The sequence below is a fragment of the Camelina sativa genome, chromosome 13 (assembly GCF_030686135.1).
Source record: "Camelina sativa cultivar CO46 ecotype springtype chromosome 13, ASM3068613v1".
Classification (NCBI taxonomy): Eukaryota; Viridiplantae; Streptophyta; class Magnoliopsida; order Brassicales; family Brassicaceae; genus Camelina; species Camelina sativa.
In genome coordinates this window covers 8080224-9154731 of record NC_141892.1, presented here as the reverse complement: position 1 = coordinate 9154731, position 1074508 = coordinate 8080224, and the positions used below count along the sequence as shown (strand labels likewise).

The following is a 1074508-nucleotide window of genomic DNA, read 5'->3' as shown; positions in this document are numbered from 1 at the left end:
GTGAGGAGAAGCGCTAGACTTCATTAAAAAAATTCATTTTTGTGTTAGTCTTTTGAGTTTCAGTTAACTTAGTAATGTGATTTACTTTATTTGCAGAGGAACTGATATGCCCAGTCCCCATGGAGTCCCTATTGACCTGTTGGATCGGTTGGTCATAATCCGGACTCAAATCTATAATCCCTCTGAAATGATACAGGTTAATCAATTGTCATTTAGTCTTTTGGATTTCAATTGATTAACAAGATTCTAATAAATTTGTGATGTGGCCAGATCATAGCTATTCGTGCGCAAGTGGAAGAATTAACCGTGGATGAAGAATGCTTGGTTCTACTTGGCGACATTGGGCAAAGAACATCACTAAGGTTTGAGACTAAACAATCATCATTGCTTCTTTGATGCAAGAGTTTTTTCTTCTTTAATCTAAAAACCTTTCACTTTCAGGCATGCGGTGCAGCTTCTCTCTCCTGCCAGCATCGTAGCGAAAATGAATGGACGTGACAATATTTGCAAGGTACTTTGTGAATCTTAGAACAATAAAGCAATAGGAGTGTTATGTTGTTAATACCCTTGGTTCTTAATTTGTGGCAGGCTGATATAGAGGAAGTAACATCACTCTACCTGGATGCCAAATCTTCAGCAAAGCTATTGCATGAGCAACAAGAAAAATACATCTCATGAGAGAACAAACACTAATCATCGAACAATTTCATTAAAACATTATCAAAATTTTCTGCGTGTTCTTCTTTTAACTATTTTGTAATACTATGACATGGAGAACTCTAGCTAATCCAAATGGGGTACAACTGGTTTTCTGAATTCGTAATGTTTGTGTGCCATTACTAGTATGAAGTTTCTTAGTTTATAAAATTTTTGTTTGTGTTGCTAACTAATGAAGACTGAAACATCAATTCTTTGGGCGGTCTAGATATTAAATTTTTGATTTAGGTAAAGATCAAATTGGTTTCTTCAAAAATCAAAACGAATAAGTTGCATTTGTAAAAGTCTACTATTACTAACAGAGATTATAAAACTTGGGGTTTAGGGTTTAAGAATTAAGAAAGGTGTCCCTGATTCCAACAGTAATATAAAGGCCAAATTTATAAACAAAAGAAAACATTTGGGTTTTTCTGTAAAAACACCTAGCACGGTCGGGAACAGAGACAATATCTGAACCAAAATAGAGACTAGGGTTTTGTCTGTGAAAGACGAAGACGAAGACGGCGATGAATTCGTTAACAGTTGAACAAGTCCTGAAAGAGAAGAAGACCCATGACCCAGATTCCGTAAAGGAACTTAACCTTGGCCACAAAGCTCTAACCGATGTTAGTATTGTTTTTTTCCAAAACTCTGTTCTCATGAGAAAATGTGATACGAAAGCCCTAATTGGTGTAATTGTATATATTTATTAGGTGTCTTGTTTGAGCAAATTCAAAAACTTGGAGAAGCTTGACCTTCGTTTCAACAACCTCAAGGATCTTCAGGTTGATTGATAAGCAAAGTTGTGTGTTTTTTTTTCTTTTTCTTTTTCAACTTGCTAGTAGTGCTTATGATGTTCATGTTACATTGGTTTTAGGGACTCAAGTCGTGTGTGAATTTGAAGTGGCTTTCAGTTGTGGAAAATAAATTGCAAAGCTTAAGTGGAATCGAAACACTAACTAAGCTTACAGTAAGCTCTCAATGCTCTTCTGTTATCATTAAAACTGATTGTCTTTTTGCATATGAAGATGTGTATCACATATCTAAACTGAATTGATTTGTGTGGTGTCTATTTTGTAAAAGGTGCTTAATGCTGGAAAGAATAAGCTCAAATCCATGAATGAGGTATCCTCTCTTGTCAATTTGGGAGCTTTGATTTTGAACGGTGAGTTCTACAACTGTTTTGTATTTTGCATCCACGAGTTACTAACTTACTACTACTGAGTTCTGATGATTACTCTCTTTTATTGTTTCAGACAATGAAATCTCCTCCATTTGTAAGCTAGATCAACTGAAAGACTTAAACAGTCTCGGTATATGTTCTTACATTCAGATCAACATGTTTTTTTCTTTACATGTTACCCAACGTTTCATCTAGTTAAAGTTTTGTTGTTTCGTTTATGGATACAGTTCTTTCTAGGAATCCAATCAGTGAAATCGGTGACTCGCTTTCAAAGTCGAGAAAACTCACTAAAGTAAGATCGAGTTTTCACCTATTTCGAAATCACAACTAAGCTGGTCCTTGGTCTAATCAATCCCTGGTTTCAGATTTCTTTGTCTAACTGCAGGATAAAAGCTATTGGCTCTTCTCTCAAGTCATGCTCTGATTTGAAAGAGCTACGACTTGCTCACAATGAAATTAAGGTGATCTTTTCTTCCATTGATACAATCTACATGACACAACACCAGCCTTTTCCCACAATCTTTTTGTTTATATTGCGAATGGTTATTTCAAATACGCTTTAACTCTTCAGGCTCTTCCAGCGGAACTAGCTGTCAACAAAAGACTACTGAATTTGGATGTGGGAAACAACATGATCACAAAACTCTCTGGTTTAGAGGTGTAATGTAATTCAAGCACATTCCCTAGCTTTTGGCAAGTGCTTGCATTGGTCTAATAATAAACTGTCAAAATTGTCAGGTTTTGGGGACACTATCTTGCTTACGGAACTTGAATATTCGAGGAAACCTTATCTCTGATAACGATAAGTCAGTTAAGCAGGTAAAACCATTTTTTTGCACTTTTTTATTTTGGTTGCGACTAGTGTGTACTGAATGGGGATTTCAAATAAGAATGAGGGAAAATGTTGTAATGTCACACAGGTGATAAAGTTGCTCCCCTCTTCAGTGAATGTATTCAACGCTCAACCACTAGATAAAATCTCAAGCAAGGGAAAGCATATCCGGCTTGATACCGATGATAAAACCTTTGATGCTCATCACAACAAATCGACAGAAGAAGAACAATCCAGAGAAGATAGAAAAAGCAAGAAGAGCTCCAAAAGAAACAAGTCAGAAGACGAAGAAGAAGGAGCCAACAATGATGATCACAAGGGCAAGAAGAAGAAGTCTAAGAGCAACCCACATGTAGATCAAGTTGAAACAGAGAGAAAAGAAGAACCTAAAAAGAAGATTACCCCAAGTAACAAAGATGATGATGATGCTACTGAGAAGAAACAGAAAAAGGCAATTCCAAAGGAGGAACTCGATGCTATCGATGATGCTGAAACATCTTTCGCAGAAATCTTTTCCCGGGACAATGTGTCAAAGGGTTCTTCTGGAGACAATATTGAGAAGAAGAGAAGCAGCGCGCAAGAGACAGGTCTAGTGAAAGTGATAGAGAACAACAATAGGAATAAGAAGAAGCAAACAGAAAAGAACCAAAGCAAGAAGAGTGTAGTGATTGATCTTCCCATGGAAGTTGAGATCGGGTTGGGAGGAGAGTCAAAGTGGGAATAATACCGGATAAACCGAAGCTCAGGTCGTGCAACACTTTAGAGACAAGGGACAGTTATGTCTTAAAATATTTAAAATATCCAACGGCTAGGGTGAAGTATTTTGATATATTCTGATGGTTAAGAAACAAATGTTTAGTGATTTCGATCTCCTTTATAAAATGGTTTTGCAGTTTTCTGAAATGCACTTGGTTTTTAACATATACACTTCAAATTTTGTTTTTAAAGAAATTTTGTCATTGAGATTGAGCCATCCAATTTGGAAACAACGGTTAGTGAACAAACCACTTCTTTTACCAAAAGAAGAGACTAAACGAAAGTGCGGAATCCAAAATGGCCCCATCCCCTGGAGAAAAATAGAACTTAAAAAAGAGAGTTATAGAAAGAGGTCCCACCGAGACTTGAACTCGGGTTACTGGATTCAGAGTCCAATGTCCTGACCACTAAACCATGGGACCATTTTGACCATGTTCGTTATTTATTATATTTATTGTATAAATGGTGAGAGAAGAAGTCTCTTTTTTCCTTTTATTTAATCCTTTAATCCGGACAACAACAGATTGGAAAGAGCAAAGGTCAGCTTGATTTGCAAAAATCATGCTAACGTAAGTACATAACCATCCTACGTTATAGGTAAACAACTAGGGTACATGTAGATTTTAGATGAATGAGACCATAGGGTAAGAGGGATGACTTTATATGGTGAATTGTTTGCTATAAGAGTGGTAAATACTTCCAATAATTGCAAAAAGTGTTGTAGTATGACATTTTGTCAATTTATCCATGTGATTTGCGAGTAGTAGTCAAAGACTCAAAAAAAAAAAAAAAAAAAGGATAAAGAGAGCTAAACAGAGTAGGACCTATTTTAATTAGAGCCGTTCATCTTATGTATTATTTTCACATATCATCGTAGGGGCCCTCTTAGCCTCACATATTTATGAATTATTTACTCGTATAATAATTCTATTCTTAAATCGTTATATTCAATAAAATATAAAATAGTATAGAGCTAAAAGAATTTGATTTGACTGACAGAGAAGGCATCTCTTGGGATGTTCCATAAAAGTACTTACTATTATTTGTACTCAGCATGTGCCTGTCTTCCATATGCCAAATACACAAAACTACGAATTTTCTATTCTCACATTTCTAATAATTTCATTTCTTTACATTAGCTTGGAGTTGTAAATTTTTGATTGGATGTTTATAATTATTTAAGTGTATCTAGGAAATATTAGGTTTTTTGATTAACAATCTAAGAATACTAATCTAAGGACATCTCTAACAAAGCCCTTTAGTTTTGAGGTTTTTTTGAACTCTTAACAAAACCTAAAATCTTTATTATTTAAGGGTGAATAATATAATCTCGAATTTGAGGATTTCCTAATCAAAATCTTTTCCATATTTTTTATACCTATAAGTATAACTAATTAATATATCTCATAAATTAGCTATATCTCAACTCCTCATTTATTCATCATTCATTTCATTGTATGTATCAACATAATTATTTAATTATGTATTTAACTTGTTTTGCTATAATTACTGATAGATTTAACAATATGTTTCAAATAAAATTTTCTATAATGGATTCTCATTTATTTGTAACTTTACAAATCTCTAGCCAATATACATGTTTCGCACATGTATCTTGTCTATGCATAAACCACACTATATACATGTTTTGTTGAAGAGACTCTTAGATTTTGACGTAGCATAGAGGTTGACGCTAGTTTTGATAATGTAGTATGTTGTCTTTATTTGACACTCATATATTCCCCCCCCCCCCCCCCCCCAAAGAAAAGCCTACCAAGAGTAGGATTGGATCCCGTCTAATCCGATATTGTGATCTACTAAAAGATGTCTAACTCATAGAAAGCACTAATTTGAAAAAGATGGATCCCATGATACCTTTTTTTGCAAGTCATTGTTGCATTTATGAGTTAGCGGCAACTAGATTTGTACTTGTTTGATTATGGAAATATTATTTGTGATAAATTAATTTTTAAAACAAATTGACGAAATTGGAATGAACCCCTCCAAAACAATTTTTTTTTACAATGCCCCAATTAGACAACGCACACAAACAAAAACACACCTCACTTGTCTCTCCATCTCTCTTTCCTCATCTTCCACATATCTCTCTCTCTCTTGTCCCAAGAAATAAAACACGATTTCCCAGATTCAACCTTCTTTTTCAACGTCGGAAATAAGAATCTGAGTCTTTCTTCTGATCTTCTTCCCTTTTTTTTTCTTTTGTTAACACAGAAAAAGCAAAAGAAGCAAGAAAACATCATCCTCTTACCTTTCTCTTTTTGTATTATCTCTCTCTCTCTCTCTCTCTCTTTCACTCACTTTATAAAGATTCAAAAAAAAAAAAAGCAAAATCTTCAAGAAACTGCTTCTGATCTTAAAAAGATGATCAACCTACTCATCAAGACCCATATCTCCTAAAAAGCACCAATCAATTCTTATTTTTAACCCTCTTTCTCATTTTTATTCTTCTTATATATAATTTAGGGCAAGATTTGGTACAGTTTTGTTTGTTTTTTATATTATAACAACTATGGAACGGAAGAGAGGTTGTAAGATCAGGAAGAGAGGTGGTTCTTCCTCTTCTTCTTCTTCTCTTGCTCGTCAAAACCGTTTGAAACGCGCAATTTTCTCCGGGAAAAGAACAGCTCAAGATGACGGTGGCGGCGATGGCGGCGATGGAACTCCTGTCAAGTCCATCACCACCGCTAAAACTCCTGTGCTCTTATCTTTCTCCCCGGAAGAACTTCCTCCAGAACATCAGTTTCTGAAAAGCAGCGTCTCCGCGAGAAAGCTAGCCGCGACTCTGTGGGAGATCAACGACGGCACAGACCCTCCTCCTCTTGTAAACTCCAATATAGACTGCTTGGGAAGCAAGAAACCGTCAAGAAACAGAGCGAAGAGACCAACAGAGTTCTCTTCCATTGCTTTCCCGCTAAAATCATCCGATCCGATTTCTCGACTGAGCTCAGAGGTTAGAGTTTGCTTCAGTCTCAAGTTTCCTCTGTTTTTTTTTTTTTTTTCTTTTCTCTCAAATTCCATTTCCTGATATTCAAAATCTCACAGAGAATCGATCTCCGCGAAGAAGATATAGTCCGTAAAAGATCAACAAATCCTCCGAAGCTAGAACTAATCGAATACAAAACCATCGGCACAAACTCGGTATGATTGATTTTTAACCCCCCCCCCCCAAAAAAAAACATTACTTGTGAAAGAAGAAATCTCTGATTAGTTAAAATTACAGGTGAAAACTCGTTTCAAGAATGTTAGCGACGGTTTAACGATGTCTAAAGAACTCGTCAAGGTTTTAAAACGTATCGGTGAGCTCGGAGATGATCACAAGACAGCAAACAAACGCATAAACTATGCTCTGTTATGCGAACTAGACAGAGCAAGATCTTCACTAAAGCATCTGATGAGTGAATTCGACGCGGAGGAAGAGGAGAAGCGGAGATTGATAGAGAGGCTACAAGAAGAAGCGGCGGTTGAGAGAAAGCTCCGGCGACAAACGGAGAAGATGAACAGAAGACTAGGGAGAGAGCTCACGGAGGCTAAAGAAAGAGAGAGGAAGATGAAAGAGGAGATGGAGAGAGAGAAGAGAGCTAAAGACGTTCTTGAAGAGGTTTGTGATGAGCTTGCTAAAGGTATCGGAGATGATAAGAAGGAGATGGAGAAAGAGAGAGAGATGATGCATATAGCTGACGTTTTGAGGGAAGAGAGAGTTCAGATGAAGCTAACGGAGGCGAGATTTGAATTCGAGGAGAAACACGCCGCCGTGGAGCGGATGAAGAAGGAGCTCCGGCGGGTTTTTGATGGTGAAGAAGGGAATGTGTCGTCGTCGGAGATACGTTGGGTTTTGGACATTATTGATGGTTCTGGTTCTACTGATGATGATGAGGAGAGTGATCTCAAGTCGATAGAGTTGAATATGGAGAGTGGTAGTAAGTGGGGTTATGTTGATCGCCGGAGAAAAAGTGGCTCCGGCGATGATGATGATTCTGATGATGATCCTGTGGAGAAGAGATCAGTGATCGTTGAGAATGGAGAGAGAGATGAATCATTGAAGACTCTGAGAGATTACATTGTTTCGAATGTGAGATGTATCGGTTCTTCATCGTCGGAACAGTGGAATCATCGGAATCTACCAAGCTCTGAGTTTGTGTAATCACTAATCACACTTCCCGCGAGTAAAAAAAAATTATATATACATAATGATTTATTTGTAATATATTCGATTTAATTTCAAAAACAAAATCAATTCACGTTTTTTTTTTTGGCCGTTTTTATACAGGCATATTAATTTTTGGATTTAGTTTCGGAAAACAAAATCGATTCATCGAATTATTACAGTTTTATTTGTGTAATTAAATTTTATTATTGTATATGTTAGTTGATATGTAAACTTCAATTAGGGAACTTAGTTACGTCATACGTGTGGTGTTTTAGAGGGCAACTCACTAAGAATGTGCTCTTATGCTGGTTACAATTTAGCCGTAATTCAGATGTGGGGAACATGAGAATATCAATCAAATCATGCTCGGATTGAGTTGGGAGGTGAAGAAGGTACATACATTGTATATACAACTTCTTTGAATTTGGAGGAAATTTATTAAAGAATTTATTTCGTTTTTTTGGCATTGATGATATACACATGGAAACGTCGGTTTGGTGTAAATTAAATCATAGTACTAATGATTACAACAATTAGTAGACGAATCAAAAGACAATAATGTCATATAATCGTCTCAATGAGGGATTATTTTATTTTTAAGGAGTTTAATCAAAAAATGAAACACGACATATTATCGATTAATTATTGTGTGGGCATCGGACAGCATCGTTCCATCTTCCCATGTGATTTTGTCTCACAACTATCCGTTACGTTTCATCCTATTCGTTTTTCCGTAAAAAATTTCAACCAAAAAGTTCCAAAACCAAAATTAATAAGATGACGAAAAAAACAAAAAAATGGCTCTCTTTTTGACCTTTTGTTAATCCAAAATATGGCTCTTCTCTCTTGTAATAGGCCAACTCGTGTGAAAGATAAATGCATATATAATATTTTAGCTTAGAACCATCATCAAATCAAATCGAATCAAGGGAAAAGGGTGCCAAAAGTTTGTCTCACTAAGCTTTTTTTTACATAGTTGAAGTTTGGGGGTAAATTTATTAACTCGTATAACAAAATTGAAACCTAGCAAATAGTAGTAGAGAGGTAGAGCATTATTTTGGTGCCACTAGGCTAAACAATTTCTCCCACTGATACCCGTTATTTTATGAGAAAGGTCAAACGCTAAAAACATTCGATTAATACGTAAGATATTTTCCTCAGCATGATCTTATCAAGTTCGTGTGTGGTTTATCTCTTTGTCTCCTTTGTCTCTTGCATAAAAACTTGGATACATTCATTGAACCTTCAAATCACTGTTTTGTAGACATTCAACTAGCAATTGTCAGTGGACAGATCATTTCAACTTTCAAACATGGGCAGACATTTAGTTTTCAGAGATTTGGTTTGAAACCAAATAGAACAATCTTTGGTTTAGTTTCAATTCGGCTTGATGCAGTTTTGGTTTGGTTTGTTGGTATTTGATTGGATTATTCATTTAAAGGTTAAGATATAAAAGCTTGTAATGATAATTTGAACGAGAATAAGAAGAAAAACTCAATGTAACACGTTTTCAATCAAAAGTCTGACGTACGTTTGTTTGGGTCTAACAAATGTTTATTTATACACCACATAAACTCCATCAAATTGTAGAGAGAGTTTGGGTCTTACAAATGTCTGTTTATTTATTGACGGATTAATCTTTGGTTACATTTTTAGTCGTCAAGAAGCTGACAGCTTTTCTCGGATGCTCCCTTATGTTCAAGCTAAACACTTCAGGTCTCGAGTAATGCCCAACCACATCGAAATCAAATTTGGCTCTTGCTATGTCCCCAAGATCTGTTCAGAGATTTTAAGGATATGATTGGTTTTTCTTCTTTTTCTTATGTAGTAAGAATGAGAAAGGTAAATGATAAACAAGTGTTAGTAAATTACCTAGATCAGCTGTGATAAGAGCCTCTCCTTCGTAGTTTGGTCCGGCAAGAACAATTCCCAAAGGTGAAATGATGGAGCTTCCACCGGCGCAGACAACAGAGTCCGGTGTTAGGCTATCTTCTGAACCGGAAAACAAGTAATCCGGTGGAGGAGGATAATCATTCCGGCGACAAAACTGGTTAGCCGACAAAACAAAACATCCACCTTCAAGAGCAATGTGAGTCATCGATGCTTGCCAAGTATCTCTAGCATCAGCAGTAGGTGCACAATAAATCTCAATGCCTACAAAATCAAATCAACAAGCCCACACATGAATGAATACTTACAAACTAGTCTGTAAAATACAATACATTGTCCCCTATGTGGAAGCTCTAAAGAAGAAAAAGACTACTAACCTTTGGCATACATTGCAGTTCTTAAAGACGGCATCCTATTTTCCCAACAAATAGCAGCACCGATCTTCCCAATGGGAGTATCGAAAACAGGGATGGTTGATCCATCTCCAAACCCCCAGATGCAACGTTCCAGAGCTGTAGGCATGAGTTTCCGATGCTTACCCAAGCACTCACCTTGTGAATCAAAGAAAAGAACAGTGCAGTATAGCGTATAGCCTTCCCTCTCAATCACACCCATCACCAAGAATACTTTGTACTTGTTGGCCATTCCCCCCAATCGTTCCACCTCAGGACCTAGATAAAAAAAGATTCACAGATGCATAAATATTTGTATCTTAACAGTTTGACACACACTTGATGATTTAGAGTTCTGGTGGAACAATCTCAGTTTCAGATGAAACTGAAAGTTAGAAGACGATAGTATATCATAAACCGCAGCAGCTAGCTAAAAATTGCGAACTAATTGACGAATAGATAAGCTAATCGCGGAGATGGAGGACTATATATATATATACCAGGAACATCAATGGCGGAAGCATGGTATTTACGAAAATCATCTCTTCCTTTAGCAGTTCGAGCACCAATCGCTAATTCGAAGCTAGAGCCACGAGGATAACCGCCGATAAAAGCCTCCGGGAACACCACGAGCTGAGAACCATTGTCCGCCGCCTCAGCAAGCAATCTCTCCGCCTTCTCTGTAAAAAAAAAAAAAAAAAAAAATCCCGGAAGATAAAATAATCTCATCTCATCGCATCAATTAACCAAAAGCGAATCAAAAAACTCCAGAAAAATAAACTCTCAAGGTTCCGATGAGAAGAAAAAAAGGAGAGGAGAAGAACCTAGTGTGGCGGGAGTATCGTAGAAGACGGTGGAAGCTTGGACGACGGTAGCACGTACGAAGAGGGAGGAGGAGTCGGCGGGGGTGGACATGTCAACCTCGGGGAAGATTTGATCGACGTTGACAGGAGGAGCCGCCGTGACGAGAGACATTTCTTGCTGACTGGTCATCTCACACTAGGAGAGAGAGAGGAAATGAGTGAATTCTAGTAGTAGTAGTATAGTATCTTCTTCTTTGGTAGGTACTGGTCGTCAATTAACTCTCTCTCTCTTTAGGCGGACGGTCTATTTCCCCATGAGAACTATTGTATCGAGTCAGATAGAACCCAAGCTTTGACCTCTATCTATATATCTCCAAAAAAAAAGTTCGAAGGCTAATTCTTCCCGAATCAAAAGTTCAAAACATGTATCTCCCCGAATTAATTGTTCGAGATCTATTAACCCACAAACCCGAGTTATGTTGGTTTCTTGTTTGTTATATCGACAATTATAGAACATAAACCAAAGAAAACCAGATTTTGACCCAATTCTAACTTAAACCCCAATTAAAACCTAATCAACTGATGAACATATTGGTAACCTCCTAAAAAATCTTTACTTATTATTCATCTCTTGCACAATGCTATATCATTAGCCCTATATGAGTATATAATCTTTAGTATAATGCCGACGCGTTTTTCTTTAAACGCGTTCTTGTTCTTGACGGTGTTCTGTTTGATTGTTCTGTTACCGTTCGCCGTTGGAATACGATTGATTCCGGTGAGGATAACGACCGTCGGTGGTGGTGGTGACGGCGGAAGAGGAGGAGGAGGAGGTATTAATGATGGGTTTAGTAAACTTGGTCCGTTCATGGAAGCTCCAGAGTACAGAAACGACAAGGAGTGTGCGTCGTCTTCTGTGAACAGAGACAACTTCGTGTCGTCTTCTTCTTCTTCTAATGATCCTTCGCTTGTTCACGTAGCTATGACTTTGGACATCAATAAAAACTGATACAAAATTATTATAATTATTTATGAAATTAACCCTAATATTTTCAACGATTATTTATAACAGATATAAATATTTACATCACTTTTTATAAATGAAACAAAAATATTAATATCATTTCTATTAATTGATGTGAAATATAAATCACTTTTTGCAACTGATGCATATTAATATCAATTACAAAAATCGATACAAATATTTTGAATATTGACATCAGTTTGAAATAAACTGATACAAATTATTTGCATCAACAAAATATAAATCATTTATTAGAGTGATACAAATTATTTTTACATCATTTAAAAGTGATGCAGTTATTTAAAATAAATGATATAAAACAACACTTTTTTGTAGTGAACGTGACAGAACATTGATCATACGAGTGTGAGAAAGTAAACATGTCGTCGTCCAATAAGTCTTCGTCACACCGTCTCTTTGGAAAATTCTTCACGAACACGACTCCGCCGTCTTTAGAAGAAACAGAACAATCACTCAGGAGGCAATGGGTTCTCTCGGGCGACATGACTCTCCAAAAGCTAGGCGACAACGATATCTTTTTGTTCGAATTCATACAAGAGAATGACAAACAGCCCCGTCTTAAACAAATATGGGACCTCTGTCAAATTTTTAAAAAACCTAAAAACCTTTAATAAACTTTTTTTTTGAAAAAATTGGACCCTTTTGCCTAAAGAAATTTTTTAATATTTGGGATGGACCCATGCCATTTGTCTACTCTGCCATGGGGTAGAGACGGCCTGATGACAAAGTGATGGTTCTAAAGAAAGAACTTCACTACGTTAATGGAGTAATCATAGTGATCAAGGAAGGACGGATTTACCAAAAATCAAACGAAAAAATAGTAATCAAGGATTGATTTCACTGTTGTTTCCTTCACTGTCCGTGTCGTGGGTTTACCATCGTATCTTTACGGCGAAATCTCCTTGAAAGATCTCAAGTCTCTAGTGGGCGACAACAATCCCGTTTTGTATCTCGAAATAAGCAACTCGGATATGTATTTCCTCGTGGATATTGATCTCAAGAAGCCACTCAAACCAGGATTTTACGTTGACGAAAACCAAAACCGGTTCGTGGAGTTCAAATACCCTACCTTAGGCGACTTTTGCTACAAATGTGGCATGATAGGTCACGTCAAAACCAATTGCGACCAGGTCAGGTTTCCTAAGGAACGTGCCTTGAATGCCACGTCAAGAACACACGTATATGGCCCTTGGTTAAGATCTCCCCTCGGACCCTATTACCAAATTGTTCTGACGAAATCACCCGGGAAACAGAATAGTTTTCGTGAGTGTGAGAAGACCCTCTCTTATGCTCAATTCTTTATAGAGATTGAGTATAACATGGTCAATATCTACAACCCTATATACACGATAGAAACAAGAACAGTGTCCACTCACAGATTTCGTTTCCCTTGTTCTTACCTAATTGACACAACAGAAACAGAGTCCACAGATTTTACTACCAACACTACTTCCAAGGCGTACGAGGTTATACAGAGGGAGATTAGCGAGAATGCGCCTTCTTTTTTCGCTGATTTCGGACATAAGTCGTCGAACAAACCTGATGATATCGGAAACCTCGTGGAGCAGTTGAAATTAATCAAGACGAACGAGTTTTGTTGTGATGATAAGTGGTTGCCTCTTAAACTTCAGATCAACAGACAATTTATGTTAACGCATGTTGATTATGAGACCAGGCTCATGATGTGTGAGGACATAAAATGCGAGCAATTGATCGGGAGTACGATCTCGGATCTGATCAAGAAGAGAGTGGAGAAGAACGAGGATTTGCTTTCCTTGTCGTCCTGGGAAAACCTAATCAGACAAGCGATATCGGAGATGGGTTTCACTAATCATATGCATCCCTCTTATGTGTCTATTAGAGCAAAGCATGCGATGGAGAAGGCGGTGCAGATGCAGATTTCATCAAATTCTTGTCCAATACCAGCAGATAGATCCACGGTTTCCGGGTTGAAGCGTTTCAAGGTGCTTGGACCAGACATGGATCGGCTCGATCCGTGTACGATTTGCGTTGGGGAGATGTTTCTTGGAGAAGAAGCAACCATATTGCCTTGCTCTCATGTCTTCCACAGGTCCTGTATTGAAAAATGGCTTCGAGTTGGTCACAAGTGTCCCCTATGTTGTTTCAAGTTACCTACTTACCTTCACAAAAATAAACAATTTACTTTTGAAATTTTTTTTGGTTTTGTATTATTCACTTTCATCATACTTTTTCGGTCAACCTTTTTATAAGCATTTTTACAGTCAATGTCTCTCCTCTCTTGTTTGATTATGTTGATTTCGGCTTGGTTCATCGATGATCTTGATTTGGTTATTTGGTTGTTTAACAATAAGCGATGGTCTACCCCTCCTGATATTATTCATCAGGCCCTTCTAGATCTACGTATGTGGAAAGAAGCAAACATAATTGCTTCTCAACATACTACAACACAGAAAGGATAAGATGCCTACTCCACTTACTCACCAAGAGGTACGTACTTACTTACTCAAATTCCATCTCTATGTTGCGGGCATTGGCTGGAGCTTACATGACTTCCAAGGAAGATATATCCTTAAGGGCTCTGCATCAATTGATCCTACAGAATCAGCAATGGAAGCAGAAGCTATAGCCTATAGCCTTAAAAGAAGCAGTTCTCCAAATGAAGTGTCTAAGTAAAATATGGCAATGTCACTTCATGTGGAGACTCGCTCTCTCTATATGGACACCTAATGAAAGTTGCTGAACAAGCATACCAACCCCTCCTTGGGCCTCACGAATATCACAGCTTTAGCTAAAGACTTGTATCACTTTAAGTTCATTGGCATGAGTTACTATTACGGTCACTTTAGCATAAAGGAAGCAAGGATATAACCTTCCACTAACTGTCTCTTGGGATTCTATAAATATGTGTTACTGTATAATTCTTTGAACGTTGTATCTTTCTTTCTTTCTATCTAATGGATAATTGGCCGACAAAAAAAAAAAAATACAATATTTAACATTATTATTCTTATGACTTTATGAGATTTTTCCTACAGATAAATGGAAGTTTTCATATCATTACTATGATATTTCCATTAAGGATTTGTTTAGTTAGAAAACAAAAGAATTAAAAAAGTTAGTCAGATCTAACCAGGAAAAGGAAAAGGTTGTTTTTTTTTGTCTTTTTTCCTTTTTCGTAGTGTAAACTGTAAACATAAATAGTACATATGAAACTAGCAATGTGACATAACACATCGATCATACGACGGTGAGAAAGTAAACATGTCGTCCGATAAGTCTTCGTCACACCGTCTCTTTGGAAAATTCTTTACGAAAACGACTCCGCCGTCTTTAGAAGAAACAGAACAATCGCTCAGGAAACAATGGGTTCTCTCGGGCGACATGACTGTCCAAAAGATAGACGACGACGATATCTTCTTGTTCGAATTCATACAAGAGAATGACACAGAGATGGTTGAAGTGGAGGAATTTTACTTCGTTAATGGAGTTATCATAGTGTTCAAGGAAGGACGAGTTGACCAAGAATCAAACGGAAAAATAGTAATCAAGGATCTAGACTCTTCTGCAATGATTGGATTTCACTCTTGTTACCTTCGCTGTCGATGTCGAGGGTTTTCCATCGTATCTTCTTTACAGCGAAAACTCCTTAAAGGATCTCGAGTCTCAATTCAGCGATTCAGTTCTCAAAATAAGCCACAGGAATATCTATTTCATAGTGAAAATAGATCTTAAGAAGCCACTCAAACCTGGATACTACATAGACGAAAACCAAAACCGGTTCGTGGAGTTCAAATACGTTGACTTAGGCGACTTTTGCTACAACTGTGGTATGATTGGTCACGTCAAAAGCAATTGCGACCAGGTCAATAACACACGTATATGGCCCTTGGTTAAAAATATCTAGACCTCCTCCTCTCGAACCGTATAACCAAATTGTTCTGACGAAATCACCTGGGAAACAGAATGGTTGGCGTGAGTGCGAGAAGACTCTCTCGTATGCTCAATTTTCCATAGAGATTGAGTATAACGAGGTCACTGTCCACAACCCTATATCCACGATTGATACAAAAACAGTGTCCACTCACAGATTTCGTGTTCCCTGTTCGTACCTTGACACAGAAACAGAGTTCACAGATTTTAATACTTCGAAGATGTACGAGGTTTTGCGGAGTGAGATTTACGATAACTCGCCTTCATTGTTCCGCGGTTTTGTACATAAGCTGGTGAACCAACCTGAGGAAATCGGACGTCTTGTGGAGCAGTTGAAAGTCATCAAGAAGGATGAGTTTTGTTCGGATGATATGTGGTTGACTCTTAAGCTTCAAGTCAACGGAATAATTGAGTCAACGCATGTTGATTACGAGACCAAGCTCATGAAACGTGAGGACTCAAAATGTGAGGGATTGATTATAAGTAAGATCTCGGATCTGATCAAGAAGAGAGTGGAGAAGAAGGAGGATTTGCTTTCTTTGTCGTCCTGGGAAAACCTAATCAGAGAAGCGATATCGGAGATGGGTTTCACTAATTTTATGCGTTCCTCTTATGTGTCTGCAAGAGCAAAGAAGGCAATGGAGGACGCGGTGCAGATGGAGATTTCATCTAGGTTAGAGCGTTTAAAGGTGCTTGGACCAGACATGGATCGGCTCGATCCGTGTATGATTTGCATTGGGGAGATGTTTCTTGGGGAAGAAGCAACCAGATTGCCTTGCTCTCATGTCTTCCACAGGTCCTGTATTGAAAAATGGCTTCGAGTTGGTCACAAGTGTCCTCTTTGCTGTTTCAAGTTACCTTCACAAAAATAAACAATTTTGTTTAGAATGTTTTTGGTGTTATATTATTCAGTTTCATCATACTTTTTGTTTCAACCTTTTTATAAGCATTTTTACAGTAAATGTCTCTTCTTTCTTATTTTGGTTATGTTGATTTCGGCTCGGTTTGTTGATCTATGATCTTGATTCAGTTCAAGTGGATATTTATTAGTAAAACATAAACTAGGAGTCATAAACTGAGATTACGTCAAAACAACAAGGGTCTAAATGAAATAAAACCATAATGTTTAACTAGGTTTAGTGACGTGGCACTTATACGTAGATTAAGCAATACCCGCGCAACACGTACGCACAAAACCATGTGTGCACCTGTGAAGTGTTCCAATTGAATGCAAATTCCATTATTCAAAGCTAAGTAAAAAGTGAGAAGAGAGTAGAGAGAGAGAGAGCCACTGCGAGCCAAAGAACCCAACAAAAAAAAGATTTCTCGAACATTCCCACTTTTTTTTTTTTTTTCTTTTTTTGTTTTGTTTTGAGCGGTGAGTTAAGAGTATTAACGGGCTTCGTGGCGACTGTTGTGTACGGGGGAGCCTTCATGGAAACGGAGGCGTTTGGAGTATCATCTAAGGCAACGGCGGCGTCGGTAGAAGCGTCGACGGTGTTTCCTGGGTTTAAGTTCTCGCCGACTGATGTGGAGCTTATTTCGTATTACTTGAAGAGGAAGATGGATGGTTTGGAGAGGTCCGTCGAGGTTATACCTGACGCTGAGATTTACAATTTCGAGCCTTGGGATTTGCCCGGTTTGCCTTCTGGAATTCGATCGACTGTTTTCTGTGTGTTTTAGTTTGCTTCGAATTTGCTCTTCAGGACCCCAAAAAAAAAAAAAAAAAAAAAAAAAAATTGTAACTTGTTTTTGTGTGTGTGTGTTTTGTAAGTTTGTTTAGAAGTTGACAGGTGAAGGTAAGCTTCAGTCCATGAATCTAGTTGAATTTGTACATCCAAGAAGTTAGGGCAAAGAGGATGTTTGAGATTTAGGAATCATTTAAAATTAGGGTAACTTGTTGTTATCTTCTTGGAAACCAAAATGAAATTTGTTATCTTTTTGTACATATTGAATTGTTGAAACTCTAAGCAACCTTTTTGGATCAGTTTTTTTGAAGTTGTGAATTATGATTTCAGTATATGCGATGACTCAGTTGATCCTTCTTATTTGAAAACTGCTTTGTATACAATTGGGCATATCTTGGGCTTTTGTCTATATTCATGATTCTCTTCAACTTGAATATGTAAACATTGGCCTGTTTTAGAAAAGTCCATACCTTTGACAACTTTACGACTGTTGTCTTTGCTACACAACAGCTTCTCTTAGATTATGTTGCGGTAGTTAATGCTTCTATGATTCGGAATTGACAAAAGAAATTGTGTGTTTTTCTTTCCAGATAAGTCGATTGTTAAATCTGATAACGAGTGGTTCTTCTTCTGTGCCCGTGGCAAGAAGTATCCACATGGTTCACAGAACAGGAGAGCAACAAAGATGGGATACTGGAAAGCCACTGGGAAAGAACGTGATGTGAAGTCTGGTTCTGAGGTCATTGGAACTAAGCGGACGCTTGTTTTCCATATTGGCCGTGCTCCTAAAGGCGAACGAACTGACTGGATTATGCACGAGTACTGCATGAAAGGAGTATCACTGGTAATCTGTTCCTCCTGAGAGTTTGTTTTGTCTTACTTAATTTGATTGTTTAAAACATATTACTATATTAGATAAGTGGTGAATTTGGCTATTTTAGCTATCTACACTGGTTACTTTGGTCTTTTGCTTAAGTTGATTGATTATATATCTTCTGTACATTTTTTCTAGGATGATGCTATGGTTGTTTGCCGGGTTAGGAGGAACAAAGAATATCATAGTGGTACAAGTCAGAAGACACCACAGCCAAATGTAGCAGCCGAGAAACACATGACGTTGCAAAATGGTGCTACTAGTTCAGAGAGCCCATCTGATTGGGACAACTTGGTTGATTTTTACCTAGCTGGTGAATCAGGGGACAAACTGCTCGGTGAGATGGCTGAATCATCAGAAAATCAACAGGTTCGTCACCTTCGTATAGTATATATTTTCTTTTCCACTTGGATGATGGTTCTTGATTCTTGATCTTCTTATAGGTGCATAATGAAGAGGATTTCTTTGCGGATATCCTAAGGGACGAAATCATCAATCTTGATGAAGCAGTGAAGACAGGGAACACATCAAACGAAGTTCCAACACTTGAATCAGCATCAATGGAGATAAGGGTACTTCCTTTACCAAACATGATAGACAAACAAATGTCATCATTGTTAGAGGAAAGACCATCACAGAAGAAGAAAGGACAAGATGCCAGGGAATCATTATCAAGCTGCTTCGTTGGTCTATACTCGATCAAATCAGTGAACAAGGCACGATGGGACGTTATTATATGTGTAGTTGCTCTGGTAGCAATGTTGTTTTATCTAGAATAATTAAAGTCTCTTATGGAAAAAAAGAAAAAAAAAAGGGTAGGAACCAGTGTGTCCCCTCCTGTGTTGTTTTTTTTTGTTCTCCATGTTGTCATGGAGAATAGCTTATGTTTGTATTTTTTTTTTTTTTTTTTTTTTTGTGTTTAATGTTTACAATTCTACTCAGCTCAAAATCTCGAACTTAGAAGAAGGTGAATTGAAGAAGGAAGATGTTTTTAGTGATCAATATAGGAGTTTGGGTATGAATTGATGAGAACTGAAAAATATTGGGGCAATTTAGTAAATTAGTATTTTTTTCTTCTAATTTCCGTACTCTTCATTCTGGTCCAGATGGTTTTTGCACTGAGATTTGTAAGATATCTCTCGCCGCCATTAAACCTCTCTGCTTTGCATTTGCTTTATACACGAAGAAGGAAGAACCCATATTTGGGAGAAGAAGACAAAGGTTTATTCAACTTCTCCGTTAAAACGATTTTAAATCGAAAGATCTCGATTAGTTTCTTCCAATTTTCGCGGAGCCGCGCCGGAGAAACAAAAAAAAAAACCCTAGGGAGGAAGACGAGGATTTCGATAATGAAGTTTGATTTCACTGTTCAATTTCGATCTGTAAGTTGGAGAAATCATTTTCGTTACATGCTTCGATTTTGTTTCGTGGTGTTGAGGAAATCTAATTTGTGTAGTTCTTTATGTTTGGTAGGTGTGTTTAGCTTATCCTTAGTAGTAGATAAAAGAAGGAATTGGGGATTCGTGTTGAAAAATCTATAAGTTCATTGATGGATTTTGCTTTTTTTTTTGTAGTAGTAGCTTACACTGATGAAATTGTTCTATTTTTGGTTTTGTTTTAGAAAATTTGAACTGGTAGGTGAAATTGTTTTAGTCACATTCAATCTCATTTTCGATTAATCGTGTTCTTGAATATGTGATGTAGTGTGTGTTTAGGATTGGTATGAAATGGTATTATAGTATTTGATTGTGGAAATTTGGAACAGGTTTTGTAAGGAGCTGAATTAGAGAGAAAATGTCGAGGCCGATCATGCTTGTGTTTCTTCTGGTGATACTCATAGTTACGTCTCAGTTTGAATGGAGGCAACCACTTCTTGAGCTTGATGCAGCTCCAAGTTTGTCTCAGAAACATCAGCAAATTGCAAAGAGGGTAGAAGCTGTCAAGGAGAAGGTGCCTTTTTACTTACTTATATTCTTAATTCTTTTCATGGGAATTATATGTGTTCACGATAGTAGTAGATGTGCTTTTCAGTTGTATGCGAATGCTCTAAATTGATTTTTGGAATTGTGACCTTATAAGATTAGTAAACTTCAGAAGAGATTAGATTTAGTTGCCTTATAATGTTCTGATGCTGAAGATTCCTAAATACTTTGGTCGAATCCGTTTATATAGACCTTGGTTTGGCTTCTTTTATTGGCTATGAAATGCTTCTAGTTACATGGGACTTTGCAAAAATTTTATCTTTCCTGGGATTAGATTTTTTTATCTGTACTTCATTTCCTCTTTAGAGAATGTGTCTGGAATCCATCAGTGTCACAGAATTCTTAGTATTGCATAGAAATTAGGGATTGGTTTAAGCCTTCTGTTGTGCTTTCCCTTGATTGCATCAAATGAATAACGTTAGTGGAGAAAAAAATAGTATTAAAACTTATGTCTTGCGACCTTAAAGCTCCACTGGATGTATGCTAACCTCATATGTTTAGGCATAGTTTTGAACCTTGATATACATACATATTGTCCTATTTTGAACTTCCAAATGGAAGTCAATTCTTAACTCGTATTATGTTAATGGTTTACAGATCATCTTGTCACAAGAGAGACATATCCAGAGGCTAAATGACCTTGTACGAAGTCTTCAAATGCAGTTACAGCGATGCAAAGGAGAGAACGAGACACGAAACGCCACTGAAACCTCCAATGTAAACAAACAGTTCATTGAGCTCGAGAGGAAACACATTGTGGAAGACTAAATGTTTCCTCCATTACAACAAACTCTAATAATAAATAATAATAACCCACAATGGTACGTAAAAAAAAATTGTTGTAATTTATTTCTGTTTTGTTAAAACCTTACTGATGATTCGATTAGGAGTGTATTTACCTTATTCATGAAAAAAGGTTTGAGATTTTTAAGTGTCATAGAAAAGTTAAGAATTAGTGTACTTGCAATAATATCCTTACTCCCTTAGTTATGGTTGATCGATTCTATCAATTATCTAAGAAAAGCACACATGAAACACAGAAACGATGTCTTTGTAAAGTCAAACTTAGGTTGTGTTGTTAGATTTTACTTTGACTGATGAGAAGGCTTAAACGAAAGTCTAAGATGACAAAAGCAATCTTATGTCATATGAATGTCATATTCTTTTTAAATGGTTCGCATTCAATCAGTCAGAGCCTTAAAATCTCTCTTAGACACCAACCACAAACTCCATATTTGTTGTTCTCCAAGTCAAACCAAAACCAAATTCCATAAGAATTTTCACCAACTCATTAGTTTTTTCAATCTTTTTTTTTTTTTTTGGGTCAATTTTCCCATAATTTGTTGGCCGTGCGTCTTAGCTATCCAAATTCATAGTCACATATTACTCAATTTTTCAACAATACTTTTTTGATGCTAGCAAATTGTTATTTTATATTTTCCTATACGACTTTTTTGAAAAAAATATATTTTGAATGTTGTACTAGTTATTTATTTGTAGAGGAAAACTAATAATATCACCTACCCATTTGACTACGTACATATATGTTATGTCAACACCTATTTAACTACATTACAATTTACAAGCTTACAAGTTTGAAACAAATGCATTGTTCTCTCTTTCTCTCCATTTGAATTTAAATTTTCATGATAAAAGTATGAGAATATTGAATATTTGTAAAAAGACAAAATATCTTGTTTGTATTTATCCAAATACTATTTGGTAATAAATGCAATTTGAGAGCCCAAGTCATATACTCAATCTTTTTTTGCATATTATTTTCAAATCACATTTATTGCTAAAACACCTCATTTTGTAATTATTTTCTACAAGAATATTTATTTTGAAAGCTAGATGAAACTAATCCCACTAATTAATATACATACATTCAATGAGACTCTCTCTCTCTCTCTCTCTCTCTCTCTCTCATCATCTTGCGTGTATCTTCTATGTTCTATCTCTATATATAACAACAGCCACTAACATGAAGACGTCAAACTATCTCTCTTTAGATCTCAGGAACAAGAACAAATACTATACTCTAGTAATCTTCACCAAGGTATGCTAATTTGGAACCCGAGATCCAAGTTCATTTGTTCTCATCGAAAAACTTTTCCTATTGTAATTTTCATTTTTACTTTTTGATTGATCTCATATATATATATATACAAACATCGATCTCCATCGAAGCTTTTGTTATGCAATCCCTGGTTTGAAACTTATTGTGTTTCTTGTAGAATCATATACCAACACACATAGTATTCTTCTTGGAAAGCAAGAAACATGAATCGAGAAGCTGCGAGTAACCTTGAACTTGATTTGAAATTAAACATTTCACCATCGTTGGATTCTTCTTTGCTGACTGATAGCTCATCATCATCGTCGTTATGCTCGGAGGAAGCTGAGGGTGGAGGAGGAGAGGCTAAATCAATGGTGGTCGTTGGTTGCCCTAATTGCATCATGTACATCATCATCTCTTTAGAAAGTGATCCTAGATGCCCTAGATGCAACAACCATGTTTTGCTTGATTTTCTCACCGGAAACCATAGCAAGAAGAGCACTAATTAAGAAAATATATATCAAATTAAGAATGTTATTTTTTTGTTGTTCTTCTTAATTTGTTGCCACATTTATTGATAGTTTGAATTAATCTATAATGAACGGCGGCTATGTTCATAGAATCCAAATATACACTTTGATTCTGTAAAATAAATCATTAGTATTAAATTAATACTGACCATTTAGCGATGAATATAACTTCTTATAGAAAAATAAGCAATGAATATTGATTTTTGCAACGGGACTAAAACTAATGATGTTTTACAATCCATCATAATATTGTTTTAGCGGTTGATTAATGGCTAGTAATGATGATGGAGGTGTCCTCATCAAAAAAATTATAGTAGTATTCCGTTTAGGATGCTCTATATTTTTTTTGACTATTGTGATATTTAACTTTATAAATGGAAAATGGTTGTTGTTGACTTGTACTAAGTTCAATGTACATGTACATGACATACTTAGTTATGTTTTTAATATGAAAAATGTGGAACGTAACAATGACTTTTTTCTTTTCCCTTTTTTGCACTAAGTAATTCTATGTTAAATGCGAAGTATATACATTTATATACACATCATACATCAAACAATAAATATGTTTGGTTTACTTGTTACCAAAGTTGTTGAACTAACAAATTAAATGTTTATAAAAACATGAAAAACAGTTGTGCTTATGAATATGAAAATCTTCAACTAGACTTACTAATAAAAAATACATGTTGGTTTTCACATTAATGTCGGGTTCAACATTACGTGTGCGTTGTTCCTTTCCCAACTATCAAAAGAAACAACACGTCTCCTTTTAAGTAGATTTCTCACATTTTTATCATCATATATATATACCACTACTGGCAAATTCAATTGAAAATAAATGATTTAATACCACTGATTTTTTGTAGTGAAAAGATACATAGAAAAGTTTACAAAATATTTGAAACTAAAGATATATAATCTTACTAAACAAGAGGTCTAATCTAAATGTGGTTCCAATTTACTTCTTGTGTTCATTTCTTTTTTCTTTTTAATTTCATTGAGAAAGCTCAAGCAAAAGAAAATAAAAACATTGTTTTGACACTTCCTAAGTTTCTATCTCATTTGAGTTTGTAGTGATCCCAAATTATATTGTATTATACTTTGAGTGTCTTTTGTTGTATATTCCCTTCCAAAGTTTTAGTAGGAGTCAAGGAGTGCGGAAGATAATTTTATCGGTGTAAAATTTAAAACGTTTAGTATTTAAATGTTTTTTGTTGATTAAGTAAGACCTATCAGTGATATATTGAAATATATATAACCAACGACTATAAAACGGAATAAAGACCCAAACAATATAAGACGTGTCGTTAATTCATATCGTTGGTCGTTGTTACTAAGAATTGTGAAACAAAAATGATACAAATTATCATCAAATTATTCACTATACTCTATCTACCATCTTTCATGATATCAGTGGCTACCAAAGTGTAATTATTATGTGGGTTTGAACTTTCAAATCATCAACAATAGCTATCACAAATCCATAATTCGAATTATGAGATTGAAAAAATTGTCCAACCACGTACGCTAACACCAACTATACACACGTGTCTGTATATACATAAGGTGCAGGTAGCTCATGACAGAAATTGACGGAACACAGAGTTAATCTGATTCTTTAAAAAAGTGAGAAGCTCAAATGCATGTCTTCATTATTTTATTATTTTCTCTTCTCATGTTCTCAAGTCACGTGACATTCCTCCTCACCCCTCGATCTTTTTGCATGCCATAGCCACATATTGTACACAAATGATACATATGCGTATAAACATATCTAAAATTATAAATCCTTTGAATATACTAGCTAGTAGTACTTTTTGAAATGAAATGCATTTGGGAATCAGTGGGGGGGGGGGGGGGGGGTTTCGAATGTTTTCAATTAACTATTACGTTTAAGAAAGAAAAGTTGTTAATGTTACAAGTCATGCACATATCAAGACCTAACATCCAATCCAATAGTAACAATTGTTAAATCAGAATTTAATTATCCTTTCTCTTTCTCTCACTCACTTTTCCTTTTCACTACAAAGCACTAATTGTGTGATCATCATCTTAATGACTACTATATCTCTAAACCCTTCACACACTTCCTCAACACTTCTCGGGCTATTCTTATAACAAACCCCATAAGATATATATAATCCAAATCGATCATTCCCCTCTTGTCAACATCAAATCACAGTTCTGATTCCATGGCGAATCTGATCCGAACAGATCATCATCAGCATCTTCCTAAGAAGAGGAAGAGAGGGGAAAGTAGGGTTTTTAGGCTGAAGACGTTCGGGGAGACAGGGCATCCAGCTGAGATGAATGAGTTGTCCTTTCGAGACAACCTCGGGAAGCTACTTGAGTTTGGTCACTTTGAGAGTTCCGGTCTCATGGGAAGTTGGTCCTTTCAGCTTGAGGTTAATCGCAACCCAAATCCTCTCTATGTGCTTCTCTTTGTCGTCGAAGAGCCCATCGAAGCCTCTCTCAACCTCCGCTGCAACCATTGCCAATATGTTGGTGACGTCCTCTCTCTCTTTTCCCTTCTCTCTTTGTATGACTGTGTAGACAATATTTTTTCATACCTATCTATCTAGGTTTTTTCATACCTATCTATCTAGGCTCGACCTAGCTCCACATGTAAGCATTGTTCTTTGCATACCTATGCATGCTGGCACGTACATAGGAACAAAAATAGCAATAATAATAATTTGATATGGTAATAGACTAATAGCTAGAGATATGCTGTTCATCGCTGCATGTTTTTATAGGTCGATCCTCACTTGGTAAATATATACATACGTTTTGTTACTCCATGTTTTAGGAAAATGTAATATGTTTCATACCAACAAAAATAAAATGTAATATTGTGCATCTATTTACATATGTCAACACTCAACAGGGAAAAAAAAAACTGAAAAAGTGATGCATTTGTTATATATGTACAGATCAAAAATATATATTATACAATGGTTTGTATGGAAATTTGCAGGTTGGGGAAACCAAATGATATGCAACAAGAAGTACCATTTCGTGATCCCCTCAAAGGAAACAATGGCAGCCTTCCTAAAACTGGAAGGTGGAAGCTACGCTTTTCCCGAAAAGGAAAGTCTATTGCATCTCGTGGAGCTTCAAGGCCATGTTCTTCACGGCTTCTTTCACTCCAACGGATTTGGTCACTTGCTCTCACTCAACGGCATTGAAACCGGCTCCGACTTAACCGGTCATCAAGTCATGGATTTGTGGGATCGTCTCTGCGCCGGTTTAAAGGCTAGGTATGTATAATAAAACTATATTTTTGTATATAATATATGGTCGTAAAAAGCATTCAACACAATTTTTAATATCATAATGGATTCTTCCTAGCTATTAGTTGGGATTTACACATAACTAATCCTTTTTTATTTACGCTTAACATAGAAAAATAGGGTTGAACGATGCATCGCACAAAAAAGGAATGGAGCTGAGGCTGCTACATGGGGTGGCAAAAGGAGAGCCATGGTTCGGTCGTTGGGGTTACCGGTTCGGGTCAGGGACATACGGAGTGACTCAAAAGATTTACGAAAAGGCAATTGAATCTGTCCGTAACATACCCTTGTGCTTGCTTAACCCTCACCTAACCAGCCTGACCCGAGAAATTCCAATCCTCTTGTCAAAGTACCAAAGTTTATCCACCGAGCCATTGATCACTCTCAGTGACCTCTTCAGGTTCATGCTTCATATCCATTCGCGTCTTCCAAGAGATAACTACATGAATAGCACCCGAAACCAAATCATCTCCATTGATAGTGCCAACTGCAGATGGTCTCAAAAACGGATCCAAATGGCTATCAAAGTGGTCATAGAGTCATTGAAAAGAGTAGAATACAGATGGATATCGAGACAAGAAGTGAGGGATGCAGCTAGAAATTACATAGGGGACACTGGTTTGCTTGATTTCGTGTTGAAGTCGCTCGGGAACCAGGTGGTCGGGAACTATTTGGTTCGACGTAGTTTAAATCCGGTGAAGAAAGTGCTAGAGTATTGCTTGGAGGACATATCAAATTTGTTACCAAGTAATAACAATGAACTCGTAACACTTCAAAATCAAAACTCAACGGGGAAGATGACGACCAACGGTCACAACAAGATCACAAGAGGTCAAGTGATGAAAGACATGTTTTACTTTTACAAACACATTCTCATGGACTACAAGGGAGTGTTAAGCCCCACTGGAGGCATATTGAACCAAATTGGAATGGCTTCAAGGGCAATCCTCGATGCTAAGTACTTCATCAAAGAATATCACTACATTAGAGATACATCGGCGAAAACATTACACTTAGATGGAGGGGACAAATTACGAATATTCTGCACAATCGTGCGGAAATATCATCATCATAACAACGAGATAGCAATGCCTCCACAAGAATGCATAGTGGTGAACAAAGATGCAACATTGAGTGAAGTATACGGAGAGGCAGAGAGAGTCTTTAGAGATATCTATTGGGAACTAAGGGACGTCGTGGTGGAGTCAGTTGCGGATGGTCAAAAGGAGATCATCACAAGGGTCGATGAAATGGTAACATTAATGAATGGGAATAAAGGATTGGTGTTAGAAGGGAATGTAGGAATGATGATGAACGTTGAAGTGATGAAATGTTATGAAGATGATAACAAGAAGAAGGATAAGAGGATTGAGTGTGAGTGTGGAGCAAAGGACGAAGATGGTGAGAGGATGGTGTGTTGTGACATTTGTGAAATATGGCAACACACAAGGTGTGTCGGTGTTCAACACAATGAGGAAGTTCCTGGTATATTTCTTTGTCAAAGTTGTGACCAACATCTTATTCCTCTCTCTTTTTTACCCTAATCAAGTCATTCATGCTAGATAGAACCTTCACTATGAGTCTATGACACTATCTATATAACATCATAATACATAAGTTGTATACCTGGCCTTGACTTGTATTTATTTGTTGGGAAAATACCAAGAAAAGAAAAAAAAAACTTATTATCCCAAATCCTACTGAAAATAAATTTACAGAAACAACTTCCACCGGTGAGTCGTGTGTCGTGGCCATCAAGTTTTATGGAGGTAGGATGTGTTTCTGTAGGCCTGGTGACTCAGCCTGGACCAAAACGTAAACTTCTTCAAAAATTCTGGATTGCTCCAGGGTCCTATACTCCAACCGTACGTGATTCCAAGTTTTACTTGACAACCTTAAGGCTTGTCTCCAAGCTTCCCTTCACTGCCATAAAATATGATTTCCCGGCCCTCAGGTGACTTATTACCAGAAATTTGACTGTCTACAGTTACCTGACTTAGTGGAGTCTCCCACCGGCGAAGTTTTAATTTGACATCATTTGGTAATCAAAACTTTTTCTTTTCTTTCTTATATATTGACAAAGTGTATGACTTGGTATGCTTTGAATCCACGAAAGCAGTTATAAGCCGAAAAGTAATGGTGGCTTTTAGATTCATCAAGTCAAAAGCGATGATTCATCTAATACGTTAAAAAAATATTATTCAATGTTTTATTGGCAATATAGCTAGTATTCGTGGTAAGTTCACTGGTCGTAACGATTTTAGTTTAATTAATAGGAACAACGAGTTGATCAGTGTGCAATAATTGGAGTTACAGAGGGAGAAGCCAACTTGGACCGAGTCAAGCAAGAAAGAACACAGTGAGAGTCATAAACGTGCGCGTTTCTCACACTTGTCCTCTCTTCTTCCTCCTCCTCGTAACCCTTCACTCCACACTATACATATACACCATTTCTAAACCTTCAGATTTACAAAAGCAGAGACTTTTAAAGACGACAACGACCAAAAAGCTCAAGACTTAGAAACTATGATCAACTCAGATGAAGATCTCTGTATCGTGATCCGTGACGTCTGGGCTCATAATCTCGAGTCAGAGTTTGAGCTAATCAGCGGGATCGTCGAAGACTACCCATTCATCTCCATGGACACAGAGTTCCCTGGCGTGATCTTCAAAGCTGATCTCGCCGTACTCCGCCGTGGAAACCCTAATTACCTCTACAACTTTCTCAAATCCAACGTCGACGCTCTAAACCTAATCCAAGTCGGTCTCACCCTCTCCGACGCCGACGGAAACCTCCCTGATCTCGGATCTCAAAACAACCGCCGGTTCATCTGGGAATTCAATTTCCGAGACTTCGACGTGGAGCGTGACCCCCACGCGGCGGATTCGATCGAGCTGCTCCGTCGTCACGGGATCGATTTCGAGCGTAACAGACGCGAAGGAGTCGGCTCGGAGAGGTTCGCGGAGCTGATGATGTCGTCGGGTCTGATCTGTAACGAGTCCGTGAGCTGGGTGACGTTTCACAGCGCGTACGATTTCGGTTACTTAGTGAAGATACTCACGCGCCGGGAGCTTCCAGGCGCGTTGCGTGAGTTCTTGGGGTTGCTCAGAGCTTTCTTTGGTGAGAGGGTTTACGATGTGAAACATATTATGAGGTTTTGTGAGCAGAGGAGATTGTACGGTGGTTTGGACCGGGTTGCTCGGTCGCTTGAGGTTAACCGGGCGGTTGGGAAATGTCATCAAGCCGGTTCGGATAGTTTGCTGACGTGGCAGGCGTTTCAGAGGATGAGGGATTTGTATTTCGTTGAGGATGGTGCTGAGAAACATGCCGGAGTTTTGTATGGTTTGGAGGCTTTTTCATTTAATTAATTTAATTAACTCAATTAATCATTGTTCGTTAATCATTTTTATACAGTTATAAATCAAAATTATTTTATTCATCCCTCGTTTAACCAAATCAAATTATATAAACGACCAATTACACTTCAAAACTGCTCGATCGAGCTTAACCTTTGAGGTATGTAATAACATTTCATTTTTAATCATAAGGAAAAATCGAAAAAGAAGTTTGTTTAAATTTAACCCATACTTCACTTTATCATATATTGGAAAACATAATGTACATTTTTTTTTTTTTTTTTACTTTGTTGTTGTTGTTTAACGGTTCACATATAGCCTTGGATGAAATCATAAAAACGAATTATTCACAAATCACAATATTGTAACATGTATAGAAAGACAGATGCATGAGGAGGATCAGTCCTCATTTATTAAATGAGGAGGTTTGGTGTAAGTCGTCGTCATCATTGTTATTATTATTATCAAGAGGATTATTAACATATAAGCAAAGTAATTTTCCAAGGGATTTTCCACGGCGGTCGTGTGGTGGCCGGAGATGTGAACAGACGTCAACGAAAGCCCGGACGATGAGATTGTGTTGAGGAGAAGGGTTTATGTCCAAGAAACACCTTAGAAGCTCCTTAAGATCGTCTTCCGTCTCGATATATCTCTCTTCGATCATTTGTTTCATCGACTTCTTGTAATCTTCGAAGGGGTTGTTTGACTCCTTAGCCATCGCGACGCTCTCGTCGATCTTAGGACATGGACTGCGTAAAACCGTGGGAGAAACCGGTAGCCCCGGGGTGTAATGGCTGTGAGAGGAAGGCCGGACAGTAGAGCCGCAACCACTACGGCAGGCCATGAAGATGGGGTTGAATATGGTTTTGAGTATATACTTCATCTTCTTCTTGAAATGCATTTCTTTTTTTTTTTTTTTACCAAGAGGGAAGAGAAGACAAGTTGAGATTATTGAGTGAGGATGTTGGTGTGGGGAAGTTTGTTAAAAGAGGAACCTTTTTTTAACTTAGCTTGGAGATTCAGCATTGTTCATTGCTTTGGTGTTTGGAGGTGCACAATTTTTTGATGATGGATTTCTCTTTTTTTAAAGGAAAATAATTCCATCGTGAGGTGAATTCAAAGTTATATTGTGCGTCATGCTATCATTTGTAAGGAACTACCTCTAATGTCATCGTGTATCCCTCTACTTTCATAATTAGTGATTGGACATAGAAACCTATTCCAACCAAAATGAAATCACCAAACAGTAACCGAAATATAATTCTGGTTTCATTTGAGTAACCTTGAAAGCTTATTTACGCTCCCGACTAAAAGAAACTCTATATTAAGACCAATCTTAAGAAATCAATGGGTTAAGGCTATTCTATATAAGCCAAGAAGCTAAAAAAATAGAAAATGCATGATACAGCGAAGGGTTGGTTTCTCTACTTTTTTTATTTTGCAATGTCTAATTCTATGATAACGCAATGCAGCTAGCTACTGTACAAGTACAACATAACTCTGGATTTCACCCATATCAGATTCTATATACAGATACATGGTGGTGCTTGTCCTGTGGTATGGTAACTTCAGCTACCTGTTGATCTCGTAGCAGTGGAATCTTCTGGAGTTGGGCTCGATGGAGTTTGTGGCTGCTCCAAGGTTGTGTTGCTCGGTCCAGCATGGTTTTGATCAAATGAACCCATATGGTTCCAGTCCGGTCCAGCTAATGAAGATAAATCAAGGAGTTCTTAACAGATTTAAATATTTGGGGAGGAAAAACTCAAGAAGCTTAAAGAGAAATTAGATAAAAAGCAGTGACAGAAGTTGAAGGATACATTCATCTGGCCACAAGTCTGTGATGCTGACTTCACCTACCTCTGATCGAAGCCAGTAATCTACACCCATCTGTGTAACATACAGACAAATAATGAATCAAGCCGAGCATATTTTTCTAGATATAATTTTTGTTGATTACTTTTCCTGGCTATATGAAGTTTCTGAACTGTGATTATGTATGTGGTGAAATATTTTAAAGCTGGGGAAGCAATTGGGACTTACATCCAAATCTGGAGGAACAATCTTCATGATACCATCAACAAAGTCATGAGATTCGATGTCAGAGTAAACTCTTTGAGTATCATCAAGTTCCTGTATGTCCATCTTTCTTCCGGTGCTGTCCTCTTCCATTGGCATGGCTACATCATGGTTCTCAGGGAGACCAGATGTTGATGGAAGATTTGAGGGTTCATCAGGAACACTTGAAGGCACATCAGGAGCATTGGAAGGTTCATCAGCGTGAGGAATGTCCTCAAAACTCTCTTCGAATTGACTGAAAAACCACAATATCACTGTCAGTCTCACCACTTTCATTGAACAGATTTATCAATGGCAAGCATAACTTTAGAAGACAGGGATTACCTGACTAGGTACACGTCTATTGGTCCCATTGTGCTTCTCAGTATTATTCTATATCTCCTCTGAGAATAACCACCAGCCTGATTAATGGCAGGATAAGAGGTGGATATAGTTAGGGACTGTTCGTTGCTCATTTGGTTTTGTGTGCTATTAAGCTTACCTCATCAGGATCTGGCACCTCAAGAGTTGTTCCATGTGGTGCCTTCACAGCTATCAGCGTCTTATTCTACAATTCGCGTGAGAAACACCACAAAACATGTTTCCCAGTGAGCAGAATGCAAAGCAAAAATATACACTTAATTCCTAGAAGAAGACCAAACCTGGAAGCATGGTAGGTTTTTAATGTCGTCTTCGGTGACAAACAGTAACCTAAAATGTGGAGAGTCAGAACAAACAAATATGTTGTATCATACCTTTCGCCAGAAAAAATAGCAGGAGAAGCTTACCTTTTGTTGTTTTCATCCTCACTCAAGCTTGTTAGTCTGTCTTGTGATTCTCTGCAAACAGGTCGATTGTCAATAAGACACAAAAACAGCAAACCAAGAAAAAGAAAGGAAAATGATCTATGAGAATACCTGATTTGGTCATCTAGTTTTGCCTCCTCAACTGTGAGATTACGTACTTCATCCTGTACAAGGATCGAGGGTAACAAAATGTCAAACGAAACTGCTAATGGGAATTTGTATAGAGCGAATAATTTTTCAAACAGAGAACTAAAAAAGAAATAAATCCAAATGCATGAGATCGAAAACAGTACCCAATTAATCACTTTGTCAACATCTGTGTAATTAACTATGAGAAACATGAACAGAAGCACATCATTCAAATTTCAAAATGTGCTAGTAGAGGGATACAAGACAGAGCTTGTGGTTACATGTTCTCAAAGTTTGTTTTTGTGATATACTTTTTTGTATCCTAGTTACCCCTAAGTCTCAGGAAAAAGGCAAAACAAGAACTATAGGAATGTTCATAAGATGTTCAAGAAGACAATCTAAACTAACATATACCCTCAACGTAAAAATAATAATAAAACTGGTGATAATACTGAGCACATTGCATAAAGGGGTTAGCAGTGAAACGTTTAACTGAAAGGTAAATAAATACATAGGCCTGTACTGTACCTGTAGGTTAGCTATGTTTTCAATCGTTTCTCCTGGTTTTGAGACATCGAGACCCCTAAGATAGACAAAAAAAAAATCAGAGTATCATCACACATGAGCCATCAAATGGAAGGAATCCAGGATTTGACAGTCGGAAGACATGCTTACTTCCACTGAATCCTGTTCTTGAGCGTCTTCTCTATCAAACCTATTCCTTCTAACACATTGGTTATATCGTATATCCGTCTCTTTTGTACCTGCAACAACAGAAACACGCAGTTAAGATTTGACAGAGAGTAATACATCAAGAAGGCATTTTAAAGTTTGAATATCCACCTCTAAAGTATCAGCTGCTTTGTTCAGATCAAGAATACCATCCTCTGCTTGTTTTATCAAATTGATAAATTTCTTTGTCAAAAGACCTGAAGCAAATTAGATCACAAAAAAAAAAAAAGCTTATTATTAAAAAGACCTGGAGTATAATAATAGATCATAAAAAGGCTTAGGTTTGTGAAAAAAAAAGTTATTACCTAGTGAACTATCATAACGACAAGTACCGGCCTGTGCAAAGTTACTTCCAGGAGAACCTGCCAACACAGAAGATCCTTGTCACTACATTGCAATGATATCACTCTTTCTTTCATTGCAACTAAACCAAAAAAAAATAGAAGGTCTAGCTCAGATGAGCACATAAGCAATATCTATCATTGGCCTACTAACCGTGTAGATAGATTAAAAAGGAAACAGAGCATTCGGGAGAAACTCACCTGCATTAGAACCAGAAGCTAGCGTTCCAGATTTATTAGACTTGGCAGACCTAGAAGTTTTTTTGGCCTTCCCTCCTTTCCCTGATACAGGTGTTTGGAGAACACAGGTACTCAATTCATTGGGCTCAGATATTTGGTTTACCGCATCTGTCTTACGCTTCAGCTGCCAATAAAAATTGTAGAGTTAAAAGTTGAACAAATGGATAACAGAAGCTGACACCACTAATGCTCAATTCCTATATACTGTCACTTCGCTGAAATCTACAAGTATATAGGCAAACCTTTAAATTCTAAGACCAAAATAGCCTAATTCACTAAACAGAAGCATAGACAATGCATAAATCAGCTCTAAAATAGCAAGAACAGTAACACCAAAATAAACCCTAGTTCAACAACTAAACTACTCAAAAAAGACAAACATAACTCGCAATGCTAATTCCATATACTACACAAACCGCAATTTCACAGCCGGAGACAGATCGCAACACAACTCTCAGGCTACGATATCACCATCACAAATTCAACCAAACCTCAGAGAATCGAGAACACAAGGGGCAATTATAAACCAAAATTGACACTAGGGGGTGAAGGGGGACTCACAGTAGATTTAATAACAATCGAGTCAGAGACGGCGTGATCAGCAGCAGCAGCAGAAGGAGCAGCTCCTCCTCCAGCTAAGCGAGTCTCCGCCGAATCAAAGCGGTGATACTCGCCGGGAGCAACTAACGGAGGCTTCATAGAAGACAGAGAAGGATGATACTGCCGCTTCGAAGGTGGGAATTGCTGAGGTTCCTCCGACATGAGGAACGAATCTCGATAAGAAATTTAAAAAAAAAAATCCCCAAAAAAGAAACCGAAAATTCAATCTCCGGAAAAACGGATCTCCGGTAAGCAGAGATCCGATTAGGTATACGGAAGCAGATCTACGGCGAGAATTACGGAGATTCCGGGATGAGAATGTGAAGAGATCGACGAATCGAAAAAAAAAAAAAAAAGCGGGAGAGAAGAAGAGGAAGAAGAAGGAAGAGAGGAGGAGAAAGGATTAAAAGAAAACAAAAAAAAAAAAGAAAACAAAAAAAAAAGAGACGGTGGAAGAGAAAAGAGAGAAAACGAGGGAATGAGTTGCGTTTGGTTTAGATTACTGATGTGGAGGGAAGCTGCGCTACTTGTAACAACACTACTGATGTCTTATTAATTTCTCTCTTTAACCAATATCTCAACCAAATTAATCCTCTCTTTTTTAATTAATTATATATTATATACTATTTTTTATTTTTTTTTTCCAACGAAGTTAATATTATTAAGCTACAGTAGGTAACTAATTTGGGATACAGTTTTATTTCCTTGAAATTGAAAAGAAATTAAAAAAAAAAGTATTAATTTGGATTTATTCATGTTAAGAATTGGAAGCTTTAAATATTCCAACAAACTGTTGCATCTGTTACACGCGTTAAGCGTGAGCAATTATCGTCAATATCTGTCCAAAATATATACGTTGTTATATACATTTTTTTGTAGAAGAGTAAACAAAAAAAAAAAAAAAGAGATTGACAAAAGAGGAACATGAGTAAACTATTGCCCAAAAAAACATCACTAAAACTGTAAAACCTATAACTTTACTGGTAATATCAGATTTGGAGTTGTTTTTGTTGGAATTTGGTAATTGGTAAGGATACAGTATTAATGAAGAGAGCTGTAACGCTAATGAGGTTTTTTGTGGAACCTCGAAAACATAGGGATTCCAAATCATAGGACCAAGACACTAGAAACATGTGTCATCTGAATGCAGACACTCGGACCTCATTTGAATGCTCTGCTGTTAGATCAAGATAATAGTATATCTATAGACGAGTTTTCAATATAAAAAGCTTATGTATGGACTATGGAGTAATCATAAGGTAGATGGGATACAAAGACTTTGAAAGCTTCATTAACATAACAAACACAGACACCAAAAGAACCTTTTTTTTCTTTTTCTTTCTTTTACTTGAACAAATGGGCAAGAGCAGGGTCATCTAAATCCACATCAAGGGATCCATTTAACCGCATAAACTCAATGTAGCTATCCGGAGGTGTGATCGCACGAGTGTTGTTACTCGGTTTGAATCCGTGAACTCTCTGGAGATCTCTCGCAAGCCAACGAAGAAAAACTTTGTCCAATGGAGGTACAACCTTCAAGTGGATCACTTCACGTTCTTCTTTCACAGTCGTAGCTTTGTTACCCATCTTGAAAATAAGCAAATAACACCTGCATTATAGCGTATTGAAATATCACATTGTCCAAAACCCGCAAAGATAATAAATTCACATATAGTTCAGCAAAAGATGACTTTACCACAATGTATAAAGCATTTTTTGGGTTTAACAAAATCAATAAACTCTGCATCGCCTAAAGCAGCAATCACACTAATACTGCAAGTGAGCCTTTTTAATACAATCTCATATACACAAATGCTGGCATTATTTCGTTAATAACAGAGTCACGAAGATATCTAAAAGGGAGAGACTGAAAAGCTTGAACAGTATAAGTAGTTAACTTTAGGACCATCAAAACCTTTTTATTAACAGACCTTACTCTCTATACATATTTTTTTTATATCAGAATCCATTTTACAAAGAACCTCAAGCAAATGAAATGTACAACATCAGACATCTATAAACCACCACCACTAATACAGGTCAAATCTTTATCAGGATGATAATATTTAGTAACTAAGGATACAGGATGATCAAAAAGTTTTCGCTTTAGTGAAATCCCCTCTCTTCTGAAATCACAAATATGGAAACTAGACTAATTTTTTTTTTCAAAACTTCCGAACAATTGAGGAAATCGGAGATTTTACTTCAATTTCAATCACTAAGAAACCTAGCCAGAAAAAGAAAAAAAAAATAAAAAATAAAAAAGCGTAGCCTGGGAACGAAACACAAAAATCTAAAGATTTTACCTTTTAATCAGAGAGACAAAACATCAGAAATCGAGATTGTGAGTTGAAGAATTTCTGACCAGACAGACACTATCAGAAGCGAGAACTCTTCTCCAGTTCAAGATTCAAACGACGTCGTATATTTAGGCGGCTCAGATGTACGGGCTGTTAACACAAAATTCTATTGTTATTTTATGGGTTAAGCCCAGTTACATAAAAGCCCAGAAGTTTTCAGGCTTTTTTTTTTCTTTATTTATTTGTTTCTTGTTCCTAACAAATCACAAAATTGTATTGTCACTTTTTTGTGGAACCTCGAAAACCTAGGGATGCCAAATCATAGGACCATTCCAAGGCAATAAGAACATTTGTTATCTGAATGCAGACAATCGGATCTAATTTGAATGATTAGACAAGATAATTAGTAGATGAAGTACTTAGCTTTAGGACCATTAAAACCTTTTAGCATATTTACATCAATCAAGTAATCAACAAATAGTAAAGTGTGCAAACTTTACAATTTTCGGATACAAAAGCATGATTTATATATTATTATTGTGATCAATAACACGTCTACAAGAAATGATTTAGAAGTTCTACAGAAGTCAGAAGCTATACGAGATCAGCATTCATTAGCTAATCTTGTTCATTTATGTTGATCATAACTCATAAGAACCTTAGATTTCAGGTCCAGATGTTATAATTTAAATGTGGGAAACAACTGGATGCTCAAAGAAAGTTACCTACACTCTCTCTACTACAAGACTACAAGTGTGGGTTTAGTTTGCAACGTCATTGCACGCGGCAGGCAAGTAACAAAGTTTGTTGACGAATATTCGCTAAAGTAGTTCTCAATTTTTCTTTTCTACTCCTTTTTTTTTTTTTTGGCTTTAAGCATCTGTAAACGAAACTTCTTATAAAAATCACAAAAGTTACAAATTTTATAAAAGTAGTTTTTTTTATTCTTTTCTCTCACATTATCAAGTTTTCTAAAAATGAAGTCACCAAACATGAAGATATGCAATATCTCAGATTATTGTGCTTCACGCTACATAACACCGTAAGGCGTGCAAATGTCACCAACATGACGATGATTTCACAACTCACATGCATTAGACTAAGTCATCTCATAACTACGAATCGACTACACTTTATTTCATGGGATTTCTTTGGTGGAGTTTTTCGAGTGTCCATATCATATATTATATATAAGATGAGAAGGTTTTACTCCTAACTTTCCATAACACGACGACATTTGACAGCGTATATTTTCGATACCTGTCCTCACTTCTCAATTATTAAATTCTTTTAATTTATTTTTTTTCAAAAATATATACATTAGTTTTCATATTCACTAAATTTAAATGATAGTTTTGTACTAAAATATATATTGACATTTATGCAATGTCCTTTTAGTTTATACATAGATCATATATCAATATTTTCTATAATTAACATAATATTATAATTTTGCAAAATTATCATTTATCAATATTTTATATAATTACCATAACATTATAATTTTGCAAATAAGAAATAATTAAATATTAATATCATAATTTTGGAAAAATATAATGTGATGGTTATTAAATTCTTTACTAATTTCAAGCTATAAAAATATTATAATGTTATAATAATTATTGTTGAGAAAAAAATTATAATATTTGTTTCACAGTTTTTGTGCCAAAAGATCAAATCAATTTATCTAAAATAGTTTCAAGATATAAAACAATCTGATTTTTTTTAATAGTAATCATTAACTCAATTGATTGCATATTAATTCTTTAAAATGTAACTCCCATGATGTTTGAAAAATATTTAAAAACAAATCTTTCATCATATATATACACTTCAATGTATTAATTGCAATACTTTTTTTGTTTTACAAAAAAAAAGCACAAACAAAACCTATGGTATATTTATTTTTTGAAATGTAACCATAACTCCCATGATGTTTGACCAAAAAAAAACTAAAAAACATCCCATACTACTACAAATTTATCTATAAATAGCTAGACAAAATCTTCATCAAACATCATATTTTACCTCTCACATAATTTTCTAAATTTTGTAATATTTAATTTTTCCCTTTATGTGACATTTGTAGGTTTTGAAATAAATAAGTTGAGTCGAAATTTTGGAGCATTTACAGAAGTTAACATGTGCAATGTGGTTATTCATTAGAAAGAGTTAGAGGTCTTAGACACATAAGACATTCTCACTTGTAAATATTGTTTTGAATGCCTATTTTGTATATCAATATTGTAATTTGTTTTTCTTTTGATCCATTTGATAAATTTTTAATATAAAAATTTTAGTTCTAGACCATAATTCATAAACCCTAATAGATTTTATATCTTAGTCACAATATTTCTGCTACTTATTATTACCCACTCTATATTTTATACAAGTGTGTTTGTATGTATTACCCATGAAAATAAGTTTAAACATATACTAACTGAATACTATTACTTTAATTAAATGTGTTCCTTAACGTTACAACTATGTTTGTATGTATTTATTCACTTTCTTTCCGATAACCATTTCCATAGTCCTTTATTTTATTTATAGGTTATGACTTCTGATGAGAGAAAGGTTTTGTGATGGTTTAGGGTTTAGGGTCGAGGGAGATTTGGACGTCTAGGTGATATATGTCTCATGATATGGGTTTCCAAAGCCATGTGATTCTTCCAAATTTAGTTTTTTTTTTCTTACACAATTTATTCTTAATTATTTTCTTAAAATATAATTAGAATCTAATTTCTTTTCACAACACTATTGTTTGGGTTATACTATGTATACACTTATTTTCTCTTCTCATATGTTCCATTATTTTTCCTAGTTATGATCGATTGTTGATGATGTGATGATAGTGCTTACCCGCAAGCAGAGCACGACAATGAGACTTGACCATGTGTGCAAGTTTAATTAATAACATTTAACAAGACTCACCTCTACCACGTGTTTATCAAATCGAAATATCCAAAGATCACCCTAAGCTAATCCCAATTGCATTCTAGAGAGAGACATATGAAAAGAGAGAAAAACAATGTCTTGGAGAAATAGGAAGATTTGAGTTATCTCTTCTTCCATCCATCACATGATTTTAAAAATAAAAACATAGAAGAAGAAAAAAACAGATTATCTGGTTAACAATTATTTTATGTTCTCTTAGGTTGTGTAGTTAACACTAAAAAAAGTAACTCGATAATACGATGGTATGTTTTTACTCTTTTTCGTTGGTCATTTTGAGTATAATACAACATATATATATATATATTTAAACAGAAAAGTATAACACAAAAAACAATTTTTATTTGATATAATAATATATCAATATATGTTAATAACATTTTTTATTCAATTCTAAACTAAATTCAGTTTGCATTTAGATTTAGTATGTTTAATAGATATAAAGTACGTGATAAAAATATAGAAATATCTAACAGGGAACTTTCTTTTCCAAATGCAATTAATCAAGAAACAGAAAGAATTCTACTTCTAGAACACAAATGCATTTGAAGTCATTTGTATAATTCATTAAGATTAAAATATTTTATTGCTAAAAGATTCAAATTATAATAATAAAAATTTTAAGCATGTTGGTAATATATAAATATCACTATTATTTATGCTACCTTTAGTTATCTAATTAAAGAAATTAATTACACAGAGAATGAAGGAAGAGCATGAGTTTCGGCTCAAGAAGAGGTTATTCGAGAAATTCAAGTTACTGTCTCGTCTTTCTTGGAGGTGTCTGGTTTTAGAAGATATTGATGTTTTATAGATTATGTTAAAAGCGGACAAACTAACACATAATGTCCATGCTCATCCGCATTTTATTTTATATGTAATCAATATTCTTTTCCCAACATAAAAAATGTTTGTATGTCTTGATTGTGTATCAAAACATGAAGAGCTATATATATTATATGAGATACAGATTAAATATTTTAAAGTAACCTTTCATATTAACAAAAAATTTCAGTTTAATGATTAACTAATCAATAGTCATTTATTTTACGTGAATGAGAATACTTATTTAAAAACAAAATAAATAACAAACATAAAATAATTTATCGAAACACAAAATATTAAATTTTAAATATTTTAATAAATCTAATATATATATAGTACGTATCTTCTTCTTGTTTTGATTCAGAATACTGCTAGTCCTCGTACAAATCACACCAAACATGAGTTTGCAGCCAACTGACTTTGAAAATTTATGATAAAAAAAAAAAAACTTTCTGATATAATAACTAATGGGACCATTTTTTTTTTTTGAAAAAGAATAATGGGACCAGTTTTTGAGCTGTTAAGTTTCTAAAATGTCATAATCGATATTGATTAGTTTCTAAAATTAATTTAAGTCCTTAAAGTTCTAACCAATCAGCTTCTTATATAGCTCATTGCCGTAGATAAGAAGTAGAAACTAACCAGCCAAATTAATAATGTCTGCAAATTAGAATAGAAACTAGGATAACCATATTAAAATCTGAACCTACAAGAAGACAATTTGGGTGTAAAGAAAAAAATCTACTCTGGAAGTCCGCATTCAAGTACTTACGCGACAAAAAATCTTTGAAACTAAAATTCAGTGCCCAATAAACCAATAACATCAAAAGGAACTGATAGTACAAAGTGAACTGTGTACACACATATGATTTTGTTATGTTCCCATGAAACATAACCTAAAACTATCTTTTCCTACATTTTGTACATGTTAAAAATATTTGTTGCTGTCGGATTGCAATCTTTTTCTTTTTTTTTTTTTTTTTCTGTTTCTTAAAGGTCGGATTGCAAAAAAGTTTAACAATTAATAAATATAGCAAGTGATATCATTACTAGATTGCTATTTTTTAGATATATTTTTGGAGAGGGTTTATTTTTCCATAAAGACCATCAGCTACATAGTCGTTGTCATGTGACTCATATCCAACTAGAAAATAAACCCACCCTTGTAAGTTTTCCCTAATTCTGGCAATTTCGTGTGCAGACGGCAGAGTACTAAAAACGTCAACTGTCACCTTGTTAATTACACTCATGGGTTAGATTATACTATTATAGTATATATATCATATGCTAAAACTCATGTAAATTTACAATTTAACGTGGGTGTTTGATTAAAAAGGATCTCCTTCCAAGTCACCACAAATAAATTTATCGTACATTATTCTAATTTTAAAATATGCATCCTCAATTCCAACATTATACTAGCTATATTGAAGAAAAAAAAATGAAATTTGATTAAAAGGAACACACGTCAATTTATGTTCTAGTACTTTAGTACTTGGACATCAATGAAAAGCAAAAAAGGTTTAATCAGCGTCTTGTTCTTTTAACACCTTTTAAAAATTAATTAACAAGCCACAAATCGACAACATAATGCTCTAATTTAACCTTTTACCTTATAAATTTATTCCCCTGGAAAATATATATTCTTTGCTTTTGTATTTCATACGTCAACCGCACATCGCTGAACAAGCTGGTACTTCATCGCCGGGCCAGCGCCGCCGACTAACTGACGTGGCACGTTAATGTACGCCGGACAATTAACGTGGAGGCGATAACCGCCGGAGACCCACGAGCCCACTTTCCACCTAACCCAACCGTCTATCTTGATGTTGAGGAGCACCAACCCGGCCATTAGGTCTTCCTCCAATGCCGGAGACAGGTAAGGAGACACCGACACGGCGGTGCCAATCAGAACCGGTGACCACACCGTAACTTCCAGATGTCCTTGATACGTCGTCGGCAATAGCCTCGCAATCGTCACCTAATTAATACGAAAAAAATATAGAATTAATACATAAACGCTTAAAAGACGAATAACAAAAAAAAAAAATACAAAAAAAACCTTATAAATGTGATTTATAGGTCCTTTTTGTTTCTTCTTGTATTTTAAATTTTCAATTAATAGCTTCTACCTAAAAAAATTATCCCTTAACAGTAAGTGCTCGCTCTAGAGCATTATTTATATTCTTGTTAGTATATTATAACTCTTCAAGAAAGAAAAAAGACAAAAAAAATGATTAATTCTGCAAGTGGTAGACAAATATGTATATGGTGATATTGGTTTTTCAACATTGCAGGTTTATTCTTATGAATCCAAAATGATGATAAATATAAAATTTAACAAAAAAACATTTGTGAAATCAAATTGATGATATTTATATATTCTTAAGACATACGTTAAGACTTAAGATGGATCATGTTATGTGGTTTTAACGTTATAGCATACTAAAACTTGCTGATTCATACACATTGCACCAAGCAAATCAACAAGAAAATAGCAATAAAACGCAGAACGCTACCTCTTGGTTTCGGTATGAGGCATAGATGTCGAGGCGGTCATAGAAAATTCCGATCTTGTCGTTTGGGTTGCGAGAAGAGAGTGTGACCTGAAGATTCGAAGTGAGGTAATTTGGCTGGGAGACGTTGAAGTCATTAATAGTTACGTCTTGGAGGACGAAACGCGGTCCGTGCGGGTGAAGTATAGCCCAGACCAAGAAAACCACAAACGCAGCCACAACGATTAGGCCTAGCAACGCCCATATTACGCGTCTCCTCTTCCTCTCGTCATATTCGTCATAGTGGTCGCATTCTCTCTCCGTCATTGTACCGTGTAGTGGCGTTTAGTGTTTTTGGTTTGCAGAGAGAGATTTGTTGGTTGGTTTGTTTTGTTTGGTGGGTGAAAGATATTGGAAGGTTAGTAGTGGAGTTTTGAGGGATATTTATGTAAGTAGAGTTTGGTGGTTAAATGTATCGTAATTATGAGTTTATTTCTATTTGTAACCATATTGCTAAGCTATCGCACAGCTATAGTCTTGACTCTTGACACTTTTTTTGTTTTTTACCAATGGGCTTCTTTTATATTTTTAACTTTATGCGAAATTCGGAAAAAGGCTGTTTTTAGTCCTTATCAGCTCTGAACAACATAAATGTTTTTTTTTCCACAGTTCTTTGGTGATAATTACCACGAAAAGCACTTTTGGATGAGAGACGACGAATCTTCTTTCTACTACAATTGTTTAAGTAAGAAATCAGGAAACAAATAAATTTGAGTATCACATTATAGGGTAAAACTTCTATAAATTAATACTCTATAAATTAATAAACATTATAAATTAATAAATTTTGCTGGTCCCAAGTCGGGCCAGTGTAAAAATTAACAATATTCAATAAGATAATAATTTTTTCGAAATCTCCTTATAAAATATGATCCCAATAATATCATAAATTAATAATTATGTAAATATATATAAATATATATATATACTGATATAATAGTGTATGTTTCTCCTAAAGCTCAATTCTATAGAACAATTGTAATGTTGTATTTTCAACCTATAATAATATCTCTAAAATATTTTATAACATGTCATACAAATAATTAAAATTTAAAGTTTTAATTTTTAGATATTCATCATTTACAATTTGATAATTTGACAGATTATTAAAATAGGAGAATTGATATTATTATTCATAGATTTGAATTTATGTGTCTCATGTGTATAAGTCAATTTGTCTATAATATTTGTAATTTATTGTAAATAGTGCTTTCTAAATATTACAAGTTCAATTCCTAAACCATAAAATTTATAACATCCGAAAGTTTAATCTTATTTTGCTATAGTTGTTCCAATTCATAATTTTTTAAAAAATAAACAATTAAAAATATATCTATAAATTAATAATTATTAATTTACACTATAAAATAATAATTATTAATTTATAGATAAATTAATATCACTATAAATTAATAAAATGTCTTACTCCCAACATTATTAATTTATAAAGGTTTTACTGTATATGGGCCGGTCAAATGGAAATGACGGTCTAAAAAATATGTGGCCCTTCCGATAGTATTTTTACTTTTCTTGATATATGTTAAATTGTATTGAAAATATCTATACTATTAATTTGGGAGTAAAAAGCAAAAACTGAAAAAAAAAAAAAAAATTCCATTCAATGCCCCCACTAGAAAAGAAAAGGAAGACAAAGAATAAACTATTTCAAGAGCAAACAAGTAATCTAAAGGGGTCAAAACACGCGGACCCTAAAAGATCTGGTTTTACTTTATTCGGATCATGGAATATTGCAACCGTCTCCATACATACTCTTCCGCCGAAACCTGTAAGGAAATTCAAATAATAAATAGAAAGAAAAAATATTCTGATTACATACCTACCAAATCAACAGTTAACGACATTTAAACTCCCAAAAATCTGTTCTTCCAAACAATATGGCTTTTAGAAACTATCAATTTTTAAAATCGAATAAATATCAATCATCAATCATTATATTAAAAACCTAAATCAACAAATATTTCACACCCGAAACTAACTCATTTCCAAAACTAACAAAGTCGGACTCTATCAAATGAAATCCTTAAAGATCATCTATAATAACATCTCAAATCAAAATAATTTGGAACATAATCTTATTGTTTTGGTAAACATTAACTGAAAATCTTTTATTGATTAAATAGAATATCGCAAAAAAGCACCTCCACTACTACTATATAAACACCAAACTAGACGTCATACACAACTAAACACATCAAACCTAAAATAACAATTCAGAAAGTCACATTAATAGTATCCATGGCGCCAATAATGGTATCACTCATGTGTCCCATATTAAGTCCTTCAAAAACAGGATAGAAGATCAGAGTCTAAATCGTGCCAAAGTAATCCATACTGGTTTGATATTTTTCCATATGCGCGGAGTTACTTTTAAATCTGTAAAAGTTACCTTTTTTCTTCTATCTCTTAATGATGTTTCATATCTTCATTCACAGAGATCAGACTAGCAAATTCGTGTAAAAAACTTGAGAATCTGAAAGCGAAAGGGAGTTCAAAATGAACAAATTGACTTCTAGATATTTAATATAAGGTACCATAAATCTTATTCATCTTTTTATTTTTACATCTATATTAAGTGAATTCTGTTTTTATTTATTTTACATTCAAATTACTAATGGAGATGTTTGTTTTCAACTTATCTTTCATCCAGAAATTACAAGATTAGACTAATGTAAGTTTATTCTAACCTGCCTTACGATTATTTTTATGGAGTTCAAATTAATATGTCAAGTTATATTACGACAATGTTTTGCTTTGCCAGGCACTCACAAATGAAGATACTGTTAAAGGTGATTCTTTGCATTTCTGTTTTTCAGAAATATATAGATCTATTCATTCAACTTATCATGTTAGCATAATGAAACAATTCTCTTCTAAATTAAACTTTGCTTATAAAAATTATTGCCTGAGATTTTTCAAGAACAGGTTGACAACAGATTTAAGAAGGAAAATCTGAAGAATTAGACAATGAATGTTGAAAGTGTTCCAGAACCTCATTTTTTAGATTATTCTGTCTATGTTTTTAGATTATAGTGTTTCTGTGATTTTGAGTATTTAGACACTGATATGTCAAATCTATACCGATTATAAAGCAAATGAGAAGTTAAGAGTATTAATAATACTAACCTCTATTTGTATAAAATGGCATATGCTTCTCTTTCTTTGCTTCATATTGTGATTTACGCCAATACATATTGGTGCTGTTGACTTCATTGTTAATCTGTCAAAAAGATAATAAACATGTTGTATTACATGTTGTTCTTTTCATCGTTTTAAGTTATACCCACTGGTTTTTTAAACAGAAAGAAATTGTTTATATTTCGGTTGTACTTATTAATTAGAAAGGTCATGTAAATCATATATTATCAGATTTAGTAGTATTAGTAAATCGTAGCCTCACATTTATATTATGAAAAATTATCTAGATTGACTAATGCAAACTTTTCAGTCTTTATAGCTAAAAAAAAAGTTGAAATTATTTAAGACCTTACATGGGAATCTAACTCTATATATATTAAGTATGAAGTAAAGCATAAATTCTTGGGTTTTGTGGATTCGATAATTGTAGAAAAGAAGTTGGGCATGATGATAGTATGCGAAAGTAATATACTTAAGATGTCGAAGTCACGAATTAGATTTCTATCAGGTAATCATAGTTATAATTTCGAGAATACTGATTACTAAATAATTAAGAACCCACTTGGATCCAAAAATTTAACAAAACTATTTTCGTAATCTAATTTACATCTTACAGAGAAACCAGAGAATATGGAAATTGTAAGAACCTTGATCAACGATGGTGAGCCTTGCTTTTGTTGTGGATCGTGAGCTATCGATCTGACTTTGTATCCATTGATTCTTTGCAAGAACCTGAAAATCTATATATATAAGAAGAATATACACCTGAAAAGAATCTCGAAACCTGATAAAATAAAAAAGTAAAAAGAAAATGTACATAGCTGACCCGAGAATAGAATAACACACAAAGTGTTGTACTGACTGGATTCGGTAAATTCTTGATGAACTTGGATGTCGTTTGATGGTTCTATTGGATTTGATGATGAAGATGTGGTCGAAGAAGTTTCTAGAAATTGCCGACAAATATTTTTCTTTTTCTGTTATTGTTTTGGTCGGAGAGTCGGATCGTAGGATTGTATCGCTTTTGTTATTCCCTCCGTTTCAAAATATACGATGTTTTAACAAAAGCACGCAGATTAAGAAGTATTTACTTTTTAAAAGTTCAATCAATCAGAAATAATACTGCTTAATAAATAATATTAACTTAATCAAAAAGTTGTATAAAAACATGAAAACATCTTATATTATGAAACAAAAGATATTTTTAAAACATCCAATATTATGAAACGGAGGGAGTATTAGGTTTGTTTTGGTTTGTTAAATTTATTGGGCTTGACTAGGGGATTTCATCATTGGGCTCTGTTTGGTTAAACATATTTGTTAGGTCGTAAGTATTGGTAGAGTTAATTACTAATAGTAATAGATTGTTACTAACTTCGGACCAAAAAAGTAGTATATTGGTGTATATTCTAAGTGATGTGGTGACACTTTAAGAAGAGAGGAAATTGTCCTGATTAATAAAAATATAGATTACACTCAGTTGATTTATCATAATAAACTATAAAAACATTATAAATTCACCATAATATATAAATCCATTAAATTAAAAACGTTTTTAGAACATGTTACAACTAAAATAAATTAACACTTACAATATTATATATAATGTAAAGTTATAAAAAAATAAAAATAGTAAAATACGCTAAACAATATTTTGTAATAGTTAAAAAATTAAAAAAATGTAAACCAATATTAATGAACCAAATATAAAGTAATAAGAAGAAAAAAGTCATTAATTTGTAATATTTTTATTATGACATATGGTATATAAATATAATATATATATATATATTATATTGTGTTTATCCGAAACAAGACTTAAATACTTTTTGTTTTTGTTCCATCCGATTTTTCCCATATCGGAAATATCTCATATTGGAAATGCATTTGAGAACGTGTATAGAAAAATATGGGAAATGAAAAAAGGAAACATGAATTATTTCCACCCTTAAAATATTTGTATACATCTCTAACGAAGTTTAATCGTTTTAACGGTTTTATATCTATTATGATAGAACATGATGGAGTTTTTGGTCTCGAAATAAACATACCACCTTGCGCTTACTATATTTTAGTGTAGTTATCTTTACTGATAACAAAAACAAATATGATCGTTCTTTTTGTCTAAACCGAATAAAAAATAGATGGTATAAGTTTGGATTTCGAATGTTAATATCATTCCTAAAAATGTATATTCACAAACATAATGCTACATATGTGATATATTATAAACTGATTATCAAACTTAGTTTTTGAAATTAACTCCATACGTGCGGGTCAATCCCTACTCTAAAATAAAACGAGATTAGACAAAAAAAAAAAATTAAAACCGAATCTTTTATTTGTATTTTAACAGCTTTGTCTCTCTTTCTCTTCAATCTCCGCGTGACTGAGAATATAACGGCGAAGACGACAAAGACGAAACGACGGTTAAGTAACGAGCTAAATCCGATATCGACGCCGACGTAGTTTCGGCGCCAGAATAAGAGAGTCTGGAGAGAAGATCAATGAAAGCGCTAATGATTACGCCGTGGCTCTTCTTCCTGTTCTACGCGAATATCGATTACTTAAATTATATTTTATTTTACAAAAGATTATAACATATAAAATTATTAAAAAAAAGAAAAAGAAAATTAACCCCGCACGTATGTGCGGGTCAATCTCTAATAGAACTTAAAACAAAAGGTTTTAGTTTCTAAAAAAAGATTAGATGGCTTTTCAAGTGATACAATACTTGCTATTGGTGATTAAACTCTAATAATAATCCTAACTTATCTTGAAAAACGAAGAAAACAAAAGTTCACTAAACGTAAAGTACCGTAAGACTCGTAAAAGTCAAAATCTAAAAAGATGCGAGTGGGAACTCCTGCTGGAATTTATACTCACACGGCCTCATATATCCGAGCAACGATCCCTTCACATTTCCATCCGGATCTGCCGTGAAATTCACCGGTATATTGCCGCAAGTCAAGATCAAGAAACCATCTTCATAACGGGATCCACCGTCTATCTTAACGCTAGTTACAACTTCCACTCGGATATCCAAAACCAAGGCGTCGCGGGGCGTTGCAACCGTTTTGAAAACAGCATAAGGAAGCGGTACATCGTTGATTTTTCTCCTTACGAGTAAACCGAAGTAATCAGGAGTGGCTGACTCGGAGATTAGCTTGCCTCCGCGGATGAGACGCGATTTCATTGTATGGAGAGAGACTTTACAAGTGCTACCTGCTGCGCTCATTGTTGTAAACCCGACGTTCCAGTCAGCGGTTGCATTTGCGTTTGAGGGGTTTGAAACGGAGAATGACTCAGCAAAGACATCCACGTAACATCTTGGATTTAAAATGGGTAACAAAAAGAATATTGGCACATATAAGATGAAGTAAAGGCCTGCAAATGCGAGAGCGTACATGAGGTATACAACGCAGAAGGAAGCTGGTGTAAGTTTAAAAGCACTTTCTTCATTGTCACTGTTTTCACCCTCACTGCTTGCATCGTCACTATCACTGTTTTCGTCTGAAGCTTGCTGAAGGCATTGGCAGTGTCTACTCCTGAGACCACACGCAGTACAAAGAGACATTAGTTAATGTAATGTAACATTAACTAAGCTAAAACTTTGTGATGAATAAACCAAAGGAGGTTTTCGCAATGAGACATTCACGTATCTGTAGTCGTAATTGCCAAGTCTTTTTTTCTATTTTTTCAACTATTTTTACCTATTCAACTCTAACAAACTTTCATATCCACTCACAACAACTTAAAAATCAATTAGAAAGAGAGAAAATAGGATTTCTAACAAAAATCAATCGAAAATATTGCTAACGATAATTTAATCATTAAAGATTTAATTTACAAAAAAAAAAAAAAAAATTATCTTTATTCCATACCAACAAAAGCAAAAAAAAATAATGGCTTACAGTTACAGGCCGCTGGAAATAGTGACCGGATTGCCAACGTCACCGTCGTCCGCCTCCTCTAATCCTACAACACCTCCTCCTTCACGGTGGTGGACACAGTTACAATCATTATTCCGTCGTCGTAAAGAACTCACTAAAAATGAGAAATTAGCTATAGAAAACCCCATGTGGTACTCCACGTTCACAATCTTACTCGTCGTTGCCATTACCTCCATCTTCCTCAGCAACTCTCACTGCCACGTCAACTTCTCCGTGGAATCCATCTCCGTTACTCCCTCCGCTTCAGCCACGTGGTTGCACGTCGTATTCCTCGTGGAAAACCCGAGTTCATTATCGAGATGTCTTGTCTACTACAACGGCCATAACGTGCAAGCCATGCTTGGTTCCTTCAACGCCGCCGTTTTGAACACCTCTAGCAGGGATGATGATGATCCGAGTGGCCGCCACACGAGTTTCTCGGTGAAATTAGCCACGGCAGGTAATCAAAGCCACGTCGTTGCAGCTTCTTCTCCTAGAGGTTTCGCATTGGAACTGAAACTTCGTGCGAAGAAGGATGATCTCATTGGACATTATGATATCAGGTGTCAGAATCTCAATATCGGTTATGACAAGATTAAGTGTCACTCATCGTCTTTCAAAATATTCAAGCAATTCTTCTAACAAGTTCATGAATTAGGAGCGCTTCTTAGATTTCTTTTTATTTTCTTTTCGATAAAACAATTTTTTTTTTCTTTTCTGTTACTGTTAAATTAGTGTTATTTCTCATCCTACAACTAGTCTAATAAAAACCAGATATTAAATTTTTTATTTATAAGAAACTTCCGTTATATCCAAGCAATAAAACAAAGATAATGCAAGAAATACATTTCATCATGATCAGATTTGATTAAGCCAACTTATGATGGAAAGTATAATCACATCGTCTTATATTTCCTAGAAACGATCCCATCACATTCCCCGTCGTCGCATCCGTCGTAAATTTCACCGAAATATCGGGACAAGTCGTCATTAAAAAGCCGTTTCCATTATTAATATCTATGCTCACTGCAGACAAAATATCAACCCGAAAATCCCAAATCACGTCGCCAGTAACTTCCGGCATCACCACCTTCTCGAAAACGACGTTTGCTTTGTTTCCGTTGACAGACTCTCCGAAATACTCCGACGAAGAAGATGATGAGTTGGAGATAACTTGATCGCCACGGAGTAAACGCGACTTGAGTGTATGTAGAGAGATTTTACGGTGGATGACTGGACTCGTCGCAACAACACCGATCCTCCAATCAGCGGCTGAAACGTTTGCGTTTGAGACGGAGACGGGGACGGAATCGGCAAAAAGCTCTATGTAACAAAGTTGGTGTTTGTCGGCAAGATTGTAAAAAACTAGAACGAAGAGAATAAAAAAGAACACTACACCAATGGTCGTAAAATACATAACGCAGCAAATAGCTGGAGTAATTTCCTGCCGGGGAAGGTCATAACGGCATTGACCACGTTGGTAAATGACGCCACAAGCGGTACATTGAGGATTTGCCATCTTGCAAGTTTTCCCAAGTTCTTAACACACGTCCTGATGAAAAAATATCAACTTAACCTTAAAAAAAAAAGTGTTAAAGGAAATATTTAATTCGTTTTTTATTATTTTATGTTAACACTAAAAATCGGAACTACTTAGGATTATAGGAAATCCCATATTTCGTTTAAAGCGGTTAGTAAGTTCTCACTATTTTCATTTGTTTTTTTTCCATAATTAAGTTCTCAGTATTTATCGAAACTAATCGAGGATATGAATGTGGATAGTTTCACAATTTTTATGGAAAAATAAGTCTTAATATATATAGCTAGGAGTAGGAGTGATCATCTTATTATTCCCCCCCCCCCCCTTTTTTTTTTTCTTGTCGCTTAGCTAGAGGCGCTTATAAAGAAATAAAATAGTTTCACAATTATTCGTATGGAAAAAAAAGTCTTAATGATCATAACAAAAAATAACAAGATGATGGAAAAGTAGATTGCCTAATCAAATTATAACTTCGGTCAATGGTGTGAATGAAGAATAACATTGAACCTTCTCCACGTTCTCATGGTTTCGGGTCAGATTATAACATATCAATATGTCCAGGTTCAGGATAACCAACGTAAACCTTATGATTCGCCTTTAATTTGATATCTAACTGTTCGAAAACGACGTCCGTTGAATTCCCCTCGGCAGCGAAGTCCACTGAGAAAGCTGTGTGGCTTGGAGACTTACGTGCGTGAGAAGTATTTAAAACGGCAGCGTGTTAGGGGCCGAGCCTCATGGTAGTTTCATCGCCTCCGTATAAAATAGAATAGCTACAATATCACCATAGACAGACTAATATATATGACAAAAATGTTTTGGGAAAAAATACATACATATATAGATGAAACTATAGGGTTTATATATAGGGTAAATTACATACTTTAGCCATATAGTGAGTTTTTTAACGGGTTTAAGTCAAAGTCAAAAGCAATTTTCAGAAATTAGCCATCACTCTATTTTTAGACAATTATACCCTTTAAACAAAAAAATTCAAACTGATCTAGTTACATTTATTCATCTTGAGTAACTGAGTTCAATGAAGTCTTGTTGCTACAGCAACCAAAATTAAATAAATAATAATAATAATAATAATGATAATAATAATTTTAATTATATTATGTCACATAGTATTTTTTTTTTAATTCATACCTTAAGTTTTTGATATACGTACATCACATATATCGAACAAAATCTAATATACGTCCACACCAACAATGATACAAATAAATCGGTGTACGTACACAACAACATTGATACAAATAAATCGGTGTACCAAGTTTTTCTTTTCAAATATACGTACACAACGAAACAAATAAATTTATATGCATCAAATCTATTATAATATACGTACACAACAACAATTGTTATGTACGTACATGATAATAATTTATTAGTGTACGTTTGTACAAAGTAATGTTATTTTATTTAGTTTCTGTTCTTGTTTGGTTTACGTTCATAATGCTCTTTTATTTATTGTGTACGTTCATAATTATGATTTTAACAGAGGGCATAATTGTATTTTTGTTGTCATCTTCAACATGGGTATCCTCTGCAATCCTAATATTGCGGCCACTGTTCACATTTTTCATAAGCATTGTTTTTCATTTACAATATAATATTTTTACACCTAAATCTAGCTTATATTAGCAATTTATAAATTAAAAAAAAACTAAAAATTTGAGTTTTTAAAGTGTTTGGTGGTTTAAGTCAATTATATCAAAAACAGTTTGTATAAAAATGGAAGAACTATAATTTTCTGAGTAGAATTCTAGTTGTCCAAAAATAATTTATGGTTTTGACTTTACATAAAGATTGAAAACAAGTGCTTTCTAATTACAAAATTTCTGGACTTTCACTTTATTTCTTTTTTCCTCCATTTCTCTATTTTGATTTATTTATATAATATTAAAGATCAATTAAAATATATATAATATTTGAGAAAGAAACCAAACTAAGAGAGTTTAGTTACAAGGGTATTTTTGTTCCAAAATTGTCTTGTGGCTATTCTATGAGAAGTGTCAATGACTTTGTCAAACTGTGAAAGAAAAACATTTTTTGGTGTGTTTTATGAAAATTATTATTATATATATGCAGATGAAATAGGGTTTATATATAGATGAAAAATATATATGATACCTGATCCTAGGGTTTTTGACGAGGAAATCGACGTGCCACGAGAGGGAGGAGGGAGAGACGGCGATGGATTGGATTGAGAATTTGGCGTCGCAGTGACCTTTGTCGACGAGGTAAGAGAGAAATGCCATTACGGCAATGAAGGTGAAGATACCACCGCAACATGGTGTAAGGCAAACCGTAGTTTCCTTGGAAGTACAATTACGATCACCAGACGTTGCCGGCAAAGTCACTATTGGTCGTGACCACCATCCACGATGACGAGCAGAGGCGGAGGTCGGTGGCATTGGTTATCCCTTTTCTATTTCTGGCACTGACCATGTAATAATTGGTTTGGGAAGCTCTTCTTATTTTTTATCTCTTTTGTGTGTGTGTGAGTGTGTTGGTTTGGAGAAGAAAGAAAGATTTTATCTCTTTTTTTTAGTTCTTCAAAATTTTGTGTTGATAAAGATTGTTATGATATTTTCGGATATTGTTTATTGTTTATTTTTTATCTTATTTTAACATACCATTTTATAATCAAGACCGGCCGGATTTTACATACCTTTCGGAGTAAACATAATGAAGGATAAAATATTATGTTATAAAATGGAAAGATCTGAAACTAACTTAGTGGGAAGAAGAGGAAATTATATGTTAGGAGAGAAATATATATGGATGATTTGATATCATGCACGTTTGTGTCAGAATTTGAATCTCAGTTATTAGAAGATTATGTTATTTGTCTTTCAAAAACATTGGAACAACTATAAGTTATTGAATTAGGAACTGTTAGGCTTTTCTTTGAGTGTTCAACCGTAAAGACTAACAGGTTTGTGTTTTCCTTGTGCTCTGTTTTATGTTTTGCACGTTTGAAATTTGTTGTACAGGAAAATAAAAGGGACACGAGGAAATACGAGTTTCCAGGATCAAAGTGATCCTGGTACGTCTCGGTGAACCTGAAATCGATTCACAAGTAGTATCAGAGTAGCAATTACAACTTGAAAAAACTCACCCCCAAGCTCACGTCTCTCACCTTACAAAGAATAGGACCTAAGAAAGAATAAGAACAATGAAGAAGACAAAAGTCTCTCTCACCAACTCTCGTGTTTCTCTCTCTCTAACCTCCTCTGTAATGTAACGCCAAAATGCTTCTCTATTTGTTCCCTCTGCTCCTCTCTCCTTTAATAACACTCTGTCGCCGCCTTGTAGGGATGATACAAGACAAAACCGTACGATACACACACCAAGTGTGATACCGACCAATACGACAGTGTCATTGTCGTTTGTCTCCTGGCCAATCTTCTTAGCATACCAAGCTGGGCCTGTGCTACCGTTACCAGCCCAACTCTCTGAAGAGGCCCACCTGTCTGATCCAAATCATCAAAACGACAATCTCCACCTTGATTTGTTCAGACAGACCAACCGAAGAGTCGACCCTCTTCTCATTTCCGATTTCACCACCGGAAACCACCGTTCCATCTTCACCGCCGGAACCTTAGATCTTCACCGAGCTATGAGTCAGTGCCGAAGCACTTTCAAGTTACTCATACCCTCCTCAAATTTCTTCACCGGTATCGATTTTGTTAACAAATCGGCCGGATTCTCTTTTTTGTTGATCTTCGAAACTTTCAGCGTACCCTCCTCAATTTGACCTCGTATGAAGTGGTATTGCACCTGGATGTGTTTTGTGCGTTCATGGTGTAAGCTGTTCTTGGCCAAACAAATGGCGCTTTGGGAATCACTAAAGATTTCAACTCGCTCTTGCGGAATTCCAAGCTCGCTCACTATCATCATCAACCACAGAGCCTCCTTGGCAGCTTCTGAGAGTGCCATATACTCTGCTTCGGTCGTTGACTGGTGTACTACTTGTTGGAGACCGGACGTCCAGCTGATTGTGTTCCCTCCGGCTTGGAAGACATACCCGGTAATTGATCTACTTTTATCCAAGTAAGCTGCATAGTCACTATCACAGTAGCCTACGACCTTAAACTCATTTGACTTTGTGAATGTGAGCTTGAAATCTGATGTGTTTCTAATGTACCTCATCACCCATTTAACTGCTTTCCAATGTTCTTTACAAGGGGAGCTCATGAACCGACTTACCAGACCCACTACATATGCGATATTCGGCCGTGTCCCAACCATGGAATACATGAGACTGCTATGGCACTTGCATAAGGTATGCTTCTCATTTCTGCCTATGCTTCCTCTTTCGCTTCTGGTTTTGTACTAGATAGCTTAAATTCAGCTCCCATAGGAGTCTAAACTGGTCTAGCATTGTTCATTCCAAAGGTTGCTAGAACCTTTTCTAGGTAGCTTTCTTAAGGCAGCAACAACGTACCTTTCTCTCTATCTCTGGTGATGTCCATGCCCAAAATCCTCCTTGCATTTCCGAGATCCTTCATCTCAAACTCATTACTCAATAGTTCTTTCAGCCTTGAAATCTCTGACTTGTCTTTAGCAACCAATAACATGTCATCTACGTAGAGTAGTAGATAGACATATTCATCACCTTTCAAACACTTGAAGTAAACACACGAATCATACTGAATCCTCTCATACTTCTGAGATTTCATGAACTGATTGAACCTTAGGTTCCATTGCCTTGGAGACTGCTTCAGTCCGTATAGAAATTTCTATAATGAACAGACTTGGTCCCCATTCTCATACCCCTCTAGCGGTTCCATAAAGATCTTCTCCTCTAGCTTTCCATGTAAAAATGCCGTTTTTACATACATTTGCTCCAATTCAAGGTCTCTATACACTACCATTGACAACACCAACCGTATGGTGATGTGTTTAACCACTGGTGCAAAACGTTCATGGTAATCTATTCCTTCAATATGAGAAAACCCTTTTGCTACTAACCTAGCTTTGTATCTAGGTATTTCCACTTCTAGTATTCCTGGTTTAAGTGTAAAGATCCACTTACAACCAATGGTTCTCATACCTTCTGTTCTGCTCACATCGACCCACGTTTGATTCTTTTGATGTGAGCTCATCTCTTCCTCTATAGCAGCGATCCATTTGAGCCTGTCTTTACAGCTTATAGCTTCCTCATAGGTTTTTGGCTCTTCAGCGTTTATGAGTTGAGACATGGTGAGAGCAAAACCCGCAACGTCTCCATCATCAAACCTGCTTGGTGGTTTGATGTTTACTCTCCTTTCTCTGTCTCGTGCAAGTTGGTAATTTCTGAGCTCATTACTGCCATTTCCCGAATCTTCCTCTGATTCTTCCTCTTCTGGTCCATCCTCTAAAGGAGCTCCACCTTCTCTTATGGGAGCTCCACCTTCCTCTGATGTTGCGTCGGTTGTGGATCCAGAAGACTCAGCCCTTGTAGTTGCATTGTCCAAAACGAATGTGACTTTCTTCCCGTGTTTCTCAGATATCGCCTCTTCAGTTTCAGGCAATTTTCTGATATCATTGTATAGAATATCTTCACAAAATATTACATCTCGACTGACAATGCACTTTCTGTCCTCACTGCTCCAAATTTTGTAACCCTTAACTCCTTGTGGATACCCTGAACACCCCCTTCTTGGCTCTTGGTTTTAACTTTCCTTGATTGCAATGATAGTAAACCAAGTAGCCAAATCTTCTTAAGTGATCATACTCCGGTTTCCTTCCTATCCAAACCTCTTTAGGAATCTGAAAGTTTAATGGAGTGGATGGAGTTCTGTTCATCACATACACGACTGTAGACGAAGCTTCTGTCCAGAATGATTCTCCTAAACCGGTTTCACTCAATAAGCTTCTCACCTTCTCAAGCACTGTCCGATTTAATCTTTCTACTACCTTTGTTGTGGGGTATAAGGACATGTTTTGTGCCTTAATATCCCCTTCTCCTTACAATAGTCATCAAAGACTTTATTGCAGTACTCCAGACCATTGTCTCTCCTTAGAGCCTTCAGCTTCTTTTCACTTTGATTTTCAACTAAAGTAAGCCATTCAACAAATCTGGAGAAAGCTTCATCTTTTGTCTTGAGAAAATAAATCCACGCCTTTCTTGAGAAGTCGTCTACAAACGATATGTAGTATTGGCATTTTGCCAAACTTGGTGTTACATTTGGAGACCCCCAAAGATCAGAATGCACATACTCAAGTGTTTCACTCGACGTATGCTTGCCAGTTTTGAAAGATAGTCTATGAGATTTTCCCAAAATGCAGTCTTCACACTGCCCCAATTCTGCTATCTCACTTCCTTTGAGTAGTTCCTTCTTGACTAACAACTTTAACACCTTTTCACTTGTATGGCCAAGTCTGCTATGCCATAAAGCGGTTGTGTTCATTGTTCTTTCAGCTGCATTTACCTGCTCACGCTCCGCCTTTCCTTCTAGAAAATATAGTGTGTCTCTATAGTTTCCTGCGAGAGTTTCTTTGTTTCCTTTGAACACTTGTAGTCTAAACTGTTTAGACTTGAACCAACACCCGTTTGATTCCAACTGTCCCAAAGAGATTAGATTTCTTCTTGCTGTAGGTGAGTATCTGACTTGAGACAACACTACTTCAGTCCCATTGTAGTTCACAATTTTGACTTTCCCGGTTGCTGTGATTTCACAGAATGCGTCATTTCCCATCAGAATCCTTCCTCCATTTACCTCTTCTACATCAAACATCATATCTCTTCTGAATGTTATGTGGTAAGAACATCCAGAATCCAAGATCCAAGCATCTTTTGGTTGATATTCTAAAACAGTCAACATCAACGGTTCAACACCTTGAGCTTGTGCAATGCCTGCTTCACCTCTCTGACTTGTGCTTGCTTGGTTCTTTTTCGGACAGTCTTTCTTCAAGTGATCTGCACTACCACAAATCCAGCAAGTCCTTTTCTTTGTCTTAGACTTGCTCATTGAGTCTGTTTTTCCCTTTGGCTGAGTCTTCTTTTCAGTTCTGCCTCTTGTCTGTATAAACAACCCTTCTTTTGCAGGCTCCTTTAGTACTCTCTTATCTTTCAGCTCCAATTCAATAGAATAAGATGACGTAATGATCTCCTTGGGAGTAACAAAGTCTTTGTCTTTGCTGCTATACTTCAAGGTATGTACAAAGTTGTCAAACCTCTTAGGCAAACTGTTCATGAGGATTGCAGCCGTATCTTCCTCACTCATTTCCACGTTTAGGCTAGATAAGTCTGATATGAGCTTATTGAAGATGTCTAGATTCTTGTCTAGGTTCTTGTCCTCCTCCATCTTGAAACTAAAGAACCTTTGCTTAAGATAGAACCGGTGTGGTAATGTCTTAGCCTGATAATTGTTCTCTAGAGCTGTCCACATAACATGTGCGGTTGACTCCTTCATGACTTTTCTAAGCACCATATCTCCCAGGCTGTGACTCAAGAGGTTCCTTATCCTCCTGTCTTTATCTAGCCATTTCGGATCTGACTTTGCTGCCCCTTCTGAGTCTTCACCATCCTTTGCTTCAGCACCTTCTGCTGTTGGTTGTTGTAGTACCGACTCCAGGCCCAAGATTTCCAGCTGAGCGCACATCTTGTGTTTCCACAAAGCAAAGTCTCCCTCTCCATCGAACTTCTCCACGTCAAATCTTCCTTGTGTAGGTTCCATTATTGAGATCTCTCCTGAACTCGAGACTCACACCACAAAACCCAGCACACAAAAGACGAAACTAACAAACTGTCTTAGCAAAACTCACACAACACTAACCACACAACCAATAACTTCTAACAAGACTCTAACTTTCCAACTTTGTTTCTGTATCTCCTTCAGAAATAACCCAGATACATAAAAAAACGGAACTTGGTGAAGAAATGTACCTTAAAGGTTGGACCTTTCTGAGTTTTAGAACAGTAACCTTCTCAGACTTGTAGAGCTCCTTGTAGATCTACTCTCTCTACGGTTAGAACACTCTAACCTGGCTCTGATACCACTGTTAGGCTTTTCTTTGAGTGTTCAACCGTAAAGACTAACAGGTTTGTGTTTTCCTTGTGCTCTATTTTACGTTTTGCAGGTTTGAAGTTTGTTGTACAAGAAAGTAAAAGGGACACGAGGAAATACGAGTTCCCAGGATCAAAGTGATCCTGGTACGTCTCGGTGAACCTGAAACCGGTTCACAAGGAGTATCAAAGTAGCAATTACAACTTGAACAAACTCACCCCCAAGCTCACGTCTCTCACCTTACAAAGAATCAGACCCAAAAAAGAATAAGAAAAATGAAGAAGACAAAAGTCTCTCTCACCAACTCTCGTGTATCTCTCTCTAACCTCCTCTGTAATGTAACGCCAAAATGCTTCTCTATTTTTTCCCTCTGTTCCTTTCTCCTTTAATAACACTCTGTCGCCGCCTTGTAGGGATGATACAAGACAAAACTGTACGATACACACACCAAGCGTGATACCGACCAATACGACAGTGTCATTGTCGTTTGTCTCCTGGACAATCTTCTTAGCAGACCAAGCTGGGCCTGTGCTACCGTTACCAGCCCAACTCTCTGAAGAAGTACACCTGTCTGATCCAAATCATCAAAACCACAAAAACTCTTCTAGCTTTCTGCTAATTACTGTTTTTATAACTTTTACTAAAAAAATGGTTTGGATTTCTCTTTTTTCTTTACCATCAAATATGAAAACAGTGTAACCACATGATTATAACTTTGGGAGAAAAGAAAAAAAAAATTGTTATAGATTCTGTATAAAACAATACGCTTAATCAAGAACATCCCATTTCGAACTAATAAAATAAAACAAAAATGAATAGCAAGTTAAGCCAAGTTTTTCTGATATATATAATCGCACCGTCTCATATTTCCAAGCAACGATCCCATGACCTCCCCCGCCTGATCCGTCGTGATTTTCACAGGAATAGTTGGACAAGCCGCCAACAAAAAACCGTTCAAATACATAGCATTTGTATTCACCGCAAACATAATCTCAACCTGAGAATCCCAAACCACGTCGCCGATACTTCCCGGCATAACCACCTTCTCGAAAACGACTTCTGCTTTGTCTCCGGTGACGAAATAACCCAACGAGGGAGATGATGATTTGGAGACAACGTCTCCGCGTCGGAGCAAACGCGAGTTGAGTGTTTGGATAGAGATTTCACAGCCGGTGACTGGACTCCTCGCGACGAAACCGATCGTCCAATCAGCGGCTGAAACGTTTGGGTCTGCGTTTGAGACGGAAACGGAACTGACAAAAAGCTCTACGTAACAACTTTTTCTTACGGAAATCAGTGATAGAAGAAAACAGAAGAGATAAAGAAGGATGAAGGAACCAATCACAGAAAAGTAACAAGTGCACCAACAAAGTGGAGTAACGTCCTCCGAGGGAACGTCTGCTGGTGTGGCTGAAGTCTGGGGATTACATTGGCCAGGTTGGTGAATGAGGCCACAAGATGTACATTGAGATCTTGCCATTATGGAGGTTTTAACATGCTTTAATGAAAGAAAATAACAAGTTTTATATATATACACTGGAATTATAGTTTTTATCACCTTTTGTTTTATAGTATTGAACCTTTATTTTTTTCTTAAATATATACACCGTTTATTAATTTCTTAATTTTATTGAAGTTTACAGTTAATTATACTACTTATACTTTTATCCCACTTAGTATTTTACCTTATTCTAAATAAAACTAAACAAACTAAAATAAAGATAAGAACTTACAAAAAAAAAAATAAAAGGGAGTTTAACAAATGTTTGACTAAGCATTCCGATTGTACTGATATATAACAAATATTTATATATATATATATATATATATAGGAGAAACAAACAAACCAGAGTTGCGAGAAACGATCCAAAATTATAGGCAAGCTTTACTCGCAATACCAACACAATCAGTTAAGGCTATACATCGGTGACAAAGTCATCGCCGCAGAATAGGAACTCTATTAGGAGAGAAAATACACAAATCATCTATATTCCTGGAATTAACTGTTGAATCGCCCTTCTCTTAAATGGATAATTTTTTAAGCAAGATTGGATACTGTATGTTTAATAGAACAACGTAAACAGTATGATTTATTAATCTTTATTTTGATTAAAAGCGATTATCAAATTCTCAAAATAATTGTCCAACATCTTGTTTTAATACACACACTTGTCTTTGATGACTATGCATCAATTGGTATTCAATATTATTAAATGAAATAAATTAACATGATTTTATTTTTTTGGGTGGAAAAGTAAAGATAAAAAAGCTTAGACGTAAAAAAAGGAGATTCTCAAAAATAGCACAAAAAAAGTTTTTTTTTCCAAACTTAGCACAACATCTCTAAAATTCCAAAATAGCACAAATTAATCTTTTAAAATTAAATCCTAAATTCAAAATACTAAATTCTACCCCTCAAAACTATACCCTAAATATGAAATTGAGAACCCAAACATAAAAAAACAAAATTCTAAAAATTTATTTTAAATGTTTTAATGTGTTAAATTGTGCTAATTTTGGAAATTTATGGAATGTGTGTTATAGTTGTCCATAAAACTTATTTTAGTGCTATTTTAGTGTATTTCTCCGAAAAAAGCCTAATTATTAAAACGATTTCTATACAAAATCTTCAATTTTGTGAAAGAAGAGTGACAATGAATCTTCTCAACGTTCTCATGGCTTCGGGTTAGATTATGACACATTATATCGACATAACCATCGTTAGCATAGTCGTCTCCGAAAGTCTTATGCTTAGCCCTTAATTTGATATCTAGTTGTTCGGAAACCACGTCGTTAAGGTTACCCTCCGCAACGAAATCCACTGAGAAAGCCGTGTGACTTGGTGACTTACGTTCGTGATAAGTATTTAGAACGGCAGTGCTTAAGGAACCGAGACTCACGGCAGTTTCATAGCCTTCGTAGTAGATAGAAAACCTGCAAGACCATGGACAGAAGAAGCCATTGCTTCAAGCATCAGATTCATATCTATGAAAAACAAAAAGTATGGGAAAAAAATTAAATATATAAAAATATTTGTTGGACACGGTACGAGAATACCTAGAGCTAGGGTTCTTAACGAGAAAATCAACGTGCCATATGGTGGAGGATGGAGAGACGGCGATAGATTGGATGGCGAATTTGGCGTCGCATTGAGCATTGTCGACGAAGTATAACATATATACCATTACAGCGACGATGGTGAATATTGAGCCGAAACAAGGTGAAATGCAGACCGTAGTTTCCATGCAAGTGGCTTTACGATCATTAGTTGCCGGCAAAGTCACTATTGGTCGTGACCACCATCTACGACGAGGAGGAGGAGGACCAGAGAATGGTGGAATTTGATAGTCGTGGTTTTGAAAAGCCATTCTTATATTCGTTCTCTATCTGTTTGTTTGGAGAGGAAAGAAAGATTTTGATTGTTAACCTAAGTCGTTAGGTATATAGAGACAAGAGGGGGATTATGTACAATGATCAGGAACTCTTTTTTTTTCTTTTCAAATAAAAAAATTTAGATTTTTTCATTATCGTTATTCCTCCTACACTAAACCGACATCAGCTCTCTCTTTTTCTTTTTTCTTTCAGATGATCACATCAACTACGTCCTTCTTTTTCCAACAACCTTTTTACATAAAATGATTTCATAACTAAATTTTACACAATTAAAAGAAACTGAAAAGAGTTATGATATAATTATTGAAAGACTAACGAGATCTAGCTAAACCGAATCGAGATTACTGATCATTTATTTAAATTTCTTCATGGAAAGGTGGCAGACGATATTTTATTATTACATTACTATATGACTTCTCTCTTTTTTCTAATTGTCAAAAAAGATTGATAACAATAACTTCAGGAGAAAAGAAAAAAGTTGCAGAATAGCTACATTCCTTTTTTTTTTGTTCAAACAGAATAGCTACATTCCATCTTATTAATTCATCAGTTCTAACTAGTAAAATAAAACAAAAATAATGTTACGAGAAAAAAGGAAAATAAAATCTAAAGCCAAGAAATACAGATATTAGCTAGATTCATCATGGTTGGAGATAATTACCCAAGTTACACCGGAATATATAATCACACCGTCTCATATTTCCATGCAACGATCCCATCACCTTTCCGGCCGGATCCGTCGTGAATTTAACCGGGATATCGGGACAAGTGGCCATCATAAAAACTGTTACATCTCCAACATTTGTGTTCACTTTAGACACAATATCAACACGAAAATCCCATATAACGTCGTCAATAACTTCCGGCATCACTACATTCTCGAAAACGACATTTGTTTTGTCTCTCGTCAAAACTTGTCCGGAACATCCAGACGATTGGGATAATGAATCGGACATAACTTTGTCGCCACGGAGTAAACGCGACTTGAGTGTCTGTAGAGAGACTTTGCAGTTAGTGACTGGACTCCTCGCAACGAAACCGACCCTCCAGTCAGCGGCGGAAGCGTTTGTGTTTGAGATGGAGACGGAGTTGGCAAAAAGCTCCACGTAACAAATGCGTCTTTTGGCGTGAATTTCTGAAAAAGATAGAAAGACGATGACAAGAAGGAGCGATAAACCAATGGTAACTAAATAAGAAATGCAGCAAAAATCTGGAGTAATGTCGATGGGCGGCCTGCTGGGAGGGGTGGTTGAAGTTTGTAGGCGACATTGGCCATCTTGGTGAATGAGGCCACAAGAGGTACAATATTGAAAATTTGACATTATGGATATTAAGTTCAACACTTCCGGATGAAAAAAATAACAACTTATATATAGTTAGTAGGGGTTTAGTAACTAAATAAATAAATTAACAGTTCTAAACGTTTTGATTCGAAAGCAAATCTAAGAGCATCTTTCAAACCATATTTTTCGGCATATAACTAGCTTATTCTAATAATTATACTAAAGAAAATGAAATTATAGCTTTATTTTTTAAGTAATAAATTACTAGTAAAAACAAGCATTGAACTGAAGCTAAATATCAAAAGTGAGTAGAAGTGTCAAAAGGAAATCGGAACTACTTTTCTTTTTCACAGAAAAATCGAAACTGCTTTTCCTTTTTTTGTTAAATCAAATGGGAACTACTTTGAAAATCACATCTGTCAACAGTATTTTTTTGTTTCTTGGTTAAAACCCGATGTATAATTAATATAAGTTCTTATTATTCATTTAATTGTAGCTAAGTTCTCAATATTTATCGAAACTTATAGTGTTTATTTTGGTAATTAAGTTCTTAATTACGAGCATCTGAAAGTGGAGTTTTTTTTTTTTGATCTTTCTTTCTCAGATGGCGCTTATAGAGAAATAACATAATTTATGGACGAAAAATGTCTTATTTAATATATAGACGAATAACAGAAAATGAAAAGAAGAAGATAATTTGGAGAAAAGTCGAAAGCCTAAATTTTATTTAAACTTAAAACGTATCATAATCGAGTTCTTGTTTCAGTTCTGTGAAAGAAGTGTAACACTGAATCTTTTCGACGTTCTCAATGTTTCGGGTCAGATTGTAACACCTTATATCAACATGTCCTGCGTCATCATCATCTATGTGATCACCTATATGCTTAGCCCTTAATTTGACATATAGCTGTTTAAAAATGTCGCCGTTCGGATTACCCTCGGCATCGAAATCCACTGAGAAAACCGTGTGACTTCGAGACTTACGATAGTAAAAAGTATTTATAACGGCAGCGTTTAAGGGACCGAGCTTCACCGCAGTTTCATCGTCTCCGTAGTAGATAGTATACCTGCATGACCCGGTCCAGAACATATATAGACAAAAACATGTCATTGCGTCAAGCATTTGACTAATATGAGAACAAATTATATATATATATTACCTAGATCTCGGGTTTTTGACAAGAAAATCAACGTGCCATGTGGCAGAGGATGGATAGACGGCGATGGATTGGATTGTGAATTTGGCGTCGCAGTGAGAATTGTCCATGAAGTGAAAGATACATACCACTACGGCAAGGGTAGTGAATATACCGCTACAAAAGGGTATACTGGCAACCGTAAATTCATGGCAAGTGGATTCACGATCATGCTCTGCCGGCAAAGTCACTATTGGTCGTGACCACCATCCCCGACGAGAAGGAGGAGTGGCTGAGGACGGTGACATTGGCGCCGTGTAAGAATTGGTCTGGGAAGCCATTCTTTTTTGTTGTTGTTTCTGTTTGTGTTGGTTTGGAGAGGATGAAAGATTTGATGTTTAACCTAATCAATTTTTATAGACGAGGTTTACAAATTTACAATAATTCCGATTCGTTTCAAATTTAATCTCTTCTTTCATATTTTGTGCTGGTAAAACAGTTATGTTATGATATTTCGGGGATATTATTTTGATCATGAACTGAAGTTACTGAATTATGTGATCAATCAGTTGGATGAAAAAAACATCATTAGAAAGCACATATTGTTATTAACTTTTAAATCATGGTTCTTTTGAAAGCACAAAAATTTAGTTGTATATCAAATGTTAAAGTCTTATAATAAGTTGTATAGTATTTTAATTTTATGTTTTTAGTGAATTTGAATATTTAATTCTACTTTTTTTTTTCTTTGTTATCTATATTAATATTTTAACAGCACATTTAGCAAAGAAGGCTTGAAGTTGGACAATATTTACATCTGCCACTGTAATTAAGACATTTAATACAAAATTTGTTTAAAAAAAAAATCAAAATTAGCAGAAAATTTTGATGGAAATACATAGTGGTTTAAAACACATATTTTCCTAATTATCTCAACAACATCAAATTCTATTTTTCTTTTTAATTACAAGTTTTAAAAAATTTTAATGAAAAAAGAAACTATAGTATCTTATCTTATTCAATTTCGATTTTCCATAATTGGTTTGGCAAATTTATTTCTAAAGATTTGCAAAATACTAACTAATTTCCCATTATACATGTTTTGTTTTTATAAATTGTTTAATGTTTTCTATGTTAAAATGGATAGAGCAATTGACGTCAAAATAGGTAGAAAAAATATAAAAATAAACTACTAATGTATGATTTTATTATACTATATATATATTTTGTCTTAACCTCCACAAACAGATATATGTTTTTTGACATATGTCGTTTATAGAGTTATGATGTCAAATACAAATATACTAGGTAACAACCCGCACATAGTGCGGATAAATCAATTCAAATAAAATTATTATTTGAGATTTGATATTTGTTTGTATAAAATAAAATATGTAAATAAGTTTTTTTTTTATTCAAATTTACGTTTATTTTAAATAAAAATATGTTTCACCCGTGAAATATTTAAAAGTAAATAATAATTTTAACGCGGTGAAAAAATTTGTATGAAATTTATTTTAATAAAAATTCAATAATTATTTAATTTTTAAAAGAAAATAATTTGTTATTTTTTAAAGAAGTATGATATAGTTTCAAATTAAATGAATACAAATAGTTTAATTTATTTAATAAAATTTTATTTAAGTTTATAATGGCATAGATGTAATTAGGATTAATTAGTAGGGTTTATTTGCTAAAATGTGATTCGAGCTCTCTGGCGATGACACATCAGCATTTTTTCAAAAGCGCTTCTCTATTAATATATAAAGATATATATATATATATATATATATATATATATATACTGTTTCACAATTTAAATAGTGAATACATCAAATTTAGTCATATGAGTAATATCAATAATGTTACTAACTTTATGATAATAAAACTAAATATGTGTAAATACCGATTTTAGCAATTTAACATATGCACAATACTAAAAAAGCAACATTACTTTATAGAAAATTTTATTTATCTACCGGTCCAAACCTATACTAAAAATAATCATAAGTATGTGATGGGAATTAGATTAATATTAGTACACTTATATATTTTTGGTTGGTCTAAAAACACAAAAAAATATCTTACTCATATACAAAACTAACTAATTTTTTTTAATAACTAAGAGGTTCTCGACAAAACTAACCAAATTCAAATTGGTGAATAAAATTTAAATAATTTTATACGAACTACAAAGTATTATACATATTAACAGATGTTTACTTTCACAACAACTAATTTTGATTGATTAAATTCCAAAATAAAATAATTTTGATTAATTAAATTTTAAATGAAAATAATCATTTTTAAATAGATAAAGAAAATAAAATTACAAATATCTCAGTATTATTGTAAACAAGTTTAAAACATATATTTGATCCAACATAATGTTTTTTAGTAAGTTACATAAAATATACATAATCTCGCGGTATACCGCGGGTTAAAATCTAGTTTCTTATTTAAAATTTCTAAAAATAACTAGCAAGAGATAAATTATATATCAAGAATTTTGGAAAAATTGTCTTTAGTCACTAAAAAATTCTGAGCAAGATAATAAGAAAAATTAAAAGAGTTATAGATTAGATTATAACCATGTTATTTAATTAATATCACATCATATTTTTTTATCAATTTTAACTAATAAAAAATAACGAAGACAAAGCTAAAATAAAATGAAAAAACAAAAAAAAACTAATCATAAGAAATAGACTCATAATGATCAGACTGAATTAATTAAGCCAACATTTCTTGGAAAATATAATCGCATCGTCTTCGATTTCCAAGCAACGATCCCGTCACATTCCCCGTCGTATTCCCCGTGAATTTCACTGAAATATCAGAACAAGTCGCCATCAAAAATCCGTTCCCGTACGTAAAACGTGTGTTCACTGCAAACCAAGTCTCAACCCGATAATCCCAAACCACGTCTCCAGTAACTTCCGGCATTACCACCTTCTCGAAAACGATATTCGGTTTGTTTCCGGAGCCAAACTCACCGAAAATTTCAGAAGGAGATGATGAGTTGGAGATAACTTGATCCCCACGGAGTAAACGTGACTTGAGTGTATGTAAAGAGAATTTACAGTCGGTGACTGGACTCGTCGCAACAAGACCCATCGTCCAATCAGCGGCTGAAACGTTTGTGTTTGATACGGAGACGGAATCGGCAAAAAGCTCTATGTAACAATTATCGTTATTGAAAAGTTTGTTGGAACCTACAAACATGAAAATAGGAAAAAACAATATACCAATGGTAGCAAAATAAACACAGCAACAAAAAGCTGGAGTAACACCATCGTCGGGCATGTCATGTGTGGTTGTTGAAGTTTTCAGGGAACATTGGCAATGTTGGTGAATGAGGCCACAAGAGGTGCATTGAGAATTTGCCATTATGGACGTGTAAGACTTTTCTAATGAAAAATAACAACTTATATATATATATATATATATATATATATAAGCTAGCTAGGGTTTTAGTAACTAAATAAAATAAAATTTTGATTTCTTAATTATATTTTGGTTCGAGACAGCAAATCTAATGGAAATCTTTTTTTTTTGCTCAATTTAGGGTAATTCTATAGGAAGTAGTCTTGTTTATCTACTTCAATTAATATATTTATATATATAAATATATGCATAGTATGTAACTCTTATTTATTCTAATAACACTAAAAAAAAAAATTAATTTTAAAAGGTATAATTTACTAAATAGAAACACATTCAACAGAAGCTAAACATAAGTGTTAAAGGGAAACCGGGACTATTTACCTAAAAAAAAAATATTTAACACTAAAAGCGATATCTAAGTTCCCACTTTTTTTTTTTTGTTTGATAATTAAGTTCTCAGAAACTAATGGAGAATATGAAGTGGAGTTATCTTTCTTTTTTTTTTTCTTTTTTTTTTCTTATCGTTTAGAAACGCTTATAAAGAACTAAGGTAATCAATGTTTTGTAGTTTTTGGTCTTTATATTATTAATTTTTAAACAATCTTTTTATACTATTATACTTAAACTTTTAGCTATTATTTTAGGTTTAATTTCTTATTTTTTAAAAAAAAATTGTCACGTAAGTTTGTTTTTAGAAAAACACAAAACTTGGTTTTTGGATTCTATGAACAAATAAGAAAAATACTTAAAATCTGGTTTTCCTAATTTTTAGGAAATCAGAATCATGAATGACTAAATTAACTAGTTTTTGCAAAATCAAAAAAGAAAAACTGGTTCAAAATCTGCAGCGCCTAATAGTATTTAGTTTCACAAATTGTATGGAAGAAAAAAGATCTTAATAATAAAAGTCATAACCGAAAATAACAAAAACAAGAAGATGACGGAAAAGTAGAATGCCTAATTACATAACTTCCAATGCTGTGAAAGACGAGTAACACTGAACCTTCTCGACGTTCTCATGGTTTCGGGTCAGATTATAACACCTTATATCAATATGTCCAGGTTCAGGATTATCTCCGAAAATATTATGATTCGCCCTTAACTTAATATCTAATTGTTCAAAAATGACGTCGGTTGAGTTTCCCTCGGCAACGAAATCCACTGAGAAAGCCGTGTGACTTGGAGACTTACGTTCACGAGAAGTATTCAAAACGGCAGCGTGTAAGGGACCGAGCTTCACAGCAGTTTCATTAACTCCGTAGAGGATAGTATACCTGCAATATGACCATATATAGACAGATTAACATGACACAAAACTTTTGGGGATGACCCTATATAAACAGGTTAATATAATATGACAGAAATGTCTTGGGGAAAAAATATTAACTAGGGTTTATATAAAGATGAAACTATATGTCTATACAGTTGATACCTGGAGCTAGGGTTTTTGACGAGAAAATCAACGTGCCACGTGGCGGAGGAGGGAGAGACGGCGATGGATTGGATTGTGAATTTGGCATTGCAGTGAGCATTGTTGAGGAAGTAAAACAAATATACCATTACGGCAATGACGGTGAATATACCGCCGAAACAAGGTGAAAGGCGAACCGTAGTATCTATGCAAGTGGCTTTACGATCTTTAGTTGCCGGCAAAGTCACTATTGGTCGTGACCACCATCCACGAGGAGGAGGAGAGGCCGAGGACGGTGGCACTGGATATCCCTTTTCTATTTCTGGCACGGTGCAATACTTGGGTTGGGAAGCCATTCTTATTTTTGATATGTCTGTGTATGTTGGTTTTGGAGAAGAAAGAAATATTTGATGTTCACCTAAATAGTTTAATTATATAGACAGTGGGGGACCATATATACGGCTTACAAATTTACAATATTCAGAATAATCTCCTTTGTTTTCTTTTAAATTTATGTGTTGATAAGATTATTGTGATATATTTCCGGATTTTTCTGTATGCATACAATATTAATATTACTAGAATTTAACCCGCGGTGTACCGCGGGACGATTTTGTAAATAATTCATATTAGAAGTTTTGTATTAGAGAATTGTTAGTATTTAAGAATTAATATGAATATATATTGAACTTGATATTTGGTTTTTTAACGTTGGTTTTAACCAACAAGAAAATATTTAACCCATTTAAGAAAACATTTACCTATAAACTGCAAGAAAATATTCTATTTATATATACAATTATGTTAAATTAAAGTTTACTTTTATATTATTATTTAAAGTATATGATTTAAACCTTTTTATTTTTAGATTTAACCCGTAGTAGTATATATGTAACTAAGTATTGATATTACATATATGTTCAAAAAATTTTCTTTCAGAATCTTAATAATTGTAAAAATCATATACATAATTTGAAACGAACAACATATAATTAAAAGGTATATTTTCAATTCAAATCTAGTTCAATAAAGTTACCTACATAAATTTAAACTATGAAATGTTGCAACAAACATATATGAAAAAACTTTTTTTTGTCAAACATATGAAAAAACCTTATAGAAGTAGGCTCTTTTGTGTTTATGAGATTTTCAACAATATATATTGTTAATTTAAGTATATTACACGTAGCTCCCATAATCTCTTATCCTTAAAGATCATTCTTCCCTTCACTGTCTTTTTTGCACTGTCTTCCTTTCCTTTCACAGTATTCTCATATGTCACGAATAAGTTATTGAAAGACGGCTAAACTGAAAACAAAAATTCATTCGTAAAACCGTGTAGAGTTCACGACATAGAGAGTGAAAGTTAGACTTAAGGCAAAAGACTTACGGAAGAATCTCATCTTCAATAGTTCCCCAATTTTCATGACCACTCCCTCACATTGTAGATCACCTACTAACATCTTCAAGTAACAAATAAAAAACACAAAATATTAGAAGTTACCCAATCAATATAGTGAACAAAACAAAAGAAAGGTTACCCACAATATGTCCCGCTATGACACTCATAAGTCTTTTGTGGCCATTCAACACGGTTTAATTGACCACGCCTCCTCTATGAATACCGCCACCACGGTATCCACCAACATACCCACCACGCCCTACGTCATCAGCATATATATTTCCAGTTGAATGTTTGCAAACAACATATATATAGAAGATGGAATGAGTGTGGATCCTCCTAGATTTATGGCTGAATAAATCTTTACAAAACTAATTATTTAATTAACGTGAAAACATTAGGATATGGAATATTCTCATCTTTATTCGAGATTGCAAATCATAATTGATAGCAAAATTTTTGTAAGCAATTAATATTTTTTAATTTAAAAAATCTAGAAAATATCCCTATAAATGAAGTTTTTGTTATCATCATAAAAAATAATAATTAGTTACCATATTTATCAGATTTAAATTACTTCCGATTTTAATGTATTTTTGGTGATAAAAAAAAAATGATATTTGCTGTGAATGATAAAAACTTAAAAAGTAACAAGGGATTATTTTTAAATTATCTAACACGTTTTTAAAAAAAAAAATTAGAGAAAACCTATCCATCATTTAAATACTAATAATTTATTGTTGTTTTAAAAATAATTATTTATTTGAAGCTGAAATTTTTGTTGTTGTTTGATTTATGGGTATTATCATATAACACGTGGTTTAAGGTATGTGCAATTTAACTGGGGTCAATAATAAGGAATTTGAAATTAAATTGCAAATCAAAGGCGTTAACATTTCGTAAGGTGAAATTGAAAAATTTAAAATATTATTTAAGAATACTACCAAAAAAAAGTTCACAAAAACGAAGAATTCAAATTATTCAACAATTTTGAACATATGCCTTCTAAAAGAATCTGATGATTACTACAAATTCATAAATCAGAGAGATTACTACAAATTCAAATTCAAATTCTTGTAATAAGAGAATTACATAGTAATTTGAAGAGGTTATTAGATGAAAGTGAAAGTTAATTTGGAGATAGTGAAAAATACTAAAGAAAAACACGGAAGAGAATATGCAGAGGGTTTTGGGTCTTACCATTACGATAAAGAAGCTCGAGAAAAATAAACACAACATCTTGCAGTTGAAACATCTACAAAACCCAAACAACAAAAAGTTTCTTGAGAATCAAAATGGAACATGGCAAATGAGAAATTTGAAAGAGAAAGAAAATGAAAACAGAGCAAAATTAGAAACAACAAAAGGTCTTCGTGCCATTGAAAAAAATTAGAATGAAACAAAATCTGAAATCGTTTTTTTTTTCCGACCGAAGTTGCAAGAAAAAAAAATAAACTAGGGTGCTAATTGTTGCAAGTCGAAGAGAATGAAGAGGTTGAAAAAATATTATTCAACCAAATTTCAATTGCATTAAAAATGTTGAAGAGTTGGAAAAAACCTATTCAACCCATTCAACTTTAAAGTTGAAAACCTAAATTAATTATACACCAAAAAATGTTCAACTTGCTCATTCACCTTTTTTTGAGTTATTATTTAACCCAGTTTTATTCCACTTAATATTTTCAATTTATTCATTTTAACCATTTGGACCCCTAGAAGAAGAGGCAGAAGTCTTTTTTTTTATTTGTAATAGTCAATTACTTAAAAAGAGAAAAATAGAGAAGTAGAGATCTTGGAGAAAGGGAAAAAGTGGATAGATATTTTGTTTTATTTTTGTTTAATTTTTTTTTTGTTCTTGTAATTTGATGTAATAGAAAAGTGTAAGTACATAAATTGGGACTTATAATATAGAATAAAGATTTTGTATCCATAGACAACTTTTTAATTTAGTTAGACCAATTTGTCACTATGAAAATGTCACCATCAACATATTTTAGAATGTTTTACTTTTTTTCTTTTTTTCTTTTCTTTCTCCGGTGGCAAGTTATTTTTCTGGTCACATGAAACCACAAGATTAAGAATGTCAACATAAATATAAAATTGAACAAAAATCATAGTAGCTGGCCTAACAAGCAAATCGGTGAATTGTGCGATTCACTTGTGATGGTGGCGGTTTATGAGACACAAACGGTTACTTTACACGTTCATTGGAGATCTGCGACGAAAATATATATATCTTCACAATTTTACTATGGATCTACAAGTAATTTGCGACAGAAGGCAAGGACAATTGCAATTCCCTCGCAAATTTACTTTTTTTTTTTTACTTGATAATTATGTTAATACAAATATTATTCGGATATTTAACATGTGCTAAATAATTCACACTTTTTTTTTATGGATAAACATGTGCTAAATAATTCAACTACATTGTGCTATTCAAGTGCTTATCTAACATACCAGTCAAGCACATAATCTTTACTATAAAATATGAAAACAGTATAACCACATGATTAGAGCTAGTTTTGGGAGAAAATAAAAAGTTGAAGATTATGGCCCTATTCTTTTCATGATCGCTGAATCAGCGATCAGCGACTCAAAAATACAAGTAACTTGAGACTTCAGTTTGCAAAGAGTACATTGGCAACACCGGACACTTTTCTGTCTTTCAAATAGTCGCTGAAAAAATGAGCGACACCGGCGATAGATAGCAAATGAAATGAACAAAATATTGCAGAAACCAGTGACTGAAGAAGAGAAAATCAGTGTAATTTGTTGGTGGCCGGAGGTGTCGTAGCTATAGTGAAAAGAACAGGGCCTATATATAAACCAATATGCTTAATAATATCCCACTTCGAACTAATAAAATAAAACAAAATATAATATCCAACAACATTCGTAGATAGAAATCATGGATTTCAATATCGGAAGAAGAATTAATCTAATCTTTTCTGGTATGTATAATCACACCGTCTCTTATTTCCAAGCGACGATCCCATGACATACCCTTCTTGGTCCGTCGTGATTTTCACCGGAATAGTTGGACAATACGCAAACAAAAAACCGTTTAAATACGTAACATCTGTATCCATCGCAAACACAATCTCAACCTGAGAATCCCAAATCACGTCGCCTATAGCTCCCGGCATAACCACCTTCTCGAAAACGACTTCTGTTTTGTCTCCGGTATAGAAACAACTCGACGAGGGAGATGATAATTTAGAGATAATTTGGCCGTGTCGGAGTAAACGGGAATTGAGTGTATGGATAGAGACTTTACAGCCGGTGATTGGACTCTTAGCAACGAAACCGATCCTCCAATCAGCGGCAGAAACGTTCGCGTTTGCGTTTGCGCTTGAGACGGAAACGGAATTGGCAAAAAGTTCTACGTAACAATTCCGTCAGGTCGTCCTGAAAAGATGAGACAAACAACGAAGAAGGAAGCAATTATAGCAAAGTAACAAGTGCAGCAACAAAGTGGCGTAACGTCCACGGGCGCGTCGGGTGGTGTGGCTAAAATTTGCTGGTTACATTGGCCGGGTTCGTGAATGAAGCCACAAGAAGTACAATGAGATCTTGTCATTATGGAGGTTCTAACACGTTCTAATGAAAAAATAACCTTATCCCTTTCTTTTATATTTAGCCTTCAAGTTTTCCTAAAATATATAGGTTTGTTGAGATACATCAGTTATACTGTATTTAAATTCGCAAATCTACAGATTTTTTTTATTTTTTTTCTTGGCTCAATCTAGGAATTCTATGAGAAGCCTTGTTTTTATCTACTTTACTCGAAACAAACCCACAGAAATCAGTGGAGGCTATACATTGGTAACAAATTCATCTAGAATCCGGAGAAATACTATATTGTGAACCGACACAAAGACTAACGAAAGAAAGAATAATTCTGTTGAATCATACAAATCATCCATGATCATGGCAATAACCATGATCAAATCCCATATATTGAATTATTGAAAAAAAAACTCCAACCGACACTCTAGTTGTAACACCCCGACTGCCACCTCTTAGTGGACTCCATGTCCAATCCAGTCTATGGGCCCACTTTTCTTAATGGGTCTCACGTCTTGATAACTCTCTAATTTACATGTTTTAAGCATCCCTTTTCTCCATATCTTTTCACCCTAACCTTAGCATTTTTAGGTCATTTACTGTAGGAATCCACATTTAGGCCATTTAGGGTGTTGCATTTTTCCATTTGCATATTTTGGATGAAAATAGGTGCTTAAGAGTCTAAAATGGGGAGAAACAAGGTCAAAACCGAGCATGTGCCCGAAGGAGCTATAGAGCAGGAAGAACAGTCCGAACACCAACCCGATCGAGGAGGATCCAATAACAGAAAGAACAATCCGACGACCTACCCGAAGATCAACCCGAGCTCATCCTCGTGCACCCCATCGAGCAGACCCTCGAGCAGGACTGGGAAGCTAGGGTTAATGGGTTTCCATATATAAACCCCTCTCTTCTTCCTCTCGATCTAGCACGCCGCAAACCCTCAGAACAGAGAGCGAGAGCTTCTGGGAGAGAAACTGAGCGACTCAAACAATTTCTCTACTTTGTTATGATTTAATTTCATTTCTTTTTGCATTTTTGATTCTAAGCTCTTCTACTCTACTTCTATTTTTAATACGATGCAATTTTCGTCTATCTATGTTTTTATGTTTTCTGCAATGAGATCTAAGTAGTGTAGTAAAGTTTCTAGGGATGGGATAGACAATTTTTTGTTCTTGATCGGTTAGGATGTCCTAGCTTGATTGTTTATGTTTTATAAATTCCCTTCTAGATTGGTGTTCTTAATGCTATCAACATACCGAGAGGTTGAGACTAGATCTTAAGGTGTTTTACCATCGAGAGGTGTAGATGAAATGATTGAATCAATCAATGCTAGCGATTTACTCACTTAGCCTAAGAGATTAGATGAGTGAGGGGTTAATTGACAATAATGAATCGGTTTGTATTGCTTGCTTGGTCATGTTTCTCCAACGAGAGTTGGGTAGGGAGGTGATTAAGGTTGATTGTTTCTATCACGAGAGTGTTTTAACAAGATTTTAGAGATTCATTGTCTAGGGAATATCTGCTTGAGGCATGTAGGACATCCGTACTGGTTAGGAACACTTAGGGGTCGAGTACCCCATCCTTAGGAGCTTTTGTATTTAGATTGTTTACATTTTTATTCATCATTCGATCCCTTACCCGAACAGGTACACGATCACCTGCTTCGAGTATACCTTCGAGCTATTCTTGCTTTCCTTCTTTACTCGATCACCCCACCCGATCATGTACTCGAATGCTTGCATCGAGTGCCTAGATAGTGTGGTTCTTGTCTATTTATTTTCTTTTAATCATTTTAGGATTGTTAGATCAAACCCCAACTATCGCTTGACTTGACTTGCATAGTTCTGATCATATCTCATCTGTTACCATAACAACCATTTGGATTGATAACCTTTTGTACTACAACTGCATAGGGAATTGATACCCTGGATGAAAATCCTACTATCACGTCTTCTCATTAGGCTCGTGAGCCCATCCATATTCGTCGGCTTTAAAGACTTGTTACCATCCCTACAAATCACCACATGATCTTTTTCTGTGTTTTGTCCACACTCGCACAGTTCCAATAATCACTTCCCGGAAAGTCACCCATCCTGAGAATACTCCAGCATAAGCACGCTTAATTGTGGAGTTCTCTCAGGACCCTTGACGGAAAAGATAAGCTCACTTTAGTGACATAGGTGGCCAAATCAATTCTTTTAAACCTCTCTGCAAGTCGCTGAAACTAGGGTGTCACAATTCACCCCCACTAACAAATCGCAACGTCCTCGTTGCTCATCAAGACCGTCACCCCCAACAGTGTGAGCCAAATCGACTCCACACTTATCTGGGATCGGCTCTGATACCACTTGTAACACCCCAACGCCACCTCTTAGTGGGCCCCACGTCCAATCCCAGTCCATGGCCCCACCTTCCTTAATGGGCCTCACGTCCTCTCATTAAGCATGTGAGCCCATCCATATTCGATGGCTGGTTTGCTCCATCTGAGATGCTTTAAAGACTTGTTACCATCTCTACAATCACTTTCCAAAAGGTCACCCATCCTGAGACTACTCCAGCATAAGAACGCTTAACTGTGGAGTTCTCTCAGGACCCTTGACCAAAAAAATAATTTCACTTTGGTGACATAGGTGGCCAAATCAAGTCTTTTAAACCTCTCCGCAAGTCTCTGAAACTGGGGTGTCACACCATTACTAAAAGCAAACCTTGATGTTTAATTAGACTTGTTTAATTTATTAAATAACGAAATGTAAAAAAAATTAAAATATCTCTCTATTCTACAATTATAATGTGTTGTTTTGGGATGCTACCAATTTGTAATACATATACGGTGAAATTTGAAATTTGTACTGTCGTCTTTTTATGTGGCTTATATAAGTATTTCCTTTGCTGATGAAACGACAAGTGATTTTCTTCCCTTTGCCTGCTGGTGTCTCCCAACATCAGAAGTTGTTTTACTTTTGTTGTTGTATTTCTTGTCAACATTATAACAGTAATGTTAAAACCCAATCAAACCCCATTTAGTGGCTTATATTTACTTAGTGAATAAATATTTTGATAGAGAGGAAGTTTTTAATATACAGTAGGTGAGATAGGTGTGGTGTGGATTAGGTAGTTGATTTACATTTTCGTCTAGAAAGAGACATTTAAAGCTGAGTAAGAGATTGTTTCTTCTAAAATATGGAGCTTCCCAAAAACAATCATATTTTTACCGGTGGTCATCGTTAGGAGGAACTCTAGAGTAGAGTAGAGAGCAATTTTTTAGGTTGTAACATTTTTAAAAGCGTAGGTAGTGTGTGGGGTGGGGATGTTGATTCCCAGTAGATTGAGGAAGAGAGATTATAATAATAATAAAAGTAATCAGAAATTGAATTCTATTGGATTATAATTTTATGGAAAACAGATTACTATTATTTAATTGGAAATAAATAAGAATAACTCAAGAGTAGAGTAAAGAGCAATTTTTTTAGGTTGTAAAATTTTTAAAAGCTTAGTTAGTGTGTGGGGTGGTGGTTTTAATCCACACCACACCTATCTCACCTACTGTATATTAAATACTTCATCTCTAACTAATAAAAAAAAATATGAGAAGGTTTTTCTCAACTTTTGCTAAGGATATCACATTTGGCTTACTATATTTCTGACACATGTATTTTTTTGTTTGGACCTAATTAACTCTAGTTTAGACCTAATTAACTACAAGCCCATAAAACCAAAAAAAAAAAAAAAAACCTCCATCTACATATCCTTCATTCTTTAATTAGCAACATATGCAAACCCCAAGAATCTAAAGCCACCTTGTATCAGTCTGTGGTTGGTTTCATCTTGAAACTTAAATTTGATTAAGTCTCTAACACATCCCCTCTAGATGATTTACAAACATTTAATTAAATTTATAGGTTTGAATTCTTGGGTTTAATTTATGTGTTTGAATCTTCTATAATTTTCACAGGCACAAACGAAATCAAATTTAAGTTAGATGGTAGGTAGGTATTATTTAATTAAATTAGTTAAAAAAATTTTAAAAAATGTTTATATAATAAAATTTTGAGCTTACTTTCTGGAAAATTACGTAAGATTATGATATGGTTTTGATCTATCTATAATTTTTAGTTCTATTCTCACTAATTATTTTAAACGTTTTGGTATTTTTGAATTACATAAAATTTAGAAGTTTTCATATTAGGAATTTCAGAATAAATTATGAACATAATCAGTTAAAATAATACCATCATTTTATGCACTGCCTTATACCCACTATTTTCCTCAATTTTCATTTTTGTTTATATTACTTCTCATTTTAAAACTTATTATTTTGAAATACTTGCGAATTTATGATCATTAATATTTGATTTCAATCCCTTCTCCTTCTTAAAGGCTCAAACATTCTATAAAGTTTAGTTTTCTAAAAACAACCTATTACCATATAACCACATCCTCTTTCAGAATATTGTGAAAACTAAAACATTTACTTTCTATTCTATCCTCGATTCAATCTCCAACGAACAACAAAACACCGGTAACAATAGTATCGTTGTTCGGATCATCCATTTTCGGGAAGTTCCTAACTTAAGAAGAAATTTTGTCTTAGAGATAATCACCTCTTGGGGAGTTCTTTCTTCGACATTGATAAGGGCAAAATCACATTCATCTTTGTCTTTCCTGTCGAGTGAGTGAAGGCATAACTAAAATTTAAATTAAATATGAATTACATTTTCTTTTTTTTTGAATAACAACGTTTAAATTACATATGTTTTTTATTTTAATATCTGGCAGAACGTTGTTTCTTCAGTTTGAATAGTACCTTCAAATAGTTAGTACGTACACAAAATAAAATAAAAAACATATGAAAAGAACTATGAAACAATGGATTGCCACACTCCAGACTCATTGAAAACACCGCACTGGAGTATTCCCACAGCTTCGGAGGGAGGAAAATGTGACATGTGATGGTTCAACCAGATTTTTTCATTTTCAAATTACAGTTTGTGCATGAAATGTAATGCCACCCATTGCACAATACACAACTTCAACCACTTTTGCTTTACACCAAAAACAAAATGTTCCTTAAAAATATCAAGACGATGTTTTAAGTAATGTTAGTAAAAATAAAATTAAAATTGGTCATATTACCTGGCCTCCATCCTTGTTGTCTGATGTAAGTCTCTATTTGGTCAATCACGTACAAATCTTTTGGGTCTAAATAAATGTTGTCAACTAAAATTGACGGGACATTACTTGCCTTGAAATAGTTACTGGAGAAAATATTAAAGACTATAAGATTGTTGTTCATTTTAGAAGATTATTGTAAGAATATTAGGAAAAACTGATGTGAAAAGTAAGACAAAAATTGATTTAATTGGAAGCAATATATATTACATGTGGGAGAATGGGGAAAAAACAAATACAAAATTAACCAGATGTATATTAATATAATACCTATAGCAGAATTGTTGGAGTTAAAAATACATGTGGGTTGACGATGTTGCATTCAAATATAAATAGTCTGCCGAGAGTGTAAGAAGTTTGACATGTGTTTCAATGGCAAGTTTTTTCCCAAAGAGAGACACTGCTTTCCCCGAATCAACAGATCTTGGAACTTAGATAGGCGAGTTGCATGCCTGAAAGCAAGTAAAAAATTAGTTAGAGTGGAAATTTTTAATATACAGTAGGTGATTAGGTAGTTGATTTACATTTTTTTTCTAGAAAAAGACCTTTAAAGCTGAGTAAAAGATTGTTTCTTCTTAAGTATGGAGCTTCTCTAAAACAATCCTATTTTTACCGGTGGTCATCGTTAGAGAGTGACTCTAGAATAGAGTAGAGAGCAATTTTTTAAGGTTGTACCATTTTTAAAATTGTAGTTAGTGTGTGGGGGTGTTGATTCCCAGTAGTGAGGAAAATAGATTATAATAATAATAAAAGTAATCAGAGATTGAATTATATTGTATAATTTTATGGAAAACAGATTACTAATATTTAATTAGAAATAAATAAGAAAGCAATTATCAAATTATTTATTTTACTTTGATGGCAAGACGTTATGTTTTCAAAAGCAAAATACAAAACTAAAACTAAATTCGAGCTTCAATTTAAATACCGTATGGAAGGAAGAGAAACATAGGGGTTGCAAGTTCAGATTTCATTTGTTTGTTTGTTAGGCAATTTTTTTAATTACCAAGGGATTGAGTTGACAATTGTGGCCACATTTAATTAGCAATGGATCTTAAACTTTTGTGTATAATAAATTATAAATTGAAATTAATATGAGGACACATGTCAGCTATATAAAACGCCAGATGTCATCGTCTCAAACAAAGTTTAGAAGAAACAAAGTTTATGAAAGAGAAGTGTATTAAAACAAAGATAGTGGATTTGGAAAAAAAGACCTGGAGTAAATAACAAAAAAAAAAAATAAATAACAAGAATATGTATGATGAAAAGGCCTAATTGTTATAACGACTTCCTCGCAAAATCTTCAATTTCGTGAAAGAAGACTGACAATGAATCTTCTCCACGTTCTCATAGCTTCGGGTTAGATTATTACACCTTATCTCAACATGTCCAGCGTTATCATAGTCGTCACCGAAACTCTTATGCTTAGCCCTTAATGTGATCTCTAATTGCTCGGAGACGACGTCGTTCGGGTTACCCTCTGCAACGAAATCCACTGAGAAAGCCGTGTGACTCGGGGACTTACGTTCGTGATAAGTATTTAAAACGGCAGCGCTTAAAGAGCCGAGACTCACGGCAGTTTCATCGCCTTCATAGTAGATAGAAAACCTGCAAGACCATGGACAGAAGAAGCCAAATTGTTTCGAGCATCACATGTGACAAAAATAAAACTATGGGAACAAATTAAATATATATATATATATATATATGTATACAATATTCGTTTGGACTAGCTAGTCAAAATACCTGGAGCTAGGGTTTTTGACGAGAAAATCAACATGCCACGTAGGGGAGGAGGGAGAGACGGATATTGATTGGATTGAGAATTTGGCGTCGCAGAGAGCATGGTCGACGAAGTATAACATATATACCAATACAGCGAGGATGGTGAGTATTGCGCCGCAACATGGTGAAAAGCAAACCGTAGTTTCCGTGCAAGTGGGCTGACGATCATTAGTTGCCGGCACAGTCACTATTGGTCGTGACCACCAACTAAGACGAGGAGGAGGAGCGTCAGAGGACGGTGGGATTGGGTACTCGTTGTAAGAATTGGTTTGGAAAGCCATTTCTATATTCGTTCTCTCTATCTCTTTTTTGTTTTGGCTGGTTTGGAGAGGAAAAATAGATTTTGATGTTAACCTAATCGTTATTTTATAGAGACGCGTGGGGTATCATGATTAATATATATTATCGCTTTTGTTTTCCTTCTCTTTTTTTTTAAAAAAAGATTGTTTGTTGATAAGGTTGTAATTCTGATATTTCCGTGATGTATTATTTAGCAACACAAAAAAAGAAAAAAAATAAATGATACTTTTTTTTTTAATGTGTCATTAAATACACTCAGCCTAGATAGTTACCAAGAAATATTTGCATAAACTTTACTGTAATTTATTAGTTATAAAATATTAGTATAAATTTTATTTGATTTACTCTATGCATTTTATAATCTTTTACATTTAAATTGCTTACTTTCATATTCTAATTTCAACCCGTCTTTGGTACATTATACAATTTTCAAATCCGCGAATCATATAAATTTGATAAAATTTAGAAAATAAAACAAAACCCCTATTGGAACGATGGTATTTAGAAATCTTGATTTAATTTTTTGATTTATTGTTCTAGTTGTATATACTAGATTGAAAAAAATAGAGAATTTGTTAGAAATACCTCTTTTAAGATACTTTTTTTCAAAAATACCTCAATTTTTGAACATTTTCATTTTTCTCCTCTTTTACATAATAACAATTTATATGTTAAATTAATTTTTAGAATTTTTTTTTGGGTTTGAGTTCTCTATTTTATATTTAGGGTATAATTTTAAAGGTTTAGGGTTTAATATTTGAGATTTAGAGTTTAGAATTTAGTCAGTTTATATATTCAAAATGGGTATTTTTGAAAATGGACACAACGAAAGAGTATTTTTGAAAAGTAACATATAAAAAGGGATATTTTTGAAAATTCCCCAAAAAAATATAACATTTGTAACTTCGTAGATTTTATTAAGATGTCACTGCATTGACGTATAGTGCAAAAACATACTGAATAAATTAGATATAATATTTTATATTTTTACAATATATGCAATATTGTATCTTAGTTTAAATATATATATATATATATATATATATATATATATATATATCATTATTAAATAATTTAGGGATGCATATATTTTAATCTCAAGATTTAGACAGAGCTATTATTACAAAAGTGATTAAAAATAAATCATAATTGATGAAAAAAATAAGATCCAACTCTTATTTAGCAAGTTTAAGAGGCAACACTTGTTGGATAGGTGTCAATAGATGATGGTGTAGTATCTATATATAATAGCAAACTAACTTTTTGTGTCAACTTTAATCCAACAGATGATATTAGTTCTACTTTTCCATCTAACGGTTTAAATTATTAATGACTCCAACAGTTGCAAATTATTAATCGTGTCTTTTCAACGCACCCCCATCTTTCAAAAATCACACCTCTTAATTTTTGCATCTCTTTGTTGTACCTCCATGTTTCAAAAATCACATCCATTAATTTTTACACCTTTTTATTTTACACCTCTATGTCTTGCACCTATTTGTTGTACCTCTATGTTTCACATCTATTAATTTTTACACCTTTTTATTTTACACCTCAATGTCTTACACCTCTTTGTTTATTATATATATAAACTTTTCTAAACTACATAAACAATTTCGAAAAATTGTTTTCTGAGTATTTTCAAAACTTACAAGTTAAGAAATAAAATCTAAATAATTGTTTTATTGAAGTGTTTTTCAACTAACAAGCATCAATCTCTAATTCAAGGTAATTTTATATTTTCAATGTGAATAACCTGTTAGTGTTTCTTCACCAAACCTGTTTTCGAAAAATTGTTTTCTGAGTATTTTCAAAACTTACAAGTTAAGAAATAAAATCTAAATAATTGTTTTATTGAAGTGTTTTTCAACTAACAAGCATCAATCTCTAATTCAAGGTAATTTTATATATTCAATGTGAATAACCTGTTAGTGTTTCTTCACCAAACCTGTTTATTTTTTTAGTTAGATTATTATTACTGTTAGATACGGTGGAACAAAATATGAGTGTACGCTTTTTTTTTTTTTTTTTTGTTCAGTCACAATTTTTTCCTTTTTAAAATTAAGTTGGGAAAGAGTATAACATTCAAGCATATAAAGTTTATTACAGGATAGTACCCTCCAGAAAGTCAAAAATATCAATAACGTCATCTTTTTCGCCCAGAGTACGACCCGACTCGTGGTCACTCAGCGATGGTAACCGGAAAAACCAAAACCGAGATATGAGAGGCATGATGACATGCATTGATGCTATAACTACGGATAAGCTGAATTTTTTTAACAAACATGGTATAGTTTTATATATGTTCTATTATTGACTTATTTACCCTATTTTTTTTTTTTAACAAAATGGTATAAATGTAAAAATCTCATCCGTTGAACTATTTAAAAACATAATAATAAGCATCTATATATAATAGCAAACTCACTTTTGGGGTCAACTTTAATCTAGCGTATGAGATTGTTTCTATTATCTCATATAACGGTTTAAAATTATTAATAATCTCAGTAGTTGCAAATTTTTCTTTCCAATATTCGTGTTTCTTCGTCTTACCCCCATCTTTTATAAATCGCACCTATTAAGTTTTACACATTTTCGTTTCACACCTCTATGTTTTCACACCTCTTTGTTTTTATGTATATATACAGATTTTAAAAAAATTTGTTCTTTGAGTATTATTAATGATCTCACCCTTTGTTATTGATCTCAAAAATTGAAAATTTTCGGTCCAACAATTGTGTTTCTTCATCACACCCACATCTTTCTATGTTGGCACCCGTTAATTTTCCAACTTTTTTGTTTTATACCTCTTTATTTATATTGCAATGTTTGATCCTAAAATTGTGTTTCTTCGTCATACCTCTAACTTTCAATGTTTGCACTTGTTAGTTTTCACACATTTTTGTTTCACACCTTTTTGTTTTCACACTCTTTGTTTTTATATATATACAAATTTTTATGGACTTTCAAAAGAGTTTTTGTTCTTTGAGTATTATTAATGATCTCACCCTTTGTTAATGATCTCAAAAGTTGTAAAGTTTCGATCCAAAAATTGTGTTTATTCGTCACACCCCAGCTTTTTATGTTGGCACCCGTTAGTTTTCACACTTATTTGTTTTACACCTCTTTATTTATATAAAGTTGCAATGTTTTGAGACAACAATTGTGTTACTTCGTCGTACCACTAGCTTTCAATATTTGCCCCTGTTAGTTTTCACACTTTTTTGTTTATATATGTACAGATTCTTATGAACTTTCAAAAGATTTTTTGCTCTTTGAGTATTATATTATTAATGATATCACCTTTTGTTAATGATCTCAAAAATTGCAAAGTTTGAATTCAACAATTGTGTTTCTTTGTGGCATCTCCAATTTTCCATATGGGCACGAGTTAGTTTTCACAAATTTTGTTTTACACTTCTTTGTTTATATAAAGTTACAATATTTTAATCCAACAGTTGTATTGCTTCGTTGTACCCCTCAAAATCAGATGAGATGATTTGATTTTTGCATCCGCTAATACGTCGGGTCCTTGTAACTTTTGGAGATACTGTTTCGGTCGTTTTCCTATCACCCAAAGAAAACATATTTGCTAACTAACTATTTCCAACCTTTAACTATTTTAGGTCAATGATTTGATTTGTTTAAAATATTAACCTGGGGGTGTTTTCTTTCTTCGGGAGTACCGAGAGCAATCCATCTTCAGCTCCATGTCTCATGTTGGTGTAAAGTTAAAATTACAGGCAAGAAAGGGTTTCACATTGTGTTTCAACCAAATTCCAAATCACCTGGTTGCTCGGTGCTTTCTCCTTGTTTTTGCAGGTAGTACGGAAACCTCGCCATCAGTATTTGTCTGTTTAAACATACTTGTAAAATTAAAAGCATAACCTGGTTCAACAGTTTTTCTGTTTATTTTCCTAAATTTAATTTTAAAAAAAACCTGTGATGGCAGGTCATTGTCTTCTTTCACTTCATCTTCTTTGTTTAAGGTGGTTACATCTTCAATATCAGATAATAAAATTACTGATTCACCCCCCTTAACATCTGTGGTGCCTTGTACCTTGGTGACAGCTTTTTCGTTACATGTCCTGTGAGAGGAGGTTCAGGGAATTGGAAGCAAAAACCAAGTTTTAAAGTTAAACAATCAAGTTACTTCATAACGAACCTGCCAAATGTTTGATCTCTGGATAAGCCATCTTCATATTTCCTGAATAGTGACGACATGTTTGAGGTTAGGAAAATAAAAGGAGCAGATGACATGTTAATAGAAGCAAACTTGGCAAAAACCTGTTTGGGCGGCGATTTCTCACTGGTCTTGCAGAAGTAGTAGAGCCCTGAACCACAGTTGTTTTGTCTGCGATGCAACCAGCAGAATTCATCTATTATACATGGCAAGTAGAGAAAAATAAAGAGAGTAGTATGTCCCTATATTGTGTAGAATAGGAAATTGCATACATGTGTTTAGGGTTCATCTAAGGGCAAGTGGCTTTCTTCTTCCTCCGCTTCGTTTATGGGAGATTCAACATCTGTTTCCGATGAAACCAAAAGAGATTCCCTGTGTTTGTCAGTGAAGATGGAAGGAAGATTAGATTAAGTAAGCTCGTAACACATGGTAATGTTGGTATTTAAAAGGCAACGGAATGCAGTGTTAGAGGGAGAGAAATCAGGGATTAAAGTCCAATGTTAATGATCATAAAATCATAGGCGTTTGGTTTTTTTTCAACGTTATCAAAACGTAAAAGGGAAACGCATGATACGCTTTAATGGGATTCTGTAATTCAAATAACACAACGGTAGTAATATTTTCTATTATTCTAATTTATCGAGAGGATCATATTGAAATTTGTGATTGTAAAAATCAAAACAGTGTTTTTTGCGGATCTTAGTTGCTTTTAAAAAAAAAAAAAAAAAAAAAAAATTGTTTCAAATTTATCGGGTGATTTTACTAAAATTTGCGATTGTAAAAATCAAAATAGTGTGTCGTGCGGATCTTAACTTTGGTTTGAAAAAATAATAATGAATATTGATTCAAAACTCTTTCAACACGAAGATGCATACAAATTAATGACACATACGATTGTAATAGCTGGTTGGAATCTTAGGGATAAGAAATTAATGGTAGTGGAGGATACTTAAACTAAATTTGGGAAAGTTGTAATAAAATTTGATTCAAACCTTTTTGAAAACGAAGATGAATAAAAATTAATGTCACATACAATTGGAATCGCTGGTAGGGATCTTATGGGTTAGAATTGAATGTTAGTGGAGGATAATTAAACCAAATTTAAATAAGTTTAGGAGATTTTAAAATTAAACCAAATTTAAATAAGTTTAGGAGATTTTAAAATTAAACCAAATGGGGAAAACGGAGACGATGCTGAATTGGAGATTTAATGGAAATGAAGCGTAAACAGTGATGAGACCCAATTGGATTTTGAAACAAACCTGTTAGAGAGATCAACATTTATGGTCCCATCGTCGACCCATGTGTGTAGCTTCTTGACTGAGCGAGAGTTTTTTTCCCTATGCTGATAAAGGGGAATGAAACGGCGAAGAAACATCAGAGGTGAGAGAACGATGGCGAAGATTGAAAAAGGTGAGAAGTGAAAGGGTTTACTTTTTGATGGGCCTAAAACTAAAAGGAAAGTGTATGGTTTCGAATAAAAGGTGAATACACGTGTTAGATATATAGGAAGGCAGATGTCATGTTTTAAGAAAAAGTTGAGAGAAACCTTATCTTATTATATAAGATACTGAATTAGGAATTCTTCTTGTTTTTCGGTCTGCTCTTTTTTAAACAAAAATAAAAAATTTGGATTTCTTATAATCCTCTTATTTTGTTATATTATTGCAAATGTCTTCTCTCATAAAGTAAACTCCATCATTTCTTCATCGTTAATTTATAATGTAAAAGAACAATGTTTAAAAACTGATGAAAACAATATTTAAATCACAAAACACACACAAATTGACTCTAAGACTTCAAAACAGAGCTAATAATTTTTCCCGGGTACTCGAATTCATAACGATATAAAATATAGCATTTGAGACTAGAGTTATGTGTTTTTCTTCCTTAGAGGCTTAGCTTATATTGATCGAAATGATACAGTTCACACTGTATGAAAGAGGATGACGTAGAAATCTCAATGTGCTTCCATATCCAATCTTCTTTTATGATGTAGCCTAATATGTGGATAACTCCAAATATTTTATAAGTCTTTTTATTATAATTTAGATAAGTTCCTTTTAATTGTTTTAGGGCTTTTGTAGAGTGTTTAGATTTATTATAAATAGCCGTCGTGAATTTCACCGGAACATCAAGACAAGCTACCGAATAAAACTCGTGTCCATATATAGCATCTGCTTTAACTCCAGACAAAACCTCAACCCTAACATTCCAAATCACGTCGCCAGTAACTTCCGGCATCACCACATTCTCGAAAACTACATTTGTTTTGTCCCCAGCCACATATGGTCCAAAAAAATCTGACATCGTAGGTGATGTACTGGAGATAACTTGGTTGCCACAGAGTAGACGAGACTTCAAAGTAGATAGATCTTACAGCCGGTGATTGGACTCCTCACAACGAAACCGATCCTCCAATCAGCACCAGAAACGTTTGCGTTTTTGTTTGAGTTTGAGACGAAGACAGAATTGGCAAAAAGCTCCATGTAACTGTTAGGAGCACAAAAATCGAATTGAGAAAAGATGTGAATTATATTTAAATTAACGAAATCAGAAACGAATTACAACAACATAATATAAAGCATAAAATAAATCACGGAGGCAAAATATGATATCTCTTTCCTTAATTCAATAAATCAGTCGTAAGTGCTTTCGGACAATCACGATTTATGAATCCCAAAATACAACCGATCACGAACTATTACGGTAGCACACCAGTAATAGAACTCAAGCGAATAGATCTACGTTATACTCTCGAGACTACTAAACTAAGAACTTACTTGGACTAAGCAAGGAAGAGGGAGAGAGAGATCTTCAGAGGAAGGAGTTTTTGTGTTTTTGTGTGTGAAAATAATGTGAGGTTGTGCCTCTATATATAGTGGAAGGAAGGAGGTCTCAAGAAAATATTCACTGAATATTCTCGGAGACTACTAAACTAAGAACTTACTTGGACTAAGCAAGGGAGAGGGGGAGAGAGATCTTCAGAGGAAAGAGTTTTTGTGTGTAAAAAATAATGAGAGGTTGTGCCTCTATATATAGTGGAAGGAGGGAGGTCTCAAGAAAATATTCACTGAATATTCTCGGAGTGCTGCCCAAGTTGCTTGGAGTTCACACCAAGTCTTTCCAAAAAATTAAATGGGTCTAAAACTTTCCAAAAAACTCAAAAGCCCACGGCCCGCGTCCACGTCCAGCCCAGCCCGCGTCCATGCTCGGCCCGCCCCACGTCCGTGCCCGGCCCGCCCAATTTGGCTCACGTGTGGGAACCTTCCCTATTCCTTCTACACACTTTTGAAATTAGAAAAGTGTGAAACTATATATATATGAGTGAAAAATCAATCATGTTTCCGATGTGGGATATTTCCCAAACCATCCCAAGTAGCTTACTTCACACTCTTATTTCTTATTCAAATCAACTCCGTTTTGGACGTATGAGTATACCATCTTGTAGTACTCGTTACCAGCTTTCCATTGCACTATTGACCTGACAATTCCGATCAGCCATTTGGCCGAAAAGTCGCCAGAAAGTCACTGTCCCAAAACATGCAATTTTCTGAAACATGTTTCTGAAAATTCAGTTCCAACAATAACAGCTTTCTTTGGGGAGAATTTTTGTTTCACCTAAAATGATGAAAATCATAGCGAATAAAGATAGACAAACGTAACTAAGGTACGAACTACAGCAATAAGCTGGCGTAATATAGATGGGCTCGCCGACAACAGTGGTTGAAGTTTGCAGGAGACATTGGCCATCTTGGTGAAAGAGGCCACAAGAGGTACATTGAGAATTTGACATTATGGAAGTTTAACAACACTTCCTGACGAATAAATGACAACTTTTATAGATAGGGTTTTAGTAGCTAAATTAATTAACTTTTTGGCCTAGCTTAAATTCTTTTTTTATATCTAATATATCTGTCATATATTTCAAATACTTGACGACTGTTTTGATTAGAAAGCAAATCTAAGAAAATTATTTCCTTCTATTTTTTATTTTTTTTTGCTCAATCTAAGGAACTGTTTAGTAGTTTTTAAACTAATTTCCTTTTGTTTTTATTGGTACTTCATTTTTCGAATTTGGTTTTATTTTTGAATTTTGGATAATAATTATAGAAAATGTATACGGAATGTGATATTTTACTATGACCAATCGTGAAGATACTTATACACTTAGAGACCTTGGAGAAGGGGTTAGAGACCTTGGAGAGGAGGTCGATAGTAGTTAATTACAAATATACACTTGACATATCTAGAATGATATTGTTTCCTTACATCCCCCCACAAGATGAAGGGGCCTTGGACACACCTCAGTGGATGAACGAGCAATGCTTTTTTGCTTCTTGGAGGACCATGAGACGGGATTCTTCCCAATGTAGACAATGTGAGCATGAGTAGAGGCCGTGTTATGACGATGGAAAAAGAGACCGTGTGTGGACGTGCTTGCCAAGTAACGAAGTAGTCGCTTGGCAGCTTGCCTGTGAGCGGTGGTCGGCCTGTGCATGAATTGGAATAGATGGTTGACAGCATATGATATGTCAGGCCGAGTGAAAGCTAGGTATTGGAGACTGCCGACAACTGAGCGATACTCCTTGGGATCGTTGAGTACACTCCCAGAACTAAGAGTGAATTTTGGAGAGGAAGCCATTGGTGTCGCCACCGGTTTGGCATGGAGCATGTTGCAACGTGTGAGGAGATCAAGAATGTAACGGCGTTGAGTGAGGTGAAGACCGGCGGAGGTGCGGTGAGCTTCAAGACCAAGGAAATAATGCAAGTCTTCTGGATCCTTGATACTGAAACGTGTGGCAAGTGACTGGAGGGTTTGTTGAAGCAGGACCTTGTCGTTCCCGGTGACGAGGATGTCGTCAACATAGACACGAATGTATATCCGGCTGGAACCGTGGTGAAGAATAAATAAGGAGGCGTCAGCCAAAGAATTGGTGAAACCAGCACTCAACAAGAAGGTTCTTAGTTCTTGGTACCACGCACGGGGAGCTTGTTTGAGCCCATTGAGTGCTTTGTGAAGGCGACATACATGATTTGGATAATTAGGATCAACAAAACCTTGAGGCTACTCAATGTAGACTTCTTCACTCAAAGTGCCTTGAAGAAATGTGTTATTGACATCGAGTTGTTGAATTGGCCAGTCACAAGCGACGACGGTCTGTAGAACGATGCGGATTGTTGATGACTTGATCACCGGGCTGAAGGTATCGTGGTAGTGAATACCGGGATGTTGATTACAGCCTTTTGCAACGAGACGAGCTTTGTAACGATTAACAGAGCTGTCGGGGTGGTATTTGAGCCGGAAGATCCATTTTGTACCGACAATGTTCTGGCCAGGCTCTCGGGGAATGAGAGACCAGGTGAAGTAGCGTATTTGAGAGTTGAACTCGTCGGACATTGCTGGGCGCCAGTTGTCGTCGGCGAGAGCTTGTATCACGGTATGGGGTTTTGGTGAGACAACAGCAATTGCAAAGGCATATTTCTTGTTAGGTTTGACGATGCCTTTTTGAGAGTGTGTAGTCATGGAGTGCGACGGAGGAACCGGGACCGGATTTTGTTGAGTGTTGGAGCGAGTGGAGATAGACGACGATCCAGGAAGTGGAATTGGCTGTGGGGCTTGAGGAGATGAAGTTGGGCCTGTGGGCCGAATGGGTTGTGCATTTGTGGGCCTGATGGACTGATTGTGGTGTGGTTGGTGTTGTTGGGCCTGGGAAGCTTCAGAATCGATTATCGGGTTTGAAGATGATGGAGATGACGAGGCAGATGGAGATCCAAAATCCGACGACGAAGACGTCGAGGGAGAGGTGGACTCAGGATCAGGGGAAGATGTGTCTGGATCGTTGGTTGAGGAGTGTGGTGTCGAGACTGATGGGGAAAGCGACGGTGCGGTTGGTGGTGACGAATCGAGACTCGGGTCCGGCGGAGGAGCTGGAGACGAGTCGACGAGTGGAATCACTGCAGCTGGAGGTACCCAACGTGTCGAAGCAGGTGTTTCTGGAGGTAACGAGAGCTCGGAGAATGGAAATTTGTCTTCGACAAAACGAACATGTCGAGATATATACAAACGAGAGATTGAAGGGTCAAAACAAAGGAAGGCACTTTGGGTAAGGGAATAACCTAAGAAGATGCAGGGACTGGAACGAGGCTCAAGTTTGTGAGAGTTGTATGGGCGAAGCTAAGGAAAGCAAAGGCAACCGAAGACTTTGAGTTTGGAGTAATTTGGCGCGGTGCCAAAGAGAAGGTGGAAGGGAGATGAGAGTCGGAGAACTGGTGTGGGCATGCGGTTTATGAGGTAAACGGCGGTGGCAAAGGCATAGGTCCAGAAAGTGTTGAGAATTTTGGCATGGTGGAGAAGTGACAGACCAGTCTCGATAATGTGCCGATGATGTCTCTCGGCCAAGCCATTGTGTTCAGGAGTGTGTGGAGGTGATGTGAGGTGTGTAATGCCAGAGGAGGCAAGAAAAGGACGAAGAGCGATAAACTCACCGCCGTTGTCGGAAAACAGAGTGCCGATATGAGTTTGAAAATGGTTTTCGACTAAGGATTTGAAGGTGATGAATATTTGTTTGACATCGAATTTGAATTTTAGAGGGTAAAACCAAGAATAGCGAATAAAGTGGTCAACGATTATGAGATAGTGTTTGTAACCATCGAAAGAGACTATGGGAGAGGTCCATAGGTCCATGAAGAGATATTCAAGTGGACGAGTAAACGAGATAGAGGTTTGTGAAAAAGCAAGCTTGTGACTTTTATTTGAAAGGAAATCAACACATGAGAGAGTTTGGGTAAAAGAATCAGAAAGCGGTAAAGAGAAATGGGAAACAACAGTTTTTAGGATAGGTAAGGACGGATGTCCGAGACGCGAGTGCCAATCAGAAACAAATGCTTTGACGGTCGGTGTAGCAAAGTAGGATGCGGCAGCAGCTTCAGGGATTGGCCACTCGTAGAGCTCTTCTCTGGTTCGTCCTCGGAGTAATCGGTCCCCCGAGCCTAGATCCTTCACCTGAAACCAAGCCGGAGAAAATTCAACCGTGACGTTATTGTCATTATAGAGACGATAGACGGAGATCAGATTTTTCTTTATATTGGGTACATGAAGCACATTAGTAAGAGTAAGAGGACGAGAGGAGGTGGGAGTAGAGAGGGAACCCGTGTTGAGGATTGGGAGACCAGTACCGTCACCAATGACAACTTCTTCACCACCATTGTAAGGGTGGTGGAGAGAGAGATTGGCTAAGTCAGAGGTGATATGATGCGTTGCACCTGTGTCCATGACCCAAGGAGTGGATGACGATCCATGAGCAAGGTTCGCTCGAGGGAGCCACTGTGTAGGCGGAGTGGGCAGCAGAGGAGGCTGAGAAGAAGACTGATATTGGGGACAACGCCGCGCGGAGTGACTTTGTGTGCCACAGATCTGGCAACGACCAAGATACGGTCTGTTGGAGTGGTTTTGACCAGATGATTGGTTGTTGGACCAGCCCAAGTTGGGAGAGGATTGACGCTGCGAGTTGGGTTTGGAGTTGTTACGGCTGCGGTTGTTGGTGTAGTTAGCTGTGATGGAAAAGGAGGTTGCTTGGGAGACAGTCGAGAGCTTCACCTCATGATTTAGAAGTTTCTCGTGCAGCTCGGTGATGGTTGGCGAGACCTCACGTCCTTCAGTTTGATCAACGATGGGTTTGCATTCATCAGGTAGGCCTTTGAGAATGCACTCGATCTGGTCATCATGATCTTCCGGCTTGCCAAGGAGAGCAAGCTGATCAAATCTGATGGTCAGCCCTTGGACATACTCATCAATGGATCGAGTGCCTTTCTTCCAATTCTCAATTTGGTGTTTCAGTTGACGGATGTGACCTCTGCTTGGACTGGCGTAGGTGGAGGCTAAAGTGGACCATACTTCAGCAGCGGTGGTGGCACGAGATAGGATCGGTTGAATAGTGAGAGAGATGGCACCAAGGAGGGCACTGTAAAGCAGCTTGTCTTGCCGCTTCCAGGTGGTGTGTTTGGGGTTGACAGAGGTGACACCGGCAATGGTCACCATGGGTTTCGGGGGAGCAACAGATCCATCAAGGTACTAGACAAGATCGTATCCGTCAAGCAACGCATGGACTTGGCGGCTCCACATGAGGTAGTTGGTGGAGGAGAGCTTTGTGACATTAGTCATGTTGATGTTGAGCAGAGAGGGAGTTGTGAGAGGCACAACTTCGGTGGTGGGTGTGACCTCGGGGAGAGAATCATTGGTGTTTGTGGACGACATGATAGGAGAGTGTAGGAGAGGATGAAAAATAAAATTTGAGAACAGCGGCTGAGAAAAAGAAAATTAGGTATAGGTATCGTTATTGCTCTGATACCATATAGAAAATGTATACTGAATGTGATATTTTATTATGAACAATCGTGAAGATACTTATACACTTAGAGACCTTGGAAAAGGGGTTAGAGACCTTGGAGAGGAGGTCGATAGTAGTTAATTACAAATATACACTTGACATATCTAGAATGATATTGTTTTCTTACAATAATAACAATATATAAACAAACAAACAAAAAACGCGTCGGTATAGAATTGATCAGGAACCAAAATACTGGGATATTGGTTTTTCTTTGGAAATTGTTAAAAGCTACAAAATCATTAGTTTTCCTATTTTTTTGGGAAACTATACTCATGGTTACTAGACATTTTTTTGATTTTATATTAATTTTTATTTTCTAAAAGTTTGTACCAAAAAAAAAAAAAACAAAAAAATTGTAAAAACCACTTTAATCTAGAAACAATCAAAGAGTAATTTTATTTTTAAGGCTGGAATCGAAACTACTTACGAAATGTTCTCACTATTTTTCGGAACTTATAAAGTACTATGTTATAATAGTTTAAACGTTTAAATATAAGAGGAAAAAAACATCTAAATAGAATAATAAGTTTAAACGTTAAAATATAACAAAAGAAAAGGAAAAGCAAGAATATGATGAAAGGCAACAATGTTCTTCAGCAAGGAGTTGTGAAGATCATTAAAACCATTTCATTTACCCAAAGTCTTCAGTTTCTTGTAAGATGAGTGACAATGAATCTTCTCAACGTTCTCATGGCTTCGGGTCAGGTTATGACACCTTATTTCAACATGTCCAGCGTGATTGAAGAATTCAAGTATTGGAACCTTATACGTCGCTCTTAATTTGATATATAATTCTTTGGAAACGACGTCGTCGTTTGTATTACCCTCAGCAACGAAATCAACTGAGAAAGCCGTGTAACTTGGAGACTTACGTTCGTGAGATGTATTTAAAACGGCAGCGTTTAACGGACCAAGCCTCACCGCAGTTTCATCACCTCCGTTGAAGATAGAATACCTGCAAAAGCAAAACCATAGTCAGGACAGAAGTAGTCACTTGCTCCGAGCATCAGATATTAATTAATATGACAAAATTGTGGAGGGGAAAAAAGAAAATGCACGTGTTACGTGTGTATATATATATACCAGGAGCTAGGGTTTTGGACGAGAAAAGTAACGTGCCAAGTGGAGGAGGAGGGAGTGACGGCGATGGATTGGATTGAGAATTTGGTGTGGCAGTGAGCATTTTCGACGAAGCGATGATGAATAAGTATTACTATGGCGATGTAGGTGAATACGGTGCTGCAAAAGGGTGTACCATATGCCATAAATTCCTTGAGAGTGGGGTTACGATCATTCGGTGCCGGATAAGTCGATATTGGTCGTGACCACCATCCACGAGGAGGAGAAGGAGGAGGAGTGGTTGAGGAATGTGGCATTGGATATCCGATCACTACTTCTGGTATGGTTTGGGAAGCCATTAATTTGTGTTATGTTTTTTTCCTGGATGTGTTGGTTAGGAGAGGAGATAATGATCTTCTCTATTATATTAAAAGAGAAGTACAACTTCCCTTTCAACCAAAATTGCCCATACGTCTACAACAGAACATTAAGTAGATTAAGGATAAATATGACTTTACAATTAATTGGGTCGGGTTAAAATTTCACAATTAACCCAAAATACAAGAGTCGGATCATTAAAGCCTCATTAATCCGTTTTCTATGAATTTTGGTTATTGGTATATTGCAACCCAAAAATTATTTCGGGTTTTTTGGCTAATGCCTAATGATATCTCTCAACCAGAAAATTAAAAATGAGATCAGAAATTAGCATCTTATCACGCAAACATAGCCGAAAATTATTCTATTATTCTTATCACGCAAACATAGCCGAAAATTATTCTATTATTCGTCTCAATCTCATGAATTAATTATGCAGATATCAAAATCATAACAACAAAAGGAAATCTTACTAAACTGCTTCTCAATACACCTACTACATTTCCTAAACAATATATACTAAAATTCATTCGTTACCCACAAAATATTCTCCAAAATATTATCCTACACGATTTTGCTTAATTATCGGCTAACACGGAATATTTTCGAACTTATATCACTAGAAAATCCCTACCTTAAGATACGTCTAGCCATCTCTATAAATACCATCTTAGTAAGCAAAGGTTCAATCCATACCTGCAAATCTTTTAACTTTTCTAGCCATCTCTTCTATCAACTTTTCTAAGATGGCTGCTGTCGTCGCTGCTACCACAGATTTACTGTCAATCAGACCATTCAAAACAAGTTGGAGAATACAAGTCAAAATCGTTCACTCTTGGAAGCAGAATACAGTCTTCTCTGGGGATACAATCGAAATGGTTTTAGCAGATATTTCTGTAAGCTTCATAAACCCTTTATTCTATTATATTTACGTACAACTCTATTGTAGTCTACAATAAATGCGTATTGTGTCCAATAGTAATACCTTCATTTGTTTGAATAGGGTACTCTCATTCATGCAACAATTAAGAAACCACAGTTTGGGAAGTTCCAGAGGCTGATTATCCCTGGACAATGGGTAAACATTGAAACTTTCTCATTGACTAAATCAGTGGGGAAATATAGGGTTACAAACCATGTTTATCGCATGTCTTTGATCAACACGAGCTCTATCTTCCCATGTGCGTCGTTATCTGATGACATATTCCTGAAACTGGTAGACTTTGGAGATATTAGGGACGACACTACACTGAATGAGAACATTTTGGTTGGTAAGTATGCTTAGAAATTTGAAAATTAAATACTCAAAAAACTATTAGATATATATATATATATACATATATCTATGTCATCTTTAACCACTACTATGTTACAGATGTTGTTGGTCAAGTCGTTAATGTCGGTGAACTGAGAATTCATCAAGTCAAAGAGAAGGATACGAAGAAAGTTGAGTTTGAACTCAGAGACATACGGTAATTTCTTATCCTACTATAACAACTTATATTGTAAGAAAATTCATGCTGTATTTTTTTATATGTAGCGACGTACGTCTATCATGTACTCTTTGGGATGAATTTGCTGAGAGAATTCTAGCTGCTTGCCAAAACAATGGAGAGACTATGGTCATTTGTCTGTTACGTTTTGCTAAAATCAATTCTTTCAAAGGTAATCATTTTAACGCGGTATCTTCCTAGAATACAATAGTAAACTTACACTGCTTCTTTATAATAGGTCAAAGATCTGTTTTTAATGCTTATGCCATATCACTAATGGAACTAAATCCAGACTTGCCTGTGATTGTCGAATTTCGTGAAAAGTAAGTTATAGTTCTTCTTCTACAAATTAAGTTATTATTCGTGACATTGTGATTTCCTAATATTGACATTTCGTGAAATAGGCTGCCTAAAGATGGCCTTGCCTTGACTATCAAAGAAGTTGTGCCTAAGGAGAAAAAAGCTGTGTTGAAGGCTGCATTTTACAAATATTTTGAAAGAAGAACAATTACTCAGTATAGAGTACTCATGGCTGAAAACCGAATCCGCCAAATATCGGATTTAGGAACCCCACCATAGACATCAACAGATTCGATTCGACTAAATGATTCTTCTCCCATATCCCGATTTTGTAAGAACAGCGCCAAACAGCTTCTCAATTTTAGATGTCCTTAATTTGAGTAGAAGGTATGATTCAAAAATAAAATCTCGCAAATTAAAATTTGGAAATCAGATCAATAGAACGAAATCGGGAATTGCCGACAACAATTGTTGTCGTCATAGAGAAGGAAGAAGATAAGTAAACAAAAAAAAAAAATGAAAGGCCTTACATTTTTAACAAGAAAAAGGCCAACAAAGCCCAACTGATCAATTAGTAGAAACATCTTCGAAGCCCAATATTTAATACAAACACCATTAAACATTAAACCACTCAAGTTTACTTAGTAGTTATAATACATTTTCAATTACATAAATAAAAGTCATGAATTAAAAACATATATCTAAACTATGGTCATGTATATGATGTCTACAAGAATAAATACATATTAGTATCTCTATACACTATTGATTTTTAATATGTGCATAATATTTTCTTCTGTTCATGTTTCGACAACCACGTATTAAGTTTATTAATTTTTTATGGTATTAAAATTCCGTCTCATTGTACATTTTCCTTTTTTATTCCATTTAAATTGTACCTAACCTTCAATACTCATGTGTATATTAATATTATTCAAAACACTACAAAGCTGTGGTCAAATGTACTCGGGAAGAAAAAATGTATTCATTAGATAAATCTCCAAACAGCGGTACAAATTATGTTGATTGAAACATAAATAATATAATCACATGATAATATATCACTACAATAATATGAGAATTTTCCCCCGCACTGTAGCGCGGTTCCGTCCCTAGTTTTGATGTTAATTATAAAGACGAACGGGAGCATGGTTTACCAAATTTGCAAATTACAATCATTTTGAATAACTTCCGATTGATTCCAATTCTTTTTTCTTCTTTAATATTTTAATTGCTCATGAGAAAGTTTGTTATGATATTTCAAACACAATCAAAAATTAAATTATATGATATATATACATATATTATACTAGTAGTCATTTACACACGGATTTAGTTTATATATATTGTTTTTGGATTATTTTTTTTGTAATTTTGAAGATTGTTAGTTAAAAAAATATTAATTAAATAAATAATTATTATGCAAGAATTGAAATATGAGGGTTAGTAAAATGTGTATAAAAGAAATTGTAGTTAAGAGTATATGCAAATTTTATTATTTAATTGGATAATAAATATACTAATCTTTATATCAATTAGGTTAATGTAATTGTAATTGACGCATCCCCAAGGCCCAGAAGGACTTAAAGAGGGGCTCCAAGAAATTAAGGGTGGTAACAGGGCCTTGGAATTAAATGGGTCAAAGCCCAAAGTATCACTGGTAAGAGGCAAAGAACTTTCTGCGAATGGTAAGCGACTGCGAGTGGAGAAGAAGGGATTGGGTCGTTCATGTGGTTCGTTTACAGTCCACGATGGGGGGACTGGTAGGGGGGGGGGGGAGAATCACTGGTTCAAACTGTTGCGATTACAGGGACTAGTTTCCAATCGAGTAATGGAGTTGCAGAGGCGTCGGGGTATGCGGCAAGTCAACGGGATTCATCGCCGGGTGAAGTGGCGATGCTGTGTGTGGAGGCGGGGAGCTAATAATGGTGTTCTCCGGTGGTTCCATTTCTCTGTCAAGTATTGATGCTTAATTGCTTATTGTGGAATTGACAGAGGGCTGATAAACCCAACTTCCGACGATCGCTTCGTTATATCTTGAAGAAATATGTTACAGATGTGGTGGCGATTTTTGAGACACATGCTGGTGGAGATCGAGCGAGTCGTATATGTCGTGGTCTGGGCTTTGAGAATTCATTCCAAGTGGACGCAGGAGGGCAAAATGGAGGTCTATGGCTACTTTGGCGGTCTGGAATTGGTGAAGTGGAGGTTATTTCCTCAACGGATCAGTATATATATGCTAAGGTGGTGAATGAAAGGGACGTGTTAAATTTGGTTGTGGTCTACGTCGCTCCTTTAGTTACTCAAAGAAGTGGTTTGTGGGAGGCGTTGCAGGATGTTATAAGAGGTATGGATGGTCCGGTTGTCGTGGGAGGAGATTTTAATTCGATTGTTAGACTGGATGAGAGATCGGGTGGTAATGGTCAATTATCTGAGGATTCTCTCGCTTTTGGAGATTGGATAAATGAGCTTTCTCTGATTGATATGGGGTTTAGGGGGAATAAGTTCGCTTGGCGTCGGGGGCGAGCTGAGTGTTATTCGGTGGCAAAGAGGCTGGATAGATTGTTGTATTGTGCTCAAGCGAGGTTTAATGTGGCAAGAGGCGACAGTAACACATCTCCCTTTCCTCTCTTCTGATCATTCTCCGTTATATATACAACTAGCTCCGGCTTTGGGAGGTGATCTACGCCGGCGACCATTTCGGTTCGAAAAAAAGAAAAAAAAATAGCCTTGTTTGATGAATGCCTACTAATATAAATTAAACAAAAATATGCCTAATTTTTTTTTCTTTAAGTTAAATAACCTAAAGCCGGAAAACAGAGATAATAGTACTACAATCACACCGTCTCACACCGTCTCATAATCGGAGAGACCTAATAGTACTACAATCACACCGTCTCATAGTACTATAAAATTACACCGTCTCATATTTCCAAGCAACGATCCGATCACTTCCCCGGCCGGATCCGTAGTAAATTTTACCGGAATAGCGGGACAAGCCGCCATCAAAAGACCGCTTAAACCTTGCCGTTTTATATTAATTGCAATCATAATCTCATCAAGCCGAATATTCCAAATCACGTCACCAGTAACTCCCGGCACAACCACCTTCTCAAAAACGACATCTGTTTTGTCTCCCTTGACGAAATAATCCGACGAGGGATGTGATGAATTGGAGATAACTTGGACGCCACGTAGTAAACGCGAATTGAGTGCATGTATAGAGACTTTACAGCCTGTGACTGGACTCCTCGCAACGAAACCAACCCGCCAATCAGCTACTGATGACACGTTTGCGTTCGAGACTGAGATGGAATTGGCAAAAAGCTCCACGAAACAATCTCGTGTTCCGCCAAGTTTAACCATACCCACAATGTAGAGGCAAGTAAGGGAGAATAAAGCAATGATAGAAAAATAACAAGTACAGCAACAAGCTGGAGTAATAACCCAGTCGTCGGAATCGGTGGTTGGAGTTTGCCGTTGACATCGGCCAGGTTGGTGAATGAGGCCACAAGAGGTACATTGAGAACTTGACATTGTGGATGTTTAATTAAACGCTTCGTGATGAAAAAAAAATAGTAACTTATATATATATATATATATATATATATATATATATACTTGAATCATATTTTGATTACTTTTTGTTTTATTAGCCTTATACTTAATTTTTAATCAATTTTGATTCGCCAAGCAAATCTAACTGATATATTCCCCCCCCCCCCCCCTTTTTCGGCTCAATCTAAGAGAATTCTATGGAAAGTAGCCTTGTTTTTGTTTATCTACTATAATTATTAATATGAATATATACGTGTAGTTTGTAGTTTTAAATACTTATCTTATCCCAAATAACATATATCGTTTTTATTTGTTAATTCTTACCTTATTCTAGATTGTTACTAAACAAAATTTATAATATAATTTTCTTAGAGGAAACTGGAAATTAAATTTTAACCGTGAAATCAGAGCTACTTAACTTGATTAGAGAATATTACAGTTTTTTTTAGTAAACCGTAGGAGACTAAGATCCCCTACAATTTACTAAAAAAAAGTAATGTCTACAAACGAACTTGCCGTGGGATTGCAGTTCTATTAGAATCTTCTAACAACATCAAACTTGAATCAAGCAGACAATCATCCAAATAATGAAAACCAAGTGGTAATGAAAACGTATTACGATCATGACTCCCTCACCATCACCGTGAATATACGGCCGCAACAGGGTGTAAGGCAAACCGCTCTCTCCTTGCAAGTGGGTTTACGATCATGACTCCCTCACCATCACCGTGAATATACGGCCGCAACAGGGTGTAAGGCAAACCGCTCTCTCCTTGCAAGTGGGTTTACGATCATGACTCCCTCACCATCATCTACGACGAGGAGGAGGAGTGGCTGAGGTGTAGGAATCGGTTTGGAGTCCCATTATTTTTTTGGCTCTTTCTGTCTCTCTTTTGTTTGGCTGGTTCAGGGAGGAAAGACTGATTCGATGTTAACCTAATAAATAGGGAGAGACGAGTTGGGGGGGAAATATACAAATATTTCGACTGATCTCTCTTTTTTTATATCTATTACAAAAAACTTCACATATATGAATAGTCTTTTTTTGTGCATACATAGATAGCAGCAGCTTACATAGTTAATATTAAGCTCATTTAGACATAAGTCTATCTTGGTTTGGTTTATATCCTACACGGCACACAGGCTACACTCCTTCATGCATGATATGTTAAATTGTTAATTAATTTTATGTGTCACATACTTACATATGGTGCTTGATTGAGGAAAATTCCTCTTATCTTTGAAATTAAATTTGCTTTGACTTCGAGTAAGTAACCCAGTTTCGCCCAAGTTAGACACACGAACAAAATATTCTTTGAGAATTATGAATTGGCGGAGTAAGCCATTGCTCAAAGTCGTGAGTATGATATTATAACTTAAGGATAGAAAAAGAAAAGAGAAAAAATTATAGATTTTATTATAAACATGCTCTTATAATAGAGAACTTCCTTTAAATACCACAAAAATTTTTTTTTTCCAAAAATACAGATTTTTTTCCAAAATTACCACAAACACAAAAAAATTGATTTTTAAGGATGTAGAGTTTTTTTTTTAGGTTTGGATTGACACATTTAGTTTTAGGATATAGTTTTTAGTGGTATGGTTTAGTATTTATAATTTAGGAATTATTTTTTAGTATTAGAACTTTAATTCATTTATGTGATATTTTTGGAAAAAAATTACATTTTAGTGGTATTTTTGAAAAAAAAAATCTAAATTGTGGTATTTTTGAAAAAAAATCTAAATTGTGGTATTTTTGAAAAAAAATCTAAATTGTGGTATTTTTGAAATAAAAAACTATTTTAGTGGTATTTATGACAATTGTCCTTGTAATATCCCGTATGATTTATCAAATATACGAAAATAAAATAAGACACAAATAATGTTGCCAAAAATAAAATAACAATAACCTTAAGCAAGAAATAGCTAGAGATCATAAAATCATGATCGGACAAAATTAAGCAACGATCCAATCACTTTCCCCGCCGGATCCGTCGTGAATTTCACCGGAATATCTGGACAAACCGCCGTCAAAATACCTCTTAAATTTCTAGCATTGGTCTTTATTTCATGCATAACCTCAACACGAAGATCCCAAATGACGTCTCCAATAACTTCCGGCATAACCACCTTCTCGAAAACGACTTGTGTTTTGTTTCCTAAAGAAAACGACGACGAGGGTGATGTTGTATTGGAGATAGCTATGCCGCCTCGGAGCAAACGCGAATTGAGAGGATGTAGAGAGATTTCACAACCGGTGACTGGACTCCTCGTAACGAAAGTAATCCTCCAATCAGCGGCTGAAACGTTTGCGTTTGAGACGGAGACTGAATTGGCAAAAAGTTCCACGTAAAAACTTGTTTTTTCGGCAAGACTGGCAAGACTTACAACGCCTAAAAAAGGGAGGAAGAGGGCACCGACAGTAATAATGTAAATAAAGCATGTCTTGCAGCACAAAAGTACTGGACACGTATATTTGACGGTCTCGTACGGGAGGGTGCTTGAAGTTTGCCGGCGACATTGACAACGTTGTTGAATGAGGCCGCAAGAGGTACATTGAGATTTTGCCATCCTTACACGTTTATCACCTCCTAATGAAAACAATTTATATATAGCCTTTAATGTTTTGGAAAGAAGATCTTAAATCTAATAGATTCAAGTAAATATCCTTTTTCTAGGGGAAGAAGTCTTGTTTATGTGTTTATCCTCATAATTAAAAAATGATTAACAGTCTTCATCAAGTTTAAATATTTAAATAATATTCTAATAATTAATTAAGTAATAACTTGTTAATTTACTAAAGTTTTATGTGATAATATATCTATATATATTTATTTGCTAAATAGATTATCATATACAGAGTATATAATTAATAAACGCTGCAACAACGACAAAAAAGAAGAAAACAGTTTCGCTAAAGATGAATATACAGAGATAAGAGGAAAAGTGTCCCACATGATGAACGGTAACGAAGATTGATGTGTCGCTGTCGCAAAAGAAAAATATTAAATGTAAAGGTAACACCATGAAACAAAATTAGCATATGCAGATCCAGATCTATTTAGAAGCTTAGACACTTGGCTGAGAAGTTTCCCAAGTGTGAAGTGGGTAATGGTTAAAGAGCTAGTTTCTGAGTGTGTTGTGGCTAATTTAAAATAGTTATAGTTTCTGGTTTGATAATTTGGACTCCCTTTGGTCCTTTTATCAAATCCATATAGGAGAAGGAGGTCCAAGTAGATTACAAATTCCAGTCAATGCCTCCGTATCATCAGCTTGTAAGGGGGTCGATTCTTTCATCGCCAATATCAGATCAAGACACATTCATCTTGTTATAATGGATGTGAGAAAGATGATATAGAACAAAGATAAACGACACAGATTTAACGTGGTTCACCAACACTTTCTGTTGGCTACCTCCACGGACAAAGAGACAGATTTTATTACTGGAAAAAGTACAGAGATTTCAAAAATACATGGAAGCTAGGTTAACAAGAGTATATATATAGGAAGATAAAACCCTAGTTAACCCTCAATTGATTGGGCCTAAATTCATGGGCCCAATCCAATTCAAGTCATATCCTACAAATCTCCACCTTGACTTGAATCCTCCAAAACAGAAAGATGTACCAGATGCACTGATCACAGTGCCAGATGTATCAGACTTCTGCACCAGACAGACAAACATACCAGGGTTCTCCTTTGCTTCATCAGATGTCTGATGCTTCGTCAAGCCAGAATGCTATATCAGATGTCTGATGCTTCGCCGAGCCAGATTGCTTTCTAAGAGGTCAGATGCTTCACCGAGCAAGATTGCCCCAATGGGACTAGACGCTCCATCAGGAGCCTGATGCCTCTTCAGAGGCTTGATGTCCCTTCAGGGACCTGATGCCTTATCATAGGCCTGATGTCCCTACAGGGACCTGATGCCCCATCAGGGGCCTGATGCCTCATTAGAGGCATCGCCCACCTAGGCGATTAACAGCTTGAGATATTCAACAAGTCTAAACAATGTTTAAACTTGCTCTGAGGAACCGGTTTAGTGAACATATCAGCAGGATTGTCATACGTCCCTATTTTCTTCACTTGAATCCACTTTTCATTTCTCAGGAAATGATATCCCACATCAATATGCTTGATCCTTTCATGGTGGACCTGATCCTTGGCTAAACAAATCGCACTCAAACTGTCACAGTATACTGTAGCCTGATCATGATGCAAACCCAGATCGCTGATCATTCCTTTTTGGCCATATACCTTCCTTAGCAGCTTATGTCAAGGCCATGTACTCTGCCTCAGTAGTTGATAACGTCACAGGTGGCTGCAGAGTTGCTTTCCAGCTGATCACAGAATTACCAAAGGTAAACACATAACCAGTCATCGATCTTCTGCTATTAACATCTCCTGCATAATCAGAATCAGAATAGCCTGCAACCATGCTCGGAGCCTCACCTCCATCTATGAGGCAAACATCAAATGTACCCTTCAAGTACCTGAAAATCCTCTTCACAGCTAGCCAATGCTCTTTTCCTGGTTGTCCCATGAACCTGCTCACAACATTGACTACATGTGCCAGATCTGGCCTTGTACAGACAATTGCATACATCAAACTTCCCACAGCACTAGCATAAGGAACCCGAGATATATACTCCTTTTCCTCTTCAGACTGATGAGCAAACATGGTAAAATGAAGATTAACAGCACTCGGAGTGTGAAAAGGTTTTGATGATGACATATCAAACCTGTTCAACACTTTCTGAATGTAGCATTTCTGTGATAAGAAAAACTTCTTCTGATTTATGTCTCTAAGGATTTCCATTCCTAGAATCTTCTTTGATGCGCCTAGATCCTTCATCTCAAACTCAGCACTTAGCAGATCTTTCAATTTTTGTATATCACTTATCTGTTTGGCAGCTATCAGCATGTCGTTTTCAACAGAAAGATGGCTGTTTTTCAGAAAATCAGATGTTCCTTCAGCAAAGAACATGTTGTTGTTTCAGAATCTAGATGCTCCTACTAGAGCCAAATGTTCCTTCAACAAAGAACATACTGCTGTTTCGGAAGCCAAATGCTCAAACGAGCAAAAGCTTAAACGGGCCAGAAGTTCCAACGAGCCAGATGCCAACGAGCCAGATGCTCAAACGATTCAGATGCTCAAAAGAGCCAAAAGCTCCAGCGAGACAGATGCTCAAACGATTCAGAAGCTCCACTAGAAGCTAGAATTCCTCGTTGAAGTCAAATACTTCTTCAGAATCCAGAATACCTCACTTAGGCTAAATTCTTCTTCAGAAAACAGAATATCTTACATAGGCCAACTAATCCACCATGAGCTAGATGCCTTGAGTCTCTACAAAAGCCTAGTAAAAGCCTTGTACACCTTACACATTCTTTTACACCTTTGTAGAGGTCTTCAAAGATTTCAAGTTACACAAGACGAACATACTCCACCTTGACGACGAAATCTCATTGACTTCAACTTCAACTCCTTGTTGGCTTTTGGGGGAACCTTTTGTCTTCATCTAGAAATGAAAGACCTGAAGCAGATCCAAGTGACTGGCTTGGTCACCATATCAACTGCATTCTCAGACGTGTGCACCTTCTGTAGTAAAATCACACCAGAAACTGATAACTCTTTGATCTTGTGATATCTTACTTCCATGTGCTTCTTCCTACCATGATACACTTGATTCTTAGCCAGACATAAAGCACTCTAACTATCACAGTGTAGCTGTACTCCACCTTGCTCAACACCCTAGGAGCCTGCTCTTTAGCTTCCGCTGTCGTCTCATTAGAGACCGTATGTCCCACCAGGGGCGTGTCTGATGCCTTTTAAAAAAACAAGGCTGTACGTCCCTTCATGGACTGTCTTCCCTATAAAAGGGAATGTTTCCTCTTTAGAGGCCTTTGTCCCTTAAAGGGACCGTATGCCCACCAGGGGCTTGCTACCCCTTCAGAGGCTTGCTGCTTCATTTAAAGCCAGACGCCCCTTCAGAAGCTTGACGATTACAATATCCTTATAACCAAAACTATGTGTGTGTCCAACTCCAGTTCTTCTTGTTAGGTGAAAAACGATACTGCAAAGAGTATCCTCAAAACCAAACCTCTGAGTTGGTTCAACTCTAGTTCTTCTTATTTGGTGTAAAGCAATACTGTAACGTTTACTCTCAGATGGTGTATTTCCTGTTTGGATAGATTCTGCTGCACCAAAGTCTGTATGTAGCTCTTTGCTCTGTTCGTGTTGCTGTAAATCACCTTTCAGCTCCACCTTTTTACCAAAACTACCATTCCAGAGCATACACCCCGCTCTCTCTAACAATGACTGATTCATCTGTTCAGCTACACCCTTCTGCAGTAGTGCGCTCCTGACTGTGTGATGTCGAGCAGCCTCTTCATCCTCACACACCTGATTGAACTTCGATGAACACAATTTCAGACCATTGTCTGTCTGCATCCTCTTGATCTTCTGACAACACAGAAAGTCTTCCACCAGCAAAATTTGCATCCCTATTTCACTCATATAACCAAGCTTCATATGCCACAACTTAGTCATATCCTCCCTGTGAACCTCTACAGATGCAACATTCGCATAACCTGTAACTGTGAATCCTTGTAGGATATACAAGGTACCACATATGACACCTTTCAGAACCACATCAGAACCTTGAACGACTTTCAGACTTCTGTTTGCACCAGAAAGTTTGAGATCTCTGTTGTAAAGCAAGCTCAAAAACATCAAATTCTTCTCCACCGGCGGAACATATCTCACGTCGTTCAGTATGCTGAATCTACCATCATGCATCCTGCTGAGAACCATTTTCTCCTTGAACACATATGATAGATGTGTGTTTCCATCAACAACTAGAGCAAAACTCTGTTCAGACATGGTATCATCTTCTGTTACAGCTACAAACTCAGATTGTTTTCTCCTATAACAATCTGACTTCATGTGTTCTTTCTCCGTGTAGTACTTACAAAATTCATCTAACTTAGGACCCTTAGAAAACAGATTACACCTTCTGTTCTTCTTTCTATTCCCCAGTTCTTTATAGCCTCTAGCTAAAAACTCAGAGGTTTGATTCTCTGTAACTGTATCAACCGTCTGATACTTACTCAACCAGATGCCTACCACGGACCAGATGTCCAACAAGGACCAACTGTTCAACACATACTATATGCTCAGTATGGATATGTCTATCAAAGGCTTTATGACCCACCAGACTAAATCACCCATAGAGCAAAACATCCATTGAAACAGATGCCCTACCTTGGACCTGAAACTGAAATCGTTTCTCCCAGAATTCTTGTCGATCTTCATGTTCTTCACACACATCTCCTCGCCAGATTATAATTGCGAAAATTCCCAGAACCTACTTCTGCACGAATTTTCTTCTGCACAGATCTTGCACGAACCTACTTCTGCACCGATCTGCACAAAGTTAATTCTGCCCGAAAGCTGTACGGATCGGTTTCTGCCGTAAAATCAGACAATACTGATTCAGCCCGAAAAACGTACGAACGCAGAAAAGTAACTTTTGTGCCCTAACACGAATTTTGCACGAATCTGAAACTGCACCAAATATGCACTGATCTGAAACTGTCCGAAATTCGCACGAAAACACAGAACAAAGAACTTTGTGCTCTGATACCAGTTTGTTATAACGGATGTGAGCAAGATGATATTAAACAAAGATAAACGACACAGATTTAACGTGGTTCACCAACACTTTCTGTTGGCTACCTCCACGGACAAAAAGACAGATTTTATTACTGGAGAAAGTACAGAGATTTCAAAAATACATTGAGGCTAGGTTAACAAAAGTATATATATAGGAAGATAAAACCCTAGTTAACCATCAACTGATTGGGCCTAAATTCATGGGCTCAATCCAATTCAAGTCATATCCAACACATCTCACCACACCCCAGCTACCTAGCTTATCATCCATGAATGACAATTGTGGTTGGTTCGTTGGAAATGTCAAATACAAAGGTTTCTTCTCATCTGCAATGACTTGAAATTCTGATACCTTAAAACTCAGTTAAGGTGTGGTGTGGTTTCACTCTGTCTGGTTAAAAGGAGCAACTCCAAAGCCGCCTGCATTCACAATGTGGCTCAGAGTTAGGTTAGCTTCATGGGGTATGCCTATTTGAAACACTTGCTGTCTATGTTCACAAATTAGTAGAACCAGGGACGCCCATCTGTTTTTGCAATGCGAGTATAGTATCAATATTTGGAGATATGCCCAAATCACACTTGGCTTTACCCCGATGGTAAGCTTATAACTTAATATTGTTATTACTGTCCCTCTCATAGCGTGGTGGGTTACATAATCTTAGTTGGTAAAATATTAGATGAAATAAGATCTTAAAAATTAAACGAATATAATATAGTTTGCACATGTAATTATAATTAGGATGAAAAAAGATCTTAGAGTAAAGGGGAAAAAAAGAAACTAAAGAATTGTAAGATGAAAAACACCTATTTTGTAGTATTACTGTAATGATATCCTGATAAAATCTTCAACTTTGTGAAAGAAGAGTGACAATGAATCTTCTCAACGTTCTTATATCAACATGTCCAGCGTTGTCGCTCTCTCCGTAATTTTTATGTTTTGCCCTTAACTTGATATCTAATTGTTCAAAAACAACGCCGTGTGTATTACCCTCCGCAACGAAATCCACTGAGAAAGCCGTGTGACTTGGAGACTTACGTTCGTGAGAAGTATTTAAAACGGCAGCGTTTGAGGGACCTAGCCTCACCGTAGTTTCATCGCCTCCGTAGAGGATAGAATACCTGCAATATGAGTATATGACCATATATATAGACATATATTAATATGACAATATAGATGAAACTAGGGTTGATATATAGATGAAGTTATATAGATGATACCTAGAGCTAGGGTTTTTGACGAGGAAATCAACATGCCAGGTAGCGGAGGAGGGGGATACGGCAATGGATTGGATTGAGAATTTGGCGTCGCAGAGAGCATTTTCGACGAAGTAAAAGAAAAATAACAAGGCGATGGTGGTGAAGATACCGCCACAACAGCCTGTGCTGAACGATCCATCATCTTTGCAATCACGATCTTGCGTTTCCGGCAAAGTCACTTCTTCTGCTGTGTTGTAAGAATTGGTTTGGTAAGCCATTCTTAGTTTTTCTGTTCTCTCTGTTTTTACTTTTTACGTTTGTTGGTTTGGAGAGGAAAGAAGGATGTGTTCTGAACGTAACTATAGATAAAGAAGACTGGTAATAAATACAGTAGTTTCGATTGTTCTCTCTCTTTATTTTGTATTTTATTTTCTTTAAAAAATTAAGTTGATAAGAATGATAGTATGATATATTTCGGGAATATTAATTACTTATTTAGAAACACAGTCAATGAATTTGGAATTTGCCATCAATTTTTTTTAAGGTTTCTTTGAATTTTAGTACGTTTACAAAACATAATTAGAAAAGTAGTCACATTGCTATTCAAAATTAGAATAATAGACTTTCATCACTGTGCGTGTAATAGAACCTCTGTCTAATAGAGAAAAAGAAGAATTGATATAGATACAATTATGTCATTATCTATAATTATCACATATTGTGCAACTCTCCTCTCTCTCCAATTTTTTTTTTCAAGTATCTCTCCAATCTATTTATCCAACTCTCGTCTCTCTCCATCTTTGCAAAAAAATCATTTATTTATTTATTTTGTTTCCTCTTTATTATATGCTCTTTCATTCTAAAAACTAAAATACTAGTCAATAAAAATTAGTTTTAAAATTTTTTCAGATATATAAAAATCAATATTTTTTTATTTCTAATTTGATATGCATTTTGTTTGATGATTTTATTTGATAATATTAAATACTTTTGTTACATATTTTGTATACGTACACATGATTAAGTGTACAGTTGTCTGTACACATTATTAAATGTACAAATATCTGTATACATTTGAAGTGTACATATATAATTTATTTAATTCTTAGATTTTCCATATGTTGGATGGTTTAAACTGTACACAAGTATTACTGGACGGTTTGAATCTATCCAATATGTTGGATGGCTTAAACCGTACACAAATATTGTTGGACGGTTTGAATCTATCCAACATGTTGAATGATTTAAACCGTACACAAATATTGCTGGATAGAAGATAAAATATATATGAAATATATTTGAAATCATTAAAACAAAATGCATATCAAATTATAAATAAAAAACATAGATTTTTTATATGTGGAAAAGTTTAAAAACAAAAAATATATTAATAAATATTTGAATAATTAGGAAAATATTAATGTGATGAATAAAAATAATACTATATATAGAAAGAGAATGATAGAGAGAGAGAATCGTAGAAGCAGAAAAAAAAAGGAAAAAGAGAAAAATACACTATTTTCTATTCACAAAGATAAAGTTTTGTTTTTTAAATACCCATGACACTATATATAAATATTATATTTGGTAAAGGGCTGGAGAGTCATCCAAATAAAGTACTACAGTATAAACCTTTTATTTTATTAATTGTGAAATAGGGACTATACTACTTTTCTAATAAAATTTGAAAAATTGTCTATTTTGCCAAATATATATATATTTTTTTATTACTTAGCTACATTATCAACTTCCCGGTTCAGAGATGGCTATAGTATTATTGTATTAGATAAGATAGCCAGCCCATGTCCATAATGGATGTGGGAAAGTAAATAACGGGAGATATTAATAAATATACTATCTCAAAGATTCTCATAAAATAAGGGACGGTTAATTAGGACTCAAATCTTTATTTTGTTAAAAAGTTTGTGAAGAATAAAGAAATTTTCTAGTTCTACGTATATTTCCAAATCCTTTTTTTTTTTGTCCAACTATGACCAATACAAACCCCCAAATATTATCACAAAACCTTAAAATAAATAGAAAAAAACGAATCCACAAAATCAAACAAAGTCCGAAAATACTGTCTTATCATTTTATCTCGTTTCTATATATTATTTCAGATCACCACAAAATCATTCTTAGTTAATTCCAAAAAAAAATGGAAAGAGTAACCGGATTCTCAACGTCACCTTCCTCCGCCACTGATCCTCCTCCGCCTTCACGGTGGTGGACACAACTACATTCATTATTTCTTCGTCGTAAGGAACTCACCAAAGAAGAGCGTCTAGCTATAACTTGGAAACCGCTTTGTGCGCCTACATGACATACGTAGCCGTCTTTGCCATCGCCCTCTTCCTCGTAAGGCAGCAATGCGACGTCAGCTTCTCCGCCGTATCCGTCTCCGTTGCACTCAACTCTTCCGCCATGTGGCACATCGATTTCCACGTGAAATATCCGTTGCTCTCATCAACTTGTATTATCTACGACAACGGAGATGGCGTGGAAGCCAAGATCGGTTCCTCAAACGCTGCCGTTTTGAAAACCTCTCACACGCTTGGTTCCAGTGGCCGACACACGAGTTTCTCCGTGGATTTAGCTACAGAGGGTAATAATCATAGCAACTTCGTCGTTGCAGCTTTCCCTAGAGTTTTCGAGTTGGACTTGACCTGAAACTTAGTGCCAAGAAGAAGAATATGGACATTTCGATATCAGGTGTCGGAACCTGCCTATCGGTTATCAGAAGATTAAGTGCCTTTCGTCTTTCGAAAGATTGAAGCCATGTTGCCATAAGCTATTCAATTAAGAACTCTTGTTGCTTTTAGTACGTTTACCAACATGTTTTACTTGTACTAGATGAGTACCTGCACATAGTGCAGGTTTGTTTATATTTATATATACATTTATTGCAATACCTTATTTGCATTTTTTATTTCACATTTAAAAGATTAAAAATTATATATTAACAAACAAAACTAAGATTTTTTTGTCAGGAGATTAAGAAAACTAAATTTTGTTTAAAGCTAAATCTTATTCTAAAGTAATTTTTGTAGATGAAAACTGTTAGCATATTTTTTTAGGAAATAAAATAATAATACCATTTGCAAATTTGATTGGTAGATAAAAACGTTTAAACATCCTACATTCTACAATTCTTGTCTAAAACTTAGGTATTTAGATATATTTGTATTTAATACCATGGGATTCTCAAATTCTCTTTTATCAAAAAGATTTTCATGCATGTTGCTTAACTCTTTAATGGTTAATTAAGATAGACACTTTCCTGCTAGCTATTGAATTTCTTGAATATAACTCTAGAATTTAATTTAATTTCCTTCTTCTTTTCTCTTTGTATTTTCCTCAACTAACATTATATCATTGATTTAACTATCTTTCATTTGATAGTGAAAAAACTCCAATCTTTTTCATATATAAAAAATTATTTCTCCAAGGACACACTTTAATAAATTTTATACAATATTATTACCAAATTTCCAGTAACTGCTGCAACCCTTCAAATTGTTAAGAACATTTTAACGCCTAAACAATATGTTCATATCTTTATTGTTTACCCTTTGAGGACGAACCAAATCTTTGGTTTTACTTTCAATAAATTTTTATCTTTTGCTGATACATCTACTTACTTAAAGAATACATCAACATGTTCTAAGCCTCTCTAGATTTTTTTTATTAATATTTAAATTGTTTGTGATATGAAAAAAGAATAAAAAACATGAAGATGTTTCAAATTCCTCTTTAATTTTGAATATATTTGCTTTTAATTTGGGTTGACATGTGTCACTCTCTCCACTGCTGACGTGTCACACATATGAAGAGAGTTGAGCAACTTTCATAGTATAGATTTGCTTTTAATTTAGGTGATTTTAATTTGGGTTGACATGTGTCACTCTTTCCACTCCTGACGTGTCACTCATATGGAGAGACTTGAGCAACTTTCATAGTATAGATTCTTTTTTTAGTGTTTCTTTTATTATTTGTTTTTCTGTTATTTTAAATGTTATTTTCATTTACATGCGATCGAATAATATGGGGCTTATCCACGTTTTAATAACTTGATTCTCTTGAGTACATACCGGACTACCGGCACCTATAAGCAAGGAATGATAAAACATTAAAATTTACACTACAAGAAAACAAGCCGTTTGCGACCCCCAAAAGAGTTCTAAAAGAGTCGCAAAACAACTATTTGCGACTATTGCGAGACTATCCAAGTTGGTCGCTAAATATATCGGTCGCAACAAGGTCGCAAATTTGCGACTCCTTTGTGACCTATTATACGGAACATATAAGCGACGATATCGAGACAATGTAACGTGGTCGTAAATGTGTGACGGTTTTATGACCATATATACTTCAAAAAAATTGCAATTTGTAACCATCAAAATCGTTTCAAAAAGGTCACACATTTAAGACTAATCTAAGACCGTTTTGATAGTCGCTTATTTATTGTCACAAATTATAGTAGTCATAAAGCAGTTGCTAATTTGTGACCAAACTGTGACTTTATTTAACTAGCTATGGACATCCGGATATTTTGGTTTTTAGGTTTGATTTATTTGGTTTATTTGAATAAAAGTTTGGTTTGGTTATTGGATTTAAAATCAATTCCAAAATAGAACTGAAAATTTGTATTTCAATTAATTTGAAAGGAATTACACAAAAAAAAAAAACAATAGGCTTAAATGGCAAAAGACCCAAAACGTTAACTTCTCTAAAGCCCACATACATATTTACATACCCAATACAAAAAAAACTAGGTTTTTCTTCTTTTTGGCTTTGTACGATGAGTGACGAAGAACGACGGTGTGAAGAGAAGCGACGACAGCCAGTGACGACGAGATTAGGGAGAAGAAAGAGATAGAGCTCGAGATCGACGTGCTTTGAGTTTTACGCGAACAGCTAGGCCAGATCTATTTCCCAACAAGCATCTGTTGCTGAGATCTGAATATTAAAATCAAAAAAAAATCAAGAAAAAGAATCGATTACAATATGGCTAAAAAGAATCGATTACAACAAGAATCTATTTCCCCAACAAGCATCTTTTGATTTATAAGATTTTTAGTTTTTAGTTTTTACAATGTTTTTATATAGTTACAAGCACTTATAATCTAATTTTGAACTATATCTCTCATTTGGAATGGTAAAACAGTCACTCAATTGGTAAGTTACTAAGTTTGTACATAAATTTGGAAACTTACTTTTAAAACATATGTAACATATAATACATGACTTGTTTTTTTTATAAAGCTTTTTTTTCTAAAACATTGAAAATTGAAATATTAATAAAACATATATATATATATATATGTATTAGTAAAAATCAATGCAAAAATGAGTAACTTAACATATTTAACATTCTATATTGCCAAATTACAAATTTTAAATCCCGAAGAGTTGCTAAGCAGAGGTAAAGTGGTCGCATAAGAAATAGTAACAAAGTAGCCAAAAAGTTCGTAGTAAATGGTCGCAAAATTGTTGCAACATAGTCATAAATAAATTCGGTTGCAATTACGTCACAAAATTGCTACTCTTTTGTGACATACTTGTAATATTCACAACCATATTTTTTATTTATAAGATTTACTATCAATTTACAATATTTTTATATAGTTACAAGCGCTTATAATCCATTTTGAACTGTATCTCTTAGTTTAGGATGGTAAAACAATCATTTGTTAAGTTTATACATAAATTAGGAAACTTACTTTTAAAACATATGTAACATATAATACATGACTTGGATTTTTACAAAAAAAATTTCTAAAACATTGAAAATTAAAATGGAAAGCTTTCAGAGTTTATATGACTGATATTGATAACCTTAAAGTAGAAATGTCTATAAAAACATGTTAACATTTCCCTAATGTGAAATTTCAAATTAAACAAATCGAGAGTTGCTAAAGAGTCGCAAAACAGTATCTAATTCATGTGTTAGACGCAAAACAGTGAAAAAAGTAGTAGCAAACTAGTCACAAAGGTAGTAGCAACTTTGTCGCAAATAATAGGAGTTGTAAATTCGTGACAAGATAGTCGCAAATTGTTACTCTATTATGACTCTCAGATTTCAGTCACAATACACATTAATTTTTGAAATCTATAGTTCCTGACCAATTCTATTAATATAAATTAACAATAAGCACTCATGATTGTATTATTATTATAGAGTATATCAAATAGTTTATGAGCTTAAAATATTGTTTTGATACCTTTGTTTTGAAAATTTCATAAAATAACAAAACTTATAATGCAATAACATATAACTCTTTAGAATGATTTAGATATTATGAAAATTTTGTGGCTAAATATTGAAATGAAAAGCTTTGACAAAGTTTATATGACTGATATTGATCAACTTAAAGTAGAAATGTGTATAGAAACATGTTAACATTTCTCTAATGTGAAATTTAAAATTCAAAAAATTGAGAGTTGCTAAATAGTCGCAAAACAGTATCTAATTCAGATGTTAGACGCAAAACAGTGACAAAAGCAGTAGCAAACTAGTCGCAATGGTAGTAGCAACTTACTCGCAAATAATAGGAGTTGTTAATTCGTAACAAGATAGTCGTAAATTGTTACTCTATTGTGACTCTCAGATTTCAGTCACAATATAAAATTTTTGAAATCTATAGTTTTTGACCAATTCTACTAATATAAATTAACAATAAGCACTCATGATTGTATTGTAGAGTATATCAACAGTTTATGAGCTTAAAATATTGTTTTGATACCTTTGTTTCGAAAATTTCATAAAATAACAAAATTTCTTATGAAATAACATAAACTCTTTCGAATGATTTAGATATTATAAAAAATTTATGGCTAAATATTGAAATAGAAAGCTTTGACAAAGTTTATATGACTGATATTGATCAACTTAAAGTAAAAATGTGTATAGAAACATGTTAATATTTCTCTAATTTGAAACTTCAAATTCAAAAAATCGAAAGTTGCTACAGAGTTGCAAAACAGTATCTAATTCAGGTGTTAGACGCAAAACAGTTTCAAAAGTAGTAGCACTCTAGTCGCAAATTTTGTAGCAAATTCGTCGCAAATAATAGGAGTTGCAAATTTGTAACACGTCGTCGATAAATAAATTTGTGACCGGAATTTGCGTTGCAAAAAGGTCGTTAATATGTAACTCTTTATTTTTAATAAGGAGTTGTCACTAAACCGTCTCAAATTGCGATGAGTTGCCGACGATATATGCTTTGTCGTAAATTTGCGACTGTTTTGCTTCTGCCCGAATATTGGTTGGGAAATAGTCTCAAAGTAGTCGCAAAATAGTCGTTATTATTTGCGACCAAAAAAAGAGTCACAAACGGTAGTCACTAAATGCATGTTTTATTGTAATGTTATTCAAACTTAATTTCTTTTATAATCTATTCCACTTGAATTTTAATGAAAGTGTTAAAAAAAAAATCTATTCCGCACGTTTTAAATCTAAACAAATTTATAAAAACTTCCTCCTCCATCCCACATACAGACTAACTTTGGTGTTTTAGGACCAATTTTTCTTTTTTTGAACAGCAGCTTACAAATTACGAAGAAACCAAAATAATCGTTGTTGTTTGTACAACTTCTAAAATAAAGATTGGTACAGATAAATGAAATATGGAAGAAACATTATCTTCAATCATTTGCATTGGAAGTGTCAGCCGGCTTATATGATTCTCTTCTTACCCATCCAAATTGAATCTCCTTGAAACGATGCATCCAGAGCTGAACCTCTCTTATCCAATTAAATAGACTCCAAAATTCATGGTCTTACGATTGATTAAATCATATAGCTCTCTACAAACTTCTTCAGAAAAGACTTTATTGTAACCTCACATTTGTTCCCATAATTAGGCAATGCTGATTTCTGTTTGTGAGTAGAAATTGGAATGATTTACAACATCTGATCGTATAAATCTTATTCCTAACATATGTTCGCTTAGACAATGCTGGTTTCTGTTGGTATTGAGATTGTGAGTAAAAATTTGGTTTAGCTTTTATTATGATTTACAACATTTGATGGTCTATGAAAATTAGATCGAATCTTCTAAACCATTTCTGATTATTGGTGGAGGTCCATCTGGTGTAGAGCTCGCATGATCATGAACCACCGATATGTATGTACTTCGTTCCTCTCAATGTTTTCCCTTCTCAGTTTGGATCTGTAAATATATTGAATCACAATAAATATATGTACAAATAGCTAGTTTGTTAGATTAACTTAAATAAGATTCCGAGAGAAGGGAAACTGATATTGGAGCTGATGCTTGATTAATTTTCCCATAGTTGCTTCAGTTCAGTATAAATTTAGGGGGTTTGAGTTCTCATATAATATCATATACAGCCTTCCTGTTTAATTTTATACTAGGTTTGAACCGCCGGTGTACAGCGGGACGAAGCTTAATTATGTTTTATAAATTAGGCTATAAATTAAATAGAACTTATATGTACAAAAACAAATATATATGTAATGTTTGTGCATGTCAGATATAATATATAAGCTTAGTAATGTAATATAGGTTTTAATCCGCGGTGCATCCGAAATGATTTTTAGTTTATATCAAACTAAATGTGTTAATTTATACTAAGATGATTTGTAGGTGTAGTAGTTTACATCACATACTCTTTATTTGTATTTGACCCGTTTTAAAAATAAGGGTAGCAATGACAGTGCGTTGTAGAGAGCTTCTTCGTCTCTCAAGTAATAGCGAATCCTAGCAAGTAATAGCAAATCCTAGCAAGTAATAGCAAATCCTAACAAGTCATAGCAAACAAAAAAAGCAAAAATACAATGTTTTAATTTATTTTTATTGTATAGTATTGTTTCTTCTTTGTAGGTCGGTATATTTCGTAGTTCGTATAGTAAATATGGATATAATCTATATCTTAATTAATTCCAAACTATTATTAGAAATATACAATATCTAAAATAATTTCATAATTTCAGTGTTGGTTTACTTTTTTATTGTGTTTTAATATTTTTATTTTATTTTTTTTGAACACCGTATTGTGTTTTAATACATTTTCTTATTTTTATTGTGTTTCAATTTATTTTTCTTGTGTAGTATTGTTTCTTCTTTGTAGGTCGGCATATTTTGCAATTCGTATAGTAAATATGGATATAATATATATGTCAATTAATTCCAAATTATTATTAGAAATATATAATATATAAAATAAGTTCATAATTTTAGTATTAGTTTAATAATTTCTACATGGCATGCTTGATTCGTCCTACAATAAATTAGAAAAAATGTAACCAGCAGAAAACTATCCTATTGTAGTATATACTATATAGTATGTCCGTATCATAAAAATGTTTTCCTTTTTGACTATTATTTCAACACTTATAAATATTTTTAGTCTAAGATTGAATAATATTACGTTTTTTTAACAAACATGAATAATAATAAGTATTATTTAACAATATACGTGTAATCTAATTTGGTGTCATAATACGTATTTTTAACAATAATATTTGTAAATCTAAAAAACAAAACAATTAAATATGATCGAGGTACAGCAGAAAACAAATTTTCTACATCGGTTACATACTATAGTCATATAATTTGTATGATTATAAAAAGATTTGTTATTATTTTTGAGTTGGGGCAAAACAAAAAATCAGCGGAACAGAGACATAACCTAAAGTCATTGTAAAGTCCTTTTCCTCGGTTCCTCCTCCTCCTCCTCCTCTCTTCCTCGGTTCCTCCTCTGTGACCATCAAAATTGGTCCCTTACCAATCTTCTTCGTTTCTACCAACAGGCCGTTTCTAACCACCTTCCTCCATTGGATCAACCAATCATGTTCTCTTCATCCAATCATGTATGTTATATATAACGATTCTATGCCTCCGATTTTGTCTCATCTTATCACAAATGGTTACCATAATGGAAAGAGCTACTCTTTATATCTTCAAGGTTAATCCTCAGTTTCTAGTTCCGATTGTGTAAGAACTCTTTTTCTCATTGAGTTTGCTACTTCTTAATTTGATTTTATTCTATACATATATTTGTAAGCTTTTTGGATATTATTGATTATGCTATATAATCCATATAACTATGTCAATACAATTTTTTTTTTTCACAATTGCATTCATCTCTGTCTCCGTCAGCAACTAAAGAGCAAACATTGCCATGAGATCTCTCTCCACTTCCGTCCCCAAAGATGCATTTGAGCCATCTTCTTCTCGCGGAGAAGAGCCCTCCAAATTCGTGAGCTCTCTCACTGCTTGATGCTTTAGAATCCCAATTCTTTGATATGTCCTAGTTCTTCATCGAATTGGAATTTTACATAAATCGATTGCTCATAGTATATTTGTTGGGCAATAACTGGTAGTAGTGACAGAACATCAGTTAGGCTTTAGGTATAAATAATAAAAAGCTTATAAATAAATGTCTGATGGTTTCTTTATATTAAAGTTTAGACATTTTTAGATGGCTATATTGTAAGACTTACCGGGTTATGAAGTTAAAAGAGATGATGTCATTTGCTTGTCAAGGAATACTATTACTTTGGCTGGTTCTCTCAGCCTACACGTCTTTCAAGTTCATATCGATCTGTCAACTCACACATAGAAGGATAAGGAGGTCAGAGTTGCTTCTAAACTTTAATCTCAACATTTCATGTAAAACCAGATGGTACATTCGAATATTGAATTCAGATTTAAATTGCAAGACTTCTCCTCTTGAATTTGAGGAACGGGTTCATCATATCCTTTTTCACATAAGGGTGAACTTTGTACCCTGCAAATGACATAACCATAGGTTAGATTTATGATCATGAATACTGCTGAATGTGTATGTATACAACAATATAAGATCTTTATACTTACCTTGGCATCATCGAGTATCATGTCAAAGGTTTCACCAAACGTTGTTGTATGAATAGCCCTAATTTGCTACTTGCTAACCTTGTATTTGAGAAATGGTGAATGTTTGATGATTGGATCTATGTGTTTCATGAGGATATTTATAGGTGATTCATATATTAGTGTTTAGGTTAGAACCGATAAATGATAGACTCAAACACAAAATATTTGATACGTTTAATAAAAAGGTTTATTCGCATAATTAACATTGCTTTAAGGAAAGTTTAGAATATTCTATTCTAGCTTTAAGGGATTTTTTTAGATTACAATTATGTTTTGAAAGATTGATTAAGCGATGATTATGCAAATGTCGTTATTTAGATGATTATTATTTATTTAGAAATAAAATCGAATAAGTTGATCATTGGGCTTCGTAAGCCCAATAATGATAAGAAGAATATCCACCGAGAATCTGTCGGGTCAAACGCTAGAAACTCCACCCACCGGGTTAACGGATAAACGCGCGGATCTCAACCATTTCAGATCGGGTAATTGAATTTTTCCAAGATTTTGACCAAATTACCTTTTCCAATTTCAATAAACACTCTCCTTTATGCATAATTGAGTGGCAATCTGGGAAATTTTGGGCAATTTTCGATTTTGTACTTTCTTAATATATATATATAGATATCTAATATTTTCGAACATATTTCTTACATTTTGAAGTAAACTAATTTTTTCAAAAGAAAGTTTTGTGATATTTTTACAGATCTCGGGTATTTTTTCCAGTCCTAATATCATTTTTCTTTTTGGTATTCAATTTCAATATAACCTAGTTAGGAATAAAAAGTTTGTGTGAGAAACTGGGAAACCCCAGGTTTCCATGTTATTTTATGACTTTTTATTTTCTTCTTGTCAACGGTTATGATTAAATCTATAAAATATATATAAACTAACTAATTCTTATAACTTAGGAAAAAAAATGTATAGGATTAGATTTATAACCACGCTCTTATGATATATCCCATATAATTTATCAAATCTACGAAAATAAAACTAATGTTGCAAACAATAACCTAAAAGCCAAGAAACTAGAGATGCCAGATTCATGATCGGAGAAATTAAGCCAAGTCTGCGCGCAATTTATGCTCACACCGTCTCATATTTCCTAGCAACGATCCCGTCATCTTTCCCGCCGGATCCGTCGTGAATTTCACCGGAATATCGGGACAAACAGCCGTCAATAAACCTCTTAAATATCTAGTACTTGTCTTCATAGCATACATAATCTCAACACGAAGATCCCAAATCACGTCTCCAGTAACTTGCGGCATAACCACCTTCTCGAAAACGATATCAGTACTGTTTCCTAAAGAAAGCGGCGAGGGAGATGATGGGTTGGAGATAACTTGGCTGCCACGGAGTAAACGCGAACTGAGAGGATGTAGAGAGATTTCACAGCCTGTGACTGGACTCCTTGCGACGAAACCAATCCTCCAATCAGCGGCTGAAACGTTTGCGTTTGAGACGGAGACTGAATTGGCAAAAAGCTCCACGTAACAACTTGTATAATTGTCGTCACTTGTGGCAAGTGTTATTAAGCCTACAATAAGAAGGAAGAACACGACGGTAAAAATGTAACAAAGGCATGCCGCGTAGCACACAACTGGACACGGAATATTTTCGACGGACTCAGCGGGATGGGTGGTTGAAGTTTCCAAGCGACATTGGCAACGTTGGTGAATGAGGCCGCAAGAGGTACATTGAGATTTTGCCATCCTTATAAGTTTGATTAACACCTCCTAATGAAAAAAAAAATAACAACTTATATATATATAAATATATATATATATATATATATATATTGATTCCAAAGTAAAAAATATATATATTTGCCATCCTATTCCCTTGTGGGAAGTAGTCTCGTTTATGTTTATCTTTACAAATAAAAAAAAGTTTATCAATTACGCGGTATCATCTGTGCCCATAATCAATTAATTATTTTATTTTTTATTTTTGTAATTTTGATATGATTCTCTATTTTTCTTTTTTGTCAAACCTAAAACTGACATGATTATCTACTTAAATTTATAATTTTACAATCAATATCCAATACGTGATATTTTCAATAAAATAAAATATACATCCAATACGTGAGTAATAAAAATAAAAAAAATACTCTAAAATAGCACTAATACAAGTTTTATGGATAATTATAGCTCACATTCCATAAATTTTCAAAAATAGAACTATTTAACCATTAAAATATTTCAAATAGGGTTTAGTGTTTTGAATCATGCTACCTCTAATACTCTTGGGTTTGTTAAACAATGCCTGGATTTTTTCAAAAGTGATCATGGATCTTATATGGTTGTGTTGGAACATCAAAGCTAGAACAGACGGCACTCCTTGTCTTTAGGAGTTTCGGTTTAAATTTGTGAAAAGAGCTAACAATATCTAACGTAGTAAATATTTGAAAACATGATAATTCTAGTATTGTCCCTCCTCTCATAGCGTGGGTTATATAATCTTACTTAAATATATTATATATATATATATATATATATATTAAAGAGAATGAAATAAGATCGTAAACAAATTAAGAGAAAAAATATATAGTTTGCAAAATTGTTCGGAAGAAAAAAGATCTTGAGTAATAGTAGTTATAATCAGGGAAACACAGCGAAAGAAAAAAAGAGAAAATAAAAACAGGAATTGTATAAGATGAGAAACACCTAGCTAATTACTATCACTGTAATGATATCCTGATAAAATCTTCAACTTTGTGAAAGAAGAGTGACAATGAATCTTCTCAACATTCTCATGGCTTCGGGTTAGATTATGACACCTTATATCAACATGTCCTGCGTTATCGCTCTCTCCGTAATTTTTATGCTTTGCCCTTAACTTAATATCTAATTGTTCGAGAACGACGTCTGGATTACCCTCCGCAACGAAATCCACTGAGAAAGCCGTGTGACTTGGAGACTTACGTTCGTTAGAAGTATTTAAAACGGCAGCGTTTAAGGGACCAAGCCTCACCCCAGTTTCATCGCTTCCGTAGAGGATAGAATACCTGCAATATGACCATATATATTAATATGACAATATAATAAAACTAGGGTTGATATATAAATGAAGCTATATATATATATATATGATACCTAGAGCTAGGGTTTTTGACGAGGAAATCAACATGCCATGTAGCGGAGGAGGGGGATAGGGCAATGGATTGGATTGAGAATTTAGCGTCGCAGGGAGCATTGTCGACGAAGTTATAGAGATACACCAATAAGGCGATGACGGTGAAGATACCGCCGCAAAAGCCTGTGCATACCAGTCCACCTTCTTTGCAGGTGAGTTCACGATCTTGCGTTTTCGGCAAAGTTGCTTCTTCTGCCATGTTGTAAGAATTGGTTTTGTAACCCATTCTTAATTTTTTTGTTCTCTCTGTTTTTACGTGTGTTTAAGTTTGGAGAGGAAAAAAAGACTTGTTGTTAACGTAATTATAGAGACGAAAAGAAAGAATATGTGTAAGATATATATATAATATTTTATTTATGTGTTGATAAGATCGATAATAAATACTGTAAATTCGATTTGATCTCCTATTTACTTTTTTTTTTTACTTTAAAATTTGTTGATAGGATTCAGATTATGTTTTGGAGATATTATTAATTTCCAAAACAAATTATAACCAGCGATATACCGCGAAACAAGTTATTATTTATATTATTTGTTAATGTATTATTTTAATAACTAGGTTTTGAACTCACGCTACACGTGGATATATTTAATATATTTTGATGAAAACTATATATGATTAAGGACGGTAGTAAAATATTATCTTATAAAAAATTTAAATTAGTATTAAGAAAAAAGTTAAATTTCAAATACACATTTTTTTGAAATATAAAAATCAGTTGTGTTATAAAATCAAATCTGAAAAAAAAACATCATGAATTTAACTCGACATCCCGGCGAGGAGAATTAAACTGATAACCTCATATATCCTAAACCATTCTTTGACCACCAGAAAAACAAAACAATTTTATCATCATGAATTTAACTTTTTTTCATATTTAATTGATCGCTACCACCTATGTTTTTGTGTGTTTTATTCAATGTTTTCTTATTCTTCATATTCTTTTTTGTCATTTCTATTGTCAAATTTTGTGGTAATCGTCATCATTACTTTTACCGTCTGGTTCTTCGATATACTTTTTTTCTTCTTTTTCCTCGTCAACTTCTTCACATTCTTCCACTAAAAAACCATTTTTTAGACTACCACACAACTTGTTAATCCATCAAACTCCAAGAACAAAATCATTTCTTTTCTCATAAAAATAAAAAATAAGAAAAAAATAAAAAATTAATGAAAGAATATCAACTCATCTATAAAATCATACATAAAAATATGTTTTACAGCTCGTAAAAAATAAAAAACACGAACGTATATAAATAATATAATTTATGTTTTACATAAATACTTATAATATTTTAAACTTTTAAAAGGTTTCGAAATATAAATTTTGAACCTTTTAAAAAATTTCAATATTTATAATTTTTAACCTTTTAAAATTTAAAAATTATAATATTTAAAAACTTTTTAAAAGCTAAGAATTTTTAGAAGTTTCAATATTTATAATATTCACACTTTTAAAATTTTTAAATATTATAATATACTTTTTTGACGCTTTTTAAAGTTTTAATTTGATTAAATAAAAAACTGGATGAAACCGAATATACTTTTAAACTTGGACGCCTAATAAATAAATTTTTCCTGCTTATTCGTTGTTGGAAGCATATTAATCTTATTTATACTTGTTCTGAATCATTGTATAAAAATTTTCTAGCCGATGTGGGATATTGTACACAGTTCTTTTATTTCCATAAATTTAAAATTTTCCTTTCTCTAAAAAATTCTGTAAATTTAAAAAATGTTAATGAATGACATGTCAAATCTTGATAGGTTGTTTAAAATAATTCTTAATAAAGAAAATTCTGGAAATTTTTAAAAAGTTAATTAGTGAAGTGTCTAATCCCTATTGGTGGTTTAAAATCCTAGGTGGACGCCTTTAGGAGCTTATAACTTCTACTTTTTATTAGTACTTCTACTTTTTATTAGTATAGATTTTTTTAATCTAATTTTTTGTTAATTTTAGTGATTTAGTATATAATCTGCGATATACCGCACCATAATTTTACAATCTAAATTAAATCAGTTTGATTAGACATATTTTATATTGGTGTTGTTAAAATAGTAAGTGAAGATTTAACCTTATTGAATATCATATTAATTATATTTTATTTTTTTATATTATCAATTCAATCATGTCATGTCATATAACCTATCATATAATATAACTCGTTTTTGTGATTTTGAAAATTTAATATGTTTAAATATTCATAATTTTATTTTTTATTAAGTTTAGATATATCAGTTATAAATTATAAAATTTTAAAATTTTATAATTTACTATATATGTACGTTTTTTTGGTAATGGACAAGGAGTCAAGCCTCCCTGTAATTTATTAAACTGAAAAAACAGAACTACAAACGAACATGCCTTGGAAACGCAGTTCCGCGGATATCATCCTCAATAATCGTCTCAACAACAATTGGCACAGAGTCTAATGCAAACCTAAAGGCAAAGTAAAAGCATAGTTGGCTAACCCGTTAGCAAGACGGTTAGCTTTCCTATAAATGTGTGAAATGCGGACTATCCGGTCCCAAGATATAAAGCCTTACCATGAACGACAACGAGTGAGCCTCACTAACCCCTGCCTGCAAAAAACAGACAACTAACTCCGAATCAACTTCCAAGTCCAAGCGTACTACTCCCTTCCCCCATGCAATATGAAGTCCATAGTACACCCCCCAAAATTCTGCCAAAGGTGTTGAACAAATACCAATATAAAAAGCAAAACCTCCACACCATTGACCTGTCGAGTCCCGCAGAGCACCTCCAGCCGGAGCTAACCTCGGGTTACCGCGAGAAGCACCGTCCGTGTTCAGTTTGATCCATCCCTCCATTGGCTTATGCCATTTAACCATATTCAGAACTCGATCCCCCACTCTATCCCTTACATTATGGCGCCTATGTATTTGAGTTACTTCAATAGCCAAATCCTTGAGAAACTTTACTTTGTCTTGACATTTCCCAACTTCACCAAACACATACCCACATCTCCACTTCCACTTTTACCCCCACCAGGCAACCAAGGCAAATATGGTGGACCAAGCATACGCAGTAGCCGTATTTTTCAAAGTTAAGTTCCTGTACAACCAGACAAGTAACGTATCACTGAAAAACTGTTGTCGTTGACGTGCAGGCACAATTCGTCTCCATAAGCCTGCAATCGAGGGACAATCACGTAACACATGCATGGTTGTTTCTTCACTCCCTTTACAGACCTGACAAATGCTAGTATCTCCCAGATGTCGTCGAAAGCGTTCAACGTTCGTCATTATAACCTGCTGCCCCACTAACCAGAGAAACGACCGCACTCTTTCAGGACTAAGAACCTGCCAAATCCGATCATAAAACTTCGACATATCCTGCCGGGGCTGGTGATTCTGTACCGATAAAGAGTATGCTGACTTCACCGTAAAAATACCATCGGCAGTTTCACCCCAAGAGAGACGATCACATGCTCCGGTAACCAACTCTATTAATATAAAAAGTGTATGTTTAACATACATATACACATACACTGGAGCGCGTGATCACAATATATGAAGAAAAATTACATTTTTATTAACTTTATTTATTACATGATAATTCACTACATTTAAAATTTAAAATCAAAAGGAGATGATAGGAGAATATTTTTTTAATCTGGAATAAATCTTCTAGATATCTATATTAATTGTAGAACATTATATATGCATATTTAAAACATTTTCATTGTGTTTGGTTATAAGGATAGTAGAGAGAATTAACTAAACTTGTTTGGATATGAATATAAGCATTTAATGGTATTCAATGGTAAATGTTTCCAAAAATATACTTTTGAGCAAAAAATGCTGCAAAAGTACTAGTATAGATACAAATCTAGATATGAAATTATCTATTTGTAAACAAACAATTCCTATTAATTGTTTAGTCATCTCCTATGTATTATAAATTTATAAGCATATCAATTTTGATCTAATCGTATTATAAATGGTAATCAATGTATCTGATGTGCAACATTCGGATTTTCTATATTTTGACAATTTTACACTATACCAACGATAGAAAAATTTTAATTTTATCACTCGAGAACACACTGGATCATTCTACATTCAACATTCTTGTAACACCCGGATTGCCACCTCTTAGTAGGTCACATGTACAATCCCAGTCCATAGACCCACCTTTTTTAATGGGCTTCAAGTCCTCTCACTAGATCCGTGAGCCCATCCATGTCTGACTGCCGGTTTGCTACGTCCGGAAGGCTTTAAAGACTTGTTATCGTCCCAACAAATCACCACATAATTTTTCCCTGTGTTTTTGTCCTCACTCGCACAGTTTCGTCAGTCACTTCCCGGAAGGTCACCCATCCTAAAACTACTCCAGCATAAGCACGCTTAACTGTGGAATTCTCTCAGGATCTTTGACCGAAAAGATAACTGCACTTTGGTGATATAAGTGGCCAAATCAATTTTTTTAAACCTTTCCGCAAGTCTCTGAAACCGGGATGTCACAATTCTAAACTTCAGATTAATTTGCAAGAAAAAAAAAACACTCTCTCAAAATCAAATCTCACATATAAAGTAGGACCTCTAAATATTTTGACAACTCGCTCAAATAACTTCCACGATTTCATTGTTTTATTCCAATTTGAAATATGAAATTTCAAGTACCAACCTCTTTTTCAATGTGATTTTAACCTCTTCTGAAATCTTTTTTAATGTGATTTTTTAATGTGATTTTAACCTCTTCTGAAGAATTAACCTCTTCTGATTTTAATGTGATTTCAAGTACCAACCTCTTCTGAAATCTTTTAAAAGATTTTGATTTGTAGTTTCCGAAATTGTACCATAATTCAAATATACTATTTTTGATTTTATGTGTTTAGAATTTTAAATTTAAATTCTTTTATTTTTACGGGAAAATTTTATAATCCCTTTAAACTATAAATGAAAGCTTGTGAGATAAAGAGAAATTTTGTCATTTTCTTTAATTTTGGTCTTCCGTTAATCTAAAGTTAAAACAAAAAATTTGACCTGTAAAGTATTTATCTAATCCTTTTTATGTAATCAATTTTCCCTATTTTTGGCTCATTTTGATTGACAAAAGAAGAAAAAAAAAAGCTTGTGGGATAAATGTCTAGTCAGGTTACTCGCGACTGGAGTTTAAACCTGACTAGAGTTGAATCTTACTTTATGTTGAACACGCAACTCGATAAAATTCTTTTTCCTCTTTTTTTTCTTGTCATCTGTCATCTGGTAATATTGATAAACTAGGTGGAATACATTGTGAAATACAACTTAAGTCGGTGGAAGATAATATTTTCCCGGAGTCTAACGTCCAAAAAGGAAAACATAGCCGGTGGACGAGTAGATTTCCCCAAAATCATAAGTGACACCAACAAAAAAACAAACAACAAAGCAAATAATTTTAACTTTGAAAAGAGGACGAACCGAAGAACTAAAAACAAAGGCAAACTAGGCTGAGCCTTTACAAAATAAACTAGTCTCAAAACGCAAGGTTTTTTCTTCTGAAACTCTTGTAGCTGAGTTTTACCAAGGATGCCCATGGCCAATCCAACAATAACAACCACCACCTCGTATCAAGATGAGAACAACACTAATGGCTTTCTGGGAATCAAAGGTAAGACGAGATAAACAAGGGTGATAGGAAGGTAAAGGTTGGGCGGTAACACAAACACAGCCACACAACACTAAAGGCTTCAAATCGAACATCACATGAACGAAAGAACACATGGAAAGGACCAAGCAAAGAAGATAACTTATTCCTCAAGCCATGTTGTAGATCTACCAGATCCAGAATTGCTAGCATCTTCTCTGCAAATTGACATTGCCAACCGCCTCCACAAACCCAAATCAAAAATCAAAGCAAAACCAAAAGATTCCCCAATCCAAGGCCAAACAGCTACTTAAAAGACTAACCAAAGAACTTGAAAGAAACTAAAAATGACAGCAAGAGAGAGACTGAGGACCCTACGTCCAATCCCAATCCATGGGCCTTACGTCCTCTCACTAGGCCTGTGAGCCCATCCATATCCGACGGTAGGTTTGCTACGTCCGGGAGGTTTCAAATACTTGTTACCGTCCCTACAAATCACCACATGATCTTTCCCTGCATTTTTTCCTGACTCGCACAGTTCCGACAGTCACTTCCCGGAAGGTCACCCATCCTGAGACTACTCTAACATAAGCACGCTTAATTGTGGAGTCCTTTCAGGACGCTTAACAAAAAAAGATAAGTGCACTTTGGTGACATAGGTGGTCAAATCAATTCTTTTAAACCTCTTTGCAACTCTCTGAAACCAGGGTGTCATAGGTACCCTCTTATGGCAGCGGCGAGGAGCGCCGGCCACCAGAGTGGGCAAACAGAGAACTAAAGGTTGTCAACGGCTAGGGCGAACTCTTCGTTGGGATAGGAACTCGAGAGAGAGAGAGAGAGATACTTTGAAAATGTGAACAAAGAACTTATCAAATATTAACAAAGTCACAATTTCTTTAGCTTGATATACTTAGGTTATTATTTTATTTTTTTTTGAGTTCGGCCTAGCCGCTTCTCTCTTCGGCACAATCTCCGATGTCTCCTTCCCTGGCGGCGTTGATTCCGATCGGCGTCGCTGGGAAGCTAATTTTTCATCCCCATGTTCTTCTCTATGTGAACAAAGAACTGATCAAATATTAGCATCGTTACAATTTATTTAGTTTGATATACATACTTAGGTTATTTTTTTTTTGAATTTGGCCTAGCCGCTTATCTCTTTGGCACAATCTCCGATGTCTCCTTCCCTGGCGGCGTCGATTCCGATCGGCGTCGCTGGGAAGCTGATTCTTAATCCCCATGTTATTCTCTTCTACTTAAGTCTCAGTTCCATTTGTTTCGACGGTGAAGGAACCGGAGGTTCACCGTGTCTCCACTCAGTAAATCCGGCTATGCTTCAGCTTCATTCCCTCCCCCTCCCTACGTCTCTCCTGGTGGTTCCTTTCAGTGAGGTGATTCTCAAAGGTCCCAGCCTTTCATAGCCAAATCTGAGATCTCAGAACGCCTATGCAACCTTGTGTATCGTCTTTGTCATGTGCCTCCCTCGAAGTCAATCTTTTCATCTCTCTGCTCCTTGGATCCAGATCCCCTCACCAAGTGTTTGGCTTGGCTGCAGTTGGACAGGAGCTCTGAGTTAACGCTGGAGCGGTGCAAGATCTTGCCAAGGCCTCTTGACCCACCTCATAGACCCAGGTTTGTCCGAAACCCTCGTCTGCCTTCATGTAGCATACCCTTGTGCCGATTCATGGAATCAAATGTCCAAAGTCTGCAATTGGAACATAATCACCCATGTATACTTTGTTGTTGCGAAGTTTGTTTGAGAACCTTGCCTCTAGATCTGTTTAGGGTCCTTACCTTTGACTACCAAAGATTGATGAGGATCGGCATTATGACCTCGTCTCAACCAAGCGATGGTTACTGCATCCTCTTGGATCTAACATCTTTGTTTCAGATGTTCCTTGTTGAACTATCTCAAGTCCATTGCTGCTTTATTTGTGCTGAATCCGGAAGATATAGGAAAATTGACATTATGATCTTCTCTCCAAGAAGAGAAGGTTACGAACACCTTCCCATTCTTCTCTCCACACCTTCCAGGCAGCCTGAATATTCCCAAGTACAATTCATCAATGTCAAGAAGTGTGTCCCCCATTGCCAAAGTCTGATGAGTATCAGAATTATGACCATCGCTCAATGGAATATGGTTACCAAAACCTCCTCAAGTAAGTCATGCCCGACCTTAACCCTCCTTTCACCCTCCTCCTGCCAATGAGCAGATCAAGCCATCTAGTCTCTTGGCTATGAAAATCCTCTCAACATCCCAATGTAATTTTGATAAGGACAATTTACCACCCTTCCACTGTATCAGCGAATGTGGCGTCGACTACCCTAGAGTTAGCTTGCGGTTTGATGCTTCTTTGCTCAAATCTCTAACACCTCTTGAACATGTTTGTCGATTATCTATCTTCATCTTTATCATATATTTTTCTTTATTAAGCTTTGCTTCTAAAACTTTCACCCTTTAAATGAAAGTAAGGTTTATTTTGTTCAAAAAAATATATATATGAACATAGTTATAGTTCAAAAGATTAATCTGACGGGTATTTTCTCGGATGTATGGTTAGATTAATTTCTAGTCAGATTACTCGGAAGTTCACTAGCAAAGTTGAAGGGAAAATGGGGTATGAGGATTTTGTCTATTTAATAATTGCTTGAACAATTTTTATATGCTTGAATTCGTCTCTGTTTTTTTTTAAATATTAGATTTTAACATGCAGTACACCGCAGAACAATTTTTTAATTAATTTTTTTAATTTTATTTGTTTTTCTTTTTGTGTTTAATATTGTATATTTTTATTTTGAATGTTAATACTAGGATTTCACCCGTATACCACACAAGATGATTTACTTTTTACAGTCATAATTAAATCAGCTTAAAAATAGATATATTTATAGACAAAATTTCTTTTTTATATAGTTTAATGGTTATATTTTTACAGCTTTTTCAGTATTAAATTACTGTTTTTAGATTCAACCCATTATATATATACAATAAAATATGAATCAATTTACAGGAAAAATCCTAAATTACATATAAATTACATGATTGTCATGCTCACATATTACTCTACTAAATCATTACAAAGTACATAGAGCATTTAATAGCCACTTTGGAATCAATTAAACAATCATCATTTAACAAAAATGATGAACAACTCCACCAAACTCATCTCTTTCTTCTCTTCTCCTCCTATATATTTTCCTCCTCTGTAGCCTCAACATCAACCCCTTTAATTTAATTAATCGTTTGAAAAATATACAAATGGATCAAAGCAAAAACCTGGGGTATACCAAAAACTAAAAAGCTTGATAAGTCAAGAGGATAGTATATATTCAATAATAAATATAAAGAGGATACTTAGAAAGCTGAGAAGCTCAGCGTGAGCTAAACTCAGATTTGGTTTCTTTCTCAACATTTATTTGTGACATAACTACACTGAGTCAAAATAAAATAGTGTCGATATGAAATAAATCAAACAAAAACATTTAGTTATTCACTAACCGGAAGATTGCATGTTCACGTGTCGTGAAACCAAATCTTTTTTTTTCAAATAAATGGATTTTAAACCACCTAAGATAAAAAAGAATAGGTATTAAAGATGAAATAAAGAAAGCATAAACATTTTGTACCAAAAAACTAATAAAGGAATAAGTGTGCACCTTTTTATCGCTAACACACCAAATCAAGTGTCTCAACCGGGAAGATTACTTCGTCAGTTGAAATACTAAGTTGTGTATGAATTGAAGCATTTTTGTATTGCTATTGAGACGTTATTTATATAGTTCTTTGAAGATGGTAAAATTAGATGTGCTACGAGATCGAGAAAATATTGGTGAGCAAGCAAAAAATCTAAAAATGTATATGACAATTTTGAATTAATGCAACAGGTTTATGATTAAGGCAACAAATATTTCACTAAGTTGTTCCATATGTATAGTAATTATTTTCCATATTCTATACTATATCGAGTTAATGTATAATAAGAATAGGAAATGTAGATTTGATTTCAGTTTTTTATTATTAATTAGTTTCCATTGGCTATATTGTCTAGAGTTTATTAGTTTCTGTTTGCTATATTTAAATGATTGTGGAAATAATATTTATTAGGTATGTAAATATCACACTAAAGACTAAAGTTGAAAAAAAAAAAAAATAACCATAACTAAAAGGGTAAAATACAAAATGTACTTCAAAAATGTATACATATATAGATGTGAAAAAATGGAATAGAAAAAAATTATAAATTGGATTATAATCATGTTCTTATAATATCTCATATTACTTAAGAATTTGTTAAAAATACTTTTTTTGGAATATCCTTTTTCAAAAAAAAATACCTTTTTTTGAACATTTTCATTTTTACTTTCTTTTACATAATTCCAATAAGTTAAATTAATGTTTAGAATTTTTGTTTAGGTTTGGATTTTATATTTTATATTTAGGATATAGTTTTGAAGGGTTAGAGTTTAGTATTTGGAGTTTGGAGTTTAGTGATTTTATACATAAAAAATGGGTATTTTTAAAAATGATCAATATAAAAAGGTATTTTAGTCCTTTTTAAAAATCCTCATATTATTTTATCAAATTTTAAAAATAAAATAAAACAAAATTAATGTTCCGGAAAAATAAAATAACAATAACCCTAAAGCGAAGAAATAGAGATCATATATGATTCATCGTAAGATCTGAGAGAATTAAGCCAAGTCTTTGTGGAAATCATCGTACTCACATTTCCAAGCAACGATCCCATCCCCGGTGTGAAGCCAATCCTCCAATCAGCTGTGAAATCGAAAGTTATATTATAATTATAATTACTTCCATTATGTAGAGAGATTTGGTTAAATCCTCCAATCAGCTGTGAAATCGAAAGTTAAATCCTCAAACAAACATCACTATGTAGACAGATTTCATATGAACAACAGTAAACGCGAATTACACGTAGGTAACCAAATTAAAAGGTAAACATTCATTCTCGATCGAAAGAAAAGAGAGTTATATTATATGACTAAATGGATTTGGTGTAATCGGCCCAATATTTAAAACCCAAAGCCCCTTTCTTTTAGGAACAAAAAAGAAATTGAAAAATTTGCTTTCTTCCGCCATTGACGTATTCGATGATGTAAGCTTTAAAAGGAAGCTTGACATGATTCTTCTTCTTCTTCAGGTTCAGGTATCTCAAGTGTGAAGTCATTAGACACGTCAATCACAAATTCCTTTACCTCTCTGACAACCTTTCTCCAACGCTTCTCTCTTATATATATATATCGGAATCTTCAAATTGATTTGGAAGAAGAAACCTAACGAAGAACATTTGAACATTCGGAGCTTAATTCGGTAAAAATGGAAGGGATTGCATCTGGGTCTAGTCAAGGAAAGAGAGTGGTGGTGATCGGCGGCGGAATCGCCGGTTCACTCGCCGCGAAATTGCTTCAGTTCGATGCTGACGTAACCCTCATCGATCCGTAAGTTTCTTTCACCAAATTGTTAGTTTTCCTTCGTTTTGGTTTTAAAGCTCAAAACTTGTGTTGAGACCAGGAAGGAGTATTTTGAGATTACATGGGCAAGTTTGAGATCAATGGTGGAGCCTAAGTTTGCTGAGAGAACAGTTATTAACCACAAGAGTTACTTGAAACAAGGCCGTGTTGTAACTTCTCCGGCGATCAATATCACAAATAGTGATGTTATGACTGAAGATGGATCTGTCATTGGCTATGACTATCTTGTGATTGCTACAGGTCACAATGACTTGTTCCCTAAAACTAGACAAGAGAAGCTGTCACATTACCAAGCTGGTATGACTCTTCTTAATCCTCGCATTTGTGATTTCTGTTGGTATTGAGATTGTGAGCGATGATGTTATCCTCACATTCGTGATTTATGTCTATTTGGTTGCAGAATATGAAAAGATCAAATCTTCTAAATCAGTTCTGATTGTTGGTGGAGGTCCATCTGGTGTGGAGCTAGCTGCCGAGATCGCGGTTGATTTCCCAGAGAAGAAGGTCACTCTGGTGCACAAAGGACCAAGGTTGCTTGAATTTGTTGGACAAAAAGCTTCTGACAAAGCATCTGACTGGTTAGAATCAAAGAAAGTGGAAGTGATATTGAACCAATCTGTGGATTTGAGTTCAGCTTCAGATGGAAACAAAATGTACCGGACGTCAGGAGGAGAAACTATACACGCTGATTGTCATTTTCTCTGCGTTGGGAAACCTTTGTCTTCACAATGGCTCAATGGAACTGTTTTGAAAGACAGTTTGGATGGTAAAGGTAGGGTCATGGTTGATGAGTACTTGCGGATTAGGGGTCGAAGCAATGTATTTGCCATTGGAGATATCACTAATATCCCGGTAAGTACAGTTTTTACATAGTATTTTTCTTGGTTAGAGTCTTGTTTTGATTATATGATTCTTAATTACAGGAGATGAAACAAGGATATATAGCAGAGAGTCATGCTAATGTGGTTGTGAAGAACATAAAGGTAATGATGATGTCGGGTGGGAAAAAGAAGAAGATGTCAACTTACAAGCCCGGTTCAGAGTTGGCTATTGTATCTTTAGGTAGAAAAGACTCGGTGGCTCAGTTTCCGTTTGTGACAGTTGTTGGTTGCCTCCCTGGTTTGATCAAGTCCAAGGATCTGTTTGTGGGGAAGACGAGGAAGTCAAGAGGGCTAAATCCTAAACTTGTATAATAAGGTTGAGTCCTTTAGTGTGTTTCAGCTTTTGTGCAATATGTAATCTTGTTTGTGTTTTTGTGTTGATCTCATTGTTTCGGTGTGGAGTGAGTGTGTGGTTTGCTTTATGTTGTTGTGTTGATGTAAAAAAAAAAATTGTTTTGAGTTCCAAATTTCACTTGCAATCCAAAATGTTCTTCCCGATATTATCTAAACCGGAAAATAAACCGAAAAAATCAAATTTAAACCGGAAACCAAACGTAAACCAGAATAAACCATTTTACAGAACAGTTCAAAACCTTTTTTGGCAGTCAGTGTTCTGTTTTTTTTAGGTTGGATCGGAGATCTCCGGGAGGAGAAGCATACACCGGCGACTTCAATCATTACCGTAAAACGCCTCGAAGAACTTAAAATTTCAAGGACCTAAGAGAACGACGTTTACTTATAAAAGGGATGCGATTGAGACTTGTACGAGTCAAGGTTTGAAGATTCAGAAGATCACAATATGTCTCGTGGTTCAGAGAACACTGATGATGAACCACCTAAATGTATGTATACTTCGTTCCTCTAAGTGTTCCCTTTCTCTTTTTAGGATCTGTAATAAGCTTAAAGATGCATTGAATCACACCAATCTCTTTTTAATTAGTCCGATAGATTAAGTTAGTAATTGCATACTACGATCGTGGAGCTGTTGAACTTTGACATTGTTGCTTCTTCTATGGCACTTCAAAATTTGGGGGTTTTGAATTCTGATTATGTAGGGATGAGTTTCCGGTCTCTGCTCGTATTCTCCATGTTTTTGCGAGTCTTCTTGATTGTCTATGGAGAATGGCAAGATGCTCACATGGAGGTCCGGTACACTGATGTTGATTACATTGTTTTTTCTGATGCTGCTTCGTTGATGGCATCTGGTGAATCTCCTTACAAGAGAACCACTTACCGTTACTCGCCTTTGCTCGCCCTTCTCCTGACTCCTCATTCCTTCTTTCATCGGTCATTTGGAAAGTTCCTCTTCTCAGCTTCTGGTATGCAAATTTCTTGGAGTTATCTCATCCTTCTTTTGTTTATTATGTAATACCAGAAGGAAAATTTGTAGAAAGTTTCAACCTTTTTTGTTCAATTGATTAGTTCTTTGGTCGTTCTAATTTTAATTTTCGTGTTTCAGATTTGTTGGTAGGCTGGTTTATCCATACTATTTTGAAAGAACGTAAGGTGCCTGAGAAGATATGTACATATTCTGTAATGGTTTGGCTTTTCAATCCGTTTACATTCACTATTGGAACCAGAGGGAACTGTGAACCCCTCGTTTGTGCCATGATATTATGGATCATCATCTCTCTTATGCAAGGTAGACACTTACTTTGAAACTAGTATAACTCAAGTGAATGTTTTTCTCTGTAGAGTTTTACTAAGCTTGCTGCTTTTATGCTTTGATCCCCTGAATTGAGTTCCATGAACAAGTTTATATATCAATGCAATTCAGATGTGTGTATCTTTCACATTAGGTTATAATAACAAGACTTTAAAAAAGTAGAAGAAATGTACTAGATGTGGTTGACATGCTGCAAAAGAGAAGTCTTATAAGAGAGATGTAATAGGGTTGATTTACCTTCTCTCTTACAAGTTGATGGATAAGGTCTTCTTTATGAACTGTTTTAAGACAGAGAGTAACAGATTAAGGAATGTTGAGTATTTGGGAATTGGTTTGGAGACTTCTTTTAGGCTTTTGGAGAGTTTTGGGATCCTGTATCAAAACCCTAAGTAAACTTGTTTTTCTATTTTATTCTCTGTGGTTTTGGTTTGCAACTGTACTTGTGTTCATCGTTCTTCACGGTTCACAGAGACAGACACGAATGGCACAATAACAACGTTATGTTATGTTGTGTAGGCAAATTGGCTCAAGCTGCATTTTGGTACGGGCTTGTTGTGCATTTCAGGGTCTATCCTATTATCTATGCTTTACCGATCATTTTAGTTCTCGATTCTCAAGTATTTAGATCTGATCAAAAGCCACCACTTGAGGATTGGAATACCGGTCAGACCAAGACACCTACCAGCAACACAGAGAAAAAAACAATCCTTTTCAATCTCTTGACTGCCTTGAAAAGTTTATTTTCCAGGGAGAGAATCATGTTTGCTTTGATATCGGGGGGAGTTTTTCTAGCTTGCAATGCTGTTTCATTTTATTTCTATGGACACGAGTTCCTACACGAAGCTCTCTTATATCACCTGACTCGTACAGATCCAAGGCACAACTTCTCCATCTACTTTTATCACATATATCTTCACTATGAGCGCCAGTTTTCAGCTGTGGAGAAGCTTATCTCGTTCTTACCTCAGTTTACAGTACAGTTTGCTCTAGTCTCCTGCTTTTGGCAGGATCTAGTGTTCTGCATCTTTCTCCAAACCGTTGCATTTGTGGCTTTCAATAAGGTACATAATGCATCACTCTGTTTTGTCCATATTGTGCTATATAAAACCTTCTCGTTATGATCTAATATTTCCATTTGTCTTTCTAGGTGATAACCGCTCAATACTTTGTGTGGTTCTATTGCCTGCTACCCCTGATTCTACCATGGAGCCGTATGAAGCTGAAATTGGAAGGCTTGTTATGCATCATTCTCTGGATTGGAGCTCAGACACATTGGCTTTTATGGGGATACATGCTCGAGTTCAAGGGCCTTAACGTCTTCTTACAGCTTTGGGCGGCGAGTTTGCTATTTCTTGCTGCAAACACCTTTGTCCTCGTCAAAATCATACAGCGCCATCGATTCTCACCTCTCTTCAGACGATATGAATCCTCCTCACAAAAGCATGTTAAGAAACTTCACTGAGACTAATCAAAAGGCGTTTACACATTCTTGGTCATTACCATCTACTAAGACCTTGTAAATGATTCATTCCGTTTTTTTGTTTGATAATGTATTCTAAGGTTCTTTAGGATTTTTTTTTTTTTTTTTTTTTTTTTGTCATCTGGTTTTATATTAGAAACTGAAAAGAAATTATATCTGTTGAATAAAAAAAGGTGAAGATATTGAAATCACCTAAGACTAAGCCCAAACAAGGGAAGCATAAACCCAAACAAGGGAAGTATAAGCCGGCAAGTTACACACTTCCCGGAACATAGATAGAAAGACTAACAACCTAGAAACACAAGTCACTAAGGAAAAAACGAAAACCAAAGTACTAAAACTGCCATACTCAACTAGAAAGAGACTCACTAAGCCTTCCCATAGAACCTGTAAGAGTCGGAGAGTACCGATAAGACCGGAAGTGCTATAAACCATGATAGCACACCGTCGACAAACCATCATCAGCACTAGCAGGAATGAAAGCAAGCTCGAACGACATCAGAGAAACAGAAGCCACAACCATCCATTCACACAAAACCAGTCGAGAGAAAGCGAGCCAAACTAGGGACAAAGAAGAATTCCTTGAGATTCGGCCTGAGACAAGCCAAAGAAGCCTAACAGCTCTTACACGCGGACCCTCGTCGACCCAGCTATAACCATCTACAGAATCAAAACTGGTGACCTCCTCGCAAGAGAACAGCTGAAAGGCGATTCCACTACTAAGCCTAGAGCTCAAAGAGCTAGTAGATGGCTAGCAACAAAATACCATCCGGATGACAAGCAGAAGGAACGAAACCTAGCATATAACGCAAACACTGACTAGCCAAGAGACCTAATAGAGCAGAAGAACTAAGGATTGGGTACAAACCAACAGAGAAGGTGAATTTGAGAGAAGACACAAACCACTAACTTCTCTTTGCAACCTGAAACCATCGGTTGAAGCCACACAGATACCAACTACACAAACAAAACCCTACCAGAAGAAGCGAAACGAGTCCGCCACTGCAAAGCCACCAACTTCGAGTGTCACCGCCCAAACTAAACCACAACCTAGACTAACCCGCTAAGAGAAACGGGACACATCTCTGACCACAACAGCAACTCACAATCAATGACTTCCCTCCTTCAATCTGCTTCCTCTTCACAAAGGATCTAAAACTAAGCCGTCGACACAGAAGCTCAACCCTGCGGATCGGCTGGAACGTAGCCGATACCAACCAGAGAACTGGAAAATGACTTCTCCAAACAGCACGGAGAAGCCACAATTTAATCAACCAGCTAAAACGAACCAAACTTCTTCCAATGTAAATGAACATCAAATGAGAACACCACAAAAAAGACAACCAGATCCACAACTACCAGCCAAGCTTACCACGCCACGGGAACAGAGATAAAAACAAAGACTAAGCAGCAAAGCAGAGAGAACTCAAACCCATCGAGAGACATCGGTCACCGGCGAAAGAGAGAACAAGAAGAGCCTCCAAAATCTGATTCGATTCGACAAGAAGAGCCTCCAAACAACACCACCATAAACTAGAAAAGAGAGATCAAGGACGAAATCTAAACAAAGAGGGGGGGGCTAGAACCGGTGCTAAGGAAGCCACCGCATTCCAACCCCAGATCTGCAAATTTTCTTCCGGCGGCTGAGTTGAGAGAGAGAAGGGAGCAGTAGGGTTTTTTTAGTTTTTGTGCTTTTTCTCTTCTTCTTGTATACTGTTTGTTGATCTTTAGGATTTTCTCAAGATTAGTTTATCGAGGAATTGAAATGGCAATTTTATGGAAAAATACTAAAATAGGCCCTCTTGCACGTCAAGTATGGGCCTTATCGACAATCCCTTCCCATCCTATGGTGTTCCCTTCATCTTCTCTATATAGCAACCTCGATTTTCTATATGGGCGTGGTAGAGACTTTGGTGCAAGTGATCAAAACTTGAGGACGTTCCCTTGGATGATGTGGTATATTTGGAAGGTAAGAAACAAGACAGTTTTTGAAAATACATCCGAATCTCCGCAAGATACTCTAGAGAAAGCCATCCAAGAAGAAGAAATTTGGAGAAGAGCAAATAATAGAGACATACCATCAGGGTTAGTAGAAGCGGGCATATCGACCCAAATCCCACAAGATTGCCTTGTATGTTTTATAGATGGATCTTGGCACGTAGAGGTGGATATGAGTGGACACGGCTGGATTGCTTCTTTTGGAGCTAGATTCTTGCACATGGGGCTTAAAGGTTCGCGTAGAAGCTTATCTCCTTTACATGCGGAGTTAGACACCCTTGTTTGGGCTATGGAGTGCCTTCTGGCCTTGAACTTAGATAAAGCTCTTTTTGCTACGGATTGCTTAGACCTCCTAACAATGACGTCTAATATTGAAGATTGGCCGACCTTCTCATTAGAATTGAAGAATTTTATTCATTTCAGAGATAGATTTGTTAAATTTAGTATTAGATATATTCCTCGAGAGGATAATATCCGTGCCGATAAACTTGCGAAATGTGCAAGAGCACAAGGTTTCTGTTTTTCTCATGTAAGCTCGTTAGAACCTAATTGGCTCTCTCTCGAAAAAAAAGTCATTTCCGATAACTTAGTATATGGGGTTTGATCGTCAAAAAAAAAAAAAAAAAAAGTAATTTCCCCTAAAATATTTTAACATGTTTTAAAATTTCATATATAAAGAAGAAAAGCACAGAATCATATAATCATAGCTTTTCTAATTCGTGTGGATACGTGTGAGCAATTTCTGAAAGCGTCAGACACGCTGTGACCTAACTATGGAGACCACGCGGCTAAACGAACCAAATTGGAGCGAGCGGGTGGAGGATCTCGTAGCAGCCGGTGACGTCACGGCGGCGATCTCGTTTCTCGAGTCTTTGGTAACCAATCTTCAGTCGCGGTTGGGTTCTTCCTCCTCCGGCGAGAGAACGGAGTTTGGGCTTCAATTAGCATCCGCGCTCACCCAATTGGCGGATCTCTACTCTTCTCTGGGTCTTTCCCTCAAATCCGACGAGCTTCGTACTCGTTCTTCCCTCATTAAGCAACGTGCGTTGGATTGTGATTTTGCATCTTCAAGGTATTACGAATTTGGGAGAGACATGAGTTTAATGTGCTTTTAGGGAAATTTGAAAGCTTGGTAAATTGTATTGGTTTCATGATCGATCTTAGGGTTTATGATTGCAGTGGTTCCGACGATGTAGAGAATCAAATTATTGCTTCCAATGGACTCAAGTCTGACTCAAATGTCTCACCTCCTGATGGTTGTTCATCTTTAGTGTTCATTGTTTTCTTATCTAATTTCGCCTTTTTTTTACGCTGTTCCTGATCGATTCTCATGGATCTATTAAAGGGATAACGAAGGATTCCACAAAAGTATCCAGCAATAATTCAGCTGCTCATGATTCTTCAGATGATGGTATGTCACATTTGTTGTGACTTAGCAGATGCATTAACCTCCTGTGTCAGAATGTTCATTATCATGAGATCATGTATGTTTACAGAACCTTGATTTTGTTGCAGATTGGGAAGCCCTTGCAGATCTTGAACCGAGTAAATTACTCCATGTAGAAGAGTTGCCTGAAATATCAAAGCTTTCGGTTGAAGAACCTAAAGTTCAAGGACCTAAGAGACGTGGAAGGGGGACATTTACTTATAAGAGGGATGTGATGTACAGTGATCGAGACTTTTGTGAGTCGAGGTTTGATGATTTAGAAGATAATGATGTATCTCGTGATTCAGAGAAGACTGATGAAGCACTGAAATGTAAGTTCTTGGTCTCAATGTGTCCTTTCTCTTTTTGGATTGTATGTTTAAATTAATTGGATTAGGATTTAGCACAGCCCCTTTATTTTGTTCTGTTTCTTAATGCAGCCAAGTATGGCACACGTCATGTCCTCGTACTTGCTGGTTTTTCTCCAAGTTTGAGAACTACTGATTTGGAGAAGCTATTTAAAGACTTAAAAGATAGTAAATTTATCATTCGTTGGGTCAATGATACAACAGCACTTGCAGTCTTCAAAACCCCTTCAGCTGGTATTTATATGTTACTTCGATTTTGATCATACACCTGATTAACTAGGAATAATTTAAGTTTTATCCTACTAAGCATTAGAATTTCCCTGTTCTGATGTTGTTGGGTTATTTAGATAATATTGCATTGAACTTGTTTTAGGTTTGACGATGTAACTTTTGCCTTTGTTGCTAACTAAGTTTACAAATCTGATTAGATCTTCTCCTGTACAGTTAACTCTTGCTGTGTGTTTTGATAATTGATACAGCTCTAGAGGCGTGCAACCATGTTCAGTGTTCATTCACCATACGTGTTCTCGATGATCACGATTCTCTTTTGGGCTCGATTTCTGGAAAAGGTAATCTACTACTTCTTATCTTTCATGGTTCTGCAGAAGTATTCCCTCTTGTATCATGCGAAAAACTCGTTCTAGTTTTCTTACACTTCTATATGTCATCAGATTATGAACTTTAACACATCATCCTTCCATAATCTGCTTGATCAAGCTGTGTAATTAACGAAACACCAAAACATACATGTGTAACTATGTTATCTTTAAATGAAATCAACACCAGATTTGGAACCACCGTCTCAAAGACCAAAGACATCAGCGAGAACAGCTCAACGGTTGATTGCTCACAGCATGGGATTGAAGCTACCAGCTTCTGGATTCGGGTCTAAAGAGCTAAGAGACCAAGAAGCTGCCAGGAAAAACCGGATTGTCTCCAGACAGAAACAACGGGAAGATGCTTGGGGAGATGACTGACTGACTGACATTAACCATACAGTTTGGGGCTTGCACAATTTTCCGGCTTTATCGGTTCTATATATTGTCTCTGCTTATTGGTATATACAACCTCAATCCACTTGAGTTGATCCTTGTAAGCAGTTACTAGTGTGTGTGTTTTGTAGTGTTTCTGTGTGTCAAATGAAATTGTTTAAAAGCGTTTAACCGGAATTGAATTCTGAACCGGTTATTATACTATCATCGTTCAAGACTCGTCAGGTTTACCTGGAGGGGCAACAATGTAAAATAACGAATTAGCAAAAGCACAGACTAGGGCTCTTTCGAGACATTCGTTTCCCGCCGATTTGGGGATCTTTTCCAGAATTTTGCCGCCCAAACAGAAATTAAAGAGAAAAGAGTAAAAAAATAGAGAGAGAAAAAAAAAGGTTTCGTAGATTCAGAGAAAGGAAGAAGAGAAGTAGCGAGAATGAGCAGTACCAGTCAGAAGAGGAAGCTGATACAGAAGAAATTCAAAAACAGAAGTTACAAGCTCAAGGTCGATGCCTTAGACGAGATTCTCGTTTTCGCCGATCAATTTCCCGACGACGCTGACGGAGAAGCTATCGATCTTCTCCTCGATAACCTCCAGGAATCGCGTATGTCCCCCAATCCTTTCATCGTATAATTCTGGGTTAATTTATGACTATTATATCATCGATTCTGAAGTCGTTAAGAGTTTTGTTGCAGATGAATCTTCCACTGTGGACGCGGAATCAGTTCGAGGATTGATTAATCGCTTGCTGGGAGCTCATAACGCGCCAGAAGAACCTACAACTAGTGCTTCTTCCTTGGCCGTCATCGACGCGTTTCTAGTCCCAAAGTTTGGATATGATGCTGTTAAAAAAAAGTTCAACGAGTAAGGCCTCTCTACTTTGTCCTACTAAGAGTGTCTCCATTTAGATGAGTTCCTTAAGATGAGTTTGATGAATTGTTAGGTGGCTTTTTTCTCTAGTATTGTTGTCTGGTGGGATATAAGATTTGGTTCTACTTGCGTTAGTAGATGATGGAGCTTTATAGTGATTGATTATGAATATTGAATTGATTCTAGGCATACGAAGAGCCTGCCTATTCATGGTGAGGCTTATGCGAAAACAGCATTATACAGGGAACGATTCATGTTGCTGTCGCAGAGAGTTTCTCGCGCAGAGCATTTTTCTAGGCCAGCATTTGATGCTGAAATGTCGCAGTTTGAGAACAATGAGGTTCGTCTACGTTTTTTCTGTCAAATGTGTGGTCGTTCCCATTTCTCTTTTTGGGTTCTTTGTGTTAAATCTGATACTAAGGAGTTTGTTGTGTGTCTTTCTTTCTAGTAGATATCTTCAATTCAGTCTCTAATTTCTCAAAGAGGAAGGAAATGGGTGATGGGTGTGATATCACAGTTGGAAGATGGACATTTCTACCTGGAAGACCTTTCAGCTTCTGTAGAGATTGATCTGTCCAAAGCAATATCCTTTTTTTTAAGTTGGTGACATCAAATATCTGCAAAAGCTAGACATTGCATTTGAACAGAATATTTGAAGTCTCACTCTTATGAAGACATAGTAAAGCATAGCGTTTGAGTTATTTAAGCTATGAATTGTTTTCTTTGACGATCAGTACAAGATAACAACAGGATTCTTCACTGAGAATACTATAATTTTGGCAGAAGGAGAAATGCAGGTGAACGGTATCTTTCAGGTAAATTAGACTTGAAGGTGGCACTTTTGCTGCTGGGCCTTTTCTCTCCCCATTCTGAGTTAGTTACTTTTAAACCAGGGAGATAATCTGCTGAGGGGCACATAGATTTTATTTTATTGATCATACTAGGGTCAAAGATACTATCTTTATGAAGGAATATAGAACTAAGTCATGTATAGGGTCTCCTCTTTAACAAAACATATCGTACACATGTCTTCCGTAGAACACTTGAATAGATTCAAGGGATTATGCAAATGTTTGTTCTCATCAGCAGAATGATGGCCTGTAAGAAAGCTCAGTTTTTTCAGAATACGTTCTTGGACCTACTCTTCCTCTTCTAAAACTGTATTCTCATCTTGTGGTGAAGGTGATTACATGTGGGTTTCCTCCCTTAGAAGACAGAGACAAAACACTAAAGACACATTCTGAATGTGACTTCTTCGGAAGCGGCTCACAAACTAAAGAAGAGACGGTAATCTTTGATTTGTTGTTTGTGCTCCCAGATTGAGAATTTTATAACTTTTCAATGCAATCCCTTACAAAGCAGGTAAGTGACAGCAGACATAATATGTTTTTTTTTTTGCCTGCCAACAGATAAGACTTGCAGACCTTGAAAGACAAGCTGTGAATGACACATATGTCATATTGTCTGACATATGGTTGGACGACGAAGAGGTGAGTTGGATATCAAGTACTCTATTTAGCATCAATCTGTATGACTATGCTCCTTTTGTGACATTGCTTGATCGGCATAATATGTTATCCGTAGAGAAGGTTATCGGAAAGCTGGAAACTGTTCTTGACGGTTTTGAAAGTGTGGAGACAGTACCCTCCTTGTTTGTTTTTATGGGGAACTTTTGTTCTCGCCCATGCAACTTAACCTTTGATTCTTATTCAACCCTTAGGTAAGGGATCATTGTAGTTAGAGTCTCTTCAATGGTTAATGGAAATTTGTTCTTATATTTTCTCGACATGTATTTGTATCATTCTCAGGGAGCAGTTTGGTAAACTTGGGAGGATGATTGAAAACCATCCGCGGCTAAAAGAAAATAGTCGGTTTTTATTCATTCCAGGTCCTGATGACGCAGGTACTATCACCACCATTAGTATCGAAATAATCTTTAACAGAAGTCCATGAGGCGACATGACTTATAAAAACTCATGATATTTGACAGGTCCCTCAACAGTCTTGCCAAGATGCGCTTTACCAAACTATTTAACAGAAGAGCTTCGGAACATTATTCCCAATGCAATATTTTCAAGCAATCCTTGCAGGTGACTTTTCTATACTATGTGTGAACGATGTGTGTTTATAAAGCGGCAGCATAATCTTGTGTTTATACAATGCAGAGTAAAGTTCTATAACCAAGAGATTGTGTTCTTCCGACAAGATCTTCTGTATAGGATGCGTCGTTCATGCTTAGTAACCCCTTCCTCGGAAGAAACTGAGGACCCTTTTAAGCATGTAAACACATTTCTCGTCTCCATTATTTTCTTACTTATGATTTCAATGTTTTTTTTGGGTAATGATGGAAAACTCCTGAAACTTGTTGGTGCAGCTTGTCTACACAATAACTCATCAGAGCCATTTGTGCCCTCTACCTCTCATGGTGCAACCCATCATTTGGAACTACGATCACTCTCTTCGACTGTACCCAACTCCTCATACGGTATTCATAAATCTTCTTATTATAAATTTAAGTCCACTCCAAAGATTCCTTAAAATAATAAAGGGTTACCTGTTGTTTTAAAACAGATAGTATTAGGTGACAAGAGTGAGCAAGAGGTATGTAAATTCGGGGGAACAACATGTTTCAATCCAGGCTCCTTTTCAACTGATAGCACCTTTGTAGCTTATCGACCTTCCACTCAAGAAGTCGAACTCTCTGCTTTGTGAAAGCGGGCTTTGCCCCAGCTACCGCTATCCTTGGGAGGAAACCAAAAGATAATGGTACGGAATGTGCTAGCCTTTATAGGCTTCGGCAAGCTCTTCTATTCTGGTTCATGGTTTCTCTTGGCTCATAGAGTATTAGCCCCTTAGCTTTTAGTCGAAAAGTTACCAGACAAGCGTGGGCTTAATGTACTTCATATCCTATTCTTTGCTTCTCTGTTGTACTCTTATTACAGTACCTCCTATTAGGATGTCTTTAATGTAACCCAAAGCTATTCATAAATTCAGTTCGATCCTGACGAGTATGTGCTATTATTAGTGTTGATCTAAATTATCAAAACAAAGTAGCCGAAAATGCATAAATTTAAATGTAAATTGCCATTGTGCTTGTCGCTAGTGGCTCGTTGGTAGCATTCAAGCATGGGTCAGTGCTTGTGACTACGAGCTCGCGTGATCGAGCACACTTACCAAACCAAAACAAAAAGAAAGGAAAAAAAAATGTAAATTGCCATTACAACAAGGTCGAGAATACACATCCAAAGTTAACACTAAAGAAAAGTGATTTCATTTAGACAAAACTGTTAAGCTGTTTGTGTTACAAACACAACAACAATTGTGAGAAATCAAGACAGCTTTCTGGAGAGGTTAACTAAACCACTTCCAACGCACTTGAGTATAACAGTCCCTGTCAATGGATCAGGTTTGATTGTAAACTGAACTCCCATAAACTCCTTTATATTCCTCAACGTCTCCACACCATAAGGAGATAACGTTCCCACTCGAACCTTTGACAAGTCTGGTTCGCATGACGCACACAGTATAAACAGCAATCCCTGTAGAAATCCAGAGAATTAACAACACGCAGTTAAAAGTCATTACTTTGAAAGCGATCCATTTGGGTATCTACGGTAATGCTTAGAATTTAAAACGTACCTGGTGGGTTGAATCGACAACTCCACCTTTCTCAATCTCATGAAGAAGCCATGAAGCTATTTCAGCGCCTGTGTCTTCTGCTGGCAATCTCTCTTTCTTCTCTACATCAATCTCTCCAGTTTCGTCTGTTCTTAGACAAGACACAGTTGTATCTGCAGACATGTAACACCCCGTAGTTGTTTCTGCTACCAATGATATCCCATATCCAGGAGATCTGCAATAACGTATTTATCAAAACGTTTCAGCTTTTATCAATCAAGTAGCTCTCGTTTTTTTTGTTTTCAAGTTAAAATCTTCTTACTTTCCAGCCTGAGAGCCAGCTCTGTGATCTAGGATAATGTGAACATCAGGCAGGAGATTGTTAAAGATTCCACGAGCTGCAAATCTCATGGAATGTTCAAAGTCAGTAGTCACTCTTGTAGAGAAAGTGCTACCACGTATCCTCTTCACCATTCCTTCTTCTACCCAATGAACCGCCTGAAGCAAGCACCGATATAACAGATCAGAAATCTATATGAAGTGGGCAGTAAGGAAAAGAATAAAAAAAAGGAAATTAATAAGTACATACAGTTAGAGTCTTAACAGTTGGAACTGTTAAGAGAACTTCTCCACCCCCATCTGGAGCTACTCCACGGGATTCGATTTTAAGGTCTAAACCCTCTTCAGGGATTCCGAAACGCTTTAAGATTTGCAACGTAGTGGAACGGAATGTGTCAACGCTCGGGTCTCTTGGATCATTTGTAATTCCTGCAAAAGTTAAATATTTGCTCCCTCAGAGCATATAACAAAATCCCACATGCTTGCTTTTAAAGCTGTAACCTTTCCCTTTTTCAACTATAATGTAATGAAGCTGGATGAATGACTCAAGCCTACATCCCGAGCTTCATTTGATCAAAACCAAGTACAGTGATCGATATATATAGCACGTAAGACAATTCATATTACTAATGACTCAAAAGCTTCTATCTTCATCAAGCTCACAGCGGAGAACAAAATTTAACAAGAAGTCAGGTACAGTAAGAAAACTACTTGGTTACCTCTGAGCCTAATGGAAAGGGGCTTCTTGCCAAATAATGCTAACACAACCAATGGCTCCAGATAATAGCCAATGGATCGACTCAGGGCACAGTTATGAACCAAGTTCTTCCCTCCCATTATAATTCCAGGCTTGTACTTTAATTGAGTACCTGCCAAATTGATATTGCAATAGAACCAATCAAATTAAAAAAAAAAAGAAAAAACAAAACAAATTGCTACAAATCTGTACTCCAATCATATCAGCTTGAGCTCAAAAGAAAAGGTGAAACACACTTACCGGTCTCGTTAACCTCAACGACGGCGTCATCGGTGACAGTTTCGATGAGGCGGAGAAGAGAAATCTCGTGGGGACGGAGACCAGGAATCATATCGTCGGAACGAATATCATCGATTGTGATACGTGTTGATGAGAGTGTTGAAAGAAGCAGCCTTTGCCTGAAGCATTGGCTTCCCTTCACCTTCTTTGCCTTGCCCATTTTTTTTTCCCTTTGCCTCCGGCGCTCTCTCTCTCTCGAATCTATCCTTTTCAGACGATTTCTTAAACCCTAAATCCTAACCACGATGACCTTCTTTTTCACCAAGGCTTATTTTTATTTTTTAAAGTTGGGCCTTACTGATTCAGGCCTTAGGCCCATGAATGTTTTTTTCCCCTCTTTTTTTGTTCGTACATTCATCAGGTTCAGTTTCTAATATTACTCGTGATATCTTCCAAACAACATATCAAATCTTTCGTCTAATTATGGTACACAAACCATTTAGGAGTCTCATCTATAAAGATATTAGCCTTCGACTAGTGCATATAGAGGGGACTTCCGTTTAGAAAGCAAGATTACTTCCACTTTTTCATCGAAATTGTGTTCAATTTCTTATATTTGTTTCAATGGTTGTACTTGATTGATTTTATGTATCATGTAAACGTTTATGGTATAATATAATTCATTTGCCATAAAATAAAATAAAAACAATCACTCTCACTCTATATGTATAGAAATTTTACAACTATAACAAATGTTTTCATTTCAACCAAGAAAATAGTTGAAAATTTACAGCTCACCAATAAAACTTCAAACATTAAATTATGAAAATATTTTAAATACCATTAAATCAAGGTATACCACTACAAAAATTTTGGTCGAACAATAAAAATTAATGTTTAAGGATTTATAATTGTAAAAGTTAGTTTTTTAAATATTTTGAATTTTAAATTTAGTTTTTAGGATTTATGATTTAGTTTTTAAGGTTTAAAGTTTGGTTTTAGTTTGTGGTATTTCTAAAGAAAATACTTTTAGTGGTATTTTTTGAGAAACCAAAGTAGTAATAGTATTTCCGGAAGAAATAAACTAATTTAAATGGCATTGATGAGAATTTCCTTAAATTACTAACCCAAAATCAAATACTTAAAAGTTCTTATACTTAGAAGAAAAAAAAAAACTTAAAGATTTTAGTGATTGCCCACCAAATTTTCCCTGTAGATTTTATGCTATCTCCAAAAAGATGTCACCAATAAAATGACGACAGCCACAATCAAACTTTAGTGCAATCTATAAGGATTTATGATTTGAACAGAATTATAGTGTTGGGCCATCCCATTTGTTAAATGTTCTTACAAACATATACATCTCTCTCATTTTACGCACATACATGTGTGTTTCAAAATGCTTTAATTTAGCTATTACATTCATCATTTAACAATCATCTAACTAGCCCTTATTATTTGTAAAGTTAATTACAATATACCAATTTAACAATAGTATTGTAGCTGTTCCAAAAAAAATCCACTACCGGTAAGCAAGATTCTGTTTTGCAAATCAAAAGATTTGGCACAAAAAAAAACAAGAAAACATGGGTGTGACTGATTACCAAACACCAAATATACCAATAACATTACCTTTTTTTTTTCTTTTAGGAAGAAAAAAGAAACAAAAGCGATGTCTCGTCAAACAAAAGAGCAAAATACATTAATTACAACCTCTTAAATTGCGAATAGACCCTTATAATTCGATTGTACGGACAATTAGATGTAACGCATCGTTTTGTCCGTACCACTCACTCTCCAACCCCAGTCTTCTTGCTTTCCACTTTCATTTTGCATCTTGGTCCTTTATTTTACCATTTCATCTAACATATATGCACCACTTCAATTAGCTCAATATTACAACCTCAAATTTACTATCAATCTTGAGGTTTTGAAGTAACTAAAGCTATTTCAAACGAGAATAATACAATGACAATTGGGTAGACGTGAAACACTAGAGCATCCATTGAATATGATTGTTAAATAAAACAATATTTCCGAGTAAACATATTTAAAAAGCTGACATGGAAATTGTAACATGATTTAAATTGTTCTACTTGCGGGTGCGTGTTTGTAAGGTGTGTATTTGATCCTTGCTATTTTTATTCTCAAAATTAAATTTTGAATTAGAAAATAAGTTGTAACCACATACAAAATTTATTTATAACAATGAAAGCTGCTTTTTTCATCTTTTGTTGTATGCCTAGTCTCATGAATCGGTGCCTTCTGAATCCTTATTTATTTGTTGTCGGCCACCTTTATTTCTTATCCTCTTTGGTTTTGTTACGGAACATCTTGAATCCTTGAATACATCGTAGTTTAGTTACAACTTACAAGCTTGATTTCTATCAATCAGTACTTAACGTTCTAAACTAGTTTTCACATAAAATGTAAGTTGCATTCAAAATCTCAAAGGACAATAATATGCAAAGAAAAGAGCACCACAATTTAAAGAGGTTTATTTTAGAAGTCCATAGTTTTGCATAATTAGATCACTGATATTAAAATCTTTACCAAAATTTTATGTTACCCGTTTGGATTTCTCGTTCGGTGACATTCAATATTTGAATTAGGGGGTGTTTGAAGTTTGAACTTCCCAAGACAGAGGATAATGCAAAGTATATATACTATCTTCCATGATTGTTATTGGGAATACTGTTGAGGAATGTGTAATGATGTATAGAATTGTTCATCCAATTTTGTCCATATATACTCGTGAACTTCTTCCAGAAAATGTCGGTGGTATACTTGTGTTTACTAATTGAAAAACATAAATATATATAAGAGTAACTTTTTCACTTTGCAAATACTAAGAGGATTTTATAATCGATTAAATATCCAAGAAAATTATACATTATACATAAATTTGTAAATCAGTTGGAATACACGATACGAACCATGTATATATATCTTCTTCTTGTTCTTCTTTTTAAAAGGATTATATCCCTATTATAAATCTCACAACTCATGCATGAGCTAATTAAATCGTGCAAGATTGTTAAGTGGATTCTCAAGAATTGAGTAAGTGGTGTGTACCATCCAATCCAATCCATAACACATTAACACGTGACATACAAATATGGCAAATAACTTGGGATCTACGAGACTCACGTGGGAATATATCATACATGTTTACCGTACGAATTTGCATGAGATCATATATCCTTTGTTTTAATTGGATGGTCGAGAGAAACAGTAAAGTGATATGATATCATATCTCTCTCTTTTATTATAATTAAATTTTCTCTCAAAGAGATAATAAAGAATATTATGAAACGATAAAAATTCCTTCAGGTTGTACACCATTTAGCATATATTTGTGGCTACGTACGTTGCGTTCGGTCCTTTCACGGTTTCACCCCACTTCCGATAATTCCTCCAATAGGATTGGTATGGTGGCCCCAAAGCGCTCAGACCATAGGGCTCCTTCGACCTTACCTAGAATTTTTTGTTTTTTTTTTCTCTTAACCTAAATGGTTTCTTAATTAAAGACAATGCATATATCTTCTATGTTTTTATAACTTTACAACTATGTATGTGTATTACCAAAATGCAAGTGTGATTAATAAATTAAAAATTTATTCTACACTAACCTAGACGTATCTGGTCATTTCATTACGTGGCATCCTCCCATTTGTTGAATTTGCTACGCTGAAATAGACAACACGAAATGGAAAAATTCCATCCAAAAGAAGAAAAATTCTCTCCAATCTTCTTCGTTGCTTTTTATTTCCACCTTTGTATTAATAATAAGTAGTTAAATAAAAGGAAAAAATGTTTTAAAACTTTTAAAATTTTGTTTCCCCTCTTTCTCTTCCTTTATTTTTCTGCCACCGGATTTGGCATCCACTCCCACTTCTAAAAAAAAATACTTAAAATTTGATGTCACAAATAAATAAGATATGTGAAACTATTTTTGATATTTTTCTAATAAAAACTCAAAAATAAATTTTGTGATTTTGAATTTTACATACTAATTAATATTTAGTTTTAAAAGAGCATGGTTAATTAGTATTTAGAAATATATCAGTGTCTCGAATCACATATTCGATGTTGGAAGTGGCTAATACTGGATTAATTTAACTTCAGAAAGACTTAATTTTGATAGTATTTCAACAACACAAAAGTTTGAAACTATTTTGTTGGATGGAATAGAGAAAAATGAATATGAAGATAATGATTTTTTTTTAATAAAAATTATTTGATGTATACTTGTTGTAAAAAAAATTAAATAGTTACGTCTTATTTTTAGTTGAATGATCTTGTAAAGTTTATTATTTTTAATATGATGTGATATTTCGTATTTTATTATATGCTTTTAACATGAATCCGTTTTCTAAAAAATTTATGTCGCTTTTTCGTTTTAAAATTGGCTATGAATTATTGAGCCAAATAAATAAAAAAGAAGGATGAAAATGTTTAGTGCAAGTAGTGGGGACTGCGGTATAGCTTTATTCTGGAAAGAGGTCTTCGACCACTGTTGACTATCACCATCGAAAAGGTCATGGACTCACGGTGGGAAAGACGTCCTATTTACCCTCAAAACTACTATATCGTACCGAATGTCCCTGGAACTTTGACCTTCTAATAGAATCCCTTCCATCTTATATCCTCTTTCTATTTCCCCCCGAATTAATACTTCTATGTCTATTTCCCCAATTAAATTAACCTTCTCAGCTATTTCCCCATCGACGTCGATTAACACGGTTTATTGTTTTAGTTAACCGACAGACAATTCTTATTAACCAAAATAACCAAATTAAACCATTATTAACCAATTGACAACCCGATTACAACCCGATTACAACCCGATTAGATCACTTAACCTAAAAAACCCAAAAATCCCCAAATCGTTTTTTCCCTTTCCATCGACGAACCCTAGATCCCTAAATTGATTCTTCTTTCTTCGAATCGTTTTGTTATCTCTTGCTCTTGGCTCTTGGGATGGCGTTAGTCCCCGTTGTTAATCCACCTATTGGAGTGGAGTTCGACGAGGAAGGCGAGGATCGAGATGAATTTCACATCGATAAGCTTGCGACAGATTTTACAGAAACGGAGGAATCGATTCGTCATAACGTGTATCCAGAGAGTGACGACGAGTCTGAGGGTAATGGTCGTGGTGGTGCCGCGCGTGGGGGGACACCGATCGTTCGTGGCGATGGTATAATGTATAAAGGGCAGAGATTCTACAATGGAATCGCGTTTAAGGAGTGTGTGACTGACTATGCACTGGCAACAGGTTGTAATCTGAAGCAATACAGGTACGATAGAGATAGAATCGGGTTTAGGTGTGTTGGTGCTAAGGGAAAATGTCAATGGAAAGTTTATGCTGCGTCTCTTCATAATGAGTCGATGTGGAAGATTACGAAGTACACGAACACCCATGTTTGTGTGCCTAATGGAGAATGTGAGATGTTTAAGGTCCCAGTCATAGCTAGGTTATTTCTTGATAAGATTAGAGAAGAACCAGATTATTACATGCCTTTAAAGATGGAACAGACCATAATGGAGAAGTGGAAGATATCAGCTACGAGAGGTCAATGTCAAGCTGCTAGGAGAAAGGCATTGGCATGGATAGCGAGTGAATATGACACTCAATTTGAACGTCTTCGAGACTATGGAGCTGAGATATTGGAAGCAAATCAAGGGTCTGTGGTAGAGATTGATACGGTGAAGAATGACGCTGGTCATGATGTGTTTAAGCGATTCTATGTCTGCTTTGATGTTCTTAGGAAAACATGGAAAAAAACCTGCAGGCCACTAATTGGGGTTGATGGTTGCTTCTTGAAGGAAAAGATTAAGGGTCAGTTGTTGGTGGCTTTAGGAAGAGATGCAGACAATGCTATCTATCCAATAGCATGGAGTGTTGTTCAGGTTGAGAACACAGATAATTGGAGCTGGTTTGTGAATAGGCTGAAGATAGACTTGGAGTTAGGTGATGGAGATGGTTACATTATGGAATCTGATCGCCAAAAGGTATTTTTTTTTTGTTATGTTTTATGCTTTGTGTGATTTGGATCAGTTTCTAATGAATTTAACTTTGTTTCAGGGATTGATTAAGGCTGTTGAGTTAGAATTACCAAAGATTGAGCATCGTAAATGTGTTAGGCACATTTATGGTAACCTAAAGAAGACTCATCCAGACAAGAAGCAATTGAAGAAACTGCTTTGGGATCTAGCTTGGAGCTACAACACTAGAGATTACGAAGAGAGATTGGAGAGGATTCACGCATATGATAGCAAGGTCTATGAAGATGTCATGAAGACTAAACCAAAGACATGGTGTAGGGCATTCCACAAGATTGGCAGCTATTGTGAGGATGTTGAAAACAACTCAGTGGAGTCTTTCAACAATACAATCAACAAGGCGAGAGAGAAACCATTTGTGGCTATGTTGGAGACTGTTAGAAGGCTTGCCATGGTTCGAATTGCTAAACGGTCTGCTATTTCTTATTCACATGAAGGTTAGTAAGACTACACTCTTATTCTTATTCATTTATATGTTTTATTCTAATTCATTTATATGTACTCTATATGGTCGGATGTGGCAGGATTATGCACTCCTTATGTGACCGTTTCCTTGCTGATGAGCATAAGGCAGCTTCTACATGCTTTGTATCTCCCAGCACAAATGGAGCGTATGAAGTTTACTTGGGATACGATAAACACCGAGTTTGTTTAAATGCCAGAACTTGTACCTGCATGAAGTTTCAGATTTGTGGAATCCCATGCGAACATGCTTACGGACTGATGATCAAGAAGACATTGGTAGCTGAAGACTATGTGTGTGAATGGTTCAGAACTGCTAAGTGGAGACAGAACTACACAGACGGGCTTGTTCCACAAAGAGGTCCACGCTTTTGGCCTTCCACTGGGGGTGAGAATGTGTATCCACCTCCAAAGCCGGACGATGAGAAGATCGACAAGAAGAGGAAGAAAGGTGTTAATGAGTCACCTACCAAGAAGCAACCAAAGCAAAAGAAAAGAATCATGCATTGTGGGATTTGTGGTGCAGCTGATCATAACTGTAGGTACCACCAGAAGAAGAAGAATAAGAAGAATACAACACAAGTGGAATCTTCTCAAGGTTGTCTCACTCAAGAGAAATAATGTGGGATGGAGGATTAGCATAAGTAGGACTGTTTTTTTTTTGGTTTTATGACCTGTTTCAGAACATATCTTGTTTTGCCTTAGTATGGTCAAGTCCAATCTTTTGAACCTTATTATTAACTATGTAAGGATGTACTCTTCCCTTTTGAACATGAATGTATTTTGAAACAAGATAACATCATCTCTTAAAAACATTTTGTCTCATACAAAACAAACATAGAAAACAACATACAATGTCATCATATTAGCTTAAGTAGACCAAATATGATCATACAACCTAATACTAAAACAATTATCATCCTATTCATCCTAAATTTAAATTCAGCTTTTACATTTTCAATCCTCTCAAATATCTCTTTCTCAAGCTCCATTTGCATCTTCTTCTCAACTTTCATTGTCTCTGATATGAACTCTTTCATTGCCTCCACCTCATCCAACAAAGCCTCATCGACCCACTTGAAAACGTGATTGTCATTCATAAGCTACACCATGGACAATTCATTTGGTTATCGTTTAGAACCTTATCAATATTCATAAGCCAAATAATAAGTTCTACTTCGTATTACCTTATTTCCAGTTGCATACACACAACGAAAGTATCGTCGATTTGGGTTATGGTCGGATTTTGACATTTTGGCCACAATTGCTTCTCCACACCAGCATCTCTTAGGTACACCAACAACTCTACCTCTTTCGCGGTCATTTGTCGACCTACTCGAAGACCCAGAAATATTACTCATGATTTTGAGAGAAAGAGACAGAAATTTGGATCTTTTCAATTTAGATTTTTAGGGTTCTTAGTGGAGTAAGAATTTGGGGGTTTTCGTTTTAAAAGAAAGAAGAAGAAATAATCGGGTCGGGTTCTAAATGTTACCCGGTTATAAATTGCTTCCAGACCGGTTTAAGATGGGTTTCTATCGGGTTTACTAACAAAACCGTGTAAACCCAGACGGATGGGGAAATAGACATAGAAGTATTAATTCGGGGAGAAATAGAAAGAGGATATAAGATGGAAGGGGTTCTATTAGGAGGTCAAAGTTCCAGGGACATTCGGTACGATATGGTAGTTTTGAGGGGTAAATAGAACGTCTTTCCCTCACGGTGCCCATAAGTTCAATGAAACACGTATAGTGTAAATCATAATTAAAAAAAATAATGTGCCGTTTGTTATACAATATCTTCGCAAATTATTATTTAGTTTCTCATTCATTTTTTCTAACAAAAATCAATGTATTCACAAATAATTTAACCTATATAATCTACGAGTCCATCCAATTTTTAAATAAAATATCGATATATTGTCATAATTAAAGAATATGCTAAATTTAATAGTATATAATTGACATACGGTTGTTAAAGTTTTATAGTTTTGATTTTTTAAGCTTTAAACATGATATTATGACAATAGGTAGTCCAATATATATATATATATATATATACTAGAAGTAGACTCGCGCGATGCGCGAGATAATTTTATAATAATTTTAATATATATTAGATTTATTAAAATATTTAAAATTTAATATTTTATGTTTTCGATAAATTATTTTATGTTTATTATTTATTTTGTTTTTAAATAAGTATTCTCAGTCACGTAAAATAAATGACTATTGATTAGTTAAGCATTAAACTGAATTTTTTTGTTAATATGAAAGATTACTTTAAAATATTTAGTCTGTATCCCATACAATATATAGCTCTTCATGTTTTGATACACAATCAAGACATACAAACATTTTTTACGTTGGAAAAAGAACATTGATTACGTATAAAATAAAATGCGGATGAGCATGGACATTATGTGTTAGTTTATCCGTTTTTAACATAATGTATAAAACATCAATATCTTCTAAAACCAGACACCTCCAAGAAGGACGAGACAGTCACTTGAATTTCTGGAATAACCTCTTCTTTAGCCGAAACTCATGGTCTTCCTTTATTCTGAGTGTAATTAATTTTTTAATTAGATAACTAAAGGTAGCATAAATAATAATGATATTTATATATTACCAACATGCTTCACACATGCTTCAAAGTTTTATTATTATAATTTGAATCTTTTAGCAATAAAATATTTTAATCTTAATGAATTATACAAATGACTTCAAATGCATTTGTGTTCTAGAAGTAGAATTCTTTCTGTTTCTTGATTAATTGCATTTGGAAAAGAAAGTTCTCTGTTAGATATTTCTATATTTTTATCACGTACTTTATATCTATTAAACATACTAAATCTAAATGCAAACTGAATTTAGTTTAGAATTGAATAAAAAAATGTTATTAACATATATTGATATATTATTATATCAAATAAAAATTGTTTTTTGTGTTATACTTTTCTGTTTAAATATATATATATATATATATATATGTTGTATTATACTCAAAATGACCAACGAAAAAGAGTAAAAACATACCATCGTATTATCGAGTTACTTTTTTTAGTGTTAACTGCATAACCTAACAGAACATAAAATAATTGTTCACCAGATAATATGTTTTTTTCTTCTTCTATGTTTTTATTTTTAAAATCATGTGATGGATGGAAGAAGAGATAACTCAAATCTTCCTACTTTTCCAAGACATTGTTTTTTCTCTCTTTTCCTCCGTCTCTCTCTAGAATGCAATTGGGATTAGCTTAGGGTGATCTTTGGATCTTTCGATTTGATAAACACGTGGTAGAGGTGAGTCTTGTTAAATGCTATTAATTAAACTTCCACACATGTCAAGTCCCATTGTCTTGCTCTACTTGCGGGTAAGCACTATCATCACATCATCAACAATCGATCATGGCTAGGAAAAATAATGGAACATATGAGAAGAGAAAATAAGTGCAGTATAACTCAAACAATAGTGTTGTGAAAAGAAATTAGATTCTAATTATATGTTAAGAAAATAATTAAGAATAAATTGTGTAAGAAAAAAAGCTAAATTTGGAAGAATCACATGGCTTTGGAAACCCATATCATGAGACATATATCACCTAGACGTCCAAATCTCCCTCGATCCTAAACCCTAAACCATCACAAAACCTTTCTCTCATCAAAAGTCATAACCTATAAATAAAATAAAAGACTATGGAAATGGTTATCGGAAAGAAAGTGAATAAATACATACAAACATAGTTGTAACGTTAAGGAACACATTTAATTAAAGTAATAGTATTCAAAACAGTTAGTATATGTTTAAACTTATTTTCATGGGTAATACATACAAACACACTTGTATAAAATATAGAATGGGTAATAATAAGTAGCAGAAATATTGTGACTAAGATATAAAATCTATTAGGGTTTATGAATTATGGTCTAAAACTAAAATTTTTATATTAAAAATTTATCAAATGGATCAAAAGAAAAACAAATTACAATATTGATATACAAAATAGGCATTCAAAACAATATTTACAAGTGAGAATGTCTTATGTGCCTAAGACCTCTAACTCTTTCTAATGAATAACCACATTGCACATGTTAACTTCTGTAAATGCTCCAAAATTTCGACTCAACTTATTTATTTCAAAACCTACAAGTGTCACATAAAGGGAAAAATTAAATATTACAAAATTTAGAAAATTATGTGAGAGGTAGAATATGATGTTTGATGAAGACTTTGTCTAGCTATTTATAGATAAATTTGTAGTAGTATAAGAGGTTTTTTAGTTTTTTTTTGGGTTAAACATCATGGAGGTTATGGTTACATTTCAAAGAATAAATATATCATAGGTTTTGTTTGTGCTTTTTTTTTTTTTTGTAAAACACAAAATGTATTGCAATTAATACATTGAAGTGTATTTATATGATGAAAGATTTGTTTTTAAATATTTTTCAAACATCATGGGAGTTACATTTTAAAGAATTAATATGCAATCAATTGTGTTAATGATTACTATTAAAAAAATATATCAGATTGTTTTATATCTTGAAACTATTTTAGATAAATTGATTTGATCTTTTGGCACAAAAACTGTTAAACAAATATTATAATTTTTTTGTCAACAATAATTATTATAACATTATAATATTTTTATAGCTTGAAATTAGTAAAGAATTTAATAACCATCACATTATATTTTTCCAAAATTATGATATTAATAGTTAAATCTTTAATTATCGGAAATTTATTTTGTCCAAAATTATAATATTAATATTTAATTATTTCTTATTTGAAAAATTATAATGTTATGGTAATTATATAAAATATTGATAAATGATAATTTTGCAAAATTATAATGTTATGTTAATTATAGAAAATATTGATATATGATATCTATGTATAAACTAAAAGGACATTGCATAAATGTCAATATATATTTTAGTACAAAACTATCATTTAAATTTAGTGAATATGAAAACTAATGTATATATTTTTGAAAAAAAAATAAATTAAAAGAATTTAATAATTGAGAAATGAGGACAGATGTCGAAAATATATGCTGCCAAATATTGTCGTGTTATGCAAAGTTAGGAGTAAAACCTTCTTATATTATATAAGATATTATACAAGATACATTAGAGGTGATAAAGGCATGGATCTTCCCATTCATTTAAAAAAGTTGTAGATTATATTTTATGATTATCTTAGATAAAATCAGTGAAAAAGAACTACTTACTTACAAAGATAATTTTAGATATTAGATATTATGATTATCTTAGATATTATATGAGACGCGCGCGAAATAAATAAACATGTACTAAAAAAAAATTAATATATGGGATGGTGTCTTTCGTGGATTCTCGAGTGTTTGGGTCACTGTGGAGGTGTTTTTGTTTTCCAAAAAACCATTAGACGCTGAAATCATTACAATTAAGGTTAACAAGCAAACAAATAAGGTAGTGTGAGGTTGTTTTTAGTTTTAAGGGTTTATTGTTTTAGAATACTTAAGTTTTTAATGTCCGGAAAATAAATCCTATTTAAAAGATATTTCGATCCTCTTTATGATGTACAGTATCTAATGAAATATATATACAGTATACATTATCAAATTTATCGACTCATGTGGGGAGTTAATCATTCACTCCTCAATCTTCTACATAAAATACATGTGGGTTACATAAAATTTAGACTAATTAGCCTTAACTAAAATGCATGCAACGATGAATTATATTGGCATTTCATAAACCCACTCGGTAGTTATGCAAATATTTGACGTTCACGGGATCTATCTCGCTGCTTCGTTCTCGTTCGAAAGTTATGCAAATGTAGTTAAATCGCAGTGTTAAAAAATTTTAATAACCAAAATATAAATTAGCACCCAAATTAAAATTCATTAAGGAGAAAGTACCAACTAATAATATCTATGACATTTGAAAATAAAGTATTACAATATATTAATAGTAATAGTATATTATGATAAAAATCTACAATGGAACTATATATGCTCTTTTTTACTAGATATTTATATTAAATGTACATTTTATCATTTGAATTTTTTTTTTAACAATTAAAAATGTAATAGCCGCGGCCACCAGAATATTATTAAGGTCTCTATATTCCTCTCTTTAAAAAATTGTTTTAAAATTTACGGAAAGTTGGAACTTCACGTACGTTTCATTGGCCTCCACTTGTTCTGGAATTTTATCCTAGCCTATGGCCTAACCTCCTTATTTGTTTATAGTTTCATACGCCACAGCCACACTTGTAGATTCACGCACCCGGCCTTGTCGAAAAAGATAAAATACAAAATCATGAACCCCTGATTAATTACTATATTTGGTTCGATAGAATTTCGTTACAAAATTTTCTTCTGATTAGATTTCAGTTAGAGTATTTAATTCTGAACTAGTGCTGAAGTCGGTGGATATCTATAGAATTTTATAGGACAAGAGAATCCCAAGTAAATATATATTTTCAAGAATACTGTTGACTAGAATAATTAAAGAGAATTGATAAATAATTAGGGTATATCATTAACAGATGAATTGTTATTTAAAATGATAATGAATTTGCCATTCTTAAAGCTAAGTGTTTTCATTTTAAATGTCCTAAAACAAGAGTCAACTAGCTACGAATCGAACCATGCATTGTATTGGTTGGAAACAAGTAAACCGCATTATAAACAGTACTACAGAAACGACGTTTGCATAAATGGGCGGCACTAAAATAATGCGTATCGTTTTAAAATAGTTTCTATCATATTATTTTTGGGTTAGAACTCCTATTTTTGAAAAGCTGTACGTATCCAGCCATGCATAACGAGGAAAGTGTGCCCATCGTCATTCCCATTTTCACATCTGCCATACACCTTTTTATATATTAAATTATGTTTATGTTCGATGTTATATTTACGTAGGTCTAAATATAATATTAAATCCAAAAATTGTTAGAAATAGTTGAGTTTTCGTCGTCTTTACGATATGGTTGCCGGTTAAGTGGCTTTTCTAAAATTTTGTTTACATAGATTTGTTGTCGTTGTTTTATGACATTGATTTTCATATGCATATGTAATATCTAATTCGCTATACTAAATTCTAGGGAGTCAACTTCATATTTCACATACAGTTAAAATGATTATTACAAAATTTTATTTATTAAAATCAGCCAAATATCAATTTAAACGATTATTTACACCACATTTCGCAACACAAAATTTTGATTTGGTAATTTCGTTTTGTTGTGATATGGAATATTTTAATAATTACTATTTTTTTGTTGTTGCTAGTTTGGTATAGTTAAGCTAAGTATAGTATTTCCTACACTGCGTACGAACGCGTTAAATTGCATCATGGAAAAAAAGTTAGGCCCGAAGTACCATAAACTTAGATTTTTATTTTTAGTTTTTGATGAACATGGTGAAAAAAAAAAGTTTTGATGAAGATAAACTAATTGAAATTGAATGGTGTTCCTTTGGTTTATAGGTAGAGACAAAACGCATCCATGTCTAGCTTTATGCCTTTCCCTTCTATTCATGTGTGGCGACGCGCTCTCTATCTCTCTCTCTCTCTACGCCCTAAAAGCTCTCTTGATCATGCAACTTTCTATATATATTACTACTAAATTCTATAGTCACCTCTTTTTGGTTTCGACGTTCATATTATAAATACCAAGAAAGGGATCAACATCGAGACCTTTTTGTTTAATTACTATTAATTGTTTATATTCTGATGAACGACGCTACGTATATGAGCATCTTCTGCACATCCGTAGAGAGAGAAAAAGAGAGACAAAAGGACCCAACATGCAAACAACAAGACACGAGCTTTCGGTTGCTTTCCACTTTCGTGATTCTTCTCTTGGGTAAGCTTACTTTTTAATTACTATTTTAATCTTGCCTATTTCTCTAATCAGCTACTATTAATTACAATAAACTCAAAAACCACTTTTGTTACTATTTCACCTCAATATAGTTTTTGTTTTCAATCATAATTGTATCTCGACGACTGAAAACAAAACATTGTATCTCGACTGTGGGTTTTAAAATTTTTAAATGCATTCATATTGTAGTTTAGTTTGTTTACAGTTAGTTTTTATTACGAATATGGTCGTAGGTGTTATATATGTTCGTGTGTCCATATGTGCATTAACATAACTTATAACGGAAAACGAACTTATATAATACCCTAATTATACCATCGAATGGGCATATGTTATGTTCCCATTTTCTTTCGGTTCTTTAACTAGTTAATTTTATTTTTGGAACGCACGAACATGTTTATGTGCAAACTTACATGGTATCCTTAATTCCTTATGTGCATTAACTAGTTAATTTTAACATGTTTCTTAGCAACAATTAATATAAAAGGAATCAATTATCTTAATTAAACCATTTCTAACAGCATTTTGGTGATTTCTGTGCTATATTGTCTGAGAATAAATTCCATAAACATTTAAATCGGTTTCTAAACCATATGTTACATCATATGATGCTACGTATATCTATAGGGATGGAACTTCTATATTGTATATATGGGGTGAAAGTATATTCCACGTATATATATAACAAAATAATAGAAACAATACATATAGATAAATAGGAATCTAAATCTATCGAATAAACCCCTTATGCTATATATTATCTATATGTTTTAGGTATTTTCATCTATGTCATTTTATAACTTATTAGTATTTTATTGTTCTTCAAATTGATTTCATGCATAAATTTTTCGAATTTTACACACACTTGCGTAGCCTAGACCTTTTCATCACACACATTTACATATAGAGCTATACTATTAAAATAGAAAGTTTTAAAATAAGAAAGATTTCCTAAAGTTGTGGCTGTAACTGGAGCTAATATCGGATCATAAACCATGATATAATATCTCTAAAAAATTTAAGCAAACAAATTACATAAAATTTTGAAACTGAACTAAAATTGGAAATTAACCAAATGAGGTTATATCAGCGTTTTATGTAGGTTAGTACATTTTTCTAAATGATGAATTGACCGTGAAATAAATGGTGTAGTTGTGAACTCTAATTAAATAATGATCCATAGCCTTAGAGAATTCAATAGTTATTGATGATGTCATGATGAGTTTAGTGTTATATATGGATAAACCTTTAATTTTTGGTAAATTAATTGGTCCGTCCAATTGAATTTGGTCCTTTAAAAGGAGAAAAGTGATTCCTTTGCTTCCACCTTAAGCGATGTTTTGCCCACAATGAGTGTCTCTCGCTATCTTCCTTTAACCTAATTGGAAATGTTTGTGCTTTGTGGATGTCGTTGCCTTTGTGTTTTCTCCTTTCGGTAATTTTTGTTTCCAAATATATATTACTAATTAAAGTATTAAAGAATTATTTCATAATACTTAAAATCATTTGTGAAGCATTTACAAAGTTTTAAAGGTTTACGGAGGTTAGAAAAAACATAACGTGAATAGTTTGGAATATTTGAATTTTTTTTCTCTCTCTCTTTGAATTTCTTACAACTTTTATGATACCATTTTTCAAAATTATGAATAAATGATAATTGATGATATAGTTGAATGAAAACATGGTATTATAACGAATATATAATTCAGTTGATAAATAAAAGCATACTTGTTTTGAGTTTTTAGCTTACTTTTGGGTCCATTACATTTGATTTTGAAAGAATTTGGTAGTGGCTAATATCCAGAATACCATAAAATAAAGAGAAACTTTTTCGATTTGAATGTCCACTCCCACGAATTTGTGATTTCATTTTGAGCATGAGAGTAGGTAGAGAATGTCGAAACATAAGTCATGAGACTCACCGACTCATGATCAAAATATTATCCACGATGAGCAGAAAAAATGGCTTAAAACAAAGGCAGGTGTTTAATTGGTTTGAACTTTGAATGATTGAGATCTTTAAATACATTTTTGATTCACTTAATGAAGAAGAAAAACAAAATATTTATATGTAAGAAACAAAAAAAAAAGTGCATAATGGTATGGGTGATTATGAATTCATTACAAATGGGGATTAGACGTTGCGGGCCAATATTCTGGAGATATGATGCGATCATACCATTCAAAAAGAAACGAAAAAAAACTTGTACATATACACTGATGAAACCAATTTATTTAGAACAATACATGTAAGTACGTAGGGTACGCATTTGATATCTTTGGATACTTTTAGAACATTTTATCGTTTTCCGGATAGGACCAACAATGATCTCATCATCATCATCATTTTTATCAACATCATATATACGGATATGCATATATATCTATACGCACGTAAACATGCAACCACGTACACTTGAGAACAAAAGTTTATTCAGTCTTCGTGTCCCCATGCACACGTCTCTATCTCTCGGACCGTATCCTACTCCTACCACACCACCAACTTGTGATTTTCCCAAATAAATCACAGAGTAAATACGTACGGTTAATATAATTAAACAGCCATATATTTTAGACCAAAAGCACCTAGTAAACTTTATGATATTTAACTACGATGCTCGTGTAGTTCTACATTTCTTCAAATAAACTTTACAAAGTGTTCAAACTACGATTATATGTTTTGAAGGTTACACCTTTTATCACTTATATCAATTAATTACTTTCAAAATTTTATATGTTTTCTTTTTGTGGTTTGGTCACAAATAGTTTATTAGAATCGCTCTCCGGCCGCATCTTACTTACGCGCTAAACCGTTGATTGTAAACTAACATTGGTTAGGGTAACTGTTATTTTTTCAAAAAATGTAACCAATGTAATCATTTTTGTAGTAGTGCCATTATCCAAATTTGGCAACATGGTTTTTTAAAATATATTACTTTCATAAATAAACAAGTAGTAAAGTAGAAAATATCAATTGGTGGATCCATTTTTATCGATAATATGCATTGTGCCAATATAGCTATTTTAAATCTTCTATATTTTAAAATAAAGAAGGTAAAAATTGAAGACGTCGACGTTATAGACTACAAATCATCTTACGTAATTATTATTTAATTTGTAGGTTTAGACAAATATTCTTTGATGACAACTATTATGAGATGCTTTAAGCATAAAGCTTCAAAGTAACGGCGTTGTTTTTGCTGAATAGTAGTCAGTAGTATAAAAATAAACCTACCACCAAGTGGTAGAAAGGTAACTAACTTATAAAAAAACGAACATCCTAATAATGGCATCCAGCTTTCTTTGCATATTTTCGGAACATTCTCATCGTTTTAGCTCAAAAGAAAGATGAAAATTGTGACTTCCACAATGTGCCACGTTATTGGTTCAACAGGGAATAGATGCCATACGTCAACATTTTTCTTGACCTATATGTACACTATAGTATATATATTTTTTTACATCGATTTCGTTTCATATCCGTTAGTTTTGTTTGGCGACACACGCGCGTTAGTTATAAGAACACACAACTAAAATTACCCGTCTCGTTTTTGTTTTTGCTAAGTTAGCGTAATGTGCAGATTTTAGATCGTTGTGACTTGTGCGGGTGGTCGGGAAAATTATAATTTTAGAATTAAAAACCCTAGATAAACACAAAGAAAGTAAAATCAAATAACAACTAAACATGTATTTTCGAACATTATAACTAATTCTCAGGCAATACATATAAATTGCTGATTAATTAAATTATATGATACCAATAAACTATATACACACTAGTAATGTTTTCTTCAACAACTTCAAAATACATGCATTTAATACAGTTTCTTTTTTTTTTAAGCATCAAATTCTTAATTAAACAACATATGTTACAATATTAAAAAACTTTTATCATTGTTTTGAGAAATCAATACCATAAGATAATTGAAAAAAAAAAATATGAAAGCAATGAAGAGAGTTTATGGAGGACCCCACCGGACATGGTTCCATAATGAAAGAAGTTCTCTCTATATATAAAGCACCTCTTCACTCCCCTCTTCATGTCTCATTCTCATCTATCAAACCACAACAAAACACATCTTCTCTAAACAACATATAACACACTTTGAAATTTTCACCCTTGCTTTGAACTCTCTCTCAAACCTCCAGGTATGTTACATGTCCCATAAATGTGATCATCATCACATCAATAAAAAAAAAAGAGCTTAATTTCATCATTTTTGTATTAACATTTCTGATTTTTTTTTTTTGTAATAATTTTGTGCAGCAAAGCGAGGGAATAGTGTTGTCGGGAGGTTTGTGATTCCTTATCTGAGATGATGGTTTGTGGCTTAAGCAAGAGCCTTGGCTTGTCTTCTTCTTTGAAGAGACAGCAAGGCATAGTGACGATCCTTGGTGGCATTTCGTCGAACACTTCATCTGCACCTTCACTCAGGAGAACCTTCTCCGCCGATTTGTCATCCAAGACTTGGGTTTCCCAAAATGGGTTTTCTCCTATGAAGAGGATCTCTTCCTCTGAGAAGCTTCGTGCTTCCTCTTCACCTGACGATGACGAAGCAGAGGAAGTATCAAGATCCGGGGTCGATATCTGGGCACAGATTCAACAAGACAAGAACGCTAAGAAAGATGAAGAGACCGAACCGGGTCAATCCGATGTGTGGAGTTCGATCTTGTCTGACAAGAAGAAGAACGAGTCGAGCAACGACGTGGCTCCTCCGCCGTACGTTCATCCTTTGATGAAACGTGCGAGTTCTTTGAGCGAGAAAAGCCTCGAGATTTGCACTGAGAGTCTCGGATCCGAGACCGGTTGCGAAGGCTTCTCTTCGTATGCATCGTCGGAGACTGAAGATGCTGAAATCGAGATTCAGGAGGAGACGAGTCTCGTTCTCAACGTGACGGAGACCAATGTAGAAGAAGACATAACAGAGTCTTTGGTTGAGGCTGAGGCTGAGCAAGAATCACCAATCACCGTTCCGATTCACACACCTTGCATCGAACTGCCGAAAGGATCGTTTCCACCACCGATTCGTTCTCTATCGAGCCAATCTGGTTCGTCTCTGCACATGAAAACTCGCCGCGACAATGGCCGATTGGTTCTTGAGGCTGTCTCTATGCCGTCGCACAACAACTTCGCCGCGAAACGCCAAGACGGACGCCTCCTCCTCACTTTTGCTGAAGTCAGCGACGAACCCATCGAGAAAGAGGACGAGACTGAATCGGAGGTTCAGTGGTTCGAAGAGGAAGAAGAAGAGAAAGAAGAGGAAGAAGATGAGGCACCAGACGAGTTTGCCTACAAGCCCAATGGAATTCTCTATAAGTTAGCACAAAAGCCCATTCCTGTGACTGTTCATAGGTTGGCCCATAAGCCCATTGGGGTACCAAAGAGAAACGCAAGATGGCCTGTGACTGATGAATTCGACACCAAATCCGATATCTCGACACCGGTGGTTCACTCTCTGCCGCCTAGGCCAAGGGTGGCTCAGCTTGCTAGGTCAACAAAACCGCCGTCCACGGTGGACGATACCGTAGGAGCTGCTTGCTTTAACACATGTGACTACTCTTGGAAGTCCACTAACACTGAATCTTTTGGCCCAAACACCAAAACCCAATTCCAAGCCCAAAACTTTGTCAACAAAGCAATTGGTGTTGGACATGACGGTTGGATTAACGGCTGCAAGGAACGTAGGAGGTCACTCTTATCCGTTGAGCCATTTTGCATTGCCACTTAGACCCGACCAAAAAGGGGAGTAATTTACGAAGAATCATAAAGCATATGATATTATTATCTATATATGTGTATATGTAATCGAGTTTGTGTATACTCGAATATATATGCATATTAACCCAATAATTGTTGTTGATCATGGTTTTTTTCTACTTTAATTTTTTTCCTCTATATATGTTTTACCACTAACCTTTTTGGTTTGTGGGTAAAAAAAAGAAAAATAATTATATAAAGAAAATAAAGAATTAAGAGTAGGAGAGGGAAGAAAGTTTGAGGGGGTGAACATTATTAGAAGTATAATTTATTGTTTTTGATGAGGTTTGAGACCTCGTTAAAGTAAAGACATATTTATGAAGAGTGTTGTGTTTTGTACAAATTTTTGTTGTTCCATACTGTTCGCAAATAAAAGATGTGAACTCGTTTTATTCATTCATGTCTCACTACATTAAAGTTGAAGTATGAGCACATGACGATAAAAATTAAGGTTACCAGTTTGAACTTTTAAAAGTTTATAAGTTGAGAGAAAAACCGTTAATTGTTTGGAAATTGAAAATAGAAAACTATGATTTTTTCTCCAGATGTTCATGAGTGTACTGTCCAACGGTTCATGAGTTTGAATTTCGAAGCAAGAACAGTACATGAGTTGGAAGCAAATATCACATATTGGTTTTATTTTAGTTGAATTGTTGGGTACTTAAGGGGGTGCATATATACATTGGTTACGCGATATTCATAAGCATCTAATATGTGAACCCCAAAAAAAAAGTATTTAATTGTATTATGGGATAATAAAATCAATACATAATTCATATGTGTGGTAAGAAACATGAAATAATGCAGTATTTCTTAAATTACTAATAAAAATGACTATCTTGTAAACTGGATTATGATAATTTTTTAATTATTGTTTTATGACAGATTTTTTTTGGGTAGTTTTTTTTACTACTAATCAAGTTTTTTTTTTCATCGTCTGAATTTATAATTTATTTTGTTTCATCTTTTGAATTCATCATCAGACAATTCTATCATGAGTAATATCTTTCGTCTTTATTAAATTTACTATATACAACATTTTTTCTCTAGACTTATAAACACATTCAATTGTAAATAAAATCATATTGAGCTACTCTAATTGCATATCGCTAGAGATCTGTTGTAAATTTTGCTCCATTAATCTGTATAATTATTAATAAATCAGATTATTTGGGATTGGACTTCCAAATTTTCTAGTGTAAAAACATTAATTAACTCTTGATGAACCTATTAATCAAATTTTATTAATTTTTTGTTTGATAATGTAATTTACTTTTAAAAACCATATTTTGTCAAAGTGCTCCAATAAATATCTAAAAATTGATATTTTTCTTCTCAAAGAATAATAATTATCTAGTTGACAGTTAATTACATTCTCTGTCCCTAAATCCGAATCCACTTGTTTGACCCGAAAGACTCAGATCCAGGCCCCACAATTTAACCCATCCGAATACCCGACTGCAATTCCAGAATAGAGAGAGCCCAGAGAATCCCTTCTTCGTTCTCCCTTCAACTCTTTTTTTTTTTTTTTTGCCATCGTTGGAAGGAGAAGAAGACAATCATAAGAAAACAGAGTCATGGGAGAGGTGAAAATAGAAGACGATGCGATTCTTAAATCTTTCCTCGCAGAGGTCGGTGAAGTTGAGAGAGACAACGAAGTCGTCAGGTTCCTTTCGAAACCCTTTTTTTTCCTTATCTCTCTAATTTAGCTTGTACCCTTTCAACTCTGTTCCTGATCTGACATCGTGTTTATGCAATTCATAGTGGGCTAGGGTTTATATGTTCTGAGATTACCTCTTAGGACGATCGTAACTTAGGGAACTGTATGAAACGAAATTAAACAGCTCTTTTGGCTATGTTTAATTTTGACTATGCACTTATTTGAAAGTGGATCTTCTGAATATTAGATCAATTTCTCTCCTTTTTCACTGTCTTGTTGTTGTTTTGTTTTGAGGCAAATCGGAGTTGTGATCTGTGGGTAGTTTTGCACTATGTCTTTCTTTGTATAGTAGTGATTGCTTATCATTGTTGTTACAGTTAATATCAGTAGTATGGTAGTCGTTTTGCATTTTCATGTCTCTAATGATCATTCATATATCTCTTCAAATTTTGAAACTTTTGTAGGATTCTCTCATGCTTCAAACTGAACCCGTTTGAGCATCTTAACCTATCTTTCGATTCTTCCACGGATGACGTTAAAAGGCAGTACAGAAAGGTATATATTTTTCTTGGTGTGAGGACATTTGTTTTTAATTCATGATTTATCGACTTAGTGGAGACAAAATCGTTGCCTTAGAGTTATTACTACAGCACTGATTGGGAATACAATCGAAACTTTGTGACTGATCTGAACCTTTTTTTCAGATATCTTTGATGGTTCACCCTGACAAATGCAAACATCCACAAGCACAGGAGGCTTTTGGAGGTTGTTATTCTTAAAATTTTCTTGTACATAATTTATTTTTACAGATGCGGTTGTTTTTGTGTGAATCCACCATCTGGGTGTTGTATCAAGCATGAAATGTTTGGCTCTCCTTAAAAGATTTGATTAGTCTGGATGTACTCGTAATGTTTTATGATTTTTTATTAACTGAACAGCGTTGGCAAAAGCGCAACAACTACTGCTGAACGACCAAGAAAGAGATTATATTCTCACCCAAGTCCATGCTGCGAAAGGTTAGATTTTGTAGTTTATCTTGGGTCCAACTCTCCTAGTATTACCTGTTTGATAAGTTTCTGGAGTTGTTAGGAACCAAGCATCTCCAAGTTTCTGCATATGTAAATTATACCAGAATCTGTAGTTTACCTTCTATTTTTTCTGTCTCGGTGAAATGCAGAAGAGCTTAGGATGAAGAGAAAGAAACAGTTAAAGAAAGATACCGCTTCTAAAATAAAGTCCTTGGTTGATGAGGTAAGAAACTCGTTTCTCTCGGGGTTCTGACTAAGCTATTTATTTATCGGAGATCCTCGTTGTTTACCTTTTTTGTTTGTCCAACGTGCTTGGATACCGAGTCAAGCTGGCTCATTGTAACCAGTGATATCTGTAGTATTTTTTTTGACACTGGTTATTTTCTTTATAAGACCCTAGCTTTTGTCAGAATCAGGCTTCTTCTGGAGGGAACTAACTGTTGCAATGAGTATATAGAATCTGTTTCTTTCTGGCAAGTTGCAATTTTCGCAAGAATTTTTCTTCGAGTTTTCAGATGAAGTTTTTGCCAGACGCATGTGTAACATTTTAGTACATTTTGAAAATATCGTGCTTAGCTGATATGATCTTGTTCGGTTTAATTTTCTTTTACTGGCTGGACTGGACGTTGTAATAAATTGATCCCTAAGTGCTACTTAGACTGAAATAGAAAACCTTTTAGCCTGTTCCATGAAATAAGACTTCTAAGCTACATAATTTCTAGCTCATGTTTGTCAAATTTTATATGTCTTTCTTCTTTGTTGCTTTCGCTGATTTCTGTTATGTCACCGCTTGTTGTATTCTCATATATCTAAATCCTTAATATCTTCTGTTCCATTTTTCAATAGTCCAGATTCCTCTTTAACTTGTAGTGCTACACAATTTTTATGTACACAGGGAAAGCATGAGCAGATATTTGAGCAATCTGAAGAGTTTCAGAGGGAGCTTAAGTTAAAGGTCCGAGAGATATTAACAGATCAAGAGTGGCGTAGAAGAAAAATGGCGATGAGGGTATGTAGAGTTTTTTAGTTCCCCTTGCGTGATATTTTCTGCGTGAGAAGTGCCACAATCATTCATTCGTTTATTTGTGTTATTTTTCTTCTTGACATTTAGATATCAGAAGAAGAGGGAAGACTGAAGAAGGATGAAGCAGAACAAAAGGAGGTATGGAAGAAAAAGCGTGAGCATGAAGAACAGTGGGAAGGGACAAGAGAAAAAAGGGTATGTTCTTTTGTTGACCGATGATCCTAAGTCATTACCTGCCTATGGAACGCATTAGTTTGGTACCATTTTAGCTCATCTTTTGACACTTGTGTCAGTGGATATAGAGAAGCCATCTGAGAATAGTCTGAAGTGTTTATCAGTTCTTATGACCAGAATTCTTTGACAGTTGTTTTTGTCCTGCTTCCATCTACTGCTCATATATCATAAGATCATATATGCATTTGGTTTTTGTCCTTGAAGTTAGTTGACTAAAGTTTGGGTCTCCCTGTGCAGGTATCAAGCTGGAGAGACTTTCAGAAATCAGGAAAAAAGGTAAGAGACGCATTGTTAGCTATTGGTGGATTACTTATTTCATTTGGGTCAAAAGTTTCAATCTAAGCTTCTGTTATCTCATCAGGCCAAAAAAGGAGAGACGCGTCCTCCAAAGTTAAAGACAGAGGATCCGAACAAATCGTACGTCCAAAGGCCAGTCAAGAAAGGCTGATCTATGCCATTTTATAGCTGTTGTTGACATTGATAGACTGGTATTCTCGAGGATGATCTCAGACTCTTTCTGCTTGTGTCTGTGTTTCTCTTTGTACATCACCAACTAGATTTGTCTTTCCAAATACATCAGAAACATGGAAGAGATATCTCACACGCTTATGACCTTCTTTGTATTGCATATCAGCCAGATGATGATGTCTTTATTAGACTTTAGATTAAAAAAAAATAACTTTGATCTTTTTATATAATATTAAATGTGGTGTTCACCACAAGAGAGATCAAGAAAATAACATATCTCTTTCATTGATACATTTATAATGCTACAAACCCCAAGCCTTTGAGGTAAAAAGAGCTCTGCTATGTAACAGCACCAGCTCCAAAGAACAAAAAGAAAACAAAAAAATAAAAACAAATTACAAATTCTCCATCTCTTAATCTGTGTTCTCGTGTCGTGTGATATATTATGTCACAACAGCTAACAGGCAGGCGCTGCCTCCAAGTACCACTAAAACTGGTATATTTATTTCGAACATCGTTTCGCTTTGCCACTTCTTAATCCTGAAAGTGGCATCTGTTCCTCAACGGTTCAACCCATATCATAAAACCTCTTCGGTCCAAAACTTTCTTTTGTCACCCTGAAACGACATACCCAAAAGCAAAACAAAATTAAGAAGCTATTCATTTTTATTAGAGATCCACACAAGAGAACACCAACTCAATGCAATTCCACACATTTTATTCACAGATTTATGACAGAGCAATGAAACAGAAATAGCACAATACACTTCTCCGTATCATCCACAATTGTATAATCCAAATTGCTTCTTATGATTTATAATTAGAGCAAACGGTCTAGCTAGCCAATGCAGACATTTATCTTAACTATGATACATGCTTTTTATTAAACTTTCACTGAGAAATCAGAGTCTGTGATGATTAATTCTGAACAACGTAAGTGCTCATGATCCTCTGTCCACCATTACCAAGATCTTGCTTATAATCAGAGTATTGAGGGCTACAGCTAATCTAGAGTTTGGTAGCTATGTACTGTTAAGGATTGATTTATCTAAGTTACTAACAGTACAGTATCCAAGCTGATTCTCATGATCATTCGTAGAAATAATACGAAGTGCTTTCTTAAGTACTTCACTAATAAAAAGGTAAGTCTTGTGTAACCAACCACCATAGCCAATGTTTCGCTTATAAACATGTTTCATATCAAATGGCTTTTAGACCAAAACAAGCCCTAACATTACAAGTTTACAACTAACTATCAATCTACGGTTGAGTTCCTTGACCAAGTCACATAGACCCATACATAATAATACACAAGGATAAAAGTAAGTAGACGGGAAAAGGCTTTGAAAACACTTACCCGCATAACTTAATCTCTGAAAATCACGGAATCTGCAATGGCCAACAGCGGCTTCAAGCAACCTGGAGTAAATTTGCGTGCGAAAAAGTAGGAGCTAGAGTGGTTTGATCGCCGGAGTCTCTGGATCAGCTCAGGCACGACTTCCTTAGGCTTATAGGTATAAGGATGTCCTTTCACAGTGCCAGTCCAGTTAACCCTGGTAAGCGTATACCCCGTGCAACCATCAGGATCCTTCATGTTCAACAGCGTTGGGAAGTAATGCTCCTCAGGGTAACACTCATCCGAACGATAACAAGGGAGCTTAAATTTACGCCACAAGATCCGATCTTTGATTGTTAACAAAGCATGTTTTCTAGTCATAACAAAGAACTGCGAACCAACTCGGAACTTCTCAAACGGAACCTCAGGCATCATAGCATACCTTCCCCGAGCAATGTATCGTTTCCAAAGCCTCGGCTCATCAGATATCAGTTCCATAAAACTCCGGTACAAGATCCGGATACCTCTAGGATTAGGAGTAGGATCCGGATCAGATTTATCAAAAGTCGAAGACTCAAAGAGAGAGCTGTAAACGTAGTTGAAAGAGTGGAGAGGAATGCAATACTGAGAGAGCACAGCGAAGTAAGTATTAGCAGGATCATCAAGAAACGCGGTGGCGAGGAGCCGTCTCGTGGCGGAGATAAGAGTCGGAGAGGCTCGTGCCGTGCGCTTAGCATTGGCAATGAAGGCATTCTCAAATACAGAGCCGTTTCCAGGTCTTGTGATATTGGCATAAGGATCTCCGTGGACATAGACGTTGTAGAGAGATTTAGGATGACCAGAGAAGAAGCGATCCCAGATTGGCGCGAAATGGAGATCGGAGTTGGTGAGGAATAAAAACGCAATCTTGAGCTTAGGGTTAGGGTTTCCAGATGAGAGATGGGAAAGAGAGGTTGACCCAGCAGCGGCGATGAATAAACTCCGGTCATCAATCTCATCGGAGATTGGGATTAAAGATTCACCAGGAGGAGGTGAAGGGAACACATGTGGCGCAACGAAGAAGAAGACGAATGGGAGACATAGAAGAAGAGAGAAGACGAGAACGAACTGGTTCGAGAACATTTGGTTTTTTTTAAAAAAAAATCGAAACTTTCTTCAAATCGGGAAAACCCTAAAGATTTGACTTTCTCTTCTTCTCCCCCAGAGAAACAAAATCTACCGGAATGTGCTTGGATCCTCCATGAATTTGAAGTTCTCTTTTTAATTGGGGGTGAAAAAATTAGGGATTTTTTTTTTGCACCATTGAGGCTCTGAGAAAGAAAGAACTTCAATAGATTCTCATAGCCAGAGAGGCTTGGGGGTGAATCGGTGGAGAAATTTTAGAAAGAAATCTCGAGAAATAATTGGGGGAAAAAAGGTAAAGATTGAAACTTTATGGGTGAATTTAATGAGATTTTAGAAATATCTGTTCCAGATCTCAGATTGTTAAAAAAAGAACAAAAGGGGTCTTTTTCACAGTCAGTGTGATGATGATGAAGAAGAAGAAGATTAGAGATGACGAAAGAGAGGGAGTAAGAGACGATCGATTGTGTTTGCTGCTGCTGTCTCTCGTTTGTGATTTTGACGCGCAACTAGTTCGTAGGGGTATTTTTGTCATTTACGTAAACCAGACAAGCGTTATTATACCTGACGTCGTCAAGAGTTAACGGCGTTGCTCTGTGTTTTGCCGTCGTTCATCATATAAACGTCGGTCGATAATGATGTGCAAGTGCTGTTTTTATTTATTTATTTTATAGTAATTATGTATAAGTAACATTTTTGTTTTTTAATTGTAATAAATGTGAGAATGTAATGAGAAACCAGACATTAAATGTTGTATCTTAATTCGGTAGGTCCAACTGATTTGGTAACTGGTGTGGTGTGCACTATCTTCTTCTGCTGTGATGTTTTGTAGTATTTCTTTCTTTTATAAGGAGAAGGACACGTATTAGATATTTTTAGACTTGGGGAGCTTATAGTTTTAATTATACCCAACAACAGGATTAAGACCTGCTTAATAGTCCAAAATCTTCGGTTTACCAAAAATATATAAGAGAATAACACAAAAATTGCATTATAAAAGGCTAATTGTAATCTCGAAGGTCGAGAGGATTAAGTACGGAACGAGCTTTTTATTGTAAATAACTAGATATTCATTGTGGTATACCCTGTAACTATTTTTTAATAAAAATGAAATGTTATTTGTTTTGTAGATTAACTATATTAATAATTGATATTTAATTTATATTTTTTAAAATGTACAACCTTACAAATACAGATATATTAGTTAGGGTTGAAAGTATTTTGTTTGAGGTTTATTGTTTTATATTATAAAAACTATAACATACAATTAAATATTGTGTGTTTATAGAATTAATTCATACTGTTTTGTAAAATTAGAAATTTAATATTAATAAAATTAATTATAAATTAATACTTAATATTAAAGGGAGTGGTTCCTATTGTTTTTTGGAAATTTTATTAGGATAGGAAATCTTATTTTCCAAAATCAAAACTTCGTATTAATTACTTAAATGACAAACAAATTAATAATTAACGTTAATGGCATGTTTGTAAATATGTATGAACTTCAGGATTTATTTGATAAATGTCTCTAAAAATGTATATATAAATTAATTTTTGTAAGCCTTGATCGTTTTTCTTCGGAATTGCCAAAATCAACCCCAATTATTTTCCAAACGCTTTTTTATACATAAACATTAATATCCTGTAAATAACAATATAAATGTATTAAAATTCAAATTTGCTACCTGAACTATATAAAATATTGTCAATTTCAACATATGCTCGAATGTTGTTAAGTAGGAATTTAACGATGATGAGACGATCCTTGTCTTCCACATAACACTGAGGATTACCAAAATAACATCGTTTTAGTCATTTTTTTTTGTTTGTTGTAGCAAAAAATAACCAAAAATAAAGTCTTACAATACACTCAAAAACAAACTTTAATACTCCGTTTTTTGCCAAACTCTTTGTTTCTTATCACAATACACCCAAGAATGACCAAAATAGATGTGGTTTGAGTAGGTCTCTGTGCCACGTGAACGTCACGAATCGTTTGATTCAACATTATTAGACTCTGACTTAACACCGTTCGAGCTGATGTTGAAATTGACAACATTACATATAATTTATGTAGCAAATTTAAATTAAAATATAGTTTATGTTGTTATTTACAAAGTATTGAAGTTTAGATATAAAAAAACATTTGACAAATAATTAAAGTTGATTTTGGCCATTTTTACTTTTGGGCAAACTATCTATGACATACATTATTTTGTCATATTAGAGAGAATATGTTTTTGTTTTTGCAACAAACTTTTACGAGAAACAATTTTATTCATAATTTGATTTGCGGATTAACTATTTTATAAACGAGAGAAAACATGTGAAAACTTAAAAATATTAGTTTGTAGTTTCTAGAAGATAAGTTAATGTTTAAGAATTAAAAATAAAATTAAAATTAAATCAACATAATTTAATTATTTTGCCTTAATGGATATTACTGTTCCATCGTCTTTTATTATGATGGTGCAAACATAAAAATTAGTTTTAAAGTTAAAAATATTTGTAAAATTATTTTAAATGTTTATAATAATGTCACTGAAATTTAAAACGTGATTTTCTAATAATAAAATAAACTCCAAAACTCTATAAAAAAATAAAGAAAGATAATCAATACGCAGCCTACCATAGCAACAAATATTGATTTTATTTAAATCAATTAGAGAACACATGACACATACACAGGTTGGCTAAGTTTAAGGCTGGGGAAAATTCTGGCAAAAAATCTAGCATGAGTGCGTGTTGTGTTCTGTTCTATCATACGTTGAAACGTGTTATTCGTACTTCCCAAGTTGTATTAGCTAAGCTAGCTATCAACAACATTGTTGGTACTTGTCGTAGGCGACACATGACGCACTTACTTTAGTAAACCAGAATAAACAAGGAGTCCCCATATAAATTGTCTAAAGCACTTGACGTAAAAAAAGAAAGAAAGTCTGAAAGCACTTAAGTAAACGAGTTTATATCTTAATCTTCTCATGCCCTAATTAATGATTTGTGTAATCATTTTGTTTCGAAATATGTCATTATTCATGCATTTATGAAAAAGATCATTTTGATCAATTGAGCTTAACAAAATTTGTCATCAATAACAATTTTTTTTTTGAACATCTGAAATTTGTCATCAATAACATTTATCAATTGGATTCTCCATGTATATTATTAAGTCAGAGTTGGTTAAATTATAAAAACTATAACGATTTTTAAAAAATTGGATTATATGTTCGTGTATATATTGTTTTTTTTTTGGGTTTGCAGTTAGATTATGTTGATATATAATACTCTAAACTCTTAAATCAATTGTGTCAACAAAAAAAACTCTTAAATCAAATAGATTTAGTGGAAAATTAATGGATATTAAATGTATTTGGATTGTAGCTAGAAGATTTTAATCTATATAGAAAGGAGACTTTTACAATATGTTGGATGTCATATAATAAGATAGATGAGTATATGAACTTCTTAATGTAAATTTCTAAGTTATCTCCTTTTCTTTTTTTTTTTCTATGGTTTTTTATTTTATAAATTAAATTTCCATTATCATGAGAAATTTCCCATATTCTTTCTCATAGGAAAAGAAACGAATAAAAGAAAAAAACAAATTGCAAAAAAGGAAAAGAGGAAAAAAAGAAAAGAAAGAAAGATATAAAAAGTTCTAGAGTGTTCCGCTCCACAAGACCTTGAACAGAAGCAAAGTCTTCGAGCAGCCACAACAAACTCCCGTCTCCTTCTCCCCCTCTCGAAGGACTTTTCCTTCTCTCTGTATTTTTTTTTCTTTTAGGGTTTTCGTAATAAGAGAAAAGAAAGATGTTCGGAAGAGGACCTTCTAGGAAGAGCGATAACACCAAGTTCTACGAGATCCTTGGTGTTCCTAAGACCGCATCACCTGAAGATCTCAAGAAAGCTTACAAGAAAGCCGCCATCAAAAACCATCCTGATAAGGGTGGAGATCCTGAAAAGGTTTCTCCTTTTTCTTCAATATTGCTCTGGTTCTGTGATAATTGATTTGGTTTCTGTTTTAAAAATCTGATTTTTATTTTGTTTGGTTAGTTTGATTTGGATTCTTCGATCGATGGTGCTCTTAGATCTTTGTTAAATTAGTCTTAATGTTCGATTTGATCTGGAATCTGCGAGTCTTAGGTCAACTGGTGAATCAATTTTTTTTGGCTTTGTAGCTTCTTTGTGTATAGACTCTTATAGATTTGTGATTTTGTTAATTAGATTCTTGAATTCCACTTGTCTTTAGATCGTTTGTTTCAGATAGCCAAAAATTCTTCTTTTGGCACTTGAGATAGTTGAATTTACTGTGTTGGAGATTATGTGTATTTAGTAAATTGGTTTGTCTGTAGAGTCTTTGGATTTGAACAAAATATTTAAACATTATGTTACATGTCTCTGCAGTTTAAAGAGCTAGCTCAGGCTTATGAAGTTCTTAGTGATCCGGAGAAGCGGGAGATCTACGATCAATATGGAGAGGATGCGCTCAAGGAGGGAATGGGTGGTGGAGGCGGTGGGCATGACCCATTTGATATCTTCTCGTCCTTCTTTGGTGGTGGTGGACACCCATTCGGAGGTGGTAGCAGTCGGGGAAGGAGGCAGAGGCGCGGTGAAGATGTTGTTCATCCCCTGAAGGTTTCCTTAGAGGACGTTTATCTCGGAACAACAAAGAAACTCTCACTTTCTAGGAAGGCTTTGTGCTCAAAGTGTAACGGGTTAGTACTTATTACCTTATCCTTTCACGGTTGCGGTATTGCTTTGAATATCCAAGATGTGTAAAAGAGGTTTTCACTGACATTATTTGCTTTATCATTACAGAAAGGGTTCCAAGTCTGGAGCTTCAACGAAATGTGGTGGCTGTCAGGGTGCGGGAGTGAAGGTCTCGATCAGGCAGTTTGGACCTGGAATGATTCAGCAGGTGCAGCATGCTTGTAATGATTGCAAAGGCACAGGAGAGACCATTAATGATCGGGATAGGTGTCCACAATGCAAAGGAGACAAGGTTGTCTCTGAGAAGAAGGTGCTTGAAGTACACGTGGAGAAGGGAATGCAACACAATCAGAAGATCACATTCAATGGCCAAGCAGATGAAGCGGTTTGTGATACTCTATTTTTCATGGCTTTGATCATTTATAATTTTTTCGTCTATTGACTAATTCCTGCCTTTTTCTTTTGGAAACAGCCTGATACTGTCACTGGAGATATAGTGTTCGTCATTCAGCAGAAGGAGCACCCAAAGTTTAAACGAAAGGGAGATGACCTGTTTGTGGAGCACACCCTCTCTCTAACTGAGGCCTTGTGTGGCTTCCAGTTTGTCTTGAACCATTTGGACTCAAGAAAGCTTCTCATCAAATCCAATCCGGGAGAGGTCGTCAAACCTGGTACGTATTTTACTTTGCCCCAATCATACACCCCTTCCATTTTATTTATTTATGCCAGTTTATATGTCTTACCGTGGTGTCTATTTTGGTTGCTGATAGATTCATACAAGGCGATAAATGACGAGGGAATGGTGATGTACCAAAGGCCGTTCATGAAGGGCAAGTTATACATCCACTTCACGGTTGAGTTCCCAGAATCTCTTAGCCCGGATCAGACAAAGACCATTGAAGAAGTTTTGCCAAAGCCGACCAAGGCAACTATGAGTGATATGGATATAGACGACTGCGAAGAGACGACTCTGCATGATGTGAACATTGAGGATGAGATGAGAAGGAAGGCACAAGCTCAAAGAGAGGCTTATGACGATGATGACGAAGAACACCCAGGCGGTGGTCAGCGTGTGCAATGTGCCCAGCAGTGATCCTCCACATGCGCGTTTTAGTGATATCAAACATCTGCTTCTTCTTTTTGCATTGTATTATTTTTGGGTCTTTTTATAGACTTTGTCAATTCAGTGGGAAGAACCTCGTCCTAATTCGAATCCTTGTTACCATTTTTTTTAGTTTGAGAATAAACTTTGTAGTCCCTTTAAGATTTTGTTATCAAATTTTAATGTCCGAAACAGAGAAAATTCTACCATTGTTCAATACAAGTTCTTTTTTCCTAAGTCATAAGCACTTGGTAGAAGAACTGATTTTCAAATAAGCTAAGAAACGAAGTCAATTAAACACAGTTATCAGTTAAAGTATCCAAATTTATATAAAGATGAGTACAATGCTACTACTCTATTAGTTGTTATTACATCTAGGGTTGTGTGAAACGGCCAAAAGATGATGAACGGCGTGTCGTATCACTTTTAAGTTTTAACCATCAAGCACAATCCAGTTCACAAACAAACAAAAACTACTATTTATGCTGCAACATCGATCTTCTTCTGTAGATACCGGTATACATGTGTAATTGAGAATGAAGGGGGCTCGTACCTCGTTTTGATGCAGAGTCGAGCCACGGCTAGAACTTTCTGAAGTTCTCTAGAGCTATAATTGTTACCTAAATCTGGATCAATCATTTTATCAATGGAGTTTGCAATGCATGAGTCTTGTACCCATTCGATCAAGTCGTTGCCTTGTCTGTCTGATGATTGTCCTGTGATTAGCTCCAACATCAACACTCCTAGTTGGAATATCACGTTCCCACATTCCTCATCCGCACATGATCCTACACACACCATTTTTTCCCAAACCATGAATAATTGGTTACATAGCCTTGTTCTTGGAAAGAAGAGAATATAAGTTTTACCTTCAGAGCAAGAATCATGGATTGCTTTGGGATGGTTTTTTGGGTGCCTGTTGACTCGGATATCTGAAATCTATGAGAGGAAGATTTCACTTATTAATAACTGATACAAAAAAAAGGCTTAAAGGAACCAATGAGGGAAAAACTTACTTTTGGAGCGAAGTTTTCATCCAACATGATGTTACATGAGTTCACTGAAACATCATATATCTGTGCATCATTACTGCTGAAGATCAGCAAGTATTCCTGTGGTCAAAGAGCGGATTATAATCATCTTCTGAGTTCTGAGTCCCTTTAATAGTATAATTGGTATGTTAAAATAAAAGCAACACTACCAATGCAGCTGCGACTCCAATGGCTATCTGGATGCGAGTTTTCCAGTTCAAAGGAGTCTTTAGCGGATCTATCAAGAAAGAGACAAAAGATTCAACAAATGATTACGTTTTGATGATTATGTTTTTTGAAGGGTTTTATTACCATTGAGGTGGTCTTTTAAGCTTCCATTTTCAATGTTGTCAAACACTAGCAGCCTGAGAAAAAGAAGCAAAAAGTAAGAAACAAAAACATGTTTTTCATTCTTTCTTTCAAAGTTGCAAGAGAAATGAAAAAAAGGAAACCTCTTTCGTCCGATACAAAAACCGCGAAGAGTGAGGAGATGACGGTGACGTAAACGACCCAAGAGCTGGACTTCTTCATCAAACCTTTCACGTCCAAGATCAAGAGCATTGAGTTCTTTGACCAAAGCAACCTCACCACCTTTGAATTTGGCTCTGTATGCAGACCCGTGATAGTTGCTGTAGATAACCTTACGAAAGCCTTCTGTTGCTTTGCTTATATCCTTGTATCCAAATCGTCTGATAAATTCTATTCTTCCTATAATGATGCCACAGTGGAAGGGCAGGTTGTATAAATAACATACAACACAAGTCTAACACAGAATAAAAGAAACTGAATCGGTGGCTCAATGACTTAACAATAGAGTTGATGAAGCTATAAGTAGAAACACGAAAAGTCTCATATATAGAGAACTCAAACCAAGTCACTCAAAATGAATCAGCAATAGTTACGAGTTCAGAACAGAGTTTATAGCAAAAACCACTAAGAAAAGTCAAAATCAAGAACTCTAAAAAAACTAATCTGAAAAAGAAAGAAGAAGATAGAGGAAAATGGAAAGAGATAGCGAGAGTAAATTGAGGGGGGGCATACCGGAGCGAGAACGACGGAGCCAAGCAAGAAAAAGAAACTGGATTCTGCGGCTGAAGCGAAGACGATCATCATCCATGGCGATTTCACTTTTTTTTTTTTTTGTACAGCAGTGAGCTGCTTCTTTCTTCTTCACGAGCTATATCTTTCTCTCTCTCTCTTTCTTTCTATCTCTTTAATCTTGTCTTTGTGTGGAGATGATTGCGGAAATTGGATCTGATGCTTTCTTGGAAGAGTGTCAGTTGTACCAAAAAGCTTTTTAGCCCTTCTGAGCTGTAAATCTCACTGCTTTTTTTCTTTTTTTTTCTTCTTCTTCACTTTTCTATATATATAGTATTTCTTTAAATTATTATTAATCATAACGGTTTTTTAATACTATAATAAATTTTTAGAGATTCACTGTCCTTTTTTTTGTTTGTTTGTTAAAAACTAGAAATTATTGGTTCAAGTCTTAGTGATCGATTGATTGTTGAAAAGTATAAATTATAAAAATCTCAATGTCGATTTAACAAAAAAAAAACCATTTTGTTAAATGAATCAAGTTTAATAAGTTTCTAACAAACTCTGGGGAAGATGATGCCCATTATTATTAGTACTAGGAGATATCCGGTGATTAAAGCACGGGTCAATATTTTAAAAAAATTTCTAATATAATAATAAAAATTATTGTTATATTTTTTGTAAAAGTTATTTTATTTGAGATAATATTTATTTTTAATTGTTCTGTAAATCTATTAATCTTTTTGAATACTAATTATTTTAGAATATTATAGTATTTTATTTTTGACGTATATTACAGTTTTATAATGTTTGTTTGTTGTATTTGCATCATTATTTTGTGAAATATAAAGTAGTAATTTTAATATTATAATTGTGAACAAATAAAAATTATTAATTTAACATCTATATAAATTTAGTTTTACCAACCCGCCAATGTGGAAATTAAAACACACATTTTTTATAGATTAAGTAATATATCTTCGTTTTTAAAAGTTCAAATCACAACATATGCAAAAAATATTCTGCACTTTTTTAACCATAGGTATTATATGAAAATTCAAAACAATTTGTAAATAAAAGAAAATAAAGATGATAGGAGAATCATAATTTGAAATCTTAACACAATCTTCAAAATTTAGTTATTAAAAATAGAGAAATACCCTAGAATAGCACACTTTTAAGTTTTTCTTCCAAAATTAGCACACATAATTAAATTTTCCAAAACTAGCATTTGTATATTGATATTATTTTTTAATTTAAATAGCAAAATATTTTTTTTTATCACGACTTTAGTTTTCAAAGCTCCGTCGAAACTTGTGATGAAGATTTTGAACTGAGATCTTCAAATCTTTTCAATTAATTCCCAAATCGATTGACTGAAACCAATCCAATAAAAATCCACATCAATAGCATCTTCATTCACCGTATTCTTGAAGATCAAAGTTTAATTAATCTAAACGGCACTTCCGTCGACGATAGTGAGTACGACGGCGGAGAATCCTCTGAGTATAATTACGGCGGTTCTGTTTGATATAGACAGTGATGGTGTGCTTGACAACAGTGAGGAGCTTTAGACTTGCCGTTGTTGATGTAGTTTGCTGAGGTGGGAGTTAAAGTCAATGTGGATCATTTGATTCCTCTTATGGGAACAAGTAAAAAGCTTTGGTAAATCAATTTTTTAATTTGTTTTCATGTTAATGTGTGTTTAGATTGATTTTGTTAATTTTTTTTGTTGGGCAATGCATAGATGAAGCCATGTCATAGAGTTGTATCTGACTATCTGCGTGTTCAGGTTGCAACAGAGAAGTTCATGATGTTTTAGGAAAACTATCCTGAATTTAAAAGGATCCTTCCTAAACATCATTCAATCATTCCTGAATATTTTTGTTTTCATGTTAATAAGTTATAGTCATGATACAACTCTATTAACCAATATAAGAATGTGTTCCTGAATATATTTGTTTTCATCTTCAAACCTTCTAATGGTGATGTGAAATGGATTCTGAGTGTGTTTGATTAGTGATTATGGTTTGGAAACAAGTAGATCAGCTTGCTCAAATGCTTAGAAAGTTTGTTCAATTCATCTCCGGTTCTTGTCATCAAGTTTATGATGAAATGTCAAATGAATTTTGTGAGTTTGAATTTGATAATGATGAAGTGGTGATTTCGTTTCCTCTTGTAGGTACGAATGATCCAATTTTGCATTCGGTCGTGTTGAGAGAATTGATGTGGTGAATTAGATTGGTTCTTTTGTTGTAGATAATGATCGAAATAAGAAGATTGTTATAGATGAAGGTGGTGTTGCTCCATTGTTACAACTTCTAAAGGAGAGTTCATCGGCGGAGAGGCAAATCGCAACATCTACGGTGTTAGTGTTAACGACTTATGATAAAAATAAAATTAAGTCTATTGTTAATGAAATCGGTGTTCCAATTATTGTTCACATTCTAGTGATCCTTTAGTTAGAGTTCAGATCTAAAGGTAACTACATTGGTTACATAAATGGCTGATGAGGTGATTAATCATCAAGTTATAGTATCAACAGACAAAAAAAAAATTTGCAGAGACAGTGAACAAGGAAAGAAATACTATATTCCATGGCAAAGCTGAGGATTCCACAACACTTGAACGCAATTCTGGTTCTGGTTATCACCATTTTTGAAAAACATATATTTCAAGTTATGGTCATTACTTGGGATTTCTAAATGTTTATGAAAGCATTCCTAAACATTAAAGACGTCTTCCTAAATATTATAAAATCCTTCATAAATTTAGAATAATTGAGTTTTTGAATATTTTGTTTATATTTTGTCTTAATGTATCACAAATTATTCATTTAGTGAGGGATATTGATTTTATTTTGTGCTAATTTATCTACATGTACAATAGGTGTAATGATTTGATTTTGTGTCTTCCTAAATATTTATGAAAGATATCATGAATTTTAAGATGTCATTCCTAAATATTATTGATTCCTTCATAAATTTTTGGTGTTTTCCCTCAGTATGTCAAAGATTACTCCATTAGTGAAGGATAAATATTCTATTTTTGTGCATATTCTTGTGTTTACCAATGTCAAGAATTTTTATGAAAGTCATCTTGAATTACAAACTTTTTATGAAGGTCATCCTGAAATTCAATAAATCTTTCCAGAATTGGATAGAATATTTCCTGAATTCCGTGAAATCCTTCTTGAATTTTCTTGAAACTAAAGAGAATCTGTAGAAAACTGAATTGCAATTACCTCAACAACTATTAGCTTGTCTAATAGAAACTTGTGACAATTTTATAGTGCAGAAACATCGTAAAAGTACCCAAACAATATAAAAATGTATCACAACCATCATACATGTCTAACAACAAATAAAGAAATATGGTTCTATGTAATGTCAACACACTTCTTAAAGCTATGGAATCCATCTTCGTTGCTTCTTTGTGCTTGGTCTGTCTTGACCTTGAGACACTAAGTTTAAGAAAAAAAAAAAAATTTAAATATACATACACTTCTTATCAAAAGAATGAAACAAGTAGCCTAACATGGTGATAGCTAATTAACAAAATTAACAACAAAAGTTGATGCTATGTTTACGTCAACATCCGCCTGACTCTCAACAAGTTCTAAAGAACCACACTTCGGCTAAAAAACACAAAACATGCTTTCAACATATACTAAAACAGCAGCTCTAAAAGAGTTAACAAAGTATGCTTATTTAACTAACCCATCGCCACACAATTCATCGAAACCTAGGAAAACAAAGTAATATAACTATTAGCAATCACATTCACGAAGACAAAAAATAAAAATAAAGTAACCACATAACTAGGACCAAAGTACATCTATTACCAACATGAAAAGATAAGTCTAGACATCATCATCATGGAACCATGACTAACATTTTCCAAAACAAGAAATTCATCATTTGACGAATCAGATATCAACTTTAATAGCAAATACTAAATTTTATGCTCTTATCTCCTCAATTGAGAGAAGTATAAGATGAACTCCAAGAAGGCACATTCAATTACCTCTTTGTTATTAGTAACCTTGAGTACCAACTTGCGGTCTCAGTGTCAAGACTTCATCACATACCAAGTCTACACCACAAAATCAAATCCAAATATCAAACTCATTTTGATTGCGACCAACACGAGGAGATTCAAATCAATTGTCGAAGTTTATCAAAAGTTTTTTAGTTTAAACAAATCAAACGTAATGAATGAAATCGAAAAGGATGAATAGAAAAAAAAAGCAAGGAAGATTAACCTACAGATTCGGGAACAACTCAAGAAAGCTGAACAGGTCGATCCAGAATTTGGGTCTCGATGATTCAAATGACACACAAAACGAGTGAGGAAGTGTACGCACCGGAGAGAAGAGAACCGAAGCATGTTACGGAGATCTGATTACCTAATGAGAGAAGCTTCTCGAAATCAGATTCATCTTTCAATTTGATAATCTCCGACAACTGGGAACTGCGGATGTCACCGAACATGGTTGTTTCAATTGATCGCCGGAGATTTTGGTGTGATTTTCACTTGATCGTAGAAAGCGCGTGAGAAAATAATAATGAATTAATAATTTCAGTGTTTTATTATTTAATTAAACCATGTGTGCTAACTTTGGAATGAAACTTTATTTTGTGCTATTTTTGAGAATTACCCTTAAAAATAATTATATTGTGTACTTGGATATAAAATTTTAGTTTTTGAAATTGTGATTGGTTTATATTTTTTAAACAAATATTTAGTAATTTTCGTCCATAATTTATGAGAGAGAGAAAAAATATATTTTTTTCAAAATTTTTTTATATTTTATCTGTCAACATTATTTATTTTTTAGTTCGTTATCTTTATTTAATTAATTAACTATACTTAATTAAGTTTTTTTAATAGCAATTAAATGAAAATTTAAGATATTTTAAAGTTAGTTTTATATTTGTACTTCTCTATTTAATATGGTAGTATTACTCGAAATTTTGGTTTTTGGTCTACCAAAACTTTTTAGACACTTAAATGGAAGCATAATAACGAATCATGATGGCACACATCCATAAGATATATATTTTTTTATATAGCATGCGATCTATAATTTTTACAAACCAGACAAAAGAAAAAAAATACTTCGGAAAGAAGAAAAAAATGTAACATAGGAGAAACCTTTGGACGGTGCAAACCAGTCACGGACTCACGGTCCATCTTTTCCAAATGTAGCCCTTTAAGAAATTTATGCGGACCGAACATGCGTACTGTTACAGCACTTTTTGTTTGGTTTTCTCTTTCCAAAGAGCTTCTAAAACTGTATTCTGACTAAACAAAGTAACAAACAATTCACACTTATGAACAAGGGTGGCATAATTGACAAAACTATTATTATTCTAATTGAAAACAACAAGATGAAATCATGATTACTGTAAAAAATGTAATACACACATTCATGACACGCACCTCTCCTTTGAAACTTACTCAAGCAAGACACGTCGGAACCGTATCTAAACCGTAACCTGAATGTACTTAAACCGTAACCGTATTTATAATGTCACAGATCCGACCCGGAGGCCCAATCAGAGACCCATATTTCACTTTTTTTTTTTTTTTTTTTTTTTTTTGTGAGCAACCAGACCCGTATTTCACAGAATTGGAATTGTACATCGCTTCTTCCTCGGCCTTCTGCGTCGTCGTCTTTCTTCTTCTTCCTCCGCTTCAGTGGCTTCGGGTACGTTGTTAAACTCTCAGATTCCATCGCTCCTCTTAGTAGATCGAATCGTTTTCTTTTTCTTCTTGAAAGATTCAATTTTTTTTTTTTTGTAATCCGAAGTGACTGTTGAAATATCTCTGAGAAACTCTTCATCTGAAACTGATATCGGAATACGAAATTATTGGGACTTAAGACTGAGAGAAGCTTTTGATATTGTTCTTATTAAAATAAGTATTCAAGACTGTTTAGTTGTGAGGATCTTAATTTTGAAGAATCTTTTCGTTTGCCACTATATTTTCTTTCTAGTTTGCTATCTGTAAGCCCCATTAATTAGGAGCTAGTAGTAGTATCTACTGCCAATTTGGGTTGCTTGATGCTTACTTTTGTAGCTGTTAGAGAGTTTATAAAAAAGAGTGTGGCTTTTCTTTCATGTAAGAATGATGTGGGATGGTTTGGTTTCATATTGTTGGTTGTTTACTTTAAGCTTTTTGGGGCATTGTCATGCTTATAACGATTGGCGTCTCTATCATGACTGCTTCCAAAAAATCGATGCTTTGGATTGGCTTTGCAAGATGCTGTAGAGTATCATTTGTAATCCACTTTGAATTGGTACTTAAGGTTAAAGCTATAGCTGAATGGTGGGTGGCTATATTTTAGATTCTGTTTCTCTGCGGTTTAATATATTAATGTCCTTATTTCTTATTTGGTTTAAGAGATTGCATAACTGTGTTATGCCTGTCATGAACCGAACCTGAATTTTATTCTTAGTTGTCAACTTTGTAGGTCAGATTTGAGAGGGAGTAACAATGAGAAGACACGGAAACTTTGCGGACTCACCTGCCGGTGCATATGGAGCTGGACAGATACAGGACGCCCATTCTGATTTCCAAGGTCAACTAGAGGCATTCACGCCTGAGAGGGACCAACCATTTTCAGATTCACAACCAGAGGGTCAATGGAGATGGGAAAGAGATGGCCCAAGTATGTCGAGACCAATGGCTACTGCCGTTTACAATGAAGGTAAGTCTTACTTACTGTCTCGGTATTCATAGTCAGGTCTTTGTGTCTTCGCAATCATCATGTGATGGGTTTGTTTCTTAGGTCGAACAGGCAATGATAGATACTATTGCGCAAAAGCCTTGGTAAATTCAAGTAATGCCCATACTCATATATGATTTAGAATCCTTAATTATGTCCAACCGTTGTTCCTATAAATGGTGAGTGTTCCAATGACATTTTACATAGGATGGGAGGAATATTAGTTCTGGTTGAGATATTTACAGAAATCGTCAGAGGAAAGATGAAAATGATATGATTCCTTATGTAGATCCTGCATCGAGTGTTTCTCGAGCTTTAGGTCTTGTCTCTTGATTACAGTGTTCTGTTGACACAGGACAACAAGGTGTTGATTCATCGAGGACGTATTACCGTGGCCAAATGGATCCAAAGCCTGGAATGGAGAAGCAAGGCAGTGTTCCCAGAGCTCAATCACAACACCAAGAAAACCCCAAGACTGGTTATGATAATAACCGTGGGATGCAGACCTTTGAAGGTCTGGAACAGAAGTTCATGGATGATATAACAAGACTAGCAAAAGATCAAATCGAAGCAGAGGATGCAGAGATTGCCAGACATCGAGAGGTTAGCAACAAATTGGAAAGTTCTGCTACTGAAATACTCTATTTTGGGTTCTAATTATTTGATCTGAAAACTGGTATACAGAAAATAAAGACCATTAATACTCGGTACGAGGAACAGTTAGCTACACTTAGAGCCCGTCACACAAGTAAGAGAGAAGATATCATGAGGAAAGAATCACAAGCAAGACAGCAACAATACAAGCAGCAAGCCATGGGGATGACTGATCAGTACCATCCAAGCACGGTTGGTCCAGCCAATCTAATGCCATCTGGTCATCCCCAAGGTTACATTGGCAATGCTCAAGATCCAGTACCTTCGGCGGATGCACCATCCAGATCCTATGGTTCAGAACGGTTTGAAGCATACGGAGAGAGAGCTAGGTTTCAGGGCGGAAATAGAGATCACGGGTTCGAGCCAAGGGGTCAGTACCCTGGTGGGACCGTCTACGACACTGCCTCAAGGTTCTACTGATGTGATATTGAACATATTGTGTGTTTAGGGGATTCAGTCCACTTTTTTTTGGCTTTATAGAGATCAATTGAGCTTTTCACGAAGGAATTTTAGAGTCCATATTTTGAACAGTTTTAAAATAATTACTGTACTGATAATACTTTCCAAATAAAAAAAAAATTAGAATTTACTTATGGAGGATGACTCACTTATCTATCATAAGCCAATTTGACAAAGGCCTTGATTGGAAGAGCATATGAAGAAGTTTTTTTAATTTTATCATCCAATCAACATTTATTAGGAGAGAGGGAGCATTTAGAAGCTACAAATACTCTCATATGCTCTCTTTCTATATGCTCTCATTTGAAGCATTTTCCAAGCAGTTAGAAATAAAATTTAAATATATATTAAATTAATTTTAAATAATTAAATTATTTTGTAAAAATAGAACATTATGATTTTATAAAAGATAAATTTATTTGTTATAAGATAATATATATGAGAAACTACTTAATGTTATTATTAAAAATAATATAATAATTTATTTAATACATTAAAATATTAATGTGGATATAACGTTTATAATATATATTTTTGTTTTATTTTAGTTTAATGTGTTATATTATATATATTTTAAAAAGTTATTGAAATTAAAAATGTAAATATGGATATAAACTTTTATAAAAAATTATAATATATATTAATTATTTGTAATTAATGTGTAACATTATAAATATATATAATGAAAAATTATTAAATTACACATTTATATATATATATATAACAATTTATAAAATTGATTAAATCTAAAATATATTTTTTAAAAATCATATAGCAATGAATGATAATTATTTTTTTTAATGAAACACATTTAAATTATATATTTTTAATAAATATCATATATTTAATATAAATATAATATTTAATACTCCAGTGCTATACCAATCAAGTAAATGTCTTATATGAATCAGAGCATACAGCTTATGCAGCTTAATGCTTATGCTGCATAATGCTAATGCTATAGTATATGTGGTTCCAATCAAGCCCAAAGAAACCATAATGATAATGCAGTTTAATACTTTTATGTTATATCGACCACTTTAAACATTTTTAAAATATAGAAATTCAATGGAAAACTTAGAATTCAGAAAAAACATATTTGTATAAAGAAAAAATTAAGAAAACAGGGTAAAATTAGGATATATAAAGGGCAATTGTCCTAAATACCATTAAAATTAGTTTTTATTCCAAAAATACCACAATTTAGTTTTTTTCCAAAAATACCACTAATATGTAATTTTTTCCAAAAATACCACATAATTGAATTAAAGTTCTAATACTAAAAACTAATCCCTAAATTCTAAATACTAAACCCTACCCTTAAAAACTATACCCTAAAACTAAATGTGTCAACCCAAACCTAAAAAAAAATAATTCATCTTTAAAAATCAATTTTTGTGTTTGTGGTAATTTTGGAAAAAAAAACTTTTGTGGTAGTTTTTGGAAAAAAAACTAAAATGTGGTATTTTTGGAAAAAAAACTTTTTAGTGGTATTTAAAGGAATTTCTCAAAACAAATTGTGAACAATAATAATTATTATCATATAAATTTCCCTCCTTTCTATATCATCTTCACAAGGGACAACAAACAATACTTCCTCAAAAAAAAAAAAAAAAAAAAAAAAAAAAAAAACAAAAAAAATCTCTGGGCCAAATCTCTCCTTTTTTTTTTTTTGCCCTGGCTGGCTGGTGTGTTGTAGATGCTGCTGATTGTCTGAAAAAAAGTTCTCTCTTTTGACAACCCTGTGTGGAGGAGGAACAATGAACGGGACGTCGTCCGAGGAATCCCCCGATTCAACTCAGCGGATCGATTCATTCAATGGCGAGCAGAGAGTCTACTTCGTCCCCTTGAGGTATTATCTCTCCTCTCCTCTCCTCCGCCTCTCTCTAGCTCTATCGTATCGTTTTCTTTTCTTCATGTCGTTACTTTTGATGGGGGAATATTCGGCGAATCTGAACCGCATCGAGAGTGAGTTTTGATTCGAATGGAGTTTGGATTTGAATCTTGTGGGAGTTTGTTTAGTAATTTGATTTGGTTGATCTAGGGATTTTAAAACTTATGGATCCTTCTTTTATTTCGGATGGATGCATAGGGATGGGTTTTGTTTACCTGATTCTTGTTTGAGCTTATTTGCGATGTTACTCCGGAAGAATCAAATGAATGCGATTTGGATTCACTATGTTTGGCGAGATTTGCTTTTGGTTTTGTTTTTATGTAGTGCTCAACAATCAGATTTCAAAGACAATACCAGTTGCGTTATCACCTTTATGTCAAAGACATTGTCAATTTTTCTTACTTTCCCAAAGCCTAAGCGGCTATATTGTTAGGTTTCAGTATTGATTAAGGTAGGTACTGAGTGTCTTGGTCTGTTTACGAACAATCGCTAGGGGTCCTTTCTTTTTCAATTCGTTTTAGCTCTTAGTGCATTTCCTAATGTTGATTTAATGATATACTAGAATGGGAGTCAATCAAAGGTTTACGAAATACGATTCTCATTCATTTTAGAATTATATAAGTACTCTTCAGTGTTATTTGGAAATTATTCAGTTAAGCAAGGCGTTTATTAAATTTCAGGTGGTGGAAAGATGCCCAAGATTCAATGCCTTCTGAATTAGTTGAAAAAAGAGAGATCTTGTATACAGCAACAACTGGGTCCTCTTATGGAGGCCCTATGAAGTTGATAAATAACATCTTTAACTCCGATATTTTGTTCGATCTGAGGAGAGAAGGAGATGCGTTACAGAATGGTGAAACGGGTGAAGCAAGCGTCTCAGGCAGGGACTTTGCTTTAGTCTCAAGTGATATGTGGCTTCAGGCACTAAAATGGTAAGTGTTGTTTTCTCTGTTCATATCTGATCGTTCTTACTAAAATAATGTGGGCAAAACTGTCACTATCCTTGTCATTTTAGTGTTACATCCAATTGAACTAGAAATTTTCTATCTCAATATCCGATCAGCTGATTCTTCTATGGAATTGTTCTTATTTACTGTATCTGTTTATTATTTGGAAGTCAAGTTTTTGAAGAACAGGCTGAGGTTGAATAGAAACTTTTTGGGACATGTGACGCCTAAGTAGACTCTGCCTATATTTTGGACATCTTGTCTGTTTATCCTATATTAGAAGTTTGTATTAGGATGTGTGAGAAAGTAAGTATAAAGTTTAATCATGGTAAGAGAAAGTATAAAGTTAAATAATATTATTCTTATAATGCAGGATTCTAATCGTGGTACCTATTCTATTATTGCAATATAGTTGCGTACCCTTTGTATATATGTTTGGGATTTCTATATATTATTCCTTCTAAAAAGTGAGGATGATTTCCCTAATCTTTGTTCCTAGGCATCATGATGATAAAAATACTGAGAGAGGCGTAAAAAGTTTCTCGGCTGGAGGAGTTGACAGAGGTGATGTTTATCCAGTACAACTCAGGCTCTCCGTTGTGCAGGAAACCAATTCATTGGCGGTTAAAATTTGCAAAAAGGTGTCTTTAAACTTACAGCCTTTTTTATTTTGCCTGATCAAGTGCCTTGATGGTGCCACATTTTCTTAATGCATAGAAGTTGAGTGGTCGAATTTTCTTTTAAGAAGATGATTAGGAACCTAAACTGGATTCTTTTCAACTGGGACCTGGTTTCCTTAGAACTAATGTTTCAAAATAAAAATTCCGTACCAGACAAAACATTACAGAACTATAGGTCTGTAGTTCTGCCACTCTTGTATACATGAAACTTGAGAAGGAAATTGTTGAAACTATTATGGATATTAAAATTTCCTGCTAGAATATTGCTATCCATCCTGAAACGTCTTGTTTTACAGTGGGCCAAGATGTCTTGTACAGTTCTTCTACTTGTTTCACTAATTCAATACCATTGTTATCATCTACAGAATATACTCCTATACTTAAAACTTCAGATTCCAATGAAGATTCTGCTTGAACCATATTAGAAACAACTTAGTTTCTTGATCTTCTTGCCTGTAAAAAATTTGCTTAGCTTCTCAGTTGTTGTTTCTGGTTCCAAATCTTATGTTTTCCCTCATGCAGGACAATTCAGTTGAATGCTTCAGAAGAGCATGCAAGATATTCAGCCTGGATTCTGAGCAAGTAAAGTGTTCCATGCATGATATTTTACCTACTACATGATATGCATGTCAGTTTATGCATATTATATGGTACATGCAATATTTATTTCATGCAAATTACAAATGATACGGCTGCTTTTGATTCTGTAGTTGCGCATTTGGGACATTTCTGGCCAAACAACCTTGTTTTTTGAAAGTGATGTGAGCACTTCCAAAGATTGTCAACAACAAGCAGATCAGGAAGTAAGTGTAATGCTTTTTTTAGTGAATGCGGGAATTGCATCATAATATGTTACAATGAAATGCTTGTTCAGACTTCCCTTCCATTTTTTCCTTTTCTTCAAACTTATTTCTTTGATGCCATTCTTATTCATCATTACTTTTCGTCCAACAGATGCTCCTAGAGCTTCAGATTTATGGATTATCAGACTCCATCAAATTGAAGGAATCAAAAAAGGAAGATGGTTCCACACAGCAAACCAATGGCATTAATGGTGGCACAGTGTTTAGATTTGGACGGAGTAATTCTTTGAGCTTTTTGGCAAAAGCTGGAGAAGCTGGAACTTTGGGGTTGACAGGCTTGCAGAATCTAGGAAATACTTGTTTCATGAACAGTTCCCTTCAATGCTTGGCTCACACACCGAAGCTTGTCGACTTCTTTCTTGGAGAGTATAGTAAAGAAATAAATCTTGACAACCCATTGGGAATGAAAGTATGCCAAATTGTGTCTTGCTGTATAAATAAATATTATCTGCTGTGGCTAATTGATATATTCTTGGTTAGCCTCACCGATCAAATTTTCTTCTGGCAGGGTGAGATCGCCTTAGCTTTTGGTGATTTGTTGAGGAGTCTGTGGGCGCCAGGTGCATCAACAGTGGCCCCAAGGACATTCAAAGGAAAACTTGCTCGCTTTGCTCCTCAGTTTAGTGGCTTTAATCAGCATGATTCGCAGGTCAGGGAAAACACTTCAGTTTATAGAATCTGAATTAAGTGAGCGTTCCTGATGTTTGTACCTGTCTCTCAGCATTAAAGACTGCATACTGGGATATTCCATTCATGTTTTGAGGTTTCTTGATTTGGTTGCAGGAACTTCTAGCTTTCTTGCTTGATGGACTCCACGAGGACTTAAACCGTGTAAGGAACAAGCCTTACGTGGAAGCAAAAGATGGGGATGGCCGTCCAGACGCAGAAGTGGCTGATGAATATTGGCGAAATCATGTGGCTCGCAATGATTCGATAATTGTTGATGTGTGCCAAGTAAATATCTTCAGGTTCCTAAATTGTTTATATACCTCTGCTGACAACCACTCGAAGGATTGGGTTGCACATTAGAAAACTTTAGTTTAGTCAAAAAATGTTGGATGGCTCAAGCTGTCTAGTATTCTGGTATCCAATTTCGGGTTCTACGTATCATTTTGATCTACGTGCAATTTTATCTTCTTGATTTCAGTTCCGTGCACATAATATTTTCGTTGATTTAAGGAGATATTTCCCTGTAGAATACTCTATGTACACTTTTTGTTTTGAGAGTTGCTTTTTCGTTTGATATGATGCTCTTTGCACTTTAACCATCTGACCATGCCAAGAAAGTATCCTAATATTGTCGATCACTAATACATTTATATGCATTTCTGGTTGCAGGGCCAATACAAATCAACATTAGTTTGTCCTATTTGCAAAAAGGTTTCTGTTATGTTTGATCCGTTCATGTACCTATCGCTACCTTTGCCATGCACATCAATGCGAACGATGGATTTAACAGTCATGAGTGCCAATGGGAGTAGTCTGCCTATTCCATTGACTGTCAACGTTCCTAAGTTTGGAAAATTCGAAGATCTTCATAAGGCTCTTGTCACTGCCTGCTCTTTACCAGAGGATGAGACTTTACTGGTTACTGAGGTATAATTCTACATTGTATATGCTGTATTGTGCTTAAGTGGACAATTGGGTAACATATACAATGGAATTTCTCTTCATATGATCTTCTCACTTGTATAGGTGTACAATAATCGGATTCTTCGCTTCCTGGAGGAGCCTACTGATTCATTAACCTTGATCAGAGATGGTGACAAACTTGTCGTGTACCGGTTAAAGAAAGATGCAAACAATTCTCCTTTGATTGTGTATATGCATCAGAAGCTGGAAGAGTAAGTTTGCATAACACAGTAGTACTCAAATGCTAATTAGGTTCATATCAATGAAAATTTCCCCTAGCCCCATTTTCTTTGGCGGGTGGTTGTAGACATTATCTGTTTGCTTATGTTGGCAACAACATGAAAGTAAAAATCATTACATGCACTTACCTCGACGTCAATACCTATACCTCTTTTCTTTATCTAATGTATCTTTATCGTGCTATTTCTCAACCAATAAATGGTATTGCAGTTTAGCCACTGTTCAGAAGTGTCATGCATGAATTTTATATCTAGTGGGTACCAAATATTTAACCGTTTCAATGTTTTTCAGGCAGTTTATATCTGGGAAATCTAGCCCAACTTGGAAGGCATTTGGGATCCCCTTGGTCTCTAGGCTTTGTGATGTCGAGAATGGATCTGATGTCGAGAACCTGTACCTGAAGCTGCTTACTTCATTTAAGATGCCTACTGAACTCTCCACAGAGAATCATGAAATTCCAACTGAAGAAGAAGCCACTGATAAAGCAGATACCGTTGGTACTACAACTGAGGATACAAATTCCATTGACGTGAAGGAGACTGCTGAATCTCTTCCAGATCCTGTGTTGAGGCTTTACCTAACTGACGACAGAGGAAACTTAATAGAATCTGAAGTATTGAAAGAAAAGCCTATAAATAAATCCAAGCGGGTGAATGTGCTTGCACGTTGGCCAGTAAAAGAGCTTGACGTTTATGATACTTGTCTTCTGAGCTCCTTACCTGAGGTTTGCAAATTTGGAACTAAGAGACCCCAAGAAACCGTTTCGCTTTACAAGTGCCTTGAAGCATTCTTGACGGAGGAGCCTCTTGGTCCTGATGACATGTGGTGAGTTGAGGATCAAAACCATTTCTCATATATATACTCAGCTTTTCGATTATCTTTTGACAATCGCGCTCATGTGATTTGTTTTGTTGTCTTGAAATTTTTGTAGGCATGTAGCATTGTATTATGCTATATGATCCTCACATCGTCATCATCTTTAGATTTATCTCAAGTTTTGTCAATCTTTTTGTGGGCCTGACTTGCTCTTTACTATTCGTCTGATTGCTGGTAACTGACATGAGTCAAATTGTTATAGGTATTGTCCTGGCTGCAAAGAACACCGGCAAGCCATTAAAAAGTTAGATCTCTGGAGGTTGCCAGAGATCCTGGTTATTCACCTGAAGAGATTTTCTTATAGCCGGTTTATGAAGAACAAGCTTGAGGCGTATGTGGACTTCCCGCTCGATGATCTTGATCTATCGACCTACATCTCCTACAAGAATGGTCAGACAACTTATCGCTACATGCTGTATGCGATTAGCAATCACTACGGGAGCATGGGAGGTGGTCATTACACTGCATATGTTCACGTAAGTGAAAAGACATTTGTAATTATCGTCTTATATATCTCTTGTCTCAGCAGTTCATCTATTTTTAAGTGTTTGTGTTGCAAAACTGTGGAAATCTTGTAGATTAAGATAGTATTAGAAAATTGTAAGAAGTTGAGTTACCCATAATCTAGATGTCACAAACCGGGATAGATTATGGTTAAACTTAAAACTGCTGGTATCCAGATTCATAGAGTTATAGTTGTTGACCTAATAAGGATGGTAGTTACATTCAATTTCATCTTCTTTTGCAGCATGGAGGTGATCGATGGTATGACTTTGATGATAGCCATGTCCACCCAATCAGTCAAGAAAAGATCAAGACCCCAGCTGCTTACGTTTTGTTCTATAAACGCCTTGTAGACTAAAAAGAACCTGAAGCGGAAAAGACAAGAAAGAGGTATTTGCAGTTTTGCCACTCTGTAAGGGGAAGGCTTATTTAAAACATCATTAGCTTGATTCTCGTTTCACTACAAGATCAAGATCAAGATGAGCAGCTATGTGGTGAGACTTATTTTACAGGACAGTAAGAGACAAAGAAGAGCAAAAGTGCGGGGGGATTCATTTAATTTTTACAAAATTGGTGTCTGATTATTTCATTAACCATATTCAAATTAGAGTAGAAGAATAGAGATAAAATTGCTTTCGAACAAAGCCCTTTTGTGGGTTATGTTCTAAATTGTTGTTTAGTTCTTGTGTGTCAGTTTTTTTGGCTCTCGACCAAGGAAAATTAAGTTATTTTAACTGATTCTTTTCTTTTTGCAATGTCTTATTTTCCTTTACAAAATTGTTCGTATTACTACTTCGATAGACATTGCCTTTGAATCTCCCGTAGACTAAATCTGCTCCACACTTCTCGAGTCAGAGCCATAGTCTAGTGATGGTTGTCGCGTTGTCAAACAGAACCATAGTCTAATGATTTAAGCTAATGTCGTCATTGCGTCATTATACGAATTCAAATAGATACACACTTGGTGGCTACGTATAAATACAAATCTGTTTGAGCATCTCCTCCAACAATCACCTTTTAAGGGGAATAAACCTTCAAAATAAAGGTTTGAGAGTCACTTACTCCAATGGTACATTCTCAAATTCATTTTTAAATTTTTTTATTTTTACATTCTAGTCCATAATATTATTAATAATTAGTTATAAGACTTTCACATCTTATATTAATAAAGTAAAGTTTTTTCAAACTCATGCTCTAATAAGCTGACAATTTGCACTCTATTCTTTTGACATGTGTAATTCTTCTGAATTTTACATTTATTATTTTTCATAAGATTTAATTATACTTTTATACTAAAAAATAACCTATCATTTTTCAATATCCATTTAGTAATTATATATTTTCTAATGAGGTATTATTTATCAGTATTTTATATAGTTACCAATATTATCAATATTGTAAAATATTTTCCAATATTTAGTTCACAATTTTTATGTCATATTATCAATACATTTTATTTTAAAATAAGATCAATTAATTTCATTCTAAAATAATATCAAGATATGAAGATATGAAAATATGAAAAATTATAATATTTATTTGTTTTTAAATATATTCCAATATTTAGTTCACAATTTTTCACGTCATATTATCAATTCATTTTATTTTAAAATAATTTAAAGAAATAAAATATGATATTTTTTATTTTTTGCAAAATGATCATTTTTGGTGTGATCAATTTATTTAGTAGATAAGTAAAATAATTTCAAGACATAAAAATATAATTGCCATAAGATGAATTCTGAAGATCCATGATGTATGATTGTATTCAGTCGGTACCATTTTTGTATTAATTATTAATTAATTTTAAGAATAAATAATAATCATAATAATAACGTATTGTGTATTAATTCTTTAGAATGTAACACCCACGATAAACTTTAATGTATTAATTGTCATACAATTTATGTTTTACAATAAAGATTGAAAAAACATAATCAAATTTATGGCATATTTATTATTAGAAATGTAACCATAAGTCCCATGAAGTTTGAACAAAAAAAACTGAATACCTTTCATGATACTACTTAAGTATTTTTGCATAAACAAATTTAAAGCAAAAACAATTTGTTCTATAAGTATCAAGGCCAAGTCTTCATTAAACATCATATTCTATACCTCAGATAATTTTATAAATTTTGAAATACGAAATTTTATAATTTAATATAAAATTCGGAGCATATACAGAAATGAACATGTAAATGTGGTTTTTCCATAGAAAATGTTAGATTAAGAATGTCTAAGCTCATGTTACATAAGGTATGTCTATCTTCTTTACCTTCAGTTTCTACGTCTTCTTCATAGTTTGAAGTTGGCAAATGTTGTTTAACATGCCTATTTTATTAAGTTTCTAAAATTCATATTACTCTTTGAATATTCAACTAAATGATAAACATAATACCAAGTGTTTATTAGATACATATGATTTTTTCAAGTGGGTTATCCTTCAAATCACTATCACCTTTTATTTTGATGTGTGGATACATTACTCATATATGTATACACTTGGTTTCTTTTGGTAAGTTTAAAATGTTTGATCTTTGTAAATCTAGAAAAATCTAAATGTACTTTTGCTCTTCACAAAAGAAAAAAAAAACTTATGTACAAAATAGTAAACTATGGTGAGAGTGAGAAGAAGGTCTACTAAATATGTGAATTCACGTCATTGTACTGAACATTATAATTTGATAAGTTCATCGTCTCCATCAAGAACCTAAGCTGAGTGTTTATCTTTTACTTAACATGTTTAATTTACTTTATATTTTGCTTACTAAGTTTTGTTGTGACAATCATAATTTCCCATGATGCCTTTGTGGGCAAATAAGATAATCTGGAAAGAAATTACATGGATGAGGATAGTATATAGCCTACAAATTCTGATGAATGACGAGCTTATACAAAATATATATTTCACCGATATCCGTCTGATTGATAACCTCGATCTTTGTGCAGTGTCTCATCCACATCCAATGCGTCTGCGCTGAGATGGTGGGTTGGAGACTCTGCATAGTCACCAATCTCAACTTCATTCATCGTTTGCGTTTGTGTCTGCGTCTAATCCACATCTGCATAATCTGCGTCAGCGTCAGCGTCTGCTTCAGACCGATCATGCACTAAGGCGCTGAGGTGGTGGGTTGGAGCCTCGAGCCTAGGCGAAACACAAGCCTTGAGCCCATGAGAAGCATAGTCACCAATTTCAACTTCTTGATCTTCTTGGTGCTGAGTAATGAATTCTTAAGCAAGTGCATAACCTCTCTTCCAATATAACTCATAAACTACATAACCTCTCTTCAACAAGTGCATAAGTTCATCCTCATCTTCTTCTTCTTCATTGAAATCACTAGGAACACTGATTACCTTAACATCTTCTTCTTCGCTACTCCAGATTTGAGAATGAGTAAGTTTATTAGTAGATATATACCTCGCACAAACAGGAAAACAATCTCATGCATTACCGGATCGAACAAAAGCATCTTCTAATTTTGGCATCAAAGCCAAAATCCATAGTTGCAAAGCCATTGGAAAACCTTTAAGATCTAGCATCAGAAGAGATTTAACATTGTTTACAGACTTCACCGAAGATGCTAGATCTTAAAGGGTTTCCAATGGCTTTGCAACTATGGATGTTGGCTTCTATGCCAACATTAGAAGATGCTTTTGTTCGATCTGGTAATGCATGAGACTGTTTTCCTATTTGTGCGAGGTATATATTTGCTAATCACCCTACTTATTCTCAAATATGGAGTAATAAAGAAGAAGATGTTAAGGTAATTAGTGTTCTTAGTGATTTCAATGAAGAAGTTGATGATGATGATCTTATGCACTTTGAGGAGAGGTTACATAGTTTCTGAGTTAGATTGTAAGAGAGGTTATGCACTTGCACAAGAATTCGTTTCTCATAACCAAGAAGATCAGGAAGTTGAGATTGGTGACTATGCTTCGCCTGAGCTCGAGGCTTGTGTTTCGCCTAGGCTCGAGGCTCCAACCCACTGCCTAAATGCATGATCGGTCAGATGCAGACGCTGACGAATACATAGACTATGCAGATGTGGATGAGACGTAGACGTAGTCGCTGAACGAAGTTGAGGTTGGTGACTATACAGAGGCTCCAACCAACCATCTTAGCGCAGATGCATTGGATGTGGATGAGACACTGGACGAAGATCGAGGTGATCAATCAGACGGATTGGTTGAAGAACTTTAACAACTGATTTTTCAAGGTGATGAACCTTCTGCTATCACTTCCGTCCCACCACCCTATAAATCGCGATTTGGACGCGTGGTTAGACAAACAAAAAGATACTCTCCCAGTGGCCAACGAAGGCTCTGAACAAGATGGTATCTCATACACATTACTTTTTTGGTTCTCCTGTCATACTATGATGCTATTGGTCTCATTTTTACAGGGACATGGCATGAAGGCAACATCATTGGAAATTCATGAGATTATCAAATGAGTTTTTTACAGTTTACAAAACATTCTATGGCTGATTTATCATTGTACTAAAGCTAAATTAAGTTATTGTTACGTTGTATTTATCAGATTTATCTTTATCTTGTGTGTACGACTGATTTATGTGTGTGATACTCCTAGTATGAATATAAAACATACAATTAAAAAAATTATATCGTATAATATTAATAAATACAAAACCTTATATGATAACATAAACTAATATATAATTGTTTTTTAAAACATAAAATAAAATTACATGATATAAAATTACTCAATATAATTATTTACCATAATGCTCACATATAAGATTAATTAGTGTGTCTTAAAAAATTATGATTTATGTTATTGTTGTGTAAAATTTGTTTTTAAATGGTATATCTTTCATATATCAATAATTTCAATTTTAGTTTAGTATGTTTTTAATTTATATAGATATCTTTCAAACAATTGAATGTAATAGAATGATTTGTAAGACATATTAATTATAAGGACTTAAATTAAATATGTGAAAGATTTTGAGGGTTCACTATTCAACCTCTTAAAATTTGAGGATTTAATGGGTTGTTGGAATTTAAAACCCCTAAAAATTTGAGGTTTTTTTGAGGGATTGTTGGAGATACTCGTCTAATTTTTCCTAAGGGTACAATTGTAATGTATCTAAAGCTGTACAGAAAAACTGTAAGTTAGATCCGTAAGCGGTTAGAAAATTGTGCAAAACTGTTAGAAAGAACTTTAAGTGAAAATTGTATAAAAAAACTGAGAATAAAATCTTTAATAGTATTTTTAGTAAAGCTTTTGTGATGGGTAAAAATTCAAAAGGTACCACTTGTACTGCTTTGTCTTTGTTTACCATTAAAGCTTTGTAGGCTTGTAGCGTACCACGTACAGTAGTACTGTGAGAGCTCTCTTGGCATTGCTCAACCACCAATGGATCCACCTACCCTTCTTCTTTCCCTTTTAAACCTTAATTATCTTTCAACCTCAACAAGGCCACAATCATGGCTTTGTTCTTATCTCCTACAACCATCACTCTTCTCTCTCTCACCCTCTCCCTCGCGCTCTACTGCAGCATCGACCCTTTCAACCACTGCGCCATCTCCGATTTCCCAAATTTCGTCTCTCACGAGGTTATCTCCCCACGTCCCGATGAAGTTCAATGGGGGAGAGATTCACAGAACTCACTTCAGAAATCAAAGATTCTGTTTTTAAACCAAGTCCAAGGTCCCGAGAGCGTCGCGTTTGATCCTCTCGGACGTGGTCCGTACACAGGTGTTGCTGACGGTAGGGTTTTGTTTTGGAACGGTGAGAGATGGATTGATTTCGCTTACACTTCGAGTAATCGGTCGGTGATTTGTGATCCGAAGCCTTCTGCTTTGAGTTACTTGAGGAACGAACATATCTGTGGACGTCCTTTGGGTCTTCGTTTCGATAAGAGAAACGGAGATTTGTACATCGCTGATGCGTATATGGGACTTTTGAAAGTAGGTCCTGAAGGTGGCTTAGCAATGCCGCTTGTAACTGAAGCTGGGGGTGTGCCATTGGGTTTTACTAATGATCTTGACATTGATGATGATGGAACTGTTTATTTTACTGATAGCAGCATCAATTACCAGAGAAGGTCTGTGCTCTCTTGATTTTGAATCTCACTTGTAGATGCTGCTGATTGTTTTTATCTCTGCAAGTTTTGATTTTTTTTGAAGTGTGATTCTCTTTCAGGAACTTCTTGCAGCTCGTCTTCTCTGGAGACAACAGTGGGAGAGTTCTGAAGTATGATCCAGTAGCTAAGAAAGCTGTTGTTCTAGTCTCTAATGTTCAGTTTCCAAATGGTGTGTCTATCAGCAAAGACGGTTCTTTCTTTCTGTTCTGCGAAGGAGATGTTGGAAGGTGAGTGAGTAGTAGTAGTAGTTCTGCTTCCAATTCTTTGTTGTTGTGCTTACCCTGAATTAGTTGCCTCACTTTTAGAAATCTTGATGTTTCTTGAATCAGTTGCCTCACTAGTAGAAAAGGAATAGGATCGGGTAGCCCTCATTACTGATTGTTTGATGAGAATTGAGAATATCTGTTTGTGTGACACTGAAACCTCTCTTAGGACTAGCTGAGCCATTACATCTAAGAATCGTCCTTTTGTGTTTATGTAATGCAGACTAAGAAGATACTGGTTAAAAGGGAAGAAAGCTGGAACGACAGATGTGTTTGCGCTATTACCAGGGCATCCTGATAACGTAAGGACAAACCAAAACGGTGAATTTTGGGTGGCGCTTCATTGCAGGCGCAACTACTACTCATACTTAATGGCAAGATATCCTAAGCTGAGGATGTTCATACTAAGACTCCCAATCACTGCAAGAACACACTACTCGTTCCAGATCGGGTTGCGGCCTCACGGATTGGTGGTTAAGTATAGTCCTGAAGGGAAGCTTATGCAGGTTTTGGAAGATAGTGAAGGGAAGTTTGTGAGATCGGTGAGTGAAGTTGAAGAAAAAGATGGGAAGCTTTGGCTGGGGAGTGTGTTGATGAACTTTGTTGCTGTCTATGACCTCTGATTGCTTTACCAATACGTAAACCACTTTACTGTGTTTCTAGATTTAGCAAATTCCCAAAACAGTTAGGTGTGTACTTAAATCAAATGCATCACAAACAAAGAAACAATTGTTAGCGGTGGCATCAAATCAAACCGATAAATTAAAGTGTTAATCTAAATCCGAACTGAATTTGATTCGGTTAATACCGTACCAGTCGACTCGGCTTTATTAATTTTTTTTCAAATCAGAACTCATTACTCTTTCGTATTATGACGTCAAATTACTCAGAAAATGCGATTTCTCTAGATCACGATATCAAATTAAAATGACTGAAAATTGACAAAGACGAGTAACCGGTTCGATCTGCTTTGCACCGGTTAAGTTAAATCTGTGCTTACCGGTATACAAGTCTAAATTTTGGGTCAAATACGAATGTTTAGGAACTTTAAAGTATTTACACAAGTTTTCGAGAAAACGAGGGATTCAATTAAAAAAGCTTCTCCAGAAAACTTCTCTTTTTACAAGAGAGGTGTGCCATTTAGCAGTAGACACGGCGACCGTTTCTTCTTCATCTTCTTCGCCTAAATCTCGCTTGTAACCGGAAAAATCGCCGGAGGATAAGCAAGGGTTCGGTTTCGTTACTCTTGTTCTATTCTTCTTTTTTTAGATTTTGTGAAATTGGCATAACCCTAAAAAAAAATTAGAAGCCTCTGGCCTCGATAAAATATATTGCTGGATTCTGTTGATCTTGACTGCGACTAGGGTTTATGCATGAGTTCAAGTTCATCCGATTACGAGTCTTTGTTTATCCCAACTTCTAATTTTTGTGGTTTTTGCTGCAGCATTGTACTCTTTGTTTTTTGTAGTCGAAGTCTCGAGACGGGCAAATGGTGAGTTGAAATTTCGTTTTCTTCTTTTGGTACTAGTTTCAGAGGTATGAAGCATAGGCTGATAAAGATAGCATCTATTGTACTTGAATTTGCAGTCGGATATTAGGAAGTGGTTTATGAAAGCCCATGAAAAGGGAAACGGAAGTGCTCCGAAATCGACCTCTTCCAAGACAGGTGCTGTGAAGAGTGCTGCAGAGACTGCACCCATAAAATCAGAGCAGGTGAGTTTAGTATGTATTGTATCTTAGTGAAACACTGGAGTAGGTATTGCTAGCAGGAACGAAGTTAGTGGGTCTTTCTTTGTGACATTGGCATTGCATTCTGTGAGGTTGCATGAAACTTGAAACACATATTGTTTGTCTTTACTTTGTTTTCAAAGCCATTGGGAGTTAGTTATAGGCGACTTAAATATGCTAGTTGCTGTTACAGTCATATATATTTGGTTTGTTTATGTGCATAAGTGTTGTTTCTGTTCATCACTTGGGGCAGGCTAGTGGAGACCTGGAAACTGCTGCTAGAAGAAAAACGAGCAAGTATTTTGGTAAAGAAAAAACAATAGTTAAAGATGAGAAAGAGGTGGAAGAATTACCTGCCAAGAGGAAACTTAAGACTGAGTCCGATGATTTAAGCAAGTCCCGTCCAAGAAAAGTTACCAAGGTTGATGATGACGATGACGATTTTGATGTACCTATTCCAAGGAAGACTCGTGATAGCACTCCCAGCAAAAAACTAAAGTCGGGGTCAGGTAGAGGAATCGCAACTAAAACTGTTGATAAAGACGAGGATGATGATGGTGAAGATGCCCAAGAAAAGGAGACTCCTCTGAAATCAGGTGGAAGAGGCCGTGGCGGTAGAGCTGCATCAGGGGCATCAACTGGTGGAAGAGGTAGAGGTGGAGGGCGAGGTGGGTTTATGAATTTTGGTGAAAGGAAAGACCCACCGCATAAAGGAGAAAAGGTCTGTCCCTTATGTGATTAAATCTCTTACCTTATCTTGACTATTACGTGGGGTCTTAATGTATTGACCTGTCTCTGTTTTCAGGAGGTTCCTGAAGGCACCCCTGATTGCTTAGCTGGATCGACATTTGTAATTAGTGGAACACTTGATAGGTATTTCATTTTACGCAATTCATGCCTTTTCCACGTTTGTATTTCATTTTACAATTTTGTGTACCCTCTTGACATTGCAGTTTAGAAAGAGAAGAAGCAGAAGATCTTATAAAGCGGCATGGTGGTCGTATTACAGGCTCTGTTAGCAAGAAAACGGTCTGTCTCCATACCGTTAATTTTCTTTTTCCCTTTGTTGGATTAAAAGGTAATGGCATAAAGTTACAATTCTTGTTTTCAGACGTACCTTTTGTGTGATGAAGATATCGGCGGAAGGAAATCTGAAAAAGCTAAAGAGCTGGGGTGTGTGCTCATCAATTGCATATCATTACAGTAAACTTTTGAGGTGTATTTGGTCTTCTAGCATCCTAACATATAATATTCTGTTCAGCACTAAGTTCCTTACAGAAGATGGCCTATTTGACATGATCCGGTCCTCGAAACCCATAAAAAAGTCTCTGCCTGAAAGGACTAACAAAGGCACTGAAAAAGTCTGTGCACCACCGAAGACAAGCCCTCAGAAAGAAGTGACAAGAGGTATGAATCATACTCTTGTATTGCATGAACTTTGTGTAGTTTGTGTCTTAAATTTAGTTACATGTCTCCAGATATTGCTCTTTTGGCTTCAGTTGTAAAACGCTTGAGCCATTTAATCAGTGTCCATTTATTCTCAGTTATCCTTACAGTTAATAGTGATGACAAACATATTTTAGGAAAGCCTTTAGCAAAAAGTTCGCCCAACAAGGTTCCCCCAGCGAAAGGAAAAAAGAAAATTATTGAGACTTCCTTGCCATGGACGGAAAAATACAGACCGAAGGTTCCAAATGAGATTGTTGGGAATCAGTCACTGGTACGTGATTGAAACTATTGTATGTTGCTTTTTGTTCATTGACATGAAAATGATGGATCCTTTATCAAATCAATTGCAGGTAACTCAGATTCACAACTGGCTGTCCCACTGGCATGATCAATTTGGAGGTACTGGAAGTAAAGGAAAGGGGAAGAAAGTGAATGATGCTGGTGCCAAAAAGGCTATACTTTTGAGCGGAACACCTGGTATTGGAAAAACAACATCAGCAAAGTTGGTTAGTCAGATGCTTGGTTTCCAGACAGTTGAGGTTAGCTCATAATTATTTCAATTTCATTGGTTAGTGATACAATATTTTGCACATGCTTGGAAGATGGACTTTTTACCTTCAATTTAGGTTAATGCTAGTGACAGTCGTGGAAAGGCGAACTCGAATATCGCCAAAGGTATTGGTGGTAGTAATGCTAATACTGTGAAGGAACTTGTCAATAACGAAGCCATGGCCGCTAACATGGATAGGTATGTCGGTGTTTTTTTTTATGGCCCTAGTCCCAGAAGCTTGTATTTTTTCCTGACTTGGTGGAAGATTTGATCTTCAGGTCAAAGCACCCGAAGACTGTTCTAATCATGGATGAAGTAGATGGAATGTCTGCAGGCGACAGGGGAGGTGTTGCCGATCTTATTGCTAGCATTAAAATATCAAAGATTCCTATCATCTGCATTTGTAATGACAAATATAGTCAGAAACTGAAGAGTTTAGTAAACTACTGTCTTCCCCTCAATTTCCGGAAGCCCACGAAACAGCAGGTTAGATTTAGATGATTGTTTTGTCTTTTCAGTGTTTTCTTTTGATAGGATTATTAACAGGATTTCATGCAATGGACCAATGGTTGTCTCTTTGGCATTTTTGCTTTGTACCATTATTAGGCCTTGAGCTCTTCATTATCTTTTTCGACACCATCAGATACTTTTTCGAGCAGTTGACAAAAAGTTACCCATTTATACTTTTAGACGATAGGGGTATTGTGGAAATATATGAAGTTTCACACCTGCTTAATAGTTGACCATTTGCTAAAGGCTCCTATATTCATTAGGAAATAAAAATATACTAATAAGTTTCAGTTGCATTGAGGATCTGAGTGGCCGTATATCCTCTGCTTTATCGTTAGCAATGTCTGTTATCTTATGAAACTAACTTGTCTTTTCTTACAGATGGGAAAAAGGCTGATGCATATTGCTAAAGCAGAAGGCCTTGAAGTTAATGAAGTAAGATTCTGTACTTTTTTTTTTTTTTTTCACTAACTTCTGTTAGTCCATGCTAGCCAGTTCCATATAACTTTCTTCTTTTTGAGGCTATTTTCTTTCCGGAAATCTGGTCCATGTCAGGCCCCTTTTACTAATTGAACAAATGGGAATAGAAGTAGATATGGTATAATGTACATGTCTTATGCAACGCTCTTTTCCTTTTAAACCCTACTTTTGCGTTTCTTGAAATTCCCCTGGGAAAGCGTATGCCAGTTGTAATGGATTAAACACCTAAGAATAGAACTTGGATCATGTGTTCTCTGTGTCCACTCTTCCTGTATTCTAATACTTCCTCTTTTTCTGCTTAGTCTCATAAGCATTTTGGTGGTGGGCCTTATATGCTATCAGTTTGTCCCCTGAGCATCATCTATCTTTCCTTTTTTTCAGATTGCCCTGGAAGAACTCGCTGAGAGAGTAAATGGTGACATACGATTGGCCCTAAATCAGCTCCAATATATGAGCCTGTCCATGTCAACCATCAAGTATGATGATATCAGGCAACGCCTGCTAAGCAGTGCTAAGGATGAAGATATTTCCCCTTTCTCAGCTGTTGACAAGTAATGCCTCAAGTCTTTTAGTTTAGTTCATCATTGATGCACATAGTAGTGTATAATATATATGCTCGATAAGTGTTTGGCATTGCCAATTTTCTGAAGTTAAGTCATATAGCTGCTGTTATATAAGAAAATTTATTTCCCTTGTTTTGTAGTAAAACTTCGTTATAAATGATTTCTTTCCAGGTTGTTTAGTTATAATGGTGGGAAGCTGAGAATGGATGAACGGATTGACCTAAGCATGAGTGATCCTGATTTGGTTCCTCTAATTATACAGGTCTATTATTATTTTGGATTCTTGTGGAGTTGTTTTGTTATATCTTTTGGAACAACAATTAATTTCCTGGTACCTCTAACATTAGTCATTTCTGAAATTTGTAATCCCACATGAGAACGTATAGAACATTGAGACTTGTACTTCAATTACCGTTAAATTTAAGACTGTATTTTCTTTCCATCTGGGCAGGAAAACTATCTCAATTATAGGCCATCAGGTAAAGATGAGGCAAAACGAATGGAGTTACTTGCTCGTGCTGCGGAATCTATTGCGGATGGAGATATTATCAACGTGCAGATTCGAAGATACAGGCAATGGCAACTTTCTCAGTCATGCTGTGTTGCATCTTCTATTCTCCCGTAAGTTGGTTCCAGTTCTTGAGAAGAAAATTGATCCTTTTTACCAAAAGTGCTATTTTATTCCCTCCACATGAAGAGTGTGTTGCTGATGTATATGCCATGTCTATTCTCTAATGTTCTCATTTGTTTCTATTCTTTCTATACCTTAAGTTCATCTTGATGGAGTTAAGTTCATCTTGATGGAAGATCCGGTTGAATAAATCATATGCTGCCATGTATATATGTGTTGTTGTGTCTTTGTATGGATTTCTGTTCTCCGGTGTAGAATTTCAGGGAATAATGTGCTTTCCAATAGTACTGACGTGTACTTCTTTTGTTTGAATAGAGCTTCATTGTTGCATGGATCAAGGGAGGTATTCGAGCAGGTAATGATCTTCAGTAAAGCTCATTTCACGCTATGGATGTGAACTTGAAACTTTAGCTATCATTCAATGTGCCTCTTTTTTCTGATGATGCATTTTCTGCGTTAAAGATTTTGAGTATGCAATGCACAACTCATATATTGGCAAATAGGGTTTCAGAAAAGTTCGTTCTTGTCTAGGTTGTAATATTTGAGCATGATAACGATGGCATATAGTTACGGTTATGGTATGAGCCTGTTTCTCCGTTTTGTTGCTCTAGAGCTGCCTAAAATATCATAATTCAGATTAACCATGCATAATTATTGAATGCAGGGTGAGCGTAATTTCAACAGATTTGGTGGGTGGCTTGGCAAGAATTCAACGGCGGGAAAAAATAGACGGTTAATGGAGGATCTGCATGTTCATGTCCTTGCTTCCCGTGAATCCAGCTCTGGAAGGTTGTTTCCACCTGTACTGTTAGCCTTATGGGTTACTTCTTATTTAATTCCTACCTTGCTTTTCTTCATATTTCATCCGTCTGTGAAGAGTTAGCTTGGTGTACATACTGCCTGTCCTTTTAACAATATTATGTGATATTTTCTTAGTACAACTTTCTGACAAACGTCAACATTGACCACAGGGAGACTCTTCGTGTTGATTATCTTCCCCTGCTCATGAATCGCTTGACTAGCCCACTTCAGACGCTGCCTAAGGTTTGACCTACTAATATTTGTTTATTGTTCCTAACCTCACTATACTCTCTTGGTTTATTAAATATGAAAAGATGTCTATGTTATCTGTTACTTAATCATATTTATGTTAAAATATGTACTTAGGATGAAGCTGTTTCAGAAGTTGTTGATTTCATGAACTCCTACTCTATAAGTCAGGAGGACTTCGATACTATTATGGAGTTGGGAAAATTTAAGGTATACACGATTTCCTTTTTCATGGGATATCACTGCCACAGCTGCGACAATGAATCTTCACTAATGTATTGCAAACTTTACAAATCAGGGGCGTGCAAATCCGATGGATGGTGTTCCACCTCCAGTTAAAGCAGCTTTGACCAGAAAATATAATGAGTTGAATAAAACCAGAATGGTACGTGTTGCTGACATGGTGCAACTTCCGGGAATGAAAAAGGCCCCTAAGAAGCGAATAGCTGCAATGCTGGAACCAACTGTTGATAGTTTGGGAGATGAGGATGGCGAGCCATTAGCAGAAAATGAAGAAGAAAATGCATCAGACGCTGAAGAAGACTCAGGTACTGTGCATCTTTGTGAATGAATTATTTTTTTAGAATCAAGTAACTGGGCCTGTATAACCAAAGACAGAGCCTCAGAAAGATATTACAAGATTACCTTCGGTGTCTAATGGAAGATCACATGAAATCCTGACTGGGTTTCTCTGTTTTTTTGTCTTTCTGATATTCCAGAAGAAGCAAACGATGGAGAAAAGCTAGAGTCGAATCTAAAAAATCTGAATGCTAGAGGTTGGTCCTGTTATGCATTATGATAAGTTGTCTTTTCTTGCAAAAAGCGAGTCAGTCTAGAACCAAACTTAATATATCTTGGTCAAACGACGACTTCTTGGCCAAACTTTCTTCCACATCTCTTAAGTCTTAACGAATTACAATCGGGTTGCAGGGATCCAAGTTGAATTGGATTTGAAGGGAGCTGGGAGCTCTGGTTCAAGAAAAGCAGCTGGTAAAGGCAGAGGCAAAGCAGCCGATGCGTCTGCTGAGAAGAAAGCTACAGGGAGAGGCTCTGGTACCAAGAGAAAGAGATGAGAAGTCAATGGCCTCAGTTTTCAGGCAAAATTGTTTCCGAGAAGTGTCTATTTCTGGAATGTCCATGTTTGGCTTACAAAGGGGTTCGAGGTTTTTCTTTTCTCTTATCATGATTGGTAGATGAATTCATAATGTTTTTAGAGCGGATTTTAGTATTGGTAATGAACTCTGAATGCGTTTGCTCTTTTGACTAATGATGAAAAACTAGTACAACGGTTTAGAAAATATGGACAAATAAGCGTAATGGATGAATATTTTCTGTAGTGGCTTGAATCTTAGAAAATCCATGATTTTCTCTCAAAAGGGAGGTGTATAAAAGGTCGAGAATAAACTGCAAAACTGTTTTGTATGAGATCATAAATCTTACAGTGTCAATAACTAAAACAAAAGCTATCATTACGCACCGCCATAGCTTTTTTCTCAATTATTTTAGTAGCAGAAAATATAAATACACAAGCATTAGAATAGATACATTAAATTGGTGGGTTTGCTTGGCCAAAATTTTGGCGATACATAAGTAATATTGATAAGAAATCCGTAATGTGAACCACAATGTGAATTTACAACAGACAAACCAAATAACCAACCCTGATAAGTAAGTCTTTGCTCTTTTCTTTTTCTTTTTTTTTTTAGTTTTTCTTTGGGTTTGTTTGAACATACATAACACAGAAGAAGGCGTCTCAAGGCATCCTTTTGGTCATAAACTAACCTTTCTTTATTTTGAGAAATAGAAAACTCTTTTACGTTATCAACAACAAACCTTCTTCCTATGCTTCTCCCACGTTTTTGAAACATCAGACTCTGTATATATATATTATCAGAATTTCACAATGGCCATCATCTCCCTGTCTCTGCAAAACACAGATAACAGAACAAGATCTTAGCATTCATTTAGAAAAGGCTTTTAACATGGATGAAGGATCTTGTTGTAGAGTTTTTTGCTTTCAGCTTTTTTTAAAAATAAAAAAAAAATAATTAGATTTTCCACTGAAAAACCGTGACACAACAAGTATTTTCAGGTTTACATAGACCTTAATCATCCACAATATCTTTTGCGAGCACATTATGAACTATCAGTAGGCAAAAATCACTGATGATGCAGAATTTGGGGATCAAGGGGTGAATAATGCAATTGATGAACAAACACTTGATACGCTAGCCTGAATCAGTAGAGCAAGGAGTCAAAAATTTACCTTTGCCAACAAGATGCTGGCACTTGCTTATTTAGCTTGAACCAGAACCAGTCGCACATGTATCTTTAACACCTCTTTCATTCATAGAATGTTCACCACCCGCTTCTGATCTATTATGCTCATTGTTTGATTCAGGAGTGTCATTTTCTGAGACATCTGATACAGATGCAGAGCTGGGCCTACTGTTTTCTCTCGTTTCTAGACGTTCCATCATGCGGGACACAGTGGCGATCCCGGCACTGACCTCTCGTTTAACCTCAGAGCCAATATCTGCCATGGACGTGTTGCGAGAAAAAAATTTATCTTTCCAGCTCCTTGTGTTCTTTGATATCGATTCTTTGTATCTACAGTGTGCATCAGAAATCATTTAGAAAATAGTAAAATCAATATAAAGGTCAAAGTTAGCCAGATGAGCCAGGATACCTCGTTGACACAGCGTTTAATCGAGACTTTAGCGATTCCGAAAATGATTGGAGTTCTGATGGTCCAGCTCTATCTTGATCACTTGGGGAAGATTGATTAGCAGACCTGTGTATTGTTAGCAAAGGACGGATCAGACTGGCTGCATGTGACTACACAGCGTAACAAAAGACGATAGAAGATGAGAGAATTCCGGTGAAGACCTGGTGTTTGAATCAGATGCCGAGGGAGAAACCTGGCGGGGATGAGAAGATGTTTGTGGCTGATTTGAACCCTCCCCTAAACCACTGTGAGAAGACAACGGAAGGTTTGTGACTGTGTCACTCTCATCTCTCTGAGATGGAGAAGAAGGCATGGGGGGATGAGGTGCAGGTGAAGAAGCATTAGGATGCGAAGAAAACACCATGAACTGTGGATGGCTTTGACTTGAAGACCTGCTTCTGTGGCCTTCCCTTCTTACCCCATGTCTCGCTCTTCCCATAGCAGCAGCAGCGGCCAAGTGCTGAATGATTCGCTCTTCAATCTCGGCGTTATCCACCCCAACTGGGAGCTGCATTAAAAGAGATTTGTACAAAGATAGAACTCAATCAATTCACTAGGAAAGAGATGTAATCAACTCAAAATGATAATAAAAGAGTCACATACATGTTGTAATTCAAAATCACCAAGAGCTGGATGACGAAATATGGTGGCATTTCTAGATGGAGTGAAGCGGAAATTCCTCTCCTGTACAACACCCTCAAGCAACTCCTGACTGAAAAACATTAAAACATACACACAACTGAAACCTCTATCAAGGATTCCTCATGGTAATGTTACCATTAACCAATAAAAAAAAAAACAAAATCGTACTAAGAGGAGACAAAGTTAACCTTGTGGGGTCTTTGAGACTAAGTGATTGCCAACACATTGGACACTGTGAACTCCTTTGACACCTGTAAATTTAAAATACAAATGCCACGGACCTGATAAGCTTGGCACAAAGAAGAAACACGAATACAAAACTTGAGGTATAGTTCATTGAGGGTTCATCTTCTCGAGTTGTAATTAAAATCTCCTCACTTCCCCTTAAATTATCAAAACCAAGACAAAAACTCTTTAACCCACACACCACATAGAGAACAAGAGGACTTCAAAACCCACACATTCTATAAGAACAACTTTTTGGAATATTTATGTTCAATGAAATGTGGTAAATGCACGAGGTGTTTAAAGAGCAGCTTACCACTCAAGAATGCATTGAAGATGATACTCATGCTTGCAACTAGTCAACTGCGAAATCAAAAAAAAAAAAAAAACAAAGAATGAATGAATCGATGTATAATTTAAATGGAAAAAGTTTTTGGGGTACATAGTAGTAAGTAAAACATAACATACAGTAGAAGGATCGCTATCACAGAAAGATTCAAGACAAATGCTACAGGCGTCATCACAAGCATCTTGAATCCCACCTTCAACAAAAGCTGCTGCTGAAGTCAGATGCCCCTCAGACGTCGCCGTATCTCCCGCCGCTCCCTGTAAAAAAAAAAAAAAGAAATTCAATCCTCAGATATCAAAATTCCAAAAACCTAAGAAGAGAGAATCAACAGACAAAACTTGTTTTAACAATTCAACACGAAACCCCCCCCCCCCCCCCCTAATAATTCGATAAATGACTTATTCGAGTCCCCCCCCCCCCCCCCCAATGCAAATTACGCCGAATCAAATCAAAAATTCTAAGCTCATATCGATCGAATTGAATCCGCGGAGAAATGAAATTCAAAAAAAAAAAAAAAAAAAACGAAAACCCTAATTAACCTCCATTTGAAATCGGGATGAATCGGATGGATGAGATGAACGGAGAAGGAAGAAAATGAGATGGTAGGGGATGGAAGAGAAAGGGGAAAAAATCTAGGGTTATGAGAGAAAACAAAACCCTAGATTCATGATGATTCGCCGAAGATAACGGGGAGAGGAAGAAGAAGACAAAAGGACAAAAGGAGAAAAGAGACCCTTTCCTCTCTTTTTCTTTTCTTCTCTTTTAATTTTCTCTGCGCGTGGGGTTGTGGTCTCTATTGACTCTCTCTCTCTCACGATGTTAATTTTTTTTCTATTCTATTTAAATAAAAAAATATATATATATATATATGCTCCCTATTTTAATTGATGACATTTTAACAAAAACATTGATTTAGCTGGGTCCCATATTATGACACCTCTTTCCTAAGATGGATTTAGTTTTAGTTTTCTAAAGTTGATTTTAGTGAATTTAGAGAAACTGTTTGATTTGTTACTAAAATCCTTTATATTTTTATTAGATATTTTAGGATTTTCACTTTATTTGGTCTTCAAATTTTGGTATCTTTTCTTATATATTCTATTGTGGTAACTTTTATCAAGTAAGCAAAAAATATTGTTTTGTTCTCGAATTAGCCCATATTGTAACTTCTTCTATGACATTTTGAGTAAGAAACAAGAAATATCTTTTATATATTAAAATATAGTCCTTATTTAAGGCGAGCTCATTTTTTACCGTATAATATTCATTGTCAAACAAGTTTATTTTCAAATATTACATGCTATCTATTTTGATTATTCTAAATCCAATTGCCAAAAAAATTTGAATTTTCTTTAATTTTCCAAAATCTATTATTTCAATAATTATAATATTGTAACTTACCATTATATACAATCAAAAAAAAACCCATGTATATATATTCAATGAGAAACATTAAACTTATTTATCTGAATTTCATTTTTCTTGATTCTTAACTCATATTTTTAAATCTACTAAAGACCAAAATCATATTTTTGTGCTCTATATTTTGTTTTATCAAACAAACTCATTTATTTTCTAAACAACAATGATAACCTATGTTTATATCTTCAAATTTAGTACATGAGGAACTTTTTCCAGAACTTCCAATTAAAATTTTTGATGTGTTTTAGAATAACATACAAAATAATTTAACAAGTTTTGGTACAAACACATCAACTACAAATTACAAAATTTTAAAAAGCACATACTATTGTTCTAAAATTCATTTGGGAGGGAAAACTAGAAAATGTGAACTGATGTTGGGAAGATAACAATGTTTTGAAACCATATAAAGGTAGTTAACCGGAATACTCGTCGGTCAGTGAGTAACTGGGACCATAGATTGATGAATTGATATTTATTTTAATTTTATAAGAATACAATATTAATTTCTAATTAATTTATGAATTTTCTTAGTTGAATAATGTTATAACAGAAAATTAAATCAAACAAAGTTGAATTTTAATTAAGAATAGGTTTATATTATCTTTGACAAATAAAATATATTTGTAATTGTAGCTTATATATGGATCACTTATCGATGGTTTTCAATGTAATAGAAAAGTATTATACTTATGAATACTTGATAGGGATTCATGTTGAAGAACATTTTTAAAAAATTTGATTTACGTAATGAAAAAAAAAAAGGAAGAGAAAAAACAAACAAAAAAGCCACGCTTGATTTTGTGGGAGAATCATTGTTGGAGACTCTTGCAAGGTGAGAAGATGAACCTTTTACTTGAACGTTGATTCATTTTTATCAAATACAAGTTATTCAGCATTTGAGCACTCTGTTTCTGTGTTCTTTGTTTCTCGATTACTTATTGTTTTACCAATCACATTTTTTTTTGCTTTTAATTTTTTTAAAGTTTTGAAAGCCATTTTTTTTTGTTCCTTGTTTTCTCATTTTTTCTAAAGCGTCAAAACCCATGCTTTAAAACTAAACAATTTCAAAAGCATTTTTTTCTCCTTTTCATATTTAAAAACTCTCCAAAAGTATATATATATATATATATATATTACATATTTATTTTTATAAATTAATTATTCTCATTTTTTAATTTCTTTTAAGATCTATTTCGATAAGAAATTTTATTTTTTCATCATCATCACTAATAATATTGTAAAAAAGTTTATGAAATTCATCATTAATAAAAGAATAAAATCATTAATTGTTTGTTTGTTATAGTTGTTCCTATAGTTGTTTGTTTTAAAATCTTATTCTTATTGTTGTTTGTTTTTTTTCTCTTTCTTATAATATCTTATTCTTATAGTTGTTTGTTTTCAAACAAAATCAGATATTTGATTGACTTATATTTTTCAAAATTTTAATTTATCATTAATAAAATTTATTCTGTCATTAAAGTGCTATATGAATTAATTTTTAACATAATATATATTTACTATTAATATTTAATAATAAAAATAAAAATAATAATTACAGCTTTAAAAGTTATTAGTAAACAATCAGATTTTAACCATTAAAGTTTCTACAATCAAAGCATCTACAACTAAATTCTCTGCAGTTAAAATTTTAAAATCAAAATCTCTATAGCTAAAAGTAATAGTCGTTACCAAAAAATGTAACTTAACTAGTAATGGCTAAGGTGATGAAAAGTCGATATTACAGGAACAAACATCCTCTTATGGCAAAAAAACCATATAATTCGTCCTTTGCTTGGAGAAGTATTTATTCCATCAAGGGATTGGTGGAGCAGGAGGCGCGATGGGCGGTAGGCTCTGGCAATTCCATTTCGGTTTGGCGTGATCCATGGATACCGGATATTCGCCCTAGACCGGCAAATGGTCGAGGGAGGTTGTGGCTTCCGAGTTTAATGGTTAATCATTTAATTAACCCGGAGACTAAGAATTGGCATCTACCTACTTTGGAGGAGTTTTTTGATCCTGGGGATATACAACTAATCCAGAGTATGCCGGTTAGTAGAACTCATCAACCGGATAGATTAATATGGTATTATACTAAATCTGGGAAATATTCGGTCAAATCAGGTTACCGGTTAGCTCGGGAATTAATTATGGATGTAGAGTATGGGCCGACGTGTACGACTTTGCGGGCCCAATCGTGGAAACTTGATGTACCGTCCAAGATCCAACACTTTTTTTGGCAGATTGGTTCAGGTACTCTACCTGTGTTGGAGCGTCTTGCACATCGGGGTGTTCGTTGTGACACCGTGTGTAAGAGATGCGATTCTGCAATGGAAACTATAAACCATGCGCTCTTTGAGTGCCCTAGGTCTCGATGTATTTGGGAGTTGTCGCCTATACGGATGGACCAGGGGGTTTTCCATACACATCGATTTATGCGAATTTAGACTTTATTTTTTGGCGGGCGTCTTCGCAATCCGGGGTCTCGAATATCGGCATTCAACTACCTTGGATTATTTGGTCAGTTTGGAAAGATAGGAATAAAAAGGTTTTCGAGGGTATTGAGGTAGAATCTCTTGAGATTTTGAATCAAGCGGCTACGGATAAATTATTGTGGGAGGAGGTCAAGTCTTACTCAGTGAATTATCTGGATCCTCTGTCTTTTTCGGAGGACAGGGGTTCCTCTCCCCGATGCCAATTTGATGGTTCTTGGAAAGGTACAGATCCCTACCAGGGTTTGGGCTGGTGGTGCTGCAATGGAAAGCTTACAACGATCCTGTTGGGAGCACGGAGTCACCGTCGGAGTATATCACCTCTACATGCAGAATTACAAGCGCTGATCTGGGCTATGGAGTCTTTACTGGTGGCTGGAGTCGATTGTCAGGCTTTTGAGACGGATAGCGTAGAGCTAACGGCGATGGTGCAGACGCCGGAAGACTGACCGGCTTTTTCTAATCTGCTGGAGGATTTCTCACTGCTTCGAAGTTCCTATACCTCCTTCACCCTCACCAGGATTCCACGAGACGCTAATGTCAGAGCCGATTGCCTACCTCGATCTTCACGATCTCTACCTTCAGAATCTACCTTTGTAAACTTGTTTCTTCCTGTTTGGACAACCAATCTTAAAGTTCTATTTTAATATTTATAGTTTGGTTGGAAAAAAAAAATAATAAAAATAATGTAACTTAACTAGCATGTTGAGATACGGTTGTTTGTTTCATTATAGCAAATTTTGAATCTTTAAGGATAAAGAAAAAACAAGGAAAACAAATTAAGAAACTTTCAATTTGTATTGCCCTATTCATTGATTTCCTGAACTCTTAAAACTTATCCATCTCCGACATATAAAAGAAAAAACTCTCTTTGGTTTTGCACTTTGTACGAGAAATAATAATTATGTTATTAGATAAGGAATATCTAAAAAAGAAATGTCTGTATTATCTCTAATTAAAACACTACAGAAGGTATAAATAAATTTAGACACAAGTGGGTTGAAAAAGCGACCAACAAAAAAAAACGTCGGGGAAAAAAAGAAGATAAAACCATGTTACAGTTTTACATACTACAAACCCACCGAAGAAGACTGGTCTGATCTTCACGAAGGAATTAAGTCTTTTAAGATACCGTTTGATTCCTTTCCTTTAGTTTCCAATATAGCCGAGCCGATGAAGGACCATTGCTAAGACGAGCATTAGTATCGCAAAGATTAATCCACCTCTTCCAAGCAACCACTTCTTCGCCTTCTTCGCTTTCTCTATCCCGGTTTGAGCCCGATCCGCCCATCGCATCTGCAAACAACATTTTTTACATATGAGACAAATATACAATCAACTCTACAATGTTCTGTTTTCACATCCTCTTTTGGTTTTTCATAAACCGAATGCATACCATTTTCTCCAAGGCGTCAGGAGAAAGAGAAGCCATGGCTTGCTGAGCTTTTGCAGCATCTTCTTGAGAAAGCTTCATTCCGAATTGTTCGCTCATGCTAGCCATTATCTCCGGATTCATGTTCTTTATCATAGACGTGAACATCTACCAAACACACAGAAAATACTATATCAACATCTACAATCACATTATGTTGACTAAATTGGTCAGATATAAACCGGAAATGACAAAAACCTGTCGCATTGCTGGATCTTTCATTTGGTTTCTCATCTGCTCCTGCAAGTCGGCCGGCGGGGCAGAAGGGATGCTTGATTCGAAACCGCTTCTTGGAGCCACAAAGGAATTACCTGAAGAACTAGACTCACCTACAAAACTACCAATCCCACTCGCTCCTAAACTTTCACGTTGTTCAGATGCTTCTGCATTGCTGTATGATGTTGAAGCTGGAGCGTTTGCTTTCAAAGACGATGCCATGTTGAACATCCTCTCACGCTCTTCTGGTGACATTTTACCCATCATATCAGATGCGAGTTTGAGCATGTCAGGTGTAGGTGCAAACCCGTTTCCTGCAGATGGCGCAGTCGAGGTGAAAGGGTTATCTCCTTTAAACGAAGAGGCTGTTTGAACCATTTTTTGAATCTCTTCAGGTGACATTTTCCCTATCATGCTCGAAGCAGTTTTAAACATGTCTGGTGACATATCTCCAGCTTTGCCTCCGCTCAGAGCAGCAAGTGTATCGGGATCAGTTTTTGAAATGAAGTTCTGGAATGTTCTGCAGCCCATAGAAAAAAGGAAAAGAATTACAAAGTCATTCTAATCGTGCCACATGTAGCAGAAAAAGGATACTTTAGATATTATTTGTCTTCGCGAGCACAAATATTAGGTGTTGAAACAGATGAAACAACACATCAAACACTAGTTTGGAAAGGTGTTGAACCTGATTGCTTCTGGGTTATCTCTGAGGGCCTGCAATCCATCAACATCAGTCTTTACGCCCTGAGCAAGACCACCAACATTGCTTTCTCGTTGTGTTCCAGTAACCTCTTTAGACTGTTTCTTATTGTCTCCGGAAGTAACAGTATTTTCTTCAGTTATGTCTTCAATCATCACACCTAATGAACAAATAACATAACAATTTTTCATTTGTTTTTCCTAATTCATGGACGAAGCATATCAAAAAAAATGCAGCAAAGAAACGTCTGGTCTGACATAATTGATAATACACTGCATTATTTCGAAGAAAGGGATAAATATAATACCTCTTGATGCATTGCCAGGTCCCTCGACACCCAATCTTTCCTTGACATCTCTGCAACATAAAAGATAAAACTTAAAGTCAAAGTTATTTTTTTAAAAGTTGATATCCAAACCTCTGAAATAAGCAGAACTGAAAAGCATGACATTACCAGTGATCAAATCAAAAAAAAAATCCATACCTTAACACAACGGCAATTGTCTCATCTTCAGGGGAAACTTCATTGGCCTTGCTTAGATCGGAGACAGCATCCTGATAGTTTCAGAATGTCAATGAGCAAACATATATTCAGGAATTATTTAAAGTACGCACATATAATATTGACAAGAAATCTCAAGAAACAACTTCCATAAACAACACAAGAACTCACTTCAAGTAGGCCCAGATCTCTGTATGCTTGACCCCTTCTGTATAGGGCTTTGACATTCCTTGCATCATATGCCAAAACCTGAATGCATGTAAGAATGTAAATTTATCAGAAGAACACTAAGACAGGATTGATCTTAAAGCGATGTACGACATCACTTGTCACACATACAAAAAAAAAGAAAACAAGAACATACACAAGGTGTAACATACCTCAGAGCCTTCCTGTACGCAATCTTCATGCCGATTTGTCTTCAAATAACATGACATGAGATTGAGAGAACAAGCCAACAAAAGTGCGCCACTTTTAGAAGATGGAATGTCTTTCAGATTGTTCTTCGCCTGCGATATGGTCCAAGAGCCATTGTAAGAAAAAGGTTACAAATAAAAACTCTTCTTGATAAGTGCTACCAAAGAGACTGAAATAGACTTACACGCAAATATTTCTCTGCAGCTTCACTGAAATTTCCTCGGCTATGAAGCTCGTTTCCCTGCCAAAGGTATCAGCAAATGAGATTAACATCTAAAGCACAACTCAATTGAAAAACTAGGCAACCCCATTCTGTTTCCTTCGGTCCAACAGCTTATTCAAACTCGATATAAAAAAAAGATAAATAGACCTCTCTAATCAGGAAGACAATAATAGTACCAACCTTTTTCTTAAGCATCTGAGCAGCATTAATCTGATAAGTAAACTGAGCATCGGCATGAGCACGCATAGCAGCAATGTCTTCAGGGGAAGCTTTAGCCATCTTCTCACCAATCTCAGCCATATCCTCAGGGCGAGTATGCTTAAGCTGTTCAGCAGCTTGTTTCAAATCCTCAGGCCTCATGTTCTTCATACTCTCAGTTGCCATATTCATCAAATCTGGATTTGACATCATCTGTACCAAAACAAAAAAAAAAAAAAAAAAAAAACAGAATGCTCCTTTTAAATTGAATCCAATTGTATCAATCATATAAATTATACACTTACACAGACTTGGGAAAGAAGTTTGATCAGAACTAACTTTGAATGAATGAATCTATGAAATTGAATTGGGAAATTAAAGAGAGCAAAAAAAAAAAAAAAAAAAACCTGCTGTTGGATCCTAGCGAAATCAGCAGGAGTCATACGGCTCATCTGATCTTGAGCGAGCCGAATCATCTCAGGATCCATCAATCCGTTAAACATCGTTCTTCTAGAAGCTTCGATCGCGAGAATCAGATCGGCAAAACAAACAAAACTTTCAAATCGAAACTCGCCGGAGAAGGATATAACTCGGAATCTGTGATCTCTAGATTTTAAATAATCGTTAAAAGAGTTTCGAGAATCGGAGGTGAATTGTTTCTTTCTGCGGAGCCGAATGTAAAAGAGAATCAAAAATTGGGAATTTAATTTAAATCGGCTCTCAACCTCCTCAATTGACCGACCGGAATATGCCTGGAGAGGTTTCGAATTGACAATGTTACCCTTGCTCTTATGAAGACGCAAGGCCATGACGTGCCTTTTAGATAAAGTTAATTACTATAATTAAATTAGCTGTAGTATATAATTATGAGAGCAATATGCTTATTGTGCATGTCGCCTCTTGTTCCATGTTGGAAAACTAAAAAAATTAATCTCGTGTTTTCCTTTTTATTTTCTTACACTTAAAAACGAATCTCTCTTCTTAATTATAAACTCTTTTATATGTTTTTTTTCTTTATGAAAAGGTCGACCATTAGTGGAGTAACCCACCATAGTTGCTCTCATAATAATTAATTATATAAATAATACTAAATTAATTAAAGTAATTCTAGGAGAAACTTAAGCAAAATCACCCTATTACTAGAGAACCTAAAAGAAAGTTGCTCAAGAATTTAAATAATAATTTTTTAATTTATATTGATTAATTATCAAACTTTAATTATCTAAAATGATAAAACAATTATTTAAATACTGTATATTACATAAAATTGAAAAAAATACAATTTTACAAACTTTAGAATATTTTACAAAATTCGGAATAGTAAACATATTTTATAAAATTCGAAATATTAAACATATTATGCAGAATTTGAAATAAGATTTATTGTGCGGTTGCACCAAATTTTTGTTAGATATGCTCAATCAAGTCTTTATCCAAAAGATCATGCATTTGTGTGTCATGAACCTCATTTCGAATGCCCATCCTATTATGTAGATTTGTTGGCATATCTGTAGAATATGATAAATCGACATGAGAACTTCCGCTTCCTTCTTCGTGATGGAATTCCGTTGGATAGTAGAAATTGTAGTCATGTCGTTCGTCTTCCACTATCATGTTATGCAGGATGATAGATGCTCATTATTTTTCCTATTTTTTCTTTATCCCAAAAAAGTGCGGGATTTTTCACGATTGCAAATCGAGTTTGCAAGACTCCAAATACACGCTCTATATCTTTACGACATCCTTCTTGCCATTGAGCAAAAAATTTTGCTTTTCGACCATGTGGAAGTGTAATGGATTGGATGAAAGTTGCCCATTTGGGATAGATACCGTCAGTGAGGTAGTACGCCATTTTGTATTGTCGTCCATTGACAACGTATGTAACTCTCGGAGCTCGGTCCTCTAGGATATCATCAAACACCGGGGAGCGGTCCAAGACATTGATATCATTTAACGAACCTGGTGGTCCAAAAAATGCGTGCCAAATCCATAAATCTTGTGATGCCACAACCTCTAGTACGATTGTCGGTTTACCCAATCCACGTGAATATTGTTCTTACCATGCAGTGGGACAATTCTTCCACTCCCAATGCATACAATCTATGCTCCCTACCATTCCGGGGAAACCCGCGATGTTCTCCAATATTCAGTAACCGTTGGAGGTCTTCCGCTGTAGGTCTTCTGAGATATTCGTCGTCAAACAGATTTATAACTCCCTCAACAAAATGTAGAAGGCATTTGTGGGCGGTTGTTTCAGCGAGTCGTAAATATTCATCCATTGCATCTGTCGAACATCCATACGCCATCATACGAATAGCCGACGTACATTTTTGAAGTGCCGAAAGACCGAGCCTTCCAGTAGCATCTCGCCTTTGTCTGAAGTATGGGACTCCATTCTCAATAGTAGTAACAATACGAATGAACAATGGTTTGTTCATTCTAAAGCGACGACGAAACATAGCGTTAGTGTAAGTCGGATTATCACTAAGATAATCATTCCACAACCGAGTGTGGCCTTCTTCGCGGCCTCTATCAATGTGCACTCTTCGGATTATTGGAGCTGGTGGTACATCTGGGTGAGTGTAGTTGTATTGGATCTCCTCCACTATACTATCAACTTCCTTTTCTACAATATCATCAACTTCTTGATCGGAACTCCAATTAGATATTTTTTAGCAATTTGGGTATAGTAGAAGGCTTATGGAAAGTTTGATTTATTTTGTATAGGAAAAAGGGTTTAGGTTACAAGGTATATTTGTAATGGAAGTTGGCTTGTACAAATTTATCTTGTAACACAAACTTTGTAATGGAAATTTTATTTGGTTGAGTAGGAGAAATGAAGATAGGATGAAAAAGAAGAGAAGTATTGGAAGAGAAGAAACACAAAGCAAATGTAGTCGGATGAAAGAGTAGGAGAAGTGAATATATAGTCTTAACAACAAACACAAAGTACTTCACGGGCACTACAACCATTACAAAAGCCAAAACAACACAAACAAAGCCGTGACTGTCCTTGCAAGACACAAAACAACCAAAACAAAGCCGTGACTGTCCCTAAATTGTCACCATTACAAAAGCCAAAACAACACAAACAAAGTCGCAACTGTCCTTGCAAGACACAAAACAACACTTCTCCGTGATCCATTTTTGATCATGCTTCAATTCCCTCCAGCAATGTCCTAGCAGAAATGGCTTGCCCATGTCGTTCTTGTAAAGCTCATACGCCATGCTCAATACATCATCTTCTGATTCTCCACTCTTTCTTCTTGAACTCGCTTGTGCGTAACACCCCACAAACTTATTGACTCCATGGTTTATCTTGTTCCACCTAGCCTTACATTGTGAAGGCCCTCTTTCATTTGAACCAGATGACCCATCGTTAGCTTTGTAGTACACAGTAACCCTCTTCCAGAAACTTTTCAGCCGATGCTCATTACTTACAACTGGATCCTTGCTTGTGTTTAACCAAGCACTTATGAGGTTGACATCCTCCTCTGCAGTCCACCGCTTTCTAATTCCTCTTCCTCCGTCTTCTTCATTCTCTTCAGATGCCAGGCTAAAGTGGAGCGGTTGAGAAGAGAATCCAGGCCCAACATTTACAGGCTGAGAAGAGAGGGTTTGGTTAAAGTGGACATGCTAAGAAGAGAATGTATATGGAAGAATCGGATTATCTGGGGAGTTGGAGTCTTTTTGAGAATTCATAAGATCAACAAAAGATGTATGTGGATTACGATTAAGGTTTCTAGGATCCATTGCTTGTGTTAATGAAAGCTGATGTAAAACAAAAAGGGTTTGTATAGAAAAAGTTAATGTTTTATGTTAGTGCTTGATACACAGAGTTTTAAACCCTATTTTCCTACTGCAAGTGCACAGCAAAGAAGTAGTACTTAGGGGTCGAATCCCACAAAGACCAAGTTTTACTCTATGGTTCTATTGGTTCAATTTCAAGCTAAGACAATTCAAAGTTGGGTTTGTTTGGTAACAGTAACGCGATTAAAACGGTATAAAAAGGCAATAAGCAAAACACTAGATCAGGGGTAATTCTCGGGAATTTCAGAGATAGCAACTAAACAACTATTCAGGGCGTAGATTAAGTACCAGTCTAGAACTCGAACATAAATATAAACTGATCCACTGTCGTGGTATCAATAACTCTATCTGGTCGATTCTGTGCGGAAACGTGGAGCACATGCTCAGACATCCGGAGCACATGCTCGGCGGTCCATAAACCCTAAACTGTCGTTTGAGCCCAGAATCGCAGACAAGCATTAAAGAACATGAATGATAAGTTCACAAATCATCTACACATCAACTTTCGCAGGTCTAGAATAATTTGCCCACTAATGTCTTTTCTAGCAACCTATTACACTTTTGATGAATAGATAAACCTAGAATCATAGATTGGGTGATCAAATCAACCTAAGCATTAAGTCTAACAATAGTGAAGACAATCGATTATATAAAGCCCTATTTGTGTTCAGTTGCTAACCCATGAAACCCCTTTTGAAACCCCTAATCTAGCAAAGAAAATTACTCAGACATAGAGAAATGAATCATAGCAAAAGATGAGAAATTCAATGACATAAAAATAAAAAGGGTTCAGAGAATGCTTCACAAGGTAGCCGCTCTTCTTCCTCTCACAAAAACGTCGCTCCAAAAAACAAAAGAAAAGGTATATCCCTCTCTCCTAAAAACCCTAGGTTAAATAGCATACAAGTAGAGAAAAATAAGGAAAGATTCCAAATTCAAATCTTCCTATTAAAAAGCGATCTCAGCCCTCTTTCTCTCACAAAGGATCGCCTAAAATAAGGGGAATTAGGCAGGGAATCGGCGCCTAGATGCTTGCCACGTGTCGTCATGAAACCGTAGAGTTGGGAGCATGTGCTCGGAAATCAAGAGAATGTGCTCCTGGGTCTAAAATCAGCTTTTCTGCTCCAATTCAACTCCTTTCTGCTCCGATTGCTCCTGCTGTTCCAATCCTTGCGTTTAGCTTCCTAGCCTCTTATTATAACCTGAAAAGGACTCAAACAACTACAAAACTATCAAATAAACGGGGTCAAAGTGAGTCAAAACCGTAACATATCAACTCCCCCGGACTTAGATCTTTGTTTGTCCTCAAACAAACTCAAACCAAGCGCCAAGAGAGCCAATGTGGGAATTCGCAAAAATCTCAGAAACCGTGAGTAGACCATGACCTGCAGACCACATGTGTTAGAACAAGCTATATCGATAAAATTCTCCAGCAAACATCTCCAAAACCAGAACCATAATTGGCAATCAAACCCAGAAAAAGATCACTTTCCAGACAAAGACTCTTTACATTCAATTAAAAATTGGCGTGAGCTTCTCATTAAGGGCATTAAGCTAGTGAAATCGAGGTTTGGTAGATAAAAGGTTGTTTTAATGGTGGAGCTATAGAGTGTTTAGGAGTTACCATTACTTCGAAAGAGATGCAGGATATCGCACAAAATGGTAAGGGAGAGTGGACTCATTGATGTCCACAACCTCTAATCACTCTCCTCTTCTTATCTTCTCAAACTCAGCCTCTCTTTTCTCCTCAGGGTACAACGCATGCTCGGGGGTGTGTAACACTAGCTCTGGTCCCTTTCCATCATCCTTAAACGTTTTTTTTTTTTTTTTTTTTTTTTTTTTGATGAGACATATGAAGGATGATGGGGGATTTTCTTCTGATATTGCCCCAGGAGCATGCAGACCGTATCCTAGGCTCTCTCTCTGCTCAAAACAACTCGCGGACTCGGATTTATATAATTTCGGAGCAGGTGCTCGCTAGGTTGGAGCACGTGCTCTGTCCGTCCAGCTTTTTCCTCTTTGGTTCTCCAGCAAGAGCGAGTTAGAGATTGTGTCAGTCCTGCTCTCCCCGACCGTTTTGCACATAGCTGCACAGAATGAGAAAACAAAAATACAAGTGCAAGTGGTTTGAAAGGAGGTTAGGCTCGGGGTGGGTACTAACTTAAAATGAGCTAGCTATTCAGGATCAGCAAGATTGGCAAAATGAATAAGAAGTCCTGAATATGTGACACGTTCCCTATCCTAATGCCCAAAACGAGAAGAATTTAAATCCGGTTAGGTTCCAATAAAGTAGAGTCTAAGTCTTTCCGGTGAAACCTTAATGGGATGAAGCTTTTCTGGCCAGGAGAAGGGTCCGAATGTGAAGAGGTATTAGCTCGTCTCTGTACTCTTAGTTCTGCAACAATGGTCACTAGGAAAAACGGTCAAACTCACAAATGGTTAAAAACATCACAGATTTCGGTCCTAATTCCCACAAGTTTTGGTTCGACTCACATGACAAACTGACTCAATAAAAAGAAAGATAAAGAAAACAAATGTCGTAGGTGACCCTCCCCCGGACTTACTGCACATCGTCTCCGGTGTGAAAATAAGCCAAAGAGAGACCTAGACAAGAAGAAAAATAAAGATAACAATAGAAATGAAAAGAAAATAAGGTGGATAGGCCAATGATGGTGTGTGTAACCGCGATCAGGCGTCGGAATCGTCTGGGCTCTCGCTCTCCAAACGGGCAAGGCGTTGCCTCCGACGTGGTGGTCTCTCCGGTGGGCTTGGGTCGGCGGTGGTGGTGGTGTGGTGGCAGCAACCGCGAGATAGTGCCGTCAGGATCCTCCGCATCAAGCTGTTGTTCTTCTGCTGCGACTCGACCATCCATCTCCTGTACTCAGCGGTATCGGGCTCATCAAAGATCGGTGGGAGATCAAACTCACCCTGAGGATCGGATGATGTGAATGGTGGAACGCTGTCCTCGCGGTGGTGGGATGAGCTAGCAAAGTCCGCTGGTGGTGGATCAAACTGGGTAGGAGGAGGCGGAACATCTCCCAGAAGCAGTGGGACGCGGGAAAAACGCAGATCATCCACCGTGGCTAGCTGTGTAAGCTCAGGAGCTGGGAGGCGAATGCTCCCCTGATTACCGTCAGGGCCATCATACCGGTATGTGTAGAAGGGGTTGGCTAACTGGATGACTCGGGAGTGGACCAGATGCTGTATGTCAATGCGCTCCCTCTGCTCTACACGAGAATACCTCGTCAGATCGATCCGCATGTGCTCAAAAAGATGAGTGAGAAGGCTGCCAATCCTCTCTGTACGGCCAGAAGTCTTGTGCTTAGCAGCACAGATCATCTCAGCGAAGTGCATAGCCATGTTGCACCGCACATCAGATGGAGCAGGTGCTCCAGGGAACAGAGTATGTGCTCTGGGAGCCGCGGGTGTCAAAAAGCTGCACCCCAAGTACAACATCAGCAAGTCGTCGTGGTGGACTTTGTTCCCGATGTCACGGTTGAAGACGAGGTTGCTGAAGATGCGGGAGGCGATCCTGACTGCAGGATGCCAGATGCTCGTCTGGCTGGCCCTGTTGGAGCGGTAGGGCCCCGAAGCTATCAAGCTCCAAAAGGTGGCTGCCTCTGGGAACTTCCTCGGGAAGCTCATGTTCTCGTCCTCGAGATAGAACTTGTAATGGAGGCCGAAGTCATGCAAGGGCAATTCGTAATAGCGCCCGCCGGCCTTAAAAGAGAATGTGGCGCCGGCGATGGATTTCTTCTTGGGGTCAGCGTGTGTGAGTGTGGCGGAGGCGAGGCACTGCCGGACCAAGTCAGGGTATAAGTCACCCTCCCAAGTGGTAAAGATCCCAACACGCGCTTGGCACAATATCTGGTAGACTTGGTCGTGCAAGCCAAGCATCTTGAGCGTGTCATCACAAAGAGTGCGGGTGGGCTCGATCTTTACGGACAACAGCTTGTTGTATTAGTTGGCGTCCCTCTGATCCCAAACCGTGTCAGACTCAGCGGGTAATGAGTCATCGTTCATGTTGAACGGTTCTCCCTCGCACCGTGGCCACGGGAATGATTGTGAATCGTCGGTTGGTCTCTTTGTTGTGCTCTTTCTTCCCGAGGTAGAGCGTCTAGGGGCCATTTTGTACCTTGAGTGTGTGCTTAAATGGACTAGAGATTGAGGATTGTGGTGGATAATAAAGCAATCTAGTCTCAAAAATCAATGAAATCGGTCTATTTTTGAAAAAGTTAGCAATGGGAGAGAATGAGAGCTTCGACGGCGACGAGGAGAAGAAGAGAAGAAAGAAAGAAGAAGAAAAGAGAGAAGGGTTTGCGATTTGGTGGGTTACGTGGGCCTGGTGGGCCTGGTGGGCCTGGTGGGTCTGGGCCTGAAATTCATTAAACTTACCTGGCCCAATCGCTCTTCTCTTTTTCTTTGGTTTTCAGTTCGCCGAGCATGTGCATCGGGTTGCTCGCGTCCTGCGAGCATGTGCTCCGCGTCTTCTTCCAACATTCCTGAAACCGAAAAGAGAAGAAACAAATCCTAAAAAGAAAAAGAAAAACTCAGCAATATATACCTGGTGGGTTGCCTCCCACCCAGCGCTTGTTTTAAGTCATTAGCTTGACTCGAAAGCTCCTTAGGCAATAGGAGGGTCGCCTAGGGCGAAGGTTTCACCCCTTTCGTGCTCAGAGGCGGCAAGATATGGCTTCAGCCTCTGTCCATTCACCACAAATTCTCCTCCTTTTGTGTCCAGCAACACAACAGCCCCATATGGTCTAATCTCCTTGATGGTGAAGGGTCCGGACCATCGTGATCTTAGCTTTCCGGAAAACAGTTTCAGCCTAGAGTTGAACAACAAGACTTGATCATTAGGAGCAAAGGTCCTAGTGAGGATCCGCTTGTCAATGTAGGCTTTGGTACGCTCCTTGTAGAGTTTTGAGTTTTCATAGGCGAGGTGCCTAATCTCCTCTAGCTCATGCAGTTGCATCTTCCTCCTTTCATGGGCGCTCTTAGTGTCAAAGTTCAGCATTTTCACTGCCAAGCAGCCTTGTACTCTAGCTCAACAGGAAGGTGACACGCCTTACCATACACCAAGTGAAACGGTGTAGTCCCCAGGGGTGTTTTGTAGGCGGTTCTATAAGCCCATAGAGCCTCATCTAGCTTCAGAGACCAATCCTTCCTTATTGTGTTCACTGTTTTTTGCAAAATGCTCTTAATCTCCCGGTTAGAGATCTCAACTTGGCCGCTTGTTTGTGGGTGGTAGTGGTGGCGACCTTGTGCCTCACTCCATTCTTCTTGAGAAGACTCTCAAAGACCTTGTTAATGAAATGCGATCCACCACCGCTAATGACTACCCGTGGGACACCAAACCGTGGGAAAATAACCGACTTGAACATCTTGAGCACGGTCTTTGCATCAATATTGGGGCTGGCCAAAGCTTCTACCCACTTGGACACGTAATCGACAGCCACCAATATGTACTCATTGCCGAATGAGTTCGGGAAAGGTCCCATGAAGTCAATTCCCCAAACATCAAATACCTAAACCTCCAAGATGAAATTCTGAGGCATTTCATTCCTCCTGCTGATGTTCCCTTGTCTCTGACATGTGTCGCAAGTAGACACGAACCGCTGCGCATCTCTGAACATGGTAGGCCACCAATAACCCGCTTGAAGAGCTTTGTACACGGTTTTGAAAGTAGCAAAGTGTCCAGCATAGGGTGAGCTATGGCAATGAAACAAGACTCCAGGAACCTCCTCCTCAGTCACACACCTCCTGAAAAAACCATCCGAGCAATGCCTATAGAGGTAAGGCTCATCCCAAAAACCGCCTTATGTCTTTTAGGAACTTCTTCTTCTTGTTCCCAACAAACTCAGTAGGTTCTTTCTCTGCTGCTAGGTAGTTTGCATACTCTCCAAACCAGGGAAAACTTGGTTGTTTGTTGGTATCGATTGCCTTGCACGGGGTTTTCGGAGCATGTGCTCCCAGGCGGAGCATGTGCTCGGCGGGATCAAAGATGCCGATCGAGAAAACATGTTCTTCAGGAAGGCTATCATCCAAGGGTAGCTCTTCTTCTATCCTCATTCTTGATAAGTGATCTGCAACTCCGTTCTCAATACCCTTCTTGTCTTTAATCTCCAAGTCAAACTCTTGAAGCAACAAAATCCAACGGAGTAGCCTTGGTTTTGCATCCTTCTTGGTCAGTAGATACCTCAACGCTGCTAATCAGTGTGAACAACAACTTTGGAACCAACAAGGTTTGATCGGAACTTCTCAAAAGCGAACACAACCGCTAAAAGTTCTTTCTCGGTTGTAGCGTACTTGCACTAAGCCTCATCCAAGGTGCGGCTGGCATAGTATATCACGTGCAGCTTCTTGTCTTTTCTCTGTCCCAGAACTGCTCCCACGGCATAGTCACTCGCATCAGTCATGACCTCAAAGGGAAGGTCCCAATCTGGCGGTTGTACAATCGGAGCGCTAACCAAGGCTCCCTTGATCGTGTGAAACGCTTCCAAGCAAGCAGAATCGAAATCAAACTTCACTTCCTTACACAACAGCTGGGTAAGTGGTCTTGCTATCTTGGAGAAATCCTTAATGAACCGTCTGTAGAAACCGGCGTGGCCAAGGAAACTACTGATCCCTTTTACCGAATTAGGCGGTTGTAAACTCATCATCACCTCAACCTTGGCTTTGTCAACCTCAATCCCCTTTTCAGAAATCTTGTATCCTAGCACTCTCCCATATCTGACCATGAAGTAGCATTTCTCCCAATTCAGTACCAGATGTTTGTCTTCACACCGCTGCAACACCCTGCACAAATTAGACAAACAAACGGTAAAGGAGCTCCCATAGACGGAGAAATCGTCCATGAAAACTTCCATTATATCCTCAATCAGGTCAGTGAAAATGGACATCATGCATCGTTGGAAGGTCGCTGGTGCATTGCACAAGCCAAACGGCATTCTGCGGTAAGCAAAGGTGCCGTAAGGACATGTGAATGTGTTCTTCTCTTGATCGTCGGGATGGATTGGGATCTGAAAGAAACCTGAATAGCCATATAAGAAACGGTAGTAAGGATGGTTAGCCAATCTCTCAAGCATTTGAACAATAAACGGCAAAGGAAAATGATCCTTACAGGTCGCAGCATTAAGTTTTCTATAGTCTATGCACATGCAATGTCCCGTAACTGTCCTAGTAGGAATCAACTCATCCTTATCATTCTTAACCACTGTAATTCCACCCTTCTTAGGGACTACATGAACTGGACTAATCCAGGAACTATCAGAAATAGCATAAATTACACCCGCATCTAGAAGTTTCATTATCTCTTTCTTAACAACATCCTTTAGATTCGGGTTCAACCTCCTCTGATGTTCTACCGAAGTCATTGATTCATCTTCTAGATGTATCCTATGCATGCAAAGATCTGGTGAGATTCCTGGGATGTCATCTAGTTAATACCCTAGAGCATTTCTATACTTCCTAAGTTCACAAAGGAGCAAAGCGGTCTCTACATTGTTTATTTCAGAGTTCACTATCACGGGGTTTGTAGAGTTAGGACCTAGGAACGCGTACCTTAGCCCGGCTGGAAGTGGTTTTAGCTCTACCTTTGGAGCTCTTAACTCGCTCCAAGGACCGTCCGCTGACTTTACCGGAGCATGTGCTCCAGAATCCGGAGCAGGTGCTCCCTCGGCGGATTCCTCCCCTGATTGGTTCTCATCGTCTAGGCTGGCGTAAGCTACCAGTTGATGGAACCGTGTACCTGCATCCAAAATGCGTGTAAAACCATCAGCTTCCTCATTCAAGAATCCATACTTACCCTCTGCCTTTGTCAAGGCAACCTCCAACGGATCGAGAGTGAGAACTTCATCGGTAACCTCATGTGTAACCTCTGAACCATCATCAACCACAAAAGTCTGACCATCTATCATAGGTTTCTTGAGCAGCTTATTCATCTCAAACCTTGCGATCATATCCCCCAGCTGGAGATCGATCGCTCCCCCTTGCACATCTATAATCGCACCAGCTGTGCATAAGAATGATCTACCCAAGATCAGGGGGTCACATGGTTCTTCTTCAAGTTCCAGAACCACAAAGTCTGCTGGTATAAGCGTATCCCCTATCTGGACATGTATATCCTCCAACACTCCTATGGGGCGCTTGGTGGATCTATCCGCGAATACTAACGAAATCCGTGTAGACTTGAATTTCGTGTATCCGAGCCTTTTAGCCACTGAATATGGCATAAGTTTCACACTGGAACCTAGATCACAGAGGGAGTTTGCAAAAATCGTTTTACCGATTCTCACGGATAAGACAAATCGCCCTGGATCATCTCTCTTCTTTAGCACTTTGTTTTGCAGCACAGCACTGCACTCTCTTGAAACCATCATCACGTTCTCTTCCTCTGACACTCTCCCAGAAACTAACCCTTTCACATATCTCTTCAAAGCAGGTATCATCTGAACAGCATCAGCTAGGGGTAGTTTTACCGTCAATTCTCTCAACATCTCCTTGCACTTTGCATCCTCCAAATCCTTGCGAGATTTCTTAGGAGGAACAGGGTAAGGAACCCTAGGGGTGTACACGCGTGCAGGAGGTACCTCAGTAGGAACGGTCTGATCGGGAGTCGGGAGCGCCTGCTCGCTGGGTGGGAGCACATGCTCGCCGGATGCTTCGGCTTCTTTTTGACTCAACGGTGGAGTCTCAGCAGCATGTTGAGGAAGGTATTCTTCAGCAATACCCTTGCCCTTGTCAAGCTTAGCGGATGGTGCTTCCCTAGGGGGTAACTTCTTTCCTCCCCTTAGCTCAATCGCATTGACATACTCGTTCCGCAGGTTTGCTTCCCCTTTTCCGGGCAGGGTCCCAGGAGTTCTTTTCACGGCTTCAGCAGTCTGTGCAACCTGAACATCAAGCTTCTTCACATGTGACATTACTGCCTCATACTTCCCATTAAGGTCATTGTACATGGTATCGACCTTAGCGTTGATTTCCACTGAAGCTTTTTGTTGATTCACCAAGAGTTGTTACATCATGTTTTTCAGCTCATTTTGAGAGCTGCTAGCAGGTGAAGATCCCAACTGCTGGTTGGTGAAAGGCGGTGCTTGCTGAGCGCTTGTATATGCATGTTGGTTCCCCCCTTGGAAACGGTTTTGAGTGGGCACAAACTGTTTGCCTTGGAAGTTGTTTGAGAAGGTTTTCTGATAACCCATCTGATCCTGAGCTCCTTGCTGCGGATACACCTGATCCTGAGGATTCTCCACGTTGGTGCTTCTATAGGACAAATTCGGATGGCTTCTGTAGTTCGGGTTGAAACCCCTGTTCTGCACAAAACCTTGCCCACTCACATAATTAACCTCCATCATTTCATCCTCTCCATCAGAAATCTCCTGAGCTAGCGGCATGTCTCCGGTCTCATCGACAAAATGGACAGTTTTCTGGCTCCCCTTCAGAAGAAGGTTCACCTTGGCTGTCAACTCGTCGATCTTTTGCGTATCGACACTGTTGACCTTCACGGACCTGTCATACTCAGGAGCCTTGTTGCTGGAGCTTGCAGCTAGGTTCTCAATTAACTGATATGCTCATTCCTTAGACTTTATCATAAAATCCCCATTGCTGGCCGAGTTGAGAGCGTTTCTGTAGTCCCAGTTAACTCCATCATAGAAAATGCCCAGAATCTGTTCATCACTGAATCCATGGTGCGGACACTCTCTACGGTACTCTTTGTACCTCTCCCAAGCCTCGCAGAAGGCTTCTCTAGTGTGCTGTTGGAACGAGGAAATCTTGTTCCTCAGGGCAGCAGTCTTAGCCTTGGTGTAGAAATGGTCCAGAAACACAGATCTACACTGTTCCCATGATGTCAGAGACCCAGGTGGCAATGACTTCAGCCAACGTGAAGCTCTATCCGCAAGAGAGAAGGGAAAGAGCTTGCACTTCAGAAAGTCTGGCGGTGTCCCATTTGAACCAGTGGTGCTACATATCTCCTCAAAATTCTCGATGTGGTCCATCGGAATCTCAGCTGGGAGACCGTGAAATAGGTGCTGCTTCACTAGAGAGATCATATGTGGCTTGATCTCAAAATCTTGTCTCTGGATGGTGGGAGGAACAATCGCCGCTCGGTTGGTGTAGAACGCATGCGGGTTGTCCTTGTCCCCAATGGACGGTTGTGGCGGCGCGGCTCTTTCGTGTTGAGCACGGAGCAACTGCCCCAACTGTTGTCGAAGTTGCTGCAACTCGGCAGCCATATCCTCATTGTTTCTATTGTCACCCATGTTGACGGATTGAAACTTTCTGTTCTTGCGGTTTGTTCTTTTTGCCAAAGAGAGCTCTGCGGCTGACAAAGCAACTAGTTCTTCCGTGTTGTTTCTTCTTGTAGATCTTCTTGACATGCACCTGAAACACACGCAAAGAAGAAGCAGAAAGACAAATCAGTAAGGTCTTAGTCTAGTAATTTCGCCGAAAACCAAAGGTAAAAATTTGGTCCCCGGCAACGGCGCCAAAAACTTGATACACAGAGTTTTAAACCCTATTTTCCTACTGCAAGTGCACAGCAAAGAAGTAGTACTTAGGGGTCGAATCCCACGAAGACCAAGTTTTACTCTATGGTTCTATTGGTTCAATTTCAAGCTAAGACAATTCAAAGTTGGGTTTGTTTGGTAACAGTAACGCGATTAAAACGGTATAAAAAGGCAATAAGCAAAACACTAGATCAGGGGTAATTCTCGGGAATTTCAGAGATAGCAACTAAACAACTATTCATGGCGTAGATTAAGTACCAGTCTAGAACTCGAACATAAATATAAACTGATCCACTGTCGTGGTATCAATAACTCTATCTGGTCGATTTTGTGCGGAAACGCGGAGCACATGCTCAGACATCCGGAGCACATGCTCGGCGGTCCATAAACCCTAAACTGTCGTTTGAGCCCAGAATCGCAGACAAGCATTAAAGAACAGGAATGATAAGTTCACAAATCACCAACACATCAACTTTCGCAGGTCTAGGATAATTTGCCCACTAATGTCTTTTCTAGCAACCTATTACACTTTTGATGAATAGATAAACCTAGAATCATAGATTGGGTGATCAAATCAACCTAAGCATTAAGTCTAACAATAGTGAAGACAATCGATTATATAAAGCCCTATTTGTGTTTTGTTGCTCACCCATGAAACCCCTTTTGAAACCCCTAATCTAGCAAAGAAAACTACTCAGACATAGAGAAATGAATTATAGCAAAAGATGAGAAATTCAATGACATAAAAATAAAAAGAGTTCAGAGAATGCTTCACAAGTTAGCCGCTCTTCTTCCTCTCACAAAAACGTCGCTCCAAAAAACAAAAGAAAAGGTATATCCCTCTCTCCTAAAAACCCTAGGTTAAATAGCATACAAGTAGAGAAAAATAAGGAAAGATTCCAAATTCAAATCTTCCTATTAAAAAGCGATCTCAGCCCTCTTTCTCTCACAAAGGATCGCCTAAAATAAGGGGAATTAGGCAGGGAATCGGCGCCTAGATGCTTGCCACGTGTCGTCATGAAACCGTAGAGTTGGGAGCATGTGCTCGGAAATAGGGAGCATGTGCTCCTAGGTCTAAAATCAGCTTTTCTGCTCCAATTCAACTCCTTTCTGCTCTGATTGCTCCTGCTGTTCCAATCCTTGCTTTTAGCTTCCTAGCCTCTTATTATAACCTGAAAAGGACTCAAACAACTACAAAACTATCAAATAAACGGATCAAAGTGAGTCAAAACCGTAACATATCAGTGCTTAACATGGAGGGTTTATATTGAGCTCAAGGTTAGATGGTAAGGTGAAGTTTACTTTCAAAACAAGTGGGTTTGGGTTTTGAAATTTAAGTTTTTACCTAAACTACAACAACCACAAATTTATTACATTAAAACAACCTACAAACCCTACACCATCAAACAATAAGTTTGATGTTGAAGCATTCATCAAACCCAACCACTCGACAAGTATCTCTCTAATCAAGTACTATCCGTATTTATCACAACCAACAAACAAAAAGCAATCATCAATGACTGACTCGACTATTACCTAATCTAACACTAAATAAATTACAAACTCATACTCAAACACTTGATCAAACTCATCACTTATTACATTTATAAGACCATACCTTTTTACACAATTATTTATACACAAACAAAGCAAACATAACACTAGTGTTTCATGAAAAAGCTACTAATTCATCCCAACACACAACCGCAAACAATAACTATCAACAACATGTGAAAGCTGTCGTACCATACCTTTTCAAATAAGAGAATCCAATAGCTGTGTCCGCTTCATGAATACCACTCCAAATCAAATCCATTTGACCTCGCACAAACATGTAAAAAGAGTCAATATAAATCACAAAAAACAAAAACAAAAACATTCTACTCTTAATAAGAACAACAGACTAATCTCATAAAAAAAGAAAGTTTCGATTACAACCACAAACCCATATAACAAAACTATCAAACATATCTAATCTCAACCAAAACTATCAGACAATAAATCGTAAACCCTCCAAAACTATCAGACAATAAATCGTAATGAGACAACACTAATTTCCCAATCAAGCAAATAACCGGTTGATTAAACTAATCTCATAATCAATTGAACATCAAACTAATCTCATAATCAATTTAACAACAGAATAATCTCATACATGCAATAGATCGGAATTGAATCAACATACATGCAATAGATCGGAATTGAGAAGACGAACCATCTCGTCTCCGATTCGTTAGCCAGTGGACCTCACCGTTCGCTGTAGGCCACCAGAAAACCTCTGCCATCGTTGTCTCACCAAAATAAGCCTCCGCCGTCGTTTGCCGTGAGAACTAAACCGTCCTATCTGACGGTTACGCCGATTTGGAAGTCGTCGCCTTTGGGTAACCAACAAACAACCACTTTACGCCGGAAAATTCAATGGATTCGACGCGAATCCATTGATTTCTCCGATTTCATCAACAATCGCCGTTTCTGTCGCCTTTAGAAACGAGAGAGAAGGGAGAGAGACAGTCGGGAGGAAAAAGAAAAAGAAATGAGAAAAAAAACCCCCCGGTTTTATATTTACCTACCAACCTCTCATGTAACGCCACTTTTCGTTCTTAAGGCGTTGCTCGGAATACTTCTGACAGTAACGATACTCAGCAAAATGGACTCATTTATGGGTTTTTTAATATTTCTTTGGGACCCAAATACAAAAGCAACCCAACAAGCAACCCAACGAGAAACGCCCAGTAATCATACTCTTACAAATTACAATATTTCCAATTAACTGTGACACGTGTCATCTTAAAAAATCAGTTAAATAGGCTCAATTTTTATGTCCGCCGCATAATTCTTTAGGAAGCAAAAAAGGACTTTTGTATGTCACAGCAACCAATCTCTCAGTTGTTGGACGAGTTATCATCAACGTATTAAGTTATGGTTAGTGTTCTCTACATATATATTTTATTCACTTTTCTACATATTTTGATCGACGAATATATCTGTCAAAAAAAAAAATGTAGGATTTCTCCACCGCAGCATAAATGTTTGAAAGAATGGAAGCGGTGGCCGGTTCACATAGAGAAGCTATTGGACCACTTTGACTAACAGCTACAATTTTCATATATCTTTCCTCCCGTAACCCATTTTTCTTTACCAGAAATTAATTAAATCTGATACAATATTTAGTAGTCTTATCTCTTATGATAACAGCGAGGAACCATTGAGCAAAGTCACAGTGTCACGACCGATCGAGAGGTGTCACCTTTCAGATGTTTGTTTGTTAACTGTTATTGAACAGTGTAATATACCTCCCTTCTCGTTATAACGCTCCAAATAACAAGTGTTATAATTAATATCAAGTTTTTGGTTGTATGAGCACGAAGATATTTGATATCTAATTGTCATAAAATAATTAAATATGAATGAACATATGAATTAAACCTAAAATAGCTACTAATTCAGAAATTGTTATCACGGGAATTTTGTACTGTGAACAGTAATTAAGTGCGATATGGATATATATATATATGAGACAATCTTCCAGCCTCGAGCAGTATTGCTATAGCAGAAGCTCTGTACGTACATATATGTTAGGCAACATCCCTCGAAGCTAAGAATATAACATATGCATCTATGTGAATTTATAAAGCAACTTTCCAACATGTTGAGTGGAACCAAGGATGCATACACAAGCCTTTCGTCCCCTTAGAGTATCTATACAATTATACATGTTAGACATCCTTAAAGTATCACTATTTCCTAACTTTATCCTTAAAAGCTTATATATATATGATCATATTGTTGATTCATTGATTGTATGGCTAAGCACATGATAGGATAATGGGGTGAGTTTGTCCTGATATTTTGGAACAATGTACCTTCTATTGTACGATGAAGATAAATGTAAATATCTAGAAAAATATCGAATTTCATTTTTTTACTGTCCACATTTTTTGATAGTTTGCTAAAAAGAAAAAAAGAAAAAAAAAGGTTGCTGGAAAAGAAAAGAGTGAAGGATGGTGGAAGGAAACAGAAGGAAGCTTTGATTGTTGTCGGAACGTGGAAAGATCTCACGTGGCAGTTTCACTCTGATTGGGTCCTAAACCACCGGCCCACGTGTCATGACACTTGTCACTGGGACCTCTCTATCTCTCTCTTTCTCTCTTACTCTCTTACAGCCGCAAGTTGTACGATTGCCGTTCTTATTAGGATGCGTCACATCATCAATCCTCAGCCCACTACCTTCCTCCATTAACCCATCAAACCGGTCTCTAGTTTCTGTGTGTATATCGACGGAATGGATTGGTAAACATATCACCATTGGGCGCTAAGATTTTACCACTTGAATGATTACTAACTGATATAGAAGAAACACAAAGCGGAAAACGAAATAAAATGATACACACCTAATATTGTTCATCGTAGTGTCTACACACCCAGTAGTGTTAGCTAATGTGAAGATACTACGATATTGTACTCGAGACAATACACACCTAATAATAATATTGTACTCGAGACAAATTCTTACATATGCAGCCATGCAGGTTCCATATGTTAAACGTCAAGACACAAAACATTTGTATAAGATATATACCGAGTTATTGGTCATTTCTATGAGCTAATTATATGTATACCAACTAAAAACATGTCTTATGGTTGCCCAAATACCGATTCCGACGGTTTACACAAAGAAAACCCCTAAAAGCACGATTCACTCCACACTTTGTTATTCTTTTTTTTTTACAAGTTAATATTATAAAAACATACATACTAAACTATTGGTAAAAGATTAATTTAAAAAAACAAGATTAAATTAATTAGTTAAAAGGCATATAGCTATGACTATGATACGAGTTAAACCAGTAATTAACTAATTTGCTTGAGTTGTACGTATGTTAAAGTTGAAATTTTGTAATCAGTATACTAAACGAGATTTGTGAACATGTCCATGGCAATTTACAGATTTGGCGGAATTTATAGTTACTTCGAAACAAGTTGTAACCGTCGCTTTGCAATATATTCTAGACTTGAAACTTGAAAGTTTTCTAAACTCAGTGACGTTTATCAAATGTCATATTCGATATATTAATATTCTGATAAGTATTTAACGCTATATGATCTTACGTACACTGAAGAGATAAACATTCTTGGTTACTAAGTATTTTTGCTTTTGTATACACAGCAATCTAGCGACTGCAAAGGCTGACTCTGATGCATGCTGGTGTGTTTAGTAAATTGCATTTTCTTACTATAGCAGTGAGAAATACAATGATTAGGATTCAGATTTGTGACGACAAAAATATTATATTCGCTTGGGCATTGGTGTGAACGGAATCCAACAAAAAAAGGCTTTGATTGGTGGAATTGGTGGTCTCTCTATACAACAAAACTAAAACCAAAAGCATTTGCATCTTTATCCACTTCTTCACGGTTCACATCTCTCGTCTTTATCTGGATATTTATCTTTGTGTCTTTTCCCTCATTTTATAAACAAGTTTATCAGATTGAGTTTTTACTTTTGTCAACTTTAATTAATGATCGTTCTTCTTATGATGTATAGTTGTGTACTTGTCTATTACTCATCAAAAATTACTCTTTCGAAAGTACTTTATAAAACATCCTTTACTTTACACATATCATATTGTATCTCATGGTGTTATATTTTAAAACAATATGAATATAATTCTTTTAGAACCAATTGTGTAACATAACTATATATTAGTCCTCTCCTCACTGCAAAAAAGTGGAAACAGCATAGATACTTATGTAATCCAAAATAAAGAAATAGTTTATTTCTGAAGTGAACCATATACTAGCGAGATAGAATTTCATAACTTGAGAAAACAGCAATTAATGGAGGCCAATCACACCCAAATAAAACGCAGAAGCTTTGACTTTGAACTATGAGTAGCAGGTAATAGTAATAGAAAATTATACATATTCGCTCAAACCATGACTCCTTCTGCCAGTAACACGATACTATCGCGCGATTGTAGTTATTTGGAAAATGAATACTTAAATAAACTTAATTATACCATCTCTTGGGGGAACCAACCAAAATTTGCAATTTGTAAACGTTTATCATCTTTTATTTACTTTATGCGTTGGCGATAGATAAATATAGTTTTACATAATTACGTTTTCATATATAAAATTTAAACAGTCATGTATTTGTAAGTGTTTACCTCTCTAGACTCTAATAATTAAAAGAAAAAATATTTTATAATATAATACATTGATAGATGAAACCATTACATATAATGTGAAAAAAGAAAAAGTATAAATGTGAAAATTAAATAAAAATCTTTACAACGACGACTTGTTGTAGTGATTAAAAGTGAATAAATACGGAGGAAGTCGAGGGTGGTCCAAAATTGACAACTAAATGATAAACAGTGAAGCGCATGTGCATGCATGCAATAATACATATATTAGTGAATCACAATAAAAAAAAAATTAAAATGGAAATGAGAAGCCGCTGCTACATTTTCTCCAATATATATACAACGTAAAAAATCCTCATAAGTTTTTTTTATATTGATATGATTGAAGATCAATTACTGCAATAGCAACTCATCAAACTAGCTTCATGTGAGGATTAACTAAACTAAGTTAGCAATATCTTAATATTTTATAATATTTTAAGTAATTAAAGTTCATAATTTTATAAAAACAAAAGAAACAAAATTATGAATCACTTACAGCGCCAGTAAAATAGTTCTTGTCACAACTTACATATTCACATTTAAAAGTCGTACTAGTTATACGATCTACATACAATTACAGCCAGATTAAATCATCTTTACCGGATAAGAATAAATATACTAAGTGAAGGGGATGAGAGAAAATGAGAGTTTTATATCCGAGTATATATGAATAATTTCCAACTTAAAGCAGTAATTATTGACTCTCCCTAACAAAGTTTTACCAACGACCTTTCATTTCTTTACTCTTGAGTCTGCCGTTGACTCTTTCTTTGTCCCATACATACCTGAATCTGTTTTACCTACATAGCGTATTTTTCTTTCTTTAAAAAAAAAAAAGGAATTCGATATATTAATTAAATTTCTCAAAAAATTATGTTTATACAATTATACTTAGCCAATATTCATTATTTACTAAATCCTTTCTAAATTAGTCGTATATCGAACGATTTAAAGATTATTAACAAGTTGTCGATTTGACATACATGTTGTGCATGGCATCAGCACACTTAAATGCTTGGTAAATCTCTTTTTGTAACTAAAATGATGCTTAATGAATGTTGCTATACAAATATTGGTGGGCTCTCAGTAGCAGAGCCAACGTCGGTCGGTCGCAGTCGGTGAGATGGGGGCACATGTCTCGGGTGATAAATAGAAAGTGTTTGAATGATGGTGTAATCAAACTCAATTTTAAAACGTTACTGAACCAGTGAACCTAAAGTTACATTCATTATCTTTTTGATATATGAAAGAGTAAAATTAGGGAGTAAAATGTGCAATAAATGTTTTAAGAAAATGGAATATGATTTATTTTTTGATATCTGTTGTGATACAGAAATTACTTTTACTGTCACTAGTACTGCTGTCTGAAAAAACTCTGCCAAAGAGAAAAAAAAGGAGAGAAAACAAATTGGCCATACCTCTGTCACTCACTCCCTCTTCAGGGTAATACACACACACGTATATCTCTACATATATCGCAATATCGTAAGAGAAAAAGATAATAATAATTCCATACTTGCAAATCTTTATAAGCTGCAATTCTTTTAATTTGACTTCACCGGTGACCCATATGTAATTAATTATCAGAAACCAACACAACAATTACTAGAATGTTATTTTAATTAAGATAATTTTGGTTTATGATCTGCGGTTGGAAAATAGAAAACTAACATTTGATTTCTAATGACACCCTTTTAGTGAGTGAAAGTGAAATTAGGAAAAAGGGCCGTATTGAATTATATAGTACATTGGCAATGAAAGGAGGGAGGGAGGGAGAGAGAGGGAGAGAGTTGAATTTGAAAGAAACCTCGAATTTGGACTATTTCTGCTTTTATATATCCCCACAGTATTGCCTGCAGACACTTTTTCACCATACCTCTCCCTCTCTCATTCTGTGGTGTTGTCATAATCTCAATCTCTTTTAGTACAACAACTTTTTTGGTGAATAACATAACTATTACTACAATTCTGCATCCATTGATGGAGAAAATAAAAACTAGATAACTACTGCTGTCTCTTAGTCAAATAAAGCTCAAATTTAATAGTCGCTCTACACATTTTCTTTGACCGCATCTACTGAAACCCTATCGATTTTAAACTACGGTTAGAAAAAGAAAAAAAAGGTATATATTCTCCTTTCTGCTTCTTAATTTCGTTTATATTTATCTTACGTTTCTTGAATTAATCTTTTTTTTTTAAAAAAAAATCTCTGTATTTTGGTTTCTCGAATTAATGTATTTTGGTTTCCTTAAATCTGTGTACTAATATAGTATGAGATCCTAGATTTAGGCATGAATCAAGACAAACTAAAGTTACCATTATCTGTAAACGTTTGACTAGTTAGTTTTGAACAAATCTCGTATGTATGTACGTAGTAGACCATTGTTTTGTTTCTCGGAATAAACGGATAATGGGTAATGATCGTATATGGTAATACTCTATTCAATTCATTCGTGTTTATATCATTTGTGTACTTTCACATAAAATTTCAAAAAATGGTAAAATTCCAAGAATCAAAAATATCTTCATAAGTTATATAGGGTACGGCTCTTTTTCACTAAATCGAATCTAGTAAAAATTTCAATGTCTGTTATAAAGTGACCGGTAGAATATTAATATTTGCATCATATATGCAAAAAATAAAAAGAAAGAAATCATTTAAAAGAGCATTTGTTGATCTTCATGTAGGTGGGTCCCACTGTACTTACAGACAAAGGCTTTTAACAGAAGACTAGTGTCATATGGATTCTCTTCCCTAAAACTCCAATAATACCCCCCCCTCCCCCTCCCAAAACAGAAAGAATTTTTTTTTTTCTTTTTAAAAAAAGACATTTGTTGTTTTTAAATATATCAAACCTTTTAAATTTCTGCATAATTTTCATTATCTATCTTTAGATTCAATCAATCAAAAAATCTTCTGTTGCGATAAGACCCCTTTTTTTTTTATTGGGGAAGTCATGTTGCTAAGATTACTACACAAGACAAACACACAGTTTATCTCTTACCATTTACATTATTCTAAATATAGTAGTATCAGTTTAGCATGTCTTGTAGTGGATACAAAATTTTAGACTTCTTTTTCAGGGAACAGTCACTTTAAATATTTGCTTACACGAAAAGAAAAGAAAAGAAATTAACACAATTTCTTCTACCAATTTTATCTTTTGTTGAGCATAGAGGACACTTTGGTCAATTACTGTCAAGTGCCCAACCATCCAAACAGACCCATTTACGGCAAAGTTTAATGAAAGAAAAAAACAATTCAGTTTTTGCCAAAATTGGGAGAGAAAAAAACACACACACACACAGACACTGTTTAACTCTGAAGTAAATATGTCTCAATTTTTATAATAATTTCGAGTTTTTTTACAAAAATAAAATTTCAGTAATATTGGGCGAGAAGAGCAGAGTATTTATATCACCCACGAGGCTTTGCTTCTTCTTCCTCCTTCATCACCTCTCTTTCTCTTTCTGTTCTCTTTCCGGAGACATTTGTCTAAATCTCATCATCTTCATCATTATTTACAATCTCTTCTAACTCAAAACAAAAGCCTTGAGAAAGAAAAAAAAAATGATTCAAGAGAAGAAACACATGTTGTTAGTAGTTATATAAATCGTAATTAAAATCTTTAATGGTCAGATCAAACAAGCAAGAACCACGCGTCTCAGCTACTTACATCCGATCTCTCGTGAAGCAACAACTTGCTTCTTCCACCACCACTACTACTATTATGACCACCACAACCGATGGAAGCGGTGGCGGCGGTGGCGGCGGCAAAACGCAATCGCAAACGCAAACTCACAAGAAACAAGTGAGGAGGCGACTCCACACTAGCCGTCCTTACCAAGAACGTCTCCTCAACATGGCTGAAGCTCGTAGAGAAATCGTCACCGCTTTAAAACAACACCGCGCTTCCATGAGACAAGCCTCGAGGATCCCACCGCCTCAACCACCGCCACCACCGCAGCCGCTTAATCTCTTCTCTCCGTCCCCTCCTCCTCCTCCACCTCCGGATCCGTTTTCTTGGACGAATCCGTCTCTCAATTTCCTCCTCCCTAACCAACCTTTAGGGTTAAACCTAAACTTCCAAGATTTCAACGACTACATCCAAACCTCATCGACAACATCTTCATCTTCATCATCATCATCTTCCTCATCATCGTTTTTTCCGACTAATCCACACATCTACTCTTCCCCTTCACCTCCTCCCACCTTCACCACAGCCACCTCAGATTCAGCTCCTCAACAACCCTCTTCCTCCGCGGGAGAGAACAACGTGGGGACGTCAGCTTGGTGGTCAGAGCTCATGATGAAAACGGTGGAGGCGCCGGAGATTAAACCGGAGACGGAAGAAGTCGAAGATGACGTGTTCCCTAAGCTTAGTGACGTCATGGAGTTCCCTTCGTGGTTAAACCAAACTGAAGAAGAATTGTTTCACCCTTACAATCTCACTGATCATTACTCAATCCCTCACAATCCTCCCTTATCCTGGTAATTAATAATAATTTATTTTTTTGTATGCTAAATTAAATTATTTAATCGGTGTTCTTCCTCCGGAATCACCGGCGGTGAAAATTGCGGCGGTTCTTGCATAAACTTCAGTGATTGAGTTTTGAGACAGAACACATAAAAAAAAAAACAGAATCAATTTTTTTTTGTTTCTTTTTGATAATTAAAAATTTGAACGTATTGATTAAACAATATGAGAAACTTGTGGTATGAGAAGGATCCACATCGGTTTATTGCATGATCTGAAGCTGTCCGTTGTTTTTTTTTGGCTATGGTCCAATCCAATGATAATATCGCCGACATCTATCAAACACTATCCTTACCCCATTTTTCTGAAACTGTCCCGAAACCGTCTTGACGTCATCCAATATATAATTTATAATTATATATTCTTCTTGTGATTGCTTGTATTATTCAAGTTTGGTTGCTTGGTAACTTAGTGTTCTTCATTATATTTTGTTCTTTTTTCCCATTATCGTGGTAATTGATTATATCTACTGTAACATTATTGATGTGTGATATTGTAATTTACAGTATGGAGATTGGAGAGATTGAAGGCATGGATGGAGAAGACTGGCTTGCTTGAACCTCAAAGATTGATTACTGTTTACTCTTTTTTTCGCAGACATGATGAATCAACTCTTTGGTTCTTTTCTTATTTTTACCTTATTTTATTTGTTTTCTTATAAATTTTTCTTTTTGTTCGGAGACATTTTGAATCTTCTTAAAAAATAACATGAAGCCTGCGGAGAGAAAATGTTCGATTTGGCAAAGTCACATGATTATTGCAATAAACTTTTCTTCTTTCTTCTTCTATTATTAATTTTATTTATGTTTAAAATCTTAGTACTAATTTTTAATGTCTCTGTTAAACTCTTTTTTTTTTTTTTTGGGATCCACTGTTCTTTATAGTCTAGTGTGGATTTCAATTGAGTTTTCACAATCATGTTTACAGCTATAATAGGTTTCCCCTTCCCTCACCTATACGAGCATGTTATACAGTTGAATTTACACCTTAGCTAGGTATCTATTTTTTTTTTTTTTTTTGTCTATTTCAATCTTATTGTAAAATTGATGATACAAATGTAAATAGATTAGTTTTAATCCACCTACTCGGTATTGTGTACAATTCAGACTTCCCTTCTTCTACAATATTAGAGATTCTTTGAATAGAAACTTCATGAACCTTGTGAAGATAGTAATGTCAGGTTTTTACATATACAAAGGAAGAGGAAAGTTTCCAAAATTTCCATCAGATTCTTGCTCAGCAAATGATTTAGAGACTTTTCTCTAAACTTTGTTATGCTCTTCATATGCATCATTCACTTCATCAATGTCCATCTCATCATCATCTGTTCCCACATCATCTTTCTCAAATTCAACACTCAAATTTTCATCTTCTGAACCACTCTCCAGCAATTCTCTTTCTTGCATGTCCAAAGTGTCACTATAAGTTGGAATATCTCTCTTCCTTCCTCTGTAACCCGTAAACTTCAGCAGCTTCTCTTTCCAAAGTATCAAAGGACACTTGTCAATCAGCTCTGGCCCTTCGTAACCTTCTGTCAAGAACACACTGAATCTCTTCCCTCTCTCAGAGACATAGAAGATACCACAATGCTTCAGAAAAATCCTCATCAGCTTCTGCGGCATCACAAACTCCCTCCTGAAATGGGTCAGATGATCCGTCACCAATCTCTTCTCAAGTGTAAAGCTAAGCAGTTCGTGCATAACCGCGATTGCCCGTTTGTCGAATTCCTTTGAACCAGCTTCGAGTCCACGTGCATCAGCATAAGGAGACAGGTAAGATCGTTTCTGAAAATGTTCGATCTTCCCTCTGTACCTGTACATTTTCTTGTATGACGGAGGAAACTTCATGGGGAAAGCCAGTGAAAGCATACCAGGCTTGTGATCGTTTTCCTCAGTTAAACCTAGAGTCTTCTTCTCCAACTCTGTGATAGCCCAAGCTGGGTTCCATGAAACAAGCTCAAGATACTCCTCATCTCCAAGCTTCACAACTTTAAAATGCTGAGGAAACTTGTTGACCCAGTTTATCCTAAAATCAAGAGGCAACCCGAAATCCCTCCGGAAATGAACAATCTTATCCAAAGGAAGCTTCTTATCAACAGACATCATCAAACACCTAGTCACATGTTCTGCAGCCTTGTCTCCATTCTCTTCAAGTAACTTGTCATGCTCGTCCAACAAGTCTTCCCCTTCCTCTGTCAACCCACACCACAAGACCCCTCTCTGATCTTTGTACAACTCAAACAACTTAGGAGACTTTCTAATGAAATCGCTGATCTTATGCGGTTTAGGCAAATTAATCTGCCTTCTATACTGCTCCAACGACCTGACGGTAATGATCATATCTCGCTCACCCTTCAACACCTCCATCAAAAAAATCACTTTGGAAGCAATTTTCCATTTCTCTGTAGCTATCTCGAGCTCTTGGACTCTCTTTTCCCTGCTTCTATCTTGAACACGCTTGCTGCTGGTCATGAACCTCACCCATACCCGTCCAAAAGAGGACTCGCCGGATAAAACGTTTCTCTCAGGCATTATCGCAAACATGTTATGGGCATTCACGTAGAATCGTAGCCTACATCGTAACCCTTCCATCAAAGCCTCACCTTTAAGCAACTAAACAACAACAATCATCAAAGCCTCAGTTTTTGCATCTCCCGATCGACTAAAACACGATAAACGGATCGATGATTAAGATTGTTTACATGAAACCGTAAAACTAGTCTTTCAGATGCCATGCGTTATAAATAATAAATGTACAAATTGAGAGATACAGTACCTTAAACTATACGGCGGAGAAGTGATAGAGTCTCAAGGTAAAGCGGCGAGGTGAAAAATGGGGGGGGGGGGGGGAGGGGGGGAAAGGCCATGTGACGGAGGTCCGACGGCGACGAGAAGACAAGGCAGAAGAAGATGCTCAGTGTCTGTGTTTTCTTCTTTCTTGTAAATGAGCCCAATAAAGCCCATTAAGTTCTTATATGGGCTTTTCCATTTGAGTCTGAAAAATCCACTGTTGTCAATTTGTCATCATTGTTGACTGTTAACATTATAACGATGGTTTGTTCAAAAAAAAAAAAAAAAAAAAACATTATAACGATGGGAATGGGGACCATATAAACAATTGATTGAGTTTGTATTATAATTTTTTTTTTTGTTTTCTGAAAAAATGTTTGTTTTGTAGTTGTTAATGGCAATGCTATGTTTTGATGTTTGGTCGTTAATTCAAAATTTTAAACGTTAAAATTTTACTGTTAGTATAATTTTTAAATCATTACTCGAGTTTTCTCTAATCTGTAATTAAAACCTGGAGTATTGTTGAATCAACAATTGTAAAATGAATAAAATTCAACTGTTGATGTTTGTCGTTTTGTTATTGACAACTAAGAAACAAATTAGTAATAAAATGTCTGGTTAATCGTTTTATCCAACGTCTGTTATATAGCCGCTGAATACAAACCTAATTAAAAAGCAAAAAAAAAATTATATATATACATAATAGATGATTAAGAAAGAAGTAGGGAAGGATCCAAATTCTTTCCTTCACAAGTGTAGCTTTCATGAAACGTGTTAACAATACTATGATAGGATGTTGACCAAACACATGTCTATCTATCAATTTATCTATATTAAATATAAAGTAATTTAAAGTCCTAATTTCATCTATGGCACAAGGGGACTACAAATGTACCAAACCATCCACTTTATATTTTACATGATACCTTTCACTTTTGGAAAAGATATTTAAAAGAGAGTTACCAATTATACTAACACCATTTGATCTACCCCAGTTATATAGTTATATATAATTGCTTCAACAAAATTTATAATTAAAACGGTTTATAAATCCAAACCGGGAGAACAAGGCATACATAAACTAATATTTAACCGACATATATAATAGAGCTTTACGTGTTAACATATCCGTTTAAATTGCAATATATGTGGAGAAAGCATAACTATCTATTTTAACCGGGTCAGAACAGTCTGTTGTAAATGCTAATGCTATTGTCGTCTTTTGTTGGTTGATCATATGTAAATATGTAATTGCAGACTTTGCTGTTGTTTATGTCATTGTTTTGAATTATTTATCTTAGTCTCATGTCAATGCCTATGCTCATAAATAAGTTCTTCGTTTGTAAAATCTTCACATCATATATAATGGGTCACCAATTTGAAAGGTTTGTTTTGATCATTTAAATATGTGGTCGACAAAAAAAAGGAAAAAAATAGTAGATAAATTAAGTCATGGTCTCTATATATACGTTATATACACGTTATTAGTCGTACTACTAAGGTGCTTAACACTTTTGGATACAAACAAGCAACCAAAAACAAAAAAACGGTGACTGCCTCGCCCTCGATATCACATTTTTAAGATGATCTCTCAAAATGGTATTGTGGTACTATAACTCAATTATACCGGTTTCAGTTGGACTTATATGCCATATGCCTTGTTTTTGCTCAAAAGAAAATATATAAAAATGCGATATGTCTTCTACGACTGTAGCAAAAAAAACGTTCAAATAGAGAAAGAACATAAATAAAAGAAACAGATACATTAATTGTAAAGTACCACATTACTTGGCATCGGTATAACTCGTTTAATAAATACACATTTTTAGCTAGTTTTGAAGATCACGATTGCCAAAATACTTAGATTTATTAGTCATCAGAAGAGTTACATATGTTTTTAAATCACTCGATCAAATTTGTAAAAATATTGTAAGCTTTTAACAAAAAAAGAATAATGGTAAAACTTACAAATACTAGGAAAGTCTATAAACAACTCTAACGATTATTTCCATAAGAACTTTCAATTTTTAAGATGTAAAAACTTTTTTTGGTTTGAATAAAGATTACATTCAATTTTTTTTTGTAGTTGTAATATTGTATTTATTAGGTCATATGCATCCAGGCTTTCTCAACTAAGTTCTCACTAATTAAAAAATAAAAAGTAACAGAAAAATAGGAGAGATAGTGAGAAACATTTCTCAAAGATTCTCATTTAAAAAATCTTAAGAAACTATTCTGAATAAATGACTAATTTTATCAGGTTATATTTTTTTTTCTGATTTCTTATTTAAAATAAATAATAATTTTATATAAAAATGATTAAAATATAATATTTTGAGAAACCCACTTAATATTTACCAATGCAGCTCTTATAAATTTTCTAATTTGAAATTAAAAACTAGTAAGAAATAAAACTTATATTTTAATAATAAGAAGTGAAAAAGATTAATATATGATTAACGCTCTAATTTTGTGGTTTAGTAATAAAAAAAGGGGTAAAATTAGCCAGTGAAAACATCATAATAACTGGAGGGAATTAATTTACAGAGCACGTGTGGAATAATAAAACGTGCTCGCTAACTAGGCATCCGCGTTGCCACGTAGGCATCATCTTCTTCAACAACGCGCATACAATCTGCGACCTCCTTCTTCTTCTTCTTATAACTGTACTTATCACACACTCATGTATATATACACTCACAAGCCGCCATTTTCACTATACTGTCATCTCCAAAACATACCTGAAGAAAATACATACATAACTAATTCCATCACTCAACCTCAAAAAAATACACAAAAACCCCATTTTATATTATCCAACTCTAGATATGGATGCTGCATCGCCCAAGTACACTGGTGTACGGAAGAGGAAGTGGGGCAAATGGGTTGCTGAGATACGTCTCCCCAACAGCCGCGAGAGGATCTGGCTCGGCTCTTTTGAATCAGCTGAGAAAGCGGCGCGTGCTTTCGACGCGGCTCTTTACTGTCTACGTGGCCCTGGGGCACGTTTCAACTTCCCAGACAATCCCCCGGTGATTCCCGGCGGTCGTTCTCTTACCCCGCAGCAGATTCAGGTCGTGGCAAGCCGTTTCGCCTGCGAGGAAGAGGAGGATCAGCTAGTACCACCGCAACCGTCTCCGCCACGTGGCGAACATAAGACGGAGGAGGAGGAGGAAGAGATAATTTCGGCACGTGGGGGAATGAGTGGTGGGAGTGGTGGGCCTATGTTAGGGCAAGTTGAGCAAGGTAATAACATCAACAACGAGGGTACTAATAGTAGTAACGACACGTCGTCGTATTGGCCTTTTATATGGGAGGACGAGAATCTTGTAGGTCCTCAAACCTCGGGGGAGTTCGGTTTTTTCACGGATGATGATTCAACCAATTTGTATTTTCCAACACAACAACAGCAGCAGCAACAGCTCTCGTCTGATTTTTACTATGATGGAGCTTGTGAAGATGATTTCTCTCATTACAGTATTAACCTTTGGAATTTCTGAGATCCAATTTTTTTCGTGATCTTGGAACATATATTCCTATATATTGATTTTTATTCAATTTATGGATTTATTTCAAGATTTCAAAATTATCTTGAACCAGCAGAATCTTCAGCTACCACCACCTAGAGGTAAAAAATCTTTGTTTGAAGCCTATATATATATATGTATGTCACAATGTAAGCAAGCCTCTTTGTTCTTCTTTATGGTGTAGTTTAATTATAGCCAGACTTCATCATCTTATTCTTCTTTTTCTTTTTTACTATACGGTATAGTCTATATATACCAATTTGCTTCACATTTCTTTTCTTTTTTTTCTTCTTCTTTGTATTTATGTGCTATGTCCACACTGTAATTTCCTTCTCTTTTCTAGGATTTGCTTGCATATTTTTGTAACAAGCCAATCTTGACCCCCCCCCCCCCTATCTTTTGGTCTTAGATGGTTTTCAATGTTCATATATATATATATACATAAGGTTCCCTATGTGTTATTCTATATATAAATTACTCACGTTTTTACGTGTGTGAAAATGTTGTTATATAAATAAAACTTGTACTAAAGACTCGATACAAATATCATATGAATTATGTTAGTCCAACTAGTTCTTGAGGTGTCGTTTTAATACGGCTGAATTGTTAAAGTTATATTTGAAAGCAGATGATTTACATCTTGTGGGGTCAACACAAATATAATCAAAATATGATTACGGATTTGGACTATATATAAGCCAAAAGCAATAGCCTTCACAGCTAACAGTACAATAGATATTAGATGGATTAAATCACTGAACTGTGGCAAAGATCGAAAATTGAGATAATTTTATACCGAATAAGAGACTATAAAAGTACTTAAATAAGAGTGTTCTATGATGTTAACAGACCAAAACTAAAAAGATCCAAAACAAAGTCATTAAATCAAGTTATTAAACGTTAATTTGTGGTTTCTTTTTTTGTTTGTATATATATACAATTAGACGCAGTGAAGTTATAAGCGTTCCTTACTTATTTGCAGTAGCATGCTATGCTACAAATTAGTGTGGCAACCTTTTTCTTGTTTTTAATATAAAGAATTTATTTGTTTGATGTTCGACCACATATACTACTAGTACTAATGAATGATTCATACTTGGTGGTAAAGCTACAAAGGTTACGTAGGCGTATACTAAATTGTTGTGTATTGACAATACAGTATTGTATGTGATTGGCGGTTTTTAGTACTATACTACTATGAACGACTCTCGTTAAGGGGTACTGGGAGCGGGATGAGCAATGTGAAGCCCAATGGTCCCCAAATTTCAAGGATATCACGCTATGTAAAAATATAGCCCAATGGCCAAAAAACATATACTTTAGAAAACTGCCATATTATATAATTAACAAAATACATTTGTGGTTGTATGAACGAACGATTATATGATTTGTATCCCTGCGCAAGTGGGAAGTTCGCTGACAGCGAAGTACTGGATGGTGATTTCGATAGCATGATTTATATATTTTCTACTGGCATAGTGTCAAAAGACCTCGAGTTTACGTACGAGTTCTCCAAGATCAACCCGATGTCAACTTTTTAAGTACATCTCGTCTTCAACCAAGCTTTGAACCAATCCTGGTTTAATTTCTGATATGTGTAAACCGATTGATCACTTGATTTGTGCCTGAAAAACTCGTACCAGAGTTTCTTCTCTTTTTAAACCCAAACTCGAAACCTCCTTTTACGGACTTGGTCAGTTCTCTTCTTCACACAATCTCAGCCACTATATCACTACAGTCTGATTCTTGACGAGTATAAATCATGCAAGCACCACGTTACGCTCTAAGGTTGTATGCGATCATATTCGAAATCAAAGCTCGCTAGAGATGGTTTTTAAAATCTAAACTGTTTCGATTGGCTTATGTTTTAATTATCAACTCTAAAACTTATGTTGAACTCAAGATTAGCTCTAACTCTGGTTTCGGAGAGACCGAGAGAGCCTACCCATAAGTGATAAGTCAATTCCAGGACCACGATCAACGGGCCCTCCTTAATTGCTTATTAAATTCTAGTTAGCTCCATATAATTTTTTTATGGCATGTCTAACTAAAAAAAGTAGCTCGTACAAACTTTACTTCTTTTCATTTAATAGAGAAACCCTTACCCATAAAAAAACCACGTACGTAATAACGTATACGTAACATACGTAATAGTTAATGTGTGCTTTTTTAACTTATTATCGTGTGGACATTTCGTGACGAATAGAGAAGGTTCTTTATTTGCAAGACAAATTCAACAATACTTAGCATCGACGTTAAGATAATTTAATCTGTTTTGGTCTTCAAACAGAGAAAATTACTTCCATCATAGAAGATTACTAATGGAGCTAAGGTCCAAATTTATTAATTTACACCAAAAATAAGTAAATATTGTATCACCACAACTCAAATTGTGTCCTTCATTACAACATCACGGACGGGCAATATGAATTACAGCTTGATTTCCTCATTAATATTGTACATGTAATTGGCTCCTAGTTATATATACACTATTAAGTTAAAATAAACAGTACAGTTTCTTCGACCCAAGGTTATGTAAGTTTCTTGCGTTTTTTTTTGTTAGTCACTTTCTAGAAACTACTTTTTAAATAACCTAAAAAGATGTTTACCTAAATTTCTATAAATTTGTTTGATTGGCAGTACAAAGCAGAACATCATTATTACAGGTAAATTATACAAAACTTAGAGAACAAATTAACTATTCAATTCATATATTCAAGCTAAATACTATTAAACAATAACCATAAATACACGTTGTTTGAACTATTTCCTTCTTCCCTTAACTCTGAATCACTAATTAAAACTAACTGATCTCCAACAAATAACTCCAAAATTATACAGAAGATAAAAAAAAAAAAAAAAAAAAAAAAAAAAAAAAAAAAAAACAAGAACCAAACAAGGAAACAGTAATTAACAAATTGTAGGAAAGCAGTCAATAAGTGCAATTTGTTTCTTCTTCTTTTGACATCTGTCTACATATGCAATAATTCATCCAACAATTCAAAACTAATAACATCTCTTTCTCTCTATCTCTATCGAGTTAATTTACCTCTCGGTCTCTCTCAAAAAAGCTTAATATATTTTGTTATCTTGATCCGAAAAAGGCAAAAAAAAAAAAAAAAAACATGGCTCCCTCGTTTTTAAGCGTCGCAAAATTCGTTGAGGCACTACTCCGCCGGAGATTCTCCTCCGCTGGTCTCTCTCTACAAACCTTACCCATCGACTCCGAAACCACCATACAGTTCTGGGGACCCCCACCGTCGGAAAATACACAAAAACCTTCGCTCCTCCTCCTCCACGGTTTTGGCCCTTCCGCTGTGTGGCAATGGAGCCATCAGGTGAAGCCGCTCTCTCGATCCTTTCTTCTCTACGTCCCAGACCTTGTTTTCTTCGGCGGCTCCTCTTCCACAGGGGAGAACCGCACAGAGATGTTTCAGGCTTTGTGCATGGGGAAGCTCATGGAGAAGCTCGAAGTCGAGAGATTCAGCATCATTGGTACGAGCTACGGCGGGTTCGTGGCGTATAACATAGCGAAAATGTTTCCGGAGAAAGTTGAGAAAGTGGTGCTTGCTAGCTCCGGCGTTAATATGCGGCGGAGTGACAATGAGGCGTTCATCGCGAGGGCCAAGTGTAACGGCATCAAGGAGGTGATGCTTCCTTCATCCGCGACAGATCTTAGGAGAATGTCTGGGATAGTTTCTTCTAAGAGACTCGATTACGTACCAGATTTTGTCTTGAACGACTTTTGCCAGGTACTTTTATTTATTTTGTCTTTATTTAAGGCAAAATCCAAAGATCACCTTCAAGTTTCCGCCTAATTTTCAACTATATAATTTTTTTAATAAAACAAAACTCAAGAAATTCGAAAACCCTATAAATTATTTACAACCAACTAGATGGAGTAATTGCAATCACTCCATCTATTTTATAGAAGTCTCTGTTTTCATTAGCCGAAAAAGGTGAAATCTTCGTTTTGTTGTTTATAATTTTTAGGTCAAACTTACACAAAATGTTTTTTATTCATGAACAACATGTATTATAGACGATGATGCAACGATAACAGTATTAAAACAATCTGTTATAGTGTATGCTATTTTTGCAATTTTCTTGCTCTAAGTTGAATGAGTTTACTTAAAGGTTGTATTCTTGTATTGGAGTTGTATGGAAATATAGAACAATGTTTTTTAAAGAAAAAGAAGAAAAAAAAACTAAACCCACACTTAATTAATGCTTTTTTGTCCTACTAATTAACAACCCACACTTACTGCAAATATTTATAAATTGTAAGAAAATAGTGGAATTTAAAGATATATGCACTCCACTAATTTATTATCTTTGGAAAGACTAGTGGATATAAAAAAGATGAAGAAAGTTGTCACTTTCATTTGATTATAGGCTTATATGAAAGCTTGTATAGAAGAATTGAGTAAGAAAGAAACGATGGCCTTGTAGCTCGCAAAGAAGGACAGATATTATTTATAAACTTGTTATTTAAATTACTAAATATAATTATATCGGGGTTGAAAGAAAAGTTTAGCTTGCATGATTGTCGGCAACAAAAAAATTGATACACATTAAATGGTAAATTGACAGAAAATGTATTCGGAGAAGAGAGAGGAAAAAGCAGAACTTTTGGAGGGGCTGAGTATTGGGAAGGATGACAAAACTAACGTTTCTCCGATTCAACAGGTTCGCTGATCGCTATCATCACTTTAATTTTCTTTTGGTTTTACGCGATCACTGACAATAACCTATAACTCTGTTAGTTGCTCACATTTATCAGTTATTTAAGTAGTAGGGTTTCTAAATAGTACTGTAATATATAATACGAGACTAAGACATTACATCAAAGTTTGCATTTTAATTACAAACGTATGAAAACCCATTTTAACGGAAACGACTAGATTTATCGAATATGGGAATATCAAATACTAGATAAATTACAACATGATTAAATTAAATGATAACTATTTGTCTACAAGTGATTAATGAATAAGCATGAATCATGCAGGATGTAATGCTGATATGGGGGGAGCAAGATCAAGTTTTTCCTTTAAAAATGGCCCATGACCTCAAAGAGTAAGACCCTTTGATTATATTATTTCTATCTGGACTTTGATCTAACAAAAGTTTAATTGTATATATGTATATGCTAGAATACAAAGAGTACGATTAGAGAACTAATTTGGAACGGAGGTAGTAGTGTCTAGTGAGTTATTCATATTCGTGTGGTTTTGTATATTTTTTCCAGGATGTTGGGGAAAAAGGCGACGCTAAAAGTGATACCAAAGACATCACATATACCCCAAACGGAAAAGTCCAAAGAGTTCAATGGTATTGTCATGTCTTTCTTAGTACCTGCCTCTCCCTCTCCTCCAATATAAATGTATAACATGCATGTTCGAATATAAATTGCCAATTTTTATGGTTTCGTCAATGTTTAGAAGTGTTTGTGTACAATTTCGAATTAGATACAAAAAAAAATTGTAACATGATTATTAACGTTCGATTGATGCCAAATTACTACATGAGACAAGTTCAGAACATGAATTGAAAAGTAATATAACGTAAATTAAACGCATATCAAGTATTTCCCTTCTAAACAACAATTCTTTAATGTAAAATAACATTGGTAGCTCTAAACAGAAAAAAACCGTTATATCACGAAAAACATAAAAAATATTGGTGGAACCCTGAAAACAAATTGGTGGAATGCATAGAAAAACTGGTGGCTCTAAGTTGTCATCTGGACTGGGCCTTATTACGGGAGCCTCTCTAAGCTTGTTTATTAAACAAGAACCAGTCCAATATTATACTTCAGCCATATATGGGTCTTCTTGACCGTCTATAATTCCTTCCTTTTGTCTGGTCACAACTCAACTTCAGATGTTGGAAAATGCATGTTTAAGCTAATGTTTTTTTCGATAGTACTATGGTGACCGCAAGTCCTTTGGTAAATAGTAATTTTTAATAACCCAATAAGTCGTGGGACGACCGAAGCTGAAAGCCCAAGAGGCCAAGACCGAGAGTAGTTCAAATAAACTAGACATACATACCAAGGATCAGACTCGATCCAAGTGGTTAGCACATAATTGTCCAAACCCATGGTCCGTTACCAAGTTTTTAAAAGAAAAAAAAAAACATTTCATATAAAAACCAAAATTTATATTTAAGATAAGGGTCGAAGAAACTTGTCTTTGTATTGTTGTTATTTTATCAAGGGATCTAGCTAGAAATTTCGTCTTCTAGCTCTAAGCCCTCTAAAGTTCTAATTATATTAAAGCTGACCGGTTCTAGCTAGGCTAGGATCGTAATTTAGATGCTTGAAGTTGATTTATGATGATGCATGCTAGAAGGAAGGCTTTAGTTAACAAAACGGATGGTAGAAGTTAAATTTATGACAAGTCACGGGGATGTTGTTCATTGTCTTTGAATGATTTCATCTACAACTCTCCTTTTGTTTTCTGTTTTTTTTTTTTTCTTAACAAAAACATTCCTCCAAAAATGTATTCCTTGAAGAGTATTTTTAGCATGATAGACAGAGGAGGCATTATCATTTCTTATTAAAGACTTAAAGAAAATATAGAATGAAAATAAGCAAAGCCAAAGTTTAAATTAATAGACATAGTATTGACCAAGAGCTTTCCTCACACCAAGCTGATGTTGAAAATGATGAAGTTGGCACAGTCCACCGTTGATTGTGTAAAAGGTAACAAGCAACCAAAAGAGATGTTAGGTATATAAATCATGTAAAAGGGGATTATGGATAACACAAATAGAATGAAGGGAATAGGAATCGCCACGTGATCGGAGGGAGGGACAAGAAGGTGGAGGCAACAAACAAACATTGAGTGGGGTAAGTGGATCAGACACGATAGATTGAATATTAATTGAAAAGCGAAAAGCGAAATGAGAGAGTGAGTGGGTCTATCAATGAGGACTAAAGGGTGGGGGTGGAGGACCCCATCGGGAATGATCCTGATCCTGATGAGATCCTATGTTGATACGCGGTTTCGAATTTGAATGCTTTACGCAACCCACCCCTAGCGACTCTTCTTTCTTTCTTTTTATTCACCAAAGTGTTTTTTCTTTTCTTCTTTTATTGTTTGTAATTTACTTGAACATATATATATATATATATATATTTATGGATATTATGTCCTTTTCTTCTTGCAGAGAAGAAAATTTGGCGGAAGATCATGAAGGATTTGACTAGAAGAAATTATAGAATTTGTGTTACGATGAAGTTCATGCATTTGTTATATCAGTTGTTACTTTTTGGATACAAACAATGTTTATGGGGTTATACTGAAGTACTAATTTGGTTGCATATAAACATGTGGTTGAATTGAATCAAACACAGATCAGCAGTGGAAAATATAAAGTAAACAACGTGGTTGTTCGTATATGTAGTTTTAGGGTTTAGACTTCATAATTGATATGATAAAAGGCGGGACTACTACTATAATATGTTGTTGATCGGATTCAGGAAAAAAAAAGTGATATATTAATTAATACTATGCAGTGCCGCAGTGGTGTGTTTCAATAATAAGATATTTGTTGATAGAAATATATGGTTTAAATATTGGCAAGAAATTCATGTGAACGACCTAAATTTGTTCAAAATAGTTATAGCTACATCTAATCGTATTCTCTATATCTCTCTTCATACCATAGATAGCACCGAATCACCCGATAACTTGCCGGAGCAGCATAATGATCGAAATCGATATTATGATCATTATTTTATGAGAAATTGCGATCCACGAAAAAAAAATTAATAATGGCAAAAAAGTCTTAAGAAAACTAAGGAACATAAATTAATGAACGGGAATCTAGAAAGAAGATAAACATAAATCTTCCAAAAGTGGTAACTGGTTATAGTCTTATAGAGTACATTTCTTGACAATTAAATAATTTCGAAAATAAAATTATTCGGCTGGGAAGAAAACTTTTTTCCTCGATAGAGAAAAAAAAAACAGCGGAAGAGGAAGAAATACTGTCGGCTGGGGAAGATGTTTTAGTGGGTCCCATGGTTGAAATGTGGATAAGATTCACCGTTTTTCGCTCATTAAATTTTGATAAAAAAGATGACCATCTCGTCATCGCCACGTCAGATGTTCCTATCCAGCCGCAACGGTCATCATTTCTCCACGTGTCCACGTCCACTGGTTCTATCTTTCCGCGAGCTAATTAAAATAAAAAAAGCAAGCGATTGTCGATTGGGGGAATAATATATTAATACTAATAAAGTATATTTTTATTTACGAGGCGAGTTTTTAAAATATGTCCCTATATTCTTGCATCTCTTCTAAATTGACCCCTTAACTTTTCATGTTTACTTTTTTTTTTTTTGTGTCACATATACACTCCATTAACTTAAGTTACAAGGTTGTTGATACTCCTCTTTAAGATAAGTATAATACAACCAATTAATTTATATAAGAAAAAAGAAAGTCATAGTGTGTTGCTTAAACAGAAGCACAACACCTGGAATAAACTACAACAAATGGTAAAACAAGCTTACGAGCAACTACAGTAGAAAAAAAAAATGTACAATAAATACTGAAACTAAGATAAAAAGGTCTTAAGACCCTATAGATAGTGAGAACCACCAAGAAGATAGACCACATGAAGTGCCAGTAGACTGCTCAAAACCAATTCATTGGCCGCGAAACGACGATATGCCACAGTGGAATGCTGAGATTCCGACGAGTTTTTATAAATCTAGCTCGCACTAAAGATGATAAGTCTTCAGCTCCCTGGAAAGGAAGAGTATGTTGGGAACAAATTCCCAGAAGTCGAGTAACGGAGAAAAGATCTGAAATAAGACCATCTTGCCACACCATGTTGAAAGAGCTTAACCAAACTTTTTCATGTTTACTATCTACTTTTATTACCTAAAGTAATCAAAAAATCAATTCTGTTTAATATTTTTGTAGGAGGATAAAATAAGTTGACCAACAAGATAAAAGAAGACAAACCTCTAATTTGTAGGATGAAATTATATCTCTCTATTTTCCAATATTTTTATTTTTTTCTATTTATGTAAAAAACAATGTTAATATATAATTATAATCTTTATTAAAAAAGTAAATTCTTGATAATAACTTTTTTTGGTAATACCACAAATTTTAGTAATATAAACAAAATAAATCAAAAATTTCAACAACTACTTTCTCCAATGCTATTGGAATTACTAATGTCGCTAAAAAAATTGTTTGTCGTTTTGTCGTTTTTAGTCTCATAAACATAAATATTAACTTAAATACTAACACATTGACTGTTAAAAAAAAATATTTATCTGTTTGTTTGTTTTTATTATATGTGGATATAGTATGTGTGTTATTTTCTTAATAATATATTTATAGTTTTATACCAAAAAATGTTGACATGCTGCATATTTTTGTTTTTTTATGATAAAAAACTATAAACCATATTTTAATATAGTACATACTATAATATTCATATTTGATTCCAAAAATAGTTGGGTTTTGAAATATATAGTTTTTTATAAATACTTTTTATAATCATCATCCAAATGAAACTATACTGATTTTATGCGTTTCTCAAGACCAGAAAAATAGTCCTTACAACCCTTAGTCCTTAGAGCATGGCCACTGGGGATACTCATTGCTCATATATTTTAGGCTTAAAAAATAAATAAAAAATCCAAAATATGATCTATTAATCTGAGAATCGTTTCTCAAGTAAGGAATTGAAGCACCCCATAAGCAACGATACGTGGCAGTTTTTGGTTCGTTGTAGAATAAATATAAAAAAATATATATATATTTTACCAATTTTTTCTTTCTTCTTCCGCGATCTCTCTCTTCTCTCTCGATGTAAACGGCGAATCAATCGCCGATTCATCTCAAAACCGTAATTAAAGTCTCTCTCTCGCCTTCTTCTTCTTCTTCCTCGTCGCTTCCTCAAATCTCTAACCTCGAAAACATCTCCAGAGAATCACAGAGCGAGAGAGCGATTGTTCTACTAAAGTCGGAGTGTTGAAATTGACATGGATTTATGGTTGGATTTGGTGTGTAGCGTGCGATTAGGTTTTGAATCGAGAAAATTTGGTAGTCATGAACAAATTACAAAGGGTTTTAGGGTTTTCTTACAATTACAGTTTTTTTTTAATTATTGTCCAATTTCATGACTGTTTGTTTGAAGAATCTGAAATCAAAACATGGACAGGTTCAAATTATCTCCTTTATGATTCAGAACTTTCACGTAAGTATTCTTTCTCTTATAGTCTTGTTAAACCTTTAAGTCTCCGCTTTGTGTTTTTGTGACATGTAGTTTCATGAATTAACATTGCAAGATGTACTAGGATGGTAGCATCATTCCATTATATGATTCTTCGGGTTATGCTGCAAACTTTTCACACATGCTGGGATATGGTAGGCCTCAAATGAAAGAGCTTATGAGGCTTTATGTCACCATCCACAGGTTTCTTCAGGCTCTCTCTGTTTCTACATGTCTCAAAATTTAGAAGTTACAAGTTCATAAGAACTTGGTAAGAGTTTTGGGTTGGTGTAATAGCAGAAACTTGAGAGCTTTTGTTACAGAGTGGACTCAAGGAGAAACTGTTTTGTTATCTGATGATGATCAAGAGCCGTTGATTTCTCATTTCAAGATTGGAGATGGGAACAATTCATCAACAAGTAAGGGCTCTCTTCTCCTGAGAAAAAGACCATTTGATCAAGTTAAGCAAGCCATTACGCTTGGGCTGATGTGTACTGACAAACCACCATTGAAGCAACCAACCTTGACATAGAGTTTAAGACATGACTGAGAGAGATGAGAGTTTAATCTTTATTTGCTTTGTTTTCAATTTTCAGACATGCTTAAGATAATACTTGTTTTATATGGCATTGTTTAGGATTTGAATGTCTTTGTTTTTTTTATTTTATGATTACTAAAAGTATTGAAAGAATGAACACATAATTTTTTTCAACTTGCAAAATAGTTTCAGTTTCATAGGTTTCTCTAATGGAAAATGATTTTGGTTTTGGTTTAAGTTCTTATTGAATTGTTTTAATTAGTTTAATATTAATTATATGATTAATTTATTTTTGAACAACCTATATGGGTTGCTCCATTGGCCATAGATACTTACACTTTTAGGGTTTAAAATGTGAATAAGAAAAGTAAAACGACGAAATTATAAAAAAAGAAAAATAAGGTGAGAAATGGCATGCAAAGTGCGTGGATGAGGATAAGATTAAGCAACAGTTTCTTCTGTCCCCCCTCTTCCAAAACTTACTTTTATCTTATCCCATTTTTAAATTTTAAAGATTTGTTTCTTTTTTTTTTAAAAGAAAGTAACAGTAATAAACAACGTGATAAAATAATAATAATTCCTTTTTTTGGTTTTATTAGTATTTAATGTTATCAGGAAAGCAACCAGAGAGAGAGCACATCGACAAAAGAAAGATCACAATATAAAGATCTCATCTTCTCTTCTCCCTTCTTTTCTCCTCTGTGTGTTTTCTCTCTATTCTGTGTTTTCAGAAGATTTCAATTTCAAACAAAAAGTTCCATTAGTGTTGGGCCTGGTTTAAAAAAAAGTCGATTAAAGATGGATAACAGAGTTGAATCATCTTACGTGTTTAATTTCCCCGGCGATAATCCCGATGAATCTCCGGCGATACCTAGTTGGTTATCTCCATCTGATTCTTCCTCTTCTCCTTGTTCCTCTGCTTCTTCTTCTTCCATTGGGATGAACAGCGACGACGACGGTGAGAAGTCGTCGGAAGACGGTGGTGATGACGCCGGAGATAACGAAGTTGAGTCACCGTTCAAAGGCTCTCTTGAAATGATGGAATCTCTCGAACAAGTCTTACCTGTTAGGTGAGATCTCTTACAAAAAGCTTCTAAATTTTGTTTCTTTCGCTCGTAAAGTAACGATTTTTATAACTCAATAGCTTTTGTTCTGATGATGGATGTTTGTGTTGTGTGATTTGTGTAGGAAAGGGATATCGAAGTATTACAATGGGAAGTCAAAGTCTTTCACGAATCTAAAGGAAGAGGCATCGTCGGCGTTGACTTCTTCTTCTTCGATGAAAGATTTAGTAGCGAAGCCGGAGAATCCTTACAGTCGGAGGAGGAGGAATCTTCTCTGCCATCAGATTTGGGAGAACAACAACAACAGCAAGACCACTCCACGTGGCGGGATCTCTAAGAAACATGTCATGAGTTCGAGTAGGAGCGCTTTGACGCTCGCTATGGCGGTTGCTGCTGGGGTGATGACGTGCGGAGAAGGATCTTCTTCCGGATCTGGTGGAGACTCGTCGCCTGGATCGAGTCCGACGACATCTGGAGGATCTCCTCCTAGGCAGAGCCATCATCATCATCATCATCAGATGGTGAAGCTTCCTCCCTTGTATCCTAGGAGTCAAGGGTCTTTTAGTAATTTGACTTCGTCTCAGTCGTCGTTGGGTTTTTGTGCCTGGAGATCGTATTCGGTGGCTGATTTCCCGAGGTGTTTTCCGGCGACGGCGAGTGGGATTGGGTTTAATGACTATTAGGACAATGATCATGTAACAATTGTTTTGTTTTGTTTTGTTTTTTTTTTTTTTTTTTTATATATTTTGAAGTAACAACAACATCCGGAGAACAATGTATAGAAGAGTTATAAGAACTTTTGAATGGATTCGCACCTTTTTTTTCATTTTTTTTAGTTCTATCAATTAGATCACTACCAGATCTTTTCATACTTTAAATCTGTTTATCTATGTTTAGAAAGTCCAACATTCTTCTTTTAATTTGTTCTTATCCAAGTTTTTAATGCTAAGAGCCTTAAAACCATATGAAATTATCTATATTTGTTTTATAATATGACAAGTAGTAATTAATAAGGTTTTATATGTTTGGTGAAAATGATAAGTGGTCTGAGTCTTATCCACAAAGCCTTCCCAAGTACATTTCATACGAAAGAAGCATTTGTGTCCACTCTTTTTAGCTAACTTTGGAAGCAAGTGGTTCGGTCTTTATACATTCTTCCTTGACTTTTTCTCTTTTTCTATGAAACTGATTTATTAGCAAATTGGGAGTGGATTTTTGCTGGTAAAAAAGTTGTCGTGGAGTTCCAAATTAACTCAGAAGGTAGAAGAGGGGAAAAATAGTCGTTTTCCTAAAATATGTCCAAAAATAGTCAAAGATATACGAAGGTTAAGATTATATATTTACGTACAATATTGGTATAACCTCACATTCATGAATAAAACACAAGGTATATATAATCGCTATAAAGCTTAACAACAAACTCCAAAATGTCAGAAGAGCAGAATATACAAAACCTTCATTCTTCTGCTTGGACTCCATAATAGATGGAGCCGATCACAAGCTGTTTCCACTTGTTTCGGATTTATGGAGCTGGAGAAGTAACGAATTTGAAACGACGAAGATCGAGCTCAATGCCATTAGTCCACCTAAAAGCATTTGAATGGTAAGTAAGCATGATATATGACTGGATTCTGTGAAAATATTAGACTGGAAGTGAAATAAACCGTTTTGTAATTAATGAACTCGAATGGGCCAGCTCACCTGAGAGGGAAGGTGTCATGGCGAAATCATACTGAGGAAGCAAGACTCCTGCAGCTATAGGGATCGAGATGACGTTATACGCAATTGCCCATGCTAGATTCTGATATACTTTCGACATTGTTGCTTGTGCGAGACTCAGTGCATCCACAACCTATAACCAAAAAGAAATGAAACATGAGTGTATACAGCTTTGATTTTGAACTAAGAGATTGTTGTCCCTTGAATGAGGGCAAGTGGCTCATGAAGCGTTTACATGAGAAAGTTTGTTGCGGACAAGTATGACTGATGCTGTGTTTGATGCAGCGTTTTCTTGTGCCTCGATCTTTAGAGCTATTCCTACATCAGCTTGAGCCAATGAAGGAGCATCGTTTATGCCATCGCCCACCTTTGAAAAATACAAAATATGTTAGTCTTAACTTGATAAATTTCTATAACACACCAGTTCCATGACTTGATACAGTTCCATGCGCATCGGTAAGTTTCTAGGACTAGTTTTACCATGAGCTTCATCGACTTTTCATGGGAAGTAACTATAAGTTGAAAAAATCATTCTAGCAATTTAGTTGAAGAGCTTACCATAGCAACACGATGTCCAGAGGATTGAAGATTAGATATAAACTCGAATTTCATTTCAGGAGACAAGGAATAGTTGGTTGATTCACTCTCAATCCCTACATTCTTTGCCACTGTTGCCACTGCCCCTTCCCTATCCCCTGATAAGAGAACTGTTTTGATGCCCTTCTCCTGAAGCCTTTTTAATAAGAGAAACAAGCAAAACTACGATGATTAGATCCCCACAAGAAAAGTAGCATGTAGTTTCATGTTTCTATGCTGTCTAAATATAAAAACCAGGGTTGTTAGTGTCATTAAAAATTTGACGGTTAGAGAGAAAAACTACCTGGCTACAGTAAACTCAGCATCTTGGCGCAAGCAATCGGATATTGCAATAGCACCGATGATTCCTTCTCCTTCGCGGCCAACATATACCACAGTCTTCGAGTACCTAGACGTTGATGATGTGCTTGATAATTTATTATCCAAAAAACTTTCCAGCTTCACCATGTCCGAGGAGTCGTTCTTTTTGAGGAAACGATCAGAAACCCACTCAAGAGAACCCACTGCAACCAAACGTCCATCTATTTCAGCCAAAGTACCAAAGCCTGGTTCTGTCAATTGACCTCTTGTTTCTGGAGTTTCCTGATTCAACGCTTCAGCCTCGTTTACAATAGCCTTTGCTATTGGGTGTGTTGCTGTCTTTTCCACTGCAGCAGCCAATTTAAGAACTTCTTGTTCTTCGTACCTTAGAGAAGCAATACCAGAGACGACAGGTCTTCCTTCAGTAAGAGTCCCTGTCTGAAACAATAACTCGATTTGTTCAACTTGGAGAGGCAACAGGAACTGTTCAATAATCTAGGATTTGCCATCTTCATATAAAAAGAAATAGTGGAGAGAGAAAGATGGGTGAAGAGGATCACAGAAAGCCCAAAAGAGTAGCAATACCTTGTCTAAAGCCACACAATCTACGGAAGCCAGACGTTCTAAGACATCTCCTCCTCTGATAAGATATCCCCGCTTTGCACCTGGACATATTTAGGCTGAAAGTTTCAACAGTCTCGAATTTATTGTTGTTTATAACAAATTTTCAGGGACTATAATGTTTTAACTACCCCTATATAAACATGAAAGATTAATACAAGACTGCACATACAACACCACATAAACTAGAAAGGAGCTTCTTCATGTTTCTAGGCCAGTTTTACTGATTTTATGTATTATCTAAAGTTGCTGCAGTGTCATTTTCAAATATTCCTAATTGGAAAACTCTGCGCGCAATTAGGCTACTCTTCTCAGCTAGGTTTGCAGACTTTTATGTGCAAGCTAAATAGTTCGCTGGATAACATACCAAGAGAGGTGCCAATTAATATGGCAGTTGGTGTTGCCAGGCCCAGTGCACAGGGACAGGATACTACCTGAAGCACACAGAAAAAAACGAGTTAATTATCTGCTCAGCGTTTATTTTTCTCCAAAGTTTCTTTCCATCCCTTTTTTATCCTAAATTCCCTTCTTGAATTCATATTTTTGCCACAATCACCATTTTCCTCCCTCATTAAGCGCGGCTAGTCCTTGACATTTTCACATAAAAGATATAACTTTGAGATGCATGGCTCACTCACCAAGACATCCACGGCCAGTTTTAGGCTTAAGGCCAGCGGATCTCCATCAGGTCCAGCAATATCATTGAGTAAAACATCTGGGAATATGTTTGAACCAATGTAATACCTGAAGCAAAAAACAACTGGGTCTTTCACTTGGTGATCGTGAACAGGAAATTGACACATGATGCTTTTACTTTATACTATAACAAAATAAACAGATTCCTACTAAACATATATAAGAATCTTTTTGAATATCATATGTTATTTCCAATAGAAATATGAAAAGAGGACCATACCAGAAGGCAAACGTCACTGCAGATAAAGACATTATAGTATAGACGAAAGGTCCAGCTATCGCATCTGCCAGCCTCTGTACAGGAGCTGCATTACCTTGTGCATCCTCAACCTAAAAATTCAGACAGGAAATGGTGTGAATGAACTAGAGACTCACTAGAGAGGAACTGAGGGTTCTGACTTGATTTTATTCGTACTTTTTCGTATGGAAATAGGTTCAGCTACAAACATGTAAATGAGTTCTATATGTAGGATAGTGACTTTTCATTGTATTTTTACTGGCTGCATTTTTCTTTTCACATGATGACTTGAACAGCTCCAACGTTTCACACTGTGACTGATGGAATTATCTCTCACCCAATGTAACTTTTCATTTAACTACATTGGCTCTAGATTCATAGACACTTACCATTCTGACGATTTTAGATATCGTTGAGTTGGAACCAGTAGAAGAAACTTTGATCCGTAGAGGGCCATCCTGAGATAGGTAAAGTGAAATTTAGTAGTTCGAAAAGATTCATGATCACTGTATGAGTGTATGTAAATCAAACTTAGTAACTAAGTACGATTAGTGCAGCTAGACAGAAAGCTATCTTCCTCGGTAACGTGGTTCACATTATGAAGTAAAGTAGTATAGTAACAATTGATAGAGGATCATATCCCAGAGTAATAGGTGTGTCATTGAAGCTCTTAACGAATAAACCATAAGTAGCCTTTTGAAAGAAAACTTTTGTTTAGGTAGCATATACGTACCCAGTTTATTGTTCCCGCTGAAACAGAGCAGCCTCCTTCTTTAAACACGGGAAGTGACTCTCCTGTCAGCATAGATTCATCCACAACACTTCTTCCAGCTAGGACACTCCCCTGTGAGGAAAAAATAATATAACGTGATCACTGCCACAATTAATACTAACAGTCACAAAGAATAATAACCATGCTAGAAAAACAAAAAATAGCATATATCCATTATCAAGTAGAGCTGATAGATCCACATGTTTTTTTTCCCAGCACTGATAAATCCAAATATAATTTCCTAAAATTACAGAATCATGGTTACCACGTATTTAAATAGAATTTCATAACTTCTTTTTTGAGACCCACACAATTACTTTTTGCTAAGATCGGACAGTTCAGCATGAATAAGCAAGGAAATCGTAATTGTCACTTGCTAGAAAGACAGAAACACTAACATCGACAGGAAATGTTTCACCAGGCAAAACCAACAGTGAGTCTCCAACTCGGATATCATCAACTGGGACATTGACACAAATTGAATCAGAGGAAAGTACAGAATCAGCTGCTGTGTTATTATTATCTGATGAAGTTATCACAAGTCTTGATTGAGTGGAGATGAGTGACTGCAAAAACACGTTTTAAGTCAGAAAGGGAGGAAAAAGCCTTCAAGTTAATCTTGGGAGGAGAGTCAAGGAAGCCCAACTTACCAACAGTTCATTCATATCGCTAGATGCTTTAAGCTTTGCTCTTTCTTCCAAAGAACGACCAAGGAGCACAAAGCCAAGCAGCATGACCTGCATACTAAATGACAAGTGCTATCAATCAGAAATAAACCATTGAAATTCTATTTTGCGTGAAATGATAGTAAACATAAAAAGTTTCCATCCCCTTGTAGATGTGCTAGAGAAACTCACCGGTTCCTCGAAGAAGGAAGCATCCCACTCCAGTTCTGGATTAACTAATGAGATCTGCAAAATACCGAATGCAGGGAACTGCAGGTTTCAGAATAGGATACCCACCAGTCAAAAATAAATCACAGGGTACGAAAAACTTACCAAGCTGATGGTAAACGCAGCCATAGATCCCAGTCCAACTAACGAATTCATATTAGGTGATCTTTTCCCAAAAGCCTTTATACCATCAAACAGCAATTCTACAATATAAATTTATCTGTTTCAGTCATTTTTGCTTCCGAACGGCCTAAAAAATCACTACCACCAGTTTGGAGCGTTTATGAAACTCTCAAAGAATAGTAGGAACATCACTGTCACTTTAGTAGTGTGAACTTCATATTTTTCTCTCTTATGAAAACGACCACCCAATCAAGGTAAACACTACCCCCATTGGAAGCATTGATTCAACAAAGCTCAACTACGTAATCAGGCACACATCAAAGCCTGAAGAATAGCCTCAGAATGACTACTTTGTCACCTAAACTTTTTATGCATTAGCTGGTAAGCATTATACATTAGATTTTGTTAAAAGGTTTGAACAAAAAGCAAACCTCTTCCTGGTCCCAACAAAGCTCCAACTGCCAAACCGCCTTTCACGTAAGAGTTGTGTAGCAAATCCCAAATCCCTCCTGGTAAAATCAGGTGCATGAGAAAGTAATAAACTACATTTGTATCCAACAAATGAGATCTAACAGAACAAATTTGAATTGTAATTCGATTTTTAAAGTAAGAATATGTGAAAAAAATTGTACCATGAGCAATATGAATTCCCAAGGAATGAAGAATATGCGAAGTGTGAGACCCGCAACAGAGAGCCACCAGTGTCCACGCAAACGCCACACGATTCCTACTCTTAACGAGCAATTCCTCTTTCTTACTAACCATCTCCTTCCACTTCTTCACATTCTCCGCCACTCCCATCCCCGAGACCCTCCTCTTAGCTTCGAAGCCACTATCAGTCAATCTCTTAGCTAAACTCTCCGCCACATCCACCACCACCTCAACCTCCGGTTTAAGTCTCACAGCCGCGGTTTCCGTCAGCATGTTAACCACAGCAGACGCGACTCGGTCATCAGACATCAGAACCGACTTAACCCGAGCGACGCAGCCACCACACATCATCCCACTCACATCGAGTAAAACAGGCTTATCGCTCGTCACGGATTTCACAGATTCTACGGAAGATTCCGCAGATTCAAATGATTGAGTACTAATCTCCACCGAGTTTGACACCAAAAATCCAGGTCTCGAACAATACCTTCGGATACGAACCCGGCGCTGTTTTGGAAAGCATCGCTTCGCGCAATTAACGTCGGGGAACTTACAGGTCTGAGGAATATGCAGACTCGACGGCGGTAGAAGATTAAGCCGGAGAAGATTGCTCGCCATTTTCTCCGGCGAGACAACGACGATAGTAGTATACACAAGTAAGAATCTAGTGGTGCGTATGGGTTCCCGTTTAAGAAGAGTCGTCAAAACTGACACGTCGGATTTGGATTTGTATATCCAAAAACCCACAAGTGGATTTTTAAAAGCCAGCCTGTCACCAGCAAAATCAGAACTGTAAAACGCATCGTTTTAATAAGACCTTCTGATTCTACTAGAGGATTATGGGATCCGGGGACACAGCGATGCCACGTGTCATCTTCCTGAAATATCAAATTTTTTTTTTTTTGGGAGGTACGTTATCTTCTTCGCTTCTTCTGCTCATACTCTCTCTCAAGCTTTCTCCTTCTACGAATTATCTCAAAGGCTTTGCTACAATGGAGTCCAGTGCGAACGAACCAGCTATGAAAAGCTTGAAATCCTTTCAGTCAGGACCGATACCGAACTTTTTCGTGTCTCTTTCATCGGCATTTACGCAAACACCTCTTGTGCGTTCGAGCAAACCTAATTTGCTACTTCTACCACAAGCTGCAGACTCTGTCAAAATGATTCAGGACTTTCATCGGTCTCTGGTATCCGCTACTGAGAAATTCTCAGGCTTCTTCCATTCGCTCGCCTCTAAGAACCCTCTCTTTCAGGAAGCGGTTCGTCTTTCGTCCGAGTTTCGCGTTCTGTGCGATGAGGTTAACTTCTCTTTCCCTGCTTATTGCAAATTGACATAATGAATGGTCTGTGTTGAAGTTAATTATGTGTTTCCGATGAAATTGCCTGAGCTCTGATTGTTACTGTTAATGGGTGAATCTTTCTGGTTTCTGTTTTTGGAAAAAGTTATCATTTTTAAACAGCGATCAGCTTAAATCATATACGAAGACTATGAGATTGATGTATAGATCACTCAGCATTTGTTGGACAACCTTTTCACATTGTTAAACATGAGTTATATATATGTCCAAGTTGGGATCTTTTTGGTTATATTCTTCAATACATCTATGTAATATTGATGATGAAACTCTGTGTTAGGATAAGTCGAGATATGTTTGTGTGTGCCTTTGAGTCTGGTTTTTGGTTATTAAAGATGAAGAAGAGCCTTGTCTTGTGTATTTCAGATTCGTTTGAGAAACACTTCAAGGGTGAGGTTTGCAATGTCTAATCACGGATTTGCAGCGGTTCTTCCGGGGGATTCAGTTGCAGGATTGGTGGTTGCTAATGGGTTGATAAATTTTCTCAACATATATAACACCATCCTCGTTGTCCGTCTTGTACTCACCTGGTTTCCTAGTGCTCCTCCTGCCATTGTTAACCCCCTCAGGTTAATAACTTGCCTTTGTGTTTTTCCTGCTTGTATTGGGAAATGCCACTACATTTTTTGAATCTTATCCAGGTCTAAAAGATTTGAACACTCCATGGGAACAAAATCTATATCATATATTTCCTATTCTTTATTGCTGAAGTTAGTCTATTTGCTTGAATTAGAGGGAGTTTTGTTTGGGAAATACTTGGTCCTCTACTTATATGTGTCCAACTCTTGAATTGTCTAAGGATTTTTTAAAAACCCTGATGGATCTACTTTCTCTAGTTGATTGCTAATTATGTGTATGTTGCCATTGTATCAGCACTTTGTGTGATCCATACTTGAACGTATTCCGGGGATTCATACCACCTCTTGGAGGATTAGATTTGTCTCCCATTTTGGCGTTCCTTGTTCTCAATGCCTTTACCAGCTCTGCTATGGCACTTCCTTGCGAACTCCCACCAGCTGAAGGAGCGGCTTCTCCATCTTCTTGTGAGACAAAGTGGATGCGAAGGAGAAGGTTGAGCAAGGACCACAGACCGACCTCAGCTTCTATGAACTGAACCTGTCTAAAAAATCGACATTTCGGATAATTGTATTCTCATCTTTTGTATTCCCGAGTTTTTGTATAAATTTTCTTTAGAAAATGAATAAAAGAGTTGTGTTCCTGATATACAGAAATATTGTAAAATTTTGCAAAAGATGAGCTTTTCTTCTTCATTTTGCGCCATCAAATCAACTTTCACTCAGGTTCTCTAAGCAGATGCTTTGCACATCAAGACGAAAACAAGAAGGATGAGAATGACAAGCAACCCACCAAACGAACCACATAGCCTGTGAATCCAGTAAGGATCAAACCTGGTCAAGCTCGGGTCATAATACAGGGACGAGGCTACGGCCAAAATAAACAAGAAGAGAAGCACAGAGAGGCAAAACATAAAGCTGAAGAGTTCTTCTTCCTCTTCTAGATCTTCCTCTGATAAGCTATCAATGTAGAGAGGCGATAGCACGGCTAGTACCGACAAGCTTATTGCCAAAAGCTTCCAGGACGTAGTAAACCTCCCCATCATCGGGTTAGACGATCCCGTTTCCATCCAAAAAAATTCAAAACACCAAATGTTTTTAAGTTTCTTTACAATCCTCGCTTGGAGTTCATCTGATTAAAAAGAAAAGATCTGAAGGAAAATGGTTTGTTTCTTGTTAAATAATCTGTACACAAGTTGCAGGATAGTTTCGAGTATCAGTTTAGGTGGTATGGTTACTATTAACACTGAGAAAAGGAAGATTCTTTTGTTTCTGGTTGAACAGTAATGACCACACATTGCTTAAATATTCCATGGTATCGTATGCTTAATACTTTTCTTTTAGTTCTATCTTTTTACAAAAAAGCAGAGCCCAAAAGACATTATACCACTGTTCCTATATCACTACCTTTTGTATAACTATGAACCTCTACAACAGATTATTTGGTCCTAACAATGCAGCGGTTCATCAATTCAGAGCTATATACAGTACATCGCCAAAACTTGTCCACTCATCAAAAGAACTTGGCACCAACATTTGGGTGAGCGTCCTCAAGGTGAGCATAAAGTGAAGTCATTTTCAATCCAGTGATATGAATCTGTGATCTTGAAAGTTCTTCAAGAAATGCATTCTCCACCTACAACGACAATACCGCCACTACATAAACAAAAAAAGCACAAGTGGAACCTTAACTACATGTTTCTATACTAATATAGTACCTGTGTCCATCCAAATAGCTTGAGTGATTTAAGTGACGAGCAGCAACTCAAAATCCGTCTTAGGTCCTCTTCTGTGAGCTTTCGACACCACGAGAGGTCCAAATACTTCAACCTCTTACAAACTTTGGCAAGCGAAAAGGCAGTATCTGGACCAACCTATCGTAACAAAACTCCTTTAAACACTCTTGGGGACAAACCAGCTTAGAAATGAACGAGACTTTAGGTAACTAGAACACTCACATCTACGACTTTGTTTAGGCAGAGGTTGTTAAAAGAACCTCCCAAGACTTCAAGAAACGCAGCAACAGCTTCGTCACTGTCAAAGGAAGCCCCCAAAGATTGACACTCAAAACAAACAGTCTACAAAAATTTTATAAAGAAGGAAACATATTGTGAGACTTGTGCAAACCTAAATCTGTTATTTGCAAATATGACTGAGTTCAAAGATTTGCAGCCCTCAGTAAGAAATTCCAATGACTTATCAGTCAATTTCCGCAATTCTGAGATGTCAAGAGCTTCTAACTTCTTACAATATCTCCCAATATGCCAAATGCAATCATCAGTCAACTCACTAGTTTACCATAGAGAAAAGGAAAAAACAAAAACATTAGTTTCCAGCATTAGTAACGATTTGAGTCTTTTTCGAGGCCTCAACAAAAGAGTAACTTACTGGCAGTTAGCGAGAGATAGATCAGTGAGATTAGAGCTACTGAACATAAAGAACGCTCTAAGAACACTATCATTAACACTATCGAGTCCTGCAACCGAGAGATAGTTCAGTTTCTGGAACTTATACAGGCTGCTAGTGAATTCTTTACACCGTTTCATCCCTTGGCATCCTTCAATATTAAGTCCTTTAAGAGTGGATCTAAAAATATCCGCAAGAATCTTCAAAGATCGGGAAGTGGGAAGAGAGCAGTGAGAGAGGTTAATAAACTGAAGCAGAGGAGAACAAGACGCGATAAAGGTCAATAGTGCATAGTCTGTCAAAGAGAATGCTCCTTGAAGAGATAGCGTAGTCAACGACGGGAACCCTTTAGGGGAACGTTTCAAGAACTCGGTTATCGTGTAATCCGTAATAGCTCGTCCGCAAAGATCAAGAATCAACACCTGAAAGAGTAGTAACAAAAAATTTACAAATTTCAAGATTTGCTAACAAAACTCCCAATTCCTACTAACAAACGGATTTTGAAATTACGTACCTTCAAGGTATCTCTATCAGAATCAAACAAGATCTTAACCAAGTCATCCTCAGTTAAATCAACGCAGTTTCTCGCACGAACCTCACAGGGAGAATCACCAATCAAAAGGTGCATAAAACGTGCGTCTAGTTTGCCAAAACCACTAACATGACTCGATAGCTTCTTCCTCAAGTGATCAGGAACAAGTTTCAAGGACTTGATTGCTTCAGAGTTTTGAGCAAGAGCTCTCACACTCAAATCCGTAAGCATTGGAGCTTTCCTCTGCATAACCACATCAATCTCCATATCATCAGCACCATCACTTGTTGTTGTAGTTATAGAGATCTCATCTCTTCTCATCTTGATCAGTTCCTTAGCAATCTGAAACTCGCTTCTCTCTTCATCATCTCTCTTAACTTTATCATCATCATCTTCCTCCTTCTTTTTCTCAACGGTCTCATGATCAGAATGCAAACTAAGAGCAAACTTTTTCGCGGTAATGTAGTCTTGTTTATTTTTTCTTCGTTTCTCTCTCTCTTCAGCCCACTTTGCATACCAATCTTTGAAGAAAGCTTTAGGATCATCAGAACCGGTGATGCTCTCTAGTTCCTCCATCTCCACGTGTTCCAACCCTAGTGATATACCTTGACGATTAGCTTCCTTGGCTGCTATGAGAAGTGCTCCGATTATGTCTGCATCTGTGCTCATCCGTCGATTTTCTCGAGAATCGTTGGGAGAATTCGATGGATTCATCTTGGAGATCGAGTCGAATCTGAGTCTTCTTCTTCTTGATGGTTAGGGATGAATGAATCAGAAAAGAGAAAAAAAAAAAGGAAAAGGAAAAAAGAAAGACGTGTATTTATACCTTACTGAATTGACCTCATTAGTCAACTCCTCTTGTTATTGGTTATTTAAATATATATATATATATATATATATATTACTGAGTATGCAGATAATTTATTGGTTATTTTCTGAACAAAATTGGAGAAATTTTTCAACTAATATTATTAAAAAAAAAATGAGATAATTGGAGTATTATAGACTTCTAATTAGGGTTTAAAGATTGAAGTCTTATTTTACAAATTAGGAACTAAATGTGTGATAACTAAATTCAGAACAGCAGAAGAAGTTAAATCCTTCTCCTCCAACTTTACCATGGGCTCATTAGGATCGCAGTCCCATTTTGGTAACCTACTTCTTCTACTTTTCTATTCCAATTGCTTCAAAAGCCCATGAACTGGCGTTCTCAATCAAACTTTTATGGTTAAGGACTTGGTTAAAAACAGTTACGGAAATCATTTTATGTCGTTTGGAAACAAATACTTTTCATTTTCTTTGTTTAATGTTTTCTTTTTTTTCTGTTTGATATTTTTGAAAGAAACAATGTGTATATACATATTAAAAATTATGCTCAGCAAAGTCACATGGAAGATTTCCTATCAATAAAAACAAAAATGAAGATTTCATTGTAGATTGATATAATGAATACTAGTGTTTTCTTGTCTATCAGATCAACTTGTTTATAGTGTGGTATCAAAGCTAGCTACCTATTTTTTATTTTATTTTTTCTAACTTTGGACTTCATATGAAAAGGAAAAAAGAAAAAATCATAGGAAATCTTCATCCTATCATTTGTTTCATTTGTCTTTGTATATACAAACTACAAAGTATACAACGTCAAATGTCGAGATCCTTTGTACAGTAAACCTTCTAAAATATTATAACATCAAAATTAAAATATGTTTATTAATTTATTAAAGATATTAATTAATCGGAAAAATAGTTGGAACCAAAACATTTACTAAATAAGTGAGTTCTTATAATTTACAAGGGTTTTACTGTATATGCAATTGGGTCTTTTTCACTTTCTTATTTTTTTCTTCTTTTTATTGAGAATATTAATAAGAACTGAATTTAATTAGGAGGGTAGGGACCAAGTCATATATATGAGGACTTTGGATGATTGTTAAATCCAAAATCCACAACAGCAACAATATGTGCAAGTAGATGGCCTTCCAAATTTGGATTGTTTTAAGAAAATATAAGTTTTCATGTAAAATCATCATGAAGAATTTATTTTTTTGTATATATAAAAGCCATTATATAATAATTTTAGGCAAGGAGGTTCTTATTTCAAAATGCCATTTTTAGTGATGGCATTTTCGAATATACCATTTTTGCTAAAATATTATGGATTTGCCATTTTTTAACATTGAAAAAGTTCATATTAATTTTTTTTTACCTACGTACTTTATAACAAATACTAAAATTTAAGAAAAATAGAACAGACTAAACCCAAACATAACGTGATAATCATATGTTTAATTGTATTTTTGTAGCTTAAAAATGACAAATTCATAAGATTTTAGACAAAATGGCAAAATCAATGCCATAATAAATAATGTCAAATCCATAATTAATTATTATTTTTTATAGTTATTGACAGATTTTTTTAATTTAAAAAAACTAATGGCATATATGGTCATATTAGTTTCTAAGATCTCAAGAATATAGCTTTTGTCACAAAAATGATTTTGAGTGTCACCGAATAAATATGGTTCGAGTATGAAATAGGTGAAAATATTGATTTTTAATCAAACGACATATACAGTGATTTACTTCAATCTCGTTATAAAATGAAAAAAATCAAAACTCTGCAGTTGAATTAAAATTTACAAATAATGTTCTTATGTGTGAGTGTGTCTGTCTATGTATAGTTCATACATACCGTGTTGGGCATATCACATCACATCATTGTAATGTCGTTGCGGAGTGATAGAGATAGGAAAACTGAAAAGTATGTGAATCGAAATTGTTGAATGTGGAATGGTCCTTCCTGAAAGAATAGCTGTAATTGAACTCTATATGACATCGTTTTCTAGTGGACCATGATATATATATTCAACACATATACACAAATACTATTTCGTTTTGTATGTTTGTGGCAGTAAAGTTGTAGATTGAGAGTTTTTGTGAATTCATATGCTGTTTCGTATTGAAAATGTTCTTTAGTTACTTAAACTGAAACGACGGTGCGGACAAGCCCGGTTTGGGAGATTAAGCAAAAGATAAGGGACTACAGTCTTCTGAAGTTAATATAAACGTCAGTGATCTTTTGAGAATAATCAAAAAAAAGGAACATCAGTGATTTTTAAATTGGGAAACCTATGGGTTTAAACTTGTATCTTTAATTTTCTTTAATGTAGTTGCTATGATCACACGAAATTATATATTTATATAGTAACGGCAAGACCGAGGACGTAAATCGAAAGTATCTTTATGATAATTGTCTTCTCATCGTTGTTCGATTGTGCTCTATTCTTTTTTTACTCTAAAGTTTCAATTTTTCATTTCACTTTTTTTATTTTTTTTTCTCTTTGAAGTTTTCATTTCTTGGACACTAAAACTTTATCTTTCTTTTTCATTTTATCGGGGAATCATAGATATTCTTTTGGTTAATTAATATAATTCACTACAAAGCAAGTTAAAATTCACATGCATAAAGCATCTCCATTCACGTGTCAAACGGAACGTAATTCCATAATACCCAACCCACACAAATTAATTTTCGCGATGGAAAAATCAAAAAAAAAAAAAAAGTTTAAACATAAATAACCAACTGTCATCAAAAATCAAATTCATCAGTCATGACAACTTTATAAAGATCTATCTCACCAAACCATTATTTTATGAATTCAAGTTTGAATTTTGGTCTCCCATTATGAAATCAGGATTTTAACCCAAATATTAGTTGTCAAATAGTAAATAGTTCAAGAAAAAGGTTGAACCATTATTAATCTGTAGCATATTATTTACATCTATTTAAATTTGGTTCCAGATCTCAATTTCATTATAGTTATTTTTTATTCGTTACCAAAAAACTTCGGACTTATACAAGCAAAACTAATTTTGAGAGGGAAAAACTACTTTTGTGAGCCTATTATGAAAAATAAAACTGTAGTATGAAGGATAGAATAGAAGGTTCGAACCTTCATCCTTAAAGCCAAGACAATAAAGCAATAACAAACTAATTAGCTAATGAGAAATTTGGAAATAAAAATCGGCAAAAGGCCGGGTTTACCACCATAATCAGTTTTGGTCGACGAAAATAATGCGTCGTTAAAGGTCTAGTTACAGTTTTATACTAAAAAAAAATATTAAATTACTTGAAAAAAATAGACTAATCATATAAGACCTACTAAGCCAATTATATATTAAAACTTAAAAGTAATATAATTAAGTTATGTTATGTATTGCATAATACTTTTCTTCGATTTAGACAAATCAAAGCTATAAAATAGTAAGAACGTATTTGGCTTGTAGTGACCCATAAGCAGCAAATAAAGTAATTAAAAATTTGAAGAACACGTCCGTGCATGCATGGCACGTTTAGCAGAGAACGTACTAGGAATGCTCTTGCATGGGAAATTCTTAGCCCATTGTTTAATTAGTCTATGCTTTGCCTCTTACAATGAAATCATCATCTTATAATTGCGTTATCTAAAGCTGTGAACAAATATATAAAAATTAGAATCTCATCTTTTGTGAAAGAGAAGAAACAAACAGAAAAGCAACGGGAAAAGAAAAGTTGTTAGAGGAAAAATAATTTATTATATATGTTTTTGTTGGGAGTGGGGAAAATCGAGTAAGATTTTGGTTCGAAATCCAAAATTTTGAAATCTTTTTTTTTTTCTTGTTTTTTTATACGAAGATTTATCCACTTACATGCGACAAGTTTTCACATTTTTTCATTTAAAAGGGCACTTTCTTTGTTGAACAGAGATTGTAGTTCTCTAAGAAAGGGAGTTATGACATCACTAAAAGATGTAAAAATATTGGCTTCTTTCACCAAATTAAATATCCTTTTTGTGACTTGTGTGTGTAGGACTTATCTAGATTGAAAATATTTACGTATTTAGTCGTTATTCATATTTATTTTCTGCACGTTTGATGGATTAAAAATATATTTGTTTTGAATTTTTTCAACCGAGTGAGATTAATTAACAGATATCTTTTTCTACTTCGTATTATGTAAGACCAAAAGTCGATTTGAAGTTTTCTTTTGAGGCAAACTAATTTTAGTGATCTATCTAGCTATGCTTGGTTTGATATCTTCCAACTAGCTTTACGTTATCTTTATGGGCATGTGAGCTTTTTTCCAAAAAGAAAACGGAAAATAGAAGACAAAAGAATCAGAATCTCTTACGAGGAACACACGAAAATATATATGATTATCAACAATAACAAAAATATAAGCAAAGGAACAAAAAAAACAATATATTGTGTGTGTGTGTAAAAAATGTTATCTTTTTGATAATATATGTAGAAAGGTTGGTGAAGCTCAAAACCTTTTTCGTTGATTCTTTTTTGGTAAGAAGAGAAGAATCTGATGCCCCAAATCTACAAGTCTGATTAATTAACTTTTCTTTCTCTCGTAAAATGGCAAACCAAAAAAGAGAGTAATCTGGAATAACGAGTCAAGTAAACCTTCCGAGACTGATCAACGGATCCATCTTTTTATTTTTATTTTCAAACTATTCATATATGCAAAACACTATCCCAATCATGATTCATGTAACGGTTGCACCATTAGTCGTAAATAGTCTCCTACATACCAAGTTGTATACATTTGATCAATTAGTTTCATACTCTCCTTTTCTTTTGAATCGTCTTTCTCACCAATTCATATCTATTGTCAATACCACTCGCGTGCTATATAACATGGCATTGATATGGACATCATCTAATTTGCTTGCCGTCGACATCTTTATATATATAACTTGTTCGATTTAAAATTGGTAGATTTCACTATCACATCACAGAATTATACAAGTAACAACAGTACTCTATATATGAATCTGAACTTTGACTGGAAAAGTCTACGACATGTCACAATCTTTTAAATAAAAGTTGGAAAAAAAAAACAGCTTCAGTTTTTTTTCTATCATATAATAAATTTTAATTTTTTGCCACATATCATCATCAAGTGCATAAATTATTCGAGCGGTCCAAATCGAATAGTATATATAGGACATATATAAGAATTTAGTAGGAATTATCCAAAATAGGGTCGTAGTCACAATAGTATCATGGACCGGCTCCAATATGGATGGTGGGTGATTGATTTGGTTGATCCATTTATAGATTTTGGATTAATTATTGAGACAGCATGTGAAGAAACTATCTTTTCAATGTCTATCAATTCTCTCGTGGATCTCTTATCCTAAATCTAACAAGGTCATGAAGTGTAGAAACTTATGTGGAAATATAGGGATACGTAATCCAAATGTGAAGTGTTAACATATAAAAAGAAAACAATACGAAAGAATGTTAAATTTTTTTTTAACGTATTAAACAAAATAACATGTATTTCAGCAATGAGGTCGACAACCTAACTCTTCAAAACTCCATTTTTTTCAACAATGTCTCTTTCCATCTCTCTTTTTTTCTATCATAGTTCCATATATCATTCAAGATTGTTAGACAATCTTCTCACTTAATGGACGGGTTAAAAGAAAATGATTACATTAGTATTAGTGTCACTAGAGTCAACATATATTAAAGGATAAATTAGATTCCAAGATAATATTTTAAACCAAAATAAGAACGTTTTTCTTGTTATGTTCTTCATAACTAGACATGACTCATACGCTGATAATGATAGGCCATTTTTATAAGAAAAACAGTTGATTTTTTTTTTCTTGGGAGAAAGAAAAATACAGACAAAACATACATTAAGCCCACAAAACTCAAGAATACAAAAGAAAAGGAAAAGGAAAAAAAAACAATATGAGGGGTCAAGGAGACCTATTGAAAATCTTTTGGCCGGGTGAAAGGATAGCCATAGGATCAAACATAGCTTTCCTATCAACAAATCTCGACCATCGGTTTCCAAAATGGCGAATCCATTCCTCTCGACACTTGTAATGAGGAAGATACAATTTGAAATCTATTCCATTTCTGACACACCAATGAACGATCTCTTGGTTTTGAGCTACCAATTTCTCAACCGATGAAGCTTTTGTACACGGCGGCACGAACCGAAGCAATGCCACAATGTAGAATATCTCTCCTTCCGGCACTTCCACCGACGTCCGCTCATCCCACCTGATTACCAAAAAAAGTTCCGACCAAATTACTTAATTTACTCATTCATATCACTAATCCTCTCGATTGGTTTTATTTCTTACGTCAAGTAGTTTGGTACCAGCAAATCTCATTTTCCACACAAAGTAGAAATATCTAAAGTCACAAAACTACCCTTGGGTAAACTACAAAGTAGAAAAGGCTACTTTAGAAAAGTAAATAAAAAGAAATTACATCAAAGTGGGTCTCAGAAGCGTATCATTGTCCCCACAGATTTTTCATATTTCGAACTCTTTCCCTATACGACGTTAACATTAACGACAGTTACAATACTACTACTTCACCCACCCAACCGTAATACCTAATTCGGTATCGTATTAGTTTAGTATTTTGATCTCGCCTACAAAATCTAAACGACTTCACTATACTCCCAACTTTTTTGTACTTACAAACCCGTACGTGTGCGCCAGTGCCACGTTTCGCGACAATATGTTGATCACACGTCTCGCTGACTTGTGTGGTGCCTTTAAAGTTTACGCATGCACGACTAATCATCACACGTGACAAACACGTGCAATGAAAAAAACTAACTAGACCGATCTTGTTTTAGTCTTTTGGATACGTGCCTTGTCTAACCAAAAATGAAAAGAGAGAGAGAGAAAGAGAGAGAGAGAGCAATATTCACCTGCTTCGCAAGAGTGGGTACACTAGCATCGGCCCATTAACTCCGTTCTTGACAAGTTCTTTAAACACCGTCCGGTTAAATTCTCCGATGTCTCGCTTCGACACGAAGAGGTTAAGCCACGGGTGGGGCGTTTCCCACGTGCCGATCTCCTTGGCGATCTCCTCGGACCGTTTAACCCGAAGTAAAAAGTCAACGTAAGACAGATCTACCTCAAACCTTAATCCTTCAATAAATCTTAGCCGTCCGATCAATCTCTCCACCCTCTACTCAAAAAGAAAAAAAAATCAGTCAGGGGTGTTTTGGTACATTCAGAGATAATTCTGGATAAAAACGATGGTCAGATTTTAGCCGGGACCGTTTGAAATCAAATCATCAATGTTTTTTACTAAGAACGTTTACATGCTACAATTACAATTTTCACCCTTTACGTCCCATACCGCATGACCAATAGACACGTCACACGTATTGAAGTTAACCTAAATAATTGAGTAGCAGCAAAAAGCAAGTGATCTGAAAATATGGGTTTCATGAGAAAGACAACAAAAGCATAAAGGAAAAAAAGGAAAAAGAAGACAAATGTCGTAATCGTAATAACGTGGTTACGACAAGGGCATTAGAGAGAAGCACATATATAGAGTATATATTTTGATGTCAGACAATCCAAAATCGAAGATACATTACCCAATGTCTCGTCAGTTTCATATTATGCAGTCAGACAAGAGACTGTATAATTCCCTTTCCCACCCTATTATATTTCCTTAATTATAAAATATTACAAAAAAAATTCTAATGTCTTTATTGAATTTTTATGTTGTAATCATGGAGGTCGAGAAAACTCAATGCGGTCCTATATGAAATACGTGTCGTATGACTGTAAGCGAATTAGAAAGAAAAAAAAAGAGTCCGTTGATTTGATCCGACGGTCAACTTCACACTTCATCTAAGGTCAATTTCGGTCAAACAAGGTTTCTAGAACATCAGATGCTTCCACCACCGTCGGATCATTATTCATTCAAAGATGAACGGTTCTTGAATTTTTAAATAATGTTATAAGAGTTATTATTATTTACCTTGTCGACGGTTGAGTTGGAATCGGAGTCCCTGTAGTGAAGACCGAGTTCGAGGCAATAAAGAACCGACCCGGATGATTGTGGTAGTCGGGTCGGGTCAAAATCATGATCCGGGTGGAGCGGAACAGTCGGCCATCCGTTGACCGGGTCATCATCGTTGACGAACACGAATCCTTCCACGTAATCGAACGATGGCGACTCGTCCTTCTGACTCACTAGCCACTCGGCATCCCGAGTGAACTCGTCGAACTCGGTGTATACTACTCTTATCCATCTCACCTAATTAATACAAAATATATATTTATTTTGATTGGATTATGCAAAAAAATATATAATTTGAGATTATGAAAATAATATATAATTAGTAATCTACCATATCTGGAGCTGGCTGTAGCAAAACCCTAGCTCTGGTGACGATACCAAACTGGCCAAGACCACCTAAAACGGAGAAGAAGAGCTCAGAGTTCTCAACCTCCGAGCAAGTGACGACGTCTCCGTTTCCCGTTACGACGTCTAACTCCGTTACATTCGACGTCTGTGGTCCGTAACGGAAAGCTTGTCCACTAACGCCGGCATTGGACAACGTCCCACCCACCGTCAGCCCGAGGTAATCAGTCCACGACCTCGGAGCCAAACCGTACTCCGAAACGGACCGTTTCAACACATTTTCCCATAATGCCCCTCCGGAGACATCGACGTACGCCGTGTCACCACAAAAACCCACCTCGAAATGATTCTCCGCCGTGGAACTCATATCGACGACGAGTCCTCCTTCCGCCATGGCTTGACCGTTGATGGAATGGCCGTTTCCGCGAGCCGCCACCGTGAGTTTATCAGACCTCAGAGCCGCTTTCACCGCTCCGGCGATATCCGCCGGTCCAACTGGTCTCACCACGGCAAGTGGCTTCACACAGTTCATGCCGCCGAAATCCCTTCCGGCGATATCCGCGGCAGCGCCGCCGCACAGGATCTCTCCTTGGATGTCAAGTGACTCAGAAACGCTATCAGTCGATAATACGGCGGCGGTGACGGCGGAGGTAGCCTCGGCGTCGTTATCCAAGAAGTATGGTTCTATGCAAGCTATCATTTTTGTTTGGTGTGTGTGTGTGTGTGTGATTGTGTGTAAATGCTAAATTGAGAGACTCTAATATAGATGGAAGCTTTTAGCTTTTGGTACCAAACCTTTTTTTGTTTGTCTGTGGTGAGAGAGAAGCTTGTGTGGCTTAGCTATAAATAGCGACTGAGGTTATAGCTTTTGGACTGTTTATTAATTTATTTAATTGTGATGAATTTTTTAATTTCATTCGGCCGTTGAAATGCAATACTTTTAATAACGCCTTTTTAAAAACTTATGTTATTTTAAACGAAGATATTGGTTTTAAAATGTCTTTTAATATTGTCAACACTGAGTTAACTAAAGGAGGGAAAAAAAAAAAAAGAGAAAAAGAAAAAGATTTCAACCATTCTTAAAAGAATGGTTAAAGGATCCTCAAAATCTGTCCCGTATCGAAAAAGAAAAAATTAAAAACAAAAAGATAACAAGAAAAATCTATGAAATTTATTGTGTAAGAAAGTTGGTATGTATGTATGCTTACGGCATTACAGAGAGATGACGTAGTTATTGTTTTATTTCCAATAAGCCAAGAAGCTGAGTTTTCTAGTTTCTACCACCATCCGTATAACTCACAATAAGCTTAAGCTGAAATTGTTGGCCTCAAATAAGAAGAGCACTTGCTGAAGTTAATGGGTTTAAATTATTAGCATCATTTAAACAACAGTTACATACAACACGGTTAAGAATTGTCTCAGAGACTTCGGTGATTAGGAAACAGTCAAGTTTAATAGTTAGTAGTCAAAGAATGTCACAAAAAAATAACATAACATATAAAAAATAATTTTATTCTTAGGATTTTATTATTTAATGATAATACTATAAATAAGTATTATTTTGAATAAAGAAAAAAAAATCCGAACTCTAAATGGTTGCAAAAACCATTTGATTGTATGGTGGTTGACAACCTCCAATTTTTTTCTTCTACCCATGCTTAGAGATTCTTCCATTCGAAATTTTCATCTTCCTTTTGGTTAATAATTTTTAAGACGGTTCAAATTCAACCGTCAGTAGTTGGATTTAATTATCAACTTAAGATTACCACTATAAACTAGTTTGACCAACAACAAAAAAAAGAAAAAAAGAATATTACTATAAAACCAGTAAATTTTATTTGTTGAGACAAAAAAACAGTGTTATGTATGAAGTTAAAATAGGTTTGGATTTTGAAAGATAAGATATTTAATTCCTTTTTAATTAATCTTTTTAAACTTAAACACAAAATATGGAGTTTATCCTAATTAAACTATTTGATAAAACTTTTGGACGACAAAAAGTAAAAAAAATTATGGAGGTTGATAGATGATAACATTGTGTCATTCCCATCCCGAAATTTTAGCTATGGTTGATGATGTTAGGGATAAGCAATCATTAGTGATTGATGAGAATCACTAGCTCTGGTTTAAGAAAAAATATAGTTGTTTTCCAATATAATTTATGTACGTAAATGAGTTCAGGATTAACACAAATTTTAATTTACTGTTTTTGATCACGATACATTTCTCATATCCGTAATTTGTAAAAATGTATATGTTGAACGCCACAACAAAATAGTATATATCATCGATATAGTGGAACTAAACCAGTAAAACCTACGTACATACCTAGAAGTAGTTACCAAAATTAACTGAGATAAATAATTTTTGGAAAAATTACAATTTTATTTTTATTTTCGTATGTCGACAAAATCATATGCAAAGGCTAATACAGAAAAACAAATACGTACCTTTTAGAATTTCACTTGAGAAACAGTTCTTAAGTTCTAAGAAGAAACCACTCGTTGTTTTCTCCTTTCAATGGTTTGATTCGTTAGCAAGTTTTTATATTCGTATGCCAATAATATAAAGATTTGAATTATTTGAAGTGTTCTTTTATCTACGCTTTTCCAAAATCACTGTAATCAGATTTCGGTGTTGTCTAAAAATATCACTATAAATTTATCTAAGATGTATTTTTATAATTATATAGAATAATACGAGTATTCATGCAACTAAAGAATTCCAAAGTTGGACTTAGTATTAATATATAAGTATTAGGATAACGAAAAATCCCAATATTGGGTCAAATTGCACAATTAATTTACTATTCAGAAGAAGACAAGATCCAATACAATCGTGTTCACAACTTCTCGACTTCTAGAAGAAGTACATCCACCTGATGAATCCCTCTCCTCCCACCTTAACTAATCACCTAATTAAGTAGTTATAACTTACGAGAGGATTAATAAATTAAAGAAAACGACATAACAGTCTAAACAGTATAGCCGAACAACGAAACTTTTACTTGACTAGCTTGCGATGTTTCTTCGTTTGAAAGAAAGAAATTGGTCATTGCTTCTTTGAATCCACCATCTCATTTGGGATATTAGTGCAACGAAAAAAAACTTTCATTATCCTGTAAATGAAGCAAGATGCTTTGAAATTTTGAATATCAGAATATTCATGAATATACAAATCTAACATATTATGAAATAATAAATTTAACGTACAATATATATTAAATATATGTTAAGTGAGTGTTATCTCATTGACTTTTAAAGTTTTAATCATATAAAAACAAGAGATTTTGTGACGCAGTGACGATTCCTAAATTAACCTTTTAAACATGTGAAAGAATCATTTATTATTTTTTTATTTGTTAAAGGGTATAATCGTTTATTCTTACTATTTAAAATGTTTATAGTGGTTGACCATAGTTAAATCTGAAATATAAGAATTTAAACAAAACTTATTGTCCTATATATGTTATTTTATTAAACATATAAGGTTTAGAAGATTAGGTAAAAATAGTTACATGTTGAGACTTGAGCGACTGTAGATTGTGTTAATCCGGTAATAAACCATACATTTAAGTTTCGTTTCTTTATCACAAACAAAAATTTGAAATTACTGACTAACTTTTGTACTACTAATTCCCACTTATTTCTCATGCATAAAGTAAAACGTTAATGATGTTTAAAAAAAAAAAAAAGTAAACGTAAAAGAATTGACGACATTTGTCTATCTTATTCACAACCTTCAATTATTGTGGGTTTATTATTATTGGTTTACAATAATCGTGGGGCAGGCAAATGTAACTTTATCATATGAATTTCGCTGACTTGGGTATGTATTAAAAGGGAAGAGAAAAAGGTTTATGACCGACTCAACTCAACTCAACCATTATAATATAAAGATTTTGGAGGACAATTCTCAAATTCCGCCCGAAATAAATTAAGTAATTCGGGATTGTTGTCCGATAAAGTAATTTAACAACATCTATTTAATCCTTTGAAATATATACACGAATTCAGTATGTTTTCTTTAGAAAACAAGAACGAGCAAACAGTTTATATTTGAAAAGATAAATTTGAAGTTCTTTATTATTTTTACTAGGACTCAGATTTCTATGATATCGCGGAAAAAATATTTTTAAAAAAGTTAAAATCATTTAAAAAATATATACTAAATAATAAAATTAAAATTATCTCAAAGAAGAAAATAATAAGTAGAGTTACAACTTCATAAATATTAAACATATATAACTGTGAGTTTAAAAAACACAACAATCAAAATAAAAACTTATAATACAAAATAATATGGTAAAAAGACTCAACTATAAGTTAAAAAATATTAAATGAAAATTCATACTGAATCAGTTGCGACGAAAAATTGTAACTGTTACTGATATTTATTCAAATTGTTATCATTATATAGGTTTTATGGTAAAAGGTACAACTCTACAATGAATACGCAACTATTATTTTTTTCAAAATAAATATATTATATAGATATTTTAAAGTAAAAAACACAACTCTACAATTAATAGATGCAACCGTGTGATTTTTTCAAAATAAACATAAAAATATATTTAACGAAAAGGTAAACAAAAAATAGTAACTGTTGTTGACATTTATTCAGATTATTATTATTATATAGATTTATCGTTTCACTTTCAAATATTACAAATACTACTTCCAAAAGCGATATTTAGCATTTTACCATTAAACATTTTATTGTAATCAAACTATTGCAAATATGAATATAAATAAATTTTTTATAATATTCTGGCATAAGCCATCGCATATGTTTTTTTTCTTTCGGACATCATATGTTAGTTTCTTATCTATTACATAGTTAGATTTATTTTCATATAACGGCATAAACAATTCACTATAGAATTTTACCAATTTATTTGATTATCAAATTTTCTGCATATCGCAGTTAATCATCTACTAAAGCATTATCTTAACAGAAATATGGGCTTACGAGCGTAATAACTAATAACATTCAGGAAAAAAGGAGAGTAACGAAAAAATAATCACAAAGGAATTGTTTTTGAGAAAACTCATAATAGATACATACTAATTGTTATGAGTTACAGTTAGTCTTGCTAGGGGTTCGTTGATATTTAAAAAAGAAAAGAAAATTGGAATAGTTTTGTTTTAAGAAAAAATAATGTTTGCGATGCCACTAAAGCCGTTGGCTTTACTTCGTTTTCAAAAACTATAAAAAGCTTTGATCAGTAGTTTATTCTGAAGTCAAACAGGTCGTGTAAGCTAATTAAATATCTACGTTACTAAAATAAACTGTACGACGGTATTATTATTTGTGTCTCAATGACTTATTAATTAATTAGAATTAAGTCAAGAACTTAAACATTCTTTAACCTCAACTAAACCATTTTTTATTTTAGTGTTCATTAATATATAGATTGAATTTTGATCCTCAACTCCCGATCGACGACGTTTGTTTGAGAACTAAACCTTATCTTTCCCCTCCGTTTTAATTTTTTTTTTAATAATAATTTACATCTCCTCATTTCCCACGATTTTTTCTATTGTTTTACTTTCATTTTTCATAATAAACTTGAAGTGCTCGGCACGCCCATATTTGTGATTAACACAAAATGTATTTCACAAGAAAAAATTGAAATGATGTTACAAACAAATGAACAATATTAGAAAAAAGCATTTTCTGATGCTTTAAATAGTAAATATAAATGATATGTCCGTGCAAGATGAAGTCATTCTTCTTCTTATATAATCACCTTTACCACACATTAGTACATTAAAAAGTTACTTATGCCACCACCATATAAACATCTTCCGGTCTCATATGCTCCCTTTGGCATATATTTCCATAGAGAATTTGTACCTTGTTTAAGTGAGTTTTCCCTACGCATTACTACTAGGAAATTGGGATACATAAATTCCCACGTACATTACATTGTTATAGCTTGAAACATCATAAGATTTTTTACACGCAAATCTTTTATTCGGGTATAAAATATACATGGAATTTGAAGTGAGGAAATGGATATGAACGAACAATGTAAAGAAAAACGAAATTTGGCTAACGATTGAATGCAACAGAAAGAGCGATACCAAGGACAAGCCATGCCCCAATGAAGTATCCCAAAACCCTCGTTGGTCCTACGTCTTCCGGTTCCTGTCCATATCTCCCATATAAGATATCGACATGAAAAAAAACTAAATTGAAGCAAATTTTACATTTTCCAAGGGTTCTCAACGTGACCAAAACAACCGGTACATACGTACCTGAGGAGGTGGTTCTTCCCTGGACGGTTCCATGATGTCAACCTCAAATGGCCACACATACCGCTCTGCTTTTTCGCTTCTGGCTAGACTCCAATCGTACATTCTTCTCTCTTCCACGGTCGACAAGATCGTATACGACTCCTAAAATTCATCCTTAATTAGTTTCCTTTATATCTCTCCATGAATCTCACAACATGAGATATATGTTGAAACTTATTATGACAAGTTGAAGTAACGTCAGACTACTTTTTAGGACAACTTTCCAAATAAATATTCAAATAAGTTGGTTGGTTAAAAAGCACAAATTGGACATATATAGATAAAAAAAAGTCCCACAATAATATGGTGAAAATGAAAAAAAGATTTGAGTTGTATGAGAATACTGACTTTGACAAGATCCAACTTGGTCTTAAGTTGTTCTTCGTCTAGGCCTTGTTCCTTTAGCTCCTTAACTCTATCTTGGTAACCAATTCTAACCTGATCATAAGAACACTTTCTCGAAACTCCAAGCCGTCCATAGTGATCTACATCTGTAATCGCTGCATTCTAATCCAAACCACCATCAATTTTTTTATTTTAATTCAAACCAAAAAACAAAATTTTTTAAAAAATCGAAACGATCGAGAGGGATTAATTACGAAGTCCACGGAGAGCGCGTTCGACGTTGAGTGCTGAGATCAAAGATGGTGATACTTTCGGTGCTTCATCCACGGCGGTGCTAGTTCCACCGTCGGTTTCTGCCTCCGCCGACACCTCACCGGAGTTTTTCGCCGGCGAACAGATGATCCGCTTCGTGGTGGATGTTGGCTTCAACGGGAAAGAGCACGTGCTCGGTACGTGACGGAGTAAGGATTCTCCGGGAATGTGTACTAACGACGGTTGAGTTATCGTTGATGATAACGAAGCCATGGCTCCAAAGGCTAACACAGAGAACACACAAACTTTCGATTTTTTTTTTTTTTTTTTATTATTGATAACGTATACAAAAATGTGACAACCATAGAAAACTCGTTGATGTGGATAACAAATAATACAAGTCCCACTTTAGTTCTTGAAAATAAATAAAATGAAGCAAGATGAACTAACATCAAAGTCGTTGTAGTATAGTGGTAAGTATTCCCGCCTGTCACGCGGGTGACCCGGGTTCGATCCCCGGCAACGGCGATTTTTTTGGTTTTTGTATTTTTTAAAACTACTTTGAAACGGTGTCGTTTGAGCTTACTTTACTTTTCTACCAGCATTCTTGAAACTCGAACGTTTTCGAATGATATAATAAGCCACGGTATAGTTGGAGAACCCAGCTGTTATAAAAATAAAAGCAGTCATTTGGACATAAAATATTTGACACAATTGTTCGCAATTATATTAACACCATAAAACATTACTGCTGTACTGCACATGCTTCGATATGTACAGAGTCAATCTCATGGTTTTTTTGTGTCTAATATTTAAAAAGAATCGAGTCTTGAAAAGAAAAAAAAAAAAAAAGTACCAGAAAAGAAAAGACAAAGCAGGATATATGATACATATCACATATTTTGAACCAGTCCTTTCCTTATTTGCTCAAACCAGAGCTCTCGCCGGACTTCCAAACCACATCGTTAAGTGAGGTCGACAGCTTCTTGTAGAACTGCAAAGATAGTAGATGAACAGATGTAAGAAACGGTCCTAGAAAGATATTCATTACCACAGAGTGACAAAAATTGGATGTGACTATTTATAATACCTTGTGAAATTCTAATGTATCCCCTTTAGTTTTCCGGACTTCGATCATATGAAGTGATGGTGATACTTGAAATATCTACAAAACATTATGCATAGATAAGGTCAATTCTTTTATTTCATTTCGGTTTTGATACTAATTTGATAAAGGAAAGAGTCATGTATGTACCTCAGTCGCAACTTTTAGGTTTCCCTTCCTTCCAGCATTCACGTTTTCAAGTCTCATCTGTGTACAAAAATAGCATTTTAGTGAAAGTGACACGATAGTTAGATTAATTCGATATCCATAAAAAGGAAACTTCACTCCACAGAAGAAATGAGAAACAAGTCTGATAGATATAATATGTTAATTAGATTTCTACTCTAATTAGTAATTACTATATGAGAGGTTTTGAGGATTTCTTTGTGAGGTTAGTATTTATTGCATGTTTGATTTAAGATTCTGTGTAGCTTTGGATTCTCTGTGTTTGTGATCCTTAACTCTAACAGAAAGGGCTCTAAAACGAAGAATAAATAGGGTTTCACAAGATCGGCTTACCTTGTAGTTTTTCTTTTGAATATCGAAACCGAGAGGCTTAGAAGCTTCTTCAATCTTCTGGACTAATTCATTAGCAGCACCTTTGGCTGCAAATCTCGTTTCTCGCTTGAATCCCTGCAAGTTAACGGTATTAGAGTTCATTACTGAAAATATAATGTGGCAAGACTGAACCCTTATATGGTCTATATATATTCTGTCATCATGACTCATGAGTAAAGTTGTATATATAATGCCACATCATACTAAACTACTGTTTGCTCAAAGATTTAAGAAAATAAGCATGTTTCATCTAAGGACATACCTGTTCTTCTTCAAACAAATTTCCAAGATCCAGAGCTCTCGCCATGATATCAACTCAAAGGCATTCATAGGAGTTGGTTGCTCCTCTTTCTTTTCTCTGACATGATGCTCCTGTTCATAAATCACAGGCTGTTATGTACATTTATTCAAGTAAATTGAAAATACGAAAAGACAGTTAACATTGCCCAGATCTCAGACTAAATAAATATGCCTCACTTCTGAATCTTTAAAAACAGCTTCCACATCATCCAAGTTCGCTTCTTCCTTCTCCTCGAAAACAGCTGGCTTGTAATTTTTCTTGAACCATGCATCTTTCAGAACCTCTGGAATTGTGATACGCTGTCATGTAAAATACACAGTCAATACTGAGATAGATAAAGAGATTACAAAGGTAACTCCTCACAAGGAAAACCATTATATAAAGCTCTTGTCCCTTAGAAAAACTCTGATTATTTACCTATTGCTGTTAAGAGCTTCTTTAATAGGAAACCCAAAATACGAATACACATTAGTAATCCCTTAGTTATATCATGATTAAGATACCAGCAGATATTACCAACAGTAGCTCATTTCAGGTATATATCCTCAGAAGAAAGAGTTAGCAATAACGGAAACTTATTAATTTCTGTGACACAAAATGTAACATGAAACTGAAAAGAAACTTAATATATCAAGGACTTCAGCTGCCTTAATATGTTGTTAAAGGTACAGTTTAACCCAACACTACAGATATTATTCCAAGTCAATAATTATGCTTTCAAGTCGGGACTTAGTTTACGCGCAAGTAATGATGCTCTCTAAATATGTATAGTTGTAAATTTGATCTCAAACCTAATGAGCAAAAGACAAACAATAAAATTGCCATTGTACTGATATTCTCTGGGTTCGACAGAAGAAAACAAAAGAAGGATTGACTTACACCTGAAAGCATTATAAACTGAAATAACTTACAGTCACAGGGTTAGGATCCAGGATTCGAACATCAGGTTCTTAGCACCAGGAGAGAGCCAGGAGGACAATGATATTCACCAGCTATTATCTGAAAATGACGAAATTGTAACACAGAATCACAGATAATGGTAAGGAAGAAGCATGACACAAATGACAAAACGTCTTACCAGTTTATACAGCGTCATGAGATTAGGATCTTCAAAAGCAAGTAGCCAGCAAGTAGTACAAAGAGTATCACTCCACAGGACCACAAGTCTGCAGTGGCCCCATCATAGCCTTGATCATTAAGAACCTGGAGGAAAAGAGCAACAGGAAGCTATTAAGAACATGGTGCAACAACCGCATGACAAGACACATGATTAAGCATACCTCAGGAGCAGCATAGTTTGGAGTCCGCATGCAGTGTGAAGAAGACCATCACCCTGCCAAAACAAAATAGTTTCATGAGCGAAGAAACTACAGAACGATTACTGCTACAGGGCTTATTAGATATATGTACACACATCATTGCTGAGCTACAGCCTACAGGCACATTCATTACAATAGGAAAAGAACAAATCAGTAGGAATAAGGCAAAACAAAAGGATGCTAAAAAAAATATGAGTTGGTTACCCTGACTGTCGAGACAAGGCACTCATCCAAAATCAGAGACTTTCAGATTTCCTTGAGCATCTAGAAGCAAGTTTCTGGCTGCAATGAGAGATAAATAAGATAAGTTATAGGCATCAATTTGCTGCACTTAAAACTGGTGCCCAAGATATACCAAAAAAATCTCGTACCTTTAAGTCCCTGTGGTAGACTCCTCTGCTATGGCAGTAATCAACAGCATTGATAAGCTGCTGAAAATACTTCCGTGCGTTCTCTTCTTTCAGGCGCCCATCATGTACCTTCACAAGTTATGCTAATGCAAAGGTTAAACTTGCTCAAAAGATAAGAGAACTTTTCAGATGTAAATACAGGGAAATCTATAAGATTCATTACAGCTTAGCAAACACCAAAAGATGGATCAGGTAAGGGATTATTAAGGAAAACTCACAATTTTGTCAAAAGCTCTCCACCAGTGACGAACTCTAGGACAATATAGATCTTTGTCTTGCTCCCCAGAACCTGGAAATTTCCTCAAAAGTTAGCTTCCAACATATAGGATTCACTTACAAAAGACTCTCAAGCAGACAAAGGAGACACATTGAGCAAGAGTGTTGGGTGTGGGGGGGGGGGGGGGGGGGGGGGGGGGGGGGGGGGGGGGGGGATGGAGATAGACCTCATAAAGCCGCACAACATTAGGATGGTTAATCAACTTCATAGAAGAAATTTCTCTCCTTATCTGTAAGAAAGCAAGGCAAAAATACGTACTAGATTACATTAACTTGGTAGAAATGACAAAAGCGGTTAAATATGCTAAATAGGAAAATGTGAGTAAAAAAAAAACCTGTTCAGCATCTTATGCTTGAGAACCTTCTCTTTATCAAGGATCTTGAGAGCCACGCGTTCTCCAGTCTCGGTATCAACAGCACACCTCACTTTGGCGAAAGTGCCTTGTCCAAGCGGTTTTCCAACCTCATACTTACCAACACGACGCTGAACCTTGGCACGATTCATCACTCCTTTGATCTTCGAAAGCTGTTTTCTGAAAAAAAAAAAAATGTAAAAGCTATTTATTAAAATAAAATCACATGTAAAAGCATTCAACAGAAGAGTGTTTCTCTTCTCAACCCACAGAAACTAAAAGCAATATATACAAAAAAAAAAAAAAAACGAAGTACCGGTAGAGAGAGTAATAATAATATGCCACAAAAAGAGAAAAGCGCAAAAACAGCTGACAAATCTTAGCACCGGAAATTTCGATGGTCCATTTTATTGCACTGCTCCCAATTAAAAAACAAAAGACTAAAATCCGAGAATCACGACTTATAGCATCAACAATTCAGGGTTTTCCACTAAACCAATAATCGTGTATGGTATACAATTGAAGCGAGATTCTCGACTTAACTCATCATCATCATCAACATATATATATATATATATAGATTTATGAACTCTTTATACTCAAATTCAAATGATTTAAACTCTTCAAGTAACCGAATTGCTCATCGCAAATCGAAGCAAAAACAAGGAGAATCTCGGAACAAACCTGCAAATTGGGCGGAGATAAGTGATGACAAAGAGTTCAAAAATAATATAATAATCTAAGGCGAAGGATTCGCTAATCGAATTTGGTGGAGGAGGACGAGAAAGAAGAGATGCAAAGGAAGAGGAGGGCGGTGGAAATAACGAGAGACAGAGAGAGAGAGACGAATACGATGATTTGTAATAATTTTTTTAATAGCTAACAGACAAAAAAAAACAAATATTTATTCTCATTTCGTTTGGGGATTTTTTTTTTTTTTTTTTTTTTTTTGGGCAAACCGTGTGGGGATTAATAGGTCATTTATATAAGATATGACCACTTCCTTTTATTTTACCAATTACTATTTCTTTCTGTATTTTGTAAAGATCTTTTATAGGTAGGAAAAAAAGAAGAAAAAAAAAACTTAAGACACAAATTATTCTTTTTTTTGGTCAATCAATCTATACTAGTATTTTGCAGCAATTTTTGCTCAAAAATATTATATTCATATCCCGACAAGTTTAGTAATTTTCTCTACTATCTTTATAACCAAACACAATTAAAATATTTAAAATATCTATATATATAATATTTTATAATTAATAAAGATATTTAGAATATTTATTCCAAATTAAAAGAAAATTATTCTCCTATCATCTCTTTTTGATTTTTTAAATGTAGTGAATCATCATACAATACATAAAAATAATAAAAAAGTATATTTTTCCTGCATATATTGTGATTTAAATTTTTTTAAACAAACATATTACTTAATTAATATAAAAAGTGTGTGTTCAACATATTATAAAATTTTAAGAATTTTATAATTTATAACTAATAAATCTAAACTTAATAAAAAGTTTAAAATTATAAATATTTAAACATATTAAATTTTCAAAATTACACAAACGAGTTATATTATATGACGGGTTATAAGACATTACAAGATTGAATTAATCATACTAAAAAATAAACTATCATTAATATGATATTTCAATACGGGTTAAATCCTCATTTTAATGTTTTAACAATATCAATATAAAATATATCGAATCAAACTGATTTAATTAAGATTGTAATAAAGAAAAATTATTTTGCGGTATACCACGATTTATATATTAAATTACTAAAATTAACAAAAGAGTATATTATCAAAATTAGTATTAAAATAGTACATTAACAAAAAAAAAATTACTCTATTGTGTACCGCGGGTTATAATCTAGTTTTAGTTAATTACATTAGTTATATATTGACAAAAGATCTGAGTACATTCAGATTTTGACTAGAGTCAGTGACCTTACATAAATAAACGGTTTCTTCTTCTCATGTATATTTTACCTAAAAAAATTTGAAACTTGATGTTATTATAAGCTTGAATGATATGCAACTTTTTATTGTAAAATCGTCATTTTGCCAATATATTTATAAAGTATTAATATATGGAATGATAAAATATTATAAATATATATATATATATATATAATTCATTATATGTATATTAAACAATATTCTACTGTTTTACTTACAGTTCTGTCTTTAGTTTCTTCAATTTAGGATATTATTTTGCATGTCGTGATGTTAAATAATTAACTTATCATACATTCAAATACCTTATCGTAATACTTTATCCGATTACCGTCCCATTGGACTCTGGACTCTCCAATGTGATTTATAAAATCATTTCCAATTGCCTTGTTAACCGGTTTGTTAACCGGTTAAAAAGTCATTTAGATACTATTGTATCAGACTCTCAAGCAGCGTTCATCCCAGGGCGTCTAGTTACTGACAATATCTTGATAGCTCATGAATTAATGCACTCTCTTAAAGTACGGAAGCGTGTCTCGCAAACTTATATGGCGATTAAAACAGATGTTAGTAAAACATGCGATCGGGTTGAATGGAACTTTTTGGAAACTACGCACGATGAAATTGTTTGGTTTTTCATCAACTTGGATTAGTTGGATCATGGCCACAGTTCGATCGGTTGAGTATGCAATCCTAATAAATGGTACACCATTTGGTAAGGTATTGCCTTCTCGGGGAATTCGTCAGGGAGATCTCCTGTCACCTTACTTATTTATTCTTTGTGCAGACATTCTAAGCCATCTCATTAAATCCCAAGTGTCCTCTAAGCTAATACAAGGAATAAAAATTGGCAATGGCGTACCACCAATCACCCATCTACAGTTTGCAGACGACAACTTATTTTTTTGCAGAGCAAACAGTAGGAACTGCCAAGCTTTGAAAGATGTCTTTGATGTTTATGAATATTATTCAGGACAAAAGATCAATACATCTAAATCTCTTATTACTTTTGGATCTCGTGTATTTGGTCATCGACAAAGTTCTATGAAACAAATTTTGCAAATATCAAACCAAGGAGGGGGAGGGGGGAAGTATCTTGGACTACCAGAACAATTTGGTAGAAAAAGAAAGAAATGTTTGAGTACCTTATTGAGCGGGTTCGACAACATATGTCTAATTGGAGTGGCAAGTTCCTATCACCTGCAGGGAAAGAAGTTATGCATAAATCTATAGCAGCGGTTATGCCGGTCTATGCTATGTCATGTTTCAAACTACCTCTTGGTTTAATCTCAGAGTTAGAGTCATTGATGATGAAATTTTGGTGGAAATAGACATCTACTTCACGAGAGATCTCTTGGATTGCTTGGAAAAGATTGCAATACTCTAAGAAAGAAGGTGGTCTCGGGTTTAGAGACTTAGAAAAGTTCAATGATGCTGTTTTGGCGAAGCAGGCATGGAGAATCTTAAGTTGCCCTGATAGTCTTTTTGCAAAGGTGATGAAGGCTAGATATTTTCCAGAGGTATCAGTTCTAGATGCAACGCCTAAAAAACAACAGTCATATGGATGGTCTTCGATCTTAGCTGGTCTGAATCTATTAAAGAAAGGTGTGAGAGTTATTGTAGGAGATGGTTCGACTATTGGTGTTAATGTTGATAATGTTATTGTCTCACATCCTCCATGTCCGGTCAGTTCGGTTGATCCCAACTATAATGGTATGCTGTCTACACTTATCCACTCGGCTAACAACACAAAGTCATGGAATACTCAGACCATCTTTAACATTGTTAAACCAGCTGATGTCCAAGGGTTAACACAATTATACATTCCTCAGTTATGTTCGAAAGATAAGTTAGTTTGGCATTATAACTCGTCTGGTGAGTATACTGTTCGTTCAGGGTATTGGCTTGCTACACATGATCCAACCAATTTAGTTCCTGCTCCAGATATACCCCATGGTTCCATTGATCTGAAAAACCGTTTATGGAAACTTCAAGTTTTGCCTAAGATCAAACATTTTCTTTGGAATGTTTTATCTAAATCTCTTGGTACAGCAACTAGACTCATCACTCGTGGAGTCAAGATTGACAAAATTTGTCAACGTTGCAAACAATCGGATGAATCGATTAATCATACATTATTCACTTGTCCATCAGCAAAGTTGGTTTGGGATTTGGCGAATATACCAACACAATCTCCCTTTCATTCCTCAGACCATGAACTAAAAGTTGCCTCTTTGTTTAACATTTATAATGATCATTCGCTCTCAAAAGAACAAAACCTGCTACCTCTTTGGCTCATTTGGAACATTTGGAAAGATCGTAGTAATTACATTTTCAATAATATCTTAGCGGATCATCATCGAACTGTATCTCAATCCAAAGCAAAGGCCATTGAGTGGCTCCAATCTTTGTCACTTCAACCCCAACATGTGCCTGCGGGTTTACACACGCAGAATCCACATTGAATGAGACCTTCAACACCAATGGTAAAATGCAATTTCGATGTAAGTTATATGGCGAATACAAAAACAACAATAGGAGGATGGATTGTTCGTAATAATGATGGTATGACCACACATTGGGGATCAAGTGTCCTAAGGGCAGCAAATAACTCTCTCTAAGGTGAAGCAGAGGCTCTGTTATTGGCAATTTAACAAACTGTTAATCTTGGATACAAACATGTATGCTTTGAAGGTGATTGTAAGATTTTGATGGATTCCCTCTCGAGTTCTTCAGTAGATATCTCAATTTATAGTCTAATCCAAGATATTAAGTTCTGTTCAAGATTCTTTAGTGACATTCAATTTTCCTTCATTCATCGTACCAACAATGAGGCTGCTCATTTATTGGCAAAGAAGAGTTGTAATATCATAGATTTCTAATCCTCCAATTTGGTTGATGGAAATGTTGTATTTGGACAGATTTTATTCTGAATAATTTACTTTTGTTGAAAAAAAAAATTGGTATTACGTTTAAAAAAAAAACTGTTTTTACTTATCCACTTCTAATTTCATGCAACGTAATTTAGAGGACAATCATGTCATGTTACATGTATTCATATATTGTTTTACAAGTTTAATTGATATACTTTGATGTAAAATATTCTATTGAATATGTTTTAAAATTAATTAATAAATGCTATTATATAGATGATATTTGTCTTTTTCACTTATTTGCAAGATATAAAAAAAATGACCTCACATAAAATAGTTTGATAGGTATTTACTCTATTACCATTTGGTTTAGTGTATCTAATAGAAATTAAATATATTATAATGAAAGAAATCAAGTATGGATAAAATTTTCATTTAACTTATTATGAAAAGTGAAAACAAATAATTAAGAATAAATTCTGTCTTAATTATTTTTTTGAGAAATCGTCATTTGATCTTTAAGAGGCCCAAGCCGCCCAACCATATATTTATGTTGGGCTGTGTCTTTTATAAAAGCTCTTGTAGACAAAATAAATCCTAAAATCATTTAGCAAAATTTTCTCGGGAGTTCCAAAAAAAAAAAAAAAAAAAAAGAAGGTAGAAGGAAAATGGCGGATCAGCTCACCGATGACCAGATCTCAGAGTTCAAGGAAGCTTTTAGCCTCTTCGATAAGGATGGTGATGGTATGTTCTCATTTTCACAGATCTATAACTTTTTATCTTTTCTTCCGATGATTCCTCCGTTCTTGAATTCGTGTTTTGTTTCACTGGCTTTCCCATGATCTTCATTTTGCTTGGGTACAGTTCGTGTTTTGTTTCACTTGAATTCGTGAACGATCTAGCTTTCTTTGCTTGTTCGATAATGAGTCATTATTCTCAGATTCAAGCGGTGTTTGTTTGCTTGTACGCTCGCTCGATCGCTTCGTTTTTTTTTTTTGGGGTTGATTTGGTTCATTCTGTATTTTACTAGTCAGTGTTCATTCAGCAATGCTATATTTTTCATGAAAATTATCCATATATATATATGATATTGAGATTGAGTTGTTAGTTGAGAGTTAAATGGTTCGTTGTTGAAAAAAGGATTGATGTTGTAGATGCTTGGTGAAGAGCTTGCGAAATTATGTTGTGTTGCTTCATTCTTAGCACCTTGTATTGTACATTTATGGCATTTGGACAGTGAGATGTGGGCTCAATGGAACGAAGTGGCTAGGGTTTTTTTTTTTTAACTTTGGCTTTGATACCATCCATGTTAAGAGATATGGGGAAAGAATATTGTGTCTTTTAATGCACATGAGTCTAGATTGACTAGTGCAGTACACATAAGGAAATATGAAATAAACACGCAATATTTTCTTTCCTTTAACACTAAATGAAGCCTTGAAGAGTTTATTATGTCTATTGTATGATGAGAAATCATTTCTCTATTTACTTTCCAGATCTTCATCAGTTGAAATAAGAAATGCAATGGATTTTGTTTATTTTTGAAGTTGATCATCTTAAACATGTTTGGAACTGCTGTCTGTCTCTGTAATTTATATCTGAATCTGACTGTGCAGGTTGCATCACCACCAAGGAGCTTGGAACCGTGATGAGGTCTCTGGGGCAAAACCCAACAGAAGCCGAGCTACAAGACATGATCAATGAAGTTGATGCAGACGGGAACGGTACCATAGATTTCCCGGAGTTCCTGAACCTGATGGCAAGGAAAATGAAGGACACTGATTCAGAGGAAGAGCTGAAGGAAGCATTCAGGGTTTTCGATAAAGACCAGAATGGTTTCATCTCTGCAGCTGAGCTTCGACATGTGATGACAAATCTTGGGGAGAAGCTAACCGACGAGGAAGTTGATGAGATGATCCGAGAAGCAGATGTTGATGGCGATGGTCAGATCAACTATGAGGAATTCGTTAAAGTCATGATGGCTAAGTGAGATTATCTTAACCCCATATTAAGAAACAAGATTTATGATTTCTTACAGTGAAGTTTCATCATGACTTCATTATGTTTGCGTTCTTTAGGACATCGTTTGCTTCCTTCCTTTTTTATTGTTGCTTGCTTTCTTTTGTTTTGGTTTGGTTCTTTAGTGTTATGTGAAAGTATGAACTCATATTTTGCAATTGAAAGAATTGATGCAACTTAATAATTGCTTTTATATTTCCTTAGACCAACCAATCAAATTGCATTGGTGGATTGGTTTGAGTGGCTTGGGCTCTAAACGGTAACCAAACCATTGATCAAAATTCAAACCATCCCAACTTTTCCAATATAAAGGAAAAGAATTTAACACATTAACATTATCCATCTCATTTCCTGCTTGTTAAAACACCATAATTTTCATTGAACTTCTTTTAGAAAATGTATTTGTACAGAAAAATGTACTTTACTTCCTGTTTGTCTTAAAATTCCATCGACACCAATCTGTGATTAGCTTCTCTTACCCTTTAATTTAGCTCCATCTCTAAAGCAAAACAAAGTCTATATGAATTTGCAAATTCTCCCCGCTTCCCCAAACTGGTCTCTGCACAACACCACCAAAACACTCTGCCTCAAACCATACTGAGACTTGATGCATAGCTTTGGTTTCTCAGGCATTCCCTTTAAGAACAATGGGCTTTTCGATGAGACGGTATGATTTGGGATATTGATTTTGGAGGAAGTTGAGAAAGAAGAGCCCAACGTATCGGCATCATTACTATTAGAGACACCAATAGCTTTCCATCCATCAGCTATGAGTTGCATAGTTTTCCTTGTGGGAACAACATTCTTCTCTTCCATGTCTTTCAGTAACTCTTCCGCTTTCCATGGCTGTCTCGCTTCCCCAAATCCCCATATAAGAGTCTCGTAAGTAGTCAAGTTAGGCGACAAACCAACGATTCTACACATTTTGTTATATACCTGCATTGCTTTCTTCATCTCACCCGCGCTGCACCAACCGCTTATGATCTGTGTGTAGATCACTACATTTGGGCGAACACCAAATTTTCTCATCTGATTCAAGATTTCCTCCGCTTTTTCGGGCTCTCCAGCTCGAGCATACCCTTTGGCAAGGATACTAAATGCATGAGTGTCAGGATCTATTCCTCCTTCCAACATATCTCTATAGATCTCTTCGCATCTTTTCATATCTCCAACAGAACTCCATGCATTCATTAAGGTGCTAAATGTTACCACGTCAGGTTTTACCCCATATTCTTCCATCAGATCCACCACCTATCATATTAACATGCCCGTATTTAAGAAAAAAAAATGGATGTAAATGAAACTATTGAACAGCTTATAAACTATAAAGCTCACCTCGCCAACTCCATCCATATCCTTGATGTCAAGGAAGCCCTTGATTAGAGAGTTAAAAACAAAGAGATTTGGATGAACTCCAAGTTCTTTCATTCTATAGAAAAACCTCAGAGCTTCTTCCATCTTACCCTCTTCACAGTAGCCATTCACTATGGTACCGCAGGTACGTACATTTGGTTTAACTTTGTTGTGTAACATCCTTGGTATGATCATATCCTCAGCTGTATATGTTGAATCGATCCGCGCATATGCTCTTGCCAATGTGTTAAAAGTTACTACATCAGGTTTTACCCCATAAGATTGCATCTTATATACAATGTTCCATGCTTCTTCAATCTTCCTCTGGTTACACCAAGCCTGGACAAGTATGTTACATGTTCTGTCATTTGGTTGGAGCATCTCATCCCGTAACATCATTTCCAGGAGTCTTGAAGATTCCTCTAGCTTACCAAGTTTTCCATATCCTTTAATGAGAGTATTAAATGTACTTGTTGTGGGTTTACATCCACTTTCCTTCATTTTTTCAAAGATCTTCATTGCTTGATCGAGATTTCCAGACTCGGAAGAGGCGTTGATGATGGCATTGAAGAGAATGGTGTCGGGTTTAAGGCCATTTTTCTCGACTTTAGAGATAAGGGAAAGGAGAGAGTGGAAGTGCTTCTGACGGGTCAATGCAGTTACAAGAGTGGTGTATGTGATGATGCTTGGCTTGTGGCCTTCCTCAATAAGAGTGTTGAAAATGGAATGTGCCTCTTGCGGTCTCCCTCGTTCTATCAACCCGTTCATCAGTTTGGTCCTTGAACGAACGTCGCCACAAGTAGTACCACCTGAACATATCACACAAGGAAATGACCTCAATTGCACTCTCCCATCCTGTGAAGCAAAGGCATACGTTATCTCAAGCTCTCTTCATATGCAACCAAGCAATAATAATATAATAATATACGTTATTTCAAAGATGTTTGATATTGTTGAATCAGATCCTCTACTTTCCACATAGCAAGACTCCCCTGTCAGTTGTAAGAGCACTCTAACCTAACACAAGTACGGAACCTAGGTGATTATACCCTTTCAACTCAATTATCCAACAGATCTCAGGTTAAAAAAATGACTCACTTCAGAATCGTTAAAAACAGCTTCCACATCAGCCAAATTTGCTTCGTTCTTCTCTTCAAACACAGCTGGCTTGTAATCTTTCTTGAACCACACATCTTCCAAAATCTCTGGAATTGTGATACGCTGGCATGTTAACACACTGTCAATTAGTTCCACCTTTGAAATTTAAGGACGAGTATCGTTAATATATCTGTAGATGTTTTAACTTTTAAATGAGAAAGTTCTACAAGCAGGAAACGGATAAAACATCCGCTTTGTATGACTATGACGTGCATTTATCTATGGGACTAACAATTGTAGGAAGGTCATAAACTTCTGAATATTTTAGCCAAAGTATAGTAGCTCTTTTTAGGCAGTGGAATGGAAAGAGAAGGAAATAGTCAGCAAGAATCGAAAAAATAAGCAGAGACAATTAAATGTACACTTTAGACCAAAACTACAAATAAATTTTCCAAAGATAACAACATGTACTTTGCCTATCGGTCTAAGAAAAAAAGAGAGAGTTGAGATTGTTGAAGTTCGACAGAAGAAAATAAAAGAAGGATACATTTAAAGCTTAATAGCAGTGGTACAATCAAATATCTTACAGTGATAGGGTTTGGATCCAAGATTCGGACGATCAAGTTCTTAGCACCAGAAGAGGGCCAAGTAGGAAAACTGAATTCAGCAGATGAGATCTGAAAAAAAGGACAAAAATGCAACATAGAAACACGAATCACAGATAATGGTGAGGATGAAGCCTGAAAATATATTACAATTTTTTTACCTTTTTGTACAACGTCGTGAGACTAGAATCCTCAAAAGGCAAATAACCAGCAAGTAGCACAAAGAGTATCACTCCACATGACAACAAGTCTGCCTTTGCCCCATCGTAGTCTTGATCAGTAAGAACCTTGGGACAAAGTAACAAGGAAGCTATCAAACAAATGGAGCAGCAACTGGCATAAAAAGCCACATGCCGAAGCATACCTTAGGAGCAGCATAGTTTGGAGTTCCACATGCAGTGTGATGAAGGCCATTTCCCTGCCAAAACCAAGCAATTCTGATAAGCGGAAAGAATCTTGAAAGATCACTGTTACGGATCTTATTAAAAATTTGTTAATGTAATCAATGAAAACATCATTACCGAAGTTCAGGCACACTCATTAGAATAAGACAAGGACAGATACGTAGGAACTCAGGTAAACTAAATGATGCTCAAAAAAAAAAAATCAGTGGTTACCTCGACTTGTTGGGACAAGGCACTGAATCCAAAATCAGAGACTTTCAGATTTCCTTGAGCATCAAGAAGCAAATTTTCTGGCTAAATTGAAAGAAGTAAAGAAGAGAAAATTTAGGCATCAATTAGCTGCACTTAAAAGAAAACCACACTGCAAACTTGGGACAAAGAGTTACCAAAAACGTTTCTTTGTACCTTCAAGTCTCTGTGGTACACACCGTTGGTGTGGCAATAATCAACTGCGTTGATAAGCTGCTGGAAGTATCTCCGTGCGTCGTCTTCATTCATGCGCCCATCAATTTTCTTCACAAGTTCAAATTGGTAAAAAACCAAAATTAATATATTTTCACCTGTAATATACAGGAACTTCTAAGCTGAGCATGAGGGATTTAATGCATGATTCTTACACCAAAGGATATATCAGACACAAGTTGAGGCCCTTGGGGAGGAAGAGGGAACACTCACAATTTTTTCAAAAAGCTCTCCACCACTGATGAACTCTAGGACAATATACATCTTCGCCTTGCTCGCCAAAACCTGGACAACATATGCCAAATTATTTTGTTAAAAGTTAGCTTTCAGCTTCGATTCCAAAGAGCTGTTAATTCCTGGCTAATCAAAGGAAAAATAGAGATACGTAGAGAAAAGTCGGGGGCATGAAGATAGACCTCATAAAGCTGAAGAACATTTGGATGGTTTATCAACTTCATAGTAGAAATATCTCTCTTAATCTGTAAAAGAAAGTAGGAAAGACCCACATCATACTTCCGGATTGAAGACAGAAAACTACATTTGACTTCCAGGAAATGTAAACGGGCATATCAGTGGACAAGGGAGGAGACATGAAAGAAAAAAAAAAAAGGATGCAAATTAGAAAAGAGAATTACTTGAGCAGCCATCTTATGGTTAAGAACCTTCTCTTTATCAAGGATCATGAGAGCCACGGGTTGTCCTGTCTCAGAATGTCGAGCAAACCTCACTTTTGCAAAAGCACATTCACCAATGGTTCTTCCAACCTCGTACTTTCCAACCCAACGCCTGACCTTTGGCTCACTCATCACACTCAGAGTTCACCTCTTGATCTCCACAATCTGTTTCTTCTTGAAAACGTAATCTTGATGTTAGAATTTCCTCTAAATAATATACAGAATAGGAGAGAGTATTGATGCATAATATATATATATAGTTCATGCATACGCGTACATCCAAAATGCTACACTAACGTATGCAGTGTGTATACAACCAAAAGCAAAATTCTGAATTCAGGCTCCTCATGCACGTTTGATTCTGTACAACGTTATACGAACAAGGGACGGACCAAATTATCCAATTTACCGAATGATTGATTCTTCGATCGAAGGAAAAGCACAACGAACCTTCGGGAAATACAACACACCTGGCTGCGAATTGTCCCGAGAAAAAAAGGAAGCCACTAGACTAGAGTTGAAATCGCATGCAGCCCTTCCTACAACACTAGAGTTGGCTAATCAAAGGAGGGAGGATTAATGTTCCGAGAGGTAATGTGAACTCCCGGCGAGAAATACAGAGAGCAAAGTAATTGGAAACAGAGTCTCTCTCATAGTCAATAGCAGCTTGATCCGTCTCAATTACTCGGTCGATGCTTCTTCTTCCGCCATACCCCATCGTGTGGCTCGCTTTCACTCTCCTTATTTCTCTTTTATCTTTTTCTTATCCAAATTATATTTATTCAATTAAAACAAACACAAAAAAAAAGACGACGTGTATTGATGAGGGAGCCCTCGTTACACTTTTCTAGTTTTCTTTTTCATTTTGATTGGTTAGCTTTTCTCCAGAGACATTATTATTATTACTAAAAGGGAACGTATTTTACAATTGTAGCAGGGAACAAGAAAAATCGCACTTTTTGTTTTCTTTGTTTACAAATGAGAAGCTTTTTGTACATAAGCACCACCAAACCAAGGTAACACAGAGGTTAATAAACTCAAAGTTGGGCACTCACGATGATCAAAGAACAGGTTTTCACATACTTGACTTGAGAGATGGATTTTTTTTTAAAAAAAAAAAGAGAGAGAGAGAGAGAACAATGTGGCATTGGATTTGGTTTTTAGGGCCGTGTGAGCGGTTTGTAGAGGACAACAGTTATGTACTTAGACTCGAACCTGTGTGTTAAACCCAAAGCTACAATGGATTGAGGTGTCCACCCTTGCTCTATGAACACATGATTAAGCACCACATGTTGAGGCTTTGTCGCTATGGCTGTTTCTTCAGTTGTACCAAGAAGTGTTAGATGAAGCTGTGGTGGCACCATCAGTGGCTCTTTTGCGTAATCTTCTGCTGCTGGAAGGGTTTGACAGTAGCTATGTTCAGGTGACGGTGGCGCCTCAAACTCCACTATGCTTTCTGGGTTTTCTGGCACAAAGTTCTGCATAATGATTGCAGATACTGTTACACTGTAAGTTGATTGGTAGATTAGATTTAACATGAAAAAAAAAAAAAAAAAAAAGAGACAGGAATTTACTTACATGAACATCGAGAACGTTACAGACATTTCCCACTTCATCTGATACAAACGGTAAATCTGGGATGTATTTGGATTCACCGTCGACAATCACCTTGTAGTGGTATATGCCAGATGGAAGAACAAAGAGAATTGAGTGGTCTTTTCCAGACTTCTGTAGCTTCTTCCTAAAGAATGTAAATATATATATATGCTTAGTACTCATATTAACATATACAAATGTACAGAAAGCTCGAGAACAAATTCTCGAGAAACATATCAACCTATACCTTGATCTCCAATTGTCCCATGATCCTTCCACCGCCACATCATTACCTCCCTGGTTCCATGTAATGATCGTTGGGATTCCTTGCTCTGCGGGATAATCAAAAACTCTTGGAGATTGGTTCCATTGGATGTTATTAGGAGAAGGAGGGGCGTTTGCCCTCTGCAATGGAGCCACGGGAACCTGAGGTAGTAAGCACATAAATTTTAAGCTGACAGATTTGTCAAAACAAAGTGCGAGAAAAACTGGCGAATGTTATACAACATTATATCTACCATCTGACACGAAATGCAGCCATTAGGTACACATGTTATGCCTAAACAATGGAAGAGGTGACGCATAGGTGAGCAAATGTTGTAAGAAGTTAGGTGGAATAACAATGTGCGCTGAAAAGAAAAGGAGTGGAACAATGAATATAGCAAGCAATAGAATGATATATTTACTATAATCTAGACATGACCTGATTACCATAAGATATCTGACTAATCCCACCAACCGGTATAAACCAGGTCAATCTAAAAGGTGCAATGAATCATTCACATTTCGAAATGCAGCAATTTAAAAGGTGCAATGAATCATTCACATTTTCCTCCCTTTCAAAATGAAAGCAAAGGAACATTACACAGAAGACTCACGTTGAGACATACCAATCAACAAAACGGTATCAACTAATAGTAATGGCCGGAGAGCAGGAGGAAAATCATAATCAGCAATAGAAACCTAGAGCACAAGGATTATCATCCAATCTGGCTGGTATAAACCTTTCTAAACTAGGCATGATATAACCAAGACAACAAATAAGAACTTCCCTGAAAGCAGATTTGCCAGGAAGACTAAGCCTCTCCCTTTGCCAAAACGAAGGGGGAGAGAACGACTTGTTTACTTCTTACCAGAACTTTTGACATCTCAAGAACCAACAGACAAATCCGAGTCAAGTCCAAATCCATTATACAAAAGATTCCACTCACAAAAGTGCTTAGACTCAGCAAAAAAATCTCTCTTCACAGATACATTACACAAAAGATTCACTAGGGAACATCAAGACTCAAGAAATCATGACCGGAATAGAGAGCGGCAGGAAAAAACAACAGCTAAAACACCTAATTAACATATCAAAAACAGGTAGAAACTTTTCCACAGTATGCATTATCTCAAGATACTTTAACAAAGATAACCAAAACAAAAAACAAAAAGAGATTCCTTAGTACAGAATCTCTAAACCCCTCTAAAGAAAAAGCCTTAAGAACAAGAAATCCAAACCTTTCCCAGCTGAAAATCCTAAGGAAGAACAAATCAAAGTATACAAAATAGAGTTCAGTCATAAAAAAAAGGTTGAAGCTTTTGTTCTAATAATCCAAAGGCGAATCGAAAACGAAGAAATGTCTCAATTAATGAGACATATGAAAAGTCAAGTGAATATTCTTAAAACTCAACCACCAAATCAGAAGGAAGAGACTCTTGGAACGAAAACTTCCAACAATGTTTCAATTAAATCATCCAAACATCAACAAATTCAACGATTAAAACACACAGAGATAGAGAGAATCTCGAGAGAGAGAGAGAGAGAGAGAGGGAAACCTGAGGAGCGAATAAGAAAGGAGATGGAGATCGAGCGGGACTTCCGGGAGGAGAACTGCTCATAGAGTCTGAAGAAGGACGACGATGACGACTGCGTGCAGAAGGATCGCCGCCGTTGGATCTCGCCGAAGATGAGGTGACATCTGCACCACCACCGCTAGTGACGGCGGCGGCGTCGTCTTCTTTGCCGTTGGCATTTCCCATCTGAAAACCCCAAATCAAATAAGTGAGAGAGAGAGAGAGACGGAGAAGAGAGAGAGAGAGAGAGAGAGAGACGGAACCAGACGTGAAGAAAAATGGAGGGAGGACGAAGGAGGGGAGAGGAGATAATATAAAAACGACCCTGAGGTTAGGAGTTAATTACGAGGAATGCCATCGGTAGTGTAAAGAGATTTGCATAAAAAAGGGCTCTGAGAAATTATTAAATCCGTACCAAATGGATAAACGAGTGACTTGGCGTCCAAAATGTTGATAATTATCCTCTTTTTTTTTTTTTTTTTTTTTTCTTGTATGATATTATTGCAATCATTTGAGAATGAACTTATTCATCTTTTAGGATAATTTGTTTGTTTTTTTTTTTTTTAACAGCTAGTTGCATTAAAAACTTGTAATGTGATTCTCTTGAAAGATAGATATAAGAAATTGGAGAACATAAATTATAAATAGAAAATTGGAAAAGAGATTTTCTTTAGCTAAACGATCAGCCACCATATAATATGGTCCATATTGCATATTCGTAAAGTTCATCGGAAAGTCACAGAAATAAACGTTTGCTTCCAATGATTGATATGATATCTGACACTCCGTCGGAACTAGTATTTGTTAAAATGAAATAATTAGAAGTATTGTAGTATTCTTTTCTGTAGCTAGAGTTGATATGTACAAAATTAGGTACTATGACTCTTTTTATTGAACAACAACAACACTTGCAAGGTTGAAAGTGAAACATCATTGATTACATTAGTTTGAATAAGTGAATTATACTCTGTTTGGTGCACACTAATACTGCAAAACCGTATGTTTTTTGGTTAAATTGTCATTGATTACAGTATAGTATAATTATTAAGTATGTTCAAAATTAATTGGTGTTTCTAGTGGTAATGTGTTGTCCTTGACTAATTTAACTCCAGATTTAAGTAGGATATTGACTCAAAGCTATAGAACTTAACAACACCTTGTGGCGTAAATAAATAATTATGAATTTTTCTGAAATAATAAAAGTATCATTAAATTTATTTATTACTTACGAGTTTCGTAATGTAATTTTTTTTGTATTGGTTATGTGTCCAAAGATTTTTGTTGAATGAAGTCTGAGTCGGAGGGATTCAAAACCAATGTGTAAACTTGTCAAAACCGATGCTTGCTTGCTAACTTTGATTCTCGGTTTATGTCAAATATATACTGATGATCATGGATTAGACGTATATAGTAGTCATGTGTGTTCAACTCTTACTAAGTGATTGTCATGCACTTTCCTCCTATGTTAGATTCACTTTTTAATTGTTTTCTCGCACTGTTTTTTTTTTTATCACTTTTAAACTGTAAGAATTCTTCTAGTATATATTGCTCTATCAATTTCTTTTTTTAACATCAACTCTATCATTTCTTTTGAGTTTTTGGCCAACATCATATTGTATACTATCAGTAGTACTTGAAATATCTTCGAAAAACATTTGTCACTTAAATTTTCATCAATACCTCGTTAGTTTTGTTAGAAACATTATCAAGTAAACGATAAATCTTCCATAGACACCCCAAGTAGGAAATGTCATTTCAAGAGACAAAATAAAATTTCATTTATATCTTGATCAGTTACATTATGTTTCTTCTAAGATTCACGGAAGCCTCATTCATCTTTGCTATAATTAAAAGACTTTTTCTTTTTTTCACCAATTAGGATAATTGAGATTTTTTTTTTGTTTTATTTCACATCAGAAATCTTCGCAAACATCATTATCTAATTTAGACAATTCTTCCAAATCCTTTAAGCTTTTAATATAACCTCTTATATCACCGTTTTGTGTTAAATTTGGATTTATCTTGGCCTTGCAACTAAAAATCAATTGGCAATTAGTGGATTGGCCATAACCCTTTATATATTAATGATAGTCTTTTTTAAACTTCAGATGTGGGACTTGGTTTGTATCCCAACAATCTCCCCTTCAAACCAAGGACCACATATGGGATCTTAATATGCCTCCTCGAGATAATAACTCCATCTCGAACCAATCCCATTTTGACCGATAATAAACCCCTTCTTGGGTCTTCATTACTCGGGTTAACAAGAGGCATGTTAGTATCCACTTTTCTAGGTCCATTGGAATTTTAACTTTGGGCTCTGATACCATGTTAAATTTGGATTTATCTTGGACTTCCAACTAAAAACCAATTAGCAATTAGTGGATTGGCCATAACCCTTTATATATTAATGATAGTCTTTTTTAAACTTCAGATGTGGGATTTGGTTTGTATCCCAATATTTTGATTATATTATATTCTACACCATTATCTTTAACTCATCACCAGCTTCATCACTTAAACCTCCATCATTTTTTTCTATCTAGTTCCACTAACAGTTTCAATTATAATTTTGACATTCAAAACCACGTTAATTGCACAAGATTTCGTCCACAATATTTTTCTCTAGCCATTTCGATATGGTTTGACTCTTTCCACAACATCACATATATATATATTTTTTTTTGACAACAAAGAATGATTCAAACAAGCCAATGCGAAATAACATTGTTTACATAGGTAACTAAGTGCAGAACTGTGCGAACACGACGCGCAATGTTATCCGCTTTACCATTCTGAAAGCATGGGACATAGACTAAGGAAAAGGAAACAAACTTCTCTTTATCCGCTTGTATATCTTTCAAATAAGGTGTAAAAGTTGGCCATTCGGAAGGCGAAGACACCATTTTCACTAAGTCAGAGCAGTCAGTAAAGAATACAACAGATTGATTCTCCGCTCCAATCATATATCACATATTCTTTCTATAACAAACATGATCACTTGTTTCGTAAAATTAATGCAGACCGGTCTAATGAGACTATGAGAGTAATACAGTACTAAAGTCTTTAGAGGTTAATTAAAGCATTTTATAAAAACACCCCTACATAAATGATGTTTTTAATCTGTTGCTGTCAAAACAGAAAAAAAAAAGATGATGTTTTAATTTCTCAGACCAAAAAGAATAAATTAATGTTATATGTATGTAAAGGGTTTCCCTTATTTCATGATTTATATTCTGGTTTGCCAAATTTACAAATAAGGAAAAGAGAAAATTGCTATATATACTATAATAAGTAGTACATACTATAAATTAAAAATAAATAAAAGAAAGGTAACTAGGGTTTTTGGGGTTATACGTTTCACTGTTTGTGTATCACATTCGCTTATTCTTCTTCTTTTAAAGAGTGTCGCCACCAAAACACACACTTGCCTCTCCTCTCCTTGAACCTCTCTTTGTTTTATCACATTGCGTCCTTCTCCTCCCGATCCTTGAATCCTCGTTCCGTTTTTTTTTTTGATCCGATTGAATTGTATTCGTGTTTTTGATCTTTGGAAGTTTCTCTGATGATGGCGGAGACTGAGGGATCATTGGCTGATGATCGAGAATTGATGATCGGCCGTGAAGGTGGTGTTGTTGCCGCTAAGTCTCCTTGGAAAACAACCGCTTCTCCTCCTGAGACTGTTGATGCTCCTGTAATGGGAGCTGATTCCTGGCCTGCGCTCGCCGACGCCGCTCAACAGCCTCGTCCTAAGAATCCTCCGCCTCCTGCACCGCCGTCTAAAAGCATTCCGTCCGCTACCCCAACCCCTGCTCAGGTTCGTTTTTTGTTAATGTTGATGGTGCGTTGTGATTTAATTGAGTGTTGATGGTGCGTCGTATTTGGGTAGAGCTGAAAGGTATCTGATACTCAATATTTGCTGGTTCGTGATTGGTTTAAGTTGGTGATAGGCCTATTTGATCGAATTGGGGTTTTTTTTTCTCGAGTTTGATGCTTATGATGTTTACCTTTGCTTGGGTTGAAAGGTTTACTTATTTTAAAAAAGCATTGCATTGCATTTGTAGAGCTTAAACTTGGTCCCTGAAGAAAGTTTCTTGTTTGATTTTTAGGCTAATCCTGGTCAAGCGAAATCCAAGGGTGGTGGTAAGGCTAATCCTGGACACAAGAATCCATCTGGGCGTCATTCAAAACCAAGTCCCAGGAGCAACCAAAATGGTCCTCCTCCTCCTTACCTTGTACATGCTGTACCATATCCTCCACCTCCTTTTCCACCTATGGGGCCTCCGCCACATGCTGCTGGTCCAGATTATCCATATGCTCCTTATCCTCCGTTCCCAGTTACTGGACCTCCTGTTGCAGAGTCTGGCAATGAGAAACAAGTTCAAGCTTCCCCTCTTCCACCTGTGCTCCCACCTCCTCAAGCGGATCCTGGAAAGCCTTGGCCGCATCAGAGAGGTTTTGACCCCAGAAACATGCCACAAGGTGCTGGACCAAGAACTTTTGGGAGACCTCCATATATGGGTCCAGCTCCTGGATTCCTCGTTGGTCCAGGTCCAGGCTTCCCTGGTAAGATATTGAATCTCTGTAAAGGTGTTTAAAAAAGGAACTGGCTGGGAGTAGTTGATAAAATTTAACTATTTTGCTCTGGAATATATCTAGCATTAAGATAGAGGATAACTGTTCGTTTTTGTTGTTTGTTTCTTCATTTGACACAGGGCCTGTATACTACTTGCCAGCTCCACCCCCTGGAGCTATAAGAGGTCCTTATCCTCCACGCTTTGGTCCATACCCTGTAAACCAGGGTCATCCAGGACTATCTCCAGAAAAGATAGACTTAAGGGATAGAGTCTTAAAACAAATAGAGTATTATTTCAGGCAAGTTATGCTTCTCTACAAAAAAAAATTTATGCTTTTAAAGATATTTAGCTTATTCCTTACCTTTTTTTTTATTAATTCCCTTTTCAGTGATGAAAACCTTGAGAATGATCATTACCTCATTTCCTTGATGGATGAACAAGGATGGGTTCCCACAAAAATTATAGCTGGTTTCAAAAGGGTAAAATTTGTAACACGAGCTTGACTTGCTTTCTTTTGCATTAGTCTATTCTGTCATTCGTGTTTTGAACAAATTTGTTGGTTTTAATTTTTCTTTTACTCTTGAATTGCAGGTTAAGGCAATGACCATGGATGTTGATTTTATAGTCTATGCGTTAGGGTTTTCTAATTCTGTTGAAGTGCAGGTCAGACCACCACACCTTACTTATTTACTGGTTCAAATGCCAAAGTCTTGCTTTTGTGAATGGGTTTTGGTACTAACACATGTTGGCGGCTTTAGATTAGCTTCTTTATTTTTAAAAAAATGTTTCTTTGAATACTTTGTTTTCTCTGGTTGTATTGTGTATTTCTCTACTGTGGTGATGCTATCACACAAAAAAATGGGTTAGAGTTTTGTCTCTGGATAATAGTTTAAAGAAGCCCTCTTTGATTATTCTAACCTAACTCAGAGCATGATTGGTTTCTACAGGTGTAAGACCTATATTTGTCAAAGTAGCTAGCATAAAATGCTGGTACATCTATCTGTTGGATGATAATTTGAAATACTGGTACTTTTACAGGGTGACAAGATGCGCAAGCGTGAAAAGTGGTCTGAATGGGCTCCTCCATCTAAAAAGTCAGCATCTTTGGAGAAAACTGGAGACAGTGCCAAAGGATCCCCAGAAAGTATAACAAGCGGGGATAATTATGGAAATTCTTCAAAGGGTTCTTCAATGCCTACCATGCGCGACTTCTCTTCAGAGGTAAACTTTTGTTTTCTTTTAGTAGGGTAGAGACACTGTAAAAATACTAATGTAATTTCAGTTTTTGCTTTAATGTAATTTCTGATGTACAGGGATCTCGGTCAGCAAGAACCAATAATTACAAAAGTGTTAACCTGAAATCATCAGCAGATGAAAAAAGAAATGTGGATGACTTGTCAAACGATTTTTCAAACACGTTTTTGCTTGACGAGGAATTAGATCTGGAGCACAGAAGCCCGAGAAAGAGTGGACTGTCAAAAAGGTAATGCGTGCACAACTTGATTACTCCTGATATTTGCTTTCTGCTCTCTTTGTTTCCAATTTGCCTTCTTTTTGGATATGAATCTGAAACTGTATATATAAAGTACTGTAGTTGATGCTTTGGTTGATTTGACATTTTGTAGCATTGAATATGAAGATGATGATATGACTGTTGATGATCAAGATATTCAGAAACTTGTAATTGTTACCCAGGTATTACATGGAACTTTTTATATATTTCCTTGAACTCTGTGTTGGTGAAATCAATTATTCATGTTCCGTTATATGCTGGACAGAATAGTGGTAAAAGTGATGGCACTGGAGTCGGTGGGACGAAAGCAAAAAACATTCCTAAGGAGCTTGCCTCCACAATAAATGATGGTCTTTACTACTTTGAGCAGGTTAGGAATCTTTTGCTAGAATATAATATGATTAATCTTTCTGGAGTCCAATTTCTAATAACCACCAATGAAACAGGAACTCAAAAAGAATCGATCTGGCCGTAGGAAAAACAACTCCCATTTGGATAGCAGAGATGGGAAAATTAAATCTGGGGGAGGATTGAACACTAAATTAGGAGAAAATTCTGTAGCAAATGATGGAAGTGAAGAGCATGGAACCACCGCTTCCCGGAGGAAACAAAGTAAAGGAACGCATAAACATCATACGGCCCATGCACGGAGGTTCTTTTCGAGTAACATAAGAAACCATGGAAATATATCAGAAAGTCCGCCTAGTAGCTCCATTGGATTTTTCTTTGGTTCTACACCACCAGACAGTCATGGGTCTCTATCTTAGCAATCCATTATATTCCCTACTTATATTCATATATTTTATCCTTTATTTTTCTTATTCTGTTTTTATTGACGTTTCACAGCCCTAGGCTTTCGAAATTGAGTTCATCGCCACAATGTACACTCCCTGGAAGCAGTCCACCTGTGGGCTCGTTACCAAAATCATTTCCACATTTTCAACATCCAAGCCACCAACTGCTGGAAGAGAATGGATTTAAACAAGAAAAGTAAGTATGGTTATTCAGTTAGACAACTTAAGTTTATTGTATGGAGCATTATTCTTGGGAGGATAAGATTGTATCTTGAGGCTCTCTGTTCTCATTCCTTTTAAATGTACGCATAGGTACTTGAAGTATCGCAAGCGCTGCTTAAACGAAAGGAAGAAGCTGGGTAGCGGATGCAGTGAGGTCAGTTTCATGTTTACCTCCTTTCTATGATTTTTGGCTCTCGTCATGCTCTTCAAAAGAAACATGCAATAATCTTTACATCTGGAGTTTCTCAACTCATTCTTTTACATTAGTCTGATTGGAGATCCTAACCCCTAGTTTGTGAATTCTGGATGTTATATATGCAGGAAATGAATCATTTGTACCGATTTTGGTCGTATTTCCTTAGAGATACATTTGTCTTGTCTATGTATGAGGACTTCCAGAAGTTTGCTCTTGAGGATGCAGCTGAGAACTACAATTATGGGTTAGAGTGTCTCTTCAGGTTTTATAGGTAATACATACTTGTTAGACTTGCTTCTGTTTTCCATTTTTACACTGCGGATCCAGTGTGACTAATCCAACTAATATTGATCTGCCTTCTTTCTTCAGTTATGGTCTGGAGAAGCACTTCGATGAGGACCTTTACAAGGACTTTGAGCAGCTATCGCTTGACTTCTACCACAAGGGAAATCTATATGGCTTGGAGAAGTATTGGTAAGTGTTCGTTTATTACTGATCATGGTTAAACAATAACGTTGCTACTGAATTCTTGTTATGGAACTGTGATTCTTGGTGATGTCTCTAGAGAGAAGTACGGTTATATTAGATGGGCTTTTAGTAATTTAGGGTAAAAGATGCTACAACGCACATAGAAAATGTTATGTTGGTTGTGCTTAAAAGGACCTAATTCTGTCTTGTGTAGGGCATTCCACCATTACCGAGGCAAGAACGAACCAATAAAGAAGCACCCTGAGTTAGAGAAGCTACTGAAGGAAGAATACCGTAGCATAAAGGATTTTCGAGCAAAGGATATAATCACCAACCAAAAAGACAACAAGTCTCACTGATGGATGTGAAGAAAAGAAGCAGAGAGAGATTTATGTTGTTACTGCTGAGCAAAATGGTGATTCAATCTTGACCTAAATTTTTGTGTACCTCTTCTTCTGGCGAAGAGACCAAACCAAGTGAAGCCATCACTCTGAATTTTACAGGATATTTTCCTTGGTGGTGTTTTCCTTTTTCTGGGATTATTCTTTTTGGATTTTGGATGCAGGATCTCTCTCTCTCTCCAATACAAACAGAGCTTTGACTGAAGAGGCGTTCATCTACACTGAGTTTCGCCCTCCCCCCACCCACCCCCCAAAAGTTGTAATCTTTTCTTTTTGTGCATATTAGGGATATTTCACTTTCTAATTTTTACTCAATTTTGAAAGAAAAAAAACGAAAAAAAAAAAAAAAAAAAAAAGCAAAAAAGAAAGGATGTGATTTGTAGTGTCTGTAGAAACAATAAGAGATGTTTTACTTTGACATTTTTATTTAGACAGTAAATTTTTGTTTGTAAATTTTTGTCTTCTTGTAGCTTATAATCTCATATTTGGTATATGTCGATGTTGCTCTGCTTTTTTCTTTTGTTACTAATCACTGAATCAAGTACAACTCCTCAAGTTATTTGGGTCTCCGGTGGTCTAAATCACTTGAACTAGTTAAATTTCTTTAGACACAATTTTATTTGTTCCTAATAGTTCTCATGAACTTGTAATTAACTGTAACGCTCATGTGTTCAAAACGACTTACTCAATAATAATATCTGATAGACGTTAAAAGTAGAGATACTGAAATGTCGTAAAATACCAAATTTGATTATAAAGCTTAAGAAGATTTAACCAACAACGCCCAGGAAAAATAGACAGAACATAAAGAGTATCAAAAAGAGTATCAAAGTTGAAGGGTCGACGAAAAACAAAATGAGACATCGATCCCAGAGAAGATTTAAACAAAATAGGGGGCATTTAAAGTTCGTGGACTGTTCTCCATCAACAGAAGAACATGGAGGCTGCAACCTTACCATGCAGCTGCGGCATGGGAGGCACAGGGACAGCCCCAGGTGTGGTGATCCCGCCATGGCTGCTTGAAGTCTCAGACATCTCTTCATACTTCATCACCGTTCCCATTTGCGCAGCTGCCAAATGAGCATAGCAAACGGGTGCAACTGCAAAAAAACAAAAGAAACTTTAAATTTGAGATATTGCACATAATGTAACTATCAGCAATCAATACATAAAAGATGTGAGCATTACCGACTGAGATGGCAGTGGTGCTCCTCTGGTAGCTACAAATATCAAAGCAGACAATTAAAAGATTGTTGTCAAAGTTTGGAAGACTTTGTAAAACCACAAAGATACCAATCAGACAAAGACTTCTAGTTCTTACACATAGGATAGAGAGTGCACAAGTTCTTGTAGATCATCTGTTGCAAATCCAATCTCATCATAGAGCACATGGTAATGAGTTGGCCTTGTAGTTCCCTAACACATCGAAATCAATAGAAAAGTGTTAAAGTTTGATTCATACTGGATTCGATCAGAAGACTTATGTAGGAGCTACTTACAATCATCCCAGCATGGGCACAGAGATAGAAATCATTGTTGCGTGGGTGGCAGATCTGGCTGTCAATTATTGTTCCTGCAGGCAGACACCACGACGTTTCAGGTCATTTGAAACGCAATGACCAATATAAAATCATGCGCTTGGTGAAATGGCCATTACCTGGTGGAACATTATCAGGGCCTCTGCTCTGAAAGAACTTGGTGTGGTGGTTCTTCTGGGCAACAATCACTGTAAACTTTGGATTCCAATTTTCATCCAGAAACTTGCATGCCTAATAATATAACCAAAAAATCAGGCCAAATATGTGCAGGATATACTAAATAAACCGTGTTTGTGTAACTGCAAAGTTCCAGAACCATAATCCGTACCTGCATCATCTGATCCAATTCAATATTAAGAACTTGATTGAACTGAGACTCACTCACACCATCCCTACCACATGTATATTGGTAACAACAGTGAGTATAAAAGTTGAATTCTAACTTTTACATGATACCTTAATAGATTTAAGTCTACCTGAAAATGATGATGTGCTCTGGCTTCCTCTTCCCTGAACTGAAGTAAAAGTCGAGCAAGAGCTCCCTGTAAACAGTAGGTAAATCTCTAAATTACATTGGTGTCCAACATACTTAAAAAAGGATGAAAGAATATTGTTCCATTCACAAGGCCCTAAAATAGGATTAATATAACAAAGCTCTGCCCAGAGCAATGAAGATAACATTCAATGATTTTTACCTGAACATTCCTTCATCTTTGTCAGAGACAAGTTTGAAGAGATTGTCAATCATTTCCATTTTGCGTGATTGTGTGCGTACACATGCCTTGTATTTTGAGATGAGTGGCCATTGTCTGGAGCTCACAACCTATGATTTCCAAACACAAATACCAAGTTATCAGAGCCGTTGCCAAGAATGAACACCCAACACTAGATGAGAGTAAGAATGTCCTCTCGATAAACGCAAATTGAAAGAGATCATAAGAAACAATTACAAAAATCAGTATTACCGCAGCAATTGATGGTATATCAGACATTCCCGGAGAACCATGGGATACATCCATCCCTACAATGATGGTAGGGACTTGGGTTACTTTTGGCATTGCTGGAGAGCGCTCCATAGCTAGCATAGAGTTCAATCCACCAAGCTGCATATACAAAATAGAATTCAGTTCACCTGTAAGCCTGTAAAGTCTTTAAAATATCTCCTGAAATTCTAATTGAATTAAGTAAAAAATTTCAGAGACTACCTTGGCATTAATCTTTAAAAGAACATTGGTGAGATACTGATCGTTCACTCTTGTAGGAGCAATGCACTGAGTCACAATTCCAAGATCAACAAGATTCTTCTTCTTCCAAGGACCTGAAAATTTTCAGACACGTATATGAAAAGTTATGCATTTCAATCAATGGGAAACAGGCCCTATTCAAGAATGTTAAGAGAGATGTACCATAAACATCAGAGTTTTACCTTTCAGAGAGTATGCAAAGAAGGAACAGAGGCGGCCCTGGGAGTTTGGATTTTATCTGCTCAAACATATTCTCCACTCTCTTAGCAGCTGGTGCATTCCTAAACTGAGGATTTTCAGTAATGACATCCTTGAATGGAGGCTCTACGTTCTGGGAATATAAGGGGGAAAAGGGAACAATTAATAGGAGTTGTGCATATGATTTTATTTGTGAATATAAGGGGGAAAAGGGAAGAATTAAAAAAGGCTTACAATTCCTTTCGCCTGTCCACATCTAATCAAGTCACGAATGAGCCCATTTGTATCACAACGAGCAGAGAAGTTCACAACAGCCCATCTAGTAACCGTCGTTGGCTCAACAAGTCTCTACATTAAGGATTTCAGTTAGTAGTAGAGGTCAAACTATTCCAAGTAAAGCGAGATAAAAAAATCTAAGCACCTTATTATTAAAGTTCCAACGCCCATTGTTTGGCCTTAAATCCATTCCATTCCCCACTTTCAGCTGTTTGGAAGCAAGGACAAAGATAATCAATGTTAAAACAACCAGAAGCTAAGGAAAAGATACAGCAATAGAAGCAAGGAGAGTCACATTTGGTGTTGGTAGAATGCGGCCCTCCACTTGGGTGAAGTTAGACATAATGCTGACACCACTATCTTGCAACACAGGGTCAGCATTATAATTGCTGTCTTTTAGACCCTGTAAGATATATCAGAACATAAATCATTATAAACAGAAAAAGCTTCAAAGTCTCAAGGTTAATGAAAGAAGACTTACTTTGGTTAGAGAAGCCATTCTTTCCGGTGGCTTCTGCCTAGACTTTTCTACTAGCGCAGCCCTCTGAAAATTGTTAAGTGATTTTGTGTATCGTTGTAGGGACACAAGATCACAGAACTGCAAACGTGAAAACCAACAAGAATTGTCATAAATAGTCACATTAAAAATTGTGGGAAAGCAGAAAACAATAATGCACTTAAAATTACCTCAATGGGGAAGTAAGTGGGACGCTTCGGCTTACCAACATTGATGCAAGGAAATTCAGCTGAAGATCGCACATCAATGTTACGTTCCTTATAATAGTTGAGCACTGTGATCTCAACCTCCTCAAATTCTCCCTTGTCGTTAGGTCTCCTCCATGTAAACCTATATCATATAAGGACATATATATTAGAATGAACTCAAAGCAATATAAATGGTGATAAAAAAAAAATCAGATGAATTTGTATTAGAATGAACATACATCTGATCTTTGCATTTTTGCTCACTTAGGCCGCTGATTTTATATTCTCTGTTTGATAGGGTAACTTTGACCCTCAGATTCTTGAGAACACGTTTAGCCTATTAGAAAACACTAGGTGAGTACTTCTCAGAGATGCTAATACATTAGTCAGATATATTACAGCATAAAAGAATATGATGTACCTTGTTCCAGTCCACACCAGATGGATCTCTCTTGTTCTGGTTTGCAAGTAGGAATTCAACCACAGGTCCAGGTTGTACTATCATGGTAGTTGAAGTATCTGAAGAAAATCCAAAGCAAAAGATCAAAGTCTAGCAACCAAATGTTACAAAAAATAATCAAACAACATGAAATCTTAAAAAATAATCACCAATATTCAAGGACAAGCCTCCCTGAGTAGTTCTGAAACTTGAATGGAACCCTCTACAACCGCTGACACCTCCGCCAATTGGAACAAAGTTCTCTACATCATTGTGGAAAAATGACTGGCGAACAAGGAGGCAACCTCTGCAAACAGAAATGGTAATGAGAACATGACATAAACGATCAAGCAAATAACTCTTTTTTTTGAAATACAAATAAATACCCAGAATTTAACTTACTGCTTAGCTGCACTTTGGCGCAAAATAATATCCAGCACTCTTACAGCATCTTGAAGATTCTCTGTCTCCTTCCCTTGAAGAGCGCTTGCAATAGCCTGCATGGGGATCTTTGCAGCATAACTTATCTCAACCATGAATTTCTTAGATTGGGTGGGACGCCTTGATCTTTTCCTATCAGCGTCGTTTGTATCATTTCCAGAGTTATTTCTGCAGATAAAGAGGATATCATAGCGTTATAGACTTGGAAGAAAAGGAAACAGCAAAGAAATTTTACAGAAACAATCTATAGAATCAAAAGGATTCAAATTTCACACCTGCTAGAAGGTACATCTTCAAGAACAACAGAGAAGTCAAGTTTGTTGCTGGGAAGAGCACCAACAGTGAAGAGAGTCTTCTCGCCATCATAAGAAAAGTATTTGGCACCCAAATCACTCTGATAGGTATCCTGAACTTTGTCAAGAATCTTTCTGCCTATACCTTTAGCCTCCACTGGACGGCCATCTTCATATGAGATAGCAACCTTTATCATCCAAGACAAATCCAAACATTATCATATATCCTAGAGATTATACAAAAGGAATAGCTATAGGTAGAAATAGTATAAAGTAGAGGACACAATAATATAATACATACACTGTAATGAAAGAAGTAACCGGTTGGTTTGTTGAACTTGACACCAAAATGATTAGTAAGAAGAGAAATCTTCTGTCCTTTGGTCCCGCTGCCTCTAGGCCGAGCCATTGGGAGAAGAATGTTCTTCTTTACAGGCACCAGTTCAGGGACAAAATTTGTTGGAACGAGAGGTGGCGGAGGTGGTAAGCCTCCATCTTGCCTTATGCCACTTCCACTCGCTTCATCAGAATCCATCTCTGAGAGTACAAAAATCAAAAAGGTCAGAAAAACAAAAAAAAAAACACAACCAAAAGTTAATGGCAATGGTAAAGCATGAACGCTACAAATATCAACAGAACAAACCATGGATTCAGATTTCATCATCACAAAAAAAACAAAGCAATCGTCACACAGTTACTTAAACGGTTAAACCCAGCAGATAAAACATGCTCCAGGAAAAATGGCAAAAAACGAGCATTCACGCAAAAGCACTGATCAACCCACACATAGTCTAACAGAGCAATAGCGATGAAATCTACAGATCTAAAGAACAGATTCGTCAGCAAACCCCCATTACACCATCACAAACAAAACTCAGATTTCTCACACACAAAAAAAAAAAAAAAACCATTAGCGTCATGCTTCAAGCGACTAAAAGCAAAAAAAAAGAAAAGAAAAAAACAAAGATCTTATAGATCAACCAGAGAACACCTCAAACAAGCATAAGGAAGGAAGATATGACATAAACAGTCAAAATATGGTGAATAAGAAAGAGACGTACGTGCACATGAAGTTAGTTATACGACCTAAACAAAAAAAAACAAAATTCGTCAGCTAAAAAGCAGAGTGTGGGTGAAGCCACCTATACCAGAGAACAGAGAGATCTTTTGAAAAAAAGCCAAGGTAGAGGAGACAAAGAACACAAAGCAGCAAAAGAAACCCAGAAGATTTTTCTCGGGAAACTTCAACGAAACAAAAAGCAAACACGCCAGACAACATTTATTTTTCCCAGGTTTCTCAACAGATAGAGATCAGAGAGAAGACCCACGGAATAAAAAAAAACCCCAAAAAAAAATCCAGTGACCTACAACATGAACAAACACTACAATGAACCCCAAAAAAAAAAAAAAAAAAACAGAGAAGCTTATGAAACAACAACAACAGCCAAAAAGTAGAAAATCACGACTCACGAGTTTAGAGCGTTTACAGCTAACCGAAGACGACAAAGAAGACAAATCAAACACCAACAGAGAAGAAATCTCCCAAAAAAAAAAAAAACAAAAAAAACAAAAAAAAAAAAAAAAAAAAAAACTCAAAACCAAAGAAACATTAGCGAGTTAAGAGCGTTTTGCAGCAAAACGAAGACGACGAAGAAGAATACAGATAAACACTAACGAAGACGAAATCTAACAAAAAAAAAAAAAAACCGAAGAAATCAACAATAATGATGCATGGAAGGTAGAAATCGAAGATCCTAACAAGATACATTGAACGATTTCGACTGTATAGCAAAACAAAAAATCATATACCTACCTAGTCGTTCGTTGTTGTGCTGAAGACGAGAGACGACGAAAACTACACTGAGCAGAGCAGTTGAGAGAGAAGGAAGAGAGAGAGAGAGAGAGAGAGCTTTTAAGGGAAGAGGAAGAAACGGAGGAGAGGAAAAGGGTTTGATTTTTTTTTTTTTTTTGGGGTTTGGTGGTTCACTTCATATATTATTAACCTTAGGAGCTATTTGGTAAATTAAAAGTTAAACCTATATTCTAGATTTCTTAGTTAAGATTAGGGTAGCCCATTGATGTTATTAACTGGTTTTATGTAGGTTTAAGCGTGATCCATATGGTGTAATTACAAAGTCTATCTTGAGAATGCAAAAAACAGATGTCCAACATGCTTTCTTAACATATCGTTCTCTTCCTCTTGAGACTAAAAAACGGTGGTTTAAAGCTTTTGCGGTAAGATTCCTTCTATAATATATGTTCGATTCACATAATGTTTTTCTCTTGTTATTTACTTCATGTGTTTTTTTTTTTTTTTTTGTTCAGCAAGAGTTTAACTGGGATCCCAGCATAACAAAAATAGTTGAGAAGGAGTTTGAGAAACAAGCTGCCTATTCCTTCTCTAAGAACTTAGCTGACTAGAAAGACAAATGGAAATGCAATAAAGAGAAACCTATACATATGACAGATGATTTATGGGAGGAGTACATTACTCTTTGGCGTGATGAGAAAGTTGCAGGGTTGGCAGCAACAAACTCACTAAAAAGGAGAAGCAACCCAGATGGTGAAGGAATTCCAGTGCACTTCAATGGAGCTAAATCATTCTATAGGTGTAAAGATGAGATGGTAATTTTGAATTTCTTTACATTTCTTAAGAATTATCATTCCAATGCATACTAATCATGTTCTTTTTCCATGTATATAAGACTATTGAAAATGGTGGAGTAGAGCCTAATATGATGGCTTTCATTGAGGATGTTTATAAAAGTAAAAAAACTGGCAAGATTGTCTACAAGAAGGCTAAGCATATTGTGGAGACTTTAAAAGAACAGGTGAATGACCTCCAATCTAAAGAACCACTTGAAGATGGATTGGTTCAGCCTCTCTCTTGTCCTGTGATAAACGATTTGGTTCGCAAGGTGAGGGGATCCTTGACACTTCTTAACTATTTGATTTTTAACATGATGTTTCCATATTTTTTACATTATGCATGGTTGATTCTCAGGCAATACCCAAAAACAAGGGTCACCGATTTGGATATGGATCTCTCCCAGACCATGAAGAGTTAGATGTTCCCTTCATACCCAGCTTGGACCATGAAAAGAAGTTAGAAGAAGCATACAAACAGATTTCTGAGTTAGTTAAGGAGAAAGAGGAAGATACCAAGACAATCCAGTACTTGAAGGATGTTACTGAGAAGCTTCTCAACAAGTTTCCAGACTGTCGTCCAGCTGAAAAAGAAGATGATGATGAAACTCAAAACTAGGTGTTTTAACTTGGGTGGTTTTTTTGGTTGTAATTGGTTGTATTAGTTACGGTTAATGTAAGAATCTATTAATGTGGTTTTATTGACAATAACTTATATTTATATATTTTTGATATTTTCTGATTTTTAATTAATTTAGCATTTTTTATTTTTAATTAATTTTTATTTTCTGTATTTTACATTAATTTGACAATATTTTGGTTGGAAAATAATTGGTCGGAATATCAGTTGGAAATTAAAACGGTTGGTTAACAGTCGGTAATATAGTATCTACCGATTTACGCTATCGGTAATTAGTCAGTATTTTTCTAACCGAAATCCGACCGATTTTATCCGACAAAATTCCAACCAAGTTTTCGGTCAGATATTTCCGACCGATTTCTAACTAAATAAATTTCCGACCAGCGATTTCCAACTGATTTACTTTGGTCGGCTAATGGTCAGAAATGCCTCTTTCTGACTGTTTCCCGACTGATTTCACAGTCGGAGACTGATATGTTTTCTTGTAGTGATATATTAAATTATAAAAATAAAATAAAAACCCGTAGACGCAAACAAGAGCGTGTTATATTAATTTATTTATTAAAAGGGAAAAATACCATATTTTTATTAATAAGAAATAATTTTAGTATAATAAAACGGATAATTACATGTTTGTTTGCTTGGAAACTATAGAGTCTACATAGAATCAAAAATACTTATTATGGAGTATAATAGCCAAATTGTTTAGTGTGAAGCTTTTTATAATTTTTATAGAAGGTTTTATCTACTACACACACACAATGATCAGTTTAGTAATTACGGTTATTGGTTATATGATACTGCTTCATGTAAATTAAACCATTTCTATAAATTACGATTCATAGATTTCTTCACATTACTATTTTTGCTGTTCTTTGAGTGTCTATGTTGTAAAAGATGTTGGTCTTTTGTTTATGGTGTTATATTGACTGGTCTATATCTATATCTTTCTCCACTTCCGATTTTGGAATTCTAACAGTTTTACAAACAATATTAATTGATGATGATATATCAAAGATTTATTTGGAGTTGATAAGTACTCTTTTAATCAAAGCGAGGCACGGTTATGTGATCTAGTAGCTAGCTAGTAGTAGTTAAGTAACCATTGCGGAATTTGGATGGTATCAGTTGAAAACTTGAAAGTGTTAGTTTCATTTATGGTTTTATATCTTTATGCCATGATGTATTCATTGATTGATGATGGCCACATGACGATCCAAGTCTCTTATATATGAAAAACTGTAAATAACATAATATGCGCCTATATATGTTACAATAAATGAATATAACGAACATAGGATCGTGCATGCAGTGATTAATTATTGAATCATAGTATGAGTATCCATATATACATTCAAATGTAAATTTCATCAACCATAAGAAAGTAGTTGTTGGTTACGTTACGTATCTTTTAATTTATAGAACTAATAAAATGTAAAAAAAAAATTGTGTATATAACTTTATGTAAGTTTATAACGCGGTTTTAAATGTCAAAGTCTTGAGTTAATGACCACAAAAAAAGAGAGTCAAATTTTTGAGATATGTGTATTCAATGAATTAGAAAATATGATACATTTGTTTTCTTATAACATTTTTAAAAACAATGAGTCAAATTTAGATATTCATCTTAACTCTTAAGATTAAGCCTAATTCCCAAGTATTAGCACAAAGATTGGAGTCTTATGAGAACACACACACATAAAACGTTCTCGAGCTAGTTTATAGTTTATACGTACATACATGGGCGCTTGGCCTCCAGCTAATTTCATTCCCGATAGAAGTTAATTAAGTTAATTATACTACACCAGTACTTTATCACGGAAAGCTCATCGCATCATGAAATTTTGAAGCGTGTGCATTGTGTGATTCGATCATTTGTGTCAAACACAAACCTTGAAAACTATACTAATGTATACTTTACTAATTTATTCTATGCACCCAAATAAATAGTGTACTAGTAATCGTATATACCACAATTTTGAAAGTATTGTTGCCACGTTATATATCTTGAAGCTATTTTTTTTTATAAAAAAAAACCATAGTTTAAGTTTAGCATTTGTGTGGTTTGTAGTATGCTTGACAACTGTTAGAATCCTACACATAGGGAAGCTAAAGATGAAACAAAAACACTTGTCACGCCAACTTCTCTTATATAACAAATTTTTGCATTTATTGAAAAAAAATTATATCAAGTGAGACGAGACGAGACAGGTGCTGAATTGCTGATATATGCTTGACAGAGCCAAGAAAAAAGCTTAAATATGCGATGAGATGGATTTGACTCGCTTGACATTAATATATAGGTAAATAATATATGTGAAAATTCTATATTATTTGGTCGAAACTTAAAAAGAAAGTAATCACAATTTTTTTTCTTTTCACAAATGGTTAGTTTGACTGTTTGACTAATTTATTTTCTTTGTCATAATCTCTCATTTTTGAAATTTGAAATTGTAGTTATTTTTTAAAAACGAAAAAGTGACAAGATTACAAAATTTAATGGGTTGTACGCAAACATCGCTCTATGGCCTGCAATGCTGCAAAAAAAAAAAAGGAAAAAGAAACAATAACCGAAATTGTGTAAAAACAAAATAGTAAATGCTGCTTTTGCTTGCGTACATGGAAAACAAATAAAAACAAGGGCGTGTTTGATGTTTGCTCTGCGACTGCGATGCGCATCAGACTGCACTGCTGTGTCTGTGTGGGTGGGTTTTTGTCATCTTGTAAAACCTCTCCCATTCCCATTCCTATGTTCTTCTCTCTCTCTCTCTCCCCATTAATTGTCTAGCTGCAGGTGGTCATTTTCATCTTTAACTTCTTCTTTTTTGTTCTCTCTTCTTTTTACAAAATTACGTTATTATCCATTCATAACAGTAGTATACATATGTTGAACTCACAACTCACTGTGAGTCATGCTACTACTACACCAAATTGTTCGTTATACTATTAGCAAAAAGATTTAAAAATCTGCTCAATGGTTAGATTGGACCCCTTGGTCTTTGATATATATGATTACTATGAATCTTTTTTGAAAATTAATGCTATTTTTTTTTCTTCTATAGCTTGGATTTGTTCAACTTATATTTCTATGCTAAGAACTATGTAACACATGGTTTCAAGTTTCAACTAAGTTGTTAAACATGTTCTGATTCTAACAAGTAACAAGCTTGTAATTTAACTGATGTGAGCGTGACACACATAATTTGCAGTCTACTTTTTTATTCATTGTGCTTTGTAACCTGTAAAAGATGCTAATGATGCCATTTTGCGGGGAAACGAGCTATTTCCCCCCACGAACTATCATATCTCGCTGGATGGAGCCCGAACTTGAGCCACAATCTATATAGCCATGTCAACTATGATCAATCTCTATGTTCCCCCAAATTAAAAGTTCTACACCTATATCCCCTGGAAATGAATTGTTTCGGTTTATCCGGTGAACCGCATACCAAACAATACAAACTCAAAATTAAACCAATTATGACACGATCCCTACATAGTCACGACCCGATTCCTTACCCACAAATTCCCAATTTTCAAATATCACGAATCCTACAATCAACTTGACATTGTTCTTCTTCTGTCTTCTTTTCTGGGTTCCCATTATCAAATTCGAGCTCCAGAATGAGTAATTTATCAACAAAGTCGACCGGATCTTCCAGTTCTCGTGCGAGAGGAAGAGTTTTCGGTGTGCCAAAGAGATGTTGGTGCGGGGAAGTTGTTGTGGCATTGATCTCGAAATCTGATCCGAATCCTTACCGGAGATACTACCGTTGTAGTTTTGCTGCAACAAATAAGGTAAAAGTTTTGTTTTTTCTTCTTGTTTCATGATTTTGGTTGGTTCTAATTATTGGGAAATTGGTAGCTTCAGAACGATGAACACACGTTCAAGTGGGTCGATGAAGCTTTGCTGAATGAGGTAGATGCATTGATCTCGAGGAATGTTGGACTTGAGGATTTTAGCGACGAACCTCCGGGATCTCTCTCAACTAACGACATCGTCTCTCAACTCGAAAGAACTCGAAATCGCAGTTTTTAGGGTTCTTCAAGTTTTGGGGGTTTTTTCGATTTAGGGTTTTGTTGGGAGAAATTTGGGGATTTTTCGATTTAGGGTTTTCTCGAGATTGAGAGGATGATATATCTGGTTAAATCGACAAATTCGGGTAAAATCAGGTTTAATCTGGTCAAATGTGGTTTAGGCTATTCGTTAGACGGTTAAGCAAATAGTAAACCGTCACATAACCAGGTCTAGGTGTAACTAGATATAGAACTTTTTTTTCATGGGGATATAGGTGTAGAACTTTTAATTTGGGGGACATAGAGATTGGTCATAATTGACATGACTATATAGATTTTGGCTCAAGTTCGGGTTTCATCCAGCGAGATATGATAGTTCTTGTGGGGTAATAGCTCGTTTCCCCGCCATTTTGCCCTTAAATACAGATTCGCTTTTTGACAGTTCCTTTTGAAGTCATTTTTTGCAATGGGATAATGTCACGAAAACCCACTTTGGTGTTGAGTTGTGACACCAAAACCCACTTTCCTTCCTTCCTATACTTTTACAAGTTTTTTGTAAGGATACACACACATTTTGGACGATTTTGCCCCTCTCCTCTTTCTCTCCTTCTTTTCTCTCTTTTTCTCTTCTTTTTTGTTGTTAACACTTCAACAAAGTAAAATATATTTATTTATTATCATAAAACAAATTTTCTATTTATTTATATAAAATATGTTATGATTATATATTTTCTACATTTTAAGATACATATTGCTATATTTTTTATGATTTTTTAGATTATACAGTATCCATCAGTCGTTGAACATTTGTTCAATTATAAGTGGATAATCAATTGCAGTATTGTTAATAGATAGTTACTTGTGTTTATTCATACAAAATATACATACATAAATTTGGTTAGATCTTTATCCATAACATATTATCCATAACACAACATAGACCAAATAAGTACAAAACCCTTTAATTCTAAATTTTAAATCCTAGAACATAAACCCTTGAACCTAAAACCAAAACTATTCACTTTAAAAAAAAAAACACAAAGTTTAGTGGATAGAAAAACTGTGGATAGGTCTCCATGGATTTACAAAGCATATCTAGACATTAAGCTGAAGAATAGCAGTTGAATGGTGGCTATGGATGTGATCATGTGGATATTTTTTTGTGGATACCAATGTAGACAGACCAAAGAATCATCATACAACATCCACACAATTAAATACATAGACACCATGAGCTCCTTGCTTCATATTTTGTGTTGGTCCAGAAATATATACACTCATAAGTGGTTAATAAACAAAATAAAAATTAACAACATTGATTTATTTAGAACATTGAATATCAATCATGTGGATTAGTAGTTATGGATACTTATCTTATAATATCTTGCTCATTCTTTACATGAGCAGAAATTTGTCCAAGATAAATTAGCCACATAGATTTTTTTTAGCTAAATGTTTTTGTACTATTTTTCAGCTAGAAGTAGGTATATTAGAACTTAGAAGTGTCACTAGAAGCATACTACACAATAAACATGGTCATTATTAATCTCAAAGCCTATCCACCAAATTCTGACCACGTGGACAAGCAATCCAGATGAAATTTATTGACAAGTTTGTTGCATGTTCAAACATCACTATAGTTTAGCCACTTAGATGTCTTTTAGCCAAATGTTTTTGTACTATTTTTAAGCTAGAATTAGAGATATTAGAACTTAGAAGTGTCACTAGAAGCATACTACACAACAAACATGGTCATTATTAATCTCTAAGCCTATCCACCAAACTCTGACCACGTGGACAAGCAATCCAGATGAAATTTATTGACAAGTTTGTTGCATGTTCAAACATCACCCATAGTTTAGGGTTTAGACTTTAGATGGTATATAGATTCAATGTCTATGTTTTGAGTTCAAGTTGTATTGTCTAAGGTTCAAGGTGTAGGATTTAGGGGTTAATGTTAAAAGTTTAGGTTTAAGTATGTGGATGATGTGTCTATATTTTAATTCATGGTTTAGGATTTAGGGTTCAAGGTGTATGGTTTAGGGTTTAGGATTTAAGATTTAGGGTATAAGGTTTACGTTTTTTGGGCTTATATGGATTTAGTGTCTATGTGGTGTTAGGATTTAATATTTAGGGTATAAGGTTAACTATTTTTTGTTTGTCAACAACTAAAGTTACTAAACTTAAAATTTAGTATGTTTATTACCAACTAAAGTTACTAAACTTAAAATTTAGTAATGAAAACGAAAAATAAATGTTAAAGAAAAAAAATATTAGAAAAGAAAGAGAAAAGTTAGAGAGAGATGAGAAGGAAAAAAAAAGTAGAAAGAGAAGGTTAGTTTAGTTAAAGAGTGTAAATTGTAATTTGACATAAGAAAAGTATAGGGATAGTAGAAAGTGGGTGTAAGTGTCAATACTTTAGGAGAAAGTGGGTGTGGATGTCATTTTTCCTTTTGCAATTCCAACACGTTTCATTGTCTGATTTGTTAATTTTCCTTAAATTAACCTGTAAAAAAATTAGCTGTCAAAAATTAATTTTTATTACGTCATCGAGTCGATACGATTCCGGCCATCTCTCTCTCGTTCTCCCCCCAAAAAAAAAAAGAAAAAAACGTAATTCACAGAAAGCCCTAGGAATCTAAAACCCTAACTTTTTCATAAGGCGAAATTGCGAAGGGGGGTCTGAGGATGGTATCGCTAAGCTGGAAGCACCATACGCTAATTCAGGCTTTGATTTCACGAGGTCCTCTCAAGGAGAGAGAATTTTATTCAATCTTCACCGGCGTCACCGGACGAAACCCAGGTCCGTCTCTTTCTCAATTTTGTATGAATTATCAAAGTAATTTTCGTGGGTTTGCGCTGGATTGAATTTTTATTGAGTCAAAATCTGCAATTTTACGGCAATTTTAATCGTGGGTAATATTTAGTTTCTTACTCTCTGTGAGATAAGCTTTATGTTGAATGAATTGGCAATACTAAGTTTTGAGGAGATTAAATCGATTTAGAATTGATTGTTCTTTTTGATGCAGGAACTGTTAAAAAGCATTTTGACAAGTACCTTCTTGAGATAAACAAGGAACTATCATATGTTCACTTTGAGTTGAAAGCTTGTAGAGATCAGTATGATGGCCAAGTTTGTTATGGAGTGGTTAACAATGTGTCTGATGACCAATCCAAACTCGGGACAAAGTATTCTGTGCCTCAGATTGCATTCTTTAAAGGCATTGTAAGAGTCACATTCAGATCTTTTTTGTTACTATCTGGCTTATGTTCTGTTCCTTGTTGATCAAATGTCTTTGTCTCCTTTGTAATGATTTTATCACATCTTTAAGTCGGCTTTGTAAGTCTCTTTTCTTGCTATGTGTGCACTTGGATGATTTTGGGCTATGTGTAAAGTCAATATCTGTGCTAGTTTTCTGCGACACTGATGACTTTAACTTCTGGCAGATAGAAGCAATTGCACAGGATGAAGCTGCTCAAGGTTGCATATCGGGCTTTGATGCACTCAATATCCGATTGGAGAACCAGGTCAATCTTAGTCCCTGACTTATGTATATTTTGACAAAAGTAACCATTCATATTCACTGTTCAATATACTGATCATGGTGACTTTAAAACTGCTACTATCTTACAGCGTTGCTAGAAAGAACTCTGTTCTGTATGATATAATCTGAAACAATAGTTACCTTTGTCGCTTGTAGGCTCGTTGATCAAATCATGCACTCTTGAGTTATATTCTTCTTGTATGATATCGCGTGTTTCTTCCCCAGTTATGATTGTTGGATCACTATGGAAAACGAATGTCAAATTTCTCTTCTGTCTGTTTGATAAAGACAACTAATTGGGATCTTTCCTATATAACCACATTTTATTATAATTTTAGTGTATTTGTTACGGTTCGACTGATGTTGTGTTAATATCTCAGATATCAAGTGAAGCCAGCAGCAGTCAACAGCAAGTCCCTGCTGCATTCAAGAACTTTTCAATGTCACAAAAGGAAAAAACTCTCGATGAACTTGTAAGGGACAAATGGCTGTGCCGCACAAGAGAGGGCAACATCGGACTTGGTATAAGATCTCTTCTTGACCTGCGCAGTTGGTTCAGGAACAGTGCTGTTCCTCCCTGTGAGGTCTGCAATGAAGCTGGAGTAAAGGTCAGAAACCTGTTTGGATTGGGATTCAGTATTCAATGGTGATAAATATTATCTGTAATTTCATATCTGATTTGTTTTGTTTTCTGACAATTGTATCCAACTTTCCAGGCGGATGTGTGTCCAAGCGAAGGTTGCGCTGTCCGGATACACAAGTACTGCCTCAAACAATTGTTATCTCAAAGGGTACACACCACACAGAGCTTTTTTAGACTGTCCTTGGCCTCAATGGAATTTGCGTTTGTTTGACTTCAATAGTAGTTTTCATTCTGAATCACATTGAAATTGCAGGATGATAAACGTTGCTCAGGTTGTGGCAAGCAATGGCCTTTGGGTAAGGTTACAAAAGCAGAAGCGGTTGAAGAAGCAATGAATGATGAGGAGGAAAACGAGACCCAAGCCACAGGTCCAAAATCCAAGAGAAGAAGACAACATAGGAGTCACGAAGACCCAACTGAAAACAGTGCTTCGCAAGCTTCTTTAGCTTCCACTAGTGGTGCAAATGCGAGAAGAGTAACCCGTAGTACTGCGCACTTGAGGTAAAAAACCTGTTTAAGGACTCCTGTTTTAGGGCTTTAGATGTATATTTTTGATGCCTGTTTCTATGTCCAAACATCACTAGAAATTTGGTCTGATACTGATGTCTTCGTTTGTGGAATCATTGATGGAATGTTAAACTCCTCGGTTAAGCCTACTATATTATTTAATCTGAAATTCCAGAGAGTTCGATTTCAACTACAACTACTTAGGAGTTAGGATACAGGGGATGCAAAATTGTGATTTTGTCCTTTGCACTAAAATCTAGTTAAACTTGCAAAAGTTATAAAGTTGATCTATGAATGGTAGGATATCTCATTTTTTTTTCATTTTCAACTAATGGTAAGATATCTCATTAACCTGAAATCATGATTTTCTTATCAAGATTCTAATTTGACTCAGATTTTCTACTAATTTTAGTTCTATATATTATTAATTTCAGTTGACTGTATTTTCATTTTCCAAATGTAGAACAAAATAATCGAACTGTTGATTTCGAACGGAGCCAATTTCAATTATACTTCAAAAAACTATGATGAAATTAAGCAAACTACAAAAAAAAAAAAAAAAAAAAAAAAAAAACATGAACCGAACCAAAATCTGAAATGCTCATAAACATAAACATATCACATCATTAAGGCATAAAACAAAACTTAGCTCATCATATAATTCACAACTGTATCGCAATTTTCCGTTATCACAGTTGCTGATGCCGTTAATTTATCCACTGTTACTTTGCAATCCACCGTCACGGTCATCGGCCACGTCGTAACGGTGCCAACCTTAAACTTAACGGGCGCTTTGATTTTAAACCCAAACGGCACTTCACCTTTCTTCTGCGATTCCGTCAACCCTATACGCGACGCCTTCGTTAACTGGATACTCAAACCCTTTAACACCGTCGTAATCACCGTTAAATTATTCGGCGGCTGCTTAAACGCCGTGAACTTGCCGTTGCCAAGTTCCATCCCGTCGTAAAAAACCTTTGCCTCGTTCCCTATAGCGTAGATCAAACCGAGTTTGCCGTTTGCGTTCTGAGCTCGCAGCTTAACAACGATCACCGGAGAGATAGGAGACGATGTCGTCAGATTGAGTCCGGTGACGGAGACTCTACTCACGGAGTATTGCGGCTTTTGCGGACGGTAAACGAGAAGGAGGACTCCGCCGGCGAGCGCTGCGAGGAGGAGGAGGATGAGCAAAGCGGCGAGGGAATAACAAAAACACCGCCGGCAAGGCGAATGGTTTGTTTTCTGACGAGAGAGGTACTCGTAACGGTGAGCATTTTCCGGCGGAGGAACACGGTAAATCTCATCTTTACGGATTTCGATGACGTAAGTCCCAGGCGGTGGCCTGAGCCTCGGTTTCTGAGAATCGACGGAGTAGCTCGAAGAAGTATCGTTTGTGTCTATCGACGGATGCTCTGATAGGTGGTGGCCGTCTTTGTTCTTTAGAAAACCGTCGGAGTTGTTCTCGCCGGTCAGTTCTTGTGTTTTCTCGAAGGTCATTTTCTTGAATTTTGGAGCTCAGAAAGAAATGAATGTTTTGAGTTTTTTTTTTCTTCTTGTGACAGTCAAAAAGGATATTAATTTTTTTTGATTGGTCTATTTTTGTCTTATTTTATTTAATAAGTTATAATTTGTTTTAAATACAGAAAGGTGTATACTTGGAGAGATTAGGACGTGATTGCATGAATAATCATATCAATTAGAGATTCTGGTAAGGTAATAATAAGTATTTATGATTTGGTTGATGATAAGGTGTATTAAAGTTTCCATTCGTGTCCACTATGGCAACCAATTGGAGAAAGCCTAGAAATGGAAGGGTTTACCAAAGAGATTACGAAAGTCAATACTTTTGGTTTATGTTTATGGAAACTTTGAATTGAGATATCTTGAAAACGAAAAAAAAACAAAAAATTGAAGATGTAGGATGTTAAAACCTTTTATAGTGGATGATAACAATAAAGCGAATGTATCAATACATTAGTATCATCTTCTTTGTTAACTTTAACAAGAAATTACAAGTGTATCAGTTATAACTATAACACTTGATATCTCTTTTCTTTCACCAATTAGTTGCTTCTTTGTAAACTTGATATTTAGGGATTTCATATTCGTTGACCAATATACCAACATATTTCGAGATATTTTATTATGTATATGTCACATATAATATGTGTATAACCAGTTAAAGATAAATAAGTAGAGTTCAATAAAATAAGCTAAGGTCTTGACATTAGTTTGAATCTAAGTTTAGTTTCTCAATTTAAATTTGATTTCATTATATAAATATATATTGAATATCGCTTGAAAAAAACAATGATGGCATATATATATTTTCGGGAATAAAAATATAGCATATAGTTGAATTAATTTTTTGATATGTGATTTATGTAGAAATATCTCATAATACTCAAAATAATTTTTAATTAAAATAAATAAATAATAATATTTGATATAACCAAAAATTATTCAAATATTAATATAATTTGGCAATAACTTATAGTTAAGTTTACCATTTTATTTGAGTTTTTTTTTTCTTGAAATATGTTTTACATATGTAGAGGTATCTCTTAAATTATTCAGTACTTTTAAAATGGAAACATAAGTATTTATAGAAAAATATCTCATATAAAGAGACAAAATCATATATATATATTTTTCCAGTTCACACTCCCAGAACCTATATTCCAGTGTTCTAAAACGTGGACGCTTTGCCCGTATATGCGCCGCCTATTCTTTATTCGATGTCGTAACGTATCAAATACATCTTATACGGCTTATTATGCGTTTTTTATAAAGCGGATGCCTGGGCACCACATAGTCCGCGTATACAACACCGCCGAGATGTCGTCCCTACGCTTTCTTAAGTTGACAAAAACCTAGTTTCTTAATACTTATGAAAAACCCTAAATACAATCTCTCCGGCTATAACTCGTTTTCATAGCTCGTTAAATGCTATTGCTCTTCTCTATTATTCAGTATTCCTCTTTAATTTATCTCTCTACTTCGATTGACCTTCTTCTTAACGTGTTATAGTATTTGGGAGTTGGCACGTGGCACGTGTGAAGCAGAGTGACGCAAATAAGAAGGGACGAGTCACGTTTGAAGGGTGAGCTGTATGGAGCTGGAAATGTCGGTTGCGGTTGAAGGATGTCAACGTAACGGCAGTTAAATAAACATTAACACTGTTAACGGCACTAGTAGTATAAGAGCATTGTTTAGCTCATCTTTATGCTTATGAATATTTTAGGTTTTCTAAAATACTTTCAAGAACTCTCTTTTCCTCATCGTTTAGCCGGTTTCTCTCCGTGAGATTCTTGCTGGTGAGATGACGTTGCTGCGTTTTATTTGAACGTTGTTTCGTTTATCATTTCTATCTTGGTTCTATTTGTTGAGTTATTAATTTTGTTATCATTGGTATCAGAGCTAGCGATTCCTCGGAAACAATGGTGGTGGAAACAAGATCTCAGCTTACTCGAGCTGACGAAGTGGTGGGTACGAGTGGATTGGTGATTCCGGTAGCTGAATCGACACTGAATGCTCTGGGATCTCAGATCGCACAAGTACTTGATCGAACTTCAGCTTTAGAAGTTGCGATTATTGAACAAAATAAAAAAATTGACGCAAACATTGCCGATATGTTTGAAATGGCGAATATGAAATATGGACAACAACATGCATCCAACGGAAAGGCCAATGGAAAACAAATCTGTGGGGGTGAGGCTCCAGTAGTATCGGCAACACCAGAACATTTGGTTGAGAGATCTGATCGTGGTAGAAGTGATGGATCGGGTAATCAAAACAAAGGAGATTGCTTGGGTTATCAGAACGGGGGTGATGGTGGGGGTTATCCGAATCATTACTCTGGACTAACTAGAGTTGGAAAGGTTGAGTTTCCTCGATTCAACGGGGAACGCTTATCGGAGTGGTTTTTCAAGGTGGAGGATTTTTTCTCTCTGGATTTCACCCCTGGTGAGTTCAAGGTTAAGATGGTGGCGATGCATTTTGATGGTCATGCGGCAGCTTGGCATCAGTCCTTGGTTCAGACACCGTTGGAAAGGAATGTTTCGCGAGATTGGCCATCCTATAAATTGTTGTTGCAGGAACGCTTTGAGGATGTGTTGGATGACCCCATTGCAGAGCTTAAGCAGTTGCAGGAGACGAATGGCATTGTTGATTACCATCAACGGTTTGAGTTGATACGAAACAGGGTGACTCTTTCTGAAGATTATCTGATGAGAGCTTATCTAGCTGGCCTCAGGTTGGACACACAGATGCATATCCGCATGTTTCAACCACAATCTGTTCGTCAATGCTTGGTTTTGGGAAGGTTGTATGAGAAGGCTCACCTAGTGCAGAAAGGAAGTTCAGGAGGGTGGTCGTCGTCTAAATCAAACTTTGCTAGTCCAATGATGAAAAAACAGGCAACTGAGAAGGAGAAGCAAGTAGTCCAGTCTTTTGACAATGATACTAGCGTGGTGGCACCTAAGAACAGGAGGTTCTTATCTCAAGAGGAAATGAGTGAGCGACGTGCCAAGGGGATATGTTACATTTGTGATGAGAAATATACTCCTGACCACTATTTAAAGCATAAGAAGTCACATGTTTATATGATAGAAGTGGAGGAAGAACCAGGCGAATGGGAGACTCCGGAAGTTCAGGTCACTGGTGAGGAAGACGGTGATATGCCAAGGGTTTCGATCAGTGCAGTTTCAGGGATCACTGACTACAAGACTCTGAAAGTGAGAGGAGTACATGGCAAGAAATTATTGTTCATCCTATTAGATACCGGATCCACACATAATTTTATGGATCCTAGAACAGCTAAGACGTTAGGAGTTGCAGTGCAGTCAGCGGGGTTTACCAATGTAATAGTTGCAGATGGGAGTACGCTCGGAGTTCAGGGCTGGGTAACACAGTTTGACTGGTCATTTCAGGGCACTCCTTTCAAAGACGATTTCATGTTAATTCCTTTAGGAGGGTGTGACATGGTGTTAGGAGTTCAATGGTTGGCCCCATTAGAAGATATGATATGGAACCTGCAGAAATTGGAAATGGGATTCTGGTAGAAAAGACAAAGAATCCTGCTTCACGGAATCAAGCAAGGTGCAGTGAGAACGATAAAAGCTACCAAGTTTAACAAGGTCCAAGAGGAGTCGGCTCAAATCTCCATGATATGTGCCAACGAAGTGTTGGAACAAGAAGAAATGATGTTATTCGCTGTGGAAACTAGTCAGGATGAGAATGCCAACAACGCGTCTATTTTGCAACTGAAGGAGACCTATTCTGACATCTTTAGGGAGCCAACAGTTCTACCTCCTTTCAGAAAGGATCATAACCACAAGTTGTGCTCAAGGAAGGAGCAGATCCAGTGAATTAAAGGCCCTATCGTTATGCAATTTATCATAAAGATGAGATTGACAAGATTGTTCAAGAGTTATTGAAAGCAGGCACCATACGCGTTAGCTCAAGTCCGTTTTCTTCTCCGGTGGTGTTAGTGAAGAAGAAAGATGGAACTTGGCATCTTTATGTGGATTATAGAGGACTAAATGGGTTAACCATTAAGAATAGGTTCCCTATTCCATTAATTGAGGACTTTATGGATGAGTTAGGACGTTCTGCGGTCTTTTCGAAGATAGACTTGCGTGCAGGTTATCATCAAGTTCGAATGGAACCGGAGGATATCAATAAAATGGCATTCAAGATTCATAGTGGACGCTTCGAATATCTAGTTATGCCTTTCGACTTAACCAACGCTCCAGTGACGTTTCATGGGTTGATGAATTCAGTGTTCAAGGAGTTCTTGCGTAAGTTCGTCCTAATCTTTTTCGAAGATATATTGGTATATAGTCTGAATATGGAAGATCATGTCAAACATCACCAGCAAGTGTTTCACACTATGCGTTTGAACCAACTGTATGCCAAGGAGGGTAAGTGCGCTTTTGCAACAACTAAAGTTGAGTATTTGGGACATTTTATTGCTGCTGGTGGAGTGTCTACGGACCCTGCCAAGGTCAACGCTGTTGCAGAGTGGCCAGTACCAGCGAACTTGAAGCAACTGCAAGGGTTCTTAGGTCTTGCAGGGTATTACAGGCGTTTTGTCAAGAATTTTGGCACAATTGCTCGACCTTTGACTCTGCTCACTAAAAAAGACTCTTTTGTTTGGTCACCTGAGGCATTGGAGGCTTTCAACCATCTTAAACTGGCTTTGAGTCAGGCGCCTGTTCTTGCTTTGCCACGGTTTGACAAGCCTTTCTTGGTGGAAACAGATGCAAGCACGAAATGAATTGGGGCAGTGCTTATGCAAGAGGGTCATCCTCTAGCTTTTATCAGTCGACACTTAAAGGGTAAACAGCTAAACCTATCTATCTATGAGAAAGAACTTTTGGCACTGGTTTTTGCGGTTCAGAAGTGGCGACACTATCTACTCCCCAATCATTTTATCATAAAAACATATCAGCGAAGCCTCAAGTATCTCCTGGAGCAACGTTTAAACACACCAATTCAACAACAATGGCTCCCAAAGTTGTTGGAATTCGACTATGAGATCCAATATCGACAAGGTAAAGATAATGTGGCAGCTGATGCCTTGTCCCGAGTTGAAGGAGCAGAGGTTCTTCATATGGCCATGTCGGTGTTAGAGTGCGATTTGATGAAAGACATTCAAGCTCATTATGACACAGATGCGGAGTTGAAACAACTCATTTCGGAGCTCTCTTTAAATCCAAATGCTAGGAAGCATTATTCGTGGGTACATTCAGTGTTGAGGAGGAAAAGTAAAATTTTGGTCCCTAATGATCTTCCACTCAGAAAATTAATTCTCCAATGGAAGCATTGTTCAGGTTCTGGCGGACACTCTCGCAGAGACGCAACGTATCAAAAGGTGAAAGGGTTGTTTTACTGGAGAGGAATGGTTGTGGATATCCAAACTTATATTCGAAGTTGTGTGGTGTGTCAACGGTGCAAATACGACACAGCGGCATACCCTGGCTTACTCCAACCCCTAGATATTCCATAAGCAATTTGGACTGACCTGTCAATGATCTTCATAGACGGTCTTCTGGAATCTGCAGGTAAAACTGTCATATTTGTGGTGGTCGACAGGTTGACAAAGGCAGCTCACTTCATGGCTCTTTCTCATCCTTACACTGCTATGTCTGTGGCTATATCATTCCTTGACACTGTGTACAAGCTTCACGGATGCCCTCGCTCGATTGTAAGTGACAGAGATACTGTATTTCTCAGTACGTTTTGGCGGGAGTTGTTTGCGATGCAGGGAGTCGATTTGCACTTTTCCATCGCCTACCATCCTCAGAGTGATGGTCAGACAGAAGTGGTAAATCGTTGTGTGGAGAGTTATCTCCGGTGTATGTGTAGTGATCGCCCTCACTTGTGGATTCAGTGGTTGCCTTTGGCCGAGTTCTGGTATAATACCAATTTTCACATTGCAACGCATTTGAGTCTGTTTGAGGCAGTTTATGGACAAGCTCCTCCTCTCCACTTACCCTATCTTCCTGGAGAGTCCAAAGTGGCGACAATAGCAAGGAGTTTGAAAGAACGTGAACCAATGCTCTTGATACTGAAATTTCATCTCTTAAGGGCTCAACACAGGATGAAACAAATAGCTGATGCTCATCGATCAGAGAGGGAGTTTGCTGTTGGAGATCTGGTCTTTGTGAAGTTACAGTCGTATCGTCAAGGCTCAGTGGTGGTTCGTGCTAATCAGAAGTTAGCCCCCAAGTATTTTGGTCCATACAAGATTGTTGATCGATGTGGTAAGGTCGCTTACAGGCTGCTGCTTCCGGCGGGTTCACTTATTCATCCAGTGTTCCACATTTCTCAACTCAAAGCAGCAGTGGGTAATGTGCTCACATCGACTTAGCTACCTTCTGTGGTTGTGGATGTCCTTCTTAAAGAACCGGTGGCTATCTTGGATCGCAAAATGGTTAATAGACAGGGTCGTGCAGCAACGATGGTATTGGTTCAATGGACTAATGAAACTGAAGCGGATGCAACGTGGGAGTATCTCTATGACTTGCAGAAGAAGTTTCCTGCTGTTGAACCTTGTGGGCAAGGTTCTTCCAACGGGGGAGCTTTGTTATAGTATTTGGGATTTGGCACTGGCACGTGTGAAGCAGAGTGACGCAGATAAGAAGGGACGAGTCACGTGTGATGGGTGAGTTGTATGGAGCTGGAAATGTCGGTTGCGGTTGAAGGATGTCAACGTAACGACAATTAAATAAACGTTAACACTGTTAGCGGCACTAGTAGTATAAGAGCATTGTTTAGCTCATCTTTATGCTTATGAATATTTTGGGTTTTGTAAAATACTTTCGAGAACTCTCTTTTCCTCATCGTTTAGCCGGTTTCTCTCTGTGAGATGACGTTGATGCGTTTTATTTGAACATTGTTTCGTTTATCATTTCTATCTTGGTTCTATTTGTTGAGTTATTAATTTCGTTATCATAACAGAAGCTGCTTCATGGTCACTTTCGTGTATCGTAGTCTTTGTGGTACAGTTTTTTCTTTATTATTTAATATTATATTATACTAGTAATAGTTTGTTAATGCCTCTGTTCATACTTTTGGTTTGTTGGTTGTGGCTACCGATTATTGGAGTAACAATCACGTTCTGTTGTCATAATTTGATTATTTAATTATTTCGGTTTATATTTTTGTATTATTTTTTCAGTAAAATTGGAGGGGATTATCATCAAAATTCAGTTGCTATGAGCCATGACTGAATCTGCATAAATAACTGCTATAAAAATATAACTATTTTATAATTTATATATTATATATATAATTATTTAGTATATATATAATTATTTAGTATATTGTTGGACATGGGCTACGTCCAACATGCCACTCGGCCCAACAAAGCAGTTTAATTATGATTTCGGCCCTACACAATTGGGAGAAAGCCAATAATATTCCGCGGAGGGCAATCTCGGGATTTCACGACGAAAATCCTAGGTAGCCCTAGGTCAACAATCTTCTATAAAAGGAGAGAGCATTTATTGGGATCAGGATCCTGACTTCCAGACTTTATCCGGAGAGCATTACTTTGCATCGATATTTGTTACTGTTATTTGTGTATTCCATTTCCACTTCCGAGCTCGTCATTATCTGTTTGTTAGTTCTCTTGTGAACTGACGAACTCAATCTTGACTCTTTGTTAGTGAAGACCTCAAATTATCTCGTTAATAAAAGGACTAGCTCCACTTTTCCTCGAAACCTTTATTTACTTAGTGTTTTGCAATCCCCAGTACAAACAATTTGTACCCACCGTGGGGCAAGAGTAGAGCGCTCCTTTTTGACGATCAAGACAGACGGTCGCCATTTCCATGAACTCAGGAAACTCCAGCGAAGAATTCAACACCACTTTCGAACAACCATCACCTTCGGAACAACGATGGGGACGCATAAGAACACGCACTCTCCCACCTCCACCTTCGACGATATGATGCAGACTATCTTCGCAAAGGTCAATAGTTGGGACACACGAACAGCTGAGCAGCTCGACGCACTCGTTGCAACACAAGAAGCATTGCATGACCAAATTAACAGTCTCCAACAAAGAAGGCATGATCGTCGACACACAAGCTACCCTGCCGACCTGAACACACTACCACCGCTGTCACCGCCAGTCGAGGAACGCTCAGAGGGTCATAGACGCCGACCGACGTCCATCATCAAAGGATCCTTCGACGAAGACACTAGGGACGGGGCGCCCGCCGATCAAGAGCAGACGCACCATCGTAGCAAGCGTAGTAGGAGCCTGCTGACACAAGGGTCGGGGCGCCCGCCGATCAAGAGCAGAAGCACAATCCGCGAGACGACCTGAAAGATTACAAGGATTTAAAAATCCAGCGACTCGAAGCGATCGTAAAGGACATCTCAGCCAAGATACATCGAGCAACAAGCGCTGCCCCCAACTTTGAGAAGATGCTCGAAGAGGCTCAACACTCACCCTTCACGACAAGAATCTCTAGCGTTCGCGTTTGTTACATCAACAAGTTCAAGTTCATCCCGTAAAACAGGCTCACCGACCCAAAACCTTTCTTAACATCGATGAGTGTTGCAATCAACCGAGCACACTTTAGTCCTAAAGAATACGATGATGGATGTTGTCAGATGTTTGTGGAAAACTTAGCCCTTGACGCACTAAGTTGGTTTTCTCGTCTTGAAGCCAATTCGATAGATAACTACTACGAGCTCACCGCTGCTTTCCTACAACACCACTCGACCTTTATGATAAAAGGGGGCATCTAATGCCAATCTCTGGACAGTTATAACAAAACATAAAAGTAGAAATTACACTAGAATACATTTAATCACAAACAAGCTCTCTCGAACGAGTCCGTCTTAACGAGTGTCCAACTTCTACATTGTCGCCCTGGCCAGGTGTACGATTTAAAACGCGTTCCACATGGATGCAGATGTGAAATAATCCGCACAAAAAAAGCCGAGCCCAGTCTCGCATTCAGCTAGTAAGCGGTCAAGTTTGAATAAGCCAAGTTCTTACTTGCACACTCTTGCCGACCTCGGAGTACCCACTGGGTAAACCGGACACTAGGGCTGCACCTAAAAGGTACGACGAGCACATCTCAACTACCAACCAAAAACTTGGTATTCGAAACACGTAACAGGGTAAGCCGAGAGACGCCTCACCCCGTAAAATACATCTCGAAACAAACCAAAAAGCCGAGCAAGTCTTGCACTTGTTTGAGAGCGCCTAAGCTAATAAGCCAAGCTCAGGCTTGTAAGTTCTTGCAGACCCCAAACACCAACAAGATAAGCCGGACACAAAAGCCGCACCTAAAGGTACGACGAGTCAGTCTTGCCTACCACTTTACTTTGGTAAAACACAAAGCCGAGCTGCATATCAAACATTTGCTCGCATCCCTCATGCTTGCCATTCTCATGCTCGCCGCCCTCACAATCATCGCTCTCTCGCTCGACGCTCTCACGATTGACGCTCTTATGCTTGACGCTCTCACGCTTGACGCTCTCACGCTTGACGCTTTCACGCTCGACGCTCACACTCGACGCTCTCAAGCTCGACACTCTCACGCTTGACGCTCACCTAGTGCCGACCTCCAGTTTGGCGCCTACGTACATCTTGGTGTCGACCTCAAACTTAGTGCCTACCTCCAACTTGGTGCCTTCTTCAAGTTTGGTGCCTACCTCAAGCTTTACGCCTACCTCCGCTCTTTTACTGAGCGCCAACCTCCAGCTAGGCGCCGACCTCAAAACTTTCTCCTCCACGCTCAAGTTGACGATCAAACCTCACATTGCCGCTCCCATGAGAGGATGTTAGAAGCCGACCTCACAACCCTCTCTCGCTCATATCGCCCCCACAAGGGCGAGAGCACCCATCAGTCCTTGCCTGCCGACCTCATCCGTAGAGCTGCTCGCGCCGACCTCTCTCTCGACCTCTTGAACCCTCTCGACGACGACAATCACCCACCTCAGGAGAGTTGACACTGCCGACCTCAATCTAGCCGACCTTGACTTCATTCGCAGTACTGCTCGCGCCAACCTCAACCTCACTCTCGCCAAGCTCTCTCATCACCTCTCGACCCCGCTCGACGAAGAAGATCGACTATCTCTCTAGAGTTGACACTATCGACCATCTCGCTTGAGTTGACACTATCGACCTCAATCTCACTCTCGCCGACCTCAATCTCGCCAACGCTGCGCGATCCCCACTCAAAACCAATACCTCCCATCATAAGATCGGTGTCATCGCCATCACGCCGACCTCCAAGGCCGACCTCCAAGGCCGACCTCGTCACCTCCATACGCAAGGACACCGCCTTGGGCCGGGCAAGGCCGACCTCGTCACCTCCGTACCCATTATGTAGACCTCGATTCGGTTCAAACCCAGCTCGCTGACTTCTCATATCCCTAATCTCCAATTGCCGACCCACATCCTCCCTCAGTCTCTCATTCGTAAGACCGCTCAAACTCTTAGATCCCGAAGAATTACCAACCTTGAAGCAAGAGCGCGCATCTGTATGACCAGCAAAGCCGACCCGCGACACGATCCCACCTTAGGACGAGTCGCAATTTTCAACTAGAACGCGCCATCCGTGCTAAGGCCGACATTCGAGGTGTTGCGAAACGTGTGGCCGACCTCAACCTCTAATCGGCTATCTTTGAACCCGCTCGCAGCATTGATCTCACAAGAGGCACCGACCTTGCGGGAAATGCCAACTTCGTCCACATCCTGCCGATCTCTCTCGATCCCGCGAGAACTACCGATCTCCCTGTCTCTGTCCTCGAAATCGCAGACCTCACCAAAGTCACGCCGACGCCCAAGATTCTTCGTGTCGAGCTCAGTACGCCGCTCTCCGATTACCACATCAGCCTGTCGACGAACCTAAATCTTGAGGAGACTTCCGACCTCTCCGGAAGAGTCAACCTCATTTGCATCCCTTTGCCGATCTCCCATCTCGACCTCGTTAGAACCCAACTCCAAGTGCCGACCTCAGGCTCGTCTATTCGCTGAGCTGGTATCCCGCTCGCAGGAATGCCGATCTCAGCACCTGCCTCGACTACGCCGATCTCGGGAAGATCGGCATTGATCCCGCATAAACCATCGTCGAGATCTACGGTTTTGACAATGCCGATCTCAGCACCTACTTCGGGAAAATCGGCATAAACCCAACAGAAGCCCTCGTCGGGACTAGCAACCACAGATCTCGCATAAAGATGCCGACCTCCGGTTCCAATAATACCGAGCTCAAATCCACCGAGCTCGCAAAGGCCGGATCCGACGAGCTCACGTTCAGTCACACCGCATATAGGGCTGACCTCCAGCTCAAGTTGCCGAACCCCCGGTTCGTCAATTCTGCAGCCCGCGATCCCATGAGTCTCATTCTTCACATCGGCACATACCAACCTCAGATCTACCGACCTCCATCTCCCTCAAGATCGTCGAACTAACCTCTAGATGCCGACCTCGCAATAATCGGAGTTGATACCTGCTTCGCCAGTCTCAATTCCGCGAGAACCGCCGACCAGGTTTAAACCGCTCTCTTGATCCGCTGAACGAGACTGACCGGATCTCGGGCCTGAACTCTCTGCCCAGATCTTCAACCGACGACTCTCGCCGACCGCCGACCATAGGCGATCTCATGAAATAGGAATAGCGATGGTCGGCGGCTAGGTTCGAAGGGAGGCAAAACAAAATAGAGAAGAAGAGAGAAAAAGCACAAACATAAAGTAAAAGAATAAAAGAGAGAAAATTACTTTTTTATGGAGTGGAGGAAGTGAAGAAGAAGGAGAAGCAAGAGGGTACATAAATAAGTAAATAAAACGGAAATTTTGCTGTCAAAATCCGCCATCTCGATCTTCGACCTGCTCTTTTTCGGGAAATTCATCGAATACCGCACTCAAAGTAAAGACCGCTGGACATTCCTGGTGTCTCTCGCAAGACGAGCCCGACATTTGCAGAAGTCACTGTAGCAATTTTGTCCCCAAGAAGCAACGCGAGACAATTTGTGTCGAGCATGCATATTACAGACAATTTGAGCACGCCCGCTGATCGCAGAAGAATTACCGCTCTCAGGACTAAGGGGGGGACTATTGTTGGACATGGGTTGCGCCCAACATGCCACTCGGCCCAACAAAGCAGTTTAATTATGATTTCGGCCCGACACAATTGGGAGAAAGCCACTAATATTCCGCGGAGAGCAATCTCGGAAATTCACGACGAAAACCCTAGGTAGCCCTAGGTCAACAGTCTTCTACAAAAGGAGAGAGCATTTATTGGGATCAGGATCCTGACTTCGAGACTTTACCTGGAGAGCAATACTTTGCATCAATATCTGTTATTGTTTTTTGTGTAATCCATTTCCACTTCCGAGCTCGTCATTATTCTGTTTGTTAGTTCTCCTGTGAACTGACGAACTCAATCTTGACTCTTTGTTAGTGACGATCTCAAATTATCTCGTTAATAAAAGGACTAACTCCACTTTTCCCCGAAACCTTTATTTACTTAGTTTTCTGCAATTCCGAGTACAAATATATATATATATATATAATTATTTAGTATATATAAATATCCGCCTAAAGACTCACGTATACGACTAGGCGTTCGTCTATCTCCGATAGAGCGCCTAGCGCGTTTTAGAGCACTGCTATATTCCCTTTTTCTCTCCAACCAAAAAAAAGAGTAAAATAAATAAAAATAAAAATCCTATATAGAAAATGTAAATATTATCATAACAACCTGAAACTTATATGGGCCTGTCTACAAAGGCCTTCTCTTATTGAAGCCCAAGCCGAACACAAAATAGTACAAGCATATTCTTTTGTTGTCGAAAAAGAGAGGCTCCTCCTCCCTCACTCAAATTAATAATGAAGTGTACTTGGGAAATTTTGAATGGGTTATTAAACTTATTATGAAAAACCTAATCTTCTCCATGGCTACAAGGGCTATGAAATGGTGAGATCAATAACTGTGTTCAATATGAGAGAAAAAAGAGCAAGAAACAAAGCTATAAACTATAAAATATATAAAGAAAACTCAAGAAAGCTTTCTTTACTGAAGCCAAGATGTGGGCAATTCTTGCTCTTGATTCTGCAGTTTGTTCACCATTCCTACCGTTTCCGCATGGCCATTGAAGTCAGAAGGTAAAGCTAAACCAGGATTATGATTCAGCATCAAAGGAGAAGGGCTCATATCCCCAACCAAGTCATCGCTATTGCCTCCTCTTTGTTCAACCTTTGGTCTGTAGAGATTGTTGGATGGATTATACTGGTCTTGAATTCTCTGAACCTGATGCTGCTGCATCCGGTTATAATCCGGACAAGGAACCATTGAACCGGACATACCATAGGTTTTAGTGGGTTGGTAGAAGGAAGTGACTTTATAAGGACAAGTCATTTGGTGATTCTCTCTTAAGTTCCTGTCATGAAATCCCATATGTGGTTGGCTATAAGGACAGAGACTGTTCTCACATGTTAGGATTGTTGGAAGCATTGATATCCCCAAATCTCCTTCAAACTTCCTCTTGTAAACACAGTTGAAGTTGTTGTCAACTTCAGGATACTGCTGATTGAAACGATGAGATCCACCACCAATCCCTTGATCAACATCATAATTTGCAGATTCAGGAAACAAAACATCCCTGTCACCAGTTCCGGGGACAGGGAAGTTACAAGCGTTGTTGTTTTCTCTAGAGAACGTAAAAGGGTTTTGCATTTGATCAACATTAGCCTTTTCTTGGTTAAGAGCAGCGAGCCACAAAGCGCCTTCCCTTGAAGTCATCTTCTCCTGCAAACTTCTAGACCGTCTCACGAGATTCGGTATGTTGCTAATGTCAGAAGCCATATGTCTGATCACAGCAATCAAAACACCAACCTTCCACAGCTTCTTGAGATCGTGAGGCTTCTTGTAAGGAGGAGGAAGTCCTCGACAATCCTGAGGTAAGGACAGTTGATTCCACCAATCTTCTTTACCTGTTGGCCACCAAGGCGGTGTCACGCCTTTATCCAGAGGAAAACGTCTCTGAGGAGGCTTGCAGTTAGGCATCAACGCTGACAAGAGAGCACCAAGAGTTGTATCTTGAAGCTCAAGCAACTTATGCGCTGTACAATCCCCAACGTCGGTCCCTAAATCACTTACATCAGAAAGATTGATGTCCCTTTGATGCTTCATGATAGCAGCCAATCCGTTCCTATCAAACCTCACTTTGTCTTTCCACCATTCACGGAGATTATCAGAAGACCCCGTCACAGTTTTCCCGTTCTCTAACACAATCCCGTAAACGAAACCTTGAGCTTTGTAACGCTCCACTGTCTTAGACATGTACTTCAAGATCCCATCTTGAGCCTTGTACATGGCTCTCTTACTCGACTGCTGTAGAAGATCATCACCATGATGCTGCTGGTTCATCAACAACTTTTTCCCTAACCCCCCGCTCTTGGCCACCTCCCTGAGCTGCTTTAAACGCTGTTTGTCTCTCCAGATCTTCTTCTCAAGCTCCTCTATTTCCATTTCTTCATCACTACACGCATCGTCGTCGCACACAGCATTATGCCTATCAGAACACACATCTCCCTCGGTAAATGGAGTCACCGGGCTACAAACTAAACCCCTGAAAAGCCCTCTATTGTTGTTGTTGTTATACATATCCACAGGATCTGCAAAATAAGCATAAACTATTTGTTCGTTTTTTATAATGAACCATCATCTAGTAATTACACCATATCAAATAAAATCTAAATTATTATTAAAAAAAAACTCTTAAGCAACCACAAAAAAAAAAAAAAAAACACAGAGACTTTCATTAAAAAAATATCGAGAGATCTAACTTGTGAATTAAGATTCATATGAATACAAAGGTTTAAAGAAACTCAATTTCACCCAATAAGTTACGGTTTACACCACAACATACTACCAAGAGATTATAAACTATACACAGATGCACACAGACGAGATTAATGACGATCTAATCATGTAATGATTTATACAACTAAAGCATCAAATCTATCCTTTGATTATAAAACATTGATTTTTGATGTGTTTAATGCATTTTCTCCGGACAGGAAAAAAAAACCCCAATTCAGTTCTTTTAATATGGAAATCTAGCAAATTGTGAAAAAGGAAACCATCGGACAAAAGATATCACAGAGACCAAACCCAACAAGTCAAAAAAAAAAAAAAAAAAAAAAAAAAAACAATCATGATACGTAAAAGGGTAATAAGAAAACAGAAACGAAGGAAGAAGAGAATTTACCCAGGAAAAAAACTCTTTGGAGACCTTATTTGTGTGTGTGTTGCTTCTTCGGCCACCAAATTCAAACCAAAGAAAAAGCTATTGGGACCCTGAGAAAGAGAAGAGACAGAGAGAGAGACTTATATATGTATGTTTGTGTATCTATATGTATTATGAGCATTAAATAAGAAGAAGAGACTGTGAAAAGGTGGTGTTGGTATAGGCCTCTCTAAAATACTCAATTCCAAACGGCATATTACTTCTGGTAAGGATATAGTAAACTTTTTATATTTATCTTCTCTGAGTTTCATTCCATTTCTAGTCCAGATTTTTTTTTTTTAATAAAATTTTTATTTTGTTCTTCAGTTTTTTTTTTAACTTGTTCATTTTAATTTCCACCTAAAACTTATTAGGTAAATTTGAATATATAATTTTGTCTACTTCGAGAATCAAATACCAAATTCGTATATTATTTTTAAAGCGCTAAAATAAAGGTTTCGTGCTACTTCATTTGATAGTTATTTTTCAAATCTTGTATTTGTCTGATAATTCGATGATTTTTGCCTAAACTTATGATTGTGTCCAATATAAGAATAACATACCTAATATACATATATTTTTTAAGCGCGTAAAATATATTTTCAACATGTTTGAATGATGGTTTCTATAAAGAAATTTAGCGCATATTTTAAATATTTAAATTCAAGTAGCAATTATGGATATGATTTTTAAGCTTCAAAATATATAGTGTGGAAAATTTTTGTTACGATATATATATATATATATATATATATATATTTAAATAATAGATAAATTAATATGGTGCGTATTTTTTAAATTTAAATTTGTTGGCAATGTATTAATAACATTTTATAGTCAATCTGTACTTAAGTATATCGGTAAAAAAAATTAGATCATTGAAAAGAAAATTAAAACCTTTTAGTAAAACAATAAGTGCTACCATACAATTTCGGTATTATATTTTACTATTTTCTGTATAAAATCATAAAATAGTTTTTACAGTGGACATAAGTTGAGATTCTTATAGTTCTAATTACTCATGCAAAATCCATACATACTAAAAGACATAAATTTTGGGGAATTTTACTCTCTTTTATTAATTTTTTTTTCAATTAAATTGGTTTACACACATGAATTTTTTTTCTTTTCTAAATTCAATTATACTATTATTTACTCAAACACAATTTAAACAATGGTAAAAACTATAAAAACTATAAATTTTCATTAAACATAAAAATTAATTAATATTGGATTGTCTATTCGAGATATTATTTGAAATGACACATTTTTTTCCAATGCCATTTAAATTTGTAAGAGTATCAAATATCATAGTAATAAATAAATAGGCTGCCAGAGTAAGGCAAAAGAAGAAAAAAATTGCCACCACACAGTAATTAATTATATGTATTTATTAATTATTAATTTATTAATTATTGAAGAAATTTCTTTTGATATTTCAGATTTCTGGTGTGGTTTTAATTCGGAAACAAATTATAAAAAATCAAATTTCTATATATATTGATTCTATATTAAACATGTAAAGCATATAACCTTTACTTTTAAAAAAATATTTATGTAGAAAAATTAAGATATATTTTATTTTTATTAACAATATGTCAATATAAAATATATGGGTTTGAATTTAAATGATAACACAATGATGACAATCAAAATAGTCAATCTTAACCTGTTGATTCATGTCTAAAACGCATTAGATCAAAACACCAGACTACACTACCTCTGTTTATGATAGTCTTTTTTTAACTCTATGTGAGAAAAAAATCTCAATTGATAGAATATATGTCATCTATTATTCTTACTGAATTCTTATTGCATTAAAATGAAGAATAATATATGCTTGATGACTTTATAATATCAGTCTTAAAATTTTCTATTATTTTAATTTAACCAACATGTTTTCATGTTAATTGTTACGATTAAAAATACATATTTAATTTACCATTTTGTATGCATTAATATCTACTAGATATAATTGTCTTTTATATCGGAGAATCTCAGACTATTATAAATGAAAAGTTTATATATGGATAATTATTTCGTGTTAAAATATGTGAAAATCTTGTAATATTGACCAACTTTTTTTTTTGACTAGCATCATTGTCTATATGTATATTTTCCATTTTACCTTTAAGCATTCCATAATTCTAGTTTTTTTCAATATATTCAATGTTTCTAGAAAAAGAAGTCTTGTTTTAAATGGTAAATAAATGAAAAAAAAAACCCAAGAAAAAAGTGAGAAAAAGAAAGAAATTTGTATCATCTATTAACTAAATCATCCTTTTAAAAAGCCAAATTATAAAGCTAAATAAATTGTGAATTGTGATATAATTCAGGTAATTTTTTTTCTTTAGAAAGTGGGAAACTAACTATGATAAACGAATATAACAACCAAAATCACATTATGTCAACGACAATAAACAAACAGAAAAAATCACATTTTCAATGGACAATTATGTTTCTTGATTATGTAAACTCATCAACATTTTGACAGTGATATTTCTAACATGAAAATTCAGAACTATTAATGAAATATTCGTTTTTCAGTTTAGAAAATGTCCCATGAAGCTAGTTTTGCTTGGGTTAGTATTTTTTAAAAATTGTTGGACTTTGTTAGTTTTGCTTGGGTTAGTATTTTTAAACTTTTAATTTCTTTGCTACTTGCATTATATTGTCTAGGTTTCTTAAAATTTAGAAATGGAACTTTAGAGAATTCTTAACCGAAACAAATGCATGCTCTTAATCCCGAACCAACCTTTAAATACTTGTATAACTCTACCATCTGCCACTCGATACTATAAACTCTTGGATTACCATTTTTGGATTACCGCAGAGTGTATTTACAATCAAATTGCCGATCTCTGATAAACTGTCAATTATTATTCTCTTGCTTAAAATTTTCTAATTCACATACGAGGATCTTCATTAAAACAAAATTTTACAACGCAATTTCATATTGCAAGACTTTAACTAAAACTCTTATCTGAGTTTTCATAATCTTGGCTCCATAGTCCATACTAACAAGTAACAAGTGACATCTATAAATTGTCGGTTTCTCATTGCAAGGTGTTATATAAATGAGTTAATATAATTATATAAATCAATGAAAGGTTGACCCTTAATTATTGATGATATATTATCATCTAACTGTTTGTATAACGGTCAAAGTGCTAAGAATAAGATGGGCGATATAGTTTGGTAATGAAACAGGTCATAATGTCATTTATTCTATGATTATCCTTCAGAGATGTCAACTAGTTATATCTAAATATCTTATTTGATTTTAAGTTCGAATGAGATACGGTATATAGTACAACTATATATTATACGGAGTAAACCTATTTCAAATCAAAGAGAAACAATACAAGCATGATGTATTCTTATTATTACTATTTTTTTCTTTCTCTTAACATGATAATATAATGTTTTGATTGCGAAAATGTAGAAGAGGTGCAATGAACATAACCCTATATGACCAATAGGAAAGTACACAAGTGCCACGCAGGCACGTTTTGTAGCCAGCAATGATTCTATAAACTGTCTGAAACGTGTCTCCCGGGATCTTTTTGTCGGCTACTCCACAATTATTGGAACTCTCGTCGTTTTCCTGTTATGTATGGGTTATATACTTATACTATTTATAAGCAATGTTATATTACTAGTAATATATTAATGTGAAAAATATGCAACTATCTATCGTACACCTTAACCAATTAACGACCACTCGTAAATTGTTTTATAACCTCCTTGCTTAGATTGGCCTTTATATATGCTTAATTTAGTCCCCTTGTGTCCTGAATGGTCACCAAAATTAATCATGATAAAAATTCATGAAATTTACACAACATTTTCTTTTACTTTCGGAAACATCAAACTCTAGTTATGAAACCGTACGAAGTTTATAACCATCGGTCTGATATGTTCTTTCCCCCATTGTTAATTTGTTATATACTTAAAAATCTTTCATCATATATTTATCGACAACCATGAAATACTATTATGGTTGCATTCTACTAAAACCAATAATTGGTGAAGCTTGTGTAAGTTTTTTTTATATTACTTGGTTATTGACTCTTTATTGCCGGCGCCTTATATACATGAATACATCTCCTATTGATGTCAGATGTTTTTCTTGTTGGTGGATCCGATTAATTTGTTTGATTACATGATTACATGGGTTGTAAAATTAACTATAACTTTGAACTTCACATTTGCAAGACGTATCGAAATTATGAGACATAACTCAAGGACTCGAGCACCATATATATATATATATAGTAATAAATTGTTTGACAGAAATGGTGATTATCGATCGTGAGATATGGTAATTTTATTTTGTGGATTGTGTGAAATGTCGAAGTATGCATATCAGTTATGTGTTCACGGTTCACCACATTGCAACAACCAGTTGTACTCATGTTTGTAGTTTAACGGAAACGTCGAACCTCAAAGTAACGACTCAACGACTGCCACAGATTGTCTTATTACAAGGCCCAAGCCTTGCCTGGCATTGTAAACTATGTAAGCCTCTATCGGCTCACGTGAATATTTTCTATAATTTTAATATTTTTTATGTTCGTTTTCGTTGTAATATATAAAATAATTTTTTTATATAATATAAACATGTAAAATTCTGTAAATAAAATTAGACACGTGTCATGATCTAATCAATATATTTGACACGTGTTAATGAATAACTTTGACATTTTTTAATATATAAACATACAAAATTTTGTGAATAAAATTAGACACGTATCAATATCTAATCAATATATTTAACACGTGTCACGATCTTGTTAATTAGTAATTTTGTCATCTAGGTTTATGTAATAAGATACTATGTTGCATGGAAACTCTTTTGAGGTGCGTTTCCCGTTTCCGAAACGTTTCGGAAACGGAAACTCATGGAAACTCGGAAACAAGGCACAGAAACACGTTTCCTAAAAATCCCAGTTTGGAAACACGATGGAAACTCCATTTCTGTTTTGGAAACACGTTGGAAACGCGAAGGAAACTCTTTTTTATAATTTTGAAATTTAATAAATAAATAATATAATTTCAACTCTTAAATAATATGTTACCTGTCTGTGATCAACTCTGCAATAAATAATATAATTTCAACACAAACAGTCTATGATCAATTCTGCAATAATATGTTACAGTTTTTAATTAAACTATTTAATATTTATGTTTTGAATTTGTGTTGTTTCAGAATTTTTTTTATTATGATTTTTATGTTTAGGGATTTATTATATCTATATTATATATATATATATACGTTTCCATTACCTATTTTTCAAAAAAACCCGTTTCCCGTTTCCGAAACATTTCGTTTCCGCGTTTCTGTTTCCGTTTCCATGCAACATAGATAAGATATATCTAAAACTTGATTTTTGGTTCTCAAAGGGTTAACATTGAGTTTTTATGGTTAGTGTAACTAAATTTGATTTTGTTTCGATTTGTCCGATACTCCATTCCACACTGAATACTCATAAAAAAAGGTGTCCGGTTTCTTTACCATACATAACGTAAACCTTCTTAAACCAATCCAAATCAGAATTCACTACAACCTACTAACCAACTATACCATTAACATGAACCAATCTTCGGTTTACAAATACATAACACACAACCAAAAAGCACACACACTCAAAACACTGCCAAAAAAACAACTTTGCTAACGCCTATGCCGGTTCATGAGGAATTTCTTGGTTAAACCACAACCCAAAGCCTCATCAGGTATCTTACCAATCCGGTTTAATCCCTCGGCGAAAACCACACCCATACCCATATGCAAATGCGGTTCAATATGACAATGAAAAAACCAAACCCCAGGATTATCCGTCACAAACCTTAACGCCGTCCATCCATACGGATACAAAATCGCCGTATTCCGTAACGGCGGGTTCTTCAAATTATAAGTCTTCTCATCGACCCCCGGTTTAAATTTCCCATCCCCGTAACCCAAAACCCAGAAATCGTGGCCGTGAAGATGCCACGGATGTATCTCACTGACCACACCTTTCAAAACGTTTGAGTTTTGCAAAATCACGTCCACCGTTACGTTAAACGGGAAAACGTATATCCCGTTACCAGTAGTGGTGTTAGGAAACGGCGGCGGGTTCATAATATCGTAATCGAACCGGTAACTTTTAGGCGGCGATTTCCGGTTAAATCCGAGTTTTAAATTGTATTTAACCGAACCGAGATACGGAGTCGCCGGAGTCATTAGAGATACGTTGTTGATCGCCCATTTCGTGTACCCGTCGATTAGGTTCTGTGTGTTGAGGAGGATCAAACGTTTTCGATATTTCTTCGGCGGCGGTGGTGATCCCATCGCCGAGAGGATCTTCTTCGAGAAATTTTTGCTCCGTTCGAAATCGTCCCACCGTGGAGTCACCGGCGGAGGAGAAGAAGGGAGTTTCGAAGCAGGGGCTGTTACGTAATTTAATATAGTGAGCGCCTGAGTTGTGTTTGGTTTGCGGCCGCGTACGCCGACGGAGATGTAATAGTTCTGCGAAGGGTCTTGATCGGTGGTGAGAAGTACGGAGTAGCTCTCGCCTGAATATATGTCGATGTCCTCGGTGGTGAACGGCGTAACGTAGTTGCCGTCAGCTTCTACCACCACGAGCTTGTGTCCCTGCACGTGTAAATATCACAGCACACGTTTGATCAGAACGTTTTACCTTATTGGACTGATACTTAGAATTAGGCCTTGTAATAGGCCCATTTAACAAAACTTCAAAAGCAAAAGGAATAAAATTATTCTTCTTTTTGTTAGTTCTTTTTTTTTTTTTTTTTTTTTGATTTTGTCGACAACACACATTGCATGTTTTGAAACCGAATGCTTGTAGATTGTTGACACTTAACATAAACTAGTAATTTACTTATTTTAATTTTTAATATTAAATTTTAAAAAATGATGACAAAACAAATTTTTAGTAGAAGAAATGACAATTAATTTGTCTATCTTTCATTATTATTTTATGACTGTAATTAAGGCTCCACAAATTGGTATTAAGGAACTACTAAAACTAAAAAAAAACTGAAGTTTCACTTCAATAAAATAATCTATACACAAAATAGCCGAATAACAGTTTTTCTCTTTTCCCGGGTAGCAAATAGTGAAGTGGACGTGAGATTGGGTGTCAAAGGTAGTGTGAAGTAAGATCAGTGTTTTAACATAAAGACAATCTAACCATACTGATTTGATTGAGACTACTCTAAAGAAGCATCACTCTCCCCCACGCCCCACGGAAGGTTTAACATGCACACATCTCAAATTCTCAATACATATGTAATTATATTTTGTGGTGTCAAATTTTTACACCATACTTAGTAGTATAGCCTAATTTTCAGTGTGGTCCTAGATCACCAACTTTCCACTTTTAAGTACCACCAGCTCATATTCTATTAATCTAGTGTAGTAGTCTATATAGTCTTACTATCAAAAGAGCTTAGGATGGCCCATCATAAGTCTTTTAATTTTCTAAAACTCCCCCACTTTTGTTACTAGTTTTGTTGGTGAGTTATAGACTTATTGGCAATCTTTATTGACTTCCAGCCAGGAAAATAGCGTCGTCGGGTGCGGGAATTGCCAAAAGACTCATGACTTATAAATGTAAAACCATTAAATTATTTTGTCAACATATAGAAATAGATCATATGTTATGTTTTAGTTTTATAGCTAATAAAGTTTATAAAGTTAGGTGATATTCGTTTTCATTTGATATTTTTTTTTGTAATAAATAATGAAAATAAATAGAGAAATAAAATGAAAATAAATAAAACCTGAACAGCCAAGTTGAGGGAGGCAAGAGCGGTGGTGCTGGAGAGTCTGATTCGGTAAATCTTGTTAGGTTCCACGTGGAGTTTCTGTGGTGCGCACTGGTCACCTTCTTTAAACGTGCACATTGGTAATGATGTGCTGTTGCTAAACTGTGCCGCCAATGAACAATTGAATTGTCCCCTCCCATTTATCAATATGCTCTTCAAATTTTCACCAAGAAAAAAAAACAAATATTAGAAAAATCCAAGAAAAATGTATAATTTCAACATTTACCACAAAAGGTAATAATTTTCGTTAGTAGAAAAAAATTTAGTTGCCAGCCAATGTTGAAACAATTGGCTTTTAAAAAAGGAAATATGATTTTTGACATTCGAAAAAATTGCTTTAGAAAAAAGAAATATTGAAACAAATATGCCAGCTGTATTATTTGCTTTTTTATCTCAATCGATCTCCACTATTGAAAAATGGACCTACTTTTAGAAAACTACTTTCAAATCTTGAAAAGTTCGGTAAAAAAAAAAATTGTCTTAGTAAATGAAAGTAGTAAAGAAGTGAACCTGAGCTTCACCGATCCAGCGCATAGGTTTGGAAGAAAGACCGAGTTCTTGGGATGGAATAGGTTCATGCCACCAGTCACTTAGTAAGAGATTGAACTCTCCATCGTATCTCAGCCTCTCTTTCTGTCCTTTAGCCACATCCACAATCAACGATCCGTAGAGCCCAGCTGATCTCTGCATGCCGTAGTGTCCATGGTAGAAGTGTGTTCCCGGCTGCACCGTATCATTGTTCCCAAAATTGTTATTTGGAGTATATAATTTTTTTTTTACAATAAGGAGAAAGAAAAAGAAGTTACCTTCTCAACAGTGAAATTGTAAGTAAAAGTCTCTCCAGGATTAATGGCACATTGGGTAACTCCTGCTGCTCCATCTGCCCATGGACTTCCCAACTATGTTCACAAACCACAATTGGTTAATTCACCAAATTACTTTATCTTGAACTATAAACTTTACACTGAATTAGGCAGCAAAAGAAGATAAGTTATAAAGTAGTGTCATAGGTCAGACCAAATTTATTTATATTAAATTTTATAGAAAAAAATAATATTAGTTTTATAGTTATTAAGCTTGCTTAATTTGTAACTGTTGTCATATTTTCAAGGGATGTAGAATGTAGTGCTTGCATCGAGAAGAGACAAAGTGATCATGCATGGCATGTGCTTCTAAATCCATTATTCCTGCAACTCACCCATTTTCTTTCTTCTTTTATCATCCTAACGACAAATCAATCTATAATACTTTATAAGATGAACACAATTATTGATGCTTAAGCTTAAGGACAGAGAAAAAAACAAAAGAATATAAGATCTGAACGATGTTCATATGAGAGTGATGATCTGAGCTAGTGATGACACTTAGTGTATCCATCCTTATAAACATTCTTCTAATGTTTTAAAATATTCACAATAATATAGATCTATATTTAGATTGGATTTCGGGTTAAAGATTCTAGTAATTAAAAAAAAAAAAAAAAAAAAAAAACCTGACGGATTCCATGCCAATGGATGACAAGGCCTTCGGTGATGAGTTTGTTGGTGAGATGGACGACGATGGTGTCTCCGGCTACGGCTTGTATGGTGGGGCCAGGAAACTGACCGTTGACGGTCATGACGGCGCCTTCTTTACAGTCCGGCCACCAGTACTTGTACTCAACCTCCCAATCATATTCTCTCACGGCCGCAGACGCCGTGTGAGCCAAGATAGCCACCACCACCACTATCCACCACAAACCCATTGGCTTGTGAATGTGAAATGTGAATGATGATGTATGCTCCTCATGTATTATATATATATATATATATATAGATGGAGAAAGGAAAAGAGGAGGAAGCTAGAGATAGTGGGCAAAACCACAGATTGGGTTTTTTTTGGGTCAAAATAAAGGATTTAATTATTTTTCTTTCATATTTTTGGGGTTTTAGATTGGTCACAAGGTTAATGGACATAATTGTTGTGATCTTGTAAACAATCAAAATATATCAAGAAGATTCGGTGTAGTAGTGATCTCATGTTACGTGTTTTTAGGGTGACAAGGTTGAATTTGTCTTAGACGGTGAGATCACGTTCACAATCTTTACAATGCCAACTTTATCAAGCTCACTTTCTTGCTAGTTTTGAACATGTACGTAAAGTTAACTATCACATAAAAACATATATTTTAGGTATATGTCAAAATTAAAAACGACGTCTTTCTTTTGTATACTTTTTTTTTATCTTGATTATAATTATCGAATATGCGATCATATTATACCTTTTTTGTCAGCATAATTGACCGTATCTAATTAAAAATGATACCAAGTACTTTACAACCAGGCATCACGATTCACGTTCTATAACTTTCTACGGTAACATTTGTCTTTCCCCCTCCTCCAACCTCATCGCATGGCCAATGTTTACATAATAGTTAGTTTTCTAAAGAAAGCTTCAAGTTTTATGAAAATTTGTTGATATGCTTTGAATCTGGCCTATGGCTAGCAACAGTACTACAAAGAGACTTGTTAAAGGATGTTTCTTAAAAAGGCGTTTTTACTTGTAGGGACCAATCCAACTGAGAGGTGGTTAGAGTTTTGTGTAGAGTGGATCACTTGTTCTCATTACACAATTAGTTCGTACAGGTCCAGTAGTAAAAATCAATTTCATTTGTTTGTGGACGCAATATGGTGAACCACGTAAATCTGTGTTTATTTTGGCGATTTTTTTGTTTTTTTTGTTTTCTTACAACTGTTCTAACAAAATTTAATAACAAAAATTTGTATCGTAATAATTTACAGAAACGATGATGTTATATCACATTTAAATTCAATTCTAGTAAAGTGCATATGAGTGAAATGATGAAAAAACAAGAATTGACGAAATCCCCACGAGAACCTCGTGAAATTTGCTATTTAACATGTAATATATTTTTGCTTTTGAAGTATCTTTTTTCCTTTGTGATCTGGAAAGGAATTATTATCCCTAAGAATTTCGAATTTGGATGGCGCCACAACCCACAATAATTCATACTTCAGACTATTTTTATGACACCATGTATTGTTTTATCTCTGCGATATGTTCTTTATTTCGAATATACTTTTCGCGCGGCTAATAATTATCTTAACCGGTGGAAAAGTTTGTATGCCCATAAAAATTCAATATTTACGACTATATCATATCACACATTATCACTTAGATATTATTATATTTATATATCCTCGTCACAATACTAACACCACAATAATTAAGAACAATATAGTAAAAAAATTAACAACCCCCCACAAGTGAAAAACACACACACACGCATGAGATATAACAATGTTACCATACTATATTAGAAGAGCACCGGTTCATCTAAGGACGTCCCCGGTTCATGAGCCATTTCCTGGTTAATCCACAACCAAGCGCCTCATCCGGTATATCCATCTTACCAATCCGGTTTACTCCCTCAGCGAAAACCACACCCATACCCATATGCAAATGCGGTTCATTATGACAATGAAAAAACCAAACCCCAGGATTATCCGTTACAAACCTCAACGCCGTCCATCCATACGGATACAAAACCACCGTGTTCCGTAACGGAGGGTTCTTCGAATTATACGTCTTCTCATCAACCCCTGGTTTAAATTTCCCATCTCCGTAACCCAAAACCCAAAAATCGTGACCGTGTATATGCCACGGGTGCATCTCACTGACAACACCTTTCAAAACGTTAGCGTTTTGTAGAATCACGTCGACGACGATACCTAGCGGGAAACTGTAGATCCCACTACCTTTCGTGGTGTTAGGATTCGCCGGAGGTTTCATGATATCGTAACCATCAGCCGTGAACTTCTTAGCCGGAGATTTTAAATCGTACGCAGATGTTAAACCGTATCTGATTGAACCGAGGTACGGCGTCGTCGGTACGGTTAACGAGACGTTGTTGATGGACCATTTCGTGTAGTCTTCGTATCGGTTCTGCGTGTTGAGGAGGATGAGCTGGTCGTGCGATTTCTCCGGCGGTTTTGGGTATCCTTTAGCGGCGAAGATTTTTTTGGAGAAGCTTTTGCTACGTTCTGTGTCGTTCCACGTGGGAGTCACCGGTGGTGGATGAGACGGGCGTGAGTCGGTGGCGTTGACGTAATTTAACACGGTGAGTGCTTGAGGTGTTTTTGGTTCTCGGCCACGGACGCCGACGGAGATCCAGTACTTCTTTGATGGAAGTGCGTTGGTTTTGAGAAGAACGGAATAGGTTTCGCCGGAGTAAATGTCGATGTCGTTGACGGTGAACGGTGCGACGTAGTTGCCGTCGGCTTCGACTACTACTAACTGATGTCCCTGTCACGTGCGCAATCAAACCATACGTGTGACATTAAGTACGTGTAATGCATATGCATTGTTCTTTTCTGAAGTATAGAATATATGCACGCTAACTTTTCTCATCATTGATGCCAAATTTGTCAAATTAAAATACATTTCAAAATGAATCTATAATGTCAAATTCAATCTAGTCACATCACATGAATCCATAATGTCAAAACAGATAGTAATTTTTTAGGGGAAAAAAATAGTAAAGTTAATTAAAAGAACGATCAAATGATTCAAACGAATTCCAAGCCATAAGTTAATTAAGTTATGCCGGATCAATTTAATATTAGATTCGATTTTAGTGTGGTTATGCTAGGTCTTGAACCAAAACATGCTTGAACTAAAATTGAAACATGCTAGATAGTTAGTTATAATAAATTAGGCAAGAATGAAACATTTACTTCAACGGCCAAGTTAAGGGAAGCAAGAGCAGTGGTGCTAGCGATTCTAAGACGGTAAACTCTATTGGGCTCGACCCGTAGAGTATGAGGTGCACACTGGTCATTTTCTTTAAAGGTGCACACATCTTTTTCTCCTCCTTTGTTAAAATAGGCCGCTTGTGAGCAATTGAACTGTCCTCTTCCATTGATCAACAAGCTTTGTGGTTCGCCGATCCAACGCATAGGACGAGAAGAAAGAGCGAGTTCTTGCGCGTGAATGCTTTGGTGCCACCAGTCGCTAAGCAGCAGATTAAACTCTCCATCGTAACGTAACCTCTCTTTGGGTGATCTCACTATCAACATTCCGTATAGTCCCGCTGATCGCTGCATCCCATAGTGTCCATGGTAGAAATGTGTTCCCGCCTGCACTGTATCCCAACCAAAAGGTCATCATTTTATTGATTCCTCGATAATTTATTTACTTTTTAATAAAAAGTAAAAAGTAGAAAAAAACAAAACAGAACAGGTAAGAAAACCTTATCGACAATGAACTTGTAAGTGAAAGTTTCGCCAGGGTTAATAGGACACTGTGTCACACCCGCTGCTCCATCTGCCCATGGCGTCCCATACTGTTCCATGATTTACAAATCAGATTTTGTTAACCCCTTGTTAAACAAAAACACTTTAGCTAGACACATAGACAGTATAATATATAGTACTATTGTGGCTCTGCGAAAATTACAAAATAATAATGCAGGGGTTAGTCCCAATCTACTCCATAATACGATCTGTAGCTAAAAAACACGTGGAATCAAGGGTTAGTCCTAATCTACTCCATAATCACAAATCATTCTTTGTAACAGAATTAAACATATAATTTTATTTTTACAGAACAAGCTGCTTTGTCACCTTTTTGTTTATGCTTTCTTCTGACATTAATTTACATACGCATATAATTTTTATATGAAGGAACAAAAGTTAGAGTGATTTAAAACCTGACGTATGCCGTGCCAATGGATAACAACGCCTTCGGTTGAGAGTTTGTTAACGACGTGGATGATGGCAGTGTCTCCGGCGACGGCGTCTATCGTTGGCCCCGGAAACTGGCCGTTGATGGCCATAACGATGCCTTCTTTACAATCTGGCCACCAGTACTTATATTCAACCTCCCATGTTGATTCTATTACTGAGGCGGACGCCGAGTGAAACGCCACTACAACCACCGTAATTAGTAATAGTAGCCACCACATAGTTACGGCCATGGAATCTTTTACTATTTCTCTTATATGCCTAAATGAATACTGTGAACTATGAAGTAGCTTATTTATGTTAGTGTCTGAAAGAGTAATATTGAAGGTATGTACATGCGAAAAAGAAAAGACGACAAGATCATACAGGACATATTGGGGCCATGTATCTTGGCAGTTTCGTATAGAGGATACTGGAGTATTTAATGATGATATGTTGATATGAATCTGACTCCAATAATTTCGAATATCATACATGCTATTTTTTTTTTTTTGAATGTAAAATGTAAGAAAAGAGTCCTCCCGGGAGAATCTTTACGTATAAATACGAGCGTACAACTCTCTTTATGTTTAATTGACAAAAATAAAAAGTTATATATAAAAAGTATAATTGACAAAATATTAGAAAATTAGAAACAGACAATGGCAGGTGTTCACTGGGAAAAGATACTGCAGTCGAGGTAAATAATGCACCACTGAAACGCAAACCATTAGGGCATGTTTATAGGGAAATCAGTTTAAGGTGTTCTTAGAGTATAAATATTGTGAAAATAATGTAAGATCAGTAGTTAAGAACTTTTGTTAAAAAGTTAGTTATTAGGAGAACATGTTTAAGATCTTAATATTTAATAATATAATATTCTTATAGAAATTTAAGAATGTTTAATAAATACATAGATTAATGTTTAATAAAAAAATTAAGAATGTTTAATACTATTTAATAATATAATATTTATTAATATTCTTAAACATATTACAATTACAAAAATTTATAAAATAACATTTTAATTGCAAACTTATAAAACTTTTACTAAAATTCAAAATACAACGCCATATTTTTATGAACCAAAAAAAACATTGTAAATGAAATTTTTTAAAAAAAACAAACAAACATATTACTTAATTAATTAAACAAGACAAACATTTTATTTAATTAATACATAGATTAATGTCCAAATTTATTCCATATATTTTCAACCAATCCGAGAGAGACACGTCACACAAGATCAGGTCCAAGAACAGTTCTAGAATAAGATCAATGAGCCTGATCTTAAGTCCACTATTCAATTATTTTCATTTTTAAAGTGCCTAAGAACACCCAATGTGATGTTTCTATAAACATGGCCTTAGAGTAATAGAGTTCACATCAGTTTTTACTCACTCTCTATCTATTGGTTTCGTACAAGCCTCTTGTGGTCATAAACAACCCCCAAAAATATCAAATTATCACACTTTATTTTTTTCTTTTTGCAATTTTCTCAAACTCACATGTGACTGATAAAGGACTATATAACATATGTAACTGTCGGATATGGGTTATGTAGATAAATCCCAGTATAATATAGATCTGAATGGCTCTAAAGTCTAAACAAAACATTAGGTTATGTATATAACCCAATTTCCTTTTCTTCTTTCATTTTGCTTTATAATAACAGATCTAACACAAGTTTTGATGAAGACAAGACAAATAACTTGATACCATACCGATACAAATGTTACAGTAAGCGAAAGTCAGCATTTAGAAATTTTACATACACAGACGTGAGTCTTTGGGTGGTCTCTGCCTCAATTGAGACTGCTTCATTTTTTTTACTACATATATATACTGCATTACATAATAATAGATGTGATAATTGATAAAGTGGTGAAGTGTTCTTACAAGGTCACCCCCCATTTCTTCTTTCCAGGTTTTGCCAGGTTTTTTAGGTGCAGTTAGTGTCGTAGCTTGCAAGACCGAGTAATTCAGGTCCCTCCAATCGCGGGTTGTTCTCAAAACTGCACAATCGTTTTCCATTATTAGGAACAAATGCTCACATGAAACAGTTTATACTAAACATCAGATTCAATTGATATCCATAACAAGAAGACTACATAACAGAGTAAGGTCGCTTTGGTTCATACTCATTCCACATGAGAAAAGCATTATGTAACTTGGGGGGAAATGCAAAATGCAGGGGAAGCATAATCATGAAACTTGTTGCTAATTTAAAGAAGTAACTTACTTCTGCAGAGGAATGTGTGCAAAAGGTCCACTTGTTGGGATTGTTCCACACAAATCATTGCTCGAGACATCACTGAGAAAAGGATGACAAAGAAAATATGTTTTAAAAAAAAGGTACGAGTATGAAGTCAATAGGCTTAATGAAAAAGAGGTTGAAAGACTAATGATTCAGAGAACAGCCACAAAGCGTTTAACAGACAAAAACAAAATACAATACAGAAATGAACTTACACGACTTTAAGGCTTGGGATTGCTGTGAGTGCTCTCGGGATTGGGCCGGTCAATTGGTTGTCATTAAGCCGTCTGCCACATTAAACAGTTTCTTAGATAGACTGGGTATGAAGATATCATAGATAGTTCTAACCACATGATGATGGAAAAACAACCCACATAAACCATCTTGTTCTTTTACGCAACATTTGATTAACCATTTTGCAATTTGAAAGAAGTCAAAACATGTATATTGTTTGGTGTGTCCATGTCAGAGTTTGATAGCAACTTACAGAAAGACAAGAGACTTCAATTTTCCCAAAGAGGTAGGAACTGTCCCCGTAAGATTGTTGTTATACAGATCCAAGCTGATGAGGTTCTTCAGGTTTCCAAGGTCAGAAGGTATAGTTCCTTGGATGTTGTTCTTGTAGAGCTCTCTGTGTCAATCATAGTACAAGTAAAAAGTTAAACTACATTGTCAAATTACATAATGAATCTCGTACCAAACAGTTTACTATTTCCACTATCTATTTGCATTAAAGCTGGCATACGGAGAAGTTAAATTTTAGGAAAAACAGAAGTCAACAGAGTGATGACACACAGATATTGCAAATGCTCGAGCTTTCCAAGCTCGGCCGCAAGATGTCCAGAAAGGTTTGAATTACCCAAATCCCTGCCAAAATACGTAGAATCAGATTGAGAGCAAAAAAAACATATATTTATACTGTTGGAAAGTAAGAAAAATTAAAGCAAAAGAGACAAGCATAGTTTAAGATACTCTCTATTAGCTATTCTCTTGATCCATCAAACAACAGTTCTGAGAGATTAATCAGATGTAATCAAGTACAAAGAATCCACAATTCTTGTAAAAAAGCGTAAGAACTCACAAAGTAGGGACCAAAAAGTAATCTAGATCAGTTACAAAGCATAGAGAAAATCATGAGGTACACACAAAATTTAGCTCCTTAATCAATGGAACAACTATTGGGGATTCTTTCAAGACTTTCCCACGGAATCCAATGACTTAGAAAAAGTCTACACTGTGCAAAAACATGCGAGGCTTTTTAGCCTTTAGATCTCCCCCCCCCCCCCCCTTTTCATACTAAAAAAAGTAGAACAAACTACCGTACTCTGCATTCGAAGCTGCGAAAAAGGACCATATATCATAAATAGTCTACATGAACCTTAAAAGAAACCAAATTAAAGTTATCCCTTCATCAGATAAACAAGTGTTTCCAAGGACAAAGGAAAGCTAATCATCATAAGTTCATAACATATAAGCAAAACCCCAAATTTGACTTCATAACATCCAGCAAACAAGTCGAGAGGCGCCTACTATGAACAATCAAAACCAAATCTTTCAAATCATATATGTTCATTAAATCTTATAAGTAACAATTTGGTCTATCTGACATTTAACAGCTTCCATTGTTAAAGCTCAGATTATATATAAATCGACTGAAACTTTAAATATGATGGATGGAATCTAAAAATAGAAACTAACCCAGAATCTAAAGAGCGAAAAATCAAAAGAGATAAGGGTAGAAATATATAAGAGACTGTAACAAAAGAATCTGGATAGAATCGTAAAGAGAGGAACTTACACACGAGTGACGCGGTTGTCTTGGTTACAGGTGACATGGAACCAGGTACAGGGATTAACAAGAGTTGGATCCCAGCTCTGGAGAACACGGTCCGGATCGGATAAGCTACGGCGAAGAGCGTAGAGAGCATCTCCCTCTGAGTTAGCTTCCACCAGGTGAATCAAAGCTAAAGTTAGGGTTAGCGAAGCTGCGACTAGGAGCTCCCACCGACAGTTTCGAGACGCCATGTTGAGGACGGAGAAATTGAAAAAAGGGATTTTGAGTTTAAAAAAAGGTGAAATTTTGGAGAAAGGAGAGATGCAAAATTAGGGTTTTTGGTTGGTTCGTTCGTTCGTTCCCCCTTTGTTGAAAAATGAAGAAATCGATTATGCGAGATTGATGTGTGTTGAAAATGACCAAAGACAAACACTTCAAAAAAAAAACATTTTCATATTATACTTTTAAAAACATTCCCCATTACTGTATATTTTTTTTTTGTTTTTTTTTTGGTAAAATACTTTTTATTTTTTAAAACGGTTCTTTTATTCCACTACAAAAGAAAGTACAATATTCCAAGAGATAAAAAAATGATATTTTTATACTAACTTTTAAGGAAAAATCAAATGTTGAATTTTTTTTTTTTTAAATAGTATGTAAAAATTAAAACATTGGGTGGAATAGTTTAAACTTTGAATTTTTAAGAGGAAGAAAAAAGTAAAAGTCTTTCTTTGCATAAAAGTCTTGTTGGTCAAAGAAGTTAAGATTAGTCAAAAGTGGAGACTTGAGTTCGTTTTACGCGGAACCAAACAGTATCCTATTTTATTTTATTTGGTGTGTGTGTGTGTGTGCGCACACATTATTTTTATTCTTCTGATGTATCATTATCAATAATGAGATATATATTTTTTTCACTTTTTGTTTGATTTTGAATATTTGATACGAGTTCTATATAGTATATTTTAATCATTGATGATGGGAATACGAGTTGTGTGCACTAACTAAACGAAAGAAAAAGAAGTGCAAACATAACAAATTATTTAAAAGATTAATACAAGAAAAGTCAATGATATTCGGGTTCGGGGAGAATAATATAAAAGGTACTCTCTGGAGGAGGAGGAGATGGAATCTGATCCGACAAACACATAACAACACTTACATGTCGGAATAATAATAGCAACTCCACTCTTCTTCCTAGTTCCTTTTTTTATAAAAAATTGTCCTTTTCTAAACGACGACGACGACGACACCAACTCCTCCACAACGTTCGCCTGATATTGAAATTTAATAACCGGTTCCATTCGTATTCCGCTAGGGTTTCTCTAGAAGCCTCAAATTTATGTAGATCCGCATCTCTCGTTATTGGCCCTTAAACAACTATGGGCCTTAATAAACCTACAGGCTTTTTTTTATTATCTTGATGTGATGTGTGTTGTTTTTGTGTGTTATAGTTTGGACTTTCTTACTGGAAAGCTATTGTTGCTTTGAATTTGCAAAGAAACATATACATGTATGCTACATTTCGCCATTCCTAAATCCTAAGCATCCAGGTATTGGTTTACGACCTCAATACAAGCAAGACTTGTAGACACCACTCCAGTATGCTTCTTCTTAATGTTGTGTCCTTCAAGAATGTGGCATTGAAATCTGTTTCTTGGAGAGGAAGAAAAGTGTACAATTAGGGGTTTGAGAAATATGAGAGGATGTGATTGTATTTACTATTTACCCAAAAATAGTTTCCTTTAATTACGTTCCTTCCCCATTATTCAAAAAGAAAAAAAAAATCATACATCGTTCCTCTTTGGGTAATGTCATGACAAGTTCAGGCGTCTAGCTAGCACTAACAAAAACGTCCATTAATTAATTAATTTTTGAAGTACAATAAGATTCTTTTCTTTATTTTGTTTCAATTATATATCATCAAATCATTATGTCAACAGAAGAAAAAAACACACACACACAAAAATAGTAAATGGAAGGCCAAAAAATAAAAAAAATAACTTTCAAAAAATTTTGGTTTTGAAAAAAAATCCGCAATTATCTCCTCTTTTTACAAAACTCACACAACTCGTCGGTTCTCTTCTTCCTCAATTTCTCTGATGGATCTCTGTTTTGATCCTTCGTTACCCCAGTCCCATTCCCTCTCTTACGTTTGATCCATACATCATGTGCCTGTAAAAAATCTCCGTTTCATCATCATTGTTCGAATCTTCGCGGAAGAGAGAGAGAGAGAGAGATAGATGGGGGTCGTTTCAAGAACCATGTTCCCTGTCTGCGAAAGCTTGTGTTGCTTTTGTCCGGCTTTGCGAGCCAGATCGAGACATCCCGTCAAAAGATATAAACATCTTCTCGCTGATATCTTCCCTCGATCCCAGGTTCTTCTTGCTTCTTGATTTGCCTTTCTCTTTTTTTCACATTCCCCTGTTACATACAAGGCATTAGCTCCTTGATACTATCAAGTGTTCTCCTTATTGACTCTGTGAAGTTCTCCTAAAAATTTGATGATACATACTATATTGCATTCATAATATTGCAGGATGAGCAACCTAATGATAGAAAAATCGGTAAATTATGTGAATATGCTGCAAAGAACCCTCTTCGTATCCCTAAGGTTATATCCTTAACATTCTTTGATATTAATCAAAAGGAGCTAACTCCTCTACAGTTTTTAACAAGCTATGGTTCCATTATCCATATATTGTTTTTTTAGATTACAACCTCTCTTGAACAAAGGTGTTACAAGGAATTGAGGATGGAGCAGTTCCACTCTGTAAAGATTGTAATGTCTATCTACAAGAAGCTCTTGGTTTCCTGTAATGAACAAATGTACGTATGTTCTTGTCTCTTTATTATAATACTTTTTAAAGATAATATTTTGGCATTCTCTAATGAATTGTGTGTTTTTACAGGTCGTTGTTTGCTAGTAGCTACCTTGGTTTGATTCATATTCTTCTAGATCAAACTAGGTACGATGAGATGCGTATGTTAGGTTGTGAAGCTCTCTATGATTTTGTTACTAGTCAGGTGCATATCTTATCACTTTTACTTTACCTTATTCTAAACAAAATCAGTTCTTATAAAAGTCTGATCATGTTCGTTACTTTTTTTTTTTTTTTTGTTCCAGACAGAGGGTACCTATATGTTTAACTTAGATGGGTTGATCCCAAAAATCTGTCCTTTAGCTCATGAATTGGGAGAAGAAGAAAGGACAACAAATATGTGTGCTGCTGGTCTCCAGGCACTCTCATCCTTGGTAGTCATATAACTCAGTTTCTTCCTTCCATTTCAACTGTTATCTCTAAGCATTAAACATGTCTTATGATTGAGAGTTGCAAGAAAAAGTATTGATACACTCACGTTCACTTTTTACCAGGTTTGGTTTATGGGAGAGTTTTCACATATATCAGTTGAATTTGACAATGTAAGTTTTGTATACGAATTCTACAATGACTTTATTTAGTTTTGACTCAGTCTCATAAGTTGTAGTTTTGTTGAATACTTTATCCTCTGTGTTTCTCTTATTTTTCAGGTAGTCTCTGTTGTCTTAGAAAATTATGGAGGCCTCAGTCAGTCTTCCACTTCTGCCGTCAATCAAGAAGACAAGACTGCTTCTATTGATAAAGAACTATCTCCTGCAGAAGCTGAAACAAGGATTGCTTCTTGGTCAAGAATCGTGGATGACAGAGGCAAGGCAATTGTATCTGTGTAAATCCTTCTACTCAAGCTTCATTTCTGCATGCTTCTTGTTTTGTTTTCTTTGAATATATTTTCTGATTGAAAGAGATTACAGGGAGGATGCTAAAAACCCCAAGTTTTGGTCGAGAGTTTGCCTGCATAATCTGGCGAAGTTAGCAAAAGAAGCAACAACTGTGCGGCGTGTCCTCGAGTCACTCTTCCGCTATTTTGATTTCAATGAAGTTTGGTCCACGGAGAACGGTCTTGCCTTATATGTTTTGCAGGACGTTCAGTTGTTGATAGAACGTTCTGGTTTGTATTGTCTCTCCATTTGGTTTTATTTGTGGCATTCTAGTCAGCTTGTTAGTAACTGTGAGTAAACTGATGACGACAGGGCAAAACACACATTTCCTGTTGTCCATCCTGATCAAGCATCTTGATCACAAGAACGTTCTAAAGAAGCCTAGAATGCAACTTGACATTGTTTATGTTGCTACTGCACTTGCACAACAGACTAAAGTTCTGCCATCCGTGGCAATCATTGGTGCCTTGAGTGATATGATTAGGCATCTGAGGAAGAGCATTCATTGTTCATTAGATGATTCGAACTTGGGGAATGAGATGATTCAGTATAACCTGAAATTCGAAGCTGCGGTTGAACAATGCCTCGTGCAGTTATCCCTAAAGGTAACCTCTATTTTTATCCCCAAGAAAGCTCTGAATATACCGCTGATGGTCTCTTGACAATGTAGGTAGGAGACGCAGGTCCTATTCTTGACATAATGGCTGTCATGTTGGAAAGCATGTCAAATATTACAGTCATGGCAAGAACTCTAATCGCTGCAGTTTTTCGTACGGCACAAATTATAGCAGCTATACCAAATTTATCATATGAAAACAAGGCAAGTTGCATTTTAAAACTTGGAAGTTTCTATGTAACGCTAGGGGAATAAGAAAATAACATGGAATCTTAATTTTTTCTCAGGCTTTTCCAGATGCACTTTTCCATCAACTGCTTCAAGCTATGGTGTGTGCTGACCATGAATCAAGGATGGGGGCTCACCGTATATTTTCTGTTGTTTTGGTCCCGTCTTCAGTTTGTCCAAATTCAGTTCCCAAGTCTAGAAGGCCTGCTGATATGCAGAGGACATTGTCAAGAACTGTGTCTGTGTTTTCTTCTTCAGCTGCACTCTTTAGGAAACTGAAGTTGGAGTCAGATAGTTCTGTTGATGATACTGCAAAGATGGAGAGGGTTTCAACACTTAGCAGGTCAAAATCAAAATTCACAAGAGGTGAAAGTTTTGATGATGAGGAGCCAAAGAACAATACTAGTTCAGTATTGAGCCGGTTAAAGTCAAGTTACAGTCGGACTCAGAGTGTGAAAAGGAACCCATCATCAACAGTATTAGATCAGAATTCTTCGGGAAGTTCACCAGAGAAACCAGTATGTTTCACATTTGGCCTTAAATAATGAATCATTAGATTTATGAAAATTATATCATTTTGTTATAATTTGGTCTCTCAATGACTAACTTTTTCAGGTGATACCATTAAGATTAAGCAGCCATCAGATTTGCCTTTTGCTTTCATCGATTTGGGTGCAGTCTTTATCTCCTCACAACATGCCACAAAATTATGAAGCCATTGCTAATACTTTTAGCTTAGTTCTTTTATTTGGCCGGACTAAGGTACAGTAGTTAAATAGGTTCTCTAGTCTTTTATGAAACTAAATAGTTACACTGCACTAATTTACAAGCGATTGATAAATATACGTAGCACTCTAGCAATGAAGTCTTGGTCTGGAGCTTTCAGCTAGCTTTTTCTTTGCGGAATCTGTCTCTTGGAGGTATAGTCCCTTGCAGAGTTGCAGATAAACTTGTAGACCATCTCTTATTTACCGTTTCGAGCTAAACTAGAAACAAATAAGATTGTTTCTACATCTTTCTACATCTTTCTTACATTAAGATTTAAGTAGATGCACACACTGTTATAAGTAAACATTTTACCTTTTTTTCACGGATTCATTTTTGTTGCCAATTTTAGGACCATTGCAGCCATCAAGGCGTAGATCCCTATTTACTCTGGCTACATCAATGATAATTTTCTCAGCAAGAGCCTTCAACATCCCTCCTCTTGTTAATAGCGCAAAAACCGCACTGCAGGAAAAAACGGTAGTCAAGAGTTTTACTAACGTTCTTGCTCTGCCTCTCTTCTATAATATACACAGCTTGATAAAGTATATATATTGCATATCAGGTAGACCCTTTTATTCATTTGGTGGAAGATTGCAAGCTAGATGCTGTTTTCTATGGACAAGCAGAGCAACCGGAAAAGAATTATGGGTCAAAAGAAGATGATGAAGACGCCTTACGTTCATTTGTCGCTATAGAAGAAACCACACAAAATCAACCTCGAGAACACTACGCTTCCATGATAATGAAGTTTCTTGGAAAACTATCAGATGTACTATCAAAATCTTGATCATTTTTTTGTAACTACGTTGGAGTGTCTAACTACTTACCTGTGTATAATGGTTTAATCTGCAGCAAGATTCGTCGTCTATAAAGGAGCAGCTGGTTTCAGATTTCTTACCTATCGATGGTTGTCCAGTTGGAACGCAGTTGACAGAATCTCCAAAACAAGTTTACCGTTCTGAAGAAAAAAACAACAAGACTAGAGATAATGTATCCACTTTTTGCGCTCGATTTCTGAAATATGAAGTTATTTTGTTATTCTAACATCAATCTGTTTCTGTTTACTTTTGCAGGCTGAAACTCAATTGCTTATACCAGAGAATGATGCAGTACCAAGTCCTCTAGAAGAACAGCTTGGTCTTGACACACAACCTAATGCCAAAACCGCGTTTCTTCTGAGCATCGATGAACTTCTAAGTGCAGTGAGTTCTTTTTCTTTATGGTTCTAAATGCAAATGCCAAAACGCAAACATGTAGACTGACAGAAGATGAAAACGGGTGCAGGTGTCTCAGACAACAGCACAAATGGGAAGATACTCAGTGTCTGATCCACCAGACATGACATACACAGAAATGGCAGGACATTGTGAGGCTCTTTTGATGGGGAAGCAAGAGAAGATGTCTTTCATGTCTGCAAAAAGCAACAAATTCGGCAACAGCCAAACCAAGGAACCTACTGCTTTGCCGTGTGGTGGTGGGAATCCGTTTGTGGAGCAGAGGAGTTCGTGGGAGATGATGGGGTTGGGTGCACCAGCGTCTTCTAATGTGTGTGTCACTGAGTATCAAACCCCTCCTTTCTTCAATCCTCCTGCCTCTACTCCTTTTGACAACTTCCTTAAAACCAAGCCGCTGGTTCCTCTTGAATAGTTTAGTTAATATTAATCCCTTTTTGGTATTCTACATGTGTTCCAGTTTTTCTTCAATACTTATTATACACATTATCGAACAATTTTTTTCGTCGAGAAAAAGCCAAACGGGTAAGTTGTTTGCCTAAACAATACTTTCTTTGGAGCGAATGAAGAATCGAATCATATGTAAAAGATGTTAATATTAGCTTAGCTTCTGGATTGGTGTCAACCATTTTTGTTGGCAAAGCCGACCACTTATAGATCTTAAAATCTAAAATATGTAAAAAAAAAAAAAAACTATGTACTACTACAAGAATCAACGGTACGACTACATCGTTGTGTATTAACTACAGTAGACCTGCAAAAGAGCTGTTCTCTTAAAGGAGTTTATAATGTTGTCATATGTTTTTTCACATGCAAAGGAGAGCGTTACAACTAGTTATAGACTTATAGACATACAACGCATATCAGAAAGATTCTTAAACCCTGAAAGCCGCTCCACAACAAACAGACATGACAGGCAAAAACAGAGACTCGAAATGGTCTCTAGAGAGTGATGATTTTCCTGTGGAGTTGATGTGCTTCATGACCACCATGGTCATGGTCATGGAAGAGAAGGGTTAAGATACCTACCAGACACAGGACCGAACCAACCAGAAGTTTGTCGTAACGCTCCACCCAATGAAACTTGAGCTGGCTTGCACCATAGAATGATAGAGCCACTAGCGATGTCATCACCAATATGGTGCTGCGAAAACAATACCAATCATATCAGACATATGCCTTTCCCTTGTAAAATCGTACCCAATTGTCCTAGGATTGACTATATAGAGAGAGATGTTTACTGAAGCGTAATTCATGTGAAAAAAAACAGTAGACTTAGTCTCACCTGAAGAGCAGAACTATGATGGCGAGAACCATCATCGACTTGGAATTTCCAACAGCAAGGAAAACCGGGAGAGTTGTTGCACAAGGAGATAAAGCAGGAACAAGGACAAGCCCAGCAACAGCCATTTTCTCCATGGGTTGGTTATGAGAGTGAGTGTGACCACCTTTACCAGCTAAAAACAGCAAGACATAGCTTCCACCAAGAAAAACAAGCAAAAGGGAAGCAAGTTTGTGAACAGTCTCTTCACCAGCAATGGTATTCGCCATTGTGATCGCTGTTATACCAAGAAGGGAAGTCGAAATGACATGCAGGACTGCTCCAAATGCAGCTGAAAATTCAGTGACACTAGAAAAGATAAGAAAAGAATATGCCAACAACACTTGACCAAACAGAAAGGGAATCACTGAACCATATACAATTGGCTTTTGGATGAGTAAGGTGGCTGTTTTCAGACACGTTTTCACAGTAGACGAATGTGATCCATAGCAAAAACCGATCACCCTGACTAGTATATGGTTGCGTGACAATGTTATCTCCTCATACATTGTAAATAGAGAATTGATCTAAGATCAGTAATCTTTTAAAAGCCTAATCCCAAGTCATCATTTCAATATACTCTACGCTACTCTCACTTCAGTGTGAGACTCATCATTCATAAACATAAGACACCAAATGCAACACCAATGACGAACCCCATTCACAACATATACACGTCTTTAGACCATTGAAGCAGCAGTTGAATCCATTCAATTCATGCCTTTATATTCCTAAATATCCATTTCTACCATAATCAAACAATGCCTTAGAACAATTTAAAATTCCAGAAACATCGAACGCGCATGCATGAATGTCAGAAAAAATGCAGAAATCCAAACGTAAGGAAATTAGAAATTGGGAACATACTGACGAGGAGTGTTCTAGAAAGCGTCCATTTCTGCGCACGTCCAACGATTGAGAAAGGTAACCAATGAGTCGGAATAAACGAGTGAAGGAGCGAGACTGTCGCTATTCCACCGATCGTCGATAGATCCTCCGCCGTGAAAGTATCCATTCTTCTTGTACCGGAATATAGAAAACACGATCCGAAAAATTGCAGCTCGATCTGAGGACTCTCCGATTACGCGAAATATATGAATCGGAAGGAGGATTTACATTTGAATCTTCTCGGATTCCATGGAGGAAAATTGCCAAGAATAAGATCTGAGGTTCTAAGGAAGAAGAAGAAGAAACTCGTGAAGCAAATCAGTGCACTGTGTATGGTATACCCTAATAACCGAACAAGATCGGGCAATCGGATCATCTGAGGGGTCAGATCCGGTTTGGTGCGGTTAATAGGAATCGGTCCAACGGAACCAAAATAAAAGCTCATTCGAAACTGTAAACCGGTTTTATTCTTCTAAAATTATGATATGCCCAACCAACCAATCCCATTATTGTTTCTTCATTTGATCCACTTGGGCACAATATATTTTACTTGGAAAGTTTCAAAACTTGCATAGTTGACCAACGGAAACAAGTTGCAAGTTTCAGAATTTGGAGTTTTATGATAAAGAAGGGATGGGGATAACCAAAAGAACCTTCCTCCTAATTAAACATCATGATTGATTACAAATATAAGTAGCTTAGCAATCTTCCTAAATCCAAGGATCCAAATCAAGTCATCATGAGTTCCTCCACAACCGAAGGTGAAAAACAAACAACCTTCTTAAGTTTTTATAATTAATCGTCTCCTTATGAATAATCCATTTTCTTTGGCAAATTATGCGTGCAGCTCCACCGATTCAAACCATGGACTCCGAAGAAGATGATGCCATTGAAACACAGACAACAGAAGTGTTGGCCTCATGTTGTCCAGTCTGGTACGTATTAGTGTATATGCATATATATATATATATATATTGATATAATTTGATTTTCGATAAAATATGAACCAAGGTTACAAAAAAACAAAAAGGTTACTAATTTTTAGCTCCAACCTTTATAGGGATTGCATTTGTTCGGGATGCGAAGGCGGTTGCACTTGCCCATCAGAATGTGCTGTCGGATGTTTGCAAGTTTTTAGTTCATGCTAGCATTTTATTTATGACCTCAACTCATGTGTTCTTCTCCAATGTTCCGTTGTTGTTTCCATTGTCAAATGTTTTTGTTATACATTAACCAATAATGTATATTGTTGATTATTTATAGGAAGAAAAGAGATACCAACGAATTCTAATTTTAAAATAGGAATTGGTCCAACCGAAACAAAATAAAAGTTCATTCGAAATCAAACCAAACTAATTGGTAATTTAACGCCTTAATTTTTTATGTTTGATGATGTCCACTCCCATTTATATTGTTTGAATTTGATCCACTTGGGCACAATTTGAATTTGTTTATTTGGAAAGTTTCAAAACTTGCAAATTTCTACAACGAAACAAATTATACATTTTACAAGTTGAAAGTTTCAGTATTTGGAGATTTATGATGAAGAAACGATCAATAGCCAAAAAGAACAGGACTTCCCCATTGACATCATTATAAATTACAATAATTAGCTAGCAATCTTCTCAAAATACAAGGATCCAAATCATGAGTTCCTCCACAATCGAAGGTGAACAACCTTGCATTTTCTTAAAGTTTATATATATTAAAGGTAGCTATCTTATTTCTTTGGTGATATGCGTGCAGCTCCACCGATTCAAACTATGAACTCCGAAGAAGACGACACTGAAACAAAGACATCAGAAGTTTTTGCCCCATGTTGTCCAAACTGCAGGTTGGTATTAGTTTATAAACATTGATAGAATTTGATTTTTGTTAGAATATAAACCAAAGTTACTAATATTTTGCTCAAATGAACCTTTATAGCGGCGATTGCACTGGATGTGAAGGAGATTGCACTTGCCCATCAGAATGTGAAATGGGTGTCGTATGTTTGGAAGTTTTTGGTTCATGCTAGCATTTTATTATGATCTCAGCTCATGTTTCTTCTCCAATGCTCCGTTTGTTGTTTCCATTGTCAAAAGTTTTTGTAATACAATAACAATAATGTATATTGAGTATACATAACTTAAATGTTATTTTCTTTTCGATTTAGAATTTTATTGGAGTTCATCTCTAATGTTTTTAGTGTTGTGTATTCGAAACCTTGTGTAATAATTCTTTTAACGTTGGCTTTGCTTGATTTTTTCTTCTTTTTAGGTATTTATATGCTAAATAAGTATATATTCACCAAATGATAAAAAAAAGTTTGATTTGAAAGCTTTTTATCTGTTTTTTTTTTTTACTTAGGATAGTTTTGTAACTATAAGATAAAACAAAAAAAATTCCTCATTTTGAAAATGTATGTTATTATTTAAAATAGTAAAATACATTATTAATATATTTTTTTGTTTACAAATTCTAATTTGAAAGCAAGTTGACATTTTTTTTTTGTTGGTTAATCTTATGAAATTTACCACAACAGAAAATTAAATTGCCAAAATTATTTCAAACAAACGGAATGAAAAATAAAATCGATTTTAATGGACGACTAAAAATACAAATAAAGGTTTTAGTCTTTTAGTGGTTTTCTCTCAGACCGTGTAAAAAGAAACGAAGGAAGGATGAAGAAGATCCCGGTGCTTCTGATGGGCTGTGGAGGCGTTGGTCGCCACCTTCTTCAACACATCGTCTCTTGCCGATCGCTTCACGCCGGCATGGTTCTTTTCCTTTTACTCTCTTCTCCTCACTTACACTTGTTTCTCCATACCTCGATTTCCTCATGTGTAAATGAGTGATAATGAATCCTATAACTGGATGTGGTTTCTTCAATCTTTGCGTCCTGGATCGTCTTTCTTCTATGAGCAATTCATCATGTGCATTTATCATCTTCATCTAGGTTTTTTTTCACAAATGTTGAAATAATTTCCCCTAATTTGCTAGGGAGTTCATTTACGGGTGGTTGGAGTATGTGATAGTAAATCCTTAGTTGCTTCAGTAGATGTGCTCAAAGAAGAACTGAATGATGAACTCTTGTCAGAAGTTTGCCATATCAAATCAACTGGTTCTCCATTATCTAACTTGGGAGCTTCAGGTAACTCTTTTATCCTACCATTGTGTTTTTTCTTCATGAGTTTGTTTTATGGATTATTAACTGAGTAATGTATGTTTTCTATCCTCTGAAAAAGGTGGATGTCAGGTGTTCAATGGATCCGAGGCAAAAAGGGAAACAGAAGAAATTGCAAAACTTCTGGGTAAATCTACAGGTTTGTGTTACCAAACATGAGGTTGAAATTAAACTGTTATTTTGAAAGATCAAATGCTAGTTTTGGGCCCAAAGAAGCTTCTGATAGATTAAAAAACTCATGTATTTGCTATAGGTTTAGCTGTTTTGGATTGCTCAGCCAGCTTGGAAACGGTTGAAATATTGATCAAGGCAGTTGACTTGGGTTGCTGCGTTGTCCTGGCAAATAAGAAGCCTCTTACTTCTACACTGGTAACTTCGTGTTACTAGTAATCCATTTTTGCATGTTTTGCTTATGCTATGAATGTGCAGGTATAGGTAGCGAACTGTTCACTGTAGCTGTTTCTTTTCCCCTTTGGTTTTGTTATGGTGTATCTTTAGTACGAACATGTATATTCAGAGACATCATAGAGTCTTGAACCAGTACTTTATGTTGTTTTAAGAAGAAGAACTTGCTTTGTTGATTTAGATTCTTCTTGGAAATTAATATTTAAACCAATCTAGTTTCTCCAGATTGCTCTTTCTTCACATCTATCCTGTTTTTAACAACTGGACATAACCTAGATAGTGTAGGAGAAAACTAGAAAAAAGATTCTCAGCTAATCTAGTTCGAAATGACTCATAGTAGTTCTGTGCTGATCTAGCTTATGAAGTAGTTCGAAATGACTCATATTTTCTCTCACCTTGTCTTCTGCGCAGGAACATTATGATAAATTGGCTTTGCATCCGCGATTCATCCGCCACGAATCTACTGTAGGTGAAACACAGCTTGTGTATAGAGTAACACTATTAGTTTACATGTAATCGTCATTTGAAATTGAAAGTGAAACTAGTTGTAAAAATGTTGTGATTTGGTATGGTAGGTAGTGAATTTTGTAAAGCTTTAGCATCTGACATATGTTTATTTATAGGTTGGTGCTGGTCTTCCTGTCATTGCATCCTTGAGCCGCATAATATCTTCTGGAGACCCTGTTCATAGAATTGTCGGTAGTTTGAGCGGTAATCACACTTCAGATTCAATTCATGTTACCATCATAGTGTTATAGATGTTAATCGTTGTTCTTATCACGATATATGCATTTATTATTTATTAATGTCTCTTTGTATCCGTGTTCGATTAATGCTAGGTACCTTGGGATATGTAATGAGTGAGCTTGAAGATGGCAAGCCTCTAAGCCAAGTTGTTCGAGCTGCCAAAACGCTGGGATACACTGAACCAGGTTTGTCCAGTTATTTTAGTCATCATGGCACATATCTTTGTTTGTCTGATTGATGGTCAACTGCTTTCTTTTAGCAGCAATATATTGAGGTAGATATCTCTTTATCGGCCTTTCTATACTCCATAAGCTGTTTGGTAGCTCAACAATATTCTCTAACTTACTTTGATCTTATAGTGCATCATAGTTGGTTTAGCCTTGGGAATACCTACCTGCTATAGATCAAAATAAACATCATGTCTGAATATTCTAAATATGATGTTTTCTTCACAGATCCACGTGACGACCTCAGTGGCATGGATGTTGCTAGAAAGGTATGAACAGATAGATGTAATGTCTCTTGCTAGATTTGATTGCTTCCCCATTAGTATAGGTGAGGTAATCTGCAGTCCACACGGCAGATTGCTTTCTGCATCTAATTCGAGTAATGTACAAAAAAAGGCAGTCAAGATTTTTCTGGTGTCATGTGAACAATTTTTCTTTCTTTCTTGAATCTGATTTCCTGATGCTATTGGTAGGCAATTCCTCCAATTGTTCTGTTTTACCAACTCGCTGCGATTAAAAAGATTATGCGTTGAAACTCCCATATCTTTTCATTTTGAAGCAAATTATTTGTTGACGAGAATATAATTAAAACAAACTTTGATGGTATTCAACTTTCTTTGTTTCTATGGTGATAGGGTTTGATTCTTGCTCGACTTCTTGGGAAGAGGATAATTATGGATAGCATAAAGGTGCCTCATTCAAAGCTCTTTATCTTTTATCTTCCCTACTTGGTGCTGTGTTTTATGTCTGATGAACCAACTCTCGTCGAGTGTCCAGTTGAATTTTTGACTGGAGAAGTCTCGTTCGTTTTTGTCTTTGATGATGAGGTTTGAATTGGGCTGTAGACATGCTGATCTCAGTCTTGTCTAAATTTTCTGCCTTCTCGATCCTCAAAAAAATGGCTCCTAGACTCCTTTCATATTTTTTCTCCTGTACATAACCTTTATAGTTTTTATTGTTACTCTGTAGATAGAGAGCTTGTATCACGAAGATATGGGACCTGAACTCATGTCTGTGGATGATTTTCTCCATAATGGAATAGCAAAACTTGATCAGAATATTGAGGAGAGAGTTAAAAGAGCTTCATCAAACGGGTGTGTGCTTCGTTATGTCTGTGTGATTGAGGGTTCAAGGTAATAACAGTTACCTTAAAGAAATTTGTTTTGGTAGACGTATGCAATTAAAAGTACCCCATAGTGCTAGTGTACAATGTTGGAATTGTTGGTCTAGTGTGATTTTGAATTTCGTGGTCCCTCTCTGCAGCGTTCAAGTTGGCATTCGAGAAGTTCCAAAAGATTCACCATTGGGACGGTTAAGAGGCAGTGATAATATAGTAAGTTTGTTATAAGACTATACAATTTTTTTGCCTTTAGATTGTCCTATTATCAGTAAAAGGAATGATTGAAGTGATTGAAAAACTGCAGGTAGAGATATATAGCCGTTGCTACAAGGAGCAGCCTTTGGTGATTCAAGGTGCTGGAGCTGGGAACGACACGACTGCAGCCGGTGTTCTTGCAGACATCATCGACATGCAGGATCTTTTCCCTTGAGATGTTCTAGTTTTTGTTTTTATCAAACTAATAATAAGGTCCTCATAATCATATTGACCTCTTCTTCTTCAATCTGGTAAAACGCAAAAAAAAATCATTATAGAACGTGGCCTCTCCTTACATTTAAAAAAAAAAAAAAAAAAAAAACTTTTTTGGTTTGACAATTTGAAACGGTGGCTAAAAAAAATGAAATCAAACGGTGATAACGGCGTCGTTTGAGATCTCAGTGTGATCGATTTGGTTTTTAGGATCAAGAGCCATCTCCCGGAGCCGGAGAAGACTTCCGGTAGCCAGAATCGCCTTGGAATTGATATCATGCAGTGACCGGAGATACAAACTCTGACAAGCTTTATTCGCCGCCTCCGATAATTCCCTATCTTCCCCTTTGAGCCCGAAGAGACAATGCCCTAAGATCCTCAGAATCGGTTGCAGAAGCTCCCAAGGCAACGGAATCCTTCCGCTATCTCTCTCAGATCTTCCTCCCATAGCCACAACAACACTCTCTCCTTCCCTCCACGAATCATCGCTCAAAGTCGGAATCACAGCCCGCGACGAAGATTGCTCCGTTTCGCCGTTTTGCCCCGCCCATTTCTCACACGATTCGCAGAAATTGAGTTTGGATTCTCGCGTCATCTTCGAGATCTTGCTGTAGTAAAGCTCCAACGCGACACCGACGATCCTAGCGCGGCGCGTGGATCTAACCGTCCCGTGTGGATCCAACGTGGAGGAGAGCACAGCGATGTTGAGGCACGTCGAGTTGTTGTTGTTGTTCTTCGTCAGACCTTTGGTGGACTCGTGGTAAATACTGGGATGCGAGAGATCAGGGATGTTTACGGTGATCGCTTGACCGGCGCGTGAGGTTGTTTCGTGAGCGTAGAGAGCGAGCAACACGGCTTCAAATCCAGCTTGCGGCTGACGGAGAGGGACACGAGAGAGGTAGAGACCAGCGATCAAAGGAACGAATCGGAGAACGAGGAGCTGTAGCGAAGGCTCCGAGGATTGGAACGTATCGTAGAGCCAACGGCAGAGGTTGTTGTCTCCGGCGCCTGAGTCTGGACGTTGGAGAAGAGAGGAGATCGCGGTGGATACGGGTTCGTCGTCGAGGAGGGCAGAGATTGTGGATGGGATGTTTGTTGTGACGATCGTGGCTAAGGATTGGATCGCTGTTTGACATTTTGTGTTGGATTCTGAATCGTTTGTTACGGTGTTGGTTTCTGAATCGGCGTTGTTCGTCGGAGGTGGTGGTGAGTCATGATGGGTTGATGAAGATTCTGACATTTTTAAAATCGCTTGTGTGAGAGAGGAGGAGGAGGAGGAGAAAATATTGAATTTTTGAAAAATTTGAGAAAATAAAGCAGAAAAAATAGGATCAAATAAAAATATAATAAAATAATAAACCCAACAGGCTATATCGTACGATCTGGATCGTTTGATTTGTTTCCATCTGACGGTTAGTATAGCACCGTCCCGGGACCAGGAAACAAAAAAAAAACATTCAATTGCTTGGTGGTTGGTTCTCCATCTTCAATTTCGTCAATCGGATTAGGGGAATTAGGGCTACGTAATCTCTGGGCGAAGTTTCTCCTCTGTTACGAGTAGCTTTGTTTTGATTTTACTAAAGGTATGAACTTGTTCTCGATTCTTGTTGTTTTGTATTAGGGTTTCATCTCTGTTTCTTAGGGATTTCTCTTTGTTTCGTTTTAGCTAAACAAATTTTACGAATCTCTTGTTTTTTGTGCTTCGTTGTATGATGTGTAAGCGTAAAAATTGAATCTTTATTTGGTTTGGTTGAATTGATGAATTGTTTTCTCGTTTTTTTTTTCTTTTTTTCTTTTAGCTTTAGCTGGATTCGTGTCTGAGGTTGTAGATTTTGCAGATCCGGTTAGGGTCGTCGTTCGTGAGAAGCTCTTTTTAGCTTTGGGTGTTCCGGGCTGCAATCAGACGCTGGTTGGCTATTTCATGGCATTTGAAGTTGGGATTGATTCATCGAATATTGGAGAGATTTCGAACGAAGAAAGAAACGAGTCTGATTCTCTAAATCTGAGAATTGAAGATGGGTCTGTTGAGATTCCGAGTGTGAAGTTCTGCTGTCAGAAAAAGAAGGTAACTTTGGTGCCCGGTGGCTCCAAACAGTTGCTCGCTGACAAGGATTTTTCTACTACCATTATTGATTTACCTCACGCATTGATATCTGAGATTCTTAGTTGTCTTGACCCGAAGGAGTTAGGTTTAGTGTCCTGTGTTTCAACTTGTCTTCATAGGTTAGCATCTGAGCATCACGCTTGGAAGGAGTTCTATCGTGAGAGATGGGGACTCCCTCTAGTTTTAGGGGCTGCAAGTTCAGGATTTTCTGATGAGAGTGAGAGATCTTGGAAAAAGCTGTTTGTTGAAAGGGAATTTAGGAGTTGGACCTTTTTAGGGCGTTATAGTATTGATACCCTCTATGGTCACACTGAAGCAGTCCGGAGTGTTTTTCTCTTAGCTTCTGCCAAGCTCGTTTTCACTTCTGGATATGATTCCATTGTTCGGATGTGGGACTTGGAAGAAGGTTTGTCTATTGCAGCGTCTAAGCCACTCGGTTGCACAATTAGGGCTGTTTCGGCTGACACCAAGCTGTTGGTAGCTGGCGGTACTGATGGATTCATTCATTGCTGGAAATCACTGGATGGTCTCCGGAATTTGTTTGATCTCACTGGTTTTCAGAAAGAGAAGACCGAGTTTCGTCTATGGGGACATGAAGGTCCCATTACATCTCTTGCCCTGGATATGAAAAACATCTTTAGCGGTTCCTGGGACATGTCTGTCCGTATATGGGATCGATCTTCAATGAACTGTGTCAAAACCCTGAGGCATAGTGATTGGGTTTGGGGACTCACACCTCTTGAAACCAGCCTCGCTAGCACGTCAGGCTCTGATGTATATATTTGGGACATTAGCAGTGAGACTCCACTGGCAATCATCCATGATGCTCATGAGGGTACCACTTACTCTCTGGCAAGAAGCCATACTGGGAATTTCCTTTTTACTGGTGGAGAAGATGGAGGGATTAAAATGTTTGAAATCAGAAGATACGGTAGTGAAACAAGCGTTGTACTCATATCTCAGTGGATGCCTCACACTAGTCCTGTCTACTCTCTTTCTTTTGAGTTTCCCTGGCTTGTATCAGCATCTGGTGACGGTAAGCTTGCACTTATCGACGTGAGGAAGCTGCTGAAGACCAACCGTCATGGCTATCCCAAAAGGGTTTCTTCGAGTACTGTAGAACCGCCACAAAGAATGCTGCATGGGTTCGGATCAAACTTGTTCTCTGTGGATGTGGGTTGTGACCGTATAGTGTGTGGAGGTGAAGAAGGCATAGTCCGGATATGGAACTTCACACAAGCGTTGGAGATAGAGCGAAGGGCTCGAGCCCTTAAAGGAATGAGGCTTGAGAACAGGATGAGACGAAGGAGAGTGCAAATGGAGATGAATGCAAAGAGTGGAAGGCCTGACCAATGCTCCATTGCTGCTCATAAGAACCCCATCAATGGCGACAGAAACCGAGCCTGGCATAGTAAACGAAGAGCAAGCGGGAAGGCGAAGGCCTAAGCAATATGATTTGATTTTCTTCGATAAATTTCAGTAAAGCAAATTTTATAACCTTGGCACATGTTGGCTTTAAGCTAAGTAACAGAGTTGGGTCTTATGATTTGGTGGAAAATGAGTAAATTGGCTCTTAGCTTTACTTGTTTTTTTTTCATGTGTTTCGGAAACTATATATATATATATATTTTTTTTTGACGATCAAACCCCATATATTAAGTTATCGGAGATGACTTTCTTTGAAAGAGAGCCAATTAGATACTGACGAGTTTACATGGGAAAAACAGAAACCTCGTGCTCTTGCACATTTCGCAAGTTTATCGGCACGGATATTATCCTCTCGGGAAATATATCTAATACTAAAATTAGCAAATCTATCTCTGAAATGAATAAAATCCTTCAATTCTGTTGAAAAGGTCGGCCAATCCTCGATATTAGACGTCATCCTTAGGAGGTCTGAACAATCCGTAGCAAAAAGGGCTTTATCCAAGTCCAACGCTAATAAGCACTCCATAGCCCAAATAAGGGTATCTAACTCTACATGTAATGGGGATAAGCTTCTGCGCGATCCTTTTAGCCTCATGTGCAGGATTCTATCACCGATAGACGCAATCCAGCCATGCCCACTCCTATCCACCTCTGTATGCCAAGATCCATCTATAAAGCATACAAGGGATTCTTGAGGAATTGGGATCGAAGGTATGCATGCTTCTACTACCGCTGGTGCTAAGTCTCTGTTATTTGCTCTTCTCCAAACTTCTTCTTCTTGGATAGCTTTCTCCAGTGTATCTTGCGGAGATTCAGAGATATTTTCAAACACTTTCTTATTTCTTGCCTTCCAAATGTACCACATCATCCACGGGAACATTCTCAAGTTTTGATCAGTTGCACCAGAGTCTCTGCCACGCCCATATAGAAAATCGAAGTTGCTATATAGGGAAGATGAAGGGAACACCATAGGATGGGAAGGGATTGTCGATAAAGCCCATACTTGACGTGCTGGGGGGCATTCAAAGCTGCCAACATGCTCCTCCAGCCATACGAAGGTCGATTTGATACTTGTATCTCTAATGGACTACAATATCGAAAGTATCTCCCTTTTAGAACTCGGCTAAGAAGGGAATCTGGATATCTCAGCAATCTCCATAGTTGCTTTGCCAAAAGGGCAAGATTAAATTCTTCTAGTGTTCTAAAGCCTAGCCCACCTTCCGAAAGTTAAGTACACAATTGCTTCCATGATATCCAGTGTAGTCCTTTACTGTCTGCTTTATTGCTCCACCAGAAATTGGCTATCGCGCTAGTTAGTTTTGAGCATATAGCTTTTGGTAAGAGAAAACACGACATTACATATGTCGGAATTGCTTGCGCCACTGATTTGATCAGGACTTCCTTGCCTCCCTTGGATAGAAATTTCGAAGTCCATAAGTTTACCTTCTTATGGAGTCTATCCCTCACGAATGCAAAGACTTGTGCCTTTGACCCATGAATCTTCTCAGGGAGACCCAAGTATGTACCCATGCCTCCTTCTTGTGCTATCCCAACAATAGATTTGATCTCTTGACGTATATGGGACGGGACCTCGGTTCCAAACATGATAGAAGATTTGGAGAAGTTAATTTCTTGTCCAGACGCCTCACCATAAAAGCAGATTATATCGATAATTTCCTTGCATTGCTGAGGATCGGCTCTACAGAAGAATAAACTGTCGTCTGCAAAAAGTAAGTGGGAAACACGTGGGCTTGCGTTTGAAATACGTAAACCATGGATCTTTCCCTCTCTTTCTGCGTTCCTAATTTGAGCAATTAAGGCCTCAATACAAAGTATAAATAGGTGTGGAGAGATTGGATCCCCCTGACGAATCCCATGTGTTGGCCGAATTCGTCCCTTGGGATCTCCATTGATCAAAATACAGTAGAAGACGGAAGTAATGCATTGCATTATCCAACCCACCCATTTTTGATCAAAGCCCATTTTTTCTATCAAAGCTCTTAAGAAATTCCATTCCACCCTATCATAAGCTTTACTCATGTCCGTTTTTATTGCCATAAATTTTTTCCGGTTGGCCTGATTAGAACGGAGGGCATGGAAGTTTTCTTGAGCAATGAAGATATTATCTGTGATTAATCTTCCTGACACAAAGGCAGATTGGGTCTCAGATATAAGTTCCGGCAAAAACTTCTTGAGACGTAAGCTCAGAATTTTTGAGATGACCTTATAGCTCACATTACACAAGCTAATAGGGCGAAATCTTGACATTTCATGAGGCCGTTCTCCTTTCGGGATTAAACATATATTTGTCTCATTTAGCTTGCCATCAAAAATTCCTGAGCTAAAGAAGTTCTTCACCATCTTAGTGAGATCGCCTTTTATGGTTTCCCAAAAATTTTGGAAGAACAAAGCAGTCATCCCATCCGGTCCTGGAGCCTTTCCCGGATTCAGGGAGAACAAAGCTCGTTTGACCTCCTCTTCTGAGATTTCTTTTGTGAGATGCTCATTCATGTCAGGTGTGACCATTGTAGGTACATCCTTTATGGCCAATGTAGGGTCGCTCGCATTCGAGGAAGAAAATAGATTGTCAAAATACTCCACCGCTACTTTTTCTATCCCTTCTTCTGTATCAACCCAAACTCCAAGTTGATTAAGGATACCAGTGATCTTGTTCCTTGCCCTTCTTTGTTTTGTGGAAGCGTGGAAGAATTTTGTATTTTTATCTCCTTCTCCAAGCCAAAGTTCTCTGCTTTTTTTGTGCCAGTATGCTTCTTCTTCCCTATAGGCCTCACAGAGCTGCCATTTTAGGTTGAGGAGAGTTTCCGACGATGCTTGATCATCTTCATAGGTCTCATCAATCTTTTTTTGGAGATCTTTAATCAATTTTTCTGAATTTGTTTGATTATTTTTCTTCCAAATGGAGATAGCTCGTTTGCAATTCTGGATTTTTTTCATAATGGATCGTTCGACGGATATTTCATCACCTCCCCATCCGTCTAACACCGCCTCTTTGAGGCCTGGCTTACCAATCCACCTCTTGTCAAACATAAACCTTCTCAAATACTTTTTTGGACGTGTTAGTATTGATGCAAGGAGAGGACGGTGGTCTGAACCCCACATCTTCAAGTACTCCACATTAGTGTGGGAAAAGATATTGTGCCACTTTTCATTTCCCATGGCTCTATCCAAACGACACCGAATCTTACCATTTGACCGTTGACCAATCCATGAAAATTGATTACCTTGGAAAGGAAAATCGATTAATCCACATGAATCAATCATAACACGAAATGGTAAAAAGGAAGATTCTGATCTCTTTTTTCCTCCTCTTTTTTCGTGATTCCCGGTTATTTCGTTGAAATCCCCAATAATAAACCAAGGCTCGGATCTGGTAACTCCGATACGCATTAGACGTTCCCACACATATCCACGATTTGCGGGAATAGGGTCACCATAGATAAAAGTCATAAAAACTCGGTTTCCATTAATGATTGTTTCGATGTCGATCAATCGATCATCTAACAACAAGAACTTAACCGGATAGTCCTTTGAATAGAAAAGGGCTAAACCTCCACTTGTACCTTCAGGCTCAACTGTTTGGAGGTTGTCGAATCCTAAATCAACTTGCAAAGATTGCAGAAACGTCTTATCGTTTTTAGTCTCAGATAAAAACATGAAACCTGGTGAGTACATTCGACACATCTCTCCTAGTCGACGAGAAGTCTCTTTAGCTCTCGCCCCTTGGCAATTCCATGCTATGGTTCTCATAAGTTAGTTCCGGAGGGAGAAAAAAACCCCACCGTACTAAACTTGCAACTCGGAATTGTAACCTTTGCTGAAATATACACTTCACTAAGAAGGAAGTATGAAAACTTTTTCAATAGGTCCATTAACAAAGAAACACCACATTGTCCCAATAGCATGGAGGACAAAAATTGTCCTATAATCATCTTAGCCAAGAACTGGTCCATCTTACATAAATCATTTGTTAGGTCCAATAACTTAAGAATTATTCTATGGTCCATCCCAAATAGGGTTTCATTTGTTAAAAGACTCGGTTTTTTAACACCGGAGCAAAGGCGACGGTTAACCGGAGGGAAGAGAGGGAGCACCGGAGTAGTTTTCCGGGATGGTTGAGTCGATCTCACCCTCGACTGGGAGGGGACTCTTCTAATTATTTTCCGGGTCCGTGGTAACAGAACTGGAAGGAAGATGTCACAAGCACCAGAACTAGGAGATCTGGGTCTGTACTTGGGGAGAGCAGCGGAGATGTAAGCGGATGCAAAGGAGACATAGCAATTAGTTGAGATGATTCTCTTCCCCTTGATGGAGATGGCAGAAGACGTATCACCGGCGGCGCAGCAGAGGACGAATCACCAACACCAGTATGAAGCTTCAGGTGTAGAAAAAATCAACCTATCCAGAAGTGAGTCACAATACCAGAGGCAGACTGTGATTTTTGGGTTAAAATTGTTGGAAATCCAAACTACAACAGATAGAACGGAGAAGATTGGAATGTGATTTCTCTCCATACAGGAGGATTTAGCTATTGATTTCAGATCTGACGATGACCCGTAGTGGAGGCTTAGATCCAGTGGGTTTGACAAGGCAGAGACCACCGAGAGAAGAAGAGACATCCTTGAATGTTTTAGTAGCCAAATTTTCTTCACAAGTGTGAGAATAGTTAGGTGAGAATCTTCCCACACAGACCTAATTTGACATAGAGGGAACTCATGAGGAAGTTTCGTTGAACTGAATATATAATTACAGCATTGTAAGTTGGACTCTGCAATTTGCAGGAAAAGTTTCCAAGAGAGATAAAGCCTTTCTTTAGGAAGAAGGAGATGTGGAGAAATAGGATGATGGATGTGATGAATATTCATCCGAGAAATAAGAAACCAAGCTCAGATCTAAAAGCTAGATTCAAAATTTTTTTGAACGAAGCGGAGATGTGGAGTCGTGTCTGAGAGGTTTTTTCTCTCTCCATCGGTCTATACGTAAGCCTCTAAACATGATATATATTACAAAAAAAGTTTCGGAAACTATATTTTATATAACAAGTTCGGTATGAAAAAAGAGAGTTACTTGTTAGATTGATGATATTTGTGTTATCACGAGCACTCGACAACTATGAATTACTGCTAAGCTCTAGTTGTAGTAAAATTTTATACCCGACTTTTTTTGTTTCTGTCATTTGATTCGGTAGTAATAGTCAGGCCTGGGCATTCGGTTCAATCGGTTTATTCGGTTCGGTTTATTCGGTTTTTTGATTTTTCGGTTATCTAAAATTTCTGCCAAATTGAACCGAATAATCTTTCGGTTCGGTTCGTTCGGTACTCGGTTTATTCGGTTCGGTTTTAGCATTTATTATATCTTCCGAAATTAACCGATTGTTTCCTAATTCGGTTAATTCGAACCGAATAAGACCAAAAAAAAAAATTAATGGGCTAAGTCCAACTAAAATTACAACCCAAACCCATCTACATTTAGGGTTTTCGACAAAGTGGTGAGGCGACGGCGTACGACGTTCGATCTCTCCATCCGGTGAAGCTTGATATCCTCCGTTAACCATATATATATCTGTCCCGACGAGTTCTGTCACCTTCGATCCATAACATAAAACTGAAACTGAACTTGAAAAAAATAAGAAAAGCAAAATAAATAAAAATGAAAATCCATAACATAAATCACTAAAGAGAAGCTGAGAAAGATTTTTGGAAATTAAGAAAATGAAAAGACTTGACAAACCTGAAGCTTCAGAATCTCTCAACAAGGAACACTTCATGAGCAACGGGTGAAGAAGTGATAGAGATGGTGTCGGCAAAAGGAAGACTACGGTGGTGGGAGACTGGAAAATCGATTATAAACTAGGGTTTTTTTAATATATAGTTGTGGCATATGATACAGTGGGCTCGATTTTTAGCTTATTTTATAAGTTATTGGGCTTGGTTGTGAAACAATAAAAATCGAGTTTAAGCCCATAAACACACAATTAATAAAACGACACCAAGTCTATATTTGTCACAGTAAAACGACAACAACTCTATAATTCACATTCATCGTCTTCTTTATAGCTTTTCATTTGTTATCCATGGTCGATTTGCAGGGTTCGAGTCAGATTCGCGGTGGATGGGAGTGGAATCCGAAGGGTTGGAGTAAAACCGGGAAACCCGATCGGTTTCAGCTCGCCGAACCGAACCGAACCGAATACCGAAATCCCACAAAATTCTCGCCGAACGGTTCGTATCTCCTCTCACAGTCGGTACCGATAACCGAATTTGTCGGTTTGTTCGGTTCGGTTCTTTCGGTTTGTACCGAATGCCCAGGCCTAGTAATAGTCCCAAAAAAGTTGTCTTTACGCTACAAGATATCGGATTGAACAAACATTTCCTTAATATGATAATGATATAAGATTTTCACATTATTTATTTTGGACTATATGAAATAAATAAAAACTAAAGTCAAGTCCATTGGGTAAGTACGGGGATAAGTAGAAGCGGAGTTTTTTTAGGACTAACAAGTCCATATGATTCTTCAAGATCAACATCTTTTACCTCCATTCCTTCTGGAAGCTTCCAATCGAAACGGTAGAGAAGATTGATGAGAGTCACATGTACCAAAGCCATACCCATTCCTAAACCTGGGCACATTCTCCTTCCGCTACCAAATGGCAAGAGCTCAAAGTTTAGACCTTTATAGTCAATCTCGCTATCCATAAACCTCTCCGGAATGAAAGCTTCTGGATCTTTCCAAACATTGGGATTCCTATGAACAGCCCATATGTTGACATAGATCCACGTTTTCTTTGGAATGTCATAACCTCCAATCTTTATATCTTTTGAAGCCTCTCTTGGAATTAGTAGTGGCACAAGTGGGTTTATCCTTAATGTTTCTTTTATCACCATTTTCAAATACTCAAGTCGTTCTATATCTTCTTCTGTGATAGTGTCTTTGTTTTTGATCACTTCTCTGACCTCAGCTTGCGCTTTCTTTAGAACTCTTGGGTTTGTAATTAAATGTGTCATCGCCCATGTCACAGTGTGGCCAGAAGTGTCTACTCCAGCAATAAGAAGGTTCTGAAATAATTAAAGACACAAAATTTTAATTTTTTTTTGGCAACATGTGAAGAAATAAATTTTATTGAAAGAGAGGTTAACTAATATTACTTACCAACAAAATCCCTTTGGTGTTGTCTCGGGTAAGTTGAAATTCTCCAAGTCCAGTCTCTCCCCGTTCCATCTTAAGGAGCAAATCAATGATATCATCTTTAATACTAGGATCCTCTAGGTGTTGTTGTATAGATTGATCAAAAAATGAATCCAATGCCTTAAAAACCTTCTCACATTTGTTGTGTAACCCTGTGATCCTATCAATGATTTTACCAACAACTGGGAAGTAATCTGCTGCTGCGAAGCTCCCTAGCACCTCCATGGCTCCTTGAATGACTTCCTCATAAGCATTCTCAAGTTTGCTTCCTTCTAGACATATCCCAAATCCAACTTTACAAATCACACTCCCAGAGAGTTTCACTAACTTGCGATTCAAGTTGACCGGTCTCTCCAATGAAGCTGATTGTATCATGAATTGCACAAAAGAGCCAACCTCTTCTTGTCTTATATGTTGAAATGATTTTACCCTTTTTGCTGTGTAGAGTTCAACAACCGTCATCTTTCGTACTTCTCTCCAATATTTGCTATAGAAAGAAAATGCAAGATCTTTTAAATTGTATGTAATTCTTGCAGGATAGGTCATGTAAGGTCTCGAACAACACTCAACATCAAACGTTTTTAAGACATCTTTCACTGTGTCGGGAGTTGACGCCACAACAGCAGAGACATATCCAAACTTTAGGGACATTAGAGACCCATATTTTTCAGATAATTTGAACATCGAACGTTGAGGTTTCGTTCCCAACTGGTACAAGTTACCAATTATAGGAAGTCTAGGTGGTCCGGGAGGCAGATTGTTCTTTGTGCTCTTCGCAATGAGTGATGCAAAGAATACGATTGCAATAATGATATACCAAAAACTCATTTTGTTTCCTATACAAAAAGGGATAGTTTATATAAAAGTCAATATTTGATAACTTTAAGATAAAATATAAACAGCATAGCATGTCAAGTGGACGATTAACCACACAACAGAAAAAAACAAGATAAATGGATTGAAAATATAGAACCGCACTACCTAAAATCACGAAAGCACCCTAACTATTAATCAAGTCAATAAAAGTAAAAGAAGAGTCCTTATATATTTTGCCTAGCACTGATATTAGAGTGTATCTATAACAATGAAGAGTACTCACTCTATAAACTTACAGAAGAATATATACACTCCTAAATTGAATGATTATAAAAAACAGTTACTAATAAATAAAATAAGATTTGTATATATATGAGAATATCATCAAAACCATCTAAGAGAGACAGATTGAGAGAGATCCACAAATTACCTTACACTTGATGTTTGTGGCGGAAGAGTTTACAGTGTGGGGCGAGGGAAAAGAAGGAGTGAAATTAGTATTGTATATATATATATATTAATTTATTTTTGGATTGTGATAATTGATAAGAGACGACGTATATATGAGATGTGGCTGTGTGGTTTGCTTCCATGTATGTGGCTGCGTGGAATGCATTGCGGATAAGTTTTATTTGAAATAAATATTCACACACAAATCTTTTTTACTCGCACAAAAGTCCACTCAATCCTTGTTGTAATCTTCTACGAGAAGATTATATATATATATATATATATATATATATATTTAATTTTGAATTGTGATCATTGATAAGACACGACGTATATAGGAGATGTGGCTGTGTGGTTTGCTTCCATGTATGTCGCTTCGTGGAATGCATTGCAGATAAGTTTCTTTTGAAATAAATGTCCACAAACAAATCTTTTTTACTCGCACAAAAGTCCACTCAATTCTTTTTGTAATTTTCTACGAAAAGATTGTATATATATATATTAATTTATTTTTGGATTGTGATTATTGATAAGACACGGCGTATATAGGAGATGTGGTTGTGTGGTTTGCTTCCATGTATGTGATTTCATGGAATGCATTGCGGATAATTTTTTTTAAAATAAAAGTCCACACAAATCTTTTTTACTTGCACAAAAGTCCACTCAATTCTTGTTGTAATTTTTTAAGAAAAGATTGCATTATTGTCACTTGTAACATTACTTTTTTACGTCTGTTTCCTGATTGGTTAGTAGTGCTACGATATAGTTGAATATATCATTATAATCTTAAGAGAAATTTACATCCACATCTATTTTGTGCTACTCCTATATTTTGCCCTTCAAATTTACATCCACACATCTCTCTCTTCTTTTTAAGAGACTCTTTTTTTTATTCTTTTATTTTTGGTAACACTTTGAGCTAGTTACTATAAAAAAATTAGAGCAATATTAGTAGATGACTATAGATTTAAAAAGAATCAAGAGAATAACCTTCTGTAGAAACTTTAGGCAAATAACGTTTTCTGAAATAGGTTAAAATACTAAAATATCCCTTTTATATCCTGGTTTTTACAAAATGAACCGGAGAGAGAAAATAATAAGCTGTAAATAAACTATGAGGTGATTATGAAGATGACGGTGGCGAATATGAAAGACATGGATGAGGTTACAGGTCTGATGCGGTGAACCGATGAACCAGTAAGAAAGAAAATAGTAAGCTTTAGAGAAACTGTTATGGTGGTTACAAAGTTGACGATGATGGTTACGAAGGTGGCGGTGGTGAATATAAAAAGCATGGAGGAGGTTAGAGATCTGATGGATATGGTGGATACCACTTTCGTAGTGGTGGGCAATGGTTGTGGTGTTGATAAAAAAACGTTGATGGTGATAGTGGCTATAGTGTTTTTGTTGACTGTGTATAGTTGTTGGAAAATCATGTAATTCTATAAAATAGCAAGATATATAACATGAAAATCATGTAATTTTATAAAATAGGAAGATATTTTCGAAAATCATGGTAATTTGCGAAATGACATGTATCAAATAAAAGCAACTTGTCATCTAGAAGAACAACTTAAAATTTGTAAAAAATCTAACGTGCTTTTGAACAGACAAGCATGTTGACATAAACAATATTTCAAAATAGAGTGCTAATCAAAAAAGCGGCAAGTTAAAAACAAAGGTATTGCTGCATCATAAAATATTACATGAAGGAAATCAAAACTTACAGAAAATGGATCTTCTGTGGTAGAAATTGAGATCGGACATGAGCGAGAAGAGAACCAATGAAAGAAATTTTTGGGCTTTGGAGAAATAGAGAGATTCCCACAATTGGGAACAAGATCGGTTGTAGAGATCCAGTGAGAGGGAGCGGTAGAAACTGATGTGGATTATGCGAAAATAGAAATTGGGGGTTGGCTAACCCAGAAAAAAATGGGTTTCAATAGCTGAGAGGAGAGAGAAGGGAGAACCAGAGAAAAAAAGATTTGCCGGCGAGAAAAAAGAAAGAAAAAAAAAGGAAAGAAGAAGAAGGTGAAAGGGTATAATGGACCGGAATTTACTAAAAATCATGTAGTAAATAGACAATTTTTGGTTAAACGTTATTTTGTTAAATATTTTTTCAGTCTTGAGTTATTTTTTTTTAATTTATATATATATATATATATAATTATTTTTAGATTGTTATCATTGATAATAAACGAAGTATATAGGAGATGTGGCTGCGTGATTTGCTTATATGTATATGGGTTCGTGGAATACATTGCGGATAAATTTTTTTTGAAATAAATGTCCACACACAAATCTTTTTACTCGCCCACTCAATTATTGTTGTAATTTTCTACGAAAAGATTGTATATATATATATATATATATATATTTATTTTTGGATTGTGATCATTGATAAGAGACGACGTATATAGGAGATGTGACTGCGTGATTTGCTTCCATGTATGTGGCTTCGTGGAATGCATTGCGGATAAGTTTCTTTTGAAATAAATGTCCACACACAAATATTTTTTTTCGCACAAAAGTCCACTCAATTCTTATTGTAATTTTCTACGAAAAGATTGTATATATATATATATATTAATTTATTTTTGGATTGTGATCATTGATAAGATACGACGTATATAGGAGATGTGGCTGCATGGTTTGCTTTCATGTATGTGGCTTCGTGGAATGCATTGCGGATAAGTTTCTTTTGAAATCAATGTCCACACACAAATCTTTTTTACTTGCACAAAAGTCTACTCAATTCTTGTTGTATTTTTCTACGAAAAAATTGCATTATTGCCATTACTTTTTACGTCTGTTTTCTGATTGGTTACTAGCTACGATATAGTTGAATATATCATTATAATCTTAAGAGAAATTTGTATTCACACCTACATTGTGCTACTCCTATACTTTTCTCCTTCAAAATTACATATTATTCCCTCACAAAACTAAACACATCTCACCTTTCTCTCTCTCTCCTTTTTAAGAGCCTATTTTTTTATTCTTTGATTTTTTGTAGAGGAATTGCATTCTATATTATAATTAACTAATAACTATACTAACCATGAAAAGATGATATAGTGTATATTTTATATAATAATGATAACATTAACCCTCTATTATTATCCTCCACCACCACCTCTTGTCACCATCTCTCGCTACCACCGCCGACCACAACCGCCGACTACCACCGCCGACCATAACCGCCGGCCACAACTTCCGACCACACCTCCGACCACACCTCCGGCCACCTCCCGGCCACACCTCCGGCCACACCTCCGGCCACCTTCCGGCCATCACCACCGGCCACACCTCCGGCCACACCTCTGGCCATCACCACCGGCCACCTTCCGGCCACCACCTCCAGCCACCTTCCTCCGCCACCTCTGGCCAGCCTCCACCACCACTTCCACCAAAGTATCAACACCTCAATTAGTAATTTTCATTACCCTTGTGTCATTCACTTAATATTTTGAATTAGTATGTTATATCCTTAAATATATTTTCAATTTTGGCTACCTACCTAATTCACCATTTTTTATAACACTTTTATCTAGTTATTATAAAAAAATTATCTGTTCATTTATTTACAATATAATATATTTATATTTTTTCTACATTTTAAGATGTCTATTGCTATATTTTTTTTTGAATTAGTATATTATACATTGTCCATTTTTAGTTGAACATTTGTTCACTAATAAGTGGATGACCAGTTACATTAAATGTAACCGGTCATCCACTTATTAGTGATTACCACATGGATATATATGGACTTGAACACCTTTATGATATATCCATGTGGTCATATTTTGGTGGATATGCTTGGAAGTTCATCAACAAAATAAAAACAAAAATGTTTTGATGCAAACAATAGCAAAATTCATTGAGTGGTATTATTCAAGTATTTCTACATTTTGTAATGGACAAAACTTATTTCATCAAAAAAAATTTCAACTAAAAAGTTGAACATTTGTTCACTAATAAATGGATGACCAATTACATTAAACACAACTTACTATAAATTCACTTATTACTGAACAAATGTTCAACTAAAAATGGATAGTGTATAATATACTAATTCAAAAAAAAATATAGCAATATACATCTTAAAATGTAGAAAAGATATAATCATAATATATTATATAAATGAACAAATATTTTTTTATAATAATTTAATAACTAGCTAAATAAGTATCCATAAACTATACCACAATTTACCATCCACTTGTCAATGAACACATGTTTAGCTAAAAATGGATAATATATAACTTATTCACCTAAAATATAGCAAAATGCATCTTAAAAAGTAGAAAAATGTAATCATAATTTATTGTAAATATATATAAATTTTTAATCATAATTACACAAATGACCAGAAAGATAAAAGAAAGAGGGAAAAGAAAAGGGGAAAATATCATAAAAATCCTCAACTTTCAAATTTGGGATGTTTTAATCACCAGTTTTTAAAATGTCATTTTAATCACAAACTTTCCGTTGATTTGTCCATAAAATAACAAAATTTTGTTGATCTCGCCGTTTTAGGCACAACGTTTATTCTCTATTAAAGATCTCAAAACGGGGTTAACTACACCTTATCTTCTTCCGTCTAGCATAAACAACCATATTTTTAACAAAAAAATGATGTTGTTTACCAAATTGAAGAAACTAAATCCCCAACATCGATTCCAATTTCATAAATCCCTAAACTTAAACTTAGATAGTAAAAGAATTTGGGGTTTCTTTCTAGGGTTAGGTATTTGTGAAATTGGAATCGATTTGAGGATTTAGTTTCTTCAATTTGGTAAACGATGTCGTATTTGACGTTAAAAAATGTGGTCGTGTATGCTATATTACATTAACATGGGCAATAGTATCCACAATTATGAAGTATACTAGAAAAGTAATGCAAAAGTATATCAATAGCAAAAAGTAGGTTTAGATGAAAGATTTTCCAAAGTGCAAGATATTCTACAAAGGTTCACTAACTTCTAACTGAATTTTCAAAGTCTTACAATGGATTAAACAAGAAAAAAGAAAACAAAATATATGAACAAAATTGGAATACTCCAAACATTGAGACGGGAAAAAAACAAAACATAACAAAGCTTTGAGTCGATGTCCAAATCCGAAGAGCCAACACAGGAACAGAGGAAGGAAGAGGCGTCTCCGGAAGCGTGTTTGACACAAGATGTGGCGCTGAACTGCCTGGCTCGTGTCTCGAGAATGGACCTCGCCGCCTTATCTGTCGCCTCCAAGAGTTATCACTCTCTAGTGGCGTCGCCTGATCTCTACAAGATCCGATCGTTGATGGATCGCACCGAAACATACGTCTACGTATGCTTACTCACACCTCCTCCTAACCCAAATCCACGTTGGTATATACCCCGACGTAGAAAAACCCTAGACGCCTCTGATCTGATTCCGATCCCTTCGCTCCCCTCTCGGCCTCCGGAAGCATCTTCAGTGGTAGTTCTGGATTGTTGCATCTATGTGATCGGTGGAATGAGAAACGGGAAGAAGCGCACTTCAGGTGTCTGGCTCTTGGATTGTCGGACTCACAGGTGGCGCCCCGTACCTTGCATGGGAGTGGCTCGAGCTTACGCGGCTGCTCAAGTCGTAGATGGTAAGATTTACGTGTTAGGAGGCTGCCGTAGATTCGACCCGAACAAGTGGGGGGAGGTGTTCGACCCAAAGACTCAGACTTGGGATACTTTGCCGCCCATGCCGTCGATGCCGACAAGGAAAGAAGGCAATAAAAATATACACGACAGTGTGGTGAGGGATCAAAAGGTTTACGTAGTGGATGGAACGGTCAGAACCTATTACTACTCCCCGAGGCAAGGTCAATGGGGAAGTGGGAATCGTGGTCAAGTGAAGGGAAACCGAAGGGACTGGTGTATGATTGATAATTTGGTCTACTGTCTCAATGTGAACGGGAGTATATATTGGTTTGAGCCAGATGAGTTTGATTTGCGTGAGCCAGAAGGGATGATGGATACAAAGGAGGTCAAGGGTTTGGGCTCTCTCAAAAGGACTCTGTTTCGTTCGAGAGTGGTCCACTTTGGTGAGCATTTACGTCAACAGTGGGAGCAAGATAAGATCAAGCATGGTATAACCCCTCAAACGAAGAACCCGTTTGTTATAAGCCTCGAGTTGGAAGATTTACTTCCAGGGGCTAGACTGATCAACTCTGGTGGGAACATAATGCTCTTCTGGGACGTCATTGAGGGGGATCGTCTTGAGATTTGGTGTGCAGAGATCTCTTTGGAGAGACGCCAAGGAGGCGATGTTTGGGGCAACACTGAATGGCATGGTCTAGTGCAGTCATGACCCTTGTTCCTTTCTTAGAGCGTTATAAGGTTTTGTATTCTGTTTCTGTAACCCTCTGATTTATCAAGCTCTTTGGGCTTTTCTTCTACTGTATTATTTTTGAGCTTTTCACAAATTTAATTTGACTCTCTGAAATTGAAGATAAAACACCATTAACTTCCGGTTAACAATAGTACATCTAGTTTCTCTATTGGTGTTTCCTTGAAATTCAAGAATTTGGCTTTAATTATGTTTCACTGTTACAATCCTAGTTCAATGTTATAGTAAACATATGGACAATCCTATCGAAAATGTAGAAGGTTTAGATACTATTTATTATCCTTATAAATTTATAAAATGTATTTATTCAAGAGAATGTCAAGTGTCAAAACAACGTACACGAGACTTCAACGTATATAGTAGGATGATCATGAGGTCTTTAAACTCTTAAAACGTTTCTACATAAATACTGTGCATATTTATAGTTTAGTACTGTACTAATTAATGATTGATGCTACTACACTAAGTGATTAGTTTGAACGGCAAAAATCCACCAATTAAATTTTGTTGCAGTTAATTTACAACAAGATATAGCCAAATATCTACTTAAAAAATGCATTAATTAAAAAGGCTAAAATCGTTTTGTTTTGATGACACCTCTTCGTCTCCTCGATCTTACATAACTTCTTTGCCAAGTCAAATCATATATATAACCCCTACATTACAACAACTGTCTCCATTCCAAGCGAGAATCGAACCAAAGGACTCAAAGACGCATAACAAGACCTATTTGGTGTGTCATATCTTCGTAATTAATGTATGTATTGTGTTGTGTGGTTTCGTTTCTTCTTCTTTTTTCATCGTGTGTTTTTTTAATGATCTTTGGAATTCTTAATCCTAGGATGTTTTTTGTTTTTTTTTTCTTTCTTGAGTCTGTTGTATGTTACAATTCTCTTAGCCTCTAACTTTGATGATCTTTCTTCATCTTGACTAATAGTGCATGTAAATTATGTCTATCTTCTGTTGTATCAGATATATGAATGTAGAAATTGTTTTTTTTTCCTTAAAATTTCAATGCTTCGTTGACTCTCTTTTTTCTTATGATTTTTTTTTGAACATTGAGCTTTCTTTGTTGATATATCGTTGTCAAGTTATATATATGGACTTCATATTCTTTGATTTCAAGTTGAGCAAAAAATGTCTGTTCACTGGTTTTTAAAACCTAGTCTTCTACTCACGCATCTCTTAATATAACAATAGACGTAGAATTACATTAATTTAGTATCTCTTGGCATGATAAATGTGTAATAACAATAGCTAGAGCACAGCATCTTCTAAGTTTTTCATAATAAGATTTTGTTATTAATTTAAGTTTGTTATAAATTCTGACATTGTGGAATTTGCTACTCCAGTAATGGATACGAGTTTACCGCCTCCCCAACCCGTGGAACGGGAATCTGTGTAGAGCAGCAAGAGTAGTCTTCTTCCAATGGCTCGGCGTGGCAACGGTTCCAAAGGAGACAAGATTCATCTGCTTACTAATCACTTTAGAGTCAACTTCATTCAACCAACTTGTCAAAATTTCTTCCATTACAGCGTACGTTTCTTGTTTCCTTTTACTGTCCGGTCTCCATGGCTGTTTTGGAGTACGTACGTTCTTTACAATGGGGCCTTTTGTCTCTTTGATCTTTGGATACAGGTTGCTATCACATATGAAGATGGTAGTCCAGTTATAGCCAAGTCTATTGGCAGAAAGATTCTTGAAAAACTTCAACAGACTTATCAAACTGATTTGGGTTTCAAACACTTTGTTTATGATGGCGACCAGAATCTTTACACTGTCGGTCCCCTTCCGAGATCTAAACTAGACTTCTCCGTTGTTCTTGAAGACGCGCCTTCTAGGAGAAATGCAGACAAAAGACTAAAACTTCCTCATCAATCCAAGAAGTTCAATGTTACAATCAGCTCTGCTACAGAAATCTCAATGCAAGCTATTGCAAATGCTCTCCAAGGAAAGGAAACAAATCATGTTCAAGATGTGATCAGAGTGATGGATGTCATTTTGCGTCAAAACGCAGCTAGACTGTAAGTAAAAAAACTTTTCTTGATATTCTTTTGATCTTGCTTGATGTTTTTTGATGTCACATTTATGTTTTGCGCAGAGGTTGTCTCCTAGTTCGCCAATCTTTCTTCCACAATGACGCCAAGTACTTTGCGAATATCGGTGAAGGTGTTGTTTGTTGCAAACGATTCCATTCAAGCTTCAGAACTACTCAGGGAGGCTTGTCCCTCAACCTTGGTAATTTTCTTTTCTTGAAAAATATGATATTCTTAATTTAATGTGTGATATTAATTAGAATTCTTCTTTGTAACATTTCCATCTTTCTTTCATGAGATGTTTCGACTACGATGATCGTAAAGCCTGGTGCTGTTGTTGATTTTCTTATTGGAAATCAAGGTGTCAAAGATCAGTCCTTTATCAACTGGAAAAAGGTAACTAGAAGAATTAATTCTAAATTAGTGGTGTTTTAGCATATATCTTTGAGGTGACGTATTTTCATTTTCTGATTTTTTTTATCTCTCATATATATAGGCTAAAAATACTCTCAAGAATCTTAGAGTTAAAGTCCTCCCCTCAAATCAAGAATACAAGATAACCGGACTAAGTGAACTACACTGCAAAGATCAAACGTATGTTGTGTACAGTGTACTGACATTCTTTAAACAACATATGTTTTGATTTACATTGCTTTGGTTAATTTGCTTATCAGTCATCTATTATTCTTGTATGATTTTAGCTTTACTTGGAAGAAAAAGAACGCAAACGGGGAAAGAGAGGAGGTTGAAATTACAGTGCTTGATTACTTCACTAATATCCGTGAAACCAAACTGTGTTCTTCAGGTGACTTACCTTGTATCAATGTCGGGAAGCCGAAGCGTCCTACATACTTTCCCATTGAGGTAATAATGTTTGGTTTGTTTGTTTCTTGCTTTCTCACATTTTCATGTTCAATGGCTTATATATGATAAAATACTTGTTTTTTGCTTTTTTTTTCTTCACATTTGTCAGCTCTGTGAGCTTGTATCTCTACAACGCTACACTAAAGCTCTTACCAGTATTCAGAGGAGTAACCTAGTGAAAGAATCAAGGCAAACGCCAGAACAAAGAAAGGACGTACTAACGAGAGTAAGGTCTTTGGTTTTCCATTTATATACTACTCTTTTTGTTATCATTTGTATATATATATATATATCAAGTTCCATGTTGCAGGCTTTCAGGAGCACTAATTATAATGCTGACCCAATGTTGCAAGAATGTGGTGTTAGAATTGGGTCTAACTTCACTGAAGTTGAAGGTCACGTGTTACCAACACCAAAGGTGATTTTGCCTTAAATCTTCTATTTCATTTTTGGTCATGGAAGATTTAAATGTTATTGTTATATTAACTCTGACCTCTTAATTAATTCCTAAACAGCTTAAAGCTGGCAATGGAGCAGACATCTTTCCTTATCAAGGGAGTTGGAACTTCAATAACAAGGTCCTGTCTTTTAAAATCAGTTTTTTTTTTTTTTTTTTTTTTTTTTTTGATTCTGATAGGCTCCTACTGGTAACCATTAGAAAAGGAATAAAAAGAACAATGCAGAACGGAATAAACAATTTTTGATGAATGAAAGGAAAATCTGCAGAGAATGAACAAAATAGTAAATGGTAACCAAACAATAAAAATGTTTTTAAAAATATATTAAATATTAAATATTAAATAAATAAAATTTCAATGATAATACTAATATTACTTTTAATATATATATATAATGAATTTTACATTTGATTTCAAAATAAAAATTTGTAAATTAAATTTAAGATGTCATATTAAATATAAATAATTAATTTTAACCTACAATAAAGTTTTAAAAGTAACTTAAAAAATATTTTTAGTTTTTATTTACGATATAAATATGAGTCTCATAAATATTTACAAAATTAAATATTATAAATAAACACATTTTTTATTTATTTTAAAATAAAAAACGAATTTTTATATTTGTTCTTTTTTTGTTCTATTTGTTCCTCATCAATTTTGGAGAGGAACATTTTTGTTCTATTGTTCCTTATTTTTTGAAGAATGTAGAGGAATGTAGAAGAAAATATATTACTTTTTTCCTCATATATATGAATAAATTTGTCCCTTAGGTCCTTGGAAAAGGAAAAATCTTGTGCAATGTGGGATCGTGAATCAGTGTATCGTCCCTCCCCAAAAAGTAAATGATCAGTATCTTACGAATGTTCTTCTCAAGATAAATGCCAAGGTAATATCTTTGGATCAATCTTTGTAGTTTCTGACCCATATATAATTATCTTAATAAATTAATCTCTGCCGTTTTCTGTATAGCTTGGTGGATTGAATTCAGTGTTGGATATGGAGCGGTCACGAGCAATGCCTTTGGTAATGAGAGTTCCTACCATCACTATTGGGATGGATGTATCTCATGGCTCTCCTGGACAGTCTCATGTACCATCAGTTGCTGCGGTAACATTGCCTTTTTTTTTTGTCTTTTGCATTTTCACTGTTTAGTTTATTATGTGTTGTACTTTTATTGTATGCTACTGATGATATCTTTGGAACGTAATAGGTTGTGAGCTCCAGAGAATGGTCATTTATCTCAAAATACAGGGCTTGTGTGCGTACACTGTAGCCTAAAGTTGAAATGATTGACAACCTCTTTAAACCCGTATCTGATAAAGATGATGAAGGTATCATGAGGTAATATATATATATATATATATATATATATAACATGGATTATATTTTGTACTCTCTTTATCTTTGCTTGTATGTAACAACAGAATATGATTTTAAGACTCAATGCTGTGTTTTCAGAGAGCTCTTGCTTGATTTTGAGTCAAGTTCAAGAATGAAACCCAATCACATTATCATTTTCAGGTATGCATGTATTATATAATCTACAGATTAAACTGAATTGTTATAGTAGTTTAATACAACTTTTCTAACTCAACTCTACACTGATATACATGAAGGGATGGTGTGAGTGAGTCTCAGTTTAATCAAGTTCTGAATATTGAACTGGATCAGATGATGCAAGTAAGAATTCTGGTTTTGGAACCTTTCAAGCTCTTTATATTAACTTAGCCTATGTTGGACAATTTTGGAGTTATTTTTGTTACATAATTAGGCATGCAGGTTCCTGGATGAGAAGTGGGAACCCAAGTTTACAGTGATCATAGCTCAGAAAAACCACCACACAAGGTTCTTCTATACCAGAAGTCCTGATAATGTTCCGCCAGGTAAGAATTTTTTTTTATTTTGTTTGTATGTTTTTGTTGGTGTTGTTGAAATGACTTGAAACGTGTTCTCTGTTTCACCTGCATGCAGGAACAATAATTGATAGCAACGTCTGTCACCCACACAACAATGATTTCTATCTCTGTGCTCATGCTGGAAAGATGGTAAGTGAAAAGCATCACTACGTTCATGATTCCAAATGACACAACCTTGATAAATAGTATTGAGCGATGTATGACTACTTTTGCAGTTGCGCCGGTTTGTTATGCTCATTTGGCGGCTGCACAGATGGCTTCTGCAATGAAATTTGAGGACATGTCTGAGACCTCATCGAGCCATGACGGGATAACAACAGCTGGAGCAGTCTCTGTGCCACCCATGCCGAAGCTGAACACCAAGGTTGCTAGTTCAATGTTCTTCTGTTGAAAGAAAAATTAAGCACCATTGACTTACCTTTTTTTTTTTTTGCTTACGAACAAACCAAATATGAAGATCTCTCTCTTAAGCTCTTGTGACATTTTCGTTGATTCTATGTCTTTTTCTGTTGCTCGCTGTTTTATACTCTAATCGAATGGCGAATTTAATAATAAGTTGCATTTTGTTTTGACTAAGATTGATATGGGGTTGTTACTTTGTCACATGAACCTGAGTGAAGTTACAGTACAAATCCAAAAAAGACCATAAAACAAACTACGTACTGTACCATGGATAATATGTATCTATCCGTCACTGCCACATACACGAGTAATATGTTTCATGGTCAGTAAAAATCAAAATGTTTCGAGTCTCAAAGAAACAACTACAAGTTCTGGGATTTCAAACTGTTATGGGATTTTAAAATACATTTAACACGAAAAGATACATCCAAAGCTGTTACTGAAGGAAAAAAGTGAAAGAGTTTACCACCTATCATAGAGTTAGGACTTAGGATCATATATATTAATATATATATTTTTTTTGAACACAGAAAAAAAAAACAGCTATATACCCTCTCTATGGCTACTCCCTGAGAAAATGCATAGTGATGATCTAAGTGGTTCGCTGTCTAACATGTCGGCTGCTTGTATCGCCACCACCGTCAGAAAGTTGGGCCCACACGCTCTGAGACTTTGCTCCTCCAGTGCTGTTACTGTCTTCCTCCTGACCAGCCACCGCCTTCAGAAGCTCGGACTGGAGGGTCACGCATTCATCCTTCATCTGTTTGTAAGCGTCTGTCTCCAGGACAGCTGCAATATCCAAGGCATCCACCAAATTAAACACAACAGACGATCCGGTAGCTTTAGGGAGACCATCATACACTTCAATCGCATACGTTCTGATATTAAAAACAATTCAAAAAATGTAATATAGAGGCATACCTGCTAAGTTCTCCGCAGTAAATGTTAGGCACACGCCTTTTAGTTCCTTAGCATTATATCTGTCGGCCAACGCTAAGATCTTGGCGACAGATTTAACTGATACGCCCTTGCAGATGTGAGCTTCACACAACAACCTGAGCCTATTCAGATCGTACTTGTCCGCTGCTGCTAAAAGCTTTACGATCAATGTCTCGTATATTTCTGTCAGCTTTAAGCGCTCAAATGTATAGGTTGTCGCAGGCTCAACATCTTCTGGAAGAGAATCTTTATACATGAAATGTAGCAAAGCCTGGAAGGAACAGAGCATAAATATAGAATACAATCTGAACAAACATGAACAAGTAAAGAATAACCACCAATGATGTACCTTAAAAACCCTAGGTTCCAAATCATTTATAGTAACCTCTGAATTGTTTGCTTCAAAGTCATTGAAAAACGTAGACTTGAAAAATGGAGATCGAGCAGCCAGTACTAGTTTATGAGCTGGAAACTTCTCGCCAGCAATGTCAAAAGTTACATCAGAACCTTCCATGCTATCCAGTAGAACTCCAAAATGTGATCCAAGTTCTGAGTCAGGGACTTGAACAGAGTGTAATTGTGGGCAGTGTATTTCTGAAACCACAACTCCAACCGTACAATTGATTATCAAGCAATCATCTTTGAGGAAGTCAGATGTCTCAAGCAGGGAACGTCTGAAGAAACGTTTGTATCCCCTAATCAAACCACAAAGAATAATCGAGGATCAGGGGAGCTTGAGTTAGCAGAACATACGCCAAAAGACAAATGTAAAGAGAACATCAAATTTATCTCAGATTCTCCACTGAAATTAAGAAAATTTTCCAGTTAAGACTTAAGCTAAGTCTGGATACACTTAATTAACAAAACACCTTAGAAATTATTGATTTCCCTTTCAATTCTTTTCGCATCATGACCATTAAACCACCCACATCTAATCATTTTTGACACATTATTCTTCTCACAAAAAAGATTTGTTATGGGAGCAAGAATCCACCTCACTCATAAGTCCGAAGAATCTTACTACACTTACTATGACAACCTTTTTTACACCAAAAGAACACCATATTTCATTCATTATGATGGCACTGACTATGAGTAGCTAAATTATTCAATTTTCATGCTTTATACCACCAACAAGGTAACACCATTCAAATTCAGAATCCTCCTTAGCAGTTCACAAGTATTAAGTAAATCTAGTAAGCTATGGCTATGTCACGTCCAAGCAAGCCCAGGGTCCTCAACAGAGAAACTGAGCTGCAAGTACCCTAAGATTAACCTGATGCATCTTCTAATTCATGTGATCATTTCCACATCTTTCTCTTCTTTATTTTTTTTATGTCACAGCCAGTAAACAAAGATCTATCATATAATTCCATCACAAGGGTGAAACCAGATGAGGGAGACACGTAATCCTAATACAAAGTACTAAAAACCCTAATCGAGATTAGTTCATCCTCACAGCAAAATGAATAAAACATGCATCAATTTTCGTAAGCAAAAGTAAAGCCAACAACACAAAAACCCTTATCCTACAAACGCACTAATCAACAATAAAAATAAAAACCAGAATTTTGAGCAGTGAGCATAAAACCAAATACAGGTGAAAAAAGAAAACCGTACCACATGCTTCCTCTGTATTTGAGAGTATAAGGCCCACCATCAAGTGACCTTTCGAAATGGCTATGAACCTTATGCTTCCCTTTTCCGCTTTGGTCAACAAGAGCAAGCTCAAAAAGCGCCCTAACTTCCGTACCTTCACTCGCCAACGCGATAAAAACAGAGACGTACGACGAGTTATCCTCCGGATTCTTACCATCCGGGTAGAAGAAGATCCCCCACTGGTACCCTCCCACGGAGAAATTATCACTCGCTATGTGCTTCCCTACACCCATCCCTTTCGCTAAGCTGTAACCTTGTATCACGAATTGATGCGACCCGTTCACCGTCTGCGTCACCGATTTCGAACTCGTCGGAGATAAAACCCGATCCGGATTCGGTCCCGGAATCAATGATCCAGACATCGTTTTTTAAAAAATTCGCGGCTAATCTCTGATCGAACAAGACAAATTTTTTTCCCCCCTTTTGATTTTCCAAGAAACAAAAGATTCTCCTAGGGTTCTGAATTTTTCAATTCTGGATTCTTTGGTTTCAGACCGTTTAAAGAAAAGAAAAAATATCAGAAAGAGGGAAGTGAAACACACAACGTTTCTTAACTTTACCCATTTGGGACTGTTTGGGTACAGGCTTAAAACTAATCTCCCAGTATTTAATTTAAAGTAAAATCTAATCCGAATTGCCAAACAAGCTCGTCAACTTCGTTCGTATTCAAGAGTGACTAATCGTTTCTCTCTCTCTCTCTCTCTCTCTCAAGCATCGGGGGAAAAAATGGATAGTCATGAAGGTTGTTGCGGCGGCGACGGAAAGACGGAGATGATACCGACGGAGGAAGCTTTGAGAATAGTACTCGGCGTCACTAAGCGTCTGTCTCCGGTAAGCGTATCGTTGCCGGAAGCGCTTGGGAAAGTGTTGGCGGAGGATATTCGTGCTCCTGATCCTTTGCCTCCGTATCCTGCTTCCGTCAAGGTGAATAGCATTGAAAACCTATAGTAGATTCAATCTAATAGGCTTCGAGTAGCTTGACATTTTATTGTTTATATTATGTTTGTTTAGGATGGGTATGCGGTTGTTGCTTCAGATGGTCCTGGAGAATACCCGGTTATTACAGAATCAAGAGCTGGGAATGATGGATTGGGTGTGACTGTTACTCCTGGAACTGTGGCTTATGTTACAACTGGTGGTGAGTATATTGCATTTAGTTGAAAAAATCTCTTACTGATGATTTGTATCAGCTGCCTAGCTCAGTATTTGAAAGTGCTTTTACTCTCTCTTTGGTGCCTACATGGGAAAGTGTCAGAAAAATAAATGTTTCTTTGATTTCAACTTACTGTTTTCTAATGATATGTTTCTCTTCAGGACCTATACCTGATGGAGCGGATGCAGTTGTCCAAGTTGAGGACACTAAAGTAATTGGAGACGTCTCAGCTGAAGTTAGAAGAGTCAAAATACTGATTCAAACTACGAAAGGCACTGATATCCGTAGAGTGGTATGATTTCTTCTTTCTCGTTTATATAATCAGTCTTGTACTCGATATCGTTGATTTCCTTTAATCTTGGACTGTTTGCTAAACAATTGAAGTTTCATACTATTCTTTATAAGGTGCTGACTTTTGTTGATCCAATATAATTTTAGGATGCATGTGAGACCAATATTTAGAATGAATTGAATTTTTATGTCTTTTGATGAGTAAGTTACTGGGACATATGGAAATGCTTGGCGAGTTTTGGATATGTACATGAATTGTAGGACACCAACCTGTCTTTTGCTACTGGTGTGAATTTGCAATGTTTCTTAGAGGAATTTACGTTTCTAGAGCTTAGAATATGCATGCATGAGGTCATCACTAGAAGACCTGAGGATAGCTAAAAACATATTTCCCTTTAATTGTAATCAAATCTACAACGTTGATGTCATTATTGTTTTACTGTAAGATCCATACAATTTATATGCTAGGGTTGCGACATTGAGAAAGATACTACTGTACTAAAAACTGGAGAAAGGATTGGTGCCTCAGAAATCGGCTTGCTAGCAACTGCAGGAGTAACCATGGTGAAGGTATTTTGCTGTATATCAGTTTTATCTTAGCAAATTCACTAAATGATGTGTTCAAAAAAGGAAAAAATATAACTTCCCTATAGGTATATCCTATGCCAACAGTTGCTATTCTCTCTACTGGAGATGAACTTGTCGAGCCGTCATCTGGGACTTTAGGTCGTGGTCAGGTATTACGCAGAATAAGATTTTGATGCATATGATAGTTATATTTTGTGTAATAAATGCAAAAAAGACATTGGACCCTTGTTATCTTTAGTGGCTGAACAGTGAGCTCTTTGCAGATTAGGGACTCAAATCGAGCAATGTTGGTGGCAGCAGTGATGCAGCAGCAATGCAAAGTTGTTGACCTTGGAATTGTTAGAGATGACAAAAAAGAACTTGAGAGAGTTTTGGATGAGGCTGTATCCTCTGGAGCCGATATTATTTTAACTTCTGGTGGTGTTTCAATGGGAGACAGGGATTTTGTCAAGCCATTGCTCGGAGAGAAAGGGAAAGTACATTTCAGCAAGGTAGATAAGCAGTATAAGTTTCCTGAACTTTCTCCCTGGAGTTTATTTATTTTTCTGCTTTACAAAAGAGTTGGCTACTATGTTGTCTGAAAACCTAGTTTGCTGGATTCTACTTTAATTTCTCAACTTAAGCTCAGTAAGTTGACAATGTTTAGTTTGCTATATAGATTGAACCGAAGATTTCATATTCTAGTTTTGTTTCAGGTATTGATGAAACCTGGGAAACCTTTGACGTTTGCTGAGATCAGGGCAAAACCAACTGAGAGTATGATGGAGAAAACAGTCCTTGCATTTGGATTACCAGGAAATCCCGTAAGCTGTTTGGTTTGTTTCAATATCTTTGTTGTGCCTACAATTCGCCAGATTGCAGGATGGACAAGCCCCCATCCACTGAGGTTAGTGAAGTGTTCATTATACTTATTTCTCCATATGCATTTATTCTAAAAATGATCGTCAGTGAAAGTGTAGATTACCGTCTAATCTCTGCGCAGAGTACGAGCTCGACTTCAGGAGCCGGTAAAGTCCGATCGCATCCGTCCGGAGTTTCATCGAGCCATCATCAAATGGAAAGACAACGATGGATCAGGGACTCCCGGGTGAGTCTTTCATAATTATGTCTGCTTTTGAGTAAAATTTAGCTGGATCTTCCTAGATTTTCATGGAATTTCCAGTATGCGTTACTAGGCTAATGAGATATACCTGAATGTCAGATTTGTTGCTGAGAGCACTGGGCATCAGATGAGCAGTCGGCTATTAAGTATGAGGTCGGCGAATGCTTTGTTGGAGTTGCCTGCTACAGGCAATGTACTTTCTACTGGAACGTCTGTATCAGCTGTACTTGTTTCTGATATTAGTGGCTTAACTATAGACAAGAAGACCTCGTTATCAGAACGAAAAGATAAAAAGTACGATGAAGTACCTGGGCCTGAGTATAAAGTGGCTATTCTTACTGTCAGTGATACTGTCTCAGCTGGGGCTGGACCTGATCGAAGGTATGATTACTGTTAAACTTTCTTGATTTTCCCATTGCAAATCTGGATGAGATGAGTTATATACTTATGTAGGTATGTTGGAAGAGATACCACTGGTTTTTTTTTGTTTGCGTCCTTTCACAAATATAAAACTGCATAATAATTGTTGGAAGATGATACGGAAATGGCAATACTAAGTTTGTCTTTCTCCTGGAATATACTAATTTTAATGAAGTTCGTTAACATATTTTCCCACATGCCTTACCTAATGATAATTGCGACAGTGTCTTGTTGAAGGCAAAAAAGTACTTTCTTTTTAGAAGAACTGTTAGTTGCTTACTGTTTGATGAGACATAGCTAGAACATGAAAATTGTAGTCGGAGTGAAAAACGTCTAGAGTCAACTTGTTGATTTTCTCTTTCAATTTGGCATAATGGATGGAAATATTAGTAATGCAGAGTCGATAATCTCTTCAGCCGGAGTTAAATGCAGGCTTTAAAACCTCCGAAACAGTTCGGTTTAACTTCATTTTCTTCGATTTTTTTTTAAAATGCATCTAGATACACCTCTCCAGTTCGTTATTCTGGTGAGGTCACAAATTCGATGCCATAGTAAAATTGCACAGTGATATTGCTCCCTATCATAGTGAGACAGGGAAGCTTCACAATGCTTTGCTACATCTATAGCTGAAGTCTATCTCAATGCCAATCTTCATGTTAAAAAACTCAAAAGGAATGCTCAAACCCTCTCCAGATAGTTTTTTTTTTGTTTGTATTCACTTCTAATTTGTGTGATTGTTTTGGTCTTATCATTTGTTTCATGATCATTTTTTGATTGATTTTCTTATGCTGGTGTAGTGGGCCTAGGGCTGTATCAGTGGTTGAATCCTCGTCTGAAAAACTGGGAGGAGCTAAGGTAGTTGCGACAGCCGTCGTCCCTGATGAAGTGGAAAGAATCAAAGACATTCTCCAGAAATGGAGCGATGATGACGGAATGGATCTCATTCTTACACTTGGTATACAAACATCTAGTTATTAATCATAGATTTGTTTTTGTATATGAAACATATTTATTATACTTAACTTGTTACAAACTAGGTGGCACCGGCTTCACTCCGAGAGATGTAACACCTGAAGCAACGAAAAAAGTGATAGAGAGAGAAACACCCGGTCTCCTCTTCGTTATGATGCAAGAGAGCTTAAAGGTAACATACTCACCTCTTTCTTACCTTTAAGGATGTTTAATCTGTGGATAGACCGAACCCTTCCACTTTTGAAAACCAAATTGAGCCTTGGCAGTTAGGATAGGTTTTCTTTTTTAATATCCAAAATCCCAAAACTAAATTATGTGAGTATTTTTTTTAAAACCGGCGGAACTGAATTGAAGCGCGGATTGAATCATTGAACATGGTTGCTCTTCTCCATAATGGAAAGGAATAAGTTGTCATCTGACTCCGCATTTTTGTTCTCTTTGAGCAGATCACACCATTTGCGATGCTCTCACGCTCTGCAGCAGGAATAAGAGGCTCAACATTGGTACAAATCTCTAACTTCGCAGTGGTCCAAATCTCTGACTTGCCATCACTGACGATTCTGTCTTTTGGTTCTCTCAGATAATAAACATGCCTGGAAACCCAAACGCGGTGGCCGAGTGTATGGAGGCTCTGTTACCTGCATTGAAGCACGCGCTGAAGCAGATAAAAGGAGACAAGAGAGAGAAACACCCGAAGCTCATACCTCACGCAGAAGCCACTACACCGGCTGATACATGGGACCAAAGCTATAAGTCGGCCTATGCCACGGAAGATAAGAAAGAGGAGGCTGGATGTTCTTGTACTCACTAAAATTTCCAGCTTTTGTGACTGTAAAACTTTTGACAAGTTCTGTGGCTTACTTGGAGATAGAGTCAGTTACATGAAACCCAACTATGTGGTGCCAAATGCGTTGTTATATAGTTTTGTTATAAGGTTTTTGTGTGAAGATACATCACCCAATGAGGAAAATACATTGTACAGTAAAAGCTCTTTAAATTAGTACTCTATAAATTAATAAATACTCTAAATTAATAAATTTTGTTATTCCCAAGTCGGTACAGTGTAAAAAATAACAAACTCTTTCGACAAAAAGACGATGGCTTGGGCGACGGTGAATCTAGGGATCAGAATGAGATCGGTTGATTCTGATTCTGGTTGGTATTGGTTTATTAAGGTTTTGGATTTTTCGGGATGTTCCCTTGGTTCACGCTGTGATGCGAAGGAAAGAACAAGATTCAGTGATTATTGTGGAGGTTTTCTGCGTTTGCCATGGGATATATTTTTGATTTTGCAGATTGGTTTTCTCTGGGATCGTGGTATCATAAATGGGGGATTTCGTCCGACGTAATGGTGGCTCGATTTTCAGATCTCCGGATCTCTATTTTTCTGGAATTTATTTGGCTTCGATCGGATTACACGAGGGTTTATCTGCGGTAGGAGTTTTATTATTTGTGCAAATCAGATCAGCTTCGATTGATTCTGATTTATGGAGGACACGAAGTTGGTTTCTTCTTCTGGGAGATTTGGTAGTCAATGTGACTTGTTTTTCGATCTGGACGAATCGGGGGGATCTCCATGGCTGCTTTCACGGGTTTTTTTTGGTTCGATGTTTTTGGGAAGTGGGTTTGTGTAAGAGGGGTAGCATCCGAACAATTATTCCTCATCACAACTTGTTTGCTATTCAGTCATTTGCTCTCTTTTGCGATCTCTCTTTTTTTCTTTGGCTTGGCCTAATAAACTTGGTCATGTCTCAAAGCAGTCTTTTGGGTATGAATGAGTCTGGGAAGACATCGCAAGGTTTGGTGGGTCAAATGAGATTGGTGAGGGACCTAACCCGAAGAACCAGGAAATGGAGAAGGGAGCAGCTGGTGGGTCAAAGCCACCTACACCACAGAATAATAAATGAAGATCTTAAGTTGGAATTGTCAAGGGCTTGGTAATAAAGCGACTATTGGTTATCTCAGGTATTTGTGGGGGAAACATAGACCTGATTTTCTTTTTCTTTCTGAAACTAGACAATCTTTTTTCTGTTTTTGAACCTTTTGTTGGTCATTTTGGTTATTCACATTTAAAAACGGTTGAACCTATTGGTTGTAGTGGTGGTCTTGCACTTTTTTATAATAATAATAATAATGTTTCCATTTTATTTGAATCTAATAGAATTATGATATAGAAGTGGTATAGAAAAGAAAGTTAATTTATCTATCTTTTATTTATGGTGATCCGGTTCCAAAGAACCAAGATCTGGTTTGGGAACGATTAACAAGGATTGGTTTGAATCGAGATGCTCCATGGTTTCTAATTGGGGATTTCAATGAGTTAAAAGGGAATCATGAGAAACGGGGTGGCAAGCTGCGCCATGCCTCTTCTTTTGTATCTTTTAACTCAATGATTCGACATTGTGGCTTACTTGAATTTCCTGTTCTTGGGGACAGTCTTTCCTGGAGAGGGTGGCGAGATAAGAAACCGATAAGGTGTCGATTAGATCGGGCTTTGGCAAATGAAGAGTTGCATGATTTGTTTAAAGATTCCTTTACGAAGTACTTACCAATGATTGCATCGGATCATAAGCCCCTGCTAGCTGTTATTGAGGATAAGATTAGACGGGGTCGGGGGAGTTTCATTTTGATAGACGGTGGTTAGATAAGGAGGGTTTCTTTGCTGCGGTTAATGAGGGATGGGAGGCTATGTCGGGGGATGTACCCTCTTCCACCCATGTGGATAAAATTACCAAATGTCGCCGTGTTATTTCTCGATGGAGGAAAGAGCAATTACCTTATGGACGGGAGACAATTGAGGACATAAAGTCTAAATTAGCGGTGGCTCAGGAGAATGATGCTACTTCAGTTGATGAGCTTGCAGAGCTGACTTGGAGGTTACGAGAGGCGTATAGGGATGAGGAGGTGTATTGGTATCAAAAAAGCAGAAGTCGGTGGATGAGGCTTGGTGACCATAACACCAGTTATTTCCATGCTCAGACAAAGCAACGACGTGTTCGGAACCGCATTGTTGGTCTCCATGACCAGCATGGTAATTGGATGACGGAGGAGAGTGATATCCAACATATTGCGGTCTCTTATTTTCAGAATCTATTTACATCCTCGGATCCTTCGAATTTTGCGGAAATGTTAGATGAGGTTTAACCAGCTATTTCACTGGAGGCAAATGAATTTTTAACTCGAGAGGTTACAGAAGAGGAGATTAAACAAGCGTTATTCATGATGCATCCGGATAAGGCTCCGGGACCAGATGGGATGACTGCCCTTTTTTACCAGAAAGCATGGGCTACGGTTAAAGCAAATCTAGTGCTTTTGGTCAATTCCTTCTTGTGGAATGGAGATTTTTATAAAAGGTTCAATGTGACAAATATCTGTCTTATCCCAAAGGTGGATAAGCCAACAAGGATGACAGAGTTACGGCCCATTAGCCTATGCAAGGTTGGTTATAAAATTATATCTAAGGTCTTGTGCCAGCGACTCCGCACTATTTTACCATCTCTCGTATCGGAAACTCAATCGGCGTTTGTCGAGGGTCATTTAATTTCAGACAATATTTTGATCACTCAGGAAATGTTCCACGGTTTACGAACCAACCCCTCTTGTAAGGGGAAGTTCATGGTTATAAAAACGGATATGAGTAAGGCCTATGACCAGGTAGAGTGGTCTTTTGTCGAGCACTTGCTCAGGCAGTTCAGGTTTTGTGAGAGGTGGATATCCTGGATTATGTGTTGTGTTAAATCGGTTCAATACAAGGTCTTACTTAATGGGCAGGCATATGGGGTCAATTATTCCTTGTCGGGGCTTACGTCAGGGGGACCCTTTATCGCCTTATCTTTTTATTCTTTGCACAGAGGTACTTATTGCACATTTTCGGAAAGCAGAACGGCTGAAACTTCTTACTGGAATCAAGGTTTCAACTGCTAGTCCCGCCATTTCCCATCTCTTATTTGCGGATGACAGTCTCTTTTTCTGTCATCCGCAATGTGAAGGAGCAATGTGAAGTGGTGTTGGATATCCTTAAGAAATATGAACGGGTTTCTGGCCAACAAATCAATTTTCAAAAATCCTCGGTCCAGTTTGGACACACGGTGGATTCTAACCTCAGGGAAGAATTAAAAGAGTTCTGGGGATCACAAATTTGGGTGATATAGGATCTTACTTAGGTATCCCGGAAAGCCTGGGTGGGGCTAAGACGAAAATATTTTTGTTTGTTCAGGACAGGTTGCAAGCACGGGCAAGTGGGTGGCCGACTAGGCTTTTATCAAAAGAAGGTAAGGAGGTGATGATCAAGTCTGTTGCTACGGCTGCCCCTACTTTTGTGATGTCGTGTTTCAGACTACCTAAGACGGTTACGAGGAAGTTGACTAGTGAAATTTCTAATTTTTGGTGGAGTTCATCTGGACAATCACGAGGACTACACTGGGTAGCGTGGGATAAACTATGTAATGGTAAAGATGCAGGGGGTTTAGGTTTCCTGTGCTTGGATGATTATAACACCGCTCTGCTGGCAAAGCAGCTCTGGCGTTTGATCATAGTACCAGACTCACTTTTTGCACGGGTTTTTAAAGGACGATACTATCGGCACTCTGATCCTTTGGATCCAATTAAATCTTACTCGCCGTCTTATGGGTGGCGAAGTATAGTTTCTGCTCGCTCTCTGGTTAATAAAGGACTCATTAAACGAGTAGGATCTGTTGCTTCCATTTCTGTATGGACTGACCCATGAATCCCTGCTCAATCCCCGAGACCAGCAATGAGCACAGGATCGCCTTCTGATCCTCTGCTTCGAGTTACAAATCTTATTGACAGGAGTTCTAATTCCTGGGATATGGCTCAGCTTACGGCTACTTTTGTACCAGAAGATGTTGCTATAATTTCTATCTTACCATTGCGACAACCGGATAAACCGGATTTGTTGGGATGGCATTTTACTAAGTCTGGTAAATATTCGGTAAAATCAGGGTACCACTCTCTTCGCTCACATCTGCCGGTTCCCGCTGAGCCGAAAGTACTTGGGCCGGACATAGTACCTCTTCAGGCCTTTGTGTGGAAAATTCGGTGTCCACCGAAACTTCGGCACTTTATGTGGCAAGTTCTTTCGGGTTGTGTGGCAGTTACAGCTAATCTACGGAAACGTGGTATGAGCTGTGATGCTACGTGTGGCCTTTGTGGTTTTCAGGAGGAAACTATTAATCATACCCTCTTTGAATGTCCACCAGCTAGACAGGTTTCGGCTTTGTCACAGTTCCCGACAGCCTTGGGTGTTTTCCCATCGGGATCTGTTTTCACAAACATGGATTTCCTCTTTTGGCGGTTTACAACTATTCCAACACAAGAATTTTTTCCCTGGATTTTGTGGTACATCTGGAAAGCGCGTAATGATAAACTCTTCAGTAATCTGGATTCCAACCCTCTTGCGATCTTGCGGTTAGCGGAGGATGAGGCCAAAACGTGGGCTCTGGCTCAGACAAAGGATATGGCATTAACATCGGATATTAATGTTGAGGTTGTTACCCGGGGAAGTAGGGGCTTACGAGTTCCTAGTTCTTTGTCGAGTTATATTTGTTTTGTAGATGGTTCTTGGAAAGCAACAGATCGTTATGCGGGTAGAGGGTGGTTCTGTACGTCGCCATGGGGTGACGCCCCCACTATGGGAGCTGCCAACCTTCGCCGTAGTCTCTCCCCTCTTCATGCCGAAATTGAAGCCCTTGTTTGGGCTATGCGTTGTATGATTGGGGCGGATAACCAATCTGTCGTTTTCCTTACCGACTGCTCCGACTTAGTGAAGATGGTGTCTTCGCCTTCTGAGTGGTCAGCCTTTACACCTTACTTGGAGGACATCCAGGCAGACAAAGAGGAGTTTACTTCCTTTTCCTTAGCCTACGTCCCGCGTTCTCAGAATAGCAAAGCGGATAATTTGGCGCGACGTGTTCGCACAGTTTCGCATTTGGCTACCTTAAAAAGGTACTGGCTTGTTTGAGCCAATTTTGTTTCTTTGTTGTAAAAGAAAAAATAATAATAATAAGATAATAATTTTTTTGAAATTCTCATGTAAAATATGGTCCCAATAATATCATCAATTAATAATCATGTAAATTTACATATAATATATATATATGCTGATATAGTAAAGTATGTTTCTCTTAAACCTTATATCTATAAAAAGAATTTTATTTTGCATCTTCAAACAATAATGATATAAAATTGACTATAACATTCCATAAAACAGCTAAAATTTTTTAAAGTTTTCAATTTATAAATATGCATCATTTACATTTTGATAGTTTGATAGACTTTTAAAATGTAATAACTGATATTTTTATTCATAAATTTGAATATTTGTGTCATGTGTATAAGTGAATTTGTCTATAATATTTGTAATTTATTGTTAATAATATTTTTTAATTTTTCAAATTAAATTCCAATACTATAAAATTTACAACATCCAAAATTCTAATCTTATTTTGCAAAAATTATCTCAATTTATAATTTTTGAAAAATTAAAAAAATTAAAAATATACTTATAAATTAATAATTATTAATTTATAAATAAATTAATATCACTATAAATTAATAAAATATCTTGGTACCAACATTATTAACTTATAGAGATTTTACTGTATAAGGTATATAAATATAATAACCGAAGCCAAAATAATCAAATATTTAGTTCCATTTTCATTATCGATTTGGTTAACGATTTGTATTAATGCACCTTAATTTAATTACAGGGAAGAGGATTAAAAATAAAATAAAAATTAAAAAATAACCTGAGAAACGAAAGTGAAATAGTAGCGAGTCTCGTCTCCTCCTCTTTCCCCGGATACAGCGAAGAGAAATAGGAGCCGAGTTTGAAACTCAAAAAAGCTATAAAAATGGGTCAGCTCGCTCTTCAGAGACTCCCGCCGTTAGCTTCGCTTCCAAGACGCCCTCCTTCTCTTCCCCCACCGTCTTCTGCTCCTCCGTCTCTCCCTTCCGCAACCTCTCGCCGCCCTCGATTCTACGTCGCCAGGTCTTTTTTTTTTTTTTTCTCTCTAATTGGTCTGTATGCAACTCTGTTTACTTTCGTTATGGATTTACAATTCAATGGAGTCCTGTTGGGTATATCCTCGCATAGGGAGCTTCGTTTTTCGTTGTTTACAGTATTGATTTGTTACCATGGGTTGTTGTTTCTCATCATCCGTTTGCATCGGCATCCAAAAAATATCTTGGTGTCGTGTTGTATTATTAGTTACAAACTTACACACATGAATTTTCCCCTAATCCTGGTGTCTCTTGCTTGTGAAAAAATAGAGCGATGTCATCTCACATTGTTGGTTATCCCCGAATTGGGCCGAAGAGAGAGCTTAAATTTGCATTGGAATCTTTCTGGGATGGGAAAACCAGTGTTGATGATTTGCAAAACGTTGCTGCCAACCTGAGAAAATCCATTTGGAGACATATGGCTGATGCAGGAATCAAATATATTCCCAGCAACACTTTTTCATACTATGATCAGATGTTGGATACCACAGCTATGCTTGGTGCTGTTCCTTCTAGATATGGTTGGGAAGGTGGTGAGATTGGGTTTGATGTTTACTTCTCCATGGCACGGGGAAATGCTTCTGTTCCTGCTATGGAAATGACCAAGTGGTTTGATACCAACTAGTAAGTTGAAATCCTCTTTTCTTTTTCTGTCTTTAAAGTTTTTTTTAGTCAGTTATAATGCTAATTAATGCCCTAACAGCCATTACATTGTTCCTGAGTTGGGTCCTGATGTTGAATTCTCCTATGCATCTCACAAGGCTGTGGTTGAATTTAAGGAGGCTAAAGCAGTAAGTTGACTAGAACCTTTCTCAATTTTATTGCCCGGAAAAAGGTTTTAGTTGAGCTGTTACTGTTCTCTTGATACTGACATATAGATAGTTTATGGTATCGCTTGTGCATTTGTAATTCTCTTCAGCGTTCCTCTTTTTCCCCCAAGGTTCTTATTCACAGCTGTGCTTTTGGCTGTTCATGGCGCAGCTTGGCATAGACACATTTCCCGTGCTCATTGGTCCCATGACCTACTTACTCCTGTCAAAACCAGCAAAGGGTGTCGAAAAATCATTCTGTCTTCTTTCTCTGATTGACAAGATCCTTCCTGTCTACAAGTAAGAATATTTTGAGGCCAACTGCGAGGTTTTTAGAAATTAGCGACACCAAATTAAATTCAAAAGATTCAATTTCATTTGGATAGTGCTCAGAACCTTAGCTTGTTTCTGTGGCATTTGTTTTGACAGAGAAGTTTTGGCTGATCTCAAATCTGCTGGTGCTCGATGGATTCAGTTCGATGAGCCTATACTTGTGATGGATCTTGATACCAGCCAATTGCAGGCATTTTGCGATGCGTACTCTCACATGGAGTCATCTTTGGCGGGCTTGAATGTTCTTATTGCCACATACTTTGCAGATGTTCCTGCTGAAGCATACAAGGCCTTGATGTCTTTGAAATGTGTAACTGGGTTTGGATTTGATCTCGTTCGTGGATTGGAAACTCTTGAGTTGATCAAAGAAAATTTTCCTCCTGGAAAACTACTGTTTGCTGGAGTTGTTGATGGGCGGAACATATGGGCGAATGATCTGTCTGCGTCACTCAAGACACTACAGACTCTTGAAGACATTGTTGGGAAAGGTTTCAGTATAAAAAAGTTCAGTTGATTGCTATAACTTTCCTGTCTAGCTTCAGAATGATGTAAACCTTTCTCTTTTCTTTGCAGAAAAAGTCGTGGTTTCTACTTCTTGCTCTCTACTCCATACAGCTGTGGACTTGGTGAATGAAATTAAACTTGATAAAGAACTAAAATCGTGGCTTGCATTTGCTGCACAAAAGGTCGTTGAAGTGAATGCACTTGCTAAATCATTCTCTGGGGTTAAGGATGAGGTACATCTTTACTTATACATTATGCAAAACTTCCGAAGTTTTTAATCTTGGAACATGTTGTAGGCTCTGCGTTTCTAGTTATAGAAGGTCTTTGAGTTATAATATTTCCCACAATTGAATTTATCGACTTAAAACATATGTTTGAATGACTGCAACTACATAGATGCCGAAATTTTTTACGTGGGACATTACTTTTATTTGCTATCAGAAGAAGTTAACCTTCGACTTTTTGTTGTTTTGGTCCCTTTGTAGGCATTGTTTTCTTCTAATTCCATGCGTCAAGCTTCTAGAAGATCATCTCCAAGGGTGACAAATGTATCTGTGCAGCAGGATGTAAGGGCATATCTATCAAATTGCTCTCTCTCTTTTTTTTTTTTGCATCCTGGACAGATACATTTGTTCATCTTTACTTTTTTTTGCAGCAGGATGTAAGGGCATATCTATCAAATTGCTCTCTCTCTTTTTTTTGCTATCAAATTGCTCTCTCTCTTTTTTTTTTGTATCTTAGTTACTTTCTCACTTAGGTTGCTGCAGTAAAGGAATCTGATCACCGCCGTTCTACAGAAGTAAGTGTTAGGCTTCAAGCTCAGCAGAAGAAGTTAAACCTTCCTGCTCTTCCAACAACTACAATCGGATCTTTTCCTCAGACCACGGATCTCAGACGGATACGCAGAGAATTCAAGGCCAAAAAGTAAGCCTATCTAAGCCAGTAATGTATCTGAAAATTTCTAACAATTCATTATTTTAATACTCATGCATACGCTGCATTTGCAGGATATCAGAAATTGACTATGTCCAGACTATCAAAGAGGAATATGAAAAGGTTGTCAAGCTTCAGGAAGAGCTTGGGATTGATGTATTGGTGCATGGAGAGGCAGAGGTGACAATATACCTTAACCTAGGTTTATTATCCAAATTATTCCATTGTTTACCCCTGATATGACATAGTCCTGCAGAGAAACGATATGGTGGAGTATTTTGGTGAGCAACTGTCTGGCTTTGCTTTCACTTCAAATGGGTGGGTCCAATCATATGGGTCCCGCTGTGTTAAGCCACCTATCATCTATGGTGATGTCACCCGGCCAAAGGAAATGACTGTTTTCTGGTCGTCAATGGCACAGAAAATGACCCAACGTCCTATGAAAGGGATGCTCACTGGCCCTGTTACAATTCTCAATTGGTCCTTTGTTAGAAATGACCAACCAAGGTATGACAACTAAGCCTCTCAAGTTTTCTTTCACGCTTATGATATTTTATCTCACCATTCTTGTTGTTTATAGGCATGAGACGTGTTTCCAAATTGCACTTGCCATCAAAGATGAGGTTGAGGACCTTGAGAAGGCCGGTGTCACTGTTATCCAAATTGATGAAGCTGCATTAAGAGAGGGATTGCCTCTCAGAAATTCTGAGCAAAAGTTTTACCTTGACTGGGCCGTCCATGCATTCAGAATCACAAACTGCGGTGTGCAAGACACTACTCAGGTCATCTGTATTTCACTTTATTGCTCCTTGCCATTTTAAGAATATTGTTTACCAGTATGTTGACGAGAATGAGGTTTCTGCCATTTTCGTGGACAATGGAACGTGATATTAAGATGAAGGATGTTAAAACATGACTGAATTATGATAGAGATCTAATTTATTCAATGAGTTTTGTTATTCAAATGAAACCTTTTAATCGTATTCCTTGTACTTCATGCAGATCCACACCCACATGTGCTACTCAAATTTCAACGACATTATCCACTCAATCATTGATATGGATGCTGATGTGATCACTATTGAGAACTCACGGTCAGATGAGAAGCTCTTGTCAGTCTTCCATGAAGGAGTGAAATACAGTGCCGGAATCGGTCCAGGGGTTTATGACATCCACTCTCCTCGTATCCCATCCGCTGAAGAAATAGCTGAGCGTATCAAAAAGATGCTTGCTGTTCTGGACAGCAAAGTCCTTTGGGTGAACCCTGACTGTGGCCTAAAGACTCGGAATTACACTGAAGTTAAAGCCGCACTTAGCAACATGGTTGCCGCTGCTAAGCTAATCCGCTCTCAGTTAAATAAGTCATAGACCTTCCTCAAGTTTGTTTCATAAAGTTTGCTTTGGTTATATATAGAATTTCTCTACGAGTGCCTGGAATGGACTTAGTTTTATGCATGCCATCAAATCTCATCACTTTTCAGTTTTCATCTTATTTTGTAGAATATCTCCACTTGTAGATTTTTACTTCTAATTCATTTAGCAATCCTCGTTGAGTTAGTACTTATTTTATAGTTCTAATTTTTTTCCTCAATTCTAGTAAAAATGCCAGGCACCGGTATTCATTATACTAAGGGTAATTAAAATCTGTAAAGTAGAGTCTTTTCTCATTTCTCGTCACACATTTGTATAGAGTGGAATAGGCAATTATTATTTATCTTTTCGCATGAGCAAGATTATACATTGTGAGATACAACTGTAAGGGTCACTTATTCCTCGGTATCCCACACAAAGGATGAACGTACTGCATTTCTAGCATACAGTAAGATAAGCAGAACCAATGACACCGAAGCAGCCAAATTGCAAAGTAACTGTCTTTTGTTCTTAGCTTCCTTTACCACATTTCCAGTTGCCTCTTTGTACTTCTCGAACCATTTTGCTCCAACTTTGTCTTTCTCCTCATCCTTGGAATCCAAAGGTCCTTTAGTCTCACCAATTAATTCCTTTTTTCCATTCTGTAATTCCCTTGCTTTTTGCTGTGCATCATGTTTCAGCTGCTGTGCAACATGTTTCAGCTGATCGGTTTTTTGCTGTGCATCATGTTTCAGCTGATCGGTTTTTTGCTGTGCATCATGTTTCAGCTGCTGTGCAACATGTTTCAGCTGATCATTTTTACCACCGCTCGGCTTCTCAGCCATTGCTTTTTGACCATGGCCTTGTTTTCTCTCATGCAGATCATGGTTTTTCATGATCACCGGTGGTTTGACTGGTGATGGTGGCTTAGTTTGAGGGATTTCTGTCTTGATTTTGGGATGTCGGATGTAGAGTTTGTTATCCTTGAACATAGCTGAAATCGAGTCAGTGTCAACAGTCAAGGGAACAGGAATTTCCTTGTGGAAGCGAAGCCATTTGTTTCCCCCAGTTGCACGTTCTCCTATAAGTCTTAGCTTCCTTGTTGCGGTTACCGCCACCTTAAGTTGTTCTTTCTTGAATCCTAACCACAAAAGAAAATGCCGATGAGCTTTGCTTCCTCTTACCAAACTCTTTTCTCTCTATTCTGTGTGTAATGTAGAAAACAGAACACCAAATAAAAAAGATCGAGAAGAAGAAAACGAACCTGGAAGATCAGCGACAAGGACCTCGGCGTCTGGTTCAGAGGTCCATCTAGTTACAGGCTCAAATTCTTGGTAAACCCGTTCGATTCCAAAGTTAGCCATCCTCTCTATCTCTTTCTCTCTTTTGTTTTAGTCCTGCTCTTTCTTTTTTGGTTAATAGGTAATGTTTTGTTTTGTGAGAAAGCAGAGATAGATCTCTATGATTTTATAGGCCAAGAGTATTATTAAGACAACAAAGAGATTTGTGATTTGGTTTTAGTTTGAAGTTACGAAGGCTTAATTCTTTGGGTTTTCCACTTCCTCTTTCTCTTCTTTGAGTTTACTTTGTCTTAAAGATTTTGATGATTCTTTTTCTTTGGATCGAGTTTAGGCATTAAGTGTCCCTTTTTATTTGCCTGTCCACAAATTTAGAGTTTCAACAAATAAATAATCATATATTTCTAATTACTATCGTATATTATATACAGGTTTCATTATACATATGTATATGAGACAACATTGAATTATACATATGCAACGTTGAGTGATGATGAATCCAAACACAACACCACCATTGTCATGCTCACAATCTTCTAAGATTATGTCCTGCCCTGCCCATATTATATATATTTAAGAAAAAACTAGAAGAAAACAATTCTTGAACCTGATTAAAGATTTTAGAAAAACAAAATTATTGAAGAGTTAATACATGCAGCTTATTACAGAAACCGATTTATCGTAAGCCCATACATTTTTATGCGATTAAAGCATTGTTGCAAGCACTTACAAAGTAAACACATACAGAGCAATTACATTCACATCATAATCACAAACATATGCTATTATATTTTCTTCCTCTGTTGGATTTTCCATTCCAAGTATTTCTCGACAACATCGAGTCCACAAAACTCCTTCACAACAGGCATTGTTGCTGGAACAGGCAATTCAAAGTACGTATCAGCCCCTTGTTGGTTACTGTTCCATGTCAGAATCTGTTTCCTGGCTTCTTTAACAGCTGCTCGTACCGCGCAGTGAACAGAAGCCGCTAAAAGCAGTGGCGGTTCACCCGAAGCTGTATCAAAACCAAAACAAAAAGTTTGAAAAAAAGACTTTTGAGTTTTGATCTTTTGGGTTTCAATAAAGAGAAATCAATGAGAAAAAAAAACATAGATAATTAAAAGTCACCTTTGGATGAAAGAACACGATTCTTGTGTTGTCCACTGTTGAGAATCTCCACATTGAACTGTCTTGGGATTGTATCGACCGTTGGGATCTTGTAAGTCCATGTGCTGTCTGTTACCACGAGACCATCTGAGTTCATTAGGAACTCTTCAAGCATGAAGAACCCAAGTCCTTGAACAAATGCTCCTTCAATCTATAAACAAATTTTTTAAAAAACATATAACACTACAAATTTAGATCAAGAACCAGACAAAGACACACATAGAGTGGTTTCCCGGGACTAACCTGTCCTAAATCAACAGCGGGATTGAGACTCTTCCCACAATCATAGATAATATCCGTGCGCAGAATCGTTGTTTCTCCCGTCAGAACATTTATTTCAACCTGTTGATTACAACCAAAGAAAGAAGTGAAATCATTTCACAAAATGTAAGTAAGCTGAGATCATCTTTTCTTCAATATTTGGAGCTTTACCTCGCTTGCTCCAACTCCATAGTTAATATATTCTTCGGTGGAGTCGTCCGGCAAGTATAAGCTACTAACCGACATGTTTATCGATTGCATATAAGCCTACACCAGACAGTTCAAGAGTCAAAACATTCTTAAGTTCATTCAAATTAACCAGAGAACATGAGACGCATGAATAATGTTTCAAGATTATGGACCTGACTGATGAGGTTATCCCAAGTCACAGGTCCTCCTGTTTGCTCCACCAAAGCATTCTTGACGGGTAATAGCCTTTCGACTAAGCCATCACAACAAATCCTAACCGCTTCGCTGCTCGCTTCAGAGGTTGTGCTACCAGCAGTCATTGACCCTTGCACCATACTTAAGGTGTCGGATTGGATGACCCTGATTTTCCTGAGCAGCTCATCGCTTGCAGTACCGCATTGGACCATACCAAGAGAATATGCAGCCATCTGTTTAACCTTTGTCCACAGCCCTTGTCCTATCTCAATCCCTTGAACCTCAACCACTATTGATCCATCCCTCAAAACGCTTACTCTTCCGGGTGTTGATCGCATACTAACTGCATAAACCGCAGGCACACGTGAGATCCCTCTCTTTCTCCACTTGTTTGATGTATTAAAACCCTCAACCTCCTTCTTCCGCTGGTTAAATCCTGAGAACTCAGCGATTTTGTCCCAAAGAAAAGGTAACGTGTACTCAGGGGATTCACCAGCTCTGACATTGTGAAACAACCTCAAGCTATCATACGTGTGGAGGTTAACCTTCCTGATCTCATCCACATCAACTGAAAGATATGAAGCTACTTTTTCAATGATGGCTTCTCCGATATATGATCCTTGTACATCACCAGGAGCTCTAACCGCGGTTCTGCTCACAGTGTTTGTTTTGCATAATATCGCATTGAAAGAGAGAGCACCCCAATCATACTTCATCAGTGCTCCTTGGATCCCCTTTGGTATAAGCGGGCTTACATCTTCGGTTAACCCTGCATCAAGTAACACCTCTATATCCAAAGCAGTAATCTTTCCATTGGACTTGAATCCAACACTATATGGGACTTTCATCGGATGTCTTCCTCCCGTAGTTATCATATCCGTTTTTCGGTTCACATATGTTCTCACCGGACGCTGCATTTTGGATGCTGCAAGTGCACAGGCTGCAGCCACCTAGAAACAGGTTGTTCCAAGAAAGAAAACAATGTTAAAATTAAACATCAAACTCTCTCAGTTGAGCGTAGTAGTAATTTTAAATTGCGAACTCACAGGCATTGCCTTGATGGCTTTCCCACCAAATCCACCTCCAACTCTTCTAGTGATGACACGAACATTGTTCTCAGGAACTCCAAGACATCCAGCAATGGTTTGATGTACAAACTCGGGGATTTGAGTCGAGCTATAAACCACCATACAGTTGTCTTCATCCGGCACTGCGAGTGCCGTTTGTGTCTCCATATAAAAGAAGTACTGTGATCCGAAATTTATCTACACATATAACACAATCAAAGAGATTAATAATGATGGTTAGACAACAACAGGACTTAAAAGAGACATTCATATCTTGGAAGGGAAACCACCTTTGATCCAAGAATCTTGTGTTCAGCTTCATCCATTCCTTTGGTAATATCACCGACCGGGTAACCACGCAGAGGTGGAGGGATGTCGAAAACGCTAGACTTTTCGACAGCTTCTTCTAAGGACAGTATCGGCGGTTCTAAATCCTTTGTGTCATAATCAATCACAACAAGATTTGCTGCAATATCTGCATGCTTTTGACTATCTGCAACCTACATATAAAACATACTGAATCTAAGTTAATTCCTCACAAAAATGCTTCAGAGGAAAAGAGAATTCCTTCAACGAACTTACCAAAATTGCGATTATCTGACCCGCGCAATGAGTGATTTCTTCTGCAAACAAAAGATCCGACGTAAAGAAACCGGTGGTACCCATATTTTTCCCGCCTTTGGGAATATCCTTGTAAGTAATTATGCCAACAACTCCTTCAGGAACTCTGTTTTGCTTGAACTTTATACTCTTAATCCGTGCCAGCGGCATTGTACTGTAGATAAATGCACCGTATAGACAATTTTCAGGAGCAGGAATATCGTCTACATAAACAGCTTCACCTGCAAATTTATTTTAAAAACATTAACAGAGAAGCAATGTTTCGCATCTTCACGAAGCAAATGATCAAAGAGTATAATTAGTACTCACCAGATGCTTGAAGACAAGCTCCAGCCTTTGTAATGCCTTTACCGACTGGACTATGTTCTTGAGTTTCAACTATTTGTTGTGAAGATGACAGCATAGCTTCAGCTTTCAAAGATTCAACATTCTGATGATCTGAACCATTCTCTTTGCATCCTCCATTGAGCAAACCGTTTGTAGTTTTAGCGTTTGTTTCAGTTAAAGATCCGAAGAACTCGAAGAGAAAAGTAACAGCCAAGCTTGATCTGTAACCGGGATTCAAAGTACCCTTATCAGGTACTATCTCATCTTTAAGTAAGCCAATAGCTTCCGACAAAACTTCATCAGACATCACTTTTCCTATAAGAAAGTCTTCAACATTACTCGCCCTGTGTGCATGTTTGGTTCCATAAGCCCCAAAAACCAACCGGCAATCATTTACAACGATGCCATCAAGTGCTTCACTCAAAGACACTTCAGCTGAGAAAGCCGCATTCAGAAATGCCAATGCGTTTCCTAGAGGACGTGGCGCTGCTCTATAAGTTTCAAAGAGCAAAGCAGAACCGTTCTTCTTCACAGGGCGCCAAGACGGAATCTGGACGCTCAAAAGAAGAGATTTGGCTTCAAGAGGAGGCTGTTCAAGAAACTTTTCTAATGTGAACTCTTCTTGAACCGAGCTGTTAGTCATGATCTTCACCGTTGCTCCAGCAGCAACAAGTATGGTTGTGAGATCCGAAGGAAACTGTTTCCTCTGCGCCATGATGATGTTTCCACCTATCGTTCCCGTGTTCCTCACAAATCTGTTTGCGATCTTTTCCATATGAGTAGCGATCTTAGCCAACATGGGAACATTTTCTTGCTCTCTTAGAACCTCAATAGCTTTAGATAAAGTAACAGAAGCTCCTAATTCAACTCCACTCTCATCTTTTCTCACCAGAGTAAGCTCAGGAATCCGCCTGATATCGATAAATCTCTCGTACTTCCTCTCTTTTTCTTCTTTGTAATACCCGGTGCTCGTGTTACCTGCAACTAACTTAACCGACGACGAACCATTCTCGACTTCTAATAACCCTTGAAGCTCCGAAACACTAACAGGACTCGACCATCTGTACTTTCTTGAATCAAGACTCATCTCGTTCTTGATTTCTTTCTCCAAGAATTCTGGAAATGTACAGATAACCTGAGATGATGTGTGATCGTAACATGGCAACCTTCCTAATACCTCACCTCTGTTTTCTCCCTTCTTGCAAAAGGTATTAAATCCAAGATCTTCGATATCCACATCCGCTGCAAAACTCGTACAAGCGTCCACGAGGGGCCTGTATCCAGTACACCGGCATAGGTTCCCCAACACAGCTTTCTCAGCTTCTGCAGCGGTGAGGTTTGAGAATCCGCTGCGAGGAGGATGATGAGACTTATCAGCGTTCAAGAGAGCGGAAAACATGGAGACGCTCATTCCGGGTGTGCAGAAACCGCATTGCGTGGCGTGAAAACCTGCGATCCGCTCGTGGACCGCATGGAAACCGACTCTGCTGTTCCCAATACCATCTGAGGTAGTGATGGAGCAGCCATCGATGCTGCAGAGGAGCGTGAGACACGAGCTGATCGTGAAGTCTTCGACTTTTTCGAGCAATGGATCATACTTTGAAAGAATAACAACACAAGCGCCACAACCACCTGCAATTACAGAGGATACAAAACTATTTACTTAGAACCCAAGCATTAGGTTACGTGATGTCTTCTCCAAATATTTATATAAACACAAGCTTCAGAGATATTTTATTCACTCATGGAATTGTTGAACACACAATTCACCATCATAAATTGAAAATTTTCATTTGTAATTAAATAAAATTAAACTCTTCGATCTACATAAAGCATGTGGACCTTTTTGGACTTATTGATCCACTAACTCGTCTTTAGTATTATAATCTAAATCTCCTTTTTAATGTAAACGCATACGCCAACACACAACATAAAAAAATTAGCTATTACGATTATAATTTGCAGTACTTTATGAAAAAAGCTGAAAGGGAAAAGGATCAGCAATATTTTATATGTTGTTTACAAGCACATAGTATAAGATCTGAATCTGGATTATATAACACACCGGTGATAGCACAACAAAAGAAACGAATCTTCGTTTAGAATCGAGTCGGAATCAAATCAATCTTTGACAAAAAAAAAAAAAAAAAGGGATCAGTTTGTCAAGCAATAAGACATAGATAGAATCGGAGGCAAGAACACATCTATTAATTCGAACACAGACTGTTGTTTTTTGGATCAAAAATCATAGAGAAAAAAAACACACACACACACACAAGAACATGAAAAGAAACGTCGACTTTGACTATAGTTATCATCATATCATACCTTCGCCACAACTAAGCTTGACGCTCTTGAAAGGAGTCTTGTTACGCAAGAAATCAACGAGTGTGGTGGAAGGATCAATAGAAGAGAGCTCGAGCTCGTATCTTTCTCCGTTAATGGCGAAAACCAGAGAGGTCTTGCTCTTCATCATCGCTTCTTCTTCTTTTTCTTCAAAAATCAAATTTCTCTCAACCATATAGAACAAACCAAACCAGAGAGTTTAGTTAGCTCCAAGACATCGATCCTCTAAACGTTGGCTTTGGTGATATGTGTAACTCAGTAACTGACACAAAAAGTTTTTACAATATTTTTACTCTGTGTACAAGAGAATATTAATACACGATAAGAAGCGTTTTTGTACGGTTGGTATCTATTGAACGTGAAATATTAGGTAGCTGACGAATTAGTGAAAAGATGAAGCTAACAAAGGTAATTAAATTGGTCAAATAATTCATACTAATTGTTTACAATTGAATTAAATATATGGGAAATGGTTCGATCGCCATCATTTGTTTGCTTTCATTAAAGAGCCTTTAATTTTAGATAAATCGAACTCGTTTACTTGTAGTCTTTCACCGTTTACAAATTGTATACGTGTTGTACTAAAATTTGAATCTGAATCAAAGTGGTGACTGGTGAAGTATGTTGAATATAAAACTAACTACGTACGCAACCAAAAATATTAATTGTACACAATAGAGTCTTGAATGGTTAATCGGTACGCTCCGAACAAACAAAACACATGTTAGTACACATTATATAGTATGCAATTTATGGACCAACCATTCAAAGCTTAGGATTTATAATCTACTTCTTTTAATTTGTTGATGTTGTCAATTTTCACCATCCGAATTCTCACCTATGTGATACATGTCGTACCTCGTACGTTATCTTAAGAAGAAAACTATCCAAAAAAACCCTATATACAAGTGTAAAGTGTCCATCAACAACCTTCATTTGCTAAAAAAATTCCATAAAATATCAATGTCAAAACTTTACAAAAATTGGAGAAAAAACAAAAACTACCAAGATAAGTTTTGACTTTTCAAAGAATGGATTAGTACAATGAAACGTCATATTCTAAAATAATGAGAAATATGTGAGAGAAAACTAAACCAAAATTTTGAAAAAATATATATATGTATACAATATTCACATAGAGAATTAGTCAAACGGCTCGTTAAAAAGAAAATTAGTGAGGAATATTAAATCCTTTGATTCCGAAAGATGAAATCGGAATATACAAGTTTGTTTAAACATTATCCCACTTCTTACAACGAAGAAATAGGTGCCAAAATTAGCACCGCATAGCATCAGATATATTTTGTTCATTAAAATTGTTTAATAGAAAAGATTAAGCCCCATGATTAACTCTCTGTCTCGTAATCTAACTTTTTGTAAGTTTAAAAGTCTCTGGTTTTTCAAATTAAATAACGTTACCAAAATCAGGAAAAATTAAATAACTATTTGCAAAGGATGCAGTATTAAAAAGATGACAACTGGTGTCTCCACTTAGCTTTTGATTTTGGTCCAGATGACATATGTACATTTGTAGTATTAGATGTAATATTAGTTGTCATGTTCAATGAAATTCATATGACATAACATTTCTTTTTATGATAGGTAAAAAATTTCAGATCAAAGCAATAGTAAAAGCAAAAAGGCAAAGCAAAGTGTCAAGAAAACATAACTTTCGAAAAGGTTTTCTTATTTATTATCAATGGTCATAACGCTCTATATATACATAAAGATATATCTTTAAATGATATATGTAAATCTTCCTAAATATATGCAATCAAATCACATATTAAGTGATTAAAATTTCTCATTGATTCCCAAACTAAAAGATATGAGTTGGTACAATCCTATCCTACACTATCCTTACACAAAGTAAGATAATAGTGCAAATCAAAATTCAAATAGTGATTATAATATGTAATATTTAGAATTTTCTGTAAACCAATCAGTAGAGTATCTTTACATAAACTACATTTGCGAATATTATCATCGGGTATACCATAAATGTAATGTGCGAGTGTCATATACATATGTGAAGAGGTTCTTCACCACACATTGGCGCAAGACCTTCCTCATTTAAAATCCCTATAGTGATTATAATATGTAATATTTAGAATTTTCTTTAAACCAATCAGTAGAGTATCTTTACATAAACTACATTTGCGAATATTATCATCGGGTATACCATACATGTAATGTGCGAGTGTCATATACATATGTGAAGAGGTTCTTCACCACACATTGGCGCAAGACCTTCCTCATTTAAAATCCCTCAACATCTCTTCAAACCAGTGATGACCCCCGACCCACACGTTATTACCCTAGTTGTATGAATAGCTCTGATCGAAAGGTACATGTCAGTCTTCTGCATCTAACCAATTAATTCTAGATACGAAAATCTATTGAACCTTTTTATAAATAATATTAAATTTATTGTAAATGATCAAAAAATAAATGAACATTTTTTAAAATACCCATTTTTCGATATCACTTTTCAAAAATACATTTTCATGTTTTTTATTTAAAAAAATAGTTTTTAATACACCAAAAAACAATTCTAAACTAATAAACTCAAATATTGAACTTTACCCCTTAAAATTATATACTAAACATAAAATAGAAAATTCAAATCTAAAATAAAAATAAAAATTAATTTAATATATTGTAACTATGTAAAAGAGGACAAAAATAAAAATATTCAAAAATAGATATTTTTGAAAAGAAATATTTAAAAAACGGTAATTCTAATACAAATTCTTGAAAATAAATGATTAATCGGGTTTTTAATCATTGTTTAATTTGATGTTTCTCTTAAATAATTATAATAATAAACGTCATTGGGAAGATTTTGTTTTTCGTATACACTACGAAAGATCACGAAATGCATGTACTAGATGTCTAGATATAGTATTACTTGCGCTACAAAATGTAATTTGATGTGACTCTAGCAGCCGAAGTGGAAATAGTAATATGGTCCAAAATAAATACACAACTTTCTTTTGTTTTCGATGAGAGCACCAAAAGCAAGTGAACGGTTAAGTTTGTGTTGTTGCTTGTGGCATGCTGATCAGGCAATGTAAGACCAACGCGTGATGTGGCGTATTCGATGCTCGTACGATATATATATTTTTTTTTATAACAACATACAAGATCGACTCAAATGAGCCAATTTAAAGGAAAAACGTTGACAAAAGTAGATTGTTGCGGTTCCACTCTATCACGACGCGTCAGCTTGTCCGTCATACCATTCTGTGAACGGGGAATCAAGACTAAAGAAAATGACGAGAATTCATCTTTATCGATCTCAATTTCGTCTAAATATGTCTTGAAAGCGGGTCACTCGGAAGGCGAAGACACCATCTTCACCAGATCAGAACAGTCCGTGAGAAAAACAACATTCTCATTATCCGCTCCTATTATACACCTCGTTACCCAAATTAGGGCTTCCACTTCTGCATGGAGGGATGAAAAACTACGACGAAGGTTAGATATACCCATAGTGGGAAGTTCCCCTTCAGGAGAAGTACAATACTAACATCTGCCAGTGAAAGGATCTGTCGCTTTACAGGAATCATCCACAAAACACCGATAATTATTAACAGGTTCGCGTAAAGCAAAGATAGCATTAGTCATTAGACCAAAAGTCAAATGGGTGCCATCCTGCAGAGGTGTACTATCCTCCTGAGCCGAACAGCAAAGTTTAGCTTCCTCCTCGCTCGTGCGATATTATTATACAAAAATAAAATCAGGTACAACATTAAGTCATATCAGCCCATTAGAGCTTATGTTAGGCCCAGTAAGAATTGTTGTGTCCACTAAATGATTCATGTACGTATTCGGCTATTAGCGCTGGTGTTCGCTCGGATACATCATGTCACTAGATGTTACTTTGTCTCATTTTTGAAATTAGTGTTGCAAAACTTTTAAAACCATAGATCAACGATAACATACAAAAAGAAAGAGACTAGTCGAATAAGCATCTTATTATATTCCCTATATCTGATCATCTAAAAGAATAAAACGAAAGCGAGAAATTGTAGCCGTTAGAAGAGATCTAGAAAGCAGAATGAGAACGTTTGTAGTGTATAACGTGGTGGGTAAACTTGGGACCTGCGAGAGGCATCTTAACACGATCTCCCATATGATTTTAATGAGTTGTCCCAGGCGAAGACCATTGCTAATAAGTCAATAACAAAGATCTCATCTCTTCTTCTATTTCATTATTATCCACTCAAAAACATGTCATTGCCATTTGCCACACATTGTTGATTATATATATTATTACGTGTTTTCTGATCTACTACACTTGGTCGATTTAAAATTATAGTTTGATGCAATAGTAAAAAAAAAAAAAATGTAAACCTAATAAAGGTGTCTTTTTTGTTTTGTTTGTGTGTGTTAGAAACTAGAATAACTAAACTCCCTCTCTCTCTCTCTCTCTCTAAAATACAATGAGATATTGTAGAATTATATAAGTTAATCAATGTGTTATGCAAATATTCTTGTAAAAAGTTATACATTATATAGACGTATGGTGATCAAGTCTCAATAATATATTTTCGGCGTATCATGATATTTAGAACTTTCTTTACTTAGTAGCAATTTCATAACGTTTTTACAACAAAAAACAAACTTTCTAGGATATTTTTTTAATATGGTTAGATATAAATCTTGATAATTTAGTCATGGCATAAGTAGCATTTATGTGTTCACTATTCAGTCATACGAAATTTGATGACATGTGCCTTTTGACTTGAGTGTATTATCCCACTAATTCGAGCCGAACTTTAAGACTTGTGGTGAGCAAGTCGTGACTACTCCTGAGTCCTGAGAGTGGCCCATAATATTATTCAGTCTAGAAATTAATTTTCATGCTTTCTTTTCATTTGATAGTTAACCAAAATATAATTAGAATCCTAAAAAAAAAAATCCAAAATTCGTTTTATATATGAAAAGCCATTGCTAATCTTTTTCCATAATTACAAAATGACAGAAGACAAAAACTTAGAAACAAATATTTTTTCGATATAAATCTTGAAAGAAAAATAAAAAAGAGAAAAAATCCATGTGGGAAAAGGAGAGCAACTTTTCCAGTGTTATTAAAAACACGAAGGTAGCACGAGGAAGCAGCAGCAGCAGCACACTTCTCTAGATCTCTCTCTCTCTCTCTTTGCTGCTATCATCACTACTATCGTCTCCTTCCTAGAGAGGAGAGATCATTCTACAGTTCCAAGAAGAAGATACCATTTCCAAGACTGTAAGCTTTCTTTATCCTTTGCTTCTTTGTCTTCTTTTGGTATTGATTTCAAATCTCTTCTTCTGTTTCTCTTTTATGTACCAACACCGTAAAAGATGCTTGAATGTGTGTTCTTCTTTCCCATTTTCACACATCTCATCTTGGGTCTTCTTCTTTTCTTCACTGGTCAATAAAGATCTGATTTTTATTTAGTTTCTCAGAAACCGGTCAGTATCTTAAAAAGAATGAAGAAAGATTTGATTTTTCAGCTCTTTCTGTTAGTGTAGCTTCTTGAATTCAACTAAAGTTTTCAGATTTGTCAAAGTGTTTCACTTTTAGATTCTTTCCAGCTGACCTTTGTTTCTTGCTATATTTGATTTGATCTACAATGGAACAGTTCCTGTGACTAAGAGCTTTAGATCTGATTCTCTGCAGTTGTGTTGAGAAGAAGAGAAAAATGGGGACTCTGAGTAAAGTGTTATGTCTTGTGCTGCTGTGTTGTGCCGTGGCTGCTGCTGAAGGTACTTTGAAGTACAAGGACCCAAAGCAGCCTTTGGGTGCAAGAATCAGGGATTTGATGAACCGTATGACTCTACAGGAGAAGATTGGTCAGATGGTTCAGATCGAACGCAGCGTCGCAACTCCTGAAGTTATGCAGAAATACTTCATTGGTAAGAAGAAAGAGTTCTGAGGAATTATGTATTGTTAAGTGTTTGATGTGTTGTCTAAATGAGTTTGACACTGTGGGTTGTTTATGGTGTAGGGAGTGTCTTGAGTGGAGGAGGAAGTGTGCCTTCGGAAAAGGCGACTCCTGAAACTTGGGTGAACATGGTCAATGGGATTCAAAAGGCGGCTCTTTCCACTCGCCTTGGAATCCCAATGATCTACGGTATTGATGCTGTTCACGGTCACAACAATGTCTACGGTGCCACCATTTTCCCACACAATGTAGGCCTTGGAGTCACAAGGCAAGTACTTGTCCTAGAAGTGCCTTTACTCTGTTTATGACAATGTCAAAAGGAATTTAATGTATGGCGATGAAACTGAAACAAGTTTATGTTTGTGTATTTTGACTAATGTTTTAGGGATCCTAACCTTCTTAAGAGGATTGGGGAAGCAACCGCGCTTGAAGTTAGAGCGACCGGAATCCCATACGCCTTTGCACCTTGTATTGCAGTAAGTATAATGAAGTTTACAAGTTTGGAATCATTGCAGAAAACTTGTATGCTTAACTAATATTTCTGCAATGGGGATATGGTTTGACAGGTATGTAGGGATCCAAGATGGGGAAGATGCTATGAGAGCTACAGCGAGGATTATAAAATTGTCCAACAAATGACTGAGATTATACCTGGTTTGCAAGGTGACCTTCCTACCAAGCGTAGGGGTGTTCCCTTTGTCGGTGGAAAGTAAGTATCTTCTTGCCTGTTATAAATCCTTTGTGATACTATGTTTTTGTATAATTACTATGAGAAGTTAAAGCTACCTGTATGAATATGCAATTAATACAATAATTCATGTCGACTTGCTTTCTTTTTCAACTAGATTTGGGTAGGATTTGAATTGTTTGATTCAGTCTTTATATTCAAAGTGCTGAAAATTCTTAGGTCATGCTCACGCGTGCTTTCATTTAGAACGCGGCTGTCAATATTACAAATGCAAAGCCTTTCTGGCGATCAGTGACTGGCCACCCCATGTGCTACGTTTTAAGTCTATCGATATAAGGTTCTTAAAGTGTCGTCGTTTGAATTTTCTTCCACTGTAGGACCAGTCACTGTCCAACTTATTAATATCTTTCACATGTGGGGGAGATCAAATGAGCTTATGTCTGACTGAAACTATTAGTATATTGTTTTGACTAAGTATTCATTTCAGTCATAACTTAATCAATCAATTAGTGTACCAACACAAATTCCATTTACTTACGAATTGAGCTTGTGACTGTTACAGGTCAAAAGTCGCGGCTTGTGCTAAACATTTTGTTGGAGATGGAGGTACAGTAAGAGGGATTGACGAGAACAACACAGTGATTGACTCTAAGGGGCTGTTCGGAATTCACATGCCTGCATATTACAACGCTGTGAACAAGGGTGTTGCAACAATCATGGTGTCTTACTCTGCCTGGAACGGTTTGAGAATGCATGCCAACAAGGAACTTGTCACGGGCTTCCTCAAGAACAAGTTGAAGTTCAGAGTAAGAAATAATGATACTTGTGGATGCATTTGATCTTTCTATACATTGGTCCTAAACCCCTTCTTTCTCTTTTGCTGCAGGGTTTTGTCATCTCGGATTGGCAGGGGATTGATAGGATCACGACTCCTCCGCATCTTAACTATTCTTACTCTGTTTACGCGGGAATCAGCGCTGGAATTGACATGGTAGGTCTCAAAAGTGACTCTACCTTAAATATCTTTGGTATGCGCTCCATGGTTATTTAATTGTTGTATGTCTCTTTAATTGCAGATTATGGTGCCGTACAACTACACTGAGTTCATAGACGAAATTAACAGTCAGATACAGAAAAAGCTTATTCCGATAAGCAGGATCGATGACGCTGTGAAGAGAATCTTAAGGGTCAAATTCACAATGGGACTCTTTGAGGAACCACTGGCTGATCTCAGCTTTGCCAACCAGCTTGGTAGTAAGGTCTGTTATGTTTGACCTATGTTAAGCTACTGTACCAATCATTACAAAATCATCAGTATGAAACTGAATAAAACACTTGAACAGGAACACAGGGAACTAGCTCGTGAAGCCGTGAGGAAATCTCTAGTGCTGCTCAAGAATGGTAAGAAAGGGGCTAAACCGCTGCTTCCTCTGCCTAAGAAAACAGGGAAAATCCTTGTTGCGGGAACACATGCTGATAACTTGGGATATCAATGTGGTGGTTGGACTATCACCTGGCAAGGACTTAAAGGCAACGACCACACTGTTGGTATGTTTACTCAAAAACTTCCGTTTCACCTTTTTTGGCTCGATTGCAACAACATCATTAGCTAGGTCTGCCCACCCATAGTACGAGTACGAGCTAATACCATAGATGTATACATTCTTGACTTTGGTTTAATTACTTACAGGTACAACGATCCTTGCTGCTGTTAAGAGCACAGTGGCTCCAACTACACAAGTCGTCTACAGTGAAAATCCTGATGCGAACTTCGTCAAGTCCGGTAAATTTGACTATGCCATTGTGGTTGTTGGCGAGCCACCTTATGCTGAAATGTTTGGGGACAGCACGAACCTGACCATAAGTGATCCTGGTCCAAGCACAATCGGGAACGTGTGTGGATCCATGAAGTGTGTCGTGGTTGTGGTCTCTGGCCGTCCCGTGGTGATTCAGCCTTATGTTTCGACCATAGATGCCCTTGTGGCGGCTTGGCTTCCGGGAACAGAAGGTCAAGGAGTGGCTGATGCTCTCTTTGGTGATTATGGGTTCACTGGAAAGTTGGCTAGGACATGGTTTAAGTCAGTGAAGCAGCTACCGATGAATGTTGGCGATCTGCATTACGACCCGTTGTACCCCTTCGGTTTCGGCTTGACCACAAAACCATACAAAATGTAGACTCATTTGTAGTTATTCAGCAAGGAAGAGAAAAAATATTGAGGGACACGAGAAAAATAATTTCGATGAACAATTTTGTGGGTTTGTAAAGCTCATATTAAAGTTGAACTTTGAGATTGTCTGTCTACAAAGCTAGTGTGTTATAAGAATCGATCAATTCGGTCCAGCTTTTGTTGTTTGCCCTTATGAATCTTACCACTTAATGAGATAGTCAACACTTGGGTAATGGATATGGATATGTCTTAAACCCAAGGTGTGAGACAATGCCACATGCAGGGGCGTGTCCAGACATATGCAGGCGTGTATTTGACTATTTGCAAAGGGACAATGACAAATTTAACAGAAAGAAGAAGAATAAAAGACTTGCAAGAAAATTTTTCATCTAAAAGAGATGAAACTTTTGAAGTGTAAGTAAGTCCAACTTATTTTAAAAACAAACATACTTCAACGAAAACAACTCAACAAGTAAATATGTATTTGGACAATATATATAAAATTTTTTGTTACTTTCTTTAGCTATTTGAATGAAATTAGTCACTAAGATTTTATTTTATTATATTTATTTGAAAAGGGAGAGAATCTCTGAATCTGATTTGCTTTTTTGATGTTTCTAGTCACGGAATGGTATCACACGTCTCTTCATAAACTCACAAGCATAACAAGTTAACAACCCAAGTACAAGGCATATAGACAAAACCTCAACCTCAGAACGTTCCTGTCTCAGTCGAAACAACAACAAAAAATCTCAACCTCTTATTGTTGCTTGTCTCACTCGAAATATTGTAATATTCATCGTTGTTGTCGTCATTATATCGCTTGATCGTCTTCTCCTTCTCAACTGGTTAATCAAGTCATCTGCAGGTGTCGAGAGTGTAATAGAGGTATAAGATGGGGAGTTTGAGTTACTTGCTACAGACGTTAGGACTTCTGCTACTCTGTTGTGCCGTGGCAGCTAATAAAGTACCACTCACGAACGCCAAGTATAAGAACCCAAAAGAGCCATTGGGGGTCAGGATCAAGAACCTAATGAGCCGTATGACACTTGAAGAGAAAATCGGGCAGATGATTCAGGTGAAACGAGCCAATGCCACAGCCGAAGTCATTAAAAAGTACTTCATTGGTATGACTCTGGACCGTCGCAACGTTATAAAAACTTACACGAATACTCAACTGTCTCAATCATGTTTGTAGGAAGTGTGTTTAGTGGGGGAGGGAGTGTGCCGAAGCCAAATGCCAGTCCTGAAGCTTGGGTGGACATGGTGAATGAGATCCAAAAGAAAGCGCTTTCGACTCGCTTAGGGATTCCCATAATTTACGGGATCGATGCTGTTCATGGTCACAACAACGTGTACAACGCCACCATTTTCCCGCATAACATAGGCCTCGGAGTCACCAGGCAAGTTCTTATAGAGAATCCCATTCCAAATGAATAGATAAGACCCAAAAGGTTGTTTCTTTACTGTTGCATTCATCTGTTAGGGACCCTGGCCTTGTGAAGAGAATTGGTGAAGCAACTGCGCTTGAAGTTAGAGCAACAGGAATCCAATATGTCTTTGCTCCATGTATTGCGGTAAGTAAAATCTGATCTAAAACAACAGCAGAAACATAGTTGTTGTAATTAATCACTTTGAGCAGGTGTGTAGGGACCCTAGATGGGGAAGATGCTATGAGAGCTATAGTGAGGATCACAGAATAGTTCAACAGATGACTGAGATCATACCCGGTTTGCAAGGTGACCTTCCTACCAATCAAAAGGGTGTTCCTTTCGTCGCTGGAAAGTAAGTATATATACTTTAATGGATATCTAGAGAAGCAAAAATTGATGGAGTCAAATAGATAACTGGGAAAACTTACAGGACCAAAGTCGCAGCCTGTGCTAAACACTTTGTTGGAGATGGAGGTACATTGAGAGGTATGAACGCAAACAACACGGTTACTAGCTCAAATGGTTTGTTCGGCATTCACATGCCGGCTTATTATGATGCGGTAAACAAGGGAGTTGCAACAGTTATGGTTTCCTACTCGTCCTTGAACGGGTTGAAAATGCATGCCAATAAGAAACTTATCACGGGTTTCCTCAAGAACAAGCTCAAGTTCAGGGTAACTTATTAGTTTCATCATAAAAAAAAAAATCTATCTTAAGCAAAGCAGAAAAATGAGAAAGATTTTAAATTCTCTTTGCAGGGCATTGTCATCTCGGATTATCTAGGTGTTGATCAGATCACCACACCTCTTGGTGCTAACTATTCACACTCGATTAATGCTGCAATCACTGCTGGACTCGATATGGTCAGTCTCGAAAATGGTTCTTAAGTATTAAAGATATTAAAAATACTTGATGTGATGTGACTAAAACCATCCAATGCAGATCATGGGTTCATCAAACTTGACCGAGTTAATCGACGAACTAACAAGTCAGGTGAAGCGAAAACTCATCCCGATGAGCAGAATCGACGATGCAGTGAAGAGAATCTTGAGAGTCAAATTCACAATGGGGCTTGTTGGTGCGGAATTTAGCACCCCAACATACCGATCTAAACCAGAAAGATAATTCAATTGCTTAACCGGGAATCCGGTTAGGATTCTTTTAATAGTTACATCAGGTCTGTTCGGAAGGAGGCGGTCCAGCCCAAAGAATAGCCGACTTCCCGATTCGTCAAGCGGCCAATGTGAAGTAAAGGAGCAACTTTCCTTAGTTCAGTTCGACCTGGAAGGAAAGTGAATAGTATTTTGTAATACTAGAGAAAGTATAAAAGGGGAGGAAACTCCATCATTGTAATCATCCAGCAATTAATAGAATCACCTAGTTCTTCTTTGTTTTTGAGAGAAAACTCTAAATCCTCTTTTAATTTTAAGCTTAGATCGAATTTCTTGAGAGATTACTTCCTTGAATTTGTTTCTCTCACTAAACAAATTCATTGTGGAAACCTAGTTTCTACAGGGCTCTTTGAAGATCCTATGGCTGATCATAGCTTGACCAGCCAGCTTGGTAGCAAGGTATGTAATGTAAGATAACAAAACACCAATTTTGAAACTAGAGAACCCAAACTTAACATTGAACAAACTCAACAGGAACACAGAGAACTGGCAAGGGAAGCAGTAAGGAAATCTCTGGTGTTGTTGAAGAATGGTGAAAATGCAGATAAGCCATTGCTTCCTCTGCCAAAGAAGACCAACAAGATCTTAGTTGCAGGAACACACGCTGATAACTTGGGATACCAATGTGGAGGCTGGACAATCTCATGGCAAGGCCTCAGTGGCAACAACCTCACCATTGGTAAACACATACATACTTGTCCTCACTCCATATTAGGGTTTCTCAAATTCACCAATAGTGACTCAAGATTCACTCTCATAGGCATTTGTTACTTGTGAAGAACATTTTACCAATCAGAAATTGAATTCGCAGGAACAACGATCTTTTATTTGGACGTTTAATATATCATGTTATTTTATTGAAAGAAAAATACCTTGTTTATTTAATTTTATCATAAAAAACCTTGGTTTATATAACGGTTGGTGAATTCGTATAAACGAGTTAACAACCATCAATGGACGTTACCAAATTTTAACGATGTTAAATCTTAGCGTCCACATGTTTTATAGTATATATACCATTTAGTTTAAAAATTAATGATTTTATTACGGTGGTCTGTTGGTGATGGGTGAACACTGATTAATCCTCAAACCCAGGTTCAAATCCCATAAAACACGGTTATTTTTTTAATTTTTATATTTTTTTAAATTTATATTTTTTTAAACCAGACCACATCTTCTCCGCCGTTGGCCGACATTTGCATCTCCCGTCCCACAGCCTCTCCGCCGCCATTTCTTCTTCCTGAGAGATGGTGAACAAGCATCACGAATAATCGAATTCAAGTAAGAATTAGTCTTCGAACGGGTTCTTCTAGCAACATAAGTAGTCATATCCATGGCTAAAGAAGAGAAGAGAGAAATTGAAAACCCTAGAAGAGTGGATTTGGTGAAGGAGGTAGAAAATTGAAGAAGCTAGAAGAGTGGATTTGGTGAAGGAGGAAGAAGATTGAAGAAGCTAGAAGAGTGTATTTGGTAAAGGAGGAAGAAGACTGAAGAAGCTCATGATGGGTTCTTGACCAATGTTGGAGAATATGTGGTCAGGGCTGGCAGCGCTAGGGTTTTCTGCGAAGAAGGAAGGAAAGTTAAAAAATAAAAAGTTTTAGAAAATTGGCGTATGGTGGGTGTTGATCCCGGGTTACGTGAAGAAATTAAATGTTACTTGCACCAGCATACCACAACAATATATATTGAAAATAATTCAAAGCCATTAATATATAAAAGAATAAAACGACGAAGGTTAGAATTTCACTCCGTCAAAAATTTTGTAACGTCCGTTGACGGGTGTTAACTCGTTTATACGAATTCACCAACAATTATATAAACCAAAGTTTTTTATGACAAAATTAAATAAACTAAATATTTTTCTTCCAATAAAATAACACGAGGTATTAAACGTTCAAATAAAAAATAGATGGCAGTTTTTTAGGCTTTTTTCCTTTAAAAATGATGATATTTTCTTTATTAAAAAAATAAACTTTTCCTTACACAATATCAATATTTGAAAGATTTTAGATTTTATCAATATTGTTGTATATATGAATCTATGATCTCAATCAGAAGCTTCTTCGTCAAGCTCCAAAGCTTTGAAATATTTACCATCTAAAAGATACGTTCCAATGGAGAGTCGAACTGCCCACAAGTCCTTTGGTTTTCTTGACACGATTCTGCAATAACCATATCAAAAAAAAAGTTACATGATGAGTTCAGAGTCTGAGTGTTGTCCAAAAATTTACTAGGTTGTAAAAACAAATAAGGAATTTGGATGAAGAAGAAGAAGACCTTCCAACATCGCCAGGCTTGACCAAGCCAGAGTTAGCTCTAAGACAAGGCATTGAAGCGGCTGTTTTTATAACTTTGGGGGCTTCTACGATGATGATTGGTGATCCCACTTGGAGCTTCGATTTTGGTCGTGGAGGCTCGTTTGCGGTTTCACAGCATCTCACAATGACTCTTGGCGTGAAAGATCCACTGTACCATACCCCGGATTGCATCTTGGGAAATCTAGTTGAAGAAGCAACGGAGCAAGCCATGGAACAAGCAAGTGTGAGTTTTTTCTTGTGGGTACGAGTGGATAAGTAGACTTCTTTTGTCTTGTAGTAATTGCTTGCAAGCCAGTGGTCACCAATCATCGGTTTTGCCTTGGTTTAATCTTCGGTTTATTTTAATTCCATCGATTGATCATATTTGTATCTGGTCTAAAATTTAACCTGAGGAGCAGACAGTATAATGAACAAGAACCTGTTTCCAACTTTTTCAGCTCATGTTCTTCTATTCAAAAACATGAAGAACATACATAATATGTTACATAACAAAAGGAAGCCAGACGAATTATATTCACCCGAAATTAATATTGTTCAAGGGGCCGGGAGATTAATTATCTAGACAAACAAAACAAAAAAAACTTTATAATCTATACCAAAAAATATTTCTACGATCTGGTCCTTTGGTATCTCTGGCTTGTTTGTGAAGGCTACACACTCTCATTTCTTAGAGTAGGAGAGATATGGATCCTGTGCCATTGTTAGAACATCAGGCCTCTCTGCTTGGTTATATGTTAGACACCGTCGGATCAAATCCTGCAATAAATGCAACAGTGAGAACATGGAGATGGAGATACAGTTTCACGACCATTTAGTACCATTTTTTTACTTAAACCAGGTTTGAGACCGGCATGTCTAGTTTACCTTTGCTTCATTTGATATGGCAGGTCTTGTTACTGGGAACTCAACCTTTTTGGCTTTAATGATTGTGTCTTCTCGTAATATTCGTTCTTGGCTTTGGTCATGTCCAAAGGGTCGCTTCCCAAATAGCATTTGGTAAAACAGAACACCAACCGACCATACATCAACCTGAATGTCAAGACAGTTTAATAACACAAAACTTCTATAACATAATCTCATAAGGATATCACTGACCTTTGATGAGATCATAGGAGTTTGGCTAAGCTCAAAACATTCTGGGGGGAGGTACCTGAATTACATAACCTTGTTAAAAGAGACTTAAAAAGAAAGAGACCATATCAAGGAGACGAAAACTAGATTGCTCACCAGTATGTTCCAGCTCCCTGTGATGTAAGCTCCATACCTTGAGAACCAACATTGTCCTCAACTATCTTGCTTAAACCAAAATCAGTCACTTTTGCTACTCCAAACTCATCAAACAGAACATTCCCGGGCTTCAGATCATAGTGGATTATCTTCTGTGACTTTTTATTCAGATATACAAGGCCATGAACTATTTGCACAATGATAATCCTCGCCTCTTTCTCAGGAAGATTAGGTGTTGCCTTTAAAACAGCATCAAGGTCTTTCCCTGCAAGAAATTCAAAACATAAGAGTGGGAACTAAACTCCAGGATAAGATCCTTGTTTTATCTACGAAGATATCAGAGAATTCTAATTTACCACTACAATATTCCAGAACGGTGCAGAATGTATGCATGTCAATATGAAATTTATCCCACAGACGAACAATGTGGTGATGCACAAGACTTTTATGGATTTCACATTCCCTGTTGGCATGGCGGATATAACTTTGCTTCTTTTCCTCACTCCACTGGGCATTTAAACCATGAAGCTTGCATGCAACATATCTATGATCCACCAAATCATATGCCTGCTTAAAATCCAAATATCAAATGCTTTGCAAAATATTTCTCACATGTAAGAGAATATAGTATATATCAATGTTCTGACCTTGTAGACTTCACTAAATCCGCCTTTACCAAGAAGATTTAGAAGCGCATATCGGCTATTCAAAACTGGGAAATTGTTGAAACGAGAATTATCTTCATCTCGTATGCGCTTCATCTCCCTCATAAGCAGCCCCTTCTCCAATGTGTACCTTTCTCTCTCACGCAAAACAACTTCCTCTTCCTGAAAAGGTAAAATCACTAGATATATGATACCTAACCAGAACCCAATCAACATAGAGGAAACAAGAAGCTGAGGTATACATAAGGAGAAACATACCCGCTTAATACTAGCAAGACGAGACTTGTAAACCTCGTCAGGGATGACATCTTCCTCCTGGGCTCCTGATTCTGTGTCAGTTCCGTCACTCTTATCTACAACCAAATGGAAAAACCAAGGGTGCTAAACATCATAACAATTTGTAGAAGGAAGATATCACAACATACATTACATGAGACTGCGACTTCACTGACAAACTAAGAAGGGTTGAGGTAACATACCACCATTTTGTCGTTTCTTAAGGAGCTTTCTTTGTCTCTCAATAGCCTCCTTGGTTTCCAACAATTGTTTCTTCTCGTTGCAAATTTATAGAAAAATCAAAACAGTTACTTATTGATATTAGTTGAATGAATATCCCTTGGTACACAGCTTAACTTACAAGTTGAGCATTCAGATCTTTCAACATTTGGCCGTCCTCCCATGTCTCAGCTATGATCGTTCCAGTCCTGAAAACACCAGAATAGCCACACAGCTAATGGATTGAATTTTGATCACAAATGAAACTAACTTTGTAACCTAACAGAGGAGAGAGCTGCGGGTTGAAGAGAAACATTAAAAATAATTTTTTTCTAAAACTCTATTCGAGTTGGTTTAATGATTTTACTAGAAAGCAAATCTATATTTGCTATACATGTTTTATTATATCTCCCCGTAAAGTATATTCTCAATACTTGTGATAAATGAGCACATAGATGAAGGATATATTGGATAGATACTAAGACCAAAAGAACATGTATGGAATAATATGGCAGACCTGAGAACACCAACACTGCCCAATCGCAAAGAATCATGTCTGACTTTCGATCTTGCTTCTTGTCGCTCAGTTTTGGAAACAGATATGAGAAGGTCAGAGATTACTTTCGTTGTCTACATCACGAAAAACAAAGGTTCAAAGCTTGCAGTTAGCAAGTGCACTGTTAGCTTACACCAAATAATTCCGCATGATTTGCATAAGATTGTGAAAATTATTCGTATGCACAAGATATTACACCAAATAATAACAGAGAAAAGCAACCATAGAATATCGATAATTGCTTCACTACACTAATGAGAATATTGCTAGAGGGTGTGCAAAAGTTTCTGCCAATTTAAGTATCAAGTTAATATGAAGATACCGAGTTCGTTTTCAAAAACTCGTTCACAATGAGTGATTAAAAAAGGCTATAATGTTGATCCTTATTCCTTACAATTAGGTTCCACATTCAATGCACATAGACCTTATGATAAGGTCCTTATCGGCAATAGATTGCATGTTATTTTTACCTAAATAAATGCTTTATGAAAAGAGCTCACTGGAAATAGAGTATATATGTGATAGACTATGCAAGATCCAAGCTTTCACAGATATTTCAGTTTTCCAGCAACAGCAACATCATTAAATTTAGTGAACATTCTAAGCAAATCAGGAGACTGTCAATGCTTTACCTTTCTCAGGATAGAACTACCATGCTTCTAATGAGGAAACTGTATATTACTCTAAGATTCATTGATAACAATAAAAGTAACCATGCCATAGTGGTGGAAAATTTAACAAAAGATCATAAGAGTTCTCAGTAATTTATATTAGGACGAGGAAATGAAAGTTTGCCTACCTTTTGTTTCCCTTGTTGTTCCTGATCGTTTAGATCTTTTACCTCCTGCATAGATCATTATTAGGATTATTAGCAGGCGAATGGGAACAGGCAAAAATGGTAATAGCATAAGCAGGATTTGTCTAAATCTGAAAGGCATTCACACAATACATTCTCGAGCTTCCGGACAAGGTGCTGATACTCAGAAGAATCTTGTCGAGATTTACACAATTCCTCCTCCAGCACAGCGATTTTTGCACGCAAAGATGTCACGCCTTCCTATTTATAAACAAGCAACAAAGAGTGAATGAAGAAAGATATAACTATGCGGTTTCATTGTAGCAGACTAACAGTCCGTTCACTTCTTATACCCAACTTATAAGATGCAGATAAGTCCCACAAAATTAGACGATTACGAAGTAAAGGACATTAGAGGATAAACTTACATCTTGTGAAGAGCATTCACCATTCCTGTGCTGTCCATCAGGCCTAAAATCCTGAAGAATAAATATTCATCGATAAACTACGTCAGGTTGCCGATATCAATGCAAATCCAGATAAAGATTCTCTTCAATAAATAAGTGAGAAAAGTACTTCTTTCTTGTCCTGCTTAGTTTTTCACATAGGACAGCTTAAAAAGTTTTACTTCAGTTAAGAACATCAAACACATGCCAACATTTTGTCAATGAAATTAAGTCCAGTAAATGTAAATCCTCGATGAACACAAGACTGGTTGCATGTAAGATCAGATGAAGGAAACAATATTAACCTTTTGATCAGAGAGATCCAGTTGACTTGCAGCTGATACTGGTGCAACCAAAAACTGAGATTTTGTGACATCATTATTAGCTTTAGAACCACGCCCTCTGCCTGTTGATGTAGCCCGGCCTCGACCTTGTTTCTTCTTACTTACATCAAGGCCTGTCTTGGAATCAGCATCGTTTTTCCTTCCATCATATGCTGCCTCTTGGAGCTTCAATTCGACAATAGTAGTTAAAAAGAAATACGAGGAAACAAAACTTAACAAGCTGTAACAACACCACATAGAAACCTTATACAATACACACCAGAATTATGCCAAGAAAATCATCAACCAGGTAAAAAAACCTTATACAAACAAGAAAAGCACTACCTCAGCATGATCAACAGCAGCGAAGTTGTTAGACTCTTGAACTTTCTGCCGCTTTTTGGTATTAGCTCGGATTAAGAAATCTCCAGTATTCTGAGGCAGCAACAACGAGAATGAGATCTAGCTAAAAAGGAACTCTGTATCTCTTGTTCAAGAAAGAAATATATATATATATATATATATATATATATATATATATATATATATAGATGAATCTGCAATGCCAAGATATGTAGCCAACATTGCAATAACACTTTGATCAAAAGGCACAAACACATACAAGGGAACTATCTATAGAGGATACGAACATCAACAACAACAAGCAAGTGGGATAAACAATTCAATTACCAACGACGCTTAAGAACCATGGCAAAAAGAAATCGAAATATTTATTACTGAGGTTACCTCGTCGTCGTCTGAATCACTGATAGAGGTCTCGGACAATCCGGGAGGTGTGGAAGTCACGACTTTGACAGCGGCAGAAGCAGATGACCAGACAGAGACCTGCTGCTGCTGATGTGGTGGCTTCGCCAAGGAAGGGGTCTTACCAGTCAAGCGAGCCTCAAGCTTGGCGATTTTGTCGGGCAAAGAGTGATCCGACTGATTAGAAGAATTCGAGGAGAAATGCATCACCATGTCATCCGACATTGCCAAACACACTTGCGGACACTACTTCAACGCACAGCTCACTCGCTAATCTACCCAGATCAGCCAGAGCTCGGGGGGGTAATGGGGGAAATTAGGGTTTTTTTTAAATGGAGAATTAAGGGAATTGAAAGCTAGAATCTGGATTCCAAAGACAAACCCATCAACAAATTTTCATGCTATTTCTGCAAATCCACGTGGAGGAGTTAAAACTTAAATAGGTTTTGGTAAGTTTACATTTACATTCTTTTTTACTTTCTTACCATATAGTGCCATGGATAATAGTTGACCTTGACCAGCAGGGATTTTGATTTCCGTATAATTCGGGATTATCCGATAATATTGAACCGATACACAAAGCAAAAGAGTTGGAAAAATAAAATATACCATTACTTTTAACCATTAATGTTATTGTTTTGTATTTCATACCATTACATGATGAAAATTATCTATTAAATGTATTTTTTCTTTAATTAGAAAATCTGTTCGTCACTTTTAAACAATAATATACTAGATATTACACGCACAAATTTAGATTTAAAATATAAATGAAAAAAAACTATAATATCTAATTTTGGTATAGTAAAATATTAAATTTTCATTGAATATGTTTGTATTCTTAATAAACTAAATATATATATATATATATATATTTATTTTTTTTTTTTTGTAAATATACATCAATAATTTGTATTTAAATCTCTTTTTTTGTCTCTTTTTTAAATACTTAGGTGATATTCAAACTAGCTCTGCATAACATAGATTAGCTTTACTATATTAAATAATAAAATTCAGCAATTTATAATAAATAAGATATGGTAGATCTTTGACACTATACTAGAACTTGACTGTATATACATGTTCATTTTAAATAACTCAAATGTCAAACTCGCGCTACAGCGCGGGGGGAAATTTTATATACATGTTTATTTTAAATAACTCAAATGTGTAGTAAGATTGTATCTCTAAATTGTCTAAGATAACATCGAGGGGATGAAATATACATGAAATTAACTTTATAATATAATGTAACCTACGTTTTTTTTTTTTTTTTTTTGTCAAACGTAACCTACGTTTCTTTTGTACATTATTTCAGTCCAATATACAAACGTTTTTATAGTGAAGATAATTGATAGACCAAACAGAGGAAGCATTTTTGTTGTTTTGGGTCTAATTGGGCCGACAGTGGGTTTTGAGGATATTAAAAAATCATAAAAAACAGATTGAGTTGGCCTTTGATAAAAAAAAAAAAAAAAAAAAAAAAAAAAAAAAAAACGTTTTCTGGAGAAGTGAATATTCCGATCACCCTCACCAAAAAACCTCGTCGACTGCATTTCCACCTCTCAAAACATTTGATTAACTCTATTTCTATACCAGAAATTGATTGAAACACGATTATTTCAATTACACACTCCCAGTCCGTTTTCTTTTATCCAATTTTGGGGAGGCAGCCGTAATCAAGAACAACCAAATCTCATTATACTTTGGATTTGGGTGTGTGCTTTACAAATCTCCGACGCATCTCTTTTAATTGGGTAAGTTGATTCTGATTACAGTAAATCAAATTACATTTCACTACCTTAATGGGTTTCAATTCTGATTAATATTGTTTTCATTCTCAGTAATTCATAGAATTCGTTTTCATAAATTTTATCAAGATATATTTCCTTCAGCAATGTCTATAAATTATATATGAATTGAAGATTCAATTTTTAACTGTTTCTTTGGTTCATTTTCTCATTATTGTTTACAAATGGCATCAAGCAATTCAAGACTGGCTTTCGGATTCAAGTCAAAATCGTTCAATCTTTGAGACAGTACACTTCTTGCTCAGGTGAGACTATTGCAATATTCCTTTTTAAGTAGTTATGAATATGTTGCTTTAATTTTTAATGGTCTTATTGATATGTTCTAATTTTTCAGTAAATATGTGAATGAGATCTAACCAAACAGACGGACAAATAGAGAAACATCATGTACGCTGGATTAAACTGTGAGTTTATGTAGTCTTGTAAACCAAGTTTATTGGTTTCAGATTTCTTATAGACTATTAATGGACTATACAAAAAAACTGTAATATATTTCAGGTACTTTCACGGAATCTTTTTCCTCAGATTGGAGATGAAGTTATCAACCATAATTTAAAATGGTAAGTCTTCTTATCTTCTATAAAAACTCATATTGATATGTTTGATTGGTTGTTGCATATAGAAGCTTAGGTAAAATGATTGCCAACCTTAATTAGAAAAGAAAGAGATCCTTTATTAATATTGCATATATCATGGTTTTTGTGGTTTTTAACCATGATACAAGTGTGCTTTTAGAGTCTTTTGATTCGTTTTCTATGATGTTTTTGAGTCTTTACAGGTTATCTAGGATTTTGGCACGGATGGAGCAATTTGGATCATTTTGGAGCATTAATCCCAAAGAAACAAACTTGGAGTCAGAACAGAGAAGCAGTGTCGATCGACACTGCCTTAGCATCGATCGACACCATGTTTAGCCGCAAGAAGAATCAAGTTTTGAAAGTTTTACAAATTTGCCCCAAAGTTTTTCATATTTGCAACACAAGTCCCTGACGTGTTTTAGGACATATATATATATATATATATAATTTTTAGGTTTTGTAAACCATTAAGTTTTATTCTAGAGAGTTTTATTTTTCCTTCAACCTTGTGAGATTTTGAGAGCTTTGGAGAGAGAGATCTGCTTTGAGAGAAGAATTTTTGAACTCATTTTTACTCTTTTAATTTTAATTGCATGTTATTCATAAATATGTTTTGTTCTTCATTGAATATGTCTGAGTAGTTTACTTGTTAGGTTTAGGGTTTTTCACAAAGATTTTATGATTTATTAGATCTGTTTCTTTAGGATTCATTATCTTTCTAGATCTTCATCATAGAATGTTCTTCATATTAATTCTTGACTAATCACCTAGAATTAATACTTTAGGAAAATAAATTGATATGAAAATATAATTGATTTTCCTGATAAAACATTTTGATGAGCAAATATACTTCTTGCAAAGATATTTGATTTAGTAATTTTGTGAACTTATCTAAACCTGTTTTTAAAGCTGATTTTTAACCTAGAATTTTACAAAGAGATTTGGATTTTCTGGTTTTAAATTTAGATAATATTTGCAGTGAGAACTGATTTATTTTACAGAAAAGTTTAGAGTTCTAGATCTGATTTTTAATTGTTTGAATCCTAATTAATTTATTGATTTAATATTTCATAATTTCCTGAGAAATTCCCTAGGCCTAGCTTTTTGATCATCTGAATTTACACAGCTTTTATTTAATATTTTGCATTGTTTATTTTAATTCAATATATTCTGTTTAGCGTAATCATAAAACTCTACAATTTATTGTGTAATCTAGAGTCATTGTGGAATTCGACCCCTAAGTACTGCAGTGACCTCTTAATTTGAGAGAGTAGATCTAGGGATTAATTTGAGCATATCAAATTTTGGCGCTGTTGCCGGAGACTCTTTGATCTACCATTAGATTTGAGTTTTTAATTTCGTCTAAATTTTTGTTTTTATTTTCTACTTACACATTTTTGTTTTTCTTCTCTTTGGTGTTTCAGGTGTATGCCTCCTAGACCTCACACAAGGAGCAACAAGACTATTCCTACTGTGAAGCTTTCAAACCAAGAGTTGGGAAAACTTGAGCGTGAGAACAGAAAAGCAGCCAAATCCTTGAAGATGGTTAATACAATAATTTTGATTCGTGATGAGGATGGTGCTTTGAAAGATCAAGAGGGCCACTTGCGCAATGAGCAGGGCCAAAAGATTGATGCAGAAGGCAATGTGCTTGTTGAAGCTGCTGCTGGCGATGAGCAAGCTGTTGTTATCAATGGTGTCGATCGACACCAATAGGGTATCGATCGACACCCCCTTCCTGCAGACGGACGTGGAGCTGCAAACCATGTCCATAACCGGGTTCGAGGATAGGACAACAACCGGGACTTGATCAGGACCATTGCTGACGACAACTGGGCTGATCTTGTGTATGAGAACCGGTCTGCTATTGTTCCTCCTCCATTCCAAAGGAATGATTTTGAGTTGAAACCTGCATACTTTCAACTAGTTGGGCAGAGACCTTTCTCTAACCTGCCCAATGAGAAGCCTTTGGACCACATTGAGCATTTTGAGGATCTTGTGACCAGTATCAAGGCTAATGGAGTGACTGAGGACTACATCTTCTGCAAACTCTTCCCTTACTCACTTGCAGGAGAGGCATCTCAGTGGTTGAAACAGTTGCCAGCTGGATCATTGAAAAATTGGCATGACGTCAAGGTGGCTTTCCAGAACTACTTCTATGATGATGCCATGTCCGATGAGCTGAGAGTCAAGCTGTCCTCTTTTAAGCAAAAACCTGATGAAGCTTTCAAGGCAGCTTGGGTGAGATTCAAGGCTTATCAAAGAGATTGTCCACACCATGGTTTCTCAAGAGTGCAACTGCTGAGTATCTTTTTCGGAGGAATTGACTAGGAATATAAGTTAGCTTTAGATGCTGCCAGCCATGGGAACTTCAAGACGAGATATCTAGAAGAAGCTGAAAATTTAATTGAGAATTTAGCCTCCAGAAATAGCACTAAGAGAGCAGATGCTGAAAGGAAGATAGTGCATGGAGGATATGATGCAAAACAGCTAGCTTCTGTTAATGCCAAGCTAGATTCAGTTCACAATCTTTTAGTGGGTAAGAAGTCAGTCCAATTTGCTACTGAGGTTGAGACATTTGAGCCAGAGCCAGAGAATACAGAGGAAAATGTCAACTATGTGTATGGAGCTGGGTATCAGGGTCAGAGATTCGGTAATCAGCAAGGCAACCGACCTTACAGTGGGAACTCTTCAGGGTACATCCTCAAACCTGACTTTCAGAAGCAGCAACAGAACAATGGTTATACTATAACCTATGAGAACTCATCTTATCAGTCTCCTCCGCCACATACTTCTTCTGAGAGTAAGATGGAAGCCATGCTTGAGCAGCTTCTTCAGGGACATGAGAATATGACAGTGACATTCAATGGGAAGATTGATAATGTCTACACAGAGCTTACTGGGAGGATTGATGCGTTGAATGTTCATGTTAAGAAGCTGGAGAGTCGGTTGCGCAAACTGCTGGATCCGTCAAGAGGCAAGAGGGATTTCTCCCTGGGAGAACTGAGTCAAACCCCAAACATGCTTGCAATGCCATATCAGTGAGAGATGAGAATGATGGTGAAATTGTTTCTGGAGAAAAGGGAGAGAAATCGCAAAATCTGTCAGCTCCAGATGATGGTGTCGATCGACACCACATGGGTGTCGGTCGACACCCCTCTCAGACCGAACCCAAAACTGCAAAATCTCAGGTTCCAGCAGTTGCTGAAAGGGTGTACCAACCGAAGATTCCTTTTCCTAAGCCAAGAAGGTCCAAGCAGGAGCTTGAGGAAGCTAGATGCAAGGCAATGATGGACAAGGTGATGATTGAGCTGCCTTTGATTGATGCGGTAAAGCTTTCACCACCACTTAAGCGGTATGTGGAGAGAATGGTATCAAATGGTTTGAGCCCTGAGGAAGGAGCATTACTTACAAAAGATGTCAGTGTAATTCTGTTGAACCAGCCTCCACAGAGAAAGAAAGAGAAGAAGAAGAAAGAGGTAGTTGTCTCTGAGAAAGTGAGTGCAATGATCCAGAGTAGGATTGCAAAGAAGTAACCAGATCCTGGAAGCTTTGTACTTGATTGCTCTATCTCCACAGGAAGGTTTGCTCACTCACTTTGTGATCTTGGCTCTAGCATCAACTTGATACCACATTTTGTTGCTGAAAGACTTGGGATGACAGAATTCAAGCCAACTCAGATATCTCTTATCTTAGCTGATAGATCCAGAAGAATTCCTGAAGGTGTTTTAGAGGATATTCCAATTAAGGTTGGAAACTTCATGATTCCCACTGACTTTGTGGTGCTAAAGTATGATAAAGAGCCTAAAGACCCTCTCATCTTAGGAAGGTCTTTCTTGGCTATAGCTGGTGCAATCATAGATGTACAGAAGGGACATATAACACTACATGTGGATGGTTTGAGTATGAACTTTGAGATGCATAAGCTGAGGAGAGCTCATACTATTGATGGACAGACTTTTTCTATTGAAAAAGTTTCTGCTACACGAGCAACAGGCTCAGTGTCGATCGACACCCCTCCGCGATCGAGCCCACACTTGACCAGAATTGAGAACTCGCAGGACATTCTCTATGCTTCAAACCAGAAAGCTGCTCTTAAACAGAAAACTTCTCACTGCACACTCCAGAACCCGCAGGTAAGGCCAAGGTACACATCTTTTGCACTTAATCCTCCTCAAATCATCAATAAGACTTTTAAAGGTACAAAAACTGTTTTGTAGTTAACCAAGCCACGAGATTATCGTAGAGCGCTTGTTCTTCTGTTGATGATTTTGCAGGACATAAAAGAAGCAAACCCATCCCTAAATCCCACCATGGTCTTGCTCCTCATGTCCTTGGTAGACCTCACTCTTATACTGCTTATACACCCCCTTGGATGAAGAGGACATTCTCTTGGAAGCATGCATTGCCATGTTCTGATCCACCTGTTGCCTGAGCTTCGACACAGTCAAGCTAATGACTGAAAACAAGCGCTAAGTGGGAGACAACCCACTTCTAGGTTTTTCTTTTCCTTTTGAGTCATTTTCATTTTTGCATTGAGTCAGTTTTTGTTTGATTTTTGTTTGAAATTATGAATTGTCTATCTATCATGTTGCTTTTAACTTGTATTTGAGTGCTTCTTTAAGGATTGATCCATCAACACAACTATTTGCAACTAACAAGGAATTTCGGCCAACAAACCACCATTCGTGATGAGTGTCGATCGACACACTGAAATGGTGTCGGTCGACACCGTTGGGTAACCCGAGAACATTTCATTTTTTCATTACAATTTTCAATACGTTTTTGTTTCTTTTTGCTTTTCTCTTACTTGATAACCCTGGGGACAGTGTTGTTCAAGTCTGGGGGAGGTTATTTACTAACTACGTTTTTGTTTTTGAGTTTCAGTTTTGTCAGTCAAAACCATAAAGTTTGAGTCAAATTTTTCTTTTTGTCTTTGGGAATTATGATCTTGATTAATGATTTCTCTTATTTGGCTAACACTCTAATGATTATTTTACTATTATTGATCTCAGAACTGAAGCTTAGAAAGACTATGAGCTGTATCAACAATCCCGAAAGCCCTTATTCAATGGATATCTGGTTAAACCAACGTTGTCTCAACTTTTATCAGGATTTTAACCGGACTTAATCTCTTACTTTTGGGTTGGAAATCAGCGGACTAGACTTCTTCTTCGGGCCATACAAGACAGTGCAATTTTTCAACGTATGTCTCCCCTCTCTCTTCCCTTAAGTACTTAAAAAAAAAAAAAAAAAAAAAAAAAAAAAAGAAGAGAAAAAAAGATGAGATGATTTTGATCAGTTTAGAGAGGGAAGTAAATTACCAGTGACCTCATTATTCTACTCTTGAGTCAATGATCACACAAAGCTTGGAAGTGAGGGGTAGGTAAATTACCTGTGACCCCGGTATTCACTTACATCTTTGATTACTTTAATAAAAAAAAAAAGTCCATTGGAAGTGAGAAAAGGGAGAGAAAAGGAGATGTATAAAGAATGTCTTGGCTTGAAGAGAGTCCATATGCTACTGATCGATACACTCAAGGTAAAAACTCACCTATACTTGTTTAATTTATGTAATGAGATGACAATGGTGAGACTAGAGATTCCAGAGGATTGTGGGATTTGAGTAAGGAATGTTGATGTTTATCATGGTTAAGTATAAGAAGTAAGTTCTTGAGTCAGGTAAATGAAGAGTGTGAATAAGAATCATCATGCAGTTGAGTGAGTTCCCTGTTTTCAAACCTCTTTCACATGTCTAAGCTTATGTTTTGCTTGAGGGCAAGCAAAGGTTAAGTCTGGGGGAATTGATATACCATGGTTTTTGTGGTTTTTAACCATGATATAAGTGTGCTTTTAGAGTCTTTTGATTCGTTTTCTAGGATGTTTTTGAGTCTTTACAAGTTATCTAGGATTTTGGCACGGATGGAGCAATTTGGATCATTTTGGAGCATTAATCCCGAAGAAACGAACTTGGAGTCAGAACAGAGAAGGAGTGTCGATCGACACTGCCTTAGCATCGATCGACACCATGTTTAGCCGCAAGAAGAATCAAGTTTTGGAAGTTTTACAAATCTGCCCCAAAGTTTTCCATATTTGCAACACAAATCCCTGACGTGTTTTAGGACATATATATATAGTTTTTAGGTTTTGTAAACCATTAAGTTTTATTCTAGAGAGTTTTATTTTTCCTGCAACACTGTGAGATTTTGAGAGCTTTGCAGAGAGAGATCTGCTTTGAGAGAAGAATTCTTGAACTCCTTTTTACTCTTTTAATTTTAATTGCATGTTATTCAGAAATATGTTTTGTTCTTCATTGAATATGTCTGAGTAGTTTACTTGTTAGGTTTAGGGTTTTTCACAAAGATTTTATGATTTATTAGATCTGTTTATTTAGGATTCATTATCTTTCTAGATCTTCATCATAGGTTGTTCTTCATATTAATTCTTGACTGATCACCTAGAATTAATACTTTAGGAAAATAAATTGATATGAAAATATAATTGATTTTCCTGATAAAACATTTTGATGAGCAAAATTACTTCTTGCAAAGAGATTTGATTTAGTAATTTTGTGAACTTATCTAAACCTGTTTTTAAAGCTGATTTTTAACCTAGAATTTTACAAAGAGATTTGGATTTTCTGGTTTTAAATTTAGATAATATTTGCAGTGAGAACTGATTTATTTTACAGAAAAGTTTAGAGTTCTAGATCTGAGTTTTAATTGTTTGAATCCTAATTAATTTATTGATTTAATATTTCATAATTTCCTGAGAAATTTCCTAGGCCTAGCTTTTTGATCATCTGAATTTACACAGCTTTTATTTAATATTTTGCATTGTTTATTTTAATTCAATTTATTCTGTTTAGTGTAATCATAAAACTCTACAATTTATTGTGTAATCTAGAGTCATTGTGGAATTCGATCTCTAAGTACTGCAGTGACCTCTTAATTTGAGAGAGTAGATCTAGGGATTAATTTGAGCATATCAAATATCATTTCCATTTAAAAAATGAAAACACAAAACAACTTAAACATGATAAAGCCGGAAAATTTAGAAAAATTTTAAAAGTACTGAAACATAAAGAATAATCATTCTTGTATTAATCCCCTGGCCATACATGCGTCCTTGTATGAGTCATAGACGACATCATCATAAGTCCTCAAATCGTCATCAGATTGTGGTCCTTTTAGAAAACGAAAAAAGGAGTTTCAAGCTGTTATGACCTTCAAACTTACTTGGCATATACGATATCCTTCTACTCCCATTTGTTCTCTTCCGTCTTATGAAGCTTTTTTCTTTCGGATTCCAAGTAAAGTACAATGGAATGTCCTCAAACGTTAGTCCTCTTGCTTCTAGACAGTATTTGTTGAGATCGAACCAAGCCGCAAGCAATAGATCTTCGATGTTTTTCGCTTCTTTCCCACTATCCATACTGTGACAAAAGCGTTTTGAAAAATGTAGAAAAGTGAATAGTTTTTAAGGATGAGACTTCCTATTCTCTCTGTCTAGTGGTATTTGTAAAGGTTTTTCCATCTAGGGTTTTTATTTTCCAATTTCTTTTTCTACTAATATAGAGATGAATATAGAAAAAGTATATTCTATGATTTGTGATATACTCAAATCACGTATTTCCAGTGATTCTTGAAACCCAAATAAGCAAAGTAGTTACTGACGATAACCCAAATCCACATTTTCTGACCTGATTCCATAAATGTCTTCTTACAGAATTTTAAATCTTTACAATATATTTTGCCTATTTAATAAAATATTTATACTAATTCACTAAGATGTTAAGATGTTATTTATCGAACAGGCTGTTTTCCCCTATTTTATCAAAATATTTTGTAGTAGTAACATATTTCTAAAGACAGAGAAAGTAATAGTACTGGGTTTTTATTGAGCAAAAGTCTATAAAAAAAAAGAAAATTAAATTGTTTGAGCTTTTATTTTGAAACTGAGACGGGCTCAACTTCTACATGCTCATATGAAGTTGATTTCCTCCAAAAGTAACCTGCAATATATATGGAACATTCAGAAAACGTAAGTCGAATAGATTCTTATGAATAAAAATCATAGACATTAACTTTTTACAAACCTTTTCCCTTGTAGCCTATCCTTAGTTTCCTAAATTCTGGAAAACTTTTTTGAAGACAACATTCTTTGTTTGCCTCTAAATTTGCCCTTTCTTGTCAACAATCAATATTTGCAACCCTTTCTTAGAAGTAACTCTAGATAAAGCAATATACAGTTGACCATGTGAGAATACTGGTCGAGGCAAGTAAAGACCAACTTCAGTAAGCGATTGACCCTGACTCTTATTAATTGTCATAGCAAAGGCAAAAGCAATTGGAAACTGCGTCCGACGCATCTTGAATGGAAGTTTGGTGTCAGAAGGTTTGATAAAGATTTGAGGAATCAACACCAAATCTCTTGCTCTGTCTCCTGTGATAACCATAGCTTCTAACACATGATCAGCCATTTGAGTTACTTGAAGCCTCGTTCCATTACATAAACCGCCTTTAGGGTCTAGATTCCTAAGCAACATAACATGAGCACCAATCTTTAGGCGTAAACTATGCATCGGTAAACCAGAAATTTTAATAGAGTTTAAAAAAACTGGTGTGAAAATGAGGTTCTCAGCTGACTCTAAATCAGTGGGGTCGATACTATCACTGCTAGAGTAGATTTTCTCTTCCCCTGCAATTTTATGATAATGTTAATACTAAACAAACAACAAATGATAAAATGTAAGATAATAATTAAATTTGCGGATGATATAAAATTATAACTCAGCCAGCTTAGAAATAGAATTACCTGGTAACTTGTCAAGCATGCTTTGATTTATTGTATTAACATCATCGTTAGTGGGTGCTAAAATAGCTCGCTCTTGGAAAAATGTTGGATCCTTCTTTTCCTGCAACAACTCAACATCCCCATATATTTCTCTGCTGATCGCTTCAATGGGGTCATCAACATTTGTAATCAGAAACTCTTCAAGAATGTCTATTAGAGCCTCTCCATCGTTTGGTTCCGAGATTTTTCCATCACCCCCATCTAGGATCCAATTTGAAAACTCAATAATCTCTTTTGCTTGATCAACACTAAGCTTGTTGCTAAGAAGACGCATGTTCTTCGTTAGCTTTAGTACCTTGCAGTGTTCCCAAAGGTAAGATGCATTCAATGCCGAAAGAACAATTTCAGCCCTACCTGCACCATGTATAACTGGAAGTATCTGTCTGAAATCTCCACCGAAAACAACCACTTTCCCTCCAAATGGCTTAGTTCCAAACTTCCCAACACAGTCATTTAAACTCCGATCCAAGTTCTCAAAACAATACTTACTCATCATTGGAGCTTCATCCCATATGATTAGAGAAGCCTCTTCCATTAATTTGGCTACATCAGAGTTTGGTGTCATAGTGCATGATGTATTATCATCTGGAGTTATAGGAATGCCAAACCTAGAATGAGCAGTCCTACCTCCAGGAAGCAGAAGTGAAGCAATGCCGCTAGATGTCGTATTAAGCACAATCATCCCACAATATCTAACTGCAGCCGATAAAGTCTTCCACATGAACGTTTTCCCTGTACCACCAAATCCGTAAACGAAAAAAAACTCCTCCTTTATCATTTAGAACAGCATCCAAAATCTCATCGTATATCATTTTTTGCTCCGCAGTTAGCATCTTAACCCAATTGTCATGTTTTTCTTTTTGCTCCTCACGGTTGTATTTCATTTCTTCAACAATCAAATGATTTGAATTGTCAATACTTTCTCTTGATGGCTTCGGCAAGTTCTCAATACCTAAAAGCGAGCTACCATTCATCAACATCAGTTTCTCTATCTCAACCAACGTATAATTCCTCTTGTCAGCATCGGTCAAGTTTAGATCTGCAAATTTGTTTTCACCAATAGAATTATGACTCAAAAATAACACTAAATTAACAAATAAGATTAATAAGCAAGGAGAAAGCAAAGTTCTCGTCACCTGGATTGTTGTATTCATTCCTTTTCATGACTTTGATATCTTCAGAAAGATGTTCCCAAGTTTGTTCCCACACATGATCTGGTCGAGATAAACATTCTGACAATATCATATTAGCAAAGAGATTCCGTAGTTGAGGTCCAAAACACCATTTCTTTGCATCTAGGAGACTATCAATGAAGATATGATCATCATCTAGGATACCACGAGCAAAGCATGCTTCTTTATATGTGTTATAAATAACACCTTTGTATGTCTTAATATCGTCAAACGATTTTGGTCCTCGGAAAATATTAAGGAGGATTCTCATAAAATATTCTGGTTCCATACGGCGTGGCACATAATTAATCCTCCCTAGGGAGAACCCTTTTTTCCTTTCTCGCCATTGCTTTCTCTGACCCTGCCAAGTATAATGAGCTGGTATTTTTGAATAAAGATACTGATTAGCGGTAGGATTAATCTGATTCAGGTAGAACCAAGCTGTCAACTGCGAGTCTTCGTTAATAGATTTTTCCAACACTTCATCTATATTGGCATCTTTTCTGAAGTAACATGGTTTCTTGCCTTCAATATGGAATGACAGTTTCTGGACAGGAGTTGTTCTAAACTGTATTGGAAATTTATAGATCCTCCAAATAGCTTCCGCGGTCGAGACATATCTACACAATAATCATTGAAAAAAGATTAATCACATGAAAACTTCTTTGTACACTTCAAAGCAGAAAAAGCTATTTAACTTTAGGACTAACCTACAGTCGAAGTAATCTTTGATTTCGTCTTTGCTTTTTTTTATTCTGGTTTGGGTTAGACACATTTGCCGTGGTAGTACTTTATGTCCTGTTAACTGGCTCCACAACAATAGCGATACGATCAGGTCCTTTATTGATGTACTTGAATAAATACTTAATAGATCATGTTTGGTTGCACCATTCTACATTAATGTGTGCTCTGTATCGCATACATAACTTCTCATTGTAAGGAACTACCCATCTGTTGTCGCAATTAAAATCACCTTTCTCAATAAAACTCGATGAACGTCTCCTCCTGTATATAGAATAACCATCCTTACCAACTCTATTTAGCTCTGAATGCGACTTAGGATACATCTTTGAACACTTCCCATCAACCATACATGGGGAATTCTTATTAGCGGCTCCACAAAGTCCATGAATCATTGAATCTTTAATGATTTCATATAGCTCTGGTTTGTTATCTTTATCTGGGATCTCAACACATATGATGTTGTTGATTTCATCAGATGTGGGCAACTTACTTTTCTGATCCATGAACAACAGTATATGAGCATGGGGTAAACCTCTTTTTTGAAACTCCATTGTATACATAGCTTCAAAAACAAAGTAAGATGTTAAAATAGACCATTGATTTGAATGCTTAAAACCAATAATTGCATAAATGTCGTACCTGCAACTGTTTTCCCTAGTAGTTTCTTCTCAGTCACGTCGAACATTAAGGACTCTAGCTTTATCTTGAAAATGCGGCATATAATGTCAGGCCTATCATTAGCATTGAGACCATGTTCTTTAACATACCTTGTTATCTCAGGGCACTTAGGATTGCATGTAAATGTAATAAAAAGGTCAGGGAAGCCATAATGTTTACATATGGCCATAGCATCGTAATAACTTTGAACCATATATCTTGGACCACCAGTAAATAAAGATGGAATTGAAATAGGATTGCCTTGTTCACCCATATTTATGTCCCATGATTCGGCTGCTTCCTTAATAGAGCTGTAATTCTCATACCTTATCTTAGACTGATTCAGTTTGATATATTTCAAGCGGTTAGATTCGATGGCAGTGTAGGCATCAACAACATACTGCTGGAACAACCTCCTAGATAGTAGAAGAGTATTTGATTCAGCCTCTCTCTCTTGAATCCGAAATGCAAACCATTGCCTCATACTAATACACTTTGTCTTCTTGGTCTTGGGTTTCCCTAAGAATCCTTTCTGAATTCCAGGTCTGAATCCATCTTCACCAAAAATGTGAATCAACAGATACTGTAGAGCCAAATAGGAAGGATGAATTTCACTAATTCTCTGTAGGGATCCTGTTGTTTTTTCCTCAATAATGATATCTCGTTCTGGCATTTCCTTGACAAAATCCCCAGGAATTAAGGCAGCTATCTCCGGTACAGTAGGATTTGTATAATTTCGACCATCAAGACCAACTCTATCACTAATGATCCTCATATGGAAAGTTTCGTCGGCATTAGATGCAAACCTATAACTAGCAGCTCTGAAATGCTTGACATAAAGATTTACTTCGTCTAACATCTTAATAAGCGGTTCTATTATTTCCTTCTTCAAATTCTTTTTACCACCACCTGTAGTACTCGTTTTACTTTTACTGCAAGGGGAACAAATAAAACTTTTAAACAGCTATGAGAAAATATTACTACATATAATAATGTAATTAGTTAAATGTAGCTAACCTCATAACAGTTTGTCTGTTTGGAACTTCATTTTCAGTATCGACGTTGTATAGTTGTGAGAATTTTGCATAATCTTTTTCTTTAGGTTTCATACTACCAATAAGATGGTAATTAGATCCTTGTAGTTGAAACATATTTGGTCCCTTCCCTTGATGCACTGTTTTATCAACTTTCCCACCAAGAGAAGTAATGGCGAAAACCATATCATAGCCTCTTAGATTGTTCTGAAAATGTTTGCTCAATCGATCAGTACCTGTAAGCATTTTTTTAATAAACTCTGGTGATTCTTTGAAAAGTGGAAGTTGAACTGTTCCTTGTAGAAAGCAAAGAGAAAATGATGGATTATTGGCATTTCTCCTCTTGTTAAGCCTCTCATCGTACCACATAAATGCACCACAAAATTGACACTTATATTCTGGATCACCATGGTCTAAGTAACCTGCATATATACGTACATTAAGAAATGATAGTTTTTAAAAATTTACAAAGGAAATAATAATAAGAATCTTGTTCATTTGAATTCGTACCAGAATGTTCTTCTTTTTTTGATTTGTTTCTGAGTTTTTTTGATTTGCCTCCTCTTGTATCTATGGGATTAGGTCTTTCAACAAAGTTTAATGGTGCTGCATCATCCGACATGTCTTCATCACTGCTTGTTAAATAATATGTTTGCTCCATATCACAACGATTTTCATCTGCAATTGCGAATTAGAATGTAATAAGATGACTGAACTTTGGTTAATGTAGTGGTTGAAATTAGTAAGAAAATATACCATCAGAAGAATCTGGCCAATATGTGTCATTAAATTCAGCTTCTAAATTTCTAGGTAGACTTGAAAAATTCTCTTCTGCTGTTTGTAAATTAATGGTAGGACTGCGGTCGATAATATAGGCTGAATGATCATCTTGAACTGCAACAGAGCCAGATTATAAATAATATGTAAAGAACAGTATGAAGATATAAGTCATACAAATAGTAGTGAAAGATTCTCGAACTATTACTCACATCTGTCTTCATCTTTGTTAGATACTGATTGATTATCACGGACTGAATCCCTTTTAAACGCCTTTAGTTTGTTTCTGAATCTTTCAAATACACAAGTAGAAGGTGTAGTAGACGTAGGTGGCCTTTGTATGCTATTTTGAATAGATCCATTGAACACATTCTCTGACCCTGATAAACATACTATGACATTGCATAATGTTTCAATATCTTTGTGAGATTAATAGTATAATTTGCGGAAATTAACATTGAATATATCTTCTCTTCTTACCAGACTCCAAAAGAGAATCGTTGGAGGAAGGTTGATGTGGCTTTGATGGTGTATCGAGTATATCACGTCTTTTATGTGGTAAGTTTGTAATGTCTTTGAACACTCTCGAAAATACTGAGTTTAGTGGAATGGATGAATTGCCCTGAGTTTGATTTTGAGTAAGAACACTCTGAGGAGTATCAGATAGAAGTAGTCTATTTCTCTTAGGTGTTGTTAGACTATTGTCATCATCCTGGTTTGATTGTATATTTCTTTTTTTCATGTTTTCCATAAAGATTTTTTTGCTTCTAAGAATAAGAGCTGAGGTAAAAGTTAGAAAAAGTAGTGTTCTCGTAAGTCATTGATGGAAAATAAGTTTTGAAGAAAATCTAAATATTAAAATTGGGAACCAAATTAAAATCATAATCAGTATCGCTTAAACAATGCCGGAATCATGTCAACAACATTCTAATATGATTATTAATGATATTGTTAAGCTGACTTATAGAGAGATTTGGGGGATTTTCAAATTGTTAGTTTTACGGCTGACTGAACGCCGAAATTATAGAAACTCATTATTATTTCCTGTTGTATCTTTTTTCCTTTCCGGATTAGTTTTCCATATTTGGTGTTGATTTTTTTTAGATACTCGTCGGTGTAAAAGTAAATGTGGATTGTCGTTTAATGTAAACTGCACATCTACTGCCAATTTTACTAAAACTTTCTTTTAGTAATATGATACATTAGTCAACTAAATCTGATTGAAGGGAATTAAATAATTAGTGAACACATCTCAATTAAATATAGACATCATCACACTGTATCTATTTTACATCTGATGTTGAAGCCAAACTTATTTGATAGTTGTTTATATAATCGGGTTTAACCGTTTTTTTTCTTTCGCAACTTTGTAGGTCTAAATGCTGATGCAAGTTTCTGCTTCATATGATATGAATGGATCAAAAATATAAGGTAAATCTCACAGTAAATGTCTATATATTAATTCTATATACAGTGTGCGTTGGTTTAAATTTAAAATTTAGATATAGGAAGGATAACTGGCACAAAGAAACTTTATTATAATATATAAAAGAAAACTTCAAAAAGTTTGAACAACAACTAAAATTTTAAAACAGCAATGCTTAGACTTGCAAGCTTATTGGGAAAGGGGAAATTAGACATAAATGAATACTGCAATTCTTCGTGCTTCAGTACATGACAACCTTCACTCAGCCACTCCTTAAGCTCCTGCCATCATCATCAACATGTTCATCTTCAATAGCACGAGTAATCGAACCTAAACATGCTTGTTTAGAAGAAGATGAATTGTTTGACGTATCGTCAGACTCATCATCCTTCCTCTTTGAAAAAGTGTAGTGGAAGGAGATGCTATGCCTGCATTGTCGAAGCCACTGTTTGACAACATTGGGATTTCATGAAAAGATAATAAATTATAATGTTATTTATAGGTAAACAACATATATTAATCTAATTATGCTACTAACATAAATCATAAAATAACAAATATACCTTGTTAGCACTCACAAGAGTGGTTAAATCATCATCACCAACTGAATGCTCAATAGTATCATCTTCCTCAACCTCTAGACCAACAAAGACATGACCCACCTTGTATGTATCACTTCCCTCTTTGATGTTATCCTTTTCAATACTCACAACAAATTGAAAAGTCTTGCCAACCAAGTTCTGTATCTCCTTAGGAATGTTTTTGGGATCAACTATCTACATATTCATATCAAACAAAATTGGATTATATTAATTTCGGCTTGATAATATAAATATTTCTTATGAAACATACTTAATTATACCTCGTCGAAATGACCATTGAGTAGCTGAAGAGAAGATTGTTGTATGAGACTGTATGCATGGTTCTCAAACAACATAAATTTTGTCTGTGCAGTGGAATCCATGACACACAAGATCAACCTAAACCTATAACAGTCATAGTAAATCTCATTTAGTAAGCTAGCTATTGAACTTTGAACAAATCTACTGACCCCCACATAGCGTAAGCTTAAATAGTATTTACCTTGGCTCAACATTGCTATGGTTGTTATTACAACCAGAACACCAAAACATTGTCTTCTTGTTTTTCTTAAGATCTTCATTCTCTTCTTTCGGTACATTGTAGCAAGTGGTATTACACTTTGAACAGACAAAGTAGTACCAAGCAAACTCCGTGTCAATTGCATACACAGCGCACATGATCCTAAATTTTCCCTCCTACATTATAACAGTTAGTTAATAACATACCGAAGAATTATATTGAATGTATCACAAAATCAAAATCATGGTACCTGCTTGTACTCTAGGAGTTCAGCAATCGTTTTTGCTGGAACACGTTTGTAGGATTCGGCTTTCTTCACTTTTGGGTCTTCCTTAGGACCAACTTGTTGGATTGTCAAGGCTAAGCCATCATTAGGCAAACTGTAGATGGAGAAAATAATAATGTATTCAGTGAAAGTTACTGGTAGAGAAAAAGTAAAGATTAATAAATGTGAGATAGGGTAAATTTAAATATTTACTTTGCGAGGAAGTAAGCAATTGGAGGGAGAGCTGGATCAATCAGAAGTAAAGACATCTCGAAAGCATTGGAGACAGATCTTTGACCTTATGAATTAGACACAGTTGTTAGTCTGGAACGAAAATTTAGGTTTGATAAAATCTATATTAATGAGGATAAATTTGGGTTACCTTTCAAAGAATTCACTTTAGCAAAACGCAGCAAACATATCAATCTATTAAGACGATTGTTTTCACAGGCCGCTAACATGTTTTCAGCAAACTTGCCCCATAGCGTACATGCTAAACGTTCATCCCTGTATATTGACAATTTGTCTTAGAACTGTATTCATAATAGTCACTATAAAATAATATTAGCCATTATCGGTAGTATATTACCTAGTGTCCTTGAGTTCAAACTCTAGCTTCTTTTTGAACTTGTTATCCACTTCATGAGTTTTCATTTCACCAACATTTACAACTTGGCCAATCACATCTGTAATGGAGAACATTTACCAGAGGCAACCAAAAATTATATTTCAATAGAATCTCATATATAATGTATATATATATATATAGCGTAATTTTCTAAGAATACTAACCAATCAAAATGTTCTCATTCAAGGATGGCTCGTTGTGAATAGTCTGGAAATCAACCAAGTGAAGGTAGATGTCATCAGACAATGACGCACATGGCACAATTATGGAAGTGTTCAACAAAAACATACGGTAAGCATGCTTTGTGACCCTAAATTTGCCAGTAGCCTTAGTCAATGAAAAATCCTCAATGATTCTCCATTGACCAGGGACGATCATACGCTGGAACTTGTGAAGCTGTTGTTTCTTCACAGTCGCATGGATCAAAGTACCCTAAAGAGAAAAGGAAAACATATTCATAGTAAGTGACTAACTGATTGATAAATATTTTGAATATAAAGGTATGAACTTTATGTGTATTGTTGGTAAGCTTACAGAGACATCAGCTAGGACCATCTCCAGGGTCTCACCAGAGTAGCTGGTATACTGCTGCCAGCTATGAATGATTTTGATTTGGACCTTCCAAACAGTCTTGAAAGGCTTGATGGATGCAAGATCAGTTACTGCTAAGTTGGAAGCCATTTCGTAAGAGTATGTGAGAATCACTGGAAATCTTTGTGGGAAGGTATGATGTTGATGTGTATTAGTAATGAGTATTTATAGGTAAAGTAGATTCTCATCTAAAATTATCATAATTGATTTACCAATTAATTTGGTAATCAATTTTCCGAAATCTTAGTCGAATGAGTTTTCGTTACAGTTTTTGGAGATTTGATTACGGGACTAAGAATCCGGTAATCATATATATTTGGTAAAGTTAAGAGATCTTTGGTAAATGATTAAAACGATAAATCCGCTAATCATATGTATTTGGTATGAATATGAAATCGTAGGAGAAAAATATGATATCTCATAGTAAAATATATTTCCAATTTTTAAGATTAATATACCATATCTCGTCTAATTGATTTTAATGTTGCCTAAATTGTAGGATTAATCTTTACCGGATTTGGTTCGAGGGATTATATTCAGATTTGGTTCGACCATTTAAATCTAAGTCAAATATATGTAGCTGTCTCATTTGGATCACCCAGGCAGAGTTTTCGGATTTTTTTTTACCCGAATCTGAAATAGTTAATTTCGGGTTAATTTTAGTTATAACCCGATCTGGAAGTAATTTTGTACTCCTCTTTTACTAATATAGAGATATATATTGATTTCTTTCTTTGTTAGTTTCATATATATTCAACAACACATTTTTCTATATATGTTACTTTCACGGTTTTAAAAAAAAGAAATCTTAATTCTGTAAAATTTCAAATTTTTGATTATAATTAGACCATTTTAATAAAATTTTAAAATAAATTTATATGTTACATTAAAATTATCATATTTGTTATTTTATAAATTATAAGCAATAATCTTTTATCACCAGCTCCACCACGACTCCATGGAATATTTACATGATCGATCTTCGTAACCAAACTCCATCACCTTCCTGAGTTATAAAGAAAGATATAACTATGTGGTTTCATGGTAGCAGAATAATCATATATATAATAATCCCATTCACTTATTCTACCCAACTTATAAGATGCAGATAAGTCCTACAAAATGAGATGATTACGAAGTAAAGGACAATAGAGGAGCCTAAAATCCTGAAGAATAAATAATCCACTGATAAACTACGTTGGTTGCCAATATTAATGCAAATCTGAGATAAAGATTCTCTTTAATAAAAAAAGTTGGAAAAGGTATTGTAATTCTTTCTTGTCCTGCTCATTTTTTCACATAGGACAATTAAAAAAAGGTTTTACAACAGTTAAGAACATCAAACTCATGCCGACGTTTTGTCAATCAAATTAAGTCCAATATATGTAAATCCTCGATGAACACAAGACTGTTTGCATGTAAGATCAGATGAAGGAAATAGTAGATCCAGTCTACTTGCAGCTGATACTGGTGCAACCAAAAACTGAGATTTTGTCACATCATTATTAGCTTTAGAATCACGCCCTCTGCCTGTTGATGTAGCCCGGCCTCGACCTTGTTTCTTCTTAGTAAGAAGTTCTTACTTACATCAAGGCCAGTCTTGGACTCATTTCCTTCCATCATATGCTGCCTCTTGAGGCTTCAATTCAACATTATTCTTCATTTTTATTACGTATTTACTAGTTAAAAATAAAATACGAGGATTTGAGTCAGAAACAAACAAAAGATTTGAGTCAGCATGCAAATACTTAGTTAAATAAAGGAAAAAAAAAAAACTATCGTCCACAGATCCAATATTTGATCCGAGACTAGGAGATTAAATCGAGAAGACAATAACACAAACTATTAGGTTCAACCAAGAATCTAACATTGTGACTTTTTTCAGGCTATAAAAACAGTTGGAAACTCAAAGATGATTAGATAAAGAACCATAATAAACACACAGAAGCAACACATAGACAAGGTTCAACCAAGAATCTGACATTTTCTGAAACAAGTGATGCAAACACATAGCCTTAGATCATCCAGTGCGCGATCAGATGAATTCTTAGCTAGGCTTCAAAGTAAGCTAGCTGTGTACGGAACATTATATCCTTCACTAGTTTATCTATGTACCAAGGTTCAATTACGAAGAGGGAAATGAAAAGGAAAAATACTGAAAGCAAGAAGAAGAATGACTCTCTGATACTTGTAAACCCGATTCTATAGATATAATATATAGATGTTACAAAGGAGACATTATATGTAAACATAAACCAAAGAGAAACACTAAACAAACCATAACTGCTTCTATCGGACTCCCATTCTTACCCTAATTAGGCAAACATATGCTGCACAAGGGCATTTAAAGACCATACAAAGACCAATCTACTTAACAATCTAAATAACTTAATTAACTTAGTTAATTATCTAGTTGAGACGGCAAGTCAAGCTCTATTGAGTCTCCTGCAGCTTCTTCACATCTCAAGTTCATCATAGCCAGCTGATTAGCCGCTTCATGATCTTCAGAGGCACCTGGAGGTGAAGAGAGTTGAGTTGGAAAGTTATGTGGACTCTGAATCTGACCCTTGAAACTGGAGCATCCCGTATCCTCCTCATTAGCAATCTTAAGGTTATAAGGTATAACATCGGAACTCAGAGACTGACCGACGAGACAGAAGCATCCGGTAGGCTTATCAAAGCTTCTTCTAACAATAGCAACGCGATCAAGAGGCTCACCAAGGGTAGCCTTGTACAAGTCCTTGTACCTTATGTAGAAAACAGCATTATTGGCATAGAGTCCTTCCTCATCATTGGCGGCATCAATGGCCACGTCTACAATAAATGAAGGATATATTGGATAGATACTAAGACCAAAAGAACTTATATGAAAACATTATGGCAGACCTGAGAACACCAACACTGCCTAATCGCAGAGAATCACGTCTGACTTTCGATCTTGCATCTTGTCGCTCAGTTTTGGAAACAGATATGAGGAGGTCAAAGATAACTTTGGTTGTCTGCCAAAAGAAAAAGAGAGTTTGCAGTTAGCATGATTTGCATAAGATTGTAAAAATTCTGAAGAATATCAGGAAAAGCAGCCATAGAATATTGATAATTGATTCATTACACTAACTAGGATATTGCTAGAGGGTGTTGATATGAATATACCCAGTGATTAAAAGGCCAAAATGTTGATCCTCATTCGTTACAATTTGGTTCCGTATTCAATGCACTTAGACCTTATCCGCAATAGATTGCATGTTAATAAATGCTTTATGAAAAGAGCATTTATACTGGAAATGGAGTATATACGCAATCCAAGCCTTCTCAGATATTTCAGTTCTCTACCAGCAACACCATCATTAAATTTAGTGAGCATTCAAAGCAAATCAGGAGACTGTGAATGAAGTATCTTTCTCGGTATAGAACTACATCATAAACAAGCTGTAAATCAGAAACAAACAAAAGAGTTGAGTCAGCATGCAAATACTTAGTTAAATAAAGAAAAAGAAAAAACTCATCGTCCACTTTGATCAGAGACTAGGAGATTAACCAAATGATTAACAGATCAAGAAGACAATAACACAAACTGTTAGGTTCTCAACTTTCTCTTTTTTTTTTTTTTTTTTTCTGAATCATCAGCCCAAATAGAAATCTTACAATATTAACTCCTTGTTTGTTGACTGTCTGTTTCTCTGAAATTTAATTATATCCATTTTTCTCAGAAATATGTTAGATGCCACAATCAAATATTATTATAGGTGGTGAATCAACTAAACTCTTCCCCATCTTGATCTTTATTGATCGCTTGGTTCTACAATATAAGAAAACTCATACTTTGTGCTCCCTAATCAAGTAGTACTACTATAAGACTGTTTGGCTAGTGGAAGATGATTTTGTCCTTAAGTAATGCACTTAAGTATATATTCCTGAGCTGACTGTTATCCTCTCGCAAAGTTATTACGGTCTCTTGCTTGTTTCTTATAGAATATTGATAATTGCTTCATTACTCTAATGAGAATATTGCTAGAGGTTGAGCAAATGTTTCTGCCAATTTAAGTACCAAGGTAATATGAAGATACCGAGTCCGTTTCAAAAATTGTTCCCAAGTGATCAGAGGCAAGATGTTGATCCTTATTCCTAACAATTCGGTTCCAGATTCAACGCACCTAGACCTTACCGGCAATAGAATGCATGTTATTTTTACCAAAGTATTTGCTTTATGAAAAGAGCTCACTGGAAATGGAGTATATATGTGACAGACTATTGCAAGCACAACAAATATAAAGACCAACACATTATTATTATTAAAGCACGACGACACGTTTAGAAGACCACACAAAAACACAATCTACGTAACAATCCAAATAACTCAAGTCTTAGTAAAATATCTTTCAAATAGTTTAACGAGTAAAGAAAGCACCATAGGGTCTCCCGGTAGCTTCTTCATTTCTCGAGTTCTCATAGCGGCTTCATGATCACCTAGAGGTGAAGAGAGTTGAGTAGGAAGTTCTGTGGACTCTGAATCTGACCCATGAAACTGGAGCACCCCGTATCCTCCTCATTAGCAATCATACGGTTATTAGGTATAACATCGGAACTCAGAGACTGACCGACGAGACAGAAGCATCCGGTAGGCTTATCAAAGCTTCTGCTAATTACAATTTTGCAAATGACAACAAAAATAACAATTTTGCATCCCCTGTATCCTAAGTAATTGTAGTAGAAATCGAATTCTCCGGAATTTCAATTTAAATATATTGTATGCTTAGCTTAACCGAGGAGTTTAAGACTCCATCAATGATCCACAAAAGAAGACATCAGGATCAGACCAAATTTCTAGTGATGTTTGGACATAGAAACAGGCATCAAAATATACATCTAAAGCCCTAGAACACGAGTCCTTAAACAGGTTTTTACCTCAAGTGCGCAGTGCTACGGGTTACCCTTCTCCCATTTGCACCACTAGTTGAAGCTAAAGAAGCTTGCGAAGCATTGTTTTCAGTTGAGTCTTCGTGATTCCTATGTTGTCTTCTTCTCTTGGATTTTGGACCTGTGGCTTGGGTCTCGTTTTACTCCTCATCATTCTTTGCTTCTTCAACAGCTTCTGCTTTTGTAACCTTACCCCAAAGGCCATTGCTTGCCACAACCTGAGAAACGTTTATCATCCTAGAATTTCAATGTGATTCAGAATGAAAACTACTATTGAAGTCAAACGCAAATTCCGTTGGGGTCAAGGACAGTCTAAAGAAGCTCTGTGTGGGGTGTACCCCTTGAGATAACAATTGTTTGAGGCAGTACTTGTGTATCCGGACAGCGCAACCTTCGGTTGGACACACATCCGCCTGGAAAGTGTCAGAAAACAAAACATCAGATATGAAATTACAGATAGTATTTATCACCATTGAATATTGAATCCCTATCCAAACAGGTTTCTGACCTTTACTCCAGCTTCATTGCAGACCTCACAGGGAGGAACATCACTGTTCCTGAACTAACTGCGCAGGTCAAGAAGAGATCTTATACCAAGTCCGATGTTGCCCTCTCTTGTGCGGCACAGCCATTTGTCTCTTACAAGTTCATCGAGAGTTTTTTCCTTTTGTGACATTGAAAAGTTCTTGAATGCAGCAGGGACTTGCTGTTGACTGCTGCTGGCTTAACTAGATATCTGAGATATTAACACAAAATCTGTCAAACCGTCACAAAGACACTAAAATTATATAGTCCAACCAAGTGAATAGCAATAATAAATAGTGGTTATATAGGAAAGATCCCAATTAGTTGTCTTCATCAAACAGACAGAAGAGAAATTTGACATTCGTTTTCCATAGTGATCCAACAATCATAACTGGGGATGAAACACGTGATATCATACAAGAAGAATATCTCTAAAGAGTGCATGATTTGATCAACAAGCCTACAAGCGACAAAGGTAACTACCGTTAGAGATTATATCATAAAGAACAGAGTTCTTTCTAGCGACGCTGTAAGATAGTAGCAGTTTTGAAGTCACCATGAGCAGTCAGTATATTGAACAGTGGATATGAATGGTTACTTTTGTCAAAATACACATAAGTCAGGGACTAAGGTTGACCTGGTTCTCCAATCGGATATTGAGTGCATCAAATCCAGATATGCAACCTTGAGCAGCTTCATCCTGTGCAATTGCTTCTATCTGCCAGAAGTTAAAGTCATCAGCACAGATGTTGACTTTACACATAGCCCAAAATCATCTAAAGTGCACACATAGCAATTAAAGAGAATTACGAAGCAGACCTATAGATGTGATAAAATCATTACAAAGGAGACAAAGAAATTTGATCAATAAGGAACAGAACATAAGCCAGACAACCAGAAAAAAAAAATGACTGAATGTGACTTACACAATGCCTTTAAAGAATACAATCTGAGGCACAGAATATTTTGTCCCGAGTTTGGAATGATCATCAGACACATTGTTAACCACTTCATAACAAACTTGACCATCATACATGATCTCTACAAGCCATCAACTCAAAGTGAACATATGAAAGTTCCTTGTTTATCTCAAGAAGGTACTTGTCAAATATCTTTTTAACAGTTCCTGTATCAAAAAAAGAACAAACAATACAATCAACACATCCTTCAACATTACAATAACAAGTAACTAAATTCTGAATCGATTTAATTCTCCGTAAACTCGGTATTGCCAATTTATTCAACATAAATCGTATCTTCCAGAGAGTAAGAAACTAAATCTTACACACTATTAAAATTGCCGTAAAATTACAGATTTAGACTCAATAAAAATTCAATCCGGCGCAAACCCACGAAAGTTACTGTGATAATTCATCCGAATTCGAGAAAGAGACGGACCTGGGTTTCGTCCAGTGACCCCGGTGAAGATTGAATGAAATTCTCTCTCCTTGAGAGGACCTCGTGAAATCAAAGCCTGAATTGCTTCCAGCTTAGCGATACCATCCTCAGACCCTTCGCAATGTCTCCGTATGAAAAAAGTTAGGGTTTTAGAATCAAGTGAACCCTAGGGGTTTCTGTAAATTAGGTTTTTCTTTTCTTTTTTTTTTGGGGAGAAGAGATAGAGAGAGATGACGTAATAAAAATTAAATTTTGACAGCTATTTGTTTTCCCTTTGCTTTTGTTTTTGTTTTTGTTTTGTTTTTTTTTTTTTTTTTTTATTAAAAAGCATTCAATTAAAAATTAAGAGAAAAAACAAATGAGGGTTTTATAGGACCACCGCAACTTAGATAAATTTAAAATATACAGAAGCCCAACTGGGTAGAAATAGTAAAGCTAAAAAGATAAAACCTAGTTAGAAGAGAACCACAACTTGAACCAGTAGTTGTAATTGAACCAATAAAATGGTTGAGCTCGCCAACCACTCCAAACCAACTTCAATTATTGTCACCCGAAAACTTATCGGTGGAAAGTTTGTTTTCTCAGATCACAGCCAGGAATTAGGTTTTTGCAATTAGGGTATCATCCTCGCATAGTTGGAGAACCAAAGGTGGAGAAGGTCAAGAGAGAGCGTCGGGTTCATATCACGAAAGCTTGAGGCTTTGTTCCGGACGATGTTGTCAATCTGGCGAAGTAGAAGATCAGAGGATTTGTAGTTGTTTCGATGAAGCCGATAGTTTCTCTCCGTCCATAGCGTGTAGATTGTAGCTTGCCAGGCCAGAAGGAGGAGTTTCTTTAAGACCCGAGGTCCCCTGAATGATAAGAGACTCTGAAGCTTCACAGACCACGATCTAGAAGGGGTAAATAAACACCGCTCCGCAACAGTACGCCACACCAACCAAGCAAACGAGCAGTCAAAGAAAAGATGGTCCCGGCTCTCCGGTTCGGCGGCACATAGTAGGCAATAGGAATCGACCTGCAATCCCCAGTTCAACATTCTATCACGAGTTGGGCATCTATTCAACACAAACAACCAAGTGAGGAACTTATGCTTAGGGATTCCTCCAGAAAACCACACAATACTATGCCAAGGTACGGTCGGTAACTTCTCTTTTAGAGCTGAACAAATATTTCCTGTTGTATGAGAATCTTTAAGATGATCATCGATCCACCAGCAGTAAGAGTCTGGATGTTGCAGTAGGGTGATAGTTGAGAGCTCAATATGCACATTGACCAGCGCATCTGATCTTGCAGGTGGTAGCCTCCAATCCCCCCGTCTCCATAAGTCAGCTAGTCGACCTCCACGTGGGATGCCTATTTGATAGAGTCCGACGCCTGAAAGATAAGTTTCCATTCTTCCCAGTTTACTCCAGTGGTCTGTCCAGAATTGACAACTAGATCCATCTCCCACGTTCACCTTTATCCATGGATAAACTGAATCTCTGATCTTTAAAAGCTTGTTTGTTATCCAAGAGTATTTGCTGTTAGGTTTTAGAGTCCAGAATTTGCTAAGGTTATCCGACAGGACAGCTGCGCTGAACCAAGCAACCCAAACCGATCCTGACCTGAAGAAGAGAAGCCAGATGAGTTTCGCCATACAGGCTTTGTTCCAGGTAAACAAGTCACGAATTCCCAGCCCTCCTTCACTTTTCTCTGTTGTGATTGTTGTCCATGCGACTCTTGCTGAATGGGAACCCTCAGTCGTGCCTTTCCAAAGGAAAGCACTAGACAGTGAGTTTAAGATCCTAATGCACTTTTTTGGCAGGACAAAACCCGAGCACCAGAAGTTCGAAATACCAGCAATGACCGAATTAAGCATTTGAAGCCTGCCAGCAAAAGAGAGAGTCTTAGTAGACCAAGCGTTGAACCGACTCTTTACCTTTTGTAGCAACGGGGCACAATCCAATAAGGTGAGTTTCTTAGTGCAAAGAGGTAATCCTAGATATATGATTGGCAGTTGGCCGTGACTAATGCCAGAAATTGTTTGGATGTGAGCAATCTCAGATTGGGAGAGGCCTGATGTAAAAAAAACTAGTATTTGGTAAACTAATCGCTAGACCAGAGACTGCTTCAAACTCACGTAAGACCTGAATAATATTTTACACTGAAGAGGCAGATCCATCCGTAAAAATCAGCAGATCATCAGCAAAACACAGGTGGGTTAGTTTTTGCTTTTCACATTTATAGTGATATTTGATCTTACCCTCTGCTGCTGCTTTGTCCAAACAGGCGGAAAGACAATTCATGGCAAGGACAAACAGATAGGGAGATAAGGGATCCCCTTGCCGCAAGCCTCTGGAACCTTTGAAATACCCATGAACAGTCCCATTAAACCCAACAGAGAAAGATGGCGTGCATATACAGGCTCTAAGCCACCTGAGGTATAGTTCTGGAACTTCAATACCTCTAAGGCAGCTAAATATAAACTCCCAGCGTACAGTGTCAAAAGCCTTTGCAATGTCCACTTTGATAGTAATTCTCTTAGCACCATTCTCTTTGTGATACCGACTTACTAATTCAGCAGCTAATAAAGTGTTTTCAACTAACAACCGTCCTTGAATAAATGCAGTTTGGTTTGGCTGCACAAGATCAGGGAGAGCAGGCTTTAGTCTCGCCACAAGTAGCTTTGACACTACCTTGTACAAGGTGTTTAGACAGGAGATGGGCCTAAAATCCAATATCATTGAAGCACCAAGAGATTTGGGGACTAGAGCAAGTATGGTGGCATTGACCGCAGATGGGAGAAAAGCCGTATGAAAGAAGTGGAGGATACTCGAGATGACCTCTTGACCAAGAATACCCCAAGAAGACTTGTAGAACGCTGAGGTAAATCCATCCGGTCCTGGAGCTTTGTTAGCATTGAGCTTGAACAGCACAGTCTTTATTTCCTCTGCTCCTGGTATTTTGACCATTGATTGTTTCAGTTCTGGTGGACAACGATAGCTCAAAATACTCTGAAACCAATTCATCGAAGCGCTAAGTGGCTGGAGGAATGCCGGATTTAGTAAAGACCGGAAGTGATTTACGGCTAGATTGCTCATCTCAATAGGATCTTCAAAGACAAATCCTGAGGCAGAGGTAAAGGATCTAATGGCGTTAAAAGCATTCCGCATTTGCATAATCCGATGGAAATAAGTAGTATTTAGATCTCCCTCTTTTAGCCAGTTAATACGGGATCTCTGTCTAAAATAAGCTTCCTCTAATTTCCTGAGAAAATCCCATTTTGATTGAATGTCTTTTTCTTGTTGAAACAGAGCAGGGTTGGGATTCGTCAAAGCTTGGACCTGCACAGATTGAAGCAACATGTTAGTCTCTCTCACTTGGTTTTGAATATCCGAGAAGTTCTCTCGAGAAAGTGTTTTTAATTCTCTCTTTAAAGTTTTTTGTTTTGCACTCAAAGTTAACAAACATGTTTCCTGAGAATGCAGAATTCCGGCCAAGTTCCAAGCAGTATCAACCGTGTGGAGAAAATCAGGGTGTTTGGTCAGAAAGTTAAAAAAAAATTGAAAGGCTTTGTACCGGCTGAGGGTAGGGGTGCAAAGAGGTTTAAAAGGCATGGAGAATGATCAGAGATTCCAGGGGCTAGGAAGGAGACAACACTATTGGGGTAGGTAGTAAGCCAGTGGTTGTTTGCTAATACTCTGTCTAGCTTCTTTGCAATGGGATTAGAAACACTTTTGTTTGACCACGTGAACAGGGATCCTTGAAAACGCAAATCAAATAACTCTAGTTGTAACAGGCAGTCCCTTAGCTCCAGCATACGAGAAGTTAACCGATTGACATCAGGACTAGAGTGCTCTGCGGGGTGGATAATTTGGTTAAAGTCACCACACAAGATCCAAGGATTGGAGTCAAGCATTAGTCTCTGTTGGAGCTCCAAGAGTTCACACCAAAGGTCAGTTCGCTCTTCACCAGTATTAGGCGCATATAAAACTGTGAAGAAAAACCTATGACCACCCTGAATGGTGATTTTGCAGGTGAGCAGGTTTTTGGATTGGTGGATGACTGTAACTGCAGCCGTAGCTTTCCAAATGAAAATAATTCTTCCACTGTCATTAGAGTTGTGGTTAGAGGCGTAATGCCAACCAGGACAGGTAAGGCTCATACCACAGTTCAAGTTAGGTTCTCTTATATGGATTTCAAGAATAGCACCAAAAGTTGGCTTATGAAAATTTAGCCAAGACACAAAAGGCCGATGCTTATCCGGATCATTAAGACCTCGAATATTCCAACAAAAAGGTGTATATACATGGAAAAAGAAAAAGGGTTTAAGAACTAGTAGAAACATCCTCTTGGATAGGAAGATGCTTCTCAGAAGCAGCAGGAGGGGAGTCTAAAACCATTTCAGTAGGCAAAGAGGTGACAATGGTTTTAGAGAGGGGGTCAGTTTTCTTAGTGGGCGAGAGAACTGGGGTTGAAACAGGTGCATGAAAAGAAGGTGGAACAGAAGAGTGTGGCAAAGGAGGCTTAGCTAAAACATCGAAAGGATTAGAAGTAACTATTTGAGTGGGGGTCAAGGTGGAACCGTTTTTAGAGGGGATGAGCACTTTAGTGGTTTTTTGAGGCTGATGGGGAGAGGAACTGTGTTCAGGAGGTGGGGCATGCTGGCTCCTTGAAGAAGGCCCCGACGAACAACCAGCTTCAGTAGTAGTCTTTGGAAGGGATCCAGGCACACTTACAGGTGTAGTTGGTCCCTTTGTTTCATTAGCTTTAACTGCGGTGCTTTTTACAGTTTCTTTGACTGATGATTTTTTCGTTTACGTCCAGGAAGGGGTTACAAACGGACAGAATCTGATTACATGACCTATCTTCTTGCAGTGAGTACACGTAGGCGGGATCCACGGATACTCAACCTCGATAGTAATGACTTCACCACTCTCCCTTTCCACTTCCACTGAGGAAGGTAAGGGTTCATTGAGATTTCTTTCAACTTTAACATGGGCAACTAAGAGGCTTACCAAATTCTTTGTAAACTCATCCATCTCTTTAGGTTCACCAACTAGTCCAGCAACCAGGCTAATACCTTTGTGATGCATCAGATCAAAAGGCATTCCTTTGAGATGTGCCCAGATGGGGATCGCATCAAGATCAGTGCTTGCTCCACCCGAAGCATCCCACTGAGCCACCAAAAACATACATTCCCCAATATACCACAATTTCTTTTCAAGGATCCTTGTTCGCAGGTATTCATTTGGCAACCTGACTAGCATTGAGTTATTAGCGTGATTGAGGTGGATTTCTAACCTTTGCCCTTTACCGCAAATGTGACTAAGAACACTTTGGATATGCTTGTAGGTTGGCAGTCTACCTTTGAAACGACCAATAATGAAATCCTTATGGATTTCAGCACCTTCATGGAAGACAGAGTCCGGGATTGTGACACGAGGCTTTCCTGCAGACGAAAGTTCAACCGGGGCTAGCCTTGTGAGCGACCTGTCCGCAACGGATTTTAGTTTTTGAGCTAGAGAATGAGCTGGCTTGGTTTGAGGAGGAACAATGGGACTTTGCGGGGGAACACGGTTTTGAGCATGAGACAAAGTGGTTGCTTCCGAAGAACTGGTTGTTGGGATTGAGGATACTTGAATTTGGGGGACATGGACTACTACTTCAGGAGAGAGAGACCCAGTAACTGGAGGAGTTGGGGCGCTTGAGATAAGAGTAGGAGCAGCTGAATTCTTGGTTTCAGCAGAATGAGAGTGAACAGCATCAGTAGCAGTTGGACCCGGAGCAACCTGAGAAAATGTTTGACCGACTAGCTGAGTACTAGCGGATTGAGTAGCTTTGATGAAGCGACGAACCAACTTTGGGGGCGGGGTGGCTAATAAACCATTTGTCTGAACTACAGTGTTTCCAACTGCAACTGTAGCTCGAGTTTCAGATCTAGGGTTTTGTCTTAGGGAAGCATGATACGAGTTTAGGATTTCCTGTGCCTGAGCGTTCACTACCACAGGAGTAGACTTATGATGGGCTGGTAGTGCTAGAATCACTCTCTCAGGATCAATGTAAACAGTTTGAGGGGAGTGTAGTTGGTAAGATACAGGAGAAATGGGGAAAAGAGGAGGGAATTTAAAAAGGGAGGGGAATGGGCTAAGGTCAGGAAGGTCAGGAGGAAAGGGTGGGGGACGATTGAGACTGCTTTCAGCCAAAGCTGAAGGAGAAAATTGGCCGGAATGACGATTTTCGGGGAACCAGCGGTTCGCCATTGACTTTCTTCTAAGCTATATAATCCTGATGTTGTATAATATTTTCCCTTTGCGCTTGTTTGTTAGTGGTAATTCTGTAATTGTAAAAGTGGTCCTAATTTAAGGGAAATTAGCATATCTGACAATGAAATGTTAAAAGGAACTGTCAAACAGAAAATCTGTATTTAAGGGTAAATGGCATCATGAGTATCTTTTACAGGTTACACAGCAGCACAATGAATAAATTATGTGTGTCACATCAGTTAAATTTACAAGCTTGTTACTTTAGAATCATAACATGTTTAAAAACTTCGTTGTAAGTTTATAGCATAGAAATATAAGTTGGGAAAGAGAAAAAACACTAGCAGTATTTTTGAAAAAAGATTCATATATATATCCTTTCCCATCAAAAGAAACAAATTATCAAATTTTTGATACAATAGTTACAATTTCGTCTTTACATAACTATCTTGAATGGAAGTTATATCAAAGACCAACGGGAATCCATTCACAAGAGTATATGCCCTTTTTTGATTTTTTCTCTCGTTTATGATGAATCTCTACCATAATAGTCAAATCATATCAAAGACCAACAAGGTCCAATCATAACCATAGATGTGCAAACGAACAATTTGGTGTAGTACCATGACTAGTGAGTTCAAAATATATGTATATTGCTTTAATGTTGTGGACGGATAATAACGTAAACATGAACACAAAAGAAAAAAAAGAGGAAAATCAAAAAGTATTTAAAAGGTCATATACGTGAAAAAGACAACCTGCAGCTATACAATTGAAGGAGAGAGAGAGAAGAACATAGGAATGGGAATGGGAATGGGAAAGGTTTTTTACAAGATGACAAAACAAAACCCACCCAGACTGCAGTCTGATGCACATCGCAGTCGCAGAGCAAACATCAAACACGCCCTTGTTTTTTTTGTTTTTCATGTACGCAGTCAAAGCAAAGCAAAAGCAGCATTTACTATTTTGTTTTACACATTTTGGTTATTGTTTCTTTTTTTTTTTGCAGGAGTGCAGTCCGTAGAGCGATGTTTGCGTACAAAAGAAAGAAATTAGTCAAACTAACCATTTGTGAAAGAAAAATATTATGATTGGTTTCTTTTAAAGGTGTAACCAACAATATTGATTTTTTCACATATATTAGTGTGAAGCGAGTCAAATCCATCTCATCGCATATTTTAAGCTTTTTTTTTTTCTTTCTGTCAGCAATTCAGCACCTGTCTCGTCTCGCTTGAGTATAATTTTTATTCAGAAATGTAAAATTTGTTTTCTTTTTTTCTTTTCTTTTCTTTGAAGTCACCATGATCAGTATATTGAACAATGAATATGAATGGTTACTTTTGTCAAAATATACAAAAGTGAGGGACTAAGATTGACCTGGTTCTCCAATCGGATATTGAGTGGTTCAAAGCCTGATATGCAACCTTGAGCAGCTTCATCCTGAGCAATTGCTTCTATCTGCCAGAAGTTAAAGTCATCAGTGTCGCAGAAAACTAGCACAGATATTGACTTTACACATAGCCCAAAATCATCCAAGTGCACACATAGCAAGAAAACAGAATGACAAAGCAGACTTATAGATGTGATAAAATCATTACACAGGAGACCAATAAATTTGATCAATAGGAACAGAACATAAGCCAGACAACAACCAAAAAAGGACTGAATGTGACTTACAATGCCTTTAAAGAATGCAATCTGAGGCACAGAATATTTGGTCCCGAGTTTGGATTGATCATCAGACACATTGTTAACCACTCCATAACAAACTTGGCCATCATACTGATCTCTACAAGCCTTCAACTCAAAGTGAACATATGAAAGTTCCTTGTTTATCTCAAGAAGGTACTTGTCAAATATCTTTTTAACAGTTCCTGCATCAAAAAGAACAAACAATACATCCAAGACAAATGCTCCATGGATCCTTCAACATTACAATAACCAGTAACTCAATTCTGAATCGATTTAATTTCCTCAAACTCAGTATTGCCAATTCATTCGACATAAAGTTTATCTCACAGAGAGTAATAAACTAAATATTACCCACGATTAAAATTTCCGTAAAATTACAGATTTTGACTCAATAAAAATCCAATCGAGCGCAAACCCACGAAAATTTCTTTGATAATTCATACGAAATTGAGAAAGAGACGGACCTGGGTTTCGTCCGGTGACGCCGGTGAAGATGGAATGAAATTCTCTCTCCTTGAGAGGACCTCGTGAAATCAAAGCCTGAATTAGCGTATGGTGCTTCCAGCTTAGCGCTATCCTCAGACCCCCCCCCCCCCCCCTTCGCAATTTCGCCTTATGAAAAAGTTAGGGTTTTAGAATCAAGTGAACCCTAGGGATTTCTGTGAATTAGGTTTTTTTTTTTTTTTTTTTTTGGGAGAAAGAGAGAGAGAGATGGCGGGAATCGTATCGACTCGATGACGTAATAAAAATTAGTTTTTGGCAGCTAATTTTTTTAAAAAATAACAGCTTTAATTAATTATTTGTTTTCCCTTTGGGCTTGTTTGTTAGTGGTAATTCTGTAATTGTAAAAGTGGTCCTAATTTAAGGAAAATTAGCATATCTGACAATGAAATGTTAAAAGGAACTGTCAAACAGCAAATCTATATTTAAGGGTAAATGGCATCATTAGTATCTTTTACAGGTTACACACAGCAGCACAATGAATAATTATGTGTGTCACATCAGTTAAATTTACAAGCTTGTTACTTTTAGAATCATAACATGTTTAAAAACTTAGTTGTAAGTTTATAGCATAGAAATATAAGTTGGGGAAAAAAACAACACTAGCAGTATTTTTGAAAAAAGATTCATATATCCTTTCCCATCAAAAGAAACAAATTATCAAATTTTTGATACAATAGTTACAATTTCGTCTTTACATAACTATCTTGAATGGAAGTTATATCAAAGACCAACGGGAATCAATTCACAAGAGTATATGCTCTTTTTTTATTTTTTCTCTCGTTTATGATGAATCTCTACCATAATAGTCAAATCATATCAAAGACCAACAAGGTCCAATCTAACCATAGATGTGCAAACGAACAATTTGGTGTAGTACCATGACTAGTGAGTTCAAAATATATGTATATTGCTTTAATGTTATGGACGGATAATAACGTAAATATGAACCAAAAAAAAAAAAGAGGAAAGGACAACCTGCAGCTATACAATTGAAGGAGAGAGAGAAGAACATAGGAATGGGAATGGGAAAGATTTTTTACAAGATGACAAAAAAAAACCCACCCAGACTGCAGTCTGATGCACATCGCAGTCGCAGAGCAAACATCAAACACGCCCTTGTTTTTTTTTTGTTTTCCATATACACAGTCAAAGCAAAGCAAAAGCAGCATTTACTATTTTTGTTTTTACACATTTTTGTTATTGTTTTTTGCAGGAGTGCAGTCCGTAGAGCGATGTGAAAGATAATAAGAAACGAAAGAAATTAGTCAAACTAACCATTTGTGAAAGAAAAATATTGTGATTGGTTTCTTTTTAACCAACAATATTGAATTTTTCACATATATTAGTCTGAAGCGAGTCAAATCCATCTCATCGCATATGTAAGCTTTTTTTTTTTGGCTCTGTCAAGCATATAACTGTCAGCAATTCAGCACCTGTCTCGTCTCGCTTGAGTATAATTTTTATTCAGAAATGTAAAATTTGTTTTCTTTTTTTCTTTTCTTTATAATATATAATATGAGAAGTTGGCGTGACAAGTGTTTTTGTTTCATCTTTAGCTTCCCTATGTGTAGGATTGTAACAGTTGTCAAGCATACAAACCACACAAATGCTAAAACTTAACTATAGTTTTTTTTTTTTCAAAAATAGCTTCAAGAAATATAACGTGGCAACAAGAATTTTTAAATTGTGGTATATATATATATATATATATATATATATATAGTCACTATTAATTTGGGTGCATAATGCATATAAGAAAAAATAAAAAAGTTTACATAATTGTTTTTAAGGTTTGTGTTTGACAGAAATGATCGAATCATGCATTGCACACGCTTCAAAAATTCATGATGCGATGAGCTTCCGTGATTATTAAGTACTAGTGTAGTATATATACTAATTTAATTTCTATTGACATTGAAATTAACTGGAGGTCAAAGCGTCCATGTATGTACGTATATATAAACTAGCTCGAGAAAGTTTTGTGTGTGTGTCTCTCTTACGATGTTCTCATGATAAGACTCCAATCTTCCATACTAATACTTGGGAAATAAGATTGACCCAATGTTTTTAAAAATGTTAGTGTAAGAAAATGTATGTTCGTTCATTGAAAAAGAAACATGATATTTTCTAATGAATACACATACATATCTCAAAATTTGACTTACTTTGGGGGGTTAATAAACTATCACAAACTCAGGACTTTGACATTTAAAACCTCGTTATAAACTTACATATGAAATAAATAAATAAAATTACATTTTAGTAATATAAATATACGTAACGTAACCAACGACTGTATATTAGTATAGTACGTACCATAACAATAATTTCTTATAGTAATCATATGTTCGTTATAATCATTTATTGTAACATAGGCGCATATGTGTCTCTACTGCAGTTTTTATATAAAGAGACTTGGATCGTCATGTGGCCATCATCAAACAATCAATGCATCATGGCTTAATTAAAGATATAAAATCATAAATGAAACTAACACTTTCAAGTAATTTTCAACTGATACCATCCACAATTCGACAATGTTACTTAACTAGTATTAGATTATCACAGAACCGTGCCTCGCTTTAATTAAAAGAGTTATCATCAACTCCATATGATCTTTGATATCATCATCATGCATTCCAAATTGGAAGTGTAGAAAGATATAGATACCCTCATACCAGTCAAATATAATACCATAACAAAGACCCAACATCTTTTTTTTTTTTTTTTTTTTTTTTTTTGGTCAAAAGACCCAACATCTTTAACAACACAAATTACTCAAAGAACGACTTAAATAGTAATGTGAAGAAATCTATGAATCGAAAGATATAATGCATAGCAAAACAAAGATATGTTATAGAGGTGTGTATTCATTATGCCAAATAAAATGGTTCAATTTACTGATCGTTGTGTGTGTGATTAGTTTTTAAGAAAGAAAAAAAAAGGGTATAAAGTTATTATTTTCTAGGTAAACCTTCTAATTAAAAAACTTCCTACAAAACAATTTTAGTATTATATATACAAAGTAAAGTATTTGATTCTATATATATACTATATAGTTTCCAAGTGAACAACATGGTATTTCTCCCCTTTTCAATCAATAAATTAATAACACTCTTGTTTGCGTCTGCGGGTTTTTATTTATTCAAAAGAAAAATAAAATTTGTTACATTTTTGTTTCTCCTCAGTTTCTTCCTCTTCCCTTAAAAGCTCTCTCTCTCTTTCTCTCTCTGAACTGCTCTGCTCTGTTTTCTCTTTTATGCCGTCGTCGTCTCTCGTCTTCAGCACAACAGGGAACGACTAGGTATATGATATTTGGTTGTTTTACAGTCGAAATCGTTCAATGTATCTTCGATTTCTACCTTCCATGCATCATTACTGTTGATTTCTTCGGTTTCTAGAGTTTTTATTTGGTTAGATTTCGTATTCGTTAGTGTTTATCTGTCTTCTTCTTCGTGCTTTTTTTTTTGGCTGTTGTTGTTGATTTCTTTGGGGTTTTGAGTTTTTTTTTTTGAGATTTCTTCTTTGTCGTCTTCGTTTAGCTGTTAAACGCTCTAAAACTCGTGATTTTCAACTTTTTTTTTTTTTTTTTTTGTTTTTTTGTTTTGTTTTGGCTGTTGTTGTTGTTGTTTCATGAGCTTCTCTGTTTTTTTTAGGGATCGCCTCACTGGATATTCTCCATCTGGAGACCACGGTTTCCGAGAAAGTCATACCGTCGAAGGTCCATGCGCATCCCTTGAAGAAATGATGGCCAGAGGTGCAAAGGTACCAGCAGGTCGACTAGAGGAACTTAGGCGGGAGCGGCAAAGTTGGCGAACCTATCTTGCAGGTCTGACCGTCGAGGAACCACTGGAATCCGACCTTTCAAGCTCTGCGTCTGTGAGTCGCCGAGGAGATTGAGATCACAGGAGGGGGATCTCACTTCGCACTGGCTCCTTGAAAATGGAAGGCTTGTCCTATTGTTTTTATTTTTCTAGTCCGCTGCCGATCTATTTGCCGAAGTAAAAGATTTCTCTTTTATGTGGCGAGATGCCGAACTGAACTTTGATGGTGTAATAAAACTCCCATAAAAAACAAAGAATCTCTATTTTCTTTCTAGCTGCGCCCACGAAATCCTATTAAAGAAATCGAAGACTGCCTACGTACCCAAAATTGGGATCAAGCCAGTCGTAGTTCACAGTACACGTTATCACTAACAAGGTCGGACATATGTTCTAGTAGTAATAGCGTTTCAGATGGGCCGCGTTCCACAAGTTTTTGATCTGCTTGGCCTCCATGGTCAAAAGCTCGTAAACTCCAGGACGTACTGCTTTGGAGATGAGGTATGGCCCCTCTCAACGAGCGTCGAGTTTTCCGGCGTTGATCTCTTTAGTGTTCTCATAGACCTCGTGCAGTACTAGGTCGCCCTCATTGAAGCGTCGTTGACGGACAGCTTTGTTGTAGTACTTGGCTGCGGCGTTTTGATAGTTCTCGATTCGGACCAGGGCCTGATCGCGCAATTCTTCGGCGAAATCAATGTGGTCGAGCATCATATTGTCATTGAGTTTGGGATTGTCGACCAACATAGTACGGGGAAGTGTTGGCACTCCGGCTTCAGCTCGGGATAGTGCTTCGATACCATAGGCTAGTGAAAATGGAGACTGCCCAGTAGCTCACCGTTGGGTAGTTCGGTAAGACCATAATACGCCATCAAGCTGATCTGCCCAAGCTCCTTTTTTTCTTCCGAGACGTTTCTTCAAACCATCTATTATGGCTTTGTTAGTGGCCTCAGCTTGGCCGTTTCCCTAAGGGTATCGGGGGGTCGAAGTGCTTAGGCGTATCCCCCATTTGCTTAAGAAACGTCTGGTAATGAGCGAAGTGAATTGCGTCCCATTATCAGTAACGATCTAAAAAGGGAGTCTGTGACGGCATATGATGTTCTTCCAAATGAAATTGGTTACGTCAAGTGATTGCACCTTGTGAAACGATTCAACCTCTACCTACTTAGTAAAATAATCGGTCAAGCCAAAAGGAATTTCTTCTATCTTGACGGAGGCAGTGGGCCAACGAGGTCCATTGCCCAACGCATGAAAGGGTATGGCGCAGTGACAGATTCAGCAGTTTGGTAGGTACATGTTTCATCGACCCGTGACGTTGGCAGGCTTCGCACCTCGCCGAAAATTGGCCCACCATTTTTAATTTTTAATGCAAGTGCGCGTCCTCTGAGTGGTTACCACCGTCACCCTCGTGAACCTCCGTCATTATTCGTTCCGCCTCTTCACGATCGACGCAGGTGAGTAGGACCCCATACGAGCTACATCGAAAAAGGCTACCCTTCATCATCGCGTAATGCGCACATCGGGCTTTCAACCGTCGAGCTGGCCATCGGTCTTCAGGAACCTTGCCATCCTCGATGTACATCTTAATCTCGAGATGCCAATCGACTGGGGGTTGTGTTATATCTGCGGGCTCCTGAATAGGCTCGTCTACTTTCATCGGCTCAGCGTCATCGCTGATGGCAAGCGCCAGATCAGTATAATTGATACTAGGTGCGTCAATGCATTCGACTGGGATCGCCTGTCGCAAACCTGGGGCGGAACAATTCGCCAGGGCGGCGAGAGCATCGGCCAACATGTTTTTACTCCTTGGAACTTTGATTAGTTCAAACGAGGCGAACTTTTCCGACAGAGTTCAGAGTAATTGGCGATATGCCCCTATGCGCTCGTTCTTAGCGTCGTATTCTCCACTAAATTGGTTGACTACTAACTGGGAATCGCAGAAAACTTAGATGCTGGTTATCCCAAGCCCTTGCGCCAACCTGTAACGCCCGCGATCCTGAATAGAATCGTAGGCCATGGCTTGGTCCGGGATGGTAGGGTGATCTTGGACAAGTCGGGAAAGAGCTACTCGTTAGCTCGGTCAAGGGGGAAAAACGAGTCAAGTATGGGACAAGGATTGGCCAGCTCCGGACAGCTCTTGGCCAGCTCTGGACAGCTTGTGGCCAGCTGCGATCAGCTCGGCCAGCTAGTGCCAGCTCGACCAGATGCCAGGGAGCTCGACCCAGCTCGACCCAGCTCGACCAGCTGGACGACAGTGGACAGTTCACTGGCCAGCTGGGAACTCGGCACCGAAAGGGCACGGCCTAATGGCCATGTCCGAAAGGGTACGGCGAGCGTACATGAGCGAACAAGAGTGAATGAACGGATTCGTCCGAAGGGTGCCTTTTGGGGCCAAAACCGCGGCCCAGGACCCTATATAAAAGGGGCGCTCCTCTCATTCTGAAGACACGATCGGATACAGAAAAATACACCAAAAACTCGAGAGTACGAGTAAAGATCAGGAAGAAGGATCCGAGAGATAAAGAGTTCGGCGGGAAGGGTAATAAGGGTCGGAGGTACGGTACAGTACCGTCCATATAGGCTCTGGAGATTAGGGTAGTGCGTCAAACATAAGCATAAGTAATGCTTCGGATGGTCCGGTTGGTCAGAGGAAAGGGGGTGCGGCTCGGAAGTGGATCGGGAACCGCCAGGTTCGCCGTGAACCAACCGAACTGATGCGCATGCTACCTCCCTACCGATCAGCGTACCATCCGCGGTGTCCAAGTATGGACAAATCGGGCGGAGAAAAGTAAACGCGGCTCGGCGGTTGGACAGGGATCGGTACAGACCCCCAGTACACCGTCCGAACTGATGCGCGGGATAACTCTCTACCGGCCGACCTCTGTACTAGACGGTTATTAGTACCTAGCGTGCATTGCATGACATGTACAACAGAAAAGGGAATGTTATTGATCCCTACTTGGTTTCAGGAAAGGAGGGTGATCGCGGGAAAAGAAGTGCTTAGGCGCGGAACTCATGACCGGGAAGATGAGTGGTGGTGTGAAGGGTAGATAGGATCGATTATACAGCTTGTACTAGCTTATTATGCAAACTCATAAGTTGTATCGAATCCTTTGATTACTTAATGAATATCGAATGTTTACTTACTCTAAGTATTATATCATAAGGATTATGTATGAATCACAGAATGTGCAAACGAACATTGTTTAAAGGAATGGGCCCTAAAATATGACTAAGTAGTGTAATGGGGTCTTTCAGAACCTCTCCGGCCATAGATGGCCGGGGATGGGGTCTTTCAGAACCTCTCCGGCCATAGATGGCCGGGGACGGGGTATTTCACAACTGTAGCCCGGCCAAGACGGCTTCGTATTCATTTTCATTGTTCGACACCTTGAAGCCGAGTTTCAATGCTTGCTCGAGGACCTCGCCAGTTGAGAGCGGAGAATGATTCTGATGCCGGATCCCTGATTGGAGGAGGAGCCGTCCGCGAACAAAGTCCAAGGTTGCTCCTTAGGAATGGTTTCTTCGAGCTCGGGGGATAGCTTCGTGATGAAGTCTGCTAGGACCTGTGACTTTAAACTCGGGCGAGAGCGGAATTCAGTGTCGTATTCGCTTAGCTCGATCGCACATTTTGCAATTCACCCAGATTGAAGAGGGCTATGGAGAACGGTTCGGAGAGGCTGGTCGGTGTATATGATGATGGAATGTAACTGAAAATACGGTCGAAGCTTTCGAGCAGCAACGATCAAAGCGAGGTCCAGCTTTTCCAAGGTTGGATAACGCATCTCCGCGTCGTTGAGAGCCTTGCTTGTGTAAAAGATTGGTCGCTGATCGCCACGATCATCTCGGACCAGCACCCCTCTTACCGTCGAGCTGGAGACGGAAAGGTAGAGGTATAACGTCTCTCCTTCCTCAGGCTTGACAAGTACCGGTTGACTAGTTAGATACTCCTTAAGTTGTCCGAAGGTGACTTTGCAGGTGTCGTCCCAATGGAAGTCTTTATTTCCCCGAAGGAGCTGGTAGAAAGGAAGACACTTGTCTGTTGATCGGGCGATGAAACGATTCAGCGCGGCTACTCGACCTGTTAGGCGTTGAACCTCTCGTTTATTGGTCGGAGATGGGAGCCCAAGTACCGCTTCAATTTGCTTCAGGTTTGCTTCAATTCCCCGTTCGGTGAGGATATATCCTAAGAATTCCCCGTAGATCACCCCGAACGTACACTTAGTGGGATTTAACTTCATCTGGAACTGATCCAGGATATCGAAACACTCGGCGAGATGCTGGATGTGCTATTCTGCGATAAGAGATTTGACTAACATATCATCAATGTAGACCTCCGTCATTTTTCCTAAGAGGTCAGCAAACATTGTGTTGACCAAGCGTTGATAAGTCGCCCCTGCATTTTTCAGTCCAAACGGCATTACCTTGTAACGGTAGGTTCCTCTATCCGTGATGAACGCGGTTTTTTTGCGATCGACCGGGTTCATTGCAATCTGGTTATAACCGGAGAATGCATCCATGAATGATAGCAGCTGGTTTACTGCGGTGGCTTCTACTAGTCGGTCGATATGCGGTAAAGGGAAACAGTCTTTAGGGCATGCTTTGTTGAGGTCGGTGAAATCGACGCAGACTCGCCACTTGCCGTTTTTCTTCTTGACCTCCACCGGGTTTGCTAGCCAATCAGGGTATTGTACCTCCATTATCTGATCGGCTTTCAGGAGTCGTTCGACTTCGTCTTGTACTGCTTTTGCTCGATCGCTGCTGAGACGTCGACGTTTTTGTCAGACCGGTTTGAAGGTAGGATCAACATTCAACCTGTGGCAGGTGACCGATGAATCGATACCGACCATATCCTTGGTGGAGAATGCGAACGTCGAGGACCTGGATTTCAGAAAAGTTATCAATTCGACCTTTATCTGATCTTCGAGTTTGGCCCCAATTCGACCGTTAGGGATGGGTCCGTGACGTCTATGTTGACCTAGATGATTTGGCAACCTGTGGCTTTTAGTCGATCCCGCTCCGGCTTATGAGGATCAATTAGGCGATCCTCTCTCTGTAATTGCTATGCGTCCTCCTTTCGCCTCTGCTTTTTCTCGAGATCTGAGCAGGTCCTAGCCATCTTTTGGTCGACATATAATGTGTAAATCCCAGTGGCGGTTGGGCATTTAACGCAAACGTGATAGGTGGAAGGGACTGCCCGCATCGCGTAGATCCAGGGTGAACCTAAGATGGCGTTGTAAATCGGTGGAGCGTCTATAACTATGAACCTTGTCTTGCGTGTTACTCCGCCAGTTCGGACTTGCAGTTTCACATCGCCCATTGACATTTTGGCCGCACCATCGTATCGGGTTTATGTTCTGGATTCTGGTTTGATTTGTTCTGGTGTCACGCCCATTCTTTCCAATGTTTGCCAGAATATAACATTGACCGTGCTGCCCGTATCTACTAGGATTCGCTCTACGTCGAACTCGTCCATTGCAACTTCCACGACCAAGGGGTCATTATGCGGGTGGTGGATCCCCTTTGCGTTCTCAGCTGAAAATGTAATAGGGTCCGCGCTAAGCGGTTCTTCCTCGGAGAGTGCCTGGATACTACAGATCTGACGCGCTCGTTTCTTCAGGGCCCAGACTGAATCTTTGCACTCATCAGTCTGGCCGATGATCATGGAGATACGACCCTGAGTTGGGGTTTGTTCAGGTGGCTGCCCTTTCTGTCGCTTGGGTAGTGTCGGTGCAATATCCGCTGGCACTGGATTTTGCTGCTCAGCAGGGGGTTGTTGTTGCAGGTCGCTTGGTGCGTTGTTTGAGTGGTTGCCCTTCTGACCTCGCCCAGGATTAGATCGTCCAAATCTTCCTCCGTGACTTCTACCTCCGCGACCACCGCGGAAAGCCTTAGGTTGATAGACAGCTTTGATCTCGCCGGACAAGTATTTCTCGTATAGGTAATTGGACAGATGCTTGCACTCGGCTGTGGAATGACCTCTAAACATGTGGAAGTCGCAGTAAAGCTCCTCTTGGTTGTCCGGGGGTGCATTCTCTTGTCCTCCATCTTCGGAGATCGCGGTGACCACCCCGCGTTTAGGATCTCTTGTGTCGTGGTGCTTCCGAGGTTCCTGGTAAGCTTCTCGGTTCTTCTCTTTCACCGGGGTCGTTCGCGTGGGAGGGGCCTTCGCTGTCCGTTTCTCTTCGTCCTCCTCAACATATGCGAAACGGGATCCTTGATGAAGTGCGTCGTCCAGATCCTTGGCCTCTCGGATATTGAGGTCCACCTACAGGGGCGACCCGGGAATGAGTCCCTTTTTGAATGCGGCAATGGCGACATCCTCGGTGACTGAAACTCTGGCATACCTTTCTTTGAATTTGGTAAGGTATCATGGCAAGGGTTCGCCGGGTTCCTGGACTACTTCCCATAACTCAGCGCTGGAAACACCGCGTTCTATGAATACCCGGTAATTTCGCAAAAAAGCTGTTGACAGCTGCGGGAAGTTGTCGATTGAATTTGCTGGAAGTTGAGAGAACCAGGTTAACGCGTTCCCGATTAAACTTTTGATGAACAGCTGACATTGACCGGCGTCCTTTTGCTCGTCGGTGAATCTGGCCTTGGACACGACAACCATGAACGAGGTTAGGTGCTGCATCGGATCCTTAGTCCCATCGTAGGTGGGTACTTTTATTTTCACGGTTGGGACGTACGTCTCCAGGATTCGTCTGGTGAATGGGGTCCGCTGTGAGGCCTCGAACATTCGGTCGATCTCCGGGGCTGAACTCACAGCCCGGTGGAGGAGGGATCCCATATCTTGAATTTTTAGGTGGATTTTCACCAGTTTCGAATAGGGAGCAGTGACCGGATTCCTCTGAGAGGATTGTCCGACGTGGGGGAGCACCCCTGAGGCTAGTACCGATGGTGCGTGTTGGTCTGGAAAACGGAAGGCCGAAGGCGGCGGATCGCTAAACAGTCGTCGGTTGAGGGAGTCGTTCTGCCGAGATGCATGCGGTGGTGCAATGTTCTGCTGGAGCGGTGGAGGCGCGCTGCGTTCGATCGCGTCCAATCGCTGGTTGGTATCAGATATCGCTTGGAAGAGATCCTTGGAGATCGTTCTGAATTCATGCTGAAGATCGTCCATAGAGATGAGTTGAGGGGGGCGTGACACTTGCGTGGATGTAGTCTGTCTATCGACAGATCCATCGACTGGCGGCTCTCAGTTGGACTCTTGGGCTCCGTGATGGGGCTCTTCGGCCTCTTGCACCCCGATGGAATGTGTCGCTGAGTCGCCTCCCAGGTTCCCCGATGTGCCGTGGGGACGTCGGGAATAGACACGCGTGGCTGGCGCGTCGGTAGGAGGGTCGGCGGCGACGTCCTGCGAGTTGGTGGCTCCGTTGTTAGACGTTGGAGACATGGCTTTGCTTGCCTGAATTTCAAAGGGATCTAAAAGAGAAAGTGAGTTGAGAACTTATCGTCCCCACAGACGACGCCAATTGTAGAAATTGAGTTTTACAATGAATTTGTTTAGAGGGGAAACAAATTCAATAACACTATCTCTTTAAGAATTAAGATCAAAGTTAGCAAGTAAAAAGGGAATTGAAATCTCTTGAAGAACAAGTTAGGTTTTTTTCTAGAACAAGTATGAACTAGGGTTTTTTGTATTGATTTCTGGATGATTTTACAACAAAGGATGGCCTCCTATTTATAGGTTTTTCATGATACACAGAATATACAGAATATATCCACTTTCCAAATCTCAGCCGAGTTGATATGGAAAGTTCCTTGTTTCTTGTTAAATCGGCTCAAGGGCGAGCTGGGATGTCGGTCAGCCACCTCGGAATTGGGCTTCTCAGTGTTATTGCGCCTTCAAGGACGAGGTCCACCGCAGGGATGAATTGCCAATTAGATAAACGGTTTTCCTAATCGGGTTCAGATCGGTATGTTTGGGGTGCGAATTCCCACACCAACATTTTTGTAGCCTCAAAAAGTCACAATGTTAGATTCTTGGTTGAACCTAACTGTTCGTGTTATTGTCTTCTGGATGTGTTAATCATTTGGTTAATATCCTAGTCTCTGATCAAATATTGGATCAGTGGACGATGAGTTTTTTTTAAGAATTTGATATTTTATAATTGTGTAACTGTGTTATTGGTTTCTCAACTTTCTCTTTTTTTTTTTTTTTTTCTGAATCATCAGCCCAAATAGAAATCTTACAATATTAACTCCTTGTTTGTTGACTGTCTGTTTCTCTGAAATTTAATTATATCCATTTTTCTCAGAAATATGTTAGATGCCACAATCAAATATTATTATAGGTGGTGAATCAACTAAACTCTTCCCCATCTTGATCTTTATTGATCGCTTGGTTCTACAATATAAGAAAACTCATACTTTGTGCTCCCTAATCAAGTAGTACTACTATAAGACTGTTTGGCTAGTGGAAGATGATTTTGTCCTTAAGTAATGCACTTAAGTATATATTCCTGAGCTGACTGTTATCCTCTCGCAAAGTTATTACGGTCTCTTGCTTGTTTCTTATAGAATATTGATAATTGCTTCATTACTCTAATGAGAATATTGCTAGAGGTTGAGCAAATGTTTCTGCCAATTTAAGTACCAAGGTAATATGAAGATACCGAGTCCGTTTCAAAAATTGTTCCCAAGTGATCAGAGGCAAGATGTTGATCCTTATTCCTAACAATTCGGTTCCAGATTCAACGCACCTAGACCTTACCGGCAATAGAATGCATGTTATTTTTACCAAAGTATTTGCTTTATGAAAAGAGCTCACTGGAAATGGAGTATATATGTGACAGACTATTGCAAGTACAACAAATATAAAGACCAACACATTATTATTATTAAAGCACGACGACACGTTTAGAAGACCACACAAAAACACAATCTACGTAACAATCCAAATAACTCAAGTCTTAGTAAAATATCTTTCAAAGAGTTTAACGAGTAAAGAAAGCTCCATAGAGTCTCCCGGTAGCTTCGTCATTTCTCGAGTTCTCATAGCGGCTTCATGATCACCTAGAGGTGAAGAGAGTTGAGTAGGAAGTTCTGTGGACTCTGAATCTGACCCATGAAACTGGAGCACCCCGTACCCTCCTCATTAGCAATCATACGGTTATTAGGTATAACATCGGAACTCAGAGACTGACCGACGAGACAGAAGCATCCGGTAGGCTTATCAAAGCTTCTTCTAACAATAGCAATGCGATCAAGAGGCTCACCAAGGTTAGCCTTGTACAAGTCCCTGTACCTTATGTAGAAAAGAGCATTATTGGCATAGAGTCCTTCCTCATTATTGGCAGCATCAATGGCCACGTCTACAATCTCCAAGTTGGAGAGACCAGCACCCTTAGCTTTGCAATGCCTATCAGTTTTGGCAACAGCAAGTTCCAAATAGAGACGAATCCAGGAATTCTCTTGCAGCTCAGATTCCTTCAGCTGAATGAGACCAAAAAAAAAACATACTATATCACTATATTACTACTACTTAACTTAACTTGTTGATCATACTCATAAGACCGGCAAATCAAAATAGTGTGTGATCTTACTAGGTAATATGTTTGAAAAGGATTCTCTGGCGGGCACGTAGGCAAGGTCATATCTGGCATCGTCAAAAACCCTTTGCCATCTCTTGGTTCCCCTAGACAACAGATTAAGAAAAAAAAATCAGAAATTCTTATGATTTCATTGGATGATCAAAGACAGTTAATAATAAATTAATTATGATGCAAAAAAACAAACACCTCGAATATATGGTGGCCTCCTCAAAAGTCCTTCGCCATCTCTTGGTTCCCCTATATATATATATATATATATGTACAAAAGGTTTTTTTTTTTTTTTAAAATTAGAATTTGTATGATTTCATTGGATGAAGACAACGAATAGGCAAAGAGAAAACCACCTTTAATTCTTGCAATATTGCAAGACAGCATAAATCTGCCAAAACTGATTTCTGATACTACATTCTGGAAAGTTTGAAGGGAACCAGTGGCAGTGGCGTGATCAATTGCATCCAAAGTAATGTAGTATGAAGCAGCAGCAGAACCAGTGGTCTGAACGTATTTCTGTACGCCAATCAGCTCAAACTTTGTACCCTGCGAAGAAGAAGAAGAAACTAAGATATTGAATAATGTATTAATAGGCATAGAGATTTACAGTTTTACAGATGCATATATGATTTTGTTAAACAAACCTTGACGAAATTGTAACGATGAAGGCTCATCTTCGCATAGAGTAGGACCACGGGAGGACAAGGAGACTCTTGATCACAGAATTTTAACATATATCCGTACCTACCACTCTTGAGATCGAAAATCTCCTAAGAAGAAGAAGAAGAAGAAGAAGATGAATCAGATGGATGATTCGATGATTCTTTTCCTTACAGAAAATGAAAGGGGAAAAAAAATGAAAGAATTACTTACAGAGTTCCTCAAAAGATCCACTGATAGGTATTGGCGCCGGGCCAGCATCATCATTATTATCGTCGTATCGTATCCTCCCTGGATTTAGGTTTCAGGCGACGATGACGATGCTTTTTTTGCCTTTTTTTTTTTTTAAGTCATGCGGCCATTGATTATATAACTCATTTATGGGCTTCATTTGGGCCTTCACAATCCATTAATAAACCGAACAGTTGATCGAAGAGGACAAAATCATCCTTCACTAGTCAAACAGTCTTATACAAGTACTACTCAATTGGGTCAAATTCTGGAGAGCTCTCTACTCTCCCAATAAAATTCTCAAATATAATTTATTTTTGATTTAAAACAATTTCAAAAAATAAATAAATACTTTAAGGGGTTAAAATCTAGAAAACTTTCTACTCTCCAACAAAAATTCTCGGTACTCTTCTTTAATTTCCTCTATTCTCATGTTCTTAATGACATAACAGTAATCCAACTTTACCTTTATCAAAACCAATACTAAACCAAAACAAAAAAACCGATTTATAATTAATTTTTTTATTAAAATAAAAATAAATTGAAAATAAATTTGGCCAATCAGAAACGAGATATTCCCGATATTGGACCAATCACAAGCGAGATATTGGACCAATCACAGTCCATCCCCCTCATCCATCATCTTCATCCGACATCTCGACCCTATTAAAAAAGAAGCTTGCTTTAAATCCAAGAACAACGTCTTTGTTTTTCTCTAACATCGATTCCACATTAGTTTCAAACAGGTGAGTTCTCCTTTTTTATTAGTTTGCTTACATCCCCGCTTCTCTTACTCTAAAAATAATTTATAAAGTAAAAGTAATCTATCATTTTTTCTCGCAAAATAAAATATTAAATTTTCTGAAGAAAATGAAAAATAAAGTCTCCGTATCTATATAAAATAATAATAATAATAAAAAAGAGAATAATAAGTTACACTATTTTAGGACGAGGAGCAAAAAAGGGTTAATACTTATGTCAGATTAAAACCAGACCTGCGCCGCTTACTCTCGCTCTCTCGGATTCATCGCCATTGCAAAGCAGCCTCGTTTACTCCTTAGGCCTATCTCGTTTCGACATCCCTTTGTGAGTTTCCTTCTGTCGATCTCAAAGTTCAATCTGTATTTTGGAGTTATTGAGTTTAGCGATCATTGGTTAACCTAGCCGCGTTCCTTTTTGTCTCTTGTGAACCCTTGACCTGTGGGTATAATAATCATCTAATGATTTCATATTGGGATTCCAAAATTTTATTCCTGAATCTAGTTATTGTTTTCGTTGCGTTTGAGATTATCGATTTTTGATGTCGAAACCCTGATTTTTTTTTTTTTTTTGGTTTCTGAGTGCTTATTATCATTCGTGTTTTTATCGTTTTTTTGTCTCAGTTGCAATCATGGCTGACGAAAACAATGAGATGAAGGAAGAGCAAGAGGTAAATTAATGATCCTGTGGTTTCTTAGGTGTCGATTTTACCGGTATAGAATATTGATATTTTGTTTGTTAAAAAGTCATTATTGAATTTTGTGTTTTGGTTCATCGTTTTACAGCAGCTCGCACCTTTTGATCCAACCAAGAAGAAGAAGAAGAAGAAAGTTGTGATTCAGGATCCTGTTATGGACGTAGGAGAGTCCTCACAGGCTGAGAAATCTGATTCATTGCCTGGTACGATGATTTGTGAAACAGTTTGTTTGTTTTTTTTTAATCGTGTTTGTGTTACTTTTTTGTCTAATTCCTTTTTTTTTTTTCTGTAGCTAATGATGGTGATCTTGAGAGTTCATTTGCTGGAATGAAGAAGAAGAAGAAGAAGCCAGTGAGTGTTTTAACGTTTTCTGCCTTTTAAGGTTTTTTTTTATTCTTTAAACGTGTGTTTTGGATGATAATGTGCTTCATATTGTTGTTTTTGTTTTGTGTTTAGCTTGATGAATCAAGCTTGTTGAATGATGAAATTGTTGATGCTGGAGAAGATTTGGATGGTATGGTTTTTTTTTTCTTTCTTTTTTGCTTATTAATTGTTTACTAGGGCTTGAATGTTTTTCATGTTAAATTCTTATTGAGAATATATTGCAGATCTTGCTAATGAGGAGGAAGAAGGGGCAGAAGGAATGGTTCTTCAGCAGCAACGTTACCCCTGGGAGGGAAGTGATAGAGACTACATATATGACGAAGTGAGTATATCTTAGATGGTTATTTGTATCAACAACCCGTGTTGATTTGCAATGTCAAAGTATCCATTCCAAAAACAAAAATATTTATCTTTATTTGTTCGTATGTCAAAGTATCCATTTCAAAAATCCCTCTCCCCTGACGGGACTTATATTTGCAGCTTCTTGGTAGAGTTTTTAACATTCTCCGTGAAAATAATCCGGAGCTTGCTGGAGATAGGCGTCGTACAGTTATGAGGCCTCCTCAGGTTCTTCGTGAAGGGACAAAGAAGACAGTGTTTGTCAACTTTATGGACCTTTGCAAGACGTACGAACAAACCCCTTCTTGTCTCAAATTCGTTTATTCATTATGATACTTGTATATTTTTGATGGCTGTCTGACACTGCTTTGAAAAAAATCAGGATGCATCGTCAACCAGATCATGTTATGACTTTCTTGCTTGCTGAGTTGGGTACTAGTGGTTCGCTTGATGGGCAGCAAAGGTTGGTTGTTAAGGGAAGGTTTGCACCTAAGAATTTTGAAGGGATTTTGCGGCGATATATCAGTAAGTAACTTTCTCTCTAGTCTCCAAATTTGTGAATAATAACTATTTGGAGAGTTCTTAATCGCTTCGTTTATTTGCAGCTGAGTACGTCATTTGCCTTGGTTGCAAGAGCCCTGACACAATTCTTTCTAAGGAGAATCGTCTCTTCTTTTTGCGATGTGAAAAGGTATAAATTTTAGCTCTTATCTTAATATGCATTCCTCGGTTTCTGTTGTACTTTCTGCGCAGCTAAATACTAAAACTCTTCTTGCCTACATCATTTCAATCATATGATGGGGAACTGATAATTTTAAGAGAAGCTTATATATGCCATTGTCTTCTCCTCATGCTTTTCACTAGCCAAAAGCCTCTATCATGCATGATTTCTCTTTTAGACAGACTGGTGATAACCCAGTTGATTACCCCCTACACACACACAGTTTTATGCTTTGTCTTGTAGTTGATACTTGGTGAACATAAACTCATCAGGAGGCATAGATTTCTTAGTGAATCATAATTCTCTGACTTAAATTGAAGAGTCATGTGAGGCTGGCAATGATGTAGATATATATTTTGCCTACATTGCTTGATCAAGTGTTTACTCTGTGCTGAATCTTCTGTGTTTCATCTTTGCAGTGTGGATCTCAACGATCTGTGACTCAGATCAAGCAAGGGTTTGTTGCTCGTGTTGGTCGCAGAAAGACTTAAGAAATTGGAAGGTGAAGTGAGCTTGTTATGGAGTTGGTTCAATGCTTCTCTTCTACTGCTTCTGTGACTTGCTATGAGCTTTTGAGTTTAAATACTTATTTCGTTTTTGTTGTTGTTTTGGAATATGATGAAGAAGAATCACCAGATTATGACTTCACCTTAAATATGGATATGATCAAAACCTTTGACTCTGTTAGGTTCATTGTGGTTAACTTGATGGTCGATTTAGTCCTTTTCTGCTTCAACGCTCTTGTCCATGCAAAGCCTCTTCTTCATGTTTTCTTGTACGTTTGTAATTGAAAATGGTTAAGTTTCAAAGCTAATGGACACCAAAACTCTATTGAGGAGAGAATTTATCTCGAAGCGTGTAAAGATCCGGAAAGAGTTGGAGTATAAATCAATTGCAAACAGCCACAAACATCATATTGTTTAGGGTTTCTCACTTTTCTTATAGAAATCCTTATTGAACTTTCAAATTTGGATCTGACTACCATCAATGTTCAACACTTTATTACAGTGTTCCACATCATTACTTTAAAATCTCGGAAATTCTTCTTATCTTTAAATCGGTTTACAATTTAGTGGAGGTTCGATTGTTCATTTTGGCCTTGTTCGTTTGGTAAACTAGACAAAATATCTGGATACAGTATCAAGTTGCAGTATGTGGACGCAACATCTAGATGATGTTCGTTTGTGTTATTGGTTCATGTGTCTATAAATTGTATCTGGATTCAATTATGTTTGTTTTGTAATTTGATATATGTATCTGGATACAATATATGTAAAATACCAAAAAACCATTTATTTTATGTTGAATATGTTTTAGTGGTTTAAATTTACTTATGTTTTTTTTGTTTATTTTAATATATATATATATAATAAATATTTAAAAATGAGATTTTGCAATTTTGGTAGAAAAACAAAATTTTGCAGTTTTGGCGGGAAAACAAGATTTTGCGAGTTTGGTGAGAAAATAAAATTTTGCATTTTTTTGTGGAAAACGTAATTTTACGGTTTTGGCGGAAAACAAGATTTTGTGGTATTGGCGAAAAAACGAGATTTTGCTGTTTGGCGGAAAAACGAGATTTTGCGGTTTTGGCTGAAAAACAAGATTTTGCGAGTTTGGCGAGAAAATAAAATTTTAATTTTTTGCGAGAAAACATAATTTTACGATTTTGGCGGGAATTTTTTTTTTGCAATTTTACGGGAAACGAGATTTTGCGGTTTTGGCTGGAAAACGTAATTTTGCGGTTTTGGTGGGAAAACAAGATTTTGCGAGTTTGGTGGGAAAACGAGATTTTACAGTTTTTACGGTAAAACGAGATTTTACAGTTTTTACGGGAAAACGAGATTTTGCGGATTTGGCGAGAAAATGAGATTTGGCGGATTTGGCGGAAAAACGAGATTTTACGGTTTTGGCGGGAAAACAAGATTTTGCGAGTTTGACGGGAAAACGTAACTCTGCGGTTTTGACGGGAAAACAAAATTTTGTAGTTTTGGCGGGAAAACGAGTTTTCATGTTTTTGTGTTTTTGGTAGGAAAACGAGATTTTACGGTTTGACGGAAAAAGCCAAATTTTGCGATTTTAGCGGAAAAACGAGATTTTGGGGTTTTAGAGGAAAATGAGATTTTGCAGGTTGGTGGGTGAAGAATTGAAATTTTAGAGTTGTATGTATATTAAAATTGAGAAAAAATATTTTGTAATTATTTAATTAAATAGGGGTATTTTTTACTTTTACAAATTATGGATGAGTTTACCTCATCCAAACTTTTTAAAAAATCTCATTTAGAAATTTAGTTTTTTTTTATAAGTTTTTAAAATGTATCCAGATATTATATCCAGATGAGTTATTAATTGTTACTAAACGAACAACAATAAGCATTTGCTTTCAGATATTGCATCTGGTTCACCAAACAAACATGACCTTTCTCTCAATATAAATTCTTGTTTTCTTTTCGTGTTTACAATTTAGTGGAGGCTCGATTGTTCATTTAGTCTCAATATAAATCGGTTTACAATTTAGTGGAGGTTCGATTGTTCATTTAGTCTCAATATAAATTCTTGTTCATTTAGTCTCAATATAAATCCCTAACTTTACCATTCAAAACTTAGTTTTCTTTTCGTGTTTCTTGTTTGAGTTCATTTTAGTCTCAATATAAATTCTTTTTGTTACTAATCATTTGGCTCAATAATTGACCACGACTTTTATAGAATCTTGAAGTGATAAAATTTAAGAAATGACGAAAATTATATGCAAAGAACAGTTTATTCTTTATTTTCACGCAAATAAGAACATTATAATAACCACTACAGAAGGAAAAGAACAAATTCCACAACGTTTTTTACGTTAAGGATCCAATTATCAAAAGTAGAACAACACTTTTGGAATCATATTTTCATATATATAATGGAAATTGTTAAAAGTTTGATATTCTGTATAACAAATACTTTTTAAAAAGAAACCTATAACAAAAATATAGTAAAGAAAGACAAATTAAGAGAGAGTGTCATGGATTATAACGGTGGATTTCATGAGGTGGAAAAGAATGGTAGACTGTTTTTGGTATACCATCACCCTAAGTATTGTCCCATACCCCAAATACATACCCTAACCTCCTCCACTGAGCTTTCTCTTCAACCTCTTTTCTTATGTCCTAAGGAACGACAGCGAAAGGACGTTTCTTATGCAGGAGTTTATGGCTTTTATCTTGTAGAAACTAGGTTTCCACAATAAATTTGTTTATGGGGGAAAAAAAATTCAGTAAAGTAATCTCTCTAGAAAACCGATCTAAGCTTTGAAATTAGAAGAAAGGGAATTGATCTCGAAGAATTAAGGTTTAGATTGCTAAGAACAAAAAGAGAACTGAATAATTGTATTCAATAATGGATGTCTTACAATGGAGAAGTCTCTCCCTCTTTATACATATTCATAGATCGCATAATATATTAACTTTCCTTATGAGACGAACTGAAATAAGGAAAGTTGCTTTATCTCTTGCGTCGGCCGCCGGGCGAAGTGGAAGTCGGTTCTTCTCCTTCGAGGCTGGGCTTCCTCTGTCTGAACTGGGCTTAAATGACCTAATTGAGTTCTTAACCGGATTCCCAGTTAAATAACCAAATTGTTTTTCTGGTTTAGTTCGGTATGTTGGGGGTGCTAAATCCTGCACCAACATATCTGCTCGGTTCTTCCCACGAGTACGTAATTCCTACAACAACAGATTCTTCTGATCATCATGTACTCCCTCTGTTTTGGTGCAACAATAAGGAATTTGATGTTGATGGTGGGTGCGACATATGCAAAGGCTCAAATTTTGGTACAGACTATTACTTCTGTAACTACTGTGATAAAAAATTCCATAGGGAATGTATCCAGTCTCCACTAAAAATTAATCATCCCTACCACTCTGAGCATCCTCTCCAACTTTTCGTTCGTTATTATGGGGCTTCCGACAATATTGAGTGTTTATGTTGTAAAATATTAGCAAATGGGTTAATGTATCATTGTACGATATGTCAGATTTTTATGCATCCAACATGTGCGATGAAACCAATACCCTTTGTTGTAGACCCACCAAAAAACCATGTTCATTCTCTCATGTTTTTCCCCAGACAAACTTGCTTAACTTGTAACCTTTGTGGTTGGCTGAGACAAGTTTGTCCCACCTACATTTGTGTCAGATGCAACTTTGTATCTCATGCTGATTGTATGAATCTCCCACACATCATCAAGATATCATGTCACCACCACCGTATCTCCTTCACTCTTTCTTTTCCATCAAGATCAGAACGGTTTTGTGGAGTTTGTCGTCAAAGTATTAACGGTGATTATGGTGCGTATACTTGTGACACGTGTAGCGATTATGTTGTTCATCCAATATGTGCTACATGGAAGAATGTGTGGGATGGAAAAGAACTCGAAGGTGTACCAGAAGAAGATGATATAACACAAGATGTTGGGCAGTTCGAAATGATATCTGAAGGAGTGATACTTTATTTTCTTCATGACCATCATCTCCGGCTCGAGGTCAATATGCTATATGACGAGAATAAATTTTGTCAAGCGTGTGTCCTTCCTATCTATGAAGGTAACTTGTATTCATGTATGGAGTGTGAGTTCATCCTCCATGAAACATGTGCTAAGGCTCCCCGTAGAATTCAACATGCCTTGCATCTTCATCCACTCAAAATGAAGCAGTTTCACAATAGAGAATTCTCGAGTTGTGATGCTTGTGGTCGTATACATAATGGCTTTGGCTATGGGTGCAATTGCAAAGATGAAGACTGCTTTAATCTAGATGTAAGGTGTGCTTCAATTTCTGAGCCGTTTGATTACAAAGGTCATGAACATCCCTTATTCATATCTTTAAACCAAGGAGTAGAACCTATGTGTGACGTATGCAAAAGAAGATGTCTTAAAGAATTAAATTGCATGAAATGCAATTTAATTGTATGTTTCAGGTGTGTTACCTTACCATACAAAGCAAAATATCAGCATTACGACACACATTCTCTCACGTTGTTATGGGGTGAAGAAGTAAGCGAGAAAAATTTGTGTGAGGTGTGCGAACGTAATTTACAAGATACGGGAGCAGAAGCGTTGTGTAACTTGTGTTACGGGTGCAACGAATGCTACACAGCTTTTCATATTGAATGCGTAATTGGTGCAGACCAATACATGAAGCCCTATAGTTACTTAGCAAGGGGATCGGAGAATGATGTTCAGGCTCTTCCCAAACGTCATATTTCTCGACCATTAATATGCGTTTCTTGTAAGAACCGTTGTCAAGGTAAAATATTTAAGACCTTCTCCATCGGGAGGTTCATAGAGGGGATTTTAATGTTTTGGTGAAAAAAAATAAATCAAAACAAAAGAAAAATGGTAAGGGAGCCTCTTATATAGTATATCCAATTTTGATTTAAGAGGTGATATGTGTCGTCCTTCTATAGGCAAACAAAATAATAGAAAAGGGAAAAACAAAATTGGATCGATCAAATTTTATTTCTTTTCTCCTCTCTCTCTCGCGTTATAACTCCCGAATCGACAAAGTAAGAAGATGGAATTGAAGGATATGGAATCAGAGGAGGTTGGGGTCGGAGGAGATTGAATCGGCGGAGGAGATATGGAATCAGAGGAGGTTGCGCTTAGGTAAACGAATTAGGGTTGTTTGATTTTTTATCCCAAATTAGGGTTCTCTGATTTTTGATTTTTGATCCCAAATTAGGGTTCTTTGCAAGAATTTTTCTCTCTTTCATTTGATTTCACTTTTAGCTTCTTCAGTTTTGTGAGAGGCTGTTGGATTTGGTAGTAGAGCATGTCTTTCTTTTGGAACTTGGTGTTATATGACTTCAGTGGTTTGATTAGATTTGGGTCTGATTTGTTTCTCAATGAGCAGAGGCCGTGGCAGATGTAAACAGAGCAATTGAGTTGGATCCTTCACTGACCAAAGTTTATCTAAGAACAGGGTATGTTATTGCTCTTTCCTACTATGTATCATTGTTAGTCATGTCTTTTAAGTTTTAGTGAGAATCTTTTTGGGTGTGATTTCTTGAAATTGTGTTTTGCAAGTTTTGTGCTTTCGTATTCCAAATTTAATATGTGTTGAATTTGTAATTTTAGGGATTTGATGTTGATTTCTGCAACCATACGTATAATGGCATAATGCCGGGTGGATGTAGTCCCTCTGACAAACTCTTTGCAAAGGTTGGACTCCGTTGTTACAATCTTGAAAAGGTTACTCTCTTAGATGGAGAAGCACTTTTGCTTTACCCTCTCCTTGTGATCGATTGATAGATAGATGCTTACCTCATTGCTTCTAACCTTGTAGGGAAAGAAGTTAGAATTCAAGAGTCTAGTCAAAGTTAACTCAGAAATCGGTTCACTTTACAATTCTTATTCAACATCCGGGGTGATGGATCTTATCAACAACTCAATTCACACTTTCCAAACTTTAGTCACGGATGCAGGGTATGAGAGAACAAAGCGCGTTTGATACTCGTCACAAAAATATGCAGGATCAAGCCTCAAGTGCCAGGTAAAATTGTGTGTGTGAAAAAAATCATGTCGGCAATACTGTTTATTTTTAGTTATGGCTAAATCTTTTTAAAATGTATGTTTTAGGCATTGGAGATGCCACTGTCTTTGGGGACTTGGATGCTATAGATAACTTCTATAAAGGTGATATGCCAGATTGGCCACAAAATGATGATAAGTTACAGTTCTATGAGGTGAGGTGTTCAGTTTTTGACTCATCTTCTTCACTATATATATATGTGATCTGTTTCGACTGGTATACAAGATTTATCTAATAAGTTTTAGATGATTAGAAAATGCAGGTGAAATGAATTAGAGTTGCGAGTGCAGAGGCATAGTAAGAAGAACAAGTGATGGAAAAACAGGACATATGTGCCTTGAAGCAGGGTAAGGTAAAATTTAGTGAAGGAGTTGGGGTAAATCAGTATTACAATTAATCATTTTCTCTATTTATGAATTGCACTTCTATTATAAAATGTATTATGTTTATTTTATGTTTTGTATGCTTAAAATTAATTAAATGTAATATTTTCCCATTTTTATAACATCTTAAATGTTTAATCATTTATACTATTTCTAATCTATTTAAATTTTTATTATTTCAAAAAATTATATTTTTAAAATAAGAGATCCATAATTATAAAATAAGAGATCATTTATATTGGAGGATAAATTTTTAATTAAGAGATCAATGGTTCTTAAAATTTAAAACAGTACACAATTAATTCATTAAAAAATCAAACAGTACATAAGATCCCCAATATATGAACTTGTTGTAAAATTTCTAAAGATGTGTATTCAATTCAGATATTTTTTAAAAAAAAATCTCAAAAATATAAACATTAAAATGGTTCGGTTTTCTATTAGGTAAACCGGTAATTTGACGTATGTAATCTATTTTCTCGAACCAAACCAAACCAAACAAGATGAAGCAAAACCGACCGACTTCATCCCTTTCCTCCTGATCAAGAAATCTCTCTGCTCCTACAAATCCAAGAAGACGATGAAAGATCAATCGTTTGCTCATTTGATGGAATTCGTTTGAATCTTCTTCTTACAAAAACCCCCAAATTCCAATCGAAAATCCCTAAATTCTTTAGTAATTAGAATATAATGGATGCAGCAGCATCTTCATCACCGTCTCCTTCCGAGGAAAGTTTGAAGCTTCAACTTGATGATCTGCAGAAACAGCTTAACAAAAAGCTGAGATTCGAATCTTCCGTTCGTTCTATTCATGATCTCCTGCGTGATCACTACTCTTCTTCCTCTCCTTCTCTCCGCAAACAGGTTTGGTTTTATTTTGTTTCAATTTTAGGTAACCATAGATTTCAAAATTAGCTCTCGAAATTTTAGAATACTGGCCATTTTTGATTGATGCGTACGTCAAGGATCTTCAATTTGATCCAATTTGAGTTTCAATTTGTTCAATTTCTATGTTATAATCGAATTTTTCGTTTGTTTTATGGCTATTGTAGTTTTACATAGTTGTATCTCGAGTTGCAACGGTTCTCAAGACAAGATATACAGCTACTGGGTTTTGGGTTGCGGGGCTGAGCCTTTTCGAGGAAGCTGAGCGACTTGTATCTGATGCTTCTGAGAAGAAACACTTGAAATCTTGCATTGCTCAAGCCAAAGACCAGTTAACCGAAGTTGATATCCAGCCCACTGAGACCTCACAAGGTTTGTGTAGCATTTAGCTTGGCTTTATCATATGGTTTAACCTGAAGAGAGAATCTGGGGTGAGTTTATTACTCTTTGTGAATTTGTTCCAGGTTATCTTTTTGAGGGACATCTAACGGTTGATCGTGAGCCGCCACAGCCTCAGTGGCTAGTGCAGCAGAATCTCATGTCTGCTTTCGCCTCTATTGTTGCTGGTGAATCCTCTAATAATGCTCCTACTGAAAACACTCTTGGGGATACGGCCAACTTGATGCAAGAACTCATCAACGGCCTGGACAGTATCATCCCGGAGGTAGTTGTTTTATCTTTTTTGGCAATGCCCTTTCTCTTTTCTTCCTTACTAGTTTTAAATGATTTCGTTGTTGTATGTTCTCACATTGCCTGATAAAGCGTGATACTTCACATATAGATGAGTTTAAAGCAATCTGTGTTCAAATATGGCTTTGATATTTGTCTCCTTCTTCCGTATCAAGAGTCTTTAACCCCAATCTAATATGATATTGGTAGAGTGGTTTTTTTGCTTAGCCTTATGATTGAAAAATGATATATATGATGTGTTTTATACAGATGCTAGAAGATGGTGGACCACCAAGAGTTCCACCGGCTAGTAAAGAAGTTGTAGAGAAACTTCCAGTGATCGCTTTTAGCGAGGAACTGCTTAAAGAGTTAGGACCAGAGGCAGAATGCTGCATCTGCAAGGAGAATCTTGTAATCGGCGACAAAATGCAGGAGCTGCCATGCAAGCACACATTCCACCCTCCTTGCCTAAAGCCTTGGCTGGTAAAGTTAATTTCATTCTTTTAAAGCTTAAGGGTAAGCAAGAACATAAAGCTTATGATCTTAATTGTTTGTGGCAGGACGAGCATAACTCTTGCCCTATATGTCGTCATGAATTACCAACAGACGATCAGAAATACGAAAACTGGAAAGAGAGGGAGAAAGAGGCTGAGGAAGAGAGGAAAGGCGCAGAGAATGCTGTCCGCGGAGGTGAATATATGTACGTTTAGATTGTAAAATTTATGGCACACTGCCACTGTTTGTACTTTAACATCTCCCTCGATTTGTTTTGAATGAAAGCTTATAGAATAACAACAAAGATTTCATTACTTTATAACACAAATTGTCTTGAAAAGACACCAAGTACATAACAACAAGAGTATTACTAAATCCACAATAGTAGTTTTTTCAGTAGAGATGATCGTCTGCCCTTAAAGCAACTCGTAAAAAGACAAACATGTCTGACCACTCCAGAGACATGCAAACAAATCTTTGGTTTGTCTAACAAACCTATACAGAACACGACTATCAAACAACACACAGCAGCATACATGATAGATTACCATATCAACCATATTGACATAAAGTTTTACTTAGTTTGCTTTAAAAGCTTATTGTAACCCTGAGGTTTGATCTTCTGCTAAGCAGTCGGAAACTCCTCCTTGATAGAGGCATTGCCTATTGGCACATTTGTCTTTTTTATGTCGGAGGTAGGGTAAGGGTTTTTGTTGACCAATCTGCAGAGAAAAAGAATGTAAATGTTGCTGTTAGATGCAATCTCAAGGAACATTATATGATCAACCTATCTTTTACAAGTCTCTCTCAGGCATATCAACAAGCTCCGGATTAGTAAATCAATCAAAAACTCAATAAAATAGATAGAATTTAAATTTCCAGAGGGATGGAGTGTAGTTATAAAGGATGCATACCTGTCCCGTCTTTTCTCGAGGAATCGTTGAAGCGAATGCCTCCTTGCAATAGGTAGATCTGAATTGGCAAAACATAATTGTAAGAATCTAATGAGAGTATCCATTTTCAAATTTTGAAGATTATTATAACCAGTTGAATCGAATACTGACCAGCCGCGGATCTGCAAAACGAAATTGGCTGAATGGGAAATGATTGTGCAGCTGGTGAAGCTACATTAGATGTGCTTGAGAAAGAAGGAGCTCTGTTAAGTGCTGGCGATGGGACATGACTGATGCTCGTAGAATTATTTGTCTCCATGGCTTTAGCAGCAATACGAAGGATTTCTTGAACCTACAAGCGTGAGATCACAATGAGAACAGGAACTCTCTTAAGCTAGCTTTTCGGACAACAAAAGTGTAGAATTTGCTCCGATTGACCAACCTTTTCTGCTGGGAGTCCATCGAACACAGTAACACTCCCACCAAAGAAAATAGTAAGCTGACTTGGAAGGACCGTTGAAGCATCTGCCTCAGATGATATGTTCTCCGTGGACCTTCAATAGCAGAAGATCCATGTATTAATGCAACATTTGACAACAATCTAATAGCTAGGAATGAAACTCTCCACATATTGTGACTGTTGATAAAGGCACTAAACAGCATATACAAAGGCAAGAGATTGGTTATAATAACTGTCATTTAGTGTTTAAAGTGATTTAGTGGTTCTAACAACCAATAATCAGAAGAATCAGGTTCTTCTGAGTTCCATGTCAAATGACTCGCAGAAGGTAACATAAAATTTCTTGTTAAAACACACAAATTCAAGCAATTTTTTAAGTCAGACCCGTTTAACAAGAAACACGGAAGGATGTCTTTGATATATGAATATGCTGCAACACACAATAATAAACCAAAAGCTGTAACTGATATAGTGACTAAATATAGCAACTTCTTGGTTTCTCATTTCAGTCAATATGATTCATATAAACCAAAACTCTCCAGTTTCAAATGTACAAGATGAAGTTCCATTAACCAAATTCACATGAATAAACTTATGTATGCATTAAGGACTTTTGAAGCACAAGATGATCAATTGTTCTAGCCAAGAACAAAATGATTCCTCTAGGTAAAATATTACTTTCTCTAAATAGCAAATAAAATCCTCAAATTCCTTTCCTTTTATAAGTATTGACAGATCGAAATGTTCACTATCAGAAATGACACACAAATTCAAAAACTAAACTCAAATTCAAAGGGAAGAAACAGAAGATGAAAAAAAAAACATGTGAATCCACACAGCAAGTCTAAACACAGCTCATACCTAACTTCGTGAATCGATTTCTCAACAGATCCGCCGAAGACACCGTGCTCGGTTCCGTTACCGCCGATCTCAGCCGCGCCGCCGGCAACAACACATCCGCCTTCAACGGAAGCGTGTGACTCATCTTTCGCCATAGTCATAGCTTTGTCTTCTCAAAACTCGTAAATCTCTCTCTTTAATCCGATAAGAATGTTTAAAATATCTTCTTGTTCTCCTGGTTGTTTCGGATTCGTGTTGCAGACCGGGAACCTCCGAGTCCGAGATATATCCTCCTCCAGAAGCTCCTGCGATTTGGACACGTGGCGGTGGATATTGTTTTTTTTGTTTGACTTCGGTACGAAGACAATAAAATACAGACAAGACACTAATTTAGAAACGTGCGCGAATAAGATCCGGTGTCGTTTCTTTGGGTTTTGCCTTTAATGTGGGACATTCCCTTGTTAACGACGACAACTCAGAACGTGTCTAGTGGTTGAGACATGAATTTTTAAAAAATGATATTATCTTGAGAACTGAGACTTGAGTTCTATTGGGCTCAAAAAGAAATGTTGGGCTTACCTGCTAAGCCTTTTAAGATGTGGACTAGATATAGTCCCCAAAACAAGACCCTGGCATCTTTAGTTTTTCTTTTCTTTAGCACACAAAGAACCCAATTGCAGAGAACAATTAATTTATGATTTATCAGAGCATATTAATAATCCAGTGGTTTGTATGTTACGCTAAATCATCGCCAAAATTCAAGTTTGTGTAATGTATTTAGGGAAATATTTGTGAAAAAAAAAAAAAAAAATGATTAATCACAAAAGCAAATAATCGCGTACAAAACGCAACTGCTGTAACAATAATTTTTTTAATCTGAGCTTTATTTTTTAACCAAGGGTAGTAGAGAAATCTAGAAGAAGTGAGGGTAGTTTGGTCATTGGGCTTTTTCATTTAGGGTTCCGAAAGATCTGGGTTTTGGCACTCTCTCCCTCATTTCTTCTACTCGAGCTTCTCTTTTAAAAAGGCTTGTTCTTCTACTCGAGATCCTTTAGGCTTGTTCGTTCTTCGTGAACGACCCTCGCTTTTATACAGTCCTGATCCCAGATTCGTCGACTTCAGAGGAGATCTCCGATACTGAAGCAGCCTCCTTCTTCTTCCTCCGCTCTTCCCGATGCCGGTAATGATACGCTGTCGTCGCTTTCATTACTGTTTTTTTTGCATTCCCTTGGCTCTTTACGCAGCCATTAACTTCGCTATTTCGTGTGTAGATCGATAAGATCTTCAAAGATGATGCTAGTGAAGAGAAGGGAGAACGTGCTAGGATGGTGAGTTTTTTTTGTTTATTACTGTCATTGAGGAATTAGGGTTTTTCAGATTCACTTCTCACTGTTTATTTAATCTGATTTACTTCTTTTGTTGCTCTCTCTTAGGCATCATTTGTTGGTGCAATGGCTATCAGTGATCTGGTTAAGTCTACTTTAGGGCCAAAGGGCATGGTAACTTCCGATCTCTAGATATATGAAAAGGTTCTAATTTTAAACTTTCAAATTCGTTTCGACTGATTGTGGTTTGGATCTTATTGTTGTTCTTTAGGATAAAATCTTACAATCTACTGGTAGAGGTCATGCGGTCACTGTTACTAACGATGGTGCTACTATTCTCAAGTCACTTCACATAGACAACCCTGCAGCTAAAGTTCTTGTTGGTATGTATGCTTTTCTCCTGCAACATTGTTACTGGAAGTTTTGGGCTTGGTCTTTATTTTCTTTTTGGTGGGTTTTTTCTCACACTTCTTGTATCTGGTTTTGATGTTTCAGACATCTCTAAAGTACAAGATGATGAGGTTGGTGATGGGACTACTTCTGTTGTTGTCTTGGCCGGCGAGCTTCTGAGGGAAGCTGAAAAGCTTGTTGCTTCTAAAATTCACCCTATGACAATCATAGCAGGTAAGCATCTGGCTCTTTTAAGTGTAAAGATGACAATGTTTTATCAGCTCCTTGTTTCATTACGACGATGATGTCTAATCTTTTTCATTTTCTGGATTCTTAGGTTACAGAATGGCTTCCGAATGTGCTCGCAATGCTTTACTCAAAAGAGTCATTGATAATAAGGAAAATGCAGGTAATCACTATATAGATGGTTAGACGTTGTTATTGTTGGTATAAGTATCGCATTCTCTTGTTTGTGTGATGGCTTCGGTGTTGGATTCAAGCAGTTCCTTCTTTTACTGTTAACCTTTTTAAAATCTTACTATTACTTACATTATTGTGCTTTGTGATAATGCAGAGAAGTTTAGGTCAGACTTGCTGAAGATTGCGATGACTACGTTATGTTCCAAAATTCTTTCACAGGACAAGGAACATTTTGCAGAAATGGCCGTGGATGCTGTTTTCAGGCTAAAGGTATCATCTCTGCCTCCTTTTAAAATCTGTCAGCATTTCGTTCCTTCCTTCTATTTCTCTGGAATTTATGTGCAATGAAAGAAGAGCTTTCTTTGACGAATGTCATGTAGTAAAGCTAGTCTCATTTCACCACTAGTTTCTTTCCTGTAGATGCATGTTTTCGTTTTGAGGTGCTAAATGATTTCTTCTGACATTTTGGTGTTGTTGTTCAAATAGGGAAGCACAAACTTGGAAGCTATCCAGATCATCAAAAAACCTGGAGGGTCCCTGAAAGATTCCTTTTTGGATGAAGGGTAAGACAACACTTTTGCCTTTGACTCCTGTTTGAAATCTGTTTCTGTATGCTATTGATCTCTGTTTACTATTCATCTGTTCAGGATATCTCGTGTTTCATTCTCTTCTTCATAGCTTGTGCAGCTTAATTTTATATGTATAGTCTTATATTAGAATGTTGAACGGCATCATGTAGTGTTGCGTCCCTGCCTTTGTGCATCCAGTATTTTTGTCTCTGATATCTCAACTTTAATTTATGCGTATAGGTTTATTCTTGACAAGAAGATAGGAATTGGGCAGCCAAAGCGTATAGAGAATGCAAAGATCTTGGTAGCAAATACTGCTATGGACACTGATAAAGTGAAAATTTACGGTGCACGTGTCCGTGTGGATTCCATGACCAAGGTTGCTGAGATTGAAGGGGCTGAGAAGGAAAAGATGAAAGACAAGGTGAAGAAGATCATTGCCCATGGTATCAACTGCTTTGTTAACAGGCAGTTGATCTACAATTTCCCTGAGGAACTCTTCGCAGATGCTGGTATACTTGCTATTGAGCATGCTGACTTTGAGGGGATAGAGAGCCTTGGTTTGGTTACTGGTGGCGAAATCGCATCAACTTTTGACAACCCCGAGTCTGTTAAGCTTGGGCACTGCAAACTCATCGAAGAAATTATGATTGGTGAAGACAAGTTGATCCATTTCTCTGGTTGTGAAATGGGCCAAGCTTGTTCAATTGTCCTAAGGGGAGCTAGGTATACATTTTCTACTCCCATTACTTGAAAAACTTCGTCTCTAGTTCAACAATTTTTATGTGGTTTTTCTTTTTTCTGTTTTTGCAGTCACCATGTTCTAGACGAGGCTGAAAGATCACTCCATGATGCACTATGTGTACTCTCCCAAACAGTAAATGACACTAGAGTGTTGCTTGGAGGTGGATGGCCAGAGATGGTTATGGCAAAGGAAGTGGATGAGCTTGCAAGGAAAACTGCTGGCAAAAAATCGCATGCCATTGAAGCTTTCTCACGGGCTCTAGTGGCTATTCCAACAACAATCGCTGACAACGCTGGTTTAGACAGCGCCGAATTGGTAGCTCAGCTTCGTGCAGAGCACCACAATGATGGATGCAATGCCGGAATCGATGTCATCTCTGGATCTGTAAGTAAACTCTATAAGCATTAGGATCGGGCATAGATTGTGGTAGGTTAGACTAGAGCTGAATTGTGATGATGATGATGATTGATTCTTTACAGGTAGGAGATATGGAAGAGAGAGGAATCTATGAAGCATTCAAAGTGAAGCAAGCGGTTCTGCTTTCTGCAACAGAAGCATCAGAGATGATACTGCGAGTGGATGAGATCATTACATGTGCTCCTAGGAGGAGAGAAGACAGGATGTGAAACCAACCCAACACATGAAGATGGTGGGACCGAGATTTCATGATATCATATCATCCGGTGATGCTGTTCAATGTCATAGCTTTGTGTTTTCATTTCTTAAAACTTTTAGTGTTTGGCTCTGTAAACTCATCTTTTTGTTTTGTTTCTTTATATAACCCTGTTTTGATTTTGGATTTAGACTTTTAAGAAATCTCCAAGGTTAACTTGTTTTGGTAGGGTCATTTAAATTCTAATATATTTTAGCAGGAGAATGGATCAGTAAAAATTGAAGGGCTACGTAAACAAAGTCTCAAGTTATATAACTACCACAAAATCTGGAATGATACAATGTATTGTTCAAATTGTTGTGTAGGAATGATCGACTTGTATAAAAAAATATCTTTAAAAATATGGAGACATCACCTACAACGTTGAGGTGGTTTTGCGTTGTAAAGGTTTGGTCAACCGACCAAACCACACTATAAAAGGAAAGCAGATCAATAACATGGGACCTTACAATCGCAAGCTTTAATTGTAGCGTCGCCTTTATCAATTGTCTTACCAGAAAAGTATGTTTGGTTTTCGATTTTGTAGTTTTATACTAGATGATTTGATTTGAATCGCAGAAATTTTCATGGTTTCATTTCTTTTACCAAAACAGTTAAAAGTTACAACAACCAAAAAAAGGTGCACCAATTTATCCAATTATTTAATGGATATGCATAAACTATAGTACATGTAAAATCAATAGAAGAAATATTACATGTAAAATCAATAAAATCAATAGATCTGGAGTCTCGTAAAACTCTGAATCTACGGTACTTTGGCTCCAGATCTGTTCCGTTCATCTTTTAAAACCGGAGGTACTTCGCGTGATGTCTGGTTACGTGTAGAAAATCAGTTTCGCAACAACAAAGAGGCGAGGGCGATCCAGCTAGACAATGAGCTTCGTAATCAGGTAATTGGGGATCGATCCATTAAAGAGTATTGTCAGAAAATAAAATCTCTTTCAGACTTACTCTCCAATGTTGATGCCCCGGTGACTGAACGAACCATGGTGACGTACTTGCTCAATGGTCTCGATGAGAAGTTTGATTACATTATCAATGTAATCAAACACAAAGAACCCTTTCCATCATTTGAGACTGTAAAATCGATGCTGTACCTTGAAGAATCACGCCTCAAAAGAGCACAAAGACTAACTGCGAAACATTCAGATCACTCATCCTCCACAACGGCTCTCACGGCGACAACAACAACAGAACCAGACACTCGCTCATTCAACCACCCTAGTAATCGTTCACAGTTCAACAGCAACAACAGAGGAAATCGCAAAAACAGAGGTTCAAGAGGAGGTGGTCGAAATAACTTTCAGTCTAGACCCAATTTTCCCAACTGGGCCACACCTCCATTCAGGCAAGGCCCATTCCCATCTTGGCCCAACTACTATGGTCAATGGCCTCAGCAACCGTACCGACCGTCGTTCCCAACACCGCATCCCCCACAGTCGCACCAGCAGGCACATCTGATGGAGCTTCAGCCTGCTGCTCCGATAACTGAAATGCTTGCTGATCCAACAGCCTATCCGTGGATTATGGATTCGGGGGCAACGGCACATCTCTCCTCCACAACAGGTAATCTCCACTCTATGTCTAACCATAGCATCAATCAATCGGTCATAGTGGGTAATGGTTCCAAAATTCCAGTAACTTGTGTAAGATCTTCTCACATCAAAAGCCTGTCCCGACCTCTTTCCCTAAACAATGTCCTTGTTACACCCCAAATAGTTAAGAATTTGATATCTGTTCGAAAATTTACAACAGATAATTGGTGTATTGTTGATTTTGATCCATTTGGTTTCTCTGTGAAGGATCTTCCAACACGGAGAACTCTTCTCCGTTGTGATAGCCTTGGTGACCTCTACACTCTTCCAGCCTCATTCAATAAAACACCACCTCAATCAACTGCTCTCCTAGCTTCCACTCCTTCTCTTTGGCATAAACGATTGGCTCACACTAATAATGCTTTTCTTGATTCTGTTTTTTCAAACTCTTTGGGTATTTGTAATAAGCACAAGCCTTCTCAAACTTGTGAACCTTGCTATTTGGGCAAACAAATAAAGTTACCATTCGAATCTTCAAATACTTTTGTTTCCAAAGCTTTTGAAATAATACACTCTGATGTTTGGACATCTCCTGTTCCAAGCATTAGTGGAATCAAATATTATGTGTTGTTTCTTGATCATTTCACACCTTATCTGTGGGTCTATCCTCTTCGCCGAAAAAGTGATGTTTTCTCTAAATTCATTCACTTCACCTCACTGATTAAAACTCAATTCAATGCTCACATTCAAGCTTTTCAATGTGACAATGGTGGAGAGTATAACAACCATCAATTCCATAAATTCTTTGATTCCAATGGAATCAAGGTTCGTTTCTCCTGTCCTCACACCTCCCAGCAAAATGGAAAATCGGAAAGGATGATCAGAACAATAAACAATGCCATTAGAGCTCTTCTTTTTCAGGCTCGCCTAGCACCTAGCTATTGGGTTGAGGCCTTAAATGTGGTTGTTCATGTTTTGAACATCCTTCCATCAAAATCGATACAAAATAAAATCCCTTTTGCTCTGCTGTTCAACAAACCTCCTTCCTACAATCATCTTAGAGTTTTTGGCTGTTTATGCTTCCCAAATCTCAATCATTCAAATCTTCCTAAACTCTCACCAAGAATAACACCATGTTTGTTTCTTGGATATCCAACCCAACACAAAGGGTATCGCTGCTTGAATTTGAAAAACCAAAAAAATTATTATCTCACGACATGTTCACTTTGTCGAAGATACATTCCCAGTAACTGATCGCTCCCTACCTAAAACTCCAACATATACATTTCTGGATGCTGATGCAGAAACACCACCACTCTTCAAACAAATTCTCGAAAAACCAAACTCTTTACCAACTGCACCAACATTACCAAACACCATCCCTACGTCCACTCTTCCACCTGTTCCAAGTCACTCCATGACCACTCGGTCAAAATCTGGCATCACTAAACAAAAACAAGTGCTTTCTCTTCTAACCACATCTAAATCACCCCTTCCAAAAGGTCATAACCAAGCACTACTGGATCCAAATTGGAATCCAGCTATGACTGATGAATATGGTGCTATGATAGATACTAAGAGTTGGAATTTGGTACCTAGACCTCCAAAGGTCAATAATGTGAAATCAATGTGGCTTTCAGGCATAAATACGATGCAGATGGGATTTTGACAAGACATAAAGCAAGGTTGGTTGCAAATGGCAAGTCTCAAGAGCATGGTGTCGACTACACAGAAACATTTAGTCCAATGGTCAAACCAGCAACGATAAGAGCAGTTCTTGATGTGGGTGTTGCCTTAAACTGGCCAATGCATCAGCTAGATGTCAAAAATGCTTTCCTGCAAGGTGACTTAAAGGAAACAGTCTATATGCATCAGCCCCCAGGTTTTGTAAGCAAAGAGTTTCCAAATCATGTCTGCAAACTTCAAAAAGCAATATATGGCTTAAAACAAGCTCCAAGAGAATTCTCGATTAACTACGCTTCTGGTCAAACTGGATTTTGTCATGAGCAAAGCAGACAACTCGTTATTCGTTTATAAACGAGGTCCAGAAATGGCTTACATACTCGTATATGTCGATGACATAATGCTCACTGCATCCACTGTTCCACTTATGCAGAAAATTATTGATCGCTTGAAATATGAGTTTCCAATGTCAGATTTGGGCAAGCTTCGACATTTTCTGGGAATCAAGGTCGATTACAACACGAAAGGTATGTTTCTAAGTCAACATGCTTATGCAAAGGACATCATTAAAAGAGCAGGCATGGCTGAATGTAAATCTTGTGCTACACTGGTGGATCTGCAATCCAAACTCTCGGCAACAACAGAGGGTGATCCAATCACTGATCCAACAACTTATAGAAGTCTCGCAGGAGCTCTACAATACCTCACATTCACCATACCAGATATAGCTTATGTTGTTCATCAAATTTGTCTATATATGCATGATCCATGGGTTCCTCATATGAATGCTCTCAAACGAATTATTCGGTATCTGCAAGGTTCAGTGAAACATGTTCTACAACTAGTTCGGGGAAATATTACTTCTCTCACTGCATACACCGATGCGGACTGGACAGGTTGTCCGAACACACATCGATCAACATCCGGTTATTGTGTTTTTCTAGGTTCAAACCTTGTCTCATGGTCAGCAAAAAGACAACAAACGGTCTCACGTTCAAGCTCAGAGGCTGAATATAAAGGCATGGCAAATGTGGTGGCTGAACTAACATGGTTGCGCAATCTCATGCGTGAGCTTCATCTCCCTCTGCATAAAGCATCTATAGTCTACTGTGATAACATTGGCTCTGTCTACTTAGCGACGAATCCGGTGCAGCATCAACGCACCAAACATATCGAACTAGATATTCATTTCGTTCGTGAAAAGATAGCGATTGGCGAAGTCAAGGTCGTACATGTCCCATGTTCTCTCCAATATGCCGATATCTTCACAAAAGGTTTATCAACATGTCTATTCCAAGAGTTTCGAACCAGTCTAACCATCCAAGAACCGGAAGCTTCAACTGCGGGAGGGTGATAGAATATAGGGATATTCGGTTACAACTACTTACCTATTGTTGTATATATTCTGTTTCATATATCCTAGATGATAGGAATATCTCTGTAACTAATTTAGCTTTTATAAAGCCGTGTAAATCAATGAACAAGGCAAGGGAGATTACAGATCTTTCAACAACAAGATCCTCGGGTCGGTTGGCATGTATGTCATCCTAGTTTTTTTTTAAATGTGGCGTCCCAAAGCTGTTCAAGATTTTATGACAATCTCTGACACACTCTGTTTTTGCGGCTGTCGAAGAACATTTGTTTGCGTTGAGATCAAGACAGAGCAATGCATTTTCCTTAACGAGTGTAAGGTGAGATAGAGCTATATCAAATGGAGAAACCACTCTCAAAAACAGACAACAAAAGCAAAAGACCAATGGGATTGATCTACATCTACTTTTTGTGGAAATTGATCCATATCATTTCATTAGAAGAAAAAAGAAGGTATTACATAAGCGCGAGTATAAAATATAATTAAAACCATGCCCGGTCAATAATCACGTAAGGTTGATGATAAAAAATTGTCCCTGCGTATGGGTCAAAAGCCAGAAATGACGCCATAACACAATCAAGTTAAGCATAAATTAGGAAATGTTTACAGTCATTATCTCATCTTTATGGTCATCAAATGGTCATCTCCCATTAAAAACCAAGATAACAAAGATATAAAATAATGTTTCTCTTTGTGGGGTGTGCTTTGGTAAAAGAAATAAGCAAAAAAAAAAAGTTGTGACACGAACGGCACAAAAATAAACTTAGGCTCTCGTCATTTACCCTCATTCATATCAATATCATATAGTCTTTTAACTTTTTTAACGAAATTGCAAATTTTCACACAACTCTATAATTAACTTTAAGAAATTAGCAAAATTTGTCCCCTCACTCGTTCCACACACGGCATAATTGTAAGAATCTTTTCTTTTAAACTTTCACAAAATGACCCCTATATTTTTAGATCCGGATCTTTACAGTATCTCCAACTTCAATTATTCAAAATTATTTGAATGATTCGTGTTAAACTAATCAAAGAAAAGAATCTTATACTATTATTATCTCCCCTATTACATTTTAAACATATCTTTAACGTTCTATAATTAAAGCGAATCGAAAACTTGACACCTATTTTATAAAATATAAAAAACCTCCAAGCAACTTGAAGTTAAAATAAAATAAAATTATGTAATTAAAAATTAAAGACAGCACTAATTTATTTTTATTTTTTTAAAGTTAAAGTAAAGTAAAGCAACCATCATCATCAGTCATCATGCATCAGCCTAGCAGCTTTATTCCTCTATTAAAAATCGAATCTCATTCTCCATTTTTCCTCCCCCCTTCTCTCTCTCTCTCTCTCGCTCACTCACACACACACACCTCAGCAAAACTTGTTCTTCTTCTTCTTCTTTCAAAAAATCTAACACAATGAGCTTCTTCATCGAAGAATCTGGTCTCATAGTCACCCAACTCCTCTACAAAATGGCTGTTCTCATCACCGTCCTCAGATGGATCTTCGCATGGATCTTACGCTACCGATCCAGATCTAGATCCACCGCTTCTTCTTCTCCCTCTTGTCCCGCGATTTCGTCACAGGCAATCAAAGAAAGCCTCTCCGTGACGACGTTCCGTGACGCGGCCGAGAGATCTCCGGCGATGATCAACGATACATGCGCTGTTTGTCTCGGAGATCTGGAAGACGGAGACGAGGTTAGAGAGCTGAGGAATTGTAGCCATATGTTTCACCGCGAGTGTATCGACCGGTGGTTGGATTACGAATGTTGCGGAGGAGGAGATGAGAATAACGAAGGTGAGGAAGATAACCACCGGACGTGCCCTCTTTGTAGAACTCCGCTTCTTGCTGCTAATACGACGTCGTGTGGTGATTGGCCTACTAAGAACGAACCTAGCTGGGCTGTTGAACGTCTTCTTTACCTCTTCGGAGATGATCTTCTCGTTTGATTTTTACAACTTTTATTTTCCTTTTTTCAATTTTTATTTGATTTTATTTGATTTTATTTAGTGGGATCGATTTTGATCTATAGAAATTTACGTAGTTGTCAATTTTTGTAAATTGGGTGGGGGGGATTTAATGGTTAAATCTAGGAAATATAATAAAGATTTAATATCAATTTTATCTTAAACCTCTGATCAGAGATTTCTGATTTCATTAGTTTGATTTGATGATGATGCTATCTCGACCAGTTTCGAACCTAAAGACATCAAAGAACAGTGTAGAGGTTGCGTTCTTATATTAATTTCATCAGTGTTCATTACAATTCAATAAATTCATATACATAAATTATATGAATCACTTGCTGCTAGTTGCTAGAAAACCTAGTGGCTAGTGACGTGAGATTATTATATCTTATTAGGCTCGTTTGAACCTACATAATAATTGTATAAAATATAAATGTTGAGCTTTGTGATGTTTACTTCAATAGAGAGTTGGGTTTTACGATTTTAATAACAAAAACCATATCATAATCGTTGCTCATAAAATACTTGTGAAATATTGTCAACAAAAAAAAAAATACTTGTGAAAATTATACATATTGACCTAAAAAAACCAAAACCAAAAAAAAAAGAAGAAGATGGGGGAAGCAAATGAAGCACAGTCGTTTTGATGAGGCTCGGGTTAGGTCGGCTAAAAAAATTCGCTTTTTCTAATTTGGGGGTTTCAATTACATAGAGGAGGAGAGAGACTTGTTCGTTTCCAAACAATATAATCTTGTTCCGATGGCAGCGATACAGATGCTCGATCAGGTTGATGATTCCGCTGATTCACTGATGCAATCCGTACGCGAGGTCCAAACCAAGATGGCTCTGCTTCACTCCACGGTTGGCGACTTACTCACTTCCATGTCGGAGACCCTAAATTCCATGGCGGAGATGAAGGAAGCACTTCTTCACCAACCCACAGCTCCGACACCGTCTGAATCGAAAGTTACGGTGAATCAGGACCTCCCTGTAGCACCAGCACCAGCACCTCCACCACCGACGAAACAATCGACCGCGCCGGTGGATAACTCAGTCAAAGAGCACCCGTTGTCTCGCTACATTAAACTGAAGAAGACCAAGATCGAGATGCCAGTCTTCGAAGGAGGTCCCAATGTTAATTCGTGGCTTTTCAGATCCGAACGATACTTCGAGTTCGGTAACTTCACGGACGCGGAGAAGATCCGATTAGCTTATATGAGTGTGGAAGGTCAAGCTTTGTGTTGGTTTAAGCTTGAGGAACGTGAGCCTTTTCTAGATTGGAACGATTTCAAAGTTAGGGTTTTAGAGAGGTTTGGGGATCCCATATCTCCTATGGAACGTTTACTCTCTCTCAAACAAGATGAATCTGTGATACGTTATCTTGGTGAGTTCGAGGATCTCTCCACGCAATGTTCTGGTCTCCCTGATTCTGTTCTTGAGGCTGTGTTCATCAAAGGGCTTAAGAAGGAGATTCAGGACATGCTCCGTATGTTTCAACCAAAGGGGTTGAGTGATATCATCATGATGGCTCGTAGAGTGGAGAATAGTCCTTTTTGCCGTGTTATGAAATGAAATGAACCCACCCACCACTTACGGATTCTGAGTTTTAAGATCTGTGTCTTCGTTGAAAGAACTACAACCAGTTAGATTCTTACCCTCTTTTGGTGCTCTTTGAGGCTTGTCTTCTTCTGTGAATCGGTAAGCTCACTCTGTTAGATTCTCTTGTAGTCATCTTCTAGGCTCTAGCATTGAGTGTTATGTTGGGTTGGTTTGTTGTTTGAAGATGGTTTCCATGTATTCATTCATACAATTGCAACCTACAAATCAGTGTTTTTTTATCTAATCTTGATGGCTCCCACTAGTCATTACTTTCTTCTTTCAAGATCTTGTTTCTTTTGGGGTATCTTAATAGGTATGTTTTGTGGTATCTTGGTTGAATCGGAAAATGTCTTTACAATGATATACCATTTGTGAAATCTCAAGGTTAAGGACTTGCGATCATATAATATAATTTGGGAGATTCCATCGGATTAATTAAAAAGATTGTAAACTTTCTTCTAAATATTCTCTGAGAAAGTAACCACAAAGGTTGTCTCCATCATACACACTCCATCCCTTTCTTCTTCCCTCTCCCTCTTATTATTAGCATCAAGGATTACTCATTATGTGTAAGTGACAATATTTATGTTTTAATATGTTTGTTTTTGGTACAAAATAGCTAAGACATGTTGAATAGTAGAATTCTCTTGCTTGGATGGTTTAAATTGAGGTTTATCTCCAATGGAATCATGTTCCTTTTTGAAGCACCATCACAAAAATACCTTTCCTTTCCCCTCTTTCTTCCATATACCCACCTTCTCCAGACTACCTACATCTGTACCTCTGTATATAATGCACAAACATAAAACATAAATTCTCATTAGAGACCCCACACTGTGGTTCAAAATCTTCCAATCTCACACTTGAGACATGGGTCGTCATGATACATACCAAAAAATCATCCTTTTTTGTCTATCTTTATTGTTATATCACAACATATTGAAGAATGTGGACGGCTTGGCATGTAACTGGGGGACACAAGCTAGCCATCCTCTGCCACCAAACATAGTGGTGAAGCTCCTTAGGGAAAACGGGTTCAACAAGGTTAAACTTTTTGAAGCTGACCCTGGTGCACTCAGAGCTCTTGGTAAATCCGGTATCCAAGTCATGGTCGGTATCCCCAACGATCTCTTGGCAACTATGGCTTCCACTGTCGCCAACGCAGAGCTTTGGGTTCAGCAAAACGTCTCTCAGTACATCTCTTTATATGGAACTGACATAAGGTAAATTGCATTGCACTTCTATAGCTAAAAACTCACACATGCACAAGTTACTAAAGCTTTGATTTTTAATGGTTGAGACAGATATGTAGCCGTGGGGAATGAGCCATTCTTGAAGACATACAAGGACAGATTCATCCATTCAACATACCCGGCGCTACAGAACGTTCAAGCAGCTCTGGTGAAAGCTGGTCTTGGCAGGCAAGTCAAAGTGACGGTGCCTCTTAACGCCGACGTCTACGAATCCGGCGACGGTCTTCCTTCCTCCGGCGATTTCCGATCTGACATCAAAACCCTTATGGTCTCTATCGTTAGATTCCTAGCTGATTCCGTCTCACCAATCACTTTCAACATCTACCCTTTCCTCTCTCTCAACGCCGATCCAAATTTCCCGCGCGAATACGCTTTCTTCCCAAACGGATCAAGTGGTGGCGGAGCTAAGCCCGTCGTCGACGGTTCAATCTCTTACACTAACGTCTTCGACGCAAATTTCGACACTTTAGTCTCGGCGCTTGAGAAGAACGGATTCGACGCGAACAAGATCGAGATCATCGTCGGAGAAGTCGGATGGCCAACGGACGGCGATCAGAACGCGACCCCGACGATGGCTCAGAGGTTCAACCAAGGGTTACTGAATCGGATACTTCAAGGACAAGGAACGCCTCGTCGGAGAACAGCACCGGAGGTTTACATATTCTCATTAGTAGACGAAGACGCTAAGAGCATTGATCCCGGAAAGTTCGAAAGACACTGGGGAATATTCTCTTATGACGGCGCCGTTAAGTATTCTCTGAGTCTTGGTAACGGACGTCAGTTGGCTCCCGCTAAAGGTGTTCGTTATCAGGCACGTGAGTGGTGCGTGCTCTCTTCTCAAGCTGCGAGGAACGCTGGTGCCGTGTTGGCAACGTCTGCTTCGTACGCGTGTCAGAACGCTGACTGCACATCGCTCGGGCCGGGCTCCTCATGCGCGGCACTAGACCCTGCGGCGAATGCTTCTTATGCGTTTAATATGTATTTTCAGAAAATGGATCATCGTCGTGGCTCGTGTGATTTTAACAATCTTGGGGTTCTTACTAAGATTGATCCGTCGAGTGGTTCGTGTAGGTTTCCTATAGAAATCGATACGAGTAGGCACGAGATGCTGAAGCCGCCGCCTAGGAAATCCGCTGCACCCGAAGCAAATTGGTCGATGGTGGTAGCGGTTGCTGCGGGGATGGTAATCGGATGGACCGTCTTCTTTACTTGATCCTTGGAGGGTTTCTCATTTCGTTTGTACATTTTCTCACGATTGTTTTCATTCTTTTTCTTACATCTTGTAAATACTATGGTCGATCATTGGACATATAATTAGTCTTTCATAGAACGTCTGTGATTTAAGTACATTATCTGCGATGTCTTTGATAAACCTCAAACGGATTTGAGTCAAAACCGTATCAAGTGTAGAAGCTTCTTTTAAATAGTTGAGCAACCAAAAGACAAAAAGGTATATATGACCACCCATTTTCAGATAAGGGAACTAGTAGCAGTTATTGTGTCACTCTTCCGTAGGATTTGACTTATTCTGTAGAGTTGTTGCAATTAACAAAGTTGGGTTACATGATGATTTTTTTCATATATACCACAGTATCTTCTTAGTTTACCAATTAGAACTGATCGAGTTGTCCAACCAAAACTTTTTGAATTATTCCAAAGTAACCAATATAAAATAAACAGAAAGAAATAGAAAGCTGTGAGAGTTAAATTATCCTATCGAAGCCACTCAAGTCCCAAGCCACTCTATGAAAAAATGGTAGACCGCTAAACTAACTCACCAGACACTCAACCCATCAGCTAAAACTCACTTATAAATCAATGCTAATCTCTACTTCATTTGATATTATAAACTTTCCCCTATAAAGTAACCTATAAAATAATTTAAACATTTTTGTTTTGAACTAAGAAATGGGTATTGTAGATATTGCTCTGTTTTGGGTATTTTTGGTCCATGCCCTTCTCCTCGTTAAAGCCTCGTCAAGAGAAATGCCATTTGCATACCAAAATGAATTGCAAAGGCATTGTAGCTCCACAAAGTACAGTTCACTTTGTGTCCAAAACTTACGAGAGTTTCGACATGGGTCTATTGATCAAGGTCTCGACTTTGTGTCTTTTCTTGTTAACAAGACTATTTCTGACTCCAATATGCTACTTCCTCCTCTTTCCTCTTCTATGAGTTCATCCCAACTCGTTTCTCTGGAAGTTTCCGATGATACGTTGCCTTCGACTTTGGTCTCAGGTACACAACATTTCTTCATTAATTGTCAACGTCTTATGTTTAGTTGAACCAAATCTAAATGTTGCGATAGAGGAATTATCGAAACACGTCATTCCTTATTGCTTTAACTTAATATTTTAAATCTCTATATTATTATTGGTGGAAAATTTTGGGTATGTATGAATATCATCTACATAGTAACAAAAAGAAAATCCATTCATAAAGTAGTTAAAATATTTCTCTATCATCTCCACCGAGATACCTAATAATTTTGACAAACTAATCATGCAAGTGCAAAGTCTCGGTACATACAATCAAGAACATTTTTGTAAATGTTACAGATTATTGTGAACGGCTCTTGAATATGTCCACAAGACGACTTGGACAAGCCATGGAAGCTCTCAACGGCTCATCAAGAAAGCGTCACAGAAAACACGACGTACAAACATGGCTCTCTGCCGCCATGACTTTCCAACAAGCTTGCAAAGACTCCATCCTTGACTTCGGTGACTCCTCCTCTGCCTCCATCAGCCACATAACACAGAAGATGGATCACCTCTCCCGGCTTGTCAGCAACTCCTTGGCCCTTGTCGACACAATCATGCATTATCCAAAGCCAAAGACAGAGTCAACCGCTCTTCCCCGATGGGTCACTGCCGGCGAACGAAGACTACTAGTAGGTAGAGCAAGAGCACACGTGGTAGTCTCCAAAGACGGATCCGGAGATTACCGTACGGTGATGGAGGCTGTCACGGCTGCCCATGGACGTGGCAGGTTCATTATTTACGTGAAAAGAGGGGTTTACAAAGAGAAAGTAAGTATCCATAAACATGAGATTACTTTGATAGGAGAAGGCAAAGACCAGACGGTGATTGTCGGTGATGATAGCTTCGCCGGAGGAACTTCTGTGCCGGACACGGCTACTATGAGTCAGTACATACATTCATTTATAAACATAAACTGTTTACATAACAGAACTTGATTGTTTGATACTAAAAAATGCAATTCTTGCAGCCGTTACGGGTGACGGATTCATCGCACGAGATATCGGAATCAAGAACACGGCAGGGCCTAGAGGACAACAAGCCATAGCATTAAGTGTCACATCAGACCAGTCAGTGTTATACCGATGTAGCATCTCCGGTTATCAAGACACACTCTATGCAGCTGCGCTACGTCAGTTCTATAGAGAATGCGATATTTACGGAACCATAGATTTCATATTCGGAAACGCGGCTGCGGTTTTCCAAAGCTGCAACATATTCATGCGTCGTCCTCATGGTGTCAAGGCCATTAACGTTATTCTTGCTAACGGGAGGACAGACCAGCGTCAAAACTCAGGATTCGCCCTCCATAGTTGTAGGATCCGGACGGATTCAGATCTTTCTCCCGTGAAACATAGGTATAGCTCATACTTAGGACGGCCGTGGAAGATGTATTCGAGGGCTGTAGTGATAGAGTCGTATATTGACGAAGCGATAGCCGAGGAAGGATGGGTCGGGTGGTTAAACTCAGGAGACGAGGTACTAAAGACATTGTACTTTGGAGAGTTCAAGAACTATGGTCCGAGAGCTAGAGTTTCCAAGAGGGTTACGTGGCAAGGGTTTCACTTGATTGGGTTTGAAGAGGCCAGTTACTTTAGCGTCGGTAAATTCATTGATGGTGTTAATTGGTTGCCTTCTACGGGTGTTAGTATCACTTCTGGGATTTAGTGAAAAAAGAAAACGAAAAGGAGAAGAAGAAGACGCTATGAATAGTAGAGATAACATCGATTCAGTTTTATGGTCATGAATGTAAGACTTTATACCAAACAAATGTAAGATTTTATACTAAATATTCTTTCAATGTAGACATGGGTCCATAGCTCAGTGGTAGAGCAATTGACTGCAGATCAATAGGTCACCGGTTCGAACCCGGTTGGGCCCTTATTTTTTTATATATTTACCAAAATAATTTTTCTTTTATAAGAGTGAGTTTGCGTGTCTGTATTTTTTTTTTCTAGGGAAAACTCTTATAAGTTAGATACGTAGCATTTGGCGTCTAGTTGTCACCCAATCTTTAACTTTGAGGTTTTAGCTGGCAATTTGTATTTTTCATCATGAAAAAATGTTGGCAATGTTGTTTGTATTTACACCATTTAAGGAAATGTTGTTTGTATGTAAAACAAAATATTGTAGTGTCATGGTTTAATTGGTTTGTAATAATTCTTTTCGGTAATTTGTTTTTTTCACAATAAAAATGTGTTATATATATATATTTTTTTTTGGGGTGGGGGGGGGGGGGGGAGTTTGTTAGATATTTGATTAATATAATTTTTCCCAATTTGGAAGCATGAATTGTAATTTTAATTCTGACACTTTCCTTCTATATGGATTACGAACAATTTATATGATTCATTTTTGGTATAATATAAGATATTTTGACGGAAATATATATATATATATATATTCCATTTGTATATTCAGTCTAGATGACGGTTCATTTTTCAGTTCAAATTTATACTAGATAATTTATCACTTTGAACTTTGAAGTTAAAAAACTAACAATCCATTTTTTTTTGCATTTATAATATAATAGAAAATGAAAATCATTTTTAGTTGCCATGGTTTAATTTGTTTGTGATATGTTTTTGGTAATTTGTATGATTACTAGATAATTGACTTGACTATGCTAAAACTTATAATAATTAATAAAATAAATCAGTTAAAACTTTTGAGTTTATTAAAGCAATATGGGTCCATAGCTCAGTGGTAGAGCATGTGACTGCAGATCAATAGGTCACCGGTTCGATCCCGGTTGGGCCCTTTTTTTTTGCATTTTTTTCCAAGATGAAGAACAAAGTATAGCATCATTTTCTTGTATTTTATCTCTTTTTGAAAATAAAAGTGATATTTTTTAGAAGTTAAGGTTTATTTTTTTGTAATATTTTTTTGCTTCAATTAGTGATAACTTAAATGTCATTTGGGTGGCGACAAATATTGTGTTTCCAAACGTTAATTTAACGTATTTATATTAAAAACTAATTTAAAATGATATGAAAATAGAAAATTAGATAAATTTTGACATTATTATCAGTTAGAATTTTATACATCTTGGTTAGTATTTTGTCAAACTTAAACTTAATATGGGCCAAATCCGTTTGGGCTTTTTAAGAGCCCGATACGAGCATTGGCTAAGAAGAAGCTAACCCAAAGGTCCCAAACACAACCGAGACTTGTCGAAGAAGCCTTTGCCCCACTCAATCGTCTTGTATAATTTTCGTTGTGGTTGTGGCGCTTCTTTCAATTCATTTTCAGTTTCGCCAGTTCCCTCCACTCGCAAAGCTCTCTTATTTTGCTCTCTCGCATTCTCTGGGTTCCCCGAATCTGTTCTGATTGAGAGCGATGACGACAATGGAGCAGCGTAGAAACCAGAACGTTGTCCAACAACAAGACGACGAAGAGATACAGCACGGTCCTTTCCCCGTCGAACAGCTTCAGGTTCAATTTATTCCAGATTTTATAATTTCTCGTGGAAATTTACCTTCGCGGTTCATAAGCTTCACTAGATCTTGCGTTAATCGAAATGGGTTCGGCTTGAATTCGCTAAAGATCTCTGCTTTTTTCTTTCTACCCTGTGTTCGTTTTCGCGATGTGAAAGAAATGTGAATATTGAGCGAGAATTGGGTTTCGCTACGATCTGTAGAGCAAAAACTGTTTTAGGGTTCCGATAAAGTTGACCTTTTTGGGGGGTTTTAGCCTCCATTCTTGTTGTGACTCCAATGCGATACAAACCTCTCAATTCGTTTAATTTGTGTTCATAAAGGGAGATGAATTCGGGGTTTTTTTGTTATTCTGGTTAGAGTCTTTTGTGTTGTTTGCTGTTTCATCTCTTTAATCCTGCAAAACTACAGGCGGCAGGTATAGCTTCTGTTGATGTAAAGAAGCTTAGGGATGCTGGTCTCTGTACTGTTGAAGGTGTTGCCTATACTCCAAGGAAGGATCTCTTGCAGATTAAAGGAATCAGTGATGCCAAGGTTGACAAAATCGTAGAAGCAGGTATGTCACTTTAAATGAATTTGCTTTACTTCCCTCTTTGGTAGTTTTAGAGTTTTATGTGTTTCTTATTTGTGTTTTCTTCTGTGACAGCTTCAAAGCTTGTTCCTCTGGGTTTCACTAGTGCGAGCCAGCTTCATGCCCAGAGACAGGAGATCATTCAGATTACATCTGGATCAAGGGAGCTTGACAAAGTTCTTGAAGGTTGGTTCTGATTTTCAGTGCATCTCTAAACAGCGTTTTGCTATTTTGATCTTACTTTGCTGTATTCTCAACAGGAGGAATTGAAACTGGATCCATCACTGAGTTATATGGTGAGTTCCGCTCTGGAAAGACTCAGTTGTGCCATACGCTGTGTGTAACTTGTCAAGTAAGAACCCTTTTTCTGAACTTACTATTTAGCTATTGTTGCTTATTTAGCAGTAATGATCTTGAATTTCTTCTTACACCTTCGCAAAACTGAGAAAGATATTCACATTAAGGTTTACGTTTAAATGATTAGCTTCCCATGGATCAAGGAGGTGGAGAGGGGAAAGCGATGTACATTGATGCCGAGGGAACATTCAGGCCACAAAGACTCTTACAGATAGCTGACAGGTATGTTTCTTTGTAACACACGTTCATGATGGGGTTCTTGAGACAGAATAATCTGGATATAATCAAAGCAAAATGTTGCAGGTTTGGACTAAATGGAGCTGATGTACTTGAAAATGTTGCCTATGCAAGAGCGTATAATACTGATCATCAGTCGAGACTTTTGCTTGAAGCAGCATCAATGATGATTGAAACAAGGTGTGCTAAGTTTATTTTGGTGTTCAGTTCCATTATGTCTATCACGAGAGTGCTAAATTAAAAAGTTACGTTGACCGTTTTGGCACAGGTTTGCTCTCATGATTGTCGATAGTGCTACAGCTCTCTACAGGACAGATTTCTCTGGAAGGGGAGAGCTTTCGGCTCGACAAATGCATCTTGCAAAGTTCTTGAGAAGTCTTCAGAAGTTAGCAGATGAGGTGAACATTCAGTAATACTACTACCAACTGTTTCCTTTCCAGAATTTCTCTGAGACACCATCCTGAAGTATTCTCTCTTATGTTTAATGGCTCTAGTTTGGTGTGGCTGTTGTTATAACAAACCAAGTAGTTGCGCAAGTAGATGGTTCAGCTCTTTTTGCTGGTCCCCAATTTAAGCCAATTGGTGGGAATATCATGGCTCATGCCACCACAACAAGGTCTGTAATGTTTGCAAATTTGATGAATTCTTGTTTATTGTTTTTTAGAGTCCATTGGCAAAAATGTGTTTGTTATACAGGCTGGCGTTGAGGAAAGGAAGAGCAGAGGAGAGAATCTGTAAAGTGATAAGCTCGCCATGCTTGCCAGAAGCGGAAGCTCGATTTCAAATATCTACAGAAGGTGTAACAGATTGCAAGGATTGAAGGTTTTGGTCACACAGTGCCTCGCTTCTCTGTCTTTTGTGTTTTGCAAATCCTTCACTTGTAATGATGTCAAAGAACCATTTTCTGTCGATCATTGTGTAAGCATACAAGTAGAGCATTGATGTAGCAAAAGAGCTTTTGTAAGTAGGTTTTTCGGGTAATGAAAGTTGCTACCTTTTTTGTTTCACACAGCTTCGTTGATGTACTTTCATTTTAAAAAATTACCGTGTGAACAGTCAATGTTTTAGTCAATAGAATTTTATCAATAATAGAAAAATTCGATTACTCACATTGACAAGATCGTAATCGAATATATAGTTTCCTTTAATATAGTTTTTAAAAAATAAATTATAACAATATTTCATGCAAATTCAAAAAAAGAAACAAATACCGCTAGTCCGAAATACACATTGAAAAAGATCGTAATCGAATGTAAAGTTTCCTTTAATATAGATAAACTTGTCATAATTAGTTAATGTCTTTTGACCCCAACAAAATGGGCTGGTGTACATTGTGTAGTCTTTTGTCTTGGTCAAAGTCTCAAAGACCTTGTATGGTATTCTTTTCCTCTAGAACATACATGTTCGAAAACAGCGAACACATACATGATGCATGCACAAAATCCATGAATTAGGTAATATATTTGTGTACTAAAAAAATCATAGCCATACATGATGTATAAATACTAATTAAGAACAATGTCGACGTATAGACAAACAAGTACAACACACCACGAATTATATAAACACTACACGATGAGCAAGAACAACAAAAGACCGTTTGTATCCATCTTAATAGTGATGATAGTGATCTTATCAATTTCTTAAAACACGAAAGGTGATACTGATATCGGGCTCGCTCCAATGTCAGAGAAAGGGTTGTTGCCAAATCCAACACTTTGTATAGCAGACACCAGAAAATCTCCTGACTGTATAAAAGCGGTAAAACATGGCCGTTTTAATGCTATTAAGAAAGAGTGTTGCATCGTCCTACTTGGTCTTCCGGAAGACTGTTTGGGTCTGTTATTTCCTATGCGTTTCATCTTCCGTCTTGTGCTTAAGGTTACATGTCTATTATTGGGCATTAAATTACCTCTTTAGTAATCCTTTGTAATTTTATTTTCTATGTAACAACAATAATTCAGGAGCTTTTCACTTCTTTAAATCCTTTGGATTTCGAGGATAGTCTAGCTGAGATTGGTACATTAGTGAGTCAGGCCACAAATGATTCTTTAACTCGGCAAGTTACTGAGACGGAGATTAAACAAGCACTCTTTATGATGCATCCGGATAAGGCTCCGGGCCCGGATGGTATGACGGCACTATTTTACCAGAAAGCTTGGAACACGGTTAAAGCGGATTTGGTCTTATTGGTTAACTCTTTTCTCCAGGAAGGGGTCTTTGATAAACGGTTGAATGAGACAAATATTTGCCTTATTCCGAAGGTGGATAAACCAACCAGAATGTCCGAGTTACGTCCGATCAGTTTATGCAATGTTGGGTATAAAATTATTTCCAAGATTTTATGTCAACGACTTCGTACTTTCCTTCCAGAACTGGTTTCCGAAACACAGTCGGCGTTTGTGGCTGGGCGTTATATCTCGGATAATATCTTGATAGCACAGGAAATGTTTCATGGCCTCCGTACTAACCCTTCCTGTAAAGGGAAGTTTATGGCTATTAAGACGGATATGAGTAAGGCTTATGATAGGGTGGAATGGACTTTTGTTGAGGAACTCCTCCGACGGTTTGGTTTATGTGAGAAATGGATTTCATGGATAATGTGGTGTGTGTCATCGGTTAAGTATAAGGTTTTAATTAATGGTCGCCCTCACGGGGCTATTGTTCCTCATAGGGGTTTCCGACAAGGAGATCCCTTGTCGCCTTACCTTTTTATTTTGTGTACGGAAGTGCTTATCGCTCATTTTCGGAAAGCGGAACAGGCAAAGCTACTCACTGGTATTAGGATTTCCACTGCTAGCCCTCCTATTTCGCATTTGTTATTTGCGGATGATAGCTTGTTCTTTTGTCGGGCTACAAAGGAGCAATGTGAGGTGGTCTTGAGGATTCTCAAGCAATATGAGCGAGTTTGTGGTCAACAAATAAACTTTCAGAAGTCTTCAGTCCAGTTTGGACACACGGTGGATGCGGATCTTAGGGAGGAATTAAAGGGAGTTTTGGGTATAACAAATTTGGGTGGGATGAGTTCTTATTTGGGAATCCCGGAAAGTTTAGGTGGGTCCAAGACAAAAAAAAATTTGTTTGTCCAGGATAAGTTGCAAGCACGGGCAAGTGGGTGGCCGGCAAGATTACTCTCCAAAGGGGGGAAAGAGGTGATGATAAATTCGGTAGCTACGGCAGTCCCCACCTTTGTGATGTCGTGTTTTCGTCTTCCAAAGACGGTCACGAGGAAACTGACAAGCGCCATTTCAAATTTTTGGTGGAGTTCGTCTGGCCAGTCACAGGGACTACACTGGATTGCCTGGGATAAACTCTGTTTCAGCAAAGATGCTGGGGGGGGTTGGGCTTTCGGTATTTGGATGATTATAACGCGGCGTTGCTTGCCAAACAGCTTTGGCGACTAATTACGGTTCCAGATTCTCTTTTTGCAAGGGTGTTTAAAGGTCGCTACTATCGGCACTCAGATCCTCTGGATCCTATTAGGTCTTATTCGCCGTCTTATGGATGGCGAAGCATAGTTTCTGCTCGCTCTCTGGTTAACAAAGGACTAATTTCACGAGTAGGATCTGGTGACTCCATTTCAGTATGGACGGACAATTGGATCCCTGCCCAATCCCCGAGACCAGCACTGAGCATGGGTGTTCCCTCTGATCCTCTGCCCCGAGTTTCAAATTTTATTGACAGGAGATCAAATTCCTGGAATATGGCTATGCTTACGGCTACGTTTGTACCGGAAGATGTGGCTATAATATCGGCTTTACCATTGTGACAACCGAACAAACCGGATCTCATGGGATGGTAAATATTCGGTTAAGTCAGGATATCATATTCTCCGTTCAAATATGACAGCTTCTGCTAGACCTGTATTTGAACCGAGCATTTTCCCTCTCCAGGCCTTCGTGTGGAAAATCAAATGTCCCCCGAAGCTTCGTCATTTTCTTTGGCAAGTGCTTTCGGGTTGTCTGGCAGTTACGGCTAATCTTCGAAAACGTGGTATAAGTGGGGAAGCTATGTGTGGTATTTGTGGTTGTCCGGAGGAAACAGTTAATCACACTCTCTTTGAGTGTCCACCAGCTAGACAGGTTTGGGCTCTATCCCAATTTCCGACAGCCCCGGGTTTTTTCCTTCAGAGTCAGTTTTCACTAATTTAGATTTTCTGTTTTGGCGGATTCCTACCGTTCCGAATCAGGAATTTTTTCCCTGGATTTTGTGGTATATTTGGAAAGGACGCAAATGACAAACTATTTAGTAATCTGGATTCAAACCCCCTTGCTATACTGCGGATAGCGGAGGATGAGGCAAATGCATGGGCTCTGGCTCAAACAGAGGATATGGTTCAGGATTTGAATGGTCATGATGCGGCGAGATCCTCCAGAAATGGGGGGTTGGGATTTTCTCGGTCTGTTTCCAGCTATACTTGTTTTGTAGATGGTTCTTGGAAAGCGACAGATAGCTATGCAGGTAGAGGATGGTATTGTATGTCACCTTGGGGTGATACCCCTACTATGGGTGCTGCTAATCTTCGTCGCAACCTGTCTCCTCTCCATGCCGAGATTGAAGCCCTTGTTTGGGCCATGCGTTGCATGATTGGGGCGGATAATCAGTCTGTCGTTTTTCTTACCGACTGCTCTGACTTAGTGAAGATGGTGTCTTCACCTTCCGAGTGGCCAGCTTTCACGCCGTATTTGGAGGACATACATGCGGATAGAGAGGAGTTTGATTCTTTTGACTTAGTCTATGTTCCACGCTCTCAGAATGGTAAAGCGGATAATCTTGCACGACGAATTCGTTCAGTTCCGCACTTAGTTACCTATGTTAATAATGTTCTTTCGTTTTGGCTCGAGTGAGCTAATTTTGTAAGCTGTTGACAAAAAAAAAACAATAATTCACATTATTCATCCTTTATCCTATAAAGCACAAGTCATATGTCCAATCAAGTTAAGCCACATTAGATTATTTTTAATTTTTAAAAAAAAATAAAAACCCATTAATAATTTAGGAAAAAAAAACACGACCATATTCAAATTTGCTATCAGTCTCGGAAAACCAAAATTTAAAAAAAAAAAAAAAAAAATCAGCTTCCTAAACAATTAAACTTTCACTTTTCCACATTAAATAAATATTTACAAAATTCATCTACTTCAACCGTTTCGCCCACGATCTCTCCTCTTCCTCCACGATATATACTGATGAGAGACAACAAAGTCTCACCAACTCTTTCTTAGTCTTCCAAAAATTTCACAACGAGAACAGAGAAAAAGAAGGAGAAGAAATCTACAGAAAACGAAGGAAACAACTGTTGGGAAAAAGGTACATAAATTACGATCCAGATATTATGTTCTGATTATATATAAGGTTTCATCAGTCTCATTCGCATGTTTCTTCTTCCGTTTGCAATTTAAATTCTAATTTTGTATTTCTCAATTATGGTTTAATCTGTTCATCATCGTTTCATCAATTGCATATCTCATCAAATTCTCTTACAATTTATAATAATCTCTGTTTTCGACTTTCTCAGTTCTGGTTTTGTTTCTTCATCATTGTTTTTCAGGCTCATCAAATTTTGTATTTCACATTCTTTTTCTCATTCTCATAACTATGACTTATGAATTTTTTGTTTGGATTTGCAGGTTCATATTCCATTCTAAAGTCATGTCGCTCGATTATTACATTTGTCTCTTGCACAGTTCAATTGGTGAAAGTTTCTTCATGTCAAATTAAAAGTAGTCATTTACAGAGATAGCAAATAAAGATGTCAAATGAAGTCAGTGTGTCTCTTACTATTTGCATTTTTCTTAATTTACGCTTTACACGTCATTACTATGGAGATGACTCTTCTTAAAGACCATTCACTCTTAACACAACAACTAGATATGATATGCAGATCCTTTGTTACAGCACAAAACATCTTCGTAGAAAATTGAGGGTTATATATAAAGGTAAATTTGTCACTTTTTTCTTTCTTAGGTGTTCGTACTCAATAGAACCATGTTTACTAGCATTATATTGTTAATCATAGGAAAGATTTTAATTATTACTAATGAAATACTGCAATTGCTCAATACAGGAAGGACTAATTAAAGATTATTCACACATGATAAAAAGGGCTGAAGAGATGATAAGAAACAGTCAGAGTTTGCTTTGATTTTTTACCTTCCCAAGCAAGAACGACAAGATTGTTTTGGTATAATATGATTATGAACTTTTGTGGTACTTTGATATGTATACTTTGGAAAATTAATCAAATAAAGTTACAACGCTATTTTGAATAAGTTAATGAACGTTTAAACAAGCAAAAACTTGATTTTCAATTACAATTATATAGTCTTTAAATCTATTATGTAATACATTTTTGACCCGTAGTACGGGCTTTAAACTAGTATTTTATAAAGAACATCGATCTTGTAATGATTTATAAACTCATATATTGTGGTCTTTTAATAATTCATATTCAATTTCTGCTTTTTACTTATTATTATTAGATATGATTTAATTTGATTTGCTAACAAAATAGTGTGTATACATTATTTGTCTTTTAACAATTAATCTTTCGCTAAATGATTCTAGGAATGGAGTATCATACGAATGAAAAAAAAAAAAAAAACTACGAAATCTAACATTATAGACCAAGTAAATTATATTTAACATTCTTCAACATCGAAATCAAATAAACGAAACGAAAAAACACAAATACTGCCGAAAAAGCCAGCGCAAACTATCAAAGAACGTTAACAAAAAAAAAAAAAAACTATCTAAGCAACAAAGAAATTGACACACTTTGAGAAAACATTATCTATACAATTAAAGGAGACGTCTCATAAGTTTTTACATTTTTTTTTTGTAAGTATTTACATCAAATGTCACTGGTCTTAAAACCGTCTTAAAATTTTTCTTTAAGGTTTACAATGCAAATTAAGTCTCAAACTAATAAAATATTCTAAATAATTATTAAAATTTTAAATAAATTAATTCAATTTGCTCTACAGTTAACTATGAACGGAAAGAAGTATTAATTTTTAAAAGGTTGTTAACTAGTCAAACTTAAAAAACTAAGATTTGATACTCTACCATATTATTTGTTTTAATTATTATATTTGGAAGTTTTCTTTATGATTTTAAATTCTGATTTTCCTATCATCTTTCTTTGATTTCATTGACAAACTATTTTGATTTATCATATAATACATATGATTAATATATATATAGTTTTCTGCATATGTTATAATTTGGATTTTTTCGAGCGAATATAAATTACTCAATCTAGTATATGAAAAAAATGTGTGTTCAATGTTCCACACCATCAGGTTAGTAAAACTAAATTTATGTGAGTAGATAAATTTATAAGTTTTATTTGCTCACAATTACAACAACTATAAAACTATTTGGTTTTTGTGACAAATGGATAAGTTGGATCATAGCGGTGGTGAGTTCTGTGAACTACTCTGTTTTGATTAATGAAGCTCCTTATGGCCATATTAAGCCGACTAGCGGTATTAAACAAGCTGATCCCCTATCACCTTATCTCTTCATTCTCTGTTCAGACATTCTTAGTCACTTAATCTCTTCTAGTGAACGAGAAGGTGAGTTACGAGGAATCCGAATTGGTAATGGTTCACCAAGCATCACCTATTTACAGTTTGCAGATGATTGTTTATTTTTTTGCAAAGCAAATAGTAAAAACTACCAAGCGCTGAAAGATATTTTTGATATCTATGAATACTACTCTGGACAAAAGATAAATACATCTAAATCGATGATTACATTTGGGAGTAGAGTGTTTGGGAATACTCAAATTCGATTGAAGGCAATTCTATGGTTGCATTGATAACTTATATTACACTGATTCTGTATTGAAGCCTCTTTGTCTAAGTAACTCTCTCTGTAATGATTCATCTTAATCAATATATTTTTCATTTGTGAAAAAAAAAATAACAATATTATAATTACAACATATCTATTGATGGAATCATTAGCTTGGGCAACACATTTCCACCATATTGTTTTTACTTATACTAAGAGATGTTGTAATACAATAGCCCATCTTCTAGCAAAACATGGATGACTTCATTGTAATTTCTATTTTGATTGTTTTTCTCCTCCTCTTTGGCTTGTCCAACAATTGTATCTGGATTATTATAATTCATCGATATAATTCCTTTTCGACGAAAAAAATAAAAATACAACCTTAAAATATCTCACTAAAATAATGATGTAAATACAACAAACAAACAATATATACTATAGTATACATCCAAAAAATTAAAATACAATATTATTTTAAAATAATTATTATAAAAGGATCATTATATGATTGTTCGGGTATAATCCGACAAGAGTATAAGTAATGGGTGCTTTAAAACTATATGCATACAATTATTTCGTCATATTCAAAATTAAACTATAGTAAAACGAACTAAATTAAATTTACACTAATAACCATATTATTCCAATAAACGTACCAAATTTACAGTTAAGAATATATTACTATACATCAAATATTAATCTACTAAATAGTTTGTTTTTTTTGTCATGTACCAATAGTTATTATGACTTTATTTTTTTGTAAATTTTAAAATTTATTATTGAGAATTCAACCAAAAAAAACCCAAACTTTTCAGAATTTGCCAAAAAAAGCATGAATTTATGGTCTAGCCAAATAAATACTTAACTTTTTGTTGACTTGTCAAATTAGCACGCTGTTTATAAAATTAACAGAAAAATTAAACGTCATTAACAACACGTTAACAGTTGGGGTTAAATCATACGACATCGTTTTGAAATTCTTAATTAAGAAAAAATTGCATCACCAAAGGTCGAACTCGTGTTCTGAGAGTACATAAGGGAGGATTATACCACTGTACCAGCGACAACTTTCATTGTTTTTATTATATGCGTACACGGAATTAAAGAAAATAAAATAATCAAAGTTTATCGAGAGAGAAGACTGAACTGACAATGGCAATAGTTTCTCTATTCCCAAAATCGATGGCTAAGACAAGAAAATAATCAGAGTTTGCCGAATTGTACTCTTTTCCAAATTTAAGGTTTTTTCTCTCGATCCAAAATCGATTTTCTTCTCTCTCGACATCGATAAACTCTGATTATTATTATTTTTTTTTAATTCGGCAAAACTCTAATTATGTTGTAAACGTACCAAATTTACGGCTAACAATATATTACTATACATCAAATATTAATCTACTAAATAGTTTGTTTTTTGTCATGTACCAATAGTTATTATGACTTTATTTTTTTTGTAAATTTTAAAATTTATTATTACTAGAAACTAATAAGATAATCAATATTAGTTTATAAAAAATTAATAGAATTATAAATTAAGAAATTATTATGGTCTCAAAATTATTAAGTTATAGAAATTTTATCGTAGTATTTGCATTTTTTATAGTTTGTTAAAGGGCTTGTAGTATCTGCATTCCATTTGGTTTGATTTTTTTCATTGTACAACGATACTTCTCCTTTTTTTTTTCTTTTTTTTTTTTAAATTATGTTTGTTGACATCACCTGGTGATGATCACCATCTCCGTCCGATATTCAAACATTGATTTCACCTCCCGATATTTCAAAGAAGAACAAAAAAAAGTAGTTTGGTAAATAGAATGACTCATTCATGATTATAAATTGTTTTTAAGTTTTAAAAATAAATAAAGGATTTGTGTGAATTGGAAAATTTAAAAGTAATAATAACTCATCGAAAGTGCAACTATTCCATTCGAGTCCAGACAGCTGTGAGTTTATATAGGCATCGTCACGGGCTCCCTTTTTTTTTTATACCAAAACAAATAAAAAGATCTCAGTTTCTTTTTTCTTTTTTTTTTAATTAAAAAAATAGAGGAAATTGTGGTGATTTGCGTCGTCGTCTTCTCTCTCTCTCTCTCTCTCTTCCCCGATCCAATCTTCTTCTCCTTTCTCTCGACACAAACAAAGAAAACAGCTGAGAAAACTCTCTTATTTTCTCTCTCTCTCTCTCTACATCATAAACCCCTTTCTTCTTCCTCGTAATAAAACTTCTCCTCTTTCTGAATTTATCTAATCATCATCTTCTGTTTCATCTGAGCTTCCTTCTTTCGTTTGATTTGAGCTTTGGGAGTTTTTTGTTTGTGATCTCCGTGATCGTGGTTTCTTTTATTACTTGCTTTACCTATTTTTTTTTCCAATTCGCATTTTGTTCCTCTCTGATTCCAGAGAAGCAGCACAATAATATCACTAGAGAGAATCTCTCTCTCTGTGTGCGTCGGTTCTGAGGGTTGATTCGATTGTTTTGCGCAAGCAAGTCCGCGGTGCGAATCTCGAGAGAGCAATACAATAGACTCGTGTTTTTGTTGTTCCTTTGGAATCAACGACCGTCGGCTCTTTGGAGACGTGGTCAATCAAGGTTTTAGAGTATCTTTTGATTTTGGTTTGCGTGTGAATTCTGCATTTTCAAGGATTTTGGATATTGGTGAATGCTCCGCCGATATATTTCTCTGAGCCCAGCCGCTTGGGCGTAGATCTAATTTATTTTCAAATTACAAAAAAAAACAAAAAAAACTGAGAAATCAGGTTTATGACCTCATCGCCGTCAATGGAGAACGGAGGCTCAGCCTCCTCTGTATCATCTGCTCTTCTTGGTTGTATGCAAGAATTCAAACTCTTTGAGACTCAATCGGTAAATGATACACGATTAGCACACTTTGAAGTATTCTCAATCAGCTATTTGAGATCTGCTTTCGTGCCTATTAGATATTTGTAACGAGCTTCATGGACTGTCACTAACATGACTTTTTGTTTTTTCAGAATTTCTACATGATTGGTTGGAATGGTAGTGGAGTGTATAGAATACTAAAGATAGACCGGCTAGATGCGTCTGAGCTTAATCTCAGAGAGGATTCCACTGCTTATTCTAAAAAAGAATGCTACGAGTTGCTTAAACGGATACACGAAGGGAACAAGGCCACGGGTGGACTGAAACTTGTCACTGTTTGTTATGGAATTATTGGTATGTGTTTTTTTTGTCCCATGTTATGTTTACAGGAGGGTAGATCCGTAGATGGTTTTAATTTCCAGCTTTGTTCTCACAGATTTTTTGTTTTGTTTTGCCGTTTATTTGCTCTCAGGGTTCATTAAGTTTTTGGGACCATACTACATGCTTCTTATTACTGAAAGAAGAGAGATAGGTGAAATTTGTGGTCACGTTGTTTATGAAGTGTCAAAGAGTGAGATAATTGCATTGCAAAATTCTAGCGTGCTTACCAACTATGCAAATTCGAGAGACGAGAACAGGTATGTTGATATATCTTTTGCTACATTATCCGTTTTTTTTGTGTTTATTTCAATCCTAGTGCTAAAGAGAGTCCTGTTTGGTGAAAAGAGAGAGTGCACGTTCCCTTCCACCCATTTTATGAACTGAAAGTCATTTAACCCTGGCGTTTCTCTATTGGTGTTTCCCACTTCTTTGTAAACAGGTACAAGAGACTCCTGTGTATGGTGGACCTTACAAAAGACTTCTTTTTTAGCTATTCGTATAATATAATGCGAAGTTTCCAGAAGAATATATGCGACCATGAGAGTGGAGGTTCTCTCTATAAGAAAATGTTTGTGTGGAACGAATTCTTGACTCGGGGGACCCGACATCATCTTCGGAATACCCTGTGGACGGTAGCATTGGTGTATGGTTTTTTTAAGCAGGTGAGAATTGTATGTTTTTCTGCACCATTTACTTACCAGAGAAATTAAAGTTTCCCCGAATTCAAATACAAATGTTTCTCTTCTTTCCTCACAGCTAGTCATTTTCTTTGGTTTAACTATTTTGCATCCCTAAATCATGTCTTGTCTTGCCCAAATATTTTTCTTCTTGTCTCACTTGCTATTTTAGATACAGCTATGATACTCTTGCATCTTTATTCTCAAATACCTTGATAGTCTCACAGTACTGTTTAGATTTATGGATGCTGAACCTTGTTTTACTGTGCATGCAGACAACACTTTCTGAAGCTGGACGGAATTTCAAACTCACTCTTATTGCTAGACGTTCCCGCCATAATGCTGGAACCAGGTATCAGATTTCATCACTCCATAGTTTCCACTTCTGTGGTAACATGTCTATTATAACTCGTTTTGTATTCTAACCTTTAGCAGTAACATGAAATAATTGCAAATAAATGCCCACATTGTTAATCACATAAGAATACATGCGCTAGAGTTGTGCAATATATGTCCATCTCCAGGGTTCTTCCAACATTGAGATTTTAATTAGGCATCTTTGTTTCAGTTAGTTATTATGCTTCGTTCTCCTAAACCCCGCTTTTGATTTTAGGTACTTGAAACGAGGAATAAACGAAAGTGGTAATGTTGCTAATGATGTGGAAACAGAGCAGATAGTGTCGGAGGACGTTCCTGTAGACCGTCCCATGCAAATAAGTTCTGTTGTGCAGAATCGTGGCTCAATCCCTCTATTCTGGTCACAGGAGACCTCAAGGATGAAAGTTAAGCCTGATATAGTATGTAAGTGTTATTTATACTAATACTGCCTGGTCACCTCTCTCCCTCCCTCTCTTTTCTTTGTTTTGAACACCTCAATGTCAATTCCAGTGTCGAAAAAGGACCTGAACTATGAGGCAACTAGAGTTCACTTTGAAAACCTTGTGGAGCGGTATGGAATCCCCATCATTATTCTGAACTTGATCAAGGTGAGTTGCCTAATCTAGCTTTTTCATAGTTGCCTAATCTAGCTTTTTCATCTATCACGCCTAAATCGTTACTTCGCTGGGTACTTTTTGTATTGGCAAGTGATGCATCTTCTTACACCTTAATCTAGTTATACTTTTAATGAAACAAACTATTGTGTGTACATTATATTTTTGATGCTCTCACACCTCAAACTTTCACTGATGTCTCCTGTTACTTTTGACAATCAATAGACCAAAGAGAGGAAACCCAGGGAGTCGATTCTCCGGGCAGAGTTTGCTAATGCAATTGACTTTATAAACAAAGATCTGCCAGAAGAAAATCGGCTTAAATTCCTCCACTGGGACTTGCACAAACATTTTCACAGGTATCTTTTTAATTTGCGATCCAGCTGCTTCAGATAATGAATATCTATCAATGCATTTTTCTATATAAACCAGTTTTCTCTATTCTTTCTTTTTTCTTTTTTTATTTCTTTCAGCAAAACAGAAAATGTATTGGCACTTCTTGGAAAAGTAGCTGCCTGTGCTTTGATGCTGACAGGTTTCTTTTATCATCAACTTACACCAGCAATGAAGCTTGAGGGTTATATGAGCTTGTCTTCTTCTGAGTAAGCCTTTTTGCTTGAGTTCCTGTAACGTACTTGTTCATCATATAAATTGTTCTCCAATTTATATGTAGCTGTGGGCTTTCAACTGAATCTTGTCAAAGTAGTTAATGGAATTATCTTCTGCGAATGTGGATAACTTGTTGATTGTCACCAACTATCCATTATTTGTTTTACTCTTTGAAAATGGGTAATTGCCATTTCTTGGTGGAAAATTATGTCACTGAAATATTTCTATTAGAAAAGTTAATTTCCTGCAGCTATAGAGTAAACACTTACAGTACTAATGTCTTAAAATTGCAGCGCCGATATGTCTCCACATAATAGTTCTGATGATGATAGTGGGGAATATGATTCCTTAGAGAAGAATTTTTGCCCAAGAAAGAATGCTGCAAATGGCGATTATGATATCAAGCCAAGCAGGCTCCAGAGAGGAGTGCTGAGGACCAACTGCATAGATTGCCTTGATCGTACAAATGTTGCCCAGTATGCATATGGTTGGGCTGCTCTAGGGCAACAGCTTCATGCTTTAGGAATTAGAGATGCTCCAACTATAGAACTTGATGATCCTTTGTCTAGTACTTTAATGGGGTTATACGAGATGATGGGAGACACACTAGCTTATCAATATGGCGGATCTGCAGCCCACAATAAGGTAATTCTATTTTTTACTTTATTCGTATAATTCCTGACATAGCATCGGAACGGTTTTGTTCATGTTCATATGGAACTGTCCATATTAAGTCTTCTGCTAGAGACAGTTAGTGGATACTAAATAATGGGCGGTTAATTATGTACAAAATAGATTCCATATAGTCTGGTTGGAACGATTCATGACTGGCTCCATGAGATGAAGTATATCCCTTTTCTCGTCAAAGGAATTTATTATTCACAACTAAAAAACAGCTGTTGCCTTTTAAAAGTAAATGTTAGCTCATGAAAACTCTAGTTTCATCTGTGCATCCTTGTTTCTCGGTATAACATCAGGAATCCTTCATGCATGCTGATCCACCATCTCTTATTTAAACCTATCAGCTTTTCAGTTGATATTAGTATGATATGATTTTTGAGTTAGAAGCAGCATGTACATAATTGGTAAAGATTAAAATGTTTTTCTCATGAAACGTTAGGAATTATGGATGATATTGGTCTATAGAAAAGCTGGTCTGATTTCTGAGCTTAGTCTTTGATGTACAAGAAGTACAAGGGACCCTTGCTATGTCATCTATGTTATATCTCAATCGCGATTAAGCCCTCATTATCTTACTTTCACCAAAGGATTTCGGACTTCAGTCAAAATTCCTTTTGTAATCTGTCCCATTGTTCTGCACTGAATTATGATGTTTCGATCTTCTGCAGCCGACTCTCAAGTTAAAATTATGTTCACTATTGTTGAGATACACTTTGTTGATTCTTAGAATTTCTGGTGTGCAATAGGTTTTTAGTGAGAGGCGAGGCCAGTGGAAAGCAGCAACCCAGTCACAAGAGTTCTTGAGGACTCTGCAACGTTATTATAATAACGCATATATGGATGCGGATAAACAAGATGCTATTAATATGTAAGCTTGTCTCTTTCACTCTATTGTATATATCCAGGTTTCACGTTAATCTCCAGAGACTTACAGAAATTCTTTGGGCCTTTGTGGATTCCTGTATGCAGATTTCTTGGTACTTTCCGGCCTGAACAAGGGAGGCAAGCGGTGTGGGAGTTGCGGTCAGATTCCCACTCTAATGGACAAAGTGGAGAGATAAGCAGGGGGGAAGATGAAAGGTAGGGTTCTGTGACTGCAAACTTGAATTTTAGATATTCACCTATTTATAAAATTGCTGCTGCCATGTAGGTAGAGAGGTTTTAGTGGTTCCATTTTCTCCTTAAGACAATTTTTGATGATTGTATGTGTTATACGAATTTGAAACAAATAGGCTCTACAGATTTTAACATTGTCCATTCACTAAAATGATATATCTCCACCATAACTTCCAATTTAGATCCCGCAAAACTATTGTGACCCTTATCATATGATTTAGACATAAGGAGGTATGGGCATTTGTTATTGATGAAAAACTAGGATTGGTTTGTTAATTGCATCGAACTGTACCTTAATCTGTACGCCCTATATGTTTAAGAATTTGCTCTTTTTTTTTTGGTATGTAAAATTTTCATCTTTGTTAGCCTTCGTCGTAAAGTGCACAAATATGATAGACTTTGTTTCGCCACATCTATGATCATAGCTCTTAATACTATGTTTCCAGGTTTCTTGTGAAGAGGTGCTTATCAGATGGGAATATTCTCCATGAAAGTCACACTCCGATGTCCGCAATGAGTAGAAAGAGTGAAAGCATATCACATAAAGGCTTTGTGTCGTCACACCAAGTGACTCATATAATTTCAGAGTCATCTCCAGATATGCCAGCTGCCGGTGATGTAACATTATCGAGGTTTGTTCAAATCTTTCCTACAATATTCTTCACTATAGCTAGATAAAATATGTGCTGCTGGTACATTTAGCTTGAGTGTCCATGCTATGTATGCATTATAATTTTGATGGGTGCAGCTCTATTGTGCTTCTGAGTTCTACCCGTGATATAGCTCATATATTCATGAAGTGGTTATCTGTATGCTTCATGTAGATTAGATAGTGTGTGTGCTAGTACATAGTAACACTTGTCTCTCTTGTTGGTCTTGATATTTAGCTATAACATCTTTGTAGGTGTACTCCGTCAATGCCTAGCACATATTTTTTTGGAGATGCCCAAAAGGTTCAACATAATGGTAGTAGCTCCAATTACTTGTCCGAGCAAGAAGATATGTCTAGTGTCTCAAATTTCGTTGATATTGAGTGGCTTTCTTCGTCGGAAAATCTATGTGAGAACGATCAATTGTCCAGGTAAAATTACTGTGCACTAAAGACATCAGTTTACAATTTTAAGCAGACAATAGGGGAACCAGATCTCATTCCACAGAAGTATAAAATTTCTACGTCTATAGCGTTTTCTCGTCCATCTATCTAAAAAACACAGCTGATAGATGTCCAAAAATGTTAAAACAAAAATTTTCAAATATCCATTTGCATAGGGTTTTCACCAGTGATGACTAATATAACAATGATAGCCTATTCCTCATGAAAAATCAACAATTTTTTCTAGTCATGGTCTAGTCAATTTTACTACGTATAACGGTATAAGGTCATGCAATTCACATTGCGTTCTTTTGGCAGGCCGTCAGTGCTTACAATATATTCAACCGCCGAGACGTCTTCATCAGAAAATATCATTACTGAAGCAAAACAACCGACGCCAGCTATGAGTGAGAGTGGATCAAGCAGCAGGAAGGTCAGTCTTCCATATACTAGTTTGCATATCTCTCTAGCAAGTTTTGTACAGTGAGAACTGGTGTTACTTTCTGCCATCTAGCTCGTATAGATTTCTATATGATATCTTCTCTGAAACCTGAATGAACCATTGGCTAAACCTTGAACCACGGAAGTTAGTCGTAACGAGCTCAGATTGGAAGTAGATGCTATAATAGGATTTAACGAGCAGAGGATATCTAGTAGCTGAACCTGTCACAAATAAACGGATTTTCTTACTCTCTTATTTTACAAAGCATGTAGTCTATGGCTTAAAACGTTAAATTAATAAATGAAATGGTTAAGAGTCTGGCCAATATTAGCTAATAAAATAGTTCAGCGCTGTGATTTTATTTGGTATTGTATCATACGACATATTTCACTGCACTCAGATGGTTTGATATTTTTGGGGCATATATTGTGATTTGGTTACTTCACTTGAAACTTAAACCGGAAACCGGATTTATTTCCTTTGGCAGGGAAAAGAACCTATGGGAACCGAACAATCTGTACACACAAAGATTCGCGATGATTTCCCAGATAGCTTCAAACAATGGGTAGCGTACGGGGAAGCAATCTGCCATTGAAGCTCTCTCAATCGTCCGTTTCCAACAAGAACATACTTTGCCTTCACCATACTTGAGGTCTTCTGAACATTTGGGTATTACGGTTTAAACATGGAGAAGCGACTGGTAGAGAGATTCGCAGTGCCATGTATTCGAGACGTCACGGTGACGACCTGTCAAATGAGATTAGAACTATTAAGAGGAGCAAATACTAAAATAGCTGAGAAGTTTGAGTTTTGCAGTCTTGCAAAGAGAAAGAGGAAAATTTCATGTTTATTGAGAGAAACTTGTGAGATAGTCGGAGACTTATGTTAGGCTCTTTAATTTTGGTTTGTGGTCTGATGTAAATATCTGTTTGTTTTTAAATCCATCTTGTAAGCTCTTGTCTGTTCTAAAAATAAATCGATTCTTTATCACCTGTAGTCGACTCGAGTCGCAACTGCACTTATGCGTTTGCGTTTTGCGGTCTGGTAAGAGATGTTGCTGGCCTGGCCATTTCATTGGTTTTAGAACTACAGTCTACAGTAGTATTCAAATTGGTATTGAGCAGCCAACAAGTTACAAATCGTAACGAGATCTTTCAAGGGTTCACCTCACACCATCCTCGCCTTGCCTAAATAATCAAAATAAATCAGACCAGATGATTTGTCTTTTGAATGACACATAGAACTGTGTGATGTGAATGATGTTACAGAACATCATTATTTGTCTTCACTGTTCCTTAAGAGACAAATTCCTAATTCTATCCCTATTAATATTTCAGATTATACTAAAAAATTTCCTTAATATAGAGAAACACTAGAAGGACACTTGAAAGCTGAAACGAAAGTAAGTATCATTATTTTCTCTAAGTCTTAATTCGAGAAAAATATTTCCAACCTATCTATCATGTAGGAACATACATAAATAAAAAGGTTGAAAACCAGATGTAGTATGAAGATGATTCTCATAACGTTTGTAAAAAATGCTAGAAAAACATATCAAATCATAAACACACGTAAAGTGAGGGGAAAACACATGGATTTGTCTCTGACGAATTGGAGTAATTAAATTTCCTAGATGTTATCATAGGCGTCTTTCGATGAACAGAAAAATGCAAACCCTCCATTTTTAAGAAAAAAGCAACGTGGTAGATTACCATTTTTTTTTTTTTGACGATCTCGTGGTAGATTACCATTATATGTCGTGGTTTGTTAGAGAAAATGATGGATGATTGAATATAGCGAAACACTTTAATAATATTTTGTTGTTGCCTGATTCTGTATCAGAAGATGGAACTTCAATTCCAGAAATTAGGCAAACCTAATGGAAATCATGTAATGTTTGACTACTACCTAAAAATCAAAATGAAACATCACATTTTTCAAAAAGAAAATGGTTAGAAAAAAAAAAAAAAAAAAGAAGAAGAAGATGGTTCCAGCCACCAAAAATATTTCAATACAAAATTTGGTGTAAACTGTAAAGTATCTAATTTAACTTCAAATCGACGAAAAATATCAAAAAAACAATTTGATTTTCAAAGATGTAAAAGATAGTTTAATATGTTTTCTTAATTTATGGCATCTTTTGTGTAACTAATGAAGTATATTATTTCGTATTTTTAACCCCAAAAAAAAAAAGATAATCTACGCAGAGACATGTCTTTTGTTGTCTTAAAAGTTAAAATAAATGGCCAAATAAAAGTTTTGATACAAAGATACTTATTAACTTGAATAATTCTTCGTTAGTTAAGAATTATGTTGTTCAACAAACTAAATATTAGTTGAATCGTAAATTGTATTTTGATTTTGAAAGATTACCACTGTAAAATCTATTAACTAACTTACATTATGCATTTACACAGACAGGCCCACACAACAAAAGTTTCTTTCTCGTTACATAACTTACATTCATCAAAAATTCAAAACATAATGAGTATTGCTTTAATATGGATGAGGGTTGGGTGGAAACTCTTATTGCTAATTGATATTTAGGCAAAATAGCCTGGGATGTCATTATGATTCAATAGAAAGCATAATGCAATATGTTAAGAAAGAACTGAAGAAGTATAGATTTGAAACAAAATTAGAAAGTGGAAGAAACGTTAAATGTTAAAAGGGGTTAGATGAAAGGTGTTATTATGGTAGCAAATTAGAGAGAAATAATTATCTATCTACCCCATTCCACTTCCTCTAAACTCACAACCATTTTTTTTTTTTGTAATTGTCAGCAACCATTAAATCACAATAAACGAGAATTAAAATACCGCTTTCACCTAAACCTCAGAAGTCAAAAACCACCCCACAGAAAAATAACAGTGGACTGTGTTTAGTGGACCAAAAATATTACTTTTAACGTACGAAACTGAATTAATCAAAATTGTAATTGGCTACTAGCTCCTAAATCCTTATCCTAATACAAAATGATTACACAACTTTGTTATTTCATTATCCAAAGTCGGTGGAAAGCCACGTCACAATCAACCAAAATTGCTAGTAGAGCTCGTCCTGGCCTCCTGTTTTGTTGTTGTTGGTGTAGCTCGTAGATTCACTAATACCGTCGTTCCACGTGAAACCCTTCTTGTACTCCGACACGTGGTTGTCGATAAATGGGGATATGTATTGATGGCCATTTACAAATTTTTTTTTTGCTTTCTTCCATCATTCACAACGAATAATTTCTATGTAGTCAAAGGGTATAATAATAACTTAGCAAATGAACAACAACTTGGAATAAAAAACTTAAGCAAATGGATGACATTATAATTTATAAGTCGCTTCTGGAACATCCGATTAAATTTGGATGACAAACTCTTAACGGAATATTTTCCCACAAAAAGGCGACTGAATTTTTTATTGCATAACTCACGAAACTACATTATCTAAACCATCAATTAAAATCGGAACACAATAATGGTGCTAGTGAAAAACATTTGCTAAAGAGATATGAATTGTAAAAAGTAAGCAAAGTGATGATTGATCGCCAAAAAGACTACATTTGAACTTTTGAATAGATCGTATTACAAAACAATCATAATATATATATATATATATATATATATTTAAAGAAAAAAAAAACTAATTCAATAGGTAAGTTATATAAATGATAAATCATTTCATTGAAAATATGACCAATAAAAACTGATAACTTATAAAAATACTAGCAAAAATTGTGTAATCACGTGAATATATAAGTTATATATCATTCATCAGACTTCAGACATATGGGTTACTAACATTAATCAACCGTAATTTTTTTTTACTTTTTTTTCTTTTATTTTTGGCTTACCATAATTTTTTTAGTCGCACCTAAGAATGTTAGAGACAGACCAACTCTTCGTGGATCTATCAGTCCAACTTGATTCTTTAAGACCTAGAAAAATACTTCGGCAAAATGTACGATGATGCTAGCTTTCGGTAATGCTACTTTATAGTCGAGTTGTATTTGTATTGCAGAGTGATCAATGTCACGTCCATCTTCGTGATATTGTACTATGTTCACTGTACACACACAATTTTATTACTATGCATGAGTTTAGATGATGAGCTTATATGATTTAGCTCAACCATCCATTTTTCTAAAATACATTTTCATCATTTTATCAAAGATTGCTGAAAGAGTTATATTAATTTCTAAAATATGAGAAAGAACAAAAATAGGGTAAATTTACTGGATTAAAGAAGGTAAAAAAAGTGAATATAACTGAAATTAATTATTTTCCTTGGTAAAATATCTATAGGTAGAAAAGTTTTCGAAAAGGAAACATGTGATTAGTTTACAGCTTATTTGTCAAATGTTTTAGAAGTTAGTTACTTATATATAAAAAATACTAGTAAAAAAGACAACACATATCATTTACAAATCACAATAAATGTAAAAAATTAATATTTTTAAGTTGAGAAAATTAATGTAATTTAAGTCGATTTTAAAATAGAAATAAATAACTTCTAAAGACTTTTTGATAGCATAAATATATGAAACTAGCTAATAATAAAAAAAATCTCTTTGCATTTATTCAGAAAAACTCTTTGTATTTATTCAAAAACTTTTAGTAATTCACTTTATCATCTTTAGTCCAAAAATTTTCAACAAAAAAAAAATTATTTATTAAGCCAAAACAAATTTCCCACAAAGTCAAACGTATAATTTATTAAAAGTGAAATGTTTGGATGGTTTGGCACACAGAAAAAAAAAATTTGTAACTAAATGGTAATAACTTTTTTTCTTGTTTGTCAAGTATTATAAAGATAGATAAGATCTAATTTATGTAAATGTCTTGTTAATCCAAAGATCAGTAATATAATCCGATATCTATTCTATCTAAGGAGAAAAGTATTAGTGATTATACATTTTTTAAGGAAAATTACACCATTCCAGAACTTTCTTCTTTTCCTTAAATGGCCTTTACCTTGGACTTTTAAAAATCCATTTTATCTTCTAGTAGTTTTTTGTTTTTCTGGGTTTGGAGCCCAAGAAATGAAACGTAAAAGGAAACAGAGGAAGTAATGATTCATTTTATTATTTTATCATCTTACCAAAATTTGCATTCAAGCTTTAAGAATCCTCTCCCTATAAATCTGAAACATATCGAACGTATACCTTCATCGCTCACTCAAACCACTTCTCTCTCTCTCTCTCTCTCTACTCCAGGTTCTCTTCTTCTTCCTATTCTTTTTAATTGTCTATTGCATTTACTTTAATCATGTTTTAGCTCTAATGATAGCTAGATTTGCTTTGTCTTGGTTTATTTTTCTGAATAAAGAAGATGAATCAAACAAAATCTTTTAGAAAATTCTTGCCTGAAAAATCTCTGGTTAGGAAAAAAACACCAAAACTCTTTTATATTTTAAAGAATCAGTCGTGCTTTATATTCTATTTTCTCGCTTTTTTTTTTAATTTTATTTTTTAGAGGAATTTTCTCATAGAGAATTTTCCAGCTGTGTTGCAAAATAAAAAAGAATATCATCGTCCAACATTTTTTTTTTATAAATTAATTAACATTTTCGGAAAATTCTTTTGCATTATGAATCATTTTCTTGCAAAAGAAAAAACTCCAAATATGGAATCCACTATAGAGACATTCGACTGTTCAAGAAACTTAACTTTTTTTTAGTTTTGCTCAATAATTATAATAATTTTCTTTTAATGTATTTGTATGACGTGTACCAGGATTCTTATATTTGTCTTTATGTTATAGTATGTCTACATCCACTTTTTTTTATGACTCACGCTTGGATTTAAATTTTTGACAAAGATGTTTTGTAAAAGATTCGTAATCACACACCATTGCTTTTTACAATGGATGGTGGAGGATAGGAATGTTTAACAAAACTTATGTATTTTTTGATGGAAAAGATTTGTTCTTAAAACATCATTTTCAATTTTCTAAAACGTCAAATTCGATGTCGGCTCAAAATATTTGTTTAATGATCATCTATCGAACTTAGGAACCAAAAACCATGAAACGAATTCTGGTTTCGCCATGTGTACGTGTAGAGAGGGTCAAGTAGTTGAATATAATAATAACCTTCTAGGCTTTGTTTTCGTAATAACCTTGGACTCTGTAAGGCTAAAAGAGTCACAGTTTCTTGACTTTTAGTAGGTTATAATATCTTGACCATCGTTATACTATAATATCTAATTCGTAGTTCCCTTTTCTTTATATATATGATGATGATGTGAATGTGGAAAACACAAAACACTTCATTTTATTTTCATCGAATAATTTACAACTCTCTGATTTTTATCTCTCTCTCTCCGCAGTTTACAAAACACTTTTCACTGTTTCTGCGTCTCTCTTTTGGATCAATGGCAAACGCTGAACGTATGATAACGCGCGTCCACAGCCAACGTGAGCGTTTGAACCAAACGCTTGTTTCTGAGAGGAACGAAGTCCTTGCCTTGCTTTCCAGGTTTGTTTCACTTCATTAATCACCTTTTCAATGGGCTTTTCAGTTTATGGTTAAAGAAAAAAAAAAAGAAAAAAAGTTTGATCAACTTCACATGTTTTATTTTTTTTTTGTAGGGTTGCAGCCAAAGGTAAAGGTATCTTGCAACAAAACCAGATCACTGCTGAATTCGAGGCTTTGCCTGATCAAACCCAGAAAAAACTTGAAGGTGGTGCTTTCTTTGACCTTCTCAAATCCACTCAGGTACATTTCAAAACTCGAATCTTCAAATGGGTAGTGCAAAGTTTTGATTTTTTGTTTGGAAAAAGTTTTGATCTTTATGGTTGGGTGAAAAAAAAACAGGAAGCAGTAGTGTTGCCACCATGGGTTGCTCTTGCTGTGAGGCCAAGTCCTGGTGTTTGGGAATACTTAAAAGTCAATCTCCATGATCTTGTCGTTGAGGAGCTTCAACCTGCTGAGTTTCTTCATTTCAAGGAAGAACTCGTTGATGGAGTGTATGTTTACCATTCCTTAACTTCAAATTCTGTTTTTCTCTCTCTCTCTACATCTCTGTTTCTCTCAACAATGTCATTTTTAATTTGCAGTAAGAATGGTGATTTCACTCTTGAGCTTGATTTCGAGCCATTCAATGCGTCTGTCCCTCGTCCGACGCTCCACAAGTACATTGGAGATGGTGTTGAGTTCCTTAACCGTCATCTCTCAGCTAAGCTCTTCCATGACAAGGAGAGCTTGCTTCCATTGCTTAAGTTCCTTCGTCGACATAGCCACCAGGGCAAGGTATTGATCTGTATCCATTTGAAATCTCTCTCTCCCATTAAACCAAGAATCTATGTTTGAATGATTTGTGCTTTGTTTTGTAGAATTTAATGTTGAGCGAGAAGATTCAAAACCTCAACACGCTGCAACACGTCTTGAGGAAAGCAGAGGAGTACCTGGCAGAGCTTAAGCCGGAAACACCCTATGAAGAGTTTGAGGCCAAGTTTGAGGACATTGGTCTCGAGAGGGGATGGGGTAACAATGCTGAACGTGTCCTTGACATGATTCGTCTTCTTTTGGACCTTCTTGAGGCGCCTGACCCTTGCACTCTTGAGACTTTTCTTGGAAGAGTCCCAATGGTGTTTAACGTCGTGATCCTCTCTCCACATGGTTACTTCGCTCAAGACAATGTTCTTGGTTACCCTGACACTGGTGGTCAGGTTAGAACCAGTCTCTTCCTCTAGTAGTCTTGTAGAGATATACACTTCTTGTTCTGTCAAAGAGTAGCTAATTTTTTTGTGATATTGCAGGTTGTTTACATTCTGGATCAAGTTCGGGCCCTTGAGGTAGAGATGCTCCAACGTATTAAGCAACAAGGACTCGACATTACTCCACGAATTCTCATTGTAAGCTTTGAGTTATTTTGCTCCAATCTTGGATTCTTCGGATGTGTATATCTAACCATATGTTTTGGTTATGTTGCAGCTCACTCGACTGCTTCCTGATGCGGTTGGAACCACATGTGGTGAACGTCTAGAGAGAGTTTATGATTCTGAGTACTGTGACATTCTTCGTGTCCCCTTCAGAACAGAGAAGGGTATTGTTCGCAAATGGATCTCAAGATTTGAAGTCTGGCCATATCTAGAGACTTACGCTGAGGTGAAGTACACTCATCTTCTTCCTCTAGTACTGTGTTCTGTTTGCCACTTTTATATATTAAACCTGAACTTCTCTTGCTATTTCAGGATGCTGCTGTTGAGTTATCAAAAGAATTGAATGGAAAGCCTGACCTTATCATTGGTAACTACAGTGATGGAAACCTTGTTGCTTCTTTATTGGCACACAAACTTGGTGTTACTCAGGTTTAGTTTCTTGATTTGAACATTTCATAACCATCTAATGAAATAAGTCAGGTGGTCAAGATAATAATGCTTTGTGAATGATTCTCTTATAGTGTACCATTGCTCACGCTCTGGAGAAAACTAAGTACCCAGATTCTGATATCTACTGGAAGACGCTTGACGAGAAGTACCATTTCTCATGCCAGTTCACTGCGGATATTTTCGCAATGAACCACACTGATTTCATCATCACCAGTACATTCCAAGAAATTGCTGGAAGGTAAAGAGATTGATTGATTGAAGTACATATATATATGAATGAATAGATTCAGAGAAGTGTTTTAGTTTATAAGAGTTGTCTTCTTTACTCATATTGCAGCAAAGAGACTGTTGGACAGTATGAGAGTCACACGGCCTTTACTCTCCCTGGATTGTACCGAGTTGTTCACGGGATTGATGTGTTTGATCCCAAGTTTAACATTGTCTCCCCTGGTGCTGATATGAGCATCTACTTCCCTTACACAGAGGAGAAGCGTAGATTGACTAAATTCCACTCTGAGATCGAGGAGCTCCTCTACAGCGATGTTGAGAATGAAGAGCACCTGTAAGCTTTTTAATAACTCTTTATGTTTTTTTTTTATCTTTGACGTTTTTGATTGTTGTTCTAAAATCTTTTTGCTTTTCTTGTGGAACAGATGTGTGCTCAAGGACAAGAAGAAGCCGATCCTCTTTACCATGGCTAGGCTTGACCGTGTCAAGAACTTGTCAGGTCTTGTTGAGTGGTACGGGAAGAACACCCGCCTACGTGAGCTAGCTAACTTGGTGGTTGTGGGAGGAGACAGGAGGAAAGAATCAAAGGACAACGAAGAGAAGGCCGAAATGAAGAAAATGTATGATCTCATTGAGGAATACAAGCTCAACGGTCAGTTCAGATGGATCTCCTCCCAGATGAACCGGGTTAGGAACGGTGAGCTGTACAGGTACATCTGTGACACCAAGGGTGCGTTTGTGCAACCTGCATTGTATGAAGCCTTTGGGTTGACTGTTGTTGAGGCAATGACCTGTGGGTTACCGACTTTCGCCACTTGCAAAGGTGGTCCTGCTGAGATCATTGTCCACGGCAAATCAGGTTTCCACATTGACCCGTACCACGGTGATCAGGCTGCTGATACTCTTGCTGATTTCTTCACCAAGTGTAAGGAAGATCCATCTCACTGGGATGAGATCTCACAAGGAGGGCTTCAGAGGATCGAAGAGAAGTAAAAACAACTTACTATTCCTCAGTTCTTTTTCTAGTTCACTTAGATTCTCATGTTCAGCTTTACTCATCTTTTGTTGGTTTTGCAGATACACCTGGCAGATATACTCACAGAGGCTCCTGACATTGACTGGTGTGTATGGATTCTGGAAGCATGTTTCGAACCTTGACCGTCTTGAGGCCCGCCGTTACCTTGAAATGTTCTATGCATTGAAGTACCGCCCATTGGTATGCATTCTTGAACAATTCTAGTTTTCAAAGAATGGTACTTTTGTTTGTCTCTAACGCGATATCTCTACTGTTTCTTTGTGTCTTATAGGCTCAGGCTGTTCCTCTTGCTCAGGAGGATTGAAGAAAAGAGAAAAAAGACTCGGATCGGAACCAGTAAAGAGTTTGAAGAGAGTGGTTCCGGTGTTTGAAGAATAAAACAAGATCTCCTTTTGATTCTTATTATCATTCGGATTTGGGAACTCTTTTGTGTTCCTCTCCTTCTTTGTTATTTTCATTCCTTTGTCATTGTTTTCCTCTGCCTCTTATGGCATTGCTTTGAATTCTGGTTGTTGGGAGATTTCCCTGCTAATTGCAGTAAAATTTCGATTTTACTATCTTGAAATTGTCTTTTGCATTTAGTTCCTGATCCTCAATAATTTACATATTCCAGCAACCAAAACCAACCACCATTAAACAGTAAAAAGTGTGGCCATTATAGGATGACAGATCATCTAGAAACAAATCAATATTGTTAGAGTTGGCCTTCTTAGTTTTAGGCTTTGGACTAGTTTGACTATGTTACAACCTAAATGGATCTTTGATGGGCTTTTCAGTTAGACCTACATACTTGGTTGTCGTAACAGGATTGAATGGCTAGACTAAGAGGAGAAAACGGCAGCATCATCATCTGCTCTTCAGTTCTTTATCCTAGAGAACACATAACATTTAAGCAGACTATGACATCTTTCCATATGGAATAGTGCTATTGATGTGGAGCTTAAGAGTAAAACTTTATCACCTGAGAAGAATGTGTGCGTTGTAAATGGGTTTTTAAGATCAAACATAAGCTTGATTGTTCAGTAGAGTTTATGAGTAGTGCTGTTTATGAGTAGTGGGACGTTGTTATTAGTTAGAGTTGGTTGAGTGAGTTGTGAAATTGATTTTGTATCTACGGAGACAAGTTTTTGTATCTATGAATCAGAAAAACTTTTTTTAAATCACTATACTCTTTCAGGTTCTAAACACATAATATGATATCTCACGCCTACTGTCACCCGTAGAGGTATATACAACTTGTATTCATCTACGAATGTTCTGTTCGTGAATATCCAAATTGCTGCACAATCAATAAGTTTTAAGAGTGTCATTAATACCATGCAAGTGGAGACGCATAAAGTCAATATACACCAACTCGTTGCACATGTCTTTCTTGTTTGGTATGGTTGACGATGGTCGATTTTCTCACATGTATAGTGCAACAATCTTTGTAACAAGAAGGATTTTCATGTCGATGCTATATAATAGTATGTGTGGAAACAACTTGATCAAATTATAATCTAAGATTCTAAGTAGGTAGATATATGGAGGATATTATTTCTTGTGATGATCACAAATTCGAAGCATCTCTCATTTTTATAACCCTTGTGTCAGAGTTATTTCTTATGATTAGTCCCTTAATTAGTCCATATCATTTACATGTATCTCCGATTCTCCGCCGTGTGATTAAAACATATAAGGGTTCAATCGATTCTCATTAGCTAATAATAATTTGGACGACAAAGGGATAAATAATATAGGGAGAATTTTTGGGTTTCCGACAATATATATTTTGATGATATAATACTTTGAATAAAAAGACATCAAAAGATCCAAATGGGTCCTCGCTTACCAACATACACTAAGAGGGAATAAAAACGGTTTATTAAGTATTTATTATACTTTCGGTATTGTTTTAAAATGTTTCCTCAAAACAAATGTTTGGTCTTATTATCCATGGACTATGCACCACTTAGAAGTGGGGAACACACATGTGTGTGCATTCCCCTTTGGTTAAGACACTTCTGATATTAAGAACTAAAGCTTATTATCAACTTTATGATAATTTCCATGCTTTAGGTTTTCAGAAGTTTAGATTATATATATGTTTTGCAATGGCGAACCTAAACTATGAATACTGATGTGATATTTTATCGACGCGGTTAGCCATAATTTACAAACGTTTTGAAAGTAAAATTACTAGAATATCAAACATCGTTTTGTAACTACGGTATATATACTCATAAAATACATTTTATGTAAGTCATATTCTTTAACCATGAGTTTCATAGTGAAGGTTCATACTAATCTTCGAAACTTGTAAGAAATAAAAAGAAAAAACTGGATATCCGTAGTATAAAAAACATGAAGTACTCAACTCAATATTGGCTTTGACCTACATGACAAATTCTCAATCACCACCGTATACCATAAATTAGTTTATGTTTCATCAGACATGATATATACATTGTAAACGCAAATGCAAAATCCAAAATAATATCTTTTGTCTTTTTTGAAAGAGTTGATAATTGATTCTTACTTTGAAGTTTGAAGGAGAAAAACAACAACCAGAGTCTTTCAACGAACGTTTTGGCCTTTTCGGAAAGAAAATAAGCTCCGTCGTATTTGTCTAAACGGTTCGTCTACAGCTTGACGCTTTGGCAGGTGAAGAGTCCGCCCATATATTGGACTTGAAATTTTCATTAACAAATTTAATCTATAATAAATTTATAATTGGTCGTTACTCTCATCTTAATTTCTTCTATATTATCTTTACTTGGACTCTTCCGCCATCTTTTATTTCTCACTTCTAATTAATATTATGCCGTAGTAGTTTTGTTTATATATTAAGAAGATTGATAAACTTTTTCATAATTATAAGTAGACAAACTAGGAGGAGGTCCAATATGTTAAATATATATACATTGGTTACATGATTAGAAAGACATTTGATGCTCTTGTGTCGGCTGATTATGATAACATTTTTACGTAAAAAAAAAGAGAGACAAATCTTCCGGAACTCACATGCTGTAACAGTAGTGGCCAATACAACGTAAATAATAAATACATTGCATAAAAGAATAATGTCGGACTCTAATCTAACCACAACAAAATGACAAAAAAAATTTGGCAATTTAATACAAAGGTGTCTTGTAACATGTTATGTGTAAGGAAAAAAGAAGATGATAATTTTTTTAATCTGAAGAAATAATAGTCTAGATACTTGCCAAATTACCTAACAAAATAGAAGTAGCCGCTTTTAAAGTTCATGAACCTCCTTTAGTTGTTGGATTAATTTATCATAATTATTAAGTGATTACATAAAGTTCAATTTTTCATTTATATTGTTATGATCTTCATTCAAAGATAATACATTGTATATAAACGAGAAAAAAATGGGAACTCCATAAATTATAAGAAGAAAAATGTGATTATTAAATAAACAATAAAATTTCGTTGAAAAAAGGTACAATTAAATTTTTTAAATGAATACAATGAAAATTCGTTGAAGATATATGTATAGACATTGCATCAAAATATATATATAGTCTAGGGGTGTATTCTAAAGTCGTCATGATACTTTACCATCCTAATTTAACTCCATAAGAAAATGATGATGAAAATCCAACACTTAGCAAAACTTCATCCACCAAGATAATAGTTTTACACACTCGAAGTCTTTCGTAGGGTCTTTACCACAACGTAGTTAAAACGTTAGTTAAATTATCATGGAGCAATGATGATGTATATGGTTGACTGGCATAACAAAAACTTTTGGAGTGATGTGGATTTGCATAGTTTTTTTTTATTATATACAAGCAAAAAACTTTTAGCGTCTGACACTCGCTCTTAGTTTTCTAATTCATAATCATAATCTTTTCGAATAATTGCTTCCGACTCTTGGCAACTTATAGGCTACTTATAGAGATTTGCCCAAACAAAAAATAGAGGAAACTTATAGATTATTGGCTATTCGAAATCGGTTGATAAGGTACCTGAGGGTTCTCAAATTTTAAAAAACAAATTTTCTATTGGACAATAAAAAAACGATAACTACGAAACTACCCCTATAAACTTTATATAAAGAACCCCATTCTCATTCCTCTCTTCGACATCGACATCGACATCTCTCTCTCTCTCTATCTATCTATCTCTTACCGGAAAAAACTCACTCCGACTTACATCTCCGGCGTTAAAGTCTCCAAACCGAATCGAAAATGGCCAAAGGAGGAAACAAACTGATGAAGTTGAAGTCAGTTTTGAAGAAGCTCAACTCATTCAACACCAAGCCAAACCAGCCATCTTCGGCTCCAGCCAATCAGGGCCGATCCTCCGCCGTGAGTGCATTTCCCTCTGAATATCTTCAAACCGTCTACGTCGGCCGAACACGTCGACCGTACCATGTGAGCTCCGACGTAGTCAGCCACCCGCTCTTTCAGCAGCTAGCGGCGGTGGATGGTGGCTGTGGCGGCAGCGAGGATGGTTCCATCTCCGTGTCGTGCGAAGTTGTCTTGTTTGAGCATTTACTTTGGATGCTGGAGAACGCCGACGCCGACGAGTCACGTCCCGAGTCCGTCCACGAACTCGTCGAGTTCTACGCTTGTTAACTTCTTTACAATTAATTTAGGTCCGAAATATATGATTTATTTATGTTTGTATATTCTATACTTCGTATACTTTACAGTCTTTCGTTTTAAAAAGTTATATATATATATATATATTTTTTTTTCTGTTAAACAATGCAACAACCGATAAATAAATGTATTAATATGTAAACATTGACTTGCAATGTAATGTAAGAATGATCAATTTTTATATGTACGGGATAAAACTAATTGCAATGTCAATGTTGATCAATATATTTGGATACTCGGAGTTAGGACGTCGGTCAAATGAGTAAAACGGACTTCGTGGAATAGCTAGATCAATCACGGGTTACAAAATTTCAACCCTAATCAATTCATCTTATATTTTATTTTAAACTGATTGGCCCCATATGTATTTAAAATATTTCACAAAGGAAATATGAGGGTTGACGCAGGGGAGAAGGGGGCTTCCGGAGTCCGGACACCTCGTCGTCAATGTAAAATTTCATTTATCTTCTTAAAAAAGAAACACAGAATTAATTAATCTTCCACAAAAGAACTACGTCATCTATAATTTTCGTTTTCTCAAACGATATGCTGACATGTTGTAAAAAGGTTTTGCATTTTTAGTAGAATTAGTTCTAAAAATTCACATGTAAAACTAATCCATATGTTTTCCTGTTTTATATATGACGTTCCACAATTCCCAAACGTATGATAAAAAAATATTCCAAAGTAACATATATACTCTTAATTTGTCCCCACATGCCCACGCACACAAGAACATTACCGCATGGCGGCATGGGAACACAATTGGAGCTTCCCTTACCAATAGACTGAACAACATATTAAATTACGTGTATTCACAATTAATCGTGATCCAACAATCCATATATACCTCAGCTAAAATAAAATAAAAAGTATATATATATATATATACACAATTCTTGACAAATCAACTACACTCCATGTATGTAACCCCTCAAAATCTTAAATAAAAAGTATTTACACCAAATCCGACAAGTTCTTGAAAAAATCAACCACAAGCCATATATATACCCCCATGCCATATACAGTATATAAGTTTGTTGCATATTATTCACTAGTCTACTTGATTGACACACATAACAGTCGTTTTCGATAATAACAATGGACGAGAAGACAAGAAATGTGCACATGTTTTCGTTCAAGAGGTTATATTTTTGTTTAATTTCGTATCACACTTTGACCACCAAATCCTTTCACATCTAACATATATGTCTCTAGTAAACTTATATCGTCATTGACAAAGAATGAAGAAGAAAGAAAAAAACCAGGAAAACACAAAAAAAATAACCTGATTTTACAATTACACCCCAAAGTTATCATCCCTAATAGTTTCCATCAGTATATGATTAATTAAAAGATAACAAGAATCATGGTAACAAAAGAAAAAAGTTATAGGAGTTTTTTTTTTTTTTTTATCACTTGACTTGTATTTACTCTTCCTTTGCTGCTACTGCCTCCTCATCTGCAAAAGACAAGACAAAACCATCAGTGATGCTCTAGTTTCTCAAGAATCAATATAGTGGCCAATCTATTGCTTGATTTCTCATCAAACAATTTGTAAAGTCTCTTGTGATTGTTAATGGAGCTGAAAAGATCATAAGCGTATGGTTGCCACTATATCCCTAAGAGGCGTGACAGGCCCATTTGGAGCCCAGCATGTTTTTAGCCTTGATTCATCATGGTTTAAAACCCAGTCCTGCCTGATTAAGGCTGACTTGGCCAACAGGATTTTGAGTTCATTGGTATGATGCTCTAGATAAGAGAGAGGTCTTTGGGCTTACCGGAGTTGTCATCATCATCAGGGTGATGATCATTAGGATTGTTCTCCATGCATTTAAGTAAGTACTTGAAAGTCTCGACCTCGCAAGGGATGGTGAGGGCGCCGCTCTGATCAAAACCAAACTCTTCCTCTGCTTTCTCAAGCAACACCTTGAAGAGGGAGTGGCTGAGATAGCTTGTCGGTATGATAAACCTCCTTAGCTCAGGTCCAACATAAACCGCAAGATACCCTTTAGGAACATCATGAGGCGGCTCAGGGCTTTGACAGTTTTCCTCATCCGAGTCAGCGTTCTTTACTTCTAATAGCCTCTTGTTGATGGCCGGTACAATCATCTCGGCCGCTTGCTTTCCAGCTGCCAATGGAGGAACATCTGACTTGGGGCCTATCGTTACGGTTTGCCATTTCTGCAATATCTCCTTAAGCCTCACAATCTGCCTGATTCCGGTTAACTTTGCCGTGTTGTTTTCATCCATCTGCCTAGTAATATGGTTAGTACAAAGACCCCGCACACACTTTTCGTTAATGAGAGATCAAATGTCACATATGATCTTCTTCTTCTTCTTCCCTTGTAGCTGCATTTACAATACCACAAACTAAGTTGCATCAAAACAAAGAAATAAACACATTACACAAACTCTATGACCCCTAGGTCAATTTGAAACATTTGTATATAAGTATATAGCTCCTGATTAAATAAATAAATATTAGCAGCCATAACAGAGGACCCACGCACATCTACAAGAGAAGCAGATCCCAAAGACGTCTTTATCAAGGAATGTTCTTTCGCAGATTCGTTGCAAATCCGAAATATGTTTTTAGAGTCCAATTTTTTTATGAATATGGAATCTATTGTAACCCTTTAAATCAGATCAATCTCAAGAACATCAAACCTTAAGGGTTTTTTTTTTATTAAAAAAAAATCTCAAGAACAAAGTTAATAAAGAAAAAACTGAATCGAGATTTAGATCCGGATATACAGAAAATTAAAAACAATTCAGATGGAAACAAAAAACCTGAAAGTTATAAACAAGCAATCGTGTGAATTACGTAAGTATAAACATTATCAGAATATATATAAAAGAATTATTACCTGAAGAGGAAAACGAATCGAAGCTTTCTTTAGCTATGAAGAAGACACGACGAAGAAACACACCATGCAACAACCAAACAAACAAAAAGAGGAGCTTCCAAAGGTTTCGTTTTGGTTTTTTTTTACGCTTTGGATCTTTTTTTTATAGGTTTTTTCTGTTATCGGAGAGCTCGAAAACGACGATGATACGAGGAAGAGATGTTTTCAAGTACTTCTGAAACTAAACAAAAAAAAATATTAAAACTGAAAAACAAACAAAATAAAAGTTAATATAGAATCTAAATATTTGGTGGGGTGAAATTAAAAACGAATTAGAGAGAAGCGGATTTTGGGAGAAATTAAGGATTGCCTTTATTTGGATTTTTATAGTTTCATTGATTCTCTCTCGCAGGATCTTTTTCTTTTTAAGATTTTCTTTTTTTCGTTGGCTATCCCTTCACTTTCGCCTTTCAGGTTCTTTTGTTTTATTTTCTCACGTTCCTTCTTCATATATATATATATATTTTATATAGGATATATTTAGTACTATAAGATCTAAAGATGAGTTATATATATCAACGTGGGTGTATTTCCTTGTGGATTATGGATGGATTTGACAAAATCTTCTCACATGTGAAATGTTTTGATTTTTTAGATGTCAAGTAATTTAGTTTCTTACAATTAGACATTTATTGAAATGGGCCGTAAAAAACTATCAAGACAGTAAGACTATCTCTATCAAAGGTTATTAGCAATATTTTAAGAGTTGCTTAGGTTAAAAAATAAATCATATTAATGAAAAAAAACAAATTTTGCTAGTAATCGATCTTTGTGTTAGAGATTTAAGGATCACTAAGGATTGAGGTTGTGTCGACACCTGATTGGTTAGAGAGAAAAAAATATATATATATATATTTTTTTTCCCTCGTTCTCTCTCGCGACTGGTCCAACGCCTTTGTCCGTCGTCATCACCATCTCCATCGCCTGTGCAACCAGCGACGATTCAAGTGGCGAAATAAGAGTCTTTGGTTCAATGATGTTTCAATCAGTTTTCATTGGTAAGAATCTCTCCGATTTCATTTGTAGATGGTGATGAATTAGGGTTATTTGTTGTGATTGAAATTAGGGTTCAATGAATCGTTCTTCGCTTTTGAGGATTGTTGTTGCATCTTAATTTGATTGTTTGAAAGTTTGTTCCTTTTAATAGCTTATGTACAATTTTTCTGATTTGTGTGTTTGCTGCAGAACAAGTTGCAGAATTTGGCTGGACAACACTCAGATGTCCTTATGAACTTGACTCCGACAGTCAGGAAGCGTGTCAAGGTTCTAAGAGAGATTAAGTGAGTAAATTTTCATCTTTTAGATGATATTGGAACTAGCCTTTGATTTTGTGATATTTGATTTTGTATTTTGTTTAGACGGCTATTGTTGAGTTTTGATGATATTTGGTGGAGTAAACAATTGTTTGAATCCTTTTTTCTTATAATTAAACCTTTGTAAAACCAATATGATGAAATGGAAGAAGCCTAAGAAAGGATCCAAAAACACAAAGCCGATCACTAATACTGAAGACTGTGAGAGTTTCTTTGCTTCTTTGGTAGCAGTTTAACAATGGATGATGAATTGACTTTGTGTTTTTGGATCCGGTCACTATGACTGAAGACTGCAGTTTCTGTTTTTTTTGTTCAAGCAGGTTTTGGTTTTAAAAACTGCAGTTTTTGGTTTGAATACTTTCAGGTTTTGGTTTTTAAACTATAGGATTTGATTTTAAAAACTGCAGGTTCTGTTTAGTGTTCTTGCAGGTTTTTGTTTTGAAAACTGCAGTTTTTATTCTGAATACTTTCATGTTTTGGTTTTTAAAACTGCATGTTCTTCTTACAAATTGGAAGTTTTGCTGCCACCGAGATTCAGACTTGAGGGAAGCTTTGCAGCTGGTGCTAGTTCCCAAACTCTTCTCGCAAAAGGGCATAGCATGAGAATGTGGAGTTTGGATTATTCAGCTCCACACCTTTTTTCTTATTCTTTTATGCCATGTTTGTTTAAACTTTTATTGAATGCATTATTTTTAAGTTTTTAAAAGTATAAATTTAAACAAAATACCATAATAATTTACAATTACAAAAAAAAATATTTTCAAGAACTTCAAATTTAACAACTTTCAATAGACCTATAAAATATTAAAGTTTTTTAAGAAGTTCTTAATTTCACTTTTTCAAAATTAAGAATAAAATTTGTTTTAAGATACTTTCATTACATTCTTTGATGGAAATTTGGAAATTTGTTTTAAGATACTGTTGGTTTAGTGTGTTACGTTTAGATTTGGAATAAGTCTAACGGGCTTAAAGGATTGGTCTCTGTAAGTTAGCTAGTATTTTGCTTAGCAAAAAAAAAAAGTTAGCTAGTATTTTGTTAGATTTTTTGTTCTTTCGTTTTTTTTCTTTGGTAGAAAGATTTTTCTCTTTCGTTTACTAATAATACACAACTAGGTTTAACTTAGTGTTGAAACTTGAAAAGTATGTTTTGAATTTATAAACTTTGATTTTGGTTTTACATAGTAATATTTAATACAAATCCATTCCATGGGACTAAATCTATTTATCTGTTATCACATTTTATGACATGGTCGAATAATTTGTATTTATTGGTTAAAGACTTAAATCATAACATGTGCGCCGAAGAAATATATAGAAGATGATGATATAGAAATTAATTTTTTTAAAAGTGTGGTGGCTAAATAAAGATGATAGTTAGTGTCTAAAGTGAAGAGGATGTAATTTGGACATTGACTCATTGTATTTCTAATTATTAGAAAAAAAAAAAAAAAAAAAAAAAAAAAAAAAAAAAACCAAAATACCAACGTTTACCCAATAAGAGCATGCCCATCGTTCTGATGGAGGTGCTCAGAGCTATTGTGAACCAATTATTTCACTCTCTGAAATACCAATATTCAAGATATATATCTATAATGAATTTTCTTTTATTAATTTTAGTGATGGACGAACACGGAACATCCTCCACCTAGTAAATATTGCATCGGTCATGCACACAATCATAATAAGCACACAACAACAAAAAATAAAGAGAGTCGTATCGAAAGTGTTGTTTAGGTTTGTTATACAATTCTTTGTTTTCTAGTATTATTAAATTTTCGAGGGGTGGGGAATAACTCATCGGGCTATTCGCATCTTCCTTCAACACAAAAGGCATCTTCCGCTCTCGATTCTCAGCATCTACCCAAAATATTCATACTTCAACTTGCACATTGACATCCAATCCAACGGCTTTACCTTTCCTAACTCAACTTGCTCTTCATCCAACGGTCCATATATCATCTCTCTCTCCTCCTCCTCCTTTATATAACCGCTTGGAACCATTCTTATATTTTGCTTATCGGATTCCAAATTGGCAAAAAAAAAAAAGTATAACAAATTATTAAGATGGCGACCTTGGAATCTCCATTAGAGGCTTTGGCGTTTCAATACGCTAGCTTCGGTGTTTTCGCCGTTGTCAACAACGTTTGGACATGGATCGCTGTAGTTACTGCCGCCGTCAGCTTCTGGAGGATCAGAGTCACCACCATCGGAGACGGAGACGGCCATGCATGTGTCTTGTTAGAGGAATCAAGAACCGATCCGGTTAAAGAAACGGTTACGAAAACGCCGCAATCAATAACCGCTACGGTTAAAGAAACGGTTGCTCGAGTGAAAGAAACGGTTACGAAAAGGGAGATGTTAACGTGCGATGACGGAGAGACGAAGGGGAAGAAACTGACGATGTACTACGAAGTAGACGTTGACAGTGACCGTGGGAGGTGTATCGACGGAGAGTTAACGGCCGTTACCGGTAACTACGGAGGAGGTTTGGGTGATTGTGGCGGAGATTGGTGGGGGAAATGGGAAGGAGTGGTGAGGATGAGAAATGGTGATGACAGTTGGTATCGTTACGTGGATTTAACGGTGATTAACGGAAATGTCGTAAGGTTATGGGATGACAACAGAACGAGTAACGGCCGGAGTTGTCTAAATTTAGAGTAGTTCCTTATTTTGGAAACTTTAATTGTTTGTTTGAAATGTATTTTTTTTGTTGGTTAAGTTGCAACTTGTAAATAATAATATTTCACATAAGGACCAAGGAATGAAGGATCGCTTGAACTAGAAGAGAATATTCAATTGTTGATTCCAAGTTACTGTATGTTTGCTTGCTGGTTTGGCCAATCTAAAATTGATAACAAGCATGTACTTTTTAAGCCCATCAAAACTTGACTCCTGCACATATGTGTATTTGTTTGTGTTGCTAGGGCCATCCTGGTCTAGGCTGGCGTAGAACCCGCAAGATCCACGTATTCTTTTACACAAGTCTAGTTCAGTTCAGGCTTGGTTTTTAAACTCGGCCAGGTTCGAACAGGGCTACTATTTAGTACTTACCACCTTCAAGATTTGTATTAAAAGATGGAAGTATATTTTACCAATTTTTTACATGTATAAATGTTAACTTTCTGATGCAAGTGACGTTGTGGAGATGTTTGTGGAAGACAAATTTTCAGAATCATTTGCTGAAGTTATATATTAGGATATTTCGATCATCACACGGCCCTTAACGGCTTAACCTCTTAAACATTCGATATGGTGAAAAAAGTGGTATCCAATAACATTGTCGACTTGTCATCCGCAGACCAAAGAGGCTGCTAGCTAGCTTAAGACCACTAACTAACTTTCACTCATTAGACTTCACGTTATGTATAATTGGATCTCCAAAATAATAAACATACGAAGATGTGACATTTTCGTTTAAGTGGGTCCTTCTAGGAAAGCATCATTAAAGTTTCCTAGAGGCAAAAAAACTTAGCATATATATTTTGGTGTACTTGATATAGCAAATTACTAATTAATTTACCAACTGAAGTATTTTTTTTTTAATAACAAATATGTATGCAGTTTGTTTTCATAATTCAATTTTTTAAAAAGTTTGAATGAAGATTAACTCGTTTTAATATTGCATGTAGTATAGTAATTAAATTCAAATTATATGATACAAACTATAAAGAGTGAAGCAAAGAACTGTGGCAGCCATTTTAATTAATGGCAAATAAAGATTTTGTCTCTGAAAGCTCTTTTGTCAATTCATAACAAAAATGTGGACCCAAACTTCTGATGAAACCTCTTTAGAAATAATTGGGCATTGGTGCCCAGTCCGCCAATAATTTCACAAATTTTGTTCTTTTTCGTATTGTTTGTTACTTATATTGTTTTATAATCAAAATTTTGCTATCAGTTTATGTATACGCAATGGAAATGGACAGTCTTTTTTTTTGTTTTTGCGCTGGATTCGCTAGTCTCTCTCTGTTCTGTAAAATGCGGTGCATTAAATTTTACACATTTCCCCCATAATGAAAGAGATGCTCCCCATTCACTTTCTTACCCCTATACTCTGTACGTACACACGTAAAAATGTAGGAAATATCTGAGGGTAATTAAGTAATGTTTCACGGACCTACGGCTTTAAATTCTTCTTACCGACTACTCTCCTTTTCATTTACAGACATAACCCTAGTTGTGGTCTCTCACTCAAAGTCTAAGCCGAGAGAGAGAGAAGTTATGGCTCCTTCACATAAACACTTCATCGCCGCCATTGTCTTCACCGTCATTGTAGCTGCCACCACCGGACATGGTCGACATAATAATGGTGGTGAAGACATCGTACACTCGTCTTGCGAACACGCGAGCTACCCATCACTATGCGTCCGTACTCTTTCATCTTACTCCGGCCCAACAATCACCAACAGCCGCGATTTAGCTCAAGCAGCCGTCAAAATCAGCCTCTCCCACGCACAAAGCGCAGCTAAGAAGCTTGCGGCGGTGAGAGACTCGGTGGGGAAGAAGAAGAAACTGGAGAAAGGGGCACTCGTGGACTGTGTGGAGATGATTGGAGACTCGGTGGACGAGCTGAGCCGTACGCTCGGCGTTTTGAAGCATCTCCGCGTCTCAGGCGGTTCGGCTAAGGAGTTCCGGTGGCAGATGAGCAATGCACAGACGTGGGCTAGCGCTGCGCTTACAGATGAAGACACGTGTCTTGATGGGTTTCAAGGTATCGACGGTGAAATCAAAACGGAGGTGAAGCAGTGGATGACCAAGGTGGCGAGGGTTACGAGCAACGCGCTTTACATGATCAACCAGCTAGATGAGACACGTGGCAAACCCCATGTCGTACATCTTTGATGTTAAAAATGAGCTAGATCGTTCTAATGGACGGTCTTTAAATTGTGTGTTCTCTAGGTTTCTTTATTCGTGTGTCTTAATTGCAAGTTATATATAAAATCTCTACTATATATAAAAATGAGTTTTTGAAATTAGACAATGTCCTTTTAAGTAGTTTTTGAAATGATTTTTTAATCTACTCTGTCACTATATGGTCTTATGGATCCGTTGAGATTCGATCGAAAGATAGACTTGTAACTTTGTAAGTTGTGTAACACTCTCGTACGTCATGTGATTTTGTCTTGGTATGAAACTGAAATCGATATAAGAAATTGATAACGTAAGAGTGTGTGTATGTTTGACCAAGCTCGTGAGAAACCAGGCCCAGCAAGACGGCCCATAACCAACATGACATAATAATTAAGTCGTTAAGGTTGCAGGAGGAACAAGCACAGAACAAGGGTTGGCATTTTTCTCAATAAGAATTCACTAACTGGTTTACATACGTATTTTATCTTGTTCTCCAATTATGTTCAGCATTTTGAACTAACTTTATTTTATCTTGTTCTCCAATTATGTTCAGCATTTTGAACTAACTTTTTAACGATATCAATAAAAGAATATTTGTGTCCCTTGAATCATTTGATGCTTGTTCATCACGACGAAGATCTTAGTTTCCTCCTTTCATAATTAACTCAAATACCTATAAACATCTAGGATGTTTCATCTCCTAATTCACCCATATATACCCATGTATATTCAGTAGAATGTAATTAAATTTGATATTGTATGTATGTGAAACGATCACATAATATGGAATTTAATAAATGAAGGGAGTATATTACTGTTGTTGATGATGTGGTGTATGGAAATGAATAAGATAACGCATGTTAGGATAGTTTGAAAACAACGTTTTTCTTTAAATTTCAAGGAAGTTTGTAAAATGTATTTTTCTTTAAATAGATTTGACTAATCCAGGTCCACGGCGAAAGAGATGTCGCGCAAACCAGCTCATGTCATCCACCAAACACTTTGAGCCAATGTAAAAATGGGGTGGGAGTGTGACCACGTCAGGTGGGATTTGCTGTGAGAGAGGGCCTTCTCTAATTTTTGTTTATTTCTTTTTTTTTTTAATAGTGAAGAGAAAATAAACTTATCAGGAAGTTGGAATATTCGACAAAGGGAACATATATAAACCCACAAAAAGTAAAGAAAAGACTGAACCCGTCAAACGGTTAACCCACAACTCTCTCTTACAATCTAGTAGTCAACTATCCCAGTACAGTACGCTTTAGAATACAAGCAGTGATGGATTTTGTTTTCTCTATAAATTAAATTTAAATCAAGAGTGTATCTATCTAAGATCATATCAGAAAAATATATAACTATAGAAAAATAGATTATAATTAAATAAAAATGTATCTATTTATACTTCTTTATTATTATTGTCTTAAAGTATTTTAGCGGTATATACCGCTTTGGTGAATAATTGCATAAAAAATAGTAAACATTGTATAACTTAAATCCAAAAATTCGAGTTTCTTTAGTCTGGTCACTGGTGGTAATGAAACTTCCTAAGAGATGTCTGATAATCCATCTAACTCCAGTGTGCGTGTTGTGGTTACAGATTCGTATAATACTAACACTAAATGTCCAAATCATTAAAACCGGCTAAAATATGAGTTTGGACAAGCTTGTCCACTTTCCTCCGAGTGCGGACATCATATAGATCTTGGACACATAGAAACGGTTCTGAAACGCGTCGTGCGTCACATATCTCTTGCTCTCCTCGGCACTGAACACGACCTAGAATCTTGGACTCTGTTATAGTTCCAACATATTGAAGTCATAGTTTGGAGTTCATAATAAATTTCAATCGTTTGCTAGTACTTTTGTAATATATAACAGAACTACGAACGAAACAAAAAAGAATAACTGGGAGTTCTTTTTAGGCCACAAAATTACTTTATAAGGTCTTTTTACATTCATCCAATCTTCAAAACGTCTGTCTTCACTCTTCACGCATTTATTGCTAAGGGACATCATGTCGCTACTCGCTGCCACTTATTTGAATTGACATCCATTCATTATAAGTTTTTATAATTTCTAGTAATTTTGTAACCATTATAAAGTTTTGGATCGAAACCTAAACTAACAAAGAGGTCCCTGATTTTTGTTTTTGGGGGGTCATTTCAACTGTTAACACTTTACAGAGGCCAATCTTGAAGTTTAGTATCTAGTAGTATACAAAGCGACTTATGAGGCCTCAAACCAAACAGTTTGTGATTTGTAAAATATGTATGGTTTATATTCGAGTTATTCTTAAACAAGCTAATATTTAACGCACAAGTTGGAGACTTGGAGGTGACTCTATCTCTTATTTACTCCACTTTGGAATTAGTGTTGGTTGAATGTACATATATGTGTAATTTTCAGTTTCGAGTATGTTGGGTGTGATTGGTGACAAAAACAAAGCGGTACAAGTGGTACGGCTTTGTATTTTTACCAATCACAAAAACTTAACTAATATTTTTATTAAAAATTTTACACTCAGCTTATTTGTACAGTTTTCATGTACAGCTCTTTCTTACAATTTTGCACTATTCCGTAAAAGTTTACAGCTTAACCTTACAGTTTTTCTGTACATTTTTATATACATTACCAATCAGACCCGTTTATTATCATATACTATCATCGAGGTTTTTTTTTTTTTATTCCTGATATGGTACAATGGTAGAGATTTAAAAGATTAAAGAGGGATCAAATTTATAATTGTAGAGCATCGACCAACGTATATCAATTTATCAACATGTTGCTTCATAAACAGTATACTATAAATTTCCATATAAGTTTTATCTTCTTCTTCTTGTATGTTAAAAAGCAATATTTCATCCACATCCAAAACATGAATCACATGATGTGCTTCTTATTAACATGACAACCCTAAAATTAACTACTACCAAATTAGGCTAACGAGAACACTGATGTTAATACTAATTAATCGGCTCTTGATCTCTCAACTATCCAAGAAAAAAAGTTTCGAATATTAAAAATAAAAGATATATTGAAGAATTTATTTTCAGTTAAATCTCTAACATAAATAAATACTAACATTTGCTATTTATTAGTATCATAAAAACTCTTGTATTCCTAAACCTAATTTACAATTTGATAGCTTTATATAAATTATAAATTAAAGATATAGAAACACATTGACTATACATTGCATTACTAAAAAAATATATGTTTCATCCTCCTATAGAACCTAATAAAACTTCACAGACTTTCTAAACGATTATCTTTAATTAACAAAATATCGAAAATCAGAAGATAATTTTCTATTGAATTATTAATCCTAAAATGTATCTCAACTAGTAAAATGAAATACAAAATTTTCAGAAACTACCAAAAATATATTAATGCACTTTGATAAAAATAGCTGCTAGTCAAATTAGTAATTTTCTCTCTTTTTTTTGGGTTCACAAATTTTTACATCTCTTAAATTGTACAACAAATATAAACCTTAATGACAAACACTCATCAAAGTTTTTCAGAGAAAATAACACTAATTTTTTTTTTCTTTTTTTTTTTGTAGAGAACAATAATGTTTAAGAAATTTATCGTGGCCAGTTTGCTAGTGAATATGTCGGCTTCATGAGCATTATTATTACTAAACATAAATATAATAATAAATAAATATCCCAAACAAAGAAAAAGAAAAATAAAAACGAGAAGGAAAAGAAAAGAAAGAAAAGGAGGAAGATGAAAAAGCTGTTCCTGTGCCTTTAGCAGACCTTTTGGTAGTTGTCCTGGTCTCGCTGATCATCCCTTTCCGACAACTCTGATGCTCTTTCTCTCTATCGCTTGAGCTCTCTCTGTCTTAATCTCTTTCTTACCTTTCGATTCTGCTTCTTCTCTTTCGAATCCATTTTCCCAGATTTTCTTTTTATAGAAACCCTTCTCTCTTTGATGCGCCAAGAAAGGAAAGCAGCTGAATCAAGTAAAACTTGTGTGGGTTTCTTCTGGTTTCTGGGTTTCTCTTTCTGAATCATCTGACTCGAGTTGAAGAGCCTCGTTCGTTGAGAAGAAAAAAAAAAGGAATCTTTTTTTTTTAAGGTCCTTTTTTTTTGTCTCTCCGGAGATTCCGCGTGTGAAAAGTCGTGGCTTTTGATCTCTTTGAGATACTTAAAATTTCCGAAGAATTGGAGTCTCTGTCGGAGTTAAATAGCAGAGATCTTGGAGTCCTCATTTCGGATTAACGACTTCTTTTTTCTTTTTCCTGCGGTAACTTGGATTGTCAAGAGTGGAGCTTGAAAAAAAAGAACTTTGTTTTCCATTCACTTTGTGTTGGAGTGAAAAGCTTAGGGGTTTTAAGGGTGTAAGCTGAAGATGAAGCTCTCACGTAAAGAGCTCAGCTTTGTATAAAGCTCAGATTTGAGATTACTATTTTTATCGGGTTTTATTTCTTCTAGAGAAACTTTAGGAGTAAAAAAGATCAGTAATCATGAAAGCTCCTTCATCAAATGGAGTTTCTCCGAATCCCGTTGAAGGTTTGTGTTTTCTAGTATTTGATTAAAAGTTCTAAATCCTTTATTAGTAGAAACTCATTGCTGGATTTGTTGAGAGTTCCTGAACATGTGTAATTGAGTTGATTTTTGCATATAATCTGCTTTAGAACTAAGCTAAGTAACTATTGTATTGAGTCATCCAAGCCCCTGCATTTCTCTCTGATAGTAGTAACTGAAGGAGGATACCAGATATTTGAAGTAATCACAGCTTTGATGTTGTGTGAGTGCAGGGGAAAGGAGAAATATAAACTCAGAATTATGGCACGCTTGTGCTGGGCCACTGATTTCGTTGCCTCCAGCAGGAAGTCTTGTTGTTTACTTCCCTCAAGGTCACAGTGAGCAAGTATGTTGTTCCATAAAAGTTTGGTATTAATTCATGGCTGATCAAGAATGAGCCTCTGATTGGAAATTTCATGCTGCTGTCTTTCCTTTTCCTATTTCTTTAGGTCGCGGCTTCAATGCAGAAGCAGACTGATTGCATACCGAGTTACCCAAATCTTCCTTCCAAACTCATCTGCATGCTTCATAATGTTACTTTGAATGTATGATATCTTTAATTATCAATAGTGGTCTCTACATTTACATCTCTAACATCTGATTGTCGATTATAAACCAGGCTGATCCTGAGACGGATGAGGTGTATGCGCAGATGACTCTTCAGCCAGTAAACAAAGTAGGTTGCTGCTTTTCACTGAAAATACTCTTCAGTGTATTTGAGGAGTAGGGACTAATTGTTCTGAGCATTTTTGTTGAACAGTATGACAGAGATGCATTGCTTGCTTCTGACATGGGTCTTAAGCTAAACAGACAACCAAACGAATTTTTCTGCAAAACCCTCACAGCGAGTGACACAAGTACTCACGGTGGATTTTCTGTACCTCGACGAGCAGCTGAGAAAATCTTTCCTGCTCTGGTGTATATACAATGCTTTATTATATATCTGATAATTAGGATCTCTTTATTGCATTAGCTTCTTACATTGTTGGCAATATTCTGTTAGGATTTCTCCATGCAACCACCTTGTCAGGAGCTTGTTGCTAAGGATATTCACGACAGCACATGGACTTTCAGACATATTTATCGAGGTTTTTCCAACTTATTCAATCAATTTTGGCTTAAGTAAAACCTGTTCTTAGGTTTTTCCCATATGTTGATATTTATCAGGTCAACCAAAAAGGCACTTGCTAACTACAGGCTGGAGTGTGTTTGTCAGTACGAAAAGGCTCTTTGCTGGAGACTCTGTTCTTTTTATAAGGTATATATCAATCTCAATGTGCCAATGGCTCTTTTCGGTATTTATTTGTCAAAGATGCTAACTCCTTTTCACTTTCAATTAAGAGATGGAAAGGCGCAACTTCTGTTGGGTATAAGACGTGCAAATAGGCAACAGCCTGCGCTTTCTTCATCTGTAATATCAAGCGATAGCATGCACATCGGAGTTCTTGCTGCAGCAGCTCATGCTAATGCTAATAACAGTCCTTTCACCATTTTCTACAACCCAAGGTGGCGGATCTATGTTTCCTTTTTGCCTCCATTAACCTTACTATATACTTTGTTTCAAGGCAATTGCTGAGAGAATCACAACCGAGTTTTTGCAGGGCTGCTCCCGCTGAGTTTGTGGTTCCTTTAGCCAAGTATACCAAAGCAATGTACGCTCAGGTTTCCCTCGGTATGCGGTTTAGGATGATATTTGAGACAGAAGAATGTGGAGTTCGTCGGTATATGGGTACAGTTACCGGTATCAGTGATCTTGATCCAGTGAGATGGAAAAACTCTCAGTGGCGGAATCTTCAGGTAGTTTGAAAGTAAAACTCATGATGAATGCCAGATTTGTCTTTCTTGATACATTTGCACCATTCATTTTAGTTAACCCTTGTTTCTGTGTCTGCTAAAGATTGGATGGGATGAGTCAGCTGCTGGTGATCGGCCCAGTCGAGTTTCAGTTTGGGACATTGAACCGGTTTTAACTCCTTTCTACATATGTCCTCCTCCATTTTTTCGACCTCGGTTTGGAGGGCAACCTGGAATGCCAGGTAAAATCTTTGTACCATTTTCATTTCGACGCAACATCTTTGAATCTCCTTAAGGACGGAAACCCTGGTGCTCTTGCAGATGATGAGACTGACATGGAGTCTGCACTGAAGAGAGCAATGCCATGGCTTGATAATAGCTCAGAGATGAAAGACGCTTCGAGTACGATATTTCCTGGTCTGAGTTTAGTTCAGTGGATGAATATGCAGCAACAGAACGGCCAGTTACCATCTGCTGCTGCACAGCCAGGTTTCTTTCCGTCAATGCTATCGCCAAGCGCGGGACTGCACAACAATCTTGGTGGCACTGATGATCCCTCCAAGTTACTGAGCTTTCAGACGCCGCAAGGAGGGATGTCCTCATCAAATCTCCAATATAACAAACCGAACTCTCAAGCCCCAATGTCCCAGTTGCCTCAGCCACCAACTACGTTGTCCCAACAACAGCAGCTGCAGCAATTGTTGCACTCCTCTTTGAACCATCAGCAACAACAATCGCAGTCTCAACAACAGCAACAACAACAACAGTTACTGCAGCAGCAACAACAATTGCAGTCTCAACAACACAGCAATAACAATCAATCGCAGTCTCAACAACAACAACAACAACAACAATCGTTGCAGCAGCAGCAGCAGCAGCAACAACAACAACAACAACAACAATTGCAGCAACAGCATCAACAACCGTTACAGCAACAGATTCAGAGAACGCAGTCATTGCGATCTCACTCGCATCCACAACAACAGCCACAACAGGTACAACAACATAAATCGCAGCAACTTCAGCATCCTCAGAATCAGCATTACAGTGGCCAACAAGCAGCGCAGCAGCATCAGGCGCAACAACATTTGCAACCACAGCTAGTTTCTGGATCGATGGCAAGCAGTGTCATCACGCCTCCGTCCAGCTCCCTTAATCAAAGCTTTCAACTGCAACAACAGTCTAAGCAGCCTCAACAAGCACACCACCATTTAGGTGCGAGCACTAGCCAGAGTAATGTAATTGAAACCAGCAAGTCATCATCCAATCTGATGTCTGTACCGCCGCAAGAGACGCAGTTTCCACGACAAGTAGAACAGCAGCAGCCTCCTGGTCTCAAGGGGCAGAATCAGCAAACACTGTTGCAGCAGAAAGCTCACCAGGCACAGGCCCAACAGATATTCCAGCAGAGTCTCTTGGAACAGCCGCATTTACAATTTCAGTTGTTGCAGAGATTACAACAGCAACAGCAGCAGCAGTTTCTTTCGCCGCAGTCTCAGTTACCACACCATCAATTGCAAAGCCAGCAGTTGCCTGCTCTCTCTCAAGGTCATCAGTTTCCGTCGTCCTGCACTAACAATGGCTTATCGACGTTGCAACCACCTCAAATGCTGGTGAACCGGCCTCAGGAAAAACAAAACCCACCTGTTGGAGGAGGGGTAAAAGCTTATTCAGGCATCACAGATGGAGGAGATGCACCTTCCTCTTCAACCTCGCCTTCTACCAACAACTGTCAGATCTCGTCTTCAGGCTTTCTCAACAGAAGCCAAAGCGGGCCAGCGATCTTAATACCTGATGCAGCGATTGATATGTCTGGTAATCTCGTTCAGGATCTTTACGGCAAATCCGATATGAGGCTAAAACAAGAACTCGTGGGTCAGCAAAAGTCCAAAGCTAGTTTAACAGATCATCATCTAGAAGCATCTGCCTCTGGAACTTCTTACGGTTTAGATGGAGGCGACAACAACAGACAACAGAACTTCTTGGCTCCAACTTTTGGCCTTGACGGTGATTCCAGGAACAGCTTGCTCGGTGGACCTAATGTTGATAATGGCTTTGTTCCTGACACGTTGCTCTCGAGGGGATATGACTCCCAGAAAGATCTTCAGAACATGCTTTCAAACTATGGAGGAGTGACAAATGACATTGGCACAGAAATGTCTACTTCAGCTGTAAGAACTCAATCTTTTGGTGTCCCCAACGTGCCCGCCATTTCAAACGATTTGGCTGTCAACGATGCTGGAGTTCTTGGTGCTGGACTGTGGCCAGCTCAGACTCAGCGAATGCGAACTTATACAAAGGTTCGACTTAACTCTGATCCCTGCATGTTGAAATTTGGAATATTTGTTTGGTTTGACAAATGTGGTAGATTATCCTACAGGTGCAAAAGCGAGGTTCGGTGGGGAGATCAATAGACGTCAACCGTTACAGAGGTTACGATGAGTTGAGGCATGATCTAGCTCGCATGTTTGGAATCGAAGGACAGCTTGAAGATCCACAAACATCAGACTGGAAACTTGTTTATGTCGATCATGAAAACGACATCCTCCTCGTCGGGGATGATCCATGGGAGTAAGTGCAGAGCAATTACATTCACACATCAAACCGTTAGAAGTGCCAATCTTTTTTTGAAAACCTTTATTATAATCTTGATTTCTGCAGGGAATTTGTAAACTGTGTTCAGAGCATAAAGATCCTTTCATCAGCTGAGGTTCAACAGATGAGCTTGGATGGTAATTTTGCGGGTGTGCCGGTTACTAATCAAGCTTGTAGTGGCGGTGATAGTGGCAATGCTTGGAGAGGTCATTATGATGATAATTCAGCCACCTCGTTTAACCGGTGAAGGCAGAAGATCTCTCAGACAAAGATTCTTTTTTTCTTCGTTTTGTAATATAACTTCTCTTTGATAGCACGCGTCTCAAGTTTCCACTGGGCACTGTAGAGCATTTACCTGTAAAATATTTTCCACTAAAGTTTACAAGAAGATTCCATTTGATGCGAGTCACAGTTTCTACCAAGTCAACTGATCATTTTAAACCGTTTGTAACTAAAATGCTAATCGAGTCTACGGTTAAAGAAGGCAAAACATGAGATCAGCAAATAAAAAACACAATCATCTTTTCCAACTCAAGTCTTTATTCCAAATTATGCTCATGCCGTTTACGAAAAAAATTTCCACAATTGGGATACAAGTTGCATGTTACAAAGACATAAAATAACTAAGAAAGTATAGCCATCACATCTGAAGCTCTGAGGGCAATGTAGTTGGAACCATCTTTGCCCTTGAAGTCGTTACCAGCATACTTGGAATAAAGAACTGTGCTTCCGGTCGATATTGGTAGGGGGGTAACGCTACCTTCCTCGTCTAGGGAACCAGGTCCAACTGCTATCACCTGCCCAAAAATGCAGAGGGGAACATGTATTATTATAACTGGAGTTTGAACTAGGAAATACATCAATCGACTAAGGAAGTCTCAGATTCGACATAATAGCACATGTGCACTTACCGTGCCAATAGAAGGCTTCTCTTTGGTGGTCTCGGTTAACAACAACCCTCCAGCTGTTTTCTCCTCTGCCTCAGCAACCTAAACTCATAAAGTTCAAAACAGAAGTTATCACTGTTCTTGCGGGCAGAAACAATATTAAGTTGGTGAAGGTAAGCACTTGAGACAAACCTTAATAAAGACTCGGTCATTCAAAGGTTTAAGATCTTTGATGTCATCTGTCTCAAGAATGCCAACAATATCATCTTCCTTGAGAATGAGATGCTTCACATCATTGAATTCGACCTCAGTTCCTGCATATTTGGAGTAAATAATTTGTGCTCCAGTCTGCATCAGGAGAAAGAAGAAGGCATTTCAGATAAGTTTATCAACAAACAACAAAGCAAAACAAAAAAGCAAGGCTTGAAGGGTAGTGAGGCTTACAGGGACAGTGATATCAATTTTGTTTTTCCCAATAGTTCTTCCTTCACCCACAGCAACGACTTCACCACCTTGAGGTTTTGATTGAGCTGTGGATGGAAGTAAGATACCTCCTAGAGTCTTCTCCTCTGCCTCCTTGATCTTCACCAACAGTCGATCTCCCAATGGCTTTATTGTAGTATACTGTAAATAACCAGAACGAAACAGAGAAATTTATAAGTCAAAACTAAACGAGAAGAAACATATATCCAAACGTAACACAAGTCACCATTAAGATACAAATCAAGCTTGCAAAAGAAAAGCTAGAAGCATCTAAGTTCCGTTTCTTTCTACATCAGCAGATATGATTGTATTAACACACAAGACGAATGGCCAAAACAATCAAAATGAATTGGTTAAACATACAAACATCAATCTAAAATTCACATGAGTTCCACATACAAACAGACCCAACTTACGAAACAACAATGAGAATCAACACAAAAGAAGCGAGAGCGAATACCTTAGGAGCAACAACAGAAGCAGCTCTGACAACAAAACGACGGAACTGGTTCTGCCTTAGAGTCCCTGGTTTCAAAGAAGTAAACTTGACACTTGAAGCTCTTAGACCTTCCAGCGAGGCTAAGCTCCTCACTGACACAGTCACTGGTGAGGCTGTAAGTTGCGTAGCCGCCATTTCTGCTATCCATCCATCCATCAAACACACATATAAACTCTAAATTAGTAGAAATTGAGACATAGAAAACAGAAAATGAAGATTACTCCCAGATTCACAAAACATTTCCGCAAAAGCCAACAGCTACAGAGCAAACCCAATTACTTTATCCGCTTAAAGTTCGAACCTTTGAATTCAATTCTCGTAGTGAACCGTTTCTATAATCCTAATAGAGAGTGAAGAGGAAGAGTGGGTAAGTAAAGGAGAAAAGAGTGATGATACCTTGTTTGTTGAGGATAAGAAAAAAAAAAAGGTTGAGACTTTCGGAGGATAAAAACCCTAAAAATTGCAGTAGAGAGAGAGAGAGAGAGATAGACTAGAAAACACACATGACTCCACCCTTTTTATTTCAGCTAGTGTTTCTAGAACGCTCTACCGGGTGGGTTTTTTAGTCTCTTATACCGGGTTCGGGTCGGGTCTTTTACCTAATCCTCTTGTCACACTTTCTGAACTTTCTAGATTAGTAAATTCATTTCGAGAATTATTATATAATAATAGACCAAAAACAACATCTTTTCAATTATGAGAATATTTGCCTTTAGCTAAGAGAATCATTTTTCAAATAAATAATCGATCTCATTTGTTATCTCCTAACTCATTAACATCAATATTTTTCTTTTCTAAATATCTTTAGAATGAAGTTTAAATAAGGGCAACATATAGAAATAGACAAAAAAAAAACTTAGAATCCAAATGAGTTCTATGCTTAGGAATTAGGATACAAAGAAAAAAAAATTACACTGGTAAAAGAATTTATATACAATTTTGATGGTAATAGTCTATAGAATTTGTGTATACATATACCGAAATATACAATGTGGTGACGTCAATGTTAGTGTTAGAAAATGTGATAGGCGAATTCTTTTGAAGCATATGTATTGTAGTGTCGTTGTTTATTAAAGAAGGTCGCAAAAATAAACATCTGAAGGGAAAATATTTATTTAAAGAAAATTTTATTCAGATCATAATATTGATTTCCATAATCCTAAATCCATCTAAAAAAACCTGATAGATTAAAAACAAGTACGACATTATTTAACGGATTGATCTAAATTTATTTTAAGAAAAATTATTGCAGTGACTAGCTATCTAGCTAGAGCTAAGATCTAAATCTAGCACTCCAATTCCACGGCCAAATTTTTAGGTGAATCTCCACAGTCCAAAGTAGAGCCAAACGTGTCCGAAGACACATCGATAGTGCAGTTGGCTTTCCCAACACACTTTTCAGCCACGGTCTTCACAGCATCCTTGTCTCCATGGCACGTACCAACCGCAAATGACCCACAATGCCCCACCGGATTTCCAAAGCTCGCGAATTTAACGGCTGAGATTGGCCTGTCATGGCAGGACAACTCCACTTTGTTGTGTTCATGAGCCCTGGCACAAACCGTTCCGACCACGACTGTCTTGAAGTTCACCTTGGACGGGTTGCCACCCATTTCTTCGAATAGAGTGATTGTGTTGTGTCCGCTCGCGTTCAAGAACGATCGTGGAACATGGTACCTACAAGAGTTTGGCCATATCATAATAATTAATGAAACGTTATTGATTATATAATAAGTCAAAACTTTTTTGATGAAAATAATAAAGGAACACCATCTTTGAGTTGGTTTGCCGCACATAAAAGCGCACTTGTCGCTACCATACTCCCCACGGTAGTCACATTCATCTTTGCAACCATCGTCACTAGAGTTAAAGCTCGGCCAGTAACGTCCAATGCTCTGACCGTTGATCCAAGCCTCGCCTTTCCCGAGACCATTAAAGTCCACAATCACTGGATTTTTACCACGAGGAGCCTTGAAATGTGCCTGGACATGTAACAATTCATTGTAAGAGGAACCGTTCATTTTGCATAATTAAATGACTTTTCATAGAAATTTTTAATTAATACTGACCTTGTACCATGTCAGCATCCGACCAGTAGCAAGCTTTTGGTTTGCCCATTTGAGGTGACCAACGGATTTCGTGCTGAAAAGTTTGTTGTTGTATCCATTCATACCAATCTTGTACTCCCATTGATGTTTTGATAGATCCTTCTCGATAGTTTCCTCTCCTTTGTATCCGACCAAGGACACAGGACCATTGATTCCAGTTGGACTACTCGGAAAGAAAGGTCCATAATTCTAAAACATAAGAGAGGACCACAATTTCAGTTGTCACAAGATATTTTGGACAAAAAAATATCATCAAAAAGCTATGGCTTCACATGTTACCTGTAGTCCAACGGAAACACTAAGAAATGAAATGTGATTAGTCCCGTGAACGGGATTGATCTTCCTCTCAAATCTGTAATCGAATTTCCCGTCCTTTACCAACTCGTTACCGATGTATTTTCCATTGACGTAAGCATGAAGAACATGGGCATTGCTGTGAACCCGTAGCGTCATGTTTCGGCTCCAGAGTGGATCTTTCTTGTCGAGATGAACCCTAATAATAATCCCATATTAAAACCATATATAGTACACAAATCACTTAGAAATTAGAACAAGATAATCATCATTACAAGATATTGTTGGTCTAGGTATATAGATATACATACCTAGTCATGTACCAAAGATAGTCACTAGCATCATTTGTAACGTCTTTTTGGTCTACAAGACCTTTGGCAATGAGATCTCCGCTGCCTTTAAGAATGCTCTTCTGAGCGGACTCCGGTCTCCAGGTCCATTGCAGCATCTGTGGCTTACTAGAGTCGTCGGTCATGATTGATGTTTGAGCGTTCACTTTTGCAGTGTTGTAAGCCTCTTTGTCGCAGTCGGGAAGAACACTCACGGACCAAGCCGGTACGTGGTAGTCTTTCCCTTTGAAGTTGACTAAAGCATCCGCAGTTGCGTTCACATTACCGATGAAACAGCTGGATCCTTCCTTTGTTGTGTAAATTGTCGCCTTTTTAGAGATACAACAAACATGTTAACTAATGATATATAGCGTCAACTATGTAAAATATAAGGAAACAGAACCGGGTCTAACCTTGATGGAGTTGCCAAGATCGACTCTTGAAATATTGCCATAAGTCAGTGATTTTTCCATGGATTTTAACACTGTGGAGCTGTTTCAAGTGACCCCATTTCGGCTGGTTCAAGTTACCTGATATATATATATATATATATATATATATAAGTCAAAATTAAACCGTATTTTCTAGACATTTTGAAGCGATTTGTGTATATATAAGAAAAATGTGAAGTTGTTTATACCGTATTCATCAAGGGGAGCATGGTAATCATATGAAGTGGTGATGTATGGACCTCCAGCGACTCTTCCAAAGTTAGTACCACCATGGTACTGTAATATGTCATATTAAAAAATCAATCAATAAAAAGTTAAAAGAGACTGGTTACTACAGTATAATAATGAATACAAAGGAGCTGAATCTGACCATGTAATAGTTCTGGAAAGTTCCTCCGGTTTGGAAAAATCTAGCAACTGAAAAAGCAAGATCCTCAGCGGTTCTATAAGGATGTTTGCCTCCCCAATTTTTGAACCATCCGGTCCAATTCTCTGTCCACATCTTTGGGCTGCTCGGGCTGGTTGGTTCGTACTGGTCACAGTAGAATCCATTGCACGTCTCGATCATAGGCTTAGGATCGTTGGGTTGTTGGCACATAAGCCATGGAACACCGATGTCTAGAGAGTTAGCCATATTGGCACACCAATCAATATAGGCCTTACCTTCTGCTCCATACGATGAGATCACGTTCCCATACTCGTTCTCAATCTAAAATATAACCGAACAAGTTAAAAATTTATAGATTTGTATATATATAGAGGAAAATATGAACATCAAAATGAACATATTGACAATATCCGGTTTATTTCAATAGAAAGGCTGATGCTGGGTCCAATGGGTCAGCCCGTTCGCTAAAGGACCATTAAACTCGGCCACAATAACATCATCTTTAGAAATTTAAAAATGCATACCTGAGCTAGAATGATTGGACCACCTTGTGACGCAAAGAGCTTCTCGGCCTTCATCATCTCTACTATCTTTGTAGTAAAGTTTTGCATTTCATTCTGCATAAAAAGATATTCACGAAAACATTAGAAAAAAAAAAAATATCCGAAAGACATAAGAATTATCTGATTAAAGTTTGGGTTATACCATGAAAAAACTAGGGTTAACCGTTCTAAATTCCATGTTGGGCATATTGTGCAGGCGTGCAGCCACACCGGAAAGCCTCCATAATTCCATTCTGCGCAAACGTAAGGTCCAATGCCAAGAACGGAGTAGAGGCCCGCGCTTTGGATGGTTTTGATGAATCGAACAATATCTAGATTCCCCGAGAAATCGTATTGCCTTTGTTTTGGTTCATGTACGTTCCAAAAAACGTACGTCTCTATTGCGTCTAAGCCACCGTCTTTGGCTTTGTTGATCAGATCAGGCCACATCTGCAACCAAAAGCCACGAAACATTAGAAATGGATATATCTATTACTTGTGGATGAAGAAACATATGAAAAATTTGTGTGTTAAGTGAAAGTAGTTACATCAGCAGTGCTTCGTGGATAATGAATGGAGCCTGAAATTAGGATTCGGCGTTATCCATTAATGGTGATAGCTCGTTCATCGTGAGAGACAATGGTCGAGTTAGCCAAAGGGAATGAAGTGATGAGGATGAAGAACAATGATAAGAGATAAGTGAAGGTTTTCATTTTCATATCTTAGTGTTGTGTTTCTACGAGAGAAATTGTGCTTTCGAAGGGTTTTGTGTGAACTATATTTATAGTAGTGTTGATGGAACAATAACCTACTATTTTTTTCTAGATTACTTTGCTTAATATCTCGATTAATTAAATCGATTTTTAGGACTGACTAGATAAACGTTTTTTAAAAAAAATTTAAACTATCATTTCAATTTTATTACTTATTCAAATCTCAGACATCATTTTCGGTACTTCGTTTTGGATAAAGCCGTTGGTATTAGTTTTTGATATTAAAAACTAATATTTGGTTTTCTGAACTAAAAAAAAAAGAATTTAAGGTTTTGCATTGAATATTTATGAGAAAAATTGTCCGATAGAGCTAATGTTTTTTTTTTGTGAACTAAATTTCTATGTATAATATCCTTGAATGGAACGGTGAAAATTATTAATGAGTTAATCCAATATCTTAATTAATTACCTTCTTTAGCATTGACTAGGTTGTAGGAACTAAAAAAAAAAACTTAAAACAAAATTATCTAATTATAGGTTTTCAGGATTTGTAGAAATTATTAGTTATCTTCTTCTTCTTTTTCACTAATTGACTAGGTTTTTATTCATTTGGATAAGGGGATTGACTAGGTTAAAAACTTTTAGATAATGTTTAACGAACGATTAGGGATGAGAAAAATAAGATTTTTTTTTTTGGATAAACAGATTGGACAAACATTTTTTGGAAACTATGTCTAGATCACGTTAGTTAAAAAATTTTGTTTGGTTAGACAGAGGTACGAAAAGTTATTATACTCTTTGGTTAAGACTTGAAGTTTAACCCCAAAATGAGTTTACAAGAAGTTACAAATAATGTTTTCTGATAATAATGTCTACATATGAGAAAGTGAGAGTAACTCATTCACATATAAGTTATATAATTCATGGATGAGATTTACTTTGAAAATAAAATGTAACTCATTCACTTATAACTATATAAGTTATATAACACATGGTGATGAGAGTTACTTTGAAAAGAGAAAGAAAAAGTAATATTTTCTCAGTTCCTCTTAGTTGTAAGCATACCACTTATAATCTCTATCATATTGAGACTAGCTAATTTTGAGAAAATTGAACAGTCTCATAAGGATTCTTGATGATAAAAAAAAAAAAAAAGGTAGAAAGTTACTGAAAGGAAATCCGTAAACCATATAATGGAAAATGGTTTGATACTGATAAACAGGGAGAGAACTGGTTTAGAATCCAAATTTTGGGTTAAACCCCCAAGAAAAAAATTAAAATTATAATCCCTTATATATTAATAGAGAAACATTCTCAAGAAAATGTTGATGTGTCGTCGTTAGAGAACTCGAGACAACAATGAATTTATTACCTTCATTTTTATGGATATTTACACATAATTTCTATTGGATGATTAAAGAATATTCCTTTACAATTAATTAAAAAATCAAACATTTCAATTTTTAAATTTACTTTAATCATTTTATAACATATTTAATTATTAAAATTTAAAATCATTAGATCTAAAACATTTTCAAAATCAGAATTTATTCATATATTAAAAAAATTGTTTACTATTCACATATTTAAAGTTTCTCAAATAAAATTATCACAATAATCATTATTGTAGAGAATTGACTTATTTAGTATCATTGATATAATATTTCACGGGTGAAACATACTTACACAAAATAAAGATTTTTTTTAAAAAAAAATATTGCACAGGTTGAAGAAAGAGCGGGTTATACATATATTTAGTTGATATATATTAGTTTGATCTAAACATATTCTCACAGGTTATATATATATTTTTACAGTAACAAATTTTAGATCACAAAAAATATCTTTACTCATAACCTTAATTTTATCAGAAAAATTTATTCCGCACATAGTACTGGTTGTTACATAGTTTATAATATTAAAGTGCATGGTTTTAGATTAGAGGATTTTCAAAATACAGTACGTTGTTATATATATATATTGAAGATTATAATATATAATATATATATATATATATATTATATATTGTGAGTCATTTTTTTTAGTCTTTGAATTGTGAGTCATTTTTACGTGAAGCTCAAACACATGTTTCTTTCCCATCAAACAAACGTTGTTGTTGATGGACGTCGCTTATGATTTTGACGTTTTTGTTTACGGGGGATTGTTTTATCTTTTGAAGGTTTTAAATGCATAAAATATATATAGTTGAGAGAGTTTGAAATAAATCCAGAGGATAGTTGAAGTTGAAGAAGTTGTTTTTTCGGTTAGATCCACTGCTTGATGTAAAAACAAAAACAAACCTTACCTTTTTTTGTAAAGAAATTGCTGTTTTGAAAAAACCTAAGATCCGTAATCATGATTTCTGATCATATATGTGTTTGTAAAACAACTGATTTATACATATTTGTTTTATTTATTCTGCTAGAAAATATACATATAGACTATAGAGGAGGATCTTTAGTAGGGGAATGGACCATATATATGAAAAGAAAGGAAAAATAAAACTCACTGTGGCAAAGTAAAACAGAGAACTGAGTCAGCAAATAATAGTGGAGGTGTACAAAATGAAGCTGTTGATGAATGACACGTTCCCACATCTCATGAAAGTGCTAAACGAATCCTCTTTAATTTAGAGCCCTGTGGGATCCATTGGCGACATTGCCGATCGATCTCGACGTTTTGTGTTTTTGATTTCTAATTTTTAAAGGTAGATTGGTTGTCTCTGTGTGGACCACTCTTTCATTGGCACCTCATCTTCATATTCGTTTTTGTTTAATATCTCTCTCTTACATTATTTTTGTCAGTATTTTTATAAATAAAATTTCTTACAAAAATAAATCTTTCAAATCTATTCAACCATCATTAAAAGCATTGTTTAGGGTTTATGTCAATTAATAAGCTTATACATATAACACCACTGAAATTTGTTTTATTGAATATATAACAAAGAAAACATGCATGTGTTGCTGTAATGTACAAGTTTGGGCAAATACAGATGGGTTGCGTTTGGTTTAGACATTACTGCTCACAAAACGTTAATATATTTTTGTGTTTGTGGCTGGATATGATTGTGATTGCATGCAATTGAAACTAATGTTATAGCGTTGTAAGAATTTCGAAACCAAAAGCTATACATCCTCTCTCTTAGCGTTTAATTGTGGGATAAGTTGTAGGAGGGACCCTTATTTATATTTCATTTCATCTTAGAAGTAAACATAAGCTTATAAATAAATTATGATGATGTAGTGTGAAGAGAGCTATATATTTTCTTGCCTCATGAGTCATGACTAAAAATATATGAAGTGCCCATTTATTTTAAACTCGAATATAATGTACTTGCAGTTTAACACCGTGTCACCCACACTATTATTTGTATCAAGAAGTTCCACAATATATTTGCGTCAACGTTTTGATATATAGCCTTAGTATTTTGACTATCTTCAGAACGATAATTGATGACTTACTCATGTACTTAATAGCATATTAAATTTAAATAGAATATAATACACTGATTAGACAAGATTTATAAGTTTTCTATCCTCTGTTAATATATCTCTTATGGTTTTTGTGTGATAATAATAACCTCGTGAGCTATTCAATTTGCTCAAACTTTATAGACGGTCCATGTAAAAAAAAAAAAAATCTAATTAGCTTCACATGCTTTGTGGCTTCACTACAAGAAAACATGGAATTGCCAACTGCAATTTGCGACTAAAAACACAATCGCTAAATTTAACGATTGAATTGTGATTGTTTTGCTATTGAATGGCTACTAAAATAAAACAGTCGTCTAGTAGATGCTAATTGGAGACTGATACATATTGTCGCAGTGTAGTCGCCAATTTGCGACTAATTTGGAGACCAGTTTGACAGTCGCTAAAAGATTGCGACTAAAGAGCTACTATTTAGCGACTGATTTAATTAATTTGGGCCTTAACAAAATTTGGGCCGTAACAAAACACAAAAACCCATTTCTTATTTGTTTTCTTCCCCGAACAAACCCTAATCCAACATTTCTATTCTCAATTGTTTCTTCTTCTTCGAGACGAAACGACGAAACCTCAAAACCCTAGATCTAAATTTCTCTCACTCGACGAAATCGTAAACCCTTGATGGCTGGAGTAAAGAAAAGAGGTGGAGGAAGAAGAAACCCCTCTAATCGAACCTCTGGAACCTCACAAACGGCGAATCAAAGATCCGCCAATCTTCCCAGGCAGTATACCTTCACGCCGGCGAACCAGCGAGATCCAGAGATTGATTCTCAGGGAACTCCTGTCCCAATCCTCAAGCCTCCAGCGAGACCTACACCTTCTTACCGAGACTATCCACCTCCGACAAATCTGTTCCAGTACTCGAGGAGCTTTCCTGGAACATCCCCTTCCTGCGAAGCTCCAACCAGGCGTCCTTTTCTTCAACCTCTCGCCTCCGCGACGAATCCACCAGAAATCTCGAGTCAACTTCGAGAGTCTTCTCAACCGTCAGTCACAAATCATCATCGACAGTCTCCTAAAGTCTCGAATCTACCTCGACAGTCTCCTCTACCTCGATAGTCTCATCGACCACCCTCTTCTCAACCTGGTCAACCTCGAGCAGCTTCTGCATCGCTTCACAGTTCTCAAGGGCAAAACTCACATGAGGAAGAAGCTGATTCTGAGGATGACAGTGCAAGGGAATCAAATCTCCCAGCTGATGTACACGCTTCTTTACATGACATGCTTGTCCAACCAGGCCGTGTGAAGTATACCTTGTCCTCTCTCCCTCATTAGAGCGTGGAACCACTTGGTAAGAATTTGGATTAGAATTTTGGACTTTGGATTAAAATTTGATTGTGTTTGTTTGTTTATGATTAGAATTTTGGATTGTTTGTGTTTGTTTGTGATTAGAATTTTTAGAATTTGGGATTGATCGATTTGTTTGTGATTAATATTTTTGATTGTTTGTGTTTGTGTGTGATTAGAATTTTACTTGGATTGATCGATTTGTTTGTGTTTGATTAGAATTTTACTACTGATTTGTTTGTGTTTGAAGGTTTGGTAAAGACAAGTCATCACTTACCCGAAAGATTACAAATGTGTTTACAAACAAGTTTGATGGTCCATATTACAGTTGGGGTTGTGTTCCGAATGCAAAAAGAGAAGGTTACTTCTTGGAATTCGCGGTAAACTTCTACTCCTTTCAATTTGATTTCTGTATTTATAGTTTTTTTTCTTGGTTTTTTTTATCACTAACACTAGTCTTCTTTTGTAGAGAACACACACCTGGGATCCCTCTCTAACCGGTGTGATGCAAGCAAAGTTCTATAGCATTTGTCAAAACCATATGAAAGACATGGTTTCCAAGGCAGCAGCTCAGCGAGAGGAAGTGAAACCGAGGTGGATTAAGAGAACTCTTTGGAAAGAAATGTGTGACTATTGGAACACAGAAGAAGCCATGGCAAAGAGTACAACCACTTCATCAGCTCGAATGTCTGACCGTAATGGTCTTGGCCCTCACAAGCATTTATCAGGGCCGAAGTCTTACTTACAAATCGAACAAGAGATGGTGAGTTACATCATAACCTTTTCATTTTTTAATTACTTGACATCAAATGGTTCCTAACCTTTTCATTGTCTAACATTTCAGGAAGTAGAATTGGGAAGACCGCCAACTATTCCTGAAGTTTTTCTCAGGTCTCATACCAAAAAAGATGGTACTTTTGTGGATAAGAAAGCACAAGCAGTTCATGAGGCATATAAGAGAAAAGGGAAGCTAAGTTGGCTGCCCAGGATAATGATGAGTCTTCTGATGGTACTTCACGTCAATCAGAGCTATCTCACGAGGAGGATGATGAGCTCTTTCTTCAGGTAATTTGCTTCTTTCTAATAAGCTATTAAGTTTTTCATTGTTAAGTAATTATAATAACTTTTTCTCTCTGTTTTGTGTATGGAGTCTACTTTCATAAATGATAGAGGAACATACTTTGGAGTTGGATGCCTAGGAAGTTACATCAACGGGAAGCGGAAGTACCCTGGAAGCTCTTCTACTTTCACAACCCTGCAACAACAGCTTGAAGATGCTAACCGCAAAATAGAGGAACAAACAACTCTACAAGCAGAGCGTGACGCACAGGTTTCACGGGTTGCAGCTGAGGCTTTACGGGTTGCATCTGAGCAACAAACAGAGATCTCACGCTTGGTGAGCTTCCTCAAGACTAACTCAAACTATGTCGCCTTCCTCGAGTCTCAAACCAATGACCCAAACCCTGCTAATTCTCAAAGTTAGGTTCCCTCATGATTATGAAAACTTTTGTAATATTTGCAACACTCTTGGATATTTGGATGTCTTTTGGAACTTTTGCAACTTTTGTAAAAAACATGGTACTTATGTCTTTGTTTAATTTCATGTTTGTTATGTTTTAGTTATAGTTTTCTTAATCAGATTTGGTATTACAAAATCAAATAATGCATTTTTACCATAATTTTTTTTAAAACATGATAATTAAACAGTCGTAAAACAGTCACCAAAACGTAAACAAAACAGTCGCAAATGAGTAACCATATCAGTCGCTAAAGCGTTGCAAATCAGTCGCAAATTTAGCGACTGTTTGGCGAGGGACGAACGACCTCAATTATCAGTCGCCAATTAGTAGCTTCATGGCGACTTTTTAGCGACTGATTTTTTTAGCGACTACGTATGTCAGTCGCCAATCAGTCGTGACTAAGTAGTTAGCGACTGTATAGTAACTGTTTTTGTAGTCGGTAATTCCATATTTTCTTGTAGTGCTTATTAAGTGATTAGATAGTATATGATAGTTTTGTGTTGAAGATAAACAATAAGGGTTTGATTCGCGAAATAAGAACAGTTCACGTGAGTTATTGTAAATATTGCAATAAATAAAAGGTAGTGTAAAGTTTCTCAACCCTCCCACCAACTCCACCATAAATAACACATCTCTCCCCCATCTCTTATTTGTGGAGGTTTCACAAACACCACCAAGCTTCTCCCTTCTCTCCTCTTATGCTTCTTCTTTTTGTTTTTGTTTTTTTTGGTTTAATCTGATCATACCCTTCTCTCTCTCAAGATCATGCTTACCAAAAGAACCCATCCAATGATCGGAAAGATATCGGAGCTCCTCGTCGGTGTCAACCGGTCAGCGGCTGCTCCTTTCTTTGACGTCTTGATGACGAGCCCTAGAAGCCCACTCGATTTCAAGATTCTCCCTCAGATATCTCAAAGAAACAGCTCAAAGAGATTCTACGATGACAGTCTTGGTGGCTCCGTTGGTCTAGGGATAGTAGCCGCCCTCGAGAACTCAAACACTCGTCTAATCACGAGCGTTTGTAGATCGGAACCGAACCAATCGGGCCGGTCTGATCCAGTCCAGTTCATGAACCATGGAGGAAGCACGGACGGAGAAGACGAGGAAATGTTCATAATGGACGAGGAGGATTACACGTTGGTGACATGTCACCATGGGCCAAGTGGATCTTGTAGTACAAGGGTTTATGACAAAGATGGGTTTGAGTGCTTCTCGAGTAAGATCAAGGAAGATCGTCGTGAAAGACTATTCGTGGTCGATGTCGGTATGGAATCTCCAGAGAACTCGCCGGAGTTTCAGGGTTTGGGTTTCCTCAATTCATGTTACTTGTGCAGGAAGAAACTTCATGGTCAAGACATATTTATTTACAGGTATCATTTGGGAGCATATGTATAAGTATTTTCATATTACGGTCCTCTTATTGATTAATCTTTTTTTTTTGTTTATGCAGAGGAGAAAAAGCCTTTTGCAGCACAGAGTGCCGATCGAGTCATATAGCAAATGATGAAAGGAAAGAGAGATGTAGATCAAACTTCTCAACCTCTCCTTTCACCGTCGGCCAAATTTTCACCACCGGAGTCCTAGTGACCTAGTCGGATCAGTTCTTCTACTGAGTTTTACTTATATATATATATATAGGGGGGATCGGGGGTAAATAAAATAATCGGCAAGAGAAATAAATTAGCATATATGACATGTATGTCCATATTATATATATAATCTATGGTGGAAACGAAACAATTTGGAGAAATTTTGATGAGGGGGAAATGAAATGTAGAGAGAGCTAATTCTTGATCGTTAAGCATGGCGAGAAATGGAACAATGCTCTTATTTTTTTTTTTTTTGGTTCTTGTTTTGTTTTTCTGTATTTTTGTGATAATTATCATATATGAAAATGATTTTGAAGTTTTCTAAAATATGGTTTTACCTTTTTATTGTGTCCGATTATTTTAAAAATGGATGTTTTGAAAGGTGAATATAAGTAGACTGCTCCAATCCAAGCATCATATCAAATAATTGAAGCGAATATTAGCAAACAACAAAATGGAGCGGTGAAAATTGTGTTAAAAAAATTCGAATAATATACGTAATAAAGTTTAAGCATAACTCTGATGTATAATTGTGTATATAAAAAAAGAAAAGCATAAAAATGGTTGTTGCCGTGTTGGTTTATGTGTGGTTTTATTCATATCAATCAACTTGTGAAAGATACGAAATACTAAAAGAAAATAAATAAAAAATAAAATTGACCCATACGGAAGAAGCCAGCACTGAGAATAAGCCCAAAAGAGGGACATCATTGCTGAGTGGTAAGGGCCTACCACAAAAGTCTATTTATTATTGGTTATTATATAACAGGAAGAAGAAGAAGAAGACAAAACCTAATTTCTTTGTGGTCCTTTCACTAAAATTGACTTGCATGCATCAATTTTAATATGTCTTTGTTCGTATCCGAATCGAGTCTCCTACCCAATACTCAAGCTTTTGGGTCCATTAATATGTTAGTCTTTTATGGTTTCCTTTTGCTTGTGTTTAAACTATACAGTTTTTGACTTTTGATTGTTAAGATTTATTGGGAATCTGAAATTTTGAGATCGTAGAAGAGTAGCTAGCTGCATGTGATATAAATGAGAAAATTACCGTTAGACTAAATCCTCAAATAGGAAAAATGCGTCTGCAAATGAATTGATAACATAGTAAAAGAAAAAAAAAACATAATCACGCGGACTCCTTAAATCTGTTATTAATTATTATCCCATAATTCTGATAGTCACTACTTAACGTGATTTGCCACTTGTTGTTGTCACTACTCGTGATTCGGCACATAAAATGTCATATAGACAGAGTGATAATTTTCGGCACTTTATTATCTAAATAACTTATTCGTGATAATTTTCGTATATGATCTCTCTCCTTTTCTCGTCTCTCGCTCAGGTTATAATAGTTTGATTTGATTCACATATTTGTTCTGATTCCATCCTTAACCAAAAAGATTTGGGAAGTTATGGGTAATTAGTTAAACTTGAATGTTTCTTTCTCAGAATTGAGTTTGGAGCTTAAGGAACCCAAGCCATCAGTCTCACAACTTACAAATATGTATTTTTTGCTACAGCAGGAGTCAACATTATCCTTAAAAAAGATATATTTACTGAGATATGAATATGATACTTAATCATCTCAATAAAATAATCATAATCAGGACGAAGCTAAACCAGTACGTTTCAATCATGGTTGGCTATTGTAGACTTTTTATAAAACGGAAATGACATCCAGTTTCTAACAAGTCTCAACAAAAAAAAACTAAAAAACAAAGAAATTAAATAAAACAAGCGGCTGAATACTGTTTAAACTCATTACCGATTTGCCTCTACAAAAAACCACGGAAAATCATGGTTTTCTCTGGCCCAAATCTGGTTAATTAAAACAATAGATCTAAGACTTATCTAAGTCATGAATTGCTACCAAAATTTATTTTGTTTAAAGGTCTCAGATCGGAACGAGTAGTTAGTCGATCGGAGTCGGACCATAAGACACATAAAATCATTTCCATAAAACAAAACTGACTTTACTATTTAGGTGACTGAGGAGCCAACCCCAACCACCACTTGCTTTCAAGCCGAGACTGAGACACGTGAAGATGTATTGATTTGTCTGAACTAGTATATGTGTGATTCAAGACGTGATACAGGATTGTTGTTGTTTTATGTGCGTGAGAAGTTTATAGAAGGTTTGAGAAGGCAATATTGAAAAAAATTTGTACTTTATGATGATGAGTCCCTTCTCACCACCTGAGCCGCTTTTCGAATTGAGTGGAAGCTTTCTCAGTTTTGGGCAGTTTCTTACAATGATTGTCCTAAGGAAACGGCAGAGGTCTCCAACAGATGTTCTTCAGCTCCCGTAGATTAGCCAACTGCAGAAACTCTAGTTTTTGAAAAGGAACAAACCCTGATACTTCACATACATAAGCTTTCTCTCTGTTTATTATGTCTTCTATTTTATAAGCACTGTCAACGTAAAGTAACGTAAGATTTGGAGCCAACATCAGCCACGTCAATTCCCATATGTTTTTGCACTACCATAGATTAATCCTAGAGAGGCTCAAGAAGCATGTGTTCGGCGGGTTATTCAGAGGAGAAACCATCTCGCATCTGATGCTTGCAATGTCCATCTTCACCTCAAAAATAGTACATTTATCGAAAATGAGTTTAGAAACTTTCTCCATACTAGCTAAAAGTGATATGTCTGATGATTCTAATTGCAAACCCTTGATCTCTAGAGCTTCGGTACAGCACACCAGCTTGCGAGAGCTTAGAAACTGATTCAAACCTGAATCAGAACTGAATCCCATTGTTAGAATTTCTAAATTATCTAAGACTTGCAACTCCTCGTAGTTTTAGATAATTTAGAAATTCTAACAATGGGATTCAGTTCTGATTCAGGTTTGAATCAGTTTCTAAGCTCTCGCAAGCTGGTGTGCTGTACCGAAGCTCTAGAGATCAAGGGTTTGCAATTAGAATCATCAGACATATCGCTTTTAGCTAGTATGGAGAAAGTTTCTAAACTCATTTTCGATAAATGTACTATTTTTGAGGTGAAGATGGACATTGCAAGCATCAGATGCGAGATGGTTTCTCCTCTGAATAACCCGCCGAACACATGCTTCTTGAGCCTCTCTAGGATTAATCTATGGTAGTGCAAAAACATATGGGAATTGACGTGGCTGATGTTGGCTCCAAATCTTACGTTACTTTACGTTGACAGTGCTTATAAAATAGAAGACATAATAAACAGAGAGAAAGCTTATGTATGTGAAGTATCAGGGTTTGTTCCTTTTCAAAAACTAGAGTTTCTGCAGTTGGCTAATCTACGGGAGCTGAAGAACATCTGTTGGAGACCTCTGCCGTTTCCTTAGGACAATCATTGTAAGAAACTGCCCAAAACTGAGAAAGCTTCCACTCAATTCGAAAAGCGGCTCAGGTGGTGAGAAGGGACTCATCATCATAAAGGGGTTGAGAGTCTTAAGCCCAGGGATAAGTGGACTACTGCAGAGAAAAAGCTATCAAGTTGTAATTCGACAGCCAAGACAGCGATTTACAATGCTATTGATTCAAGCCACTTCAAGTTAATTTCTCAATGTGTATCAGCTCAGAAAGCATGGAAGTCATTGGAGAATATGTTTGAGGGTACTTCAAGTGTTAAGAGAACGAAGCTGGATATGTTGGCATCACAATTTGAGAATCTAAGGATGGAAGAAAAATAAATTGTGACTGAGTTCAGTGCTAAGTTATGTGATATATCTAATGAGGCTTTTGCTCTTGGAAAGCAGTACAAAGACAAAAAAAAACTTGTGAAGAAGCTGAAGCGATCGGTGCCTGCAAAATTTGAGTCAAAAATTTTTGCAGTTGAAGAAGCTCACAATTTAGATGAGATGGCTTTTGATGAGTTTGTTAGGATTCTAAAGGCTTTTGAATTAAGCAAAGCATATGAAGCTGAAGGAGTAAAGAAGAAAGATGATCAAGTTAAGGAAGCAATAAAGAAGGAAGTTGACATTGGAGTAGCTCTTAAGGTATCATCTTGTGAAGATTCAATGGTGATCTAGAGTTAAATCAATAACCCAAAGCACACTCAACCACGATCTAGTGGTGTCGTCGTAGCACTTTAGGGTCGAATCCACAAAGACCAAGCGATGCACTATGAAACTATAAAGATCAAGTATAGCTAAAGCAATAAGAAAGATTGTGTTTCAAGTAACCGATCAAAGGCAGAATTTAAATAGAAGTTTGTAAATCAAGAGAAAGTATTGGGCGTAGGGAATCAGTCAGGGAATATGATCACGAAATTAGATGATGGATTGGGAAGGCTTTAGGTACCGTTCTTGAACTCAAATCTCGAATGTAAAACTAACCTACTGTCGCAGCATTAGTTATCTATGCAAGGAATGATGAAACTCTAAACCGTCGTTTGAATCTAAACAATCCTAGCAAGCAATAAGTTCAAGTTTGATTATGTTCACAAGGTGCCTCAACTTCAACTGTCGTTGGCTAAGGATCACCTTGCTCACCTATGTTCTTTTCAAGCAATTCAACAACACTTTTGATGCCTAGATGAATTAAACCTATGATCATAAACTAGGTAGCTAATCTAGTTTAAGCAATAAGAACAACAATAGATGAAGAACTCAATAGATCAATCCCAAATCTAACAACCTAAGCTAGAGAATCATAAAACCCCTTTGAAACCCAAAACCCAATAGATAAACTACTCAGACATGGAGATAAAAGAACAGCAAATCAAAGATGAAGAAAACATAATTGAATTGCAAAAGAATAGAAAATAGGGTTTAGAAATCTTCTCCAAAGTGTCAAGAAGGATTAGAGATCTTCTCCCTTTTGCTCTCAATACAAAATAGTCTCAGAAAAATAAAGCTTATGTCTCTGGAGGTCGTGCCTCTAACTTAAATATCAAAATAAAACACTAAAAGTCGGTTTAAAACAAAAAAGGAAAAGTTGCGTCGGGCCCGGGATCGGTCGGTTCGAATGTGGATCAGCCGATCCAGGATGCTTTTTCTGTGTTCGCTCCATCTGCTTGCTAGTCCGATCAGTCTTCACCAAAATGGCTCCAGATGCTTGTCTTCATCCCCAAAACACTCAGTTTCCTTCCAAAGTAGCCTAGAACCTGTACAGACTCACAAAAGACTAAAAAGACTCTAAAAGCACACTTGGACTCAATAAAAGACTCAAAATAAATACCAAAACTATGGGTAAAATCCTATAAAATACAGACACATCAAATGGCTATGTTATCAAGACAAGTTGCTAAATTTCTGAAGCGTAAGGGCGAAGAGAAGAAAAGTAGAATGGATGAAGAGATGAAGACTTCATCAAAGAATGTTAAATGTTTTGAATGCAAAAGATATGGTCATGTACGGTCTGATTGTGTCAATCTACAAAAGCATAAGAAGAAGGCTATGAATGTTGTTACTAGTGATTCTGAAACTGATTCAGATGAAGAAGAAGAATTGAAGAATTTTGTGACGTTTACAACTTTTGAAGATAGTTCTGAATCAGTGTCTGCATCAGCGTCTGCATCAGTGTGTGCAACTGCTTCTAAACCTGCAGCAAAACCTGCAACTGCATCTGAACATGAATCTGATAGTGATAGTGATGGAGAGGATATGAGTTATGAAGAACTTGGTAAGAGTTATGAGAAGTTGTATGCATATTGGCTTAAGGTAGTTGATGATAATTCAGTTTTTATTAAGGAGAAGCTTGAGTTAGAGGCTAAAGTCATTGAAGCAGAGAAATATGCAACAGAGAAGGGAGAAGAAGCATTACAAGCTAAAGTGCAGCTTGAAGAAACTCAAAAGAATTTGAGGATGCTTAATAATGGTACAGAGAAGTTGGATCACATTATGAGTATTGGCAAGAATGATAAGTGTGGCCTTGGATATGAAGGAAAAGTTTCAAAATCGGATATGGTGTTTGTTTCAAGTGGAAAAATCACGTCTGCATCAGGAGTGCTTCAAAGACTGCTTCAAAGACTGCTTCAAAGAGTGCTTCAGAGACTGTATTTTTGAAAGAACATGATAAAAGAATTTCTGAATTTCACAATGCACCTAGACAAGTTTTTCGACTTGTTTGTCATCATTGTGGTGTTGTTGGGCATATTAGGCCAAAATGTTTCAGATTGTTGAGAGAGAGGAGCCGAATGGAGAATGCTTATGATGTAAGGTTTCATGGTCCTACATGTTATCATTGTGGAGTTCAAGGACATATTAAGAGGAATTGTTTCAGGTTCACTCAAGAGGTTAACAATGGAGGTCTAAGGCACAACAAGATTTGGGTCAGAAAAGAGAATTTCTATGGAGGTGGTGTACTAGGCTATCAACCGCGTATTGCAAAGCGGGGAGAATTTTCTTGTTAGTTTTGACCATGTTGTGACTCATTCAGGGGGAGAATGAAGATGTGTTTGGTGATGGTGTTTAAGTGTTTGAACTGATGAGTTCACAAGCATAGTCAAAAAGGGGGAGAATGAAGATGTATTGGTTTGTCTGAACTAGTGTCTGTGTGATTCAAGACGTGATACAAGATTGTTGTTGTTTTATGTGCGTGAGAAGTTTATAGAAGGTTTGAGAAGGCAATATTGAAGGAAGATTTGAGGATGAATTGAAGAGGAAAACTACTATTTATTGGGTTGATTAAATTGGAGTTTTACAAGGAAAAGGAAAATAGCAAAAAGGAAAAAGTCATTTTCTTATGGAATTTGGAAATCTTCTCTTATGGTGATTAGGAAGTCTTTGTGGATATATAAGGAGGTGTTGGGCACGTCCTAGAGAAGTAAGAGAGCTGAGACATAAATAATAAAATCCTAGAGAGCTTTCTCATTGTGTGCGGCTTAGTTTCGCAGTTTGATGCTTGTGTTGTTCAAGCTTATTTGTTCGTCGGTGTGGCGTTTGTGTGAAGGTTGCTCCAGAGTGTTGGAGATCTGAAGTCTAGGCTCAGGGGGAGTTTAGCCCAAGGTTAGGTTATCTTGGTTTAAATCTAGGCTTGGTGTTAGTCTAGTTAAGGGTAGAGAATTATCCTTAAGATTTCATGTTATAGAACAGAGCGGTGAATTAAGAGGGTTTTGCTTGATTTACGCGTTTGCGAATAGGTTGTATTTGCTTTCTTGTTCTAGAGGAATCGAAATCTGGACGTGGTCCCGGAAAGTAGAAAAAACTGAACCTCGTTAACAAAGTTCTTGTATTTTTTACTTTCTGCACTTTATTATTGCCTCATCCGCATTTACAACACGGTTGACAAGTGATTACCGGAGTTATTATGATATGGTCCTCGTCCTCCATACCTTAAAAAATCCTCCATACCTTAAAAAATAAATTAGATTAATTACCACAATAATTAAAAACCACAAAATTTGAGAAATCAGGGCATTTAAAAATATTTGTATACATATTCACTTCATAGCTTCGAACCTGTGAAGTGAATTTCTCCCTAGCAATTGGAAGCTCTGCATTAATAAAAAAAAGAAGAAGATTATTCGTTAGTTTTTGTGGTTATTATGCTATTATATATTATGACAGAAATTCTTTCATGAAAATAATAACTTTAAAAAAAAAAGTCATTCTTGATCATTTCAATTATTTCGGTTTATATATTAGCTAGCTAACATAATTGCCTCTGTATGTGAATGAGTACACTGTGCCATTGATATTTACCTATGTATGTGAATGACGACGTCGATCATTTTGTACTTAACTTTCCAAGAATTACCAATTAATATTCAAAATGATACAGTCACTGTTCAACAAATTATAGATACATGAAAAATAATTGAATCAAATAACATTTGCATACTCAAGTTTTTTCATGAGATGTCTTATTTGCTGATATGTCTGCACATTCATCTTGATCTTTGTAACAAATTTTGACTCCTTCTAGCAGTTATGTGGAAACATATTAAAAAGAAAAAATAATTGGCCACAATCACAAGACCAATGATTATGAGATGAATGGACTTTTCTCATATAGTAATGATTAGATTAAAAAAAAAACATATATTCCTAGAAAATAAAAAGTCTTATCATGTTTGACATTTTAAAAAAAAATAAAAAAAGAGGAAATATAGAAAGAAAAATTTTAAAATATTTCTAACTTTTTGATGAATCATTGTGGTTTTCTTATGGAACAAGAAACATAAAACGTATAATTTTTTTTCTTTTTTTCTTTCCAAAGATAGATCACTGCAACCACAAAAAGGAAAATAGAAACCCTCCGAAGAAACAAAACCTTTTATCCTATTTACGAACCCAAATTCATCAACACTTCGCTTCGTGGTTAGTATATTCTATATATATACATATATATACAGATTCCGAAGGTTTTCTTTCTTCCTTTTAGAGTTTGATTGTTCGCTCCGATCATGATTGCATGCGGTCAAAACATCTCATCAAGTGTTTACTTGTTCTATCCTTCTAACAGCTTCCCTCATGTCTAATCTCTCGTCTGGATTACTTGCGATACAAGCAGCCCCAACCCGCAACAATTCCACCATCTGTCGCACCGAATCAGTATTGTTTACTATCTCCGGATCGATAAGTTCTTCTTCCTTCTGCTCCGCGACCGAAGATTGTACCCATTGAACTATATCGGTACCGCCTTTACCGTTGTTTAAGTACTGAGAAGGGAATTTCCCTGTCAAGATCTCTAGAATTATAATTCCGAGGCAGTAGACGTCCGACTTATGAGAGACCTGCTGGGTCTGAGCAAACTCGGGTGTCTTGAAAGCGAACAACGCTTGTGATGCGTTGGTTGGCTGGAGGAGCGGTAAGAATGCGTAATCGCTGATCAAAGGCTCGTAGGTCTCGCTGAGGAGAACGTTGCTTGATTTGAGGTTACCGTGTGGGAGATCGTAAGACGCAAACTCCTCGTGCAAGAACTTCATTCCATGCGCAACTCCTTGAATAATCTTCAACCTTGTCGGCCAAGTTAGTTCCGAATGGTATATCCCCCGGTCACCTGTTGAGAACAAAATAAATACCGAAAGTTTCATTTAGCCTTAGTAGTTGAAGGTTTCATATATGTTGATCACTAAATTGTGTTAAATGGCAAGAAACTCTGCTTTTGAGATTTCTTGGAATCAAAAAGAAAAAGAAAAAGCATATTGCGGGGTTACCATGTAAAACGTAAAGCAAGCTGCTTTTAGGCATGTATTCGGAGACTACAAGCTTCTCTTCGCGACGGTAATGATAGGCTAAAGGGGTAAGAATGTTAGGGTGGCGGAGTTTCCCAAAGCGTCTCATCTCGACATCGAAAGGTTCACGTGCAAGTTGATTCATATCCCTAATCCTCTTCACCACAACGGATAAACCATTGGTCATGACGGCCTTGTAAGCTGATCCAAGACTACCATTGCCAAGCACCTCAGCTGCAGCCTTCATTAAATCCGGTAAACCGAAAGAACCCTTGTCGCTATTTACCATTATAATGTCACCCATCCCACCGCCAAGGCCTCCTCCTCCTCCTCCGTTACCGCCTTTCCCAACTTGAGACACGCCTTTCTTGGAGGAACCGCTTCCATCCGCGTTTCCACCACGCTTTCTGCTCGATTCCGTAGACCTTTTCGCTGTGGTGGATACGGATTCGGGTACTCTGACTTCCACAATATCGTTGTCGCTCAGACGTTGTTTGTCGAGCATTCGAAAGTCGGGGTTCTTCTTCTTGTTTCGCTTCCTTATAACGCCTACGATAATAAAGAACATAAGAAGAAGCGTGAAGGCAACCATGATCGCGTGTACCGTGGCATTGTTCGAGTTGGGAGATACTGTGGCTGTTGGAGGCGTCTGGCCTCCGTCATCCCGCCCCTGCCCCTCATCTAGGGGAATATAATCACATGAAAGGTCAACTAACTCCCCGCACAAGCCCTCGTTCCCTGATACATTGACAGCAAGATTTTTCTTATTCGTAATGCTTTCCGGGACGGGTCCTTCGAGATTGTTGACTGAGAGGTCGAGGGTTTTGAGGCTCTTAATGTTGCCAATCTCTACAGGTATCTCCCCGGTAAAGTTATTTTCTTGAAGGTGAAGCTCCTCGAGCTGAGGGAGCTGCGTAAGGGAGGAAGGGATATTTCCCTCGAATTTGTTATGATCAAGAAATAGCCGCTTGAGCTTTGTCATGTCCTTGAAGAAATCGTCAGGGATCTCTCCGGAGAAGCTATTGTTAGAGAGCATGAGAGACTTTAGGCCCCGGAGTTTGAAGAAATGCGGGAGAGGACCCGAGAGGAGGTTGTTGTCAAGCCTGATTGTCTTTAGATTTGGGAGATCCTTTAAATCATCTACGGTGATGCTACCCGAGAGACCAAGCCGTGTGACGTGAATGCCTGACACTGTTAGACCCTTTTGGCAATAGATCCCGAACCATTTCCCACTGCAAGGATCTGTTCCTGCTCTCCATGAATTTAGGTCCCCTTTGGTTATTTTCACCGAGTTCTTGAACCGCACAAGCGGTTCCGACTCGCTCACGTGCTGCAAAGAAGGGATGATTGAGAAACAACAGAAGAGGAGGAGGACGAGGATAAAGCTGTGATTCAGAACAGCAGCCATGGATTAGGAGAATAGATGCTGTTCTTCTTTTTCTTGTTGGTATAATGTTATGTCTTAAAACAATTAAGGACGATGTTTTTTTTTTGATAATGGATGTATTATGATTTGTTGGGAGGTGCAGTTTTGTTTAGATTGTGTTTGTTGTTCCAAAGTTTGGACATTGGTTGTTTGTGAGGGTTGTGAAAGTAAGGGTGGCATTTCTTTTTGTTTTTTTTTGATTGAATTAGTTGTCAAAGTTTAGACTTTTTTTTAAAGCCAAAAATAGCTTGTTTTTCGTTATAGTTGCAAACCTATTGGTTTGTTTCTGAGAGCATAGATAATTTTTAATAAGGATCTGATTTTCTAATCTTAATAAGTTTCCATCTATTTGCATGTCTCATCATTGTTATAGAAAATGACATTCCCAATTGCAATTACTATATTTGGTTTCTTAAAATTCGGACGGATCAGAATAGGTACCAATCGGTTCGTACCTCCATCAAAATCATGCTTAAAAGCGTTTAAGCAGAATTGAAACTCAAACTTTCAGATATTACATAAAGAATTCAAAACTAACTCTAAAATTTCTTTTAATTGACTTCAAGACAATGTTAAGGAGTTAGGATCTGTTCCGCAAATATGGTCGGAACAAAATTCCCGGTATGGTTAGCGTTTTGCAAACGCATACGACAAAGGTCTATAATAGCCAGAGCTTTGCTTTTGTACCATAATAAAAAAATATACTAACTTACACCTCAAGCCGCTAAAACTACAATGTGTGTTGTAGAAAGCTATCAAAAGGCTAAGCTTTGGTTTGGCTCAAGCCCTTTCTCTGAACATTTCTGCTGATTGATGCAACAGCTGTAACTTGAAAACTTAGATCATCGCAAAAAGGATTTCATTCCAGGTATCAGGAACACCGGGCAAGCACCAATGGAGGCAATCCTGAACTCCCCGTGAAGCCGAGATACTGAACCGTGATATGTGACCTTCGTCTCTAATATTAGATAAGGCTGTTATGTCCAAAAGCTTAACCCCTGTACCTTTAACTGAACGACCCGCGCTGTAATCGCTCGACTCCTCTTGCAAAACTTCTTTTCCGATAGACATTGGGGTTGTATTATTGCAACTTCCTCCGGTGTTCCATTCCCCGCCCACAAAATGTCTGGGCGAAAGGCTTCTGTAGAATGCCTTAAGACCAGGATGGAGAGGTAGCTGCGAGTTAACCCAGCTAACAGTACTGTGGATTGTGAAGTTCTTGGCATTCCCAAGAGCAGCTAGCTTCTTGTTAGTGTTTGGAACGCCATTAACATGCATCACCCATCTGTTACCGTTGAGCTTCCCTCGGTTCCAATGGTGACCTGTGTTCATTACCAACACGTCGATCTTATGAAGGTACTGGCGTAAGAACGCTGGTGGGCGATCGAGATGCATAGCGTGTTCAGTTGCAGGGTCAGTGATATTGATTGGTTCTATGTCGCAGAGTGTAGATGACCAGTGGTATAGGACCGTTGTGTTTGTTTCTGGGAATCTGTAAGCCCAGCCACCAGGACGAGCTCCACCTTCGGGAGTTATGAACCCAAATTCTGGTCCTACGTCAAGGACATCGCGCCTCTCTTTGCCTCCCGTGATCATACACATCATGGACTGAAACTGTTGTCTTCCCAATGAGTCTCCAACAAAGGCTAGGGTTTTGTTCTTCATCCTGAGGATTTATTTACTGTTACTACGAAATTGATGCAAACACTTGGCAACATCTATGGATACATTGGATTTAACAAACGTAGAAATGAAATATACAATTTCTTTTACCTTCTCAAGAATCTGGAACCCTCAAATTCTTCCATAGAGCAATCTTTAGGTTGCCACCTTAACCTTTCAAAGGCAAAGTCTGTACGTTGCATCAACCTACATGCCCACATAGAAGCAAGCCACTGTTTGCATTGAGATCCCGAATACAAAGGACGGTGATTGTCCACAACCCATTTCCCTTTAGCGTAATTACAAGCTGGTAGGGAAAGATAATATAAAACAACCTGTTACTTCACGTAAGAGGAAATCATTCTGAGACAACATCAATACGGTGTAGAGATTCAAGACTAATAGTTTCACCGAGATTCAAATAGATTAGTCATGTCCAGTTAAAGAACACTCGTAAGAAGGCTTTAACGCATCATAATACTTGGATCTATAAAATATGATTTTCTACCTTGCTTGGCGATGTGAGCTGTTGAAGTACTACCATCAGTCCTCTCTTCATCTGTTGCAAGAATATTACTCTCTGGATCTGAAACAGTCTCTTTAATATGTGTTGTCTTCGAAGCTTCGCCACCAACAGCAACCTCACGCTTCACCTGTTCTTCACTAGTTGGTGTCTTCTGATATTTTGGTTCACTTGCAATAACTTCACGTTTCACTTGTTCTACTTTTTTCTCTTCAATAATTGGTGTCTCCCCTTGGTTCGTATTACTTACAGTATCTTCTTCTACTTGTTTCTCTTCTTCTTCTGTATCTTTATTATCAGTCGAATCCTCTTTGCTGTCCTCTGTCATAGAAAAGTCGGGAACAGGAAATTTTTTTATGCCAAGCTTAGTTTCCCAAAAATGCAGAATACAGCAGACAGGGAGCAAACCCCTTCAAAAAAACAGTTGAGGAGATTACAAGATGCATGAGAGAGCTTATGTTAATGCTTTGAACATATACCTTTGTTTACAAATGGAGTAGCTGATGAGTAGCTATCTTTACTTTCAGTATTCAGCGTAGTAGGTATTCTCTCAGCCTTTTCTTCTGCAAATGAAAAAGAAAAATAACCGTACTATTGGTTCCAAGAACATCTACAGTAATTTCTGAAACAGAAACAGGAGAAACAACAAGTGGAAAGAAGAATAATGATACTATAAGTAATATTCTAGACCTAAACAGAACAAAAAATTCAAGACCTACGAAACATAAACATGGGGAACTATAAGTAACACATTTCGCTGTCAAGGAGCACTACATTAAACATTAGACAAAGTCTCAATATTAATGTTCTAGCATTCAAACGGCCTAACAAAATATTGCCAGAAAGAGAGCTTTAGTGTCATAGTAAAAACCTGTTTGCAGCTTTAAATAGTGACTTTCAGGTGGAAGATAGGCCGAGGTAGGAGTTCTATCCCATGTCCATATTACAACGGTTGCACAAACAAGCACAACAAGCATAACCGAAATATCCCTAGCCCTTCGTCTAAGGGCTCCTCTTTTCATCCTATACAAATTCCAATAAATTACCTGTAAGATTTCATTCTGCCACACTGAATATTACATCACTAAAAAGAAAATGATAAAAACTAGAGAGGGGGGGGGGGGGAGCCTTGGATTCTCCTAAACAGATAAGATCACATCACCCCAACAAAATGGCTGTCTTATTAGAACTGCTTAGTAGCTAGAGGCACATGTGAGCAGCAATCAACTAGGAGATATATCTACCTATTTCTATGGAGGGTGATGCTTCTTGGCGTTCCAGAGAAACTTTCGTTCATACTTAAGATCATTCAAGGCATATATGTTCCAGCTAGCTCGAGGTTCAGTCAGTGTGATATCCTTTCAGAACAATTAGTAGGTAGATCAACACATTTAGGAGTACATCCCTTGCCTAATCATATAAGATTATTGGTATTTAGCACAGAGACAAAACAAAAACAAAAACCCTAATCCTTTCAGCATTACCATTAATGACAAAAAAAAAAAAAAAACTAAACACAGATCCAATCACAAGAGGCAACAACCTCAGATCTTACCCTATGAGAGAAACATGGATGAAGACCCCAAAAAAAGTGTTTTCATGTAATTTATTAAGAGTGAAGGTTGTTGAGCAAATTATTATTATACACACAATTAGCAAAATTAACATATCTCTCCAACAACTACTACTACTACTACTAAAAACACTGTTCCATTATAATTATAACTAAAACTGGTAAAAAACAAAAACCAAACCCCACGCCCATTACTTGAAATCGACTAATTTCACTACAATCAAATCACAGATTAAGAAAATGAGGCAATATTGCAGAAGCGGAAATGTTCTGGTCCCGATCTCAATCCCACAAACCCTAATCATAAAATCTGAAAGCAACTAAAACCATTTTAATTCCTCAAATAGTAGTGATTAAGGAAAAAAATATCTCAATTCATATTTTTCTTTCTGCCACGATTTAAATCCGACAACTAATATATAAGAGTTAGATCGGATCGAAACGATGATAATACCTTTGAATCTGAGAATAAGAGAGAGAGAGAGAGAGAGAGAGAGAGAGAGAGATCAAAAAAGTTCAAATTATCTTCCGAGGAGAAAGAATTTGGGGGGGAAGAAAATGAAATGAATCGAAGGATCCCTCCAATGAAAATGAATGAAAAAGGAGTCTTAAAATTGGGTGGTCCGTAGATGTCGGCGATGATTAAATCCGATTCACCGGAGGAGACGCCGTACGGAGAGGAGAGGCGTGTTTAGAGGAAAATTACTTACGTTGGGTGGAGATATCAAAGAAAACAAAACAAAACAAAAAAATCAAATTCAAATAAATTTGGGAAGTGAGAGAGAGAGAGAGAGAGAGAGAATACAAAAACAAAAGGAAAGGCTTCGAAATTATTTGACCCTTAATAAAAAAATCACTTGTCGGCCGTGAAATCTTTAATTTTTAATGACTAAAAAAGAGTACCATTTGTTTTTTTCTTGATTGTAATTTGCATTGAACTTTGGTGGTTGATTTCTTCTTTAGAATAATCGGTGGTACGTACATGGAAATCAAGTTAACATCAATTTTTAAAAAGTATAAGTTTAGATTGGTAACACCAAACGGTCGTTTACACCACGTAATTTTAACTGTGTTACCAGTTTGGAGGGAACCAAAAATCTTTATTTTTTTTTAGTGACCTAGAAAAACATAAACGAAATTCGAAATGAGAGATGGCAATAGATGTGATGTGACTATGTATGTGAGCAACACTACTGCCCCCACTTATTTTGAAATGAGAAAGCACGGCGGCTGGGGGTATAATATCGGAAGCTACGGTGGACACGATTCTTCTCGCCAAGGAAAAGAAAGGAGTAGTTTAGTGACAAAAGTGCAATCTAACCCACTAACATGCTTCAATCCTTCGCATTAGAGAGCAACAGCTATAACTTGTAATTGTAGTCATCCATTCTGATTCTATAGTCCACATAAAATCTGTTTAAACACTTGTTTAAGTGTTGATAATTTAATTGGAAAATGAACCCAAAACTCAAATGGCCCAACGGGCCCAAAAAAAAAAGAACACTTCAGAGGCCTCACAGAAAATTTTAAAACTATTCAAGCTCATTTATAAAAGAAAAGTCATCAAAAATTACATTACCTATTATATGAATGCTCCCTAAAAACACCAAAGGCACAAATCCCATAAATCTTCTTTTCTATGTCACTTGAAAATTATATAGTAATAATTTTTATTAGCATAATTGGTAACACAAAATGGTATAAAAATTTTAGTCATGGAAAGAGAAGTTGGTTGTACGTAATATAGTTAAGAACGATATAAAGTAGCAAATACAAGAACCTCTACAAAAAAAAAACTAAAAATATTTTCTAAATTGTTTTGGATACTCCTTTTTTTTGTTAGTTACAACAAAACGCCCATATCACAGTCACACAGTGGTAGAAAATTAATTATCACAACCCATTAAAAGCATTTTCTCCCTTTTGTTATTTTAGTATATGACTATTTGGTTTGTTTTTGTCATGTAAGAATGGGTTTTTAAGTGTGAAGTTTTTTAGTACTAAAACTCTATATAGCGAATCTAGTTATAAATCCGGATGGGTAAAGCGGATTTGGTAAAGTAGTTTGGTCACAATTTGATATTTGCGTTTTGCAAAACTTGAAATTGTGCAAATCATTAAGTTCCTGAAATTCTTTGCTCACTTCAGAATTTGTTGTACACTTGGATGATCTGGAAATCACATGGTGCCAACACAAGAATTGTTAGTTATACATGTACGCCAAAAAGATCACAATTACTTCACTAGGTAAAAAGATGAAATGTGTGTTTAACGGACGAGATTAGAAGAAAGGTAATAAGTGAGTGTTCTTATAAAAAAACATGAAGACGACTAAAAAAGTTCAGCTATCATTCATGTTGAAGACAAAACTATGCCAGCTGTGTAGTTGGTTTTTGGTACCACATTACACATAATTGATATTATTACATTTGTATAAATGGATCATAATAGTAATTCTATTATAACTAAAAATTGAAAATCGTACAGCTCAATTATTTTGTATTTGTTGTACCAACATATATAGAGAAACATATGAGAGAGAGATAGAGACAAAGAACATGTTGCTTCTTTAAGAAAACGATTCGAAAACGTAACTATTCATGATTGGTTTTCATCTTGCCTTCGTTTAAGAAAACGATTCTAAAACGTAATTCACTAGTATTAATCTATGATTAGACATCAAATCAACTGTTTTTTTTCTTTCTTGTTTCAATTTGGTGAATGGCAAAAATAACAATGAAGCAAAGTAAATATTTGTTATATATCCTCTTCCAGCTTCCTTAATAAAAAAGAAGAAAAAAATCTCAATATATATCTTCTTTTGTAGAATCGACATATTTGTTAACTCTTTCAAACATATTTGAAAATTTTACATTTTTACATACAATATAGCATGTTATCAAATCTCACCGAAAAATAATATCTGATTTCACCCCCAAAATATATAGATAGTTAAATCGACCTATAACCAACATATCATACTCGTAACGAAACTACAATAATGCCATTACGATGCACGAAAACTACAACATATCATACTCGTGACGAGTGACGACGACGAGCTTGTTAGGTGCTTGTCTTCAAACTCAATCCTAGAAGTCAAAACTTCTGGTTTAGTTAGACTCTCTCTAGCTCCTAAGGCTATAGTTAGCCAAACGTATAGCAAAGCTAGAGGATAACTTCGCTTGACTTGAACTTGATCAACGTTAATTATCAGAAATAAATGTTTCGTTCTTTGGTTTTTATTTGGGGCTAGCTTACACCATCTTTATATTGTCATAATCTAATAGATTCTTATAACGTGGTATACATATATATATATATATATATAACATTTTTATGTTTTTCATCCATCAAATTTTTATATTTTTTATCATTAGATTTCTGAAAGACCAAAGATCATCACGTATTCAAGCTATATGTTTTGCTTTAAAATCAGGAATATATGAAAACGTAATTAAATAGCAAAACAAACATTTGGTTAGTAGATTAGATATGTTAGAAGAGTAAAAGATAAAAGAAACAAAGACAGTTACTACAGTGAAAAGAGAGCAAAAAGGTTTCCAGGAGATAAGAAAAGAGAACGACTATATAGAAGACGAAATCGAGAGGATATCTAAGTTGGCTAAGGGACAAATATCGTTTTACAAGCAGAAAAAAAAGCTGCAGTACATTTTGAAAAACCTCTGTTGCACGTTCCTCAGTTTTTTAGGTAAACTAAATTCTACAATATTGTAAAATTATCTTATGAAATATTGGTACGATTATGTATCATATAGTTGTCACATATCACTCGTTGAATATTTGGTCCCAGCATGTGATTGTTGGTGCGGGATTTAGCACCTCCGACATACCGAACTAAACCAGAAAAACAATTTGGTTATTTAACTGGAAATCCGGTTAAGTACTCAGTTAGGTCATTTAAGCCCACTTCGGATAGAAGAAGCCCAGCCTCGAGGATGAAGAACCGACTTCCACTTCGCCCGGCGGCCGATCTAAGAGATAGAGTAACTTTCCTTATTTCAGTTCGTCTGATAAGGAAAGTTAATATATTGTGCGATTTATGAATATGTATAAAGGGGGAAAGACTTCTCCATTGTAAGCCATCCATCATTGAATACAATTATTGAGTTCTCTTCTTGTTCTTAGCGATAGAAACACTAGTTCTTAAAAGATCAATTCCTTTTTTTCTAACAATCAAAGCTTTGATTGATTTTCTAGAGGGTTTACTTTACCGAATTTGTTCTCCCCCATAAACAAATTCATTGTGGAAATCCAGTTTCTACAATTGGCGCCGTCTGTGGGGACCGCAAATAGTCTCTAAAAGTTACTCTCTAAGAAAGACAATCTTGTCCGAAAAGTTCTCTGAAAAGTCCACGATAATGTCTTCACTCATCACCGAAGTCACCGGCGCGAACCGTACCACCTCCAACACACCCGATGTCACGGGCATCGCACCTGCTCACGACAACGTTGCAACACAGAGCGATGTATCAATCAGGCCGGCTACCGCCGTGTATGTTCGCCGCCCCGTCACCGAATCAAGGAACCTGACTGATGTCTCCTCCGAACTCCCACTTGAGGCCAGATCTGAAGGGGAGACCAGCCAGGAAGCAGGGCGAACTCGCGAAGTGACAACCAACCGCGACACAGAGCTCTCCGACGAACAACCAGGCGAGGAAGATGCACGCGCCACGGAGCAGCAGCTCCGCGCACAAAACGGGAACCTCCCTGCTCACACCACGACAACGGTCCAAAATCCGCAAGTCGTCTCCATGGAAGATTTCAAGATCCTGTTCGGCACCATGACGAAAGAGATCTACCAGATGATCTCCGAAACTAACCGCAGGGTCGACGCCGTCATAACTCAGACAACCCCATCACAAATCTCTGTTGGACAGTCGCCCATACTCGGCACTGACGGTCTCGCTCGTCATCTCAACTTCTCGGACGTCCAATACGAGCGGAGGAATCCTCCCCCTCAGAAGACATCGAGTGTTCGACCAACAAACCCAAATTCACGTATGCACGAGAATTCGGCCGCCCTGGTCGCCCTCTTCACGAACGCGGGGTCTTGCCTCGAAATTGAAGAAATCAAGACGCAGATCAGCGGTATGAACACGCTTCTTCATCGGGCCATTAGCACGGCTCCAGAAATCGAACGGATTGTCGAAGTGACCCGGCAATCCCGTTTTACTCAACGGATCTTGCGGGTCGCCATCCCAAACGTCAAGCTGAAACTCCCAACCTACCTGGGCGACAAAGACCCCGTCCAATTTATGACGTCCTTCATGGCAACCATGACAAAGGCACGATTCACTGAAGAACAGAGGGATGTTGGTTGTTGTCAGCTATTCGTCGATAGCCTCTCCGGCCCTGCCTTGGTGTGGTTCACAAGGCTCGAACCGAGTTCAATCGCTAACTTCGACCAGTTGTCTACGGCTTTTCTTAAGCATTATCGAATTCTCATCGAACGAGGCGTGACGAGCTCTGACCTTTGGGAGATGACCCAAGAACCTGGCGAATCCATCGGCAGTTTCTTGAGCAGATTCAAGGAAAAGCTAACGCGCGTCACCGTCCCAGAGGATGCCGCAATGGCAGCCTTCAGAAAGGGGTTGATTCCCGGGTCGCCATTACGAAAGGACCTTAACATACGGGAGCCCAAGGACCTCGACGACGCACTACATCGAGCCTCCAGATTCGCGCTTCACGAAGATGAAGACGCCCAGTTAGCCGCAAAGACAATCGGGCAATCGTCGCACCCCCCTAAGGCTAAAAGTCGGGACGAGCACCACGAACCTCGCAAGCATCACGACCCTCAAGACCGAAAAAGGGTGTCGTTCACCCGGTCTCCAAAGTGGAGGACCACAACAAACAGCCATCCAACCCAAAGGAGCTATACTGCGATTTCCACATGATCGCCACCCACTCTACACACGAATGCGTCCATCTGAAGAACTTCCTGTACGGAAAGTATCTTTCCGGCGAAGTCGAAGCCACCTTTCAGCCGGAAAGCATTCGTGGAGGCAGTAGTCGCCGATGGGGATGGCGTGGTGGACGATCTAACTGTGGCCGTGGCGCCGGAGGAGGACGAGGCTACAATGGTCCGGCCAACAAAGTTCAACAGCCGGCTAACCAAGTACTGGCGAAACATCAAGAGGAGATGCTCCAGGCGGACGAGTTGCCTAGCCCACCCAAGCGACAGAGAGGGCAAAATCCCGAGCGGGCCAATTATCCTGTCCGAGGACGAATAACCATGATACTTGGCCCACCAGAGGACTGCGCCGACTCCGTCCGCGCACTAAAGAAGAGGGCGCGTCAAGTTTGCAGCCTTTAGGCAGCCCCAAGCGAACCTCCACTCTCCTCGGACCCCATATCGTTTACTTCGGAAGACGCCAAGGGAATCCAACACCCCCATTCGGACCCTTTAGTCATCGAAGTCTCCATGGGCGATTTCGACGTCGAACGAGTTGTGGTCGACACGGGAAATACCGTCAATGTAATATGCTGGCAAACGCTAGAAAAAATGGGTGTCACGCCGGAAAAACTGAAACCCGAATCTCGGACATTGATGGGCTATGATGGGGTCGCCAAACTTTCGATGGGTGACGTAAAGCTGCATGTGCGAGCCGGCGGATTGTCCCGGAAGACCAAGTTTGCAGTCATCGATGCGCCTCCAGTCTACAACGCCATTTTGGGGGTACCGTGGATATACGCGATGCAGGCCGTACCATCGACCTATCACCTCTGCCTCAAGTTTCCAACCACCACGGGAATCTGCACACTTTATGGTGACCAAAGGGTAACCCGAACTTGCTCTGTTATCGAGAAGAAGCAGAGGAAGACTGAAGACGCGTAGCAACTACAGAGCGGGGACCATCTTACCGGTCCCCATAAGCCGGAGAGAGATCGCCTCAAGTCTCCGGAGTGTCGAATCTTAAAGGTGAACATCGATCCCTCCGACCCCTCACGAACTGTTGGCATCGGTGCCGAACTGGAGGAGCACATAAAGTCAAAGCTGATCGCTTTTCTGCAATCTCGGTCTTCCATATTCGCCTGGTCAACGAAGGACATGATCGGGATAGACCCCGATGTTATCTACCACAAGCTCAACGTCGATCCCACATTCAGACCAGTAAGGCAGAAACGACGACGCCTGGATCCAGATCGGGCCAAAGGAGTTCAGGACGAGGTCGAGCGGCTGCTCAAAGCTGACCAGATAATGGAGGTCCAGTACCCTGACTAGCTGGCCAATCTAGTCGTGGTCAAAAATAAGAACGGTAAATGGAGGGTATGCGTGGATTCACCGATCTCAACAAAGCTTGCCCCAAGGATAGCTTTCCTTTGCCACACATAGACCGTCTCGTCGAAGCCACGGCTGGAAACCAACTTCTCTCATTCATGGATGCCTTCTCAGGTTACAACCAGATCGCCATGAGTTCAACTGACCGCGAAAAAACGGCATTCATTACGGATAGGGGGACCTATTGTTATAAGGTCATGCCGTTCGGGCTAAAGAACGCTGGAGCAACCTACCAACGACTGGTAAACATGATGTTCGCTAGTTTGCTTGGAAGAACCATGGAAGTCTACATCGACGATATGGTGGTTAAATCTTTGATCGCAGAGCAGCACATCGAGCATCTCGCTGAGTGTTTCGATATCTTAGATCATTTCCAGATGAAACTGAATCTAACGAAGTGTACATTTGGAGTCACTTTAGGCGAATTCTTAGGGTATATCGTCACTGAGCGGGGGATAGAAGCAAACCCTAAACAAATCGAAGCCATATTGGGACTGTCGTCGCCGACCAACAAGCGAGAAGTGCAACGCCTGACCGGCCGCATTGCACCCTTAAATCGCCTCATCGCTCGATCGACAGATAAATGCCTCCTTTTCTACCAACTCCTCCGCGGAAATAAGGATTTTCACTGGGACGAGGAATGCGAGGCCGCCTTCCGGCAATTGAAGGAGTACTTGATGGCGAAATACTGTACCTCTACGTCTCGGTCTCCAGTTCGGCTGTCAGCGGCGTGTTGGTTCGACACGACCGCGGGGATCAAAAACCTATCTTCTATACGAGTAAAGCACTCAACAATGCGGAGTCACGATACCCCACGCTGAAGAAGCTCGCACTCGCAGTGATCATCGCCGCACGAAAGCTCCGAGCCTATTTCCAGTCACATTCCGTCGTCGTGTTAACCGATCAACCACTCCGAACTATCCTCCATAGCCCCCTCCAATCCGGACGCATGGCGAAATGGGCAGTGGAGCTAAGTGAGTATGACATCGAATACCGCTCCCGTCCAAGCTTGAAGTCGCACGTCCTGGCCGACTTCATCACCGAGCTATCTCCTGACCTCGACGACCCCAATACTAGGGAAGAGCATTGGACAATGTTCGTCGACGAATGAAGGATCCGGAGTGGGACTCATTCTCCGGTCCCCCACCGGTGAAGTTCTCGAGCAAGTATTAAAACTAAACTTCAGGGCGTCAAATAACGAAACGGAGTACAAGGCCGTCCTTGCGGGGCTTCGGTTAGCACGAGGACTCGGAGTGACACATTTGCAAGTCTTCTGTGACTCCCAGCTCGTAGTCAGCCAATTCAGTGGAGAGTTCGACGCCAAAAATAAACGAATGGGGGCGTACCGGCAGTTGGTCCGAGCACTATCCGGGGAATTCACATCTTTTTCTCTGACGAAGGTCCCACGGAACGAAAACGCGTCAGCCGACGTCCTCGCAGTCCTGGCAAATAGCTCTGACCCTGATTTACGGCGCACCATCCCGATCGAATGCATCGACGCTCCCAGCATCGACCCCGATGATCAGATAGCAGTAATCAACGACGACTCAGTTCCGATGGAGGTCAACGAACCAGTTGAGGATCTGACGGACGTCACGAAGCCTCCGGACGACTGGTAAATTGAGATCAAACTCTATATCTCTGACGACGTCGTCCCACCAGACCGATGGGCAGCCCGACGCCTAAAGGCTCGAAGTGCCAGATACATCCTCTTGGACAGGGAATTATTCGGCCGAAGCGCGTCCGGAGCTTTCCTTACCTGCGTCACTCGGGACGAGGCCGAGCGAATCATGATGGAGGTGCACGAAGGCGAAGGTGGCAACCATTCTGGCAGACGCGCACTCGCCCTCAAAATAAAAAAAGATGGACACTATTGGCCGACCATGATGGCCGACTGCGAAGCCTTCGCGGCAAAGTGCGAAGCCTGTCAGCGCCACGGACCAATGCGGCACATCCCGCCCGAACTGCTAAACACCGTGACAGCTCCATACCCTTTCATGCGTTGGGCCATGGACGCTATAGGTCCTCTGCCGGCGTCAAAATCCAAGAAATACGTCCTCGTGCTGACCGATTTTTTCACCAAATGGATCAAAACAGAGTCCTTCACAAGGATCAAATCCTTGGACGTAAGCAATTTCATATGGAAGAACATCATATGTCGGCACGGACTTCCATATGAGATTGTCACCGATAACGGCACACAATTCACCTCGATGATCACCAGACGATTCCTGACGAAGTGGCAAATCCGCCTCAGCACTTTGACTCCCCGATAACCGCAAGGAAATGGACAAGCTGAGGCCACTAATAAGTCGATCGTCGACGGACTAAAAAAGAGACTTGGTCGAAGAAAGGGGGCGTGGGCAGACCACCTTGATGGCGTATTGTGGTCCTATCGAACAACCCCGCGGCGGTGTAAGGGACAATCCCCTTTCTCCCTTGCATACGGTCTCGAGGCACTCGCCCCTGCCGAAGCAGGAGTCCCGACACTCCGACGTACCATGATAGTCGGCAATCCCGAACTTAACATCAGGATGCTGGTTGACCACAACGATCTTGCCGAGGAGCTGCGCGATCAAGCCCTAGTCCGAGTACAGCACTACCAAGATGCAGCGGCTCCGTATTATAACAAGACTGTTCGTCAGCGGCGTTTCAACGAAGGCGATCTGGTTCTACGGGAAGTTTTCGAGAACACCAAAGAAGTCAATCCCGGTAAACTCGACGCTCGGTGGGAGGGTCCATACCACGTATCCAAGGCAGTTCGCCCAGGCGTCTACGAACTTGTAACCATGGCCAGAGAACGGATCAAAAACTCTTCGAACGCAACCCACTTGAAGCGTTATTACTGCTAAGTCATCTTCACGACCCTAACTAGGAGTTTTCGGGAATCCGAACTCCATTCATCTTTCCTTTGTAATACGAACTACGGTTGGCATGATCCCCGTTTCGGGGTACGTAGGCAATTTCTTGTCTTTTTCAAGATTAAGTGAATGCAGCTAAGATATTAATAAAGTCTTTGTTTCGAATACACTTCGATCGACAGTACGCCAAATTACGCTGAAAGTCGTTTGGATTAAATTCCAGTACACTTCGTCTACAATCGTTATTTTCAAGTATAAATGGAAAACTTCCATTGAATAATTCGGATAATACGAGTGAGCAAATTCTTGATCACAAATCGCCATTACATGCTTTGAAGATTTGAAAGATTAATAAGATAAAAAAAAGGGAGAAAAGAGTCGCAAAAGAGAAAACCCTACCTTCTAGCACCAGTTCTCTTTATAAAAAAAAAAAGGGAGAAAAGAGACGCAAAGGAGAAAATCCTTCCTTCTAGCGCCAGTTTTCGGAGTTCGGCGCGGTACGAGGCCCACCATCACCGTTCTGGACGGTCTGGCAGCCGAAGTGGAGGACGAGGACCAGACAAATCGTCCTCCAAAGGTTCCTCCACCTCCATCTTGATTAGTTCGGCTCGCCAAAACCGGCGTGTCTGCCTTAAGGCCTCAAGTCTATCCACCGGGACTTCGAAGCCATTAGCTACCAAATCTTCCAGGAAGGTGCATGGGCCCTCGACCATATGCCTTTCGCGAAAGATTGGGTCAGCCGATTCCAAAAAATTGGCATTTCGCCTCAACCTTTCCAGGGAAGCCCGATAGGCCCAGATGTCCGTGATAAACAGATGCGCGGTATCCTCCAAAGGTTGGCAGTCGGCCTCAAGTAGGGCAGGCACATCCATGCGCGCAACCTGTTCCTGGCACGACGTACGCGCAGCAAGCAACCGGGTCATTCGCCACTTCGCCAAGAAGAAACCTTCGGCGATCATCTCGTTCAGAACCCAAACAGTCTCGTCCAAGCGGTAGAACCGACAGATCTCGGCGAGCCTAAGCCGTCTCGCCGTAAGATGAGCCCCCAACCTATATCGGCGAGCTCGGTACCGTCGGAGCTCCTGGCATATAAGACTTCCCTCCGCGCCAGTCATATCGACGAAGGGGACAGGTGCACGAACCAGAAACGTCTCCGCCCGATCAAGAGCGGAGGGATTATCCGACGCTTCAGTTATTCTTTCCCGGGCCCGTCTTAGCCATGCGGATCGAGTAGTTACCATCCTTCTTTTTCAAGAAATTGTGACCGCCGCTGAATCCACCTATCATAATACAGCGAAAAACATGTAATGCAGCGCATCTTTTTATTTTTTGTAAAAGAAAAAAAAAATAATAATAATAATAATAATAATAAAATAACACCGAACTGGGTTAAGTATTGGTATATACCGAACTCACTCTTCGTTGACACCCTGGCCAGGTGATCAACTCGCGTAACTACGCACTATTATTCAGGATTAAGCCGAACCCAGAGTTGTTATTTCGCACCTGACTTTCATATGTAGGGACAAGCCGGACCCAGAGTATTTATTCCGCACCCGATCTTTTAATTTAGGGATAAGCCGGACCCAGAGTATTTATTCCGCATCCGATCTTTTAATTTCGGGATAAGCCGAACCCAGAGTATTTATTTAGCACCCAAACTTTAGTTCGGACGGAATAGTTAGCCGAACCCAGAGAATAATTTCGCAGTCCGGCATCCGAACTAAAGCAAAAGAGATAAGCCGCGCCCAATATCTCGCCCTCCGACCAAACGTATTCCGTTAGGGCTAAATAGCTTAATTTTTAAAGTTTGATTGATGATTTCTACCATCGTTTAATAAAAATTACCGGATATAAGCCGGGAGACGTCTCGCTTCTGGTACATTTTTCAGCAATAAAAATAGCAAACTTTAATTACTCAAATAGTGTAATTCGTCTGCTACAATGCGGCAGAATCTTATTAAATACTCATATAATTTTTATTTCAAATAACACATGTTAATTCCGAACTGGTGCGCCATTCGCCGCGATCTCACGAACACTCGTCTTGAGTCGTTTGGCATCGGCCACAACAGCTGCAGTCCGGTCTTCTCCCAGTCCTCGGGGCGAGTTTCCATTTCCCTGGCCTTCTGTTCGGACTCATCCAGCAAGTCAATAGTTATTTTCCTTTTTGCCTTAAGTATGGCAACTTCATATTCTAAAGTCTTCAGCTGGCGGTCCATCCTACCTTTTTTCATATGAAAGTAGTGGAGATCCTGGTTCAATTCTTGATGTGTACATGTGATCTGCATAAGCAAAGTCAACAACGGATTAGTTTGGAAGCGGATATTGCAGGATGTCTCGCGATAGTTACCTGACGAAAGAAGGTATCAGCTTCAGCAAGCTCGGCATCACTAGCACGCCTGTTAATATAAAACGGCTTGACGTTTCCTGGAATAAAGTCACCAATCAGGGTAGGATCCATGTGTGTCGGCTTCCAATCTGCTTCCTTTCGGCACTTGTTGCAATACGCAACCAGGCATGGCGGCAGGGCCGCTATCCTCTCGAATCCATTCTCGATCCAATCTTTTGGGTGGGATTCGAGCATCTCAAGCTTGAGCAGCAAATTCGCGTTGCACTTGTTTGAGTGCGGTGAGTCGATCGCGGTACTCCGTGTGACGGTCTTCCACCTGATGAAGAAATTCTTCCAGGTCACATCTCACTTCCGGTTTGACGCGGAACATCAACATCCAAGGAGCTCGGATATTCGGGTAGTAGGTCATCCCCCTTTCGAAAGCTTCGGCATTCGAGAACGTCGGGACACCATTCCCGATAAGAGGGGATTCCACGCTGCTAATAGAGTTCGACATCGCTCTGGTTTAAAGTTTTTCAAGAATTGTTTAGTTCGGAGACCGCGCCGGTTGATTTATATGCACACTGGGGGTGAAATTTCCATATTCTGTGCAAAATGGCAAAAGTGCAAATTTCGAGAATTTATTGAGTTTTCCTTTTTGGCAAAAGGAAAAATTCCGGCAAAAAAAGAAGAAAAAATTAAAGATCCTTTTTACAAGGGTATTCAATCCAATACATAATAGAGTTTGGGGCAAAAACAAAAAATTAAAGATCAGCGTCCAAAGCACCGGTCAAATCGGCTTGGAAGCTCTCGGCATTGTAGCCATACGGATGGTAGACGGAGTCCGGAGCCATCGTTTCGGGGTGAAGAAGTCCGTAGCCCAGCTGATCAGGGGACATGACGAGGTCGTTTTCATTCAGTTCGAGGACGTCGATCGCTTGGATAGTTTCCTCGGCTTTGGCCTTGTTCTTATCAATCTCCGCGATTCGCTCCTCAGGAATAACGGCCCCTTCTCGATCAGATATTGCACAGTTTCCTGCACTCCGGTAGCTTGGTTTAAAAGCTCTTCCAAGGGGCGAATCTTCTCTTGTTCGACTAAATAAGCCTTGACCTTTTTCAATCGAGTCTGCGCTTTCTTCGCTGTTCGCTCCACCTTCTCCAAACGATCCCGCCGAAGTCTTTTAACTTCAAAGTCGAGTTTGATTTTCAACTCGTTGCATGCTCCCTGCAGTTCGGATTTCTCTTCTTCGAGAATAAGCGCTCGGGAATTCAGTTCTCCAATCCTCAGTTCGGATTTGGCGATGATACCTTCCTTTTCAGCGAGAAGAGCTTCAAGCTCCTTGATCCTCTCGTCCTTAGCTTTGCTGGCAACTCGGATTTGTTCCGCGCATTCCTTCACCTTTTCAAGCTCGAATCAAGACTTTTTATCGCTTTTGACTCGCTTATCATACAATTGAGTCAGCGTATTCATCCTGGCGGCAGTCTGTGAATTCAAAGAACATACGTCAGTCTTGCCCGCACAAAGTTTGAACAAGTTAAAGAAAATGATAAGGCTAACCATTAAGTGGGATTCGGTGACGTCAAGGAACGCTTGTTGGAACTCCAGTTCGTCCACTGACGGAAGAATTCAACTGGAGATCTTCAAGGTTCGGAAAAGTTCGCCTGAAGCATCATGACTTGTGACCAAAGGGGTATCACCGAAATACTCAAAGACAAACCGATCCGTTTTGTCATTTTCTCTTGCCAGACGGAATCGGTCGGCAGATTCCAGTCCGGCGTCTTCTGCTGAGCGTTTGCGGTTTGCTGGCTGCGGCGCCTTCTTTTTGTGTTTCCTCTTCTTTCTTTTTGGTCCAGCTCCGAGCTGAGGAACATCTTCTTCATCGTTCGGAGGGTCGGCATTCCCTAAAGCTAGGGGAGGGGTATCGCCTTTCGCAACATCGATCGTGTTGACGTCTTCTTTGGAAGCCCGAGTGTGATCGACGACGGTCCGATCCTGAACAGGATCAACATCAGACCGGTCCTGGGGAGGATTGATATCGGCAGCCTGGGTTTCTCGGCGAACGACCTGGAGACTGTCAGATTCAACGACACGTGACCCGGCTGGCTCCGCAGTTCGTCCCAGCGAACTCGCGAAACTTGGGAATGTTGTCTTGGGTTTGCCCATCGCTGTTTCAACATGGATACGGGTAATAAATTCCCACCGACGATTGTTCCCGGATAGTAGAGCGTTCCTGACAGGGTGATAGTCCAGAGCTAGACGTGTTGCGCAAAATGGACGATCTGGAAGCAAGACATGAAAAAGTTAAAATTGGTCAGAGGTGCTGAAGTCAATTAGAACGTACTGGAAATATAAAATCTACCAGGATTTTCATTCCACACTCTCTGATGGAAACCCAATGGATTAACGAGAGAGTACTGATCGACGCGGACATAAATGTAGTGGTTCACCCACTTCTTGAATTTGGAAACTCTTTGACCAGCAAGGAAATTGTGCGCCGGTCTCATATTCACTTCCCAGCGATGCGGACTCTTTGATGACTTGAAGTTGGATAGTTGCTCAAAGCATTGAACTCCAATGTTAACTCCGACTTCGGCTGCTATGGTAAGGGCAGCCATGAAGTTACAAATGGCTCCAGGGACAAATTGGCAGATCGCTATCATGCGTCTTTGGGCGTAGAGTGATATCAATGCTGGGATTGGGAATAGGAGGCTACATTCAGTAAAATAACCCTCGTACAAGCATATGTACCCTTCCAGCGGGTTCCAGGGGCGCTGGTCGGCTCGAGGAATCAGAATTGTGACGTTGTTGTTAAATAGACCGCATGAGTTTAGCATGTCGTTCACGGTTTTGATCGAACTCAAACTCTTATCGCCTCCAATTCGTCCTTTATGGTCTAACAAAGGATTGATATCTTCGATTGAGATTCCTAAAGGCGCGAATCGGTCTTCTTCTTGCGACAACACATCTTGAGTCAGTTTGTCACTCCCGTCTTCATGACGAACTGGTAGAGGAGTCTGTGATGATGAAGCTCCAGCTGAGCAGCGAGTTAGAAGAGATGGGATTTCGGAGCCCGATCTACTGGATTCTCCTATCTGCGCAACGCGTCTGGAGGTGCGACGAATTAATTGCCCGTTTTCGCTTTCCGGCGAAAAAGAGGGATCCGAAGTGCCCGCCATGATGTGAGTTCGGAGAGTGCGGAGGAAAAATGGAGATAAATAATTAAAAAGAAGAGAGTTCGGAGCAGATTACCTTTCACTGTTGGCAGAAAATGAGAAATGACGAAGGGAGGAGGCGTATTTATAGAGTCGAATGGGCGGCAACCCTACGAAGAGTCATTATGACCTACACGGCTCTTCGACTTCCGACCTAGCAGATGTGACGCAAACGACACGTGTCATCCGGACGGTTCACGTTGAAGTGGCGCGGGAATCCCGGGTAAAATCAAATGATTCTTTATGGTCTAGATCGGATATTCTCTTTTCCATAGTTCAAAATATTCAAATTGAATTCCAAATATTTAGAACTGGGGGGGGACTAATTGTTGGTGCGGGATTTAGCACCCCCGACATACCGAACTAAACCAGAAAGACAATTTGGTTATTTAACTGGGAATCCGGTTAATTACTCAGTTAGGTCATTTAAGCCCACTTCGGATAGAAGAAGCCCAGCCTCGAGGATGAAGAACCGACTTCCACTTCGCCCGGCGGCCGATCTAAGAGATAGAGTAACTTTCCTTATTTCAGTTCGTCTGATAAGGAAAGTTAATATATTGTGCGATTTATGAATATGTATAAAGGGGGAAAGACTTCTCCATTGTAAGTCATCCATCATTGAATACAATTATTGAATTCTCTTCTTGTTCTTAGCGATAGAAACCCTAGTTCTTAAAAGATCAATTCCGTTTCTTCTAACAATCAAAGCTTAGATTGATTTTCTAGAGGGTTTACTTTACCGAATTTGTTCTCCCCCATAAACAAATTCATTGTGGAAATCAAATTTCTACAGAATCACGTAGTATATAGTACAATATGTCTATATGGCTTACTGTTTTGAAATGCATAGGGGTATTCTAGATTCTTAAAGCATAGTGGTCTTCTAGATTCTTCCCACACTAACCACCATAGTAAGACTAATTAGAGCAATTTCATCGATGATACTGCCATTTGGATGTCAAAAATATTAAATAATAATATTATTTATTTATTTTTTATTTACCCAGCCAGTCAGTTGATGACACCTGAGTTGATGACACCTGTAGATTCAGTGTCTTGATTGCTCTTAGACACTCTTTTTCATCTCTCCAACTTTTTTTCATTTTTTTTTTCTCAGACCCTATGTAAAATATGTCTCATGGACATGCCCTTAGGCTTCTATTGTTCGCATGAAATTTGAGTTTTACATTTACGTAGTTAAAGGCTTAAAGATTAACATTTTGAAATTTACAAAACATGACTGTACAACATTTTTCTTAAAATACAAACAAAATTATGTAAACAAAATAATTTTGCTTAGAATATTAGTTAATATTTTGGGTTTATTAAGAAAAATGCACTATATATGTGTAAACGCCCACATAAGCGCAAGGAAATCAAGATCTTAATTATTACTAGCCTCCTTAAATCTATTGATGTCTCCCATTATTAGATCGATTTTTCATCAACAGATCTTTTGAGGGGCAATAATCTCATACAGCCCTCACTAGGGTTTATATGGATCTTGCTTAGTTTACTGTCAATGGGATTTTCAACTTTTCAGTTTTAACCAAAGACATTTATACCTCACCAATGGAGTATTGCTTCAAAGACTAGGTACCTTCTCAACTATGGACCACCTCTTTTTCCATGTAACCACAACTCTTTTTTTTTTAATCCATTAACATTCACATCGAACCATTGATTGGATAACCTCAATTTCAGGTCCACATTTCTCTATATATCTATGGTTTCAACTTTCAAGCAACCATCTATTGCTAATTTGCTATCATACTTGCTATCATACGATCACTGTTGAAGTAAGTAAATTCATTAGCAAATATTAGCAAGTAACAAATTCCACTCTTCAACTCATAAAGCTACCTCTTCGCCTAACAATAAAAGTCCTACACTCTCTAACTAGTTTATAAATCATCATGCACCTGTTGCCACAACAAGTTGCACTATTTGCTCATTCTTATTATTTTTCCCACCTCAAATATAACGACTTTTCTTTAATATTCTTATATTCTTACTGTCTCTGTCTTTCAGCCATAAGCCATGTAAAGACCAACTGGTCCAATTCCCTCCGTTAATTTTCTTTTGTAATTTATCTCATAGCTAACCCCACGCACACACTAAAAAAAAGAGAGATTGAACCTAGATTCGAGACTATAAGTTATGGCCAGTATATGGAGTTTTCTTCTACATTCGAGCGATCCTGGCGCATCTCTAACTAATATTGAGATCAGTATAAATTTTAGTTTTTGCTATTGCAATCGTCAATGTATAATCACAGTAGAAGACTGATATATTAATCTCTAGTCTGGACCGACAAAACTCAAAATGTTTATATAGACTTAACTAATCTCACAAAGTTAACAGATTTGAATCTGTATTCGAAATATATTGTTCGATATACAAGATTACTATAATTCAAGAGGGGGGAAATATGAATATCTTGAACGGCAAGATTTGCATAATTATAAAATGAATTCATCAACTTATACTCAAAAACAAAATTCAATAATTAGCCATCCACACCCACATGCATAATTTGAAGATACAAACAAAAAGTTTCTCGCCACATTATCTCACTCACATGAAGCCAAATCCTCCTCCACCCTCACATTATTTAACATACACACATTATTAATATTTTTTTCCTCAAACAAAAATAAAAATAAAATAAAATAACAGACATGACCATGTATGTATAATCTATATATACGTCCAATAAAGACCACCTGTGTATCTCTCTGTATATGAGATTTTATAACCTTAAAGCTAGCTAGAGAGAGAACTCGTCGTAATATATAATTTTTTTACTAAGTCTCTCCACAAACAAACCATGTCATCATCATCAGCCACCGATACTAACACTAAGCTGTCGTCGTCTTCTCTGTCGGCGGTGGAGTCTGTCACGTGCGACACGTGCGGTTTCGCTGAGGAGTGTACACCTGCTTACATCCACCGTGTCAAAGAACGTCACAAGGGACACTGGCTTTGTGGGCTTTGCGCTGAGGCGGTCAAAGACGAGGTGGTTCGATCTTCCACTCGTATCTCCGTCGAGGAAGCTCTCCGTCGTCACACGACGTTTTGCCACCGTTTCCGTTCTTGGAGCCCCGACGAGGAGCAAGATCCGATCTCGGTCATTGGTAGGATCTTGCGTCGGAGCCTCGACGGTTCTCCTCAGAGAACAACCACGAGGACGAGCTCGAGCAGTGCTTTGCCTGGGATCGATGGTGTTGCGTCACGACGGTCGCTTCTCCGATCTGGGAGTTGTTTCCCGTCTCTCTCTACGTGATTGATTAGTTTCGTATTTTTTTGTCTTAAGATTATTTGTATTTAATTACATTTTAGAAGGAGAGGAAAGGGTTGGAATCCGAGGATTTAAAATTTCCTATGACGTCAACCTTTCTTCATAAGTGAGTTAATAAAAATGTTGTAAAATATGAGCAAAGCTCATCAGTTTCGAAAAAATAAAAATTCAGTATTATGTTAGTTTAGATTGTTGAAGTAATTGTGTTGTATTATATTCATGATAGAGTTTTTTGTTTACGAATGTTGATGTAGTTAGTGGTGATGAGACAATGCTAGTTTAAGATCATAATCTTACCGAGGTTAAAAAAAACAAGAAACTATCCTTTTGCTTAATCATAGTAAAGATTTTTCTTGTGATTACATATCTGAACTGTCGAAGCTATAGGTGAATATAATATGTCCCATTTGATCCGATTGAGTTTGACTAGTTGATCTGACATTTTTTTTTAAGGGTAATAAAGTTGATCCGAGTCATCCGACTTGGTAATGTCATCTGATTTAAAAACTGATGCAACATATATAACACCCAAAAAAAGCGAAGGAGGGAAGAAAAACGAAGTAGCGTGGTTCAATGATATATGGAAACTGAAGCGACTTATGTAATGGTTGTGAACTCTGAAAGAGAAGTTCACTACATTTTGTTGTTGTTTAGATGCATCATTAATCATGGCTTGCCACTTATATTTTGCCTAACCGAGAAAATACATATGATCTTAAAAACCCAAAAAATAATTTTGATACATAATCAATAGATGGAGTGCATATACACGCACACAATTCAGAAAAAAAAAATAAACAAACAAACAAAACAAACAAAATGAGTTAATGACAGTGGTTTTTCAATTTTATGACTTTATCCTTGCATTGTTATGCTAAAAACTCTAATTAAGAGTGCATAATGATTTATACAATATTACAATTTATATTTTTCGTATAAGATTTGAATTTATTTACTTTATAGTAAAACGTGGACACCCTAAGATATTCGTAGAGCTCTAAAACCGTATAAGTATATAACTTATTAGTATTTTTTAAGATGAGCTTTACGCTAAAACAAATTGTGAATTAAACTAATACTACTGAGGAATCTACTAATACAGTAATACGTATAATACCTAGTTTAATATTCAGCGATTGTGTAGTTTTGTACTTCTGTTATAGATGTCTCACTATATGCATTTGAGCGTGGAAATATGCGCGTTGGTGATAAGAAAAAGAAAACAAATACAAACCACAAGATCATTCAGTAGACAGTTGATCAATACATCACAAACCATTTTTAGTATATCACTACCATATATATTGCATTGCAGTATTGTATGCCATCCGCTTCACCGGTTAGCCCAAAGATTTAGCCTAATATCTAGTCTGTTAGATCCAGTTAGAAAAGTATAGATGAATGTGTAAACATATATGTATGAATGCATGGCACATGCGGAAATTTCCAGCTTTGGTATGATAAGGAGACACAAATGTTCATTTGTTATGTTTTCACATCACTTCCCTATTTGTGTGGCGTAATGGGTCCTTCCTTCCTCTTCACTTTGTTGCCCACTTGTCATATGCACTCTAACTTGGCATTTTGTTCTCTATTTGTTTCTTAATTGTTTTTTTTTTTCTTAATATAAAGACAATCCATGTTTTTTTGTTTATTCTCTTAATCTTTTTTTCTGGTCACTTTTTGTTGCTTGGGTTCAAAATATCTCGAGCCCCTTTCACGAATATCTTTTGAGTATACCCACCAAGATTTGTACCTACCGTGTGTGTTCATAAAGTATTACTACCCTTCATTTTTAATTATGTAACGATCAAACTGTAGGATTTGACGACAAACTATTCTTGTAGTAACTCGAATGCTAGTAGTGAAAGAACAAATCCATTTTGCAGGGTCTCGAAATTTGCTGGATTTGAGGTATATTTATCGGATTCAACTGTGAGTTTCAAATATTTGGTGATCTTCAGGGACTTTTCACTCGTGCTTTTGAAGTAAACACAAAATATTTATTAGAAAATGCGTTAGCCAAGTGAGTGGGAAGTGTTATTTGGTGCAAGGAAGAGAAGCAAGAAAGGCGAGAGTAAAGGGAGAAGTGGATTTTCCAAACATTGAGCAAAATGGAGGAAGTCTTTCTAGAACCCTCTGGACTTGTGGAGTGAGACGGTTGAAGTCAGTTCTGAGCTTCAAGAGAGGTCTTTGCTTCTTCTTCTCATCAGATACTTCTTCCTTTTTGTAAAGTTTGAGAACAAAGCTTGTTGGCGCCTTTTTCCCACCTGCGAATTGAATTTGATGCCATCCTTGTTCATTGCTGCTTTTCTCGCCTCGTGCTATCATTAACTCTTCATCCTCACTCACTTGCATTGTAAAGTCTTCTATTTCCTCCATGTCAATGCGAAGTGTCCAGCGCGAAGAGCCTCCTGTGTCCATTGAAATCGCTGTAACTCTTCCCTCGTCCCTCTCCTTGTCGTTTATGACACGAAGGACTGGAATATTGTGCTTGTCCCATCCAACCTCGGCGTCCTTCTTGGTCACACAACTGTATTTGGCTTCAAAACTGACAAAATCAATCTTATTCTCTCTGCCACATTTGAACCCTTCTTTGATCTGCTCTGCTTCCATGTTTAGGTTTCCAGGAGTGTTTGAGAATAGCGATATGAAAGCCACTTGATCTTGCCCGCTTGTATCCACAACATGTACAACCTACATGTGTGCAACCATATATCAAAAGGCTGAGTCGCATAGTGTTTGAATAACTTACAAGTAGCAACACAAAATAATTAAAGAACTGCCACTGAAACAAGAATCAAAGGGATTTACATTTACTGCTCTGGCAGTATCCTCAGTAAATGCAGGAAAAACACCAGAAGCTACAAGGGACAGAGAGAGGGCAGTGGAAATGCATAATGCAGTGACAAGCAACGTTTTTGCACCTGAAGACCATAAGTTTGTCAAGTATTATGATTCTTAATCAACCAAAACTTCGTAATTATTGTGACAAGTTCCAAAACAAAGTAGACCATTACCAGAGAGATGAATATAGGACAGCAGGTACACCATAGTCAGACTTAATAAAGTAGCAATTACAACAGCGATCAATGCATTGCCTAGCCATTCTGGAGTTCCGCCTGGGGTACTACACACCAAATACCCAAAACAACAGCTACAATATAAGGTCTGTTGAAGCTAAAGAAGAAAGAGATTTACAGAACCATAAATTCTCATTGCAGCAACCGCATTCTGAATTTAACTTTAGTTGTCATATTTACTAAGACATGGCAGCTGCAAACTAAAAACTAATTAGGATTTCTTTCAATGGTATTCCAACATAATGGGAACATCTGATTTCACTATCTAAGTTTAGACAAGAGAATTTTAGCCTGTTTATGATAGGAACAGAAAGCAGAACTCTCTTAATTTCTAAAAGGAGGAAGAACCAATTAAGGTGAATCGATGACCAAGGGAAACCAAAAAATGTTATGGTTTGTTTTGAAGTTCCTAATATCTCCCAAATTCTTTGGCTCCCAAAACACACAAATTCAAAAAGACTCCTAATCTGTTTACCTTCTGACCTATATGTACAGTATTTATTGTTCATGCATATGTATCAAGAATCTCACGTTGTAGAGCCTATCAGTTTACCTTTCAAATCGAATGAGCATACCGATCATTGTACCCGTCAACTGGATAAAACTGCCAGATGAAACCAAAATTGGTACCACCAGGCTGATAAAGAGAGTTGCAAGTTTAAGGGGCTTTGGCAATCGGATTGGAGATAAAGTCGCCTCGAGCAATCCATCTGGACAACCATTAGATTTGATTAAGTTAAACTTAGGAGAGCCCTAAAAGGGAAACACTATTTCAATGTCTCTTAATGGATGTGGTTAGCCTGCAATGATAATAACATCCCTCATTATATAAAAACAAAACTAGCAAATATTGGCTTACATGCAAATGCAGGTGGAACTAGCCAAACCAGAGCGAGGTAAGTTGATCCAAGTTTATAATAGGTTCCGATGGCCAGAAGAACAAGCCACTGTATAAAACCAGCTTTAAACAGCCATCTCTCAGCCTCCAGCCTGGCCAAATTATCTCGTAGTCTTGGCGAGACTTGCAATTTGTTCGAATTTCGGTTTGATGATTTCTTCCGAAGGAAAATAAAGGCCACATGCTGACCACTTATTGACCCCAAAACTGCAGGCGACACAAACAATCCAACTACCATCCAAGGGTTTGAAGCATACGGCACAGGTGATGAAGAAATCCAGGGCAATATGAATGCAACAGCTACCGAGAAAGCTACTGAGAATATCCATGAGAGGATAATACTCAAACACGACAAAATCAGCGACACAACAGCCGGATAACCACCCATGAACAAAGACAGAACCCATATAAGAATCGATTGCATGATCACTGAAACATATAGCATTGTCGCAAAACTTTGCCGGTATACAATCATATACTTCCCCTAAAAGTTGACATAAGAATAAAGGAAAGACATTAGGACATGGTAAAGGAAAAGCTATCTAAGTACATATCTTAATAGATAATAACAACAGAATAGTTGGTTCTGAGATTACCAAAACGTCAAAATAGACCGCTGAGTCCGGGTTGGCTTTCTCCTCTTCCTGAAGAGTCTTATCCTTTGAAAGATCAGAAGATGAAGCAACCCGAAGGAGGAAAGCAAGCGTATTTTCCCCAAGATGCTGGAGCGATCCTGGTTTTATTAGTTCTATCTTATCATTCTGCAACAAAAGTAGCAACATATTACATGTTACAAAAAAAAAGGATCAAAACAAGAAGAACAACATGTTACAAAAAAAAAGGAAATACCTTAGTGTGGTATACAGCAGTATTATCTGCAAAAGCAAAGTCCAATCCTGAGAGACCAGCAACCTCCTTGTATACTTGGAAATCAGTCGCAGATTTTATGACTCCAGAAGTGAACAGATCCTGCCATAGTAAAGCAGTGACATATAAATGCATATATGTACCAGTAAAGAGGGAAAGAAACATCAGTTGAAAAGTCCATACCTGTCCAATAATCTGACCAGATGGATATTTCGCAGCTAAAGCAAAGTTTTCAATAGCCCACGGACTCGGGCCAGCCTACACCGGAAGATATTTCCAACAATCAAAAGGTCGGTATTCAAACTTGGAGATAAAGAGACGCAATTTGAAAACCAGAAACCCAATCCTCTTTCAGGTACAAGGAGCAAACAATAGCAAGAAATTCCAACACAACAATTTAACTTCCAGAAAAATTAATCACTAACTAATCAGGACCGTTGCCAAAATTAAGTAAGAATTACCAAAACCCTTCACATGAAGTCACCACTTTTTTTTCAAATTGTACTTCTTAAAGAATGGTCAGGAACGAGAGGTAGTGCATAAGATTATACCTGAAAAACACTGGACTTTCCACCCGCACCCATGGCTTCTAAATCAATAGCTAAACGTATTGTGAAACTCCATGGATGCTGCATCAATAAAGTACAATGTGAGCCAGAAACCAAAAGTTCAGGAATAAAGAGATCTAATCAGATTAACTCGACAAAGTCAAAGTAAGAGAGAGAGAAAATACATAAAAATCAAAGCCATTAAGGATAGTGTATCATATTTACCTGAGTTATAAAGCTATGAGCGCCATTAAGACCTTCTTCCTCTCCAGTATTAAACAAGAAGATAATAGAATTCTTGAACCCATGAGCCGACTGAGAAACAGATCGAGCTAGTTCCAGCATTACAGCTACACATGAACTACAATCTCCAGCCCCACCACTTCATACAATCACAAACGAAAATAAAAAACACACACACAAACTTCAATACCGTGATGAAAATAGGAACAAGAATCCAAAATCAATGGATGAGAGATGAAGCAACATACGTTGTAAAGACAGTATCAATGTGAGAAGAGACCAGAATAGCATTGTCCCCTGCGTCTGATTCATATTTTGGCAAGATTCTTAGTACAATGTGACTTATATCTGAATACACAAGTGACTTGCCCTTAAAATGACCACCAACCAGACGATTTACACCAGATTTAGATTCAAAGAAATCAACATTCACATCAACCTCCCAATGAGCAGTTTCTTTAACTTTCTCAACTTCTCCCAATACATACTGCAAAGACAAACATATAACAAACTCTGAATACACCCAAATTAAGAAAACACAAAACACCCCTAAAAAAAAAAAAAAAAAGACAAACCTCAAGGGCATGGACAAGAGCATCAGAAGAAACAGGATGAGGACCAAACTGAGTCAAAGCCTTAACATGTTTCATTGCCGCAATTTCAGAGAAACCCCTTTTACCAGCTTGTTTTGCTGTTAAAGGTTTAGGTAGATTCCCATACTGATAACTGTAAACAGCCCAAGAGAAGTATGTGACCAAAATCAACACTGAAAACCAAACTTTCCCGGATCTTTGAACATCAGCCTGCACTTCCTTATCGAGAGCATCGTTATCATAAACAACATCGGGCTCTTGTCGACTAGGAGAAGAAGATGGCTCTGACAAATCTGACGCCTTTGGATTACGCTTCCTCATCGTATCGAGGATTTGGTACTACCAGAGACTAATACAGCTTCCACCTGAAAAATCGAAGCTTTTCAATCTCCTGGGAGTTATTAAAATACCCCTTCTATCACGATTATCTACGAAAATGCCACTATGACCTTTGACTTTTAAACGGCGGTTATTGTTGTTGTAAAGCCCACTGGGCTATAATATGAGCCCACAACGAAACGTATCTTCGAAACAAAGTCACCAAATCCAAATATCATAGTTCATCTCCATCTTCTCTCACAGACTCAGACGATCGAAATCAAAAGCTGCTAAAATCAGATCAAAATCAAAAGCTCGCGAAGATGATGCACATGACCTTCTACTGGGGAATCAAAGCCACGATTCTCTTCAATTTCTGGAAAACAGACTCATGGCTAAGTTACATCCTCACTTTGATCGCTTGCTTCGTCTTCTCCGCCTTTTACCAATACCTCGAGAATCGCCGCGTTCAATTCATATCCCTTTCCTCCTCCTCATCCCGTCGTCCTCCGCCGAATCGCTCTTCCTCCGGCGTATCCGCTCCTCTCATCCCCAAATCCGGTACCAGATCCGCCGCTAAAGCCGCTTCGATTCTTCTTTTCGGCGTCAACGCTGCGATCGGTTACTTGCTTATGCTTGCTGCTATGTCTTTTAACGGAGGCGTTTTCATCGCGATTGTCGTCGGATTAACCGTCGGATACGCCGTTTTTAGATCTGATGACGGCGGTTCTGACGCCGCCACCGATGATCCATGTCCCTGTGCTTGATTGATGAGAAAAATCGGGAAAAAATCTCGACAAAAAAAAAAAAAAAAGTGTGGTTGATGTTTGTAATTCTGATTACAATTTGTTGTGTTGTTTATTTCTGTATGATTAGTTAATTGCGAATTGAAATGGTTTAAATCTCATGATTAAGCAATGTTATTATCCAAAGCAAACAGTTAACAGTTCCCAACACTATGGTTTAAAGTTTAAACATATAAAAACAGATATATTAACAGATGGTGGATTCGCCATGGATATAGTCGAGTACGGCGATGAGACCGATGATGAAAGCTTGATCAACGTTTGGTTTGACTATTACATGATACAGATCCGTCGTCTTGTTCCCCACCATTTCCTCCTCTATCTCTTTATCTGCTCTTACCTGCTTCAATTTTTTTATTATCATTACTATTGTCTCCCTTCAAATTCAATTATTATTACCATTATGTCGACGACTTTTGCTATCCCAATTTTGTCAGAAACTTTGAAATTTGGAGGTTGCCACCACATACATCAACCACGTTAGATTAAAGTTAAACTAGTTAAGTAAGAGAATACAGTAATGTTTAATTACCTTAGCTATGGCTCTGCCTTCTGAATTCATGATGTTACAATCTCTCTCTGTGAAAGAGCCTTTGATCTCCACGTAGCTCTTGTGAGTTGATAACATCTTCGGTTTACCGTGAACCAAAATTATGATTGAAGAACTGTTGTTGTTATGAACCAGACATGAATCTTTTGGATCCTTCAATGTGAAAACCAACCTCTCTGTGCCTTCTTTATCATATCCAAAACCTTCCCATTTCTTGTGTACCATGTTCAGTGCCTGCACTATTCCTCCCTGATATCAAAATCGTATACTAAAATCAGTTTTAACATTACACACCCGTTTCACTGAAATCAAAACTAAAAAATCATAATTACCATTTTGCGGATGAGAAGCAAATTTTCACCGTCACCATTTGTTAAGAGAAGCTTGCCTTTGGTTCCAAGAACTCCACACCCATCAACTCTAAACACTACCTGTTGTTTGTTATTACTCACTACGAATCCTCCTCCGTTCACCATAGACGGTCGACGCCGCACCACCAGCACCGCCTCTGATTCCGATGAGTATCTCCGACTCACCACTGGATCCACTGTATGGCTGCTTCTCGCACCCATCACATCTACACACACGTGCGTTCTACTTATATATACTATACTTGACCTCTCTTAATCCTTATATATTGATGTACACTTCAACACTTGTGTAGTGACACACTAGATAAAGATGCTAATTATATAGTGTCCATTGTAGTGATATACTTGATAAAGAAGATGCTTAGTGTCCAAATTTGTGACAAAAGACTTCAAAAGGTTAATTACAAAGATGCTATAGTATCTATATTTGTGACAAAAGTCTTCAAAAGCTTAAGACATTGTTTTTCTTTGGTTATAGAAAAGCTTAAGACTTAAATAATCGGCAACGTGATAAATCAGTTAGTGGTGTGACTGTGAGTGGGCATTTCTAAAGCTAAAATGAGCAAGATACGAACATTATTAGAATAAGTCTCGCAATGCCACAAGCTGACAGAGGCTTAATTATAAAGCTTTACTTCTTCTTCTTTTTCATTTTAAAGAACTCTTTTTCTTTCTTACTTTTGGTATCAATGTGAAGTAAGAACTCTTTTTCTTCCTCTTCCCTTTTTTTTTTGTGAGATAACCAAAATTTTATTTGATCTTTTGGTCGTCTAATCATACTTAGATTAGAATTAAAATAACCAACCATTTAATTAGTTGAGAAATAGAGTACTATAGTGAAAGGACCATTTGGTAAAACACTACAAACGAAATATGTCATTTATCATCTTCAACTTCTCTTTATTTTTCATGTACAATCCGAAATATTAAAGCCCCTCTTCTCATACTCGGCTGTAATGTTAATTAAATAAAGGGTCGTTCACTCTATAAACTATATTGATATAAATGTATGAAACCAACATAATTTGAATAACACAAAGTTGAAGATTTCTTTAATAAGACGTAGGAAATGAACTATTAGAAACAAGAAGTCTTTTGTTATATGGTCGTCGTCGATAAAATGTGGTTATAAAACTAGTAAAATAATAAAAGTTGTATAAAAGAAAAAACAAGGAAGAGAGACACGGAGCCTTAAAAGGGGCAGAGGAAGGTAAGTAATAATCCTTGTCAGATGCTATTATTACTGCCTCTGCCACCCACCCGTTCCCCTCTTTCCCTCTCTACTACTTCTTCTTCTACTATACTCTATACTCTTTTTACTAATCTCTCTCTCTCTCTCTCTCTCTCTCTCTCTCCTTTGCATTGTTTTTCTCACTCACTCACTCACTCGCCGCTTCTTCTTCTTTCTTCCTCTTGACACTTTTTTGTTCACTTTTCTCTTAAGTTACAATACTGCATGTTTCTATCTAAAGACTCTCAAACAAACCACTTCTCTCTCAAAATGTCTGCTCCTTCTGGCGGTGGTGGAGGAGGAGGAGGAGCTGGCCATGGTGGTGCTGGTGGTGAAGTGGGTTCGTCTCCTTTTGCTCCTTCGTCACTACCGCCGCCTCGTCCTAAGTCTCCGCCGGAGTATCCAGATTTGTACGGGAAACGCAGAGAGGCGGCGAGAGTTCAGATGCTCGAGAGAGAGATTGGTTTTCTCGAGGCAAGTTCTTTAAATTAGAAAAAAAAAGTACTTAAAATTATTATTATTATTATATTTTTATTTTAAAAAAACAGTCCTTTTCATATACTATTATTTGTTTAATCTGTCATTTTGATTACTCTGAGGAAGTGTCCGAATATTTTGAATTTCATTACTCATTTTGTTTTTTATTAGTCTCTTTTTATACTAATTGATAGTTTGATACTAGTGTTGGTTTTTTATTAGAATATGAATTATTTTTTAGTAAAACTTTTCTTGTGTAAGTAATCTAAGTACACAATTTGATTTTTATTTATTTTGTTGTTGTGAGAAAAGAGGGTATCGATTTTGTTAAATAAAAACTTGGTTCCTACTATATCCAGGTTGGTTTGGATTCTGGACCATTGTGTTATGTTTGACAGCAATTATAGAAAGTAGAAACCAAGACATTTAATTTTTTCTTTATTCTCTTAGATGCTCTCAAAAAGAGTAATTTAATTTCTGTCATCAGACACATTTATATCTAATTAATTTCAAACTCGTACTACTCCATATGATACTAGTATATGCATGTTTTTAAATTGAACATTAATTTGAATCATTTTCTTTTTGTTTTTGTCGTTTAATTAATTTGAATCATTTAAAACTTGTGTTAGTTGAGGGAGTCTCAACGGATCTATTGATTACAAAACTAAACTAATTAAGTTCCTAAGCTTTTTCAACTAACTTCTATTCTAATCCTCATTTAATCAGGATTTGTTTTGTTATCAAATATTGTCAAAAGTAAATGTAAATGTAAATGTTAAAAGTTAAAAAAAAAATGTGATCATCGTGTGGTGTCAAGTGATTGATAAGACGCCCATTTACTCTGTTGCTGTTTGCATCAGTGAGAGGCGTAATGTGTTCGTGCATGTGTACTATGAAAGTGAGTGCTTAGTCAAAGAGAGTATTTAAAGGAAAATGATAAAGAAAAAGAAGAAAAGAAAAAAAGAGAGGGCATTAGAAGAGAGCCAAAGTAGGGAAAGCTGAGTATAGATCTTTAAAAATATATAATGAATTTGGTTAGCTTCGATTTTGTTTTGTTTTGCTTTTCCATATCAATCAATTTTTGTGAAAGTTTTTGTCTTTATTTGCTATCTGCGTTTGAAAGGACCCAATTCTTGTTCACCTTTTTCTTCACGTTGCTTTCCCCGTTACCTTATGTTTTACTCTCTATAATGGCATATTTTTGGGAAATTAAATAAGTTTTTGTTACACTATGTTTTAGTTTCTCTTGTGTGTTTGTCCCATCAGTGTCTTCTTGTGTAATCAGCTTTTCTCATATTTCACAAGCAAATAGTAACAATTAGCTTTGGGTTAGTTGATTAATGAATGAAGTTAATTTCTTAATTAATATTTCGAATGGCCTCATGGAGCAGGGGGAAATTAAATTCGTAGAAGGAGTACAACCAGCTTCTAGATGCTGCAAAGAGTGAGATGACCTCTCTGTTTTTTCAAACATTGTATCAGTTTTTATTACGGTTTGGTTTATTTGATAAATAAAAATGTTTTTATTGTGGCAGGGTCTCTGATTTTGTAGTTGCAAATTCTGACCCAATGATCCCTGCGTAAGCGTTATATTTCTAGTTCACTCAGTGACTTCACTTTTCTCTTACTTTGCCTGCTCTTACAATTCCGTTGTGTTGTTTTTTTTTTTCTCATACGGACAGACAACGAAAAAGTCGAAGATCCTGCCGCTTCTGGAAGTGGCTCTGGTAAGAATTTTAGGGTGCTTTAATTTTAGAAATATTATATTTTCAACATCTTATATAAAATCTGAATAAGGCATCAAATAGTAAGAACTGTTTTTTGGTAATGCTTGATCTTAGATGGATAGAATGACAAATGAGTAAATCTTGTCCTAACAATGTGATCTGATTAACTAATAACTCGATGCAGTGGCCCGTGTTTTAGCATGGTGAGTTTCTGCTGTTGCTGCCAATCCAAGTGTTCGTGCCATCTGAAGAAGCCCAAGTGCTGTAGCTGTACATCTTGCAGCTGCATTGGGTCCAAATGCTGTGACGGATCGTGCTCCTCAAGCATTTGTTGTTGCCCAAGACCAAGCTGCCCAGGTTGTCCAAGCTGTTCATGCTTCCGAGGTTGCTGTTGTTCTTGTCCGGACTTGTCTTGCTGCATTCCCAAATGTTTCCGCAGTTGCAGTTGCGCCCGACCGTCGTGTCTGAGTAAAAAGAAGAGTTCATGCTGCAACTGCAACTGCAAGATCAGATGGTCATCTTGTTTTAGATGTCCCAAGGTACGACTTTGTTCTTGTTGTTTTTGCAATTGTAAAAATCTTTGTTCTAATCCCTGTTGTTTAGCTTTCTAAACATTATTATTATTATTATAGCTATTTTCTCTTCTTATTTTTCTTTTTGTTGGCATCATTATAGTTATTTTCTCTATAAGTCATATTTTTTGGTTCATTTCTTCTTTATCTCTTAAAGGAAGAAACTCTTTCTTGATTTTTGTAATAAACTTGTGAATATCTTTGTCTTTTTGTAAGTGATGATTACTAAGCGAGCCTCCCATGGGATATGTTTTTTTTTTTGTTATTGGGGTTTATCCATGAGATACTATATCACAAGTTATGTGAACGTATCAACAAAATCAAGATCTAAAATCAATGGCATCGTGGGTTATGTTTATTAGATACGGATCATATATAGCTACATGATAAAACAAATTAAAACACATCTTGTTTTGGGTCTACATTTTTTTTTTGTCAATGTTTTGGGTCTACATATGCAACTTTTTTCCTAATTTATCGTGGATCCATTGCAAAAACACATCTTACAACATGTTTACTTTGAAGTTGAACAATACCCTGAGGAAATAAATTTTTGCAGCTATGAAATGTACAATAATAATCGACAGTAAAAAACACATATATAACTTGTTATCCTGTCAAGAAATTACAAACCTTTTGCAGTGAAAAAATAAAAATTTAAGCACATAGAAATGATTGAAGAAACGACTAGTTACAACTATACATTATTTTCTTAGACGTAACTCATTAAAGAGTTATATCACTTTATTCTTCTTGCTAATATTATATAAAACAATATTAATTTTACATGTTTCATTGTTTCAACCTTTAACCTCATAATTTTTTTTTCTTTTTTTTTGGGATCTATGATCAAAAAAAGCTAGTTAAATTATAAATTAATTATTGAAAAAGAGTTAAATATAAAAATGGTAGGAGTATTTTAACATGTTCCTATTGTTGTCAGCGCGCCTACTGTTGAATTTAAATTTTTGTACTTTTTGTTTCCTAAGAAACTAATGCATTATTCATTTGTAAGTCTTTTTTTTTCAAAAGGCAAGAGCCAAGAAGAGGGCAAAGAATTTGATACTTTGTTAATTAATCATGGATACGTACGTACACTGACTAGTTCAAAAACTATAGAATCGGTTAATTACAGAATTCGATTTACTCGCGGTTAAGCTTTATACCAGTCTGGGATAAATCATAACTGAATGATAACTAGATTATATAGCCAAATTTTCACGAGATTAGTAGAACACAACTAGATACAAAATTGACTAAAGGGGAGGTATTGGTTTAGGATTTAGAAAGAATTTTAATGACTTTAAAAGTTAGGTAAAATATGTTGTTATTCAATCAAGACTTTTAAAAACTCTTTAAAAATTTGGTGTTATTGGTTGTGGATTTGTAAAAAGTTATATAAAATCTTGATAAATCTAGTGTTATTGGATTAAGAGTTTTATAAAGTCATTAAAAGTTTTATGTTATTCAAGTAAAACAAAAGAATTTTGGATTGTTAATGAATTCAAATTTTATGTTATTGGTTTAGGATTTTATATCATTTCCTTCATAACAAAAGTCATGAAAACTCTTTCATCAAATAGAAAGATTTTATAAAATTAGAAAAAACAAATCATCAAGATTTTAAAAAACTTCCTAAACAATTTCTTAGAATCCTTTATTTTTAACTTTCAATTTTCTATGATTCTAACAATCAGCAAGAATATAAAGTCATTAAAATTCTTTCTAAATCTTAAACCAATACCTCCCCCTAAATATCCGACATAACATTCACTGCTTATGTCCGATGGGTTCTTATTTTTTATATTTTTTTTTAACAAAAGATATCAGAGATATTCGTATTAATTGCTAAACTATATTCTTTTTTTGATAAAAGAAGTCAGAGAGAATAATTCAGCAGAGAGGAAGAGGGTAAAAAAAAAGATTTTCATGGTGAAAAAAAGAAGAAGATAAATTCGGAATAGGGTTCGTGTAATAATTGATCAAGGGTTTCTGGGTTCTTGTACGGTACGGATCCAACTGAGGGATCAGATAGAGTCAGAATGCGAAGGTCTTTTCTCTCATCTTTCCTGAGAGAGTGTTTATTGTATTTTCTAGAGGTCCCATTAAAGAGAGGCTGAGGTGTTGTCTGTGTCAAGAGGCTACAATAAAAAAAAAAAAAAAAAAGAGGGGTCGAAAACGAAATTAGATGAAGTTTTGGGTACAAAATAAATGTCAGAGAAGGATTGGTGTGGACCTTGTCTGCAATAAAAAAAGTGATGGAAATCCAAATTATTAAATGCAACTCGTCAATCTAGCATATGGCTCGATGCATGATGTGGAATTGTATATACTCATCTCCTCCTCTGACACTCTTCGCTTGTTGTCTTTGGTATTTATATCTTTCATGTTATTCCACATTATTGTTTTCCTAGTTTTTTTTTTCTTATACAGAACGATATATCTTAATAGATAGATAGAGTGATCTTATATTTCATAATTATGACATGCTAACTGTAAATTTGTAACTTTAGTAGATGTTTCAAACATTTTCTTATGCAAGTTCTTTTCTAATTGTATTTTTATTCCTTTCACTTGTAGCTTAGTTTTAGTTTGTTTTACGTACGTATGCATGTTTTTTTTTCTTCGTGGGCTTCTTACTTTTGGGTTCATCTATTTCTACATTGTAAAGGTCATTTCTTATATGTTACCAAATTCACGAAGCCCATGCATGAGCCAAGTTTTTGGCTTCACTTTAACAAATACACAGAAATGCGACGATTTATATGTAATGTAACTACTATAAATCTCAAGAAGCCCATGCATCAACTGAAATTTTTGGCCACATTAGTTAGAGACTTAAGAGTAGTTAGTTAATAGTTCGATTGAGGCTCAATCATTGAGCTTAATTAATGTAAATAAAGTATTAATTATAAGCTTTATTCTTTTATCTGCTTATTGTTGCTTTCGTGAATTCTTAAAAAAAAACTACAATGTCAAGCGCAAGATGAAGTTCCTCTTCCGCATGTCGTTTTATTGATGTAAAATGTACAAAAAAAACAAAAAATGAAACTAAATAGATCTTCTTTAAAAATTGGATTCAAAAATCCAAGACCCGAAGCCATAACTTATATAGTTATATTGCCTTTATACGGACTAGACTTGGGAGATAGTATAAATGCCCTAAGCTAGAGGGAACAATGAAGAGCCACACGATTTTGTAAGTTGCTGAGATGAGAGGATAAGTAACTGTGCAGAGGAGTCCAAATTAGAGAAGGAAGAGACATGTTTGCTCTTTACCCAAAACTGGACCACACCTATCTCTCTTCTCTTCTTCGCCATTCCTTTCGTTACAAAATATCTTATCAAAAGGCGGCCACTTTTTTAGATATTTTGATTTCCTTAGTTTGTCAAAAAAAAAAAAAAAAAAAATCCTTAAAACACCTCTGGAGCTTAGAAGAGCATAATTATCGGTAGTCTCTTATAAGGGTTGTTAAATTTTTTATAAATTAATTGTGTATTGTTTTGAATATAAGAACCCATCATCTCTTAGTTAAAATTTTCTCTTCTAATAATAGGTTCTAATTTTGGGTCTCTATAACTGACATCAAATAAATGAAGAAAGAAGATGATGATAATTACCTTCCTTCATGGCCGAAGCACACTCTATACTTATCAATCCATCGATATCATTTTTGTCCATTTAACCTCAAAACAAAAGAGAGACATATATCACAAAACCGCAAATTAAAATGAATATCAAACCAGGACAATATACTAAAGGAACAACACTAACTTATCAAACAAACAGAAGGAATGAATAATAATGTCTAACATTACTAAAGGAACAACACTAACTTATCAACACTAACATTATACTTTGGTTTTTTACAATAATGTCTAAACAACACAAAAGATCACTTATCAATCGTTAAACAAACACAAACACACCAAAAACTAAACACAACCAGACCAAACACATGGTTCTCAAGCACAAACGGACCAAATCGGAACACAAACACAAACTAAACACAAACAGACCAAACAAACTGACCAAATCGGAACACAAACACAAACTAAACACAAACAGACCAAACAAACGGACCAAATCGGAACACAAACACAAACACATGCACACCAAGAACCCTAATCCGTTTAAAGCATCAATTATCAATCGGAACACAAACACACCAAGAATTCAATTGATCGAACAAACATAAAAACCCTAATTTCAACCATCCAAAATTAAATCAACCTAACAGTTTACCTAATCATACTATTGTACTGATAAACTTACCCTCTCAATCGGATTAATCCAATCTCTTCCGATTGGATCGCCTTCTCCTTCAAATCCCATCCGATACAATCTCAACGACGACTCAAATCGCCACCGCTACAGTCGCCTCCAATAAGATCGTCGCCAATTCAATCGCCTACGAACCAACAGTCCATTGATTCATTAACCTCCGATTAAAGCAGACCTTTCTGACATCGGATCGACACTTTGATCGCGATAGAAAGAGATTTCTGCGTGAAAAAAAAAATTCCCTTTTGTTTTATTCTGTTAGCCAACCAAACATGAACACGTAGAGATTCTTATAATCGATTTCAGTCTACTATACTAAAGAGTCTCTTCTTTTTTTTATTTTTAATTTTTACCTACAAAAACCTAAAAACGCCACTAACATCCTCGGATGGGGAAGGTCTAAACGTTGTTAACAGTTTTTACCCTTCGAATTTAACAACGTTGTATATACATTATTTTAGTTGTCAGAACTCAACTTAATGATTTTATTTTCTTAATGCTAAGCTATTATGTAATTCAGTGTCGCTTCAAATTTTATTGGATAATCTGTTTATACGAAAAGAAGTTGAAGTATACTAAGAAGTCTAGTGGAACCAAGAGATTAAATTTGGTTCACATTCCATATAGTGACACTTAGATTTAGGATTTATGAAGATTATATGAAAAAGCAAGTGGCAATTAATGAAATGAGAAATGTCTCTTTTCTATACGAAATTAAATCATATCATGTTTTTTTTTTTTTTAATATGAAATGAATTGAATTGATGAATTGTAGGTCTACGTCACATTTTCATAGAAATTGAATTGATTTATTTTCTTGTGAGAACGTGGAAGGAAAACACAAGGATGAATTGAGATTTTTTTCCAAAAAAAAATTAATCCACAGGAGGAAGAGGTCATTATTATCAAAGCTTTATCTAATTATTTGGAGATCAATGCAAATTTTATATCAAACGCAAACTCTATTTTTTTGATACTTTATTGCTTTCAGGTAAGTCGACAAAGTCTTTGTTGTACAAAGACAAGAGTTTTAAGTCAATAAGAGGAAAAGTCATTGTTAATGAGTAATGACTTATGACTAATGATGTTCGATAACCTTCCTTAATTTGCTAAACGGTTGGCACATGAATTCCCTTCTCCCATGATAAACGTAAATTTGTCTCTGGAAATTACTGAATCCAATTACAATACTGATGATATTCTGAAACTTCTTAGAAACCTAAATTATATCAAATTTAGTTATATATATACGCACACACACACAATAAACTTCTTTGTAAGAATATATATAATTTTGAAGTAAAAAGTCTTGTACGAAATCACCATTTGCGTACTTGACATTTTTGTAAATATTTATACTTTGCAGTTTGCATGAAACCGGAGATTAGTTTTACACTTTGCTAGTATAGTAGAATAAATTTTCTTCAAATAGTTTTATCTTAGTGAAAACGAACCATTTATCACCATCCTCCAGACTTACAAAAATCTCTGACATGGAACCCCATCACAGCCATGTGGGGTTTAACCCACGTACGTACACCCAAAGTTCACATGCATGCAATGCTAAAAAAAAAAAGATCCCTCTTGCTTGCTTCAAGACCATCCTCACGTTAACCATATCAATATCTTAAAAAGTGTCTATATAAACCAGACGTCCTCTCTTTCTGCCTCATAACTTCAAGAAGAGCTCTTATCGAAAACATTTCAAGAAAAATGAAGATGATAATCCATGTTTTCTTCATTATCTCCCTCTTTTTGTCCATCGCTTTTGCCTCTGTTCAAGACTTTTGTGTAGCTGATCCAAAGGGTCCTCAAAGCCCATCAGGGTATTCTTGCAAGAACCCTGACCAGGTCAACGAAAATGACTTCGTATTTTCAGGCCTCGGCAAAGCTGGAAACACTTCGAACATCATTAAAGCCGCAGTTACTCCAGCTTTTGCGCCAGCTTTCGCAGGTATCAATGGTCTTGGTATCTCTATGGCTCGTCTTGACTTAGCCGGTGGTGGTGTCATCCCTCTTCACACTCATCCTGGTGCTTCTGAGGTCCTTGTGGTCATACAAGGCACCATTTGCGCTGGATTTATTTCCTCTGCTAACAAAGTTTACTTGAAGACACTAAACAGAGGCGATACGATGGTTTTTCCTCAAGGGCTTCTTCATTTTCAGCTTAACTCTGGTAAAGGCCCTGCCTTGGCCTTTGTCGCCTTCGGAAGCCCCTCCCCTGGGCTCCAGATTACATCGTTTGCTCTGTTTGCAAACGATTTGCCTTCGGAACTCGTTGAAGCCACAACGTTCCTCAGCGACGAAGAAGTCAAGAAGCTTAAGGGTGTGCTTGGAGGAACTAATTAAGCTTCACTTAGTTTTCATTTTTCTCTAATTTTCTTTGTTAAATGTGTTTTTATGAGTGTTTTTGTTATTCGAGTTCCTCCTTAAGCATATTCAAATGGTTGTGTTTTCTTTATGTGGTTGTTATTGTTCCTCAATGTTTCATTTCTCATGTCTCTTCGGCTTGAATTGTAACAACTAATAAGCATATTACATTGCAGATGTCTAAAAGAGGCTTCTCAGCTACTTAATTTTTTATTATAATCTAAACAGTTAATCGTACTATATACGGTGTTGCCATTTGGATTCAACAGGATTAAAATATATATATGCTCCGAGTTATGAAGGATGAACAAAGTCACTCGGGCAAATTAACGAAATCGAAAAGAACTAAAATGAAGTTCTAAAATATCCAAATAAATCAAAATTTCAGAACTAGAATTTAACTGGAACCAATATTTTAGATATCCAAAAATATATGAAATACAGTATAAATTATATATGCATATATATTAGCAATTTTTAAACCGAGTATCCGAAAATACCAAAATGCAAAAAAAAAAAAAAAATTATCAAGAAAAAACCGAAAAAGTCTTAAATATCCGAAGACATGCGAATGAATGAATCCTAAACTCCATACAACTCCATAAAAGAACCAAATCCAAACCATAAACAAACCGATTTTTTCCGGTTCCAATTTGAATCCTACAATAAAAAATTGAACCGAAGCCAAATCTAATATCTGAGTGATTAGGAGGACTAATCAAAGTTTTTTTTTTTTTTTTTTTGGACAAATTGACTAGTCAGAGTTATGAATTAATAAATCACTCTCGAAGCTTCGAGACAACTCCGGAGTAATAAACACAATTACAATTTTCTTAACTAAAAAAATAAGAGTCGGTTTTGGGCCCAATAATAAAAGTCGGTTTTGATTTTGGGCCTATAAGTCACCACACTATATAATAGAAGGCGTTGTTCTAATTCTTCTTCATCTCTTCCAAACCAAACCTTTACCTAAAAAGATCGCTCTTCAAATCTCTTCCGAACGATTCTCTCTTTCAAGGTACATCGTCTTCTTCGACTGGTTCTTTTGGTTTTGAGTCTGATCTTTTCGATTAGATTTGCGTGTTGTAGAATTTTGTGGTCTTTCTTTGCCTTGAGAAGTAGTAATATCGTTCAGATCTGTTCAATTTCTTGCTTGATTGTGCAATTCTCATAGGGAAATTAGGGTTTGCAACCACGATCTATTCAATTTTAAGGTTTTTGTTTTTGTTTTTTTTTTTTTTAATGATCGATCTTCTCTCCTTTTTGAAGTTATCAATTTAAAGTTGTAGATCCGTTTTCTGGTTTTGTTTTGATTTATTCTAATTTAGGTTTACGATTTTGTTTATTGACTACCACTTGCTTGCTTCTCTTTCTTTTCCAGATGCAAATTTTCGTGAAAACACTCACTGGTAAGACCATCACCCTTGAGGTCGAGAGCTCCGACACCATCGACAATGTTAAGGCAAAGATCCAGGACAAGGAAGGCATTCCTCCGGATCAGCAAAGATTGATCTTCGCCGGTAAACAGCTCGAAGATGGCCGCACCTTGGCTGATTACAACATTCAGAAAGAATCAACCCTCCACTTGGTTCTCCGTTTAAGAGGTGGTATGCAGATCTTTGTCAAGACGTTGACAGGCAAAACCATCACCCTCGAGGTTGAGAGCTCGGACACTATTGACAATGTCAAAGCAAAGATTCAAGACAAAGAGGGAATCCCACCGGACCAGCAGAGGCTTATATTCGCCGGGAAGCAGCTTGAGGACGGAAGGACTCTTGCTGACTACAATATCCAAAAGGAGTCGACCCTTCACCTTGTCCTCCGTCTTCGTGGTGGTATGCAAATCTTTGTGAAGACTCTCACCGGTAAAACAATCACCCTAGAGGTTGAGAGCTCAGATACTATTGACAATGTCAAAGCTAAGATCCAAGATAAAGAGGGAATCCCACCGGACCAGCAGAGGCTTATCTTTGCCGGTAAGCAGCTAGAGGATGGTCGCACCTTGGCTGATTACAATATCCAGAAAGAGTCCACTCTCCATTTGGTGCTTCGTCTGAGAGGTGGTATGCAGATTTTTGTGAAGACCCTAACTGGCAAGACTATCACTTTGGAGGTTGAGAGCTCAGACACGATCGATAACGTCAAGGCAAAGATTCAAGACAAGGAAGGGATCCCCCCGGACCAGCAGAGACTCATCTTCGCCGGGAAACAGCTTGAGGATGGACGCACCCTAGCGGATTACAACATCCAAAAAGAGTCTACCCTCCATCTTGTGCTTCGTCTCCGTGGTGGTATGCAGATTTTTGTGAAGACCCTTACCGGCAAGACTATCACTTTGGAGGTTGAAAGCTCTGACACTATTGATAACGTTAAAGCTAAGATTCAGGACAAGGAAGGGATCCCACCGGACCAGCAGAGACTCATCTTCGCTGGGAAACAGCTTGAGGATGGTCGGACTCTTGCAGATTACAACATCCAGAAGGAGTCAACTCTTCACTTGGTTCTTCGTCTTCGTGGTGGAAGCTTCTGAGCTTTTCTGATCTGATCAAAAGTGTGGTTTTCGAGTCTCATGCACTTGGGAGGTGATCTTCTTTACCTGGTTTCTGTTTCGTATGCGGGGAAAACTTATATCCCTATGGACCTTAAGTTTCATTTTCTGTTTTCTTATGAACATTTGGTTGGTCTCGTAACGAGCCTTTGTATTTCAACTTTTATTAATAATCCAAGTGCATGTTAAACATTCCGCTTTTAAGAATTTATAACCTAGTGTCTAAATATGTTCGAACCAGAGAATAGAGGGAGAGTAGTCATATAGTTCAAAGGATCGTTTGTTTGTTCGTTGGTAATCTGTTCCATTTATCTCTTAACTGTACCACAAACAGGGATTAGTTTGATCCACAGAACCTAAACTAGACACACATAATATTAAAACAGATGCAACAGTTGAAGTGAATCTACACCATCCACCACACCACATAACAATACATTTGCTTAGCATTAATAAAAACAAAGAAGGCAGACACATGCTACTTATATTAACTTCATTTTGGCATTATCACATTTGGATTTCGCACGTGTGTGTTCAACTTTCCCATTTTCCCAAGCTCTTTCCATTTAGACCCAGAACCAGAGACACTCCACAACTTGTCACCAGCCTTTGTGAAACCCGGTTTTGGTTTCATAAGAGGAAGCTTGCTGTTCCCTTTCCCCATTCCATTAGCCATCAACCACCTTGAACCAGACTGCACCTGCTGCTGCTGACTCGTGATTCCCCATGGCTTTTTATCGGTCTCGCTCTTCATACCAGTAAGATGTACCTCTGAAATTCTGTACTGAGGGATCCCTTGTTCCTCTTTCTCTTCTTTGACTGCACCACTTGCCTCCGCTTCCTCATCCTTTTCATCGGTATTCCTCAGCTCTGAAACTGTGCTGTAGATTTTGGGCTTTGGAGGAACGAACAATCTCTCAACTTGGATAAGAGAAAGCATAGGAGATCCTACTGGCTCATAGTTCCTTAGTGGATCTCGGAGCTGGACCATTAGTGCTACGGTGAAGGTATTCCCCAGTAAACCGCATTTCCTTCCCTTTTTTCCCTTTCTTTTCTCCCCTTTTGTTCCTTTACGGATAAAGTTTAGTGGGTTAGCATGATGAGCAGCCAAAATTTTGGAAGTTCGCTCATTTATTTCGTCTTCGTCGCCAATGTCCCCTGAATCTAACTTCATCCACTCATCAAGAGTCAAGGAGAGTCCCATTAAACCATCATCATCGTCCCCATCATTTTTTACGTTCAGAAGCTGTAACCCGGCAGCACCTTCTAGACCAACGCACCCACTTTTCCCCTGGAAAGCTGAGATATCTCCAATAGATTGTGCAGTGATGTCTGAGGGTGCATCCTCATCTGACATTCCTGATTGTATTCTCAATCCTTCCAAAGAAAGTGCTTCAATCTGATCCATAGCCAAAGGAGCAAGATCTTCAAGTGACACATACTCTGAGTCAGAGTTATTGTTACCAGAGCTTGAACCAAACTTTTTCGGCTTAGCTGCAAATGATGTTCGTTTTTCACCTCCCCTCACAAAAGAAGCTGCATCATCAGATTCATGCTCTGATATATGATCCCTGCATTGAGAAGATAAACCAAATACATTCAACTTGTAAGAAAAGCTGTGTTAAGCACAATTTTCATGTAAACCTTTCCAGAAATCAAAACGAGTGATGATAAGATTGATGCAAACCTGTCCCCATCGTCAATTGCCGGTGAAGTTTCCCACAACACCTCAACCATCGTTTTCCCTGTTATATCGTCCAAAGGCATTACTTTATTTGCCTGCATCGAGAGCTTCTCAATTCCAGCAGTGGCTAGTTTCTGAAGGATCTCCATGATACCAGAGCCCATCTCAGCAGGCACCACCACTGGAGTTGACACTTGCATGATCAAGCTGCCTCCAGCTTTGGAATTCCTGAACAGTAAGGGATTCATTGACCGCAAGAATCCTCCATTCTTTGTCTGCATAACTGGACCCAGGCCATCTCCAAGAGGAGGCAAATCAAATGGCTCTTTCACTGGAAAATCAGCTGGATGAAACGCATTATGACCATTGTGAGGCGGAGAGTTCTGAAATGTGTTTTCATTCATACCCCACTCACGCATCAGCGATTCCGTTTCCAAGCCTTCCAACATTTTGGCCCTGGGTTCGCTAACTCTTGCTTGAGCTTCCAACTGGTACTCTTCTTCTATATCATGAACAAGGGATGCCAGATCGAAACCTTCTTCATAATCCGATTCATACTCTTTCGAAAAGTTTTCATCAAATTCCATTTGGGGATCATCAGCTTCAATACTAAAATCAAACAAAGAACCGGCAGCTAGGGTTTCCATTTCAAACTCTCTTAACAGGCGCCCCCTTGGGGACTCAGATTCACTCTCGGAACTTGGACCAAAAGGACTGTGTTCGATACCTAGCATGTCTAAGAACTCACTTGCCACAGTATCAGCCACATCTCTCGAACTTGATGCTGCTGGTTCCTTAATTGGTGTTATAAAACATCTATCTCCGTCTCCATGATTTTCTTGATCTTCTTCGTCTTCTGACGCCGTTGCTTCCAACATTTCTACATTTTTCAAAGCTAATTCAAGATCTTTCATTATCATTTCTTTCAAGTCTCTATCACCATTTATTTCCTCTTCAGCATCTTGAGTAACAACAATTTCAGCGTCCTTTAGAGAATCTTTGTTCCCCTCTTCTGGCAGGACATTTTCTGTACCAATCTCAACACCTTCTTCACCTCTAGCAATAGTAGCTTCACCAGGTTTCATTAATTCCTCAAAAGGAACATCTGTTTCATTACCATTTACCAAGGGCTTTTCTGGAAACATATTTTCTGTACCAACAGCGTCACATCCAGCAGTAGGAACTTCACCAGCTTTCTTTATTTCTTCAAAAGGAGTATCAGTTTCATTACCTTTTACCAAGGACTCTTCTGAAGGAAAATTTTCTGTAACAACGTCGTCACTTCGAGCAAGAGGAACTTCGCCAGCTTTCTTTATTTCCTCAAACGGAATAAAACTTTCATTCCTGGCCACCAGAGGCTTGCTTTGAAGTGCATTTGCATCTTCTTTGTCACGAGACACTGACTCGAAAGATTCAATGTGTTTAGTGACAACATCAAATTCGAACCGAGACTCAGTTACCGGATCCATCTTCTCCTCATCCAATTTCTGATACAAAATGTTTACAGAATCGACCAGGTCAGATTTTGCAGCGGGCAAAACTTCATGAAGATCTTTAATTTCCTCCATATTCTGGGATGTAGAATGCGATTCTTTGTTAACAATACCATGATCATAACGCCGAGACGTGGACTTCCCATTCCCTAGACTAGACTTTGCAGTGATGGTTCTTGCCAACCCTGTGTTATTACTAGTTTGTTTTACATTTGAAGAACTGCGTAAAATTTGATTGCTACCTGATGAAGAAGGATTACGAGTATCCCCAACAACAGTGTACCCAAAACTCATGGTTAGAGTAGCACCACTAGCCTTTCCAGTCAACTGATATGTTGTTGACCAATTACCCGAGCTTTTATCATCCTGCAACTCCTCAAGTGTGAGAGGAAGCAACTTAGTGAGATCCATTCGATGTTTTCCGAAGTCAACCTCAGGAGATCCAACCAGAGAGACATACAACAAGAAATGCTTAGCTTCATACTTAGCTGAGTGATGTGGTCCGCTTCTGCTTCCGTAAACCGAGCATGTATGTGTCAGCTTGTCCTTGAACTCAGCTCTTCCGTTTGAAACTTTAGCAGGACGAGTGCTTAAAGATTCATCACGACGTTTCCAGTGCACAGTGAGAGAAAGATCCTGGAATATCGGGGGTAACCCTTCAATGGAAAGGACTTGGGCAGAGAAACAACAATTGAACCGGCGATTTCGGACATGAGAAAGTGCTCTGAGAGGCCAATTCCAAAACGACTTCTTCTCCTTCTGAGTGTCAGCCAAGTGGCTACGATTCAAAGGTTTTGTTGGAGTCTTATTAGGACCAGAAACTGAACCCCTAGGATTCTTATTCACATAGAGAGCTTCGCTTATTGACTCAACCTCCTTCAACAATTTCTGGCCACTAGAAGATTCCTCACTGTTAACTTTACTCATCTTGTACTTTGAAAAACCTGAAATTTGCAGATTTTTTTTTTGTTTTGTCAGGTCAGGATCAGAGAAGCAAAAAGGAGCCGTATTAACCTGTTATGGACAGGGATAAAAGAAGAGAAGAAAGTGGTAACGTGGCCAGCATATGCAACATGTGGGATTGCCATACATACGGCCTAATATGAGCTCACATAGACATTGATAACTAAATCTAATTATGTTAACTAAGTACACAACTGAGCCTACGCCTTAAAATGGAGAAGAAATAACACAAAATTAGCTCCAAACAACAACAGTTTCCAAACAAAGAGAATAGGAGCCGTCCTCTCTCACATATATAATTCTACCGTAGCTTTGACTCCTACACAATCAATTGAGAGAAGGAAGACACATATGTAATTTTTGCTACAAGCTCTCGACGAGGTCTAATGACTTCAAAACTCTAGGCAAACAAATACCACGCCATAACATTTGCAATTCTCATGAAATTTAACAAGCTAACTTCCAAATTTCTGATTACAATACAAAATTTTAATCTCAGCGCTATGTGAAATAGATCCAATTCCAACGAACAATCGAAATTAATTTGGCTACACAGTAATCAGAACCCAACATCACTGAATTGACGAGAATAAAAAAAAATCCAACAAAAGAAGAGATGATGGAGAATAGAAGAAGTGAAGAACTCACCAGGCGTTAAAAGTAAGAGTAAAGAAAAGTCGTCTCTGCCGAAACTTGGAAGAAGAGAAGAATGGGGGATGAGAGGGGCGCGTCAGAGACGATGACGAAGAACACAAAGAAGGAAAGACAACTTTGTTTTATTCCATTTTTCTCTTTTTTCTTTTTTTACATTTCTTCTTTCCTTTGTCTTTTTTAATTCAATTGAACTTTTCAAATAATTTCTTTTGGAGTACATCCTAATACTCTATTTACTGTTTCGTATAATTGCCTTCAAAGATTATTTTAGTGCTATATAACCCTCGTGCTTATTACACCTTTGAATTTAATGTCCCAATCAATTATATCTCAAATAGTCAGATCCAATCTAAAATAAACCATTTATAAAAAAAAATTGATTTTTAAAAAAAGTTTTTTTTCACATATTTGATACAGGTTTATAACAAAAAAAGAAAAGAAAATGGATACATAAGCAAAAAATCTCTGGAATATTTAATTACTAATTTTATGCGATGTCATTTTCTTTTTATGCCATGAGAATATTTTGAAAAAGTTTTTTCCTTTTAAAATAAGTTCGTTTTTCAAAAAATTTGAAAATAAGATCTAAAATTTAAGGGAAGAAAAAAAACAATAGCTACTTTCCAAAGAATTTTAATTTTCATAAAATTTAACCTACGAAATGATTTGGAGATCAAAGAAAAACAATTCTAAAGATGAGGGGTTAAAATGTAAAAAAAACAAACAAAATGAAAGAAACAAAAAAGCTAAACCCTAACCCTTATTACGCCCTCTTCTTCTTCTTCTTCTTCTTCTTCAACTTCCCCCACCCCAGAATCTGCCGTCACCTCTTCAGAGTTCGATAGCAATAATGGTGAAACGCAACCGAGTTACGCAGGCAGAGCAATCATTACCAATTGAAGAAGAATGTAAATCGCTTATCAAAAAGCTTGCTTCTTGTAAACAAACCATCCGCGACAGATCCTTACGGACCGTTCTTGGTACTTGGCTCCCTGAACAAACCGAAATCTCCGATGAAGACATGAAGAAGCTATGGCAAGGAATCTTCTACTGCATCTGGCATGCCGATAAGTCTCTTTACCAATCAGAACTCATTGATCGTCTCTCCTCTGCTCTTCATTCCCTTCCTCTGCCTTTGTCTCTCCATTACTTCACCGTCTTCTTGTTCACCATGCGTCGTGAGTGGTCACGCATTGATCGCCTCAGGTTAGATAAGTTCTACCTCTTGATTCGAAGGTTTTTGAACGGTTTCTTCTCTCTGCTTGATAGCAACTCGTGGGATTTGGAATTAACTCGTCGTTTGATGAGTGTTTTGTTCGATGGTACGTTTCTTGCTGGTGATAAGTTTCAAGGGAATGGTGTTAACTATCATATAGCTTCTGCTTTTGTTGAGGAGCTTAGACCGTTTCTTCCACTAAAGAAGGAGGTTTTAGAACTTCTTATTACTCCTTTTGTGAAGATTTTGGGTGTTGTTAATGATAAGATCTTGGTTGGGAAGATTAAGAGTAATTTGTTTGATGAGTTACTGAAGATGGGGAAGAAGCTGTTGTTAATTAAGAAATCTGGGGATGATGGAGTCCCTGAGGATGATGATGTAGTGGTTTTGGGATCTATTGCTTTGTCTATGGAGTTTGCAAAGAGGTTTTATGAAATGGGTTCTTCTCCGGATTGCCATCAGGGTAGTAGGAAAGCAATATTTGCTATTCACAAGGAGTTCTTGCAGTTGGAGAAGGATATGTCGTCTTCCGGCATTGAAGTTTCTATCGCTGAAGCTTCTCGTCCTGGCAGCGATGAGGTGCCTGAATTGGTTCCCGTGTCTGAGTCTGAACCAAATGCTGTTTCTAAGTCTAAGAAGATTGTTGCAAATGGGTCTTCTTCGAAGAAAAAGGGTTTGAAGAAATGTTCTTCAAAGACTAAAAAAGGCAGTGCCAAGGAGGATGCTGTTATGGATGATGATGTTATCGATCTTGGTAAGAAAGATGAAGCTTTTGATGAAACTATGATATCGGATCTTCGACAGGAGTTTGAGAAGATTGCATCTGAAATGAGTCCGTCAAAATGTGAGGTTGCAAGTGTCTGTGAAGTAGCAGAACCTGTGTCAATAGCCAAAAAGTCCAAGAAGAGGAAAAGAGAGAACAAAGGGGAAGTGCAAGAAGATACTACTGTTAACAGAGATGCAGCAGAGACAAGCTTAGCCGGCCCGAGCAGTGAGAAGAGCTCAAAGAGAGTAAGATTCGCAATGAAGAACAATTTGGTGTGGAAACCTCATTGCCCTCTACCTCCACAAGATTTGAGGTTGCCTCCGTCTGCTACGCCAAGAGGAAGTGCTCTGAAGAAAGGAATCCCGGCCGGCCCAGTGAGGGAGCTGGCGAGTAGGAGGACGAAGAAGAAAGCGAAACCCGCTGCACGTAGAGGAGTGAAGACGATCAAGAACTTGAAGAAGAAAATGTCACCATGAAAATGGAGTGTCGAGTCATCATTGGTTGCTTTGCTTTTCTTTAAATTTTTGTTATAGTTTCAACTTTCAATACGTCTTTGAGATTTTGTTTGCTGATTTGAGAATTATGAGAAAAATCTTTGCCATTGAAAACTGAAAATCTCGTCCCATGTCCGTTTTGTTCACACCTCTACATAAAAGAAAACTATTTTTCACTCAAGGGTGATAAAATGCACAAAATTTTGAATTGGTCATTTGTTTCTCCTCGTCTCGTCCTATCTAATTTTGTTGATGTATGAGCTCAGCTATTATGAATGTGGTTGTAGGAGCAAAGACGCGTATATAAGATGGTTCCAAACATCGGGAACTCCTGGCAGACACCAGTGGCTGCAATCCTGTCGCTTCGTTGACACTTTTTTACCTTCTGTGTTGGTCTTACCATAGATTGACGGATGTCCGTCTTTGCGGAAATTAGTCAGCTTTGTCACGTTTAGGAGAATCACAGGAATGTGCATCTCCTTTATGGCTTCCTCGACTATTTTCATTTTCAAAGGATAGGAATCCAGGATTGAACCTTTCTTTACCGGTTCCACCTCCCCATTGCACGACCCTCCCGAGTCCCACACACCTCCCCTGTTTAAGTCAAGACACAGAATACGCTGAAGAACTTAACTCTTCTGTAAGAAAACCGCAACAAGAGTACATGCAGGAGGCCAAACCGAAATGAACTGGTTTGTAACTGATAAAAGATTTCGGGAGGTAAAGAAAAGATCAGGGATTACCGAAAATGGGCAGAGGAGTATCCGCGGTAAAATACAAGCTGCTTTTTGGGATTCACATTCTGATCAATCCATTTTGCCCAAGTCTTCAACGACCTTCTGTATGCTTCAGTCGCATCAAATTTTGGGTAGATGTAATCACCTTCTTTGTAGTAGTTTTTCCTGCACTAGTTATTATTCACCATGTCATATACCATTAATGGCTTGTCCTTATCTAGAGAGGTGTCATGAAACAAAAGTACAATGGGATGCACCAGTAAAATCAAGCTGTTAGATGAGAAATTCAGAAACTATAATGGATACTACAGCTGAAAATAAATGTACTCTACATCTCGAATTTGGTATTTGGAAATTCTCTGATTAAGCCAACAGTTGTGAAGAATTGTGATAAAGCAGGAACGGAAAGAACCATACCCTCTGGCGGTCTTTCCATGAACCCACCAATGTCCAGTGTTAAAGACAAGAATGTCAGCGCGCTTCCATTTAGCATGTGACTTGTCAATGCGATCAATCGAAAGGGTCGGATTAGTGTTTCCTTGAGCATTTGCTCTAACTCCTTCCCTTACAAGAAAATGTGACCTCACAAACGCTACTGTGCAATTGAAATCCTGTTAGACATTATTACACATTTTAACCCCAATTTAATCAATCGAAAAAGATGCACACAAATAGATACTGTCTCAAACAAAAATATGTCAATTAATGGTCACAAAAAGGGGTCCTGGGAGTTCTAATAAACTCCAGAGGATCCATATTTAAAGAATAGTATATTGGGGTTACTTCAATCATAACTCTGTTGCCTATTCCAGCACCAAATTACAAGCAGAGTAGATCACCAGAATACCAGTGAACATTCAATCGAAAACACAGGCAACAATGAGCAGAAGAATGAACTTACTTCAAACTTGAATACAAAGTAGCCTCTCCCCTTTGTTATATTATGGCCATAAACCTCGTACATTCTACTCTTATCGGATAAACCTTCTCGGAGAACGCAAAGCATCGATTCAAACTGGTTACGGTTCATAGAATCCCCAACCAACAACAAACTTTTACCTCGTAGCTTCACCAAGAAGTCTGTAGCATTAAACCTATGATTGGAAAGTCAATAAAAAAAGGGGATAAATACATTCTATGCACAAACAGAAATTGTACATGAGGTGTTTCTGCTATGTAAAGTGTGACAGCATGTCTGATCAAGGACTAAGCATTCATTATTGCTCTTTTTGTATAAAGAGAAAGCAGAAGCCACGATTACTGAACAGTGAACACACAGGAATCCCCCATTAAAGTTGTATGTAGAGTTACAATATTCGCATTTAAGAGAGCTTCTCATTCATTTATCTATACATCCACGCTAACATATATGTTCAAATAACCTTAGCTTCACAATCAGCTAATAATAGGACAATTCAACTCATGAACACAACAAAGCTATATGGCAGTCCCTAACTTCATTTCAAACGTAAGATTCGACGACAATCATGAACCATGTAAGGTGAAGAAGTGAAATGCTGACAAATTCTGAAAAGATATCATACCGTGGAAGATCACAACCGTCAGGCTTCCATCTCCAATTGAGATAGTCAGAATCACGCCTCCCATTCCTCTGGCAATCAAAAGCTTCGTCAACATAAGGACACGATCCAGGCTGATACAATGGATACTCATCATCGTCCTTAACCCATGATCCCCTGTACAAATCACAGCCTCTCATCTTCTCAACCACCGCCTGGTCCACAGATTCACCATTACCTTCGACGCGAGACTCTTCTCCTCCTCCTCCTCCTCCTCCTCCTCCTTCTTCTTCCGGCTCAGTTTTCGCCGTGTGTGAATTTTCCACATCTTTCAATTTCAGCTCAGTCTCGATCGCGACGTCATCGCCGCGGCGTGAATCGCCTTCCTCCTTTGGATTTGTTTCCACGGTGACGTCAACATCGGTAGCATCGTGTTCTTGAGGCTCGATTTGAGGGAGTATGGGCGTGGGAGGGGGTGGATCGGCGGCGGAGAGAGGGATGTCGGCGGCGTGGTAAGGTTGGAGAGAAGGTTCGAGAGTGCGTCTAGTGAAGAGGAAGACGCTGCATAGGAAGATAACGATGAAGAGTGAAGTTGTGACAGTGTAGGAGACAATGGTGCGAGGGAAACTAGGGAAAGAAGAAGAAGAAGTCGACATTGTGAAGTGAAGCTACCACCATCGGAGTGGAGCTAGAGAGCTACGCGCTACGATGCGACTTCTCGAGCATTCAATTTTTTTTCATTTTTTTTTTAATTATTAACTATGTTATTAAGGTCAATATTCCAAATAAATGCACTTATATTTCTGCTAAATCAGGTAATTTTAAAAAAAAATCGAGTATTTTCATACATTCATACTAAATTGGACAATAAGTGAATGAATGTATCAAAGTAAGCAATCACTAACCTAAAAAGTAAAATCACAATTGTGGCAATATGCTACTTTCACACATGTTATCTAAGATCTTACTGTTTATGATAAATCTTTTTTTTGGAGGCAAAAAAAAATGATTAGAAGATTAGATTAAAAACACAGAAAAAAAGACAACAACCTGATAACAAAACATATTTGGATATCATACTCATCAAAATCACTAATAGAAAGTTTAAGAAAATCTATAATATAAGTAATCAAAGGTGTTAAGTGTGTGTTAGCTTAAAAAAACTAAAAATAATGGGCTGGAAAACAGATTACTCTCTTTTTAGCTTGATGATATTCATACACCAATTAGAATTAATGCAAAAAAAACTTATCTTATTGGCTTAGAAATTAGAATAGGGCCTATGGATTTTAAATCATTAGTGGGAGAAAAAGAATTCTATATGATTACCAGAAAAAAGAATTTTAAATGATTACTTGGTAATAATGGTGTGACAAATCTGCTGAATCTGATTTTAAAATTTATGATACGATATTGTAAATTACTAGATTATATGATGTAACACCACCAAGTATCATAAATCTCCCCCAATGCTCTTCATCCTCCGTCCCCTTTTGCCACAACTTGCTCACAAAAGAACACCTTGCCAAAGTTGAACAATTCGCACATTATTTGCCCATTAACTTAATCTTCATCATAATCTTCCACAACTTCCACTTTTGACTTTCCTCGAAAAATATCTCAAACAGTCGTCAAAACAAAAGAATCTAAGTGATGAAGAAAATCTAACCAATGTGTTCAAACCTTCGTCTTAACCTTCCGGGATTGTACTCTCCATCTCAGGTTTAGAACAAGTGTATGTGTCGTCACTGCTCAGAGAACAAACATTGTCTCCTTCGTCCTCTTCAACTTCAATGAATTCGCTAGTCTTTTCTGCTGCAACTTTATCAGCTTTTTCTCGTGCCCTTGCAGCTGCCCTTTCACGTGCTTCAGCAAGGCCTTTTTTGGCTCTTCAAACCGCTGCTCTTTCTGCACGCTCGCGGACATCAGAAGCCTTCCTAACAGCAGCACTCTGAACTTTCGCATGAGCTTCAGCGGCTGCTCTTTCACGTGCTTCCCTTCTAGCCCATTTTACTGCTTCTCTTGCCAACACTCTTTCACGTGCTTCCATTCTAGCCCAGTTTAGGAATGTTTATATTACATGAAGATTCAGAATATATAGTTCAGGAATCTTTATATTTATCTCTAATGTATTATTTACATTTATATATACCTTAAAATAGGAAACTAAATCTCTATATAAGAGAATGCATTGTATCATTGCAATCATGAGATTCTAATACAATCTTCCTCTAACACATTATGTGTCCGAGATCTGTGAATGGGATCTTCTCAACGGCGGACCTACTAAGGAAGAAGGTCACCTGACCTAGGTAAACTAACTAAATAGTTTGTTTTTACATGTAATTATGTAACATTTCAGTAGTACATATGGTAAATTCTGCACTGTTGACCTCCCCATACCCGAGTTCAAACCAAATATGACAAATTAATATTTTTCCCTGTAATTGACCTTTTTCTGTGTAGGCGTTGTTTTGAAGAATGCAAGAATTGTTAAGAAGGGGACAAGTAAAGCGAATGTAGCAAGCGGGAGTGTGGTCGAGACACTTGTTATTTTGTCTTCCAATATTGTTCAAATTATTGCACAAGTGTGTTCTCTTCTCTCTCGTCCTTCATTAACTTGTTTTTTCTTTGAGCTGCATTTTTTTTTTGAGAATCCATGTGACAAATAGCTTATGGATCTGTCTCATAGGGAGTCTCGCTTCCATAAAATGTTACAACTAGCAATAATGAGGCTGAAAATGTCAGATCAGCCACATATACTTTACCTTGTCGGCCTCCTTTATGTGAAATAAACAGCTTCACAAAATTCTACCTTGAAGGAAATGTCTATGATCATCTGAGGTAAACTGTGTGCTTTGCTTTAACTTCATCTTCAAACAGAAACTAAACTAATGGTGATTGGGTTATGGATGATTCATCATTATGTGAGTCTTCTTGCTGCACGTTTTATGTGCAATGTCAATCTTAGCAAATCTAGTTTAGCATCTGCATCAACAATATCAATGCTCACACAAATCACTTACAAGAAGATATTGTTAGTCTTGTAGAAAGATAGTTCATATATTTGATTCGCTTATTACTTAGCAGCTGCTTACTTGTTAGATTTTTTTTTTGCAGATTGATATGCAAAGCTCAAGTTCTAAGCTGTGAGTTCAATTTCCCCGGAGTTGTTTTTATCTTTGTTATAGCTGTGGTATATACTCATGACATTTGAAATTTTATTTTGCTGTTAAAATTGCAATTACCGGTTCAACCGTTCAAACCATGAATTTGTCCAGCTTCCTGACGCTTGTTGCCTCTGTGGTGCTTGTTGTTCCCATTGTGTTGGTGGCGGTATTGGTGTTGGCATCCTACGTACTTGCCTTTGTGGTGATGGCATATGTGATCTTTAAGAGGGTTGTGAACCTCGTAATAATAATAATAATTAAAATTACTCCAAATTAAGGTCAATATTCCAAATTATATATCGTAAATGCAAATATATTTATGCTAAATGAGGTAATTTTTAAATAATTTTCGAGTATGTTCATGAATTCATACTAAATTGGTCAATAAGTGAATGAATGTATCAAAAGCAATCACTAAACTAAACAGTAAAATCACAATTGTGGGAATATGCTACTTACACACATCTATGTTAATGTTATCTAAGATTTTATCATTTATGATTAGTTTTTTTTTTTTTTGAAGGCAAAAAATGTTTAGAAAATTAGGTTAAAAAAATAGTTAAAAAAAAAAAAAGACAACGACCTGATAACAAAGACATATATGGATATTAAACTCATCAAAATCACTAAAGTCTCAAGCAACTAGTAAGATATTATAATTCATAATAGAAAGTTTAAGAAAATTTATAAGAGAAGTAATCAAACGTGTTACTTATTAAGTGTGTGTTAAAGTAAAATAATGGGCTGGAAACAGATTACTCTCTTTTCAACTTGATGATATACATACACCAACTAGCTGTATTCATACAAAAAAAACTTATCGCATTGGCTTAGAACTTAGAATAGATGGGAGACTACGGATTTTAAATGATTATTACTATTTGGTGGAAAAAAGAATTCTATATGATTACTACTGGTGAAATAAAAAAGAATTTTAAATGATTACATGGTAAGAATGGTGTGACAAATCTGCTGAATCTATTTTAAAATTTATCATACTATTCAAAGTGCAATCTTGTTCTCATCAATCTCTTTTTTTTTTTTTTTGAACTAAATTCTCATCAATCTCTATATACTTATTTAAGTAATGTTGTTAGAAGTTTAACAACATTACTTATCATGTGGCATATTACAAAAAATGTCAGTGCATTTTAATTAATTGAATAACTAACTAAAGAAAAGCTTATATTAGTTTACAAAATAATATGAAAATATTTTTGAAATTATTTAACAGATTCTATTTATTGCTTCGGAAATCTTAGGAAACAATGACAAACTATTTAGAATAATTATAAACTTAATTTTATTTATAATACTAAGATTAAATATATGCATCCCTAAATCGTTTAATAATGACATATATATTTTAAAACGAAGATACAACATTGCTTATATTTTAAAATATAAAATCTTCTAAATAACTAGATTATTAACCCGCGCTACACGCATGTATGGTTATGTAAATTGTCTTACAAAAAGTTAGATTTGAAAATCATTTAAACAACTATATATTTACATATAATATGCAAAGTTATTATAGTATATTTGTTTTCAAATTTTTTAACACAAATGTTCTTTTATTTTATTTTAATCATCATTTATTTGTTCTTAAAAAAATAAAAGAACTCAATTATTCGTAAAATTTGCAAAATTCCGTAAAAATAAAATTAACTTTGCCTTTTTCGTAAAATTTGTGCAATTCATAGATCAGCATAATCAACACATGAACTCAATTATTCTTTCAAACTAATTATTATTAGATTATATTATTTTAATATATAAAATTTACATAATATCAAAAATATTAAATATTGAGATCTCTGATTTTGATTGGTCGTTAAAAAAATTTGAATATACAAAATTCTAGAAATTTTTTAAAAATGTTAATTAATGACATGTCAAATCCCTATTGGATGTTTTAAATCTTATGTGGACAACTTTAGGAGCTTATAGGTCATACTTTTATTTAGTATAGATTTATTAAATATTTTTTGAACTGCACATCAATGTAATGGCATCTTATTCAAATCTTAAAATTCACAAATGTTATATTTTATTTAATATAATATATACAACTAAATAAAAAACGAAAAGTTAAATTGAACTTTCTAAAAACAACTGCTTCAATACAATTTTTTTTATTTTCCGGATTTTACTTAATTTATATGATTCATTGATTTGAAAATTGTATATTTTACCGAAGAGGGGTTGAAATCAAAGTATAAAACTAATTAAATTATATGTAAAAGATTATAAAATATATAGAATTAATCAAATAAAACTTCTACTATTATTTTATAACTAATAAATTTATAGTAAAATTTATGTAAATATTTCGCATAACTCTTGGTGTAATGTAACATCACCTTTTTTAATCTCACTAAAATCCTTAAAAAGTTCCAAATAGTAGCAATTAGGCCCAGCAAAATCCACTCAATTTTTGTTTGTTTGATTGTTTGTTTTTAATCCTTTTGTTGGACCAATAAGACAATCTCAGCAAAATTTTGACTGGTTGTTCGAAGAGGAAGAGGGGGACTTTGCACAAACCCAATTAAAGAGCGAGCGTTATACCAAACATTCTAATCCCTTCGATGATACTATCTTCTAATTCTTACCCCTTGCTCTTCACATCTCCCTATCAAAATCTCTAGATTGGGGGCAACGAATATGACTCAACCCTAATTTACAAGTCTCTTGAGATTCAAAGTTTTCACTCCCACACGCGAAAGCAGAAACCCAATACCAAAATGGCCAACGCTCGACGATCTTCTTCCTTCAATCCCGCGACGGAGCAAGACAATGCTATGTAAGTCTTTTCCTTTGTGATGATTTGTTCGTTTTGTTTCCTTCTCTCTACTCATTAGCCAATTTTTGAGCTTCAGATTCAATGCGTCTTTCTTTTTTTTTCTTCAAATTATTTTGCAGATTACTCAATTCTCTCTATCTTTTATTGTGATTATAGGTTTCTTGATATTCTACATGAAGCTCCTCTCTTCGGTCATCGTCAATCTAGAAGTCTTGTTGGAAGCTGCATTTATCTGATCATACTGGCAAGTGCTTCTAAACTTAAACTCAAGAGTCAAGAGTATTTGTAAACTTTCTTTTTATATGCATTATTATTATTAGACACATGAGAGAGTGTCTGACTTTTGTATTTACTGTTTGTTAAATTTTTAGGCAGGTTATGCTATTTTAGCAGTTGGAGCACCGTGGATACTTCAGTCTGTAGACTCTCTTATCCCCTCGATACTTTGCAGCTGCAATGTTGCTCTATTGTTGTTAACAGGTAAACTACTAAAATACTCCCTTTTTAAGCTTATTACTACAATCTTTGTTTAGAAGCAAGTCAGACTAAATTGTGGTATGCTACTGCCTAGTACATTTGTTAATTGGTCATGAGTACTACTGCAGGATAGGTATATAATTATTATGAGTATTTTTCTGCAACAGGTATGTTTCAGCAATACTTTGTCAATCAGGTCCAGAAAATACGCTTGCAGGTAATGTTTGTTCTAACCAGGCGGATACTGCTCGTTTTATTTATTTTCTAAAACTATGTAGAAATGGGTCGATATTCTCTATTGTAGTTGTAGTAATTTCATCTAAATACCTTCTGAAAGAACCTTCTATTGCAGGGTTATTACAGTTTCAGTCAGAAATTGAAACATGTAGTTCGTCTGCCATTTGCCATCATGGCATATGGTAATTTTTAATGCTACTTTTCCAATCATATATTGTTACATATATCTATTTCTTGCACTCAATAAGGTGACTCTGTTTTGTTCTAGGGACTGCATCTATGTTGCTTTTCATGGTGTGGAGACCATACGTCAGTGTTCTTCCCATTTTTACTGTACAGAGGTCTGCAGCCTTCTTTTTTAGATAGACTAACTGCTTATACATTCTTTTGAGTTTTCTGTTCTGTTCAGTTGATCACATTTTCTGTTTTTATTTTTTTTGTCTTCGACGATTATACGAATAAAAGGAAGATTCTGACTCCATCCTTAACATCTTCCAACTTTGCTAAGAAAATTACTACTATCTCATAATGAAACTCCTTATTGATAAACTGTTTTTATTCACGCAGGTGACATATTTGACTTAACATGTTTACCAATTCTTAGATAAACGCCTACAAGATGTTTATATTGATGCTATTGACTAGAAGTAGTATATAGAAGCTGACAATGTCTTTCTTATTTTTTATTTTGGAAAAACTTGGTGAAGGAACTTTTTTTTTGGCAAGGTCGAAAACGCTTACGAGCATATTGTTCTTGCAGGTTCATCATTTCTGTTGAAGCAATATCTGCCGCTTCTTTTATGATTGTATTTGTTGGTAAGCCATACGGTCCAGAGATCATATTTACACTTTTAGGCATGCATTCAGCATTACTTTAGTGTCTCAACTAGAGCAGTATCCAAATCGATTCACTTTATGTTTGTTAGATATATGAAATACACCAGGTTCAGCTGTTAAGCCTGGATACTTTTCTTAGTCTCGAAATTTCATGCCATGATTGCTAAGTGTCAGTTTTCATTTCTTATGTACCTGACCCATAGAGCATAACTGAAATAATTCCATTGCCTCTGGGCTCTATTGCGATAAAATGCATGCTAAATTACCATCAAACTTTCTACACTCTATGGTCATATATTTGTAATTATATGTATCATGTATGCAGTTCTTACAATTGGCTATAGTTTTTGGTTGAATATTAGGAGATCACTGCAGTATCTTCAAGAATTGCTGTTCTGGGTTTCAGTACCTTTTTTGTTCTCAATGCAGAACCTGTCATACAGTGCATTCGAAAAAGCCATTGGCTAGAGCATAATGCATTCTTTTGTTACATTGTTGTGCCAGTTGTTTAGTAAGAGATTATGTAGCTAAGTTATTATGCAGCTCTTCTTATCTGTGTTTTAATACTGGTAGGTTATGTTCGCCAGTATAACTCAGTGAACTCTCAGCCCGATGTCTTAAATTCACTGTATTCTCCCCTTCAACCAGCTGCTTTGGAGGGATTGAGGTACTTTCACAATCTCACTGGAACCTTATATTCGTAGTCGTCATGAATATCAAATTTAGCATGACAACCTTATAATGCCATGGCGATACTTACACAATTCTCAAGTCTTCAGTTTATGTTCTTGAAAAACAGATACCATGAAGCTGGTCGCCTTTCTGATCAGCAAATGGCTCTACTGCAATATCAGCGTGAGAATCTCCATTATCTCAGTGAAGAGGTGACAATACATGGAATATTTATCATGAGTACTTCATTTCTGAATCTTGATGCTTGTGTTATTTCTTACTAGTCTACAGTATCGTACTAGTAATCCTACGTTCAATGCTCTTTCTAGTTCTTCATCATCCAACCTAATTATATGCAGAATTATCCTGTGCTTTCGCTAGAGTGAGTTTCTTACCTCTCTCTTTCTTTTTTCTCCAGATTCTGCGGTTGCAGGAGTCTTTAAGAAAATATGAAACCAATGGTAGTAGCAGCACTCCTCAGGTTTGAACTGCTCCATTACAAAATTAATGACTCCTCATGCTAACAACATTCTTGATAATTTTCTTAAAATCCATGTAATTCCTTCCACAGTGATTTTAATTTTGCAATTGTTAAATGATAAACTTTCAGGTTGATCTGGCGCATCTTGTGGCTACTCGTGATCAGGAACTGCGAACACTTTCTGCTGAGGTAAAGCTCAGTTAACAAATGATAAACTTGCAAATTCGCATGGTTAATTTTTAATTATCACCCTTGGTGGAAAACATATCATAGCTGATTGACATTTCATGGCTAATACTCTTTATGTGGCATCTCGAAATGGAGGATGATAATAGATTAAAATTGTATGTTTGCAGGTGGATCAACTCCATTCCGAGCTTACTCTTGCTCGATCTCTGATCTCTGAGAGAGATAGAGAGATACAACACGTTCGGAATACCAATAATCAGGTTTGAGACTATTTATAAACATAAGAACCTGAGAACATAACATACTCTCCACGAAGATCACAGTCACATCATGTGTAACAAAAAATGCTTTACTATGAAATCTTTTGCATCGAACAATTTGTAAGGGCTACACATCTTCGGATCTGTGAAATTAACTCAATCATCTTCTCTTTTGAAACTCCTAAAACAGTATGTTGCAGAAAATGAAAGATTAAGAGCTATTCTTGGAGAATGGAGTATGCGAGCTGCAAAGGTACAATCTTATCTTCTCTCTCGTTTGTCTTTTGTAGAGGCATGTTTTAGAGATGCAATATGATTCGTGAAAAGTCTATGTTAAATTATCATTCTATAGTTTCCTTCCTATATCGGGTTTATCGAATCCAAGCCCTTTTGCGTAATATATGTTTTTGTTTTCTGAGGCTAACAAAGTTAAACCGAATGTGTAGCTCGAACGAGCTCTGGAGGTGGAGAGGATATCAAATCTTGAACTGCGGAAGAAAGTTTCGGCACTAAGAGACCAGAGGCAGGTGGCATAAAAGCATATACATCATCTAACTATTCTGTAACTCACATGGCTTGTAGACAAATATTTTGACACTATTTTGTAAGTCTTTGTTGCATTTTTTCTTGAAATGTTGATTAGAATGGAACTCTCTTTCTTTGTGCATAATTTGAATGAGTTATGAAAAAATTGTAAATAAATATATTGTTGAAAATAAGTTTTCTCACGAATTCTTTTTTTTTTTTTGTCAAAACCAAGTTTTTAATTAAAAGAGGGTTCAAACCGGTATAGCAGCCGGTTCAACGGTTACATCGACTACATTAGAGTAGGAACATTCAGTAGCAGATTGATTACAAGAAGAAAGGGTGATTGATTACAAGAAGAATGTTTTCTCACAAATTCATAACTTAATAATAATAATAGAAAATTAAGATGACACCATATTAATTACTAGTGGTCTCCTCTTCCACACGGGTATGTTTTCGGTTCTAATACATTTTTCTAATTTTGTTTTCTGTGATATCTTCTGTTGCTTGCGGATCTTACCAATGACAGGTAATAGATAGTATTTAAAATTACATATTTATTATTATATCAACCATAGATAAATTAGTCTTCGATTAATTTACAAATAATCCCCTGTTTATAGGCTAGACGCTAGGCACAACCTATCTATCCAACGACTAACTCCTAATGACTTTTTCGAACAAGACTGGTATGTTGTAATATAGAAAACACTCTAGTCATTGACTTTATGTAAACGTGACAACTTGTTATTTGATTTTAAGAATTTTACAAAGCTCCCCCCGATACATACAGAGGACACCAAAGTCGTTATACTCGATCACCTCCTTTTGTTTCTTTTTCTGTTTTTTTTTTCCGGTTTTGGGGTTATTATATACTCACTCAAATCATTTCCTTGGGCAGCACACAATGGATTTGGAGTCGGAGCTCGGGATAGTCATTTCTCAAGTGATATCTTTCTTTATCGATGAGGATTCGGTTTCGGAGTGGGCTTTGTTATTGAATTTACGGCCATCAAAGTTCGTAGCACGTTTTAGTCAACTAATCTCTCTCATCAAATCTATGGATTTGGATTCGCAGCCGAAACCGGAGTCGGAACTCATTTCACTCATCAAGCAAATAATACATTTCGGCAACTCTATACCGGATGATGATTCGGGAGCGGAGTCTCGGTTCGTGTCACTCATTACTCGAATGATCTCTCTCATTAGCTCTACTGAATCGGATCCACAGCAGCCGGAGCTCATGTCACTCACCACTCAAATATTATCTTCCGCCTACTCACTGGATTCAGATTCAGAGCTCTTATCACTTATTACTCAATTAGCCAATGTCGTCAATGTCACGTACTCGAAGCCAAAAGCGAAACAGGATCCCGAGTCAAAGCTCATATCACTCATTACTCATCAGTTACTACCTCTCATCGACACTAGGTATTGGATGATAGATCAGATTTTGAAGATCGTTTCACACATCGCTCTTATAATTTCTCTAGTGATCTCAATGGATCTCAACTCGCAGCCAAAGCCGGAGTCGGAGCTCATGTCACTCGTTACTCAAACAGTCTCTCTATTCAACTCTATGGATTTGGATTCACAACCAATGCCTTTAAGAGATGTCATAACAATCATTTCTCAAAACTTCGACCATCGGATCATCTCTACAAATTCGTATCCGGAGTACAGTTCACTCTTTCGGGAAGTACTCACACTAGAGCCGATGCCAGAGCTTTTATTACTGATTCATCAAATATTGTCCCTCGTCGCCTCTATGAATTTAAAGGGGAAGAAGCTTATTTCTTTGTGCCCTCAAGTAGAAGTACGTTTGAGAGAAGGAAGATTCCATGTAGATGAAGAAGTCTCGTTGAGGAGCAATAACATGTGGGACTGTCTCCCATTAAACTGGGAGAAACTGAAGCTACCAGGAGAAGTAGAAGCTGTACTCCATTTCCGCTGCCGAAACTGCAATGGCGAGAATCATACAGAATATAACAAGGCTTCAGTTGAGATCAAACACCCTCTTCATCCAAAACATTCTCTTCAGCTTGTCTTGTTGAAAGGGAAAGGAACCAGGGAATGTTATTGCTGTGATGAAGATCTCTTGAGGATATTTTACTATTGCTTTGCTTGCGATTACGCTATGAATATAGCTTGTGTGGAGAAGCCACGAGTCTTGTCTATAGACTATCCCAAGTGGCATGAGCATACACTTGCTCTGTTTCCAAGAAACACTTCTTTAACTTGCAGCGTTTGTGCCTTGTCACATACAAGCTGTCCTTTTTATATATGCCCTCCTTGTGACTTTGTGGTTCATCAACGTTGTGTCAGCTTACCACGTCTCATAAGGATATCTCGTCATCCCCATCGTATCTCTTTTACACTTTGTTTCGGCCAAGGAGATTGGTCTTGTGGTGTTTGTCGTAGAAAGATCGATAATGATTACGGGGGCTATTCTTGCATCAAGGACGGTTGTTCATATGGGGTTCATTCAAGATGTGCTACACAAAGAAACGTGTGGGATGGTAAAGAACTTGAAGGAGAGCCAGAAGAAGACATTGAAGAAGTTGAACCGTTTGTGAGGATAAGCGATGGAATCATACAACATTTTAGCCATCAACACCATCATTTGAGACTTGATGACAACACATGCAGAGATTACGACGAGAATAAACAGTGTCAAGCATGCATCACACCAATATATTACGGTAATATCTACTCATGTATGCAATGCGATTTCATTCTCCACGAAGCATGTGCGAATTTTTTCCGCAAAGTACATCATCCGATACACCCTCATTTACTCACACTAGTGGGGGGAAACAACGGTGTTATGAACCTTACGAAATCATGTTCAGCTTGTCCTTGGTTGTGCACAGCTGGTTTCTTCTATAGATGTGATGAAGAAGAGTGTTTATATTTTAAGCTACACGTGCAGTGCGCCGTGATTTCTGAGCCATTGGTCAATGAGAGTCATATGCATCCCTTATTCCTTACATCCAAACCAGGGGAGCGGAGACCATGTTCAGTTTGCAAAGAGTTATCAGAACCTCATATTACAAATGAAACATTCAATTGTATTGAGTGTGACTTTGCTTTGTGTTTCAAATGTGCTACTTTACCTCAATACGTAAGGTATAAGCATGATGAGCATATACTCACTCTTTCAGATGGGAAGGAGACAAGTATCGTCCCGACGTATTGGTGTGAAGTTTGCGAGAAACAAATACTTCCAAGACAACGATTTTATATATGTGATGAGTCATGTTGTGTCACCCTACACATAAAATGCTTAATCGGAAAGGACTTATACATGAAGCCCGGTTCATCGTGGTTCTTCTTCAGCAAAGAGCTACGTGTTCTGCCCAACAATCATCATATGTCTCGGCCTGTTTGCACCACTTGTAAGCAACGTTGTTCACAAAAAGTGATTTTTCACCATTATGGCTTAGTGTTTTGTTCCACATTCTGCATTCGTGATTTGCAGTCTTAATTAATGGTTAAGTATCTTGATGGTCATTGCTCTTGTTGTAAAAAATCATATATATGATAAACCTAGGGGATTGTTTTCAACTTTTCACCCTATTGACACATATTTACTCGAAGAAGAAAAAAGTATATATATAGCTTTTTGTTAATTTTTCTGGGGATACATAGAAAAGAAGTATGTTACAAAATTAGATATCTTTCCATAATGTTATTGAAATATTTAATTAGTATTACAATTAAAAAATCAAAATTTGTTTGGATAATAAAAAGAGAAAATCTTAGATATTTTAACCGACTTAATGGAAAATTACGGAAAATAATAAATTTCTAACGAAGGCCCACTAATATATATAGGCAAAGCCCAGCGCAGCTTTATTAATTAATCTTTCTCTTGCTTCTTCTTCTTCCGTCCTCTCTACAAGAAAAAAGAACCCAGCGAGCTCTCTCTCAATCGTTGAGTTTGTTCTTCGGCTTTTCTAGGGTTTCAAATTTTCCTTTCCGATCGGGTTTAATGGCAACTCTTGACTCCGACGTTCCTATGATTCCTGCCGGAGGAGCCTCTGGTAGCGCTTCGTCTTCCACAAAGAAACCTAAGCGATTCGAAATCAAAAAGTGGAGCGCCGTTTCTCTCTGGGCTTGGGGTAACCGCAACAATCCTTTATCGTATCCTTCGATGTTTGTTTTTACGATGTAAATTTTGGTTAGGTCGAGTTTTTGATTGATCTTTTTCTTTTTGGTTTCAGATATCGTTGTTGACAACTGTGCGATCTGCAGAAACCACATCATGGATCTCTGTAAGTGAAAGAACAATCGATTGATTTGAGGAATTTGTAACGATGATGTTTTGATGATCCGTAGATTTGCTAATGTTTTGGCTTGCTTACTTTGTTATTGTGTGTTTTGGTTGTTGTTGTTAGGCATCGAGTGTCAAGCTAATCAGGCCAGTGCTACTAGTGAGGAATGCACCGTTGCTTGGGGTAAGTCTTGTTTCTTCTATGATCTTGATTGTAATCTTTGCGTTCTGTTTCGAGACTTGATTGGGTTTACCAGTTGTAGCTATTGTGATTGTATGAGAATTAGTATTATGTGAAACCATTCTAGAATCTCAGAGTGTGTATGTTTGATGTTGCCATTGAGTTTTGCTTATTTGGTAGCATGTCTTTGCTTTATTTGAAAGGAGAGAACCCTATTCTTGTTTTGCAGCAATCTAAATTGTTCAATGATTAGTACGGTTTATTAAAATTTATGGTGTTTTAAAGATTTTGTGGAGAGAGATCAGATACTATTTATTGTGTTCGCATGCTTTTAATGTCTTGCATTGGGTTGTATTATTGAGGATGAATTAGAAACTTATAGAATGACCAAAATCACTGCATTATGTATCTCTGCATTCTCTATTGATCCTGCTCTGGAAGTGTTTGAGAAAGTAGGAAGTTTTCATTTAAGATATGTGATTGTGTGATTCTATAATGTGTATTTTGGACAACCAAGTCGAACTACATATGATGGATAATGCCTTTTCTAACTAAAGCCGCCTTATGTGGGTACTTTTCAGGGGTTTGCAATCATGCCTTCCACTTTCACTGCATCAGCAGGTGGCTAAAGACTCGTCAAGTTTGTCCATTAGGTAAGTGTTTCTCTGTTTAAAGCTTCTTTGACTAGTTTGCAGTTTTTGGTTTCTTTGTTAATTTTGCCGAGTTTTTTTAACAGATAACAGTGAGTGGGAGTTCCAGAAATATGGTCACTAAACCAAGGACTGTTACCCGCAAACATGTGTCTAATCGAGAAGATATCAGGTTCATCTGGTTACCGCATATGATAACTAAGGATTTTCTCAAGGGTTTTTCTTTTCTTTTTTCTTTTTGTAATGTAATTCGCCAAGTTGTGGAACAGAGATTCATTGTTCACTGAACCTATCATCGTTGTGCTTTGGGTGACGTGGTTGATTTCAAAAATTAAAGAAAAAAAATCCTGCAAAGAAAGTTTTATTGAGGCCAATTGATTTCCCCTTCAATCGGAAAACCACATATTTATTGAGTAGTAAACTTGGTCTTGAAATCCCTAAACCCAAACCCAAACCCTTGAAGAGAGAAATTGTACACATTTGAGTCTGAGATAGGTTTCCTAATTTATTTTATGATTTCTGTATTGTATTGGTATTTCGCCGGCTTCACTTTTTTCATACACCACAGACAAAATATGAAGTGAAAACACCGGATGGTTAATAGTTGAATACCACCAGCACAAGACGACACTTCGCTAATGAAACTCTGTTGCTAATTTGCGTGATTATTCACTTTAGTGAAAACAAATTCAATCCATTGCTAATTGTATTATTTCAAACTAAATTGATGTGTTTTCTTTTAAACGTTTAACAACACATTATATAGCTGATCACCAATTTACTTGTCCGTAGCTAATAGCATGTTTTTTTTATAACTAGTAAAAGACTTTTATAAGAAAAGAATATCATACAACATATGAAATTTAAGTGTTATATAAGAGCGTTAATAAAAAAGGGCCCTTTAAACAAAAACTAAAGAAACACTGTTAGAGCTAATATAACTAAACAAGACGAATCTAAAAATCAAAACAACTTGTAGATAGGCTTCATATCAGTAGGATTGTACAATCCAAAATTCTGTTCAGTTCCAGCTGGTTTCTGATTCTCGTTAAACGTCGCGAACAAAAATCCTTCAATGCTACAGTTTGGCCTCTTCGGTGTCCCTTTACCGCTTTCAACATGTTTGATAAAATTTCCGTTGTACCTAGCAGCGATGTCTGGTGTTGTCAAGTATCCATTACCGGCTGAAGGCCATCCGGTCTCTGACACAACCATGGATAAATTTTTCACCCCTTCTTTCTCCATTGCCCACACGAAAGCGTCGAAAATAGCATCAAAGAGGTTTGAATACTGCATTGGCCCGTCCTTGACCACAACATCTTTGGTGTTGAAGGTGGCATAATCGAGGCTGATGTTAAGAGGATTTGACGCGTAGGCGAAGTAAGGGTAGATGTTGACGAGTATTGGTGTATTCGTTAGAGACAAGAACTTCAGAACGGGGACAAGTTGTTCACACGCTTGGGGAGTGAACTTTCCTACGGAAGGTGGGTACGACTTTCCCAGGTTCGACATAGCCACCACGGTGCTTATCAAGATTTGAAGATTCCTCGACTTGACTAGGTTTGTGAAAGACCGCATGACGGGAAGCACTTGAGGACCAATTTCTCCGGGGATGACTTCGTTGCCAACGGTAATGAACGTGATGTTGACGTCTGTTAAGTAAGGCTCGATGTTGGTTGCAAACCAGTGCTTAACAGCATCTTCGCTGGCAGCAAGAGCAGCCAAGTCTTGGTCCTTGATGCCTACGGTGACTCCAATATCTTGGTGGCTGCGTAAGGCGTTAAGAACCTCAGTGTTTGGGTCGAAGATTCTGATTTTAGTGATGCCTATGGACTTGTAAAGGCTGACTACATTGGCTGGAGACGGGAGGTTGTCTCCAAGGAGACCATAGTTTAAGCCGATGTTTGTTGCTGATACATTATTGGAACCGTCCTTGTTGTGTTTGAGCAGAACTGCTGTGCAAGAGAGCAGAACGGCCGTGCACGAGAGCAGTAGAAAGACCAATAATATAACACACCTCATACCGCAACTAGCTCTCGTATCTGCAGAATCAGTTGAGAGCTAAAGATCACCAATTTTGTTTAACCAAAATAACATATATATATATATATATATATATATATATGAACAAACGGATCGACCAAGGAGCCAAACTTGTTTATCTTCTTTGTTTTGTTGCAAAACGTAGGTTGTAGCCTTGCAGGTTGTAGGTTTATTATATTATATACACACACATATTCCATTTATTTAAATTGTACAGTTGCTTCTTTAATTTTGTTTATTATGGGCGATATTCCATTTTATTTGATATCACTTTACTCGATTCTTTCTTTTCCTGACGTTATTTAGTTACATATCTAATTACAAATTTGGTTTTTTCCCTTTTTACCAATTAGAACTGCCTTTTTTTTTGTGTGTCTAGATGCAATGCCTTTTTATAATTAAACTGGAAAATATCTAGAATTGACTAAAACTTAATGGAAAATTCTATCTATGAAATTATGCAAGCATTCATAAATTTTAAAATTTTGTGTAAAAATTAGCTTTAGGAGCATCTCCAATATAATTGATGTTTAAAATATATATAATCTAATATATTTTTTCAAAAATAATTATATAGAACTATGTATTGATGTTTACAACTTCATATGAACGGCATTTGAAATTTTCACAGAACTCAGCATTATCCAAAAAAATAAACACACTTTATTAGTGTTAAACAAAATTAATCGATCCATAACACTTGTTTATATATTGTTTCAAACTAGGGAGCGAGTGAACAAAAAAAAAAAAAGACAACACATCATTTGATTAGGGGGTGTCCTGTTCCTGTATCAATATCCAGAAAATAAAAATATCAACAGTTATTTTGATATGGAACAAAGAAATGTTTGAGGCAAGACCAAGATTGTATAAACCAGTTAAAACAATGTGGAGCTATCTTCAGGGTCGAAGACCAATTGCAGCTTCATTGATTTCTCCTTTTCGATGGGTTTCACAAATGAAGTTGTTTCTTTCAATTACTTGATCCTTATAAGAATGGTATGGTTGCTTTGTTTTTTGGAATATGAGACTGCATATTGTGTTTGTGTTACAATTTTGAGACAATAAAGAGGGTCTAAAATAGATGTTCGCACATATTTTAACTTCCAAATCCAGCTCGAAGACTAAAACAGAGTTTAACACAGGAAGAGGCTAATTGGTCCAGTTATATCCCATGAGAACTCTTAGACCCAACTTGGGAAGAAAACCATGCAACACCACACCAGAGAATCCTCCTGACTTGTGTGTATGAGCTATTAAAAGCATGTGGAGCTATAGTATAATTATTATCAATATGGTCGAAGACAGATCGAAGCTGTAGTAATCTGAAAATACTTTTGAAGATTCTTTTTGGTTCACACATATAAAAACACTTTAACTATCTGTGAGGCTGCATTGTGTTGCGTTGCAACTCTGAGAATATCAATGATCCCAAAGGTCCGAAGTTTTATTTTGCAAAACACATCAAGATCTCATTATCAAAAGAAAAAAGAAATCCTATAAAATAGACTTATTATTGTCACACTCTATTACAACTAACAGAGCGTTAAAACTTAATGAAATTCTAAAAGAACCTAATAAATCAAAACATGTTGCAGATAGGCTTCATATTAGTAAGTAGGATAGTACAACCTAGAGTTTTGTTCAGTGCCTTTTGGTTTCTCATTTTCGTTAAACGACGCGCTAAATACCCTTCAATGCTACTGTTTGGCCTCTTGGGAGTCCCTGCACCACTTGACGTCAGCTAAGTGTGGCTCGATGTTGGTCGAGAACCAGTTCTCAACAGCTTCTTCGCTCTCGGCAAGAGCAGTCCTTAGCACCTACGATGACTTTAATATGATGTTGGCCACGTAAGGCGTTAAGAACCTTAGTGATCGGGTCGAAGATTAGGAATTTGGTATTCCCTACTGACTCGAATCGTCTGATAACTTTGAACGGAGATGGGGGGTTGTTTCCGAGGGGGCCGTAGTTTAAGCCAACGTTTAAGCAACAGTTTTGTTCTACCACGACTACGTAGGAATTCTTGTAGTAGTAGTCGTCGATCAGAATTGCCGTAAGCGCGACCAAAAAGAAGACGACTATTTTGTTACAGCTGTCCATGATGAAACTCGGTGCCTGCAAAATCAGAAGAGCTAGCTAGAGTTAATATTAGATTATTATGTACCGATCGAACATAAACAGTTTTCGTATGGATTTTATTATGTATATAGAGATATCACAACAGGATCTTACTTACGAATATAACGGAGACGAAGGAAATGAATTTGATGAGAGATTTCACAAAAGGCTGTTTATGGTTTCTCTCTTTGACATTGTAACAAGTAAGTGTATTTATTTATACATAAGAGTCTTTCCTATTCTTTACAAGATTTCCTTTTCCTTTAATTAGATCAAATATAAATTTAACATATATCTTAGCCCAATAATTGTTTTTTTTTCGGTAGTAGACAAATATATAAATGTTATATATATGTAGAGATAAGATAACTAATACATATTTACACAAAAACAAAATGGAACAAACAATGTGAAAAATAGAATTTCAAATGCCATTACAAAGCCAACTCTACTAAACCAGTTGAATTTTGGCTTAAGATATCTTTTAATCGAAAGAAGAAAAAAAAATTATATTCTAAAATGGATGTTATAGTTAATCTTGACCTTATTTTTATTTGTCTACATCTCAAACAGAGAGTCATCGATATGGATTTGGAGGCGCAATGACATGCGAAATTATGCACTTCTCTAACAAAATTGTAGGTTTCAAGTTCAACATAACAACCGTAATTAATACACGCCATGTCAGGCCACAGGCGTGTGAGTAGAAAAGAAATAAAACTACAGTTTTACTGGTCCGTCAGGTTGGTTTTGGAGTCTTTTGACCCAAACAGTAAGAAACAACATTGGACAATAAATTACTTTTCTATCTTAAGCTTTTTGATCATACAGACGACACTAGCTATTTCGTTAGTTATCAAACGCTCGCTGGTAATTTATAAAACCCATCGATGAGCCTTAAATACTAAAACTTGAAGACCAGAAAGACAACATTATATAAATTCCAAGCTTTTACAATTTTTTTTTTTTTTTAAGTAAGTAAATAAGAAAGCCTCCTTTAAAATATTCCACAAGTGAAATCTTTGTTGTTGTTGTTATTACATAAGCTTTCATTCAAAACAAATCGAGTCTCCACTAGAAGAAATATGAGCATTAATAGCAGAAAACTATAACACAGTTTTCGCAAAGACAACGTTTACGAAATCGCTATCAAAACGATAAAATAGCGTTTTTTCATGTGCTAACAATAGGCAAATTTCTTGTAGTGCTCTTATTGAATAGGATGTATAATTTGTGAATGACGAATAATTCTTAACATTATAATGAAAAAATTGGTGTGATGGAAGTTAGTTCCACCAGCTTGGTACTAACTCGTACAATCAGTGGAAACGTTCCACAAAATCAAGTAAAGATAATGTAGGATAATGTACGCTAAGTTATGTCAAATTCAATACAAGAGAGAGAGTTTTACGACAATAGAGACAGAAGATGAGAATCACATAAAACAGACATATGTTTTAAGATTAATTACTAAATAAAAAAATAAAATAAAAAAGAAGAAGAAAGGGTTTGGCAGTTTGAAAAGCAATTCGGCAATCTCACAAACAAAGACAGTGCTGCTCTGTGCAAGTGAAGTCACCACCAGTTGCTCTTCTTTTAAGTGCCAAGCTTTCTTTTCCACTTAACTTCTCTTTATTTTCTCGAATAGGGATCGATCTCCTGACCTAAAAATGTATAATTTAGATACAGCTGAAGTCAGAAATAAATTAGAAAAAAAAAAAGACAGCAAAAATAATTTACCGGCGGCAAGAATCAGGTCCGACATGTCCAATTTTTGTCTCCTTGGCTCTGGTTCCTCATCAGACTCATCATCACACTCCATGAGAGAGAAATAGTCAACACCAAACACCAAAGCATTCCAAGAGTATGGATCTCGCTTTTGAAATCGAAGAAGCTCGAGAAAACCGTCAAGGACAGTCTCCATTAAAGCACCCTTCTTGCTCATCTCTTGGCAATGCATAAATACTCGGGCATACACAAAAACAAGCTGAGTTAAACAAAAGCTCCTAGGATCATCACTTTTCCACATAAACTCAAATCGAGGGTCCTTCATCAATTTGGACGAAAAATACAACCCATACCGCGCCACAAACTGCGCTGTGAGCTTCATGACACCAAGTTCCTTGAGCGTCGTCCCTTCAGGAGGTGTAATCATATCAATACAGCAAGGTCCTGGAGGATTCATCCTAACCTTGGATGGAGGAGGCCTATGATCGGGTAGTGGATGATTACCTACATACTCACGGTATTCAGTAAGCTTCTGCTGGTAAATTGCGTGACAAGGGTGTGAGCTCCTCAAGAAGCCGAATCTCGTATCACCCACATTATAGTCCTGACCAGCCTCTCAAACTCCAACCCCTCCTGGGAAACTAAAAGTGCCGTTTTCTCAATGAGAATGTGGACATCTGGACGTGGCTTGAAGATTTTTACAGTGCTTGGATTTGCTTGGTTTGAAATGTTTTGCCCCGGCTGGAAACGACTCTGTGTTGAAGTGGACAACTTTGTCTACACCGAGAAAAACATATATAAGAAAACATTAAAAACCAAATCAAAGTCATGAAAAAATAATCATAGGAAACATTAAAATATATGAGTGGGGAGAAAACGTTACCGGATGATTCGACTCGTCCATACAAGGGGGTGGAAGCTGACCACTAGGTCCCGGTGGAGGTCTTACAGGCATATCAGGATGGGTTTGTGGCGGTGGGATTAGCGACAACGTTGAAAGGTGTTCAAGTGGTGGCACGTGAGAAGAAGAATCTGTATTCTCCATGTAAGCAAAATAGTCAACACAACCCACAAAAGCAGGCACATGAAGAATCCCAGCCACCCTTTCGAAAAAACCACCAAGAAGGGTTTGCATATAAGCAGCACCCCTCTCGCTCTGTATTTGGGAACGATTTAATACTCTAGTATACGCAACAACGAGGTGTGTGAAATAATCACGCCTGGCATCAGTTTCCTTGATAAACTCAAAACGAGGGTTCATAGTCACCCTCTTCACCAACTCTGCCAAAAAAAACATGCCATACCGAGCCACAAACTGAGCTGTGTGCTTAATAGTAGCAAGTTCCAAGAGCGTGATGCCTTGGGGAGGTTTCAATGAAAATCTGTGAGGTGCTAGAGGGTGACGCAGGGCCGATAATGGAGGAACGATAACAACACGAACAGACTCATCAGTAGCTGGAGCATCAGGAGGTTGGACATTCTGAGCTGATCCATCTTCTTGATTCCGAAAACGAGCACGGTATTCAGTAAGCTTGAGCTGGTATAATGCGTGAAAAGGGTGGTTTGGACTTCTCAAGAAGTATCTTGGATAGTGCCGGCCCAACATTAGTGAAGGCTCTACCCAAAATTTTAAAAATGTGTCGTTTTCACCTATGACAAAAGTTATAGGTTTTATATAAAAGGCTACAACTTTTTAAAGGTTTTTTACATATCCTACAAATGAAAAGATTTTTACATGTAAATAAAAAAATCTTTATACATATACTTAAAAAAAAAGGTCTTTTGTTCAACAGATTTTTAAGTTAAATAGACTTTTGAAATTTTGGGTCCGAATCCTTGGCTTCACTTGCTTCCCTTTTCTAGAGCAAGACCTTCTTCTTCTTCTCCACCTCCACGCCCAGTTTGGAAACCATCTGTGCAATATTCTCAACAAGAATTCTGATTTGGGGAGGTGGCTCAGTGATTGCTACATCCATATTTTTCATGTTTTGTTTTCTACAAAAACATAAAAAAAAAAAAAAAAACAAATCACCTAAATCACTGGTTAAAAGGAAAAATCACGCCAACAAGCTATCAAATCAACAGAAACAGAGTGATAAATTCGGAAATTTTTTCATGAAAATCAAATCATTAGAAACACCAAAATCAGATTTTCCGAACTAAATCATTGGCTGTTAAGAAGAAGAAGAAAAAAATATATATATATAGGTCAGATTAACGCGGGGAAAGCCCAAGAATATATCCATGGGAAAAGGTGGAACTACTGTGAGAGAAACAGATCGATAGGAAAAAGGGGAGATATAGTTAGAAGAGAGATAAGAAACCCCGTCGTACCTCAGCCGAGAAGGAAAAACCCCGCAGCAAGATTCCAAAGCTTGGATTCGAAGAAATTCCATCCTCTTAGTCTTATAGAAGAAATATAAAACCGAGCCCTAGGCTAGTGTTCCGGTTTTCCGGTGGGCCTTTATTATTTGGGCTTATCGTTTTATAAGTACAAGTAGTAGCATCAAACGAGCGGGAAAAGGGTATAGTATTTTTGGTGTCAATTTATATTTTACTGATAGGAAATAAAACTACACTTTTACTGATACGTTTCGTTCGGTTTTGTATTCCCCCCTCTTGGTCCGTCAAGTTGGTTTTGGAGTCTTTTGACCCAAACAGTATGAAAACAACATTGGACAATAAAATACTTTTCTATCTTAAGCTTTTGATCATACAGACGACACTAGCTATTTCGTTAGTTATCAAACGCTCGCTGGTAATTTATAAAACCCATCGATGAGCCTTAAATACTAAAACTTGAAGAACAGAAAGACAAACATTATATGATTTCCAAGCTTTTGCAAATTTTTTTTTTTAAGAAAGTAGATAAGAAAGCCTCCTTAAAACATATTCCACAATTGATATTTGAGATTCATTTCATAGAGGGCACAAGAAGTACCTGTGGAAGTATTTACTTGAGCTAGAAAAAAAAAAAACGGTATACCAGAGAATGAGAAATAAATAATAAACACAAAACCCTTTTGATGCATCTAGACGACGATCACAAGTATTGTTCATGTATCCTTGCCCTGTTCTCTTCCCACCACAGTCTCGCGTGCATCTCTCCAAATCTTTCCCGGCTGCAATGCCAAAAGAAAACACAGTTTTTTTGAGTGATGTTACACTTGTAATTAAGCCGGGTTTTGAAACAATGTTAAGGAAGTTTTTTTTTTGTAATTACCTGAATCTGACTCTTCTAAGCTCTCTTTTCCCACCAGGTAATACTTTAATGGTGATATAAACGCCAGGCTCATCTTGCTCCACCCATTCGTTGTCGGCATCACTCGCATTGCTTACCGACATTTCCTCTGACCGGTCTGCATCTCTCGAGGAGCTGCTTCTTATGGAAGCATCCATGGAAGAAGTCTCTGTCTTGGCTCCACTGATGCTTGAAACTTTAGGAGTTGAGTTGAGTAGACCAGAGTCATAAAACTGCTGGCTCTGCATTGAGTTATGGTCTAGTGAATCCGAGGATGAGTAAGCCGCCAATCCAGCTGGACGATGGATGTTACGAGGCAACCGTTCTTTGTTTAGAGGTGGTGTTGCGGGAGTGTCCTCTGGATGGAACTCCACTTTCGCATTCTAAGCAAAAAGATGTCCAGAGGAATTAGTGACTAATCACGGGTTTAGTTTGTCAACCTGATATAGTGAGAAAAGCTAATTACCACGTCTTCGGATCTAGGTGGCGTGGGAAGCGGGAAAGCTTGGCGGCTTAGTTTTTGAACATTGTAAAGTTCCATTACTTTGTCATAGTTATCTGCCCACCATCGTTGAGCTTGTAACTTGTTGAACATGTCTCGGCTAATCAAAGACAAATCCAAAAACACAAGTGAGACGATTACATTTTGGAAGCATGTCTAATTTTTCTTCAAAATGCTACTAGGAAAAGGTCATGATGATCTAAGAGTACAGCAGTCAAAGAGCAAAAGATGAAACATTGAAAAACCAAAGTTAAGGGGTGATTTTAAAAAATGTCATCGTAAAAGTAAATTGTCAGATTAACCCCGGTAATTATTTTTACCAGCTAAACCTAAAAGTTCCCTATAATGTAAGTCACCTTGGCTCACTTAGATTTTCTGACACATGAGATTCTAAGTTAAATAAGAAAAAATATTAGTAAAAGAAGTAACTTTTAAACCAGGACCAGAGGACCAAAGTGGGCACACTAACGAAGGTGGATTAAAGGGAGATTTGACAAAATAAAAACAGCTAATTCAATAAACCTTTTGACAAATTGAATACATAGGCTAAGGGCTAGAAAAGAGAGTTGAAAACAAGAGACACAGATCCAACCTTTTGAATATTGATTGGATCTTTTTCTTATAAGAAAAAAAATAGTTAGTTTAATGGCCGGGTAATAGTACTATAATCAATCAAAATTTCGTAGATATAAAGAAAACAAAAGAATCATGGAGGAAGAAATAGCGACAACAATGGTCAAAGCTAATAATTAGGAGATATGATTGTGCTCTACACAGTAAAAGAAAAAATAATGTGGGAGGTGGGTGGGTAGGAGAGAATTTCTCAAAGCAAACTCAATTTTTTTTTTGTTTAATTATATTTCTCCAAAAGTTATATTAACTCATTTGTTTTTGTTTACCAAAACCAGAACTAAACAAAAGAAGAAGAAACACATGTACCAGAGGACTGTTAGGACTCAACCTAATCAAGGGATTGAAAAGATAACATTAAATTTGTAAACTAAACGAAAGCCTTTATGATCACATAAGAGACCAAAAAGAAGGTTTTGACAAAACAAAAAAAACAGACAGTAAGTGATAGAAGTTGAAGAAGTGTGATTAATGATACGAAAGAAGACAAAGAATCGAAGGAAGGAGGAGACAAAATACGTTGAAATGTGTCATGTCGTTATCAATAGGCGACATAGGAGTGAACGAAACTGTGCTGAAGGCTAAAAGCTATTTGCTTTGTTTTATTTTTGGTCTTTAAGAATAATTTAGACTACTATGTCTTTTGGAATAATGAGAAGAACTATTCTTTCCTATGCTGCTCTCCAACAACATCAATAATGTGATAAACAGGACAAAGACGCGGAGAATAAGGCACTCATGGGCTCAATAAAACAAGATTTTTATATTTTAATAGTAGAAGAAAACGTTAAGAAATGGTATTGGTGAAAATGATTAAAATAATATAAATGAACCCAAACAATGATTTTGGAATGTTTGATTGAACTAAATTAAACAAAGAAAACATATGTAGCATCTACCAACTCCATAAAGAATCAAGTTTTGGCAAACTTATTAGTGACACCATTCTAGAGTGATTTCATTTATGTTTAAAAATCAAATTTAAAGAGAGAAGTCTCAAAGTTTTTCATTGTGAACTGGAAATTATTGATATTGAAGAAAACAAAAAGAGGAAATAAAAAATGATTAGAAAAGCAAAAAAAAAAAAAAAGAGACAGAATGAGAAGAGATGACCCAAGGAAAGCACTTTAAAAAGGGGAACACCCCAATATATATTTTGCTTTTTGGACCTTTACGGCCTTCGCTTCTCATTAGTCATTAGGCGTGAAGCGTTACAGTCGACAACTCTGGTCCCATTCTCTGTTTTTTTTACCAACTTTTTCCCCATTTTCACACCCACAAATTACCCCTTCTTCTATAGTTTTAACACTCCAGTTTTGGGTGCATCATTTTAACTTTTTTTTACCTGAGGTAATACGTTTTACTTACTGTCCTAACTTTGTAGTTTAGAAATAAACCAAAACTACCTGTGACGATTTTTACTCAATTTAAATGCTAACTATCTTGTTTTATATTCCCCTACGTAAAAACATACATATTCCAAACTCAATCAAATTAAAATAAAAAAACACCTTTTTAATTTTAGAATAGCTTAAAAACCTTAAATAAAACTTGAATCAAGATCAAACCAAAAGAGGAGAAGGAGAAGAAAAAAAAACGGAAAACCTAGTTTGGGCCATGTCTTCTAATCGTGAAATCGAGATACTATACTATTTTGTATTCTTAAAAAGAAAAAAAGAAAAGAAAAATAAGTACATTTCTACAAAAAGACATGGCATGATTGTTACTAGATTCGTATGATCTAGAATTTTAGCTATTATCAACATATGTTGCCTAGACATTGAACTCCACAAAACAAAAAAAAATCATACTCGTAAAACATTATCTACGCTAAATTTCGATATAATATATATATATATATATATATATATATATATTTAGAGAATATCATTCAAAGATTTTCAGATTGCACTGATTTTATATATATGTTTTAAAAATCAGATTGAGTTCAGTGTTCCTAAGAATCAAGCATTTTCGGAACATTTTCACAAAATCACGACCAAAACAAACGTGCTAAATTCTTTAAAGGGAAAAAAAAAAACGAGGCAACGACGAAGCAAAAGTAAAAACTAACCGTAGGATCAAAAACGAACAGAGTCAACAAAAGAATCATAACCGTAGAGATATAAAGAGAGTAATTAAAGTAACGTACCTGAAACGTATCCGTTTGAGATCATTACCACCGCCGGGAAGAGAAACGAAGGTAATGAGAACCCCTGGCTCTACCTGAGCAACCCATTCTTTTGGCTCTTTCTCTTCAACAAACACTATCGGGTCGACCCGGTTCCTCCCACTCGCTGATTTCGGTGTCGCTTCTCCGCTAGATATCCCTTTTAGTCTCGCTTCCATCTCTTTTCCCCATACCCTAGGCTGCTGTTGTTGCGCCGCCTCAGCCGCCGTGGAGTTGATCGAGCTGTTTGATCTTCCGTAAAGCATTTTGAACCGTTGCTCCGATTCGAAATCCGACTTTACCGACGTTGGACTGTTCCTGATCGGTCCTTGCACTTGTCCCTGACCCTGCGCCGCCGTACACGGTGTACAATGCCGGTATGCTCCCGAAGCTTTCAGAGCCATGTCTTTGAGCTGAGATTGAATTGACGAAAATACCCTCCATCAGAAGAGAGAAGACGGAGGAGGAGGAGGAGGCTAGTTAAGAGTTTATTTTAATTTACCTGAGAAGTTAGAGATTTGGCGTGTTTGGAATCCGGATCGTCGGGTTGACCCGAAGATTCATCGCCGGCTCGCTTTGAACGAGCTATACACGTCAGCATTTTCCGGCGACTGGCTTGGTCTTTGATTTGATTTTTTTTTGTTTTCTCTTTTTTGGATACAGAGAGAGAGAGAGAGAGAGAGAAAGAGAATGGTGTCAGTTTCTTCTACTTTGGTTTGTTTTTGGCTTTGGTGCTCTTTTTAAGTTTCTGTTCTGTCTCTCTTTTTTTTTTTAATCATTGTTTTATAATCTTGTGCTTAAGAAACTTTTAACCGGGATTACCGGTTCCATAAAGGTTCCGAGTCTCCCTACGGTAATTACGCAATTCGGTGGTAAAAAATAATAATGAAAGTAAAAAAAGTTAAAAAGTTTTGGTGTCTAGCAAAAAAAAGTTTAGTTTACTGATTTAGCTAAAACATGTCAGTAGGTTAGGACTATATACATGATTGCAGTCTGTGGATTTCATACTTTCAGAAGTATCAAAGGCCGTTTCCTTCATCTAACGCAAGTAGTCAAGTGTGCAAGTGTGCTTGCAGGATTGAATTATCGAGGTAATGCAAAAACTCTTGACTCTGACTTTTGACAAACCTAAAAAACGAAAGATATTTATGTACGGCTCTAAGCTATTATACATCACAATAACTCAATAGGTCAATAATACTAAAAGTTGTTCTTACTTCTTAGCATATTCATTCATTAAATGTGTAATGTATATAGCTAGAGTGTGTTGTTTGTTCATATCGTAACGCTTCTGATTGCAACTTATCTGACATTTAAAGATAGCAATGTGACAAATAGCAAGTATATGTTTATGTTCCATTCCGACAAGATATAAATATGTGGTGTCTTCGTCTACTATACATTTCATGTGAATGATTGAACCAACGACTCGAAAATTATTAGAGTGTAAGTATTTTCTATACATAAAGATGCATTTATTTTTCACAACATACAAAAATTGGACGAGCACTTACCAATTTTTTTCTCACATAAGAACTTTTTTATCTAAAAGATGATTCGACTAAAATTATCTCTTCCTTTGTTTCAAAGTTTATGATAAGCCCCATTCAAAGCGTAAGTACAATATTGGCGCTTAGAACACTCGTTGGTTTGACTGATTTAATTTTTGTTGTTGTTGTTGTTGTTGTCAATGATGTAATGTACTAAACTAGAAACTAAAGCAAGTCTTCGAGTTGGACCACCCTTGGCCAAAACATTTAGTTACAAACAACTCTTCCATTTCATTTCATTTTTTAAATTCTTTTTCGACCAGCCACTATGGTCTTGTTCTCGATTTTGGTGTTCTTAAAACATTATACTAGTGACACTGAGATTTCAAGGTAGGCTTTTGGGAGGCATACGCATATCTACTACAGTCTACAATCATGGGTTTCAAAAGACTCCACACTCGTACACGTACTGTAGTTGCAATTTCCATCAAAAAAAAGCTGAATGAAAAATTGACTTCAAGAATTCAACAATCACGGGCTTTTAGTTATAAAATATCTAAATATGGGCTTTGAGTTTCGGCCCACTAATACCTTCTCCGTCGCAATCCTTCTCAGTTTCTCTTCTCACCTGTAAAAACAACTATTCTCGTGTCGAAGAAGAAAAGCAAAATCCACGAGAGATACAGATAGAAAGTGGAAAAGGTGCGTTCGATCCCGTTGCTTCTGTTACGGACTCGGATTCGGATTTTGGAATCTGCTCCTCGAGCGGAAACAGAGGAAAATGGTGACGTACGTGAGCGCGTTGTTTTACGGAGTAGGAGGGATAGTCGTCGCAGGAGTGGCGCTGCTCGTAGCTTTCCAGGAGAAGCTTGTTTACGTACCGGTTCTACCTGGTTTGAGCAAGGCTTATCCGATCACTCCCGCTAGGCTCAATCTCAATTACGAGGACGTTTGGCTTCAATCATCCGATGGCGTACGCCTCCACGCTTGGTTCATCAAGATGTTCCCTGACTGTCGAGGTCTCTTTCTCTTTTTGATTTTTATTGAGTTTTGTCTCGTTACAGCTCTACGATTCAGTAGTTTTTTTTGGTAGATTTGGTTTATGCATTTCGGAAAGCTTCTGAATCGACCGGATTTTGGGGATTTTAGGTCTTGATTTCACTTTCTTTAGCTAGGTTATGGTCTCCTTTTCCCCAGATTTGTGTTCTTTTGCCGCTTGTAAGCTAGTTTGGAACTTATCAGCTACTCAAAAGCTAGTTGGTAGCTTTAGCTTAACTGGACCGAGTTTGAGGGTTCGAGTTCTGATAGTTGATATGTTGATTAATTTCCGTGCAGGTCCGACTATTCTATTTTTCCAGGAAAATGCCGGAAGTATCCTTTCCAGAGCCATTTCGTGGTCTTTGTTTGTTTATATATGTGTATGCTGTATGGAGTTTCTGTATCTGCCTGTTTGGTTTATATATTTTCGACGTTTTATGTCTGTTGGCTGGGATTCTTTTGCCTTGTGACGGCCTTGACCTTGAAACCCCAGACATCGCTCATCGTCTGGAGATGGTTCGCATCATGATACAAAAATTGAAGTGCAATGTATTCATGCTTTCATATCGCGGGTTAGTTCTATTTTTAGCTGGTTTCTGGTTCTATCTCTTATCTCAGTCTCAACTGTTTGTTTTTTTGAGTCTAATCATTGGTGGATCTGTTTACACAATGCTGATTGAATTTCCTGTGCTTAGCTATGGGGCAAGTGATGGTTATCCTTCACAACATGGACTCACAAAAGATGCTCAGGTTTGGTCGTTTCCCTAAATCTATCCAGATACTCTTCAACTCTTCTGTTTCTCTCCTTGTATTTATTACCCTTATTACCCATTTTCTTGTCTGATACTTTTGTTAGGCTGCATTGGATCACCTTTCTCAAAGGACTGACATTGATACATCTAGAATAGTTGTATTTGGAAGGTCCCTTGGAGGAGCTGTCGGAGCTCTGCTTACCAAGAACAATCCAGATAAGGTAATATTAGTAAATATTCTTATTGGCAGCATGTTATGAGTAGAGAAATTGTACATTTAATTTAGAATCAGAGAGAAGAGAGAGGCCGCCATCACTGTGGATGTTATTGTGTAAAGAGAGAAGTATTATTCAGAGTCCTTCATGGTTACAAATGAGACTAACCAATGCTTATAAGACCCTCTGCACTTCTCTAGGGGCCTGGTTTGCATAGCTTCTTATCAGTATCTTAGATTATTACTCATGGTCTTTGGCAGATGACCTGGAGGCTGATTGTACAAAAATTTATAGAATAACTCATTAGTTAGATTCTCGTCACTTGTCATCAGTAATGATCTACTCGGTCAGTTCTATCGGAATTTAATTATTATTGTGAAAAAGTTTAGTCATCTGGCAAAATTACATGGGGGTTCGTTTGAGCTTTGTGAGTGGCCTCCTTTTATTAACCTCTCTGAAACTTACTGTAATATGCACACGAACTTTATCCTTCTTAGAGAATTTCTTGGTAAATGATTTACAGATGCCTTGATTAGTTGCATATTCTTTTCTCTTGTTGTTTCTACTTTCATAATATCATTTGATATCTACACGTCAAATGGTTGTATGTTTACCATTTGTAAATGTCCTTATATAGGTATCTGCATTGATTCTGGAAAATACTTTCACTTCCATTCTTGATATGGCTGGCGTTTTGCTCCCCTTCTTAAAGTGGTTTATTGGAGGAAGTGGTACGAAAAGCCTGAAGCTCCTTAATTTTGTTGTACGCTCCCCCTGGAAAACAATTGATGCTATTGGTGAGGTAAGAAGCTTATCAATGCTCCTGTAGACTCTAGCAGACTTATCTTTAGATTGGATTCTTTTTGGTTACAGTTTGCATATGCCAAAGAAATGACTCAAACAAGCAGATAACATTATGTTACCTTAAAGACCTCCATATTAATATATCCCATGCATTAATGTACACCACGAGCTGAATGATTGCTCTCTGATTTGTTCCATGGATTAAAACTTAAAAGGGGATAAGTAGGGAGTTTGATGTCCTGCAAAAAATATGGCCCTGTTGGATCAATGTCTCATCATTTTGATTGTATGTAGCAACCCGTGATAAGCTAATCTTGAAACAATAACAGGTCAAACAGCCGGTGCTTTTCCTCTCTGGACTGCAAGATGAGATGGTCCCTCCATTTCACATGAAACTGCTGTATGCGAAAGCAGCTGCCCGTAACCCTCAGTGCACCTTTGTGGAGTTTCCAAATGGGATGCATATGGATACATGGCTGTCTGGTGGTGACCTTTACTGGAAAACAAACGTGCAGTTTCTTGAAAAGCATGCGGCTGAGAAAGGAAGGACGATAGGGGTAAAATCATTTCTCGAAGTTTAGAAATAATGTGTCTTATCAATGCTTCTTGAGATTTTCTTTTGATGTTTTGTTCCTGAAGTAGAAGTCTAAGGTTGGCGTTGGTCTATTATCTGATGACAGGAAGCTAAATGAGTTGACGATGTTGTGATTAGAGGAGGATTTGACTCACTTGGCTCCTACAACTGCAACTTGAACCGACAGTATCTTTATAAGGCATGTTTATACGTATGTTGCATTTGGGAGTGATAGATACAACTTGTTCTTAGAGTGAGATATTGGAGAAATACTTTGTAAGCAGAACCAGCTAGTGGAGATGGCAAATGTAGGTTAATCAGATGCATTTGCTTCGTCTCATTTTTGTTTTTTTGGTTATTTTTCCAAGTGTTATTGTTTCTCTCTCTGATCGTAACCATTTTCCTCTGAATGATCGTTGCTGTGTAGATGATTGAGAAAGTGCAAAGACATGGTTATATAATTAAAATCTTGAATTTGTCTGTCTATCATATATTTTCTCGCGTTTTTTTGTATTAATCCAAAGATCTTTAAAACTATTGGAGTAAAGCTTTCATCATAATCGATTGTATAACTTGATTGTTGCCAAATACAGTCAATCTGCCAGCATCATGACGTTATATTGAACTAATATCCTTACATATGCCAAAAAGCTCATAATAAGCTGTGGTGAGTGGTTTGGGTCTTTCTCAACAGTTATACACCAAGACCAAGTGATAAAAATAGAACGAAAACAAAAGTGTGTGACTAGATCGGGTCTGTCACGGTCCACGCAGGATGCAGCACCTTTATTTTCGTCTTCATTCAGCTTTTTCGTACTTTTATCACTTCGATTCAAACAAAAAATTTATGCTTTTCTAAAAAAAAGACACAAACCTCACTATCAATGCCGCTCTTGCATCGTTTCTGATTCTGAGGGAGAGAAAAAGAGAGAGAGAGAGTGAAAGTGAAGAGACGGACATGGAAGGAGGAGGAGCTGCGCGCTACAACCCTCGAACTGTCGAAGAAGTCTTCCGAGATTTCAAGGGTCGTCGAGCTGGCATCATCCAAGCTCTCACCACTGGTAATCTTCTTCTTCTTCGTTTTTTAAAATTTGTCTTTTTTCATTGAAATTTTTTAAAGTTTGAATTTTTCATTGAAATTCTTCTCACGACGATCGTTTGGTGCTCTGATTCAGACTACTTCCGAAACAATTGTGCTTAAGTGTTGTGTTGGTGATACTTAGTTCTCCGATTTTGAGAACTATTTTTCTGATTGATTCACTTGGTTTTGTTTTTGCAGATGTGGAAGATTTTTTCCAGCAATGTGATCCTGGTTAGGGTTTTTTTTCTCTGTCTCTCTCTAGCTTTAATTATACTGAAGTGATTTCTCTCAAGCTGCTTCATTTATTTACGATTTTGACTTCTGGGTTTTCAGCAACTCTTTTGGTCTCCCCATGATTCAATAGTTTTCGCCTTTGTGCTGTTATCTTTCTCTGCTATATCTAGCTTTTGACTGTGGCTTCATTGTCACAACTACATAGAGGTTGCTTGTCTCTAAGCATGTGTGCACATGCAGCTCTAAACCTTTTTGTATTGTGACATTTCAGAGAAGGATAATCTTTGCTTGTATGGATTCCCTAATGAAGTTTGGGAAGTTAACTTACCAGCTGAAGAAATTCCACCTGAGCTTCCCGAACCTGCACTCGGCATTAACTTTGCCAGAGATGGAATGCAGGAAAAAGACTGGCTTTCTCTTGTTGCTGTCCACAGTGATGCGTGGTTGCTTTCTGTCTCCTTTTACTTTGGTTCAAGATTTGGTTTCGATAAAGCTGACAGGTATCATCTTTGCTTTCTTGATTGATGTGTACTCCTCTTACCTGATGTTCAGTTTTTAAGATCTCTGCTCATTTCTCTACCATTAATTATCATGATGTCTCCAGCATTTCCATACTAACCCCCTTGCACTTACTAATTCAGGAAGCGATTGTTCAACATGATGAATGAAGTTCCTACTGTATTTGAAGTTGTAACTGGATATGCGAAAAAACAAACAATGGAAAAGCCCTCTTCAGAAAATCAAAGTGGCAACAAATCCAAGTCAAATTCAAAAGTGGTAAGACTCATGCTGTCCTATAATAAGATTAAGAACATTTATTACTTTATGTATTAACTGTTAACTAAGAAAAACCAAACCAACTAGCCCTACGATGAATTCTAGAGCTTTTGCTACTCTTCCAAACCCTTTCCCAACTTGGTCCTACCACCATCGGTTCTCTATCTAACTCCTCCCATGGTAAACGATTTAAGTTGTTCGTTAGTTGAGCTAGCAACTCAATTAGAAACCTACTAAAAACGTCTCGATAGTGATAAACATAAGCTTCATCTTTAGTCTACTCTTATCATCTTTCTTTTTGGCTTTGTTTTTTTGCAGTTTTTCAGAAATTAGGAATGGTTAAATGGATACCTGAAAAACCACAGCACTGGCATATGTTTTTCACATCGTAAAGGGTTCAACCAATATATGACATTTTTATATCCAGTCATTACATAATCTTGGAAGTGTCTTTAGAGAATAGTTTTTTTAACCCTATTCTACTATAACTACATATACTTATGTATCAGATACCCATAAGCTTATTCTCATAGGGTTAAAGTATCAGGGATTGATTTTTTTTTGTTTTGCGTTAAGGTCTCTATTGTTGCTTTCGTACTTCTCCTTTTCTTGTAGCATGAATGAAGTGTGATGCACATTTTTGGTCCTGAAACAACTTTTCTATCATATGCATTATAGATTGTAAGATCTTACACAGTTTGCTATTGAGGTTCTAAAACATAGACTGAACACAATATTCTTACTTCCGTAATTGTAGTTTGCATCTTGCAGCTTAAAAAACCTCTAGGTTTGAGATATGTAATGAAAGGACCAAGTTATCTCAAAATTTACCATTCCAATGACATCTGTTGATTTGTTTTTTGAAGTTTACACTTTGGCTCTATTGGTGTAGTTAATATAATCCTTCATCTGGAATGCAGAGAGGTTTAGATGGCGAAAGTTTAAAGACGATGCAGGCCAAGGACGAGGAACAAGGATTAGAGGAGGAGGAAGAGGAAGAGCAAGAGGGAGAGGAAGAGGAAGAGGATGAGGATGAAGACGAACACGGTGAAACCCTGTGTGGAGCTTGTGGAAATAACTACGCTTCTGATGAATTTTGGATTGGCTGTGATAAGTGCGAGAGATGGTTCCACGGGCAGTGTGTGAAGATCACTCCTGCTAGAGCAGAGCATATCAAGCGTTACAAGTGCCCTTCTTGCAGCAACAAAAGAGCACGACCCTAAACGTTTTATTCGACTAATCTTAGCTATGTATCTATCTGTCTATCCTCCAAATTGTATAATGCACTTATCTGTTTGTTGTTCAGACATAGTTACTTAGAAGCATGTCCAGATTTGATTTCTCAACCCAACTTCGTATAACTCAAGTTGTAGTCTTTCGGTCTTTGATAAGATAAGTTTCACAACTGGAAATTTCAAACAACTGGAAATTGAATTGTTTACACCTCAACATAACAATTCTTCCAACTATATTCAACCTAGAGTTCAGCATTTTTGTTTCCGGAAACACCAAGAAGCTTGGCCAGTTCCCCGCTCTCATACGCATCTAAAGTATCTGAAAACCAGAAACAAAAATAAAATCTGTCAATAAGAAAATGATATCATAAGCAAAGACGTTTTCTTGAAGGAGAAGGAAAGGTAAGTCTACCGTCTGATCCTCCGATGTGTTTTCCGTTTATGAAGACCTGCGGTACTGTTCGCCTTCCAACAATCTCTCCAAGTGCAGATTGGATGCTCCCCCCATCTTCTGCAAGACCCAAATTTTAACCCAAATCTCTCGACCGTTAGTTACAAATGAATGTCTAAGTGGTGGGTGATCCATCAAAGTTTCAAATAATAGAAATGTCTGAGACTCAAGATCTCAAGGCAAAAAAGAGGTAAGAAACATAGTTGGATGATGAAAAAGCACCTCTTTCATCAAGCTCGACAACATAAGGAACTTGATCCAGCTCTCTGAAGACAGATTTAGCTTTCCTGCAATAGCTGTTGACCAAACCACCAAGGATGCAAAAGAAAAGTAGAGATGGTCATTTATAGGTACATGATCTCTCCCTCTCAGAAAGGGCCAAAGGAAAAGCAAAGAGAACAAGAACACAACACATTACGGAACCTGAATCTCTTGAACAATATCCAAATTGATTTGAACATATGCCCTATATAAATGTAGCTCAACAACCATACCATTTGTAAACAGTAGATAACAAAGTTTTGTCATAGAGATCCCAATCCACCGAATATAATTGAAGAGAAAAAAAAGCAAAGGCATGAAGTTAAGTTCATAGGATTCATCAAGTCAGAGACAGACTCATATACGTATTGTGAAGATTACTCAGTCAAGAAAGTCAAGATCCAATGAGTCTTCACTTAAGTTTCAATTAATAAGATCTAAACAAACAAAAACAGCCAAGATCCAATTTTTATGCAAATCCAGAGTGATCACTGATTAGTAATGGCCAAAGAGAGATAGGGAGACATACGGGCAGTAGGATTTGGAGAAGATGACGATCTTGTGGGAAGAGATGGTCTTCTGAACAAACTCGGCTTCCGATGATGAAGCAGAAGAGGACACCATGGAAATGGCTGTAACAAGTGTGACGAACAACATTACCATCGAGATAGATCTAAGCATTGTCATGGCTCCTTTCTTCTTCTTCTTCTTCTTCTCAGTGAGATGCCAATAGAAGACGATCACTTGCAGGATTGAACTGTACGGCGTGTAAGCAAGGGTGTCGTGACGGGTCCGGTTTAATGAGGCCCATTTAAAATCCGGGTCGTATTAAAGCCCAAATCAAGGCCTACTGTTTCAGCCCGTTCCAAACCCAGTACATGATAATGACAAGCTGGTACTTGGACGTTTTTTTTAACACCAACTTGTCTTGCGGGTTCAATTTGATTTCCCCCTAATATACGCAATTCTAGAAAACCATATTCACACATCATCCCAAAACAAAAGAAAAAATATATATCTATGTGACACAACATCAGTTTGAATAAAAGAGTCAAAATCATTATAAAGTTATTAAAAACATTCTTCACAAGTTATATATCCTATATATTTGTAAATGATATCCCTTCTGATTGGCTCTTCTGAGTCAATCCTATATTATCTGTTTGTCAAAAAAAGTAATATATCCTACATTTCTATAGGGAGGAATTTAAAAATAGAAACGCTCAAACATTTTTAAAAAATTTCCACATGTGTATTATGTAACTAATCCATCAAAACGAAGACTACACTGATTAAATAGAGAGACAAATTAGCCCATAATTTACTCTAGAAAAGGGAATAAAACTGTAAAAATGAGCAAGTCAAAGGGCAGAAGAGAAAACAAAGTAAAAGTGTAAACGTTATAATTTTTCTTAACCAGACTCAAAAAAAAAACAGTGTTTGTGGGTGGCTGACCACGAATGTGAATGTGTCCAACTCGATCCACCTCCCTTCTTCTCTCAGTGGACCAAACTCAATTCTCAAGCACCATATTTTTTTTTTAATTTCATTTTTTTTTTTGAAAAAACAATAATTAAAAAAAAAAAAAAAGTGTTAGAGAGAGAAAGAAAGACACAACAGCTCAAAAGAGAACATTTTTATTTTGTTTGCTCGAAGAGAGAGAAAAAAAAGAGCCTCCTCCATAGAACAAACGTCGTCTGCAAAAGAAGAAGGCAAAGTCCAGCTTATTCAACAATTCATCAGCTTTTTTCTGTAGAGAGAGAGAGAGAGAGAGAGATTTGAACATTCAGATTCAGCTTTTTTTAAAAAAAAAAATTCTTTTCGGGTAATCCGATCTCCCCGATTTCTCCGTGTCTGCTTTTGAGCTGACTTCAAGGCGAATTTGTGTTGTTTCAGACCCACCAACTCGAGAATCTTCCCGATCTGACTCGTCTAAGTTGCCTTGACTCGCTGAGTCGGCTTTCTGTAAACTCGGAGTCTCTCTTGGATTGGATGAGTTAAGTGGGTCAAGAGAGAAGGATCTATTGGAAAAAAAAGAAGAAGAAAGAGCTGCCATGGTAATATCATCACTTCCTCTTCGTTTTTTTTTCTTTCCGATTGCTTTATTTGCGTGTTTTTATATCTCCAAAGTTTTGATTTTTGGATTTTGACCAAGTAGAAAAGGATTGATTTTTTTTTGTTCCGACAAGTTCTGTTTCACTTGATTTGGTTCTTGTTGGTAGAGAGAGAGAGAGAGAGAGAGTTTTCCTTTGAGATTTGCGTTTGTTTGTCGATCCCACAATAAAAGGAAACGATAAAATCTCGTGAATGTTTTTTAAGGGGTTATGCCACTTTGATCATTGTTGGGAAGTGAGTTTCCGAATTCTATTTAAATTTGCAATTTTATTTGGAAACGATACAAAGTGTTTCAAGTTCTATAAACATTTTAGTCTATAAACATAAGCAATTTTATCTTCAAATTCATTTTCTTGGACTATCATTTTCCTATAAACATTCACTTTTGCGGCATTTTAGATAACTTCTAATATTAGTTGTTGTTCTGAATCTACTACCTAAGATAGCATGTTGTAATACGGTCCTGTGATCTTTCTATGTTATATTGTGGTGATATATTTCATCAGGAAATTCGTGTTTAAAAAACAAATATATATATATACTTTTGGATAAAGGATGAAGATTTTTTAGTTTCCAGAAGTAAGATTTAATTGCTGAATTCATTATATGGAAACTGGGGGATAGGCGTGTGTTATGATTTCTTTGTTGTGTTTGGAAAGGAGTGTATACTCTTATCTCTAGATCCTATTAGAACTAATTTGGGGAGTTGACATAATCTATAAGATCCAGCATCCCTTTATGCTCTTCTCCTATGAAACATGCCACCAATGTGGGTTTGTCAATACCGAATTTGTTCGAAGCTGAATGCTTTCTTCGGTGGTTATTACCTTTTGATCATTATTTTTCTTGTATAAGGTTAAGCTATACTTTTTACATATTTCTTCTGCTTTCTGCATCTATTGCTTATTCAAGGGGATCAATTATTTTTAGGCCTCTATTCCTCATTGATCTCCACACAAATCTTGATAAATATTCTTTCAAGTTTCCTATGATATAAGTATACTTTTCCCTCTAGATAAATTAGAATATCTTTGTGCCAGACTGTTAGTCACCCACATAAACGTATGGAACAGCTTGTGTGATGTTATTAAACCTTACACGTTCAATCTTTATATCTTGTAGGTTGGCCCAGTCAATATAATAGTTGGTTCTCATGTTTGGATTGAAGATCCAGGAGTTGCATGGATTGACGGAGAAGTTGTCAAAATTAATGGCGAAGAAGTTCATGCACAGACCACAAACGGGAAGACCGTAAGTTTTCAATCCTCTTCACATGTTTTTGCATGTAATATTAAAAACACTGTCACTAGATTGGATATATCTGCTTAGGGTTTATATTTATCTTTGTTCAAAATGGCACTAGTCTTCTAAACTCCTTTGCTATGGATACTTGTAACTTCTCTAATATATGAGTTTTGCATTATTTTGCTTGACACTTGACATCCTTGTTTTGTAATTCTATTACAATGATTGAAACCAGATGTTTTATCGACTAATCAATGAAATTTAATCTCAGGTTGTGGCAAATATGGCAAACGTATATCCAAAGGATACGGAGGCACCCCCTGGGGGTGTTGATGACATGACAAAGCTCTCATATTTACATGAACCAGGTGTTTTGAATAACTTGGCCATGAGATACGAGTTGAATGAAATTTATGTAAGTTGTTAGGCATTTTCTACGCTGAGTATTGAGTTCCTCGGCATTACATAACATTCCTAAATATTTGCAGACATATACTGGAAACATCTTGATTGCTGTAAATCCGTTCCAAAGGTTACCACATCTCTATGATACTCATATGATGGAGCAGTATAAAGGAGCAGGTTTTGGGGAACTAAGCCCTCATGTGTTTGCTATTGCAGAAGTTGCTTACAGGTAATTAGGACCAATCATAGATTCCATCAGCAGAATTTCTCTTAATCACTCTTTATTTGTACATTTTCTCATGCTAGTCTATTGCTTCTTTGGTCAGGGCGATGATCAATGAGGGCAAGAGCAACTCAATTCTGGTAAGTGGGGAAAGTGGTGCTGGTAAGACTGAGACCACAAAGATGCTTATGCGCTACCTTGCTTACCTTGGTGGTCGATCGGGCGTTGAAGGAAGGACAGTGGAACAGCAAGTTCTGGAGGTGAAGCGTCAAAAAACTAATGTTTTTCTTTTTTTTTTTCAAAAAACATTTGCTTCGACACTTGTCATGGAGAAAAATATAAGCCTCTACACAGATACTTTTAGTTACTGCATTGATTTATTCATAGAGAGGCTTGTAATATGCTAGCTAATTTGGTTTTGTTGTTGATGTACAGTCAAATCCAGTTCTTGAAGCTTTTGGAAACGCCAAAACACTCAGGAATAACAATTCCAGGTATGTGTATGTTCACTTAGAGATTTTTCCTCTAAATCTTCTCTTGAAATGCTTTTATGAGTTGCATACTCAAACTTGTTCTTGGCTCAAAGCTTCTTCAATCACTACTTGTTAGAAAATTGTTTTGTTACTAAGGAAATTCAGGGAATCAATTTCACAGTTGGCACATAAGCAAATTGTATCACATATAAACTATCTTAATCTCTTGGCCTTCTACATTTGTAAAGTTAAGGAGTAACCAACTCAACAGTAATACGTTCCTATGTGATTAATTGTTGTGTCATAGAGTTATTCTAAACTTCAAAGCAGATGCAGTATCATCATCGTCGCTTTGTTTTTAATCAAAACGCAGTCGATTTGGAAAGTTTGTCGAGCTTCAGTTTGACAATTGTGGGAGAATATCTGGAGCGGCTGTGCGAACATATTTGTTGGAAAGGTCTCGAGTGTGTCAAATATCAGATCCTGAAAGAAATTACCACTGTTTTTACCTTTTATGTGCTGCGCCACCTGAGGTAATGGTGCTACACAATGATGCTAATATACTTTATTGTGTGGCGTTCTGCTTTAGATCACATGAATAGGTAGTTGGGGAATTCATATATTTTCCCAATCTGTAGGAAAGAGAAAAGTTCAAGTTGGGAGATCCTAAGTTATTTCATTACTTAAATCAATCAAAGTGCTATAAACTGGATGGAGTGGATGACACCGAGGAATATCTCGCTACCCGACGAGCTATGGATATTGTTGGTATCAGTGAAGAGGAACAGGTCAGTCTTCGTTTTTCTCCTTTTCCAACAAGAAATGATTTCTTTAGTAGAGCATCTTATTGACTATTCTGATAATTACTATCAGGATGCAATTTTTAGAGTTGTTGCTGCAATCCTGCATCTAGGTAATGTCAATTTTGCGAAAGGAAAAGAGATTGACTCCTCAGTTTTGAAGGATGACAAATCAAGATATCATCTGGATGTATGTGCTGAACTTCTTAGGTATGTGCTGCTTACTTGTTTAATCTCGATTTCTATCTTGTTTATTTTTTTACATCTTTGATCCTGAACCCACTTCTTTCAAAAGGTGTGATGCAAATAAAATGGAAGATGCGTTGATAAAACGTGTAATGGTGACACCAGAAGAGGTTATTACAAGAACACTTGATCCTGATTCAGCCACGGGTAGCAGGGACGCATTAGCAAAAACTATCTATTCACGCTTGTTTGATTGGTATACGAAGAAACGTTCTCTCTTTTGATTTGCCGATTTTGATTTTTGTTTTCACTAAGTTCACTCATCTGTTGTGGACATGTTTCACTTATTGTGTCAGTATATATCATTTATGCATCAGAAATTTGTCCTAGAATGTCTACAATGTTTTTTTTTTTAGTTCAGCTGCCACTTGAAATTTTGTAAATTCTTAGAACCCGTGTCCCTTGTTTTTTTTTTGCAGGCTTGTTAATAAAATTAACATTTCTATCGGGCAAGATCCAAACTCTAAGACAATAATTGGAGTTCTTGATATCTATGGGTTTGAAAGCTTTAAGATCAACAGGTAAATTTTGTAGCTTGCAGAATGATTTATTGTGTAATAGTGTTAAAACTTAAAAGCTTTATTGATTCTTTTTTTCTTTTTTCTTTTTTTTTTTTTTTGTAATTCATTCCAGCTTTGAGCAGTTTTGCATCAATTTTACCAATGAAAAGCTGCAACAACATTTCAACCAGGTCCGTTGTGTTCTTACTATCTTTAGAATAGATTTTCCTCTCCTTACTTAGCTTTGACGTAAAATTTTTTTTTTTCTTTCACAGCACGTCTTCAAAATGGAACAAGAGGATTATACCAAAGAAGAGATCAACTGGAGTTACATAGAATTTGTTGATAACAAGGATGTGTTGGATCTCATTGAGAAGGTGTCCTAATGCCGGCTTATCTAATTTTATTCTTGACGTATTTTTGTGATAGTTTACAACTATTTCATCCTTCTTAATACATATGTGTGTAGTTAATGTGTGTGTTTATGACTTTCTCTTTCAGAAACCTGGAGGAGTCATTGCACTTCTAGATGAAGCATGGTAGGCAACTAGACTCTTTAGACGAAACTGTTTCAGTTTATGCTTATGGACTAAAGATCTTCTATGATTTTGATGAAGATGCTGCTTTGCTAAATCTGACTAAGACCAACTGTATAATGGATACTCAATTCTTTTGCAGTATGTTTCCAAAGTCGACACATGAAACATTTGCTCAGAAGCTGTATCAAACGTTCAAAAACAATAAGCGGTTTACCAAACCAAAGCTATCTCGGACCAACTTTGCAATATCACATTATGCTGGAGAGGTAAAACATCTTTTACATGCTTATGTTAAGTTTAGATAAGTTTCCTATTAACATTCTCTCTTTTCTACTGAAACAGGTAACTTATCAGGCTGACTTGTTCCTTGACAAGAACAAAGATTACGTGGTGGCAGAACATCAGGATCTTTTGATCGCTTCCAGTGATACTTTTGTAGCTGGTCTATTTCCTCGCCTAGCAGAGGAAACATCAAGTAAAACCAAATTTTCTTCCATCGGGTCACGCTTTAAGGTATGGTGTTTTTTTTAGCTCACCATATAGATTTGTTCTCCAAAACTGCTATGCTATATATTCTTACATAAATATCTAAGGAACTTTGATGAATATTCTGTATATAGTGGAAACATTTTTAACACTTTATGTCCTGAGTGTGCTTGATAGAGCAGCCATATCACTAATTCAGACATCATTAACTCATTTCTTTCATTCACTTTGACTTTGTAATTATTATTTTTATTCCATGGCTTTCAATTTTTCACCCATGTTGATGTTAGTGATGAACCATGGTTTTATACATTATGTAGGGGAAACAGTTTATTTGTATCTAACAAGATATGTTCTATCTCAAATTCCAGCTTCAACTTCAATCTTTGATGGAGACACTGAGTTCAACTGAACCTCACTACATCAGATGTGTGAAGCCAAATAATGTACTTAAGCCTGCCATCTTCGAGAATGTGAACGTAATTCAACAATTACGGTGTGGTGTAAGTACAACTGGAGCCTTCTATATTATTTTTCTGTTGTGGTATTTATAGTCGAGGCTCTTCGACCTAAATGTTCGGTTTTGAAACTCACAAACTTACTATTTGTCTTACTTTTGTTAAGGGTGTTCTGGAAGCTATTAGAATCAGCTGTGCAGGTTATCCTACCAAGCGGACGTTTTATGAGTTTCTCAATCGTTTTGGTGTACTTGCTCCAGAAGTTCTAGAGGGAAAGTAAGTCACAATTGATATATACTTTTTGTTTTTCTCTCGTAGTTTTTGTATAATCCTGACAAATGGCCTTGTCTTTTGAAAAGAAATTGGTGTTTATTGTTTCTTGCAGTTTTTTTCCTTTGAAAAAAGACTTCTACTTTTTTGTTGTATGTAATGGTTCCTATTTTCTTTGCAGTTATGATGACAAAGTTGCATGCAAAATGCTTCTGGATAAGATAGGCTTAAAGGGTTATGAAGTAAGTCATTTGAAATTGTACTATGTAATGGTTCCATTTATGTGTTAGGAACTATGTCTAATTTATCCGACATGCTGCCACTTGCAGTTAGGGAAAACAAAAGTATTCCTTAGAGCTGGGCAGATGGCTGAGTTAGATGCAAGAAGAGCTGAGGTTCTTGGAAATGCGGCTAGGAGAATCCAAAGGCAAAGCCGTACTTTCATCGCACGTAAAGAATTCCGTGCTCTACGTGGAGCTGCTATCGTATTACAGTCCAACTGCCGAGGTATCTTCTTCCACAATTTATTGCAACACTATGCTCTTCTCTTTTGTTTCTGTTGTTATAGCTGTCCAGCATTATGGATTTTGGTTTTCTTGTGTTCCCATCAATTAGTGACTTGTTATGGTCCGTTGTTTCGTATTGCCTTGCAAATGTGAAATATATGTAGAGTTTATGTGCCTTTTTTTTCTTCTACGGATTGTATTACTTTTGGAGGAATGAGCTTCTCAATCCTTTTATTGAATTCAAGGCAAATTGGCGTGCAACCTTTATGAGGAAATGCGACGCCAGGCAGCAGCAGTAAATATTCAGAAGGGTTTCAGAAGACATACTGCCAGAGAATCTTACGTAAGAGTTAGACATTCAGCAATAACAGTTCAAACAGCACTAAGGGGTATGGTTGCTCGCAATGAGTTCAGGTTCAGAAAGCAAATGAAGGCTGCTACTATTATTCAGGTCTTTACTAAGAAACATCTTTGGGTCTTTTTTGTTTACATAACTGAGAAAATAAGAGCATAATACGTCTATGTGTGACATTGTTCATTTTAAACCAGCACTGATGGTCCTCCTTTTTTAATTTAGGCTCGTCTTCGTAGTCACCTCGCATATTCTTACTACAAGAAGCTCCAAAAAGCTGCCCTTTCCACACAATGTGGCTGGAGGAGCAGGGTTGCACGAAAAGAATTGAGGACACTTAAGATGGTAGTTTTTTTTTGGGTTAAAAAAAAAACACATTTTGCTAAATTTTCACAACTTCATGATCTGAATCAGGTTCTTACCTTTACAATTTATTGAATCAGGCCGCACGAGACACAGGAGCCCTTAGAGAGGCGAAAGACAAACTTGAAAAGCGTGTTGAAGAATTAACATGGCGCTTACAATTAGAAAAGCGACAGAGAGTAAGTTCATTTCGATACATTGGCATGATATCAAGCTTTGTTTACTTTGTCATTGATAATCTTTGGTAATACAGACTGAGCTAGAAGAAACAAAAGCCCAAGAATTTGCAAAACAACAGGAGGCTTTGCAAGCAATGCGGTTACAAGTTGAAGAGGCAAACGCTGCCGTAAGTAGAGAGCGTGAGGCTGCAAGGAAAGCTATTGAAGAAGCTCCTCCAGTCATTAAGGAGACTCCGGTATTGGTTGAGGATACTGAAAAAATCAATTCATTAACATCAGAGGTGGAGGCTCTAAAGGTATGTGTGTTTTCACTTATACGATCATCCTTCATGTATTCACTATCAAAGTTAGTAAATAATTCTGTTGATTAGGCCCTTAATATCGTGAAGTGGATTGGTTAGCTGAAATCATATATTTTTACAGGCTTCACTTCAGGCTGAACGACAAGCAGCGGAAAACTTGAAAAAAGCTTTCTCAGAGGCAGAAGCTAGAAATTCCGAGCTGGCCACAGAGCTTGAAAATGCTACGAGAAAAGCAGATCAGCTTCATGAATCAGTACAAAGGTACATAAATTATATTTGTGAACAATCAACAGAAAATGGACATATTATAATTTCTCATGTATTTTTGACTCTGTCATTTTGCTTACAAGTTTTGAACTGCGAAGAGACTCTTATTAGTCATTGCTATCCTTGTTGATTGAGTAAATAAGTTATCACTGTGTTTCTCTATTCTGGACTTTTACATGTTGGTTTTGCTTCTGGTTCAGACTAGAAGAGAAGCTTTCCAATTCAGAGTCAGAAATCCAAGTACTCCGGCAACAGGCACTTGCTATATCGCCAACCAGCAGATCTATGCCTGCGCGATCAAAAACAATGCTTTTACCGGTGCCAACAACAATTGAATTTTTTTTCGTCTTTCAGGTGCATATGGATACCAGTTGGTCTGTTTTATTCATGTAATCTTTTCTTTTCAATGTTCAGAGAACTCCAGAGAATGGAAATCTTCGTAATGGAGAAACAAAGACTACACCGGTAAGGGAATGTGAATTTTCTGATTAAATTGCACGTTAAGGAAACCGGCATACTTTCTTGTTTATTTAGTTGCTTATCGTCTATAAATGTCACAGGACATGACTCTAGCTGTACGGGAACCAGAGTCTGAGGAGAAACCACAGAAATATCTGAATGAAAGGCAGCAGGTATCATATATAAATATCTTAATGATGGGATTCCCTTTCTTGCATTATTGCACTCTGCTTTTCTCTTAACATTATGTTATAATCTTCGTGTCATTCAGGAAAACCAGGATCTACTAGTCAAGTGTATCTCACAAAATCTTGGATTCGCTGGGGGCAAACCTGTTGCTGCATGTGTCATATACAAATGTCTCCTTCACTGGAGATCATTTGAAGTCGAAAGAACAAGCGTCTTTGACCGTATCATTCAAACAATTGCTTCTGCCATTGAAGTAAGTTGATTCATTCTTGCTTCGTTGTTAAGAGGCATTTATGACTATTTCAACATGTTATAAAGCCCAGTTTCTGGATATCAATTGGAAATGTTGTCTTCCATACAGGTCCCAGATAACAATGAGGTTTTGGCGTATTGGTTATCTAACTCAGCCACTTTATTATTGCTTCTGCAACGCACACTGAAAGCAACTGGCGCAGCTAGTTTAACGCCGCAGAGACGAAGAACAACATCAGCTTCCCTTTTTGGAAGGATGTCACAAGTAAGAAAGCCGCAAATCAATTTGCTTACCTAAATTTGTTTATCTGCCTTGGTGTATCAGCCTCAATTCATCTTGTGTGCATCTTTAACAATCTAAATAGGGATTAAGGGGATCTCCTCAAAGTGCTGGGCTCTCTTTTCTGAATAGACAAGGGCTCACCAAGCTTGACGACTTGAGGCAAGTTGAAGCAAAGTACCCCGCACTACTTTTCAAGCAGCAGCTTACTGCATTCCTCGAAAAGATATATGGAATGATCAGAGATAACCTAAAGAAAGAGATATCTCCTCTCCTTGGCTTATGTATACAGGTAACTCTTTGTTTTTGTACAACAGTTTCTAGAAAGAGAGGTTATAAATTTAATGGCTTGAAATTAATAACCGAACGTTCTGGATAAACATTTCTTAGTCAACGCCTTCAAAACCTCTAGGATGATTCTACTGCTGACTTTAAAAATATTATTTTCTATTGCTAGTGAGAAGGGTTTTCATGTAGTTCTTTGTTGTTTCTCCTTTGTGAAAGTTGATATGCTGGTACTTTTTTAGCTTTAGTTTCGTGAAATTTTTTCGATTTCGTTACATAATGCAGGCACCAAGGACATCAAGGGCAAGTTTGGTGAAAGGGAGAGCACAAGCAAATGCTGTTGCTCAACAAGCTCTGATTGCCCATTGGCAAAGTATAAGGAAAAGCCTAAACAGTTACTTGAACCTAATGAAAACAAATAATGTGAGTCTCGAAATTAGCAAAAGTAAAAGTTATATTTTTGTTTTGGTAATGATGATTACAATATATATAATACATGATACAGGCTCCACCCTTCTTAGTCCGCAAAGTATTCACACAAATATTCTCCTTCATCAACGTTCAGCTTTTCAACAGGCATGTGTCACTTGTAATCTCTCCTTTTTTTTCTTCTGTCAAATCTCTTTTTCCTTGGTTGACAGAAATATTTCTGTCATAACATTTTGCAGTCTTCTTCTACGTCGTGAGTGTTGCTCATTCAGCAATGGGGAGTACGTTAAAGCAGGTTTGGCCGAATTAGAGCAGTGGTGTGTGGAGGCTACTGATGAAGTAAGCCGAGATTTTGTCACGCTGTGCCTTTAAAGTACTTATATATTTTTACATCTTTTGAAATGGAATTGTTGTTTCATTTTCTTACAGTATGCTGGCTCAGCTTGGGATGAGTTGAGGCATATTAGGCAGGCTGTTGGCTTCCTGGTAAATTTCTTAGTCGATACTATACCACTTATTTTATGCGCTCCCATGAAATTGTGATGAGGTTAAATTTTGCTTCCTTTGACGCTCTGATCAGGTTATTCATCAAAAACCGAAAAAAACCTTAGATGAAATTACAAGAGAACTCTGTCCGGTATGTAGTCTCTTCTACTCAGTCAAAGCGATTTTTAGCTCATTAAAGTTAAATTATTTTTTCCATGAGATGATCACTGAAGTTGCTTTTCTGGTCCAGGTGCTAAGTATACAGCAGCTTTACAGAATAAGTACAATGTACTGGGATGACAAATATGGCACTCATAGTGTTTCTTCAGATGTATGATTCACTTGTAAATAATTAAGATTTCTCTTGTCTAGATATGATATTAATTGTGTTCTTTCCAAAACCGTAGGTTATTGCAAACATGAGGGTTATGATGACAGAGGACTCGAACAATGCCGTAAGCAGCTCTTTCCTTTTGGACGATGACTCGAGGTAAGCTGAAACTAATTTGTGTTCAATATCTTTTGCACCCTTCCCGTTTCTCATCTAATCCAAGAAATCAATCACAACACAGCATTCCGTTCACGGTTGAAGACATATCAAAGTCAATGCAACAAGTGGATGTAAATGACATTGAACCTCCTCAACTTATCCGTGAAAATTCGGGTTTCGGATTCTTACTCACACGTAAAGAAGGCAGTACATCGTAACTGTCCCCGAGGAGCTCGGTATTGTCCACCTAAGTACGATTGTTTCTACCGCATATACATAAATACATCGTACCACTGCATTCCTATGGGCGTTTTGTGTATATTAATTTCTTTTTCGGTTTCTATTCTTTCTTCTTCTTTGTTTTGGGGTTCAGTCTTTGGCCTTTGTATTTGTGGAGAGGCCGAGTTTATTTCATTCTTTGCATCCCTGTAGTTATGGAAACTCACAGGGGTAATTTGTTTGCCATTTGGTTTTGTCATAGAATGGCTTAGGTGTGTTTGATGCTGTCCTGCCCACAGAGGGGAGGAGAGTATTTTATTTTAGTCAATTACATATTTTGTTGGTTTGGGCGAGTCTTTATAATTGTAATGAAGGAAAGAAAATTTGTTTTCACTATTTATATAGGTTGCACATCAAATATTTTTTTCATTTAAATTGTTGGTGAGTTTCTGCTTTTACTCGAATCAGTGAAAAGTGTTTTCTTTTGATACCTGTTTCTAAATCATGAACAGACCAAAGTACACACATTCTTGCATATTATATTGGGTACTCGGTCGAAATGTTAGCAGGTTTGTCTATTGATGATGGGCTTTGTCTTGTTATGAGTGCACTTCTTCAATAACAAGTTTTGCTCAATCTTTATGGGCATAGACACAGAGAACTATATTGTGTTTCAAAACGAAAAAGGATATTCAACAACCATATCTATGTGGTCATAATCATTTTTACCTACAACAAAAAAAGGATTAAAAGTGATTTAAGACTACAACAGAGCTAGATTACCAACGTTCTTTATTCCCTTGATATATACTAATAAAGTAATAAGTAGTCTCTCCCAACATTGATCTGTTTCGATGAAGCAGACGCAGATACTCATTACTAAAGCAGAAGCAGATACTCATTTACTGTTGTCCATAAGTAGCTGAGAAGGTGATGGTGACGTCCTCGCTTTTGTCTAGATTGTATTCATGTCCGCATTTAACATCCATTCCTGAGGAGAACTTTCTGGAGCGTCCCCGGGGCTTAGCTCTTTATTAGTTCTCTTGGAACTGAAGAACTTAGATCTGATTGAGATTAATTCTTGAACTGCTTCAGCAGTTCTCATCCTATCCCTTGGATATTCTTCAGAACACCTTACTCCCACCTGCAAAACTAGTCTCAATAACTCATCAGTGGCGTTGCTGCCTCCACTGCTTGTGCAACCGGACAATTCTGACTTCGTGTAGCTGTGGAGGTTATAATCGCCTGCAAATGATTCATCTGTCGGTTTCTTTCCAGTAAACATCTCCAAAAGTAGAATTCCAAAGCTGTACACATCTCCTTGTATTGATGGTTGGCCTCCCATTCCATATTCTGCAAACATATTTCAAAGAAACAACATAGACAATGAGGTTGGATGATTCAAGGTTGAACAATACTTTTTGCATATATATGTTTACTTACCTGGTGCCGCATAGCCAATGGTGCCTCTGACACCAGCAGAACTAAACTTGTCTAGAAAAGATTCTCGATCGTATTTATAGAGGAGCCGAGCCAAACCAAAGTCACTAACATGAGCAGTCAGATCACCGTCTAAAAGAACGTTGCTTGGCTTAACATCACAGTGAGCAACAGGGTCATGACAATGAACGTGCAGATACTCCAATGCGGAAGCCACATCTATTGCTATGTTGAGTTTCTCTGCAAGTGTCAAGGGTCTCGAGTGAATATCTCCCCTTTCCTCATCCTCTGGCTGCAGCCACATATCCAGACTTCCTTTTGGCATGAACTCATAGACCAGAGCTCTGAATTCATTTCCCTTGGAATCGAGGCTTGAACAAACTGTTATCAGTCTAACAAGGTTACGATGCCGTACACCCTTGAAGGTCTCACATTCCGCCATAAAGCTTTTAGTTGCTCCATGCTTCAAGAGGTTCAGAACTTTAACAGCGACGACTTTATTCTCAAGGCCTAGCAATCCTTTATAAACATTACCAAAATTGCCTGAACCAATCAGATTGGTTGAAGAGAAGCCACTTGTTGCACTATCAAGCTCTTCATAACTTACCTTTTCATGGAACATCCCCAAAGTTTTAGAATCAGGTTGGTTACTATCACTGGAATTATTCTTGTTTCTCCTCTTCATGAACCAACACAGAGAAGCCACAATTATGATTAGCAAAAGTGAAGCTATACCTAGACCAATACCACTGGCAACTTTCTTTCCAACTGAGAGCGGCTTTCTCTTCCTTGGTGATGCCTGCACAGTGCATGGTTTTAGTTGCATTTCTATGACGCCTCCGCATAGATTTTCATTTCCAAAAACAGAAACTGTTGAAGCATTTCGAAACACTCCTATCGTTGGCACCCTTCCCTCGAACTTATTCATAGAAAGATTCAGATTTTGCAGCAATGGAAGGTTGGCCAGATATCGAGGTATGCGGCCAGAGAGATTGTTGTTGGAGAAGTCAACCTTTTTTAGGCTTACCAACCGGCTTATGTCTGGAATGGCTCCCTCAAACGAATTTCCTTGCACATAGAGAAATTCCATCGAGAGACAACCACCTATAGCTTTTGGGATCTGTCCTGATAATTTGTTGTTCGAAGCACCTAGTCCAACAAGAAGTTTTAACATTCCAACCTCTTCCGGAAGAGAGCCGGTCAACAAATTGTCAGAAAAATCTATATAAGCGAGGGATGGAATTTGCAGTATTTCCTGAGGTATACTCCCATTCAACCTATTTGTATCAAGCCATAGGTCTAGCAAATATCGACAACGTCCAAGACTCTGAGGGATTTTTCCGTGGAAACTATTGTTATTCAAATGGAGCTTTTGCAACTGAGTCATGCTGCCAAAATAAGATGGTATTTCCCCAGATATTGCATTTGAATACAAATCCACAACTCGCAACCCCAAAAGCTTCGTGAAAGAGACGGGAAGTCCTCCAGTCAAAAAGTTTGTTTCTAAACTGAGTTCTTGCAGGCTTTCAAGATTCCCGATGTCACTAGGAATGGTCCCAGAGATAAGATTTCCTCCAAGGTACAGACTAGTCAATTTAGTGGACAGATTGGATATGGAGGCAGGCAGCTCACCTCCAAGTATATTGTAACCAACATCTAAATGCTCTAACTGAGTGCAGTTCGCCAATGCACCAATAAATTCAAGATCACTGAACGAGTTATTTCCCAGTGAGTTGTTACGAATCCCTAACCACAACAGATTACGTAATTTTCCAAAGCTCAGAGGGATACTTCCTGTCAGGTAATTAGATGATATATCAAACTTTTCAAGGCTTGAGATATTGGTAAGTGTTATGGGAATAGCTCCAGTGAACTGATTTGTTCCCAAAATAAGCCTTCTTAGATTTGGTAGAAGATCACCAAAATCAGGCCTAAGGTTACCCGAGAAGAAATTGTCAGCTAGAGATAGATACTCAAGCGAGGAGATGTTGTACAGTGCAGGAGGAAAACCACCAGAAAAACTATTCAGTGATATTTGGAAATATACCATTTGAGTCAATCTAGCTACTTCGTCTGGAATCTGTCCTTCCATATGGTTATATGCAAAGTTAAGTTTCAGGAGTGAAGTCAAGTTTCCTAAAGACGCCGGAAAATGTCCCGTAAGGTTGTTTATACTAAGATCCAGTATGGCAAGCTTAGAAAGTGAACCTAGTTCTGAAGGAACGCCATGTCCTAGATGGTTTGACGATAAATCAAGAGCTGACAGTCTGGAGCAGCTAGAAAGACTAGGAGGAATCCTACCTTCGAGAAGATTAAAGCTTATGTTCAAGTGTTGGAGCCTAAATAGCATTCCAACTTCTTGAGGGATGGTACTTTCAAAAGAGTTGTCCGCAAGATTAAGTAATCTGAGAAAAGAGAGATTACCAATGGAAGGTGAGATTGCACCGGCCAATTTGAATCCTCCAAGGTTCAGACTTGTAACTCTTTCTTGCCTGCGGCCACATGTGACCCCAATCCAATTGCAAAACGGGGAGGAGTGATTCCATGAGGCCAAGACCTCTCTCTTGTTTTCAGAAACTTGAGACTTGAACTCGAGCAAAGCTTTCATGTCAGTCTCATTTGAAAACCTGGCTTCAGCAAAGAACACGCTGCAAAATTGAAGCAAGAAGATAGTAGCATGGAAAGCAAGTGAAAGAGACAGCTTCATGTCGCTTATACAAAGGTAAAAAAGGTTCTGCTTCTAACTTAAAACCAGAAAATGAAAGGAATTTTTAAGGTAAGAAAAATCCAAAATACGATTGCATTACTGTCGTGGGTGGGGCTAGTAAATGCGGTTCAAAACTGAAACTCATTTAAAATGGTCACAAAATCAAAACAAAGTATGTGGACTTCTACTTTTCATTTTTCAACAGTCAAACTTATTAAGGTGTGTAAACAGAGTGAAAGCTAATTCCAAGTTTGGATTTTTCGAAGTGAATTCAAAGACACTTGATAGAAACCCTCGTTTGAACAGAGTAGAGACAAAGCATTTCCACAAACAAAACACATTGGCCGACAACATAGACAACCTCTTGTGACATTAAATAAAATCTTGTGTCAATCTAAACTTTTATTTTGACAATCATCGCTTCAAAAAGTTTGGATTTTTCCGAAACTTAATTCAAAGCCCTGAAACAAATACATCTACGAAAGCGTTGTTTGTACATGGAAACAAAAAAAAAAAAAGAAAAAAAAAAAAGAGGATTTTTACTAAACGATTTTGAGTTTCCTGTATCGGCGTCGTCGTCGATCAATTCTTGTGTTTTAAATACACCAGAGTTGCTAATTTGAGTAACGCCATCGGTTTCTGCAAAATGAGCTCATATTGGGATTTCCTTCGAGTCTATGCGCGTCAGTGTGACGATAACAAAGCGTCAGTGTGACAATAACAAAACGGCAAGTAGTTGTTAACTAAGGAGAAAAAAAAAACAGCTTGTAGTTTTTTGAAGTGTTATGTGACTTTCTTTGCTCAAGTTGTTTCGTCCACTCACTCTTATCAACTCTCTCAAAATTGTGATAAACAGCAACCCCTCTTTTCCTCTGAGAGTGTTTTCCTTACCAAAGCTTTTGACTGATTAAAACCCAACTCTTTGCAATTTCCAGTTTGCTTTTAGACGAGCTAAACCGATTACAATTTGTTGAATTGAATCATGTTTTAACTTTTAGCAGAGACCAATCAGAAGAAGGGACTTGGAGAATTACCTCAGATAGATCAAATTGCACAGGAGAATTTTCTCATTAGCCATCAAAGTTAGAAGCTCTCCAGTTCCAAAGACTCTCTCCTCTGGTTTACTTAACATCAAAGTTGGTGATGTAAATAGATCTTACCACATATGCATATTTTGGATCAAACTCGTAAACGTTATTGCGAGAGAGAAGCAAAAAGAGAAGTGAGATTCAATGCTGATAGAATTCATTTGGGAGCTAATCTCGCTTATGTGGCGGTGAGGTCGGCAGATCCAAAATGGAGAGGCGTGAGGCTATGCTCTGGTCTTGGAGGATGTGACCAGGCTGAGTTCTTCTTGCGGAGCTTTCAGAACATTGCTGATGAGGACAGCCATGCGAATGTTTCATTTTGGCTAACTTAGGCACGACCATCAGGTGGTCGAGTATTTTGTTCCGGGGTAACCTTACTTTTATTGTTAGAAAGAAAAAAAACAACTCTATATATAAAATTAATCATATAATTCATATCCACTATGTTTTTTTTTTTTAAGTTTGATTGCGAAGGCATAGAAAAAAAAACATTACTTTTTATTTTATTTTATTTATTGTAAATTAACACGATAATCATAAGTCGGATGCTAAAATTGTATAAATACAACGTTTAAATTGCTTAGCATTAGGGGACTAATAGCAACAACAACGTGCTAGACCACCTTGGCTTACACAATCTCCGTTGTGGTATCCCTTTTTAGTACAGGCTGCCAAACATTCTCGTGACCAAAATATTAATCTTGACCCATACCCATGTCCTCTAATACACACAGAGATGCAATTATCCGAAACTTTGTCGATCTCTGCATCTACACAAAACCACCAAAATATATATATTAAAATATGTATATGCATAGCTGGTGATAGAGATGTGCAACAAGTGCATTTGCAATGGCACTATACTAAATATAAATGTATTTATAGGCTCAAAATAATTTTCACAAAATATTTATATGTAAGTAAGGCCCATTTTTCTAAAATTGAACAGAGAGTATAACAATTTTTGTGATTTTTACACCTGAACCCTGTGTATATGCAAGTATATGTATTGTATATTTGTATATATACTTACGTATAACATGTCTATATATTATTTAGAGTTTTGTATAGACTCCAAAAGTTATGATTATTAGCATATCACAATCACAAACCCAAAAGATTTAAATATATCTGAGGCAATAACAATATGATTGGACAACGAAACTGCTAATATGACAATTTGAAAAATCACCAAAGCTTTTGTGATACCCATTATGATATTTATTATTTTGTATAAATTTAACTGAATAAGATGGTGCTATCTTTTAGAGAGATTCCACTTATATAATTAATCTTAGTTTTGGTAATTTCATATTTCCCAATCCGCTTAATTTTGCTATTAAATGTTTTTCCAAAAAGTTGTTGACATTTATTTTGTATTTTGAACATATCTTTTGACTATATATATATATATATATATATATATATATATATATATATATTTTTGTTGACTATATCTTTTGACTATATATATATATATATATTTTTTGTTGACTATATCTTTTGACTATATTAAATGAAAATATTAATATTAATGAATGAAAGGAATATGATAGATCTGACAAGTAAAAAAATTATATAAATTTATATAGTAATATAATTCTCTTCTTTTTTTTCTTCTTATCATTAACATTAACAAACATTTATTTGCGTTTAAATCTGGATAGCAATGAGTGACACCAATAATACAAACATTTATAGGTCAAGATCCATACCATTTCATATATAGAACTTTTCAAAAGATATAAACAATTATGATAAGAAAGTGCATCAAAATCTTACTGAATAGATCACACATTAATTTTTTTTTAAAGATATTTAGTACTATAAAAGTTAACTTATCAAATTTGAGAATTTGAGAATTTTTACAGCTTGCAAATTTGAGAATTTATCTATAATGATATTTAGTCTTTTTTTGTCACAATAATGATATTTAGTCCCTTTTTGCAACTTTTTCCTACAAAAAAATTTCAATAGATCACACATTAATTTTTTCTTAAAGATATTTAGTACTATAAAAGTTAACTTATCCAGCTACAGCTTACAAATTTGAGAATCTATCTATAATGATATTTAGTCCTTTTTTTTGTCACAATAATGATATTTAGTCCTTTTGCAACTTTTTCCTACAAAAATTTCAATAGATCACACATTTAATTTTTTTAAAGATATTTAGTACTATAAGAGTTAACTTATCCAGCTACAGCTTACAAATTTGAGAATCTATCTATAATGATATTTAATCCTTTTTTTTGTCACAATAATGATATTTAGTCCTTTTTGCAACTTTTTCCTACAAAAATTTCATGTTTTTTCTTTATTTGCAATTTTTTCTTTTTAAGAAAAAAAATCCAAATTTGGATCCTGAACATTTGTATAAATGGATACATGTGGAAACCATCGTTCTTGATTGACCGTATCATTCATACAATTATTAGCTTCGGGCATTGAAGTAAGTTGTTTCTTCATTGTTCACAAGCCCTTTCACATGTTGAGAAAAATTTATGAACTAGCAGTTTGTTCATGTTTGTTAATCTTAGCCAATATACTTTTTTCATTGTTTTGTGACTTCCGTTTTCTTTTACAAGTTTTGATGCTACAGAGAGGCTCTAACTATAATCAAAGAACTTTTTTCTTCTTTCTGATACATATGAATTGAAATGGTTTTTTTTTTTTCTGATTATATTTGATAATGAGACCCTAGACACTTATAATGGTTTAAATGTCACAGGACATGAATCCTTTTACTGAGGCTGATATTGTTATTCAGGTCATTACTAATTATCCACTTAATTAAACTGCGTTATTCTTGGTTACTTAACTAAGAAAATAAAAAACCATGATTCGTCATGCTCAAAATTGAATCAGGCTACACAAGAAACTGGAGCCCTTAGAGAACGGGAGGCTACAGAGAAAACTATTGAAGAAACACCTCCTGTCAGTAATGAGACAGACACTCCAGTATTGGTTGAGTATACACTAAAAAATATTTTAACATATAACTTTATCTTTGGTGTGAATCAGGAAAACCAGGAAGTACTAGTGAAGTGCATCTCACAAAACCTTGGATATGATGGAGGCAAGCCTGTTGCTGCATATGTCATTTACAAATGTCTCATCCACTGGAGATCATTTGAAGACAAAAGCACCAACATCTTTAACCGTATTGTTCAAGTGCTTGCTTCGGCCACTGAAGTAATAAGCTCGTTCTTTCTTGTTTCATGGTTACCTACAACATATTCTAAACCCTGGAACGTTGATAAGTATCAACATGGACAATGTTGTCTTTCATTACAGGTCCCAGATAATAGTAACGAGGTTTTAGCGTATTGGTTATCTAATTTAGCCACGTTGTTTTTCTTACTGCGACGCATGTCCGCAACCGCAAGTGCTACAACACCAATGTCCCGAGTAAGAAGCTGCAATGCAAATCTTTCGTTCTTTTTAATCTGCCTTAATGTGTGTTAGCCTCAGTTCTGTCTTGTTACAATCCAAATAGGCATTCAAGCAGAAGCTTGTTGCATTCATCGAGGGAATATATGGAATGATCAGAGATAATCTAAAGAAAGAGATCCTTCCTCTCCTTGAGTTGTGTATCAAGGTTACATATCTATTGATCTTTTGTGTTTATAGCTAACTTCTGATCCGCCTGTATACTTTTATCGATTAATTTATCGAGTTAGTGGATAACACAGAACCCAGGGACGATAGCAGAAAACACACAACCTCTAGTTGCTCACTGGCTTAGTATTGTGGAAAGCCTAAACAGTTACCTGAATCTAATGAAAGCAAACAATGTGAGTTCTGATGATCCATTAGAAAACAAAAAAAATAACAAAAGAGTAAAACTTCACGTTTTGGGTTTCCAATTTGAGACAATCTATTGAGCAATGATGATTTACATGATTCAGGTTCCACCTTTTTTAGTCAGCAAAATATTCACGCAAGTATTCAGCTTCATCAATCATCAACTTTTTAACAGGCATGCTCAGTTGTAATCAGTCCTCTTTGTCTCTTTTTTTTAACTCAGTTTTCTTTCTTGGTTGACTCAAAGATCGGTAATAAATTAACTTGTGTAGTTTTCTTCTACGTCGTGAGTGTTGCTCATTAAGCCATGGGGAGTACGTTGAAGCAGGTTTGGCTGAACTGAAAAAATGGTGTGTAGAGGCGACCGATGAAGTAAGCCACAATCTAAGTTTACCACACTTTTGCCTCTTCCACATGTTCATCCCAAAAAAAAATGACTTATTGTTTCAATTTTTTATTACAGTATGTTGGCTTAGCTTGGGACGAGTTGAGGCATACCAGGCAGGCTGTTGGTTTCCTGGTGAAATTCTTAGTTTACGCTATATATGTTACTCCTTATATGCTTCCATTACATTGTTTGCTTATGTAAACTAATAACTTTTTGGCTCTCTATCCAGGTCATTCGTGAAAAGCCGAAAATGACCTTAGAAGAAGTAACAAGAGAACTCTGTCCGGTATTTAGCCTCGCTCTTCTACTAGGTTAAATCCGTCTCTTACTAATTACTGAACATTGTAAGATTTTTTCGTGTTTCAGGTGCTAAGTATACAACAGTTATACAGAATCAGCATAATGTATTGGGATGGCAAATATGGCACTCGGACTGTTTCTTCAGATGTATGTTTCACTTTTACATAACTAAGCTTTGTTTTTCCCCTAGATAATGTTATTAACTATGTTTTTTTCCAAAACTGAATAGTTGGTTACAAACATGAGGGCTATGATTACAGAGGACTTGAAACGGAATCCTGTAACCAGTCCCTTTCTTTTGGACAATGACTCGAGGTAACTTAAGCTTATTTTGTGGTAAAATCTCTTCGTACATTGTACCCCTTGTCATTTATCAACTAACGTGAGGGAATCAATCAAAACACAGCATTCCATTCACTGTGGAGGATATGTCAAAATCAATGGAACAAGTGGATGTAAACTACTCTGAACCCCCTCCTCATTTGCTCAACGGCGATTTTGATCAGCTTCTTACTCACTAGGGCAGAATGTGGCATAGGAGTGTTTGATGCATTAATCTTGCCCTAAAAAAGTGTATTCATTCTTCCTTTTAATTTCTGGGACGGATTCTGTTTTAGTTCTTCAATTGCTGGTTTGAGTGTTGTTGCAATAATGGAACGTTTGTTTTAATTTTTTAATTGATGTCTTAACAATTGATTGATGCCTGATACTAAAAAAAATAACAGCTAAATCTTTGGAAACATATTTTGAGTTTATTGTCATCTTTAGCTCCAAGTATCTTCATCATATTGATCTCCTCCCAACTTCTATATCCATAGTTTGTTGTATCAAACACCACCTGCATTAAAATGAAATGAATATGATAATGAAGAATGAATTATTCAACAAATGTTTTGCTACCAATTGTAAATGTAAAGAAACCAAAGAGAACACACAATTAGGTACACAACCAAGCTCAAGTTTCTTTACTAGGAAAATTAGTTTCACGTATTAAAAAAATAAACAGCAAGTAGTTCCGGAGGATAAAACAGCACGTAGGTTTTGAGCAATTAAGTCAACAAGTGTTACGCCTATTCTTCTTCACTCAGCTTATCACAAACAAGATATAATATTAATTTTTACTGTTAACGTTAAATCAACTCATTTTGTAAAATCGCAAGTAATTACATAATTATCAACTCGTTTAGGATGTTAATTTGTGGACATCTGGAAACCCATTAACAACAAGCAAAGCAATATTGAGCCTTAATTAGGCCTGGGCATTTTAACCGAATCCGAAACCCGAACCCGACCCGAAATAGGCAGTGCGGTTCGGATTTGGATAGTACTAAATACCCGATCGGATTTAGTTTTTTTGAAATTCGGATATCCGAACTAACCCGAAATAAATACAAAAATGTATTTAAGTGGGTTTGAACCCAGTACCTTAGACATTTACAAGTTTATCATAAACCATTTTGTCACTTTAGTTTTATGTCATAGTATGAAAATGTTAATTATTTATATATATATATATATATATAAAAACATGACAAGCAAATCTACAATCAACAGAACCTATAATTATTTTATTTTTTTTATTACCCAGATCAATTTTAGTAGAAACATGACAAGCAAATCTACAAAAAAAATATAGTTTGAAGAGTGAGTGCGGTTGGAAGATAAATATGAATCATATCATATAATTTGCTATAAATATTAGATTTGGTAGGGAATTTGAAGGATTTAATTTTTGAAGTAGTGGCCATGGATAAACAAATCTAGGGTTTTTTTTGTTTGAAGAAGAGAGATGAAGAAGAAGGAGACAAAAAGAGGAAGATAGAAAGTATATATTTTTTTTTTATATGACTTCGGGTAATCCGAAATTACCCGAACCCGAAGACACCCGATCCGAACCCAACCCGATATTAGAAAATACCTGATCGGATTTTATATCTCTACATCTGAAAATCCGAAAACCCGAACATCCGAACCCGAATCCCATCGGATACCCGGATGCCCAGGGCTAGCTTTAATAGACCAAAACTTTAGTGCCATAAGCCCAATAAAAAATTAACTCACGAGTATGACTATGAGCACTTTAAGTCAGTATTTCAAAACCCCTAGTCCTAAATCGACGATTCACCTGGCCTGGCCATCCTCCGACCTCGATTACTGTTTTCTTTCACTGTTGAACCCGGTCTTGTATCAAACCCTTGAAGTGCTGATATGAAGATGAAGGTACATAAATTTGAAAGTTGCTTTGTTTCAGCAGTGTCTTTTTTTATTATTCTAATTGCTCATGATTTTAAACTAGCATGGCTGTGTCATTGATCAGGAAAACAATGCTTTTACCTGCCTGCCTACTACATATAAATTATTTTCTTCTTTCTTCTTTCTGATTGAATTTTCAAGTTTATAATGTCACAGGACATGGATCCTTTTACCGAGGCTATTGCTACGAGTGTTCAGGTCATTACTAAGTACCCTCTTAATTAATTAGCGACATTCTTGAAACTAAGAGACCATATGGATCGTCAATGTAACTTTTATAGAGATATAAATAATTTTACATTAAATTTTACATATAAATAATTTTATAGAGATAAATCACTTTAGCCATTTTAAAACAAATTATAATGTAACTTTATAGGCAATTTATCCCCCAAAAAAAAAAATTGTAAAAGTTAGACTTTGAAAAGTTGTGGTCAAAGATTTTCTTTTAGTTATTATAGCTGACCAAAAAAGGAGGTAAATCTATACAGATAAATATTCATCCGCGATACACCGCGGGTTAAATTTTTGTTTATAAATGCAAAATGTAATTTATTTATTATATTAATTATATATGTAAGTAATGTCTTTGTATATTTGAAATGTACTATAGTTTTGCATCAATATATTATGTAGTGTATAATTACTATTTTTTAGGTGTAGTGTTTTATTATTTTCTAAAAGAAATTAAAATAACATGAACTAATTTCTTAAAAAATATTTGTAATTAAATTTATTTTTTGGGGTAAATTTTTATGGGTTTTAGATATCATGATGTTATGGATTTGGTGAGGGTTTGAATGGTGACGGCGGACAAATCTGTCAGCGGACTAAAACGTCCCAAAAATAGGGCAGACAACAAACCGCTGCGGACCAATTTTATTAGTAAATAGTCTGCAGTGGCACTTATCCTCAAATATTTTATATAAAATTTAGGATTTAAAAAGTAATTTAATGATATTATTAAAGTGATTGAAACAGAAAAAGTTAAACAAAGATAAGTAAACAGAGACGGAAATTTTGAGGCTATAATATATTCAGATAAAGAAAAAGAAAAACAACGACGAAATATATAATATGAAATAGTTTCAGATACGTTCGAATCGGTGATTTTTTTTCATCAAACTTTTAGATATCCTATAACTTACACTAAAAAAAAAAAATTGATTCGTAACAAAAAAACATTGTGTTCTGTAAATAAGGTGATTGTAATACCTCGATTTCTTTTTCACAGATGAGAACTCTTCACTCCTTAGATCTAGCTCCTTTTGCCCTTCACAATTTTTTACTGTAGATTACTACTTCTATTGTTATTTTTATTGTAGGCATGCATGTCTAGTTACCATAGCTTATTATTTAGAACACTGAGCTTTCAAAGACTTACCACCATATCTTCAAAGTGGATCTCACCAACTTTTTATGGCTTGTCTTTCTTGTGTTTGAAAATTTATCCTATCTAGTAGATAAAATCATAATAAATCACAACCGTCCCTTAGTTAAAAATTGTAAATATGTGAATTTACCAATACCCTCTCTCCTCAAACCCCTCTCTGCTTGTTTGGTTTGTTTGTTGATAGTCCAATTGTGGACTCCTTCCTTTTATAATCCTTGTCTCACTCACAATTTTTTTTACTCACTCACTCTCTTCATATCGACTTAAAAATAACCAAAAAAGTTATAGCCTTTGTTTAATTTTTGAAAAATGAATCTTAATTACATATAAAAACTTTTGTTATTTTTTTGTCAACCAAACATTAATTAGAAAAAAACTCTAAAGACGACAATCCAAACTAGAGGAAAATAGTGCAAATACACCAACACTATGTTAAATTAACATAAAAATATATTTTAAAACCAAAAATAATTTCAAACGAATTTGAAATCGGATTGTTTTGCTCTGTCGTTTAGATATTTAATTTCAGCAATTTTTTTTGTATACAAATAACAAATCTTGGTACAATATATAATGTAAAATTAAGATCTTCGCAATGGCCAAGATTTTGATATAACTAGTAGTGTGTGGTGTCGAACTCTCCGTCTTTTTTTTCCTCTACATATATCTTACCTCCATCCATTGCCCTTGAATCATGGAATAGTAAATTATCTCTCTTGCCTCTTGGTCTCTCCATTTCACTGTACAATCTGGTTTTGTTTCCAAGGTCCACTCACTAACTCTGTTCTCCGATCATCTTTTCTTGATTCAATCGGAGTCTCTTGTTGGTGCTTGGACTTTAAGGTTCTGCTGTCTAGATCATGATCATTTGCTTCCTAAATCATCACCTTCAATGTTTTTGTTTTACTTTTTTTTTTGTTTCTTGAAATATCTGGGTTTTGTTGATCATAGGGGAATTGTTACAGTTAATTAATTATTACTTTTTTACCTTTTTAATTGCAGTGATAACGATGCTTTAGCCTTTAGTGACTAAATTTTAATATGTTTTGCCCCTTTCGGCTATCAGTTCCAGGAAAATATCTGGGTTTTGTTTTTTTTGCCTGAAATAACAACAAATGCTAAGATTTGTGGACCTTTTGGATTCTAGTGTGCATTTGAGATTAGACTTCGTTCTTAGTGATTTGGAAAGATAGAGGCATCATTATAATAACCAAATTTTTATTACATGCACAGATGCACATGCACTTAGCCTTTCCCTTAATCAACTAAGCATAAGCTCACATGAACAGAGCACTCTGTTGTGTCCTTTTCTGCTGATCTTTGAGTTACTATTGCTATGAAAGATATGCAATCTGACTTTTTGGGTTTCTTGACTGATCCAAAAGATTATAAAGATGAAGAAAAGACGTTTCTATGGTTTGAAGCATCCCTTTAATCCATGCCGTAAGTGTCGTTTCATTTTCCCTCTTATAAATTTTCTGCTGTGCTTATTTTTTAGGTACGAAGTTAGTGCAGTTCATTTGACTTAATATTGGTTTTTACTCTTAGCTTTCGAGTTCTTCTGCTCGGGTACATGGAAGGCTGTGGAACACATAAGGATCGAAGATGGAAAGATGGCAATACGTCTGTTAGAGAATGGTTATGTGTTGGAAGATATCCGTCCGTTCCAAAGGCTTCGTGTCAGAGCAAGAAAGGCGACATTGACCGACTGTATCTGTTTCCTTAGGCCTGACATCGATGTTTGTGTTCTCTATCCTCTCCATGAGGATGACCTGGAACCGGTATATATATAGCTCCAATTGCTTGAATTCTCTTTTTTCTTGCATCTTCGAACTCATAAAAACACTCTGCATCTGTTTCTTGCATAGGTTTGGGTTGATGCGAGGATAGTTTCTATAGATAGGAAGCCTCATGATCAGTCTGAGTGCTCTTGCAAGTTCAACGTTAGAATTTACATAGACCAAGGCTGCATTGCTTCTGATAAACAAAGAATCAATAAAGATTCTGTGCTCATCGGTCTAAACCAAATCTCTATTCTCCAGAAGTTTTACAAGGAACAAAGTAGTGATCAGTTCTACAGGTGGAAGTTCTCTGAGGACTGTACTTCGTTGACAAGAACAAGACTGTCGTTGGGAAAGTTCTTGCCGGATCTTTCGTGGTTGGCTGTTACTTCAACTATGAAAAGCATTGTCTTTCACATTAGAACAGTGCAAACCAAGATGGTATATCAGATTATAACAGATGAAGGCTCTAGCAGTTCTATAAGTTCGATGAATATTACTTTTGAAGACGGTGTTTCGTTGTCAAAAGTGGTTCAGTTTAATCCGGCTGATATAGTCGATGATTCTCAAGATCCTGAAATAAAGCAAGAAACTGATTGTTATCCTGAAGAAGAAGAGGTAGTGGAACTGCGTCGGTCCAAGAGAAGGAAAGTGAGACCTGATATATATACCGGATGTGATTATCAGCCAGATATAAATGACGGTTGGGTGCGGATGATGCCATACCGATATGATAAATTGGCTGTTGTTAATGTGGAGAGTGAGGACGAAGAAGATGGTGATACTAATGATGATTTGTATGTACCATTGTCATGTTTGTTCAAGAAAAAAATAACTAATTCTCAAGAAGATATACCAAAAGTTCGTAGAGACGAGACTGTTTTGGTGAAGAAGAGGAAAGGAAATGGACTTGGTCGAAAAGAGCGGAACTCCGAGATTTCTGTTATTCCTTTCACTCCTGTATTTGAGCCTATACCGTTGGAACGGTTTGGTCTTGATCCTAACTTGTTGGGTGGGGGTGGCAGTTTCTCAAGAAGCCAGTACTTTGATGAGATTGATAAGTACCGAAGTAAAGCTGTGAAATATGGGAAGAAAATGACGGAAATGGAAGAGATGATGGAAGCTGATCTGTGTTGGAAAGGTTCTAACCATGTGAAGTCAGTTCAAAAACGAATATCTCGACCATCGCGGTCAGTTGTTTCAAAAACTGAGGATTCTGAGGAACGTCCACGGGTCTTTAAGAAAGTAACATTGAGTGCAGGTGCATATAATAAGCTGATAAATACATACATGAACAACATTGAGGTAACAATTGCAGCCAAGGACGAGCCCACCAGTGTTGTTGAACAATGGGAGGAGTTAAAGAAGACAAATTTCGTATCTAAATTGCACAGAGATACGGAACAGACCCGTAATGAGGATGATGGGGGAGAGACTTCAGAGAACGAAATGTTATGGAGAGAAATGGAACTCTGCTTAGCTTCTTCTTACATTCTTGATGACAACGAGGTATAATTCTCTTTGAAACATCTCATATTATAAAACTATGCAAGCATATGTGCCCGCTAAATTCCATTGTTGTGGGGTGTATCAAAATCTCTAGGTAAGAGTGGACAACGAGGCTTTTGAAAAGGCGAGAAGCGGTTGTGAGCACGAATATAGGCTGGACGAAGAAATCGGGCTGTGTTGTAGGTTATGTGGTCATTTAGGAACTGAGATCAAACATGTTTCTGCACCATTTGTAAGTCAAACTCACAACTTACAAATCTATGATATTCGTTGGCTTGTAAATGATTGTATACCATGGTTTGGTTTGAATAGGCGGAACATAAGAAATGGACCATAGAGACTAAGCAGATCGAAGAGCATGACTTAAAGACTAAATGGAGCCACGAAGAAGCTGAGAGAAAAGATTTCACTATGTCAAGTGATTCTTCGGAATTGCTTGTGGCTGAAGAAAGTGACAATGTTTGGGCATTAATACCTCAGCTTAAGAGAAAACTACATATGCATCAGCAACGAGCTTTTGAGTTTCTCTGGAGAAATATAGCAGGATCTGTGGAACCCACACTTATGGATCCCACTTCAGATAAGATAGGTGGTTGTGTGATCTCTCATACACCAGGAGCTGGTAAAACTTTCCTAATCATTGCTTTCCTCACAAGCTACTTGAAGCTATTCCCGGGGAAAAGACCTTTGGTTCTTGCTCCTAAAACAACTCTCTACACTTGGTACAAGGAGTTCATCAAATGGGAGATCCCAGTCCCGGTTCATTTGATCCATGGTCGACAAACCTACTCTACCTTCAAACATAACACCACAGTTCAGTTCAATGGAGTTCCAAAACCAAGCCAAGATGTTATGCATGTTCTTGATTGCTTAGAAAAAATGCAGAAATGGCACGCGCATCCAAGCGTTCTTCTAATGGGTTACACCTCGTTTCTGACTCTGATGAGGGAAGACTCAAAGTTTTCTCATCGGAAATACATGGCTAAAGTTCTAAGAGAGAGCCCTGGGCTTCTTGTTCTTGATGAAGGACATAACCCAAGGAGTACCAAGTCAAGACTACGTAAGGCCTTGATGAAAGTTGGTACTGACTTTAGGATACTTCTTTCAGGTACATTGTTTCAGAACAACTTCTGTGAGTACTTCAACACGCTGTGTTTGGCTAGACCAAAGTTTATATATGAGGTTCTGATGGAGTTAGATCAGAAATATAAGACCAGGCAAGGTGTGAATAAGGCGCCTCACTTACTGGAGAACAGAGCACGTAAACTCTTCATCGATATAATCGCCAAGAAGATTGATGCGAGCGTGGGAGATGAACGCCTTCAAGGTCTCAATATGTTGAAGAATATGACTAATAGTTTCATTGATAATTATGAAGGGAGTGGAAGTGGAAGTGGAGATGCTCTTCCCGGTCTACAGATCTATACATTGCTGATGAACTCGACGGATGTACAGCATAAGATACTCACAAAACTTCAGGATGTAATAAAGACACATTACGGGTATCCACTCGAGGTCGAGCTTCAGACCACATTGGCAGCTATACACCCTTGGTTGATCAAGACATCAAACTGTTGCACAAAATTCTTCAACCAACAAGAACTTGTTGAGATTGAAAAACACAAGCACGACGCAAAGAAAGGATCTAAAGTCATGTTTGTGCTAAACCTTGTCTACCGAGTGGTCAAGAGGGAGAAGATCTTGATCTTTTGCCACAACATAGCACCAATCCGTCTGTTTATAGAACTGTTTGAGAACGTTTTCAGGTGGCAAAGAGGCAGAGAGATCTTGACCTTAACCGGTGATCTAGAGCTGTTCGAGAGAGGTAGAGTGATAGACAAATTTGAAGAACTGGGAAACCCATCCCGAGTCCTACTGGCCTCGATCACAGCTTGCGCAGAAGGGATTAGTCTAACCGCTGCTTCACGGGTCATCATGCTTGACTCAGAATGGAACCCTTCAAAGACAAAACAAGCGATAGCTCGTGCATTCAGACCGGGACAGCAGAAAGTTGTTTATGTTTACCAGCTCTTGTCCAGAGGAACATTGGAGGAAGACAAGTACAGGAGAACGACATGGAAAGAGTGGGTCTCAAGTATGATATTCAGTGAGGAGTTTGTTGAGGATCCGTCTCTATGGCAAGCTGAGAAGATTGAAGATGATGTTCTTAGAGAGATCGTTGGGGAAGATAGAGTCAAATCTTTCCATATGATCATGAAGAATGAGAAGGCTTCAACAGGGTGATGGTTTGTATAAAGAAGAATACTAACTAATAAGGAGCCTGAAATTTTCTGCAAACAGAAACAAAGAAGTTAGTTCTCTGTTTTTACCATGGCTTTGAATATCCCAAGTCTCTAGAACTCATGTGTGTCATATATACTAATGATGTATAAGTAGATTATGTGCAAATGTATCATATACTAATAATGTAGAAGCCTGTCTTAAGTATTGTGAAATAGTGACATAATCTATAACAATGTGAAATATATAAGCAGTTCTCCTATATGAGCTAGCAAGTATATTGGCACATTAATCTCTAGTTAAGGCTAACAATGTTGCAAAGAGATCATGAACCTTTTGCTTAAATTTTGTTCTTACATACAACTTTAATTAACAAATAAATTATACAAAAAAATGGAAAGAATAAAAGAACAGAGAAGGAGCTAATAAGGGAGACACGTTAATATAAAACATGTCAGACATCAAACTAAACTGGCAAAGGAAGAGGTAAGAGTGTAAGATACATTAGCAAGAGGACCTCGTTGCTCCGAGAGCTCGTTAATGTCTTTGACAATGTCGAAGACTGCCTCAGGCTGAGCTAGTTTACGTGCGTTGCTTGAAGTTTGTTCCAGCTCATCTGTCTTTGTGCTAAACCATTCCCCAACGATTCTAGCTGTCTCTTTAGGACTTCTTGTGAACACTCCTGCACCATTCTCCACTACATATGGCACGTTCCCTTTTTCCTGTTTGATTTCAAAGGTAATTGATTTGAGAATTTATACATATATGAGCTAGATACATTAAAAGTACAAGTCTCAATCGACCTGTCCAGGAATGTAATCGTTGAGAATGATTGGAAGTGATCGAATCAGCGATTCAGCTATTGTTCCCGGTCCAGCCTGCAAGATTCGTACAACATTTAGCTTATGAACATTTTGGTGAATAGAGGTAGGCATAGAAACCGAAACATTAGTTAATGGTGATAAAAACAAGGGTGCGATTGTTCTGTTCCTCTTACTTTTGTGATGATGCAGTCACAAGCTCCCATCCATTTTTCCATTTGGGTCTCGAATCCTCGAACCTATAATGTCAATATCCATTAAACCTCCCGTTCTTTGAAACCTATGAACCTCTAATAATGCCTAAGAAGTTTAGTTTAATCATATATACCTTAACAGGAATATTCCATTCAATGGCTTCTAACGAAGATGCCAATTTCTTGTTACGTCCACATATAACGACCATTTGCCCGATGGGCTTCTTGTTCTCTTTATCATACAAAGATTCCGCAAGAGCTTTAGCTGTTTCTTTCACAGGACCCATACCTTCCCCTCCTCCCATCAGTAGAACCGCACGAAGATCTTGATCCATCTCAAGCTCCTTTCTTAGATCATCCTTCACCAGAACCGCTCGTGCAAAAGATGGCCTCACAGGTAAACCAAAAACACGAACTTGAGACTCATCCAGCCCATCAAACAAGGCCCTTTTCGCCACTTCTTGAGACGGGCAATAGCACCTATTCACCCCTGGATGAAACCTAAACCATAGAAGATAAAAAAAAAAATCAAATCTTTGCAGCTACCATCTTCTCTCAAAAGACTAAAACCAGGCTAATTAATACTTATATACCAAGTAGGATGACAAGTGTTGAGATCAGTAATAACGGTGACAAAGAGGACTCTTTTCTGTAGCTCTTGCCATTTTAGAACCCATAAAGGGATGTGTTGCATGAGAGGATGAACACTAATGATAATTTCCGGCTTGTACTCCATCAAACCAGCCTCTACTTCCTTGGCGTAATAGGCAGCAATGGCTGCTAGGTAACAAGAGTGGATCCATTTGGGAGATGTGGTGTGAAAAGCAACTTTCCAAAGCTGAACATGCTTCACCATAAACTTATATGATCTCTCCATATCATTCAATGGCCACCCTGTGTATTCCTTCCACACATCTTTCACAATTACCTATTATTCAAAACCACTCACCAAAATCAAAAAAAAAAAAAGACCATTCCTTTTTTTTTTATGAACAAACTATACAATATGGTCAGCATTGTTCTTTCTTTACCCTGTATTTATCTCCGAACTCGATCTTGAAAGCGTCACGGATAGCTTCAGCGGAGGCACGGTGACCGCCACCAGTGTCGCTCATGAGGATCAAGACGTTCTTCGTCCTCTGAGCACCAATCTCGACAAGCTCCATTGCTGATTCATCCTCGTCGCTGTAACAAAGATCAACGTCGTTTTCGTCGTAGCTTTTGCTACGGTGGATGTGATGATGGGTATGACGTTGAGTCGTCGTTTCGTCGCTTGCTATAGAAACGGCGGATTTGGAAGTACCGTAGAGTCGTTCGAGCACTTTCTCTGCAAGGGACATGACGGTCGTCGCCATTTTTAACAGAGGAGGAGGAGGAAGAGAAGAGACGAGTCTCTGATCAGAGAGCTGTTTAGGAGACACACAAAAACGGAGAGAGAGAGAGAGGGTTTAGGGGGTGAAGGGAAGGGGAGAGATGTTGTAAGAGAGAAAACATGGAAGAGGAGGAGAAACAGAGAAGAGTGGTTGTTTGAACTTTGAATGATTGATGTTAATGACATTTACAGCCGTCAGAATCGCGTCCTTTTTTTGGATTATTCGATTTGCAAAAAAGATTCGAGTATCCCCCGAAATCGTCGATTTTTTCACTTTTTCCTTTTTGTGGCCGTTCATATTTAATTATTTATGTTTTCAATTCCTGGAAAACCGTAATAATAAACCTATAATTTTTGACAAAAGAATAAAATAGACAATTAATTATGCAAAATAATTTGACTTACTGCACTTATGGAAAAGTATCTAGACATTGTATTTTGTAAAAGGCAAACACAGCAAATTCCTCAAAGAAAATTAAAATAATAAAAATAAATAATGCCATGAGAAGAAACTACAATATTTAGCTAAATAATGCAAATTTACAATTTTAATGATATTAATAAAACAGGGAATTTATCACAATATATACATTTATATCTGTCTACACACGTTACGGAAAAGAACAAAAATAATTATTGGGCTAAGATATATGTTAATTATACATTAGTTTTTATCTAATCAAAGGAAAAGGAAATTACTACTAATAAAAGGGACAATTTGAACCCTCTAACAATGTCCACCTCAGCTTTTCTAAAACACTCCCTTACGATGCCATGTCAGCCTACTTAGCCTACATGTGTTAAACCTAAATTGACGTTAGGAGATGATGCCTTCGAGTTGCATTTAGTTAGCTAAGAAACTGTTGTACTTCCTTCTCCTCTTCCCTATAAACCAAATTTATAATGATTGCAGATACATCGATACAGATTGAGGGTTTATGAATAAGAATGTGAAGCGATTGCAGGCCACAGATTTAAATCCTTCTTAACATTCTCCAAAGGGATCTCACATCCACTTTTCAAACAAAGGTAAAATTCTACCTCCTATGTTAATTTCATTCTTCAGCAAAAACTTTTAACTTCCATAAATCTACGATCTAAATTGACACATCCAATTTCTTATGTTTTCGCTGGATTTAAAGATATAGCAATAACCAGGAGGAACCTCAGACATACTCTACGTTGGAAGATGTAGAAATCCGTTGATCGAGCGTTGGATTAGTGTTTCATATTCCAAGCTCAGTTAGGTTTTCTTTTAACGAGGATGAAAGAACAATATGGAAAAGATGTATGTGATTGGGTTTTTAATTTAGTTTGCTTTATCTGTTATGTTTTAGTACACAGAGACGTTGAGGATGTGTGAAAACTATTAGTTGCCAGACAAAGAGTCGTTGATGCTATGTTACAACATGAATCAAGACAAAACCAAACGAAGGTAGAGTTCTAGAATTACTGTACATTCTTCTTACTTCGCTTTGTTGTTGTCTCTAGATTTGGAAGCTTTGTTGTTGTCTCTAGATTTGGAAGCTTACAATAGCAGCTGAGGAAAAGTTCGTCTAAGTATACGGATTGACGGGAATCCTGTCACGGGATGTATCCGTCGCAAGAAAGTGTACCACAACGTGTAGTAAACAAACTGAGTCGTCACTTTGCAATTCACGATTCATTTCTCGTATGTCAGCAATTGGATACAGTTCATAAGTGATTTTACATCAATCTTAACAGGTTTATGTATTGGACTATCTATTCTTATTTGAAGTAATTAATGTAGAAAATTGATTGGATGTACGGCACAGAGAAGATTAAGTGAAGGAAATAAAAACAGATGTAGAATTAGAAGAAGGGTTTGGAACATAGAAACCCTCAAACCTCAAGAGGCATCAACCCACATGCTCCAATTCGATTATGCACTCATCTCATGGTTTTAGATGATTAAAAATTTGCATTCGTCTTATGTTTTCAGGTAGTTAATTCGATTTTGTACTCAAATATGCAAGGAAAATCTTGATGGACTATAATTTTTCTGTTGATTATTTAGAAAATAATGGAACCGTGTATTTTTTTGTTTTTAATATCAAATATGCAACAAGAATCTTGATGGAGTGTAATTTTTAACCTTTCCACTTTAAATTGATGTTGCTAATATAATAGGGTATGTACATTATTGTTCGGATCTAAGTAATTTGTGAATTGCAAAACATGTATATATAATTACATAGCCGCACTGGTGGTGAAAAAGGTGTGAATTGTATATTTTGTTCAGTGACCAGCTTTATTAGTCGTTCGTCTATATGGTGGTTCACTAAACAATCAAACAATCAAACAATCAAAGATTATTAGAAGGCTAACAGATGTCCTATGCTTTTATTCACTAAACTAAAAATCAAGATTCTTAGCCTATTGATGGGAAAATATGTTATATTACTAGACTGTCGATTTTTCTTGGAGATTCACATTACATTATATATAATATAAATATATGATTTCGACTTTTAAGTTCAAATTATTACGAAATCTGGTAATTTTAAACTAACTAATATTCTTATTATGGGTATGGAAAAGTATTATGTTATTGAGTTAGTTATCATATACTTTTAATTCGTATCTAAAATGAAAAATCTATTTCTACACTCTTTTTACTTTTCTTTTTAAAAAGGTAAACCAAAAGATGTCTATATTAAATAATTTAAAAATTCAATTGAAAAACATAAACCGGGCGTAGCCCGGTATAACCCCTAGTCGTATTAAGAATAGGAAAATACTCTTATACTGTATATACTTGTTACAATGTAAAAAAGAAACCAAACAAAAGCCTTTTGTGAAATCTCTCATCACATTCGCTTCCTTCGTCTTCATCGTTCACACAAAGTAAGATCCTGTTGTGATATCTCTCTATATACATAATAAAATCCTTACGAAAACTGTTTTTATGTTCCATCGATACATAATAATCTAATTAATATTAACTCTATCTAGCTCTTCTGATTTTCCAGGCACCTAGTTTTTTTTTTTTTTGAATAAAATGTTAAATTTGATTCAAAGAAAAATAGCGTCTGTACAACTAGTGCAACATGTTTGTTAAAAGTGAGAGAAATCAAAACTTTAAACTACAGACTTAAAGAGTCTTGAGAATTAATATCTAGAGGCTAGTCAAAACTGAAGAGCAGTATCCTATCGGTCGGCGGTCATCACTCTTTGCTATCGAGAGGAGCCGGTCCCTCACTTGTTTGTCGATATATTTGATCAACTGCTCTGCAGTGGTCGGATGTTCTCCATTCGCCTCTGGTTTCGCTCTCGCCATAGAGCATGTACCGTGGCTTGAAAAACATAGCGGACTGTAAAACTTTCCACTCGATCTTTCCAAGAGCCCAATAGTGTGGTTATCAAAGCTTGCCAATCCAAAGAGAAACGTACTGCAAAGATCTTTTTGGCAATGTTTGTCCATATACCTGATGTAAAACTGCAAGTGAAGAAGAGATGGTCCCGAGTTTCAAGGGTATTAGTGCAGGCACCTAGTTTCATCATGAACTGTAACAAAACACTCGTCTTCTTTTTGGTCGCTGTTACGGCAATTCTGATCAACTACTATTACTACAAGAAAGAAGACAATTCCCCCGTAATCGTGGTAGAAAAAAACGTCGGCTTAAACTACGGCCTACTCGGTCCTCCCATCTCCACCCAAAGTTATAAGTTTTTACAAGTCCTTAGGGATTACCAAAATCCGAATCTTCGACCCCAACACTGAGGTTCTTAACGCCTTACGTGGCCACCGTGATATTCAAGTCATGGTAGGTGTTAAGGACCAAGATCTCGCTGCCCTTGCCGAGAGCGAAGATGCTGTTAAGAACTGGTTCTCCACCAACATCGAGCCTTACTTAGCCGACGTAAACATCACGGTCATCACCGTCGGTAACGAAGTCATCCCGGGACCAATCGGTCCTCACGTGCTTCCCGTCGTGCCGTCTCTCACCAGCCTTGTCAAGTCGAGGAACCTATCCATCTCGATTAGCACCGTAGTAGCTATGTCTAACCTCGAGCAATCTTACCCACCTTCGGCTGGATCGTTCTCTCCCCAAGCTCGTGAACAACTAGTTCATGTGCTCAAGTTCTTGTCTCAAACCAACACGCCTATCTTTGTCAACATCTACCCTTACTTCGCTTACGTGTCCGATCCCATCAACATCAAGCTCGACTACGCCATCTTCAACAATAAACATGTCGCTTTCCAGGACGGGCTAATGAAGTATACAAACCTCTTTGATGCTATTTTCGACGCTTTCGTGTGGGCAATGGAGAAAGAGGGAGTGATGGATTTACCTATGGTGGTGTCCGAGACCGGATGGCCTTCCCACGGTAACGGAGAGATGACAACGCGTTACATCGCTTCTACATACAACAGAAACTTTGTGAAACATATTGAAAGTGGTGCAGGGACGCCCAAGAGGCCAAACAATAGCATTGAAGGGTATTTATTCGCGACGTTAAACCAGAAGGCACTGAACAGAACTTTGGGTTGTACTATCCTACTAATATGAAGCCTATCTACAAGATGTTTTGATTATTTAGATTCTTCTTGATTCTTAGAATTTCACTAAGTTTTAACGCTCTATTAGTTGTTATAGAGTGTGACAATAATAAGTCTATTCTATAGGATTTTGTTTTTCTTTTGATAATGAGATCTTTATGTGTTTTGGAAATATAAACTTCGGACCTTTGGGATAATTGATATTCTCAGAGTTGCAACGCAGCACAATGCAGCCTCACAGATAGTTAAATATTTTTATCTGTGAACCAAAAAGAATCTTGAAAAGTATTTACAGATTAATGCAGATTCGATCTGTCTTCGACTCTATTGATAATAATTATAGTAGAGCTCCACATGTTTCTTAATCATCTCATAGACAAGTCAGGAGATTTCTCTCTGGTGTGCTCTTGTATGGTTTTCTTCCCAAGTTGGGTCTCAGAGTTCTCATGGGATGTAACTGGACAAATTAGCCTCTTAGTGTTAACTCTGTTTTAGTGTTTTCAAGTAGCAGTTGATATGGCCATATGGGAAAGTCCACTTTAGACTCTCTCTTTATTGTTTTAGAATTGCAACAGAACACAATGCAGCCTTACATGTTGTAACAAACAAAGCAACAAATTCGATTATGAAACGAAAGAGACCATTTTAAAAAGTATTTTCAGATCAACGCAGCTTCCATTGGTCTTCGACCCTGTTGATAGTACTGGAAGTAGAGCTCCACGTACTTCTTAACTGTTTTATACAATCTTGGTCTTGCCTCAGACACAAGCCCTTCTACAGGCTGAATCTCTTTTTCTTCACCCGGTACACAAAACGTTGCCACAGATATCCTTTCCTTTTCTCTGTTAGTCACCACCCTATGAACCGGGCTCTTGTAGATCCCATTGCTCATTATCTGAACACACACACAAGAGAGAGACAGAGAGAGATTATGTCAAAATTACACCAATCAATGTTTCAAAAATCATATGCATATATCTATACATGATTGATTACCTCCATCTGATCTCCAACATTGATAAGAATTGTGTCATTAACTATAGGAGCTTTATACCACTTGCCATCTTTGAGGAACTGAAGCCCTTCGACATCTTTGTCCGGTAAGAGAAGAGTAAAAGCCGAGCCATCAGCATGCGGTTTAGCCCCAATCACCTTGTCTGGTCTCGGACATGGAGGATACATGTTGAATCTTGTATCCATCGTAGCACTTTCTCCATACATGTCTAGAAAGCTGTTCTCTTCTAATTCCAACGATCTAGCCATGGCCTTGAAGAACTGCTCAACCAATACCCGTTGCTTCATTGTGTATTCAATTAAAGTTTCCCTGAAGATAAGATTGTCAAAATATTGACGAACTGTTGAAACAGTAAGGTATTATATGACTTACCTGAATCCAATTGGGAGTTCAGGCCAGAACTTTAGTTTTCTCTGATCTTCAGGGTAAGTAGTGATAAACAAACGGTCAATCCAATCAAGAACTTGATCCTCCCACAGAATCATGTCGTTTCCATATCCTTGCATACTACCAATGTCTCTGGCGCACTTCTGTTTCTGTTCTGTCGGAAGCGCAAAGAACTCTTTGGTTAGCTTGTAAATCTTGTCAAGAAACGCTTCTGTAATTCCATGATTCATCACCTGTATCCATAATAAGTCAAACTTCATTATTTCACAAGAAATTCAATAAAATTTCATGACTCTGATCATCATATCATCACCACCAAGAAGGGTCAAACCTGAACAACGCCCCATGAGAGAGTGCCGAGTGAAGCTTAGTCAACTCTTCTCGACCGTCTTCGGAAGCAGAGAGGAGAAGACTTAGATCGATGGCTGGAATATCCATCTCCGGAACCGGACCGTTAAGAGGTTGAATTTCCTCGTCGCCGGTGGATGCCTGGAGATACCTATCCGGTAGTCCCTCACCGGCTGCAACCACTTCTTGGACAGTCTTGAACTTTGGCTTCTCCATTGTTGCTTGCTACTGAGTTTGAGAGGATCTTGAATTTGATGAACCGTTTTGGGACGAAAGAGGTTATTTAATATGACCATCCATACACGATCTTGACTTTGTAGTTGGTTTGGCATATTCTAAAGCCAAAAGCTTAGAGATAACACTATTTTAATTGCAGAAGAAGCAAGTTGCCCAGTTATAAAGATGCCTTTTGATAACGTTATATTTCGAACTTCGATGACCCCCTTGTTTTTACAACATATTAATGAATTAACTAAAGTAAAAAAAAAACAACCTCCCATCTCCACCCAATGTTATCAGCTTTTACAAGTCATTAGGGATTACCAAAATCCGAATCTCCGACCCCAACACTGAGGTTCTGAACGCCTTACGTGGCCACCGTGATATTCAAGTCATCGTAGGTGTTAAGGACCAAGATCGCGCTGCTCTTGCCGAGAGCGAAGATGCTGTTAAGAACTGGTTCTCCACCAACATCGAGCCTTACTTAGCCGACGTAAACATCACGGTCATCACCATCGGTAACGAAGTCATCCCGGGACCAATCGGTCCTCACGTGTTTCCCGTTGTGCAGTCTCTCACCAGCCTTCTCAAGTCCAGGAACTTACTGTAGAGAATATGTGTTGTGTGTTATTCATAGAGTTTGTACAGACATATATATACAAGACTGCTAGAAGAGGATACTCTAGGTTAATCTAATTACAGAACATTCATAAAGCTATTCAATCAAATATTGTGTCTTGATTGCATATCTCAATCATATCTTGCATATCTCTGTCATATCACTAACACTTACCCATCTCTATAAGCACCGTAGTGGCTATGTCTAACCTCGAGCAATCTTACCCACCTTCCGCTGGATCCTTCTCTCCCCAAGCTCGTGAACAACTAGTTCCTGTGCTCAAGTTCTTGTCTCAAACCAACACGCCTATCTTCGTCAACATCTACCCTTACTTCGCTTACGTGTCCGATCCCATCAACATCAAGCTCGACTACGCCATCTTCAACAATAAACATGTCGCTTTCCAGGACGGGCTAATGAAATATACAAACCTGTTTGATGCCATCTTCGACGCTTTCGTGTGGGCAATGAAGAAGGAGGGAGTGATGGATTTACCTATGGTGGTGTCCGAGACCGGATGGCCTTCCCACGGTAACGGGGAGATGACAACGCGTTACATCGCTTCTACATACAACAGAAACTTTGTCAAACATGTTGAAAGTGGTGCAGGGACGCCCAAGAGGCCAAACAGTAGCATTGAAGGGTATTTATTCGCGACGTTTAACGAGAATCAGAAACCAGAAGGCACTGAACAGAACTTTGGGTTGTACTATCCTACTAATATGAAGCCTATCTACAAGATGTTTTGATTATTTAGATTCTTCTTGATTCTTAGAATTTCACTAAGTTTTAAAACTCTATTAGTTATTATAGAGTGTGACAATAATAAGTCTATTCTATAGGATTTTGTTTTTCTTTTGATAATGAGATCTTTATGTGTTTTGGAAATATAAACTTCGGACCTTTGTGATCTGCAACGCAGCACAATGCAGCCTCACAGATAGTTAAGTATTTTTTATCTGTGAACCAAAAAGAATCTTGAAAAGTATTTACAGATGATTGCAGCTTCGATATGTCTTCGACCCTATTGATAATAATTATAGTAGAGCTCCACATGCTTCTTGATTTTCTCATAGACAAGTCAGAAGGATTCTCTCTGGTGTGCTCTTTAATGGTTTTCTTCCCCAGTTGGGTCTCAGAGTTCTCATGGGATGTAAATGGACCAATTAGCCTCTTAGTGTTAACTCTGTTTTAGTGTTAATGTGTTTTCAAGTAGCAGTTGATACGGGAAAATCCACTTTTGACTCTCTATTGTTTTAGAAATGCAACAGAGACACAACGCAGCCTTACATATTCTAACAAAACAAAGCAACAAATTCGATTATGAAACGAAAGAGACCATTTGAAAAGTAGTTTCAGATCAACGCAGCTTCCATTGGTCTTCGACCCTGTTGATAGTACTGGAAGTAGAGCTCCACGTACTTCTTAACTGTTTTATACAATCTTGGTCTTGCCTCAGACACAAGCCCTTCTACAGGCTGAATCTCTTTTTCTTCACCCGGTACACAAAACGTTGCCACAGATACCCTTTCCTTTTCTTTGTTAGTCACCACCCTATGAACCGGGCTCTTGTAGATCCCATTGCTCATTATCTGAACACACACACAAGAGAGAGACAGAGAGAGAGAGAGATTATGTCAAAATTACACCAATCAATGTTTCAAAAATCATATGCATATATCTATACATGATTGATTACCTCCATCTGATCTCCAACATTGATAAGAATTGTGTCATTAACTATAGGAGCTTTATACCACTTGCCATCTTTGAGGAACTGAAGCCCTTCGACATCTTTGTCTGGTAAGAGAAGAGTAAAAGCCGAGCCATCAGCATGCGGTTTAACCCCAATAACCTTGTCCGGTCTCGGACATGGAGGATACAAGTTGAATCTTGTATCCATCGTTGCACTTTCTCCATACATGTCTAGAAAGCTATTCTCTTCTAATCCCAACGATCTAGCCATGGCCTTGAAGAACTTCTCAACCACTACCCGTTGCTTCATTGTGTATTCATCTAAAGTTTCCCTGAAGATAAGATTGTCAAAACATTGACGAACTGTTAAAACAGTAACGTATTATATGACTTTACCTGAATCCGATTGGGAGTTCAGGCCAGAACTTTAGTTTTCTCTGATCTTCAGGGTAGGTAGTGATATACAAACGGTCAATCCAATCAAGAACTTGATCCTCCCACAGAATCATGTCGTTTCCATATCCTTGCATACTACCAATGTCTCTGGCGCACTTCTGTTTCTGTTCTGTCGGAAGCGCAAAGAACTCTTTGGTTAGCTTGTAAATCTTGTCAAGAAACGCTTCTGTAATTCCATGATTCATCACCTATATGTATCCATAATAAATCAAACTCCATTATTTCACAAGAACTTCAATAAAATTTCATGACTCTGATATCATCATCATCACCAAGAAGGGTCAGACCTGAACAACGCCCCATGTAGAGAGTGCCGAGTGAAGCTTAGTCAACTCTTCTCGACCGTCTTCAGAAGCAGAGAGGAGAAGACTTAGATCGATGGCTGGAATATCCATCTCCGGAACCGGACCGTTAAGAGGTTGACTTTCCTCGTCGCCGGTGGATGCCTGGAGATATCTATCCGGTAGTCCTACGCCGGCTGCAACCACTTCTTGGACAGTCTTGAACTTTGGCTTCTCCATTGTTGCTTGCTACTGAGTTTGAGAGGATCTTGAATTTGATGAACGTTTTGGGACGAAAAAGGTTATTTAATAAGACCATCCATACACGATCTTGACTTTGTCGTTGGTTTGGCATTTTCTAAAGCCAAAAAGGCTTAAAGATAACACTATTTTAATATGACAGAAGAAGCAAGTTGCCCAGTTATAAGATGCGTTTTGATAACGTGATATTTCGAACTTCGATGACTTGTTTTTACAACATACAAATTAATTAATTAAAGTCTAAAAATCAACCTTCCAAAAAAACTGAGAATAAAACTTGTATACTGTACAGAAAAGTTGTTACAAGATAGTTCAAAACTGTAAAAAAGAGTTATATTTCAAAACTGTATAAAAAACTGAGAATAACACTTTTGTAATTGATAAATTTTAAAACTCTACATCAGCTTTGTACCACTTTGTAAAGTGGTTACCGGTCACTAACTATAAGTCTAACATGATAAAAATTCAAGTGTAGCATTAAAAAAAGGATATTAGCGAGGAATGTCATTATTCCCCAAAATCTTGTCTAAAATGCCAATTTCATTTTGTCTTCTACGAAATGCCATTTTTACACATGAGAAGAGATGTAATATGACCAAATTAGCCTTACCTTATTATCTGATAATTTTGTCGGTGGACCAAATACATAACCAAAGGTATATGTCCACCCAATGTCAATTTTGTCTTCTTCATGGTGGACACGTTTAACTCATACTCTCTATTGCAGGTCCGATCCCGGATTGCCTCCGGTAGACCAAATCGAGAATCAAAGGTAGATGCCCACCATTTGTTTTTCATATTGTGGTTTTTTTTATGTCATTCATTGTCAATCTTGTCTTCTTCATGGTGGACAAGTTTAAATCATCCTCTCTATTGCAGGTCCGATCACGTGTTGCCTTCGGTGGACCAAATGGAGAATCAAAGGTACATGTCCACCACTACATGTCCACCACTCTTTCATGTTGTTATGTTTTTATGCAATCCATTGTCAATCTTGTCTTCTTCATGGTTGTTTCATGATGGACAACTTTAACTCATCCTCTCCATTGCAGACCCGATCCCGGTTTGCTTTCGGTGGACCAACTCGAAAATCAAAGGTAGATGTCCACCATTTGTTTTTTATGTTGTGATGGTTTTATGTCATTGTCAATCTTATCTTCTTCATTGTGGACAAGTTTACTAATTATTTAAATCGAAAATCGCTTATTAAATTGAAACTATGAGTAAGAGCAAAATGGTATTTCGTTGAACAGCTTGTGACAGGCAGGAAAAGGTTTCGACGAAACTGACATTGGAGAGGAAGAATATTACTATTCATGGCATCACGGAAGACAATTTTCCCTTAAGAAAACTGAAGCGACTGTTCCATTAGTATTTTGGACATTTTTTTGATGTAATTGAGTTTTTCAAATCAAACCAAAACAATCTTATAACTTCCACGTTTTAAATTCAAACAGAATAAAATTAAGAAAATTCAAAATTCTGAAAACAAAACTCAGACCACAAAATATTGTCAATTGTCAATGAATTGAAACCATCAAAACATTTAATTATCTAATTTACATATTTTGTTTTTTATTGTATGTATTTGTATTTTATCTTGTTATTCAAACCGGTCCACATAAACATTTTCTAATCACTATTTTAATCTCACCGTATGTTGGGAAAAAAAAGAAAAGAAAAAAAAAAGAGTATGACAAAGTAAAGCTTTTGATACGGCAGAAGCAGTGAGCCACACAAGCTGCTTCTTCTTCTGCTCCACCGTGTCCTCCTCTCTCCCTCTTCTTCTTCTTCTCTTCATTCTCCATTTTGCTTCTTCTTCTTCTTCTCTCTCTTTCTCTCTCTGACACCAACAATGGCGAGACTTACCTTGAGACCACACAATCACCTCTTCACCTCCTCCTCCTCTCCTATCCACGCACATAATCAACCTTTCCTCTCCCTCTACACCATCTTCCCCCACCGTAATTACCACAATCCTCTTCTTAAATCAAGGGTTAAGTGCTCCGCCAGTGGTACTGAACGAGTCAGAGAGAGCAAGAAGCTTCCTCCTAAGAACCCTATCGAAGACCCTAAACCTCAGCTTACGGTTCCGAGTTCCGATTCCGAAATTTTGAGTACGGAAACGGGCTTGGAACAGAATTGGCCTCCATGGAAAAACGTACCTCAGAGATATAAGCTTATCGGCGCTACTTCCCTCGCCTTTGTTATCTGCAATATGGACAAGGTTTCTCCTTTTTTAATTTGAACAAAAATTTCATTTTTTTTTCTCTTATGGGAAATTCTGGTATGGTTTTAGGTTAGCTTACATGAGATAATATGATCATGGTGTTGTGACTTTTGACTTTGGTAAAGTAAAGGCGTAGTTTTTATTAGTAGGTGATTTATGGTAATGATATGAACAGATGAATTTGTGAAGGAGATAGATGATGATTGTAAGGAGTACGGACCATATCATTTGACTAAAGTATATTGTGTGGTGAGAATTTTTCAGGTGAACTTGAGTATTGCTATAATACCAATGTCACACCAGTTTGGGTGGAGCTCGTCTGTGGCCGGCCTGGTCCAGTCATCTTTCTTTTGGGGTTATGCCTTGAGTCAGTTGCCTGGAGGCTGGCTTTCCAAGATTTTTGGGGGCAGGTTTGTTTTCTTTCATTAGGCTCCTCCAAGTTTTGCTGTAAGGACTGATTTTGTCTCAATGTATTCCTTCATTTTTATTAATTTTTCCTAATGCAGAAAAGTACTTGAGATTGGTGTATTTACATGGTCCTTTGCTACAGCTCTTGTTCCGCTGCTTGCTGGATTCATGCCTGGTTTAATCTTTTCTCGGATTTTGGTAAGCCTGTTCACATGTTTATCGCATCACTTATTAGTGCAATCACTCTGATTTTAGAGGCATTCTTTTGTTACTAATTCCGTAGTTCTTCAAACTTGTAATGAATTGACTACACTCTTAAACTCTTTCCTTCCCCTTCCCCCCCACCCTGCTCTAGCCTTACAATATGTCTTTGTCTTAACACAGAGATTTGTAACTCCAGGTGGGAATAGGAGAAGGTGTATCCCCATCAGCTGCGACAGACCTTATTGCCAGGCATGTATTAATCTGGAGAAAATTTGAAGAGTGCTCATAGTTACTTATATATAGCTGATATGTGTTAACTGCTTATGCAGCGTTCTCTTTTTGTTTTTCTAAAGAAAAAAAAGTAGTTCAGAATCTAGATATGAGAATCTAATGAAATCCATATGTTTCCCTGGTTGTTCTTTCGACTCCCATGGGCATATTAGTATTCGGGAACTGGACCTTTTTTACTTACGGAAACCCTTTCCTTACTAACGTTGAAATTATGTATACATGCATTTAGTCCATTGATGCTTAAAATTATGGCTGGGTGCTTTATAGCTTTTAGCCCCCTTTTTTCATATCCTGATTGTGCCATACAATTGCTGGGTACAGGACGATACCTGTTAAGGAGCGCTCAAGGGCAGTAGGCTTTGTTTTCGGAGGACTGAGTTTGGGAAGTGTTTTGGGGTATGGTTTTCTTGATGTGATACTTAAAGTTTTAAACTACAGAAGTTATTAGTATGTGGTTTTATTTGGATAATACTCTAACTAAGACCAATTCTCAGTTATGAGACTTGCACGGACCTAACGTTATTATCCTTGCAGGCTTCTCTTGGCTCCTCCCATTATCGAAACCTTCAATTGGGAATCTGTCTTTTACTTGTTTGGTCTCCTTGGTGTTGGCTGGTAAGTCTAATCGATTGATGACTACACACTTTCACAACATTGTTGTGTTCTGAGTTCTGACTATTCTTCTACATCAAATGAGAATAGATTGAGTGCTGACTATTCTTCGCCATGCCGGCATCACATTTTAGTATATCTGTGTTCTCATTTTTCTCCCTATATGTTGAAGGTTCGTCGGGTTTCAGTTTCTTAATAAAGAAGAAGTTTCATATGAAGGTGGTTTCTCCTTCCTTTTCCTTATTCAAACTTAATTTCATCTTGAAACAGGGAGCTTAGATGTATCATAGTTGTATTTATTACACATTTACTTACTGTGTCGTTTTGTCCAAGATTTAAACACCAATTACAATCAAGATTCCCTTTGTTTGATAGGTAATGAGATCTCTACTTCGCATAAATCAGAAAACACTACACAGGAAGAGATGGGGAACTCATTGAAGGTTAGTCTTCTTCTAATGTTATGCCTATGTATGGCTTTTTCTTTATTTCACTTCTAATTGATGAGGTTGAATTTAACGAACGTTCACTTTGTCAAGCCTACTGTTTCTACTGTAAATACGTAGTTGCAATATATATAGTAGGAGCATTGCATAACCCTCTCACGAAGGTGGAGTAGGATTACATTCACTTGGTTCAAAACCATGTCCCCTAAAATGGTGCCAAAATGGCCTGCAAAAAAAATGGTTTTAAAACCCCAAAAACTTATAGTTTGCTTTAGGTCGTTCTTCATTTTTGGGTATCTTACTACAGGAGATTCCATGGAAGTCGTTTTTCCAAAGCTCAGCTGTTTGGGCGATGATATACACTCACTTTTGTGGAAGTTGGGGTCACTACACCTGTTTATCTTGGCTACCTACTTATTTCAGGTAATTGCGTGTTCCTGTTGACCATGATAGATTTTACTGGGCAATGCTGTAGCTGATCCATTTGTTTGAAAGTCTATCTATGTGCAGTTTGAAATTCTAAGATTTTTAACTTAATTTGTACAAGATGTGTTCTTCTTTCAAGACCTAATTGATGCTTGATGTATTTTGTGGTTTCATGGCTCATATTTTCTGATATAAATTCTCCGGGCCTATGATTTAGATGAAACTACATTTAAATTGTTTCTCTAAAACAAACAGTTATGGCTATAGCAGTATTCTTTCTCTTTGTTCTGTATCTTTGTTGATGAAGAGATTAATTTTGATCATACTTCCGGTATGCAGTGAGGCACTGGATCTAAATTTGACAGAAGCTGCTTGGGTAAGTATAAAACTATCTTTTATATTCTGTTTTCCCTGGAATATTAAAAAGTCAGCTCAGCTTGCATTTTGCAAAGGTATAACATTATGAAATTTAATATGTGGGTATGAAGATCAGGTTTCCATCCTTCCTCCACTAGCTTCGATTGTCGTGACAAGTCTTGCTTCACAATTTGCTGACTACTTAATAACAAATGGAGTTGAGACTACCACGGTATTAAATCACATCTCTTTTCTTTGTATGTACCTAGCCCTTGTAACAAACCAAAAGGGTCTTAACATGCAGCCTCTTGCAGATCTATTATTTTATACGCAATTATCGTAGTGTTTACTTTATTCCCTTTTCTCATTTTGCACCAGTTATCTAGATCAACTTGTGTCATTTTGATTTGTAAACTCCTTGGGAATTGCCATGTAGGTCCGAAAGATTTGTCAAACTATTGCGTTTGTGTCACCAGCGATATGCATGACACTTTCATCTGTGGACATTGGATTGCCACCATGGGAAATTGTAGGAATCTTGACAGCAGGCTTGGCCCTATCAAGTTTTGCTTTATCAGGTAACTGGAGATATCTATTTTTCTGTCCTCCGTCAAGAATCTTCAAGTAACATTATGTTAAGAAGATGCACCTGAAAGGGTTTATTGCACCGGAATGACAAGCACCATGGTTTTTTGACAGGACTTTATTGTACTCATCAGGATATCTCACCCGAATATGCAAGCATACTTCTGGTATATATAGTTCTTATTCATAAACCATATGAGCCTTGTTTGATGCCAACTCTAAACAAGTCAGGTGATTATTTTTTATTATTTTAGGGTCTTACCAACACAGTGGGGGCAGTACCTGGAATTGTAGGTGTGGCCTTAACTGGCTTTCTCCTGGACTCGACCCATTCTTGGACTGTAAGTTGCTAACCTTATATTGATTGACATTCAGTAATCTTCATTAATTAGTAACTCAATGTTCTGATTAACGCGTAGATGTCTCTATTCGTGCCATCAATATTCTTCTATGTAACGGGGACTATTGTATGGTTGGCATTTGCTAGCAGTGAGCCTCAGACGTTCACTAAGGAAGATTCATAGGTTTTGTTTTTCAACTTTTTTTTTTTGGGAAAAGAAAAAGACATGTAGACTTTTATTATTGTATAGGTAAAAGGAATGGTAAATTTTGGCAAAAACGAAAAGAGCAGTGGTAATTTTGTTCACTGCCTTATCCTGGTTTTTGCATAGTTGCAAATGAATTGAAAAACCCAAAGTGTTAATGGTAAAGCGTGTGCATCTGTCTCGATACCTTCTCTGTGGGTTATTCTTTACCTTCTCTGTTTAACGATAAAATGGTAAATCTTTAACTAATCTTTTGAGGTCAAAAAAAAAAAAAAAAAAAAATGGTAAATCTTTAACATCATCAATTTATGAAGTACCATCGTATAGGAGGATCTTGTATCAGATAGCCAATGTTCAAGAAAGTGCTAAACGGTATCAGGGCGGTGATTTAGCGTCTAGAACGCTTAGTCGGGGCTTACACGATTTTTAGGTGGTTTAGGCATTTACAACATAAAATATTATATATATAAAATTATACAAAAATATATGTTATAAAGATAAAAAAATATATAAATTATACACAAAAGTAAGAAAAATATATTTATTTAAGTTATATTAACAACATATACGTGTTTATAATTACGTCTATAGATATAAAACACAATAATTTAAATATATGTAATTTAAAAATTAAAAATAAATATTAAAATAAAATTTATATAATTTTAAGCGGTTTAAGCGGTCATTTAGGCGTTTGCTGAACATCTAGCGCCTATACGGTGCCTAGGCGGTGGCCTACTGCTTTATTGAACAATGCATATAGCAAATTACAGTATCAGAAATAGCTCTGGATAATATTAGCTTTATAATTGATAGTGGATAATATTAACATTATCTTGTGGTATGTATGGCTTATGACTTGAGTCATTTTTATCTAAACGATAATTAAAGATAAATAAAAGTTTAGATCATTAAAATATTCTAAAATATTAGAGATAAGAATATGCTATTTAAAAAACCACTGGTGATTAATCTATATCATAACAATAAGAACAGTATATATATATATATATATATTTATTATATAGGAGTGAGCAACTAATAACTTCAACATTTGTCTACATACACACATTAATTAAAAAATTCCACCATGAACACTTGAATATTCAACAAACTTATTAAAAGGTAACTGTAAAGTGTAAATGTAAAAGGTATCAAAGTATTCAAGAAAAAAAGTTTACAATACATAGTAATTAATAAAGGAAACATTAAATGACAGTATTGACCCTGGTCACGATTTTGCAACCGCCAGAGATCTCTACGTATATAGGATTAGATAGACCGACCCCATAAATAGATATGATGCGAATCACACGGGACTCTCTCTATCCTCTTCTTCTTCTTCCAATACTTTAATTCCTAACATTTAACTCCAAAAACACAAACTAACCAAACCAAAACGCTTCTCTCCTCTCTCTCTCATCCATCTCTTCACTGCACACAGTAATAATGGCGTCTACTGGAAGATCAAGCCGATCAGTTCTTCGTCCTCTCTCTTCTTCCCAGAGATTACACAATCACCATCGTCAACGATCTCCTTCTCCTTGCAACAATCTCAACCTCCGTTTAAAGTTCCCCAACAAACCCTCCTCCCCCGTCGTCGCTCTTTCTTCTAATAACCATCATCAGAAGAGAAAGTGTTTGTGTTCTCCTACGACGCACCCTGGTTCGTTCCGGTGCGCTTTTCACCGCCGGTTAGAACACGAGAGATCCAAAACCCTAGCTTCTTCGAACCGCGGTGATGATAATAATAATAATAATACGATGAGGGTTAGTGTTGGGTTGAATCTGAGGAAGCTGGCGTTGATTAATTCGCTTGCCAAGATTGGTAGTGTTGAGGCGGAGAGATTTAGGACATGTTTAGCGGCGAATCTTGTTAAACCGTCGTCTTTTCATGACATTCGCCGTCCTGAGTTCCGTCCTCGTCTCAGTCGCTTCTACGAATTGCATAAAGATCAAGATTAACAAGGAGTTAGCTAGGTTTTCTTGATTTCCTTTTATTTTCTTGCGTACGAAGAAATATTTTTTTTTTAGGGTTTTCTTTGGGCGCAGTGTATTGATGAACTAATTTTTGTGTAGATATTAGGACTTGATTTTAGTGTCGCCAGTGTGCTCGAATTCTTCCTTACTTTTTCATTAGAATTTTTCCTAATGCAATTGGTGTAATTAGGAGTTTAGGAATTATGGATGATCTTCTTCTCTATCTCAAGCAAATTCGCTGAATCTATTAGCTTTACTAAGCATGTTTTTGTTGGAGTCAAACTCGACTTATTGGGTATGTGCGACTTTATTATATGAAGTTTCTATTTTCTTTGTTTTATTCAGAGAGACATGTGAATAAAAATATGAGTTCTTTCGAATGTGTTTTTTTCCATTAAGGATTGAGGATGATGCAAATTTTGTTCCACATTCTCTTTTAAACGCAGAAAGAGGAAAGAAAAGATACTGAGAATCGATTGCAAAGCCAAGTTTTGATAAAAATATTATAACTGAATTTGAATAGTTTCTTGCAAGTGGAAGTTGGGGATACAAATTTAACCTGTAGAAGAGGTAAACAAAACAGAGATTTACACTCTGAAATTAAGTCGTCGGTATGTATAAATTATAGTTTTGTTTGATAGTAGCTAGGATATCATCATAATGAGTTGAGAATAGATGGGGAACGAGCTAAAAAAATTGATAACGTCATCTAAATCTGAGTTTGAGCTACCTCATTCAACAATGAATTATGATGTCTCTTGTGTGTTCTTGATTATAAATTGGTGGCCAAATTTGCAATGGTGTCGGAGTTTATATGCAGATTGTGACGAATTAGTGGTAGCACATTACTAGATAGCCCATAGTGTGACGGTAAAAATAGTGGTGATATATATGTGACAAGAAACCAAATTATACGTGGTAGATCACCACTAACTTGCAAATGACAATTAAAACACAACTTGCCTAAACACTACCAACGTTGTAATCTTAAATTAAAGCCACACTAGTTGTTTTTTTTTTTTTTTTTTGTGAGCTTTGCGTTTCCCATCGTCATTTACATCCGAATAAGACTCCACCAAAAATCGATCAATTGGAATATCTCTAGTTTTTGGATTTTTTTTTTTGTTAATTTATTCACCAACTTGCATGGTTGGACCATGCTTTCATCTATAAGATTATGTTGCAAAAAGATAAAAGTGAATAAATTCAAACAATGAAAAAGTATGATGTCCAAAAACAAAAAAAAAAATAATAATAATGAAAAAGTATAAATTGAATACAAATTCTTGATATTCTCAAACATAAGATTCCGATCAAGAACATAAGCTAATCTTAAAAAAACATATGGAACTTGGAAGTCAAGAAGTGTTGGAACTTTTTACACATTTTATTTCACATAAACTTGTAACAAGATGGTCTCTTTGGCAATCACTAACCATTAGAAAAAGAAAAAAAATTAAAAATAAAGACCATCACAGTAAATAGAACACATGAATTCTTGGTTTAAACTGTAAAGCGTTTTCTAACATCATCATAATTCATACAACAACAACATTAACGTACACATAAACAAAATTAATGGAGTCATCATAAACAAAAACAGAATTAATAAACAACATTCCCGAAGTATTTAATTCGTTGTAAAGTGTAAAGATTCGACACGTGTCAACAAAGTGGGATTTGATTCGATTTATCTTCTTCTTCGTCATACCTTTTCCGAATTTACTAGATTTTTAATGAAATATATTGTTATGTTAGTATAAATTAAAAATGGGGGGGTTGGAGGCTGAAACGAGTCGTCGTGGCTTTACGACAAAGCTATCCTCGTTACAGATGTGCAGAGCCACATGGTCCAATCTTCTTCTTCCTCTTTCATTTTCTTTTTTAACATCGTCTTCTTCTTCATCCTCCCCTCATATTTTTTTCCGCAAAATTTTCAAATCTCTTTCTCGAGAAAACCCGTTTAATCTTCCCACACACAGCTCCAGGGGAAATTGCCGTTTAGGGATCTCGATTCATAAGAGGCAGACACACGTTTCGTGTTCTATCTATCTTTTGTAATCCCTTAGGGCTTTTGTAAATTATATATACTCTAATATATCGTGTGCACTGTTTTATTACCAGACCCTTGTGATATCTATTAGCTGTTTGGTTAGTTTCTCTTAGAATCCCCCGGCATAGAATCGTCTTCTCATGTAGTAGCGATCCTTGGTAAAAAAAATTTGGAATCTTTCTCTCGTTGTTTTGCTTCTGGGGGATTTGAAATGGAGAAGCAGGATGGGGAGAAATCTATAGATGCTTCTGAAACTAGCCAAAGTCAATTACTGGATGATGATGATTCAAAGGTTGAAGTTTTTGATTCTGTTTTGAAAGCCATGGAGAAACAGAATGAGGAGATATCTACAGATGCTGCTGAAACTAGCCAAAGTCAATTAGTGGTTGATGATGATTCAAAGATTGATACTTTTGATTCTGTTTCGAAAGCCATGGAGAAGCACGATGAGGAGAGATTTACAGACGCTGCTGCAACTAGCCAAAGTCCATCAGCAGATGATGATTCAAAGGTTGAAGTTTTTGATTGTGTTTCGAAAGCCATGGAAAATCAGAATGAGGAAAAAACTGCAGATGCTGCTGAAACTAGCCAAAGTCAATCAGTGGATGACGATCCAAAGGTTGGAACTTTTGATTGTGTTTTGAAACCCATGGAGAAGCAGGATGAGGAGAAATCTACAGATGCTGCTGAAACTAGCCAAAGTCAATCAGTGGATGATGATGATTCAAAGGCTGATACTTCTGATTTTGTCTTGCAATCTACGGAGAAGCAGAATGAAGAGAAATCTACAGACGCTGCTGAAACTAGCCAAAGTCAATCAGTGAATGATGATTTAAAGGTTGATACTTTTGATTGTGTTTTGAAATCCATGGAGAAGCAGATTGAGGAGAAATCTACAGATGCTGCTGAGACTAGCCATAGTCAGTTAGTGGATGATGGTTCAAAGGTTGAAACTTTTGATTTTGTTTTGAAAGCACAAGGGTTGAAAGAAGCAGGGAACAAGCTGTTTCAGAAGAGAGATTATTATGGTGCAATGTTTAAATATGGTGAAGCAATCAAGATACTCCCTAAGGATCATGTAGAGGTTTCTCATGTTCGGGCTAATATGGCTTCTTGTTATATGCAATTGGAACCTGGCGAGTTTGCCAAAGCCATTCATGAATGTGATTTAGCACTTAGTGTTACTCCTGATTATAGCAAAGCACTGTTGAAGAGGGCTAGATGTTATGAGGCTTTGAATAAGTTGGATTTGGCGTTGAAAGATGTTTGTATGGTTTCGAAGCTGGATCCAAAGAATCCTATGGCATCTGAAATTTCTGACAAGCTTAAGAGAACTTTAGAGAGCAAAGGGTTAACGGTCAAAGATTCCGTGATAGAGTTGCCTCCAGATTATGTTGAACCTGTTGAGGCTTCCCCTGCACTGTGGGCTAAACTTCGCAAGGCACGAGTGAAGAAAATTAAAAAGAGCAATCAAGTGCAAGAGAAGAGCGAGGGCGATAACGTAGAGACAAAGCAGAAGAATAACAACAATCTTGCAGCTGATGAGGGCAAGGAAAAGGTTATCGATAAGCAGAATAAAAAGAAAGTAAAAGGGAACGAGCAGTCGGAGAAGAGAAGTGATACGAGCAAGGAACAGGAAAAAGTAATAATTGAGGAGAAACTTTTGGAGATAAGTGGTGAAAATGTAAACATGGCTGTGAAATTCGTATACTCTGATGACATAAGATTGGCTAAAGTGCCGATAAACTGCACTCTTCTTCAACTTAGGGAAGTTGTTCATGAGCGTTTCCCTGGCTTAAGGGCAGTTCATATTAAGTACAAGGACCAAGAAGGAGATTTAGTGACAATTACAACAGATGAAGAGCTAAGAATGAGTGAGGTGTCAGCAAGGGCACTGAACACTATGAGATTTTATGTAGTGGAAGTTAGTCCTGAGCAGGATCCCTTTTTTGGAAGATTAGTTGAGATGAAGAAACTCAAAATATCCGCTGATTCTTTTAAGACCAAGGTAAATGGAAAAGGTGCGTGTAAAGTTGAGGATTGGATGATCGAATTTGCTCGGCTCTTTAAGATCCAGGCCGGCGTTGATTCTGATACATGCTTGAATCTTCAAGAACTAGGGATGAAACTCAATTCAGAAGCTATGGAGGAGGTGGTAACGTCTGATGCAGCTCAAGGGCCTTTTGACAAAGCAGCTCAGCAATTCCAAGAAGTGGCAGCACGATCATTGTTAAAGTTGGGAAATGTGCACTTGTCAGGGGCACGGAAAAGGTTGAGCCTCCTACGAGGTGTTTCTGGAGAATCTGGCTCTGAACAACTCAAAACTGCTTATGAATGCGTTCAAAGGGATCACACAAAAGCAAAAGAAAATTACAAAGAGGCCATGAAAATAAAGTCGGATTTGTTTGAAGTCTTCCTGGCAGTAGGTCTGCAGCAGTTTGAGGAAGCAAGACTTTCATGGTACTATGTGCTTGTCAGTCAACTTGATTTGAAAACATGGCCATATTCAGATGTAGTACAGTTTTATCAATGCGCCGAAAGCAATATCAAAATCTCTATTGAAGTGTTAAAAAATCTGGAAACCAAGCCGGGTAGCTCAACTCAAGATAACTCAGCAAACGTAGCAGGAAGGCTAAAGTTAAAGTCAATGGTAGATATTTTATTGTGTGCTGTACTTTACGAGAGATCTATCATGGAGTACAAACTTGACCAACCATTCTGGCGAGAGAGTTTAAAAGCTGCAATGGAGAAATTTGAGTTAGCTGGAACTTGTAGGGACGATGTTGTTGCGATAATAAGTGAAGACTACGTGGCCGGCAATACATTACGAGGTACTACCTGCTCTAGCTCAATATTGATTTTGAAAAACATAACCCATGATGTTCAATATGATCCTATATCATTGCTGCAGATCTAAGGTTTCACATGGAAGAGATATTACATATATATAATGAGATAGATGAAGCAAAACAATGGAGAAATGGGATCTCTTCAGACCAGTTGGAAGATATATTAAACAGGAGGACTGCAAATATTTTTCATATGTCAAATACAGGACTTCAACGTGGTTAAAGTGGCACACAATGACTTTGGTCATTATCTTGAACAAGCTTCATTTTAAAGGTACATACCATGGTACATATATAACACTATCACGGAATTGTTAGGTCTAAGATACAAAGAGTGTTGTTGGTCAGTGTTAGGTCTGACCCTTATGTGCATTGGTTTAAGATCAATGAAATAACTTTGACCAAACTTGCATTGTCATCGTATTCTCTTTTTTTTTTTTCTTTTTTTTTTTGTGCAACCGTATTCTCTAAGTATTATATTACCAATTGCAACTGTTATAGGCAGTGCTTTTTTTGTTTGACCTGAAACGAATTGTTCACATTCTGGATGGTACTTGAGTTTTAATTCATCTAACCACATATTTATCTTTGCAGGTTTTGTCTTGTGGTATAGGATTTCAAACTCAGATTTTTGTAGAGAGAAAGAAACATATATAAACGACATATATATATGTTCTATTTTGTTTGTGTAACATTCATACGGTTGATTTAGCGAGGAGAGAAGCAAAGATATCATGCAGATTCTTCTTCTTCTTCTGTCTTAGGGTGAGTTGTGTGAGTCTTGTGACTATATTCATTGGTTTTGAGTCTTTTGACTCGTATTTCCTTTGGCGTGAGACATTCATACACAACACACCTACTTGAGTTTTACCTTCTTTTTCCTTTTCTTATGACTTCCACAAGATTTTGGTGTGGAGTCAGTCATTTTCTTGTAATTCGTTGTTACATATAAAATGTAATGATGTGTTTGTTGCGATCAGTTTGCAATTTGGATAATGATTTGAAAAAGCCACGCTTCAGTTCAGTAAAACATAATGTACAACCATTTATGTTATCTATTACTATCTTCACCTGAAATCAGAGACTGACCTCATCAATGACTCGACGAGAGAGCACATGATAGAATAAAACCACAAACCAGGGATGTAACTTCAAAGAAACTATCTTTATAAAACTTGAAACAGAACAAGAAAAAAAAAAAAAAACCCCAAAGAAAGAACAAGTTCTCTCCCCACGGAATAATCTGATAAACCTCTAAAAGCTCTCCCGTTTGGATGCCTCTTACAATAAGAGAACATCTCTATATAATTTTTCTTAAAAAGACCTCGATTAAATCTAGAGAGAGGAAATAACTAAATGGAAACAATCTAATTCTGAAAAAAAGAAATCCATGGTTTCGAACCTTGAGTTACTTGTGTTAATGATAATGTATCAGCACACACGTGTTTCTTACAACACAAATGCACATTTAAAGAACATTTGGGACAAGCCCCTATCATGGAGGTACAACAGGTCGGGTTGGGTTGCGAGCAAGACCAAGTCCCAACCCCAAAGGAACTTTATCACTCTTTGACTTACTATTATGGCTATGGCTGCAGTTGGAAGAATGACCATGTGTTGACTGTGAATTATGTACCGGGTTAACATTGATAGCGACGTGGCCATTGCCATTTTGAAGTTCTGGATTCCGCTGCATTTGCATCATGTTAATACCCTCTTGTCTCTGTGTTGCGTCTTCTTCATGACACTCAATATCTTCGTTATAACCTTTTACTAAAAAGTCCGAGCAGTTTCGTCTGCACCCTAGATCATACGGATTCCTGAAGCGACCACCTGGACCTCTTAGGTAGCTGTACCGCAGGGCATTAGCCATTTCGTTTGTAGTTATGTTCCTTGATATCTGTAAAGGTTAAGGGGAAAGGATCAACCTTCAGGATGAGGAAAAACATTCCCCCATGAAATGTATCTAGTCTACTTAGTGAGTTTTAGCTGTGGAGTTCTACGGATGAATTATCTGGGGAAGCGAACAGAGTCCTTAAACCATCTAGGCCACAAGAGGAACAAAGACATGCAAATACGGAAAAAGGAATGAGGACTCACTTGTGACGCTTGTATAACTGTTAAGACAGCAACAGAAAAGAAGAGGCAGAATTCCACCAGCAGAAAGGATAAAGCACCCACATGATTAGTAGCGACATGGCTCATCCATGCTCCAAAAGAAGATGGAGCTGAAGGGTCACTCAAGACTCCTGCATGTATATATCATTTACATTTTTCATCCGAAAGTTTTCTCTAAATTTATATATCACAAATAAAGGGCATCCTCCACTATAAACGTACTTGCAAGAGTAACACCACCAGTTATCAGCATCGCTAGAACTTCAAGTAGAAGAAAAAGGAAAAATTCCCACTTGTTTTTCTGCAAAATAGGTTAATGGAAAACAAGCACAATCCACAGATAAGTATCACAGAATAGTATCAAGCTCGTGCTGCCAGTGTAAGAAATCAAACCACTAGCAACCAAAATGAATAGAAGAGGTACTATGACACCAAGAAACATCTCCGGCGATCTCTATACCCAAATATGCAACACAAGTATACCACTCTAATAATTAAGATCGTCTAAGCTTTTTCGAAAAGAACAATAAGTAATGTCACATCAAAAGAGACAAGGAAGAATAAGAAAGATTTAGTAATATAAAATGTTACTATCAAAAGCCTGATCCGTCTACCCCAAATTTGCCAACTTATGTCAAAAACTATTATAGGAAGACAGGAGCTGTACTTACTTTTCCAACACAATTTGATACCCAAGGACAATGGTGATCAAATTGCTCTACACAACGATCACACGTGGAACAATGCTTAGCTCGAAGAGGTCTGATAATCTGAATAAAATGAAACAAAGCGGACCAAAAGAAGTAAATTTTAAGATGTAAGATCCATGATTAAGTATTTGTTATTACGATTTAAGAACGACATAAAAGAGAATTTGAGCAGGTACCTTGCATGTTGCACAGAGTTGCGTCCAATTCCCAGCAAGCAAAGCAGGGTTGTTTAGCTCTATTTTTAACAGTGGTTCCTGTAAAGGGGTAAGAAAACCAGTAATGACACTTGAACATAAAATCGTACTAGAAATCATACCTATATGTCACTTAAACTTGAGAACTAAAGAAGCTAATAGTACTAACATCATCTTTCATAGTTTGCGGATCATGGATGTTCATTCTGATGTAACCTGGATCCTTCCTGCAGAATATATAAATTACATTATTAAACAATAAGGAAACCCGCTACTTGTGATACAAAGGTATTATTATACCACTATGGAGAAAAATAGGAGTTCACAACAGAAAATTAAAATCCCAATCTGCAATGGCTAGGTGAAATGAAAGAAACCATCAAGAGAATTGGCTTTAGAATACTATAATGTAAAATCCTAATCTGCAACCGCCAGCTGGATCAGCAACTTACGTATTGCATAGATACACTATACTAATAATCAGACAATAACAAAAAGCAGACTTGGTACTTTCAGACTTTATACAAAAAGGAAATCGATGAAGGACAGGGTGAGCCTATACCTGCTACAGCGGTAAAATAAAAATAGTCCTGCAGTTGCAAGAAGGAAACCCAGCCATGCAAGCGAACCAATTCCAGTTGTTAACTTTGGCAGATTCGATGCTGCAATGGCCAAAGAGTTCATAAAATGATAATCATGCACAGAACAGTTGCTTGATATGATGCGAGATTCGAGGACCAAGATATACCCAAAACAACAGAATTTGTATATACGAGCAGAAGCAGCAGGATCATGATCCAAAGAACTGGAGCGAGTCCCAACTTTGACAACTTTCCAAGGGGAGTGCTTCCGTCGCAACGCTTTTCAAGCAGGTTTCTAGCATTACCCTGCACAGTAGTGTTGATAAGACAGATATTCAGACACAGTATAGAACTAATTTTCTCAATAGTTTAAGCATAATGCTGCTCATTTTGAATGGGTAAGGAATTCTACAGGCTTGGAGAAACTCATACAGTACAGCTACAAGAAGAGTTAACTACACCAGGTATGCAAAGGTCAAATGAGATGCACATAACTGCCAAAAAAAATCCAGGCCAATAGAATGATCCAACTACCACTTATTTCTAGCAGTACAGCCACTACGAAAGCATCAAATAAACAGTATGACTACAAATTGCTACACAAAAAACAAGTAAAACAGATACCTACAAGGAAAAAAGAAACTTGTCTGTGATTCTTTTCAGAAGCAAGTTGTGCAGGGGTTAGCCCAGTCTTGTCAGTAATCATCAAATCCTCTTTCTTTCCAGCCTGCACCAAGACAGTGCAAGCCTCCAAATTACCTCGGATGGCAGCCCAGTGCAGAGGAGTGCAACCTGATATACGAAGGAGAAGATGTAAGAAATTTTTGGTTAATCTAAAAATATATAAGGGGATTTCAAAGAAAAATTATGTTTGTAACCACCTTCTTTGTCCTGCCGTCCTCTATATGCATCCAGAAATAAAAGTAGGCGAATAGAATCTGCAAAACCTTTATATGCAGCCCTGAATTTCTCAAATTATGAGAATAAAATAAAGACGAATTAGAACCGTCTTCTGAAAACAAAGGATAAAAATTCAAAGGTCCACCTAAGCAAGCTAAAAAAAATGCTGCAGAATAATCCATGTAACAGTAACGAACCCTCAGTAAGAAATATGGGAAAGAAAATAACCTATGTATCCTTGGAATCTAAATAGAAAACGGTACAACAAACTTCACAAATCTTCGTAACAAAAAAACTCGAGAACTATCACCTCATCACAAAAAGTAATTTAATCCACCCAGCATATTTTGCAACTAGGAAAAAATTGTAAGGAAACAAATAAACCAACTATCGAGTCTCCAAATAAGCATGCAAGCCTAAACACTTAGAAGTAAAAATGAAAGGAGCCAAAAATCAATTAATAAGTAACAGTTCAAAGAAGGCGAGCTTGTGTTCCACTTAGCGGCAACCATACCAATGCAAGGGGCTTCTTCCATCATTATCTGGCACATCAGCATCAGCATTCCACTTGGAGACAACGTGACAAAGAAAAGCAGTCTGGCCATACTGTGCTGCGACATGTGTTGGCTACAAGCAGTTTAAATTGGCTATTAAAATACATCCACTGAGAACGTAACAAGACAAAAAGGGAAATTTAGTAGGATCCAGAGGAGAACATTGACGAATAATCCGAGCTTTACCAAGAAACTCTGAGAATAAAGAAGAACTCAGTTTTTCAACCTTTAAATGGAGTATGGAGATGGCAGAAACAAGGTCTTTTGAGATTTATAAATGAAATTGAAATCACTATGAACATTCTAAAAGCTGATTAATATCCCGGCTAAACGAAAGTTCTCTATGTTTTAGATAAAGCTTTGAATAATGGGTCACGAGACAGCTCAATATCGTTCCAAAGACAAGTAGGATCGGTACTTAGATGAAGCCATTTTCTAATGCATAATGTTGATTGAACATATGCTCTTCTTCCCATAGAAACAAGTGACAAAGTACGCAGTGTTGATTTACCTACATGAACCTCAGAACACATTCATCTTACTAGAAAAATGCAACCAAAAAATGACAAGCAATATCTATGGAACCTGAGTGCCAGTTATACAACCTCCCTTAATATACGAAGTAGTTAAATAAGAGAACTACCTGATAGCCATACATATCCGTTGCATCGACCCTTGCTCCCTCTTGTAGTAAAAGTTCTGCAACTTGAATCGCACCACGAACAGCACTCCAATGTAATGCAGTCTGTCCAGTATGATCCGTGGCATTTACATCTCCACCATGCTGGCAAACCAGAACCGAAACGGATCAGTAATAGAAACTTCAGAACCACAACAGTTCAAACCTAATTTAGCTCATGGCAACAAAATCAACTACATAAGAGTAGTAAACAGAGACTCCAGAACATCAACAAACAAAACGTTTAATAAAGCACAAAACCCTGTTTGCGAAAAAAAAAAAAGAAGATTGGGGGAGTTGTTGTTGTGTAACCTCGATAATGTACTGGGCAACGGCGACGCGGTTGTTCAAGGCGGACCACTGAAGAGCATAGTAGCCAAGACCATCAGGCTCGGAAACAGAACAACCCTCACACTCAACCAATCTATGAAGCTTCTCCAAATCACCATAAGCCGCAGCGGTATACACATCGTTCTTCAAACTCTCCTCGTCAACCGCTTTACAACTCGATTCCCCATTCTCCTGCGGATTCGATTGGATTTCTTCAACCACCTCGATCTCCGATGACATTTTTGTTTGTTTCTCAGCCTCCGCAGATCGATCACGATTGTTGGTATACGAGGACTCGATTCGATTCTATGCTCCCCCTAGCATAAAATTAATGGTGAGATTTGGAGGGGGAAATGAGAGAGAGAGCTAGGGTTTTTCTGGGGAATCTCAAGAGGAAGAAGACGAAGAAGAAGAACGATTGACGAATTCAAAAATTGACTCGGAGATGAAAGAAAGGGGACGAATCGGATTAAGACGGGTCAGACTCAGACAAAATACCTTCAAATCTTATCGTTCACTTGTATTTTTTTTAAAAATAATTTCACAAACTTATTATTGTTATATCACAACTTAACATTTCTAAATGTCATTTTTTTTCATGAACATTATACAATATTTTTTGGTGGGTTTAATTAAAAGGAAAGTGATGTGAACGAATCATAACATCTGTCTAATCGTAATAAATTTTTAAATTTGTATATAGTATATATAGCATATTTAGTATCAGAAAGGTTAATAAATCTCTTCAAAAAAAAAAATTCCAAAATAGGAAGAATTTATTCGTGATCATAAAAAACATATTATTGTGCAATCAAGATGGTTATAATTTTTCTTCTCTACACAAATGCAGTTTTTTTTGTTAAAGAGTATTCTATTAAAAATATATGCTGAATGGGCTATTTCCGGATTAGACCCATACAAAATCCCCTAAGGGTCTGATCCATGACATCAAACTGAACTAAACCATTGAGATACAAAACCGACCGGGTTCACAAACCGATCGCTGAAAACCCTAATCTACAAACGTAATACACGTTGTAGCCGCCGTCCAACAGATCTGCGGATACTTACCGGAACAGGACTTCCGGTAAGCTTGGACGACGCTAGCCGAACAGAGATGGTGATCCAAGATCTGTTTCCATTCCGCCACCGTAGAGCCGTGTTGAGGAGGAGGAAGAGAATCGAGCTCGTCGTCGTCGAGGAGAGTTTTTGCTTAGTCGTGAGGGAGAAAGACAATAGGAAGTAGATGAAGAGACCTTCGACGGTGGCTTAGCTTCGCCGGATCGGAGTCTACCTTCCCTATCGAAACCGATTCCGCGAGACCTCCAGAATCTCCGGTCCCCAGATCTAACTGTCTTCCTCGCTCGTTCCTCGCCGTGAATCTCCTTTTTTCACTCTGCGTCGCTACACTGCCGGTAGAGCTCTTACCAGAGGAGTCTCGCAGATGCTTCTCCCTTCCACTGCTCCCTTGATCTTGTTCCAATGGTGTCGCCGAGAAGATGCAGAGTCGCGGATGAAGAACCATGAGCCGTAGGGTCCTCATCGTCACCGGAATTGAGAGAAGATCCGCCGTTGGTGCAAGAGATTGTGATCAGAAGAGAAAAACTTTTGAGAGAGAAATTGCCATGAGCGAGATTCACGCGCTCCACTTCTCTAAATGCAGTTTCTTTGAATTATTTAATATATGATAAACCCTTGGTTTTTCTCAATCCAAACGCATAAAAAACAAAGTTGTTTTGGAAACATATACAAACATAGAAGAGTGCAAAGTATATGGCATAACTCTTGTAGTCTTGTATTGTGTTTGTTTAATTGATGAAGAAACAAAGTACAATTACGAAACCAGAGCAATTGTTTTTTTTTAATTAAAAAAATCAAATTTATTATTTAAAAAGCCAATTAAGTTCCGCTACGAGAGATCTCAGCAATCTCATTGCTAGCATGTGTTATTGAGTGGGGAAAGTCTAAAAGTCACACTTTAAAATAGCCCGTAGATGGGTTTCATATCAGTAGGATTGTACAACCCGAAATTTTGTTCAGTCCCGACCGGTTTCTGATTTTCGTTAAAAGTTGCAAACAAAAACCCCTCGATGCCATTGTTAGGTCTCTTAGGCGTCCCTTTCCCACTTGCTATATGCTTTACAAAATTTCCATTACCCGCGATTTCTGGCGTAGTTAAATCCCCGTTCCCAGCGGATGGCCATCCGGTTTCAGACACCACCATGGGTAAATCTTTAACGCCTTCTTTCTCCATTGCCCACACAAATGCGTCGAACATTGCATCAAATATGTTTGAATATCCCAATGGTCCATCTTGGACAACGATATCTTCAGTGGCGAAGGTTGCATAGTCGAGACGAATATTTGCTGGGTCGGAAGCGTAAGGGAAGTATGGGTAAATGTTTACAAGTATAGGCGAACTTGTTTGGGACAATAGGTTCAGCACGGGAACAAGTTGTTCACGAGCTTGGGATGTGAATATTCCTGCAGAAGGTGGGTACGACTGCTCAAGGTTCGACATAGCCACCACGGTGCTTATTATGATTGGAAGATTCCTCGACTTGACTAGGTTGGTGAGAGACTGCATGACTGGAAGCACTTGAGAACCGATTGATCCGGGGATGACTTCATTACCAACAGTAATTGCTGCAATGTTGACGTCGGCTAAGTAAGGCTCGATGTTGGTCGCGAACCAGCCCTTAACAGCTTCTTCGCTAGCTGCAAGAGCAGCCAAGTCCTGGTCCCTAACGCCAACAGTGACTGCAATATCACGGTGGCCGCGTAAAGCATTAAGGACCTCCATGTTCGGGTCGAAGATTCTGATTTTAGTAATACCTATGAACTTGTAAAGTTTGATAACATTGGACGGAGATGGGAGGTTGTCTCCGAGGAGGCCGTAGTTCAAGCCAATGCTATTTGCTGCGGTGACGAAGCCACTAGTGTTGTATTTGACAGACAACAGCACAATGCACGAGAGGAAGAACAAGAACAGCTTCGTAGGCGAATAGAGCATGATGAAACTTATATCTGCAAAATATGTGTGGGTACTTAGAGATATCTCAAGATTGTACTTCGGAAAAGGAAGAAGAAAGGAAGCAAACGTGTTTTTTCTTATTATGTTTCGTTGTTTGTGTGTGTATATATATATAGGTACGTATTTGAGATAGTGAGATATATTTGCACTCTTGGGAGTGTATTCAATCTAATATTCGAAGTGATTTGAATAGTGAGATTTATTTTAAATGATTTTGTTGATTTTAGGGAAATATATGATTTATTGCAAAATTCTTTCAAATCCTGTCTAAAACCATGAGATGTAGGAGATGTATTTAACTTGACATTTTAAGTGATTTGTGTAAGAATACAAAAGATTTATGTATTTTTAACTAAACAAATCTTCTCAAATCCTCTAGAATCCTTAAAAGTCATTAAAATCTAAATTCACAAACTGTTTTGAATAACAGTGCATTTTAAAGTAGATTTTTAAATCATCAGTTCAATAACAGTGAATTTTAACAGACTTTTTAAAATATATGATTGAATAACATATGATTTATCCACAATCACTTAAAATGTCAAGTTGAATACACCCCCTTAATGTCTTATTGTATTAATAAAATAGTAAAATTCTTTTTATTTTGATTTCTGGTGTAATCTTAGCCGTCGATCTATCTAGTGAAGTCTTTTTTAACTAGTTTTGTTTTATCCACTTTTATTTTTTGTGTTTAATTGAATCTCACTATCCCGTAATAGGGCTGGGCAAAATATCCGAACCCAAAAATCTAACCCGAAATCCGATTTAAAATACTCGATCCGAACCTGAACCCGAACTTAAAAATATCTGATTGGATACTTTTAGTAAATGAATTGGGTACCCGAACCCGATCGGATATATCCGAACACCCAAAACAAATACCCGAAATCATCCAAAGTTAGATTTTCTTAAGGACCTTAACAATAGATTGAGTCAATTTACAAGTTTTGCAAGTAATTTTATAATCACTACTGCAAGATAATTAGTTTTCATTTTCATATGTTAGTTTGGATAGATTATATGATTCTAACTTTGAATTTGATGTCATTTGATGTTTTAGGAAGTCCAGAACTGTCGGCTTGTGAAGGTGTTTTGATATTTAGAATTGTCTTTTTTTTTCTTTCATGAATTCAATTTTTGGTTTTTTTTTCTTCATGATTATTATCATTAATTTGAATTGACTTCTTTTAAAAAAAATTGAATTAAAAACAATCAAATCCGATCTTAACTCGAAATATATTTCAAGGTTTTGGATATCACCTGAAAATATCTAGTTTATATAAAAATTGTCAAAAAAACCAAAAATTGATAGTATAGAAATATATTTCAAGGTTTTGGACTATCTTTTTATAACAGAATGTTATTTAATTTATAAATTAACTACATATATAACTAATGTTTAATTTGTATTTTTTTTAAATGTACAACCTTACAAATATAGATATATTAGTTAGTATAGAAATTAGAAAGTATTTTGTTAATAGTATAGAATTCTTACGTGTACTAAAAGTAGGAATGTTATATCGACCGCTAATACTTAACTATGTATGTTTTGTTCTTATATTTATAGAAAAGTAGATGTTATATTCATAAAATGTAAACAAACTAATAAACTAATTCACTTGTGGTTCAACCGGTCCGACTAATTGAACCAGCAACCCGAAAGACTTCTGGTTCACCTTCCGGTCCGGTTTTAAAATATTGTCGTTTATTGATTAGACCGACCGTTTAGGAAATGTCTGTATGGAGAAAATATTGTTTTGTAAAATTGGAAACTTAATATTAATTAAATTAATTATAATTTTAATATTTAATGTTAAAGGGAGTGGTTCCTATTGTTTTGGAAATTTTATTCGGATAGGAAATCTTGTTTCCAAAAATCAAAACTTAATATTAATTAATTAAATAAAAACAAATTAATAATTAATGTTAATGACATGCTTGTAAATATGTTGCAACTCTAGGATTTATTTGCTAAATGTCTCCAAACATGTATATATATATTACAAATATAGATATATTAGTTAGTTTAGAAATTAGAAAGTATTTTGTTAGTAGTATAGAATTCCTACGTGTACTAAAAGTAGGAATGTTATATCGACCGCTAATACTTAACTACTAGGATCGAACCCGCGCTATAGCGCGGGGGAATACTTATTGATATATATATATATATATATATATATATGGTTTTAATATATTGGTATATGCTATATTTTTATTTTTACTGTAAATCATATAATTGTGTAATGAGGTTGGATAAAAGAATAGTAGGGAAACAAAAAAGTGAGTAAATGGTAATATAATGAGTTTTTTTTGTCAAAAATAATGAGTTTTGATACCTAAAAATAAATATAAAAGTTTAGAGAAAATTCTAACAACACAAATGAATAGATAATTCAATTTGATCATTTTGGTAGTAGAAATAGGAATATACATAAAAAATATAAAAAATATTTTGTTTGTAAAAGTTACATACTCGTAATGTATGATGTGACAAACCATAATGATTTTGTATTAGTAGTGAGTAAAATGATTAAGGAATGTACTCTAGGAAAATATAGTGATTTTGTATTAATTTTCGATTTTATTTATTGTTTACAAAAATATATATAAACAATTATTGTACTCACCATCCGAATAAATAAAAATTGATTAATTAATATTATGAAATTTTCTAAATATTTAGGATCTTTAGTTACATATTATTATTATTGGTTCCAAAATAACAGTAATTGATAAATTCTAAGATATAAAATAAATTCTTATAAATTGGAAAAATAAGTTTTAATATTAAAATCTATATGATTTCATTATTGTTGCATTGTAATTAACATAACTAAAAGCTAAATGATAGAACTTTGTGTTCACATATAAAATCATCGATTTGGTTAAAATATAAATTAAAATATATATATATATATATATATATATATATATATATATATATATCAGTATGTACATATAAGTATTTTTGTTCAGAAAATTTAAATATATTTAAATAACATTAGTTGCAGAAAATAAAACAATATAGTTTCTATATTAAGTCAAATTATTTACTAAAATGTAAAATAGTTCATATACCTATGAGTTTGTTTGATAGATTGACAATGTTTTTGATGTTCCTGTAAAATAAAAAATATATACACAAAAAATCATAGATAAAAACTTCATAAAAGCATAGAAAAGTTGGAATGAAACAATTGATTTCCAAATGTATTGCTTTATATAGTGAGTAATGAGTGTCGATCTTGTATTAATATTGAATATATTCATATAAGGAAATATTTTTAGTGATTAACGGTATTTCTGTTTTCGAAATCAATTAGAATACTAACAGTTAGGTGAAAACTTGCGATAGAATATTTGGCAAAGATATGATATCTTTATAACTAAATGATATTTTAGGATTTTGTTTGTTTAGCATATAAAAGACTAAAATTTCCGATAAAAGACTAAAATTTTGGAACAATTTGGTAATCAGATATTATTCTATAATAATTTTCCAAAATTGAAGCGTCATTTGATTTACTAATAATATTAATTTTCTTAGTTTCCTATATTATAATATTTTAAAACTTTTTAAAAGCTCAGAACTTTAAAAGTTTCAATATTAATAATAATTAAACTTGAAAAAATCTTAAATATTAAAAATTTTAAAATTATTAAACTTTAAAAGTTTTAAAATTATTAATCTTAAATAATTAAACTTTAAAAGTTTTAAAATTTTTAAATTAAACTTGAAAAATCTTTAATTTTTTTTTAAAATCTTATAATATTTTAAATATGCTCAAATAAAAAATTGTATTAAACACTATATATAGATTTTTCAAGTTTGGAGGCCTGGTTTGAACATTTGTAAAAAAATTATAACTGATGTGAGATATTTTTTTCTTTTCGATAGAGTACGATTGAGATCTCGATTATTTACAAAATCGATATCCTAAATTTACGGAATATTTTTGTAAGTTGGTATAACAAATAATGTTGATTTGATTTAGATTTTATTGTTAAGCTTTTAATAAATGCAAATTTTATACGATGAATCTAAATAATTACTTAACTTTATATGTTTCCTAAATTTCAGGACTGAACAATCTTTTCGAAATCAATATGCCATATGTAGAATATTTTGTTAAAGATTTATGGAGGCAGTTAATGTATTAATCATTAGAAATGGTTTGTGAGAAATTTATTGATGTTTTACATTTATGATTTTTATTTATTGAAATATCTTTTTTTTTTGATAACCCGATGACCGATTTAATTTGTCACGGGTTTCTTATGACCCGAATCCGACAGCTTTAATTTCGCGTTATTTCTGCAATTGACCCGACCCAAAAGCATTTTTGTACTTCTCTTTTACTTATATAGGGATAACCCGATGACCGATTTAATTCTTCACGGATTTATTTTGACCCGAATCCGACAGTTTTAATTTCGGGTTATTTTCTGCAATTGACCCGACCCATAAGCATTTTTGTACTTCTCTTTTACTTATATAGGGATAACCCGATAACCGATTTAATTCGTCACGGGTTAATTGAACCAGCAACCCGAAAGACTTCTGGTTCACCTTCCTGTCTGGTTTTAAAAACATTGTCGTTTATTGATTAGGCCGATCGTTTAGGAAATGTCTGTATGGAGAAAATATTGTTTTGTAAAATTGGAAACTTAATATTAACTAAATTAATTATAATTTTAATACTTAATGTTAAAGGGAGTGATTCCTATTGTTTTGGAAATTTTATTCGGATAGGAAATTTTGTTTCCAAAAATCAAAACTTAATATAAATTAATTAAATAATCACAAAATAATAATTAATGCTAATGGCATGCTTGTAAATAGGTTGCAACTCCAGGATTTATTTGCTAAATGTCTCCAAAAATGTATATATAGGTTACAAATATAGATATATTAGTTAGTATAGAAATTAGAAAGTATTTTGTTAGTAGTATAGAATTCCTACGTGTACTAAAAGTAGGAATGTTATATCGACCGCTAATACTTAACTATGTATGTTTTGTTCATATATTTATAGAAAAGTAGATGTTATATTCATAAAATGTAAACAAACTAATAAACTAATTCACCCGTGGTTCAACCGTTATGACTAATTGAACCAGCACCCGAAAGACTTCTGGTTCACCTTCCGGTCCGGTTTTAAAAACATTGTCGTTTATTGATTAGGCTGATCGTTTAGGAAATGCTTGTATGGAGAAAATATTGTTTTGTAAAATTGGAAACTTAATATTAATTAAATTAATTATAATTTTAATACTTAATGTTAAAGGAAGTGGTTCCTATTGTTTTGGAAATTTTATTCGAATAGGAAATCTTGTATCCAAAAATCAAAACTTAATATTAATTAATTAAATAAAAACAAATTAATAATTAATGCTAATGGCATGCTTGTAAATAGGTTGCAACTCCATGATTTATTTGCTAAATGTCTCCAAAAATGTATATATAAGATATATAAGATATAGATAGATTTTACTTGAAAATATCTTTACAATTTTAGCTATTGTTATCAATTTCTAAAATCTGTTATATCAATTTTCTAAAATTACAAAATGATATCTTTAAATATATCATAAAATACTATTGTTTTCTTATAACTAAATGCAATATTGATCATAAAACCAATTTTAAATTATATAATAATAAAAATGATTGTAAGTTTTTTTCCTTTTTGTTTATCTTCCAAGTTGATGAAAAACATTTTGTTTATTAGAGAAACATAATATTGAGAAATAATTAATGTATGTGGGTCTATTTTGAATAAACATTCCTTCTAAATGGTAAATATTTGGATGATAAAATTGAAATAGGAAACAAACATATCCTTTCTTTTTCTTTCCCTACGAATTAAGAAATGGTCACCAGATTATTTCTTCTTTTTAAAAGGAAAATAATATGCAAAAAGAAAACAAAATCAATGTTTCTACTCATGATATGATATGTGAATTATGAAATTCAAAAGAAGATGAAAAGACATGGTGAATACTAAATAACATGAACGAGAAGAAGAAGAAAAGAAATCTCCATGTTTTGTGTGATCATACGTAATGAACATCGATCGAACTATTTATGAGTTGTAATTTATTTCAAAGATAAAAAAATGGACCATGACTTATAGTAACATCACCATAACTATTGAATTTAACCCATGAATTATTTGAAATGAAAGACATTTTGAAATATTTAGCCTATCTTACACATTTTGCCTATGTATATGCAATTTTAAACTTTATTTTTTTGGATTTAAAATGTGCATATAGTCAATTATAAAATTTGGAGGGTTATTGTTTTTCTTCTACTAGTGTTAGTTATATGAATACATTTTCAAAATTTGGCGCGTTATTTATTTTAAAATTAGGTAAATATCTCTTATAAAAGTGGTTTTTTTTACAATATCACCACAACAAACAGTAAAAATAGACAACATCAAATCTGGATAACACAATATTTAGACAAAAAAAAATCAAAAATGAAAATTGGATAAACAAAAGATACTCCTCAGGTTTTATAAAATAACTAAATTTTAACCCGTGGTACACAGCCAGACAAATTTTTAACTAAAAATTTTAAATTTTAAGTTTCTTATATTTATCAATTTTGTGTGTTTTGTTTATTGTTTAAAATTGTATAACTGTATTTTGATTGTTAATTTTAAAATTGTATAACTATATTTTGATTGTTTAAGATTATCTAATATTGAAAATAATGAAATGATGATGGCATAACATCTTTCGTTTAATTCATTGTATTTCAGACTAAAATATTTTGTGTAGACAACTTGTAAAAAAAATCATATTAATGTAAACTCAAACCTGCCATATCACACCGTAAGCATTTAAATTTTCTTTTATGAAGTTTATTAATATTTAGAATATTAAATTTTCAATATTGTTTCCAAAATCTTAAACAAATCAAAGATTTGAGCATCAAACGTTTTTTCTATAAAAGATTATCTAATAATGAAATAATATTCAGTAATTCCTTTTGAAAACTAAATAATCGGATTAATTTTGAGAAAATATTTTTAGGCTTGTTGAAGAAGCCTTATAGTGTAGAGTAATCGACATAATCCTTATAGAGTATAATCGACAAAAATTTCTTTCTTACTTTAGATTATTTTTAAAGATGTGTTTTTCTTTTTAAAATAGAAAAATAACTTTATTTTGTAAATTTTTGTTAACCCACGTATAAAAACTTAATAGATGTAAAAATATGTTTATAATAAAACTTCAGTAATAAGGATCAATTTCTTTTATTTTTTAAATAATAAAGTACAATGATTTAATTACACATCAATTTTAAAGGAAATACAAATGCTATTTTATTTTGCAACATTAATTCGGATTATTAATTTGAATTAAGAAGTATGATTAAAAGTTATAGCAAAACCAATATTACTTTTGGATGTTAAATAACAATACATGAGAATATATGGCATTATGAAATACATAAAAACATATGACATCATGAAATCAAATATCGGAATTGATAAATATAAATAAAAATAATTAAAGAGTATTTAGCAAAAATGACAAAATATACATGAAGATTATTATCACTATTGTGATAGTGGTGATGTTGCTACTCGATTGCGAAATCATACTGCGTAGAAAAATCATATATATTTTACTTAGAAACGTGGATTCAAAATTTAACTCTGTTACATAATTCTATCACGCTTATAAACGTCTGTTAATCCGTAAGTATGAATCTACTAACACTTATATAAACGAATATTTTTTATGGCAAATTTAAATAGACCAAGTATTTTTCTTCCAATAAAAAAACACGAGATATTAAACGTCCAAATTAAAAATAAATGGCGATTTTTTAGGGTTTTTTCTCCTAACTCAAAGCTAAAAAAAAATAAACCCTTTAATATATTTTTGTTTTGTGATAAAATCAAAATGATCAAATCAGCCAGCTTAATAAGTAAGGGGAGAGAGAGAGCGACGTGAGATCGTGAATTATGCGTGAACCTGTTGACTTGAGCTTGACGACCACTCCCTCGAAGATTTTGGGGAAGCGAGACAGAAGAGAGAAAAATAAGCTTTTAGAAAAAAACAAAAACAAAAAAGCGAAAAAGCAGCGTGGAAATTGTAATTTCTTCGCTGAGGAGGAGGCAACAAAGCCAAAACAGCAAATACACCCAATTCCTCCTCTCACCACCACCACTCTTGCTGCTGCTGTCACTCCTCTTCATCCTTCTTCTTTGACCATGCCGTACTGTGAAATCGGCGACGATTTTGGCTCACAGTCACTCGACTGTGACGCCGATGCTTCTTCCGACATTCACCTCTCTTCTTCTTCTTCTTCCTCTTTCTCTTCGTTTTCTTCTTCTTCTTCTTCGTCTTTGTTCTCGGCGCCTGGTGCTTGTACGGATGACCTCTCGGCGAAGATGGAGAAAGACCCTAGGAAAATCGCCAGGAGGTTTGATTTTTTTCTTCTTCTTCGATTTTCTTCTCTTTTGCCAACACCTTTCGGAGTTTGCGTTTCTTTGTTTTCTCGCTTGCTTGCTTACACGATTCTGTACCGATGGTGTTCGTCCTGTGTTTTTTTTTTTTAATCGATTCTGTTTGTTGTAGCCGCAAGTTTGTAGCTGAGTTATAAGTTTATCGGATTGTTAATTATTTTGGATTTTGCCTTAATGTCTTGGTAATGGAGTTTTAGGGATTGATCGAATTCGTTGTTTATATGACAGACGAGTTTTTTTTTTTTTTTTTTTTTTTTTTTGTGTGTGGAGGGGCTTAATGATTTACTTTGCTGTATGAAGGTATCAGGTGGAGCTGTGTAAGAAAGCAGTGGATGAGAACATTATTGTTTACTTGGGAACAGGTTGTGGGAAGACTCACATTGCGGTGATGCTTATATATGAGCTCGGTCACTTGGTTCTTCGTCCTAACAAAAGTGTTTGTATTTTTCTTGCTCCCACCGTGGCTTTGGTCGAACAGGTGAGAGGTTATTTATTTTGATTATAAGTTGGTGTTTACTGGAGACTCATTATTGAGGATTGATTGATTTGTTTCTCTCTTCAAGTTCTAACTGTCTTGACTTTGTTGTTATTTACAGCAAGCCAAGGTCGTATCAGACTCTATCAACTTCAAAGTTGCAGTACATTGTGGAGGCAAGAGGACTGTGAAGAGCCATTCTGAATGGGAGAAAGAGATTTCAGAGAATGAGGTGATTTCCTGTTTTCTCGTTCTATTTTTTATCCTATAAGTCTCATTAAGTTGATCGTTATATCCATTTTACATTTTTTTTGTGGGTTGACATATGCGATCATCTTTCAATTGTTCTGTTATTGCGCCTGAATGTTTCCTGCAGGTTCTTGTTATGACTCCACAAATACTTCTGCATAACTTACAGCACTGTTTCATCAGGATGGAGTCTATCTCCCTTCTAATATTTGATGAGTGTCACCATGCTCAACAACTAAGCAACCATCCTTATGCGGAAATCATGAAGGTTTCTTCCTTCACATTCTTGGTATATGGTTTCTGAAACATTAATTTTTAACATAGAATCATCTTTTGGTTGCTCCACTTTGTTGCAAATGCAGGTTTTCTATAAATCAGAAAGTTTACAACAGCCTCGAATATTTGGAATGACTGCATCTCCAGTTGTTGGCAAAGGTAGGCTCCATTTCGACTCTAATGTTGACTCCGGATTACAAGCCCGTTACTTTGCAAAGATTTTATTATGAGAGGGTCTTAATCTTTCCCATAGAAATAATATAGTCGACAAAATTAGCTTTTGCATTGGATTCCTTTTGTTCTTTCTCTTTTGATTGAGAGGTTTGTCGTGCTCTTAATAATACCTGCTACTTATGATCATCTCGTTCTATACATGGTCCACCTTTTGACAGCTCTACCTATTTTTCAGGGTCTTTTCAATCTGAGAATTTATCGAAAAGCATAAATAGCCTTGAAAATTTACTCAATGCCAAGGTATGCTGTTGGCAGATGAACTTAAAGCACAATTATCTACTTTAGAAGTGGATATTCTAATTTGCATTTTTGGTATTGATTATTGAAGTATGCAAGATATCTTTCCTAGAAATGATTGATGCCCGCTTATTTATGTTGAGCCCTATCACACTGTGTTTAATTGGGTGATACCAAAGTAGAAATAATACTCTTCTAATGCTTGAACCTTTTTTGGTGTGGGTATTTTCGTCCTAAGCTTATGATACCAAACTAATCGTTTATTAGAAGTCTAAAGCAGAATTATCTTACTCATAGTTAAATTCATACTTATGTTCTTACATTCAGTTGGTCTTTTCAAAAATGTTCTAATATTTCCCTTTTTGTCTCCCGTGATCTAAAAGGTTTATTCAGTAGAAAGCAATGCCCAGCTGGATGGTTTTGTTTCATCTCCGTTAGTCAAAGTATATTATTATCGGTCAGCTATGACTGATGTATTTCAATCGACCATCAGATATGAAACCATGCTGGAGGACATCAAACAGCGGGTTGTCTAATGTGTCTCATAACTCTTTTGGTTAAAAAGAAAAGATCTGAACCCGCTGTTCCTGGATATATATATGAACTGATTTTTCTTCCTCTATGAACAGTGCTTGGCATCACTTAAGCTGCAGACTGATACCCATCAAACACAAAACCTCCTAAATATGAAAAGGCTTCTCAAAAGAACTCATGATAATCTCATATATACTCTGGTGAATCTTGGCATCTGGGGAGCAATACAGGTAGACATTTCTTACTGAAGCAATTTGTAGATTTGATATTAGATTTTCAGTTTTTTTTTTCTTTTTTTAGGCAAACTAGGTTTTTTGTTTTTGATTTCAGATGTATTGATTACTTGTCTTTCCTGGTTCTTCAATGTTTTAACAAGCAGCTGATGACATGTTTTAGTGTACAGTAATAATCATAATTGCCAACTATATTCAACTTTTGCATTAGTAGTGTACTAGATCGAAGGCAAAGACTACAACGATTGGCATAAAATTCACTAGGAGTACAATACGGAAAAATTGGGAAAGAAATAAGGGCACCGTGCAAATTGTTAGATGCTTACTAAATAGCTGTTTAAAAATTCCTAGAGAAAATATGTCAGCAAGGTTCCGTGCAAATTCTTTAATCTCTGACGACCATCTAATCTCGATAACCTCTCTTGCCAAATTGAACCTCTCTATGTTGTTTCTTGTTTGTGTCATACATGTCTTAATGCAATGTGTAGCGTGCTAATGTTTATTCTCTTCGTTTATTGGAGGCTGCTAAAATACAATTGAATAGTGACCATGATGTACAAGAAGAGCCTGTGGGAGAGAATCAGAAGTTAAAGATATGTGATACATATCTTTCTCTGGCTGCTGAGGTCCTCTCCTCTGGTGTTGCTAAAGGTAAGATGACATAGTACCATAGTGAGTGTTTTTTTCTCTGAACCTTAAATTTTCTTCCAATATGGCCATGGTAGAATTTGAAACGTTTTTCATTGCGTATATTTTTCCAGAGTTGCAACTTACTAAAATATTAACTATATTCTGCACTGTATTTGTTATTTCCATGTGAATACCCTATTACACAATCCATTGGTTGCCTCTTTATTGTTCTCATATTTACTGTGGTTGTAGATGAAAATGCATCTGAACTCCTCAGCTTAGCGGCGTTGAAGGAACCATTATTCTCTAGAAAGCTAGTTCAATTGATTGAAATCCTTTCGGTATTCAGGTTAGTACTTGAGAGAGGTGACAGAGTCTTAGAATGCTTTTGTACTGAATATTCCATAAAGCATTTGTGAAGTAAAGAAATGAATGAACTGTCCTTAGCTTTATAAAGTGGCCACGTACCCAAAACCCAAAAGCCAATACTGAATATGCGTTTTCTCATTGTTATCATTTGCTTGAAAGATGACAAATTACTTATGTAAGAAAGTCTAGTCCTACTTACCTGTCTTTATCCTTTATACTTTTTATTTTTATTTTTTGCTTCCGTAAAATACGACTGAGAACCTAGAGATGAAACTTTGTATAAAATTTTGTTCAAACGAGAGAGTATGGCCTTTTTCTGAGCAAACAACTTCCAGCTCATGGTTCCTAGTATCTACTTCCAGCACTTAATTCACCATGAAAAAGACATTGGATATTTCTATATGAACATGGTAGTTGATTTTGTCCACTGGGTCCTGTGAAATCTTGATTGCTTTTCACTATATCGTTCTTGATTTTTATGCTCATGAGTGCATTATGGAAGAGAAGTCAATTCTATTTAACTTCCTTTTTTTTTTCAGGCTAGAGCCACACATGAAGTGTATAATATTTGTCAATCGGATTGTAACTGCAAGAACGTTGTCATGCATACTAAATAACTTGGAACTGCTACGATCTTGGAAGTCTGATTTCCTTGTTGGACTTAGTTCTGGCCTAAAGAGCATGTCAAGGAGGAGTATGGAAACAATACTTAAACGATTCCAATCTAAAGAGGTGATACTTAATTTTGAACCTATAGTTAGTAACTTAGTATTGGGAGATATTTAGGATCAGTCGTCAAGCCACTTCCAACTAACTTCTAGAGGTTCCTTTTCCTGTTCCAGCTCAATTTACTGGTTGCCACTAAAGTTGGTGAAGAAGGCCTTGATATTCAGACATGTTGTCTTGTGATCCGTTATGATTTACCAGAGACTGTTACCAGCTTCATACAGTCCAGGGGCCGTGCTCGAATGCCTCAGTCCGAATATGCCTTTTTAGTGGACAGGTATGTAGGAATGAGAAAATAATAAGGCCATAAGTAAGAGTCCGCTTTTCCTCCCTACGCATTTGACAATGTTTTTCCTTTCCTAATTCAGCGGAAACGAGAAAGAGATGGATCTAATTGAACATTTTAGAGTAAATGAAGATAGAATGAATCTGGAAATTACTTCCAGAACGTCAGAGGAAACTTGTCCTAGACATGATGAGGAGTTATACAAAGTTCATGAGACAGGAGCTTGTATCAGTGGTGGAAGTAGCATCTCCCTTCTCTATAAATATTGTTCTAGGCTTCCACATGATGAGTAAGACTTCAAATTTTTCGTTGGTGCTTTTTTAAGAGATTCATCTTGCACAGTAAATGGGAGCTTGTTCCTGTCATAATTGAATCTCCATTTGCCGCATATTTATTCCCTCAGGTTTTTTCAGCCAAAGCCAGAGTTTCATTTCAAACCTGGTGACGAATTTGGTGGAACTATCTGTCGCATAATTTTACCTGCTAATGCTCCTATAAGTGAAGTTGTCAGTTCGGTACGACCTTCAACTGAAGCTGCCAAAAAGGATGCTTGTCTAAAGGCTGTGTACGAGTTGCACAACTTGGGTGTGCTTAACGATTTTCTATTGCCAGATTCAAAGGATGAAATTGAGGTTGAATTGTCAGATGATGAATTTGATTTTGATAACGTCGAAGGTGCATGAGTGGTTCAGTTATCAATAAGTTGTTTATACTATTCACTCGTTGTATAACGACATCTAATTTATTTCCTGCTAGGTGAAGGCTGTTCACGAGGTGAACTGTATGAGATGTTTGTTCCTGGCTTGTTTAAACAAAAGTGGGATCCTACAACAAGTTGTGTCAATCTTCATTCTTACTACATAAGGTTTGTGCCTCATCCCGCGGATAGGCTCTACAGAAAGTTTGGTTTTTTCATTAAGTCACCTCTTCCCGTTGAGGCTGAGACTATGGATTTCAATCTTCACCTTGCTCATCAAAGATCTGTAAGTGTGATGATTGTTCCATCAGGAGTCACCACATTCGACAACAATGAGGTATTGAGATTTTAATTAGATTACAATGAAAAGAATGAACTTATCTTATTTGATTATTTCTATGCAGATAAGGCTAGCAGAGATTTTTCAGGAGGTTGCCCTGAAGGTTCTTTTTGAGCGGCAGGAGCTCATTCCGGAATTTGTTCCCTTAGAACTGCAATACTCTCTTAGAACAAGCAAATCTACCTTCTACCTTCTTCTTCCAATCAGTCTGCATGGTGCAGAAAGTGTTATATCTGTAGATTGGGTGACTATCAGAAGCTGCTTGGCATCACCAATCTTTAAGATTCCATCTGTTTTAGTGGAAGATATAGTTCCTCCTACAGGCTCTCATCTAAAGCTCGCAAATGGCTGCTGGAATATTGATGATGTGAAGAACAGCTTGGTTTTTACTACCCACAATAAACAATTTTACTTTGTTGCTGATATCTGCCATGGAAGAAATGGTTTTAGTCCTGTTAAGAAATCAAGCACCAAAAGCCATATGGAGAGCACATATGATTTGTAAGCACTAAACTCTACTATCCAGATTGTTTGATTGCGATTTTTCTCAGGGACATGTATCCTGGTTTCTCTTTTTTTTTTTCTTGGTTTTAATGTTCCTTTTCCTTTTCTACAGAGCAGTATTACAACAATCCATAAAAAAATTGGTTGGGACTCTAGACTTAGGATTATATGATTTTCTGAGTTTAAGAACCTTCTCATTGTTATGCGCAAAATTAGGTATGGCGTGGAACTCAAGCATCCTGGACAGCCACTCTTGCAGGTGAAACCACTTTTTCATGTTCGGAACTTGCTTCACAACCGAATGCAGAAGAATTTGGGTACATTTTCTTAACTGTTTTTCGCATATCACCATTTTCTTGTGCCTGTACACACACATAACATTCTCATATTGCCCTGGACAGAACCACAAGAACTTGCGGAATACTTCATAGAGATTCCTCCCGAGCTTTCTCAGTTAAAGATAAAAGGATTTTCTAAAGACATCGGAAGCTCGTTATCCTTGCTACCGTCAATCATGCATCGTATGGAAAATTTACTTGTGGCTATCGAACTGAAACATGTGCTGTCTGCTTCGATCCCTGAGATAGCTGAAGTTTCTGGTCACAGAGTATAACCTCATTTCACTAGATAACCCATTTGCTTGGTTTTCCTGAAATTTGTTAATGTTTGATACTTCACTGACTAAGTGAATTGGTATAGGTACTCGAAGCTCTCACAACAGAGAAATGTCATGAGCACTTTTCTCTTGAAAGGCTTGAGGTGCTTGGTGATGCATTCCTCAAGTTTGCTGTTAGCCGACACCTTTTTCTACTCCATGATAGGCTTGATGAAGGAGAGTTGACTCGAAGACGCTCTAACGTTGTTAACAATTCCAATTTGTGTAGGCTTGCAATCAAGAGAAATTTGCAGGTTCTCAGAATTCTTATAAATGCTTTGATTGCTGGTACATTTTAAATCTTGTTTGAGCTGTGATTGCTGCACACAACGCAAATACTTATCATGTTCATAAAGCGCCGTCAGAACCCTTGCCTCCATACATTTAACATATTCACAGTTACATATTTCAAAAGTAAATATTTTAGACAGAGGAAGAGTAAAACACTAAAACTTATTAATTTGATTATTGATTTTTTTTGGATATTACTAACCTTGTACGTTTTTCCAGGTCTACATCCGGGATCAAGCATTCGATCCTAATCAGTTCTTTGCATTTGGCCATCCATGCAGAGTAGCCTGTGACGAAGGAATGATAAAAGAGGTTCATTCCTTGAATAGGGGTCCTGGGCTTTCGGATTCAGATACTGATGAAATCAGATGTAGCAAAGGCCATCATTGGTTGTACAAGAAAACAATTGCTGATGTGGTTGAGGCTCTTGTGGGAGCTTTCTTAGTTGACAGTGGCTTCAAAGGTGCCGTGAAATTTCTTAGGTGGATTGGTGTAAATGTTGATTTTGAATCCGTGCAAGTACGAGATGCTTGTATTGCAAGCAGGCGCTACATGCCACTCACTACTCGCAATAATTTGGAGGCCCTTGAAAACCAGCTTGAATATACGTTCCTCCACAAAGGTCTACTTGTACAAGCCTTTATCCATCCATCTTACAACAGGCATGGAGGAGGCTGCTACCAGGTAATTTTTTGTTTCCCTCTTATTTTTCATTTTTCTCTAAGTCTCTATAATATTCCATCTATGGTAACCAAAAGTCTTTAATTGGGGGTCTGCAGAGATTGGAGTTTCTTGGGGATGCTGTTCTGGACTACTTGATGACATCCTATTTTTTCACAGTCTTCCCGACACTGAAACCTGGTCAACTGACAGATCTAAGATCGCTCTCAGTAAATAATAAGGCGCTGGCAAATGTTGCTGTCAATTTTTCGCTAAAGAGATTTCTATTTTGCGAGTCCATTTATCTCCATGAAGCAATAGATGATTACACCAATTTCCTGGCAGCATCACCATTGGCAAGTGGACAACCTGAAGGTCCAAGATGCCCAAAGGTGTGTTTCGATCTTCCTTTCACTTGCAGACGATATTTTGCTGCTTCTGTTTGGTACTTTAGTGTGTTTTTGCCTTGGTGGAACTATTTATTAATCCGTTATATTTTCAGAGCTTGCTTTGTGATTATGCTAAAAGAATTCCGTCATAGTATATAGAGATATGTGCATTTTACTTACTTACCTTCATGACCATATATGCCAATTTTTGAGCCAGGGAAGGAAACTATGATGAGATTTACCCCTAATGAAAGCTGACCTACATTTTGAAAATCTCAAACTATCTCCGTTAGCTTTCTTCCTTAATTTCTTTCTTTTTACCTACATGAGGTGTTGAATTGAAGAGACTATGCCCATCTCATTAGTTTAGTTTTGCTGTCAATTTATATCTAATTACATAAGACATACATGATATATTAGTGGAAGAACTAATATAGTTATTATATTTCCATGCAGGTTCTTGGTGACTTGGTAGAATCCTGTTTGGGGGCTCTCTTCATTGATTGTGGGTTCAACTTGAATCATGTCTGGACTATGATGCTATCATGTCTAGATCCAGTCAAAAACTTGTCTAACCTGCAGATTAGTCCTGTAAAGGAACTGATTGAAATTTGCCAGTCTTACAAGTGGGATCGGGAAATATCAGCGACGAAGAAGGATGGTGCTTTTTCTGTTGAATTAAAAGTGACCAAGAAAGGTAGTTGCCTTACAGCTTCTGCAACTGGTCGGAGCAAAAGAGAGAGCACAAAAAAGGCTGCACAGCTGATGATTACATATCTGAAGGTAATTTTTCTCATAGTCAAAATAAACTGTAGTGCAACGAATTTCTTCGATTAATGTGATGTACAGATATCTTGAGCTACCTAGTGTTCATTTATGTAACTCGTAATTTGAAGAACTTCATTGTGTAATTCATCTGCAGGCACGTGAGCACATAACAGCAGCAAATCCATTGGAAGATGTTGTGAAGAATAGCATCAGAAATGAAGCTAAATTAATTGGCTACAATGAAGAGCCTATAGATGTTATGGAACTTGATGAGCTGGACGTTGAAAACCTTAATCTCCAAGAAAATTTTGGCGAGAATAGTAAAATAAGCAGCTCATACCTCATCAGGCGAGGTCTCCCCCAGGCACCATCTAAAACAGAAGACAGGCTTCCTCAAAAGACCATCAAGGAAGCAGGTATGCCGATGGATTCTTGTGTATTTATTGGGAGACTGTAAATTTGGTGCAGTATATATCCTGAATTACCGATTCTATTACTAAACTCGACAGGTGGATCAAGCAGCAAAACCGCAAAATCCCTCTTGCATGAAACATGTGTTGCTAACTGTTGGAAGCCACCAAACTTTGAATGTTGTGAGGAGGAAGGACCAGGCCACCTGAAATCGTGAGTATATCCATCAACTACGGCTAAATCTCTAAACTTGAGCGAGCTAGTAATTTGGTAAAAAAAATGTCAGTTATTGGATTTTATGTCATTAATTTTGTGTGTGTGTGTGTGTGTGTATGTGTGTGTAACAGATTCACATATAAGGTAATCGTGGAAGTTGAAGATGCCCCCAACATGACATTGGAGTGTTATGGTGATGCTAGACCAACAAAGAAAGGTGCAGCAGAGCATGCTGCCCAAGCTGCTATGTGGTGCCTCAAGCATTCTGGATTCCTTAGCTGATGATCTCGAGTGGCTATACTTTGATTAGAAAGAGAGGTTATTGTCGGCATATCATCATAGAATTGTCTTAGAACTAATTATTACCATATATGATAGACACATGCAATTTTCTCGAAAGAGAGAAAAGATGTCTGAAAGAGGTCACAGGTTCTTAACCAAGACTAACCTAAAGTATATGTTTCTATGATGCTTGACCCCATAATATGATAGGTGCCAAAAAAAATTGGTTACTCTTATCTTTCATGCATCAAATAGGATCCTATGTGATCGAAATGGTTAGTGGTCTTACATAGTTAAAAAGAACAAGCAATTGGGACTATAAAAAGCAAATGAGAAAGTTGCGATGGTGTGAAAACTTAATTTGAGAATGGGTTTCAGAAGGAGAGAAAGGGAAGACAATCAACAAAGAAATAGCGAAATTTTTAGGCAATATGTTAGCATGAGTAAGAGTAACAATTGTGAAGAAGAATAAAAGAGAGAATGAATGAGCAACTTCTCCTGGACCAGACGAGAAACTTTAATCACAAGAAAGAGAATCTTTTGAGTGTGAAATAGACGTAGAATAAGAAAACTACAACTAAAATATGGAGCAAGCTCTCATGTTTAACCAATATATGAGACTCACTAAGAGCATCAAAACCCATATTTCTGTCATCAACCCCTCTCCCTCTCACCGCCTTCGTCTCTGCCTCCTGTACTTCCAGTTTCGTCTTCTCCATCTCCATGATAGCCACTGTTGCTTTTTCTTCAGCCAGTTGAAGCCTTAGCTCTGCTTTCTTTTTCCACATCTCAAGCTCTGCTGCTCTCTCTTTTTCCACAAGAGCTTCTTTGCAGGCGGCGTGGTACATGTTCATTGTTTCCTTGAGCTCTTTCTTCAGCCTTCTCATTTCAGCCTCGGCGTCATTGACTGGCGATAGTGGGGACATTAATGTACCATAATTTTCATTAGAAGGACTATCAATCGAAAACTTGGATTTCTCATCATACAGAGCAGATAAAGATAATCTAGGAATCTCCAACATGTGTGGAGTTGCAAGTTTCTCATAGAAAGAGAGAACAGAACTGTCTGTACTGATCCTCCTACTACTGTTCACACTAGAATCTCGGTCAAGGGATGATGAAAAATCTTCAAAGAAAACGTCATCTTCTCTTGACAATGACCTGTGAGAAAGCCAAATCAATTCAAGAATTGTAATCTCGGGGGATATATAAACAAACATATGATGTGACGGGTTTAGGATACATTACATCTCAGAAGGAGCCTCATCGGTGTTGCTGCGCGGTGACAATACCGGTGCAGTCCCTGAAGAAGGAGATGGCAAGGCCTGAGGTAAAGGCCGAGTGGCTGACCGTACATTAGATAGTCGTCCCTTTGATATGACATATACAGTGCAGAAGTCTGGAGCCCATCTCATCACATTACTTGGAATGTCATCAGCCTTGAACAGCCTTCAAAATCAAAACCATTTTAGAGGATTTCAGTACAAGATTTTTGGGACATGATTACATAGAGAAAGAGAGAGGCAGTAATATACTAGTTTTATGACCTGGTAATGCTATTCTTCAATGAGGCACCTAGCAAGAATGTGGAAATACAATTCTGGCTAATATATTCGATCAACGCTTTCGCAACATCCTGATCTTCCAGCAAAACTACGTCGCTTTGTATCTAAATATAGACATTATTAATCAGAGAGGCACCAACCAAGATACATAGGGAAGAAAAAGAAAGAAAACCTAGCTCCATATATACTTACATTTCTTCGCATACAAAGACAGCGCAATGCAAGAAACCTCGAACTTCGTTTACCATTGTGTTGTCTTTGATCAGATAACTCATCATCTGTGTGAGATCCATTTGCATTCAGAGAAGATCTTTGGATGACATGAACGAGTTTTACTGTCCCGTCTCGGGGTATATAATGGTCCACAGCCCATTTAAGAGCTTGGCAGCTTGTTTTATCGTTGTCAATTGCAATAGCTATAGTCCCTTCCCTTGCTTCATTTCTCTCCATATTTTCTCTCATATTCGAGATCATTGCCACTCAAGAAACTGTTATATTGACAAATTATATTGCATTAATTAAAAAAGGTGCCACATTTGACACCTAAACTTTTATCAATGAACATGTCAATCAACAGGAACTCAAGAGGAAGATTCTGAGTTGAGCCAATATGAGATTTACAAAAGATTTAAAAAGAGAGAAATAAATTAATAAATAATAAAAAAGCCATTCATACCACTTTGGGACGAGAAACGGAACCTAGCTAAAAATAGTACTGTTGTCAAAACAAGAGTTAAACGCAGGGACAAAAACTAACTCCAGGCAACCAACAACAACAACAAAAAGAAACTGTTGTTAAAACATAAAAACCACCAGCAGTATGTTTTCCAAACAACATGCATGTATACTAGAACGAAAAAACAAAGTCAACTTTCCCCAGCCCGTGTTGAAAACACTTCTTGTTAGGAACTGATGATGATATAAAGATATCAAATCATATACTATATATATGCGAATTTTGTTTGGGAGGTGAATTATCTCAACCAATTGTGAAAGAGATTTCTTTTTGCACTTTCAAGAACTGAGACGTGATCAACCATTCCAGAATGGATCAGTTAGGACAATAGAAACAAGTTTCATCTGTCAATGTATGCATTCTCCACGAGAATTTCACCTTAAAAATCAAACTAATAAAACCAAAACTCAACAACACAGATCGAATCTTAATTATTCCTTCTTTCTTGATCGAGAAGATTCTGGATATTTTTCAAGGCAGCCATAAGCAAACTCAAATCTGGTCATAAGTTTCAAAAGAAAATATCCTTTTTTTTTTTGTATCGTTTATCACTATGTCAAGCACCTTTATCTCTATTCTCCAGAACTCTAAACGGAGGAGTAAAGAGCTGGCCAAGTATTCTCATGTAAACACAGAACAAACCCACTTCAGCAGCAATGCACCAAGTCCTATCCTAGAAGCTCAAGACTTACATACATCATGTCTTCAAGAGTTCAAGGATAAAGCCGACACCTTTTGTTTTGGCATTAAATCTCTAGGATTGAGAATTCAAGAAAAGGTTGTTACGAAGAAAAAAAGAATAAAAAAACTCATTCTCATTTCTCTTTTAATCCAATCGATTACATCGGACCTCTTAGGCAGTAAGAGGTTTTTGGTTAACAGACACTAAACCGAGATTAAATTCTTCGGTTTGGTTTGGTTGGTTTAGTTAAAAGTTCCAAAATTAAATTCGGTTTGAGGTCAGCGACTGGTCTGGGTGGGTGCGCACATTAGCCCGCACGAAAAAACAACATCTCTCGGCATCTTCTTCTTCTTCGTTATCTTCAACCTACCCTTTGTCTTACCTCGACCCTCTCTCTCTCCTTCCCCTCCTCGTCTTCTCCATACCAACACAACACAAAAGGTCTCCTTCGATTTCTCTATTTCTCATTCAATTGAACTTTTTTTTCTGGGATTTTTTTTGTTTGTTTACAAAATTTTATGTGTTTTCTTTAGTCGGTGTAATTGTGCGGTGGAGAGGTTCTCACTTTCTTCTTCTTGTTCTTATCCGTTGGGATTTCTCTGATTCTACTTTTTTTTTGATTGAGCCAAGTTTGCTTCTTTGAAGCTCGTTCAATTTCTTTAGTAATGAAATGTGTTTTGCTTAGCTCTCTCTTTTGGGGTCAAAATTACTCAAATATCTCTACTGATTTCGAATCTTAGGTTTATTGGATTCCGTTGTCAGCTCATTCATAGAAATGCACTGAAGGCAGATGGCGTTATATTTTTTCCCTATGCAACTTTAAGATTTTTGGAGCTGTGTGTTAACCCTTTGTAGTTCTTTTTTTTTTTTTTGGTGTGTCTGCTTGGAATAGGTAGTAATGAAAGGCTTCAAAGACTGGGTTTTTGCTCTATCCAACTCAATGGCATCATCTAGACCACTTTTGGGAAGTGACCCTTTTTTCCGTGACCCTCATCATGAACTGGAGGATAACCATTGTATGATCTCTCTCTCTCTTCTTTTCCACATTATCTTTTTGCAATGAGAACAAGATTATGAGATGGGTGTTGTTGATATATTACCTCTTAAACTGATCTGCTTAACCTCTTCTTGTGCTTTATGACCATATCCTCGTTATGCCAGTCACTGTTTGTTTCTCCTAATATCAATAAGGCACTTCCTGTGGTTTACTTCTAATATCACTGCTTTTGTAAATTGAATTGGGCTTTGCTTTCTGATACTTGATCCAATTGCTGAAACTATTTAGGTTGATTATTTGATCCTTCTCTTCTTGCTGGTTTATTACGTTTTCTTTGACTGATAGCTTTCACTTTTATTTTTAGCTCACGCACCTGCTGCACCAGAACCAGTGACGCGATCGGAAACACAATGTTCAACCAGTGGTGATGTAGAACTTCAGCCTCCTCTCTCTCAGCAACAAATTCCACTTGAAAGCTTGTACCAGTCAAGTACTGATCTCAACGGAAAGAAACATAATCCACTAGCTAAGATTGGCGACCTCCAAGTGCAGTTCTTACGCCTTGTTCAAAGGTTTAGGCAGTCACAGAATAATATTCTAGTCTCCAAGGTTTTATATCGGGTACACCTTGCGATGCTGATACGAGCCGAGGAATCAGAACTCAAAACAGTAAAACTCAAGCAAGATAAGGCAAAAGCTCTAGCGAGGGAGCAAGAATCGTCTGGCATACCGGAATTGAATTTTTCACTTCGAATTTTAGTCCTCGGGAAAACAGGTGTTGGCAAGAGTGCAACCATAAACTCTATTTTGGGTCAGTCCAAAAGTGAAACCGATGCTTTCAGACCCGCCACAAATCGCATAGAAGAGGTTATGGGAACTGTTAATGGAGTTAAAGTAACCTTTATTGATACCCCTGGTTTTCACCCACTGTCATCTTCTAGCACAAGAAAAAACCGAAAGATTCTGCTCTCTGTCAAGAGATACGTTAAGAAGCGTCCACCTGATGTAGTTCTTTACTTGGACCGCCTTGATATGATTGACATGCGATACAGTGATTACTCCCTCCTGCAGCTTATAACTGAAATCTTGGGTGCAGCTATATGGTTAAACACGATACTTGTAATGACACATTGTTCAACTGCTACAGAAGGACGTAATGGCCAATCTTTGAACTACGAGTCATATGTGGGCCAGCGCATGGATGTGGTTCAGCATTATATACATCAGGCTGTATCTGATACAAAACTAGAAAACCCTGTGCTGTTAGTTGAGAATCATTCGAGCTGTAAAAAGAATCTTGCGGGTGAGTCTGTTCTTCCAAATGGAATGGTATGGAAGCCTCAGTTTATGTTTTTGTGCGTTTGTACCAAAGTTCTTGGCGATGTCCAATCTCTACTAAGGTTTCATGACAGCAGTGGCCTGGGACAGCCAAGTAGTACCCGAACAGCTTCCCTTCCTCATCTTCTTTCAGTGTTTCTGCGCCGTCGCTTACAATCAGGTGAAGATGAAGCAGAGAAAGAGATAGACAAGCTTCTGAATTCAGAACTAGAGGAGGAAGATGAGTATGACCAGTTGCCTACAATCCGTATTCTTGGGAAATCCCGGTTTGAAAAGCTGTCAAAGTCTCAGAAGAAAGAGTATCTTGACGAGCTTGATTACAGGGAAACCCTTTATCTGAAGAAGCAATTGAAGGAAGACTTCCGTAGACGACGGGATGAAAAGCTAAATGAAGAGGAAAATCTCAATGACTCTGAACAGAGCGACCAAGCAGCTGTTCCACTGCCTGACATGGCAGGTCCAGACAGTTTTGATTCGGATTTTCCGGCTCACAGATATCGATGCGTTGTGGCAGGTGACCAGTGGCTCGTGAGACCTGTCTATGATCCACAAGGTTGGGATCGCGATGTGGGATTTGATGGTATAAATATTGAGACAGCTGCAAAAATAAAAAGGAATACGTTTGCATCAGCTACAGGACAGGTGAGCAGAGACAAGCATCATTTCACTATCCAATCGGAGACTAATGCAGCTTATACTAGAAACTCTAAAGAACAGACGTTCTCTGTAGCTCTTGACCTTCAGTCATCAGGAGAAGATCTGGTGTACTCGTTTCAGGGCGGCACAAAGCTTCAAACATTCAAGTACAACACAACTGACCTTGGAGTCGGTTTGACATCTTTTGGTGGGAAATACTATGTGGGCGGAAAGCTTGAGGATACCTTATTGGTTGGGAAGAGGGTGAAGTTAACTGTGAATGCAGGTCAAATGAGGGGTTCAGGGCAAACAGCACACGGGGGAAGCTTTGAAGCTTGTATCAGAGGGAGAGATTACCCGGTCAGAAATGAGCAAATCGGTTTGACAGTGACCGCTCTGTCTTTCAACCGAGAGCTGGTCTTGAACTGGGGTTTACAGACTCAGCTTAGACCAGCCCGGGGCACGAACGTAGACGTCAATATAAACATGAACAATAGGAAGATGGGGAAGATAAACGTGAAACTCAATAGCTCTGAGCACTGGGAGATCGCTTTGATATCAGCTTTAACGATGTTCAAGGCTTTAGTACGGCGGAGGAAGAGTGAAACGAGAAAGGAAAATGAAGAAGAAGAGTTATGAGTTTTCTTCGTTTCCTGATTTCTCTCAAAAATTAGGTAGACAATATATATATTTGGACATTGATAAATAGATAACTGTTGTAAAAGATGTTTGGAAGACACCGAACATGCACATCTCCTTCAAATGTCAAATGTTATACTCTTGTCTTGTTGATGATAACTGGTGTGCAAGAGTCTCGTTAGTCTAATGTGATGTTTATGTGGTTGTTAGAACATATTTTGGCTCTCTAGTATGACGCAAGATGATAGTCATTTGTTTATCACAAGAAGTAGAGGGTAAAGATGAAAAAAAAAATCAAAAATTTAGCAGTCAAAATAGCATTATTACTAAATATTAATCTTTATTTAATATTGATTAAGTATATATTAAATTTACATTTTTATCATTTATGAAGTCTATGTTTTGTAACCTTTGTTCGCCGTTATGTAGTGCTTGATTTTTTCACTTTGTCCAGAAACAAAAAAATTTACTTCAGTAAAAAAAAAGTTATACGAGACAAAAAAAAAACTAATAATCGGGTATTCAAACTATGACGGGCCCAAGTAATTAGATGGGCCTAATAATAATAAGCCTCAAGGGACACTAGGGTTTATACACACTATATATTTAAGAGCACGCCTCACTACTCAACACCGCGCAGCTAAACTTTGTTGGAGAAACCCTAATAGGCGACAATGGGTACGAACGATCTCTCCTCTCTCTCTCTCTCTCTCTCTCTCTATCGATTCCGATTTCTCCACTCCTTGGATCTCGTTTCTGTGTATTGTATGCTATTGATGTTAGAATCTGATGTATGTAACCTGATTTATCTTAGGTATTTCTCGTGACTCAATCCACAAGAGGCGTGCCACTGGAGGTAAGCAGAAGCAATGGAGGAAGAAGCGAAAGTGAGTCGTTTTACATTTTCTCGTTTTTCAGATCTCTCTCTCGATTCATTATTCTGCTACGCTCGTCTTATGTTAGAGTTTGTGAATCTCCATTTCTTAAACGGTTAAGAGTTAGTCCGATGTTGTGATCTGTTAAATCCGAGTGTTGTTTGACTTTAGTATATTCGGAAACTGTACTTGAATTATTTAGCGGGATCATATATAGTATGTGGTTCTTCATTAGCTGGTTCTGTTTAACCTGGTCTGTTTTGGTTCTCACATTTCTGGTGTCATGATAAGTGACTTGGGATATTTATTGGTGTTATGCAACTGGTTTGTAATGTTTTTATGTTTTGGGGTGTGTGAAGGTACGAGATGGGAAGGCAGCCAGCCAACACCAAGCTCTCAAGCAACAAGACGGTCAGAAGAATCCGTGTTCGTGGTGGAAATGTCAAGTGGCGTGCGTTGAGACTCGATACTGGTAACTACGCTTGGGGAAGTGAAGCTGTTACCCGCAAGACCAGGGTTCTTGACGTCGTCTACAATGCCTCCAACAATGAGCTTGTCCGTACTAAAACTCTTGTCAAGAGTGCTATCGTTCAGGTTGATGCTGCTCCATTCAAGCAATGGTATCTCCAGCACTACGGTGTTGAGGTTGGCCGCAAGAAGAAGACTGCTGCCACTACCACCAAGAAGGATGGAGAGGTTAGACCATTTTAACATTTTATTCATTTGCTTTTTGATGTTTGAGTCTGTTCAATTTTTCATTTTTATCATGTTTTTGTGGCAGTAATACGAAACTTATGATACTATCTATACATTGTTTGAAATTTATAGGAAGGTGATGAGGCAGCACCAGCTGTTCCTGAGGAGACCAAGAAGAGCAACCACGTTCAGAGGAAGATTGAAAGCCGTCAAGAGTCTCGCACCCTTGATTCGCACATTGAGGACCAATTTGCAAGTGGACGTTTGTTGGCTTGTATCTCATCAAGGCCTGGCCAATGTGGACGTGCTGATGGGTAATTCATCTCGTGCCTTAAAACTGGTTGTGTTTGCTCCTTTAATTAATGTTTTGCTGATGGTCTTTTTGTTGCTGTAAATAATGTACAGATACATCTTGGAAGGTAAAGAGTTGGAGTTCTACATGAAGAAGATCCAGAAGAAGAAGGGCAAGGGTGCTGCTTAGATTCTGTTCTATGCTTTTGTCTTACAACATGTTTTAAAGTTTTCAGTTTCAATTGTCTGAGAAACTATGTTTTTGGATTAGCTTGTCGTGGTATTTTCCTTAAACTCCCCATCAGTTATTATGGTACAATTACAATGGTTTTGTCTCGGATCTCTTTTTTATTTATATTGTTACTGATGAATCAGGTCTCTTTACAATTATAACTACAGCTCGTTTCTTTGAAACTGATTAGCTAGGAGAATCGTGAGTTCTTCAGAATAAACAATATTCCTAATAGATGTTTGTAACAAAATCTAGTAAATTAGCAGTTCTCATTTTATTTGAATTTTTTTCGATTGTCGCTGTTCGATGAGAGGCTATAAACACAACCAGGCAGGATGGATCTGAAGCAGTGAGTGGGTTGAATCAATATTAAGTCCAATATAAGCCCAGCGATCCAAGTCCGGTTCATGAGACTCTAACAGTGTGTGTATCCACACTCCCAAACCATAGTAAAAGAAATGAGAAGAGTTGGTAACGTAATTTAAATGAACTCAAAAAAGAAAAAAAGAAGAAGCAAATTTGGTAGCAAAAAAAATAAGTTTGGTGGAAACAGTACCTTATAACATATGTTGTTTGATTTTGTGGGTTGTGAAGATATTAATTAGTTTATCTGTTGTAAACTTGTTGTTAGAAGGCAAAAGAAATATCTCAGTAGTGGTCGTAATAAAAAATCGATAATAAAAGTAGGATCTTAAAAAAAAAAAAATCCACCGCAGAGAATATTCTAACTTTTTAAGAAATATATTTTTTCCATTTAAGAGAAAAAAAAAAAGAGAAGAAAATAGAAAAGAAAGGATATGAGCCGTTCGAAACGGATGCGTGTCTGATGTCCAGAGAGTGAGAGCTGTGGTGTTCGTCACTAACCCCACACTCCAGCTGAGTCTTCTTTTGTCTTCTATCGATACAAAAAAAAAGTACGAGAATTCAATCATCTCCAATCCCACAGTTTTCACATCCATCCACAAAAATACGATACGAGGAGGATCTCTCTCTGATCGTCCCCCCCCCCCCCCTCACACCAGAAAGATGGCCGGGAACGATTGGGTGAACAGTTACTTGGAGGCGATTCTCGACGTCGGTCAGGGTCTTGAAGATGCTCGCTCCTCGCTTCTTCTTAGGGAGAGAGGTCGATTCACTCCCAGCCGTTACTTTGTTGAAGAAGTCATTACTGGCTTCGATGAGACTGATCTTCATAGATCCTGGGTTAAGGTAATCATATAATTATCATTATCATTAAAAAAAAAAAGAAAAAACAGAGTATGTATGATCATTGAGATCGATGTGATGACTGATGAGAGGAGTGTGTGTTTTTTTGGTTAGGCTGTTGCTACGAGGAGTCCACAGGAGAGGAACACACGGTTAGAGAATATGTGTTGGAGGATCTGGAATCTTGCTCGTCAAAAGAAGCAGGTCCTGGCAAAGAACTCTTTTATTCAATTTGTCTTTTTTTTTTTTCTTTTTTTTACACTTTTTGCTCTTTTAACTTTTAAAAGCGAGTTTTGGTGAATTCATCAAGACGTATGCTTGACTTTGATCTTAATTGTTGACTATCATCAGTCAGGCTTTTTTTATTTATTTTGGTCTCTTCAAAGGTTGACTTTTTCAAAGTTTGCATTTTGCAATCGCTTTTTTTTTTAATAAAGGGGATAAAAAGTACATAACTTGAGAAGAACAATTGGATGAAAAAAAAAAGGGGGGAAAAAAATGTTACGGTAATGGCATAGAATTTAACTTTGAGTTGTAGCTTTCTTGTTCTGCTTATGTGGGAATTCATCTTTGCGACTTTGGATCTTAAAAAATATTGACAACTCATGTTTCTGTCGTCTGTGCAGCATGAGGAAAAGGAAGCACAGAGGCTGGCTAAGCGCCGGCTTGAGCGTGAGAGAGGTCGTAGGGAGGCAACAGCTGATATGTCTGAGGAGTTTTCAGAAGGAGAGAAAGGAGATGCCATCACTGATATTTCAACTCTTAGTGAAAGCACTAAACCAAGGTTACCCAGGATTAATTCTGCTGAGTCCATGGAGATATGGGCTAGCCAACAGAAGGGAAATAAGCTGTATCTTGTTTTGATCAGGTATCTGCTCAAATTCTAGTCTTCCAAGTTTTAAATCTTTTTACATGTGTCATGTGTGTGCTCTGCTTTTCCTATGTAGTTTTTAACCTCGTTAAGTCAAGTTATAGTTAGGTTCACCTTCTAGGACTTGTTTTAACATATCATCTGAGTAAATAATTTAGAAACTGATCTGTCAAATGAAAATGTGTAAGGATAGTGATGGAAAGTATCAAGAATGTTCTTACGTTATAGTTGTTTGACAAAATCAATATGCATGCAGTCTTCATGGTCTCATACGTGGTGAAAACATGGAGCTCGGTCGCGATTCTGATACCGGTGGCCAGGTAATGATACTTGATTTATGATATGGACAATTTATTATGGTACAAAGGTAAGTTTGTCCTTCTTACACCGCTTTTTATGTTGCAGGTTAAATATGTTGTAGAACTTGCACGCGCCTTGGGTTCAATGCCAGGAGTTTATAGGGTTGACTTGCTTACTCGACAAGTGTCTTCACCAGATGTTGACTATAGCTATGGCGAACCGACGGAGATGCTGACTCCTAGAGATTCTGAAGATTACTCGGACGAGACGGGGGAGAGTAGCGGTGCTTATATTGTGAGGATACCATTTGGTCCAAAGGACAAGTATATTCCAAAAGAGCTTCTATGGCCTCACATTGCTGAATTTGTTGATGGTGCTATGAACCACATCATGCAAATGTCAAATGTTCTCGGCGAGCAAGTTGGTGTTGGGAAGCCTATTTGGCCTTCTGCCATCCATGGACACTATGCTGATGCTGGTGACGCCGCTGCTTTGCTCTCCGGTGCACTAAATGTGCCTATGCTCCTTACTGGCCACTCACTTGGTCGAGACAAATTAGAGCAGCTTTTGAGACAAGGCCGCCTTTCAAAAGAAGAAATCAATTCTACTTACAAGATTATGCGTCGAATAGAGGGTGAGGAATTATCTCTTGATGTTTCTGAAATGGTAATAACTAGCACGCGCCAGGAAATCGATGAGCAATGGAGATTGTACGATGGTTTTGACCCCATATTGGAGCGTAAACTGCGAGCACGGATGAAGCGGAATGTTAGCTGCTATGGACGGTTCATGCCTCGCATGGTTGTAAGTAACTTAATCTCTCGCTTTCTTGATCCTTGACCATTGACATGGTTAACAGGGACTGAAATCTATGCTTTCCACATTGAGGTTTTATTGCTAACTAATTTGAGATGTTAGTTGGTGACAAACTAACTACCGGTAGATGTCATAAAAATGTTCTGTTTATTTACTTGTTCAGAAAATTCCACCTGGGATGGAGTTCAATCATATTGTCCCACATGGTGGTGATATTGAAGACACAGATGGGAATGAGGAACATCCAACTTCTCCAGATCCACCAATATGGGCTGAGGTTCTTGCATAAAAATTAACATCTATATAATAGTAGATTCTCCTGACTTTCATTATTTTCTCCTGACAAAATATATTTGCATTATCTTTCCGTTAAGCAGTTCACTCGACCTCCAAATTCTCTATGTGATGCAGATAATGCGTTTCTTTTCAAATTCCCGAAAGCCTATGATACTTGCCCTTGCGAGGCCCGATCCAAAAAAGAATATCACAACGTTAGTGAAGGCATTTGGGGAATGCCGTCCACTGAGAGAGCTTGCTAACCTGGTATGTAATTGTCATATATGTATAGGGACTTTTGTAAAGACATTTGTATGAAACCTTGGTTGTTCATTTTATGTTTCTGTTTTGATCACTATTTTGTGCAGGCGCTTATTATGGGTAACCGAGATGGGATTGATGAAATGTCGAGCACGAGTTCTTCGGTTCTCCTTTCTGTTCTAAAGCTAATTGACAAGTATGATCTCTATGGTCAAGTTGCGTACCCTAAACATCACAAACAGTCAGATGTTCCAGACATATATCGCCTTGCTGCAAAGTCGAAGGTACTCTTGGCAGACTTTGTCTCATAGTTCAGAAAATTTAGGATTTATAAACTTAGGTGACTTTCTTCGGCTTGTTAGTGATCAAAGCTTAAGGAAAGGTCCATCATATTATTATATATCATGCTATTGTTTCAAGATCATTCAATTTTTGTCGCCTTAAGTTTCTTGAGCTATTCACCATGAAATCAAAAGGCTCCGATCACAAATAAACATTTCATCTCCAGATAAACATATCTTGATGTAATTATATGTTTGTTTCGATGGTTAGATACTACTCAAGATACTGGTGTCGATTCTTCTCTTTAGTAGATTAATCATTGTTAATGGATTATATGCAGGGTGTTTTTATCAATCCAGCTATCATTGAACCTTTTGGACTTACTCTAATTGAGGTATTGTATTCTCTTGTTGACAAATTCGTGTTTCATGACTTCGTTCTTGTCATCTTGGTAAAATGTGTTCCGTTTTTTTTTCCTTATAGGCTGCGGCTCATGGTTTGCCTATGGTTGCTACACAAAATGGTGGTCCTGTAGATATACACCGGGTATGTTTTTTACGATGAAACATTGAAGTCCCAAAGACTATTACATACCTGCTCATTTGTTCTAAAATGTAACTTGGAGATTTTTTTTTTTCCAGGTCCTGGACAATGGCCTTCTCGTGGATCCTCATGATCAGCAGTCTATTTCTGCAGCTCTTCTTAAGCTTGTTGCTGATAAGCACCTATGGTCAAAGTGTCGCCAAAACGGTTTGAAGAACATTCACCAATTCTCTTGGCCAGAGCACTGCAAAACTTATCTATCTCGCATAACCAGCTTCAAACCAAGACATCCGCAATGGCAAAGTGATGATGGCGGTGATAATTCAGAACCCGAGTCACCTAGTGATTCCTTGAGAGATATACAAGATATATCCTTGAACTTAAAGTTTTCATTTGACGGAAGTGGGAATGATAATTACATGAACCAAGAAGGGAGCTCCATGGACAGGAAGAGCAAAATCGAAGCTGCTGTCCAAAACTGGTCTAAAGGCAAAGATAGCCGCAAAATGGGATCACTGGAGAGGTCAGAGGTTAACTCTGGAAAATTCCCGGCCGTGCGGAGAAGGAAGTTCATTGTTGTTATTGCTCTTGATTTTGATGGGGAACAAGACACGCTAGAGGCTACAAGAAGGATTCTTGATGCGGTTGAAAAGGAAAGAGCTGATGGATCAGTTGGATTCATACTGTCGACATCTCTAACGATCTCTGAGATACAATCTTTCTTGGTGTCAGGGGGCTTAAACCCTAATGATTTTGACGCTTTCATATGCAATAGCGGCAGCGATCTTCACTACACATCCCTCAACAACGAAGACGGTCCTTTTGTTGTTGACTTTTACTACCACTCCCATATTGAATATAGGTGGGGTGGTGAAGGGCTGAGGAAGACTTTGATCCGTTGGGCATCTTCTCTTAACGATAAAAAGGCTGAAAAGGACGAGCAGATAGTCACTCTTGCTGAACATCTTTCAACTGACTACTGCTACACATTTACTGTCAAAAAGCCAGCAGCGGTAAATTTAACCTGGCGCAACACTATTAAGACCGTCTTCACATATCTTTTTAGCTTTCCGTTAAAAGTCATATGTTTTTTTTTTTTTTTTTTAATTCCCAGGTACCTCCAGTAAGAGAGCTCCGGAAGCTGCTGAGAATCCAGGCTTTGCGTTGTCATGTTGTTTATAGTCAGAATGGCACCCGAATTAACGTGATACCAGTGCTGGCTTCTCGTATACAAGCTCTAAGGTAACTTATTAACTACAAAAGTTGTGGTACAATTCTAGTAACTATTGTTTCTGTTTCAGAGCATTTCCCTTAACGACGGTTTTATGGTGAAGCAGGTATTTGTTCGTTCGGTGGGGCATTGACATGGCGAAAATGGCGGTGCTTGTGGGGGAATCAGGCGACACTGATTACGAAGGGCTGCTCGGAGGGCTTCACAAGAGCGTTGTTCTAACGGGTGTGTCTTGCAGCGCAAGCAATGCCTTGCACGCTAACCGGAGCTATCCTCTCACCGATGTGATCTCCTTAGAGAGCAGCAACGTGGTTCACGCACCGGCAGATTCGGACGTTCGTGATGCCCTGAAGAAACTAGAGCTTATCAAGGAGTGAGAGCCTGAAATAAGAGGAACAGAATTCCAATCATCAATGGTTGGTACCGAATGCGAACAATCTTTTTCAATTGACCACATGGTTTGGTTTGTTTACTACTTCGTCGTACATAAGCTGCCGGAAATACCAAATTCTTCTTCTGGTTGTCTTTTTGACACCCACCGGATTTTACTAAATTTATGCAAAGTATTGTAATAAATAATAATAATAAAAAGAAAAGAGGATGCTCCCGGTATTTAATTAACAGAACAAAATTTAAAGTAAATAAAACCATCCCTTTTGATTATAATTAGGAGTCGCTAGGCGACAATTGTCTATAATTAGAGCCACACAGATGGGAAACACATGGCACTTACCCTGAATTAAAGATTGCAAAAGATGTTGAGAGCTAATGTCATTTTCTTCTCAACCATATTTAACAGAGACTCAAGTTATATATATGAGTTCTTATTTAGTATTTTATAATCTATTTATCCAAGAAATGTGAATAGAGAATGCGTATCTGATTGCGTTGTTCTTGGGGGTGTCCCAGGAATGACCTTTTTTAGAAAGTTAAAAAGCCGTTTAGTCGTTCCTTGTTAATGTTTTCCAAAAAAGGCTAAGCCAACACAGATTTTAAAAACACCATAATAGCTACAAACTATGGCCATTATCAACTTTAATTTTAGAAATACGTCATAACAAAAATTGTGGGATACTGAGATGTTGTTAATAGCTACACAAACAGCATACCAATAATGCAATATATATATATTAAGTACATGTTACAAACGATTTATGATTCCTTGTGGATATAATAATATTCGTCTTAAGTTTTAACATCACTTTAGTTAATTAACACGAAGTTCATTATTACTAGAGGCATTGAAAAGCTAAAGTCCTTTTCTAGTGTTAACTCCTTGAAAATGACTAATTTTTTTTTTTTTTTTTTTGCAACATTTCATTAGAAGAAAGATTAATATCTTTTCAAATGATTTTGGCTTTTGTGGTCTTCCATTTTCCATATAACTCTTTTGGATGACTTGAAATTGTTGCATGTCTGTTTTTAGTATCATTATTTTTGTTGTCATCCACTTGATGGAAAAAGCTTTGACACCTCCTTTACCCCAATTATTTCATAACATGTTGTGAAAAAGTATGAATTTCTTAATTTGACAGTCATGATGTTAAAAAATTAAAATGCAAATTTTCTAACTCGTCTATTTAAAGTTACGTAAACCTTTACATCAAATTTTAGTTCACACAGAATTTAATGTTGATTGACGCATAGTAAAAGAGTACCTGTTTTTTACAAGAAAAGTATTACTACAAAGTACAAACGATCCGGTGGGTAAAATGGTATCATTCTTGTATAAGAGGTACAAGCCGGTAGTGAATTCTGAGTTGGTCGGTCTTAAAATCGTCTAAATTTACTCTATTTCGCATTCTAAAGATTTTGCATATCTCGAAAAGTAGTGTAAAACAAAGACACTTTTCTTGTAAAATAAAAAACTAAAAAATAAGAAAAACAAATTATTTTCTTCTTTTTTTTAAAAAAAAAGAAGAATTTATTGATAACCTAACTAACAACTAAAAGATGAAAACACGACACCAACTTCTACCTGCATACTAAAGTTTCGTCTTTAAATGTTGTAGCTGTTTCCTTACATTTTCCCATCTTCCTCTTATTTCTCTCTCTCCCTTCCCCCAAACTTAAATTCACATTTTAATTGTAACTTCAACAATAATCTTTTTTCTTTTCCCATTATATATTTAATCCTCTCATCTCATCTCAGATCTTGTCCTGGTACCATATCTTCTCTTGAGATCAAGAATTAAGCCTTCTTGTCTCAAGAATCGACATTCGAGAGCTCATATGGACCAAGATAGTCAGAAAGACAAAACGGAAACAGTTTCGTGCTGCAACAACAACAACAGCAAGAGCAAGATCGTGCCTGGAGAAGATCACGGTGGAGATGAGAGCAGCGGTACAAAGAGAAGGAAGAGGAGAAAATCGCCAAAAAAGACGATGAAACAACGTGGTTTAATGTCGTATTGTGAGCTACCGGACTACATGCAAGACAATGAATACATATTAAATTATTACAGAGCTGAATGGTCCATAAGAGATGCTTTCTACAGCGTCTTTAGTTTTCACAATGAGTCTCTCAACATTTGGACGTCAGTAACAAAATTTTCACTTTTAATTTCATTTTGTTTTTTCCTTTGGTTTAATTTTTGTTTGGTTTTTCTAATCATTTGTTTTTGTTTTGGACAGACATGTGATAGGTTTCATCTTATTTGTGGCACTAACCGTCGCCAATATTATTCATCATGATGGATTCTTCCCAGTGGTAAGTTGTCATTCAATCACCAATCATGTCTATTTCGTTTTTAATAACCTGATGTTCAGTCTGAGTTTCAATTTAACCCCTCGAGATCCAACAACTATGCTAGTTTCAGATTAGTCAAGTGGATGTGTCAAGTAGAAATAGATACCTAACTGATTCTGATTAAGATATTTTATTTTCCTAATTAATTATTTAGTACTGGGTTGTTATGATGATTATGAATAGAAATTCTTGGTATATTAGATATCAATTGAGGCATAAAAGATGAAATTAACATATCTATGTATCTAGAAATTATCACAGATTAAAATTTATAACTTTTTTTAATTTTGACATCGTTCTAACTTTTCTATGTACAGTATTCTAGCTAGTTCTTCTTTAGTATTTCCAAACAACTCATCAATAAAATGCCATACATATTATTTTATCATTATACCTAGTACATGTTTGTAAAATATTCAAACAAGTCAATGATTATATAGGCTTAATTATGATGGTATATATATATCCATGTTGATGATTATAGGATGCAAAGAGTCCAGGGAATGTTACAAGGTGGCCATTCTTCGTCTTCTTAGGAGGCTCAATATTTTGCCTACTCGCAAGCAGCATTTGCCACATCTTCTGTTGCCACTCCCAAGACCTTAACGTCTTGCTCCTACGCATAGACTATGCTGGTATCACCGCCATGATCATCACTTCCTTCTTCCCACCAATCTACTACGTCTTCCAGTGTACTCCTCGTTGGTACTTCATCTACCTCGCAGGCATCACTTCCATGGGAATCTTCACAATCATCACACTTTTCACCCCATCACTTTCCGCTCCCAAGTACAGAGCTTTTCGCGCTTTTCTCTTCGCCTCCATGGGGCTCTTTGGGATTGTCCCAGCTTCTCACGCGCTAGTGGTCAACTGGGGAAACCCGCAAAGGAACGTGACGCTACTGTACGAGTTGCTTATGGCAGTGTTCTATCTTGTTGGTACAGGGTTCTATGTAGGGAGAGTGCCGGAAAGGTTTAAACCAGGATGGTTTGATCGTGTGGGACATAGTCATCAGATCTTCCATGTGTTCGTTTTGTTGGGAGCTTTGTCTCACTATGCGGCTGCTCTCATGTTTTTGGACTGGCGTGACCACGTTGGTTGTTAAAACCATATGTGTAATTCTTTTATATAGTATTATTATTAATTTGTTTGTTTCGTACGTGCAGGTGAACAAAATTGTAATAACCCATTTGTTTTATATAATATTGAATTGTAATTTTACTTGTGCCAAGTCTGTTGAATATGCATGAATTTTCACAAGTCCATTTCTATATGAGAAGTTGATGGTAAAAACAAATCTTTGCCCTTCAATAATTTCTCTTTTGTATATGATTTACTTCAATTGTTTTTGCTTTCAATTATGTTCTCCAAAAGAACTCACCACTTTTAGAACGTTAAGCAAAATCATTTTGTTAACTGTAAAAGCAAACACAACAATAAAGACAAAAACTAGCTTTTTTGAAACTTTGGTGAGATGTAAACACAAGAGAAAATTTTGAGTTTTTGACCACAAATGTTCCTCAAAGCCTCCGTTGCCATCAGAGTATTCTCCTCTTTTCTAATTCCAAAAACTTCGATGAAAATACAAGTTTAGGTTTTACTTGGCGTGAATCAACTCTTCTTAACCCAAATGTGATGTTATTGTTAAATTGTTTCAACATTCATAAATTGACCAAACATCTCAACTAAATTTTATATCGGTTTACGCTTAACCAACTTAAATTTGAAATTACCTGCCTCAAACCGGTTATAGCAGTTTGGGGAGAACCGGGCGATTTGATAACGGAGACAAAAGGTTTTCGTTTTTCTTCGTCCAACCGGATCCGAATTGACCCTAAAATTAAGCATGCCATGAACGAGCGACGGTGCCAAACCCAAACACGGAGGCTATGAAAATTGAAAATTAACTTTAGATTTGGCCGGTAAGCATTTTTACAAAGCAATAAATACAAAATTAATGTTATTAGCTTCTCAATTACTCTATTAGTCGTCGGTTTCCTTCCCTAGTATTATTTGTTTCCATTTCTCCTATAATACTTTACCTTTAATGGTTTTATTTGGGAGCCTTTTAATTGACTTGGATTCTCTACTTTAATAATTTATGTAGAGTTATAGAAAAATATATATATTTTTTTTAAAACAACTCATATCTTCTTCCTCTAATACATAAATACAATCCCCAAATGTGTCACTTTGCCCAAGAAACTAGAAAACAAAATATGATACAATCAAATTTTGTTAATATGAAGTTCTCCCTAGCTCCAACTCTTGTTCTTCTTGTCCTTCTCCTCTTTTATCAACATCACTCATCATCTCCAAACCTAAACGCAAACGTTCTCTCTTCATTCGTCGATGCTACGTCCATCGTCGCCCCGTCTCCTTCATCGTCCATGTCCATGGAGTTTAGTATCGCCTCATCAAACTTCACCTTAATTTCGAGTCCTCAACCTCAAAATGTATGTTTCCACTAATCTCTAACTGTATCATATCATTCACTTAATTAAGCGGTGGATTTTTTTGAATTAATGTATTATCATTTGTTGTGATAAGAAAGGAAAGGAGAGGAACAGAATCGAGGAAGATTTAGCGAAATCAAGAGCGGCCATACGTGAAGCCGTGATGTTGAAGAATTTTTCATCGGACAAGAAAGAAGCTTTTATTCCTCGTGGAGCCGTTTACAGAAACGCTTACGCATTTCATCAGTGAGTTTCTGTTTCCTTTGTCATCCGTTTTCTCCAATTTTTGTTCCTTCATTTTTTTTCACTTTTTAAAGTTACTTTACATGCTAGTATGAAATAATTCATAAGATTTTTGCCTAAAATAAATAAATAATAATATGACAATTAACTTGAGCTATAGACTGAAAAAAAGATCCAACTGTATCTATGTATGTGCTAATGATCATCATATCACATATGTGCTAATGATTTTTTTCATTTTTTTTTTTGAACAAAGATGTGCTAATGATATATATGAGAATTTTCATTTATAAAGCTATAGTTTGCTCCTTCAATCTATTATTTGGGTTGCCAAGGATAAATTTAAAATTTACAATAATTTTCAATCAAATTACATTTCTTGTTTAAATACTAGTATAAACTATTTTTTTCAAAAATTAATCCTTTCATAATTGAAATATTCAAAAAGTACGTATAAATTCGTTTTGCTTGAATTATTTACTCGTTTGCTTTGGGAAAGGAAGCGAGGTATAATTCTAATTCTTCCTCGTCCCTTAGTTCTCATCGTCTCGTTAAACTCGACTAATTTAAGTATTCATACTTCTTTTCTTTTCATTTTTTTTTGTTTTTTACTTCAACATACATTGCTTTTCTTATAGTATTACACACAAACTAACCTGCGTATAGTGAATACACAAATGAATATTTCTCAAAAATCTTAACGCAAATTGTACCTTTAAAAAGAATTGCGTAAACTGTATGATATTTTAAAAAGATGTAAAGTTTATTTAATTGTTAAATATAGTCAACGTGTCTATGAAATACTATGCACAATGGTATGCGGGTAAAGGAGAAACGTAGCACCTACTTAAAGCCCTGCTTTGGTAATTGTAGTCACAGCTCTCTGTTATCTTCGAATTACAACCTTTGTTCCTACTTTTTATTGACTTTTTAAAATTATAACCTTTTGCACGTTTTACAAATAAAATTGTTATTCACAATTAGTTTTGGTTATGTTGTGTTTTACTGTGTTTATGAATTATGATTGAACACTAATTTCAAATAGACATGAAACCATACTGTTACATGCATGAAAATTCAATATATTGTCAGATATCGATTTCAACCTAATTAAGCCAACAACATTTTTGCTTATAAATTGAGCAGAAGCCATATAGAGATGGAGAAGAAATTCAAAGTGTGGGTGTACAGAGAAGGTGAGACACCTTTAGTACATATGGGTTCAATGAACAACATATACAGCATTGAAGGCCAATTCGTGGACGAGATCGAGAGAGGCATGAGCCCGTTCGCGGCTAGCCACCCCGAGGAGGCTCACGCTTTCCTCCTCCCTGTCAGCATCGCCAACGTTGTTCATTACTTATACCGCCCACTTGTTACCTACTCGAGGGAACAACTTCACAAAGTTTTTCTTGACTATGTCAATGTTGTGGCTCACAAGTATCCTTATTGGAACAGAAGCCTCGGAGCCGACCATTTCTTCGTTTCTTGCCATGACTGGGTTTGTTTTGTTTCTGGAACCGTACTTATTTTTGTAATTTTGATACTAAAACTGTAACATTTTCAAGACGCGCGTGTTGCAGGCACCAGACGTCTCAGGAGCGAACCCGGAGCTGTTGAAAAACATGATAAGAGTTCTCTGCAACGCCAACACATCAGAAGGTTTTAAACCCCAACGAGACGTCTCAATCCCGGAGATCAACATCCCCAGTGGAAAGCTGGGACCACCTCAGTTATCCAACTCTTCCGGCCATGACCGACCCATCCTTGCTTTCTTCGCAGGCGGCTCACACGGCTATATCCGCAAGATTCTACTGCAGCATTGGAAAGACAAAGACGAGGAGGTCCAAGTCCACGAGTACTTGTCTAAAAACAAAGATTACTTCAAGCTCATGTCCAAGGCAAGGTTTTGTCTCTGTCCTAGTGGCTACGAAGTAGCTAGCCCTCGAGTTGTTGCAGCTATTAACTTAGGCTGCGTCCCTGTCATCATCTCTGATCACTACGCCTTGCCCTTCTCAGACGTTCTTGATTGGACTAAGTTCACCATTCATGTTCCCTCTGAGAAGATCCCTGAGATAAAAACCATACTAAAGAACGTGTCTTGGAGACGCTACAGGGTCTTGCAGAGAAGGGTTTTGCAGGTCCAGAGACATTTCGTGCTCAACAGACCTTCACAACCGTTTGACATGCTTCAAATGCTTCTTCACTCTGTTTGGTTGAGAAGACTTAACGTGAGGTTGCCTTTGTGATTCTACATATTCTGGTTTTTGGGGGATGAATATTGGTATAGAACAAGAACGTGAACAGTACAACATCGAAAGCAGCTACAACAATAACCAAAAGTTTGCATATAATAAATTACTTAAAACAGTTTTAAGACTGTTTCTGTATAATGAATTGTTTATGTTTAAATCACTCTTCATAACTCTAGTTCGATCACATGTAATCGTTTGGTCTCTATAGGCATCTTGTCCAACTCAAAGGTAACCAAACCAGAGGAGGAATCATACTCAAACGCGATCTCATTTGACTCAAGAACGCATCTCTTAGGCTTCACCGATGAGTAAGATCCGAATTTACCGCATCCCTTAACTTCCATTACCACTTTCTTCTTCTCAACTTCATATCTTAGTCCTTCGATAGCTCCTCCCGAATTATACATGTTTACAAGACCGATTGGGGCAAAAGATACACCATCAACCAGATGACAAATGGGGCTCACCGTGAAGATCTCGTGCTCGCTGATTCTGAGAGAGATTGGAAGAGACACATTGTATGGCATAACGCAGAGTTCACCTCTGCTCTGGGAGTAAACAGCACATTCTCCATTCCAGGTTGTTGGATCAGTGGAGGCCTCAGATATTAAATGCACATCACGACCACGAAAGGAGCCAGTGATGCTATCAGTTTTTGTCTGGTGGAAGATGTTTTTCTTTTCTGTGCTGCTCCAAGCTGCTCCTTGACAGTTATAGACGCCAAGAACTCCAGTGTACTTGTTCATGTTCCATATCTTTAGCAAGCTGAAACCAAAACAAGACTCAGTAAAGAAAATGAGCAATCAAAAATGTGAATAATTTGTCTTTATAGCTTACCTGACACCATCACGAGTAGGATCTGCGAACAAACAATCACGGGTTGGTCTACCAGGTAATCGACAACGAAGGATTGATCCATCAGGCAACACAAGCTTTCTTAGAAGCTCAAAGTTGTGCTTTCCAGGAGCATCACTACTCACCAAGAAAAGAAACATGTATCGATGTAAGTTTACAATTCAATAAACAAGAGCAAGTATAGATATAGTAAGGTTCCATGATCCACACCTGACATAGATAGGTCCACCACTGATGGCCCTAGCAGAGGCATGGTACTCTGCAGCAGGGTGCACGGAATGGAACATGTCCCAGTCAGGCTGCATAAACTCTCCCAAAAACACACTGTTATAAGCAACAGAGGCTATGTGGATGGTGTGAGACACCGGATCTCGTGGGTAGAAATCATCCGATGCTCTAATCACCGCAGCTTGCTTCGAGCAGTATAGAGCATCCGTATTGTGACTCATACAAGCAATACATCCATTATCAGGGAAGTTCTTTGCAACAGAGGCGTCAAGAGCTTGATGAAACTGCCGCGTTAACTCAACCCTACCACCTAACCCACCACCCAAAGTCTCCAATATACACTGCACATCAACCTTCACACCGTCCACACCAGCATCAGCCAAGTAACTATGAAGCTCGTTGTAAAACTTATACACCTTCTTAGGGTTAACCAAACCCAACCCTTGAAGCGTCATCACATCAGTCTTCCACGTCGGGTCATTCTCCACCACACCTTCTGTAGCATTCGGATACTTCATCACAGATCCGTACTCTCCCCCGGGTCTAACCCCGCCCCAGTAACCCGTTATCGCGTGCCACACGTAAACATATTTCAAACCATGTTTCTCTTTAGCTATCTTGACAATGTTCTCAATCCCAACTTTGGGATCATCCTTCTTCTGAAACTTAGCGTTCTCCTTGATCCCGGTCAACCGAAACACCGGCGACTCTGTCTTCTCTTCGACGGTGTCATCACTCGCAACGGACTGCCACCCGTCGTCGATAATGACAAACTTCGGCGGCGTTCCACCGGCGGCTAGAGATTCAAGACCAGCCTCGACGCCTTCTTGAGTCACTTCTTGATAAAACGCGTCCCAAGTACACCACCCGAAGTAGTCAACGATCCCTGGAAGCTTCTTATCGTGACGCTGACGGAAACTATTCAAATGCGACTTAACGGTGCGAATAGCGTCCGTGATCGTCTGAAACGGATCCGTGCCGGCGTGAATATACAGAGAGTGAGTAAACGACGACCGTTTAGTGTCGGCGTCACCGCTCTCCAAACAGAGCTCAACCTCGTCGGTAACGTTTCCTTGAAGACACGAACGGAAAGATCCATCGATTAACGGCAAGAAGACGGTGTAAAGCTTCTGGTTACTCTCGACGCCGTCAGCTCCGTCAGGCTCGAGGTGAGATCCACCGTTGTTCTCGACCAATAAGAACTGCGTCTCGTAAGGGATGTCTCGGCCCATTTCGCCCATTCTCTGGGCCATCCACCAGAGCTTAAACCGAAAACAAGACATAAACCGGGAATCGCGTAACGTACCGATCGGTACGATGTATTTGCTCTGTGCTTTGTCGAACACCGCTCCGAGGAAGACTCCTTCGACCGGTCCAGCCTCCGATGCTGACGTCGTGATGACATTGTTTGGTAAACCGATTAAAATCGTTCGGTTTTTGATGATTAGATTCCCATTGGAGATACGAACCGCCGGTTTAATCGTCATATCTTCTTCTTCTTCTTCTTCTCTGTACCTTGTCTTGAACGACGATGCTGCCTCGTTTCTCTGTGATAATAATAATAATAATAAATCACAAATTTTAGAGATCGAGAGTTTATGTAATCTCCCATGGATAAAGAGATCTGAAGAAGAAAGAGAAGTAGTACCTTATATGAACAAAACTGAAACGCACGAGTAGATGAACAACAATGCCTGAAACGAATACGAAAGTGTGATGGGAGAGGAGTGTGAGGTTTGGATTTGAAAGAAAGAGAAGAAGAAGAAGAGGATAATGGAGTTGGAGATGTGAGAGAGTAGTTGATCAGAAGAGGATGAACCCTTTTTATACGGTAGATTCCATTGTAGCAAGTCTGTGACGCCATTTTTATTTTTGTTGTTGCTCTGTTTCTTCCTTGTTTTGGGAAATCGTGTGAATGAAATATTTTTACGAGTTTCAGGGAAATCTTTTTTAACTCTTTTTATCCGATTCCAAAGGTCTAATTACATACATTTATAAAATTTATTAGTAGTACTATTGTCAAAAAAAAAAAAAAAAAATTATTAGTAGTATATAGTAATTAATAAATATTTCTTTTTTCGATTTTACATTTTAAGTACTTTTCTTTTGACACGTCTTGTGTTTCTTGTGATTGTTTCTTTCTTATCGTGCAAGAACTGCAAGTAATCTCTTTTTTTTTTTCATAAATCTTACCACATGATAATACTATTCAATTTTCAAATATTTACAGAAAGCTTTCATGTTAAAAAGCTTGAGGGATGAAAATATCAATTTTTAGCGTAAGGTTGGGTCAAAACGAAATCGAGAAACCCAAATATTTTTCTTGTTTTGTTGGTGACAGATGATACAAAGATAGAATGATATTATAGTTGACCGTTGACAAGTAAAAAAAAAAAGGGAGGATGAGTTTGCCACGTAGGATAATAAGGTTTCTATTGGCACGCGCGGCGTGTTGGTTCGATATTTTTAAAGATATTTTATTATGTTTTTAAGGATTCAAAAAAGATATATTTCCACGACTTTATTACGTGTCATCGTGTCACCGGATAATAATAGGCTCTTATATCTTATCACGAGACGTAATTATTGTATTATTTTTCTTCAACCTACCAAAAATCTAAAATTATAAATTTTCTTGTATCTTGTAACCAAAAATATGACTATTGACAAATAGTCGTCTTCTGTAATGGTTTTTATTGCTTTTTTTTTTTTTATCCCAAATACTTTGTAAACTTTCCTGTTGCATGGTATTTTTCTGTACTTCCAATATTTCCTATTCTCTCATATATAGTACTATTAAATGTAAATGATTATATATGTTACAAATACCATGTCAAGTAACTATGAAGCTCATTGTAGAACTTATGTTAATGTCCCTTGGTTATTAGTTTATGTAATTTGAGAATATAATTTAAGAATATGAAAATAGACTGACATCAACAGATCAACTTGTTCGCCCAGAATATGAAAATAGAAAATTTGTAAAATCGAAAGGGTGCAAATAGACAGGAATCTTCATACAAGTGGCTAAATTATCTTCGCTGATCTCAACTTGCTTCAACCAGATATCGATCATTGTGCGGTGCCACCAAGTCCCCTGATTTTTTTTTCTCTCATTTTATAAAATTAAAACTTATTAAAAAAAAGAGATAGATAGAGAGTACTTCACGAAACTCGAATAATTTGATGTTTTCTGTCGTTTTTATTGTCTCTTTGTTCGCTGTATTTATTATAATTACTAGTAATAATTTACAGAAAACGAAATATTCGGAGATGCATGATTCGCTCGCAACGGGTGATTTGGATCGGAAAGTGATTGGGAGAAAGCAAATCCACTTGTTGGTATTTTTTTTCTTACGAGCGAACAAAAAGTTTAGAGAGTTTTGTCTTAACTGGACCCAATGGGTTTGTTTATCCGTCCATGTTGTACATCTTACATTAGTTGGCGGATAAGGTTTTGTCAGATATTATTTTGGTCGATTACCCATATATTATCGCGATAACGAACAAAAATATCATCTCCAACTACTCATGTAGTCGTCACTGGGATATTAAGAAGTACTCACCGACCATCGCTATTTGGCGACTTCTATATCTCCACCTTTTTGTCAGTCCTCCATCCGGTCTCAAGTCTGTATCCAACATTTAGTCGGCGATTTTTTTTTTTGAATGGTATTAGGGACGACATTACTAATTTACTATTGTATAACACTTTCACGCGGTTTCACCTATACCATTTTTTAATTGTACTAGGTAGGTGGCCGTGCTATGCGCGGGTTGTTGTTTTCATTTGTGCTGTTAATTTTTTTTGTTTTGTATTTTTGTCTTTTAACATTTATTTATAGGATGTTTTGTGTAAATTTTTAAATTATGTGTGTTTAATAGCAGTCGCCTCAACCAATGTTTCATACTCTGCAATAGATGTTTGAAGAATAGTAGAATACCAATTCCTTCTTCTCGACAACCGCAGAAATAACAATATCAAACACCTTCTTTTCAACCGCAATAGTTCCACATAGAGCAGTTGCAACAACAACAACTACTAATAAAAACACTCAAATACAAAATTACATCATCTAAAGAAATATGTATAATCCACTTGAAAATAATAAGCAATAGTCCTCACAAAAACAAACAAACTTCACTAACCAACATCTCGTCTCAATATTTTTAGGCCCTAGGTGAACTAAATTTTTGAAACCTCTTTCACAGTTTTTTTTGTGCCCTTTGTTCAAAGGTTTTTTTTTCTGAATTTTGGAGTGGACCCTTGGATTTTGCCCCTCCCGCCACCCCCTTGAGCCGGGCCAACATCGAGAGGCTTTTGAAAAGATTTGTGAGATTTTTGTGTTATGTTATTAATTTAACTTTAGATTGAAAAAGTGAGGTTGATTCTAATATGCGATAAGGCTACATGCATACACCCTAATCATAAACCCTAAAGAACCTCAACGGTAACATACCATAGCAATTTTCAACCCAATCGCATCATATCCAATATTCTGGATCGAGCTATTGTACTAAGAGTTGCTACACTAAAATATCAGACAAAAATGTAGGAAATGATAATGAATCAATACAATACAGACCACACACAAAAAACTTACAAACAACAAATGGTCAAAGATACACTTAAAAGATCAGGCATGTCAGAATTGAGGGTACCTTGAAGACGGGTCCAAATCCATCTTCGCCAAGTTTGTGAGTTGGGTGAAAATCTTTGATCGCGGAAACTAACTTTAAAAGAGACATATTTGGTTTTGCTTCTACTCAAATTACTTCCGTCTCAAAAACTTCTTCTTTAGTTTTGTGATAGAAAATTGATTTGAAATTGGAACATCAAAGAGAGATATTCAAAGAAGAGAGAAAGAGGAGATGAGAGAGAGAGAGCCTAATTCTCCAAATGTATTACATTTCTACTTCAGGTGAAAATGGTGGCAAATCAATTACAATTACGCTCTTGTTTGAGACAATTATAAAGGATATGTTGGTGGTGATACACGAAATGTCTGTTACAACGTGAACACATCAGCCGCTACTCTCTTTCTCTCTCTATGGGTTGAGGAAGAAAAGCTTATGGTGTGAAGAAGAAGAAGAGGGAGACTTTTTACTTTTTTTGATTTGGTGTGTCAGAGACTTACGAACAAAGAGAAAATGACGTGAAACCGAAAATAATTAACATTCAAAAATTTGAGTTGTATTAATTGTTATATTTTGATTAGCTAGCTATTTTAAATTAGGTGTCAGATGTGGTATGCTGAGGGAGAGAATTAGCCAACTTTCATATTATAGATTCCAACTTAGATTAAATAAATGATGGTTTTAACACATTATAGTACGTAGTACATGTGTAACAAATATTCAGAAGCCAATTACAACTTTAAAATATTTTTTTCTTCATTAATATCAATTCATAAATAGCTGAACAAGGAATAATTAATTAGTTAACACACACACACATGCAGTTAGTTCCAAACGTTTAAGCACACCATACAAACCAATACATATAGCTAGGTCATATAATTAAGCAAACAACACACATATAGCATAATTAAGTACAACAAGTCCGACTCCGATAGAGTATAGACGATGTGGCTCGAGATTAATACAACACACAGATACATAATGACACATTAAAAGGACCACGGAAATTATAAATCTTGATGATGAGATTATAAATCTCGATGATCAATCGATGACCAAGGACATAATCTTTTCCTGAAGATTTGGCTGGATCGGCTGCACTCTATATCCAAATTGCCCATCATGATCTCTCATCATCATTCCTCTTGCGTTGCTAGCTATAGCCATCTCCTGTTGTTGCTGCAATTTCCAAAATGCCATATATATATATATATATATATATATATCCATATTTCTCAAAACACAAACATACGTACTAATAGTTTCAAACCAAATATCATACGCAAAAGCCTTATATTAATTTACATACGTACCAGCTGGAAATGGAGTTGCCGATTCTCCTCTACAATCATCTTCTCCTGTACAAAAAAAAAAAAAAAAAAAAGATGTAATCATTTATACATATTTCAGTCCGAAAGCTAAGTAGTAAACAATATGAATTGTTATATTATGCTCACAGTTCTTCTCTTTGTCATGACGATCTCCGACTGTGACAATTAAGCAGACCAAATAAGAGTTAAATGTTTGAATGTATTTATACATATATACATGTGTATGAATGAATGAACGTAGAGATCTATGTACACATGCCTGGTGGTCTCGGACTTTGTCGAGGCCGTGTTCAATGGCGTGCTCTACAGCCATCAGGTTTTTTAAGTTGAGAGACTGTATGTCTTCCCCCTTCAAATGCCTGTATTCACAATTTATATTCAGTACTTAGCAAGATTACTTCTATCAAGATACCTCCGTAAAGATATGGCACTGTACTGAAGGGTGATCGACTGACCTGAGCTCCAGTTGTAAGCTATCGTTCTCTTTTTTTATCCTATCAATCTCATTGCTGAGGTTCTGGAGACCAATGTTATTCAGCATATATATATGTATTAGATGAGCATTTAGTAGATTTTAAGAATTTACATCACAGAAAAAAAAAAAAAAAACTTGTCTATATGCTAAACAAATTTAAGAAACAGATCTGATTAATAATGAAAAGTCTCGTCTCTCTCTGTTCATGTTTCATGCAGAACATATAGAACAGTAACACACATATATATATTGACATCTTTCTATGCATACACATAAATGGTATACAGCCCTCTGTATGCTTATTACTCTATAGAGATATATCTCATTTGTTAGAGCTTAACCTATGATTGTCAGAATTAATATAATAATATCTGAATTAAAATTAATTTTTAATTATCGAAAGTATATTTTCCCAGTTTTCAATTAGTTTTGAAAGTCACGCACAATGTAAAATCAGTAAACTGTTCAAATATTCTCATTTATATCACATCCCAGATTTTCTCTCAATAACCTAAAAATTGAATCTAACTCGTTTAAATGTTTAATATATGAAAACACAGTTGGTGTAATACATGATTAGATGTACTCTAGATCTGTAGTATATATTGAAGATCTTACAAATAAAGCACGAACAAAAGAAAAGAATAACTTCCATGTTTTGTGGTTCCATGTCTTGTGGAGTACAAGAAAATCAATGAAGAAGTTTGGAAGGCTACACACACAAAGAAACCTTTGTAGATCTGCATCTAGGGTTCGAGGTTTTTCTCCTTTGACATATTTTTAGGAAAAGAAAATTAAATAACTCATTTCATGATGATATATTATATCTAGCTCAGAATATTTGTTTTTGAGACAAAACACTAGCTAATAGTAGATCTGCATCTAGGGTTAAAAATTCAAGGGTCTTTTGACATGTTTTTGGCAAAGAAATAGAAAACCCATTTCATGATTTTGGCCATGGAATATTATTTGAGACAAATAAACTATAGATTATAAAGAGAGAGAGAGAGATAGAGAGAGAGAGCTAGTACCTCATGCTTAGCATCCCATAGTTTCTTGCCAGATAACTTCTGATATTGGTCCAGCATAGCACCAAGATCCATGGAAGGACAGCAATAATCAGTCATCTTACCATTACTCGCAAAGATTATGAGAGCAACTTTTGCATCGCAAAGAACTGTGATCTCTTTAGCCTTCTTGACCAACCCAGTCCTCCTCTTTGAGAACGTCACCACCCTGTTGTTTGGGTTTTCTATCCTCTTTATCTCTATCTTTCCTCTACCCATCTTTCTCTCTCTCTCTCTCTCTCAGTACTCTTTCTCAATTTTAGGGTTTTGGTATGAAATTGTTAAGATGTGGAGGAGAGGATATGTGGTTTATATGAAGAACAAGAAGAGGAGCATTGGCTTTAAAGCAACATTGATGAGAGAGAGAGAGAGAGAGATAAATGTTTGATTAATCTTGAGAGGTGAAGAGAGACTTTGACAGTTTGGGATTGAAAACAAAGCTACTTTCTTAATGGCACAGTCATGGAAGGCTTGTTTTTGTTTCTCTTATTACACATAGTCATAGCCAACTCTATTCTCTCTTATTTTTTACACTACCAAAAATATTTTCTTTAAAAAAAATGAAGTAACATAATAAAATAAATTTAAAAGAAAATTAGCTAATTTGCTTAATGAACACTCTTTGCATGTGATTGATGTTTATTTGCTTTCATTTGATTTGATTATCTGTCTTTCTCTTGATAGATTAAAGTGTCGCTTGATTAACCTATGGTCTCTTCCATACAATGTTTTCTTCAATGAACTGTAGATTGAGATTAGTTTGAGAAAAAACTATTATTATATGTCTAAAAATATCAAATATTAATTACATATGAAATGTGATCAAACTTTGCTTTACACTTATATATATAATTAGATTTGAGATTTAAAAGAGTTCCGATGGGTATTCAGTGACAAAATCAAAAGTACAATTGTGTGACATCATATAATTAATAATTAAGCTACTATAAAATCATTCTGCACATAAACTTCTCATTTCGTCTATCTAGAAATTGAATTAACCCGTCAACCAACAAAATTAAATTAAATTAGCACCGGAGTTTTGAATCTTTTTATAGTTTTAAACCAACAAGATCTCTCTGTAGATTTTAGAACCACCTTTATTTTTCTACAGGTTCTTACTTTGGTAAAGCCAAGACTTGCTATTTCAGGAACTCTATGTCATATATAGGTCTTATCGAATATCGTAGCTACACTATAAAAATCAAACAACTTAAATTATTGAAAAAAAAAAAGGAACAGTGTAATTGCCGAAGACTTTGGTATAACCACTGGAACTTATCATGCTTACACATTATATTAAGGGGAAAATGACATGCATCATGTTGTTGAAAACAAAACAAGCTAAGTGTTTTGACCAAAACAAAGACTACAAAACAACTAAACAAGTGTATGGTTTTTCTAAATTCACGTCAATCAGACACGTGTCGAATTATTGTGGAAGTTTGTGGTCGTATGTCGTACTTACTACTTAGAACGTACGGACATACTATATTAAAACTGTGAATATAGGTGAGAAACGTCTCCCTAGCTACACCGAAACAAAAACACCATATTGGTATTGAATTAGATTAACATATGTGTCTTTATATATTTCTAACTTCGGTTCATGTTTGGGATTAATTCGTGAGTGATTTAAGTATTGTGAAGGCAAATTTTGTCTGAGATCATACATGAAAACTAGACAAACTGGATCAAAAAGATGGAAAAGTTTTATGAAATGTGGTAATAATATATAGAAGTCATCTCAATGATGTGGAAAACCACTTCTTCTTTTTTTTTTTTTTTGGCAACAGAATAATCACATATCGAACTCATACTAATCACAGAGTATAAGACGTTTATATAATGACTTGAAAACAAGTCTTTATTCTCTCAAAAAGAATAAAAATACGTACATGACTGTAATAGAATTAAGGAGAGTATAAGGTATAAAACAAACACATATTGATTAACTAAAAAGTTTCAAGTGTGTGAACTCAAAAGAGAGCAACAACAGCGGAAACAAAAGCGACCAAGAAAGTAGCACCTCCTAAAGAAGAAGCGGCGGCATTTCCAGCAGCTGGAGTAGTGGTGGTTCCGCTAGAGCCGGAAGGTGTTGTGGTCCCGCCAGCAGTGGGGGGAGTGGTGGCTCCTCCGGCACCTGGGGTTGCCCCAGCTGGTGCAGGAGAAGCACCGCCACGAGCACCTGGAGCTGGAGTAACACCTCCTCCTGTAGCACCAGCAGCAACTACATTGATAGAGAGTTTTTGACCAAAGCGGCAATGGTCACTGACGGTGCAGATAAAGTATTGTGGTCCAGTGGTGTTTAGCCTGATTTTGACCGGAGGAACGGTCATGACGCTTGTGGGTTTCTCTTTGTCGCAGTTATCATATGCATCTTTTGTTACAACTGCCACATCGTGCCTTTCAGGAGCGAAATTAAATTCTGTAATAAAAATATCAAAAAGTTATAATATCATTAGTTTTTTAACAAACTATGATCTCTTGCGCGTAGCCAATGATTGAATATACACTATCAACATCAGTCGGTGGAAACTTAATTGATCTTTTTTTTTTATGTAGTTCAAATATGCTCAAAATTATATATATAGAACCAAAGAAGTAACATCACCGACATGATCGGAAAAATCGACAGTTACAGAAACAAAGAAATAGAAAACTCACCGAGCTCGTCGCCTACTTTGAAAGTTTTACCGGCCGCCCAGGTAGTATAGAAGTCGAGGTCCATAGGTCTCGTCCACTCGGTATCACCACCAACATCGTGGTCCTCCGTCTCAGCGAATACAGCAACGGCAGCAAAAGCCAAAACCAAAAACGTAACCGTTTTGAAAACTCCGGCCATTTTGTTTTTTTTTTTTTGTGTTGAAAGGACTCAGGTCACCCCTTTAATCGTTTCTTGGTCGATTTAAACTATATCTGTATGTCGTCTCTTTAAAAAATTTTAAATGACCCTTTTGATTTTTGTGTGTGTTTGTAATGGTTTCAAAAAAGTCTTGCAAACTATTTATAGGACAATAAAGGAGAGGTTGTTCACAAGGGGTCAATTACGAAAGATACGCGAAGACGCGTTACGTGGTGTGTCTTTGAATTATTCAACTTTAGATTTTATCCCTTTTGGTCAGTCAATCTTTGCCTGCTAAGGTTTTTTTTTTTTGTCCACAATTGTTATTTTTAGCGCGTGTTAAAAAAAATAGTCCATAATAAAATTTTAATCAAGTTAAAAAAAAAACGTGATTAAATTATTAGCCTTCGATATTTTAGTGTTCACATTAAAAATAAAATTCTAATAATAACAGTTAACACGGTGGTGGTAAAGGGCATCGTTGAATAGTAAGGATACTAATAATGTTTGAAAGAAACAAGAGAGTTAAATGTCAATGGATATGGCTGAACTATTAGGTACGTGTTAATGTACGTCGACATCTAGCCATCTAGGCAATTTGTTATACATGGATAACATTTAAGAAATTTCTAGGGTCGATATTGTCAATGAACGATCCCTCTTTCTTTGCGTGGGTCCGTTGGCACCAACTCTGGTCGTGCTCAATAAAAATCAACCCAAAAGAATTACGAATGCGGTCATAAACCGAAACCAAAAGGGGTCAAAGTCGCGTCAGACTTGTTGAGTTTTGAAAAATTGGCCAAAAACCGATCAAGGACCAAAGTGATTGATTAATCCGATTCTAAGAAGGGCCTATAAGCAGTGTGAGATTGGTTATTTCTGTTTCAAGAGTAAAACAAAAGCCTAACCAATCCAAAGACACATGATCAAGATTCAAGAACCTTCTTGCTCTAAACAAGAATCACTGTCTGAAACTTGTTTTCTTGGACAAGTTCTTACATTATGTCCCTTTTTCTTGCAGAACCCACAAGCATAGCCTCCTCTGACTTTACCAACACCATCTTCCTCAGAATCGCCAACACGGCCACTGAGTTTCACTCTGGTCAGTTTCTGGCATGTTCTGCTGTTGTGACCGCTCTCACCGCATATTCCACATTTGTGATACCTTGTGGAAATGCCTTTAGTGACCTTTGGTTTCGACTTAGGACAGGTTCTTCGGTTATGACCTTTATCACCGCAAAGCCTACATCTAATTCTTTTGTCCGCATCAGTGCCCAGTTCTGGACAGTAATGGCTTCTATGGCCTTCCTGTCCGCATTTCTTGCAGTAAAATTTAATTCCTGAAACAACACAAAATGAATTTTTACCATTTCCTGGCTTGCACTTGCACAAGAAACTGTCACCATAAAAGGAAAATCAAAACCTATATATATCTACAGTTTCTCTCTGAAACAACATGGTATCTCACATTAACAGTGTAAGCGCCAATGATATCCAAAGATATATACTATTGCTACCTTAAGTAACAAAGTCTCAACCTAATTCGTACCACATTAATTAGAGAATGTAAGCAGAGAAAGTTGCAGAACGAAAAAGAGTACTAAACTGAGCTAAACTCTGAATTTCTACTAAGAACTGATATTTACCTTTCATGGATAAGCTTCTCTGTTCTCGGTTTTCGGGGTTACCGAAGAAAGATTTCATAGATTCTGATGCATGCTTTCTAGCAGCTGGTGTTCCTTTAGCTTTCTAGAGCACAAATAACACTAAGCAGATTCAAGTAAACAAAACCAAAAGTTGCAAAACAAAAATGGAATTTATGACAGACCTTAATTGCAGCTACCCTTTGAGCATGAAGGACAGGATCACGATGTATAATCTTCATTCGCTTACTAAAAAGTCCAGTCTTGGCATTGAGACTCTATAATAAAACCATATTTAGACTTGACTATAACAATACACCATGGATAGGGTATGATGATTTCATGAAGAGGAGGAATACATGAATAAGACTAACTTTAAGAGATCGGCTGATCTTTTGTCCAACTTCAGGAGTCGGTGACTGGTAAATCCGCTTCGATTTTCTCCTTTTACTGAACTTTATATCTAGATTATCAACCTCATCATCCTCCTTTACTCTAAATGGAGAACTGTGGCAGAAAAAGAAAAAGAGAGAAGAGATTTAGTAGTCAAAGAATGAACAAAAATGAGATTTAGTAGTCTAGAATAACATTACCTGGATCTAGCTTTCTCCCAAGGTCGTTCATCGATGGATTCTTCCCATATGACACAATCTCCCAAACATCTGAGACAAGTCATTATGCCCTACACAAAATTTTAGAGCAAAGTTCAATAACATTGTAACGCAAGAGTTTGAAGTCTCTCACAAAACGCTTTTTGAAGTACCTTTCCTTTGCATTGAGGGCAGTCCAATCTAGACCTATCGATTCCGCAATTTGAGCATGAAGTATAACCTCTTCCTCTACAAGTTGGACATGGAAGCTCTCTAATGTACTGACCGTTTGGACCAAACCATGACCTTGGTTCGCGGGAATCACCAGATATGATCCTGAATAAACCAACCATCACCAAATTGATCGTATTCTCACAAGAGACCTTACGGGTGAATTCACTTTCAAGTGTTGGAAACTCTTACCTGGGCTTGAAATCAACACCAAACAGTTCCTCTGAAGGATCATAACCTATCTGTCGCTGTTCAAAGCAGGGCATAAAAAAAAGGAAAAATCCCATCAATGTGAGTACAAAGAGTGGAGAATGGTATACGATTTGTAAGAGATAGACATAGGTAGTAGTAGTAGTAGTGATATAATACACTGTTTGTCTGGAAGATGAAACTGAACCATCGTTGTTGTCCGAAGAAGAAGAAGAAACCGCGCGAGGAAAGAAGGCGAATTTTGAGTTGGGATTGAGTAGAAATAGAGATCGGGTGTTCTTCTTTCTGTTCCATTGTGGCTGAGAAACCTGAAATCTAGCATGAATCGAGCACATGAGGAGATAACAAACCCCCTGTGGTTAAAAAAACTTATCAAGGAAGATCAGTAACACCCACCACACACACACACACACACACACACACGAGCGTTCGTCTGGGCAAAGAGAATCTTTCTTTAACTTGCTGTGCCTTCGAAATTGTGGCTAATACGCGGGGACGATACTTACGTGGCACATGTTTTTTCCACTCTCTCTAATTGAACCCAGAGAGTTGCAAAATTTAAACACATGATTCTATATAATCGACCTTTTTAATTTTATTTTGATCGTATAGGTGAACAATCCTGATTGATGATTAAAAAATCAGATACAAAAAAAACAATCATCTCAAAATGAATATAAAATCAAAACACATGATTCTAGGTAAAAAAATTCTACTCTCACAATAAGGAAAAAAAAAAAAAAAAGTAAAACTAAGAGATTGGAAAAGTTACAAGAAACAAGAGACCATCGTCCTTGTTTGTTAACAGCAAACACCATCACTTCCTGCTGAGCCGAACGGTATTCTCTCCGTCTTTTCAGACCCAAATGTGTATTCGATACCTAAACTTGCATTATCCTCCTCATTTAACACCTCTTCGCTCCCAGAAGGAAAGTCAAAGACCAGCGGCGACTTATTATCCCTTCTCTTACTGTTGAAACTATATTGAGGAATCTCATCATCCTTTATTGCTCCATGATGACTTGTTACGGCAATACCACCACTTGGAACTGGGCTTGTTGTGAATGGCATGATTGATGGAGTTGTGGGCTCGGATGATGTTGCTCCTTCAGATGAAGAGACAGGGAATGTGAAGCCAGCGTTGGTACCCGAAGGGACTGCCCATTTTTGGAATGGCTTGGCTATTGAGATCGATGGAAGTACAGGTTTATTATTTCCCAGTGAATGAGATGGTGGTTTGGGGAGATTTGCAGGTTCGCCTCCAAAAGAATAGGGAACAGCTTTTGCTGCGTCCTGAGAAGAAGTGACATTAATTTTCTACAAGAACAAAAAATTCAAACTGTTAGAAGTTTATCACTTTCCGCAGAGATCTCGGTTGTTTTTAAAGTCACAAAAGATGTATTAACTCATGAAGCTTGTAAGAGATAAAAGCAGCAAAGAAACCAAAACCTTAACACCCTAAACCTTGATGCAATATGCGTTAAGAAAAAGAAAAGAATCAAGTGCTCAAAATACCTCTCCATGTGTGCTTCTGGAAAGAGAACCCTTAGGGTTCCCTAACTCATATTGGACTGCGGTACCACTGCTACCTGCTTCTTGAGTTCCACTGAATATTCCATTTGACGCTGGAGCGGTCTTGGTCATTCCATTTTGGGTGTCAGCAGTGCTAGTTGCAGGAGGTTTAAGCACAAAGAACGACTGAGAGAAAATGTTCTGCACATCTTCATTCAATTTAGCTGAGCCATCCTTTTTCACATTGTTGTCCTTTGAGCTGCTTTGTTCAACGGTTTTCGAAGACTGTGGATATCTCCACGAAGTGGCAAGCTTTAGCTCAGCAGATTTACCTCTCGGGTTGGACTGGGACCGTACAACCTTATCCAATATTTTCCTAGCAATCTGACTAGAATGTGGAGGCACAGTCGGGGTACCAACAACTTCTGACTCTTTATGCTTACCATAAGTTGTTGTCTGGGACCTCGATAGGTAATCTGATTCCCCTGTTTCAGAGCTCTTTATGATATCAGAATTTTCAAAACGAGATGAACCACGTGAAGGTCGTGAATAAGGAGACACAATGGATGGCGTGGTGCTCTGGCGAGATCTTCTACTGGGTCCAAAAAGTCCACCATCTCTTCCCTTGCTAAGCTGTACACATTAGAAAGTGGTTTATCAGTTTCAACTGAGGAAATAGGATTCAGCATATAGAAGAAACCCAGGTAAGATTCAAAAAGTGGCATAATGATGACTCTAATTTAAATCCAAGTTTTGCAAAAGGTAAAAAGACCTAGAGAATCGACACTATGATCAACCACCCTTTCATTTCACATTCTTTAAGTATACATTAGATAACCAGTCAAACACTATTTAAGCCATAATAAATCAATTTCATCAATCTAGTGACAGAAACGGTACTTTGAACCAATCAAGTAACCACTACAGTCCCTTTGCATAACATTCCATCTTAGGTAGATTTCCTAACACCAGCTCAAAAAGTAAAGGTGGAACTAATTTTTCATAGAGAATATCTCATTGGGACCTAAATGAAACAAAAATTATATGATTCTTCTATTCGATAAATTGACTGCCTATTCGCTGATCAAAGTCAAGAAGGGTTGGCACTTGCAAGTTAATAGATGACATCGGATTTGTTTTTGGGTAAAAATAGATAACATTAGACATAGCTAGATATATACTCTAGAAAGTGGGAATGTTTAGTACTGTAGACTTCTTATCCCTTCTGAAGTCCCATAAAAAAAGCTCCAGGACAATTCAAAATCATCAAGCATCAAAGTTAAGAACGACGTGTTAGAAAAAAGCCACCCAAAACATCTATTTAAGGAGTCTGGAAGTGAAAATGACCAGGAAAAGTACCATAGTTTCTTTAAGCTTGTCTTAAAGTTTACAAATGTAAATAGTAAGCACACTATGTTATAACTCTTATAGGAATCAGAATTATAGAGCATAAAGAGATAGATACCTGGCCATATCTTGTCTGCACACTTTGAGAGGGAGACTGGAGGTTGCTTAGGCGCTTGCTACTATCGTTCTGCAATTGCATCAACTGGGCAAAAAAAAAAAAAAAGAACGAAACAACTCAAATATACCAAAGATTTTTGACCAAAAAAGTATAAAAAAAAAACTTCCACACACCTTTGACTTCGAATTTGAAAGGATGGTTCTAGAATATGGGGTCCTTGGAAAATTTTGAAGCCCAAAGCTTTCTCGTTGAGGAGTTGCGAAACCAGATTGCTCAGTTGACTTGATACCAGGCCAACAAGCAGAAGGCTTGCTTGATGGTGATGCAAGCGATGATTTTCCGACAAGCATACCCGTATCAAAACAATCCTTTTCATTTCTTGCTACAAAACCTTGGGAGCTACTTAATGATGTCTGGCCTCCCATGTATGCCTTAGCAAGTTCTGCAGGTGAAAGACCAGCTTCATCTTGTATCTGTTTGTCTCTGTCAAAAATCTATAAGAAAAAGTAAATGCGAAAAAGGTGAGAAAACTAAAACATTAATTGAAGAAATAACGACCAGAGAAGAAAGAGACACCAACTCTTTGATGAACCAAATATATGAAACTAAATAGCTCTTTCTGTTTACCTATTTCTTAATAACTTTTCACAAACAGTCCAACCTCAAACTACTCATAAAATCTGCAAACTAAACTTCTAGAAGTTTCCGGCAACTCATGTATAAATGCTACTATGCTAGTGTCATCAGAACATCCTAACAAAAAAAGGCTGGATAGCAAGCAACTCACAATTGACTTAGGAAGTGGGGTTGGTGTAGTCCATAGTTCACTATTTGCATCCCTGCCCCCAATTGGCTCTTTTCTCTTATCTAAGAAACTCATATTTTTCTTGGCTCCCTCTCTCAAAGAAATCTCCAAAGTTCTCTCGTCTCTCTTAACATCAGGTAGATCAATAGCCCTTGAAGTAATTATCTCTATGAGACGATCAGTTTCAGCCCTGGATGAAAATTAAAAGATGTCAGTGTAAAAGTGGTCTACGTAAAAAAAAAAAAAAAATTAGAACTGTAAAAAAAAAAGATAACACAAAGGCCATGAAATTCAAGCTGGCAGCAAATAAGATACTAATGACCGAGACATGACTAAGAAGCATTAACAAAATAACAATCAAAAGGAAAGAAATTTCCATCAAACATCATTTGAATGCAATTATGCAATGAATGAATACACATAATAACATACAGTGAAAACGATTTCCCTTCCATTAGCCTTTCAAGCTCCGAGATTGCAACGGCATCATTTATAGCTGTTTCCCCTCTTATCTGTGCACTGATACTGAAATTTCCTTCGTTCACGTTTGCTGTACCGCTAGGTCCTCCCTTTTCAAATGACGATGACTCTAGTTTCTGCACAGTTTCCCGAATCATTTAAAGCGAGAAAATGGTGTGTTTTAGCTATTGTAAATCACAAAAGCAGGTATCAAATGAAGTAGAGCACAAAACAGTAAGATTACATCTTTTTAATGTTATACATAAATCTGTCTTATACTTTTATTATATTACTACAATTTCACAAAGAGGAAAAAAAATTCATGACTGTTTTCTTTGGTAACACATTCTTTATTCTACTAAATCAGATGCAATAGAAAACATCCCGATAAGAAAAAAATGAAACCTTGCTCACTTTGAGATCTCAGTGTAGAATCAATTGAGAAATTAACGAAAAGTCGCCTAACCGTAAACTGTCAAAGATACCAAAAACTCATTTGAATAAAACTTCAGTATGATAAAGAATGCTTTTATATGGTGGCCCTTATTGCAAAAGCGATTGATAAAATAGCACATGAAAAAAGACCACAAGAAAACACATTAACAAGTTCAAAAGAAATCAGCTTAGTTAAAGCAGTAAGTTCCCCAATTAAGTTTAAGAAAAGAGAGGAGGAGGAGATGAAAGACGCTTACATTTGAACTTGTGGTTGTAATCGGATCATTCTCCTGTGTATCATCATTCTGCAACTTATCTAGTAGAAAGAAAGGCCAAATGTTAAACCATGACAGCTGGAATGAAATCCATTAGCCGATACTAGACAACATAACTCATCTCTGTGGACTAAATTGTAAATACATCCTCAAACGATGAAATAACAGTTGCCCAAGGACTAAATCTATCACTCACTTGACACTAGGAGCAATTTAGTAACACTAAAACATACATGTAGTCAATATCAAAGTTGTCTCACTAGCAAGAGATAAACAGAGGCTAATACTAACAAACCGCAATCAGAAAAGCCTTACTTCTATAAAATTCCACTTCAATCAAAACCAATATAACCTTCTTCTAATTTACAGGATCAAAACAATTTCAACAAACCCTAGATACTCATAACCAAAGGGATTCTAATAAAAACAGATACAACCATGGATGGAGGTAAATCAAATTAATCAACTCCCAAAACTGATAAATTTTTCCCGGCATAAAAGCCTTTAAACGGAGGCTAGAAAGAGCGGAAAAAACCTTGATGTTGATCTTGATCGTCTGGAGCGGTAAGAGCAGGAGCGGAGGTGGCTTTCGAGAAGAAGTAGGGAAGAATCCTCGTAGCGCCGCCGGAGATAATCCGATAAGCAGGATCGACGATTCTCGAGATCCACGGCCTCCGTTGTATCTGGTTCTGTGGTGGTCGAGAATACGGCGTCGCCGCATGCCTCCTCGCGGGTTGCCGCGTCAATTTGCCACCAGCACCTCCCGTCGGATAGCTCGACGTCGCCGCCGCCGCCGCCGCGGAGAACGACGCTTCTCCTTCCATGAACTCTCTTTTGTTTCAGTGTTCCTTTTCTCAAATTTTTTTACCACTCTCTTATAGGAAAAATATATTTTGAGTTCTCTCTCTCTGTTGGTATCCCGAAAAAAATATATTCGTAAAAGTGTAGTTGCGCTATTTTAAAGTCAAAGAGTTGTTTGTTGTGTTGTTCATGTGTGGGTGTTTTTTAAAAAACATTTTTATCTTTGAAAATTATTTTTGTTAACATGTTTTCCAAATAATCCAGAAAAAAAAAACAGAATAAAACAAATTAGTTTATAGGAAAATTGGACAAAAAAATAACCATGATTTTTGTATTTAGGATTTTAGTCTAAACACAGCCTAAATAACAATCTCTAACGTATAAAAGAAATATTTTATTTAGGATTTAGGATTTTGTTGGTTAATTATATGTCACTTTAGAGTTTTTTTGTTTTTTTTGTAACACTAATTTCTTAAAAAATTATTTTGCTTACTAGCATATTATTTTACTGTAGTTTAAAAATTAGAACACATTTTAGTATTGGGTTTGTGTGATTGCTCGTATACTGTACTTGCTAGTGGGAAAGGTACTGCACGATTTAGTCTCAAGATCGAGGCGGTTTAGGATGTATTAAACACCATGGTTGGCAGCTAAAGGGATTTTGCTTCTGTAGAGTTAAGTACCCTATTCTGCTGATCACAGTCTACAAAACTTCAGGTCTCGTGGGCTGTCACTCACTGCCCTTGTATCTCTGGCTGAGCATACTCTTAATGGACTTTTTAATGTTACGAGACTTCTATTCGATTGTCTTTGCTCGACATGACTGGACTGACCCAAATAGGTCTTAACAAGAGGTGCCAGTCGTTCTCCTGACGACCACTATCAGCCTCACTAATGGCTAATGGCATCGAAATGGCACCTGCATCAGCATAAGAACAAAACTAGCAGCAAGTCGTCTTCATGGGTTGTTCTCCAATCTCTATTTGTAATAGGTTTGGTGTGTGCAGACTTAATTCTAGACCGATCAGTCTCATCTAAAAATAGATATATAGCCTAACTTCGTTATGTGTCTCCTCCATAGGCAAGTTATTGAAGAATAGAACTCACGATTTACATCCATCAAAAAAGCAAAACTTTTTATTCCATATCTTCTTATTTTACTGCCAGCGGTATTACTACAACTGAGACCAATTTTGAACACCAAGCATCGAGACACCCCCCCCCCCCCCCCCCATAGAGACTTGATTAAAGAATTCACATTAAACAAAAGGGTTAGATAAGATCGTAGACGGTAACACGTTTCTCTAAATCTATTAAAAGGACTGGATTGGTAATGCCGACCACGAGAGTTTAAGACATGGCCGTGATTGGAGAAGATCCGGTGAAGAAACTCATGCGAGAAGTTTGATGCTCAAGTTCTTCATCATGTCTCTCTTCCTTCTCCTCTTCTTCTTCCTCTTCAGCATCCCAAAGAAATCGAGCATACGAAGCTTGTACATAACTGTAGATAACAACAACAAGTAACGTTAGTCAGAACTTAAGCACAAAAGCCACACAGTAACTTACTAAAGCCCCAACAAGAAGAGAGCTTGATAAAGTTTGAATCTTGCTTTACCAGTCCTCAGGAGCAGCTGCTACAGCTTGATTGAAGTAAGTCTCAGCACGAGATGAATCCTTATGAATCTTCCAAACCAACTCAGCGTACATGGCTAGAACATTACCATCATTAGGACTCACCAGAATCGCTCTCCCACAATACTCCTCTGCTTTCAAGTAATCTTTTCGAACCTGTTTCAAATCATTCAATGACACACACATATCTCAATTAACAATCCCCAAAATCAAAGATCCAATTCAATTCAGATCTAAGAAAGACAAAAGAGTGAAACTTTATTCATAAAACTGTACCTCCTTCAAGAATTTAGCGTAATTGCTTAGAAAGATCCCATTCCCAGGATTCGCTTCAATCATCTTACGATAGTGAACATCTGTGTTATCATCTCCTCCATCACCACCACGACCATCAGATCTACCACCACTCCTCCCTTTACCTCCGCCGTGAAACATCCCACCACCACCACCACCAGCAACCTCAGTATCTTCCTCCAAAGCCCAACTCATCCCCAAATCACCATCGTAAGACGACGTACGTATAAGGCCAAGACCAAGACCAAATCCGATACCTTCTTCCGTATCCTCCATCAGAGCACCACCGCCGGTCAAAAACTTACTACTCACCGGCGGTTTCGGCGATGTCAAATGTCGTAGATCGCTCTCCGACGCCGGTCTTTTCATCCTCCTAGCAGATTCGTCGCTAGAGTGTGCAGACATCGGGCTGTAACAACAAGAAGAGGAAGAAGACGCAGAGAGTGTTATGGATCTGTGACGCTGAATCTGATGAACAGATTCCGCTGCTTCGATCGGTGATTCCCTTGGACTCGAGACATGAACCAAGGAGTTGAGAAGTGGCGTTGAAGCGCTTCGTAGCAGCATCTCTTCTTGATCTGAGTTTTTGAGATTCTTGTTGAACGTAGAAGAAGAAGAAGAGATCGAGATTTGTTGTTTTCCAGGTTTATGGGTGTGTGTGAGCTGGGGGATGAGAAGTAGTGAAGACGATGCTTTTTTATATACAGAGAGGGGGCGAAACTCAATCTCAGCCGTCGATTAGTTTTTGATCACGTGGTGGATGTTTAATTAAATTGGTTAACTAAAATATATATATATATATATATTTTTTCTCCTAACCTTATTATTCTCCACAAGTTGTGCAACTAAAATGATTTTTAATTTGACTTTGCTTTTGTACGATTGGTGTGCGTGTATATTCGTGCTCTGTTTGGTAGTTGTAGAGGACGATTTGAGAGCTAAACTCTCGTGCAAACGAATCAACGCGGCACCAACTTAACACACTTAAAGACTGTTTTGATATTTTTGTTTCGGGAAGTTCCGCGGAACTGCATGCAAGTGGACGGCAGTGTCACCTAAATAAATTGGTTCACGGCCAATATCTTTAACAATGACACGTGACAAAATTATTGAAATGCATCTACAGATGTACGGTAGATTCGTTTATTTTCACAACGTTATGTTATATGTATTATCGCAAAAGATACAAATTATTGTTTTTTTCTTTTTTTTTTGAAAAGGAAATATACTAATTGTTTTATAAATAAAATGAATTGGAAATATATGAATAAATATGAGAATCAATTGGGGTGGGGGTGGGTCACCCCTTTTGATAGTACAGTTTATACGATTCCATGTGGCTCTCACAAAAGCTAATCGACGATTTTTGCCCATTATTATTTCTATCTTCGATTCTTTTGGGGTCCCATTCTAAGTTGATATAACATTGGCCAATTTTTGTTTTTTGGTCTGTGATACTGATTTCTTAATTACAGTTAAACCTCTATAAATTAATAATGTTGAGACTAAGACATTTTATTAACTTATAGTGATATTAATTTATAGATATATTTTTAATTGTTTATTTTTTAAAAAATTATGAATTGGAACAACTATAGCAAAATAAGATTAAACTTTCGGATGTTATAAATTTTATGGTTTAGGGAATTGAACTTGTAATATTTAGAAAGCATTATTTACAATAAATTACAAATATTATAGACAAATTGACTTATACACATGAGACACATAAATTCAAATCTATGAATAATAATATCAATTCTCCTATTTTAATAATCTGTCAAATTATCAAATTGTAAATGATGCATATCTAAAAATTAAAACTTTAAATTTAATTATTTGTATGACATGTTATAAAATATTTTAGAGATATCATTATAGGTTGAAAATACAACATTACAATTGTTCTATAGAATTGAGCTTTAGGAGAAACATACACTATTATATCAGTATATATATATATATATAAATTTACATAATTATTAATTTATGATATTATTGGGACTATATTTTATAAGGAGATTTCGAAAAAATTATTATCTTATTATCTTATCGAATATTGTTAATTTTTACACTGACCCGACTTGGGACCAGCAAAATTTATTAATTTATAGTGTTTATTAATTTATAGAGTATTAATTTATAGAGGTTTTACTGTAGTACACTTTGATGTAAAGTAATATTAGTAAATAGTACAACTTAATTTAAGTTACCAAAAAGTGTTGGTTTAAAGAAATAAATATAATTATTTGTAAGCGTAATTTATGTACTCTGCTCGTTGGTTTTTTTTCTTCTTGTGTTTCATTGTTGTATTGTGTTGTAGTTTTTGTTTTTCTCTTTTAACTTTTGGTTTACTCCGTTATTTATATTCTTTGTAATCTGTGACAAAAGTTTTATAGATACTTAAGATTGATACCAAAAAAAAACAATATACCTTACTAACCTTAAAAACATTTTATATATGTCTATTGTTTTAATATTTTTGTATACTTGAGAACCATACCTTTTCTTTTTTAATGCGAAGAAGTGTCACTTGTCAATTTAACTATATAATTAATCAAAAATTTATATATTTATAAATCCGAAACTCTCAATTTAAGAAAAAAAAAAAAGAAGAAGTTAAGATTATGAAAGTAGGGTTGCAAGAAGAGCTGTAATCTTAACATTTAAACTAGAATTCAAAGAACTCTATTATGAAAGAAGACCAACCGTGAGCTTTACGTCACATGGTCCAACTAACATATGAAAGCTATTAAGATCATGTTAATTTTAATTGGTACGATATCCTGAACCTTTGAAAAATTATCCTGTTTAATTATCACTTTCGTATTTTTTGTTTCCTGCGAAAGAAACACAACTACGATCCTTCTCTCTCGATATCAATTGGTTAAAATTGCAGCTCAATAATACAATACTAGAAATTACGAAAAGGCATTTCAATTATTGGTGAGGTGAGTTTTTTTTTTTCTTGGAGTCAAGCTGTTAACGATATGACTGAGGAGGGAAACTAAAACAAAAAGTAATAAAAGAAGTTTTATCTCCAAAAGTAGAACTGTCCAAAAATTGGAGATGTGTAGGACCAACGAGCGGAGTGCTCAACGGTGGAGAAGAAAGAGAAGGGGTCCTTGTCGTTGAGAAGTCTTCGTCTCTCTTCTTCATCTATGTACCTCTTTGTTTTTGATTCGCATCTAGTGGGTGTGCATTATGCAGCCTCATTTTATTGAATATCATTATAAACATATGCGCAAATGACAACATAGTTCAAACTACTAGGTTCGGTTCGTGGTGAATACAATTCAGCCACATAATTACATATTCAACTGCCACCATTCACCATTCATTTTCACTTAAAAGTCTAGTTCGGTGGTTCGGAACGAGTCTACATATTTCCTAAAATAAAGCACTTGTGATTCGTTGCCATTGAAACAACAATTAAGGATACCTCTATCTATACAAATCCATCAAACCTTATGCAAGTGTTGTAGGAGGAGTTTTTTTTACTTCGAATAGTGTACAAGTCAACAAGAGTTGTCCAGTCGAAAAAAACTCTTATTTAAATCCCCCTCGTTCAATAAAAGTTGGAGCAATATACGCTCCATAGAACGCCCTAAAATCAAATAGTGCAGTGTGTCATAATATATCTCTTTGTTCAGGTACAATCAAGTGGGTCTAGAACGAGCCTATGACTGACCAAACTAACAGTATTGAGATATACAATACAATAATGTTTCACCATACCAGAAATTGGAAGAAACTGGGATTACAACAGAAGAAGAAAATGCTGGTTAACATTCTAATTCCCTTGTTTGAAGAGAATGGATGAAAGACCTGCCCTCCATCCAAAAACCGCAGCTGGCATAGGCCTTTTGTGCAAAAGTGCTGCCAGACCGGCTGATACGCCCTGACCAGGAAGCCTCACCACCTCCTGATTAGCAATCGTCTCAGAAAACCTGTTTTTATAATCACATAATACTTTTATTTAGTAAGTTTCTTGTTACATCAACTCTGCAAAGCAAAACAATGCATATGATTCATGCTTCTTTGTAATGTTCCATTATAGTGAAACCTCGAATGAATATATTTTCGTAAGCAAAATTGCATTTTGGCAACTGTTTAACAGACTCTGAATCAACGAAATCCATCCAAAAAAAAAATATTAAAGTCTTTAGCAAACATAAAATTTCTCATACTAGCTACTCAGTTTCCATTGAGTAAGAAACAATTTCAGGCATTAAGTGATTTACAATGGTCAAAATGAAAGGAAAGCTTTGGCTCTTAACTAGCTTTGTACCCATCTTTCAAGAACGACATACACACTGTATTAAACCCATCAAGAATTCCAAAGAGACACCTAATTACTCAAAAGCGAAAAACATAGCATACAAAGATTTACTTACAATGGGGAAGGTGTAATTCCTTCAAAAGCAAAGGAGCTGAATCCCTGTCTTTGCTTGTGCTTAGGATTGGAAGAACAGATAATATAGACACGTCCACGGCGTTTCACTGTTTTACAAAACTCACACATCTTCTTCACAGATGATCTCACCTTCATTGCTCTTCACTCTGCAATTCACAACCTATCAATAAATATTGCAGCAACACAAAAAAAACTCATTTAGTGAAAAAATGAAAAGAGGAAAACTCTTAAAAGTATTCAGTTTTGAGATTCAAAACTAAAGATTTTAACCCTCTAAACATCTCATTTCTACTAATCTACCCAAAATTATTCCGAAATTGCAATTCTTGGTTTAATCCGATAATGGAAGCAAGAGTAAAACAAATCTAAAGCATCGATCTTTAACTACCTCAACACACTAATTCTTTTTTTTTTTTTTTTTTTTTTTCTCAACACACTAATTCATATCCCGCAAGAGAAAGAACTGAGAGCAAAACCCAATATAGATCCATAAAGCGAGATCGAATAAAATTGAACAACAGGAAGATACCTGCGAATTCGAAGGCGACTACGAAGATGAAGCGATCGATAACACAAAAAACCAAATGAAAGGGTTTTGAGTTTTACAGAGGAGTGGAGTCGTCTTGCACAAACCGTACAACGTATTGTTGGTAAATGGGCTTTTCATGGGCTTTACCCAAAACAAAGATCCGGAAAGTTCGACCCGAAATTATTAGCTCTAAAATCTAAATAAACCGATTTGAAGCGGTGATTTAGCCTTTTGGCCGGGGACTGTGTCACCGTCGACCTAGAAAAAATTCGGGGTTTCACCGGAATAAAATGGATAGCGACATGGAGATCTCTTTGGACAGGCTTCCGATTAAACGACTGGAATCTATCGAGGAGAATGGCGCCGAGCATTTTCCTTCGTAAGTTTTGTCTTATGGTTTTAGAGACGAGACCATGATCTTCACAGATTGATTTTGCTTCTGAATGATTCCTTTTTGTTTTTAAACGTGTAGTGATGTTGGTTACGATGATAAGAGAGTGTCGTTGATTCGGAGAATAGACTTCGCGTGGGCGTTGGAAGAGGAAGATGAGCTGAAGAAGAAGAAGCAGAAGAAGAGCTCTAAGGATAGCTCGGAGCAATGGAAGTGGAAGGGTATGGTTGAGAATTTGCAATTGGCTCATCAGGAGCTCTCTGTCATCATAGACCTTATTGATACTGTGAGTAAAACTCTGATGCTTTTGTTGATATTAGATGAGAATTCTTGAGACAGTTCATATTCTATATGCTCTTGAGATGGATGCAAACAATACTTTGAATGACTAGAGCTCTTTATTCAAAGAATTTTGAACAACAATTTCTTACTGTGTCCAAAAAGGTTGCAAAAAGGTTAAGTGATTTCGGGGTGATATTTAAGGATTAAAGAGTTCAACTTAACAACTCATTGTTCTGGTTTTATCTTATTAGGTCCAAGCAAATGATGCAGTAACAGTTGCTGGGATGACCAGACCTAAGCCTATGCCAAATGAGATTCTCTCGGATCTTGCTGTGTCTACTGCTACCAAGTTACAAGGCTACCGGGTAACCAGTTGCTTACTTTCTTATGTGCAAATTAACTTTGCTTAAAGATGAAAGGATTCTGGTAATTGTATCAGTTAGACACTTTTTTATGTCCTGACAAAACTGTTGGCAAAAAATGAACTTGCTTACCTAAAGAGCTTTTTAACTATATAAGTATGTTTATGTCACTTTTGAATACCTGTTCTTTCTGCAGAATTTAGGAAAATACTTTAAGCAATCAGCGAAAGCTTTAGAGCAGAAGATCAATCGCGAAGCAAGATTTTATGGTGCTCTTATCAGGTTCGAGTATTTGCTTATAAACTTTACATCCCTTATTCTGTGAACTAGAAACTTTAGGCCAACCTTTATATTTCTTAATGCCATTATGCATCTTTAAGAATTTTGCTTAGTTGATGCTAGTTTTAGTTAGCTTACAATCACATAGCTATGTGTGTTGTTTTTTGATGATTGGCTCATATGTGTTGTTATATGTTTATGAATTATGACTGTGATACGCGTGGAAGCATTTTAGTATTCTTGTTTAATGTGAAAAAAAAAAAAAAAATTAGGACTTCTACACCGTCTCTATTGCTGTACCCTGCATATTACAGTACTTCAGGAACTTCCATTTTGTTGTGTAGTGACATCTTAGGACTATGCCAACACAAATTAGAGAATTTCCGTGGATATTGTTTACAATGTGCAGAAAATGATAAGAGACTTCAGCCTCCAGAATATAGATTGATTGATTCATGCGAAGGCTTATTTTTGCTATGCTGACGCTTATAGGTTGCAGCGGAACTGGAAAGTCAAGCGACAGCGCATGCTTGCTTCAAATGCCAGCAATGAGGGCTTCACCATTGATCTTTCTGACAGTTCATTATATGACCCGACTTCTGGTTTTCGCCCATCTACACTGTCCACTATTCGTGTTGATCATGATTCAGCTGGTATGCTGGCCATTAATGTACCCCAAGATTCATGGTACTCTCTTCGGTTTGGGTTTGTTGGCTTAAATCCTATTGACAACCCAAACAAGTCTGATGAGCACATCGACTCCACTACTGGTCAGGATATCCCTGGAACATCAGAAATGCAGTCTGCAAGTGACGACAAATATGTTAAAGAAACTCATTCGCTATTGAGGGAGGTGCATAAATCAATTTTTGCTGAGCAGGTAATATTTTTGTCATATAACTTGTACTACGGTTGGCATATCTCCTCACGGCAATTTCTCACTTCAGTAGTCTTCTTACCAGTTGTTTGACATGCTAAATCGCGAAGCATTCAATGAAGGTGTGGGATTCAACATTAGTGGAATACGAGAAAATTTTATGGAAATGAGCATAGGCCAAGGAGCTTCTTTGTTTGTATCTCTCCACCCATCAGGCAAAAATGCGAGCATCAAGAAGTCTGACTCTGCAACCTTGCTCGTTGAATCTTCTGGCAGAATAGAACCAGCAGAAGAAGGAGACTCTCGCTTGAAGAAGCTAGGGTTCCCTAGTCGTGCCAGCTATGAAATATACTTGCAACAAATTTTTCATGAGAATGCCTTTGGAAAAGCGAAAGATCAGCCCAAGTCAAAAAGTATCCGAGTATCCAACCAAACAGAAAAGGACAGCAACTCCGGACTTCTTGATCATTTCTGCTTATCTTTGACTCATAGAATCTTCTCAAATAGAGTTCTTGTGCATCTTGAAAGCGTGGTATTTTTCCTGCTGCATTAAATTTATTGCATGTATCATTTTCCATCGAGAAACTTCTTGTCATCTTAGATCATGCTTTTCAAATAATTGTTGCTTTCTTGTCAAACAGGTCTGCAAGGTCCCGTATCTTCATCTAATATCGCATCCTACATGGAATTCACGGGCATCGTCATGGACTGTCTTCATGACTGTTCCTCCATCAATCATCCCCCAGGGAAATTCTGAAACACAGTCTCCAGATGGTAAGAGGAATCTTAAGACACAATTCCGGACAAAAGTGGTGGTGAAAGATGATTGTATCAGTGTTGAAGCAGAATGCACGCCCAATGTGGTTGGCCTACTGAAAAGCAGTTCCTGCAATTTATTCTCTATGAACAAATACGAGTGCGACGTGGCCGACCTTCCAGTGATGATCCTCCAGCAGGTATGTTTAGGCAATCTATTCTTGCCCTAAAGTTGTTCATGTCTATAGCAACATTTCTTTATTGATGTGTTTTTGATAACAATTGAGAAGGTGGCGAGCCAGATCGTGTGTTGGCTACTGGAGGAAGCGAGAACGGTTGGGACAAAAGCGAGCCGGGATTTTCTATCTCTAGCGTTAGAGATTGTGGAAGGGGAGAGAGTGAGCCTCGTGGCGCAAGTAAACCCGGAAGACGTAAAGGGATGCATCTCGTGGTGGCTAGTGATGGAGAATGGCTGCACAGAGGAGAGGGAAGGAGTATCGGAAAGTCGCAAGTTGTTGGGTCATTTGTCTCTCGATGTCTTGTACTCTGTTCTCATGGATTTGATCAACTTATGTGGTACTGGTCGCAATGCTTTAGAGAGATTGTAAGTGAAAGAAATACAAAGGAGAGAGAACATGTTTTGTTTCAAGATTTATATAAGATCTCAATCGTTTAGTGAAGCTCCCAAACAAAATAATACTTAGTTCTGGTTTCAAGTTTGGCCCAATTTATAAAAATAAAATTATAAAAACACTTTCCCTTTTTCTTTCATTAATAAAGGAAGAGAGGGTAGAATAGGAAAAATCAGAAGAAAAAAACTCCCACGCGAACGTTTCTCTCGTTGGTCTCTCCTCGGATCCAAACCCTTGACGTCTCGGTCTCGCTGATCTTTTTGCTTGATTCAAGCTTCGAAACCCTAATTTCATTCGCCATTAGCATCGATTTCAGCTCAGCTTCAGGTTTGCTTTTCCCCTTTCTTTCTAATATGTCTCACTTTTTCTGTTTTGTTCTCTTTCTCGCGTCACCTGATTTAGTACAAAGATATGAAAGTTATGGAGTTCGATTCGCTATATGATCTGATAATTGTACTCCGATGATGGTTCTATATATTCAATCTGATTTAGAAGTGACGAACAGATGATGAGCATTCGCTTGATTTTTCGGTGGGGATAGAATTGAATTGTTAGGTTTTTTTTCTTTTTCTTTTCTTATGATTTTTGTTTGTGTAGTTATGATTCTTCTTGTCTGTCTTCGAATCGATTCTCATATGATCCATATTATTGTTTCATCTGGTTATTTCAGATTCAAGGAGGCAAAATTAGTAGCTTCTGAAGTGCTTCGGTGATCAAAATACAATGGTAACTATTGCATTCTCAGGTCCATTGTGAAACTTTGTTTATTTCAACGATTTGAGCGAGCTAAGAGTTTTTGTTTTATGTTTTGGATAATCACAGTCAGCTTTGTTCAATTTCCATTCATTCCTGACGGTTGTGCTGCTTGTGATCTGCACTTGCACTTATCTGAAGATGCAGTTCCCTGCTATTTTGGAGCAAAAAACTGGGTATCTTTATTCTCCTTTTTATTCCTGTATTTTATTTTACATTGCATCGTATTGGTTTGCCTGAAACCGACAACACATTTGGAGCTTTGAAACCGGGTTAATATTATCAAGCATATGCCAGTCTTTTGACCAAATTGCATATTGTTACTTTGGATTGCAGCTGGTTCTTTGATCATGGTGATTTATATGTCTTTATCTCATACCTCTAATGCCCCCATCCATCTCTTTGTTTTATAGATATTAATGATGAAAACTACTTGAACATTATTATGCTTCCTTGTTTGCAGGTTCCGAGGATTCTTTTGGAAAGCTGCTAGAATAGGTAAGCTCATTTTTTATTCAATTCCTTTGTAGAAAACATTGTGTTGAACAATCCCCTCTCTGCATATGTTCAAATAGAGGCTAATGATAGACTCTCTAGGAGAATGAATTCCCTAGGAATCAGTGCAGCTACTAATTCATTGAACTTTAATTCAACCGGCTTCTAATCCTTAAAACCTCCTATGGAAGCACATGTATGATGGCACATAGTGAACTCATAAGTCACAGGCTATGTCATCCAACAGTTACTGTGGTTAGTATATGATAGCCAAACATTCTGTTGATTATAAATTTTTTTCTTTGTTATCACTTGTTACAGGCGAGCGTTTGAGTCCTTGGGTCTCCGCGGGATGCTTCATGATGGGTGTGTCGATCATTTTCTTTTGAGTGTCAGCTTCTCACAGAACCGGTTCATGTAGATTTAACTTCTTTGAGATGCTTACTTTTCTGTATGCAAAAGATTCCAAGGGGTTGATGAAACTGAAAGAGTAGAATATTATTCTCTTTGGATTATGGGTATGGTCTTGTATTTGGTACGATCGTGTGTTGCTTTTGATGATATTGAACATACGACATTGGAGCCAGCCCTTACAACACAGGCTTTTTTGTGAGTGATCATATATACATAGCTTCAAGTTTGTCAAATTGATAGAACTAATTATGAGAGCAGCAACCCCTTGGAATCAGGCCCTATTGAAAAAAAAAAAAAAAAAAAAAAAAATTATGAGAGCAGCAGTCAATAAATTCAGGCCCTATTGAAAGATTGTTGTTGTGCTAGTAAGTTTTAACTATCAGTGACAATCAATTTGGATAATAGATCAGTTTTATGAGAAGAACATGGGTGATAATAGTAAGCCTTGCAAGTTACATCATTCTATGTAGTATGTATAGACCAAATAAATACACACTTTTGGGCAAAAGACTTATTTTCTTGAAACTAATTTATTACCACTTCCGTCGATAAAGCAAGTACAGTACTTTGGTTTGGTTTATTATTCCAAACTAAAAAAACCACATTAGTTTTCTGTCGGTTTTAATGAACTACATGGGCCGAAGTACATCACCGCAGGCCCATTAGAATTGTGTATATATATAAACACGCATATAAGTAACAAAGCTTAAGCCTACATTTCCATTCAGAATCTTCAAGCCGAGAAACTCGTCCCTTCTAAAACCCTAATCCTCTCTCAAACCCTAGACTCAGCGAAGATGGTACTTTCTTCTTCTCTCTTCTTGCTCTCTTCTTTTTCGATTCCATCTTCTACTGTTATCGAAGAAGGAATCTTTCTTGTTGATTGTTTGATTTGGGTCTTCACTTTGTTTTTTTTTTTCTTTAATTCTTGCAGACAGGAGAGGCCGTAAACCCTAAAGCGTATCCGCTTGCAGATGCTCAGTTATCGATAACGATTCTTGATCTTGTTCAACAAGCTACTAACTACAAGCAACTCAAGAAGGGTGCTAACGAAGGTATCTTGTATATTATATGCTCGTCTCTGTTAATTTTTTTTTTGGGGGTATTTATGAAATTGTTCCTAATGATTGTAATTGACTTTTGTTTACAGCTACGAAGACACTTAACCGTGGAATCTCCGAGTTTGTGGTTATGGCTGCAGATGCAGAGCCTTTAGAGATTCTTCTTCATCTACCCTTACTTGCTGAGGATAAGGTTTGTTCTCTTCTCTCTTTGGTTTAATTATGAATACCTTAAGGTTGTTGGAGTTATAACAGAGTTGACTTCTCTTTTTAGAATTGCAAAAACTATATTGTTTCGTCATTTAGCTATTGGTATACTTGTGAGGTCTTTTTTAACTACTTACATTAAAATACTCTATGATTGTTAGTTTGATTAGTTTGTGTTTATACTTAGTCAAGTTTTGTATAATTTTGTTAACTTAACTCTCATATCCCACTAGGAAGTCTATAATTGCCAACTTCTTGATGTTTCTTCTGACTTTTTGTCTTTGGACGCAACATTAATGCTTGTGTTTAGCTTATTTGTTTGAATCAGACATGCTTTGATGTTCTTTTGGATTAATTTTCCCTTTGTGAATGATTGATTATGCAGAATGTTCCGTATGTGTTTGTGCCTTCAAAGCAAGCCTTGGGAAGAGCCTGTGGTGTTACAAGACCAGTCATCGCTTGTTCAGTGACATCAAACGAAGCTAGTCAATTGAAAGCACAGATCCAGTCGCTCAAGGTAAACTTTAGCCCTTACTCTTGTACTCTGTTTATAAACCATCATTGATTCTCACATGTCTTTATAATTGGTTAATCATTTTACTTGTTGTAATTCCTGCAGGATGCTATTGAGAAGCTTCTGATCTAAGTATTGACAGTCTCTCTGATTGATTGCTCGGTATGATGGGTCTCCGTGCAAAAGGAAGGCTTTGACTGAAGTTTTGTGTAGGCAACTACCAAATATCAAAAACCGTCCATGAATTCTACTATCTTTTTCACTTAACGTTTTGAATCACTTTTTCTGCATTTCAGTTTCTTAAGAGTTTGTGTTGGTATTTGGTTTTGGTGCTGTATCGAATCATTGTATCACTTATGAGAACATGCTTTAATTAATCTATTTTTCCAGTAAAAAAGCTCTGTGATCTTTCAGGTACACTAGACGATCAAAATGAAAAACTAAAATAAGATCATACCCCAAATTACAATTGAAGGAGCTTGATCTAATTAATTATCACATGTAGGTTGTAATAACATCGACATTGGTTTGGGAGACACCTTGTAGCATATAGAAGGTTAAATTCAGATAGCATATAGAAGGTTAAATTCAGATAGCATGTAATCTTTGAAGTCATCATCTGTAGTTTCTGATCCAACACAATGGATTTGGAAAGAAAGAAATCAATAATTAATCTGAAGTGATGATATATATTACATCAATTACTACAACCAAACACAGAAACAAAGTTACATTTGTGTAACCACAGAAACAGATCCCATATAGTTTCTTCCTGCCTTTTTGTGTGTACATTGACGATAATAACAACATCTGATTTAATCTTGTTAGCTTTTCTATCGTGTAAATAAAAGAAAAAGTGGCAAAAGAGTGTAGTGTGCCTCCTCACACTCAACTCTATTTAGCTTCTTGCTCCATCAACGGAATCTTCTTCCAAGTCTCGTCTAACCCGTTTAACTGAAGCGGCGGCAACGAAAACACGCTCACCGTAGAGCTACCGCTCCTGATCTCCTTCAAAACACGTAAAGCAGCGATCGTGCTCTTCATATGGAGACTCTCCATGAACTTGTGCTCAGAGAGCTCAGCTTGGATGATATTCTCAGACTCTGTTTCGTTAACAGGGAAGAAACGATCAAGCATTGCTTCGGATTCTTTAACAAGCTTGTACAATAAGTCTGTAGTGTAAAAAGGTTGCTGAAGCACTTTTTGGATATAAGGCAAGCGCATGAGATCACCAGTTCTTTTGTCATACTTCTTTAGTATCTTAACCAATCCTGTAGTTTTCCCAACAAAAAAAACAAAACACATCTCAGCATTTATGAATCTTGATGTTCAAAGGTCGGTCTATCACAATATTTAAGGTTGAAATGTACCAGTGTAGTTAAGAGCACTGTAATTCTCAAGAAGAACCATTTCGCCATGGAAATCAACAATCTCCTTTCTGATTTTAATCATCTTCTCCATTGAATCTTTAGCTTTGGCAATTCTATCTCTAAACTCCTGTTTTTGTTTTTTTTTTAAACCGCGCAAATTAGACTAGACCAAGAGAGAGACTAAGCGAAATAACCGGTTTCGAATTTGTTAATATTGGTTATGGTTGTTACCTTTAATCTGATGATGTATTCTTCCTCTTTCTCAACGAAGAAATTGTTGAATTTTTCAAGCTCGTCTTCCAAGAGCTGGATGAAACTGATCTCTTCTTTAGACATACCGAGGGAGAAATCATCATCTCCGGAGGAGGAAGGATCGAGACGGAGACGTTTGACGGGACGATCAAGGGAGGATTTGGAAGGGATGAGTTTGAGGCGTTTCTTGAGGTCTTTGTAAGACAAGAATTTGTCTTGCCATTCAGGAAGTGTCTGCTCGATCTGGTTGCTAAGACTCTTACCAAACTTCATTTTCTTGTTCTTGGTTCTTGTTTTCTCTTGTGAGGAACAAAGGGATTGAGTGAGAGAATCAAAGATGGAAGAAGAAAGAGAAGAGGTTTAAAGGAGATTATATAAAAAAAAAAAAAAAAGGATTAAAGCATAAAATAAAGAGAATATTCTCAAGGTTTCTTTTTAGAATATCCTTTTTATTAGTGTGTGATGTGTTGTCTTTCTTTTGGGGGAATATCTCTTGGTTATATTCTTCTTCTCTTTCATTTTTATTATTTCGTTATCTGTGGGTGAGATTGTAACACTTGCCATTTATTTCAGTTCATACTTCATACACTCACATGCTTTTTTTATTTATCCACTTATGCTTATTAGAGATGGTATTTAACGTTTTAATATGTTCTGTACTGTAGGGATTTTATTTTTAATGGCTCATTACACAATTTTTCATATATATAGAAATTATAGATGTGAATCGAAACGAATTTTCTTGAAGAGAATGAAGATTGGATATATATATATATATATATATATATATATATTTTTTTTTTTTGTGTGCAAATATTTTCTTACACACAGATATCATCAATCCGTCCGGGTCAAGATTGTCAACGACAAGAACACGTGGGGACGTTTGGGTCTTCATGATCTAATATAATATATTTTCCATTTTCCATGATCGTACTACTATTATTAGTTTGACAATTACCACTTTTGTTGATCTATTTTTAAATACATCGAATTAAGAAAAAAAGAAGAAGAAGAGTTATAAAAATAAGCAAATGGTCAAAAGAATCCAGGGGTCCCTGGAATATTCTTTGAAAGAAAAAAGGGTATAAAGTATAAACCTCGGCATCTTTCTTTACTTTTAAAGTCCAAAGGGACGTTTTATTGAATTTTCTTGATTCGCGTCTTAATTCATTCAGTTCACACTTTCACACGTTTTAAAAAAGAAATATATATCCTCTCCATTTGACATTTGTACAATTTTTTACACAAATTGTCACCACCATTTCAGTTTATTAGTCCAAAAACAATTTTGTTTCATTTTAGCATAAATGTTAAAATACTATCAGTTTATCAGTTAAAAAAACGAAAGTCTAAAAATCCTTGTATGAATCATCAAAATTTGTGTGTCTCATTTCTTCTACTAATTGATACCTTCACTTACCATTGTCATTCTTTTGGATCAATGGATACATATATGGTCTGGTAAAAATGCAAGCACGGCAATGTATTGTTTCTGTTGGAGTTAAGTTCCCTCCTCCATTAGCCCAAATCTAATGGGCCTATAGTGAAAAGCTTAAGAGGGTGAAAGCCCACAAGTGAAAAGAAATTTTGTACAACTATAGAATTTATCTCTGTGCATTGTTGTTGGTCTTCCACTTCCACATGAAGAAAAGTTATCACCAAGCATGCTCGATTGGTTCGTTTCTAACCACGTCTCCTAAACATATATATAGTCCACACGCAAACTAGTCTATAATTTAGTTATTACTATTATACAGTAAAATAACTAATTTATTTACTACACTAAATTAAAGCTTGATAGTAAGAATTATAAAAGTTGTTGGTGCGGGATTTAGCACCCCCGACATACCGAACTAAACCAGAAAGACAATTTGGTTATTTAAGTGGGAATCCGGTTAAGTATTCAGTTAGGTCATTTAAGCCCACTTCGGATAGAAGAAGCCCAGCCTCGAGGATGACGAACCGACTTCCACTTCGTCCGGCGGCCGATCTAAGAGATAGAGTAACTTTCCTTATTTCAGTTCGTCTGATAAGGAAAGTTAATATATTGTGCGATTTATGAATATGTATAAAGGGGGAAAGACTTCTCCATTGTAAGGCATGGATTATTGAATACAATTATTCAGTTCTCTTCTTGTTCTTAGCAATAGAAACCCTAATTTTTCTAATAACAAAGCTTAGACTAGTTTTCTAGAGAGTTTACTTTACTGAATTTGTTTTCCCCCATAAACAAATTCATTGTGGAAATCCAGTTTCTACAATTGGCGCCGTCTGTGGGGATCGCAAATCGTCCCTAAAAGTTACTCTCTAAGAAAGACAATCTTGTCCGAAAAGTTCTCTGAAAAGTCCACGATAATGTCTTCACTCATCACCGAAGTCACCGGCGCGAACCGTACCACCTCCAACACACCCGATGTCACGGGCATCGCACCTGCTCAAGACAACGTTGCAACACAGAGCGATGTCTCAACCAGGCCGGCTACCGCCATGTATGTTTGCCGCCCCGTCACCGAATCGAGGAACCTGACTGATGTCTCCTCCCAACTCCCAGTTGAAGCCAGATCTGAAGGGGAGGCCAGCCAGGAAGCAGGGCGAACTCGCGAAGAGACAACCAACCGCGACACGGAGCTCTCCGATGAACAACCAGGCGAGGAAGATGCACGCGCCACGGAGCAGCGGCTCCGCGCACAAAACAGGAATCCCCTGTTCGCACCACGACAGCGGTCCAGAGTCCGCAACTCGTCTCCATGGAAGATTTCAAGATCCTGTTCGGCACCATGACGAAAGAGATCTACCAGATGATCTCCGAAACTAACCGCAGGGTCGACGCCGTCATAACTCAGACAACCCCATCGTAAATCTCTGCTGGACAATCGACCATACTCGGCACTAACGGTCTCACTCGTCGTCTCGACTTTTCGGACGTCCAATACGAGCGGAGGAATCCTCCCCCTCAGACGACATCGAGTATTCGACCAACAAACCCAAATTCACATATGCACGAGAATTCGGCCGCCCCGAACGCCCGCTTCACGAACGCGGGGTCTTGCCTCAAAATCGAAGAAATCAAGACGCAGATCAGCGGTATGAACATGCTTCTTCATCGGGCCATTAGCACGGCTCCAGAAATCGACAGGATTGTCGAAGTGACCCGGCAATCCCCTTTTACTCAATGGATCTTGCGGGCCGCCATCCCAAACGTCAAGCTGAAACTCCCAACCTACCTGGGCGACAAAGACCCCGTCCAATTTATGACGTCCTTCATGGCAACCATGACAAAGGCACGATTCACCAAAGAACAGAGGGATGTTGGTTGCTGTCAGCTATTCGTCGATAGCCTCTCCGGCCCTGCCTTGGTGTGGTTCACAAGGCTCGAACCAAGGTCAATCGATAACTTCGACCAATTGTCTACGGCTTTTCTTAAGCATTATCGAATTCTCATCGAACGAGGCGTGACGAGCTCAGACCTTTTGGGAGATGACCCAGGAACCCGGCGAATCCATCGGCAGTTTCCTGAGCAGATTCAAGGAAAAGCTAACGCGCGTCACCGTCCCAAAGGATGCCGCAATGGCAGCCTTCAGAAAGGGGTTGATTCCCGGGTCGCCATTACGAAAGGACCTTAACATACGGGAGCCCAAGGACCTCGACGACGCACTACATCGAGCCTCCAGATTCGCGCTCGACGAAGATGAAGACGCCCAGTTAGCCGCAAAAACAATCGGGCAACCATCGCACCCCCTAAGGCTAAAAGCCGGGACGAGCACCACGAACCTCGCAAGCATCACGACCCCCAAGACCAAAAAAGGGTGTCGTTCACGCGGTCTCCGAAGTGGAGGACCACAACAAACAGCCATCCGCCCCAAAGGAGCTGTACTGCGATTTCCACATGATCGCCGGCCACTCTACACACGAATGCGTCTATCTGAAGAACTTCCTGTACGGAAAGTATCTTTCAGGCGAAGTCGAAGCCACCTTTCAGCCGAAAAGCATTCGTGGAGGCAGAGGTCGCCGAGGGGGATGGCGTGGTGGACAATCTAACGGCGACCGTGGCGCCGGAGGAGGACGAGGCTACAATGGTCCGGCCAACGGAGTTCAACAGCCGGCTAACCAAGTACTGGCGAACCATCAAGAGGAGATGCTCCAGGCGGACGAGCTGCCTGGCCCACCCAAGCGAAAGAGAGGGCAAAATCCCGAGCGGGCCAATTCTCCTGTCAGAGGACGAATAACCATGATACTTGGCCCACCAGAGGACTGCGTCGACTCCGTCCGCGCACTAAAGAAGAGGGCGCGTCAAGTTTGCAGCCTTCAGGCAGCCCCAAGCGAACCTCCACTCTGCGCGGACCCCATATCGTTTACTTCGGAAGACGCCAAGGGAATCCAACACCCCCATTCGGATCCTTTAGTCATCGAAGTCTCCATGGGCGATTTCGACGTCGAACGAGTTTTGGTCGATACGGGAAGTACCGTTAATGTAATATGCTAACAAACGCTAGAAAAAATAGGTGTCACGCCGGAACAACTGAAACCCGAATCACGAACATTGACGGGCTATGATGGGGTCGCCAAACTTTTGATGGGCGACGTAAAGCTGCAGGTGCGAGCCGGCGGATTGTCCCGGAAGACCAAGTTCGCAGCCATCGACGCGCCTCCAGTCTACAACGCCATTTTGGGGGTACCGTGGATATATGCGATGCAGGCCGTACCATCGACCTATCACTTCTGCCTCAAGTTCCCAACCACCACGGGAATATGCACATTTTATGGTGACCAGAGGGTAGCCCGAACTTGCTCTGTTATCGAGAAGAAACAGAGGAAAAATGAAGACGCGTAGCAACTACAGAGCGGAGATCATCTTACAGGTCCCCATAAGCGGGAGAGAGATCACCTCAAGTCTCCGGAGTGTCGAATCTTACAGGTGAACATCGATCCATCCGACCCCTCACGAACTGTTGGCATCAGTGCCGAACTGGAGGAGCACATAAAGTCAAAGCTGATCGCTTTTCTGCAATCTCGGTCTTCCACATTCGCCTGGTCAACGAAGGACATGATCGGGATAGACCCTGATGTTATCTGCCACAAGCTCAACGTCGATCCCACATTCAGACCAGTAAGGCAGATATGACGATGCCTGGGTCCAGATCGGGCCAAAGCAGTTCAGGACGAGGTCGAGCGGGTGCTCAAAGCTGACCAGATAATGGAGGTCCAGTACCCCGACTGGCTGGCCAATCCAGTCGTGGTCAAAAAGAAGAACGGTAAATGGAGGGTATGCGTGGATTTCACTGATCTCAACAAAGCTTGACCCAAGGATAGCTTTCCTTTGCCACACATAGACCGTCTCGTCGAAGCCACGACTGGAAACCAACTGCTCTCATTCATGGATGCCTACTCAGGTTACAACCAGATCGCCATGAGTTCAACTGACCGCGAAAAAACGGCATTCATTACGGATAAGGGGACCTATTGTTATAAGGTCATGTCGTTCGGATTAAAGAACGCAGGAGCAACCTACCAACGGCTGGTAAACATGATGTTCGCTAGTTTGCTTGGAAGAACCATGGAAGTCTACATCAACGATATGCTGGTTAAATCTTTGATCGCAGAGCAGCACATCGAGCATCTCGCTGAGTGTTTCGATATCTTGGATCATTTCCAGATGAAGCTGAATCCAACGAAGTGTACATTCAGAGTCACTTCAGGCGAATTCTTGGGGTATATCGTCACTGAGCGGGGGATAGAAGCAAACCGTAAACAAATCGAATCCATATTGGGACTGTCGTCGCCGACCAACAAGCGAGAAGTGCAACGCCTGACCGGCCGCATTGCAGCCTTAAATCGCTTCATCGCTCGATCAACAGATAAATGCCTCCCTTTCTACCAACTCCTCTGCGGAAATAAGGATTTTCACTGGGACGAGGAATGCGAGGCCGCCTTCCGACAATTGAAGGAGTACTTGACTTGCCACCCAGTATTAGTCAAACCAGAAGACGGCGAAACACTGTACCTCTACGTCTCGGTCTCCAGTTCGGCTGTCAGCGGCGTGTTGGTTCGAGATGACCGCGGGGATCAAAAACCTATCTTCTATACGAGTAAAGCAATCAACGACGCGGAGTCACGATACCCCACGGAAGCTCCGACCCGGAAGCTCCGACCCTATTTCCAGTCACATTCCATCGTCGTGTTAACCGATCAACCACTCCGAACTATCCTCCATAGCCCCCTCCAATCCGGACGCATGGCGAAATGGGCAGACGAGCTAAGTGAGTATGACATCGAATACCTTGATCACCGAGCTGTCTCCTGACCTCGACGACCCCAATCCTAGGGAAGAGCATTGGACAATGTTCGTCGATGGTTCGTCGACGAATGAAGGATCCGGGGTGGCACTCATTCTCTGGTCCCCCACCGGTGAAGTTCTCGAGCAAGCATTAAAGCTCAACTTTAGAGCGTCTAATAATGAAACGGAGTACGAGGCTGTCCTTGCGGGGCTTCGATTAGCACGAGGACTCGGAGTGACACATTTGCAAGTCTTATGTGACTCCCAGCTCGTAGTCAGCCAATTCAGTGGAGAGTTCGACGCCAAAAATAAGCAAATGGGGGCGTATCGGCAGTTGGTCCGAGCACTGTCCGGGGAATTCACATCTTTTTCTTTGACAAAGGTCCCACGGAACAAAAACGCGTCAGCCGACGCCCTCGCAGCCCTGGCAAATAGCTCCGAGCCTAATTTACGGCGCACCATCCCGATCGAATGCATCGACGCTCCCATTCCGATGGAGTCAGTTCCGATGGAGGTCAACGAACCAGTAGAGGATCTGACGGACGTTACGAAGCCTCCGAACGACTGGCAAATGAGATCAAACTCTATATCTCCGACGACATCGTCCCACCAGACAGATGGGCAGCCCGACGTTTAAAGGCTCGAAGTGCCAAATACATCCTCTTGGACGGGGAATTATTCCGCCGAAGCGCGTCCGGAGTTTTCTTTACCTGCGTCACTCGGGACGAGGCCGAGCGAATCATGATGGAGGTGCACGAAGGCGAAGGTGGCAACCATTCTGGCGGACGCGCACTCACCCCCAAAATAAAAAAGGATGGACATTATTGGCCGACCATGATGGCCGACTTCGAAGCCTTCGCGGCAAAGTGCGAAGCCTGTCAGCGCCACGGACCAATGCGGCACATACCGCCCGAACTGCTAAACACCGTGACAGCTCCATATCCTTTCATGCGCTGGGCCATGGACGCCATAGGCCCTCTCCCGGCGTCAAAATCCAAGAAATACGTCCTGGTGCTGACCGATTTTTTCACTAAATGGGTCGAAGCAGAGTCCTTCACAAGGATCCAATCCTTGGACGTAACCAATTTCATATGGAAGAACATCATATGTCGACACGGACTTCCATATGCGGTTATCACCGATAATGGTACACAATTTACCTCGATGATCACCAGACGTTTCCTAACGAAGTGGCAAATCTGCCTCAGCACTTCGACTCCCCGATACCCGCAAGGAAATGGACAAGATGAGGCCACTAATAAGTCGATCGTCGACGGACTAAAAAAGAGACTTGGTCGAAGAAAGGGGGCGTGGGCAGACCATCTTGATGGCGTATTGTGGTCCTATCGAACAACCCCGCGGCAGAGTACGGGACAATCCCCTTTCTCCCTTGCATATGGTCTCGAGGCACTCGCCCCTGCCGAAGCAGGAGTCTCGACACTCGGAAGTACCATGATGGTCGACAATCCCGAACTTAACAACAGGATACTGGTTGACCACAACGATCTTGCCGAGGAGCTGCGCGATCAAGCCCTAGTCCGAGTACAGCACTACCAAGATGCAGCGGCTCGGTATTATAACAAGACTGTTCGTCAGCGGCGTTTCAACAAAGGTGATCTGGTTCTACGGGAAGTTTTCGATAACACCAAAGAAGTCAATGCCGGTAAACTCGGCGCTCGGTGGGAGGGTCCATACCTCGTATCCAAGGCAATTCGCCCAAGCGTCTACGAACTTGTAAGCATGGCCGGAGAACGGATCAAAAACTCGTGGAACGCAACCCACTTGAAGCGTTATTACTACTAAGTCGTCTTCACGACCCTAACTAGGAGTTTTTGGAAATCCGAACTCCATTCATCTTTCATTTGTAATACGAACTACGGTTGGCTTGATCCCCATTTCGGGGTACGTAGGCAATTCCTTGTCTTTTTCAAGATTAAGTGAATGCAGCTAAGATATTAATAAAGTCTTTGTTTCGAATACAATCCGATCGGCAGTACGCCAAATTACGCTGAAAGTCGTTTGGATTAATTTTCATTATACTTCGTCTACAATCGTTATTTTCATTGAATAATTCGGATAATACGAGTGAGCAAATTCTTGATCGCAAATCGCCATTACATGCTTTGGAGATTTGACCGATTAATAAGATAATCGCGTAACTACACACTATTTTTCAGGATTAAGCCGAACCCAGAGTTGTTATTTCGCACCTGACTTTCATATGCCTGGATAAGCCGGACCCAGAGTATTTATTCCGCACCCGATCTTTTAATTTAGGGATAAGCCGGACCCAGAATATTTATTCCGCACCTGATCTTTTCATTTTGTGATAAGCCGAACCCAGAGTATTTATTTCGCACCCAAACTTTAGTTCGGACGGAATGGTTAGCCGAACCCAGAGAATAATTTCGCAGTCCGGCATTCGAACTAAAGAAAAGGAGATAAGCCGAGCCCAGTATCTCGCCCTCCGACCAAACGTATCCCGTTAGGGCTAAATAGCTTAATTTTTAAAGTTTGATTGATGTTTTCTACCATTGTTTAATAAAAATTGCCGGATATAAGCCGGGAGACGTCTCGCTTCTGGTACATTTTTCAGCAATAAAAATAGCAAACTTTAAATACTCAAATAGTGTAATTTGCCTGCTACAATGCGGCAGAATCTGATTAAATACTCAAATAATCTTTATTTCAAATAACACATGTTAATTCCGAACTGGTGCGCCATTCGCCGTGATCTCACGAACACTCGTCTTGAGTCGTTTTGGCATCGGCCACAACAGCTGCAGCTCGGTCTTCTCCCAGTCCTTGGAGCGTGTTTCCAATGCCCTGGCCTTCTGTTCGGACTCATCCAGCAAGTCAATAGTCCTTTTCTTTTTTGCCTTAAGTATGGCAACTTCAGATTCTAAAGTCTTCAGCTGACGGTCGATCCTACCTTTTTTCATATGAAAGTACTGGAGATCCTGGTTCAATTCTTGATGTGTACCTGCGATCTGCATAAGCAAAGTCAAGAAAGGATTAGTTTCGAAGCGGATATTGCAGGATGTCTCGCGATAGTTACCTGACGAAAGAAGGTATCAGCTTCAACAAGCTCGGCATTACTTGCACGCCTGTTAATATAAAACGGCTTGACGTTTCCTGGAATGAAGTCACCAATAGGGTAGGATCCATGTGTGTCGGCTTCTGATCTGCTTCCTTTCGGCACTTGTTGCAATACGCAACCAGGCATGGCGGCAGGGCCGCTATCCTCTCGAATCCATTTTCGATCCAATCTTTTGGGTGGGATTCAAGCATCTCAAGCTTGAGCAGCAATTCGCGTTGCGCTTGTTCGAGTGCGGCGAGTCGATCGCAGTACTCCGTGTGACGGTCTTCCACCTGATGAAGAAATTCTTCCAGGTCACGTCTATCTTCCGGTTTGACGCGGAACATCAGCATCCACGCTGCTAATAGAGTTCGACATCGCTTTGGTTTAAAGTTTTTCAAGAATTGTTTAGTTCGGAGACCGCGCCGGTTGATTTATCTGCACACTGGGGGGTGAAATTTCCATATTCTGTGCAAAATGGCAAAAGTGCAAATTTCGAGAATTTGTTGAGTTTTCCTTTTGGGCAAAAGGAAAAATTCCGGCACAAAAAAGAAGAAAAAGTTTCAAAAGGGAGAATGGGCCGAACAAGTCGGCAATGTTTTACAAGGGTATTCAAACCCATACATAATAGAGTTTGGGGCAAAAACAAAAAAATTAAAGATCAGAGTCCAAAGCACCGGTCAAATCGGCTTGGAAGCTCTCGACATTGGAGCCATACGGATGGTAGACGGAGTCCGGAGCCATCGTTCCAGGGTGAAGAAGTCTGTAGCCCAGCTGATCAGGGGACATGACGACGTCATTTTCATTCAGTTCGAGGACGTCGATCGCTTGGAGAGTTTCCTCGGCTTTGGCCTTGTTCTTATCAATCTCCGCGATTCGCTCCTCAGGAATAACGACCCCCTTCTCGATCAGATATTGCACAGTTTCCTGCACCCTGGTAGCTTGGTTTAACAGGTCTTCCAAGGGGCGAATCTTCTCTTGTTCGACTAAATAAGCCTTGACCTTATTCAATCGAGTCTGCGCTTTCTTCGCTGTTCGCTCCACCTTCTCCAAACGATCCCGCCGAAGTCTTTTAACTTCAAAGTCGAGTTTGATTTTCAACTCGTTGCATGCTCCCTGCAGTTCGGATTTCTCTTCTTCGAGAATAAGCGCTCGGGAATTCAGTTCGCCAATCCTTAGTTCGGATTTGGCGATGATATCGTCCTTTTCAGCGAGAAGAGCTTCAAGCTCCTTGATCCTCTCATCCTTAGCTTTGCTGGCAACTCGGATTTGTTCCGCGCATTCCTTCACCTTTTCAAGCTCGAATCCAGACTTTTCATCACTTTTGACTCGCCTATCGTACAACTGAGTCAGCGTATTCATCCTGGCGGCAGTCTGTGCATTCAAAGAATATAAGTCAGTCTTGCCCGCACAAAGTTTGAACAAGTTAAAGAAAATGATAAGGCTAACCATTAAGTGGGATTCGGCGACGTCAAGGAACGCTTGTTGGAACTCCAGTTCGTCCGCTGACGGAAGAATTCGACTGGAGATCTTCAAGGTTTGGAAAAGTTCGCCTGAAGCATCACGACTTGTGATCCGTTTTGTCATTTTCTCTTGCCAGACGGAATCGGTCGGCAGATTCCAGTCCGGCATTTTCAGCTGAGCGTTTGCGGTTTGTTGCTGGCTGCGGCGCCTTCTTTTTGTGTTTCCTCTTCTTCCTTTTTGGTCCAGCTCCAAGCTGAGGAACATCTTCTTCATCGTTCGGAGGAACGACATTCCCTAAAGCTAGAGGAGGGGTATCGCCTTTCGTAACATCGACCGTGTCGACGTCTTCTTCGGAAGCCCGAGTGGGATCGACGACGGTCCGATCCTGAACAGGATCAGCATCAAACCGGTCCTGAGGAGAATTGATATCGGCTTCGATGGCAGCCTGGGTCTCTCGGCGAATGACCTGGAGACTGTCGGATTCAACGACACGTGACCCGGCTGGCTCCGCAGTTCGTCCCAGCGAACTCGCGAAACTTGGGAATGTTGTCCTGGGTTTGCCCATCGCTGTTTCAACACGGATACGGGTAATAAATTCCCACCGACGATTGTTCCCGGATAGTAGAGCGTTCCTGACAGGGTGATAGTCCGGAGCTAGACATGTTGCGCAAAATGGACGATCTGGAAGCAAGACATGAAAAAGTTAAAATTGGTCAGAGGTGCCGAAGTCAATTAGAACGTACTGGAAATATAAAATCTACCAGGATTTTCATTCCACACTCTCCGATGGAAACCCAATGGACTAACGAGCGAGTACTGATCGACGCGGACATAAAAGTAGTGGTTCACCCACTTCTTGAATTTGGAAACTCTTTGACCAGCAAGGAAATTGTGCGCCGGTCTCATATTCACTTCCCAGCGATGCAGACTGTTTGATGACTTGAAGTTGGATAGTTGCTCAAAGCATTGACCTCCAATGTTAAGTCCGACTTCGGCTGCTATGGTAAGGGCAGCCATGAAGTTACAAATGGCTCCAGGGACAAATTGGCAGATCGCTATCCTGCGTCTTTGGGCGTAGAGTGATATCAATGCTGGGATTGGGAATAGGAGGCGACATTCAGTAAAATAACCCTCGTACAAGCATATGTACCCTTCCGGCGGGCTCCAGGGGCGCTGGTCGGCTCGAGGAATAAAAATTGTGACGTTGCTGTTGAATAGACCGCATGAGTTCAGCATGTCGTTCATGGTTTTGATCGAACTCAAACTCTTATCGCCTCCAATTCGTCCTTTATGGTCTAACAAAGGATCGATATCTTCGATTGAGATTCCTAAAGGCGTGAAACGGTCTTCTTCTTGCGACAACACGTCTTGAGTCAGTTCGTCACTCCCGTCTTCATGACGAACTGGTAGAGGAGTCCGTGATGATGAAGCTCCAGCTGAGCAGCGAGTTAGAAGAGATGGGATTTCAGAGCCCGATCTACTGGATTCTCCGATCTGCGCGACGCGTCTGGAGGTGCGACGAATTAATTGCCCGCTTTCGCTTTCCGGCGAAAAAGAAGGATCCGAAGTGCCCGCCATGATGTGAGTTCGGAGAGTGCGGAAGAAAAATGGAGATAAATAATTGAAAAGAAGAGAGTTCGGAGCAGATTACCTTTCACTGTTGGCAGAAAATGAGAAATAACGAAGGGAGGAGGCGTATTTATAGAGTCGAATGGGCGGTAACCCTACGAAGAGTCATTATGACCTACGCGGCTCTTCGACTTCTGATCTAGCGGATGTGACGCAAACGACATGTGTCATCCGGACGGTTCACGTTGAAGTGGCGCGGGAATCCCGTGTAAAATCAAATGATTCTTTATGGTCTAGATCGGATATTCTCTTTTCCATAGTTCAAAATATTCAAATTGAATTCCGAATATTTAGAACTGGGGGGGGGACTAATTGTTGTGCAGGATTTAGCACCCCCGACATACCGAACTAAACCAGAAAGACAATTTGGTTATTTAACTGGGAATCCGGTTAAGTACTCAGTTAGGTCATTTAAGCCCACTTCGGATAGAAGAAGCCTAGCCTCGAGGATGACGAACCGACTTCCACTTCATCCGGCGGCCGATCTAAGAGATAGAGTAACTTTCCTTATTTTAGTTCGTCTGATAAAGAAAGTTAATATATTGTGCGATTTATGAATATGTATAAAGGGGGAAAAACTTCTCCATTGTAAGGCATGGATTATTGAATATAATTATTCAGTTCTCTTCTTGTTCTTAGCAATAAAAACCCTAATTCTTCTAATATTAAAGCTTAGACTAGTTTTCTAGAGAGTTTACTTTACTGAATTTGTTTTCTCCTACAAACAAATTCATCGTACAAATACAGTTTTACAAAAGTCATTAATAAACCACCAAAACTTTTTTATCAACGTTCTATGGCTACCAGTGTTCACCTCTACCGGCCAATTCTCACCGCCGTCGGTATTGATTCTCGGCGGCATGTTCCCACCCGTTTCCTCCCGCTTACGAGGCGCAACGTAACGTCCCGGCTGCGGTGGCCAATACTGAGTCTTGAGGTAGGCAAGGAAGTCGCATCGACATCATTGTCGAAGGTTGACATGGAAGAGCTCGTCGGGTTCTTGTACAAGGATCTTCCTCACCTATTCGACGACCAAGGAATCGATCCGACGGCGTATGACGAGCGTGTCAAGTTCAGAGACCCCATCACAAAGCACGACACCATCTCCGGTTATATTTTCAACATTTCTCTTCTCAAGAATCTCTTCACTCCTCTTTTTCAACTTCACTGGGCTAAACAGGTCTTGACAAAGTTTTAAGCTTTTTTTTTTTTTTTTTTTTTTACCATTTAGTTTGTAAACTATGAAACTGATGCAAGCTGCTGCAACAGACAGGTCCATATGAGATAACCACAAGATGGACAATGGTTATGAAGTTCATGCTTTTACCATGGAAACCAGAGCTTGTCTTCACTGGAACATCTATCATGGAAGTTAATCCACAAACTAAGAAATTTTGCAGCCATCTGGTATATATATTGTTGAACATGTTCTTGTGGAAAGCTCCTTTTTGATGCGGTTTACTTATCAACACAACTGGATTGTGCAGGACTTGTGGGATTCTATCAATAACAATGACTACTTTTCTCTAGAAGGTCTTGTTGATGTGTTTAAGCAGGTGGGGCTGGTCTCTCATTAGCTTTCTTTAAAAATGGTTTGATCATCTCCTTTTACAAGTGAGTTATAGGTTTAACTTTCTTGTTTGCAGCTACGGATATATAAAACGCCTGACTTGGAAACTCCAAAGTATCAAATACTGAAAAGAAGAGCAAACTACGAGGTCACATATCTTCTTGTGTTTGGCTTACTGCATCAAATATGCAAATTGTTCCTGTCATGATCTGCTTTAAACTGGATTTAATGGTTTGGCAGGTCAGAAAGTATGAACCTTTCATTGTGGTGGAGACAAACGGTGACAAGCTTTCTGGCTCTTCAGGTTTCAACAATGTCGCTGGGTGAGGGTTCTGTGAGGCCATTTTTTTCCTATAAACTCTTCTTGCATTTGTTTGAGATAAATGTAACAAATGCTGTTACCTGTGAAGCTACATTTTCGGAAAAAACTCGACGACGGAGAAAATACCAATGACAACACCAGTGTTCACCCAAACAACAGATGCTCAACTCTCTGCTGATGTGTCAGTACAAATTGTCATTCCATCAGGAAAAGATCTCAGCAGGTAAACCTTATCATGGGTAGTTTAAGTCACCATTACCATCTACAAATGGGGTTTATGAGACTGACCGAGTACACTTTGTTCCTCTAGCTTACCGATGCCTAATGAAGAAAAGATCAAGTTGAAGCAGATGGAAGGCGGTTTTGCTGCAGCAATTAAATTCAGTGGGAAACCGACAGAGGATGTAGTCCGTGCAAAAGAGATTGAGCTGAGGAACAGTTTAAGTAAAGATGGTCTTAGAGCTAAGAAGGGTTGCATGCTTGCTCGTTACAATGATCCAGGACGAACATGGAACTTCATAATGGTATGCTTCCTAGCTCTACCAATGTTTTGATGTCTATAAGTTTAGGAATTAAGCAGTTACTATTATCTCATCTTTGTCATTATTATCATCATGACACAACAAATGATGGTTATTGCATTTTCTTCTGATTTGTGTGCTCATCTGTTCTTTGTAATTGCTTTGCATTGCAGAGGAACGAAGTTATCATATGGCTTGAAGATTTTAGTCTGGATTAGCTCTCTGCTTGGCCAAATATTACCATAAGACGTATGTAGAGGTTTCATCTACTTATTAGTTGTAAGATCACCAAATTCCGACGACAGAAAAGTTGTATAGACACAAACCGACAGGCTACAACAATAAGCTTGCTCATTATTTGTGGAAAAGAATTTAGCTATAGACACAAATTTATCTCATCTTTGATGTTAAAAAGAAAAGGATGATGAAGTTACAAACAGAGTCACACTTTCTGGTTCACAGAAGAATACCTAAATTTCATTACAAAACTGAAATGGTCGATTGCATTTGATCTCATTTTCATTTTACAAAAAACACTCAAGTCATTCTTCTTGAGTCGGCTCTAAGAATTTTGTTTCAGTCACTTCCCCATTTCCGAACGACGCTCTCTTTAGCAGTGAAACCTTCCTTCTTCCACATCTCCTCTGATTTATCACTGTTCACTTTCGAAGCATCTCTTCCCATGAGTTTGGAGCTTAAAGAAGTCAAACCTTCTCGTGTTCCTCGCAACGCATACAACAACGGGTTTAACACAAATGCAGCCATTACTTCACCTTTCGCAACCAACATATACTACAACCAGTAAACACACCTCAAAACCATCAACAACAACAAAACAATGTCTTTCCAATTAATAAGATGTTTTAAATTTGTTAAGTAAAAGCATACCACGACAAGTATTGCTAAGAGGGTAATGGCAATCTGCTGAGCTTCATTCCAGAAATGATCTCCACCGAACCAACCACCACCTCCAAACCAACGTCGTCCTCCTCCTCCTCCATTGCCACCATTTCCGCCGCCAGATTCTTCTCTTTTCTTGATCTCTTTGTCCCACATCTCGAACTCATTTTTCTTCCCACCAAGAGCGCTTTCCAATGCTTTACGAGCTTGGTCCTGCACAGTCAAGGAAATTGAACAGCACAGTATTAGCCAACAAATCACGATGGTACACTTCTCCGTCTCTGAAGCATATCAATTCTTTAAATTTGTTTTCCTTGATGTGTCATAAAAGTTTCGTTTACAGAGATAGAAAGTGTTAAACGTGTAGTTCCTAAATAATGTTATTGACTAAACAAACTACTTCCTGTATATCTATATACCGAGAAGCTGCAGAAATGAAGGAGACACAGCACAGTATATGTAATAAGAAACAAAGCTATGGAATTGCTATTCTCATTCATACCAATTCACCAAACCAGAGAGAGACTCTAAACTCTTACCCAAATGGGCAACCAACAGCTAGAGCTAGAAACAATCTACCAAGACAACCGTATATGTCAAGCCGTTGGTAACAGCTCTTTCAACTAACTCACAACAGCTCAAAATCAGCAACATTCAATCTTAGCTACAGTAGAGATAAGAAGTGTGCCGCTTAACTTATTCCTCCAAAGAAAACTGATCTATATGCTTCCCTATGTGGCTATGTTAGCGAGTAATTCAAGTTGGAGAATGCATCCTAACTAACTTTTTTCAATAAATTCGTGAGCTTTACTTCAATCGGCTCCATAAACATCAATTTTCAGGAGAACCCACTAATCCCGAAGAATTGAATTCGATCCCTTAAGTGAGTAAGGCTCTGATTGTTCAAACAAAAAGTGTCCTTTGAACAAGTATAGGGAAGTAAAAGAGTAAAGTTGTCACAAACCTCTCTCTGACTGCCGCCGGAGAAAAGACAAGAGAATCGTCCCTTGCTGCTTTTGGCAATCGAGGTTCGCAGAGAGAAGACAGAGTTTGGGTCAAGAGTCCGGTGGTATCGGAGTTGGAGAAGAGGCGAAGAAGGAGAGTTTATCAGCAGCCTCATTACGTGTCCCATCTCTCCCCCCCTCTTATCCCACCACTATGCTGTTTCAATCTGTAGTTTTGTCTTAGGGGAGATATTAATTTGCTTCCTTCCTTTGTTTTTTACTTTTTTTTTTTTTTTTTCTTTGGGTCAGTATATCAATTTTTGGAGTAACTAATTTCAATGAAGGCAATTAGGCAAGCATGATTAATTTGGTTATTTGCAGGTTAGGATTCAATAATTTGAACTCATCTTACCCAATTGTGGGGGGGGACTTGTTGGCTTGTTTGTAGCTTATGAGAGCCTTCTCTACTACTAATGATTTTATTCCACTATTCATCACAAACTTGTAAACTAATTTTGAAGGGAGGCGAAAGAGAACATTTTTCACTTCACTAAACTCAGAAATGAAACAAAGACATGAACGAATCTCAATGACCAAAACAATATAGGAAAAACAAAAAAGATCCCAATAGATCATCAATGAGTAGTTCACCTATCTCTATCTATATACACCACACAAAACAAACGCATCCCCTTCAGTTTTCAGATTTATTCACTTCTGAAGAAAAATTCAGGGCATCACTTTCCCAGTTACACCTATCTCCATCCTCTTCTACATATCAATCTATCCGAAGTTCCTCGTATTGAGGCCTGAATTTTATGATCATGAGATGTGGGAACACAACTAGGCATGCCATGAACAATGTGAACTGCAAAATCATCCAAAAAAAAAAAAAAACATATAAGATTTGTCTACAAGGAATGATTTTGTTGTATAGAGGACTGAGATCATCATACCAGAAGAGGAAGAGTCAAGAAGCTCCATATAGGCCACAGAGCAAAGGAGAGCCTGCATTTTTGCAAATTTGTCACACACAACAAATAGTGATAATCCCGGTAGTAGTTCCTGATTCACTAAAACATGTTCTTTACTTACAGGCCAAATGAAATGAGGCCGAGTAGGGTGATGAAAGGCAGAGCAGATATACTCCACAGTTCCCATTTCTCATCGAACCTTCTCATGCTCCAAGATAACATGCTTTCGTAGATTATGATCACAATGTTCACAGCTATTCCCAACATCCCGAAATACAAAGGCATCCTAGAAATAATTGCATTATGTTTAGATAGTTTTCACAGTAAGACCCATCATCCCCAAAAATATGTTGAAATTGCAGAACACCATATCGTGACAAGAGAATCTGCATTTCCTAGAAACCACTTTAACAACAAAGGCCTTCAAATAGTATCCACCTTACCTATGCACATGTCCTTGTTAATCCGCAAGACTCATCATGGTTTGGGGAAAGAACCATAAAGGACCATAAAAGAACTTGTTCAACTAAATATTAAGAAGATAGATTCTCCTAACACTTGATTTATGACTAAGTTTCTATGATTCCTGCTTCCCTACTAAGCAGAACATTGAATTCAAACTCTATGGCATCCTCAGGTCTTCACCCCAACATATTAACACACAGGCAAAAATGTAAAAAGAAGAAAGCCATTTGAAGAACTCGGTGGTTACCTTTTGATCCGAGCATCATGTAGAAGAATGTGTATCATATTAGAGTGCCTGTCTCCAAAATAGACAATGAAGACAGCAGAAGCAATCCAAAGCACATTCTCCAAAATCTCAACCCAAGTTTTACTTCTAGGACTCTCCAACGCAAAAGGCTGTGGCCTAGAGCAAGCATCGTCCTCAAGATCATCACCACCAGATGCATAACCTTGGCTATGTCTTTGCCTAATGTAGCCACCACCACCAACCGGAGTTCCACCAGACATGTTCCAAGAAAGCTTAAAAAAGAAAACACACTCTCTCTCTCTCTCTCTCTCTCTCTCTCTCTCTAGTATACAACTAATCCACAAAGAACCCTAAAACAAACCCTAGAAACCCTCTACTGTAAAAGTCGATTCGATTCAGGAAAGTTCAAAGTACCAAACTTTTAAAAATTCGTCTCATTACAAGCGATCCCCCAAAGCCTATATCGATGCTTGCGCCACCAACGAGACTACTGCAACGAAAGATTCAAAAAGGGGGAAATTGAATTCAATTGGAGATCATCGGTCGGATCAAGAGATCGGAAACGAGAATTCAGAAATCCCTCCGAGCTGAGGAAAGAAAAAAATATATATATATATATATATAGAAGATAGGGAGAATTCGAAAAGAAGAAGGAATCAATAACCTCAAAAAAATTGAGAGCTCGTCGTCGAAACGCTTGCTTGATGAAAACCTAAGAATCGATCCTAATCCTCTCTTTAGAAATTTCAACAAAAAAAGAAAGTTTTTTAAGTTAATACTTAATAGAGAGACTGAAGCGTTGAGGAAAAAAAAAAAAAAAAAACAGTTTGGTAAGGGTAACGACTATAAAATATCAGATTTGGGGACCCGGAAAACAGTGTTTCATGAGAACAATAAGTGTTGTTGTCAACATACACAATTAACTTATTAATTAATCATCTCCAATATATTTATGTTGATTTCACTAGTTGACAAGAAAATAAGAGGTTAATTTCACTTGACGTAGAACAGAGCCACATGGTTTGATTCTACAAATCACCCCTATTCACTTTCTAAACCACATTACTTAATTTGTCTATGCTCTTATTATTGTCTAGCTTGGTGTTGATACGGCCGAGCCGGTTTAATTAATTTGAAGTGTATATGAGAGATTAAAGGGCTATTAATACCGGTGATTAAATTACGACAAATTTGACTATGACTTGCAATATCATCGTTTATTATTAGTGTCGATGTTCTGTCACCAATAATTTGATCTAATAGATTTAATCAACAACAAAACGATGATACTAAACTACATAAACAAACAAATATATGAAGAAAAAATATTAAGAGAATTCCAACAAAATGTATAGTATATTTATGGTGTTATCTTACATATTGAACGGCATGCAAATAACTATGTAAATAATTAAAACCCAAATGCAATTTTTGAAATTACTATTGACTGAACTTTAGATCACAGAATCATTATTTTTACCAAAAAAAAAAAGAAAATAATAAACAATAATTCATGTAAATAGAAAACATACACATGAAAACAAGAGATCGCTAGTCAGGTTTCACGTTCTCATTCTCCTGTGTCATTTTTATCGCTGGTGATCTTCCGTCAGCGCCACACTGTCACTTCAACTAGCTCCAATTGAGAGGCGGTACTGCCTCATTGATTCTGGATTTAGGATTATTGCTCTGTTTTTATAGTTTAAGATTTAGCAAAGCAAGTCCATAAAATTGAACATTGTCCAAAACTCATAATAACCATCATTACCCTTATTAAGATGCTGCTAAGGAAATTATTTACATGTGACGCTAGATTAGTTAATATTTAGTTAGTACACTCTTAGCCAGTTACAATTTTAATTATTATCTTTTTGCAGACCAAACTATATAAAAATAAAAGTTCATAAGAAAATGTTATATATATGGTACGCATAGGATGCACTCCATTTTGATATAATAATTATTATTAAATTTTGTTCTATATATTCAATTATCAAAAGAAATAATGGAGAGAGGACTAAAAGTATGTCTCTTGACTCTTCCGTATAAATAACGCATATGAGCCACTAAAAGAGTTCCACAACAAAATATTGTTACGAGAAAAAGAAAAAAAAAAAAAAAAAAAAAATGAATGAAGAGAGAACCAAAAAGCCAAAGAAGAAAAGTCTCATGAACTTCTACAAATTCTCCATCACAACTTCGAAGCATTCACTCATTAACCCTAAATCCAAACCCAAGATCCCGATCCCACTATCGATACCTCAAGTCGAAGTAGAAGCAAAACCAATCGTCCAGTCGCACAAAACACAAAACCATGTGATGAGAGACATCTTCGAGTTAGAGACTTGTAGTAGTAGAAATAACGAAAGAAGGAGAGGCGGCGGTGGTGGAGTGGCGGAGGAGGGAAGGAAATCGGTGTCTCACGTGGAGAAGGATACAACGGCGAGGATAGCGGCGGCAGCAGAGATGTTGACGGTGAGGATACTAGCTGCGGACATGCCGGGGTTTATGCAGGCACATGCGTTTAGGTGTGCGAGAATGACTTTAGATAGTTTGGAGAAGTTTAGTTCGAAGCACATGGCTTTCAATCTCAAGAAGGTTAGTAACCCCTTTTTTTCCTCTTCTCCTTTTTGTCTCTTTCTCTTATTTAATCATATATTTACATATGCATGAATATTTCTATATCCCAAGAGTCTGATTTTCAACAAGTAAAAGACAAAAAAGATTGATAATACCAAAACTTATAATATATCTAGGATATATATATTGTGATTTCTTTTAAAATTTTTTTACATTTTAGAGATATTGTAAGTTTTGTTATTACCAATTTGGCGAGATGAAATATGAAATATGAGTAAGTAAGATGTATTTGATCATGTCTTGGTGTTTTAGGTTCAACATTTTACAGTGTTAGAACGTCTCTAAAGTTTGTGTTTGTCCTTTAATATTATGTTAAATTGTTGGAATGGGCATATAAATTGATGATGAGACTGAGATAGCTTCTATTGGTTTTTTCGTTCAAGCCACATATCTACGAACAAGTAGGCAAACATCTCATTCTTTATACCTAAAACATCTAAATTACTCATTGTCGCTAAGTCATTAAAATGACTACAAAGTATGCTAGCTAGGAAAATGACACATCATCCATCTCTCTTAAGCCTTATTATGGCCAATTGCTTTTTCATGAATATTCGATGTCAATATCAAACAAATGACCGGGTGTTCAATGGGCTGCAAATACTATTAGAAAACAATGAATTTATTGGTTTTTTGGATCTACAAAAATAAAATGGATGGAAGAGTGAATAGATTAAGAGAATTAAATAAGAAAACAGAGTGATGGGGAAATGGTCCAGCTAATGTATGAAAAGGGCAGCAAGGGGAATGACCCAACAGAGCCATGTGGTCCTCTTCCAAACTCTTATCCCTTTTTCTTACTTATTTGTTGGATCCCTCTTTTGTCTCTCTCTCTCAGTCTTCACGTTAAGGATTGACTACTATAAAGATCTTTTCGAAAATTATTGTGTAGAGACATTTGGTAAAACAAGTCTGACATTTTGATGACATTGTTGAAATTTTAACCAGATCCATTTTCTTGTATAAAGGATCAAAAATTTAAATTTTTTGTTTCAGTTTTGTTCACTTGCATAAGGGATTTATTTATATTTATGTAAGTGAGATATTGTAATATATTTATTATATGCAGGAATTTGACAAAGGGTATGGACCAGCATGGCATTGCATCGTAGGTTCAAGTTTCGGGTCGTTCGTGACACACTCCACAGGTTGTTTTATTTATTTCTCAATGGACAAACTCTACATTCTCCTCTTCAAAACCAAAGTTCGTCCTGCTTCTCCCCATTGATTCTTTTTGTTTTTTATTACATATTGTTTATTTTCTTCTCTCGATCTCTTCTTTTTTAGGTTGCAACTTAATACCAATCGTAATCTAAAAGGCTTACTGTAAATTCACTATTACTCTGTTCTTTTTCTTACTATATATATAATTATGAGTTGATAACGATTCTTAATTACCTTTTTAGCAAGAAGGAAAAAAAAAAAAGAAACAACGATTCTTTCCTATGTGTTGATTTTGTTTGGATTATACGTTAGTTTATATGCGCATTCCTTAAAGACTAAAGTAATTATTTTGTTCCTCAAATTACGATCACATCAACTATTAAGTTGGTCATTATATTAAGTGAACATACATTAGAATCTTAATTTCGAAAAACTACTAGTAGGGGGAGTTCCTTTAGGAGAGCTTTAATGTAGCAAAAACAATCTTTGGTACTAGATTTTCACTTCTATATTATTCCTCGTTGTAACCAAACAACACTTTTAAGTCTTGTACAACATCAAAGTTTTATTCCTAAGAGGACCTCTAATACAACGACTAGTAGAAGATAAGTTTTGTTTTAATAAAAAAGAACTTAGCATTGGGAATATGAGTTTCATCGAAACGCCTAACTAATTCCGGGCGAGTAAGCATATGCTTTGGTAAAAAGTCTTCCGTTAATCCACAACAAAAAAAAGGATCCGGTACGAAACCTAAGTAACCAAGTGTCATTGCACAATAGTATCACACGTACGGTGGAATCCAAGCCGAGGGGAGCCAAAAAAAAATCCATGGGTCATAGTCAGCTTACGTACCACCCACCACGCTCGATCGGGTTTACAAATAGAAGTTCTTGTCAAGTTTTCCTCTTTTCTGGATCTTTGTTTTGTGATTTCAACAAAACAAGAAAGCTAGAATTTTTGATAGATCAGAATTTATCAATTGTCTTTATACATTACCGGATATTTTCGCTACGTATCATACCCTCCAATGTACATTCAGAAAGACCATTCAAACTATTTGGTCTCCGGCTTTAGCACACAATGACTCATTCCAAAACTAATTCGCAGGAACCCTCTTTACATGAGAAATCGATGATAACACACAAACAAAACACATTCGTAAGAGAGGATCAATCTACTCTCCAAACGTCATATCATAAACCAAAAAGAGAAGAAGCAATCCTTCGCTTTAAATAATTAGTCCATCAAGATTTTGAATGTTTAAACATAATCAAAACCTTATAATATAATGTTATCATGATTAATTGTTGTGATTAATAAATTTGAATAAATTACAACTTATTGATAATCTAATTATAAACTTCCAGCGCGCTTGATCTTGTCCTACCTCTGCTTTCCTCTCCGGCCGTTAGACGAAAACAAAGAACAAAAGCCACAACCAACGGAAGATATCTTAGGAGAAGGTGGATCCAACGCTGGAGATATCTCCCCAAGTACTCTTGCGCCACCATGGCCACGTCCTCCGTCTGATGCGCTACGTTGCACCGTTGGAGGCGTACTAGCCGCCATTGATCCGTCGTCACGATGATCGTTGCTCAATTCTTCTTGTCTTTCTACGTCGGGACGAATCTCTCCACTCACGAACCTGTCCTTCCAGATGAGTCCCGACGATCCTTGTCTCCTAAACGACGCTGTTGATCTCTGCAACGCCATCTTCTTTTCTCTCTTGTCTTCTTTCAATTGAATTGTGTGATTTTTTTTTTGCCTCCCGGAAACTTAATTATATATATTTGAAGAAACGGAAAACAAAGAGAATAATTATGGGAAACTAATGTTTTTTTTTTTTTTTTTCTTTTGGAAGTTTTCTTTATAATTTTGGTTTTTCCTTTTTAATATTTTAAGTTGGAAGTTTTCTTTTTTGTTTTGTTTTACTTTTTCTTATTCAAAATTATTTTTCTTATTATGGTTTCACAAATGTAGTTAAATAAACAATATTTTAGTAAAATTGAGACTGTTTACCAAAAATAGGATATTTAACAATTTTAACAAAGAGAGACCTAACTAAATTACTATTTGTGCAGAGATCTTTGATATGTCCTAATGTCTCGAGAAGAAGAGACAAACAACTGCAGTCGGTTGACTTTCTAAATCACCTCTCGATCGAAAAGACAAATAAAGAAGAAAAGAAAAAAAAAGCAGGACCTGGTTTTTTGTGTTTCCATCCATGCCAAAATGTTTTTTAAGAGATAAGATCGAGAACCTTCCGATGTTGTATATATATAGCACAAAAGGAGTAAAACTTCGGCATAGTAGTACGTTACTCAAAGTATCCACTAAAACTAAAAACTTCCGCTGTTCCGCATGGCCTGGCAAAGTGGCAATTTGTAATATAGTTTAGCATTGATTAGGTTAGATTTATCATCAGGAATATGAACCATTGGTGATGTTCCTAACTTATATAGTAACTTCCTATCCTAGCTAGTAGGAAGTAAAAGTTTAGAGACCAAATATTTCTTTCTTTCTTTCTTTCTTCAATGGGGAACTAAAATCACTAGTATATATGGAGTATGACATGTATGATATGATCATGGAGCATCATGCATGAAGCTGGTACTTGGTACCCATAGATGTTATTCGGAGCTAGCTAGTGGAAAATGACATCGCAAATTAACCAATTTTTTTCCATGCCTTAGAAACACGTTTTTGCATTTCAAGATTTATTTTCAAATTTTGTTAATCTCATATTTACATTATTTTCCAAATTGAAAGCTTCCGGTTTGGCTAACCGAACCTCTCCCTTAATTAATTTATTTTTCATTTGACCAAAGAAAAAAAAGAACGTGAAAAAAGCCCAAACCCAATAAGGCTTTTGACTTTTGTAGTCTGTTGTGTTGTTGGCTCTCATCCTCTCTCTCTCTCTCTGTGTTCCGTCTGTCTGTCTTTTATATTCTCTTCACCAACTCGGCTCGATTGGGAGCAATCAACTTCTTCGATTTTTTTCCTGTACGAATCCCCCAGGTTTGTCTCGATCTCAATTTAGATAGTGAGAGCAATCACATCACAAGACTGATTTTAACCTAAACGTTCTCTTTCTGTTTGTCATAATAGCTTTAGATTGGTCAATCGAAGTTGTATTGTGATTTTTTTTTTTGAAGTAACTCCAATTCGAGTGGTTTTTCCAAAACAAAAAACCCTAATTTCGAGGGCTCTGGGTTTGATTCTTTCATGTGCTTGTCTGATAAATATAAACTGTCTCATGTAATCATGAGTCAGTCTCTCATTTTTTTTTTTTTTTTTTAAATTAAATTTCAGAAGATAGATATAGCTATGGCTACATCAAGGTTCCAAGCGTTCTTGAACAGTCCGATTGGCCCTAAAACCACTCATTTCTGGGGGCCTATTGCTAACTGGGGTTTTGTTGCTGCGGTATGTTTCTCTCTCCATGTCTTTCTCTTTTATATCAATCCATCCTTTTTTTGGTTGATCCATTGGATTCATTTTATAGTTTCGAATTGATTTCACTACAGGGTTTGGTGGATATGCAGAAGCCCCCTGAAATGATTTCTGGAAACATGTCTTCAGGTAACATATAATAAAGAGATCCCCCCCCCCCCCCCCCCTTTATATGCAAACATTGTTATTAGCTAAGCCTCTCATTACATCTTTTGGTTTTGTACAGCGATGTGCGTTTACTCTGCATTGTTCATGAGATTTGCCTGGATGGTGCAACCGCGCAACTACTTGCTACTTGCGTGCCATGCATCAAACGAGACTGTACAGCTCTATCAGCTCTCTCGTTGGGCTAGAGCCCAGGGGTAAGTTCTATTCTACGGAGACCCATATATATGTTCTAACTTTTAGGAAACAATCTCATACATGGTGCTTTAATGACAGGTATTTATCCTCCAAGAAAGAAGAGGAGAAACCGTCTCAGTAAACCAAAATGGAGGAAAGGTTTCTTCAAGCGATCATTCAGCATTTGTTCTTGGGAATTACTGAGAGAATCTGTCGTTATTTTATATTTTCCTTTGAAACGTGTTTGTGTTGTGTCCCCAAGCTTTGGTTGCTTCACTTGTTGGATCGCTCACTGACATTATTCTCTTTTCTTTGATAAGTAACCCGCTTGTAATAAAATTTGGGACCAGTCCACATTTCGTGTTATCACAAAATTCGAAACTATTTGATTTTGGTGTCTTCACGTTCATATATATATATTCAGTCAAATGAAATTCATTTCCGATTCTGTATAAAGTATCCAGTTGAACCAAACCGGAATGCCATTGTAATTATGTATATAAACATTACATAACAAGGTTTCCCAGAGGTTCAGATTCTGTAAACAATGATGTTGCCTTGTCTATCTTGTTGCAAGTTTCATAACAGAGGCTTCTTTATCGTGTTCACAAACTAATCTAATCATCTTTATTGGAACCTCATAACAATCCCCACAAGCTAAGTAGTAATAAGAAAGCTCATTTAAAAGGAACAAGCTTGAATGTTCACTAAATCCTTTACACATCTTTCTTACACCTAAAACGAAGTGCACTGTCACAAAAAGGTGTTTTCGTGCTACCTATGAGCCGTTGGTGTACAGCATTTGAACCATGTTCATTGGTGAGCCAGGGACTGGGGCAGTGCTTGATCGCCTTCTGTCTTTGTTCATTGAGTTCAGACGAACGAAACACTTTTGAGGGTCGCTCGCGTTCTTGTTTACTACAACGTTTCTAGAATTGCTACGCCGATCACCTTTCCCGTACTCAATTTGTCGGAAAAGCACATGTAAACCACCAAATAGATCAAGATGAATGGCAGGCAAAACAGAAGTTTATACGAATGGTGTAACATGGTGGATGTAATGATATAGCAACTAGGACAGGGAGGTAAAGAAAATTTATGAGAACAGCTTTCTCTGTCCCATGCCAAGTTAAAAATTCAATAAAATCTGAGACTTGTGAAAATATCAGGAAACTAAAACCACTTAAAGAAATTTCTACTTTTCCTTCCCTGTATCCTCCGGAGTTAGCTAGTTACCTGGGGTCAGCCCCCCCCCCCCCCCCCCCCCCCCCCCCCTAAAAACAAACCCAATCCTTCTTTAAAATAATAAATTAAAGTCTCAGATAGTAGGGACGAAGAACCTTATATTTCCACCGAGAGCCTTGATTCTAAGTACAGTATGACTTTGAAAACTCTGGACTTCTCAAAAGTTCACAAATACCTAAAATTGTCACTAGAGAGATACTGTCAATGTTCTCGAACACAATGAAGACACACAGAATAAACATGGAAATAATATTAAAAGAATGAGAAGAAACAGCAAATGACTAGCTATAAATAAACAAATATCACCTGAGATCATCCTCAGAAAACGGAATACCCTTTCGTGCTCCTGATCGGACTTTGTTTTACCTCCTTGGTTAGAGAGACTCCCGCATGACTGTTACCTCTTTTCTTACTACTTCCTCCTTCGTCACCAACATCACCATTTGATCCAACAGGTTGCTGATATACACTGCCAAGGAGACTGGGGAGTGTGTCAAAATCACCGTGTGCACGTTGCTCAAATAACGCCAGATCAGTGTCATCAACCATTCCAGAATGTATAACCAGATCCACGAGCTATTTTGGCAATGGTAGGCCATCCTGAACTGGAATCTGCAGAGATGAGCATCTCGAAATGAGAGCACTTAAAAACCAATCTTCATGACAGGTAATAACGTAGGCTTGAATAAAAAAGTTTGCAATCTTCTACAGGAGAAGGAGCCACTAAACAAACCTAAGTATAACAGGTGTGATTATCTTTCTATCTTAAGTCAAGGTATAAACTGATTCAGGCATGGAATGCGCCTTTAATTATTAATAATTTAATAGTAGGTACCTGCGGATAAATGATGTCAATGGCAGAAATATTAACCCTGAGAAAACTGCTAATGAAAACATAACTTAGAACAAGGGGACTCTGGTGCAATGAAAAAAAGCAGATAATATTCAAAAGCAAAAAGAAAACCCAACAGGGGAGCCAGATATAAGGAACGAGAGCAAACTTAATGTAGTTTGATGATACAACAGTAATGATTTCACTAAAACCTTAAATAAAAGTGAAAAAAAAAAAGTAGAGAAGCTAATTCAAACATGGACAGAAACAGAGTAGGAGACAGAGTAGGAAACCTGGAAGCCAAGGTGGGGGGAAGTGGAGAAGACAGCATCGGACCAGAGGACGTTCCCCCAATGTCGCCTTCCCACATCTGCATCGAAATCTCAGCACACCAAATCTCCAGTGTCTTGGGATCAGCAACGAGCAGGTCCCAGAAGACGAGAATGTTGCCACGAGAAGAGGTGAGGAGTTTGTTGTCCGGCATGAAGCCTAAGAGGCCGTTTTTGTGACCATGATTGAGCAAATAGCACTGCCACACATCCGCCAAGTCCCCACGGAAAGAGATCAAACTGGAATCGGGATCGGAAAAAATGGATAAAAAGGGTTTCAGAGCATTTAAACCATACACATTCCTCCAAACCATGGCCCCTTGCCTTACCCCGCTCAGAGGGTCACACCACATTATATACCCGTCGGCATGCATACAGTATAACAATCTATCTGTTGCACAATAATTAAAATCATTCCATAAACCTTGTACCCTCGGAAAGTTGCAGGACACAGTAAAAGTCTCCTCCCCCTGCACCACCTTCCTAGCCTCTGTCATCATCAGCTGGTCCGGGATAACAACTCTACTCCAAGTTTGCAACTTTGGGTCGAATACCTCTGCCCAGACTGAGGGATCCTCCTCGCAGCCTCCAAACACGTATACTTTATTTTTTTTCTCTTTTCTAATCCTCTCTTTTTTTCTTTTATTAAAATCTCTTAACACCTATTTATATATTTTTTATTTTTAACACACAAATAGTAAATTGCTAATTTACATAGTAACGTTTTCCATTTTTCGTATTTACATTTTCTTCCCTTTACCCTTTTAATTTTGCTCAATCTTCTTTTTTGTTGCTTGATATTTTTTTTCTTTTTTTTTTAATTCAATTTCCTTTGTAATTCATTTTCCTGAATTATTCAAAAAAATTCTTTATTTATAATTATAAAACAGGACATTGTTACAGATGACAATGAGCATCATGAGCACATGCAGGTTCCAAACTATTTCTCGGGTGAAGCCATCAGACATTCGACCTACTTATTAAACAAGATTGCAACAAGATCTCTTGCAAATAAAACACCATGTGAGGCATTACGGAACAAGAAACCGAATATTGATCATCTTCGAGTATTGGGCTGCATTGGATATGTTAAGGTTGACAAACCTCACTTTCGAAAGCTAGATGATAGATCATGAACCACAGTTCATCTCGGGACAGAACCTGGTTCTAAGGCCTATAGACTTCTAGAACCGCAAACTCAGAAAATAATTGTAAGCAGGGATGTGGTGTTTGATGAGACAAAAGGTTGGAGTTGGAGTGCTAACAGTCGAGATGCATAACAGAGTGGAAGTTTCAGGGTTGTATTTGGTGATTTTGGTAACCGAGGCATCCAACAAGAGAATGAAGAAGAATCGGTTGCAGAAAATGGTGTTAATGTGGATCAACATCGAGAAAGCAATGAAGAGAACGAAGACAACAACTCTGTATCTTCTATTAATGATGAAGAGATCGAAGAAGTTCAGAGTCAAGAACAGTCGATACTAAGACGAACAACAAGGTAGGTAGTAAAACCAAAATATCTTCAGGATTATGTCTTCTTAGCTGAAGAAGAAAGAGAGTTCTTGCTTATGTGCTTGAACAATGAGCCAAGAAATTACTATGAGGCAAAATAGATCGAAGAGTGGATATGTGCGTGTGAAGATGAGTTCCTTTCGATCAAGAAAAATCAAGTATGGAACCTTGTAGATTTGCCAGCTGGAGTTAAACCAATAGTTTTAAAGTGGATATTCAAACTTAAACGAAACTCGGATGGGACTATCAATAAGTACAAGGCGCGACTGGTTGCAAAAGGTTATGTTCAGCAGTATGGGGTCGACTTTAACGAAGTCTTTGCTTCAGTGGCCAGGATAGAGACTATACGACTCTTACTCAATCTTGCAGCTTCTAACGGTTGGGAGATACATCACCTTGATGTTAAGACTGCGTTTCTACATGGTGAGTTAAAAGAAACTGTTTATGTCACACATCCTGAAGGATTTGAGGTAAAGGGGAGCGAAGACAAGGTTTATAAACTCAACAAAGCATTATATGGGTTAAGACAAACTCCAAGGACATGGAACAACAAGTTAAACCATATTCTTGTTGAGTTGCAGTTCAAGAAGTGTTCTAAAGAACCATCGGTCTACCGCAAAGAAGTAAGAGGAAGCCTACTCATAGTTGGTGTATATGTAGATGATTTGTTTGTCTCAGGAACAAGCATGCATGTTATCAATGAGTTCAAAACAGAGATGGCAACCAAGTTTGACATGAGCGATCTAGGAAGACTAACTACTACATGGGAATTGAAGTGTGTCAGTTCGAAGGCGGGATAATGCTAACTCAGCAACGATACGCTAAGAAAATCCTCGAACAAGCAGACATGAAAGACTGCAATCAAACTCTTATGCTAATGGAGACCAGTTTGAAATTGGCAAAAGCATAGGAGGAAGAAGATATTGATGCTGCAACCTTTAGGAAGAATGTTGGCTGTCTTTGTTATCTACTTCACACACGACCAGACTTGAATTATTGTTTAGGCGTGTTAAGCAGGTATATGAAAACTCCTAAAGTTTCACATGGTGTTGCGATGAAACAGGTGTTGCGATATTTGCAAGGCACTACAAACTTCGGTGTAGTGTTTAAACGGTCTGCTACAAAGGTGCCAAGGTTGATAGGATAAAATGACAGTAGTCACAATGTGGATCCAAATGATGGAAGAATCACCACATGTCACATTTTCTATCTTGGAGGCAGCCCAATCTCATGGTGTTCGCAGAAGCAAGATACTGTGGCATTGTTGTCATGCGAGGCCGAGTTCATGGTCGGAATAGAAGCAGCTCGATAGGCCATATGGCTTCAAGATTTACTTGGTGAAGTTACAGGTGTGTCTGGTGAGAAAGTCACGATCAAGGTCGATAACAAATCAGCCATTGCCTTAACTAAGAATCCAAATTTTTCACGGTATGAACAAGCATATTCACACAAGGTATCACTTTATAAAAGAATATGTGTGGAGAATGGTCAAACAGAGGTAGAACATGTTCCTGGACATGAGCAAAAAACTGATATTCTGACTAAGGCTTTAGGAAGAATTAAATTTAAAGAAATGAGGGAGCTAATTGGAGTTCAATATTTGGAGGAAACTGACTTCAAGTTTAAGAGGGAGATTATTGACTTAACCTTGAAGAAAGCTTGAGTCATAAGGAGTCCTAATCCTACCAAGTTGTGGTTTCTAAAGGATTAAAATAATGACAAGTTATATTTAGGAGTTATCTAAAATATATACAAAATCTAATAGAAATAGGTTTTGGTGTTTGAGTTCTCTATATAAGGGGAGATGCTAATGTGTGGTATAACTTATGAGTTTTGAGAAAGAACAAAAATAGCTTTAGGATCTGAGAGAGTTTCCTAAAGATCAATAAAAAAGAGCGATTCTTTTACATTCTTGTGTTCGTCAATACTTTGTTTACAATAATTTTTGTGTCGTTCGTGTCACAACTTTAGTTTTTGCCTTTTTCTTTTACCAAAGCACACCCCACAAACACAAAGAGAAACATTATTTTATATCTTTGTTATCTTGGTTTTTAATGGGAGATGACATTTGATGACCATAAAGATGAGATAATGATTGTAAACATTTCCTAATTTATGCTTAACTTGATTGTATTATGGCGTCATTTCTGGCTTTTGACCCATACGCAGGGACAATTTTTTATCATCAACCTTACGTGATTATTGACCGGGCATGGTTTTAATTATATTTTATACTTGCGCTTATGTAATACCTTATTTTTTCAGTGTAAAAGAGGTGTGATTTATAAATTGGTTTTGTAGTGTAAAAATGTATTCAAAATCTCTAACAATCTTCCAAAATCATTGTTACGATATTTTAAAGAAAAAAGTTATGTTTTCAATAAAAGTTGATTTTGTATGATTTTTAAAAATTGTTGTTTGAATAACAAGACATTTTGAGTGATTTTATTAAAATGTCATTTTCAATAACACTAGATTTAGAAAAGGATTTTAAAATTCTAAATTGAATAACATGTGAATTTAATAAAAATCCAAAATCTTCCAAAATCATGGATTACATACACCCCTCTTAAACTCTTTTGAGATTTCTTCAAACGTCTAAATCCAAAATTCAAAACAAGCTTAAAAAAAGAAACAAATCAAAAAGATGAGTTTAGGGAGCAAAATAGACCCTACCATGTTCATGTGTTCTCTTCTCTTAGGAGCATGTGTAATTACTATTCCACTCGCAGTATCATCAAAGAGGTGTAAGTTAATGAATGCTTCATTAAGAAAAAAACCATCATATGTGGAGCATGTTAGAAGAGAAAAACCAGTGTCATCGAGTCTCAATTCATCAGTTTATTCAAATTTATTCAATAATGTAAAATAAATAAGAAAATAATGGGAAAAATGTCAAAATATAACTAATTTATTTAAATTGGTGAAACAAAGTACAAACTTTAGACTTGGTGGAATAAATATCTAACTTTTATTGACTTTCCAAATAAGTCATGATTTTTTATTAAAAATCACAAATTCCAGTTGATTTTGTCAAATAAAACATGAGCTTGAATTTTCAGACGCAACAATTTAACGGTTTGATTATCTATTAACAAATTCGTTTAAATTGTAAAATTTAAAATTTAGTTTAGAAAGTCAATTTTATGTTTAGTCTCGGTTGACAAATTCCGTGAATATCATAGATTATTTGATAAGAACAATTTTTTTTGTGATTTATTTGAAAAATCAATAAAAATTAAAGATTTTTTTAAAAATTATTTTCATTATTTTTGATAAGCTGATGATTTTTAAAAAAAATTTCATTTAAATAATTGATGTCGTCTAATTGATATTAATGCTTGTTTTTATCACGGATTAAGTGGGCCCAACTAGTCTACTTATTAAAAACAAATAAATAATTGGAAATGTCTTGGATATATTTCAAATGACATAATCTTATAAAGAAGTAAATTGAAAAAAATATTTAAAACCTCCACCTTTGAAAATACAAAATAAAAAATGACTTTTAAAAGGAAAATATATATATATGTTATAATTTTATGAAAAAAAATTACTACACATAAAATTTTGGTGGTATAGTTTTATTATATTATTTTTGGTATATTTTCTGTATTACCAAAATTAGCTACTAGATATACCACAAATTTTGTATGCCATATAATTTTTAACTTTTTTTGGTATATAATTTTCTTCAAATTTTTTTGTCTTATAACTTTTGCTGTTATATTTTATTTTTTAAATAATACAAATCATTTAATATTTTTAATTTATTTATCAAAAATACATAAAAACAAAAAAATTACTTTTAGTAGGAAATTTTTTTTTCTGAATATTTTCTGGTTAACGCCGGTCAACACTGGTCAACACCGGTTAACACTAGTCAATGTCGGTCAACACTGGTTAATGCCGAATTTCGGCCAACCAAACACCGGAATTGAATGTTTATGGTGTTGTACACATAACCTATATTTGTTTATGGATATCCTTATGTGATGACAATAGTTCACGTGGTTAACATGACATTTATATTTTTTGTATGTGTGGTCATGTGTTGGCTTATATTTCAAGTAGCTGGCAATCATTTTTCTTTTCAAAAAAGATACTTACGGAGAATATTGTGGATACCGTCAAATCTATGTGTTATAGTCCAATTGTGTTTAGAGTCCTATTTTGATAAGGCTTAGGTCTCAATATCTTAGGACTTAGAGCTTATCTTATGTTGAGTCCGTTCTGTATAAATATCAAGTCAAGGTTGTTCAATAAAGTAAGTCAGTTTGATATCTAATTCTACAAAGCCAAATTCACATAAATTTTTCTGAACTCTTTTCTCTTTTGATCGATAGTTTCGATTCTCTTTCTTTTCAAAGTGTTTTTCTTGCGTGACAAGAAATCATGTCTACGCTAGAGGAAGTTTCTTCTGCAACAAAGAAAGCTGTTGCTCAACAGCCGGAGCCGCCGGTGGTGTCTCCTTATCTCTTTCTCGCTCCGACAATCCTGATTCCATGATTTCGTCGGTGTTATTGAATGGTGAAAACTACAACGAATGGGCTACAGAGATGTCCAACGCTCTGCAAGCCAAACACAAAACAGGGTTTATCAATGGAATAATCTCGAAACCTTCTATTGTTTATCCAAACTTTGAGAATTGGTAGACGTCAACTCAATAATTGTTGGATGGATCCGTACGTCCATCGAACCAAAAGTCAAGTCCACAATTACATTCACATCTGAGGCAAATGACTTGTGGTTGGATTTAATGCAACGATTCTCAGTGGGGAACAAGGTGCGAGTCCATCAAATCAAGGCTCAAATAGCGGCTTGTCAGCAATCTGGACAGCCGATTATTGATTACTATGGGAAGCTATGTCACCTTTCGGAAGAAATTCAGACTTACAAACCATTGACAATTTGTAAGTGTGGATTGTGCACGCGTGGTGCTACTCTTGAACCAGAAAAAGAAAGAGAAGAGGAGTAGATCCACCAGTTTATATTTGGTCTTGACGACCCACGGTTTGGAGGTCTTAGTAGTAATCTCATTGCAATGGATCCATTGCCTTCCCTTGGTGAAATTTATTCTCGTGTTATTAGAGAAGAAAAACGTCTAGCTTCGCCTTTGGTTCGGTTCATGAACAGCGGAAAAAGGTCATCGGCTTTGCAGCTCAAGGTGAACAGAGTGTGTCGACTCCTTCACGGTCAGAGGTGCGGAGTGGAGGAAGACTGGATTCATCTATTATCAACTCTCGTTCGGTAATGTGCTCTCATTGTGGGCGTTCAGGCCATGAAAAGAAGGAGCGTTGGCAAATTGTTGGTTTTCCGGAATGGTGGACTGAGTGTAACGGTTGTGGCCAGGGTTCAGCTGGCCGAGGAAGAGGAGGTCGCGGTCTTGGACGTGGGAGAGGCTATACCATGACAGCTCATGCAACGAGCTCCAATTCCACTAACCTTCCTGAATTCACACAAGAACAATTGCAAGCTCTAGCCCAGATGCTCAAAGGTCAAACAACCAATGGGACTTCTGATAAATTGTCCCGTAAGACAAAATTTGGCAATGTTGTTCTTGATACTAGAGCTTCCCATCATATGACTGGGGACCTTTCTCTCTTATCTAATGTTGTGTCTATACCACCATGTTCGATGGGGTTTGCGAATGGGAGCAAAACATTTGCTCTAACTATGGGAGTGTTTCCTCTTTCGAACAAAGTAGCGTTACTCGATGTTCTTTATGTTCCGTCATTGACGCGCACCTTGATATCTGTTTCTAGAATTGTCAAACAAACAAAGTGTGTTGCTACCTTCATTGACATAATTTGTGTTTTACAGGACCGTTTCACGAGAACTTTGATTGGAAACGATGAAGAGCGTGATGGAGTTTATTATCTTACGGATGTGGCTACAGCAAAAATTCACTCAACAAGCGTCTCTTCTGATCAGGCCTTGTGGCATCAACGTTTGGGTCATCCTAGTTTTTCAGTTCTTTCGTATTTACTGGTGTTTTCTAGTTCTTCTACTTTGTTGGCTCTCGTTCGTGTGAAGTGCGTTTTAAAGCCAAACAAACAAGATATGTTTTTCCTCCAAGTACTAATAAATCAACAGAGTGTTTCTCCTTGATTCATTGTGATGTTTGGGGTCCGTATCGCGTTCCATCATCCTATGATGCAGTTTATTTTTTAACTATCGTCGATGATTATTCAAGAGCCGTTTGGACCTATCTAATGCTTGAAAAGCCAGAAGTACGTATGGTTCTTACTAATTTTTTTGCATACACAGAGAAACAGTTTGGTAAGACCTTTCGAGTAGTTCGTAGTGATAATGGGACAGAATTTATGTTTCTTGCGTCATACTTTAGAGAACATGGAATAGTTCATCAAACTTCATGTGTTGCGACTCCTCAACAGAATGGTCGCCAGGAACGAAAGCACAGTCACATACTTAACGTTGAATGAGCACTCTTGTTTCCAGCATCACTACCGGTTAAGTTTTGGGGAGAAGTTGTGCTTACTGCGGCATATTTGATCAACCGCACTCCCTCGTCTCTTCATAATGGCTTATCTCCGTATGAGATACTTCATGGTTCCAGACCAGATTACAATCAGATGAGGGTTTTTGGGTCTGCTTGTTATGTTCACCATGTCGCACGTGATAAAGATAAATTTGCAGAGAGAAGCCGGTTGTGTATTTTTGTTGGCTATCCCTTTGCTCAGAAAGGATGGAAGGTGTTTGACATTACTAAAGAGGAGTTTTTAGTGTCACGAGATGTCGTGTTTGTGAGCAATACAAGTCCATTACCTCAAGCCCAATTGGAGAAGTCAAGCCCAATTGGGAAGTCCAAAACAGAGCTGCGAAAGAAGACAAAACCTGTACCTGCAAAGGAAGAAACAAAGAAGATGAAGATTTTCTCAATTCAAAACCGATTTGATTCCCTCTCATCCATAAGCAGTGACTAAGCATTGTATAGCTGTATAGCATATAGAAAAGTTGAGAGAGTTCTAGAGTGTTTTAAGAGTTGTATATAACTCCCACAATACTTATTTGTAAAGATTATCCAAGTCAATAATATTCCAAAACTTTTACCATTTAGTTCTTGTTTCTCTCATGGTAGCAGACCCATTGTGAACCCTAACAGGTGATTCCATGGCCGATACTGCAAATCCTTGCTTGGCCTACCCTTTTCCAAGCAACGTTCATGTCTTGAGCTCCGTCACCTTAAAGCTCACTGATAGCAACTACTTACTGTGGAAAACACAGTTTGAATCTCTCCTCTCCAGTCAACGTATCCTTGGGTTCGTCAATGGAAGTGTCACGCCTCCACCAGTCACTCGCAACAATACTCAGACTGAAGAACCCAACCCTCTCTATGAATCTTGGTTCTGCACCGACCAACTGGTTCGTTCATGAATCTTTGGCACACTCTCTGAGGAAGTTTTGGGCTCTGTTCATACTCTGTCAACATCTCAAGCTGTCTAGTTCCATCTTGCTGAATCTTACAATAGAAGCTCGCTTTCCAGAGAGTTTTCTCTCCGTCGGAGCTTGCAACTCCTCACAAAAACCAACAAAAGTTTGGCTGTGTACACTCGTGAGTTCAAGCGTCTTTGTGATTCTCTTAGTGCCATTGGGAAACCGGTTGAAGAATCCATAAAAATCTTCGGTTTTCTCAATGGTCTGACAAGAGATTATGACCCCATCACCACAATCATTCAAAGCTCTCTCACTAAACTCTCACCACCAAGGTTTACTGATGTAGTTTCTGAGGTCGAAGGTTTCGATTCCAAGCTGCAGTCGTATGAAGGAAACAACTCCGTCTTCTCAAATATTGCTTTTCAGACTCAACAGACAAGCGAAGCTCACTATGTTGGTAATCAAAGAGGAAGAGGACGCTCAAGTTACAACCGTGGTAGAGGTGGCTATACAACCAGAGGAAGAGGATTCTCTCAACATCAAAGCACACAAACAACTCTGGCTCACGTCCCACCTGTCAGATATGTGGAAGACCAGGTCATACGGCTGATATGTTACGGTTTTGACTCACTTTGACCCCGTTTATTTGATAGTTTTGTAGTTGTTTGATTCCTTTTCAGGTTATAATAAGAGGCTAGGAAGCTAAAAGCAAGGATTAGAACAGCAGGAGCAATCGGAGCAGAAAGGTGTTGAATTGGAGCAGAAAAGCTGATTTTAGACCCAGGAGCACATGCTCCCGATTTCCGAGCACATGCTCCCAACTCTACGGATTCATGACGACACGTGGCAAGCATCTAGGCGCCGATTCCCTGCCTAATTCCCCTTATTTTAGGCGATCCTTTGTGAGAGAAAGAGGGCTGAGATCGCTTTTTAATAGGAAGATTTGAATTTGGATTCTTTCCTTATTTTTCTCTACTTGTATGCTATTTAACCTAGGGTTTTTAGGAGAGAGAATATACTTTTTTTCTTTTGTTTTTGGAACGACGTTTTAGGTGAGAGGGAGAAGAGCGGCTACCTTGTGAAGCATTCTCTGAACCCTTTTTATTTTTATGTCATTGAATTTCTCATCTTTTGCTATGATTCATTTCTCTATGTCTGAGTAGTTTTCTTTGCTAGATTAGGGGTTTCAAAAGGGGTTTCATGGGTTAGCAACAGAACACAAATAGGGCTTTATATAATCGATTGTCTTCACTATTGTTAGACTTAATGCTTAGGTTGATTTGATCACCCAATCTATGATTCTAGGTTTATCTATTCATCAAAAGTGTAATAGGTTGCTAGAAAAGACATTAGTGGGCAAACTATCCTAGACCTGCAAAAGTTGATGTGTAGGTGATTTGTGAACTTATCATTCCTGTTCTTTAATGCTTGTCTGCGATTCTGGGCTCAAACGACAGTTTAGGGTTTATGGACCGCCGAGCATGTGCTCCGGATATCTGAGCATGTGCTCCGCGTTTCCGCACAGAATCGATCAGATAGAGTTATTGATACCACGACAGTGGATCAGTTTATATTTATGTTTGAGTTCTAGACTGGTACTTAATCTGTGCCCTGAAGAGTTGTTTAGTTGTTATCTCTGAAATTCCCGAGAATTACCCCTGATCTAGTGTTTTGCTTATTGCCTTTTTTTATACCGTTTTAATCGCGTTACTGTTACCAAACAAACCCAACTTTGAATTGTCTTAGCTTGAAATTGAACCAATAGAACCATAGAGTAAAACTTGGTCTTCGTGGGATTCGACCCCTAAGTACTACTTCTTTGCTGTGCACTTGCAGTAGGAAAATAGGGTTTAAAACTCTGTGTATCAATAGCTCTGAAGTGCTATAACAGGTTCGATAACACTTACCAGAGTTCTGATAACCAAGCCTTTGCTGCTCTGCAAGTTGCTAATGAACAAGGAAGAGAGTGGATCACAGATTCAGGCTCCTCAGCTCATGTAACCCCTTCTGCAACAACACTTCAGTCAACAACAAGGTATGATGGTAATGATACAGTAATGGTAGCTGATGGAACCTACCTACCCATCACACATGTCGGTTATACTACTTTGACATCACCAGCAGGTACAATTCCATTAAATGATATTTTAATTTGTCCTGGAATTAAGAAGTCACTCTTGTCAGTATCTAAGCTTTGTGATGGCTATCCCTGTGGAGTATTATTGGATTCTAATAAGATATGCGTTATTGATCTAAACACTCAGAAAGTGGTGTCAAAGGGAAATCGGCATAATGGTCTTTATGTGTTGGAGAATCATCAGTTTGCTACCCTCTTCTCTAATCGCCATTATGCAACTTCAGAAGCAACATGACATCATCGGCTTGGTCATTCAAACTTCAAGATTCTCCAAAAACTCAAGAATAGCAAGGCAATTGAAGTAAATAAGAGCAGCACTACCCCAATTTCTGAACCTTGCCACATGGGGAAAAGTTCAAAACTTCAGTTTTTAAATTCAGAGTCTCGTGTTTTGCACCCCTTAGATCGAGTCCATTGTGATCTCTGGGGACTCTCACCAGTTGTATCGAGTCAAGGTTTTAAATACTATGCAGTCTTTGTTGATGACTTCTCTCGCTATTCCTGGTTCTATCCTCTGCATTTAAAGTCTGAATTCTACTCAGTGTTTGTTGCACTTCAAAAAATGGTGGAAAATCAGTTCAACACAAAGATCAAAGTGTTTCAGAGCGATGGAGGAGGAGAGTTCACCAATCATCAACTTAAACAACATTTTGCTAATACAGGAATCAGACATCTTATCTCTTGCCCCTACACACCTCAACAAAATGGCATTGTTGAGCGTAAACATCGCCACATTGTAAAATTGGGTCTCTCTATGTTGTTCCACAGTCACACACCACTCAAATACTGGGTAGAAGCCTTCTATACTGCAAGTGTCATTGGTAACATGCTCCCATCAACAGTTCTGCAGAACCAAAGTCCACTTAAAGCTCTTCTCAATCAAAAACCGGAGTACTCCATGCTACGAGTCTTTGGTGCAGCTTGTTATCCACACTTGAAACCACTGCCACATCATAAATTTGAACCAAGGTTTCTCCAATGTGTGTTTCTCGGCTACAGTCCACAACACAAAGGCTATCGATGTCTTTATCCGCCAACAGGGAAGGTCTACATATCTCGACATGTCTTTTTTGATGAAGACACCTTCCCATTTAAACAGCAATATCAGTCTCTCTCACCAAGATACCAAACTCCTTTTCTTCGAGCATGGCAATCAGCGACTTCTTCACCACCTCAAGTCGTTGAGCCTCAAATCACTCGGGTCCTATCTCCACCTGCAACAATAGTTGCAAACAATGCTCTCCCTACAAAACCTGATTTGGATACAGAATCAGACAACAATGAGCCAAATGTGAATACAGAATCAGACAAAAATGAGCCATAACCAATGCATATGTTGAAGAAGCTCACCAAGACAACCTTCATCCTATGACTACGAGAGCTAAGGCAGGAATTCACAAACCAAACAGTCGGTATGTTCTCCTAACGTCCAAGTTCAGTATAGAAGAACCTAAGTCTATTACTGCTGCATTAAAACACCCTGGATGGAATCTAGCTGTTGATGATGAGATGCCAACAATTAATATGCTACATACTTGGACTCTAGTCCCACCAGATGAAGAAATGAATGTTTTAGGCTGTGAATGGGTGTTTAAAACCAAGATGTGACCTGATGGAACAGTTGACAAGCTGAAAGCTAGGCTTGTGGCCAAAGGGTTTAACCAAGAAGAAGGCTTAGACTATCTAGAGACCTACAGTCCGGTAGTCAGGACAGCAACGATAAGGATGGTACTTGATGTAGCGACTGCAAAGGGTTGGAACATCAAACAACTTGATGTCTCCAACGCCTTTCTCCATGGAGAACTTGATGAACCAGTCTTCATGTCACAACCACCAGGCTTTGTTGATCCCAACCACCTAACATATGTGTGCAAATTGACAAAAGCCTTATACGGCTTGAAGCAAGCACCCAGAGCATGGTTCAATAACTTCAGTAACTTCTTGATCGATTTTGAGTTTGTTTGCAGCAAGTCAGATCCATCACTGTTCACCTACAGAAAAAATGGAGAGTCTCTGGTCCTTCTTCTATATGTCGATGACATACTCCTACCTGGGAGCACAAACTCACTGATCCAAGCTCTCATTGATAGCCTTAACAACTGATTCTCCATGAAAGATCTAGGACCACCTCGATACTTTCTTGGCATTGAGATACAATCATACACTGGGGGCTTGTTTCTTCATCAAACGGCATATGCGAAGGACATTCTGCATTAAGCATCCATGTCCAACTGCAACTCCATGCCTACTCCTCTACCTGAACGTCTTGACAAGCTGAACATGAAGCCATTTCCAGAACCTACTTACTTCAGAAGTCTAGCGGGTAAACTTCAATACCTTACCATCACTAGACCTGATATACAATATGCTGTCAATTTTGTTTGTCAGAGAATGCACTCCCCAACTGTCACTGATTTTGGCCTCCTCGAGAGAATCTTACGATACTTGAAAGGAACTCTCAATCTCGGTTTTCACAGCAAGAAGGATGCAGATATGTCGCTGACAGCATATAGTGACAGTGACTATGGTGGCTGCAAACACACTCAACGTTCTACAACAGGGTTCTGCACCTTTGTTGGACCAAACCTCATCTCTTGGTCGGCTAAAAGACAAGCTACAGTCTCTAATTCCTCCACCGAAGCAGAATACAGAGCATTGACGGCAACAGCTCATGAAATCCAGTGGCTTTCTTTCTTGCTTCGTGATCTTGGCATAGCTCAACCAAAGGCAACACCACTCCGCTGTGACAACCTCTCTGCAGTTTATCTCAGTGCCAACTTAGCTCTTCATAATTGTTCAAAACACTTTGATACAGATTATCACTACATCCACGAGCAGGTTGCATTAGGACTAATCGAAACTATACATGTTTCGGCGTACCTGCAACTCGCTGACATTTTCACAAAGTCACTACAAAAGCGAGACTTCAATCATCTTCGTCTCAAACTCGGTGTGGCTGGACCACCCACTCCAAGTTTGCGGGAGGGTGTGAGCAATACAGGTCCATTACCTCAAGCCCAATTGGAGAAGTCAAGCCCAATTGGGAAGTCCAAAACAGAGCTGCAGAAGAAGACAAAACCTGTACCTGCAAAGGAAGAAACAAAGAAGATGAAGATTGTCTCAATTCAAAACCGATTTGATTCCCTCTCATCCATAAGCAGTAATTAAGCATTGTATAGATGTATAACATATAGAAAAGTTGAGAGAGTTCTAGAGTGTTCTAAGAGTTGTATATAACTATCACAATACTCATTTGTAAAGATTATCCAAGTCAATAATAATCCAAAACTTTTACCACTTGGTTCTTGTTTCTCTCAGTGTTCTAGGAGGATGTTTTTCCCTTTGCTGCATCGGACGTTACACCATTGCCAATTACTCGTGTTCTTGCAGTCTTCGATAAGGATTGGTTATTTCCTACTCCTCTCTCGGACAGGGGGAGTTTTGTTTCTCCTTCTCCGATGCCCGGTTCGGATATTTCCTCTTCTACGTCGAGTCATGTTCGTACACCACCTTTGGCTGTTGAACCAATTTCCGTTTCTAAACCGGTCTCTGTTTCAACATCTGACACTGCAGCTAATCGACATCCTGTTGATGAGCTGGTTCCTGGTACGCAACCACTCGCTATCACAGATTCGGATAATTGTTCTCGTGAACTTACTGTTGTTCCTTCGTCGACACGTCCAACACTGGACAAAGTAGGCGATTATGATTTCTCTGTTTCAACTCCGGCTCTTTAGGCTCCATTTGTTGATGCCACACCTCCTCGTCAAGGAAAACGACAGCATAAGCAATCGGTTTGTCTTAAAGGCTATGTTATTTACAATGCTACAAGTGATTTAATAACCCCTCACGCTCCATCCAATTCTGCGTCATTGTCTTTGTCGACTCTCCAAGGTAACTTTTTGTATCCTTTGACAGATTACATTTCCGATGCTTTGTTTTCAGCTGGTCATCTCGCATATTTGGCTGCTATCACACGTTCTGTTGAACCTAAGAATTTTAAAGAAGTTGTTCGCATTAAAGTATGGAATGATGTTATGGCTAAAGAGGTAGATGCTCTTGAAATCAAGAGTACATGGGATGTTACTAATCTCCTGCATGGTAAGGTGGCTATCGATAGTCAATGGGTGTATAAGACTAAATATCATGTTGATGGCTCTCTAGAACGATACAAAGCACGTCTTTTTGTTTGTGGGAATAAACAAGTCGAAGGGGAAGACTATCATGAGACCTTTGCATATGTTGTTAAGGTGACCACTGTGCGTACTATTCTCCGACTTGTGGCAGCTAATAATTGGGAGGTTTTTCAAATGGATGTACACAATGCATTCCTTCATGGTGATCTTGAGGAAGAGGTTTATATGAAGCTCCCACAACCTTTTCGTCATTCTCATCCCGGCAAAGTTTTTCGTCTCCGGAAGTCGTTGTATGGGCTGAAACAAGCTCCTAGATGTTGGTTCAAGTAGATTTATGATGCATTGCTTTGGTTTGGTTTTAAACAAACTTATGATGACTATTCACTCTTCTCGCACTCTCGTGAGAACATTAACATCTGTGTGTTGATTTATGTTGATGATCTTCTTATTTGTAGCAATGATAGCTACATGCTCCAAAAGTTCAAGCATTACTTGGGGAAGTGTTCCTCTATGAAAGACTTGGGCAAACTGAAGTATTTTCTTGGTATTGAAGTATCTCGGGGTTCCGAAGAAAATTTTCTATCTCAATGCAAGTATGCGTTAGATATTGTGGCCGATAGTGGCAATCTTGGTTCACGGCCGGCTGACACACCTTTAGAACAGAATCATGATTTGGCTGACGATGATGGTCCGTTGTTGACAAATCCTACTTCGTAATTATCGCTTGGTCGGTCGTCTCTTGTATCTTCATCATACTCGCCCTAAGCTCAGCTATTTCGTCCATGTGTTATCTCAGTTTATGCAAGAACTGCGTGAAGCTCATTGGGAAGCTGCTTTGCGGGTTGTGAAGTTCTTGAAAGGTTCGCCAAGGCAAGGTATTCTTCTCTGTGCAGACTCTGACTTGTCTCTCACGGTGTATTGTGATTCCAATTGGTCTTCCTGTCCTATCACTCGACGTTCTCTTAGTGCCTTTGTTGTTCTTTTTGGTGGCTCGCCTATTGCCTGGAAAACCAAGAAACAAAAGATTGTGTCTCATTCTTCCGCTGAAGCCGAGTATCGTGCCATGTCCATGACCCTTCGTGAGATTTAATGGCTTCGTAAGTTGTTAACGAAATTAGGTATTGAACAATCTGCGCCTACTCGTTTGTTTTGTGATAACAAGGTTGCTCTTCACATCGCTGCGAATCCGGTTTTTCATGAGCGCACTAAGCATATCGAAAATGATTGTCATGATGTTTGTTATGTGATACCTGATGGTATTCTTGTTACTAAACATGTGGCGTCAAGTGAGCAATTAGCTGACATTTTGACCAAAGCTGACCTCAGTTTCTTTACATAATGCCCAAGTTGGGTATTCACGACCTTATCACTCCAACGTGAGGAGGAGTATTACGGAGAATATTGTGGATAATATGTGTTATAGTCCAATTGTGTTTAGAGTCCTATTGTGATAAGGCTTAGGTCTCGATATCTTAGGACTTAGAGGTTATCTTATGTTGAATCCGTTCTGTATAAATATCAAATCAAAGTTATTCAATAAAGCAAGTCAGTTTGATATCTAATTCTACACAGACATTGAGTAGAGGACATTGATTTGTAGGTGTTAGTCAAATCAGAGCCAAATAAACTACGGTTGAACAAGAAAGGTCTAAGCCAAGGTGAGAAATTATACTGCTTGAGTTTGGATCTTCCTCCAAGCGCAAGAGCTAAGTCAAAACACAGACATGAAATCTAAATGGAAAATTCTCAAATGTTCACTCTGCATCAATTAATGTTTGCTTTGGGGACACTTTATTACATGAAATGTCAGAAACTATGGCATTCTGATTCTCTCGTCCTCTCAGAATTTGAAAACCATTTGCTCTGTGTATCCGAGTTCCTTGAGTACCCCTTTGACCTGCGGTAAAAAAAAACCAACAAGACATTAGACATGAACTGCTCTGCATTTTGCTGATTTGATTGATTGATTTTCTGGAACTAATATATACAGATTCCATGATTTGTTTCAACTTCTTCTGCTATCAAATTATCAGACGTGTCCTAATAACAAAGAGTATGCTTTTTCAAGAGCCATCTCATAATTCATTGACACACATTCCCTAAAGGTCCGAAAGCCTCTTTAAGCTCAACATCGTTTGTGTTGCTAATTGCATGTAAACCAATGCACTCTCAGCGCAAAGGTTTAACTAACATTTAAGCAAGATGGCCAAGAAAAAAAGATGTTGATGAATTGGTACAAACCTCTCCTTGTGACCAGTCTGGAGCTTTGCCTCCAGATATATGCTCCATCATCCCAGGAGGACCACATACCTGAATAAGGGTGACCACCACAAAGTATGAATTTATTAACAATGTATATTTTGATTCTAAACCATAACCTATTTTGTCACTAGATCCAAATCTATAATGCTAAATGTTTTGGCATCCTCATTGTCATTCTCTCAGGAAAATTAAGTTCAGAAGATAATAAGGTAACTTACAAGGATAAGAGTGTCGTCTGCAGGAAGAGGTAAGCCTTTTAGAGCCATATCCTTTGAAACGTAACCAACTCCTCCTTTCCAGGTTTTAGTAGGATTGTCAACAGTGTAGAATATCTGTCGAATTTTAAGATCAACATATTTTTAGGAAACGTGTGTATGCTAATAGTAACTAGCTAGCAAACTAATCATATGATAAATCCAAGAGAACTCTACCTTCAAATTTGGGTGGTTAGCCTGAAGTACATCAAGCTTCTGCTTCAGAAGTATATCATCTGGAGAAACATTGGCATAAAGCAATGATATCTGTGCACACAAAGAAATTGTTAAGCTCCATGTTAACACACTTTTCTTTTAATGAAAAACCTCAGTTGATTTTGAAATGAATTGTAGAGGATAACAATTTCAAGATCTTGGTAAACAAACCAGCACTAGTATAGGAAGTAGTTAAATATTCGTATGCACAGATCACATAATTCAATATTAGGTGTAAAAGTTTTTTTATGGGGAAAAATAAAAACTAAAGATAATAATAGAATGGTCACCTGCGTGTTGTCCTCGGGATTCTTCACAATGGCATCAATCACCTGAAGCATTGGAGTAATCCCACTTCCACCAGCAATCTTCAAGTTTTTTTCCAACACAAAATCACAGGTTAGGATTTATCTTTTATTACAAAAACTGATCACAAGTCAGTGAATCATGCTACTAAACAGGAACTTCATGCGACAGTCAAATTTCGAAGGACTTGCATATCAACAAACGAGAGCAGGCGAATAGTTCTATACACTGAGATGAGAAAAAAACCTAATAATGCAGTCCATATCTTCAAAGTTTAACTTCCATATAAACAAAACAAATTGTATGCAAGAAACCTTCAGTAAAGTTGGTTGTAACAAGGGAATAAGAGTATACCATGCCAATATGTTTCTTCATATTCGGCGAATATTTGAACTTTTCAACGGGTCTACAAGAAAAGAAATAGTTACATACCACATAGAAAATAAATAACTATAACCAACCGTAATTAAAGAAGGCTATATTTAACTATACCCTTTTACTTCCAACACATCCCCGGGTTTTAAGCTGGCAAAATGTTGACTCATTTTTCCGTCTGGATATACCTGCAAAAAAAACAGTGAACTACATCAACAAAATAAAACTCCAGGAAATGCGTGCAATCATAACACATCTACTTTTGTTCTAGAAAATAGTAGCAAAGGTAGAGTTAGGCACAAGTGTATTAACAGGATATTCATACCTTAATCAGTAAATCAAAATAGCCCTTAGCCTCTGGGTCAGAGATAGGAGTGTAACTGAGATCAATTTACAAATAGAAGATAAGTAAGGACAAAGTGTTATAAATCTTATAGTTGAAAGCTAGAAAAATAATAATCTGGAAGATTTATTTGCATGATAATTTGTATTCTGACTAATCCAAAAGGTGGAAATTATAAAGGCACATATGTCTGCATAATTTCCAAGATTTATTTTCTTAATGACAGATATCATTAGAATATCATCAAAACAAAAAGGTAAAAACGACTAATTAAATGAAGATTCGGTGTGAAAAAAATGGCCTCCTTGAAAGCCATTCAACAAAAGTGAAAATATGCAACAGATAGGCTAGCAGAGCAATGGTTGTCCGGACATAAAAAAAAAACACTGCAAAGCTGGTAAAAGAAATTTAGCTGAACTTACGGTCTAATGACATATTTTGTTTTCCCTTCAGCATTATAGCCTAAAGGAGCCCTGTACAAAGAAAACGGAAAGATAAGCCTTGCAACTTCAACTGAAAAAATTTCACAACTCGTGCAAAATTAAATAGTTTTACTGTAAAGAGGAACAAGTGTGGACACAGCATACCTTGTCAGGAGACAAGAAGCAACATGTAGACCCAATTCAGCTGAGGGCTCAAATGAGAACCTAGATTTCAAAGCAAAGCCAAAACAAGTAAACCAAAGCTTAGAAATGGACTTAAATACACGAGTAATGCAATACGAGCTTAAGAGGCTCTTAGAGATAGTAAGAAACAACTTTGGACGCCTAAACTGCGGATTCCAACCATATTAATAGCAGCAATTCCCATTACTGAGATATGGATATATATTAGCTTAGAGAGTTAACAAACTAAATCACTTGAAAACCAAATGACACTCAATCATGCCGATGGTTCATAATGCATACCCTCTGTGCAGTAAAGGGATACAAACTACTTAGCATGTATTGGAAATTACACAAGAAGGATGAGAAACAAACAAGCATTCACCGGACAGTTATTCATAGCATCCCACAACCATATAAAAGTCCCCTTGTTCAGTAACTATTCGCTATTATGACAGTATATATTTTCCTTGCCTATTCTTCATTATGTACATAAAAGACGGGTGGTTAACAAAAAAAGAGCACTTCTGTCATCCCAGTTACAATATAAAATGTAAGTCCCAAAGTAATAGTGATAAACACATTACCAGATTATGAAAAACTTGAAAAGTGTCACAAATTCAAAGGTAATATGCCTTTTTGTGATGAAAGAATTAGTGAGTCAAGCAAATACCTGAACAACTGGGTGTTGTGGCTAACTCTAGCAGTGTCTTGAAGCTTGAACTCGAGCCATTTATCAGGATTTAGAGCTGAAATAACACAGCAGAATACAATAAGTTTCGAGTAAAGAGTGAGAAATACACGCTATAAATAAATCCAAACAGCGCACCTGTTTTTGGTCCAGTCTCTTCTTCCTTAGCTTGATCTAGATAAACCTGAGATCATAAACCACAAACGATTATAAACAAAAGCCATATCAACTGAGAACTAAAACGCTATTATAAAGATCAATATGTTTCGTATAGTTCGTCTAAACTCGTCTGATTGAATGTGAAATACAACAAAACATACACTGAACAAAATGCAAGAGGAAGTAATCAAACCAGCTCGGCAGAAAAAAAAAAAAAAAAAGAATTCGAAATGATCAGAGACGATAGATATAAGAAATATTAGGGAGAAAACAAAAGAAAAATTCACCAGATTGTTGCCGGATGCTAGGTAATAGTAAGAGAATCCGCCGGAGAGTGCCGCGATCGCACCGGCAGAGAATCGAAAAGCGCCAGAACCAGCTTTGCTTTGGGATCCAAGTGCGACGGGGAATGCGATTGGAGCTGACCTAGCGAGTCGCCGGAAGAAGGTGGTTGCCATAGTGTTGTTAGATCTCGGAAAAAAAAATAACAAAATGGTTTGGACTTTGGAGGAAGAGAGGGGTTTTAGAATCTGGGAGAAGGAAGAGAGTGAACGCTTATGCTACTCTACGGAGATGTGTATTTAACAACGGTGGAATCCTCATTTGTTTTTGTTTTTTCTTTATCGTAAATTTAATTTAAAAATGGTATACAGAAGTTACATTTAAACATTTGTTTTAGGTTCAGTTTTTGAAAAACACAATTATTTTTGACAACAACAAAAGAGGAGAAAACAGCTTTATATGGTATTACTGAGGTAAAATCTTTGATATGTAAATTGTTGTTGCAAGAAATAACTTGGAGCAAGTCCATACAACAAGGACTCATCAAATCAATATAAGCATCACCATAGCAAACGTTTGGTTTCATCGAAGTCATGTTTCCTAGCTACAAACTTGAGAGAGAGACACCAGCTTGTTGTTTGGGTTGAACATTGCCAGGAGCCTGATCTACCCATGCTGAGATCAGGTGGTGCGCGATTGCAAATGGCCCCGGGATAAACATAGGAGCGAGCTCACCGCTTTCGAGATTAAAATCTGTTGATAGACTCTGGCTTCTCTCCACACCTTTGCACATCTGCTCTATCTTTGCAGCCGCTGTTCTTTGCGCCTTCCTGTATTCTGCAACATCCAGTGCTTTCTTCACATCTTCTCTACAGTGCCATTGAGCATCTGCGCAACAAAAACAATCACAAGAAAACATTGTTAAGAATGTGATGGATTTTAACGAAAATCTGGCACTCCAAAGACTTGGAAGTATATATTATACCTTCCAACTCTTCTTTGTCTACATTTATGTCGACCGTCTTGGCGTAAGCAAAGAACCCGACCATCAATTGGCATGGCATGCTACTTGGTCCCACTGCAATTTAAGATCAACATATTCTCGCTTTTGTTAAACTTGCATTTCAAAAAATATATTATAAAGCCCTTTTGGCATTAAGATCAAGTTTCCTAACTACCTAACGTTACAACAGTAGCAACAATGGAAGAGGCATCCAAGGTCTATTGTCTACACATGGGAAAGCATGAGAAATATTTTGGTAGACATACTGCGAACAAGGCTGTAATAAACATACGTAGTGTACTAAGTCCTTTCTGACTGTAAAAAAAATGTGATTCAAATTTCAAATCTATACATTGAAGAACTACTATGCTATGAGATGCAAATTTTCTCATAACGAAACCGATCCTTATTAATCTGCTTTACAACTAACTTGTCCATCAATAGCAGCACTATTCTGTGAAACGTATGCAGCAAATGACCTATCACACTCATGGATGCATGCATTCTACATTAGCTAAGATAAACGTTGGAAGCCATAAGCTAATAAACATAGATAGAATATATGAATGCAAGACAGACAAACCCTAAACTAACAACTGTACGTATTTTCTTAACTATTCAATTACCAGGCCAGGGCTGAGAGCTATGATAGACAACTTCTCCTACTTCAATACCAGTCTCTTCCCATGTTTCTCGCCTCACAGCCTCTTCTAAGCTTTCCCCTGGCTAGCAGAAGCAGCGTAGGACAGTAAGAATATTATACTTGATCAAAAATGAATTGAGGTGACTTAGCAGTGAAAGCTTCATACCTCAATAAATCCAGCTAAACAACTCCACATTCTCGGTACAAATCTAGATTGTCTGCTTAAAAGCGCGCGATCATTTTCTCGATCAATAACTAACATTATAACCACCTGTAATAAACAGAGCACCAATCAAGCAGAGTTTCCACAATGTCATACTCTTAAGGGAAATCTAAAAATGAAGGAAGCACCAATATACCGGGTCAACACGGGGATAAACCCGCTTTTTGCATGTCTCATTAGAGCACTGTTTTCTCCTCCCTGCTTCCCTTGGAACAGTTACACCTCCACAAGATCCACAAAATCGTGATACGTTGTGCCATTCAAGCAATGCCCTGGCCTATCATGATATAGTTAACAAGCATCAGCACCAATACGATGGTACATAGGTTGAGATCAATTTTGTGGACGAAAAGCAAGAAACTACCCCTAAGTTCTAAAATGAAGCAAACTTAGCAATAATGATACTTCTTAAAGCAACCGTAACCAACAACAACAAGTTCAAGCATGATCAAAGCTCACATACATGGCCGGCAATAGCCAATTCATCCATAGCGTGTTGATCAGCCCAATCAGCAGCAACCATTAAGGTTCGAAGCTCGACGAAACACAGCTTCCTACCCCCTAATTCAGAAACAACACCGTCTTCAGCCAAATCAACAGCCCAATACACCAAATCTTCTTCCACCTTGGGTCCTAAATACACAAGCGAGTCCTCGCTCAGATCAGCCCCACAACTCGCCAACAAAACTTTACAATCAGCCAAGCTGATCCAGCCCAGATGCCATATAGGAGTGGTAGTAGCGTCTCCACCGCTAGAGAACACCAGTGGACGACCCTTGCTAAAGGGAAGGACTTTAAAATCAGGGGAAACAGTGGGTTGATTAGGGATTACTGGGATTAGGGCTTTGAGGGATTCGAAAGCGGAGGTGGGTGAGAAAGGATCGGTTGATTTCGGAGTTTTGGACTTCAAGGGATTGCCTGCGAACGCGTGGGTTCTAAGGTTCATCGACATTGTGAGAGCAGAGAGTGTTGTTCTTCGGGCTAAGTCTAGAGTTACGGATCGGGAGAGGGAAGAGAGAGCTGGATATGTAGAAGAAGAGAGAAAGAGAGCAAGCATCTCTGTTTCCTTCTCCCCCATTGAGTTTGGCACTTGATGATGGGAATTGATGATGTTTAGGCTCCCCCACACGGAGTGAGAAGTGAGCAACGATGATTCAGAGCAGTGTGGTCCTCACACGTGTCAATTTATACTCCACACACGTGTAAACTTTGCAATTGGTCAAGTGAAGCGCAACTGTCGGCGCCTACTCTTTAATTTTAAAATTAATCAAATTAATTATAAATCAAAGCTTTTTTGTTTAATAAAAAGCCTTTAATTGCATTGGGCGTGGGAACAATTAATGAGGGTAGGTTGACTAATGTCATACGAGAAGAATTACTAATAGACGAATTTGTCTTACACAAATATTTTTCAATGAAACATTGTGAAATTCCGAAACATTCCATTCAAATCAAATCAAACGCTCAAGAACGTTAAAAAGGGTTTTTCATCAGAGATCCCAAATCGTTGAAAAGCCTCAACCTTCGAGGCCGAGGGTGGATGTCAACCACGCACACAACTCATCCATCTCTTGTGGGATTGTGTAGTGACCAAGTGCACTGTAAGGTTTAAAGGTCACCTTCTTAAACCCATTTGAGAGCAAGGCCTGTGAAGATTTCTCTCCAAACTTGAATGGTACCACATCATCACCTGGAAACCAAATTATAGGTAGATGAATTAACAACACAAGAGCAGGAATATAAGGGAATCTTTAAAACGTAACTCTTTTTTGTTTTTACTTGAATTGGTGTTATGGAATATTTTGATTAACGAGAAGTAAACTTAAGGCTCATGAGAATACTTCTCGTATAGAATGGATTGTCTTTGCAGCAAGGTTCAATACTAACAATATGTCCAATTGGTTTGGCATATTGAAAATGCTGACAAGTTAACCATTTCAATTTTTTAAGGGTATTATAAAATTTCCGAACTTACTTTTTCCATGACAAACTACAATGGGCAACGACGCAGCTCGGTTCTTGATCTGCTCCTCTTCTAGTTTGCCAGCCAATGTCCTGTGAGAATAATTAACGTACAAAAGTGACTTCAATATCCCAATTAGACTAGGACAGTATTAGAAGAAGACGAAAACATACTCTGCACAAGGAAGCCAGCCGCTTAAGCCTATGACTGCGCTTAAATTGATAGGGTATGGATTGCCATTTCCATATTTGCCAAGAGCAAAACAAGTTGCAGAATATAGAGATGTCGCCGCACCCATGCTGAACCCACCAACACCTAATTTAACTTCAAGCAATGAAAGACAACACAGTTTTAGAAATGGAATCTCAAAATCTTGGTTTTACAGCCACAGCTTGTGAGAAAACTAGGCACACATTACAAGTAGAGGGTTCTGAAACCAAAACCACGCTCTAAAATCCAACCAAAAGAATTTTAACTTATTCAATATCAACAAAGAAATAAATCGAATAGGATATAACTCTAAGATGCAATTATCTTTACTCATTCTTCTTACTATTTGCAGATATTGGGGGGGGGGGGGGGGCGAAAAGGCAAGTTTGGAAGGAAAACTTACTGTCAGCAGGCTCATTCACCAACAGATTTGCAACATGTGCAGCAGCCACATCCAATCCTTCCATGTCATCAGGTCCATTTTCACTGATGCCCACAACATCAAACCCTACATAAATTACAGTAGCAACTCATCAAAACATTTGTCACACAAAGGATTTCACTATTCATAGTCATTGACATTCGAGCACAAAGTCTGATGATAGTGTCTATAAAGAAAGGTAAAGAATGCTCTATCTGTTATACCAAATATCTATAGCCTCCAAGGAGGGAAGTAAAGTTTCTTTTTTTGGTTAATAGTAAATTATAAGGTTGATGGAAAATGTAAGATCCTGTAAAAACTCGTCACTTATGTAGCATAGCAGAAGATAATTTTTGTATAGAGATTCCCAATATTTAGAATCATACGATTCCCATGGCACATTTTTTTTGAAAGAACATGATTAAATTTAATCATATTCTCTTTAACCTACCTGTCTATTTCCATTAGGACTAGATTTCACTAAACAGAATGAAAGACGAATCTTATGATAGAAAATTTACTTACAAGCTGTGGCGGGCATACCACCAAACAAACTCACTGGCTGAGAAGGAGCAGTCGGGCATATCCATTTGATCTTACATAACAAATACATAAATAGATGGGTTAGTATTCATAAAGATAAATTAACTGAGCACGTTTAATCATATTAAGGCAACTGCTGGAGATCACTTAAATCTTATATAACTCACATTTGGAAGGGGAAGGGTCTCAAACATCTGGGACCAGCTGCATTCAGAATAAGAAAAAGCTTAAGATTATTATGACTGACAATTTTTAAAACTAGCCGTGTATCAAGTTAAGTTTGTATCAATCAAGACGGTAAACAATGTCAAAATTTGAAAACTAACAAATTACATTCATTACTGGTACCTATTTAGAAATTTTTACCATTCCTGATACCCCCAGATCTAGACTGTGAACCGTAGAACGTAAGCCATGTACAATAAACTACTACTATGCTAGGTGATTTTCCAAAATGGAAAACCAACAATGGGACAGAAAGGATTTACCTTGAGCCAACGTCCCCAAGCCCATGTAGCCAGACAATGGTTGCTTGATGTTTCCCTTTGGGCTTAACAACATGAGTTTTCCCAAACTCAACTGCTCTTCTAATATTTCTTCCTGAGATGATGTTGCATTTAAGAGTTCTTTTTTCATATTTTTTTTCCATTGAAACTCGCTCAAAAACAAAAACAATATGTAGAAGAAAAAAAAAAAAAAAAAGAAGAAGAAAGTATATACTAACCTGAACCAACTGCAGCACCGGAGATACTCATACTGGAGGACAAGCAATGCCGTGAACAAGCACTTGGTGGAAAAAAAAAACAAAAAAAAAAGGACCCTGCAAGGAAAAACGAATACATCAATCATTCACACCACATTGAACAAACACCACATTGTTCAAATTTAAAACCTAAAATCAAAGAGAAAAAAAACATTAAAGAAGGAAAAGACAACATCCCTAGTTCCCCCAATTCCAACTATTCTATTCATCAGATGGATAACCTCAAATTTCACAGACGAAGAAATCCGAAAACTCTAGAATATAATAAAATCATCAAAATCTTAAAGCTCGTTTCAGACATTGTGCAGGAAAAGGCACAAAAGTGCTCGATCGACCAAGGATTCACGGAAACCCCAGATAAAAATTGCAAATCGAAAACCAGAATGATAAGAAATTGGTTAAGCGCATAGAATACCTCGGCAAGGGTTAATCGACGGAGAAGTCTAAGGGAGGAGAGACGGAAACAGAGCTTTTTCTAGCAGCAGCAATCCATAAAACTCTTTTTAATGTGTGGATTGCACTTTTATGTTTGCCTTAGAGTGTCCACTATTATTGATTATTTTCACTTTTCTCCCCAAACTTTTTGTTTTTTGGTCAGTCTTTGCCTCTCAATAAACAGAAAAGGGGGGATTCGGTTTACTTTTGATCAACCCAATTTCGGTTTAAGGCAATGAGTTTGATTCAAATGTAAGAACCCCCAAACAGTTGAAACTTGAAACCATATACAACTCTTTGATCAATCTTGGTTATGTATAATGTGCTTATTACATCAAGCCCTTCTATAGGTAAATTAGATTGAAACAAACCAAAAATGATAACACTAGCGTGGAGAGATAGGAGATATGATACTAGAGCAAATGGAAGGCAAACGAAAGTTCCTCTCCCTCTGAATTTGCAACCTCGGAACATTTACCACCCGTCGAACACCACCACTACTAGTATCATCATCATCATCAGCCGCCAAAAGATCGACCACAACAACATCTGAATCAGGCGGCTCGTTAACCATAACTCTCCCTTCAAGCATCTCAATCACCATAACCATATCAGGCCTATTCCTAGACTTCTCTTGTATACACCACATAGCCACACACACCAGTTTCATCACTTCCTCTTCGTCTAACTCATTGGTTTCTACCAGCCGTTGATCTACAATCTCCATTACTTTTCTTTCTCTCATCTTTTGGTTCACAATCCTTGGGAAATACTCCAACTTCTTCTTCCCCGTTTCCTTCACTTCCACCCTTGAGATACTTCTCCGTCCTCCAATCATCTCCAACAACACGATCCCGTAGCTATAAACGTCTGATGTCTCCGAGATACCGTGTTCAAGAAGCCACTCGGGTGCTAAATACCCTCGAGTCCCGCGTATGTCCGTTAGCACTTTGCTCTCATCTCTAGCAATCAGCTTAGAGAGTCCGAAATCTGTTACAACCGCTCGGTAACTCCCATCAAGAAGAATGTTTTCGGGTTTAACATCAAGATGCAAGATCTTTGATCTACAGTCATGGTGAAGATAAGCAAGAGCCTTAGCTACATCTATAGCAACTTGATACCTTTGGTTCCAAGACAAGCATCCTCCTCCTGATCTTCTTCTGTTTCCTTTCTCCGGGAAAATCCAAATATCAAGAGACGAGTTTACGATATACTCGTAGACAAGAAACCTCGGACGGTTCGCGCTAACCGCAGAGGAGTATCCATAGAGACGAACTAGGTTCTTGTGCTGCACAGAAGCTATGGCAGCTACTTCGGATCTGAACTCTCTTTCTCCTTTCTCTTCTCCTTCGATTCTCTTAACCGCAACTTGACTTCCGTCTTTCAAAACCCCTTTAAACACCGAACCAGAACCGCCTTTTCCGATCAAAGATCTGAATCCGTCGGTGGCTTCTTCAAGATCTTCGAGCTTGAACTTGGTCGGGACCCCGGCGACTTTTCTCAAGAAACTGTACTCGGTTCTGAGCTCTCTGCCTTCGGAGATGAATCTTGATACCAAGAGGTTTCTTTCTCTGTTGTAACGGTTTCGGATTATGAGGAAACAGAACACGGCGAGGATCAACGAAATGTCGACGCCGGCGATGAGATATAACGGTTTAGAGAGTTTTAGAGAAACTCGCGCGGCGATTATCACCACGACAAGGGCTAAGATTGATATAGCAGCGATTATGTTTGCTTTCTTGTCCTCCATTAGAGAGGGACTTTAGAGCTTCTCTGACTTCATTTTTCTTTTCTTCAGATGAACACTCTCGTCTCGTGGCCAGAACAAAGATCACAGAATATTTCAAAACTAGACCTAAAAAAACACATGGGAATTGTATATTTTATAAACAATTTCGTTGAATCATAAATTTTGAATAATATTAAAAGTCATCGTTTTTGAATATTGATATCGATATAGTATTTTCGTATTTTGAATAACATCTAATTTATAAACTGAAATTTGAAATTATTTTGGATGAATTCGTCTCGTATGGTCAAAATGACTCAAATCTAGTAAAACAGTCATAACTTACAGTTAATTAATGATAGTTATAGAGAGTCATGTACAATGTTTAGTAGGTCAGGTTTGTCATAAATTATTTGGAAAAAGGACCATTCATTAACTAGCATCGGCAAGTTGTGTCTGTGCCAAGTTGTCGTCTTATTCAACCGATCGGGTGGATGTTGAAAAAACAAAAGATCGAATCTTTGGGGGAAAATTGCCACGTTGGGTTGTGTGCACGTCGGTTAAACGGATTCATAATGACCTTTTTTCTAATAAATAAGAAACTTTTATGGAACTGATTAACACAATTTCGAGTTAAAAGAATGTGTATATAAAACAAAAAAAAAAGAATGTGTATATTATTAACCATATAATTATGTAAAAACATCGTAAGTAACCATTTACTGTGTTTAATTTGTCTGATTGTGGCTAGTTTTTGTAATGGTCAACAACGTCCGCTTTTGTTGTGGTTAGTTGAAAAACCTTTTGGCTTCTTCCTTCATTGATTGGTCAACGGATATGATCAGGCACTACGATGTCGATAACCCTTACCATTGGTTGGCCGACTCTCTCCTAATCATTTGACTTCTTCAAGTTTAAATTAGCCACATAAAAGTTTTTATCATATGAAACGAATAGCTAGATCCAGATGGAGTAGAGCACGATTGTTCAAAATAAGTTACTCCACATGTACTGCTTTTTCCAAGCAATCCTACTCCTAAGTATAATGTTGATATATATATCGATAACTTTGATATTAAGTTAATAAGAGAAGTAACGTTGGTTTGGTCACCGTGAGTCTTGGAATTTCTTGATAATAATAATAAAATGTTTGGTATATAGCATATATTCGAGACTATATAGTTTATGCACTTGTTACAACCGGTTGATATCTTATTATATAAAGTATAGTTTCAAAATTTACTAACTCACCACCAGATATAGTTATTATATAGTTTATATTTTCATGTAAAATATTTTCAACAAATTTTAAACCCGCACATCGTGCGGACCTTTATCTAATTATATATAAAATAATTAACAAGTCCAATGTCATAATTATATGCCCTGTTTTAGAAATCGCTAGGCGCTAGTCGGGCGGTCGGGTTGGGCCTAGCGCCTAGCGAGAAAATCAGAGATTAAACGAGGATTAATCGGGGACTAGTTTTAGGATTATTTTATTAAATTACTAATAAAATAAAAATATATAGTATTAAATATATGTATAATTCTGTTTAGTGTAAAACATCCTAAACTCTTAATTTAAATGTCTAAATAACAAAAAAATACATATTTGATTTATATTTGGCTCTAAAAATAATCATTATATACAAAATTAAGCGGAAACTAATCGAATTAGACGGGTTACAATCAAATTAGACAAGTATAGTTAGATAATTAATGCTAGGTGGGGATTAGTCATTAATCGAAGCGGAGAGGTGGGCCTAACCATTTTGCAAGGCGTAATTGATGGTAGGCGGTGATTTTTAAAACAGGATATGAACGCGCATTTTGACTTTAAGGAAAAGATTCACATGTGCACCTTCAACATCGCTTCACTCAAACAAAAATCTTAAAAGTTTATGAAGGAGTTTATATATATCCTTTTGTCAACGCTCGATGTCTCGATTTATAATGCACCTATACTACTAGTTAAACCTTATGTTACAAAGAGATTAAACTAGCACCTAATGGCTAATGCCATATTGTCAATGCTTTTATATGTTTTCAGTTAGAAAGGAAAGTTTTGGTTTATATGAATCTGAGTTTTTAAAATAAGGTTTACATTTCAAATGTATGATTCAAACCAATATCATCTACTTAATTTTCCGTATTTCTACACTTAATTTGATACTCAATCTATCCAAAAGTGTATATGCATGCAAGGAATTTTGATTTCTTTCAATTTACAATTTTCAACTCTTCTTGGGAGACTAACCGAAGATTAGTCTTACCATCAAAAGTTACTTTAACAACTCGAATTTTTCGAAAGCAAAGCTCATGAGATAATATTATCCATCATAACTTAAGCCATAACTTCAGGAGTTTGCATGCAACATTAAATGTCTCAGACCATACTATACGCTTTGACTTTTGAATTCTCATAAGTATATATAAATGTTGAGATTATGATGAATATAAAAACCGTATAACATATAAGACTGCAAAGTTGTCAAAGACCATATAGTTACAAGTCAAAATTAAGGCGCCACACCCACACGATGCAGAGGTTACAGATAAGTTCTCGGCCATCCGAAGAGTTTTTGATTAACCTCTCGCCGGATTTTCCAAGCCCTGACTGTCTCGTAGTCTACGACGTCCCGAAGAAGGAACTATCTATTCACAACAAGTCTACTAATGGAGAGAGAGCTATTCACATAATCCCTCTTGTTCTCTTTCTATGTGCTTTCGTTCTCTGGGTTTTTTCAAGTGCAACCGTATAATTTACTAATCAAAGTCATGAAATTTGTTCATTTGTAATCATCACTTCACTTAATATCTATATATAAATTTTAATTACAGTTTTTTTTTTACCTCTAATTGGATTATCAATTTGTTATTGTGAAACTTTCACAGCTTTATTTGATCCCTACGTCCATCTCTGACTGATTCTAGAACTCTAGAAGTCATTTCAAGAATGAGACAAGAATGTTTTTAAAACGTTTCGGTTTAACTAAACCGTTTCAAATTCGGTTCGTAATTTGGGTTCGGTTGATTTGTAAACCTAACCGAACCATAGTTCTCTCTAATCTAATCCCTCTCGCTCAGTATCTTCGTCTCTCTTCTCTTCGAGATGAGCTTTGCGCGGGTCATCCCTTCCATCAAACTTAGCTAATCTCTTCTAGCTTCCGTACTGTAGGATTTAAAGCTTCTTCATCCGTTTAAAAATGGTGATTAGTAGTGGCGTGTTTTTGAGCCGTGCGTGTTACTTGAGACTGCAGCCGCCGAGCCTTGCGTTGCGCAGGAGCTTCTGCGGTGCCACGGCTTGCTCTGTTCCTATGAACGGGACCAATAAGAGAAAGTCAGAAAAGGAGAAGGTGATTGTGATTTCTGGACCTACAGGTGCCGGAAAAAGCAGACTTGCCATGGAGCTCGCCAAACGTCTCAATGGCGAAATCATCAGTGCTGACTCCGTTCAGGTCCGTTCCTTGCTCCTATCTCACTTTGCAATTTGAACCCTTGAGGCTAATTGTATCGGAATGCTAAATTTGAAGCCTTTTAACTTGTTTTTAGTTTGATCAATTTACAGAACTTTGCATCTATGTTTTGGTGTTATTAAAAAAGGGTCTTGCTTTTGTTTTAACCCCAAACCACAGGTGTACAGAGGCCTTGATATTGGATCAGCCAAGCCATCAGATAGAGATAGAAAGGTATCCTTCTGAATATTTGGTAAGATTTATTCATTTTTTTATCTCATGTTTTGGTGCCTTGAATCCATATGAAAGTGTTACCTTTCAGCTTCACTTCCTATGTTTTACAAATGATTCAGGAGGTGCCTCATCATCTTATCGACATTTTGCATCCGTCTGAAGGTTTGTTTTACAAATGCCATAAATATAAAATATGACTAATACTTGTGTATGAAAAATCTAGAACGTTTTACATTTTTTTTATGCTTTATTAGAATACTCTGTGGGGCAGTTTTGTAATGATGCAAGGCAAGCTACCAAAGATATTCTTAAAAGAGGGCGTGTTCCCATAGTTACGGGTGGCACTGGATTGTACCTGCGCTGGTATGGTAGTAGATTGTATACTTGTTTAGTGCACTATCGTATATAATGTTGAAAGCAAACGAAAAATGTACTGCAAAATCTTGATTTCACCATCATTCATGGTCTTGTTAATGTAGGTTTATCTATGGGAAGCCGGATGTGCCTAAACCTTCTCAAGAAGTCACTGCTGAGGTCCATGATATGCTAGTTAATTTTGAAACCGAACATGACTGGGAAGCAGCTGTGGAAATGGTGGTCAATGCTGGTGATCCAAAAGCCTGTTCTTTGCCTCGTAATGATTGGTACAGACTACGGCGTAGCCTCGAGATACTCAAGGTTTGACAATTATTAATTTCAACCGTCTGCTTAAAAGAGTGTCTTTGTATTGTCTTGCTCCTGTAGATAAATGATTTCGCCTGATAGGTTGATGAACTATCATGTTGTTTCATTCTGGATTGTATGCATTATTCATCTTGCTTTGAATGCTTGTTTTCCTGGCAGTCAACTGGATTACCTCCGTCTTCCTTTCGCATTCCATATGATTCTTTTCGAGAAAATTTAAATCTTCCTGATGCCGATGACTTCGTTGAGGATGGTTCATCTCCTGATATCTCTATCCAAAACATAGAGACAGATTTGGATTATGACTTCCTTTGTTTTTTCTTGTCATCCCCACGGGTTGCTCTCTACAGATCTATTGATTTTAGATGTGAAGACATGCTTTCAGGTAAAAATAAGTGCAACTACTGAATTAGTAATAACTTGCAAGGATACAATTGCAAGCCCCATGGCACCTGACAGTAATAAGTCTTTTTTTATCTGAAGACAATTTGCATGTTCTTTGCTAGGCCGTATGCAATTTTAATATATGTTTGCCTGGCATTGCTTCTGAGTTCATCTTTCCTTGATACTTTGTCTCTCAACTCCAGGACCCAATGGAGTTTTGTCAGAAGCTAGATGGCTTCTTGATATTGGTCTTCTTCCAAATACAAATCCTGCAACTCGTGCTATTGGGTACAGACAGGTAAACTCTTTTTCCTGTAATGGGTTGTGCATAACGAACTGAGAAGTGAGAAGAGAAGGATTATCTTGTGTTAATCTAGTGCATAGTCATTATTATTAGCCAAGGGCTCTGCAGCGGATTGTATCTGTTAATTTTGCAGCATGTCTAGTTCATTGAAGAATATGGATTTGTTTCTAGAAACTGCATGACATTGCATATAATATAACAGTTACTTTTTGGTTAATATTAGCATATCACTTGTGTAGTTGAAAAATGCTATACGTTACGAGCTCATCATATCAATTCATTTGCTGCACTTTAGTACTTTGATACCATTTTGGATCAACGATTTAAATATGATTGTTTGCAGGCCATGGAATATCTATTATATTGCAGTCGATACGGGGGTGAAAGTTCCCCTAGAGATTTTTATGGTTTCTTGAACAGATTTCAGACAGCATCCAGGTGATTCCTCTACATAAGACTTGAATATCTAGTGTATAAGCTTTTGGACGACATAGTGATTGAGAATACTAAAATGGGTAGACTTGGTTTTGCATAATATGCAGAAACTTTGCAAAAAGGCAAATGACATGGTTCCGGTGTGAGCCTATCTACCACTGGCTTAATGCTTCCAAACCTCTGGTATATGTTAAAAAACTTAAGAGGGGCTCTCTTCTATTCAAACTCTTTGTGTAACTAATTGTTTACTGTCAATCAAGCATATGATGATAATTTGTTGTTCTCCCACAGGATATGATACTTCAATGCATATACGATGCTTATGAGAATGAAACAGATACGCTGGAGATACCCGAGTCGCTCAGAATGAGCAAAGACGTATTAGATTCTCGAGAAGCTTCTGAACTAAAGATATACCGCTCCAGAAACAGGTAGAAAGATCAAACATAACACTCCTATTTAGGCTTTCTTTTGGTTTGTTAATAATGTTCCCTAGGTAAATGAATGGTTTGTGAAATCTATTAATGAAGGCAATTCGTAACAAGAGAGGACTGTGCTTCGGTGTTAGAGTGGATCAGAAGTGAAGGATGTAAGAGTGAAGTTCCATGCGTGGAAACCGCAGTAGTATAGCCCAATGCTTCATTCTTTATCCGGAAAAGCCACAAAAGTTACCAAAAACCAAAGAAAAAAGTTTGTTTTGCTTACAAATTTTTACAGAGTAAACAAGATTTTGGATTATGTTATTTGATTATACGTATTTAGAAAATCTTGCACACCCTTCATACATCTTTCATTCATGAGCTCATACAATTAGGAAAGCAATTTTAAATTCCTAAAGATACGAAATCCAAAAGTTGAAGAAACTTATGAACCATTAGGAAATGAATATGCAAGTGCAAAAAGTTGTACAAGTGATGCCAGGATCAGTTGTGAAATCAAGAAGATAACAATAAATACTGCAAGAAAACGACTAAAGAAATGTTTTTAAAAAAAAACACATTTTTATTCGTTAGAAGCCAAATTATCGAGGACCCTACGATCTCTGTTTCGAAAATTAAATAGGGAATTATCTATAAAGCCACCTGACCTGACATGACCATCCCCAAACATTACGTTTTTTTTTTGTTCTTCCTTTATTTCATAACATATTCTTTTTATCATAAGTAAATAAGTAATCATGTCGAAACTTTTGGCACACCCGAGCGAACACGCACTTTGCTCGTGTTCACCAAGAAACAAACAAATAACGTAACGTCTATACTTATTTATTGATGAACTGTTTATGATAATATGAATTGTAAATACAATTTCTATAATTATCCGATCATGAAGTACATAAGTAGTGTGTGTAAAGTATTTGATATGTTGAACCTATAAGAAAAAAGTAACCACACAAACGAAATCCAAAAAAGTTATCTGAACCAAGACGATCAATGTAGTCACAGTAGACTAAAGTTACGAATCAACAATTATTTATAGTCAATTTAGTATTTTATACAATTTTATGGTGTTTCATATGTGTATCATATGTGGTCATATCTTTAACATAACAAGACAATTCAACCGAAACTCAAATAAATTTGAGACGAGGTGATCAAATTTATGCTTCTCTCTCTCTCTCTCTCTATTTAATATGTATATTTTTTTTGTAAACTCATATCAGATCTATTACCAAAATCATTTACTGAATTAATTGAATGCTGCTATACACCACTCCTATTCCTAGAAAGAAAGAAAAAAGAATATCAACGAAAAATTTAGAAACAATTAACCAATTTATAGTGGTCTATTGACTAAAATATATTACCATAATAAATAGGTTGAGAGACTAGTGTGTTCATAGGACTTCAAATGAGTTTCAATTTTGGTTTTGGTAACTTTAAAACTAAACATCAATCTTATTCCTTTTTTTTTTTTTGGTTATTTATTTATTTATAAAACATCAAATTATTGTCACACACACATTCTTGTGTTTAAATTCACCCAATAGTTTCAAAAAAATAAAATTTTATATCAAAGAAAATGAAACAAAAGGCCATTTCTCATGCGGGTTTTGGATAAATGCTCTTCTTGCATTTGCAGGTTCTCAACTTGAACACTGTTATTATTATTTATCCTCTTCATTTTTTTAATAAATTGATTTTATTAGTTTTGGGTTTACTGATGTGGAATATGAATTTATCTTTTTCCTATTTTTTAAATAAATTTATTTGTAAATACGTTTTAATTTTTTGGTTTTATTTACACACCCTTTTTTTGATCTAATGTTTGGTTGCCCAGAAAATCAAAGAAAAAAAACAAAAAAAAAAAAGCCAAAGAAGTGAAGCTTTTGTTTGTTGTTTCTGGCAGCAGCAGAAGAAGAAGAAGAAGAAGAAGAATAAACATTCATTCATGTATTTCTTTGCTTGATAAAACATCCACTGACCTCAAAACGAAAAGGTAATCACAACTCACAATTTTTTAAAACTTTTTATTTTTTATTTTTTTTGAATTTTTAATTCTCTTTCATGTCCGCTTAATGTAGTGATTATCTTCCCTTAATCAATTTCTAACGAAATGAAGATTAGATTGATCCTTCAAAAATGGAGTCTCAATTTTATCCATTTTGGTTTTATTGCAATTCAGGTCTTTTCTGCAGTCTAGTGATTTTATGTATGAAGCAAAAGCATATGTTTTTATTCTTATACCAATGGATTGAAGTTGAAGTTTCTGGATGTGAATGAGAATCCTAATGGATCTTATTGCTCCAACTTATTTCTGGATGTACTTGCCCTTGTCATGATCATCAAAAGAAACTTTTTTTTTTTGATTTGTGATTGGTTTTATCTTTGTTCTGTGGTTTCAAGTCAGGGATAAGAAGAACTTTTGAGTTTTTATTTTTTTTTGCCTAGATTGATTGTTAAAGGCCAGACCTTTTACCGTATGTTATTGTTAAATTTCTGATCTTATAAGCAGCTTGAATGTGAAAAAAGATAATCACGTTATGGTGTTTTTTTGTAACAGGAATGATGAGATTCAAAAAGGGAACTAAAGTTGAAGTGTTGAGCAAATCATCGGTTCCATCTGGTGCCTGGCGATCCGCAGAGATAATATCAGGAAATGGGCATTACTACACTGTCATGTATGATAGTAGTGATGATGGTACGGTGAGGGTTCCGAGGAAGAGTATGAGGCCTCAGCCTCCTCGTTTACAAGTCCTAGATTCTTGGGCTCCTGGTGACATTCTTGAGGTTTTCGAGAGTTGTTCCTGGAAGATGGCTATTGTTTCCAAGGTTTTGGAGAATGGTTGTTTCTTGATTAGATTACTTGGTTCCTCACTGAAGTTCAAGGTAACCGAATCCGACATTCGTGTTAGACAATCTTGGCAAGATAACGAGTGGATCATGATCGGACAGGTACCTGTTTTTTTCTTCCACTGTGACTGTATCTTCCAAACTCTGTTTCTGAGCTGACATTTTGTTTATTATATATTATTTGGCTGAAGGTTACATCAAGATTAAGCGCACAGACTTCAACTGGAGAACCAAGGAGAAAGGTGAATCCGAAAGGTGACTACATATCATCTGAGAGCAAAGGCAAGCTCGATGAGTCTGATGTGATTTTGTCAAAAGGTCTAAAGAAACGGACCTACTCTTTGGTTGAACCTCACAATCAAGATAGAGAGAAGAAGAAGAAGAAGATGGAAGAAGAAGATAGAGAGAGTGTTGCTTCTTCTGTTGGTAGTTGTAGCATGGATACAGATGGTATCAGTGCTATTTCATTCAGTCCCAGAGAAACTGGTAACACTAGTGACACAGAGTCATCGTCTTGTGGCTACGGAAGCATGAAGATGAAGAAGTTGGACATTCCAAGGAAAGGCTCAGAGGCAGCTGATGTTCATAGGTTAGAGTTGGATGCATACCGATGCAGTATCGAGAGGTTGCACGCATCTGGACCCATTATAACTTGGGAACAAGAAACGTGGATTACAAATCTCCGTCTGAGATTGAACATTTCGAATGAGGAACATCTGATGCAGATAAGAAACCTTATCTCTGATGACAACAGTACAACATACAGATAGCAGCAGCATCAGCACTGACAACTAAAATGTGTGTTACATAGAATAAATTTGAGGGTAGGTTGTACAAATGTCACTCTAGTTTCGAATCAGGTTTTTTCTATTTGTTCCGAACTTGTGAATGTAAATGCAAACATCTTTCCTTTATTTTTTATTTTTGTGTTGGACTTGCCGGAAACTTGCAATGTACATATGATTCAAGACATGGCCTGTGAGAGATACATTAAGAGAGAATACAAGCTGTAAGGGAATTGAAACACTAATGATGATGACTTAGCAATAAGAAACGGCACAGCTAATACTATCATTTTATGATTAATATATGGTTTTATATTGACCAAGTAGCTAAAGTGGCTTAAGAAATCCATAAACTGGCTAAAGTGATAGAAAAGTGGGTGGGAATAAAGTTTTGCAATAACAACATATTCTTTTTGGGCAGAAAAAAATACTTAGATGCAAACTCTCTTTGGGTTCAAAACAGAACAATCCCAATATAATTGCCTCAATATCTGTTATGAAAAGACCGATTGATTTTATATGTAACCTCGAATCAAAAACAGCATAATAGAGAAAACCATGGCAGACATTTTAGAAGATCTACTCGAATGCATCATCATCGTCATCAGGAAGAGGCTGAGCTGCGGCAGCTGCAAGATCGGCCTCATTCTGCTGCTGAGCAGCAATGTCAAGGTGAACCTCTGGTGGAGCAAGAGCTGGTGACTCAACAAAGTGGAGGTTTTGGTCTCCAGCGAGCTTTCTAGCAAGGTACAAGAAAGGCTTCTCAAAGTTGTAGTTGCTCTTTGCAGATATCTCATAGTACTGCAGATTCTTCTTCCTGTGGAATGTGACCTGCTTCGCCTTCACTTGCCTGTTCTTCACATCAACCTTGTTCCCGCACAGAACGATCGGGATGTTTTCGCACACCCTGCAAAGATCACGATGCCATGTGGGAACGTTCTTGTATGTCAGCCTTGCTGTGACATCGAACATTATGATGGCACATTGACCATGGATGCTGCAAGAAAATTAAAGATTAGCTATATATCCAAAAGGAACATCAAAAATAACTAATTCAAATCCTATTCATATTGTCATGGTGAGATTGTTCTTGACTACTCTAATACCAATAGCAATCTTAGGAGATTAGTAAGACAACATAACAGTCCTATTCCAGTTGTTCAGGTGACGAATCAGTTGCCAATTCCAAACCCTAACCAGAGCTATTCCAAACTATGCATACTTTAAAACGACTCTACAAATTAACCTAACAATGGAGATCGGTCTACTTACTAGTATCCATCCCTAAGGCCACCAAACTTCTCTTGACCAGCAGTGTCCCAGCAGTAGAAACGGATCTTGCCACAGTTTGTGAAGAAATCCAAAGGATGAACCTCCACACCAATGGTAGCTGTAACACAAAAAGATCAGGACTCACCATCAGAATCAGATAAAGGACATAAAGAATATATAAACTGTGCTTTGATTAGCAAATCTTTTGCTATACTCACGTTCATACTTCTTCTCAAACTCCCCAGTAAGATGCCTCTTCACAAAAGTTGTCTTCCCTGCACAAAAAACACCACAAAGAAATCTAATCAGAGGCTTAGCAAAAAATCTAAAAGAAGCAATCGTACATCAGAGTCAGTACAACATCAAAATCTCAAATCCGAAACAAAAACAGTAATCGGTCGACGAAAAGGACGGGGAAGAGAACCGTACCTGTGCCTCCATCACCAACGATGACGAGCTTGAAGCTAGGGTAATCTACGGTCTGCTGGTTCGGTAGAGCCTGAACAATGATATTCACACAAAAAATTAGAAAAAACCCTAAAACAAAAGAAAAAACGACGAAATCGACGCGATCTCGTGAGATCTGAGACAGCGAAAACCGTAAGATCAAGAAACGACGAAATATAAACCCTACAAGAAGAATAAATCAGAAGCAAAAGTGAAGAGTGTGTTCACCATGTTAAATCGGAGTTCGAGAGAGGAGTACGCGTCCGAGAGGTTTAAGAGGAAGCGATGCGGCGAGAGAGAGAGGACTGAGGAGAGAGAGAAATCGAGGGTTTTAAAAGGAGAGGATTTGGGAGGTTTTTTGGCTTAGGTTTGACGCTATTCCTTACACCGTTAGATTCCTTCTTTTGGGTTCTTCGTTCTTAAGCAGCTTTCTCCACCGTTGGATCTTTTTTTCAACAATATAGGTCCATCGTATATTTTGTTTAACAAAGAAATAAATAATTAATTGACTAATATATACTCCCTATTTATAGACAAATATCACTTTCACATATTTATTTTATAACGTATATTTATATCACTTTCACATATAAAATTTTTAAGAAAAATACCAAAAAAAACTCAAGTTATTTTTATTTGAACTTTTAATATTCAATTGTTTTGGATTGGAATAAAAATACACCAAATAAAAAAACGTGTTAATTAAAACCCAAAATAATTAGTGTGGTTATTTTCATACCCATGATTTTCAACAAAATCAAAATTCCAATTTTACTCCGGTTACCTAATTAAGTATTAATTTTTGATATAAAAATTCTCGGTTTGATATGGTTAATTACTCTTAAAACTGTTTCTTCAAGTTTCCGATATCCGCTTGGATATTTTTTGATTCTAGAGAGAGCATACTCGTTCAGGAAACAATTTTGGGAGAGTTGTTGTGCTCATTTTTGTTTTTTGGATCACAAAAAGAAGAAGAAATTGGAAATTTCATAAATCGGGAATTTCAAATGCGGGAGATTGATCAATAAGGGGAAAGACATCGAATCATTCGATGAACCAAGAGATTTACGACGGTTCAATTACAAAATCTAATTTCAAAACCAAAATTAACTATTCCTTTTCATAACATTGAAATTACCTTTTATTTTATTTTTTAGAGTAGATAAGTTTGAGAACCTCTCTTTTTTTTTTGTAATTTGTATCGTATGTCCATTTATCAAAAATCAAAAGAGTCTTTTCATCAATACAATATATCTATATTTTTAGGTTTATTTTAACAAAATTTTGTTTGCATATTTATTTTGTATTTTATCTTAGACTAGTTTTTTTTTTGTCATTGTACCTTAAATAGATCACTTTACATATTAAATATATTTCATATTATTTATTCGATATATTTTTATATCACATATCATATTAACAATATAATCATATGAATACCAAAAGAATTATTAATAGAAAAGTGTATGAATTATTGCAATCAATAACTTTAATTTTGATGTTTTTAGTTATTTGAAAATATATCCATTCTAATATGGATTAACAATTTCTAAAATTTTAAATAAAAGTAATCCTAACATATATTGTTAAAATTAGAATTATATTATTTGGTAACCATATATGTAAAAAGCTATGAATTAAATGAATATTTTCAACGCACTTTTAGTACCCTATTAGCTTTTTTCTTTTTTGTCAACCATTGGACCACAACTGGCCGACCCATTAGCCAAATCCGAATGTAGCCAAATCCCTATTAGCGCTTTTTTTTGGGGTCAAATTAACGCTTTTTATTCTTTTCAAGTAACAACTACTATGGATTTTGAAGGATAACACAACAAAAAGCATAAGCATTCTCCATCCATACAAAAGTGAACATCGACGAACCAAAAAAAACCTAAAAATTGAGTTGAATCGTCGATTCTTTTAAAGAATGTTGCAGTCTTCGGAGGCCAAGTTCTACATGGCTCATGTTGAGGCATATCTAAAGTTTCATCTCCTAGCAAAGAAAGAGATTGTCAAAACTCGTACACTTATTTGCACTCAAGAAATGTTTGAGTATGTGAGATCATCTTGTTATATTTTCGAATTTTGTTATTTTTTATATTGATTTAATTACCAAAAAAATTTATTAATTTATAGGATATTAATTTATAGAGGTTTATCATATAAGGGTGATTTACCTAAAACCCACTTTATCAAAAACGTTTGCGAGAAAGCACTTGAATTTTATGGTGGACTTTTTGACATTTTGGAGTGTCTTTTTTACTAACTTATCCTTAGTTGTGAAGTGGTAAAGTGAATCCCTATATTAGTTGGGTATGGATAAAATCAAATTTACATTTAATAATCATATTGTACCATTATTACCAATTTAGTTGGCTATGGATATAAGCCATATCACATATTTTATTAATCCAATTTTGGTAGCTAGATTTGTTTGGTATTTTTACATATATTAAAATTTACATAATGCAAAGTTATTGAGTAATAATGTTTTTAATCCTTCAAGTGAGGTGAATTATGTTTATGGAAAATATACTTAAAACAGGGAAATACAAAATCATATATAGAGATTTTAGAAATTATCTTAATATTTCTTTTATCTCACAAATGTTTTTCTTAAATATGTTTTTAATAAGTTTAATGTTTAAAATATCCGATTTTAAAAGTAAATGCTAACTAATCCGATTTGGTAACTATTTTTTTTTTGTATTTTAATAATTTTCTTAAAATTTTTAAAACTAAATGCTAACTACTTGATTACTATATTCTTTTATTCTTTTAATGAGATCAATAATATTAAGGTAAAATATACTCAAAACACAGGAAAGAGGATATCTTTTTTTATAATGTGAACAAATTAACCTAAAAATCAAGTAGAGACAATATATTTCATGTCACTCTCTATATACATAGTGGTACTTCTTAACAACATATATATAAGACTATCAAGATAATTTTTTTGTATATACGAGTTGGTTTGCAAAACTTGAAATCATAAGGTAAAACAGGTTATGATTGATATTTTCGCAAATACAATCTTTATGGGTTGCTCCATCAAAATATGCATTATAAGTGTTATTTTTACGAATACAATTTTTTATGTGTTGGTTCGTCTAAATTTACATTGTAAATTTGTATTTTTTACAAATACATATTTTTACGAATGCAATTTCAAATATACATTATTAATATGTAAATTTTACAAATGTAATTTTTTATAATATTTTATGTATTAACACATACCAGATAATGATTTATTTATTTATCTTTTTCTTTCAGAAAAAAATATATTCATCTAGAATAATCTTTTCTTTAGGAAAAGAAATCTAGAATAGACGTAAAAAGGTGACTTTTCTTTTTGGGCTATGAAGTCAAAGAACTTATTTTCCTCAATGTTGGTCAGGTCTTTAGAGGTTTTATACACATGTCCTAAATCTCCTTCCAACAAGATCTACTTGCTGCTAAGTTTTCACAGGTTTATATGACTCTAGTAGCTAAATACTGGCATCTATATATCCACTGTCAAAGTATTAATTAAACTGGGAGATTCAGGTTTTCCAATCAAAACATATTCCTGGGAAGAAACAACTTAGCTTTAGATACCAATGGAACGATCCAAAAATATTGCCCTAATTTTTTTGTTACAAGACCGATAGATTTTATATGTAACATCAGAACAACATAGAGAACACCAAAACGACAAAAAAAAGCAAGAGAGCTTCCCACAGCAGCAGACGCGATTTAGAAGGATTTACTCAAAGACATCATCATCATCATCAGGGAGTGGCTGAGCTGCAGCCTGTAAGAGCTCAGCCTCGTTCTTCTGCTGATCAGCAATGTCAATGTGAACCTCTGGTGGAGCAAGAGCTGGTGTCTCCACAAAGTGAAGGTTCTGGTCCCCAGCGAGCTTTCTAGCAAGGTACAAGAAAGGCTTCTCGAAGTTGTAGTTGCTCTTTGCTGATATCTCATAGTACTGCAGATTCTTCTTCCTGTGGAATGTGACCTGCTTTGCCTTCACTTGCCTGTTCTTCACATCGACTTTGTTACCGCACAGAACAATCGGGATGTTTTCACACACCCTGCAAAGATCACGATGCCATGTCGGAACGTTCTTGTATGTGAGCCTTGCTGTGACATCAAACATGATGATGGCGCATTGACCATGGATGCTGCAAGATAATCAAAGATTAGATATCTATTCAAATGAAACAATCTAGGTAGAAGATCAGTTGCAGAAGTAGCAAGCAAGTTCCTTCTTGAATTTCACACCATAACTACAACTCATACTAAATATTAACACTAAGCACTTTCACATATTAACTTTGACACTAAATGATGATTTCTTGAACAACATACAAAACCAGATCTAAGGAATAGAGAAAGTAAAACTTACTAGTAACCATCCCTAAGGCCACCAAATTTCTCTTGACCAGCAGTGTCCCAGCAGTAGAAACGGATCTTGCCACAGTTTGTGAAGAAATCCAAAGGATGAACCTCCACACCAATGGTAGCTGCAACAAAGGAGATCAATCAGAGATCAACATCACAGCGTGTAGAATAGAAAAATTTGCAAATACACAAAACAATCTTTGTGGTATACTTACGTTCATACTTCTTCTCGAACTCCCCAGTAAGATGTCTCTTGACAAAAGTAGTCTTCCCTGCACAAACCAAAAAAAAAAAAAAGCAATCAAGGGGTTTAGCAAAAACAATCAAACACCAGGTATACTTAAGCATCAATTGAGCCACTGTAAACAGAAACGATTCGAAAGATCCGCTAAGAACAATTGATATTAACAAAAACAAACCAACGGACTAGTCGATCAAAAAGTATGGCGAGGATTACCTGTGCCACCATCACCAACAATGACGAGCTTGAAGCTAGGATAATCTACGGTCTGCTGGTTTGGTAGAGCCTGAACAAAGAGATATTCACAAACAATTTAGAAAAAAAAAAACATCAACGCAATCTCGTGAGATCTGAGAAAGAAGAAAACTCTCTAATAAACGTAATCTGATCCTATAAAAAGCGAAGAGAGAAGCGGATCGTTACCATGTTTGCGGATTCGTAGGATGATAGAGAGAGAGAGAGAGAGAGAGAGCTTAATCAGAAAAGGTTGTGTGAAAGAAGAAGAAAGCTTTCTATGATGCGGCGAGAAGGAAGGAGAGGAGGGATTGGGGGGGTTTTTAAAAGACCAAAAAAAATATTTGGGGGAGGGTTTGGCTTTGGCTTTGAGTTGACGCTACACTATTGACCGTTGGATTCTTTCTTTTTTGTTTATTAACACAGCTTTCTCCACCGTCAGATCTATTCTAGCTTTAGGTCTACGCGTACTCTCTCATTCATCGGCATTGATTTTTCCTTTTCTTTTAATTTCTTTTTTTTTTTTTTAGTAAAGCATTCAACTTACCAAAATTCGAAAATTTTAAAATTAATTGTTACTGGACACACGTCGATTTTGACAAAATAAATACTAGCATTGATTATCAATTTATTTCTTTATCGCATTTGTAGTCACCAATAAAGGTTATTGTGTATTGTTTGTTCATAACGGATTGTTTTTGGAGATGTGCTGAATTTGAAAATTTATTGTCAGAACAAGAGGAAGGAACTAAAAACAAACCGAAATTGACTAAAAAACAATTGAATTTTAAATTTAGGATTCGAAAGTATATGAAACCGAATCATGTATCATGTATGTATCAAATTTATATAATTTCTTCACGACTATTTTTTATTTTTTGTAATTTATGGTATTACGGAGATAAGTAATTCATTCAATTCATACATAGATTTGTCTGTTTTAACTTTTGGTAATAACTCGAACTTTAAGTGGGGTTATTGGTTTGTGATTTGTAAAAAGTTATTTAAAATCTTAACAAATTTAGATTATTGTATTAAGACTTTTATAAAAATCATTAAAAGTTTTATGTTGCTCAATTAAAACAATAGAATTTAAGATTGTTAATGAATTTAAATATTCTGTTATTGGTTCATGATTTTAGACATTTTTTTTACACAATAAAATCATGAAAATTATCATAAAAATATAGAAGTTGTTTGAATGACTTTACAAGATTTTAGAAAACTAATCAACAAAACTCTCTATCATTCTTTAACAATCTTTCACTTTTAATCTATCACCCCTGTTTTGCGGTGGATCCACACATTATGACCAGTGTGTATGTTTGCATCCACCCTAAACAAGCCTTGTTCGAGCGGGATGATCTGAGCATAGATAGGCTCGCCAAATCCTTGGTGACCTGCATCGAAGGCGAATGGAGCTGTTGAGCGTTCAACCATCCTTGGTTAGATGCTGCAACAACAACAAAAACAGTTGCACACAAAAGCTAATAGTAAGTAGTTTCTACTGTTAAAAGTTTTCGCTAAATCCTTGAATCAATGTCGACAAGAGCTAGAATGTATATGTGCACACTAGATCGTTCTTAAGACTCTTAGATCTAAATTTCTACTGTATAAACTTCAAAAATCTTCGTAAATTAGAATCTAGTATCGCCCCCTAAATATTGTTTTTGGAAAAACATCAAGTCTCATGGACAAACAGATAATAATAACATAACACATACACAAGTTTCCTATTACATCTTACCAACCAATAGAGGTTTTAGAGCATGGTTATTGAACATACCTAATAGACGATCGTAACTATAAAAAAAAAGTTAAAAAATAAGAAAAAGATGGAGAGATGAAAAAAAGAGTCTCAAAACACTGAATCTACACATGTTTTTATTAGTTGCATAAATTAAAAAACAATTAAATAACTAAATTCAATTAAAATATTATTAATTAATTTTGTTTGATAGCCAAGTGGCTATATAACCGATGATTATGATCTTACAAGGGTGTTAGTTATGTTTGGTTTGGTTCACAAATAAAAAGATTTCAAATATTGTTCAATTAGCTCTTTAAAAATAAAAATTCAAAAGAAAAAAAAGAGTTGTCCAAGATTTGCACGTAAAAAATAATAATATTAGTGATTTAATTTAAGGAAAAATCACATTTTAAATTTTCAAATTGTCATCCCCTAGCACTTTAAACCTTCAAAGAATTTCACTAACAATATAAACCATCAAATTAATTTTACTTACCCTCTAGAGCCTTTCTCTAGAGTACAATCTCCGCAACAAGGCAGGAATCAAGAAGAATCTCTCTTAATTACTTGGTTTGCAAGGTTTCAAAACTAATGAGCTCATTGTTGGTGTTTGTAAGGCATGTGTCTAAAGGTTTTGGTGCAGGTGTTACTCATTTGGAGGCACCCCTTAATTTACAGTTGTAACCGGTACTCTCTTGGAAGAGAAAAATGAAATGGAAAAAAGGTTTGTTAAAAAAAAAAAAAAAAAAAAAAATTTACTTACCCTAAACCTTCAAACCATGATTTTTGTTTACAGCTCCTTATGAAATGACGGAAGCGTAACAAGGAATAGTTAACCTCCATCACTTTTTTTAATATAACCACTTGCCATAATGGTTGTCTAACTTGTTTAAAATTCAAAATCCTCAAAACAATTATTATGAAGTAGGGTTTCTGAGTTTAAAGAACAAAAACAGAGTGTTATGATCACTTTTACTATTTCCTGTAAACAAAAGAATAATAAAAGAAAAATCCAAAGATGATGACAATGTCACATTGTCATACATTAATTTGAAGTACACAAAAGTTTAAGATTACACATTACCCAAAAATATTTTGTTTCATAGATAATGAAGCCAACGGAGATGATGCTGATATTAAAGCACAGAATCAAATTTTATGTGGGTTTCTCTTCTAATCTCATATCACTGAGTTGCACAAACTTTTCTTCTTAAAATTTATGTGTGCTCGTTTTAATGAAAAACAAACTGTTTTTTGAAAGACAATAATATTATTAACTATTACAAACCAGTGTTAAAGTAGGGGGATGGATAATATAACTTTGTTCTCGAAAGCTTAAAGAGCCAACCGAAAAGGAAGGTTTCAGAAAGAACCACAGACAGTAAAGGAGACTCTTTTTTATCACACGTCTGATGTGAATCTCTGTGGCTCTCCTCTCTGTCTCTCTCTCTCTTTGAGTTGAGAGTATACATAAAACAACGAGATTAATTCCTACTTCCACAGCTTACGCAGAGACATGTTCTTCTCTGTGTCTTTCTTCATCACCTTGGCCACCGCCATCTCAAAGTCTTCTTGTGTCACGTGTACTCTCCTCTCCCGCAGCGCAAACATGCCCGCCTCCGTGCACACAGCCTGACCGCAGTAACCATAATCATTAGATAAGACGCAAAACGTGGAGAGAGCAAAAGAGTAACAGGGGAATAGAACACTTTACCTTCAGCTCAGCCCCTGAAGCACCATTCATCTTCTCGGCAATCTTTTTCAGATCGATTCCACGCATCAAATTCATTTTCCTCGAGTGTATCTTCAAGATATCAAAACGTGACTGCAACACATTTTATGAACATACATTAGCCAAACCGTCCTGCCTCATTTTGGGTAAAATAAGTACGGAGATAAAGAAAAGTATTTTATACTACAGTAAATGATAGTTGAAATACTATATAACTTTATAAGGTGCCTCTTTAGAAGAATTTCACATTCTTTTCACCAAAATAACAGAGCAAAGTTGCTACCTCAAGGTTAAGCTACTTCTATCATTTCCTAAGAAACACAAGCATTACCTCTTCATTAGGATTAGGGAATTCGATTTTCCTATCAATCCTTCCAGGCCTGAGAAGAGCTTGATCCAGAATATCAATACGATTTGTCGCCATCAAAACCTGCAACAGTCAATTAAGAGAATCCATAAGTTTGTCTGCAAAATTCATACTACTTTACCACACACTCGTCCTTTTCAGCTTCATGACAATTTGTTCCTTCACAACTTAACGCGTACCTTGATTTTGTTTGATGCTTCGAATCCGTCAAGTTGATTGAGAAGCTCAAGCATAGTCCTTTGCACCTCACTGTCACCATTTCCACTTCCAGATTCCATACGAGCAGACCCAATGCTATCGATTTCATCCATGAAGATGATTGATGGTGCATGCTCCCTGAAAAACATAAGCCAGCGGTACTAGGAAGGTAAGCCAGCTAGAAAAAGTATTTTCAACACAATCATCTCATCTATGTGTACTTTTCTCATTACAAAGACTTGTACAGTGGCCTAAATGCTAGGCATCCTGAGAGAAAACCTATAAAGATAATCATCCTTGAGACTGTCTACATGTTGTTAACATATCCATAGTAGGAACAGAAAACACTTTAATCAGTTTATTCACACATGTCCACTATAGCTACTACAGACAGACATGTAAAAGATTTTTCTTGTCAACAGTTCCATTTTTTCCAACCAACCACAGAAACATCAAATAGGGACAAACATATACAAACCTTGCCATCACAAAAAGTTCTCTGACCATTCTAGAACCTTCTCCAATGTATTTCTGGACCAGCTCGGAGCCAGAAACTCTAATGAAAGTACAGTCAGTGTGATGTGCCACAGCCCGAGCCAATAGTGTCTTCCCAGTTCCAGGTGGACCGTATAACAAGACACCCTAGAAAGAGAGAGAAATGCAATCATTAGAGGTGGCTGTGTAAGAGTGCCCTTTAGGGCTTTTTTTTTTTAATCCACTTAGCATCATCAAAATAAAGAGAAGACGGTTTAAAATTCATGTGTACCTTTGGCTGCGCAATTCCAAGAGACTCAAACAGTTCAGGATGTTTGATTGGGAGCTCAATGACCTGATAAACCAGTAAAGATATAGATATTATATATAAGTTAAAAGCAGAAAATAAGAAAGGGGATAGCCAATAAATCATTGACTATTTTTTTCGTTTTTTTCTTTCACTAGGCATACCTCCTTTATTTCCTTGATTTGCTGGTCAAGACCACCAATCATGTCATATGTGGAGTCTGGAACCTTCTCAACTTTCATAAGGTTAACCAGCGGATCTACTTTACTTGGCAGAACCAGGTGGAGAACATAGCTATCATTACGGAGAGCAACTCTCGTTGATGGAGTGAGTTTCGTTATGTCTATACTTTTGTCAACATCGACAACATACTTCCCCTCTGGATGAACCTGAAACATGGGAGTTTTAAGTATAATTATAGCCATGTTCATATGATTGCAAACAATTCAAAATCAAATTAAGCCTAAATAAGAGGCTATAAAGATTCATACCTTAACCAAGACCTTGTTTTTTCCCATCACTTTAACCACTTCACCCACATAAGACCCAGGTTCTTGAAGCAGTTGCAACTCTTCTCTTAGCATTCGTACTGTTCAGTTTAAAACAACAACGAGGATTGAAACTTAGAATTAACTACATACTATAAAGACTAATAAGAAAAGCTTCAAGTATAAAATGTGATAATGAAGACAAGAATGTGAACACCAAAGTTCTATAAGAACTAGGGTTTCAAAAAAAGGCCATAGCCGAACCACCAATGTAACAATACTAACAGCCATGAAGTTTCAGATCCAATCACTTCCAGATCGGAAACCCTCAATCCAATGGATCACCAAAAAATTTAGTAATACATAATCCGAATTTGCTCAACCCAATCACACAATTTTAACAAAGATACCCATACGAAATTCCATGAAAAAAAAACAGAAGAAATTAGGATTAAAGAAGGAAGAAGGAGACCTCTAGAATTGAGTTCATTCCTCTGAGCTTCGAGGCGATTAAGGTTGTTCGTCTTTTGGCGGAGCTGACGCTGGTTCTCATGGATGTGCTGAAAATAGTATTGCTTAAGCCCTTCGCCTTGTTTCGCCGCCGCTCCCTTGACGTTGCAGGTTTCCTCCATCGCCATCTCAGGACGCCTCGCGTCCACTCCTACGGTGGCCATCTCCTCGGTGACTGAAGCAAATAATCGAACAGATCCCTCTCTCGAGTATATGCTTACCAGATTCAAAAAGATAGATCACAGAGGGGGGACGAGATCATTAAACAAATAAACCCTACTATATAGATAAGAAAAACTTGGATTATCCAACAAGACATTTTTTTTTTCTCGTTCAATTAAATATTTTTCTTTCTGGGTAAGAAAAGAAAAAATTGGGGTCGGCAAAGTACTACGATTGATTTGAAACCAACGAAACGAACCGAGCTTAAACCGCTATTAAATCAGATCAATCGAACCGAAACATATTTATACCAACACTATTTAAAGAGTAACGGAACTAAACCGAACCGACTGAACCACGAATACCAAGTATGTGTTTCGCAAGCCTTTCATCATATCAGGCAGGAGTATATCAACTTTTTATAGGCGCTTCTCACTAATCGAATATGACTGATTAGAGGGGAAAAAAAAACACACTCTAAAATGTGAATGTTTGTGCTTAAAGACCATTGAGATATAAACTAGTGTTTAGATAGAAGAAACTTTGTTTTCAAACGTTTAGCGAGTTATCGAAAAAAAGTTACAGAACCAACAACAGACTGTAAAGTAAAAGAAACCCTAATTTCACTTGTCAGAAATGAAACTGTGGCTTTCCCTTGACTGTTGAGTACACACAACAAAGAGATTCCTACTTCCAGAGCTTACGCAGAGACATGTTCTTCTCTGTGTCTTTCTTCATCACCTTCGCTACAGCCATCTCAAAGTCTTCCTGTGTCACATGGACTCTCCTCTCCCGCAGTGCAAACATGCCCGCCTCTGTGCACACAGCCTGATCATAATAACCAAAAACATAAGAGAGATGCAAGAGAGAAGCAGAGGAGTAGAAACACTTTACCTTCAGCTCAGCACCTGAAGCTCCATTCATCTTCTCTGCAATCTTTTTCAGATCGATTCCACGCATCAAATTCATTTTCCTCGAGTGGATCTTCAAGATATCAAAACGTGACTGCAACACATTTTACAAACATACATTAGCCAAACATGTTCGTCAAGCATACTATCCCAGAATATGTAAAACCTATATCGGTAGTAGAACTACCACCAAGAGCCTTTCAGATTACATCATTCCCAAACATGAGTTCTGTAGGCAGCAAATGATAAAAAGTCTATCATCTTTCAAACTATTATGCCTCAATTCGGGTAAATGAACATGAGGATGAATAGAAGTATTGTATGCCGTAAATGATAGTTTCTCTACATCTTCATCATCTTTAGGAAATATCTTTCAGGTAACTTAGTCTAAAATCTAAATAAGGTGCCTATGCAGGCTTCTGCATTCTTTTCATCAAAACAACAGAGCAAAGTTACTTCTAATATCATTTTCTATGAAGCACATGCATTACCTCTCCATTAGGATTAGGGAATTCAATTTTCCTATCAATCCTTCCAGGCCTGAGAAGAGCTTGGTCCAGAATATCAATACGATTTGTCGCCATCAAAACCTGCAACAGTTAGATAATCAACACGTTTGTCTGCAAAATTCAGACTACTATAAGACAGACCCATCCTTCAGATTCATGTTTTTCCCCTTTAAAACTTAACACGTACCTTGATTTTGTTTGACGCTTCGAATCCGTCAAGTTGATTGAGAAGCTCAAGCATAGTTCTTTGCACTTCACTGTCACCATTTCCACTTCCAGATTCCATACGAGCAGACCCAATACTATCAATTTCATCCATGAAGATGATTGATGGTGCATGCTCCCTGAAAACCATAAACCAGCGGAAGTAGGAAGGTAAGCCAACTGGAACAAGTATTTTCAACACAATAATCTCATCTATCTGTAGTTTGCTCCTCACAGGAGATTACTGTAGCCTAAATGCTGGGCAATATGACAAAGAACACTTTATATGAAGATATTCATCACTGAGATCGTCTACACGAAAGAACCATATTAATAGTAGCAACAAAGAACACTTTCCTTATAATATTTAACATCACATGTCCAATTCAGCTACAATTGTGGACATGTTAGAAGATGTATCTAATAAACAGTTCAATTATTTCCTACCAACCACTATTGCCATGCTTGAAATCTTAAATAGGGACTAGCATATACAAACCTTGCCATCACAAAAAGTTCTCTGACCATTCTAGAACCTTCTCCAATGTATTTCTGGACCAGCTCGGAACCAGAAACTCTGATGAATGTACAGTCGGTGTGATGTGCAACAGCCCGAGCCAAAAGTGTCTTTCCAGTTCCAGGTGGACCATATAACAACACACCCTAGATATGGAGGTATGCAATCATATTCCTAATCCACTTAAAACATCGTCACAATAAAGAGAAGAAGCTTTGAAATTTATGTGTACCTTTGGCTGCGCAATTCCAAGAGACTCAAACAATTCAGGATGCTTGATTGGCAGCTCAATGACCTGATAAAACAATATAGATATTATATAAAAACTTAAAAGCATGAAGCAACAGGCACGCTTATAAATACTATTAGATTCGTTTTTTTTTCTTTCAGTTACCTCCTTAATTTCCTTAATTTGCTGGTCAAGACCACCAATCATGTCATAAGTGGAGTCTGGAACCTTCTCAACTTTCATAAGGTTAACCAGAGGATCTACTTTACTTGGCAGGACTAGGTGGAGAACATAGCTATCATTACGGAGAGCAACTCTGGTTGATGGGGTGATTTTCGTTATGTCTATACTTTTGTCAATATCAACAACATACTTCCCCTCTGGATGAACCTGGAAAATGGGAGTTCACGAATTACTGTTCATAAGAATAGATCACAGCAAAAAGCTAATTTAGTCATAGAGACAATACTATATAACAAAAGTTTATACCTTAACCAAGACCTTGTTTTTTCCCATCACTTTAACTACTTCGCCCACATAGGACCCAGGTTCTTGAAGCAGCTGCAACTCTTCTCTGAGCATTCGTACTGTTCAGTTTAGAAAGAATAATAGTGTTAAAAGAAATTTGAGATTTAGAACTAAACTACAATCTATAAAGACTAGTACGAAACCAACGAGTCCATGCTCAGTTAAGAGAGTGAAGAAAGAACTAAGATTTCCGGGGAAGAAAAAAAGCCAATGCTCCACAGAAACATTCGAATGAAACAACTCTTTTGGCAGTTGATAGCCACATACAACTTTGCTAAAGGATCAAACAGATTTAAGAATTCTGAATTAGGGTATATCTATGTGCTACTAAAAATCAAGGCTTTATCAATACCCAACAACTTCCAGATCGGAAACCCCTCAACAATTTAGAAATTTGAAAGCACCCGAAATCTCAGGGGAATTAGGGTTAACGAAGGAAGGAAGGAAGAAAGAAGTAAACCTCGAGAATTAAGCTCATTCCTCTGAGCTTCAAGGCGATTGAGATTGTTAGTCTTCTGACGGAGCTGACGTTGGAGCTCATGGATGTGCTGAAGATAGTACTGCTTAAGTCCTTCACCTTGTTTTGCGGCGGCTCCCTTGGCGTTGCAGGTCTCTTCCATCGCTAACTCAGGACGCCTCGTATCCACTCCTACGGCAGCCATTTTCCTTACGTGATTGCAGTAAATTATCGAAAGAGAGATCGAAGGAGAAAGAAAGAAGAGACTAGAGAAAGATTGATTTCTTCGATCAGATTCTGAAACCCTCCTCAAGTAAGCTTATTATTATTTCACCTAAATAAAAAATACACACGATTTATCGTCTAAAAAAAAAAAATACACACGATTTATAAAAAAAAGGGAAATTAATCGACAATAGAAATTATTCTTTTTATTTATTTATTTAGATGATGTAGGGGTGTATTTATTTAGATGATTTGTGTGAAATTTACAAATCTTATGTTATTTAATCATGTATTTTAAAAAGTCTATTAAAATCTATTGTTATTGTTATTGAACTGATGATTTAAAAATATATTTTAAAATCTACTGTTATTCAAAACAGTTTTGTAGATTTGGATTTTAATAATTTTTAGGATTCAGGAAAATTTGTTTAGTTAAAAATACAGAAATCCAAATCTCATGGTTTTAGGTGAGATTTGAAAGAATTTTACAGAAAATCATATGAACTTTCCTAAAATCTATCAAAATTCTAAATTTCCTAAATCCCATCAAATTCTCTAAAATCATGGTTTCAATATACCCCTACAAGTCTTTGGTAGATGAATTTTCATATCGGCGGCTAGTTGGAAGACTTGGAACCATCTTATCAATGATGGAATCTCCTATTTTTTTTTTTTTAATTCATTTATAATTTTGAGAATTGAGATTTTATACTTTAATTGAACACATTATATTATTTGGTCTGTTTAGATTCATTAAACCAAAATTAACATGTAGCATAAACATTTATAAATATGACCCCTTTTATTACTAGATCAAAGATCGGAAAAGTAACTCTTTTAATTTTAATCAATGGTTGATGTCCAAATCAGGTCACAATTAAAGAGTTGTTTTCGAGAGAAAAGAATCGAAAATCTCTTTATTAATATAAGTCTAGGTTTGTCAAAGACGAAAAATGAACTCGACGAGCTAAAGTGACGAGAGCCGAGCTCTACAAGGTTAGACGACCTCAAGTGGTTCGTACAATTTACCGAATCAACGAGTCAGCCGCTAATTTCTGTTGTTTCTCTAACGGTTTATTGATTCTCTCGCTTTTCGATCCTTTTTTTCTAATATCGTATGTTCGTATTTATAGAATATTGTGTCTGGTTCGTCTACAAAAATGACCAAAATATCCTTACCCACATTCTGAAACCCAATCCTCTTATTTGGGTTTTGTAGATATTCATTGACAGGACTTCATTGACCGGACTTCGTTTCGAGGATAAAAACCAAACCCCAACATTAATAGTTTTCCTACTTACAAAAATAACAACAAAATTTTGTCATGAATATTATGTTTATTTTCTTAGGTAATGGTTCGAGTAAATGTTTAAACACATACCATTAATCAAAACTAGAAAAACGTAGAAAAATATACGTTTAAAATTTTGGCCAGTAATTATTAAAACTTGTAGCATAAAGTTTTAGCAAAATGTAACTCCTTACTTAAACAACTAAATTATGTTAGAGGGTTCCTATAGCTCCTTGTAATCAGAGTCATATAACATTTACATATTCGATAAAAACCAACAATTTTCCTATAGAAATATCGTATATTTTTCAAAGTTTAACATACACATATATATATATATATATATCATATAGTATAAAGAAAGAAATATAATCAAACAAAAGATTAAGAGTTGGAAGAAAGAAAGAGAATCTCAATTATTTGCCTAATAAGTGCATTGACTGGTTTATGTCTAAAAAAAACTCCAATTTCTCTCTTACACAATTAACAAAAATCCAAAATCAATTAGTAATTTAATTTCCTTCCATTAATGGTCATTTGACCAAAATTAACACCACAATTTAACTCAAAGAGACTCTAAACAAAAAGATTACAGCCAAATTTCTTTTTGCCATTCCCGTACGACACTGAGTGAATTATGAATATTATGAAGTCTTCGCCTTCCTCTTCCTCCTCCAATTAGTCTCTCAATACTCCGATCCAGATCCCAAATCCTCTCTTCTTCATCTTCTTCTCCGATCTGGATCCCTAAAAAAAAACAACAGCAATGTCTTCCTCTCGATTCGATTCAAGCAAACAATACACAACCACCAGCCTCGTCATCGGCTACGCACTCTGCTCCAGCCTCCTCGCCGTCATCAACAAATTCGCAATCACCTACTTCAACTACCCTGGTCTTCTCACCGCACTCCAGTACTTAACCTGCACCTTCGCCGTCTGGCTTCTCGGCAAATTAGGGTTTCTCCATCACGATCCTTTCACCTGGGAGACTGCTAAGAAGTTTCTCCCCGCAGCTATCGTCTTCTACCTCGCCATCTTCACCAACACCAACCTCCTCCGTCACGCTAATGTCGATACCTTCATCGTCTTCCGATCTCTCACCCCTCTCTTGGTCGCGATCGCTGATACTATCTTTCGTAGCCAGCCTTTGCCTTCCAGGCTTACGTTCTTGTCTCTCATCGTCATCCTCGCTGGTGCTGTTGGGTATGTTGCAACTGACTCGGCTTTTACTCTTACGGCTTATTCTTGGGCTTTGGCTTATCTCGTTACCATCACTACTGAGATGGTTTACATTAAGCATATGGTGTCGCATCTAGGATTGAACATTTGGGGATACGTTCTGTATAATAATCTCTTGTCGTTGATGATAGCTCCGATCTTTTGGTTTCTCACTGGAGAATACACCGAGGTTTTCGCCGCCGTGAATGAGAACCGGGGGAATTTGTTTGAGCCTGTTGCGTTTTCAGCTGTGGCGCTGTCTTGCGTGTTTGGTTTCCTTATCAGCTACTTTGGATTTGCTGCTAGGAATGCTATCTCTGCTACTGCTTTTACAGTCACTGGTGTTGTTAACAAGTTCTTGACTGTTGTGATCAATGTTCTGATTTGGGATAAGCACGCAACTCCTGTTGGCTTGGTTTGTCTTCTTTTTACTATCTGTGGAGGTGTTGGTTATCAGCAGTCTGTGGCTTTGGATAAACCGGTGGACACCGAGAAGGATAACAAGAAGGATAGTGAGAAAGGCGAGGAAGATGAAGAGTTGACGCCGTTGAATCAGGGGAAGATAGCTTCTGTTGTATGAAGAGAGGTTTCCATTTGTTTTGCACCCATTTCAGGTGTGTAGCAATTGATTTCGGAATCTGATTATCTTAGCATTTTTTTTTTTTACATTTACAGAGGTTGCTAGTGAAAGTGTGAACGCTTTTCCTGGTTTCTGACCTCTATATAGTATTACATTTTGTAAACCCTGTCTCCCCTCATCTTCTTTATCCATCAATACAAAATCAGTTTCTGTTCTGTGTCTCAATGTTTTTAGTGATGCGCAAAAGATGGTGTTGTGTTGTTATTTTGTTTTGATGCTGATGTGAAAGAACAGTAAGAGATCCATCTCCTATACGAGTCTGCAGGCTAAGGAATGGATAATGTTTGTCTGCAGATTAGTAGTTGGATAGTCTCATGCGTTCAACTGTTTTACATTTTTGTCAGTTTACTAAATCCGTTCGGTTGAAACATTACTGTCGGGACAGGTGAGCCAGGTATGTATTGGAACATTTTTTATTGATATAGATCATTTGAATGTGTCAGAGCATTATATAAACAAAGCCGGCCTTGAGGTCATGCAAGGCAAGCCTTGGCTTGTGGCCAAAATGATTATATACATTTAACCGGCCGTTAAGACATCTAAAGTTGCTAGTAGTCTAGCTGTAGAAGCATGTATTATATTGGTATGTGACCATCCTCTCCTAACAAGCTAGCTTTTCAAGATGAGTACTTCTTTCTACCTATTAAATTTGCTTGTGTCGAGAACGAGCACACATACCAAACTCAGAACTGATACGAAAAATGAGATTTAAAGCCTATTTGGTATGTTTATACGAGATTTTTTCAATTGTTAATTATATCATATCAACACTTTGACATATAGACTGATTTTGCAAACGTTTGTGCATTACTTATTAGTGCAAACTTATCTTTAGTGTCGAACACGAAAAGAGCAATGTGCTTCAGATCCACGTAGCCAGCTTAAAGTATCTTTTTACTACAGAAACTAAAAAGGTTGAGGTCGTGACGTCGTGGGTTGGACGCAATCTGACTGGATCTCCACCTTTGTGCTAATTCACAGATTTTGTTTGTTTCTTTTGGCATTTTAGTATCTATTACATTTATAGAATGACATAGGTACAAACTACAAACATGAGAACGTATTTTTTTAGAAACGCAACGTCTTTACGTCTTTATAATTTCTATAGAGTATTCTAAAAGTTAGCGAATTCTAGTTTTGTTTTCAATACTACTTTTTAGAAGTTGGCTTCAAAAGCTTTTCTAAACTTTAACCTTTCTAAAAGTTTAATTTCAAAAGTAGAAGTGTGATGAAAAGATTTAGACAAACCCTTCATTACTAAAGTTGTGGTAATTTTTAAGATAACAAAATGTCTAAAGGAAGGCTTATTTTTCTAAAATAACAAACCATCTTCTTCTAAGCCCGTGATTCAATTATTTTTCTAGAGTATTGCATCCGTGGTTGACTTAAATCCTCAACCATGAGTCATGACATTGTCCCTCGTGAATCGTTTATTAATCCCTCTACAATGATATAGCCCAAATAAAAAACGTATGGTCGTATGATTGATACCGACATTAAATTTTTATATAAAAAAAACTTTACAAAGAGAAGGTGAGGCCAGAGGAGAAACTAATCCCGGCCATATTTGAGCCTTGCAAGAATCTACAATCAGGTAGTGGGACCAACTCCCACTTATCCTTATTCTTGTCATAATCCAACCAAATTATATTCCATAAACCGTCATGATTCGTCATTAGAGCCATTCTAATCACCCCTAATCTCCTCTCTAAGCAACCCATCATCACACCACAAGGCTTGTTGCTGATCACTTCACTCGGTGCTCTTGACACTAACTCCCACTTCTCACCGTTTGAGCTTATTTCCCAAACCTCTAAACTCTTCATCGTTTTATTCATCTTCGAATTATCTACTCTGTCTAATCTAATCACCACTTTGTATTCATCTCCATGTATATGCAACAGTTGACTCTCTAGATCATTTCTGCTGAACCCAACACTCGACGGGCATTGTCCGATCGCGCTTTGGTTTAAACTTGGCCGCAAAACCCTCGGAAAGCGGTTTATCATCGAACCGTCGTCAACGCTCATCACCGTACTCTCGTGTGGTCGATTCGATAAGCTTAAGAATAACACATTACTGTTTTTCTCAAAAGCCAAATTATTTGTAACCTCTACTTCTATAGTATGCCACGTGGCCGTGTAAGAATGATAAGTAAACAGAACCGGTCGGTTATTCACCATCTCAGAGAACATAAACCGGAAATGACTTGGACTTGATGGGTCAGGCACAAGCTTCATACCGGATCGTCTCCAAGACGATGTTCCACGTGGACCTAACGGACATGAGCTGATTCTCGTAACGATCTTACCAACGAAATCAACGGCTATGATTCCACTATGAGTATTGGAGGCAAATAGAAGGAAGTTACCGCTGGCCGTTAGTAAATATAAATCTTCGCCCGGGTGGATCTCCCCGGCGAGTATTTCAGCCACGGGAATCTTGAACCACCGTACGGATCGGTCAGAGAACCCGTGAAGCACACCGTTGTCGCGGCGCCAACGCCTCGTGTAGACGAAGATCCACGTGTCTCTCTGTGATCCGTCGTTGAGCTGTCGAATGAAACTACGGTCAGAGATTGTTGTCAAAACATACTTGTTGAGTAGTTTCATTCGGATGATCTCGGGTATACAAAGATGATATAAAATGTTTTGTATGAGTTCAGAGGGAAGAAGGCAAAAGCCTATGTTGGTGTTTGTGTCTTTGTTACATCTTTGGCTTTTCTCCATTTCTTATTATATTTTTTTGAGGGGTGGTGTTTTGAGTTGATAGGATCAACTTCAATGTTGTTGGTTATATATAGAGAAGAGTGATCTAACTAGGCATAAACTTTGTGGTGGGAATATAAAATATTTTAAGTTCACTTGTTAGGTCAAAGCCAAATTCACTACGAATTGATGAAATTGTATATACCATTTTTAACTTTTTTTTTGTTTTACTTGAGCTTAAAGGAACCATCGAAACCACATACATTAAAGTTGCTAGGGGCATGAGTCATGACATACTAAAATCATCTCCATCCAAACTAAAACAAAAAAAAAACAGCATTAGATTATATGACTGACCCAAACCAAATATTTTTTTGTCCTTCTTTATAATAAGTGTCACGCTTATATTATTTACTTTTGAGTACTTATACACAAGACTGAAATTTACACTTTCCATGAATAAAGTGACCTAATTACACTCTTTCAATAATCATAATTGTCAAACCACTGAAAGAAAAATATTCTTATCCACGTCGAATTGACAATACGGCTCACTAAGAAAACAAGGAGAAACGTGGAATTCCACTAGAGCATCACCACAGGAAGAACGTTTTTGCTTATGCTGTTTAGTGTTTACAGTTACTGGTTTGCTATAAGCTGGACGAATCATGCATTAAAATGATATAATCAATAATGAATTTTGAATATTACTATAGTGAAGTTTATATGAGAAGACAAACATATAGAGTATCTTAAATGGGGTTGTTTTAAGATCGTCATGTATAATGATGATTTGAGTGTTGGTTGGCTAAACTTGGCTTTACAAGCAAACGATAGGTCAATGGATGTTCACATCTTTATCAAAATTAAAGCTTTCGGCTTACGAGTAATGGACGGTGGAGATGATGGTGGTCGCGTCAACCTTAATAGTTTAACTGTTTTATTTTCTTCTCATTTTTAAAACATTTTAACTATGTAGCCAAGTATATTTATTTTACTAAAGAATAAAAGCAAACATTAAAAAATGAAATGTCATTTTCGAACAACTTAATAATATTTTGCTTGTGTTGGCAAACTTTATAATATTTTTGTATTAAAAGGAAAACTGTTAAAAAATAGTATTTACAGAAAAGCCAGTGTATAAGTATAGTGTGATTGTTTTGCTGAACTATCCAGTGAACTTGGTGACTGGTTAGTTTAAGTAGGACGTGAAAACATAATTATTTTGTCGATGTTCGTATGATAATGATACAATCTGAATGAAATGCATACATATTTGCTAAAACAAATGCAAAAATGTACCAAATCAGGGTAGCTCGGCTCGGGGGAAAAAAACTTGGAAAGTCACACAGAGATAAGACAAAACTACACTTCAGACAGAGCAGATCATACATGCGGGTGACCGTGTTACGCATACACGTTTCCCAGTCCTTCATCAGCACCTGCCACGCCATCTCTAGCTGCTGCATTAACAAGCGACTGCGGAAAAAAAATAGAGACTTGTTTCAATTAGGCCTAATCCTTATGCAATGACGACAATCACGAGTTTAGAAAGTAACCTGGAGTTCCTGTTCACAGTCTTTAAGGTTATCTGTGCACTCTCTAACCCTTGAAAATGACTTATGTAGCTACCACAAATAAAGACCATATGTCAACAAAAATTCCGTAACACAACTAGCTTCGAAGACAAGACCTATGCTTACCTTTGCCAATTCTTTTCGGCGTTGTGAAACCAGTTTCTTTTCATTGATCAACAAATCTTCTAACCTCTGTCTTAACCATTTCAAATGAGAACAAATCGATAGTCAAAAAGTTCGGGTTTGTAAGATATAGAAGAAACATACCTTAGAATTTTTTTGTAACTCTGAGATCACTATCTCTTTTTCTTCCAATCTCTCCTCCACCACCAGCACCTTATAATTGAAACTAGCCCATTAATTCTTCCGATCGCTTAATAATTATGTAAAATTGGTTCACCAACAGCCTGTAAGGGCAGATATACGACCTCATACCTCATCTTGAAGTGCCTCACGCATCTTAATCAGCGAATCCAGTTCTCCTTTCACCTGTATAAAAGATGCAAGTTGTCACATGAACTATGCAACAATACATGGCTGACAAATATGATTTTTACCTGAAAACTTTGATCTCCACTTGAATTAGAGAACTGATCTCTTCCACACCCACCATCAAGCATGGTACTGGTAATTGAATAAAAACAAAAAAATGATTAAGAAATCTAAACAAAACCAAAGCAAGCCAAAACATTTGTCAAACGGTAACATGTACAAAGCCAACAAGAGTTAGTGATTTCTTCAAACCTTCTGCATTTGTGTTTATCAAAGACAATTTATCATACTTAACCACAACAGCATCCCAGTAGCATCCCAGTATTGACTCATTCAAACCAGCAGACCAATTTTACAGGAAAAAGAATCTCATAGTACAAATAAACAGGTGGAGTACTCCTATATCTATCTAAAAGCTAACGGCCAATGTGAAGTCTACAACTACACGAACTTTAACAAAAAGTTTACCTATCATCTCTCTTTGTTTCTTGGCTCCTACCTTCATGAGTACTTGTCCCATTGATTTTGATTCCCCTACCATTATCCCCAAAAGAGCGATCCCCACGCCAATCTCCTCCATCACCTTCAAAAACTCTTTCCTTGTAACCATTTCTATCAAGCACATCATGATCATTTCTCCTCTCAAAATCAAGTGAACGCTCGTAAGCTCTTTCCTTCTCTATGTAGTGTTGATCTTTCCTTCTGTCCTGAGACCTATCCCGTTCTCGGGACCTATCACTATACCGATCCCTGTCATAATTTCCATCACTTCTCCTATCAGGGCTTCTATCCCATCCACCGTGTGGTCGTACCCGCGCTGGACCTGGATTCATTCTTCCACCTCTTGTCGTCACCTCATTCACACGCACTGCACGCCCACCAATATTCTGATTACGAGCTCAGTACCGTCAACAATATAAAATACTCCCAAAACATCATTATAGAAAGGGAAAAAACAAAACTAGTTTTGTTTCTTTTTTGGTTTTACAACAAAGAACAAGAACCATACTTTTCCATCCATGTCGTCGATAGCATCATGAACCGATCGACGATTTGAAAATGTAACAAAGCCATAGCATTTCCCTCTTACACTCCGGTCATTCACAATCTGAATTCCCAAAACAGTACATATATGTCAAAAGTACACTCTGACCAGCTCACATGTACATATCAATTCATATCTACTATCTCTTAACACCATCACAATAACATTGAAATCTCAAATACGAGAACCAATTGTTTATCGTGTAAAGTAATGAATCATCCTAATTAAGAAACCTAAATTTAGTTAGGATATTGGAGGCAACAACAGAAAGAGAAGTTTTTTTTTTTTACCTTAACGGTGAGCACAGAGCCGTAAATGGAGAAGACACGGCGGACAGCTTCCTCGGTGATGTCGTAAGGGAGGCCGCCGACGTAGACGGAGTTACCATCGTCCATCGTCATAGCTTCTTTATCGACTTTGGTCGGATTCCACACGGAAGCATAGAAGTCAAACTGTCCTTTTCGGAGTTACATATGGGCCTGCCATTAGGCCCACTAACCAAACCCGGAGGAAAAAAAACAATTTTTTTCGTAATTAAAGTTTCCTTTTTCGTAATTCCCATTTCAATTTAACACTTTCCCCCAAATTAGAATCTCAAACTTCTCCGGTGCGACGCAATGGAGGCAGCATCCACCTCCTCCGCCGGCGGCAACACCCACGCCGTCGTGATAAATGCTCTAAATAACCGGGGCTGGTGCTTCAGAGACGTAAATTACCTGAAATATCTGGTCACTGATATCTACTCTTTGATTGGCGGCGGTAATCAAACAGGCGCGGTGGTGGACTCAGTGGAGGCGGAGCTGCTTAATATGGATATTAGATTAATCGGAGGCAAGTCCCTCCCTGATCCAACCGAGTTACGTAGGTGTTCTCATATCCAAGGCCCCAAAGTTCTACAGGTACATCTCATTCATTGCAAAACAAACAGCTAAAAGACGACAGTAACAAGAATTAGAAGCGTAAAATTTATATCAACGTTGTTGGTTTTGGCTGATACATTGAGATTTCAAGTGGTTCTCAGGCTTTGTTTGTATGTAAAACGTTTGAGTATTCCTAGTTTTTACTTTGGTACTTCCTAGTTTCTCTGTATTGTGTTAATTTGGTTTTATTTGCTTTGTGAGCATATAGATAAGTTCTGTTCGGGATGTTACAAAAAGTAGCGCTGAGGAATTCCTGGGAAGTTCAACTGGTAAACGGGTTCTCAAATTCTCTCTGACTGATGGGAAGACTGAGATATCCGCACTTGAGTACTCTCATATACCATCGATTAACTATGATGTGACTCCTGGTACTAAGGTATTACATCTCAATCTAATTAATTGACTGATTCATGTTGTGTCGTCCGTGCATTATGATCGAATATGCATCAGGAGGGTGTCTTATAGAAACATAATACCTTTTGCATTGTTGGCAGGTCCGTTTAGACAATAAGGCTGTGGTACGTGACGGTCTAGTATGTTTGACTCCAAAAGAGGTGACTTTATTGGGCGGTAATGTGCCATCACTCACTGAAGAATGGCAGATGAATAAAAAATATGCTAGTTTGGCTCATTCATCTGGAAGGAAATCTCAGGAAAGCAAAGCTGGTGATGGTCCTCCTCCATTTGAGGAGTTGAAGATTCAAAAAGGTTCCCATCACCGTGGTAAGTAGGGTCGTCTTATTTTGCTCATTTTCATTCAATTTTCTTCCCGTAGTTTATTGCGTGTTTCTTTTATTTTAAAATGGTTGGCCAATCTTTCTTAACAAATAGAATATCTACCAATTTTAGAATTGTTAGTGTGCATAAAATTGTAAAAGATGTCTTGTCTATGCATTGACCGCTGCAAGGATATTCTACCCAAATGCACTTTAGCATAGACATATTAGTATTTTGACCGGAGCTTCAGAATCCCAACGTATCCGTTTATATAACCTATGAGGATTCATGTAGATGTCTGATCTATGTTTTTTTCTCGGCTTGGTATCCAATTTTGGCCCTGTTGGGTCTCCATTGTTTAAATACTTGAACTTGAGTGACTGCATTTTTATTGTGTGGTAAATTGGTGGTCTCTTGAATTACTCTTCGTTTGTGTTGGCTTACACCAAGTATCGTGATGGAAGTTTGAACAATGCATCAGAAAAAATAATTTGTCAGCATATGTCTGATGATTGACAGATTACAACAAGACGACATCAAGGAACATCGTACCTACTGCTACGGAAAGCAACGTAAAACACGCCGGTGGAGAAAAAGGTGAAAGTAGTGAAGTTGGTGGGAACAAAAAAGGTACAGATACGAATTTACAAAGAAATCCTGCAGATTCTGATCCAAAATCTGTCAAAGTTGAAAATCAGGAAAAGCCAAGCAGTTCAGATACAAGACCTAAACAAGGTGTGCCATCTAATTTTTCTCATAGCATATCAGAATTTGATGCGATAATTATTTTGGCATTTTTATTGGGCAATTGCATTGAAACTTTAGATGAGATAACTATCATTCGTCCCAAATAAGGCCAAGTAAATATCTTGCTCGTTAGTGCCATAACATCTCCGTTGTTGCAGTGGTGGAAGCTATTCCTTTACAGAACCAAGCGGCTGCGCAGATACTTCGTGAGAAAATGAAAAATTCTAGTTCAAATGGACGGCAATACGAAGGAAGAAGAGGTAGAGGTAGAGGTAGAGGTAGAGGGAGGGGGAGAGAAGAAGAAGACTCTGCAGTGCTTACACTGGATGAGTGGGAAAAGAAGAATACTGGCAGGGGAGTTCTTGCAACAGCTGACCATCCTAGCAATACTACAAGCGATGAAGATCTTGCATGGCAGCTTCAGAATCAGTTTGATCTAGAAGACTCTTATGTGAGTCACAACAATCTCGATTATCCCTATGATTCATCATCTATGTGCTTAATTGGCTATTTGATTTATTATCCAGACCATTATTTCGATTAGTACTTCATTTTTGTCTTTCAATGACTTAGTACATACCTGTTGGGACCATACAAACAGAAATTGTTACGATGAGAGAACTGTGATTGTAATTTGCTGTGCAGGGACAGGAGATGCATGGAACTGGGGCAGCGGATATCAGAATGAATATGTTTGATTACGGAAGACCAGACGATAACTTTGGCCATGGAAGGGGAAGAGGAAGAGGAAGAGGAAGAGGGCGAGGACATAGGCGGGGAAGAGGACGTGTGTAGATTGTATAATGACATCATCCAGGCTTGTGGTAATTAAACCAAACTTCTTCAACTACATCTGTATTTTTTATGTATAAGTTAGAGTAAACATGTATTGAGAGCATTTATAGATTCTTCGGCACTTATGTATGCTTTGGTCCTCACAGGTATTGCAGCTCTGAATCTGTCTGTAGATGGTGATTTTGAGTGTTTCAGATATCCGTGAGAAGTACTAATTCACCATAGCTTCATCAGCAACTCATTGGGAGTGAGACACTCTTTGAATGAAGTTTACATTACAACAAAGTTCCTACTGAAACACCCTTTGTGTACACAGGTTTGTGGTTTTCGACCGTTACACACTCGCAAGTGCTAATATGTTGTTTCTTCATTTCTATAGTGAATTGCATTGACTGATGCTCGAGGGAAATACAAATATTATTCTCGCCTCCGGAAGACGAACAATGATCCTCTAGAGCCTAATCCCAACCTAAGTTTCTCATCGACGTATGTGATCCGGAGCTTCACTTCGCTTTCAAACCCGTACTTAAATTCCAGAGACCCTACCTTGATTTCGGGAGGCTCAAATATCACCTGAACCCACTCACTGTCCAACGCTGTCAGCTTCCCTATGAATAAGATCAGACAAAAGGTTGAAAGATTAAACACGGTAAAAGATAAAAACTGGGTTTGAGCAAATGCGTATATGGGTTTTTTTTTTCTCTTCAATTGTTACCTGTCAAGGAGACATCTCCGTCAAGAAAACCAAAAGCAGTGATGGAAACTTTATTCCTGACGATATCAGGAGAATCAATGCCTTGTATCATCTCTTTCGTTTTGAAGAAGAGGCGGCCTATCACACTTCTGTAGCCTCCACCGGGAGAGGTTGGTCTAGAACAGTACACCACGTCCCAATCTGCACCACAATTCGAGAATTCACATTTATGAATCATCAAGGAAGAAGAAGCAAATCGCAGCTATGTTGTTAATAATTTACCTCCGAAAATGAGAGGGTTTTTAACAGGCTCCTTGACACAGTACTTTTGAAGCTCTCCTGCCACTTGTGCAACCTCCTTGTGTTGTTCAGGGCTCAGTGTCACACCTCCATCGCTATTCGCAACCTGTTCACCACTCCCCATAATTATCAAAATCTCTTCTGTATATCGTTCTCAAATCAAATAAAGATACGCGTATATTTTCGGGAATACAGACCTTAGAGAGGAGTGTAGAAATGAGATCATCGGGTCCAGTACGAAGCTCAACGTTGGGAGCTGAAACGGAACTAACGACGAGTCCCAATCTTTTGCTCCTGCTCCGTGAATCGGCCTTGTAAGGGATAGAATATTGGAGAGGGAGGTTCGAACGCTTCGAGGAATTGAGGATCTGAGCCCGTGGTTCGGAGAAAGAAGACGCGATTGTAAGGGAAGAAGCAGCCGCAGCCATTATTGCTCTACAGAGTACAGAGAAAGAGAGAGAGACGCTCAGATAGAAAGAAAGGTGAGAGAGAGGGAATACGGATATTGTGATTTAAGTGGTGCCACGTCATAATAGAAATCGATACTGGTCCCAATCTCTCATCGCCGATTGGATTCTCCGCGTCCACGTAGGAAAAATATGTTCTCCCGCGTTATCTCGTCTGTTACAAAATCTATATCGGGTCAGCCCATTTAAGGCCCATTATAAAATATCAGGTCCAAGCCTGCGTAAACATCTTACCAACAACACTTAAAATACATGAATCAGATCAGTGATGACGTTGTTTGGGTCAAACTGCTCTGTACTCTCTCTCTCTCTCTCTCTCGACGCTCAACAACTGAAATCTTCAAGCTTCTCCGATAGTACTTGTAAAAATGGAAACGTCGCCGCAGCTCAGGCTTATAATCGCCGTATTCATTTCTTCACTCATCGCTTTCCGATCGTACAAACGGAAGTCGCTCGATCTCTCCGGTGGAATTGCTGGATTCCTTGTTATGACCATCCATTTCACCGCCGGTTACAGGTTTCTTTCGACTCCCGATTTTGATTTATTCGGTTATTGACATTCGATTGTTTCGTTATTGAGAAAGTGTTTTCTATTGGTTCTGATCGGATGAATCTGTTGAATCTATATATATAAAAAAGGTACGGAGCTCTGCTGCTTGTATTCTTTCTTACTTCCTCGAAGCTTACCAAGGTTGGCGAAGATAAAAAACGACGCGTTGATATTGAGTTTAAGGAAGGTGGACAAAGGAACTGGTACTTTTTTTGTTCGCTCTGCAAATCTACTATATCCACTGGAGTGTTTATACGATGATCTGTTTTCTAATAAAATTTCCTGATAGAGTTTGGTGTATTGACTTATGTGAGATTGAGCTCTTTGGATTTCTATGTGTATGAGGTTAGGGATTAAAATAAATTATTTAGATGTGGGATTAGATTAGCATACCATTGAGAACCACATGCACTGGACTGTTTCTAAACAAAGATATTTCCTCTTCCTTGGTTGATGTTGATATTTAGAACTTCACTGGAGAGAATGTTTCTTTATGGTTAGCCTCTTATATATATTTTCCATTGACATATTAGCAAATGATTTCACTTGTAGAAGTTGTTATTTATTTGACCAATAAAAGTTGCTTTGACAGGGGATTACTCAAATATCTTGTTTCAGGTTACAAGTGTTATGCAATAGTGGGATTGCATCAGTTCTAGTTGTAATTGCATGTACTTTAACGGGTTGGCAGGACAAGTGTTTGGACTCCAAGCAGTCGATAACTGTAACAGCTCTTATTGGTGGGATCATTGGTCATTACGCTTGCTGTAGTGGAGACACTTGGTCCTCGGAGCTTGGGGTTCTAAGTGATGCCCAGCCTCGACTAATCACAACGTTTAAGGTTTTTCTTGTTCCTTTTTTCTTGCCAGTCGGTAATTAATTTTCCATGTTTAGCTAAAACGTTTGGTCTCATTCTCAGCCGGTAAAGAAGGGCACAAATGGTGGAGTTACAAAGACAGGACTCTTAGCTGCCTTGGCAGCCGGCACCACTGTTGGATTAACATTCATTATCTTCGGATTCTTTACCGCAAAATGCACAAGCGATGTGGCTCTAAAGCAACTCTTAGTCGTTCCACTCGCTGCATTAGCTGGATTATGTGGGAGTCTTATTGATTCTGTACTAGGAGCAACCATCCAATTCAGTGGCTTCTGCTCTGTTCGGAACAAGGTACATTTCAAAAAAAGAACATGTAAAATATGTGGGATCGAGGGAGAAAGAGTAGTTGACTGAATTGTGTGTCGTGCAGATTGTAGGGAAACCGGGGCCGACCGTAAAGAAGATATCAGGAGTGGACATTCTTGACAACAATGGTGTGAACTTTGTCTCCATACTCTTGACATCCTTTCTGACTTCCATTGCTTCTATGTACATTTTCTGAATGCTAAAGTGACCAACCTTGTTTTCTGGACCAGACTGTTTTCACTTTTCCACAATTTACAAGCCAAAACTTAATATACACTTTTATATTATATCTTAAATGCTAAATTTGTTGTATGCTGGGTGAGTTCTGTTAGTTTCTTAGAACAGTCTTCTTTCAGTATGTATGCATTAATCACAGCTACAATTGTAATTTAACTTTAATTTAATTTCTTAGAACAGAGTCTTTTAAATTAAATTTCATATTTTTTTCTCTTTTTATATGGGTTTGTCTTTTTGTGTGTGTGTGTGTTTGTGGTTGGGGCCCTGTGGGGGCTTATGGCAAAATGATGTTTTATGGGATGTTTTAGTGTTTGACGGTTTTAATTCCAAATAAAGGAATCGCGTATATCCGTATAACAACTGTTCCGTTTAGCTGCACACGACTACATACATTTAGCCCTAGTAAGTGAAGCGGCAAATTCAGAAAAGTGAAAAAAAAAAAATGTGGTTGCGAAATTGAAACGACGAGAGGGAAAATAAGCCCCCGCTACACTTAGCACGCATCGGGCGGGGTGATAAAAAAAGGTTTTGATTTGGAGGAAGACGAACGGAGACTGCAATGGCGACGACGGCGATGAAAAAACCTAAAATTGAGCAAGGGGAAGAAGTTGAAGTAGTAGCAAAGTCGTTCTCAACTCAAATCCCAGATGATAGAGAAGCTCTATTAGAGTTCATGGACCAGCGTGCCAAGTCAATCCAAAGCCTTAAAGACCAGATTTCAATCCTCGACAGAAAGGTCTCTTCTTTCTTCTGCTTTATGTGGTCCAATTCGGCTTATTGTAGAGTGTGCATCAGTTTTAATGATTTGGGTTTTTTTTTTGCATCTGTTTTAGGGATTTTGATTGGTTTATAGCTCCTAGTATCTTCCCTTTTTGATTTCCTGTTATTGTTTCAATTGGAGCTCAGTTTTCAACATAATTATTGAGCTATTCCTCATTTGCGTCCTGGTACATAATATGCAAATGTCATTTCTTGCTCAAAACTTTGAAGGGGCAATGGTAGGATCAATTTACAAGCGAGAGTCCCTACTGTTTGGTTTTGTTCTTATGATTTCTGATGTATCTGCAGCTTGCTGAAGAGAGAAAACTGATGGCGGATGCCGAGGCAAAATTTCTACAAATTGATCGTGTTGAAGATGGTACTTTATCTAAGTCAAAATCAAAAGGGCCTGGTAAAAATGGAAGTTTACTTGGTATAGCAGAGTTCTGGACCGAGGGAAATAAGGCCAAGACTGCCAATGAAACCTCCTCTACTCCACATTCACGTAGTGAGATGGAATCTTTGAAAGTGCCAGCCATTATCTTACCGCCTTCTTTTAAACGAAGAGCTTCTGCACCCGTTAGAGCAGAAGTAAATGAGACCACCCAAGCTCAACCCATGGCTACAAGGGATCCTAACATTCTAATGGAAGACACAAGTTGCCCTGAGGCCAGGAGACCTCGTAGTATTCCTGATGAAGTAGTAAGGGATACCCAAGTTCGAGATAATGGAGCTCAACCCATGGCTACAAGGGATTATGATGTCCCCAAAGAAGATAAAAGTGCGCCTGAGGCCAAGAGATCTCGTAGTATTTCTAATGAAGTGGTAAGGGAATCCGAAGGTCGAGATAACTTAGCTCAACCCATGGCTTCAAGGGATGTCCCAAAGGAAGCCAAAAGTGGTCTTGAGGCCAAGAAATCTCCTAGTATTCCTAATGAAGTGGTATGTGAAACTCAAGATCGAGAGAACCAAACTCGAGCTCAAGCTCGAGATAACCAGACTAATAAGGACTTTGCAAAGCCAAGGATCAGAGTTTCTTCTAACATTTCTCCACAAGGACAGCAGGAAAAATCTGGTAAAAGCCATTCTTTTGATTGATTTGCCACATCTTACCTTCTCATTGCGTCTGAATCTATTACTACTTTTTGTGTGTTTTAGAGTTTCGAGGACATGATGAGTTGATAGCGCTTATAAGTAGGAGCTCTTTGCGTCCCACAATTGAAGGTCGCACTGTAGGAATGCTACCAAGTTGCCACACGAAAAGAATGAGAAGTCTTGCTCTTTCTCCTTCAAGCCGTGAGCTATTTGCTACAAGGTGCTTTTTACATTATTTTTTTTTGGTTCTTTTCCAAAAGTGAATAAAAGACGCTACCTAATTTATTCTTTACTAAGGAAATGATATAATATACATAAGAGGGAACCAAGACACTAGACAAAGTTAGCTAATCTAATATACTCTTGAGTCTTGACTCCTGTGCTTAATCTTTTTTCTTTCCCCCCTCTTGCTTTTGGTTTTTGGTTATTCTTCAGTGCATTGGATGGGGCGGTTCATTTCTGGAAGCTTCAGTCTGATAGGTAAACTCTGCCGTAAATATGCCTGATTAGCTTATGATATTTCTCGCTGATTTCTTAGGGGTAGTCAATTAATTGATATCTATGTCGACTGATTTTAGTAGGCGGGTTATCGGATTGTAACTTCAAATCCGTACAGATTTCCTTGATTTTCAAATGTGTTAAGTTTATCTATATTCAATTCCAACTGATATCATCTTCATCCATCCATAAAGTCGGCGAATTTACTTTCGCTTATATTTGCCAACAAACCGCAACATGTTGTTGTACAAGATCTTAAGAGAATAGAGTTTGTACAATGTTCTCTTTACTGGGAAGTTTTGTTTCTCAGAAACCCCCAATCTTTTTAGCTCTTATTCTAATCTATACTAATCCATTAATGGTTTCACAATTGAGCAGGTCCACAGCTACTTTGTTTAAGACGGTTAATCGGGTTGCAGTAGATCAAAAGAAATGGGCAGAAGATATAGCTTGGCATCCACACAAGAGTGCACTTTTCTCCGTGTATACTGCAGATGACGGTCACCCTCAGATATCAGCCATATATCTGAATGAAGCTAGAGGGGTAAAAAATCTATGAAAGCTGTTATAGAAACCCCCAATCTTTGAAAGCTGTTATACACTAGCGTTGTACCATAAAATTTGTCATTGCACACTCATGAGTGGAATGTGTGACTTGTAGAAAGTTAACTAGGTCTTCTTAACCTATTAGATAAAAGAAATCAATTTAGCTGGAATAATTGGGTATTTGGTTCAACCGTGGATTTATCTATTTATTTTAAGATATAATTTGATGGTCATACTATTTTTTTTGTATATCTGTTCATCTGCAGAGTTGTGAGTCAAAATTTCTGGAGGACAGGCCTCATAGCAAAGGTCTTCTCAACAGAATCATGTTTACGCCTTGGGATGATCCTTGTTTCATAACAGGTGGGAGTGACCATGCAGTAGTGTTATGGCGGGATCGATGCGAAAATAATGCGTGGAAGCCGACGCTTCTGCATAGGGACTTGCACTCGTCGGCTGTGATGGGAGTTGCTGGAATGAGCCATAACAATCTCGTCTTGTCGTGTGGAGATGATAGGAGATTTGTTGGGTTTGATGCCCGAGAAGAAAAAGTCACATTTAAACATAGACTAGACAACAGATGCACAAATATACTGCCAAACCCGAGAGATGTTAACCTTGTCATGGTTCACACAAGGTAGAACAGACTCTTGATTTTATATATACCCCAAGAAAGCAACGGCCTCATAATTTGTTCCTTTGCTTGTGTCGTTGTTTGCAGGCAGCTAGACCGGCAACTGCGGTTGTATGATGTAAGATTGCCTCAGACAGAACTATTTTCTTTTGGGTGGAAGCAAGAAAGCAGTGAATTGCAGTCGGCTCTAATTAACCAGTCTTGGTCTCCGGATGGTTTACACATCTCATCTGGTTCCGCAGATCCTGTGATCCACATCTTTGATATCCGCTACAATGCACCAAGCCCGTCTCTCTCGATGAAAGCTCATAAGAAAAGAGTGTTCAAAGCCGAGTGGCACTCTTCTCATCCGCTGCTTGTCTCCATCTCATCAGATTTATCAATTGGGATTCACAAGCTATGGTGAAAACTGTTAGAGCCATCACCTGAATATTTGAAGGCCAGTCACTTATGAATGACAGATTTTGTCTTGCAAGTTGTCGAGTGGCAAGTAAGACTCGAGCACAGCACGCACACTGGATACAAAACCTGTCTCGGGACTTGCATAGGTCAGTCCAGGGTCTGAAGGCTCTACTGCTTAATTTTTTTTGGTTTACTGTGGGGAAACTAGCAGAAAATGTAGCTTTTAACACCAGCACTCTTGTCGCATTTTTAATGGGATTACACAGCATTACATTAGGCAAACTCGTTGGAGCCAAACATTATACCCTTCAGATTTCTGACAGATTGACTGTATAATCTAAAACCTGAAGAGATTCCTCGTTTCCCTAATCCTCAACCATAATTAGCATGACACAGGGTACACAATAACACAACATCCTTTATCGATTGTAGTCCCAAAATTGTATTTCACTGATCGATAAACTTGATTTCAAACCACTTTTGTAACAAAGATTAGCGATTGCATATAGATTCCACATCTTATTCTTGGTGTTGGGGATAAAGGATGAATAAAAATGTTCTCCATCTGCTGAGCTGAGACAACTTTTTAAACCGTGATTTTGTATTTCAATTAATCAATTTTATTCAGAACCGGTTTAGGACATTGGTTTATATAAACCAAACTTGAATTGAGAAATCAGAAGTCAGAACCATCATAGTCCTCCTCCGTCCCCGTCCCCGTCCCCGTCCGTCTGCTTTTTCTCAATCGATCTAAGGTGTGGGTGTGCGAAGCTTTTTCTGATTCCGCTTGAGAAATCCAAAATTCGATTCTCCGTTTTTGGTATTTGCATCATTGAACTCGTCAATTGGTTGATTCAGGTTCATCATGGGTTCGCCAGAGGAGATTGATGATGATACATCAGAGATTCCATCCCCGTGGGTGCATCTTCTTCCTCTTCTGTACACTTACTTTCATATGTTTCAATCTGCTCTTTAGTTGTTTAATTCGCATCTCTACAGGCCAAAGAACGTTTACAAGGATCCCGACGGTGGAAGACAACGATTCTTACTGGAACTTGAATTCATTCAATGTCTCGCCAATCCTACTTACATCCACTGTTAGTTTCTCTTCTTCTTTCCCCTTCTATAGATTAGGAGGAATCGTTCTAGGGCTTAGTCTTTGTGTTTTTTAAGTGTTTGCCATTATTCTTTTGGGTTCTGCTGTTTTGTAGACCTGGCACAGAATCGGTATTTTGAAGATGAAGCATTTATTGAATACTTGAACTATCTTCAATATTGGCAGCGACCAGAGTACATCAAGTTCATAATGTGAGTTGGAATATCTTATTGGAATTTCTGGTAGTCTTATGAAGGTTTGGAATATATCGTATTGCTCTGCTTGTTTTATCCCTTTCTTTATGTTCTTGTGTTTATGTCCTGGTACAGGTACCCACATTGCCTATATTTCCTCGAACTTCTTCAAAACCCCAACTTCAGGACTGCTATGGCCCATCCTGCAAACAAGGTAACCGAAATATGATAAGAAATCAGCCAAACTTTCCACACCTGCATGTTAGTAATAGTGAGCAGTGTAAATAGGGAGTGCTTCAAATGTGTAGGGTACTGGTAGGTTTTGGGGAGTTAATTAAGGGTCTTTAATACTAACCATACTTGCGTTCTGCTAGTTTGGTTCTGTGATTCGGTGTTATTTCCATTGATTCATGAGATATATTAAAGTATTTTCATACTCTATGTCCTTGTCAGAATTTTTGGTAGGTATTATATTGTTTAAGAATTCTTCTAAAGTTTTGAACCCTGTCTTCTTTTTAAATCCGGCTTCCAGGAATTGGCACATAGGCAACAGTTTTACTATTGGAAGAACTACAGAAACAACAGGCTGAAGCACATTCTACCTCGGCCTCTTCCAGAGCCTACAGCTCCACCACCACCACCTGCACCTTCAACTTCTTTGCCACCTGCACCATCAGCAACTGCTGCTCTCTCTCCAGCCCTTTCTCCCATGCAGTACAATAATATGCTTTCTAAGAATGACACCAGGAATATGGGTGCTGCTGGTATTGATCGTAGGAAGAGAAAGTATGTGCTCCTTTCTTCTTCCTGATTATTGTTATTATTATGTGCTTGCTAGATGTCTGCAACATTTCATGGAAAGAAGTAACATTCTGATATGTGAGTCATGTATATAATTTCAGGAAGGGTACATAAGCATTTCTTGCCCTGAAGCACACACCATGGTGCCGGATATGCTTTCCTGCGTTTCCTAGAGGGAAGCCTACTTGACTCAGGTTACAAACATGTTGGAAACTCGGAATACTCATTCCGTGTTATAGGCCGTAGCTGAAAGTTGTCATACATGGTGTTCAGTATTTGTTTATGATACACAACCCCCAATCACTATCAGTCTTTGTCTTTGTTTCTCTAGGATAGTTGGATATATTATTGAGCGTGTCGGCTTTTAAGTACATGGTAGTTTTGAGGCTAGAGCCAACAGAAAACTTATTACTCTCACGGTTTAACTTCTGCTGACGTGTATTCTCATAGATCACCACCACATTCATTCGTTAGGGCATCATTAATGGGAAAACTTTTTTTTGTGTTCTTAGATTAAATATATAGTGAAAATAATGTTAGATCAGTTGTTAAGATCATAGGTAAAAAAAATGGGAGAACTAATTATGGTGTTCTTAGAATAAAGATATAGTGAAATAATGTAAGATCAGTAGTTAACATCTTTTGCTAAAAAGCTAGTTATTGGGAGAACATATTTAAGATCTTAAAATTTAATAATATAATATTTTTAAACATATTACATTTATAAAATCTAATAAATTTGGTATATAATATTACAATTAAACTTATTACAATTATATAATATTCTTAAACATATTCCTAAACTTATAAATTATAAAAATTATTTTGTTGGAATTCTTGTTCGTCATCCGTCAGATAGTAAGTCAAATTATGGTTGTTAATTTATCTTAAAACTATTTTAAAACTCAATCCACTAAAGATAACTTGTTAGAAGAAGAAGAAGAATACGTTGTTGCATTGTTGCGAAGTGGAAACAATAATTCACAAGAAAAATAGTCAATTCTAATTACACAATAGGGAGCCGAGCCACAAAGATTTTTTCGTCTAGGCAGGGAAAATTACAGAGAGTGGTGAATACTACTAGAATGACAGATAAATTGAAAGGGAAGGAGAGGGGTCATCAGCTTTTGTCTCATTTTTGATCGGGTTGACTCGGTTCTGCAATAAGCTTAACCTCAACAAAAACTAACCGCATAAAGAGCTTCCAACTTTGAGTTGTTTCGCAATATCTCGAGGACTGTCCTGTATGTCTCCCACAAGAACTTGAACCATGGGGTGACCAACTCACGGTCAGATCTATCTTTCCCCTTCTCCCCACTGACAATACTCAGCTGCAAATCCTCAGGCTTTCTATCAGCTTCAAGGTCATCGACATCAAGGGCCTCCTCAAGAGCATCGGCCTGAGAACGAGCTTGCTTAGCTTTCTCGGTAGCAAGATGAAGGAAGTGCTTGATAACTTCCTCCAAGGAACTGACATTCACTTGCTGGCAAACAATACGATACTGGATCAATCCATCCTTGGCGAATCGACCTCTCTTCAAGTCAACACAAAGATCAAGATACTTAAACATGATCTTTTCAAGAGGTTTCTGCCAAGCTTTGTATCTCTTGGAAGTAATGAGATCATGAAGCGCCTGAAGGGCACCTTGTTTCTGTCCAACATTGATCAATTCTAAAACAAAAAACATGTAACACAAAGTCAATTCATACACACACCACTAAACCAAATCCATAGGGACCAAAACGAACACTAAAACTAAAACATTTCGTAAACTTACCATCAGCACGCTTCAATGCATTCTCCGGTTTGGCAAAATTCGCCATTTTTCAGACGTACAAAGGCTAAAAGACAAGCTCTCTCACGAAAGGTAAACTCTCAATTCGCCTGACAAATCAAAAACACAAAGATTCGATTTTGTTACAGAGATCACACGAACCCGAAAAAAACCCATCACAAAACAAACGAAGCTTTCTGCTTAATCTAACTACAGAGACCAGACTAAACTCGCCCAAACCCTAAATTCATTTTATAGAATCAAGATAACGCAAACGAGGCACAGAAGATTCGATAACCTTATGAAAATCCTAACCCAGATCAATTCGATGAGATTCGATTAAAGAAACAGCAGAGATCTAATCACGGGGACAAGTTGATAGAACACAGATCAGGGACAAAATCAAACCTTCGACGATTGGAAGAAGATAATTCCATGAACTTCATCTCCGGTTAGCCGGAGAATTTGGGAGAGATCGCCGTTTCACCGTTTGGGAGAAAACAAGAAAAACCTAGCAGCCACAATATCGAAGAAATGAAAAACGAAACGATCTCTCAGTTGCAAAAAAAATTGTTTCCAGTGAGACAATGCCACGTCACGTAAGAACAAGCCCAAAAACTGATCTAAATTAAGATCCAAAATCCAGTTCTAAGTCCACTATTACAATATTTTCTTTTAAAAAAAGCCTTAGAACACACTCATAGTTGTGCCGTTAATGATGGCCTTAATACAATGAATGTTCCAACACATGCATAATAGAATTTGAGAGGATGGACAATTTAAGTTGGAAACGATGAGTTGATGGATTTATGTTGCGGACGATCTACTCATTCTTGCTAAAGGAACAGTTAAGATGAATCACATATTAGAAGAATTTTGCCACTCTTGTATCCAACGCTGACGTGAACAGTAATCTCGAGGAGATTGAGTTTCTAAATTGAAACTTTCATAGGATTATTGCAACATTTTTGAGAAGCTTAGAAGCCATTTAAAAATTATTGGACTGTCAGACATTTGTCCGTGGCAGATATTGCTTTTGTCTGTAAACATCAGGAGTGGGGTTTCCCTAATTCCATGTTGCTCTTGTTGCCTTCTTGGTCGAAGTTGTATACAATAACTCTTTAATGCAAATTTTGAACAACAAATTACAAAGCCTAAACATGAAAGTAACCTCAAAGCTAGTATATGAAACATGATATGTGATGTAACTCGTTTAACGTATCTCAAGGTATAAAAATAGAAGAAAAAAACAGACCATCTCCCTCCTCGATCGTCAAGGCAGCCAAATACCAAGTCAAGTTAACCGTATTTTACTAGACTGGTTTCTAGGTCAAGTATTTTTTTATTTTTCACATCTCAAGTCAATTATGTTTTAAATATTTGACTAGCTAGGTTCATTGCACTCGTTAAGTCTCCGGACAAGGATACGTAGCCCGTAACGTAGCAGGCTAGCAGCATACGCATATGACCGAACTCGTTGTTTTACGTACCTAATTATAGGCAAAGAAATAACATAACTTGAACATAAAGAGGAGAAAAGAGAATGAAGAAGAAAGTTAACATAACCAAGGATATTAACACGAACGCGTATGGCTTAGAAACGACTTTGATTAGATTTTCCATTGAATGGAAGGTTTGCTAAAAAAAAAAAAATAGTCTAGTTTTTTGGGGATAATATATTTGTTGTACTCGAGAGCCCAAATTTTGGAAATGGTCCACTTCTCCTATTCTATATTCTACCTTCTTTAAAATATTAATAACCAAAAACAACCATTATTATTATTATTATTATTATTATTATTATTATTATTATTATCTCTTTGTTAAGTCAAAATTACCATCACTTTTAAAAAAGAAAATATATATAATTACCTAAACTATAGAACCTTAAAGATGAAAATTTCATATAAAAATTAGATTTTAGATTTACTTACCAGAAAATATATATTAAAAAAAGAGTGGTATTTATTTTGCCAAATTTTCAAGTGATTAGGTTTTAAATTTACAATTACTTCCCAACTAATAATAAAAATAAAATATCAAAGAAACCCGTAACCGACTCAACCTTTAAAAAATAAAGAAATCGTAGCCGTCGGTTAAACGGGTGTGATCTGAGTCGTTGATTAGGACAAAGCATCTTTTTCATTCGCCTCTATTTAAAGAATCTCATCGTCTCTTGAGCCGTGTTCGTACACATAGAGGAGAGGTTCTCTTTGCCTTTATATTAATTTTCTTCTTTTGCTGTCAAACAAAGACAAACAAAAAAAAAAAAAAGTTTCCAGATCCAAAATTACAAAAAAGATTCTTAAAAACTCCCAAATCGTAAAACTGAACAAACAACAAAACAAACGATCAAATTTACGAAAAGTCTCAATTTTAGAGTTTCTTCTTCTCTTGTTTGATTTTGTGGTTTGTACTTTGATCTGTGGATTGTATTTTTTTTAATAACATTTCACTCTCCACCCAAAGCACTCGGATTGATCTCTTGAATCATTGATCTATCTGCTGATTTGCTTCGATTCTGCGAAATTAGGGTTTTTGGTTTTTGTTTGTTCGATTCGATTTTTTTGGGTTAGTGTTTGTGTTGTGTTAGATGAACGATCAATCTAAGCTGATGAATCCGCCACCTCCACAGCAGATGATTGGTCAGCCTCCGCCTCAACAGAGGATGAATCCGCCGCCGCCGTCGTCTCAGCCACGGATTATGAACCAGACTCCGTTGTTAGGCCAATCTCATCCGATTTTGAGTATGAACCAGCAGCAGCAGCAGACACAGGTTATGATGAACAACAACCAGGCTATGATGATGAATCCACGCAACTTTAACCTTAACCCTAGCTTGAGCTCCGAGTATCAGCAGAATCTTCCTCTTAATAACTTTGGCTCGAAGCATTCCAAAATGATGCGGAACAATTGGAAAGGGAAGAAGATTACAAGTGGTGGTGACAAGAGGCTAATGATGGAGCAGCAGCAGCCAATTAGGAGGATGCATAACTCTGGGATCCCTATGTATAACCCTCAGCAGATCATACCTGGTTCTGGTAGTATTCAGGCTGGTCCTGTTGGTGGAGGTGGTTACAAGCCGCCGACTTTGAACGAGTTGCAGTCTCAGAACAGGTTGAAGACCAGGAAGTTTTATCCCAAGAAGAAGTATGGGAACCGATTTGTTCCTTTTGCTCCTAGGAACACGACTTCGTTTATTATCAGGGCCAAGAAATCTGGTGGAATTGCTGAGTTGGTGTCTCCATGCCCTGTGACACCTGCTGTGTTGCCGACTCCGATGTTTTCTCCGTCCAGGGAGGTGTTGGGTGATATGGCCAAGGAGGAGTGGGGGGTTGATGGTTATGGCTCCATGAAAGGGTTGATTAGGCTGCGAGCTGATGGAAATGAGTTGGAACCTTATGATGAGGATGATGAAGATGAAGGTGGATCGAGTGAGAGTGATGTGGAGGAGCATGTTGAGGTTGAGAGGAGACTAGACCATGATTTGAGTCGGTTTGAGATGATTTACCCAAACTATGGTGGGTCTGAGTATAACAATGTTTTGGAAAACCGAGTGGATGATCAGGATAGCCATATTGCTCAACTGGAGGAAGAGAACTTGACCTTGAAAGAAAGGTTGTTCTTGATGGAAAGGGAGTTAGGTGACATGAGGAGAAGGTTACAGTATCTTGAGAGGAGGGATATGGTTGCTGAAGATGCTAACGAGGAGGTTGTGGAGAATGAATCTGAAAGTGACGGTGATGATACAGGGGGTTCTGATGCACGTACTAGCGGTGAAACAAAGGAGAACAATGTAGCTGCAGAAGATGTTTGTATGCAGGATGTTGCGGCTAGGGATGGTGAGGCTACTGGGAAAGAAATTAACAACAACAGTAAGAGCAATGTGGTTGAAGCTAAATATAGCAACCATAAGATTGATGTGGGAAGCTCTGGGGAAAATGAACCTGCAGGTAAGGAAAAAGCTGAGACAGATTTTCGGGAAGTTTCAGGGGAACAATGTGAGGAAGCCAATCAGGGTATGGATCAGAGTAAGGATAACGAAATGGCTATTGAGAAGCTTGAAGATGCATCTGAGAATGATATTGTTGGAGAACAATGAACCATATGACACCTGGACCAAGGAAGCAAGCTGACAAGAACCCATGGTGATAGACAGAGTGAAGATGCAAAGTTGATGTGTACCATTGTCCCTTTGGAATAACGTAAGTCTCTTATATGCACAGGCGTTAGTGATGTATCTCTGCAGCTCCTATATGTCAATATGTGCTTGTCTTAGTAGGCGTAGTCTTGTTCCCTCTTCACTTTTGGTATCAGAGTTTAGGAGATTCGCTTTCAGGGGGGAAGTTCATATAAAGTCATGGTAAGCTTTTTAAAAAAAAACTTTTACTTGTCTCGGTTTTACTTTACCTCTATGATGGATGATCTGGTTCATCTTGTTGGTGATAAGATTTTCCCGGGGGTTAATAAGATTGTAGTAAAAGCGACAAGGTTCATTGTAGTGAAAGAACTTATGGATTTTATAGAGTTTTTATGTTTGTTTTATTTCTTAATGTATTTGGATGGTTCACTTTTAATAGCATAAAGCATAATATATGTGTGTCGGGGTTGAGACAGTTTGCAGAGAACTAAGCTTGAAGAGCATCTCTGAGCCGAATGCACATGAGGGAGTCGTTTGAACTGCAGACAGAATGAATGATGTTTATATATTTTGGATTCAGATTCTTGATACAACTTTGATCAGTATTTTGACTATTTTGGGATTGCGTCTGAGAAACAATTACGCCAACCAAGTTTTGGGCCCATATGGGTCAGCGTGTCGAGTTATTTAATGTCCACGACAGTGATAAAAATACAAAACAACTTTTAATACATAAAACAGTTAATATTTATTTAAATGACAAAATATTAATTGTGCAAATCTAATATTTATGTAGATTAAACATTCGTTTTCTGTTTAATACTCTTTATTGTAAAATTTATGCTACTAGTAATATAGTTTTCTAAACTATTTTTGACTGATTAATTTGTTGACTACAAAAATAGTGTGAGGTAGAGAAATCACTGATGTGCTTTTGAGTATTTGCAATAATAATATATTATCGAGGGATAACAAAAAAATAGTATGTGAGGCATCCAGTTGGAGTTTACATAAGCAAAGCAATACTAACAAAACAATTAAGAATACATATAAATACTAAAATGCATGTGGCAAGACTTTGCGCCATCTTTTATTTGGCATGCTAATAAGTAATAAGCGTGCCTAATGCTAAGAACAAGAAGTGGGAGTGTGTGGAACGGTTTGGACTATGCACTTTGTAAGCTAAAAATAAATTATTAAAAAATCGCCGTAAGTTGCAAAGTTTGAGGAGGAAGTAAAACTAAAGAGCATAATAAATGACTATTACATGGAATCTACCATCAAGGTAGTTTTCGAAAGCTAGTATGTAGATTTCAACGTATATGATATTATCTTTGCCATATTGGGTTCTTAACAATCGAGTTTAAACTTTAAAATAGCATTTTTCAAATATGTGCAAGTACAACAATATAGCCAAAGATTGTTGAATATAGTAATATATATGAAGTTGGAACCATCGAATCAGCTAAATATTAAACATGCATAACTATTTAAATATTCAATAAAAACTGTTGAAAATTATATATACATATCCCCAGAATGTTTTTAGATGTTACGTTGTTTTGGATAAGTCATGGACTTAGAGAACTTGTGAACAATTTGTATCTACTTGGATAAGTCATGGACTTGGAGAACTTGTGAACAATTTGTACCTACGCAAATATGACAAGCACTTACATATAGAAAAATCGTCCAAATTTTCATATAAAAAGAACTCAACAATTGCAGCCTCAAAATACATACGAGTGGGGAGAGTTGTTTAACACCAAATCCACTTGCGTTCTCAGAATACATTAAAATAAAATACTATTGACACAAAGTTGACTACATGATGTTAGATAGTAAACTCAGTCACTTATTTTAGTGGATTAAACGTAAGATCAAACCGGCCAACTTACTAAGTAACAAGATAGAAATTCATGAATCTATAACTTAAATGGCTTTAGTGCCTAATCTTACAAAATGTTCGTATAAAATATATATGGAGTTTAATGCATCCTCTTGAGCATAAGAAACCAATCTTTGGAAGCCGCCGCACGTCACCATGCACTAATCATTCTCTTAATAGCCCACTACACAAGAGATGAGCCCTTGATATCGTTACTATCTAGCTTTGTCTATAAATAGAACCAAACGATTCGTGATCTAAATAAACTATCATTCTAGTATAAGTCATTTAAACAAGCCATCGATCTAGACAATGAAAACACAAACGGCCAAGGTGATGGGTGGACATGTCTTGCTTACTGTTTTCACTCTATTTATGCTTTGTTCAGGGGTTAGCGCACAGCTAAACCCTGAAATTTATGCTAAATCGTGCCCCTCACTTGGACAAATCGTCCGTAACCAAGTTACAATCGCCATGAATGCCGAAAAACGGATGGCTGCGTCTCTCATTCGTCTTCATTTCCACGACTGTTTTGTTAATGTATGGATTGCTAGCTTTACGTAATTATTTTTTTCTATAAAATTAATTTTTTATACGTTAAGACATTGTTACAAATGTTCCGAACACGCCTGTCATCAGTTTCCTAATACGTAGCATGACTTTTTCAGGGGTGCGATGCGTCTATATTGTTGGATGGAACTGACAGTGAGAAACTCGCGATCCCTAACCTGAACTCTGCCAGAGGATTTGAAGTAGTTGATACTATCAAAGCCGCTGTGGAAAACGCATGTCCTGGTGTTGTTTCTTGTGCTGATATCCTCACTTTGGCCGCTCGCGACTCCGTTTCCTTGGTAAGCCTTTTTAACAACCATCTAAACCTTAATATATATACTTTATTAGAGATTATACTAACTTTTGTACAACACGAGAGAGTAAGGAACAACTATTTATAATATGACCAAGGTGGCGATTATTTTTAGTAACAAAAAAAAAACAAAAAATGGTTAGGTATAAATGTAATTAATGACGACTATCTTTTGTTTATTAACGTACGGGTTTCAATGGCAGAGTGGAGGGCCTAGGTGGAGAGTAGCATTAGGAAGAAAAGATGGATTGGTGGCAAATCAGAACAGTGCAAACAATCTCCCATCTCCTTTTGAACCTTTAGACGCTATTATTGCCAAGTTTGTAGCCGTAGGCCTTAACATCACCGACGTCGTAGCTTTATCAGGTTCAACTCATTTTTCTAATTATAAAATATAAACCTTGGTCAGTCTTTTTTTCTTCTTCTGACTACTTATCACTTCTTTATCCTCTTTTTTTTAAATTACAAAGGAGCTCACACCTTTGGACAAGCAAAGTGTGGTCTCTTCAGCAACCGGCTGTTCAACTTTACCGGGGCAGGAACTCCAGACGCAACACTTGAGACATCACTATTGTCTAATCTTCAATCAGTTTGTCCCCTCGGAGGTAATGGAAACATAACAGCGCCCCTTGACAATGGCTCTACGGACGCCTTCGACAACAATTATTTCAAGAACCTACTCCAAGGGAAAGGTCTTTTGAGCTCTGATCAGATTCTGTTCTCGAGTGAATTGGCCGTGAACACAACAAAGGGACTAGTGGAGGCTTATAGTCGGAACCAGTACTTGTTTTTCAGAGACTTCACTTGTTCGATGATCAGAATGGGGAATATTGCGAATGGAGCTAGTGGGGAGGTTAGGAAAAACTGCAGGGTTATAAACAATTAATTAGTATGTGTGTGTTTTCTTTTTTTTTTCTGTAATGTTTGGGTGTTAATCAATCTCATGTGTATCACAATGATCGCGTGTGTAATAATAATAAAAATTTCTCGGGCTTTGGATGATTTGGGAAACCTAAAATCAAACATGTTTTCAATCTATAGCTATTATTAGCTTATTCAAGTAAAATAAGCTATTTGAAATATCAAGATTTTGTATAACCATATTTTCTATCTAGCTATTATTATACAACTAGAAAGGAGCAGTTTTTGTATAACCAGATTTTCTGTCTAGTTACCAAATAAAAGATGCATTTTTACTCATTGAAATCCAAAAAAATAGAAAGAAAAAAAAATGTATATAGTTACGAATATATGTAACATAAAAGAAATTGAATATATGTAAACAAAATAAGGTCAAAATTGTACATGCATTTTTAGTTTTTTACTCATATAGATCATTACGATATATCAAATTTTTAATTTCTTCAAGTCAACTGTTCTGGCTTTGCTATTTTTTCATACATAGCGTTAAAAGTTTTTTTGGTCCTTTCTCAATCATATGTAGTTCTTCTTTTTTCATGACGTCCACTGGCAGACATTTTTATCCATTATGTATTCATCTAAATAAAATTAATATATTTACAGTTAGACTATATAGTAAATTAATATATAGTGAAACAATCCGTAATTAATTAGGAAAAAAATCATACGCACATGCACATATATTATTTTCGCTGTACGTCCACTAAATTAAAATTTCATAATTTTCTATATGTATACTTTAGAAAATCAACAAATGTTAGTTACTTAATTGAATGCTAATCATTATCCTATGACTTTCCGAGTCCTACAAAAGAAAAGTAAAAGTCTAGACACCTGACATGTTGTTTAAAAGATGTAATTTTTTCTTCAAACATTAGGTACAAGCTCTCTATAAAAGACTACGTAAGTTTTTCATTTTATCATCAATCCACAATATCCTCTAAAGCTTAATTCTTATTTCGATCCCTCACTTTTATAACAAACAAAGGGAGACCACAAATAATGGGTCTAAATAAAATTATTCCATTTATTTTACACTTGATTTGGATGTTTGGGGTTTTGGGCAATGCTCAACTTAGCTCTGGTTTTTACTCGACGACCTGTCCTAACGCCACAGTCATCGCTCGGGGTTTGATCGAGCAAGCTAGCCGTGGCGATGTCAGACTCACTGCTAAAGTCATGCGTCTTCACTTTCACGACTGTTTCGTGAACGTAAGCTAGATCTGTTTCTATTCATTACAATATGTTATGCTTTTGTTTTTGGTTTAATAATGAAACCGACCGTTTAATCCACATTCGTTCTCATGACTCATGTTGAATATCTAAAGTAGCACATGTGTGAAGGTTTATGCATGAAAGCTAACTCAGACATGACTTTACATATTTAATTAGGCCGCATTTATTTTTGTTTTTAGGTTTAATGGGTTTTTAATAGTTCATACTCGTTTTAAAGGGGGATGGACTTCAAATCGAAGGAAGATTAGGTTTTGAGTTTTGCATTAGTGCATGGAGTCTTTTTCAAGGTCAAATTTAAAGTTTCTTGACCCTTTTTTTTTTTTTTTTTTTTTTTTTTTTTTTTTTTTTTTAATGATTGTCATTAGTTAAGCTTGGTTTCATATATATTCAGAAACTAACGGTCTTTCTAAAACCCAAATTAAAATAATCGTTTTTTTTCTTCTTTCTAATTACAGTATAAAATAAGAAAAGTATAAACATATAGATACGTTGTCAAAAAAAACATAGTTATATATGTTTATTTTAGCTGAATTAGGTTTCCTTTCAAAACCAGATATGAATAAAATATTGAAGTCATAGTGTGTGAATGTGAATACAGGGGTGCGATGGTTCAGTTCTACTGGACGCTGCTCCTGCTGATGGAGTAGAGGGTGAAAAGGAGGTTTTCCAAAACGCGGGTTCTCTTGGCGGATTTGAAGTGATTGATGATATCAAAACTGCTCTCGAGAATGTTTGTCCTAGTGTTGCTCTTGTGCCGATATCCTCGCTATCGCAGCTGAAATCTCTGTGGCGCTGGTAGATAACATAATGCTCCAAATTTATATGTGATGTTTGTTAAGAAAAAAGATAATAATAATAAAAGATTATAATATACCAAAATATATAATGTTTCTTTTTTGATATTTATATCATATTTAAGGCGGGAGGGCCATCATGGGACGTACTGCTAGGAAGGAGAGATGGCCGGACGGCTATCCGTGCGGACGCTGTGGCTGCACTTCCAATGGGATCTGATTCTCTCCAGATTCTTACTTCTAAATTTTCCGTACATAATCTTGACACTACCGATCTCGTCGCTTTATCTGGTAATGTACTTCCGAGTCTTACGATATTAATATCTTTTTCATTTTGTCATTAATTTTTTTTCATCTCAGAAATGTAGAAAGATCAAATACTTGAGTAGTACTTTGTAACAATATATCTTAAATAATAACTATGAATCGTAATAATGTACATGTAGGTGCTCATACCTTCGGGAGGGTTCAGTGTCGAGTGATAAACGATCGTTTGCACAATTTTAGTGGTAACAACGGAGAGTCAGATCCGAGTATTGAACCGACGTTCTTGCTAACGTTGCAACGACAATGTCCGCAAGGCGGAGATCTCACTGCGAGGGTGAATCTTGATCCTACGAGCCCCGATTCATTTGATAACGACTATTTCAAGAACCTTAAAAACAACCGTGGTGTGATAGAATCAGATCAAATCTTGTTTTCTTCGACAGGAGCACCTACTGTTTCTTTGGTGAATCGTTTTGCTGATAGCCAAAGTGAGTTTTATAGAAATTTTGCGAGATCTATGATCAAGATGGGAAATATAAGGATTCTCACAGGAAGTGAGGGAGAGATTCGTAGAGACTGCAGAAGGGTCAATAAATAAGTACTTTTGCATGTTCAAATGATCAAACGTTACTTGTTGTTATACATGAGACATAAGTGGTATTTGTGCTTTCTCCACAACTGTTTTTTTTTTTTTTTTTTCTGATTTTGATTTTGTTTCACTGTTTAGTTTGCCATTGTTACTAGTAATTGTAAATCTTACATAATATTTTTCTTTTATGAAAATACGAATACATATCTAAACCACACTTTTTCAGTATTATATATATGTATCCACTATTTTAGTCCACCGATGATCAACTCCCATGCATCTTATGTTTCATTAGACCGATTCTGCGGCGTGACGGGTAAGAATAAATCAGATCTGAGGCATGAGTCGCTTGACCTATTCAAAAGGTATGTTTTTTACCTTCCTCGATGAGTGAGTATATACCGTTTTAGCTGCAACGTAGGTAATTCCTATATCTATATGATTCTTCTTTTGTTTTAAGCATGCGTTATCGTTGTTTTCGTCTTTTAAAGATTTTCTTTGATCGTATCTCGACTCAATATTCTGTGACGTATGTGTTTTTATCGCTAATGTACTACCCAAATACTCCATCCGTTTCAAAATATAAGATGTTTTAACTAAATCACGCAGATTAAAAAGTCTTTACTTTTAATAAATTCAACCAATCATAAACAATACTGCATAATCTAAAATACTAAACTAATCTAAAAATTGCATAGAAACTTGAAAACATCATATATTATAAAACAAAAAACTTCTCTAAAACATCTTATATTTTGGATTTGGAACGGAGAGAGTAGTTAAATTCAAGTTAAAAATGAAATGTGATTTAAAATTTGACATATGATCTAAAATTTGATGAAGATCGATATATACTACACCAATATATAGGGAAAAATGTTGCAAAAATTGTCCTTTCTAACTTATTGTTGTCACATGTACGTATTTTAAACAAAAATGAAAAGACGTACATGTGTATTCTTTTTTAGTCGATATTAGCATATTCTAAATTATTTTATTTGCTTTTAAAATATCATTCTGACTTGGGAGAAATCATATACGCAAAGCCAGTGATATGTGTTCGGTTGAGAACTTAAATGTCACAGAAAACGAAATTTCATTTTAATATTAAAAGACATAAATTGACCATTATCTTTTCATTTACTATTCAAATCTCTAAGATAGTTGACTCTTCGATAGTTGTAGTTTTTTCTTGGTCCTCATCTCTCTGATTATAATTAGTTTAGCCATTTCTATTTAGTTAGGACGATTTGGAAATTTGGCTCAATTATAGTGGGACGATGTCGCTTTCAGTCCTGCGTATAAAATATCAGACTCTAGAATCTACCTCTAACTTAATAAAGGAGTGGTGGGAATGTAATCAAAATACGTCGATGTCGTTTTCTCATAAAACAAGCTTGAAATTAAAGATAACACTTGGTATTATTATAGTAAATGATGGATCAAAGTTATTATATTTGTATAACTAGAAAAAATGCAACGTTTTCGATTCAACTATTCTGCTGTTTCCAACTCTTGAAAAAGTAGGTACGTAGCTGAATCAATAAGACTAAAACTGTATATTCTAGGAGATCAGTATGACTTCATGGAGCCAAACTAGAGATTCAAACAAAAGCTCTATATGGAAATCAGTATTTTTTACTACTTTCAGTAGAGTGCACTTGAACGCAAAAGCAATGGCAATTTCTTAGCAAAAAAAAAAAAAAAAGTTGAAAAATCACGGAAATTATTACATAGACAATAACAGCCCCCCCACTTGTCAAAGAAGACAAAAAAACCACTACTTCTATTCGTTGTTTAAGTCAATATACACACACAATACGCACCATATTCACATCTATTACACAAGAGTAATTAATTTAGCCCACCATTCATCCATCAAACTTTCCTGTTGCATCCAAAAATCTCAGTCCAATATCTCATTTTCCGAAAGAAAATTTACAAGAAGAAGAAGAACATACGCTGAGACAACTTCATCTACAACATATATAATCTCTTGATAAGACCTTCGGAAAAAGTTTCATTCCTACACATATTTAAGTTCACATGACAGACTAAAATCTGTCAAAGTACATACAATCTCTTATTACCGTAATTAAGACTCAGGTGCTTTAATATTTTACATGGCTGTTCCATATCTAGTTAGGGAAATAACTAAAGCTGGTGGTCATAAACTTTGATCGATCTACTTACCCCCAAAAGGGAACCACCTCTCCTGGAAATCAGACTGGTACGAGACCATGAACAAGATGAGCACGAGCACGGCTGCTACACCCCAAGGGGAAGAACCGGCACGGTGAATAGAGTCTTGTTCAGGCCAGGGGACGTAGAAGGAAAGGCCGCCGGAGAAGAAGTGGACGAGGAGGAGGAGGAAGAGAGGGGTGAACATGAGGATGAGCTTGAGCTGGTCCAGGGTGTCTTCGAGGACGGACTCGTAGTTCAAGTACCATGTGAGGGAAAACACGAAGAAGACGACGATGAAGAAGAAACAGAGATGTGGGTTTGGGAGAGAGAGGTAGTCTAAGTACGATGAGCCGTAGTATGGTGATCTCGCCATGCCTTGTTCTTGGTCTTCTCTGGATTTTTTGATAAAGAACAACTAGGTTTTTAGATTGTGTAAGTAAGATCTAGATGACTCTTGTATGTGTTGTGTGTAGATATATAAAGAAGTAGATTATATCTTTGGAGAGAAGAAAAGAGTAATATGCATTGAACGGGTGTAATTTTTTACTTTATTTAATTTATTAAAATATTTCAGGGCTTTTCGGGTGTTGAAGTGGTCGGTCGAGACCACGTGGACATGATGTTATGGGTGTTTGGAATTTTGTATTAATAACACTTTGGGCCCTTTTTTAAAGAAACTTAGTTATTGCTTTTGAATTTAAAGCCAAATAAAGCTTAACTAAAGTGGTACTTTCACGTCATTATTCGTATTTGTAAACATTAAAAATTAAAATAAAAGGTATGTGCAGTGTGCTCCAGGCTAAAACTTCTTATCTGGATGGATGCTATTCAGCTATATGGTTCTAACTTCTATTTGGATCGCTTGAATTATTGGAGAAGAATTATCTGAATTTATTTAATAAATTAGCTATTCTTACCCCTCTTTCTTTTTTTCGTGTGTTAAAAATAGAGCTATTCTTACTTAAATAAGTTAAAATTAAGATATTTTGTGTACAAGTGGATTCACTCCGAGTAATGGAAGGTGGGAGCCTAGGAGGAGTAAGGGTCAGATCTACAACCAAACAAAAATAGAAATATCTAGCTCCACCATAGCTAAATGAATATTGTCTCGTTCCCTCCCCCCTCAAAAAATACCAAAGCGCAAGTTATCTTTGTTGAGAGAAAAATGTGGCTTTATTTCTTGCAAACATATCGGTTGTATTTCTCTAAATTGGGTTGCACAAAAGACCTAATCTATAGTTTACTAGAAATGAGAGGCCCAAATAGCCTATGCACATATTGGAAAGGCCATAAACATATATATGATAACGTAAACATATACACGTAAGGTCGTAAGTCTATACTTCCAAGTTACTTTAGATCGATTTATTACAATTTACAAATATAAAATCGAATCGTGTCTTCTCACTTGCCTTACACAGACATGACCAGACACAAAGCATCATCATTCTTGAAGCAAAGTCTAGAAATGGTGCATAATCTCTCTGCTCATCAACTCTAATAGTCATCTTCAATTCATTACTTTTCCAAAGTTATATTTATAGGACTATATATCCATAATATCAACATCCAAAAGCTTCAAACATGGGAACATTGGTGGGTCACATTCTACCGGGCTTTTTCTTCTTTGCACTTGGTCTATGGCACCTCTTTAGCCACATCAAATTATTTTCTCTACACCCAAAATCATACATTTCACCTTTATGGTTTCCCGTATCCAAACCAAGATATGTAGAGCCTCTCGCGATCATTATAGGCTCCTCACTTTCCATTTCTGTTGAACTCTTCCTTGGACAAAAGAATCACCAACCATTTGATCCCAATGATGGGACCATCCCATCAAACCATCTCCATAACTTTGAACACTCTTGCATCTCTCTCACCTTCATCACCTATGCAGCCTTCGCCATTGTATTTGATAAAACAAGGCCAGTGGCTCATAGGGCCCTCCTCAACTTGATCGCGGCCCTCGCCTTCGCCCAACAACTCTTCCTCTTCCATTTCCACTCGTCAGACCACACAGGCGTTGAGGGACACTACCATTTGTTGCTCCAACTGGTAGTTTTTGTCTCTTTGGTCACAACACTCTTGGGAATCGCATTACCAAGCAGCTTCGTGTTGAGTTTTGTTCGGTCAGTTAGTGTTTCCTTCCAAGGAATATGGCTTATGACAATGGCTTGCATGCTTTGGACGCCAAGTTTGGTTCCCAAGGATTGCTTTCTTCACATTGAAGAGGGTAAACATACCATAAGATGCTCAAGCGTCAAAGCTCTTCATAGGGCAATATCATTGGTAAACATCCAATTCAGCTGGTTTCTTGTGGTTGTGACCATCTTTGCAATGTCGTTCTATATATTTTTGCAAAGGATCTACGGTGAGAAAATTGAATACTATGCGCTTCGAACAAAGGAATCCAAAGACACGGAGATCATGATGACCATGGTTGATGAAGTTCATGATGCCGAGTCACAAAGTGGAATTAAGTCACAAGCTTGAGAAATCATAGCCGCCGATAAAAAAACAACCAAATTTCTCATGATGTTTTCTTATTCCAATTCTGAAAGCTTGATCATGTGTGTAAATATATATAGAGACATAGTTGTATTTATCTAAGAGACCATCCATATTGATGTAAAAAAAAAGAGACCATCCATATATGTAGATTGTGTTATTTATGAACGTGCCGTAAATCTAATCTAATACATGTAATTGTCCAAAATTGTTAACTATTTTCTTAAATTGTATACAAAACAACTTTTTGTGAAATTATTAATTTTTGGTAAAGAAAAAAAAACGTTTTCAGATAATATTGGTGACCTGAAAAAAGTAGATAATAGGCGACTGTGACTTGTAAAGTTGAATTTTGTGGAATATTCCGATGATTTTTTTTTTATCAAAAAATTAGACAAAAAAGAGCAAAATTAATCTCAAAATTAATTTTTCATAGTACAGTAAAACCTCTATAAATTAATAATGTTGGGACCAAGACATTTTATTAATTTATAGTGATATTAATTTATCTATAAATTAATAATTATTATTTTATAGTGTAAATTAATAATTATTAATTTATAGGTATATTTTTAATTGTTTAATTTTTTAAAAATTATGAATTGAGACAATTTTTGCAAAATAAGATTAGAATTTTGGATGTTGTAAATTTTCTGGTATCGGAATTGAATTTGAAATAATTAAAAAATATTTTTGACAATGAATTACAAATATTATAGACAAATTCACTTATACAAATGACGTAAATATTCAAATTTGTGAATAAAAATATCAATTATCGTATTTTAATATCCTATCAAACTATCCAAATGCAAATGATGCATATTTAGAAATTAAAAACTTTTAAAAATCTTAGCTGTTTTATGAAATGTTATAGAATATTTTATATTATTATAGTTTGAAGATACAACATAAAAAATATTTTATAATATGAGGTTTAAGAGAAACATATGTTACTATTTAAACATATATATTTACATATGTAAATTTACGCAGCAGAAAAAAAAAGTATATGTAAATTTACATGATTATTAATTTATGATATTATTGGGACCATATTTTATATAGGGATTTCAAAAAAAATATTATTTTATCGATGTTTGTTATTTCTTACACTGTCCCAACTTGGGACTACCAAAATTTATTAATTTATAGTGTTTATTAATTTATAGAGTATTAATTTATAGAGGTTTTAGTGTAAGTCTTTCTTCTTCTTCTTCTTCTTCTGATCTCTCTCTCTATCCTCCAAACAAAGTATGGCCCTTTACCGTATCTTCACCTCAATCTTCTTCTTCTTCTCTCTCACCCTCTTTACTCCAACAATCCATTCCCTCAACGAACCCGATCCGGATTCGATTTCTACCGTTTACGAGCTCCTCCCAAAGTACGGTCTCCCAAGCGGTCTCTTACCAGACAACGTCACCAACTTCACCCTCTCCGACGATGGCCGATTCGTTGTCCATTTGCCCGATTCCTGCGAAATCGAATTCGACTACCTCGTTCGCTACGATAAGACCATATCTGGGCGTATCGGTTACGGCTCGATTACTGAGCTCAAAGGTATTGAGGTGAGGAGGTTCTTTATTTGGCTCGATGTTGATGAGATCAAGGTTGATCTCCCACCTTCTGATTCCATCTACTTTAAAGTTGGGTTTATCAACAAGAAGCTTGATATTGACCAGTTTAAGACTGTGCGTTCGTGTCACGATAATGGTGTCTCTGGCTCCTCTTGTGGTGATTCCTGGAAGAGTTTTCTCGAGGTAAAAGATACGATTTTTAGCGTCATGGTTTTCCTACGGTTTTAGATGGTGGTTCGAATTAGGTTTCGTTAATTTGGATTTGGAATTGAAGTCTACTCTTTTCTGGGTTTTAGGGTTCTAGAGGATTTTTTTAGGAAAAGGTTTAGGTTTGGGATACTGATATGTTTGTGGATTTAGGCCTGTGGATCTACGGGTTAATGAGTTGGTTTGATGGATGTAGTTTACATATTTATTGAGGAACAACATGGTAGCTTTCCTGGAACTCAATCACAGTAAGGGCTAAAAGAACAATCTTTAGAGAATGAATCAGACTAAACTTTGATAAGGGGTTTGAAAATGATCTAATTAAGATTTGAGAGAAGAAACATTAAACCATGCTTTCACATTGCTGTTCTTGTAGATTGTTGAAACTGAAAGTAGCAGTTCTTTCCTCTGTTTTGTTCTCTTGTGATCTTTTAGTTCATATTGATAGCTTTATAGGAACGTGAGATGCTGTTTGTTTATAATTCTGTAGCAGCAATGTACAATCCTCAAACTAGTGACTCCCTATCTTTGATGGTTTTTGTCTGATTTCTGGAATGGTTATTGCCTTAGATCCTTTTAATCCAGCCAACTCCCAACAGTGATTCAGGCTGGATTGTAGAAATTATTAGTGATACCTGCAATATATAACAGAAGGTTTTGTTTTTCTCAGAAAGGGAAGATTCTAGGAATGATGGATGAAGCGGAAATGTTAATCACCGAGTAAACACTCTTTGTCTTTGCAACCACGGAGTCTGCGACAATACGCAGATGAAGTTGAGTCTCGAGTCAAGTTTGTACATATACATACAATAACTAGGCAAGTCTTCTTTATAAGACTTGGTATGAAGTGTTTAATATTATCCACTATGTAAGTCTTGTTAAAACTGGGTTCCACGAAAATGTTGTTATCTATACATGACTAAATGTCCTTGAGTCCATTCTTCACCACCATGGTGAAACTGTGCCCGTTCATGTTCCCTACTACTAGTAGCTCTGTAGCTGTATCATCTATGGCATAATGAATAGAAGATGCATTCTTTTAGTTGAGCCAATACATTATTTTTAGTAGAATCACTAGACAGTGATCTGTTTGAGATCTTTGATTCTGTACAGACTACAGACTATACTAAGAACACGTTCCAGTATGAAACCATCGACTAATCATCCTTGGTGTCCATAAGGATTGTAGTGTCTGTGATGAAGGAAAAGTATCAAGCACAAGTCTTGGTGGTTGGGCTAGTGGTAAAGTTCCGTATCCATGCCAACAAGATGGTCAAAAGTCTTACAGAAACTTCTTTTCCCCATTGGTAACCAAAAAGTACCGGCCTTTGATTGTGCTCTCAGATTCATAAATCATTTTAGACCAATGTTCGAACTCGTAAACCTGAAGACTTTCTCGTGATTCTGCAATTCTCCCATGTGTTTTTCCAAGTTACAGGTTACAAGACGACAAGAGAAAAATACACCTTATTCTACAGAGGCGTCCACGTAAACCCGAAAGCCAACCCGGTTTGCTTTTCTAGTTTGTCTTTGCCTTTGCTTGCTAGCAAATTAAAAATTAATAAATAAATATCACAACTCTCTGATTTTGACTGGCTAAGATTCAACGGGCAATTTCCATCTTACAGACCCAATTCGTGTTCTCTGTTTTGTTATTACAAAGCAGGGGTTTTTATATATCTTCCATATTCCTTTCCCACTGATTCTTACAAACCGATCCAAAGGAATCTTACCAAACTGTTTGTTGATTCTGGTTTGAAAAAAGTCTTGATCTTGCTGTTTAGAGTAATGGTGGGTGCTTGGTTTGTCGTTGGCTCATCGGTGATGGACTCGTCGAGCAGTCCATGTTTATGTCTAGATGCGGGTAACAACATCAGGAACTCTCCGAGGAAGAAGATCCTTGGCAGTACAAGAAATCTGGAACTAGGAAGCTCCTTTACTGGCTCACGCATTGTTTTTAGGCTTTCTCCGAAACGGGTATCGAGAATTGCGATTCGAAGGAGCAAAAAGCTATTGATTGTGAATGAGGACGTTGCAGGGAATTACGAAGATACCTTCGGTGATGTTCAAAAGGTTAGAACTTTTTTTGCATGAACCCTGTAGAGAAAGATTTGACCTTTGGCAATAAGCTTATTTATGGCTCACTTTCAATTTTTGCAGCAAATTGTTAATTATTTCACATACAAAGCTGTCAGGACGGTTCTTCATCAGCTCTACGAGATGAATCCTCCCCAATACACTTGGTTCTATAAGTAAGTCCATCATATGGTTTGTATAAATCTCCCATTTGATGAGGTTCTGTGTAGGATTGAGATTTAACAGAAACACTTTACTCCGATCATTTTTGCCTCGTCGTCCTAATTATGTTTCTCCTTTGTTATACAACAGTCATATCATATCGAACAGACCAACTGATGGCAAACGTTTCCTCCGTGCCCTCGGCAAGGTATAAAAAGTTATAGTTTATATCTCACCAGAATCAAGATTGTCTGATAAGCTAAGATGCGTTGGGTCTAGTTGAGGAAGTTCATCTGCTCAAACTCTACCTATAGGTCTTTACTATATAACTAGCAGATTGTAGCTGTGTTGAGTTTGTTAGTTAGCAGTTAGTGAGGGCTGAAGTTTATAAGGCTTGTCTTTTGTTTTGGTGAATTGGAACAAGAACAGCAGTTCCATAGGTTTGTTATTATCATAATCACAATGTGTTGTGATATTAATAATGGTTGATTCTTCCTTGTTTAGAGCTTGATATGAAAGATATTAACTTGAGGAGATGGAGGAGTACGTTTGTGTCTTATTTGAGAGCATAAGCACAGACATTGAATTTTTCTTCTGTCTCAACTAATTTTGTAGGAGAATCAGGAGCTTGCAGAAAGAGTGATGATTACGCGTCTCCACTTGTATGGCAAGTGGATCAAGGTAAAAAAATCGCCTGCTAAATCTCGCTCCAATTCTGTTTATTTCATACCATGGGAACCAGCAAAGACCAAAATTTTAATGTTGTATAGTTTGATGCCTTGTAGAAATGCGACCATGGGAAGATATACCAAGATATATCAGATGAGAACTTGGCGTTGATGCGCGAACGCCTGATGGAGACAGTGATTTGGCCTTCTGATGACTCAGAGGTTGTTGGGTGAAAGAAGGCTGTGCACACACCACAGCAGCAGTAACTTTGTCAAACCGCTTCTCAGCTTTTAGGACGTTTGAGGTTTCGTAGTTTGATTTACATATTATTGTTATAGTCAAAAGAGCATTGTGTATATGAAAATGTCTATTCTTGGCATGTACAATATCAATATTATGGGCAAAAACAATATACCCATCCCTTCTTGTGTTCAGATCTTTCTCAGTCATCTTCTTACGCTCACAAGTCACACCTAACCTAATAAGTAAGACGTATGCTAATTACAAAGACGTGGACATGATTAAGGATAATTACGGTTGGTCCAAATGGGAACACTTGTCTTCGTAACAACTCCAAAACGGTTTTGGGCGAAAGATATTATTGTATATACTGTCTTCTCTCAACTCAGTACGAAACCACGCCGTAAAATTAATGGCGAAGACTAATACTTTTGCAGCTCTACCACTCACCAACTTCAAATCACCGTCGCTGTTCCGTGTCAAGAACTCTTCTTTTATCAGTTTCACCGATACCCATTTCCTCCGACAATCGAATTTGACGAGCATAGTAAGATCTTCAACTCCAAGAGGAATTGGGTTCGTTTCATGTTCTTCGGTCACGGACGAAGCTTCTTCTGAAGAGCTACAAGTTCAAACCTTGTAAAATCACCTTCCCTCTCTATTGTCTTTGCTCCATAAACCTGTATCTGACTATAATTGGACTGATCTTTCTGGGTTTCTGATTAAAATTCCCATTGATGAGGAAATGTGGTTTTTGTTGGTGTTTTCTCGGACATGGAAGTGGAAAGGTTACTCGATAAGATATCAGTGTGCTGGAACCAGTGGCCCTGCCTTGGTCTTGGTTCATGGTTTCGGTGCTAACAGGTCTAACTCATTGTCTATTTTAGCTTCTCATTACCACAACTTTCATTGACATATTATTGATTCTCAAGTCTTAGAAGGCATTATTTAAAAACTGAGGTTTTGAATTCTTCTTGATCAGGAAATTGAGAGCTATAGTTTCAACTGTCTCACATGTTTATCTGTTCTGTTATCAGTGATCATTGGAGGAAGAACACACCTATTCTTGGGAAAACACATAGGGTGTACTCTATCGATCTTATTGGATATGGATACTCCGATAAACCGAATCCTCGTGAGTTTGGTGGAGAACCATTCTACACTTTTGAGACATGGGGTGAGCAACTCAATGATTTCTGTCTTGATGTGGTCAAAGATGAAGCCTTCTTTATATGCAACTCTATCGGAGGTAGAGCTTTGATTGAAGTTGCAACTCCTTCAGCTTTTAAGTTTTTTTTTTTTTTTAGTTTAGTAAATGACAGAGAGATTGGTGTTCATTAGGACTTGTTGGTCTTCAGGCAGCAGTAAGTAAGCCAGAGATATGCAGAGGGCTTATGCTTATTAACATATCACTCCGCATGCTTCATATCAAGAAACAACCAATGATTGGAAGACCTTTCATCAAATCGTTCCAGAATTTACTTAGGAATACTCCGGTTGGAAAATTATTTTTCAAGAGCATTGCTAAACCAGAGACAGTTAAAAGCATTCTTTGCCAGGTATTGAATGGTTTGCATCTAAAGAAACACAAAAAGAATGGTTTTACGTTTTGTATTTGTGCTTTAGAAAGTTTTGTTTTGTTTCCGTGATTTTGCAATTAGTGTTACCATGATAGCTCGCAAGTGACAGATGAACTAGTTGAGGCAATACTACGTCCAGGACTTGAGCCTGGTGCAGTTGATGTCTTCCTTGAATTCATCTGTTATTCCGGTGGACCGCTTCCAGAGGATTTACTCCCACTGGTCAAGGTTCGTTACTCGGTCTTCTTCTTAACCATAGAGTAAAGCTAAAGATGTAGCCTAAAATTCTCTAGCTGTTGCAGTGCCCGGTTCTAATTGCATGGGGAGAGAAAGATCCATGGGAGCCAATTGAACTTGGACGAGCATATAGCAATTTTGACGCAGTTGAAGATTTCGTTGTTCTTCCTGAAGCCGGCCACTGTCCTCAGGTCTCTCTCTCTCTCTCTGCTTCCCTCTTAAGATGGAAAGGCAGCAAGTAACCTACCTTTGTTTTCTTCTTATTATTATGTTTCTGTGAAATTTGCAGGACGAGAAACCGGAGATGGTGAACCCACTTATTGAATCATTCGTTGCGAGACATTAAAAGTACAATACATCCATCGGTCCAGACATTTGATCTTTCTACATTTTTGTATATCTGTAGTTCTGTACAGAAACACATCTTGTGAACCCACACGAATTGAACACTCACAGAGTTGTGCATGAACTGTCAAAGGTCTTCCTACAAGTGCACAACTGTGATTGTATTATGCATGGAGATATTGATGGGAGTAACAAGCTCCGCAAGAGAAACATAATAACAATCATTTTCATTTGTTATATACAAAAGAATTTATATCTGGTTTCCAATTGATATACAATCATTTTCTTGCTAACAATTGGTTTTATAAGTAAGTCCATGATATGGTGTGTAGTGTATAAATCTCCCATTTGATGAAGTTCAGTGTAGGATTTAGATTTAACAGAAACACTATTCTTGGGTTTGGAATCAATGAGCCATGGGTTGAGTATGTGTCCAACACAAAGTTTTACCGGGAATAGAGACAAGCTCAGAGGAGTGTTTGCTTTCTTTGGAGAATGCCTGAAGTTGGTGGTCATGGACAACGAACTCGGGAGTCTAATGCAAGCTTTGGAAGGGAAGTAAGTCGAGACGATTGGTTTTTAAGTGCTCTGATTTCGATATACTCATCTCTGCAAATTCCAGTTCAGGATGGCTCGTGGATCTGGTTAATACATTCTGGAATGGTTGATGACACTGACAGAATGGTTGATGACACTGATCTAGCGTTATTTGAGTGCACAAGGTGATTTTGAGACACTCTCCCCAAGTCTTCTTGGCAGTGTATAACTGTATATTAGCAACCTGTTGGATCAAATGGTGATGTTGGTGATGAGGGAGGAAGTAGTAAGAAAGGAGGTAACAGTCACGCGGGAGTCTGCTTGGATGTTTAACACTGCTCAAGCATATACAGTTAATAAATCGGTTCAAAGCAGCATCATTCACAAGGGTTATAAGATTCATACAGGAATGGATAGTCTTGACAGTAGTTTACTCTAGTCGAAACTTGCGTTACCTCTCAAGAATAATGATATCAGTATTACAATTCCATATCAACAAAATAGACTCAATGTAGACACGGATTCTGAAAAAAGAGTAAGAGAAAAGTAGGATCCGAGTGATGGTCACCTTCTGGGCTTCAACTGTTTGCAAGATAACTTTTTGTGGTTTTAGAGAAACCAGGCTCAACAAAACTTGTGGCTTGTCTTTTTTTGTCGAAAGGCAATTAGTATGTGAAGGTGCTAGCAAAAGCGTCTCGTAGACTGAAGCCGATCAATCCGGAAGGTGCGGGGCACGAGATAAAAGGGAAACCGATTGTGCATACTTGAAATCAGCTAAGACCGCGGTACTAGAGCTACCAAATTCGTGTAGGTCAACAGCAACATTTTTATCAGCTTCCCAACTAATATTACACGACCTTTTCCATATCAACAGCATCCTTTCTTGTCATATCATACTCATCTGCCAACACACAGTTCCCACTCAGATGTTCGATGTTGGTGAAGCAATGTTGACCGCCAAAAACTTGTCTAGTACATTCTTAAAGGCCTGTACAACAAAAGTATATAAAACTTTATGTTTATATGAAATTGCAAAGACTTTGCAGATAAGTCTTTTCTGCATCAACTAATCAGTTAAAGTTCTTTGGTACTGCTTATAACAATGCTCTCACTAAGGCATCTTACGTTACAAGAGGAGAGATCCTGAGTTGACAATATTGATCATGTCCAGATGCCAAAACATTTTTCCCCTTTGATGTTACGTTTTTTCACACCCAGCAAAGAGATGCTCGAGATTCATGTAACCGGGTTTATGCATATATCAGCATGATACCAAACATTTCGACAAATTTATGCTAGTGAACATACCTGAAATGCAAAAGCCTCTTTCCTACTTAAAATAATATCCATTGCAGCTGCTTGATCATCGAAGGCACCATAAAATTCTCGAAAGAAATGGTTCCTTATAATGGAAATGAAGTAAGGAAGAAAAATAACAAGTTACACTCCAGTTTCAAAGTATTGAAAATAATAATACAACAGAGCTGTAGAACAAACCTGTCTTCTTCACCAGTGTGTTGGTCAATCTCATCAAACTTCTGTGTTAGAACTTCCGCAGCAATGGGTGAGAGCATGTGAAGTATTAACGCTTCTAAGGTTCTTGGGAAATAACGCTGAAATGAGTTATATAATGTAATAACAAACGGTGAAGTGCGCAAAAGCAAACAAAATCTTCTTGTAATATATATAGCTAGAGATGAGGCCACATAGTAAAAATAGTATCAGGGTAACCTAACTTCAGCTACAGCAATACCATGTGAGGATAAAAACAGTAAAGTAAAGCATTTCAGGGTAAACTTACTGCCATTGCAAGGAGTACATCTCGAAGTCTAAATGCTTCCAGATCCCAGAGCATATGGGCAATGGGATCATCTTCTAAACAAGGCAATGCATTCGCCAGGATCTTACTTTTTCTGCCCTCTGTAGCTGGGTCGGAACAACTAGGTGAAGTGTACTGCCGTCCTTTACTTGTTTCAACAGCATTAACATGGTCATGGACTAAGGAAATAAGCTCATGAAGTGCAAGGCAAGCAGAAGGATCCAGATCATCCAATGACGTTCTTTCACACAATGTGCTGAGGCCTTTCTTAGCGCTTTCATTTTCTGAGTTACCATTCCCACCTTCTGCAGTAATTCCATTACAAGCCAAGTCAGAATAACAATTGAAGGTTTTCTCATAATTAACACCATCAGGTCTTATTACCTGCCATCCCAACGTGAGATTGGTCAATATGCTTAGACAGTTGCTTCACATCAGTTGATGAAGGCTTCGAAACTAACAGGCTCTATCAATATCCATGTTACAAGCAAAGGTGAGAACACAAACATACACTTTTAGATCAAAATCAGGATGAGTAAGAAACATATCATAACTCTAACAATCTTTACTGCTGAGACAGGATAACTTACACACCATTTCTCTGTCTATCAATCTTGATGTATGACACAAAATCCAGACACATGCAAGAAAAAGGAACAGAGGTTAGGCAACAAAACAAAAATGGTAAGACAAGATGTTCTGTATAAGAATCCAAGATTTGAATCAAGACCTTCTTGTGATTTGGCGCAGATAATATGAATCCATATGTTCAGGCATATTAGACATAATGTTTGATTGCCACCAAAAATTGACAGCAATAGTCAGGTCATCACTATCCACCTGATGGAACCTGCATACGTAAAATTATACTTAAATCTGAAATACATCAACCTGCCTACTGAACGTTCTCACAGAAAATTTATGAGGGTTACGCAAAAGTCTCAAAGCTTCAATTTCACTTTCATTAGCATGATTCAAGTTAGCTAGCTAACCAAATTGACATTTCTAACATCTTTGTTTGTGTCTAGTTAAAACCTACAGGACTTCCATGTCAATAAGCGTCTGGATCAGAGGCTGAAGTAGGATCATGCATAAAATATGAGTATACTCACCAGCCTTCAGGAATGAATACTGCATCACCAGCGTCAAGAGTAACCTCCTGTGACTGCTTCAGGGCATGCTCAGCTCTTGGATAGTCAGATAAATTTGGATTTTCTAGACCAACCGAACTACATGAACAACAAACATAAGAGGCAATGTAGTTGCTTAGGTCCAGAAATTAATAAGTTTTCCCAGAATGTACCCACAAAGAAAAGTACACGGAGAGTCCAAAAATAACGATACCTATGGTTTGACGCTTCTCCATATATAGGCATCGGATAGAGTGAGGGACTGGCGGAAGGGGGCCACAAGACAACTGTATTATGAAGGTTGAAATTAATTTAGATGTAAGATAGCATAAAAAAAATATACGTCAAATCATATCTGAGCATGCCAATATTTCAGATGAGCCTTAAACTGACTTCAAACGAGCTGAACTGGCATTCTAGAAACCACATGCCCTTAATTTCTGTGAAGTAATTTTGTTTACAGTTGGACCATAACAATACCAATTTGATTCCACTAAAGACAGAAATAACATGAACCAACTTCCTGACACTTGAAGGTGAAGGAAAACAATGGGCTAACCTTTTTTACGCCCTGAGACTATGCACAAAAGGTTATGATGAGGATCATAGTGAGTAGTTGATCGAGCTTGTGAAGAATTCATCCAGAAATTGATAGAAGACAGTGACTTTCCCACTAAAGGTGAGGGCTGCATCAATCCAATTCCAGATAGTTGATGTTAAGAAAGTTTCAAGTAAGCAGCACACGTAGAAACAAAATTCGAAAAGAACTACTCCTACCGTCTGGAAGTCTTGTCTCAGAATCTTGAGTTGAACCTTCTCTTCTTTCTCATCATTCACAATTGGAAACTGGAAATACATATACACATATATGTAAGTTCAACCCAAGGGCGAAAAATATACATACACCAAAAGCACAAAGAGTATAACTAGATAGCATCTGAACCTGTGCTAGGTATATTTGTCCAGGTATATGGTCCTCAGCTAAAGGAGTGAAATCTGCAGACATAGCATTAACACAGGAACCATTCTCTTTGCATATCATATGCTGCTTGCAGAATCTAATAAACTCCGAGAACGGCAATGATACCTACAAAGGACAAAGCAAAGCATCCGGCTACAACAATACTGGGATTTAAGAGACACTAGCAGTAAGTTTAAGAACCGAGGAGGGGAAATAAAGTTATACCCTCTCATGGCTTCTGATATCACCATTGAAAATGGGAGCAGTCCTCGAAAGCATAGCCTCCACTTCAACAGAACCTGCACGTTCCTTCATATAAATCCAATTAACGCATAAGATTACACAATCGTCAATTCCCAGAAGAAGAAGAAAAAGGAAACGAAATCGAAATCAAAACACCTCAAGATAATCAAGGCCACAGTTGAATGGATTCCACTTAGAACAGGCATCCCAATTACTAACACATCTTCTGAAAACCTTCAGAGAACCAAGGAAGCATAAACGGAATCAGACGATTATCAGATTCAACAGGAGAGAAAGACAGAGAGAGATTCAGGTGAATTACGGCTGGAAAGTTGGTGAGTTCGACGGCGGACTCGAATTCGGCGGCAGAAAGAGCACTCTCGAAAGTTTGAATCTTCGGGGAGTCGCATCCCGTCGCCATATTTTTTACTCTGTTACGGGCTGCGTCGGGGATTCGTCTCGTCTCAGTCACGACCGTATTGAAATTGAAAAGTGCGTTGAAAATATTCATTTAATTCAAAGCTAATTTACATTAAAATTATACGTAGGATTAATCTTATTTAAAAATTTAGAAATTGTAATCTATTTTAGAATGGCCATATTTTCAAATAACTAAAAATATTTATTCTAATTTTAAAGTTATATGTTAGGATTAATCTTATTTAAAATTTTAGAAATTGTTAATCAATTTTAGAACGGACATATTTTCAAATAACTAAAAACATTAAAATTAAAGTTAATGACTGCAATAATTCATTCACTTTTCAATTAATTATTTTTCACTAAATATACTAATTTACAAAAAAAACCTAATATATAATTAAAGACAAAATTAAATAATAATATATAGCACAAAAATGTATAAGAATAATATATGAATATTGTCCATGGCTCAAAATTGTAGTGTCATAATATTTATTGACCTCCCGAATTAGCTTATAAAACAAAACAATAATTCTTAATAATATTTTTAAACCAAATAATTTTATTTGCGTAAAAGTTTCTCAAAGATATTTTTCAAAATTAATCGATTAATTTATCAATCTATTACATAATTAATTTTAAAAGAATATTTCTTAGTTACGACTCTTATTAGTTATTACATATATGATTTAAAAAAAATCAAAAGAAAATTTCTTAATTAGTTGATAAATGGTATCAAACTTGTCATAAATTATTAACAAAAACAGTATGTAAACAATGTTCCTTCACATTGGCTTATTTAAGTTGATCAATTAAAGTTGTTGACAAAAAAAAATCATTGACTATGTGTTTTGACTTTTGATTAAGAAATGTTTTTGAAATTAATTACGCAATAGGTTGATAAATCATTGATTTCATGTGTTAAGAAAAGATTTTTTTTTTGTAATTCTTTTATCCAAATAATATTATTTGGTTTAGAACAATCAATGATGTAATAAATTATAAGAGCTGTAATTACAAATATTCATTGAACTTAATTTTGCAATAGATTGATAAAATTACTGATTTCATGACTTAAAAGATATTTTAAAATTTTTTAATCCAAATAATATTATTTAGTTAAAAGGATAATACTAATTTTGTTAAAAATAATTTACATAATTATAAAAATGCCTCGTCAACGTCCTAATCATGCACCTTCGGCATCCATGTCATTCCACATCATTATTTTGACAATTGACTAATGGTTAAATTAGTCAATGCTAATTTTGACACTATTAATGAAGTTTAGGTAGTTTATTTGAATTTTGTTAATGGTTGAAAAATATATTGTTTTGTTATTTAGGTATGAAAATATACTTTAGAAATTGATCGGGTTGAAATTTACCATTTTCCCGTAATTACATACCAGTCGCTCATCTATAAGGTAAATCACAAAATAACCGTCAAAACGCAAATCATAGATCTAACACAAAACAACTGTCCAAACGCAAACAAGACACAAAACGATTGAGTGTGGTGCAGATTCCTCCAGGGTCTTTTTTGCTTCTCAGGTAGAAGCATATGTGCATCTACAACTGTTTGATGAAGCAACTGAAGAGGCTCCACCTCTGCTTTTTACAAATCAAGTTGTTTTTGGCACGAGTGCTCCACAATATGTGGAGCATGTCAGAAAGATATTTTCGGAAGCAAAGGAGGTCTCCAAAGTTGGTGATGGGACTACTTCATAAATTTAGCAATTGATTAAAGACAGTGTTACAAAGCGTTTTTGATTTGCTTTGTCCACATAAGGAAGAGAAAACTGTTTTGCATACTTGATATATAGAATATAGTTCAAAGTCAAAGTTGGTTTATGGGTGTGCTTGGCCTCATCTATATTATATAAATAGATACTTGTTTTATTTGATTTGGACAATGAAAAAATCTAGATTCAAAATTTAATATGCAAATCTCAAAATATAAACTTTAATTTGTTTTATTAATAAGTATTTGTTTTGGTAAAAAAGTATCTCTATTTCTCGTTTTTTTTACTTGTAAGGAAAAATAATAATAAAGAATGAAAACAAAAAAAAGAAATCAGTGTATGCTTCTGCTTTAATGTTTGTTTGCCTCTGATCAAATATTTTAAAGTCTTAAAATAATTACAAAAACTAGAAAACATAAAAGTAAATAAGAATATGAATAACACTGAAATTTAATTAAATAATAAATCTTTGTAAAATATAAAAAGGTTTATTAAAAACTGATCAGATGTTGAATTATTAAGTCGATCAATTAAACACCATATTAAAAGAAGATGATATAAAATGTAAAAAGTAAAAAAAAAAAGTATGGTGTTCAATTGATAAACCGATGGGGATGGTTTTAGACTTTTATGGTTTTAGTACTTGCCCACTTTATTTGATGCTACGCAAACAATTTATTTTTTTCTTCACTCAAATTTAAGAGTGTAATTATGACCATTTATACTTAGGTATGAAAGAAGTTGTACCATTCTATTTTTTTGTTTTGTTTTTCTCGCAAATCATAACTATCGACAATTAGATGATTTTGTAGTCGATTTCATAAATATTTTTCGTTTTCTTTTTATTCTCTTTTTCTGGCAAGTCTTAAAAACCACCGGTATACGATGAAATTTACCATTTTCCCGTAATTACATACCAATCACTCATCTGTAAACCAAACCACAAAATAACCGTCAAAACGCAAATCACAGATCTAACACAAAATAACTGTCAAAACGCAAACAAGACACAAAACGATTGAGTAGATCGTCTTTCCAAAACCCTAATTGTTTATGAGAAATGCACAATCATGAACATATAGATCCGAACGATAATATTAATTCTACGAACGGGCATTTATATGCAACCTATAGCTTCGTTCCTAAAGAGTTAAAAGAAATACCAAAAGCCATTTTTTATTACTGGGAAATCAAAGTCTCCACTTCGAAAATTGTAACGTCAATAACTCAAACTAGATTTTACAATTATTATAATTATTTTTTATTTTATGTTTTATTTGTTTGTTAAATATTGATTGTTTTGTAAATAGAGGAATAACTAAATTTTCCGGTCATTTGTACGGCTAAATGTTTATATTAATTTTTAACCTGCAATATATTTCATGACAATTTGTTTGTTATATTTTGTTTGTTTTTGTTTAGTGTTTGAGATTAAATTTTGATTTTTTATTATTATAACAAAAAATAAGGGATCGAAAGACATAATAAGTCATATACACTATGATTAAGTCACATTTTTCTTAATGATATAATTAATTTACACAATCTTAGGGGCTCTTATTGGAGAGGTGATTTCTAAATCCATAAGAAATTGTAAATTCTAAAAATTAAACACATGGATTTTTGAAATAACATGTTTTATCCTTGGATTTGAATCCTTCTATTTTACACTTTCAAATCCATTCAAATCCATTTAAAACATAATGTGGAATTATGGATTTTGAAGTCCAAAAACAAATCATTAAATGAATAACATGAGATTTTAACAAGTATTTGTAAATCATAGAACCAATAACACATAATTTTGATAAGTATTTTAAAATCAACTAGATTCGGACCCGCACGTACGTGCGGGGTTGATTTCAAAAATTAAGGTTATTATCAGGTTTGAAATATATTACATATGTGCGGAATAATGTTTATAAACATATTTTAAACGAATATTAGTAACATTTACAATCTAAACTCGTATCAGTATAGCATTTGATATGTTTTTGTTTTTTTAGATGAAAAAAATGATCATATATGTTTTGTTTTTTTAAACGAAAAGTATAAACAACTACAATTAAAAAAATTAAGACGAGTATAAAATGTTTATATATGGACAGAAAAAATTGTCATATCCCATATATGTCATGTTTATTTTATTTCATAACTGTGATTTTAATAATACTTTACCCATTTGAGATTATATATTATAGTCTAACAGATAATGAAATAGGTAGAAGATTTGGATGGGATATTCGTAATCCATGTACTTTTTGTTTGGATATTTAATTTTTACAAATTAGTTGACATTATACAAATTTTCTTTATATTTCTCAAAATCTATACTACTAATTTAAAAATAATTTTGTAAAATATATTATTTAACATTTTGATTTTTTATACCACACATATATACCTATGCTATATGTGTGGATGGTTACACAAATCTACTATACAATTATCTTAAGTAGAATCAATCACTTGAGAATTATATTTTTTGATAATTAAAGTCCTTTGTCAATACTCCTTCACGTTTCACCTTACATGTTTTTTCTCCTTGACACCATATGTAGTAACAACATTTGTTCTTTTTACCGCCTGCAAACATATATATCCATATAAATATTAAAATTATGTGTTACAAAAAAATATTAAAATCATTTATATATTGGTATTTTCACATATTTTTTATGGTAAGAGGTACCTCCAAGTATCTATACTGGTATCTTCATGTATCATTAATAATATATAAAATGAAAATATCAATTTAAAATTTGAAATCTTAATTAAAGATATCACTAATTTTTCATAGTTATGACAGTCTTAAGATATAATTTCATTAAGATAAACAACACATTTTGTTGTTAAATAGTTAGGATTTTGTCAACAATGATGTAAATGAGAACCATTTTCACGGATGAAAAATATTAGAATACTAAAAGCATAAAAACCTTAAAAGAGTAGTTCAAAATAGAACAAAAACGCCTCACATATATTTTCTTGAGTTAAACATGAATTTTTGAACTCTGTAAAAAAATAGAATTCAACATAAATTAGTTTCGTATTAAAAAAAGACTTAGAAAAGAAGTGTGCATATTAAATACTTTATAAATTCAAACATTGTTTATAAGTGATGATCTCTTCATTATTTTATTTGATAAAATGACCTTCAATATATCCCCACTGGTTTGAAAAAGCTTGACATCATGATTCGGATCTGCCATCGTTGGTAGCCATTTTGATATACAAAATTAGGTATTTCAAGTAAGATCAGATACTATGCTCTTTGTCTAACGATGGTTATATATAGATGCAATTGATACCATATATTTTCATAACAAAATTGTTATTTTTGTTCCTATATTTATGATTTTTTGAATTGAAAATGTTTATGATTTAGGTGATAGTAATTAATATTGTTTGCACATTTGGTAAGAAGATAATATATTTCTAAAGATTTGAATTTGATCCTAATGAATCATACCCTAAACAATTCAAAATGTGGTTAATATTAAAACTCGTAATTGTTAAGATTCGGATTTTGGAAATTTTGAATACTAACTATTGTTGTTTACTTGTTTGAATGCTAATTATTTTTGTATGTCGTAAATGTTGTTTACTTGTTTCCCTTTTTGTGCCACTAATTATGATTGTGACTGTATAATATATTTTATATAAATCAACAATAACATAAATTGTAACTTCTAAGATCAACTTTCCAAATATTTTTGTAGGTCGTTGTCCTTTTTTCGCAGATAATTCCAAATTAAGTTTGGAAATCTCGGCTGAGTTGAATGTGTTGAGATCGGATTTGATATTTGTAATTCTTGTTTCAAAATTTATTAAGATTAATTATAATATTCTTTATTCCTCAGTATTTAATTTGCTTACAGGTTTGTTTGGATACGCGTTTACCTTATACAGTTCTTCTATTAATTGTATATGTTTGGCTCTGAGTTATATATATCCTTATTATGTTTTGAGTGGCATTTCATGTAATAATCTCTTAATCTATGTCTACTTCTTAAAAATGCTTCCCTTTTAATAGTATAGATGATTGAATAACACATAATTTTTGTTTGGATTTCCAAATCCATTAAAATTATAGAACCAATAACCACCTCTAAGTTAAATCAACTTGGTTTCATATGTCAAATATTCTAATATTAATAGCGTTGATAAATAATAAAATGAGGATTTAACCCGTGTTAGCATAAATTTAATGGTATTTTATTAATTCCAATATGTTCTCTTTATAACTCATCTACTATATAATCATATTATATAGTATTTTAAACTTTTTTAATTTTACATATTCGTAATATATAAGAATTTTATTAAGTTTATAAATATTAATTATAATATTTAAATAAATGTAAATTGAAGTTCTTCTTACGTTAAGAATCAAAGCTCATAGGTTTTGGAAAACAAAATGAGAATCAAATTGTTGTTTTCTTTATTTGCAAAAGATTGAGAGATAGAATATCTTCAAAACACAATAGAAGGTGTGATTAAATATATCATAATACTAGGACTTAACCCGCAGGACAATATTTTTAATTTTTAAAATTTAAAATTTATATTGTATTTATTTGTTATTTTATTATTATTTTAAAAATATAAAATTTTACAGGTATTTGATATAAGTATTCAAAGTATAGGATTTTTGTAGTGTTTTCAAGGTTTTAACCCGTGTGGTATATGTATAGTCTAGTAATATATTTATCTCCTGGTACACATCTAAAAGTGTTTATAAAAAAAAACAATTCCACTTAACTCCCTATATGAGATTAATGCCAACCCGTGTCACCAAAATCAAAATAAGTTTTTGCATAAAAAAAGAATCAAAATAAGTTTTTTTTATCAAGTTTAATTATGTTAATTGTTTTACCAAATTAGCATACTTTTATAGTTTATAATTTTTCCATGTCAATATATATAGTTTATGATAATTAATAGAATTTTATTTTTTTGGTAATTCCACAAAAAATAAAAAATAAACCAAATTATATGGGGGGTTTTCAACATATTTAATGTGACATTTTATAATTGGATTTTCGGTTTAGGAAATTTATTAATGTTAATATAATTATGGATATTGTAAACTTTTGTTATGAAAAATCTGTTGTATATCATTTAAATTTGAGAGATTCTAGCATCCATAAAAATAGTTTTGGAGATTTAATGAGTTAAAACTTTAATAGGTAGAGTTGTTTTTGGAAAAATCAGAATGTATAGATGTTGTTAAGATTTTATGGCAATAAATGTAACAAATGTTGGTCAATTTAAGAAAGTTTAGTATTTGAGTTTCTCTGCTGCAATGTTATTTATGGAATTGTTTTAGTGGTTAATGTTGTAAAAAAAAAAAAAAAAAAAAACTTAAAGGGCATAAACCAAAATGTACTTCAAAAATGTTAATATAGAATTATTTTCATATTAATTGTTGTAATTTTTTTAGTTGAAATGGAATGTAAAATATTTAGGAAACATAATATGGAGTAATGCTATTTTTAAAAAAATTTTAAAAATTTAACTTTCTAAATAAGTACAAATAAAAGAGTAGAACCAACAATGTACTTCAAGAATGTTGATATAGATACTATCATTAATTCCCTCTCTCCGATCGTATTGTCTTCCTAATCAGTTTTTAATCCTCATTTATTTATTCATTTTCTAGATTCTAGTTATGGATTAACGAGTCGGATTAATAGTAAAAGTAAAAGTAGAAGTCAACAGTAAAATAAGTACTCCGTGTGATTAATTCAGATAATTTCGTATTAATCCGAAATGGAGAGCGATTATGAAAATCTGAAATCTAGAAAGACTATTTGTAAAAAAATTGTACAAGGGGCAGGCAGGCACAAGATCATAAATCTATACATGACTTGAGCTTGACTTGAAGAACACATGAGTCTTTCTTATCCGGTATTCAAAAACCTATTATAAAAGACACTTCCTTTATCGAATACAGTAAAGAGCATTTGGTCAAGCTGCAATTACTGTATGTTGTCTTAAGTGTTTGTACTTCTGTTCCACATTGAACAACCTCCAGCTTTCTCCAAAGTCTTTAGACAAGACCAGCTTCAGAGCATCCACCCCTTCTGCTAAAGCTTTATCCATCTTTTCCAGCAACATAGAGCACACAAGGGAAATATAAATCTATCTCTCTATGGTAATCTAAGCCACAATGTTTTCAATGTCGATAACTGCTCATAGGCTTACCCGTTCTCGAGCTGCCATGCTGAACTTCTGCAACAAGAAAGCTTTTGGATCCATTTGTCCCGGAGGCTTTCCGATTCCTACAATTATAATAGTATCTTGATATGAAACCAATGATCTTCATGAGGGAGAGAAAGTGTTAATTGAAACAGAGGTTGAAACTGACCGATTCGTAGCCTTGCAAATTCCCTGTTGCCTCGAAAATGGTTCATGACACTTTTTAACCTGAGAAGACCACAAGAATAATAACTACCATATAAACTAATATCAGTCATACCCCAAACAAGTATAAACATAAGTGTTTCCGATACTGTTATTCAGATATCATGGTGGTAGATACTACAGTCTGAAATATGTGACAGAAATTGTCTTACGAGAACCAGGGAAAAGTTGAACTCTGTTTTACACATGATCGCATCCTAGTGAGAAAAATGAGATATCATACCCGTTGTGGCATCCATGGCCTCCTTTTTCTTGAAGGCGAAGAACACCACATGGCAATTGCATGTCATCATGCACCTACATCACCAAATTCCAGAGTAACAATGAAATCAAGTGTCTTCTGGTGAAACAAGTCGTAAGGATTGTTTGGCCTTAAGCCAAAAACGGTAATGGGATTACCACAAGCACACGATTGAGAGGTAACTTGTAATAAGCAGCGAGAGGTCCACTCTGACCAGTTTCAAGAGAGGCACAGTTACTAACATAGTCAACCAAAGCTAAGAAGCTACATTATGCACAAAAAATAGGTAAATACAGCTAATTCAATTGCAATCATAGACACTTGGCAAGCCATAGATTTTGATGACCATATGTATTCTTCAAAAGTATGATACTGTCATGGTTGAAACCGTTAAATCATAAAGCTTCTCGTCAGGCCTCTAACAAGCAGATACCTTGGTTTAAATAGCAATGGATGAAGTTATGTAGATGATGTTCAAGAACCTTATTGGTAAAGAGACCAGTCATTAAGCCTCATGAATCATTCATATTTCAGATACATATACACACAGCCAGGATCTCACAAGTTTAATAATCTAAACAAATTTTGAAAGACTTATACTAAGAATAGGAAAAGAAGATTACTGATTCACCGCTCAGGTTCATGTAAGTTTGCGGCTTTGCCAAGATAACAGGGAGATCGTCCACGAAACCTGACAGAGAAACAACACAAAACCAGAAACCCATATAATTCAACATCAAACTCACACAGTTTTCGTTCATACAAGAGAAAGGAAAAAAGAAAAAAAACTCATGTTGCTCCATATACCTTGTCCCATTATAGCCTTGAAGTTGACCAGGTTCATCTGAATTCCCACTGACTCAGCAAAAGTATCAATCATCTCGAAGCCAATCTGCAGCGTAGCCAAACAAGAGCAGAGAACTAAGAATACACAACCACCCAGATCTAAGTTATTTTAAACGCATAATCACTATAAACATTTGGGGGTACATTACGTTGTGTCTAGTCCCTTTGTATTTGTCTCCGGGGTTGCCCAATCCTAGAAACAGCCATGGTCGATGAACAGAAGTGCAGTAACAACGCCTCGACAACCTACTCAACATAGGTTCGAGATTCGGCCACCCAAGCCAATCAAAGTTTCGAGATTTCTCCAAAGACTATTAAATCCCTAAACCTTATTTCCAAAAGCAAGAAACCAGAAGAGAGATTATTAGTGTTTCAAATACTCCAAATTTTCAACACAATGTCATAAGATTCGACTAGCACTAAGCTACTGTTCTAAGATTTAGCGTTTTACTGTTGCGTGAACTAAGAACATCCAGAAACTGCAAAGCAATTGCACAATTACACCATCAGACGTTTAGACAACAAACTCCGAAATCAACTTATTTATTGGGGTTTCAGGAAGCCTCGAATCGTTCCCTTTTCAATAATTTCTATACAAACCTCAAATTGCAGCTGTAAAACTCAACAACTCACCCGTTTAAAAGCAATGAAAGAAACGAGAGGAGAGCTGCGATGTCCCGAGATACAGCCGAAGTCGTATCGACTGTAAAAAAATGGTCTTCTCCTTTTATATGTTGTGAGGTCATCGCACTAGTTAAGTAGACTTGGCTAACCCATTCTTATTCTAAAAAGATTGTATATTTTTGCTGAAGTCCTAACTTGGGGGTTTTCACTTTTCAAAAAAAAAATCGAAAGTTAAACTAGATCTGAATTGTCCAAGATAGTGCAGGAGTTTCAGCCTCTCTCCATGATGCTTGCTTGCTTTTGGATATGCTTTTGTTTTCGTAGATTCCCTTTTGGAGGACACCATTTTGTGATTACTACTTTCAACTAGATTGGGTATATGGATTTGTGGTATATGAATATGACATAAATCACCTTCAATAAGAGATAATATATCATTTGTAATGAGATAGAGAGACCAAACTCATTACTCATTAGAATCAGAGGCTGTCTGATATTACCCAAACCAAACTACCAAATGGATATTTGGAAGAGAACAATATTAAATGATTTTTTAACATTACACCCCATCACCGTTACATCGCTGTTGTTAATCTTTTCTCAACTAGTATGTATTTGCTACTAGAAGGTGTTTTAAACACACTTCCACGAGAAGTTGTACAATTTAGAAGATTTTTGCTCACTATGTAGTATGTTTATTATATGTTGACAAGAAAGAAAAAACATGTGATAGTAGTATCATACAAACTGAACACACTAACACTTTACCACCCCATGATTAGTTATATAAGTCCATGAATAATGATCCTCTTATTTCTATATGTTACAAAGACATATGGACTACATATTATTTGTACACAGGTTTTAAATTAAAAGTAAATTTAAAATGTATTTGTTAAAACTTAAACCTAAAACATTAAATGTAATATCAATTGTTTTATTTAAATATAAATATACTATATAGTATAAAAATGTACATTTTTACCATATAACAAATACACCTTGCAAACCCGATCCAACATGATTCAAAATTTGTTTGAATACTATTTAAATACAAAATAATATTGTGTGGAAATAAATTATATAAATACATATAGGATATATCTTTTTTTTGGGTAAGTAAAATTTTTGTGAATATTAAGATTTTTACCTTTTCACATACCTTTTATATATAAATCAATATATAATAAAATTTTATTAATTTAAATCAAAGCAATCATTATTATATTCATTCATTTCGTTTACATTTAATTCAAATATCAAACTTAGTAAAAAAAAAATTGAACACGCGTATCAAATATATATCAAGATTAAATAATAAAAATTTAGTTATTTACAAAAGTTATAAGATTTTGGTCATTTGATGTACATATTGAAGCCAATGGCAACCATTTTTTTGTTGGAGTAAGGAACGTGGAAGCATTATTAGAAAACTCATTTTTATTTACTTAAAAGTAGGTATTTTTATTTATCAAATATAGGAAATAATAGAAAACCTTAACTTTTGAATTCATAAAAAGAAAACAGGCATTGGTGATCAATTGATCCACCCTTGAAAGAAATACAGCTAATCACATATCATTGCTTACTTTTATTTTTTCCCCTTAATTTAATTGTCGCCACGGCCCACTCCACCTCAAATCACGAATACTTGGGAGAAAAAAAAAAAAGAAAAAAAAAGAAATATAATTATCTCTTCACAAACCTGATCCCTCTTCGCTCCTCTCCTTATTCCGCCTCTCTCTCTCTCTCTAGCCACTTTTTAACCCTAGTTTTTCCCGCCGCCACCTGCCATGGCTTCCGAGGCGAACCAGCTTCAACAGGCGCAACTCGCGATGGTCCTCGGTTCCGATTCGGCGCCGTTCGAGACGCTAATCTCTCACCTCATGTCTTCTTCCAACGAGCAACGTTCCTCCGCTGAGGCTTTATTCAATCTCGCTAAGCAAAGCAATCCCGATACCCTCGCCTTGAAGCTAGCTCATCTTCTCCAGCTTTCTCCTCATCCCGAAGGTCGTGCCATGTCCGCCGTGCTTCTCCGGAAGCTGTTAACGCGTGACGACGCTTATCTATGGCCGCGTCTCTCCCTCTCCACTCAATCCTCCCTCAAATCGTCGATGTTGTCTTGTATTCAGCGCGAGGAAGCCAAATCGATCTCTAAGAAGATTTGCGATACAGTCTCTGAACTCGCATCGGGGATTTTACCGGAGAATGGATGGCCGGAGTTGCTTCCGTTTGTTTTCCAGTGTGTTCAATCTGATTCCCCTAAATTGCAGGAATCGGCGTTTTTAATCTTGGCGCAATTGTCTCAGTACGTTGGGGAGACTCTGACTCCTCACATCAAGCATCTCCACAACGTGTTCCTCCAGTGTTTGAGTAGCGACTCTGCAAGCTCCGATGTCAAAATCGCCGCTCTCAACGCCGTCATTAGTTTCGTTCAGTGTCTGTCCAACTCAACGGAGAGAGATAGATTCCAAGATGTTCTGCCTGCCATGATCAGGACGTTGACCGAATCTCTCAACAACGGGAACGAAGCAACTGCGCAGGAGGCACTTGAGCTTTTGATTGAATTGGCTGGCACTGAGCCACGGTTCCTTAGACGGCAGCTTCTCGACATAGTTAGTTCGATGCTTCAGATCGCAGAGGCTGATTCCTTGGAGGAAAGTACGCGTCATCTTGCCATTGAGTTTTTGGTTACTCTGGCTGAGGCGCGTGAGCGTGCCCCAGGGATGGTTAGGAAACTCCCTCAGTTCATCGACAGGTTGTTTGCGGTCCTTATGAAGATGCTCGAGGATATTGAGGACGATCCTGCTTGGTACAGCGCTGAGACTGAGGATGAAGATGCCGGCGAGACGAGCAACTACAGCATGGGTCAAGAGTGTTTGGATCGGTTAGCAATTTCTTTGGGAGGAAACACCATTGTTCCGGTTGCATATCAGCAGTTTTCTGCTTATTTGACTGCCTCTGAATGGCAGAATCACCATGCTTCTTTGATTGCACTTGCTCAGATTGCTGAAGGTTGCTCAAAGGTATAATATTCAGTGATAGCAGTTGAATTACCTGTCTTAAGTAACTTTTTTCCTTTATTGTTTCATTGTTTTTTGCTTTCAGTTAGATGTTAGATAAAGATTGATTCTGAGTTGATTTATCTTGGGAGGACTTGCCAAAACACATACAAGGGGTTTTCTATCTGATATTTAATATCCTGAACTTTGATATAGGTAATGATTAAAAATCTAGAGCAAGTGGTGGCCATGGTTTTGAGCCAGTTTCAAAGTCCTCATCCTCGAGTAAGGTGGGCTGCTATAAATGCGATTGGACAACTGTCTACGGATTTGGGTCCAGATTTGCAAAACCAACATCATGAGAGAGTGCTCCCCGCACTTGCTGCCGCTATGGATGACTTCCAGAATCCACGAGTGCAGGTAAAATCCCTTGTTTCTCTAAGAATAGAATCTTCTGACACTTCCTAAAGCAGTACCTTGTGATCTTTGCATGTAGGCTCATGCTGCTTCCGCAGTACTCAACTTCAGTGAAAATTGTACACCTGAAATATTGGCACCATACTTAGACGGAGTAGTGAGCAAGTTGCTTGTGCTACTACAAGTAAGTCCATTGTGTACTTTGTTTTCTAATAACAAAAAAAGAGCATATATCTTACACTCTGTTGAGTTTAAATGATTGACTTGGGATTATAATGGTGCTTCGTATAGAATGGTAAACAAATGGTCCAAGAAGGAGCCTTAACTGCTCTTGCTTCAGTTGCTGATTCATCACAGGTATCTATAAAGAAGTTGTGTAGCACCTATTGTTTTCCTTACATGCAACTCTTGATCTAAGATAATCTAAATTTGTAGGAACACTTTCAAAAGTATTATGATGCTGTCATGCCTTATCTCAAAACTATTTTGATGAATGCAACTGACAAATCTAAGAGGATGCTTCGTGCCAAATCCATGGAGTGCATTAGTCTTGTTGGAATGGCAGTTGGAAAGGACAGATTTACGGATGATGCTAGGCAGGTAGGCTATGCGTGGGTTAAATCAAACTTTACTTGCTATTAGAACGGATGCTATATGCAGGAATCCTATTCACTGTCGTATGAAAATATTTCACATGTCCATGCCAGGTCATGGAAGTGCTAATGTCCTTGCAAGGGTCTGAGATGGAGGCAGACGATCCAATAACAAGTTACATGTTACAGGTGAATTCTTATAATATGCTAGGTGTCCATGTTATTTATAAACTTAAGTAGGTAAGATCGCTTGCTTACAGTTACCTTACATTTTCGTAGGCATGGGCTAGGCTTTGCAAGTGTCTGGGTCAAGACTTCCTCCCGTACATGACTGTTGTGATGCCTCCTTTGCTTCAGTCAGCGCAGCTTAAGCCAGATGTAACAATTACATCTGCTGATTCAGAAGATGAAGCAGAGGATTCTGATGATGAAAGGTTTCCATTCTTCTTGACACTTCATCTGATTGTTATCATATCTCTATACCTTGCTTTTATGTAATTCCGATGCATAGAAAAACTAATCTTCTCTATGTTGTTGGAGGTGCAGCTTTCCTGCATTTCTCTTTTCTTGAAATATTTAACTATGCTCAGATACTGTCCATATAATGAAATGATATGTTTTAAGATTATATTTGTTTTGTTTTACATAACATGTACATACATAATGTTTTTGCTAATTCCATCTATTGATGCAGCATGGAGACCATTATCCTGGGAGACAAAAGAATAGGGATCAAAACAAGTGTTCTAGAGGAAAAGGCAACGGCTTGCAACATGCTTTGTTGCTATGCCGATGAGTTGAAAGAAGGATTTTTTCCTTGGATTGATCAGGTTAGCGTGGTTAAATAACTCCAAATTGTCTCAATATTTAGTATTGTTGTTGGGATCATCATGTAGACTGAATTTTTATACTATAGGTTGCACCTACATTGGTCCCTTTACTGAAATTCTATTTTCACGAAGAAGTTAGAAGAGCAGCTGTGTCAGGTATATCAGAAAATATATCATCTATAATCTATTTTTTGTTCATTAGAATACAAGTTTCTAAGAAATTGGATAATTTTCTCTCTCTAGCCATGCCGGAACTAATGCGCTCAGCCAAGCTGGCTATAGAGAAAGGAAAATCTGATGGGCGCGATTTATCCTATTTGAAGCAGCTTTCTGACTACATTATTCCAGCCATGCTGGAAGCTTTGCATAAAGTTAGTGTGTTCTGTTATTATTATTTTTTTTCTCTCTTTTTGACTTTGATTCACTATGTTGATCGGGTGGATGACTGGATTTTATGTAGGAACCTGATACAGAGATCTGTGTGAGTATGTTGGAAGCTATCAATGAATGCTTGCAGGTAAATTTTTATCAGCAAATTTGGTGTAACTTGGGCCTTCTTTTTTATGTGCTTCTTCAATGCTGTACTTTCCCTGATAGGCATGCTGTTTTCTTATTAATTTAGGTCATATATGTAGTTGCTTGTATTTGGAAAGCCAGACTGGCTTTTTATGTTTTCTCTACTTCATCACTTATTCATTCCTTCTGAGCATAGAGTATAGAGAGTGATGAATAATGTTGCAATTTCAGCTGTCCTTACTTTCATCCTTTCCTTAGTTTTAGAGTAAACGATATAGAGCTTATATTGAAGATGTCTTAATTATGTGCCGTCGTAGGGTAAATCATAGGACTACATTGGAAAAATGGTATCTTATAACCTGTGATTGTATTCCAGATCTCCGGAAATCTTTTGGATGAAGGGAAAATAAGATCCATAGTTGATGAGATAAAGCAAGTTATGACAGCAAGCTCTAGTAGGAAGCGAGAGAGGGGAGAGAGGGCCAATGCGGAAGACTTTGACGCTGAAGAGGGAGAGCTTATTAAAGAGGAAAATGAGCAAGAGGAAGAAATTTTTGATCAAGTTAGTTTTTTGTGATCCCCTCTTATTAAATGGAAGTATACTGTTTTCATTGTTCTTATTAAATTTTTCGTTTTTGAAATATAGGTCGGTGAAATATTGGGAACACTGGTTAAGACATTCAAAGCCTCATTCCTGCCATTCTTCGATGAATTATCCTCTTACTTAACTCCTATGTGGGTAAGTTGTCCTCATCACTTAAAGTCTTCTATTTTAGGTGCTGGGTGATACTAAGTGGAGAATTTCTATATTCAAGAGTATCTTTTGCTTTTGTTTTGTCAGTGTAGGTGGTTTTTGTTATTTCCAGAAGCTTGTACCTAACATATATAACTGAATTAATATAGTGTAGTATTTAGTTAAAAGTTGAGAAATTTTTGGCCCTCCGGTTCAGGTGAATATAGTTTCTAAATATGTGGCTGTTGCCATGGCTCTGGTACAATATTAGTCTTGGTTCGCCTTAGGTTTTCTGTTTTGCTATTGATTATTAGTTTTCGGATGTGTATTTGTTTAATTCAGGGAAGGGATAAAACAGCTGAAGAGAGAAGGATTGCTATATGCATATTTGATGATGTAGCTGAACAATGCCGTGATGCTGCCTTTAAGTAAGGATATACATTCACTGGATCATTGTACATTATCAGTTTTCAGCGTTCTTATGTGGTGTCTACCTTATATTCGCTGGACAGATATTATGATACCTATCTTCCATTTGTACTGGAAGCTTGCAATGATGAGAGCCCAGAAGTTCGACAGGCTGCCGTGTATGGGCTTGGTGTTTGTGCTGAGTTTGGTGGATCTGTATTCAAGCCTCTTGTTGGAGGTATGGTATTCTTTTGCCTGCTGGTAGTTTTTGGGGGTTTGATCCATATTTTGCAGTTAAATAACCGTTGTTTTTGTTTCAACAGAGGCTCTGTCAAGATTAAATGTTGTGATACAGCACCCAAATGCTCGGCAATCTGACAATGCAATGGTATATGATAATGCTGTGTCCGCAGTGGGAAAGATCTGCCAATTTCACCGTGACAGTATCGATTCCTCTCAGGTAGCTTATGATACTTGCAAGGTTTCGCGATGGCACTAATACATATGTGGTTGCTTCCAATGATTCACAAGTTACCTTGTTTTGATTTTCATAGGTACTTCCTGCGTGGTTGAACTGTTTGCCTATAAGTAATGATGTCATTGAAGCCAAATTGGTTCATGAACAGCTATGCTCAATGGTTGAGAGGTAAGTAATGTGGATTCTAAGTTACTTACCTCTTATTTTCTTTTCTCATTCCTTGTTCTAAAACGCCCTTGGTTGATGATAAACTTGCAGGCAAGATGTGGACATTTTAGGCCCCAATAACCAGTATCTTCCGAAAATCTTATTAATATTTGCCGAGGTTTGTTTAGTTACGCTTTTCATGGACAGTTTTCAATCCTGGATCTTTTGCATTTATCGTACTAATAGAGAAATCAATGTGTCTATTGGCGGCCAGGTGCTTACAGGGACAAATGTGGTGACAGAAGAGACAGCAGGTCGTATGATTAATATATTAAGGCAACTTCAACAGACACTGCCGCCATCGGCATTGGCATCAACATGGTCAACACTGAAACCGGAGCAGCAGCTTGCCCTCCAATCCATGCTTTCCTCCTAAAAATCACTCCAATCCAGTCTCTTTGTTCATCTACAGTCTTGTGAGCTCTGTCTTCACTACAAAGCGTCGTCAGTTTTGCATTTATGTGTTTAAAAAGCTTTTCTCTTCTTTTGCATTTTTCATCAATTCTTTTTTCGAGAGGGATGATGATAGGTCCATCCTTCAAAAGTTACAAAATGAAAATTTCTATCTTGACGATAGGAAGTGTATATTAGGAGGGAAGGATGAAAGTGTTAGTGAAAAGAGTGTCATTGGGGGAAAATTTGGTATGATTCCCCAAATACACATGTTTGGTTGGTGTCGGTGTTGGTTTGGGTTTGAGAGAAGATGAAGTTTTGGTGCTTATACGAGAAAGAAGAAAAACAGAAAGATTTGTTTTTTTAAGTTCTCTTTTTTTCTTTTTTTTTTTTTGTATGCAAGTGAGAATTTTGGAAGAATGATTCTTTTCTCACATTGCCATTGTTGATTTTGTACTCTTTTGGATACTCTTGGTCTTTCCTTAATAAAAAAAATGTCTTGTTTTAATTTTATGATTTCGCTGGCAGACAGCAAGTAAGCAGCTAAGCTTGGTCGTTTTAAGTTGTGTGTCAGGATGAATTGGTGCGCCGGCCACGAGGGGTCCGTACGAAATGTTGGGACCCCACAACATCACATCTTCACATCTATAATCTATCTCATCTGTGTCTTTGTAGTTTGTACCATATGTTATTTATTCTGCAATTTTCTTTCAACAATAAAGTAACATAAAAGCTTTTTGAACCCTGGTGGGAAAAATACTAGTTAGCAATATTTTAATTACTAAAAATGGTTTTGGTTTGTCATCTTTACTTGTTAGACCATCTCCAATGCAAATTTTTTAACAAGTTTGTTAGCAATATTTTAATTACAAAAAACAAAATTGAAAAAAATATAAATTTTTTTCCCCAATAATAAAGTTCTAACTAAATTTCTAAACTAATTATTTTTTATACAAGCAACACTCAAACAAACCAAAACCATTTTTAGTCTAACTCTCAAACATCCTTTCAATTCACAGCAATCACAAAACTAGGTCGCAGAAGAGTTGTTACATAAATCTATCTAATCCCTCATTTCTAAAAGTCTTTAGATAGTAACTTACAGTCTTGTAAAATCCAATTCAAATTAGTTACTGTAATGGCATAACTTTCTCTACAAATCGACAAGAACATACTATTGAGTGATGAAGAATATATAAAATAAAGAGCAAGTTTTTTTTCTTTTACACACTAAAACAATACCCATTCACAGTACGTGCTTGTAAGAATTGTCCCTCAAATTTCTTAGTTTATCAACCATTTTTAATTTATTTTTATCTTTTTATATCTAAATATTTGCTAACATAGTCCCATTAGAGATTGTCGTAGTTGTTATTGTTAAAGGATAATATGCCATGTAATGTGAAACATTACTAAAGTTAAATAACGGTTACATGTGCAAAATGTTTTGATGTAACTCAAAAGTGGTGTATGTAATAAATTATTTTAAAAGAATTTGTAAAACGAATCAATACAATAGATATATAAAGGATAAGCAAATCAGTCGCACTACAAACCACGAAAAAGCGATTCAAGAAGAAGAATAAATTCCGGTAAACTGAGAGACAGTCAAAACTAACAAAGTTAAGACAACACAAATGCACTTTTAATGTTTTCAGGCAAACTCATCAGTAAATTTATATATACATTTACAAAAAAAGTAGACAGTTAGTGTCTTCTCCTGACTCTTGAGTCGCTTGCATGGCTTCTTACCGCTACAAGAACCACCACCATGGTTTGGCGGGAGGAGGTGGTGGATTCACTCTTCCATATCTAGGGCGTGGAGGCGGTGGAGATCTCTTGTAGTAGTAGGATGCGACGGGAGGTTTAGGAGGAGGAAGAGCAACCGGAGTAGGAGGAGGAAGAGTAACCGGAGGTCGATAAACTGGAGTAGGAGGAGCCACAGGATGACGATAGACCGGGGATGGAGGAGGAGAATAATTGTAAAATGACAATAGCTTTCTGTTAGTGTTTCCTTTAGCAACTGTGATTAAGGTTGCGAAGAGAAACAGTAGGGTGAAGGACAATCTTTGAGACACCATTTTTTCAGGTTAGTATTTGTCTTCTTAATGTTAAGAATCATTTATATAGACATTTATTGTCATCTCTCTTGGAGTAGAGGTTTCCCACTAACTTGAAGATTTTGTCAATATCATACATAATTTTGTAAAAGTATATATATTGGTCGGCTTAATTGGCATTTTAGATATCTCCTTCTATCATTGAGGCCTCCCTCTAAACATTAAGCTTAATTAAGTCTTCAGATGCTATGGTTTGTTCATTGTTGAATTAAATATTCCCCATCCCATGCCAAGAAACAAACACATCATACTGTACTTGTCTTTTGCACATTTTTTATATTAAGAAAACTAGAAAATGGTAAGCACGCCAATAATACATGGAACCCACATAAAACCTCTGAATGTTTCTCAGGAATACCCAAAAACCAAACAGTTATATAAAAATCATTTACTGTATGCATCATCATCATCACTAAAATAACAAGAACAAATATTCATGAAGACGAGGCACCCACTAAGACTTGACCCCAAAAGTATACCAACACACATAACCAAAAACTTAACCTATGCATCCCTATAAGTACGTATTTTCAACGTCTACAGACAGATTCATACACAAAAAAAAAAAAATGGAACGTCAACAACCTCAAAAGCAGAAAGCAAAAGAGAAGAGCAAAGGCAACAAGACGAAGTTCGTGGGAGTTAGGCAAAGACCTTCAGGGAAATGGGTGGCAGAGATCAAAGACACGACGCAAAAGATACGGATGTGGCTCGGAACCTTTGAGACTGCAGAAGAAGCAGCTCGAGCCTACGATGAAGCCGCCTGTCTCTTACGTGGCTCCAATACACGCACCAATTTCGCTAACCATTTTCCAAACAACTCACAATTGTCCTTGAAGATCAGAAACCTCCTTCACCAGAAGCAGAGCATGAAACAGCAGCAACAACAGCAACACAAACCCGTTTCTTCTTTTGCGGAATGTAACATCGACTACACTTCGGCTGCTACTAGTCTCACCACAACCACCACCACCACCACGGTAATGCCACTCAATGATGTGTACCGCCCGGAATCATCAGTCATTGGGCTACCAGAAACCAACGGTCACCAGCATCCTTACTCGTGGCCCCTTGTCTCTGGATTGAACCATCTGGTCCCTATGGCTCAGGGAGGGGAAGAAACACATGGACATCTCAACGACCACAACTCAACCGATCAACATTTGGGTCTTGCTGAAATCGAAAGACAGATATCAGCATCCCTATATGCAATGAATGGACCTAACAGTTACTATGACAGCATGAATGCCGAATATGCAATCTTCGATCCTACCGATCCCATTTGGGATCTCCCTTCACTCTCCCAACTCTTCTGCCCTACATGATTCCACTTTACTTTTCCTGACTAATTCATGTAATTTTTGGATCATGAATGTAAAGTAGAACACATCTCTACAATGTCCCAATAGACAAGATTGTACCTAAAGTAAAAAATGGACATTGTAAGAAGAGAATGAAGAAGGTTTGGTACAAACAAATTAAAAGCTTGAAAATGAACTCGGGATCTTCCCCAATGGTCGCTCCACCAATGAAAATGTTATCGAACCGAGATAAAACATGAAGTTTGAACGAATATTGTACAGGATTAAGACAAACATGTAGTAGTAGTAGAAATCAACAAGAATCAAAAGAGATAACAGATAAACGAAAAAACTGTTTCGGTTGCAAATATCTTGAGAAAAGGTGTCAGTAGTCTTCACCTTCATCCTCTTCCTCGTCTCCACCTTCAGCACCCACCTCTTCGTAATCTTTCTCCAATGCAGCCAAGTCTTCACGTGCCTCAGAGAATTCACCTTCTTCCATTCCCTCACCCACATACCAGTGCACAAATGCCCTCTTGGCATACATGAGATCAAACTTGTGATCGATCCGTGAAAACACCTCGGCCACTGCAGTGTTGTTGCTGATCATACATACAGCTCTCTGGACCTTAGCGAGGTCACCTCCCGGAACAACAGTTGGAGGCTGGTAGTTGATTCCACATTTGAAACCGGTGGGGCACCTGCAAAACAGAACAAAGGTCAAGTAATTGTTTATAAAAAAAACAACATGAAACTAGAAACAATAGCAACTTGTTCCATTTCAAGATCATACCAGTCAACAAACTGAACGGTTCTCTTAGTCTTGATGGTACCAACAGCAGCATTCACATCTTTAGGAACAACATCTCCACGGTACATCAAACAACAGGCCATGTATTTTCCGTGCCTGGGGTCACACTTAGCCATCATGCTAGCTGGCTCAAACACGGCATTAGTGATCTCAGGGACTGATAGCTGCTCATGGTATGCTTTTGCGGCTGAGATGACAGGTGCATAGGATGACAACATGAAATGGATACGGGGATATGGGACAAGATTGGTCTGGAACTCAGTGATATCGACATTGATAGCTCCATCAAACCTCAGCGACGTTGTCAAGGATGATATGATCTGAGATATCAACCTGTTCAAGTTGGTGTAGGTTGGCCTCTCAATATCAAGGGATCTGCGGCAAATATCATAGATGGCTTCATTATCCAAGAGGACAGCAACATCGGTGTGTTCAAGTAGGGAATGCGTTGAAAGCACACTGTTGTAAGGCTCTACAACAGCAGTAGAAACCTGAGATCACAGGGGAAATGCATTCAAAAACCAAGACTCATCCATCAAAGAAACATGTAATGTAAAGAGAGCTCTTTCCCAAAAGGTACCTGAGGAGAAGGGTAAATGGTGAATCCAAGTTTAGACTTCTTTCCATAGTCTACAGACAAACGCTCTAACAACAGAGAACCCAATCCGGAACCAGTACCGCCACCAACAGCATTGAACACCAAAAACCCTTGCAAGCCAGTACAGTTGTCCGCTAATTTCCTCACACGGTCAAGGCAAAGGTCCACAATCTCCTTTCCAACTGCAATCATATAAGAAATTAAGCACCATCCAAAAAGAGCCCTAACAAATTAACACAAGAAGGAAATGGATTTCTCACCAGTGTAATGGCCTCTGGCGAAGTTGTTAGCAGCATCTTCTTTACCAGAAATGAGCTGCTCCGGGTGGAAAAGCTGGCGGTAAGTACCAGTACGAACTTCATCAATGACAGTAGGCTCAAGATCAACGAAGACAGCCCTAGGAACATGCTTCCCAGCACCGGTCTCGCTAAAGAAAGTGTTGAAAGCATCGTGCGCGACACCAACTGTAGTATCACTACAAATAATCAAAAACATTCTTCGTCTCTCAAAAAACCTTTCCGATTACAACGGAAACAGAGCAGAAACGAACGAAATTAGGGTTTATAAAATACCTGGGCATCATGCCATCAGGCTGGATCCCATGTTCGAGACAGTAAAGCTCCCAGCACGAGTTCCCGACCTGGATCCCAGCTTGTCCGATATGAATGCTTATGATCTCCCTCATCTTCGCTCAGCAGAAGTAAACCCTAAATTCCGAGAGCGATGATCCTCTTCTTCGACGGCCGGAGAAATTTTGAAGGCGGTGAGGGAGGGAGCGAGATCTTGGATTTTTATTATTTTTTTGTTGTTTCGGATGAAATTTGAGGGAAAAAATGATTATTTATTGAATGGGATTTGATAATTTAGTTTGGGGGTCCGCCAAGTTGTGACAGCCTGCCCCCTTGAGGGACTTTGGCATCGACAAAATACGTGAGATTCGATCTGGATCTCGATCTCCTTTTTTCCTTTTTGTAATTTTGATCCGGTTTAGTTGCTTACCGGTTTTTTTTTTGGTGTTATCGTTATGACTGTTTTGAGGTGGAAACAAAAAAATAGCTTAACCGAAATAGATCGGGTTTAGTGGTTTAACTCTATTGGTTTAATCAATTTCTATTTGTAAGATATTTTTATTTTGCGTAAGCGCCAAACTGAATTTTGTCATTCTGGCTGTAAGGTTGTCCATGTTGTAGTGTACTATGATTTTAATTCTCTTTTAAATGTTTTTTTTTCTTCTTTGTTATTAAAATTAAAATAAATAATTTATAGCAATTCTTGACTTGTAAAATTTGAATTCAAGGTTTCAAGTTTTTTTTTAACTAGTGCGAGCTGAGTTACAGTGAATGATTTGAGCGATGGGGAAAGAACAAATCATATTAAATCCAATGTTCAAGAAAGCGCTAGGCGGTATCTGGGCGGTGACCCAACGCCTAGCGTCTAGAACACTTAGTCGGGACCTAGACGGTTTTTAGGCGGTTTAGGCGTTTACAACATAAAACATTATATATATATATAATTATATTAAAATATATGTTATAAAAATAAAAAATTTATAAACAACGGTAAAAAAATACATTTATTTAAGTTATATTAACAACATATAAATGTTTATAATTACGTATATAGATATAAAACATAATAATTTAATTATATGTAATTTAAAAATCAAAAATAAATATTAAAATAAAATGTATGTAATTTTAAGCGGGTTAGGCGGTTATCTAGGCGTCTGCTGAGCGCCTAGCGCCTAGACGGCGCCTAAGCGGCCGCCTAGACCGCTTTCTTGAACACTATTATTAATTGATCAATCTAGAGTAAGTTGAATTATGGTTTTAAACCTATCTATCTTTCTCTTGCAAATTTTATCTCTGTTGTATTTATTGTATCCACCTAAGAGGTTGTAGACTTTGTAAGCTTTTCGCCCTTTTGGGATTGAATTAAATCAAATATCTTTGTCCAAAAAAAAAAAAATACTACATTGGATGCATTCGGATAGTTAGCTAGGTTGCGAGTCTAAATGACACAAAGTTGGAGGACTAGTCCCTAGTGGTTCATCAAGGATGTGAAGAGTACTTCTAGTTCTTTTCTTATTTATTTTGGGACCATTATCTGAAGAATGTTGGTATTAGAGTATTGGAGAGCCGACATTTACTTTTTGACCGCGAGTTTTCTTTTCAGTATAGGTATTTTAATACTTTATGAACACGTTAGGATTAACAAATTCCTATCACATCTAAAAGATTTAATTTTGTGAAGTTTGTATGCCTTTAAGCGATTTTCTATCATTAGTTTGCTTCATACTATTTCGGTTGGCATTCTCCATCTCTAGGTTTTTTAGGACTTTTTATCTTTATTTTTGTTGTAGTTACTTTCCTAGTCATTTTTTTATGAATGATAACTACTCATATTTTCTTTTATTTCCACGAAAGTTCTATTGTTTTTTTTTGTTTTTTTTTTGTTAAAAGGCATTCAAATTAAAAACTGGAAAAACAAATGTTTACAGGGCAAGACCTAATATTGGAAGCCCAATTAATTAGAAACCTAATTAAGAAGTAACTAAATTAAACCCATAGTTAGGACAAAATCAAGATTGAATCAAGGAGTCAAAATTGAACCATGAAGACGGTTGGGTGGTACAGACACTTCAAACCACCTTCGTTTGCCATCAATGATTGAGAAAGAAATTTTTTCTTCGAGTTTAGATCTCTTGGCCACCAACGGCGATTAGGGTTTCGTGAACTGGTCAGTGAGCATTTCCTGCAAAACAGTGAAGGAGCAAATTGGATGTGAGGACCGAGTTTGAGTCGCAGAAGCTTAAAGCTCTATTCCTGATCAAGGAGTCAATCTGGCGGATAATTAGATCCGCCAATCTGAAGGTGTTTCTGTGAAGGCGGTGATTTCTTTCCGTCCACACAAAGTAGATCGTGGCTTGCCAAGCGATAAGGAGCAACGTCTTGCTACTCGAGTTCCCCTGTGGTCGATAAGGTTCTGCATGGTCCCGTTCCACGATCGTGCAGCAGTGAAAGAGCAGCGGCGAGCAGTGGTGTGCCAGATGGTCCAAGTGAAAGGGCAGTTGAAGAAAAGATGGTCTCGACTTTCATCTTCTCCATTGTAAGCAAACTGGGTTGACTTGTAATCCCCATTCTCTTAACCTGTCTCGAGTGGGGCTGCGATTCAACAGAAAAAGCCATGTAAGAAAGTTATGCTTTGGGATCCCTCTTGAGTACCAGACTATCTTATGCCATGGGACCGTAGGTAAGTTTTGTTTGAGAGCTTGACTTATTTTTCCTGTAGAGTGGTCGTCCTTAAGTTGATTGTCAATCCACCAGATATAATTGTCGGGGACATCTGTGAGTTGGATAGTGGATAGCTCAATGTGGTAATTAACTTGCGCTTCAGAGCGTGCAGGAGACAATCTCCAAGCGCCTCGATACCATAGATCTGCCAGTGTGGCTCCTCTGGGAATCCCTAGTAAGCCCTCTCGACGGAGGTAAGTCGACATCCTTCCTAGTTTAGACCAATGGTCACTCCAAAATTGGCATGACTGTCCATTACCCACTTGCATCTTAATCCAAGGATAGACCTCTTCTCTAGTTTTCAGGAGCTTATTTGCAAGCCAGGAATACTTGGTGTTTGGCTTTCGGGTCCAAAAGTTGATGAGGTTTCCGGATAGGACAAATCCTCTAAACCAAGCTACCTAGATAGATCCTAAACGAAAAAATAGCAGCCAGATAAGTTTGATCATGCATGCCTTATTCCAGCTTTTCAAGTCCCGTATTCCTAACCCTCCTTCAGTTTTCGCAGATGTTACCTTATCCCAAGCTACCTGTGCTGAGTGATGGCCCTCTGTTGTTCCTTTCTACAAGAACGCACCAGACAGTGAGTTCAAGATGCTTATACACCTCTTTGGCAATACAAACGCTGAACACCAGAAGTTAGTGATTCCATTGATTATTGTGTTTAACAATTGAAGTCTGCCTGCGAAAGAGAGGGATTTAGTAGACCACGCGTTAAATCTGCTTTTCACCTTTTGTATGAGTGGAGCACAATCTAGAAGAGTAAGCTTCTTAGTGAATAGAGGTACTCCTAAATAACGGATTGGGAGTTGACCGTGACTTATGCTAGTGGCTGACTTGATCTGCGAAGCATAAGTGTGTTAGTTTTTGATCTTGACATTTGTGATGGTATGGAAATTTGCCTTCTTGTGCAGCTTGGTCCAGCATTATTGAAAGACAGTTCATAGCAATGACGAAGAGGTAGGGTGAGAGCGGGCAGCCTTGCCTCAGTCCCCTGGTGCTTTGAAATACCCATGCACGTTGCTATTGAAGCCCACTGAGAAAGAAGGGGTGCAGATGCAAGCTTGCAACCAGCGAATATAGAGTTCTGGGACCTCAATGCCTTGCAGACAGCTGAAGATAAAATCCCATCGAATTGTGTCAAAAGCTTTTGCTATGTCAATCTTGATGGTAATGCGTTCCGGTCCTTTTTCTTTTTGATAGTCATTGACAAGTTCTCCAGTTAGCAACTTATTTTCTACTAACAATCTTCCCTTTATAAACGCAGACTAATTCCTTTGGATCAAATCATGGAGAGCTGGCTTAAGTCGAGAGACAAGCAACTTGGAGATGACCTTATACAAGGTATTAAGGCATAAAAGTTCTATTGTTGTTGTTTAGTTATGCATAGAAGAAAGTCTCATGATTATAACTTGGTGAAAGGGTGCATGTGATAAAAAAAATCACTAGTGGTTAATGAGTTCTCTACTAAGTGAACCAAAAGCTTAGAGCATATATATTGGTAAGGTCATGTGCATTAGTTAGTCTTTCATCAAGTTTCTCACTAACAAAATAACTAATAAAATATGAAATAATAACTTTTTATTATAAAAGTTTCTCAAAACAAAGAAAAAAGTTATTCAAGGATTCTCAAATGAGAATCGTTCTCATTTTTAACAAGAAATTCTCATAATAAAAAATTATTATACTATATTTTATTATTTCTTATTTAAACGAGAGACTTTGGTGATAGAACTCCAATGCTCTTTCTCTAAATATTAAGTAAGTTTCACAAAATATTTTATTTTAATATAAAATTATTATTTAGTTAAATTACAAATCAGAAAAAATAAAATATAACCAGTTAAAATTAGACATGTGTCTAGAATAGTCTCACCTTCTTTCATACTTTTTGTTACTTTTTATTTTTTAATTGGTGAAAAACTCTCAATAGTCAATACACATGGTATTATTATTTATCCTTTTGATGTTAAGTATATATAATGATTATGTAATTATTTAGTTTGATGTATATATAATGATTATGTAATTATTTAGTTTGATGTTTAGTATATTTCACATGTAAAAGAAATATAATGAATTAATTATTTACTTTTTTTTTCAATTGGGTAAAGTTGTAAGTTTCTCACTTCTCTTATCTCTCTTACTTTTCCATTTTTTACTCAAATAAATAATTAAAAAGAAAAATATATATTAAAATTTTGGAAACATCAATTTTTTTAAAACAAAGAAAATTCCCTAAAACATCAAACTATCAGGGACAGATGGAGTATTGTTTAAAAGGATTATTGAATCGTTGAATCCGTGCATCCAGTTAGAGAAGTGGGTTAAAGAGCAAATTAACCATATATCTTATAAGTTATAATCAAATATTTTAAAGGAAATATAGTCATCCAACAAACAAACAAAATAAACTGCATAATCCTAAGATGCCAAAAAAAAAAAAAAATACCCAAAGAAAATATATTAGAGCGACAAAGAAAATATATTAGAGCGACATATGGAGAGATAAAAGGGAAAAATTTGAGTTCATGATCTGGACAATCAAATTGGTACGAAACATCCAAGTAGAACAGCAACATCATGAGTGAATCCACGAATCAAAAGTGAGTACATACATGACCGTCGTCGCATAGTGCGTGAATTCATAACTTGCTAGTACATTTGGTTGGGTCTCTATGGATTAGATTGACGAATTGTTTGATTAAATCTGCCATAAACACAATTATTTCACGTGACTTGTCTCTCACAAACACAAAGTAATTGGATATAGACATTTGAGAAAACAACGTATTGAAAAAAAAATTCATTATATGTATAAAGTGAATTTTGTGTGTGTGTATTAAATCTCCATCCGTAAGGCTTTATAATTTTCATTTGACTCATATAAATTTTCATCATTTATTATCTCACTCACTGAAATTGATGATCTAAAAAACAATTACTAATATTATCAACTCCAAAAATCTGTACGTGACTTTCATCATTTATTATCTCACTCATATAAACACATTGAACCGGTACCGGATATATATACCAGCCTCACACGAGTAAAGTAGATCGATCCTTCGACCTTCGTTAGTTTAAACCAGTCCGGTTCAATTATGACATAGTCTCTCCGCTTACCGCTTAAGATATATTTTTTTATGCCAGCCAAAGTTGAGACACTGTTTACTTACATGAACTGGATCGTGTGGGCAAATATTTTAAAAATAAAAATCCATTTTTCGAACAAAAGCGAGCCGTGGGACCCAAGGCAGGCTGTCACAAATGGCGGACCCCAACTAATTATCAAATCCAATTAATTTAAAATTAATTAATTAATATTTTATCCTCACGAAATATAAAGTGACCTAATGCAACCAAAAAATAAACTTGAAAAAGAAGATCTCTCGCTCACCGCCTCATTTCCTCGTCTCCTCGATCTCCGTCTTCCTTTCTCCGTCCGTTCCACAGTATCGCTCAAAATTAGGGTTTACTTCTGCTGAGCGAAGATGAGGGAAATCATAAGCATTCATATCGGACAAGCTGGGATCCAGGTCGGGAACTCGTGCTGGGAGCTTTACTGTCTCGAACATGGGATCCAGCCTGATGGCATGATGCCCAGGTATTTTATAAACCCTAATTTCGTTCGTTTCTGCTCTGTTTCCGTTGTAATCGGAAAGGTTTTTTGAGAGACGAAGAATGTTTTTGATTATTTGTAGTGATACTACAGTTGGTGTCGCGCACGATGCTTTCAACACTTTCTTTAGCGAGACCGGTGCTGGGAAGCATGTTCCTAGGGCTGTCTTCGTTGATCTTGAGCCTACTGTCATTGATGAAGTTCGTACTGGTACTTACCGCCAGCTTTTCCACCCGGAGCAGCTCATTTCTGGTAAAGAAGATGCTGCTAACAACTTCGCCAGAGGCCATTACACTGGTGAGAAATCCATTTCCTTCTTGTGTTAATTTGTTAGGGCTCTTTTTGGATGGTGCTTAATTTCTTATATGATTGCAGTTGGAAAGGAGATTGTGGACCTTTGCCTTGACCGTGTGAGGAAATTAGCGGACAACTGTACTGGCTTGCAAGGGTTTTTGGTGTTCAATGCTGTTGGTGGCGGTACTGGTTCCGGATTGGGTTCTCTGTTGTTAGAGCGTTTGTCTGTAGACTATGGAAAGAAGTCTAAACTTGGATTCACCATTTACCCTTCTCCTCAGGTACCTTTTGGGAAAGAGCTCTCTTTACATTACATGTTTCTTTGATGGATGAGTCTTGGTTTTTGAATGCATTTCCCCTGTGATCTCAGGTTTCTACTGCTGTTGTAGAGCCTTACAACAGTGTGCTTTCAACGCATTCCCTACTTGAACACACCGATGTTGCTGTCCTCTTGGATAATGAAGCCATCTATGATATTTGCCGCAGATCCCTTGATATTGAGAGGCCAACCTACACCAACTTGAACAGGTTGATATCTCAGATCATATCATCCTTGACAACGTCGCTGAGGTTTGATGGAGCTATCAATGTCGATATCACTGAGTTCCAGACCAATCTTGTCCCATATCCCCGTATCCATTTCATGTTGTCATCCTATGCACCTGTCATCTCAGCCGCAAAAGCATACCATGAGCAGCTATCAGTCCCTGAGATCACTAATGCCGTGTTTGAGCCAGCTAGCATGATGGCTAAGTGTGACCCCAGGCACGGAAAATACATGGCCTGTTGTTTGATGTACCGTGGAGATGTTGTTCCTAAAGATGTGAATGCTGCTGTTGGTACCATCAAGACTAAGAGAACCGTTCAGTTTGTTGACTGGTATGATCTTGAAATGGAACAAGTTGCTATTGTTTCTAGTTTCATGTTGTTTTTTTATAAACAATTACTTGACCTTTGTTCTGTTTTGCAGGTGCCCCACCGGTTTCAAATGTGGAATCAACTACCAGCCTCCAACTGTTGTTCCGGGAGGTGACCTCGCTAAGGTCCAGAGAGCTGTATGTATGATCAGCAACAACACTGCAGTGGCCGAGGTGTTTTCACGGATCGATCACAAGTTTGATCTCATGTATGCCAAGAGGGCATTTGTGCACTGGTATGTGGGTGAGGGAATGGAAGAAGGTGAATTCTCTGAGGCACGTGAAGACTTGGCTGCATTGGAGAAAGATTACGAAGAGGTGGGTGCTGAAGGTGGAGACGAGGAAGAGGATGAAGGTGAAGACTACTGACACCTTTTCTCAAGATATTTGCAACCGAAACAGTTTTTTCGTTTATCTGTTATCTCTTTTGATTCTTGTTGATTTCTACTACTACTACATGTTTGTCTTAATCCTGTACAATATTCGTTCAAACTTCATGTTTTATCTCGGTTCGATAACATTTTCATTGGTGGAGCGACCATTGGGGAAGATCCCGAGTTCATTTTCAAGCTTTTGTTGTACCAAACTTCCGTTATATTGTTAAAATTGTCCATCGTCTTGTTTATATTGGATCACCAACATCTAGCAGCATGCGTTGTGTCGTAGTCACTACTACATCTATGTGATTTTCAACGAATTCTAACGAACCACGTTGAAATTCGCAAATGGGCATCATTCTCATTTATTTATTGTTGACATCACGCAAATGGGCATCAGTACTGTTACCAAATTGCATCGGAAATACTACTCTCTCTACTGGTCCACTAGCCAAAATACGGCGTGAAAAATGCCAAAAAATCATTTAACAAATTATAAAAAAAAACTCAACTACAATAAACTGAAGAATTCTATTGGACCCTATAACATTCACGAAATTTAAACTTAATAATTATTAGAAAATTAGAAATGGACGAATTGCTGCTAAATCGTAAAAACTAATTTAAATTGTTAACGAGATTCAAGTAAAGGTGTAATAAATAAACTTTAAATACTTTAGGATAGCGTTAGCGTAAATCTGAAAAGTGAAGTCCAAATTAATAATTTTGGAGAAAAATGTTTAGGATTTATTTTTAGATCAGATCTGATAAGAAAAAGAAAAAATACAAGGGTTTGTTTGGTGCAGTTTAGTTCAGTTGGGTACTGTTGATTAATATATAAAGCCCACAAAGCTTTCACTACTTCATCTCTTTCTCCACCAAGTGAATCTCTCTCTCTCTCCTTCTCTGCGGAATCTCTCTTCCTTCTCGATTTCGTTTGAGTCCGTTCCGAAAAGAAAAAAAGCAAAAAGAGAGAGATGGCGGAAGAGAAGAAAGCTCCAATTGGTGTCTGGACTACTGTCAAGCCATTCGTTAATGGCGGTGCTTCCGGTATGCTCGCTACCTGCGTCATCCAGCCGATCGATATGATCAAGGTACATAAATTGATTCCGGATACCTTGTTTTGTCTATCATCATATCTTTTGTTGAACCTTGTCTATGCGTACAATTCTTACTTGATTTGCTGATACTGATAAATTTGCAGAAATCTGTAAAATGTGTTCTCATCAGATCCGAGTCTGGAGGTTTTATCTCTCAGATCTGAGTTTTGTTTTCAGGCTTATAAATCAAAATCTCATTTCTCCGTACTCTTTTTGTATTTGAATTGTTGCTGTTGTTGTTGTTGTTGTTGTTATGTTTAGCTGAGAGCTTTTGGTTCAGATCTGGATTTTTTATTTGAATTACAGTTGTTAGGTGCATCACAATGTGAATGATGTGAATCTAATGAGCTAATACTTTGTTCATGGTTGTGATGCGAAGGTGAGGATTCAACTAGGTCAGGGATCTGCCGCCAGTGTGACCACGACTATGTTGAAGAATGAGGGTTTTGGTGCCTTTTACAAGGTATTGATTTATATTTCTGGATTTTGATAAGATATATCTTGATGCATTTACGTAGTATGTTTTCTATTTGATATTCATGACTACTGTTGATCTGTAATGGATATGATTTCTGCATTTCTGGGTCTGATTCTCAGCTATTTAGAGAATTGATTTCTGCTATGAAGATGTCTCCTGAGCTTTATTTGATGTGAATTTTTGCAATAGGGGCTATCTGCTGGTTTGTTGAGGCAAGCAACTTACACCACTGCCCGTCTTGGATCATTCAAGTAAGTTAGTCATTTGTGTGTTGTCTTGAGCCCATCCAAATGAATTAGTTTTTTATTGCAATATGGTTACGGATAAATCATCCTCTCTCCTGTCATTATATCTTATTAGGTTGCTGACTGCAAAGGCAAGTGAGGCTAACGATGGAAAGCCACTACCGCTGTATCAGAAGGCTCTATGTGGTCTTACAGCTGGTGCTATTGGTGCTACCGTTGGTAGTCCAGCCGATCTAGCACTTATCAGAATGCAAGCTGACAATACTTTGCCGTTAGCTCAGCGCAGGAATTATACCAATGCCTTCCATGCGCTGTACCGTATTAGCGCTGATGAAGGAGTTTTAGCACTTTGGAAAGGTTGTGGGCCTACTGTGGTCAGGGCGATGGCATTGAACATGGGAATGCTTGCATCTTATGATCAAACTGCTGAATACATGAGAGATAATATTGGTCTTGGGGAGACATCTACGGTTGTAGGTAAGATGCTCTTCCAAGTTTCTCATACAGTATGAAGATATTTTTTTCTTCTATGAGCAGAACTTTGCTTTGAATAAAAGGTAATTAGCAGTTAAAGTCAGGTAACTCAGAATCGTCTTGGAAATTTAAATTTGTAGCATATATCTCCTGATTAATGAGAGTTTCTAAACTCTCCACCATTGCCCAAAGCCATATCCTAGACCAGTCCAATATTGATTCCAATGCATACTCCTTAACTCCTTTTCAACCCTTCAGCTTTTAACTAGCCGTGAGTTCTATTTCTGAGCTGGTAAAACTAGATTTTTGTGCCAAATTTCCTACATTTGTTGCAATTATTCTGCACTAGACTTGATATGAAAGCCTTGTCAGTTTTGTCTTGTGGTAATGCAATCCCTACATGGTATATAGATGTCTGAGTTTGGTGGTTATGTGAAATTTTGTTCCCTTTGGCAGGAGCAAGTGCTGTTTCGGGTTTATGCGCTGCTGCCTGCAGTCTGCCATTTGACTTTGTCAAAACTCAGATTCAGAAAATGCAACCGGATGCTCAGGGCAAGTATCCATACACAGGTTCGCTTGACTGTGCGATGAAAACCTTAAAAGCAGGAGGACCTTTGAAATTCTACACAGGTTTCCCTGTTTACTGCGTCAGGATCGCCCCTCACGTCATGGTATAATATCTCGTTTCCCTTTTTTTTTTTGTAATGTTATTCTACCGAGTCACTGCCGGATTGTCTCTGAGATCGTTGATGATCGGGTTTTCTTTTCGCAGATGACATGGATCTTCCTGAACCAGATTACCAAATTTCAAAAGACGATTGGTCTGTAATCCGAGAGGAACGAAGACAGCAGCAAAAAATAAGATGAGAAGAACGAAAACACAATTGGAATTGTGTCCATTTGCCTTTTAATCATATACATCATCTGCCTTAAAAGCATATTATTGTAGCTCTTTTGAGACACTTTTAATTTTTTTTTCTTTCTGTTGAGGGTCGGTGATTGGTCCGGTGAATTTATAAATTTTTTACTCTTGGGTGGAAGTTTAAGACTCACAAACCAGAGATTTTTATAATTTTACTATGAAGTAACTCAAAAGTTTCTCTCAGCAATTTTTGAAAGATTCGAAAATAATAAATTTGCTCAGTTAATACAATTGAAAGATTGATAGACAAGCTTGTTTCTACCCTAATAAGATGCCAATTGCAGGATTCCAAAAGATTTGTATCGAAGCACTAAACAGTTGCTACATCAGCAGACAAGAACATTTTTGACCCAAAACTCTGCCGATCACAATCCAACAACACCTGTTGGCTCTATGTAAGACACATGCCTATTTTGTAACAACTTCTTTGTGAGCTTTGAATGATAGAATCACATTCCAAGCCAAAGCCACTACGTTTGAAGCGAGCACCTGCAACGATTCATATATAAGACATTGATTTATCCTCAGAGCCAGTGAACAAATGTAACCCAAAATGGTGAAGAATAACATCAGTTGCTAGGAGAATCTTTCTAAGCCTATTAGCTAATGTCATTCTAGTGTCATTTATACGAAAATATGCTTTTAACAAGTGCTCAATAACATGAAACCACCTAATATAAGTTGTTGTTGGTTATGACGGGTCAAAGATTATACTAAGTAGAGAGAATTAACAGCGTATTATGTGCAATATGTTTGAAGCATAACTATCCTTAACTGTACTGAATTGTTCACACTCTCCTATTGTCATGTAGTCACAGAGTTAAGTATCAAACCTGGAAGTTCTGTGGAACAAATCTGAAGTTAAGAAACTGAAATGGTATCCATAGCTGCCAATTTGCTAGCACTGCACCAGTCCACTCCTACGCAATCAGCAATACATGGATTCAATTAGAATACAGATAAAAAGATACGACGTGTCAAACTTAGGTTCCTGCACCATGCTGTGGAAAGAAAAAGTTTAATTAGCTTTGAATCTAACCTGCTGTAACTTCGGTATGACATTTGATGGTTTTCCTTCGAGTGTCACAACAGCTGATAAGAAAACTCCAACAAAAATAGGAGCAAAAACAAACTGCCAAAAAAGTTTTTTTGTTGTTGTTAACACAGTTGAAGCAAGATGCGAAGAGAATTGTTAAGACAGAAAATAAGAAAAATTTGCCTACCTGATCCAGTAAAAGTCGTATAACTGCGCCTGATAATCCGGAAGCTGTCACCACTTTGCTCAAATACAAATACCTAAGGAGTTTGAGAGAATTCAGAGAGCAGAGAATTAGCATATGTAATAATATATCAATGGATGCATAAGTCTCTTCAACTGAACTTCCACTTAGCAGGAAAATAAATAATATAGCTTTTGTGGTGTCATAAGAGTGAAAGGAGCACAGAAATACCAGAAATGCAATGCTGGACCGACGAGCCCTAAGCCCAAGACAGTGAACGTGAGTGTCCTCTTCTTGTCCAGCGATGAGGTCTTATCGATTGTAAGCTGCAACCATATGTAACAAGAATAAGCAATGTTGCTTAACCAATAACCACATAGCTAGCACAATATGATAAAGCAAAGCCAAGAAATAGACAACAACATCCAGTTCTCTTGGGTCTATTAGCTTCCATTCCAACTTCATATGCAACAGTAAATTATCTAAACATATATGATTCATTCATTCGAAAAATACATAATGAAGCTAATGAATACTGTTTCTTTTTATCTCGACATATCCTGAAAAAAAATAAGATAACTACTGAGATTCAAGAACACCATTAAGAGAGTTTTACCTGACAGATCAAATCTCCAATGAGAGTCAAAAGTGCTGAGGTCACAGCTTTGGTCAAAACAGGAGAATCTGAGAGAAGAGCCAGGTACCTGAAGCAAGCATCACAGAAAATCAAAACCAAAAGGCACACAAAGTGTATTTATGTTTAATTCAAAAGCAAGATAAGAGTTTTGTGAATATTGTTAACTAACTAACATCCATGAATATTTTGAATTTTGGGTTTAAAGGAAACAGCTTTACACAAAAACGGAATAGAGAGTAGTAAGGCAGTAAGAAAAGTTTACCATGAGAGGAATGACCACTTCTTCCCGTTTCCGCCGCTACCTTCACCGTCACCTCCACCGCCGGAACCACCACCACCTGAACCACCTAACCCGCCGGAGCCACCTGAAATTCCACCTGAGACTGAAGAGACCCGACCCAGATGTCCAAACTCAGTCCCGAAACGTCCAGCCCGATAGCTACGACCAGAATTCAGTGAACCAACATTGTTGTACCCAAACGAAAGAGCCCTGCTCGACCCAGCTTCAGTTCGAGTCCTTCTACCAAAATACGAAGTGTGATTACCGGAAAACCCAAGAGAATTGAAGGGGAGCGGTGGTTTCTGGGTTAAAGTAATGGGGTTAAGCATCATGGTTTCGTCTGGTCTGTACTGAACGGTGAGACTCTCGTATTTTTACAACTCCTGAATCCTCAAATCGTGGTCGAAAAAAACATGAAATTTAGCTTCTAGAGCTACTTTGGGCTTCTTTATTAATGGGCTTTTATATGGGCCTTACACAAAGGTAAACACTAAAAACTGTTGGATTTCATATTTGAGTCAGTTTCGGTTGGAAATAACAGAGGAAAACATATTAACTTGTGATAAACACTGCCATCATTGTGCCAATGCTCATCTCAGTTCACCTTTTAAAACAAGTGATGCTTGTCTTACACCTCTAGAGACTCTCCATATCTGGTGCTGAACATTTTCCCAAGATGCTTTTGTGTCTAGCTTCTTTGCATTCTCGATTGCATCATCAACACCAGGGAATGATTTTGAACCGTAGTCATCGTACTTGGATGGTCCGTATACCAAATGCTTGTACCATGGTCTTTCCGACAGTCCATCTCGGTCTGTCATAGCTCTCTCCGCCACCATTAATCTGTCATTTAGCTCTCTCACTTTTAGTGCTCCTTTAATTCCCTGCACATACATGTCAACTCAAAGACTTACTCTCTCAGTAACTAATTTTACTTGTCACTTTGTCAAATGTAAAACCAGTGCCGTTACTAGGCCTGGGCACTAATACCCGTTACCCGTACTCGACCCGTTACTCGGCTTGTACACGTCCCGGAAAAAAGGGTACCTGCAACTTTAGGGTGGAGTGAAGGGTATTATAATTATATTACCCATGAGTAAGGGACGAGTATAGGGTATTAGTTCAATTTTCAATACTCGTCCCGTTATTCGTCCCTTTACCCGTTTTGTTATCCGACCCGTAAATACCCGTTACTATTTTGTATTATTATTATATATTATTAATTTATAATCTATAGTTAAAGTTAAAGTCTAAGTTCAATTTAGCCCCATTGAAATGATATATACAAAACCCAATTCAATTAATATATCCACAAGACCACAACCCAATTGAATTAATATGTTATATATAGACCATAAACTAGCAAATTAGTCTCCTTCTCCAGTCTCCACTACACGGCAGCTTACGGAAGAACGAAAACATGAAATTATAAGTTTTTATTTTTAAAGTTTGTAATTTTATAATTTTTGAGACTATGTTGCATACATTTATGAGTTCTTTTTTTCGTATTTTTATGAGTTCTTCCTTTTTTGGATTTTGGAATATGAAATTATTGACATTTATTATTTAAAAAGTCAACTATTTTTTACCGGGTACCCGTTTTTTCAGATATCCGATAAAGGGTCGGGTATTTAAAGGGTCAACTATTTTTTATCGGGTACCCGTTATTTAAGGGTCGAGTACGAGTAATTTTTTTCTATTACCCGTAAGGGTGGGATCGGGTAAAGAGTATCAAAAAATTCAAGGGTACTCGTCCCGTGTCCAGGCGATGTTAGGCCCGTTACCTCTTTCTCTTTATTTATCCCTTGTGCAGACGTAGATAGATCATCGATCGATTTGATTAACGGAGAAACATCTATGCTATGGCCTAGCTTCTCCACATCCTCCGCACTTTTCTGTTCATGCATGGTAGATAAACACCATTACAGTAATTTTTTTCCCATTAGTTTCTTTGGTCATATGTAAAAAGATATCAATTAGTAGTTACCTTGAGTTCTGATGCATAGGTGATATAGTTGAATGGTAAGACTTCCTCGTCTGCTAACCGAAGAGCGACCAAACCAAATACACTAGCCATTGCGACATGTCGATGAAACATCGGGTCTCCAAATTTCTCCATCCAAGTGAAGTCATCATAGATGGAGTGATACACTGGATAGCCTGTTATTTACTTATAGTTATAATTAATAATGATCAGTTTCTAAATCATGAGTAAAAAGCTTATTGACTAAGTGATTATACAATAGACCATGATGTTTAGCTCATCTACTGTTTCGGAGATCTACCTCCTCCAAAACGCATGTCAACGGCTGAAACGCCAACATGTTGCACAAATGATGCGTAATCTGATCCTGTGCCCCCTAATCTTCCGATCTTCACATACCAAGTATACAAATCAGTTTTAACCATTTAGACAAAACTCTTAATCTAACGTCCTAGTCTTATCACTTACCTCAACAGAGTTTCTTGATCCTATCCAAGAATCGTAGATTGTTTGCGTTGCGTTATCTGGATCCTGGACCTGTAGAATAGTTAAACCAAAAAAAGCTTGATAATGTGACATTGCAACAGAAACAGTTAACACTTACCATTCAAGATTGCTCAAAAGACTGTTATATTCCACCCAAAATGCTTTTAAAAAGTACCTCTTGAGCCGCTAGTTTTATTAATTCATCGAGTTGTGGAGTTGCAGAGGCATGAAACCCGGGGCCAGATACTGCACAATCTACATTCATGTAGGCCACTGCTCTTGAACTTAGCATCTCTCTGTTTTCTTCTACCCATTCTGTAGACCCAATCTACATAAAACAAACACATCAAACCCTTAATTTTTTCTGCTTTGAACATTACATAAGTAGACATATAAAAAGTGTAATGTAGAGAGACTAGAGACCAGGGCATACTCCTCAGCATCCCAATTGCACAGAATAATCGTCCGTCTAGGCTTCCACCCTCTTTTTTGGAGCTTATCTAGTCTTTGTGCAATCTACAATAGTTTCAAGATCTCTCTCATTGCAAATGAAACAATCTAAATCCTTCAACATGTACATAAACTTTACTCGCCTCCAAAAGCACCGCAGTCCCACTGTTCGGATCAACAGCTCCGTAGGTCCAAGCGTCTCGATGGTTTCCAAGAATCACATATCTAATCAATTCATCCATATACAATCAGAAGTTACCTTTAGTCTATTTCCACTCATATATATATAAGAATGTACCTATCAGGCTCTTCTTCTCCTTGAATCACTCCAATAACATTCTCAATCTTGGCTATAACAGTTTCCCCCTAAATCCAAGACTCCAATAACTCAAATCCCTTAACGTTAAGTAACACACATCATCTCATCTAAACACACAAATTCACTCACAGTATAACTCAGGTTCAAGATCCCATGTCCAGGTCCAACTGGATAAACATCACCATCAGCAACATCTCCAACAACAGTCTTCAGAATCACTTCTGCATCAGCCGCAGAAATAGGCAAGGAAGGTATGAGAGGAGCATCACCGCTCAACTCAACAGCCTCATCAGATAATCTCTCACACCCTTCAACACTAGCCCACCCAGGAGTCGTCGGATCACCCAACCCATTATAAACAGTACCAACCTAAACCCCACTCGGTGGCATCCTTCTACTCTCCGGAAACCACTCATCTCCGCCGTAATCTCTCTTGTCAGTGTATATCACAACACCTACAGCTCCAGCCTCATACGCGTTCTGCACAATATCTCCTCTGTAAATCTGACCGTACCTCGCAACCACAACGGCTCCAGAGACATTCACACCCATCTCTTTCTTGACTCTCACGAAATCTTCCACTCGTCCGTATTTTGCATAAACCACTGGCCCTGAGACATTACCTGACTTAGCGTACCCATGAAAAGTAGGCATCACTTCATCTGCATAAGGACTGTCTCCAACTTGTTCTTGCTCCAACTTGAAAGTGATAGGGTTTGCTGATTCCGTTGGCGTTAATACCAAAGAGCGATGAACTGGGTAAGTTAAAGATACTTGGTAAGAAACGACGTGTGATTTGAGTGAGGAGGAGGTGAAAACAGAGCGAACATACTCAGCGGCTTCGGCGTTGGCCACTGTACCGGCTACATGAGGGCGGCGCGTGAGGGTACGGAGGTTTAGAGCGACTGAAGCGTTGTCGGAGAAGGAAGCAGTGTGAAGACTAGGTGAAATCGTGTTGACCAAGCTATGACTCAACAAGAGAAACACACTCCCAAGCTTAACTCAAGACCTAATCAAGGTTGGTGTAAACTAAACCATGGTCAGGTATGCTTTTGGGACCACACATGGAGGAAACGGACACATTGCAGAACAAAGCATTGTAAGGTTGTCCTCTAGTGATTTCAAATGTTGCAGTGGTGTTTGTTCTTTTGTGCAACCGCGTCTTTGGGTGAGCTGGACTAGCGACCAAAGGTTGTTGCAGCTGCTTTAGGTCAGGGCACGAGGTCTGAAGATGTCTCCTATAAAAGGAACATTTAAGGAGAGATCGCAGTCACGGTTGGTGTGCGATAGAGAGAGAGAGAAGAGAGAAAACTTGTAAAAGCATAAACTCATTCTAGTTTTCTCTAAGTATAGGATATTACAGAGTGAGCTCTAAGTGCTAGTGAAGGGCATTAGAGTGGATCACTTGTGGTTCCTATTGTGTCCTCTATCTGAATCTAGTGGATTCCGAGTCACAGACTCGGCCAGACGTAGCTCCCTTGTTAACGGGAGTGAACTGGATAAAGTTTGAGTGTGTGCTCCTGCTTTTATTTTTCTTTCCACTACACTCTCTGTTTTTTCTTTCCCTCTCTGTTTCTCAAGATCTCTCTCTTCTACTTTTCACAACATTCTGTTCTTGGTTGTTCGGTTCTCTTTTCTCAAGGAAAAGTCGACACCTTCGAGTTAAGATTTCCCAACAAGTGGTATCAGAGCATTGGTTCGTTGTTCACGGTTCTGTAGAGTCCATCAACACGGAGAACCATGTCATCGGCAAGGATAGAGGTTGAAAAGTTTGACGGTCGTGGAGACTACACCATGTGGAAGAGAAACTTTTGGCTCACCTAGATATTCTGGGTTTGAGTGTTGCTCTTAAAGAAGATGAAGCTATGGTGGAAAAAGATTCAGATGAGAAGCCATCTGAAGAGGAAACCAAAGAGGAGAAACAAAGGTTAGAAGTACTAGAAGAAAAAAGGAGAAAGGCTCGCAGTACCATCGTTCTAAGTGTTTCTGATAGGGTCCTAAGGAAGATCAAGAAGGAGCAGACTGCAGCTGCTATGATAAGCGCTCTGGACAAGCTGTACATGTCCAAAGCTTCTTCCCAACCGGATCTATCTTAAGCAAAAGCTATACGGCTTCAAGACAGTGGCGGACGCACGTTGACCGTGGGTGTGGCACGTGCCCCACTCTATTTTTTTATTTTCCTTGAATAAATAGTATAATATTTATTTATATACCCTCTAATTTAATTATTAATCTTATTAGTGCCCCATACTAAATATTTGTCTGTATCCGCCCTGCTTCAAGATGTCAGAAAATCTGAGTATTGAAGGTAATATCGATGAATTCCTTCATACTGTAGCCGACTTAGAACATACCAATGTTATAGTTTCTGATGAGGATCAAACCATACTATTGTTGATGTCGTTACCGAAGCCTTTTGATCAGTTAAGGGATACATTGAAATATGGTTCTGGGAGGACCACCTTAACGTTAGATGAAGTTATTGTAGCTACTTACTCAAAAGAACTTGAGTTTGGGTCTAACAAGAAGAGCATCAAGGGTCAGGCTGAGGGTCTCTATGTCAATGACAAGGCAGAGACAAGAGGAAGAACTGAGCAGAAGGACAAAAACTCCAAATCTCATAGATCTAGATCTAAGTTTAGAACCAGGAAGGGATGTTGGACCTGTGGAGAGGAGGGAAATTTCAAAAACTCTTGTCCCAACAAGAACAAAGCTCAGTCGCAGCCCAAAAATCAAAACGGCAACAAAGGAACCTCATCAAGCGGTAAAGGGAACTTAGCTGAAGCTATGGCTCTCTATGTTTCAGAAGCTTTGTCGTCTACAGATATACATCTAGAAGATGAATGGATTATGAATACTGGCTGCAGTTACCATATGACTCACAAGCGAGAATGGTTTGAAGATTTAAACGAAGATGTTGGAGGATCAGTAAGAATGGGAAACAAGACGATGTCTCAAGTAAAGGGAATTGGCTCAGTTAGAGTCAAGAATGAAGATGGTCAGACTGTTCTGCTTGCGAATGTGAGATACATTCTAGATCGATCAAACAATAACTCTGAATAATACTTGTATTGATTAAGGATCTGAGAAATGAAATAGAGATGAGATTACAAATCAAGGATGAGAGAAGAGTCAATCTGAGAAAGCGTGATCAACATTGATCACTCTTGAGCACATCACTCAAGATCTCAAGCACATCGCAAGAGAATAACAAACTCAGAATCAATTCCCCCCCCCCGAGGAAGACGATACAACGGCTCTTATAACCTTCAACGTCTAACCGCAAACGCTCTGTTTCACTCCGAGTCTTCTACTTCGTTTGACTTGAGCTGACCAGTCAACTCTCGTTTTTCTTTTGACTCAAGCGATGCTGACGTGGCCTTTGGCTTCTTACGATAATAAGACTGATGAATCTTATCAATACTCCCTCCCCGGAGAAACAGCTTGTCCTCAAGCGTGAATTGGGGAAACAACTGCACAAAATCCTTCGAGAGCATCCAAGAATCTTCAGACTCCGGTCTGTCAAACCAACGAACCAAAAACTCCCTACCACCCGTAGCATCATAACGCACCTCCAAAATTTGTTCAGGAAACATAAACTCATCTTCAATTACTTCCGGAGGATCAGTATATTGTACGTGCTAAGGATCACCAATCACCTTCTTAAGCTGGGAGACATAAAAGACATTGTGAAGCTTAGCACTGTCCGGAAGCTTAAGTTTGTATGCCACAGCTCCAACACGTTCCAACACCAAGAAGGGACCAAAGAACTTGGCAGCAAGCTTTTGACAAGAACGCTTCACCAGAGACATTTGACGATACGGTTGAAGTTTGAGATAAACCCAATCCCCTACTGCAAATTCAACATCGCGCCGATGCTTATCAGTCTGACGCTTCATCAAATCCTGGGCTCGCTGTAGGTTTCCCCGAATATGTGTCAACATCAGGTCTCTCTCTCGTAACTGCACCTCCAACTCCCAATTAGCCGTGGAACCTTGCTCAAAAGCCAATAAGGATGGTGGGTCACGACCATAAACCATCTTGAATGGCGTTGTCTTGATAGCAGTATGGTAAGCTGTGTTATATGAATACTCAACCCAGGCCAGATATTTGAACCAAGTGCGTGGATGACTAGAAGCAAAGCAACGAAGGTAAGTCTCTAAGCACCTGTTTAAAACCTCTGTCTGACCGTCTGTTTGGGGGTGATACGCCGTACTAAACTTCAGTTTAGTATCTGCCAAACGAAACAATTCTCGCCAAACACTTCCCACAAACACCTTGTCCCGATCAGAAACGATAGACTTTGGAAAACCATGAAGCTTCACCACCTCCAAAACAAACTTGTTAGCCACATCCATTGCCTTAAAAGGGTGTTTAAGTCCCAAAAAATGTGCTGCCTTGCTCAAACGATCAACAACCACCAGTATAACATTGATGCCATTCGATGTTGGCAATCCTTCGATAAAATCCAAAGATATATCTTCCCAAATGGCCGTAGGAATAGGCAATGGTTGTAACAGTCCTGCTGGTGCTAATGTTGAATATTTGTGAGTTTGGCAAATTGCACATTCAGTAACATACCTCTTAACGTCCTTGTACATTCCTTCCCAGTGGAACAGAGATTGAATCCGTTTGAGAGTTTTCAATATACCAGCATGCCCTCCAATCTTGCTACCGTGAAACTCATGAAAAAGCAGAGGAATAAACTCTGAAGATTTTGAAATCACCAACCTCTGTTTATACCACAGCTTGTCGCCAATTAAGTGATAATGGGTCTGATGCGCAGGATTATCCAATTGTTTGATCAAAGCTTGAATAGCAGAATCGGACTCAATCTCCTTGTAAATATCTTGTAACTGTATCGCAGTCGGAACCATCAAAGCTGTTAGAGCCACTGATACAGGATGAGGAATCCGAGATAGTCCATCTGCCACCTTATTCTCCACACCTGGTTTGTAGATGATATCCATATCATAACCCAGAAGCTTAGTTAACCAAGGCTGATACTCCATGTTGACCTCCTTTTGTTCCAACAAAAATTTCAAACTTCGCTGATCAGTGTGTATTTCAAACTTTCTTCCCAGCAAATAGTTGCTTCCATTTCAAGACTGCCATCACAATAGCCATAAGCTCCCTTTCATAAGCTGGTTTGAGTTGCTCACGAGCCGTTAAACCATGACTGAAATAGGCTAATGGTCGTTTATCTTGAATAAGAACTGCTCCTACTCCTGTCCCTGAGGCATCAGTCTCCAAAATGAAAGTTTTGTCAAAGTCCGGTAATCCCAACACCGGTACTGTCGACATTGCACTCTTCAAGCTGTTAAAGGCTTCTTGTGCTAAAAAACTCCATTGAAAATTATCCTTCTTCAGTAACTCAGTCAGAGGCTTAGCGATGATCCCATAATTTTTAACAAACTTCCTGTAATAGCCTGTCAGCCCTAAAAATCCTCTCAACTACTTGATATTAGTAGGGATAGGCCATTGTAACATCGCCTCTGTTTTTACTGTATCCGTAGCAACCCCCTCTTTTGAGATGATATAACCAAGATATTCAACACTAGCTGCCCCAAACAAACATTTCTTCTGATTTGCAAATAACACATTGTCCTGTAATAGTTGTAAAACCATCCCCAAGTGTTGCACATGATCCTCCAAACTGTGACTATACACCAATATGTCATCGAAGAAGACCACAACAAACTTGCGCAAATAAGGTTTGAATACCTTGTTCATCAATGCCTGAAATGTGGCAGGGGCATTGGTGAGGCCAAAAGACATAACCAAAAACTCGTAGTGGCCTTCTAATGTACGAAATGCTGTTTTCATAACATCACTCTCCTTCATGCGTATTTGGTGATAGCCTGAACGCAAGTCGATCTTCAAAAAATAACAGCACCATGTAACTCATCTAGTAGCTGGTCGATAACCGGAATGGGAAACTTATCTGGGACTGTTGCTCCATTTAAGGCCCTGTAATCAACAGAAAATCTCCAGGAAGAGTCCTTTTTCTTGACCAGAAGAACCGGACTCGAGAATGGGCTATTACTAACTCGGATGATACCTGATGTTAGCATTTCGCCTACCATACGCTCCATCACCTCTTTTGTGGCATGTGGATACCTGTACGGACGAACTGTGATAGATTGAACGCCAGGCTTGAGAGTAATGCCATGCTCCTGACCCCGAAATGGTGGTAACCCAACAGGTACAGCAAAAACAGCCGTGAACTTCTCGAGAAGCTTGGCAATAAATGGATCGACCACCAAACTAGACTGAGAAAGTTGAGCAGAATTTAGCTCAGTTGTACCGTCCTGTAACAAACAACGTTGGACTGGAGCTTCCAAAGTCTTCATAGATATGGAGGGACCGTGTAAGGAAGGATCTCCCCAAAGAGTGACTCTCTTGCCTTTATATGTGAAAGTCCATTCCTGCAATTTCCAATCCACTTCACATCTCCCCAAAGTTTCTAGCCACTGTACTCCAAGTATGATATCTACTCCACCCACTTCAAGCGAAATAAATTCACTCTCAAATTCTTCACCACCTAGTTGGAACTGAACTCTCTTACAAACACTAGAACCGTGCACAAACGCACCATTTCCTAATAACACTTCCAAGCTTCCAGCCGCATGAGTTTTAAGTTTAACATTATTAACCACTGATGGTGTAATAAAATTGTGTGAAGCTCCAGAATCCAATAGTACTACCACTCTACACTTGCCAATAAGGCCTACCATTTTTGTTGTCCTTGGAGAATGGAGACCGAGAAAAGAGTTAAGAGATAAGCATCTCACTTCTGGAGTCTGAACTATCTCCTCTAGTTCATCGATCTGTATCCCCTCAACCATCACTTCCAGTTCTAAACCATCCACGACAGTCAAGATTTGCAACTTTTTCAAGGGACATATGTGCCCGCGAGAGTATCTACCTTTGCATTTAAAACAAATGCCTTTGCTTCTCATCGCATCCAATTCTTCTGATGTATTTCGCTGTCGTGGTGGAGCTGTTTGTTTCACAGTCGCCACATTTTGTACTCCTTGACCCGTACCACCAGACAATAACAAAGGTTTAGTAGCTGGAAGGGCAACTGGAGGTCGTGAAACAAACTGTTTAGTTTGTGTTACAGGCTTGTTCTCCTTCTCACTGAGCAATTGACAAAAAGAGCTTGATTCCATTCTTAGCACAGCAGCCTTTTGAAAATCAATGCCTTTAGGTTCCTTCATCTTAATCACTTCTTTCATTTCCTGCTTCAAGCCATTGTAAAAAATCTTCTCCAAGTGGGAGTCATCCAAACCCGAGACTTGAGCAGATAAATCTTCAAATTCCGGGACATAAGCAGCCACTGTTCCAGTTTGTTTAATCGCAAACAACCTGTTTCCAGGATCCGCTTCAATAGATTCTCCAAACGAAGCAATAGTCTCTGCTTGAATTCAGTCCAAGAACGAAACTCTCTACGGTTCATCTCCCAATTAAACCATTTCAGAACATCTCCTTCAAGGCTTAATGCTACCATATCAAGTTTATCAAAATCAGAGTAACGACATACGCGAAAGAATCTCTCCACCTTAGATAACCACTCGTACACTTGAGATCCATCAAAAACTGGCATATCTATCTTCCGCAATAGGCTAGCTCTATTCTCCAGTGGTAGATTCCGATCATTCTCCAGTGGTAGATTCCGATCATCAGAAACACGCGGATAAGGATCAGGATTATACAGTACCTGCGGTGGTGGACTCGACGATTCTGGTTGCTCTGGTCGTTTCCCCAGCTGAATTTCAACTCGCGCTAAGGCACTGAGTACTGATTGTAACGTCGCATCCAGCGATTGGATCTTATCTTCGTGTGCCACCTTCGATTGAACCAACCGGTGGTATCCGCCGTGTAAGAATTGCATAAGGTTCTCCGTGGAGTTATCCTGGAAGTTTGCCGACTCGATCGGCTCCGATTCACTCGGTTCCGCCATCGCGATCTAAACAATCCAGTTATGCCGCACCAATGATAGATTCTAGATCGATCAAACAATAACTCTGAATAATACCTGTATTGATTAAGGATCTGAGAAATGAAATAGAGATGAGATTACAAATCAAGGATGAGAGAAGAGTCAATCTGAGAAAGCGTGATCAGCATTGATCACTCTTGAGCACATCACTCAAGATCTCAAGCACATCGCAAGAGAATAACAAACTCAGAATCAATTCCCCCCCCCTCCCCGAGGAAGACGATACAATGGCTCTTATAACCTTCAACGTCTAACCGCAAACGCTCTGTTTCACTCCGAGTCTTCTACTTCGTTTGACTTGAGCTGACCAGTCAACTCTCGTTTTTCTTTTGACTCAAGCGATGCTGACGTGGCCTTTGGCTTCTTACGATAATAAGACTGATGAATCTTATCACATGGACAGAAACCTCTTGTCACTGGGAACTTTTGAGAAAGCAGGCAACAAATTCGAATCAGAAAATGGAGTTATGAAAATCATGGCAGAGAACAAGGTTTTACTTACAGGGAGAAGGTATGACACTCTCTATTTGCTGCAATGGAGACCTGCAACTGCAGAATCACTTACTGTAGAGAGGAGATCAGATGACACTGTTCTTTGGCATTGACGATTGGGGCACATGAGTCAGAAAAACATGACCCTCTTACTGAGGAAAGGTCTTCTTGACAAGAAAAAGGTTTCTACTCTAGAAACTTGCGAAGATTGCATATATGGCCGAGCAAAGAGAGTGGGATTCACCTTGGCTCAGCATGACACTAGAGAGAAGCTGGAATATGTCAATACTTTATCTCATGACATTGTGGGGGGCTCCATCAGTGCCACTTTCTCTTGGTAAATGTCAATACTTTATCTCATTTATTGATGATTACACAAGGAAAGTGTGGGTTTATTTTCTGAAAATAAAGGTTGAAGCTTTCGAGAAATTCACTGAGTGGATTAATATGGTGGAGAACCAAAGAAACAAGAAAGTGAAGACTCTAAGGACCGACAATGGACTTGAGTTTTGCAACAGGTTGTGTGATGAGTATTGCATGTCAAAGGGAATTCAACGACACTGGGCGTGTGCCTACACACCGCAACAAAACGGTGTTGCAGAGCGCATGAACTGAACCATCATGGAGAAAGTCAGAAGCATGCTCAGTGACTCTGGTCTCCCAAAGAGATTCTGGGCAGAGGCTACGCATACGGCGGCCATCCTCATCAACAAAACACCATCATCAGCTCTGAATTTTGACATACCGGATAAGAGATGGTATGGCAAGCAACCGGTATATAGCTATTTGAGAAGATTTGGGTGCATTGCATTTGCACACACTGATGATGGAAAACGAAGTCCTAGAGCAAAGAAAGGCATTCTTGTGGGATATCCTATTGGAGTCAAAGGTTACAAAATTTGGTTACTTGAAGATAAGAAGTGTGTGGTGAGCTGAAATGTTGTTTTTCAGGAAAATAATTCATACAAAGATGTAGCAGTGAGAAAGGAAACCGAAATTGAAGAAGGTGATGCTCCTCCCACCTCTTATCTGGATTTAGATCTTGACAGTGAAGAAATTGTTACCTCAGGTGGAGATCCTACGACTCCTCAAGATGTTCAGTCGCCTGCAAGATCGATTCCTCCAATTCCAACACACCATGATGCAAGTGAGGATGTGAAGACTGAAATAAATCAGTCTCCTCTAAGCTATCACTTAGTGAGAGACCGAGCTAGGAGAATAGTCAATGCTCCTAGACGCTTTGAGATGAAGATTATCTAGCAGAGGCTCTCTACACTACAGAGGATGGTGGAGAAATCGAACCATCCAGTTACAGTGAAGCTAAAAGAGACTTAAATTGGGAAGAGTGGAAGCGTGCAATGGATGAAGAAATGGAGTCACAAACCAAGAACCATACTTGGACAGTGGTCAAGAGACCAACAAATCAGAGGATTATGGGGAGCAGGTGGATTTACAAATATAAACTTGGAATCCCAGGGGTTGAAGAACCAAGATTTAAAGCAAGAATGGTAGCCAAGGAGTATGCTCAAAGAGAAGGAATTGACTACTACGAAGTCTTTGCTCCTGTAGTCAAGCACGTCACTATCAAGGTCTTACTCTCCATAGTTGCTCAAGAGGATCTTGAACTAGAGCAACTTGACGTTAAAACGGCATTTCTCCACGGAGAACTTAAAGAGAAGATCTACATGACTCCTCCTGAGGTATTTGAGTCGATGTTTGGAGAAGACAAATTTTGTCTTCTCAATAAATCACTGTACGGGTTAAAGCAAGCGCCAAAACAGTGGAATGAGAAATTTGACATGTATATGTCAGAGATCGGTTTTATGCGAAGCGAATATGACAGCTGCGCATACGTCAAAGAATTGGGAGACAATTCACTAATCTACTTACTCATCTATGTGGATGATATCTTGGTGGCATCCAGGAACAAAGAGGCCATTGAACAGCTGAAAAGAGAACTGAGTCAGAAATTCGAGATGAAGGACTTAGGAGCTGCGAAGAAGGTTCTGGGCATGGAAATTGTCAGAAACAGAGCAGAAGGGACTCTGTGGTTGTCACAATAAGGTTATCTAAACAAGATTCTAGAGACATTCAATATGAAGGAAGCTAAGCACGTATTAACTCCATTAGGAGCCGAGATCAAGATGCGTGCAGCAACAGAAGAGAAATTGGCTCGGGACGAAGAATACCTGAAGTCAGTTCCCTACTGCAGTGCAGTTGGAAGCATCATGTATGCCATGATAGGCACACGTCCCGACCTTGCTTACCCTGTTGGAATTATAAGCCGTTTCATGAGCCAACCCATCCGTGATCACTGGCATGGAGTCAAGTGGGTGTTGCGATACATCAAGGGCTCTGTGAAAACAAAACTGCTCTACAAGAAGAGCTCAGATTTCAAGCTAGTTGGCTACTGTGATGCTGACTATGCTGGTGATTTTGACAAGAGGAGATCAACAACTGGTTTGGTGTTCACTCTTGGGAGAAACACCATAAGCTGGAAATCTGGACTGCAGAGAGTTGTCTCTATTTCAACTACTGAATCAGAATATATGGCATTCACCGAAGCTGTTAAGGAAGCTATTTGGTTGAAAGGCTTATTGAAAGAGTTTGGATATGAGCAAAAGAGCGTGGAGATCTTTTGTGATTCTGAAAGTGCTATTGCACTCTCCAAGAACAATGTGCATCATGAAAGAACTAAGCACATTGATGTCAAGCTTCACTATATCCGAGAGGTGATTGCAAATGGTGATGTTGATGTGGTGAAGATTTCTACAGAAAAGAACCCTGTAGATATCTTTACAAAGATATTGGCTGTAGGCAAGTTTCAGGCTGCTTTGAACTTGCTACAGGTCAGGCCTGAGTAATAAAACTCAGGGAAACCGAGTCCGGAATCCTGCAACTAGATTCATAAGGTACTCTCTCTATTCTACTCGTGCTAGTTTACGATTTGTCATCATGATTTCAGGTGGAGAATTGTGAAGACTAGGTGAAATCGTGTTGACCAAGCTATGACTCAACAAGACAAACACACTCCCAAGCTTAACTCAAGACCTAATCAAGGTTGGTGTAAACTAAACCATGGTCAGGTATGCTTTTGGGACCACACATGGAGGAAACAGACACATTGCAGAACAAAGCATTGTACGGTTGTCCTCTAGTGATTTCAAATGTTGCAATGGTGTTTGTTCTCTTGTGCAACCGCGTCTTTGGGTGAGCTGGACTAGCGATCAAAGGTTGTTGCAGCTGCTTTAGGTCAGGGCACGCGGTCTGAAGATGTCTCCTATAAAAGGAGCATTTAAGGAGAGATCACAGTCACGGTTGGTGTGCGATAGAGAAAGAGAGAAGAGAGAAAACTTGTAATAGCATAAACTCATTCTAGTTTTCTCTAAGTATAGGATATTACAGAGTGTGCTCTAAGTGCTAGTGAAGGGCATTAGAGTGGATCACTTGTGGTTCCTATTGTGTTCTCTATCTGAATCCAGTGGATTCCGAGTCACAGACTCGGCCAGACGTAGCTCCCTTGTTAACGGGAGTGAACTGGATAAAGTTTGAGTGTGTGCTCCTGCTTTTATTTTTCTTTCCACTACACTCTCTGTTTTTTCTTTCCCTCTCTGTTTCTCAAGATCTCTCTCTTCTACTTTTCACAACATTCTGTTCTTGGTTGTTCGGTTCTCTTTTCTCAAGGAAAAGTCGACACCTTCGAGTTAAGATTTCCCAACAAGCGGAGAGAAAGAGTTCGTGGTAGTGATGTTTTGGTGAAGAAGAGAAGAGGAAGGAGTAAGATAAAGCAGCGATTATGAAGGCGAGAGCTGTTGACTTGGACATTATCAATGAAGCTTTCTTTCTTCTTCTTTTTAGATAATCAGCAATGGTGTATTAGAGTGTGATGGTTTTCTAATAAGGGATTTGATGTTTGCAATTATTGATCTTCAGAGGAATCTGTAACCTTTTTAATATCATAATCCTGCACTTTGCTTACATAAATTATTATCACATCATATTGATTTTGGGTCCCATTGGTGAACATAACATAAAATGTTTTTTTCTGCGAGAAGAAAATACAAAAAAAATGACCACTTCCGCACCATTGATTAAGTCATTTTAAAGCACATCCGCCAACCCCAACCTACTACATAAAAGACTTGTGTAGTTTTTGACTCTGTTTCAAAATACATTGGACCACACGGCAATTCTTACATGTTTCGGAAAAAAACATATTTAAGTGGTGTATCGCAAGATGGGACTTGGTCGGCAATGTTTGGCTGTTGCAAATGGGCGTCGAGTCATTGGAATGAGGTGTGCATGTATGTGAAATGTTAAAAAATCTATATTTTTATTTTATTAAAAGGAAAAAAAAATGTACATTATTATAATTAGGGAGAATGGTAAACAAAAAAAGTGTAATGGTTAGAGTTTGATCCATTCAGAGCCGTCTATGAAGGTAAGAGATATAAAAGGCTTAGCTTCGTCGTCAGTGAGCTCTCTTGCCCAAGCTACCCTCCCTGCATAGTTTGCTCCTGCTCCTGTGCACTTGTACTGCCCATAGAACACCGTCCTGCACAAAGAAATTACAGTTACTTTTTTGAAAAACATTCACATATTTTTTTCTGTACAAATGCGTTTTTCAGCACTAGAAGAGACGATGCACGCCTACGTTAATGGCTTTAATTTTCAATATATCTATACAAATGCATGCGCACACACACAAAGTATATTATTATCAAAAGCAACGTTTTTGGGTAAAAAGACAAAAATTGAAGTCGGTCTGAGATGTGTAGTGGTGCAGTGGTGGGACATACGACTCTGTAATGGATGAGGCAACAAGATCATGTTTTGTAAAGTTGGACTGAAGTGTGTTGTACTATTATAATAAAGTATGGCATGTTCTCTTAGCTTGTTGAGTCAGAGCTACGTCGATTAACTATCGTTATATGTAATTTAAACGAGACCGAGTAAAGTAAACGTACATCTCACGGGAAGGGTCGCCCCAATTGTACCAGCCTCTAGGGAGGATGATGTTTTCCATATAGGTGTAAGCAAAGACGACTCTTGAGAAGGGACCCCATGCCCTCCCAAGGTATAATACACCTGTCCCTGTCACCTTACACTTCACGAACGAGAATCCGGTGTCCTCTAACACACTGCTCCTCCCCTGTGCCGTCACTGCTCCTAGCTTATCCGCTATTGCATGCACGTGGCACCCCTAAATACCAAGGACCAATCTAAAAATGCTTCACCACTGTAGAAAGTGCTCTCTAAGATGTTTTAGGAGAATAGAGAGACCACTAAGTAAGAATGCTTACCTCATAGAGAGAAAGGGCATTGCCAAAAATAAAGTCAACAGATCCCTCAATGTAACAGTCTTTGTAATAATGTCTTCCCAAATGATCATAGAGAGTGTCTTGAGCACCAAGCATTTTACACCCGAAGAAAGCTGCATTGTCTGCCGACACCCTCAATGCCACTGCCTGTTTTCCAATTGCGCCCGGCAAGGGGACCGGGGTCGTGTTCTATATACATATAAAAGCGCGGCTACGATGAGTTCACAATTTTTTTTTCTGATATCATACAACTATGAGTATATGGTACTAAGTAATAACTTACCTTGAAAGTGATGTTCTTGGCGACAAAGAAAGGAGAATTGACGGCAAAAGAGGCAGAGTTGAAGGTCCCCATGGGGTTGCCTTTTGAGTCAGGTGTTTGTGCTGTATCTCCCCATTCCACTATTGTCTTCTCTGCTCCTTCCCCTTCTATTGTTATGAATGCCTTCATTGGGGGTATGTTCACCTTCTCTCTACACATATATTGTCCCCCAAATTTTCATTATTATTTCGCTCGAATTGTTATATTTAATTTCTAAGAATAGCTATAGTACGAAATAGCAAGCTAGCATAACAATCTAAAATTATGGGCGATGAGCGTGGAGCATATGTGGACCACCCATGCGCTTTATAAACAGACAAAGACCCAAAATGTCACTATTAAAGTCAATTTCCTAGAGATTATGTTTGATAATACATCCAGCTTACAAAATTCCGAGTTCACGTGATCATATAGTGTTGATTTCGAGGGAGAGATCATTGATATGATTGCTATACATTTCTTTATTGATACGTGTCTCTTTTCAATTTCATAGACAATTTTGGCTCATTCATATGCAGGAAAGGACGATATGAAAAGATATGGAATCCCTATACTACTTAAATAGAGTGATAACAAATTGCAAAACTGCAAAACGTATATAGACAAAACTCAAGAATCTACGGTTCAGGCTGTTGTATCAATCTACAGCTGTGGTACCAATATTGATTTGATCAACTGCGAATTGTACCAAACACTATTTATTAATTAATTTATATATTAACCCTGCAAGATCGACCGAATTAATTAATGTTCTGTCTCCTATACCTCATTATTCAAATATATATTTTGATTAAAATGTTGTTACTCTAAAACTCATACTAATCACTTGTTATATATTAATAGTTATGTTAAAACGAGATAGTGGAAGAAATTAACGACTTGTGCTTACTTGTAAACTCCGGCATGAACTTTGATGACGACACGAACAAGGTTGATGAGAGGGAGAGAATCAACGGCGTCTTGGATTTTAGTGAAGTCACCTTTATTGGATTTCTTATGGACAGTGAGTGTATAAGAAGGGAAGAGTTTGTTCTTGGCGGCCTTGAACACTGAGTGTTTAAGGCTCCCAACAAATCTCACCCATTTCATGAACTCATCTTCCGGGTTTTGTGTCCGATCACTCGTCGTGTTTACATTCTTCTGGTGTCTTGGTCGTAACCGTAGACCTTTGGTGTGGCATTGTGTTTGAGTTGAACAAAGAAGGATAACGAGAAGGAGGAGAAGGAGAAAAAATAATTTGGGAGCTTTGGTTGAATTGAATTTGAGCATCTATACGACAATTAGAATCAGTTACACAAATATAAGAAGTTTTTTTTTTTTTTTGGATTTTGTTTTTTGTGTTTCGCCAAAGATACAAAGTACGACCAAAATAATATATGGCTATGTGATTTCTCAATATGTATGTGCATTTATATATATATATATATATATATATATATATATGTGTGTGGATGTTGTTAGAGGTGGTCGAGTGTTTGGTACTTTGGTAAGGGAATTAGGTGAAAAGAGACAGAAGGGTTGAGGTCACGGGGCGGTTCCACTCACATCCACGTAGAATGAAAAACCTAGCTAAATGCCAAATATAAAGACAAGGAGACTCTATTATTTAGTTTTAAAAACCAACTCACAAGAAAAAAAGAACCCAACCTACATTGATGTTTCTTGTTTATTACACTGAACTACAAAAGCTAATCACGAGTTATACCATATGTGAATTCAATTTTCTTGTAAAAATGCGGACTTAAACAAACAGGAAATATTTGTTGTCATGAGCGAATTATTTTGTTTAAGATTGTAAAGTTTTTTTGCTGAATGGAAAGAGAAGAATGTCAAGTTTGTAGTGCCAATCCAAAGTGAACAAGTTTTAAACTAAACATGAACAGTTTGAAAAAGGAGAAAAAAATTGCATTTATTGAAAGGGTATTTATAGGTTACGACTTATGACCAAACCTCATAGAGAAGTTAATCTCTTGTTCTTTGCGTTTATAAAGTGTCACTAAACTTATTACATGCAAGTTCTTTCAAATAAGATAACTAGTTTGATTTTAGATGTGCACAAATTATTTGTTCAACACATACACAACCCAGTTTACTTATTATACACGACAAGTGTTATACCCACGAAATAGTTTTATACTATTCATGAATATATCACTATATTCGTACACGTCTATATATGTCTTGCAAAACACCAAATTACGTTAGAAAAATTATATTTCATATTTAAATAGAATTTTAATACACAACTGCATTATTGGATTATTTACTCAAAAATTTTACAATGATCACATATTAGTTTATTCTGTTTTTGGGCAGATAACGGTATATACACTACTGATTCACTGTGGATAACATTTTTTTCAGTTGTTAGCACTGTTGGGTACCAAAGTCGCATGCTGCCACCATCGAGAACCATTAATGAAATGTGGAAGTAAAGATAAAGTATTGCAAGAGTGAATTGGTGAATGGCGATGAGTGATGAATGATGAGAGTCCACTGAGCGGTGCACATTTAAAAACTTTGGATGTGAATAGTTTTGTGCACAACTAATTAAGGTGGCTTCTTTATTCTATTAATTGATGTTGTCTTTCAGTGCCCGTGACTCTCTCTTATACTACTATCCTTCTTTCCTTGTTCGTTTGTGGTAGGGACAAAAAACTCTTCTCGTGAAGTGTTGTTTCCATTCCATCAATGTTTTTTTTTTAATCTGATTTCAAAAAATAAATATTTTCCTTGCGAATATAAATAAATATATAAAAACACACAATTGTCTTTTTACAGAAATAAACAATCATGAAAGTGAACAATTCTATGCTATATGGATCAATGGTTACCTCACGTTGAGGAGAGACTACTCCATCTTGTAAATTAAAGCTATAGTCTTACCAAAAACTCTTTCAACTCTATGCTGCATTTGATGTAACACAGTTTTTTTTCGAATAAATTTTACATTTTATTAAAAAAAAAAGTGAACAATTCAGTGTGATATAGTGCTGGGAAGATTTTTTTTAAGTGATCAAGATTTAAGTGCTCTCAATGCAATTTTCCGTTATTGAAACAGAAAAGAAAAAAAAAACAAACCACCAAAGTAAATGGCAAATCCAAAAAGGATGAGTTGGCTTGTTGGACGCAAGTTTTAGAATAGAATCTTAGAAACCATCAAACCAGTCGGTCTTTATTCATATCATATCTCACGAGATAAAATATATACCCAACAAACTATCTGAACCACCTATATCGAACCAAACCAGAACTGATCCTATTTTGGTCATATGATTGGTTTGAGTTTTTCTATTTGCCACCTTTCTGTTAAACACAAGCTTTCCCGGGTTTAGAGTCCTTAACCATGTAGTAACCTAATTCATCGCAGTTGATCAACGGTGTCAGCGATTATTTCAGGATTTTAAAAAAAATTCCATTCGTTGTTCAGATTTCTCAATGTATATAACTATAGAGAAGGGAACCTTAGATCAACAACCCAACAAAAAATAAAAGGATTAGCAAAACAGAAAACTGTTACACTATATATGTGTAAGAGTTTAATTAGTACTTTGCGAAGCTTATTTCACCTTGTAGAATGCAGAGGGATCATATCATTCTGAGCATCAGGTCACCTTTTAGCATCAAGCTCCATAATCTTGTCTGCTTCCAAGTTGGTGGTGGTTACCACCTTAAAAGGATTCAACACCACCATGGTGCAGGGAGCTGTTTTATTCAACTCCACTGCCAAATCATACAGTTCACAGAAGTCCTTACAAGAGAACAATGATTTCTGTAGAAAAGCAATAGATGTAATAACCTAAGTAAAAGCAACCATGCATTATTTAAAAAAAAAAAAAAACCATGCATTATTTTTTTTACCCTACATAACAGCCGCCCTCTCGCTCCTTTGCGAGACCAAAATCAACAAACATAGCCTGAAAGTACAATATAAATGATCATGGAAACGTAGGCCTTACCAATCATATACCATCATGCAAAGTATCTCAACCTCGTTTCATGTGTATATTTTACCTTTGCAGGTACAGTGTGAAGATAACCATTTCTTTCAGGAGGGAACCGAGTATAAAACTTTCCCTCCAGTCTAAGCACCGAGCCGTCAGTGAAAGACACTTTTGTGTGAACTTGAGAATATAAATGAACAAGAACTTTTATGGTTACAATTACAACATATTTGCCACTGACTCTTCGTAAGCATGGAATTGCTAGCTATGAGTTCACCATTACTAAAATAAAGGTTTAAATTATACATATCTTCCACTTGCTAGCTTATGTTGTCGTTTTAATTTCAACATCTATAGGCAATCAATACAGAGTATGCATATTCTACTCTTCTTATCACTCGATCTTCTAGTACACAGATGAATGACTATCAATGGAATTTAAAAATGAATTGTGTGGACTAAACAAAGAAGTCACAAAAAAAAAAACATTATATAATGCATGCAGTAAGTTATCATCAATTATCATAGAATTCTTTGGCTGAGGGAATATAGAATAAGATATGGATTAATATCCTTATCGATCAGATGATGTGGGATAGCTTCCACAGTAGCTTTCTGTTCATTATGTAGCCACAGAAATGTTGCTTTCAAGTTTCAAGTCACAGCATACACAAAAGAAAAACATAGAACATCGAGTGCTAAAACTATGAACTCACCTTCACAGTCTCAGGATCTTATGTATCTCACCGACCGAGTACAGTAGTCAGTAGATTTCCGATAGTTAGGTCGCCTCCAGTGACACCATCCTATACACTAGTCGCAAGCAAAGGAATCATCAACACTAGAGAATTATTCCGAAGCGATTATTACATACGAAATTGGATCAAATCAACAAGATTGACTAAAAAATTAGACCGCCGTACGTCAAAGGAGGAAACTGAAAACTAACTGATGGATGAGGAAAGTGAGATCAGAGCCGTGAGCTTGCCGTTGTTCTCCACAATTTCGCGTGCCGTTCGCTCCACGGAGTTATCATATTTGGGAACCATGTCGCCGACAAATTAGGGCTAGATGATGGCGGGCGCGAGAAATCAATATGCTTTGACCTTTGATTTCCTTTATTTTGTTTTTTTTTTTTTTAATCAATTTCCTTTAATCTTTTCCTAACGAGAGTTCTATTCTACGCGGGTAAAAAAAAAAAATCTTTTTTATAGTCCCTAAATTAAAGAGAATATTGAAAACTGATAAAAACGAATATTTATATATAATGAAATTACACAGTGAAGATCATCATCTCTCCTTTTGAGAAACTATTCATGCATGTCCCTAGAAGAAAATTATCTTTGAAGAATAAATATATATGTGTCACAGTACAACCACTATATATATATCTTGTCAATTTGTTATCGACAAAAGAAAACAGTTAGCACGAGGTTTCATCTAGTTCCCGGCTTCGGTTAGTTTAGCGATCTTGCTTGGTCGCTAGTCTGACTACTATAATTCACTCTTTTGCAATTAGGCGGGAAATGGAATTGGGTCTTATGAAGACTCATGTATCTTTCTTTCTTTTATTTCTCAAATTCATAGAAAAATCAGTTAATAATAAAGAAATATGGTAAAATATATGCATGCACTATGATCTACAGAAAAATAATTGATTACGTTACGAACTTTCTAGAGTAGCAAATTAGACCGTCGGATAAGAAAAGAATCAAATGGCCAAAAGATAAAAATTCGAATACAGACAGAAACGGTTGGAACATTGTACAATTAATCGTGTCTCATTTTCTTTATCAAGAATCCATTTAAAGTTTTAACAACCTTTATTGAAACAGATTTTCTGAAATCTCTGATTATTATTTTCCCAAAGATTCAAAACTTTATCTACCTTATCTAAAACAAAAAAAAATCATAGTATTTTAGTAATATATTAAAAAGTAAAAAGGTTTCATATATTTTAGTTAATACACAGATTTAAAATCCTCTTAGGATCTAAAAAACTATGGACCGGCTTGTACGTAGAGGTACAATCAAATTCCTTTTCCGTTTCAACACTTTTTCATAAACAATGTTTAAGTAATGTATGAACTGTCGACGAAATTTTTTTTATCAAACTGATTGTTATTATGCTTGACCCAAAAGAAAATGAAACTAATTTTTATTGTACTAAACCAATTTAATTTGCACAAAATTGGAGAAGCCAATTACAGAAACTTATACCGACACGAAAACACAAATTTGAATCAATTTGTAACTCCATCTAAACAAAAGGATTCTACTGTTTAGTTTTTTTTTTTTTTTTTTTAATTCCAGATTATGTATTTATTTTTCAAGATTTGGTATCAGGCTTTCTTTAAGTCACAGATTATTAGAGTCATTGTACCACCCATGACTCCTTGGAAAATACGATAAATAATCTAAGAGAAAACATATTATGTAATTAATTGATCTTTAAGTAAAAACATATTATCGGTCGAGTACGATTTGTTTCACCCACATACAATTTTAATTTGTGCAAATGCATGTTGCTTCAAGATTTTGTCATTAAATTATACAAATTTATTCTTTCACTTTATTGCCATATTTATATGGATTTCTGTACATGCAACATGTACACGCATTTTGCAAAAAACTATATATTCTTCTGTAGATTGCAAAAACTTATTTCTAAACAAATAGTTTGTTAGTTTAAATGGTGATCAAATAGTTCGACGAGGTTAGTAATTTTCAAACTAATGCACATATAAGCGTATATATATATATTGACACAGAGAAATTCGGTTGAGTTATGTTTTGAATTACTTGTTTTTATAAAATTATTCGTTTTAGACATGAAACAAAATTTTTTTTGTAAAGATACAGACTTTACAATGAGGAATTCGTTTAATCTTTCAAAATAAATATTGATGCAGGGGTACCTTAATTGTCAGTATACTCAACTTGAGGTTTTGGCTAAAGACACAAACCCTAATTTTATTATAGAAATAATAACTCTTTATTTCAGAGATTCCCCTAATGTAATTGCTGCTTTGGAACATGAATTGTGAGTTTCCCCATCTCTCTCACTCCAGTTGAAATCCACTTGATATTACACTCATGGAATGCATCATTGTTAGAACTTATATAATGTAATGATAGATAAATTAGATTGTGTATTAAAAAACTAGGTTTGAAATTTGAAGATTAGATGCCAATTTTTTTTTAACTTAAATTAAAGGACCCATTATTTTCTTGCTTTTTTACTAAAAGACCCCATAAATCTATTTTTGCCTAGTGCCATATATATATACCGTAAACTGTTGGACCGGATATATATATATATATATATATATATATATTGAACGATAATTATATGATTAATTTATAATTTGACGAAATGGTTGGTATGAATGTATGATTAATTTATAACTTGACTAATGGTTGGTATGTAAAGTCTATATGTTGATTAATTTTGAAACAGGGAGCGAGAGCCGATAGAGGTACCCATGATTACCAAATGCATTCTTCGGTTACAAAGCAGCAGCGCCAGGCTAGTGACAATAATATTTTTGTAATCTAGTTTTAAATATGATAGACAAGAATTTGACATTAATAAACATTAATTAAATACTGAATTTTCCCATACAGCATCGGCGCTATCAAAGTTTTTGAGGAACTTAAGAAAGCCAACACATTTCTACAAGCTGGCAACATAGAAGGGTAAGAACGTTCTTTTTCATTCCGATCCTGTAACAAATATATATTCAAAGTATTATCGAATACGTGCATATAAGTTTTTATAATAGATATGAAATTAATGTTCGTTAACAAAATAGATTTTGTGGAAAATTTTGTTTTTGAAGAATAAAAGCAGCATTACGTGATATTAAGAAAGAGCACAGTGAACTCCGGGCAAAGTTTGAGACTTACTTCCAGGTTTATAAATTTTGTAACTAAATGAGTCTTAATAACGTATGGATTATTATGTGCTCGAATTATGCTATAATCAGCTATTGTAAACTTGCATATCATAATTTGAAATTGGAATCTAATTCTAGCTTCTTCACTGTGTTTGCCAGTTGATGAGACAAGCTGGTCCAACAGATGTAGCTGTGAATTCAAGTTGATAATATGTAAGCCAAGTAGTTAATTAGGTTCGTACGAAAAATATTCCACCTGCGGCCCTGCCCAAATTTTGATCGATACCAGTCGACTATTGTAATGATTTAGAATGTTTTATTTGTTTTCTCGTGTTATGAAATGGAGTTTATTTCGATTAAATTAATAATATATCGTCTAGAAGAAAAACAAAAGATATTGCTACTGAAAACAATATTTGCACTTTAAATTGAAAAGAAACTTAGTGGCATTTGGCATTGCACTTAAAAAAGAATTCTAAACAAAAATTAGAAATAAAATTTGTGAGATAATTAGAATTTGTACAGTATCCCAAGGTTTGCAGATGATATCACCTTTATATTGTTTGCAGCGCAAGATACGTCAGGATCACACGCCAAGTTGCTTTACGAAACCATTTCCTGCAGTTTAATTGTTCTTTGGAACATATTTAGCTGTTTAACCTATTACATGCACAAGATAAATAATTTTTAGTTACCGTTTGACTTTGAGAGAAGCGTACAAAATAATCGAATTTGTGAATATAATTTGAATATGTCGTGTAAAATGAACTCATCAGTCATCATACATGGCCCGGATTTTGATACAAATACTAGGGTTTTGTGTCTCGTTCGCGAGGTTACTTCATCTTTCTTCTGACTACCTATGTCTTTCTCTGTTTGATCTTTAATGGCCTTATTACACCGTTAGCAAACCAATAAAAGCCTAAACGACCTCACACATCGACTAGTTTTGGTTTTGACGGATAGGGCCAAACTCCTCTAATGTTTTCTTACAACGTTATAAAGTATATACACGTACGTTGTCGTTAAGTGATTCATCAAAATTAAATAAACAGATTCATCACAGACAAAAAGTATGTAGATAATTTCGAAAAACAGAAAATAATATAAATTACACGGTTTAAATTACAAGACAATTGAAAAATGTTATATATAACACACTTTGTTGGAGTTTGATTCCACTAAGTCGTGTTATCTTGCTTAGTAAAGATTGGTTATCTAGTATTTAAGCCCAAAACTAATTTATATTTTAAGAAGATAACATAAATAGGATTCTACTACTATCTATTGAAATGCATAACATTATCTAGTAACTTATCGTAAAAAATGTCACGTGGCGTTCTACAATATGTTACGCATATTTTCAAAGATAACATTTATTATTTATTTTAAATTTTAAATTTTACAACTAATCAAATTAATAAATCAATTCCAGTAATGATATTCCCTTATATTCTAAGCAAATAATTTCAATTTTAAATAGATATATTTACGAAAATAGACATTTTCATATGACTATTATGGAAATATGAATTTTTTATGTTTATTATATAATTGGGGGGATATTTTACTATCAAAGAAAAAAACAAAAATGCTAAAACAATACTATAAATCCAAAGAAATTTGTTTTTTATTGTAATAATGCCTAAATATCTTAAAATATTAAGAATTCCTATTGTAGTTAAAAAAAATTCTGATATGTAATTAATTTTTATATACATAAAATCAAAAAGTCAATCTTATAAATAAATATTTGACTTCTTATATTTATGACCAATTCAACTGGCTAGACGTGATGTCAACGTAGGTATATGTGTATAAATAAGAGAGGAGAGTTCTACATTAGACATCCACAAATAATCATATCCATTAACTCTAATCTTCTTCTTCTGGTTTCTTTCACACAGACAATATGGAAACCCCAAACATCACCAGTCGCACAAATCTTCTTCCTAAGATAGATCTGGAAAAGCAAAACACTACCCCCATTTTCCCGACAATCACTGAGCTTAAAACAGAAGCGAAGTCTCTCTTCTCCTTAGCCTTCCCGACAATCCTTGCCGCCCTCATCGTCTACGCTCGCTCTGCCATCTCGATGCTCTTCCTCGGCCATATCGGTGAACTAGAGCTCGCTGGTGGATCCCTAGCCATTGCCTTTGCCAACATCACTGGCTACTCCGTTCTCTCAGGCCTTGCACTCGGTATGGACCCACTCTGTTCACAAGCATTTGGAGCCGGCAAGCCGAAACTCCTCTCTCTAACTCTCCAACGAACCGTGCTTTTCTTACTCACAAGTTCGCTAGCGATCCTCGCTTTATGGCTCAACTTGGGGAAGATCATGATCTACCTTCATCAAAATCCAACTATCTCATCGTTGGCTCAAACATATATCCTATGCTCTATTCCTGATTTGCTTACCAATTCATTTCTTCACCCTCTACGTATATACCTTCGCGCACAAGGTATCACGACCCCGCTAACCATCGCAACACTAGCCGGCACCATCTTGCACATACCCTTCAATTTCATCCTCGTTTCTTACCTCGGATGGGGTTTCATAGGTGTTTCAATGGCCGCAGCCGCTTCAAATCTTGTTGTTGTCATTTTCCTCGTGTCGCACGTTTGGATCGCAGGTCTACACCAGCCAACGTGGACCCGCCCCAGCTCGGAATGTTTCAAAGACTGGGGGCCACTGATCAGCTTAGCCATACCTAGCTGCGTTGGGTTATGCCTAGAGTGGTGGTGGTACGAGATCATGACTGTTCTATGTGGTTTGCTCATAAACCCTAGTACTCCAGTGGCAGCAATGGGCGTTCTTATTCAAACGACGTCTTTGCTTTACATTTTCCCTTCGTCTCTAGGGCTTGCGGTCTCCACCCGCGTAGGTAATGAACTCGGGTCAAACCGCCCGAACACGGCTAGGTTATCAGCCATAGTGGCGGTTTCCTTTGCTGGGGTAATGGGTATGACGGCGTCTGCGTTTGCTTGGGGCGTCAGCGATGTCTGGGGACGGATCTTCACAAACGACGTTGATATCATCACATTAACCGCGGCTGCTCTGCCAATTCTTGGGCTCTGCGAGCTCGGGAACTGCCCACAAACAGTAGGTTGCGGGGTTGTTCGAGGCACCGCGCGGCCGTCCAAGGCGGCCAACATAAATCTAGGAGCGTTTTATCTCGTTGGAACACCTGTAGCCGTTGGGTTAACGTTTTGGGCCGGATATGGATTTTGCGGACTTTGGTTAGGTCTTTTCGCGGCTCAGATGTGTTGTGCTTCCATGATGCTTTATGTCGTGGCTACTACGGACTGGGAGAAAGAAGCTACGAGAGCCAGAAAGCTAACGTGCGCAGAAAACGTTGATGTGGTAATAACAACGCAAACGAGCGGAGACTTATCGGATCCATTAATTTACGTTGTCACTGTCGCTACTGACTGACATGATCCAACCGCATGCTTTGAGATTTATTAAATATTGTGAGAATTTATTTTTGTCCAATGAGAAAGAAACCAAAATATAATAAATTGGATTCATAATTTTGATACAAAGTAACCTTGTCCTAGTTATTTGCACCTCATGCTATTTAGAGATTTGTTTTTTTCCTATATATAATTTGTTGAATCGTATATTTTGATTTTTGATTGCTCCAGCCTCCAGATTTCGAATTCGAATTCAACAAACCGAGTACGTGTATAACATTTTCTCTGTTCACTTGTGCTTTGGTTATATAGACAGATCGATAGATGATGACTAAAACATTCTCGTTCACGTTATTTAGTTGATTTTGTTATTCAATTTAAGATGATACATTTTTTATGGATAGTAATTACATGTTAAATTATTTTTGGCTTAACTATTAGATCATAACTTTTTTGTCAACAAAATGCATTTTGCGCCTTCAAATTCCGGTGGTAACACAACAAAGTCACTAACACAGTAACACACAAACAACTAGAGAATGTTTTTCAGTTATTATAGTTTTATTAATTAATTTTAAACCAAAAAGTGTTGTCATACTATTGGTAGCTAGGTATTTTTGGAGAGTAGCTTATTTTTTTCCATTATATAAATTCATGGCTGATCCAACTTTATAAAATTTTGTAAACTAAGTCATCTGAAATGAAATCTCATTGAGTTTCATGAGTAAATTTGATGTAGTATATTTCAGTCAATTAAATTATCAATCCACAATCTGCATTAATCAACTCACTAAGAATACACAAAATTGTTTAATCTATTTTTAAAAAAAATTGGTTTTGTTGTAACAATCTTAACTAGCAAACAAATTAAAGAAAAGAAACAGAACACAACTAATAACAAACTTTGAATCAAGATTAAACAAGTGAACCTTGGGCAAGATAATTGACTTGGGAGATAGCTAACCAATCCTAGATGTCCAGGCAACAATCAAGAACAATCCTATGGCTAAGAACAATAATGCAATCAATCCATTTCCATGGTAGAGATTCCTATGCTAATCAAGTGATAATCAACTTTTTCCAAAGGCAATCACAAAGCTAGCATGCATTAAGAACAAGTCTTAATACCACTAAGCACCCTAATCATCAATTTCCATTGGCTAGGAGTGCAAAGCCCTTGAATAGTTTGGTTCAAGAATTTCGTCAAACACCTTCTGGGCAATGGAAATCCTAATGTCTAGATTCAAGCTTGATCAACGCTTTCCAGCATTATTAACACTAAACAAGATAGGAAACACATAAATAAGGCTCTAGACATCAAAGATCAATCATATATCTCCCTAATCTACCTAGCTCAAAGTTCTAATGATCTACTCACTCATCATCATGATCACACAAAGGAAATAGTTTGATCTTTGTGAAATCATAATAAGATATTATAAATTAAGAGATTTGAAAGAGAAATTGCTATTAAAAAACTTAGAAGTACTCCATCATTCAACAAACCAAGAGTAAATAAGCTTAAGAATCCTAAGTGGCTGCTAAACAAGAGATAAACAAAAGATAAACCAAAAATAAGAGATAAGAGATAAGTCTCCCCTTAATACCTTAATAGGGTTAGAGTATTTATAGCAAAATAAAAGGGAGCCGGATCAACCCAGTTCAAACCGGGTCAAACCCGGATCAAAACTAAAACAAGTTTGGTGATGGTCTCACACGGCCATGCTTTGACCGATTGAGATGGCCGATTGGGATGCCCGGGCACACTTTGGCTGATGGTGGTGGCCGCTGGTGTAAACAGTGTTTTCTCTTCTTGAGCTCCATCGGCCATGGCTTGGCCGATTGATGAGGTCGCGTGGTTCCAACGGTCATGGCTTAGCCGATTGAGCTTGGCCGCTGCTGTAAACGATCTTCCTCTTACTGAACTCCATCGGCCAGCTCTTGACCGATTGGGATGGCCGCTGGTCTTCACTCGGCCACCGTTTGGCCGCTGCTCTTGGCCGCGTGTGGCTCCTGTCTTCACTCTAGCTGTATATATGTTCACTCAAACAGGTATAACTCTTTACACGCACATCTGATTGGCCTGAAATCACCTCCATTGCAAAGCTTACTCAATTTCCAATAACTTAGATGAAGAACTCTGGAGCTAAATCCCAAAGAAAGGTCTTCATACGAGTCGATCTTTTAGGGACTGCAAACTGGTTCCGAATCATCAATCATCTTGTGTGCATCCAAATGTGTGTCTTCCATTATATTGCTAATTATTGACTTATTTAGATCCAAATCACACTTTCCTTGTACATCTCTACTCCATCATCTGAGATAACAAACTTGATGCAAAATGCAACCTAAACAACCTAAATGCTCATAAATATGCACAAAATAATGAAGAATTAAGCTCTAAAATTACATAAAAACACAAGATATCAACTCTCCCAAACTTATAACTTGCTAGTCCTCAAGCAAGGACCAAACAAAAAGTGAGAGAGAGATGTTTGAAAAAGGGATACAGAACCAAAAAGCATCAACAAAGGATTCAAACCACAGTCTTTAAATGTAATTCAATGGTGCTAAGATCAATCAAAGTCCTTACAAATATTTTTCTATGCTTTTCACAATACACCACTCTAGCTCACTTTCTATCTATTGGTAAAGACTTGCAATCCTATTGAGCACCTCTTTCACATCCACTAAAGTGTTTGGTGTGATCTTGCAAATGGAAAATGAATCAATCTCAATTGGTTTAAGGGAAAGGCTTTTTATAAAGAGGTTGGCAATGGTGTTTTTGGGTGGTTTACTCTCAAACAAAGAGGAGTGCTAGACAGTTGTGAAATCAATCTAAGACTGAAAATAATTTGGGCATACAAAGCTTAGCTCTTGATGTTCTACCCACCTAAAAGCTTTTCTACCCTTTTTCTCATCTTTCTTATCTTTCTTTCAAACCCAAAAAAAAACAACTTGATTCTACTTAAACCCTTTCTCTTCTTTACTTATGGTCTTATACTTTTGAATATCTCTAAGGCTTCACTTTAAACACAAACTCTCTTTCTTCTTACTTCATTGAACTTCTTTTGATGAACTCCTATTCTTATAAAACTACGCTTTAGCATTCTTTTTTTTATGAAACTTTTCTAGGAGACATCAGTTAAACTTTTCTTTCTCTTTTTTTCTTCTTAAAAGACTTAGTGTTTTTAACCAAACTTAACCTTAGCGATAAATCTTTTTTTTTTCTTTTGACCAAGTAATTCCTTCCTTTTTTTTTCTTTCTTAATCTCTCTTATTTCCAAACCTTTACCCAAATCAAAATTTTAACCACCTATTTCTTTCAAAACCAGTCCTATTAGCTAGCTATAAAGATTCCAAACCTAGCTAAAACAAGAGCCAGTTCTTTGTCATTCTCAATACTCTCAAGATTTCACAACCTATAGCATTATCAAGAAAAAGGCCTCACTCAACAAATTAACACAAGGCTTGAAAGAAAAAGTTGGGGTTCAAAGGTATGGCAAGAGATTGGGTTAAACAAAATAGAGTGGCAAATAGAGATTGTTAACCCAAATGAAAGTTTCATGAGCTAGCATTCATAGTCCATATGCAAGATAATTTTAAAATCAAATTAAAGTTCAAATAATATAGAGATGCAGCAATGATCATGCAAGCTTTACACTAGAAGAAAATGCTTTCAAGTGACACAATGCTTTAAGTCTAGACTCTTCATTTTTTCCCAAAGGTTAAACAAGCACCAATGAACTATAAATGAGGGCTGTGGGTTCAATCCTAAGATTCTACTTCTAACAAGGTAGCTTCATTATTATCCCAAATGCAAATGCAAATGCATATTAAATGCTTCTAGACTCAATCCTAAACACAAGAATGAATATGCAAAGCTACATGTATTTGTTTTTGTTTTTTGAAAATTTTCAAATTTTTTTGATTTTTCTCAAAACAAAGCTATTAACAATGAATCACACAAAATATTAAAATCAAAACAAAACACAATGTTAGATGGTTAGTCCCTCCCCCAAACTTAATTCACACAGTCCCTGTGTGAGAAAAGTCCAAGAGAAAGACTAACAAAATAAAGAAAACAAGACTCAAATGATATATACAATGGAAAGTTAGGACCATACCTTGTGCCTAGTTGTGAACCTTAGGGAATGGAGTGATAGGAGGAGCTTTAGTGCTCCCTTGAGATCCTGTTGAATTGGTGGAAGGAGATTGGAGGTTGATAGTAATGACACTTGAGAGAAGTTCATGAAGCTTATCTTTGTCATAATGATACTTGAGATCTAGCTTGGCTTTGGCACTTGCAAAGGGTGAAGAAAGACCTTTGTGCTTCACTTTGTACTCTATTGCTCCATCAACAAGCCCCAAGGGATGCAAACACAAAGTCATAGGAGATGAAACAATGGTGGGAGGGTGGTTTTGTTTCTTCTTCCTCTTCTTCTTGTCAGCAACTTTATTTGCTTGACCCAAATCCCCTTCTCTAGAATCTCCTTTGAGGTCATCAAATAAAGAGTCTAAACACTCACCATCAAAAATGTCCTCATCAAGCTTTGTAGTCTCTTTAATACCCACTTTATCAACTTGGAGCTCTTGATGTTGATCATTCAAGTCTCTATGCTCTTCCTTAGTTGCTACTTCTTCACTAGTGATTGTTCCACAAAACATTGTAGAGGAAGGTTTGATAGGATAGGATGTGTTGGGATTCACATGAAGAAGAGTTACTCTCTTATTTGGGAAATCAATGCTTGCCCCCACAGTGTTGAGAAAGGGAGTTCCTAGTATGAGAGGCAGCCTGTTGGTTTCTTTCATCTACCATGAAGTCTGTTGGAACAGTGCAATCACCAACTTTGAGTGGATAGTCTTCAATCAAACCAAGTGGAGATTTTGAAGAAGCACCTCCAAACATGATGGAAGAAGAGGGTTGCTTCATGTCTTTGATCCCAAGACTCTTTAACATATCAAAGTGACATCACATTAACACTTGCTCCTGAATCACATAAGGCATCATCAAGTTGTAAAGCACCAAGTGAGCAAGGTATAGTAAATCTGCATGGATCTTCAAGCTTGGAAAGTGTTTTTGGTCTGGGTTGTTGTTCACTTGGTGAATCAAAAATTCCCATGATTTCTTCCACCTTCTCTCTGTTTGCTAGAATAACTTTGATGAACTCTATCTGGCTAGGAACTTGAGACAAGCTATCCACATAAGGCAAAGGTGCTCCAACTCTATTCATATTAGCTTTAAAACTTGAGAGCACTTTCTTTTTGGCCTTTGTGAGAACCCTTTGTGGAAATGAAATTGGAGGACTATAAAGAGGAAGAGCAACACTTGGTTCATCTTTCTTTTCAACCTCCTTGGCAACTATCTCCTTACCCCTTGATCCTTTCTCAGTTATCTCAACTTTAGCAACCACCAAACCCTCAACAACATAACCATATAGGAGAGCAGAGATCTCTTCAATAGACCTTTCATTCTCATCAGCATGGCTATCCATTTTTGATTTTTCGAAATTCATACTAGTGACTCTGTTCACTTCTTCCTTGAAGATGGCATTGCAAAACTCCTTTGGGTTTGGTTCTGGTTTTCCTGGTAAAGAACCCATTTGTCTTGTTGAAGAGGAAGAAGTTTGTCCCTGGACCTGTGTTTGCAACCTCTCAATCTTGGCATTTAACTCACCATATACATTCTCAACCTTGTTGTGCATGGCTTTCATTTGTGTGGCAAGTTCAATGGCACCTCTCCCTTGTCCTTCAAGGATTTGTCTAAGTAGAGCAGTTGTGTCATCTACTTGACCTTGAGGATGTGGTGCATTCATTTGTTGCTGAGGATGGGAATAGGTTTGAGGCTTAGCTTGATAGTTCCCTTGAGATTGGGGTTGATAGTTTGGTTGTGAAGTAAAACCAGGAGGTTTTTGTGGTGGATAAGTCTGGTCTTGTGGGTTCTCCACATTGTTGCTGCGGTAAGAGAGGTTTGGGTGGCTGCGGTAATTAGGATTGAACTTGTTATAACCCTGGCCACCTACATAGTTGACCTCTTCTTGACCTTCAACACAAGCTTTCATACCCTCTTGATAAAGTTCACAATCATTGAAAAAGTGAACTTGCTTTTGATTGGCACTAAGCATCTTATCCATCTTATCATTTAAAACTTTGATCTCCTTGCGGTGCTGCTCATTCATATCAGAATAGTCCCTTGGAGTTCTATCATAATCTTCTCCATAGTTGCCATCACTTTGAGCAAAATTCTCCACCAAAGTCATACCAACATCAACATCTTGCCCAAGGAAATTACCATTACTTGCTGTGTCAAGCAACATTCTTATCTTTGGAAGCACTCCTCTATATAATGTGCTGAGAAGAGACTCCTTAGAGAAGCCATGATGAGGACATTGCATAGTGTAGCCTTTGAATCTTTTCCATGCTTCACAAAAGCTCTCATTTCCTTTTTGAGCAAAGCTTGATATTTCATTTCTTAGCCTTGTTGTTCTAGTAGTAGAGAAGAATTTGGATAGGAAAGCTCTCTTACATTGATCCCAAGAGGTAACTGAGCCTACTGGCAGGTTCTTCTCCCAAGTCCTAGCTCTATCACCAAGAGAAAATGGGAAAAGGCGGAGCTTGAATGCATCTTCAGAGATGCCATTGATTTTCACTGTCCCACACATCATGTCAAACTGATCCAAGTGGTCATGAGGGTCTTCCATAGGCAGACCATGAAACTTTGAGCTTTGTACCATGTTGATAAGACTTGACTTGATCTCATAGTTATTGTTCTCAACAAGAGGTGCTCTAATTCCCATGCGGTTCCCATGAATGTTTGGTTGATCAAAAGTTCCAATGACTCTTGGTTGTCTTGGAGGATGGATATGAGCTTGTTCAACATGGGGCTGGTCATTTCCATTGTGACCAGCTGGGGGTGGAGGGTTGTTATCCATAGCTTGGCGGGCTATTCGGCGATTTTCTCTTTCAAAACGGCGAATGTCGTCAACACGCTCAACTAAATTTGCTTGGCCTTGACTTCTCAAGTTCATACACCTTGCAAAAGAGAGTTCAAACCACCAAAGCAAACCAAGTAAGTAACAATGTAAAGTAAATGAATAGGCTCAAACAATGTTGAAATCCTAATGAGTGAATTGAATGCAAATGGGCAACGGCGCCAAATTGATGTAGTATATTTCAGTCAATTAAATTATCAATCCACAATCTGCATTAATCAACTCACTAAGAATACACAAAGTTGTTTAATCTATTCTTAAAAAGAATTGGTTTTGTTGTAACAATCTTAACTAGCAAACAAATTAAAGAAAAGAAACAGAACACAACTAATAACAAACTTTGAATCAAGATTAAACAAGTGAACCTTGGGCAAGGTAATTGACTTGGGAGATAGCTAACCAATCCTAGATGTCCAGGCAACAATCAAGAACAATCCTATGGCTAAGAACACTAATGCAAATCAATCCATTTCCATGGTAGAGATTCCTATGCTAATCAAGTGATAATCAACATTTTCCAAAGGCAATCACAAAGCTAGCATGCATTAAGAACAAGTCTTAATACCACTAAGCACCCTAATCATCAATTTCCATTGGCTAGGAGTGCAAAGCCCTTGAATAGTTTGGTTCAAGAATTTCATCAAACACCTTCTGGGCAATGGAAATCCTAATGTCTAGATTCAAGCTTGATCAAGGCTTTCCAGAATTATTAACACTAAACAAGATAGGAAACACATAAATAAGACTCTAGACATCAAAGATCAAATCATATATCTCCCTAATCTACCTAGCCCAAAGTTCTAATGATCTACTCACTCATCATCATGATCACACAAAGGAAATAGTTTGATCTTTGTGAAATCATAATAAGAGATTATAAATTAAGAGATTTGAAAGAGAAATTGCTATTAAAAAACTTAGAAGTACTCCATCATTCAACAAACCAAGAGTAAATAAGCTTAAGAATCCTAAGTGGCTGCTAAACAAGAGATAAACAAAAGATAAACCAAAAATAAGATATAAGAGATAAGTCTCCCTTTAATAGGGTTAGAGTATTGGGATGGCCGCTGGTCTTCACTCGGCCACCGTTTGGCCGCTGCTCTTGGCCGCGTGTGGCTCCTGTCTTCACTCTAGCTGTATATATGTTCACTCAAACAGGTATAACTCTTTACACGCACATCTGATTGGCCTGAAATCACCTCCATTGCAAAGCTTACTCAATTTCCAATAACTTAGATGAAGAACTCTGGAGCTAAATCCCAAAGAAAGGTATTCATACGAGTCGATCTTTGAGGGACTGTAAACTGGTTCCAAATCATCAATCATCTTGTGTGCATCCAAAGGTGTGTCTTCCATTATATTGCTAATTATTGATTTATTTGGCTCCAAAGCACACTTCCCTTGTACATCTCTACTCCATCATCTGAGATAACAAATTTGATGCAAAATGCAACCTAAACAACCTAAATGCTCATGAATATGCACAAAACAATGAAGAATTAAGTTCTAAAATTACATAAAAACACAAAATATCAAAATTATTAAAACCAAAATCCAAGGTATATTGGAGAGATTTTTTTTAAATGCATTTTTAAAAATAATATCAAATTTCAATCTTTAAAATTTTACAATCTAAAGAACTTATATACTTTAAATTTATGATCAAATAAAATTTCCTCAATTATAATATTAGTAATCCATGCTCCAATGCATCAAAAAGTTTAGATATATTTTGACTTTAGATGTAATTTCGTAATGTGTATTAGTATTGAAGATATGCCACTGCTTAAATTCTTCAAATCGATTAGTATATGTTGTTGAAAATAAGAATATATAAAATATGTTTTATAGACAAAATATATTTTATAAATATATATTGGCATCCTAATATAATACAAACTCTGATCAATTCCTGAATTTACAATCATTCGTGTCATCGATAACTCCATAATTTTTTCTTTCTTTTTTATGTGTTGAACATTATATATTTTGTTATCAGTGACGAGTCATTGTAATTGTTATATTATTTTGGAGTAGAATGTATCTTAATAAACCACTCTCTCTTGATTTGGTTTGTCCCCAAACCTCGAAACATGTATTTGGATATACTTATCCAATCCATGATGTTGCCTAAAGATCACCGTTGACTTTTGTTTTCGTTGACATATTTTAGTAGCTTTTTTTTTTGTTTGTTTGATAAAACAGTTGTTATATTATTTTAGTAGTTACGTTGTATATATTTGACTTTTATATATTTTCAATATTATATAATATATATACTTTTAATCAACTATATTATGTTTGCTCTTATTTATACGAGAATAATTTACTAAGCAAAGGTTGCCCAATAATACCGAAAAAGTGAAGTTTATTAACTTATTAATAGCTGATTATAATGTAGAATGTTGGATCATTTTCCTTTTTGAAGATTACCCGTTACTTGGTTATTAAAATGAAGCATTTGTACGCTATACATTGGCATGTTCTAGGCTTTGCCAACGTAAAAATATTTAAAGTTATGTTACGATTAATGACTTTTCTCGAAGAGACGTGCTCTTCGACTGGATTCATGTCCCACAAGACACTGAAGCATGCTTGTTTTACACAAGTCCACGTATTTATGCTTCGAATAGTTTTTTTTTCCTTTTCCTGCGCTTGCTTTTTCCAAAACTGATGTTTTCTCCATCTTGTGATTGTGAAATACAGATCTATGTATTATATACTATATTAAAATATGTACTGGTAAAGCATGATCTCTATGTTAATTTATTATTGTACACTGTACAGATAATTATACAAAACCGAATTAAATGGGTCATTTGAATTATCTTTACGTATCTCTGTTAGTTTTTAACTCTTCTTTTATTAATTTTATTTGAACCAGTTAAAATATGGATGTAGTTGCGTACAATGATTTGATGATAAACGTATTTGCTTGCGTAATTTGATAATAAAATTCGTTGACAACTTTTTCGTCAAATCATATAAAACTATATGTCTACTTATCACTTATGAGTTTTGACAATCTCTTTTCCTAATAAAAAATATAGTGCAAACCTATCGTGCATGTCTTCTTGCACAATGTGCTATATGCTTGCAACAAAAAAAAAAAAAAAAGGAGTTCCATCATACTTACTAAATATTAATAGTTGTCCATACCATTTATCTAATTTTTATCTCATCGACTGCCAAATTTTTCTAGCTGTCTCTACTTTGTTTGAGAATTTGGCTGTTCATGTAAACACGTAGACATCTTCGCGCCTCGCGAAATCTGGCAACACAAAAAAATGCCAAGTCGATAGAAATATATAGATTCGAAAAAATGAGAGAGATATTCAGCAGGAGAAGAGATAAATAGTCGACAGAGGCAACGAGAATGTATGTATACTCTTACCCTTTTTATGTTTTTTATTTTTTGTCTTCCCAAGCAATAAATTATGCATGTATTCACTTGTTGTTTATATGATGCTATTAAGATAGAGGGTGATTGGGTGGTCGTGGCCATTTTAAAATAAAATCTGAAGTGTAGTTTTGGTTTTGGAACATCCTATCACGTAACTCGGACTCACTGTTATATAAAACTATTAGACAGATCGACTAAATAAGTCAAATGGTTAATTATATTTCTCTCGGCGATCAAATTTACATTTAAGAACTCAAACGTGAGCTATATATATCAATTTTTATGTGTTGGTTGGATTGGATTGGACACGATTTTGCCACCATATTTGTAGATCTCTCTCGAATAAACATAAACTTCGCCTTAAACAGATCCAAATAAAGTTTACAAAACTTTTTATGAATCCTACATCAGAAACTTGACTGCGTCTGCATCATCAATTCCTCGGAGAACAAAGAGAGACCTAAGAGTAAACAATATAACTCCACCATCCAACATTTATAATTCTAGGATTTCTTCTAGACCCAAGGGTTCTTCTTCTCTGATTTTGAACTCCATCCAGCGCTTGTTGTTTTCTGGCAACACAACAAAAAGTACGTTAATATTATCTCGTCTCAACACAACAGTGTCACAATCCCTCTCAGCTTATTTCACACTTGTGTACTGACTATTAAAGTCGAAGTTCAACTAATACTTGCTATGATTCAAGTAAATAGACATCTATAGGTAAAGGTTGAATGGGGTTATATAATATGTAGGAGGATTTCAGACTATTTTCGCTTACCGATTTCAGCTTCTTTGCTCTACCCCGAATCCTGTTCCTGGCAGGTTTCAGCTTGTATATCCGAACCATCCAATGGTGACTCGTGAAAACCTGATGCCAAAACCAGTCATATTTACCAGAATCTAAGTAGAATCAATGCGCCCCCGGTTTGTAATAAATAACTTAAATCTCACCTCTTCGAAATGTGTGAGCTTAAAATGCTTCTTCCCAATCTCTGTCCGCCTCACCCGATCATAACCTTTACCATCTGTCTCTACAAACCTGAAGAAATATATTAGAAACTGAGCCTTGTAAAGAGCGTTAAAGGTTACACTTATAGGAACGCCGAACGCATCGTACCTGTAGTAAGAGAGCTTGTACATAAGGCAGTTCAACATTGTTGGAGTGGCCTCAGAATTAATCCGGTATTGGCCATCTCTCTTTGCAAAGCAATTAATAGGTAACCAGGTTCAGATTCAAAGTCTTCAAAATTAATCAGCCATCACAACTTGTTGCTAAGACCAAAAGAAACGAAACGAAACAAAACAAAAAGCAAAAAAAGTACCAGATAATCAGCTTCCTTTATATGAGGAAAGACACCGCCTCCAATACGAACCATCCACAGAAACTTGTTAATATCATCACTTGGGTAACCAATAAGACCTGATGAAATGATTGTCAAATTAGAGAATATGCGTCAGCAATAATACATCAGAAGACAATGTCATGAGCCAGACACATACCACCAAAGACGACAAGAACATATTTCACATCCAAGGAGTTGAAAATTTCCCACGCCGCCTTTTCTGGAGATGACATTGCAGTGCCAACAGTTGCAATGTGAGTATTATTCCAGGTATTGTTGTCAACAATAACAGTTCTATTAGCCATAGCTGTCGTCTGATAACCATAGTCCCACCATGATGCCACCTACATGATTTTGTTTTTGCAATACCAAACTCAGGCAACTTCATATATCAAAGACAACTTATACCTCTACCAAAAGAAACTTAATAGGATCCAAAAACTGGCTTGTCTTTGTCAAAGTAACTTACTTTATCATCCACATCAGTATTATGGCTTAACCATGCATAAGATTCTCTAAAATCATCGAAGACGTGTAGGCCATCGCGTGATTGAGATGTCAATACTATTGATGGAGCTGAGTATGCTTCTGCAGCAGCCCAGACACAATGAATCTACAAAGCAAAGGTATGCATTTGGAAGCCTTATCATCTGTAATCTGTCGTTTAAACTAACTGTAAAAGATGGGACCATAAAATAACAGCTCGAAGAAAGTCTACATACCACATAGAAAGCACCCAACATTATAAGGAGAAGAAGCGCAACAATAGAGGTTTCAAGTGGCAAAACAAGAGCCTTCTTCTTAGCCTTGGACTTAACAGAAGGTTTATCAGCAGGTTCCCTCTCTTTTTTCTTGCCCTTTTTAGAGGACCGCTCTTTTACAATTTCTTCACCCTTGTCAGTCTTACCAGCAGAAGCATCATCTTTTGGGGCATTGTTCGTATCCTCTGCCTAACAATAGAAACACCCATTTTTTTTCCAGAACTTGGTCAGCACAGAATCAGGGAGAATTAAGTAGAGAGAGAAGCATACTTACATCATCTGTGGAATTAGACGATCTACCTAACTGGTATTTGATGGAACCCGTGAAAACATCAAAAGCTTGAGAGAGTGCAATCCCAGACATGATGCATGCTGCTGGAGCGAGCACGAGCATAAGACGAACCTAAGGGATCAGGAAGACATGTGAATACAGGGTTGACTACAAGAACTAGGCAATAGAAAGATGAAACTGGAATTCGTAAACATGCAACTCACCATAACTCCAGAAAAGTATACAGACATTACAATGTAAAGGACCACAAAAGAGCTGGAATCAGATAAAGGCGAAAAGCACGCCTACCACCAGAAGATAAGAAAAGTAAAGAATCAACACAAAATATATGGACAAAGAGTCATTTTATGTAGTACAATATCTAACTACAATCAAAATTTAACTCACAATGATGCCGGCAGGGACCAAGAAAGCCAAAACATTGATATCCATGAAATAAGACGGCCAAGTTGGAGGTTGATGTTCACTGACACTTGCAATAATTGGAATATACTTGCTTGCATAAGTTCTGATGTAAGATAGATAAAACCAAGAAAAACGGAATGTCAGATATGTTACAATTATAAAATGATAAAGCAGAATTCCTGAAATGTGGACAAGGACATACTCAAATTTGCGAAGAAACTAAATTGCTAGGGAAAAAAAAAAGATAGAAAAACTAGAACAACTCACGGATCAAGTAGACTCAAACTCCTACCACTCCATCCTCCTGTTGGACTTGAAGCCACCAATGCCACAAGGATTGCCACAACTATGAAACACACAACCCTGTCAAAAATATTGGAGCATAGATAAACATTTTACCCCATGACGCATAATCCAGGAAAGCTAGAGGTTATCCCATCTCTATGGTAAATGGTAATTGTAGACATGTCAGAGAGCAGCAGTATAAAAAAGCTTACATGCCGATAGACACAACAAGTGTCACAGCAACTTTGAACATTTTAGGAGTAAGAATGCCTTTGATGTAGTATACGAGAGCGACAACGTGGATGATGATGAAGACCTGCATAAGTTATCGATAAGTTTTTATTTACATCAATGCACTTTACTACGTACACATATTAATATATCTCCCAAGAGAAAATTTAGAAGGCTTCAAAGTTCTATCTTAAATAACTCTACAGGCATCAACTAGTAAACTAGCGTCCACAAAACTATGCACAAAACCGCACTAATCCATGGTCAACTTACACGAAAATTCAAAATCAATACTGAGCATTAAATGAAGAGGCATAAATAACAAAATAATGAAAAAGCAACTCACCAAAAACGAGGCAAAATGTTCAGAAGTCAAAACGGCATTGAAACCAACAACAGGCACCAATGCAGCTAACAACGTGCCTAACACAACCTGCATACGCATGGGAACAGTTGCTGTCAATAATTTTTTAGTAATATGTCCTTTCAACTATTTTCAGCATCTTATGTGATACATAACCACTCCATTCCAACATGGGATGACAAATAATTTCAGAATAATACTAAAGAATGTTATCTATATTCGTGAAAACCATCTGAATCATCATTCACGGATCTTCATAATTACGTCTCCAATGGACAGTTCAAGAATGTCTTAAACAATTATGTCCCTTATATTTCTCAATCATATTACGAATTCAGTTTTTGTCACTCACTAATAGCTAGAGTCCGACCTTGGACAGAGAATAATATACTTAGTCTCACTTGTACATTTTAGACTTTTCAAGGAAAAAAAACCGAGAAAGGAAAGATTCTTACCAACGGAGCATAGGCAATGTACAGTCGAGGAGAGTATCGGCCAGTGACAATGCACAAAAGCACGTGCATTGGTATCAGGTTGATAATGAAGGTGTAACCTCCCCATGAACATACCTAAATGATGGAAAAGGGTGAACCTGAGTAGAGAATAATAGTGACGAGGAAAAGAAGAAAAGAATGAGAAGTTTATTCCAAGTCCTACCATGTAAAAGTATGCAAGGGCATTCAGGGTGGCATAAAACAAGGAACCTGTATTTAATGTCTGCATAAAATCATGATAAGGATCAATCGGGAGAATAAACTTAACAGGAATTTGCAACTAAGAAACTGAGATTTACAAGAGAAAGCTTATGTTAGTTGTTGAAGGAGCTTTATTAATTTATACACATGCTCCATGTAGTGAAAATCAAACCAACTTTACATGCCATTGGAAAAAACGCTAACCTTTATGTAAAGATAGAAAGTGAAGATCAAAGCAAAAATGGCAACAGCTTCATTGTCATAGCTTCCAGCTACAGATCGGGATATATATGAGGGAACCTGCAAAGATAACCATTTATTTAGCAAAAAGAATTAACATTCTAAAGAATCGCATAAATAGGCTTTTGTGGCAACTGGCAAATTCCACTAAACGATGCACCAATGCTGAATGGTGTACATGACATCATATAACCAAGCAATAAGCAATTTAAAGTTATAGTCATGATGTTCTCGGAACTCAAAGCTGTTCAGAACTCTTCCAAAACATCACTTGAAGAAAATTTCCATGTAAACCAATTGAATAAATTACCATGGCCAAAAGAACAGCAGCTGCTAGTCCTGCCCCGGAGCCTTTAACTTCCTGTTACAAAGCAAATACAATGTTGGATTCACTGATTCTGGAATTTACTAGTGAAATCATAGTAGAAAAAAAAAAAGACAAACCTTGGTCAAAAGGTAAGTTGCCCAGGATGCGAAAGCTGAGAATACAGGTGCAGTGAAGACACAAACAGTCTCTACTGATAGAGGAATGTTTAGTGAATTTAAGAACCTGTGGCAGATGGATACAAACATTACAAATTTAAACCTAACCCATACAGATGTATCAAATAATTGCTGGTAACGGTGACACTACACTCACCACCAGATGGTTCCAGCAGTCAAAGTCAACCCAGGGTAAACAGTTCCTCCAATCACACGGCCAAGAGGATACCTAAAATCAGATAAATTGAAACATAAATAAATAAAATATGCTATTGAAGATAGCAATATATCAAGAGATCCTAAAAAATTACCAGGTCCGATCATCAAACCAATTCCAGAACTCGTATATTCCATTCTTCGATAAGAACTGAAATAAACAACAAATTAATATAGGAGAACTCTCGCACACAAAGCTAAAATAAGTATTCCTGAATAATAAAGAAAAGAGAGTGAACCTGAGTGACTCTATAATTGAAGTAAGGATCAAACTCATGAATCACACTTTCATACTTTATAACCTGAAAATAATCAAAAATGAAAAAGTATGAGGTTAGTAACATAAAGTAACACAGAGACAGTGTGTGGGAAGAAACGAAGCTACACCAATCAATGGCAAATTATGAGATCGGATCTAGAATAGTCGGATCTAAACTAAGTCCGATCGGATCTTAAAGCCTAGCAATATTTTAGAACACCGAAAACGAATCAACCGAGCAGAGACATGAGAGTGTGAACTCACAGAGAAGAGACGGATCGAGAAAGCGAGGACACCAATGAGGACGAGGATCAGAACTGAGAGAACGTTGCCGAAAGCATGCCTCATCGCAGTCGCCGTTGCAGCCGGCTGTGGGCTCTCTAGAGCCGCCATTTTACGCGGCGGTAGGTGAGCTCTCCGGCTCGATGAATCGGATATAAAGAGAGAGTGAGGAACCAAAGGATAGGGAACGACTTCAAAAAGGTCTCGGAAGGGTTTTTGGACGCGAAAACTATCTCCGGCAAAACTATCTTCTCACGGGAATTACATGGGGATGTTTAAGCTGCGGTAAAACTAAAGTGAACAAACGACTGACCCAGCCTTCGTGGATTTAACACATGTCATGTCTTCATTCGCCACAACTCATCTCATCTAATCCGGTTTTCTTGGGTAGTGTAAAGTAAAGTAAACAATCAAATCTAATCACACCGGTTAGTGGAGTTGACTTTCCAAACCGATTAACACTCCAGTCAATTGAAACCTAATCAAAAAATATATGAAGGGATAAAAGACTTTTCAATGGAATAGAGTTTGTTTAGGATGAAGATGACACTAGTGGTTCGGATTGGACTTTACAACTACGTATGGAGTAAAACTGACATTTGGACATTCACGACAGGGATGCCAGGTCTTGTGCAACATAACTAATACTGTTGTATGTCTCCGAACCAAGAGGAGTGGCCAGCCTTCACTGCTGCTACAATGGTTAAGTTGGAGACGATAAAGAGGGTTTTCTTCCGGATTTTGTTCTTTCACGTTTAATTCGTTTGAGAAATATTTGTTACACTTTTGTAAAGTTTTCAATACTGAACAATCATTCACATGAAACTATAAAGATAAGAACTCCAGGGGAAAAGTCAAAAATATAAATAACAGTATTCAAGTTAGTGTTGGTGCAAACAAAGACAACCTCAGACTCGGGATTCCCTTTTACAGACAGTGTCAACATACTTTTACAGACCAAAAACAAGTACATTAGTTTCCTTGCAAGAGAACACTAGAATTTCAAAACGTTTTGATAATTATCTATGAAGAGAACTCGTTTGCACTTTCTTTATGATAAACAGCAGACACATGTATATTTTTGAGAAACCACTGTTTTACCTGATTTCCTGAATTCGGTGCCCAACGGCACTGCCCATGCTCTGAAGACTGAACTATGAGGAAGCAGACATTCAAAAAAAGAGCACAGGAGGAATATCCATCTTTAAGCAAACAAGTTAGAATCTATTTGCTCCACATTTGGAAAGATTTGTCTGACCACAGCAACATAATCCGAAGACTTGGCCTGCCAAGAGATGGGCAACAAAAATGATATATTTAGAACTACAAATCACTTAATGGATTCAAACTACATATCAATTTAAAAGACATTGGGTCTCACTCAAATAAGTGAATTGACTGATGTAGAAAACTAAGTTGTGATACTCAAATTCTGTTCCCTAATGCATAAGAAATTCCACAGAAAAAACTAATGCATTATCAAAAGATACAGAAAAAAGGATTTATCTAGATTACGATGTGCATTAAACAAGACCAGCAATGCGATCATACGTGTAACATTTAACTGACATTCCACATCAAAAACCAAAACCAAGGTATGAGATTCTACAATAATGCTTGAAAAAAATTCGATAAACAGTGATTAAAAGACTTTAATTATGGTCAAACTTACACAAGGGTTATTTTCGAGGTAGATAGTGGTAAGCTTATCTTTAGATCCTGTAACAGCTTCTGTGATTGCTTCAAGTGATTCTATCTGGTTGTCATTAAGCCATAAATCTTCCAACCTATAGGTTAAGGTAAAATAAGGATGGTGAAAACAAAGCACCAAAGGACAGAAATCAGTCTGAAGAAAAGGGAAAGTTGAAATACTTTGTGAGGTTCTGAATGTCATCAACTGATGTAAGCTTGTTGTTCGACACATCCAATACCCGTAGGTTGACCAATGCACTCAAGCCTTCCATTTTTGAGATACCATTATGACTCAAATATAACTCTTCAAGAGCAACACAATCCTGGGCACATTGTTTTCATGCATGAGAAGAATAAAATGCTGGTTTGAGGAATAAGGATATCTATATAGAATGGTAAATAATACAAACCTCGAATCCTTTCATAGAGGTTAATCGATTACTCTGCAAGCTAATCTTTTTAATGCATCTGAGCCCACACAGGTTGACAACTTTGATACGGTTTCTTCCGAGCCATAGTTCTTCTAAAATTGTGAAGTTTTCCAAATTTTCCATTACCTGAAACCTCAATGCAGTCATATATAGATATTGCTGAACCACTGTAAAGCAAATAGAAACATCTCAAAAGAAGAGGGGACAAACCCGCAATCTATTAGACCCCAATTCAAGAATCTGCAAGTTGTGCAAGTGTTCAATCTCCATAATCTTGTTAACTTCATTTTTAGACACATAGAGTTCCTTCAGTGAGCTAGTGGCCTTGGATAATCCTTCCAACGAAGTGATTTCATTGAAAGATATATCGAAAACCAAAAGCTTTGAGAATATGCTGATATCTGGTACTTTTTCGAGCTTGTTATCTCTAAGAACTAGCTCCTGCATCAAAAAGTAGTGTGGATTGAAGATAAAGAAAACTAGATTGGTTCCAGGGCCAGCAACAAAATCAGATGCGAGAAATGCGTATTGACATATTTCACCATTTCCCAAAGCACTCATAAGATTCAGAAGTAAATAAATAAAATCAGAGAGTGGAGAATCACCTCGAGATCGGACAAGGCGTCCCAGCGAGACAAAGGCTCGACTCCGGAATCATCGATTAGGTTCTGGCGAAGAGAAAGCTTCTTGAGCGCGGAGAGCTGAGCGATCCTCGTGTCCAATCCCGACAAACGGTTCGCCGTAAGGTCTAGCTCAGTCAGGGTCGGAGGCAACTCGACCGTATCGAGACTGTGGAGCTGATAGCTAGTGAGATCGAGAACATTACTCGAATCATCGATCTCTACCAATGATTCCTCCTCCTTCTCACTGTTCATGGCTTTTTGATTCTACAAGCTCCCCTGATGACGACGACGAGCTTCAAAGGAACTTGTCTAAGCGAATGTCCCTTAAAACAAAACGTCGACGTTTCAGCCACACTTCTAACTTTGTTGCCGCAGTAGGGTTGTTATATGGAGGGCCGTAAGCCCATGGATAGGCCCATCATCAGGTCATTAGGAGAGAATATTGCAAACAGCGAAAACAGGGGACTTATGCCATAGTCGATATTTACAAAGGTAGAGAGTCAACTTTGTAGCTATTCCTACTCATACAATAGACAAGTACATAGTACATTGGACGTAACTCGTAAGCCATAAGAAGTCCAGTCTATCATCGACGCTTTGCTTGGAACACTCTATTATACCAAATAGAATGCAAAACCATATGAAACAGATCGTATCTCTGCGGTTTAGCATGCCACAGAAAGTGCCTTTGCGCCTTTCTCACAGCCATTTGCATCTTTACGTATTTCTCTTCTGGTATAGACGACAAAATATCTTTCAACCTCGGGATGTCTTTCTCCGGAATAATGGAACGCGCTCCAATCAAGAACCTCGAAGAAAGGCGGCACAAAGTTGTCTGATATAATCACAGGGACACACTCATAGAAAATAGATTCAACCACCCTCGGGCTGTTTACTTCAAACCCTTTTGGACAGATGCAGTACTTGCTACTTTTCATATGCTCGATGTAATTCATCTTGCTCGCTACACCAAACGGCATCCGACCGAAGATTTTCATTTCCGGGTCTTTGTCTTTCCAGTGCTGCAGCAGAATTGTACGTAGGTAACCGTGCATGCTTCCAGCGTAGAAAGCCAAGGTCCGCCTCTGAGAAGGCGGTTTCCCACCTAAATCACGGAGAGGATTTTTGGCAGCTCGGACATATGTTTCAGGGAGTGAGATGTCTCTTCCAATCTTGAAGCCTGCAGTTACATCTGCATTGCATAGAGCTTTAATGCAATGCTCCATGTGGTGTCTTGTCTCATAAGGTGCCTGTTTAGTGAACAAAAGTTAAAACGGTAATACTCATTGATAAAATGAAATGATTCGTACAATTTAAAGAATTCAGGAGATGCATACCCAATCATGACAAGCGACAAGAAAATGATCAGCCCCATCGGTTCTATTGAAGAAAGGGTACTTGGAACTGATGTGCTCAGTGTATTCCTTAAGAAACTGTCGTAGGTTAGTCCTGTTGTGAGAGTTACGCACATAAAGCTTGAATTCTAGCATCCGTGCACTAAATGGCATATAGTACAAGTGAGCCCTTCTGGGGTCCTTTACAGTGTACTGCTTGTTTTCTTCCATCAACTTCATGAACCATCCTTCTGATGCATACAATCCCTTGAGTATTGGAGTATGGAAAATGGGGCGGCTTCCTTCCTTATATACATAAACTTTGAGCATCCGTTCCATAAGTTCGTAACTCCTGAGATGGATAACTGAATCGGGTATGTCAAGAGTATCTTTTATAGGAAGGCACTACCAAACAGACCAAATTTGTGAACTGAACATATTATATGAACTCAGGCTTTCCCTTTTCCCTCTCTTCTCGATACTAACTTCCAAATAGAAAACTGTCTCAACTTTGGACCTTATGGCATGAATTTTACTCTTTAGACATTACAAAAAGAATGTCAAGAGATTCATATACACCTGTATCTGTATGCACCATACCCTTTTTCTTAACCAGTAAACTTAGTTTAGAATAAGGCCTATGTTCTGCAATTTTACCTCTTAAACATGGAAACATTACGGAATATTGGAGGGTGGAGTTCCCGTTCAAGTTTTGCAACAGGAGCATTCTCTATCTCCTTCCTTGCAGCTAATATCTCTTCATCTCTCCTAGAAGACCAACGCGGTCGCTACATTGGAAGCAGTATCTTCTCAATTAAAGTCTCACAGGTAAAAAAACAAACTAAAAGGGACAGCTGCAAAAATTACCATTGCTCGTGAAGTTCTACGATGCCTTGCTAAAATCCGATTCATCCCCTCGATTGTTGTCACAGTTTTTGGTGGAAGATTACACCGCATCTTCTGCTTCTTACTAACTTGCTTAGAAACTAGCAAGGTACTATTTCCAGAAACAGGTAGCTTCCCCACCGAGGAAACAGGACCAGCTATAGATGAACTAGCATTTAACATAGACCCCTTCACCTTCTTCTGGCTTTCAACCGACACATTTTGCACTTGATATCCATACTTACTAGTTGAAACTTCCGGACTTTGCTTCACACTACCTTCAACAACTTGTTTAATGACACTGACACTATCCTTTGCATCTTCAAAGCTCTCAAAATCAACAGTTTCATCAAACCCTTCATCATCCTCCGTCACATTCCTTAGACCAAAACCTGAAACATACCCATTTTTCTCTGCAGAATCCTGAGAAACGCTAACCGCAAGTGTGTTTCGTGACGGATTCATCAGCGTTTTGCTCTCATTGGGCAGTTTAAGCCTTCTGCCATCAGGCAACAGATATATCAAGGCGTCACCATATGAAAGTAACAACAAAACATGAGTAAGGGCCACAATCCCAACCAGAATAGCCCATTTACTCTTTGTTCCACTTCTTATATGTTTCCTAAGCTCAGATCTAATCTCCATGAGAAGAAATTACACAAATTCAAACCCAGAACACATTCAAGAAAACAACAACAAATTAATATAAACACTAAGATTTCCGATGATCTTTATCCTCAATTACAAATCAAAAACAGTCGTTACTCAACACTCAGAGTAGATTGAAGCTCATGGAGTGGAAAAGGCATGGATTTGAAGATGGTAGAATCTTCAGACAACGCCGACCCAAGTGAACTGTCTTGTATTTTGGTCTTCCTCTCTTTGACGACCTTTTGACTAATTTAAGCTGAAAGAACCAAACCGAACCAAAAATTCATAGATCTGGATTACTTAATAAACCGAATTTTTATAACCGGTGTGCTTAAAGCTAAACCAACCAACCAACCGGTTCAAAAGTCGCTCCACCATCACTGCAGTGTTGTTCATCACAGAGGGTCAGAGAAAATCAAAAATTACAAAAGGAGTGAAGCAAATTCACCAGCTACGGGCATGTGCGTGTGCGAATGAATCTTGCTATCAAACCCTAAATTCAACCAAATCGCCATGAAGGTGTTTGCACGAGCTTCTCCATATGCTTACAGATCCTATCTCCTCGTCATAGTCCTCTCCGTTTATATCTTCTGGCTCCGTCCCAGCACTCACCGTCCCCACCACCAAAATCTCAATCCGCAGAACGTGACTCGCTCGGAGTCTGAGACTGCGACGGAGACGAACTACATAATCCGATTTAAGCAGTACAAACCGGCGAGAAACCATCGAATTTACCTCGAAGCGAAGGTCCGATCCGGTGGTTGGGGTTGGATCGAGAGGATTAACCCGGCGTCGAAGTATCCGACTGACTTTGGTGTTCTATGGATCCGAGAAAGCGGGAAAGAGGACGTGGTTGGAGAGATTGAGAGGCTGGAGATGGTCAAAGACGTGAACGTTGAGTTTAAGTATCAGAGAGTTTTGCTTGGAGAGTCTTTTCTCGACGGGAATAAACGTCCGGGGAAGATCTTTACTCCGATGTCTTTCGAAGAAGGAACTGGTTCCTCTGCAATGGCGGCTACAAGTAACACCACATTGAACTGGAGTAGACATCTTCTCAGTCAGGTGTGAGATTGTTTAAGTTACATCTTCAGATGTAATTCTATTTGTAAATAGGAATCTACTGGAATACCTGATTTTGTTAATGGGATCTATGAGTTAATTTTTCATGTCGTAAACTGTAAGTGAGGTCTTTTACAAGTTACAATTATTCTATTTTGCAGAAGACTCAAGTTACGTCCTTGTTTGGAGCTGATGTTCTCTGGAAGAAAGGGTACACTGGTGCTAAAGTCAAGATGGCCATATTTGACACTGGAATAAGATCTGACCATCCTCATTTCCGCAATATCAAGGTACCAACTATTTCTCAATGGTTTTAGATACGAGCTGCTAGTTTTCTTTGATCTTCTACTTGTCTTGTCTTGTTAAGCTCTGAAGCTGGTATTGACGCAGTAACTTTCAGGAGCGTACAAATTGGACAAATGAGGACACTTTGAATGACAACCTGGGGCATGGGACCTTTGTTGCTGGTGTTATTGCTGGTCAAAATCCAGAATGTCTTGGTTTTGCCTCAGACACGGAAATCTATGCTTTCCGAGTGTTCACAGATTCTCAGGTAATGCATGATCACGCAACAGATATATCTTCTTATGTAGCAACTAGCAAGGGGTTTAACGTTCCTTCAACGAAACTAAATCACACATGATCCATTGATTTTTATTTGTGTTTCCCCAATTACAGTTGCTAAGATACTGTTAGGTACACGTTGATCTTTATTTTTGTCCTCAAGATAGTATAGTTGCCATACATGTTTTCCCAGATATGCAAGTTAACTTAATCAAATAGGTTATGATAAGTTTGCGCTCAGCTTGTTGCAGGTATCATACACCTCATGGTTTCTTGATGCTTTCAATTATGCTATAGCAACAAATATGGATGTATTAAATTTGAGCATTGGGGGACCGGATTACTTGGATCTGCCTTTTGTAGAGAAGGTAATCGTTCCGTAAGCTCTTGGTTGAAGTTTGCATTATCCTGTTGGGTCAAGTCGTGGAGTATTTCTTTCGAACAGGTATGGGAAATAACTGCCAGCAATATCATTATGGTGTCTGCAATAGGAAATGATGGGCCACTTTACGGAACGTTAAATAATCCAGCTGACCAGAGTGATGTCATAGGTGTCGGTGGTATTGACTATGATGATCACATAGCTTCATTTTCATCTCGTGGCATGAGCACCTGGGAAATTCCTCATGGGTACTGTATTTCTTTCCTGCTTCGACATGCCTTTTTACAAACTCTACAATTGAAGAAATAGAAATACAAAATACTTGTTTTTATGCAGATCCTAACTTGAAAATTTTGTGTACAGGTATGGCCGTATCAAACCAGATGTGGTTGCATATGGCCGTGACATTATGGGGTCAAAGATCAGTACTGGTTGTAAAAGCTTGTCTGGAACAAGTGTGGCTAGTCCTGTTGTTGCTGGTATTGTTTGTCTGCTTGTAAGTGTTATTCCTGAAGCTAGAAGGAAGGATCTGCTCAATCCAGCAAGCATGAAGCAGGCGTTGGTCGAAGGTGCTGCTAAGCTTTTAGGTCCTAATATGTATGAGCAGGGTGCAGGAAGAGTTGATCTGTAAGTTAACTTCTCCATACTGATAATCACCATTGGATTCTTTATTTTTATTTTGATCCTATTTCCGAAATTTTTTAGTGTCTAACTTTTCAACTCTTTGTCAGGTTAGAATCATATGAAATTCTAAAGAGCTACCATCCCCGGGCAAGCATTTTCCCGAGCATTCTTGATTATAATGATTGCCCATATTCCTGGCCCTTTTGTCGTCAACCACTATATGCGGGTGCCATGCCTGTGATTTTCAACACTACAATTCTAAATGGTATGGGTGTCATAGGCTATATTGAAAGTCCACCAACATGGCATCCTGCAAACGAGGAAGGAAATCTGTTGAGCATTCACTTTAAGTACCCAGATATCATATGGCCCTGGACTGGTTATCTAGCTTTACACATGCAGATCAAGGAAGAAGGTGCACAGTTCGCAGGTGAAATAGAGGGAAATGTAACTTTGAAAATCTATAGCCCAGCATCCCCTGGAGAAAGTGGGCCTAGAAGAAGTACGTGTTCTCTTCAGCTGAAACTGAAAGTGATTCCCACTCCACCACGAGCCAAACGTATTTTGTGGGATCAATTTCACAGCATAAAATATCCTCCAGGTTATATTCCAAGGGACTCTTTGGATGTCCGCAATGACATTCTTGACTGGCATGGTGATCACCTGCATACAAACTTTCACATCATGTACAACATGTTACGGGATGCTGGGTACTATATAGAGACTCTTGGTTCACCCCTTACATGTTTCGATGCTCAGCAATATGGAACTCTTTTGATGGTTGACCTCGAAGATGATTACTTTCCAGAAGAAATTGAAAAGCTCAGAGATGACGTTATAAATGCAGGACTGGGTCTGGTTGTGTTTGCTGAGTGGTATAATGTTGATACTATGGTGAAGATGAGATTCTTTGATGATAACACGCGCAGTTGGTGGACTCCAGTCACTGGAGGTGCAAATATCCCTGCACTTAATAACCTTCTCGCAGCGTTTGGGATTGCGTTTGGAGACAAAATTCTCAATGGGGATTTCAGTATTGATGGTGAGCAGAGTCGATATGCTTCTGGAACAAATATAGTCAGGTTTCCTGCTGGTGGGTTTTTGCACACTTTTCCTTTACTGGACAGCTCTGAGAGTGGTGCTACACAGAATCTACTGCAAACTGGTTCATTGAAGGTAATGAGATACCAATTGTGTCTTGCAATATTTTGTAATTGAATTGCAGTGGTTTTTTGTGATAATGCGGCTCTGTTTACAGGAAGACCCTGCTGTTCTTGGGCTTTTGGAGATTGGCGAAGGTCGAGTTGGTGTTTATGGAGACTCAAATTGCCTGGACAGTAGCCATATGGTCACCAACTGCTACTGGCTCCTGAAGAAAATGCTAGATTTTAGCAGTTCAAATATCAAAGACCCTGTACTTTTCTCAAAATTTGTGAAGAGATATTCTCCCGTAACCGTAGACGATAAACAACTGCCATCCCGAAGAACTGATGTAAATTTTTCAACATATTCTTCTGTGATCGGAAAGGAGCTAATCTGTGAGAGTGACTCCAGATATGAAGTATGGGGGACTAAAGGATATAATTTACATGTCAGAGGAAGGAACCGTAGATTGCCAGGATATCGTGGCATTGATTTGGGTCGAGGCTTGAATTCTACAGTGGAGAATACAAGACCAACGCGTTGGAGACCAGCCAAGGAAGGAGGTGAGCTTAATTCTCACAGAAGCAAGTATCTTGGAGGCCTATTCAATAAAGACGAGGTAACTCATTTTACCTTCTGGTTAACTAATAGATTTTGGAAGGACCAAAATTTTTATATTATTTTGCTCTCATATTTGCAGATTGACATGCCATTTCTAGTAGCTACTCGGTGGATCGTACCTGCTGGTGTTGCAGCTAGTGGTAATTAACGAACCTTTTTGAACATCTTTATTCTTTAGTCATCTTAATCTTTTATCGCATGATCAAAATATGATTCTTGTTTCGTAAATAGGCTATTAAAACATTTCTGATTATTCCGGTTGTGTGTTGTAGGAGTTCTAGTGCTACTAAGTATATGGAGAATCCGGCAGAGGAGGCGTAGACGAAGAAGAGCATCTGGGTCGAATCGGTTAGCCTAGCATGTAGCCTTTGTCTTGGTCCAGTCTATTTTTTCTTGTGTTGATTTAAACTGACCACCACAGAATGTAGTCTCACCTTCAATTCCAAAGCTGGCAATTTTGTTTTAGGAAATCAATTTCTAGAAACTTCACTTCTAAAAGCTAAATATTAGGAAGGAATTATAATACAACAATATATAAATCAAAGAATTACAATTTCTAAAAAACTACTTATCAGAAGTATCCAGGATTTTATGATTTTAATTTTCTGTTTTTATCCTTAACGTCTATTAGCCATCATGTGATCATATCCTATGACAAGTAAAAAATAGTTTTTTTTTTGAGCAAGTGATTCTTCTTATTAGGAAATAAATATTTTTTAAAAAAACATTTTTATGTGAAATACATCATACATAGATAACCCAAAATTAGTGTAATTAAATTTGAAATTCAAATACAGGAAGAGGCTGATATGGTCCCCAACCAGCCACCGCACCCATAATGGCTATATAACCTTACTATTTTACGTAAAAAGGGAAATTAGATTAGCCAATACGCACACATTCACTACCAAACATCTGACCTATAATTCCTCCTCTATAAGAAAATAAAATATATATCATTTGTGCTTAAAATTACAAAATAGAAAGTTTGGTCTAGCAGCTAAAGATTAAAATCATGCTAATTTGAAGAGGCTACATAGGGAGGGTAGTGGTCCTCCCTCCACTTTGGCCAGGTTTACCTGTCATCATTGGGGTTCGATCCCCATCTTCTTCATAGTGGGATTATATATGCATGGGAGGGCTCCACTGTGGGTGTGGATGCAGGGCACAATATTAAATCACTAACATTAATTAAAATTATTGAAAATCACTTTAAAATGATTAGATTAATACATAGGCATTTTTGAACCGAAAATATACAATAAGTTAAGACGTAATGTACAATTTGATTAATGATCATACTTAAAAAGCAAAGTGCATAAAAGTACTGAAAATTTAAAATACATATTATTAGCAATTTTTGTTAAATTTTTTGTTTACTGATAAATGTTTTCTCCTTTTTATGTATTAAAAAGTCAATGTTATTTGTTTTATTTTATGCACATAAAATTTGACTTTTAGTGATCGTCGTGCAGTACTACCTTTTTGTGTAATTGTCATTTTCAATCATTTAATTCGAATTAAGTTGCCTTTTTGAAAAAATTCTCCAGAACTAATGCACGAATTCCGGGGAGACTTAAGTTTCAATTAGGCAATTATATTGTTAAAATACACTGTATTACGAATTTTGTAACGTTAACGAAAGATTGACTTTAGTAGTAGTTTTATGGGTACAATGCAAAATCCTTTACGTTACAATGATAAAGTGACGTCTTCCAAACAAAAGAGGTTTTACAACCCAACTCTCTCCTCTGTACATATTTAAATTTCCTGATGATGAGGAATTCGAAAAGAGCTAAAGAGAACTGACTGTTATAAAAA

At 36.8% G+C, this 1074508-nt stretch overlaps 194 protein-coding genes, 19 long non-coding RNA genes, 8 other non-coding genes and 35 pseudogenes across 380 annotated transcripts in view; 137 read left to right on the top strand and 119 right to left on the bottom strand.

Moving 5' to 3' along the window:
- Positions 1–867, top strand: part of LOC104736241 (ruvB-like protein 1) — a 3395-nt gene extending 2528 nt beyond the window's left edge. The window contains exons 9-12 of the mRNA XM_010456194.2: positions 97–196; positions 271–362; positions 442–511; positions 589–867. Of these exons, the coding sequence (XP_010454496.1) occupies positions 97–196; positions 271–362; positions 442–511; positions 589–678 (352 nt within the window). The 3' untranslated portion in view covers positions 679–867. The remainder of the gene's footprint in view (positions 1–96; positions 197–270; positions 363–441; positions 512–588) is intronic.
- Positions 868–1109: 242 nt separating this feature from the next.
- Positions 1110–3614, top strand: LOC104736240 (uncharacterized). The gene is made up of 10 exons (XM_010456193.3): positions 1110–1322; positions 1410–1481; positions 1574–1666; positions 1780–1861; positions 1953–2009; positions 2107–2171; positions 2245–2340; positions 2451–2537; positions 2618–2698; positions 2800–3614. Exons 1-10 carry the CDS (start codon positions 1224–1226, stop codon positions 3433–3435), a joined length of 1368 nt encoding a protein of 455 aa, XP_010454495.2. The 5' UTR covers positions 1110–1223; the 3' UTR covers positions 3436–3614.
- Positions 3615–3817: 203 nt separating this feature from the next.
- Positions 3818–3889, bottom strand: TRNAQ-CUG (transfer RNA glutamine (anticodon CUG)). Its single transcript has one exon. It is a non-coding gene; the product is annotated as a tRNA-Gln (tRNA).
- A 1425-nt stretch (positions 3890–5314) lies between these two features.
- On the top strand, positions 5315–7736 carry LOC104736239 (uncharacterized). Its single transcript, XM_010456192.2, has 3 exons — positions 5315–6438; positions 6531–6626; positions 6709–7736. The coding sequence occupies exons 1-3, from the start codon at positions 5998–6000 to the stop codon at positions 7627–7629; spliced, it is 1458 nt and encodes a 485-aa protein (XP_010454494.1). The 5' UTR covers positions 5315–5997; the 3' UTR covers positions 7630–7736.
- Positions 7737–9142: 1406 nt separating this feature from the next.
- On the bottom strand, positions 9143–11357 carry LOC104736238 (bifunctional nitrilase/nitrile hydratase NIT4). The gene is made up of 5 exons (XM_010456190.3): positions 10742–11357; positions 10418–10597; positions 9903–10196; positions 9508–9789; positions 9143–9411 (listed from the first exon to the last, which is right to left on the bottom strand). The coding sequence occupies exons 1-5, from the start codon at positions 10908–10910 to the stop codon at positions 9269–9271; spliced, it is 1068 nt and encodes a 355-aa protein (XP_010454492.2). The 5' UTR covers positions 10911–11357; the 3' UTR covers positions 9143–9268.
- Positions 11358–16845: 5488 nt separating this feature from the next.
- LOC104736237 (NAC domain-containing protein 89) lies at positions 16846–19241 on the top strand. 2 transcript variants are annotated; one of them, XM_010456189.2, is made up of 4 exons: positions 16846–17316; positions 17956–18209; positions 18378–18608; positions 18683–19241. In XM_010456189.2, exons 1-4 carry the CDS (start codon positions 17112–17114, stop codon positions 19016–19018), a joined length of 1026 nt encoding a protein of 341 aa, XP_010454491.2. In that variant the 5' UTR covers positions 16846–17111; the 3' UTR covers positions 19019–19241. The 2 variants fall into 2 exon arrangements, with proteins under 2 accessions (XP_010454491.2, XP_087337486.1); XM_087481360.1 differs by having other exon boundaries at positions 16928–17257.
- A 236-nt stretch (positions 19242–19477) lies between these two features.
- On the top strand, positions 19478–21165 carry LOC104736236 (uncharacterized). The gene is made up of 3 exons (XM_010456188.3): positions 19478–19621; positions 20005–20189; positions 20819–21165. The coding sequence occupies exons 2-3, from the start codon at positions 20034–20036 to the stop codon at positions 20987–20989; spliced, it is 327 nt and encodes a 108-aa protein (XP_010454490.1). The 5' UTR covers positions 19478–19621; positions 20005–20033; the 3' UTR covers positions 20990–21165.
- Positions 21166–22115: 950 nt separating this feature from the next.
- LOC109128521 (protein salt-induced and EIN3/EIL1-dependent 1) lies at positions 22116–22902 on the top strand. Its single transcript, XR_015578015.1, has 2 exons — positions 22116–22280; positions 22459–22902. It is a non-coding gene; the product is annotated as a protein salt-induced and EIN3/EIL1-dependent 1 (transcript).
- A 2033-nt stretch (positions 22903–24935) lies between these two features.
- Positions 24936–27656, top strand: LOC104736235 (PHD finger protein MALE STERILITY 1-like). The gene is made up of 3 exons (XM_010456186.3): positions 24936–25318; positions 25791–26073; positions 26219–27656. The coding sequence occupies exons 1-3, from the start codon at positions 25006–25008 to the stop codon at positions 27648–27650; spliced, it is 2028 nt and encodes a 675-aa protein (XP_010454488.1). The 5' UTR covers positions 24936–25005; the 3' UTR covers positions 27651–27656.
- Positions 27657–28285: 629 nt separating this feature from the next.
- Positions 28286–29546, top strand: LOC104736234 (putative CCR4-associated factor 1 homolog 11 pseudogene; annotated as a pseudogene). The gene has a single exon (XR_015578014.1). The product of XR_015578014.1 is annotated as a putative CCR4-associated factor 1 homolog 11 pseudogene (transcript).
- A 121-nt stretch (positions 29547–29667) lies between these two features.
- Positions 29668–30404, bottom strand: LOC104736233 (transcription repressor OFP10 pseudogene; annotated as a pseudogene).
- Positions 30405–30811: 407 nt separating this feature from the next.
- Positions 30812–34906, bottom strand: LOC104736232 (transcription factor E2FB). Its single transcript, XM_010456182.3, has 14 exons — positions 34328–34906; positions 33728–33890; positions 33491–33547; positions 33297–33382; positions 33129–33217; positions 32982–33036; positions 32436–32488; positions 32307–32357; positions 32181–32229; positions 32021–32086; positions 31864–31940; positions 31504–31774; positions 31281–31350; positions 30812–31168 (listed from the first exon to the last, which is right to left on the bottom strand). The coding sequence occupies exons 1-14, from the start codon at positions 34526–34528 to the stop codon at positions 31032–31034; spliced, it is 1425 nt and encodes a 474-aa protein (XP_010454484.1). The 5' UTR covers positions 34529–34906; the 3' UTR covers positions 30812–31031.
- Positions 34907–35579: 673 nt separating this feature from the next.
- LOC104736231 (uncharacterized) lies at positions 35580–36800 on the bottom strand. The gene is made up of 2 exons (XM_019234781.2): positions 36673–36800; positions 35580–35975 (listed from the first exon to the last, which is right to left on the bottom strand). The coding sequence occupies exon 2, from the start codon at positions 35951–35953 to the stop codon at positions 35711–35713; it is 243 nt and encodes an 80-aa protein (XP_019090326.1). The 5' UTR covers positions 35954–35975; positions 36673–36800; the 3' UTR covers positions 35580–35710.
- A 5073-nt stretch (positions 36801–41873) lies between these two features.
- Positions 41874–43487, bottom strand: LOC104736230 (NDR1/HIN1-like protein 1). The gene is made up of 2 exons (XM_010456181.3): positions 42966–43487; positions 41874–42427 (listed from the first exon to the last, which is right to left on the bottom strand). Exons 1-2 carry the CDS (start codon positions 43266–43268, stop codon positions 42107–42109), a joined length of 624 nt encoding a protein of 207 aa, XP_010454483.1. The 5' UTR covers positions 43269–43487; the 3' UTR covers positions 41874–42106.
- A 926-nt stretch (positions 43488–44413) lies between these two features.
- On the bottom strand, positions 44414–47121 carry LOC109128343 (uncharacterized). Of its 2 annotated transcripts, XR_015577325.1 has the most exons (5): positions 46984–47121; positions 46805–46889; positions 46146–46239; positions 45409–45492; positions 44414–44785 (listed from the first exon to the last, which is right to left on the bottom strand). It is a non-coding gene; the product is annotated as an uncharacterized LOC109128343 (long non-coding RNA). The 2 variants fall into 2 exon arrangements; XR_015577326.1 differs by lacking the exon at positions 45409–45492 and having other exon boundaries at positions 44667–44785.
- A 1713-nt stretch (positions 47122–48834) lies between these two features.
- LOC104738097 (uncharacterized) lies at positions 48835–49790 on the bottom strand. Its single transcript, XM_010458329.2, has one exon. The coding sequence runs from the start codon at positions 49732–49734 to the stop codon at positions 49000–49002; it is 735 nt and encodes a 244-aa protein (XP_010456631.1). The 5' UTR covers positions 49735–49790; the 3' UTR covers positions 48835–48999.
- A 198-nt stretch (positions 49791–49988) lies between these two features.
- Positions 49989–50878, top strand: LOC104736229 (uncharacterized). The gene has a single exon (XM_010456180.2). It carries the CDS (start codon positions 50063–50065, stop codon positions 50729–50731), a length of 669 nt encoding a protein of 222 aa, XP_010454482.2. The 5' UTR covers positions 49989–50062; the 3' UTR covers positions 50732–50878.
- Positions 50879–50895: 17 nt separating this feature from the next.
- Positions 50896–51616, bottom strand: LOC147929337 (uncharacterized). The gene has a single exon (XM_087482837.1). The coding sequence runs from the start codon at positions 51606–51608 to the stop codon at positions 50958–50960; it is 651 nt and encodes a 216-aa protein (XP_087338963.1). The 5' UTR covers positions 51609–51616; the 3' UTR covers positions 50896–50957.
- Positions 51617–52088: 472 nt separating this feature from the next.
- LOC104738096 (uncharacterized) lies at positions 52089–54115 on the bottom strand (annotated as a pseudogene).
- A 6244-nt stretch (positions 54116–60359) lies between these two features.
- LOC104738095 (uncharacterized) lies at positions 60360–63105 on the bottom strand. The gene is made up of 3 exons (XM_010458328.2): positions 62693–63105; positions 62247–62569; positions 60360–60901 (listed from the first exon to the last, which is right to left on the bottom strand). Exons 1-3 carry the CDS (start codon positions 63001–63003, stop codon positions 60459–60461), a joined length of 1077 nt encoding a protein of 358 aa, XP_010456630.1. The 5' UTR covers positions 63004–63105; the 3' UTR covers positions 60360–60458.
- Positions 63106–63546: 441 nt separating this feature from the next.
- LOC104738093 (uncharacterized) lies at positions 63547–65797 on the bottom strand. The gene is made up of 3 exons (XM_010458327.2): positions 65472–65797; positions 65145–65378; positions 63547–64147 (listed from the first exon to the last, which is right to left on the bottom strand). The coding sequence occupies exons 1-3, from the start codon at positions 65786–65788 to the stop codon at positions 63670–63672; spliced, it is 1029 nt and encodes a 342-aa protein (XP_010456629.1). The 5' UTR covers positions 65789–65797; the 3' UTR covers positions 63547–63669.
- A 2383-nt stretch (positions 65798–68180) lies between these two features.
- LOC104738092 (uncharacterized) lies at positions 68181–70617 on the bottom strand (annotated as a pseudogene).
- A 3833-nt stretch (positions 70618–74450) lies between these two features.
- On the bottom strand, positions 74451–75230 carry LOC147929336 (uncharacterized; annotated as a pseudogene).
- A 6271-nt stretch (positions 75231–81501) lies between these two features.
- Positions 81502–82507, bottom strand: LOC104738091 (uncharacterized). Its single transcript, XM_087482898.1, has 2 exons — positions 82139–82507; positions 81502–82000 (listed from the first exon to the last, which is right to left on the bottom strand). The coding sequence occupies exons 1-2, from the start codon at positions 82456–82458 to the stop codon at positions 81664–81666; spliced, it is 657 nt and encodes a 218-aa protein (XP_087339024.1). The 5' UTR covers positions 82459–82507; the 3' UTR covers positions 81502–81663.
- Positions 82508–85816: 3309 nt separating this feature from the next.
- On the bottom strand, positions 85817–88135 carry LOC104736228 (uncharacterized). 4 transcript variants are annotated; one of them, XR_759552.2, is made up of 7 exons: positions 87923–88134; positions 86933–87032; positions 86765–86831; positions 86643–86684; positions 86418–86565; positions 86135–86330; positions 85817–86044 (listed from the first exon to the last, which is right to left on the bottom strand). XR_759552.2 is itself a non-coding variant. In XM_087480266.1 (6 exons), exons 2-5 carry the CDS (start codon positions 86947–86949, stop codon positions 86262–86264), a joined length of 423 nt encoding a protein of 140 aa, XP_087336392.1. In that variant the 5' UTR covers positions 86950–87032; positions 87923–88135; the 3' UTR covers positions 85817–86044; positions 86135–86261. The 4 variants fall into 4 exon arrangements, 3 of the variants coding, with proteins under 3 accessions (XP_087336392.1, XP_087336394.1, XP_087336393.1); XM_087480266.1 differs by having other exon boundaries at positions 86643–86831; positions 87923–88135; XM_087480268.1 differs by lacking the exon at positions 87923–88134 and having other exon boundaries at positions 86765–87384.
- A 415-nt stretch (positions 88136–88550) lies between these two features.
- On the bottom strand, positions 88551–96515 carry LOC104738090 (uncharacterized; annotated as a pseudogene). Its single transcript, XR_015577662.1, has 4 exons — positions 96137–96515; positions 95689–96008; positions 88788–89139; positions 88551–88592 (listed from the first exon to the last, which is right to left on the bottom strand). The product of XR_015577662.1 is annotated as an uncharacterized LOC104738090 (transcript).
- Positions 96516–97190: 675 nt separating this feature from the next.
- Positions 97191–98098, top strand: LOC104736227 (uncharacterized). Its single transcript, XM_087480270.1, has 3 exons — positions 97191–97386; positions 97494–97761; positions 97866–98098. The coding sequence occupies exons 1-3, from the start codon at positions 97237–97239 to the stop codon at positions 97964–97966; spliced, it is 519 nt and encodes a 172-aa protein (XP_087336396.1). The 5' UTR covers positions 97191–97236; the 3' UTR covers positions 97967–98098.
- A 1657-nt stretch (positions 98099–99755) lies between these two features.
- Positions 99756–101826, bottom strand: LOC147929334 (uncharacterized). The gene has a single exon (XM_087480878.1). The coding sequence runs from the start codon at positions 101818–101820 to the stop codon at positions 101182–101184; it is 639 nt and encodes a 212-aa protein (XP_087337004.1). The 5' UTR covers positions 101821–101826; the 3' UTR covers positions 99756–101181.
- Positions 100115–100920, top strand: LOC147929335 (uncharacterized). Its single transcript, XM_087480577.1, has 2 exons — positions 100115–100168; positions 100279–100920. The coding sequence occupies exons 1-2, from the start codon at positions 100115–100117 to the stop codon at positions 100918–100920; spliced, it is 696 nt and encodes a 231-aa protein (XP_087336703.1).
- Positions 101827–103622: 1796 nt separating the features above from the next.
- Positions 103623–111019, bottom strand: LOC104736226 (uncharacterized; annotated as a pseudogene).
- A 1849-nt stretch (positions 111020–112868) lies between these two features.
- LOC104738089 (uncharacterized) lies at positions 112869–113513 on the top strand (annotated as a pseudogene).
- Positions 113514–120348: 6835 nt separating this feature from the next.
- LOC147929333 (uncharacterized) lies at positions 120349–121220 on the top strand. Its single transcript, XR_015577362.1, has 2 exons — positions 120349–120672; positions 120838–121220. It is a non-coding gene; the product is annotated as an uncharacterized LOC147929333 (long non-coding RNA).
- Positions 121221–122654: 1434 nt separating this feature from the next.
- LOC147929332 (uncharacterized) lies at positions 122655–123311 on the bottom strand. Its single transcript, XM_087480576.1, has one exon. It carries the CDS (start codon positions 123309–123311, stop codon positions 122655–122657), a length of 657 nt encoding a protein of 218 aa, XP_087336702.1.
- Positions 123312–124180: 869 nt separating this feature from the next.
- Positions 124181–125010, bottom strand: LOC104738088 (uncharacterized). The gene is made up of 2 exons (XM_010458324.3): positions 124698–125010; positions 124181–124609 (listed from the first exon to the last, which is right to left on the bottom strand). The coding sequence occupies exons 1-2, from the start codon at positions 124961–124963 to the stop codon at positions 124273–124275; spliced, it is 603 nt and encodes a 200-aa protein (XP_010456626.3). The 5' UTR covers positions 124964–125010; the 3' UTR covers positions 124181–124272.
- A 10012-nt stretch (positions 125011–135022) lies between these two features.
- Positions 135023–137169, top strand: LOC104736225 (uncharacterized). The gene is made up of 4 exons (XM_010456177.3): positions 135023–135788; positions 135862–136118; positions 136222–136673; positions 136745–137169. The coding sequence occupies exons 1-4, from the start codon at positions 135667–135669 to the stop codon at positions 137012–137014; spliced, it is 1101 nt and encodes a 366-aa protein (XP_010454479.2). The 5' UTR covers positions 135023–135666; the 3' UTR covers positions 137015–137169.
- A 148-nt stretch (positions 137170–137317) lies between these two features.
- On the top strand, positions 137318–140039 carry LOC104736224 (GPI mannosyltransferase 1). Its single transcript, XM_010456176.3, has 5 exons — positions 137318–137544; positions 137758–138021; positions 138162–138344; positions 138885–139429; positions 139516–140039. Exons 1-5 carry the CDS (start codon positions 137502–137504, stop codon positions 139828–139830), a joined length of 1350 nt encoding a protein of 449 aa, XP_010454478.2. The 5' UTR covers positions 137318–137501; the 3' UTR covers positions 139831–140039.
- A 2481-nt stretch (positions 140040–142520) lies between these two features.
- Positions 142521–144836, top strand: LOC104736222 (uncharacterized). 2 transcript variants are annotated; one of them, XM_087481514.1, is made up of 7 exons: positions 142521–142918; positions 143026–143102; positions 143192–143257; positions 143362–143604; positions 143713–143874; positions 144120–144209; positions 144427–144836. In XM_087481514.1, the coding sequence occupies exons 1-7, from the start codon at positions 142620–142622 to the stop codon at positions 144615–144617; spliced, it is 1128 nt and encodes a 375-aa protein (XP_087337640.1). In that variant the 5' UTR covers positions 142521–142619; the 3' UTR covers positions 144618–144836. The 2 variants fall into 2 exon arrangements, with proteins under 2 accessions (XP_087337640.1, XP_087337639.1); XM_087481513.1 differs by having other exon boundaries at positions 142548–142918; positions 143011–143102.
- Positions 144837–144923: 87 nt separating this feature from the next.
- LOC104736223 (DNA polymerase epsilon subunit B) lies at positions 144924–148489 on the top strand. The gene is made up of 13 exons (XM_010456175.3): positions 144924–145234; positions 145326–145494; positions 145687–145840; positions 145952–146083; positions 146238–146315; positions 146683–146787; positions 146910–146990; positions 147090–147220; positions 147309–147403; positions 147491–147590; positions 147666–147780; positions 147875–147985; positions 148072–148489. Exons 1-13 carry the CDS (start codon positions 145066–145068, stop codon positions 148210–148212), a joined length of 1581 nt encoding a protein of 526 aa, XP_010454477.1. The 5' UTR covers positions 144924–145065; the 3' UTR covers positions 148213–148489.
- A 205-nt stretch (positions 148490–148694) lies between these two features.
- LOC104736221 (putative RNA 3'-terminal phosphate cyclase-like protein) lies at positions 148695–150744 on the bottom strand. The gene is made up of 6 exons (XM_087481515.1): positions 150455–150744; positions 150177–150326; positions 149708–149886; positions 149441–149616; positions 149140–149353; positions 148695–149039 (listed from the first exon to the last, which is right to left on the bottom strand). Exons 1-6 carry the CDS (start codon positions 150651–150653, stop codon positions 148830–148832), a joined length of 1128 nt encoding a protein of 375 aa, XP_087337641.1. The 5' UTR covers positions 150654–150744; the 3' UTR covers positions 148695–148829.
- A 4620-nt stretch (positions 150745–155364) lies between these two features.
- Positions 155365–157606, top strand: LOC104738087 (uncharacterized; annotated as a pseudogene).
- Positions 157607–168837: 11231 nt separating this feature from the next.
- On the top strand, positions 168838–170937 carry LOC109128524 (protein FAF-like, chloroplastic pseudogene; annotated as a pseudogene). The gene is made up of 2 exons (XR_015578136.1): positions 168838–168985; positions 169104–170937. The product of XR_015578136.1 is annotated as a protein FAF-like, chloroplastic pseudogene (transcript).
- Positions 170938–171931: 994 nt separating this feature from the next.
- Positions 171932–175299, top strand: LOC104738086 (J domain-containing protein spf31-like). Its single transcript, XM_019235046.2, has 9 exons — positions 171932–172260; positions 172719–172809; positions 172959–173019; positions 173193–173270; positions 173432–173505; positions 174178–174291; positions 174394–174501; positions 174778–174816; positions 174902–175299. The coding sequence occupies exons 1-9, from the start codon at positions 172172–172174 to the stop codon at positions 174986–174988; spliced, it is 741 nt and encodes a 246-aa protein (XP_019090591.1). The 5' UTR covers positions 171932–172171; the 3' UTR covers positions 174989–175299.
- On the bottom strand, positions 175206–178108 carry LOC104736220 (glycosyltransferase BC10). Its single transcript, XM_087481325.1, has 2 exons — positions 176366–178108; positions 175206–175625 (listed from the first exon to the last, which is right to left on the bottom strand). Exon 1 carries the CDS (start codon positions 177464–177466, stop codon positions 176375–176377), a length of 1092 nt encoding a protein of 363 aa, XP_087337451.1. The 5' UTR covers positions 177467–178108; the 3' UTR covers positions 175206–175625; positions 176366–176374.
- A 2795-nt stretch (positions 178109–180903) lies between these two features.
- Positions 180904–183482, top strand: LOC104736218 (chaperone protein dnaJ 2). Its single transcript, XM_010456169.2, has 5 exons — positions 180904–181432; positions 181874–182184; positions 182288–182564; positions 182652–182850; positions 182950–183482. The coding sequence occupies exons 1-5, from the start codon at positions 181280–181282 to the stop codon at positions 183270–183272; spliced, it is 1263 nt and encodes a 420-aa protein (XP_010454471.1). The 5' UTR covers positions 180904–181279; the 3' UTR covers positions 183273–183482.
- A 105-nt stretch (positions 183483–183587) lies between these two features.
- On the bottom strand, positions 183588–185693 carry LOC104706494 (putative receptor-like protein kinase At1g49730). Its single transcript, XM_087481324.1, has 7 exons — positions 185354–185693; positions 184765–185020; positions 184625–184677; positions 184483–184550; positions 184298–184393; positions 184151–184220; positions 183588–184069 (listed from the first exon to the last, which is right to left on the bottom strand). The coding sequence occupies exons 1-7, from the start codon at positions 185427–185429 to the stop codon at positions 183762–183764; spliced, it is 927 nt and encodes a 308-aa protein (XP_087337450.1). The 5' UTR covers positions 185430–185693; the 3' UTR covers positions 183588–183761.
- Positions 185694–188572: 2879 nt separating this feature from the next.
- Positions 188573–189919, bottom strand: LOC109128457 (uncharacterized). The gene is made up of 3 exons (XR_002034856.2): positions 189619–189919; positions 189377–189445; positions 188573–188813 (listed from the first exon to the last, which is right to left on the bottom strand). It is a non-coding gene; the product is annotated as an uncharacterized LOC109128457 (long non-coding RNA).
- A 529-nt stretch (positions 189920–190448) lies between these two features.
- LOC104736216 (uncharacterized) lies at positions 190449–193330 on the top strand. 6 transcript variants are annotated; one of them, XM_087482793.1, is made up of 5 exons: positions 190910–191063; positions 191829–192065; positions 192147–192197; positions 192439–192686; positions 192768–193330. In XM_087482793.1, the coding sequence occupies exons 2-5, from the start codon at positions 191852–191854 to the stop codon at positions 193155–193157; spliced, it is 903 nt and encodes a 300-aa protein (XP_087338919.1). In that variant the 5' UTR covers positions 190910–191063; positions 191829–191851; the 3' UTR covers positions 193158–193330. The 6 variants fall into 6 exon arrangements, with proteins under 6 accessions (XP_010454469.1, XP_010454467.1, XP_087338919.1 ...); XM_087482795.1 differs by having other exon boundaries at positions 190932–191063; positions 191834–192065; XM_087482794.1 differs by having other exon boundaries at positions 190938–191063; positions 191814–192065.
- Positions 193331–194717: 1387 nt separating this feature from the next.
- LOC104736215 (ubiquitin carboxyl-terminal hydrolase 8-like) lies at positions 194718–201609 on the top strand. Of its 2 annotated transcripts, none has more exons than XR_015577980.1 (13): positions 194718–195048; positions 195771–196022; positions 196537–196678; positions 197240–197299; positions 197428–197520; positions 197672–197989; positions 198089–198229; positions 198364–198548; positions 198919–199176; positions 199276–199424; positions 199744–200277; positions 200531–200804; positions 201077–201609. XR_015577980.1 is itself a non-coding variant. In XM_087481323.1 (13 exons), the coding sequence occupies exons 1-13, from the start codon at positions 194957–194959 to the stop codon at positions 201188–201190; spliced, it is 2598 nt and encodes an 865-aa protein (XP_087337449.1). In that variant the 5' UTR covers positions 194718–194956; the 3' UTR covers positions 201191–201609. The 2 variants fall into 2 exon arrangements, 1 of the variants encoding a protein (XP_087337449.1); XM_087481323.1 differs by having other exon boundaries at positions 198364–198534.
- Positions 201610–206126: 4517 nt separating this feature from the next.
- LOC104736213 (protein STRICTOSIDINE SYNTHASE-LIKE 3) lies at positions 206127–208013 on the top strand. Its single transcript, XM_010456162.3, has 3 exons — positions 206127–206906; positions 207005–207172; positions 207432–208013. The coding sequence occupies exons 1-3, from the start codon at positions 206287–206289 to the stop codon at positions 207829–207831; spliced, it is 1188 nt and encodes a 395-aa protein (XP_010454464.2). The 5' UTR covers positions 206127–206286; the 3' UTR covers positions 207832–208013.
- A 135-nt stretch (positions 208014–208148) lies between these two features.
- On the top strand, positions 208149–215467 carry LOC104736212 (replication factor C subunit 1). Its single transcript, XM_010456160.3, has 23 exons — positions 208149–208437; positions 208653–208700; positions 208796–208921; positions 209190–209657; positions 209742–209809; positions 209890–209965; positions 210048–210109; positions 210198–210343; positions 210520–210656; positions 210736–210924; positions 211012–211133; positions 211214–211421; positions 211827–211880; positions 212307–212476; positions 212660–212750; positions 212940–213109; positions 213435–213474; positions 213784–213908; positions 214091–214163; positions 214287–214379; positions 214468–214717; positions 214889–214945; positions 215100–215467. The coding sequence occupies exons 2-23, from the start codon at positions 208698–208700 to the stop codon at positions 215240–215242; spliced, it is 2871 nt and encodes a 956-aa protein (XP_010454462.1). The 5' UTR covers positions 208149–208437; positions 208653–208697; the 3' UTR covers positions 215243–215467.
- Positions 215468–215728: 261 nt separating this feature from the next.
- On the bottom strand, positions 215729–218951 carry LOC104736211 (E3 ubiquitin-protein ligase RHF2A). Its single transcript, XM_087480273.1, has 9 exons — positions 218653–218951; positions 218233–218370; positions 218081–218127; positions 217728–217790; positions 217501–217609; positions 217059–217405; positions 216859–216963; positions 216436–216779; positions 215729–216093 (listed from the first exon to the last, which is right to left on the bottom strand). The coding sequence occupies exons 1-8, from the start codon at positions 218656–218658 to the stop codon at positions 216467–216469; spliced, it is 1128 nt and encodes a 375-aa protein (XP_087336399.1). The 5' UTR covers positions 218659–218951; the 3' UTR covers positions 215729–216093; positions 216436–216466.
- Positions 218952–222913: 3962 nt separating this feature from the next.
- LOC104736209 (outer envelope protein 61) lies at positions 222914–226571 on the bottom strand. Its single transcript, XM_087480272.1, has 11 exons — positions 226126–226571; positions 225701–225931; positions 225482–225538; positions 225261–225389; positions 225052–225129; positions 224863–224933; positions 224686–224735; positions 224364–224538; positions 223661–224198; positions 223427–223570; positions 222914–223326 (listed from the first exon to the last, which is right to left on the bottom strand). Exons 1-11 carry the CDS (start codon positions 226525–226527, stop codon positions 223180–223182), a joined length of 2022 nt encoding a protein of 673 aa, XP_087336398.1. The 5' UTR covers positions 226528–226571; the 3' UTR covers positions 222914–223179.
- Positions 226572–227125: 554 nt separating this feature from the next.
- Positions 227126–229471, bottom strand: LOC104738085 (uncharacterized; annotated as a pseudogene).
- Positions 229472–239206: 9735 nt separating this feature from the next.
- Positions 239207–239313, top strand: LOC147929331 (small nucleolar RNA R71). The gene has a single exon (XR_015579074.1). It is a non-coding gene; the product is annotated as a small nucleolar RNA R71 (small nucleolar RNA).
- Positions 239314–249505: 10192 nt separating this feature from the next.
- Positions 249506–251544, top strand: LOC104736208 (protein AAL-toxin resistant 7-like). Its single transcript, XM_010456157.3, has 2 exons — positions 249506–250716; positions 251269–251544. Exons 1-2 carry the CDS (start codon positions 249857–249859, stop codon positions 251318–251320), a joined length of 912 nt encoding a protein of 303 aa, XP_010454459.2. The 5' UTR covers positions 249506–249856; the 3' UTR covers positions 251321–251544.
- A 354-nt stretch (positions 251545–251898) lies between these two features.
- Positions 251899–253776, bottom strand: LOC104736207 (protein WHAT'S THIS FACTOR 1 homolog, chloroplastic). 2 transcript variants are annotated; one of them, XM_010456156.3, is made up of 2 exons: positions 253538–253776; positions 251899–253374 (listed from the first exon to the last, which is right to left on the bottom strand). In XM_010456156.3, the coding sequence occupies exon 2, from the start codon at positions 253351–253353 to the stop codon at positions 252025–252027; it is 1329 nt and encodes a 442-aa protein (XP_010454458.1). In that variant the 5' UTR covers positions 253354–253374; positions 253538–253776; the 3' UTR covers positions 251899–252024. The 2 variants fall into 2 exon arrangements, with proteins under 2 accessions (XP_010454458.1, XP_010454457.1); XM_010456155.3 differs by having other exon boundaries at positions 251899–253423; positions 253538–253708.
- A 2472-nt stretch (positions 253777–256248) lies between these two features.
- LOC104736206 (ethylene-responsive transcription factor ERF016-like) lies at positions 256249–257530 on the top strand. Its single transcript, XM_087480486.1, has one exon. It carries the CDS (start codon positions 256380–256382, stop codon positions 257049–257051), a length of 672 nt encoding a protein of 223 aa, XP_087336612.1. The 5' UTR covers positions 256249–256379; the 3' UTR covers positions 257052–257530.
- Positions 257531–260050: 2520 nt separating this feature from the next.
- On the top strand, positions 260051–262598 carry LOC104738083 (uncharacterized). Its single transcript, XM_010458319.3, has 4 exons — positions 260051–260830; positions 261672–261767; positions 262090–262157; positions 262330–262598. The coding sequence occupies exons 1-4, from the start codon at positions 260204–260206 to the stop codon at positions 262460–262462; spliced, it is 924 nt and encodes a 307-aa protein (XP_010456621.3). The 5' UTR covers positions 260051–260203; the 3' UTR covers positions 262463–262598.
- A 4573-nt stretch (positions 262599–267171) lies between these two features.
- Positions 267172–268038, top strand: LOC147929330 (uncharacterized). The gene is made up of 3 exons (XR_015577978.1): positions 267172–267311; positions 267412–267530; positions 267650–268038. It is a non-coding gene; the product is annotated as an uncharacterized LOC147929330 (long non-coding RNA).
- Positions 268039–268129: 91 nt separating this feature from the next.
- On the top strand, positions 268130–269754 carry LOC104736205 (protein OXIDATIVE STRESS 3 LIKE 1). Its single transcript, XM_010456154.3, has 2 exons — positions 268130–268934; positions 269053–269754. The coding sequence occupies exons 1-2, from the start codon at positions 268663–268665 to the stop codon at positions 269609–269611; spliced, it is 831 nt and encodes a 276-aa protein (XP_010454456.1). The 5' UTR covers positions 268130–268662; the 3' UTR covers positions 269612–269754.
- A 457-nt stretch (positions 269755–270211) lies between these two features.
- Positions 270212–276339, bottom strand: LOC104736204 (copper-transporting ATPase PAA2, chloroplastic). Of its 2 annotated transcripts, none has more exons than XM_087481322.1 (17): positions 275520–276339; positions 275319–275396; positions 274870–274967; positions 274729–274782; positions 274522–274615; positions 274270–274437; positions 273833–273943; positions 273489–273557; positions 273082–273191; positions 272804–272909; positions 272533–272599; positions 272130–272209; positions 271528–271982; positions 271206–271380; positions 270883–271014; positions 270630–270780; positions 270212–270514 (listed from the first exon to the last, which is right to left on the bottom strand). In XM_087481322.1, the coding sequence occupies exons 4-17, from the start codon at positions 274749–274751 to the stop codon at positions 270423–270425; spliced, it is 1833 nt and encodes a 610-aa protein (XP_087337448.1). In that variant the 5' UTR covers positions 274752–274782; positions 274870–274967; positions 275319–275396; positions 275520–276339; the 3' UTR covers positions 270212–270422. The 2 variants fall into 2 exon arrangements, with proteins under 2 accessions (XP_087337448.1, XP_087337447.1); XM_087481321.1 differs by having other exon boundaries at positions 274522–274608; positions 275520–276280.
- Positions 276340–276376: 37 nt separating this feature from the next.
- On the top strand, positions 276377–278164 carry LOC104736203 (ylmG homolog protein 2, chloroplastic). The gene is made up of 3 exons (XM_010456152.2): positions 276377–276836; positions 277260–277462; positions 277767–278164. Exons 1-3 carry the CDS (start codon positions 276378–276380, stop codon positions 278005–278007), a joined length of 903 nt encoding a protein of 300 aa, XP_010454454.2. The 5' UTR covers position 276377; the 3' UTR covers positions 278008–278164.
- Positions 278066–278664, bottom strand: LOC104736202 (uncharacterized). The gene has a single exon (XM_010456151.3). The coding sequence runs from the start codon at positions 278536–278538 to the stop codon at positions 278200–278202; it is 339 nt and encodes a 112-aa protein (XP_010454453.1). The 5' UTR covers positions 278539–278664; the 3' UTR covers positions 278066–278199.
- A 101-nt stretch (positions 278665–278765) lies between these two features.
- On the bottom strand, positions 278766–281217 carry LOC104736201 (uncharacterized). Its single transcript, XM_010456150.3, has 6 exons — positions 280389–281217; positions 279857–280296; positions 279596–279757; positions 279427–279502; positions 279187–279342; positions 278766–279104 (listed from the first exon to the last, which is right to left on the bottom strand). The coding sequence occupies exons 1-6, from the start codon at positions 281118–281120 to the stop codon at positions 278982–278984; spliced, it is 1689 nt and encodes a 562-aa protein (XP_010454452.2). The 5' UTR covers positions 281121–281217; the 3' UTR covers positions 278766–278981.
- Positions 281218–287038: 5821 nt separating this feature from the next.
- Positions 287039–290804, bottom strand: LOC104736200 (cytokinin dehydrogenase 7). Its single transcript, XM_010456149.2, has 4 exons — positions 289585–290804; positions 289212–289490; positions 288142–288404; positions 287039–287477 (listed from the first exon to the last, which is right to left on the bottom strand). Exons 1-4 carry the CDS (start codon positions 290296–290298, stop codon positions 287168–287170), a joined length of 1566 nt encoding a protein of 521 aa, XP_010454451.1. The 5' UTR covers positions 290299–290804; the 3' UTR covers positions 287039–287167.
- A 4687-nt stretch (positions 290805–295491) lies between these two features.
- On the bottom strand, positions 295492–296880 carry LOC104736199 (NAD(P)H-quinone oxidoreductase subunit U, chloroplastic). The gene is made up of 4 exons (XM_010456148.2): positions 296500–296880; positions 296249–296400; positions 295862–296002; positions 295492–295751 (listed from the first exon to the last, which is right to left on the bottom strand). The coding sequence occupies exons 1-4, from the start codon at positions 296768–296770 to the stop codon at positions 295656–295658; spliced, it is 660 nt and encodes a 219-aa protein (XP_010454450.1). The 5' UTR covers positions 296771–296880; the 3' UTR covers positions 295492–295655.
- Positions 296881–296953: 73 nt separating this feature from the next.
- TRNAD-GUC (transfer RNA aspartic acid (anticodon GUC)) lies at positions 296954–297025 on the top strand. Its single transcript has one exon. It is a non-coding gene; the product is annotated as a tRNA-Asp (tRNA).
- Positions 297026–297201: 176 nt separating this feature from the next.
- Positions 297202–300350, bottom strand: LOC104738082 (CBL-interacting serine/threonine-protein kinase 26-like; annotated as a pseudogene). Its single transcript, XR_015577661.1, has 11 exons — positions 300330–300350; positions 300152–300259; positions 299742–299794; positions 299540–299664; positions 299373–299460; positions 298638–298760; positions 298423–298532; positions 298122–298235; positions 297753–297809; positions 297588–297662; positions 297202–297491 (listed from the first exon to the last, which is right to left on the bottom strand). The product of XR_015577661.1 is annotated as a CBL-interacting serine/threonine-protein kinase 26-like (transcript).
- On the bottom strand, positions 300173–301691 carry LOC147929329 (uncharacterized; the record flags this gene model as incomplete). Its single annotated transcript, XM_087480575.1, has 5 exons — positions 300173–300259; positions 300409–300479; positions 300634–300696; positions 300802–300999; positions 301504–301691. Coding segments are annotated over 3 exons (390 nt in total), but the record flags the coding sequence as incomplete, so codon positions are not given.
- Positions 301692–306208: 4517 nt separating this feature from the next.
- Positions 306209–307861, top strand: LOC104736198 (calmodulin-7). The gene is made up of 2 exons (XM_087481319.1): positions 306209–306402; positions 307275–307861. Exons 1-2 carry the CDS (start codon positions 306327–306329, stop codon positions 307646–307648), a joined length of 450 nt encoding a protein of 149 aa, XP_087337445.1. The 5' UTR covers positions 306209–306326; the 3' UTR covers positions 307649–307861.
- A 171-nt stretch (positions 307862–308032) lies between these two features.
- Positions 308033–313159, bottom strand: LOC104736197 (pentatricopeptide repeat-containing protein At5g21222). Of its 41 annotated transcripts, none has more exons than XM_087481287.1 (13): positions 312744–313159; positions 312235–312438; positions 312016–312078; positions 311813–311884; positions 311543–311650; positions 311351–311431; positions 311098–311151; positions 310895–311020; positions 310716–310805; positions 310129–310251; positions 309013–309885; positions 308614–308928; positions 308033–308531 (listed from the first exon to the last, which is right to left on the bottom strand). In XM_087481287.1, the coding sequence occupies exons 2-13, from the start codon at positions 312403–312405 to the stop codon at positions 308499–308501; spliced, it is 2109 nt and encodes a 702-aa protein (XP_087337413.1). In that variant the 5' UTR covers positions 312406–312438; positions 312744–313159; the 3' UTR covers positions 308033–308498. The 41 variants fall into 41 exon arrangements, with proteins under 41 accessions (XP_087337413.1, XP_010454448.2, XP_087337422.1 ...); XM_010456146.3 differs by having other exon boundaries at positions 312724–313089; XM_087481296.1 differs by having other exon boundaries at positions 311755–311884; positions 312683–313066.
- Positions 313152–316140, bottom strand: LOC104738080 (SNF1-related protein kinase regulatory subunit beta-1). Of its 10 annotated transcripts, XM_087481309.1 has the most exons (6): positions 315977–316087; positions 315691–315894; positions 314388–314498; positions 314117–314295; positions 313852–314014; positions 313152–313751 (listed from the first exon to the last, which is right to left on the bottom strand). In XM_087481309.1, the coding sequence occupies exons 2-6, from the start codon at positions 315892–315894 to the stop codon at positions 313434–313436; spliced, it is 975 nt and encodes a 324-aa protein (XP_087337435.1). In that variant the 5' UTR covers positions 315977–316087; the 3' UTR covers positions 313152–313433. The 10 variants fall into 10 exon arrangements, with proteins under 10 accessions (XP_087337435.1, XP_087337437.1, XP_087337438.1 ...); XM_087481311.1 differs by lacking the exon at positions 314388–314498 and having other exon boundaries at positions 315977–316140; XM_087481312.1 differs by lacking the exon at positions 314388–314498 and having other exon boundaries at positions 315972–316127.
- A 2799-nt stretch (positions 316141–318939) lies between these two features.
- Positions 318940–324332, top strand: LOC104736196 (la-related protein 1A). 2 transcript variants are annotated; one of them, XR_015577569.1, is made up of 16 exons: positions 319017–319525; positions 319818–320274; positions 320424–320583; positions 320674–320764; positions 320877–320948; positions 321324–321506; positions 321599–321768; positions 321911–321980; positions 322064–322168; positions 322245–322552; positions 322645–322788; positions 322905–322968; positions 323136–323281; positions 323380–323484; positions 323693–323893; positions 323982–324332. XR_015577569.1 is itself a non-coding variant. In XM_087480392.1 (15 exons), the coding sequence occupies exons 1-15, from the start codon at positions 319274–319276 to the stop codon at positions 323835–323837; spliced, it is 2472 nt and encodes an 823-aa protein (XP_087336518.1). In that variant the 5' UTR covers positions 318940–319273; the 3' UTR covers positions 323838–324332. The 2 variants fall into 2 exon arrangements, 1 of the variants encoding a protein (XP_087336518.1); XM_087480392.1 differs by having other exon boundaries at positions 318940–319525; positions 323693–324332.
- Positions 324333–324608: 276 nt separating this feature from the next.
- LOC104736195 (protein argonaute 9-like) lies at positions 324609–330954 on the bottom strand (annotated as a pseudogene). The gene is made up of 23 exons (XR_015577571.1): positions 330827–330954; positions 329315–329550; positions 328996–329201; positions 328682–328888; positions 328450–328586; positions 328262–328359; positions 328080–328177; positions 327823–327982; positions 327617–327733; positions 327431–327538; positions 327281–327343; positions 327094–327207; positions 326824–326992; positions 326623–326721; positions 326383–326520; positions 326113–326240; positions 325894–325959; positions 325746–325809; positions 325537–325648; positions 325379–325452; positions 325201–325295; positions 325068–325099; positions 324609–324979 (listed from the first exon to the last, which is right to left on the bottom strand). The product of XR_015577571.1 is annotated as a protein argonaute 9-like (transcript).
- A 685-nt stretch (positions 330955–331639) lies between these two features.
- On the bottom strand, positions 331640–332303 carry LOC147929328 (uncharacterized). The gene is made up of 2 exons (XR_015577468.1): positions 332176–332303; positions 331640–332100 (listed from the first exon to the last, which is right to left on the bottom strand). It is a non-coding gene; the product is annotated as an uncharacterized LOC147929328 (long non-coding RNA).
- Positions 332304–338835: 6532 nt separating this feature from the next.
- On the top strand, positions 338836–341201 carry LOC104736194 (uncharacterized). Its single transcript, XM_010456135.3, has 6 exons — positions 338836–339119; positions 339346–339542; positions 339764–339844; positions 340242–340469; positions 340578–340652; positions 340758–341201. The coding sequence occupies exons 1-6, from the start codon at positions 339005–339007 to the stop codon at positions 341007–341009; spliced, it is 948 nt and encodes a 315-aa protein (XP_010454437.1). The 5' UTR covers positions 338836–339004; the 3' UTR covers positions 341010–341201.
- A 205-nt stretch (positions 341202–341406) lies between these two features.
- Positions 341407–342612, bottom strand: LOC104736193 (NDR1/HIN1-like protein 13 pseudogene; annotated as a pseudogene). Its single transcript, XR_015578941.1, has one exon. The product of XR_015578941.1 is annotated as an NDR1/HIN1-like protein 13 pseudogene (transcript).
- A 12782-nt stretch (positions 342613–355394) lies between these two features.
- LOC104736192 (ETHYLENE INSENSITIVE 3-like 2 protein pseudogene) lies at positions 355395–357898 on the bottom strand (annotated as a pseudogene). Its single transcript, XR_015577758.1, has 2 exons — positions 357760–357898; positions 355395–357163 (listed from the first exon to the last, which is right to left on the bottom strand). The product of XR_015577758.1 is annotated as an ETHYLENE INSENSITIVE 3-like 2 protein pseudogene (transcript).
- Positions 357899–363286: 5388 nt separating this feature from the next.
- LOC104736191 (L-ascorbate oxidase) lies at positions 363287–367748 on the bottom strand. The gene is made up of 5 exons (XM_087481276.1): positions 367106–367748; positions 366420–366512; positions 366124–366336; positions 365569–365766; positions 363287–364417 (listed from the first exon to the last, which is right to left on the bottom strand). The coding sequence occupies exons 1-5, from the start codon at positions 367355–367357 to the stop codon at positions 363455–363457; spliced, it is 1719 nt and encodes a 572-aa protein (XP_087337402.1). The 5' UTR covers positions 367358–367748; the 3' UTR covers positions 363287–363454.
- A 1023-nt stretch (positions 367749–368771) lies between these two features.
- Positions 368772–371743, bottom strand: LOC104736189 (L-ascorbate oxidase). Of its 2 annotated transcripts, none has more exons than XM_019234850.2 (4): positions 371324–371743; positions 370865–370957; positions 370350–370751; positions 368772–369918 (listed from the first exon to the last, which is right to left on the bottom strand). In XM_019234850.2, the coding sequence occupies exons 1-4, from the start codon at positions 371588–371590 to the stop codon at positions 368950–368952; spliced, it is 1731 nt and encodes a 576-aa protein (XP_019090395.1). In that variant the 5' UTR covers positions 371591–371743; the 3' UTR covers positions 368772–368949. The 2 variants fall into 2 exon arrangements, with proteins under 2 accessions (XP_019090395.1, XP_010454432.1); XM_010456130.2 differs by having other exon boundaries at positions 370350–370756; positions 371324–371673.
- Positions 371744–373023: 1280 nt separating this feature from the next.
- LOC104736188 (leucine-rich repeat protein 1) lies at positions 373024–376075 on the bottom strand. Its single transcript, XM_010456127.3, has 6 exons — positions 375392–376075; positions 374389–374460; positions 374081–374224; positions 373809–373880; positions 373579–373650; positions 373024–373351 (listed from the first exon to the last, which is right to left on the bottom strand). Exons 1-6 carry the CDS (start codon positions 375616–375618, stop codon positions 373279–373281), a joined length of 660 nt encoding a protein of 219 aa, XP_010454429.1. The 5' UTR covers positions 375619–376075; the 3' UTR covers positions 373024–373278.
- Positions 376076–377316: 1241 nt separating this feature from the next.
- LOC104736187 (protein SEMI-ROLLED LEAF 2) lies at positions 377317–382583 on the top strand. Its single transcript, XM_087481274.1, has 18 exons — positions 377317–377742; positions 377904–377978; positions 378078–378193; positions 378277–378391; positions 378492–378620; positions 378741–378788; positions 378897–379072; positions 379158–379354; positions 379437–379729; positions 379795–379944; positions 380028–380486; positions 380584–380730; positions 380819–380888; positions 381086–381213; positions 381299–381505; positions 381589–381726; positions 381810–381938; positions 382021–382583. Exons 1-18 carry the CDS (start codon positions 377608–377610, stop codon positions 382381–382383), a joined length of 3075 nt encoding a protein of 1024 aa, XP_087337400.1. The 5' UTR covers positions 377317–377607; the 3' UTR covers positions 382384–382583.
- A 140-nt stretch (positions 382584–382723) lies between these two features.
- LOC104736186 (uncharacterized) lies at positions 382724–384555 on the bottom strand. The gene is made up of 3 exons (XM_010456125.2): positions 384157–384555; positions 383254–383581; positions 382724–383112 (listed from the first exon to the last, which is right to left on the bottom strand). Exons 1-3 carry the CDS (start codon positions 384302–384304, stop codon positions 382911–382913), a joined length of 678 nt encoding a protein of 225 aa, XP_010454427.1. The 5' UTR covers positions 384305–384555; the 3' UTR covers positions 382724–382910.
- Positions 384556–384704: 149 nt separating this feature from the next.
- On the top strand, positions 384705–386421 carry LOC104736185 (uncharacterized). The gene is made up of 5 exons (XR_759543.3): positions 384705–384938; positions 385025–385112; positions 385238–385846; positions 385924–386011; positions 386104–386421. It is a non-coding gene; the product is annotated as an uncharacterized LOC104736185 (long non-coding RNA).
- Positions 386422–386734: 313 nt separating this feature from the next.
- LOC104736183 (uncharacterized) lies at positions 386735–390436 on the top strand. The gene is made up of 12 exons (XM_010456124.2): positions 386735–386936; positions 387160–387310; positions 387405–387482; positions 387597–387712; positions 388160–388213; positions 388372–388459; positions 388588–388680; positions 388951–388991; positions 389358–389411; positions 389692–389855; positions 389986–390055; positions 390147–390436. The coding sequence occupies exons 1-12, from the start codon at positions 386841–386843 to the stop codon at positions 390270–390272; spliced, it is 1131 nt and encodes a 376-aa protein (XP_010454426.1). The 5' UTR covers positions 386735–386840; the 3' UTR covers positions 390273–390436.
- Positions 390347–391550, bottom strand: LOC104738079 (uncharacterized). Its single transcript, XM_010458315.3, has one exon. It carries the CDS (start codon positions 391548–391550, stop codon positions 390465–390467), a length of 1086 nt encoding a protein of 361 aa, XP_010456617.2. The 3' UTR covers positions 390347–390464.
- Positions 391551–391684: 134 nt separating this feature from the next.
- LOC104736182 (F-box/WD-40 repeat-containing protein At5g21040 pseudogene) lies at positions 391685–394060 on the top strand (annotated as a pseudogene). 2 transcript variants are annotated; one of them, XR_015577374.1, is made up of 2 exons: positions 391685–391893; positions 392149–394060. The product of XR_015577374.1 is annotated as an F-box/WD-40 repeat-containing protein At5g21040 pseudogene, transcript variant X1 (transcript). The 2 variants fall into 2 exon arrangements; XR_015577375.1 differs by having other exon boundaries at positions 392110–394060.
- A 5030-nt stretch (positions 394061–399090) lies between these two features.
- Positions 399091–399728, bottom strand: LOC147929327 (uncharacterized). Its single transcript, XR_015577376.1, has 2 exons — positions 399591–399728; positions 399091–399470 (listed from the first exon to the last, which is right to left on the bottom strand). It is a non-coding gene; the product is annotated as an uncharacterized LOC147929327 (long non-coding RNA).
- Positions 399729–400212: 484 nt separating this feature from the next.
- On the bottom strand, positions 400213–404397 carry LOC104736180 (cytochrome P450 71B14-like). 2 transcript variants are annotated; one of them, XM_010456118.3, is made up of 3 exons: positions 404042–404397; positions 401013–401884; positions 400213–400918 (listed from the first exon to the last, which is right to left on the bottom strand). In XM_010456118.3, exons 2-3 carry the CDS (start codon positions 401874–401876, stop codon positions 400304–400306), a joined length of 1479 nt encoding a protein of 492 aa, XP_010454420.1. In that variant the 5' UTR covers positions 401877–401884; positions 404042–404397; the 3' UTR covers positions 400213–400303. The 2 variants fall into 2 exon arrangements, with proteins under 2 accessions (XP_010454420.1, XP_010454421.1); XM_010456119.3 differs by lacking the exon at positions 404042–404397 and adding an exon at positions 402295–402555.
- A 1968-nt stretch (positions 404398–406365) lies between these two features.
- Positions 406366–422524, top strand: LOC104736178 (molybdopterin biosynthesis protein CNX1). Of its 2 annotated transcripts, XM_087480104.1 has the most exons (14): positions 406366–406379; positions 417717–417885; positions 417973–418099; positions 418276–418406; positions 418874–418975; positions 419059–419142; positions 419257–419484; positions 419689–419879; positions 419976–420080; positions 420195–420476; positions 421313–421470; positions 421553–421659; positions 421934–421990; positions 422068–422524. In XM_087480104.1, exons 2-14 carry the CDS (start codon positions 417733–417735, stop codon positions 422296–422298), a joined length of 1956 nt encoding a protein of 651 aa, XP_087336230.1. In that variant the 5' UTR covers positions 406366–406379; positions 417717–417732; the 3' UTR covers positions 422299–422524. The 2 variants fall into 2 exon arrangements, with proteins under 2 accessions (XP_087336230.1, XP_010454418.1); XM_010456116.3 differs by lacking the exon at positions 406366–406379 and having other exon boundaries at positions 417462–417885.
- On the top strand, positions 407404–408704 carry LOC104738078 (putative F-box/kelch-repeat protein At3g24610). Its single transcript, XM_010458314.2, has one exon. The coding sequence runs from the start codon at positions 407430–407432 to the stop codon at positions 408642–408644; it is 1215 nt and encodes a 404-aa protein (XP_010456616.1). The 5' UTR covers positions 407404–407429; the 3' UTR covers positions 408645–408704.
- Positions 410038–414453, top strand: LOC104738077 (protein argonaute 8-like; annotated as a pseudogene).
- LOC104736179 (BTB/POZ and MATH domain-containing protein 5-like) lies at positions 414719–417323 on the bottom strand. The gene is made up of 4 exons (XM_010456117.3): positions 416923–417323; positions 415652–415997; positions 415285–415573; positions 414719–415152 (listed from the first exon to the last, which is right to left on the bottom strand). The coding sequence occupies exons 1-4, from the start codon at positions 417321–417323 to the stop codon at positions 414956–414958; spliced, it is 1233 nt and encodes a 410-aa protein (XP_010454419.2). The 3' UTR covers positions 414719–414955.
- A 7-nt stretch (positions 422525–422531) lies between the features above and the next one.
- On the top strand, positions 422532–432653 carry LOC104736177 (5-methyltetrahydropteroyltriglutamate--homocysteine methyltransferase 3, chloroplastic). Of its 3 annotated transcripts, none has more exons than XM_010456115.3 (13): positions 422532–423452; positions 428219–428499; positions 428781–429134; positions 429214–429301; positions 429492–429619; positions 429749–430140; positions 430226–430389; positions 430642–430722; positions 430914–431080; positions 431164–431269; positions 431346–431596; positions 431670–431871; positions 432092–432653. In XM_010456115.3, exons 2-13 carry the CDS (start codon positions 428363–428365, stop codon positions 432455–432457), a joined length of 2436 nt encoding a protein of 811 aa, XP_010454417.2. In that variant the 5' UTR covers positions 422532–423452; positions 428219–428362; the 3' UTR covers positions 432458–432653. The 3 variants fall into 3 exon arrangements, 1 of the variants encoding a protein (XP_010454417.2); XR_015577372.1 differs by having other exon boundaries at positions 422538–423452; positions 430642–430817; XR_015577373.1 differs by lacking the exon at positions 422532–423452 and having other exon boundaries at positions 428225–428499; positions 430924–431080.
- Positions 426241–427467, top strand: LOC147929326 (uncharacterized). The gene has a single exon (XM_087480574.1). The coding sequence runs from the start codon at positions 426241–426243 to the stop codon at positions 427465–427467; it is 1227 nt and encodes a 408-aa protein (XP_087336700.1).
- Positions 432654–432776: 123 nt separating the features above from the next.
- Positions 432777–434002, bottom strand: LOC104736176 (uncharacterized). Its single transcript, XM_087480105.1, has 2 exons — positions 433704–434002; positions 432777–433580 (listed from the first exon to the last, which is right to left on the bottom strand). Exons 1-2 carry the CDS (start codon positions 433801–433803, stop codon positions 432856–432858), a joined length of 825 nt encoding a protein of 274 aa, XP_087336231.1. The 5' UTR covers positions 433804–434002; the 3' UTR covers positions 432777–432855.
- Positions 434003–434338: 336 nt separating this feature from the next.
- On the bottom strand, positions 434339–440344 carry LOC104736175 (indole-3-acetaldehyde oxidase-like). The gene is made up of 10 exons (XM_010456109.2): positions 439893–440344; positions 437547–439196; positions 437199–437458; positions 436907–437116; positions 436596–436814; positions 435528–436499; positions 435337–435432; positions 435148–435246; positions 434866–435055; positions 434339–434752 (listed from the first exon to the last, which is right to left on the bottom strand). The coding sequence occupies exons 1-10, from the start codon at positions 440083–440085 to the stop codon at positions 434523–434525; spliced, it is 4119 nt and encodes a 1372-aa protein (XP_010454411.1). The 5' UTR covers positions 440086–440344; the 3' UTR covers positions 434339–434522.
- Positions 440345–444729: 4385 nt separating this feature from the next.
- LOC104738075 (uncharacterized) lies at positions 444730–448872 on the top strand. 5 transcript variants are annotated; one of them, XM_087482295.1, is made up of 10 exons: positions 444730–445164; positions 445579–445814; positions 445907–446111; positions 446229–446319; positions 446410–446552; positions 447094–447337; positions 447418–447522; positions 447608–447790; positions 447875–448079; positions 448222–448872. In XM_087482295.1, the coding sequence occupies exons 2-10, from the start codon at positions 445601–445603 to the stop codon at positions 448704–448706; spliced, it is 1875 nt and encodes a 624-aa protein (XP_087338421.1). In that variant the 5' UTR covers positions 444730–445164; positions 445579–445600; the 3' UTR covers positions 448707–448872. The 5 variants fall into 5 exon arrangements, with proteins under 5 accessions (XP_087338421.1, XP_087338424.1, XP_087338422.1 ...); XM_087482298.1 differs by having other exon boundaries at positions 444885–445164; positions 445563–445814; XM_087482296.1 differs by having other exon boundaries at positions 444885–445164; positions 445541–445814.
- Positions 448873–449594: 722 nt separating this feature from the next.
- LOC104736174 (uncharacterized) lies at positions 449595–451346 on the top strand. The gene is made up of 7 exons (XM_019234531.2): positions 449595–449826; positions 449898–450102; positions 450186–450276; positions 450342–450484; positions 450563–450806; positions 450891–450995; positions 451075–451346. Exons 1-7 carry the CDS (start codon positions 449595–449597, stop codon positions 451255–451257), a joined length of 1203 nt encoding a protein of 400 aa, XP_019090076.2. The 3' UTR covers positions 451258–451346.
- Positions 451347–453230: 1884 nt separating this feature from the next.
- On the bottom strand, positions 453231–453931 carry LOC104736173 (protein CHLORORESPIRATORY REDUCTION 42, chloroplastic-like). Its single transcript, XM_010456107.3, has 2 exons — positions 453582–453931; positions 453231–453466 (listed from the first exon to the last, which is right to left on the bottom strand). The coding sequence occupies exons 1-2, from the start codon at positions 453929–453931 to the stop codon at positions 453352–453354; spliced, it is 465 nt and encodes a 154-aa protein (XP_010454409.1). The 3' UTR covers positions 453231–453351.
- Positions 453932–454029: 98 nt separating this feature from the next.
- LOC104736172 (serine/threonine-protein kinase TOUSLED) lies at positions 454030–459306 on the bottom strand. The gene is made up of 16 exons (XM_087481868.1): positions 458878–459306; positions 458476–458565; positions 458113–458316; positions 457790–457840; positions 457515–457622; positions 457365–457409; positions 456527–456639; positions 456152–456218; positions 455994–456063; positions 455773–455867; positions 455497–455676; positions 455206–455416; positions 454850–455114; positions 454718–454772; positions 454487–454651; positions 454030–454378 (listed from the first exon to the last, which is right to left on the bottom strand). Exons 1-16 carry the CDS (start codon positions 459118–459120, stop codon positions 454283–454285), a joined length of 2058 nt encoding a protein of 685 aa, XP_087337994.1. The 5' UTR covers positions 459121–459306; the 3' UTR covers positions 454030–454282.
- A 1113-nt stretch (positions 459307–460419) lies between these two features.
- LOC104736170 (uncharacterized) lies at positions 460420–461699 on the top strand. 2 transcript variants are annotated; one of them, XR_015578313.1, is made up of 5 exons: positions 460420–460652; positions 460882–460951; positions 461041–461110; positions 461205–461266; positions 461485–461699. It is a non-coding gene; the product is annotated as an uncharacterized LOC104736170 (long non-coding RNA). The 2 variants fall into 2 exon arrangements; XR_759534.3 differs by lacking the exon at positions 460420–460652 and having other exon boundaries at positions 460674–460951.
- A 1763-nt stretch (positions 461700–463462) lies between these two features.
- Positions 463463–463569, bottom strand: LOC147929325 (small nucleolar RNA R71). Its single transcript, XR_015579078.1, has one exon. It is a non-coding gene; the product is annotated as a small nucleolar RNA R71 (small nucleolar RNA).
- A 5888-nt stretch (positions 463570–469457) lies between these two features.
- Positions 469458–474116, bottom strand: LOC104738072 (uncharacterized; annotated as a pseudogene).
- Positions 474117–476212: 2096 nt separating this feature from the next.
- LOC104738071 (uncharacterized) lies at positions 476213–477585 on the bottom strand. Its single transcript, XM_010458308.2, has 6 exons — positions 477530–477585; positions 477302–477431; positions 477034–477227; positions 476813–476936; positions 476514–476726; positions 476213–476395 (listed from the first exon to the last, which is right to left on the bottom strand). Exons 1-6 carry the CDS (start codon positions 477583–477585, stop codon positions 476213–476215), a joined length of 900 nt encoding a protein of 299 aa, XP_010456610.2.
- A 316-nt stretch (positions 477586–477901) lies between these two features.
- Positions 477902–478499, bottom strand: LOC147929324 (replication protein A 70 kDa DNA-binding subunit E-like). The gene is made up of 3 exons (XM_087481004.1): positions 478479–478499; positions 478109–478376; positions 477902–478002 (listed from the first exon to the last, which is right to left on the bottom strand). The coding sequence occupies exons 1-3, from the start codon at positions 478497–478499 to the stop codon at positions 477902–477904; spliced, it is 390 nt and encodes a 129-aa protein (XP_087337130.1).
- An 18445-nt stretch (positions 478500–496944) lies between these two features.
- Positions 496945–497908, top strand: LOC147929323 (uncharacterized). The gene is made up of 2 exons (XR_015578530.1): positions 496945–497114; positions 497467–497908. It is a non-coding gene; the product is annotated as an uncharacterized LOC147929323 (long non-coding RNA).
- A 5070-nt stretch (positions 497909–502978) lies between these two features.
- Positions 502979–504751, bottom strand: LOC147929322 (uncharacterized). The gene is made up of 2 exons (XM_087480573.1): positions 504032–504751; positions 502979–503896 (listed from the first exon to the last, which is right to left on the bottom strand). Exons 1-2 carry the CDS (start codon positions 504749–504751, stop codon positions 502979–502981), a joined length of 1638 nt encoding a protein of 545 aa, XP_087336699.1.
- A 1695-nt stretch (positions 504752–506446) lies between these two features.
- LOC104736169 (UPF0725 protein At3g25080) lies at positions 506447–508331 on the bottom strand. The gene is made up of 6 exons (XM_010456103.3): positions 508051–508331; positions 507822–507947; positions 507531–507723; positions 507372–507422; positions 507177–507268; positions 506447–507066 (listed from the first exon to the last, which is right to left on the bottom strand). The coding sequence occupies exons 1-6, from the start codon at positions 508102–508104 to the stop codon at positions 506647–506649; spliced, it is 936 nt and encodes a 311-aa protein (XP_010454405.2). The 5' UTR covers positions 508105–508331; the 3' UTR covers positions 506447–506646.
- A 308-nt stretch (positions 508332–508639) lies between these two features.
- On the top strand, positions 508640–511704 carry LOC104736168 (eukaryotic translation initiation factor 2 subunit beta). The gene is made up of 11 exons (XM_087482294.1): positions 508640–508814; positions 509016–509154; positions 509451–509497; positions 509613–509727; positions 509817–509875; positions 509981–510038; positions 510133–510230; positions 510389–510534; positions 510630–510772; positions 510853–510938; positions 511388–511704. Exons 3-11 carry the CDS (start codon positions 509459–509461, stop codon positions 511457–511459), a joined length of 816 nt encoding a protein of 271 aa, XP_087338420.1. The 5' UTR covers positions 508640–508814; positions 509016–509154; positions 509451–509458; the 3' UTR covers positions 511460–511704.
- Positions 511705–513896: 2192 nt separating this feature from the next.
- Positions 513897–516340, top strand: LOC147929321 (uncharacterized). The gene has a single exon (XM_087482293.1). The coding sequence runs from the start codon at positions 514603–514605 to the stop codon at positions 516307–516309; it is 1707 nt and encodes a 568-aa protein (XP_087338419.1). The 5' UTR covers positions 513897–514602; the 3' UTR covers positions 516310–516340.
- Positions 516341–516514: 174 nt separating this feature from the next.
- On the top strand, positions 516515–518055 carry LOC104790134 (UPF0725 protein At4g29550). Its single transcript, XR_015577658.1, has 7 exons — positions 516515–516544; positions 516730–516793; positions 516886–516923; positions 517078–517191; positions 517286–517492; positions 517579–517685; positions 517785–518055. It is a non-coding gene; the product is annotated as a UPF0725 protein At4g29550 (long non-coding RNA).
- Positions 518056–518283: 228 nt separating this feature from the next.
- Positions 518284–520267, top strand: LOC104736164 (E3 ubiquitin-protein ligase AIP2). The gene is made up of 5 exons (XM_010456099.3): positions 518284–518778; positions 518967–519171; positions 519264–519463; positions 519739–519951; positions 520029–520267. Exons 1-5 carry the CDS (start codon positions 518605–518607, stop codon positions 520176–520178), a joined length of 942 nt encoding a protein of 313 aa, XP_010454401.2. The 5' UTR covers positions 518284–518604; the 3' UTR covers positions 520179–520267.
- Positions 520253–522651, bottom strand: LOC104736165 (protein TIFY 3B). The gene is made up of 5 exons (XM_010456100.2): positions 522178–522651; positions 521299–521410; positions 521028–521208; positions 520878–520935; positions 520253–520685 (listed from the first exon to the last, which is right to left on the bottom strand). The coding sequence occupies exons 1-5, from the start codon at positions 522315–522317 to the stop codon at positions 520589–520591; spliced, it is 588 nt and encodes a 195-aa protein (XP_010454402.2). The 5' UTR covers positions 522318–522651; the 3' UTR covers positions 520253–520588.
- A 247-nt stretch (positions 522652–522898) lies between these two features.
- LOC104736163 (T-complex protein 1 subunit beta) lies at positions 522899–526452 on the top strand. Its single transcript, XM_010456098.3, has 11 exons — positions 522899–523336; positions 523428–523484; positions 523590–523655; positions 523753–523864; positions 523977–524105; positions 524209–524280; positions 524446–524561; positions 524778–524854; positions 525101–525586; positions 525674–525989; positions 526085–526452. The coding sequence occupies exons 1-11, from the start codon at positions 523331–523333 to the stop codon at positions 526229–526231; spliced, it is 1584 nt and encodes a 527-aa protein (XP_010454400.1). The 5' UTR covers positions 522899–523330; the 3' UTR covers positions 526232–526452.
- A 273-nt stretch (positions 526453–526725) lies between these two features.
- LOC109128295 (uncharacterized) lies at positions 526726–528352 on the top strand. Its single transcript, XM_019234378.2, has 2 exons — positions 526726–527844; positions 528081–528352. Exons 1-2 carry the CDS (start codon positions 527265–527267, stop codon positions 528113–528115), a joined length of 615 nt encoding a protein of 204 aa, XP_019089923.1. The 5' UTR covers positions 526726–527264; the 3' UTR covers positions 528116–528352.
- A 3632-nt stretch (positions 528353–531984) lies between these two features.
- On the top strand, positions 531985–533011 carry LOC104736162 (RING-H2 finger protein ATL16). Its single transcript, XM_010456096.3, has one exon. The coding sequence runs from the start codon at positions 532296–532298 to the stop codon at positions 532827–532829; it is 534 nt and encodes a 177-aa protein (XP_010454398.2). The 5' UTR covers positions 531985–532295; the 3' UTR covers positions 532830–533011.
- A 574-nt stretch (positions 533012–533585) lies between these two features.
- On the top strand, positions 533586–537029 carry LOC104736160 (glucan endo-1,3-beta-glucosidase 5-like). Its single transcript, XM_010456094.2, has 2 exons — positions 533586–535669; positions 535751–537029. Exons 1-2 carry the CDS (start codon positions 535317–535319, stop codon positions 536910–536912), a joined length of 1515 nt encoding a protein of 504 aa, XP_010454396.2. The 5' UTR covers positions 533586–535316; the 3' UTR covers positions 536913–537029.
- Positions 533607–534729, top strand: LOC104736161 (uncharacterized). Its single transcript, XM_010456095.3, has one exon. It carries the CDS (start codon positions 533607–533609, stop codon positions 534417–534419), a length of 813 nt encoding a protein of 270 aa, XP_010454397.1. The 3' UTR covers positions 534420–534729.
- A 512-nt stretch (positions 537030–537541) lies between the features above and the next one.
- On the top strand, positions 537542–539783 carry LOC104736158 (putative pectinesterase/pectinesterase inhibitor 54). The gene is made up of 3 exons (XM_010456093.2): positions 537542–537938; positions 538259–538846; positions 538932–539783. Exons 1-3 carry the CDS (start codon positions 537608–537610, stop codon positions 539627–539629), a joined length of 1617 nt encoding a protein of 538 aa, XP_010454395.2. The 5' UTR covers positions 537542–537607; the 3' UTR covers positions 539630–539783.
- On the top strand, positions 539772–539843 carry TRNAC-GCA (transfer RNA cysteine (anticodon GCA)). Its single transcript has one exon. It is a non-coding gene; the product is annotated as a tRNA-Cys (tRNA).
- Positions 539844–540650: 807 nt separating this feature from the next.
- On the top strand, positions 540651–540722 carry TRNAC-GCA (transfer RNA cysteine (anticodon GCA)). Its single transcript has one exon. It is a non-coding gene; the product is annotated as a tRNA-Cys (tRNA).
- A 404-nt stretch (positions 540723–541126) lies between these two features.
- On the top strand, positions 541127–543570 carry LOC104736157 (DNA repair protein RAD51 homolog 1). The gene is made up of 9 exons (XM_010456092.3): positions 541127–541396; positions 541810–541954; positions 542045–542155; positions 542230–542321; positions 542454–542548; positions 542630–542743; positions 542832–542961; positions 543058–543179; positions 543260–543570. Exons 1-9 carry the CDS (start codon positions 541301–541303, stop codon positions 543381–543383), a joined length of 1029 nt encoding a protein of 342 aa, XP_010454394.1. The 5' UTR covers positions 541127–541300; the 3' UTR covers positions 543384–543570.
- A 568-nt stretch (positions 543571–544138) lies between these two features.
- LOC147929320 (uncharacterized) lies at positions 544139–544502 on the top strand (annotated as a pseudogene).
- Positions 544503–546405: 1903 nt separating this feature from the next.
- LOC147929319 (uncharacterized) lies at positions 546406–547410 on the top strand. The gene is made up of 2 exons (XM_087480572.1): positions 546406–546645; positions 546790–547410. The coding sequence occupies exons 1-2, from the start codon at positions 546406–546408 to the stop codon at positions 547408–547410; spliced, it is 861 nt and encodes a 286-aa protein (XP_087336698.1).
- Positions 547411–547711: 301 nt separating this feature from the next.
- On the top strand, positions 547712–548835 carry LOC104736156 (uncharacterized). Of its 2 annotated transcripts, XR_015578872.1 has the most exons (4): positions 547712–547873; positions 548194–548327; positions 548448–548502; positions 548631–548835. It is a non-coding gene; the product is annotated as an uncharacterized LOC104736156 (long non-coding RNA). The 2 variants fall into 2 exon arrangements; XR_759531.3 differs by having other exon boundaries at positions 548194–548502.
- Positions 548836–552295: 3460 nt separating this feature from the next.
- Positions 552296–560186, top strand: LOC104736155 (phosphoinositide phosphatase SAC4). Of its 2 annotated transcripts, none has more exons than XM_010456091.3 (16): positions 552296–553229; positions 553358–553559; positions 553678–553843; positions 554026–554248; positions 554539–554615; positions 554877–555064; positions 555152–555249; positions 555481–555614; positions 555729–555857; positions 556158–556509; positions 557292–557413; positions 557515–557625; positions 558108–558293; positions 558566–558742; positions 559073–559187; positions 559684–560186. In XM_010456091.3, the coding sequence occupies exons 1-16, from the start codon at positions 553128–553130 to the stop codon at positions 559789–559791; spliced, it is 2490 nt and encodes an 829-aa protein (XP_010454393.2). In that variant the 5' UTR covers positions 552296–553127; the 3' UTR covers positions 559792–560186. The 2 variants fall into 2 exon arrangements, with proteins under 2 accessions (XP_010454393.2, XP_087338418.1); XM_087482292.1 differs by having other exon boundaries at positions 552400–553229; positions 554877–555060.
- Positions 560187–563920: 3734 nt separating this feature from the next.
- LOC104736154 (sucrose synthase 1) lies at positions 563921–569338 on the top strand. 9 transcript variants are annotated; one of them, XM_087482288.1, is made up of 14 exons: positions 563921–564399; positions 565513–565661; positions 565775–565901; positions 566001–566152; positions 566243–566435; positions 566519–566854; positions 566945–567040; positions 567120–567293; positions 567380–567496; positions 567589–567755; positions 567855–568079; positions 568171–568734; positions 568823–568961; positions 569053–569338. In XM_087482288.1, exons 2-14 carry the CDS (start codon positions 565558–565560, stop codon positions 569083–569085), a joined length of 2427 nt encoding a protein of 808 aa, XP_087338414.1. In that variant the 5' UTR covers positions 563921–564399; positions 565513–565557; the 3' UTR covers positions 569086–569338. The 9 variants fall into 9 exon arrangements, with proteins under 9 accessions (XP_087338414.1, XP_010454392.1, XP_087338415.1 ...); XM_087482289.1 differs by lacking the exon at positions 563921–564399 and adding an exon at positions 564833–565351; XM_087482287.1 differs by lacking the exon at positions 563921–564399 and adding an exon at positions 564932–565235.
- Positions 569339–572774: 3436 nt separating this feature from the next.
- LOC104736153 (auxin-responsive protein SAUR76 pseudogene) lies at positions 572775–573575 on the top strand (annotated as a pseudogene).
- A 994-nt stretch (positions 573576–574569) lies between these two features.
- Positions 574570–576742, bottom strand: LOC104736151 (protein SMALL AUXIN UP-REGULATED RNA 12-like). Its single transcript, XM_087482283.1, has 4 exons — positions 576614–576742; positions 576265–576478; positions 575176–575746; positions 574570–574856 (listed from the first exon to the last, which is right to left on the bottom strand). The coding sequence occupies exons 3-4, from the start codon at positions 575645–575647 to the stop codon at positions 574825–574827; spliced, it is 504 nt and encodes a 167-aa protein (XP_087338409.1). The 5' UTR covers positions 575648–575746; positions 576265–576478; positions 576614–576742; the 3' UTR covers positions 574570–574824.
- A 427-nt stretch (positions 576743–577169) lies between these two features.
- Positions 577170–578390, top strand: LOC104736150 (uncharacterized). Of its 2 annotated transcripts, none has more exons than XR_015578529.1 (3): positions 577170–577301; positions 577489–577583; positions 578155–578390. It is a non-coding gene; the product is annotated as an uncharacterized LOC104736150 (long non-coding RNA). The 2 variants fall into 2 exon arrangements; XR_759530.3 differs by having other exon boundaries at positions 578133–578390.
- Positions 578391–579211: 821 nt separating this feature from the next.
- On the top strand, positions 579212–580397 carry LOC104736148 (uncharacterized). Its single transcript, XM_010456083.3, has one exon. It carries the CDS (start codon positions 579681–579683, stop codon positions 580275–580277), a length of 597 nt encoding a protein of 198 aa, XP_010454385.1. The 5' UTR covers positions 579212–579680; the 3' UTR covers positions 580278–580397.
- A 1371-nt stretch (positions 580398–581768) lies between these two features.
- LOC104736147 (pectinesterase inhibitor 3) lies at positions 581769–582589 on the top strand. Its single transcript, XM_010456082.3, has one exon. The coding sequence runs from the start codon at positions 581838–581840 to the stop codon at positions 582456–582458; it is 621 nt and encodes a 206-aa protein (XP_010454384.1). The 5' UTR covers positions 581769–581837; the 3' UTR covers positions 582459–582589.
- Positions 582590–585989: 3400 nt separating this feature from the next.
- Positions 585990–591796, top strand: LOC104736146 (auxin response factor 7). 2 transcript variants are annotated; one of them, XM_010456079.3, is made up of 13 exons: positions 585990–586987; positions 587236–587348; positions 587452–587547; positions 587622–587678; positions 587763–587918; positions 588006–588090; positions 588170–588260; positions 588344–588508; positions 588604–588799; positions 588900–589038; positions 589118–591096; positions 591177–591367; positions 591458–591796. In XM_010456079.3, the coding sequence occupies exons 1-13, from the start codon at positions 586942–586944 to the stop codon at positions 591636–591638; spliced, it is 3495 nt and encodes a 1164-aa protein (XP_010454381.1). In that variant the 5' UTR covers positions 585990–586941; the 3' UTR covers positions 591639–591796. The 2 variants fall into 2 exon arrangements, with proteins under 2 accessions (XP_010454381.1, XP_087338406.1); XM_087482280.1 differs by lacking the exons at positions 585990–586987; positions 587236–587348; positions 587452–587547; ... (1 more) ...; positions 587763–587918; positions 588006–588090 and having other exon boundaries at positions 588346–588508.
- Positions 591797–591913: 117 nt separating this feature from the next.
- LOC104736145 (20 kDa chaperonin, chloroplastic) lies at positions 591914–593803 on the bottom strand. 4 transcript variants are annotated; one of them, XM_010456078.3, is made up of 6 exons: positions 593657–593803; positions 593222–593400; positions 592723–592902; positions 592471–592626; positions 592303–592380; positions 591914–592188 (listed from the first exon to the last, which is right to left on the bottom strand). In XM_010456078.3, the coding sequence occupies exons 2-6, from the start codon at positions 593393–593395 to the stop codon at positions 592015–592017; spliced, it is 762 nt and encodes a 253-aa protein (XP_010454380.1). In that variant the 5' UTR covers positions 593396–593400; positions 593657–593803; the 3' UTR covers positions 591914–592014. The 4 variants fall into 4 exon arrangements, with proteins under 4 accessions (XP_010454380.1, XP_010454378.1, XP_010454379.1 ...); XM_010456076.3 differs by having other exon boundaries at positions 593222–593397; XM_010456077.3 differs by having other exon boundaries at positions 593222–593397; positions 593562–593797.
- A 548-nt stretch (positions 593804–594351) lies between these two features.
- LOC104736144 (beta-galactosidase 7-like) lies at positions 594352–598107 on the bottom strand (annotated as a pseudogene). The gene is made up of 11 exons (XR_015578531.1): positions 597922–598107; positions 597537–597823; positions 597356–597448; positions 596814–597152; positions 596632–596719; positions 596405–596521; positions 595974–596320; positions 595648–595861; positions 595330–595557; positions 595031–595242; positions 594352–594937 (listed from the first exon to the last, which is right to left on the bottom strand). The product of XR_015578531.1 is annotated as a beta-galactosidase 7-like (transcript).
- A 6929-nt stretch (positions 598108–605036) lies between these two features.
- LOC104736143 (FCS-Like Zinc finger 14) lies at positions 605037–606300 on the top strand. The gene is made up of 2 exons (XM_010456074.3): positions 605037–605754; positions 605835–606300. Exons 1-2 carry the CDS (start codon positions 605150–605152, stop codon positions 605974–605976), a joined length of 747 nt encoding a protein of 248 aa, XP_010454376.2. The 5' UTR covers positions 605037–605149; the 3' UTR covers positions 605977–606300.
- Positions 606301–608237: 1937 nt separating this feature from the next.
- Positions 608238–608732, bottom strand: LOC147929318 (putative disease resistance protein At1g63350). The gene is made up of 2 exons (XM_087480571.1): positions 608461–608732; positions 608238–608388 (listed from the first exon to the last, which is right to left on the bottom strand). The coding sequence occupies exons 1-2, from the start codon at positions 608730–608732 to the stop codon at positions 608238–608240; spliced, it is 423 nt and encodes a 140-aa protein (XP_087336697.1).
- Positions 608733–608801: 69 nt separating this feature from the next.
- Positions 608802–609296, top strand: LOC147929317 (putative disease resistance protein At1g63350). The gene is made up of 2 exons (XM_087480570.1): positions 608802–609073; positions 609146–609296. Exons 1-2 carry the CDS (start codon positions 608802–608804, stop codon positions 609294–609296), a joined length of 423 nt encoding a protein of 140 aa, XP_087336696.1.
- A 1878-nt stretch (positions 609297–611174) lies between these two features.
- LOC147929316 (uncharacterized) lies at positions 611175–612415 on the top strand (annotated as a pseudogene).
- A 1507-nt stretch (positions 612416–613922) lies between these two features.
- LOC104736142 (pollen receptor-like kinase 6) lies at positions 613923–616842 on the bottom strand. Its single transcript, XM_010456073.2, has 2 exons — positions 615056–616842; positions 613923–614898 (listed from the first exon to the last, which is right to left on the bottom strand). Exons 1-2 carry the CDS (start codon positions 616479–616481, stop codon positions 614330–614332), a joined length of 1995 nt encoding a protein of 664 aa, XP_010454375.2. The 5' UTR covers positions 616482–616842; the 3' UTR covers positions 613923–614329.
- Positions 616843–617025: 183 nt separating this feature from the next.
- Positions 617026–621223, bottom strand: LOC104738069 (protein trichome birefringence-like 16). Of its 5 annotated transcripts, none has more exons than XM_087482275.1 (7): positions 620712–621223; positions 619929–620094; positions 619556–619707; positions 619164–619247; positions 618670–619005; positions 618273–618468; positions 617026–618165 (listed from the first exon to the last, which is right to left on the bottom strand). In XM_087482275.1, the coding sequence occupies exons 2-7, from the start codon at positions 619991–619993 to the stop codon at positions 617337–617339; spliced, it is 1662 nt and encodes a 553-aa protein (XP_087338401.1). In that variant the 5' UTR covers positions 619994–620094; positions 620712–621223; the 3' UTR covers positions 617026–617336. The 5 variants fall into 5 exon arrangements, with proteins under 5 accessions (XP_087338401.1, XP_087338402.1, XP_087338403.1 ...); XM_087482276.1 differs by having other exon boundaries at positions 619929–620042; positions 620712–621187; XM_087482277.1 differs by lacking the exon at positions 619929–620094 and having other exon boundaries at positions 620712–621123.
- Positions 621224–626702: 5479 nt separating this feature from the next.
- Positions 626703–627503, top strand: LOC147929315 (uncharacterized). Its single transcript, XM_087480569.1, has 2 exons — positions 626703–627059; positions 627201–627503. Exons 1-2 carry the CDS (start codon positions 626703–626705, stop codon positions 627501–627503), a joined length of 660 nt encoding a protein of 219 aa, XP_087336695.1.
- Positions 627504–630061: 2558 nt separating this feature from the next.
- LOC147929314 (uncharacterized) lies at positions 630062–630412 on the top strand. The gene has a single exon (XM_087480568.1). It carries the CDS (start codon positions 630062–630064, stop codon positions 630410–630412), a length of 351 nt encoding a protein of 116 aa, XP_087336694.1.
- An 8253-nt stretch (positions 630413–638665) lies between these two features.
- Positions 638666–639449, top strand: LOC104736139 (uncharacterized). Its single transcript, XM_010456071.3, has one exon. The coding sequence runs from the start codon at positions 638797–638799 to the stop codon at positions 639250–639252; it is 456 nt and encodes a 151-aa protein (XP_010454373.1). The 5' UTR covers positions 638666–638796; the 3' UTR covers positions 639253–639449.
- A 1799-nt stretch (positions 639450–641248) lies between these two features.
- On the bottom strand, positions 641249–646931 carry LOC104738066 (uncharacterized). Its single transcript, XM_087482274.1, has 13 exons — positions 645949–646931; positions 645482–645864; positions 645155–645393; positions 644889–645045; positions 644667–644744; positions 644299–644373; positions 644098–644217; positions 643845–644009; positions 643210–643732; positions 642904–643060; positions 642288–642397; positions 642082–642194; positions 641249–641964 (listed from the first exon to the last, which is right to left on the bottom strand). The coding sequence occupies exons 2-13, from the start codon at positions 645818–645820 to the stop codon at positions 641308–641310; spliced, it is 2733 nt and encodes a 910-aa protein (XP_087338400.1). The 5' UTR covers positions 645821–645864; positions 645949–646931; the 3' UTR covers positions 641249–641307.
- Positions 646080–647914, bottom strand: LOC104736137 (protein LURP-one-related 16-like). The gene is made up of 3 exons (XM_010456069.3): positions 647506–647914; positions 647156–647422; positions 646080–646963 (listed from the first exon to the last, which is right to left on the bottom strand). Exons 1-3 carry the CDS (start codon positions 647743–647745, stop codon positions 646811–646813), a joined length of 660 nt encoding a protein of 219 aa, XP_010454371.1. The 5' UTR covers positions 647746–647914; the 3' UTR covers positions 646080–646810.
- Positions 646141–646735, top strand: LOC104736138 (copper transporter 5 pseudogene; annotated as a pseudogene). Its single transcript, XR_015578528.1, has one exon. The product of XR_015578528.1 is annotated as a copper transporter 5 pseudogene (transcript).
- Positions 647915–648674: 760 nt separating the features above from the next.
- On the top strand, positions 648675–651813 carry LOC104736136 (guanine nucleotide-binding protein subunit gamma 3-like). Its single transcript, XM_010456068.3, has 5 exons — positions 648675–649249; positions 650647–650699; positions 650791–650835; positions 650938–650982; positions 651167–651813. Exons 1-5 carry the CDS (start codon positions 649001–649003, stop codon positions 651591–651593), a joined length of 819 nt encoding a protein of 272 aa, XP_010454370.2. The 5' UTR covers positions 648675–649000; the 3' UTR covers positions 651594–651813.
- A 5699-nt stretch (positions 651814–657512) lies between these two features.
- On the top strand, positions 657513–658395 carry LOC104736135 (germin-like protein subfamily 3 member 3 pseudogene; annotated as a pseudogene). Its single transcript, XR_015578526.1, has one exon. The product of XR_015578526.1 is annotated as a germin-like protein subfamily 3 member 3 pseudogene (transcript).
- A 620-nt stretch (positions 658396–659015) lies between these two features.
- On the top strand, positions 659016–660949 carry LOC104736134 (polyubiquitin 4). Its single transcript, XM_010456066.3, has 2 exons — positions 659016–659227; positions 659591–660949. The coding sequence occupies exon 2, from the start codon at positions 659591–659593 to the stop codon at positions 660737–660739; it is 1149 nt and encodes a 382-aa protein (XP_010454368.2). The 5' UTR covers positions 659016–659227; the 3' UTR covers positions 660740–660949.
- An 87-nt stretch (positions 660950–661036) lies between these two features.
- Positions 661037–665808, bottom strand: LOC104736133 (protein PLASTID MOVEMENT IMPAIRED 1-RELATED 1). Its single transcript, XM_010456065.3, has 3 exons — positions 665546–665808; positions 662445–664878; positions 661037–662328 (listed from the first exon to the last, which is right to left on the bottom strand). Exons 2-3 carry the CDS (start codon positions 664859–664861, stop codon positions 661251–661253), a joined length of 3495 nt encoding a protein of 1164 aa, XP_010454367.2. The 5' UTR covers positions 664862–664878; positions 665546–665808; the 3' UTR covers positions 661037–661250.
- Positions 665809–666278: 470 nt separating this feature from the next.
- LOC104736130 (uncharacterized) lies at positions 666279–668141 on the top strand. Its single transcript, XM_087482272.1, has one exon. The coding sequence runs from the start codon at positions 666402–666404 to the stop codon at positions 668007–668009; it is 1608 nt and encodes a 535-aa protein (XP_087338398.1). The 5' UTR covers positions 666279–666401; the 3' UTR covers positions 668010–668141.
- Positions 668114–671161, bottom strand: LOC104736132 (protein trichome birefringence-like 5). 2 transcript variants are annotated; one of them, XM_010456063.3, is made up of 5 exons: positions 670309–671161; positions 669666–669858; positions 669182–669375; positions 668771–668929; positions 668114–668621 (listed from the first exon to the last, which is right to left on the bottom strand). In XM_010456063.3, the coding sequence occupies exons 1-5, from the start codon at positions 670938–670940 to the stop codon at positions 668297–668299; spliced, it is 1503 nt and encodes a 500-aa protein (XP_010454365.1). In that variant the 5' UTR covers positions 670941–671161; the 3' UTR covers positions 668114–668296. The 2 variants fall into 2 exon arrangements, with proteins under 2 accessions (XP_010454365.1, XP_087338399.1); XM_087482273.1 differs by having other exon boundaries at positions 669666–669844; positions 670309–671053.
- Positions 671162–671614: 453 nt separating this feature from the next.
- Positions 671615–672088, bottom strand: LOC147929313 (uncharacterized). The gene is made up of 2 exons (XR_015578525.1): positions 671968–672088; positions 671615–671891 (listed from the first exon to the last, which is right to left on the bottom strand). It is a non-coding gene; the product is annotated as an uncharacterized LOC147929313 (long non-coding RNA).
- A 47-nt stretch (positions 672089–672135) lies between these two features.
- On the top strand, positions 672136–673093 carry LOC104736129 (uncharacterized). The gene is made up of 3 exons (XR_759527.2): positions 672136–672596; positions 672751–672872; positions 672977–673093. It is a non-coding gene; the product is annotated as an uncharacterized LOC104736129 (long non-coding RNA).
- A 2776-nt stretch (positions 673094–675869) lies between these two features.
- On the top strand, positions 675870–680145 carry LOC104736128 (protein FIP1). The gene is made up of 14 exons (XM_087482054.1): positions 675870–676260; positions 676417–676508; positions 676636–676740; positions 676905–676954; positions 677090–677156; positions 677243–677315; positions 677735–677790; positions 678385–678478; positions 678611–678695; positions 678902–678964; positions 679094–679153; positions 679321–679413; positions 679604–679666; positions 679860–680145. Exons 1-14 carry the CDS (start codon positions 676202–676204, stop codon positions 679947–679949), a joined length of 1050 nt encoding a protein of 349 aa, XP_087338180.1. The 5' UTR covers positions 675870–676201; the 3' UTR covers positions 679950–680145.
- A 507-nt stretch (positions 680146–680652) lies between these two features.
- LOC104736127 (uncharacterized) lies at positions 680653–683528 on the top strand. Its single transcript, XM_010456058.2, has one exon. The coding sequence runs from the start codon at positions 680849–680851 to the stop codon at positions 683426–683428; it is 2580 nt and encodes an 859-aa protein (XP_010454360.1). The 5' UTR covers positions 680653–680848; the 3' UTR covers positions 683429–683528.
- A 250-nt stretch (positions 683529–683778) lies between these two features.
- On the top strand, positions 683779–685406 carry LOC104736126 (RING-box protein 1a). Its single transcript, XM_010456057.3, has 5 exons — positions 683779–684065; positions 684168–684218; positions 684342–684401; positions 684980–685051; positions 685135–685406. Exons 1-5 carry the CDS (start codon positions 683936–683938, stop codon positions 685170–685172), a joined length of 351 nt encoding a protein of 116 aa, XP_010454359.1. The 5' UTR covers positions 683779–683935; the 3' UTR covers positions 685173–685406.
- Positions 685407–686011: 605 nt separating this feature from the next.
- On the bottom strand, positions 686012–687768 carry LOC147929312 (putative glucan endo-1,3-beta-glucosidase BG4). The gene is made up of 2 exons (XM_087480030.1): positions 687726–687768; positions 686012–687003 (listed from the first exon to the last, which is right to left on the bottom strand). Exons 1-2 carry the CDS (start codon positions 687730–687732, stop codon positions 686012–686014), a joined length of 999 nt encoding a protein of 332 aa, XP_087336156.1. The 5' UTR covers positions 687733–687768.
- A 6040-nt stretch (positions 687769–693808) lies between these two features.
- On the bottom strand, positions 693809–698279 carry LOC104736125 (protein Brevis radix-like 4). Its single transcript, XM_010456056.2, has 5 exons — positions 697983–698279; positions 697463–697893; positions 694645–694780; positions 694161–694561; positions 693809–694059 (listed from the first exon to the last, which is right to left on the bottom strand). Exons 1-5 carry the CDS (start codon positions 698079–698081, stop codon positions 693981–693983), a joined length of 1146 nt encoding a protein of 381 aa, XP_010454358.1. The 5' UTR covers positions 698082–698279; the 3' UTR covers positions 693809–693980.
- Positions 698280–699596: 1317 nt separating this feature from the next.
- On the top strand, positions 699597–702837 carry LOC104736124 (alpha/beta hydrolase domain-containing protein WAV2). Its single transcript, XM_010456055.3, has 8 exons — positions 699597–699989; positions 700306–700341; positions 700502–700580; positions 700704–700758; positions 700865–700981; positions 701613–701777; positions 702109–702336; positions 702460–702837. Exons 1-8 carry the CDS (start codon positions 699752–699754, stop codon positions 702469–702471), a joined length of 930 nt encoding a protein of 309 aa, XP_010454357.1. The 5' UTR covers positions 699597–699751; the 3' UTR covers positions 702472–702837.
- Positions 702838–703003: 166 nt separating this feature from the next.
- Positions 703004–705850, top strand: LOC104736122 (PHD finger protein ALFIN-LIKE 5-like). Of its 2 annotated transcripts, XR_015578522.1 has the most exons (6): positions 703019–703414; positions 703633–703665; positions 703940–704168; positions 704310–704445; positions 704764–704833; positions 705366–705850. XR_015578522.1 is itself a non-coding variant. In XM_010456052.3 (5 exons), exons 1-5 carry the CDS (start codon positions 703312–703314, stop codon positions 705666–705668), a joined length of 804 nt encoding a protein of 267 aa, XP_010454354.1. In that variant the 5' UTR covers positions 703004–703311; the 3' UTR covers positions 705669–705850. The 2 variants fall into 2 exon arrangements, 1 of the variants encoding a protein (XP_010454354.1); XM_010456052.3 differs by lacking the exon at positions 704764–704833 and having other exon boundaries at positions 703004–703414.
- LOC104736123 (glutaredoxin-C4) lies at positions 705758–707869 on the bottom strand. Its single transcript, XM_010456053.3, has 4 exons — positions 706922–707869; positions 706354–706427; positions 706093–706191; positions 705758–705999 (listed from the first exon to the last, which is right to left on the bottom strand). Exons 1-4 carry the CDS (start codon positions 707077–707079, stop codon positions 705923–705925), a joined length of 408 nt encoding a protein of 135 aa, XP_010454355.1. The 5' UTR covers positions 707080–707869; the 3' UTR covers positions 705758–705922.
- A 171-nt stretch (positions 707870–708040) lies between these two features.
- Positions 708041–719645, top strand: LOC104736118 (myosin-17). The gene is made up of 39 exons (XM_010456047.3): positions 708041–708449; positions 709630–709758; positions 710024–710167; positions 710241–710386; positions 710484–710640; positions 710816–710874; positions 711227–711386; positions 711492–711641; positions 711727–711863; positions 711949–712095; positions 712319–712420; positions 712533–712590; positions 712675–712776; positions 712901–712938; positions 713078–713204; positions 713281–713451; positions 713796–713927; positions 714049–714158; positions 714334–714394; positions 714482–714659; positions 714904–715109; positions 715236–715355; positions 715454–715552; positions 715627–715848; positions 715976–716115; positions 716322–716439; positions 716536–716586; positions 716682–716753; positions 716852–717022; positions 717131–717286; positions 717387–717593; positions 717872–718009; positions 718092–718162; positions 718255–718354; positions 718445–718501; positions 718596–718652; positions 718752–718832; positions 718909–718991; positions 719074–719645. The coding sequence occupies exons 1-39, from the start codon at positions 708447–708449 to the stop codon at positions 719207–719209; spliced, it is 4596 nt and encodes a 1531-aa protein (XP_010454349.2). The 5' UTR covers positions 708041–708446; the 3' UTR covers positions 719210–719645.
- Positions 719646–719881: 236 nt separating this feature from the next.
- Positions 719882–723985, bottom strand: LOC104736119 (LRR receptor-like serine/threonine-protein kinase EFR). The gene is made up of 2 exons (XM_010456048.3): positions 720654–723985; positions 719882–720563 (listed from the first exon to the last, which is right to left on the bottom strand). The coding sequence occupies exons 1-2, from the start codon at positions 723355–723357 to the stop codon at positions 720166–720168; spliced, it is 3102 nt and encodes a 1033-aa protein (XP_010454350.2). The 5' UTR covers positions 723358–723985; the 3' UTR covers positions 719882–720165.
- Positions 723986–724924: 939 nt separating this feature from the next.
- Positions 724925–725823, bottom strand: LOC147929311 (uncharacterized). The gene is made up of 2 exons (XR_015578523.1): positions 725479–725823; positions 724925–725215 (listed from the first exon to the last, which is right to left on the bottom strand). It is a non-coding gene; the product is annotated as an uncharacterized LOC147929311 (long non-coding RNA).
- Positions 725824–726314: 491 nt separating this feature from the next.
- On the top strand, positions 726315–729682 carry LOC104736121 (myosin-17-like). Of its 4 annotated transcripts, none has more exons than XM_010456051.2 (14): positions 726315–726897; positions 727177–727215; positions 727314–727382; positions 727470–727640; positions 727743–727856; positions 727945–728046; positions 728141–728242; positions 728357–728427; positions 728525–728624; positions 728716–728772; positions 728870–728926; positions 729007–729087; positions 729170–729255; positions 729347–729682. In XM_010456051.2, the coding sequence occupies exons 2-14, from the start codon at positions 727180–727182 to the stop codon at positions 729459–729461; spliced, it is 1161 nt and encodes a 386-aa protein (XP_010454353.2). In that variant the 5' UTR covers positions 726315–726897; positions 727177–727179; the 3' UTR covers positions 729462–729682. The 4 variants fall into 4 exon arrangements, with proteins under 4 accessions (XP_010454353.2, XP_087338395.1, XP_087338397.1 ...); XM_087482269.1 differs by having other exon boundaries at positions 726778–726897; positions 728129–728242; positions 728357–728439; XM_087482271.1 differs by having other exon boundaries at positions 726779–726897; positions 728357–728439.
- A 3383-nt stretch (positions 729683–733065) lies between these two features.
- On the top strand, positions 733066–738379 carry LOC104736116 (SNF2 domain-containing protein CLASSY 2). 4 transcript variants are annotated; one of them, XM_087482266.1, is made up of 6 exons: positions 733066–733352; positions 733820–734029; positions 734135–734367; positions 734455–735876; positions 735971–736108; positions 736189–738379. In XM_087482266.1, exons 2-6 carry the CDS (start codon positions 733981–733983, stop codon positions 738118–738120), a joined length of 3774 nt encoding a protein of 1257 aa, XP_087338392.1. In that variant the 5' UTR covers positions 733066–733352; positions 733820–733980; the 3' UTR covers positions 738121–738379. The 4 variants fall into 4 exon arrangements, with proteins under 4 accessions (XP_087338392.1, XP_087338391.1, XP_087338393.1 ...); XM_087482265.1 differs by having other exon boundaries at positions 733072–733352; positions 733972–734029; XM_087482267.1 differs by having other exon boundaries at positions 733077–733429.
- A 52-nt stretch (positions 738380–738431) lies between these two features.
- LOC104736117 (monogalactosyldiacylglycerol synthase 2, chloroplastic) lies at positions 738432–740654 on the bottom strand. The gene is made up of 6 exons (XM_010456046.3): positions 740164–740654; positions 739726–740060; positions 739267–739633; positions 739115–739177; positions 738921–738995; positions 738432–738839 (listed from the first exon to the last, which is right to left on the bottom strand). The coding sequence occupies exons 1-6, from the start codon at positions 740485–740487 to the stop codon at positions 738579–738581; spliced, it is 1425 nt and encodes a 474-aa protein (XP_010454348.2). The 5' UTR covers positions 740488–740654; the 3' UTR covers positions 738432–738578.
- A 679-nt stretch (positions 740655–741333) lies between these two features.
- Positions 741334–742292, top strand: LOC147929310 (uncharacterized). The gene is made up of 4 exons (XR_015578955.1): positions 741334–741533; positions 741647–741746; positions 741842–741939; positions 742023–742292. It is a non-coding gene; the product is annotated as an uncharacterized LOC147929310 (long non-coding RNA).
- Positions 742293–743537: 1245 nt separating this feature from the next.
- LOC104738065 (putative glucan endo-1,3-beta-glucosidase BG4 pseudogene) lies at positions 743538–745157 on the top strand (annotated as a pseudogene).
- A 389-nt stretch (positions 745158–745546) lies between these two features.
- On the bottom strand, positions 745547–747171 carry LOC147929309 (protein LATERAL BRANCHING OXIDOREDUCTASE 1-like). 2 transcript variants are annotated; one of them, XM_087482411.1, is made up of 4 exons: positions 746763–747171; positions 746417–746664; positions 746026–746353; positions 745547–745924 (listed from the first exon to the last, which is right to left on the bottom strand). In XM_087482411.1, exons 2-4 carry the CDS (start codon positions 746659–746661, stop codon positions 745688–745690), a joined length of 810 nt encoding a protein of 269 aa, XP_087338537.1. In that variant the 5' UTR covers positions 746662–746664; positions 746763–747171; the 3' UTR covers positions 745547–745687. The 2 variants fall into 2 exon arrangements, with proteins under 2 accessions (XP_087338537.1, XP_087338538.1); XM_087482412.1 differs by lacking the exon at positions 746763–747171 and having other exon boundaries at positions 746026–746304; positions 746417–746547.
- Positions 747172–747181: 10 nt separating this feature from the next.
- Positions 747182–747608, top strand: LOC109128341 (putative glucan endo-1,3-beta-glucosidase BG4 pseudogene; annotated as a pseudogene).
- Positions 747609–747686: 78 nt separating this feature from the next.
- Positions 747687–748511, top strand: LOC109128340 (putative glucan endo-1,3-beta-glucosidase BG4 pseudogene; annotated as a pseudogene). The gene has a single exon (XR_015578583.1). The product of XR_015578583.1 is annotated as a putative glucan endo-1,3-beta-glucosidase BG4 pseudogene (transcript).
- Positions 748512–748836: 325 nt separating this feature from the next.
- On the bottom strand, positions 748837–750494 carry LOC109124583 (protein LATERAL BRANCHING OXIDOREDUCTASE 1). Of its 2 annotated transcripts, none has more exons than XM_010456041.3 (4): positions 750056–750494; positions 749709–749956; positions 749317–749644; positions 748837–749209 (listed from the first exon to the last, which is right to left on the bottom strand). In XM_010456041.3, the coding sequence occupies exons 1-4, from the start codon at positions 750287–750289 to the stop codon at positions 748973–748975; spliced, it is 1047 nt and encodes a 348-aa protein (XP_010454343.1). In that variant the 5' UTR covers positions 750290–750494; the 3' UTR covers positions 748837–748972. The 2 variants fall into 2 exon arrangements, with proteins under 2 accessions (XP_010454343.1, XP_010454345.1); XM_010456043.3 differs by having other exon boundaries at positions 749709–749872; positions 750056–750442.
- A 1425-nt stretch (positions 750495–751919) lies between these two features.
- On the top strand, positions 751920–756579 carry LOC104736113 (putative anion transporter 6, chloroplastic). Of its 2 annotated transcripts, none has more exons than XM_010456040.3 (15): positions 751920–752537; positions 752805–752950; positions 753047–753146; positions 753349–753401; positions 753765–753839; positions 753978–754058; positions 754228–754274; positions 754431–754498; positions 754809–754924; positions 755267–755303; positions 755421–755516; positions 755721–755862; positions 755984–756036; positions 756124–756210; positions 756289–756579. In XM_010456040.3, exons 1-15 carry the CDS (start codon positions 752166–752168, stop codon positions 756391–756393), a joined length of 1578 nt encoding a protein of 525 aa, XP_010454342.1. In that variant the 5' UTR covers positions 751920–752165; the 3' UTR covers positions 756394–756579. The 2 variants fall into 2 exon arrangements, 1 of the variants encoding a protein (XP_010454342.1); XR_015578520.1 differs by having other exon boundaries at positions 751930–752537; positions 755416–755516.
- A 1154-nt stretch (positions 756580–757733) lies between these two features.
- LOC104736112 (uncharacterized) lies at positions 757734–758775 on the top strand. The gene has a single exon (XM_010456039.2). It carries the CDS (start codon positions 757864–757866, stop codon positions 758377–758379), a length of 516 nt encoding a protein of 171 aa, XP_010454341.1. The 5' UTR covers positions 757734–757863; the 3' UTR covers positions 758380–758775.
- A 1326-nt stretch (positions 758776–760101) lies between these two features.
- LOC104736110 (protein PHOX3) lies at positions 760102–764326 on the top strand. The gene is made up of 3 exons (XM_010456038.3): positions 760102–763278; positions 763359–763570; positions 763891–764326. Exons 1-2 carry the CDS (start codon positions 760659–760661, stop codon positions 763517–763519), a joined length of 2781 nt encoding a protein of 926 aa, XP_010454340.2. The 5' UTR covers positions 760102–760658; the 3' UTR covers positions 763520–763570; positions 763891–764326.
- Positions 764327–764645: 319 nt separating this feature from the next.
- LOC104736109 (protein S-acyltransferase 24) lies at positions 764646–769966 on the bottom strand. 2 transcript variants are annotated; one of them, XM_010456037.3, is made up of 13 exons: positions 769345–769966; positions 768997–769137; positions 768314–768426; positions 767781–767860; positions 767528–767691; positions 767067–767205; positions 766881–766980; positions 766488–766545; positions 766301–766378; positions 766086–766184; positions 765637–765715; positions 765397–765545; positions 764646–765196 (listed from the first exon to the last, which is right to left on the bottom strand). In XM_010456037.3, exons 1-13 carry the CDS (start codon positions 769600–769602, stop codon positions 764792–764794), a joined length of 1863 nt encoding a protein of 620 aa, XP_010454339.1. In that variant the 5' UTR covers positions 769603–769966; the 3' UTR covers positions 764646–764791. The 2 variants fall into 2 exon arrangements, with proteins under 2 accessions (XP_010454339.1, XP_087338390.1); XM_087482264.1 differs by lacking the exons at positions 767781–767860; positions 768314–768426; positions 768997–769137; positions 769345–769966 and having other exon boundaries at positions 767524–767663.
- A 1317-nt stretch (positions 769967–771283) lies between these two features.
- On the bottom strand, positions 771284–772385 carry LOC104736108 (putative glucan endo-1,3-beta-glucosidase BG4 pseudogene; annotated as a pseudogene).
- Positions 772386–780314: 7929 nt separating this feature from the next.
- Positions 780315–790592, top strand: LOC104736107 (dicer-like protein 4). Of its 4 annotated transcripts, none has more exons than XM_010456035.3 (25): positions 780315–780851; positions 781195–781372; positions 781491–781601; positions 781746–781886; positions 781981–782053; positions 782304–782368; positions 782749–782892; positions 782995–783129; positions 783654–783783; positions 784015–784111; positions 784671–784863; positions 784974–785134; positions 785226–785432; positions 785547–785818; positions 785900–786177; positions 786245–786681; positions 786901–787001; positions 787086–787291; positions 787384–787593; positions 787850–788314; positions 788410–788682; positions 789136–789462; positions 789602–789863; positions 789957–790071; positions 790206–790592. In XM_010456035.3, the coding sequence occupies exons 1-25, from the start codon at positions 780391–780393 to the stop codon at positions 790354–790356; spliced, it is 5193 nt and encodes a 1730-aa protein (XP_010454337.2). In that variant the 5' UTR covers positions 780315–780390; the 3' UTR covers positions 790357–790592. The 4 variants fall into 4 exon arrangements, 3 of the variants coding, with proteins under 3 accessions (XP_010454337.2, XP_019090642.2, XP_087338389.1); XM_019235097.2 differs by having other exon boundaries at positions 780357–780851; positions 785906–786177; XR_015578517.1 differs by having other exon boundaries at positions 780376–780851; positions 785900–786008.
- A 249-nt stretch (positions 790593–790841) lies between these two features.
- Positions 790842–792395, bottom strand: LOC104738063 (uncharacterized). The gene is made up of 4 exons (XM_087482262.1): positions 792114–792395; positions 791904–792025; positions 791605–791805; positions 790842–791517 (listed from the first exon to the last, which is right to left on the bottom strand). Exons 1-4 carry the CDS (start codon positions 792393–792395, stop codon positions 790878–790880), a joined length of 1245 nt encoding a protein of 414 aa, XP_087338388.1. The 3' UTR covers positions 790842–790877.
- Positions 792396–793384: 989 nt separating this feature from the next.
- Positions 793385–797105, top strand: LOC104736106 (translocase of chloroplast 90, chloroplastic). The gene is made up of 3 exons (XM_010456034.3): positions 793385–793780; positions 794232–794355; positions 794701–797105. The coding sequence occupies exons 2-3, from the start codon at positions 794238–794240 to the stop codon at positions 796947–796949; spliced, it is 2367 nt and encodes a 788-aa protein (XP_010454336.2). The 5' UTR covers positions 793385–793780; positions 794232–794237; the 3' UTR covers positions 796950–797105.
- A 414-nt stretch (positions 797106–797519) lies between these two features.
- On the top strand, positions 797520–799182 carry LOC104738062 (small ribosomal subunit protein eS8z-like). The gene is made up of 5 exons (XM_010458300.2): positions 797520–797627; positions 797764–797836; positions 798184–798520; positions 798653–798834; positions 798926–799182. The coding sequence occupies exons 1-5, from the start codon at positions 797624–797626 to the stop codon at positions 798999–799001; spliced, it is 672 nt and encodes a 223-aa protein (XP_010456602.2). The 5' UTR covers positions 797520–797623; the 3' UTR covers positions 799002–799182.
- Positions 799183–799626: 444 nt separating this feature from the next.
- On the top strand, positions 799627–805460 carry LOC104736104 (sucrose-phosphate synthase 1). The gene is made up of 13 exons (XM_010456033.2): positions 799627–800252; positions 800364–800453; positions 800876–801117; positions 801377–801440; positions 801526–802224; positions 802400–802513; positions 802648–802779; positions 802881–803057; positions 803396–803449; positions 803539–803601; positions 803697–804611; positions 804713–804840; positions 804936–805460. Exons 1-13 carry the CDS (start codon positions 800070–800072, stop codon positions 805204–805206), a joined length of 3132 nt encoding a protein of 1043 aa, XP_010454335.1. The 5' UTR covers positions 799627–800069; the 3' UTR covers positions 805207–805460.
- A 1322-nt stretch (positions 805461–806782) lies between these two features.
- Positions 806783–808875, top strand: LOC104736103 (heptahelical transmembrane protein 1). The gene is made up of 3 exons (XM_010456031.3): positions 806783–807366; positions 807464–807539; positions 808063–808875. The coding sequence occupies exons 1-3, from the start codon at positions 807062–807064 to the stop codon at positions 808681–808683; spliced, it is 1002 nt and encodes a 333-aa protein (XP_010454333.1). The 5' UTR covers positions 806783–807061; the 3' UTR covers positions 808684–808875.
- An 859-nt stretch (positions 808876–809734) lies between these two features.
- Positions 809735–812753, top strand: LOC104736101 (putative glycosyltransferase At5g20260). 2 transcript variants are annotated; one of them, XM_087482260.1, is made up of 4 exons: positions 809735–810034; positions 810129–810280; positions 811424–811778; positions 811861–812753. In XM_087482260.1, exons 1-4 carry the CDS (start codon positions 809762–809764, stop codon positions 812524–812526), a joined length of 1446 nt encoding a protein of 481 aa, XP_087338386.1. In that variant the 5' UTR covers positions 809735–809761; the 3' UTR covers positions 812527–812753. The 2 variants fall into 2 exon arrangements, with proteins under 2 accessions (XP_087338386.1, XP_087338387.1); XM_087482261.1 differs by having other exon boundaries at positions 809774–810034; positions 810133–810280.
- On the bottom strand, positions 812542–816064 carry LOC104736102 (putative galactinol--sucrose galactosyltransferase 6). The gene is made up of 4 exons (XM_019234996.2): positions 815264–816064; positions 813598–815162; positions 813370–813504; positions 812542–813297 (listed from the first exon to the last, which is right to left on the bottom strand). Exons 1-4 carry the CDS (start codon positions 815477–815479, stop codon positions 812697–812699), a joined length of 2517 nt encoding a protein of 838 aa, XP_019090541.1. The 5' UTR covers positions 815480–816064; the 3' UTR covers positions 812542–812696.
- A 2966-nt stretch (positions 816065–819030) lies between these two features.
- LOC104736099 (floral homeotic protein PISTILLATA) lies at positions 819031–821655 on the bottom strand. Its single transcript, XM_087482258.1, has 6 exons — positions 821094–821655; positions 820043–820104; positions 819847–819946; positions 819714–819743; positions 819570–819614; positions 819031–819435 (listed from the first exon to the last, which is right to left on the bottom strand). Exons 1-6 carry the CDS (start codon positions 821346–821348, stop codon positions 819301–819303), a joined length of 627 nt encoding a protein of 208 aa, XP_087338384.1. The 5' UTR covers positions 821349–821655; the 3' UTR covers positions 819031–819300.
- Positions 821656–822969: 1314 nt separating this feature from the next.
- LOC104736098 (umecyanin) lies at positions 822970–824211 on the bottom strand. Its single transcript, XM_010456025.2, has 2 exons — positions 823797–824211; positions 822970–823557 (listed from the first exon to the last, which is right to left on the bottom strand). The coding sequence occupies exons 1-2, from the start codon at positions 823972–823974 to the stop codon at positions 823109–823111; spliced, it is 627 nt and encodes a 208-aa protein (XP_010454327.1). The 5' UTR covers positions 823975–824211; the 3' UTR covers positions 822970–823108.
- A 548-nt stretch (positions 824212–824759) lies between these two features.
- On the bottom strand, positions 824760–827191 carry LOC104736097 (uncharacterized). Of its 2 annotated transcripts, XM_087482256.1 has the most exons (9): positions 827045–827191; positions 826808–826956; positions 826631–826686; positions 826381–826543; positions 826211–826299; positions 825992–826124; positions 825803–825895; positions 825621–825723; positions 824760–825314 (listed from the first exon to the last, which is right to left on the bottom strand). In XM_087482256.1, exons 2-9 carry the CDS (start codon positions 826940–826942, stop codon positions 824908–824910), a joined length of 1179 nt encoding a protein of 392 aa, XP_087338382.1. In that variant the 5' UTR covers positions 826943–826956; positions 827045–827191; the 3' UTR covers positions 824760–824907. The 2 variants fall into 2 exon arrangements, with proteins under 2 accessions (XP_087338382.1, XP_087338383.1); XM_087482257.1 differs by having other exon boundaries at positions 826810–827099.
- A 66-nt stretch (positions 827192–827257) lies between these two features.
- Positions 827258–832863, bottom strand: LOC104736096 (uncharacterized). Its single transcript, XM_010456023.3, has 8 exons — positions 832135–832863; positions 831582–831640; positions 830863–831026; positions 830413–830620; positions 829799–830119; positions 829626–829709; positions 828164–828793; positions 827258–827965 (listed from the first exon to the last, which is right to left on the bottom strand). Exons 1-8 carry the CDS (start codon positions 832421–832423, stop codon positions 827450–827452), a joined length of 2271 nt encoding a protein of 756 aa, XP_010454325.2. The 5' UTR covers positions 832424–832863; the 3' UTR covers positions 827258–827449.
- A 646-nt stretch (positions 832864–833509) lies between these two features.
- Positions 833510–835362, bottom strand: LOC104736095 (uncharacterized). Its single transcript, XM_010456021.3, has 3 exons — positions 834309–835362; positions 834016–834188; positions 833510–833901 (listed from the first exon to the last, which is right to left on the bottom strand). Exons 1-3 carry the CDS (start codon positions 834891–834893, stop codon positions 833751–833753), a joined length of 909 nt encoding a protein of 302 aa, XP_010454323.1. The 5' UTR covers positions 834894–835362; the 3' UTR covers positions 833510–833750.
- A 2572-nt stretch (positions 835363–837934) lies between these two features.
- Positions 837935–839408, bottom strand: LOC104736093 (uncharacterized). Of its 2 annotated transcripts, none has more exons than XM_010456019.3 (3): positions 839273–839408; positions 838724–838903; positions 837935–838276 (listed from the first exon to the last, which is right to left on the bottom strand). In XM_010456019.3, exons 2-3 carry the CDS (start codon positions 838876–838878, stop codon positions 838120–838122), a joined length of 312 nt encoding a protein of 103 aa, XP_010454321.1. In that variant the 5' UTR covers positions 838879–838903; positions 839273–839408; the 3' UTR covers positions 837935–838119. The 2 variants fall into 2 exon arrangements, with proteins under 2 accessions (XP_010454321.1, XP_010454322.1); XM_010456020.3 differs by having other exon boundaries at positions 838724–838889; positions 839273–839381.
- Positions 839402–842899, top strand: LOC104736092 (mediator of RNA polymerase II transcription subunit 17). Its single transcript, XM_010456018.3, has 8 exons — positions 839402–839651; positions 839745–839949; positions 840197–840310; positions 840504–840589; positions 841079–841466; positions 841549–841995; positions 842105–842419; positions 842510–842899. The coding sequence occupies exons 1-8, from the start codon at positions 839563–839565 to the stop codon at positions 842825–842827; spliced, it is 1962 nt and encodes a 653-aa protein (XP_010454320.1). The 5' UTR covers positions 839402–839562; the 3' UTR covers positions 842828–842899.
- Positions 842890–844746, top strand: LOC104736091 (uncharacterized). Its single transcript, XR_759523.3, has 5 exons — positions 842890–843178; positions 843522–843577; positions 843674–843780; positions 844068–844102; positions 844421–844746. It is a non-coding gene; the product is annotated as an uncharacterized LOC104736091 (long non-coding RNA).
- A 375-nt stretch (positions 844747–845121) lies between these two features.
- On the top strand, positions 845122–846585 carry LOC104736090 (uncharacterized). Its single transcript, XM_010456017.2, has 5 exons — positions 845122–845313; positions 845448–845568; positions 845664–845767; positions 846167–846298; positions 846401–846585. Exons 1-5 carry the CDS (start codon positions 845311–845313, stop codon positions 846425–846427), a joined length of 387 nt encoding a protein of 128 aa, XP_010454319.1. The 5' UTR covers positions 845122–845310; the 3' UTR covers positions 846428–846585.
- Positions 846586–846941: 356 nt separating this feature from the next.
- LOC104736089 (SPX domain-containing protein 1) lies at positions 846942–848391 on the bottom strand. Its single transcript, XM_010456016.3, has 3 exons — positions 847897–848391; positions 847666–847792; positions 846942–847566 (listed from the first exon to the last, which is right to left on the bottom strand). Exons 1-3 carry the CDS (start codon positions 848188–848190, stop codon positions 847190–847192), a joined length of 798 nt encoding a protein of 265 aa, XP_010454318.1. The 5' UTR covers positions 848191–848391; the 3' UTR covers positions 846942–847189.
- Positions 848392–857927: 9536 nt separating this feature from the next.
- Positions 857928–860315, bottom strand: LOC109128339 (meiosis-specific protein ASY2-like). The gene is made up of 3 exons (XM_087480566.1): positions 859481–860315; positions 858871–859418; positions 857928–858647 (listed from the first exon to the last, which is right to left on the bottom strand). The coding sequence occupies exons 1-3, from the start codon at positions 860313–860315 to the stop codon at positions 857928–857930; spliced, it is 2103 nt and encodes a 700-aa protein (XP_087336692.1).
- Positions 860316–860910: 595 nt separating this feature from the next.
- Positions 860911–863177, top strand: LOC104736088 (uncharacterized). The gene is made up of 8 exons (XM_010456015.3): positions 860911–861546; positions 861636–861773; positions 861854–861922; positions 862013–862084; positions 862177–862259; positions 862347–862481; positions 862569–862782; positions 862953–863177. The coding sequence occupies exons 1-8, from the start codon at positions 861163–861165 to the stop codon at positions 862995–862997; spliced, it is 1140 nt and encodes a 379-aa protein (XP_010454317.2). The 5' UTR covers positions 860911–861162; the 3' UTR covers positions 862998–863177.
- On the bottom strand, positions 863159–865107 carry LOC104736087 (uncharacterized). The gene is made up of 3 exons (XM_010456014.3): positions 864644–865107; positions 863668–863892; positions 863159–863571 (listed from the first exon to the last, which is right to left on the bottom strand). The coding sequence occupies exons 1-3, from the start codon at positions 864809–864811 to the stop codon at positions 863356–863358; spliced, it is 609 nt and encodes a 202-aa protein (XP_010454316.1). The 5' UTR covers positions 864812–865107; the 3' UTR covers positions 863159–863355.
- A 44-nt stretch (positions 865108–865151) lies between these two features.
- On the bottom strand, positions 865152–867226 carry LOC104736086 (uncharacterized). Of its 3 annotated transcripts, none has more exons than XM_010456008.3 (5): positions 866974–867226; positions 866310–866799; positions 865719–865883; positions 865580–865631; positions 865152–865491 (listed from the first exon to the last, which is right to left on the bottom strand). In XM_010456008.3, exons 2-5 carry the CDS (start codon positions 866567–866569, stop codon positions 865402–865404), a joined length of 567 nt encoding a protein of 188 aa, XP_010454310.1. In that variant the 5' UTR covers positions 866570–866799; positions 866974–867226; the 3' UTR covers positions 865152–865401. The 3 variants fall into 3 exon arrangements, with proteins under 3 accessions (XP_010454310.1, XP_010454312.1, XP_087338381.1); XM_010456010.3 differs by having other exon boundaries at positions 866310–866796; positions 866974–867188; XM_087482255.1 differs by having other exon boundaries at positions 866310–866896; positions 866974–867178.
- Positions 867227–868261: 1035 nt separating this feature from the next.
- On the top strand, positions 868262–870343 carry LOC104736085 (uncharacterized). The gene is made up of 2 exons (XM_010456007.2): positions 868262–868907; positions 870019–870343. Exons 1-2 carry the CDS (start codon positions 868437–868439, stop codon positions 870175–870177), a joined length of 630 nt encoding a protein of 209 aa, XP_010454309.2. The 5' UTR covers positions 868262–868436; the 3' UTR covers positions 870178–870343.
- A 966-nt stretch (positions 870344–871309) lies between these two features.
- LOC104736084 (MAPK kinase substrate protein At1g80180 pseudogene) lies at positions 871310–872026 on the bottom strand (annotated as a pseudogene). The gene has a single exon (XR_015577329.1). The product of XR_015577329.1 is annotated as an MAPK kinase substrate protein At1g80180 pseudogene (transcript).
- A 923-nt stretch (positions 872027–872949) lies between these two features.
- On the top strand, positions 872950–874299 carry LOC104736083 (mitochondrial pyruvate carrier 1). Its single transcript, XR_759522.3, has 5 exons — positions 872950–873131; positions 873426–873539; positions 873641–873695; positions 873793–873928; positions 874008–874299. It is a non-coding gene; the product is annotated as a mitochondrial pyruvate carrier 1 (long non-coding RNA).
- Positions 874300–878625: 4326 nt separating this feature from the next.
- On the top strand, positions 878626–879489 carry LOC147929308 (uncharacterized). The gene is made up of 4 exons (XM_087480565.1): positions 878626–878724; positions 878890–878952; positions 879048–879114; positions 879176–879489. Exons 1-4 carry the CDS (start codon positions 878626–878628, stop codon positions 879487–879489), a joined length of 543 nt encoding a protein of 180 aa, XP_087336691.1.
- Positions 879490–893146: 13657 nt separating this feature from the next.
- On the bottom strand, positions 893147–897341 carry LOC104736080 (NADH-cytochrome b5 reductase-like protein). Its single transcript, XM_010456003.3, has 13 exons — positions 896996–897341; positions 896688–896733; positions 896532–896607; positions 895841–895900; positions 895676–895726; positions 895236–895290; positions 895028–895098; positions 894890–894941; positions 894520–894597; positions 894191–894280; positions 893978–894091; positions 893739–893807; positions 893147–893394 (listed from the first exon to the last, which is right to left on the bottom strand). Exons 1-13 carry the CDS (start codon positions 897164–897166, stop codon positions 893338–893340), a joined length of 990 nt encoding a protein of 329 aa, XP_010454305.1. The 5' UTR covers positions 897167–897341; the 3' UTR covers positions 893147–893337.
- An 89-nt stretch (positions 897342–897430) lies between these two features.
- Positions 897431–900026, bottom strand: LOC104736079 (nudix hydrolase 19, chloroplastic). Its single transcript, XM_087482254.1, has 6 exons — positions 899323–900026; positions 898996–899136; positions 898803–898907; positions 898620–898719; positions 897976–898068; positions 897431–897878 (listed from the first exon to the last, which is right to left on the bottom strand). Exons 1-6 carry the CDS (start codon positions 899935–899937, stop codon positions 897595–897597), a joined length of 1338 nt encoding a protein of 445 aa, XP_087338380.1. The 5' UTR covers positions 899938–900026; the 3' UTR covers positions 897431–897594.
- Positions 900027–900218: 192 nt separating this feature from the next.
- On the bottom strand, positions 900219–905051 carry LOC104736077 (uncharacterized). The gene is made up of 9 exons (XM_010456000.3): positions 903175–905051; positions 902721–902816; positions 902485–902596; positions 902164–902200; positions 901979–902048; positions 901436–901540; positions 900996–901146; positions 900835–900914; positions 900219–900549 (listed from the first exon to the last, which is right to left on the bottom strand). The coding sequence occupies exons 2-9, from the start codon at positions 902749–902751 to the stop codon at positions 900377–900379; spliced, it is 759 nt and encodes a 252-aa protein (XP_010454302.2). The 5' UTR covers positions 902752–902816; positions 903175–905051; the 3' UTR covers positions 900219–900376.
- On the bottom strand, positions 903465–904944 carry LOC104736076 (putative receptor-like protein kinase At5g20050 pseudogene; annotated as a pseudogene). The gene has a single exon (XR_015578511.1). The product of XR_015578511.1 is annotated as a putative receptor-like protein kinase At5g20050 pseudogene (transcript).
- A 2350-nt stretch (positions 905052–907401) lies between the features above and the next one.
- On the top strand, positions 907402–907768 carry LOC104736075 (uncharacterized). Its single transcript, XM_010455997.2, has one exon. The coding sequence runs from the start codon at positions 907464–907466 to the stop codon at positions 907683–907685; it is 222 nt and encodes a 73-aa protein (XP_010454299.2). The 5' UTR covers positions 907402–907463; the 3' UTR covers positions 907686–907768.
- LOC104736074 (tRNA dimethylallyltransferase 9) lies at positions 907768–911196 on the top strand. 2 transcript variants are annotated; one of them, XM_010455995.3, is made up of 11 exons: positions 907768–908381; positions 908559–908612; positions 908732–908774; positions 908867–908975; positions 909092–909290; positions 909456–909681; positions 909884–909978; positions 910328–910422; positions 910527–910602; positions 910711–910850; positions 910950–911196. In XM_010455995.3, exons 1-11 carry the CDS (start codon positions 908130–908132, stop codon positions 911047–911049), a joined length of 1389 nt encoding a protein of 462 aa, XP_010454297.1. In that variant the 5' UTR covers positions 907768–908129; the 3' UTR covers positions 911050–911196. The 2 variants fall into 2 exon arrangements, with proteins under 2 accessions (XP_010454297.1, XP_010454298.1); XM_010455996.2 differs by having other exon boundaries at positions 907990–908381; positions 908559–908631.
- Positions 911197–912260: 1064 nt separating this feature from the next.
- Positions 912261–914633, top strand: LOC104736072 (uncharacterized). Of its 2 annotated transcripts, none has more exons than XM_087482252.1 (4): positions 912261–912501; positions 912769–912858; positions 913423–913814; positions 913904–914633. In XM_087482252.1, exons 3-4 carry the CDS (start codon positions 913425–913427, stop codon positions 914480–914482), a joined length of 969 nt encoding a protein of 322 aa, XP_087338378.1. In that variant the 5' UTR covers positions 912261–912501; positions 912769–912858; positions 913423–913424; the 3' UTR covers positions 914483–914633. The 2 variants fall into 2 exon arrangements, with proteins under 2 accessions (XP_087338378.1, XP_010454295.1); XM_010455993.3 differs by having other exon boundaries at positions 912376–912501; positions 912700–912858.
- Positions 914634–914907: 274 nt separating this feature from the next.
- On the bottom strand, positions 914908–916715 carry LOC104736073 (GTP-binding nuclear protein Ran-2). The gene is made up of 5 exons (XM_010455994.3): positions 916445–916715; positions 916199–916268; positions 915988–916044; positions 915770–915887; positions 914908–915494 (listed from the first exon to the last, which is right to left on the bottom strand). The coding sequence occupies exons 1-5, from the start codon at positions 916445–916447 to the stop codon at positions 915077–915079; spliced, it is 666 nt and encodes a 221-aa protein (XP_010454296.1). The 5' UTR covers positions 916448–916715; the 3' UTR covers positions 914908–915076.
- A 3079-nt stretch (positions 916716–919794) lies between these two features.
- Positions 919795–921507, bottom strand: LOC104736071 (GTP-binding nuclear protein Ran-1). The gene is made up of 5 exons (XM_010455991.2): positions 921273–921507; positions 921066–921135; positions 920824–920880; positions 920613–920730; positions 919795–920388 (listed from the first exon to the last, which is right to left on the bottom strand). Exons 1-5 carry the CDS (start codon positions 921273–921275, stop codon positions 919971–919973), a joined length of 666 nt encoding a protein of 221 aa, XP_010454293.1. The 5' UTR covers positions 921276–921507; the 3' UTR covers positions 919795–919970.
- Positions 921508–924210: 2703 nt separating this feature from the next.
- On the bottom strand, positions 924211–927464 carry LOC104736070 (26S proteasome regulatory subunit 8 homolog A). The gene is made up of 9 exons (XM_010455990.3): positions 926872–927464; positions 926403–926500; positions 926076–926300; positions 925897–925959; positions 925609–925772; positions 925112–925268; positions 924897–924995; positions 924548–924658; positions 924211–924465 (listed from the first exon to the last, which is right to left on the bottom strand). Exons 1-9 carry the CDS (start codon positions 927071–927073, stop codon positions 924325–924327), a joined length of 1260 nt encoding a protein of 419 aa, XP_010454292.1. The 5' UTR covers positions 927074–927464; the 3' UTR covers positions 924211–924324.
- Positions 927465–927579: 115 nt separating this feature from the next.
- Positions 927580–930863, bottom strand: LOC104736069 (26S proteasome regulatory subunit 8 homolog A). 2 transcript variants are annotated; one of them, XM_010455989.3, is made up of 9 exons: positions 930430–930863; positions 929931–930028; positions 929607–929831; positions 929445–929507; positions 929195–929358; positions 928679–928835; positions 928474–928572; positions 927966–928076; positions 927580–927899 (listed from the first exon to the last, which is right to left on the bottom strand). In XM_010455989.3, the coding sequence occupies exons 1-9, from the start codon at positions 930629–930631 to the stop codon at positions 927759–927761; spliced, it is 1260 nt and encodes a 419-aa protein (XP_010454291.1). In that variant the 5' UTR covers positions 930632–930863; the 3' UTR covers positions 927580–927758. The 2 variants fall into 2 exon arrangements, with proteins under 2 accessions (XP_010454291.1, XP_087338377.1); XM_087482251.1 differs by having other exon boundaries at positions 927980–928076; positions 930430–930833.
- A 1635-nt stretch (positions 930864–932498) lies between these two features.
- On the top strand, positions 932499–933966 carry LOC104736068 (GDP-fucose transporter 1). The gene has a single exon (XM_010455987.3). The coding sequence runs from the start codon at positions 932710–932712 to the stop codon at positions 933739–933741; it is 1032 nt and encodes a 343-aa protein (XP_010454289.1). The 5' UTR covers positions 932499–932709; the 3' UTR covers positions 933742–933966.
- A 1319-nt stretch (positions 933967–935285) lies between these two features.
- LOC104736067 (uncharacterized) lies at positions 935286–936672 on the bottom strand. The gene has a single exon (XM_010455986.3). It carries the CDS (start codon positions 936528–936530, stop codon positions 935322–935324), a length of 1209 nt encoding a protein of 402 aa, XP_010454288.2. The 5' UTR covers positions 936531–936672; the 3' UTR covers positions 935286–935321.
- A 958-nt stretch (positions 936673–937630) lies between these two features.
- Positions 937631–940059, bottom strand: LOC104736066 (uncharacterized). Of its 2 annotated transcripts, none has more exons than XM_010455985.3 (9): positions 939914–940059; positions 939588–939686; positions 939047–939465; positions 938644–938710; positions 938522–938575; positions 938354–938422; positions 938213–938278; positions 938069–938137; positions 937631–937988 (listed from the first exon to the last, which is right to left on the bottom strand). In XM_010455985.3, exons 1-9 carry the CDS (start codon positions 940022–940024, stop codon positions 937917–937919), a joined length of 1026 nt encoding a protein of 341 aa, XP_010454287.2. In that variant the 5' UTR covers positions 940025–940059; the 3' UTR covers positions 937631–937916. The 2 variants fall into 2 exon arrangements, with proteins under 2 accessions (XP_010454287.2, XP_019090564.2); XM_019235019.2 differs by having other exon boundaries at positions 939047–939446; positions 939914–940053.
- Positions 940060–940133: 74 nt separating this feature from the next.
- On the top strand, positions 940134–943230 carry LOC104736064 (uncharacterized). The gene is made up of 7 exons (XM_010455982.3): positions 940134–940522; positions 940752–940919; positions 941038–941266; positions 941780–941995; positions 942166–942458; positions 942653–942831; positions 942949–943230. The coding sequence occupies exons 1-6, from the start codon at positions 940241–940243 to the stop codon at positions 942800–942802; spliced, it is 1338 nt and encodes a 445-aa protein (XP_010454284.1). The 5' UTR covers positions 940134–940240; the 3' UTR covers positions 942803–942831; positions 942949–943230.
- Positions 943016–944382, bottom strand: LOC104736065 (putative plastid-lipid-associated protein 8, chloroplastic). The gene is made up of 4 exons (XM_010455983.3): positions 943994–944382; positions 943779–943902; positions 943518–943697; positions 943016–943410 (listed from the first exon to the last, which is right to left on the bottom strand). Exons 1-4 carry the CDS (start codon positions 944222–944224, stop codon positions 943220–943222), a joined length of 726 nt encoding a protein of 241 aa, XP_010454285.1. The 5' UTR covers positions 944225–944382; the 3' UTR covers positions 943016–943219.
- Positions 944383–944478: 96 nt separating this feature from the next.
- Positions 944479–946429, top strand: LOC104736063 (protein PGR). The gene is made up of 5 exons (XM_010455981.2): positions 944479–944780; positions 944903–945016; positions 945432–945654; positions 945733–945981; positions 946061–946429. The coding sequence occupies exons 1-5, from the start codon at positions 944632–944634 to the stop codon at positions 946190–946192; spliced, it is 867 nt and encodes a 288-aa protein (XP_010454283.1). The 5' UTR covers positions 944479–944631; the 3' UTR covers positions 946193–946429.
- Positions 946430–946487: 58 nt separating this feature from the next.
- LOC104736061 (uncharacterized) lies at positions 946488–950449 on the top strand. The gene is made up of 7 exons (XM_010455980.3): positions 946488–946969; positions 947302–948067; positions 948151–948307; positions 948523–948567; positions 948964–949129; positions 949398–949768; positions 949853–950449. Exons 1-7 carry the CDS (start codon positions 946793–946795, stop codon positions 950169–950171), a joined length of 2001 nt encoding a protein of 666 aa, XP_010454282.1. The 5' UTR covers positions 946488–946792; the 3' UTR covers positions 950172–950449.
- Positions 950450–950834: 385 nt separating this feature from the next.
- LOC104736060 (mediator of RNA polymerase II transcription subunit 31) lies at positions 950835–952675 on the top strand. Of its 3 annotated transcripts, XM_010455979.3 has the most exons (7): positions 950836–950924; positions 951026–951082; positions 951167–951264; positions 951379–951475; positions 951593–951671; positions 951990–952243; positions 952360–952675. In XM_010455979.3, exons 2-7 carry the CDS (start codon positions 951033–951035, stop codon positions 952370–952372), a joined length of 591 nt encoding a protein of 196 aa, XP_010454281.2. In that variant the 5' UTR covers positions 950836–950924; positions 951026–951032; the 3' UTR covers positions 952373–952675. The 3 variants fall into 3 exon arrangements, with proteins under 3 accessions (XP_087338374.1, XP_010454281.2, XP_087338375.1); XM_087482248.1 differs by lacking the exon at positions 952360–952675 and having other exon boundaries at positions 950835–950924; positions 951990–952268; XM_087482249.1 differs by lacking the exon at positions 950836–950924 and having other exon boundaries at positions 950931–951082.
- Positions 952676–953418: 743 nt separating this feature from the next.
- Positions 953419–954145, bottom strand: LOC109128458 (eukaryotic translation initiation factor 3 subunit A-like). The gene is made up of 2 exons (XM_087482246.1): positions 954037–954145; positions 953419–953930 (listed from the first exon to the last, which is right to left on the bottom strand). Exons 1-2 carry the CDS (start codon positions 954080–954082, stop codon positions 953434–953436), a joined length of 543 nt encoding a protein of 180 aa, XP_087338372.1. The 5' UTR covers positions 954083–954145; the 3' UTR covers positions 953419–953433.
- Positions 954146–956207: 2062 nt separating this feature from the next.
- LOC104736059 (uncharacterized) lies at positions 956208–958578 on the top strand. Its single transcript, XM_010455978.3, has one exon. The coding sequence runs from the start codon at positions 956627–956629 to the stop codon at positions 958133–958135; it is 1509 nt and encodes a 502-aa protein (XP_010454280.1). The 5' UTR covers positions 956208–956626; the 3' UTR covers positions 958136–958578.
- A 1689-nt stretch (positions 958579–960267) lies between these two features.
- On the top strand, positions 960268–961929 carry LOC104736058 (peroxidase 59-like). The gene is made up of 4 exons (XM_010455977.3): positions 960268–960602; positions 960731–960913; positions 961131–961293; positions 961398–961929. The coding sequence occupies exons 1-4, from the start codon at positions 960375–960377 to the stop codon at positions 961811–961813; spliced, it is 990 nt and encodes a 329-aa protein (XP_010454279.1). The 5' UTR covers positions 960268–960374; the 3' UTR covers positions 961814–961929.
- Positions 961930–962800: 871 nt separating this feature from the next.
- LOC104736057 (peroxidase 58-like) lies at positions 962801–964949 on the top strand (annotated as a pseudogene). Its single transcript, XR_015578510.1, has 4 exons — positions 962801–963060; positions 963683–963879; positions 964004–964169; positions 964325–964949. The product of XR_015578510.1 is annotated as a peroxidase 58-like (transcript).
- A 1902-nt stretch (positions 964950–966851) lies between these two features.
- On the bottom strand, positions 966852–967434 carry LOC104736056 (uncharacterized). Its single transcript, XM_087482244.1, has one exon. The coding sequence runs from the start codon at positions 967289–967291 to the stop codon at positions 966920–966922; it is 372 nt and encodes a 123-aa protein (XP_087338370.1). The 5' UTR covers positions 967292–967434; the 3' UTR covers positions 966852–966919.
- Positions 967435–968369: 935 nt separating this feature from the next.
- On the top strand, positions 968370–969618 carry LOC147929307 (uncharacterized). The gene has a single exon (XM_087482243.1). It carries the CDS (start codon positions 968503–968505, stop codon positions 969412–969414), a length of 912 nt encoding a protein of 303 aa, XP_087338369.1. The 5' UTR covers positions 968370–968502; the 3' UTR covers positions 969415–969618.
- A 984-nt stretch (positions 969619–970602) lies between these two features.
- LOC104736054 (uncharacterized protein At5g01610) lies at positions 970603–972255 on the top strand. The gene is made up of 2 exons (XM_010455974.3): positions 970603–971189; positions 971884–972255. The coding sequence occupies exons 1-2, from the start codon at positions 970686–970688 to the stop codon at positions 971935–971937; spliced, it is 558 nt and encodes a 185-aa protein (XP_010454276.1). The 5' UTR covers positions 970603–970685; the 3' UTR covers positions 971938–972255.
- A 71-nt stretch (positions 972256–972326) lies between these two features.
- Positions 972327–974554, top strand: LOC104736053 (chaperonin-like RbcX protein 2, chloroplastic). The gene is made up of 6 exons (XM_010455972.3): positions 972327–972531; positions 972652–973286; positions 973374–973465; positions 973602–973659; positions 974067–974132; positions 974237–974554. The coding sequence occupies exons 2-6, from the start codon at positions 973002–973004 to the stop codon at positions 974351–974353; spliced, it is 618 nt and encodes a 205-aa protein (XP_010454274.1). The 5' UTR covers positions 972327–972531; positions 972652–973001; the 3' UTR covers positions 974354–974554.
- A 152-nt stretch (positions 974555–974706) lies between these two features.
- On the top strand, positions 974707–976768 carry LOC104706320 (uncharacterized). Of its 3 annotated transcripts, none has more exons than XM_087482241.1 (7): positions 974707–975000; positions 975133–975224; positions 975398–975609; positions 975702–975919; positions 976022–976168; positions 976243–976368; positions 976467–976768. In XM_087482241.1, the coding sequence occupies exons 1-7, from the start codon at positions 974773–974775 to the stop codon at positions 976521–976523; spliced, it is 1080 nt and encodes a 359-aa protein (XP_087338367.1). In that variant the 5' UTR covers positions 974707–974772; the 3' UTR covers positions 976524–976768. The 3 variants fall into 3 exon arrangements, with proteins under 3 accessions (XP_087338367.1, XP_087338368.1, XP_019090531.1); XM_087482242.1 differs by having other exon boundaries at positions 974861–975000; positions 975719–975919; XM_019234986.2 differs by lacking the exon at positions 974707–975000 and having other exon boundaries at positions 975072–975224; positions 975719–975919.
- Positions 976769–977407: 639 nt separating this feature from the next.
- LOC104736050 (lysine-specific demethylase JMJ31) lies at positions 977408–981741 on the bottom strand. 5 transcript variants are annotated; one of them, XR_015578508.1, is made up of 15 exons: positions 981535–981741; positions 981369–981446; positions 981195–981278; positions 980952–981095; positions 980786–980854; positions 980568–980694; positions 980223–980295; positions 979991–980107; positions 979609–979728; positions 979469–979491; positions 979263–979344; positions 978861–979183; positions 978557–978672; positions 978368–978461; positions 977408–978047 (listed from the first exon to the last, which is right to left on the bottom strand). XR_015578508.1 is itself a non-coding variant. In XM_010455966.3 (15 exons), exons 1-15 carry the CDS (start codon positions 981721–981723, stop codon positions 977982–977984), a joined length of 1701 nt encoding a protein of 566 aa, XP_010454268.2. In that variant the 5' UTR covers positions 981724–981741; the 3' UTR covers positions 977408–977981. The 5 variants fall into 5 exon arrangements, 2 of the variants coding, with proteins under 2 accessions (XP_010454268.2, XP_010454269.2); XR_015578509.1 differs by having other exon boundaries at positions 978557–978658; XR_015578507.1 differs by having other exon boundaries at positions 978557–978658; positions 979473–979491.
- Positions 981742–989165: 7424 nt separating this feature from the next.
- Positions 989166–992031, bottom strand: LOC104736049 (peptidyl-tRNA hydrolase, mitochondrial). 5 transcript variants are annotated; one of them, XM_087482317.1, is made up of 9 exons: positions 991529–992031; positions 991045–991223; positions 990857–990941; positions 990673–990740; positions 990208–990258; positions 990032–990105; positions 989753–989811; positions 989590–989666; positions 989166–989487 (listed from the first exon to the last, which is right to left on the bottom strand). In XM_087482317.1, the coding sequence occupies exons 2-9, from the start codon at positions 991150–991152 to the stop codon at positions 989353–989355; spliced, it is 657 nt and encodes a 218-aa protein (XP_087338443.1). In that variant the 5' UTR covers positions 991153–991223; positions 991529–992031; the 3' UTR covers positions 989166–989352. The 5 variants fall into 5 exon arrangements, with proteins under 5 accessions (XP_087338443.1, XP_087338445.1, XP_087338446.1 ...); XM_087482319.1 differs by having other exon boundaries at positions 991045–991217; positions 991529–991859; XM_087482320.1 differs by having other exon boundaries at positions 991347–991540.
- Positions 992032–993045: 1014 nt separating this feature from the next.
- Positions 993046–999604, top strand: LOC104736048 (uncharacterized). Its single transcript, XM_010455962.3, has 19 exons — positions 993046–994545; positions 994738–994941; positions 995018–995122; positions 995230–995295; positions 995374–995538; positions 995646–995720; positions 995811–995965; positions 996226–996361; positions 996448–996517; positions 996605–996732; positions 996822–996878; positions 997254–997439; positions 997524–997616; positions 997953–998038; positions 998123–998256; positions 998342–998478; positions 998573–998664; positions 998755–998821; positions 998918–999604. Exons 1-19 carry the CDS (start codon positions 993313–993315, stop codon positions 999077–999079), a joined length of 3351 nt encoding a protein of 1116 aa, XP_010454264.2. The 5' UTR covers positions 993046–993312; the 3' UTR covers positions 999080–999604.
- A 956-nt stretch (positions 999605–1000560) lies between these two features.
- On the bottom strand, positions 1000561–1001216 carry LOC104738060 (uncharacterized). Its single transcript, XM_010458298.2, has one exon. The coding sequence runs from the start codon at positions 1001175–1001177 to the stop codon at positions 1000851–1000853; it is 327 nt and encodes a 108-aa protein (XP_010456600.1). The 5' UTR covers positions 1001178–1001216; the 3' UTR covers positions 1000561–1000850.
- Positions 1001217–1001674: 458 nt separating this feature from the next.
- LOC104736046 (ethylene-responsive transcription factor RAP2-11 pseudogene) lies at positions 1001675–1002713 on the top strand (annotated as a pseudogene). The gene has a single exon (XR_015578506.1). The product of XR_015578506.1 is annotated as an ethylene-responsive transcription factor RAP2-11 pseudogene (transcript).
- LOC104736047 (tubulin alpha-5 chain) lies at positions 1002703–1004884 on the bottom strand. Its single transcript, XM_010455960.3, has 5 exons — positions 1004499–1004884; positions 1004187–1004401; positions 1003909–1004108; positions 1003311–1003819; positions 1002703–1003218 (listed from the first exon to the last, which is right to left on the bottom strand). Exons 1-5 carry the CDS (start codon positions 1004609–1004611, stop codon positions 1002903–1002905), a joined length of 1353 nt encoding a protein of 450 aa, XP_010454262.1. The 5' UTR covers positions 1004612–1004884; the 3' UTR covers positions 1002703–1002902.
- Positions 1004885–1006470: 1586 nt separating this feature from the next.
- On the top strand, positions 1006471–1008811 carry LOC104736044 (uncharacterized). 6 transcript variants are annotated; one of them, XR_015578505.1, is made up of 6 exons: positions 1006471–1007178; positions 1007253–1007413; positions 1007525–1007802; positions 1007897–1007981; positions 1008134–1008389; positions 1008487–1008811. It is a non-coding gene; the product is annotated as an uncharacterized LOC104736044 (long non-coding RNA). The 6 variants fall into 6 exon arrangements; XR_015578502.1 differs by having other exon boundaries at positions 1007518–1007802; XR_015578500.1 differs by having other exon boundaries at positions 1007518–1007802; positions 1007897–1008003.
- A 1427-nt stretch (positions 1008812–1010238) lies between these two features.
- Positions 1010239–1012638, top strand: LOC104736043 (tubulin alpha-5 chain). Its single transcript, XM_010455958.3, has 5 exons — positions 1010239–1010826; positions 1010924–1011138; positions 1011217–1011416; positions 1011506–1012014; positions 1012106–1012638. The coding sequence occupies exons 1-5, from the start codon at positions 1010714–1010716 to the stop codon at positions 1012419–1012421; spliced, it is 1353 nt and encodes a 450-aa protein (XP_010454260.1). The 5' UTR covers positions 1010239–1010713; the 3' UTR covers positions 1012422–1012638.
- Positions 1012639–1012981: 343 nt separating this feature from the next.
- Positions 1012982–1015831, top strand: LOC104736041 (mitochondrial dicarboxylate/tricarboxylate transporter DTC). The gene is made up of 6 exons (XM_010455956.3): positions 1012982–1013523; positions 1013909–1013992; positions 1014197–1014258; positions 1014368–1014729; positions 1015183–1015397; positions 1015499–1015831. Exons 1-6 carry the CDS (start codon positions 1013407–1013409, stop codon positions 1015553–1015555), a joined length of 897 nt encoding a protein of 298 aa, XP_010454258.1. The 5' UTR covers positions 1012982–1013406; the 3' UTR covers positions 1015556–1015831.
- Positions 1015832–1015835: 4 nt separating this feature from the next.
- On the bottom strand, positions 1015836–1018362 carry LOC104736042 (protein sym-1). Its single transcript, XM_010455957.3, has 7 exons — positions 1017768–1018362; positions 1017485–1017572; positions 1017100–1017194; positions 1016872–1016944; positions 1016688–1016780; positions 1016482–1016568; positions 1015836–1016137 (listed from the first exon to the last, which is right to left on the bottom strand). The coding sequence occupies exons 1-7, from the start codon at positions 1018115–1018117 to the stop codon at positions 1016057–1016059; spliced, it is 867 nt and encodes a 288-aa protein (XP_010454259.1). The 5' UTR covers positions 1018118–1018362; the 3' UTR covers positions 1015836–1016056.
- Positions 1018270–1021979, bottom strand: LOC104738058 (putative glutamate carboxypeptidase LAMP1; annotated as a pseudogene). Its single transcript, XR_015578498.1, has 10 exons — positions 1021154–1021979; positions 1021004–1021071; positions 1020849–1020930; positions 1020679–1020771; positions 1020431–1020583; positions 1020238–1020306; positions 1020071–1020158; positions 1019773–1019945; positions 1019570–1019680; positions 1018270–1018669 (listed from the first exon to the last, which is right to left on the bottom strand). The product of XR_015578498.1 is annotated as a putative glutamate carboxypeptidase LAMP1 (transcript).
- Positions 1021980–1031617: 9638 nt separating this feature from the next.
- Positions 1031618–1032385, top strand: LOC147929306 (secreted RxLR effector protein 161 pseudogene; annotated as a pseudogene).
- Positions 1032386–1033835: 1450 nt separating this feature from the next.
- Positions 1033836–1036715, bottom strand: LOC104736040 (putative pectinesterase 53). Of its 2 annotated transcripts, none has more exons than XR_015578499.1 (5): positions 1036054–1036571; positions 1035126–1035315; positions 1034825–1035031; positions 1034489–1034743; positions 1033836–1034076 (listed from the first exon to the last, which is right to left on the bottom strand). XR_015578499.1 is itself a non-coding variant. In XM_010455955.3 (5 exons), the coding sequence occupies exons 1-5, from the start codon at positions 1036431–1036433 to the stop codon at positions 1033929–1033931; spliced, it is 1161 nt and encodes a 386-aa protein (XP_010454257.1). In that variant the 5' UTR covers positions 1036434–1036715; the 3' UTR covers positions 1033836–1033928. The 2 variants fall into 2 exon arrangements, 1 of the variants encoding a protein (XP_010454257.1); XM_010455955.3 differs by having other exon boundaries at positions 1034489–1034724; positions 1036054–1036715.
- Positions 1036716–1040634: 3919 nt separating this feature from the next.
- LOC104738056 (pseudo histidine-containing phosphotransfer protein 2-like) lies at positions 1040635–1043318 on the top strand. Its single transcript, XM_087480564.1, has 6 exons — positions 1040635–1040661; positions 1042021–1042151; positions 1042569–1042637; positions 1042736–1042807; positions 1042951–1043023; positions 1043167–1043318. The coding sequence occupies exons 1-6, from the start codon at positions 1040635–1040637 to the stop codon at positions 1043212–1043214; spliced, it is 420 nt and encodes a 139-aa protein (XP_087336690.1). The 3' UTR covers positions 1043215–1043318.
- A 1519-nt stretch (positions 1043319–1044837) lies between these two features.
- LOC104736039 (protein DETOXIFICATION 52) lies at positions 1044838–1046553 on the top strand. The gene has a single exon (XM_010455954.2). It carries the CDS (start codon positions 1044920–1044922, stop codon positions 1046441–1046443), a length of 1524 nt encoding a protein of 507 aa, XP_010454256.2. The 5' UTR covers positions 1044838–1044919; the 3' UTR covers positions 1046444–1046553.
- Positions 1046554–1051385: 4832 nt separating this feature from the next.
- LOC147929304 (uncharacterized) lies at positions 1051386–1053452 on the bottom strand. The gene has a single exon (XM_087480563.1). The coding sequence runs from the start codon at positions 1053450–1053452 to the stop codon at positions 1051386–1051388; it is 2067 nt and encodes a 688-aa protein (XP_087336689.1).
- On the top strand, positions 1052797–1052903 carry LOC147929305 (small nucleolar RNA R71). The gene has a single exon (XR_015578982.1). It is a non-coding gene; the product is annotated as a small nucleolar RNA R71 (small nucleolar RNA).
- Positions 1053453–1057162: 3710 nt separating the features above from the next.
- Positions 1057163–1063292, bottom strand: LOC104736038 (dolichyl-diphosphooligosaccharide--protein glycosyltransferase subunit STT3A). 2 transcript variants are annotated; one of them, XR_015578911.1, is made up of 23 exons: positions 1062661–1063131; positions 1062377–1062439; positions 1062233–1062288; positions 1062079–1062150; positions 1061883–1061988; positions 1061749–1061799; positions 1061403–1061498; positions 1061161–1061220; positions 1060959–1061072; positions 1060486–1060572; positions 1060121–1060224; positions 1059891–1059986; positions 1059606–1059726; positions 1059422–1059502; positions 1059201–1059329; positions 1058888–1059115; positions 1058635–1058778; positions 1058323–1058509; positions 1058145–1058242; positions 1057940–1058062; positions 1057774–1057861; positions 1057601–1057690; positions 1057163–1057391 (listed from the first exon to the last, which is right to left on the bottom strand). XR_015578911.1 is itself a non-coding variant. In XM_010455951.3 (23 exons), exons 1-23 carry the CDS (start codon positions 1062787–1062789, stop codon positions 1057335–1057337), a joined length of 2337 nt encoding a protein of 778 aa, XP_010454253.2. In that variant the 5' UTR covers positions 1062790–1063292; the 3' UTR covers positions 1057163–1057334. The 2 variants fall into 2 exon arrangements, 1 of the variants encoding a protein (XP_010454253.2); XM_010455951.3 differs by having other exon boundaries at positions 1057940–1058019; positions 1062661–1063292.
- Positions 1063293–1063519: 227 nt separating this feature from the next.
- On the bottom strand, positions 1063520–1066674 carry LOC104736037 (protein phosphatase 1 regulatory inhibitor subunit PPP1R7 homolog). The gene is made up of 6 exons (XM_010455950.3): positions 1065407–1066674; positions 1065012–1065242; positions 1064781–1064927; positions 1064551–1064693; positions 1064351–1064465; positions 1063520–1063963 (listed from the first exon to the last, which is right to left on the bottom strand). The coding sequence occupies exons 1-6, from the start codon at positions 1065674–1065676 to the stop codon at positions 1063883–1063885; spliced, it is 987 nt and encodes a 328-aa protein (XP_010454252.1). The 5' UTR covers positions 1065677–1066674; the 3' UTR covers positions 1063520–1063882.
- On the bottom strand, positions 1065867–1068673 carry LOC147929303 (putative glycosyltransferase At3g07620; annotated as a pseudogene). Its single transcript, XR_015578912.1, has 4 exons — positions 1067626–1068673; positions 1067416–1067546; positions 1066762–1067110; positions 1065867–1066674 (listed from the first exon to the last, which is right to left on the bottom strand). The product of XR_015578912.1 is annotated as a putative glycosyltransferase At3g07620 (transcript).
- An 11-nt stretch (positions 1068674–1068684) lies between these two features.
- Positions 1068685–1073171, top strand: LOC147929302 (subtilisin-like protease SBT6.1). 5 transcript variants are annotated; one of them, XM_087482809.1, is made up of 10 exons: positions 1068685–1069356; positions 1069515–1069643; positions 1069754–1069906; positions 1070169–1070285; positions 1070363–1070547; positions 1070663–1070926; positions 1071031–1072099; positions 1072182–1072685; positions 1072767–1072827; positions 1072960–1073171. In XM_087482809.1, the coding sequence occupies exons 1-10, from the start codon at positions 1068808–1068810 to the stop codon at positions 1073043–1073045; spliced, it is 3117 nt and encodes a 1038-aa protein (XP_087338935.1). In that variant the 5' UTR covers positions 1068685–1068807; the 3' UTR covers positions 1073046–1073171. The 5 variants fall into 5 exon arrangements, with proteins under 5 accessions (XP_087338935.1, XP_087338936.1, XP_087338938.1 ...); XM_087482810.1 differs by having other exon boundaries at positions 1068689–1069356; positions 1070159–1070285; XM_087482812.1 differs by having other exon boundaries at positions 1068954–1069356; positions 1069744–1069906.
- The last annotated feature ends 1337 nt before the right edge of the window (positions 1073172–1074508 follow it).

Bases quoted from the DNA above. Each gene is read 5' to 3' on its own strand.
- LOC104736121 (XM_087482269.1), top strand. From the start codon at position 727,180: ATGAATCCTTTTACTGAGGCTGATATTGTTATTCAG. The intron at 727,383-727,469 runs GTCAGTAATGAG...GGTGTGAATCAG, and splicing joins CTATTGAAGAAACACCTCCT to GAAAACCAGGAAGTACTAGT. The intron at 728,243-728,356 runs GTGAGTTCTGAT...TACATGATTCAG, and splicing joins ATCTAATGAAAGCAAACAAT to GTTCCACCTTTTTTAGTCAG.
- LOC104736200 (XM_010456149.2), bottom strand. From the start codon at position 290,298: ATGATAGCTTGCATAGAACCATACTTCTTGGATAACGACGCCGAGGCT. The intron at 288,405-289,211 runs GTAAATAATAAT...CTTTTTGAGTAG, and splicing joins CCAACTCAACCGTCGACAAG to AGGGTGGAGAGATTGATCGG. The intron at 287,478-288,141 runs GTGAATATTGCT...TTTGGTAATCAG, and splicing joins TACCCACTCTTGCGAAGCAG to GTGGGATGAGCGGACGTCGG.
- LOC104738097 (XM_010458329.2), bottom strand. From the start codon at position 49,734: ATGTCTCTTTGTACTGCGTGTGGTCTCAGGAGTAGACACTGCCAATGC.
- LOC104736218 (XM_010456169.2), top strand. From the start codon at position 181,280: ATGTTCGGAAGAGGACCTTCTAGGAAGAGCGATAACACCAAGTTCTAC. The intron at 181,433-181,873 runs GTTTCTCCTTTT...ATGTCTCTGCAG, and splicing joins AGGGTGGAGATCCTGAAAAG to TTTAAAGAGCTAGCTCAGGC. The intron at 182,565-182,651 runs GTTTGTGATACT...TTTTGGAAACAG, and splicing joins ATGGCCAAGCAGATGAAGCG to CCTGATACTGTCACTGGAGA.
- LOC104706494 (XM_087481324.1), bottom strand. From the start codon at position 185,429: ATGGATGATGATCGTCTTCGCTTCAGCCGCAGAATCCAGTTTCTTTTT. The intron at 184,551-184,624 runs GTAATAAAACCC...CTTTCTTGATAG, and splicing joins CTTAAAAGACCACCTCAATG to ATCCGCTAAAGACTCCTTTG. The intron at 184,070-184,150 runs GTAAAACTTATA...TGGTGTGTGTAG, and splicing joins CCATGATTCTTGCTCTGAAG to GATCATGTGCGGATGAGGAA.
- LOC147929322 (XM_087480573.1), bottom strand. From the start codon at position 504,751: ATGGACGATCTTCAGCATGAATTCAGAACGATCTCCAAGGATCTCTTC. The intron at 503,897-504,031 runs GTAGTCCAGGAA...TCGCCCCTGTAG, and splicing joins CCAGCGCTGAGTTATGGGAA to GTGGACCTCAATATCCGAGA.
- LOC104738056 (XM_087480564.1), top strand. From the start codon at position 1,040,635: ATGGAATTGGGTCTTATGAAGACTCAT. The intron at 1,042,808-1,042,950 runs GTAAGAACGTTC...TTGTTTTTGAAG, and splicing joins CAAGCTGGCAACATAGAAGG to AATAAAAGCAGCATTACGTG. The intron at 1,043,024-1,043,166 runs GTTTATAAATTT...TGTGTTTGCCAG, and splicing joins AGTTTGAGACTTACTTCCAG to TTGATGAGACAAGCTGGTCC.
- LOC104736183 (XM_010456124.2), top strand. From the start codon at position 386,841: ATGAAGAAGATCCCGGTGCTTCTGATGGGCTGTGGAGGCGTTGGTCGC. The intron at 387,311-387,404 runs GTAACTCTTTTA...CCTCTGAAAAAG, and splicing joins ATCTAACTTGGGAGCTTCAG to GTGGATGTCAGGTGTTCAAT. The intron at 387,483-387,596 runs GTTTGTGTTACC...TATTTGCTATAG, and splicing joins ACTTCTGGGTAAATCTACAG to GTTTAGCTGTTTTGGATTGC.
- LOC104738093 (XM_010458327.2), bottom strand. From the start codon at position 65,788: ATGGCTTCCCAGACCAATTCTTACACGGCGCCAATGTCACCGTCCTCA. The intron at 65,379-65,471 runs GTAATATATATA...CGGGTCATGCAG, and splicing joins GTCAAAAACCCGAGATCTAG to GTATACTATCTACTACGGAG. The intron at 64,148-65,144 runs GTGTTACAATCT...TCACGCCAAAAG, and splicing joins GCAGGACATGTTGATATAAG to ACGCATTTGTTACGTGGAGC.
- LOC104736215 (XM_087481323.1), top strand. From the start codon at position 194,957: ATGAACGGGACGTCGTCCGAGGAATCCCCCGATTCAACTCAGCGGATC. The intron at 196,679-197,239 runs GTGTCTTTAAAC...TCCCTCATGCAG, and splicing joins CGGTTAAAATTTGCAAAAAG to GACAATTCAGTTGAATGCTT. The intron at 197,521-197,671 runs GTAAGTGTAATG...TTCGTCCAACAG, and splicing joins AACAACAAGCAGATCAGGAA to ATGCTCCTAGAGCTTCAGAT.
- LOC104736134 (XM_010456066.3), top strand. From the start codon at position 659,591: ATGCAAATTTTCGTGAAAACACTCACTGGTAAGACCATCACCCTTGAG.
- LOC147929318 (XM_087480571.1), bottom strand. From the start codon at position 608,732: ATGGGATTCAGTTCTGATTCAGGTTTGAATCAGTTTCTAAGCTCTCGC. The intron at 608,389-608,460 runs GTAGTGCAAAAA...TTACGTTGACAG, and splicing joins CTCTCTAGGATTAATCTATG to TGCTTATAAAATAGAAGACA.
- LOC104736075 (XM_010455997.2), top strand. From the start codon at position 907,464: ATGCAGAGGTTACAGATAAGTTCTCGGCCATCCGAAGAGTTTTTGATT.
- LOC104736240 (XM_010456193.3), top strand. From the start codon at position 1,224: ATGAATTCGTTAACAGTTGAACAAGTCCTGAAAGAGAAGAAGACCCAT. The intron at 2,010-2,106 runs GTATATGTTCTT...TTATGGATACAG, and splicing joins GAAAGACTTAAACAGTCTCG to TTCTTTCTAGGAATCCAATC. The intron at 2,538-2,617 runs GTGTAATGTAAT...CAAAATTGTCAG, and splicing joins CAAAACTCTCTGGTTTAGAG to GTTTTGGGGACACTATCTTG.
- LOC147929335 (XM_087480577.1), top strand. From the start codon at position 100,115: ATGGAGTTGCAGAGGCGTCGGGGTATGCGGCAAGTCAACGGGATTCAT. The intron at 100,169-100,278 runs GTGAAGTGGCGA...TGGAATTGACAG, and splicing joins TCAACGGGATTCATCGCCGG to AGGGCTGATAAACCCAACTT.
- LOC147929314 (XM_087480568.1), top strand. From the start codon at position 630,062: ATGATAGTCGGCAATCCCGAACTTAACATCAGGATGCTGGTTGACCAC.
- LOC104736058 (XM_010455977.3), top strand. From the start codon at position 960,375: ATGAAAACACAAACGGCCAAGGTGATGGGTGGACATGTCTTGCTTACT. The intron at 960,914-961,130 runs GTAAGCCTTTTT...TTTCAATGGCAG, and splicing joins CTCGCGACTCCGTTTCCTTG to AGTGGAGGGCCTAGGTGGAG. The intron at 961,294-961,397 runs GTTCAACTCATT...TAAATTACAAAG, and splicing joins CGACGTCGTAGCTTTATCAG to GAGCTCACACCTTTGGACAA.
- LOC104736110 (XM_010456038.3), top strand. From the start codon at position 760,659: ATGGAGAAGCAGGATGGGGAGAAATCTATAGATGCTTCTGAAACTAGC. The intron at 763,279-763,358 runs GTACTACCTGCT...TCATTGCTGCAG, and splicing joins GGCCGGCAATACATTACGAG to ATCTAAGGTTTCACATGGAA.
- LOC104736199 (XM_010456148.2), bottom strand. From the start codon at position 296,770: ATGGCTTCGTTATCATCAACGATAACTCAACCGTCGTTAGTACACATT. The intron at 296,401-296,499 runs GTAATTAATCCC...ATTAGAATGCAG, and splicing joins ACGCGCTCTCCGTGGACTTC to CGATTACAGATGTAGATCAC. The intron at 295,752-295,861 runs GTACGTATGTAC...AGATATGGACAG, and splicing joins GGGAAGAACCACCTCCTCAG to GAACCGGAAGACGTAGGACC.
- LOC104736126 (XM_010456057.3), top strand. From the start codon at position 683,936: ATGGCAACTCTTGACTCCGACGTTCCTATGATTCCTGCCGGAGGAGCC. The intron at 684,402-684,979 runs GTAAGTCTTGTT...GGTACTTTTCAG, and splicing joins GGAATGCACCGTTGCTTGGG to GGGTTTGCAATCATGCCTTC. The intron at 685,052-685,134 runs GTAAGTGTTTCT...TTTTTTTAACAG, and splicing joins TCGTCAAGTTTGTCCATTAG to ATAACAGTGAGTGGGAGTTC.
- LOC104736169 (XM_010456103.3), bottom strand. From the start codon at position 508,104: ATGATGATGCTGGCCCGGCGCCAATACCTATCAGTGGATCTTTTGAGG. The intron at 507,948-508,050 runs GTAAGTAATTCT...TCTTCTTCTTAG, and splicing joins TGGATCTTTTGAGGAACTCT to GAGATTTTCGATCTCAAGAG. The intron at 507,067-507,176 runs GTAAGATCACAC...GGTCTCATTCAG, and splicing joins CTTTTCAAACATATTACCTA to CTGAAGGAATCTGAGCTGCA.
- LOC104738063 (XM_087482262.1), bottom strand. From the start codon at position 792,395: ATGATCTCGAATATGAGAGAAAATATGGAGAGAAATGAAGCAAGGGAA. The intron at 791,806-791,903 runs GTCATAAAACTA...TTGATTTTGAAG, and splicing joins TTGAAGAATAGCATTACCAG to GCTGTTCAAGGCTGATGACA. The intron at 791,518-791,604 runs GTAATGTATCCT...GCTTTCTCACAG, and splicing joins GATGAGGCTCCTTCTGAGAT to GTCATTGTCAAGAGAAGATG.
- LOC104738080 (XM_087481309.1), bottom strand. From the start codon at position 315,894: ATGGGAAATGCCAACGGCAAAGAAGACGACGCCGCCGCCGTCACTAGC. The intron at 314,296-314,387 runs GTAGATATAATG...TTACTACCTCAG, and splicing joins GCTGCATTTCGTGTCAGATG to GTTCCCGTGGCTCCATTGCA. The intron at 313,752-313,851 runs GTAAGTAAATTC...ATCATTATGCAG, and splicing joins GTAACGTTCTCGATGTTCAT to AACTTTGTGCCAGAAAACCC.
- LOC104736148 (XM_010456083.3), top strand. From the start codon at position 579,681: ATGGCGACCTTGGAATCTCCATTAGAGGCTTTGGCGTTTCAATACGCT.
- LOC104736063 (XM_010455981.2), top strand. From the start codon at position 944,632: ATGGAAACGTCGCCGCAGCTCAGGCTTATAATCGCCGTATTCATTTCT. The intron at 945,017-945,431 runs GTACTTTTTTTG...ATCTTGTTTCAG, and splicing joins GAAGGTGGACAAAGGAACTG to GTTACAAGTGTTATGCAATA. The intron at 945,655-945,732 runs GTTTTTCTTGTT...TCTCATTCTCAG, and splicing joins GACTAATCACAACGTTTAAG to CCGGTAAAGAAGGGCACAAA.
- LOC109128339 (XM_087480566.1), bottom strand. From the start codon at position 860,315: ATGGCGGGCACTTCGGATCCTTCTTTTTCGCCGGAAAGCGAAAGCGGG. The intron at 859,419-859,480 runs GTACGTTCTAAT...TCTTGCTTCCAG, and splicing joins TGGTAGATTTTATATTTCCA to ATCGTCCATTTTGCGCAACA. The intron at 858,648-858,870 runs GCAAGAGAAAAT...TTGAATGCACAG, and splicing joins CTGCCGACCGATTCCGTCTG to ACTGCCGCCAGGATGAATAC.
- LOC104736187 (XM_087481274.1), top strand. From the start codon at position 377,608: ATGGGGGTCGTTTCAAGAACCATGTTCCCTGTCTGCGAAAGCTTGTGT. The intron at 377,743-377,903 runs GTTCTTCTTGCT...ATAATATTGCAG, and splicing joins ATATCTTCCCTCGATCCCAG to GATGAGCAACCTAATGATAG. The intron at 377,979-378,077 runs GTTATATCCTTA...TTGTTTTTTTAG, and splicing joins ACCCTCTTCGTATCCCTAAG to ATTACAACCTCTCTTGAACA.
- LOC104738062 (XM_010458300.2), top strand. The intron at 797,837-798,183 runs GTGAGTCGTTTT...GGGTGTGTGAAG, and splicing joins CAATGGAGGAAGAAGCGAAA to GTACGAGATGGGAAGGCAGC. The intron at 798,521-798,652 runs GTTAGACCATTT...TGAAATTTATAG, and splicing joins CCACCAAGAAGGATGGAGAG to GAAGGTGATGAGGCAGCACC.
- LOC104736079 (XM_087482254.1), bottom strand. From the start codon at position 899,937: ATGGGGGAGAAGGAAACAGAGATGCTTGCTCTCTTTCTCTCTTCTTCT. The intron at 899,137-899,322 runs GTATGTGAGCTT...ATATCATGATAG, and splicing joins AATTGGCTATTGCCGGCCAT to GCCAGGGCATTGCTTGAATG. The intron at 897,879-897,975 runs GTATAATATATA...TTTGTTGCGCAG, and splicing joins AGACAAAGAAGAGTTGGAAG to ATGCTCAATGGCACTGTAGA.
- LOC104736194 (XM_010456135.3), top strand. From the start codon at position 339,005: ATGGTATCGCTAAGCTGGAAGCACCATACGCTAATTCAGGCTTTGATT. The intron at 339,543-339,763 runs GTAAGAGTCACA...AACTTCTGGCAG, and splicing joins TTGCATTCTTTAAAGGCATT to ATAGAAGCAATTGCACAGGA. The intron at 339,845-340,241 runs GTCAATCTTAGT...TTAATATCTCAG, and splicing joins ATATCCGATTGGAGAACCAG to ATATCAAGTGAAGCCAGCAG.
- LOC104736176 (XM_087480105.1), bottom strand. From the start codon at position 433,803: ATGGCTAACTTTGGAATCGAACGGGTTTACCAAGAATTTGAGCCTGTA. The intron at 433,581-433,703 runs GTTCGTTTTCTT...TTTTGTGGTTAG, and splicing joins CCTTGTCGCTGATCTTCCAG to GATTCAAGAAAGAACAACTT.
- LOC104736146 (XM_010456079.3), top strand. From the start codon at position 586,942: ATGAAAGCTCCTTCATCAAATGGAGTTTCTCCGAATCCCGTTGAAG. The intron at 591,097-591,176 runs GTTCGACTTAAC...ATTATCCTACAG, and splicing joins GAATGCGAACTTATACAAAG to GTGCAAAAGCGAGGTTCGGT. The intron at 591,368-591,457 runs GTAAGTGCAGAG...TGATTTCTGCAG, and splicing joins GTCGGGGATGATCCATGGGA to GGAATTTGTAAACTGTGTTC.
- LOC104736212 (XM_010456160.3), top strand. The intron at 210,657-210,735 runs GTACGTGATTGA...AATCAATTGCAG, and splicing joins TTGTTGGGAATCAGTCACTG to GTAACTCAGATTCACAACTG. The intron at 211,881-212,306 runs GTAAGATTCTGT...CCTTTTTTTCAG, and splicing joins AAGGCCTTGAAGTTAATGAA to ATTGCCCTGGAAGAACTCGC.
- LOC104736239 (XM_010456192.2), top strand. From the start codon at position 5,998: ATGGAACGGAAGAGAGGTTGTAAGATCAGGAAGAGAGGTGGTTCTTCC. The intron at 6,439-6,530 runs GTTAGAGTTTGC...AAAATCTCACAG, and splicing joins TTTCTCGACTGAGCTCAGAG to AGAATCGATCTCCGCGAAGA. The intron at 6,627-6,708 runs GTATGATTGATT...TTAAAATTACAG, and splicing joins AAACCATCGGCACAAACTCG to GTGAAAACTCGTTTCAAGAA.
- LOC104736130 (XM_087482272.1), top strand. From the start codon at position 666,402: ATGGTGAAACGCAACCGAGTTACGCAGGCAGAGCAATCATTACCAATT.
- LOC104736203 (XM_010456152.2), top strand. From the start codon at position 276,378: ATGGGATCCGGGGACACAGCGATGCCACGTGTCATCTTCCTGAAATAT. The intron at 276,837-277,259 runs GTTAACTTCTCT...TGTGTATTTCAG, and splicing joins TTCGCGTTCTGTGCGATGAG to ATTCGTTTGAGAAACACTTC. The intron at 277,463-277,766 runs GTTAATAACTTG...CCATTGTATCAG, and splicing joins GCCATTGTTAACCCCCTCAG to CACTTTGTGTGATCCATACT.
- LOC104736201 (XM_010456150.3), bottom strand. From the start codon at position 281,120: ATGAATCCATCGAATTCTCCCAACGATTCTCGAGAAAATCGACGGATG. The intron at 280,297-280,388 runs GTACGTAATTTC...CTACTCTTTCAG, and splicing joins CTGATAGAGATACCTTGAAG to GTGTTGATTCTTGATCTTTG. The intron at 279,503-279,595 runs GTTTGCACAAGT...TTCCTTTGACAG, and splicing joins TTTGCAAATAACAGATTTAG to TGACGAAGCTGTTGCTGCGT.
- LOC104736090 (XM_010456017.2), top strand. The intron at 845,768-846,166 runs GTTTGTTCTCTT...TTGATTATGCAG, and splicing joins CCTTACTTGCTGAGGATAAG to AATGTTCCGTATGTGTTTGT. The intron at 846,299-846,400 runs GTAAACTTTAGC...TAATTCCTGCAG, and splicing joins CACAGATCCAGTCGCTCAAG to GATGCTATTGAGAAGCTTCT.
- LOC104736143 (XM_010456074.3), top strand. From the start codon at position 605,150: ATGCTTACCAAAAGAACCCATCCAATGATCGGAAAGATATCGGAGCTC. The intron at 605,755-605,834 runs GTATCATTTGGG...TTGTTTATGCAG, and splicing joins CAAGACATATTTATTTACAG to AGGAGAAAAAGCCTTTTGCA.
- LOC147929307 (XM_087482243.1), top strand. From the start codon at position 968,503: ATGGGAACATTGGTGGGTCACATTCTACCGGGCTTTTTCTTCTTTGCA.
- LOC104736040 (XM_010455955.3), bottom strand. From the start codon at position 1,036,433: ATGCTCAAATTCAATTCAACCAAAGCTCCCAAATTATTTTTTCTCCTT. The intron at 1,035,316-1,036,053 runs GTAAGCACAAGT...ATATATGTGTAG, and splicing joins GTTCATGCCGGAGTTTACAA to AGAGAAGGTGAACATACCCC. The intron at 1,034,725-1,034,824 runs GTAAGCATTCTT...CTTGGTATTTAG, and splicing joins ATGCCCTTTCTCTCTATGAG to GGGTGCCACGTGCATGCAAT.
- LOC104736237 (XM_010456189.2), top strand. From the start codon at position 17,112: ATGGAAACGGAGGCGTTTGGAGTATCATCTAAGGCAACGGCGGCGTCG. The intron at 18,210-18,377 runs GTAATCTGTTCC...CATTTTTTCTAG, and splicing joins GCATGAAAGGAGTATCACTG to GATGATGCTATGGTTGTTTG. The intron at 18,609-18,682 runs GTTCGTCACCTT...ATCTTCTTATAG, and splicing joins AATCATCAGAAAATCAACAG to GTGCATAATGAAGAGGATTT.
- LOC104736157 (XM_010456092.3), top strand. From the start codon at position 541,301: ATGACGACAATGGAGCAGCGTAGAAACCAGAACGTTGTCCAACAACAA. The intron at 541,397-541,809 runs GTTCAATTTATT...GCAAAACTACAG, and splicing joins TCCCCGTCGAACAGCTTCAG to GCGGCAGGTATAGCTTCTGT. The intron at 541,955-542,044 runs GTATGTCACTTT...CTTCTGTGACAG, and splicing joins TGACAAAATCGTAGAAGCAG to CTTCAAAGCTTGTTCCTCTG.
- LOC104736096 (XM_010456023.3), bottom strand. From the start codon at position 832,423: ATGGAAGGAGAAGCGTCGTTCTCCGCGGCGGCGGCGGCGGCGACGTCG. The intron at 831,027-831,581 runs GTAAGCGTCTTT...GAAACTGTGCAG, and splicing joins TTACAACCACAAGTTCAAAT to AAACTAGAGTCATCGTCATT. The intron at 827,966-828,163 runs GTATTTTGAGCA...TTGTTCTTGTAG, and splicing joins CCAGAAGCACACATGGAGAG to AAAATTAATGTCACTTCTTC.
- LOC104736158 (XM_010456093.2), top strand. From the start codon at position 537,608: ATGGGTATTGTAGATATTGCTCTGTTTTGGGTATTTTTGGTCCATGCC. The intron at 537,939-538,258 runs GTACACAACATT...TAAATGTTACAG, and splicing joins GCCTTCGACTTTGGTCTCAG to ATTATTGTGAACGGCTCTTG. The intron at 538,847-538,931 runs GTCAGTACATAC...CAATTCTTGCAG, and splicing joins GCCGGACACGGCTACTATGA to CCGTTACGGGTGACGGATTC.
- LOC104736225 (XM_010456177.3), top strand. From the start codon at position 135,667: ATGGAAGGGATTGCATCTGGGTCTAGTCAAGGAAAGAGAGTGGTGGTG. The intron at 136,119-136,221 runs GTATGACTCTTC...ATTTGGTTGCAG, and splicing joins GCTGTCACATTACCAAGCTG to AATATGAAAAGATCAAATCT. The intron at 136,674-136,744 runs GTAAGTACAGTT...TCTTAATTACAG, and splicing joins GAGATATCACTAATATCCCG to GAGATGAAACAAGGATATAT.
- LOC104736128 (XM_087482054.1), top strand. From the start codon at position 676,202: ATGGCCAACGCTCGACGATCTTCTTCCTTCAATCCCGCGACGGAGCAA. The intron at 676,509-676,635 runs GTGCTTCTAAAC...ATTTTTAGGCAG, and splicing joins TTATCTGATCATACTGGCAA to GTTATGCTATTTTAGCAGTT. The intron at 677,157-677,242 runs GTAATTTTTAAT...GTTTTGTTCTAG, and splicing joins ATTTGCCATCATGGCATATG to GGACTGCATCTATGTTGCTT.
- LOC104736191 (XM_087481276.1), bottom strand. From the start codon at position 367,357: ATGGGTTTGTGGTGGATAGTGGTGGTGGTGGCTATCTTGGCTCACACG. The intron at 366,337-366,419 runs GTAACTTCTTTT...GATACGGTGCAG, and splicing joins ACAATTTCACTGTTGAGAAG to CCGGGAACACACTTCTACCA. The intron at 364,418-365,568 runs GTTTTATTTATT...TTACACGTGCAG, and splicing joins CCCTCAACTTGGCTGTTCAG to GGACACAAGCTCGTGGTGGT.
- LOC104736175 (XM_010456109.2), bottom strand. From the start codon at position 440,085: ATGGTTGAGAGAAATTTGATTTTTGAAGAAAAAGAAGAAGAAGCGATG. The intron at 437,459-437,546 runs GTGAGTACTAAT...ATAAATTTGCAG, and splicing joins AGCTTGTCTTCAAGCATCTG to GTGAAGCTGTTTATGTAGAC. The intron at 434,753-434,865 runs GTGACTTTTAAT...GTTTTGATACAG, and splicing joins TCGTGTTCTTTCATCCAAAG to CTTCGGGTGAACCGCCACTG.
- LOC104736060 (XM_087482248.1), top strand. From the start codon at position 951,033: ATGGGTTCGCCAGAGGAGATTGATGATGATACATCAGAGATTCCATCC. The intron at 951,476-951,592 runs GTGAGTTGGAAT...GTCCTGGTACAG, and splicing joins GAGTACATCAAGTTCATAAT to GTACCCACATTGCCTATATT. The intron at 951,672-951,989 runs GTAACCGAAATA...TCCGGCTTCCAG, and splicing joins TGGCCCATCCTGCAAACAAG to GAATTGGCACATAGGCAACA.
- LOC104736124 (XM_010456055.3), top strand. From the start codon at position 699,752: ATGGTGACGTACGTGAGCGCGTTGTTTTACGGAGTAGGAGGGATAGTC. The intron at 700,759-700,864 runs GTTTGGTCGTTT...TACTTTTGTTAG, and splicing joins GACTCACAAAAGATGCTCAG to GCTGCATTGGATCACCTTTC. The intron at 701,778-702,108 runs GTAAGAAGCTTA...AAACAATAACAG, and splicing joins CAATTGATGCTATTGGTGAG to GTCAAACAGCCGGTGCTTTT.
- LOC104736208 (XM_010456157.3), top strand. From the start codon at position 249,857: ATGGTCAGATCAAACAAGCAAGAACCACGCGTCTCAGCTACTTACATC. The intron at 250,717-251,268 runs GTAATTAATAAT...TGTAATTTACAG, and splicing joins CACAATCCTCCCTTATCCTG to TATGGAGATTGGAGAGATTG.
- LOC104736174 (XM_019234531.2), top strand. From the start codon at position 449,595: ATGGGGAGTTTGAGTTACTTGCTACAGACGTTAGGACTTCTGCTACTC. The intron at 450,103-450,185 runs GCAAGTTCTTAT...TTCATCTGTTAG, and splicing joins ATAGGCCTCGGAGTCACCAG to GGACCCTGGCCTTGTGAAGA. The intron at 450,485-450,562 runs GTAAGTATATAT...GAAAACTTACAG, and splicing joins GTTCCTTTCGTCGCTGGAAA to GACCAAAGTCGCAGCCTGTG.
- LOC104736102 (XM_019234996.2), bottom strand. From the start codon at position 815,479: ATGGCGTCACAGACTTGCTACAATGGAATCTACCGTATAAAAAGGGTT. The intron at 815,163-815,263 runs GTACTACTTCTC...TTATTATCACAG, and splicing joins TTCAGTTTTGTTCATATAAG to AGAAACGAGGCAGCATCGTC. The intron at 813,298-813,369 runs GTAAGCTATAAA...TTTTGGTTTCAG, and splicing joins CCTACTCGTGATGGTGTCAG to CTTGCTAAAGATATGGAACA.
- LOC104736160 (XM_010456094.2), top strand. From the start codon at position 535,317: ATGGGTCGTCATGATACATACCAAAAAATCATCCTTTTTTGTCTATCT. The intron at 535,670-535,750 runs GTAAATTGCATT...TGGTTGAGACAG, and splicing joins TTATATGGAACTGACATAAG to ATATGTAGCCGTGGGGAATG.
- LOC104736206 (XM_087480486.1), top strand. From the start codon at position 256,380: ATGGATGCTGCATCGCCCAAGTACACTGGTGTACGGAAGAGGAAGTGG.
- LOC104736127 (XM_010456058.2), top strand. From the start codon at position 680,849: ATGGATTTGGAGTCGGAGCTCGGGATAGTCATTTCTCAAGTGATATCT.
- LOC104736097 (XM_087482257.1), bottom strand. From the start codon at position 826,983: ATGTGCTCGATTCATGCTAGATTTCAGGTTTCTCAGCCACAATGGAAC. The intron at 825,896-825,991 runs GTTAGTCTTATT...GTTTTATTATAG, and splicing joins AGATCAGCCGATCTCTTAAA to AGTCTCAATGCCAAGACTGG. The intron at 825,315-825,620 runs GTAAATATCAGT...GTGTTGTTTCAG, and splicing joins GAGAAGCTTATCCATGAAAG to GAATTAAATTTTACTGCAAG.
- LOC104736139 (XM_010456071.3), top strand. From the start codon at position 638,797: ATGTCATCATCATCAGCCACCGATACTAACACTAAGCTGTCGTCGTCT.
- LOC104736211 (XM_087480273.1), bottom strand. The intron at 217,791-218,080 runs GTAAGCTGCTCT...TTAAATTTACAG, and splicing joins CTTCAATGCATTCTTGAGTG to GTGTCAAAGGAGTTCACAGT. The intron at 216,780-216,858 runs GTATCCTGGCTC...TGCACACTGTAG, and splicing joins TTAAACGCTGTGTCAACGAG to ATACAAAGAATCGATATCAA.
- LOC104736080 (XM_010456003.3), bottom strand. From the start codon at position 897,166: ATGGCAACCACCTTCTTCCGGCGACTCGCTAGGTCAGCTCCAATCGCA. The intron at 895,901-896,531 runs GTATTTGCTTGA...TTTGAAATCTAG, and splicing joins CACAACACCCAGTTGTTCAG to GTTCTCATTTGAGCCCTCAG. The intron at 893,395-893,738 runs GTTTGTACCAAT...TTTTTACCGCAG, and splicing joins CAGACTGGTCACAAGGAGAG to GTCAAAGGGGTACTCAAGGA.
- LOC109128295 (XM_019234378.2), top strand. From the start codon at position 527,265: ATGGTGACGTACTTGCTCAATGGTCTCGATGAGAAGTTTGATTACATT. The intron at 527,845-528,080 runs GTAATCTCCACT...TTCTCTGTGAAG, and splicing joins ACATCTCTCCTCCACAACAG to GATCTTCCAACACGGAGAAC.
- LOC104736220 (XM_087481325.1), bottom strand. From the start codon at position 177,466: ATGTTCTCGAACCAGTTCGTTCTCGTCTTCTCTCTTCTTCTATGTCTC.
- LOC104736088 (XM_010456015.3), top strand. From the start codon at position 861,163: ATGGCTACCAGTGTTCACCTCTACCGGCCAATTCTCACCGCCGTCGGT. The intron at 861,923-862,012 runs GTGGGGCTGGTC...TCTTGTTTGCAG, and splicing joins TTGTTGATGTGTTTAAGCAG to CTACGGATATATAAAACGCC. The intron at 862,783-862,952 runs GTATGCTTCCTA...TTTGCATTGCAG, and splicing joins GAACATGGAACTTCATAATG to AGGAACGAAGTTATCATATG.
- LOC104736093 (XM_010456019.3), bottom strand. From the start codon at position 838,878: ATGAAGGTGAGATCATCTGTGAAGAAGATGTGTGAGTTTTGTAAAACA. The intron at 838,277-838,723 runs GTAAGTAAATCT...TTATAAAAACAG, and splicing joins GGAATTACACCTTCCCCATT to GTTTTCTGAGACGATTGCTA.
- LOC104738078 (XM_010458314.2), top strand. From the start codon at position 407,430: ATGTCCAAATCCGAAGAGCCAACACAGGAACAGAGGAAGGAAGAGGCG.
- LOC104736222 (XM_087481513.1), top strand. From the start codon at position 142,620: ATGGAGACCACGCGGCTAAACGAACCAAATTGGAGCGAGCGGGTGGAG. The intron at 143,103-143,191 runs GTTGTTCATCTT...GATCTATTAAAG, and splicing joins AAATGTCTCACCTCCTGATG to GGATAACGAAGGATTCCACA. The intron at 143,605-143,712 runs GTAAGTTCTTGG...TTCTTAATGCAG, and splicing joins GACTGATGAAGCACTGAAAT to CCAAGTATGGCACACGTCAT.
- LOC104736112 (XM_010456039.2), top strand. From the start codon at position 757,864: ATGGCGTCTACTGGAAGATCAAGCCGATCAGTTCTTCGTCCTCTCTCT.
- LOC104736204 (XM_087481321.1), bottom strand. From the start codon at position 276,156: ATGGCGAGCAATCTTCTCCGGCTTAATCTTCTACCGCCGTCGAGTCTG. The intron at 275,397-275,519 runs GTACAATTTTTT...TGATTTTACCAG, and splicing joins GGGAATTCATATTGCTCATG to GAGGGATTTGGGATTTGCTA. The intron at 271,381-271,527 runs GTAGTTTTTCTC...CTTATTAAAAAG, and splicing joins GCTGAGTTTACTGTAGCCAG to GCTTCAGGAGAAGGGCATCA.
- LOC104736213 (XM_010456162.3), top strand. From the start codon at position 206,287: ATGGCTTTGTTCTTATCTCCTACAACCATCACTCTTCTCTCTCTCACC. The intron at 206,907-207,004 runs GTCTGTGCTCTC...ATTCTCTTTCAG, and splicing joins AGCATCAATTACCAGAGAAG to GAACTTCTTGCAGCTCGTCT. The intron at 207,173-207,431 runs GTGAGTGAGTAG...TATGTAATGCAG, and splicing joins TGCGAAGGAGATGTTGGAAG to ACTAAGAAGATACTGGTTAA.
- LOC104736142 (XM_010456073.2), bottom strand. From the start codon at position 616,481: ATGGCTGCTGTTCTGAATCACAGCTTTATCCTCGTCCTCCTCCTCTTC. The intron at 614,899-615,055 runs GTAACCCCGCAA...TGTTCTCAACAG, and splicing joins CTTGCTTTACGTTTTACATG to GTGACCGGGGGATATACCAT.
- LOC147929302 (XM_087482809.1), top strand. From the start codon at position 1,068,808: ATGAAGGTGTTTGCACGAGCTTCTCCATATGCTTACAGATCCTATCTC. The intron at 1,069,907-1,070,168 runs GTAATGCATGAT...AGCTTGTTGCAG, and splicing joins GAGTGTTCACAGATTCTCAG to GTATCATACACCTCATGGTT. The intron at 1,070,927-1,071,030 runs GTAAGTTAACTT...ACTCTTTGTCAG, and splicing joins GGTGCAGGAAGAGTTGATCT to GTTAGAATCATATGAAATTC.
- LOC104736224 (XM_010456176.3), top strand. From the start codon at position 137,502: ATGTCTCGTGGTTCAGAGAACACTGATGATGAACCACCTAAAT. The intron at 137,545-137,757 runs GTATGTATACTT...CTGATTATGTAG, and splicing joins TGATGATGAACCACCTAAAT to GGATGAGTTTCCGGTCTCTG. The intron at 138,022-138,161 runs GTATGCAAATTT...TTCGTGTTTCAG, and splicing joins GTTCCTCTTCTCAGCTTCTG to ATTTGTTGGTAGGCTGGTTT.
- LOC104736116 (XM_087482266.1), top strand. From the start codon at position 733,981: ATGAAGAAAAGACGTTTCTATGGTTTGAAGCATCCCTTTAATCCATGC. The intron at 734,368-734,454 runs GTATATATATAG...TTTCTTGCATAG, and splicing joins ATGAGGATGACCTGGAACCG to GTTTGGGTTGATGCGAGGAT. The intron at 736,109-736,188 runs GTAAGTCAAACT...TGGTTTGAATAG, and splicing joins AACATGTTTCTGCACCATTT to GCGGAACATAAGAAATGGAC.
- LOC104736227 (XM_087480270.1), top strand. From the start codon at position 97,237: ATGGCTGCTGTCGTCGCTGCTACCACAGATTTACTGTCAATCAGACCA. The intron at 97,387-97,493 runs GTAAGCTTCATA...TTGTTTGAATAG, and splicing joins TGGTTTTAGCAGATATTTCT to GGTACTCTCATTCATGCAAC. The intron at 97,762-97,865 runs GTAAGTATGCTT...ACTATGTTACAG, and splicing joins GAATGAGAACATTTTGGTTG to ATGTTGTTGGTCAAGTCGTT.
- LOC104736231 (XM_019234781.2), bottom strand. From the start codon at position 35,953: ATGGGTAACAAAGCTACGACTGTGAAAGAAGAACGTGAAGTGATCCAC.
- LOC104736162 (XM_010456096.3), top strand. From the start codon at position 532,296: ATGAGCTTCTTCATCGAAGAATCTGGTCTCATAGTCACCCAACTCCTC.
- LOC104736104 (XM_010456033.2), top strand. From the start codon at position 800,070: ATGGCCGGGAACGATTGGGTGAACAGTTACTTGGAGGCGATTCTCGAC. The intron at 802,780-802,880 runs GTATGTAATTGT...TATTTTGTGCAG, and splicing joins TGAGAGAGCTTGCTAACCTG to GCGCTTATTATGGGTAACCG. The intron at 803,450-803,538 runs GTATTGTATTCT...TTTTCCTTATAG, and splicing joins TTGGACTTACTCTAATTGAG to GCTGCGGCTCATGGTTTGCC.
- LOC104736147 (XM_010456082.3), top strand. From the start codon at position 581,838: ATGGCTCCTTCACATAAACACTTCATCGCCGCCATTGTCTTCACCGTC.
- LOC104738086 (XM_019235046.2), top strand. From the start codon at position 172,172: ATGGGAGAGGTGAAAATAGAAGACGATGCGATTCTTAAATCTTTCCTC. The intron at 172,810-172,958 runs GTATATATTTTT...CCTTTTTTTCAG, and splicing joins TTAAAAGGCAGTACAGAAAG to ATATCTTTGATGGTTCACCC. The intron at 174,502-174,777 runs GTATGTTCTTTT...CTCCCTGTGCAG, and splicing joins AAGGGACAAGAGAAAAAAGG to GTATCAAGCTGGAGAGACTT.
- LOC104738088 (XM_010458324.3), bottom strand. From the start codon at position 124,963: ATGGGTTACAAAACCAATTCTTACAACATGGCAGAAGAAGCAACTTTG. The intron at 124,610-124,697 runs GTATCATATATA...GTCATATTGCAG, and splicing joins GTCAAAAACCCTAGCTCTAG to GTATTCTATCCTCTACGGAA.
- LOC104736235 (XM_010456186.3), top strand. From the start codon at position 25,006: ATGGCGAATCTGATCCGAACAGATCATCATCAGCATCTTCCTAAGAAG. The intron at 25,319-25,790 runs GTGACGTCCTCT...GGAAATTTGCAG, and splicing joins CAACCATTGCCAATATGTTG to GTTGGGGAAACCAAATGATA. The intron at 26,074-26,218 runs GTATGTATAATA...CGCTTAACATAG, and splicing joins TGCGCCGGTTTAAAGGCTAG to AAAAATAGGGTTGAACGATG.
- LOC104736123 (XM_010456053.3), bottom strand. From the start codon at position 707,079: ATGACAATGCTTAGATCTATCTCGATGGTAATGTTGTTCGTCACACTT. The intron at 706,428-706,921 runs GTATGTCTCCCT...TTTGGTCAACAG, and splicing joins TTCTCCAAATCCTACTGCCC to CTATTGCAGGAAAGCTAAAT. The intron at 706,192-706,353 runs GTGCTTTTTCAT...TGGGTCTTGCAG, and splicing joins TGTCGAGCTTGATGAAAGAG to AAGATGGGGGGAGCATCCAA.
- LOC104738095 (XM_010458328.2), bottom strand. From the start codon at position 63,003: ATGGCTTTTCAAAACCACGACTATCAAATTCCACCATTCTCTGGTCCT. The intron at 62,570-62,692 runs GTATTCTCGTAC...ATGGTCTTGCAG, and splicing joins GTTAAGAACCCTAGCTCTAG to GTTTTCTATCTACTACGAAG. The intron at 60,902-62,246 runs GTTTTAATAATT...GTTGTTACGTAG, and splicing joins GAAGATTTTGTATAGAAATC to AGCTTTTTGTCAGTTCCGTT.
- LOC104736118 (XM_010456047.3), top strand. The intron at 712,421-712,532 runs GTAAATTTTGTA...AATTCATTCCAG, and splicing joins GAAAGCTTTAAGATCAACAG to CTTTGAGCAGTTTTGCATCA. The intron at 712,777-712,900 runs GTGTCCTAATGC...TTTCTCTTTCAG, and splicing joins TGTTGGATCTCATTGAGAAG to AAACCTGGAGGAGTCATTGC.
- LOC104736221 (XM_087481515.1), bottom strand. From the start codon at position 150,653: ATGGGCAAGGCAAAGAAGGTGAAGGGAAGCCAATGCTTCAGGCAAAGG. The intron at 150,327-150,454 runs GTAAGTGTGTTT...TCAATTTGGCAG, and splicing joins CGTTGAGGTTAACGAGACCG to GTACTCAATTAAAGTACAAG. The intron at 149,354-149,440 runs GTAAGAAGATTT...ACGTTATTGCAG, and splicing joins GCTGGCTCTCAGGCTGGAAA to ATCTCCTGGATATGGGATAT.
- LOC104736132 (XM_010456063.3), bottom strand. From the start codon at position 670,940: ATGTCGACTTCTTCTTCTTCTTTCCCTAGTTTCCCTCGCACCATTGTC. The intron at 669,376-669,665 runs GTAAGTTCATTC...AATGTCTAACAG, and splicing joins ACTTTGTATTCAAGTTTGAA to GATTTCAATTGCACAGTAGC. The intron at 668,930-669,181 runs GTATGGTTCTTT...TAACTAGTGCAG, and splicing joins CATGGAAAGACCGCCAGAGG to GAAAAACTACTACAAAGAAG.
- LOC104736037 (XM_010455950.3), bottom strand. From the start codon at position 1,065,676: ATGAACAGTGAGAAGGAGGAGGAATCATTGGTAGAGATCGATGATTCG. The intron at 1,064,928-1,065,011 runs GTTTGTCCCCTC...TTGAGGTTTCAG, and splicing joins TGGGGTCTAATAGATTGCGG to GTAATGGAAAATTTGGAAAA. The intron at 1,064,466-1,064,550 runs GTATTTCAACTT...CTTAACCTATAG, and splicing joins GACATTCAGAACCTCACAAA to GTTGGAAGATTTATGGCTTA.
- LOC147929319 (XM_087480572.1), top strand. From the start codon at position 546,406: ATGACAGCTTCTGCTAGACCTGTATTTGAACCGAGCATTTTCCCTCTC. The intron at 546,646-546,789 runs GTTTGGGCTCTA...ATATTTGGAAAG, and splicing joins AGTGTCCACCAGCTAGACAG to GACGCAAATGACAAACTATT.
- LOC104736136 (XM_010456068.3), top strand. From the start codon at position 649,001: ATGTTTCTATCTAAAGACTCTCAAACAAACCACTTCTCTCTCAAAATG. The intron at 650,836-650,937 runs GTAAGCGTTATA...TCATACGGACAG, and splicing joins TCTGACCCAATGATCCCTGC to ACAACGAAAAAGTCGAAGAT. The intron at 650,983-651,166 runs GTAAGAATTTTA...AACTCGATGCAG, and splicing joins CGCTTCTGGAAGTGGCTCTG to TGGCCCGTGTTTTAGCATGG.
- LOC104736216 (XM_087482793.1), top strand. From the start codon at position 191,852: ATGAGAAGACACGGAAACTTTGCGGACTCACCTGCCGGTGCATATGGA. The intron at 192,066-192,146 runs GTAAGTCTTACT...TTTGTTTCTTAG, and splicing joins TACTGCCGTTTACAATGAAG to GTCGAACAGGCAATGATAGA. The intron at 192,198-192,438 runs GTAATGCCCATA...CTGTTGACACAG, and splicing joins AAAAGCCTTGGTAAATTCAA to GACAACAAGGTGTTGATTCA.
- LOC104736186 (XM_010456125.2), bottom strand. From the start codon at position 384,304: ATGGATACTTTCACGGCGGAGGATCTATCGACGATCGGTGGAATAGCG. The intron at 383,582-384,156 runs GTATGTTCCCAA...CTGAATTTTCAG, and splicing joins TTCTAGAACACTCCTCGTCA to CTGCATTTGGAGCAGTCCTG. The intron at 383,113-383,253 runs GTGAGACTAAGT...TTGTTTTCGCAG, and splicing joins ATCATAGTTCTGCTCTTCAG to CACCATATTGGTGATGACAT.
- LOC104736238 (XM_010456190.3), bottom strand. From the start codon at position 10,910: ATGACCAGTCAGCAAGAAATGTCTCTCGTCACGGCGGCTCCTCCTGTC. The intron at 10,598-10,741 runs GTTCTTCTCCTC...TTTTTTTTACAG, and splicing joins CGATACTCCCGCCACACTAG to AGAAGGCGGAGAGATTGCTT. The intron at 9,412-9,507 runs GTAATTTACTAA...ATCTCTGAACAG, and splicing joins TCTTATCACAGCTGATCTAG to ATCTTGGGGACATAGCAAGA.
- LOC104736198 (XM_087481319.1), top strand. From the start codon at position 306,327: ATGGCGGATCAGCTCACCGATGACCAGATCTCAGAGTTCAAGGAAGCT. The intron at 306,403-307,274 runs GTATGTTCTCAT...CTGACTGTGCAG, and splicing joins CTTCGATAAGGATGGTGATG to GTTGCATCACCACCAAGGAG.
- LOC104736119 (XM_010456048.3), bottom strand. From the start codon at position 723,357: ATGAAGCTGTCTCTTTCACTTGCTTTCCATGCTACTATCTTCTTGCTT. The intron at 720,564-720,653 runs GTAAGTAAACAT...ATATGTTTGCAG, and splicing joins CATTGGCTATGCGGCACCAG to AATATGGAATGGGAGGCCAA.
- LOC147929315 (XM_087480569.1), top strand. From the start codon at position 626,703: ATGGGCGATTTCGACGTCGAACGAGTTGTGGTCGACACGGGAAATACC. The intron at 627,060-627,200 runs GTAACCCGAACT...CGAATCTTAAAG, and splicing joins CACTTTATGGTGACCAAAGG to GTGAACATCGATCCCTCCGA.
- LOC104736043 (XM_010455958.3), top strand. From the start codon at position 1,010,714: ATGAGGGAAATCATAAGCATTCATATCGGACAAGCTGGGATCCAGGTC. The intron at 1,011,139-1,011,216 runs GTGAGAAATCCA...ATATGATTGCAG, and splicing joins CGCCAGAGGCCATTACACTG to TTGGAAAGGAGATTGTGGAC. The intron at 1,012,015-1,012,105 runs GTATGATCTTGA...TCTGTTTTGCAG, and splicing joins ACCGTTCAGTTTGTTGACTG to GTGCCCCACCGGTTTCAAAT.
- LOC104736106 (XM_010456034.3), top strand. From the start codon at position 794,238: ATGAAAGGCTTCAAAGACTGGGTTTTTGCTCTATCCAACTCAATGGCA. The intron at 794,356-794,700 runs GTATGATCTCTC...TTTTATTTTTAG, and splicing joins TGAACTGGAGGATAACCATT to CTCACGCACCTGCTGCACCA.
- LOC104738075 (XM_087482295.1), top strand. From the start codon at position 445,601: ATGGGGACTCTGAGTAAAGTGTTATGTCTTGTGCTGCTGTGTTGTGCC. The intron at 446,112-446,228 runs GCAAGTACTTGT...CTAATGTTTTAG, and splicing joins GTAGGCCTTGGAGTCACAAG to GGATCCTAACCTTCTTAAGA. The intron at 447,523-447,607 runs GTAGGTCTCAAA...CTTTAATTGCAG, and splicing joins TCAGCGCTGGAATTGACATG to ATTATGGTGCCGTACAACTA.
- LOC109128458 (XM_087482246.1), bottom strand. From the start codon at position 954,082: ATGGCGAATTTTGCCAAACCGGAGAATGCATTGAAGCGTGCTGATG. The intron at 953,931-954,036 runs GTAAGTTTACGA...TTTTTGTTTTAG, and splicing joins TGCATTGAAGCGTGCTGATG to AATTGATCAATGTTGGACAG.
- LOC104736039 (XM_010455954.2), top strand. From the start codon at position 1,044,920: ATGGAAACCCCAAACATCACCAGTCGCACAAATCTTCTTCCTAAGATA.
- LOC104736064 (XM_010455982.3), top strand. From the start codon at position 940,241: ATGGAGGCAGCATCCACCTCCTCCGCCGGCGGCAACACCCACGCCGTC. The intron at 940,523-940,751 runs GTACATCTCATT...GTGAGCATATAG, and splicing joins AAGGCCCCAAAGTTCTACAG to ATAAGTTCTGTTCGGGATGT. The intron at 941,267-941,779 runs GTAAGTAGGGTC...GATGATTGACAG, and splicing joins AAAAGGTTCCCATCACCGTG to ATTACAACAAGACGACATCA.
- LOC104736229 (XM_010456180.2), top strand. From the start codon at position 50,063: ATGGCTTACAGTTACAGGCCGCTGGAAATAGTGACCGGATTGCCAACG.
- LOC104736059 (XM_010455978.3), top strand. From the start codon at position 956,627: ATGAACGATCAATCTAAGCTGATGAATCCGCCACCTCCACAGCAGATG.
- LOC104736209 (XM_087480272.1), bottom strand. From the start codon at position 226,527: ATGGCCTTGCGTCTTCATAAGAGCAAGGGTAACATTGTCAATTCGAAA. The intron at 225,932-226,125 runs GTTTTTTTTTTT...GTTTTGGTACAG, and splicing joins TCGCTAGGATCCAACAGCAG to ATGATGTCAAATCCAGATTT. The intron at 225,390-225,481 runs GTAAGTCTATTT...ACCATATCGCAG, and splicing joins CTGCAGAGAAATATTTGCGT to GCGAAGAACAATCTGAAAGA.
- LOC104736154 (XM_087482284.1), top strand. From the start codon at position 565,432: ATGTGGAAAACACAAAACACTTCATTTTATTTTCATCGAATAATTTAC. The intron at 565,902-566,000 runs GTACATTTCAAA...AAAAAAAAACAG, and splicing joins ACCTTCTCAAATCCACTCAG to GAAGCAGTAGTGTTGCCACC. The intron at 567,756-567,854 runs GTAAAGAGATTG...CTCATATTGCAG, and splicing joins TTCCAAGAAATTGCTGGAAG to CAAAGAGACTGTTGGACAGT.
- LOC104736173 (XM_010456107.3), bottom strand. From the start codon at position 453,931: ATGATTGGTGACCACTGGCTTGCAAGCAATTACTACAAGACAAAAGAA. The intron at 453,467-453,581 runs GTCTTCTTCTTC...TGGTTATTGCAG, and splicing joins AAGCCTGGCGATGTTGGAAG to AATCGTGTCAAGAAAACCAA.
- LOC147929332 (XM_087480576.1), bottom strand. From the start codon at position 123,311: ATGGCAAAATCTCAATGTACCTCTTGCGGCCTCATTCACCAACGTTGC.
- LOC104738071 (XM_010458308.2), bottom strand. From the start codon at position 477,585: ATGTCTTTACTTCTGATTGATCCAGCTCTCCCTCCAATTGCTTACTTC. The intron at 477,432-477,529 runs GTAAATATTTAA...CTCCATCTACAG, and splicing joins ATTGCTTACTTCCTCGCAAA to TTTGCCTAATGATGGCTTAG. The intron at 476,396-476,513 runs GTATATTTGTTA...GTTGTCAAACAG, and splicing joins CTCTTGTGAGTGCTAACAAG to TGGCTTCGACAATGCAGGCA.
- LOC104736050 (XM_010455966.3), bottom strand. From the start codon at position 981,723: ATGAATATTTTCAACGCACTTTTCAATTTCAATACGGTCGTGACTGAG. The intron at 981,096-981,194 runs GTATAACTTTAT...TGTCCTTTGTAG, and splicing joins ATATCAGAAGCCATGAGAGG to GTATCATTGCCGTTCTCGGA. The intron at 979,184-979,262 runs GTAATAAGACCT...GAATTACTGCAG, and splicing joins ATCTCACGTTGGGATGGCAG to AAGGTGGGAATGGTAACTCA.
- LOC104736068 (XM_010455987.3), top strand. From the start codon at position 932,710: ATGTCTTCCTCTCGATTCGATTCAAGCAAACAATACACAACCACCAGC.
- LOC104736061 (XM_010455980.3), top strand. From the start codon at position 946,793: ATGGCGACGACGGCGATGAAAAAACCTAAAATTGAGCAAGGGGAAGAA. The intron at 948,568-948,963 runs GTAAACTCTGCC...ACAATTGAGCAG, and splicing joins TGGAAGCTTCAGTCTGATAG to GTCCACAGCTACTTTGTTTA. The intron at 949,769-949,852 runs GTAGAACAGACT...CGTTGTTTGCAG, and splicing joins CTTGTCATGGTTCACACAAG to GCAGCTAGACCGGCAACTGC.
- LOC104738069 (XM_087482275.1), bottom strand. From the start codon at position 619,993: ATGATCTTAAGTATGAACGAAAGTTTCTCTGGAACGCCAAGAAGCATC. The intron at 619,708-619,928 runs GTAGATATATCT...GAATTTGTATAG, and splicing joins ATCACCCTCCATAGAAATAG to GATGAAAAGAGGAGCCCTTA. The intron at 618,166-618,272 runs GTAAAAGAAATT...ATAAATCCTCAG, and splicing joins GGTTCCAGATTCTTGAGAAG to GATGAAGAACAAAACCCTAG.
- LOC104736053 (XM_010455972.3), top strand. From the start codon at position 973,002: ATGGTGGGTGCTTGGTTTGTCGTTGGCTCATCGGTGATGGACTCGTCG. The intron at 973,466-973,601 runs GTAAGTCCATCA...GTTATACAACAG, and splicing joins CAATACACTTGGTTCTATAA to TCATATCATATCGAACAGAC. The intron at 973,660-974,066 runs GTATAAAAAGTT...CTAATTTTGTAG, and splicing joins TCCTCCGTGCCCTCGGCAAG to GAGAATCAGGAGCTTGCAGA.
- LOC104736099 (XM_087482258.1), bottom strand. From the start codon at position 821,348: ATGGGTAGAGGAAAGATAGAGATAAAGAGGATAGAAAACCCAAACAAC. The intron at 819,947-820,042 runs GTCAGTCGATCA...TTGTGAATACAG, and splicing joins AGCTTACAACTGGAGCTCAG to GCATTTGAAGGGGGAAGACA. The intron at 819,436-819,569 runs GTACGTATGTAA...TGGAAATTGCAG, and splicing joins GGCAACTCCATTTCCAGCTG to CAACAACAGGAGATGGCTAT.
- LOC104736095 (XM_010456021.3), bottom strand. From the start codon at position 834,893: ATGCTGCTACGAAGCGCTTCAACGCCACTTCTCAACTCCTTGGTTCAT. The intron at 834,189-834,308 runs GTACAGTTTTAT...GATTTGAAACAG, and splicing joins ACGCTAAATTCTTGAAGGAG to GTTCGAAAAGATTACTTGAA. The intron at 833,902-834,015 runs GTAAAGCAAGAT...TGTTATCTACAG, and splicing joins GCAGCTGCTCCTGAGGACTG to TTATGTACAAGCTTCGTATG.
- LOC147929317 (XM_087480570.1), top strand. From the start codon at position 608,802: ATGGGATTCAGTTCTGATTCAGGTTTGAATCAGTTTCTAAGCTCTCGC. The intron at 609,074-609,145 runs GTAGTGCAAAAA...TTACGTTGACAG, and splicing joins CTCTCTAGGATTAATCTATG to TGCTTATAAAATAGAAGACA.
- LOC147929321 (XM_087482293.1), top strand. From the start codon at position 514,603: ATGTTGGGGGTGCTAAATCCTGCACCAACATATCTGCTCGGTTCTTCC.
- LOC104736067 (XM_010455986.3), bottom strand. From the start codon at position 936,530: ATGGAGAAAAGCCAAAGATGTAACAAAGACACAAACACCAACATAGGC.
- LOC104736073 (XM_010455994.3), bottom strand. The intron at 915,888-915,987 runs GTGAGTATAGCA...TTTGTGTTACAG, and splicing joins GTTTGAGAAGAAGTATGAAC to CTACCATTGGTGTGGAGGTT. The intron at 915,495-915,769 runs GTAAGTAGACCG...ATTTTCTTGCAG, and splicing joins GGCCTTAGGGATGGATACTA to CATCCATGGTCAATGTGCCA.
- LOC147929308 (XM_087480565.1), top strand. From the start codon at position 878,626: ATGCTAACTCAGCAACGATACGCTAAGAAAATCCTCGAACAAGCAGAC. The intron at 878,725-878,889 runs GCAAAAGCATAG...GCGATGAAACAG, and splicing joins TGGAGACCAGTTTGAAATTG to GTGTTGCGATATTTGCAAGG. The intron at 878,953-879,047 runs GTGCCAAGGTTG...TCTTGGAGGCAG, and splicing joins TTAAACGGTCTGCTACAAAG to CCCAATCTCATGGTGTTCGC.
- LOC104736155 (XM_010456091.3), top strand. From the start codon at position 553,128: ATGACCTCATCGCCGTCAATGGAGAACGGAGGCTCAGCCTCCTCTGTA. The intron at 553,230-553,357 runs GTAAATGATACA...TTGTTTTTTCAG, and splicing joins AACTCTTTGAGACTCAATCG to AATTTCTACATGATTGGTTG. The intron at 555,858-556,157 runs GTAAGCCTTTTT...TTAAAATTGCAG, and splicing joins ATGAGCTTGTCTTCTTCTGA to CGCCGATATGTCTCCACATA.
- LOC104736205 (XM_010456154.3), top strand. From the start codon at position 268,663: ATGGATAACAGAGTTGAATCATCTTACGTGTTTAATTTCCCCGGCGAT. The intron at 268,935-269,052 runs GTGAGATCTCTT...TGATTTGTGTAG, and splicing joins GAACAAGTCTTACCTGTTAG to GAAAGGGATATCGAAGTATT.
- LOC104738091 (XM_087482898.1), bottom strand. From the start codon at position 82,458: ATGGCTTTCCAAACCAATTCTTACAACGAGTACCCAATCCCACCGTCC. The intron at 82,001-82,138 runs GTATTTTGACTA...ATGGTCTTGCAG, and splicing joins GTCAAAAACCCTAGCTCCAG to GTTTTCTATCTACTATGAAG.
- LOC104736066 (XM_010455985.3), bottom strand. From the start codon at position 940,024: ATGACGATGGACGATGGTAACTCCGTCTACGTCGGCGGCCTCCCTTAC. The intron at 938,423-938,521 runs GTATGAGGTCGT...TTCAATTATAAG, and splicing joins GTGAGGCACTTCAAGATGAG to GTGCTGGTGGTGGAGGAGAG. The intron at 938,138-938,212 runs GTAAGCATAGGT...TATTTGTGGTAG, and splicing joins GCCGAAAAGAATTGGCAAAG to CTACATAAGTCATTTTCAAG.
- LOC104736077 (XM_010456000.3), bottom strand. From the start codon at position 902,751: ATGAGTATCTCCGGTGCTGCAGTTGGTTCAG. The intron at 902,201-902,484 runs GTAAATCCTTTC...TTCTGAATGCAG, and splicing joins CTTGGGGACGTTGGCTCAAG to CTGGTCCCAGATGTTTGAGA. The intron at 900,550-900,834 runs GTAAGTTCGGAA...TTTGGTTTCCAG, and splicing joins TGTAGTTTGTCATGGAAAAA to GTGATGATGTGGTACCATTC.
- LOC104736133 (XM_010456065.3), bottom strand. From the start codon at position 664,861: ATGAGTAAAGTTAACAGTGAGGAATCTTCTAGTGGCCAGAAATTGTTG. The intron at 662,329-662,444 runs GTTTGCATCAAT...TTCTCAATGCAG, and splicing joins GCAATTGACGATGGGGACAG to GGATCATATATCAGAGCATG.
- LOC104736168 (XM_087482294.1), top strand. From the start codon at position 509,459: ATGGCTGACGAAAACAATGAGATGAAGGAAGAGCAAGAG. The intron at 509,498-509,612 runs GTAAATTAATGA...ATCGTTTTACAG, and splicing joins AGATGAAGGAAGAGCAAGAG to CAGCTCGCACCTTTTGATCC. The intron at 510,773-510,852 runs GTAAGTAACTTT...GTTTATTTGCAG, and splicing joins GATTTTGCGGCGATATATCA to CTGAGTACGTCATTTGCCTT.
- LOC109124583 (XM_010456041.3), bottom strand. From the start codon at position 750,289: ATGGAGAAGCCAAAGTTCAAGACTGTCCAAGAAGTGGTTGCAGCCGGC. The intron at 749,957-750,055 runs GTCTGACCCTTC...GGATACATATAG, and splicing joins CTACATGGGGCGTTGTTCAG to GTGATGAATCATGGAATTAC. The intron at 749,210-749,316 runs GTAATCAATCAT...GTGTGTGTTCAG, and splicing joins ATGTTGGAGATCAGATGGAG to ATAATGAGCAATGGGATCTA.
- LOC104736188 (XM_010456127.3), bottom strand. From the start codon at position 375,618: ATGGCGTCTCGAAACTGTCGGTGGGAGCTCCTAGTCGCAGCTTCGCTA. The intron at 373,881-374,080 runs GTAAGTTGCTAT...TTAATGTGGCAG, and splicing joins TTGAAGTCTCTTGTCTTTCT to ACGGCTTAATGACAACCAAT. The intron at 373,651-373,808 runs GTAAGTTCATTT...TCCTTTTCTCAG, and splicing joins ATCCCAAGCCTTAAAGTCGT to TGATGTCTCGAGCAATGATT.
- LOC104736172 (XM_087481868.1), bottom strand. From the start codon at position 459,120: ATGTCGGATGACATGGTGATGCATTTCTCCTCGAATTCTTCTAATCAG. The intron at 458,566-458,877 runs GTAACCTCAGTA...TTGCTGCCTCAG, and splicing joins GTGATTCAGACGACGACGAG to AATACTGGAGATTTCTTAAT. The intron at 454,379-454,486 runs GTAAACTAGACA...CATTTATTGCAG, and splicing joins CCATATCAAATGAAGCAAAG to GATTTGATCCGACGGTGTCT.
- LOC104736163 (XM_010456098.3), top strand. The intron at 524,562-524,777 runs GTATCATCTCTG...TTGTTCAAATAG, and splicing joins ATGCTGTTTTCAGGCTAAAG to GGAAGCACAAACTTGGAAGC. The intron at 525,587-525,673 runs GTATACATTTTC...CTGTTTTTGCAG, and splicing joins ATTGTCCTAAGGGGAGCTAG to TCACCATGTTCTAGACGAGG.
- LOC104738066 (XM_087482274.1), bottom strand. From the start codon at position 645,820: ATGAGGAAGCGTAATCCAAAGGCGTCAGATTTGTCAGAGCCATCTTCT. The intron at 645,394-645,481 runs GTTTGTCTTTTT...TTGTCTTTGCAG, and splicing joins CTCTTGTCCATGCCCTTGAG to TATGTATTGGGAGAAGTTGA. The intron at 642,195-642,287 runs GTAATGGTCTAC...TATGGTCTTCAG, and splicing joins GTCCTATATTCATCTCTCTG to GTGCAAAAACGTTGCTTGTC.
- LOC104736137 (XM_010456069.3), bottom strand. From the start codon at position 647,745: ATGGGTGCGAGAAGCAGCCATACAGTGGATCCAGTGGTGAGTCGGAGA. The intron at 647,423-647,505 runs GTAATTATGATT...TTTTGATATCAG, and splicing joins TGCTTCTCATCCGCAAAATG to GGAGGAATAGTGCAGGCACT. The intron at 646,964-647,155 runs GTAATTAAACAT...AAATTGAAGCAG, and splicing joins AAGGCAGAGCCATAGCTAAG to GTAAGAGCAGATAAAGAGAT.
- LOC147929326 (XM_087480574.1), top strand. From the start codon at position 426,241: ATGAGCACAGGATCGCCTTCTGATCCTCTGCTTCGAGTTACAAATCTT.
- LOC104736177 (XM_010456115.3), top strand. From the start codon at position 428,363: ATGGGTCAGCTCGCTCTTCAGAGACTCCCGCCGTTAGCTTCGCTTCCA. The intron at 428,500-428,780 runs GTCTTTTTTTTT...GTGAAAAAATAG, and splicing joins CCTCGATTCTACGTCGCCAG to AGCGATGTCATCTCACATTG. The intron at 430,723-430,913 runs GTAAGGGCATAT...TTTCTCACTTAG, and splicing joins ATGTATCTGTGCAGCAGGAT to GTTGCTGCAGTAAAGGAATC.
- LOC104736151 (XM_087482283.1), bottom strand. From the start codon at position 575,647: ATGGATGAAAACAACACGGCAAAGTTAACCGGAATCAGGCAGATTGTG. The intron at 574,857-575,175 runs GTAAGCCCAAAG...TGTCTTTTGCAG, and splicing joins TGATGATGATGACAACTCCG to ATGAGGAGGCAGTAGCAGCA.
- LOC147929309 (XM_087482411.1), bottom strand. From the start codon at position 746,661: ATGAATCATGGAATTACAGAAGCGTTTCTTGACAAGATTTACAAGCTA. The intron at 746,354-746,416 runs GTAAGTCATATA...TCTTATCTTCAG, and splicing joins GAACTCCCAATTGGATTCAG to GGAAACTTTAATTGAATACA. The intron at 745,925-746,025 runs GTAATCAATCAT...GTGTGTGTTCAG, and splicing joins ATGTTGGAGATCAGATGGAG to ATAATGAGCAATGGGATCTA.
- LOC104736236 (XM_010456188.3), top strand. From the start codon at position 20,034: ATGTCGAGGCCGATCATGCTTGTGTTTCTTCTGGTGATACTCATAGTT. The intron at 20,190-20,818 runs GTGCCTTTTTAC...AATGGTTTACAG, and splicing joins TAGAAGCTGTCAAGGAGAAG to ATCATCTTGTCACAAGAGAG.
- LOC104736202 (XM_010456151.3), bottom strand. From the start codon at position 278,538: ATGGAAACGGGATCGTCTAACCCGATGATGGGGAGGTTTACTACGTCC.
- LOC104736098 (XM_010456025.2), bottom strand. From the start codon at position 823,974: ATGGCCGGAGTTTTCAAAACGGTTACGTTTTTGGTTTTGGCTTTTGCT. The intron at 823,558-823,796 runs GTGAGTTTTCTA...TTTTTATTACAG, and splicing joins CAAAGTAGGCGACGAGCTCG to AATTTAATTTCGCTCCTGAA.
- LOC147929324 (XM_087481004.1), bottom strand. From the start codon at position 478,499: ATGGTCCTAGCTGATGTCTCT. The intron at 478,377-478,478 runs GTAAGCTTACCA...TTTTCTCTTTAG, and splicing joins TGGTCCTAGCTGATGTCTCT to GGTACTTTGATCCATGCGAC. The intron at 478,003-478,108 runs GTTAGTATTCTT...TCTCCATTACAG, and splicing joins GAATGAGAACATTTTGATTG to ATGTGATTGGCCAAGTTGTA.
- LOC104736207 (XM_010456156.3), bottom strand. From the start codon at position 253,353: ATGGAAGGGTTACGATGTAGGCTACGATTCTACGTGAATGCCCATAAC.
- LOC104736178 (XM_010456116.3), top strand. From the start codon at position 417,688: ATGGATAGTCATGAAGGTTGTTGCGGCGGCGACGGAAAGACGGAGATG. The intron at 418,976-419,058 runs GTATTTTGCTGT...ACTTCCCTATAG, and splicing joins CAGGAGTAACCATGGTGAAG to GTATATCCTATGCCAACAGT. The intron at 420,477-421,312 runs GTATGATTACTG...ATGCTGGTGTAG, and splicing joins GGGGCTGGACCTGATCGAAG to TGGGCCTAGGGCTGTATCAG.
- LOC104736101 (XM_087482260.1), top strand. From the start codon at position 809,762: ATGTGTCACTTTGCCCAAGAAACTAGAAAACAAAATATGATACAATCA. The intron at 810,281-811,423 runs GTGAGTTTCTGT...TAAATTGAGCAG, and splicing joins AACGCTTACGCATTTCATCA to AAGCCATATAGAGATGGAGA. The intron at 811,779-811,860 runs GTTTGTTTTGTT...CGCGTGTTGCAG, and splicing joins TCGTTTCTTGCCATGACTGG to GCACCAGACGTCTCAGGAGC.
- LOC104736056 (XM_087482244.1), bottom strand. From the start codon at position 967,291: ATGGCGAGATCACCATACTACGGCTCATCGTACTTAGACTACCTCTCT.
- LOC104736065 (XM_010455983.3), bottom strand. From the start codon at position 944,224: ATGGCTGCGGCTGCTTCTTCCCTTACAATCGCGTCTTCTTTCTCCGAA. The intron at 943,698-943,778 runs GTAAATTATTAA...ATTGTGGTGCAG, and splicing joins AAACCCTCTCATTTTCGGAG to ATTGGGACGTGGTGTACTGT. The intron at 943,411-943,517 runs GTAACAATTGAA...TCTTATTCATAG, and splicing joins CGGAGATGTCTCCTTGACAG to GGAAGCTGACAGCGTTGGAC.
- LOC104736054 (XM_010455974.3), top strand. From the start codon at position 970,686: ATGGCCCTTTACCGTATCTTCACCTCAATCTTCTTCTTCTTCTCTCTC. The intron at 971,190-971,883 runs GTAAAAGATACG...TGTTTTTCTCAG, and splicing joins CCTGGAAGAGTTTTCTCGAG to AAAGGGAAGATTCTAGGAAT.
- LOC104736047 (XM_010455960.3), bottom strand. From the start codon at position 1,004,611: ATGAGGGAGATCATAAGCATTCATATCGGACAAGCTGGGATCCAGGTC. The intron at 1,004,109-1,004,186 runs GTGAGAAATCCA...ATATGATTGCAG, and splicing joins CGCCAGAGGCCATTACACTG to TTGGAAAGGAGATTGTGGAC. The intron at 1,003,219-1,003,310 runs GTATGATCTTGA...TCTGTTTTGCAG, and splicing joins ACCGTTCAGTTTGTTGACTG to GTGCCCCACCGGTTTCAAAT.
- LOC104736089 (XM_010456016.3), bottom strand. From the start codon at position 848,190: ATGAAGTTTGGTAAGAGTCTTAGCAACCAGATCGAGCAGACACTTCCT. The intron at 847,793-847,896 runs GTAACAACCATA...AAACAAAAACAG, and splicing joins AATACATCATCAGATTAAAG to GAGTTTAGAGATAGAATTGC. The intron at 847,567-847,665 runs GTACATTTCAAC...GGAAAACTACAG, and splicing joins CAGTGCTCTTAACTACACTG to GATTGGTTAAGATACTAAAG.
- LOC104736122 (XM_010456052.3), top strand. From the start codon at position 703,312: ATGGAAGGAGGAGGAGCTGCGCGCTACAACCCTCGAACTGTCGAAGAA. The intron at 703,666-703,939 runs GTTAGGGTTTTT...GTGACATTTCAG, and splicing joins TTTCCAGCAATGTGATCCTG to AGAAGGATAATCTTTGCTTG. The intron at 704,446-705,365 runs GTAAGACTCATG...TCTGGAATGCAG, and splicing joins CCAAGTCAAATTCAAAAGTG to AGAGGTTTAGATGGCGAAAG.
- LOC104736145 (XM_010456078.3), bottom strand. From the start codon at position 593,395: ATGGCGGCTACGCAACTTACAGCCTCACCAGTGACTGTGTCAGTGAGG. The intron at 592,627-592,722 runs GTAAGCCTCACT...CTCCTGATGCAG, and splicing joins AAATTGATATCACTGTCCCT to ACTGGAGCACAAATTATTTA. The intron at 592,189-592,302 runs GTAAGTGCACAT...ATTTTTGGGCAG, and splicing joins AGAAGCCTTCTATTGGCACG to GTGATAGCAGTTGGACCTGG.
- LOC104736189 (XM_019234850.2), bottom strand. From the start codon at position 371,590: ATGGCCGTAACTATGTGGTGGCTACTATTACTAATTACGGTGGTTGTA. The intron at 370,752-370,864 runs GTTTTCTTACCT...GATACAGTGCAG, and splicing joins ACAAGTTCATTGTCGATAAG to GCGGGAACACATTTCTACCA. The intron at 369,919-370,349 runs GTAAATGTTTCA...CGCACGTGACAG, and splicing joins CCCTTAACTTGGCCGTTGAA to GGACATCAGTTAGTAGTAGT.
- LOC104738079 (XM_010458315.3), bottom strand. From the start codon at position 391,550: ATGTCAGAATCTTCATCAACCCATCATGACTCACCACCACCTCCGACG.
- LOC104736230 (XM_010456181.3), bottom strand. From the start codon at position 43,268: ATGACGGAGAGAGAATGCGACCACTATGACGAATATGACGAGAGGAAG. The intron at 42,428-42,965 runs GTAGCGTTCTGC...CGTATTAATTAG, and splicing joins CCTCATACCGAAACCAAGAG to GTGACGATTGCGAGGCTATT.
- LOC104738083 (XM_010458319.3), top strand. From the start codon at position 260,204: ATGGCTCCCTCGTTTTTAAGCGTCGCAAAATTCGTTGAGGCACTACTC. The intron at 261,768-262,089 runs GTTCGCTGATCG...TGAATCATGCAG, and splicing joins ACGTTTCTCCGATTCAACAG to GATGTAATGCTGATATGGGG. The intron at 262,158-262,329 runs GTAAGACCCTTT...TATTTTTTCCAG, and splicing joins ATGGCCCATGACCTCAAAGA to GATGTTGGGGAAAAAGGCGA.
- LOC104736071 (XM_010455991.2), bottom strand. The intron at 920,881-921,065 runs GTAATCCTCGCC...TGGTTTGTGCAG, and splicing joins TGTTGGTGATGGTGGCACAG to GGAAGACTACTTTTGTCAAG. The intron at 920,731-920,823 runs GTAAGTATACCA...CCTTTGTTGCAG, and splicing joins GTTCGAGAAGAAGTATGAAC to CTACCATTGGTGTGGAGGTT.
- LOC104736074 (XM_010455995.3), top strand. From the start codon at position 908,130: ATGGTGATTAGTAGTGGCGTGTTTTTGAGCCGTGCGTGTTACTTGAGA. The intron at 908,775-908,866 runs GTTTGTTTTACA...ATGCTTTATTAG, and splicing joins CATTTTGCATCCGTCTGAAG to AATACTCTGTGGGGCAGTTT. The intron at 910,423-910,526 runs GTGATTCCTCTA...CATAATATGCAG, and splicing joins AGATTTCAGACAGCATCCAG to AAACTTTGCAAAAAGGCAAA.
- LOC104736107 (XM_010456035.3), top strand. From the start codon at position 780,391: ATGCGTGAACCTGTTGACTTGAGCTTGACGACCACTCCCTCGAAGATT. The intron at 783,130-783,653 runs GTAGACATTTCT...CGTTTATTGGAG, and splicing joins GCATCTGGGGAGCAATACAG to GCTGCTAAAATACAATTGAA. The intron at 788,683-789,135 runs GTGTGTTTCGAT...ATTTCCATGCAG, and splicing joins AAGGTCCAAGATGCCCAAAG to GTTCTTGGTGACTTGGTAGA.
- LOC104736179 (XM_010456117.3), bottom strand. From the start codon at position 417,323: ATGTCTGGATCATTGATTCCGGGACCGAATCCGGATCGGGTTTTATCT. The intron at 415,574-415,651 runs GTACATCATTGG...TGTTCCTTCCAG, and splicing joins TGGAACCTAGGGTTTTTAAG to GCTTTGCTACATTTCATGTA. The intron at 415,153-415,284 runs GTATGCCTCTAT...TGGATATTGCAG, and splicing joins TACTGCGGAGAACTTAGCAG to CTGTCCTGGAGACAGACGCT.
- LOC104736113 (XM_010456040.3), top strand. From the start codon at position 752,166: ATGGCGAGACTTACCTTGAGACCACACAATCACCTCTTCACCTCCTCC. The intron at 755,863-755,983 runs GTAACTGGAGAT...GTTTTTTGACAG, and splicing joins ATCAAGTTTTGCTTTATCAG to GACTTTATTGTACTCATCAG. The intron at 756,037-756,123 runs GTATATATAGTT...TTATTATTTTAG, and splicing joins AATATGCAAGCATACTTCTG to GGTCTTACCAACACAGTGGG.
- LOC104736196 (XM_087480392.1), top strand. From the start codon at position 319,274: ATGATGGCGGAGACTGAGGGATCATTGGCTGATGATCGAGAATTGATG. The intron at 320,765-320,876 runs GTAAAATTTGTA...CTTGAATTGCAG, and splicing joins TTATAGCTGGTTTCAAAAGG to GTTAAGGCAATGACCATGGA. The intron at 322,169-322,244 runs GTTAGGAATCTT...CCAATGAAACAG, and splicing joins GTCTTTACTACTTTGAGCAG to GAACTCAAAAAGAATCGATC.
- LOC104736109 (XM_010456037.3), bottom strand. From the start codon at position 769,602: ATGTCATCGGAGATCGAGGTGGTTGAAGAAATCCAATCGAATCCGCAG. The intron at 766,981-767,066 runs GTATATCTTGGT...TGGCCATTGCAG, and splicing joins TACAAATTCTGTTGTTTTGG to CATCGAATCTGCCAAAGTTA. The intron at 766,379-766,487 runs GTTAGTACTATT...ACCCCTTTACAG, and splicing joins CGCAAACTATGAAAGATGAT to GAACCACTGTTAAAAATAGA.
- LOC104736072 (XM_087482252.1), top strand. From the start codon at position 913,425: ATGATGAGATTCAAAAAGGGAACTAAAGTTGAAGTGTTGAGCAAATCA. The intron at 913,815-913,903 runs GTACCTGTTTTT...ATTTGGCTGAAG, and splicing joins AGTGGATCATGATCGGACAG to GTTACATCAAGATTAAGCGC.
- LOC147929337 (XM_087482837.1), bottom strand. From the start codon at position 51,608: ATGGCAAATCCTCAATGTACCGCTTGTGGCGTCATTTACCAACGTGGT.
- LOC104736223 (XM_010456175.3), top strand. From the start codon at position 145,066: ATGAGCAGTACCAGTCAGAAGAGGAAGCTGATACAGAAGAAATTCAAA. The intron at 147,221-147,308 runs GTAAGGGATCAT...TATCATTCTCAG, and splicing joins GATTCTTATTCAACCCTTAG to GGAGCAGTTTGGTAAACTTG. The intron at 147,781-147,874 runs GTAAACACATTT...TTGTTGGTGCAG, and splicing joins CTGAGGACCCTTTTAAGCAT to CTTGTCTACACAATAACTCA.
- LOC104736164 (XM_010456099.3), top strand. From the start codon at position 518,605: ATGGATGCAGCAGCATCTTCATCACCGTCTCCTTCCGAGGAAAGTTTG. The intron at 519,172-519,263 runs GTTTGTGTAGCA...AATTTGTTCCAG, and splicing joins GCCCACTGAGACCTCACAAG to GTTATCTTTTTGAGGGACAT. The intron at 519,464-519,738 runs GTAGTTGTTTTA...TGTTTTATACAG, and splicing joins TGGACAGTATCATCCCGGAG to ATGCTAGAAGATGGTGGACC.
- LOC147929304 (XM_087480563.1), bottom strand. From the start codon at position 1,053,452: ATGAACTTGAGAAGTCAAGGCCAAGCAAATTTAGTTGAGCGTGTTGAC.
- LOC104736197 (XM_010456139.3), bottom strand. From the start codon at position 312,405: ATGAGTGAGCCAAAGGTCAGGCGTTGGGTTGGAAAGTACGAGGTTGGA. The intron at 311,885-312,015 runs GTCTATCTTCAT...TATGTTGTCCAG, and splicing joins ATGTTCTTCAGCTTTATGAG to GTTTTGGCGAGCAAGGCGAA. The intron at 308,929-309,012 runs GTGAGCTTTATA...TTAATATGATAG, and splicing joins ATATGGATGGAGTTGGCGAG to GTGGTGGATCTGATGGAAGA.
- LOC104736070 (XM_010455990.3), bottom strand. From the start codon at position 927,073: ATGGCCACCGTAGGAGTGGACGCGAGGCGTCCTGAGATGGCGATGGAG. The intron at 925,269-925,608 runs GTTTGTATATGT...TATGTTTTTCAG, and splicing joins GAACTTTTTGTGATGGCAAG to GGAGCATGCACCATCAATCA. The intron at 924,659-924,896 runs GTAATGCTTGTG...AATGTGTTGCAG, and splicing joins TCCCTAATCCTAATGAAGAG to TCACGTTTTGATATCTTGAA.
- LOC104736085 (XM_010456007.2), top strand. From the start codon at position 868,437: ATGAATGAAGAGAGAACCAAAAAGCCAAAGAAGAAAAGTCTCATGAAC. The intron at 868,908-870,018 runs GTTAGTAACCCC...TATTATATGCAG, and splicing joins TGGCTTTCAATCTCAAGAAG to GAATTTGACAAAGGGTATGG.
- LOC104736165 (XM_010456100.2), bottom strand. From the start codon at position 522,317: ATGACTATGGCGAAAGATGAGTCACACGCTTCCGTTGAAGGCGGATGT. The intron at 520,936-521,027 runs GTCAGTATTCGA...TTGCCAATTCAG, and splicing joins GTTTTGCAGATCCGCGGCTG to ATCTACCTATTGCAAGGAGG. The intron at 520,686-520,877 runs GTATGCATCCTT...TTTTCTCTGCAG, and splicing joins CTCGAGAAAAGACGGGACAG to ATTGGTCAACAAAAACCCTT.
- LOC104736103 (XM_010456031.3), top strand. From the start codon at position 807,062: ATGGACCAAGATAGTCAGAAAGACAAAACGGAAACAGTTTCGTGCTGC. The intron at 807,367-807,463 runs GTCAGTAACAAA...TGTTTTGGACAG, and splicing joins GAGTCTCTCAACATTTGGAC to ACATGTGATAGGTTTCATCT. The intron at 807,540-808,062 runs GTAAGTTGTCAT...TGATGATTATAG, and splicing joins ATGATGGATTCTTCCCAGTG to GATGCAAAGAGTCCAGGGAA.
- LOC104736125 (XM_010456056.2), bottom strand. From the start codon at position 698,081: ATGCTGACGTGTATAGCTCGTTCAAAGCGAGCCGGCGATGAATCTTCG. The intron at 694,781-697,462 runs GTACGTTACTTT...GTCTTTGATTAG, and splicing joins CTCAAACGGATACGTTTCAG to CCGAGACATGTTCAACAAGT. The intron at 694,562-694,644 runs GTAATTAGCTTT...CTTTTTGCTTAG, and splicing joins CACCTAGATCCGAAGACGTG to AATGCGAAAGTGGAGTTCCA.
- LOC104736087 (XM_010456014.3), bottom strand. From the start codon at position 864,811: ATGGGACACGTAATGAGGCTGCTGATAAACTCTCCTTCTTCGCCTCTT. The intron at 863,893-864,643 runs GTTTGTGACAAC...TTGACTGTGCAG, and splicing joins CCGGCGGCAGTCAGAGAGAG to GACCAAGCTCGTAAAGCATT. The intron at 863,572-863,667 runs GTATGCTTTTAC...TACTGGTTGTAG, and splicing joins TCTTAGCAATACTTGTCGTG to TATATGTTGGTTGCGAAAGG.
- LOC104736180 (XM_010456118.3), bottom strand. From the start codon at position 401,876: ATGAGTTTTTGGTATATCATTATTGCAATCGTATTCTTTGCATCACTC. The intron at 400,919-401,012 runs GTAAGTAATATT...TAATTATTTCAG, and splicing joins ACACCAAAGGGATTTTGTTG to AACCTTCTTATTGCTGGAGT.
- LOC104736232 (XM_010456182.3), bottom strand. From the start codon at position 34,528: ATGTCGGAGGAACCTCAGCAATTCCCACCTTCGAAGCGGCAGTATCAT. The intron at 33,383-33,490 runs GTAATAACTTTT...AATTTGCTTCAG, and splicing joins TCGTTATGATAGTTCACTAG to GTCTTTTGACAAAGAAATTT. The intron at 31,351-31,503 runs GTAAGTCCCAAT...TATGTTACACAG, and splicing joins TTGTTCCTCCAGATTTGGAT to ATGGGTGTAGATTACTGGCT.
- LOC104736086 (XM_010456008.3), bottom strand. From the start codon at position 866,569: ATGTCTGGTGGAACTCCGGTTGGTGGTGGTGGCTACATTAGGCAAAGA. The intron at 865,884-866,309 runs GTAACCACCGAG...AATTATTTCTAG, and splicing joins CATGATGCTCGGATCAAAAG to GATGCCTTTGTATTTCGGGA. The intron at 865,632-865,718 runs GTAAGTAAAGAA...GCAAAAATGCAG, and splicing joins GGCCTCATTTCATTTGGCCT to GCTCTCCTTTGCTCTGTGGC.
- LOC104736049 (XM_087482317.1), bottom strand. From the start codon at position 991,152: ATGTTGAGTAGGTTGTCGAGGCGTTGTTACTGCACTTCTGTTCATCGA. The intron at 990,942-991,044 runs GTAATGTACCCC...GCTACGCTGCAG, and splicing joins ACAAAGGGACTAGACACAAC to ATTGGCTTCGAGATGATTGA. The intron at 989,812-990,031 runs GTATGATATCTC...TGGTCTTCTCAG, and splicing joins GGCCATGGATGCCACAACGG to GTTAAAAAGTGTCATGAACC.
- LOC104736092 (XM_010456018.3), top strand. From the start codon at position 839,563: ATGGATAGCGACATGGAGATCTCTTTGGACAGGCTTCCGATTAAACGA. The intron at 839,652-839,744 runs GTAAGTTTTGTC...TTAAACGTGTAG, and splicing joins GGCGCCGAGCATTTTCCTTC to TGATGTTGGTTACGATGATA. The intron at 841,467-841,548 runs GTAATATTTTTG...TCTTCTTACCAG, and splicing joins AATCAATTTTTGCTGAGCAG to TTGTTTGACATGCTAAATCG.
- LOC104736048 (XM_010455962.3), top strand. From the start codon at position 993,313: ATGGCTTCCGAGGCGAACCAGCTTCAACAGGCGCAACTCGCGATGGTC. The intron at 995,539-995,645 runs GTAGGCTATGCG...TGTCCATGCCAG, and splicing joins TTACGGATGATGCTAGGCAG to GTCATGGAAGTGCTAATGTC. The intron at 996,733-996,821 runs GTTAGTGTGTTC...GATTTTATGTAG, and splicing joins TGCTGGAAGCTTTGCATAAA to GAACCTGATACAGAGATCTG.
- LOC104736117 (XM_010456046.3), bottom strand. From the start codon at position 740,487: ATGGCGACGACCGTCATGTCCCTTGCAGAGAAAGTGCTCGAACGACTC. The intron at 739,178-739,266 runs GTATATATGATT...TTGACATTATAG, and splicing joins AATGGAATATTCCTGTTAAG to GTTCGAGGATTCGAGACCCA. The intron at 738,996-739,114 runs GTAAGAGGAACA...CGAATCTTGCAG, and splicing joins GTGACTGCATCATCACAAAA to GCTGGACCGGGAACAATAGC.
- LOC104736069 (XM_010455989.3), bottom strand. From the start codon at position 930,631: ATGGCTGCCGTAGGAGTGGATACGAGGCGTCCTGAGTTAGCGATGGAA. The intron at 930,029-930,429 runs GTTTACTTCTTT...TAAACTGAACAG, and splicing joins GAATGAGCTTAATTCTCGAG to TACGAATGCTCAGAGAAGAG. The intron at 928,836-929,194 runs GTTTGTATATGC...TATGGTTTTCAG, and splicing joins GAACTTTTTGTGATGGCAAG to GGAGCATGCACCATCAATCA.
- LOC104736161 (XM_010456095.3), top strand. From the start codon at position 533,607: ATGGCAGCGATACAGATGCTCGATCAGGTTGATGATTCCGCTGATTCA.
- LOC104736038 (XM_010455951.3), bottom strand. From the start codon at position 1,062,789: ATGGCGGCTCTAGAGAGCCCACAGCCGGCTGCAACGGCGACTGCGATG. The intron at 1,060,225-1,060,485 runs GTGAGTTGCTTT...TAACTTATGCAG, and splicing joins AACATTTTGCCTCGTTTTTG to GTCTTCATCATCATCCACGT. The intron at 1,059,987-1,060,120 runs GTAAGCTTTTTT...TATTTTTGACAG, and splicing joins CTTGTTGTGTCTATCGGCAT to GGTTGTGTGTTTCATAGTTG.
- LOC104736228 (XM_087480266.1), bottom strand. The intron at 86,566-86,642 runs GTTCGTTATGAA...CTCCTCTCACAG, and splicing joins AGAGATCAAACATTTGGCAG to GACATGTAACGAAAAAGCTG. The intron at 86,331-86,417 runs GTTTTTTTTAAA...ATGTTTAAACAG, and splicing joins ACAATGACCTGCCATCACAG to ACAAATACTGATGGCGAGGT.
- LOC104736042 (XM_010455957.3), bottom strand. From the start codon at position 1,018,117: ATGATGCTTAACCCCATTACTTTAACCCAGAAACCACCGCTCCCCTTC. The intron at 1,017,573-1,017,767 runs GTAAACTTTTCT...TGCTTGCTTCAG, and splicing joins AAGTGGTCATTCCTCTCATG to GTACCTGGCTCTTCTCTCAG. The intron at 1,016,781-1,016,871 runs GTAGGCAAATTT...CTTTTTTGGCAG, and splicing joins TACGACTTTTACTGGATCAG to TTTGTTTTTGCTCCTATTTT.
- LOC104706320 (XM_087482241.1), top strand. From the start codon at position 974,773: ATGGCGAAGACTAATACTTTTGCAGCTCTACCACTCACCAACTTCAAA. The intron at 975,225-975,397 runs GTCTAACTCATT...TTCTGTTATCAG, and splicing joins CATGGTTTCGGTGCTAACAG to TGATCATTGGAGGAAGAACA. The intron at 975,610-975,701 runs GTAGAGCTTTGA...GGTGTTCATTAG, and splicing joins TATATGCAACTCTATCGGAG to GACTTGTTGGTCTTCAGGCA.
- LOC104736041 (XM_010455956.3), top strand. From the start codon at position 1,013,407: ATGGCGGAAGAGAAGAAAGCTCCAATTGGTGTCTGGACTACTGTCAAG. The intron at 1,013,524-1,013,908 runs GTACATAAATTG...TGTGATGCGAAG, and splicing joins AGCCGATCGATATGATCAAG to GTGAGGATTCAACTAGGTCA. The intron at 1,013,993-1,014,196 runs GTATTGATTTAT...TTTTTGCAATAG, and splicing joins GTTTTGGTGCCTTTTACAAG to GGGCTATCTGCTGGTTTGTT.
- LOC147929334 (XM_087480878.1), bottom strand. From the start codon at position 101,820: ATGTCAAGTTCTCAATGTACCTCTTGTGGCCTCATTCACCAACCTGGC.
- LOC104738060 (XM_010458298.2), bottom strand. From the start codon at position 1,001,177: ATGGTGTCTCAAAGATTGTCCTTCACCCTACTGTTTCTCTTCGCAACC.